Here is a 1153433-nt window from a genome sequence, read left to right as displayed (position 1 = left end):
TATTCTTTAATTCTTTATATGTTCTAAAACAGCTTGACATATCTTCTTTAGCCCTCTTTGTCAATCTTCAAAGTTTATGTCCTCTTTCAGTTTCAATTTCAATGATCCTCACCACATTCTACACAGGTTGTATTGAGAGCATCCTGTGCAGCTGCATCACTGCCTGGTTCGGAAATTGCACCATCTCAGATCGTAAGACCCTGCAGCAGATAGTGAGGTCAGCTGAGAAGATCATTGGGGTCTCTCTTCCCACCATTACAGACATTTACACCACACGCTGCTTCCGTAAAGCAAACAGCATTATGAAGGATCCCACGCACCCCTCATACAAACTCTTCTCCCTCCTGCCATCTGGCAAAAGGCACCGAAGTATTCGGGCTCTCACGACCAGACTATGTAACAGTTTCTTCCCCCAAGTCATCAGACTCCTCAATAGCCAGAGCCTGGACTGACACCAACCTACTGCCCTCTACTGTGCCTATTGTCTTGTTTATTATTTATTGTAATGCCTGCACTGTTTTGTGCACTGTATGCAGTCCTGGGTAGGTCTGTCGTCTAGTGTAGTTTTGTGTTGTTTTACATAGTTCAGTGTAATTTTTGTATTGTTCATGTAGCACCATGGTCTGGAAAAACATTGTCTTGTTTTTACTGTGTACTGTACCAGCAGTTATGGTCGAAATGACAATAAAAAGTGACTTGACTTGCTACTTCCCATATTCAGCACCCAGCTTATCATGTGTCTGTTTTATTTCCCTCTCTCAATTTTTCCATTGAATTTGTCCCTCTCTCTTGTGTGTCCAGTATTTTCTTAGTGATCCCTACCATCCCATATTTGAATTTGCTCCAATGTAGTTGCTTGGCCTCTTTGATAACTTTGCTGTTTGATTTGTAGTATTCTTGGCCCCTTTAACATATCTGCTTTTATGCTGTATCTAATTACCTCTGTTCCCAAATTCACTTATTTATCCCAGTTCTGTTCCTTGAATTAATCAAATGTTTTCTTTTCCTTATTGGCCCAGAAATTACTCTGATCTGGGAAGTAATTAAAAAAAGACTTGGCAACATTCATAACAGTATTAACTATATTTTAATGCATTCTGCTGCAAACCATTTGTAGGGCTCCCCTCTATTTCATTTATATTTGGTGAAAGGAGAAGTAGGGCAAACATGTGCCTGTCTACATTGGTGGAGCAGAAATGGAGAAGGTCAACAGTTTTAAATCCCTGCACATTAACATTCTGGATGACCTGTCCTGAGCTAAGCACATAGGAAGCCACACCAGCATCTTTACTTTCTTAGAAGGTTAAGGAGGTTATGCGTGTTCTAACAGTCCAAAGAGAACACATTGGGTCTAGTGGCCACAATTCTATTAGTTTTAAAATCATTAAGGAAAAACGTAGAACATATCCACAGATCAAAGTCTAAACTGGAGCAAGGCCAACTTTGAGGACATTGGGCAGGGGAGTAGCTGGGGTTGACTGAGTGATTCTATTTAAAGATAATTAAAGAGTTGGCAAATGGGAGACTTTTAAAAGGGTCACATCTTGAGTCCAGGAGCACCATATTACTGTTATGATGAAGAGTAGATATAGCAAGTTTAGGCACCTCTGGCTGATGAGAAATTTTGAGGCTCTGGTAAGGAAAAAGAAGGAAGCATTTAAGCAGCTAGATATGAATTATTTCCTTGAAGAATATAAAAAGTTTAGACTTAAAAGAGATAATCAGGAGGGCAAAAAGAGGGTATAAAATAGATTTTGCAGGCAGGGTTAAGGATAAATCCCGATGTTATATTAACAGTAAAAGGGTGACTAGGGAGAGAGCAGGTCCTCTTAAAGACCATCAGAGCCACCTCTGTGCAGAGCTGAGATTATTAATGTCTATTTCTTCCTTATGTTTATTAAGGGGAATATAAAGAATGCCAAAGATAAAAAGTAGTGAGGTCTCAGATCATATGCACATTGCAAGGAAGGAGGTGTTTTTGCAATCTTGAAGAGCTTTTAAGGTGGGCAAATCCCAAGGGCCTGACCAACTACAGTAAAACCCTGAACCTTCTGGGAGACCAGGGAAGAAATCGCAGAGGCCCTTCTAGACATACTTGCTTTATTGTAAGCTGCAGGCAATGTTCCCAAGAACCGGAGGGGAGCTAATTTAGTTCCGTTGTTCAAGAAGGGTAGCAAGGACAGGACAGTGAGCTTGACTTCAGTTGTAGGGAAGTTACTGGAGACAATTCTGAGGGACAAGATATATCATTACTTGGATAGTCAAGGCCTCATCAGGAATAATCAGCATGGTTTTGTGTGTGGGAGGACATGTCTCACAAATCTTTTGGAGCTTTTTGAGGAAATAGCTAAGGAGATAGAGAAAGGTAGGGCAGTTGATATTGTGTGGACGAGGTTTAGTAAAGCCTTTGACAAGGTCCCGCATGGAAGGTTAGGTTGCTTGGACTTCAGGGGGAGTTAGTGAGATGGATTCAGAATTAACTATATGATAGAAAGCCGAGAGTGATGTTTGAAAATTGATTCTCTGATTGGAGGCTTTTGACTAGTGGAATTCCCAAGGGATCTGTGATGGGATCTCTGTTATTCATCGTTTATGTAAATAATTAGGACATGAATATACATGACATGGTTAGCAAGGTTTTTGCTGAAAGTAAGTTAGGGCGTCATGTTGATAGTGAAACAGGTTACAATGAATTTCAAGGAGATCTTTATCAGTTAGAGAGATGAACTGAAAATGGTAAATAGATTTCAAATCAGATAAGTGCAAGGTGATGCATTTTGGACAGGCAAACAAGTGTAGGATTTATATTGTGAATGGCAGGGCACTGACTGTGAAGAACCTGGGAATGCAAGTGCACAGATTGCTGAAAGCAGCCACACAGGTAGACAGGGTGGTGAAGCCAGCAGTTACCATGCTGGCCTTCAAGCTTCTATGAGGTCAATCTTCATTCTCCTGTGCTGCAGGAAGTAAAGATATAGAGTACTCGACCTCTCCCTGTAATTCAGGCATCATCATCATAAATCTCTTCTGCACCCTCTGCAGCTTGGCAATGCTTGTATATCCAAAACTATACACCATACTCCAAGTGCGGTCTCACCAATGATTTACATAACTGCAACATCATGTCCTTATTTCTAAACTCGACACCCTTTTTGACCACTTTGCATTACAATGGACCTTTGGTTCTAATTGCGCTTTTTCTTGTATCATTTTGTACAATATGTTTAATTCATGTTTTTCTTGTGCGTGCTGTGGCTCTGTAGTTGCCAAATGTGTTTGTGATGCTGCCCCAAGTATGTTTTCCATTGCATCTGTGCAGACGGTACTAGTGCAGATGACAATAAATACCACCTTGAATTTGAGATGTCATGCACATGTAAACTTGGACAATTCCATTTCCTTATGGAGAAAGGTTATCCTAGGCATTCCCTTGGGATTGAGGATGATTTGTGCCACTCCAGTTTTATGGGTTCTGACTTGACTGATGGAGCCGATGTGCAAACCAGATTTTTTCACTGTTGACATTTACTTTGGTCAAGCAACTTAGATTAAGTAAATCACCACAGAAATCCTAAATAGTTCAAACTCACAACTTTAATAGGACCAGTCAAGTGTGACAGTGGGAAAGTGTGTATGGAACTGGAGGAGACAGCAGAGGTACTCAATGAATACTTTCTTCAGTATTCACTACATAAAAGGATCTTGGTGATTATCGTGATGACTTGCAGCGGACTGAAAAGCTTGAGCATATAGATTTTAGTAGAGGCAGGTTCGATGTTGTCGTTTAAAGTTAAACTGGACAGATCTATGGACAGGAAAGGAATGGAGGGTTATGGGCTGAGTGCAGGTCGGTGGGACTAGGTGAGAGTAAGAGTTCGGCACGGACTAGAAGGGCCGAGATGGCCTGTTACCGTGCTGTAATTGTTATATGGTTATATGGTTATATAGGATGTGCTGGAGCTTTTGGAAGGCATCAAGTTGGATACGTCACCAGGACCAGACGAGATGTACCCCAGGCTACTGTGGGAGGCAAGGGAGGAGATTGCTGAGCCTCTGGCGATGATCTTTCCATCATCAATGGAGACGGGAGAGTTTCCAGAGGATTGGAGAGTTGCAGATGTTGTTCCCTTATTCAAGAAAGGGAGTAGAGATAGCCCAGGAAATTATAGACCAGTGAGTATTACTTCAGTGGTTGGTAAGCTGATGGAAAATATCCTGAGAGGCAGGACTTATGAACATTTGGAGAGGCATAATATGATTAAAAATAGTCTGCATGGCTTTGTCAAAGGCAGGTCGTGCCTTACGAACCTGATTGAATTTTTTGAGGATGTGACTAAACATATTGATGAAAGTAGAACTGTAGATGTAGTGTATATGGATTTCAGCAAGGCATTTGATAAGGTACCCCATGCATGACTTATTGAGAAAGTAAGGAGGCATGGGATCAAAGGGGAAATTACTTTGTGGATCCAGAATTGGCTTGCCCACAGAAGGCAAAGAGTGGTTGTAGACAGGTCATATTCTGCATGGAGGTTAGTGACCAGTGGTGTGCCTCAGGGATCTGTTCTGGGACCCCTACTCTTCATGATTTTTATAAATGACCTGGATGAGGAAGTGGAGGGATGGGTTTGTAAATTTGCTGATGACACGAAGCTTGGAGGTGTTGTGGATAGTGTGGAGGGCTGTCAGAGGTTACAGCGGGACATTGATAGGATGCAAAACTGGGCTGAAAAGTGGCAGGTGGAGTTCAATCCAGATAAGTGTGAGGTGGTTCATTTTGGTAGGTCAAATATGATGGCAGAATATAGTATTAATGGTAAGATTCTTGGCAGTGTGGAGGATCAGAGGGATCTTGGGGTCTGAGTCCATACGACACTCAAAGCTGCTGTGCAGGTTGACTCTGTGGTTAAGAAGGCATACGGTGCATTGGCCTTCATCAATCGTGGGTGTGAGGGGATCCAGGAGTACCCCTATTAACTGTTTGGAGAGAGACATTTATCATTGATGGTTTGTTTGGAAAGGAGGGAGAGACAGAGTTATTTAACACCGATATATTGCTTTTGAAAAGAGAGAGAGAGACGAAGTTCAACGGTTGGACTGTCACTTTAAGGCATTGGAAGTAACTTTGGATTTTTACTGAGTTTGGAGTTGGAGACAGCCCCGAGCAGCTCAAAAGTTGCTATGGTGACCGAAGGCAGTGTTAATTAATGGACACTCGATGTTATGATTTTCAACACATTGTTGATATTTTTTCAAGGACTTGTTGCCTGCTTGTGCACTCCTTTACAGACAAAGGAGGGAGGGACTCTGAATGACAGGTGATGCTCAGCCTGGTGAAATAAATGGGAGGTCAGATGATACAGACCTCAGGACACATGATCTGGACACTGAAGGAGCATTGTTGTGCCCACAGAGAAAGTGGGTTTTGGAGGATCGATCAGGCGGATCGATCCAAATTGCTACTCCATCAGTGAAGAAGGGGTTGACTGGTGGGGAGTTGTCTATGTGTCCACCCTCGCCTGGCTGATAGCTCCACCACAGAAGACTGGTCCCCCTGGTTAAAGTCACAGTCAGTGACTTGTAGAGGATTTCGGAGGACGACAAGAAGATCGACGGCATCAGCTCACCTGAAGACTCAACTCACACTCTCTCTCTCTATCTCCATCACTACTCAACTAAATACCATGAACTGAACTGAACTGAACTTTACTCAACATCGTAAGACTGTATCTTTTTACCCCTAGACTTAACGAAGCTTGGTTTTTTCATACATATATACTCCACACTTACTTTTATATATAATCATTGCTAACCTGTTTGATTTATTTACATTTATATTACTGTATTGCATAGTTACTAATAAATATTATTAGTTTATAGCAATACGAGACTCCAAAGTGTTTTCCATCTCTGCTGGTTCTTTATCCCCGTCACAGGGTCCGTGACATAAATTGGGGGCTCGTCCGGGAAATGAACAAACTGGTCGGGAGGCTGGTTTGAATTGATTGGGGGAAATCCTTTTTGATTTGGACTTTTGATTTGGTTGTGTGGAAAAACAGCAGAAATGGGTGTTAGAGACTTTCTGAAATCACCAGACCTGGTGACTTTGAAGTTTGCTAAAAAGTATGAGTTGCGGGACATTGCTAAAGAATTGAGAATTGAGGTAAGGAAGGGTGTGACTAAGGTAGAAATTCAAAGAAAAATAGTTGAATATTATAGAGATAAGGGAACATTTAATGAGGAGGCGTTCGAGGTGTTCGTGGAAGGTGAACCTACTGAGGATGAGCTTCAGCTTCTGTTGGAAATATTAAGGAGGAAGCATGAACTGAAATAAAAACAGCTCGAGAGAGAGGCTAAAGAAGCAGCAAGACAGAGAGAAGAGGCAGAAAGACAGAGACAGCTCGAAAGGGAGAAATGGCAATGTGAAGATCACGTGGCAGAAAGGCAGAGACAATTTAAAAGAGAGGTTGCAGCAAAGGGGTTTAGTGTCGGACCCTGATGATTTTTACAGCTTGGAAGGGCTAGTTTTGTACGATGAATTTAAAAGTTGTGTTCCTGATGAGGTAAGGGCATACCCAGTGGCAGAGGATGCCCCTACCCTGAAGGAGTTTGTTGAGAAAGCAGACGAAGTTTTAACCCTCGAGGTTGAAGTAATTCCAGATGAGAGTTTGCCAGAGAGTAGCTGGGAGGTTCAAGGTAACCTTGAATTTGAAACTGGGACAAGTGATGACAGCCCAGAAGAGGCAGTTGTTCCGATTGAATGTGTTCAGGTTCTTGAAGTACCTGTGGATTCACAGGGTACTGAACCTTGTGTTGAAACTCAGTTAAGGTCTGAGGGGTCTGACTTGGTTGAAAGGGATTGCAGTCCTTTTGAGTCAGATGGACTTGGTTCAGTGAGTAAGGAGTTAACCTTGGTACCAGTGGAACGTGAGGATTCTCAATCATTTGTATCAGATTGTGTTTTAAAAGTTAGTCATGTTGTGGAACCTGGTGAGGTCAGTGTCGTTGGAAATATTGGGAAAAGTGCTGTTCCTGGACTTTTGGATAAAGTGCTGGAAAAGGTTGGATTGGTTGCACGACCTTTGACCCTGCTTGCAGGACAAAGGCCTGCTGAGACAGGATGCGCTAGTTTGTTGGATTTTGTTTGGACATTTGGAAGTAAGAACCTGCAAGTTCATGCTGTTATTCAGAGTGATATCATGGAGAGGAGGAAAAATTGTTGTGGTTTTGGAGTGGAAGTTGCCATGGATACAAGTCGAAGTATAGGTCGTAATGAGATGGGTAGTTTATTTGGTCTCTTTCATATTCTCATCAGCCTGATGATGGTACTGAGTTTAATAAACAATGGAGGCATGTTGACAGCTCTCCAAGATAAGAGTGTTTCAGCAATTCAGCTAATGAGCAAAGCTGCTATTGAGACCTGTGATAGAAAAACCAAAGGTTTAAATTATTATGATGTGTCAGAGACTTTTCCACCTTCTAGATTTCAGCAGGATTCAGAGGGTAGTACAGCTGATGAGGGGAAGGTGTATAAGAAAAGTTTGTCTTTGTTGAGAAAGGAATGTATCGAGGAACAGAAGAAGATTCTGAAATGGTGACTTTAAGGGAGATGGCTCTCACAGGAGAAGAGGTTCAGAGAGAGACAGTGGGATATTACCTTAAAGATGGGGTGTTGATGAGGAAGTGGAGACCAGCCACAGTGCCTGCGAGTCACGTGGTGGTTCTGGAAGGTTACAAGGCTGAAATTTTAAACATGGCTTACAGTATGCCTTTAGGTGGACATCATGGAGTGAGAAATGAGGAAAATTGTGATGAGGGGGGTTCCCCTCCTTTTACTTATTGGTGGAGATTCGATTCAGAAGGCAATGAAGGGTAATTTGTTGGAACCTGTGTTCAGTTACAGGCCAAAAGGACCTTTGACCCTACTCCAAGAACTTTGGAATGGATTTGATAAGCTTCGTGACTTTGCCAAGGAAAATTTACAAAATGGTCAAGTCAAAATAAGACACTTGTTTGCTGAAATTGCAGCTGGGAGAATTGTCATAGAACAAAATGGAATCGTGAAATCTGATAATAGAATGGAAAAACATGTTTTCTCACTGAATCTAGACTCACCAAGATGTCAGAATTCCATTGTTTTGAAAAATGTTACTGATAAGGTCCACCAGTTGGACCCAAAGCCAAAAAAACAAGTAAAAGGACTAATTGGTGTTTTGAAATGGGGCACAGGTGCAATGAATGACATCATTATGAATTTAGTCCAGCCTATGAAATGGTATCTTCACAGAGTGAACTCTGAGAAAAGTAGAAGGGTTGAAGAAGAAATTAGAAACAGGAAAGAACAAGGAAAGAGAATGGATGACTGTATTGATAGAGTGGGGAAGGCTAAATACCTTATTAAGATTGACTTGTTAAAAGGATACTGGGGTGTTCCTTTAACAGAGAGGGTTAAAGAGATATCAACATTTGTGACACCGTCTAGACTGTATGAATACAATGTTCTACCCTTTGGGATGAAAAATGCACCAGGGACATTTCAGAGAATGATCAATTCCGTGATTGGAGGGTTGGAAAGCACAGGAGTTCATATCAATGACTTAGTGGTCTGGAATGACACGTGGGAAGAACATATCGCAGTTGTAGAGAAATGGTTTGATAGACTATCTAAGGCCAGTCTTACTGTAAACCTCGCTAAGAGTGAATTTGGCCATGCCACAGTCTCATATCTGGGTTATGTGGTGGGCCAAGGCCAGCTGGCTCCTGTACAGGCCAAGGTTCAAGCGATTGCTGAAGTTCCTGTTCTGACTGACAAGAAAGCTTTAAGAAGGGTTTTAGGGATGGTTGGGTATTATCATAAGTTCTGTAAGAACTTTGCTGACATTGCTCTCCCCCTAACAAAACTCTTGGGGAAGAGTGAAAGATTTGAGTGGAATGACTTTTGCCAGGAGGCATTTGAACGTCTGGAAACCATCCTGTGTTATCGTCCTGTGCACAAAGCACCTGACTTTCCAAAGCCATTTTCTATAACAACTGGTGTTAGTGACGAAGCTGCTGGGGCAGTACTGTTACAAAAGGGAGTGGATGACATTGAATATCCAGTTGCTTATTTCTCAAAGAAATTTAATGTATACCAGAAAAATTATTCAACTTTTGAAAAGGAGTTATTGGCACTTATTCTGGCTTTACAACATTTTGAGGCCTATGATCAGAGACCTGAAAACCTTTCTGTTGCTCAGAGACCACTTGTGGTTTGCATGGGTTATAATCCGTTGATGTTTCTAACTAAGATGAAGGATAAGAATAGAAGGTTGTCAAATTGGAGTCTAGTATTGCAGGAAGGTGACTTAAAAATCAAACATGTGAAAGGTACTGACAATGTTATAGCTGATTAGTTATCCAGATGTTAAGTTGAAAACTGTAACCATCTTTGCTTTGTAATCTGATGTTTTATTTTCCCTGTATTGTTTAAAACCCTGTGATGGACATTTTTAAAAAATCGTCTTCGACAATTTTTTTTTCCCTGAGGAAGGGGAGTGTGAGGGGATCCAGGAGTACCCCCTATTAACTGTTTGGAGAGAGACATTTATCATTGATGGTTTGAGCAACACACATCAAAGTTGCTGGTGAACGCAGCAGGCCAGGCAGCATCTCTAGGAAGAGGTACAGTCGACGTTTCAGGCTGAGACCCTTCGTCAGGACTAACTGAAGGAAGAGTTAGTAAGAGATTTGAAAGTGGGAGGAGGAGGGGGAGATCCAAAATGATAGGAGAAGGCAGGAGGGGGAGGGATGGAGCCAAGAGCTGGCCAGGTGATTGGCAAAGGGGATATGAAACGATCATGGGACAGGAGGTCCGGGGAGAAAGACAGGGGGGGGGGAACCAGAGGATGGGCAAGGGGTATAGTCAGAGGGACAGAGAGAGAAAAAGGAGAGTGAGAGAAAGAATGTCTGTTTAAAAATAAATAACGGATGGGGTATGAGGGGGAGGTGGGGCATTAGCGGAAGTTAGAGAAGTCGATGTTCATGCCATCAGGTTGGAGGCTACCCAGACGGAATATAAGGTGGTGTTCCTCCAACCTGAGTGTGGCTTCATCTTTGCATGAACATTGACTTCTCTAGCTTCCGCTAATGCCCCACTCCCCCTCGTACCTCAATCGTTATTTATTTTTATACACACATTCTTTCTCTCACTCTCCTTTTTCTCCCTCTGTCCCTCTGACTATACCCCTTGCCCATCCTCTGGTTTCCCCCTGCCCCTTGTCTTTCTCCATGGACCTCCGGTCCCATGATCCTCTCATATCCCCTTTGCCAATCACCTGTCCAGCTCTTGGCTCCATCCCTCCCCCTCCTGTCTTCTCCTATAGAACCATAGAACCATAGAAACTACAGCACAGAAACAGGCCTTTTGGCCCTTCTTGGCTGTGCCGAACCATTTTCTGCCTAGTCAACACTGACCTGCACACGGACCATATCCCTCCATACACCTCCCATCCATATATCTGTCCAATTTATTCTTAAATGTTAAAAAAGAACCCGCATTTACCACCTCGTCTGGCAGCTCATTCCATACTCCCACCACTCTCTGTGTGAAGAAGCCCCCCCTAATGTTCCCTTTGAACTTTTCCCCCCTCGCCCTTAACCCATGTCCTCTGGTTTTTTTCTCCCCTTGCCGCAGTAGAAAAAACCTGCTTGCATTCACTCTATCTATACCCATCATAATTTTATATACCTCTATCAAATCTTCCCTCATTCTTCTATGCTCCAGGGAATAAAGTCCCAACCTATTCAACCTTTCTCTGTAACTGAGTTTCTCAAGTCCCGGCAACCACCTTGTAAACCTTCTCTGCACTCTTTCAACCTTATTTATATCCTTCCTGTAATTTGGTGACCAAAACTGAACACAATACTCCAGATTCAGCCTCACCAATGCCTTATACAACCTCATCATAACATTCCAGCTCTTATACTCAATACTTTGATTAATAAAGGCTAATGTACCAAAAGCTCTCTTTACGACCCTATCTACCTGTGACGCCACTTTTAGGGAATTTTGTATCTGTATTCCCAGATCCCTCTGTTCCACTGCACTCCTCAGTGCCTTACCATTAACCCTGTATGTTCTACCTTGGTTTGTCCTTCCAACATGCAATACCTCACACTTGTCTGCATTAAACTCCATCTGCCATTTTTCAGCCCATTTTTCCAGCTGGTCCAAGTCCCTCTGCAGGCTCTGAAAACCTTCCTCACTGTCTACTACACCTCCAATCTTTGTATCATCAGCAAATTTGCTGATCCAATTTACCACATTATCATCCAGATCATTGATATAGATGACAAATAACAATGGACCCAGCACTGATCCCTGTGGCACACCACTAGTCACAGGCCTCCACTTGGAGAAGCAATTCTCTACTACCACTCTTTGGCTTCTTCCATTGAGCCAATATCTGATCCAATTTACCACCTCTCCATGTATACCTAGCGACTGAATTTTCCTAACTAACCTCCCATGCGGGACCTTGTCAAAGGCCTTACTGAAGTCCATGTAGACAATATCCACTGCCTTCCCTTCATCCACTTTCCTGGCAACCTCCTCGAAAAATTCCAATAGATTGGTCAAACATGACCTGCCACGCACAAAGCCATGTTGACTCTCCCTAATAAGTCCCTGTCTATCCAAATGCTTGTAGATTCTGTCTCTTAGTACTCCCTCCAATAACTTACCTACTACCGACGTTAAACTTACCGGCCTATAATTTTCCGGATTACTTTTCGATCCTTTTTTAAGCAACGAAACAACATGAGCCACTCTCCAATCGTCCGGCACCTCACCTGTAGACAGTGACATTTTAAATATTTCTGCCAGGGCCCCTGCAATTTCAACACCAGTCTCCTTCAAGGTCCGAGGGGACACCTGTCAGGTCCCGGGGATTTATCCACTTTAATTTTCCTCAGGACAGCAAGGACCTCCTCCTTTTCGATCTGTACAGTTTCCATGATCTCACTACTTGTTTCCCCTAATTCCATAGACTTCATGCCAGTTTCCTTAATATCATTTTGGATCTCCCCCTCCCCCTCCCACTTTCAAATCTCTTACTAACTCTTCCTTCAGTTAGTCCTGACGAAGGATCTCGGCCTGAAACGTCGACTGTACCTCTTCCTAGAGATGCTGCCTGGCCTGCTGCGTTCATCAGCAACTTTGATGTGTGTTGCTTGAATTTCCAGCATCTGCAGTATTCCTGTTGTTTTCATTGATGGTTTGTTTGGAAAGGGGAGAGAGACAGAGTTACTTACCACCGATATATTGCTTTTGAAAAGAGAGAGAGAGAGAGAGAGGAAGATCAACGGTTGGACTGTCACTTTAAGGCATTGGAAGTAACTTTGGATTTTTACTGAGTTTGGAGTTGGAGACAGCACCGAGCAGCTCATAAGTCGCTATGGTGACCGAAGGCTGTGTTAATTAATGGACACTCGATGTTAAGATTTTCAACACATTGTTGATATTTCTTCAAGGACTTGTTGCCTGCTTGTGCACTCCTTTACAGACAAAGGAAGGAGGGACTCTTTGAATGACAGGTGATGTTCAGCCTGGTGAAATAAGTGGGAGGTCAGATGATACAGACCTCAGGACACATGATCTGGACACTGAAGGAGCATTGTTGTGCCTGCAGAGAAAGTGGGTTTTGGGGGATCGATCCAAATTGCTATTCCATCGGTGAAGAAGGGGTTGACTGGTGGGGAGTTGTCTATGTGTCCACCCTCGCCTGGGTGATAGCTCCACCACAGAAGACCGGTTCCCCTGGTTAAAGTCACAGTCGGTGACTTGTAAAGGATTTCGGAGGACGACGAGAAGATCGACGGCATCAGCTCACCTGAAGACTCAACTCTCTCTCTCTCTCTCTCTCTCTCTCTCTCTCTCCATCACTACTCAACTAAATACCATGAACTGAACTGAACTGAACTTTACTCAACATCGTAAGACTCTATCTTTTTACCCCTATACTTAACGAGGCTTGGTTTTTTCATACATATATATTCCACACTTACTTTTATATATAATCATTGCTAACCTGTTTGATTTATTTACATTTATATTACTGTATTGCGTAGTTACTAATAAATATTATTAGTTTATAGCAATACGAGACTCCAAAGTGTTTTCCATCTCTGCTGGTTCTTTATCCCCGTCACAGGGTCCGTGACATGGGATTGAGTTCAGGAGTCGAGAGGTAATGTTGCAGCTATATAGGACCGTGGTCAGACTACACTTAGAGTACTGTTCCCCCCACCCCAATCCAGGCAATATCTTTGTAAATCTCCTCTGCACTCTTTCTATAGTTTCCTCATCCTTCCTGCAGTGAGGTGACCAGAACTGAGCACAGTACACCAAGTGGGGTCTGACCAAGGTCCTATATGGCTGTAACATTACCTCTCAGCTCTTAAACTCAATCCCACGATTGATGAAGGCCAATGCACCGTATGCCTTCTTAACCACAGAGTCAACCTGTGCAGCAGTTTTGAGTGTCCTATGGACTTGGACCCCAAGATCCCTCTGATCCTCCACACTGCCTAGAGGCTTACCATTAATACTATATTCTGCCATCATATTTGACCTACCGAAATGAACCACCTCACACTTATAGAAACATAGAAACATAGAAAATAGGTGCAGGAGTAGGCCATTCGCCCTTCGAGCCTGCACCGCCATTTATTATGATCATGGCTGATCATCCAACTCAGAACACCGCCCCAGCCTTCCCTCCATACCCCCTGACCCCCGTAGCCACAAGGGCCATATCTAACTCCTTCTTAAATATAGCCAATGAACTGGCCTCAACTGTTTCCTGTGGCAGAGAATTCCACAGATTCACCACTCTCTGTGTGAAGAAGTTTTTCCTAATCTCGGCCCTAAAAGGCTTCCCCTCTATCCTCAAACTGTGACCCCTCGTTCTGGACTTCCCCAACATCGGGAACAATCTTCCTGCATCTAGCTTGTCCAATCCCTTTAGGATCTTATACGTTTCAATCAGATCCCCCCTCAATCTTCTAAATTCCAACGAGTACAAGCCCAGTTCATCCATTCTTTCTTCATATGAAAGTCCTGCCATCCCAGGAATCAATCTGGTGAACCTTCTCTGTACTCCCTCTATGGCAAGGATGTCTTTCCTCAGATTAGGGGACCAAAACTGCACACAATACTCCAGGTGTGGTCTCACCAAGGCCTTGTACAACTGCAGTAGTACCTCCCTGCTCCTGTACTCAAATCCTCTCGCTATAAATGCCAGCATACCATTCGCCTTTTTCACCGCCTGCTGTACCTGCATGCCCACTTTCAATGACTGGTGAATAATGACACCCAGGTCACGTTGCACCTCCCCTTTTCCTAATCGGCCACCATTCAGATAATAATCTGTTTTCCTATTTTTGCCACCAAAGTGGATAACTTCACATTTATCCACATTAAATTGCATCTGCCATGAATTTGCCCACTCACCCAACCTATCCAAGTCACCCTGCATCCTCTTAGCATCCTCCTCACAGCTAACACTGCCACCCAGCTTCGTGTCATCCGCAAACTTGGAGATGCTGCATTTAATTCCCTCATCCAAGTCATTAATATATATTGTAAACAACTGGGGTCCCAGCACTGAGCCTTGCGGTACCCCACTAGTCACCGCCTGCCATTCTGAAAAGGTCCCGTTTATTCCCACTCTTTGCTTCCTGTCTGCTAACCAACTCTCCACCCACACCAATACCTTACCCCCAATACCGTGTGCTTTAAGTTTGCACACTAATCTGTGTGGGACCTTGTCAAAAGCCTTCTGAAAATCCAAATATACCACATCCATTGGTTCTCCCCTATCCACTCTACTAGTTACATCCTCAAAAAATTCTATGAGATTCGTCAGACATGATTTTCCTTTCACAAATCCATGCTGACTTTGTCCGATCATTTCACCGCTTTCCAAATGTGCTGTTATCACATCCTTGATAACTGACTCCAGCAGTTTCCCCACCACCGACGTTAGGCTAACCGGTCTATAATTCCCCGGTTTCTCTCTCCCTCCTTTTTTAAATAGTGGAGTTACATTAGCCACCCTCCAATCCTCAGGAACTAGTCCAGAATCTAACGAGTTTTGAAAAATTATCACTAATGCATCCACTATTTCTTGGGCTACTTCCTTAAGCACCCTGGGATGCAGACCATCTGGCCCTGGGGATTTATCTGCCTTCAATCCCTTCAATTTACCTAACACCACTTCCCTACTAACATGTATTTCGCTCAGTTCCTCCATCTCACTGGACCCTCTGTCCCCTACTATTTCTGGAAGATTATTTATGTCCTCCTTAGTGAAGACAGAACCAAAGTAATTATTCAATTGGTCTGCCATGTCCTTGCTCCCCATAATCAATTCACCTGTTTCTGTCTGTAGGGGACCTACATTTGTCTTTACCAGTCTTTTCCTTTTTACATATCTATAAAAGCTTTTCTGTTTTTATGTTGCCTGCCAGTTTTCTCTCATAATCTTTTTTCCCCTTCCTAGTTAAGCCCTTTGTCCTCCTCTGCTGAACTCTGAATTTCTCCCAGTCCTCAGGTGAGCCACTTTCTCTGGCTAATTTGTATGCTGCTTCTTTGGAATTGATACTATCCCTAATTTCTCTTGTCAGCCACGGGTGCACTACCTTCCTTGATTTATTCTTTTGCCAAACTGGGATGAACATTTGTTGCAGTTCATCCATGCAACCTTTAAATGCTTGCCATTGCATATCCACCGTCAATCCTTTAAGTGTCATTTGCCAGTCTATCTTAGCTAATTCATGTCTCATACCTTCAAAGTTACCCCTCTTTAAGTTCAGAACCTTTGTTTCTGAATTAACTATGTCATTCTCCATCTTAATGAAGAATTCCACCATATTATGGTCACTCTTACCCAAGGGGCCTCTCACTACAAGATTGCTAATCAACCCTTCCTCATTGCTCAAAACCCAGTCCAGAATAGCCTGCTCTCTAGTCGGTTCCTCGACATGTTGGTTCAAAAAACCATCCCGCATACATTCCAAGAAATCCTCTTCCTCAGCACCTTTACCAATTTGGTTCACCCAATCTACATGTAGATTGAAGTCGCCCATTATAACTGCTGTTCCTTTATTGCACACATTTCTAATTTCCTGTTTAATACCATCTCCAACCTCACTACTACTGTTAGGTGGCCTGTACACAACTCCCACCAGCGTCTTCTGCCCCTTAGTGTTACGCAGCTCTACCCATATCGATTCCACATCTTCCCGGCTTATGTCCTTCCTTTCTATTGCGTTAATCTCTTCTTTAACCAGCAACGCCACCCCACCTCCCCTTCCTTCATGTCTATCCCTCCTGAATATTGAATATCTCTGAACGTTGAGCTCCCATCCCTGGTCACCCTGGAGCCATGTCTCTGTGATCCCAACTATATCATAATCATTAATAACAATCTGCACTTTCAATTCATCCACCTTATTACGAATGCTCCTTTCATTGACACACAAAGCCTTCAGGCGCTCTTTTACAACTCTCTTAGCCCTTATACAATTATGCTGAAAAGTGGCCCTTTTTAATGCTTGCCCTGGATTTGTCCGCCTGCCACTTTTACTTTTCTCCATAGTACTTTTCATTTCTACCCTCACTTTACACCCCTCTGCCTCTCTGCACTGGTTCCCATCCCCCTGTAGTGAACTAACGTCCTCACGCCTAGCCTCTTTAATTTGATTCCCAACCCCCAACCATTCTAGTTTAAAGTCACCTCTGGGTTGAAATCCATTTGCCACTTCTCAGCTCAGTTTTGCATCCTATCGATGTCTCACTGTAAGCTCTGACAGCCCTCCACACTATCCACAACACCCCCAACCTTTGTGTTATCAGCAAATTTACTAACCCATCCCTCCACTTTCACATCCAGGTCATCTATAAAAATCACGAACACCTTCCTACAAACAGCAGAACTAGATTCCTCTCTTTCCTCTTTTAGCTATTGGTCTTTCTTATCAATCTTATGTGCTTTTGATGTCATTCATACAATATCGTGGAAGAATGATTACCATGTCAAGTGTTTTTTGTGTATTTTTCAACTTAATGACAAAATAAAGTTTGGATATCTGAATAAATGGAACCCATTCATTACCTGTGAACAGTCTGAATTTGCAAGGGAACCTCCAAAATTTGTTAGGTGCCCTCTACAAAGGAGATATATATTGGCTCATGCCTTTGACACCACTTGCCCTGTCCCCACCACTTGGCAGGCAGTGGACTTCCAAAACTACTGACAAACACGCATCTGGCTCAGAATGAGTAGATCCTTCAGTGTTACAGTTATAGAGTTTTAGTCACTGTTCAGAGGCAGTAATTATCATATGAAAGCCCTTAACACTGACTAAACATCAAACAATTAGATTCCAAAGAAATCCCCTTTTGTATCACTCTTCTTGTGGCACAGATGCAAAAAGCTTTTACAGGTGTTTGAAGTACTGCAACCTGTTACTTCTCTGTACTAATTTAGTGAATTGATTGCCCCTGACTCCCATGTTTCTTTACAGAAAGTTAGAATGTTAAATAATTAGTTAACTGAATTTTACAAATTTACTTACTACCTAAAATTAAAAAGGGAGTGCAAGACCAGTGTTAGTGTTCCACTGAAGATTCGTTGTTTTCTGTGCAAAATAGCTCATAGCACTAACCGTACCTCTAATCAGTAGTTAATTGATCTAAATGAACATTGCTCAGTAACTGAGTATTATGTGTAAGGACTTCTATTTGATAATTAACAGTAAAACACTTCAGTATCTTTGTGACTCAGAGAAGAGCTTTATTATACTCTATAAATTCAATTAATGACTCTCAGGTGGGAATTCTCTAGAGAATCAGAGCTCTGACAGAAGTGTTAAACACACAGCCTGGAGCATCAGTAAGTGCAGTGAGGAACAAAGTCTTCTACAGACCATGCAAATTCACCACTATTTTACTTTATTATGTGCAAATTCACAACAATTTTATTTTATAGCTGTTTTCCCCTTGCTATGTGGAGTTTTGAGACCACAGTAATCCTATTAAACACTTCTTGGGCTCCAAGATGGGTACAGGTATCGATTATAATCAACGTTTCGATGACAAACTCTGCCATCTTATCCCTGAAGGTGGTAGTGGAGTTTGTCATTGAAACATCAGTTATATTTGATACCTGTACCTGGTTTGAAGCCCAAGGAGAGTTTATTCATCATATACGCTGAGAAAGCACTAGATCCTTTTTCACAGTAATCCTCTTTGCCATTCAGTTTCATTAATTAATCAATGACTCAACCTGCCCATCAGAATAGATTGGCAGTTGTCTGTGTTAGTGTAATTTAACAGTATCTTTACTGACACAGAGAACTGACACTGGATGGTCAGTACAAGTTTCTTATCCTGTTGAAATAAGCACACTTATACTGCAGACACATCAGGGTCGTTTCTGATCTTTGATATTTTTTCTGTGATTAATATTTTGCTCTATGATGTAACAGATTTTCTAGAAGTCAAAATAATTGGAATTGCTTGTGTCTCACTTAATGAATAATTAGACCATAAGACATAGAACTATATCATCTGGCCCATCGAGTCTGCTCTGCCATTCAATCATGGCTGATTCTTTTTTTTTCCTCCTCAACCCCAGTTCCTGGCCTTCTCCCCGTAACCTTTGATGCCATGTCCAATCACGAATTTATCAATCTCTGCCTGAAATACACCCAATGATCTGGCCTCCACAGCTGCACATGACAACAAATTCCACAAATTCCACAAAAGGCGGCAGGAGAAGATGGTGGCGTGACGCAGCTTGCAGTGGTCACTCCAGTGGTGATGTCTGTTATCTGTCAAGTAGTGCCGTGCACAATCCTGATTTGATGGAGACAGACGTGAGAGCACGGAGGAACATCCGGTGAAACTTCTGAAATGCCTGCTTCGCTGCTGCTGCTACTGTGTGGTCCAGAATCTCTGGAGGGGAAGGCCCTGAGTCCTCGGCTTTGCTTGTTGCTCGGCGGCCGGGGTGGGGTTGAAGCGCTCAGCAGACGATGGTGCTCGGAGAGGCTGTGTCGGAGGGCTGGTCAGAGGCTCAAAGTTTTTGGATGCACTCAGAGTCCACTGCAGTTGGATGCTTCCAATGGTGCTGCATCAGCAAGTTTGCAGCGCTTGGAAGTTCATGGCGGGGAGAGTTCCTCCCTTCTACCGTCTGGGATGATGGGGCTATCGGGACTTTGAGACTTTTTTTTTACCATGCCCATGATCTGCTCTTTATCAAATTACGGTATTGCTTTGCACTGTTGTAACTATATGATATAATTATGTGGTTTTGTCAGTTTTAGTCTTGGTTTGTCCTGTGTTTCTTGTGATATCATTCTGGAGGAACATTGTATCACTTTTTAATGCATGCATTTCTAAATGACAATAAACAAGGATGAATGTCCTCATAATCTAAAAAAATCTAAAAAAGAAATTCATCACCTTTTGGCTAAAGTAATTCCTCTGCATCTCTGTTTTGAAAGGGTGCCCCTCTATCCTGAAGCAGTGCCCTCTTCTCCTAGACTCTCCCACCATGGGAAACATCCTTTCCACACCTACTCTGTCTAGACCTTTCAACATTTGAAAGGTTTCAATGAGATCCCCCCTCATCCTTCTGAATTACAGCAAGTACAGACCCAGAGCCATCAAACATACATCGTATGATAACCCTTTCATTCCTGGAATCATCCTTGTGAACCTCCTCTAGACCCTCTCCAATGCCAGCACATCTCTTCTAAGATGAGGGGCCCAAAACCGTTCACAATACTTAAGGTGAGACCTCACCAGTGCCTTATAAAGCCTCAGCATCACATCCTTGCTCTTGTATTCTAGACCTCTTGAAATGAATGTTAACATTGCATTTGCCTTCCTCACCACCGACTCAACCTGCAAGGTAACCTTTAGGATGTTCTGCACAAGGACTCCCAAGTCCCTCTGCATCTCAGATTCCTGGATTTTCTCCCTGTTTAGAAAATAGTCCACACATTTATTTCTACTACCAAAGTACGTGGCCATGCATTTTCCAATATTGTATTTCATTTGCCACTTTCTTGCCCATTCTCCTAATCTGTCTAAATCATTCTGCAGCCTACCCGTTTCCTCAACACTACCAGCCCCTCCACCAATCTTCCTGTCATCTGCAAACTTGGCAACAAGCCTTCTATTCCATCACCTAAATCATTTATATACAGCATAAAAAGAAGTGGTCCCAACACTGACCCCTGCAGAACACCACTAGTCACTGGCAGCCAAACAGAAAAGGATCCTTTATGCAGCTCTATAAAACTCTGGTTAGGCCACACTTGGAATACTGTGTCCAGTTCTGGTCACCTCATTATAGAAAGGATGTGAAAGGGTACAGAGGAGATTTACCAGGATGCTGCCTGCTTTAGAGAATATGGATTATGATCAGAGATTAAGGGAGCTAGGGCTTTACTCTTTGGAGAGAAGGAGGATAAGAGGAGATATGATAGATGTATACAAGATATTAAGAGGAATAGATAGAGTGGATAGCCAGCGCCTCTTCCCCAGGGCACCACTGCTCAATACAAGGGGCCATGGCTTTAAGGTAAGGGGTGGCAAGTTCCAAGGGGGATATTAGAGGAAGGTTTTTTACTCAGAGAGTGGTTGGTGCGTGGAATCCACTGCCTGAGTCAGTGGTGGAGGCAGATACACTAGTGAAATTTAAGAGACTACTAGACAGGTATACGGAGGAATTTAAGGTGGGGGGTTATATAGGAGGCAGGGTTTGATGGTCGGCACAACAATGTAGGCCAAAGGGCCTGTACTGTGCTGTACTATTCTATGTCCTATGTTCAATGTTCTCACTCGCTGTCTTCTACCAATCAGCGAATGCTCTGACCATGTTAGTAACTTTCCTGTAATATCATGGGCTCTTAACATGGTAAGCAGCCTCATGTGTGGGACCTTGTCAAAAGCCTTCTGGAAGTCCAAATATACAACATCCACTGCATCCCCTTTATCTATCCTACTTGTAATCTCCCTAAAGAATTCCAACAGTTTCGTCAGGCAGGATTTTCTCTGAAGGAAACCATGCTGACTTTGTACTATCTCGTCCTGTGTCACCAAGTACTCATCACCTCATCCTTAACAATTGACTCCAACATCTTCCCAGCCACTGAGGTCAGGCTAACTAGTCTATAGTTTCCTTTCTGCTGCCTTCCTCCTTTCTTAAAGACTGGAGTGACATTTTCAATTTTCCAGTTCTCTGGCACCATGCCAGAGTCCAAAGATTTTTCCAAAGATCATTTCTAATGCCATCACAGTCTCTAACACTACCTCTTTCAGAACCCTGGGGCTCAGTTCCTCTGGTTCAGGTGACTTGTGTACCTTTACGTCCTTTAGCTTTTTGAGCACCTTCTCTCGTATAATTGTAACTGCACCCACTCCTCTTCCTTCAGACACTACAACACCAGGCATACTGCTAGCGTCTCCCACAGTGAGGACTGATGCAAAATACTCATTTAGTTTATTAGCCATTGCCTTGTCCCCTATTATTATTCTCCTGCCTCATTTTCTAGCGGTCCTTTGTCCACTCTCATTTCTCTTCTATTTTTAACATACTTGAAAAAACTTACATTATTTGCCAGCTTGCTTTCATATTTCATCTTTTCCTCTAACAATTTTTATAGTTGCTCTCCATAGGTTTTTAAAAACTTCCCAATCCTCTACCTTCTTACTAATTTTTGCATTGTTGTATGCCTTTTCTTTTGCTTTTACATTAGCTTTGACTTCCCTTGTCAGCCATAATTGTATTATTTTACCATTTGAGTATTTCTTCATTTTTGGAATACACATGTCCTGTACCTTTCTCATTTTTCCCAGAAACACACGCCATTGCTGCTCTACTGACATCCTTGCCTGCAGCTGCTTCCAATTTACTTTGGCCAACTTCTCTCTCATACCACTGTAATTTCCCTTACTCAACTGAAATATTTTCTCCTTATCAAATTTCAAGTTGAACTCAATCATATTGTGATCACTGGTCCCTAAGGATTTGTTTACCTTATGCTCACTAATCGCCTCCAGTTCATTATACAGGTTGACCTTCACTAATCCGACTACCTGTAATCCGGTTGCTTCGATAATCCGGCACTGATTATGCTTAATGTGATCCTTCTGTAATTCGGCATTTTCACTAATCTGGCACTCCTCAGGTCCCAATGGAGCCGGATTAGTGAAGGTCGACCTGTATAACACCCAATCCAGTATAGCTGATCCCCTGGTAGGCACAATGACAAACTGCTCTAAAAAGCCATCTCGCAAGCATTCAACAAACTCACTCTCTTGACATCCATTACTAACCTGATTTTCCCAATCTACCTGCATGTTAAAATCTCCAATGACTACCATAACATTGCCCTTTTGACTCACCTTTTCTATTTCCTGTTGTAATCTGTGGTCCACTCCCAGCCATTGTTGGGAGGCCATCAGGGTCCTTTTAACTTTGCAGTTTCTTAACTCTCATCATCTTCCGATCCTATGTCATATCTTCCTACTGATTTGATGCCATTCTTTACCAGTAGAGCCACACCACCCCCTCTGCCTACCTTCCTATCCCTCCAATATAATGTGTAACCTTGGGCATTCAGCTCCCAGCTACAACCTTCCTTTAGCCACGATTCAGTGATGGCCACAACATCATACCTGGCAATCTGTAATAGTGCAACAAGATCATCCACCTTATTTCTTATACTACATGCATTTAGATACAACACCTTGAGGACCATATTTGCTATATTTTCTGATTCTACATCCCTAATGTTTTGATACTCAGCCTGTTGGCTGCAACTAAGTCCCATCAGTTACCTGCCCTTTATGAACAGACTGACTGCACGATATATTTACTTTTTCACCATCCGTCCTATCCTGCGTCCCTTCACTCCAGTTCCAGCCCCTCTGCCAAATTAATTTAAACTCTCCCCAACAGCTCGAACAAACCTGCCCGTGAGGATATTGGTCCCCCTTGGGTTCAGGTGCAACCCGTCACTTTTGAACAGGTCATACCTCCCCCAGAAGAGATCCCAATGATCCAAGAACCTGAAGCCCTGGCCCCTGCACCAGCTTCTCAGCCACACCTTTATCTGCCAGATCATCCTGTTTCTCACCTCACTGGTGCGTGGCACAGGCAGCAATCCAGAAATTACTACCTAGGAGGTCCTGCTTCTCAGCTTTCTACCTAGCTCTCTAAATTCTCTTTTCAGGACCTCTTTACTTTTCCTTCCTATGTCATTGGTACCAATATGTACCAAGACATCTGGCTGCTCTCCCTCCCTCTCCGAAATGCCATGGACACGTTCTGAGACATCCCTGACCCTGGCACCTGGGAGGCAACATACCATCCAGGTATCCTGTTCACTTCCACAGAATCTCCTGCCTGTTCTCCTCAGTATTGAGTCCCCTATCACTACCGCCCCCTTCTTCACTCTCTTTCCCACCTGCACCACGGACCCATGCTCAGTGCCTGTAACCCGGTCGCTGTGGCATTCTCCCAGGAGGTCATCCCCACAAAGATATCCAAAGTGGTATACTTGTTTTTGAGGGGAATGGCCACAGGGGTGCTGTGCTCTAACTACCTATTTCCATTTCTCATGATGGTCACCCCCAGCTACTTGCCTCCTGCAACTCTAGGGTGACTACTTCCCTGTAGCTTCGATCAATTATATCCTCGCTCTCCCGCACAAGCCCGAGGTCATCCAGTTGCTGCTCCAGATCCCCAACACGGTCTTCAAGGAACTGCAGCCGGATGCACTTCACGCAGATGTAGTTCCCCAAGAGACTCTGGGTCTCCCAGTTCTCCAACATCCGGTACAAAGAACACATCACAGCCATTTAAATGGTACAGAAAGAGAGGGGAAAAAATCAAAAAGGAAACCTTAACAGACACTTTACACAGAGCCGACACCTCTTCCAAGCTGAAGCCTTCTTTGAGCCAAAGCCTGTCGTTTCTACTCTCACCAATGGCCTAGTCCCGACAATGGCTGCTCTGCTTATCCCTTCTGTACTTTTATTTAGTTTGTAGAGCTCTGTTGATGCCGCTGATAGGCCCCGTACAATGGACGGACACTCTCGAAGTTCTCTTTTTAAATAATCGCCGCCAACCTGCAAGAAACACCTCTTCTTCATTGAGCTCTGTTGACACTGCAGATAGGCTCTGTACAATTCTGGCAGATCATCTTACAAGGCATCCTCTGCTTTTGCCAGAATCATTAAAAGCAAAATAAAGTATGGTGAATAAGATAAAAGATTTGTAAGAATCTGAATTATTCAATGTTTGTAAAGTTTTTGCCCACACTGGAGTGGAAGTGAAAAGCCTTGTGTCACTTGCAGTCTGTGCATCGTGCATTAGCTGGACTGGAGGATCAGATTCACAAAATACATGCTGGATCAGGAACAGGGTCCCTCCAACTGTAACTGTTAATTCAATCCACAACAGCGGCTCGCATCAAAAGGAACAATGACAATGTGACTCAAAGCACTTCAAGCAAAATGTAACAGCATGCCATGTTGAGAAGAAAAGGGGATGTTTTAAGAAGCATATTCAAGGATGCAGAATAAGAATTCCAGGGCTTAGGACAGTAGCAGTGGGTTTCATAGAATCTGCTGCTTTTATTAATTTATTTTAAAAGATTGAGGGGTAGATGTAGAGAGAACAATAAAGAGGTTTGCTGCTGATCCAAGAATTGGCTGTGTGGTCAACAGAAGAAAGCTCAGTGTACAAAAACATGCCAGTTGCATTTTGATCTGGAGAAGTGTGAGGAGGTAAAAGAATATGGAGTGAATGAATTGAATGATGTGGGGAAACAGATCCGTAAAGGTAACAGGACACTTCCATAAGGTGGCTAAAAGTTTTGAATATGAGGGAGGGAAGATTATGCCGGAACTACGTAAAACACCATGTGCACAGCTTAAATATTGCGAATCATTGACTCAAAATGTCTTACAGATCAGAACGTGATCCTTTAGCCTACTGACCATCACATACCCACTATCCTATCGTAACCCACTATACTCTCCCCACATTCCTCTCAGATTCTATCTCTCGCCTACACACTAGGGGCAGCCTACCAATCTTTGGTATTTTTGGAATGTGGTGGTGTTGGTGGGGGATGAGGATGGGGGGGGGGGGATCCATAGCATCCAGGGATAGCCCACATAGCCAGCACTGGAGATCAGAATTGAGCTCTGGTTGGTGGAGCTATGAAACACTACTGTGCTGCCCTATGAACAGTTCTGGTCCTCACATTGCAGGAAGAATGTGATTGAACTACCCATAAGATTTACATTGTCAGGGTTGGAAAATTGCACCAATGGGTAAAGATTGGATGATTCAAACTGTTTCTTTTGTAATTAAGGTGAACAAATATGTGAGAGAACAATTAGAGAGGAGATGTTTTTTATGATTTCAATGACAACACTGAGAACTTAGCGAAGGCACGGATGTGATCTGAAGATCATGTCAGGTCAGATCCATTTGTTTGTTGTCTTATACACCAAGGTACGATGAAATTGCTCACAGATTAAACTGTGCACATGGTAATACTAAATACAAAAATAAATACAACAAAAATGCAAACAGCAAAATGGTGCAACAATTGTAGTGGAAACATAAGTGATAAAGAGAGAATAACGGAATAACTGAGAGAGGTAGAAACAGATTCTCATTCTGGTGGGGTGAAAAAAGAAACCATAGCACAGGATTTGTTTCTCACAACTGGTTTGGGAGGATGTAACCCAGCCTGTGCAGTCCAATCAAGTAAGAGGCAGTGTCATGGTAGCCAGCAAGAATGGGATGGTCAACATTCTGAGGTATGGACCAATCAAGTTACGTTGAATTATGTGCTGGAGGTGGTAGGTGAGAATAAGAGGAACCCCATCCCTGTTGAGGTGGGGGTGGGGAGGATGGGGTGAGGGCAGACGTGCGTGAAATGGAAGAGATGGAGGTGAGGGCAGGTGAGGGCAGTGTTGATGGTGGAGAAAGGGAAGCCCTTTTCTTTAAAGAAGGAGGATGTCTCCTTAGTTCTGGAATGAAAACCCTCATCCTGAGAGCAGATGCAGCAGAGACAAGGAACTGAGAGAAGGCGATGGCATTTTCACAAGTGACTGGCAAAGTCCAGGTAGCTGTGAGGATCTGTGGGTTTTTAAAAGATATCACTAGATAAGCCGTCTCCAGAGATAGAGACAGAAAGATCGAGAAATGGGAGATAGATGTTAGAAATGTACCAAGTAAATTTGAGGGTAGGGTGGAAGTTGGAGACAAAGTTGACAAAGTCAACAGCTTCAGCATGGGTGCAGGAAGTGGCCCCAATGTATTGTTAATGTACTGTAGGAAAAGTTGGGGAGCGAAACCAGTGTAGGCTTGGAACATAGACTGTTCCACATCACCAACAAAATGCAGACATAGCTGGGAACCATGCGAGTGCCCATGGCTACGCCTTTGGTTTGGAGGAAGTGGGAGGAGCCGAAGGAGGAATTATTGAAGTGACACCAGGTCCGCCAGGTGGGGAAGAGTGGTGGTAGAGGGGAACAGGGTGGATCTGTTATTTAGAAAGAAGCGGAGAGCTTTAAGGACGGAGGACGGAGGCGTATAGGGTCTGAACGTCCATGGTGAAAATGGACGATCGGGGCCAAGGAACTTGAAGTAGTTTAAAAGATCCAGAGCCTGTGAGGTGTCACGAATGTAGGTAGGAAGGGACTGAACTGAGGTGGGGGGGGGGGAATAAAACTTGAGTAGAGGTATGCAGATATAAGTTCAGTTGGGCTGGAACAAGTAGAAACAATGGGTCAACCTGGACAGGCAGGTTATTGACTTTGGATCATCGTGTAAACTGTTAATTAACTCCTCCTAACCCTGTATACATTTAGGGTGAAACAGTCAGTATGGTACGCCACCCACCGATGGACACAAGCGCTTTACACCAATGCCCAGGGACAGACTTGTGACTGACAGTGGGATCGGTGCATTTCCATCAGAAGGTTTTGGAGACGTTCACTCTGTCCTCCGGACCATCGGACTAGATTGCGTCGCTTTGCACAGGTCAAGGCAGTCTCACCCAAGTCGATGGAAGGTGAGGCTGTTTCCTTTTAGGCTCTGAAGAGGTTATGGTTTCCCGCCCAGCATCAAGGTGGGGAGCAGGATGCAGGCGTGGAGGGGGGTTTATGATGTGACGACCTGGCCTGAGGGGGACAGGGGGGAGTTGATGTAATCTGACCTCTCACACACGCAATAGGAAACCTGCCGCCAGCCTCCCGCCCGCAAACCATGGCGAAGCGTCACACCAGGCTGACCCTGCCGCCCTTAACCCCACCTCCAAAAGCGAACAGCTCGCCGACAGACATCGGGGACATCTCCGCCACTTTCCAGCGGCTGCGCAGGCTCGGCGGCCGGCTGCGGGGGGAGGGCCGAGCCCGGCAGCACACGGACACAGGCAAGTGGCGCTGTCTGCACACAGGGACGCAGCCTGGCCGGGTCAGATACCGGGGAAACCAGCGGCCGGGCTGCGCACTAAGATGGGGAACAAAGGGAGATTGACCGCTACATCTGCTCCCTTACACTGTAAAATGTACTCCCTATTTCTACCAGCTCCTACTAAGATTGTACCTGTTATATCTATCTCCTCACACCGTGACGTGCCACTCCCTACACCCGGCCTCTTACACGGTAATATTTTACCCCCTCACGCTAACATTGTGACAACTACGCCGGGGGGGGGGGGTGCAGAAGTGAGTGTAGTCACTATTAAGGGAAGGTGCTTAGGAAGCTGAAAAGTGTGAGGTAGGTGAATCTCCTGGACTGGATGAACTACATCCCAGCGTTCTGAGACAGGTGTCAAAGAAAAGCATTCAAGCATTAGTAGTTATCTTTCAAGAATCACTAGAATTATAAACAGTTTCAGAGGACTGGGAAATCATTAGTGTAACTCCACTCTTTAAGAATGGAGGGAGGCAAAAGACAGGGAATTATGGGGTGGTTAGCCTGACTTCAGTTGTTGGTAAAATTTTATAGTCCATTAATAAGAATAAGTTTTTAGTGTACTTGATAGCACACCATCAATTAGGCCAAAGTCAACATAGAAAATTTAATAGATAATTTTCCTGGCAAATCTGTTGGAATTCTTTGAGGATAGACAAAGGAGAGTCAGTTAGTGTTGTTTATTTGTTTTTTTAGAAGGCCTTTGAGGACCATGGTATTACAGTAAAAGTATTATCATGGATAGAAGATTGGTTGACTGGCAGAAAGCAGAGTGGAAATAAAGGTGACCTTTTCTGATTAGCTGCTGGTGTTAACCTAGGGTCAGTGTTGGGTCAACTTTTTTCATGGTGTATTTTAATCATCTGGATGCTGGAATCGATGGCTTTGTGACTAAATTTGTGTAGGATACAAATATTGGTTGAGGGACAGGTAGTGTTGATGAAACTGGGAGTCTGCAGAAGTACTTGGGCAAAGCAACACTCACAACACGCTGGAGGAACTCAGCAGGTCGGGCAGCATCCGTGGAAATGATCAGTCAACATTTCGGGCCAGAACCCTTCATCAGGGCTGAAGAGGGAAGGGGCAGAGGCCCTATAAAGAAGGTGGGGGGAGGGTGGGAAGGAGAAGGCTGGTAGGTTCCAGGTGAAAAACTAGTAAGGGGAAAGATAAAGGGGTGGGGGAGGGGAAGCAGGGAGGGGATAGGCAGGAAAGGTGAAGAAGGAATAGGGGAAAACACAATGGGTAGTAGAAGGAGGCGGAACCATGAGGGAGGTGATAGGCAGCTGGGGGAGGGGGCAGAGTGAAATAGGGATAGAGGAAGGGAGGGGGAGGGAATTACCGGAAGTTGGAGAATTCTATGTTCATACCAAGGGGCTGGAGACTACCCAGATGGTAGATGAGGTGTTGCTCCTCCAACCTGAGTTTAGCCTCATCATGGCAGTAGAGGAGGCCGTGTATGGACATATCCGAATGGGAATGTGAAGCAGAGTTGAAGTGGGTAGCAACCGAGAGATCCTGTCTGTTGTGGCCGACAGTTGTGGAGGTGCTCAACAAGTACTTGGACGAGTTGGGAGAATGGGCAAAGTGTTACAGTATGTACCTGACCAGGCCAGCCTCCGGGGTTTAAACACTCCAGTTCTCTATGGATAGCTGGTGCAGTCCCTTTAAAGATTCTGCCCCCTCTGCTAATTGGCAACCACGATTTGGTGCCAAGATTGGGATATTTAAAGAGCACCTGAACTCAGGTTTGGTGCTCAATTGTCAGCCTAACTGTGGTTCAGTCTGCGATTTTGTTTAGGATTTCTGTCTTGTTTGGATTCTTGTCTAGTCTCATCAGATTCTCCTCCAGCATCTAGTCAAGAACCTTGTTCTTGTCTCAGTCTCAAAATTGTCTCTCGCTTCTAGTATCAGATACTCCAACACTTGGTTCCTTACCAACCTCACCTAGGCCTCTTGTCACACAAAGAAGTAGCAGATGGATACAGCATAGGAAAGTGCATGGTCATGCACTTTGGCAGAAGGACTAAAGGCATGAACTATTTTCTAAAAAGGGAGATACCTTTCAGATGCACAACACCATTGGAGATACCTGCTACAGCTGCCACTTTATACTATAACACTGTAGCCACTACATCTAACCCCTTGTAGTGTAATTTGTACTCCTTATAGTTGTTCCTTACATGTAACGTTGTACCTGTTCGTCAATTTCTTGGATTTGAAAGTTAACCAACTTGACAGTTAATTATACCAATCACATAAACAATGTGCCAACAGAACAGATCAGAGAATGGGCATCATATGGTGAGTGACTACAGGCATCACGAGGACCTTCCACCATCTGTAAGGTACCAGTCTGGAGTGTGATGGATGAGTGCAACTCCAGCACCTCTTAAGTTCAACACCATCCACAACACAGTAGACTGCATGGTTGGCAGACTATGCATTGTCCTACACCATCAGTACACCACTATCAACATGGTCCCATCATAAATTGGAGGGTGGAATTGCTTGCAATTGGTATTTCATCAGCGGCTCTCAAACCCATGATCTTCACCATCAGGAAGCTGAAAGGCACCACAGTGCATAGGAACACTGTCACCTGTGGTTACATACTATCCTGACTCACAAAGGGAGCACATGTAATGTACGCATTTTTGGCTTTGATCCAAGCTTGGTGGCAGTGTGGGTTGTGAGGAAGATGCAGAGAGGTACTGGGAGATCTAGACAGTCTATATGAATAGGAAAAGATATAGCAGATGAATTATATGTGAGGTGATCCATTTGGTAAAAGACTTTTTCAGATGGTGAGAGATTTAAAAATGTTGGTGTTCATAGGGACTTGAGTGTCCTTTATCATAAATTGCTGCTGCTAAAAACAATAGTTAATGTGCAAACAACAGGAATTCTGCAGATGCTGGAAATTCAAGCAACAAACATCAAAGTTGCTGGTGAACGCAGCAGGCCAGGCAGCATCTCTAGGAAGAGGTACAGTCGACGTTTCAGGCCGAGACCCTTCGTCAGGACTAACTGAAGGAAGAGTTAGTAAGAGATTTGAAAGTGGGAGGGGGAGATCCAAAATGATAGGAGAAGACAGGAGGGGGAGGGATGAAGCCAAGAGCTGGACAGGTGATTGGCAAAGGGGATATGAGAGGATCATGGGACAGGAGGTCCAGGGAGAAAGACGGCGGGGGGGAACCCAGTGAATGGGCAAGGGGTATAGTCAGAGGGACAGAGGGAAAAAAAGGAGAGTGAGAGAAAGAATGTGTGTATAAGAATAAATAACGGATGGGGTACGAGGGGGAGGTGGGGCATTAGCGGAAGTTAGAGAAGTCGATGTTCATGCCATCAGGTTGGAGGCTACCCAGACGGAATTTAAGGTGTTGTTCCTCCAACCTGAGTGTGGCTTCATCTTTACAGTAGAGGAGGCTGTGGATAGACATGTCAGAATGGGATGTGGAATTAAAATGTGTGGCCAATGGGAGATCCTGCTTTCTCTGGCGGACAGAGCGTAGGTGTTCAGCAAAGCAGTCTCCCAGTCTGCGTTGGGTCTCGCCAATATATAGAAGGCCACATCGGGAGCACCAGACGCAGTATATCACCCCAGCCGACTCACAGGTGAAGTGTCGCCTCACCTGGAAGGACTGTCTGGAGCCCTGAATGGTGGTAAGGGAGGAAGTGTAAGGGCATGTGTAGCACTTGTTCCGCTTACAAGGATAAGTGCCAGGAGGGAGATCAGTGGGGAGGGATGGGGGGGACGAATGGACAAGGGAGTCGCGTAGGGAGCGATCCCTGCAGAAAGAGGGGGTGGGAGGGAAAGATGTGCTTAGTGGTGGGATTCCATTGGAGGTGGTGGAAGTTACGGAGAATAATATGTTGGACCCGGAGGCTGGTGGGGTGGTAGGTGAGGACCAGGGGAACCCTATTCCTAGTGGGGTGGTGGGAGGATGGAGTGAGAGCAGATGTGCATGAAATGGGGGAGATGCGTTTGAGAGCAGAGTTGATAGTGGAGGAAGGGAAGCCCCTTTCTTTAAAAAAGGAGGACATCTCCCTCGTCCTGGAATGAAAAGCCTCATCCTGAGAGCAGATGCGGCAGAGACGGAGGAATTGCGAGAAGTGGATGGCACTTTTGCGAGAGACAGGGTGAGAAGAGGAATAGTCCAGATAGCTGTGAGAGTCAGTAGGCTTATAGTAGACATCAGTGGATAAGCTGTCTCCAGAGACAGAGACAGAAAGATCTAGAAAGGGGAGGGAGGTGTCGGAAATGGACCAGGTAAACTTGAGGGCAGGGTGAAAGTTGGAGGCAAACTTAATAAAGTCAACGAGCTCAGCATGTGTGTAGGAAGCAGCGCCAATGCAGTCGTCGATGTAGCGAAGGAAAAGTGGGGGACAGATACCAGAATAGGCACGGAACATGGATTGTTCCACAAAGCCAACAAAAAGGCAGGCATAGCTCGGACCCATACGGGTGCCCATAGCTACACCTTTAGTTTGGAGGAAGTGGCCACACATTTTAATTCCACATCCCATTCCCATTCTGACATGTCTATCCACGGCCTCCTCTACTGTAAAGATGAAGCCACGCTCAGGTTGGAGGAACAACACCTTATATTCCGTCTGGGTAGCCTCCAACCTGATGGCATGAACATCGACTTCTCTAACTTCCGCTAATGCCCCACCTCCCCCTCATACCCCATCCGTTATTTATTTTTAAACAGACATTCTTTCTCTCACTCTCCTTTTTCTCTCTCTGTCCCTCTGACTATACCCCTTGCCCATCCTCTGGGTTCCTGCCCCCCTTGTCTTTCTCCCTGGACCTCCTGTCCCATGATCCTCTCATTTCCCCTTTGCCAATCACCTGTCCAGCTCTTGGCTCCATCCCTCCTCCTCCTGTCTTCTCCTATCATTTTGGATCTCCCCCTCCCCCTCCCACTTTCAAATTCTTACTAACTCTTCCTTCAGTTAGTCCTGACGAAGGACCTCGGCCCGAAACGTCGACTGTACCTCTTCCTAGAGATGCTGCCTGGCCTGCTGCATTCACCAGTTTATGTGCAAATATGACAGACAGCTGTCAAGGCACCTAGCACATGACCTTTATTGCAAAAAGATTTGAGTACAAAAGAAAAGATGTTTGACTACAATTATGTCAGGCACTGGTGAGATGTTGTTTCCCTGTCAATGGAAGGAAACTCCTGTGAAGGAAGAATGCAATGAAAGTCCTCAGTTGATTCCTTGGAAGGACTATCTTGTCCCATGAGGAACGATTAAGCAAACTTCACCCTTACAGGGTGAGAAGTAGTGAGATATTTACTCTAGTTGAGTGCCTGGAATTGGGGATCTCCCAGATTCGGCAGGGCTGGAAGAAGTTCCTTTGCTGAAACTGGTGAATCCGATTCAGTCACTGAATATATTCGAAATATATACTGTAGGTGTTAAAGGAATGAAATATGTGGGGTCAACGTGGGTATGTAGGACTACAGTCAAAATCAGCCATGATCTTCTTGAATGGTGGAGCAGGCACATGAGGCTGAATGGTGGATTCCTGCTCCTGTTACAGTGAATTCTTTCACTGGGGCAAAGTGTGAGGTGGCAATATGAAAGGTCAGTGTTGGAGACACGAAAGATGGTAGAAGGGCCAGAGAGAGTCGTCAGATCTGCTGTGGGATCAGGACAATGTCAGAAAAGAATGGGTGAATCAGAACATGAGAGTTTCAAATTTTAGCTCTCAGTTAATTGGGAGCCAACAGACACTCTGCTACCTATAAAGATTGAGAGATTCTGAATCAAATAAACTATTAAAATAGTATTAAATCACTTGAACATACTGAAAAGATTTTAAATCATCAAAAGCACAATTAATTCATAATAATATAAATTACCTTATACTAACCTTAACTTAGACTTATTCTCTCCTCCTGCTATGTTCAGTTGGATGGGTTCACTGTTCCTGGACCTGGGGCTGAACCTGGGGTAGATCAGCAGTACTGGCTGGGGTCTTCCAGCACATTTATGATCCAACTCTGTGCTCTGTTAGAGGTCCAATATTGAGCATGTTTAGGACGCCAGCCACAAAGTTTAGGACTCACATGAGCAGGGCTTTCCAAATGTCCAGATACATCCAGCAGTAAGCGCATAGAATTTGGAGCAGAACTGCTTCCATCCCCCAGCTAGTTCCAATCCAATAACTCTTCGTCTTTCAACCAATGCTGGCTAGTGGTTTATATCTGAAGCGTAACCAGGGCAGATATAAAAATCTGCAAGTAGTGAATTCCCAACAGGAGACTTTTCACACTTTGTGCTATTGACATAGTGCTCTAAATGATGCATTTGGGTAAAGCATTCAATAGGTGCTGGAATGTGTCTGTTCCAGTGAGTATATTATGTCCAGTGGCTTTATAATAAGCCACACTGTGGATGGTGGATCTTATGGTGTTGTGCATCTGTGATAGTTGTAGATTGATCTTCATGTGATCTCACTGTGACAGTCTTAAATTCTAGAATGGTCTTGTGCTCTTAATTCATTCTATCAATAATCATTTTCAAATGGTTGCAACCCTGTATATGTGTTGGTTGCTGTTTTGTTAAGTTCTGATTGGAACTTATTACAGATTGCTTAACAAAGTAGAAAAGTGAATGCAAACATATTGAGAAATTTACCCGGCAAGGATTGTTTCTAGGTTGTCACCTCTGATGATTTTACAGTAGCAGGGACATGTGTTAAGTTGTTTCAGTAGTAACCAACTGAGCGCAGTTCAAGTTCTGTGGAAGTTAAATTCACTTAAAAGTCTGGAATCTTTATAAACCGGGCATTTGGTCAGGCAATCCACCTGATTATATATAACATTCAGCTGTTAAAACTTGGCTTATGGATGTAACTGCTGTAGATGTACATGTAGCTAAAATCCCCGAAGATGCAAAGTTTGAATAGTACGTATTGGTGAATTTGAAAATTAGAAAATTAGAATATGGTGTTGTCAGTGTGTACAAGTGAACAGTAAAATAAAGGCTATCATCTCTCATCTCTTATCCTGGTTCAGTTGATTAACATTAAATGTATATGAATGTTAGGCTCCTTATTTGCAGCTTTCACTGTGCCCTGTTTCAGCTTTTCCCAGCTCATATTGCTACACAGAGTACATGTGGGAGCTGCTCATTGTTTGTAGTGAATTTAGATTAAAATGGGGTTTTGGGAATATTTGTAGAATCACTGATGTTTCAGCACCAGTTAGAGCATTACCATTCTTCCCTCTTCTGCTCAGTGTTATTCTTACCTTAGAAGTTTGATATCCAACCTACCCATTGTGACCCAGTCTACCTCAGAATATATTTTGTATTTTTATGTCTCAGTTGGTCTCCCCCCTCATCCTTCTGAATTACAGCAAATACAGACCCAGAACCATCAAATGTACCTCGTATGATAACCCTTTCATTCCTGGAATCATCCTTGTGAACCTCCTCTGGACGCTCTCCAATGCCAGCACACCTTTTCTAAGATGAGGGGCCCAAAACTGTTCACAATACTTAAGGTGAGTCCTCACCAGTGCCTTATAAAGCCTCAGCGTCACATCCTTCTCTTGTATTCTAGACTTCTTGAAATGAATGCTAACATGGCATTTGCCTTCCTCATCACCAACTCAGCCTGCAAGTTACCCTTCAGGGTGTTCTGCACAAGGACTCCCAAGTCCCTCTGCATCTCAGATTCCTGGATTTTCTCCCCATTTAGAAAATAGTCTGCACATTTATTTCTACTACCAAAGTGCATGACCGTGCATTTTCCAACATTGTATTTTGTTTGCCACTTTCTTGCCCATTCTCCCAATCTGTCTCAGTCCTTCTGCATCCTACTTGTTTCCGCAACATTACCTGCCCCTCCACCAATCTCGTATCATAAGCTTAGCAACAAAGCCATCTATTCTATCACCTAAATCATTTATATACAGCACAAAAAGAAGTGGTCCCAATGCTGACCCCTGCGGAACACCACTAGTCACTGGCAGCCAACCAGGCAAGGATCCTTTTATTCCCACTCACTGCCTCCTACCAATCAGCCAATGCTCTAACCATGTTAGTAACCTTCCTGTAATATCATGGACCCTTAACTTGGTAAGCAGCCTCGTGTGGGACCTTGTCAAAAGCCTTCTGAAAGTCCAAGTATACAACATCCTCTGCATCCCCTTTATCTATCCTACTTGTAATCTCCTCAAAGAATTCCAACAGGTTCGTCAGGTAGGATTTTCCCTGAAGGAAACCATGCTGACATTGTACTCTCTTGTCCTGTGTCACTAAGTACTCCATCACCTCATCCTTAACAATTGACACTAACGTCTTCCCAACCACCGAGGTCAGGCTAATTGAGCTATAATTTCCTTTCTGCTGCCTTTCTCCTTTCTTAAAGAGTGGGGTGACATTTGAAATTTTCCAGTCCTTTGACACCATGCCAGAGTCCAATGATTTTTGAAAGATCATTTCCAATGCATCTGGTCTGCGTGACTTATGTACCTTTAGGTCTTTCAGCTTTTTGAGCACATTTTCTCTTGTAACAGTAACTGCACCAACTTCTCTTCCTTCGCACACGACTACATCAGGCATACTGCTAGTGTCTTCCACAGTAAAAACTGACACAAAATACTCATTTAGTTCATCATGTATCGCCTTGTCCCCCATTATTGTTTCTCCTGCCTCATTTTAATTGTACACACTTTTTTAGTCTTTTGGCTCTTGGTGTTTTAACTGGCACTTTGCCAATTTTCTGTCCGACCCTTCTACTAACCCCAATTGATTCATTCGTGTTTTCTTGCAGTGCAGTTTCCCTCCTCAACACCCACCTCACTGCTAGTTTTTGTGTAATCTGCAAAATGCAGAGTTTTTGCTCCTCCATTTATGCCTGAGTGATTTGATGTATGATATTAAAGCAAGGAACCCAGTACTAAACCTGTGAAGTCTCACCTCCCAGTTGCTGAAACAGAACTTCATTTTCCCATCATCTGCTCTTATCTGGTTCCAGTTACCACCTTCCAGCCTCTGTGTCCACCTTCCTCCTCCCCGATCCCCAACACCTGGCTCCACCTGCCCATCGTTGCCCACCTCACCTGGTTCTACCCATCACCTACCAGTCCTCAGAAACACAAGAGACTGCAGGTGCTGGTATCTGTAGCAACGAACCATCTGTTGGGAAACTCAGCAGGTCGAGCAGCAAGGACCGATGCAGGGTTTCCACTCAAAGCATTGATGGTTTCTTTTTTCTCACAGATGCTCAACCTGCTGAGTTCCTCCTGCAGATTGTTTGTTGTACATAGCAGCTCCTGTCCCTTCCATCCCTCTCACTCTTCCCTCTAACTAGTCCTGATGCAGGTCTTTGCCTCCACAAATGCTACTAGACACTCTGGGTTCCTCCAGTTATTTGTTTCTGCCACTGGCTCCATTTACATATTTCCTAATTTACTTATATCTTGATCCAATTAGTGTAAAGCAAATTTTCAGTTGGAACCCCACATGTTCCTGGCTCAGAGATCTGATTCCCAGTATCTGACTCTAGCCTTTTTCAGACTTTATGTGCATTTCCACAAAGGGGGGCTTGATCTGCTTCCCTTCCAAACCACTGTCAAAAGGAAAGTACAGTTGGTCCAACACGCTCCCTTCATCCAATGCGTGAAATGTTCTACCCCGGTAGCACTGTGGAAGTACGTAGCGCACCTAACTGCAGCAGGTTAGAAGGGAGTTCCGCACCAGTGGGAGATGAGAATTATAGGTTGGACATGTAAGTGATGCTCCCATTGCCATGTGTGAATAAAAAAAACATTCTACACCAACACTTCAGTCAGAAATGTTAACAATTCATTTCCTCCCACAGATGTTGCTCAATTTGCAACATTTGTTCCTCCAGCTGATAGTTTCTCTAAGTCAGCGTTCCCAACCTGGAGTCCATGGATTTCTCGGTTAATGGTAGGGATCCATGACATAAAAAAGGTTGGGAACCCCTGCTCTAAATCAACAGTTCCACTGTTGAATCATAATTAAGGAAAAGTACAAGAGTAGGTTATTTGATCTTTGAATGTGCCCCATCATTCAATATGATAATTGGCTAATCTTCTATTTCAATACCATATTCTTGCTCTCTCCTTGTTTCCCTTAATACCTTCTGCATTTAGTAATTTGTCTACCACCTCAACTATATTCAGCCTCTAGTGCCATGGTTTTGTAGGTTTCAGTGAGAATTGTTCTTATTCTTCTAATGCTATGATGGGGTCTGCTCACTCCTCTTGTACAGCAGTCTTATCATCCAGGGAATCTAACTGGTGAACCTTGCTACACTCCCCCTTTGACAGGTACATCTTCTCTTAGGGAAAGCTGTACACAGTATTCAGGTGTGATCTCACCAATAGCTTTTCTAGTAATATAATCACAGATTCTAGACGGAGAAATAGACCCATCTGCTCACCCTACGGTATCTATGCTGACCTGTACAAATCTGATTTACCAGCACTTGGTCTGTAATGCCTCAGTGAATCAGCTGTACATCCAGATTCTCTGCTTGTGAGAGTTTCCACCACCTTCGCAGGCCGATTACATCTTCTCTGAAGAAATTCCTCCTCAAATCTCCTCTAAATATCTTACTCATCTTAAACCTATTCCCTGGTTTTATATCCCTCTGCCATGAGAAGTTCCTTACTATCTACTCTGTCTGTGCCATTCACAATTTTGTACACCCGTATCAGGACATATTCCACGCCCATCCACCCCCAGACACCTCTGCCCCAGGAAAAACAAACCCAACACTGCTGTAGTGGTTAGCCTCACACTTTACAGTGCCATCGATCAGAAGGTCACGGTCTGATTCTCGCTGCTCTCTGTAAGGAGTTTGTACATTCTCCCCATGACCTCGTGGGATACCTGAGGGTGCTCTGGTTTCCTCCCACATTCCAAAAAGACGTAAGGTTTGGGGTTCATACATTGTGGGCATGCTACGTTGGCGCTGGAAACATGGTGACACTTGTGGGCACATCCTCAGACTGGATTGGTCTTTGATACTTCAAATAGGGTTAATCTTTAATCTTCCTCGTAACTGAAATGCAGCATCCTGATGAGTCTCCACTGCAAACACCTGCTTCCTTTAGTGTAGTGAACTGCACACAGAACTCCAGCTGTGCCCTATCCAATGTTTTATGAAGTTGTACCAATTCCTGCCTTCTATGTTCCATAATGTATGATGTGCCAACTTCATCAAAGTTCAAAGTAAAATTTATTATCAGAGAACATACATACAACCCTGAGGTTATTTTTCCTGTGGCCATACTCAGCAAATCTATAGAATAGTAACTGTAAACAGGATCAATGAAAGAGCAAGAGCATAGAAAACAAACTGTTGAAATATAACTATAAATAAATAGCAAAAGACAAGGAGAGCATGAAATAACAAGATAAAGAGTCCTTAAAGTGAGATCTTTGGTTGTGGGAACATCTCAATAGATGAGTGTAATTATCCTGTTTTGTTCAGAAGGTTAAGGCTTGAGGGGTAGTAACTGTTCTTGAACCTGGTTGTGTGAGTCCTGAGGCTCTTGTACCTTCTGCCTGATGGCAACAGCAAGAACAGTGCATGGCCTGGGTGGTGAGGATCTTTGATGATGGATGCTGCTTTCCTACGACATTTCATGTATAGTATATGTGCTTAATGGTTGGGAGGGCTTTACCTATTATGTATTGGGCCGAATCTACTACCTGTTGTAGGATTTTCCGTTCAAAGGCATTGGTGTTCCCATACCAGGCTGTCAATACACTTTCCACTGCACATCTATAGATGTTTGCCAAGGTTTTTGATGACGTGCCGAATCTCTGCAGCCTTCTAAGGAAGTAGAGGCACTGGCTTGCTTTCTTTGTAATTACATTAACATGATGGATCCAGGACAGGTCCTCTGAGAAAGTGGCACCCAGGAGTTTAAAGTTTACTGACCTTCTTCACCTCTGATCCTCCAATGTGGACTGGTTATGGACCTTTGGGTTTCCTCTCCTGAAGCCTGCAATGAGCTCCTTGGTCTTGCTGACATTGAGAGAGAGATTGTTGTTCTGACACCACTCTGTCAAATTTTCAATCTCCTTCCTGTATGCTGACTCATTGCCACCACAACAGTGGCATCATCAGCAAACTTGTATACAGTGTTGGAGTTGTACTTAGCCACACTGTCATAGGTGTAAAGCGAGTAGAGCAGGGGGCTAAGTACACATCCCTGCGGTGCTCCTGTGCTGATGGAGATTGTGGAGCTGTTTTTGGCAATCTGAACTGACTGGGGTCTGCAAGTAAGGAAATCCTGGATCCAATTGCACAAGGGGGTATTGAGGCCCAGGTCTGCAGTTTACTGATTAGTTTTGAGGAGATGATGGTATTAAATGCTGAGCAGTAATCAATAAAGAACATCCTGATGTATGCATCTTTACTGTGCAGATGTTGCAGGGTTGTGTGAAGAGCCAATGAGATGGCATCTGCTGTAGACCTGTTGCTTCAGTGGGTGAATTGGAGTGGATCCAAGTCACCACTCAGACAGGAGCTGATCTGCTTCAACACCAGCCTCTCAAAACACTTCATCGCTGTGGATGTAAGTGCCACAGGTTACTATGCTCTCCTTGGGCACTGGTACGATTGAAGCCTGCTTGGAACAGGTGGCTACCACATTCTGCCAGAGCGAGAGGTTAAAGATATCCATGAATACACCAGACAGTTGGTTAGCATAGGTTTTCACTACTCAGCCAGGTACTTTGTCCAAACTGGATGCTTTCCTTGGATTTGCCCTCTCTTTTTCTTCGGTTACTGAGGTCAAAGGATTATCAGGAGACATGGGGGTTCCTCCTTGTTCTGGTGGTCAAAACGAGCATAGGAGGCATTGAGCTTATCTGGAAGTGAAGCCCTGCTACCCCTTTGTTGCAAGATTTAACTTTGTAGGAGGTTATGGCATCCAAACCCTGCCACAGTTGTCAAGCATCCCTCATTGATTCCTGTCTAGTCCAGAATCTCCACTTCATGAGATGGCTTTCCAGAGATCACCCCTGCAACTGTTGTAGCATTCTTGATCTCCAGACTTGAATGTCTCTGATCTGGCTCTCAGCAAACTTCAGATTTCATTGTTCATCCAGGGCTTCTGATTGGGGAAGACCCTGAATGATTTTGTCGGGGGGGGGGTGGGGAACACTCATCCACAGCTGTTTTAATAAAGTCTGTAACGACCCTGGTGTAGTCATTCAGATCCTCAGGTGAGTTCTTAAACACAGCCCAGTCCACTTACTCAAAGCAATCTTGTAATTGTTCCTCTGCCTCCTGAACAACCTCTTAGTTGTCTAATCTCTGGAGCCTTGCTTTTAGGCTCTGTCTATACACAGTAATGTCAAATGATCCGACTTGCCAAAATGCAGTCTCGGGAAGGAACAATAGGCATTCCTTAACTTAGTGTAGCAGTGGTCTAGTGTGTTGGAACCTCTGGTGCACCAGGTTACATGCTGATGATAATTGGGGAGGGTTTTCTTCAAACAGGCCTGGTTAAAGTCACCGATTGTAATTTGAAATGTGTTGGGATGGCGGCTTCTTGCCTGCAGACTGCATTGTGCAGTGTCGCCAGTGCTCTCTTATAGACAGCCATTGGTGGTATATAAACTGCGGACAGGATCACAGATGAGAGCTCCTGAGGCAAACAGAATGGTCTACATTTAATCGTATCTACATGTGCCATGACTATCAGAAATGTGATAAGATCTCCTTGTTCCTGTAGCCACCTCTTAACTACCATTCCAATGGTCATTTCCCTTAGTGAATCACGTGCCCACGTGGAGAGATACCCACACAAAATAGAGATAGTGCAAAGACAGAATCCCTTGTTATCTGAGCTTGGAATGGGATCAATGTGGTAAAGGAGCTCACACTGTGGGCTTTGTACCACACAGGAAGTCTGGTTCTGCTGCTCATCTCAGATAACAGAATTTATTAATAAGAAAAGGCCATTCAACCCTTCCTAGTCTGTTCTGCTAGTTAATAAAGACCTCCACAACCTCATTCACTCCCAATAATCTTTCACCCCTTGCTTATCAGCAACTATGTGCTTCTGCTTATATTCCACCCTCTAATGAGGAAGAGAGTTCCAAAGACTCAATGCCTCATCTCCCTTAAATGGGTGACCCCTTATTTTTGAACTCCCATAAGAGAAAATACCCTCTCCATCTCCAACTAGTCAAGGTACCTCAGGATCTCAAATGTTTTTATCAAGTCCCCGCTCATTCTTGCCTACCTCAGAAGATACATGTTTAGCCTGTCTAACTTTTCCTTGTGAGGCAATTCACTGATTCCAGGTGTTCTGCCTCTCAATGCATAAGTATCCCTCCTGAAATGAGTCTTGATACTGTAGGCAGTAGGTGAGTGTCGCAACACCTGAGCGATAAAAGAGTATCAAATGTACAAAAGGCTCACGCTGATCAAGTAGTCTAGTCACCATCTGAGGGGATATATGTATCTGATCGAGAAAATTGATGGACATCGGGTTGAGTATGAAAGGAATTTCTCCAGCTCTCACCGAGCCCTCAAGAGGAACCGTGAATATGGCTGAGGCTCCACCACAAGCCCAAGTACACTCAAATAGTGTCAGACAAGAAGCCCCAAATCGTGCAGTTCAGAGAATGTAGTCAGTTCATTTATAGGAGCCCAGTCTGATTGAGCTAGGAGTAGTGGTAAGGAAGCAAGTGGATAGAACAATATGCCCCATAGTGGCTGGTGGTATGCCTTGATAAATGCCTGTAAGAACAACTGTGCACATGTAGTCATACTTGCACCATAATCAGAATGCTCATTAATTAAGCAAGGCTCTTCAAACAGTATGTCTGTACTTAAGGGACTCATGGGACCTTGTTAAATGCATTTGAGAAAACAGAGATTCTGCGATTTGACAAGCCACTGTCGAAAGATTCCTTGGAAGAGCTTGCGGGGTCAATAGGAGGAAACCAGGCTACAGACACTAGCAGTAAGAGCCAGGGTTAAGGAGCTCAGGGCAATTGACACTGTTTGATTACTTCATTCCTTCTCACCAGACTAGCTGCTCTTTCTGTCCTTTTCGGCTATGTGGTTTGTAGCTCAAGGGACTGGATATCCTGCAATGAGTGACACGTTTCCTGACAGTCATCAGCTTTTCCCCAATCTTGGCCATAAAAACTCACCAACAGCTTTACTTCTTCAGGGCGCGAAAGTAATTTGGCATATCCCTGTTTCTGTAACCCCTTATCTGCACAGCAATCTTTTACATGGCACTTCACATCTGCTTTTATCCATCCTGTTTACTACATCCTCAAAAAAGTCCAGCAAATTTGTCAGACATGATTTCCCTTTTGTAAACTATGTTGACTCTGTTTAATTTTATAAATGTTCTGCTACTTCCTCCTTAATGATGGATTCCATCTACCTCATCAATTATCCTAAATTTCCTGAAAACCAATTAAGTTCCATTCACACCAGATCAAGTTTACCCACTTCCTTTGTGTTCTCCCATAGCCTCAGGTTATTTCAGAACAGAGCTCAATCACTGACATTCTCTTGAAATTATTGTCACATGTACCAAGATGTAGTGAAAAGCCTGTCTTCCATACTGTTCAAATGTATCAAATCATTAAACAGCGCATAAAAATAGAACATGGTAAACCAATAACAATGCAGAATAAAGTGAAACAGTTTACAGAGAAAGTGCAGTGCAGGTAAACAAAAAAGTACAAAATTATTACAAGGTAGATCGTAACAACTTGCAGTTTAAGATAGTGCTACCAAAGGTGTGCGACAACTTAGTGGTAGTTTGAAAACAAAGGCATTTAATTAAAACCATTGCTAATAATAATTTTAAAAAGTAAATAGTGCTGAACTATCACCGCAAACAATGAAGAAGCGAGCAAATGCAAAGTGAATTTCTGGGATGTGTCCAGCTGGTGCACTGCAAAACCAATGCACTGGGAGTCGGAGCCATGCTGGTTGGAGGGAATGATTCGGAGGGGAGAAGATGGGACAGAGGAGTTCTGATGCCAGTCCAACTAACGCGGGTACGAGGATAGATCACTCTAAGCAGTGAGCCGATCTGGAGAGGTCGAGAACGGCTCCTTTGGCAGCAAAATCTAGTCCTGGAGCAATTTGCCAGAGGTGGGGCTTAGGTCCTAGTGCAAGGTTTGAACAATTTAAACACCAGCCCAGATAGTCTGGAGGCTTTTCTTTCTGCGACGCTAAGGCTGTGAGACTGCCCCTGGCTGCTGTGCTTTGTGTCTGTGAACTTTGTGGTGATTCTCCCTGCTAATATGATGAACTGAATGCCGAGGCTTTGGGCCTAGTCTGGGCTGTTCCAGGGATTTGGATCTAAGGATTCCATTTGGTTTGGAATGCTGCTGTTGTTACTCACTTCTGTTGTTTGCATGATTTGTTTTGGTGTTTTTTTCTCTCTTTATGGGCACTGGGGAGAGGGTGGTCTTATTTTTTGAATCTTTTGGGCTCCTTGTTTTGCGACTGCCTGTAAGCAAGCAAATCTCAAGGTTGTATAATTTATACATTCTTTGATAATAAATATATTTTGAAACTTGAAACTTTGATTGTGAGGTCAAGATTCCTTCTTAACAAACAGTATTTCCTTTCAAGAATCTGATAAAAGTGAGATAGAAGCTGTTCTAGATCTTGGTGGCCCGTGCTTTCAGCTTTTGTACCTTCTGCATGTTGGGAGAGGGACAAAGAAAGAATGCCTGAGGTGGGTAGGGTCTATGATTCTGTTGGCTGCTTTCCTGAAGCAGCAAGAAGAATACACAGAGTCTGTGATGGTGGTCTTCTTGTCTTTTGTCTCATCTCACAATTACTGAAGGTTTTCTTGGTCATGGGCCCTGCAGCCAGGAGAGCAAACTGGGTCAGACAAGAGCTACTTAGTACACCCGTCTCAGTCCTTAGCATGAACAGTTAGCTGACCCCATTGTTGTAATTTTGGAACAGGTTATGTGTCCTCGCCTTTCCTCTGTGTGTTGTGTCTTAGGTTAAATCTGCCTGATCTCTGATGAAACCGAACTCTAGGTGCTGAGCTGAGCTCAGCTGGACAATGAGGCTGAAAAGTGCAAGCAAACTGCGACTCCTTTCCTCTGTGTGTTGTTTCATCTGACTGTAACCTACACCGGCACTGAAATATACCTATTTCACAAGAAGGCCATTCTAGTGGGCAAGGTGCATTGTGAATGTTTTCAAATAGTAGGTAAACGTGATTGGACTTCGAGCAAAGATTACTGCACGCCTGGGCCAGCTTGAACATCTGTCTTCTCTGTTACCCGAGGAATGGAATGTATTTTCAATGAAGAATTCAGTGAACCTTTCACCAGGCCCCACATATCCTGTCTCTTTGTCAAAACTATACTGCACCTTATCTTTTTATCTTTTCATTCACTGTGTATAGTCATTATGGCACTTACTGTCCATCCCTAATTACCTGTGCAGTGTGGAGATAGTTAAGAGTCACCCTCATTGGTGGGCCTGGAATCCTCTTCTGAGGGGTGTAAGTAAACCAGATGTGTTTCTTGCCATGGTACTGTTAACGTGACTATGACCGAAACTAGCTCTTTGCTCTAGAAATGTAATGATATGAATTCAAATTCCTGATTGCCATGGTTGAATTTGAACTCATGTTTCTAGGTCAACGATCCAGACCATTGGTTGCTGCTGTGTTCAGCCCAACCTTCCTCCTACCAAAATCTCCTCCACCGACATCATTATAAAATAGGCCACATGGGGCTTATCGTATTAGTGTTTGTGGGAGCTTTCAATGTACAAATTATGTCCTGCAATTCCTCTGCCACACTGCAAGAAACTGCAAAATGCTTTGGATCGTTATTTTATTACCCTTGCATATCAATATAAAATCTAGTATGGCATGTAAAATGTAATGTAACAAGTCACTTCGTTAAAAGCCATCACCTAGACTACACCATTACATAATCTATTTTTGAGTAGAGGGAGATTAAAGAATATCTACAGATGTTAAACAATGAATTATTCTGAAAAGCAATAATGAACAATGGTGCCAAGTGCAGCAGGTGTTCTGTGTACAGCTGAAACCTACCAATATCAAGATGAAAAATCAGCTGTTTGGGAGTATTGGTGTAGAAAAGACTTCATACATTCCAGAGCAAGAACCCTTTGTGTACTTTCCAACAGCACTATGAGATTTTTAGCTTCAACTTGACACCAGTGGTAATGAATAATTCCCAGTGCTAGGCTGCAGTTTCAGGTGTTAGATTTCAACTAATTGAAATTTTAACTATAAAGGCAAAATTCTTTTTCACTGTTCCAATCAGGATATGATGGCATGGTACTATCAACGTTCAATATTAGTTTTGCAGAAAATTTAAACAAGATTTTACAAGAAATTCTCCTGAGTTTTCAATACATTCATTCACCACTGAGGTTTGATTGCATACTTGTGAATGTGTGGTCTTTCAGGATGGTTGATATTCATTATTATAAAGAACTTTAATTTTCAGGTATTATAAGAAATAAGGATAAGACAAATTGGCCCTTCCATCTCCTCTGACAGTCATGGCTCTTCTGAATCTGCATACTTTTTAACCAACTCAAAACTCTTAGAATCTATTGATGTTCACATGGAATATTCTCAGTAAATGTGGTAGAGAACTCCAAAGATTCAGAATCTTCTGAATGAAGAAATTTATTCAGAGGATTTTCTCATAGAGTTAGAGCCTCTACCCAGGTATATCAGTGCTTAAGCATCAATCCCCCTGAAAATGTCATGTTCTTCAAGGAGATTTCCCTAGCTACTCAGTGTAGGTCCATTCCCCTCAATGTCTCCTCATCACTAAACAAGCAATTAAACAAGTTCGCAAACACGGGGAAATCTGCAGATGCTGGAATTTCAAGCAACACACATAAAAGTTGCTGGTGAACGCAACAGGCCAGGCAGCATCTCTAGGAAGAGACACAGTCGACGTTTTGGGCCGAGACCCTTCGTCAGGACTAACTGAAAGAAGAGCTAGTAAGAGATTTGAAAGTGGGAGGGGAGGGGGAGGGGCAGATCCGAAATGATAGGAGAAGACGGGAGGGAGAGGGATGGAGCTAAGAGCTGGACAGTTGATTGGCAAAAGGGATATGAGAGGAATTAATTCCACGTCCCATTCCCATTCTGATATGTCTATCCACGGCCTCCTCTACTGTAAAGATGAAGCCACACTCAGGTTGGAGGAACAACACCTTATATTCCGTCTGGGTAACCTCCAACCTGATGGCATGAACATTGACTTCTCAAACTTCCGCTAATGCCACACCTCTCCCTCGTACCCCATCCGTTATTTATTTATATACACACATTCTTTTTCCTCTCTCTCCTTTTTCTCCCTCTGTCCCCTTCACTATATCTCTTGCCCATCCTCTGGTTTTTTTCCCGCCTTCCCCCTTTTCCTTCTCCCTGGGCCTCCTGTCCCATGATCCTCTCATATCTCCTTTGCCAATCAGCTGTCCAGCTCTTGGCTCCATCCCTCCCCCTCCTGTCTTCTCCTATCATTTTGGATCTCCCCCTCCCCCTCCCACTTTCAAATCTCTTACTAGCTCTTCTTTCAGTTAGTCCTGACGAAGGGTCTCGGCCCGAAACGTCGACTGTACCTCTTCCTAGAGATGCTGCCTGGCCTGCTGCGTTCACCAGCAACTTCTATGTGTGTTAATTAAGCAAGTTGGTAGCTTCTGGATTTCCCACTCATGAAATCTGTCAATAAACTATTAATGTTCAAAATCCAGGTTCAAAGCCAGTGCTACTGTACTTTGATCAGACTCAAGATGAAGTGCTTCAGGAAGCTCATTTGCCAGTTCTAAGAAGGAAGACTTGGGTAAATGAATGTCAAAATGAATTGCAGAGAGAACTGAAACGAAACAAAGAATGCACACCACTGTCGACCATCATTGTCAGGTAAACCGTGCTGCAGAATGCTGTTAATACTTGACAAAATCGAGATAAATCTTAGAGAAGCAAGAAACTGCTGATGCTGGAATCTGCAGCAACAAACAAAATGCTGGAGGAATTCAGCAATTGGAGCAGCATCCATGGAGGGAAATAGAATGTTGGCATTTTGGGTCAAGGCCCTTCATTTGGACTCCCTCCACAGATGCTGCCTAACCTGCAGAGTTCCTTTAGCAAAATTAGATAAGTTAGTTTTTATTTGTAAATTCGGATTTCTGCATAGGTAATTAAAAGATCATTTAAAGGCTATACTTACCTGTGCGGTGTGTTTACACAATAATTTCCTTTGACTCATTATCCCATGGGTAATGAGATTCCAACATTGGAATTGATGACCTTGAACTCTGAAAGCATATTTCCACTAGGTTTGCCATAATAAAGATTACTGGTATGATAAGGTGTTGCTTTATTAAAAATCCTTCAGATGATGGAAACCTAACATAAAAATTAATTGATGAAGAGTTTTCAATCTGAAGTATAACTTCGTTTCTGTGACTGTAGATTCAGCCTGATTTGCTGAGACTTTCCAGCATTTTCTGTTTTAATTCAAGGATTTGCTTTCTTGTTGCTTAAGTGAATGTACGAGAAACAGAGGCAGTTCATGGGCAGCTAATCTCCTGAACCTGAAAAATTACCTTACTTTTCTGACATCATGTCTTAACCTGAAATGTCAACTATTCTGCATTTTATAGTTGATGCTTGGCCTCCAGAGTTCCTTCAGATTCCAGTATCTACATCTCATGTCTCCCAAGAGTCAAGACTCTCTAAGTGAATAAATTCCTCATCTGTTTCCAAAATGGCTGATCCCTTGTTTGGAACTCTACCCCTAGCTCTAAATAGCCCTAATAGGGGGAATATCTTCCTGGTGAATATTCACCTTGTCAATCCTCCTCAGGACCTTATATGTTTCAATAGGACCTCATCTTATTCTTCCGAACTCTAACCTGCTCAACCGCTCTTCATAAACCCATCCCTTTATCCCAAGAGCTAAACCAGTGAACCTTCTCTTGTACTGTTTGGAGATCCTGGAAGAGAAATGGAAGAGACTGGAACCTTCAATCTTACATGAATGCCAACCTTGAAGAAGTCATCTGCTACGCCATGTTGGGACTTCTTTCCATCTCTTTCACCTTGTTCAACCTCTGATTTCTGCTTCCCTTCTCTCTACTCAGTCCCCAATGTGAATATTAAATATCATTCCTGTACACAGTGTATTCCAGCTGGATCTTACTAACATCTTGCCAAGTTGCATCAAAGTGTCCCTATTTTTGTACACCATAGCCCTTGCAATAAAGGGTAACATTCCATTCACCTTTCCAGTTACTTGCTAACGCTGCACTAGGACCCCCACATTTCATAATCCTATTCCATTTAAATGATAATTTGTTCTTTGTTATTACTTCCTAAATGGAAAGAAGAATGAAAGAAAAAAAGAGATTTTCCAAATGAAACTACACCTGGCAACGTCTAGCCCTTCTACATAACCTAGGCCCATCCCTTAACCTCGATACATTTTACTTATTTATTTACAGAGTGGAACTGGCCCGAACGACCCAATGAGCCGATTTAACCTTGGCCTCATTACAGGACAGTTTACAATGACCAATTAACCTTTGGACTGTGGGAGGAAACCAGAATACCTGGAGGAAACCCACAAGCACACAGGAAGAACATGCAAACTTTCTTACAGAGAACGCTGGAAATGAACTCTGAACTCCAACGCCCTGAGCTGTAATAGCATCTTGCTAACCGCTATGCCAGTGTGGCACCCCTTTAAGCACTCTATATCCTTTTCTGTTGACATATGTTGGCAGAGTTGACCACAATAACTCCGGTCTTCTACCCAAGTCATTAAGGTAAATTGTAAATACAAGACTTCAGCAATATCTCCTGTGGTACCCCACTAGTTACTGATTGCTAATCAGAAATTGAATCATTTTCTGTTGGCCTGTTCCTAACTCAAGTCAATATATTACCACAAACCTGCATTCTAGATGATGTTTTGCATTTATTTTGATACATTGTGGCATTGATTGTAATCCAGCCAATATAGTAAATTTTCAACCCTCTGCCAAAACAACTCACGAGCCTCGACTAAGAGTAATGGTGATTACTCCCCTGTCTCTCTTTCAATTTTCACCTCATTCTGTCCTTCACCTTTCCTCAATCTGCAGGTAACATGTTTTGTGCTTGGCATTTCACAGACCGAAAACGTGACTCTCCAAAATTGTTAGTATAGTTATAGTTAAGTACTTTGGGTGATGAAGTGTTTGCTGATCCAACACATTTAACCAACAGGCCAATACCCCTCATTAATAAGTAGAATGCAACAATAGAGGACCACCGATCAACTAAACTGTCAGTGTGCCCTTGCAGTTCTCCCTGTCACATAAACCTAGTGCAGTCCAGCTTTATCCAAATCCATTTTCTATGTAGAATATTGTTCAGCAAATCTCTTCCAGTCTCCACCATTCTACATTAGTCAGTTCCATCACGGGCACTGGCCTCCAGAGTATCCAGGGCATCTTCAAGGAGCAATGCCTGAAAAAGGTGGTATCCATCATTAAGGACCCCCACCACCCAGGACATGCCCCCTTCTCATTGCTGTCGTCAGGTAGGAGGTACAGAAGCCTGAAGGCACACACTCAATGATTCAGGAACAGCTTCTTCCCCTCTGCCATCCCATTCCTAAGTGGACATTGAACCCATGAACACTACCTCGCTACTGTTTTATTTCTATATTTTGCACTACTTATTTAATTTAACTATATATTATAGTATATATTATATTTATTGTTTTTTTTTCCTATTATCACGTATTGCATTGTACTACGGGCACAAAGTTATGTACTGGTGATATTAAAGCTGATTCTGACTTTCCAGGAAGTGAAGTTTCACCTCATTTTTCTTTAAAAAACAAAATAACTAGATCTGCTCCTGTGCCCACAGACCTTTTCACCCACATTTTAATACAGTTTGACACACAAAATGCTGGTGGAAAACAGTAGGCTAGGCAGCATCTCTCGGAAGAAGCACAGTCGACGTTTCAAGCCGGGACCCTTCGTCAGGACTAACTGAAAGAAGAGATAGTAAGAGATTTGAAAGAGGGAGAGGGAGGGGGGGAGATCTGAAATGATAGGAGAAGACAAGAGAGGGAGGGATGGAGCTAAGAGCTGGAAAGTTGATTGGCAAAAGGGATACAAGGCTGGAGAAGAGAGAGTATCATGGGACGGGAGGCCTAGGGAGAAAGAAAGGGGGAGGGGAGCGCCAGAGGAAGATGGAGAGCAGGCAAAGAGTTATTGTGAGAGGGACGGGGAGAGAAAAAAGAGGGAGAAAAAAGGGGGTAAATAAATAAAGGATGAGGTAAGAAGGGGAGGAGGGGCATTAACGGAAGTTTGAGAAGTCAATGTTCATGCCATCAGGTTGGAGGCTACCTAGACGGAATATAAGGTGTTGTTCCTTCAACCTGAGTGTGGCTCCATCTTGACAGTAGAGGAGGCCGTGGATAGACATGTCAGAATGAGAATGGGACGTGGAATTAAAATGTGTGGCCACTGGAAGATCCTGCTTTCTCTGGTGGACAGAGGGTAGGTGTTCAGCGAAACTGTCGCCCAGTCTGCGTCAGGTCTCACCAATACATAGAAGGCCACATTGGGAGCACCGGACGCAGTATATCACCCCAGCCGACTCACAGGTGAAGTGTCGCCTCACCTGGAAGGACTGTCTGGGGCCCTGACTGGTGGTGAGGGAGGAAGTGTAAGGGCATGTGTAGCACTTGTTCTGCTTACAAGGATAAGTGCCAGGAGGGAGATTGGTGGGGAGGGATGGGGTGGACGAATGGACAAGGGAGTCGCATAGGGAGCCATCCCTGTGGAAAGCAGAGAGAGGCGGGGAGGGAAAGATGTGCTTGGTGGTGGCGGAAGTTATGGAGAATTATATGTTGGACCCGGAGGCTGGTGGTATGGTAGGTGAGGACAAGAGGAACCCTATTCCCAGTGGGGTGGCATGAGGATGGGGTGAGAGCAGATGTACGTGAAATGGGAGAGATACATTTGAGAGCAGAGTTGATGGTGTGCGTGAAGTGGGAGAGTTAGGTTAACACAGTTTAGTTTCTTTTCTGACATTCTACATTATTCCATTGGTTTTTATCCAGTTGTTAGAAAATACATTAGCAGTTCAGTAGAGTGTAGAAACTCTACCTAGTCCATGCATCATAATCAATATAGAAAATTCTTCCCTGCTCTGATTAAACTGTTAATTATAACAACCCACAGGTCTATTACTTAAGGCGAGAGGCAAATTTTTAAAAGTGACTTGAGCATTTTTTCACAGTTTTACAGAGGATGGTGCAAGTATGGAACAAGCTGCCAGAGAAAATTGTTGAGGCAGGTACAAATAAAAAATTTAAATACGGCCAAGATGGTGTCGAGCTGCATGTTGCTATTGAGATTGTGACTCAGACTTGTTTTTTCTTTTGGTTCATAGGGATGATTTTGGAGTCAGAGAGAGGAGCTAGTAGTCAGGTTAGGGTTTAGGGACAAGGATATGGGGAGTTTGTGATCAGGCTAAAGTCTGGGCCTTTTCTTTGTGCCCAGCCTTTGAAGGCCAGCAATGACGGATGAAGACAACCAACAACAGGAATTCTGCAGATGCTGGAAATTCAAGCAACACACATAAAAGTTGCCGGTGATCGCAGCAGGCCAGGCAGCATCTCTAGGAAGAGGTGCAGTCGACGTTTCAGGCCCAGAACCTTCGTCCTGACTTCGTCCTTTCTTGCAGTAGTACCGACACTTCAAGAAGGTGAAGATGCTTCATCAGCTTTTAATGCACAGTGGGATGTCCTGCATTTGTGAAAGGTGCTACACAAATGTAAGTATTTTTTTGTTGCAGACCATGACCTTCCAACGTACCCCACAAATCACAACTGTAACCAAGACATACCAGACTGCAGATGCTGGAATCAAACCAGAAGCAAACAATGGAGAAATTCGGCAGATCAGGCAGCATCTGTGGAGGTCGATGTTTTCTGTCAAGACGATGGATCAGGACTGAGAGCACAGAAGGAAGGTGTAAAGAGATGAAGTGAATGAGTGAAATAGGCTGGTAGGCGATAGGAGGAAACCAGATTAGGTGGGGGATGATAGGCAGGTGGAGGGCGAGGGGAGAGGGGACCTTCACTGAGCTGCCTTCTTGAAACATCTCTTCACTCTGTGTGAGACCCATCACTCTGCGTGAGACCCTTCACTCTGCGTGAGACCCTTCACTCTGCGTGAGACCCTTCACTCTGTGTCAGACCCTTCACTCCACGTGACATCTTCACTCTGTGTGACACTCTTCACTCTGTGTGACACCCTTCACTCTGTGTGACACCCTTCACTCTGTGTGAGACCCTTCACTCTGTGTCAGACTCTTCACTCTGTGTGAGACCCTTTACTCTGTGTGACACCCTTCACTCTGTGTCAGACCCTTCACTCTGCGTGACACCCTTCACTCTGCGTGACACCCTTCACTCTGCGTGACACCCTTCACTGTGTGAGACGCTTCACTCTGTGACACCCTTCACTCTGTGTCAGACCCTTCACTCCACGTGACATCTTCACTCTGTGTGACCCTCTTCACTCTGTGTGACACCCTTCACTCTGTGTGACACCCTTCACTCCGCGTGAGACCCTTCACTCCGCGTGAGACCCTTCACTCCGCGTGAGACCCTTCACTCCGCGTCAGATCTTTCACTTCGCGTCAGACCCTTCACTCCGCGTGAGACCCTTCACTCCGCGTGAGACCCTTCACTCCGCGTGAGACCCTTCACTCTGCGTCAGACCCTTCACTCTGCATGACACCCTTCACTCAATTTGCATCTAGTGGAAGCTCTCCCTGTGATTTATCAGTACGAGCAGTTCCCATTACATCTTAAGCACCTTAATAAATTATTGTGCTTTAAAAAAATTTAATCACAATTCATGACCTTATAGTCAAAGGACACAAGAACAATAAATGTAATTTGACTTAGACATGCTATTTTATTTGAAATTAACCGCTATCAGATAAGGCAGTTCCAGTGTGCAGACACTCAGAAATGACCGAGTGGGAAATGTGTGCCAGGCAGTAGAGAAAGGGGCAGTTGGAAAAACCGTATGTGATCCAGCAACATTTCATTTTGTGGAGCAGTGCCTAATGTTCAGTACTGAGCAAAAGAGTTTACTTTGTCTTGGTAGGCAGCATGGTAGTGGAGCAGTTAGAACAAATGCTTTACAGTGCCAGCGATTACCGATGGGGGTTCGATTCCTGTTGTTGTCAGTAAGGAGTTTATATATTCTCCCCAAGACCACACACATTGCTTCCGGGTGCACAGTTTCCTCCCGTATTTCCAATACATATGGTTAGGGTTTGTGAGTTGTGGGGAGTATACAGTTGCATGCAAAAGTTTGGGCACCCCGGTCAAAATTTCTGTTACTGTGAATAGTTAAGCGAGTAAAAGATGAACTGATTTCCAAAAGGCATAAAGTTAAAGGTGACACATATCTTTAATATTTTAAGCAAGAAAACTTTTTTATTTCCATCTTTTACAGTTTCAAAATAACAAAAAAAGAAAAGGGCCCAAAGCAAAAGTTTGGGCACCCTGCATGGTCGGTACTTAGTAACACCCCCTTTGGCAAGTATCACAGCTTGTAAACACTTTCTGTAGACAGCTAAGAGTCTTTTAAATTCTTGTTTGGGGGATTTTCACCCATTCTTCCTTGCAAAAGGCTTCTAGTTCTGTGAGATTCTTGGGCCATCTTGCATGCACTGCTCTTTTGAGGTCTATCCACAGATTCTCAATGACGTTTAGGTCAGGGGACTGTGCGGACCATTGCAAAACCTTCAGCTTGCACCTCTTGAGGTAGTCCATTGTGGACTTTGAGGTGTGTTTAGGTTCATTATCCTGTTGTAGAAGCCTTCCTCTTCTCATCTTTGGCTTTTTTACAGACAGTGTGATGTTTACTTCCAGAATTTGCTGGTATTTAATTGAATTCATTCTTCCCTCTATCAGTAAATGTTCCCCGTGCCACTGGCTGCAACACGGGCCCAAAGCATGATTGATCCACCCCCATGCTTAACAGTTGGAGAGGGATTCCTTTCATGAAATTCTGCACCCTTTTTCTCCAAACATACCTTTGCTCATTGCGGCCAAAAAGTTCTATTCAAAAGGTTCAAAGGAACATCTAAACAAGCCTGATGCATTTTGGAAACAAGTCCTGTGGACTGATGAAGTTAAAATAGAACTTTTTGGCCGCAATGAGCAAAGGTATGTTTGGAGGAAAAAGGGTGCAGAATTTCATGAAAAGAACACCTCTCCAACTGTTTTGGACTTGTGTTACTTATGTCACTAGGTACAACCCTGAGATTCATTTTCTTGTGGGCATTCACAGTAAGTACAAAGAAACACAACAGAATCAATGAAAGAGCACACCCAATGAGACAGACAGACACCAGTGTGTAAAAGACATCAATCTGTGCAAATACAAAAAGAGAAGAAAATAATAAATACATAAGCGATAAATATTGAGAACATGAGATCAAGAGTCCTTGAGAGACCATAGGTGTGAGTGATGGAAACCATTCAGTGACGGGGTGAGAAAAGTTAAGTGACATCATCTCCTCTGGTTCAAGAGCCTGATGGTTGAGGGATAATAAGTCTTCCTGAAACTGGCGGTGTGAGTACAGTGTTACCTGGCCTCAACAGCCATGATTCTTGTCACCTGTTGCTGTTCCTGTGCATCCACGTCAAAGACTAGTTGATCTTGACATAGAAACATAGAAAATAGGTGCAGGAGTAGGCCATTCGGCCCTTCGAGCCTGCACCGCCATTTATTATGATCATGGCTGATCATCCAACTCAGAACCCCGCCCCAGCCTTCCCTCCATACCCCCTGACCCCCGTAGCCACAAGGGCCATATCTAACTCCCTCTTAAATATAGCCAATGAACTGGCCTCAACTGTTTCCTGTGGCAGAGAATTCCACAGATTCACCACTCTCTGTGTGAAGAAGTTTTTCCTAATCTCGGTCCTAAACGGCTTCCCCTTTATCCTCAAACTGTGACCCCTTGTTCTGGACTTCCCCAACATTGGGAGCAATCTTCCTGCATCTAGCCTATCCAATCCCTTTAGGATTTTATACGTTTCAATCTTCTAAATTCCAACGAGTACAAGCCCAGTTCATCCAGTCTTTCTTCATATGAAAGTCCTGCCATCCCAGGAATCAATCTGGTGAACCTTCTTTGTACTCCCTCTATGGCAAGGATGTCTTTCCTCAGATTAGGGGACCAAAACTGCACACAATACCCCAGGTGTGGTCTCACCAAGGCCTTGTACAACTGCAGTAGTACCTCCCTGCTCCTGTACTTGAATCCTTTCGCTATAAATGCCAGCATACCATTCGCCTTTTTCACCGCCTGCTGTACCTGAATGCAAACTTTCAATGACTGGTGTATAATGACACCCAGGTCTCGTTGCACCTCCCCTTTTCCTAATCGGCCACCATTCAGATAATAATCTGTTTTCCTATTTTTGCCACCAAAGTGGATAACTTCACATTTATCCACATTAAATTGCATCTGCCATGAATTTGCCCACTCACCCAACCTATCCAAGTCACTCTGCATCCTCCTAGCATCCTCCTCACAGCTAACACTGCCACCCAGCTTCGTGTCATCCGCAAACTTGGAGATGCTGCATTTAATTCCCTCATCCAAGTCATTAATATATATTGTAAACAGCTGGGGTCCCAGCACTGAGCCTTGCGGTACCCCACTAGTCACCGCCTGCCATTCTGAAAAGGTCCCGTTTATTCCCACTCTTTGCTTCCTGTTTGCTAACCAATTCTCCACCCACACCAATACCTTACCCCCAATACTGTGTGCTTTAAGTTTGCACACTAATCTCCTGTGTGGGACCTTGTCAAAAACCTTTTGAAAATCCAAATATACTACATCCACTGGTTCTCCCCTATCCACTCTACTAGTTACATCCTCAAAAAATTCTATGAGATTCGTCAGACATGATTTTCCTTTCACAAATCCATGCTGACTTTGTCCGATGATTTCACCGCTTTCCAAATGTGCTGTTATCACATCTTTGATAACTGACTCCAGCAGTTTCTCCACCACTGACGTTAGGCTAACCGGTCAATAATTCCCCGGTTTCTCTCTCCCTCCTTTTTTAAAAAGTGGGGTTACATTAGCCACCCTCCAATCCTCAGGAACTAGTCCAGAATCTAACGAGTTTTGAAAAATTATCACTAATGCATCCACTATTTCTTGGGCTACTTCCTTAAGCACTCTAGGATGCAGACCATCTGGCCCTGGGGATTTATCTGCCTTCAATCCCTTCAATTTACCTAACACCACTTCCCTACTAACATGTATTTCGCTCAGTTCCTCCATCTCACTGGACCCTCTGTCCCCTACTATTTCTGGAAGATTATTTATGTCCTCCTTAGTGAAGACAGAATCAAAGTAATTATTCAATTGGTCTGCCATGTCCTTGCTCCCCATAATCAATTCACCTGTTTCTGTCTGTAGGGGACCTACATTTGTCTTTACCAGTCTTTTCCTTTTTACATATCTATAAAAGCTTTTACAGTACAGTCAGTTTTTATGTTCCCTGCCAGTTTTCTCTCATAATCTTTTTTTCCCCTTCCTAATTAAGCCCTTTGTCCTCCTCTGCTGAACTCTGAATTTCTCCCGGTCCTCAGGTGAGCCACTTTCTCTGGCTAATTTGTATGCTTCTTCTTTGGAATTGATACTATCCCTAATTTCTCTTGTCAGCCACGGGTGCACTACCTTCCTTGATTTATTTGATTTGACGTCTACCTTCCTTGATTTGATCTGACGTTTAACTTGCTCTTTGGATTGCCTTCATGAGCTGTGAACTGAAACATAAGTGGGCTGTGATCAGAAGGGCAAAAGTTTGGAACTTTTTTACCAAGGCCCACAATTCAAGCTAGTGTGTACACTAGCTCTTAGAGATCGATTACTTTGATGAATCAGACTCTACCATTGTATCGTGAGCCTATCAGAAAGGTAGCAAAGTGGAAGACTTGGACATGATCTTCCCTTGTCAGGCTGTTCCTATGTTCATTGTAGATTCTTAAAAGCCCTGCACACTAAGGTTATTCAATTACATAGGATCAGATTTCTGTTTAGTTCCCCTGGAGAACAGGAGATACCCAGCAGTAATTCATTCCTGGCAAGTTGGTTGTGGTGAATTCAGGGAATCGATAATGTTGCCACACTGGCCGTTATGTACGTGGTGTTAACAATACTGTGTTCAGTGTACACTGCCTCCCAAACAAAGAGCTGTTTCCAACCACCTAACCAATGTCTCTTGTTTCTGGTATCTCAGTACCCAGATTGTGCCCAAACTCCAACCAAAGAATTCTCACAAGATATTTGGAAAGGGTTTTCATGACTTCACAGGTTTTGTACTAATTGTGTCCTCTTATAAAGCCATGTGTGAGATAAAATTATTTAATCACCTTCTCAACTGGCCCAGGTACTTGAAAGAATTGCGAATTTGTATGCCAAGTTTCTGTACGCTGTGGGTCTTTGTCAGAACTGAATCACCTGCAAAGTTTTGAATTGAATTCCCCATTCCCATTTATAGATAAAGATTGGAAAAGCCCTCATACTCATCCAGAGAAACCTTACTCACTGTTGACATCTGGTAAAGGTGGCACCTGCGTACAACGCTCCCATGGTCGACATCTTCTGGATAGACCATGGAACTATTTATTTCACTTCTTCTACGTTCTTTACATCAGTTTTTCATCACTGTGATTTGTAGTTTTGTGATCATTTGGGTGAAATAGCACTTTGCTATTTCCAAGAGGATTCCTGGAGGCAGAGGCAGTGAACACAAACTTGTGGTGAGGAGACTGCGGGCTGATATTCGACTCCATTTCACTGATTAAAGCTTTCATTGTTCACTGATTAAAGCGATGAGGGAGATTGAAAAATCAAGGCGTTTGCGGAGAGTGAACAACAGCTGCTTGCCTTTTGATAGCTGGTGGGATCGTTCTGCTGCCAGAGAGGGGAGAGCCTGGCTCTGTGCTGGAGAGTGTTACCCAGGTTTTCTGCATCTTGGATATGGATATGGACATGGACTATGGACTTTTTTCTCAGTCTTAGAGTTTTTTATATTCTGAGTCTTTCACCCGATCTTTCTCAGGTTTTTTCAGGAGAGGGGGATTTGAGGGTCAAAGTGCCTGTTTCATTTTTGTTTGTTTTGTTGTGTTGGGGGGATGGATTTGGGGGTTAATGATCATGCTGCCATTCTTTTGTTTCTTGGTTTTGTGGCTATCTGGAGAAGAAGAATTTCAGAGTTGTGTGCCCAGATAATAAATGAACCATTGACCTTTGATATCATGTGATCACTTTAATTTCCCAAGTTACCATGTTTTTAATTCTCATCAAGGTTGCTGGTGAACACAGCAGGCCAGGCAGCATCTCTAGGAAGAGGTACAGTCGACATTTCAGGCCGAGACCCTTCCTCAGGACGAAGCCTGAAACGTCGACTGTACCCTTCCTAGAGATGCTGCCTGGCCTGCTGCGTTCACCAGCAACTTTGATGTGTGTTGCATGAATTTCCAGCATCTGCAGATTTCCTGTTGTTTATGTTTTTAATTCTACATGCTTCTATTTAGCAGATAAATCTGTCATGTGGTGCTCTTTAAAATGTTTTTGGGAATTATACACATGTAAATCCTGTTGCTTTTCTAAACTGTTATCTATGTACAAACTGTGCATACTTGCTCATTCAAACATTATGAATTGTTTTCTGAATTTTCCACCTTGCTATTTGCTTGTTGAAATTGGGAAATCTTAGACTAAACCCTTCTGACGTGTGGAGTTCCTGAAGGACCATGTGGATTGCTAGGGTGACAGGATAGCTGCTGTAAAATGCCACTGGTGTTTTGGGTAAAGGGAGGAGAATAGGGACAAAAGTTATGGGAATTTGAGAGAATGGAAGTAAGTGGAGGAGCTTGACTGAGGAAACAGCTCTAATACCTGGCATAGAATTGGTGGGAGAAATGGCCTCCTACGTCTGAAGGAATTATTACAAGACCATAAAATATAGGAGCAGAGTTAGGCCATTTCATCATGGCTGATCCATTTTCCTCTCAACCCCAGTCTCCTGCTTTCTCCCCATATCCCTTCATGCCCTGACCAATCAAGAATCTATCAATCTCTGCCTTGAGTATACATAAAGACCTGGCCTCCACAGCTGCCTGTGGCAATGAATTCCACAGATTCAGCACTCTCCAGCTAAAGAAATTCTTCCTCATCTCCATTCTAAAAGGATACCCCTCTATTCTGAGGGTATGTACTCTGGTCTTGGACTCTGCCACCATAGGAAACATCTTCTCCACATCCACTCTATCAAGTCCTTTCACTGTTCAATGTTTCAATGAGGTCACCCCTCATTCTTCTGAATTCCAGTGAACACAAGCCCAGAGCCATCAAACACTCTTCATATGACAAGCCGTTCAATCCTGGAATAATTTTCGTGAACCTCCCTTGAACCCTTTCCAGTTTCAGCACATCCTTTCTAAGATAAGGGGCCCAAAACTGCTCACAGTACTCCAAATGCTTTATAAATTATCAACATTACATCCTTGCTTTTATATTCTAGTCCTCTTGAAATGAATGCTAATATTGCATTTGCCTTTGTCACCACAGACTCAACCTGGAAACCTTTAGGGAATCCTGCACTAGGACTCCAAAGTCTCTTTGTGCCTCAGATTTTTGTATTTTCTTTTCATTTAGAAAATTGTCATCCCTTTCATTTCTTCTCCCAATGTGCATGACCATACACTTCCTGACACTGTATTCCATCTACCACTTCTTTGCCCATTCTCCTAATCTGTCTAAATCCTTCTGTAGCCTCTCTACTTCCTCAAAACTACATGCCCTTCCATCCATCTTCGTATCATCTGCAAACCTTGCAACAAAATCATCCATTCCGTCATCCAAAGCATTGACATATAATGTAAAAAGAATCTGTCCCAATTCAGACCCCTGTGGAACACCACTGGTCACCGACAGCCAATCAGAAAAGGCTCCCTTTATTCCCACTCTTTGCCTCCTGCTAATCATCCAATCTTCTATCCATGCTAGAATCTTTCCTGTAACACCACGGGCTCATACCCTGTTAGGCAGCATTGTGTGTGGCACCTTGTCAGAAGCCTTCTGAAATTCAAGTGCACAACATCAACCGATTCTCCTTTGTCTATCCTGCTTGTTCTTTCTTGGTTAAACAAGATATTCCCTCGAGGAAACCATGCTGACTATGGCATATTTTATCACGGGCTTCCAAGTATCCCGAAACCACATCCTTAACAATTAACTCCAACATCTTTCCAATTACTGAGATCCAACTAACTGGCCTATAATTTCCTTTCTTCTGCCTCTCTCCCTTCTTAAAGAGTAGAGTGACATTAGTTATTTTCCAGTCTTCTGGAACTATTCCAGATATTTCCATGTATGAGAAACAGAAGAGGGATAAATTGAACAGGAGTCGTGGGTGAACTGAATGATCACCACTTGCCAAAGGCTGTGAACAACATGAAATCACTCCAAAAGAAGCAGCGAGAGTGAGGTTTCCATTTGAAGCTGCAGCTGCAAGGATGGAAGAAAGATTGCTTTCAGAAATGAACCCAATCTCAGAGAGAACTGAGATCTGTTATTCTGCAGACAACACAGAGGCTGAGCCTACAGGGCAGAATGCAAGTCTGGTTCAGAATCCCAAGTCAATCTCTGCGAGTGATGGCAAACAGCTGCAGGGGCATCTGAGGAAAGCCAGACCCAAGGGTATTGGAGCTGTGGGAAGAGCCAAAAGATCTGCACAGAAGAATAATACTCAGCTTTTAATATAATTTGTAAACAAGGGAGAGAAGAGCCATTGTTTTATGAAGAAATGCTACAGGAAAGGACACAGTTTTCAGGAGGGTGAGGTACCTGGAATGACAGACTTTATTTTCAGCAAAAAGCAAACAGCTGGCAGAGCTCAGTGGGTCAGACAACATCTGTAGAGGCACAGGGATGGTTGATGTTTCAGGTCTGGAGCCTGCATCAGTTTTTTTCTTCTCAGTCCAGCCTGTATTTGCAGTTATGATGAGGTGGAGAGTATTTCATTTAAATTCTAGTTGGTAAAAAAACCGTGATTTTAGATGGATAGTGCAAGGTAATGCAATTTTGCATCACCTATACAAGAAAGCAACTAAGGATTTGAAACTTACAAAGGTGGAACAACTTAAACGTGTGGATCACCTTCCTGGACGACTGCATGGTGTGTGAAATGGATTGTAAGGTTACAAAGAACTACCCAGTAAAACTTCTGCTGGGTACGGTCTGGTCATTATCAACTGCAATGATAAAGTCAGCCACCATGGCAGCGAAATGTACAGAAATAGCGATTTCTGGAAATGTTCAGCAGGTCAGGCAACATCTCTGAATAGAGAAACAGTGATCATTTTTCAGGTTCATAACTTTCTATCAGAAATAAAAATATTAGGAATCAAACATGTTTTAGCAGCAAAGAAGGTGTGGGGAAAGTAACAGAGTGAATGTGTGTGACAGGGTGCATGTCAGGAGAGACCAAATGACGTAAGTGGGGATGGTCAATCCCAGTTGAATTGCATGGAGGAGGTGTAAATAGAGATATTCTACGAAGCAGTTACCTGACGCAGAAGAGTTGTGAGCACCATATGTGGTACACCAATTTGGTAAGAATGTCAATGAACCCTGCTTCTCCAGGGTAAACTGTTTGGATCTTTGGAAGAAGGAAATGGATGCGGTAAAGAGGTAAAGGGCAGGGGTTACATCTCCCACAGAAGGAGCCAATGGGGTAGTGAACTAAGGAGCTGATGAGGGAGCAGTTTAAGAATGCTGATGGAGAGAGAAAGACGTGATTGATTATGTCAAGGGATTACAATGGATGGTCTGTTGAAGGTGAGGAAAAGAGACCTCTGCTCTTGCTCTGGTGGTATTGAGGGCAGAGTTGTGCAGGGAAAGAAGAGGATCAAAGTCAAATCTGAGTTTATTGTCATAAGTACACAAATATAATGAAAAACTTACTTGGAGCAGCATCACAGGCGTATAGCATCAGATAAGCAGCATTTATAAGAAAAACTAAACAAATTATACACAATTTTTACTTGAAAGGACAAAATTAGAACAAAAACAATAGACTCAATTGCAGTGCAAAATAGTGTTGCTATGCTGAGTAGTGATCGTCTCGTACAAGAGAGGAATAGTAACACAGTCCAAGTAAGGAGCACCCAACTGAAGCTGGTACTGTTCCAGTCAGTAACATGCCTCTTTAGCTAGACCTGACATTTGGCCAGACCAAGTGGAATCATATTTATGCAGATCTTATGACTCACAATTTGCAATGCTAAGCACATGAGGTAACCAATTTAGATAGGTTTAATTTCACTCCCTGCACATTCTGGTTAGGAAAGCACAATGCAAGGAGATCACCCTACTTTACACACTGTGAATTTATGGCCAAAACCAACATAATTCAGCAGAGGAGGTAGTAGGACATCTGTAGATGTGACAAAACTACATCCCCTTGGAGACACAACTCTTAATTTGTTCCAGTGTTGGAAAAAGTGTTTGCCATTGCCGAGATTAATTTGTGTGTGTTAAACTGATGGAGACACGAGGGACTGCAGATGCTAGAATCTGGAGCTCCAAAGCAATGCACTGGGAGAACTCAGTGGGTTGAGCAACATTAGTGGGTGGAAAGGAATTATCGATGTTTTGGACCAAAATCCTGCTTTAGGACCTGAAACAATGACTGTTCCTTTCCTCCTACTGAGCCACTGAGCTCCTCAAGCACATTGCTTTTTGTATTAAGATCATTGCTGGGGAGAAAAAAAGTTTGCTCTTCACACTCAGGAAGGAACCCAGGCTATCTTGGTTGGAATGAGGTAAAGAGGTTAAGACACCCCATGTAAATTGGGTTTGTTGACCCAGAACAAAGGGAAGTGAGCACAGAGCTTCTCTATTATTTTATATATATAAATAACCTCGTAATATATTAAAATATAAAAGCCTGGTACTCATGTTGGAATATCATGTTGGAGAAATAATGTAAAAACCTTTAAAAACTCTGTCTATATGAAGCAGGCAAATTTCCTTTCCAAATATTTTCAATGTTCACAGTATAATCCATGGTATAGATAGAAAATAGGTGCAGGAGTAGGCCATTCGGCCCTTCGAGCCTGCACCGCCATTTATTATGATCATGGCTGATCATCCAACTCAGAACACCGCTCCAGCCTTCCCTCCTTACCCCTTGATTCTTTTAGCCACAAGGGCCATATCTAACTCCCTCTTAAATATAGCCAATGAACTGGCCTCAACTGTTTCCTGTGGCAGAGAATTCCACAGATTCACCACTCTCTGTGTGAAGAAGTTTTTCCTAATCTCGGTCCTAAAAGGCTTCCCCTTTATCCTCAAACGGTGGCCCCTTGTTCTGGACTTCCCCAACATCGGGAACAATCTTCCTGCATCTAGCCTGTCCAATCCCTTTAGGATTTTATACGTTTCAATCAGATCCCCCCTCAATCTTCTAAATTCCAACGAGTACAAGCCCAGTTCATCCAGTCTTTCTTCATATGAAAGTCCTGCCATCCCAGGAATCAACCTGGTGAACTTTCTCTGTACTCCCTCTATGACGTGTAGTCTCTGCCCAATGCACTGCTAATATGTCTTTACTTCAAATGAAAATACATTCTGATAAACTGGAGTATGGCCTATCCTATCTCTAAAGGAGTTACCTACTCATTAATTGATGTCTTTCTGGGTGCTCTTAGTGTTAAACAACTAGCCATTCCTTTTCTTGAACTATTGACTTGAATGTCTCCTAGCATGAGGGATGATATTGCAGTGAAGAACTGAGATGGTTCTTCTTAAAGCTGAGAGGAGATGTGATGGAGATTTTCAAAACGAAAGAGTAAATGGATACAATTCCTAGTGGTGAAAGGCTCAAGCCAGATTTAAGGTGTTACAAGAAGGATGCAGAGGCTTTGCAGAAGAGGTTCATCTGGATCGGAGTATTGACGAAACGTTGGACAAGCTTGGATAGTTTTCTCTGGAACATCAGAGGCTGAGGGTGACCTGATAGAAATATATAAAATTATCAGAGGCATAGATATGGTAAACAGAATCGTTTTCCCAGAGTGTAAATGTCAAACACTAGAAGGCACAGGTTTAAGGTGAGTGAGGGTTATTTTAAATGGGACGTTCAAGGCAAGATTTTTTACACAGAGGTGTAGGAAGGAGATAGGATAGCAATGTTTGAGGCATTTAGATTGACACATGAAGAGGCAGGGAATGGAGGGATATTACCATGTGTAGGCAGCTGAAATTAATTAAAATTGGCACAGACATTGTTGGTCCTGTTCCTGTGCTGTACTGTTCTGTGTTCTTGACCAGAACAAAACTTGAAAGAAAACTTTTCTTTTGTGGTGAGTGGTTATATTAACTGTTGTGGCCAAAAGGGAGCTGGATGAGAGAGGGCTATAGTGGAAAGGAGGAGCCATGGGATTAGTTATGTTTTTCCTGCAGAAAGTTAACACAGAATCAGAGGCTTTGTCTGTGCTGGCCTCATTCTATGATTCTCTTTGCTTCAACTGAAAGCTATTTATATATGTGAGTGCCCCTCGATGATGCAGCCCACTACACACTCACCCCAAACTTTTTCCCCTTTGTAGCACCTACCCTTTGACCTTGAGAAGTGACCACCTTGGCTCCCAGACAGAGGCAGCCAGTCACATGTAGTGAGTAGCCCTCTAGTGGTGGACCAAAGGCCTGCAGTTGCAGACTACAGTGGGCCTCTTTGAGGTGTTGTTTGATGTTTCTGAAAATTCAAATAGATATAAATATGAAAAATTTACATAAATAATAAAATTACTAAAATAAACTAGTAAAAATTTGTAAACACACAAAGTGATAAATTAGAGGAAATAAATACACGTTCTCCCCAGGTTACAAACAAGACTGGTGGCTGGATGGATCTACTGGTTGCTACAGGGTTAAAAACATCTTGTAGTGAGTGGGAACAAGGCATTTCATGTGCCTTCTCTCCCCACCACCTCCTCCCCAAACCCCAACAATCGGGAGCTGTGCTGAGCTGAGCAGAGCAGAGGGTGCTGAGGAGGAGGTGCTGAGCAGGGGGTGCAGAGCAGGGGGTGCTGAGCAGATTCACTAAGTCAGTGAGGCTGGCCTGCGGTCACTCTTTCTGCTCTCCCATCATAAAAACAGTGGTTTCTATCATCAATTCCCATGTACTGTTGTTGTTCATTCCCAAATTATGAACAGTTTGGGTTACGGACCATTCTCAGGAATTTTGAGGACAGTCTGTAGAGCACTTAACTTTTTCATTAATTACTTCCTTAATCAAAGTTGGCATTGCTTTCTGTAGCTGTTGTAAACCTGAGGGAATAGTGCTTCCAGGCCCTTAGCTCAGGACATTGGTGGTCTGTCCCAGACTTCACAGTGAGTCTGACGTCCACACTCCAGCAGGTAGAGCAGCGGCCAAGAGGTGTTCCAGTATGGGACCAGAGACAAGAAAAATCACGGGTGAGCACAATGTAAACAGTGATGGTGGCCAAATGCTGCCCTGAATACAGCGATGTTGCTCATGATACAGTGTTGGTGGCCAGATGTTGTCCTTGATACAGTGCTGGTGCACAGATGTTGCCCCTGATACAGTGTTGGTGGCCAGATGTTGTCCCTGATACAGTGATGGTGCACAGATGTTGCTCCTGATACAGTGCTGGTGGGCAGATGTTGTCCCTGATACAGTGCTGGTGCCCAGATGTTGCCCCCGATACAGTGCTGGTGGGCAGATATTGCCCTGATACAGTGCTGGTGGGCAGATGTTGCCCCCGATACAGTGCTGGTGGGCAGATGTTGCCCTGATACAGTGCTGGTGCCCAGATGTTGCCCTGGTACAGTGGGCTGGACGTTGCCTGTGATACAACACAAGAGGCAGATCTGCACGGGCTGATTTCACCCAGCACAAACAGAGTAGGAACTTAGAGAACCCAGGAGCAGTTAAAGACTGTTGAGAGATAACACAGGTTGAACCCTGTCCTTAACAACATTAGGGCAGCTATTAAATCACACTTTCTACACAGCCCTTTCCTGTTCCTATAGGGCATCTTTGGTTAAAGTTATTGCCAAGAATTTTGCTTGCGAAGCCTTAGCATGACTGTGTTTGGTCCTTTTGTGTTTTCACCACAAGCCGGGTCCTTCAGCCATATGTACCACTGAGCTTTAATGAAGAGAGAATAGGACTTGCGGTTTCTTTTATATTTGTTCTTAAAAGTCCGGCAGTTAACACGCATTGCTAGCAGCCTGAGAGGTGGTGGGTGGAGCTGCCTTCTCGAAACAGTTTCCGGGCTTTCTGTGAGGAAGTTCCAGAATTTAGATCTTGCAGTGATGGAGGAATGGCAAAATTTCATTTTAAATTTACATTAGTATATTTGCCTTTTGACACAGAAGGAGGCATCCTGCCAATTGAGCTGATGCTGGCAATACCATCGTCCAATTCCCACGCTGTAGACCTAATGCAAGCACCCAGAGTTAGTGCAAATAACTGAAACACCTGTCGTGAACATGGTGGGATGAAGACTCTGTTTCCCTGCTACATATCTCTGTGGTTTTAGAAGACTTGCTATCCGTTATCCATTCTCTTTCAGAAGCCCATCAATTCCCCTGACTCACCTGCCGCCTATAAGAACATAAGACAAAGGGAGTAGAACCTGTATTCATCACCTGTTTCAGTTTTGCTCCCATGTTACACTTCAACTCAACCCACTGACTGCACATTTGCCCTCCTGACAGGCTCACTACACACTGCATCTGCAGTGGCTGGATACCAACGGACCCCTCTTCTGCCCTATTGCTCTGGTTCCCAAACCTCTACCAAATTAGTTTAAACATTCCCCAACTGCTCTAACAAACCTGCTTGCAAGGGTATTGGTCTCCCTTGGGTTCAGGTGTAACCTGTCCTTTTGTACAGGTCATACCTTCCCAGAAGAGATCTCAGTGATCCAGAAATGTGAAACCCTTCCCACTGCGCTAGTTCCTCAGCCATACGTTAATCTGCCAGATATCCTCTTCTTTCCCTCAGTGGCCTATGGTATGGTACAGACAGCGATCCCAAGGTTACTACCCTGGAGGTTCTGCTTTTCAGTTTGTTCTCTCTTCAGGACCTCCACCCTTTTGCTTCCTATCTTGTTGGAGCAGTATGTACCACAACTTCTGGCTTTTCACCCTTCCCCTTTAGAATGCTGTGGACCCAATGGGAGACATTCCTGACCCGAGGACCTGGGAGACAATGTAGTATCGGGGTGTCTCTTTCACATCCACAGGATCTCCTATCTGTTCCTCTAACCATGGAATCCCCTATCACAACTGCACTTCTCATCTTCCCCTTTCTTTTCTGAGTCACAGAACCAGACTCATTGCTGGAGTCCCAGTCACTGTCAGTAGGTCGTCTCCACCAACAGTTTTCAAAGTGGTATACCTACAACCGCAGGGTTACTCTGCATGAGCTGCCTGTTCCTTTCCCCTCCCCTGACAGTCACTCAGATACCTGCCTCCCGTAACTTAGGGGTGACTGCCTCGCTGTAGCTCCTATCACCTCCTCATTCTCCCGTTTGAGCTGAAGATCACTGACTGTAGCTGCAGTTCCTTAACATGGTCTCTACAGAGCTACATCTTGATGCACTTCATGCAGGTGTAGTTAACACACCAGAGGCAATCCACAGCATCCAATTAATCCACCAACCTGCACAGCTTAGGGATGTGGGAGGAATCTAGCTCACCAGAGGAAACCCAAAGGGTTACAGGAAGAACGTGCATATTCCACACATACAGTGCTGGAGGTCAGAATAGAACCTGGATCTCTGATGCTGTGAGGTAGCTGCCCTCCCTGTTGAGCCACACAAATATGTTTCACCTTGATTCATATGCTTCCCGCAGAGACCGTGGTTCTGAGAAGCCTGGCTCAATGAGAGGGTGATGGTTGAAGGTCAATTCTCCAATTGGAGGCCTGTGACTACCGGGATGCCCCAGGAGTCAGTGTTGAGACCAGTGTTATTCATTACACATGTAAATGATTTGGATGTAAATGTACTGTATATGGCTAGCTTAGCAAAGCTGCTAATGATTCTATATTAGGGATCTTACTGATAGGTTACAATAAAAAGGCATCCGTTAGTCTTGCGAGACCATGGATCTGCGCCTGGAAAGTCTTCACTCTCCAGGACGCAGGCCTGGGCAAGGTTGTATGGAAGACAAGGCTCCCCTCTCCACGACACCGATGTTGTCGAAGGGAAGGGCAAGGGCCAATACAGCTTGGCACCAGTGTTGTCGCAGAGCACCGTGTGGTTAAGTGCCTTGCTCAGGGACACAACACGTTGCCTCGGCTGGGACTCGAACTCACGACCTTCAGGTCACTAGTCAAATGCCTTAACCACTTGGCCACGTGCTCACACAAGTTACAATGAATTACCAAAAATACCTCGATCAGTTAGGGAGATGGGCTGAGGAATGGCAAATGGATTTCAATTTAGATAAGTAAGCTGATGCATTTTGGACATTCAAACCAAGGTAGGACCTATACAGTAAATGGCAGGACACTGACATACATTGTGGAACAGAGAGGCCTTGGAGTACAGATGTACGGTTCGCTGAAAGTGTCTGCACAAAAAGACAAGGTGGTGGAAAAGGCATTTTAGCACGCCGGTCTCATCAGTCAGAGCATTGGTTTTAGGAGTAGGGGCATTCTGTTGTAGTTATACAAGTCATTGATGCAGCTGCTGTTGGAGTATTGTGTACAGCTTTGGTCACCCTGTTATAGAAATGACATTGAGAAGCTGGAGAGAGTGCAGAAGAGATTTATGAGGATGTTGCCTGAGTTGCAGGGTGAGATGGATCATGCTGGATCTTTATTCCTGGAGCGTAGGAGAATGAGAGGTGAACTCAGAAATTCATAAAATCATACTTTATACTTTATTGTTGCCAAACAATTGATACTAGAATGTACAATCATCACAGCGATATTTGATTCTGCGCTTCACACTCCCTGGATTACAAATATTAAATATTAAAAATAGTAAAAATTAGTAAATATTAAAAACTTAAATTATAAATCATAAATAGAAAAATGGAAAGTAAGGTAGTGCAAAAAAACCGAGAGGCAGGTCGGGATATTTGGAGGGTACGGCCCAGATCCGGGTCAGGATCCGTTCAGCAGTCTTATCACAGTTAGAAAGAAGCTGTTCCCAAATCTGGCCGTACAAGTCTTCAAGCTCCTGAACCTTCTCCCGAAGGGAAGAGGGACGAAAAGTGTGTTGGTTGGCTGGGTCGTATCCTTGATTATCCTGGCAGCACTGCTCCGACAGCGTGCGGTGTAAAGTGAGTCCAAGGACGGAAGATTGGTTTGTGTGATGTGCTGCGCCGTGTTCACAATCTTCTACAGCCTCTTCCTGTCTTGGACAGGACAACTTCCATACCAGGTTGTGATGCACCCTAGAAGAATGCTTTCTACGGTGCACCTATAAAAATTAGTGAGGGTTTTAGGGGACAGGCCAAATATCTTTAGTTTTCTCAGGAAGTAAAGGTGCTGGTGGGCCTTCTTGGCAGTGAACTCTGCTTGGTTGGACCAAGTCAGGTCATTTATGATATTGACCCCGAGGAACTTAAAGCTTTTGACCTGTTCCACTTGCGCACCACCGATGTAAATTGTGTCGTGCGGTCTGCTACTCCTTCTGAAGTCAACAACCAATTCCTTTGTCTTGCTGACGTTGAGGGATAGGTTATTGTCTTCGCACCATGCCACCAGGTTCTTAATTTCCTCTCTGTATTCAAACTCATCATTACCCGAGATACGGCCTACAATTCAAAGTTGCTGGTGAACACAGCAGGCCAGGCAGCATCTCTAGGAAGAGGCGCAGTCAATGTTTCAGTGAAACGTCGACTGCACCTCTTCTTAGAGATGCTGCCTGGCCTGCTGCGTTCACCAGCAACTTTGATGTGTGTTGCTTGAATTTCCAGCATCTGCAGAATTCCTGTTGTTTACGGCCTACAATTGTTGTGTCATCTCACCTACTGCAGGGAGATGCAGAACTGCTGTGTATTCTGTTTCACTGAGACCTGGCTCTCCCCTGCCACCCCCGACTGTGCCATCCGACCGGAGGGATTTTCGATCCATCGGATGGACCGCATGGCGTCTTCGGGCAAGACGAGAGGAGGTGGTGTCTGCCTACTGATCAATACTGCGTGGTGCTTGGACACAGTGGCACTGACAAGCTCCTGCAGCCCGGACCTGGAACACCTGTCAGTGAAGTGTCGTCCCTACTATCTGCCACGGGAATTCACCTCGGTCATAATGACAGCGGTCTACATTCCCCCCCCAGGCGGACGTGGAGTGTGCTATCATGAGGGGTATGGATAACATGGATGATTATCATCTGTCTCTAGTCCAAAGCTAGAGGGTACAGATACAAGACAAGAGGGAACAGATTTAAAAGCCACTAGAGAGGTAACTTCTTTACAGAGAGGGCAGTGAGTACCTGGAATGAGTTGCCAGAGGAAGTGGTCGAGGTAGACACAATTGCAACATTTAAGAGATATGTGGGTAGCTACATGGAGGAGAAGGATTAAGGGCTAAACGTGGGCAACTGGGAGTAGTAGGGAGGATGCTGTGGTTGCCTTGCAACAGTTAGGCCAAAGGGCCTGTTTCTGTGCTGTGTCACTCTGAGTCTGCTTGCATTCAACCCACAAGGCATGGAGTCCAAGAGCTGGGACGTCATGTTGCAGTTGAATAAATCATTGGTTAGACCATACTTACTGAGAACTGTCCGGTCACCACATTACAGGAAGGATGTGGTAACAACATATAGAGTACAGAAGAACTATACTCTGAGAGAGAGTAGGTCTCCTTAAGGATCATTGTGGTAATCTGTTTGCAGTGCCCAGGGAAGGGGCTAGATCTTAAATGAATACTTCTGATAAGTTAGGTATTGGGGGTAAGGTATTGATGTGGATAGAGAATTGGTTGGCAGACAGGAAGCAAAGGGTGGGAATAAACGGGACCTTTTCAGAATGGCAGGCAGTGACTAGTGGGGTACCGCAAGGCTCAGTGCTGGGACCCCAGTTGTTTACAATATATATTAATGACTTGGATGAGGGAATTAAATGCAGCATCTCCAAGTTTGCGGATGACACGAAGATGGGCGTCAGTGTTAGCTGTGAGGAGGATGCTAAGAGGATGCAGGGTGACTTGGACAGGTTAGGTGAGTGGGCAAATTCATGGCAGATGCAATTTAATGTGGATAAATGTGAAGTTATCCACTTTGATGGGCAAAAACAGGAAAACAGATTATTATCTGAATGGTGGCCGATTAGGAAAAGGGGAGGTGCAACGAGACCTGGGTGTCATTATACACCACTCATTGAAAGTGGGCATGCAGGTACAGCAGGTGGTGAAAAAGGCGAATGGTATGCTGGCATTTATAGCGAGAGGATTCGAGTACAGGAGCAGGGAGGTACTACTGCAGTTGTACAAGGCCTTGGTGAGACCACACCTGGAGTATTGTGTGCAGTTTTGGTCCCCTAATCTGAGGAAAGACATCCTTGCCATAGAGGGAGTACAAAGAAGGTTCACCAGATTGATTCCTGGGATGGCAGGACTTTCATATGGTGAAAGATTGGATGAACTAGGCTTATACTCATTGGAATTTAGAAGATTGAGGGGGGATCTGATTGAAATGTATAAAATTCTAAAGGGATTGGACAGGCTAGATGCAGGAAGATTGTTCCCGATGTTGGGGAAGTCCAGAATGAGGGGTCACAGTTTGAGGATAAAGGAGAAACCTTTTAGGACTGAGATTAGGAAAAACTTCTTCACACAGAGAGTGGTGAATCTGTGGAATTCTCTGCCACAGGAAACAGTTGAGGCCAGTTCATTGGCTATATTTAAGAGGGAGTTAGATATGGCCCTTGTGGTTAAAGGGATCAGGGGGTATGGAGGGAAGGCTGGTACAGGGTTCTGAGTTGGATCAGCCATGATCGTACTGAATGGCGGTGCAGGCTCGAAGGGCCGAATGGCCTACTCCTGCACCTATTTTCTGTTTCTATGTTTCTATGTTAGTCATGTCTGTAATGTACTGTGTAGCTGCTGCAAAGAAAAGCTGATTTCCACAGCAATTGTCATCTGTGAATGTATGCCTATGACAATAAACTCAAACTTGATCAACATTATGGAGGAAGAGGTGTGGAGGTTCCACATGAAGGTGGATAAATTCTGTGGGGCCCGATGAAGTGTATCAAAGGATGTTACGGGAAGCAGGGCAGAAAGTACTGGGGCCTTGCCAGGGTGTTTTGTATTATTATTATTAGCCACAGGTGAAATACCAAAAATATGAAAGATGGCTTAAGTTGTGCCTTCATCTAGAAAGGCAGCACAGAAAAAGGAGCATATTGAAGGGCAGTCAGCCTTACATCTGTAGCGGGAAAGCTCTTGGAAGGGATTCTGACAGAGAGGGTTTATTTAAAGTCAAGAATTGGGTTCCGGTGACATCATCGTCCAGAATGGCAGCTTAAATCAACAGCTCCTCTGGAAAAACGCATATTTTGCCCCATTAGTCCATCAAGTATAAGATCTTTTGAAAATATCTGAATTAATAAGGGGGGCAAGAATGGGGAGAAAGAATGGAGATAAAAAAGCACCACTGCGGAGCCTATGGAAGAGAGAGGTACAGCGCGTGGCTCTCCTACACGTTCGTGTGGTGGTGAGGCTGATGCTGGGCCTCGTGCAGGCGAAGTGGCAAATATGATAAGGATTTTGGAAGAGATAAGGGATGTCCAAAAAGGTATAAAACAGCAACTCAATGATATAAAGTCAGAGCTCGCCAACGTCAATCAGAAAATAGCGGTGGCAGAGACTCGAACTGAGAAAGTGGAAGACCGCGTGCAAAACGTGGAACAGATACTAAGTAAGTATTATTAAATCAACAGGAAAGTAAATTGCTTGACCAGGAGGGAAGATCGCGACGGAAAAATATCAGGATTTACCCATTATGTTCCCGAAGGAGCAGAGGGATTGTCGATGACGGAGTTTGTAGAAAAGTTGCTGAGGGAAGCGCTGGAGATTCCCCCGACTATGGAGATTGAAATTGAGAGGATGCATCACACGCTCGTCCCGAGGCCTCCTGGAGACAGAGAAAGTAAGCAGCGCTCAATAGTACTTAGATTCCTTCAATTTAAGAGCAAGGCGGAAGATTCTACGAAGGGCTTGGGGTAAGAAGAGGGTGCTTCTTAACGGAAAGTTAATATACTTCGATCATGATTACCCCCCGGCGGTCCTACAGAAACGGAAGGAATATTCCGAAGTGAAACGAATATTAAAGCAAGAAAAGATTAAATTCCAAACCCCATACCCTGCTAAACTGAGGGTGTTTTACCAAGAAGGGATACGACTATATCAGACGGTGGAAGAGGTGACTACAGACATGAAGAACAGAGGACTGTCCATTAGCGTGGTCAAACCAAGGGAAAGTCTGGCTGAGCAGTTACCCCGAACTGCTTGGGAAATGGTAAGAGAACCTAGAAAGCAGGGGACGGGAGCAGGACGAGAGAAGGATTTTAGGAAGAGACTGTCAGTTCTCCAAGGACAGCCCTCACCTCCTCCAGAAGAGCCATAAGGTTTGGCTAACGTTAGAGGTGCTGATAAACTTAACGGAAGCAAAAATAGACGGTGATATACCTATCTCGAGAAATACGTGTTATAATGTGGATTTTATATTACTCAATTTTTTAAAAAAATCATTTATTCATTCCTTTTTCCCCACCTAAATGAGAATATATACATGGGAGGAATACACAGGGAAATCATTTCTGTGTAATGGACATAGTTTTTTTTAAACTTACTTTTATAGGTACTGCAGCGGGGGCCCTCAACCCACAGGTAGGAGGGGCTATCCCCCATGGCTGGACTTTTCTTCTAGCCCAACCCAGGGTCATCTAGTGACTCCAGTCTTGGAACCACATCTTCCTTACCTTTCCTTTTATTATTCACTTTTCTTGGTTCTTATTTGTTCAGGGAGTAGATCGATTTAAGTTATATTTTGCAAATTTCAATGATATACTAACAGATAAGCACTCTTAGAGAGTAAGACCATATATTTTGGGTACATACCTCAAGAATAGTTGAAAAGATAAATATAAATATTTAATGAATGTACTGCTGGTGGCTGTTAAAAAGACCCTTACCAGGAAATGGTTATCACGGGAGAGCCCAACTTTAAATGTATGGATGGAAATTACAATGGATATTTACAAAATGGAGAAGATAACAACATCTGTTAATCATAAGTTGGAACAATTTTATTCATACTGGCAAAAATGGTTTAACTACATAACATCTCATAGGCCTGATTTTATTCTCACAATCAATGAATAAGTTGTTAAAAAAATCACTCCCTACTCTGTACATAGTTTTCTTCTTTCGATTGTTCTTTCTTTCCTCTCCTTTCTATAAGAGTATACTTCAGATAAATATTATGTGGAGATTTGTGACAAATATGATTATATGATATATATATATATACATACACAGTATCTGAAATATATCCTATGGAAATGTTTGTGTGATGATGAAACTCAATAAAAAATAAATTACAAAAAAAAAGGAAAGTCAAGAGTTGATCAGGAATAGTCGATCTGACTTTGTCTGTGGGAAATTATATACCACAAACTAGAATTAATTGATTTGAAGAGGTGACCAAGATCATCAACAAGGGCAGGTTGGTAGATATCACCAGTAAGAACTTTGACAAGGTCCTGGTTAGTAGGCTAGTCTAGAAAGTGAAATCATATGCAGCTTGGGACTGCAACTGTAAGCAGATGGTTCTTCAAGTTGTAAATCACGCTGGCTTGCCAGTTCTTCATTGTTACTGGGTCAGAATCCTGGAACACCCTCCCTGCCAGCACTGAGGGAGCACTTTCACCAGAGGCACTTCAGTGATTAAAGAAGGTAGCTTAATGACATCTTCTGAAGGGCAACAAATATTAGTCTTGCCAGATCCTGAAAGTGAATTTTAAAAATAATTAGTTACATACAACACAAATCTTTAATGAGCATGTTAGGGTCTCATGGACACGCGCCGGTGATAATAAACCTGATTCAGAATCTGAAATGTAAATGCCATTTTAGCTGTGTACGGTCTCATTTAAAATCTTAACACTCTGAAGTTTTCTAGAAAGAAGGCTGCTCATTGTTTGGTTAAATGTAGTAGTTGGGCAGACCCCTGGAGCAGTAAGTGTTTGTTCCTGTCACTGTGTGTGAATGGATCACAAATGAGCCTAATTCATTGGGAAACACTGATGGCCCACTTCATTAACAAGGATTTACTTCTAGATAGGAATGTTCTGGAACCAAGCCCAGTCCTAGGACTTCAAGCATGTTTGTAACACATTGCGTCACTAAGGAATTGCTGTCTTGTTCCAGGCGTCAGATTTCAGGTGATGATTGATCTCTCCATGTTTCTGCATTCACCCAAAGGGATCAAAGACCTTTTTAGAATTCATTCTAGAACACACTTTGAGTATAGAATTTTTGAGTGAAATTCTGGGTTTGTATCAGTTGTGTAATATGAATGAAAGTTCAGAATTCATTTCTGCTGCAAGATGAACTCATGATCTTCCGATGCACCCATCATGACCCTACCTGCACTGCACAGTCTGTAACTGTAGCACTATGGTAGAGTCACAGAGCACCACAGGCACAGAAACAGGCCCTTTGGCCCATCTAGTCTGTGTGAACTAATACTCTGCCTGGTTCCATCGACTGCACCTGGACCGTAGCCCCTCCCCCACACCCCTTCCCTCCATGCACTTATTCAAATTCCTCTAAAATGCTGAAATTGAACCCTCAAACATCACTTCCACTGGCAGCTCGATCCACACTCTCATCACCCTTCGAGTGAAATAGTTTCCTCTCATATTCTCCTGAAGTTTTCACCTTTCAAACCTGTGTCTGACCTCTAGTTCTAGTCTCACCCAACCTCAGTGGAAAAACCCTGCTTATATGCACCCCTCAGCTACCTCATTCAGAATAAAAAGTGACTGAACCTTCTTGACTAACCTCCTACGTGGGACCTTGTCAAAGGCCTTGCTAAAGACCATGTCAACAACAGCCTTTCCTTCATCAGCTTTCCTGGTTACCTCCTCACAAAACTCTGGTTTAAGATGGCCCTGGTGAAGCTGAGTGACTACCTATTGCCAGCAAACAAAACAATGGAAACAACTAAGTACTTCATTAATAACATTTTTCAGGTAACGATTACTACAATCATAGCCTATAACTTCCCTTTCAGAGTTGAGCTTTTAAGCCACCTGTATGCCCTAGCATTTTTTGTGGTGTATGGTTGGCCAGACAGGGAAATGAGCCGGTTTATGACTATTGCTGGGGCGGAATTGGAGGCAATTCGGTGCAGCAGAACCAAGGCGAGTGAGTGGAGCTGAGGTGGAGCCTAGCCTATCCCCAAGAGTGAGGAAAGACCCAAGGTTTGATTGATTTAAGCCCCAGGCTGAATTGGAAAGGTTGCACCCAGTGGGGTCCATGCCCAGAGATTGTTGAAGTGACAGAGCCTGGGTCCAAGAGTGAGGAACGACCCGATGTTTGGACAATTTAAGCGCCGGGCCAGATTGAAAAGGTCAGGGTTTCGGGACGAAGGTGAGGACAGGACAGTTCACCCTGCTGTGCCACCATGTTTACTCGGCTCTGTGTTCAGCTGAGGCTGTGTCTTCATGTCTGTGTTGATAAACTTCAGCTCTGAATGCTACTTGCTTACTTTTATTGCTTGCATGATTTTTTCCCTTCTCTCCACATTTTTTTTAATGAGTTACTTTGGATTTCTTTGTTTTGTGCCTGCCTTTGAGTAGACAAATCTCAAGGTTGTTTACTGTACACATACCTTGATAATAAATGTACCTTGAACTTTAAAGATTGGTTTGACACAAACTACCACACACCATGCCATGTTGACTATCCCTAATCAGTCCCTGTCTATCCAAATACTCATATATCTGGTCCCTTACTGTGTACATACATCTGCTGATGCTTCTGGACACATCTTCAGTGATGTTCCTGGAATCATCGGGTGTTTTGGGTCTTTCAACATCATACAACCTCCTCCAGGTGACCCAGCCGGGGCTGATCAGACCCCAGCTTGTGTCCAGATGGCTAGCTACTTATGACTCCATGGCTCCCCTCTTTTGTGCCACAGCCATCTCGAGGCCCTCTCTGCCGCATCGGTGGTACTGCGGATGGCTCTCCTCTTCCTCTCTCCCTCGATGCCCAAAATGCTGAAGGCTCTAACTAAGGAACGGGCTGCAAATCCCCTACAACCAACCTCCACTAGAATACTTTCTGAAAATTTACCCACTATTGACATCAGGCTCATCAACCTATACTTTCCTGACTTATTTTTAGACCTTTCCTAAATAACAGAACAACATTAGATATCCTCCAATCCTCTGGGACCTCACCCGTGGTTACCACTGCCAGGGCCCCTGCAATTTTTGTACTACCCTCCCACAAGGTCCGACACATTTGCTGTTCTCTTTTCTTTTGTACTATCTCAATGTGCGGCATGATCTGTCTGGATGGCTCACAAAACAAAAGCTTTTCACTGTACTTTGATACCTGTGACAACAATAAATAAACTAATAAATCATGTTTATTCCACGCTGAAAACAACTTAAGGATGTTGTTGTCACACTTTTCCCTTCTTATTGGAAGGAGGAGATGCCCACAGTCCTTTCATAGAATCCCTTCACACATAAGTCTGCCTAGTGAACTCTTACATGCAATTTTCCTGCATTGTCTGAACTCATCTCTTCTTGATAACCTGAACTAAAGCTAACTTTCAAAGAACACTCTGACCAGTGCTCGCTGCCTGAGACGCTGGTGGAGTTTGGTACCTTTGTAACTTTTTTAAAGTATCTAGACAACTACATGCATTGCATAAAAGAACAGGTCACAGTACAAGTGCTGGATGGTACTTGGTCAATGTGGACATTATGGGCCTGTTTCTATGACCCCAGGGCTCAAGTACTAGAAAGTCTGGTGTATGAGAGTATTCCAGTTTCTCCAGATACCAGTATTTAATTTCTCACACAATTTAAGTAATCCACTTTTTTTCCTGTAAGGTGGATAACTTCTCATATACTCCTCATTATTTTCCATCAGTCACATTTTGGCCTAGTCAGTTAACCATTCTATACATTCTTCAGACACTGTGTCTCCTTGGACAGCTGGGATATGTTACAGGAGGTCCTTTCCAATGAGTTATCAATATAGATTGAAGTATTTGAGGTTACATTGCCAGTAAGAACTGCAGCAAGTATAACCTAAAGATGACCTGTCTATCCATTTTTACTTTTGACTTTCATCCAGTCCCCTCTCCAGAATAACATGTAGTCATCAATTCCATGAGGCCCTAATGTGCTCATTAAAGATTTGTGTTGTATGTAACTAATTCATTTTCAGGATCTGGCAAGACTAATATTTGTTGCCCTTCAGAAGGTGTCATTCAGCTACCTTCTTTAATCACTGAAGTGCCTCTGGTGAAAGTGCTCCCTCAGTGCTGGCAGGGAGGGTGTTCCAGGATTCTGACCCAGTGACAATGAAGAACTGGCAAGCCAGCGTGGTTTACAACTTGAAGAACCATCTGCTTACAGTTGCAATCCCGAGCTGTTGCCCTTGTCCTTTATGGTGATAGAGGTTGAATGTTTGAGAGGTGCTGTTAGAGTAGCCAGGGAAGGTAGATAAAATGGCAAACTGCTAGAAGAATGCAGTTGCTGAGCAGAGTCTGTGGGAGGAAAGGAATTCTGAAGTAATTCCACTGCATAATGGAAGGTGTCCTTGATGCGAAGACAAAAAACATGAATATTTGTCATTTGCTGCGGATAGGTTGGTGAAGATGAGGTCAAGCAGGTTTATCCCTCATTTTGTTTTACTCAGTACCTACCACCGACCTGGACTTCTACCGGTTGTTATATAATCAGTTCTTTTTTGTGCTCTTCATGATTTCTTTTTCCAAATTCAATTTTGTGGGAAAATTTCTTTCTCCATACTCCTATCTTTACAATTTTTCTTCCTGGTTTACCTTACTGAGATTTTCTCTTCAATCAATTATCTTTACTGTTTATGATTCTTCTGTGTTTTACTGCTTTTACTGAACCAATTATGAGAGGTTACCTTTGATTTCATTTTGAGTAACTGTGTTAGCAAGAGATTATTTACTTATTTATTTATTTAAATCTTACGTCTGTCCCACAACAGGAGGGAGTAAAAATCTTTGTGTTATGACTCTGTAGCAGTGTACAGACATGTGAATTTATAAGTCTAATGGTTTGTAGAAAGAAGTTGTCTCATAGCCTGTTGGTCCTGGCTTTTATGCTGTGGTACCGTTTGCCAGATGGAAGTAGCTGAAACAGTTTATGGTTGGGGTGACTGATATCCCCAATGATCTTTCAGGCCTTCTTTCTGTACCTGCTGCTATAAATGTCCTCAATGGAGGGAAGTTCACATCCACAGATGCGCTGGGCTGTCCATTGATTAAGGTTGGTGCAGTTCCCGTACCAGGCGATGATACAGCCAATCAGGATGCTCTCAAAGGTGCCCCTTGTAGACGGTCTTGAGGATTTGGGAGCTCATGCCAAATTTCTTCAGTTGCCTGTGGTGAAGAGGCACCGTTGTGCTTTTTTTGCCACATGGCCAGTATAGAAACATAGAAAATAGGTGCAGGAGTAGGCCATTTGGCTCTTTGAGCCTGCACCGCCATTCAGTATGATCATGGCTGATCATCCAACTCAGAACCCTGTACGTGCCTTCTCTCCATAGCCCCTGATCCCTTTAGTCACAAGGGCCATATCTAACTCCCAACTCCCTCTTAAATATAGCCAATGAACTGGCCTCAACTGTTTCCTGTGGCAGAGAATTCCACAGATTCACCACTCTCTGTGTGAAGAAGTTTTTCCTAATCTCAGTCCTAAAAGGCTTCCCCTTTATCCTTAAACTGTGACCCCTTGTTCTGGACTTCCCCAACATCGGGAACAATCTTCCTGCATCTAGCCTGTTCAATCCCTTTAGAATTTTATATGTTTCAATAAGATTCCCCCTCAATCTTCTAAATTTCAGCGAGTATAAGCCTAGTCGATCCAGTCTTTCTTCATATGAAAGTCCTGCCATCCCAGAAATCAATCTGGTGAACCTTCTTTGTACTCCCTCTATGGCAAGAATGTCTTTCCTCAGATTAGGGGACCAAAACTGCACACAATACTCCAGGTGTGGTCTCACCAAGGCCTTGTACAACTGCAGTAGTACCTCCCTGCTCCTGTACTCGAATCCTCTTGCTATGAATGCCAGCATACCATTCGCCTTTTTCACCGCCTGCTGTACCAGCATGCCCGCTTTCAATGACTGGTGTATAATGACACCCAGGTCTCGTTGCACCTCCCCTTTTCCTAATCGGCCACCATTCAGATAATAATCTGTTTTCCTATTTTTGCCACCAAAGTGGATAACCTTACATTTATCCACATTAAATTGCATCTGCCATGAATTTGCCCACTCACCTAACCTATCCAAGTCACCCTGCATCCTCCTCACAGCTAACAATGCCGCCCAGATTCGTGTCACCCGCAAACTTGGAGATGCTGCATTTAATTCCCTCATCTAAGTCTTTAATATATATTGTAAACAACTGGGGTCCCAGCACTGAGCCTTGCGGTACCCCACTAGTCACTGCCTGCCATTCTGAAAAGGTCCCGTTTATTCCCACTCTTTGCTTCTTGTCTGCCAACCAACTCTCTATCCACATCAATATCTTACCCCCAATACTGTGTGCTTTAAGTTTGCACACTAAACTCCTGTGTGGGAGCTTGTCAAAGGCCTTTTAAAAATCCAAATATACCACATCCACTGGTTCTCCCCTATCCACTCTACTAGTTACATCCTCAAAAAATTCTATGAGATTCGTCAGACATGATTTTCCTTTCACAAATCCATGCTGACTTTGTCCGATGATTTCACCGCTTTCCAAATGTGCTGTTATCACATCTTTGATAACTGACTCTAGCATTTTCCCCACCACCGATGTTAGGCTAACCAGTCTATAGCTTCCCGGTTTCTCTCTCCCTCCTTTTTTAAAGAGTGGGGTTACATTAGCCACACTCCAACCCTCAGGAACTAGTCCAGAATCTAACGAGTTTTGAAAAATTATCACTAATGCATCCACTATTTCTTGGGCTACTTCCTTAAGCACTCAGGGATGCAGACCATCTGGCCCTGGGGATTTATCTGCCTTTAATCCCTTCAATTTACCTAACACCACTTCCCTACTAACATGTATTTCCCTCAGTTCCTCCATCTCACTAGACCCTCGGTCCCCTACTATTTCTGGAAGATTATTTTTGTCCTCCTTAGTGAAGACAGAACCAAAGTAGTTATTCAATTGGTCTGCCGTGTCCTTGTTCCCCATAATCAATTCACCTGTTTCTGACTGCAAGGGACCTACATTTGTCTTAACCAATCTTTTTCTTTTCACATATCTATAAAAGCTTATACAGTACAGTCAGTTTTTATTTTCCCTGCCAGTTTTCTCTCATAATCTTTTCCCCTTTCCTAATTAAACCCTTTTGTCCTCCTCTGCTGGACTCTGAATTTCTCCCAGTCCTCAGGTGTTCCGCTTTTTCTGGCTAATTTGGAATTGATATTATCCCTAATTTCCCTTGTCAGCCATGGGCGCACTACCTTCCCTGGTTTATTCTTTTGCCAAACTGGGATGAACAATTGTTGTAGTTCATCCATGCGATCTTTAAATGCTTGCTATTGCATATCCACCATCAATCCTTTAAATATCATTTGCCAGTCTATCTTATCTAATTCACGTCTCATACCTTCAAAGTTACCCTTCTTTAAGTTCAGAACCTTTGTTTCCGAATTAACTATGTCACTCTCCATCCTAATGAAGAATTCCACCATATTATGGTCACTCTTACCCAAGGGGCCTCTCACGTAGGTACAGTCGAGGTGAGATCTTCGGTGATGTGTATACCAAGAAACTTTAAACTACTCACCCCCTCAACTGCAGTCTCACTGATGTTGATCGGGGCGAGCCTGTCTCCGTTCCTCCTGTAATCCACGATCAGCTCCTTTGTTTTTTGGACGTTGAGGGAGAGGTTGTTATCTTGGCACCACTGTGTCTGGGTGTTAACCTCTGCTCAGTAGGCTGTCCCGTTACTGCTAGAAATAAGGCTGATCAATGTTGTGTCATCTGTAAATTTGATCAGCAGATTGGATCTGTGTGTAGCAGCACAGTCATGGGTGTAGAGAGAATAGCGGAGGGGACCAGGACACAGCCCTAGGAGGCATCTGTGTTGAGGGTCAAAGGGATAGAGGTGATGGAGCCCATCCTTACCAGCTGTCGGCGATCTGACAGGAAGTCTAGGATCCAGCTGCACAAGGCGGGGTGCAGGCTGAGGTCTCTGAGCTTCTTGTCAAGCCTAGAGGGAATTATGGTGTGGAATGCTGAACTGTAGTCCAAGAACAGTATTCTAATGTATGCATCCCTCTTTTCCAGGGTGAGTGAGGACACTGTGTAGTGTGTGGCTATAGCGTCATCGGTAGACCGGTTGCATCAGTAGGCAAATTGCAGGGGTCCATTATGGGTGGTAGTATGCTGCAGATGTAGTCCTCGACCAGCTTCTCAAAGCATTTATTTGTCCCTCCCCTCTAATCTCCCTCCTGGCACTTATCCTTGCAAGTGGAACAAGTGCTACCTCTGCCCCTACACCTCTTCCCTCACTACCATTCACAGCCCCAACAGTCTTTCCAGGTGAGGTGACAGTTCACCTGTGAGTCTGTTGGGGTTATATACTGTGTCTGGTGCTCCTGGTGTGAGACCCAACGTAGATTGGGAAACTGCTCCGCTGGGCCAGAAGAAGCGGGACTCCCAGTGGCCACCCATTTTAATTCCACTTCCCACTCTCATTTCGATATGTCAACCCACGGCCTCCTCTACTGTCACGATGAGGCCACACTCAGGTTGGAGGAATAACACCTTATATTCTGTCTGGGTAGCCTCCAATCTGATGACTTGAACATTGATTTCTTGAACTTCCATTAATGGGCCCCCCATTCACCATTCCCCATCCCCTTTTCCCTCTCTCACCTTATCTCCTTGCCTGCCCATCATCTCCCGCCGGTACTCCTCCCCGCTTTTCTTTCTTCCATGGCCTTCTGTTCTCTCCCATCAGACTCCCTGTATCTCCTTCACCGATCAACTTCCCAGCTCTTTACTATATCCCCTCCCCCTTCAAGTTCCACCTATCACCTTACGTTTCTCTCACCCCTCCCCCCACCTTTTAAATCTATTCATCTTTTTTTCTCCAGACCTGCTGAAGTGTCTCTGCTTGAGGGACACTTTGATACTGTTTTACTAGATGCTGCCTGGGCTGCTGGGTCCCTCCAGCATTTTGTGTGTGTTGCTAAGCTTTTTTTTACAAAAAAGGTTGGCTAAAAAATCATTCTCCATTGCAGAAGAGCATTGACAATTATTTTTGTATTATTATATCTACAACTTACTAATCACACTAATGTACTGTGAGCTGTAGATATAACGTTTATGCAGGGGTTCCCTGAGACCTGAAAATTACTTCAAGGGTTCCTCTAGGGCAAAAAGGTTGAGAAAGGGTGCTCTATATCTGGAATCACTAAACAAGATCAACCAAATGAATAGTTTAGTTTATTCTCACAGCCAAAATCCAGTCTTTACACTTATGATTTTAAACTTGTGCTCAATTAAATACTAGTGGTTAAATAATTTATCCAACTATATGCAATTGATACAATCAACATTCTCTCTTTAAAAACATATTAAAGGGGAGTCATCTGGAAAAGAGCTATTTTCAAATTCAACTTTTGAAAGCAATTCTTATGACGTGATTTAAAAACATTTACATAAGAGCTGTTTTCAAAAAATATTTATTCTAGTCCGACCCGGCTGGTGGCGTAGTGGTCCTGGGTTCGAATCCAGCCGGCTCCCCTGCACACTTTCCATCCGTGCTGGGTTATGAGCTGGTGATCTCTTTGGAAACTCACCCGGCAGAAGGCAATGGCAAACCACTGCTGTAACTTGTCACGTACGCGGTTCCCCACTACGTCAGAGAGGCGTGGAGGGAAATCGTCCGCTAACTGGAGAAACTCCGGATGCGACGTACATTCTGTTTCACAATAGTTGAACTTCAGTTACAAAATTATATTCTAAATGATACATTGTGATTAAGAATAACATTGTATCAAATTATTATTTTAATATTTGCCTTTTTTTTCCTCTTTAAAGGTGGTCACCAATTAGACAGATGCCCGATACACTGTATAGATGGTTCATCCTACAAGAGCTTTGCAAGTATGGGCCCATTAACTCAGTGATCTTTTCTGGAGAGAAATGTAGTCAAGTTGTGTTTAGTAATATTCTGTCAGCATGCAAAGCAATTAATTCGCATTCAGTTAGACTTCCAAAAGTTCCTTTTTATTGCTTATGGTATTATTCATTTATGATGAAAGATTATAATTTTTAACATAAAAGAAAAACTTGAAATTGTACATTGTTTTAATTTCATTCATTCTGATTCTGTTTCCACTTTCAATCCCTTCTCTTCATCACTATTAATAATTTGCCAAAATACCATGTTAAACACATATTTTAAACTGTGTGTGGATGCACGATTATCAGAACAAAACCACAAGTTTTACTGTATCACAATATTTTACTCATGAAATTATAGAATGATTAAAATTAAAACATAATCCAAAGAATAAAGGCAAAGTAATGGACAATCAACCATTTCCTAATGTCAGAGTGTGGAAGAAGCTGAATCATAACTTTGCCTTTTTTTCAAAGAAGTTCATGATGGCCTTCATACATTCTTCAGATAACCATCTCTCACTCAGCCGCTCACACTCTTGGGCATTGATAGAATGCAATATCTCCTTTTCAACACCTCTTATTAGTTGCTTTGAAAATACCAGAGACTGAAATGAAATTCATAGAGATATCATTAAAATCCTTATAAAGAAACATGCTGTATAGCACACAAATTTATCCAAAAAACACATTTGATCCAGATAATTTATACCACACATAATAATGAAAATGCTACCCAAAATGGAAAAAATCTGACATGACAAATACATACATTGTTTAAACAATATAACACAACCCAATGATACAATTTATATTCAAAATATAAAATAACACCGACTTTTATCTAGAAGATATTAAATGATTATGTCATTCATCATAGATTGGAAAATTGGACTTAATTTGCTTTAATTATTGATAAGTGCATAAAATAAACATTAAGTTAATCAGTGTTTTGATTTCTTGGATGGCAATCTTGGAAATAAACAATAACTTGACAGCAAATAACAATTCCTATAAAAACTATAAAATTTAACATCATTTTTTTTACAGCAAAAACTTTATTTCTGGGTAAACTCCAATCTTCTCCCAATCTAAAAATTCAAGCAAGTAAGAAAGGAAGGATTATTACAAGTTCAAAAAGAAGTTGGATCAGAACTCAGGAGAACTACAACAAAATGATCTGTTTGAATTATTAAGCTCCAAGCACTAGATGTATTTATGCAGCAGGTCAATACTGGTGATACACACTCGATGGCCACTTTAATAGGCAGCTTGTGTACTTAATAAGTGATTATTGAGTGTATGTTTGTGGTCTTATGCTGCTGTGACCCATGCACTTCAAGGTTTGTATTGTGCATTCAGAGATGTTCTCTTACACACCCCTGTTGTAACACGTTTGAGTTACTGTTGCCTTCCTGTCAGCTTGAGCCAGTCTGGCCAATCTCCTCTAACCTCTCTCATTTTTGCCCCTAGAACTGCCACTCACTGATGTTTTTTTTTGTTTTTCACATCATTCTTTGTAAACCTCAGAGACTATTATGTGTGAAAATCCCAGAAGATCAGTGGTTTCTCTGATACTCAAACCACCCCGTCTGGCACCAACTATCATTCCAAGGTCAAAGTCACTTAGATCATAATTCTTACCCATTCTGATGTTTGGTCTGAACAACACTGAGTGGCGTAACGGTGTCTGCATGCTGCCACATGATTGGCTGATTAAATACTTGCATTAATGAGGTGTACCTAATAAAGTGGTCACTGAGTTTGCATAGTTACTAACAAGTTAAATAGCTCTCAAACCATGTCCCTTTGTTTGCAATTGTTCTCAATAAATTGCTGGGAAATAGAAGGACAGTAGCAAGAATGGATTGTTTGGCATCTTTGAAATTTATTTACTTTTATTTATTTATTGAGATACGGAGCAGAGTTGGCCTTTCGAGCCTCACCACCCAGCAATCCCCCAATTTAATCCTAGCCTAATCACAGGACAATTTACAATGACCTACCAACCAGTATGTCTTTGGACTGTGGGAGGAAACCCACATGGTCATGGGGAGAATGTAGGCAGCAATGGGAAATGAACCCAGGTCAATCATTAAGCTACCTTGCCACCCCAGTTTAATTCTGTTACTCCAAATCACTTTTTGGGTAGTGCTGCCATGATCGCAAATTCACTCTCAGAGAAAAAGGGACTTGGTCTGTCAACACACACAAAATGCTGGAGGATCTCAGCAGGCCAGGCAGGCAGCCTCTATGGAAAAGAGTACAGTTGACGTTTCAGGCTGAGACCCTTCATCAGGACTGTGTCAGTTCAAGTTCCTTACTTCTCCGAAATTCCATCATAATTCTTCCCACTAATTCCTGTCGTGATTCCAGATGAGATCTATATGTTAATAGCTCCAGTCACAACCACGCATTGTGCAGACTAGTTTACAAGACTCGTATACTGTTAATGCGCACATGGTACGGGTTCAAAGAGGCCTGCGCACAGGAGATACTGGAGCAACTTAGCAGGTCAGACAGCATCTATGGAAAAGAGTAAACAGTTGACATTTCAGGCCAAAACCCTTTATTAATCCTGATGCTGCTCCTGAGATTCTTCATTAGGAATGGCAGAAGCCAGAATGAAAGGTAGTAGAAGGAGCACAAGCTAGCAGGAGGTAGATAAGTCCAGCTGAGAGGGGGAAGGTAAATGGTTGGGGAGGGAAAAGGTGTGTAAAGCTAGGTGGTAGGTGAAAAGGGCAAAAGGGCGAAAGAAGGAAGCTGATAGGAAAGTACAGTGGACAAAGGAGTAAAGGGAAGGAGGTGGAGAAGGTGTACAGAAGGGGGTGAGGGGAAACAAAGGGAGGGGGTGGAAGAGAGGAAAACAGGTGAGAGGTTACTAGAAGTTAGAGAAATAGTTGTTGATGCCATTAGGTTGGAGACTACAAAGGTGGAATATAAGTTTTTGCATCAACATCTGGCCTCAACTTGGGAGTAGAGAATGCTGTGGACAGACACATTAGTGTGGGAATGGGAAGTGGAATTGAAATGGGTGGCAACCAGGAGATCTGGACTGTTGTGGTGGACGGAGTGAAAGTGCTTGAAGCAGGTGTCCAGTCTGTGTCGGGTCTCAATGATGGAGAGGAGGTAGCACAGTGAGCACCAGGTGCAATAAATAATACTGACAGACTTGCAGGTGAAGCACTACCTCACGGAGGGGGGAAGATATGCCTGGTGATCAGATCCTATTGAAGAAGGATGTGATCGTGGCTGGCAGATGTGCAGGAAATGGAGGAGATGCAGATGAAGGCTGCATTGATAGTAGTTAAAAGGAAACCATGCAAAGTACACCTGCCTCCCTGACCACAATTAAGGTCCCTAAACAGTCCTTCTAGGTGAAGCAATGCTTCATCTGCAAGTCTGTCAGAGTCATTTATTGCATCTAGTGCTCCAGTGTGGACTTCTCTACATCGGAGAGATCCAACACAGGTCAGGGGATCACTTCGCTGAGCAACTTTGCTTTGTACACCACAACAGTCAGCATGTCCTGGTGGCCACCAATTTTAATTCCGCTTCCCATTCCCACACTGACAAGTCTGTCCACTGTTCTCTACTGCCATGTTGAGGCCAGATTAGGTTGCAGAAGCAACCTATTATATTCCACCTTGGTAGTCTCCAACCTGACGGCATCAATATCGGTTTCTATTATTTCCGGTAACCTCTACCCTCTGTTTTTATATGAGCCTCCATTTGTTTCCCCTTATTCCTGTGGTCACCTCCCCCCTTCTTTTCTCCTTCCCTCTCACAACCTGCCCATCATCTCCTTTTGCATCCTCATCTTCTTTCCATTATTCCATGGTCTACTGTCCGCTCCTATTATCATTTCCCAGCTTCTCACATCATACCCTTTCATCAATCCCCCACCTAGCACCCCCTCTCACCTATCACTTTGTGCTCCTCCCCCTACCTTTTATTCTAGCTTCTGTCCTCTTCCTTTCCAATTCTGAAGAAGGGTCTTGACCCTAGACATCAACTGTTCATTTCCCTCCATTGATGCTATCTGCTGAAATCCTCCAGTATTTTGTGTGTTGTTCAAAGATTCAAAAACCCGCAGAATCTCTTGTGTTAGGACTGCCCTGTGCAAGAGCATGCTTGTGCTTATTATTATGCAAGGATGATCTTTACATCAGGCTTTAAGAAATGAGTTTGAGAATTTGACTAAAAGCTATACATTTAAATGACTATGAAAACTTTATTGAAATATTACAGTTACAGTGTTAACTTACTTTCTTGGGTAGTTTTGCATAAGTATGCAATCTTTTCCAAACTTCTTTCTGGAATGTACTGTCAGGGAAGACCTCGGTCACTAGTCCAAGCTCACAAGCTTGAGTGGCTGTTAATTTCTTGTTGAACAGAAGAATTTCATTGGCCTGAGTGGTTAACAGAAATAATATAATTTTGAGCTATAACTGTCCTATAGTAACAAATGGTTTTGAACTGACCCACTATATAAAAGCAGAAAATGCAAATAAACAATGACATTTCAATCTTATCCCCAAGTTCAAAGTATGTGCAAGTTACTATAATTAATTACCTAGATTCAAGTTTACTCCTTAACATTTATAACTTTATATTATCATAATTTAAAATTTAAAGTATAAAACATCAGACAGTGAAGCGCCTAAAATTATCAGTGTTCTGTAACACAAAGTAACATTTTGGCTTGGTAAAATAATTAGTTTATATCTGCTGTTATTGAAAACTTTCAAATGTTCACTGGGATAGAAATTATTTTGTTATACATAGAATTTATCTTTTAGGTGTTGGTGTTTATATTCCTTACAGCCTCCTTTCACCCTATTTCACATTGCTGACTATTTGTCACCCTCATGTACCTTTCTCCCACCCAAAGACTAGAACCACCACATTTCAAAGAGTTGAAACAAGACATAATCTACTACAAAGATGTGACTTGGGGCATCTTTATCTCACCACCTTATGGTACAATGGTGTGGGAAGCCCTGCCAAATATGCAGAACTTTGCCACTGGAGTTAGAACTGGCTCCAAACCAGAATTTTAGTCGAGTGTTGCTCCAGTTGCCATTGGATCGCCATATCACCCTTTACAAAGGTAGTGCGAAAATGCAAAATTTCAAGATTTTTAAACAGAGATCTGCTCCATATAATTAATAAGTGGACATTATTCCACATAAGGATAAATTTTCACACAATGATTATAACACCACTAGACTGAGCATCCTATGAGAGGAAATCTCCTTTAAGTTAGTGGGTGAGCATCTGGGGGACAGTGACCACCGTTCCCTGGCCTTTAGCATTATCATGGAAAAGGACAGAATCAGAAAGGACACGAAAATTTTTAATTGGGGAGGGCAAATTATGAAGCTATAAGGCTAGAACTTGTGGGTGTGAATTGCGATGATGTTTTTGCAGGGAAATGTACTATGGACATGTGGTTGATGTTTAGGGATCTCTTGCAGGATGTTAGGGATAAATTTGTCCCGGTGAGGAAGATAAAGAATGGTAGGGTGAGGAACCATGGGTGACAAGTGAGGTGGAGAATCTAGTCAGGTGGAAGAAGTCGGAAGCAAGCACTATTCTTTGCATTTCTGGTCAGATGCTAAATGCATTTCATTGGCTTTGTATCTGTACTCGGCACAATGACAATAAAGTTGAATCTAATCTAATCTAAGGATCAGATGGGTCTATTGAGGAATATAGGGTAGCAAGAAAGGAGCTTAAGAAGGGGCTGAGAAGAGCAAGAAGGGGGCATGAGAAGGCCTTGGCGAGTAGGGTAAAGGAAAACCCCAAGGCATTCTTGAATTATGTGAAGATCAAAAGAATAACAGGAGTGAAGGTAGGACCGATTAGAGATAAAGGTGGGAAGATGTGTCTGGAGGCTGTGGAAGTGAGCGAGGTCGTCAATGAATTTTTCTCTTCGGTATTCACCAATGAGAGGGAACTTGATGATGGTGAGGCCAATATGAGTGAAGTTGATGTTCTGGAGCACGTTGATATTAAGGGAGAAGAGGTATTGGAGTTGTTAAAATACATTAGGACGGATAAGTCCCCGGGGCCTGACGGAATATTTCCCAGGCTGCTCCACGAGGCGAGGGAAGAGATTGCTGAGCCTCTGGCTAGGATCTTTATGTCCTCGTTGTCCATGGGAATGGTACCGGAGGATTGGAGGGAGGCGAATGTTGTCCCCTTGTTCAAAAAAGGTAGTAGGGATAGTCTGGGTAATTATAGACCAGTGAGCCTTACATCTGTGGTGGGAAAGCTGTTGGTAAAGATTCTTAGAGATAGGATCTATGGGCATTGAAAGAATCATGGTCTGATCAGGGACAGTCAGCATGGCTTTGTGAAGGGCAGATCGTGTCTAACAAGCCTGATAGAGCTCTTTGAGGAGGTGACCAGGCATATAGATGAGGGTAGTGTAGTGGATGTGATCTATATGGATTTTAGTAATGCTTTTGACAAGGTTCCACACAGTAGGCTTATTCAGAAGGTCAGAAGGTCAGAAGGCATGGGATCCAGGGAAGTTTGGCTTGCCTGCAGAAGGCAGAGGGTGGTGGTGGAGGGAGTACATTGGGATTGGAGGGTTGTGACTAGTGGTGTCCCACAAGGATCGGTTCTGGGACCTCTACTTTTCATGATTTTTATTAACGACCTGGATGTGGGGTAGAAGGGTGAGTTGACAAGTTTGCAGACGACACAGAGGTTGATGGTGTTGTAGATAGTGTAGTGTAGAGGATTGTCGAAGATTGCAGAGGGACATTGATAGGATGCAGAAGTGGGCTGAGAAGTGGCAGATGGAGTTCAACCCGGTGAAGTGTGAGGTGGTACACTTTGGAAGGACAAACTCCAAGCAGAGTACAAAGTAAATGGCAGGATACTCGGTAGTGTGGAGGAGCAGAGGGATCTGGGGATACATGTCCACAGATCCCTGAAAGTTGTCTCACAGGCAGATAGGGTAGTTAAGAAAGCTTATGGGGTGTTAGCTTTCATAAGTCGAGGGATAGAGTTTAAGAGTCGCGATGTAATGATGCAGCTCTATAAAACTCTGGTTAGGCCACGCTTGGAATACTGTGTCCAGTTCTGGTCGCCTCACTATGGGAAGGATGTAGAAGCATTGGAAAGGGTACAGAGGAGATTTACCAGGATGCTGCCTGGTTTAGAGAGTAGGGATTATGATCAGAGATTAAGGGAACTAGGGCTTTACTCTTTGGAGAGAAGGAGGATGAGAGGAGACATGATAGAGGTATACAAGATATTAAGAGGAATAGATAGAGTGGACAGCCAGCACCTCTTCCCCAGGGCACCACTGCTCAATACAAGAGGACATGGCTTTAAGGTAAGGGGTGGGAAGTTCAAGGGGAATATTAGAGGAAGGATTTTCACTCAGAGAGTGGTTGGTGCGTGGAATGCACTGCCTGAGTCAGTGGTGGAGGCAAATACACTAGTGAAATTTAAGAGACTACTAGACAGGTCTATGGAGGAATTTAAGGTGTGAGGGTTATATGGGAGGCAGAGTTTGAGGGTCGACACAACATTGTGCGCCGAAGGGCCTGTACTGTGCTGTACTATTCTATGTTCTATAACTTCCACTGCTCAAGACTTTGCATCCACTTCCAACAACTCATTTCTTTACTGATTCTGCTCCTACCAACCCCTCATTCTCGGCTCCACTCCACTGCCATCATCTTCAAAACCTGACTTTTGTCAGGCCAAATACCACCACCATGAGCTTGCAATGCCAATTGGATCTGCACAAGCTCAGTTGCATTGGAAATGTTTATCAGGGCTTGGAGAGTGCAGGACAAATTCTGTCCCATTGACATTCACTGCAGAACACTACAGCTTTGTAGGGTGGGACTATCATGATCAAATTAGGGTGGGTTATCATATTAACAGGTAAAATGGAAGCAGGAATGAAATTCCAAAAGTGTCCTCCTTGTACTGTCTACCCAACAAGATCTACCAGAAGATAGGGATAGGATCAAGCTCCTTTGAGACATGTCAAACTTCATGCTATATACTCCAATTTGTACCTAAGTGTGTGTTAATAAATGGCTATAATTTAAATGAGTTTAAAATAATAGTTAAATGTTTTTTTTTCTGTGGAATACGCATCCTACTGGTAAAGCCAACATTAACTGCCAACTTTAAATTTCATATGCCCCTTGTAAAGCCTATCTGAAATCCAAATGTTCCCTCTACTTTTTTTTTCACACACAGCTGCGTGGACCAACCATTGGTCTGAGCAGAAAGTTTTTACGTGGCCTGAAAACTGCGCAGTACTTTTATATTATTATATAAAATTCCAGCCACACGGAAAGGTCATCTTCCTGGCAGCACTGGCAAGCACTTAGAGCGAACACTGGGGAGATGCCTTCTTGATGTACTGCAAAGTGTGAGTTGAAGGTTCCACACAGTGCTCAGAATATTCATAATGGCAAACTATTTCTAATTCAGCATTGGTCAAAGTGTGGGAAATCAATGTGAATAGAAATATTCACACATGTACTAAACCATTCACGGAACTGCCTGCAATCAGATTGTTGCCTCATGGGAGTAAATAGAAGAAAAATCCTGGCTAAGTGTTCCACTGACTTTATACATTTGAAAACACTTTGTATTTTCTACCCGAATTAATGTATCATCATAGAGTTAATATGGTAGAATTTCTGTGTAAACTTATATAGGCCATGCTCACTTAGTTCCTGCTGGCTTGGAGGCCACAATACAGAACTTGCTAGAATCAGGATAACTATCTCTGAATTGATTGTTCTACTGTATAATAATGATGATAATTCATTCAGGGAGACTTAAAGGACCTTAAGACATAGGAGAAGAATTCAGTCATTTGGATCATTTAATCTACATAGCTGGTTTCTTTTCCTCACCTTCATTCTCCTACCTTCTCCCCTTAACCCTTAAACCCATACTAATCAAGAACCTATTAATTTCTGCCTTAAATACACCCAATAGTTTTGCCTCCACAGCTATCTGTAGCAACAAATTCCAGATTCAGGACTCTGTGGCTGTAGAAATTTCACCTAATCTCAGTTTTAAAAGGATGTTTTTTTCTTATGAGGCTGTATCCTCCGATCCTAGACTCTCCTACTAATAGAAACATCCTCTCTATATCCACTGCCTTTTAATATCAGGTAAGTTTCAATGAGGTTCTCCCTCATCCTTCTGAACTTCATCAAGTTCATTAAGAGACATCAAACATTCCTCATAAACTAAGCCTTTAATTCCTGGGATCACACTTGTGAACCACATTCTTGAGAACAGATGGTGTGATTGCTTTGAAAAGTAATCTGTAAAGTAGTTAAACAGGAGTTTTTGTTTTAAGATAACTCCAATGAAGCAACAATCTTAGCTTTGGCAATCCTTTCAATCAAAAGGCTTTATGTGTTAATAAGAGACACCCAAACCCTGACTATGGCCTGAGGTTGCGTATGATCCAATTTTGGAGCTATTTATCTCTACCTTCAGCTTGTGGTAGGTCTAATCGGTGAGGAGTGTATGTTAGGTAGAAAATTACATTGACAGCACCAGCACTCTTCAACAGAAACAGCTTATTTTTATTTTTAAGCACAGGGTTTTGTTTTAGTCATACCTTGTCTGAATATGCATAGTGGTTTCCGTGGTTTCCTACAAAAAAAAGCAATATGGCTGTGTGTGTTCTCCGACATCCTACACAATGCACCATGTTTTAAGATAATGGAGGCCGAGTTTTAACATGTCATAACATAACACAAATCATGTTATTCTTATGGTGCTGGTTGTGAATAAAAAGGTTTTATATTGTAGGTCACATTTGCGTGACTTATAAGTCAAAAAACAAGATTTGGAGAGGCTATTCATCCTTTTGAGTTTAGTCCACCATTCAAAACTGATAGCCTGATCCTTGACTATAGCTTTCCATGGCAGAGAATTCCAAAGACTCACAACTTTTATGAGAGGAAGTTCTTGCTCACATCTGTCCTTGTAGCTGCTCCTTATTCAGGAAGTAGGAGTCCTAGTTATAGATTCTCTGGCCAGTGGAGGCATACTCCCAGACCTATCCTATCAAACCTCCAAGGATTTTAACGTTTCAGAATCTACCTTTAATTCTCCTAAATTCCAAGAATACAGGCCAAGTTTGCATATTCAAATCTCATCTCACAGAACTGGAGTGCAAGAGTTTAAGGTTTTTGGATTATACTGCATAATTGTTATGTTCTTTGCAATTTAACTTTCCCAAGCCTGCTTGTATTTTATATAATTATCCATGTATATGCAATTATTCATTTGTTCGGCATGCCCCCTATTGGTTACGGTTCTTTGTATTATTCTGGAAGCTTCTTGGGTATCCCATTATTTGAATGGGGTTATCTGATTGGTTAACTCTCATCTAAAACTTTGAATGGAATGCCTGTTATAAGACCGTAAGACACAGGAGCAGAATTAGGCCATCTGGCCCATTGAGTCTGCTCCGACATTCAATCATGGCTGATCCTTTCGTTTTCTCCACCTCAACCCCAGTTCCCAGCCTCCCTGTAACCTCTGATGTCATGTCCAATCAAGAACCTATCAATCTCTGCCTTAAATACACCCAATGACCTGGCCTCCACAGCTGCCTGTGGTAACAAATTCCACAAATTCACCACCCTTATCAATGGTATAAGAAGAGCAGAGCACACTGGCATTCTTTTTCTCTCCTTTGTTCTTAGACTCCTGCTACTCTTGTTTCCAATTCCTTTGTTCCATTAGCACTAACAAAATGATCGTGAAGCTACAAGTTTTATGTTTCATTCTTGGCTTAAGAAAGAACCCTGTATTAAAAACTTCAGAACCCAACAAGGCAGAAGATGTGGTCAATTGTACCACAACCTGCAGACAACTCACCATCAGCCCAAGTGCACCATAGGACTATGTACATAGCTCCTTCTCTACTCACGTACACTTCAGTAGGGCTTCAATACCGTGTTTAGCTTTGTGGATTACACCACTGTTATTGGCTGAATCAAAGGTGGTGACAAATCAGAATATAGGAGGAAGATTGGAAAGCTGGTGCCACAAGAACCTCTCACTCAACATCAGCAAACCAAAGACCTGATTATCAACTACATAAGGAAGAAGTTGGAGGTCCCTGAGCCAGTCCTCATTAGAGAATGGAGATAGAGAGGGTCAGTAGCTTTAAATTCCTTGGCATTAACATATCAGAGGATCTGTCCCAGGACCTGTACATAAGTGTCATCGTAAAGAAGGCACAACACCACCTCTGCTTTCTTAGAGTCATGTCACCAAATCTTTGATAAACTTCTATACAGTGCCTTGAAAAAGTGTTCAGCCCCCAGAACTATTTTCACATTTTACTGTCTCACTTTTTAAAAATTTAAATATACTTGAGTAGGTCTTTTTGAACTAATCTACAAAATATTGTGCATCCTGTCAAATCAAAAGAAAAATTCCAAAACCTATCAATAATTTACTAAAAATTAAATGAAACTGTGAAGCTGAAAAATTATTCACCCCTGTAATTGCTATGCTATCTTTTCTCAGGTGCAATACTTTATATTACCTTACCAACTCATACAATTTGTTGATGTAGAAAATTGGACAATCACCTGTTTTCAACGAATATATCAGAATAAATACCCTGTAAGGTCCAACAATATGGTAGATATTCAACATACCAAACCAAAATAAAGACAAAAGAACATTCAAGACATGTCAGGGAAATAATAGAGAAACACAAATCTAGGGAAAGGCGTAAGACAATCTTAAAGGCACTGAACATAACTCGGATCTTAGTGCAGTCCATTGTGAAAATGTGGGGGAAAATATCACAGCCACACTGCCTAGGTCAGGTCGCCATTCTAAACTTAGTCACCAGAGAAGGATGGCACTTATGAGGGAGGCTACTGTGACGGCAACTGTCACTTTCATCAAGCTGCAGAAGTCAGTGGCTGCAAATGGAGATGAAGTTAATGGCTCCACACTCTGTAAGGCCTTGTACATAAAAAGCATTTATGGAAGAGTAGCAAACAAGAAGCCCTGATTAAAAAAGAATATATCTTTGCCTGTAAAAACTGCAAAGCATCACGTAGAAGATGCTGTAATGATGTAGAAGGTCTTGTGGTGAGATGTGACTAAAATGGAACTTTTTGGCCTCAACACGAGGCATGAATCTAATACTGCCCATCAGCCAGGTAACACCATTCCTACTGTAAAGTTTGGTGGAGGTAGCATCATGCTATGGGGATGCTTTTCAGCAGAAGGGACTGGAAATCTGGTCAAGACTGATAGGAAGATGAATGGCGCTAAATACGGAGAAATCCTGGATAAATATCTGTTCGCCTCTGCCAGAAAGCTTAAACTGGGGAAGAAGGTGGTCTTTCAACAGGACAATGACCCAAAGCCACTGCCAGAGCAACCATGGGAGGAAGAAGAAGAAAGCCTTTAACTCCGAGTGGAGTCATCGGGACGCCGTCATGACAGCATTTTTTTCCCTTATTTTTACGAGGCCGAGTTGCTAGCTCGACGCTCAACCCAGCACTGATGGAAAACGTGCAAGGGAGCCGGCTGGATTCGAACTCGGGAGCCTTCACTCCAAAGCCACTACGTCACCAGCTGGCCAAGAGCAACCATGGAGTGGCTTCAAATGAAGGAAATTAATGTCCTGGAGTGATCCAATAAGAGTCCTGACCTAAAACTGAACAAACATCTCTGGCAAGTCCTCAAGACAACTGTCCACTGCCACCCCTCAACTAACCTGGCACAGCTTGAGCAATTTTGCCAGCAGGAATGGGCAAATCTTGCTTCATCACATTGTGCAAAGTTAATAGAGTCTTATCCAAAAAGATTGCTGGCTGTGCTAGCTGTGAGAGGTGTTTCAACTAAGTACTGAGCTAATGGGGATGAAGACTTTTGAACTGCTGACATTTCTGTTTTTGAATTTTTAGTTTCTCGTGCTTTACAGTTTTCCTTGTTTTTTGGGCTCTGCTATGAAAAAGGAGCATGTGATTCACAAATAAAAACTCTCAGTTACATTGATCAAATATCTGGTTGTAATACTAATTTATGTGAATAAAGAGTTGGGGGTTGAATCCTTTTACAAGGCACTGTAGACGCACTGTGGAAAGTATACTGACTGGTTGCAGCATCAATGCCCAGGAGTAGTAAAGGCTGCAGAAGGTGGTGGATACAGCCCAGTACAACACAGGCAAAGTCCTCCCCACCAGTGAGTTCATTTACTGTATATGGTACACCTCCATCCAAGTCATGCCTTCTTCTCACTATTACCATCAGGCAGAAAGTACAGATTCCTTAGATCCCACACCATCAGGTTCAGGAACAGTTACTATCCTATAACCGTCAGGCTCCTGAACTGGAATAGACAACTTCATTCACCACTACTCCAAACTGATTCTATGACCTAAAGACTCACTTCCAAGGACTTTTTACAACTCTTCTTCTCAGTATTATTTTTATTTGCATTTATTTGTTTTTTGAACATAGGTTGTCAGTCTTTTTTTTGGTAAAATTCTATTGTATTTATTTTTTCCTGCAAATGCCTGCAAAAAAATGAACCTCCAGATTCTGTATGGTAACATATTTTGAGAATAAATTGGCTTTGATTATGAAGTATTCCAGAGGAATTATACTCAGTAGTCACTTTATTAGGTAACTCCTGTAGCTAATATAAAGTGGCCACTAAGTGTACGCTCGTGGTTTTCTGCTGCTGTAGCCCATCCATTTCAAGGTTCAATGTGTTGTGCGTTCAGGATGCTTTTCTGTATAACCCTGTTGTAATGTGCGATTATTTGAATTACTAGAGCCTTCCTGTCAGCTTGAACTAGTTTGGCCATTCTCCTCTGGCCCCTCTCATTAACAAGGCATTTTTGCCCACAGAGCTGGAATGTTATGGTTTTCACACCATTCTCTGTAGACCCTAGAGCATGGGTTCCCAACCTTTTTTTATGCCAGACCCTTACCACTAACTGAGGGATCTATGGACCCCACGTTGGGTCCCCCTGCTCTAGAGATTGTTGTATATGAAAATCCCAGGAGATCAGCAGTTTCTAAGATTAAACCACGCCTTCTGGCACTAACGATTACTCCACTGTCGAAGTTACTTAGATCACATTTCTTCCCCATTCTAATGTTTGGTCTGAATAATAACTGAACATCTTGATGTCTGCATGCTCTCATTCACTGAGTTGATGGAACATGATTAGCTGATTAGCTAGTTGCATTAACAAGGTGTATTTAATAAAGTGGACACTGAATATTCATCATTGGCCATTTTTATGCAGCATATTATCTGTGCTTTTAATAAGGCCCATTTCAAAACTGTGGCAGGAACAGATACTTGATTGATAGGATTCCAGCATGGGTTCTATGAAAGATAGAGATAAGATTGGAAAACAGTAACAAAGTTGGAGCAGAAAGGACAGCTGGATATAGGATGGTAGTTTCAAAGAATAGATAACAAAATCTTCATAATTATTTTTGTTCTGTAGAATTTACTCAGCCTTGGTCTTGCTGCTGTTACCTTAGCGGTACCCATCATCTTAGGGAAAGTGTAAGATGAGCAGCCTTCCGGACTTTGGGCAAGTTGACTGAATGGTGTGTGGAATGTGGCCTGTATTGGGGGAAAAACGTAAGAAAAAATTAGTACTTTGCATACTTCTCCTGGGTAAACCCACTTTTGATCAAGTAACTTTCTGCACAAAACTGCAGATCTTTTAGCAAACAATAATGATTAACTAGGTGGGCAGATATAAAATACTTACTTTATCAGTGGCATAGACTATATCAAATAATCCTAAAACGGTGACAGCAACTCCAATAGCAGGGCCATTAATGACAGCAATCAGTGGCTTTGGAAAATCAATGTAATGGCTTACATACATCCTGTTGATCACAAATTAAGCCACATATGTCAATTTTTAAAGTTGTGTATATTTTAACAAAGTTTAATAAATGCTACAATAAAGTAATTACAATATCTCAAACAATTAATGAAATACTCAAGCATTATAGATTTAATAGTTATGCAAGATGAAGTTGAGCATCATGCTCAGAATGTATTGCTGACTTTCCAATGTATACCTTGAGTTAAAAGCTGTAAAAACGTTTAATGCAACCATATTCTATTTTAAAATAATATACTCTCACATCACTTGTGTATCTATAGCAAATGTCTCCAGAATATTTTCATCGTCATCCCTTACCTAATTTGTGCTGCTGACTTCTTGGACTTCTGTTCCACACCTTCTGGTCCAATATTAGTGAAGTTAGCCAAGTCATTCCCACTACAGTAATAATCCCCACTGCCTGAAAATTAAGAAAATGTGTTCAATTACATGCAATGTTTTTCAAAATTTATTAGCTTAAAAAAACTGGCCCACAAAAATCACAACATTGTTGGTCAGTTCAATTTTGACCATTCCACAGTATCACTCCCTATCTCTGTAATCTCCTCCAACCCTAAAGAGTATTCTGGGATCTTTAGACTTCTCCAACTCTAGATTCCTGCTCATTTTTGATTTTTATAGTCTTGTCTCTGGCTGTTTAGGTGTTGGGTCTGGAATTCCATTTTTAATCAACATCCTTCCCTTTCTACTTCATCATACCCTCCTCTAAGATGTTCTTTAAAATATACAGTAGATCCTTAGCAAGACCAGTCTCATGTTACCTGATGTGGCTTAGTGAAAATTCATTTGATGCTATACATAAGAAGCATCTTAAGATATGTGAGAAGTTATATAATTCAGATTGTAATTCATACAAAACTATCTCATTTATGTTAAAAGATGCAAAAAGTAATGAGTGTTTTATAAATGCAAATTTATATTTGTAACTGATAAATATTTATACTGCATACTTAATCATCAAGTTCGGAGAGGGCCGTCAAGCTCACTTAATCTATGCAATCTCTCAATTCAATCCCATTGCTATTTTTAGCACTTCCAAATGTTTTTCAATATGGAAGGACACTAATTCAGCAACCTCCATCCCCCATCAGGAAGGTCGCAAAGCCCTCCATTTCTTTTTGGATTCCAGACCTAATCAGTTCCCCTCTACCACCACTCTGCTCTGTCTAGCAGAATTGGTCCTTACTCTTAATAATTTCCCCTTTGGCTCCTCCCACTTCCTTCAAACTAAAGGTGTAGCCATGGGCACCCGAATGGGTCCCAGCTATGCCTGCCTTTTTGTTGGCTATGTGGAACAGTCCATGTTCCAAGCCTATACTGGTATCTATCCCTCACTTTTCCTTCGCTACATCGATGACTGCATTGGCGCTGCTTCCTGCATGCATACTGAGCTCGTTGACTTCATCAACTTTGCCTCCAACTTCCACCCCGCCCTCAAATTTACCTGGTCCATTTCCGACACCCTCCCTCCCCTTTCTTGATCTCTCTGTCTTTATCTCTGGAGACAGCTTATCTACTGATGTCTACTATAAGCCCACAGACTCTCACAGCTACCTGGACTATTCCTCTTCCCCGAGGAAATCTGCAGATGCTGGAAATTCAAGCAACACACACAAAAAATGCTGGTGAACACAGCAGGCCGGGCAGCATCTATAGGAAGAGGTACAGTTGACGTTTCGGGCTAAGACCCTTCATCTGGACTAACTGAAAGAAGAGATAGTAAGAGATTTGAAAGTGGGGGGGGGAGGGGGAGATTCGAAATGATAGGAGAAGACAGGAGTGGGAGAGATGGAGCTAAGAGCTAGAAAGTTGATTGACAAAAGGGATATGAGGCTGGAGAAGGGAGAGGATCATGGGACAGGAGGCCTAGGGAGAAAGAAAGGGGGAGAGAAGCCCAGGGAATGGGCAAGGAGTATAGTGAGAGGGACAGAGGGAGAAAAAAAAGAGGAAAAAATTTATATAATAATAAATAAATAATGGATGGGGTACGAAGGGGAGGTGGGGCATTAACAGAAGTTAGAGAAGTTAATGTTCATGCCATCAGGTAGGAGGTGTTGTTCCTCCAACCTGAGTGTGTCTATATCTTGGCAGTAGAGGAGGCCGTGGATAGACATATTCAAGTGCGAATGGGATATGGAATTAAAATGTGTGGCCACAGGGAGATCCTTATTTATTATTATAATAAGTGAATAATTAATCTTTTCGCGGTCTAAACTGGCCATAATATCACTAAGCCGTTGAGTGTGAGTGGGTGGGGCAGCATCTTTCCAACTAAGAAGAACCGTCTAACCAAGAGAGAGAGGCAAAAGATAATGTTCGACAAGTACATATTTACTTCACCCAAGGTGCCAAAAAGAGGGTTAGGTTCTAAATGGCAATTAAGAATATGAGATTGGATTGAAAAAACTTCTCTCCAGAATTTCTCTAGACTAGGACAAGCCCAGTACATATGAATAAGGGAAGCCTCACCCCCTTTACACTTATCACAAACAAGACTAATGTCAGGACAAAACCACGATAACTTAGCTTTAGACATACGAGCCTTGTGTACAAACTTAAACTGCAAAAGGCAGTGGCAAGCACATAGAGAGGTTGAGCTGACTGACTTAAGAATTAAATCCCAAACCGCATCAGATAAGGAGATTTTAGATCTTGTTCCCAGGCAGTTCTAATTTTATCAGAAGGGGCACCTCTCAAAATCACTAACTTATCCCGAATAGCAGATATTAAATCTTTACCCAATGGATTGATACAAAGAAACAAGTCCAGAACATTTTTCTCAGGCACCTCAGGAAAGTTTGATATCAAAGGGTTAATGAAATGTCTAATTTGAAGGTATCTAAAGAAATGAGTATTAGGTAGATTAAACTTTACAGACAGTTGTTGAAAAGTTGCAAAACGATTATCTATGAAAAGATCTTCAAAGCGCCTAATACCCTTTCTATACCAGTTGTAAAATGTTGAATCCCGCATAGAAGGTAGGAAAAGATGATTGTGTAAAATAGGGCTAGAGAGACAAAAACCATGAAATTTTCTGAACTGAGCCCATATTCTTAAAGTATGTCTGATAAGAGGATTAACAATAAGTCTACACCAATAACAAGGAAGTGTGGAACCGAGAAGTGCAGAAATTGAAAGATCCTTAGTAGAGTTCAACTCTATTGCCATCCATTTTGGGCAGTCAGACTTATTATGGAAGAAAGACCAAAAAATAAGACAACAAATATTGGCTGCCCAATAATATAAATGAAAATTAGGCAAGGCACAAAAATTTAGGAAGGATGTAAATTTTAATAACATTAATACGACCTACAGGAGACATAGACAAGGGTGACCACTGTGTCAAACTCTGTTTTGCAGAATTCAGAAGATTGGTAAATTTTTTTCGAAAAAGACTCTTAACGTTCCTTGTTACTGTAATACCAAGATAAGTGAATTGATTGTTAATTACTTCAAAAAGGAGGTCACGGAATACTAAAGCTTGTGCTTCTCTATTAATTGGAAAGAGTTCACTCTTATGTAAATTAAGTTTATAACCAGAAAGTTGACTAAATTTATTAAGAAGTGAAAACATTGAGGGTAAGGAGGTAGTCGGGTTTGATATAAAAAGTAAAAGATCGTCAGTATAAAGGGAAACTTTATGCTCAACACCTCCCCTCCAAATCCCCATCAATTCAGCACAGCTACAAAACGCAATCGCCAGTGGCTCTATAGCCAAATTGAAGAGTGAGGAACTTAAAGGGCATCCTTGACGGGTGCCACGTTTAAGGCTGAAAGACTGGGATTGCTGAGAGTCGGTCAAAACAGAAGCAGTGGGACCTGAACACAGCAATTTAATCCATGTAGTAAAACTTTGTCCAAAATCAGATTTTTCTAAAATGGCAAAAAGGTAATTCCACTCGATGCAATCGATCGCTTTCTCCACATTAAGAGAAATAACACATTCAGGAGTCCCAGTTCAGGATGAATATAAAATATTAAATAAGTGCCGTATATTAAAAAAGGAAGACAATTTTAGATAAAACCAGTTTGATCTTCAGAAATAATAGAGGGTATAATGTTCTCTAATCTACAAGCTAAAACGTTACCCAAAATTTTAACATCGACATTTAACAAAGAAATCGGCCTATACGAAGAACACTGTCGCATCTTGACCTTTTTTGGCTAAAAGAATGATACATGCCTCGTTAAATGATGCAGGCAATTTACCATGTTTAAATGAATTGGATAGAACTAAAAATAATTGAGACGAAAGCAGTGAAGAAAGTGGTTTATAAAATTCTGCAGAAAAGCCATCAAGCCCAGGAGATTTACCCAACTGCAATGCAGAGATGGCAAATAATATTTCCTCTAATGATTGAGTTTTGCTTTAAAGTCAGGGGAGAGCGAATGAGAAAGGATCTAAAAAGCGTGGATTGGGACAGGTTGTTGAGAAAGGATCTAAAAAGCGTGGATTGGGACAGGTTGTTCTCTGGCAAAGATGTGATCGGTAGGTGGGAAGCCTTCAAAGGAGAAATTTTGAGAGTGCAGAGTTTGTATGTTCCTGTCAGGATTAAAGGCAAAGTGAATAGGAATAAGGAACCTTGGTTCTCAAGGGATATTGCAACTCTGATAAAGAAGAAGAGGGAGTTGTATGAAATGTATAGGGAACATTAATCAGGTGCTTGAGGGGTATAAGTAGTGCAAGAAAATACTTAAGAAAAAAATCAGGAGGGCTAAAAGAAAACATGAGGTTGCCTTGGCAGTCAAACTGAAGGATAATCCAAAGAGCTTTTACAGATATATTAAGAGCAAAAGGATTGTAAGGGATAAAATTGGTCCTCTTGAAGATCAGAGTGGTCAGCTATGTGCGGAACCAAAGAAAATGGGGGAGATCTTAAATAAGTTTTTTGCGTCTGTATTTACTAAGGAAGCTGGCATGAAGTCTATGGAATTGAGGGAATCAAGTAGTGAGATCATGGAAACCGTACAGATTGAAAAGGAGGAGGTGCTTGCTGTCTTGAGGAAAATTAAAGTGGATAAATCCCCGGGACCTGACAGGGTGTTCCCTCGGACCTTGAAGGAGACTAGTGTTGAAATTGCAGGGACCCTGGCAGAGATATTTAAAATGTCACTGTCTACAGGTGAGGTGCCGGAGGATTGGAGAGTGGCTCATGTTGTTCCGTTGTTTAAAAAAGGATCGAAAAGTAATCCGGGAAATTATAGGCCGGTAAGTTTAACGTCGGTAGTAGGTAAGTTATTGGAGGGAGTACTAAGAGACAGAATCTACAAGCATTTGGATAGACAGGGACTTATTAGGGAGAGCCAACATGGCTTTGTGCGTGGTAGGTCATGTTTGACCAATCTATTGGAGTTTTTCGAGGAGATTACCAGGAAAGTGGATGAAGGGAAGGCAGTGGATATTGTCTACATGGTCTTCAGTAAGGCCTTTGACAAGGTCCCGCACGGGAGGTTAGTTAGGAAAATTCAGTCGCTAGGTATACATGGAGAGGTGGTAAATTGGATTAGACTTTGGCTCAATGGAAGAAGCCAAAGAGTGGTAGTAGAGAATTGCTTCTCTGAGTGGAGGCCTGTGACTAGTGGTGTGCCACAAGGATCAGTGCTGGGTCCATTGTTATTTGTCATCTATATCAATGATCTGGATGATAATGTGGTAAATTGGATCAGCAAATTTGCTGATGATACAAAGATTGGAGGTGTAGTAGACAGTAAGGAAGGTTTTCAGAGCCTGAAGAGGGACTTGGACCAGCTGGAAAAATGGGCTGAAAAATGGCAGATGGAGTTTAATACAGACAAGTGTGAGGTATTGCACGTTGGAAGGACAAACCAACGTAGAACATACAGGGTTAATGGTAAGGCACTGAGGAATGCAGTAGAACAGAGGGATCTGGAAATACAGATACAAAATTCCCTAAAAGTGGCATCACAGGTAGACAGGGTCGTAAAGAGAGCTTTTGGTACATTGGCCTTTATAAATCAAAATATTGAGTATAAGAGCTGGAATGTTATGATGAGGTTGTATAAGGCATTGGTGAGGCCGAATCTGGAGTATTGTGTTCAGTTTTGGTTACCAAATTACAGGAAGGATATAAATAAGGTTGAAAGAGTGCAGAGAAGGTTTACAAGGATGTTGCCAGGACTTGAGAAACTCAGTTACAGAGAAAGGTTGAATAGGTTTGGACTTTATTCCCTGGAGTGTAGAAGAATGAGGGGAGATTTGATAGAGGTATATAAAATTATGATGGGTGTAGATAGAGTGAATGCAAGCAGGCTTTTTCCACTGAGGCAAGGGGAGAAAAAAACCAGAGGACATGGGTTAAGGGTGAGGGGAGAAAAGTTTAAAGGGAACATTAGGGGGGGCTTCTTCACACAGAGAGTGGTGGGAGTATGGAATGAGCTGCCAGACGAGGTGGTAAATGCGGGTTCTCTTTTAACATTTAAGAATAAATTGGACAGATACATGGATGGGAGGTGTATGGAGGGATATGGTCCATGTGCAGGTCAGTGGGACTAGACAGAAACTGGTTCGGCACAGCCAAGAAGGGCCAAAAGGCCTGTTTCTGTGCTGTAGTTTCTATGGTTTCTAATATTTAAACTATTTAAAAAATGCTCAACCGAGATATTCTCATTTAAAGATTCAGAAGTACAAAGTCGAGAATAATTGTTCTTAGTAGCCAGGGCATCAAAGGTTATGGTGAGAAGGCAGGGGAGCGGGACTAAGTAGGAGAAAATGGATCAGCTCATGATAAAATGGCGGAGCAGACTCGATGGGCCGAATGGCCTACTTCTGCTCCTTTGTCTTATGGTCTTATGGTGTCATTGATATCGGAATGAATCAAAGTAATGTTCCCATTTCCCATTCGAATTTTTGTAATTTGTTGTTTAGCTTTAGAGCATCTTAGTTGGTTAACTAAAAACTTACCAGTCTTATCCCCATGAATATAAAATCAGCTCTTACTTTCAAGAAGTTGGCGTTCAACTGGCCGAGTGGAGGTGAGGTCAAACTTAGTTTGAAGTTCTACTCTCTTCTCATACAATTCGGGGTTTTTGGTCTGGGCATATAATTGGTCTGTTGCTTTGATTTGACCAATCAAGTCTGAACGCTCTAAATAGGTCTTTCTTTTCAGATTCACAGTATATGAAATTATTTGACCCCTTAACTATGCTTTCATGGCATCCCTGACAACCTGGGATGAGATTTCAGATGACATGTTAGTACTTAAAAAAAAGTTATCTGGTCCTTTATAAATTTTACAAAATCATTATCCGACAACAAGGTCGGATTAAAATGCCAATGTTTGTTCATTTGAGGAAAACCAGGGAAATTTATGGACAGGGTAACTGGGGCATGATCCAAAATCAATATACTCTGATAATCACAAGAGCAAACAGGTGGAATCAGCTGATTATCCATTAGGAAATAATCAATTCTAGTAAAGGAATGATGGACGTGTGAAAAAATGAATAATCTCTCTCAGTAGGATGGAAAAAATGCCACACATCAGAGATACCATAACTAGAAAGGAAAGAGTGAATAGATAGAGCAGATTTACTCGGGAGTCTAGAAACAGAGGAGGATCGATCCGATACTAGATCTAACCAACAATTAAAATCACCACCCAACATGAAGAAATATAAACTCAAGTCAGGCAATAAAGAGAAAAAACGATCAAAAAAGTCCACATCATCTGAATTGGGAGCATTGAGGTTAGCCAAGACTACCCTATTATTATACAATTTCCCAGAGACAATAATAAAACGACCATTTGTATCCAAAATTTTGTTGTGAAGCTCAAAGGGAACATTCTGAATAATGATTGAAACCCCCACGGCTTTAGCCGGAAAAGCAGAATGGAAGTGCTGTCCCACCCACCTAGACATAAGGTGAGAGTTATCAAAACTATGAATATGTGTTTCTTGCAAAAAAGCAATGTCAGCTTTGAGCTGCTTGAGATGTGAAAACACCTTCCTTCTTTTAACAGGATGGTTCAATCCCTTAACATTCCAGCTTATAAAATTCAACGGGCTAACCATTGTCATATAAAAAACATATAGGGTAGTAGGTATAAATATGCACAAACATTCTAATAACAGCTCTGGGGCAGAAGTAAAAAACAAGAAATTCAGGACAAAAGAAGTCCTGAATAACGAAGGGTTGTTTAAATAGTGTTGGCACTAGGAAACCCCACCCCCTCAGATCCCAAAGCAAGAAAGCTACCGAAGAACAGAGCAAGCTCTTCAGAAAAAAACTACCCCTAACCCCAATTTCCAGTTTCTAAGTAGCTTCATGAGCTCCATTTAATTAACAGTTAAAAAAAAAGAGCGCTTTTACACTTGGAATTAAAATTGTACACAAAATTGACAATGATACCTGCAAGAAGTGCATCCAGCTGCAGCTCCTAACAAACTGCGTTAGGGAAATGGAGCAGGAGCTGGATGACCTGCGGATCATTCGGGAGAATGAGGAGATTATAGATAGTAGCTACAGGGAGGTAGTTATGCCAAAGGAGCAGAGGACAGGAAATTGGGTCACTGTCAGGCGAGGGAAGAGGAAAGGGCAGGCAGAGCAGGGTTCCCCTGTGGCCATTCCCCTCAACAACAAGTATACCGCATTGGATACTGTTGGGGGGATGACTTACCTGGGACAAGCTGCAGTAGCCGGATCTCTGGCACTGAGTCTGTGGTCATGACAGAGAATCCAGGATGGTTTGTTCCCTCCCAGGTGCCAGGGTCAAGGATGTCTCTGATCAATTGCATGACATTCTGAAGTGGAAGGATGATCAGCCAGATGTCGTGGTGCACATCGGTACCAATGACATAGCAAGGAAGAGTGAGGAGGTCCTGGACAGTGAGTATAGAGAGCTTGGTAGGAAGTTGAAAAGCAGGACCTCGAGGGTGGTAATCTCAGGATTGCTACCTGTGCAACATGCCAGTGAGGGTAGGAATAGGATGCTCTGGAGGATGAACAAGTGGCTGAGGAACTGGTGTAGGGAGCAGGGTTTAAGATTTCAGGATAATTGGGACCTCTTCTGGGGCAGGTGGGACCTGTACAAGAGAGATGGGTTACACTTGAACTACAGGGGGACCAATGTCCTTTCAGGGAGGTTTGTTACTGCTGTTGGGGAGGCTTTAAACTAGATTTGCAGGGGGATGGGAACTAGAGTGCCAGAGCTGACAGTGTGGCTGGGGTGAAAATAAGTGATGTTAAAAGTTCAAGCAAATCCACTAATAAAAAGGTTGTGAGTGGTGGTGAAAATCTTCTGAGGTGTATATATTTCAATGCTAGGAGTATTGTGGGGAAGGCGGATGAGTTGAGGGCGTGGATTGACACATGGAATTATGACGTTATAGCAATTAGTGAAACTTGGCTACAGGAGGGGCAGAACTGGCAGCTTAATATTCCAGGGTTCCGATGTTTCAGATGTGATCGAGGCAGAGGAATGGAAGGTGGGGGAGTAGCATTGCTTGTTAGGGAAAATATTCCAGCAGTGCTCAGGCCAGACAGATTAGAGGGCTTGTCTACTGAGTCCTTATGGGTGGAGCTGAGAAACAGGAAAGGTATGGCCACGTTAGTGGGATTGTATTACAGACCACACAATAGTCAACTAGAATTGGAAGAGCAAGTCTGCAGAAAGAAAGCAGGCAACTGCAGGAAACATAAAGTTGTGGTGGTAGGGAATTTTAATTTTCCATATATTGATTGGGTCTCCCATACTGTTAAGGGTCTAGATGGTTTAGAGTTTGTAAAATGTGTTCAGGAAAGTTTTCTAAATCAATATATAGAGGGACAAACTAGAGGGGATGCAATATTGGATCTCCTGTTAGGAAACGAGCTAGGACAAGTGACAGAAGTCTGTGTAGGGGAGCACTTTGGTTCCAGTGATCATAACACCATTAGTTTCAACTTGATCATGGACAAGGATAGATCTGGTCCTAGGGTTGAGGTTCTTAACTGGAAGAAGGCCAAATTTGAAGAAATGAGCAAGGATCTAAAAAGCGTGGATTGGGACAGGTTGTTCTCTGGCAAGGATGTGATCGGTAGGTGGGAAGCCTTCAAAGGAGAAATTTTGAGAGTGCAGAATTTGTACGTTCCTGTCAGGATTAAAGGCAAAGTGAATAGGAATAAGGAACCTTGGTTCTCAAGGGATATTGCAACTCTGATAAAGAAGAAGAGGAAATTGTATGACATGTATAAGAAGCAGGGAGTAAATAAGGTGCTTGAGGAGTATAAGAAGTGCAAGAAAATACTTAAGAAAAAAATCAGGAGGGCTAAAAGAAAACATGAGGTTGCCTTGGCAGTCAAAGTGAAGGATAATCCAAAGAGCTTTTACAGGTATATTAGGAGCAAAAGGATTGTAAGGGATAAAATTGGTCCTCTTGAAGATCAGAGTGGTCAGCTATGTGCGGAACCAAAGGAAATGGGGGAGATCTTAAATAGGTTTTTTGCGTCTGTATTTACTGAGGAAACTGGCATGAAGTCTATGGAATTAAGGGAAACAAGTAGTGAGATCATGGAAACTGTACAGATCAAAAAGGAGGAGGTCCTTGCTGTCTTGAGGAAAATTAAAGTGGATAAATCCCCGGGACCTGACAGGGTGTTCCCTTGGACCTTGAAGGAGACTAGTGTTGAAATTGCAGGGGCCCTGGCAGAAATATTTAAAATGTCGCTGTCTACAGGTGAGGTGCCGGAGGATTGGAGAGTGGCTCATGTTGTTCCGTTGTTTAAAAAAGAATCGAAAAGTAATCCGGGAAATTATAGGCCGGTAAGTTTAACGTCGGTAGTAGGTAAATTATTGGAGGGAGTACTAAGAGACAGAATCTACAAGCATTTGGATAGACAGGGACTTATTAGGGAGAGTCAACATGGCTTTGTGCGTGGTAGATCATGTTTGACCAATCTATTGGAGTTTTTCGAGGAGGTTACCAGGAAAGTGGATGAAGGGAAGGCAGTGGATATTGTCTACATGGACTTCAGTAAGCCCTTTGAAAAGGTCCCGCATGGGAGGTTAGTTAGGAAAATTCAGTCGCTAGGTATACATGGAGAGGTGATAAATTGGATTAAACATTGGCTCAATAGAAGAAGCAAGAGTGGTAGTAGAGAATTGCTTCTCTGAGTGGAGGCCTGTGACTAGTGGTGTGCCACAGGGATCAGTGCTGGGTCCATTGTTATTTGTCATCTATATCAATGATCTGGATGATAATGTGGTAAATTGGATCAGCAAATTTGCTGATGATACAAAGATTGGAGGTGTAGTAGACAGTAAGGAAGGTTTTCAGAGCCTGCAGAGGGACTTGGACCAGCTGGAAAAATGGGCTGAAAAATGGCAGATGGAGTTTAATACAGACAAGTGTGAAGTATTGCATATTGGAAGGACAAACCAAGGTAGAACATACAGGGTTAATGGTAAGGCACTGAGGAGTGCAGTGGAACAGAGGGATCTGGGAATACAGATACAAAATTCCCTAAAAGTGGTGTCACAGGTAGATAAGGTCGTAAAGAGAGCTTCTGGTACATTGGCCTTTATTAATCAAAGTATTGAGTATAAGAGCTGGAATGTTATGATGAGGTTGTATAAGGCATTGGTGAGGCCGAATCTGGAGTATTGTGTTCAGTTTTGGTCACCAAATTACAGGAAGGATATAAATAAGTTTGAAAGAGTGCAGAGAAGGTTTACAAGGATGATGCCAGGACTTGAGAAACTCAGTTACAGCGAAAGGTTGAATAGGTTAGGCCTTTATTCCCTGGAGCGTAGAAGAATGAGGGGAGATTTGATAGAGGTATATAAAATTATGATGGGTATAGATAGAGTAAATGCAAGCAGGCTTTTTCCATTGAGGCAAGGGGAGAAAAAAAACCAGAGGACATGGGTTAAGGGTGAGGGGGGGGGTAAAAGTTTAAAGGGAACATTAGGGGGGGCTTCTTCACACAGAGTGGTGGGAGCATGGAATGAGCTGCCAGACGAGGTGGTAAATGCGGGTTCTTTTTTAACATTTAAGAATAAATTGGACAGATACATGGATGGGAGGTGTATGGAGGGATATGGTCCGTGTGCAGGTCAGCGGGCCTAGGCAGAAAATGTTTCGGCACAGCCAAGAAGGGCCAAAAGGCCTGTTTCTGTGCTGTAGTTTCTATGGTTTCTATGGTTCTATAAAGAAAAAAAAGAAAACAGTACTATCAAAAAGTATTAGACTTAACTTGAAATAATAATCCAGATTACCATACCCGCAAAAACAGAATACAGTAATTAAAAAATTAAATTTAAAAAGAAAACAGGGAAAAGAAACAAAGAAAAAAGTACCAATCGGCCATTTTAAATAATCAAATCGAGTCTGATGGAGACACTATAGCAAGGGTACTTTCAATAAATTTCTGAACTTCTTATAGCAGAGTTAAACCATATTCAGTAATTTAAAAGGAAAACAAAAGATTAAAAAAAACCAAAGAGAGGAGAAAAAGTAATCGGCCATTTTAGATAAGCAAATCGAGTCTGAAGAATTCACAATAGCAAGGAGACTTTCGATAAATTTCTGAACTTCTTACACCAGAAATAAACCATTTTCAGTAATCTAAAATTTTAATTTATAAGGAAAACAAAAAAAAACAAAGAGGAAAAAAAAGTAATCAGCCATTTTAAATAATCAAATCGAGTCCGAAGAAGTCGTAATGGTAGGGAGACTTTCGATGAATTCCTGAGCTTCTGGAATAGAGTTGAACCATTTTTTGTCCCCAGTACTAACAGTTATTCGGAGATGGGCAGGGTAATGTAGCCAGGGCCTGAGTCCACGATTGTAAAACTCTTATACCTTTGTATTCAGCACACAGCCTCAAAACTTGAGGAGCATAATCTTCAACAATACGAATGGGATGGCCCTTATAATGCAATTTTCCAACGTGCTTCCATAATCAAAAGGTTTTTCACCCGATAGCGATGAAAACAAAGTATAACTGGGCGTGGCCGGGAGCCCAATTTGGGCTTAAACCGAAATACCTGTACACGGTGGGCTGTATCTAACTCAGATAAATCCGGAAGAGTATCCTTCCCAAAAATCTCACAAAGTAAAGAGGAAAAAAATTCAACAGGAGCTCCGCTTTCGATAGCCTCTGGCAGACTGAGGATTCGTAGATTATGCCTTCTGCTCCGACCTTCACGATCAGCTACTTTTGATGGTAATTTGGTGTTATACTCACTCAAATTAGAACAAATGGCTTCCAGCTGCTGAACGCGACATTTTAAATCTCCGGTTTCTAAGTCAAGAGAGAGACAAATGGCATGCTCCTCCATTTTGGAATTGATTTGATCCAGTTTGGACTCCAACAAACTGAAGGAAGACTTATATTAGGACTTAAATTCAGATATAGTCTCTTGACAGTGCTGGTCCAGAATGTCGATAATGTCGGCAGAGGAGCCAGAGGCAGTCGCAGAGACTTCTTTTTCCCAGCTTTAGAGGGCTTAAAGGCCATTATAGGACAGATGTATTCGCAGGCAGGGAGAACATACAAAAAATTAGCAGTCTGGAGTAAAAAAAGGAAGATAGGAAGTGCGGAGGCAAGAAATGAAACGCAGCGACAATTTTAAGCGATTAATTTATTGCCATCTTAACGGAAATATCCCCTTTCTTTCTTCCTAGGCCTTCGTCCTATGATACTCGCCCTTCTCCAGCCTTGTATCCCCCTTTTGCCTATCAACTTCCCAGCTCTTAGCTTCATCCCCTCCCCCTCTTGTCTTCTCCAATCATTTTGGGTGTCCCCCTCCCCCTCTCAAATCTCTTGCTATCTCTATTTTTCATTAGTCTTGACCCGAAACGTCGACTGTACTTCTTCCTATAGATGCTGCCTGGCCTGCTGCGTTCCACCAGCATTTTGTGTGTGTTGCTATCCTTTAAGTAACCTGTTTTACCCCTGAACAAGCAGTGTTTAATCCCTTTCATTTTATCAGGTAGCTTTGGTATACAGGCAATCTAGACTCATGTAAGGATTTGTTTGCATGCTTATATGGTTGACACAGAACATTGAATATGTGAGTATCTGGGCTGTGTATTTCATCTAATATTGTGTCTCTAGTGAAAAATCTCTTTTGTTACCATTGACGTATGTGTAGGATTTCTGCTACACACCCACATCAGCTCGTTGATGATTAATTTCTGGTATTCCAGAGGGTTGGACGTCACACTGAATTACTAAACTGGTTTGTTCACTTTCAGTTTTTTTACTAGCAAAAATTACAGCACTCTAAAGGTCATTAATTAAAACTATATTTCAAAACCAGTTTATGTAGAAAAAACTGTAAAACCAGACTTTCTAGCAGCCTGTCTGTCGAATTTTTAAATTATATACTCATTTTAGTAATTTAATTGTTGCTGTATTGGCTTACATAACTTTTTTTACTTGGTAGGTTTGAATCGCAGTCAAAATTAAAAATACTGTATATGGTCAAACGCCAGTTACAAACATTACAGCTAGGTTGCACATTCCCACTTAAACATAAAAAACTCTATTAAAGATCATGGACTTCTGGACATAGACAAGGGCAGCTGAACTAAGTGCTTTTCCCTTGACAGTCCATAGGAAGTGATTCTTGCAAGACCTTGATTGACAGCTGGCAGCAGCTTATCGGAAAGAAATTCTTCTGCCAGTAAATAAATGAAAAATGAATGCAAATATCCTTGCAAAATTGTACCCCTACATGCCTCAACATGAATTGTGGAGGCTGAGACAATTTAGCAAAAACATTTTAGCTTTTTCAGCAGGCTTGAGGTATCATGAGCAGTCACTTGTTTGTGGAGAGTGAGCTTGAGATTTAAAAAGCAAAGAGGGCTTTTTGGAAAATGCAGTTTATTAGGCACCTGGCAGAGGCCTATAAAAAGCGGAGCAGCCATCATTGGAAGGAGACATGATAAGAGTGGAGAGTTTGAGACTTTGACAAGAAGAGGGGGAGGCTAGGGGAAGATTCTTTCTTTCTTTGTCAATTAATGCCTAGCTAGAGTTGTGAGAATGGATCCAGAATCAGTGGTGTGTTCCTCATGCCAAATGTGAAAGATCTGGGAGACCTCAAGGCTCCCTGATAACTACATCTGCATAAAGTGCATCCAACTACAGCTCCTTACAGACCATTAGGAAACTGGAGCTAGAGCTGGATGACCTACAGCACATTTGGGAGAATGAGAAGGTGACAGATAGGAGCTATAGATAGTCACCCCTAAGTTGCAGGAGGCAGGTAGTTGGGTGACTGTCAAGGGAGGGAAAGGGAAGTGGTAGATCGTGCAGTGAACCCATGTGGCTGTTCCCTTTGATAACAAGTATATAGCTTTGGATAGTGTTTGGGGGGGGGGGGGGAGAAGATAACCTACCAGGGAAAAGCCTCTGTGACCAGGTTGCGCTGAGCCTGGTTCAATGGCTTAGGAGCAAAAGGGGGTGAATAGGAGAGAGGCGGTGATAAGGAATTCAATAGTTAGGGAAGCAGACAGGAGATTCTGTTGACATGAAAGACTCCTGGGTTGTCTGTTTGGTATGTCGCCTTGCATGTGACATGCTCAGGGATGTTTCAGATCTAAAGAGGGAGTAGGAGCAGCCAAAAGTCGTGGTACATATAGCTACAAACGGCATAGGTAGGAAAGAGGAAGAAGAAACAATACAGAAAACTAGTGTGGAAGCTGAAAAGCAGAACCTCAAGGGTAGTAACTTCTGGGTTTCTGCCAATACTACTCACCAGTGAGGGTAAGAATAGGTTGATTTGGCGGATGGATGTGTGGCTGAGAAATTAGTGCTGGGGTCCTGGTTTCAAATTTATGGATCATTGGAATCTCTATTAGGGAAGGTATAACTTGTGCTAAAAATACAAGTTATGTGTGAATTCAGGAAGACCAACATCCTTAGAAGCAGATTTGTTGGAACTGTTGGGAGAGGTTAAACTAGTTTGGCAGGGGGGTAGGATAGCTGGTGTACAAATAGTTGCAGTGTGTAGAGAGACTGTGGGGCAGTTGATAGGACAAAACTGCAGTCAATTGGATGGGTTAAGGTATGTCTATTTTATTATAAGTATCAGGTACAAGGGTGAGAAACTTAGAACATGGGTCAGTACATGGAACTGTGACATGGTGGGCATTACAGAGACTTGGTTGTCACAAGGGTAGAAATGGTTGCTGGATGTTCAGGGACTTCACTGTTTCACAAGGGACAGGGAGGGAGGTAAAAAAGATGGGAGGACTGCCACTGCAAATCAGGGATAGTATCATATCTGTAGAGAGGGAGGACATCGTGGAGGGATCATCCAATGAGTCAGTGACAGTGAAATTTAGAAACAAAAGAGAGCAATCACTCTACGATAGAGTGTGCTATAGACCCCCTCCAATAGCAACAGACACACCAAGGAACAAATTGGGAGGCAGATTTTGGAAAGGTACAAAAATAACAGGCTTGCTGTTCATAGGTAATTCCACCATTCCCTAATATTGATTGTTGCCTCCCCAGTGCAAAAAGTTTAGATGGAGCTAAATTTGTCAGGTGTTTCTAGGGAAGAATCCTGACACAATATGGTTCAGGCCATCTAGAGGAGAGGTCATACTGGATCATTCAGTGAGAGAACATTTTGAAGACAGTGATCTCAACTCCATGACCTTTACTACAGCCAAGGGATAGGACAAGACAGTATTTAATAGGGGAGGGGTAATTATGTCACTATTAGGCATAAACTTTGGGAGCACAAATTTGGAAAAGATTTGCTCAGGGAAATGCACAACAGAAATGTGGAGGTTGTCAGGGAGCACTTGCATGGTGTCCTAGATGCGTTTGTCCCATTGAGGCAGGGAAAGAACCATTACTGACAAGAGATGCAGAATATCTAGTCAAGAGGAGCAATGAAGCTTACTTAAAGTTTAGGAAGCAAGGATCAGACATATTATGTTTTGTAACTCCAAAACGTAAAACTAATTGGGAAAAAAAAAACACGGAGCCAGGAGATGTGTGTAAACTTTATTTCTACCTTTAGCAAGACAGCACATACAGTATGCCATTCACAAACTTTTACATACAATCTGTAATTATTTAAACAAAAAATGTTTAATCAAATGTATTTATGTTACTGAAATATTACTAAAATATTAAATACACAACGCTGCTCCATCTTACTATAAACTCCAGCTCTATATAGAATGTTTCTCAACTTATATGCACTTACAGTATATAAGTACACACAGTATATACATATACTACATAATACAACTACTATATAGACATCCACAGCACATTTTAAATGGTCCCATTCAGGCCTAAAGATTTAACTGCTGTGGAGAAATTCTTACTCTTGTGGGATGGCTTTCTTGACAAGCGGGTGGTGTGAAACAATCTTAGGCTCTAGGAACTCTTCTGTGGTGGTTGTAAAAATTGACTCTGGGTCTACAGGAAGTGGTTCTGACAGCTCTTGCCACCTTTCTTCTGGACATGTTGGCATCCCGAATAGTGCATGGCAAGCTGCTCTATCTGCTCATTTCTCCCAGGCCACCAGACAAAGCTTCACGCTACTGTGCTCGGTTCTGGTCACCTTACTGCAGGAAGGATGTGGAGACTATGGAAAGGGTGCAGAGGAGATTTACAAGGATGTTGCCTGGATTGGGGAGCATGCCTTATGAGAATAGGTTGAGTGAACTCGGCCTTTTCTCCTTGGAGCAGAGGAGGATGAGAGGTGACCTGATGGGGGTGTATGGGATGGTGAGGGGCATTGATCATGTGAATGGTCAGAGGCTTTTTCCCCAGACTCACGTGGCTGACACGAGGGGGCACGGTTTTGGGGTGCTTGGGGGTGGGTGCAGAGGGGATGTCGGGGGTAAGCTTTTTGCGCAGAGAGTGGGGAGCGCGTGGAATGAACTGCTGGCAGCGGTGGTGGAGGTGGGTGTGATGGGGTCTTTTGGGAGACTTCTGGATGGGTATGTGGAGCTTGGAAAAATAGAGGGCTATGGGTAATCCTGGGTAATTTCTGGGGTGGTACATGTCCAGCATGGTATTGTGGGCCAAAGGACCTATATTGTGCTGTAGTTTTTCTATGTTTCTAATGCTTTCATTTCAACCATGCCTAGCTCTCAGCTTGGATAGTACAACAACTCTCAATTCCCACACAAGGCAACCCCTGTCAAAAGCAAGTTCACCTGGCACTGGTAAAAATGGGGGAACTGGAGTTTCTGCTGCACATTCCAGTCATTTTGGGTGGCATGAGACAGAGTGAGTTCTTTTCTGCTTTCCCTTTGGATCATTTATGCTAATATGGGGCTTTTCGATTTGCATTAGGGGGAATATGTCAAGAGGAGTGTCCTCTTTTGTAACTTTCTCAGGTATTCCCTTTTCCAAGGGTAAATAGGACAATCCATCAGCATTTCCATGATTAATCATCCTCTTGAATTCAATCTTGCAATTGTGTCCTACAAAAAAGATAGCCCGTCTCTGCATTTGTGCTGCCACTGTTAGTGGAACACCTTCTGTTGATTGGAAATTGACACCAGTGGTTGATGAGCAAGGGTAAACTCTCTCCCACACAAGGAGTGGTTGAAACATTTTACACTCTCTGTCAATCTGTGCGTAGTTTTTCTCTGCAGCAGTAATGGAACATGATATGAAGGCTATGGGGTGTTCACTTCCATCATAGGTGACATAACTGCACCTATACCTTAAGCCAAGGTGCCACAGGCAAGCTTTAATGGAGGAAGTGGATCATAATGTGTGAGTACAGTGTCTGACATCACCATTTCCTTTGCGTTTTGGAAAGTCACCTCATACTGCTTTGTCTATTGCCATTTCTTCCAGATCTGTAGTAATGAATTCAAGGAGTAAAGCACAATGGCCAGTTTCGGCAGGAATCTGTTATAGTAATTGGAAATCCTAAAAAGGGCCACAACTGTGACAAGTCCTTGTAATGTGATGGGTTAGTTTACTTGCTGGTTGAAATCCTCTTCCACTGTGCCGTTCGAGGGATGCAGCAGCTCTTTCCCATTGGTTGCTTTGTATGCCACTGCACCAGTGTGCAGTTTCATGTGCCTCGGGGGTATAAGAATAGTATGTGCAAGAGACTCACTGGCTTTCCTTTGTCTCTAAGGGCTCATCTTCACACTGAGTTTGCGAAGTGCTGAAGACCATTGGGAAAGTATGTTGCAGATTTAGGAGAGTCTATGCACACACTTAGCTAAAGAAACATAGAAAACCTACAGCACAATACAGGCCCTTCAGCCCACAATGCTGTGCCAAATGTGTTCTTACTTTAGAAATTACCTCGGGTTACTCATAGCCCTCTATTTTTCTAAGCTCCATGTACCTATCCAGGAGTCTCTTAAGAGACCCTATCGTATCCGCCTCCACCAATGTTGTCAGCAGCCCATTCCACGCACTCACCACTCTCCTCTGTACCTGCTTCCAAGCACCTTAAAACTGTGGCCTCTCGTGTTAACCATTTCAGCCCTGGGAAAAAGCCTCTGACTATCCACACGATCAATGCATCTTATCATTTTATTTGCCTCTATCAGGTCACCTCTCATCCTCTGTTGCCTCAAGGAGAAAAGGCTGAGTTCACTCAACCTATTCTCAGAGGGAATGCTCCCCAATCCAGGCAACATCCTTGTAAATCTCCTCTGCACCCTTTCTATAGTTTCCACATTCTTCCAGTAGTGAGGTCACCAGAACTGAGCACAGTACTCCAAGTGGGGTAACATTAACTGTAACATTTGCTGGAGGGAGGGAGGAGAAGATGGCGGCCACTCCGGTGTTGATGTCTGTTATTTGTCAAGTAGGGTGCCGTGCACAATCCTGATTTGATGGAGACGGACGTGAGAGCACGGAGGAACATCTGTGAAACTTCTGAAATGCCTGCTTTGCTGCTGCTGCTACTGTGTGGTCTAGAATCTCCAGAGGAGAAGGCCCCGAGTCTTCGGCTTTGCTTGTTGCTCGGCGGCTGGGGCGGGGTCGAAGCACTCGGCAGAGGTTGGTGCTCGGAGAGGCTGTGTCAGAGGGGCTGGTCGGAGGCTTGGAGTTTTTGGATGGACTCAGAGTCCGCTGCGGTCGGGCGCTTCCAATGGTGCTGCATCGGTGAGTTTGTGGTGCTTGGAGGTTCATGGCAGGGGGAGTTTCTCCCTTCTACCGTCTGCGTGAGATGATGAGGCTATCGGGACTTTGAGACTTTTTTTTTAACCGAGCCCATGGTCTGCTCTTTATCAAATTATGGTATTGCTTTGCACTATTGTAACTATATTTTATAATTATGTGGTTTTGTCAGTTTTAGTCTTGGTTTGTCCTGTGTTTCTTGTGATATCTTTCTGGAGGAACGTTGTATCATTTTTGAATGCATGCATTTCGAAATGACAATAAACGAGGACTGAGTGTCCTCATAATCTAATAATCTAACCTCTCAGCTCTTGAACACAACCCCATGATTGATGAAGGCCAATACACTGTATGCCTTCTTAGCCACACAGTCCAACCTGCACAGGAGCTTTGAGTGTCCTATAGACTCAGACCCCAAGATCCCTCTGATCCTCCACACTGCCAAGAGTCTTACCATTAATACTATATTCTGCCATCATATTTGACCTACCAAAATGAACCACCTCACACTTATCTGGATTGAACTCCATCTGCCACTTTTCAGCCCAGTATTGCATCCCATCAATGTCCCACTGTAACCTCTGACAGCCCTCCACACTATCCACAACATCCCCAACCTTTGTGTCATCAGCAAATTTACTAACCCATCCCTGCAATTCCAAATCCAGGTCATTTATAAAAATCATGAAGAGAGGAGGTCCCAGAACAGATCCCTGAGGCACACCGCTGGTCACTGATCTCCATGCAGAATATGACCCGTCTACAACCACTCTTTGCCTTCTGTGTGCAAGCCAATTCTAGATCTGCAAAGCAAGGATCCCTTGGATCCCATGCCTCCTTTAACTTTCTCAATAAGCCTTGCATGGGGTACCTTATCAAATGCCTTCCTGAAATCCATATACACTACAGCTACTGCTCTACCTTCATCAATGTGTTTAGTCACATCCTCAAAAGTATCTGTTGAATGTTTAGTTTTGTAATTATGTAACTTGGGGAAACCTGTTGAGTTTGAAGTGTTACTGAATGTTTAGTGGTGTAGTTTGCGTAACTTAGGGTGACTTAGATGTTTGGTTGAATGTTTTAGTGTTTGTCTGTAAATAAAAGATTCATGTGCATATTCATAATCAGTGTCTTCTGACTCACTTAACAAACCAGTGAATCTGCTTCCTCGTAACAGTCCTTTGGCCCTGCAGTACCCACCCTGCTTGGATTTTCTCAGCACACTTGTGTAATGCTTGTACATCAATAGTGTGACCACAGTAAGTGATGGATGCTTGGTTTAATGAATTCATACTTGTCATATCTTGCTCTGAGCCCATAATCTTCTCACCTTTTTAAACACAGTCTTGCAATTCTGGAGAAACTCCTTGTCATCCTTACTAGGTAACACTAAGCGCCTGGGCAGCCTTGCAGCACCTGGTCCATAGCTTCTGCCAGCATGTAGATGCAGATGCAACTCCAAAACATAAGCCTATTATATCAATAAAGCACTTGTGAGTGTTTCTGCTGAAATACATTTTGGGCTCTTCTTCCATCTCCATCTGTAAGGAGGCCTCAGCTAAGTCCACTTTGCTGAAGTGCTTCCCTCCAAAAAGGTTTGCAAAGATATCCTCTATCCTGGGCAGAGGGTGTTGATCTACTTTCAGCACTGGGGTGACAGTGACCTTAAAAATCATCACAGACCCTAACAGACCCAATCTTTTAAGCTACTAGGACTACTAGAGTTGTCCATGGGTTCACTCAACCTTGGAAAGAATTCCTTCAGCCTACATGTGATCACAGATAGTATAAAAAACTGGGCAGGCTTGGTAAAACTTGGATGTGGCATTTTCATTTAACACTATTTTACCCTTGAGATGTTTGAGTTTTCCAATGCTATACTTGAACAGTGCTGTAGCACCATCCTGTGCCTTTCTTAATCTGCTTTCAGTTGATTCCATTGCAGGAGATGTGGCATGCAAACGGTAGATGGATCTCCAATGAAGTTGCAGTGGTTTTAGGTACTTACGACCCCACAATGCTAGCCCTTCTGTTTTTACCATATACAAACCCACTGTGGCTTGTAGGTTATTGTATTTCACTGTTATGATTGTCGTTCCACAGGAATTACCTTTTCTCCAGTATAAGTTCTTAGTTGGACATCTGCAAGCTTCAGTTCAATATCTTTGATATGCCTTTCAGAGATTTTTTGTGGAATAATTGAAACAGCCAAGCCAATGTCCATTTCCATTCTAATGAATTTGCCATTCACTTTTGGTGTAAACCAGATTGGTTGTTATTTTTCATGTCATACATCTCAAGGCTACCCTGTCCTGTGTCACTCTCATCATTATCAGATTTTTCATCAACATGCAGTTCAGTACTCTCTTTGAAACTGCAACTTGACTTCTTATCTTGTCCCTGTGCAATCCATTTATTTTTGTCTGCCTGACATGCTCTTTGTATGTGTCCTACTTTGTTGTACTTCCTGCAAGTTTTACCTTTAAACTTGCACTGGTCTGTTATATGTGAGCCACTGCCACAACAGAAACACATTTTTTTCAACCAGGCAGGTTTCAATTTAAGAGATTGCAATTTTGTTCATGGTCACTTTCATTCCTGACTGCAACTCAATTAAGTCTCCAGCTGTGGTTTCCATTGACAAAGCAATTTCAACTGCTCTTTGCACTCGGCAAAATTGGCACTTGCTTTTCATTGGGTATTTCTCAGTGAAATACCCAATGAATTAATGGGCAATTCACTTAGTATACAATATCCAGTTATCTTTCTGATGTAGCCAGCCATGTTTGGTCTTTTTTTGAAAATTTATGATTATCACTGAGTACTCACTGTTTATGAACCCATGAATTCTTCCGTTTTCTGCCTTTTAAAAAAAAATCTCTAACATTTCTCTCCTCTTGCAAACAAAAAAATCGTGCTGTAATTTAAAAAACAAAATCGAACGTCTCGCTATGCTTTTAAAAAACTTCAATGTGTTGCTGCACTTAAACAGCTAGGTAGTCCTCTCCGGTTCATTTAAAACTTCCTCGTCGCCACTGGTATGTTTTGTAACTCCAAAACATAAAGCTAATTGAAAGAAAAACATGGAGCTGGTAGATGCATGTAAACTTTATGTTTACTTTTAGTGAGGCGCCATATATGATTTGGTGGGAATTTGCCATTCACGTACTTTTACATATAACCCATAATGAATTATTTAAACAAAGAATGCTTAAACAATACATTTACAACATTACTCGAATATTATTGAAATATTAAATAAACAACAAGACAGGGCTCTAGAGAGTTACCAGGCAGCTAAGAAGGAGCTTAAGAATGGACTTAGCAGAGTGAGAAGTGGGGCATGAGAAGGTCTTGGTGAGTTGGATTAAGAAAAACGCTAAGGTGTTCTACACATATGTGTACAGCAAGAGGATGACTAGAGTGAGGGTAGGACCGATCAGGACAAAGAGGAAGGATATGCCTGGAGTGGGAGGAGGTAGGAAAGACCTTACCGAATATTTTGCTTCAGCTTACAGCACTGAGTGGGATATTGACATTTGTGAGGACAGTGTGAAACAGGCTGAAACTTTTGAAAAGCATTAGGATAGATGTCCTCAGGACCAGACAGGCTATATCCCAAATTACTAGAGACTTCTGGTTTACGATGGCGCTACTGAATTTGGGTGACAGCTTATTGGTAATTCATAAAGCAAGAAATATGACTAAATACCTTATTAATAATAGTTTAACTGTGGTAAATTATGGTAAACTATCACTGCAAAAAATGAAGAGGTGAGTGAAGGCAAGGCTAACTTGAGAGTCGAGGCATGCAGGTGCAATACAAAGTTGGTGCGTGGCACATTCAAGAAGTGGTCAGAGTAAGGTTGAGGCATGTTCCAGATAGAGTGAGTCGGAGTGAACAAATCGGAGAAGAGTTGGAATGGAGGAGTTTCAGAGCCCATCCACCTAAACCGGGAGTGAGGTTGGATCAACCAAGTTCCGGGCCAATTTGGAAAAGTTGAGTACAGGCTGAGCAGCAGGGTCCAGGCCCAGAGTATATTACTCTGGTGAGGCTGGATCCTGGTGTGGGGACGACTCAGTGTTTAGACAATTTAAACACTGACCCAGATAGACTGAAAAGGCAGTGTTGGGACCGGAGGTGAGAGTCCGGCCAGCTCTGCTTGTTCTTCCGCGACATTTCCTCCACTCTCCACGGCACTGAGACATGACACTGCTCTGGTTCCTCCAGGCTTCATATCTGCTGATCACAATTTGCCCCGCTGTGCGATGAACTAAGGCTGAGGCTACGGGTCTACTCTGGCTGCTCTAGGATCGGGGCTTTGGTCTCATTTTCGTATTGTTTGCTATTTTGTGGCTGCCTGTTAGCGGGCAAATCTCATGGTTGTATAATTTATACATGCTTTGATAATAAATGTACTTTGAAGTTTGGGAATGAGGGAAGAGATTGCTGCCCCTTTGGTGATGATCTTCCTTCCTCACTGGTCACAGTAGTACAAGATGATCAGACAGTGGCAGATGTTATTCCTTTGTTCAAGAAAGGGAACAGGGATAACCCTGGGAATTATAAACCAGTGAATCTTATTTCAGTGGTGGGCAAATTATTAGAGAAGATTCTTAGAGACGGGATTTAAGAGCATTTGAAGAGACATAGTCTGATTAGGGATAGTCAGCATGGCTTCATGAGGGTCAGGTCATCCCTCACGAGCCTGATTGAATTCTTTAACAATACACATTATTGAAAGTAGGGCAGTGAATGCGATGTATATGGATTTTAGTGAGGCAATTGATAAGGTTCCCCATAGTAGGCTCATTCAGAAAGTGCGGAGGCACAGGATCCAGGGAAAAACTTAGGCTGTGTGGAATCAGAATTGGTTTGTCCATAAAAGGTGGAGGGTGGCTGAAGAGGGAGTGTGTTCTCCATGAATGCTGGTGACCAGTGATGTTCTGCAGGGATCTGTTTGGGACCCCCTGCTCTTTGTGAATTTTATAAATGACTTGGACAAGGAAATCATGGGTGGGTTAGTAAGTCAGCAGATAACATGAAAGCTGGTGGTGTTGTGGATAATGTAGAAGGTTATTGAGGGTTACAACAGGACATTGAAAAAATTCAGAGCTGTGCTGAGAAGTGGCTAATGGAGCTCCACCTGAAAAAATGTAAAGTGATTCACTCTGGAAGGTAGAATTTGAAGTCAGAATACAGAGTTAATAGCAAGGTTCTTACCAACGTGCCTCATTATGGGAAAGGTGTGGAAAGATTTAGGGGGTGCAGAGGATATTTATAAGAGTCTGCCTGAACTGGAGAGAATAGGTTGAGCAAAGGAGTATGAGGAGTGATGATAGAGGTGCACGAGATGATAAGAGGCATAGAATGAGTGGACAGCCTGAGACTTTTCCCAAGGCAGAAATAGCTATTATAAGGGGGCATAATTTTCAGGTGATTGGAGGAAAGTATGGGGGATGTCAGAGATAAGTTATTTTTATACAGAGTGGTGAGCGTGTGGAACGCATTACTCAGTGACTGTAGAGTGAGATACATTAAGGACATTTTAGAAACTCTTAGATAGACACATGGATGCTAGAAAAATGGAGGGCTATGTGAGAGAGAGAGGGGTGGATTGATCTTATGGTAGGTAAACAGGTTGGCACAATATCATGGGCCAAAAAACCTGTAATGTTTATGTTCAAAGTTGGGACTTCATTTAACCATGTTTATCCATACTAATCACAGTTTACATCAAGCCTGAAGAATTTCCATTTAGGGTTGCCAAGGTCTAGTTCTGAGAGAGTGATTTAATGTGTTGAGTGAAGTCAGTTAAAGTCATAGAGCACCACAGCAAAGAAAAAGGACCTTCAGCCCATTCCACCTAGTCCCATTGACCCATACCTACATCATGGCCCTCCAAACCCCTTCCATCCATGTATTTATCCAAATTTAACTTAAATGTTGAAATCAAACCCCCATCCACCATTTCTGCTAGCTGATCGTTCCACACTCTCATCAGCTGTGTGAAGAAGTTTCCCCTCAGGTTTCCATTAAATATTTTACTTTTCACACTTAACCTATGACCCTGAGTAACTACAAATATTTTTGTTTAACCAGTTTCATTCAAGGCATCTTGTTCTAATTATTCCATAATGTTGTCTCCTACTTTGTCTCCAATGGAATGCCCATATATCAGACATCCCACCCTGCAAAAACTCATTTCAGGGAGGTAGCACCATCAATTTGCAGGAGACTCCCGGGAGAGGTGGGATGTCTGCAATAGAGTAGCTCCTTAGCAGCTAGCCAGCTAGTTTAAATAACGTTACCTATGCTAATGAATGAATGACACCTGTTAAACTCACCTCAACATGTCCTTTACAGTCTTAACCCACCATGGGCAATAGAAAAGTCACTGTTGCAAACAGTGCAGTGAGCAACACTGTCATTATTTTGACCCCTATTAGGCAGGGGTACACTTTAGTGTAGTCTGGGGTGACATACATTTTATATTTTTTTTGGAACACTCTGCCATGGCGTGCTCTCGCTCGCTTTCGCTCTCTCTTGCTTTCTCTCTCACTCGCTCCCTCTCGCTCTCTCTCACTTGCTTTCGCTCACGCGCTCTTGCCCGCTTTCTCTCTCGCCCTCTCGCTCACTTGCTTGCTCTCGCTCTCTCTCGTGGTCGCTCTCACGCTCTCTCTTGCTTTCTCTCGCTCGCTCTCAAAAAAATTGATTTCCGTGATATTGTATATAATTTGCAGGCATTAGGGAGCCACTATTAATATGTGGGAGACTCCCGGAACTTCTGGGAGAGGTGGGATGTCTGATATATGATAAGCTTAGAAAAAAAAACACAACTTACAAAGGAAAGTAGGTCACAGTCACAGATACAGCTATCCATTCACTCACACTTGCGGGCACAGATAAAGGTAACTTACTTAAGTGGACAATTAGTTAATGCTCACATTCTTCTTTTCAAACTGAATATCATAGCAACACAGTAAGAGCACCATTAAGACAATTTTTCTATCTTTGGTAGAAAAAACAGGTCTTGCAATTTTATAGTGCCTTTCATAACATTCCAAAACATCTTGCAACTGATCCTCTGAATTGTAGTCAAATTCTGCACAGCAAGCTTTGAAATGTATGAAACTTATAATGATTAAGTGATGTTTAGTGATGTTCTCTGAGGGAAGCACACTCAATAGCTATTTTATTAAGTACACCTGCTCGTTAATGTAAGTATCTAATCAGCTGATCATGCGGCTGCAACTCAATGCATAAAAGCATGCAGACATGGTCAAGAGGTTCAGCTAAATTGTGGATGGCATTGCAAAGTCTTCTCTACAGAGCAGGCAAGTAGAAATTAGAGTTCCCCTAGGCAGAGCAGAATTGAGAAGCAGGATTAAAAAAGGTATAGAGAAGAAGTGGCAGGGGGATTGGAAAAATGAATTAAGGGGCAGGCATTATTTTTCTAGTCACCCACTAGTTAAAAAGGTCTCAAACTGTTACCTTTTAAGTCGTAGAGATATGGTGAAATTTACAAGACTTAGGTTGGGGCATTGTGGGCTAAACTATTATTTAAAGATAATAGGAAAACATCCTACTGGATTATGTGACTGTGGTAGTCCAGAGACAGTCCAGCATGTTTTGCTGAGCTGTAATCAACACAAAATTGAAAGAAGCATGCTGTTCAAGAGGCTATCTGGCTTAAATTTATTTTGGTTTTCTATTAAATCTTTGTTTGGCCATCGAGAGAATCAACATCTGATTGAAGAGTCGATCATTCAGTGAGACTGGGTTGTATTCAAGAACTTGAGTTCCTTGAAGTTCTGTAATTAATTATACATCCTGCGGAGGGCTGTGATATGCCTAGATGCGTGTAAACAGCCGGAAATAGAAGAAGAAGAAGAGGTTCAGCTGTTGTTCAGACCAAACATCAGAATGGGGAAGAAATATGATCTAAGTGACTTTGACTGTGGAATGATTGTTGGTGCCATACAGGGTCGTTTAAATATCTCAGAAACTGTTCACCTCCTGGGATTTTCACACGCAACAGTCTCTGGAGTTTGCAGAGAATGGTGCAAAAGACAAAGAAAAACATCCAGTGAGTATCAGTTCTATGGGTGAAAATGCTTATTAATGAGAGATTAGAAGAGAATGGCTAGACTGGTTCAAGCTGACAGGAAGCCAACAGTAACTCAAATAACCACATATTACAACAATGATGTGCATAAGAGCATCCCTACATGGACATGTCCAACCTTGAAATAGCTAGTCAGCAGAAGACGACGGCTAACATACACTGAGTGGCCACTTCTTCAAACCAGTGTCATTGGATCTTGTGCATCAATCTAAAGAAATGCAATTTCAACAGTGCAGAACTTGCTTAGCAATATACTGGGGTTCAAGTCTTCGATGTCAGATGAATCCACAACCTACCAACTTGAAGATAAGGGTATTACTAATTGACCCACAATAGCACTTGTTGCCTACTGTGACAGCACTATTACTGGCCAGAATGGAGCAAAATTGTATAATTGTAATGACAATTATGGCTGGAGACATCACTTCTGTAATTAGATTAATTCAACAAACAAAATATGTCCATTAGCCTTCTCCACTAATTTAGCTTGAAGAAATAATTAATTAGGCCATTAGGAGTATTCCCAGCTCCTCTTCAAATACTACTACAGTTTCTTTTGCTTTCACCTGAACAAACAGATTTTAATTAATCATATGGAGGAAGGGACACATACTGAGATGTAGGCCTAGATATTGTGTTCATATCCTGGAACAAAACTCAAAAGTATTACAAGTCCTGTTCTCTAAGGAGAGAGACATATAATCCAACATTTTAAGTTATTTCTAATGCAAAATTCACAACTTATCCCTCAAACAACCGTTACTTGCAACAACTACCAGTGCATAAATTGACCACCATCCACAGGACATTGAACATGCAATGAAAGTCGCGGATTAAATAGAAGACCTTTCTTCCTGCTTCTATTAATGATTGATATTTGTGGTCTAAATATGCTATGTAGTCTTTGTTGGTGCCAAATCACCAAAAATAAATGGAACAGTGGCATGGAAATACATGGTAGAAAGTACTGAATGAGAACTTAACCTGTCATTACAGTCAGTGAAGAATCATCATTCGCAGCTTGCTTCAGTGCCTTCATTATTTCCTCATACATCTGAAAGAAAGATATTATCAAGAACTTATTGAACAATGGAAAGAAATAGGTTGATGTACGTAATTTGATCTTAAGATCTACATGGCAAAAGTGAAATACATTTTCTTTTTGTCATTCATCAACATCCTGTTTAGAAACTTTAAAAACAGGTAGGTAATTGCAAGTTTTACAACTTTCAAACAAAACTTTAATCATCTAGGAAAAGGCTTAAGGGATGAGATGGTCTGGTTCTGTTCCTATTTACGTAGATACAACTAAGTCACGAAGGGGATATTTGATGCTGTAAGTTTGTATACACCCTCTTCTCCTCTAAAGCCCAGACTGGAATCCAATCTAGGCTAACGTCAAAGCTATATTTTGTAAGACTAGCAGAATCTTGCAACAACTCACATCAAAACTCTCACTCTTCCATTGGCTGAATTGAATTAAAAACACCATGGCCACGTAAGTGATAAATGTAGCCTACTTTAAACATTAGAAATCTTTTAATGATAAGTCACAATTACCCTGCCAGTTACACTGCATTATAACACCATGTTTAACATAAATAAGGATAAGGACAGAAAAAATTGTAACAAACTGAGATATGGAAAGCGGAGTCTGATATTGGTTTCTAAAGAGCAGAAGCTCTTGAAAATAGTTTAGATTTTATACAATTCAAAAGAAGTTCAATTGTTGAATTGAACAGCACAGAATAAAGGCACTGTGCCGTGTCAACCCTTTAAAAGAGCTCAAGACTTAGTTTCACACCGCAAGTCTTTCCTTATTACATAATTTGTTTTCCTTTGCAGATTTCCTTTTGAAAGCTGTTAGTAAACTTGCAAACTGTAGTCCTTTGGGCAGCATGCTCCAGATCACAATGAATCCCAGGATTTAAAAATAGAATCTTTTCTCTAGTTTTTTTCCCAAAAAATATTTAAAATTGTCATCCAGTTAGTAACTCAACTACCCGTGAAAAGTTTTTCTCAAAGATTCTTGGAAACATGCCCATTTGTCTGGCCAGCAAATGTGTTAGACCAGAAGCTCATGCCCTGTAATGCCCTGGTTCATATTTTTACTGTTATACTGAATGTATTTCATTTTGTGTTCTGTATTTCATTTTTGCAGTTCTGTGAGAGCTGATTGTTTCAAACTTATGTTTGGGTTATCGCTGAAGATGAGAGATGAGGAGAAATGTGTGCTATCCAATTAGGATGGTCGAATTGAAGGGGAGATTTCCTCTGGTGAGGGACACTAAGGTTGGGCTTGAGGTTTTTCTTTTGGTTCGAGAGAGGATGAAGAGGGAAGACACCGGCAAGGAGAGGTCGTAGGGTTCAACATGGAGTGGGACCGTGATTCAACAAAGCCGGGGTGAGATCGTTTGAGGATCGGTGAGCTCCAACTTGTGCACATTAGACTGTTTCAATAAAATGGGCCCTTTTCTTTACTAGCCATTTAGTCAAATTAAGAATTATAAAGATAAATCTTTTCATGGTATGTGGTGTACTGTCTTATTTCGTGGCACTAATTTGTAACAGGGTAATGAATTACACAGCATCCACACAAACAGGGGGTTTGGGGTGGGATCGCACCTCCATCTCATAAGCTTGCTGGGGCCAGAGATGGTCTTCCCTAGAATCATGCAGCAAAAGAAACCAGGGTGTTTCATACAGATTAGCCATTACATCAGTACCTTAAAGTAGGATAGTAGAACTCAGCAGAGGACACTGGCAGTAGCTCAGCATTATTCGTGGCAGCAAAACACAGAAGCAGGAATGCAGCAACGCAGCAACATAAAATAAATGAATTTATACATCAAAAACAGCAGTCTCCATTACATTAAAAGATAGGTGTTCAGGTACACTGATATAAAACAAATGGGTCAGCACCTAAATTACAAGGAGGTCAAAATGTGGCTTTCAAGGGATTCACACAAGTTAAACAAACAGGTGGAAAGATGACAGTTAAAATATAACAAGGGGAAGTGTAGCATCATTCACTTTACATAGAAGAATATATCCTAGGATGGGGTGTTTTCTTATAGAGAAAGATTGAGAAGAATAGGGTTTAGTCCAGTCTGGAATTCAGACAAATGAGAGGGCTTGCTGGGATAGATGCTATGGATCTGTAACATCATTTTTCAATCTTATACCATTTTAAATACTCTTGCTTTTTCTTATTAAAGTGAACAAGCTCTTTTTTCCATATTCTATTTTTCTGCCAAGTCCTTACCTATTCTGTTAGTTTGTCTATGATCCCTTTAAGCTTCTGCATCTTCCTCATTCCTTAAACTGCTATCCACCATTGCATGATGAGCAAACAGTAGATGCCCTGATCCACATCATTGATATGGATTGGGAATGGCGAGGACCTTTTCTCTACCCAAACTGATTTCCAAACTTCTTCATTTTCCAAACGATTCTTATTCTTTGGGGTTGGAGAATAACTTGGTGGGAACGGAAAAATCTGTCTCTACATGGAGGCAGAATCTTATATTTGTATAATCTGTCCGTTCCCTTGTTAAACTCTGATCATCAGTACTCATTTTGCTGCTCTGCACTTTGCCTTATCCTTTTAACTCTCTAGATTTCACCTCACCTGAACTCTTCTCACTTACTCTTTAGTTCAAAGCCTGTTGTATAGCCTTAGTTATTAAATTCACTAATATTGTCCCAACTTGGTTTATTTGAAGCCTATAGTCCAGCATTGGTTCCAGTGCTCAAGGGATTGAAACCTTTCTCTGACACTAGCCTTTGAGATCCTTTCAATTCTTTGATCTATTAACATGTAAGATTGCATGTGGTTCAGACAGTAATTTTTAACATCACCTCTGTCACATGTACATCTGAACAACAAAACATACAGTGAAATGTGCGTTCGCAACAATAATCAACAGAGTCCAAGGATTAGCTGGGAGCAGTCTGCAACTGTCGCTGTGGTTTTGATGCCACCATATCATGCCCACAACTTACTAACCCATACATCTTTGGACATGTGGGAGGAAACCCATGCAGTCATGGAGAGAACGTACATACACCTTACATTACATCATGTGCTGTGGAAGACGTCCTGCCTTGTCCCTGTGCCGAAGATGCCGCACCCCAGCGGCCTCAATGACTATAGACCGGTGGCATTGACCTCCCACATCATGAAGACCCTGGACAGACTTGTTCTGGAGCTGCTCCGGCCTATGGTCAGGCCACAATTAGATCCCCTCCAGTTCGCCTACCAGCCCCAACTAGGAGTTGAGGATGCCATCGTCTACCTGCTGAACCGTGTCTACGCCCATCTGGACAAGCCAGCGAGCACTGTGAGCATCATGTTTTTTGACTTCTCCAGTGCGTTCAACACCATCCGCCCTGCTCTGTTGGGGGAGAAGCTGACAGCGATGCAGGTGGATGCTCCCCTGGTGTCATGGATTCTTGATTACCTGACTGGCAGACCACAGTACGTGTGCTTGCAACACTGTGTCCGACAGAGTGATCAGCAGCACTGGGGCTCCACAGGGGACTGTCTTGTCTCCCTTTCTCTTCACCATTTACACCTCGGACTTCAACTACTGCAGAGAGTCTTGTCATCTTCAGAAGTTTTCTGATGACTCTGCCATAGTTGGATACATCGGCAAGGGAGACGAGGCTGAGTACAGGGCTATGGTAGGAAACTTTGTCACATGGTGTGAGCAGAATTATCTGCAGCTTAATGTGAAAAAGACTAAGGAGCTGGTGGTAGACCTGAGGAGAGCTAAGGTACCGGTGACCCCTGTTTCCATCCAGGGGGTCAGTGTGGACATGGTGGAGGATTACAAATACCTGGGGATACGAACTGACAATAAACTGGACTGTTCAAAGAACACTGAGGCTGTCTACAAGAAGGATCAGAGTCATCTCTATTTTCTGAGGAGACTGAGGTCCTTTAAATTCTGCCAGACAATGCTGAGGATGTTCTACGAGTCTGTGGTGGCCAGTGCTATCATGTTTGCTGTTGTGTGCTGGGGCAGCAGGCTGAGGGTAGCAGACACCAACAGAATCAACAAATTCATTCGTAAGGCCAGTGATGTTGTGGGGATGGAACTGGACTCGCTGACGGTGGTGTCTGAAAAGAGGATGCTGTCCAAGCTGCATGCCATTTTGGACAATGTCTCCTATCCACTACATAATGTACTGGTTGGTCACAGGAGTACATTCAGCCAGAGACTCATTCCACCGAGATGCAACACAGAGCGTCATAGGAGGTCATTCCTGCCTGTGGCCATCAAACTTTACAACTCCTCCCTTGGAGGGTCAGACACCCTGAGCCAATAGGCTGGTCCTGGACTTATTTCCTGGCATAATTTACATATTACTATTTAACTATTTATGGTTTTATTACTATTTAATTATTCATGGTGCAACTGTAACAAAAACCAATTTCCTCCAGGATCAATAAAGTATGACTATGACGATCAGCGTGGGAATTGAACCCTTATTGCTGGCACTATAATGCCCTATACTAGCTGCTACATTACTGTGCCACCATTTAGCAGAATCATCCCTTTGACTTCTATATGGAACATGATAACTGAATCTTTCCACTCCCACTTCAAATTATTCTCCAGCCCCAAAGAGTTGTTAATTCTAGTACCAGATGAAAAATAGAGCTTTCATGAGTCAAGTCACCTCCAAGACCATGCTGTTCCCTGTCAATAACTCATTCTGTTTCACTGCTCCAGCTTGAGTGATTTCCTGTACCGCTGTTCTGTGGTTAATTTATGCACCCTCCCTGCAGTCTCTCCTCTTATCTATACAGGCTGAAAGAATATTGTATCCTCAGCAAGTGCTTCTCCTGGATCCCCATAACTGCCATAGTTTTACCAACCCCACCTCTCCTGTTTCTCCTGAGTGACAAACCTGCAGTACCTAATCTAAAGGGTATAAGAACAAAATATCCCTCTCTTATGCATCACAGTAACTGAATCTCAGACACTGGCTCAACAATCTAAGGACCGGAAAGAGAAAAGGCAGAAGCCAGAATAAAAGGGTGGGGGTCAGGGGGAGGGGGAGGGGGAGGAATGTGAGCTGGTGTGCGATAGGTGAATCCAGGTAAATGGGGGAAAGTAGACAGGTTTGGGTGGGGTGAGGAATGGGAATGAAATGAGAAGCTGAGAGGTGATAGGTATAACAGGCAAAGGGTTGACGATGAAGGAATCTGATAGGAAAGGACAGCAGACCATGGAATAAAGGAAGGAGGTGGGGACACAGTGGGAGGTGGGAGGAGTGTGTAGCTGATGGGCAAATCATGAGGTTGGGGAAAGAAAACAGTAGGGGTAAAGGGGGGGCAAAGGGATAAGGGAAAATAAAGGGGGGGGGCAGAGAGAGGAGTGGTTACCCGAAGTTAGAGAAACTGCTGTGGATGTCGTCAAGTTGGAGACTACCAAAATGGAATATAATGTGCTGTGCCCCCAATCTGAATTTAGCCTCAACTTGGCAGTAGAATCGTCTATGTTCAGACATGTCAGCATGGGCATTGGAAGTGGAATTAAAATGGCTGGCCACCAGGCTTTTACGGATGGATGGTGTGAAGGTGCTTGACGCATCTATCTTCCAAATTGCATTATGTGATGTAGAGGAGGCTGCACTGAAAACACAAATACAATAAACAACCACGGTGGTTCACATGAGAAGTGTTTCTTCACTTGGAAGGAAAGTTTTGGTCTATGATCGCTCTCTTTCGTCTACCACCTCTGAGCTTGTCAAACCATTTCCATTTTCCCTAGCTACCTAACTTCACCCCTCTCAACTGGATTCCCCTATCATTCACTAGCTTGTGCTCCTTCTTCTACTATTTTATTCCGGCTTCTGCCTATTTTCTTTCCAGTCCTGATTGAGGGTCTTGGCTTGAAATGTAAACTATTTATTTCTCTCCATGACTACTGCCTGACCTGCTGAGTTCCTCCAGCTTTTGTGTGTGTTGCTCCTTACATGTACAATCTTATTCATGAAACTAAAGATCCCCAGTGTTTAGAAAAGTTTTATTAAAGTGTTCTGTTACATTCAAATGTTTGTGCTTTAAATTTCAAAATTAATTTAATGTGTCAGCTCTTCATACCAAAATTTGTTTAATTTGAACTTGCATATCTAGCTCATCAATCCAGGCTTCTACACTGTTAGTACTGCAACAACAAATTATGCTACCAAACCTTGAGATCAAATATCTTTTTGAAAATCACAGAAGTTTGTTATTTTGCTGAAGACTCATAGCAAAATGTTGGATAAGATTTGATTCTAGCAAGTTTGTGTTAGCTCTCATTAATTATAACTCTTGTTCTAACAAATGAAAATAAACTTAGTTTTAGACAACAAACATATGAGACACATTGCAAATTAGAAACCCTATTTTGGTTTGCATCTTAGAAGAATGCCTAAGAGGGGTAAAATAAATTTTACAAAGATTGTACATTATTGGGATTTATCAATCGTGCTGGTATTGGAAGGCATTTTAAATTGCATTCGTCCCCCTTGTCCCTCCCCACCAATCTCCCTCCCGGCACTTATTCTTGTAAGCGGAACAGGTGCTACACATGCCCTTACACTTCCTCCCTTACCACCATTCAGGGCCCCAGACAGTCCTTCCAGGTGAGGCGACACTTCACCTGTGAGTCCGCTGGTGTGATATACTGCATCCGGTACTCCCAGTGCGGCCTTCTATATATTGGTGAGACCCGACGCAGACTGGGAGATCGTTTTGCTGAACACCTAAGCTCTGTCTGCCAGAGAAAGCAGTATCTCCCAGTGACCACACATTTTAATTCCACGTCCCAGTCCCATTCTGATACATCTATCCATGGCCTCCTCTACTGTCAAGATGAAGCCACACTCAGATTGGAGGAACAACACCTTATATTCCGTCTAGGTAGCCTCCAACCTGATGGCATGAACACTGACTTCTCTAACTTCCATTAATGCCCCACCTCCCCTTCTTACCCCATCCCTTATTTATTTATTAATTTATTATTTATTATTTTTTTCTTTTTTTTGTCTCTCCCTTTTTTCTCTCTGTGTCGCTCTCACATTAATTCCTTGCCTGCTCTCCATCTTCCTCTGGTGCTCCCCTCCCCCTTTCTTTCTCCCTCGGCCTCCCGTCCCATGATCCTCTCCCTTCTTCAGCCTCGTATCCCTTTTGCCAATCAACTTTCCAGCTCTTAGCTCCATCCTTCCCCCTCCTGTCTGTCTTCTATCATTTCAGATCTCCCCCTCCCCCTCCCACTTTCAAATCTCTTATTATCTCTTCTTTCAGTTAGTCCTGACGAAGAGTCTCAGCCTGAAACGTCAACTGTGCCTCTTCCTAGAGATGCTGCCTGGCCTGCTGTGTTCACCAGCATTTTGTGTGTGTTGCTTAAACTGCACTCATCTTTTTAAGCACAGGCATTTGTGTTGGGGTGTTTTGAAAGCTTTTTCCACATCAGAAAGTGTTTAATTTACTAGGATTAAGGTACAGCAGTTGAAGGAACCCCATAAACTCATTTGACGGCTTCATAATTTATTCTAATTCTAAGTGACTTTACACAGGTGGGATTTAGGCCATTGAACTGAGGGCAGAGCTTCGGATGATGGCACCTAACAGCGGATTCCTTTGTTTGCATCTTCAGAAATACCTCTATTTCTATCTTTAATATCTCTTTTTTCCCTCTTCAGGGTCTTTTGAAGACCCTGACCAGGAGTTACGTGATGACTTTGGTTCTTTGCCAGAATGGGACCCGCTCTCAGGGCCTCACGACCGGCTGTTGTTCAAAATGCCAAGGACGCAACCTGGAAGACGAGCGCGCCTGCAGGATACCGGATTTTTGTGGCTCTGGAGGCGGGCAGATTCGAGGTCGGTGCCGCCACAGAAAACCGATGTGTCATGGGAGATGGAAGATTGGAAGCCCAGAGACCCGAGATCTTTGGGCATACAGCTCAGAAAAAGCAACGCAACAGACTTTAACACCATAAATTTAGCGAGTTATTGTGAAATGGGGACACCTTTTTTACCCTTATGGGGGGGGGGGGAGAGAGAGAGAGAGAGAGAGAGATCGCCTGTATATGTCAAATTACTGGGTGAATGAGTAGTCTTTGGGGTACTGCAAGTCTGTATCTTTGTTGATGCTTTGCTGCACACTTGAGTGCTCGGTGGAGGATGCAGATACTTTTTTGCTGGTGGGGGAATGGAGGGTCATCATTTTGCTGCTGCTTATGTGTGGGGGGGGCTGGGGGGGTCTTTGGCATTCTAACATTTAACTGTCATTTATTCCTGGGGCACTCCTTTGTTTTCATGGATGTTTGTGAAGAAAAAGAATTTCAAGATGTATACTGTATACATTTCTCTGACATTAAATTGAACTTATTGAATAAAATTAAGAAAGAACAGTATTTGTGATAGTAAAACACATATTCAATAGTAACATTATATCAAATTAACAATCTTCAATACATTAAAAATGTTTTGGGCATTGTTTTAATATTTTTAATAAAACAACTGCATAGGTTCATGGAAAATTTAACGTTGGAATATCACTTGAAATTTTGTTCAATGTGTGCGTGGATGAATTCCTCTATCAATGATTATTAGGAACACTGTTTTATAGTATTGTAGTACTATTTACAGTGTTCTAATTTGTTCTATATTTCATTTAAATAGATAATTTGTTACTCAATTTGACTTTTTTTTAAACACCTTTTTTATTATTTCCATGAAACTTCAGCTAACTGAGGCAGTCACTTAATTTGGCCAAAATGTACTGGTCCTGATATGTTCCAATTATCTGGAATCCATTGCATATATAAAAAAACACTAATATTTTAAACAATGGAGCCGGCATTATAAAGAAATGATAGCACTAGATATTTGCTGTACAACCACTATTTCCACTTGTAACAACATTGACTTGTAATGACAAGTTTTACAAGTTTTAATGAGAACGCTTACCATGCAAATATGGAATTCAAGGGCAAAGAAAACAGTACAAAGAAAGCTAACTCTGCCATCAATCTTTGAGTTTTGGCACTTGTGTATGCTCCCTCCTAAAGTTGTATGCCAGATAAACTTTAAATGCCATTTATCAGTTATCTTAACAACAAATCTGAGCCTGAATCGCTTTGTTGAGTGCCAGTTCTGTATTAGCTATTTGAGAAAAGTTACTAATGTAATAGAAACTGATCAGACAGTTCACTAGACCTATGAAGAAATGTTTAGCAGAGGAGGAAGATGAATGAGGTGGGGAGAAGGAACAGAAGATGGGGGGTGGTGGTGGGGGTGTGAGGAATTGGGGTGGAGTCTCGGAAGCAACAGGAGGAAGCTGGAAGAGGCTGGAATGAGGTTGAAACTGAGGGGACAGGAGGAGGAAAGACAGGAAAAAAAGAGGCGAGATGGACTTCGGACCACAGGTAAATGACGCTGGGGGGGGGGCAAAGAAATGGCAGATGAACTGAATAAGTATTTTGCATCAGTCTTCATTGTGGAAGACATCATTGGCATGCTAAACATTCAAGAGTGCTAGCGTACGCAAGTGTAGTCGTACTACTAAGGTGAGCTACTTGGGAACAGACAGGTCTCTAGGTAGAGTCACCTGAACAAATGGACTATACACCAGTACTCTGAAAGAGGTAGCTGAAGAGATTTGGAAGCATTACTTGTCATCTTTCAAGAATCACTAGATTCTGGAATGGTTCCAGGGAACTGGAAAATTGCAAATGTCAGACCAGTCTTTCAGAAGCGAGAGAGGCAAAAGGAAGAAAATTATAAACCAGTTAGCTTGACTTTAGTGTTTGGCAAGATGTTATAGTCCGTTATTAAGGATGAGGTTTTAGGGTACTTGGAGGCACACGATAAAATTGTAAGAAGTCATCATGGTTTCTTTAAGGGGAAAACATTGCCTGACAAACCTCTTGGAATTCTGTGAGGAAATAATAGACAGGAAAGTCAGAAGGTGTTGTTTACATGGATTTTCAGAAGGCCTCTGAAAATGATCCACACAACAGGCTGCTAAACAAGCCTGATATTAACATGGACAGAAGATTAGCTGACTGGCAGGAAGTAAAGATTGGGAATAAAGAATAAAAAGGCCTTTTTCACTTTGGCACAAGTGATTAATGATGGGTCCACTATTTTCTTATATGTTAATGATATGGATGACAGAATTGATGGCATTGTGGTCAAGTTTGGAGATGATGCAAGGATAGGTGGAGAGGCAGGTAGTGCTGAGGAAGCAGGGAGTCTCATAAGAACTTGGTCAGATGAGGAGAATGGGCAAAGTAGCACATGTACAGTGTAGGGAAATGAATGGCCAGGCACTTTCATAGAAGGAATAGAGACATAGACTTTTTTTTCTAAATGGGGAGCAAATTCAGGAATCAAAACTGCAAAAGGACTTGGGAGTCCAAGTGCAGGACTCTCTGAAGGTTAATTTGCATCAGGTCGAGTTGGTGGTAAGGAGGTCAAGTGCAATCTTAGCATTCATTTCAGGAGGGTAAGAATATAAAAGCAAGGATGTAATGCTGGGACATTATAAAGTATTAGTCAGACTACATTTGGAATATTGTGAGCAGTTTTGGGCCCCATACCTAAGAAATGATGTGCTGGCATTGGAGAGGGGCCAGAGGTGGTTTATAAGAATGATTCTGGAAATGAAAGGGTTAACACGCCAGGAGTATTTGATCACTTTAGATCTGAACTTGTTGGAGTTTAGAAGAATGAGGGGGAAATGGATCTCATCAAAACCTATTGAAAGGCCTACATAAGGTGGATGTAGAGAGGATGCTTAAAATTATGGGGGAGTCTAGGACCAGAAGGCACAGCCTCAGAATAGGATGCCCCTTTAGAACAGAGATGAGGAGGAACTTCGTTAGCCAGAGTGCAGTGAATCTGTAGAATTCATTGCCGCAGATGGCAGTGGAAGCCAAATCATTGGGTACATTTAAAGTGAAAGCTGATTGGTTCTTGATTAGTAAGGTCATCAAAGTTTAAGGGGAAAAGGCAGGAGAATGGGCTTGAAAGGGAAAAGAAATCAACCATGATCAATTGGTTGTGCAGACTCAATGAGCCAAATGACCTAATTCTTCTATGTCTTATGATTTCAATTCAGAAATCTTAAGACATTATGACTTCAATAAGACTTGGAAGAGAGAGAGGGTTTGTGGCTATAACTGGATGTCAACGTGTTGCATGACATACAAAAACAATCTTCGTCTTCGGTTGTCCATTAAAATCCGATGATGACGTCCACTCCTTTAACGGTGAGATCTTTGATGACTTTGTTTTCCTTCGGCAGTTGAACGGGGCACGATTGCGCAAGCACGTGTAAGTCGGACCGTGAGGCAGCGGATGTGTTTAAAAGAGAGAAGATAAACGGAGCAGGTGACAGAGTAGAGGGAGATAGAGTAGGAAAGCTTTGGCTTGAGAGGCTGAGGACGAGCTTCAATCCCAGTGAGGTAAGGCGGGTAAGTTCCTTTAATAAATCTAATTACCTTAAGAGTAGTTAACGGAGGCAGCAGTTAGGGCAGTTGAGTGCTCCGTTTGCAGGCTGTGGGAAGTCAAGGTGAGAACAATTGTCCCTAATGACTACACCTGTAAAAGGTACATCCAGCTGCAGCTCCTGACAAACCGAGTTAGGGAACTGGAGCTGGATGAACTTTGGATCATTCGTGAGGCAGAGGCAGAAATAGACAGGAGTTACAGGGAGATAGTCACCCTTAAGAGTCAGGAGATAGGTAGCTGGGTGACTGTCAGGAGAGGGAAGGGGAAGAGACAGAATGAGCAGAGCACCCCTGTGGCCATTCCCACCAATAATAAGTACATCATTTTGGATACTGTTGATGGGGACGACCTACCAGGGACAAGTTGCAGTGGTTGCGTCTCTGGCACCGAGATGGGATCCTCAGCTCAGAAGGGAAGGAGGGAAAAGAGCAGAGCAGTAGTGACAGGGGATTCGATAGTTAGGGCGACAGATAAGAGGTTCTGTGGAAGAGATTGAGAATCCCAGATGGTCTGTTGCCTCTCTGGTGCCAAGGTCTGCGATATCTCGGATCGAGTTCTCAGTATTCTCAAGAGGGAGGGTGAGCAGCCGGATGTCGTGGTCCATGTAGGGACCAACGACATGGGTAGGAAGAGTGAGGAGGTCCTGAAAGGTGAGTTCAGGGAGTTAGGCGCCAAGTTAAAGGACAGGACCTCCAGGATAGCAATCTCAGGATTGCTACCAGTACCCCTTGCAGGCGGGTTTAGAAATAGTAAGATAGTGCAGATCAACATGTGGCTGAAAACATGGTGCAGGAGAGAGGGCTTCAGATTTATAAATAATTGGGCAGTTTTCTAAGGAAGGTGGGACCTGTTCCGGCGGGACAGTTTACATCTGAACTGGAGGGGGACAGATATTCTTGCAGGTAGGTTTGCTAGAGGCGCTCCAGTGGACTTAAACTAGTTACAAGGGGGGAGGGGAACCAGAGTGTAGGAACAGATGTAGGGGAGAAGGAAGAAAAAGAAAATAGTAAAGTTGTTTGCACCGTTAGTGATAAACAGAGAGTAAGAGGAGGAAAATTTCTTAAATGCATTTATTTTAATGCTAGGAGCATTGTAAGAAAGGTAGATGAGCTTAGAGCATGGATTGATACCTGGAAGTATGATGTTGTAGCTATTAGTGAAACATGGTTGCAGGGGGGTGTGATCGGCAACTAAATATGCCTGGATTTCATTGCTTCCGGTGTGATAGAATCCGAGGGACAAGAGGGGGAGGTGTTGCATTGCTTGTCAGAGAAAATATTATAGCGGTGCTCTGGCAGGATAGATTAGAGGGCTCCTCTAGGGAGGCTATTTGGGTGGAATTGAGGAATGGGAAAGGTGTAGTGACGCTTATAGGGGTGTATTATAGACCACCTAATGGGGAGCGAGAAGTGGAGGAGCAAATTTGTAAGGAGATAGTAGATATTTGTAGTAAGCACAAGGTTGTGATTGTGGGAGATTTTAATTTTCCACACATTGACTGGGAAGCCCATACTGTAAAAGGACTGGATGGTTTGGAGTTTGTAAAATGTGTGCAGGATAGTTTTTTGCAGCAATACATAGAGGTACCAACTAGAGAAGGGGCAGTGTTGGATCTCTGTTAGGGATAAGATAGGTCAGGTGATGGAGGTTTGTGTTGGGGAGCACTTCAGTTCCAGTGATCACAATATCATTAGTTTCAATATAATTATGGAGAAGGATAGGACTGGACCCGGGGTTGAGATTTTTGATTGGAGAAAGGCTAACTTTGAGGAGATGCGACAGGATTTAGAAGGAGTGGATTGGGATAAATTGTTTTCTGGGAAGGATGTAATAGAGAAATGGAGGTCATTTAAAGGTGAAATTTTGAGGGTACAGAATCTCTATGTTCCTGTTAGGTTGAAAGGAAAGATTAAAATGACAACGATGTTTGCATTTCTCCATTGCTGTGGGATGTTCTCATCAGTCCAGGCCTTGGTGACGTACTGATAGAGGGTGCGCATACACATGTACTCTTCGTTCTTCAGTAACTGAGCAGAGATACTCAGTGCCAGGGGACCTGTTGTTCTTAAGGGAATGGACAGCTGATAGAACCTCCTGGAAGGCTGGTGGTAGACTGAGGTCGTGGATGGGAGGAAGTTCAGGCAGTTAGTCCAGGATGGTGGGGTCTGCATCAAAGTCCTGATTAAGCAGGGTGTTAAAATGCTCAGCCCACCTCAGCAGAATGGTATTCTGATTCTTCAGAAGTGTTAGACCATCTGCTGTTTTCAGGGGAGTAACGCATTGATTTATTGGGCCGTAGATGGTTTTGACAGCATTGTAAAATTTATGCATGTCATTATTATCAGCAAAGGACTGGATTTCATGTGCCTTTTCAGACCACCACTCATTTTGTATGGCCCGTATTGCCTTTTGCACTTTCCTCCGAGCTGCCTGCCAATGCTGCCTGATGCTGGTGGATGACAGGTTGTCTAAAGTTGCTCGGTGTGCTTTGTGCAAGTCCTTAAGCAAGTTGTGGATGGTGTCTGAGTTATCGTCAAACCAGTCTCAGTGGTTCCTGCTCTCATGGCCGATGGATTGGGCTGCTGCCTCATAGAGCACAGAGCTGATATAGGTCCATTGTTGTTCCATGGAATTTTCTGAGCTCAGATAAGGCTCCAGCTCTCTTAGTTTCTCAGCTAGGATGCATCAAAACTCACTTCTTGCTTCTGGATTTCTCAGGTGGTTGCAATTTAGCTGCTTTTTATTGGGTTTTTGCAGCCGCAAGGGGGGACGCACTTTCATATGGAGCTTGGCCACAATCATACGGTGGTCAGTCCAGCACTCTGCACCTCTCATGGCACGGGTGATAAGAACATCCTTGATGTGACTACGTCTCACAATGATGACGTTGATCGTGTGCCAATGTTAGAGCGAGGGTGCATCCACGAGGTCTTATATTTTGCCTTCTGCTGAAAGACTGTTTTGGTTATGGTAAGGTTATACTCAGAGCAAAGAGTAAGTAGCCTCATGCCATTTGCACTCACCTTGCCAATACCATGCCTACCTAGCACTCCACTCCATATCCTGTTGTTCTGTCCCACCCTGGCGTTGAAGTCCCCGAGCAAAAGGACCTTATCATTCTTAGGGATCCGGCAAAGAGCTTCATCCAATGTCTGATAAAAGTCAGCCTTGGCCTCATTCTCAGATGGCAAAATTGGTGCATAGGCACTGTGAAGCATGGCATAATGTTTCTTTGCCAGGGAGATATGGAGGGTCATTAGATTTTCACTAATGCCAACAGGTGTTTCTGTGAGACTTGGTAGAAAGGTGTTCTTGATGGCCAAGCCTGCTCCGTGGGGATGTTGTCCACCTGGGGGGATCTTTCCAGAAGAAGGTGTAATCCATCCCTTCCTCTGTTAAAGAGCCTTCATCCAGGAGCCTGGTCTCACTCAGGGCAGCAATGTCGATGTTGTAGCGCCTCAGCTCAGCAGCCATCAAGGCTGTTCTCCGGTGAGGTCTGTCAGAGATGCCATACGAGTCCAGGAGAGTCCTTACATTCCAGGTTGCCAGTTTTAGGTTGTATTGTTTCTTATTTCAATCACAGTAGTGGAATAACCTGATAGGTGCGGTAACCTATCCAGGTGAGTGATTGAATGGGCAATTTTTTAGGCCACCTTTTCTAGGCCCTTCCCCAATTGGGGTGAGCAGTGCGGTACCTAATTAGGGCTGCTCAGTCGCACAGGGGTCTGCCGAAAACAGCTGCCACTCAGTCCCAGCTGCTAGCGACCAAATACCCTGTGCCGCTGCCATGCAGGGTTCTGACTAGGAGCTCCCAGTCCATTCATACCTGCTCCCATTGCCAGACGCCCCATCGCCGTCAGACTTCAACCATATGTAAGGTCCAGGTATTGTTCACTGTGGTCAGAGGTGGAGACATGCGCAAGGAAGATTTTAAAGTGCCACAGGGAGTGCGCCATCCCCAGTAGCACTATCTTCACCATGATGAGGTAAATCCCAGTGGCAAGGATGATCCCATGATAACTGGTCCCACGTCTTGGATGCAGGAGGCTGCCGGGTCCTCTGTCTGTTAAGGCCCGCCTATTGCGCGCCACCAGCGCATTGCTTTTCTGTCAGGGTGTGCTCCCTTAGCCTTGTCTCAACAGACTTACCACAAGGCAGTGGGGCTATTTGCCCATAGCTGGGACAGTGGTGGACAGGTGCCAGGGCATGTCCACACAGTGGTGGGCCTGCATGCCACGTGTCTGGGGCCCACTGCTGCTCTGAGATCCCCTGTAGTTTAGCCTGGAACCATAAGATACCCAGTTTTCGTGTGTGGCCCCAAGGAGGCACTGCAGGAGTCTTGGTGGTGGAGAGGCTCTGTACTGGCAGGAGGAGGCTTACACACTGGGCTCCTCTTTTCACCCTTACTACAAAGGAAATAGAGGTGGTTAAAAGAGATGGTGGTGAGGTGTGCACACACATACACACATGTGGATTAAAAAATAGCAACTCCACTGTTAATGAGGTGAAGATGGCCAACAACACAATTGCTGATAATTCTCTGGCTAAAGCTGGATATAAAAGAATGGAAACAGATTAGGGAGCTCCACCTTGCTGTACAACACAAGCTGTATTAGAGCAGAATAGTATTATTTCAAAGGCTGCAGACGAAGGATAAGAAATATAGCTTACCATGATCAAAGACAAATATAGTTTAACGTACAACTTTGTTAAGGATTTCTTCAGTACTATAAGAATGTCTGTAGCTTGAATGGATAGATACATTTATAAAGTGAAATACAGAATAGTGGGAAGGATTGAACATCTGAATTAATTCAAAAATGCATCCCATTAACATCAATGGTTTTTCAGCAAAACACCAAATAACAGAAGATTGATAGAATTGTTTGCTACTATCGAAATTCAATAAAACAAAGTAACCTTACCGTGATTGAAATTGCATTTTTTCTCTCTGGCCTGTTTAGCATAATAGTGGTGATGTTGTTTTCAGTTGTGACCTTAAGTGTCTGGAATGATGCTGTCAGGTCTTCTGTGGCAGTGGTTTTATTCTGTGTGAGTACCTCCGCAGAAACCAGTGATTCTATGAGATCCACATACTTCTGTCTAGCTTCCTCCTACAAAGATGGAATTATTTAGCAATTGATCAAAATATTCTTCCATATCAATCAGCTACTGGAACTTTATATTTCTTTATAAAACTGGTGGTAATTTCAGTGAACATGTAATTTTATTTTAGAATTTGATTTAATTGTACTCATCCAAATAAGTTAGTTTCAGCTACATTCAGTAAAATCAATTACATACAATATACCAGTGTCAGACAGGAATGAACCAATATGTCCAACCAGCCTGCTCTGTAGCCTTGAATCTCAAATTCTTTGGCATCTTAAATCTGTACCTGCCTTAGTGGATGGCTCCTAACCCTGCAATTATTGGATGACATTACAATAATATCTTCATATCTAAATTTGATAACATTTCCTGAGTATATTTTGTTATAATGTCAGCAATTATTTTCATAATAGAATTAATCTTAAACCAACATATCAAAATAATTCATTTGAGCAAATGGTGAATGAGGACTTAATATTTTCTGTAGGATATCACTGAGATGCTCCCACGTAGAAAGATATTCCAATCTCAGATACTGGTGGAACTATATTTAATCACTACAAGCCTAACACGTGCTCAATAAAGCAGCTGGTACACAGTTTATATGAAAATACTAGGATATAAACAAATCAATGGGAAACTTTTGTCATATTTTATTACTTACTAAATGAGACACAGCACACAGAGAATGCACAAAATTCACTTAAAAGAAAAACAGCAACAGTTTAGTTTTATACATCAGAAGACTGATACATAATCAGAATCTTTGTACTTAACAATGAATGAAATAGATTCACAACACGCTGGAGGAACTCAGCAGGTCAGGCAGCATCCATGGAAAAGATCGGTCGACATTTCGGGCCGGAACCTTTCGTCAGGACTGTAGAGGGAAGGGGCAGAGGCCCTATAAAGAAGGTTGGGGGAAGGGTGGGAAGGAGAAGGCTGGTAGGTTCCAGGTGAAAAACCAGTAAAGGGAAAGATAAAGGGGTGGGGGGGGGGGGGAGGGGAGGGGAAGCAGGGAGGTGATAGGCAGGAAAGGTGAAGAAGGAAAAGGGGAAAGCACAATGGGTCGTAGAAGGAGGCGGAACCATAAGGGAGGTGACAGGCAGCTGGGGGAGGGAGCAGACTGAAATAGGGATAGGGGAAGGGAGGGGGAGGGAATTACCGGAAGTTGGAGAATTCTATGTTCATACCAAGGGGCCGGAGGCTACCTAGACGGTACATGAGGTGTTGCTCCTCCAACCTGAGTTTAGCCTCATCATGGCAGTAGAGGAGGCCATGTATGGACATATCTGAATGGGAATGGGAAGCAGAGTTGAAGTGGGTGGCTACCGGGAGATCCTGTCTGTTGTGGCGGATGGAGCGGAGGTGCTCGATGAAGCGGTCCCCCAATCTGCGTCGGGTTTCACCGATGTAGAGGAGGCCGCATCGGGAGAACCGGATGCAATAGATGACCCCAACAGACTCACAAGTGAAGTGTTGCCTCACTTGGAAGTACTGTTTGGGGCCCTGAATAGTGGCAAGAGAGGAGGTATAGGGACAGGTGTAGCACTTGCGCTTACAGGGATAAGTGCCAGTGGGAGATCTGTGGGGAATGAAATAGATTGTACATGTGCAATGAGATGCTTCAAATATAAACAGAAAAATATTATTTAAGTATATCATTAATGCCATACATGGGAACACTACCACTAGCAAGTTTCATTCTTAGTTTATCATGCTAGTCTTAAAACACTTTGTCAATCCTTCCTCATTGTTAGTCACAACCTAGTATGGAGCCTCCAATGCACAGGATCACAAGAGGCTGCAGAGAGTTGCAGACTCAACCAGTTATATCACTGGCACAACCATTACTGCCTTTGAGGACATCTTAAAGAGGTGATGCCTCACGAAGGTAGCATCCATCACTAAAGATCCTCACCATCTGAGACATACCCTCTTTGTGTTACTTCCATTGGGGAGGAAATACAGGAGCCTGAAGACCCACACTGTTCTAGGAACAGCTTCGTCCCCTCTGCCATCAGTTTTCTGAATGGTCTGTGAATCCATGAACACAACTTACCATTCATCAACAATAGTGTTGTTTAAGAAACACTAGGATAAGTACATGGAGGGGAGGCAGCAAGAGGAATATGGCACAATTGCAGGAAATTGGGACTAGCTAGGTGGATAACGTGGTCAGCATGGTCTTGTTGGGTCAAAAGGCCTGTATCCATGCTGTATTGTTCTATGACGAAAAGATGCAGTTCCTCAAGTTTACTTTGGGCTTTGTTCGAATGTGTCGCAACTGGAAAATTGCAACTCCTGGAATTCCACATTAAGTTCAATAATTTAAAAAAATAGTCTTGCCTATTTGTATCAGGACTGGTCAATTCAAGATGCATGGGCATCCATTAGTAACATTATCTCACTTTCTCAGTTTTTCCCTCTCCGCAGAAGGCACAAGGAATTTGTAGCCAAGCATTCTCTTCTATTTCAGATAAATTACCAGTAGCTTCTATACTCTCTACCTCAGAGTTACAACATATTGTATTTTTTCTTCCTCTCATGTTCTCACTCTCTCTATCCACAGCTGAGTGTTTCCAGCATCTTCTATTTTTATTTCAGATTCTTGTATTTCCTTATACCACAGGAACTACAAGCACATTGTATCTACACTGGCTCTTACAGCAATCCCAACATTCCCCACCCCCAATGATTCTCCTACTGCCCAGCTATGCTAGGGAGAGTTTGCAGTAGCCAATTAACTTACCGACCTGCACACCTTTGGGATGTAGAAGAAAACACGGCAAAGTCTGTAAATGCTAAGGCATTTGATGCTTTAAAGAATGATATGGACAGATTCCGTCTGGCAAGGCAAGGACATAAGAGATACTGAAGAAATGTGTAAATGGAGATGTGTTGAAAAGCCAGCATCTGACAATTGCAGAGATTTGTTTTTACAAATAATAATGCAAGCAATAAAAATGGAGCGACTGCAGCATTACTTTGAAATTAAAGAGTTGTTTTGACCAAGTTATATCCAACAATTTCAAGATGTTTATTTAACTGCACACAAATATTGCATTCCAATAAGTACTGCAGTGCAATGCACAAAACCGTTGGACAAAGGGAGAAATAAGTCTTATCATTGTAAACTGAATCAAATCATTTACACAAATACAAAACTGTCAGATCATCAACAATAAATTAGCTTCTCCCTCCACAGATGCCACCTGGTTTGTTCAATGTTTCTTGCATTGTAATCACTTCTCTCAGTTATCATTTCTTGCCATTAAATCTTTAGTCAAAATAATTTTCTTTCTGGAAGAATAGTGTAGTATTTTGCCTTTTCCAGTTTTATTCCCAATCTTCCTTTGAAGAACATTCCAATGAGTGGTGGAAGACATTAGCACATAAATCAAACTGCTTTTCTGCATATGTGGTCCCAGTACATATTGAGAGGCAATTCATCATAGTGGTCATAAATGCTGAGCTCATTCCAATTTTTGCACTCCTGATAAAAGTTATTGCCTCTGGGATCACAAACACAGATAACTTCCTTTTTTCCCTTTCTTAACCTAGACCCAAAATGTAGTTCCAAAATGGGATTAGCTAAACCAGCAGAGATTTAGATTCAAATATATGTCAATCTAATTTAGCGGTACATCTTGTAACATATGTAGCATATACAATATTTGGGGTTGCACAATTTTAACGATTGTACCATTGCATCATCAACTGTTCTGTTTTTGTTTCAAAAATATTTAGCATGGAAAGTGTCCAAAAGTGACTATGGAAAAAGCACGACAAGAAATATTTCCCTGACAGTGTCATGTTACCTGCCTGTTATGCAGCTGGTGTTTAGGACAGCAATGAAGGTCTTCCATCTCCAATGGTGTTCAGGGCTTCCTTCATCATGTCAGTAGCTTCCTCTTGGTTTTCACTACTATCAGTCATGCAAGTCCTGGGTGGAAACTCAGGAATAGCGTCACACTCATCTGTAGAGGATTCTTCATCGGTGTTTCCATAACAATTTTATTTTACCAGTCAGGGTTGTTAGTCCTAAGCTGAACCCTTGAACCTGGAGGACCAGTGGACCACTCTTAGTCTGTCTTTCAGCTTTTGACTTGTTTGGCATGGGTGACCCTACCAAGAGCCAAAGTACAAAGCCCTGACTCTAGCCAACATAGCTCTCTGGGTTATTGAGGCACACAGCCTTCAAACCCAACAATAAGGTTGTCATCCTCTTGGAGATCCCTGACATTATAGGGTCCTTTATCTGATAAAGTACCCTTTGAAGTACCAAGCATTCCCCAACATCTTTGAGACAGATACTGAGCAAAGTTGCCAGAGGTGTTCATTTATGAAACTTACACTGTGTGCCTGCACTGAAATACTGACCTGCTGGCATTTGAAATAATATATAAATGTGCCCTTAGAAACAAATTGTGTGATTCAATTGAGGGAGCACATAAATGAACAGAAAACTCTGCCCAAATTTCTGGATTTTCAGGTTAACAATTTGTTCAAAAAATGGAGTAAATGTAAAGAAGAGTTTATACTATATTTAACTGGCTAAGTTAGATTAACCATTGCAGGTGAAAACAGGACAATCATAACAGGAGAGAACTGCATCACATTATATGGCCCTCAAATGAGACACTGCATTACACTGCCTAGAAATGAAGTAGTTAATTAATACAAGTTTTTCCATATATAACCAGGAGGAAGGAAGAATCCTTTGATACTCTCTCAACAGATCTAAGAAAGTTAGTATATAATTGTGGTTTAGAAACATAGAAACATAGAAAATAGGTGCAGGAGTAGGCCATTTGGCCCTTTGAGCCTGCACTGCCATTTATTATGATTATGGCTGATCATCCAACTCAGAACACCGCCCCAGCCTTCCCTCCATACCCCCTGACCCCCGTAGCCACAAGGGCCATATCTAACTCCCTCTTAAATATAGCCAATGAACTGGCCTCAACTGTTTCCTGTGGCAGAGAATTCCACAGATTCACCACTCTCTGTGTGAAGAAGTTTTTCCTAATCTCGGTCCTAAAAGGCTTCCCCTCTATCCTCAAACTGTGGCCCCTCGTTCTGGACTTCCCCAACATCGGGAACAATCTTCCTGCATCTAGCCTGTCCAATCCCTTTAGGATCTTATACGTTTCAATCAGATCCCCCCTCAATCTTCTAAATTCCAACGAGTACAAGCCCAGTTCATCCAGTCTTTCTTCATATGAAAGTCCTGCCATCCCAGGAATCAATCTGGTGAACCTTCTTTGTACTCCCTCTATGGCAAGGATGTCTTTCCTCAGATTAGTTTAACATCATTTGGTAAATTTGGGAGTCTAACCTGAAGGAACAGTTACGTTGTGCAATTCAGTTAAAGGTCCATATTGACTGCAAAGATGTTGTGCGAAATAAGGACAATCTAGAAATGTTGAATGGCCAACGGAAGTATGAGAGAAAAGGGAGCTATATGTTCTGTGCTGTGCATTTATTATGGTAATTAGTCACACTAGTGGGGGCATGGTACAAGAAAAGGGAATGAGTTACACATACAAGTTTCCCCCGCCATCCGAAGGTAGAGCGTTCCTATGAAACGGTTCGTAAGCCAGAATGTCGTAAAGCGAAGAAGCAATTACCATTAATTTATATGGGAAAAATTTGTGAGCGTTTGCAGACCCAAAAATAACCTACCACATCATGCCAAATAACACATAACACCTAAAATAACAGTAACATATAGTAAAAGCAGGAATGCTATGATGAATACACAGCCTACATAAAGTAGAAATACCTTTCCCCAATCATTGCCGCACTGTTCTCCGTAGCGAAAGTCTCACGCAAGCGCTCTTGGCAGAAACACAGCGCAAGTGCCGTCGGCAAAAACACGACGCAAGCGCTCTCCAGTAACCTTTAAGCTATGAAGCTGCCAAATCATACCAAATAACACCTAAAAATACACAGCCTATATCAAGTAGAAATAATGTATGTACAGTGTAGTATCACTTATGGGAATCGGGAAGACATCGCGCACACTGATGATGGTGTGTTAGGCTGAGTCAGAGGTGGTTGGGGTGGTGCAGTGGCCCCCACCCTCTGGGCTGCCGACCGATCCGCAAAGCATGCAGGGGTACAGCAATAGCTGGAATGCACTCAGCACATCTTTAAGAAAAAAGCTGAAATAAACAAGCTAATTAATTACGTGCCAGGCAGCACCTAATTAATTAGCTTGTTTATTTCGGCTTTTTTTCTTAAAGATATGCTGGGTGCCTCCTGGCTACCGCTGCATTCTCCGCGAATCGGTATCTGTCTGCGGCCCGGGGGCTGGGGTGGTGGGATATGGGGGTGTTGTCTGTTTCCATCAGGGCAGTCAGGTCATCTTCTTTTATGTCTGCCTGCCTTGATGTCGAAGGTCGAGGTTCGTCGTCTGCTGTGGCTGATGTGGAAGGCTTGTTTGACTGCTGAGCCTTGCACATTTTTAGATCATACAGTTCTTTGTAAGGACACAAACCATCCTGCAAATATGCCCTAAACTGACATACCCTTTCAAAATTAAAGTCGTACTTTATCATTGCAGTGAAAATCTCACGCAGTCGCTTCACGTTCAGTTCCTGGACGACTTCACTTTCGGTCTGTTTGCTACTGCATTCGGTTTTGATTGTTATCCTTTCTTCTTCCAATTGCATCACCTCTTCATCTATCAGTTCTTGGTCATGGGATGCCAAAACCTCTTCAACATCATCTTTGTCAATTTCCACAAGCCAAACTCACTTTATCCTTACTTCGTTCACCACGAGTGAAATGCTTAATTATGTCTAGTTTTACGCTAAGTATAACACCCTTACCAGCTCTTTCAGGCTTTTCCAATACCTTAGAACTCATCTTGCTAATGGCTGCTCACAGGCACGTGTTTAAGCAATGCCAGCTGGAATGCGGATCAAAATCTGGGGGGGGGGGGGGGGGAGAGGAGCGGCTGCTCGAGGCGCGCGCTGCTTTTTTTGCACGCTGCCTTTTTTTGTAACAGTGAAAACACCTTCTGTTAGCGAAAACAGGTTAACTAATATAGGTCTTTCGTAACAGTGAGGTTTCATAAAGCAAACGTTTGAAAAGCGGGGGACACCTGTACTCAGTTACTTTGTGGCAGTCTGAAGCTTGGGTCTTGCAGAGGTCATGTCTTTGCTGACCACTCAATATCGCTTCAAGATTATATGATTGCTAATAAAGAATTGGAATAAGGAATTTGACTCATTGGAACAATCATTTAATTAGAGCTGAGGGTGCATCATGAAAGTATAACAAATCCGACTGGGGTCGCAGACCACTGGCAATTGTTTTGTTTAGATTTTGGAGCACTTTTTTACTGCTTCATTTTGTCAACAAAGATTTCAACAGTTATTCCAAACGAACATCAGCATTCACATCAGCCTGGAGCAGCTTGTGGCAAGTACGACCTTTTTTTTGTTGTTCACATTGCATGTTTGGATTTGAAACAGTTAGTTAGATATTGCTGTATGATGACACTCGTGTTTCAAATGATAAAGGGTCTAAATGCTGCACTGGAGGCCCTAGGATACAAAAGGAAATAACAAGCATAGTAATGCAACAATGGCACATTGCATCTCTGCCTAGAAGAGAGATTCAAATCTTCAGTGGCAATCCATTGCAGTATCATTCAATTTATGACGGCTTTCAAGAATAGCATTGAAGACAAGACCGATAATTATGATGACCATCTTCATTTTCTCGAACAGTACACAGATGATTACCCAAGAGAACTTGTCAAAAGTTGCCAGTGGGCTGGACTGGAGCAAAAATATCTCAAGGCTCAAGCTTTCTTACAGGAATATTTTGGTGCTGAGCACAACATTGCTGCAGCCTACATGGGAAAAGTTTGCCTTTGGCCACATATCAAATGATAAGATACAAAAGCTCTTCAAGACCACAGTCTTTTTCCTAGAAGTTGTTGCAATACCATGGAAGAGGTGCAGGCGATGCACAAGTTGAACATGCCTGCTAATATGAAATAAGTTGCTCAATGAACTAAGGAAAGAATGGAGATCGGTGGTGTATGAGCTGCAAGAAAGGCACAACTGTAGGTTACTTTCACTCACATTGTTGATTTTATTGACAGGCACGTGAAGATTATTGCAGACCCAGTGTTTGGGAAAGTATACAAAGCCACATCGCCAGCAAAATAAGTAAAGGAATGGACCAAACTAGATCACAAATTCATTCTCAAGCTAAAGGAAGCAGCTTTGCCACTACCTTTGAAAGTGGAGCTGAAACTGAGCCCAGAGGTGCAAATTCGAAACAAGCCATGAATGAAGCAACCACAGCAGTGAATACCGCCCTGATATCTCACACTGCCTTGGTATCCAGTGGCCTTATGAGAGCTGATGATCATGATTGTAAACTTCCTATAATTCCAACTTAGGTAAAGTCTAAGAAGGGTAACACGACAGTGGGTACTTACGTTTTACTAAATCAAGGAAGTTCTGTACAGAGAGCCTCATGAACAAGCTCAACCTGACAGGAAAAGGAACACACATTCCCTTACGCACATTGGGTCAAGAGAACATTTCAGGATTGGAAGTGGCTAGCTTGGACAGTGAAAACTTTTGTGAACTGCCTGACATCTGTACAGAGGAGTGTATGCCTGTCCACAAAAGAAACATTCCTTGTCAGAAAGAACTTCTGGAATGCTCTCACCTGAAGTATGCTTATTTGTCAGAAACTGAGTCAGAAATTTAGCTGTTGATAGCGATGAGTGTGCCCAAGGCACTTGAGCTGTTGCGAGTGATTCACAGTATTAATGCTGGACCCTATGCAATCAAACCAGTTCAGAGTTGGACTGTCAATGGACTATTGAAAGAAGACCACAATGATGGAAGAGACTATGCTTGGCCAGAACTAACAGTTAATGGGACCTCAGTTTTCCGCTTGGATGAGCTTCAGCAGCAGGAATTTTCCTGACTGCAATCAAAAAGCACAATCTGGTTTGGCAGGAGAAGACACAATCCAGGATAAACTGCTTAGCAAACAAGGACATTTCTGTAAATGTTGAGATTTCACTTCTCCTGTTTCTTAGTAGCATACAGTTGTAATTATTATAGTATAATAACCAGGGAGCTGGAATGTAGGGGCCATGAATTCTGTGCTGTGCATTTATTATGATAACTGGTCACATTAGTGGGGGCATGGTAAAAGTGAAGGGAACAAGTTACGTATCCATAAGACCATAAGATATAGGAGCAGAAGTAGGCCATTCAGCCCATCGAGTCTGCTCTGCCATTCACTCATGAGCTGATCCAATTCTTCCAGTCATCCCCAATCCACTGCCTTCTCCCATACCCTTTGATGCCCTGGCTAATCAAGAACCCATCTCTCTCTCTCTGCCTTAAATACACCCAATGACTTGGCCTCCACAGCTGCTCGTAGCAACAAATTCCACAGATTTACCACCCTCTGACTAAAGCAATTTCTCACATCTTTGTTCTAAATGGACGTCCTTCAATCCTGAAGTAATGCCTTCCTATCCTCAATCTCATCAGGTACTTTCCTCAGTACCTGATGGTGCATTCAATCAGGTCCAGGAGATTTATCCACCCTCAGACCATTAAACTTCTTGAGCACCTTCTCAGTCATAATTTTTGCTGCGCATATTTCACTTCCCTGACACTCTTGAATGTCCGGTATACTTCCACTGTGAAGACTGATGCAAAATACGCATTCAGTTCCTCTGCCATCCCTCCGTCTCTCATTACAATATCTCCAGCGTCATTTTTTATTGTCCTATGTCTACCCTCGACTCTCTTTTACCCTTTATATACTTAAAGCTTGTAGTGTCTTCTTTGATATTAGTCACCAGCTTCCTTTCATAATTCATCTTTTCTTTCCTAATGACCTAATGAGGGGTTGGGAGAGACCCACAGTGACTACATCTCTGGCACTCTGGCTGTGGCTCAAAAGAGCAGAGAGGTGAAGAGGTCTGCAGTGGTGATAGGAGATTCCATACTCAGAGGAACAGGGATGAAATTCTGTGGGTGCCATACAGACACCAGGATGCTGTGTTGCTTTCTAAGTGCCAGGGTCAGAGATGACTTGGATGGGGTTCATGGCATCTTAAAGGGGGAGGGAGAGCAGCTGGAAGTCTCGGTACATACTGGCACCAATGACATAGGTAGAACAGGTGAGGAGGTCCTGTAAGAGATTTTAAGGAGCTCGGCAGAAAGCTGAAAAACAGGACCTTCAGGGTAGCATTACTGCCTGTGCTACACACCAGTGAAGGCAAGAATAGGATGATTTGGTAGGTGAATGTGCGGCTGAAGAACTGGGTGCAGGGGGTAGGAGTTCAGGTTTATGGACCATTGCAATCTCTTCTGAGGAAGGTACGAATTGTACTAAAGGCACATGTTACACCTGAACCCAAGGGGAACCAAAAACCTTGCAGGCAGGTTTGCTAGAGTTGTTCAGGGTGGTGAAGGGGGTTTTAAACTGATGTGGCAGGAGGATGGGAACCAGAGTGATAATGCTGAGGATGCTGATTTACAAAGAGAGGCAGCGTGTACTGTGTGGTGAGACTGCTAGCAAAGGACAGGCTAGTAAGGCAAAATTGCAGTTACCAGGATGAGTTGCAATGTGAAAGGTGGGCAAAATCGAAAAGGGTGAATACAGATTGTGAATACAGGACTGGAGGTATTATATTTGAAAAGGCACGGAATAAGGTAAATGAACCTGTTGCACAGTTGCAGATTGGCATGCATGATGTTGTGGGTATCACTGAATTGTGGCTGAAAGAAGATTATGGCTGGGAGCTTAACACCCAAGGATACAGATGTATCAAAAGGACAGGCAGGTAGGCAGAGGGGGTGACGTGGCTCTGTTGGTAAAAAATCGAATCATTAGAAACAGGTGACATTGGGTTGGAAGGTGTTGAATGTTTGTGGGCAGAGTTAAAGAACTGCAAGGGGAAAAAGCCCTGATGAGAGTTAATAACAGACCCCCAAAAAGTAGTAAGGATGTGGTCTACAACTTACAATGGGAGATAGAAAACGCATTTCAAAAGGACAATGTTACAATAGTCGCGGGGGATTTCAATATGCAGTAGATTGGGAAAACGAGATTGGTGCTGGATCCCAAGTGGGTGAACTGTTGAATGCCTATGAGATGGCTTCTTAGAGCAATTCACAGTTGAGCCCACTAGGGAATCAGTTATTCCGGATTGGGTGTTGCGCAATGAACCAGAATTGATTAGAGAGCTTAGGTAAAGAAACCCTTGGGGAAAGTAATGACAATATGATAGAATGCACCCTGCAAATTGAGAAGGAAAAGCTAAAGTCAGATATATCAGTATTACAGTGGAGTAAAGGGAAGTATGGAGGCATGAGAGGGGAGCTAGCTAGAATTGATTGGAAAGGAACACTGGCAGGGATGATGACAGAGCAGCAATAGCTGAAATTTCCAGAAGCAATTCGGAAGGCACAGGGTATATACATCCCAAAGAGGAAGAAGTATTCTAAAGGCAAGATCACACAACCGTGGCTAACAAATCAAAGCCAACATAAAAGCCAAAGAGAGGGCATGTAATAAAGCAAAAAGTAATAGGAAATTAGAGGATTGGGAAGCTTTTAAAAATCATCAGAAGGCAACTAGAAAAAGCCTTCTCTGGCGGACAGAGCGTAGGTGTTCAGCAAAACGATCTCCCAGACTGCGTCGGGTCTCGCCAATATATAGAAGGCCACACCGGGAGCACTGGACACAGTATATCACCCCAGTCGACTCACAGGTGAAGTGTCGCCTCACCTGGAAGGACTGTCTGGGGCCCTGACTGGTGGTGAGGGAGGAAGTGTAAGGGCATGTGTAGCACTTGTTCCGCTTACAAGGATAAGTGCCAGGAGGGAGATTGGTGGGGAGGGATGGGGGGGATGAATGGACAAGGGAGTCGCGTAGGGAGCGATCCCTGCGGAAAGCGGGGGGGCGGGGGAGGGAAAGATGTGCTTAGTGGTGGGATCCCGTTGGAGGTGGTGGAAGTTACGGAGAATTATATTGGAACCGGAGGCTGGTGGGGTGGTAGGTGAGAACAAGGGGAACCCTATTCCTAGTGGGGTGGCGGGAGGATGGAGTGAGAGCAGATGTGCGTGAAATGGGGGAGATGCATTTGAGAGCAGAGTTGATGATAGAGGAAGGGAAGCCCCTTTCTTTAAAAGAGGAGGACATCTCCCTCGTCCTGGAATGAAAAGCCTCATCCTGAGAGCAGATGCGGCGGAGACGGAGGAATTGCGAGAAGGGGATGGCATTTTTGCAAGAGACAGGGTGAGAAGAGGAATAGTCCAGACAGCTGTGAGAGTCAGTAGGCTTATAGTAGACATTAGTAGATAAGCTGTCTCCAGAGATAGAGACAGAAAGATCTAGAAAGGCTCTGAGGGCGCAGGAGCTGACGGTGGGATCTGAGGGAGACTGGGTTGCAGCGTTGTGGTGTGGGAAGGGGAGACAGAAGTCACAATAGCAGCATGTGAAGACCCGGCCTGGAGTTCAAGGCTGGAGTCGCAGTTGGTGGTTGTGCAATTGCTTTGAAGGTGTCCATGGTCGTTGCTGGAGTCTGGGTTTTGAATATGCCCTGGGGTGTTGGAGCCGGCGAGATCAATGGCAGGAGCCGTAATCTGAAGTTCATGCCTGCTCGCGTCGTTTCGCTGAACACCTACGCCCTGTCCACCAGAGAAAGCAGGATCTCCCAGCGGCCACACATTTTAATTCCACGTCCCATTCCCATTCTGATATGTCCATCCACGGCTTCCTCTACTGTAAAGATGAAGCCACACTCAGGTTGGAGGAACAACACCTTATATTCTGTCTGGGTAGCCTCCAATCTGACGGCATGAACATTGACTTCTCAAACTTCTGCTAATGCTCCACCTCCCCCTCGTACCTCATCCATTATTTATTTATATACACACTTTCTTTTTCTCTCTCCTTTTTCTCCCTCTGTCCCTCTCACTATACCCCTTGCCCATCCTCTGGGCTTCCCCCCTCCCCCTTTTCTTTCTCCCTAGGCCTCCTGTCCCATGATCTTCTCATATCCCTTTTGCCAATCACCTGTCCAGCTCTTGGCTCCATTCCTCCCCCTCCTGTCTTCTATCATTTCAGATCACCCCTCTCCCTCCCACTTTCAAATCTCTTACTAACTCTTCTTTCAGTTAGTCCTGACGAAGGGTCTCGGCCCGAAACGTCAACTGTACCTCTTCCTGAAGAGGTAGTAATGGGGGCAAGGAAATGGTGGATAAACTGAATAAGTATTTTGCATCAGTTTTCACTGTGGAAGACAACAGCAGAATGGTAGAAGTTTGAAAGTTGGCATTACTAGGGAGAAGGTTCTTGGGTATCTGAAAGATCTGATGGTAGATAAGTCACCTGCACAAGATGGACTACACCCCAGTGTTCTCAAAGAGGTGGCTGAAGAGATTGTGGAGGCATTATTAATGATCTTTCAAGAATCACTAGATTCTGGCATGGCTTCAGAGGACTGGAAAATTGCAAATGTCATTCCCTCTTCAAGAAGGGAGAGAGGCAGAAGAAAGGAAATTATAGACCGGTTAGTCTGACCTCAGTGGTTGGGAAGATGTTAAGAGTCGATTGCTAAGGATGTGGTTTCAGGGTACTTGAGGCACACAATAAAATAGGCTGTAGTCAGCATGGTTTCCTCAAGGGAAAATTGTTCCTGACAAATCTGTTGGAATTCTTTAAAGAAATAACAAGCAGGACAGACAAAGGAGAATCAGTTGATGATGTGTATTTGGATTTTCAGAAGGCCTCTGACAAGGTGCCACACATGAGGCTGCTTAACAAGAAAAGAGCCCATGATATTACAGGAGAAATACTAGCATGCATAAAGCAATGGCTAATTGGAGAGTGGGTTAAAGGGAGCCTTTTCTGTTTGACTGCTGGTGACTAGTGGTGTTCCACAGGGGTCTGTGCTGGGATCGATTCTTTTTACATTATATGTCAATGACTTGGATGATGGAAATGATGACTTTGTTGAAAAGTTTGCAGACGATGCTAAGATAGGTAGAGAAGCAGGTAGTTTTGAGGAAGTAGAGAGGCTACACAAAGATACAAGATAGATTCGGAGAATGAGGCGAGAAGTGGCAGATGGAATACAGCGCCAGGAAGTGTACGGTCATGCACTTTGGTAGAAGAAATGAAAGGGTAGTCTATTTTCTAAATTGAGAGAAAATACAAAAATCTGAGGCACAAAGGAATTTGGGAGCCCTTATGCAGGATTACCTAAAGGTTTGTTTGCATGTTGAGTTGGTGAGGAAGGCAAATGCAATGTTATCATTCATTTGAAGAGGACTGGAATATAAAAGCAACAATGTAATGTTGAGGCTTTATAAAGCACTGGTGAGGCCCTACTTGATGTTTTGTGAGCAGCTTTGGGCCCTCTATCTAAAAAAAGATGTGCTGACATCTGAGAGGGTTCAAAGGAGGTTCACAAAAATGATTCCAGTATTTAAAGGCTTGTCATACGAAGAGTGTTTGATGGCTCAGGGCTTCTACCCCTGGAATTCAGAACGATGAAGGATGACCTCATTGAAACCTATTGAATTTTGAAGGGCTTTGATAGAGTGGATACGGAGAAGATTTTTCCTGTGGTGGAATAGTCCAGGACCAGAGGACACAGCCTCAGAATAGAGGAGTGTCCTTTTAGAACAGAGATGAGGAGGAATTTCTTTAGCCAGAGAGTGGTGAATCTGTGGAATTCATTGCCACGGCAGCTGTGAGGTCAAGTCATTGGGTATATTTAAGGCAGAGAGTGATAAATTCTTGATTAGTTTGGACAGGAAGGGTTACAGGGAGAAGGCAGAAGAGTGAGGCTGAGAGGGGAAATGAATCAGTCATGATGAAATGGTGGAAAAGACTCAACGGGCCAAATGACCTAATTCTGCTCCTGTATATTATGATCAGAATAAGGAATTTTATTCTTTGCAACAATTATTTCAATGGAACTGAGGGTGTGTCATGCAAGTATAATAACTCCACCTGGGGTTGTAGGCTGGCAGCAATTCTGTTTTGATTTTGGGTCTTTTTTTGCTGCTATAACTGATAAAGCTGCTTTGGAGTTGCAAAAAAATTGTGTATCTATCTATCTACAAGAGCAATCATTTGATATTGTTGCAAAGGCACAGACACATTGAAGGGTACTGGCAAGAATGTATTACCATGGATTAGAACCGGTTAACTGACAAAAAACAAAGAAATAAATGGGCAGGTTTCAGACTGGGAGGCTATTTCCAGTGGGTTCTACAGTGACTGATGCTAGCTGTTCACTTCTATATCAAGAGGCATCAGGTGTTATATATCCAAATCTGCAGGTGATACAAAGCCAAGTGGCAGTGTAGGCTGTAAGGAGAACACAGAGAAACACAGGTAAGGAAAAGTGGATGAGCAGGAATGTGGGAGATGGATTGCAGAAATGTGTTGAGATCATCAATTTAGTTTTTAAAAAAGTGGAGTTTTTTTAATATATAATGAGAGAGTGAAATGATCTTGTGCTAAGAGGAACTTGAATGCCATCGTTCACAAAATAATTAAAGTTAACACATAGTTAGGAAAGCATAAGAAATGCAGGAATTAATTGCAAGAGGATTTGAGAGTGAAGACATCTTGCTCCAATTATAAAAGACCATTGGTGAGATGACATCTGGAATAGAGTGTGTAAATTTGGTCTCCCTCTCTCAAGTAGTATAGCAAACATTGATACCCAAGATGATGGGTTTATTATATGAGGTGTGATTAAGTAGTCTGAGCCTATACTCTCTGGCTACAGTTTCTAGAATCAAGAGATACAATCTCAAAATACGGAGATAGAATTCCTTCATCCAGAGGGTAATAAATCTTTGGAATACTTTATCCAAGAGGGCTGTGAAGACAAGGTTATTGAGTAAATTTAAAAATTAACTATTAATTGAGGAGATACAGGGGAGTGAAGTGATATTCAGGAATCTGGTATTGAGACGAAAGATCCAACAGTGATCTAACTGATGATAAAACAAGTATGAGGAGACAAATGGCTTACTATTGCTTTTATTTCCAATATTCTTATCTTGGTGAATCTATTTTCTTACTCTTCAGAGAAACAATTTAACACCACTTTGTCTGTTTTCAATTAGATTATAAAAGTTGATTTGGTTGTCTTCTTAATTAGAACTACGTAGTTTACTTGGTCAGTTAGGGATTAGTCAACTATGATTTTTTTTAATCACATCTACAGAGTGATCAAAAACTGCAGAGTAGCAAGCTGAATATTATTGTAGTAAATGCAGAAGCTAAAAATTAACTATTAAAAATTACTAACTGAGCCTACTGTATTTTTTAATATTTAGTGAACTAGAAAAGGTATACACAGATAATAATTTATGCAGAAATTACTGTAAAGACTTTCAATTTAAACTTTCTTTTTTTGTAAAAAAAAAAGCTTCCAATTTAAATACATGAAGTTACCTTGGATGTTTTCCCAAGTGAATTCCAAGCCTCCCATTTTGCCTTGTTGACGAAGTCCAACATACTTGGCTTTGGTGAATTGCAGGGACCTTGTGTTGCCTAGTCAAACAATTAATTTTTATTTAGATTTTTATTTATTTTTATTTTTATTTAGATTCAACAATTTTTTTAAAAAAATTACAAATATTGTTTAAGTCAAGTTTCTTCACTCGGTAATCACAGTTTAAAGATATTTGGCAATAGGTCTGGGATCAAGATTACAGTCTGGAATAAAATGTCTGAAAAGATAGTAGTGAAAGAAAACAAGGCATACATGAAAACTTGCAGGATTTTATAGAATACTTCTTACGGTATCAAATCATCTCCTTGAGCTTTATTGCCAATGAGGTTCTTTTGAAATTGCAATCACTAATGTAATATTGGAAGCTCAACAGCCTGTTTGTCTACAATGATACTGATCAGATTTTAGCAATGACGGTGATTGAGCAATAAAAAATATACTAGAATGTTGGGGAGAACTTCACTGTTCTTCTTTGAAATAGTACCAAGAAATCTTTCACATTCACCTGAAAAGGAGGGGAGGCCCTATAACTTCTTGGCAAAGTCAGTTCTTAAGATAATGCAGATGATTCTTGGCACCATCACATATGTGAGTTTAGAGTTTTGGCTCTGGCCCCAGAGATAACAGTGAGTCTAAACGGAATCACTGTTGATTTAAGTAACTTTCTAAAAATGAAACTCAATATGAACTTGAAAACTCTAAAATGGGTGAAAAGAGAGGAACTCTATTTTGGCTGTCCCTTCCCCCCCACCCCCATCAAACAGCCAGCTGTGTCATGGTGGGCTGAATAAACCCCTCCTGACTTCACAATTCTTTGAACTGAATATACCACATTTTAACAGTGAGGTAGCAAGGGAGAGAAATGCTTGAGCAAAAGAAAATAGTGATATGTTTACTCTATGACATTTTCTTATGACGTCACTTAATCTTTTCTTAAAATGAAATAAAATTAGGTCAGTCTAAAGGATGGCAGCTCTTGCTGAGTCAGAGGATTCTGAATATAAAAACAAAGATGTAATGCTGGGGCTACATAAGGCACTGATGAGGCCTCATTTCAAACACTGTGAGTAGTTTTCGGGGCTTATCTAAGTGTAACCCTCTTACCATTGACCCTATACAAACTTGGCTCATGAGCAAACTCTGTTAACAGCCACGATTAAGTGGTGAGAAGACCATCTTTCATAAAAAATATACATCAAGGATCGGTATGATTTGGGGTTCAACCAACCAGAAACATTGGGACGTTCCGATTAAAAGAACCTTGATTTGAGCAAATGTTGTGTAAATACTGCCCATACACAGTTATCAGTAACCCAGAAATGACAGATTGTACATCAGCATAAAATTATAAAGAAAGTATATTTACCTGTTTTCAACTTTTTCAAATAGTTAACAGAGAAAGAAAAAAATAGTTAAAAGGGCCCATTACAGTTAAACCAGTCTCAATGTGCACATAAACGTTGGAGGTCATTTCTGAAGTAGTCAGGGGGTGTATCATTTTATTCATGCTTTGGACCAAGCACCCACCACAGTCCGAATTGCCCTTGAAGACCTACTTCAATGAACTAGCTCTCTCAGTAGAACGGCCCTTCCTTGCTCCTTGGAGCAATTCATCTGCACAAAGCACTTCTTGCAACAGGGACTCTCCTTCCAACAGCATTCTGAGGCATCTTCCTTGTGTCCCGCTCCACAGCTCCTGCCTGAAGACCCCAAACCTGACTACCCTCCTTCAGAAATCTGATCCTGCCCAGCTCTCCTGAATCTTCCACTGGACAGAAAGTAACAACTGATTGACACAACATTCCCAAGTTGGACAACATGGTTCTCTATCTTCAGCTGAAGCCAAAACACTCTTACCAACAGGACCCCTTAAGACATAGGAGCAGAATTAGGCCATCTGGCACACTGAGTCTGCTCCACCATTTAATCATGGCTGATCCTTTTTGTCCCCCTCTTCAGCCTCATTCCCTGGTCCTTCCCCTGTAACATTTGATGTCCCAGCCAACCAAGAATCTATCAATCTCCACTTTAAATATGCCCAGTGACCTGGCCTCCACAGCTGCCTGTGGTAACAAATTCCACAATAGAGTGCGTTCATTTAAAACAGAGATGCAGTGAAATTTATTTAGCCAAAGGTGTGCCCTCTTGTTCTAGACTTCCCCCACCATGGGAAACTTCCTCTCCACATCTACCCTGTCTAGGCCTTTCAACATTCGGAAGATTTCAATGAGATCACCCCCATCCTTCTAATTTCCAAGGAATACAGGCCCAAAGCCATCAAACATTTCTCATATGACAACCCTTTCATTCCCAGAATCATCCTTATGAACCTCCTTTAAGCCCACTCCAATGCCCACTCCCACTCTATGCTTCTGTTTCCATGCCAGCACATATTTTCTTAGATAATGAGGCCCAAACTGTTCACAATACTCAAGACGAAGCCTCACCAGTGCCTTATAAAGCATCAGCAACACATTCTTTCTCTTATAATTTGAGATGTCTTGAAATGAATGCTAACATTACACTTGCCTTCCTCGCCGACTCAACCTGCAAGTTGACCTTTACAGTGTTCTGCGCAAGGACTCCCAAGTCCCTTTGCACCTCAGATATTCTCCCCAATTAGAAAACAGTCTGCACATATATTTCTTCGACTGAAGTGCATGACCATGCATTTTCCAACATTGTATTGCCACTCTCTTGCCCATTCTCCTAATCTGTCTAAGTCATTCTGCAGCCTTTGTTTCCTCAACACTACCTGCCCCTCCACCAATCTTTGTATCATCTGCAAACCTGGCAACAAAGTCATCTATCTATTCCATCATGTAAATCATTCACATACAGTATAAAAAGAAGTGGTCCCAACACAAGCCCCTGCAGAACACCACTCGACACTGGCAACCAACCAGAAAAGAATCCCTTTATTCTCACTCACTTCCTCCTACCAATCAGCCAATGCTGTAACCATGCCAGTAACTTTCCTGTAATATCATGGGCTCTTAACTTGGTAAGCAGCCTCATATGTGGCACCTTGTCAAAGGCCTTCTGAAAATCCAAATATACAACATCCACTGCATCCTCTTTATCGATCGTACTTGTAATCTCTTCAAAGAATTCCAACAGGTTCATCAGGCAGGATTTTCCCTGAAGGAAACCATGCTGACTTTGTCCTATCTTGTCCTGTGTCACCAAGTACTCCATCACCTCATCCTTAACAATTGACTCCAACATCTTCCCAACCACTGAGGTCAGGCTAACTGGCCTATAATTTCCTTGCTGCTACCTCCCTCCTTTCTTAAACAGTAGTGACATTTGCAATTTTCCAGTCCTCTGGAACCATGCAAGAGTCCAATGATTCTTGAAAAGATCATCACTAATACCTCCACAATCTTCAGCTGGTCCAGGCAACTTATGTATTTTCAGGTCTTTCAGTTTTTTTAGCACCTTCTCCCTTGTAATAGTTGTAATGCTTAGGCTCAATTAACTCGCGTTCGTCTAGGGGAAGCTGGCATTGGCCCCGCCAAACGGTGTAATATGTTTGTGTGGACACTGTGTAATGCGCCCTGGTACAAACCCACAACGTAAAATATCAGCCAGTACACAAGATGCGATTAAATGATTACACTTTATAACTCTTACTTTGGCGATGTGGTTAGTAGAGAAACAAAATATAAAATGAAATAAAAAAAAGAAAGGCACCACTTTTAATAGAATAGTTTGTGCACAATAAATCATTGGCACTCACGCAGCAGGTATTCCTCCACCGAACAACCTCTACCGAACCGCTGACACTTGGACCTTCGGATTCCTGACTCCGCCGCCTGGTAGTCTCTGCGCTCTCCACACATGTCCTTCCTCTCGTTCCCCCTCGACCGAAAGCCCAAAAAAACCCAGTTCCCAGACATACAAGAAAGAATAACATGCCTCCCATTGGTTAACTACCCGTTATCTATAGTTATAACCCAAACATCGCAGCTACAGAGAATCCATTTCATTAGTCTTAGCAGTTAATATTACTGAGAACCCTACATTTTCCCTCCACCGAATTTAGTTATGCCCTCATGACGTTCAAATAATTTGCCAACCCTTCCTGCAAAACACAGAGCCCAATCCAAGTGCAGAAAGCAGTGACATAGCTCCCAAAACAGTAGAAATCCCGCCCTGTTCCCCAGGTGCTACATAGGTCAACCTATCCAGGGGGTTCCTAATTCTCTAACACCTCTGCACCCCCTCTTCTAGCCCTTCCGCCTCAGACACTATAGGAGACACTTTGGGGCTACGTGGCAAACCCTCCTGCGAGTGGTCACTCAAGCCCCTCTGCATCCCAGAACCCCCTGTCTCTTGCTCAGGCCTCACCTCCTCTCATTCAGCATCCTGCGGTACCCCCAGCTGCCCACCAATAGCCCCCCTTACCAGGAGTCTCTTCCTCCATCACGGGGGAATCAGTGAACGGCAGCACGTACCACTCATCCGAATCATCATCCTCCGAATCAATAGGGGCTGGGCCCGGCCCAGTCTCTTCCCAGGTGGGCTCTTCCATCACTTTGCATGTTCGTAGAATCCTTGTACTAGCCGTAGCCTCCAAGTCGGGCTCCCGATCTACCTGCACCTCTTGTCCCAGGGGCAACAGGTGGTTCTGATGGAGAATCCTGACAGGCCCTTTTCTGTCCTCGGGCCTCATCTGGAAAACCGGTAGGTTTGGCATCTGACTCTCCACCACATAGGGTGTGGCTGCCCGGTGGTCAGCCAACTTGTGCTTTCCAGGTACTCCACCACATAGGGTGTGGCTGCCCGGTGGTCAGCCAATTTGTGCTTTCCAGGTAATCCCAATTATGAGGACTCGGTCTCCTGGCAGGAGCTGGGAGAACTTCACTTTCTGGTCATACCTCCTCTTATTTCCCTGATTCTGCTTGGCAGCCGCCACCTCAGCCAATTCGTAAGCCCTTTTTAGCTCTCTCCCCATATCAGACACATACTTCAGATAATACTTCAGCAGCACTCCACCCTCATCAGTCCCAAAACAAAAGTCAACGGGTAATCGCGCCTTGCACCCAAACATCAGGTAATATGGCGAGTACCCTGTAGCAGTTGTAACAGTGAACCAGGTGCCCAATATGTTGACTCCACCGGCTCTTCTTGCTAATCTCCAGGGTCCCACGCATATCTAGCAAGGTCCAATTAAACCTCTCAGGCTGGGGATCGCTCTGCGGATGATAGGGCATGGTCCTCGATTTCTCAACTCCCAGCATGCCCAATAACTCTTGTATGAGCCTACTCTCAAAGTCCCGTCACTGGTAGTCGCCCTCTGGTCCTTGGTAGGAAAAGCCTGAGCATATCTAGTGTAGTGGTCCGTGTTGCTGGTATCTGGTTCGATGGCCAGGAAATCCAAACACACCAGGTCCAGTGGCCCTGCAATCTGCAAGTGTGACAAAGTGTCTTCTAGCATATGCAACGAATGCACGACTTGCAGTACTCTTCGACCTCCGACTTCATTCCGGGACAGTAAAACCGGTCTTTGAGCAATCCCCTTTTCCACCCCCAAATATCCAGAGTCATCATGCAGTGACTTCAACACAACCTACCGAGACTTCTCAGGCAGGACCAGCTGCCAGCACCGAGGTCAGTCCGGAGGTGACGTTACCCGGTATAAATTTTGGCTCTTCATCTTCAACCGAGGCCATTCCCTCAGTAACGGAGGCACCGAAGCATGTTTCGTCTTCTCCATCCACGCCATATTTCCCTTTTCAACCATGTACCAAATAGTGCCAATGCCCGAGTCATCTCGCTGAGCAGCTGCCACTTCCTCAGGACTTAATTCTGGCAGCTGCCTGGTCTTCAGAGCAGTCACGTCACAGTAAGCTGAGGGTTGGGCGTCATCAGAAGCCCCCAGTGGGTCCACTGTGCGATCCAGCCTCTCCTTTTCCTCAGCCTGCACGGTGATAATGAACTGACACATGGCCTTCAACCCAGAGGCAGGAACGCCCTCCCACTCCTCGCCCCTCTCCAGTTCCTCATGCCTCCATCGGGACACAGCATACAATTAGTTGCCCCGGCAACAGGGAGCTGGGACCCACCCTGAAGGCCACAAACGGCAGCATGATACGGACCTACGGCACCCGCACAGTGCAGCTACAGTTCAGCGCCAGCCTGTTCACGTGTGACTTCACACTGGCCGCCGTGGCCCAACCACTCCTTGGGGCGGACTTTTGCGAGCTCAAGGCCTGCTGGTTGACTTGCAAGGGAAAAGACTGGTCCATGCCAAGACTTTCCAGATGTTCTTCCTGGGTGAAGCCAAGTTGCTGGCCCCACACCTGGACTCCATCACGCTGTCTGACAACGAATTCACCAGAATCCTGGCGGCATTTCCATCGGTTCTGGAACCGCAGTTCACGGCAGCCACGCGCAGACACGGAGTACAGCACTACATTCCGACCCAGGGACCACCCCTCCACGCCCGCGCATGAAGGCTCCCCCGGCGAAGCAGGAATTCAAGAGGATGGAGGAATTGAGGATCATACGGCGGTCCGACAGCCCATGGGCCTTTCCCCTGCACATGGTGCTCAAAGCAGCCGGGGGCTGGAGACCATGTGGCGACTACTGCAGACTGAACAAGGCTACAACGCCAGACCGCTACCCCGTGCCGCACATCCAGGACTTTGCAGCAAACCTGCTCGGGGCAATCATCTTTTCCAAAATAGACCTCATCCGGGGATACCATCAAATCCTGGTACACCCTGAGGACATCACCAAAACAGCACTCATCACCCCGTTCGGCCTGTTCAAATTCTTCCGAATGCCGGTCGGCCTGAAGAATGTCGCACAGACGTTCCAGCGGCTAATAGATGCGGTGGGACGCGACCTGGACTTTGCATTCATTTATTTGAACGACATCTTCATAGACAGCAGTAGTCGTCAGGAGCATCTGTCCCACCTCCACCAGCTCTACTCCCGCCCGAGTGATTTCAGCCTCACGATCAACCCGGCCAAATGTCAGTTCGGACTCAACACCATCGACTTCCTGGGCCACAGGATTACCAAAGACAGGGCAACACCTCTGCCCGCCAAGGTAGGCGCAATCCACCATTTCGCCCAGCCCAACACAGTCAAAGGCCTGCAGGAATTCGTTGGTATGGTGAACTTCTACCACCGCTTCCTCCCCTCAGCAGCCCGTATCATGCGCCCTTTGTTCACCCTGATGTCGGGTAAAGGCAAGGATGTTACTTGGGACAAAGAGGACTCAGATGCTTTCGTTAAAGCCTTGGCAGACGCCGCGATGCTGGTGCACCCCAGAATGGACGATCCAACTGCCCCCATACCCACTTCACAGCATGGACAGACCCCGACCTGTGTACCCAAAGACCTACAGAACTGTAAGTTTACATTTGTACGAAGGGGCGCACACTGGGCACCGCTACAGCGGCCGTACGAGGGGCCGTTCAAAGTGATCAGGAATAACGGGTCCACGTACGTTCTGGACATTGGGGGGAAAGAGGAGGTTTTCACGGTGGACCAACGCAAACCAGCCCATGTGGACTTGGCAAAGCCGGTTGAGTTTCAGGGACCACGGCACAGAGGCAGACCGCCCAGACAGAGACTGATCCAGACTGTGGACATTGGGGGGTGTATCGCCGGTTTCTGGGTGGGGGGTGGGGGTTATGTGGCAACCCACTTTCTACACAGGCGATCCGGCTCACAAAACGCGCATTGGCAGAGAGGCCAGCCCCAAAATGGAGCTGAGCTTTCTTCTTCACCAGCAAGGGGAGAAAGCCCACGCGAGGGAAGAGACTTTTGTAATGCATCTCTGATGTCATTTCCGCCCAGAGAGGGCAGAAACGGAACTGCATAAAAGCCAGTGCCGCAAAGTTTGAATAAACTAGTCTCGAGTGCAACTTACAGACTGCGTGTCGTTATTTCTAGCTGTGTGTGTAGCACATCGCTACAACACAAACTTAATGTGGCTTGTTGAATGTTCACTGTTACAAATGTCAATCACACATGAATTATCTTTTCTCCAATGTAAGTTCTTAATTGGATATCTGCAGGCTTCAGTTCTGTATATTTGAAATGTTGGTCAAACTCATTTTGTGTAATGATCGAAACAGCTGAACTAGTATCCAATTCCAAAAGCAGCTGCTTTTGAATGTTTTTCTGTATGATTCAAAAACTAAACGATCTTTCAGTGCATGATTAAGCCCATCATTGAACTGACAATGCTCAATTTCTCCAGTTCAGCTACATGTTGAAATGGACTCTCATTCCTTTTGATTCTGCTTATGAAATCTAAAGCTTTCTGCAATCAACAATGGTTTTGATTCTAAATGTTCCTGCATTACTTTCACAATATCAGCAAAGCTCATTTCAGCTAGTTTCAAGTTAAACTTTAAGCAAATTGTATGCTCTTCCACCCAATGCACTCATCAACACTGGCACTCGGTTTTCTTTAGCTATTTCACTTGCTTCAAGATACTGCTCAGTTTGTTCAGTATACATCACCCAGTTTCCTGTTGTGCAATTGAACATGTCTATTTTTCGGATATATTTTTCTGCTTTTGAAAACTTATTATTTATAATGAACACTGTTTATGAACCTGTGAACTTTGTCTTTTTTCTGTCATCTTTTTAGACTCGACTGCCCCTTTCCTCGCGAAAAAAAACCCAAGCTGCACTTCTTTTGTAACTTAAATGTCTCCCTCTGTCTGCCTCCTGCCCCACTTGCAAAGAAAAAGAAATGGGCTGTACTTCAACAGGTGGGTAGTTGTCTCGGGTTCATTTTAAAACTTCCTCATCACCACTGTTATGTTGTGTAACTACAGAAACTAATCAAATGTAAAACACGGGCGTCCAGGAGAATGTGTACGCTTCGTTTTACTTTCAGTGAGGTGTGCACACAAGATGTGGTGGCGTAATGACATATGCCATTAATACTTCTTACATATAATTCATAATGAATTATGTAATCAAAGAATGCTTAATTAAGCATTATAATTTCTATATTAATCAAAATATTACTTAAGTATTAAATACACATTCAGTAAGGAAGTGAGAATGGGAATCATTAGAGTAGAAGGGAGAGTTGATTAACTATTGGAGGTATTATGGGGAAAAAACAGTAAAATGGGTGGATGAAGTCGGTGGGGCGGGGAGAAGGGTCCAAACAGAAACAGAGGTCTGGAGGACCAGAAAGAGGAAAGGGGGAAGGGATGGAAAGAGGAAAAGCATGTGCGGGGTGGGGCAGTTACCTAAAATTGGAATTCATGCCATTGGGTGTTGCTCCTCCAGTCTGTGTTGGGCTTCAGCCTAGCATTAGATGGATGGACAGGTCAGTGTGAGAATGGGAAAGGGAGATGAAACAGTCTGCATCTGATACCTCAGGTTGATCACAGTGTACTGAGTGTAGGTGTTCTATGAAACAGTCATTAAGCCTGCATTTGATCTAGTCGATGTAGATCAGTAGCACCATATGCAGTAGACAAGGTTGAAGGAGATCCATGTAAACCTTTGCCTCACCTGGAAGGACTGTTTAGGTCCCTGGATGGTGATAAGAAAAGAGATTCAAGGACAAGTGTTACAACTACAATGCAGCAGGGATCAAGGGCAAAGGAGGGATGGATGTGGAGAGATGAACGGATCAAGGAGTCATGGAGTGAATGCTCCCTGCAGATGGCAGAAAAGGGTGGGGAGGAGAAGCAGCAGCTGGTGATGGAATTATGTTGCAGCTGACAGAAATGTTGAAGAGTAGTAGCTGAGGCTAAATGCTGAGGCTCAAAGGGTGAAAGGTAAGGACTAAGAGAACCTTATATCTCCGTTCCATCTGAGGGGAAATGGTGTGACAGCATAAGTCTGAGAAACAAAAGAGATGTGATTTTGGGCACTGTCAACCACAGCAGAAGGCTTCCTGAAGAAGGAGGACATGTCAGATGTCCTGGAACAGAAAACTTCACCTTAACAGCAGATGCAGTGGTGACGAAGAAACTGGGAAGAAAGGTATGGCATCCTTACAAGAAACAGGATGGGAAGAGGTGTAGTGTAAGCAGCAGTGAGTCAGTGGATTTATAGTAAATATCAGTGGATAGTTTGTCTCCTGAGATGGAGACAGCGAGATCTAGAAAAAGAAAAGAAGTGTCAGAAATAGTCCAAGTGAATTTGATAGCAGGGTAGAAGATGGTAGTGAAGTTAATTAAATTAATGAATGCTACAGAGGTGCAGAAGCAGCACTGATACAGTCATTAATGTAATGGTGAAAGAGTTAGGGAATGAGAATGAAAGAAATGAGAACCAATGTTCACAAAAATAAAACACTACTATGTTAAGGCTATTGAAACCAATGACTGGGGGCGAGACATTAAGATTGAAACTACATTAGGTAGAACAATAGAAGCTATTTCTGGTAATTGGTGGTTATTGAAACCTCAAGATGAATCAGGGAAAGCATTAAGCGGCCATCTCCTGTATTAATACACCATTAAAGTCATACCCTCGCCACTTAATGCATAGTTCAGGACAGGTAGCTATCCCTCAACACTGAAACAAAAAAGGTATATTTTGGGTGTCTGCTGTTTGTGATCAGAAACTATCAGACCAGCCACCAGTATCCAAATAATCAAAGACTTTCTGCTAGTAGGGATGTGCTACCATTGTGGAAAGTTAACTACATTCAAAACGTAAACGTAGATGATTGTAGCCGTTGCAGCTGCAGTTAATCATTTGTTGTCTTAGTGTACAAAAAGTATGAAACATTGTGTCATGAGGGGAGAAACGGGTTCTCTCCCGAAGACCTTCGGTTTTGAATAAATCCTTTTATATCTCCCAATGGAAAGCTGAACTGGTAGATATAAAAGTTTGGTGTATATTTGTGTGTGGTGTGAGGGTTTTTGTAAGGAGCCAGCTGTCAGACAGCATTGGGTAGTTTGGTAAAACAGGGCCACCGGTTGTGAATGGTGGTTACTGACCATTTGGAATGCCAGAGACTTGTGTGGATACTTGTTCAGAGGAGTATATAAGAGGGCACTCGTTCGTGTGTGATAACCTTGTGGTAACACAGTTTTATATGAAAGGGAATACAAATGTTGTAATGAGTATAGTCTTCTTCTTCATGTGCCTTGCACATTACACGCTTGGGCGATCATGGCTCTCCACATCGAACGATCCCTCACAGCGTCAATGATATCTTGCACACTTAGATCTGTTAGTTCTTTCACAGTATCCATATATTTTCTTCTTTGCCTTCCTCTTCCGCGTTTCCCAGGCATACAGCCTTGTAATGTAAGGCATTCTATTTCTCCCTTTCTGATGACATGGCCCAGGAATTTAAGTTTCCTCTCATTTAGTGTTCTCATTAAAGATCTTTTTGTATGGGCACGTTGGAGTACTGTCTCATTAGTTACCCTATCTCTATATGATATTTTCAACATTCTTCTAAGAAACCATATTTCTGTTGCTTCTAAGTTTCTTTTGGATTTCTAGTGTCATAGTCCATGTTTCGGAAGCATACAGCAAGGTTGACCAGATATAACATTTTAGAAGCCGAAGCCTTGTTGTCATAGAAATGTGTCTGTTGATAAAAATGGGTTTCATTTTTTGGAAGTTGGTTTTAGCAATGGCAATTCTTCTTTTTATTTCTACTTTACTTCTAGCATCTTGTGATTATAAAGCTACCAAGGTAATTAAAGCTGGTTTTTTGTTCAATCTCTTGGTTACTGATGTACAATTGGCTGTTGGGAGTATCCTGCTGTTTTGATATTACCATATATTTGTTGTTTTATTTTACAGTTGATGGTTAGACCAAAATCTTCACTTGTTTGTACTACTTTGTCTAGGAGGTTTTGTAGGTCTTCTGCAGCACATACTGTTAGGGTGGTAGCGTCTGCTTATCTTATATTGTTGATGTTAATACCTCCAATTTTTTATCCCATCTAAGTCTTCTATTTCTCTGAGAATCATTTCACTATAGGTATTAAATAATTCTGGTGAGGCAATGTATCCCTGTCTAACTCCTCTTTGAATTTTAGTCCAACTGCTTACTTACAATATCATCAATTTTTACTGCTGCTGTTTGATTCCAATATAAATTTTGAAGCAGTTGTTGGTCCCTTCTGTCAATGTTTAGTTTAGTGAAAATTTAAAATAATTTTTCATGTTGCACTTTGTCGAATGCTTTAGTGAAATCAATAAAACATAAAAAGACATCATTTTGATATTTAATTGCCCTTTCTGAAAGCATTCGTAGTATGAGCATAGTGGTACTGTTTAACATGGTAATTAGGAGGTAAATATTTAAGAGAAAGATGATACCCAGACATTCCTGTCAGGATGATGCCTATTGAGATCAGGCTAGGGCAGGCCTAGAATCCTGATGATCCCAGCCCAATGAGAAGCAGAACATTCTGAATGACCAGCCCTCACTGACAGCTGCTTGTGGGAAAGCAGAACTCCAGCACAAGCTGGAAGATTAAAGTTCACCAGAGGCACCAGAAAAAACTTGCATGTATTGTTTAAAGCCAAACACCCAAGAAGTATGTGGAACAGTATGGCTCAGAGGGTGCTGGATGACTCGGAGTGCGAGTAATGAGGAAAGAAAGATCTACTTTAAGGGGGGAGTGAGGAGTGATGGTGGAGAAGGGGAAGGTGAAAGTAATTGGGAAATAATTATATTATTGGTTCAGAGAGAATGGATTCTGCGGATTGTAAATATTGGGCCTATGAGGAATACTCAGGACAGGACAATCCAAGGAGGGTTGACACAATCTTTCTGAAAATGTTCAAGGAAGGTTAAGTTCTTGATTTGGTGATAGCTGTGGAATGAGCTGTCAATTAGTTTCATTGGCCAGGGATAAAGACTGGAGGAGAGGAAAGTAGTTGTAAGGTGGCTGTAGTGAATGTAACTGCTACAAGGACAGAGGACTAATATTGTGTGCAGGTGTCCAAGGAACTTAGCAAGGAACTGAACGTTAAGCATAGAAATTGTAAAGGAGATGAAATACATTACTGCTGTTGCTTCTCAGGCCATGGTTTGAGGGAGTGTACTAAAGAGTAAGGAAGATGGTAGAATTACCCGCTAAAACAGGCAGAATTAATAGCAGCACCCTCTGTCTAAATCAACAGATTAAACAGCTGGCGGCAGCTCCCATTGCCAGTTCTGGTTACCCTGTATACATATAAGAGACTTATTAGAGGCCCAGAAATGTGATATATTAGTGGACACAGGGTTACAGGTATCAAAAAATCGACTATCCTTGCCCACAAATGGAGAGATTACTGATAGTACTGGTGCAGGAGGTGAAACACATCACAGGTTGCAGGGGTAAGGGGATAAACACAGATGAGTGTTAGAAGCGATTCAGCTGCTTGGAGAGGTAGCAGCAATCCAGCTAAAGACATACCAGAAAGGGAATGAGTGGGAAGACCACAGGGCAAAAAGAGCAGAAGAACAGTGTAGACAACAGAAATTTTAAGTGTTGAGAAAGAAACTACCGAAGCCAATTTAGTGAGAAGATATGGAGACGTGAAGGACCTTTGTAAATAACAAAATATGAGGGACAGAGCGACACAGCAGCAACATATTCCTCAACAGAGAGGATGAGAGGGAGGCAAGGCAATCCTCACAACCAGGTGACCAAAAAAGGATTGGGGGAAGTGAAGAAGAGGACAGGTTTCGAGGGGTGGGGGTAGGAGAGGACGAGCATGAGGAGTGAGGGGGTTTTCAAAATGAGTTCAAATATTTCACTGAAATTTTCAAATTTAAATATATTACCATTACCTGTTTAAACAATGCATATATCTGCAATTTTACTTCATTTTCAGGATCTCTCTGTAAAGTTTTCAATTTATCCTTTGCACGATCAAATTCAGCTTCTGTTGCAATCATGGCCACTCTAGTTGTATGCAAATTAATTGTTGGCAAACCCCGGATCAATCTGTGAAATTAAATCAAATAAAATTAAGATTGGAAAAAACAAATGGACAAAGGGTTTTTATATAGTTACTCGTTGCCATGGGTGCTCATGTGTCATTAGAGAAACACCTCAATTCAATTACCCATTTACAGCTAGATGACCACATTTCAAAATATTGAATTTTGGATTATTGGTAATATTGAACAATTAAACATGCTTGTAAAGCAGTTAAAACATTGTCTTGTCTAAAAACCCGACAGATTCACCAGTATTGATGCAAGGACAGGCAAGTTCTACATAATGTTAGATCGGCACTGAATGGGTAAACTTTTCAAATTTTTCTAGCAAAATATTCATTAATACAAATGCAGTAATAGGAATGTGGGTGGCCCAGCCTTTATCTCATACCTGGAATATTAAAATAATGCCAATTAAAATTATAGTAAAAGCATTTGAATCTTCTGCTGTCTCTTACTGCAGTGAGTAGTTTCAATAAAGTTAGTTTTATGATCAAAATACAATACTGTGCTGAAGTCCGAAGGAAAATTTTTATTTATATTTATTATATGTATTTCCCAATGGAAACTACACACACTGACAAAAGAAAAACAGAGGGCTAGACAACCATTCAGGTTTAAAGAACTGGTTGAACTTATTTCAATTACTTTTAATTACCGGTTGGGAAAAATATCCAACAATAAGTAAATGAACAAACATTTGAAATGACTGTAAATATAAAAGTTGTTAAGGTTTATTTCCTTTTAGAATCTTAATTGCACAGAAACACCTTATGGACAGAATTCTGCCTAGTACTTTGCATTTCACCACTGATGTATAAACAGAGATTTGGAGCAAGAAAAAAAAGATTATTGAAAAAGTTTTTGATACCATCAGTTCAGAATAGCCTTTTAAGAGTCCTCAAAGAGTAGGAAAATTCAGCTTGTCCCTGAATACCTCCACCAATTTTTACAGGTGCACCAAAGGCGGCATCCTGTCTGGATGCATTAATCTGTGCTATGAAACTGCTCCGCTCAAGACTACAAGAAATTGCACAAAGTGCAAATGAAGCCCAGTTCATAATGGAAATCAGCCTCATCTTATTTCCTTAGAAAAGCAGCCAAGGACTCCTCCAACCCAGCCATTCAATTGTCTTCTTTTCTGCAGGAAAGAGGAAAACCTTGGTAACAAGGATAGAAGCTCAAGGACAGCTTCTACCCTGCTGTTAAAAGTCTCCTGAAAATACATCTTCCAAGATAAAGATCTTGTCATGTCCCTTGCACTTTCTCTGTAACTATAGCACAAAATTCTAGTGTTTTGTTTTCTTTTTGTACCACTTTGATGTATGGAATGATCTGTCTGGATAGCATACAAACTAAAACCTTTCACTGCAATTTGGTAGGTGTGAGAATACTAAACCACATCATTTTAATGTTGTGTAATACCCTGGGAAAGGTGTCACTGCTAACGCAATGCTCTTTCTGGAGAAGCCGTGTTTGGATTATGGTTAGAGACAACAGGTGCATTGGAATGTGAGCCATCCAATGAGCGGAGTGTGTTTTTGTTTTGTGTGAGCTGGGGTCCTTTGTTTGACAGGAGATGAAGAGAGAAGAAGCTGGAGAGAACCAGTTGGAGGATTCGACCCAGTGGGGGACCATGATTTGATGGATTAAAGTGCCGGGGTCTACTGAGGATTGGTGAACATGTATGACTTTTGGAAGAGTTGAGCTTCAACTTGTGCATATTTGACTTAAATATAATGGGCTTCTTTTGTTTTTCTTTTCTTTACTAACCCTTTAGTTAAGATTCATAAATATAATTCCTTCAATTGTAAGCAATGTACTGTCTGTTATTTCTTGGCACTGAGTTGTACCAGGGTAACAGATTCCTCAGCATCCACACAAACCGGGGTTTGGGGTGGGAGATCAATCTCAATCTCACAAGTTCGGCGGGACCTGAGTGTGTATTCTCTAGATTTACGCAGCCAAGGAAATCAGGAGGCTTCAGTTGTACTGTTTGTATAATTCAATCCATGCACGGGATTGACAATAAAGGGGAAACAAAAAGGAATTTTAGAAAAACTCAGCCAGTCCAGCAGCAATTATGAAAAGAGAAATAAGTTTAGCATTTTGGGTCAGGGACTCTTCCTCACAGGTAAAGAGCGAAAACAGTGCAAAAAAAACAATGAAGATTGCTAAAGGCAGATCAGATGATAAGGAGCACGAGTACTGACAGCAAGATATTTAAAAGGGGTGAGAAAACAATACAAGAATGAGAAACAATGATAGAGGAGTTTACCTAAATTGGAAGATTCAATACCTAATCTGAAGGCATCAAATTACCAAGATGCAAGATGTTCTTTTGACTTAAACTGGGCCTCATTACGGCTCTGGTGCAGGCCACAGACAAACTATTTGGAAAATAAATACAATTGGGAATTAAACTGGCATGGAATGGAAAGCTCAGCGTCAACCTGCTGACCAAGCACAGGTGCTCCACAAAGCAATTACTCAATTTGGGTTTTCCATTGTAGAGGAGGCCATATCGTGAACACTAACTTGAATGGGGAAAAAAAAACTGCAAATTAATTGCTTCTCCTGAAATGATTGTTTGGGTCCTGGATTGTGGGAAACTAAGGGGTAAAGGACAGGTATTGTATCTCATCCATTTGCCTTGGAACCAGAGGAGATGCAACAATTAAATTAATAAAAAGAACGTTGCATGATGTACAGAAACAAGTTTATGTCCACAACCCCTTAATTACTAACAATTTTGACAATGCCAACAAATAAATTATTGTGGACCAAGCTATCAATTGGAAAATCAATCCAGGTCTCAACACTTCCTTTTGGGATTTATGGAAAAAGAAGCATAATCAACTTGTAGGAAGATTCCCCGAAATAATGTCCCAGATTATGTAACCAGCAAATAATTTCCTATTTATATACATCTTCCTGTATTTGTTCCATTTTCCAGAATAAAAAGTGTCCTGAATTCATTTTGTATCAGAGGATTTTAAACAAAAATCAGTTGAATCCACATTCTGGTTAAATCAGAATAAGTTCTGCAAGACTAAAAATCTAGTTTTCTCATTGAAAGGCCAGCAGCTAAAGATAAACCATTGAAACCAACACGTTCTCCATTCTATATCTGCTGACCAGCTTATTGTGAATTAAACTGAAGTTTAAAAAAGAAACAACAAAAAAGCACAACAAAAACTTTCAAAAAATTCTTAATAACCTGAAACAACTCAATAGAGCTGAGTTTAGCTAATTAGTTTCAAGTGATTGGAACTTCAGAATCTATAAACTTCATATGTAATGATTACACTGGAGAACAATTTTTTTGAAAGTGTTGCTTCCTCAGAATTTTTTTTTGTTTATGATCGATTACTTGAACTGAACACAAATATTAGATTAGATTAGATTCAACTTTATTGTCATTGTGCCGAGTACAGATACAAAGCCAATGAAATGTATTTGGCATCTGACCAGAAATGCAAACAGTAGTGTTATTTACAAAATAACTGCGAATAAAAGAAGTGCTACAGCACACAAATATAAAAGTACTGAGACAGTACAATATGGATGCAATACTGCTTAGTGCTGTAATGAGAGGTTCAGCAGTGTCACAGCCTCAGGGAAGAAGCTCTTCCTGGGCCTGCTGGTGTGGGAGCGGAGGCTCCTGTAGCACCTACCGGATGGAAGGAGAGTAAAAAGTCCATGGTTAGGGTGAGATGCATCCCTGATAATGCTTTTCGCCCTGCCCAGGCAGCGTTTATGGTAGATGTTCTCAATGGTGGGCAATTGAGTGCCGATAATCCACTGGGCAGTTTTCACCACACGCTGGAGAGTTTTGAAGTCCAATACGGGACAACTGCCATACCACACTGAGATGCAGTTGGTGAGTATGCTCTCAATGGTACAGCAGTAAAAGTCCATCAGTATCCTGGAACAGAGGTGAGGCGCTATTGAACCTTTTTGATCAGGATGGAGGAGCTCAGGGACCAGGTGAGATCCTTGGAAATGTGGACACCAAGGAATTTGAAGCTTGATACACGCTCCACTACAGTTCCGTTGATGTAGATGGGGACGTGAGTGTGACTCCTGGCATGCCTGAAGTCCACAATGATCTCCTTGGTCTTCTGGGTGTTAAGGGCCAGAAATATAATTTCAAACTACTTTTATTACATAGGAATCTGGAGAAACAAGAAATTAACTTTTATTGAATACAAAGCATTTAATTGCGTAATGGTGATGATGCTTTGCAATAGTTCAACTAAGCTAAAATTGTTTTGTGGATGATTTTCATTTGTACTCAAGTGTCTGAGGCTTCTTGCTTAAATGTCCAACAATAATCAGCCAGCATTAATGGATTCCAGTTGCCCTGATACCATTTCTCCAAGACTGCAATGTCACCATGTGCGTCACTGACAGCGCCAAGATTTGCAGGGTAGTAGTCTGAATGTAAATGCAGAAAATAAATCTTTAGTGACATGTTGCACTTCATGGTTTTGTATGCTTGAAGCATGTTGTCATCCAGCTACACATAGTTTGGTGCTCTACAGTTGTCAGAATTGCCAACATCATCTTTGGATGCCTTCCATGTGATTTCCTCAGGTCCCAATAGAAGCTTTTCAAATTACCCATCATTGCTGACCTGTATGTGTTGTAGACCAACAAAAACGTTTTCCTTAATCTTGGCAGTTATTCTGGGAAACATCTGCCTCGAATATCGAAATCCTTCATGGAAATGTTTATGCCTGGTGACATGACAGCAGATTCCATCCTTGCAGTCTTGAACCCAGTAATTCTGCTTTTGCCTTTGAATAATCAAAGTCTCTGACCAAGTCATTTAACTCACATTGAGTTCTCAGATGAGGCTTACTTGACATAAAGGGTTCAAGATACTTATCAGTATTATTGCTGTGTTCCACTCTTGGCTCGTGCATCATGACATCTTCGTCTGATTCCTCTAGACTCCAAGTCCTGTTTTTCTAAACCCTGTCCTGCCATGCAGCATCCGCCCTGCCTAAGCCTGTCCAGGCATGCCTGGACAAGATAGAAAACTTTTCAACTTACACTGTGGGCAACATTTTAATTGACTTGAATTATTAATTGAAATTTTAAAAAAATACACTATTTCAAAAAATGGTGTATGATAGGGAAATTTCATGGTGATTTTCATGATTAGCAGCTCAAAGATACACTCTATAAAGTATTATAGAAGCAAAATCTTTGTTGTCCAGGGTGATATCCGAAGAACATGTCCAAATTGACACTGTACTCTTTAACATCTGTGCATTAAAAAAAGGTGCAAATTCCATTGTAAATTTCATCTTTTGTTCAATATTCATTTAATAATTAAAACAAAAGTGTCTTTGATATTGGCTTTTGAATGTCTGATGTGATTCATAATAGCCTTGAAAAGACAAAATAAAATTCCTGTGCAACCACAAATATCAGAAACTTTTTCAGCTATCAGACCTACTGAATATCTTAACTGAACTTTATGAAGCCAGAAGCTGTCTTTTAGAGAAATAAATTACTAATGCCATTTGATCTAAAGATGACCAAAGACCTGAAAATGAAAACAAAATTTCCACACATTGAAAAATTCAAATTACAAATTATAAAATAAATTATATTCAGCATTCTGCAAAACAAAACAAAAAGTGCTATTACTGTTATCTCCAAATCTCCAATCTTCTTTTCCAAGGAAGACTCTTTGGCTTGAAGAGTTAACTCCATTTCACTTTCCATAGAGGCTGGCAACCTGATTTTATTGGCACCATGTTGGTGCCTTTTCTCCAATTCTTTTCTTTTAAAAGATCTTTTCCTTTTGACCTTACCAAAAATGTTATAGTTAATGATATACACTCAGTGGCCACTTTATTTAGGTATCTCCTATACCTAATAAAGTAGCCACTAAGTGTATATTTGTGGTCTTCTGCAGCTGTAGCTCACCCACTTGTGTTTGTCATGTTGTGCATTCAGAAATGCTCTTCTCCACACCAGCGCCAAATGGTTATTTGAGTTAGTATGGCCTTCCTGTCAGCTTGAACCAGTCTAGCCATTCTTTTCTGACCCTACTCATTAACAAGTGTTTTTGCCTATAGGATTGTCATTCACTGGATTTTTTTCCTTTCTTTTTCCACATGATACTCTGTAAACTCAAGAAACTGTTGTGCATGAAAATCCCAGGAGATCAGCATCTTCCAAGATACTCAGACCACTCTGTCTGACAACAACAATTATTCCACAGTCTGACACTAACAATTATTCCACAGTCAAAGTCACTTAGATCACATTTCTTCCCCATTCTGATGCTGATCGATCAACAACTGAACCTCTTGACTATGTTTGCATGCTTTCATGCATTGAGTTGCTGCCTTATCACTGGCTGATTAGATATCTGCATTAACAAGCAAGTGTACCTAATTAAGTGGCCACCAAGTGTATATACCCACAGACTGGAAAGTAGCAAACATAACCCTACTGATTAAACAGAGAAAATAGGGGCTACACACAGACCAGTTAGCCTGACATCAATGGGAGGAAAATGTTTGAATTTATTATTAGATAAGTGGTAATCGTCAGACCAAGTGCGTTACAAGTCAAAGTCCTGTGGATGGTAGCTTTGTATCATTGGCTCCTCAGCCAAGCACATACACCAAGTGTCCGAGCCCGTGGTTCCTCTTGAATTAAGCAGGATTACTATTGCAACACAGTATTAGCAGGGCAACTCTAACCTATCTTATGACAGTCTAAACCCAGTTCCTGTTCCCTCTAAGCGAGTGTACAATCTAATACTTGGTAAATTTTGCTTCACAATGAAAGGAAGAGCTGACACTTAAGGAACAGTAAGTGATGTCGCTATGAATACTTGGCAGCCACAAGCCAGTTTCCCTGTGGTAGCTTTTTTGACACATCCTGCTTTAAACCAAAACATCAGGAAGATTGTGTTTGCTTGCTTGGGCACTTAGCACCTGAAAGATTGTGAGGCCCCACTTTTGCGATCCATATTTATATTTCAAATCAATATCAAGCAAGCTTTTGCCCCTCTACTCTAAAGGAGGTTTCTGTCCTCCCAGAGTTCGCCTTAAGAGTATGGCAGGTAAGCTCCCACTTGCCACTATTGCTGGAGCAGGCTGTGCCTGGCCACCCGGATGCTTCTAACCAGAAGCGAGAGCCCCTTGGGGCCCACCTCCCCACCTTATCAGGCAAGTGAAAAATAATGATCACAATAGTGGTATTTCACGGGCAGTCCCGCATTTATTCTATACTTCTTAAGTCTCTTCACAGTGCCAACTAGAGTTTAGCTCAATGGGGCCTTCTTTCCCTGCTGAATCTGCATTGGACAAATCAGTTTGAGTTTTTTGAGGTTGTTGTTAGAACAGGTATGGAAACATTTAGAACAGTGTATTTAGAATTCCAAAAGGCCCTCAAAGTGCAACATGAGAATATATTAAACAAAAATACAGCACACCAAAATTGGGGCAGCAAAAAACAGAAAAATAAATGGATTATTTTCAGGTTGGGAGTATATGACTATTCAGATGCTACTTAAATTAGTGCTACTGACAATCAGTTGAAAGTTATCTGCATGAATGAATCAAGTAATATATTCAAGCTTGCTGATGACAAAAGGCTAGAGGGCAATATGGACAATCAGGAGGCAGAGATCTAGGGAGGCTCAAAGAACGGATAAAGTCCATGAAGATGCAATATGGAGCAACATTCACTGTGGGGAGAAAACAAAGTCAATTGGGCATAACGAGAGCCTGCTTGTTGGGATGTCATCTTGGCAGAGATTGCAGAGGCTTGTTTGCTTATCATGCTGGTGCACTGAAGAGTTAGTGGTTTGAGAGACACCAGTCATTCCGTTTCCTACACAGTCTAAAAACACAGTAGGACAGATAACAATGTTGCCTGGTAGACCATGAGCTTCACATCAGGTTTGAAGACTTGATCTATGAACACATTTTTCCCTCACTGAAAACTGTGGTGTCACACTTCAAGTTAACTAAAAAAAACTTCAAGGCAACTAAAAAAGCCACAGAAAGGGAAAAAATGAAATAGGGCAAACTAGCCAATAATATAAAGCAGGGCACTAAAAGTTTCTTTTGTTATATGAAGAGTAAAAGGGAGGTGAGAGTTGATATTGGACCATTGGAAAATGATGCTGGTGAGGTAGTAATGGGGGGACAAAGAAATGGTGGATGAACTTAAGTATTTTGCATCAGTCTCCACCATGGAAGACACTAGCAGTCCGCCAGAGGTCTGTGAGTGCCAAGGAGCAGGAGTGAGTTCCATTACTATTAAAAAGGAAAAAGTGCTAAGCAAACTGAAAGGTCTTAAGGTGGATAAGTCAGCTGGACCAGATGGACTACAACCCAGAGTCCCAAGACAGGTTGTTAAAGAGATAGATGCATTGGTTTCAAGAATCACTTGGTTCTGGCATGCTTCTGGAGGCCTAGAAAATTGCAAATGTCACTCCGCCCTTTAAAAAGGGAGGAAGGCAAAAAAAAAAATTATAAGCCAGTTAGCCAAACCTTAGTAGTTAGAAAAGTGTTGAGAGTTCATTATGAAGGATGAGATTTCAGGACACTTGGAGACTAATGATAAAATAATTAAGGAATGGGGTTTGAAAAGGAGGTGGGGCATTAACGAAAGTTAAAGAAATCAATGTTCATGCCATCAGGTTGGAGGCTACCCAGACGGAATATAAGGTGCTGTTCCTCCAACCTGAGTGTGGTTTCATCTTGACAGTAGAGAAGGCTGTGGATAGACATATCAGAATGGGAATGGGACGTGGAATTAAAATGTGTGGCCACTGGGAGATCCTGCTTTCTCTAGCGGATAGAGTGTAGGTGTTCAGCGAAACAGTCTCCCAGCCTACGTCGGGTCTCACCAATATATAGAAGGCCGCATCGGGAGCACCGGACGCAGTATATCACCCCAGCTGACTCACAGGTGAAGTGTCGCCTCACCTGGAAGGACTGTCTGGGACCCTGAATGGTAGTAAGGGAGGAAGTGTAAGGGCCCATGTGTAGCACTTGTTCTGCTTACAAAGATAAGTGTCGGGAGGGAGATCAGTGGAAAGGGTTGAGGGGTGTGGTCGAATGGACAAGGGAGTCGCATAGGGAGTGATCCTTGTGGATCCCGTTGGAGGTGGTGGAAGATAGAGAATTATATGCTGGACCAGGAGGCTGGTAGGGTGGTAGGTGAGGACGAGGGGAACCCTATTCCTAGTGGAGTGGCGGGAAGATGGGGTGAGGACAGATGTGACTGACATTTCCTCACCCCATCCTCAGGTATAGTCAAAAATCTTTTGGGAAGAGTCCATCTTGGAAGTCAAATGCCTAAATAAATCAGGCTTGATCACCATGAATCTGTAGTAAACAGGGATGTAGGAATCTTTTTCTGTTGTAACCATAATAGTTTCTGTGTTACTGGTATCAAATTAGTAACTGTGCATACAACATAAAATAGTAATTCTAATTTCTTTCCAGAGATTTCTTTCCATCCATGGACTCACTTTACACTGCACGCTGTCGGAGCAGTGCTGCCAGGATAATCAAGGACACGACCCACCCAGCCAACATACTTTTCGTCCCTCTTCCCTCCGGGAGAAGGCTCAGGAGTTTGAAGACTCGTACGGCCAGATTTGGGAACAGCTTCTTTCCAACTGTGATAAGACTGCTGAACGGATCCTGACCCAGATCTGGGCTGTACCCTCCAGGTATCAGGACCTGCCTCTCAGGTTTTTTTGCACTACCTTACTTTCCATTTTTCTATTTTCTATTTATGATTTATAATTTAAATTTTTAATATTTACTAATTTTAACAATTTTTAATATTTAATATTTGTAATCCAGGGATTGGGAAGCGCAGAATCAAATATCGCTGTGATGATTGTACGTTCTAGTACCAATTGTTTGGCGACAATAAAGTATAAAGTATAAAGATGCTGCCTCACCAGCTGAGTGTTTCCAACATTACCTATTTTTATTTCAGATTTCCAGCAAGTAGCATTCTCTTTTTATATTCACACCCAACAGAACACTTCTTCATAATAAAAATTATTTAGGAGAACTGGAACCGCCTTAATTTCAACATAGATGAAACTGATAACTCCTTGCATCATTGGAAGTCAACTGGACATTGGAATGCTTATTCTGACTGAGATTACTGGACTGTGTGGGATACTAATGCAAGGTCCCTCATGTCTCCTCCAGAACCCTTGAAGAAAAAGAAACAAAATTATAGACACTGCTGCTAATTTGGCAACTACAAGTAAATATGGTCATTAGGCTCACTTGGCTATAGATCCCATAAGGTGAGTTACAATGCCTTTAACCAGCTCCCAATGCTGCACAAGTTCTCCAGATGCAATCATGTTTAGATTACTGATAAACTTTATTCTCTACCATACATATGATATGTTATGTATAGTTTCCTTGGTATTGCACCTTCTCTCTTGTGATACCATAGATAAAGGGTGGCAGTGGCCATCATTGCATCAATAATACCAGAGATTACAGATTAAACCTGACTTCAGTGATGTCTGTGCAGAGTTTACACACTCTCCCTGGATTTCCTCTGGGTGCTCCAGTTTCCTCCCACTGGTCAAAGATTTTTTTAGTTGTTAAATTGATTTTATTATAAAGTAGATGGCCAGCACAAGAATCAGAGTGTGGCTGCAATACAAGCTGAAGGCAACAAATGAGACAAAAATGGAATATAGATGGCTGCTTCAAGGGCACTTGATGCCCCAGTGGACCCAAGGGTCTATTTCCATTTTCATGATTAGTGCTGCAGATGGCACTGGTTATCTTGGGATTAATCTGAAGATGAGGTCCCAAGTACCATAGAATCAGTGGCAGTCAAACATATTTTATTGATGAAAATAAAACTGTAGATAATGAACATACGAGAGCAACACACAATATGGTGGAAATACTCAGTAGGTCAGGTAGCATCTGTGGAAAAACGAACAGTTGTGTTTTAAGCTCTGGATCTTTCTTTGGAACTGAGAATAAAAAGGAGGAATAGGCCACCTGGTTTCTCCTATCTGCCCTACCACTCAAGATGATCATGGCTGATATTTTCTGGAATCATCTTTTTTCTCCAGTTCCTCATATTCCTTAATTCCCTGGTCCTTCAAAGCTCTACCCACAGTTATCTTAAATAGTTCTAATGACTGTAGCCTTCAAAACTTTCAGAAGTACAAAATTCCAGGCATTCGCCACATTCTGTGATAAATTTTTAAAAAGCCCTTTATTTTGTAGTTATGTCAGTTCATTCAAGACACTCCGTTAGTGAAAACAGCTCAATATCCACTATCATGCCTCCTCAGGATCTCATATATCCCTTAATATACACAGATGCAGCCTGTTTAGCTTCTCTTCATAGTACATTGCTCATTAGCCTGGTGAATCCTTTCTTGGATTGTCTCCAAATATTACTATATTACTATATAAGTTAAGGAAAGAGATCAAAACTGCACAGAACTCCAGATGTAACTCACAAAAACTTTGTACAAATGTAACATAGCACCCCTTTACTAAAATCCAACACAAGAAATTCTGCAGATACTAGAAATCTTGAGCAACACACACAAAATGCTGGACGACCACAGCAAATCAAGCAGTGTCTATGGAGGGGAATAAACAGTCCTTTTGAAGTGTCTCAATCCAAAACATCAACTGCCTATTGTTGTTTGTTGCAGCAGTACAATGGAAAGACAAGTTTTGCCAGTTTTGTAGTCTTGAACCTGAAGTGTTCACACTGTATCTGGAATTTTACCATGTTCTAGTCACTACTTCCTAAGAGAATCTTAACCACAAAATCTCACCATTCCTCATTATACATCAGACAGAAATCAGAGTGAAATTTACCACACGAAAGAATTTACTTGACTACTATGTAATGTTCTTCTTTGGCTGGATCATAATGTACCCGACACAGCTATTGAGCTAGCGTGCTGCACGGTCTACCAGGCCGACAGAATGCAAGATTCCAGTAGGAAATCAGGTAGTGATTTCTGCATCCATGTTAACAAAGTCTGATGAATGAACTCTCATCATTGATAGTCACTGCTATCTCAGCCTGGAATATCTCATGCTAAAGTACAGACCTGAGAGAATTCACAGTTGTTTACATTGCAGCAGTCTACATTCCACCACAAGCCAACACTCAGTTAGCATTAGAACAACTGTATAATGTTGTTAATAAGCAACTGTCTGCCCACCTAGACTACAGACCAGTGATAAGGAAAGCAAAACTAATTACCATCTCAGTGACAGTATGGCCTGAGGGAGCTGTCTCACAGCTTCAGGACTGCTTTGAGTGCACAGAATGGAACCTGTTTGCATGCCAGGCAATGCATGATTCGGGAACAGACCTAGAGGAATACACCACCACTGTCATGGTCTATATCAAATACTCTGAAGACAATGTCAACAGCAATAAAAACATCTGTGTGTACATGGACGATGTCACCATTTTCTGCTCTGATCTGAGGTCAGTTCGCAGGCTGATTAGCATCTGCGAACAGTTTGAGCTGGCATCGGGGGCCAGGATCAACCGCATGAAGAGCGGAGCCATGCTCTTCGGCAACCGACCTGACTGATCCAGTGTCCCCTTCACCATCAGGACTGATCAGGTGAAGGTGTTGGGGATCTGGTTCGGAGGGGCCGAGGCATGCAGTAAGAACTGGCAGGAGTGGACTGCCAAGGTGGAACAGAAACTGAAACTGTGGGGAAGGTGCTCCCTGTCAATAACCGGCAAGAACCTGGTCATCAGGGCTGCTGTACTTAGCACAAGTGTGGCCCGTCCCCCACTCCTACAGCTCGGAAATCACCTGAGCCATCTTCAGATTCGTCTGGGGATCCAAGATGGAGCGGGTGAGACAGGCCACCATGCACAAGTCCCTGAACAATGGGGGCAAGAACATCCCCAAAGTCACCCTCACCCTGATGGCCAGCTTTGTGTGTGGCTGCATCAGACTGTGTGTGGAACCCAGATAGGTGGGCACCAAGTATCACTATGTGCCCAGGTTCTACCTGTCGCCCTGGCTACGAACGATGGGTCTGGCCCCACTCCTGCGCAATGCCCCAGTCAGCTGGTTGTTGCCGCCATACGTGTCCTTCATAGAAAAGTTCTTCCAGGTCAATGCCTTTGACCACAGGGCCATCAGGCAGTGGTCGGCACGTAACGTCCTGCAGGCACTGCAGGAGAAGGACATGATGGACACAGTGGGGTGGTTCCCTGAGCAGACCGTCCAGTTCACCTGGCAAAATGCCTCATCGCCAGATCTCACCAACAGGCACCAGGACCTCGCCTGGCTGGCGGTGAGAGGGGCCCTCCCAGTCAGATCCCTCCTGTATGCCCGGGACGGCGTCTCCACACCCCACTGTCCACGGGAGGACTGTAGTGAGGAGGAGTCTGTGACCCACCTCTTTGCACACTGAGTTCGCAGAGAAGGTGTACAGAAGGATGGACGGGCTAATGTCACGTTTCATCCCCAGCAGCTGCATAACAGAGGACTCCCTGATCTATGGGCAGTTCCCAGGGACGCACATGGAGACCAACATCCGGTGCTGCTGGCAGATCAACAACTCGGCGAAAGACGCTCTTTGGTCAGCCCGAAACCTGATGATCTATCAGCACACAGAGATATCCATGGGAGAATGCTGCCAACTGGCATTCTCGGCTGCAGGAATACGTGCTGAGGGACGCACTGAAACTTGGTGCAGCCACCGCAAGGGCCCGGTGGGGAAGGACCATGGTTTAGGGTTCTTCTCCCGCGGGAGTGGGAGGGGTCGGGGTGGGGAGTATACCCCTCAACAATGGTGCGGAAAGGTGAAACAACAGAGTGCCATGTGGGTGGCTAAAAGTGTGGAAATGTATAGACCGTAACGGAAACATCTGTAATGGATTGAGAGTCATTGAATGTTTATTATACATAATTTTATCTTTGAATAAAGTATATTTTGTTTAAAAAAAAACATCTGTGCTCCTGACTCAGAAGCCATGAATGAACAACAAAGTCCAGAACCTGCTCAGGGCTCACAATGCTGCTTACAGATCCAGTGACAAGGCAGCACACAGTGAAGCCAAGTCAAACCTTAAAGAAGACATTAAAACCTCCAAGTATCAATACAAACAACAGACAATGCCATCATCCCTAACATGTGGGAAGGCATCAGGTCTATCACTGACTATAAAGGAAAGATCTCCTGCTCTGCAAACAGCAATGCCACACTAGCTGTGGAGCTAAACAACTTTTTTTGTTCGGTGTGACAGGGACAACAATGAACTGGTGATGAAGGCCTTGACACCTGAGCAGGACACAGCACTGCCACTCAGTACGAGGTGAGATGTACTCTCTGCAGTATCAACACACGCAGAGCTTCATACCTGGGCCGGTCCAGAGGAACTGTGCGGACAAGCTGAAATCTATAAACTCTCTCTGTTCCTTACTGTGGTCCCTGCATTCTTCAAAACATCAACCTTCAACCATCATACCAATCCCAAAACAGTCAGTGGTGACATGCCTCAATGACTACAGACTGGTTGCACCTACCCCATTGCTGCCAAGTGCCTGGAGAGACAGGTTATGCCCCACATTAAGAATGCCATCTCTGCTACTCTGGACCAGCACCAGTTTATCTATTAAGGCAAACAGATCAACCAAGGACACCACTTCCATTGCTCTCCACATAGCTCTGGAACACCTGGAGCATAAGGACAGCTTCACCACAGTGTTTTTTTTATTGATCATATTTCTACTTTTAACACCATGCCCACAAACAAGTTGACCATTAAACTACACAATCTGGGACTCAGTACTTCAATTTACAATGGCGTTCTGGATTTTGTTACCATTCACACCCAGTCAGAAAAGGCACGTACAAATCAACCTCTCTGACCCCGAATACCGGAACTCCGCAGGGATGTGTATTGAGTCCACTCCTTCATACACTTTTCACCCATGACTGTGCCCCTGCCTATTTACCACCAACCCCATTAATAGATTTGCAGATGCCACCACAGTGATTGGATTACTTACAAATAACAATGGATCAGCAGAAACTGCTTGAATGGTGAAATAACTATAATCTTTCACTCAACGTAAAAAAGCCAAAAAAGGAAATCAAGTTCCACTACTCATAAATGGTGAAGCAGCGAAAAAGGTCTCCAGCTTTAAGTTTTTAGGAATGAAAATCACAGAGGAGCTCTTTTGGACTACCAACAATACTTCTTTGATTGTAGAGAAGACTCGGCACTGCCTATACTAACTTGGAGTTTAATGAAAGCAAATTTGCCCGAAAAGCTGCTATTAACTTCTGCCAATGTGCCATTGAGAGCACAGTGACATACTACACAATAGTATGGTACACTAGCTGCAACAAGATCGACCAAAAAACATTTTGATAAGTGATCAGAACTGCACAGAATATCACTGGGGAATAACTACCAGATATGGAAACCATCTCCAAGTCACCCTGTCTATGTGATGGACTTTGTGATGGACTTATCCGACCCCAGTACTAACCTGTTCAATTTCCTACCATCCAGCAGGAAATATAGAAACATCTCTACAGAGACATCCAGACTGAAAAACAGCTTTTTCCCCCGGGGGTGTTATGCAACTGAACAATGCCCCACCCACCCACAGTCCATAGGAATTATGGGCTGTTTCTAATCCTAAACATGGGCATGTGTGATGTTTAGGATTTAAAATGGGGCAGCTAGCTACCTTCCTTTGATTTCAGAGTTCTTGTTTTTTTTTAAATTTCAGCTTTAATTCTTGAAGCCATTTTATATTTAATCATTCTATTTTATAACATGTGCAATACTTGAATGGGGCAGTCACTGTTTCTTTCAATTTTAGAGTTGTTTGTTTTTAATTCAGTTGTAACTTAGGTGTCCTTCAAAGTAACTCGAGATAATTTTAGATTTACTCATTAATTTTTTTAGTAATTGAATTGCCAGTATGCTGTCCTGCACTGAATGGAGTAGCACTGCAATCTCGTTGTCCACAATGACAATAACACCATGAACAAATCTCAAATAGCCTGTTCCTGGGTGTATTCTACAATAAACTGCTCTATCAGGAAATGCCTGACACACCCCACAAATTCTTCTTCTTATGATACCCTTACTAATTTTGTTTTGTCCAATGAATTTGCCCTCTCAAATCTCCCACAACATTTGTACTTCCCTAAAGATATGCCTTGATATTTCTCCATTTATGCTTTGCTTTAGAGAGGGAACACCTTTATAAGACCACAAGACCATAAGAGATAGGAGCAGAATTAGACCAGTTAGCTCATGACATCTATTCTGCCATTCCATTATGGCTGATTTATTTTTCCTTTCAACCCCATTCTCCCACCTTCTCTCTGTAACCTCTGATGCTCTGAATAATCAAGAACTTATCAACCTCCATTTTAGATACAATGGATTGCAGTTAATTGAGCCATCAATTGGGGCAGATGCTTATTTAGGAAAACTCTTAAAGAACATAAACTAATCAAGAAAATTGATGAGATCTGAGACAGTATACTGCTTAATTGGGGCAGCAGATTTGCTGAACAGGTTCTAACTGGCACCAGTTGCATGCACATGTATGGCTGTTAGATGCCACCATGTTTAGAGTGAACAGATTTCAAATAGTCAGTTGCATGGGTTTGTGTTCAAAAAGCAGTGATTTTTGTCACTGACAGCTAAAAATAAGCAGTTCCAAACTGTTTTGCTCACTGTAGTTTCAAACATTCAGGCTTGGAGATGCCAGAAATGAAAATGAAACAATTTCATTTTATATCATTTGAACACTTCATTTAATTGCTATTAATTAGAAGTACTTTGTTGGAAGTCAAGAGAGTTTGATTAGTGTTTGAATCTACCTTTCATGAGAACACTGCGAAGTACTGTCTTTTTACTCAGCTCATGGGTAATGTAACACTTTCAAACTAGAACTACGCAGGGACTAGAGTTTACCTATCTATCCAGCTGAAGAAAACGAGGAAACTCTCAAGCAAGGGTAGAATAGTTGTCTAATTTGTACTGTATTTCACTTAAATATAGAATTTGTTACGCACTTTTTCTTTTTTTGGATCAAGATACTCATTCAGTGGGCACGTGGCCAAGTGGTTAAGGCACTGGACTAGCTACCTGAAGGTCGTGAGTTCGAGCCCCAGCCAAGGGAACGTGTTGTGTCCTTCAGCAAGGCACTTAATCACACATTGCTCTGCGATGACACTGGTGCCAAGCTGTATGGGTCCTAATGCCCTTCCCTTGGACAACATTGGTGCCGTGGAGAGGAGAGACTTGCAGCATGGGCAACTGCTGGTTTTCCATACAACTTTGCCCAGGCCTGCACCCTGGAGAGTGAAGACTTTCCAGGTACAGGTCCATGGTCTCGCAAGACTAACGGATGCCTTTAATTTAACTCATTCAGTAGAGAGAGTAATGCTGAGTGTGCAATGCTGCATTCATTCTAATACAGGTACTTTCAAGTTTAAGATCACGATCCAAGATAATCCCTCACCAGAAGAGGAATTCTCTCCATGGTTAGTTCCATCCATATGATCCTTTAGGAATCTTGAGTCTGGTGGTGCTAACTGCTACAAGATCAATGCAAGAAAGAATTTGGAAGGGATGACACAATACCAACATCAATTGTTTCAAGGAGCGGTGTCTCAGAAAAGCAGCTTCCATCAAGGACCCACACCACCCAGGACAATGTCCTCTTCTCATTGTTATCATCAGGAAGGAGGTACAAAAGTCTGAAAGTGCAAACTCAGCGATTCAGTAACAGCTTCTTCCCTTCTGCCATCCAATTTCTGAATGCACATTTAACCCATGAACACTACCTCACTACCTTTTTAAATTTGTTTTTGCACTACTTAATTTAACTATTTAATATACTTTAATCCATTTGTTTCTATATTTATCATATATTGCATTATACTGCTGCTGCAAAGTTAACACATTTCATGACATATGCTGGTGATATTAAACCTGATTCTGATATCACTAGCTTGGTTTTGTTAATTTTTCATAACTACAAGATCATTTGTTTTTGATTTCATAATAAAAGATTGAACATACATTTTTCGATATGGAAATTCATTATTTGGAAATGAGTCATACAGTGTCAATTACCCTGGCTTAGTCTCTCAGCAGTTTTGGTTTGTTTTCAAGTAACTGCTACACAACTTGTGGGCATTTATGAAGGAAGATAAGCTACAGAAAAAGCATTAACAAGCCAATAGAGTTTATGGATGGAATAAAGTAAAAGGATTTAAGAGTTGCAGGAGTGGTATATTGACCATAGCAGCTACCAAATGGTGCAATAATTTCAACAATTGAATAATCTTGTTTTTTTTTGCCAGTGGGGGTAGTAGGGATTGCTGCCACTTGCGTGCGGGAGGGAAGGGAAATGGGGAGGGGGGGACTTTGAGGTTCTAACATTTAACTGTCATTCATTCTTTGGGGGCACCCCTCTGTTTTTGTGAACGGTTAGGAAGAAAAAGCATTTCAGGATGTATATTGGATACTTTCTCTAACATTAAATGTACCTTTGAAACTATGTTTAATTTCCATTTGGATTGGAATTAAAAAGCTAAATTAAGCTGCTGCTTCTGCCTGGGCACATTGCAGCCTTCTGTTCTACCGTGTTCTGCAAATTTAGATACCTCTCTTTGTCAATGTCAAAAATGGCAATTTCTGCCTGCCATTTTGGTTCAGTTTTCTCTTTAGCATTAGTCAGACCTTCTAGGCATGTCCCAAAGCCTTACTTTTAGCAATAGATAACACTAACAAAGAAGAATTTAGTCTCCCCTGTTGTTCAGCTTTTCTGCTACTGAAAACTTGCACAAGGGGGTATTCAAGTGAGCAGAGAGAAAGGGTAGGAATGGTAGGAAATAGAATAGTAAGAAAATAGTCTGGACACTATTCTCTCCAGCAGAGATAGAGTTCAACTCTGCTGCTTGCCTGCTGCTGCAGTTCAGGACATCACTTCTGAGCTAGAAAAGAACTCTTTTAGGAAAAAATGAGATGCATTGTTGCTGTGCCAAAAAGGGTGTTGATATTTCATTTTGCTTCCTCCTAATATCAATAATACTATTCTGACATCTATTGCCTGAAACAAGACTGTTTTCATGCTGTAAGTGAATGTCCCCAAGGCTTTTGAACTGTTGTATATGACATAGGCTCAGAGTGCATCCTGACTGCAGGCTTGGAGTAAACATACTGAACTACCTCTTGGGGGTCTAATCATGTTTCACAGATACTTGAGGAACAAATGAATCAACATTGACATTAAAAGTTTTTGTTTTTTTCTGTGCCCTAACAATATAGGAACTCACACCATAGAACTGTCCTGCTGGAGCACTTTCAGCACTCAGCACATTTGAAGCCCTTAGCATATTAACTTAAGCCACCTATGTGGTAATTTCTTACTCTAACTTAAGCTGTTTTTTTCCCCCTTTTTCATAGCTGCTGCTCTTGCTCTTCCAGCTCATGTGTGTCCACTGATGTGTGATTAGTACAGCTATGTTTCAATGTTGACACAAAAGATTTTCACCTTGCAACAGAAGTTTGAGCACTGACATTTGATACATGGCCATTTGGTTTGGTTTCACAATATCTTGTGTGTCCTCTGCTATATGCCTAGTAAAAACATGCCTTGGAAATTGAAAAACATTGTCTGATGGAAAGTGAGACACATTCACTTGTTGCAGCAACATGACCTTCAATGGAACATGTTTGGGTCAACCATTGTTCCATATCCTCTATGAATGCACTATAAGTGATCGATGTTTGAAAAACATTTGTTTTGCTTTTCTTGTTTTGCATTGGGATGTAATGAGCAACAGCTTCACAGAATAATCAGGTCTTCAAAATGAGATTGCATTTATAAAGCATTTTCTGTAATTTTCATAAGATCATTAATTGATGGCATTAAACCTTTAGTTTTGTTTACATTTGCTTCATACTCCCTTTGAAGAAGATTTTTGATTAGAGTAACCTCAACTTTAGCTTCTCTTTTGCAAGCCCTGTCTCGGGGTGATTGACACTTCGATGCACTCATGTTACTTTCTCTAGTTGCAATTAACTTTCTTTGCCTGCAGCACCAGTGATATTCTATTTAATAAATGCAGGCAAAAAACAAACTGTGTGTGCATCTACAGCACTTAAACCAGACCGAACAAGCAGCCTTCAATTCAAACATCGGCATCTGGAATATTTCAGCACCTCAATAAAACGAAGCGCTGAACCTTCAGGCAAAAAGCCTACAATCAGGCAGTGCTAACCATTCAAAACTGTGTTCAGACCACAAATACACAGCATGAATCAACAAAAGTTTGCTTACTTGCCGCAAGTTGCTCCAGTTTCGCCAAGGGGTCCATGGTAATCCTTTGCCATAGACTGGTATAACAATTTTTTTATGTTGGCAAAATGTAGCAGTTAATTGAAAACAAACCAAAACTACTAAGAGACTAAACCAGGGCAATCAGCACTGTATGACACCCTCCAAATTACTGAGCTTGATCAAAAAAGGTACATTTGATCCCTTATTACAAAATCAAAGATGAATGATCTTGTAGTGGTGACAAACTAACAAAACTAAATTAGCGATATAACAGTCTAAAAATACCAAGTAGTATGCAGATGTCCCCCGCTTTTCGAAGGTTCGCTTTACGAAACCTCACTGTTACGAAAGACCTACATTAGTACCCTGCTTTCGCTTTCAGAAGGTGTTTTCACTGTAACGAAAAAAAGCAGCATGCGCCCCGAGCAGCCACCTTCCCCCGGATTCAGAACGGCATTCTCGCCGGCATTGCTTAAACACGTGTCTTTGAGCAGCCATTTGCAAGATGAGCTCTGAGGTATTGGAAATGCCTGAAAGAGCTCGTAAGGGTGTTACACTTAGCCTAAAACCAGACATAATTAAGCGTTTCGATCGTGGTGAACGAAGTAAGGACTAAGTGAGTTTGGCTTGTTGGAAGCTGACGAAGATGATGTTGAAGAGGTTTTGGCATCCCATGACCAAGAACTGATAGATGAAGAGCTGATGCAATTGGAAGAGGAAACCGAATGCAGTAGCAAACTGAACGTGAAGCAACTGTGTGAGATTTTCGCTGCAATGATAAAGAACGACTTTAATTTTGAAAGGGTACGTCGGTTTAGGGGATATTTGCAAGATGGCTTGAGTCCTTACAAAGAACTGTATGATAGAAAAATGCGCGAGGCTCGGCAGTCAAGCAAGCCTTCCACATCAGCCACAGCAGACGACGAACCTCGACCTTTGACATTGAGGCGGGCAGTCATAGGAGAAGATGAGCTGCCTGCCCTAATGGAAACAGATGACGAGATGACACCCTAGTGTCCCACCACCCCAACACCCAGGCCGTGGACAGATACTGTACCGATTCCCAGAGAACGCAGCAGTAGCCGGGAGGCACACAGCACATCTTTAAGAAAAAAGCCGAAATAAACATGCTAATTAATTAGGTGCCGCCCAACACATAATTGTCGGCCCAGATCATAGACGATGCAGTCGGAAATCGGCACTGATTTGGGCCGACAATTACATGCTGGGCGGCACCTAATTAATTAGCATGATTATTTCGGCTTTTTTCTTAAAGATGTGCTGTGTGCCTCCTGGCTACCGCTGGACCCCTGCATGCTTCGCAGCAATGTATCGGTCAGCGGCCGGGAGGGTGGGGGCCACTGCACCAGCCAACCTGAGATGACTCAGTCTAACACATCATCATCAGTGTGCTCTGCGCTGTCTTCCCAATTCCAGTAAGTGATACTACACTGTACATACATTATTTCTACTTTATATAGGCTGTGTATTTTTAGGTGTTATTTGGTATGATTTGGCAGCTTCATAGCTTAAAGGTTACTGGAGAGCTCTTGCGCCGTGTTTTTGCCAACAGCGCTTGCGTGAGATTTTCTGCCGACGGCGCTTGCGTGAGATTTTCGCTACGGAGAACAGTGCAGTAATGATTGTGGAAAACTATTTCTACTTTATATAGGGTGTGTAGTTATCACATCATTCCTGCTTTTACTATATGTTACTGTTATTTTAGGTTTTGTGTGTTATTTGGCATGATTTGGTAGGTTATTTTTGGGTCTGTAAACGCTCACAAAATTTTGCCATATAAATAAATGGTAATTGCTTCTTCGCTGTATGACATCTCCGCTTACGAACCATTTAATAGGAACGCTCTACCTTCGGATGGCGGGGGAAACCTGTAATAGCGTAATTAGCGATACTAAGTGATCCAATTAGTGAAGTAACAAGGTTAGCGACTTTATGTGTAACTAGCATTCCAATTAGCAATACTAAGCAATACTAGCTTTCCAATGAGCATATTGGCAAAGTTAGCATTCCAATTAGCATAATCAGCGAGGTTAGTATCCAACTAGCAATTGAGTTATCAAGATAAAAATATCATTCTCTATGGCTCACTCCCCCTCAACTACAAAGCACGAATACAAACTATACTCACTTGCTTCTATCACGTCCCAAATTACCAAATTACCATAATAAACACGACACAAAATACAATACAGACAGAAAATAAATACATGGCTCTGACATGTTGTTGCAATAAAATGCTGACTACCCTATTAATCTTCCAATCCCAACATCAACTCAATCACTACTGAGTTTATCCGATGCCAATTCCAAATTGCAGACTCATACCCAATCCCTTTCTTCTTTAAAGTGTTGTCAAACTCTACTTCCCAACTTTTGTAGTTCTCAAGTGTATGAGCTTTCCCCAATCATCCTCTGTCACAATAGCCAAGTGGTGTTCAAATATACCACAGACATCCTATGAGACCATTACAAAGAAACTTATCCTCATTTTCTCACGTAATTTTCCAACATGATACAGCAATATGGAACTGCATCCACCAGATTCTATTCTTATTCATCCACTCACATTAAAGAGTCACCTGTAATGAATTATTTTTCCAATCTTGTTTTAGGCAGAGCCATGCTTTGTTTCTATTCATTTGTCATCTATTAAATGCAACTCAGGAGTATCATCTGCAAACAATTTAATTTCCCACATTTATGCCAAAGGCAAATATTATGCCTCATTGTCAATCCTCTTAATTACTGTCCATTTAAATATTAGCAAGACTCAAGCTATTGACACTGAAAAAGGGATCAAACTCTGTTCCTTGGCTCAACTTTATCCTTCTCCTTGCTGGAGGCTGAACAAGTGTGCACAATAAGTTTGCAACAAATGGCAAAACAAGCCACATTCTGGCTTCAACAAATCTGCCTATTCCTTCCTCCACAACAGTTTGACTCAAACCCCCCACACCACAGTTCATCAATCCCCAGAACTTAATTTCTGTTTTGCTGGAAACAGATCAATTACTTCTATGCATGTCTGTTCAGTCTATCTGGTTTAAACCTCAACAGATTTAATTGAAGATTTTAAAATACAGCAAGTCTTCTCGCAGCCTCATTCACCAGAGGAGCTATTCAACAACTTTTAAATACATACTTGTACATCTGCACATGAATTACCCTGCACTCAATGAAAAGAGGTGCAAAGTAATATTCTTCTTTTTGGCAAGTCACCTGATGAGCAATTTCTCTGCTTCTTGCAGCAAATGTGAAATGTCTTTGGCGTAAAGACATTTCCTTTCACAAGGAATATAATAATGCATGTTAATATTAAAATACAAGATAATGTTGAATTCATTTATTTCCAACTCAATAAAACTTGACAGAAAACTTAATATGCACCCTTTGAAAGTTTACTGACCCAACACTGTATAAAGCTACTGAGAGGACCCAAGGTATCAGACAACAAGCTTTTATTCTTTAGTACTTTTAAGGTTATGAAATTGTGGAAGCTGAACAGGTTGACTTTGCTGCCATACATAAATCCATGAAGAAAGTTTGTGTGTTAACAACAGCCAAACTCTTGAAACCACTAACCAACACTCCATGCAGATTATCTTGAATGCTTTAAGACTTTGCTGACTCAGGTGTGTCAAGTGAATGCTTCAAGACTATTTCTCAGGGTCAGGGTATGCTCATCTGGCAACTAACAGAATACTGTTCCTCAAAGCTGACGTGTAAAGGTTCACTTTAACTAAACCAAAGATTGCAGAAGTATAACATTCCTCTTGATAGTTGCAATAAACATATCCATCAGCAATAAGCCTGAATGATCAGAATCAATCACTTCTGAGAACAGCAAAAAGGCACAAAGATTGAGCTTGAAAGGCGGCTGCTCTTTGTTTTCTCAAAAATGAAGATATCTTTGGTGTGGGCAGACTTGCACCTCAGTTTGGCCCCTCTTTTCTCATTAGTCTCTCATCCACTTTTGTCACATTCAATAAGACAGCTACAATACAGTGGGGGGGGGAGGGGAGAGGAGGGATGAGAATTCTAATACCTATCCAGATGATAAAAACAACCATTCCTCAATTCCTTGTGACATGAACATTAACAACAGTATCAGCTCAAGCTACTTTTTATTGTCATTTCAACCATAACTGCTGGTTCAGAACAGTAAAAATGAGACAACTCTGCTTGGTCACTGCCAAGAAGGCCCACCAGCGCCTTTACTTCCTGGGACAACTAAAGAAATTTGGCCTGTCCCCTAAAACCCTCACTAATTTTTATAGATGCACCGTAGAAAGCATTCTTCTAGGGTGCATCACAACCTGGTATGGAAGTTGTCCTGTCCAAGGCCGAAAGAAGCTGCAGAAGATCGTGAACACAGCGCAGCACATCACACAAACCAATCTTCCGTCCTTGGACTCACTTTACACCGCACGCTGTCGGAGCAGTGCTGCCAGGATAATCAAGGATACGGCCCAGCCAGCCAACACACATTTCATCCCTCTTCCCTCCGGGCGAAGGCCCAGGAGCTTGAAGACTCGTACGGCCAGATTTGGTAACAGCTTCTTTCCAACTGTGATAAGACTGCTGAACGGATCCTGATCCGGATCTGGGCCGTACCCTCCACTCAGTTTTTTGCACTACCTTACTTTCCATCTTTCTATTTTCTATTTATGATTTATAATTTAAATTTTTAATATTTACTATCTATTTGTAATCCAGGGAGCGGGAAGCGCAGAATCAAATATCGCTGTGATGATTGTATATTCCAGTATCAATTGTTTGGTGACAATAAAGTATAAAGTACGTTTTTCAGAACCATGGTGCTACATGAAACAATACAAAAACTACACTGAACTACGTAAGAAAAAACACAAAAACTACACTGGACTACAGACCTATCCAGGACTGCCTAAAGTGCACAAAATAGTGCAGGCACTACAATAAATAATAATAAATAATAAACAAGACAGTAGGCACAGTAGAGGGTATAGTAGGTTGGTGTCAACTCAGGCTCTGGGTATTGAGGAGTCTGATGGCTTAGGGGAAGAAACTGTTAACATAGTCTGGTCGTGAGAACCCAAATGCTTCGGTGCTTTTTTCCAGATGGCAGGAGGGAGCAGAGTTGTATGGAGTGATCTTGGGGTACAAGTTCAGAGGAGGGGTGCATGGGGTCCTTCATAACGCTGTTTGCTTTGCGGATGCAGCGTGTGATGTAAATGTCTGTGATGGCGGGAAGAGAGACCCCGATGATCTTCTCAGCTGACCTCACTATCCGCTGCAGGGTCTTGCGATCCCAGGTGGTGTAATTTCCGAACCAGGCAGTGATGCAGCTGCTCAGGATGCTCTCAATACAACCTTTTCTCAGCCTTCGCAGAAAGTAGAGACACTGTTGGGTGTTCTTTGCTGATAACTACAGGTAGGATTAAGATTACATATATTTTACTTATAAAGATCTTTACAAGACAAATATATAATTTAAAACACCTACCTACATGTCTTTCAGAATTCTATATACCTCTTGGGTCATCATTCAGCCTCCAATGCTCCAGTGAAAACAATCCAAGTTTGTCTAATCTCTTTTTACAGCTAATATTCTCCAATCCAATGCAACATCCCGGGGCACCTCTTCTGCATCTATTCCAAAGCCTTTACATCCTTCCTGTAATGCAGCAACCATGATTACACACAGAATTCTAAATGTGGCCTAACAAAGTCTAATTCAACTACAACATGACTTTGCAATTTTTATACTCAATACTCCGAATGATGAAGGCAAACATACACAACTTCTTTACCATCCTATCCACCTATACTTCCACTTTCAGGGAGCTACAAACTTGTACCCCAAGAGCACTCCATACATCAATGCTCCTCAGGGCCCTGTCATTTATAAACACTCTTGCATTTGACCTTCTAAAGTGCAATATCTCACATTTGACCAGAATAAGCTCCATAAACCATTTCTCCACACAACTTCTAACTGACCTGCATCTTCCTCTATCCTTTGACAACTTTCCTCACTACTGGCAATTCATAATGGATTACATCATTTTTCTAACCACAGATTTTAAACTACTCAAGCTATGGTTCTGTACTTTGGCAGCTTTCCAATCTGCTACGTTTTCCAGAACCAAGAGAATTTTCAAAGACCATTCATTATATAAGCTGTTCGGGACTGTTAAACACAGGAGACGTTTCAGGACTTATGGGATGGGAGAGCAACCAGTTAATAAAAACAAAAAAGTCTTAATACTAAGACAATACCTGCATGAATACACACCATTGGCTGCAGAGATCCTTCTTTCAGTAAGGTGGAAAACAAGGTTGTTTTCAGTCTCTAGATTGTCAAAGGCATTTGAATGTGTAGAAATGTTATTCACAAGATGCTCTCTAATGTGGATGTGTGATTCTGTGGAACCATTTGCCACCATCCAGAATGTTGAAGTATGGAAAGTATTAGATCAACTGTTATCTTTGCGTTTGAAGATTGTGAAATCTCACTGTCTTTTGATTTCAGCGAGTTTCTCCAAGAGTGAGTTTCTTAGTTTCTTTTAGAATGCCTGTGTATTGTGCTGAATAAATAAAGACATTCTGCATCTGCGGATCAAGTCTTTTTGTGGCTCATTTAGTCACATCAACTACTTCTGCAACCTTTTCCTTTAGATTCCTAGATGTATGTCATTTCATCCAGAGAATCTGTCAGTCTTTGGTCCTGCAAGTTTTGTTCTAATAATTAGTCTATGTTTCCTTTTGCATTGTTTTCCTAAAATGACAACTTCCAATATCCATTACTAAAAAATACAAACTATTTGTTTAACATTTTATCATTCTTATTTCCCCATTATTAATTTCCCCACCTCAGCTTCTAAGTAAAATGTTTACTTTTCCTACTCCAGTTTAATAATTGAAGCTTTCATGTTTTATATTGTCTCATTTAACCTCATTTTATCTTCTTCCTCTTCATTAATTTTTGTCTCTCTAGTTTCTAAAATCTCCCCTCCCCCCAATCCTCAGGTCTACTGATATTGTTTGCAATGTAATAAGCTTGCTTTTATTATCCCCAATCTGATGCCATCCTTAAGAAATCTTTACTAACATAGAAACATAGAAATTTATAGCACATTACAGGCCCATCGGTCCACAATATTATGCCGACCATGTAACCTACTCTAGAGACTGCCTAGAGTTTCCCTAGCGCATAGCCCTCTATTTTTCTAAGCTCCACGTACTTATCCAAGAGGCTCTTAAAGATCCTATTTCATCTGCTTCCACCACTGCAGCTGACAGTGCATTTCACGCACCCACCACTCTGTGTGGAAAAACTTACCCCTGACATCCCCTCGGTACCCACTTCCAAGCACCTTAAAACTATGCCCCCTCGTGTCAGCCATTTCAGACCTGGGGAAAAACCTCCACTATCCACATGATCAATACTCCTCATCATCTTTTCCACCTCTGTCAGGTCACCTCTCATTCTCCATCACTCTAAGGAGAAGGACAAGTACAATCAACCTATTCTCATAAGGTACACCCTCCAATCCAGGCAACATCCTTGTAAATCTCCTCTGCACTCTGACTATAGTATCCACATCCTTCCTGTAGTGAGGTGACCAGAACTGAACACAGTACTCCAAATGGGGTCTGACCAAGGTCTTACACAACTGTAACATTACCTCACGGCTCTTGAACTCACTCCCATGGTTGATGAATACCAAGACACAATACGCCTTCTTAACAACACTGTCAAGTTGCACAGCAGCTTTCAGAGTGTCCTATTGACACAGATCCCAAGATCTCTCAGATACTCCACACTACCAAGAGTCTTACCATTTATATTATATCCTGTCTTCAAACTGGACCTACCAAAATGAACAACTTCACACTTATCTGGGTTGAAGTCCATTTGCCACTTCTCAGCCCAGTTCTGTATCCTATCACTGTCCCACTATAACCTCTGACAACCCTCCAGATTATCCACAATACCCCCAATCTTTGTGTCATCAGCAAACTTACTAACCCACACTTACACTTCTTCATCCAGGTCATATTCCGCTTAACCTATTATTCTAAAGAGAATAATATAGAGAATAATAATAGAGCCTAACATAATTTTTCATTCTTAGAAGCATCTGAGTGAATCTTTCTGCATTCACTCGAAGATTCCATCAAATTTTCCCAAAATGTGACCAGAATGGACATAATACACAGCCACAGCCACATAAAAGGCGTAACATACCTGCCATGCTTTTCGACTTGATGCATTTATGAAACCCTGGATCCCATGTTTCACTACCCACTTCCTTAACACATCCCACCACTTTCAAAAATTTATGAGCATCTAAATCTAACTTCCTACACCCCAATCAGAATTATTCTATATCGTCAGCTATATGACAAAATGTATTCTTTCACGAGACTTCAATGAAAATGTATTATGTGCACTGAAAAAAAGCATTCACAACAAGACTTTTTAAAAAATCCTTTACTTTGACTTGGAGTGCATGCTGTTCCAGCTCTTTTAAACTGCTGGGAGCACAAACACCTTGCATGTCCTTTTATTGTCCATGCTGTTAAGCCATTGAAACAGTCACTTTTAAGAAAAACACAAGTTGCCTTCAACAAGCACTTGCTGACACTTTTGTACTGGTCCATGTTTGAAAAAGTCACTGTAAGTTTCACCTAGATTACCCGTATGAGCTTCATCAACTTTAAACTGATTCACCAGTAACCTCTTTCCCCATTTATGAACAAGAACTTTACACTGCATTCATGTTGTCATGGATATTTCGATATGATATTGTCTGCTACATTTCAGATGAGGTATGGTAGCATTGTGACTATAATTACTAGACCAGTAATCTGCAACCCTAGATCAAAGATCCAAAAGATACAATGGAGGTGAGGGAGGAGGGGAATGGGCAATTGTAGTACTTTTGCTGCTTGCCAAAGTACCAGCAGAGTGATTAATGGGGAAGGACCAATATGTAGGGATAAATGCTGGAAAAAATGCTACACCTGCTCATTCATTTCCTCCCTCACCTCCATTCAGAGCCCCAAACAGTCCTTCCAGATGAGGCAAAACTTCACCTGTAAATCTGCTGTATTGTCTGCTGTTTCCCGCCTCCTACGCTCATCAAAGGTTGGGGGACTGCTTCATTGAGCACCTCCATTCCAACCACTAAAAGTGAAACTTCCTGATGGCAGAACATAATTTCAATTCTGATTCTCGTTCCGACATGTCAGCTTGGTCTCCTCTTGTGCCATGATGAAGCCAACCTCAGGGTGGAAGAGCAATACCTTGCATTCCATTTTGGTAGCCCTCAAACTGATGCATGAATGTCGATTTCTCCTTCTGGTAAAAAAAATTCCTTGCCCCCTCCTCTCTTCTTCTATTCCCCACTCTAGCCTCATTCCTCTTCTCACCTGCCTATCACCTCCCCTGGATCCTCTCCTCCTTCCCTTTCTCCTAAAATCCATTCTTCTCTCCTATGAGATTACTTTATCTCCAGCCTTTTCCACTCATCTGGCTTCAACTATCAAATTCAAGCTATCCCTTTCCCCCTCCCCCACTTTTTTTATTCTGGCATTTTCCTCCTTCCTTTCCTGTCATGAAGAATGGTATCAGCTCAATACATTGATTGCTCAATCATTCCCATAGATGCTGCCTGGCCTGCTGACCTCCTCCAGCGTTTTGTGCATGTTGCTTTGGATTTCTAAAATATGCAGAATTTCTTGTGTGTCACTCTGGGAAAGGTTTCACCGCTAATGCTAATAGTTTTTCTGCAAAAGCCATGTTTGGGTTATGGTGAGAGATAATGGGTGCTTTGGAATGTCAGTCAACCAATCAGGGGAGCGAGTTTTTGTGTTGTGTACCTGACACCTGTGTGAGCTGGGGTCCTTTGTTTAATGGGAGATGAAGACGCTGGAGAGAACCAGTCATAGGATTCGACCTGGTGGGGCATTGTGATTCGATGGAGCAAGTTGTCACAGTTGACTGAAGATCGGTGAATATGTATGACTTTTGGAAGATTTGAGCTCCAACTTGTACACAGCATCCACACAAACCGGGGTTTGGGGGTGGGAGAACAGTCTCAATCTCATGGGTTTGGTGAGACTGGAGTGTGTATTCCCTAGACATACACAGCCAAGGCACCCAGGTGGGGTTTCACTTGTGTTTATGTTTTTTTCCCTCCCTCTTTTCAATTTCAAGGACAGAGCACTTCTCTTTGAAGTAGCTGATGGATCCACTTCAAACCTTGAGTCTCAGCTGGTGTCTGTTTTCATGAAATATTGCCAGCATGCCTTTTTGTATCGCTTCTGACTACCAGAGAATCTCTCACCTTGAGTGAGATGAGTTGAGAGCCGAGATGAGAACTCAGGGTCAATATTTAGTCAAACAGAGCAGGACACCAAGGACGTTTGCTTCAACAAGTACTCTGCATTAATATGGCAATTTTCACCATGTTATGATTTTCCAGGTAACTTGAAGTGCAAGACCATAAGAAAAAGCAGCAGAACTAGGTCATTTGGCCCATCAAATCTGCTCCACCATTCAACCATGGCTGCTCCTTTTCTTCCCTCCTCCTCAACCCCATTTCCTGGCATTCTCCCCGTAACCTTTGATGCTATGTCCAATCAAGAACCTAACAATCTCTGCCTTAAATACACCCAATGACCTGGCATCCGCAGCTGCACATGGCAACAAGTCTCACAAATTCACCTAAAGAAATTTCCCCACATCTCTGTTTTGAATGGATGCTGTTCTATCCTGAAGCTGTGCCCACTTGTCCTTGACTCTCCCACCATGGGAAACATCCTTTCCACATCTACTCTGTCTCGGCCTTTCAACATTCGAAAGGTTTTAATGAGGTTCCCTCCTCCCCCCCCCCACCACCCATCCTTCTAAATTCCAGCGAGTACAGATCCAGAGCCATCAAACGTTCCTTGTATGATAACCCTTTCATTCCTGGAATCAACCTTGTGAACCTCTTCTGGACCCTCTCCAATGCTAGCACATCCCTTCTGAGATGAGGGGCCCAAAACTGTTCACAATGAGGGTTCACCAGTGCCTTTAGTTCATCTACCATCTCCTTGTCCCCCAATATTATTTCTTCTGCTTCATTTTCTAGTGGTCCTATATCTATCTCATCTCTAATTTTTTTTAACATACTTGAAAAAGCTTTTACTACCCACTTTGAAATTATTTGCTAGCTTGCTTTCATATTTCATCTTTTCCTTTCCAATGATTCTTTTAGTTGCTTTCTGTAGGTTTCTATAAACTTCCCAATCCTCTATCTTCCCACTAATTTTTGCTTTGTTGTATGTCCTCTCTTTTGTTTTTACATTAGCTCTGACTTCCCTTGTCAGCCACGGTTCTACTATTTTGCCATTTGAGTATTTCTTCATTTTTGGAATACACGTCTTGCACCTTCCTCATTTTTCTCCAAAATGCACGCCATTGCTGACATCCCTGCCAGCAGCTCCTTCCAATTTACTTTGGCCAATTCCTCACTCATACCACTGTAACTTCCCTTATTCCACTGAAATACTGCTATGTCAGACTTTACTTTCTCTCTATCAAATTTCAAGTTGAACACAATCAAATTGTGATCACTGGCTCCTAAGGGTTCTTTTACCTGAAGCTCCCTCATCACCTCCGTTTCGTTACACAACACCCATTCCAGTATATCCCCTAGTAGGCTCAACGACAAACTGCTCTAAAGAGCCATCTTTAGGGCATTCAATAAACTCACTCTCTTGAGATTCATTACCAACCTGATTTTCCCAATCAACCTGCATGTTAAAATCTCCCATGACTACCATAACATTGCTCTCTTGACATGCCTTTTCTATTTCCTTTTGAAACCTGTGGTCCACCTCCCTGCCAATGTTGGGAGGCCTGTATATAACTGCCATCAGGGTCGTTTTAACCTTGCAGTTTCTTAACTCAACCCACAAGGATTCAACATCTTCCGATGCTATGTCACATCTTTCTACTGATTTGATGCCATTCTTTACCAGCAGAGCAATGCCTCCCCCACTGCCACCTTCCTATCCCCCTGATACAACGTGTAATCTTGGACATTCAGCTCCCAACTACAACCATCCTTCAGTCACGATTCAGTGATGGCCACAACATCATACCTGACAATCTATAACAGTGCAACAAGATCTTCCACCTTATTTGTTATACTCCGCACCTTGAGATACAACACCTTGAGAACCATTGTTAGCATGTTACTTAGATTTCATATCAATAGAATGAAAGAATGATGACTGCATTAAAGACATGAAACTTGATGCCTTTCCATTGGTGACGTTCATGAAAATCCATAATTTTGCCAAAGATGGCCAATATAACCCAAATCCTATGCTATTACGGTGACAACTGAGGCAGCCTCTCCAGTGTTTCTTTGATGGGTTATGTACCACGTCCAACACTGGAATGAGAGAAAACTGTGGCACTCTCAGTGATAAGTGAGATCCCTTGGCCATGGCAAGTCAACTCTGGAAAGATTGTAACCACAACTCTGCATATCCACTTATGCCTTGTAAACTTCTTACATTGTCAGAAGGCCTTGTAATCTCTGGGATGTTTTCATTGTACCAGATTTGGAAAAAAAAAGTTTGTAAAGTTTGTAATCTCAGGATTACTGCCTGTGCCACTTGACAATGAGTATAGGAATAGAATGAGGTGGAGGATAAATGCGCGGCTGAGGGATTGGAACGGGGGGGGGGCAGGGATTCAGATTTCTGGATCATTGGGACCACTTTTGGGGCAGGTGTGACCTGTACAAAAAGGACAGGTTGCACTTGAATCTCAGGGGGACAAATATGCTGGTGGGGAGGTTTGCTAAGGCTACTGTGGAGAGTTTAAACTAGAATTGTTGGGGGTGAGAACCGAACTGAAGAGGCTGGGGAAGAGGCAGTTGGCTCACAAATAGAGAAAGCTTGGAGACAGTGTGTGAGGGAGGATAGGCAGGTGATAGAGAAGGGACGCGCTCAGACCAACGGTTTGAGATGTGTCTATTTTGACACAAGGAGTATTGTGAACAAAACGGATAAGCTTAGAGCGTGGATCAGTACTTGGTTCAGGGACAGGAGTGGTTACTTCAAGTGCCAGGTTTTAGATGTTTCATAAATACAAAATACTCTGCAGATGCTGGGGTCAAAGGGAGGCAAGATAGGTGGGGGTGTGGCACTGTTGATCAGAGATAGTGTCACGGCTGCAGAAAAGGTGGAAGTCACGGAGGGATTGTCTACGGAGTCTCTGTGAGTGTTGGTTAGGAACAGGAAGGGGTCAATAACTCTACTGGGTGTTTTTTATAGGCCGCCCAATAGTAACAGTGGTGAAAAGATGGCACCAGTAACGGGCGACTTTGCGCGTGCTCTCCCGAGCAAACTGCCCTCTCCACTATACTATACCCGAGAAACCCTCCTAAACCTTCAATCTGCTACATCTCGCAAGATCAACAACACCCTGGCGAAGCTACTGACCCAGCTGGAGACCACTGCGCCAGAACTGCTTCTTAAAACTCCGGACCGCATCTGGACCCGACCAGCGAGGCCTGGTCCGAGGCCCACCCCGTTCCTGGAGACCTGTGGCTTGCTACCGTGCCGGAGAGCTTGGAGATGCGGCCCATTCCGACCAGCACCTCTCCAAAGCAGACAACCACACAGAAGTTACGTCGGAGACCTCAAGACGCTTCCCCGGAGTGACCACTGTAAAGCCCCGTTGGTGGCCATCCGCAGCTGCCGGAAGTGAGGCCTCCACCGCCGACCTCAGAAATCGAGCCCGAGGTTCGGCTGGAGCGGAGGCTTCCGCAACCATGACTCGGCTTACGGACTTGTTTCAGCCAGGAGCCAGGCCATCCGGGCTTAAGTGTCAATTTCGGGGCTCGACCTAATCGACAGCCCGGGCCCCAGGCAGCTGGAAGTGGCAGCGGAGCCTCCCCCGTCACTCGGCCCAACCCAGAGCACATGACGACACGACCCGCTGATCGATCCCCGCGGGACGCATCCACCAACCTCAAAGAGCTGACAACAGCACACTGCATCGATGGAGACCTGGAAAGATGCACTACTTACCGAGGAAGCGTGGGAAAAGAGCTGGGCTGCTGGTCAGATTGAAGCTGAGGGGCTTCAGGGTCCTTATGCCCACCATCCTACTAGCTAATGTGCAAGCCATAGAGAACAAGGTGGATGATCTTAGAGGGAGACTCACCTACTGCAGGGAGATGCAGAACTGCTGTGTATTCTGTTTCACCGAGACCTGGCTCTCCCCTGCCACCCCCGACTGTGCCATCTGACCGGAGGGATTTCCGATCCATCGGATGGACCGCATGGCGTCTTCGGGCAAGACAAGGGGAGGTGGTGACAGCCTACTGATCAACACTACGTGGTGCTCGGACACAGCGGCACTTACAAGCCCCTGCAGCCCGGACTTGGAATACCTGTCGGTGAAGTGTCGTCCCTACTGTTGTTGTTGTTGTTCGTCCATCGTTGACGTCGATGAGGACCTCGACACCATTATGATGGTGTCAAGACTAGCGCGTGATTTGGATTTAAGTGAGGAAGAGTTGCACAATGTCAGCCTCACTCTGTCTTCCCAATTCCCATCTGGATCCAGTGGCAAGACAGAGTCTAGACGGCTGGAGATGGGACTAGGCGCAGTGGATGACCAGGACGTCTTCTGTGTCTTGTCCTGCTCTACACGTTCCACGAAGCTTGCAGAGACCGCCTTCTTGACTGTTGGACCTTCCATTGGTCTCGTCCGCTCAATCCGCCGGAGTCTGTCTTCACATGCTGGGATAGACAACTCCCTATCTCACTGAGGGTTTGAGACCCGTCGGCTACCCTCACCTGGTTTAGCCGGCTTGTCGAAGCCATTGCCCAGGGTGTGGCCGCTGTCGCATGCAAACAGCTACGGGGAGCCACAGGTGAGAGCTGAGTGCCAGGTGGGGACCAAAGGTGGACTAACCGCCCTAAAAAGGACGCGACAGGTTCTCCCACCAGAGGTGCTACCCCTTCCTGACACCCCATACATCCCTACTATTTGCCACGGGAATTCACCTCAGTCATAATGACAGCAGTCTACATTCCCCCCCAGGCAGATGTGGAGTGTGCTCTGAACATACCGTATGCTAACATCAGTGAACTTGAGACCAGGTATCCGGAGGCTTTGCTCATTACAGTCAGGGACTTTAACCAGGCCAACCTCAGAAAGACGCTGCCAAAGTTATACCAACATGTCTCCTGCCCCACTAGAGGCCCGAATATACTTGACCACTGCTATACAGCAGTCAAGGATGCCTACCGTTCCGTCCCACGACCTCATTTCGGAAAATCGGACCATCAGGCCGTACTCCTCTTCCCAGCTTACAAACAGAAACTGAAGCGGGAGGTCACGGTGTCAAAAGTAGTGTCGCGTTGGACGGAGGAAACGTATGAGGTCCTCTGTGATTGCTTTGAATTGGTGGACTGGTTAGTATTCAAGGACTCGGCAGATAACCTCAATGAGGATGCCTCAGCTGTCATGGACTTTATTTGGAAATGCACGGAGGACTGTGTGCCTCGCAAGACGATCCAGGTATTCCCAAACTGGAAACCTTGGATGAATTATGAGGTCAAGTCCCTTTTGAAGGCTAGAGCTACGGCTTTTAGGTCCGGGGATACCAGTCGCTACACGGAACCCAGGCGTGAACTCTGGAAAGCCATTAAGGGCGCCAAGAGGCAATATCGAGCCAAGATGGAAGCCCAGGCTAACCAGAGGGATGCCAGTACACTATGGTAGGGTCTAAATGAGATCACCGGGCGCAAAGAAAAGGCTGGGAATATCAATAACTGTGGCGCTTCGCTTCCTGACGAACTTAACGTATTCTACTCAAGATTCGAACAGAAGAGGAGCATCCTGCTCCCTCCGGATCAACCAGACCTGGTGGCATCCAAATTCATCACCACCGAGGAGGACGTTAGAAGGGCCTTCCTGAAGATAAATCCAAAGGCGGCGACAGGCCCAGATGGCGTCCCGAGACGGGTACTCTGGACCTGCGCAAGCAAGCTAGCTGGAGTGTTTGCTGACATCTTCAACTGCTCCTTGCTTCAGTCTAAGATCCTCTCGTGTTTTAAGAAGGCAACGATAATCCCAGTGCCGAAGAAGAGCAAGGTGGCATGCCTGAATGACTATCAACTTGTGGCTCTGACATAAATTGCTATGAAGTGCTTCGAGAGCACACATGGCACACATCAACCACAGTCTACGGGTCAACCTCGAGGCTTTGCAATTCGCCTACCGGAGCAACAGGTCAATGGCAGATGCCATCTCTCTGGCCCTACGTTCCTCCTTAGAACATCTGGAGAATAAAGACGCATACGTAAGGCTCCTTTTCATTGACTACAGTTCTGCCTTTAATACCATCATTCCAAATAAACTGATTCCTATGCTCCGGAACCTGAGCCTTAGCACTCAGATCTGCAGCTGGATCTTCAACTTCCTCACAGACAGGACCCAGGCTGTAAAAATAGGGGACAAGCTCTCCTCTACAATTACTCTGAGCACCGGTGCCCCACATGGCTGTGTACTCAAACCCCCTGCTGTACTCACTGTACACCCATGATTGTGTAGCTAAGTTTCCATCGAACTCAACATATAAGTTTGCTGATGACACCACAATCGTAGGCCGTATCTCGGGTAATGATGAGTTTGAGTACAGAGAGGAAATTAAGAACCTGGAGGCATGGTGTGAAGACAATAACCTATCCCTCAATGTCAGCAAGACGAAGGAATTGGTTGTTGACTTCAGAAGGAGTGGGGGACCGCACGACCCCATTTACATCAGTGGTACGCAAGTGGAACAGGTCAAAAGCTTTAAGTTCCTCGGGGTCAATATCACAAATGACCTGACTTGGTCCAACCAAGCAGAGTTCACTGCCAAGAAGGCCCACCAGTGCCTTTACTTCCTGAGAAAACTAAAGATATTTGGCCTGTCCCCTAAAACCCTCACTAATTTTTATAGATGCACCGTAGAAAGCATTCTTCTAGGTTGCATCACAACCTGGCATGGAAGTTGTCTGGTCCAAGACCGAAAGAAGCTGCAGAAGATCGTGAACACGGTGCAGCACATCACACAAACCAATCTTCCATCTTTACTTTACACCGCACGCTGTCGGAGCAGTGCTGCCAGGATAATCAAGGACACGACCTACCCAGCCAACACACTTTTTGTCCCTCTTCCCTCAGGGAGAAGGCTCAGGAGCTTGAAGACTTGTACGGCCAGATTTGGGAACAGCTTCTTTCCAACTGTGAGAAGACTGTTGAATGGATCCTGACCCGGATCTGGGCCGTACCCTCCAAATATCCAGACCTGCCTTTCGGTTTTTTTGCACTACTTTACATTCCATTTTTCTATTTTCTATTTATGATTTATAATTTTTACTATTTTTAGTATTTAATATTTGTAATCAAGGGAGAGGAAAGCGCAGAATCAAATATCGCTGCAATGTTTGTACGTCTTCAGATAGGACCATTCAAATTTGTAAACAGAAACAGTGTCACTGTGTTTTAACAGGATTCCATTCTAAATATCCAGATATTAATATGTGCTATGATACTTGTTGAATAACTCGTGTTTCGAAATAAAATCGAAGAAAAAAAATCCCAATGAACGCAAAACACAGGAAGGTAGACACTGAGTGCCGAAATTTCCAAGACACTTGGACACTAGATTACTTCTTCATCGAGCAAGCTGGGAAACCAGTTTGTCTCATTTGCCTAGAAAATGTTGCTGTGAAGAAGGTGGCAAATATCAGGCGACATTACGAGACCCTCCATAGTGGAATTATGGTCCAAGAATTGAGAAAAGAGTTTTCATCTCGTTTTGCTGATTTTCGCTTGCATGCAAATGAGTTCAAGTTGATTGCTACTCCATTTGATGTGGAAGTAGATACTGCATCAGAAATTTTTCAAATGGAATTGATTGACATACTGTTACATGCTCAAGGAGATGCGTTTTTTTTTGTGAGAATGATGTAATGGTCTTTTGGAGCTTACCTGATGTGATTTTCCCGCCGATGTGTGGTCATGTGATGACATGTGACCCATGACTATATAAGGGTCGACCCAGGTGATGCACTGGGTTTTTTAGTTTATAGATTTCCAGGTAGAACGTGCTGTATCTCCGTTTCTGTTGCGTGTTTGTTTTTGTGATGCAGTTTCATTTTTAAAACGGCATGCACATTCTGTTGCAAGATATCATATTATTTGGACTGGAAATTTTTGCTAGATGTGTTGATTTACTGAATTCCAACATTAGAAGGGAGAGTGAAGAATTTATCGAAGTACAGGATCGAAGGATCGAGAGAAGTCGGTATCGTTTGGCAGTTTAATAAAGGATCAACCTATTGAGTCTTTGTTGGAGGAGTAGTTACCTGCATCAAGGATAACTCTTGCCAAAAAGAGCAAGGAGTTCATGCAAAAAGGTGCTCTCTCTCTCTCTCTCTCTCTAAAGGAATTTAAGGTCAGTTGATTTAAACTGTTTATTTTCGGCATCGTGAATCCTGTGGACAGAACCAGCAGGAAAGTTGCGTCTGTGAAGAAATCCTTCTCCAGAGAAGTCTCTCTCAATTGAATGTGTAAATCTGTTGGACTTTCGAAGTTATCGCTCTAAGATCTATATCTGACTGTATCGCTTTAAGAACTGTTTTCACATTTAACTCTTTAAGAACCAGGGCCGAGTGGCGAGTTGGTGAACGGCTGCATATCTGTTAACTTCCGGTTAAAGTTTTCGTTTGTTTTTTTTCCCTTATCATTTATCCGTGTTTAATAAATGTTTGGTTGTTTTTATATAACCTGTCTCAACTGATAGTCATTGTTGCCGTTTATGTAACACATACAGTGTGATGACACATTGAGATCGAAATTTCATTCTGAAGATGTGTCAGTGCTTGACTTCTATAGAAAATACATTCATCCAAGTAGGAAGTATCCTAATTTAGTGGATCATGCAAAAAAGAGATGGCATCATTGTTTGGCAGCGCTTATCTGTGTAAGCAATTATTTTCAAAAATGAAGCACACCAAGAACCATTTGAGAACAAGATTGACTGATACCCATCTGGATAATGTCTTGCTCTTGGCGTCAACAAGTCTGACACCCAATATTGAGAAACTCTCAAGCAACAAACAGCATAAAGTTTCACATTGCTATATCCACAGTTTGCATTACAATTTTTTTTCTTATATTTAACTTCTTTCTTTTCTTTTAAATCTTTTTATTGTTATATTATACAAAAGAAATAACGAGTATATTGAAGTAACAACACTTACAATGTCTCAAAAAAGACATTATTTTAAAGATTGAAAAAAAATTTGTGATAACAAAAAAAACCTACTAAGAAGAAAAAGTGAGGGAAAAAAAAGAATCCATTTGGTGTACAACCCCGGAGCCATGCGTAATACAAAAAGCTTCTAAAAATAAACGTCAAACTGCCAACAAGAAAAGAAAATATACCAAAAAAATTGCAGTTAGATTGTGGAAAAAATATCAATTAGCTCAAATGATAATAACAAGCAAATGAGCCCCATCTTTTCTCAATTACAAATAAAGGTTCAAAGGTTGGACTTCTAATTTTCTCCAAACTAAGGCATAGCATCACTTGAGAGAACCATTGTGACAAAGTGGGAGCTAATGTATCCTTCCATTTCAACAAAATGGCCCTCCTAGCTATCAATGTAACAAATGCAATAACATGTTGGTCAGACATAGAAATACAATGAATATTTTGAGGAATTATTCTAAAGAGCACAGTTAATTTATTGGGTTGTAGGTTAATTTTAAGTGCTTTAGAAATGGTTGAAAAAACCAACTTCCAGAACTGTTCCAATATAGAACAAGACCAAAACATATGTGTCAGTGTAGCTATCTCAGTTTTACATCTATCACAATGACTGTCAACATCAGAAAAGATTTTAGAAAGTCTCTCCTTTGTCAAATGATAACGATGTACAATTTTAAATTGAATCAATGAATGGCTAGCACAAATTGAAGAAAAGTTAACCAACTTCAAAATCCGCATCCAATCCTCCATCATAAAAGTCAAATTGAGTTCCTTTTCCCAATCCTGTTTAATCTTAGATAAAGGATGCTTATCCCATTATAATAATAAATTATAAATTCTTCCAATAGAACCCTTGATCGAAGGATTCGTATTCATAATAGTATCTAACAGGTCAGCCTCCAATATGTAAGGAAAATTACTTAAATATTTTTGCAGAAAATGTGTAACTTGAAGGTATTGCAGAAAGTGTGAGTATGAAAGAGAGTATTTATCAATTAATTGTTCAAAAGACATCAATCTATCTTCTTTAAATAATTCCAAAAAAGAATTAATAGCTTTATTTTTCCTACTTAATTTATCACTATTCAATGCATCACGTTCATACATTTTATGTTTAAAGATTCTCTGTGTCCTTTTAATAGATTCAAAAGATGCCTTGATTGAAATAAATTGCAACTAAATTGAGTTCTTTGATTACTAATTGGCATCCTTGGTTAAGCACAAATGATTTTCTAGCATGCGTTATTCATTAATTCGAGGCAAACATAACTAGATGTATCTAAGTGGATAATTCCCATATTTCAAGTTTATTATGGCATTTATCTGGCCCACCGTCCGCTCATTAATACGCAATCTGGCCCACAGAGGCAAAAAGGTTGCCGAACCCTGCCCTGTCGTATCCGCCTCCACCATCGTTGCAGGCAACCCATTCCACACACTCACCACTCCGCGATTGGGAAAAAAAACTTACCCGTCATCTCCTCTGTACCTGCTCCCAAGCACCTGAAACCTGTGCTCTCTTGTGTTAGCCATTTCAGCCCTGGGAAAAAGCCTCTTGACTATCCACACAATCAATGCCTCTCATCATCTTATACACCTCTATCAGGTCGCCTTGCATCCTCTGTCGCTCCAAGGAGAAAAGGCCAAGTTCACTCAACCTGTTTTCATAAGGCATGCTCCCCAATCCAGGCAACATTCTTGTAAATCTCCTCTGAACCCTTTCTATGGTTTCCACATCCTTCCTGTAGTGAGGTGACCAGAATTGAGCACTGTACTCCAAGTGGGGTCTGACCAGGGTCCTATATAGCTGCAACGTTACCTCTCGGCTCCTAAATTCAATCCCATGATTGATGAGGGCCAATACACTGTATTCCTTCTTAACCACAGAGTCAACCTGCGCAGCTGCTTTGAACGTCCTATGGACTCAGACCCCAAGATCTCTCTGATCCTCCACACTGCCAAGAATCTTACCATGAATACTATATTCTGCCATCATGTTTGACCTATCAAAATAAATCACTTCACACTTATCTGGGTTGAACACCATCTGCCACGAGTTATTCATCAAGTATCGTAGCACATATAAATATCTGGATATTTAGAATGGAATCCTGTTAAAACACAGTGACACTGTTTCTGTTTACAAATTTGAATGATCCTATCTGAAAACCTGCACATGCACGTCGAGTATCTAATACATATTAACATGGTAGTCTACCTTCCAGTCATTTGTATATACCAGTGTTTGGTTTGGAACAAAACGGAACCTGGGGCCAGTGTAACAAGACGCCATGCATGTCCATCAGTGGTGGTCGCATGAAATGCTCAGAATAAGGAAAAATCGTTCGCGGTTCGGATAAGCATAGTAACCCAATATTTGCTCGCGGGCTGTGAGTTGCCTACCCCTGAGACAGGGTCTTTTAAGAGACTTTTGGATTGGTACATGAAGCTTAGAAAAGTAGAGGGCTATGAGTAACCCTAGTAATTTCTATGGTAAGGACAATGTTCAGCACAACTTTGTGGGCCGAAGGGCCTGCATTGTGCTGCAGGTTTTCTATGTTTCTGTACAGGATATACCTTGCAGAACTCAACTGATATACAGACCATCTTGCAAATGCCTTGTCTTTTATTTATAAATGATACCTCACTTCTTTTGATGATAAGAGTGTGATCTGTGGGAATCTGGATGGAACTAAGAGCGGCATAGGTTACAGCTGGCTGGTGGTGTAGTAGCATCAGCGCTGGACTTCGGAGCGAAGGCTCCCAAGTTCGAATCCAGCCAGCTCCCTTGCACACTTTCCATTTGTGTTGGGTTGAGTGTCGAGCTAGCAACTTGGCCTCGTAAAAATAAGAAACGACTCCACTCAGAGTTAAGGGCTTTCTTCTTCGATAGGTTACAGCTGATTCACAGTTCGGAAGCATCAAAGAGTAGTCCCTCTGTCTGGCTTTGTTTTCCTCAGGTGGTTTCAACCCATCTTTTGCTTACAATATTGTGGGATCAAAACAGCCTAGATCATAAATAGATCTTCTAATCTGGAAAAAAATCTCCACACTTCAAGGTTATCAACATAAAGTTCAATCTCTGAGTTTTTCTTACCACCACTCAGTTAATGATCAAGATCTTTCTTTAGATTTCAATCTTGTGTTGTTGGTTTGACTCTTACTTCTGCTGATAGGATTTGTTATTTTGCTATATGCAGTGGGTTTGACCTTTCTGGTCAAGCTAGCTGTGAACATCAGCATCATTCACATTAATAAATTGTACAGGAAGTAGAAACTTAGCCTATGAACTCTTACAGGAATAATATCTTCCAAACTCATTAGTTCTGCCCCATAGTAACATACTTATCATAACAGGGGTAAGACAAAGCAACACACAAAGTGCTGGAGGAACTCAGGATGTTAGGAGGCATCTATGGAAATGAAAAAAAACAGTTAATGTTCTGGGCAAGATACTGCATCAGGGTGAAAAAGAAGAGAGAAGATGTTAGGATAAGGTGATGGGGGATGAAGTAAGAAGCTGGGAGGTGATAGGTGGGAAAGGCAAAGGGCTGAAGAAAGAATCTGATATAAGAGGAGAGTGGACCATGGGAGAAAGGGAAAGAGGATGGGCACCAGGGAGATGTGATAGGCAAGTGAGAGGAGGCAAGAGACCAGAATGGGGAATTGAAGAAGAAGGGGGAGGAGAAAAATTACCAGAAGATGGTGAAATTGATGGCCATGCTATCAGGTTGAAGGCTACCTGGACGGAATACACCACCCTGAGAGTAACATCATCATGGCACAAGAGGAGGGCATGGACTGACACGTCAGAACAGGAACAAGGATAGGAATTAAAATGGTTGGCCACTGGGCAGTTTGGCTTTTTGCAGATGGAGCAAAAGTGCTCAACAATGTGGTTCCCCTCATTTACACTGGGTCTCAGCACTGGACAGGAGGCCACATCGAGAACACCAGATACAGTAGACAACCCCAACAGATTCATAGGTGAAGAGTTATCTCACCTGGAAGGACTGCTTGGGGCCCTGATTGGAGGTAAGGGAGACGGTGTATGGGCAGGTGTAGAACTTCTGACACTTGCATGAATAAATGCCAGGTGGTAGATGAATGGGGAGCAATTTAATAATCACTTGCAATAAATCTGCAATTTAAGCAATTGCTATTGAACTAAGCAGTCATGTACAAGATCCCCTTCGCTCATCCCAGACACGTTATTGTAATGGACAAAAACACAGTGACTTGGTGACACAAATCATTTAAACCCTGATCCATAGCAGAGTTAATGTACAATTGGAAGCAGCACTGCTATTATCACCAGGGAACTTGCAAGATATAACATCAGTGTCATCAATGTTGCTGCTGTGACTGAGAGGAAGTACCTAGGTGAAGATAAGCTGAGCAAAGATGGCTACACCTTCCTCTGAAAGAGAATCTGCAAGAAACAGACACATACATAGTATTGGCTTGGCAATAAAGAACAAGTTTGTCAGTCTGCTTACAAAGCATCTTGCAAGACCTAATAGATAATATCTCCCTGTCCCTACCCCCAACCAAAGGCTTGATGCTAATTGGAAAATCAGAACTATTTTATTTAGATTTAAGCAACAGGGTTACTGTCCCTGGAAATTTTAAGTGTTGCAGCCAGTCATAACTCATCTTTGGAATGGCATTAATAAGAAAAAGAGGAATGGTTAAACCATTTTTGAACAAATAATGGTCATCATGCACACCATCTTTATATGCAATGAAGCTGATTCAGTGTTGAGTCTACAAAGTTATAATGTGTGCCAAAATGTTATTATAATGGAACATAAGACTAGAAAAGAGACCATCATACCAAGTAACATCCAGTTTTAGAAAGGACATCCATTACAGTTTTATAATTGGTATTTGACTTCCTTAATGCTGCACAATTCCCTATTAGATTTTTCTAATAATTTGTCTGACATAAAATCTTTATTAAAGATCAAACTATAGATCAGTTCTTCTTTTTCAGTTGTACATTAACTCAAATTAATAAATTACAAAATAGCATCAAAACATTTTAGAGGTATTCAATACGCAACATGGATGGAAAGAGAGTCATGGGTAACAATAGAGAGAAGTATCAAACTATTATTTATTTCTTATTTCCTAAGGAAATAGAGCAGGAGGACATGACATTGAGTGATGAGGCAAGTGTTAAATACACAAAAGAGAAAATTAGATAAACCAATCACATTCATAATGGATAAAATCTCTGATCTGGATTTTAAATGAATTCTAAAATAATTAGCTGGGATCACTTTAATAATTTGTTTAATAAAAGGTGTTAAACCTAGGTGAACCACAGCTGGCACACCCATTGATCATTTCCAAAATCAGATGAAAATAGGAAGACATAAACTTAAAATAATTACAACAGGAAATTTTAAAAGAAAAAATGCTTGTTGAAGCAGAACATTTTCTTGCAAGGTACTATAAAGGACAAAGACTACTAGTAAGAATATTTATTTAGCTTGTGTGTGCATATAAATCAGTAAAACAACTTTGAAGGCATAAATCAGCCATATCTGTGGTATAGAATAGAAAACTGTCAGTAGTTGTTGAATTTGGAAATGGTTAAAGAAAATAAATTGTGACATTAACTACGTAGTACACAAACTTTGCTCTTGAGCTCAGAAAAAGAAAAATATGATGCACCTTTCTAAAACAGCAGAGCGCCATTAAATTAACTAAACAGTTAAAAGCTCAAGAGAAACAAAACTTTAGTATGAAGGCTGGTTAAGAGGGCTTATGGAATGCTTGTTTTTATTTAATTTAGACAATGAATTCAAAAGTCAACAGGTTATGTGGCAACTTTAAAAAAACTCTAGTTAGGCCACACTAACAGTATTGCGTACAGTTCTGGTCAACTCATTATAGGAAGATTGTTGAGGCTTTGGAGAGGGTGCAGAAGAGATTACTAGGATGTTTAGAGAGCATGTGCTATCACTTGGACTGTTACCTCTGGAGCATCGGAGGCTGAGGGGAGATCTGATAGAGGTTTATAAGATTATGAGAGGCATAGATAGAGTAGGCTGGGAGTATTTGTTTCCCAGGGTTGAAATGTCTAATTGAATTGAATTGACTTTATTACTTACATCCTTCATTTACATAATTAAAAATCTTTACATTACATCCCTAAATTTGCAATTTATAGTAACTTATAATATATAGTACAACAGGACAGTCAATATAACATAGAAATACAGTTGTGTCAGCATGAATTAATCAATCTGATGGCCTGGTGGAGGAAGCTATCCCGAAGCCTGTTGGTCCTGCTGTTAATAGCAGCTGGAACAGTTTGTGGTTGGTCAACTCAGGTCCCCGATGATCCTTTGGGGCCTTTTTACACACTAGTCTTTGTAAGTATCCTGAATAGTGGGCAGTTCATATCTACAGATGCGCTGGGCTGTCCGCAACACTCTCTACAGAGTTGTGCGATTGAGGGAAGTATAGTTTCCATACCACAGGGCATGCACTGAAGGTGAGAGGGAGTAGGTTCAAAGGGATGTGAGGGGCAAGTTTTTTTTTACTCAGAGAGTGGTGTGGTGGTAGAGGCAAATATATTGGAAGCTTTTAGGAGATGCTTAGATAGGCACATGAATATGAGGAAGATGGAGGGATATGGACATTGGATAGGTAGGAGGGATTCATTTTGGGTGGTTTTGGTTTACTGTTTAGCTGATTCTGCACAACATTGTAGGCCAAATGGCCTGTTGCTGTGCTGAAGAGGGGGAGGAGAAGATGGCGACGCAACATAGTGCACGCGGCCACTCCGAAATGATATTGTATGTGTTAACTAGGGGCTGTGCACAACCCTGATTTGATGGAGACAGACGCGAAAAGCACGGAGGAACATCTGGAGAAACTTCTGAAATGCCGCTGCTACTGTGCGATCGAGAATCTCCGGAGGGGAAGGCCCCAAATCCTCAGCTTTGCCTATTGCTGGGGTCGAAGCACTCGGCAGAGATGGTGCTTGGTGTCGGAGGGTCGAAGTTTTTGGATGGACTCAAGAGTCAGCTGTGGTCGGGTGCTTCCAGGATGCTGCACCGGCAAGTTTGTGGCACTGGAAGCTCATGGCAAGAAGAGTTTTTTTTCTTCCTTCTACCGTCTGCGTGAGATGATGGGACTTCCAAGAGACTTTGAGACTTTTTTTTACCGTGCCCATGGTCTGTTCTTCATCAAATTACGATATTGCTTTGCACTGTTGTAACTAAATGTTATAATTATGTGGTTTTTGTCAGTTTTTTGGTCGGTTTGTCTTGTGTTTCTGTGATATCATCCTGGAGGAACATTGTATCATTTCTTAATGCATGCATTACTAAATGACAATAAAAGAGGGCTGCATGTCCTCATAATCTAATCTACTGTTCCATGTTCTACGTTCTATGAACAGAGAATCCAAAAGCACAGCAACAATTGAAAGACTATTCTGAAAAAAATCATAGCAAGACCCACAGTACTTAGCATTTGCAAAAATGAAATAGCAAGGAAAAGGAAATCAACATTTAAATTTGATTACAATAAAGTTAAATCTGTATCATCAAGGATACCAGTAGTTCAGTGAAAACACCCACAATCATCGCCGAGCAACTGAGCATGTGAAAATCAATCAGATTTTATCAGTGTTATTATTAAAAGGTACATTGGTAAACAAGAGATGGTGGTAAGAGGTGATTGTCTTTGATGTACCATGCAAAAGTCACTTTTAACTGAAGAGTTCGTCTTCGTGATTGACGATAGTGGAAGATAAAATATTATTAGTTACAATAGACGTTTCGCACTTTTTCCTTCGAGGAATAAAACACTAGTAATTAACTCTCCAAAATACATCCAAACCATACATCCTATCACCTAAGATTTTGGGCCAAAGGAGTAAGCGTCTTTTACATTTTTTTATAACCATTTCAAAAAGTTTGAAATTCAGGCCCGACTATACATCAAACAACAGGGGTTGGCTCTGCTTCTCAACCCGATTGGACTTTAGCACTCAACCAAAGAGCCACTCTGAATGACGTTCTTGAACAAGGCGACATTGCTTACCGGAGTGTGTTCAGTAACCGCCACCGGCCCAGTGAAGCAAACACGCCAGTAGTCATTAACTCAGCCTGGCTCCTGAGCCACCGACAACAACCTTCCGACAACGTCACCGGCCGCCCCGCCCACTAACACCAGACTGTTCACGTCACCGATCCTCGCGAGCCTTGACGTAACCAAGCTTGGTCGATCTCTTCCAGCCGTTTTTTTTTGTGCACGCACGGGCGCCTTCATACGGCAGGAGTGTCTGTGCGTGTATGTGTAAGTGCGTGCGTGCAACTTCCGGTCCGCTCTCCCTCATGGAGCGGCGCGAGCCGAGCTCCCTGCTGCGCAGTACGGTGTGCGCATTGGCATGTGCCCCCCCCTCCCTCCCTCCCTCCCTCAGCGAAAGGAGGCCAGACAGGCAGAGCGCAGGGCTTGCAAAGTGCTTCCCTCGCACTTCATCACAACCATTGAGCTTTAGGATTATGGCTTCCGAGGAGCTGTATGAGGTACGGAAAAAGATAATTAGGTACCTGGATTTCCGAATCCTCCTATTCTGGCTCCCTGCTTTAAAACCGTAGAAGGATGGCGATTCCACTTCGATTTTTTTTTGCCGGAGTGAACCCGGTGTTAGTCTCTGGTGGAATGGAGTGGGGAGTGGGAAGTGGTAAGTGGGGTTCCGTAGGTCGGAAGAGAGTTGTTTGAGATCATCTTTAAAGGAGACTTGACTTTTGGTATGTAATGGTACGATTGGCCTTCCTGCCGGGTGGTGTGGAGTGTCAGGGAGTGTGTGGAGAAGCGCTAACTATTTACTGATGTCTCTGTCCGCAACTTGCCCGGCGTCCAGAGCGCTCCGAAAACCAGGCGCACAGCTTTGCGGTGGCACCCTAACAAGACAAACAGGTTCTGAAAGACACGATCTCACACCTTGGCTTAGGTGAGGGGTATTAACGCTATCTGCCACCGAACCAATTCATGTTAATGTTGAATTAAGTCGAATTTTCTATTCGATATTGGTTGTAATTTGTAGTTTAAGAGAGTATATCCTTGTTTCTGTGAAGTTCTTAGACTGATTGTGGTAAAACGATTCATTTTTGGGGAGCAGGTATAAGCAACGACATTGAACTCATTATTGATCGGTCGTCAGTTTGGTGTAGAGTCTTGGTCCTGAAATTCTCAAGTCTTGTGTTGCTGGCATTTATTCTTAAAGCTTCTGTGTTTTCTCTTCCCTTTTCTTCTGCCTTTTTGATGTTTGCAAAATACCTTGGAAATATAATTGTGTGATGTGTGTTTTTTTTAGCCAATGGAAGTAATAAAAAATGGTCACAAGCAGCTCGAGAAGTTTATGTAGACTGTGTAGTTCATGTGTGGACAAATATGTTCAATCAATAGTTCATAACCTTTTTGGTTTCTTTAATACTTGATGCAATAACTGTTGAAATTGAAAATGCTATTTTTTTTGCAGATAAATGTAAAATTAAGCACACATTGCACCAGCCTGACTTGATGAGATCAATGAAATGCTTTATGGTGTTTGGGGGGAGGGGAATGGTGAAATTGAATTTTTGTGCATATAGGATTTGTAAGCAAGGCAATGGTTTGATGACTAAAGTTGTGTTGAAAACCATTTTTACTTTTGTTCTTTGTACTTAGTGATAATTGATGGAAAATAATTTATCATTTATGTAGGTACTACTTCAATTCCTAATCATGGTTGAGAACACTTGGAAATACAAGTGAAGATAGAAGTATCATTAATGATTCTGCTTTATTTCTGAAGGAAATGTGAAGCTGGGTGGACAAAAATTAGGTGTATGGCATGATGTTTACTGTTAGATGGTTGACTTGTGCCCTATAATTGTATGGTCACCTTTAATTTAGTAGCTTTGATTGTCATATTCAAGAATATTTATAGATGTTAAAGTTTAACAAGGAAGTTCTTTAGTGGGTATTTTAAGCTATGATCATAAATGTATCTAACTGATCATCCATAGAAGTCTAGTGAAGTTTCTTGATTTCAATAGAGAATGATAGTTACACTGTGAATAGGATTTAAGAATAGAAGGAATACTGGGCATCTTCTGTGCATCCTTTTGTCAAACCTGAATACAAAGTTTATAAGCATGGTCAGAATAAAATGATCAGTACTCTTGAATTTCATTATTTCAAAATCGTAGTAATGGTATTGTGTGATCTTTCTCATCTTTAGTCATTCTTCCTTGCTGTAATGAAGCATAGAGCATCAGGGTATTTTGGTTTTTTAGAGTGATTAATGATAAGTCTTTATAAAAAGGGTCTTAATGGTAGCCTTTATTTCCTGCAGCATGTATTAATACAGATTAAAACTTTTTATACTGCCACATAGGCCAAAAGAGTTATTTTACGTTGTATTTGTTTATAAGTATCTTTATTCAATCTACATATTTTGTACCAAAAGTTAATGAGTATAAGATAATTGAGCAAAATTGCAAGGGTTCAAGCCTTGCAACAATGCATTAGGTAAGTTAGATTTTCTGGACTCCACAGAAAGATTTGACTATTGGTGTGATATTTTAACTTTAATCAGTGCTGCCTTGTATCTATCATCTCTATAGTGTTACATTAAGTTTCTAATCTTTTTTCACCTGCGTGCATTAAATTATGATTGGCATGGTTTTTGAATTATTACCAACAGTAATACTGCAAAAAAAAAAATTGATAGATGGTCAGAATGTTTGGAAACTAATTGAAAACTCTAGTCCTGAGTTGCAATGCAGCTGGTAAGGATGCACAGTGATACTTAGTGATGGTGTTTAGCTTCTATTGCGATACATGATTCCAGGTCCCTTTTGCTTTGAATGTAAACAAAATATAACATCATTGATTTAATCCCAATGTTCTTTTCTGGACAAGGGTGTAACATTTGCAGTTTTGTATCACCGAGGCACCACTTCCTCAAAATAGATGTTTGGAGGTTGATGTCCATGGCCACAACAGTTTCTTCCCTAACTGCCCTCTGCTGTCTTGCCTTAATTCTGCTCAACTAATGTACAATCCTTTGTTTCAGAAATGCTTCTATAATCTGAATGGTTGATACCTTATTCTGAAACAATGCCGTCTAGCTCTAGACTCATGAGAACTAGGGGGCATTACATTACATTTCTTCATCCAGGTTCCCATAAGTGCAGGTCAGTTTTACTGAGACTTTTTCCACAAGACAATCACTCATCCAAAGACTTAAACTGATTCCACACTAATTGAACCCTCTCTCAGGTCTGGAAACCAAAGCTGTTTACACTGTTCCAAACAAGTTTTCACCACCCTGTATAATCTGAGAAAGACTGCCTTGCTTTTGTATGTTCAAATATCAAGCAAAAGGCAAGCGTGTTATTCGCCTACCCAGTTGTTTGCTGTACCCGAATGTCTACTTTTGGCATCTTATGCACATTAAGAAAACTTGACCTCAGTGTTTTTTAGGAAGTATTATTTTCCTATTTGTACAATACAAATTTATCACTTCACATATTCCCAAGTTATATTTCAAATGCAAACTTCTTGACAGTTAAAGTGCATGGCAATATCCCGTTAGAAATGCTTGGGTCATTGCAGTACATAAACTATCCTGATTTTGTATTACAATCAACTGTGTATATATTAACAAGGTCTCTTCATTTACACTATCAATATAAATCCTGAGCAGCTGCGGAGGTGAATGTTGATCCCTGTGGCACACCAGAGTAAAACTGAAAACAACCTTTTTATTTGTACTCTCCCTCTATCCAGTTCAATTATTGATGTTAGTATGTTACTCCCAAGCTATTATTTTATACAACAGCTTTTTGTGTGATTTCTTATAACTGTTTTTCGAAACCTATCATATATTAATTTAGTTGGTTCCCCTACATTTATCCTGCCAACCACATCTCAAAGAATTCTTCCAAATAGAATCTTGCCATTGTAATATTATGTTAATGTTACCTATTCTCATTATTTTAAGTTACCATGTTCTTACATTTTTAATGATGTATTCCAGCATTCTGCTAATAAAAGGTAATAAATATAACTAGACTTTAGTTCCTTATTTTATGCCTTTCTTTCTTTCCTCAGTTGTGGTGCTACATTTGCTACTTTTAGTCTGCTCAGAATCCAGGAAATTTTGAAAAATCACCAATGTATATACTGTCTCTATACCCACTTTTCTTAAAACCTTTGTCTTCGTGCTATTTCATCCAGGAAATTTTACCTTAATTTTACCTTAATTTTGCCTTGATTTCTCTAATATAATTTTAAATTCTCTATGTCAATTGCTGAGTTCCCTCAATTCCTCCAGTATTAATTATGTTTGAAGTGAATATTTGTTGAATCCATGTATTCCCCATGAATCTTGAGTCCAACATTTATTTGATTTACTCTTTTACCATAATTATAAAGCAGTGTTAGTGGTCTCTTTAAATACAAATCCAGGATGGATTATTTTCTTGTGGAAATTTTTTAAATGTCAATGCAATATGCTTTACTTGAGAATTTGGCAATAATTTGTCAACTGCTTGTTGCTGTATAACTATTTCTTAATCATATGTCCTGCATGGCATGGTGGGGGCAAATCAAGCATTATGTAGACATGAATTTCTGTGAGTGGCCAAATTTGAGGAGGGTATACCACAGTCCTTTTAATAGAGTCAAAAGTTTTGGTGAGGTCAAGGAAATTAGTACATAATGAGGGAGAGATTCAAGGAGCAGCTCTGCAGCCATGGAGTGGAGTTTTATTGAGAATTCTGGTGATTTCCATTCTTGAAGATGGCTATGATTATAGTCTGTACTGAGGTCTCCTGGAATATATTCCTTTTCCCAGATATGATAAAGCACTGGATTTGTGACAGAAGCACTTTATTATAAAGGTATTGGGCTAATAATCAGCTGTTCCTGGAGCCACCTTGTCTTTGGGGTTGGATACGACCAAGGAAAGTCTGGATAGTAGACTGTAAGTTGGAGTGTAGTGTATTTGTGTCAACAATGGAGTAAATGTTAGGATGCTTTCAGAGTGTTCTTTCTCTGCTGTAATTGTTGCTGTTACTGGCCAACAGGAGGTATGGTATTGGGTAATGGAGCTGTAAATGACTTTTGCAGCATTAAAGAACCACCAAATGTCATGGTTGTTGGTGTGTAGCTGGGCTCCTTGCTCACTCTATTCTCCATCTGTTTTTTTCCATCAGCAGATCTACAAAAGACTGGTGTCAGACAAAGCTGTGTCATGGCCATACTTTCATCAGTCTCTTTTGCTGCACTGTTCCACCTCACTTCTAACAAACTTTGAATTGATTAGAGCTAATTTTGATGAAAAATATGTTGTTTCACCTGTGGCAACTGCAGACTAGAATCAAGGTTCCTAAACCTTGGTGGTGGAACTGTCTAATGTAAAGTATATTTACAAATGCTCTGGGGTGGAACTGCAAGTCATCAGTAAATTTGATGAAGCAAATGAGAATGGGCCTTGCACTCGCCAACCATAAAATATCCTCTATTGATCTGACCTGTGCACTGCACTCTGACAATAGAACTTCATAGATAGATTATGGAAAACATGGAACACTGTGTATCCTGGGAAAAATTTCTGAGCAAAAGTAGATATTAATGATGAAATTCACCACCACCTTCAATGCACGACCAGTCTTTCTGAATACAAGATCAAAATCTCAAAACTAGCACAACATTCATAGCCTATCAGGCAGAAGTGATCCCTCCCCTCCTGTATGTTTCTGAGACTTAGGCCATCTATAGTAACCATTGGAAAAAGTACTTCTCATGTGTCTGTAAAACTCCTCAGATTTGTTGGAAAACAAGCAAGCCATTTGGTGTCCTTTCCTCAGCTAACAACTCCGGCACTGAGGTTCTGGCTACACTCGGTCAAGCCATGCTGGGCAAGGAATATTATCTGCATGCAAAACACCAAACTCCTGAAGCTTATACTCCATGCCCTGTAATGAAAATAGATCATCAAGTGGATTAGAGGAAAAGATTCAAGTATGTGCTAAAAACTTCCTTGGGGTCGGGAGGAAGTGGAATATTCTCCCTGACGCCTGGAAATCTCTAGCATATGTCTGGAGGAGAAAGGGAGAACAATCCTTTCAGGATGGGATTGTGAACCTTGAGGCCAAAGAACATGATCACACAAACAACCTGCTTGCTTTATGTGAATGAGCCTTGGGGAGAGAATCAGGAATTGGATTCAACTGCTCTACATAGACGTCTATAGTGCAGTCCGAATCAATGTATGGGAAACAGATAGTTTCCTTGTTAAGTCTGGAGTCAGGCAGGGTTGCCCACTTTGAGTTGGCAACAGAGTTGACCGCCATGTTCTTCAGCAACTTTCTCAACGGATCCAGTGTCCCCTTCACCATCAGGTCTGATTACACAAACCTGCTGGGGATTTGGTTTGGAGGAGCCAAGGCATGCAATAAGAAGTGGATTGGAAAGATAAAACAGAAATTGGGACGATGGGGAGGGCACTCTCATCTAGATGGCTATGGGTAACCCTAGGTAATTTCTAAAGTAAGTACATGTTCGGCACAGCATTGTGGGCTGAGGGGTCTTAGAAAGGCAGCGTCCATTATTAAGGAATCCAGCACCCAGGACATGCCCTCTTCTCACTGATACCATCAGGTAGGAGGTACAGAAGCCTGAAGGCACACACTCAGTGATTCAGGAACAGCTTCTTCCCCTCTGCCATCCAATTCTGAAATGGACTTTTAAGCTTTGGACACTACCTCACTTTTTTTTAATATACATTATTTCTGTTTTTGCACATTTTTAATAATCTATTCAATATATGTAATTGATTTACTTTATTATATTTTATTTATTATTTTTTCTCTCTGCTAGATTATATATTGCATCAAACTGCTGCTGCTAAATTAACAAATTTCAGTCACATGCTGGTGATAATAAATTTGATTCTGGTTCTGTATTGTGCTGTAGGTTTTCCATGTTTCTATTACTGGAAAGAGCCTGGGATTTGGTGTGAGGTGCTCTCAAAGCTGTTGTACTTCAACTCAAAGTACATTTATTATCAAAGTATGTATACATTATACAATCTTGAGATTTGACTCCTAACAGGTAGCCATGAAACAAAGATACCAAATGTGCAGAGAATAAAAAAAAAACACATTGTCCATAAAAAAGAACCCATAAAAAATAAAAGAATAAAATAACCCATAAAAAAGACCATCAAACACCCAAAGTGCAATGAAAAAACGCATCATGCAAACAGTAACTGCAAGCAAATAACGTTCTGCGCAGGGCCAAGTAAGCACCATGGAGCAGCAAAATGAACTGGCCCCCACCTCGCTTCAGGCCCCTGCACACTGACCTTTTCAATCTGACCGCGCGCTCGACTCTCCATCCGAACCTGTTGTATTTGGCACAAGTGGGGCCTGTATCCTGTTCCTCCAGCTTGGGAATCACCCAATCCGCCTTCTGGTTCATTTGGGAATCCAATTTGGAGCAGGTCAGACGGATCACAATGCAGAAGTCCCTGGACAGCAGGGGCACAAACATATCCAATGTCACCCTCTCCCTGATGCCCACCTTTGTGTGTGGCTGCACCAGGCTGTGCATGGAATCTAAATATGTGAGCACCTAGTACCACAAGGTGGCAAGGTCCTATGTGTCCCCGGTGTTGCGAAGGATGGCCCAATTAGCTGGACATTGCTGCACTACCTATCCTCTGTGGAAAGATTCTTTAACCACAAGCCATTTAAGATGAATGAAATTTATTTTTATTTTTTAAAAAAATGAACAGATCAGCTCAATTACCACATCACGTGGCACATTTGTGAGTTTGCTTTTCTCAATTTGCCACATTAACCATTGCAGAACCCATAAATTTGAAGCAAGTCATCAATGATTATGCATGACTAATGATTATTGAAGTAATTTTCTTACAGAATTTTGTTAAATATAAAGGCTCTGACTTTTCAAGTATAGCTTTAGGATGGAGATTTGAAATGACCACTTTCAAGGCAGTGTTTATTTGTAAACGCAAAATAATCTGCAGATGCTGGGATCAAAGTAACACTCACAACACGCTGGAGGAACTCAGCAGGTCAGGCAGCATCCGTGGAAAAGATCAGTCGACATTTCGGGCCAGAACCCTTCATCAGGACTGTGGGGGGAAGGGGCAGAGGCCCTATAAAGAAGGTGGGGGGAGGGTAGGAAGGAGAAGGCTGGAAGGTTCCAGGTGAAAAACCAGTGAGGGGAAAGATAAAGGGGTGGGGGAGGGAAGCAGGGAGGGGATAGGCAGGAAAGGTGAAGAAGGAATAGGGGAAAACACAATGGGTAGTAGAAGGAGGCGGAACCATGAGGGAGGTAGTAGGCAGCAGGGGGAGGGGGCAGAGTGAAGTAGGGATAGAGGAAGGGAGGGGGAGGGGGAGGGAATTACCGGAAGTTGGAGAATTCAATGTTCATACCAAGGGGCTGGAGACTACCTAGACGGTATATGAGGTGTTGCTCCTCCAACCTGAGCTTAGCCTCATCATGGCAGTAGAGGAGGCCATGTATGGACATATCTGAATGGGAATGGGAAGCAGAGTTGAAGTGGGTGGCTACCAGGAGATCCTGTCTGTTGTGGTGGACGGAGTGGAGGTGCTCGATGAAGCGGTCCCCCAATCTGCGTTGGGTTTCACCGACGTGGGTTCCTCCAGCGTGTTGTCAGTGTTTATTTGTCTTGTGTGTTAAGTGTGAGGTTTTTGTCAGTCTGCAGTGCTGAAAGAGTATCTAGTATGGTTAAACTTTTTATCAAGTAATACATATTTTTGACAAATATTGGCAGTTTTTCTCCCAAATAACAATAGAACCATTAGGCTATCATTGTATGAAGTTCCTGATATAAAGTCAGCATGCAGAATCAATACATTGGATTAGGATTAATTGGGACCAGTAAATTTTGCCCATTAAGCGGCTGCCCCAATTAGCTGAAGTTTCATGGAAATAGTTGAAGGGTGTGTGTGTGTGTATATTTAGAAACAGAAAAACTGAGTAACAAATAATGGATTTAAATGAAATATGGAACAAATAGGACACCAACATGCAACTACATTACTATAAAACTGTAGTTCCAGATAATTAATGACAGAGGATTTTATCCAGTTTACACTGGCAAGTTCTTTTGGTTGACTAAAAATGAACAAAAGCCTAATGAACAAAATGAAGTCACCCAGTACAATTAATGGACTGCTTTCATACAATATTTTTGTCAATTGCATCCTTCAAATCTTCATTTTCGTCATAAAATTCGAGATGATTGTTGATACCTTCAAATTCTTCAAATTTCTAACGAAGTAGTGAAATTGTTTCATTTTAATTCTCGGCATTTTCTTGCATCTCCAAGCCTGAATGCTTGAAATTGCAGTGAGCAGAACAGTTCTGAATTAGCTGCCGCTTATCTTTTGCCAACTATCAGTGGCAAAAATCACTGTTTTTTGAACAGAACGTAACTGATGCTATTTAAAAACTGTTTGCTCTAAGCAGGACGTTGTGTTTAACAGCCACACAAGTGCACACGACTGACACTAGTTAGAAACTTCGGTAATAGTCTCATGGCCTAATTAAGCTGCAGTGTCCCAAATAAATGAAGGAAATCCCAACAATGTTTTCTTTTGATTAATTTGTCCCATATATGCAGCTGCCTTGATTAACTGATGGCCCAGTTAACCGGAATCCATTGTATTCTATTGTGTCAAGTTTGGAAACAGACTAATTGTGGGCTAGTCTTTAAAAAAAAGAAACGAGATTATTGATTCTTATAAATCTAATTGATGCCCTTTGGAGATCAAACCTACCGTCATGCCTTTATGTGGATGAACTGAAATGTTTTGTGAAGAGACCCATTGAACAACTTCGTTGCTGCTTCAGGAAGGAAGCCCACTACCACCTTTTCAGACCTGTTAAGAATGAGGCTGTTGCTGACATTGTGAAAGTAAACTAATGAATGAAAATGGTAAATACATCCATGAGTAAAAATATTCCTTTGAAGGTGTTTTACTAAATTACTCAATCATCAAGCATATTTTGAATGTTTTGGTCTGGCAAATAATTTATTGCCAACTGAAAAATTTGTACACTTTGTGGAATTATAAAAATCAAACTGCTGTGCTGAAACCTTGTGTAATTTGTCAGGAATCAGTTTTAAGATTGATTTTTCAGATGTAGCACCATTGGCGCTCATAACCAATGTACAGCCTTTCTTAAAAATTGTGACTTAAAGCATTTAACATTTTGGAAAAGGAAAAAGTAAAAAGAAAGAATAAGCATACGTTAAAAAATTCCTTAATTCTTTTGCAACAAGTAGTTTCTTAAACTTAAATTTATAAAACTTAAAAACAATTCTTGCTGATGTTTATGCTTCAGGCTACACTCCAACCATTGTAGGTAAAGAAGTCTCCAAAATTTCTTATTAGATTAGTGACTCTATTGTAAGTATGGCTGTATTGAATTCTCTATACACGTTTCCCCCGCTATCCAAAAGTAGGGCGTTCCTATGAAGCCTTTCATAAGCTGAAATGGTGTAAAGCGAAGAAGCAATTACCGCTAATTTATATGGGAAAAATTTTTGAGCGTTCTCAGACCCAAAAAATAACCTGCCAAATCATACCAAATAACACATAAAACCTAAAATAACACTAACATACAGTAAAAGCAGGAATGATATGATAAATACACAGCCTATATAAAGTAGAAATAACATATGTACAGTGTAGTTTCATTTACCAGAATTGGCAAGTTCAGGGCATGTACAGTGTCTTTATTTCTTTCACCAGGATTGAAACACTTAATTACGTCCAGTTTTAAGTTAAACGTAACACCCTTACGAGTTCCCTTAGGCTTTTCTGATACCTTGGGATACATCTTGCTAACAGATGCACAAAATAAATCGAGATACAGCCAGATGCTCACAGACACAGTTCAAAGCTATGACAGCTTGATGCTGAGTGTAGTTCCCGGGGAAGGAGTTTGGCAGCACCACTCTCGCTGGTTAGGGTGCGCGCTGCCTCTATACAGTAACGGCTCGCTGCAAAACAAACACTGAACGCTATTTTTGCTTTTCGCCTTTTCTCGTAAAAGCGAAAATCCTCCGGATTTCTTTCGGTTAGCAAAAACAGGTACTAATGTAGGTCTTTCGTAAAAGTGAAGAGGCGTAAAACGAAATTTTGAAAAGCGGAGGAAACCTGTATCTTTTCAAATATTTACACAATTTTAATTATCTTTTTCAGGTTACTTTTTGGCCTTTGTTTCCTCATGAGTGTGAAATCTATTTATTTTTTTTTGAAGCCAGAACCCTGACATTCCCACAAGCCCAATCTTCTGTGTATGCCCCCTCCTTTTCCCTTAATATGGAAGTTCATGTATGAACTTTTTGTAACATTTTTATGACCACATTATCTTTAGTTGGAGGGTTCAGGGGTGTGATAGGGTGGTTGAATGTTTAGAGACTCAGTTCAACTAATTTTCATTTTTTAAGATCGTTTGATTTTCCTCTTATCAGTTGCTTCAAAGTGCATATAGAAGTGTTTGATCTTTGTGTTTACTGCTCAAATTGAAGTCCAGAACTATCAATCACTGGATACTCCACTCAGCCTAAAGTGAAACCTAAGGATTCCTAAATGTCGATAGTTTAGATTTACTGTATCTGTTTCAACCTGGAGAGGGGGTTTGGAGTGTAATTTTAACTGTCTCAGTAGAATTAAGTTGTGAAGAATGTTGGGAAGGACATAATGTTTGGAAATGAATGTAACTTTGTTAATACCTAAATTCAGGCTTGGAATGTTTGGAGCTGTCCAATTACATGAATGATCTCAGACTTTTTGCTTTCTGCTTCAGCTGGAGCCTATAATTTTCTTAAGGATAATTTGCAGCTTTCAAATTTGTTGCACATCTTAGCCAAAGCAGTGCTGACCCTGCTCAGACTGGAAATGTTTTCATGGGCAGATGGGCCTGAGAGAAGTGGCATATTTTTCTTAGGGAATTATCTGTGTATCTTTCAGGGGAAGTCTATTCTTAGTGGTACGGTAGAAGAATGATGACCATTGCTTCCAAAGAGTATACTGCAGAATAGTGCCAAATAAATTCTGTTTGTGACAGGGCTTTTATGCTTCCAATGCTAAATGAAAAAGAAAAGTTTGTATTTCATTACTGTTGTCACATTTTTAGGATTTACTCAGTTATTTTGTCTTTTTACCTAACCATTGGCATTGCTTTTTCTGTCACTTTTCTCAGTTTTTATTCAGGTGAACATTTTAATTGCTCTATTTTTGTTTCTCCTGTGTTAATCATTCTGAAAGTAATTCTTGTTTTAAAAGCTGTAAAATTATTGGGAACTTAAGATCAAACTTTTGCATCATTCATTGGGGAAATATTATAGCCAGCTTTGAACTGTTCTTTAGTAACTTAAAACCTCACATACAACATGGATGTTACCTCCCTACAAGGTTATTAAACTATACCAGAGAGCTTTTGCATGGATTAAGAGTCTATATACCAAAAGTGCTAAGTCTATTAATAGGTAATCAGTGTTGTTTTGATTCTCACACTCGTATTTCTTCTATAATGTATCAGTTGTCTCTTATTAGTATATGTCATATCCCATACGATTGGGTGGAGAGAGAATTTTAAACACTTGAATGCTGGAACTTTGAAATATAAGGCTACAATGGGTCATTATTTCAAATTATTGAGCTTGGTAGTTGAGTCCATGGGGCTCTTGGTCCAAATAGCAACATCAGTCCAGAAGGCTGACCCTTGTGGTTTGTTTTCCCATTTGCAATGCCAACTAGTTGCCCATCTTGAATGCCTACTTTCACATTGACCTTTGTCTCTTTACACTGTTCCAGTAAAATTCAATTTTGAAATGGCACCTCATCTTTTGACTTGGCACCATTGAATAATCTCAAATAATTAGCTATTCTATTTGTGTTTCTCACATTTCCAGTTTTTCTCCAATCTTGTACTATTTGAATTTAGTTTCCCAGATTTGGATCTGTTATTCCCCACATTTTATCAGGCAGTACTGCCTCACATTGTCACTCCATCTCACCATGTCTCCAAATCACGAGTGTCCCCTCTGTATTATCTTTCCTCTGTCTCCTTTGCTTTTTGGGTTGGTCAGGATTTTATTATTACCATAGGGATACAGGTGAATCAGAATCTTGGCTGGAGTTCACACATGACTTGCTTTCTAAGTCCAACTCTATGGCAAAGAATGCAGGGGAAAATTTTCATTTTGTTTTAAATATCCTTGCTTAAGTTATAGTGGACTAAACAATGTTAATAATTCCTGGAGATACTTGAATAGCAATGTATACAGGGGAACTCAGTAGGTCAGGCAGCATTAGTCAGCATCTTCGGCCAATACATCCCTGATGAAAAGTTTTAACCTAAAATGTCAACTATTTATTATTCTCCATTGATGCTGCCTGACCTGCTTGTATCCCCCAGTATTTTGCTTGTGTTGCTGTGGATTTCCAGCATCTGCAGAATGTCTTATGCACGGTAGCATAGTGGTTAGCAAGTTTTACAGTACAGATGACCTGGTTTCAATTCCTGCTGCTGCCTGTAAGGAGTTTATATAGTCTCCCTGTGATAGTGTGGGTTTCCTCTGGGTGCCCCAGTTTCCTCCCACAGTCCGAAAGATGTATTTAATTGATCATTGTAAATTGTTCCATGATTAGGCTCAGCAGTGTGGCGCAAAGCGCCGGAAGGGCCTATCCCATGATGTATCTCAATTTTAAAAAAATGTATCAAGGGGAGTACTAAAGAGAAGTATGACCCAAAATGAATTAATCAAATTTCGTGAATTTTGATATTGCTACAGGCAAAATGTAGATATAGCAAGACTAAAATAAAAACTTGATATTGAATAGATCAATTCTTAATAAATATTTGGATGAAACTCAAAACTGTCACAATAGTGAAATTTCAGTAATTGTTGCAGCTGATTAAATTCTACTGAGCGTTATGGATGCTGCAGGACTCATGATCACACACAGAATTTTTGTCAAAATCATTTGAGGAAATGATAGAATGCAGGAGGATATAGATTAGTTTAAAGGTTAGGGTGAACATTGGAAGATGGAATTTGATCCCAGAAGGTGCATAATAATACATTTGAGGAAGTCGGAGTGGGCCCACAGAGTAAAGTCAAAGTAAAATTTATTATCAAAGTATAGATATGTTACCTTGTACTACCTTTGGTTTAATTTTTTGCGGGCATTTACAGTTGCAAATGCAACAATTTTTGGGAAAAACTACATAAAAGCTGAAAACCAATGTGCAAGAAGAGGCAAATTATGCAAACAAAGAAATAATAATACAGAGAATGAGGTGTAGAGTCCTTCAAAGTGAGTCTATAGGTCGTGGAATCAGTTCAGAGTTGTAGTGAGTGATGTAGTCCACACTGGTTCAGCAACTTGATGGTTGTAGGGTAATAATTGTTCTTGAACCTGGTAGTATGGGACCCAAGGCTTCTGTACCTCCTGCCTGATGGTAGTAGTGAGAAGTGTGCATGGTCTGAATGGTGGGGTGGGGGGGAAGAGGGTGGTCCTTAATGAATGCAGCTTTCTTGTAGATGTCCTCAATGGTTGGGAGGCCTTTGCCTATGATAGACTGGGCTGTATCCACCACTTTCTGCAGCCTTTTCTGTTCCTAGGTATTGGTGTTTCTATACCAGGCTATGATGCAACCTTTCAGGATACTCTCCACTGTGCGTCTCTTACAAGTTTTTGGTGACATGCCAAATCAGCGCCAATTTCCAAGTGGAGGCAGTGTTTTCCCACCTTTGTGATGGCATTTGCTTGTTCCACCCCTGGACTGATCCTCTGATATGACAATGCCAAAGAATTTAAAGTTACTGACCCTCTCCACCTCCAATCCCTCTAATGAGGACAAGCTCATGGATCTCCAGTTTCTTCCTCCTGTAGTCTATAATCAGCTCTTTGGTTTTGCTGACATTAAGTGAGAGTTTGTTGTGATACCATTCAAGCAGATTTTCATTCTTCCCCCGTATGCCAATTTGTCACCTCCGCTGATTTGGCCAACAACAGGAAATGATAAGGCATTAATGAATGTCGATAAGCAGAGAGACCCAGGTATCCTGAAAGTTGCAAAACAGATTGATATGGTGGTGACGAAGCATGTGGCATTCTTGCCTTTGTAGGTCAGGACAGGGAATATAAGTTTGGGTCATTATGTTGCAACTTCACAAATGATTAGTTGGGGCACAGGTTTAGCTGTGTGTGCAGTTCTGATTGCACTGGAGAGAAAATGTAGAAGAAATTTACCATAATGTTGCTTCGATTGGATGACTTTGGGTAAAGAAGAGAGATCAGATAGGTTGGGCTTGTTTTCCCTAGAAGTAGGTTGAACGTGACCTGATGGAATACATAAGATTATGAGAGGCATGGATAGTAGATATCCTTTTCCCCATGGTAGGCATATCAAAAGCATAGGGCATAGGTTTAAGATGAGAGGGCAGAATTTTAAAGGAGATCTGGGGGTAAGATTGTTTTTAGAGTGGTTAGTATCTGGAATGTGCTGCTAGAGGTGGAGGAGGAATCAAATACAGCTGCTATGTTTGAGATGTATTTAGATGGACACTTGCATCATAAGATATTGAAGGGTGTGATCCTATTGTAGGAAAATGGGTTAATGTAGATGGGCGAATAAGTTGGCATGGGTGTGTTGGGCAAAAGGGCTTGTTTCTGTGCTGTACAACTGCAGCTCTAATTTACAATCAAACAGAATTGAAAACAGGATCTGAATGGTATATTGGAATCTTGGTGGATTGGAAAGTATTTTCAAGTGTTGGTGAATTCTATTCGATAATGTTATTGGTGCTTTTAGGGGAGAGCTTTTGAATTCACAGCTGTATTATGTAGATCACTGAGCAATTCAAGACAATAATGGAATATTGTGCAGTTCATTCAGAATCAGATTTAATATCACTTGCATTTGTCATGAAATCTGTGCTGCAGCAGCGCAGTGAAATACATAATTTTTAAAAATCATAAATTACATTAAGAAATGTATATTTTTAAAAATTAAATAGTGCAAAAAGAGGGGGAAATATCGTGAGTGTGCTTGGGTTCATTGTCCGTTCAGAAATCTGATGGTGAAGGGGAAGAAGCTGTACCCAAAACATTGAATGTTTGTCTTCAGACTTTTGTACATCCTCATTGATGGAAGCAAAGAGGACAGGTCCAGGGTGATGGGATACTTAATGATGGATATCTCCTTTTTGAGGCATTGCCTCTTGAAGATGTCCTTGAGAAAAGAGAGGCTAGTGTCCATGCTGGAGCTGTCTTGAGTTTACAAATTTCTGCAGCTTTTTCCAATCCTGTGCAGTGGTCCGTCCAGACCAGATGGTGATGCAACCAGTTAGATACATCTGTAGAAACTTGCAAGAGGGTTTGGTTGCATACCAAATCTCCTCAATCTCCTAATGTAGTATTGCCGCTGTCACGGCTTCTTTATAATTGCATCGATATGTTGGGTCCAGGATAGATCTTCAGAGATACTGACACCTAGGAACTTGAAACTGGTCAGCCTTTCCACTGCCAATCCCTTGATGAAGATTAGTGTGTATTTCCTGAATACTTCTTCCTGAGATCCACAATCAATTCCTTGGTCTTACTGATACTCAGTGCAAAGTTGTTACAACACCTCTCAACCAGCTGATCTGTCACAGTCCTGTATGCCTCCTTGTCACCATCTGAAATCTGTCAACAATAGTTGAGTGATTGGCAAATTTATAGATGGCATATCTAACATCAGCCTCTAAGATAAAGATTACGGGTTCGCCAGATCCTGCAGGGATTCACACGGGTATAATTTATTCTTCCTTTCAAAGTATGCAAAAAATGAGTTTGAGCTCATCTGGGGGTGAAACATCACAGTCATTCATGACCTTGGGCTTTGCCTTGTAGAAAGTAATGGCCTACAAACCCTGCCAGACCTGACGTGCATCTGAATCCATCTCTAACTTCAATCTGAATTTCATTAGGACCGTGTGTGTCCTTTGTTTCATGGAATTCTGGTTAACCCTTTCTGTACCGGATGCAGCGATCCAGATCGATGGGTTTACTATACACCATCAGGATAGATCAGATTCAACTTTATTGTCTTTGTGCCGAGTACAGATACAAAGCCAATGAAGAGGTTCAGCAGGGTCACAGCCTCAGGGAAGAAGCTCTTCCTGTGTCTGCTGGTGCGGGAGCGGAGGCTTCTGTAGCGCCTGCCGGATGGGAGGAGACTAAAAAGTCCATGGTTAGAGTGAGATGCATCCTTGATAATGCTTTTCGCCCTGCCCAGGCAGCGTTTATGGTAGATTTTCTCAATGGTGGGCAATTGGGTGCTGATAATCTGCTGGGCAGTTTTCACCACACGCTGGAGTGCTTTGCGGTCTGATATGGGACAATTGCGACAATCTATAGAGTCTCTCAAAAGCAGAGGTGGAGGAGTATACCTCATGATCAACTCTTTTTGGTACACAAGTATATCAGTGCTGTCCCAACTCTGCTCACTAGACCTGGAATATCTAGCAGTAAAGTGCCGTCCTTTTTACCTACCACGGGAGTTCTCTGGGGTCATTTTGGGAGCAGTTTACATTCCATCTGAGGCCAATGTCAAGCAGGCTTTAGATCTGAGTAATGGGATCAACATGCACAAAACAGCTGACCCTAACGCCTTCATCATTGTTTTGGGAGATTTTAACCAGGCTGGTCTGGAAAAAGAGCACGAAGCAACTACCATCAACAGATCATTTGCAATACCAGAGGAAACAACACACTGGACTATTGCTACACCACCATCAAGAATGCCTACAGTGCTATTCCACGCCCTCACTTCGGGAAGTCTGATCACCTAACTGTACTTCTAGCATAGGCAGAGACTGAAGACTGCAGCACCAGCAGTCAGGACCAAGAATGTATGGACAAGAGAGGCACAATAGTGCCTACAGGACAGCTTTGAATTGCTGGACTGGACTGTATTCAGGGATTCATCTTCGAATCTGGATGAGTCTGCTGCAGTTGTTACCAACTTCATTAAAACCTCTATGGATGAGCGTGTGCCCAAAAAACGTGCTGTACGTTCCCAAACCAAAAGCTGTGGATGAACCAGGAGGTACATCACCTGCTGAAGGCTAGATCTTTGGCAGTCAAGTCTGGCAACCCAGGCCTGTGCCAGAAAACCAGGTATGATTTGCGGAGGGCTATTTCAAGGGCAAAGAGACGATTTTGAACGCGGTTCAAGGCAACATCAGATGCACGGCAACTCTGGCAGGGTCTGCAAGACATTACTTCCTACAAAGCGAAACCTATTAGCATGAATGGCAGCGATGCTTCACTACCAGATGAACTCAATGCCTTCTATACACGCTTTGAAAGGGAGAACACAGCTACAGCTGTGAAGATCCCTGCTGCACCTGATGACCCTGTGATCTCCGTCTCAGAGGCCAATGTTAGGCTGTCTTTAAAGAAAGTGAACCCTTGCAAGGCAGAAGGTCCCAATGGAGTACCTGGTAAGGCTCTGAAAACCTGTGCCAACCAACTAGCAGGAATATTTAAGGACATTTTCAATCTCTCACTGCTACGGACTGAAGTTCCCACTTCAAAAAGGCAACAATTATACCAGTGCATAAGAAGAATAATGTGGGCTGCCTTAAAGACTATCATCTGGTAGCGCTCGCATTGACAGTGATGAGATGCTTTGAGAAGTTGGTCATGACTAGACTGAACTCCTGCCTCAGCAAGGACCTGGGCCCATTGCAATTTGCCTATCTCCACAATAGGTCAATGGCAGATGCAATCTCAATGGCTCTCCACACGGCTTCACGGCTTTAGACCACCTGGACAACACAAACACCTACGTCAGGATGTTGTCATCGACTATAACTCAGCATTTAATACCATCATTCCCACAATCCTGATTGGGAAGTTGCAGAACCTGGGCCTCTGTACCTCCCTCTGCAATTGGATCCTCAACTTCCTAACAATCTGTGCAGATTGGTGATAACATCCACCTTGCTGACAATCAACACCGGTGCACCTCAGAGGTGTGCGCTTAGCCCACTGCTCTACTCGCTATATACACATGACTGTGTGACTTGTCATAGCTCAAATACCATCTATAAACTTGCTGACAATATAACCATTGTTGGTAAAATTTCAGGTGGTGATGAGAGGGCGTACAGGAGTGAGATATGCCAACTAGTGGAATGGTGCCGCAGCAACAATCTGGCACTCAACATCAGTAAGACGAAAGAGCTGATTGTGGACTTCAGGAAGGGTAAGACGAAGGAACACATACCAATCCTCAGAGGGATCAGAACTGGAGAGAGTGAGCAGCTTCAAGTTCCTGGGTATCAAGATCTCTGAGGATCTAACGTGGTCCCAGCATATTGATGTAGTTATAAAGAAGGCAAGACAGCGGCTGTACTTTATTAGGAATTTGAATAGATTTGGCATGTCAACAAATACACTCAAAAACTTCTATAGTTGTACTGGGGAAAGTATTCTGACAGGCTGCATCACTGTCTGCTATGGAGGGGCTACTGCACAGGACCGAAAGAAGCTGTAGAAGGTTGTAAATCTAGTCAGCTCCATCTTGGGTACAAGCCTGAAAAGTACCCAGGACATCTTTAGGGAGCGGTATCTCAGAAAGGCAACGTCCATTATTAAAGACCTCTAGCACCCAGGGCATGTCCTCTTCTCACTGTTACCATCAGGTAGGAGGTACATAACCTGAAGGCACACACTCAGCAATTCAGGAACAGCTTCTTCCCCTCTGCCATCTGATTCCTAAATGGACATTGAATCTTTGGACACTACCTCACTTTTTAATATACAGTATTTCTGTTTTTGCACGTTTTTAAAAAATCTATTCAATATACATATACTGTAATTGATTTACTTGTTTATTTATTATTTTTTTCCTCTGCTAGATTATGTATTGCATTGAACTGCTGCTGCTAAGCTAACAAATTTCATGTCACATGCCAGTGATAATAAATCTGATTCTGACTCCTAAAATACCCTTCTTCGGTCATGTCTGGACTCCCTGTATAGTTCTGGATCACTGTTTTTGAATGTCAGAGATCCAGCCCTCAGCAGATTGTGAATCTCCTGGCTCATTTATGGCTTGTGATTTGGTTATGTCTGGTATGTTCTCAAAAGGCACACACCCACATCTATACAGCTGTTGATGAAGTTGGTGATACCTGTGTCATATGCATTCGGATTCTAAGATGAATCCCTGAATATCCTTCATTCCACAGATTCAAAGCAATCTTGTAAGTATGCCTCTGCCTCCGTTGACCATACCTTTGTTGTTCTCATCACTGTGGTTTCACAGGTGATACGTTGGTGGTAGTTCGTCAGAGACTTTTTCAAATCGACCTGATTGAAATCCCCTGCAATGATCAGGATGGTATTAGGGTGCGCTGTTTCGTACCTGCTGATCAAGGTGCTCAGCTTCTCCAGCGCCTGCCTGATGTTGGCGAGGACTGGAATGTACTCTGCTACCAGGATGATGGCAGTAAACTACTTTTGCAGATAAAATGGATGACACTTGATTGTTAGATGTTCCAGATCCAATGAGCAGAATTGCCTTATCTGTGTACTATGATGAGTTAATCATGAAGCACACTCTGCCTCCTCTATCTTTAAGAGACACTGCTGTCCTGTCCACTTGGTAGGTGGTGAAACCCTGGGGCTGCAGTGCTGCACATGAAATAGTGGAGATGAGCCATGTTTCTGTGAAGCAAACTGCACAACAGACCCTGATGTCCCTCTAGAACTGCAATCTTGCTCTTCAATTTTGCTTTGGAGAGACAACATTCGCCAATGGGATAATAGGGATTGGGGGTCTAGGGGACCCACGTTTCATTCTTACTTGCAGCCCAACACATTTCCTGTGTATCTTTTTTTCTTTTTCAATCTTTTTATTAATTTCAAAATATAGAAACAAAACATAGCAATAATACAGATAATATGAGATGTATTGTTACATTTAAAAAAAGAGTAATTGCAAAACCAAATAGTGGAAATTACCAAAACTCCCATACATGTAGAACTGATCACGGATAATATAAAGCAAAAAAAAAGAAAAAAGAAAGAAAAAGAGAAAAAAAAAACCCATCCCAAAAGAAAGAAAAACAACTAAACTAAAAGACTTGGGCAAAACTAACAACTTAAAAATGGAAAAGAAGAAAACCTCAGCGTCGACGATTCCATTCCCCTCCAACAACAGTACAGAGAAATAAAACAAGTTTGGAAATGATTAAATTACATCAAATGAAAATGCTGAATAAATGGCCTCCAAATTTTTTCAAACTTGATAGAAGGGTCATAAACTGCACTTCTAATTTTCTCCAGATTCAGACACGCCATAGTTTGTGAAAATCAATGAAATACTGTAGGAGGGTTGATCTCTTTCCAATTCAACAAAATGGACCTTCTAGCTATTAAAGTAAGAAATGCAATCATCCTTCGTGATGAAGAGGTTAAATTATTTGAGTCTATCATTGGTAGTCCAAAGATAGCAGTAATTGGATGAGGTTGTAAGTCTATATTTAGGACCGTTGAAATAATATCAAAAATATCTTTCCAATATTTCTCCAACAAGGGACATGACCAAAACATATGAGTTAGAGAAGCAATCTCAGACTGGCATCTGTCACATATTGGATTAATATAAGAGTAATAACGAGATAGTTTATCTTTGGACATATGAGCCCTGTGAACTACTTTAAACTGTATCAACCTATGCTTAGCACATACAGAGGATGAATTCACCAACTGAAGAATTTTTTCCCATTTTTCAGTCGGTATATTAATCTCAAGTTCTCTTTCCCAGTCAGCTTTAATTTTATTAGAGGCATCAGGACATAAATTCATAATTATATTATATACAATTGCTATTACACCTTTCTGAGAAAGATTTAAGTCTAAGATTTTTTCCAAAGTGTCCATTGGATATGGGTGTGGAAAATTAGGAGAGACAGTAATTAAAAAGTTTCTAATCTGTAAATATCTAAAAAAGTGAGATCTGGGTAAGTTATATTTATTAGAGAGTTGATCAAAAGACATAAAGCAGTTATCCAAGAATAAATCGCGAAAAGATATTATACCTTTGGTTTTCCAATCAAAGTAAGCTTGATCCATCATGGAAGGTTGAAAAAGAAAATTTGATATAATGGGACTTGCTAGAATGAATTGATTAAACCCAAAAAATCTTCGGAATTGAAACCATATACGTAAAGTATGTTTAACTATTGGGTTATTCATTTGTTTATATGATTTAAAAGAAGTAAAAGGCGGTAAAGTTCCTAAAATCGAACCCAAGGAAAACCCTTGTAATGAATTAGATTCAAGATTTACCTAATGAGGGTTTAAAGATGCGTCCAAATCTTGTAGCCAAAATTTTAAATATCGAATATTAATTGCCCAATAATAGAATCTAAAATTTGGGAGGGCAAGTCCCCCCTCCTTCTTGGATTTCTGTAAATATCTTTTACCTAACCTAGGATTTTTATTCTGCCAAATATATGAGGAAATTTTTGAATCTACGTTATCAAAAAACATTATCTTTTTTTTAAAAAGAGAAACTGCCCTTGCGGCCTGAGTCTGGTGTCTGACGATTCTGACGACCGATAGATTTTTAAAAAATGTTTAAAGTTATGTTGCTTACCAAAGTACCCATGGCAATGAATGGATTTCAGCTATAATAGTCCAAGACTGGAATATCTGATGATTTGCTTTGGAGCTACACATAAAGAGTCACCATTTTCTGGCACCATCTTGTAAGACATTCGAGGAACTGAAAATGAGCTCAATAAACTTTAACAGAAGGTCATGTGATTATAGTCAAACATTGCCAATGACTTCAGAATCTTTATTCCTGTCTCTAAAAGCACTAGATCTCTTTACCTTGGGCTTGAATTATGTTTTTTAAATGATCCACTCAAAAACCTGTAGTAACTAGCATTCTGAAGAAGGCCATGCAATGTGCAGCACAGTTCCATAATGTTGATTAGGTTTTCATCCAAACGCCTAACACAAAATAATCTGCAGATGCTGTTGTCAAAGGAACACTCACAATGCGCTGGAGGAGCTCAGCAGGTCAGTCAGCATCAGTTGAAAAGTTTAGTCGACGTTTCGGGCCGAAACCCTTCGTCAGGACTGAAGTAAGAACTTTGGGGAGGGTTTGAAGAATGCTGGTAGTTGAAAAAAACAGTAATTTTAAAGACAAAGGGGTGGGGGAGAGGAAGCAGGGAGGTGATTGGCAGGAGAACAATGCGAAGTAGTAGAAGGAGGCGGAACTATGAGGGAGGTGATGTGAAATAGAGTTAGAGGAAGGGAGGGGGACGGAATTACCGGAAGATGGAGAATTCTATGTTCATACCAAGGGGCTGGAGACCACCTAGATAGTATATGAAGTGTTGCTCCTCCAACCTGAGTTTAGGCTTATCATGGTTATGTGGAATAGTCTGTGCTCCAAACCTATTCTGGTACTGCTCCCCAACTTTTCCTTCGATACATTGACGACTACATTGGTGCTGCTTCCTGCACCCATGCTGAGCTCGTCAATTTCATTGACTTTACTTCTAACTTCCACCCGGCCCTCAAATTCACTTGGTCTATCTCTGACACTTCTCTCCCCTTTCTCGATGTCTCGGTCTCCATCTCCCACCCTGCCACATGCAAAAATGCCATTCCCTATTCCCAGTTCCTCCGTCTCCGCTGCATCTGCTCCCAGGATGAGGCTTTCCGTTCCAGGACATCTCAAATGTCCTCTTTCCTTAAGGATCGTGGTTTCCCTTCTACGGTGATCAATGATGCCCTCACCCGCATCTTCTCCATTTCCCGCACTTCGGCCCTCATCCCATCTTCCCGCCACCACAACAGGGACAGAGTTCCCCTTGTCCTCACCTACCACCCCACCAGCCTCCGGATCCAGCACATTATCCTCCGCAACTTCCGCCACCTTCAACAGGACCCCACCACTAAGCACATCTTTCCCTCTCCATCCCTCTCCATTTTCCGCAGGGATCGATCCCTCTGCGACTCCCTTATCCGCACGTCCATCCCCACGGATCTCCCACCCGGCACTTATCCCTGTAAGCGTAAGTGCTACACCTGTCCCTACACCTCCTCTCTTGCCACCATTCAGCGCCCCAAACAGTCCTTCCAGGTGAGGCAACACTTCACTTGTGAATCTGTTGAGGTCATCTATTGCATCCGGTGCTTCTGGTGTGGCCTCCTCTACATCGGTGAAACCCAACGCAGATTGGGGGACGGCTTCGTCGAGCACTTCCACTCCGTCAGCCACAACAGACAGAATCTCCCGGTAGCCACCCACTTCAACTCTGCTTCCCATTCCCATTCAGATATGTCCATACATGGCCTCCTCTACTGCCATGATGAGGCTAAACTCAGGTTGGAGGAGCAAAACCTCATATACCGTCTAGGTAGTCTCCAGCCCCTTGGTATAAACATAGAATTCTCCAACTTCCGGTAATTCCCTCCCCCTCCCTTCCTCTATCCCTATTTCACATCACCTCCCTCATAGTTTCACCTCCTTCTACTACTGCGCATTGTCCTCCTGCCAATCACCTCCCTGCTTCCCCTCCCCCACCCGTTTGTCTTTCAAATTACTGTTTTTTTCGATTACCAGCATTCTTCAAACCCTCCCCAAAGTTCTTCCTTCAGTCCTGACGAAGGGTTTCGGACCGAAACGTCGACTAATCTTTTCAACTGATGCTGACTGACCTGCTGAGTTCCTCCAGCACATTGTGAGTCATCCAAACGCCTTATTTTTTTAAACTAATGAAGGTAGGAAAATTAACTCTCAAACATTGAAACTTGCAGAGTACAGGCCAGCAGCAAATCACTTAAAGCAGATGCAAACCTTACAGAATGGCTAGGATAGCCAGGGAGGTGAATTTAGTCAGGTGGCCCAGTGGAATGAAAGCAAATCCTGTGAGTCAGTGAATGAAGGCAGGCTGTCTAGCTTGTCTGACAGACTCAGCTTCTGCATTATGTGCATCAAAGACTTGCATTTGAATACATGAGGTAGCAGAGCTGATGTTGATGTTGCGTATCCTGCAATTTGCTGCATAAATAATGGGTGAAATTAAAATTTTTGATTATTATTGCATTAGTGATAGTAGAGTTATTCTGAGTCTCTGCTCTTTCTCTATAAGAGGCTGAATGCCTAAGAATTCCAAGGCAGTCTTCTGAAATTTGCAGTACACCAAGAACATTACTGCACTATACTGAGATTTTTTCAGTAGAAAATACTTGCACTGTTGGCCATTTTACACTTGTTAACATCTACAGAGCTGTGTTCTAATATTTATTTTCAGAATGGCGTGTCAAAACTGTGAATGAAGGTGCATTGAGATACATCTGAAATAGAAATGTTTTACTCTCTTTGAAGGAACTGTTGAAGCACGGATTTGAAGCTGTATTACTATATTTATAAACAGCTGGACAGAGTGGAGAACAGGGTTATGTTTAGAATTCTTTTTCATTGGAGCTAAGAAGAATGTGTAATGGATTTTTAAGAAAACTGAACTGATGTGGGGTATAGCAGTAAGACCAAGGCATTTAAAAAAATATTAATTTTTATAAGATCTAATATTAACTCTTGGGGCTGGAGAATAACAAGAATATGCCTAAAGTACTCACAAGAATGGCTGGACAGGGCTTAGAAGCTAATGGGGCTTGGTCACAAATGACCGTAAAGGATAAGGAAATTAACATTAAACTTGCCCATAAAGCAGACATGATCATATGTGTACTTCAGATGTGTTTTTAAGAACTCTAAATTGAGCTTAAAGTACTCTTTTAAATCCTCAGATCTCCAGAATACTCACTATAAGTAGCTTAACAGGTGACTTTTTGACCAGAAAAATGCAGTTTCAAAAGATTACATGTTGACCAGTGAAAGCAGTCTACTTTCAGTACCTGCAATGAATAGTTCTGAATAAAACTTATGAGTAGTGGTGGGCAATTAAAGAACTGATGGGAGGAGGATGTTTTAAATGCATCTTTATTCACAGTGATAGCGGAATGCTGATGTATTATTCAACATGACACTCTGAGGTCCCCTGTATCACAAAAGCTAGTCTTTGGCCAAGTCAAGATATCGCATGTAATATCAAGAAGTGGCTGAGAGCCAAGGATACAAAACTGGCTATAATGCTGAAGATGTATTCTAGAATTAACTGTTCTTAGCTAAGCTTTTCTTGTCTAGCTCCAACAGTAGTATCTGTTTGGCAATGTGAAAAGTTTAATTTGATTTTTTTATTATTATTATTGTTACATGTGCCAAGATACAGTGAAAAGTTTGTCTTTCAAACTGTTAATACAGATAAAATCATTACACAGTGTAATAAGATAGAACAAGGTAAAGCAAAAACAATAAAAATAGAGTGTAAAAGCTACAGAGAAAATGTAGTGCAGCTAAGCAGTAAAGTGCAAGATTCTAATGGGGTAGATTGTGAGGTGAAGAATCCATCGTATTGTCCAAGAGATCTGTTCAAGAGTTTGATATCCATAAGACATAGAAGCAGAATTATGCCATTCAGCTCATCAATACTGCTCCATTCCATCATGGCTGATGTAATACCCCTGTCAACCCCATTCTGCTGCTTTCTCCCATAACCTCTTACACCCTTACTAATCAAAAACCTATCAACCTCTGCTTTAGATATACCCAATGATTTGGCCTTCACAGCCATCTGTGACAATAAATTCCACAGAATCACCACCACTCTCTGGCTAAAGAAATTTCTCCTATTCTATTGAGGCTGTGCCCTGTGGTCCTAGATTCTCCCATTTTCGGAAACATTCTGTCCACGTCCATCCTATCCAGGCCTTTCAATATTTGATAAGTTTCAATGATATCCTGCCCCTTCCTCCATTCTCCTAAACACAAAGTACAGGCCCAAACCCATAAACTAAGCCTCATACATTCACCACTTCAGTCCTGGAGTCATTCTCGTTAACCTCCTCTGGACGCTCTCCAATGCCAGCACATCTTTTCTAAGATAAGGGGTGCAAAATCTGCTCTCAGTACTCAAAAGTGCGGTCTGACTAATGCCTTTTCAAGCTTCAAATCCCCTCCAATCTTCATTGTTACTGAGACTAACAGCAAAATAGAAGCTCTCCGTGAGCCTGATGGTGCGTGCTTTTAGGCTTTTGTATCTTCTTCCCAATGGGAGGGGGAGAAAAGGGAATCTCTGAGGTGGGTGGGGTCTTTGATTATGCTGGCTGTTTTACAGAGGCAGTGAAGAAGTATAAATTAGTGTCCATAAAGGGAAGGCTGATTCCTGTGATGTACTGAACTGCGTCCGCAACATTTCTGCATTTTCTTGTGGTCACGTGCAGATCAGTTGCCATACCAATTTTATCTAATTCACAGATCAGCAGAAAAACAACATTCAATATTTTGTGTTTTTAACCCTTTTCAGAACTGAGTAAGAAAGAGAGGGATCAAAGGATGGTCAAGGGATGTATAGACCAATAGAAATATCTGTGATCGGACAAGTTGAAATAGCTTAATTGTGGCAGTTAAATTCATCCCTCTCCCACCTTCATTGCTACCTAGACTAACTTACTGCTCTTGTTGTTAAGTGTGATGAAACGTGAACTTCGCTCTTTCCACTTCGCTGCTTGACCTGTTGAGCTTTTCCAGCATTTTCTGTTGTATGTCACATTGGCTCAGTTCTTGTCCTACTTGTAGGTCTTAGCCAGCAGGCCAGACTTGCATCTCTGTACCATGATCAATGCATTATATAGTTCAGGCAGTGAATATAATGTGCTGGTAATCACTCCCATATAATGCATTTTAACTTTCACAATCCACTCTTTCTCTTCTACTGAAAACTAACTTGCATCCCCTTGTTTCCTGATTTTCTTTTTTTTGTAATTTATTTTTTTATTGAATGTCATCATCAAACAAACATTTCCATAAGATGTATTTCAGATACTATACATATATATCATAAAATCATATTTGTCACAAATCTCCACATTTATCTGAGTTATACACTTATAGAAAGGAGAGGAAAGAAAGAAAACTTGGAAAAAAAACTATGTACAGAGTAGGGAGTGTTTTTTTTACAACATATTCATTGATCTGTGAGAATAAAATCAGGCCTATGAGGTGTTATGTAGTTAAACCATTTTTTCCAGTATGAATAAAATTGTTCCAACTTATGATTAACAGATGCTTTCATTTTGTCCATTGTAATTTCCATTCATACATTTAAAGTTGGGCTCTCCTGTGATAACCATTTTCTCGTAAGGGTCTTTTTACCAGCCACCAGCAGTACATTCATTAAATATTTATCTCTTTTCAACCATTCTTGAGGTATATACCCAAAATATATGGTCTTACTTTCTAAGGGTATTTCACATTTAAAGATGTCTTGTAGGGCATTATGTATCCCACTCCAATAGTCTTTGATAACAGGGCATTCCCAGAAAATATGATAATGCTTTGCATTTTGATCTCCACAATTTCTCCAGCAAACATGGAGGTTACTATTATAATGGGATTTCTGAGAGGGTGTAATGAAATATCTTGTCAAGTTTTTCCATCTGAACTCCCTCCATTTCTGTGAACTGGTATACTTCCATTGATACCTCCATATTATTGTCCACTCTTCCTCAGATATTATTATCCCTCCTTCCTGCTTAACTGAATCAAATGCCTTTTCAGCGTCCACGCTTATCACTATTGCTTCAATTTCATTTTTTTTATATGATCCATAATGTGAAGTGTCCTTCATATATTGTCTTGTGTTTGGCATTGTTGTATAAAACCGTGATCATTATGTATCAGTGTGGGTAGAAACTCTTCTAATTGTTTGGCCATGATGGAGGTAAATATTCTGTAATCCACATTAAGAACAGATATTGGTCTAAATGACCCACATTCTATTTTATCCTTGCCTTCTTTCGGTATAGCTGAGATTATCGCCTCCTTCCAGCTGGATGGCATTTGCGCCTGTCTTAGGGCCCAGTTTAGTGTGGGAAGTAAAACAGGAATTAACTCACTTCTAAACTCTTTATACCACTCTGCCGTATATCCATCTGATCCTGGTGACTTGCTTAATTTAAGCCTACTAATTGCAGTTTTTAGTTCAGCTTTAGTTATGTCAGTAGTCATCGTTCTATTTTGTTCTTTGCTTAAAGTGGGTAACTCTATAGCATTCAGGAAGGTGTCAATTTGGGTTATGCTGCCCCTGGAATTTTGGAATATAGAACATTTCAAAAGCTTCTTAAATTTCACTTAACACACACAAAAGTTGCTGGTGAACGCAGCAGGCCAGGCAGCATCTATAGGAAGAGGTACAGTCGACGCTTCGGGTCGAGACCCTTCGTCAGGACTAACTGAAAGAAGAGCTAGTAAGAGATTTGAAAGTGGGAGGGATGGAGCCAAGAGCTGGACAGTTGATTGGCAAAAGGGATATGAGAGGATCATGGGATGGGAGGCCTAGGGAGAAAGAAAAGGGGGAGGGGTGAAGCCCAGAGGATGGGCAAGGAGTATAGTAAGAGGGACAGAGGGAAAAAAAGGAGAGAGAAAAAAAGAATGAGAATATATATAGTATAATAAATAATGGATGGGGTACGAGGGGGAGGAGGGGCATTAACGGAAGTTAGAGAAGTCAGTGTTCATGCCATTAGGTTGGAGACTATCCAGATGGAATATAAGGTGTTGTTCCTCCAACCTGAGTGTGGCTTCATCTTGACAGTAGAGGAGGCCATGGATGGACGTAGCAGAATAGGAATGGGACATGGAATTAAAATGTGTGGCCACTGGGAGATTCTGCTTTCTCTGGCGGACAGAGCGTAGGTGTTCAGCGAAACGGTCTCCCAGTCTGTGCCAGGTCTTGCCAATATATAGAAGCCCGCATCGGGAGCACCGGACACAGTATATCACCACAGCCGACTCACAGGTGAAGCAACTTTTGTGTGTGTGTTGCTTGAAATTCCAGCATCTGCAGATTTCCTTGTGTTTGAATTTCACTTAGCTTATTTTTTTTTATATCACTTTTGTTCTTGGATTCCTAATTCTATGAATTGTATTTTCTGCTATCTTTTTTTTCAGTTTCCACACCAGTATCTTCATAGATTTAAATCTACTTTCATAGTGTCTCTGTTTCAGGAACATTAAATTTTTTCTAGTTTCTTGTGTAGCCAAACTATTAATTTCATTCCTAATTTTTAAAAAATTTCCTCTAGTGTATCCTGTGCCAAACTCAATTTGTGTTTTTTTTCCTAGTTCCTTCAGCTTATTTTGTAATTCCTCTAATGTTTTATTCCTTATTTTTTTTCTTATATGAAGATATCGCTATAATTTTGCCTCAAGACAGGCTTCAGAGTATCCCATAGAATGGGACGTGAAACCTCTCCATTATCATTGAATTCTAAGTAAAGACCAATTTCTTTTTTAATTTGTTCCTTAAAATAGGGATCATTGAGTAGACTTGAATTTAGTTTCCAAATAGTATTCTTTGGTTGTAGGTCAAAATCAACAGATAAATATATAGGTGCATGGTCACTTACATCTATTGTCCCAATTCCACAGGTGATTATTTTGTCTTTGTCTTTTCCAAATGTTATGAAATAGTCTATTCTTGTATATATGGAATGGTGGGGGGGGGGGGCAGAATAATGTGTGTAATCCTTTCTGTCGGGGGAAAAAGTCCCCCCATATGTGGATTAGACCAACATCCTCAAAAAGAGTGTTAACTTTCTTATGTAAGGACTTTGTTTCATAAATTTTTCTATTGGAAGAGTCTAACTTTGGTTGTAATTGTAAATTTAAGTCTTCCCCCACATATCAAGAGACCTTCTGTTTCCTTTACCATAATATTAGTAATTTTCTGGAAGAAATTAATATCACTTCCTGGGGGTGCATATATATTCAATAAATTAACTGGATTTCCATCTATATTCCCCCTTACCAGAATATATCTGCCCTCCTTATCTCCCATTTCGAATACTTTTTCAAAAAAGTATTCCGGTTGAGTTTTAAGTTTAGTTCGTTATTTAATTTGTCAGATACTCCATTATGCTGCATATTCATCTTATGATGCAGTTTGGTTTTAAAGTGGAGTTCTACTTTCTATTTAAGTGCAGTCGGCCCTCCTTATCCGTGAGTTCCGCATGCGCGAATTCAACCAACCGCAAATCGAGAAAACCCGGAATTGCTCTTCCAGCATTTGTTGTTCGAGCATGTACAGACTTTTTTTTCTTGTCATTATTCCCTAAACAATGCAGTATAACAACTATTTTACATAGCGTTTACATTGTATTAGGTATTATAAGTAATCTAGAGATGATTTAAAGAATACAGGAGGATATGCGTAGGTTATCGTGGATCGGGATCGGAAAAAAAAGGAAAGGTCTCAGTAAATCGGAACAGGTACATGCGATATTACTTAATGTCAGTTAGTCAAATGTTTGTCTTAGTATATAGTATATATTTTACCTTTCTATGCACATAAAACACTTAAGAGACGTATGTTTCAGCACCGGGTTGGGAACGGAAGTTCCCAAGTTTGATCCAGTGACACACCGCTCTCCATCTGTGCCGGGTTGATGTGGAGGACCAAAAACCCAAAACCCAATAATTAAACCACTGTGTTGCTTAGTAATAATTGTAGCTTTAATCGGGGCAGGGCTTTTCTCACTTTATCCTTTAAAATTGTTCCAATCGTTGACCAACTGTAGCCTAACGCTGTTCCAATGACCGATGGCGTTTCACCTCTTTCTGACCGCTTTATTATTTCCACTTTATTTTAAATCGTGATTGTGATTGTTTTCATGAACAGAAACAATGCAGATTCAGAGCTCCGCCGCCAGGTCCTAATGTCCACCACAGTGAAACAGGTTAAATGAGGTCCGGGGTTCCACTGGGTCCTAAGGTCCACCGTATTAAGCCAGATTGAATAAGGGACTTGAGCATCTGCATTTTTTGGTATCTGCGAGGGGTCCCGGAACCAATCCCTCACGGATAAGGAGGGCCAACTGTAGTGTTGGAGAGTGAAGACCTTACTAAAGTACAGGAACTCGTAGAGTCGAGTAAAGCTGATATCGTTCGGCGGTTTTAGAGAGGATTGACCTTCATTGAATCTTCATTCAAGAAATAGTGACCTGCATTTGAGATATCCTCTGCTAAAGCAGGAAGGATTGCGCAGTATCCATTCTCCAGAAGAAAAGGTCAGTTCCTTTAAACCGTTTTATTTCCGTTGTCGTGAATTCTGCGGACAAGGCAGGTTCCAGCTGGGATCAGCAGTAACATCACATCTTCGAGGAATTTTTTTACTTCAGGAAAGTCTTCACTAATTGACTGTATAAATCTCTTGGACTTTTGAATTTACCATTCTAAGAACTGTGTTCGAATTTACCATTCTAAAAACTGTTTTCACATTTACCCTTTTAAGGACTGTTCCAGAGTTGCCATATAGCAGTTAACTTCCAGTTAAGTTAGTCATTTAAATACATTTCATTATTTTTGAGCAGAGTTTAATGAATTTTTGTTTGTTTGTGTTATATACAACCTGACTCAATTCTATATTAATTGTTGCCGGTCACGTGACATATAAAATCCACATTATAATACGTATTTCTGGAGACAGGTATATCACCATCTATTTTTGCTTACATTTAGTTTATCAGCACTTTTAAAGTTAGCCAAACGTCATGGCTGTTCTGGAGGAGGTGAGGGCTGCCCTCGGAGAACTCACAGTCTCTTCCTAATATCCTTCTCTCGTCCTGCTCCCATCCCTTGTTTTCTCAGTTCTCTTACTATTTCCCAAGCAGATTGGGATAATTGCTCAGCCAGAGTTTCCCTTGGTTTGACCACGCTAATGGGCAGTCCTCTGTTGTTCATGTCTGTAGTCGCCTCTTCCATCGTCTGATAAAGTCGTATCCCTTCTCGGTAAAATACCCTCAGTTTAGCAGGGTGCAGGGTTTGGAATTTAATTTTTTCTTGCTCTAATATTTGTTTTGCTTCGGAATATTCCTTCTGTTTCTGTGGGACTGCTGGGGGGTAATCATGATCGAAATATATTAACTTCCTGTTCCAAAAAACCCTCTTCTTACCCCAGGCCCTTCATAGAATCTCCGCCTTGCTCTTGAATCGAAGGAATCTTAAGTACTATTGAGCGCAGCTTGCTTTCTCTGTCTCCAGGAGACTGCGGGACAAGTGATCGATGCGCCATCTCAATTTCAATCTCCATAGTCGGGTGAACCTCCAGCGCTTCCCGCAGCAGCTTTTCTACAAATTCTATCATCAACAATCCCTCCGCTCCTTCGGGAACATTTTAAATCCTGATATTTTTCTGTCATGATCTTCCCTCCTGGTCAAGCAATTTACTTTCCTGGTGAATTAATATTTTTATTGTCTTACTTAGTATCTGTTCCACGTTTTGCATGCGATCTTCCACTTTCTCAGTTCGAGTCTCTGCCACTGCTATTTTCTGATTGACATTGGCAAGCTCTGACTTTATATCATTGAGTTGCTGTTTTATATCTTTTTGGACTTCCCTTATCTCTTCCAGAATCTTTATCATATTTGCTACTTCGCCTGCAGGAGACCCAGCGTCAGCTTCGCCACCACGCAGACGTGTAGGAGAGCCGCGAGTGGTACCCCTCTGTTCCGTAGGCTCTGCAGTGGTGCTTTTTTTTATCTCCATTCTTTTTCTCCATTCTTGCCCCCTCCACCCTTATCAATTCAGATATTTTCGAAAGATCTTACATTTGGTGGATTAACAGGGCAAAATATGCGTTTTTCCAGAGGAGCTATTGATTTAAGCTGCCATTCTGAACGATGACGTCACCAGAACCCCATTTCATGATTTTCACAATGCTAATTTTCTTTCACAGATGCTGAATGATTTCAGCATTTTCTGATTTTTTTAATTTTTAGATTTCCAGTACCTACAGGATTGATTAACAACTGATCCATCATTTTACTCTTCATAATCAGCAAAGTGATAAAAGTCATTAACAGTGCTATCAGCAACGCTTAGTTCCCAGAATGTTCAGTTTGCATTTTATCAAGGCCACTTGGTTGCAAACCTCACTGCAAAACCTTGGGCTCAATACCTTGTGCAATTGGATCCTCACATGTATACTGCTGTCAGTTCAGATTGGCAAAATAGATCTCCTCCACAATCTTGATCAGCAGAGGTGCTTCACATGGCTGTGTGCTGAGCCCCCTCTTGACTCGCTTTACACTTGTAACTGTGTGGTTGAATCATATTCAAATTTGCTGATTCATTGTTTTAGGTTGAATCAAAGGTGGTGATAAATCAGCATACAGGAGGGAGATTGAAAATTTGGCTGAGTGGTGCCATAACCTCTCACTCAGTGTTAGCAGGACCAAGGAACTGATTGTAGACTTCAGGGGAGGGAAACCAAAGGTCTGTGAGCCAGTTTTCAGTGGAGAATCAGAGGTGGGGAGGGTTAGCAACTTTAAATTCCTGGATATTACTCTTCCAGAAGGTCTGCCCTGCGAAGTGCAATTGAGAAGAAAGTAGCAGCGCCTCTACTTAGGAGTCTGTGGAGATTCGACATGACGCCTAAAACTTTGACAAACCTCTACAGATGTATTGACTGGAGAGTGTATTGATTAACTGCATCATGGCCTGGTATGGAAATACAATAGATAATAGGTGCAGGAGTAGGCCATTCGGCCCTTCGAGCCAGCACCGCCATTCACTGTGATCATAGCTGATCATCCACAATCAGTATCAAGTTCCTGCCTTATCCCCATAACCTTTGATTCCGCTATCTTTGAGAGCTCTATCCATCTCTTTCTTGAAAGCATCCAGAGACTTGGCCTCCACGGCCTTCTGAGGCAGAGCATTCCATATGTCCACCACTCTCTGGGTGAAAAAGTTTTTCCTCAACTCCATTCTAAATGGCCTACCCCTTATTCTTAAACTGTGGCCTCTGGTTCTGGATGCATTGGTAATCATTTTCCAATGTTCTATAGCATGGATGCATTGGTAATCATTTTCCAATGTTCTATAGCATGAATGCATTGGTAATCATTTTCCAATGTTCTATAGATTCAGGATCAGTTCCTGTGGATTGGAGGGTGGCTAATGTTGTCCCTCTCTTCAAGAAGGGAGGAAGAGAGAAAACAGGAAATTATAGACCGGTTAGCTTGACGTCAGTGGTGGGAAAAATGCTGGAGTCAACTATAAAAGATGAAATTACGACACATCTGGATAGTAGTAACAGGATTGGTTAATTCCCGGGATGGTGGGACTGTCATATGTCGAAAGATTGGAGCGACTGGGCTTGTATACTCTGGAATTTAGAAGGCTGAGAGGGAATCTTATTGAAACGTATAAGATTATTAAGGGATTGGACACGCTGGAGGCAGGAAGCATGTTCCCGCTGATGGGTGAGTCCAAAACCAGAGGCCACAGTTTAAGAATTAGGGGTAGGCCATTTAGAACGGAGTTGAGGAAAAACTTTTTCACCCAGAGAGTGGTGGATATATGGAATACTCTGCCCCAGAAGGCTGTGGAGGCGAAGTCTCTGGATGCTTTCAAGAAAGAGATGGATAGAGCTCTCAAAGATAGCGGAATCAAAGGTTATGGGGATAAGGCAGGAACTGGATACTGATAGTGGATGATCAGCCATGATCACAGTGAATGGAGGTGCTGGCTCGAAGGGCCGAATGGCCGACTGCACCTATTGTCTATTGTCACCCATCAGCGGGAACATGCTTCCTGCCTGCAGCGTGTCCAATCCCTTAATAATATATGTTTCAATAAGATCCCCTCTCAGCCTTCTAAATTCCAGAGTATACAAGCCCAGTCGCTCCAATCTTTCGACATATGACAGTCCCGCCATCCCGGGAATTAACCTTGTGAACCTACGCTGCACTCCCTCAGTAGCAAGAATGTCCTTTCTCAAATTTGGAGACCAAAACTGCACACAGTACTCCAGGTGTGGTCTCACCAGGGCCTTGTACAGCTGCAGAAGGACCTCTTTGCTCTTATACTCAATTCCCCTTGTTATGAAGGTCAGCATGCCATTAGCTTTCTTCACTGCCTGCTGTACTTGCATGCTTGCTTTCAGTGACTGATGTACAAGAACACCTATATCTCGTTGTACTTCCCCTTTTCCTAACTTGACTCTATTTAGATAATAATCTGCCTTCCCGTTCTTACCACCAAAGTGAATAACCTCACATTTATCCACATTAAACTGCATCTGCCCACTCACCCGGCCTGTCCAAGTCACCCTGCATTCTCATAACATCCTCCTCACATTTCACACTGCCTCCCAGCTTTGTGTCATCGGCAAATTTGCTAATGTTACTTTTAATTCCCTCATCTAAATCATTAATATATATTGCAAACAGCTGTCCCAGCACTGAACCCTGTGGTACCCCACTGGTCACCGCCTGCCATTCGGAAAGGGACCCGTTAATCGCTACTCTTTGTTTTCTGTCAGCCAGCCAATTTTCAATCCATGTCAGTACTCTGCCCGCAATACCATGTGCCCTAATTTTGCCCACTAATCTCCTATGTGGGACTTTATCAAAGGCTTTCTGAAAGTCCAGGTACACTACATCCGCCGGCTCTCCCTTGTCCATTTTCATAGCTACATCCTCAAAAAGTTCCAGAAGATTAGTCAAGCATGATTTCCCCTTCGTAAATCCATGCTGACTTGGACCAATCCTGTTACTACTATCCAGGTGTGTCGTAATTTTATCTTTTATAATTAACTCCAGCATCTTTCCCACCACCGACGTCAGGCTAACCGGTCTATAATTCCCTGTTTTCTCTTTTCCTCCCTTCTTGAAGAGAGGGACGACATTAGCCACCCTCCAATCCACAGGATCTGATCCTGAATCTATAGAACATTGGAAAATGATTACCAATGTGTCCATGATTTCTAAAGCCACCTCCTTAAGTACCCGGGGATGCAGACCATCAGGTCCCGGGGACTTATCAGCCTTCAGACCCAACAGTCTATCCAACACTATTTCCTGCCTGATATAAATTTCCTTCAATTCATCCATTACCCTAGATCCTTTGGCCACTATTACATCTAGGAGATTGTTTGTGTCTTCCCTAGTGAAGACAGATCCAAAGTACCTGTTCAACTCGTCTGCCATTTCCTTGTTCCCCATAATAAATTCACCCTCTTCTGTCTTCAAGGGCCCAATTTTGGTCTTAACTATTTTTTTCCTTTTCACATACCTAAAGAAGCGATTACTATCCTCCTTTATATTCTTGGCTAGTTTACCTTCGTACCTCATTTTTCCTCCGCGTATTGCCTTTTTAGTTACCTTCTGTTGCTCCTTAAAAGTTTCCCAATCCTCCGGCTTCCCACTGGTCTTTGTTATGTTATACTTCTCTTTTGTTTTTATACTGTCCATTACTTCCCTTATCAGCCACGGCCTCCCCTTACTCCCCTTAGGATCTTTAAATGTCTTTAAGCGGAAAATCCTACAAAAGGTGGTGGATTTTCCCCAGTACATCATGGGTAAAGCCCTCCCAACCATTGAGTATATCTACATGAAATGCTGTTGTAGGAAAGTAGCATCCATCATCAGAGATTGCCACAACCCAGGGCATGCTCTTCTCTCACTGCTGCCATCAAGTAGAAAGTATGAGTGCCTCAGGACTCACACCACCAGGTTCAGGAGCAGTTGCTACCCCTCAACCATCAGGCTCTTGAACAAAAGGGGATAACTGCACTCACTTGCCCATCCATTCAGATGTTCCCACAACCAATGATCTCACTTTAAAGACTCTTTATCTCATTATTTCATGTTCCAGTTAGTTATTGCCATTTATTTGTATTGCATTTGCACAGTTTGCACTCTGGTTGAATTTTCATTGATCTGTTATAGTTATTGTTCTATAAATTTGTTGAGTATGTCCATAAGAATATGAATCTTAGGGTTGCAAATGGTGACATATATGTATTTTGATAATAATATTTGCTTTGAACTTTGAAGATTCATTATGGTTGAGTAAGCTAGTATGGAGTAAATAGCTGAATTCCAGGAATGAGGTGGGATTGACTGACCTTGAAAAACAATCTCAACTAAGTATAGCATTATAAATTGGACCCAAGGAGATATTTTGTCATGGGATTAAGTTATAAAACCACTTCCAGCAGCATTTTCTCCATGATGACAGAACTGAACTGAAACAGAGTATTTTATTGCAAATAATTCATGGTTGCCACGCTAACATAGAGATTAAAATTAAAGGCATCTGTTAGTCTTGTGAGACCATGGATCTGCACCTGGAAAGTCTTCTCTCTCCAGGGCACAGGCCTGGGCAAGGTTGTATGGAAGACCAGCAGTTGCCCATGCTGCAAGTCTCCCCTCTCCACGACACCAATGTTGTCCAAGGGAAGGGCATTAGGACCCATACAGCTTGGCACCAGTGTCATCGCAGAGCAATGTGTGATTAAGTGCCTTGCTGAAGGACACAACACGTTCCCTTGGCTGGGGCTCGAACTCACGACCTTCAGGTAGCTAGTCCAATGCCTTAACCACTTGGCCACGTGCCCACACATAGAGATTAGCAAGATGTTATTACAGCTTGGTGTTCCAGAGTTCGGAGTTCAATTCCAGAGCTGTTCTGTAAGAAGTCTCCGTACATCCTCCCCGTGGAATATGTGGGTTTTCTCTGGGTCCTCCAGTGTCCTCCCACAGTCCAAAGGTACTGAGTAGTTTAATTGATCATAGTAAATTTCCAGTGATTAGGTTATGGTTAATTGAAATTGTCTGGGGTTGCTGGGGTGGAGTGGCTCAAAAAGTAGGCCAGAAGGGGAGCCAAAAACGTGTTTCGTAACTGCAAGATAGCTCGATGTGATCTTTAAGTATGCACCTGACCGTCTAGCTGCCTGTCACTGTAATTCTTCATCCCAAGCCCACTCTGACCTCTGACTTCAGTTGATTTAAAAAATAAAATTAAGTTACATCTTCATTTTTAATTTAACTGTGTCAAATAATGAAAGTAGTAATAATTAAGTAGTATCTTATCTTCCTTATCCATACCCCCAGTGTACCTCTTGACAAAAATAGGGTCTTGTGCCAGACCTAACCTAGCGCAAGATCCAAGAAATCCAATTATGAAGTAAACATTTTCTGTATTTGACAGCATATGCACTTATGTTCTGTTTTAACAGGTAAACACACCTGTTTGTGAATCATTGGTGCTAACCAGCTGTATAATAGCTCAAATACAACTTTTTCAATTATTGTTTCTCCAGTAATAGGTTACAGCATTTTCCCAGCAACTGGTGTATGGTCTGTTTCCTCTGTCTTACACCACCCCGCCCCCCCCCCTCCCCCCGGCTGCTCTGGATATGTTTTGTAGATGGCAAGGCTGTTCAACATTTTGGCTTACGAACCGTTTCATAGGAACGCTCTACCTTCGGATGGCAGGAGAAACCTGTACATGTTACTATATACCACCCTGGGATTCATTTTCTTGTGAGCATTTGCAGCAGGTATAAAGAAGCATAATAAAATCATTGGAAAAATACACACAGATGGATAAATCAACCAATATGTAACAAACGACAAATTGTGCAAACAAAAAAATCAAAATAATAAATAATGTTGAGAACATTAGTTGTAGAGTCCTTGAAAGTGAGTTCATAGATTGTGGAATTGGTTCAGAGTTGATGTGAGTAAAGTTATCCAGTCTGGTTCAGGAGCCTAATGGTTGTAGGGTAATAACTGTTTCTGAACTTGATGGTGTGGGACCAAAGGCTTCTGTACCTTCTGCTAGATGGTAATAGTGAGAAGAGGGCATGTCCCTGATGATGGATGCTACTTACTTGTGGCAACACTCCATGTAAATGTACTCAACGGTGGGTAAGGCTTTGCCTGTGATGGACTGGGCTAAATCCACACTTTCTGTCGCCTTTTCTGTTCCTGTGTATTGGTATTTTCATATCAGGCCATGGTGCAACCTGTTCTGATGCTCATCAGGGCCAACTGGTGATACATCCATGGGAAATCCAGCTTCTGACCCACACTGAGGCTAGTTCACTCATTTCTGGTTGGTAGTAACCTCCAGGATTTTTATAGCCATTTGGCGTGATGTAGTAATAGATATAAAGAGAAGTTGATTCGTCTCTCTCAGAGCCTCCTTCCTGAAGCTGATTACAGTAGTACAGAGTTACTTCAGCTTTGTACTTCATCATTTCAGCTAGAGGTACATAATTCTTAAAAATAAGATGCACTGCATCATTATGACTTGCTGATCTTTGTATTATTAGATATCGTGGTGTTTTTACTACTAGATGAAGCAACTTTTTTCAGGAAGGTATTCAAATTTTAAGAATGAATTTATAATCTATGTTCTCCTTATAACCACCACAGGAGGCCAAGCAAAAACAGACTGAAAGAATTCAACCAATCAGGCAGCACCTTTGGAGGGAGAAACCAATTAATTTTTTGGGCCAGGTACTCTTTCTAAGAAAGGAATGGTTACAGTTTTCAAGCAGAGCTGAGGGAAATGTGAGGACATAAGACTATATGGAGATAAGTTAAGACTGATCGAGTGATATGGAGTTTGAATGTTGGCTGTTAGACATTTTAAAGAAAGCAATGTAGCATGATAGTAGGACAATGATGGCGCCAGCAACTGAAGGCCAACTCCTTCAGACAGTTCACAAATCTACCCCTTTTACTATTACTTTCAAATACGATTCTGCTACTAAGGTTTTACATGCAATTGGTACCTGTGATTTATATTTTCTTGGTGTTTTTTGGACCGATTGAGCAATCCGGTGCTTTGCTGTCTCCGAGGGAGCTCAGTGAGGTTTGGAATGAAGTGTGTGGCCTGGAAGACAAGAAACGTGGAGGTGGGGCATGAGCCCGTGATTGACTCCATTTCTTGCCAATCTCACCGGTTAATACATCAAGCAAGATTCAAATAAGTGAGTGCGAGAGCGGAAGGTGAGTGGGTTTCAGTACTGTCTTCCTGCATTTGACCAGTTTCTTTCCCTCTTGCTCATTGCTGCTGGAGAAAGATGCCTGCAAGTGATGGGTTAATCACTCCCTCTCACTTGATGCTGCTGGAGGATAGTGCCAGAGTCTTGGGTCTTGGGCAAGCTTTAACCAATGCAGTTTTGGACTGGACTCTGTGGTTGATGTTGTGTGTTTCTGGTTCTGGTTGCTCATTTTTTCTTGATATTGCTATTCTGTGCAAATTTGATCAGAGCTGACAGGCTCTGCAGCCTGTAGCTAACGAATGACACTACACTAGATTGAACTGAACTAAACCGAACATTCCTAGCCTCTTTCAATATATCTGTGGTTTGATGTTTTATATTCTGTTTTTTGCTCGTTTTTGGCAGTTTGCATGATCTGTTTTTTTTGTGTGTGTACATTGCGTGTTTTGATTTTTTTTTTGAACAAGTTCCATTGTTTTCTTTATTTCATGGCTGTCTGTGGGTAGAAGAATCTCAGGGTTGTGTGCTACATACATTGATAATAAATGTATTTTGACTCTTTGAAACATTTCAATCTCTGAAAAAGGAAAGTTGGAAAGTTCGTTCCAGAAAGTTGCAAAGTGCCTTGGTGAAAAATAAGATGGTGGTGTTCTTCCACTTTGTGTTTGGGTCTCATTATGGGAGGAAGACCCAGACAGACAGGTCAGAATAAGTTTAGGAATTTAGATGGATACTTTATCAATCCCAAAGGAAATTAGTGTCACAGTAGCATTACAAGTGCACAGATGTAAATATTAGAAGAGAAGTGGAAAGAATAAAAAATAAGGTACCACAAATAGTCTAACAGGAGGTGTTTGACTCATTATAGAGCCTAATGGCTGAGGGTAAGAATGGCCTGATATAGCGCTCTTTAGAGCAGCACGGTTGTCTTAGTCTATTAAAGCAACACACATCAAAGTTGCTGGTGAACGCAGCAGACCAGGCAGCATCTCTAGGAAGAGATACAGTCGACGTTTCAGGCCGAGACCCTTCGTCAGGACTAACTGAAGGAAGAGTTAGTAAGAGATTTTTGCGTCTTAGTTTATTACTGTTCAGGACAAGATGGCATGCAGAGGGTGAGAAACATTGCCCAGAATTGCCAGGATTCTCTGTAGGGTCATTTGTTCTACCACAGCCTCCGTTGTGTCCAATTTGACTCCTATAACCAAGCCAGACTTTCTAATCAGTTTATTGAGCCTGTGGGCATCACCTGTGTTGACGCCATTACCTAGCTCACCAGTGCATAGAAGGTTGTACTGGTGACAACAGACTGGAGTATGCAGGCCCCTCCTTCACATGTTCTACCAAAGGACCTCGGTCTCCTCAGAAGTAGACGTGACTCTGGCCTTCCTTGCATACAGCTTCTGTGTTGGTGCTTCACTCAAGTCTGTCATCCAGGTGGCAGTGGTGAAGTGTCAGTCAGAGGTCAAAATGGGAGTGGGGTTGGAGATTGGTGTCAGGTAATAGTAACCTCTGATCAGTCCTGCAAACTGAATGCAGACGCTCCGTAAAATAATTCCCAATCTGCATTTGGTTTCTTCGGTGAAGAGGGACCACATTGTGAACACTTAATGCAGTACACTAGAATAAACAAGACAAATTGGAAGTGAAGTGCAGCTCTGCCTCCAACAATTGTTTAGATCCATAGATGGTTATGAGGTGAATAGCATCCTCTCCAGTTGTATGGAATGAGGAGAGATAAGCAGACTGAGTCATGAAGTCGACGGTCTCTGCAAACTGCAAAAAAAGTGAAGAAAGGGTAATTGTGAAGGATAATGCATGGAATGTGAAAGCTGATGGGTGGAATGTGAGGACCACGGGGGCGCTCTCTTTTCTTGTCCTGTAGAAGGGGATGAGAGCAGGTGTGTGCAGAAAGAGGAAATACAGTTGAGAGCTCCATTCAGCATGATGGAGAAGCCACATTTCAGGGAGGAGGAAGAAGACATTTCAGAGGCATCGGAGATGAAGGTCATTTAGCTCATTGGATCTCTTCAGGCTTCCAGGGAAGAATGCCAAAAGTCCTATTCTTCCCCTCATTTTCTCTCACACAAACCCGTCAACTTTTTGATTCTTTTTGCCATTAGTTTGCAGTAGGGTGTAATTTACAATGGCAGTTTTACCTACCAATACATCTTTGGAATGTGGGAGGAAACTGGAGCACACAAGCAAAAATCATGCAATCTGTGTGAGATTATGTTTGCTAACATGAGCAACACTTGAAGGATTAATGCAAACAACTGGAATTCTGCAGATGCTGGAAATTCAAGCAACACACATAAAAGTTGCTGGTGAACGCAGCAGGCCAGGCAGCATCTCTAGGAAGAGGTGCAGTCGATGTTTCAGGCCGAGACGAATATGGCCCAGTGAATCACAAGTAACTGCCCCTTCCCCTCACCCCCCCCCCCCCCCCACCACTGAGCACATCTACATGAAGCACTGTCGCAGGAAAGCAGCATCCATCATCAGGGGTCCCCACCACCCAGGTCATGCTCTCTTCTCAAAGTTGCTGGTGAACGAAGGGTCTCGGCCTGAAACATCGACTGTACCTCTTCCTAGAGATGCTGCCTGGCCTGCTGCGTTCACCAGCAACTTTTGATGTGTGTTGCTTGAATTTCCAGCATCTGCAGAATTCCTGTTGTTTTTGTTCATGCTCTCTTCTCACTTGTTTTTCTGGAAGAAAGTACGGGAGCCTCAGGACTCGTGCCACCAGGCTCAGGAGCAGTTGTTATCCCTTAACCATCAGACTCTTGAACCAAAGGAGCTAACTTCATTCAGCTTCACTTGTTTCATCATAGTCTACTTCATCTTGGGCACGAGCCTGCAAAGTACCCAGGAGATCTTTAGCGAGCGGTGTCTCAGAAAGGCAGCGTCCATTATTAAGCACCTCCAATTTTGTAATTCTGTCACAATTGACATTTTTCTCTCCAATTTCTTTAGTATTTCAGAAAAACAATTGAATAAGCAAAGATGTTGATCTTATGATTACTTAAAGGAAACAATTCTAGTATGTCAATGTTGTGGTCTACTTTAATCCTAATAGGTTACATTCAGATTAGGATGTCTCTTGCCCTCTGCAGAAACTTTGGCAGTCTACAAAACATCTTTTTCAGGAGGGTCCCCCACTGCTATGTGAGCAACTCTGCTATGTGTGTTAATTAATTCTGCTAAGCTGGGTTCACACGCCCCAAGAGGAAGAAGTACAAAATGAAATAAATTGTCCAGATCCCAGTGATGTTTTTGCACTTGGATGTTGACCTAACAGATTTTGCTTGTAGTGCTGAGAGAGTGCTTCCAAAAAGCTGTTTCCTTTGTATTTGCAAAATATTGTATGTAGCAAATACAGTAAGATGGCAGCACGTTTGATCGTAGCAGCTTCTACAGGATCCACCAAATGTGTTACTGTCCTTTCAAGTTTTTTTTTAAAATTGCAAGACCTTGCTGGACATTAAAAACCTCAAGAACTGCAGGTCTATCCCATCAGGGAGTTGCTTGTTGGTGGAGAAATTGCTGGACTTGGTGAGTATTGTGCTGCTGCCTGTACCAAAGAAGTATTGGAGGAGTCAGTGCATGAAGGCAGCATCATTCTAGCAACGAATGCTCATCTTATTTGTTTGTCTTGTGATCAGAAGGCCCTGTTGGACATTGTTAATGTGGAATGTTGCAAGTCTGATTCACTGATTTATTGGCAGACGGCGGAGGAGCAGCGTGGGCTTCAAGCCACACTGTCGCCCGTTTACAGCTGCCCAGGAGAGAGGTGTGAGAGTCTGTGTGCCCCACCAGAGGCAGCGTAGTGCACCATCCAAGCTGGAGTCGGTGCTGCCCTCTGTGTTCACTCGGCTGAAGACAAACTGTATTGTGGTTGACTTCAGATCCTTGCAACATGGGCTCAGGGTCTTGGACTATATTTCTTTTTTATGTGACTGTATTTTACTGATATTTTACAGGTGCTTTCTATCTTACATGTGCTATATGTGCCTTGTGCTGGTACTGTGCTTTGCACCTTGGCCCTGGAGAGACACTCTTGTTTGGATGTATTCATGGATGGTTGAATGACAGTTAAACTTGAAAGAGAAGTGGTAGCAGGGAAACAATAAAAAGCTACTGGAATGTCAAGTTTTATGATGAGAAATAGGGAGATATACTGGTGGATCTGTATAACGTTAAATTGTGTACAAAATTCTTGATTTCACTAATTTGCATATCCTTGCATCATTACCTTAACTCCAATTTCTTATCTTTGTTTTTCATCATCATTTAGTGTTAAGTTTTCTTTAGAAATCTGTAAAATTATTCCTTTAGGGAATGTTGTTAGTTGGCAGTATAGTGCTTCACTGGCTGCTTGATTCTGTCTAGGTTGCATTATGCCACCTTTTGGTCCTATCCACTAGCCAAAATTTTGTTGCCAAATTTTGAGCAAATTATAAATAAATCTGAATGGCACTATGTACTCTACCAGTACGTGTATCTCTAACTTCCTCTCTTAGAAGTAATTTTTTTTATACTTCACTGAGCACTGCTGTTGAAGTGGATTTCCTAGGCAGTTCATGACTCATGGAAAGAGTACTGATCCTGGAAACTTACATGTTGATTTTATAAGTTCCTGCTGGTGCTGCCGCCCACATGTACTGGAAGTCAATTGTTTCGTCTGCATGTTTTTATAAGGATGCTATCATAGCTTTCATCTGTAGTTCTGTGCCGGGACGGTGGCAAAGAATAATTCACCTCGGAGGATCTGATCAATAAGTTTCATTTAAAGCTGAGCCTGAGGCTTCTTGCAGTACATAAATAGCTGTCAATCATGAGACTATGGTCCAGGCCCTGATTATCCTTTATCTACTTTGCTCCAAATACTGGTCAGTTATAACATGTCCACCAACTGAAGCCTATTTCACATTGCTTCTCACTTCTTGAGTGTCTAACTCTTGGTGCTTCTGAACTGACTAGTCGCAGAATTGTCACTGTCACTCCTCATTTACTCAGGGATACGGAGACAAATATAGGCCATAAAACAACCAACTAGAAAGAAGTTGTTTGAGTGTGGAGTGGCAGCATTGAATACCAGGAGGCAGAAGTGAAGAATTAAATTAAAATTACATTAAAAGCTTTCTGGACCATTATTAAGTGTGACTGCAGTGTTGGCATCACAAGGACTTGATCTGCAGTTCCAAAAGGTTAGGCACTACTTGTGAATATCACTGCTTCACACCCAAAGCATCAATGCTATCATCATCATGTGCTTTGTTTTTTTTTCAGTTGAGACTTGTGATTGTGTTCCTTTTCTGTATTATTAAGGGCAAATGGGTAACTCAGGAGAGAATAGGTCCCCTTAAGGATTAATGTCATGTATGTGTGGAGCCATAGGACAAGGGTGCATTCGTAAACTAATAATTATCTTCTGTGTTTACTGTGAAAGCTAGAGGATTCAGGGAAGAGAATAGTGATTGCTTGAAGCATCCACATTCTGAGAGACAGGATCTACCTACATTTGAAAAAGCGAGGGCTGATGTAGGGTTATGAAATGGGATTTGGACGGAGGCCTCTGACCAGTATGTATTCATCTTGGGTCCTCTGTTGTTTAATATTAATGTTGTTACTTAGTAAGTCTGAAGATGACACCAAGATGCTGGTACATTGAAGAAGGTTTTCTAGATCAACTGAGAAAGTGTGCCAAGGATTGGCAGATGGAACTTTGTCAAGTAAAGGTGTTATGTTTTGGTAATTTGAACGTGGGCGAGACGTGTACGATAAATGGTAAAGTTCTGGAGAGTGTTGTACAATAGAGAGATGCAGGAGTACAAATCTATAATTCCCTGGATGTGATAATACGGTTTGACAAGAATGCGTTAAAGCTGTTTGCCTTCATCATTAGGGCATTGAGACATGTTACAACTGTATCCGATGTTGGACCACACCTGGAGAATTACTTGTAGTTTGTATCCGATGTTAGACCACACCTGGAGAACTACTTGTAGTTTGTATCTGATGTTAGACCACACCTGGAGAACTACTTGTAGTTTGTATCTGATGTTAGACCACACCTGGAGAACTACTTGTAGTTTGGGTTACCATGCTATAGGAAGGATGTTGTTAAGCTGGAAAGAGTGCTGAAGAGATTTGCTAAGATATTAATTGGATCTGGAGGGCATGTGTTATAAGGAGAAGCCAGACAGGCTAGTCTTTTTACCCTGGAGCATGAGAGACTAAGGTGCAACTTAAAAGAGGCATATAAAATCTTGGGGGGCATAGATAAAATGAATGGTTAATGTCTTCTTTCTCCATGGTAGAGGAATCTATAACTAGAGGGCATAGATAAAAGGTGAGAGGAGAGAAATTTAGAAGACCCAAGGGACAACTCTTTCACGGAGTTTGGTGGGTAAGTGGAATGAGTTGCCAGAGGAAATGGTAGAGGAGGGTGTAATAATAATATTTAAAATACATTTTATGTAGGTAGGAAAAAGGCATACTGATGTGGACCAAACACAGGCAAATGGCTGAATTGTGTGAAGTGACCTGTTTCTTTTCTGTATAACTTTGATTTTGTAACCTGATGTATTGATTTCTACATTTGCTGTAGACTTTTAAATATACAACTTAGCCATTTTTACTTTTAGCAAATAATAAAGATGTCCTTAATACATCTTCCATGTCTTGTTGGGTTGTAATGCTATATTGTTCTTTGAATGACCGTTTGTAATTAATATATGAGTTAAAGCATGAATGTTGTTAGACTCTGAAAAGTTAAGATTTGATAGTATTACATTTTCTAATTAAGGCAATGCATTGTATTTGAAATACATCATTGGATCATTGAAGAATATATGCAGGAACTGTTTGCTCTATAAACTATCTCATATTTGAACAAATATTTAGAAATAGTTTTTGCCTAATATATACTATTTATCTGAGCATTTTTCTCAAGCCTACCACATTGCATGTTATTATAAACCATTGTTTCAGAAAAGACTGAGTAGAAACCTCAACAGATGATTACTTGGATTCAAACAGTTATTGTTTTATTTCATCCAATTGAAAATTGTAAGTAGAGTTATGTTTTTTATTTCAGAATGAATGACAGCAATCAAAATGCTGTTTATGGATATTTGGCCCATTCATTCCACATATGATTTTTATGCATTATCAATGTATTATTTAACTCTGTTGCATCAGTGGACTTGAACTATTCAATGAACAGAATGAAACACTAAATCGTCAGTATACATTTGCAATATTCCATGCATAAGAAAATATCTCTTTTGTAGCAATATCTCAACTTTTTCCAATGAGCTGTGTTTTGTGCTGCTGTTTTTATTTATTTCATTTTTAATTTGAAATGAGTTACTATGTCATTGTGTCAAAGCATTGTGTCATAAACTGTTCTCATTCAAAAAATTTGCTGATATGTTGGCAAAATCATAGCTAATGTGCAGGTTTTACACCTGAAATAACTTTTAAATTGTTACTTGGTCCTGTAAAACTACTGATCATTAAAGTGACATACACAAAATGCTGGAGGAACTCAGCAGGCCAGCAACACATATTTTCTTCTATGGAAAAAAGTACAGTCGACGTTTCAGGACTTGAAGAAGGGTCTTGGTGCATTAGGGTTAGGGAACCCTAACAGGGTTCTCTTTATCCTGATTTAGGACTTTTGTGAAGGTCTGATCACATTTTAAGTCATACTTATGCAGAAATAGAGAAAATTCTACAGTGTTCACTAACTTTCTAGCAACCCTGAACAGTTGCAAGAAAGTTTGTGAGCCCTTTGCAATTACCTGGTTTTCGCAATTACTCAAAATGTGGTCTCATCTTCATCTAAGTCACAATAATTGATAAGTACAATCTCCCTAACTAATAACACAAGCATTTGTATTTTAATGTCTTTATTATATCTGTTGGTTAATCATTCCAGCTAGAACCACCTTTAGCAGTAATAACCTTCACCAAATGTTTCCTGTAGCTGCTGATCAGACTTGTGCAACGGCAAGGAGGAATTTTAGACCATTCCTTCACACAAAACTGTTTCAGTTCATCAGTATTTGTGGGATACCTTGCATGAACAACCCTCTTCAGGTCATGCCATAGCATCTCGATTGGGTCAAGGTCTGGACTCTGACTTGGCCATTCCAAAACACATATTTTCTTCTTTTTAAACCATTTTGTAGAATGCAAAAAGGGAGAGCAAATATATGAAAAATCTGATGATGGAGGGGAAGAAGCTGTTCCTAAAGTATTGAGTGTCTGTTTCAGGCTCTTGTACCATCACTTGAAAATGAGAAGGGGAATTTGCTGGGAGATGGGGGTCCTTAATGATATCACCTTTTTGAGGCATCACCTTTTGAAGATGTCGATGCTGGGGAGGCTAGTGCCCATGTTAAAACTGGCAGAGTTTGAAACTTTCTGCAGTTATCTTCCAATCCTGTGCAATGGCACCACCAAACTAGACTGTTGCAACCAGTTAGAATGCTCTCCCCAGTGCATCTGTAGAAATTTGTGAGAGTTTGGTGACATACCAAATCTCCTCAAAGTCTGAATGAAATATAGCCACTGTCATGTATTTTAATTGCATCAGTATGTTGGGCCCAGGATAGATCTTCAGCGATGTTGGCAGGAGCTTGAAACTGCTCAATCCACTGTTGCTCCCTCAATGAGGAATAGTGTTTAGGAAAGTTTCCTTAATCAGCACATGGAGTCACAATAAGTGTATGATACTTGATCTGCTATTAGGGAATGAGACAGGGCAGGTGACAGAAGATTGTGTAGGGGAACACTTTACATCTAGTGATCATAATGCCATAAGTTCCAAAGTAAATGTGGAAAAATAGGTCTGGCTTGCAGGTTGAGATTCTATATTGGAGAAAGGTCTACTTTGATGGAATCAGAAAAGATCTAGTATGTGTGGGTTGGGACAGACTGTTTTCTTGCAAAGTTGTACTTGATAAGTGGGAAGCCTTCAAAAGTGAAATTTTGAGACTGCTAAGTTTGTACGTTCCTGTCAGAATAAAATGTAAAGATAAAAGATTTAGGGAATATTGAGGCCTTAAGGAAAATAAGAAGTGCATAGCAGATATAGACAAGTAGGAACAAATGAGAAATGCAGGAGAATACTTAAGAAAGAACTCAGGAGGGCTTAAAGAAGGCATGAGGTTGCCCTAGCATACAAGGTGAAAGAGAATCCTAAGGGATTCTACAGATATGTTAAGGACAAAAGGATTGTAAGGGACAAAACTGGTCTTCTGGAAGATCAGAATGGTAATCTATGCGTGGAGCCAAAAAAAAAAATCTTAAATTGAATTTTTGCATTTGTATTTACTCAGGAGATGGATACAGAGTCGATAGAACTGAGGCAAAGCAGCAGCGAGGTCATGGGCCCTATACAGATTAGAGGAGGTGGTGTTTGCTGTCTTGAGGCAAATCAGTGTGGATAAATCCCCAGTCCCTGACAAGGTGTACTCTTGGACCCTGTGGGAGGCAAGTGCGGAAATTGCAAAGGCCTTAGCAGAGATATTTAAATCACCCTTAGCAACAAGTGAGGTACTAGAGGATTGGAGGACAGCTAATATTGTTCTGCTGTTTAAGAAAGGTTATAAAAATAAACCAGAAAATTATAGACCAGTGAGCCTGACATCAGGAATGAGGAAGTTATTTGAAGGGACAGGGCTATAGATAAGGATAGATATGGTCCTTGTGGGAGAGTGTTAAATTGAAGTACGCAAATTACAAGGGCATTAGGCAGGAACTAAGAAATGTTAATTGGGAACACCTTTTCTCTGGCAAGTCCACATCAGACAAGTGGAGGCTACAGACTTGATTGAGTTTAAAGATCAACTGCACAGAGTACAGGAAAGGTAGATTCTTGTTAGAAGGAAGGACAGGGATGGAAATATAAGAACCTTGGATGTCCAGAGAGGTAATGAATTCAGTTAAGAAGATAAAGGAAAAATATGTGAAGCTTTGGAAATTAGAATCAAACAAAGCACATGAGGAGTATAAAGGAGCCAGAAAAGAACTAAAGAAGGGAATTAGGAAAGCTAGGAGGGTTGTGAAAAGTCTTTGGCAAATAGGGTTAAGGTGAATCCCAAGGCATTCTATCCAAACAACAAGAGCAAGAAGATAACAAGACAGTGGGTGGGACCACTCAAGGATGAAGGGATAAGTATGGGCTTGGATGCAGAAAATGTGAGTAAGGTGCTTAATGAGTACTTTGCTTCAGTATTTCCCAAGGAAAAGTATATATGGAGGACCAGGAGATCAGTGTTGAGTCTATAAATATGTTAGAGCATTTAGAGGTCAAGGAGAAAGAAGCTGGGCCTTCTAATGGGTATTAAGGTGGATAAGTCCCCAGGGCTTGATGAGATTTACCCCAGGTTATTGAAGGAGGCAAGAAATGAGATTGCTGGGCCCTTGACCAGTATCTTTGAGTCCTCTCCAGCCACAGGCAAGGTCCTGGATGACTGGCGAGCAGCTAATGTTGTACCTCTATTTAAGAAAGGTCTAGGGATAACCCTTGGAGGTATAGACCAGTGAGTCTCAAATCAGTTTAAAAACGCAAACACGAGGAAATCTGCAGATGCTGGAAATTCCAGCAACACACACAAAAAGTGTTGTGAACGCAGCAGGCCAGGCAGCATCTATAGGAAGAAGTACAGTCGACGTTTCAGATGGGGTACGAGGGGGAGGAGGGGCATTAACGGAAGTTAGAGAAGTCAATGTTCATGCCATCAGGTAGGAGGCCACCCAGACAGAATATAAGGTGTTGTTCCTCCAACCTGAGTGTGGTTTCATCTTGACAGTAGAGGAGGCAGTGGATAAACATATCAGAATTGGAATGGGACATGGAATTAAAATGTGTGACGACTGGGAGATCCTGCTTTCTCTGGCGGACAGAGTGTAGGTGTACAGCGAAACGGTCTCCCAGCCTGCGTTGGGTCTCGCCAATATATAGAAGGCCGCATCAGGAGCACCGGACGCAGTATATCACCGCAGCCAACTCACAGGTCGCCTCACCTGGAAGGACTGTCTGGAACCCTGAAAGGTGGTGAGGGAGGAAGTATAAGGGCATGTGTAGCATTTGTTCCACTTACAAGGATGAGTGCCGGGAGGGAGATCGGTGGGGAGGGATGGGGGGGACGAGTGGACAAGGGAGTCATATAGGGAGCGATCCCTGTGGAAAGCAGAAAGAGGGTGGGAGGGGAAAATGTGCTTAGTGGTGGGATCCCGTTGGAGGTGGCAGAAGTTACGGAGAATTATATGTTGGACCCGGAGGCTGGTGGGGTGGTAGGTGAGGACAAGGGGAACCCTATTCCTAGTGGGGTGGTGGGAGGATGGAGTGAGAGCAGATGTGAGTGAAATGGGGGAGAAGCGTTTGAGAGCAGAGTTGATGGTGGAGGAAGGGAAATCCCTTTCTTTAAAAAAGGAGGATATCTCCTTCGTCCTGGAATGAAAAGCCTCATCCTGAGAGCAGATGCGGAGGAGACGGAAGCATTGCAAGAAGGGAATGGCATTTTTGCAAGAGACAGTAAGAAGTGGTAGCTGTGAGAATCCATAGGCTTATAGTAGACTTCAGTAGATAAGCTGTCTCCAGAGATGGAGACGGAGAGATCAAGAAAGGGGAGGGAGGTGTCAGAAATGGACCAGGTAAGATTGAGGGCAGGGTGAAAGTTGGAGGCGAAGTTAATGAAGTCAACAAGCTCAGCATGCATGCAGGAAGCAGTGCCAAAGCAGTCGTCAATGTAGCGAAGGAAAAGTAGTGGACAGATACCAGTATACAGTATAGGCTTGGAACGTGGATTGTTCCACAAAGCCAACAAAAAGCACAGCTGGGACCTCTCACTATACTCCTTGCCCATCCTCTGGGCTTCCCTCCCCCTTTCTTTCTTCCTAGGCCTCCCATCCCATGATCCTCTCCCTTCTCCAGCCTCATATCCATTTTGTCAATCAACTTTCCAGCTCCTAGCTCCATCGCTCCCCCTCCTGTCTTCTCCTATCATTTCAGATCTCCCACTTTCAGATCTCTTACTATCTCGTCTTTCAGTTAGTCCTGACGAAGGGTCTTAGCCCGAAACGTTGACTGTACCTCTAGCTATAGATGCTGCCTGGCCGGCTGCATTCACCAGCATTTTTTGTATGTGTTGCTCACATCAGTTATGGTGAAATTGCTGGAGAAGATTTTTGGGATAGGATATACAAGCATTTGGAAACCTATGGCCTAATTAGGGAGAGGCAACATGACATTTTGTGTGGCTGACTTGATTGAGTTTTTTGACAAGATGACAAGAGAGACTGATAAGGGAAGAGCAGTAGATGTCTGCATGGATTTTAGTAAGGAGTTGGATATAGACCCTCATGGGAAGCTAATCCAGAAGATTAAGATGCATTGAGTCTGCAGCGAATTGACTGTTTGGATTCAGAACTGGCTTGCGCATAGAAGACAGTGTGGTGGTTGAAGGAACTTGTTCAAGCTGGAGGTCTGTAATTAGTGGAGTTCCACAGTGATCTGTGCTGGAACCTCTGCTGTTTGTGACGTATATAAATGACCTGGATGAAAATGTAGATGGGTGGGTTAGTAAGTTTGCAGATGATACCAAGATTGGTGGAGTTCTGGATTGTGTAGAAGAGTGGCAAAGAATACAGCGCACTACAGATCAGTTACAGATATGGGCAAAGAAATGGCAGATGAATTTTAACGGAGATAAATGTGAGGTGTTTCACCTTGGTAGGGCAAATGCAAGGAGACAGTACACTGTTAAGGGTAAGATCCTTAATAGTGTTGCTGAGCAGAGAGATTTTGGGATCCCAAGTTCATAGCTCCTTGAAAGTGGCTACACAGGCTAATAAGGTGGCAAAAAGGCTGATGGAATGCTTGTTTTTATTAGTTGGGGCATTGAGTTCAAAAGTCAGCAGGATATATTGCAACTTTATAAAACTCTGGTTAGGCCACATCTGGAGTATACTTTATACATTATTGTTGCCAAATAATACTTTATACTGTATTGCATGCAGTTCTGGTTGCCCCACTGTAGAAAGGATGTTGAGGCTTTGGAGAGGGTACAGAAAAGGTTTACCAAAATGCTGCTTGGTTTAGAAAGCACGTGCAATCACGAGAGGCTGGATAAATGGGTTGTTTTCTCTGGAGCATTGGAGGCTGAGGGGAGATCTGATAGAGGTTTACAAACTTATGAAAGGCATAGATAAAGCGGACAGAGAGCGTCTCTTTCCTTGGGTTGAAATGTCTAGTACCAGAGGCCATGCTTTGAAAGTGAGAGGGGATAAGTTCAAGTCGTTGTAAGGTGCGAGAATTTTATTCAGTCACGGATGTCTGGAATGCATTGCCTGGTATGGTTGTAGAGGCAAATACATTAGAGGCTTTTAAGAGACATTTGGATAGGTGCATGAATGTAAGGAAGATGGAAGGATTATTGACATGGTGTAGGTAGGAGAGATTAGTGTGTGGGTGTTTTTGATTTGCTTTTTAGCAGATTTGGCACAGCGTTGTGGGACAAATGGCAAGTTCGTGTGCTGCACAGTTCTATATGCGAGTATTTGATTAGACGGGCTAATTAGGGATAGCCAGTATGTGGTAAGTCGTATCTAACTAATCTCAGACTTTTTGAGGAAGTTGCCAGGAATGTAGATGAAGGCAAGGCAGTGGATGTTGTCTGTTTGGAATTCAAGGCATTTAACAAGGCCCTCGACGAGAGATTGGTCAGGAAGGTTCAGTTGATTGGTATTCAGGATGAGGAAATGTATTGGAATAGACATTGGCTTTGTGGGAGAAGCCAAAGAGTGGTTGCCTCTCTGACTGGAGGCCTGTGACTAGTGAAGTGCTGCAGTGATTGGCATTGGGTCAGTTGTTGTCATCTATGTCAATGATCTGGATGATAATGGGGTTAACCGGTCAGCAAATTTGTAGATGACACCAACATTTAGGGTGTAGTAGATAGCGAGAAAAGCTATCAAATCTTGCAGTGGGACTTGGACCAGCTGGAAATATGGACTGGAAAAATGGCACATGGAAGTTAATGCAGACCAGTATGACGTGTTGCACTTTGGGAGGACAAACCAGGTAAATATCACACAGTGAACGGTAGCACTGTTTGAGGAGCGCAGTAGAGCAAAGGGGTCTGGGAATACAGGTTCATAATTCATTGAGAATGGCGGCACAGGTTGCTAGGGTCACAAAGAAAGCTTTTGCAGTATTGGCCTACGTAAATCAAAGTATTGAGTACAGGAGATGGGATTTTATGTTGATGTTGTATGAGACATTAGTGAGGCTTAATTTGGAATATTGTATACTGTTTTGGTCACCTACTTATAGAAACAATGTTATCAAGGTTGAAAGAGTACAAAGAAAATTTTCAAGGATGTTGCCAGTACTGGAGGACCTAAATTATAAGGAAATATTGAATAGGTTAGGACTTTATTCCTTGGAGCATCAAAGATTGAGGGGAGATTTGATAGACTTATAGAAAATTATGTGGGCTATAGATTTGGTAAATAAATGCAGGCTTTTTCCACTGAGGTTGGGTGGGACCACAACTAGTGATCGTGGGTTAAGGGTGCATGGTGTAGTGTTTATGGGGAACATGAGGGAAAACTTCACTCAAAGGGTCGTGAGTGTGGAATAAGCTGTCAGTGGAAGTGGCGGATGGGATTTCAATTTTAATGTTTAAGAGAAGTTTGAATCGGTACATGGATGGGAGGGGTATGGAGTGTTATGATCCTGGTGCAAGTCGATGGGACTATGCAGTTTAAGTGGTTCGGCTTGGGTTGGATGGGCCGAAGGGCCTATTTCTGTGCTGTATTTCCTGTGACTCTGACTCTAGTTCTTCTATGGTGGACCTCATTGGAAATACCTCTGTTCAGCGAGACAGGGTTGTTTTTTGGGCATCCGTTAGTCTCGTGAGACCATGGATTTGCGCCTTGGAAGGTTTCCAGGGTGCAGCCTGGGCAAGGTTGTATGGAAGACCGGCAGTTGCCCATGCTGCAAGTCTCCCCGCTCCATGCCACTGATGTTGTCCAAGGGAAGGGCACTAGGGCTGATACAGCTTGGCACCAGTGTCATCACAGAGTAATGTGTGGTTAAGTGCCTTGCTCAAGGACACAACACGCTGCCTCAGCTGAGGCTCGAACTAGCGACCTTCAGGTCATTAGACCGACGCCTTAACCACTTGGCCACGCGCCAACATGAGACAGGATTTTATTAACTCAAGATCACTAATGGACTAATTTCAAACTTGTTGATTTTCATCTAAGGGCAGTAGCATTTAAACATGAAAATGCAAAATACTTCTCTACAAAAAATTCACTGATTTATGGCAAGTGTCTACAAAGTTATTTTTAATCAATCAAGGTTACTTTCGTGTATTAATCCTCCAGACTGTGTATTTAAATTATCTCATTGTTGAACACTGAATTGTATTTACTTAAGGTGTTCTGTTATGGTGTCTGTGCTGTCTTCACTTCACCTTTGGGAGACTGAAGTTCCAAATGGCGCAGTATTTTAGTTATTGAAAATAAGAGCACTATCTTGCTGTTGCACAATTTAGTTGTGTTCTTACTAATATCCATATATATCAAACTTCTGTTTTCCTCAATAATTGCTGTATTTAGTAAAAAGGCTATTCATCACTCTTTTAACAGTAGTGGCCTTCTTTTGAATATGTTGATGTATTTCTTGGCAAAATTTTCTAATAATCTCATATATGCTGTTGTGTGTCTGTAGTGTTTGTTTGGACAAATAGGGACTGTCCAGAGATTCTAAAATGTTCAATTGCACTTTAAATTACACTGCTGAATCTGGATTTTTATTCCTAACAGTATTGTTGACCAGTTGACCCCTCATCAAATGGTTTGGTTACACGTTGCTGAACTAACCCATGGAGAATAATTCTGGTTTTGGATGATGATAATCTGGAACCATGTTCAGTTAAAACAAGGGAAAAGTTGCAGGGCATTACAAAATGCCATGCTTTGGTGAGTGAGCCAGAAAAGCTTTTTTTCTGGTGTCTTTGCTATGGTTTAATAATTGAACTATGAAAGTGTCAGCAATTTATCATTTAATATTGTAAATTTTGGGCAATAATAGCTTTAAAAGTCATTAGAGGTAAGAAATAGAGGAGGAGGGAGATGGCTACCAGAAGAATGAAGGGGTACTATAAAATGAGTTAGTAAAATAGCTGCTTGTACAAATGGTGGTGGCAGTAAGGAAAGATTTGCCATTTAGATTAGATTAGATTCAACTTTATTGTCATTGTGCTGAGTACAGATACAAAGCCAATGAAATGCAGTTAGCATCTAACCAGAAATGCAAGGAATAGTGTTACTTACAAAATAACTGCGAATAAAAAGTAAGTGCTACACCACATAAATATAAAAGTAATGAGACAGTACAATATGGGTGCAATACTGCTTAGTGCTGTGATGTGAGGTTCAGCAGGCTCACAGCCTCAAGGAAGAAGCTCTTCCTGTGCCTACTGGTGCGGGAGCGGAGGCTCCTGTAGCGCCCACCGGATGGGAGGGGAGTAAAAGGTCCATGGTTCGGGTGAGATGCATCCCTGATAATGCTTTTCGCCCTGCTCAGGCAGATTTATGGTAGATGTTCTCAATAGTGGGCATTTGGGTGCGGATAATCTGCTAGGCAGTTTTCACCACATGCTGGAGTGCTTTGTGGTCCAATACGGGACAATTGCCATACAACACCGGGATGCAGTTGGTGAGTATGCTCTCAATGGTACAGCGGTAAAAGTCCGTCAGTATCCTGAGACAGAGGTGAGCTGTCTTGATGCTCCGCAGGAAATAAAGGTGCTGTTGCGCCTTTTTGATCAGGATGGAGGAGTTCAGGGACCAGGTGAGATCCTCGGAAATGTGGACACCAAGGAATTTGAAGCGGGATACACACTCCACTACAGCTCCATTGATGTAGATGGGGACGTGAGTGTGGCTCCTAGCCTGTCTGAAGTCCACAATGATCTATCTCCTTGGTCTTCTGGGTGTTAAGGGCCAGGTTGTTGTCGGCACACTGCGCGGCCAGGTGCTGGACCTCGTCCCTGTAGGCTGTCTCGTTATCCCCTCTGATCAGGCCAACCACCGTAGTGTCATCTGCGAACTTGATTATGGAGTTTGAACCACGTACAGGACCGCAGTCATTGGTGAAAAGGGAGTACAGAAGAGGGCTCAGCACACAGCCTTGAGGTACGCCGGTGTTCAGGGTGAGAGTGGAGGAGGAGAGGTTGTCTTAACTTAACTCATTAGGGTCTGTTAGTCAAGGTCTGTTAGTCAAAGTCCAAAGTCCAATTGCAGAGGGATGAGCTGATACCAAGCTGGCAAAGTTTGGCAATCAGCTTGGAGGGGATCACAGTATTGAATACTGAACTAAAGTCAATGAACAGCATTCTGACGCAAGAGTTGGGGCTGTCCAGGTGGGTCAGAGCAGAGTGAAGTGCCATGGAGATGGCGCCCTCTGTTGACCTGTTGGTGCAATAGGCAAATTGATGGAGGTCCAGGATAGTGGGCAGACAGTGCCAAATAAATAAAGACCTGAAATGCAGCCTTTACTTGGATTAAATCCACCACATTCTTGAGAGGAAGATGAGCAGCCAGAAGTTGTGGTGCACATTAGTACCAACGACATTGATAGGAAATGGAATGAGGTCCTGAAGAGTGTATATAAAGAATTTGGAAGCTGCTTGGAGGGAAAGGTTAAATTCATTGTTGAGTAAGTTTATATTTGTCAGCACAACCAAGGGCCTGTATTGTGCTGTATTGTTCTATGTTTCAAATAAAATACTGCTCCTTAACTCTAGTTTTCAATTTATTGTTACCACAGAAGCATAGCAATAAGCTAGATACAACTTTTATGCCCTGCTGAATTTAGCCTTTAACATTATGCTGTTGCCACAGTCCCCTGGGTTCAACACATTCTCCACTTATGTATGTAAATTTCTTTGATTTTTCACTCTAGTTTTTATAAACTTTCTGCAGAATTAATGAGACAATAATTAATAAAACTGTACATTAATTGTACGATTATTCAGTGGCATGCCATTATTTGTTGTGCCTTACCTTGCTGTCTTCTGTTGCTTATTTTACATTCTAATTCAAAACTGGTATCGTGTGTTTCCCATTATTTTTCCTTGTTCCTCATTCCTCCAAACTGTTGGTAAAAGTCCATTCGAGTGCAATCTGCTAAGTCCTTAGGTTAATGGACAGCTTGTAGTTCAAAGTACATTTATTACCAAAGTATGTATACATTATACAACCATATCCTTAACAGGCAGCCACAAAACAAAGTAAACCCAGAGAACTCACTTCTTTAAAAAAAACTGTCAAAACATCCAATGCACAGAGAGAAAATTGTACAAGCAATAAAAGTAAGCAAATATCATTCAAATCTGAAGTTTTACAAAAGACTCAAAGCCAGGTATGACTGTAGCCGGAGCCTCAGTTCATCCCAGAGCTGAGCAAATGTCATGGGGCCACAGATGCAAAGATGTCACGGAGCAGGGAACAGAGCCGACCCTGGTCTTGCCTCTGGTCCCAAAACCCTGACCTTTTCAATCTGGCTGGTACTTAAATCATCCAAACATTGAGTCATTCCTCACTCTCATACCATTCTGGGGCCTGGATCCCACTGCCATGATTCAGCCTGGTGCTTAAATCAATCAGAGTTCAGGACTTTCCTCACTTCTACATCTGCCTCCACTCTCCTCATTTTTCCTCTGGTCGCCTCTCCATTGTTAGCAGTGATTATTATTAATGAAGTGTTCCACTCTGCCCTCAAATTTTCCTGCTCTGTTTCTGATACCTCTCATGTTTTTCTCTGCCTTCCGCTGTCTTTCTGTATATTTCTCTCTTGTGTCTCTATCTTTGGAAACAGCTTATCTACTGATGTCTATTATAAACTGATTGATTCTCACAACGACCTGGACTATGTGTCTTCCCACCCTGTTACTCGTAAGAATGCCATCCACTTCTCTCAATTCTTCATCTCCGCCACATCTGCTCTCAGGATGGGATTTTTCATTCCAAAACAAAGAGGATGTCCTCCTTGTCCAAAGAAAGGGGCTTCCCTTCCTCCATCATCAATGCTGCCCTCAACTACACCTCTTCCATTTTGTGCACATCTGCCCTCGCCCCATCCTCCCACCAGTGTTGTCCTCGCCTACCACCCCATCAGGCTCTGCATCCAGCGCATAATTCTCCGTAACTTCTGCCATCTCCAACAGGATCCCACCACCAAGCATGTGTCTCCCCCCACCCCCTACCCACCCCACTTTCTGCTTTCAGCAGGGATCGCTCCCTAGTGATTCCCTTGTCCATTCGTCCCTTCCCACTGATCTCTCTCCTGGCACTTATCCTTGCAAGCAGAATAAGTACTACACCTGCTCCTGCACTTTTTCCCTCATTACAAGCCCCTAACAGTCCTTCCAGGTGAGGTGACACTTCACCTGTGAGTCTGTTGGGGTCGTCTACTGTATCCGGTGTTCTTGGTGTGCTCTCTTGTATTTTGGTAGGCCGGATGCAGATTGGGAGACCACTTTGTCAAGCACCTTTGCTCGGTTCGGCCAGAAAAAGCGGTACCTCCCAGTGGCCACCCACTTTAATTCCACTTCCCATTCCCATTCCAATATGTCAGTCCCTGGCCTCCTCTACTTTCGCGATGAGGCAATACTCAAGTTGGAGGAACAACACCTTGTATTCCATCTGGGGAGCCTCCAACGTGATGGCGTAACATCAATCTCTTGAACTTCCAATAATGCCACCACCACCCCCCCACCCTTCACTATTCCCCATTCCCATTTTCCCCCGCTCACCTTATCTCCTTACCTGCCCATCATCTCCCTCTGGTGCTCCTCCCCTTTTTCTTTCTTCCATGGCCTTCTGTCCTCTCCTGTCAGACTCCCTCTTCTCCAGCCCTCTTTCTCTTTTACCAATCAACTTCCCAGCTCTTTACTTCATCCCTACCCCCCTCCTGGTTTCACCTATCACGTTGTGGTACTTCCTTCCCTCTCTCCACTTTCTTACTCTGACTCCTCATCATTTTTTTCCATTCCTGACGAAGGGTCTCAGCCCAAAATATTGACTGTACTCTTCCACGGATACTGCCTGACTTGCTGAGTTCCTCCAGCATTTTGTGTGTGTTGCTTGATTTCCAGCATCTGCAAGTTTTATCTTGTTTCTTAGAAAGATGTTTGGTAGTTTTGTTCTGTATTGTGCTACCAACAGGTAGCCCTTTTTACTCTGATATCTAGTTCTTTACACCCTAGCAAAAGGAAACATCTTCCCTACATCTACTTCACTGAGCCCTTTAAGAATTTTATAATTTTCAATGAAGTCTTGCCCATTCTTCCAGCCTTTAATCATTCTCACTTCCTATGACAGATGAGAACCTGTATGGTGAATATTTGCTGCATCCCCTTTATAGTAAGTATATCAATTTTGAGTAAAGAAATCAAAATCATGCACAATGTTCTATTATGATTTCACCAAGGCCTATGTAATTGAGATAAAGCATTTTTAGTCTTGTATTCAGTCTTACAGCAAAAAAGGCCAGTTATATCACTTGCAACACACAAAATGCTAGAGGAACTCGGCAGATCAGGCGGCATCCATGGAAGTGGACAAACAGTGTTTCGGGCTGAGATCCTTCTTTGGGACTGGCAAGGGACGGGGAGGATGCCAGAATAAAGTAGAAGGGGGAGGGGAAGGAGGATGGCTAGAAGGTGATAGGTGAAGCCAGGTGGGTAGGAAAGCTGAAGGGCTAAAGAGGAAGGAATCTTACAGGAGAGCAGAGTACACCATAGGCAAAAGGGAAGGAAGAGGGGCACTAGGGGATAGGCAGGTGAGAATAGGCCAGTGTGGGGAATAGAAGACGAGGGGAGGGCAGTAAATTTATTTATTTTTTTTTGCAGAGGGAGAAAACAATATCCATGCCGTCAGGTTGGAGGCTACCTGACGGAATAAAGTGTTGCTGCTCCACCATGTGGGTGGCCTCATCGTGGCATAAGAGGAGGCCAAGGACGAACATGTCAGAATAGGAGTTAAATGTTTGGCCATTGGGAGCGGAGGTTCTCAACAAAGCAGCTCCCCAGTTTATGAAGGGTCTCACCACTGTAGGGAAGGCCACATCAGGAGCACCGGACACATATAGACAACCCCAGCAGATTTGCAGGTGAAGTGTTGCCCCACCTAGCAGGACTGTTTGGGCCCCTGAATAGAGGTGAGGGAGGAGGTGAGTGGACGGGTGTTACACTTAGGCCACTTGCAGGGATAAGTGCCGGGAGGAAGATTATTGGGGAGGGATGAATGGACAAGAGAATTACAAAGGGAGCAATTCTTGTGGGAGGTGGAGGAGGTAAAGATGTGTTTGGTGGTAGGATCCTTTCAGAGGTGGCAGAAGTTGCAGCGAATGACGTGTTGTATGCAGAGGCTGATGAGGTAGTTGGTAAGGACAAGAGGAACTCCATCACCATTAAGGCAGAGGGAAGATGGGGTGAACGCCAATGTCCGGGAAATGGAGGAGATACGGGTAAGGGCAGCGTCAATGGTGGAGGAAGGGAAACACCATTCTTTGAAGGAGGAGGAGATCTCAATGTTAAGTACCAGGATGGAGATTGGTGGGGAGGAAAGAATGGACATATCAATCATTTGTCTTCCTAACTACTTGCAACACCTGCATACCAGCTTTCATCCACTTGTTTACAAGGGCATCAAAGTTCCTTTAGATAGAATATCAATATTTCTCAAGCTCTGGAAGATCAGTGGGAGAGAGAATGTGGTTAAGAAACTGGGCAACTGGAGACTCCAGCTGAAGAGATGTTTTGCAAGGTTTTGCATCCCATCTGTGTTTAGTTCATTCATGGTGGAAACTGCAGCATGAGCACTGAATGCAGTACACAAAACTGGAAGAAGTTCTGTCACTAGAAGAAGAGTTTGGTCCCTGGGTGGTTGGAACAGAAGATGTACATGGACCAGTGTTGCATGGGAAGGTTCTGTGGATAGGTTAGTGACTCTTAGTGAAGGTAGAAAGTGAGCCAGGATATGATGAGAGAATGGACACTTTATGAAGCTGAAAGGTGAAGATGCATCTGGCGGTTGCATTTTGTTGAAGGTCGCGGATGTTACAGAGGGTAATCCCTTAAACATGGAGGCTATGGGATGGAACTATGACAGGCCAAACCCTATCTTTGCTCTTGCTGGAAATAGGCCGAACTGCTTGATGTGTAGCAAGTGTTCTTGAGAGTCCTACCAACTAACGTGTCTGAAATGTACTTCTGTGCAGTTGCTTCTGGGTCTAAGCACAGTCACCACTACTCGATTAGTATGAGGCAATTATTTTTTTAAAAGTTTCATGCCTCGTGATTTTAACGGGACCAGGAAAAGCAAACAATTAATGTGCCAATAGTATGTGTCACAAGGTGCTAGGTGCATTAGGATTTACTAATTTTTCTCAATTACATTACGGGTACTACTGAGTGTTAGCTGGCGTGGTGTACTATTGGTGGAGGTGGAAGACAAACTAGTGGATTTCAGGAGAAAAACTATTTAAGAATGTTGAAAAGGGAGCCATCACATGGAATGTGATGTGAATTACAGAGGGTGAACTGTTGAATATGGAATCAGATGAGACTAGCCTAGGGGAGCCCTATGCTCGTTCTTGGGCAGAATGGGAGGAGGAAAATTGATGAGAATGAAAGTGCAAGGAATCAAATAGAGCACTAGCCAAAGCACTGATGTAGAAGGTGTTAATCAGTAAGATGGGCTGCTTTGTACACTCATCTGAAGTAATTTTTAAGTATAAATTACTATATATCCTTTAGTATCTTTGTGACTGAGGGTAGATGGTGGTTTTGGATGGATTGAGTAGTTCATCACAGAATTTAGCTTGAATTTTATGCAACTCCTTTCCTCTGGCAAAATTAGCCAAGGAACATGACAGTTGCTTTGTCACATAAAATTCAGCATCAAATAACAGTATGAAAGCAGGGAATATGATGAACTGTTACAGATGAAAATCAGTGGTAGATTTTAAATTGCACCATAAAAGAGGAGGGAACAATAGTGAGTTTCAGCAGGGAATTTTGAGATTGAAGGATCTTGACAATTACAGAGTGCTTAAATTTGAAATGGTTAGAAAACCAAGAGAGAAACAAGAGATTTTTAAAATGTTATCTAATGTGGAGTTGCTATAATTGGAAAACATGGGAGAAATGAACAAACAGGATTTAGTACTATTTGAGACGTGGGCTGCAGAGTTTTGGATGACCTGAAGTTAATGAAGAGGAAGACGGAAAGGGTGACTAGTAGGAGTGCTTTGAATTAGTCAAGGAGATTTAAAAGCTATGGATGACAATTTTGGTGGTCAGATGATGTGATACAGAAGAGGATGTGTCCCATTTATATAGTGATAAAATTAAGTAGTTTGAAGCTTCTATTGGGATAATATTTTAGTTTTTAGACAGTTGCCATGACAAAAGTTAATGTCCAAAGCAAGGGAACAGAAATGCTGCTCAGGGATCTTGTTGATTGTTAGCTGGATAAAGTTTTCACATAATGGAAACCCCAAAATAAATGCAATTTGTTTACTTCAACAACAACCCAAGAAGACTGCTCTTTATTAATAATTAGGATAAGAATGGTTTGCAAAGATTACATAGTTACTTTTGAATTGCAATCCACAAAGAAAAATTAACCATTGAGATTGATAGTGCTCAGAGTACTGTATTGTAACTTCATTTATATATGACTGAAAAAGATATTTGAACAGCTGATTGACAGGAAAAGATAAAGGGATTTGGGCCAAAACTGAGCAAATGGGACAAGAGTAGGTAAGCATCAGTTGGGCCAAAGGGCCTGTTTCCTTCTGTGTGTTTGTGAAAGGGCATCAAGCCTGCAATAGAAGAGTACTGAAGGTTGGAGTAACAAAAGAGGGCTGGTTTGGGTATGGATGGATCAATATTGAGAAGCACAATAGCAGGGATGCATTTCAGAGGAGTGAAAAATAAGATAAACAGGGCAGCGAACAATTTGAAAGAAAAGTCACAGGTTCACTTCCAGAATAGCATGTTAAATTGTGCCAAGTGAATGAGCTCAAAGAAAAGTGTGTGTTTCATACTTCTACCCTGAAAGTTAATGGAAAGTTGTTCAGATAAATTTGATGTGAGAATCAATGTTAGAATAAATCCCTGGGGAATGATGGCAATTTTGTCAAGATTCAGAGGTCCACATAGAGCATCCAGAAACATAGAGCAGAAATATCAGAAGGCTCAAGTTTGAAGTACATTTATTATCGAAGTATGTATACAACTTGAGATTTGTCTTATTGCAGGCAGCCACAAAACAAAGAAACACAATAGCTAAAAGTAAATTTATTATCAAAGTACATCTCATTTTCTTGCGGGCATACAAAATAAACCCTGAATAGAATCAGTGAAAGACTGCACCAACGTGGATATACAACCAGTGTGCAAAAGACAACAAACTGTGCAAAACAAAAAGAAGGAAATAATTAATAAGTACTGAGAACACGAGATGAAGTATTCTTGAAAGTGAGTCCATAGGTTGAGGCAACACGCATCAAAGTTGCTGGTGAATGCAGCAGGCCAGGCAGCATCTCTAGGAAGAGGTACAGTCGACGTTTCAGGCCGAGACCCTTCGTCAGGACTAACTGAAGGAAGAGTTAGTAAGAGATTTGAAAGTGGGAGGGGGAGGGGGAGATCCAAAATGATAGGAGAGGACAGAAGGGGGAGGGATGGAGCTAAGAGCTGGACAGTTGATTGGCAAAAGGGATATGGGAGGATCATGGGACAGGAGGCCCAGGGAGAAGGGGGGGGGAACCCAGAGGATGAGCAAGGGGTATAGTGAGAGGGACAGAGGGAGAAAAAGGAGAGAGAGAAAAAGAATGTGTGTATGTAAATAAATAACGGATGGGGTACGAGGGGGAGGTGGGGCATTAGCGGAAGTTTGAGAAGTTAGTGTTCATGCCATCAGGCTGGAGGCTACCCAGATGGAATATAAGGTGTTGTTCCTCCAACCTGAGTGTTGCTTCATCTTGACAGTAGAGGAGGCCGTGGATAGACATATCAGAGTGGGAATGGGACGTGGAATTAAAATGTGTGGCCCCTGGGAGATACTGCTTTCTCTGGCAGACAGAGCATAGGTAATGAAACTGTCTCCCAGTCTGCGTCGGGTCTCGCCAATATATAAAAGGCCACATTGGGAGCACCAGATGCAGTATATCACCCCAGCCGACTCACAGGTGAAGTGTCACCTCACCTGGAAGGACTGTCTGGGGCCCTGAATGGTGGTAATGGAGGAAGTGTAAGGGCATGTGTAGCACTTGTTCTGCTTAAAGGATAAGTGCCAGGAGGGAGATCGGTGAGGAGTGATGGGGTGGGGGGGGGGGTATGAATGGACAAGGGAGTCACGTAGGGAGCGATCCCCTCCCCTCCCCCTCCCACTTTCAAATCTCTTACTAGCTCTTCTTTCAGTTAGTCCTGACGAAGGGTCTCGGCCCGAAACGTCGACTATACCTCTTAGAACCATAGAACCATTGAAACTACAGCACAGAAACAGGCCTTTTGGCCCTTCTTGGCTGTGCCGAACCATTTTCTGCCGAGTCCCACTGACCTGCACACGGACCATATCCCTCCATACGCCTCCCATCCATGTATCTGTCCAATTTATTCTTAAATGTTAAAAAAGAACCCGCACTTACCACCTCATCTGGCAGCTCATTCCATACTCCCACCACTCTCTGTGTGAAGAAGCCCCCCCCCTAATGTTCCCTTTAAACTTTTCTCCCCTCACCCTTAACCCATGTCCTCTGGTTTTTTTCTCCCCTTGCCTCAGTGGAAAAAGCCTGCTTGCATTCACTCTATCTATACCCATCATAATTTTATATACCTCTATCAAATCTCCCCTCATTCTTCTACGCTCCAGGGAATAAAGTCCTAACCTATTCAACCTTTCTCTGTAACTGAGTTTCTCAAGTCCCGGCAACATCCTTGTAAACCTTCTCTGCACTCTTTCAACCTTATTTATATCCTTCCTGTAATTTGGTGACCAAAACTGAACACAATATTCCAGATTCGGCCTCACCAATGCCTTATACAACCTCATCATAACATTCCAGCTCTTATACTCAATACTTTGATTAATAAAGGCCAATGTACCAAAAGCTCTCTTTACGACCCTATCTACCTGTGACGCCACTTTTAGGGAATTTTGTATCTGTATTCCCAGATCCCTCTGTTCTACTGCACTCCTCAGTTCCTTACCATTAACCCTGTATGTTCTACCTTGGTTTGTCCTTCCAACGTGCAATACCTCACACTTGTCTGTATTAAACTCCATTTGCCATTTTTCAGCCCATTTTTCCAGCTGGTCCAAGTCCCTCTGCAGGCTCTGAAAACCTTCCTCACTGTCTACTACACCTCCAATCTTTGTATCATCAGCAAATTTGCTGATCCAATTTACCACATTATCATCCAGATCATTGATATAGATGACAAATAACAATGGACCCAGCACTGATCCCTGTGGCACACCAATAGTCACAGGCCTAGAAATGCTGCCTGGCCTGCTGCATTCACCAGCAACTTTGATGTGGTTTGCTTGAATTTCCAGCATCTGCAGAATTCCTCGTGTTTGCGTCCATAGGTTGAGGGAACATTTCAATGATGGGGCAATTGAAGTTGGGTGAAGTTATCCCTTTTGGTTTAAGGGCCTGATCGTTAAAGGGTAATAACTGTTCCTGAACTTGGTGGTGAGTCCTGAGGCTCCTGTACCACCTTCCTGATGGCAGCAGCGAGAAGAGAACGCGTCATGGGTGATGGGGATCCCTGATGATGGATGCTGCTTTCCTGTGACAACGCATATGTACATGTGCTCAAAATTAGGTTTAATATAACTGGCATATGTTGTGAAGTGGTGGGAGGAGTTTTACCTGTGGTGGACTGGTCATATCCTCGAGTATTTTCGTAGGATTTTCTGTTCAAAGGCATTGGTGTTTCCGTACCAAACTGTGACGCAGCCAGTCAGTATACTCTCCGCAACAAACACCTATAAAAGTTTGTCAAAGTCTTAGATGTCATGCCACATCTTCGCAAACTTGTAAGGAGACAGCAGTACTTCTGTATTTTCTTCATAATCCTGGGACAGGTCCTCTGAAATAATAACACCAAGGAATTTGAAGTCTCTACCTTCTCCACCTCTAACCACCTGCCCTGTCTCATTCCCTAATAGGAGATCAAGTATTGAATACTCTTTAGATAGGACTTCTATGTACTGATTAAGGAAACGTTCTTGAACACATTTAGTATAGAAGTCTAGTCAATACAGGTTTCCCCCACGATCCGAAGGTAGAGCGTTCCTATGAAACAGTTCGTAAGCCGGAATGTCGTAAAGTGAATAAGCAATTACCATTTATTAATATGGGAAAAATTTTTGAGCGTTCCCAGACCCAAAAAATAACCTACAAAATTATGCCAAATAACACATAAAACCTAAAATAACGGTAACATATAGTAAAACCAAGAATGATATGATAAATACGCAGCCTATATAAAGTAGAAATACTTCCCTGCAGCGCTGTCTAGCACAGCAAAAATCTCGCGAAAGCGCTCTCGGCAGAAACACTCTGTCCAGTAACCTTTAAGCTATGAAGCTGCCAAATCATATCAAATAACACATAAAAATACACAGCCTATATAAAGTAGAAATAATGTATGTACAGTGTAGTTTCACTTACCAGAATCGGGAAGACTCCAATAAATTGCAGTTTTGTCACAGTTAGACACTTGTACGAATAACCACCTGACGCAATCAGCAATCACCCCGATCTGGACCTACATTTACGTGCGGGGTAGCACCTAATTAATTAGCTTGTTTATTTCGGCTTTTTTCTTAAAGATGTGCTGTGTGCGTCCCAACTACCGCTGCACCGCTGCATTCTTCACGGTCCAGAGGCTGGGGACCACTGCTTAAACTATGAAGCTGCCCTTGCCTCAGAAATCGATCAAACCACCCATGACTGCCTTTAAATTCCACTTTTGCAACACTTTCATCACCATCATCCAGTGCTTTCTGTTTCAGCTTATTAAAAAGACTGACTGATTTCTCAAGTATTAGAAAACTTAACAGAACACCATACTTTGTACACTCATCAATCCACTCGAGCAATAGACTTTCCATTTTATCCATCATTGGATGCCGACTAAGAGAGACCACTTTGCTACGAGCAGAACCAACAGTAACAGTGGCAGCTTTCAAAATTCTTTCTGCGTATAAATAGTGCGAATGGTGGACGCAGGCAAGTTCAACGCGCAGACAACGTCCTTACTTCGTTCACCAAGATTGAAACGCTTTATTATGTCTAGTTTTATGCTAAGTGTAACACCCTTACGAGAACTCATCTTGCTAACAGATGCACAAAATAAATCGAGATAAGGCACATGTTTAAGTAATGCCGGCTAGAATGCAGTTCCGGGGGAGGAGCTTGGCTGTTCGGGCACGCGCTGCCTTTTTTCGTAACAGTGAAAACACCTTCTGTTAGCGAAAACAGGTAACTAGTGTAGGTCTTTCATAACAGCGAGGTGTCGTAAAGCAAACGTTTGGAAAACAGGGGCCACCTTTATGTGGGAGGTTAAAATAGCCTACTATAATAACCTTTTGTTTCTTGAACAGTCTGAATTCTCTACAAATTTGTTTGTCTAAATCCCTGGATTGTTGGGTTTTGACTATGGTGTAACAACAACCTCTCAATGTCAATAAGACCAAGGAACTGATTGTAGACTTCAGAAGAGCTGGTACTCATTGGAGAATCCGAGGTGGAGAGGGTCAGTAACTTTACGTTCCTGGGTGTCACTGTCTCAGAGGACCTTTCTGGACCAATAGTATAAACATAATTGCAAAAAAATTTTGAGAGTCTGTAGAGATTCAGCTTGTCATCAAAAACATTGGCAAACTTCAATAGATGTGTGGTGGAAAGTGTGCTGATTGGCTGCAGTATGGCCTGGTATGGAAACAAAACGTAGTAGATTCAGCCCGGCACATCACGAGTAAAGCCCTTCCAACCGTTGAGCACATCTACATGAAACGTTGAGGTAGAAAAGCAGCGTCCATCATCAAAGATCCTCACCACTCAGGCCATGCACTTTTCTCACTGCTGCCATCAGATAGAAGGTACAGGTGCCTCAGGACATTTACTACCCCTCAACCATCAGGCTCTTGAACAAAAGGGGTAACTACACACATTCTATTTCTGGTGATCCCGCAACCAATGGTCTCACTTTACGGACTCTTTAACTTTTTATTTCATGCTCTCCTTGTTTATTCCTATTTATTTATATTCACATTTGCATAGTTTGTTGTTCATTGATCTTGCTTACTGTTACTGTTCTATAGATTTGCTAAGTATGCCCGCAGGAAAAAGAATTTCAAGGTTGTATATTTACTCTGATAAATTTTACTTTGGACTTTGGTCTATAACGTGGCCCCGATAACATGATCATTTCTTTCTTATTCCTCAGTTACACCCATAAATCCTCACTAGATAAATTCTCCAGTCTGTCCTGACTGAGCACTACCGTGACATTTTTCTCGACTAGTAGAAGAATGAGGGGAGATTTGATAGAAGTATATAAAATTATGACGGGTATAGATAGAGTGAATGCAAGCAGGCTTTTTCCACTGAGGCAAGGGGAGAAAAAAAACAGAGGACATGGGTTAAGGGTGAAGGGGGGAAAAGTTTAAAGGGAACGTTAGGTGGGGCTTCTTCACACAGAGAGTGGTGGGAGTGTAGAATGAGCTGCCTGATGAGGTGGTAAATGCGGGTTCTGTTTTAACATTTAAGAATAAATTGGACAGAGACATGGATGGGAAGTGTATGGAGGGATATGGTCCGTGTGCAGGTCAGTGGGACTAGGCAGAAAATGGTTCGGCACAGCCAAGAAGGGCCAAAAGGCCTGTTTCTGTGCTGTAGTTTTTCTATGGTTTCTAGTAGCGCCAACCCTCTCGCTTTAATCCCTCCTGCTCTATCGCACCTAAAACAATGAAACCCTGGAATACTGAGCTACCAGTTCTGCCCCTTCTGCAACCAAGTCTCACTAATGGCAACAATATCATAATTCCATGTGTTGATCCATGGCTTTCCTGCAATACTTCATGCATTGAAATATACGTAACTCAGAACATTAATCCCACCATTCTCAACCTTTTGATTCTTGACTTTGTCTGAGATCTTAATGACATCTGTCTCCCCAATCATTCTATCTGTTCTGTTCTGCCACTCTAGTTCCTATCCCTCTGCAACTTTAAGCTCCCCCTATGCAGTAACTGTACTAGCAAACCTTCGCACTAGGATATTAGTGCTCCTCCAGTTTAGGTACAAATCATCTCTTCTGTACGGGTCCCACCTTCCCCGAAAGAGAACCTAATGGCCCAAAAATTTGAATCCCTCCCTGCAACACAAACTCCTTAGCCATGTGTTAAACTGTATGATCTTCCTAGTTTTGGCTTTGCTAGCATGTGGCACAGAATTCTCCTGAACATGCTGTAGAAATGATTTGCCCCCACCCTCTTATTTTATGTTAATTGTTCTTCTATTATGTGTTTGAATCATTGTATTCAAATTCAAAGACCCATGATCAACCTTTGTTTCTCCTCAAGTTCTTCAGCTTGTTGCCTCCCAGATCTTAGTTTCTTTTTAGATCCTCAGCAGTGAAGTGCCTAAAATCTGAAATGACATTAGTTATGATGCCACGATCTCTTCTTGTCATCCTCAACATCTGTGACATCAGACATTTGACAACACTATTGTCCTGCTTTATTTGAGGAACTTGCTGCAGTTTGCCCTTGGTTGGTTCCACATTGTTATTCAAGCTCCAACTTTTATTCTCTTCTAGAGAGAATATTTGGTATTGCCTTACAATTTTCATCACAGTTGCTCCCCTAAGGGTTATGTTTCAATTTCTTCTTTTAATTGTTTGTGTTGCCTCTTGGCAACATATCAGTTCCCATGATTGACTTGCACATGTATTCTAAAGGCTCCCAGTGTTATTTTTCACATCTTAATCCTTTATTTTGCTTTTATGTGTCAGCTGCCTTGTCCATAGTTGAGTTATTTCCTGCTGCTGACTGCTCTGTGTCAAAGTTTTCCTGTTTGATTTTGCCACAAAAACAAATGGCAGAATTTAGTCAGTCAAACAGCATCAGTGGGAGGAGAATCAATCAATATTTTCATGCAAAAATTACAGGATTGCTGATCTCAAATGTTGACATGTTCCTCTTTCTACAGATATTGTTTGACTGGCTGATTTAAGATTAGCTTTATTTATCTTTTGTGTATCGAAATATGCAGTGGAATATGTTGTTTTACATCAATAACCAACACAGTCCAGGGGAGTGTGTTGGTAGCAGCCTGGAAGTGTCGCCACGATTCTGTTGCCAACATAGTATGCCCACAATTCAGTAACACTAAATGTACATCTTAGGAACATGGGAAGAAATTGGAGCACCCGGAGGAATCTCACTTGCTCACAGGGAGAACATACTGAACTCCTTACAGACAGTAGTGGGAATTAAACCGTGATCGGTGATAGCTGAAATTGTAATGTGATTACACTAACTGCTACATTATCATGTTGCTCACATTCTTCCCGTTCTTGGTGTTCGTCCACCATTTCTGTTTTCTTTTTAAATCCAGCATCTGCAATTTCATTGGTTTTTCATTATCTTCCACTGAATTTTTTGTAAACCTCTTCCAGTGCCACAAAACACACAAGTGCCATTGCAATGTGGGATATAAAGTGTAGAAAGCAAGTATACAGTATTAGGCAGCAACTTAAAGGAGTGTTGATGCAGCTCTGTACAAGTTCATAGCTCCCTGAAAGTGGTAACATAAGTAGTCAAGAAGGCACACAGCATATTTCATCAACTGGATGCTGAGTATGAAAGTCAGGAAATCAATTTGCTGCTGTGTAAAACTTTTGAGGACATGGAAGCTTTGGAGAGATTTAATAAAAGGTTCACCAAAAAGTTGTCTGGATTAGAGGGTATTAGCTATAAGGTGGTTGGACAAACTTAGATTATTTTCTGTGGAGCACTGGAAGCTGTGAGGCAATCTGTAAAAGTACAGCATATGAAGTTATGGCAGGTGTAGATAGTACAGAAAGATTTTTTTTTTACCCAGAATGTGAATATCAAATATTAGAGGACACAGCTTTAAGGCGAAAGGCAAATGTTTAAAGGAGATTTACAAAGGACCTTTTTTTTTTGCCCAGTGATAGGTGCCTGGAGTGTGTTGCTGAAGGAGTGGTGGAAGCAGATACAATAACAACATTAAAGAGGCATTTATACATGCACATGAACAGGCAGGGAATGGAATGATTGAGACCATATGTGAAATTAGTTTAGATTGATATGGTAGATATCAACATTGTGTGTTGAAGGAGTCTGTAACTGATGTATTGTTCTCCATATTGTGTAAAACTATCCATAACTATTGTCTGGAATTAAAGAAGGAACTTACAGCCTCATTTTTCTGCTGAGCAAGATTTCCTATTGCATCTTCTATCATTTTCAGCTGACTCATAAACTTCTGGTGCTCAATGTCATTGCAAGTTGTAGGCTGTCATCATTCCATTCTTTCCTAATCTTCATTGGATCATAGTTCCACAAAATCTAAATCTCAAACTAACCATCCCCAAGGCTTCACCCAGTCTGTACGTCTATTTCATTGATAGAATCTTTTCTTGGAGAAATGCCCACTAGCATTGTCCTAACTTGTCAGTTATTTTAGTCAGACAAATGAGAAAACAAAGTTGTAGTTCTCTTATTACGGGCTCTATCAGTTTGACAATAAATAAACAACAACATTGTCACTGGAATTGCAACCAAGTGTTTATAGAACACAAACACAAGGAAGCCTGCAGATGCTGGAACTGCAAAGCAACATGCACAGAACACTGGAGGAACTCAGCAGGTCAGACAGCATCAATGGAAAAGAATAAACTGATGTGTCGGGCCAAGAGTATTCTTCAGGACTGAGAAGGAAGGGGGAAGATGCCAGAACTAAAAGGTAAGAGAAGTGGAAGGAGGACTAGCTCGAAGATGTTAAATGAAGCCAGGTGGATGGGAAAGGTCAAGGGCTGGAGAAGATAAAAATCCGATAGGAGAGGGGAGTGAACCATAGGAGAAAGGGAAAGAGGAGGAGACCCAGGAAGTAGTAGTAGGCAGGTGAGAAGAAATGAAAGGTCAGAGTGAGGAATAGAGGAAGAGGATGCAGTAATTGTTCACTGGAAGGAGAAATTAATATTCATGCCATCAGGTTGATTTTGTTGAATCATTTTTGGAACATATTAAATTTTAGTGAAAAATATCTAATGAAATGGATATTTTTCAAAGCTTTCTTCCCATCTTGTTTTCTCCATGATTCCTACTGCTTTGCCATGGCAGGGGTCTTAAAAAGAAGCACATGGATAGAATATGAGCTGCCTTATCAGGACCACATACCTTCAGTTCTAAATCACTTACAGCATGTAGGTGTCCTTCCTCAGGACAACAATTATTACCCACCCGAATTGTCCCCAAAGATATTACCTACTGTCTTGAGCTTCAGCTACCATCGTATTGCTCCCATGGTGCCAATAGATAAGAATTGGAGCTGAAATGTGTGATACACTTGCAGCTGCCATCAGTATTTCAAATGGTAGTATCCTAACACTGATCTCTGGAACATCACAAGTATCCAACATGAAAGTCACCCCTTGTCAAGACCCTCTGTCTTCTATCATGTTTTGGATCCAATTTGCCAACTGCCGTGGACCCCATATGGAGCATGAACACCACATGTACTGTCCTGACAGTTTGTAACCTTCAAAAAGAAATCAGATTGGTCAGACTCCATCAAAGTCAAAGTAAGTTTATTATCAAAGTACATAATGTGTCACCATATACAGCACTGTCTTGAGATTCATTTTCTTGCAGGCAATGAAGGAAACATTGAATCTGGGTCTGGGAAATGAAGCAGAGCAGTTGGAATTATTTCAGAAACAAAGAATGGTTGTTTAATGCAAATATGGAAAAGAATAGAACATAACAAAGGTAAAAAATGTTCTTCGAAGAGCTAAATTCAGTGATTTGCGGAAGGACATACTTGTATTAGACAAGGCCACTAAAGGACAAGCAGTAAGAGTGCACTGAAGCATAATCAGGAAGGAGTGTTCAATTGCAAACTCAGCATAATCCTCCAAAGGGGGGGGAGAGCACACACAGACCTAAAATCACTGGCTGACAAAGGACATGATTTAAGATAGAAACAATTCAGTTGATAACAGGAAAAGTTGCAGAAATAATTGGAAAAACTTCTTTTCTCAGAAGGCCCTGAAAAGTGACACATAATGAAGATTACACATTAGAGATTTATGGAATGAAAGGGGTAATGGTATGCTGTGGCACAATTACAGGGAACAAAATGTACCCAGGTGTCATGGAGAGGGAGCATGTGGCCTCCACTGACCTAGTGAATATCTTCTGGGACTGGTGCGCACTGCAGTGGTTTGAAGGGATACTGCACAGCAAGAATCACATTTTTCTAAAACTCTCAATTTTAGATTGTCTTTTATTTTAAAAATGTAGGGACTCTAGACTTGCCCACAGCTAAGGAGCTTGCACATAAATGAGTTGAAATCTTACGAACTACAGTGGGTTGCAGTTAATTGTACAGTGGGACCAGTACATTTTGGTCCAATTAAGTGGCTGCTTCAATTAGCCAAAGTTTCATGGAAATAATTTAAAAGGTATAAAAAGAAAAACTACTGTTTATCTGAGCATTAAATTATGCACTTAAATGAAAAGCAGAGCAAATTGCAACACTATCAATACTTACAGTACTATAAAACCGTATTGGCTCCTAATAGTTATCGACGGAGGAAGTAATCCAGCGTGTGCTGCCATGTTCTTTTGATTGACTAAATGAACAAAATCGGCACAGGTACATAGAAACACACAAAATGCTGATGGAATGCAGCAGGCCAGGCAGCATCTATAGGAAGAAGTACAGTCGACGTTTCGGACCAAGACCCTTCGTTAGGACTATCTGAAAGAAGAGATAGTAAGAGATTTGAAAGTGGGAGGGGGAGATCCAAAATGATAAGAGAAGACAGGAGGGGGAGGGAAGAAGCTAAGAGTTGGAAAGTTGATTGGCAAAAGGGATACGAGGCTGGAAAAGGGAGAGGATCATGGGACGGGAGGCCTAGGGGGAGAGAAAGGGGGAGGGGAGCACCAGAGGAAGATATAGTGAGAGGGACAGAGGGAGAAGAAAGAGAAAGAAAGGGAGAAAAAATTAAAAATAAATAAATAAATAAGGGATAGGGTAAGAAGGGGAGGTGGGGCATTAACGGAAGTTAGAAAAGTCAGTGTTCATGCCATCAGGTTGGAGGCTACCCGGGCAGAACATAAGGTGTTGTTCCTCCAACCTGAGTGTGGCTTCATCTTCACAGTAGAGGAGGCCGTGTATAGACATATCAGAATGGTAATGGGATGTGGAATTAAAATGTGTGGCCACTGGGAGATCCTGCTTTCTCTGGCAGACAGAGCGTAGGTGTTCAGCAAAACGGTCTCCCAGTCTGCGTCAGGTCTCGCCAATATATAGAAGGCCACACTGGGAGCACCGGACGCAGTATATCACTGCAGCCGACTCACAGGTGAAGTGTCGCCTCACCTAGAAGGACTGTCTGGGGCCCTGAATGATGGTGAGGGAGAAAGCTTAAGGGCAGGTGTAGCACTTGTTCCACTTACAAGGATAAGTGCTGGGAGGGAGATCGGTGGGAAGGGATTGGGGGGGATGAATAGACAAGTGAGTCACTTTCGGGTCTTCCCCCCCCCCCCCCAGCTTTCCGCATGGATCGCTCCCTGCACTACACTTATTTCTTTAGCGTCAATTATATATTCTCCTTGGTAAACACCAATAAGAAATAGTAAAATTCTCTACCATCTTCTGCAACTTAACATATAGGCAACCCTGATGTTCTTGAAGAGGACCCAGTTTTCCTTGTATATCGTGTAACTTTAAGATAGTATTCATGGACTATTCAGAAATCTGATGGCAGAGGGGAAGAAGCTGTTCTTAAAACGCGTGTGTGTGTGTGTATGTGTCTTCAAGCTCCTGAACGTTCTCCCTGATGGTATTAATAAAAAGCTAGCATGTCTGGGTAGTGGGACCACTTAGTGATGAACGCTGCCCTTTAGAGGCATCACCTATTGGAAGGTGTCCTCAATGCTGCGGAGTCTAGTGCCTGTGTTGGAGCTGGCTGAGTTTACAAACCTCTGCCGCTTATTCTGATCTTGTTCTATAGCCCTTCCATTCCAGACCGTGTTGCAACCAGTTAGAATACTCTCCATGGATTCATCAGTAGAAATCTTGGCAATATAACAAATCTCCTCAGCTTCTAATGAAATATATAGCCACAGGTCTGTTTTCTTTGTAATCGCATCAATATGTTCAGAGATGCTGTCACCCAGGAATTTGAAGCTGCTCACTCTTTCAACTGATGACCCTTTGATGAGGACTGGTGTGGTCCTTCCTGAAGTTCACACCCAATTCCTTGACCTTACTGACGTTGAGTTGCAACATCACTCAATCTGTTGACCTGTCTCTCTTCTGCACCCCTCTTCATCACCATCTGAGATTGTGGCTTTAGCAAATTTATGGATGGCATTGCGCTGTGCCTGACCACAGTCATGGTGGAGGAGAGACTGGAGCAGTGAGCTAAGCAGACATCCTTGAGGTGGACTGGTGTTGATTTTTAAAGAGGAGGAGATATTATTTGCGCTTCACACTGACTGTGATCAAGGATCAACGTAGAAGCTAGATTTTGAAACTTATTGATTAGTACTGAGGGGATGATGGTATTGAATGCTGAGGTGGAATCAATAAACAATAACCTGCCATCAGTATTGCTGACGTCCACATGGCCCAAAGCCGAGTGGAGAACCAGTGACATTCACTGTAGACATATTGTGGAGGTCTGCAAATGGAATTGAGTCGAGGTCCTTGCTGAAGTAGGAGATAATTCTAGCCATGATCAACCTCTCAAAGCATTGGAAACCTCTCAACATTATTGTCCAGTAGCACTTGCATCCTCTGTGAATAAGTGCTTTGACAGGTTAGTACTGAAACATACCAACTCCTGCCTGAGAAATTACTTGGAACCGTTCCAATTTGCCTACTGTCACAACAGGTCCACATCATGCCATATCATTGGCTCTTCACTCAACCCTGAAATACTGGACAACGAAGATGCATACATCATTGGCATTTGGTTTGGCATTTAATTCTATAAAAACCCTCAAAAACTAATCAATAAGCTTCAAGACCTTGGCCTCAGTACCTCCTTGTACAAATGGATCCTCAGTTTCCTCACTTGTAGACCCAGTTAATTCAGATTGGTAACAACATCTCTGCAATCTCCATCAACACAAAATGTACCACAGGGCTATGTGCTTAACTCCTTGCTCTATTTGCTTTATACTTATGACTGTGAGGCTGAGCACAACTCTAATGCCATACTTAAGTTTGCTGACAACATCACTGTCATAGGCTGAATCAAAGCTGGTAACGAGTCACCATATAGGATGGAATTGAGCACGACTACATGGACTGTTGTCGCAGGAAAGCAGCATCCATCATCAAGGACTCCACCAGCATCCAGGCCATGCTTCTCCTTGCTGATGCTATCTGGAAGAAGGTACATGAACCTCAGGACCCACATTACCAACTTGAGGAGCAGTTATTACTGTTCAGCCATCAAGCTCTTGAACTAGAAGGGGTAACTTCACTCGCCCCTCACTAAACTGCTCCCACAATCTATGGACTCACTTTCAAGGACTCTTCGTATTATGGTCCCAATATTTATTGCTTACTTTATTTTTTATTATTTTCTTTTTGTATTTGCACAGTCTGTTGTCTTTTGCATATTGGTTTTTTGTCCTGTAGGGTGTGGTCTTTAACTTACTCTGTTGTGTTTTTTGTATTTACTGTGAATGCCTGCAAGAATGTTAAGGTTGTATATAGTGACAAATGTACTTTGATAATAAATTTAGTTTGAATGTTGAACTTTGAAGCACTTCATCACAGGTACGAATGGAATTGAGTAATGGTCATTGAGGCAGCTCACCCTGCTCTTGTTAGGGACTGGTATGATTGGTTTTTTGAACCATTTGGAAGCTTGTGACTGCGGGAGTGAGAGATGAGATGTCCTTGAACTCTCCAGCCAGTTGATTGGCACAGGTTTTCAGTGCCCTATTAGGGACACCATCAGAGCCTGATGTCTTGTGAGTGTTCACCCTCTTGCAAGATGTTCTGATGTCATCCTCTGAGACAGATATCACAGGGTCTCCAGATGCTGCACGTTTTCACAGCTATCATTTTATTCTCCCTTTCAAAGTGTGTATAAAGGGTGTTGATCTCCTCTGGGAGTGAAGCATCACAGCCATTTATGATACCAGGTTTCACCTTGAAGGAAGTAATGGCCTGAAAACCCTGCCAGATCTAACATGCATCAGATTTCCATCTCTAGCTATTTCAATGTTAAGTTGCGTGCACTGAAATAGATGTGACTTAAAGCAGTTATCCTATCTGTCCTTTTATTGCATCCTGATTGCTAGGCTTACATGCTTTGGTTGCTGCACATATTGTCTTCTCACTTTGTTCTGACCTTGCCAATCTAGTTTAAACCTCCCTGATGGCAAAGGCAAATTTTCCCACAATGATGCAAAATACTGAACTAGCTCACCAGGTCAGGCAGCATTTATGGAGGGGAATCAGCAGTCAGTGTTTCAAGTGCAAACCCTCAAAGGGCTGGTGCCCCTCCTCCTCCTCCTCCCCCTTTCTCCTACAGTCCACCTCCTGTCCTATTAGATTACAATCTTCTTCAGCCCTTTATCTCTTGCATCTATCACTCCCAGCTTCTTAATTTATCCACCCTTTCCCCACCCATCTATCTTCTCCCTCACCTGGGTTCACCTATCACTTGACACCTCTGTTCTTACTCTTTCTGGCTTCTTCCCCCTTGCTTTCCGGTCCTGTTGAAGGGTCTCGCCGAAAAGCATCAACTATTTATTCTTCTCCACAGATGCTGCCTCAACTGCTAAGTTCCTCCAGAATTTTGTTGTTGATTTTACAATAGATGTAGTACTACAGAGATCATACTAGAATATAATAAATTTCTGGTTAGGCCTTGGTGGTGGTACATAAAACTAAGTACTAAGAAAGGTGTTAAGGCATCAAAGCACAGGAAAGATTCAGTTAAACACTACCGAAGAACTTTGGTTACACTGGAAGGTTTTAAAAATTAGGACTATGCTCCTTGGAACAAAGAAGATCAAGAGTTGATCTGGTGATGATGATGAAAAATCTCATAAAGAAAAACTTACTTCAAGTAATTGAATCAGACATTAGAGGCCAAGGGGTTATAATATTTGGCCAAAACATGTGGAGAGAAAAGGAGAAATGTTTTCTTTAAAGTGTTTATAGGATTTACACCACATTATCTGATAAGCTGGGGTAAGCTAATTACATAAGTAATTTTAAAGCAGAATTGCAGAAGTACTTGTCGATGAGAAATTTATGGGACTTTGGATAAAATCTGGGAATTTGGGACTAATCACAACATTCTTTTAAGGAGTCAGACATCAAAGGTACAGTGAGCCAATAGCATGCTCCCTTGTGCACTAATTTTCTATGAAGTTGAGATATAGATTGGCCATAGTCTGAACAAATGATAAAACAGACTTGGTGGCTAAATAAACTCCTCCATTTCTTGTTCCCTTGGCATTTTTCACCCTAAGCGTTTATAACCACCTCAATAAAAGTTGAGGTATCTCAAAGTATGTTGTTACAAAGGGGAGAAAACAGCAACTTGATTGTCTGATCACAAACGAGAGAATCTGTGGTTGCTGGAAATCCAAGCAACTCCTCATCTTTTTTATTCTCTCTCTCTCCAGTCCTGCTGAAGGGTCTTGGCCCAAAATGTCAACTACTTTTATCCATAGATGTGTGGCCTGCTGATTTCCTCCAGCATTTTGTGTGTGTTTCTGGCCCTCTTTGGCTGGACAATGCTAAATTGCGGGCTTTAGGGCAGCATGATACTTGACAAGACCTCTGCAAATTTTTGCTGGAATTTTAGTTAAAGTTGTACTCTTAATCACATCACAGCTTCCTAGTTTTACAGCATTCATGTCAGCTCTGGGTGCATTTTAAAAGTGCTTGGTTAAAATGGCACTCACTGTTTAGACTGACTTTGACAACAGCTTTCAGCTTTCCTTATATGTGTGTTTGTAAGGAAAGCTCAGAAAGCTCATTACACAGAAATATGTTAGTCACTGTCAGTGATATATTCTTACTTCAAGAGAACTGTTTTTATTGAATAATCTATTTTGAATGTTTTGACATTCAATTTAAGATTGTACTCTTTTTTATAATCTATCGCTAGAAACTGTTTATTTCCTCAGAGGCATTGGGCACCTCTGACAAATTTATTTTTGTTCATTTCTGTCCTGAGGTGAATATTTCCTGTTTCTCTATGAAGAGAATAGGAAATTCAGCTGTAAAAACTTTATGACAAAACTTGAACCCATCAAATAGGCAAAATCAAGATTGAAGCTTTACTGTGGCAGAAAATGTGTTTTACCTGGGAATAAAAACTTGAGAGATGCTCCTACTAAGATGCATCTCTTGAAAGATCAAGTGTGATTTAGATTTTGTCCTTTGTGGTTATTTTATTGATTTATAGACAGACAATTATATCTGAAATTATAGCCTTAGGATTTCCTTTAGATTGTAGATAATCGTCGGATCTGTGATTGTTTGATTTCTAACTGGCCCATTTTTTAGGTCTCTATTAGAATAGTTTGCAGTCATTGGACCATGAAATAGACAGAAATTTGGGATTTCCTTGCATGCATAGTTTACGTCATAAATCCTTTTGTTGCATCTTAGCAAAAAAAAACAAAAGAATGTAGGCTTTCACTGAATGACCCAAATTAAACTATAGAGTATGGTAAAGTGAAGATTATTGAAATGCTTTTGTGCTCAAGGATTAAAATCATATCATAAGTTTTATGTGCATGATATGACTCTGATGTAACTATTTGTAGGATATGATCCTTGTACCGACTAGAATATTATAAACTTGTACTCAGTCAGGTTGTATGCATTTTAATATGGTGCCATAGGAAGTATGCAATCATTTCATAATGTTAGGTTGTTCATAAAGGGATCATATTTTTTGTGCTTAGTCATGTTGGAACTGAGCTGAGTTTTAGGAGCTCTTAACGGTTTTTTGAAATGAAGATAGTTATTATGTGAGAGTCTCCAGAAGTTTCCAGCTGAACTAAGTAACAAGCATGAATACAAACTATTGATCCAAAGTTCAAGTGCATGAAAATTGAAAGCCTGGACACAGGTTATCATTTGTTTCCAAAATTTATGGCACAAGGTAATGAATGAGAAAGGTAATCATGAATATTACAACATAGGAGACTTCTATTTGTCCCATTATGACTTCGCCTAATCTTTGAAATAATTATTACATCAGCCCTTTTCTCTTTTTCTCGCTATAGCCCACAGATTTGTTTTCATTGCTCATTTGATTTCCTCTCAGATTATCGAGTCTTGTTCTGTGTTCTCAAGCAGTACATTCCAGAGAATTTAATTGAGAAGAAAATTTTCAGCATATTGCCTTGATTCTTTTGCTATTCACTTTAAATTTCTTTACTCTTGATCCTTGTACATCCAGACCTGGAAACAGGTTCTCCGTAGTTACACTAATAATTTGAACACTTCTGTCAAATATCACAATAACATTGTTATGTTCCCATTGATTATTTCTAGTTTCTTTTCTCTTTCCAGGTAACTGAAATCAATCATAACTAGTTCAATCTAGCAAATCATTCGTGAGCCATGCCATTCTTCCTAACTGTCCTAGCCTGTACAGAGTACTGTTCTTGTCCGAAGCTTATCATGTAATTTAACATTTTTATTGCTTTTTTTAATATCTTGACTCTGCTCCCTCAATTGTTCTGCCATTTCCAATATGCACATGTGTTCTTCATTTCTCCATTCCTCCATCCTTTCATCATGGCTTTGCTGAAAGGATGGAGGAATGGAGAAATGAAGAACACATGTGCAGATTGTGCCTTACAAGCCTGATTGAATTTTTTGAGGATGTGACTAAACACATTGATGAAGGAAGAGCAGTAAATGTAGTGTATATGGATTTCAGCAAGGCATTTGATAAGATACCCCATGCAAGGCTTATTGAGAAAGTAAGGAGGCGGGCCAGCTGGTGGCACAATGACATCAGCGCCGGACCCTGGAACGGAGGTTCCCGGGTTCGAACCCTGTCGGGTCTGTATTGTGTTGTAGGTTTTTTGTTTTCTATGTTTTCAAACACCATTTCATTTAGTTCTTCCTCTCATTCTTCCTACCAAAGTCGTTGTTCTCTTCCCTGATAAATATGTGCTACATGTTTCCTGGTTTGTGTGTTTCATCTCTTGCATTCTATAAAATCAGCTACTGCATTCCTCAGTGTTAAACTTCATTTGTGAGTTTCATGCCAATGTAGAATGAAATTTTTCTATGAATATTGAAATCCAGGTCCATTGAATTACATAGTAAGATCCTGAATTCTCCTCATCATATCACAGCTATTTAGAAATACCTCCAAGGTTATTAGCCTCCCCTTCAATGACTGAAATTCTATTGCTTTTTCATTGTGTGAAGAATTGCTTTCTGTAATTATCTGAATGTACCCTTTTGTCTGTCAGTATTTAGTTTTTACTCTTGCCTGTATTGTTACAACTTAGATTTATCTTGCTATTCCCTTAATTCTTTTATGTGCTGCTGTGGAACCACATCTCACACTTGGATCCCAACTGAGAAACCTAGATTTCTCCAAATTTCAAGATTCAAAGTATATTTATTATCAATAGTGTTTAAATTATATGACCTTGACATTTGTTTGCTTACAGACAGCCCTAAAAGCAAGAAACCTAAAAGCCTAATTAAAAAAAATAAAAACCAACCCCCAATGTGCAGAGTGAAAGAGAGAAAAAGCACAAATGGTGCAAGCAATTGAAGCGAACAACAGCGTTCTGAACCATATTGAGTCTTGATATCCAAATCCCCAGAGCAGCCTGGAGTAGGCCCAAATCCTTTGGTGTTCAGTTCATCATATTAGCAGGACAAGTCGCTGCAAAGTTCAGAGACGTGAAGCGCAGCATTGCGGGGAGAAGTAGACCGTTTGTCTATTGTCTATTCGAGCCTGCACCGCCATTCTGAGATCATGGCTGATCATCTACTATCAATACCCAGCTCCTGCCTTGTCCCCATAACCCTTGATTCCCCTATCCATAAGATACCTATCTAGCTCCTTCTTGAAAGCATCCAGAGAATTGGCCTCCACTGCCTTCTGAGGCAGCGCGTTCCTCACCACCACAACTCTCTGGGAGAAGAAGTTCCTCCTCAACTCTGTCCTAAATGACCTACCCCTTATTCTTAAACCATGCCCTCTGGTACTGGACTCTCCCAGCATCTGGAACATATTTCCTGCCTCTGTCTTGTCCAATCCCTTAATAATCTTATATGTCTCAATCAGATCCCCCCTCAATCTCCTTAATTCCAGCGTGTACAAGCCCAGTCTCTCTAACCTCTCTGCATAAGACAGTCCGGACATCCCAGGAATTAACCTAGTGAACCTACGCTGCACCTCCTCCACAGCCAGGATGTCCTTCCTTAACCCTGGAGACCAAAACTGCCCACAATACTCCAGATATGGTCTCACCAAGGCCCTGTACAAATGCAAAAGGATTTCCTTGCTCTTGTACTCCATTCCCTTTGTAATAAAGGCCAACATTCCATTAACCTTCTTCACTGCCTGCTGCACTTGCTCATTCACCTTCAGAGACTGATGAACAAGTACTCCTAGATCTTTGTATTTCTCCCTTACCTAACTCCACACCATTCAGAATATAATCTGCCTTCCTGTTCTTGCTCCCAAAGTGAATAACCTCACACTTATTCACATTAAGCGCCATCTGCCAAGTTTCTGCCCACTCACCCAGCCTATCCAAGTCACCTTGAATTCTCCTAACATCCTCATCACATGTCACACTGCTACCCAGCTTAACAAACTTGCTGATGTTATTCACAATGCCTTCCTCTAAATCATTGACGTAAATCGTAAACAGCTGTGGTCCCAATACCGAGCCCTGTGGCACCCCACTAGTCACCACCTGCCATTCCGAGAAACACCCATTCACTGCTACCCTTTGCTTTCTATCTGCCAACCAGTTTTCTATTCATGTCAATATCCTCCTCCCAATGCCATGAGCTCTGATTTTACCCACCAATCTCCTATGTGGTACCTTATCAAATGCCTTCTGAAAGTCAAGATACACCACATCCACTGGATCTCTCGCGTCTATCTTCCTGGTTACATCCTCGAAAAACTGCAATAGATTAGTCAAGCATGATTTGCCCTTGGTAAATCCATGCTGGCTCGGCCCAATCCTATCACTGCTATCAAGATATGCCGCTATTTCATCTTTAATAATAGACTCTAGCAACGTCCCTACTACTGATGTTAGGCTAACAGGGCGATAGTTCTCTGTTTTCTCCCTCCCTCCTTTCTTAAAAAGTGGGATAACATTAGCCATTCGCCAATCCTCAGGAACTGATCCTGAATCTAAGGAACATTGGAAAATGATCACCAATGCATCCACAATTTCCAGGGCCACCTCCTTTAGTACCCTAGGATGCAGACCATCTGGACCTGGGGATTTGTAAGCCTTCAGTCCCATCAGTCTACTCATCACCGTTTCCTTCCTAATGTCAATCTGTTTCAGTTCTTCTGTTACCCTATGTCCTTGGCCCATCCATACATCTGGGAGATTGCTTGTGTCTTCCCTAGTGAAGACAGATCCAAAGTACTTATTAAATTTGTCTGCCATTTCTCTGTTTCCCATAACAATTTCTCCCAATTCATTCTTCAAGGGCCCAACATTGTTCTTAACAATCTTCCTTTTCTTCATATACCTAAAAAAAATTTTTGCTATCCTCCTTTATATTCCTAGCTAGCTTACATTCATACCTCATTTTTTCTCCCCGTATTGCCTTTTTAGTTAAGTTCTGTTGCTCCTTAAAAATTTCCCAATCATCCGTCTTCCCACTCACCTTAGCTCTGTTATACTTTTTTAATGCTATACTATCTCTGACTTCCTTTGTCAACCACTGTGGCCACTTTCCCCCCTTTGAATCCTTCCTTCTCCGGGGATGAACTGATTTTGCACCTTGTGCATTATTCCCAAGAATACCTGCGATTGTTGTTCCACTGTCTTTTCTGCTAGGATATCCGACCAGTCAACTTTGGCCAGCTCTTCCCTCATGGCTCCATAGTCTCCTTTGTTCAACTGCAATACTGACACTTCTGATCTGCCCTTATCCCTCTCAACTTGCAGATTAAAAACTTATCATATTATGGTCACTACCTCCTAATGGCTCCTTTACTTCAAGATCACTTATCAAATCCTGTTTATTGCACAACACTAAATCCAGAATAGCCTTATCCCTGGTCGGCTCTCGTACAAGCTGCTCCAAAAATGCATCCTGTAGGCACTCTACAAACTCCCTATCCTGGGGTCCAGTACCAAACTGATTTTCCCAGTTCACCTGCATGTTGAAATCCCCCATAACTACTGCGACATTTCCTTTGCTACATGCCATTGTTAACTCCCTATTCAACTTGCACCCAGTATCCATGCTACTGTTTGGGGGCCTGTAGATAACACCTATTAGGGTCTTTTTGTCCTTACTGTTCCTCAGTTCTATCCACACTGACTCTACTTCACCTGATTATATGTCCCCCCCCCTTGCAAGGGACTGAATCTCATTCCTCACCAACAGGGCCACCCCACCCCCTCTGCCCACCTTTCTGTCCCTTCGATAGCACATATACCCTTGTACATTCAATTCCCAGGTCTGATCCCCCTGCAGCCATGTCTCCGTTATCCCAACAACATCATAGTTACCCATTCGCACCTGAGCTTCAAGCTCATCCGCCTTATTTCTGACACTTCGTGCACTCAGATATAGAATTTTTAACCCATTTCTCCTCTCTGTGTTTAAATCGCTGCCTATTGTGCATAACCCAGGTCCCCGAACTCTCACCGGGCTATATGCCCCTTGAATTTTGTTGTCCTTCTTAAATTTACTTACTCTTTCTGCACATTTAACTCCATGCTCCGTCAGACCATCCCTCTTCACATGTATCCTCCTTATCACTCGTTCCGCCTCACCTTTCTCTACTTCACACTTAATATTCCGGAACCGTGTAGTCCCCACCTGTCCTTTATACTTCATCTCGCTATCCTCTCTCACATTCTGGATCCCTACCCCCTGCAAATTTAGTTTAAACCCCCCCCAAGCAGCACTAGCAAACTTTTCTGCAAGAATGTTAGTACCTCTCCAGTTCAGGTGTAAACCGTCCCGTTGGAACAGATCCCACCTTCCCTGGAACAAAGCCCAATTGTACCTTTGCATTAGGACTCAGGCGCTTCCACAGTGAATCACTTTAGGCCGAGAACACACTGCCCAGTGATTCACCTCGGACCTAGATTTCACTGCTAAAGAAGCCGTTCTTGACCTTTCCAATTCAGCTCAGTACTCAGAGTGATTCACCCTCACACCTGGGTTAGTTGGACAGGCACTGGAGCTCCTCTGCCTCCTCTTCTCTCTGAATCATTCCCTCCAGCCAGCATGGCTCCAACTCCAAGCACGTCGATTTTGTAGCGCAGCAGCAGAACACATCCCTCGAATTCGCTTTGCCTTCAGTCACCTCTTTGTTTGCAGTGATAGTTTGCCACAATTTACTTTTTTAAAGAAGGTGTTTTTAGTAATGTTTTAAATGAAGTTTCTTTGCTTTCAAACAACTAATAAGCTGTCGCACACTTTTGGTAGCACCATCTTAAACCAGAAGTTTTCTTCATATATCAGATACCTAGGAGAAGAAATCAATCTCCAGAACTTGGGCATATCTACCAATGTGCAGAACTGTACTTGTTATTTAACATGCTACCTAACCAAATGTTTTGATTTTTTTTTAAATGTGTTTGATATTTATCATCTTGATCGGTTGGGTAGATCAACACTCTGTTGGCTTTATTGCTTGGCATCAGTTAAGCATACCAGAATGTCTGATACTCTGCTTTTCTCTGCTTCACTCTTGGCTATTTCAGCTTTAAGAATTGAGTGAGCATATGAGTTTATTTTTGTGCTTTTCTGGTTTCAATTTCATCTATATTTTTGAATCCACAATTTGACTTACCATATCTGTATCGGCTGAACAGTCTTATTCTGAATCCACAGTCTCTCCCTAATTTGGTGTCAACTACAAACTTGATCATTTGGGATTGAGCTTAGAAATAATTTGTTAAAGTTTTTAAAAAAACACTGATTCCTATCACTATCCAGACATACATATGAGTGAACACTTGTTATCTGCCCAGGATATTTCTTTATTGTCAGAGTCTGCCAAGATCCTCATAACTTTGAGTTCAAATAATTACACAGTTAGAAACATTCTAGTCCTATACCCTTGACCTTGCTGGTGCCTGACCACAGAAATTAACCCCAATCAAATTCTGAGCAGGAGAATTGGCCTTTTAAAGTATAGACATTCCCTGCGTCGAACTACCCATAACCTTAATTCCAAATTATCTTGGCTAAGGAAATAGCTTGACCTCTACCCTGATTGTCCTTGAAATTAAGTTTCTGACAGAGCTGATCTGTCATAGAACATAGAATAGTACAGCACAGTACAGGCCCTTCAGCCCACAATGTTGTGCCGATCCTCAAACCCAGCCTCCCATATAAGCCCCCACCTTAAATTCCTCCATATACTTGTCTAGTAGTCTCTTAAACTTTACTAGTGTATCTGCCTCCACCACTGACTCAGGCAGTGCATTCCACGCACCAACCACTCTCTGAGTGAAAAAACCTTCCTCTAATATCCCCCTTGAACTTCCCATCCCTTACCTTAAAGCCATGTCCTTGTATTGAGCATTGGTGCCCTGGGGAAGAGGCGCTGGCTATCCACTTTATCTATTCCTCTTAGTATCTTGTATACCTCTATCATATTTCCTCTCATCCTCCTCCTCTCCAAAGAGTAAAGCCCTAGCTCCCTTAATCTCTGATCATAATCCATACTTTCTAAACCAGGCAGCATCCTGGTAGATCTCCTCTGTACCCTTTCCAGTGCTTCCACATCCTTCCTATAGTGAGGCGACCAGAACTGGACACAGTACTCCAAGTGTGGCCTAACCAGAGTTTTATAGAGCCGCATCATTACATCGCGACTCTTAAACTCTATCCCTCGACTTATGAAAGCCAACACCCCATAAGCTTTCGTAACTACCCTATTCACCTGTGAGGCAGCTTTCAGGGATCTGTGGACATGTACCCCCAGATCTCTCTGCTCCTCCACACTACCGAGTATCCTGCCATTTACTTTGTACTCTGCCTTGGAGTTTGTCCTTCCACAGTGTACCACCTCACACTTCTCCGGGTTGAACTCCATCTGCCACTTCTCAGCCCACTTCTGCATCCTATCAATGTCTCTCTGCAATCTTTGACAATCCTCTACACTATCTACAACACCACCAACCTTTGTGTCATCTGCAAACTTGCCAACCCACCCTTCTACCCCCACATCCAGGTCGTTAATAAAAATCATGAAAAATAGAGGTCCCAGAACAGATCCTTGTGGGACACCACTAATCACAATCCTCCAATCTGAATGTACTCCCTCCACCACGACCCTCTGCCTTCTGCAGGCAAGCGAATTCTGAATCTACCTGGCCAAACTTCCCTGGATCCCATGCCTTCTGACTTTCTGAAATAGCCTACCGTGTGGAACCTTGTCAGATGCCTTACTAAAATCCATGTAGATCACATCCACTGCACTACCCTCATCTATGTGCCTGGTCACCTCAAAGAACTCTATCAGGTTTGTTAGACACGATCTGCCCTTCACAAAGCCATGCTGACTGTCCCTGATCAGACCATGATTCTTTCAATGCCCATAGATCCTATCTCTAAGAATCTTTTCCAACAGCTTTCCCACCACAGACGTGAGGCTCACAGGTCTATAATTACCCGGACTATCCCTACTACCTTTTTTGAACAAGGGGACAACATTCGCCTCCCTCCAATCCTCCGGTACCATTCCCATGGACAACAAGGACATAAAGATTCTAACCAGAGGCTCAGCAATCTCTTCCCTCGCCCTGGGGACTTATCCGTCCTAATGTATTTTAACAACTCCAACACCTCCTCTCCCTTAATATCAACATGCTCCAGAACATCAACCTCACTCATATTGACCTCACCATTATCAAGTTCCCTCTCATTAGTGAATACCGAAGAGAAGTATTCATTGAGGACCTTGCTCACTTCCACAGCCTCCAGGAACATCTTCCCACCTTTATCTCTAATCAGTCCTACCTTCACTCCTGTCATCCTTTTTTTCTTCACATAACTGAAGAATGCCTTGGGGTTTTCCTTTACCCTACTTGTCAAGGCCTTCTCATGCTCCCTTCTTGCTCTTCTCAGCCCCTTCTTAAGTTCCTTTCTTGCTTCCCTATATTCCTCAATAGACCCATCTGATCCTTGCTTCCTAAACCTCATGTATGCTGCCTTCTTCCACCTGACTAGATTTTCCACCTCACTTGTCACCCATGGTTCCTTCGCCCTACCATTCTTTATCTTCCTCAACGGGACAAATTTATCCCTAACATCCTGCAAGAGATCCCTAAACATCAACCACATGTCCATAGTACATTTCCCTGCAAAAACATCATCCCAATTCACACCCGCAAGTTCTAGCCTTATAGCCTTATAATTTGCCTTTCCCCAATTAAAAATTTTCCTGTCCTCTCTGATTCTATTCTTTTCCATGATAATGCTAAAGGCCATTCTTCTGAAACCTCTGATAAATTTACCTGTATATATACCTGTCTTCTCTAGCCTGACTATCCAAGTTGAGACCCTGAGGAGCAATGTTTCACACGGGGGTGTAAATATATGAAATAAGCTTCCAAAGGAAGAGGTTGAGGTAGACACGATAGTATGATTTTAAAAATACTTGGATAGATGCATGGAGGGATGACACTTAGAGGGATACGTACTGGGATTGAGAAATCAGGACTGGCTGGCTGGGCACTATAGATGCCATGAACTATAACATGGATTTGTTGGACCAATGGGCCTGTATCCATTCTGTTTTGCTGCACAACGACAATTTGTCCCTGGAAGTTATGTAAAATCTCCGTAGCGCACTAAATGTAAATTATAATCCTTCCTTGGTTTATGCATGGCATCGTGTGGTAACACCAGAAACCCTGTAAAGTTTTAGCAAGTTCCCTTAATTTTGTACTTCATTGTCCTTGAAATAAATGTCAAAGTGTCATTGCTTTGTCAATTGCCCTGTGTTAATTTTCTGTATCTTTTACTCTTATCATCCATTAGCTGAACCAAACTTTTTATGATCTTGGATACTATAAGATCATAAAACCATAAGATGTAAGAGCGGAATTGAGCCATTTGGCCGTTCCAAGTCTGTTCCACCATTCCATCATGGCTAATTCATTATCCTTCTGATCCTTGTTCTTCTGCCTTCTCCCTATAACCTTTGGCGCCCTGACTGATCAAGTACCTATCAAACTCCTCCTTAAATATACCCAATGACTTGGCTTCCATAGCAGTTTGTGATACTGACTGGTTGGTAGGTTAATTGGTTATTGTAAATTGTCCCATGATTAGGCTAGGATTAAGCTGGGGATTGCTGGGCAGTGTGGCTCGAAGGGCCGGAAGTGCCTACTCCATGCTGTGTGTCGGTAAATAGAATTCCACAAATTCATCACCCTCTGGCTAAATAAATTCCTCATCATCTGTATTCTAAATAGAAATCCCTCTATTATGAGGCTGTGCCCTCTGGTCCAAGACTCGCCCACTATAGGAAACAACGTCTTCACATCCACTCTATCTAGGTTTACCCTTCTAAGATCAGATTCAATATGCCTACTTCAATCTGAGTTCAGTAAGTCTAGCCATCTTTTTTCCATTATCACAACTGCTTTCTTTTATCTTACTGATAATGCCCTATCTGCCTCTGCCTTGAGTGTCTTCTGCTGAAATCCTGCTTTTGGCTTTTGTTATCAGCATCCTTAATATTTTCCTCAATGCCAGCAAAGCAAAAGCACAAAGTCATTTGACTTCAGGAATGGGGGTGGTGCATATGCTCCTGTTTACATATGGTGCTGTCAAGAAGGTTGAGAGCTAAGAGTGAACATCACCAATAACCTTTGCCTGGTCTGACTAATTTGACGCCATGGTTGAAAAAGCTCACTACCACAGCTAAAGAACTTTGGCAGTCCCCTTTGACCCTCAAATTTTTATTAATGCACCATAAAATCTATCCTATTCGGATGCATCACAACTTGGCATGGCAGGTGCTCTGCCTATGACCATAAAAATTGTGGACATAGCTCAGCATATTATGGAAACTAGCCTACTCTCCATGGACTCTGTCTATACTTTTCTGTGTCTTGGTACAGCAGCAAGCATAATCAAAGAGTCTAGCCACCTCAGACGTTCTCTCTTCTTCCCCATCCCATCAGGCAGAAGATGCAAAAGCCTGAAAGAACAAGGTTCTGAGACTCTTCAACCATACCCTAATATGATAAGGTGGACTTTTGGCCTCACAACCTCCCTTTTATGACATTGCACCTCATTGTCTATCTGCACTGAAACTGTAACTGCAATGTGCTGTTCTGCATTCTATTACTATTTTATCTCTTACCATTTCAATGTTACAATAATTGATCAGCATGCATGGTCTTTGTAAGACATGCTTTTCACTGTACCTTGATTCATATGACAACAATTAAGAAACTTAGCAATTTTTTAAAATCTGGTCAGTCTCACACCTAACAGTATGATTGAACCTAAACTCTTTCAACTCTAATTTTATGCTCACCTACTACATATTCTCCTCACACATTTCTATTGAGTTCCAGAGATAGTACTTGATTTTTGTTCTCCTCTTCATCATTTGGTTGTTAGCTCCTGTATGTCTGCAGAATCTCAGAATAACTTCAACTCTAATCACTTACCACCTCTTCTTTGCAAAATATAAGTATACAAATTAGGAGCAGGAGTGGCTATTCACAGGACCAAAAGAAGCTGCAGAGGGTTGTAAATCTAGTCAGCTCCATCCTGGGTGCTAGGCTACAAAGTACCCAGGCCATCTTCAAGGAGTGGTGTCTCAGAAAGGCAGTGTCCATTATTAAGAACCTCCAGCACCCAGGGCATGCCCTTTTCTCACTGTTACCATCAGGTAGGAGGTACAGAAGCCTGAAGGCACACACTCAGCAATTCAAAAACAGCTTCTACCCCTCTGGCATCCAATTCCTAAATGGGCATTGAACCCTGGGACACTACCTCACTTTTTTAATGTATATTTTTTCTGTTTTTGCACTATTTTTAATCTATTAAATATGTGTATACTCTAATTGATTTTCTTATTTTTTATTATTAATTTTTTTCTTCTATATTATGTGTTGCATTGAACTGCTGCTGCTAAGTTAACAAGTTTCACAACACGTGCTGATGATAATAAACCTGATACCGATTCTGAAACCTCCACATCCTTCCAGTAAGTTGGCAGCAGAACCACACCTAATACTCCAGATACAGCCTAAGAAAAGCTGTAATATGACTTCCTCATTCTTATACTCAGTGCCCCAACTGATGAAGGTAAACCTATCAGTCACCTTAAGTACAGACACTCCTGTGCCTAGTGTCACTTTATGGACATGCAATACAATTATTCTACTGTATGTATATGTTATGTACAGGTTTCCCCCGCCATCCGAGGGTAGAGCGTTCCTATGAAACGGTTCGTAAGCTGAAATGTCGTAAAGCGAAGAAGCAATTACCGTTTATTTATATGGCAAAATTTTGTGGGCGTTCATTATGTCTAGTTTTACGCTAAGTGTAACACCCTTATAAGCTCTTTTAGGTTTTTCCGATACCGTAGAACTCATCTTGCGAACGACTCCTCACAGGCATGTGTTTAAGCAATGCCGGCGAAAATGCAGTTCCGAATCCCGGGGACAGCAGCTGCTCGGGGCGCGCGCTGCCTTTCTTCGTAACAGTGAAAACACCTTCTGAAAGCAAAAACAGGGTAATAATGTAGGTCTTTCATAACAGTGAGGTTTCGTAAAGCAAACATTCGAAAAGCGGGGTCACCTGTATATTTAGTGTTTTTCTTATTATTGTTTTTTATTGTGCTGCATCAGAATCAAAGTAACAATTATTTCATTCTCCTTTACATTTATGTACTGGAAATTACATTAAACATCTTGATTGATGTTTTTACTACCCAACTGTTTTGACTTGTGTTGGCACTTGCAGGAAGTGATAGAGTTGATCCTCAGACCCTCTGAACACCTGTCTTTCTAAGGGTTCTGATATTCACTATATACTTTTCCTTGCATTTGACCTCCTAAAGTACTTCTCCACAAACTTAACTTGTTAAAAAAACTTTTTGTTAATTTTTTTCTCGGTAAATCAGTTTGGGGGGAAAAAAAAGTCTCCTTTTTTCATTCTGGTCATTTTCACCCTCTCCCAGTAGAAGTGCATTTCAAGTGATGAATTGCTTTTTGTTTTAATATCTTTTGAGCTTGATAAATGATTTAAGTGTAAAGTATTTCTTTCTATTGGAATTGCAGTGCATTGCACCATTGATTTTTTTTGCCTATTTATCAAACACCTCATCCTCTCGAATTCCCCTAATAAAAATGACCATTTTAGAGCTGACCATATTAGCACTTCTCTTGGGTGTGTCCCTTCACATTGTGACCTGCCATTTGAACGCAGGGCACAAATCATTTCTCATCTGGCCAAACTGTCCCGGGCCACCAGAGAGTCAAAGTGTGCACACGCCCAGTGAATCCACAACTACTTCCAGGACAGCAGTGACATGGGGCGCATGTGGAAGGGCATTCAGGATATCACCAACTACCAAGACAACACCACCTGCCTGTGCTGGTGATGCCTCCCTCCCAGATGCGTTGAATAACTTCTACGCTCGTTTTGAGGTGGGAAATGATGTGGCGGCGGGGAAGACCACCGCTTCTCCAAATGCAGGTGCTGCGTCTTACCGTGGCCGATGTGAGGAGAACCCTGTGCAGGGTCAACCCATGGAAAGCTACTGGACCAGACGATATTCCTGGCAGAGTGCTTAGAGGATGTGCAGACCAGCTAGCTGAGATTCTCACTGACATCTTCAACATCTCCCTGAGCAGCGCCGTTGTTCCTATGTGCTTCAAGGCTGCCACCATCATCCCCGTTCCAAAGAAGTCTTCAGTGTCCTGCCTCAACGACTACCATCCCGTCGCACTCACACCCATCATCATGAAATGTTTCAAGAGGCTCGTCATGAGGCACATCAAGACCCTGCTGCCCCCCTCACTGGACCCCTTGCAGTTCATGTACAGTTCCAACCGTTCAACAGGCGACGCCATTGCCATCACCCTCCACCTGGCCCTAACCCACCTGGACAAAAAAGACATGTACGTTTGAATGCTGTTCATAGACTTCAGTTCAGCATTCAACACAATCATTCCTCAGAAACTGATTGGAAAGCTGAGCTTTCTGGGCCTGAACACCTCCCTCTGCAACTGGATCCTAGACTTCCTGACTGGGAGACCTCAAATCAGTCCAGATCAGAAGCAGCATCTCCAACACCATCACACTGAGCAGGGGGGCTCCCCGGGGCTGTGTGCTCAGTCTACTGCTGTTCACTCTGCTGACCCACGACTGTGCTGCAACACACAGCTCAAACCGCATCATCAAGTTCGCCGATGACACGACCATGGTGGGTCTCATCAGCAAGAACGATGAATCAGCATACAGAGAGGAGGTGCAGCGGCTAATGGACTGGTGCAGAGCCAACAACCTGTCTCTGAATGTGAACAGAACAAAAGAGATGGTTGTTGACTTCAGGAGGATACGGAACGACCACTCTCAGCTGAACATCGACGACTCCTCCGTAGAGATCGTTAAGAGCACCAAATTTCTTGGTGTTCACCTGGCAGAGAATCTCACCTGGTCCCTCAACACCAGCTCCATAGCAAAGAAAGCCCAGCAGTGTCTCTACTTTCTGCGAAGGCTGAGAAAAGTCCATCTCCCACCCCCATCCTCACCTCATTCTACAGAGGTTGTATTGAGAGCATCCTGAGCAGCTGCATCACTGCCTGGTTTGGAAATTGCACCATCTCGGATTGCAAGACCCTGCAGTGGATAGTGAGGTCAGCTGAGAAGATCATTGGGGTCTCTCTTCCCGCCATCACAGACTTTTGTACCACACGCTGCATCCGTAAAGCAAACAGCATTACGAAGGACCCCTCGCACCCCTCATACAAACTCTTCTCCCTCCTGCCATCTGGCAAAAGGCACTTAAGTATTCGGGCTCTTACAACCAGACTATGTAACAGTTTCTTCCCCTAAGTCATCAGACTCCTCAATACCCAGAGTCTGGACTGACACCAACCTACTGCCCTCTACTGTACCTGTTGTCTTGTTTATTATTTATTGTAATGCCTGCACTGTTTTGTGCACTTTATGCAGCCCTGGGTAGGTCTGTAGTCGAGTGTAGTTTTGTGTTGTTTTATGTAGTTGAGTGTAGTTTTTGTATTGTTCATGGTGCACCATGGTCCTGAAAAACATTGTCTTGTTTTTACTGTGTACTGTACCAGCAGTTATGGTCAAAATGACAATGAAAAGTGACTTGGCTGGACTTGACTTAATTTGACGACCTGAAGTATTGATTCTATTCTTGAAGTATTATGTCATAATAATGTTGTATTAAAATGGTTTATTTACACCATTTTTGTACTTTTATGACAGTTTCAATTCTACCTGTTCTTAAATTGTGGAGTGTTTCTTTTAACAAGGTGTACAACATCAAAATGAATCAGAATCAGGTTTAATATCAGTGGCATATGTCTTGAAATTTATGAACTTTGCAGCAGCAATACAATGCAATACATGGTAAATATTGGGTTAAGCTGAATTACAGTAAGTGTACATATGTATGTTAAAATAGTAGGAAGGGAACTTTGTATACATTATCATATTCAGATTAAATGTTTCGGCAAATGCAGGAAACTCCTTTATTTTTAGTTCTGTATTTGAATATTTTGACTAAAAACTGCATGAAACCAAAAGTAAGTTTACATAAATGTAAAAAAAAGCCTGAAATCAAGAAAGCTGTAAGATAAGACCTTCGAACTAAAACATGTGAAAAGAATGAAGAAACTTGATGTAAATATTTTTAAATTGTTATCAAGTAGTCGGCATGCAGTCAAGATTGGGGAAGGTGTTATAGTCCTGGTGAAGAAAAGCAGTGACACAGTTGGAAAGAAAAAGACGTCATATGCCTGTATCTTAAAATTATTCAAGACAAGGAACATAATATATTTGGTGTAAGAAAGAAGATGATACGAAAAAATGATGAAGGCAATATGAGTTCTTGTTGGAGGTTATTGGGGAAAGTAACATTGTAGATTGACAACTGATGTAAAGTCGTGATCAAGAAATACTGGTGGGATATGAATATGTTCCCCAGAAATATTAGCTTTTACTTTTTTCCATAAATATCAGTGACAAATGAAGGAATAGAAACTTGTTCATCTTAAGTTTGCAGATAACTTGGAGGCTTAAAATTGCTCAAGATCTTAAATAAGCTAATTGAGTGGCAAAATTTTTGACAAATGAAGGTTAGTGCGACAAATTATAAAGATTAGCTGAATCCCTAAGAATATTATGTACTAACATGAGGTCAACTTTGTTTTCTCAAAGAACAGTAATTGAGTATAGATTAAACAAATTGCTGGTTGAAACACAACTTCAAAATGGAAGGTGATGTAGGTTTGACACCTTGAACAGCTTACAAATTACCCTTCGTCTTTGGCCCAAAACGTCGACTGTACCTCTTCCTAGAGATGCTGCCTGGCCTGCTGCGTTCACCATGTGTGTTGCTTATTGAAGATCACGGCTTTTCTCCCGATGGCTGCTGTTGGTTTTTAGTAAAACTTGGCACCCATATCTAGGGTATATATGATAATTTTTCTTTTATTATATGTGAAGTCCTGTACTTTACTGGATTGGTCACAACCTTAGCTGAGAAGGAATTTTGAAGGTGCTCCCTGAAGTAGATGGAAATTAAATATTGTGGTAATTTCCATAATCCAGATGGATATCCCAATTGCAACATACAGTTCTTAAAGGTAAACTGCTTTTGAAAGATCTCTGAATTAATTTGCAATGCAAGGTGGCTAAGTCTAAATATTTTATTTGAAATGCCAACTGATGTATATTTTTGACACTCTTTATTTCTTAGGCTTTTATCCTCTTGAGAGGCTTGCAGTGTTTTTGTGGTTTACAATGGAGCTTTTGGCCTTGAAAGAGTTGCAGTATTGTGAAATTGTGGTCTACCTATACTTCAGAAGGGGAAAGCACTTAGTCAAGAAGCAGCCTTCAGTGATCATACTGTATGTAGTTTTTAAAAATGTGAAACTCTTTGTCGCTCTTTAATGTTATGTTAATTTCTCTGCATTTTGTATTCTATTTTTAAGTTTTATATGGTTCATCCATTTCAGTGGATTTAACTCAGATGGGCAATGGTACCAGTTCAGAGGGAGCTTGAATTTGGATCAGTCCTGCTTTTAGAACTTGTTTTCATTTGCCTACACTAAGATTACTAATGAAAGGAAAGAGTGAATAAGCTCAGAGCAGATTAGATAATGTGCTATTTGACTGTTGATAACAAATTGTGCCTTGACCAAGGATGACCCCCTAGATTGGTTTGACATTTAAAAATATGCTGGTGTCTTATTATTCAGCATATTTTGACAGTTGTAGGGGAGCCATTATTATTGTACTTCAAAGCTATGTTTATCCTAGCTTTATCGCTATATGTTTCTAAAGAGGGTAAAATTATCGTCTTTTGCAAGGAAAATGAGACCCTGAGGTCGGCCTTCATAGAATTTCTATTTAGTGTCGTGATTTCATATCTGTGTCGGTACCAATGTCAGAGAAGATTTAGAAAGATAGTACAGTTGTTTGCATGGGCACTTGAATACTAATAGACATTAACAAAGCTAAAGCTTATTGAATTAAGAGTGCGACTGTAATATTAGTTAAGGAATAGAAAGCAGAGAATGATGGTACATCATAATTCTTCAGATAGAGTGAAAAAGAATCCTATAGTTTTTATTAGGACTACAATTCTTCTAATTTAAGTTAAGTTGTAGACTTCTGCTCTTAGGGTAAAAAACATAGTTTGCAGATGACTAAACAGTGAAGCACATAGTAAAAATCTGAAGGAGGGCAAAGGCATTTGGGAGATACATAAACATTAAATTTATCATAGGAAAGTAATGATTTATTTTTAGTTTAAAAGGTGAGAAGATGCTATTAAAATTGCACAAGGCATTTTACTGAAAAGTGATGCAGAGTATTAGGCTTCATTATGCAAGTATAGAATTTTAAAAAATCAGAGGAGGGCATGATTGTCATAAGCAACACACAAAATGCTGGAGGAACTCAGCAGTCCAAGCAGGATCTACAGAGGAAAATCGGTAGTTGACACTGAGTTGTGACCTTTCTTCCGCACAGGAAAGAAAGGGAGGATACCTACTATAAAAAGGTGGGGGAGGGTGGAATGAGAGCTGACAGGTGATGGGTGAATTCAGGTTGAGGGAAGAAGATAGGTAGGTGGGGGAAGAGAGTGAATGGGAATGATGTGAGAAGCTGGGAGGTGACTGATAGAAGCGGCAAAGATCTGAAGAAGCTGGAATATGATTGAAGGGGGCAGTGGATCATGAAATAATGGGAGAGAGGTGAGGGGAGAGTTAAGGAAGGTGAAGGAAGATCAAGAGGGTAGGGGAAGATCAAAGAGAAGAGGAGGGAAGTGGTTACTTGAAGCTGGAAAAATTGATGTTCATACCATCAGCTTGGAGACTACCAAGGCAGAATATGAGGTGCTGTTCCTCTTAATATGCATCTAGCCTCAACCTTGTGGTAGAGAAAGCGTGGACAGATATATTGGTATGAGATTGTGAAGTGAAATTTAAATGACCGGCCACAGGAAATCCTAGAGGAACTGGAATTATCCTCATTGGAAAGGAGGGGTGAAGAGGAGATGTGTTTAAAAGTATTTATAGAATAAATTTTCCTATTTTTTGTAAGCTCATCAGAAAATGCTGATTTAGGAATATTGTCAAAACAAATAAAACAAAGCATAAGGAAAATACTGTGTAGTAATTTATAATTATAAGTCCTCTGCCTGAAAAGGTGATGGAAGCAGGTTTTCCATTTATGCGAATAGTAAAATGTGCAGCATGAAGAAGTAGTAAAGTGACAAGTTGGATAGCACTATTGAAGAATTGTCACAGGCTCAGTGGACTCTATGTCCTATCTGCTGTATCATCCTGTGCTTCAACAATTGTAGCTAGAATTTGTATTATTGGTTAGTCATTAGTATCCTATGTGATTTCCATCTGGTAAACTGTTGACATCATTGTCCGTATCCTTCAGGTTTTATTCTCTGCTTAATCAGATCAAATGCTACCTTACTTGCAGTTTAACTGCACTGCTTGTGAATAACCTCAGCAGTGACTACAAGTTAGCCAAACTAATTGGTGTGTAATTTTTTGATTGCCTTTTCCTTGGCCCATCTTATTGAGTGTGCAGTGTTGACCACATCATTGTGACAGTCTTGGTCACTTGAGACACCAATTCCAACAGAATAATGAGAGTTCTTAGTAATTTGGATATTCCCCTCTTATAACTACCTTGCAGATTGTTCAGATCTTAAGAGCAGTTAATTTGATCTTTGATTCAGTTAACATTAACAGTTTTTGGGTATGTAATCAATCCCATTGCAACTTATTACCAAAAAAAAGTTCCTTATGGTGTCTTCACCAGATTCATCTCAATATATTTAGTGTATAGGTTGGATACACTGCCTCAGGGTTTGCAGCTGTTGATATGGTGCAGCTTTAAAGAGTTAGTGCAGTGAAATTTAACAAGGTTATCAACAACTAGTTTTCCATTTGTACTTTTTTTATATTCAAAGGACAGCAAGATGTTTTTTGAGTTCATGTCATGTTCCATGATTATTTCATTTTCTTTAATAGCTATGTGCTCAGATAGAGAGCTGTAATTCTGATCATTGCATTCTTTCCTTGGATAACATTTTCTATCTATGATCTTCAACATTATTTATCTGCCTGCAACTTTCATACCACCTTTTTAAATCTCTCAAATCTTATCCAGCTGAATGCGCTGTCCTCATCTAAATTTGGTTGCAGATTCCATTACTGTGCCACCAATGTAAAGCAGTGTGTGAATTCTCCTGAATTCAATAACCCTCCTTTGTCTTGTTGACGTCATAGCACTAGGCCTTGAACTCTTCTACCTCTTCTCTATAGGCCACCTCATGAGCCCCACCACAGTATTGTACTTGGCAAACTTGACAATATGATTACTTGGGTGTTTGGCCTTGTAGTCGTATGTAAAAGTTATGTACAGCATTGGCCAGTATACATCCCTGGGATGTAACTGTGTTAAAGATGGGGGAGGGAGGAGCGGTTCTGCATCTTGACTATTTGAGGTCAGTTGGTTCCAAAGCCCAACATCCATTTGCACAGTGGTGTGTTTATACTGAGGAGTAGGAGATTGTTTACCAAGATCTGTGGGACAATAGTGTTGAATACATAAATGAAATCCAAAAATAGCACTCTGACATAACTATCCTTGTTTTCCAGGTGTGTCAGGGTCAGTTGCATGACAAATGCTATGGCATCTGTCATGGAGTGGTTCTTTTGGTAAACATATTGGTGTGTGTCCAATGTGGCAGGATTGGAGGTTTTGATATGTGCCATTATCAGCCATACAAAGCACTTCATGATTGGCATCAGTGCCAATGGGTGGTAGTCATTTTGGTGTTTTGTTTGATTTATTTTTGCACTATTTTACATATTTCTTAAAATATAGAATGCCTGTGTTAGTGTTATCAAAAAGAGAAGGGCAATGACATGTAGCGTGCAATTTATTTAAATGCTTATGAATATTGTGTAGTGTACATTTATGTTTGAGCAATTCTCATGTAACAAGCATATTCATGCAAACAGCAGACACACTTGCCCCATTCCCCTTGAGTGGCTGATAGTATGCTGTACTTTGTTTTTAAAAAAAAAATGGCAACCATTCCGAGTTTGGCTTTTACCTTAAGACTCTTGCACATGGCTTTCAAATCCTGGAAATAAGGTGAAAGCCAAAGATGGGGCAATTAAGTATACAAAAATGGAGAGTGTAAAGAAAAATTGAAGGGAAAGCCTGAATTAGTTAGTCTTTAAGTGATTATGGTTGTTTCTTCTATGAATATGGCCAATCCCATGTCAAACTTTGGTGCAGCTGTTTTACATTACACATCAGATTTTAAAAATCCTGTTTTGAATCAAGCATGTGGAGGTCCTTGGTGAGCTTTTGTGCAAAAGGAACCCTTCAACAAGAATTCTCCTATATGCTTGCCAACAAATGTTGCAGCATATGCCAGTAATATTAAACCTGATTCTGATTCTGAAGTGTTTGCCATAGGTTTTTGAAAATCATTTGTGACTGATTTCATAGATGCCGAGCAATTAAAATAAAAAGCCACTAACCTTGATGAAAGCCCTCAGATACATTGTCCAGCTGTAAAGATGAGCCCATGACAATGAGAATGAAAATTGGGGGAATATTGTAATGGTTTACTTGGAAATTGTACAGGGTGCTATTTCCTTTATCTATTTCCAAAGCATAACCCCAAGGGCTGATTTTACATGTCCAGACTAATCCTGATGACAACGTTTTGTAATTTTAAATCAATTTGCCTTAATTTTGAAATGCATCTGTTGGACCCCTGCACTCTTTATGCCACCTGTCAGGGCTGGCTGTGCTTTTAATAAGATACTGAATTTTGTCTATCATGCTAGTGTTTTATTCAGACATACATGGGTTAAAGCAAACCTAATTTGTAATCTGTCAGTAAAGGTCTTTAGCACAGAAATTGATCCTATCAGTCACAATGTTTCTTGGTTTTCTCTATCTAAAGGTGTTAGTTGTTTGATTGAATACTCAAGACTGCACAAAAAAAACTGCTAATTAAAGATTTAGAAAATTAAGCAATTCGTGTTCACCCAACTTTTTGCTTTATTTGTGATGAGAATTGAAAGTATGCTTCAACAAAAATCTGAAGAAGCTTTGATTATGAGCTTGTATCCAGTGCTCTATTGAACTTCCAAATACTTGATGTATATGAGAAGCTTCATCTATCATTTTCCTGAAAATACAGCAGATTTTGGAAATTTAACATTAGATCAGTAAAGGCTGGAAATTGGTCAGGCGTTATCTGTGGAAAGAGAAACGGTTAATGTGTCAGATTAAAGACTCTTCATCAGATAAGCACCATTAGCCACATTTCTGATACTGTGGGTAAATAAATTTGCATTGAAGTAGTCTATTAATTTGTTTTTGTTATCAGCAGGAATAATGAACAGTGCCAGTAGATAGTTGTTTCATTTTTGATGTGAAACTTGTTGACATATTAGATAATGGTTTCTCAGATATTGATCTGGAAAGTAATTCAGCAGTTTGATAGTTTACTGAACATATGATGAAATTGTTTGTAAAGGTTTAATTATCACAACAACCTCCAATTTTCCTACAGCAAAATATTTTTAAAAGGAGTGAACTTTCTGATTTTATTGTGGGAGATTCATTTAAAAGAATATAACATAACATTTAGATAAGCTTTTTAAATCCTTCATTTCCACAATAATGGGTTGGATGTTAACTTGTATAGGAAAAAAAAGTCCAATGAACAGAGTAAGTCCGCCAATAGTTGGTGTAATTTTTAACGGCCTAGATCAGCCTTTCTCAACCTATTTTGCCCAGGAGGAATCCTCAAAATAATTTTCAGATCTTGGGAAACTCCTACATAAAAATTATATCTACAACTCACAGTACATTAGCATGATCAGCAAGTTGTGGATATAATCAAAAATTATTGTCATTGCTCTTTTCAGTAGAGAATGAATTTTTAGCTTGCCTTTCTTGAAATTAATCTCTTTCTTTCCCTTTCATAGTGTTTGAAAACTTATAAGACAAACATTATAAATTTCTCAATTCTGGGTTGAACTTAAGATAGGTACACATGGATTTCACCCTCAACTGAAAGGAGACTATTTCTGCCCTGACTCATGATGCTTGTTAAACAAGAAAAAATTTGCTTACACATGTAAGAAGTTGAAAACTTCAGCAAAATTTTCATTGCTTTCCTATGAATGTTAGGATACTCTTCTTTCACAGAAATCCAGAATTTGTCTGGGGCAGGTCAATAAATCTCTTGAGTGCATGATCAGAGTGCAGCTTATGAGGTTCTTCCTCTCCTCTCAAAGTCAATTCTCAAGACGAGCAGAAGATTCAGAGAAAGGGTCCCCCACCCAGTCATACACTTTTGTTGAAAGGGAGGAAAAATACTGTTCAATTTTGATGTGCAGTTCTTCCAGGTGATTTTCAATAAAACTCGAGACTTTCTGATATCCTTCCTCACTCTTAAGCCCAAGAAGCAGTGGAAATATTTCAAGATTTCTTTTTGCAACATGATTTTTCCAAAGATTGTTTCCCTTTAAATCCAAGAATCTTGTCACTTGAAGACAAAACACTTTCTCCAGGGCCTTGTAGAGACTTGTTAAGTAGACTAGTTTCTGCAGCCATTCTTCATGTTCAAAGCACTCGGCAAAATCTGGCCTACTGTTTTCTTGAAAGTACTCCTGCAATTCACCTTTCAGCTCAAGCACCCTGTTAACAACTCTTTTCTCTGCAAAGCCACTGGATTTCTGTATGCAGCAGAAGATTGGTGTGCTCTCTGTCCTAGTTTTCAGTTTATTTTTAAACATTCTCAAGTGAACTGGTCTTAAAGCTATTAAATAACTTGCTTCCTGAATCTTTTTACTGACTGTGACTTTATTTTCAAAAGCTTTAATCTGTTTGTTTTGAGATTCCAACAGTCATTTAAAATAATCAACACTTTTAAGTGTCATGTGGCTGTGATTTGTAGTTAAGTGTCTTTTCAATTTTGCTGCAGCCATTGCTATATTCGTAAGTTGTTTGTCACAGATGAGGCACAATGGAATAGGACAACTTGGATCACCAGTCCATGTAAAACCCCTTGATAAGTAGCTTTCATTGTAAAGATGAACCTTTTGTGTTCATTGTTGCATTAGTGCAATTAAATGACTCAGAAGATAGGAATTCTTCATCATTAACCTTATTAGAATTGTCTAGGCCCACAATCCTTCCATATCTTCCATCTCACGTCTTCTTTAAAAATCACCACATTGGTCTAACTTTAGAATGGAAATTTCCCTCCAATTTTCTACTATACCTGTAGCGTTTGTTTGCTCCCATAAGTCGGTCAACAGCACAAAGAGGAAGTTTGGGGAGGTACTTCAGGAGGGAGAGGCTGATGTCATAGCCCAAATTGGGTGAGTCCATTCAATGCTAGAAAAATGCACTTCATGCTCCTCAACAGCCTACAGTCCTCTCCTCCTTGCAATACAGTACTCACCAATGATCAGCCTACTGTACACTGCAACTCACATGAGGTCTGTTTGTTCCCTAAATAAGTGATGCATTATCTCCCTAATTGGTAATTGGTTTATCATTGTCATATGTATGATATACAATGAAATATGTACATGCCATCCAAACAGACTATTTCATGCATAATTGCATTGAGGTAGTAGAAGGGAAAATGCAGAATAGTGTTGCAGTTACAAAGAAAATGCAATCCAAGTAGACAAAGTACAAGGGCTGTGAAGAGGTAGATTGAGAATTCAAATGTTCACCTTTACTGTATGAAAAGGCTGCTCAGAAGTTTGATAACAGCAGGCTGAATGTTACATGTTTTCAAGTTTTCATATCTTTTGTCTTATGGGAGGGGATGAAGATGCAAAGCACATCCATCCTTTGGTATGTTGACCAGAACTGCACACACAAATATTTCAAGTGTGGTCTAATCAATTTTTTTTGTAAAATTGCAACATTATTTCCAAACTTTAGAGCTACTAAACCTTACTACTTATATTAACATCCAAGTTATTAATATACATTACAAGCAGCAAGGGTCCCAGCACAGATTCCTGCAGTATATTGCTGATCACAGACAGCCAGTCAGAAAAGCATCTGACTCCTGTCACCAAGTTAGTTTTGGAACCGATTAGTCAGCTTTCCTTGAAGGCATACACTCAGTGATTCAGGAACAGCTCCTTCCCCTCTGCCATTTGATTTCTAAATGGACGTTGAGCCTGCTGTGAACACTACTTCATACTTCATTTCTCTTTTTTTGCACTACTTATTTTAACTATTTAATACATATGCTTACTGTAATTTGTTTTTTCCACTCAATATTTATTTACCCTGTATTTCATTTACTACTGCTATATTCACAAATTCACAATGTATGCCAGTGATCCTGATTCTGATTCCATCTGCCTTAATATCTTTTTTTTAAATGAAAGCATAATCCAGCATTATCTGGTTTTAATACAAGTTATTATACTACCTTTTTGCTAAGTGAAAAGTTTATGGTAAGTTTTACATTGCCTGTATAATTATCAGCTGTATTATGTTACAGTGCCAAAGTACTCTGGGATGTTTTTTATTTACAAATTGGGTTCCTTTTTCACACCACTGCCAATCAACCTGTTTCCATCTGATGGCCATTGTGTTATGGCTGTATAAATTCTACTAAATATTCTTTGCTTCAAGCAAGTCCTAATCTTTACCCTCACTGTCATTTTGCTCTCCCAGTCGCAGGTGGAGAAAATAGCAGAGGAAGCTAGCAATAGCTTCAGTTACTGTGTCTTCAAAAATTCGTTCAATTCATTACACATTCTTTTTTGCAGAGCATTCTATTTTGAACCTGTTATTCTGGGGACACTATGGATCCACACATATTTTGGTAAATGACTTTGTCCACTTTACAATGGAGCTGGTGGCCACAAGGTCTATATGGAACACTGTAGTAGTTTGGTATGTGTGCAAAGTACCAAAAGGAGTGACAATTATGAGAAACTAATGAAAGATGTGAAGAGATTATTTAAGGTAAATTTATAACTATGAAATTTTTAAAGTTTTTTTTTTCACAAGAACGTGGATGCTACAAATCATGTTTACATATATAGAGATTCAACACGGTAACAAGCCCTTCCGGCCCAACAAGCCCGCGCAGACTAATTACACCCATATGACCAATTAACCAATTAACCCATTAACCTATATGTCTGGAATGCGGGAGGAAACAGGAGTACCCAAAAGAAACCCATACAGTAACAGGAAGACCATACCAACATCTTACCAACAGCAGTGGAATTGAATCTGGTTTGTTGGTGCTCTAATAATGGTATGCTAACTGCTACAACAACGTTATTTAACCACTATGCTACTATGTTATTTCATGTAGCTTGTTATCATCATTTGCAGAGCAAGACTATCAATCAAAAAGGCCATATAACAATCAACAAATTTATTAATAAGAGCAATGATGTGTTTTAGACCCAAGGAAAGTCATAGAGCACAACTGCACAAGGCCATTCAGCACATCTATTCCATGCCAGTCAGTCTTCTGCCTAGTCTTGTCTACCTACACTCATATCATAGCACCCCATACCTCTCTCGTCCATGTATGTATCCAAACTGCTGTTAAATATTAGAATTGAACTCGTATCTCCAGCTTCCACAGGCAGCTCGTTTCACACTAGCCACCCTCTGAGTGAAGAAATTTCATTTTAGATTCCCTCTTAAATATTTCACCTTTCACCCTAAACCCATGATGTTAAATTATCTCACCCAACCTTAGTGGAAAACGCCTGCTTGTATTTACCCTATCTGTACCTCTCATAATTTTGTACACTTCTATCTAATCTCCCCTCATTCTCTTCTGCTGCAAGGAATAAAGTCTTAACCTATTCAACTTTTCCTTGTAACTTGGGTCCTCAAGTTCTAGCAACATTTTTATAAATTTTCTCTACGCTCTTTCAAGCTTGTTGATATCTTTTTTGTAGTTAAGTAACCAGTAACTGCACATAATACTCCAAATTCGAACTCACCAACATCTTAATACAACTTCAACACCTATACTCGATGCTATATGAAAGCCAATGTACCAAGAGCTCTCTTTATAGTGCTATCCACCTATGGTGCTACATTTAAGGAATTATGGATCTGTATTCCAAGGTCTGTTCGTTCTACCACACACCTCAGTCCCTATTATTCACTGTGTAAGTCTTGCCCTGGTTTGTCCTCTCAAAGTGCAACATCTCACACTAGACTGCATTAAATTCCAACTGCTATTTTTGTAGCCCATTTTCCTCAGCTGGTCCAGATCACTTTGCAAGCTTTGATTGCCTTCCTCACTGTTCACTGTACCCTGTGATCTTGTTGTCATCAGCAAATGTGCTGAACCAGTTTTCCACACTGCTGTTAAAATCATTAATTTGATGATAAACAATGGTAGATCCAGCACCAAATCCTGTGGCACACCACTAGTAACAGACTTTTAAATCAGCAAAACAACTTTTTGCTATCACTCTCTAGCTTCTCTCGCTAAGCCAATTTGAATTCAATTAACTTCTTCATCTTGAATGCCAAGTGACTTAAATCTTGGGGATCAGTGTCCCATGGGGCTTAAGGAAGTTTGATTGTAGCTTAAAGGAGAACTGGTTTGGCAGATGATTACTATAAATCACCACAGCCAAGGAATCAAGTACTGGTGTGAAGTTGTACCTTCTACTTTTCAATGTTATATCAGGTAAAGATTGCCTGATAAAAGGTATAGACAGGGCTAATGATACAATTATCATAAATGTTCAAAAAGCAACTTGCTGGAAACTGAATTTTTCCTACCACCATACATCACTGTGGCAGAGCCTACGTGGAATTATGTTCTAGATCTCCACAATATTTTGCTGTCTAAGATGGGTGAGTAAAGTTGCAATCTATCAGAAGGGCCTTTCTGGGTTTCAGTCTTTTACTGCTGCTAGAGTACATTTTTCATTGGACAATATAGTCACTAACATTCCTACAGCTCCTGTAAGCTGCTGTGGTTCCCATGCATGTTGTTACGTAAAGATGTGACATCAGCTTTAACAGTACATAGGTTATATTCCTTATATTCTTCGTGGAAGTATTAAGTAAGAGCAAACGTGATCCAAGACTGGTCATTTACTAGACTAGACCCAGTCCTGATGAAGGGTCTTGGCCTTCTGGGTTCCTCCAGCATTTTGTGTGTTGCTAAGTTTTTAGACTTACTCCTTTAAAATTAGTAGTGTAGATACAACATTCATAATTTAGAGCATAATTCACAGCAAGTTCTGTGTCACTGATTCCTGTGTTTCCTGATTTAATAGGTAGAGAGAATTGTGGCCAAGAGGAAAAATAAAAAGGGGCGAACAGAGTACTTGGTCCGATGGAAAGGTTATGACAGTGATGATGACACATGGGAACCAGAACATCATCTGGTGAATTGTGAGGAGTATATTCTGGAGTTTAACAGGCAGCACAGTGATAAGCAAAAAGATGGACCTTTTTCCAGAGCAAACAAACATTCTTTAAACAATGCTCGCAAACAAATTTCCAGGTCGACCAACAGTTCTCTGTCAAAGTCTTCTCCCAGATCACCAGGAATTGGTAAAGACACTGACTCAAAAAACTCCAGCCAGTTTTTGTCAAGTCACCAGAAATTCCGAAAAACCAGCTCTCAAACTCTATCCAGTAGGAAGACAATGGACCTTACTAAATCAGGCATCAAAATCCTGGTTCCCAGAAGCCCTCTAAAGAATAGGATAGTGGTTGATGGCTTTCAGGATAATTCATCAGATAGATTTGATCAAATGGCACAGAATCCAGACTCTGTAGCACCAGACCTGGCTATTGAAAAGCCATTTGGGACTTTGCTTGTCCCTGGAACAGAGAGAGCGAGAATGGGAACCAGGCCAAGAACGCAACCATCATCACCCCAGCTGCCACTTCCAGTCACAGGGGCCATGGCTTCTGCATTATCATTTAATGGAAAAGGTAAGTTTGAATGCGTTTCCATTACTACTTATTTTAAGAAAAGCAGAATAATTATCCATTAAATTATTATTACACAATTCCTTATGGTTTATTGGTCATCGTAAAGCCTGAATATTATGTTCCATAGAGCTACAATGCAATGAAATTAAGTTCATGAAATCTTGTAGTTTCACACCCTATCTCTTATTATCCAGAGTGATAGCGACATATTTTGAAGTTTTAAAAAAATGTTTCTCCATATGGAATACAGTTTTAAACAGAAAAAAGATCTAGCATTCATTAAGTTGTGCTTCTTTTGTTTTCCCTGTTTCTTTGTATAATCTTTATATACACTGGTCATTTTGATAGCCTGAAATTATGTATTTCCCTGTATTGAATGATAAACCTTTACTTGAATGGTGATGGGCTACACTCAGTATGTTTTTTTTAAGATAGTGCAGTGGCAATTCCAGCCCTTTAAGGTTTCAGTTAGAGTATGCCAAATTTTGCATCCAATTCCATTTATCAAATTACTAGTTGCCAAAAATTTGAGTGAAATGAGAATTAACCACTGCATTTTTTAATGATCTTGAAGGAAGCAGTATCTCCATATTTGATAAAATAATCTGGAATTTTTAGTTTTTGGGCAAGAAACCACTTTTATGTAGGCATCTACATAAATATGTTCATGAATTTTATCACCCTTTGTTTCTTATAAAGTAAGGCTATCTTGAACTTTCAATTATGACAGTTTGGGTACCAATTTAGCCTGGCCTACAGATCGAAACATACAAGTTAAAATTGTGTTCCCAGTGGTTTGAGTGTCTTCCATGATTGATTTTTGCCCAGGCTTTGGTCATCTTGTATAAAATCTCATAATATAATTGATGTCTCTTTGTTAATGTTACTGTGAAAATCCTTGGGTGCATTTATTACATTGAAGACATTGTATAAATGAACTTGTTTTTGTTGTAGTTTATATAAGTATTTGAATTTGAAGTTTCTTTCTGATTTCACCAGCTTGATTGTCACTTTTCTGAGTTCTTTGTATCACTAGTTCTTTTGTACATTTTGTGTTTTTATATTTTTTAGATATTTTGTTTTCATTTTTCTCTGCCCTTTTGTTATACAAAGCCTGACAGCCTTTTTGCTAATGTTCATTGTGATAGCCTGCAGATGTCTGAGTTCTTTAAAGTTGGAATTCCAATTTGCAGAATTTATTTTTCTCTGTTTACTAATAGTAACTAAAATGTAGGTGTAAGAATAAAGTGTGCATACTTGGCTTAACTAAAAATATTTTTCAATACTATGAATAATTTTCAGTTGACATTCTCTCCTTGTCAAACTGCAAACCCTTCCTCAAACTCTTGATTTAAATTCATGATGGAATAAAAATTTCCTGGGTCCAGGTTGGATGTGGTTTGTTATGCAAAACTGAATTTATATTAAATGTTGAAGTAATCCCATTTTGGGAAGCTTGAAGTTCATCGTTCATCATTCACATTCTTGCTTAATATTCCAATGATTTGATTTATAATGAAGAGTACACAAGACAAGATTTTCACTGTCTTGTTACATGTGACAACAATATTCCAATCCCAACAGAGTTCAAGTATTTGCAATACTATGCAAAAGTCTTAGGCAAATGTAAAAAAAATTATGTAAAGCAAAGATGCTTTCAAAAATAATGAAATAGAAAAGTTTCTAAATATCAAAAAATTATTATAAAGAGCAATAAGCGGGGCGGGGGGGGAAACTACATCATATCAATATTTGGTGTGACCTCCCTTTGCCTTTTCAACTGCATCAATTCTTTAGAGTACACTGCCATGTAGTTTTGCAAGACAATTGGCTGGTAGGTGGCTCCAAGCATAGTGGAGAGCCTGCCACAGTTCTTTTGCGGACTTTGGCTGTCTCACTTCTATCACAGAGAGCCTCAATGATGTTGAAATTAGGGCTCTGTGGAGGCCATATCTGTAATAACATTCTGTAATGACGTCCGGTCAAGGTAGCACCTGCGTACAATGCTCCTTGGTCAACATCTTCTGGATAGATCATGAAACCATGTACTTCACTTCTTCTATGTCTTTTACGTTTGTTTTTCAGCTTGGTTGTGGCTCTGAAACTATTGGATCTTGTGATTTGCTGTTTAGAGACTGTTTGGGTCTTTCAGCACTCTGCCGTCTCCGAGAGGATTACGGAAGACAGGCAGTGTGCACAAATCTCATGGTGGGCAGGGTGCATTTTGTTGATTAAAGATTCCATTGTGTGCCGATTAAAGCAATGAGGAAGAATGGAACATTGAGGCAAAAGTGGGTGATGAACATGGGCTGCCTGTCTTTTGATTGCTCTGCTACCAGAGAGTGGAGAGCCTGCTGCTAAGTCCAGAGAATGTTGGCCAGGTTTTCTGCATTTTGGATATAGACCTGGGCTGTAGACTTTTTTTTAGCCTTACAGTTTTTCATATTCTGTTTTTTGCCTGATCTTCCTCATTTTTGTTTAGTGCAAGGAGGGGGATATCTGGGTGAGGTGCCTGTTCTGTTTTGTTTTATTGTACAGTGAGGGGAGTCTCGTGGTTGATGATTGTGCTGCCTTTCTTTTCTTTGTTTCATGGTTAAGAATAATTTCAGGGTTGTATACTTTGATAATAAATGAACCTTTGATCTTTGTAGAAGTCCTTGTTCTTTGTTGAAGATAGTTCTGTATGAACTTGGCCCTGTGTGTGGGGTCATTGTCCTGCTGCAGAATGAAGTTAGGACTAATCAGATGCCTCCCTGATGGATGAGAATCTGCTTGTATTTCTCAGCACTGAGGATTCCATTAATTCTGACCAGATCATCAACTCTATTCAAAGTGCAACCCCAAACCAGCAAGGCACCTCCACCCTGCATCACTGTAGGCTGCAAACACTCATCCATGTAGTGCTCTCTAGCTATTCTATGGACAAACTGCCTCCAGTTTGAGACAAAAATTTCAAATATTGACTTATCAGTTCAGAGCTCTTGCTGCCATTGTTCAGCACCCTCATCCACATGCTTTTGTCGTAGCTGAGTGGGGTGTACTTGGGTTCCAGTGGTTTCCGTCAGTTCAGAGCTGGACCACTTCTGATTTAGAAGGGATATCATTTGATGTATCTCTCATCTGCTGCACCTCGATTCCGTGGCCAACCACTGTGTTTCTAATCCTCAACCTCGCCTGTTTCTTTGACCTTCTTCAGAAGAACTTGGACACCACATCTTGAAACTCCTGTCTGCTGCAATATTTGCTGCTTTAGTTAATCAGTTTAGTTCATTCACCTCATTATGTCATTGATCATTAGCAATTGTTGGTTTTCTTTGTTTAATCATGTGCAGGGGTATATACCTACAAAGTAATCAGGTTTTTATTTAAAATGTGGTTTATTACTTAATATGTTACTTTCTTTAACAAGATACAAACATTTCTCTGCAACATGTAATTTTGTGGAAAATAAATGCTTGGAAATCTAAAATTTGCTATTTTCTACTGACACACTAATGCAGAAGACAAAAACTAAACACCTAAAACAAAATTTATATAAAAAATCTAGGATGCTAAGACTTTTGCACAGTACTGTAGTTTACAGAAGTGACAACCATACTGTTCATTAAATGTGGTCACAAATATTTTTAATTTATGTTGATAAACTAAGGAGCCAATGACCAAAGCAAGGATGTATGTTGATAAATCCAATTGAATTGAATTTTATTTGACTTTTTAAATGTATAAAAACAGTACAAATTTTCCTTTTCTATTCTGGACTAGTCGGTCAGGTGAACATTACCTTAAGCTTGTTGTGACTTTCAGGTGAGAATTAAATACATAAATTTTGAATAAGAGTCTCATCCTTTACCCCTTGAGGTCACTAGTGACTACCATATGAGGTAACAAATGTGCAAAGAATGAGAAAAGATTAGTGGTAGATACAAAAGGAATGCAACAATCTTCTATAGATATGTAAACAGTAAGAAGATGTGGGAGTTCCATGACCAAAATGGAATTCTACTCATGGAGGCAGTGAGCATGCCTGCAGTGCTTCACATCAGTTTTTATCAAAGGGAACGAAGCTGCTGGAGTCCATGCAAAGGACAGTGTTGTTGATATACTGAATGAGGTAAAATTTGATAAGGTACTAGAAAGGTTAGGTGCACTTAAAATGGATAAATCGGCAACCCTTTATTGCTGAAAATTTTAAGGGTAGAAATTGTAAATGTTGCTCATAATCTTCCAAACATCTCTGGATAGAAGGATTACACCTGGAGAAAGATGCAAAGGTAAACCTGTAGTTCGACTTGTGTAGTGGGGAAACTTCCAGAAATGTTTACAGGGTGCAGAATTTGCAGACTCTTGGAGAAGTCTGGATTGATTAGAAAACCAGAATGGATTTGATAAAGGCAAGTTTAACTAATTTGATTGTTCGTTTTTGATGAATCAGCAAAGAAAGTTCGCTACAGAAATATGGTGTGATATGTATGAACTTAGAAAAGGCTTTCAAAGATTGTGTCAATTTATAGCTTATGGCGTACAAGAAATACAAGAATACAAGAAACTTAACTAAATGACAGAAGGAACAGAGTAATAAGGAATGTTTGTTTCTCACACTGAAGGAGAGTATGTGGTGGTGTTCTCCGCAAGACCTGGTGTTTTAATGCATAATAAAATGTTGAACTTGGTCCTTTTGTGCAAATTTCCAAATGTACAGAAAACAAGAATTTAGCATAGTCCTCATTGTTTCCAAAAGGATATGGACAAGGTCGTGGAAGGGGAGATATACACTCAGTGGCCATTTTAATAAGTATTCCTGTTGTAACTGTAATCAAAGTAACCAGAGAGATACTGAAGCTGGTGATATGAAAATCTTTATTCTTCACAACAAGCAGGCATGATTCTGGAGACAGTCAGTAAAGGCTCAAATCCAATGGTACATCACATGTTTATACCCTTAAGATCAAAGGTAACAGTAGATGATTCAATACAATTTCAATAGTTACAGTGATACTATTTGCTTCAATACTTTAGACTGGCAAATGATATGACACTCAAAACGCTGGAGCAACTCAGGGGGCCAGGCAGCATCTGTGGGAGATAAAAATATAGGTGATATTTCGGGCCAAAACGCTTCAGCAGGTGAGGGGGGGGGAAGAGAGAAGTGCCAAGCGATAGGTGAAACTTGGAGGGGGAGGGACGAAGCAAAGAGCTAGGAAGTTAATTGGTGAAAGAGACAGAAGGCCATGGAAGAAAGAAAAAAATGGGGAGGGGGAGCACCACAGAAAGACGATGGGCAGGCAAGAAGATAACATGAGAGAGGGACAAGGGGATGGGAAATGGTTAGAAGGGTGGCGGGGGCGGGGGGAGGCATGAATTGAAGCTTGAGAAATTGATGTTCACTCCATCAGGTTGGAGGCTACCCAAATGAAATATGAGGTGTTGTTCCTCTAACCAAAGTGTGGCCTTATGCAGACAATGGAGGAGGCCATGGATGGACATATTGGAATGGAAATGGGAAGTTGAATTAAAATGGATGGCCACTGGGAGATCGCGCTTGGCAGACAGAACGTAGATGCTCTGCAAAGCAGTCTCTCAATCTACGTCGGGTCTCACCGACATACAAGAGGCCACACCAAGAGCACTGAACACAGTAAAATGATCCCAACGGACTCACAGGTGAAGTGTCACCTCACCTGGAAAAACTGTTTGGGGCCCTGAATGGTAGGTGGTGTAGGGGCAGGTGTTGCACTTGTTCCGCTTACGAGGATAAATGCCAGGAGGGAGATCAGTGGGGAGGGATGAATGGACAAGGGAACCGTGTAAGGAGCAATCCCTGCAGAAAACAGAAAGTGGGGAGTGAGGCAAAGATGTGAATTAACTTCAATTGTGAGTCTGTTGGGGTCATATACTGTGTTTGGTGCTCCCAGTGTGGCCTCCTGTATATTGGTGAGAACCGACATAACTTCGTGGCCTAAAGTAGAAGGAGATGAGTTATTAACTTCAAACTTTCTGCATTATCACTCAAAGAGTTGAACTGCACGTCCATGTAACAAGAGCATCTTGGACCTCCAGGTGGTCCACAGAAGGGGTGATTGATAAGTTTGTGGCCAAATGTAGAAGAAGATCAGTTATACAACTCTCATTACATGCACGTGCAGTTCAACCCTGAGTGAAAATGCCAAAAGTTTCCTTAAGGAAAAGTCTTGCCTGACAAATATGTTGAAATTTCTTGAGGAAATAGCAGGCAGGGTGAACAGTGGAGAGTAAGTGGATATTGTCTGTTGGGATTTTCAGAAGGCCTTTGTCGAGTTGCCCCACATGAGGCTGCTTAACAAGCTAAAATTTTGATACTATAGAAAAGATACTAGCATGGACAGAAAATTAGCTGACTGGCAGGAGGCCAACAGTAGGAATAAAGGCAGCCTTTTCTTGTTGGCTGCAAGTGGCTAGTGGTGTTCCACTGGGGCTCAATGTTGGGACCACTTCTTTTCACGTTATAGTCAATGATTTGGATGAAGGAATTGATGGTTCTGTGACCAAGTTTGCAGATGATGCAAAGATAGGTGGAGGAGCAGGTAGTGTTAGGGAAGTAGGGTGTCTGGGAGAATGGATAAAGTGGTAGATGGAATATAGTGTAGAGCACTTTGATCGAAGGAATAAAGGCACAGACTATTTTCTAAATGGGGGAAAGATTCAAAAATCAGAGATTCTCATGCTGGATTCGCTGAAGGTTGACTTGCAGGTTGAGTTGGTGGTAAGGAAGACAAATGCAATGTTTGCTTTTATTTTGAAAGACGTAGAATACAAAAGCAAGAATGTTAATGCTGAGGGTTTATAAGGTATTGGTCAGATCACCCTTGAAGTATTATGAGCAGTTTTGGGCCACTTATTTAAGAAAAGATGTGCTGGCATTGGAGAGGGTCCAGAGGAGGTTTACGAGAATTATCTCAGGAATGAGGGTTAACGTACAGTATGAGGAGCCTGTACTCTGGGCCTGTACTCACTGGATTTCAGAAGAATGTTGGGGGGGGGGTGCGGGTGGGATCTCATTGAAACATAGCGAATATTGAAAGGCCTAGATAGAATTGATGTGGAGAGGATGTATCCTATAGTGTGGGAGGGGACAGCTTCAGAATACAGGGACATCCATTTGGAGCAGAGATGAGAAAGAATTTCTTTAGCCAGAGGCTAGTAAATCTGTGGAATTACCATAGACTTCTGTGGAGGCCAACTTCTTGGGTATACTTAAAATGGAGGTTGATAGGTTCAAAGCTCTCTGTTTTGTTCTGGACCCCAACAGGAAGGCCTCAAAGCTGCATTTCTTTCTGGACTCCAGACCCAAGCAGTTCCCCTCCACCACCACTGCCCTCCGCCTAGCAGAACTTGTCCTCACTCTAAATAATTTCTCCTTTGGCTCCTCCTACTTCCTTCAAACAAAAGGGATATCCAGAGGCACTCACATGGGTCCTAGCTATGCCTGCCTGTTGTTGGCTATACGGAACAGTCTATGTTCCAAGCCTACACTGGCGACTGTCCCACACTTTTCTTACGCTACATCAGCAACTGCATTTGTGCTGCTTTCTGCACCAGTAGTGAGCTCGTCAGTTTCATCCACTTTCCCTCCAACTTCCATCTGTCCTCAAATTCACCTGGTCCATTTCCGACACTTTCTCAATCTCACTGTCTCTACCTCTGGAGACAGCTTATCCGCCAATCTATTATAAACCAACGGACTCTCACAACTACCTGGACTATACCTCATCCCACCTTGCTACTTGTAAAATCGCCATCCCCTTCTCTCAATTCCTCCGTCTCCGCCACATCTACTCTTAGGATGAGACTTTTCATTCTAGAATGAAGGAGGTGTCCTCCTTTTTCAAAGAAACTATCTTCTCTTCCTCCACCATCAACACTGTCCTCAACCACATCTCTTCCATTTCACACACTTCTGCTGTTACCCCATCCTCCTGCCACTCTACCAGGAATAGAATTCCTCTTGTCCTCACCTACCACCCCACCAGCCTCCATGTCCAGCACATAATTCTCCAAAACTTCCACCACCTCCAACTGGATCCCACCTTCAAACACATCTTCCCTTCCCCTCCAAGTTTCACCTATCGCCTGGTGTTTCTTTCTCCCCTACCCACACCTTTCAAATCTATTCATCAGCTTTTTTTTTCCTCCAGTCCTGCCGAAGGGTTTTGGCCTGAAGTGTCAACTGTGCTTTTTTCCATAGATGCTGCATGGCCTGCTGAATTCTTCCAGCATTTTGTGTCTGCTGCACTGATAGGTTATTGATTAGTTAGGGGATGAAAGGTTATGGGAAGAAAACAGGAGAATAGGGTTAACAGAGATAATAAGTCAGCCGTGATGGGATGGAGCAGACTCAGTGGGCTGAATGACCTAATTGTGCTTCTATGTCTTGTGGTCAAGTGGAGTGTAGTGATTTAGATTAATGTTTCATCATCGCAATGTCCACAGCAATTGCAATTTATGTATAAAATAGTGACCTTGTCCAAAGAGTCACACATTATAAATGAGTAACTCTTCAGAAAGGTTTGCAAGCTTATCCCATTGTCCTAATTTTTCCACTAAACCCTGCCTCTCTTCCTTTAATCCACAACTATGCAACTATACAGCATATTTATTGAACATTTATCCTTTGCCCTTTTGTTTTGCCATTTACATCAAATATACATGCCTGGGTTCTGCCACTGAAAACAAAAATCCCTAATCAAAAATCTTTACATGAACTCTTCTGTTAAATTCTTCCTTATGCACTTAACAGCTTGCATACCAATCTTGTCCACAACATCTTAATTTGATTTTATCCAATTATTTTTCTGTCATGATACTTACAAATATCCTTAACAAAGACAAAAATGATATTCTTTTAACTGTGATCATGGCAAGAAATTATCCATAATTTGCTTTAATTCCTGCCACAATTCCCATTACTCAGCCACTGATCCTTCTATCTCCCTGAATGATAACTAAACTTCCATTTTTATCCTTGGTATTGTATTGGAGCAGTTAAGCTTCCCCTAGATATCTGTTCCCTCCATCACCAAGACTAATATTTCCACAGCTATTACATTATCTGAATCTTCTGCCATGTTGCAATGAAGTCACTGTTATCGCTAGAATTAATTATTTCAGGCCTTTTGTGGTTGCCCTCTTACCATGCCATTCTCCTTTATTTCTCCCATATTTCCTCCTTCTCTCCACCCCCCACCCCCCCTTCCTCTCTGTTGTGAATCTGTACCCTCCCCCTATGCTGTTCTGTGAATCTGGCACAAATCTCTCTAGTGCTCTCACAGTAATAAATCAGTTTCAGCTTGTGGTGAGGCTTCCTGTAAGAGCTGTGTATGGGCTGAAGAGAATGGCATTACCAGTCAGCAATGTGGGTCAGGGCTGCACACTGGATGGCGTGGTAAGTGTGGGCCATTGTTGGGGTGTGGTGGCAACTGTTTACATTTCAGATAGGTCTTTGCATCCTGCTCATCACCAGCTGCTGAATATGATAGGAACTGTTAGCCCCACCATTCAATTTATTGTACAAGTTCAAAATCAATTGATAATCATAGAAAGATTGCTGGTTTCAGGAGAGCTGGACAACTAAAGAGAGGAGGAGACAACAGCTTCCATCACTTCTACCAATGATGGAGTGGCTGTTGCATTTGGGCAGTTTGTCAGCACATGGAGAAGTGTGACCTGACTTAGTAAAGGCCTTGCGGTCAAGGTGCTGTCCCAAGCTGGTCATTTCATTGCTGATTCTACGGTGTTTGCCCACCTTCTCGGATAGCTTCTCCAAAGGAAACCATGGATAGTTATTTGCCAACATTCATCCCACATTTCTAGCACAATACACTGCACCAAAGGAAAGACTGGTTTGGATCCTGTACCATGCCATAATAACCCCTTAGCCCTGATTCTTTAGAATACATCCAGAAAGCTAAACGAGGTACCAGTGGGAATCCTTTCTATAATGTGCCAAAGGTATTGGTGCTGGGTCCAATGTTGTTTATCACCTATATGAACGATCTGAATGATGTAGTAAATTGTATCAGCAAACTTGTGGATGACACCAAGATTTGGGGGTGTGGTAGACAGTGAAGAAAGCTATCAGAGTTTGTAGCAGGATCTGGACTGGCTGAAAAAATGGCAGATAGAATTTAATGCAGACAAGTGTGAGGTGCTGCTCTTTGGGGGGACAAACCAGGGTAGAAATTACACAATGAACAGTAGTTAACCGAGGAGTGCAATAGAACAGAGAACACAAGTCCGCAATTTCTTGAAAGTTGTGTAACAAGTAGATTTGGTTGTAAAGAGAGCTTTTGCCACATTGACCATAAATCAAAGTACTGAGTTTAGGAGTTAGGATATTATGTTCAAGTTGTATAGGATGTTGGTGAGGCCTAATTTGAGAGCACTTCTGGTCACCTAGCAAACAGAAAGCTATCAATAAGATTGAAAGAGTACAGAGACAGTTTGCAAGCATGTTGCCAGGTCTTGATCACCTGAGTTTTTGGGAAAGCCTAGAATAGTTTAGGACTATTCAGTGGCGTGCAGAGGGGTAAGGGGAGATTTGAAGGAGGCATACAAAGTTGACGGGTATAGATAGAGTAAGTGCAAATTGCATCAGGAATCTCAGCAAGTTATTAATCCTGTATTATGAATTAGAGGTCATAAATTAAGGGTGAAAGATGGAATGTTTAAGAGGAACTTCATTCAGAGGATGGTGCAAGTATAGAACAAGTTGACAGTGGAAGCTATTTAGATTTCAACATTTAAGAGAAGTTTCGATGAGTACATGGATGGGAGGAATGTGGAGGGATTACAGTCCAGGTGCAGATCAATGAAACCAAGAAATAATAGTTCAGCATAGACTTGATAGGCTGAAGGCCTGTTTCTGTGCTGTAGTACTCAATGACTCTACAGTCACATGTTGTCCAATTAGTACAGTCTTCAATCCTTTAATACTTGATAGATATGTCTTATGATTTTGAATATATTTGATTGATAATCCATATTAATTAACAAGCTAACAACAAATATAAACTGAAAACATATATGTGAAAATATTCAGCAAGTTAGGAAGCAAGATGGTGACAAGGAGTGATGTGTTGAGAGAACATAATGAAAAATCACCAATGTGATAGAGGGCAAGTAAGATTTCTGTGACAAAAAGGATGAGGTAGACCAGAGTGGAAAGGTTGGTAAAGATATTTTTAATTAAGGTTGGATCTAGAGCAGGTATAGATGGGGGGGGGGGGGGGGGAATTATATCAGAAGAGAGAAAAAAATGCTCAAAACAGGAAATACAAAAGTTAGCAAATTACTGATTACCTGAAATCATTTAATTCAGGTTTGAGTCTGGAAATGCTGCTGTGTTCCTGATCAGACAATGGTTGATCAAAATTTGTTAATGGTGGTGTTCCTTGAGTTGAATATTGGAAGTCATTGGGAAAGTGTAAGGGGCTAAAGAATTGAAGACAACAAATCTTGAGATCTTCATATTGTTTCCTTTATCAGTGTATTTGGTTTACCTAATGTAGAGGAGATCCCATTGTAAGCAATGTGTACAGCACATAAGAAGTACCGGCATCATTGCTTCACTTAGAAGGAATATTTGTGGTTTTAGACAGTGAGAAGGAAAGAGGTAAAAGAAGCTGCCATGTTGGTGGAGATGGAAGAGTGCATCGACGTATCTTGGCAGGAACAACCCCTTTCACTATTTCAGAAGAAAAGAGAAGTTGTCTTGATCGTAACACTTCAGAAATTTCAGAAATTATGGAGGATTATTGAATGTGGAGCTAAATGGGACAGATAATGACAATGTTCAGAGTGGGAGGACAATCAGCAAAAGCAGAAGTATAAGAAGTGGAACAATATGTTTGAGGTCTCTGGTAGCTATGGTGGAAGTGAATGAATATTTGAGGAGGAAGAAGATGGTGGATTTTCTGATTATGGAACCTGGGATCATTAACCCAGATTAATTGGGAAAACAGGAGAATGGAATGGAAGAAAGTAAGTATAGTCATGGTTTATAGCTGATAGAAGTCACTAATTTATGGACAGTGTTGAAACTGGCAGCAAAGATGATGAAACTTTCTCGTAGAGTGTAAAAGCAAGGAGTGAAACTGATACAATTAACTGAGTCGAAGATGAACCTAAGTAGGACTGAATCAAGGAATGTTTTATGTATCCCATAAAAACACGGGCATTATTTGGATCCAGCAATGTAAAACATTATCTTATTCTTTCTGTACTACCAATCCTGCTGAGTATTGCTAGAATTTTCTGTTTTATTTTAGGTTTCATGTGTGTATAACATTTCGCTTTTGGATACGTTAAATAATCTGCATGTTAATAAAAACAGCAAGTGCTGAAAATGCTCAGCATGTCCAACAGAACCTGTAAGGAGAGTCATGGTTAGCATTTCGGCTTGAAGACCTTTCATCAGAAAGCAAAAAGTTAGCAAGCAAACATGTTTAAAGTTGCAGAGAAATATCCAACAAGTTGAGCAATACATGTGGAGACCAGAAAAATTGAAGTAATTTCACTTCTGCATTTTACTCAATCCATTGATATGAGTTCACAGTTTAGAAACATAGAAAATAGGTGCAGGAGTAGGCCATTCGGCCCTTCGAGCCTGCACCGCCATTTATTATGACCATGGCTGATGATCCAACTCAGAACCCCGCCCCAGCCTTCCCTCCATACCCCCTGATCCCCGTAGCCACAAGGGCCATATCTAACTCCCTCTTAAATATAGCCAATGAACTGGCCTCAACTGCTTCCTGTGGCAGAGAATTCCACAGATTCACCACTCTCTGTGTGAAGAAGTTTTTCCTAATCTCGGTCCTAAAAGGCTTCCCCTTTATCCTCCAGCTGTGACCCCTTGTTCTGGACTTCCCCAACATCGGGAACAATCTTCCTGCATCTAGCCTGTCCAATCCCTTTAGGATTTTATACGTTTCAATCAGATCCCCCCTCAATCTTCTAAATTCCAACGAGTACAAGCCCAGTTCATCCAGTCTTTCTTCATATGAAAGTCCTGCCATCCCAGGAATCAATCTGGTGAACCTTCTTTGTACTCCCTCTATGGCAAGGATGTCTTTCCTCAGATTAGGGGACCAAAACTGCACACAATACTCCAGGTGTGGTCTCACCAAGGCCTTGTACAACTGCAGTAGTACCTCCCTGCTCCTGTACTCAAATCCTCTTGCTATAAATGCCAGCATACCATTCGCCTTTTTCACAGCCTGCTGTACCTGCATGCCCACTTTCAATGACTGGCGTATAATGACACCCAGGTCTCGTTGCACCTCCCCTTTTCCTAATTGGCCACTATTCAGATAATAATCTGCTTTCCTATTTTTGCCACCAAAGTGGATAACTTCACATTTATCCACATTAAATTGCATCTGCCATGAATTTGCCCACTCACCCAACCTATCCAAGTCACTGTACATCCTCTTAGCATCCTCCTCACAGCTAACACTGCCACCCAGCCTCGTGTCATCCGCAAACTTGGAGATGCTGCATTTAATTCCCTCATCCAAGTCATTAATATATATTGTAAACAACTGGGGTCCCAGCACTGAGCCTTGCGGTACCCCACTAGTCACCGCCTGCCATTCTGAAAAGGTCCCGTTTATTCCCACTCTTTGCTTCCTGTCTGCTAACCAATTCTCCATCCACATCAATACCTTACCCCCAATACCGTGTGCTTTAAGTTTGCACACTAATTTCCTGTGTGGGACCTTGTCAAAAGCCTTTTGAAAATCCGAATATACCACATCCACTGGTTCTCCCCTATCCACTCTACTAGTTACATCCTCAAAAAATTCTGAGATTCGTCAGACATGATTTTCCTTTCACAAATGCATGCTGACTTTGTCCGATGATTTCACCGCTTTCCAAATGTGCTGTTATCACATCTTTGATAACTGACTCCAGCAGTTTCCCCACCACCGACGTTAGGCTAACCAGTCTATAATTCCCTGGTTTCTCTCTCCCTTTTTTTAAAAAGTGGGGTTACATTAGCCACCCTCCAATCCTCAGGAACTAGTCCAGAATCTAACGAGTTTTGAAAAATTGTCACTAATGCATCCACTATTTCTTGGGCTACTTCCTTAAGCACTCTAGTATGCAGACCATCTGGCCCTGGGGATTTATCTGCCTTCAATTCCTTCAATTTACCTAACACCTCCCTACTAACAAGTATTTCGCTCAGTTCCTCCATCTCACTGGACCCTCTGTCCCCTACTATTTCTGGAAGATTATTTATGTCCTCCTTAGACAGAACCTCCATGCGCATTTTTTTCAGTCAGAAACATTTTCCCCTTGTATAAAGGGTGTAGACTAGCATGTTTTAAATTAATTGATCTGGACACTTCTTTCAGAACTATCATTTAATGTCTTTCCATAATTTCTTTGGGAAGGTAATAATAAACTGCCTGCATTTGTTCCAAATGAGCATGTTGTAAGCATGTTTCCAAAATGTTTTTAGGTGAGATTTTGAGCCAGCATGAGACAGTTAGATATTTTTTGGAAAAAAAACTGATGACATTTGTGTTTGAATTAATCAGTTTTGCATGCTTTCACCATCTCCCCAGGGAACCTGTTCAGTAGATTGATTTGCTCACCATACTGTTGAATACTTTCCCTTTGACTGTATCCATTCTCGCCAATTGTTCTATGCTAGGTGAGACTGTATGTCATGGATTGTATTATCCAGTCTGTCTTGAACCCTGAAACAGCAATCTTTCCACCTTTATGAGGAAAAGTTTAGTGGGGGAGTTGAATTAATTATAGGTCAATTACTGCTGCTCCTATTTTGGAAGGAAATTCTTTTCGCTCTCCCTCTCTCGCGCTCCCTCTCACTCTCTCTCTCACTTATACAGGGGTTCATTAATACATTCTATAATTTTGCTTCTGTCTTCGTCATCTTGGTTGTTCTTTTTTGCCTCCTTTTATTGGCAGTAATATTATTGTATTGCAGCGACTGGAACTGTATTCACGATTTCTACTGGACTTGCAGCAATGACCTATAGTGGCAGGATTGTCTCACTTTATCCATACCTCACTGAGCACTGGTTTGCTCTTGTGTTCTTGGTCCTGAAGTATAAGTGCTTGTCAATACCTGAATCACTATTTCAAAGCTGATGTCTGTCTGGCTGTGCACTGCTGTTCTAGGAGCCTTGTGCTCATGCAGTAGTGAAACAAGAATTATGTTGTTTCATGACTCATTCAGGAATGAACCACTAAAAATAATGTGCAGGGGCTGTCTGAAAGCTGGTGTTGGGTCAGCTGGAGCAAGAAGTACAGATACTCACTGCCGTGGTGCAGGATGCTGACAGATGCTGTTCCATCTGTTGACAGACCACTCAAATCCAATGATGTCTTTATTCCTGTGGATGTGTTGAAAGCTGCTGCCTTCCCTTTTGTTTGGCTGTACAACTTATCAGTACCAATTCTCACTCTAGAAGTCTAGATGAAGTCACAATTGAAGGTGGGATTTGGGTGCTGACCCCTTGACCAGGTTTCAAGGACCAGAAGGCCATAATGTATACTGTACCTCAGGTTCCTGACAAAATCACGGCTGTCAGTGATGTATCTGTCTTTATATCTCCTCTTAGCACTGATTTCATTAGTACTATTGTTCCTAGGAGTACATACTTTTTCATCATTGGCTTTCTGAATTGCCATAATGGTTCCAAAGTTGCCAGTCAATACCCCAGACTGCACATTTCACTGCACGTTATTTTCTTTAAAAAAACATAAACCTCATCCAGATTTTGGCTCTGACTGTTACGGAAAGCAGAATAGCTAAAATTTAAAGTATACCTATTTCTAGTCACTTATTTATACTCTCCCCACAACCTCCCCATGACACAGAGCCTGTTTGAATTGCAGAAAATCATGTTAATTTGCAACAGTGCTAGAGAAAAAAGAGACAGTATTTCACCTTTTGATTTCCCTATGTCATGCTCCTCCTGTCCTTCGACAGTAGTAGAACATTACTATCAATAGACATTGGCCTAAGTTTTCAGTGGTCAAGTGGTTATAAAAAGTAATTAAAGGATTTCCTCTGGGTGTTCTGGTATCTTCCCACAATACAAAAATGTGTGGTTTTGTGAGTATAAGGAGAATTTACAGTGGGCAGTTATTTATAAATGAAACAGAAAATCTGACTGGAGGGTAGTTGCAAATTGAAAGGAATGTAAGGAGAATAAAATCAGTTAGAATACTGTTAGTGTAAATAGATGCTTAATAGATGGTGCAGATTTGGTGGGCTGAAGGGAGTTTTCTATGGAATATCGCTATGACTTTATGACTCTGCTTTAAAAGTTTTCTTGAAGTTTCAACACTTGAAACAGATTTGGCTGTTCATTTTTGAGAGCTTCAGTCCCGATTAATTCATTTCTTTTAGAGAAAACAGTGACCAGAATCTATGGTGAATTTCCATAACTATTTGTTAAACTTGGAAAGAACCAGCAATCAAAAATGTATTTGCACAAATCCTGTAAGATTTTGATATCTGACTCAACTCAAGGATATCTGCCAAACCACAAACACTGAGACAGCAGCAGTTGCAACAGCAATTTAGAACATAAGAGGCTGAATGTTACACACCATGATACCCTTCAGGAAATTTCATCAAACTAAAGCCTGGGGGGAAAGTGGCTTAATGTTTACCATTATGTGTTTATAAGAATGTTTTTGATGGAAAATGCATCAACCAAAACACAAATGAAGGACTAAATGAGATTAAAGATCAATGTTTGTGGCTGTTGAATGGTAGAATGAAAAACATGAATAAATTAATTAGAAGCACTAAAAGTAAACATTTTTGTTGAGCCCTGAAAACAATGAAGTGATAAAATATACTTACTGGGTCACTACACTGGCAAAGGGAATGCAAATATTGGGCAGGATGGGTGCAGATGATCTGCATTTAATCAGGCAGGATTATCAAAAGGGTAGAAGGCAGCACAATGTACTGAGCTCTGTTAAACTTCAGTTAAAGGATTGTTAGAGCTGTGGGGAGGGTTTAAGCTGACTTGGCAGGGGGTGGGAACCGGAAAGGATGGATAGTTTTAAAAAAAAGTAAAGATAGCCTGCAGTCAGATTGTCAAGAAGGGCAGGCAGGTAATGGGACTTTGTTGCAGCCAACAAGCTGAGAATCAGATCATTAGATTCAAAGATTCAAGATTCAAAAAACTTCATTGTCATTCTAACCATACATCAGCTCTGCAGGGCAGAATGAGGACAGCATTTCTCAGGGGCAGTGCAATCATAACATACAAATGCAACACTAAATAATAAACATAACAATAAATAGTAAAACACAACAGCCACATGTCAGTTAAAATCAGTTATAAGTGTCCAGTGCAAGTTAGAAGTGTCCAAAGCAGAGTCAGGTAGAGCAGCTATTTAGCAGTCTGACTGCCTGTGGGAGGAAGCTGTTTAGTAGCCTTGTGGTTTTAGTTTTGATGCTCCTATAACGTTTGCCTGATGGCAGAAGAACAAACAGTTCATGGAGAGGATGTGAGGGGTCTTTAATGATGTACTGTGTCTTCTGGAGGCATCGACTCTGAAAGAGGTCTCGGACAGAAGGTAGGGAGACCCCAATAACCTTCTCTGCTCCCCTAACCACCCTTTGCAAGGCTTTTTTGTGATGCAAAAGGTCAGCACACTCTCAACCACGCCTCTGCAGAATGTAGTTAAGATGTTAGTGGGGAGTGATGCTTGTTTAAACTTCCTCAAAGTGCAATCTCTGCTGGGCCCATTTCACAATCCCAGTGGTGCTCCTGGACCAGGTGAGATTGTCTGAGATATGCACCCCAAGGAACTTGATGTTTTCCACTCTCTCCACTGTGGAGCCGCTGATGCTGATCGTCTGAAATCGACGATCATCTCCTTGGTTTTGGTGACATTAAGCATCAAGTTGTTATCCCTGCACCAGCTCTCTAGGTGTTTGACCTCCTCCCTGTACATAGTTTCATCATTCTTGCTGATGAGCCCCACCACTGTGGTATCATCTGCAAATTTAATGATCAGGTTCTCCTTGAATCTGGCTGCACAGTCATGTGTCAGCAGTGTAAACAGCAATGGGCTAAGCACACAGCCTTGTGGGGATCCAGTGCTCAGTGTGATGGAGTCAGAGATATTCCTGCCAACACAGACTGACTGTGGTCTCTCTGTCAAGAAATCCAGAATCCAGCGACACATGGCAGTGCTAAGGCCAAGCAGCGATAGTTTCTCCACTAGTCTCTGCGGGATGATGGTATTGAACGCTGAACTGAAATCAATGTACAGGATTCTGGCGTAAGTGTCTTTGTTGTCCAAGTGAGAGAGAATTGTGTGCAGTGTGGTGGATACTGCGTCCTCCGTAGAGCGACTTGGACGATAAGCAAACTGTAGAGGATCCAGCGATGAGGGGAGGCTGGCTGTGATATGAGGCTTGACAAGCCATTCAAAACATTTCATCACTGTGGGGGTCAGGGCAACGGGACGGTAATCATTCAGACAGGCTACAACTGATTTCTTTGCTACAGGGAATATTTGTGGAGGTTTTGAAGCATCTGGGGACAATAGCTTGACTAAGAGAGATGTTGAAAATGTCTGTCAGGACATCTGCTAATACATCAGCACATTCCTTGAGCACACGTCCAGGGATGTTGTTGGGACCTCCCGTTTTTCGTGGGTTGACCCTGGCAAGGGTCCTCCGTGTTGCTCTGGATCAATGATTGGAGTCGGCTGGTCAGATGGTAAAAAGGGACTGGCTCTCCCCCTTGCTGTAGTGTTTGATGCTTCGAAGCGGGTAAAGAAATTGTTAAGCCTGCCTGGTAGAGAGGTGTCGCTGTCATCAGTTTTCTGCCTGATCTTGTAGTCTGTCAGAGCTTTAATTCCCTGCCACATCCGCCTGTGTCACAGAAGTGTCCATGTATTTTGCCCGCGTAGGCCCTTTTCGCTTTCCTGATCCCTAGTGAAAGCGCAGACCTGGCTGAGCGAAGCGCACTCCTGTCCCCCAATCTGTAGGCTGTGTCATGAGCCTTCAGTAGTGAACGCACCGCTGTTGTCATCCATAGCTTTTTATAACCACGTGCGGTGAAGGTTTTCATCACAGTGACATCCTCCGTGCATTTGGCTATGTAGCTGATTACTGCCTCCGCATACTCCTCAATGTCTGTATGGTCGTCATAGGAGGCTGCTGTTTTGAATATGTCCCAGTCTGTGATGCAGAGTCAGAAAGGGCATCAAATACGGTACTCAAGGTGTTGTATCTAAATGCACGTAGTATAAGAAATAAGGTGGATGATCTTGTTGCAATATTACAGATTGCCAGGAATGATGTTGTGGCCATGACTGAATCGTGGCTAAAGAATGGTTGTAGTTGGGAGTTGAATGCCCAAGGTTACATGTTATATCGGAGGGACAGGAAGGTAGGCAGAGAGGGTGGTGTGGCTCTATTGGTAAGGAATGGCATCAAATCAGTAGGAAGATGTGACATAGGATCGGAAGATGTTGAATTCTTGTGGGTTGAGTTTAAAAACAACTGCAAGGGTAAAAGGACATTGATGGCAGTTATATACAGGGCTCCCAATAGTGGCTGGGAGGTGGACCACAGGTTACAACAGGAAATAGAAAAGGCGAGTCAAAAGGGCAATGTTATGGTAGTCATGGGAGATTTTAACATGTTGATTGGGAAAATCAGGTTGGTAAGGATCTCAAGAGAGTGAGTTTATTGAATGCCAAAGAGATAGCTTATTAGAGCAGTTTGTCATTGAGCCTGCTAGGGGATCAGCTGTACTGGATTGGGTGTTATGTAATCAACTGGAGGGGACTGGGGAGTTTAAGGTAAAAAAAAAACCCTTAGAAACCAGTGGTCACAATATGATTGAGTTCAACTTGAAATTTGAGAGGAAGAAAGTAAAGTCTGATGTAGCAGTATTTCAGTGGAGTAAGGGAAATTACAGTGGTATGAGAGAGGAGTTGGCCAAAGTAAATTGGAAGGAGCTGCTGGCAGGGGTGTCAGCAGAGCAGCAATGGCGTGTGTTTCTGGGAAAAATGAGGAAGGTGAAGGACATGTGTATTCAAAAAATGAAGAAATACTCAAATGGTAAAATAGTACAATCGTGGCTGACAAGGGAAGTCAAACCGTCAAACCTATTGTAAAAGCAAAAGAAAGGGCATACAGCAAAGTAAAAATTACTGGGAAGACAGGATTGGGAAGTTTTTAAAAAACCTATAGAGAGCAACTAAAAAATCATTAGAAACATAGAAAACCTACAGCACAATACAGTCCCTTTGGCCCACAAAGCTGTGCCGAACATGTCCTTACCTTAGAACTACCTAGGCTTACTCATAGCCCTCTATTGTTCTAAGCTCCTTGTACCTATCCAGGAGCCTTTTAAAAGACGCTATAATTTCCGCATCCACTGCCGCCACTGGCAGCCCACTCCACGCACTCACTACACTCTGCATTTTTAAAAAAACTTACCCCTGATATCTCCTCTGTACCTCCTTCCGAGCGCCTTAAAACTATGTCCTCTCGTGCTAGCCATTTCAGCTCTGGGAAAAAGCCTCTGACTATCCACACGATCAATGCCTCTCATCATCTTATACACCTCTATCAGGTCACCTCTCATCCTCCGTCGCTCCAAGGAGAAAAGGCTGAGTTCACTCAACCTATTCTCATAAGGCATGCTCCCCAATCCAGACAACATCCTCGTAAATCTCCTCCGCACCATTTCTATGGTTCCCACGTCCTTCCTGTAGTGAGGCAACCAGAATTGAGCACAGTACTCCAAGTGGGATCTGACCAGGGTCCTGTGTAGCTGCAGCATTACCTTTCAGCTCTTAAACTCAATCCCACGGTTGATAAGGGCCAATGCACCATATGCCTTCTTAACCACAGAGTTAACCTACGTAGCAGCTTTGAGTGTCCTGTGGACTTGGACCCCAAGATCTCTGATCCTCCACACTGCCAAGAGTCTTACCATTAATGCTATATTCTGCCATTATATCTGATCTAACAAAATGAACCACTTCGCACTTAACTGGGTTGAACTCAATCTGCAGCCCAGTTTTGCATCCTATCAATGTCCCGTTGTAAGCTCTGACCGCCCTCCACACTATCCACAACACCCCCAACCTTTGTGTCATCAGCAAATTTACTAACCCATCCCTCTACTTCCTCATCCAGGTCATTTATGAAAATCACGAAGAGAAAGGGTCCCAGAACAGATCCCTGAGGCACACCACTGGTCACCGACCTCCATGCGGAATATGACTCATCTACAACCACTCTTTGCCTTCTGTCGGCAAGCCATTTCTGGATCCACAAAGCATGTCTCCTTGGATCCCATGCCTCCTTACTTTCTCAATAAGCCTTGCATGGGGTACCTTATCAAATGCCTTGCTGAAATCCATTTACAATACAGCTACGGCTCGATCTTCATCAATGTGTTTAGTCACATCCTCAAAAAATTCAATCAGGCTCATAAGGCAAGACCTGCCTTTGACAAAGCCATGTTGACTATTCCTAATCATATTATGCCCCTCCAAATGTTCATAAATTCATAAATCCTGCCTCTCAGGATCTTCTCCCTCAACTTACCAATCACTGGCCTATAATTTCCAAGGCTATCTCTACTCCCTTTCTTCAATAAGGAAACAACATCTACAACCCTCCAATCCTCCGGAACCTTTCCTGTCCTCATTGATGATGGAAAGATAATCACCAGAGGCTCAGCAATCTCCTCCCTCACTTCCCTCAGTAGCCTAGGGTACATCTCATCAGGTCCTGGTGACTTATCCAACTTGATGCTTTCCAAAAGCTCCAGCACATCCTCTTCCTTAATATCTACATGCTCAAGCTTTTCTGTCCGCTGCAAGTCATCCCTACAATCACCAAGATTCTTTTCCATGGTGAAGCAAAGTATTCATTAAGTACCTCTGCTATCTCCTGTGGTTCCATGCACACTTTTCCACTGTCATACTTGATTGGTCCTATTCTCTCACATCTTATCCTCTTGCTCTTCACATTAGAAGGGAAAAGATGAAAATGAAAGCAAGCTAGTAAATAATATCAAAGTGGATAGTAAAGATTTTTCAAGTATGTTATAAGCAAAAGAGAAATGAGAGTGGATATTGGACCACTAGAAAATGAGGCAGGAGAAATCATAACTGGGGATGAGGAGATGGCTGATGAACTAAATGAATATTTTGCATCAGTCTTCACTGTGGAAGACACGAGCAGTATGCCTGATGTTATAGTGTGTGAAAAAAGAGAAATGGGTGCAGTTACTGTTACAGGAGAGAAGGTGCTCAAAAATCTGAAAGACCTAAAGGTACATAAGTCACCTGGACCAAATGAACTGCACCTTGGGATTCTGAAAGAACTAGTGTTCGAGACTGTGATGGCATTAGAAATGATCTTCAAAAATCATTGGACTCTGGTATGGTGTCAGAGGACTGGAAAATTGCAAATGTTACTCCACTCTTTCAGAAAGGAGGAAAGCAGCAAAAAAGAAATTATAGACCAGTTAGCCTGACCTCAGTGGTTGGGAAGATGTTGGAGTCAATTGTTAAGGATGAGGTGCTGGAGTACTTGGTGACACAGGACAAGAGAGTACAATGTCAGCATGGTTTCCTTCAGGGAAAATCCTGCCTGATGAACCTGTTGGAATTCTTTGAGGAGATTACAAGTGGGATAAATAAAGGGATGTTGTATATTTGGACTTTCAGAAAGCCTTTGACAAGGTGCCACATATGAGGCTGTTTACCAAGTTAAGAGCCCATGATATTACAGGAAAGTTACTAACATAGTTAGAGCATTGGCTGATTGGTAGGAGGCAGCGAGTGGGAATAAAAAGATCTTTTTCTGGTTGGCTGCAAGTGACTAGTGATGTTCCGCAGGGGTCGGTGTTAGGACCGCTTCTTTTTATGCTGTGTATAAATGATTTAGATGATGAAATAGATGGCTTTGTTGCCAAATTTGTAGATGATACGAAGATTGGTGGAGGGGCAGGTAGTGTTGAGGAAACAGGAAGGATGCAGAAGGACTTAGATTAGGAGACTGGGCAAGAAAGTGGCAAATGAAATACAGTGTTGGAAAATGCAGGGTCATGTATGGACTATTTTCTAAACAGGGAGAAAATCCAAAACTCTGAGATGCAGAGGGACTTGGGGGTCCTTGTGCAGAAGACCCTGAAGGTTAACTTGCAGGTTAAGTTGGTGGTGAGGAAGGCAAATGCCATGTTAGCATTCATTTCAAGAAGTCTAGAAAATAAGAGCGAAGAGCTGAGGCTTTATAAGGCACTGGTGAGGCCTCACTGTGAGTATTATAACCATATAACCATATTACAATTACAGCACGGAAACAGGCCATCTCGGCCCTTCTAGTCCCTGCCGAACTCTTACTCTCACCTAGTCCCACCGACCTGCACTCAGCCCATAACCCTCCATTCCTTTCCTGTCCATATATCTATCCAATTTAACTTTAAATGACAATATCAAACCTGCCCCAACCACTTCTGTTGGAAGCTCGTTCCACACAGCCACCACTCTCTGAGTAAAGAAGTTCCCCCTCATGTTACCCCTAAACTTTTGCCCTTTAACTCTCAACTTATGTCCTCTTGTTTGAATCTCCCCCACCCTCAATGGAAAAAGCCTAACCATGTCAACTCTATCTATCCCCCTCATAATTTTAAATACCTCTATCAAGTCCCCCCTCAACCTTCCATGCTACAAAGAATAAAGACCCAACTTGTTCAACCTTTCTCTGTAACTGTGTATTGTGAACAGTTTTGGGCCCCTCATCTTAAAAAGATGTGCTGGTGTTGGAGAGGATCCAGAGAAGGTTCACAAAGATTATTCCAGGAATGAAAGGGAGTGTTTGATGGCTCAGGGTCTGTACTTGCTGCAATTCAGAAGGATGAAGGTGGGGGGGTGGGGGGGGGCAGGTGGTGATCTCATTGAAACCTTTTGAATGTTGAAAGGCCTAGACAGAGTAGATGTGGAAAGGATGTTTCCCATGGTGGGAGACTATAGGACAAGAGCCCATAGCCTCAGAGTGGAGAGGTGCCATTTCAGAATCAGAATCAGGTTTATTATCACCGGCATGTAACGTGAAATTTGTTAACTTAGCAGCAGCAGTTCAATGCATTACATAATCTAGCAAAGAGAGAAAAACTAATAATAAATAAAACAAAGCATAATAAATTACAAGTAAATCAATTACGTATATTGAATAGATTTAAAAGAATGTGCAAAAACAGAAATACTGTATATTAAAAAATTTGAGGTAGTCTCCAAAGCTTCAATGTCTATTTAGGAATTGGATGGCAGAGGAGAAGAAGCTGTCCCTGAATCACTAAGTGTGTGCCTTCAAGCTTCTGTACCTCCTACCTGATGGTATCAGTGAAAAAAGGGCATGCCCTGGGTGCTGGAGGTCCCTAATAATGGACGCTGCCTTTCTCAGACACCGCTCCCTAAAGATGTCCTGGGTACATTGGTAGGCTAGTGCCCGAGATGGAGCTGACTAGATTTTCAACCTTCTGCAGCTTCTTTCGGTTCTGTGCAGCACCCCTCTATACCAGAGAGTGATACAGCCTGTCAGAATGCTCTCCACGGTATAACTATTTAAGTTTTTGAGTGCATTTGTTGACATGCCAAATCTCTTCAAACTCCTTATAAAGTATAGCCACTTCTTGCCTTCTTCATAACAACATCGATAGGTTGGGACCAGGTTAGATCCCCAGAGATCTTGATACCGAGGAACTTGAAGCTGCTCATTCTCTCCACTTCTGATCCCTCTGAGGATTGGTATGTGCTCCTTCGTCTCACCCTTCCTGAAGTCCACAATTAGCTCTTTCATCTTACTGACGTTGAGTGCCAGGTTGTTGCTGCGGCATCATTCCACTAGTTGGCATATCTCACTCTTGCACGCCATCTCATCACCACCTGAGATTCTACTGTAACGGGGTCCTGAATTACCCTTATGAACTGTGCTTTTGAAAAGAGAGAGAGAGTGTTATTTAACACCAACGTGTTGTTTTGAAAGAGAGAGACGAAGACTAACTGTTGGACTATCACTTTAAGGCACTGGAAGTAACTTTTGGATTTCTGCTGAGTTGGAGTTGGAGGTGGCACCGAGCAGCTCATAAGTTGCTATGGTGACCGAAGGCGACGTTATTTAATGGACAATTGATGTTATGATTTTTCCGGCAGGTTGTTGATATTTCTCAAGGACTTTTCCCTGCTTGCATTTCTTTGACAGAGAGAGGAAGGAGGAGTTATTTGAATGACAGTTGATTTTCGGCACGGGAAGATAAAATAGGAGGTCAGATGATAGACCTCAGACACATGTTCTGGACACTGAGCATTGTTGTGCCCACAGAAAAAGTGGGTTTTGGAGGATTGATTAAGTGGATCGATCAGTCACTCTTGCAGTGGAAAGAGGAAAAGGGTTGACTGGTGGAGCATTGTCCATGTGTCCACCCTCGCTGTGGGATAGCTCCACCACAGAAAACTAGTCCCCTTTGCTAAAGGCACAGTCGGTGACTTCTAAAAGATTTCGAAGGACAACGAGAAGATGGACGGCATCAGCTCACCTGAAGACTCAAATCTATCTATCTATCTATCTATCTATCTATCTATATATATATATATATATATTTTTTTTTTTTTTTCTCCCCCTCTCCCCTCTCCCCTCTCCCCTCTCCCCTCTCCCCTCTCCCCTCTCCCCTCTCCCCTCTCCCCTCTCCCCTCTCCCCTCTCCCCTCTCCCCTCTCCCCTCTCCCCTCTCCCCTCTCCCCTCTCCCCTCTCCCCTCTCCCCTCTCCCCCTCCCCCCTCCCCCCTCCCCTCTCCCCTCAACTGAATACCACAACTGAACTTTACTCATCATTCATCATTGTAAGACTGTATCTTTTTACTCCTAGATTTAAAGAAGCTTGGTTTTTCATACATATATTTCCACACTTACTGATATACTGTACTTATAATCATTGCTAACCTGTTTGGTTTATCTACATTTATATTACAGTATTGCGTAGTTACTAATAAATATTATTAGTTTATAGCAATACTGGACTCCAAAGTGTTTTCTATTTCTGCTGGTTCTTTATTCCCATCACGGGATACATGACACTACCAACAATGGTTGTATCGTCAGCAAATTTATAAACAGAGATGCGGAGAAATTTCTTTAGCCAAAGGATGGTGAATTTGTGGAATTTGTTGCCACATGCAGCTGTGGAGGCCAGGTCGTTGGGTGTATTTAAAGCAGAGATTGATAGGTTCTTGATAGGACATGGCATCAGAGGTTGTGGGAAGAAGGCCAGGAACTGGGGTCAAGGAGGAGATAGAAAAAAAGGATCAGCCATGATTCAGTGGCAGTGCAGACTTGATGGGCCAGATGGCCTAATTCTGCTCCTATGTCTTATGGTCTTATGGAATGACCAAAAGGATTTGAACCAGAAGGAAGATGATGTTTTGACAGGAAATTGCCTTAGTCAAGATCAGTTTTTTCAGTAGTTGCTTTGAATAAATGATCCACCAAAATTCCAAAGCAAAATATAATTAGCATCTAACATTCATGTGAAATGAAATATTTAAATTCATGCTTAAAGTCATAGTTGATTCCAAATATTAATAAGTACAAACAAGTTCGGAGCTTTTACACTTGTATTTTAAAAGAATGGGGATTTTTCAATAGGAATTCAAACACAACAACCTTTTGTATCTGTACTGCTGTTTTTGCTTAGTTCAACTTCCCAAAGTGCTGCACGGATATGTTGTTAAACCAGGAAGAATTTTGAAGTAGCAAACAAAAATTTTGGTCAGAGGCAAGTCTATAGGAAGCAAAAAGATGTTGAGAGCCATGGAGGTGTGGTATTGTTTTTCAGATTTTGGGACTTTGGCTTACTGCTACCCAATGCTGGAGAAATTAAAGCTACAGGTGTTCAATGGGATGTAAATAGAGGAATGCTAATAGCAGCAGATTTAGAACTGGAGGCAATTGGATGAGTAAAGGGAGAGGCATGGGGAGACTTGAGATTAAAAATGAGGATTTTAGAATTGAATCATTGCAGGATTGGGAGTCACTCGTTTGACAAACACAGAGTTAGCCATCATTTCATGCTGTCAAAGATCTAGTCCAAACACTGCACAAAATCCTATGCCATTGTGATCTCCAGGTCTAAATCCCAAGTGCTCCTTGTTTATAGAAGTATCAAGCCTATGATAGCAGTTCTAGCTCAGTGATTGCATTTGCCCTTCTGAGACTTAAAAAAAATAACTGAACATTGGGAACACCCAGCAGGTCAGGCAGCATGTGTGAAAAGAAAAATAGAATTAACATTTAGATTGAAGACCCTTTGTCAGAACTCAAACAATAAGGCAGTTTTAAATTATGTAGATTAGATGGGGAGGAATTGAATGTATAAAGGGAATGCACTCAGATTTAAGGGTGCTGTTTCAAACCCTTCTCCGATAATTTGGTCATGAAAATGCAGGCCTAAAATTGTGGTTCTCCTGCTCTAAATTGAGACATTACACCAAGGCCCCTGTTGGTGATTCATATGAATATAAAAGTTTTCAGGCTCTATTTTGAAGAGATATAAAGAATAATTTTGAATATTGACTAAGAAGTACTATTTGATTTTAAAATTGGTATTTGTGGCAAACTGCTGCATGCAAATCTGAGAAGATGAAGTAAACATGACAATTTTACCCTTTCTTATTCAGCTGTCTGACTATGGTGGTAATGGTAGCTGTTCTAATAGCATTGTCTCATGGATCTTTGGACATGTCTGTATAATTATGGTTAGTCTCTGCCTCTGGATATCCACCACATGAGGGAAATGTGCCCTGGGTATCAAGCCATATGCTTGAGTGATGTGGCATGCATGGACATTGTGGTGTGATGGTGATTTGAGATATGGGTACAAAGTTTGCAGCAGTGCGGAGTGCTTGAGGGTTTTTAAAGCAAATGGAAGTGGTGTATAAGTATTGCATCATGAAGCATGTTAGAGAAATACTGGAATCGTGTTGAGTTGAGCAGTGTCTAAAGTTAGTGGTAATTAGTATGCAATTAGTATGAAATGGCACTTCAAGTTCTACTTACTAGTGCTTGACCATTCATAGGTTTCTTGAAGTCGGTAATGAGCCCTGCAGTGTGACCAGTGTGATGATGTGATGTTCTGCGAGCTTGTTTTGAGCCTTAGGTGTGAGAGGTCAGAGAGGTGTGGTGAATCTAAGATGGCAAGCGATGGAAATCTCAAGATCACCCTGTAAATTGAACATAGGTACTCTACATAGTGATCTCCAATCTGCACTTGGTTATAGAGGAGGCCATACTGTGAACACTGAATGCAGTGCACTGTACTGGTAAAAGTACAGTGAATTGCTGCTTTAACTAGGAAGTCTTTTGCATCCCTGGATGGTGGGAAGGGAAGAACAGTTGTTGCATCGCCTGCAGTTTCATGTGGAAGAGCAATATGATGGGGGGTGGTAGGTAGGAATGGCAGGCTGGGGAATTCGGCCCTTTGAAGTGCTGAAAAGGGAGAAGTGAGGAATATGTGTATCATGCAGCAGTGATATTGTGACCTGTTGAATGCGGAAGGGAAGGATGGAACTCCTAGAGGTGCTAGAAAGTTTCAATTTTCAACCCCCACTGATTATTATCAGCATCAACCATGTTCAAAGATAACTTAAGATGATTGGCAAAGGTACTAGAACCCAGGCTCAAGCAAAAGAAAGCTTGCAGATGCTGGAAATCCAAGCAACTCTCACAAAATGCTGGAGGAACTCAGCAAGCCAGGCAGCATCTATGGAAAAGAGTGTAGTTGACGTTTCGAGCCAAGATCCTTTATCGGTACCAGAGAAAAAAAGATGAGGAGTCAGAGGAAGAAGGTGGGAGGGGAGGAAGAAACACAAGGTGATGGGTGGAACGGGAGTGGGGAGGTATGAAGTAAAGAGCTCGGAAGTTGATTGGTGAAAAAGATACAGGACTGGCGAAGAGGAAATCTGATAGGAGAGGACAGAGGCCATGGAAAAGTACCAGAGGGAGGTGATGGGCAGATGAGGAGATAAGGTGAGAGAGGGAAAAGGTAATGGAGAATGGTAGAGGGGTGGGAGACCATTACTGGAAGTTCAAGAAATTGATGTTCAGGTGGAAAATAAGGTATTGCTCCTCCAACCTGAATGTGGCCTCATCACGATAGTAGACGAGGCTATGGACTGATATGTCAGAATCTGAATGGGAAGTGGAATTAAAATGGGTGGCCACTGGGAGATCCCTTTTTTTTTGCAGATGGAGCACAGGTGTTCAGCAAAGCGGTCTCCCAATCTATGTCAGTTCTTACCGCTATACAGGAGGCCACTTTGGGAGCATCGGATATGGTAGATAACCGCCAACAGACTCCCAGGTGAAGTGTGTTCATATGCCTCCATATTTACTTGGTCCTTTTCTAACACCTTCCACCCCTTTCTTGATCTTTCTGTCTCTGGAGACAGCTTATCTACTGATGTCTATTACAAACCCATTGACTCTCACAGCTACCTGTACTGTACCACTTTCCACCCTGTTATTTGTAAGAATATCATTCCCTTCTCTCAATTCCTCCATCTCTGTTATTTCTGCATTCAGGGTGACCCTTTTCATTCCAGAACAAAGGAGATGTCCTCCTTCAAAGAAAGGGCCTTACCTTCCTCCACCATCAACACTGCCCTCAGCAATATTGCTATCATTTTGCACATGTCTGCCCTCACTCCATCCTCCTGCTGCCCCACCAGGGACAGGATTCCTCTTGTCCACACCTACTATCTCAGCAGCTTACGCATCCAGCCCATAATTCTCCGTAACTTCTGCCAACTCCCATGGGATCCTACCACTGAGCACATCTTTCCCTCCTCCCATTTTTTGTTTTCGTCAGGGATCCCTCCCCACTGATCACCTGCTGACTTATCCTTATAAGCGGAACAAGTGCTAGACCTGCCCCTACATCTCCTCCCTCATTACCATTCAGGGCCCTAAACAGTCCTTCCAGGTGAGGCAACACTTCACCTGTGAGTCTGTTGAGGTCACCTACTATATGCAGTGCTCCCAGAGTGGCCTCTTGTATATCAGTGAGACCTGACATAGATTGGGAGACCATGTTGCTTGGCACCTATGCTCCATCTGCCAGAAAAAGCAAGATCTCCCAGTGGTCACCCATTTTAATTCCACTTCCCATTACCATTCTGATGTCAGTCCATAGCCTTCTCTACTGTCACAATGAGACCACATTTGGTGAGGAGGAGCAACACCTTATATTCTGTCTGGGTAGCTTCTAACCTGATGGCATGAACATCGATTTCTCGAACTTCAGGTAATGCCCCCCCCCCTTCACTATTCCATATTCCTTTTTCCCTCTCTTGCCTTATCTCCTTACCTACCCATTACCTCCCTCTGGTGCTCCCCCCCCCCCCCCTTTTCCTTTCTTCCATGGCCTTCTGCCCTCTCCTATCAGATTCCCCCTTCTCCAGCCCTGTACCTCTCTTACCATTCAACTTCCCAGCTATTTACCTCACTCTTTCCCCCTCCCGTCTCACCTATCACCTTGTATTTCTTCCTCCCCTGCCCCCATCTTCTTGCTCTGACTGCTCATCTTTTTCCCCTCCGGTACCGCTGAAGGATCCCAGCCTGAAACATCGACTATTTACTCTTTTCCATAGATGCTCCCTGGCCTGCTGAGTTCCTCCAGCTTTTTGTGTGTGTTACTCAGAACCCCAAGTTATAATTCTGTAATCACTGTGAATGTAGTGAATTGAGCAAAGTAACAGGTACATCTAGGTAAGGACCGTTACCAGCAGGGACTGCGTTCCAGATGAGCATGGTGTGGTCTTATTTCCATTGGACAAATTGATGGCCATCCAGGTGTAAGTTGAACAATTATTCAGTTGAACTTCAGAAGGAAGATGCAAAGAAAAGTAAATGTACAATTTTCCACATTTTCATTATGTCTCTAAACATTTCAATTGAAATGTACGACAAGTATTACTCAGGCTCATCCAGTAGCTATTTTAGGCCCAAAATGGCCTTGCAGAATTGAGTAAGATTGATTTCTGGTGTTTCGCCAGAGCATCAGTTGAGAGAAGAATGGTAGCTAGCGGCATTGTCAATTTCTCATCATCATTTAATGCCCTGAGAAATCCTTGGAATCTTTAGCTACTTTGAATGCACTATGTATAGCTGTTATTAACAGAGGATGCCTAAATATTGATTTTGACAGCAAACTAAGGGAATGGTAGCCTTTATCTCAGAGGGGTCTAGTACATGAAGAAGTTCAGTTCTAGAGAGGGTTTGTTCAGACCCTGTCTCAATGCATTCTTGTACATTGTTATACCCAATGTATTCCTAGAAATGGCTTATTGATAGCTATTATCATGTTACCACTGCAGTTTTAAAATTACTTTCTGTAAATAAGTTCTGAAAGTAATTTTGGGTGGTATTTTTGTGATTTGTTTACTTGGGTATCTAAATCCTGTAAGTTCTGTACAACTATTTATCCCTTGCCATTAAGTAAATATTCCATTTTACGTTTTAGATGCAAAGTTGATGCCCTCATAACCACATTGAACTCTAGATGTAATATTTTTATCCACTGAGTAGTCTACCTCTGTTCCAACCTACATAATTTACTGCTTCCTAACTTGATGTTAATCTGCAAACATTATACATGACAATTGCCTCCAAGGTATTGAAATATACGGTATAGTGAAAACTTGTCTGTCAAATTACCTTCTTTACCAACCTGACTGTTACTAACTTCCCAGCTGTCCTAACTATTGTTAATTGATGTCATAAGGTTGCTTCTACTGCTGAAGACTTATTTTTCTGATAATATCTTGTGAGAAGCTTGATCAGGTATTTTGTTAAAATTGTAAAATCATCAAATTTTTGACATGGAAGCAGTGAGGTCAGCCCACTGTGTATTTGCCAAAAATAGATTTTATTCTAATCCTGCTTCCCTGCTTTTAATACATTGCCTGGCTTTTCAGATCATTATCCAGGTTTCTGGTTCCTCTACCCTTTCAGAGAACATCCAAAATATTTATCTTTAACTCCTACCTAATCCTTCTGTGACAACATATCTATGCCATCCAGTTGTTTATCTTTCTTTGAGAAAGTAAATCATTTCTGTTTTTCCAGTGAAGGATCTCTCATAATTTTACACTTTTAATCAAATTTCCCATCAATCTCCTTTATTCCATAGAAACGAACCCCAGCCTAATCAGTCTTATAGTTACAATTGTAGGCTTTCGCAAATAAAACAACGTGAAGTATCTTATGTTTAAGAAAAAAACATAACTCATTTATTATACTCCCTACATTGAACGCAAAGTGTGGTAACAGAACTTCATGTAGTAGTAGAAGCAGTAGTATGCAGCCGTCAATCCCAGGGGATCATGGGTTTGCGTCTCTGGTGGACTGTGTACTCTCCAGGGCTCAAGCCTAAGCGGGAAGATGTGAAGAACCGGCTGTTGTCCATGCAGCAGGTTCCCCCTCTCCACGTCACTGGTGTAGTCCAAGGGAAGGGCAAGCTCCAATACAGCTTTGCACCAGTGTCGTCGCAGACGTTGCCAGAGTGAAGTTGTAAACAACATCAAACTGCCTTAGGGACCCTGGCTCCGGATTTCTTCCTCGGAGTTTACTCCTGAAGTCTTTCCCGTGGGTGGGTATGGCTGCAAGGCAGCTGAGGTTTAAAATCAGAATCTTCCTTCCCCTAGGCGGTCTGCCATCTAAGGCTGACGAGCCCCACCTGCCCAAAGCAACTGGTTTTCAGGTGCCAGTGGTCCGTCTTTGCCCCTTCTCTTGTCAGTAAAAACAATTCCGCCGGGCCTAGTAGCTAAGAGGCTAAGAGTTGGACTTGGTTGTCAGAGGCTGTGTCAGAGTTGCACACCATTTGGAGCACTTTATAGGTAGTGGGAGCTTATCACCACTACCACCCCTGGCTATGGCAACCTTAGGAACCAGAACTTCATGTTATTACGTCAAACCCACCTCTTAAAGTGAACCCCAACTCAATGTCGATGGTTGTGAATTATGTACATTTTCACCAATTTTATTACCCTGAACAATATTCTAGCCTTGGCAAAGTTTTTGTCAGTCTTTGCTGTAAACACTGGTGACCAGTCAGTGCTAATTCTACCTCTGGCCTAATTAGTTTTTTTTATATATTGTAGCCTGGTTTCCATGTTCTTGCCTTTTCAGGCTAAGGCATACAATGCAAGTATTCTATATCCCTTCTCAGCAGAACTGGTAAATCTTAAGAGAACTGTGAACTTGCATTTTAAGAGCCCTCTAAATATCTTGCTATTTATTCTGTATTTCCCTGTTTTTTTTTTACCCACAGAAAAAGCTTTGTCTCACTTGACAGTCTGAGTTTCATCTGCCACATCTGCTCAGATTGAACCAGTCTATTGAAATCTATCTGCAGTCAATAATTTTCCTGCTCACTTTCAACAATACTGTCAATTTCAGTAAGATTGCCAGGCTTTTTAATTGTGCCTCCCTCAGTTGACCAAATCATTAATTTTCTAAATTGAAAAACTTAGTTCTGATATCTGCAGAACCCAATGTATGCAATCGTTCGGTTATTAAAACTCCTGTTCACTACCATTCTTTGCTTTCTCCCACTGAGCCCATTTTGAATCTAACTTGTCATTTTCCCTTTACCACATGGGTATTTATTATAATCTGAATCATGTATTCTACATTAAATGAACTACTTTCATTGTATTTATTGTCTCCTCAAAAAAAACTAAATTTATCTGATGTCACCTGCCTTTAAACAAATGTATGCTACTGTCCTTGACTGAACGCGTGCCTTTCCCCATCTCTCTCGCTTCTCACATACAATACTTCATTCTTGCTCATTAACATCAATGCCTTTGTCATGCCTATTTTCTCACAGCCACAATGTAAACTATTCATTAAGAGCTTTGTAAACATCTTCCCCATCATGCTCAACCTACCATTTTGATCTGTCATGACTTGCTCTCATTTCAAACAATAATAGAACAACTTAGAACTTAATTTTACTTGCAAGAAATCTTTTATGCACTCTGTTCTTCCTACTTTCCTTTTGACTTTCTATTATCCTCCAAATTTTCTGCAGTACTGAACTGTCATTGTTTTGTCACTTTCATATAGCCACCGTGTTTGTGACCAGTCGACAAATCAGATGGATTATTCAGCCATAATTTACTTTTCACAAGTTGATGATAACTCACTTTGACCCTCATTTGCTCTGTACCTGATATGTTCCGTTTGCAACCACATAGCTGATATTCTATCTGGCTTTTAATAACCTAGTTTCTCCCTCCCTTCTTAAATAATGGATGGTCTTCTGTAATTTTCCAATCCAAAGGCACAGCACTTGAATCAGGAAAAAAATGTACATCCTCTGGATTAATGCATCTGCAGTTTCTTCATATCTTGTAAAATAACTATTTCTAAATAATCAAGTCATAGTGATTTATCTGCACAAACACGAGGAATTCTGCAGATGCTGGAAATTCAAGCAACACACATCAAAGTTGCTGGTGAACACAGCAGTCCAGGCAGCATCTCTAGAAAGAGGTACAGTCGACGTTTCAGGCCGAGACCCTTCGTCAGAACTAACTGAAGAAAGAGCTAGTAAGAGATTTAAAAGTGGGAGGGGGAGGGGGAGATCCAAAATGATAGGAGAAGACAGGAGGGGGAGGGATGGAGCCAAGAGCTGGACAGGTGATTGGCTAAAGGGGTATGAGAGGATCATGGGACAGGAGGCCTAGGGAGAAGGAAAGGTGGAGGGGGTGGAACCCAGAGGATGGGCAAGGGGTATAGTGAGAGGGACAGAGGGAGAAAAAGGAGAGTGAGAGAAAGAATGTGTATATATAAATAACAGATGGGGTACGAGGGGGAGGTATGCTCCACCTCCCCCTCGTACCCCATCTGTTATTTATATACACATTCTTTCTCTCACTCTCCTTTTTCTCCCTCTGTCCCTCTCACTATACCCCTTGCCCATCCTCTGGGTTTTCCCCCTCTCCCCCTTTTTCTTCTCCCTGGACCTGCTGTCCCATGATCCTAGAGATGCTGCGTTCACCAGCAAATTTGATGTGTGGTGATTTATCTGCATTAAGCCTTATTTGTACATCATTTTTAAATGCATTAAATGTAATCAGTTCTTGCCTTGACTTTTTTTTAGATCCTCTTACAATTCAAATTCAAAGTACAGTCCATTTATTAACAAACCATGTATGCAGCATACAACCTGAAATTTGTCTTCCCTACAGACAACTGCAACACAAAGTACTGTGGAAGTAACTCGAACAAAGAAATACATAGGTCATCCCCCTCCCCCATGCGAAAAATATGACGAATTTATTCTTTTCCTCAACTGTGAAAACATTCATTTTGTAAATACAATCTTTTCCTGTTGTCCATTTTTCTCTCATCTGTCATTCTTTAATTCTACACTTTGGTACTAACCAATTTTATTTATCATTGAATATTTATAAAACATTTTTGATATCCTTGTACTTGCTATTCATTTTCATTTCTTATTACTTTCTGTTCCTGTTTGAAAGAATTCTCCCCTTTATGTAAATCATTTAATTTAACTTGAAACTGTCTTTTACAATCTGTTCATCATTACTTATTTGCAAAAGTGGAACATTTCTAACCGCTGTGGATTTGTATTGTACTCCTGAATGTACTTCCAGGTGAGAGCCCAGACTATGATCAACTTATTTTTTTTAGCCTCTCAACTCTGCCTTTTCCAAACTTGAAATCCTAGGTTTTGAATCTCCATCAGCTAATATTAAATTCAATCATATTATGCTCACAATTAGAAAGGTATTTTCTTTCCAGTAGACTATTAAACAACGTGATGAGCATAATCAAATCTTCTGTTATTTCTTAAATAGATGATCACCCTGGTGAGCCATTTCAAATTCACTCTGGAAATGTGACATATTGGTGGATTTGTTTTCTCTTCTTTGTAGTCACTCTTTTTCTGCTTGTATTTTCATGAACTCTGTTCTATAAAAGCATGCATGCATTATCCCCACACCATTCATCTAACCCCAAATAAAAAACTACATAACTACCGTTAGGAAGGATGTGCCAATCAGATGTCAGAATTGCATTCTTTGCTGCTTCAGCAATCACATTTACTGAAATTTTATTCTTTCCACAGCTGTGGTTGTATATTATTAATATTATGATTTGGCAGAATATTTGCATATTTGGAGATCTGGAGAACTGTCTTTCAAGAGGTACTGGATGCTGAGACCATTGTATTATTCAGGACTGAGATCAGTATGTTTCTTTAAGACGGTATAGAGAAAAGCATCGGCAATAGAGATTCAAATTATCAATGAATTGAATGGATGGTGGACATGTGTGACTAAGATATAGGAACATAAAATTGTTATGGTTTTGCAAGAGTCTATTTGACCCTCTGAGTTTGTTGGTTCTTTGTTGTTCTGGCCTTAGAGGTGCAATTTGTTTTGTATGCAGTTCTTATGAACATCACTTCCTGTATGCAAGTTGTCTTTTTTTTACATCATTTCCTGCGTGGATTAATTTAGATTTCAACTTGAAGCACATTTGGTAGAAAGACATCCATCTCTAGTCACCCTTCATTTTTCCTTGAGACAAGAAAACCTGTGAGCTTTAAGTTTTGTTAATATTGGTGAACATTTAGTAGATGTATTTTGAAGGAATTATCATATCATTTCTCACTATTAAGTTATTGTTGCACCATGAGTTCACTCTGGACTATACAGAGGACTACACTACAATGAAGGAATGTTATGTGTGTGTATTACCTTGGTTAACACCAATTGTAAGAACAATTAATAATATATTCAGCAGCACGAAATTTATGTATTTTACTTAAATTTCTGCAGTTAAAACCCTGAAGGAAGCATAGGCTAGTACCCAAGATGGAGCTAACTAGATTTACAACCTTCTACAGCTTCTTTCGGTCCTGTGCAGTAGCCCCTCCATACCAGACAGTGATGCAGCCTGTCAGAATGCTCTCCATGGTACAACTATAGAAGTTTTTGAGTGTGCTGAGTGCTAATCTCTTCAAACTCCTAATAAAGAATAGCTGCTGTCTTGCCTTCATTATAACTACTTCAATACATTGGGACCAGGTTAGATCCTCAGAGATCTTGACACCCAGGAACCTGAAACTGTTCACTCTCTCCACTTCTGATCCCTCTCTGAGGATTGGTATGTGTTCCTTTGTCTTACCCTTCCTGAAGTCCACAATCAGCTCTTTCGTCTTACTGACATGGAGTGCCAGGTTGTTGCTGCGGCACCACTCCACTAGTTGGCATATCTCACTCCTGTACGCCCTCTCGTCACCACCTGAGATTCTACCAACAATGGTTGTATCATCAGCAAATTTATAGATGGTATTTGAGCTATGCCTAGCCACACAGTCATGTGTCTATAGAGAGTAGAGTAGTGGGCTAAGCACACACCTCTGAGGTGCATCAATGTTGATCATCAGCAAGAAGGATATGTTATCACCAATCCACACAGATTGTGGTCTTCCGATTAGGAAGTCGAGGATCCAATTCCAGAGGGAGGTACAGAGGCCCAGGTTCTGCAACTTCTCAATCAGGATTGTGGGAATGATGGTATTAAATGCTGAGCTATAGTCGATGAACAGCATCCTGACATTGGTGTTTGTGTTGTCCAGGTGGTCTAAAGCAGTGTGGAGAGCCATTGACCTATTGTGGCGATAGGCAAATTGCAATGGGTCCATATACACACTGGAAGGACAACAGATTTGTAAAACAATCAATTCTGTTATGTTCCCCAGCTTTCATTGTGATCCTGCAAATAAATAAGGGTGTCACTGTAGTGTACCTGTTAGCGCAATGCTATTGCAGCTCGGCACTGGAGTTCAATTCTGATACCGTCTGCATGGAGTTTGTATGTCCTCCCCATGAACGCGTGGGTTTCCTCTGGGTGCTTTGCTTTCTTCCCACATTCCAAATACTTTAATTTGTCATTGTAAATCATTCTGTGATTAGGCTTGAGTTAAATAGGTGGGTTGCTTGGTGGTACAACTTGTTTGACCAAAAGGGCCTGTTCCACATTGCATCTCTAAATAAATAAATCAATTCCCTTGGAAAACTCTGGTTCACATAGCTGCTGCAGACATCGCATCCTCAATCCTCTATTTACTCTATCTAAAGTGTGTATACCTCTTGAAAATTTCCTTTCAACCTTCATTGCTACAAGGTTACTGACAACAGTTGATAGCCTCTACTTGGTTTCTATTTTTACATATCTCCTACATATGAATCAAATACATCTCTTGATATTTTATTTACATTATTTTCAGAATACAAATAACGTATCCTAAATCGAAAAGAAAAATGATGCAGTCAGTGTTATTTTCTCCCAGTCATCTCAGAGGAAAGTACCAACAGGCAAGTTTGTTGTACTGTGACACACAGTAAGCTGGGGAAATGAAAACTAGAAGAGCTCACAGTGATAGGTAATTTGATTCTAAGAGATGACTGGCTTTTCTGTTATGATAAGTTAAATTCTTGCATGGTATGTTGCTTTCCTAGTGCTTTGGGTCTTTATGCAAATATATATAGGTCACTTTAGAAGGAGAAGGTAAAAAGGTTGTGATCCACACTGGTACTAACGATATATGTTTAAAAAAAAGAATGTGGTCCTGCAACACAAGGTTAGAGAAATTGCCCATAGATTGAAGAGCAGGGATCCCTAAGGTTGTAATCTTGGGTTTACTTCTGTTACTAAATGCTAAGGTGTAATTAAATAGAAGAATAGTCCAATAATTTAATAGCTAAAGGGAAGATAGGAATTATTCAAGCAGGATAGGTTGTGCATGGACCAGTGCTGGTCCAGCATTCTTGAAGGAAGGTTTGCTTGTGTTACTGTGGAGAGTTTAAACTAATTAGGCAAGAAGTTAGGGGACAGAGCAGCTGTACAATTTTTGCTGGAGTTGGGGAGCTCTGAAGGTACGGTTAAATACAGAAGAAAAGCTGCCTGTTCAGTGGACATAAGTGCATGGGAGGTTTGTAAGGCTAAATTGCATCTATCTTAATTCATGACTGGACTAGCAGATGAGCTTGAAACTTGGATCGGCACATGGGAATATGTTGGTGTTGCATTCATAGACATGGTTGACAGATGGACAAGACAGTCCACTTAAAATTTGATGTATACAGAAGCTTCAACCTTGATGGATAAGGAAGATGAAGAAGAAAGGACAACATAATATTAATTAAAGAGACTTGCTGTAATAATGGAGTTAGATTTCAATGTCATAAGACAGGATCTGGCAAAAATAGACTGGGAGCTGCTATTAGCAGGTAAGTTTACATTCATAGCTGGAAGTCTTTTAAAAGTGAAATAGCAAGCGTTCAGGGCCAACATGTTCCTTCAGGTGTGAAAAGTTAAAGTTGATTCTGGAGAACCTGAGATGTCAAGAGGCAGTGAGGTTTTGAATATATTTGGAAAATGGCAAGTAGTGGGTACTGAAAATAGATGAAGCCCTTTAATTTCAGTATGTGCTGGGAGTATACTTAAATTTAAAAGAAATTCGAGGGCAAAAAAGGGCCGTGAAATATCACTGTTTTATTGATTTTTTTTTCATTAATCTATAATATTGAGCAAAAGAGTAACTAGGAAAGAAGTAGGGTTCCTTGGGGACTGAAAGTACAATCGGCGTGTGGAGCCAAAGAATGTGAGTGAGTTCTTTTCATCTACAGTGCCTATAAAAAGTATTCACCCTCCTTGGAAGTTTTCATGTTTTAATGTTTAACAACATTGAATCACAATGGATTTAATTTGGCTTTTTTGACACTGATCAACAGAAAAGGACTCATTCATGTCAAAGTGAAAACAGATCTCTGCAAAGGGATCGAAATTATTTACAAATATAAAACACAAAATAATTGATTGCATAAGTATCTCCCCCCCCCCCTTAATACGACACAACAAATTATCACTCGTGCAGGTAATTGGTTTTAGAAGACTCATAATTAGTTAAATAGAGATCTGTTTTTGAAGACCTGTGTGCAGTCAAGTGTTTCAATTGATTGTAGTAACAATACACCTGTATCTGGAAGGTCCAACTGCTGGTGAGTTAGTATCCTGGCAAACACTACACCATGAAGACAAAAGAACACTCCAAGCAACTTGCGAAAAGGTCATTGAAAAGCACAAGTCAAGAGATAGATACAAGAGAATTTCCAAGACACCGAATATCACTTTATCATCAAGAAATGGAAAGAATATGGCACAGCTGTAAATCTGCCTAGAGCAGGCCATCCTCAAAAACTGAGTGACAGTGCAAGAAGGGGACTAGTGAGAGAATCCACCAAAAAGACCTACGACAACTCTGGAGGAGTTACAAGCTTCAGTGGCTGAGATGAGGGAGACTATGCATACAACAACTGTTGTCTGGGTGTTTCACCAGTCATAGCTTTATGGAAGTGGCAAAGAGAAAGCCACTGCTGGGAAAAAAAAACTCAACATGAAATCTTGGCTAGACTTTGCCAGAAGGCATGTGGGAGATTCTGAAGGTTCTGTAGTCTGTTGAAACCAAAATTGAGCTTTTTGGCCATTGACTAAACAATATGTTTGGCATAAGCCAAGCACTGTACATCATCAAAAACACACCATCCATTCTGTGAAGCATGGTGGTGGCTGCATTGTGTTATGGGGCAGCTTCACTGCAGCAGGCCCTGGAGGTGTGTGAAGGTAGAGGGTAAAATGAATGCAGCAAAATACTTTGAAATCCTGGAGGAAAACCTGAGCAGTCTGTAAGAGAATTGCGACTTGGGAGAAGATTTGTTTTCCAGCGAAACAATGACTCCAAGCATAAAGACAAAGTGACACAGGAATGCTTTAAAAACAACAAAGTTAATGTCCTGGAGTGGCTAAGTCAAACTCCAGACCTCAATCCAATTGAGAGTTTGTGGCTGAGCTTGAAAAGAGCTGTTCAGTCACAGTCCCCGTGCAATCTGACAAGAGTTTGAGCAGTTTAGTAAAGAAGAATGGGGAAAAATTGCAGTGTCCAGATGTGCAAAGCTGCGAGAGACCTGTTCACACACTCAAGACTGTAATTGTCAAAAGTGCATCTACAAATACTGACTTGATGGTGGTGAATACTTTGTGTTTTGTGTTTTATATTTGTAATTAATTTAGATCACTTTGTCGAGATCTGTTTTTACTTTGACGTGAAAGAGTCTTTTTCTGTTGATCTGTGTCAAAAAAGGTCATATTAAATCCACTGAGATTCGGTGTTGTAAAACAATAAAACATGAAAACTTCCAAGGAGGGTGAATACTTTTTATAGACACTGTATATTTATATAAAAAAAAGAAAGGCCTTGTAATTGCAGATATCAAGAATATTCCTGAGAATGTTAAAGTTTAAAAGTGGATGTGTTATATATCTTCATTATTACATGTCTTTAAGTTCTTCCAACTTTTTGTTGTTGCTCCAGATTTCCAGCATCAGCAGTTTCTTGTGCCTCCATATTACGTTTCTTAGCAGGTGTGTAGCAAAAAAGCACAAGCACCTAATAAGATGCATCTTAGACTGCTGTGGTGCAGGTGAGAAGATTGTCTGATGGAGCTTTGAATCTTCAGCTGTAAGGAAGGTACTAGGTCACTAGAGGCAGGAAATGTGGTACCTTTATTCATTAAGGGGTGTAGAGATAAGCCTGATAATTATTAAGTCTAATTTAAGTGGTGAGGAAATTATTGGAAAAAATGTTCTGAGGGACATGATTAATCTACACTTGGAAATATGAGATTTGATCAGGGGTGATCAGGATGCCTTTTTGGTGAGCGTTCATGTCTGATGTAATTTGGATGAGATTTTTGAAAGAGTAACAAAATATTAATGCTATTGATGTTGTCTTTATGGACTTCAGCAGATCTTTAACCAGGTCCCACCTTGAAGGTTGGTCCAGAAGGTTAGTTTCCATGGGATCCAAGCAAATTGTCTTGTTGACAGGAGTTGGGGTGATAGTAGATTGTTGCTTTTGTGATTGGAACCCTGTGATCAATGACATACCATAAGGATCAGTGCTGCAGTCCTTACTGTTAGTCATATCCGTTAATGTTTTGGATATGAATGTAAGAGGAATAATTAGTAATTTTTTTCAGATGACATGAAATTTATTGATGTTGTTTATAGACAGGAAGATAGCCTTGGGCTACAGTATGTTATTGATGGGCTGTTTAATGGAGCAATAGCTTATAGAATCTAAGCCCAACAGGTATGAGTTGACACACGCAAAATGCTGGTGGAACACAGCAGGCCAGACAGCATCCATAGGAAGAAGCACAGTCGACGTTTCAGGCGAGACTCTTCATCAGGACTAACTGAAAGAAAGATAGTAAGAGATTTGAAAGGGGGAAGGGGAGGGGGGGGGCGATCCGAAATGATAGGAGAAGACATGAGGGGGAGGGGTGGATCTAAGAGCTGGAAAGTTGATTGGCAAAAGGGATACAAGGCTAGAGAAGGGAGAGGATCATGGGACAGGAGGCCCAGGGGGAGAGAAAGGGGGAGGGGAGCGCCAGAGGAAGATGGAGAGCAGGCAAGGAGTTATTGTGAGAGAGAAAATAGAGAGAGGAAAACAAGGGGGAAATAAATAAATAAGAGATAGAGTAAGAATGGGAGGAGGGGCATTAATGGAAGTTAGAGAAGTCAATGTTCATGCCATCAGGTTGGAGGCTACCCAGACGGAATATAAGGTGTTGTTCCTCCAACATGAGTGTAACTTCATCTTGACAGTAGAGGAGGCCATGGATAGACATGTCAGAATGGGAATGGGACGTGGAATTAAAATGTGTGGCCACTGGGAGATCCTGATTTCTCTGGCGGACAGAGCGTAGGTGTTCAGCGAAACAGTCTCCCAGTCTGCATCGGGTCTCACCAATATACAGAAGAGCACACTGGGAGCACCGGACACAGTATATCACACCAGCCAACTCACAGGTGAGGTGTTGCCTCACCTGGAAGGACTGTCTGGGGCCCTGAATGGTGGTGAGGGAGGAAGTGTAAGAGCATGTGTAGTACTTATTGATATATTTCGTGAAGCTTAATAAGGGTAAGATGTATACCATGAGTTGTGAGCCCTGAGGAATAATGGAGAAGAGAGTCAACTTGGAGTAGAAGTCCATAGATCACTGAAATTGGCAACATTGGTAAATAAGATGGTGAAGAAGACATAGGACGCTGATCTTCATTAGCCAGGGCATTGAATACAAGAGCATGAAGATGAGTTACAAGTTCATAACACTTCAGTTAGGCTACAGATGGAAAATGGCCAGTTCAACATACCATACAATAGAAGAGACATGATTGTACCAAAAGGTGCTGAGACTTATCAGGATGTTGCCTGGGATGGAACATTTCAATTTTGAAGAAAGATTGGATAGACTAGATTTATTTTCTGTGGATCATAGAAGGATGGGAGGGGGGAAAACCAAACTGAAGTATACAAAATTATGATAGACATAGATGGCATGGATAATTAGAAACTTCTCATAAAACTGGAGGACATTGATTTAAGGTGAGGAGTAACAGAGAGGATTTGAGGGGAAAGAAATTAACACAAAGGATGATTGCATTCTTAAAAACATTACCTAAGAAGAGATGGAAGGAGGTGTTTACAATATTAAAGTACTTAATCTTGAATCACCAAGAAATTAAACGATATGGATCAAGTGCTAGTAAATTGGAATTGTATACATCGGCGCTTAATGGTCAGCATGGATATAATGGGCTAAAGGGCTTGCTTCTCTGCTGCATGGTTCCATAACCATATCTGAGAAAGAATAAATAATTTTAATGTTCATGTCAATGCCCTTTCAAGAAAATCATTTCTTCTGTTGTGATCTGGTCTTCTGGTTGGAGGCCAGCCCTAGGGCATTACTGCAGTAATTCTAGAAAATGGTGTTCGAGGTCAAAATATCTTCAACTGCTTTTTCAATGACTTTTCCATTAGGTCAAAAATTGGATGTTGATTAATGATTGTATAATATGGGATTATTTTCTTAGCAACTAAACAAATGAAGCACGGTGAGAACTGGCCCTAAAATAATTAAGCAAGGTAGCTACAACACACCTGACAACATCTCTAAGGCATAAGGCAACGGTATAATGTAACACACTGCTTGACTAGTATACATTCGTCACTTTCTACTACCAGTGCCAGATGGCTGAACCACCTATAAAACCTCCCAAAACCATAACTTGAGAAAGTGAAGGATTTCAGGGACAAGGGAAAATCAGCAACAGTAGTTTCTGTACAGAACATGTATCAACCTAACTGGAAAACATATTACCATTCTTCATTATTCATTGATCAAAATTCCAGACTCCTAATGTGACATGAAGTACTGCAATATTTCAAGAAGGCCATCAACACTGTGTTCTCAAGCTCATTATTTGTTTCAGTATCTGGTTGTTGCACACAAGCAAAATGAATATGGGAATGTTCATGAAGCTGCCTCGTCCCATTGGGAGGAGTTCATCATTACTCACAACTGGGTGTTGCAGGATTCAGGAGCTTTGGTCAGATCCATAGTCTGTCTTTGGTTTTGTAGTATACTGCTTCTGCTGTATACATGTAGCTTTGACAGATTGGTATTAATTTTTTTTTAGGCACTGCTTGGGTTTCACCTGGCATTCTCTTTTCACTCAAACAGCTTATTACATATGGCCTGTTTACCTTCATTAGTTGGTGCATTGAGTGTAAAAGTTGGTGAGTCATATTATAGCTGTATAAAATTGTAGATGGGCCAGTTTTGGAGTATTGTGCAAGTTCTGGTCACTGCATAAAAGGAAAGATGTGGAGGTTTTCGAGTGGATGTAGTGGAGCTTCATCAGGATGTTGCTTCGATTGGAGAGTGTTAACTATAAAGAGAGGTTGGGCAAACTTGGATTGTTTTCTCTGGAGCATCAGAGGTTGAGGGGTATCCTCCTATTGTCAGGTTTACCTCAACTGAGGGATTTCCAGTGCAAGTTGTTTCCATTCAAGTGGCAACTGGTAGAAATTGAAGAGATAAATTTTAAATAAGTACACCTTCAAAAATGATAGGAAGTCATGTCTGAAGTTCATTTTTCCAATAGTCATGTTACTTTTCATTGTAACCTTTAGGACCTTAAGTCACAAAGCAGAGGTAATCATGTTGCAAGTACTCATGCTACATTGATGATGAGGATCTTCGTCTAACAATATAAGTTTGGGAAGTTCTCTTTCAGGTTAAAGTTGCTAGTCTTCAATGGGAATTGCTATCCCAGCAACACTTCATTCATGATCTCATATGGTAAACAGCATGACGTTATAAACTTGATGTTTGTACTTGCAGCACATAATTTCTCCTTTCATTTGTATATTGAAAATAAAACTCTTCTTTTGTATTCCGTGTATATTGATGAAATAAAGTGTCCACTCTCTGAAAGATACTTGAGAGCTCAAGGCATCCTGGAAAATAAGTTATGTCCTTAGGAGATGAATGTTCAATATGTTTTCTTTCAGGAAAGCACCAAGCTCCAAATTGCTCAGCAGATTAAGCAAGAAACTTCCTTTCAGACAAGTTGTTTGGTAGGAGAGGGTCAGTTGTGTGTTCATTAAAATATTGGAAGACAATTTTATTATAAATAAATTAAGTTAATCTAGTAGAGGATAAGTACTTCCTGTGTATGCCTGGGGGTTGTGTTTCTTGAGCTTGAATACATCAAATAACTTGATATTGGGATTGTGCACATTAGAGTCATCATAATTTGTGCTTATATTGATTGGTTTGACCTTTTGAATTAGAATGCATTATTTCTACAAAACTTTGAAGTTTAAATGCTTCATTGGAAGAATGAAATAACTGGACATTATACCAAATAAACACAATTGAATATTGCAAGCAAAACTATAGCAGTGCTTGGTTAGGTTTGAACAAGCCCCAATGCTAAACCATTTAGGAGACCCACTATGATCTTCTGCCATTGTGGAGAATGTCAAGTTTGTGAAGGAAAGGTTGAGGGAGGGGCCAGGAGATCTGGGAACTGATACCTGGGAACACAAGTGAAGAGCTGATCTTTTGACTTGGAATGATAGAAGAGCATCAGAAGGTCTAGATAGAGATTGGGTGATCGAGACCTGAGTTATGTGAAAATTCTATTTTTCTAGGAAATGTGGCAAGGAAATCAGAGGTTTGACACAGTGGGTGTGACAGAAGCAATTGGGAATGGGATTAGTATCAGTTGGACAAGAATACAGTTATCTCCAAGACAGAAAAGTAAAGGACATGCTACCTGGAGGAAGGCAGCCATCTCAGGTTCAGCACCAGTTCAGTTAAAGCTAAATCCTATAATGCTGCAGCAGGCGCAACACTCTGGTTAAGGATCCCTTTTTTGTTATTAGTGATCTTATTACTAAAAGCAGAAATAATTTCTGATAATATTATACAGCATATGGCTTCACTGCACATGCTCTGTGCTCCTGGAACTGAGCCTCCTGTACATAGAGCATATGCTGGCAAGGATTCCATCCCATGGTTTCTGCACTCTGGTATAAATATTCCTTGAGGACTAAAATATATTATTTTGAATATTATTACTGGTTTTTACTAATCTTTTTAAGACTGCCAATCTGTGGTTTTAAGTTCACATTCTGATTGGACAATTAACTTATAGAGAATACTGCATGCTCCTCTCATGGATTTTAAAGCATAAAATCTCATTCTTCATCCTGCAGGTACTCCTACTTTCTTGGACACTTTGGGGGCTAATGGTACAACGACTATTCAAAGTTCAGTAACAGGAGTTACGGGAAACAAAAGGAAATTTATTGATGACAGACGGGACCAACCTTTTGATAAGAGATTAAGGTTCAGTGTGAGACAAACTGAAAGTGCCTACCGATATAGGGATATTGTTGTCAGGAAACAAGATGGGTTTACACACATTTTACTTTCTACTAAATCATCAGAAAATAATTCCCTAAATCCAGAGGTAAGTAGTTCTTTTGTTGCTTTTCTCTGAAGAATTGATTTTAATTTGTTAATTGTTATCTTGACAACTAGCATGAAATTTGCATGCTTAATTGTGAGCAGAATGCAAATTGAAAGATAGAAATTGAATCCACATTCATTTGTAATTTTTGTATTTCCGACTGAGTTCTTGTTAGCTAAGTTTGTTTCCATGAAACTATGTACCAAAAATGAGTCAGTTTGAAATAAGAGAAATGGAATGGCACTATAAACTGAAGGGCTTGTCTGTTTAGTTACTTGAGGTTGTGTGCCACCTGAAGGTCAAACTGTGCTATTGAAACATTAAAGTAATATTTATAACTCCAAAATATTTAGTAGCTAAGTTTCTTGTGGTTAATTCCTGACTTTAATCTTGCAGTAACAAAGTGAATCTAGAAATATCTTTAGAAATCTGATGAGGACTTGCACTAATTGCAAACTATTTTCCTAATTGTATGAGGTGATCGCTACCTGACTTATCAAGTTTGCTCAGCTGTTCACTATAGTCTTGGCTTTAAATCCACTGAAAATTTACAAATTCGGCATCATAAGGAGCTGTTTAGATTTGCCATAATGCCAAGACTCCTTGTCCTAGAATGTCGATGACTTTAATGTCTAAGAATCTGTCTGCTTCAGCTCTGAATCAATAGAGCCTGCAAACATGATAAAATACTCTTGTTCCCATTATCCAAGGCATCACAAACCCAGATAGCCAGATTATAAACCCAGCACTCGAGTGCCCTCATTACCATCTCGGGTGACTTCAACCAGGTTGCCATGGCTAGAACACTGCCCAACTTCACGCAGTATGTGAGCTGTACAACCAGAGGGGAGAGGACTCTGGATCTGATGTACGCTAACGTTAAGGATGCATTTCGCTCCTCTTCCCTCCCCCCACTGGGAAGGTCAGATCACAACCTGGTGCATCTAAAACCCTGCTACATGCCTCTGATGAAGAGTAAACCTGCAACCTCGAGGACAGTGAGGAAATGGTCGGAGGAGGCTTATGAGGCACTCCAGGGTTGTTTTGAGGTGACAGACTGGCAGGCACTCTGTGAGCCACATGGAGAGGATATTGATGGGCTCACAGAATGCATCACTGATTACATTAACTTCTGTGTGGACTGCAATGTTCCGACAAGAGCTGTCCTTTGTTATTTAAATAACAAGCCATGGGTGACAAAGGACATTAAGGACATCCTGAACGCTAAAAAGAGGGTGTTTAGAGATGGAAATAGGAAGGAGCTGAGGGCAATACAGAGGGACCTGAAAGCCAGGATCAGGGAGGCTAAAGACAGGTACAGGAGGAAGCTTGAGTGGAAACTCCAGCAGAACAACATGAGAGAGGTCTGGAGGGGTATGAGGACCATCACTGGGTTTCGGCAAACCAGCAACAGAGGAGCTGAAGGCAGCGTGGACAGGGCCAATGAACTTAACCTGTTCTTTAACAGATTTGACATTGTGACCCCTGCCCATACCCCACATGAGCCATCTATTGTCGGCCCCCAACCAACACATATTCCACTCTCCCCTCCTACCCCTCCTCACAGTCCCCCACCCTGCTCTCATGACTATACCCCTCCCCCACACAAAACCACCACGGTGGACTTCACGGCTGAACAGGTGAGAAGACAGCTGAAACGTCTCAACCCAAGCAAGGCTGCAGGACCGGATGGTGTCAGTACTAGGGTGCTCAAATCCTGTGTCCCTCAGCTATGTGGAGTACTTCGCCATGTATTCAACATGAACCTGAGGCTCCGGAGGGTTCCTGTACTGTGGAAGACGTCCTGCCTCGCCCCTGTGCCGAAGATGCCACGCCCCAGCGGCCTCAATGACTACAGACCGGTGCCATTGACCTCCCACAACATGAAGACCCTGGAGAGACTTGTTCTGGAGCTGCTCCAGCCTATGGTCAGGCCACACTTAGATCCCCTCCAGTTCGCCTACCAGCCCCGACTAGGAGTTGAGGATGCCATCATCTACTTGCTGAAACATAGAAACATAGAAAATAGGAGCAGGAGTAGGCCATTCGGCCCTTCGAGCCTGCACCGCCATTCAGTATGATCATGGCTGATCATCCAACTCGGAACCCTGTACCAGCCTTCCCTCCATACCCCCGATCCCTTTAGCCACAAGGGCCATATCTAACTCCCTCTTAAATATAGCCAATGAACTGGCCTCAACTGTTTCCTGTGGCAGAGAATTCCACAGATTCACTCTCTGTATGAAGAAGTTTTTCCTAATCTCAGTCCTAAAAGGCTTCCCCTTTATCCTCAAACTGTGACCCCTCGTTCTGGAACCATGTCTACGCCCACCTGGACAAGCCAGCGAGCACTGTGAGGGTCATGTTTTTTGACTTCTCCAGTGCGTTCAACACCATCTGCCCTGCTCTGCTGGGGGAGAAGCTGACAGCGATGCAGGTGGATGCTTCCCTGGTATCATGGATTCTTGATTGCCTGACTGGCAGACCACAGTATGTGTGCTTGCAACACTGTGTGTTCGACAGAGTGATCAGCAGCACTGGGGCTCCATAGGGGACTGTCTTGTCTCTCTTTCTCTTCACAATTTACACCTCGAACTTCAACTACTGCACAGAGTCTTGTCATCTTCAGAAGTTTTCGGATGACTCTGCCATAGTTGGATACATCAGCAAGGGAGATGAGGTTGAGTACAGGACTACGGTAGGAAACTTTGTCATATGGTGTGAGCAGAATTATCTGCAGCTTAATGTGAAAAAGACTAAGGAGCTGGTGGTAGACCTGAGGAGAGCTAAGGTACCGGTGACCCCTGTTTCCATCCAGGGGGTCAATGTGGACTTGGTGGAGGATTACAAATACCTGGGGATACGAATTGACAATAAACTGGACTGGTCTAAGAACACTGAGGCTGCCTACAAGAAGGGTCAGAGCCGTCTCTATTTCCTGAGGAGACTGAGGTCCTTTAACATCTGCCGGACGATGCTGAGGCTGTTCTGTGAGTCTGTGGTGGCCAGTGCGATCATGTTTGCTGTTGTGTGCTGGGGCAGCAGGCTGAGGGTAGCAGACACCAAAAGAATCAACAAGCTCATTCGTAAGGCCAGTGATGTGGGGATGGAACTGGACTCTCTCACTGTGGTGTTTGAAAAGAGGATGCTGTCTAAGTTGCATGCCATCTTGGTCAATGTCTCCCATCCACTACGTAATGTACTGGGTGGGCACAGGAGTACATTCAGCCAGAGACTCATTCCTCCGAGATGCAGCACAGAGCGTCATAGGAAGTCATTCCTGCCTGTGGCCATCAAACTTTACAACTCCTCCCTTGGAGGGTCAGACACCCTGAGCCGATAGGCTGGTCCTGGACTTATTTCATAATTTACATATTACTATTTAACTATTTATGGTTCTATTACTATTTATTATTTATGGTGCAACTGTAACGAAAACCAATTTCCCCTGGGATCAACAAAGTATGACTATGACTATTATTACAAATGGTAAACAGCTGGGGATCCAGCACAGATCCATTTGACATTCCACTTGAAAATAACACTTCCTAATCTCAGTTTTGTACAAACTAGCTACTTCTCTGTCCATGTTGATGTACAGTATTATTCTAAATACCATTAGCTCCTACCTTGCTTTATATGGCACTTCAGTGAATTCATTTTAGAATTCAGAACACTTCATGTGTAGTCATGTCCTCAATAATGGATTCTATCATTTTTCCCAATAATGGATTCTATCATTTTTCCCAATAATGGATGCAAGGCTGATTATGCTATACTGCTCTGCTTTCTGGCTCTCTCATTTGAAAATTGATGGAATGGTTGTAGTTTTCCAATTTACTGGAACATTTCTGAAATCCTGGAAGTATTGAAAGATCAGGGCCAAAACATCTCCTGTAATAGCTTCCTTAAAAATCATTGGAAATAGACCTTGAGGTTCAAGTTAACTTTTAGTTCTATTACTTTTCCTAATGCATGGTTTTCAGCTATTTGCTTTTAAGTTCCTCCCTCTCTTGTGCTTCCTGGTATCTTATTCTTAATTCATTTTTTTGTATCCTTTATGAAACTAGAACAGTACAGTGCAGGAAAAGGCATTCAAAGTTGGCCAAACTAATTAAGTTAATTATGTCTAATTACACTAATCCATTCTGCCTGCACATAATCCATGTCTGTCTATTCACCTATCAAGGGGCCTCTTAAATACCTCTATTGTATCTACCTTCTCCACCAGCCCTGGCAGTCCCCCACCCCTTACCACCATATACACTTACCCTCTAGTATTGGACATTTTGACCCTGGAAGGAAGATACTGACTTTGTAAATGCGTTTCATAACTTTATAAACTACTGTTGTGTCTCCCTTCAGCCTCTGCTGCTTCAGAGAAAGCAGCTAGAGTTTTTCAATCTCTCCTTAAGACGCATACACTCTAATCCAGGTAGCATCCTGCTGTGCACCCTCTCCAAAGTGTCCACAACCTCTCTAGAATAGGGCAATGGAATCTAAATGCAATACTCCAGATGCACCCTAACCAGAATTTTATGAAACTGCTGATAACTTTCTGATTCTTGAACTTAATGCCTTGATTAATGAGGGCTGGCATGCCATCCATGTACCTTCTTTACCACCCTATCCACTTATGTTGCCACTTTCAGGGAACTTTGGACTTGTGTCTCATGTTCCCTCTGCACAGTAGTGCTGTTAAATGTCTTGCCATTAACTGTTTACATTAGATCTCCTAAAATATAACCTCAAGCTTGCCTGGATTGAACTCCAGTTATTTCTCCGCCCATATGTGCAGCCAACCTATATTCCACAGTATAGTTTGGCATTCTAAATAATGCAGATTTCCACCAATCTTTGTGTCATCTGCAAATTTACTCTCTACCTATCCCTTTCATGTCCACATTTAAGGTGTGTAAACACACACATCTCAAAGGCAGAGGTCCTAGTAAGGATCTCTTTGGAGCAGATCACCAATCTGAGTAAAGTGCATCGACCACTACCCTCTATCTCAGCGGTCCCCAACCACCGGGCCGCAGAGCATGCGCTACCAGGCCGCGGGGAAACAATATGATTTGGCGATATGAGTCAGCTGCACCTTTCCTCATTCCCTGTCATGCACTGTTGAGCTTGAACACACGCGAGGTCATTACGCGCACATCATCCATGTCAGAGCGGGAAGAAGATCAACTCCTCGAGCTTGCAAATGATGGCGGGCTGAAAAGTATGTTTGACATAACATCTCTGCCGGCATTCTGGATCAAAGTCAAGGCTAAATATCCTGAGATAGCCACGAAAGCACTGAAAACGTTGCTTCCATTTCTAACATATCTCTGCAATGAATGCAACGAAAACTAAATTGCGGAATAGACTGGACATAAGGAACCCCCTTCGAGTATCGCTGTCTCCCATCACCCCTCGATAGGACCATCTTGTTGCAGGAAAACAAACCCAGAGCTCCCACTAATTCAGCGATATTGGTGTGTTGCAATGATTTTATATGTTCATACGGGGAAAATATGTGCTGTGTGTTTAATATCCAAATGTCACTTAAATTGTTATGATGCTATTGACTGATAGTGACTTGTATAACCATATAACAATTACAGCACGGATCTCGGCCCTTGTAGTCTGTGCCGAACGCTACTCTCATCTAGTCCCACCAACCTGCACTGAGCTCATACCCCTCCATTCCTTTCCTGTCCATATACCTATCCAATTTTTCTTTAAATGATAATATCGAACCTGCCTCTACCACTTCTACTGGAAGTTCGTTCAATACTTACTTCAAGCTCCCCTGTCCTCCCCTGATAATTGACTTATCACTATATTCATGCGAGGAAAATATGCGCTATGTGTTTAATATTAAATTCGTTAGATAAATCCTTTTAGAAGTGAAATTGAGTGTATTAGCCCCTTATCACCTATATTCCAGTCATGATTAACACCCCACCCCCCCCCGAACAGAATCACCAAAAACGATTTGCAGAGAAAAAAATCGGCAGGTACATGCATGTGCACTGGTGCCTGCGCAAGGCTTCATGGTTGTTGTAGTCTTTCTCGGGGTAAACACAACTTTTTTTTTGGCTGCTAGTCTTGTCCGTTGGCAACCCTACCCTACCTCCCCCACCCCACTCCCCGTGTCGGCCGGTCCGCAAGAATATTGTCAATATTAAACCGGTCCGCAGTGCAAAAAAGGTTGGGGGCCCCTGCTCTATTTCATATGGGCGAGTCAATTCTGAATCCAAATCTTAATTTGGATGAGCCTACCATAAGGGGCCTTGTTCACTGCCCTTCTATCAGACAACATTGTCTGCGTTACCTTTGTTGAGCACTTTTGTCCCTTCCTCAAAAAGCTCAAATCATATCATCTAGTCAAGAGAAAGAAAGTAGCTTACTTTAGGTTTAGGAAACAAGGATTGGGCAGAGCTCTAGAGAGTTACAAGATCACCAGGAAGAAGCTTAAAAATGGACACAAAGATTGGTCTTTAATGAATACTTTGCTTCAGTATTCACCAGTGAAAGAGACCTTGACAATTGTAAAGATAGTGTAAAACAAGCTGATATTCTGGAACTTAACAGTGTTAAGAAAGAGGATGTGCTGAAACTTTTGAAACCGATTAGGATAGACTGTGGTCAGGCACGATATACTTCAGGGAAACAAGGGAGAAGATTGCAGGGCCATTGACGACTATCTTTATATTCTCACGAGTCACAGAAATATTTACTCCTTCCTTCAAGAAAGGGAGTAGGAATAACCCTAGGAATTATAGAGTCTTAAACCAGTGGTGGACTAGTTACTGGAGAAGATTTTTAGAGACAGGATTTATGACCATTTGGAGAGCATAGACTGATTAAGGATAGTCAGCATAACTGTGAGGGGCAGGTCATGCCTCACAAATTTTAGATAAGATTTCCAACATAGGCTCCTTCAGAAAGTGAAGAGGCATGGATCCAGGGAAACCTGGCTGTGTGAATTCAGAATTGACTTGCCCATAGAAAGCAGAAGGTGGTTGTGGATGGACTGTATTCTGCTTGAAGGTCAGTGACCAGTGGTGTTCCACAGGGATCTGTTCTGAGATCTCTGCTCCTTGTGACTTTTGTAAATGATTTGGATGAGGAAGTAGAAGGGTGTGTTAGTACGTTTGCAGATAGTGTAGAAGGTTGCCATGGGTTACAACAAGATATTGATGGGATGCAGAGCTCGGCTAAAAAATGGTGGATGAAATTCAACCCGGAAAAATGTGAAGTGATTCAATTTGGAATGTTGAATTAGAAGGCATAATACAAAATTAATGGCAGGATTCTTAGCAGTATGGAGGAACAGTGGGATATTGGGATCCAGATTCTCAAAGACATCGTGTAAATTTATAGGTTGTTCAGAAGGCATATGGTGTATTTGCCTTATTGGTAGGGGTATTAGGTTCAAGAGCCATGAGGTAATGTTGCAGCTCTATAAAAACCCTTCTATAAAACAGTTCTGGTTGTTTCATTATAGGAAGCTTTAGAGGGGCTGCAGAATGCTGTCTGGATTGCAGCGTGTGTCCTACGAAGAAAAGGTCTGTGATCTAGAGCTTTTCTCTTTGGAGTGCAGAAGAATGAGTGGCCATTTGATAGAGGTGTGCAAGATGATAAGGCATACAGTGCCTAGGAAAAAATATTCATCCCCCAACCCTTTGTTCACATAAGTGAGTATTACAACCAGGGATTTTGATCAGTTTAACTAAGAATTTTTATTTGTGAATCACATGCTCCACAGTGGAGCCCAAACAATGGAAAATTGTAAAGCATGAAAAATTCAAAAACTAAAGTGTGAACAGTTCAAAACTATTCATTGTGCAATACTTTGTTGAACCACCTTAGCCTTTTTGGATAAGTCTCTGTTAGCTTTGCACAATGTAATGCCTATTCCTCCTTGGAAAGTTGCTCAAGCTGTGCCAGGTTAGTTGAGGAGCAGAGGGAAGCAGAGATGGAGAGCAATCTTGAGGACATACCAGAGATGTTTGATTGGATTAAGGTCAGGACTCTGACTGGGCCTCTCAAGGATATCAATTTCTTTCATTTAAAGCCACTACATGGTTGCTCTGGCAGTGTGCTTTGGATCATTGTCCCGCTGAAAGACAAACAGTTTAAGTTCTCTGCCAGAGGCTAACAGGTTTTATCCAGGGTTTCTCTGTATTTAGCATCATTCATCTTCCCATCAATCCTGATCAGACCCCAGTCCTTGCTGCTGAAAAGCACAGCATGATGCTACTTCCACCATACTTTACAGCTGGGAATGTGCCACCTTCTGATGCACAATATTAGATTTATGTCAAACATACTGCTTAAAATAAAAACTATATACTTGACCATAACAACTTTGTTAAATGTCACTTAGAAGATGCTGTAAAGATGTGGAAGAAGGTCTTGTGGTGGAACTTTTTGGGCTCAACACCAAATGGTATGTGTGGCATAAATCTAACACTAATTTTGAATCTTTAGCTTTTCATGCTTTACAATTTTCCCTGTTTTTTGGGCTCTACTGTGAAAAAAGAGCATGTAATGCACAAATAAAAATTGTCAGATCCCCGGTTGTAATATTCATTATGTGAACAAAGGATTGGGGGCTGAATACTTTTTCAAGGCACTATTGGTAGAGTGGGTAGCCAGAGAATTTTCCCAGGGTGGAAATGGCCAATACAAGGGAGCATAATTTTAGCAATCAGGACAAAAGGGCCTATACAGTAGTATTATATTCTACATTCTATGTATATTAGTAGCATATGACCCGTACAGCAATTACTTCCCCTAGTTCAGCTTCTTGGGGTACTTTTTTCTACAAGTATATTATGAGCATAGAAAATTTTAGCATCTATTTTCATTTATTGTAAGTTTACTTCTGTTATTTGCTTTCTCATTTTTTTTTAAGTTAATCTTTGTTGGCCCTTTAAAAATAAATACCCAACCCCAGGCTTGCAACTGTTCTTCACAATATTATACACCAGTTCTCTTATCCTTGGTGTTCCTTTCCCTTTGGTTAGCTACAGATGGATCTCTTTCTTTTGTTGAATCAAGTCTCAAAGTGCATACCTTTGTTGATAACTACAAAATATTTCTTGAAATGTCTGTTGCTGGTCAGCTATCATTATCCTTTGTAATCCGGATTTATAATGCACCTAACCCGTCTTTTCCTTTGTGCCTTTGTAATTGTCATTATTTAATCTTAAGACTTTGTCTGCTCTCTTGGCCTGATGTTACAGATGTGTTTTTTGAGAACAAGGAAGTTCTCTGGTTTATTCTTCACTGAACATCACAGAATTGTATTATCAAGTTACTACCAGAAAACACACCTTTTTCTCCCCTTCACTCTCCATTCCCCACAAGGATTGCTCCCTTCTTGATTCCCTTGTCCATACATCCCTCCTCACTGATCTCCCTCCGGTACGTATCCCTGCAAGCGACAGAAATCTACACCTGCCCATTCACCTCCATTCAGGGCCCCAAACAGACCTTCTAGATGAGATAACACTTCACCTGCGAATCTATTGGAGTCGTCTACTGTATCCAGTGCTCACGATATGGCCTCCTTTACATATGTGAGACAACATAAATTGGGGGATCACTTTGTTGAGCACCTCCAAAAGTGGCCAACCATTTTAATTCCTATCCTCATTCCCATTCCAACATGTCAGTCCATAGCTGCCTCTTCTGCCATAATGAAGCCATTCTGAGGGTGGAGGGGCAACACCTCATATTTTGTCTTGGTGGCTTCCAACCTGATGGCATGAACATTAATTTCTCCTTCCAGCAATCCGCCCCCCCCCCTTCTATTTCCCACTCTAGCCTCTTGGCTCTTCTCTTCACCTGCCTATCACCTCCCCTGGTGTCCCTCCTCCTTCCCTTTCTCCCATGATCCACTCTCCTCCCCTATCAGATTCCTTCTTCACCAGCCCTTTGCCTTTTCCACCTATCACCTCCCAGCTTCTTATTTCATCCTCCCTTCCCCACCCACCTGGCCTCACCTATCACCTTCTAGCTTGTCTTCCTTCTCCTTTTCTCCCCCCCACCCCTTTATTCTGGCACCTTACCCTATCTTTTCCAGTCCTGATAAAGGATCGCAGCCCGAAATGTCGATTGTTTATTCGCTTCTGGAGATGCTACCTGACCTGCTGAGTTCCTCCAGCAGTTAGTGTGTGTTGCTCTTGATTTTTAGCTTCTGCAGAGTCTCTTGTGTTTATCATTATCATTTTTTTTGACAATCTACTGTGTGCAAATTGACTGAATTTCAGAAGTACTTGCTGGCTGGAGTGCTTTGGAACATCCTGATAGGAAGCACACACAAAATGCTGAAGAAGGAACTCAGCAGGCCAGGCAGCATCAGTGGAGAAGAGTAAACAGTCAATGTTTGTGTGTGTTACTTGAATTTCCAGCATCTGCAGATTTTCTTGTGTTTGTGATTCTACGTAAATGCAAATTTGTCTTTCATTCTGTTAACCTCAATGATATATTGTGTGATTTACTAGTTTTTATGCTTTTAATTTTCCCTTCCAGTTAACTATATTTTGTAACATCCTCAAAGTTCAAGGAGTTCCACGTCCTATGCAGATTACTTTTAGATTTTTTTTTACTTTTACTATTATAAGAAAGCAGTATTAAAGATTTGTTAACAATCTCTATTTTTAAAATTTAGGATGTTTTCTATTAAGTTAATTTTTTATCCATCACATTTATATCTTCACACTTTAAAACATTTACAGAAGCTGAGTGAGCATTTGTGGTGACCTTAATCTTTCAATTGTTTCTTGTACATGAGTTTTCAAATCAGTTTACAGGAATATGTTAATATTCTTTTCATTAAATTGTTACCATATCAGCATCTGGTACTTGTGTGGAATCTCTAACATAAAAATCACACAAAGAAGTGTTATCAGATTATAGCTAACTCCATTCTACCAAGAAGGTATTTGGGCAGATTTCTTTTTTTTAAAAAAATACCTTGGTTGTATTAGGTTTTGGTCATATAACCATATAACAATTACAGCACGGAAACAGGCCATCTCGGCCCTTCTAGTCCGTGCCAGCTCACGCGGTTAACCTGTCCCCCAGCAAAATGACTCGGCTGACCTACCCCCTCACCCACATACTTACTGGGGGGAGGGGGCGGGAATAATAGCAGCTTACAACAACTACCCAGCCACTCTATACACCCAAGGACTCATGGTCAGCCTCCATTCACCTCCTCAGGCCTGGACTATGGCTCAGTATTCTCCCCCCCCCCCCCCACCATGGCTCTCCTTTGCACCCCTTCCCTCCTCTCCGCCCGAGGATGTAGCCTTTCCTTTACTATCCTCCACCACCACACTCATTCCCCGACCCCCCCCACCCAGTTCAACCTGTCCCATCCTATTCTCCGGACCTGCAGATCGCCCCCCAGCTCTGAATCCTACCCTCGCTCCCTCTACCCCCAGTTATGGACTCCCTCTTCCCTGCCTCCTCCTTCAACTCCCCAACCCTTTACTTTCTCTACCATATGTCCCATTCTCCTTTTCCTTCCGACTCCCTCCACCCTGCTCTAGCAGCACCCCCTCCCCCCCAACCTCCCAGCTCCAGCACGCCAGACAATGAGGTGTTAAAGAAGTTTAGGGAATTCCACAGCTTGGACACTGACAGCTAAAGGTGAGGTCGGTGACAATATGTGTGAGTCTCAACTTTAGGTAAAGTATGGCGTCAGGATGCTGATCACTCTTGTTTAGTATTTTGAAGTTGGTTTCTTTTGTGATGAGTAGATCTAGGTTTTATGTTTCATGTTCATAAACGTTGTTTTACTATCTTTATTCAAAGGAGCATTTTGCATTAACTTGGATCTTTAGTTTCTGTATATTCAGGGCTGGATTAAGCTAGTGTAGAGCCTGTAGCATATGTTATAAAGGGGCCCTAAATTTTTAAAAATGCACATAAATATTAAAACATAAATTATTTACTTGCATAGTAAAGTAATACAATTTTTTCATTTGCGACACAGCCAGATAATACGACAACTGTCTGACACTTCAGTAATAGTATTACTTACATGTAGGTATCAATTTCAAATGTCAAAAGTAACAAAACTACAATTTAAAAGTTAGATTTTGTAGATTTAGCATGAGCAAATTTGTTGATGATACTTGAAATGTCTATTTCATGCAGAAGTTCATGTTCAATGCTCATTAGAGTGAGATTGTTCAATCTGTTTTGACCCATGGTGCTCCTTAGTTCATTTTTAATCCTTTTCAGTTTTGAAAATGAACGTTCTGCACTGCAGTTGGTAACCATGAGTGACGAATAGATGCGCAAGGCTTTTTCTACATTTGGAAAACATGACTCCAAAGAATTGTCAGTTATCAAACGGAACAACTGTAACTCTACAAGGTCTTGTTTGGTGCCAATATGAGAAGCAAGATCAGTTTTCAACAGTTCAGTAAACTACACAAATTCTTCATTAAGACTTCCTTCCAGATCCTCCGGATATGATTTAATAAGATTTGATGACCTTTTTACGATCTCTTCAGGTGTAAACGACTGTAACTGATGAAGGAATCCAAAAACACCATTCACCTTTAGATAAGCTTTCTGCCTTTTTGACAGGGCAGAAAACAAGCTGTCGATAATGGCAAGAAACGTTGGGCTTTTAAACTTCTGAGAAGGTGTTTGAGATTCAACAAGTGGATCGGGAGTGCTGGAACCACTGAAATCGTCATACACGCGATTTTGCTTGTGTTTTCTTTAAGTTTGCTGTTGATCATCTTCATACTTAGTCAGATCCTTGGCTTTTTGCCTAATGTCTGGAAAAAGTAGACTGCATAGCTTAAATATATCCATGCAAGGATTCATAGAGTGCACAAGCTGTGTTCGAGTCTTGGCCAGAAGATTGCAAGGAAACACTGGTCATTTGAAAATGCTGTAATACTTGATCCCACTATATGACCATTATTCCTGTTTCCAACTTCTTCATGGTTGAAAGTAGTCCATGAGTCTGTTGTCGACACTCTGCCTTCTGATCATTGTTATTTGAAATGTCACCCAAGACTTGTTTTATTGCAGAAAAGCTGTGTAAAAGTGCTTTTGTTGCATCTGCACGAGCTGACCACCTGGTATCTGATATTCTTTTCACAAAGGGCAAATGAGCACTGCCATCAGATAATGCAGCAGAAAGGAGAGCGCACCGATAAGTAGAAGCAGAAAAAAATATGTACAGGCTTTCTACAAATTGAAAGAAAATTAATGTTTCTTAACAACATTCAGCAGCACATTTTCCAACCAAATTTAGTGAATGTGCAAAACGTGGAATGTAATCCGCAAACTCATTCAGCTCTTTAATTCGTGCTTGTAAACCACTATACTTGCCACTCATGTTGCTGGCATTGTCATAACTTTGACCACGGCAGTCTTTTATATTAATGTCATTTTCCTTTAAAAAGTCAAGTAAACTTTGAGCGAGCTGTTCAGCACTATGACTTTCCATATCCAAAAACTTCACAGATCTTTCATCTGGGCCAGACGGCAAAACATAACGCACAGTCAAAGTCAGCTGGTCCACATTAGATATATCTGAAGTAGAATCCAATGAAACAGAATAAAACTTGTATTTTGCTGGCCCTGACGCTAGCAGGCATGAACTTCAGATTGCAGCCCCTGCCATTGATCTTGCCGGCTCCAACACCTCAGGGCATATTCAAAACCCAGACTCCAGCAATGACCATGGACACCTTCAAAGCGATTGCACAACCACCAACTGCAACTCCAGCCTTGAGCTCCAGGCCGGGTCTTCGAGTGCTGCTGTTGTGACTCCCGTCTCCCCTTCCCCTACCACCACTCTGCAACCCTGTCTCCCTCAGATCCCACCGTCAGCTCCTGGGCCCTCAGAGGCTCCATCTTCCTCTCACCCCAACCCTCCCCTCTCCACTGACACCCCCAGCCTCCCCCCTCCCCCCTCTGATCCCAGCTCTCATCCGCGCCAGGTCTTTACCATCCCCTCCGACCTTCAACTGTCTGAGGCAGAACGCTCTGTCCTCAGTAAGGGCCTCACCTTTGTCCCTCTTCGCCCATACCTCAGCGAGTTCTGCGTTCGCCATGATGCAGAGCTCTTCTTTCTCCGTCTCCGAGCCTACTTCTTCGGCAAGGACTCTTCCACCCCCACCAATGACCCCTTCTCCCGTCTTCAACCCTCCTCCTCTTCATGGACATCCCACTCTGGTCTTCTGCCTGCTCTGGATTTATTTATTGCTAACTGCCGACGGGACATCAACCGTCTGGACTTCACCACACCTTGTTCCCATTCCAACCTTACTCCTTCGGAACGCTCTGCTCTCCACTCCCTCCGCACTAATCCTAACCTTACTATTAAACGCACTGATAAGGGGGGCGTATTGACCTCTACCTTGCCGAGGCACAGCGACAACTCGCGGATACCTCCTCTTATTTACTCCTCGATCGTGACCCCACTAAGGAGCACCAGGCCATTGTCTCCCACACCATCACCGACTTTATCCACTCAGGGGATCTCCCATCCACTGCTACCAACCTTATAGTTCCCACACCTCGCACTTCCCGTTTCTACCTCCTACCCAGGATCCACAAACCTGCCTGTCCTGGCAGACCTATTGTCTCAGCTTGCTCCTGCCCCACCGAACTCGTTTCTGCATACCTCGACACGGTTTTATCCCCCCCTTGTTCAATCCCTTCCTACCTATGTTCGTCACACTTCTCACGCTCTTAAACTTTTCGATGATTTTAAGTTCCCTGGCCCCCACCGCTTTATTTTCACCATGGGTGTCCAGTCCCTATATACTTCCATCCCCCATCAGGAAGGTCGCAAAGCTCTCCGCCACTTTTTGGATTCCAGACCTAATCAATTTCCCTCTACCACCATTCTGCTCTGTCTAGCAGAATTAGTCCTTACTCTTAATAATTTCTCCTTTGGCTCCTCCCACTTCCTCCAAACTAAAGGTGTAGCCATGGGCACCCGTATGGGTCACAGCTATGCCTGTCTTTTTGTTGGCTTGGTGGAACAATCTATGTTACAAACCTATTCTGGTATCTGTCCCCCACTTTTCCTTCGCTACATCGACGACTGCATTGGCGCTGCTTCCTGCACGCATGCTGAGCTCGTTAACTTCATTAACTTTGCCTCCAACTTTCACCCTGCCCTCAAGTTTACCTGGTCCATTTCCGACACCTCCCTCCCCTTTCTAGATCTTTCTGTCTCTATCTCTGGAGACAGCTTATCTACTGATGTCTACTATAAGCCTACTGACTCTCTCAGCTATCTGGACTATTCCTCTTCTCACCCTGTCTCTTGCAAAAATGCCATCCCCTTCTCGCAATTCCTCCGTCTCCGCCGCATCTGCTCTCAGGATGAGGCTTTTCATTCCAGGACGAGAGAGATGTCCTCCTTTTTTAAAGAAAGGGGCTTCCTTTGCTCCACCATCAACTCTGCTCTCAAACGCATCTCCCCCATTTCACACACATCTGCTGTCACTCCATCCTCCCATCACCCCACTAGGAATAGGGTTCCCCTGGTCCTCACCTACCACCCCACCAGCCTCCAGGTCCAACATATTATTCTCTGTAACTTCCGCCACCTCCAACGGGATCCCACCACTAAGCACATCGTTCCCTCCCCCTCCCCCGCATTCCGCAGGGATTGCTCCCTACGCGACTCCCTTGTCCATTCATGCCCCCCCCCATCCCTCCCCACTGATCTCCCTCCTGGCACTTATCCTTGTAAGCAGAACAAGTGCTATACATGCCCTTACACTTCCTCCCTTACCACCATTCAGGGCCCCAGACAGTCCTTCCAGGTGACGCGACACTTTACCTGTGAGTCGGCTGGGGTGATACACTGCGTTCGGTGCTCCTGATGTGGCCTTCTATATATTGGCAAGACCCGACGCAGACTGGGAGATCGTTTTGCTGAACACCTATGCTCTGTCCGCCAGAGAAAGCAGAGTCTCCCAGTGGCCACACATTTTAATTCCACATCCCATTCCCATTCTGATATGTCTATCCACGGCCTCCTCTACTGTAAAGATGAAGCCACACTCAGGCTAGAGGAACAACACCTTATATTCCGTCTGGGTAGCCTCCAACCTGATGGCATGAACATTGACTTCTCTAACTTCCGCTAATGCCCCACCTCCCCCTCGTACCCCATCCATTATTTATTTATATACACTCATTCTCCCCCTCCCCCTCCCCCTCCCCCCTTTTTCCCCCTCCCCCTCCCTCCTTTTTCTCCCTCCCCCTCCCTCCTTTTTCTCCTTCCCCCTCCCTCCTTTTTCTCCCTCCCCCTCCCCCTCCCTCCTTTTTCTCCCTCCCCCTCCCCCTCCCTCCTTTTTCTCCCTCCCCCTCCCCCTCCCTCCTTTTTCTCCCTCTCCCTCCCCCTCCCTCCTTTTTCTCCCTCTGACTATACTCCTTGCCTATCCTCTGGGTTTGTTGGTTCCCCCCTCCCCCTTTTCCTTCTCCCTGGGCCTCCTGTCCCATGATCCTCTCATATCCGTTTTGCCAATCACCTGTCCAGCTCTTGGCTCCATCCCTCCCCCTCCTGTCTTCTCCTATCATTTTGGTTCTCCCCCTCCCCCTTTCAAATCTCTCATTAGCTCTTTCTTCAGTTCGTCCTGATGAAGGGTCTCGGCCCGAAACGTCGACTGTACCTCTTCCTGGAGATGCTGCCTGGCCTGCTGCATTCGCCAGCAACTTTGATGTGTGTGGCTAATACTTGTATTTCTTCACTTCACCAATAATGTGATCCAGTATGCTGGATCCAATCAGATTGATGAATTCCTCATGTTGTTTTAGATAGGTATGATTTATGTCCCCTTCCTTGGTTTGCATGAGCATTTATACCACGACACAGCAAGGAGCCAACATCTCCTTGTGTGCAAATCTGCACACACATACTGTACCATGCAGCATGCAGCTTCCCTGACATGAAAACAACAGCGTTGCCAGATCATCGTTGTTGTGGCGTGGATGAAATCACAGAGCGTTGCGTTACCGGTAGGTACAAGGCAGTTTCTTTATTCGACAAAATAAAGTTACAGCAGGCAGAGATCCCTGGCAGAACAGGTCTAACTACCTTGTGATTGAGGCTCGATGTTTATTTGCTAAACACAAAGGACAGTTCATACTTACAAGTATAGACAATTCTTTGAAGTTTTCACATCTTTTAATTAACTTCATTCTGCTGGTGCCAGTATGCCTAAACTGGCATTCATGGCCTTTAGGAATGCAAGTTAAGATCCATAATACGTTATTTGGTATGTTACGTGCTAAGATAGAGGACAATTCATATTCAAAAAGCATAGATATGGTGTCTTCGCAACTACCTGTAAATTTAGCGTTCTTGTCTCAGAGGCACCAGAGATGCATTGTTACAAATGAAACTGCGTTCACAGCTTTTAGGAAATGCATTGTTATGAACTCAATCCATAGTACTTGGTCAAAGAACAGAAGACTGATGGCTGAAGTCATTTATTTAAGTGTAAATGAATTGTCTACCCAAAACTCACTCTTAACAGTCGTGAGAATACAGTGAGATGCCGATTTCACCAGACTGCAGCTTGCAAGCATTTAGTGCGGGCGGGGCCCTCAAAAATGCGGAGCCCGTAGCATATGCTACTTTTGCTACTAGGTTAATCCGACCCTGTGCACATTGTAAAACATCATGAATTCACAGAATCTGGCTTTGAAAGGTTTTTTCAATGTTCTCGCATTTGAAATTTTTTTTCCATTCTTCATTACACTGTTGAAATTAAATAACTGTAATCATGATATTGGGAGCATTTATTTCAGGAGTCATAGAACAAGTTAAAAGATGCTGTTCAGTTATCATCCGAATAGTAATGAGATGAAAAATGAGCTGATGAAAGATCAGGGGAAATCTTAGCTCTAAGGGATAATTAAGCAAAAGAATGTGGGGATTATACAGATAATTAAAAATTCAATGAACAAATTAGTGAATCTGTCTTTATATAAAAGGCTTAGAAGATCATGGATGTTTTGATCTGGCTCATAAGAAATATTGAAGTGCAACAGTAAAGTAATGGAAATCATGGACAGGTTTGAAGGCAGTTCCATTCTGAATATCTCATTGTAGATGTGCAAAGCCATCAGAAAGCACAGAAGTGATTAAACTGATAAAAACAGAATCAACTTTTGAGAGATTATAATGAATCTGCGGTACTCTTTGTAATAGAATGTTGTTAAATTGAGGAGTGCTGAAAATGAACAGATTTTACAGTTTCTTCATTGAGATCTATTTCCTGGTGCTTGTAAACATGAGTTTAATGTCTTAATTTCAAGGTCATTAAATGAACAGAAGAACAGATTAAAAGTTTTAATGAAAGGTATTAAGTAATGGATGTGTTACCAGAAATGGTGGTGAAATAAAACTTGTAATTGAGAAATTGTTAAATATTTGCATTAGGATAATAGCAAAGTAACCTTGGGACTAAGTGCATAGCTCTTTCAGAGAGTCAATAGAGTTGCACAGCACAAAAAAACAGGTCCTTCAACCCAGCACATATATCCATAGCGACCATTGTGCTCATCTTTACTAATCCCATTTAATCATGCGAATTTCACACGATAACTAATCTCACGTACCAATTCATGTGAGATGTGGGAATTCTGAGAGACCTTCAGTCCCTCTGATAACTACAGCTGCATGAAGTTCATACACTAACTCCTTACAAACCATGTTAGAGAACTGGACCCACAGCTGGAAGACCTTTGTCTCATTCGGGAGAATGAGGAGGTTCTAGGAGCTACAAGGAGGTGGTCACCCCTAACTTGCAGGAGGCAGGTAGCAATGTGACAATCAGGAGAGGGAAAGGGAATGGGCCGGCAATGCAGACTTCTCCTATGGCTGTTCCCTCCAATAATAAGTATACCACTATGGATGCTGGTTGGGAGGGATTGAGAACTAATGGGGAAAGCCACAGCAACCGTTGGAGGAGCAGACAGAAGATGTGAAAGAAACACCCAAATGTGGAAGGTGATGTTGCTCCCAGATGCCTGGTTAGGGATGTCTCAGATCGGGTCCCCAGCATTCCCAAGGAGGAGGGTGAACGTCAAAAGTTGTAGTACATCTTGGTACCAATGACATACTGTAGGTAGAAAAAGGGATGAGGTCTTAAAGAGAGAATATAGCGAATTCAGTAGAAATTTTAAAAAGTAGTACCTCAGAAAGGATAGTACTCTTTGGATTGCTGGCTGAGCCGCATGCTAGTGAGGTTAAGAATGGAATAATATGGAAGGTGAAGGTGTGGCTGAGGAACTGGTGTAGCGGGCAGGGTTTTAGATTTCTGGATCATTCGGATCTCTTCTCGGGAAGGTATGACCTGTACCATGAGGACAGGTTACACTTGGACTCATAGGGGTACCGATGCTCTTGTGGTTTGCTAGAGGGTTTAAACTAATTTGGCAAGGGGTTGGGAACTGGAATGATGGAACAAAGAATGGAGCAGTTGGTACACATAGATACAGCATGTAATGAGTCTGAGGAAGAATGGGTATATGATAGAGCAAAACTACGGTCAGTGGGATGGGTTGAATTGTGTCTTTAAACTAAATCAGGTCAACAGTTTTCAAAAGAGAGCATAAAGTTAAAGGGAAGGAGAGTGAAGTAAAGAAAATGGAAGGCTCCAGAATAAATAAGAAGTCAAAAAGTTTAGAAAGGGGTTAAGAATTTAACTTCCAGTAATCTACTAGCAAAATTGAAAAGGTTGATGAATACAGGAATGCATGCAATATGTGGAATATTGTAGATGATTTTGTAGTGCAGTTAGAAATTGATAGTTATGTTGTGGACATCACTGAGTTGTGGCTGAAAGAAGATCAGAGTTGGGGGCTTTAACATCTAAGGATACACATTGTATCAAGAGGACAGGTTGGTAGGCAAGGGGGTGAAGTGGGTCTGGTAAATAAGTGAAACCAAATCCTTAAAGGTGACTTATGAAACTGTTGAATCCTTGAGGGTAGTGTTATATGAAACTACAAGGGTAAAAAGATACTAATGGGAGTTACATACAGGCCTCCGAATTGTAGCCAAGATATACAACAGCAGATAGAAAAGGCACATAATAAGGGCAATGCTTATGGGATGTTCAATATGCAGGTAGATTGGGGAAAATCAGGTTGGTGCTGAATTCCAGGGGAAGGAATTTGCCAAATGCCTATAAGAAGGCTTTTCAAAATACCATGTGGTTGAGCCCAAGTCTGGATTGGGTGTAGTGTGATGAACCAGAATTGATTAAGGAATTTAAGGTTAATGAACCCTTAGGAGCCAGTGATCATAATATTATAAAATTCACCCTACCGTTTGAGATAAAGAAGCTAAAGTCAGATGTATCATGTATGTATCATATAGATGTATCAGTAATACAGTGGAATACAGGGAATTACAGAGGCATGAAGGAGGAGCGGGCCAAAGTTGACTGTAAGGGGACATTATCAGGGATGATGGCAAAACAACAAATGGCTAGAGATTCTGTGAGCAATTCAGAAGGTGCAGGATAAATATATCTGAAAGAAGTAGTAGTACCTGGGTGTCATTATACACCAGTCATTGAAAGTGGGCATGCAGGTACAGCGGGTGGTGAAAAAGGTGAATGGTATGCTGGCATTCATAGCAAGAGGATTCGAATACAGGAGCAGGGAGGTACTACTGCAAGGCCTTGGTGAGACCACACCTGGAGTGTTGTGTGCAGTTTTGGTCCCCTAATCTGAGGAAAGACATCCTTGCCATAGAGGGAGTACAAAGAAGGTTCACCAGATTGATTCCTGGGATGGCAGGACTTTCATATGATGAAAAACTGGATCGACTAGGCTTATACTCGTTGGAATTTAGAAGATTGAGAGGGGATCTGATTGAAATGTATAAAATTCTGAAGGGATTGGTCAGGCTAGATGCAGGAAGATTGTTCCCGATGTTGGGGAAGTCCAGAACGAGGAGTCACAGTTTGAGGATAAAGGGGAAGCCTTTTAGGACCGAGATTAGGAAAAACTTCTTCACACAGAGAGTGGTGAATCTGTGGAATTCTCTGCCACAGGAAACAGTTGAGGCCAGTTCATTGGCTATATTTAAGAGGGAGTTATATATGGCCCTTGTGGCTAAAGGGATCAGAGGGTATGGAGATAAGGCAGGTACAGGGTTCTGAGTTGGATGATCAGCCATGATCATACTGAATGGCGGTGCAGGCTCGAAGGGCCAAATGGCCTACTCCTGCACCTATTTTCTATGTTTCTATTAGTACTCTAAAGGAGGATGACGCAACCGTGTTTTGACAAGGTTCAAAGTAAATTTATTATCGAAGTACACACACTGTATGTTACCATATACAACCCTGAGATTCATTTCCTTGCGGGCATACTCAATAAATCCATAATAGAATCAATGAAAGACTGCACTAACTTGGGATTTCAACCGGTGTGCAAAAGACAGCAAACTGTGCAAATACAAAAAGTAATAAATAGTTAATAAGTAAGCAATAAATATCAAGAACATGAGATAACGGGACCTTGAAAATGAGTCCATTGGTTTGGGGAACACTTCAGTGATAGGGCAAGTGAAGTTGAGTAAAGCTGTCTCTGTCCCCTATTGGTTTAAGAGCCTGATGGTTGAGGGGTACTAACTATTTCTGAACCTGGTGATATGAGTCCGAAGGCTCTTATAACTTCTTCCTGATGGCAGCAGTGAGGAGAGAGCATGCCTTGGGTGTGGACAGGATCTCTGATGATGAATGCTGCTTTCTTGCAACAGTGTTTCATGTAGATGTGCTCAGTAATTGGGAGGGCTTTACCCATAATGGACTGGACCATATCTGCTATTTTTTTTGTAAGATTTCCTGTTCAAGGGCATTGGTGTTTCCATACCAATCAATATACTCTCCGCTACACATCTGTAAAAGTTTGTCAAAGTTTTAGATGTCATGCTGAATCTCTGCATACTCTTAAGAAAGTAGAGGCACCACTTTGCTTTCTTCGTAATTGCACTTGTGTGCTGGACCCAGGAATAATAACATGGAGGAATTTAAAGTTGCTGACTCTCTCCACTTCTGATCATCCGATGATAATTGGATCATGGACATCTGGCTTTCCTGCCTGAAGTCAATAATCAGCTCCTTGGTCTCGCTGACATTGAGTAAGAGGTTGTTGTCATGGCACCACTCAGCCAGATTTTCAAAGGGAAGTAAAAGAAAGCGTAAAGTAAAAGAAAGGGCATATAATATAGCAAAATTTTGTGGATGTGTGTGACTATGATCAAAGTCACTGGAGAGACACTGAAGCTGATGATGTAGAAGTCTTTATTTGTCATAACAAGCAAGCATCATTCTGGAGACACTCTTGGTAGAGGCTCAAACACAAAGATATATCACATTTTAATATCCTTAGGATCAAAGTTAACAGCAGATGATTATTCTCAAAACTTTTGACGACAGAGACCCAGACACCAAAATCAATGTTGTCACGGTTGCCTCTGAGTACACAAATATGGTAAATACATAAAAACACTATACCTGTGACCATGTTTGATATGCTAAGTGGCAACATCCATCTGGTCTACAAACTTGAACTTAAAACAGTGGTGTAAATAACTTAGCTGTGTTGCCTAATTTGATGCAAGCCAATTAACACAACACCATTGTCTTAACATTTGGCTCTTGCATATGCAATCTCTTGGTCTTTGGGCCATTTTAACTTCGATATACTACTTGCAAGTTATAATAACAATTGAAGGCTCGTTGTAAGCTTCCCGAATTTATTTACGTTTACAATAAGAACTTAAACCTGTTTCTTGTTTGAACTAATATCTGCTAAATTCATATAACTCCTGAATATACTCTAACCGGAAGCTTTTAAAGACCGACAGAAGGCAACTACAAAATCAGTAAGACTAAAAATGAAATATGAAGTTAATCTAACCAATAATATAAAAGTGGGTACCAAAGGGTACCCAGGAGGACCAATGTCCTGGCAAGGAGGTTTGCTAAGGCTACTGGGGAGAATTGAAACTAGAATTATTGGGGGGGGGGGTGGGAACCGAACTGAAGAGACTTGGGAAGAGGAGGCTGGCTCACAAATAGAAAAAGCTTGTAGTCAGTGTGAGAGGGAGGATAGGCAGGTGATAGAGAAGGGATGCGCTCAGACCGAAGGTTTGAGATGCGTCTATTTTAACGCAAGGAGTGTTGTGAACAAAATGGATGAGCTTAGAGCATGGATCAGTACTTGGAGAGAGGATGTGGTGGCCACTACAGAGTCTTGAATGGCTCAGGGACAAGAACGGTTACTTCAAGTGCCAGGTTTTAGATGTTTCAGAAAGGACAGGGAGGGAGGCAAAAGAGGTGGGGCGTGGCACTGTTGATCAGAGATAGTGTCATGGTTGCAGAAAAGGTGTCGCCATGGTGGGATTGTCTATGGAGTCTGTGTGGGTGGAGGTTAGGAACAGGAAGGGGTCAATAACTGGGTGTTTTTTATAGGCCGCCCAATAATAACAGGGATATCAAGGAGCAGATAGGGAAACAGATCCTGGAAAGGTGTAATAATAACAGAGTTGTCGTGATGGGAGATTTCAATTTCCCAAATATCGATTGGCATCTCCCTAGAGCAAGGGGTTTGGATGGGGTGGAGTTTGTTAGGTGTGTTCAGGAAGGTTTCTTGACCTAATATGTAGATAAGCCTACAAGAGGAGAGGCTGTACTTGATTTGATATTGGGAAATGAACCTGTTCAGGTGTCAGATCTCTCAGTGGGAGAGCATTTTGGAGATAGTGATCATAATTCCATCTCCTTTACAGTAGCATTGGAGGGAGATAGGAACAAACAAGTTACAAAAGCATTTAATTGGAGTAAGGGGAATTATGAGGCTATCAGGCAGGAAATTGGAAGCTTAAATAGGAAACAGATGTTCTCAGGGAAAAGTACGGAAGAAATGTGGCAAATGTTCAGGGGATATTTTTGTGGAGTTCTGCATAGGTACATTCCAGTGAGACAGGGAAGTTATGGTAGGGTACAGGAACTGTGGTGTACAAAGGCTGTAATAAATCTAGTAAAGAAGAAAAGAAAAGCTTACAAAAGGTTCAAGGAGCTAGGTAATGTTAGAGATCTAGAAGATTATAAGACTAATAGGAAGGAGCTTAAAGAGGAAGTTAGGAGAGCAAGAAGGGGCCATGAGAAGGCCTTGGCGGGCAGGATTAAGGAAAACCCCAAGGCATTCTATAAGTATGTGAAGAGCAAGAGGATAAGGCGTGAAAGAATAGGACCTATCAAGTGTGGCAGTGGGAAAGTATGTATGGAACCGGAGGAAATAGCAGAAGTACTTAATGAATACTTTACTTCAGTATTCACTATGGAAAAGGATCTTGGTGATTGTCGTGATGACTTGCAGCAGACTGAAAAGCTTGAGCACATAGATATTAAGAAAGAGGATGTGCTGGAGTTTTTGGAAAAGTTGGATAAGTCGCCGGGACCGGATGAGACGTACCCCAGGCTACTGCGGGAGGCGAGGGAGGAGATTGCTGAGCCTCTGGCGATGATCTTTGCATCATCAATGGGGACGGGCGAGGTTCCGGAGGATTGGAGGGTTGCGGATGTTGTTCCTTTATTCAAGAAAGGGTGTAGAGATAGCCCAGGAAATTATAGACCAGTGAGTCTTACCTCAGTGGTTGGTAAGTTGATGGAGAAGATCCTGAGAGGCAGGATTTATGAACATTTGGAGAGGTAGAATATGATTAGAAATAGTCAGCTTGGCTTTGTCAATGGCAGGTCATGCCTTACGAGCATGATTGAATTTTTTGAGGATGTGACTAAACACTTTAATGAAGGAAGAGCAGTAGATGTAGTGTATATGGATTTTAGCAAGGCATTTGATAGGTACCCTATGCAAAGCTTATTGAGAAAGTAAGGAGACATGAGATCCAAGGAGTCATTGCTTTGTGGATCCAGAACTGGCTTGCCCACAGAAGGCAAAGAGTGGTTGCAGATGGGTCATTTTCTGCATGGAGGTCGGTCAACAGTGGAGTGCCTCAGGGATCTGTTCTGAGACCCTTACTCTTCAAGATTTTTATAAATGCCCTGGATGAGGAAGTGGACGGATGGGTTAGTAAGTTTGCTGATGACACAAAGGTTGGAGGTGTTGTGGATAGTGTGGAGGGCTGTCAGAGGTTACAGCGGACATTGATAGGATGCAAAACTGGGCTGAAAAGTGGCAGATGGATTTCAACCCAGATAAGTGTGAAGTGGTTCATTTTGGTAGGTCAAATGTGATGGCAGAATATAGTATTAATGGTAAGACTCTTGGCAGTGTGGAGTATCAGAGGGATCTTGGGGTCTGAGCCCATAGGACACTCAAAGCAGCTGCGCAGGTTGACTCTGTGGTTAAGAAGGCGTACGATTCATCAATCGTTGAATTGAATTTAGGAGCCGAGAGGTAATGTTGCAGCTATATAGGACCCTAGTCAGACCTCACTTGGAGTACTGTGCTCAGTTTCAGTCGCCTCACTACAGGAAGGATGTGGAAGCCATAGAAAGGGTGCAGAGGAGATTTATAAGGATGTTGCCTGGATTGGGAAACATGCCTTATGAGAATAGGTTGAGTGAACTTGGCCTTTTCCTCCTTGGAGTGGTGGAAGATGAGAGGTGACCTGATAGAGGTGTATAAGATGATGAGAGGCATTGATCATGTGGATAGTCAGAGGTTTTTTCCCAGGGCTGAAATGGTTGCCACAAGAGGACACAGGTTTAAGGTGCTGGGGAGTAGGTACAGGGGTAAGTTTTTTACACAGTGAGTGGTGAGTGCGTGGAATGGACTGCCGGCAATGGTGGTGGAGGCAGATACGATAGGGTCTTTTAAGGGACTTTTGGATAGGAGCTTGGAGCTTAGAAAAATAGAGGGCTATAGGTAAGTCTAGTAATTTCTAAGGTATGGACATGTTCGGCACAACTTTGAGGGCCAAAGGGCCTGTATTGTGCTGTAGGTTTTCTATGTTTCTAAAAGTTTTTGTCAGATATACAAAGAGTAAAGGAGAAGCAAGAGTGGATATCAGGACACTGGAAAATTACGTTGAAGAGGTAGAAATGGGAGACAAAGAAAAGGTGGACAAACTAAATTGTTTTATGTCAGATTTCATTATGGAAGACACTAGCAGTATCTCAGAAATTCAAGAAGATTGGGGAAGGAAGTGAGTGTATGAGCCATGCTATTACTATGGCTAAGTCGTTTGGGAGGCTGAAAGATCTTCAAGTAAATCACTTGGACCAGGTAGACTATATGCCAGGGTTCTGAAAGGGATAGCTGAAGAGATTGTGGAGGCATTAGTAATGATCTTTCAAAAATCACTAGATTCTGGATGGTTCCAGAGGGCTGGAAAATTGCAAATGTCACTCCAGTACAGAAGAAGGGAGAGAGGCAAAAGACAGGAAATTATAAGCCAATTAGCCTGATGTGAGTGGTTGGTAAGATGGTGGAGTTTTTGGTATACTTGGAGGCACGTGATAAAATAGACTGAAGTCAGGATGGTTTCCTGAAGGGGGAAAATCTTGCCTGACTAATCTGTTGGAATTCTTTTAAGAAACAACAGACAGGACAGTCAAATGAGTCATTGGATGTTGTCTACTTGGATTTTCAGAAGGCTTTTGACAAGGTGCCACACATGAGGCAGCATTGGCTGACTGGCAGGACGTAAAGAGTGACATTAAGAGGGGCCTTTTGTGGTTCGCTGTTGATGATTGCAGGGGTCGATGTTGGGATAACTTTTTTTCATGTTTTATGTCAATGATTTTGGATGAGGGAATTGATAGCTTTGTATCCAAGTTTGCAGACGATACAAAGATGGGTGGAAGGGAGGTACACAGGAGGAATTCTGCAGATGCTGGAAATTCAAGCAACACACATCAAATTTGCTGGTGAGCGCAGCAGGCCAGGCAGCATCTCTCGGAAGAGGTACAGTTGACGTTTCGGGCCGAGACCTGACGAAGGGTCTCAGCCCAAAACATCGACTGCACCTCTTCCTAGAGATGCTGCCTGGCCTGGAGGGGAGGGTAGTGTTGAAGAAGTGTTGAGTCTGCAGAAGGACTTAGACAGATAAGAGAATGGGCAAAGAAGTGGCAGATGGAATACAGTTTAGGCAAGTGTACAGTCATGCACTTTGGTAGATAGAAGAAATAAAATGGTAAACTATTTTCCAAATGGGGAGTAAATTCAGAAATCGGAGATGCAAAGGGACTTGGGAGTCCTGGTGCAGGTTGAATCAGTGGTGAGAAAGGCAAATATAATGTTAGGGAACTGGACTATAAATACGGGGATGGAATGCAAAAACGTTATAAGGCAGTTGTCAGACTGCACTTGGAGTATTGTGAGCAGTTTTGAGCCCCTTATCTAAGAAAGGATGTAGGGGCATGCCCTCGGAGTAACGATGAGGATGTATTTAGAGTAGAGGTGAGGAGGGATTTCTTTAGCCAGTGGGTGGTGAATCTGTGGAAAACTATTTGCTGCAGGAAGTGCAGGAGGCCTTATCATTGAGCAGATTTAAATTGGAGATTGATAGGTTCTTGATTTGTAATGGCAACAAAGGTTACGGGGAGAAGACAGGTGTATAGGGTTGAGAGATATCATCAATCTGCCATGATGGAATAGCAGAGCTGACTCGATGGGTTGAATGGCCTAATTCTGCTTCTTTGTCTTATGGTCTATTGTCAATCTGCCCACATTAGGTCCATATCTTTCCATGTCTTGGCTTTTCAAGTGCCTGTCTAAATGTCTTTTGAATGTTGTAATTGTGTCTCCTACAACGGTTTTTGACAGTGCATTCCAGATACCAGCCTATTGCTGTATGGAAAATATTCCCCTCCGATCTCATTTAAATCGCCACCTCCTCACATTAAACCTATGTCTTCGTATTTTTGATAATTCTACAACAAAAAGGTTATTCTATCTACCAAAGCTATGCCTCTTAATTTTATATGCCTCTAAGGTCAGCTCTCACAGTTGACACTAGGGAAAACAATCCCAACCTATGCCATTTTGCTTTATAACAAGTATCCTCCAATCCAGGCAATACCTTGGTTAATTTCCTCTGTACATTCTCCAAGGCAACTGCATCTTCCTATAGTGTGGCAACTGGAGTACATATAATACTCCAAGTACAGCCTAATGTATGTCATGTGAAGTTGCAATATAACGTCCCAACTTTTATATTCTATATCCTAGGTACTACAAACAAGTATACCATATACCTTCTTCACAACCTTACCAATTATGTTGCTACTTTCATGCAATGTTGGACTTGTACCACAATGTCTCTCTTCATCAGCATTCCTTATGGCCATCTTATTTATTGTTTAAGTTCTACCCTTATTTGACTTCCCAGATTACATCACCTCACACTTATCCAGCATAGGCTGCATTCTGTCTTGCTGTCTGGTTCGCAGAATTAAGTCAAATTGTTATCAGCTCAATAAAGATAATGGCACAGAGTTTTATCCTGAAAATGGAGAAGTGAGGCATGGTCAAGGTGGTAAAGCTTTCTTTACCATGCGTTAGCTATGTTGTACATAGAACATATAAGAGTACAGTATGGAGCGGGCCCTTTGGTCCACACTGTTGTGCCCAGTCAATACAATTTGAATTTAAAAGGCTACTAAACCAGTCACTTTGGTTTGCACATGTCTTTATAGCTCCAATCTTGGTATATTCATGTGGCTATCATAGAACATAGAAATCTTCAGCACATTACAGGCCCTTCGGCTCACTATGTTGTGCTGGTCATGTAACCTGCTCTAGAAACTGCCTAGAATTTCCCTGGAGCATAGTCCTCTATTTTTCTAAGCTCCATGTACCTATCTCAGAGTTTCTTAAAAGATCCTATTGTACCCGCCTCCACCACTGTCACCAACAGTGCATTCCATGCACCCACCATGCTCTGTGTGAGAAACTTACTCCTGACGTACTTTATACTTTATTGTCACCAAACAATTGATACTAGAACGTACAATCATCACAGCGATATTTGATTCTGTGCTTCGCACTCCCTGGAGTTCAAATCGATAGTAAATATTAAAAATTTAAATTATAAATCATAAATAGAAAATAGAAAAGGGAAAGTAAGGTAGCGCAAAAACAAAATGAGAGCAGGTCGGGATATTTGGAGGGTACGGCCCAGATCCGGGTCAGGATCCGTTCAGCAGTCTTATCACAGTTGGAAAGAAGCTGTTCCCAAATCTGGCTGTATGATTCCTCAAGCTCCTGAGCCTTCTCCCGGAGGGAAGAGGGACGAAAAGTGTGTTGGCTGGGTGGGTCGTGTCCTTGATTATCCTGGCAGCACTGCTCCAACAGTGTGCAATGTAAAGTGAGTCCAAGGATGGAAGATTAGTTTGTGTGATGTTCAAGATCTTCTGCAGCTTCTTCCTGTCTTGGACAGGACAACTTCCATACCAGGTTGTGATGCACCTTAGAAGAATGCTTTCTACGGTGCATCTATAAAAATTAGTGAGGGTTTTAGGGGACAGGCCAAATTTCTTTAGTTTTCTCAGGAAGTAAAGGTGCTGTTGGGCCTTCTTGGCAGTGAACTCTGCTTGGTTGGACCAAGTCAGGTCATTTGTGATATTGACCTTGAGGAACTTAAAGCTTTTGACCTGTTCCACTTGTGGTACACTGATGTAAATGGGGTCATGTGGTCCACTACTCCTTCTGAAGTCAACAACCAATTCCTTCGTCTTGCTGACATTGCGGGATAGGTTATTGTCTTCGCACCATGCTACCAGGTTCTTAATTTCCTCTCTGTACTCAAACTCATCATTACCCGAGATACGGCCTACAATTGTGGTGTCATCAGCAAACTTATATATTGAGTTCGATGGAAACTTAGCTACACAATCATGGGTGTACAGTGAGTACAGCAGGGGGTTTGAGTACACAGCCATGTGGGGCACCGGTGCTCAGAGTGATTGTAGAGGAGAGCTTGTCCCCTATTTTTACAGCCTGGGTCCTGTCTGTGAGGAAGTTGAAGATCCAGCTGCAGATCTGAGTGCTAAGGCTCAGGTTCCGGAGCTTAGGAATCAGTTTATTTGGAATGATGGTATTTAAGGCAGAGCTGTAGTCAATGAAAAGGAGCCTTACATATTTGTCTTTATTCTCCAGGTGTTCTAAGGAGGAATGTAGGGCCAGAGAGATGGCATCTGCCATTGACCTGTTGCTCTGGTAGGTGAATTGCAAAGTGTCGAGGTTGACTGTTAGGCTGTGGTTGATGTGTGCCATAACCAATCGCTCGAAGCACTTCTCAGTAATTGATGTCAGAGCCACAGGTCAATAGTCATTCAGGCATGCCACCTTGCACTTCTTCGGCACCAGGATTATCGTTGCCTTCTTAAAACATAAGGGGATCTTAGACTGAAGCAAGGAGCAGTTGAAGATGTCAGCAAACACTCCAGCTAGCTCGCTTGCACAGGCCCGGAGAACCTGTCCTGGGACGCCATCTATGCCCGTTGCCTTCCCTGGATTTATCTTCAGGAAGGCCCTTCTAACATCCTCCTCAGTGACGATGAATCTCGATGCCACCAGGTCCGGTTCATCCGGAGGGAGCGGGACGCTCCTCTTCTGTTCGAATCTTGCGTTGAATACGTTAAGTTCATCAGGAAGAGAAGCGCCACAGTTATTGATATTCCCAGCCTTTTCTTTGCGCCTAGTGATTTCATTTAGACCCTGCCATAGTCTACCGGCATCCCTCTGGTTAGCTTGGGCTTCCAACTTAGCTTAATACTGCCTCTTGGCACCCTTAATGGCTTTCCGGAGTTCACGCCTGGATTCCGTGTAGCGACTGGTATCCCCGGACCTTAAAGCCGCAGCTCTTGCCTTCAAAAGGGACTTGACCTCATAATTCATCCAAGGTTTCCGGTTAGGGAATACCCGGATCGTCTTGCGAGACACACAGTTCTCTGTGCATTTCCTGATGAAGTCCATGACAGCTGAGGCCTACTCATCGAGGTTAGCTGCCGAGTCCTTGAATACTAACCAGTCCACCGTTTCAAAGTAGTCACGGAGGACCTCATCTGTTTCCTCCGTCCAACGTGACACCACTTTTGACACCGTGACCTCTCGCTTCAGTTTCTGTTTGTAAGCCGGGAGGAGAAGTATGGCCTGATGGTTTGATTTTCCGAAATGAGGTCATGGGATGGAACGGTAGGCATCCTTGACTGCTACGTAGCAGTGGTCAAGTATATTCGGGCCTCTAGTGGGGCAGGAGACATGTTGGTATAACTTTGGCAGTGCCTTTCTGAGGTTGGCCTGGTTAAATTCCCCGGCTGTAATGAGCAAAGCCTCCGGATACCTGGTCTCAAGTTCACTGATGTTGGCATACAGTATGTTCAGAGCACACTCCACGTCCGCCTGGAGGGGAAATGTAGACCGCTGTCAGTATGACTGAGGTGAATTCCCGTGGCAGATAGTAGGAACGACACTTCACCGACAGGTATTCCAGGTCCGGGCTGCAGGAGCTTGTCAGTGCCACTGTGTCCGAGCACCACGCAGTGTTGATCATTAGGCAGACACCACCTCCCCTCATCTTGCCCGAAGATGTCGTGCGCTCCATCCGATGGATCAAAAATCTCTCCGGTTGGATGGCACAGTCAGTAGTGGCAGGGGAGAGCCAGGTCTCGGTGAAACAAAATACACAGCAGTTCTGCATCTCCCTGCAGTAGGTGAGTCTCCCTTTAAGATCATCCACCTTGTTCTCTATGGCTTGCACATTAGCTAGTAGGATGGTGGTCATAGGGACCCTGAAGCCCCTCAGCTTCAATCTGACCAGCAGCCCAGTTCTTTTCTCATGCTTCCTTGGTAAATAGTGCATCTTTCCAGGTTTCCATCGATACAGTGTGGTGTTGGCAGCTCTTTGAGGTTGGTGGACGCGTCCTGCGGGGATTGATTGGCAGGTCGCATCATCGGGCACTCCAGGTCAGGCTGAGTGACGGGGTCCTGGGCAGTCGATTGGGTCGGGCCCCGAAGCCGACATTTAATCCCGGAGGGCCGGGCTCCTGGCTGAAACAAGTCCGTGAGCTGAGTCACAGTTGTGGAGGCCTCCGCTCCGGCCAAGCCTCAGGCTCAATTTCCAAGGTCGGCAGTGGAGGCCTCACTTCCGGCAGCTGTAGATGTCCACCAACGGTGGTCGCTCTGGGGAAGCATCTGGGGCACCTTGAGCTCTCCGACGTCACTTCTGTGTGGTCGTCTGCTCCGGAGACGTGCTGGTCGGAATGGCTGCGTCTCCAAGCTCTCTGGCACAGTAGCAGGCCGCAGATCTCCGGGAACATGGTGGGCCTCGGACCAGACCTCGCTGGTCGGGTCCAGGTGTGGTCCGGAGTTGAAGAAGCAATTCTGGCGCGGTGGTCTCCAGCTGGGTCAGTAGCTTTGCCAGGGTGTTGTTGATCTTGCTAGATGTAGCAGATTGGAGGTTAAGAAGGGTTTCTCAGGTATAGGATAGTGTAGAGGTCAGTTTGCTCGGGAGAGCATGCGCTGAGTTGCCAGATACCGGTGCCATCTTGTAAATCTCAGTATCTATGTATTGGCCCTGCTTCCATCTACGATGTGCATAAACATCCTTCTTTTGGAACTCTCCTACTAATGTTAAGGATGGTGAGGACTTCAGAACTAACAGATGGTTTGGTGTTAGTGCTTCCAAATCACTGGAATGGGAGGATGCTTTAGTAATTGGATGACAGCCTCTACTTCACAAAGGACTCTGTGAAAACTCTCTTCATCAGGATTCTATACCTTCATGGTGGAATTGAGGGCCTTTCACCCAGACCTGATCAATCTCTTCCATATTCCTCCATGACGTGAATCAGCTTCGGGGGTCAAAATTCTACTTAGTTCCTTTTTGAAGAAAGACATCCCCTCTGTACCTACTTCCAAGCACCTTAAAATTATGCCCCCTTGTGTTAGCCATTTCAGCCCGGGGAAAAAGCCTCTGGCTAGCCACATGATCAATGCCTGTCATCATCTTGTACACCTCTATCAGGCCCCCTCTCATCCTCCATCACTCCAAGGAGAAAAGGTCAAGTTCACGCAACCTGTTCTCATAAGGCAGGCTCTCCAATCCAGGCAACATCCTTGTAAATCTCCTCTGCACTCTTTCTATAGTATCCACATCCTTCCTGTAGTGAGGTGACCAGAACTGAACACAGTACTCCAAGTAGGGTCTAACTACGGTCTTGTATAGCTTTAACATTACCTCATGGCTCGTGAACTCAATCCCATATTTGGTGAATGCCAACACATCATACACCTTCTTAACAACACTGTCAACCTGCGGAGCAACTTTGATTGTCCTATGGACATGGACCCCAAGGTCTCTCTGATCTACCACGCTGCCAAGAGTTTTACCATTACTATTGTATTCTGTCTTCAAATTTGACCTTCCAAAATGAACCACTTCACACTTAACTAGGTTGAACTCCATCTGCCACTTCTCCAATTCTGCATCCTATCGATGTCCTGCTGTAATCTCTGACACCCCTCATGACTATCCACAACACCCTCAACCTTTGTGTCATCAGCAAACTTACTTACCCACCCTTCTACTTCTTCATCTAGGTCATTTATAAAAGTGTCTCTTAAGCACCTCTATAGTACCTGCCTGCACTACCAGCCCTCTCAGAGTGGCTCTATCATGCCCTGAATCTTAATTATAACATGATGTGGCCTGGTTTGCCAGTAGATCAATTTTATGCTTCAAGTTTACATCCCCTAGAGAATGAATTGATATCAGTTCGACTAATTTTGTATCGATTCTATGCACAGATGTGAAATTTACATCCCATTAGCCTGGATTGAAAGTGAAGATAAGTCCTAGAAATCCAAATAGTTTCTAAGATGCATGGTTATTTTATTTATTTAGAGATATAGTAACGTAACAGGCCCTTCCAGATCAATAAGCCCCAGGCTACATCTTTGGAATATGGGAGGAAATAGAGCAACTGGAGGAAACTCACGTAGTCACAGGGAGACCGTACGAACTCCTTGCATTCAGCAGTGGACTTGAATTCAGGTCACTGGCACTGTAATAGTGTTACACTGACTGCTAAGCTATTATGCTTGGACCATTGACCTTGCATGGAGCACAGGCTAATTGTTGCTTTGGTTTTCACTTTGCCAGGAAGCAGTAGGTTAAGAATTCTCTTCACTGGTTCTTCAGGTGGTAAGTTGCTTCTGAGGACTGTGTCCAGAAGAAAATGAAATCCTGGGAGAACTTTAGAGCAAAGGATGAAAGAATAAGAAGAAATTGAAGAATAATAAGCTCAGAACTTTGTAAGATAGAAAGAAATACCATTATCAATAAAGGAAGGTTGGTCTACAAAATCTGAACTTGGCTGGTGGGGCAAAAAAACAGATTTAAACTTTGAGCTTTACATATGAGGTGTAGATTATGAAATATAAAGAGTGCTTAAAGCAATAATCAAATGAAATATTGGAGTACACAGATCAAATTGAAATGTGCCTATTGGGGTTCCTGATTCAGATGTGAATCAATGTTTTGAGTTGAAGAAAGCTATTACTAACTAGAAGAGCAGAAAGTGGAATAATTACTGCTTATCCTTTTACTGTTCTGACTGGGGAAAAAATGAATGTTACCCAAGTGAGAGATTTGTTAATTTGAATTTCTAGATATGTGTATCTCTGGCAGGTCAGCGTATTTATTGTTGGTCCCTGGTTACTTTTACTGAGTGGTTTGCCAGGCTGACACAGATATGTTTTTAGGGGACAAATGTCATACAAGATAATGATGAAAGCTGTTAACAGGTTTAAGATATTCAAACCAGCAAGATGGAATTTTAGTTCTTTCCTTGGACTAATGGTGGATTGTTATCCAAGTAATGCAACCATTATGCTACAATAACTCCTGACAGGTAGCATAGTTCTGGTTGGTGGCAGGTGGTGAATCTTGTTTTGCTTCTGGCATCAGTTTACTGATTCATTAACTGTATGGGTAACATTGTGTTTTAAGTTCCTGTATCAAAGGTCTATTCTAATACTACCATTAAAGATGGGATGTTTTAATTTAAGAAACTAAATAAATCTGGAATAAAATGACAGTATCAGTAATAGTAATGATTAAAATACATAATTGTTGCAAAACACCCAGCTATACTTGAATGTAAGGGTTGGAAACAGAAGGAGGTCATCTACCCCTCAAGTCTGCTCTTGTCAGGATCATGGCTAATATAATCCTTCCCTTGGTACCCTTACTATCCAACAATTTATTCTATTTTAAATTAACTCAGTGTCTGAGCATCCACAGCCCTGTGTGGTAGAGAATTCCAAAGATTTGTCACCTCTGAGTGTAGAAACATTCAGCTCCTCTGAGTTCGGAATAGCCTTGCCTTTTATTTTGGGACTGTGATCCCTGATTCACAACCAACCTGTCACAGTTCAGGAGGATCATCTCTCATTCTTCTTACCTTGAGGCCAGAGTCTACTCAATCTCTTCTCGTATGGCAAAACCACAGAAACCAATATAGTAAATTTTTGATTCGCTGACTCTGACAAGTGTATCTTTCCTCTTTAAAGAAATCAAAACTGGACACAGTGCTCAAGAAGTGGTCTCACCAAAGCCCCATATGATTGTAATGAGATTATTTTACTCCTGTACTCAAATCCCATCATTGTAAAAAGCCAAAATACTTAATTGCTTGCTTCACCTTCATTTGGCCCTTCAGTGACATTGAATATTTTTAAAAGGTTCAAAGACTTCAGCTTTTCTGTTGTTTGCACCAAAGTTGACAACGTTGTCTTTTTTCACATTACAGTCATGTTCTTGCTGACTCAATTATTTCTATATCATCTGTCTGTATCCTCTTGAAGCCCCTTTACATTCTGCTCACTGCACAATTTCACTTGGTTTTGTGTCGTCAGATAACTTAGAACTCAGCCAAATTGTTGATGCAGATCGAATAGCATTTAGTCTGCTTACCCCTACAGGATTTCTGCCTTCCTTGCCTGGTTTGGTTAGTACGTAACTCCACACCCACAAATGTGGCTGACTCTTAACTGACATTTAAAATTGATTGATCAGCAACCTAATTTGTTGGTTAATTAGAGACAGACTAAAGATGAATAACAAGGAAAGTTCTGAAACCAAAGAATATATTGAAACAGATCTGGAATTGTTTTTTTTTTGTCTATGCAAAATTCAGTCTGAATCTGTAATCATTTTAATTGTTTTCTTTACAGGTTATGAAGGAAATGCAGAGTGCTCTGAATACTGCAGCAGCTGATGATAGTAAATTGGTTTTGCTAAGTGCCGTAGGAAGTGTCTTTTGTTGTGGTCTTGATTTTATTTATTTCATTCGACGACTAACAGATGATCGAAAAAGAGAAAGTATTAAAATGACAGAGTCTATCAGGTATGCATCTTCTAAAATTGAAACGTTGCTGGAAATAGTATGTTAGGTGGTACCAGTGGAGAAGGAAACAGCTATGGCTTCAGTTTCTTGGACCTTCCAGAGAATTGGGAAGATAAGTTTTTTTAAGCCAGTGTCAGGGAAAATGACAGTTCAGTGTTATGAAATGATAAGGATAATGGTGCAAAGCAAAATAGGGTGGTAATGAGATCAGGAAAAATCATAAAAGGTCTTTCTGTATTCCAACATGTTTGTGAGGTGTGGGGTAGAAATGGTTGGGAACAGGAATCTTGCTCAAAAATTAAATCTGAGACTTTCAGATGAGTCATTAAAAATGTGTAGTTCTGAAAGCAGTGTTTTTGGTCTGTTGTATTCATAACAACAAAAGTACATTTAGATTAATACTAATTGCCAGTTGTCCATAAGACCATAAGATATTAGAGCACAGCTAAGCCATTCGGCCCATCAAGTCTGCTCTGCCATTCCATCATGGCTGATTGATTTTCCACTCACCTCTATTCTCCTGCCTTCTTCCCATATCCTTTGACACCCTTACTAATCAAGAACCTGTCACCCTCTGCTTTAAATATACCCAATTACTTGGCCTCCACAGCCATTGGTAGCAATGAGTTCAACAGATTCACTATTCTCTAGCTAAAAAATGTGCTCATCTCTGTTCTAAAGGGATGTCCTTCTGTTCTTAGGCTGTGTCCTCTGGTCCTTGAATCCCCCACTAAAGGAAACATCCTCTCCACGTCCACTTTATCTAAGCCTTACAATATCTGATAGGTTTGAAGGCAATTTGCTCTCTCCCTCTCTCCCCACCCCTACCATCATACTTCTAAACTGAGTATAGGCCCAGAGCCATCAAATATCCTCATATGGTAACCCTTCCATTTCTGGAATCATCTTGTGAACTTCCTCTGGAACCTCTCCAATGTCAGCTCATCCTTTCTTAGATAAGGGGTCCAGAACTGCTCACAATACTACAATTGGGGTTTGACCAATGCTTTATAAAGCTCATCCTTACTTTTTTATTCTAGTCCTCTCAAAATGAATGCTAACATTGCACTTGTCCTTCCTTTTCACTATTTCAACCTGCAAATAACCTTTAGGGAATTCTGCACGTGGACTCCCAAGTCCCTTTGCACCTCTGATTTGGGGACTTGCACCCCTTTTTAGAAAATAATCTGCACTTCTATCAGAGTGCATGACCATACACTTCTCCACACTGTGTTTCATCTGCCATTTGTTTAGTCATTCTCCTAATCTGTCCAAGGCCTTCTGCAGACTCCCTGCCTCCTCCATGCTACCTGTCCCTCCATATACTTTTGTATCATTCACAAATATGTCCACAAAGCCATATTTCATTGTCCAGATTATTAACATATGACATGAAAAGTAGTGGACCCAACACCAACACCTGCGAAACGCCACTAGTCACCCGCAGCCTTTATTCCCACTCTTTGCCTTCTGAAATTCAACTAATCTGTCCATGATAGTACTTTTCCTGTAATATCACTGGCTCTTATCTTGGTTAGCAGCCTCTTATGCAGCACCTTGTCAAAGGCCTTATGAAAATCCGAGTAAACAATATCCTGTAACTCTCCTTTGTCTATGCTGCCTGTTATTTCCTCGAAGTTCCAACAGATATGTCAGGCAATATTTCCCCATTAAGGAAACCATGCTGACTTTGACCTATTTTATCCTGTGCCTCCAAGTACCCCAAAACCTTATCCTTAATAATGGGCTCTCAGCACCTTCCCAACCACTGAAGTCAGGCTAATTGGCCTATAATTTCTTGTCCTTTGCCTTCCTTCCTCCCTTTAAAAGTGGAGTGAAATTTTCCAGCCATGCAGAACCATTCCAGAGTCTAGTGATTCTCGAAAGATCACCACTAATGCCTCTGCTGTCTCTTCAGCTACCTCTTTCAGAACCCTGGGATGTAGTTCATCTCGTCCGGGTGTCTAATGTAACTTCAGATCTTTCAACTTCCCAACCACCTTTTCTTCAGTTGCAGCAACTACACTCACTTCTGCCCCCTGACACTCCTGAATTTCTGGGATGCGGTTGGTTTCTTCCACAGTGAAGACCAACACAAAATATTTATTCAGTTCACCCACAATTTCTTTGCCGATCTAGTGTGATTTTCTAATGGTCTGATATCCACCCATGCCCCTCTTTTGCTCATTATGTATCTGAAAAAAGTGTATCAATGAAACTGATCCACGAGAAAAACCATTAGCTTATTAATCACTGAGGAGATTCTATGGGCCAGGTAGCCTTTTTTTACCCCTATATATCATCAAAATTGATAGGAAACTAAAGTAATTAATAGTTTAGGAGATTCAAGAGATTGCAGGTGCTGGAACCTGAAGCAAAACACAAACTGCTGGAATAACTCAATGGAGCAAGCATTCTCGGTGGAACTAAAGAGATATTGATGTTTTTGATTGAGACCCTGCATCAGAACTCGTTCAATGTCTCAACCCAAAATGTTGACCACCCATTGCTTCAAATAATAGCTTTGTTTGAAATTATTTATATTTTGAAAGCAGATTGTGAGACTCACTAAATTATATAAAGATTAACTGTAAAATTGGTCTATTGTAATACGCAAGTTACCAACAATGGGTCACAGCTGTTTAGCTCTACATCTGAAATCTTTGTTAGTTATGTAGAGCCGAGAGATATTTTGAATAATATATAATGTTTTGTTAATCTTTACTTCTGTGCCACATATTTATGTTTAACATTGACTAACAAAGTGATGTTAAATGGAATTCAGTTTGATGCTTGTTTTTTTCCACTTTTAGGAGTTTTGTCAATACTTTCATTCAGTTTAAGAAACCAATCATAGTAGCTGTGAATGGTCCTGCAATTGGTCTTGGAGCTTCCATTTTACCCCTTTGTGATGTGGTATGGGCCAATGAGAAAGCATGGTTTCAGACTCCTTATACTACATTTGGACAGACTCCAGATGGGTGCTCATCTCTGACATTTCCCAAAATAATGGGTTTAGCATCAGTAAGTTTGCATGTATTTTCAAATCATCAAATGTATTTGTGTGTGTGTGTAAATTCTGAGAATTTCAGTTTGTAAAGTTCAAAGTCATTCTGTCCTTAAATGTATTTTCTGGAATGCTTTGTTTACGAAGGTTGATTGATAAGTTTGTGGCCTAAGGTAGAAGGAGTCAATTTTAGAAAACCTAGCACATTCATTTTTCAACATAGTCCCCTCCTACAGTTACACACTTAGTCCAGCGGTCATGGAGCATATGGATGTTGGACCTCCAGAAAGTGTCCACGGCAGGGGTGATTGATAAGTTCGTGGCCTAATGTAGAAGGAGATGAGTTATACAACTCGTTACATGCATATGCAGTTCAACTCTTTGAGTGATTATGCAGAAAGTTTGAAGTTAGTAACTCATCGTCTTCGCCTACCTTAGGCCACAAACTTATCAATCACCCCTGTTGTGGACACTTTCTAGAGGTCCGTATGCTCCACAACCGCTGGACTAAGTGTGTAAATGTAGGCGGAGACTATGTTGAAAAATAAATGTGCTAGGTATTCTAAAATTGACTCCTCCTACCTTAGGCCACGAATTTATCAATCACCCCTCGTATTCCTGGTGGCTTTTTTTCCCTAGTTTAACTGTTGCCTCTGGTTTTTACACACAACTCTTTAATACAACACGTTTTCTCGTCTTTAATTCATTATGAAAAAGACGCACTGTCACAGTTTGCTTATCGTTAACATCATTCAGTGAATAAATCACTTACAATTGTAACACTCTGGTTCAATGCTCAGGGCAATCACACAGCATCCAACGTAATCAATCCCAGATGAGCCCCCACAATTGTAACACTCTAGTTCTGTCAGCTGCGTAAATCAAAGGAAGACTGTCTCTGGCCCTGCCAAACGTATGAGATTCAGGTGCAAATCTCTGAAACCCCATTTGTGTGGATGCTGCGTGATTTGTTAATTTATTTCAAATCAGTACAACGAAACAACAGACGGTACACCATATGAATGAAGAATACACTGACCAACACTAAACTAGGCATGACAACCTGCCACAGAGCACTGAAATGTTACGTTTATCCAGTTATGTTATATGGTTCAGAATGTTGTATGATATCTAGTAACATGAGGAAACGAATTGAAGCAGCAGAGATGTGGTTTTTGAGGAGGATGCAAAGGATATCATGGACGAAACGAATATCTAACAAGGATGTTATGAACAGAGCAAACACAAAAAGAGAAATAATGTATGAGATCATGAAAAGGCAACGTGACTTCATTGGACATATGATTAGGAAAGAGGAGTTAGACTGCATGGTAATTATGGGAAAGATTGAAGGGAAGAAAGCAAAAGGAAGGCAAAGACAAATGATGATGGAGACAGCAGCCGGAGAACTGGAAATGAATACCAATGAATTGATCCACTTGACCTGAAACAGGAGTGTGTGGGCCATGGCAGTCAAAGCTCAAACTGGGCATGGCACCTGATGATGATGACACCATATACAATTAAATTATTTAGTTTTATAATTCTTAATTTGACTAAAGGGTTAGTAAAAAAAAAAAAAAAACAAAAAGAAAAGGGCCCATTTTAATGAAACAGGCTAATGTGCACAAGTTGGAGCTCACGGTTTCCCTTTTGCCGATCCTCCATCGATTTCTCCATGCTAGGTTGACTCCTGGCCCCACTCCAAGTCCACTCCTTTCTGGCATCTATGATCTCCCCTTTTTGGCTGCTTCTCTTTCCATTGCCCCCCCCCAAACAAAAGACCCAGATCACATCTGTGTCAGGCACACAGCATGAAATCACATTCCCTTCATTGGACAGCTTACTTTCCAAAGCACCCGTTATCACTAACCATAACCCAAACACTGCTTCTACAGAAAGACCATTACATTAGCAGTGAAACCTTTCCCAGGGTGTTATACTCTACCCACCCCCCCCACCAAAATTAGACATATCCTCATGACATTGAGATAATTTGCCAACCCTTCACACAAAGTCCAACCCAGGTGTAAAAGGCAGTGCCATAGCTCCCCAAGGCGACGGGTGCCAGACTCTGTTCCCCTGGTGCTACATAAGCCAGCCTATCCTGTGGTCTCCTGATTCCCCTTATCCCCTTGCCCCCTCATCTATTTCTTCAGGTTCCAATACTCCTTAGGATAATTCTGGTCTACGTAGCGAGGCCTCCCCCGGTCTATCACTCGTGCCCTCCTGCAACTTGAACCCCTCTGTCCCTAGGCTGGGCCCCACTTCATCCCTTTCAGGGTCCTGCTGAAACCCAGTCTGTCCACAGATAGCCCCCCCCCCCCCCCCCCGGAGCTAGGTGTAAGCTCCAGATCAGGCTCTGGGTCAACCTACACCCAGAAGGTGGTTCCGATGGATAATCTTGACAGACCCATTCCCATCCTCTGGTTTCATCTAGAAAACTGGTATGTTTGGCATCTGACTCTGCACCACTTAGGGCGTAGCCGCCCAGCAGTCAGCCAACTTATGCTTCTCAAGTAGCCCCAAATTCTTTGAGGACTCGGTCTCCCGGCATGAGTTTGGAGAACCTAACCTTTTGATCATACCTCCTCTTATTTCCTTGTTTCTGCTTTGCAGCCGCGACCTCAGCTAATTCATAAGCCTTTTTCAGCTCCCTTCTCATATTAGACACATACTTCAAATAAGTCTTCAGTGGTAGGTCTTCCTCACTAGTCCCAAAACAAAGGTCGAGGGCAACCTCGCCTTGCACCCAAACATCAGATATGACTTCATTTTGTGTACAGTTGTGGCAGTGGACCAGATGTCCAATATGTTGACTCCACTTGTTCTTCTTGCTGATTTCCAAGGTTCCGAGCATGTTTAGCAAGGTCCAATTCAACCTCCTGGGCTGGGAATCATCCTGTGGGTGATAAGATGTCGTCCTCCACTTCTCAACTCATGTATGAACCTACTCTTGAACTCCCATCCCTGATCACTATGTATCCACCTGGGAAGGCCATAATAAATGAAATCCTTCTCCCATAACACTTTGGCCACCGTGGACGCCCTCTGATCCTTGGTAGTGAAAGCCTGTGCATATCTGCTGTAGTGATCTGTGATGACCAAGACATTCGCCATGTTGCTGCCATCTGCCTCTATTGACAGGAAATCCATACACATCAGGTCAAGGGGCCCCGCACTCTGCAAGTGGGACAATGGAGCTGCCCTCATAGGCAGCATCTTCCTTTGAATGCATCGAATGCATGACGTGCAGTATTCTTTGACCTCCAGCTTCATTCACGGCCAGTAGAACTGATCTCTGAACAATCCATAGGTCCCAAATGTCCAGAATCATCATGAAGTGACTTCAGCACAATCCTCCGAAACTTCTCAGGGAGAACCAGCTGGGAGCACTGAGGCCAGTCCGGAGGCAATGTGACCCGGTATAGGATCTGGTTCTTCAACTCCAATCTGGGCCATTCTCTCAGTAATGGAGGCACCACAGCATGTTTTGTCTTCTCCGCTTGAGCCATGTCTCCCTTTTCGACCTCTGACCAAATGGTACAGATACCTGGGTCATCTCGCTGAGCAACTGCCACTTCCCTCGGACTCAATCCCAGTAACTGGTTTGTCTTTAGAGTAATCAGGTTACAGTAAGCTTATGGAACAGCGCCATCAGAAACTCTCAATTGATCTACCACTCGATCCCGCCCTTGCCTTCACTGTGATGGCAAACTGTCACAGGGCTTTCTCTCCCAGGGCAGGAACACTCTCCCACTCTTTGTCCCAGTCCAGCCCTTCCTGCACACATGGGGACAAGCCTCAGCATCAATGTTCCTACTTCCTGACTGGTACTTCAGGCTGAAATCATAGGCAGACAATGCTGCCAACAACCGATGACCTGTGGCATCCAATTTCGCCAGAGTCAGGATATAAGTTAGGGGATTGTTGTCTGTCCTGACCTCAAACTTGGCACCACACAGAGGTAGTCACTCAACTTATCCACCACAGCCCATTTCAATGCCAGAAACTCCAACTTGTGCATGGGATAGTTTTTCTTAGAGGGTGATAGACTCCAGCTGACAAATGCAACAGGTCTCAACAGGACGCCCCCATAAGCCCTCCCTGCTGGCATCTGTATGCAGTACATATGGCAATCGGGGGTCTGAAAAAGCCAGCACAGGTGCCTGTGTCAGCAGCTCCTTCAGCAACTGAAAGGCCTCTTCACATTTCACATCCCACCTCGCTCCAAACAGCTCTGAAGGGGTAAAACACTCTTCACCCTCCTCTCCTTTTGTCCCCCTCACTTCCGCGTAGCCCTTCACGAATCTTTGGTAGTGTTCACAGAACCCAAGGAACGAGCGCAAAGTGCTCACAGTCTGGGGGCCTTGGACATGTGGTCACTGCCTCTATCTTGGAGGGATCTGTGGCTAATCAACATAGCTGACAGACATCTTGCAGAACTGGCGCTTGTCCAGGGAAAGTTTCAACCCTTCAGGTTTCAGGTTGCCCAGCACCTTCAGTAGCCTCACTTCATGTTCTTCCAAGGTGGGCCTAAACACCGTGAGGTCATCCAGATACACCAATACCTCAAGCAGTTCATATCCCCCACCATTTTCTCCATGACGCGCTGGAAGATCGCAGGGGCTCCTAATATACCTTGGGGCATCGTCTCGAACTGAAAGAATCCCAGTGGACATATAAATGCAGTCTTCTCTTTGTCAGCCTCACTCATGGGGATCTGATAATACCCAATCCTTAAGTCCAGCACACTGAACCACTTCGCACCACTCAGAGAGGCCAGCGCGTCTTCAATCCTTGGGACTGTAGACTGGTTGGGGATGGTACGCTTGTTCAGAGTCCTATTGAAAACACACACATCTGTACCTTCCCATTCTTCTTCCTGGCCACGACTACTGGGGACACATAGGGGCTTCTGGACTCAGTGATGATCCCTGCTTCCTTCAATTTGCACAAATGCTGTTGATCGTCTTCCACCTCCGCAGGGGCCAGTCACTGTGACCTTTCTCTAAACAGGTGTCTTTGGGCACCCGGTTAGTGTGATAAGTGCTCTTGGAGTAACCCACTTCAAACTCGTCAGTGGAAAAGACACCTTCCAGTTTCAACATCTCTGTCAACTTCCTCTTCCAACCCGCAGGTACTGGGGAGTCCCCAAAGTTGAATGACTCAGTGATCAACTTTCCCCTTTTCACAGCTAGTTTCTCCCCAGCTTGTCTCACAGGGACGTTAGACATTACCATCACTGGGAAAAGATGCACCAGAGGCATCCTCTGCTTGAAGGTGACCTTCCTGTCTGTAGTGTTCATGACAATCACTGCCATCCTGTTCAACCAAGGTCTTCTGCAGTTCAGGCCTCACCAGTACCCCAGCAGGAAATCCCAACTCCTCTTTGTGGTCTTCTGGAGCACCCACCAAGAGGGCTTCACCCTCGGGCATTCCGAGAAATTTGGGATTTCCCATTATTCCTGCTACTTCCCCGGGGTGTAACACGATTGGCTTGGACCGAGTGAACCACAGTCCCTTGTCTAAACTCATTATCCGTCCCAATGCAGCCATGCACTTCCTCAAAAGCAGCTCGAAACACCGGGTGCATGGACAATGTTCCCAGAAAGTTCTCTCCAGCTTTCTCCTTGCAGGCTCCCATGAGCTTCCTCACAAAAGGAGTGTAGGTCCCCACAAGAATTGAAATGCCGCCTTTCTCAACGGGGTCCGGACAAACCAGTGCTGATGTATCAAGGACCTGAGCCACTCCCACGTCAGCCTCTGAAAACTCCAGTTTCAACAACAAATAACCATCATACGGATAATCACCCGCACTAAGACCTTAGATCTCTAGCACACTGAGTGACGTCAATAGTAAATGCGTTAGATAACAGTTGTAAAATGAATGGTACAGCAAAGTGGCCTGCAGCCCTGTGTCAAGTATGGTTCTGGCATAAATACCCTCTATCCATAGTGATACATTGGAGCTTGGCCCCACTAAATCTTCAGGAATAGGGGTTTTTGCTTTTGAGTGTTCCTTGATATGTTGCTGGGAACGTGTTCCCCCGAGATGCCATGCCATTCCCTCACTGGGTCTCCGAGGGGTTTCCCGTAGTTCACTCTCCCGCCTGAAGTGTCCCTCTTCACCACAGTTATAACAGACAATACCAGCCGCTCCCCTTCTGGCGGGACCCCGGCCACTAGCAGCCCTCTGCATAGTCCATTCCCTTAGAGTGTCCGTCTCCTTATCAGTTCCATCATACAGGGGTGTCCACACCTGCTGATAACAACCGGGACATCTCAATTCTCAACTCTGCCATGATGCTTCTTTACCACTCCCCAGGTTGGGCTATTTGTGGTCACTTCAACACAGGGGGCTGCTACCGAGGACTGTACCCTGCTGATAGAGCCCTCCTATGCCTTCGAAGCGTTCTTCTCCTCCCGTACTTCTCTGATCAGCTCAACAAACGAGGGAGGGGGGGCGCATCTCACAAGACAGTTGGAGACCCCAAGTGATCAGGCCCTGGCACTGGGTACCTTTCGCTATTTAGTCCATTCTTAACTGATCCAGCTCAGCTGCTTGAATGGCCTCTCGGCACTGGAAGCAATTTAGCTGCCTCTCTAGCCGAAAGATGTAGGCAGAAAGCTTCTCCCTCTTCTCCTGATGCATGTTCTGAAAGCTCATCATGAGCTCTATTGGACTAACTGTTGTGCCAAATGCCTTTTCCAGTGCCTGCATGTACGTCACAGCAGTGGCAAGCGGGTGCTGTGACTTCACAGCTCTCACAATGTCAGCAACCCACCCTCTCAAACTCTCAACCAATCGCTGTCTCTTTACATCATCAGACCACTGCCACTCATCTAACAACTGAGAGGTCTCATACTCCTCTTGCCCCTCGGGGGTGGGCTTTACTCCAGAGAACATTTGCAGCTTCTGACCCTCTGCCTGTGCACTGGGCCATTTATTCACTACAGCGGTAAGGACTGACACTAACTCAGACTTCTCACTCTTCACTGGGGGACGGGGATTCATTAGACATTCCAAATCAGACCATTCCTTCCCCTCGCTCCACAGAAATGAAAGAACCCTGTCTTTGAAGTTTCTGCCCCCAGAGACTGGAGACTCAACTTGCGATTTGGCCTACTCCCCTATAAACTGCTTTTCGCACAAAGTATGATCAGTCCACGGCCCCCCTCTCCTGGGATCCTAATAGTACCAGGCAGTTCCACTGCCATTACGCCAACACTAGTCTGAACTGAAACAAAGTCTTTGCTCACCAGTTGATTGAACCTCTGCCCCACAATTGTAACTTTTCCTACGGCTTTTAAACAGTACTTAAAAGTCAAATTAACAATTTATCAGGAGTACGAATATCTACTCCCCTGAACATGCATGCATCCGTTACCAGAAACCTCATGGATTCACACCACCACTCAACCCCAGCAGCATCCATACCCACGTATCGTAATCACTTTACTGGAAATTGTTTAACACAGACTTAAACACACAACCCACTGGTTCAATGCTCAGAGTAATCACACAGCATCCAACGAAATCGATCCCAGATGAGCCCCCACAATTGTAACACTTTGGTTCAATGCTCAGAGTAATCACACAGGATCCAACAAAATCGATCCCGGAAGAGCCCCCACAATTGTAACACTCTGGTTCTGTCGGCTGAGTAAGTGTAGGGAAGGCAATCTCTGGCCCTGCCAAACATGTGAGATTGAGGTGCAAAACCTCCTGTTTGTGTGGATGCTGCGTGACTTGTTACCCTGTTACAAATCAGTACCATGAAATAACAGACAGTACACCATATCAATTAGACAATTTAGCTTTATAACTCTTAATTTGACTAAAGGGTTAGTAAAGAAATAACAAAAAGAAAAGGGCCCATTTCAATGAAACAGCCTAATGTGCACAAGTTGGAGCTCATGGTTTCCCTTTCACTGATCCTCCAACAATTTCTCAACTCCCAACTCCACTCCAAGTCCACTCCTTTCTGGCATCTACGATCTCTCCTTTCTAGCCATTTCTTTTCCATCTCTCCGAACAAAAGACCCAGATCACCTCAGTGTCAGGCACGCTCCCTTCATTGGACAGCTCACATTCCAAAGCACCTGTTATCACTAACCATAACCCAAACACTGCTTCTACTGAAAGACCATTACATCAGTAGTGAAACCTTTCCCAGGGTGTTACACAATCAAAACAGAATGCAGCAGTATACAAAACAACTTTAACAATTCCTAGAGACATGAAGACTATTTATTCACTCATTCAATGGTATGGACATTGCTGGAAAAGTTAGCATTTTACATCTGCTATACCTATCCTGATTGCAGAGAACCGGATTTTTGAATTGCTGCAGTCCTGCTTCTGCAACTACTCTCACAAAGTTGTTGCTAGGCCTGTATCCTGGAACTGTCTTCCTGACTGTAGAAACTGTAAGGTCATAGCTTGGCTTTCTATTTCCCAGAATGATAATGATCAACTTGGAAGCAAGTTGTAGATAATGGAGTTTTCATGCACCTGTACATCTCAGTTACAGAAATTGCAGTTTTAAGCTATGTACTTGGAATGGCAGTGCGTTGTGTTTATGGTGCATTTGTGATGGAGAGAATAAATGTTTAAGATAGTAGGGTATGATTCTGAGAACTTATTGTCGGGCTATAGCTTGACTAGTCTGTACAACAGTTTTGACATCAGTCCCATGATGTTTGTGAAACTGAGTTACATAATTAAATTTTGTTGAGTACAGGGTTTATGCTAGCTGGTTCTTGCCATTTAGCATAATCTATTTTGCTTAACTGAGTGACTTGCTAACCTAATTTCAAAGGTAGTGAAGAATAAACTACATTGTCCTAGGTGTGACTAGGTCTAATGGGCATCGGTGAACCCAGTAGGTTTTTCTTACTGTAATCTGATAATTTAATGGCCTTCGTTACTTAGACTACCCTTCCAAATTCTAGATTATTTAATAATCTGAATTTAAATTAATTAAGTGTTGAGATGGAATTTGAAGTGTTGTCTTTGGATTGTCAATCCAAATCAGTTCAGTGGGTGACTGGCAACTTAATTTCTGTATCACCATTCCTTGGTCCAAATAAGGGGAGAGTGGGAGAGGTGCAATTGGGACAGTAGATTTTGAGGATGAAGCATTTTATTGTTTATGAAATGATAATGACAGCGATATTAAAAAGGAAAAAAGAATCATTGTATAATGTTTTATTGCCCTTGGATATCTGTTTTGCTTCTCAATCTTTCATCAGCTTGCTGTAGTTTTCCTCTTTCTAATTTGACTACATAATCACAATATCAAAAATAGATGCTGTGCAACATACGACAGTAACTACAATGTGGCGCAGTGAATGGCATTCTCTCTTTTGAATTAGAAGTTGTTATTTCATAGGTTATCTTGTTTATTAATGTTTATTGCAACTTCTGTAATAAGATTGTGATGTTTTATGGATTGTCATGTTTTGTTACTATTTATTATGATAAAATGTTATTTATTTTTGGTTGCTCAACAGAGGCTGTTTTAAACTTGGCCCAAGGTGTTAGGCCAATTTCTGTCCTTTGTTTTTGCCATTACCTTAGGTAGTAAGGGAGAACAGTTCTTTCTTTAGGTTTCTATTTATCATTTGCACTAAACTGAAGCTGAATAATGAATCAGAGGGAATTTATTGTGAGTAGAATATGTCTGAGTAATTGAATTGTTTCATAGCTGGCACTTTATAACTATTCACGTCCTTCATTAAGCACTCCAAGGGCACTAGGGCCGATACAGCTTGGCACCGGTGTCATCGCAGAGCAATGTGTGGTTAAGTGTCTTGCTCAAGGACACAACATGCTGCCTCAGCTGAGGTTCAAACTAGCGATCTTCAGATCACTAGACCAATGCCTTAACCATTTGGCTGTATGCCAACACAGTGGTTAAGGCATTCATCTAGTGATTTGAAGGTAGTTAGTTCGAGCCTTGGCTGAGGCAGCGTGTGTGTCCTTGAGCAAGGCACTTAACCACACATTGCTCTGCGACGACACCGGTGCCAAGCTGCATGGGTCCTAATGCCCTTCCCTTGGACAACATTGATGACGTGGAGAGGGGAGACTTGCAGCATGGGCAACTGCTGGTCTTCCATACAACCTTGCCCAGGCCTGCACCCTGAAAAAAAAACATTCCAAGGCACAAATCCATGGTCTCATGAGACTAACGGATGCCTATGTAAGAGGTTCTTGAAGCTTAATAAATTTGCCAATCAGAAATTCCCTTTTCCACATACAGAGCTTTCCTAGCTGACTGTTTTTTTCCACCAGCTGCTCTTTATTGGTTTCTTATCATGGAATCTTCTTCAAGCAGCTCACCTTATTCCTCAGTTTTCCAATAAAATCTTCTCCCTCAGTTGCAGAGGCTTTCATGGTCTCCGGCCATGATTTCTTGCTGAAGCAGTTTCATTTCCTCAGAAAGATTTTTTATCCTTTGATTTCAACTTCCCTTTCAATTATCCTTCCTTCTGCAACTGGATACCTGTCTTCCTCATCAGCAGACCTCAATCAATGAGGATTGGCAACAACGTCTCCTCCTCACTGACCATAAACACAGGCACATCTCAAGGCTGCTTGCTTAGCATCCTGCTCTATGCATATGGCTGTGTGACTAAGCACAGTTTCAATGCCATCTTCAAACTTGCAGGTGACACTACTGGTGTTGGACAAATCACAGGTGGCAATGAGTCAGATTACTGGAGCAAGATAGGATAGCTGGATGAATGATGCCACAAAAACAATGTCTTGCTCAATGTCAGCAAAAATAAAGAGCTGATTGTTGCCCAGGTAAGGGAAGGGTATACATGTGTCGGTCTACATTGGGGGAATTGGTGGAGGAGAGTGTCAGCAACTTTAAATTCCTGGGCAGTAAACATTGGATAGCCTGTCCTAGGCCCAGTATATACAGCAGGTATAATTGTAGGAAAGTGCTTCAGCATCTTAATTTTCTTAAGAAGTTTGGATATCAAAAGTTCTAACAAACTTTACAGGTGTACTAGAACATAAGAAGCTGCAGAGCGTAATGGCTAGTATATTTCTCTATTCCATTGATCTTATCCACAGGAGGTACTGCCTCAAGAAGGCAACATCTATCATCAAAGATCCCCACCATCTGGGCCATGCCACCTTTCCACAGCTGCTCACAGGCAAGATGTACAGAAGCCTGAAGTCCCACAACACCAGGTTCAAGAGCTTGCCTTCAGCCTTTGGGTTCTTGAACCAAACTGCAAAACCCTGATCACTACAGTTTCACAACACTATAAATAGTTTTGCTATCTTGCACTAAAATTGACTTTTTTGTTCTAATTCTGTTTCCATGTAAAAAGATGTATAATTTATGTTTGCATCATGATTTTCTTGTCGATGCTGCTTATATAATGCTGTGTGCCTTGTGATGCTGCTGCAGGTGATTTTTCTATTGCACCTGTGTAGACTTGTGCACAGGTCAGCCTACAATCTCCCTGCAAATGCCATTGTCTAGCCAAGTGAGTCCAGCTTTGCTTAACTCCACCTTTAGAGCATAACGAGTAGGAGCAAGGTTAAGTCTGCCCTGTCATTCCATAAGATCATGCCTGATCCACTGCTTCATCTATATACCTGCCAGATGTCAACCCTGGAGGCCTAAGTGCACAAAAATCTGTTATTTTGTCTCAAACATGTTCACATTTTCCAGAAGTCGATATTCTAGAGATTCATAAACCTTTGGATGTTCTTTTCATCTTAGTTATAAGTAATTTATCATTTCTATTGAAATTACCACTAGTCATGGAATCTCCAAAGTAAATAAATAAAATGTGGTTCCCTTCACAAAGCATGAGTTGCCTCATGGATTTCAACATCAGAGGCTCCATAAAAGTAAGTTACTGTTGTTGGCTTTTCATTGAGGTGAAATTTAGAAATTTCCTTTGCATGCTTGAACCTTCTAGTGTTTCAGTAACTTATTTTTTTTCCAGAATTCAGAATTGAGATTATTTTGGAATGAAGATTGAAATTACTTATAAAAACATAGAGTGATATGCAAAAATTCACTGCTTACGTATATGATAACCACAACTTTTTAAAGCAGAAATGAACTGATATGTGTCACTTATTACAGACAAGATGTACTTTATGCAGAAGCTACACTCATAGTATTTAACAGTGCAAAGCTATTTTGGGAGGAATGGCTGTGCGCCTTTCACCCAAACTCCTGTAGCTGTAGGTTGACAGAGACCTCCAGAAGTTTAAATAGATCTAATTCTAAATTTCATAATTTATTTCCCAAAATAATTATTGATGATCCCAATTGCAAAAAAAATTCTCATTGTTTCGTATGGTCATTCTATGATTGCATTATTGGTAAATTATGTAAGTCATAAAACTGTCTTTTCTAAAATGAAGTTCTGTCTCAATTGAAAACATGAGACAGTCAAAGCCTTGTACATGAATAGATCATTCACACGTTAGGATTTTTTTTCCCATTTATGCTCTAAGATTTTGTGTTTTTTTTTACAGGCGAATGAAATGCTATTCAGTGGACGAAAGTTGACTGCACAGGAAGCATGTGCTAAAGGATTGGTATCACAGGTTTTCTGGCCCGGAACATTCAGTCAGGAAGTTATGGTCCGCATTAAGGAACTAGTCACATGTAATTCCCTTGTAAGTCAGGAACTGTAACTTTCTAGAATCCTCACTATCAACATTCCTTATTGTCAATAAAATGTAAAATTGTTACTTTTTTAAAATCCCTTTTAAGAAGGGTTATGGTAAAGTGTAATTAAATCATTTGTGTTTTATGAAGTAGAATTTTGGAATGTGGAAAAAGAACTAAAATGCCAATTAAAATAATGTAGGTATTTATCATTAGAATCTTAAATTTTGTATACATTTAATATAGTTCCAACACACATGAACTCATGTTTTATGAAGTAGAACCTATTTTAAAAAAATAAACAATAATGGGGCAAATTTTTTAACTCTTAATTGCCAATTATTTGTATGTCCTTTTACCAAAACAAACTAGTTCTTTACTTTATTAGCCAACATTTATGTGTCCATTATTGTCTTCTCCACTTCATTGGATAGGGGACTAAGGTGTTACTTAAAGCTTCTTTATTGAATTCTATCTTGCAAATAGATAGATAGATAGACATACTTTACTGATCCCAAGGGAAATTGGGTTTTGTTACAGTTGCACCAACCAAGAATAGAGTAAAAATGTAGCAATATAAAACCATAAATAATTAAATAATAATATATAAATTATGCCAGATGGAAATAAGTCCAGGACCAGCCTATTGGCTCAGGGTGCCTAAAGTTTGATAGCCACAGGCAGGAATGACTTATGCTCAGTGTTGCATCTAAATAAACAGAATTTAATTATTTTATTTGTTATGCCATCCATAACTATGATGCTTTTTCCCCTATATTCTGTCTTTGGGGAATGGTCACCCAAGTTCCCATTTTGGCACAAGCTCTAACCTTGCCTTGAAAGTGTCATGCTGATCAGACGTTTGAGTTGACTGTCTAGAGTTGCAAAGTACGCTGCAACTTGCTGAACCACGGACTCCTGTAGCCTATCTGCAGTAAAGTGGTTTTATAATCCTAACAAGAATCTGTTTACTTTACTCAGGTACTTGAAGAATCCAAAGCTCTTGTTCGAAATGCCATGAAGGGTGATTTGGAACAGACCAATGAAAATGAATCTGATGTTCTAAGGAAAATTTGGAGCTCTTCTCAGGGGATGGACTCTATGCTGAAGTACCTACAGAAGAAAATTGATGAGTTCTGAAAATGCTTTTGTCATTGGAAAATTCTTTCCTGCTGGGTTGCCTGTTGGCTTCAGAATGCCCTCGCAAGGCACAAGAGAAACCATCAAAAGACACATTCTTGAGTGGCATCTGCTCAGAAGCAAGCATCGATGGTGGAAGCTGAAGATGTTCATTAGTCAAAATCTCAACAGGAGAGAAAGCTGTGAGAGGTTAATGATTGGTGTGCACTACCAAACTTTGCAATTGTCTTTGCTTATCCAGTAGCTTTTGTCCTTTACAGTTACTGCACTCTATTGCGCTTTCCAGATCCAAATGCATTGTATGGTGTGTTTGTGACAGGAAAGTTTGAAAAACACTCAGCTTCAAAAATGGGAGGAAAGAAAACGGGTACTAACTGGCCCCCTTCTCACTGCCAGAGAGTAATGAGGCTGGTTTAAATTAAAATATACATACTCTCAAAAATCCTAAAAAAGAAAGGTCATACGTATATTGCTTTGGGGAAGAGGATTACAATTACCTCAACAACAAAAAAGAAGAAAAAAAGAGAAGTGATTTCTGACAGTGGATCCAATCTCTAACATAAATCCTTAAGACTATACATATCCCTTCAAAGAGTCTGTGTGTACATGTTAAATGTGCTCAGGAGATGTGTATTAAACGTTTGACCCAGTTCCAGAATTTATTAGTATATTATCCAATAAGCATGAAGAAACCACTGGCTCCTTAAGAAAAGCTCGCCTTGCAGTATTAGTGATTCTTTGTGAATCTTATATAAGGAAACAACATAAGTTAAAGATTAGTTTTAGTGTTTTATAAAGTGTGGGTTTTTCCATTTTTTTTAATCAAATACCATATACTTCTGTTTCTGGGTGAATATAAATTATAGAAAGAGCTTGTGTTTCTTTGCCAGTTACAATGTATTACACCAAAAATGCTTTATGAATTCATAACTATGGTTTTAGTACCACTTTAGAAACATTTTCTTAATTTAATAAGATTTTTTAAGAAATTCCTTTTGGCACACTATTCAAAAAAAATTCAAAAAAATCCTAAAAGTAGGTAATTCTTGTATCTTTTTGTTTAAATGTTACACTATGACATGTTCTTAATGGTGCCCCAGATAAGTAGTATTGTGCATTCCTTTTAGGAGTGGTAATTAATTCCTGTTTGCAGATATCTCACTGGATATGGTTATCTGCACTTGCAATCTTCTCTGAATGTATTAATGGAAATTAAATCTTATTTTTGTACAGTTTATTTGTTTGTACTTAGAAATGATCACCTCCCTTCCTAGTGGAGAGCTGTACATTGTGTAAATCTGCCTTTACTTTGGATTGGTACAGTATTTTTGCATCTGTGGGACCTACTTTTTGTTCAGTAGTTTAAACTATATTATAAACTGTACAATCTGTAAAGTTTTATAGGTTATTAATTAAAATGAGCTGTGAAAAGATCTGGATAAAATAAACTAATATTTCATATTCAAAGCACACCAAATTGTAAAGCTTATTGAACCAGTTCTGGCCCTATATTCACAGCGTACATGTGCATTATAGTTGTGAGAACTGGCCTAGAAACAGTCATGAGTAAAGCCAGTAAATTGACAGAGAGCAGGAACAGAAAGGTTCATGTTTTACATATTCTGTAACAGCCGAGCTTTAAGGAAAATAATCTACACACTAATTTCAGCAAATATGTGCCAGTCAGGACACATGGACACAGTGAGGGGGATATTAGCTTTTTATCTTAATTATGCAACACCTTACTGAGATATAATGTCTTGATTTTATTAATGATTTCAATTTAAAATTGTTTGGTGAACAAAATGCATAGAAATAAATAATCCATAAGAATTAATTAAATTCTGAAATTTAAGCCTTTTGAATTTTGATTATAGTGGTTAACGTCACTGAGTGAGTGCTGTGCAGGAGCAATGGCATTTTTGTATGTCAGCTTATTATATTTCAGATGAGATGCTGTGAACTAAGTTGCATCTTAACATTACGAATCAAAGTCTGATATTTGACCAAATTATTTGTATAGATATGCTAAATGGACTCAAATTTCAAATGTATTTTGGTACTGGGGTTTTATTTTTTTATTTCTGTATGACAACTTATGACAAGCAAGCTATTCTCAATGAAAACAGAATTGCAATCTAGGCACTGTAACTTAAAGCTGGAGAAGTATTAATTAACTGAATACTCATCCTATTACCCAAACCCATACGAATTACGGCATCTAAAACCAACTGATACTTAAAAGTAGTGTTGTTTTTCAAATGAGGTGCTGCCTTAGGAATAAGATGTTACTGTCAACAAGCCAGCATGCTGTTCAAGTGAATGGCAAGATCCAGGTTATTTACTACCATCACCAAAACTGAATAACTGCTTAGTTATTTCTTGTTGGTGTGACTTTGAAACACAAATTGGCAATCAGATACACTCACTTAGCAACTTAGCAATGACAGTTGATTCCAGTTAATTGGGCCACCGGGTAATCTAGGCAGCTGCTTATTTGGAACAATTCTGTAAAAACAAAACTAATTGAGAAAGTAACCGTGATTCCCTTAATTTATTTCGGGCATTGTGCTACTTAATTTGGACAGGAGACTGTTGCTGAACAGTTCCTAACTAGAGTTCGTTGTGTGCACTTGTGTGGCTGTTAGACGCTACATCGCACTTTGAGCAGTTTTTAAATAGCATCAGTTGCATGTGCTTGTGTTATGTTATCCATTTGATACTTTTGTTTATTATTTTTCCTTTGAAAATGTTCAGACACTTATCAAGATGCCATGACATCTACTGTATCTACAATAGATATCTGTGCTGATCTTGTTCAATTACAGTCAATCAAAAGAACATGGCAGCATACATTGGGTGTAGGACAGATAGCCAAAACAGTCCAACACCACTGGCACCAGCCTACCCACCATCAAGGATGCGTATACACATCCATTAGTCTTGCAAGACCATAGATCTGCACCTGGAAAGTCTTCACTCTCCAGGGCGCAGGCCTGGGCAAGGTTGTATGGAAGACCAGCAGTTGCCCAAGCTGCAAGTGTCCCCTCTCCACGACACCAATGTTGTCCAAGGGAAGGGCATTAGGATCCATACAGCTTGGCACCAGTGTCGTCGCAGAGCAATGTGTGATTAAGTGCCTCGCTCAAGAACACAACACATGTTGCCTCAGCTGGGGCTCGAACTCACGACCTTCAGGTCGCTAGTCCACTGCCTTAACCACTTGGCCACGTGCCCACACAAAGGTGCAGGAAAAGAGCCAGTAACATCATGGATTGTCCCATCCTCATTAGGGAGGAGGAGGCTATGTAGCATCCACACCAGGAGTATTGGGCTCAAAAGCAGATATTTGCCCGAGACAGTAAGGCTGATCAAGACCTCCAACCATAAATCCATCCCCCCACCAACACCAATGGTTTATCATTTCCTTTCAGTCACCTTATGTACAGACATTCCTGTGCCTAACATCTCTGGGCATGCAAACAATCTATGTATTATATTTATTGTTTTTTTTTAAATTATTGCATTCTTTATCTTACTGGGTTTTTTTCTTGTGCTGCATCAGATCCAGAGTAACAATTGTTTCATTCTCCTTTACATTTTTTGTGTACTGGAAAAGTCATTAAACAATCTTGAATGACTTTCTCTGTAAATAACTATTAGGAAAATGCAGTTTTATAGTACTGTAGTAATATTAGTAATGTTCAAGTTAGTTCTTCATTCGAATACATCATTTGTTGCTCAGTTAAATTGTAGCTTGATCTTTTTAACTATTTCCATGAAACTTTGATTAATTGGGGCAGCTGTTTAATTGGGCCAAAATATACTGGTTCAAATGTGTCCAAATTAACCAGAATCCACTGTAATAGTGAAGCATAATAAATAAAGACTTTGTTTAAATGCAGTTTGTTCTTTAGAGGAGGAATGAGACAAAAAGTACATGAAATGTGAGCAAATCATGATGCTCTGATGATTGAGAATGGTGAGAACAAGTTCATGAATAGGCGGTCTTTTCCTGCATGTCAGCTTACTATGACCCATGTGAAATGTGATAAATTAAATGAGACAATCAATACTGTGTAAAAATAATCATAGCCTAATTTTAAAGAATTTTAAAATTAAGTTTAGGCAAAATCAAACACATTAGTTTTTCATGGGACAGTGATTGGAATTGGATGTCTGGATTCAGGGAAGGAAAGGCAGATGCCCTAGTTGTTTAGAATAAAATTAGAACAAAAAATAGGTCAGCAATAATTGTAACCATTTCAAACCTGTTGTTGGTCTAGTTTCTAGACCCCAAGTCCCAAATTGTGCCTGTAGATGAACTGCAGCTAAGTCTAGCAATGACTGAACCTCAGAAGTACTCAATTAGTTGCCAAGCACTGGAGATCCTAATAAGGACATGCAAGGGTGTTATACTAATAAGAGTCTTTTTCATTTGTCATTATGCAAGCCAAGGTATTGTAACAATCCACCAATTCTTGATAATTTGTATAATTTCCCGGTATAGCCAATTTGTGGTAGATCATTTGTTTAACAATGCAGTGTGGTAAGATAAAGAAAGACTGTCTGCCATTCATTTCAATTTTGTCTATTAGTTTCATGCATCTGTTATTCTATAGGTTGATTACACTCCTGCTTCAAAGGATACCGTATTGTATGGAATGACTTTTTTGTCTAAAGCTGAGTAGATCAAAATAAGTATAAAGCCTTGGCTACAGGTTGTTTACATTAAATGTGGAATCTGAATGTTGCTTTTGGTTCTGCCAATATCAGGATACAACACTTAGAGTTGGTGCCAGCCTGTCCTCTGATAACTTAAATAAATCATAGTTTTCAAAATCTGTTCCACTTTTTCTTCATTATCACAGTTTAAACAAATCCCAAAAATAACCTGTTGGTCCAACTGTGCATTCCATTTATTAGAAATTGTTTAAGAAGTTCTTACAGCATATTCCCATTTCACACCAAGAGAACTGAACTTTTTCACCAGTAATCTGCCAGCAGGTTTTCTCTCAATTATTTATTTAGACTTCAACGGAAACTATTTTGTTTAAAAAAAGATTATTAGAAGCCATTTCATGTCATTTGGAATAAATCAAATTTATTGATACTAAGCCAGCAGTTGTTAAATGCACATCGAAAAGCATCCATGTAAAATACCATTAATCTTTTCAGAATTAGTTAAATTGGATAAATATGATACAATTGTATACACTTTGATGGAATTGTACAGATAAGGATTTGGGAATTGAGATCAGTGATATGGAAATATGATGCTAACACAAAATTGGATATTAAGCAAATTGAGGGAACTGAATGTACTGGAAACACAAATGAGAAAATCTGCAGATGCTGGAAACCCAAGTAACTCTCAAAATGCTGGAGGAACTCAGCAGACCAGGCAGCATCTATGGAAAAGAGCAAACAGTTGACATTTCAGGCCGAGACCCTTCATCAGGGTTCATTACACCCATGTGACCCAAACATCTTGGGAATGTGGGAGGAAACCCATGTAGTCACAGGGAGAACATCCAAACTCCTTACAGACAACAGCAGGAATTGAACCCAGGTCACAAGTGCCATAATGCATTGCACTAACATTATCCTACCATGCTGCCATTTTGCTTAGTATGTTTTGCATTTTAGAAATAATCATAAGCATAGGAAGCTTGATTTAAAGAAAGTGGAAAAGAGGTGCAGGTAAGGACTTCTGGCAGCAACATAGGGTAACATGGTGATTAACATCAATCAGCGATATGTAAGAGAAGTGGATCTCCCTTAGAAGAACTATGAGCTCGGAGAAGTCCTACCAAGTTTGACAGGTTTACTGCTTCCACAACATATTACTTTGTTTCTATATTGCCAAATTATCTGTCCATTCTCATTGGCTATTAATAATCTCAAAGTCTGCATTAGTCTTCATTAGACACATAGATCATTAAAGGACAAGCTGTTTTATTTATGTATGAAGTCGGGTAAAATACAGAAAGTAGTAACCAATTTCCCCCCCGGATCAATAAAGTATGACTATGACTAGCTACTAGGACTCAGTTCCCTATGGTAAGTTGGCACTTTCGATGTTGGCAGTGGGTTTGGAGTGGTGACAAGGAGGGAGGGTAGGTACGTCATCAGGGTCATCAGGTGGGCACCCTCCTTCTTTGACGTTTCGTTGATAAGCCCACGACGTCTCCAGAGGGCTCAACGGTGCTACCTGGCATCCCAGATACACCCCCCTCAGTTCCATACCCTCCTGTCTTCATCTTGCAGCCCAGTTGTTGTCTTTTCTTTTAATCCAAATCCAATTGCTGCTTTCTTCTGCTGTGTTTGACAAGGGCTTGATTGCTTGTTGGAAGGAGTGACCCCTCACCCCCATCTTCTTCAATAGACTGGTCGTAGATGTAGCAACGAATCCCTGCATCCCACTTCTACAGGGAAAATCTTGGTCTTACAGCCATTCTGAGCAGCTACAGTTGCCAGTTCAGAGTACTTGTTTTTTTTTTCCTCTCATAAGCTTCTTTGACACCATCTTCCCATGGTACTGTCAATTCCACAACATGCGCCAGCTTGGCTGAATAGGAAGTAATGCTCAAATTATGTGAACTGTTCATTGTTATCCAGTAGAGAACCAATCTTGTTTGTAAATCCCCCATATAGAAAAACATTAAATGTAATATTTCTTAAAGCCAGTTCGAAGTATTTTTCTCTTTCCACAGAAGTTGCCTTTATCTCTAGCTACTACAGAATTTTTGTTCATTACAATGTTGTTTCCAAGACAGTATCACAGATTCTATCAGAAATGAAAGGCATTGAAGCAAATTTGTTCAAAACCTGAATGAAGCTTTATTGTTACCAAAGTTACACAATTTCTTCTCAGCTTCATCTTACAGTAGTTGATGTGGCTGATAGGAAAATTAATAGAAACTGTTTTCATAATGAATGGTCAATATGGAATTCAAAATAGAACAACTTGATTGAATTCTAGAAAGAGATAATAGAGTGAACAGTGGTAATGCCACATAATAAATTATTAAATAAGGCCACAGCACATTGAATCTAAACAAGCAGTAAAATGGGTTTTGTAATTTCTTTAGTAAAAAGAGCAAAGTAAAGTTAAAGGACTCACCGTGTTCAGTGCAGGGACAAATGTTTTCAATTTATGTTATTGGCCTAGATTTCAAACATTCAATCTCAACTTGTGGATGGCTAAATTTGGGGCAGGCTTGGGAGGAAGAACTTGAAAAGTAAGTAGTCTGCATGATCAAGGGCTTCCTGGCATTCGTACGGCCAGTGATGTTGTGGGGATGGGACTGGACTCTCTGACAGTGGTGTCTGAAAAGAGGATGCTGTCCAAGTTGCATGTAATCTTGGACAATGTCTCCCATCCACTACATGATGTACTGGTTGGGCACAGGAGTACATTCAGCCAGAGACTCATTCCACCGAGATGCAGCACTGAGCGTCATAGGAAGTCATTTCTGCCTGTGGCCATCAAACTTTACAACTCCTCCCTTGGAGGGTCAGACACCCTGAGCCAAGAGGCTGGTCCTGGACTTATTTCCTGGCATAATTTACATATTACTATTTAACTTTATGGTTTTATTACTATTTATTTATGGTGCAACTGTAAGGAAAACCAATTTCCCTGGGATCAATAAAGTATGACTATGACTGTGAGTAAAAATGGATAAACCATGAATGCAGATTAATAAGGCTTTAAAAAAGGATGAACTATGGTTTAGTTGAAGAGCAATACAAATTTCCTGCATTTTAGAATTGATATCAAACTTGAAATAAATATAGGTCAGACTAGATACCGACTACTGTGGTTTCTCTTTTCAAAAAAAAAATGAAGATGAGGTGAAGGCCGAGGCCTCTGAGCTTCTTGTCAAGCCTGGCGGGAATTATGGTGTTGAATGCTGAACCGTATTCTCACATACCCGTCCCTGTCCTCCAAATGTGTAAGGACGGAGAGTGGGGTTGTGGCTGTCAGTCAGTTGTGTCGGTAACACACATAAAAGTTGCTGGTGAACACAGCAGGCCAGGCAGCATCGCTAGGCAGAGGTACAGTCGATGTTTCGGGCCGAGACCCTTCGTGTCGGTAGGCGAATTGTAGGGGTCCAGAGTGTGTGGTAGCAAGCTGCAGATGTAGTCCTTGACCAGCCTCTCAAAGCATTTGTTTATTATTGAGGCGAATGCGACAGGACGCCAGTCGTTCATAAATGTTACCTTGGTCTTTATGTTTTGAAGCAGGAGGGCACTCTACACTGGGAGAGATAAAAAAAAATGTCTGTAAACACATCTGCTAGTTGTGCCGCGCACATCCTGAGTACCCGCCCTGGGACGCCGTTCATGCCCGCAGCCCTGTTACTGTCCACTCGTTGGAAACACCTGCGTACTTCTGCCTCAGAGATGACCAAGGTGAAGGTAGCATCGGCGGCACTCCTTAGCGGCTCAGTGTCGGCGACTTCGAACCGAGCATTTTAAAAAAAGATTTAGATCTTCTGGGAGAGAGGCAGCAATGTAGGAAACTCCGTTGCGTTTGTCTTTGAAGTCTGTGATGGTGTGCAGACCTTGCCATAAGCTGCGTGTGTTGGTGGAGAGTTGTGTCTGGATCTTGTCCCTGTTGTTATAGCTGCATTTCTTGAGTTCCTGGTGGTTACCGGCAGCGAAAGCTCTGTCTCTCGTGGTGAGTACTGTGCGGACGGAACTGTTGATCCAGGGTTTCTGGTTTGGATAGACCCTGACCGATTTCTGGGGATGTAACCATTCTGGAAGTTCTTTCTAAACGTGATGAGTATTCCCCTTTTCCTAGCTAATAACACCCTTGGCTGGGGAAAAAAATGTCTGCATCTTGTGCGCAGGCTCTGCAGGAGACTCCAAATCTGGCTGCCCTCCACTATGAAAGCCATGCAGCCACAGCCGCTTTAAGCAGTGGTCCCAGTGTCTATAAACAGACTTTCAATTTGCAATCACAGCCATTAGCCCATCGACAGATATTAGGGGCACACATTACTGTACATTAACAGAAGAGGTCAAAGCTAAGCAATCTTTCCACATCCATTTAAAAAGTGTGAATAAGTTTTCGTCCAGCACTGTCAGCGCTAGATCTACTATTGCCCAGGATGAGACTGGCAGTGTGACTTGGGTTGCTGCTCAAAGTGAGATACCAGTGTTCCTATACAGGCTGAAATGCTCCTTGGGAGGGTCAGTATGGATAGGTCGCTATGTCAATTTCATAATCTCCTATGTAAATAGGTGTTGTCTTTAGAATCATGGAGTTGTACAACATAGAAACAGGCCTTTCGGCCCGCCACATCTGTGTTAACCATTTTGCCTATTTACATTAATTCCATATACCTCTATGCCCTGCTCATTCAAATGCCTCTCGAATGCTGTTGCTGCCACCACTGTGTGAAACATTTACCCCGCAGATCCTTTTCACACCTCTGCTCTCTCACCCGATACCTATGCTGTCCGGTTTTAGACACCCCTATCATGGGAAATAGAAACTGGTAAATGACTGTGCCTATGCCTCAAACAGTCAAATGTGCACAAGTTGGAGCTCATCTTGAACCTCTGTCACTCACACGCTGGGCCCTCGGTCTGCACACACCACCTTCCGATCATCACTCACAATCCATCTCGGACAAACGGGTCTCCCACCAGGTCGTATCCTACGACCAGTTCTCCCCAGCATCTTCTCTCTTCATCTCCCTCTGAAAAAAAAGACCCAAAACCAACATTAATGTCCTTCACCAAAAAAAAAACTCTCCCTGGTTCCACCAACCTAATTGGATGGCACACATTCCTCATCATCCGTTATCTTCAACAATAACCCAAACAGGCTGGAAGCAGAACAGACAGCTCTTACAGAACTGCTAAATGAAATTCCTACAGCACAACAGTAAAGATGTGAACCAGGGCATTACACAGTCTAATAAGAGATGCACCTAGACACACCTGCAAATGTAGTCATCGAAGACCATCCGACCTTTCTTTCATCTCCCACATTTCATAAGAGGAGAATGTCACCCCACTGATTGCCATTCCTATCATTTGTTTCTACTAGCTGCAAAGAAAGAATAAGAAAGACTTCACCTTGGCTCATTGTACCTTGTCACTGCTCAGCCTCCTTGCCAAAGTCTCCCTTAGCAAAGACTCCACTCTTGAATCTCAGGCATAGCACCTCTACCTTGTACTGCCCTGTTCAATGTGGCCATTCCCTCTATATCTAACAGGCTTTATAAACTGTTTCTTCCTCTCCTCCTTTATGCTGCCAGACTTAAATGTACTCAGCTGGAGCTTCCAGGGTAAAATAAACTGACACTGGATGTATTTACAGAATCAATACAATGACTGCTGTAGAAGTTAGCCATTGAAAGTGTCAGTGAGCAGTGTTTTTAAAAAATAATCATTGTTATATGCTTTTATAATACTTTGAAGGCAGTAAAACTAGAAACCCTCAGAAACCAACTCCAATGAGCAATGAAAGCATATTAATTTTTCCATAAGGAAGCCATGAGACTGCAGGTGTGTGTGAATGTTTGTGTTCAACTGCCGCCGTCCTATTCTACAATTATAATTAAGGAAATAGAAAGCAGCAGCAGGATTCACTGGCCAAAACCACTTCAAGATCATTCAATTTCAGTGAATGCTGTAGTTTTCTTTACATTGTTGGTTATTCGTTGTCTCTAGTATGTCATTGGAACCTCATTTTGTTTTCAGCCCCCTGAAAAGAGGCTGCAGTGAAAAGGGAATTATTCTAACCACTAAATTTGAGTACATTATTGGCCAGTCTTGAGTTACAAACCCTTAACCTGTGGGAAAATTACATATAAACAAGTTCCCATAATATTATTAAATTCAGACGTTTGACATGCAAACATTCATTCTTATGAACAACAGATCTAATTTCCTTTATCTTTGTACTTTCCGTAGGAGCCTTGTATTTAATTTGTCTGTATTTTGTGCTGCGCATTTATTATGGGTAATTTGTCAAGTGGGTTGGTTGGTTCGTTGTAGAAGCTAATTAGTATAGTTACGTGTTCAGCTTGTCTAAGTTCAGTGTAGCCCAGGTAGAGGGTCATGGAATTATATTTTTTCGCTGACCGGCAATGCTGCCATTAGATCACCATAATATCGTTATTAGACCTCATATTTCGTTGTAACGTTAGTTTTAGTTTCGTCAGTTTTTTAAAATCATATAACCATATAACAATTACAGCACGGAAACAGGCCATCTCAGCCCTTCTAGTCTGTGCCGAACTCTTACTCTCACCTAGTCCCACCGACCCGCACTCAGCCCATAACCCTCCATTCCTTTCCTGTCCATATATCTATCCAATTTAACTTTAAATGACAACATCGAACCTGCCTCAACCACTTCTGCTGGAAGCTCGTTCCACACAGCTACCACTCTCTGAGTAAAGAAGTTCCCCCTCATGTTACCCCTAAACTTTTGCCTTTTAACTCTCAACTCATGTCCTCTTGTTTGAATCTCCCGCTCAATGGAAAAAGTCTATCCACGTCAACTCTATCTATCCTCCTCATAATTTTAAATACCTCTATTAAGTCCCCCCTCAACCTTCTATGCTCCAAAGAATAAAGACCTAACTTATTCAACCTTTCTCTGTAATTTAGGAGATGAAACCCAGGCAACATTTTAGTAAATCTCCTCTGTACTCTCTCAATTTTATTGACATCTTTCCTATAATTCAGTGACCAGAACTGTACACAATACTCCAAATTTGGCTTTACCAATGTCGTATACAATTTCAACATTACATCCCAACTCCTATACTCAATGCTCTGATTTATAAAGGCCGGCATACCAAAAGCTTCCACCTTCAGGGAACTATGCACCTTTATTCCTAGATCCCTCGGTTCTACTGCATTCTTCAATGCCCTACCATTTACCATGTATGTCCTATTTTGATTAGTCCTACCAAAATGTAGCACCTCACATTTATCAGCATTAAACTCCATCTGCCATCTTTCAGCCCACTCTTCTAAGTGGTCTAAATCTCTCTGCAAGCTTTGAAAACCTACTTCATTATCCACAGCGCCACCTATCTTAGTATCATCTGCATACTTACTAAACCAATTTACCACCCCATCATCCAGATCATTAATATATACGACAAACAACATTGGACCCAGTACAGATCCCTGAGGCACACCACTAGACACCAGCCTCCAATCTGGCACACAGTTATCCACCACTACTCTCTGGCATCTCCCATCCAGCCACTGCTGAATCCATTTTACTACTTCGATATTAATGCCTAACGATTGAACCTTCCTAACCTTCCATGTGGAACCTTGTCAAAGGCCTTACTGAAGTCCATATAGACAACATCCACTGCTTTACCCTCATCAACTTTCCTAGTAACCTCTTCAAAAAATTCATTAAGATTCGTCAAACATGACCTACCACACACAAATCCATGTTGACTGTTCCTAATCTTACCCTGTCTATCCAGATAATTATATATACCTTCTCTAAGAATACTTTCCATCAATTTACCCACCACCAATGTCAAACTCACAGGCTGATAATTGCTAGGTTTACTCTTAGAACCCTTTTTAAATAATGGAGCAACATGAGCAATACGCCAATCCTCTGGCACCATCCCCGTTTCTATTGACATTTGAAATATTTCTGTCAGAGCCCCTGCTATTTCCACGCTAACTTCCCTCAAGGTCCTAGGGAATATCCTGTCTGGACCCGGAGACTTATCCACTTTTATATTCCTTAAAAGCACCAGTACTTCCTCTTCTTTAATCATCATACTTTCCATAACTACCCTTCTTGTTTCTTTTACCTTACACAATTCAATATCCTTCTCCTTAGTGAATACTGAAGAAAAGAAATTGTTCAAAATCTCCCCCATCTCTTTTGGCTCCACACATAGCCATCCACTCTGATTCTCTAAGGGACCAATTTTATCCCTCACTCTCCTTTTGCTATTAATAAAATTGTAGTAGCCCTTTGGATTTATTTTCACCTTACTTGCCAAAGCAGCCTCATATCTTCTTTTAGCTTTTCTAATTTCTTTCTTAAGATTCTTTTTACATTCTTTATATTCCTCGAGCACCTCATTTACTCCAAGCTGCCTATATTTATTGTCGATCCCTCTCTTTTTCCAAACCAAGTTTCCAATATCCCCTGAAAACCACGGCTCTCTCAAACTTTTAACCTTTCCTTTCAACCTAACAGGAACATAAAGATCCTGTACCCTCAAAATTTTATCTTTAAATGACCTCCATTTCTCTATTACATCCTTCCTATAAAACAAATTGTCCAAATCCACTCTTTCTAAATCCTTTTGCATCTCCTCAAAGTTAGCCTTTCTCCAATCAAAAATCTCAATCCTAGGTCCAGTCCTATCCTTCTCCATAATTATATTGAAACTAATGGTATTGTGATCACTGGACTCGAAGTTCTCCCCAACACAAACCTCCATCACCTGCCCTATCTCATTCCCTAACAGGAGATCCAACACTGCCCCTTCTCTAGTTAGTACCTCTATGTATTGCTGCAAAAAACTATCTTGCACACATTTGACAAACTCCAAACCATCCAGCCCTTTTACAGAATGGGCTTCCCAGTCAATGTGTGGAAAATTAAAATCTCCCACAATCACAACCTTGTGCTTACTATAAATACCTGCTATCTCCTTACAAATTTGCTCCCCAAATTCTCGCTCCCCATTAGGTGGTCTATAATACACCCCTATAAGCGTCACTACACCTTTCCCATTCCTCAATTCCACCCAAATAGCCTCCCTAGAGGAGCCCTCTAATCTATCCTGCCAGAGCACCGCTGTTATATTTTCTCTTACAAGCAAAGCAACACCTCCCCCTCTTGTCCCTCCTGTTCTATCACACCTGAAGCAACGAAATCCTGGAATATTTAGTTGCCAATCACATTCCTCCTGCAAACACGTTTCACTGATAGCTACATCATCATATTTCCAGGTATCAATCCATGCTCTAAGCTCATCCACCTTTCTTACAATGCTCCTAGCATTAAAATAGATGCATTTGAGAAACTCTCCACCTCTTACTCTGTTTATCCTTAATGGAGCAAACAACTTTGTTATCTTTTTCTTCCTTCTCACCTACGTCTTTGGTCTGAGTTCCCCCGATCTCCGTCCCCTGCCTATCCTCCTTCACACTGTCTACTAGCTTTCTCTATTTGTGAACTAACCTCCTCTCTCCTAGTCTCTTCAATTTGATTCCCACCCCCCAACCATTCTAGTTTAAAGTCTCCCCAGTAGCCTTCGCAAATCTCCCCACCAGTATATTGGTCCCCCTAGGATTCAAGTGCGACCCATCCTTTTTGTACAGGTCACACCTGTGCCAAAAGAGATCCCAATGATCCAAAAACTTTAATCTCTGCCCCCTGCTCCAATCCCTCAACCATGCATTTATCCTCCATCTCATTGCATTCCTACTCTCACTGTCGCATGGCATAAGCAGTAAACCCGAGATTACTACCTTTGCAGTCCTCCTTTTCAACTCCCTATATTCTCCTTTCAGGACCTCCTCCCTTTTCCTACCTATGTCATTCTATGTATATGTACCACGACCTCTGGCTCTTCTCCCACCCACTTCAGGATATCTTGGACACAATCAGAAACATCCCGGACCCTGGCATCAGGGAGGCAAACTACCATCCAGGTCTCCTGACGGCGTACACAGAATCGCCTATCTGACCCCCTTACTATCGAGTTCCTGTTACAACTGCCCTCCTCTTCCTTCCCCTACCCTTCTGAGCTACAGGGCCGGACTCTGTGCCACAGGCACGGCCACTGTTGCTTCCCCCAGGTAAGCTGTCCCCCCAACAGTACTCAAACAGGAGTACTTATTGTCAAGAGGCACAGCAACTGGGATACTCTCTAGTACCCGACTCTTCCTCTTCCCCCTCCTAACCGTGACCACTTGTCTGCCTCCTGTGGCCCTGGTGTGACCACCTGCCTGTAACTCCTCTCTACCAACTCCTCACTCTCCCTGACCAGACGAAGGTCATCGAGCTGCAGCTCCGGTTCCCTAACACGGTCCCTTAGGAGCTGCATCTCGGCGCACCTGGTGCAAATGTGAATGTCCGGGAGGCTGGGAGACTCCAGGACCTCCCACATCCCACACAGAGAACAACAAGCTGCCCTCACACTCATACTTCCCCCTCTCCTCAAACAACAAAATATGAATACCAAACCTTCCTTGCCTTGCCCGTTTCCACCTAAGCCCGTTGAGCCAAAGCCCTTAAGCCTTCACTCTGCTCCCAGCTCTCTCCACCACCCGCTGTATAAAGCTGTATTCCTTTTAAATCTTCCGCGCTTCACTGCCCGACATCACACGCCTGCGCAGTCCCGCCTCTCTGAACTCCAAAGTAAAAAATGAAAAATTCAATATGGCTTCCACTGCACTCCCGCTCTGATTCTCAGACCTCTTTCTGCGAATCACTACAAGATTGTTCGTCTTTGCTGGTTTCTTCATAAAGATTGAATGGACTCTTTGAACCTTCAAAACTTGGTTATGGTGGAAAGCATATCATACAGTGTCAAACCCAGTGCTCAGTCTCTGAGCGATTTTGGTTTGTTTTCAAGTAACCACTATATTTTTGGCTCCTGTCGGTGAATTGAACCCCGGTTTCCTGTGTGACAGGCGGGGATACGAACCATTATACTAACGAAAGCCCTTGTGGATGCACAATACTGCGATAGATTGCCTTCAAAGATTTGAATCTTTCTTTTAGGAAAAGATAAGATGCGATGCTGTTATACAATTAAGGTTGTTATTTCATTTTGCTTCCTTATATTATCAGTAGTACTACTCAGATTTCTATAATCTAAAACAATTGTGTTTCCATGCTGGCAGTCACATGAACACTTTGAGCTGCTGGATATGACGTACCGTAGGTTCAGAGTATCCTTAGAGCCAGCTAAGCCCTGAACTACCTCTTGAGGGTCTAACTCATGTTTCACAGACACTTAAGGAACATATGAATCAACATTGACATTGAACGTGTGGGTTTTCTCTGTGACCCCTATCAATATACTGTAGGAACTCATACCATTGGACTGTCCTGCTAGAACACTTTCAGTACTTGCCTCTCTTGAAATCCTTTGCATATTAACTTTGGACATCTGTACGGCAATTTCTTCCTGCAACTTAACCTGTTCCTTCCTTTTCGTAGCTGCTCTTCCATCTGCTCCTCTTGATCTTCCAGCACATTTGTCCTTCAATAATCACTAACATGCGATTAATGCAGCTAAATCAGCCTGTTTTAATATGCACAGAGAACTTATTAGACACAAAAGATGCTGTGCCTGCAACAGAACATGGAGCAGGACATTGGAAACACTGTGGCTTGGATTTATGACATCCGGAGGGTCCTCTGGTATATGCTTAGTTAAATCATGTCTTGGAATTTGAGAAACATTTTCACTTGTTTCAATAACATAACCTTAAATATCAAATATTAAGTTCAACCATTGTTTACTATCCCCTGTAAACGCACTACTAAGGCATCCAATGTTTAAAAAACGTACATTTTGTTTCACTTGCTCCTCCTTGGGAAGTAGTGACAACATGTGATGTTTGCTTAGCAACAGCTTCACTTTCAATAATATCAGTCTTATCAACTTTTGATGCAATTTATCACAATACTGTGGGGATATGGTTACACATATCAACTGATTTTTGTGTTTTCCAACTTAAGTCAAAATTGTCTATAAAAACTGAACTTATTTCTTACCAAGAGGCAGTTTATATCTGTTAGTTTCCATTGTTGACACTTTGCATTATCAATGATTGCTGGGAATTTTAAATCTTTGCTGGACACAAATGAAGTGCCAGGCGACTGGACAACAAACAGGGTCCCCCTTTTTAAGAAAGGCAGCAGGTAACCATAGACTTGTGAGCCTAACATCAATGGTAAGGAAGATATTGGAAAGGATAGGATTAATAATAATTTGAAAAAGCAGGGACTAATTAAAGATGGCCACATGGTTTTCCTAATGGCAGTTCTAATCTGATCAATGTTTTGAAGATAAAGTATTGTTGAGGGCAAAGTAGTAGTGAAATCTTGTGAAATATTTGGACTTCAGTAAAGGGCTCGACAATTTCCTGCATGGTTCAAAATATTGGGCTTGAATGGTAAACTAGGTGCAAGGTAGATTGTAAATTGTGCCCATGGAGAGGGAAACTGCTGAGACCTTCTTCAAAGCTGATGAAAGGCTTCGGCACCAAAGAGCAACTGCTTACTCCTCTCCAGTGTTAAATTGCTTTGATTTCCAGCATCTGCAGAATCTCATTTCTAAATTTTGTCATTTCATGTCCTTCACCTCTCCTCATTGCCCCCTTGAATCTCCACTGAAGCTGTTTGCCACTGACTACAGCAAACAGGCTGTGCTTCAAAATGTGGAAAATACTGCTTTAATTTTCAGATATAGTTAAAAGTGATTGCTTGGTACAGTTTCATGAATGAAGATAAAAATTGGTTTATCATATAGTATGTATTTTATATCTATTTATCATCTACTAGTAGCCAGCTGGTGGCGTAGTGGCATCAGTGCTGGACTGTGGGACGGAGTTGAGTTCAAACCCAGTTGGCTCCCCCCGGCACACTTTCCATCTGTGCGGGGCTAACAGCTGGTGATCTCTTTGGAAAAAAACTCACCCGGTAGAAGGCAGTGGCAAACCACTGCTGTAAGTTGCCTCGTACACGAATTCTAACTACGTCAGAACGGCGTGGGAGGAAGTTGTTCGCTACCTGGAAAAATTTCTGATACGACCTACATTAGAATTATTATCTACTAGCGAATAACCCAGTTTTTAAAATCTATACTTGAATTCTTGATGATTACATTGAGTTCTCTCCAAAATCTCTGGATGGGCACAAAAGATGATTAATTGAAATGTTAAGCAGGAATTCTGTAGATTTTACTGTCTTTGGTTGAACTGTATGCATTTAAACAAAAAAAAGTTAAATTTCTATCCCCAGCTTTCTCCAAAAGCATTCTGTAGTTGAGCCGGTCAAAAAAGAATTGATTATCTTTTCCCAATCCCAGGTGTGTTGCTTGGAATTCCAGCATCTGCAAATTTTTCTACTGTTGATGTCCTGTTGATTTTTTAGTGACTGTACAACATTAGATTTTTGTAATAAACTGTTTCATTGGTGGACAGCATTGAAGGCCATTTGGTACACGGTGCCAACTAACTCAATTCCAGCTCTGTAATTTGCAAAACTTTAAAAAAAATTGATATTCTTCTATCGAATTGTCTTGCACTATACCTAGAATCGTAAATACTTACAGTACAGAAGGCTACTACTGAATTCACGCCTCTAATCCTGAAAATGCTCTTTTCTCATGGATCTGAAAATATTTTCTTTAAGTGCCTATTCTATTCCCTTTGAAGGAACTGATTTTTGTTTCACTAACATTGCACTAAGTTTTGAAATTAACTCCATCCTCACATCTCCAGGTACCCATTAGCCATACTTGCTCCTAATATGATCCTGCACACCTTCATCAAATCCCCTCTTAGCCTTTGTTATTCCAAGATGACTTCCAGTGTCCTCATTCTGACCAGGCACCTAGTAGTCTTGGGAAAACAAAAGAAACTTTGAAAGTTAATCGATCACTTGTGGTGCTAAATTGCACTGTAGGTTTCCTTCCACATTATGCACCTTCGTATAAAGCAACTTCATGAATAAGTAGATTTCAAGACACAGAACAGCTTCACCATGCAAGCTGCAGATTCAGTGTACAAACCAATACACACTTTATTAGTCATGCCTATTGAGGCTGATCTTACCTTATTAACTAAATTTTTCTTCATACCCATAATTTTGGCAAATCCCAATACAAACTGAAAATGCTTCCCTGAAATGAAAGGTTGAAAGCCTATTCATAAACAAGTTCTCTTATGAAACCTTATGATGAAGACCATTTAAAAAACAGAGAAAACATTAAATATTTTAGAATAGTAGTGTAAGCATTTTGTACACCTTAATTTTTGAGTTGAATATATGTTAGTTTCCTTTGTATAGAGCATTTATTAATAAGTCAAATCCTGAAACTCCTCTTCAAAGGTCAAGCTGTGGCTCGGGGGTAGATGCTATGGTGGACAGTTACTATGAGTCCCCACAGCCATGTGCAACCAGTAATCCTGGTTCCTGAACAGAACAAAACTGTAGAGGTTCTCTCCTCCTTTATGGTAGCCATGTTCACTCTGTGCCCAGGATACTGGGCTGTCTGCAAAGCCATGAACTGTCATACTGACCCACGGGGCCAGCTTCGGTTCCTCAAAGTACAACCTGAGGAAGAAGGGAAGACAGATTACGGCAATGATACAGCTGAGGCAAAAAGAACGACAATTTCAACATACACGGGCTCGAAAGAACACAGTTAACCTTAGATTCCATAAATTTAATGGTAGGGAATCTGAATAAAAGATGAGGCACAAAAGATAAGTGATTTAAATTAAGTTAATTAAATCTAGAATAAATCCCCAGTAATGGTGACTAAGAAACTGCTTCACTCTTGCAAAAATAAACATTTTTTTTGCAAGAGGTCCTGAAAAAGAGTACAGGGAGTTAGGAAGGAAGTTGAGAAGCAGGGACCGCAAAGGTAGTAATCTCGGGATTACTGCCTGTGCCACACGACAGTGAGGATAGGAATAGAATGAAGTGGAGGATAAATGTGTGGCTGAGGGATTGTTTTCAGATTTCTCGACCATTGGGACCTCTTTTGAGGCAGGTGTGACCTGTACAAAAAGGACAGGTTACACTTGAATCCCAGAGAAACCAATATCCTGGCGGGGAGATTTGCTAAGGCTACTGGGGAGAGTTTAAACTAGAATTGTTGGGGGGTGGGAACAGAACTGAAGAGACTGGGGAAGAGGAGGTTGGCTCACAGATAGAGAAAGCTTGTAGACAGTGTGAGAAGGAGGATAGGCAGGTGATAGAGAAGGGATGCGCTCAGACCGAAGGTTTGAGATGTGTCTATTTTAATGCAAGGAGTGTTGTGAACACAGCAGATAACTTAGAGCGTGGATCAGTACTTGGAGATATGATGTGGTGGCCATTACAGAGACTTGGATGGCTCAGGGACCATATAACCATATAACAATTACAGCACGGAAACAGGCCACCTTGGCCCTTCTGGTCCATACCGAACTCTTACTCTCACCTAGTCCCACCAACCTGCACTTGGCCCATAACCCTCCATTCCTTTCCTGTCCATATATCTATCCAATTTAACTTTAAACTACAACACCGAACCTGCCTCAACCACTTTTGCTGGAAGCTCGTTCCACACAGCTACCACTCTCCGAGTAAAGAAGTTCCCCCTCATGTTACCCCTAAACTTTTGCCCTTTAACTCTCAACTCATGTCCTCTTGTTTGAATCTCCCTCATTCTCAATGGAAAAAACCTATCCACATCAACTCTATCTATCCCTCTCATAATTTTAAACACCTCTATCAAGTCCCCCCTCAACCTTCTACGCTCCAAAGAATAAAGACCGGAATGGTTACTTCAATTGCTGGGTTTTAGATGTTTCAGAAATGCAAGGGAGGGAGGCAAAAGAAGTGGGGGCGTGGCACTGTTGATCAGAGATGGTGTCACGGCTGCAGAAAAGGTGGACGCCATGGAGGGATTGTTTACGGAGTCTCTGTGGGTGAAGGTTAGGAACAGGAAGGGGTCAATAACTTTACTGGGTGTTTTTTTATAGGCCGCCCAATAGTAACAAGGATATCGAGGAGCAGATAGGGAAACAGATCCTGGAAAGGTGTAATAATAACAGAGTTGTCGTGATGGGAGATTTTAATTTCCAAAATATCAATTGGCATCTCCCTGGAGCAGGGGGTTTAGGTGGGGTGGAATTTGTTAGGTGTGTTCAGGAAGGTTTCTTGACACAATATGTAGATAAACCTACAAGAGGAGAGGCTGTACTTGATCTGGTATTGGGAAATGAACCTGGTCAGGTGTCAGATCTCTCAGTGGGGGAGCATTTTGGAGATAGTGATCATAATTCTATTTCCTTTACAATAACAGAGCGAGATAGGAACAGACAAGTTAGAAAAGCACTTAGTTGGAGTAAGGGGAATTATGAGGCTATCAGGCAGGAAACTGGAAGCTTAAATTGGAAAGATGTTCTCAGGGTAAAGTACAGAAGAAATGTGGCAAAAGTTCAGGGAATATTTGTGTGGAGTTCTGCATATGTACGTTCCAATGAGACAGGGAAGTTATGGTTGGGTACAGGAACCGTTGTGTATAAAGACTGTAATAGATCTAGTCAAGAAGAAAAGAAAAGCTAACAAAAGATTCAGAGAGCTAGGTAATGTTAGAGATCTAGAAGATTATAAGGCTAATAGGAAGGAGTTTAAGGAGGAGATTAGGAGAGCCAGAAGGGGCCATGAGAAGGCCCTGGTGGGCAGGATTAAGGAAAACCCCAAGGCATTCTACAAGTATGTGAAGAGCAACAGGATAAGACTTAAGAGAATAGGACCTATCAAGTGTAGCAGTGGGAAAGTGTGTATGGAACCGGAGGAAATAGCAGAAGTACTTAATGAATAGTTTACTTCAGTATTCACTATGGAAAAGGATCTTAGTGATTGTCATGATGACTTACAGCCGACTGAAAAGCTTGAGCATGTAGATATTAAGAAAGAGGATATGCTGGAGCTTTTGGAAAGCATCAAGTTGGATAAGTCGCCGGGACCGGATGAGATGTACCCCAGGCTACTGTGGGAGTCGAGGGAGGAGATTGCTGAGCCTCTGGTGATGATCTTTGCATCATCAATGGGGACGGAAGAGGTTCTGGTGGATTGGAGGGTTGTGGATATTGTTCCTTTATTCAAGAAAGGGAGTAAAGATAGCCCAGGAAATTATAGACCAGTGAGTCTTACCTCAGTGATTGGTAATTAGAAATAGTCAGCATGGCTTTGTCAAGGGCAGGTCGCACCTTACGAGCATGATTGAATTTTTTGAGGATGTGACTAAACACATTGATGAAGGAAGAGCAGTAGATGTAGTGTATATGGATTTCAGCAAGGCATTTGATAAGGTAACCCATGCAAGGTTTATTGAGAAAGTAAGGAGACATGGGAACATTGCTTTGTGGATCCAGAACTGACTTCCCCTTAGAAAGCAAAGAGTGGTTGTAGATGGGTCATATTCTGCACAGAGGTTGGTCACCAGTGGAGTGCCTCGGGGATCTGTTCTGGGACCCTTACTCTTCGTGATTTGTATAAATGACCTGGAGGAAGTGGAGGGATAGGTTACTAAGTTTGCTGATGACACAAAGGTTGAGGTGTTGTGGATAGTGTGCAGGGCTGTCAGAGGCTACAGTGGGACATTGATAGGATACAAAATTGGGCTCAGAAGTAGCAGATGGAGTTCAACCCAGATAAGTGTGGAGTGGTTCATTTTGGTAGGTAAAGTATGCTGGCAGAATATAGTATTAATGGTAAGACTCTTGGCAGTGTGGAGGATCAGAGGGATCTTGGGGTCCCAGTCCATAGGACGCTCAAAGCTGCTGCGCAGGTTGACTCTGTGGTTAAGAAGGCATACGGTGCATTGGCCTTCATCAATCGTGGAATTGAATTTAGGAGCCGAGAGGTAATGTTGCAGCTATATAGGACCCTGGTCAGACCCCACTTGGAGTACAGTGCTCAATTCTGGTTGCCTCACTACAGGAAGGACGTGAAAACCACAGAAAGGTTGCAGAGGAGATTTACAAGGATGCTGCCTGGATTGGGGAGCATGCCTTATGAAAATAGGTTGAGTGAACTCAGCTTTTTCTCCTTGGAGCGACGGAGGATGAGGGGTGACCTGATGGAGGTGTACAAGATGATGAGAGGCATCGATTGTGAGGATAGTCAGAAGCTTTTTCCCAGGGCTGAAATAGTTGCAATAAAAAAAACACAGGTTTACGGTGCTGGGCAGTAGATACAGGGAGATGTCAGGGGTAAGTTTTTTTACTCAGAGAGTGGTGAGTGTGTGGAATGGGTTGCCAGCAACAGTGATGGAGGCGGATACAATAGGATCTTTTAAGAGATTTTTGGATAAGTACATGGAGCTTAGAAAAAAAGAGGGCTATAGGTAAGCCTAGTAATTTCTAAGGTAGGGACATACATGTTCGGCACAACTTAAAGAGGGGTAACTTTGAAGGTATGAGACGTGAATTAGCTAAGATAGACTGGCAAATGATACTTAAAGGATTGACGGTGGATATGCAATGGCAAGCATTTAAATATTGCATGGATGAACTACAACAATTGTTCATCCCAGTTTGTCAAAAGGATAAATCAAGGAAGGTAGTGCACCCGTGGCTGACAAGAGAAATTAGGGATAGTATCAATTCCAAAGAAGAAGCATACAAATTAGCCAGAAAAAGTGGCTCACCTGAGGACTGGGAGAAATTCAGAGTTCAGCAGAGGAGGAAAAAGGGCTTAATTAGGAAGGGGAAAAAAGATTATGAGAGAAAACTGGCAGGGAACATAAAAACTGACTGTAAAAGCTTTTATAGATATGTAAAAAGGAAAAGACTGGTAAAGACAAATGTAGTTCCCCTACAGACAGAAACAGGTGAATTGATTATGGGGAGCAAGGACATGGCAGACCAATTGAATAATTACTTTGGTTCTGTCTTCACTAAGGAGGACATAAATAATCTTCCAGAAATAGTAGGGGACAGAGGGTCCAGTGAGATGGAGGAACTGAGCGAAATACATGTTAGAAGGGAAGTGGTGTTAGGTAAATTGAAGGGATTAAAGGCAGATAAATCCCTAGGGCCAGATGGTCTGCATCCCAGAGTGCTTAAGGAAGTAGCCCAAGAAATAGTGGATGCATCAGTGATAATTTTTCAAAACCCGTTAGATTCTGGACTAGTTCCTGAGGATTGGAGGGTGACTAATGTAACTCCACTTTTTAAAAAAGGAGGGAGAGAGAAACCAGGGAACTATAGACCGGTTAGCCTGACGTCGGTGGTGGGGAAACTGCTGGAGTCAGTTATCAAAGATGTGATAACAGCACATTTGGAGAGCGGTGAAATCATCGGACAAAGTCAGCATGGATTTGTGAAAGGAAAATCATGTCTGGTGAATCTCACAGAATTTTCAAAAGGCTTTTGACAAGGTCCCACACAGGAGATTAGTGTGCAAACTTAAAGCACACGGTATTGGGGGTAAGGTATTGATGTGGATAGAGAATTGGTTAGCAGACAGGAAGCAAAGAGTGGGAATAAACCGGACCTTCTCAGAATGGCAGGCAGTGACTAGTGGAGTACCGCAAGGCTCAGTGCTGGGACCCCAGTTGTTCACAATATATATTAATGACTTGGATGAGGGAATTAAATGCAGCATCTCCAAGTCTGCAGATGACACGAAGCTGGGTGGCAGTGAGGAGGATGCTAAGAGGATGCAGGGTGACTTGGATAGATTGGGTGAGTGGGCAAATTCATGGCAGATGCAATTTAATGTGGATAAATGTGAAGTTATCCACCTTGGTGGCAAAAATAGGAAAACAGGTTATTATCTGAATGGTGGCCGATTAGGAAAAGGGGAGGTGCAACGAGACCTGGGTGTCATTATACACCAGTCATTGAAAGTGGGCATGTAGGTACAGCAGGCGGTGAAAAAGGCGAATGGTATGCTGGCATTTATAGCAAGAGGATTCGAGTACAGGAGCAGGGAGGTACTACTGCAGTTGTACAAGGCCTTGGTGAGACCACACCTGGAGTATTGTGTGCAGTTTTGGTCCCCTAATCTGAGGAAAGACATCCTTGCCATAGAGGGAGTACAAAGAAGGTTCACCAGATTGATTCCTGGGATGGCAGGACTTTCATATGAAGAAAGACTGGATGAACTAGGCTTGTACTCGTTGGAATTTAGAAGATTGAGGGGGGATCTGATTGAAACGTATAAAATCCTAAAGGGATTGGACGGGCTAGATGCAGGAAGATTGTTCCCGATGTTGGGGAAGTCCAGAACGAGGGGTCACGGTTTGAGGATAAAGGCGAAGCCTTTTAGGACTGAGATTAGGAAAAACTTCTTCACACAGAGAGTGGTGAATCTGTGGAATTCTCTGCCACAGGAAACAGTTGAGGCCAGTTCATTGGCTATATTTAAAAGGGAGTTAGATATGGCCCTTGTGGCTAGAGGGATCAGCGGGTATGGAGGGAAGGCTGGTGCAGGGTTCTGAGTTGGATGATCAGCCATGATAATAAATGGCGGTGCAGGCTCGAAGGGCCGAATGGCCTACTCCTGCACCTATTTTCTATGTTTCTATTGTGCTGTAGGTTTTCTATGTTTCTAAACATGTTTCTTCAGTGAAAATAATCTGGATTTTCACTAGGATTGGCCTTCAACTAGCTTCATACCCAGAACAATGTGGTTATCTATTAATTCATCTCCACAACAGACAAGAAAAAAATAAGCACTGATCTTGCCAGCAACAGCCCATTCCTACAAATTAATTTGTAAATTGATCTATCCTCAGTTTATTTCAATTCACTTCGGAGAACTATAGCTATATCATCTTGTTACATTATGCTATTAAAATAAAACTGACCAGCATGAATCTGAACTGTTAGAATAAATTACAGATTAATAAAGTACATTAACAGAAATATTGTACAATGTTTTTACATTGTAAATATTGTAATAAAATCTTGGGGAGATATGTATGTTATTTGAAATATTACAGAAAACTCTAGGTCTAGGTTCGAAAAACCTCCGCCTAACCAGAAATCTGTACTGGGAACAAACTGTCGCTTTAAGAATAGATGGAGAGGTGAGTCAGTTTACGAAAATCAAGAGAGGCGTTAGACAAGGGTGTGTTTTCTCCCCTGATTTGTTTAATGTGTAGAGTGAAACAACATTACAAAAATAAGACATCTTGGGAATCAAAGTTGGCGGTGAAAACATTAATAATTTCAGATATGCAGATGACACTAAGTATGGAAGAAGAACTACAAAACTTAATTAATATAGTTGTTGAAGAAAGTGAAAAAATGGGTCTATCAATTGCAAAAAGACAGAATGTATGGTGATATCCAAAAAGGAGAATTCTGTCTGCAAGCTGAGAATAAACAGGGAAGACATAAAACAAGTACAGAACTTTTGCTACTTAGGAATCTGGGTGACATCAGATGGCAGGTGCAACTTGGACATCAAAAGAAGAATAGGGATGGCAAAAGACACCTTTAAGAGAATGAAGAGTATACTGACCAATACTAAACTAGGCATGACAATCCACCTCAGAGTACTGAAATGTTACGTTTATCCAGTTATGTTATGTGGCTCAGAATGTTGGACAATATCTAGTAACATGAGGAAACGAATTGTAGCAGCAGAGATGTAGTTTTTGAGGAGGATGCAAAGAATATCATGGACGAAACGAATATCTAATGTCATGACCAGAGCAAACACAAAAAGAGAAATAATGTATGAGATCATTAAAAGGCAACGTGACTTCAGTGGACATGTAATTAGGAAAGAGGAGTTAGAATGCATGGTAATTGTGGGGAAGATTGAAGGGAAGAAAGCAAGAGGAAGACAAAGACAAATGATGACGGAGACAGCAGCCAAAGAACTGGAAATGAATACCAATGATTTGATCCACTTGGCCCGAAACAGGAGAGTGTGGGCCATGGCAGTCAAAGCTCAAACTGGCACCTGATGATGTTGATGTATGTATGTATGTATGATGAATAGAAAAAAAATGTAAATTTGTTGGATAGTGTCGTTAAAATAGCTCTCTACCATATACTGTGTTACAAATTTAAAATTTAACATTGATCCATAGAAACATCAGGACACATAACCAAAAAGATGATCAAAGAGACAGGTGAAGAAGTTTCATAAAAGGAAACAAAGAGAAAGGCAGGGATTTATGGAGGAAATTATCTAGATTGGGGCAATTGAATCAATTGTAATTAAAAAGTAAAATGTGTGGAAATTGACACCAATAGTGAATTGTTTAAAATGGGAATGAATTTTAGGTCAGAAGTATGTTGGTGACAAGGACTGATGGATTGGATGCTTCATCTTTGTTTTTTGCTTCCATAATCGCTATGCATTATAAGTTTTGTGTAATCTGGACATCTATTTCCTGTCTAAACACAGAAGTATCTCCTAACATTAGTAATTCTAACACTTGTCTTTGCCTTAGTTAAGAATATGCGTCACATCCAAAGCAGTCAGGGTGTTGGGTGTGCTCCAGAGTTTCCACACGTTCGAAAGGTGGCTCAATACAGCCGATACCACTGAACTGTAGTGAGTTTGATTCTGTTTTACTTTGATAACAAAACCGGTGCTCCCAATGCGGCCTTCTTTATATTGGGGAGACCCAAAACAGACTGGGAGACCGTCTTGCTGAACACCTATGCTCTGTCCGCCAGAGAAAGCAGGATCTCCCAGTGGCCACACATTTTAATTCCACATCCCATTCCCATTCTGATATGTCTATCCACGGCCTCCTCTACTGTAAAGATGAAGCCACACTCAGGTTGGAGGAACAACACCTTATATTCCGTCTGGGTAGCCTCCAACCTGATGGCATGAACACTGACTTCTCTAACTTCCGTTAATGCCCCACCTCCCCCTCGTACCCCATCCGTTATTTATTTATTATTATATATATTCTTTTTCTCTCTCTCCTTTTTCTTCCTCTGTCCCTCTCACTATACTCCTTGCCCATCCTCTGGGCTTCCCCCCTCCCCCTTTCTTTCTCCCTAGGCCTCCCGTCCCATGACCCTCTCATATGCCTTTTGCCTATCACCTGTCCAGCTCTTGGCTCCATCCCTCCCCCTCCTGTCTTCTCCTATCATTTTGAATCTCCCCCTCCCCCTCTCAAAATCTCTTACTAGCTCTTCTTTCAGTTAGTCCTGACGAAGGGTCTCGGCCCAAAACGTCGACTGTACCTCTTCCTATAGAAGCTGCCTGGCCTGCTGCATTCACCAGCAACTTTTGTGTGTTGCTAGAACGCGAGACTACATTGCCCAAAGGAATTACTCTTTTTGCAACTGTTTTATTTACAATGATTGCACAACACCCCCGACACCCCCCACTCCAAAGCAGCTTTATGGGGATAGGGGTAAAGGGGCAGGACTGGACTTGGCATGTGCAATGTCTACACTACTGGTGACCTTCTGAATCCCTTTAACAGTATTTACTGGGTATATGGCCAACAGGCCTATCCCAGACTGCTAGGGATGCCCCTTCTAAAGTGGGATCTTTGGCCTGAATCAAAGCCATGGAGGCATTGTTGTTATCTGGCCTATGTAGTACCACAGATGTACCACCTATGTTCTCTCGTTCTCTCTCCCTCTCCCTACCCCGCACCCCCCCACCCCCCATCTTACTATGTGGAGCTGTCATCGAAGAACTATGGAGACAGAGTGTTTGTGGATTGTAGTGTTCCTGTTCTGGGAACCTGTCAGACTGGCTCACGGAAGTATTAACATGGTGGCCTAGGTACTGCTGAAGAAGTTGGCTAATGATGTAACCTTGGCACTATCTTATACAAGCCAGGCCATCAATGCTGAAATGCTGGCAATCCACACTGTGGCCTTCAAAATTGACTAGTACTAGACATTTTGTTGTCCAAGAGAGGTGGTACACATGCCGTTATTAGACTGGAATGTTACACGTACGTCTCTGATATCAATGACCAACTATCACAGAGTTTCAGAGATTGCACTATTGAGACTCCATGGTCTTCTACAGGACAAAGAGAAGGGAGTGTGGAAGTTGTGGTAAGACAAGGGTTAAAGACTACAGCAGTGTGCAGTTAAACCAGACAAAGCAGTCATTTGAAGCCAGGCCACTGGAGCCAAATTTGCTCACTGCAGGCAGGCAGGCAGGTGAGAATGACTGTGGCAGCATGTAATCAACCTAGTTTCCCTTTTCCCTTTACACAATAGGGTGTGCCAGAGACAGCTGAGATAGGAATAACAGGAAAATGTGAAACAGACCCAACAACTAAGGGACAATTGCTTTACTAACCTCGAGGAGTTACTGGTTGTCAGCTTGTAGTTTCTACTAACACCTGCATTGTGAATGGTGATTCACAAAAAGTAAGGAATTCAAATACATACATTTACTAGGTCAATGTCTGTACTGATAAGCCAATTCTGTATATAAATAGGAGTTTTCTGTCCTGGCTTCAGAGTGTCAGGGGCCATGTTGCTCTCCTTGTGTAGAAGTCAAATAAAGATATGTTTGATTTGTAAGCGTCTGTGTGTTCTAGGCCCAGTTATTTTATTTTCATCGATGACAGATACATTAGGGACATATAAGAGACTTTAGAGGTATATGGGTGATAGGAAAATGGAGGGGTTAGATTGATCTTGGAGTTGGTTAAAAGGTCAGCACAATATCATGGTACTCTGCTGTGCTATGTCCCAAGTATTTGTCTAGCAATTTTGCTATTTCCTTATTCCTTGTTATTGCATTTCTCTTCTTCAGTTGTAAGAGAACAGTTGTATCAGACTACATTGTAAGAGAACAGTTGTATAAGACTACACATTGTAAGGCGACCAATACAGTTTTAAGGAACTCCTCGAAGGAGGAGAAATAGTAGTAGTTTTGGAATGGAATCCATAGCACTGGGCCTCAGAGCACTTCAGATAAGTTCAAACTTAGAATGCTCAAGACTCCAGTAGAGCTGGTGGTGACCGATATCCCAGCTAATTTAACAGAACTTGAAGGCTGGTTTTATGCTTCCATGACTGAGCAATCAAGAACAAAGAATAGCATTTACAATGGTGCTTACCTAAGCTGGTCCAATAACTGATTTATTCCTTCGGGAATTATAAAGCCGGAAATGGTACAAAGGCATGCCTTATCCAAGACAGTGTTGGGTTCAGGACAGCAGTAGGAAGACAGAAAGCTGTCTGCCTGATTATTGCTATGAGAGAAAGAGATTGATTAAAACACACATCCTTATAACTAGATTTTTAGCATAATTTTACAAAAGTACTCGTAAACTTTAGGATTCTGTCAATTTGCAAAATACAAGGGATTTTCTGCCTGTTATTTCATCCATTCCTCTAGTGACTATGCATCAAAGAACACTGATGGAAATAAAAAGAAAATGGAATTATTTGTATGTTTGTGATGACAAGATCACAGAAGAGCACTCAGAAATGCCAGCCTAAAATGTCCTCTAGATACCAGCTGGAAGATGAATCTGTGGAAAGGGATCTGAATACTTTGTGATCTTCTCATACCCAATGATAGTTAGGAATTACTAAAATGAACTATAAGTTCAAAATGTCAAAAATTGGACAGAATCAGATCACTGATCTAATATCCTCCATTTGCCTTAGTGCGCATGCGCCGGTCGTGCATGCAGCCTGGTACAGCCGTTCCGATCTATTCTTACTTTCTTCTTCTTACTTTTTAATTTACGGTTTTTTTTGTATTTTTTTTCTCATGGTAACACGTTGAAGCTGCACCCTCTCTAACATGCTGGTAGGGAGAGTTTTATTTGGGTTTTCTTTAGCGCTGGAAATGGTTACATCCCGACACGCGGGACAGAAGCAAGGTCGCATTGTGTATTCCACGGACCAGTAAATGCTGGCCGGTTTAGCGAGCAGAGCGGTGGACACCCCTGCTGAAATCCGGAGGAAACCACACAGAGGATGCAGAGGGGGATCACAAAGCCGAGGAAAGAGGACCGGGTCGAGACAACAGACTTTTGGAGAAGAGGAGTTCGGTGGGTAATACCGTTCCGGCTGACCAGAAGTGCACTGAGAGCAGTGAGCGGCGTAAAGGACTTGGGTGCTTACTGTTCTGGCTAACAACGGATGGTGCAATCTGGGGCATATTACGATCGAGGAACGTGTTTGCAGACTGGATATTGAACTTTTTACTGTTGGACTTCGGCCACATTCCACCATGATACAACACTTGGGAGGTCATTCCTGCCTGTGGCCATCGAACGTGCAGCTCCTCCCGTGGAGGGTCAGACACCCTGAGCCAATAGACTGGTCCTGGACTTATTTTCCATCTGGCATAGTTTGCATTTTATTGTTTGATTGTTGTGGTTTTTTGTATTGCTATATTTACACTCTATTCTTGGTTGGTGCGGCTGTAACGAAACCAAATTTCCCTGGGGTTTAATAAAGTACATCTATCCATCTATCTTAAAATATTTTTGCCATTTTGTAGTTGATCAGGGTACATTTTCTGTTTTATTGCTTACAGGAACAAAGCTTTTGTTAGTGTGGACCAGGGTTTCTCAACCGGGGCTTCATGGAACCCAAGGGTTGCAAGAGAGATTGTGATTTAGAAAATAAACATATAGGCATCCGTTAGTCTTGTCAGACCACGGATTTGCGCCTTGGAAGGTTTCCAGGGCGCAGGCCTGGGCAAGGTTGTATGGAAGACCGGCAGTTGCCCATGCTGCAAGTCTCCCCTCTCCATGCCACCGATGTTGTGCACCGGTGTCGTCACAGAGCAATGTGTGGTTAAGTTCCTTGCTCAAGGACACAACACGCTGCCTCAGCTGAAGCTCGAACTAGTGACCTTCAGATCACTGGACCAACGCCTTAACCACTTGGCCACGCGCCAACAAAAAAAAACATAGGTTTTGAACCTCATGCAACCCTATGCTTGCAGTGGTGTGCAGTGACCAAGCAGCCCTGTTAGCAATCTCATTAGCAGTCCCTCAGCCCAGTGTGGCAGGGCGCAGTAGGAACCTGTTTATTTGGTTGAGTCCATTCTCATATTTTGACGTGAGATAAGGGCGGCCGTTGATCATTGGTGATCACTGTATTGCACAGAGGGAAGGACGGTAGGCTGATAATTGGTGATCACTGTATTGCACAGAGGGAAGGACGGTAGGCTGATAATTGGTGAGCACTATATTACATGGAGGGGAGGACAGTAGGCTGATAATTGCTGAGCGCTGTATTGCACAGAGGGGAGGACAGTAGGCTGATAATTGGTGATCACTGTATTGCACAGAGGGAAGGACAGTAGGCTGATAATTGGTGAGCACTGTATTACACAGAGGGGAGGACGGTAGGCTGATAATTGGTGAGCACCATATTACATGGAGGGGAGGACAGTAGGCTGATAATTGCTGAGTGCTGTATTGCACAGAGGGAGGACGGTAGGTTGATAATTGGTGAGCACTGTATTACACAGGGGGAGGACGGTAGGCTGATAATTGCTGAGCGCTGTATTACACAGGGGGAGGACGGTAGGCTGATAATTGGTGAGAACTATATTACATGGAGGGGAGGACAGTAGGCTGATAACTGGTGAGCACTATATTACATGGAGGGGAGGACAGTAGGCTGATAACTGGTGAGTGCTGTATTGCACAGACGGGAGGACAGTAGGCTGATAATTGGTGAGGGCTGGTTTGCACAGAAGGAGGACGGTAGGCTGATAATTGGCGAGCAATGTATTACACAGAGGGGAGGACAGTAGGCTGATAATTGGTGAGCTCTGTATTACACAGAGGGAGGACAGTAGGCTGATAACTGGTGAGCGCTGTATTGCACAGAGGGAGGACAGTAGGCTGATAATTGGTGATCACTGTATTACACAGAGGGAGGACAGTAGGCTAATAATCGGTGAGTGCTGTATTACACAGGAGAACGGTAGGCTGATAATTGGTGAGCGCTGTATTACACAGAGGGAGGGTGGTAGGCTGATAATTGGTGATCACTGTATTACACAGAGGGGAGGACAGTAGGCTGATAATTGGTGATCACTGTATTACACAGAGGGAGGACGGTAGGCTGATAATTGGTGATCACTGTATTACACAGAGGGAGGACAGTAGGCTGATAATTGGTGAGCTCTGTATTACACAGAGGGGAGGACAGTAGGCTGATAATTGGTGAGCTCTGTATTACACAGAGGGGAGGACGGTAGGCTGATAATTGCTGAGCGCTGTATTACACAGAGGGAGGACAGTAGGTTGATAATTGGTGAGCGCTGTATTACACAGAGGGAGGACAGTAGGCTGATAATTGGTGAGTGCTGTATTACACAGAGGGGAGGACGGTAGGCTGATAATTGCTGAGCGCTGTATTGCACAGAGGGGAGGACAGTAGGCTGATAATTGGTGATCACTGTATTACACAGAGGGAGGACGGTAGGCTGATAATTGGTGATCACTGTATTACACAGAGGGAGGACAGTAGGCTGATAATTGGTGAGCTCTGTATTACACAGAGGGGAGGACAGTAGGCTGATAATTGGTGAGCTCTGTATTACACAGAGGGGAGGACAGTAGGCTGATAATTGCTGATCACTGTATTACACAGAGGGGAGGACGGTAGGCTGATAATTGCTGAGCGCTGTATTACACAGAGGGAGGACAGTAGGTTGATAATTGGTGAGCGCTGTATTACACAGAGGGAGGACAGTAGGCTGATAATTGGTGAGTGCTGTATTACACAGAGGGGAGGACGGTAGGCTGATAATTGCTGAGCGCTGTATTGCACAGAGGGGAGGACAGTAGGCTGATAATTGGTGATCACTGTATAACACAGAGGGAAGGACAGTAGGCTGATAACTGATGAGCGCTGTATTACACGGAGGGGAGGACAGTAGGCTGATAATTGGTGAGTACTGTATTGCGCAGGGGGAGGACAGTAGGCTGATAATTGCTGATCACTGTATTACACAGAGGGGAGGACGGTAGGCTGATAATTGGTGAGCACTGTATTACACAGAGGGGAGGACGGTAGGCTGATAATTGCTGAGCGCTGTATTGCACAGAGGGGAGGACAGTAGGCTGATAATTGGTGATCACTGTATAACACAGAGGGAAGGACAGTAGGCTGATAACTGGTGAGCACTGTATAACACAGAGGGAGGACAGTAGGCTGATAACTGGTGAGCGCTGTATTACACAGAGGGGAGGACAGTAGGCTGATAATTGGTGAGTACTGTATTGCACAGAGGGGAGGACGGTAGGTTGATAATTGGTGATCACTGTATTACACAGAGGGAGGACAGTAGGCTGATAATTGGTGAGTGCTGTATTGCACAGAGGGAGGACAGTAGGCTGACAATTGCTGATCACTGTATTACACAGAGGGGAGGACGGTAGGCTGATAATTGGTGAGCGCTGTATTACACAGAGGGGAGGACGGTAGGCTGATAATTGGTGAGCACTGTATTACACAGAGGGGAGGACGGTAGGCTGATAATTGCTGAGCGCTGTATTGCACAGAGGGGAGGACAGTAGGCTGATAATTGGTGATCACTGTATAACACAGAGGGAAGGACAGTAGGCTGATAACTGGTGAGCGCTGTATTACACAGAGGGGAGGACAGTAGGCTGATAATTGGTGATCACTGTATTACACAGAGGGAGGACAGTAGGCTGATAATTGGTGAGCTCTGTATTACACAGAGGGGAGGACAGTAGGCTGATAATTGGTGAGCTCTGTATTACACAGAGGGGAGGACGGTAGGCTGATAATTGCTGAGCGCTGTATTACACAGAGGGAGGACAGTAGGTTGATAATTGGTGAGCGCTGTATTACACAGAGGGAGGACAGTAGGCTGATAATTGGTGAGTGCTGTATTACACAGAGGGGAGGACGGTAGGCTGATAATTGCTGAGCGCTGTATTGCACAGAGGGGAGGACAGTAGGCTGATAATTGGTGATCACTGTATTACACAGAGGGAGGACGGTAGGCTGATAATTGGTGATCACTGTATTACACAGAGGGAGGACAGTAGGCTGATAATTGGTGAGCTCTGTATTACACAGAGGGGAGGACAGTAGGCTGATAATTGGTGAGCTCTGTATTACACAGAGGGGAGGACAGTAGGCTGATAATTGCTGATCACTGTATTACACAGAGGGGAGGACGGTAGGCTGATAATTGCTGAGCGCTGTATTACACAGAGGGAGGACAGTAGGTTGATAATTGGTGAGCGCTGTATTACACAGAGGGAGGACAGTAGGCTGATAATTGGTGAGTGCTGTATTACACAGAGGGGAGGACGGTAGGCTGATAATTGCTGAGCGCTGTATTGCACAGAGGGGAGGACAGTAGGCTGATAATTGGTGATCACTGTATAACACAGAGGGAAGGACAGTAGGCTGATAACTGATGAGCGCTGTATTACACGGAGGGGAGGACAGTAGGCTGATAATTGGTGAGTACTGTATTGCGCAGGGGGAGGACAGTAGGCTGATAATTGCTGATCACTGTATTACACAGAGGGGAGGACGGTAGGCTGATAATTGGTGAGCACTGTATTACACAGAGGGGAGGACGGTAGGCTGATAATTGCTGAGCGCTGTATTGCACAGAGGGGAGGACAGTAGGCTGATAATTGGTGATCACTGTATAACACAGAGGGAAGGACAGTAGGCTGATAACTGGTGAGCACTGTATAACACAGAGGGAGGACAGTAGGCTGATAACTGGTGAGCGCTGTATTACACAGAGGGGAGGACAGTAGGCTGATAATTGGTGAGTACTGTATTGCACAGAGGGGAGGACGGTAGGTTGATAATTGGTGATCACTGTATTACACAGAGGGAGGACAGTAGGCTGATAATTGGTGAGTGCTGTATTGCACAGAGGGAGGACAGTAGGCTGACAATTGCTGATCACTGTATTACACAGAGGGGAGGACGGTAGGCTGATAATTGGTGAGCGCTGTATTACACAGAGGGGAGGACGGTAGGCTGATAATTGGTGAGCACTGTATTACACAGAGGGGAGGACGGTAGGCTGATAATTGCTGAGCGCTGTATTGCACAGAGGGGAGGACAGTAGGCTGATAATTGGTGATCACTGTATAACACAGAGGGAAGGACAGTAGGCTGATAACTGGTGAGCGCTGTATTACACAGAGGGGAGGACAGTAGGCTGATAATTGGTGAGTACTGTATTGCACAGAGGGGAGGACGGTAGGTTGATAATTGGTGATCACTGTATTACACAGAAGGAAGGACAGTAGGCTGGTAACTGGTGAACGCTGTATTACACAGAGGGGAGGACAGTAGGCTGATAATTGGTGATCACTGTATTACACAGAGGGAGGACGGTAGGCTGATAATTGCTGAGCGCTGTATTGCACAGAGGGGAGGACAGTAGGCTGATAATTGGTGATCACTGTATAACACAGAGGGAAGGACAGTAGGCTGATAACTGATGAGCGCTGTATTACACGGAGGGGAGGACAGTAGGCTGATAATTGGTGAGTACTGTATTGCGCAGGGGGAGGACAGTAGGCTGATAATTGCTGATCACTGTATTACACAGAGGGGAGGACGGTAGGCTGATAATTGGTGAGCACTGTATTACACAGAGGGGAGGACGGTAGGCTGATAATTGCTGAGCGCTGTATTGCACAGAGGGGAGGACAGTAGGCTGATAATTGGTGATCACTGTATAACACAGAGGGAAGGACAGTAGGCTGATAACTGGTGAGCACTGTATAACACAGAGGGAGGACAGTAGGCTGATAACTGGTGAGCGCTGTATTACACAGAGGGGAGGACAGTAGGCTGATAATTGGTGAGTACTGTATTGCACAGAGGGGAGGACGGTAGGTTGATAATTGGTGATCACTGTATTACACAGAGGGAGGACAGTAGGCTGATAATTGGTGAGTGCTGTATTGCACAGAGGGAGGACAGTAGGCTGACAATTGCTGATCACTGTATTACACAGAGGGGAGGACGGTAGGCTGATAATTGGTGAGCGCTGTATTACACAGAGGGGAGGACGGTAGGCTGATAATTGGTGAGCACTGTATTACACAGAGGGGAGGACGGTAGGCTGATAATTGCTGAGCGCTGTATTGCACAGAGGGGAGGACAGTAGGCTGATAATTGGTGATCACTGTATAACACAGAGGGAAGGACAGTAGGCTGATAACTGGTGAGCGCTGTATTACACAGAGGGGAGGACAGTAGGCTGATAATTGGTGAGTACTGTATTGCACAGAGGGGAGGACGGTAGGTTGATAATTGGTGATCACTGTATTACACAGAAGGAAGGACAGTAGGCTGGTAACTGGTGAACGCTGTATTACACAGAGGGGAGGACAGTAGGCTGATAATTGGTGATCACTGTATTACACAGAGGGAGGACAGTAGGCTGATAATTGGTGAGTGCTGTATTGCACAGAGGGGAGGACGGTAGGTTGATAATTGGTGATCACTGTATTACACAGAGGGAGGACAGTAGGTTGATAATTGGTGATCACTGTATTACACAGAGGGAGGACAGTAGGCTGATAATTGGTGAGTGCTGTATTGCACAGAGGGGAGGACGGTAGGTTGATAATTGGTGATCACTGTATTACACAGAGGGAGGACAGTAGGCTGATAATTGGTGAGTGCTGTATTGCACAGAGGGGAGGACAGTAGGTTGATAACTGGTGAGCACTGTATTACACAGAGGGGAGGACAGTAGGCTGATAATTGGTGAGCGCTGTATTACACAGAGGGAGGACAGTAGGTTGATAACTGGTGATCACTGTATTACACAGAGGGAGGACAGTAGGTTGATAACTGGTGAGCGCTGTATTACACAGAGGGGAGGACAGTAGGCTGATAATTGGTGAGCGCTGTATTACACAGAGGAGAGGTCAGTAGGTTGATAACTGGTATTCACTGTATTACACAGAGGGAAGGACAGTAGGTTGATAACTGGTGAGCACTGTATTACACAGAGGGGAGGACAGTAGGTTGATAACTGGTGATCACTGTATTACACAGAGGGGAGGACAGTAGGTTGATAACTGGTGAGCGCTGTATTACACAGAGGGGAGGACAGTAGGCTGATAACTGGCGAGCGCTGTATTACACAGAGGGAGGACAGTAGGCTGATAACTGGTGAGCGCTGTATTACACAGAGGGGAGGACAGTAGGCTGATAACTGGCGAGCGCTGTATTACACAGAGGGAGGACAGTAGGTTGATAACTGGTGATCACTGTATTACACAGAGGGAGGACAGTAGGTTGATAATTGGTGAGCGCTGTATTACACGGAGGAGAGGTCAGTAGGCTGGTAACTGGTGAACGCTGTATTACACGGAGGAGAGGTCAGTAGGCTGGTAACTGGTGAACGCTGTATTACACAGAGGGAGGACAGTAGGTTGATAACTGGTGATCACTGTATTACACAGAGGGGAGGACGGTAGGCTGATAATTGGTGATCACTGTATTACACAGAGGGGAGGACAGTAGGCTGATAACTGGCGAGCGCTGTATTACACGGAGGAGAGGTCAGTAGGCTGATAACTGGCGAGCGCTGTATTACACGGAGGAGAGGTCAGTAGGCTGATAACTGGCGAGCGCTGTATTACCAGGAGGAGAGGTCAGTAGGCTGATAACTGGCGAGCGCTGTATTACACAGAGGGAGGACAGTAGGCTGATAACTGGCGAGCGCTGTATTACACAGAGGGGAGGACGGTAGGTTGATAACTGGCGAGCGCTGTATTACACGGAGGAGAGGTCAGTAGGCTGGTAACTGGTGAACGCTGTATTACACGGAGGAGAGGTCAGTAGGCTGGTAACTGGTGAACACTGTATTACACAGAGGGAGGACGGTAGGTTGATAACTGGTGATCACTGTATTACACAGAGGGAGGACAGTAGGCTGATAACTGGTGAGCGCTGTATTACACGGAGGAGAGGTCAGTAGGCTGATAACTGGCGAGCGCTGTATTACACGGAGGAGAGGTCAGTAGGCTGATAACTGGCGAGCGCTGTATTACACGGAGGAGAGGTCAGTAGGCTGATAACTGGCGAGCGCTGTATTACACAGGGGGAGGACAGTAGGCTGATAACTGGCGAGCGCTGTATTACACGGAGGAGAGGTCAGTAGGCTGATAACTGGCGAGCGCTGTATTACACGGAGGAGAGGTCAGTAGGCTGATAACTGGCGAGCGCTGTATTACACGGAGGAGAGGTCAGTAGGCTGATAACTGGCGAGCGCTGTATTACACGGAGGAGAGGTCAGTAGGCTGATAACTGGCGAGCGCTGTATTACACAGGGGGAGGACAGTAGGCTGATAACTGGCGAGCGCTGTATTACACGGAGGAGAGGTCAGTAGGCTGATAACTGGCGAGCGCTGTATTACACGGAGGAGAGGTCAGTAGGCTGATAACTGGCGAGCGCTGTATTACACAGAGGGAGGACAGTAGGCTGATAACTGGCGAGCGCTGTATTACACAGAGGGGAGGACAGTAGGCTGATAACTGGCGAGCACTGTATTACACGGAGGAGAGGTCAGTAGGCTGTTGAACATGAAGGGCGTTTTTTCAAGCATTGAATGGACTTGCCCAACTTGGGCTGTGACTTCAGCCTCTCCCTCCCGAATTACCTCCCCCAACTTCCCCTTATGTGCTGCTGACTGACTTATGGGAGCGAACAAACAAACTCTACTGGTGTAGTAGAAAATTGGAACGAAATTTTCATTCTAAAGAAGGAATTTTTATGCGCAACGACTCGGTTGCTAGCCTGCCATTTTGCTGCTTTTGTTAATATTGCAAAAAGAGAATTGCGTAGGTTAGAAGAGAATTGTATTGTTAGGTTTTAGTATTTTTTGTGGTTTTGTTTAGTTATTTATTTTGCATTCTTTTTTATATTTTATTAACCCCCATGATAGGACAAGATTCAGTATGAGAAATTGAAAAGGTTTCACTCTCGAACAGTACATATTGATGACTTGTCACATGATGCTGAAGAAGCTTTGTGCGATAAACTGAAAACCACAGTTTCTTTATCCAGGTTGATAAGTCAACAGATTTCATCAATAAATGTCTTGTTGTAGCATTTGAAGATTTGTAAATGATGGTGAAATTCAAGAAAACTTTTTCTGTTGCAGAGATGCCCGAAACAAAGGCGATGATACATTTAATGTTTTGTCTTCATATCTGGAAACAAAAGGTATGTTTTGGGGGAACTGTGTTAGCGTCTGTACTGATGGTGCCCCATCAATGGCTGGCTCCATGAAAGGTTTTGTTTCTCTTGCTAAAAAAAAAATCCTGACATTGTCACAATACACTGCTTTCTTCACAGAGAGGTGCTGATGTCAAAAACTTTTGGAGATGAAATGAAAAATGTTCTGGATGATGCTACAAAAATGGTTAACATTATTAAACCAAGACCAGTTCACTCAAGAATGCTTAAAAAAAACTTTGTGAAAACCTGGACAAAGAGCACACCAATGTCCTGCTACATACAGAAATCCGGTGGCTTAACAGAGGAAGAATTCTCAACAGGATGTTTGAGCTGAAAGGTGAATTGAAGGGGTACTTGCAAGAAAACAGTAGGCCAGATGTTGGTGAGTGCTTTGAAGATGAAGAATGGCTGCAGAAACTACTTAGCAGCTATTTTTCATCATATGAACCAGTTGAACAAGTCTCTGCAAGGCTCTGGAGAAAATGTTTTGACTTCAAGTGACAAGAGTCTTGGATTTAAAAAGAAACAATCTTTGGAAAGATCATGTTGCAAAAGGAAGTCTTGAAATGTTTCTACTGCTGCTTGGGATTGAGAGGGAGGAAAAAGTCTTATTGAAATCAGAAATTTATTATGTTTGCCTTATGAGCTTTTAAAATTTATGAAATGAAAAGGAAGATTATTTTCAAAAAAGGCAAGGTAAACATAGTACCTTTTTCCCTCCCCCCTCCCCAAGACAGGTTGGCTAAAAATCCATTCTCTACTCAAAAGAGTACTGATAATTATTTTTAGATTATCATATCTACAACTTAATACTCATGTTGTTGATTAGTAACTTCTTTCTTTCTTTCTTTTTTTTAAACGCAGGGGTTCCCTGAGACCTGAAAATTATTTCAAGGGTTCCTCCAAGGCTAAAAGGTTGGGAAAAACTGGTGTAGACCAAAGCTGATAACTGCTGGGTCCTACCATTACTGTACCAGGTAAAAAGCACAGAATACTGCAGGACCAAGCAGAGAAAAGGGTGCGCTGTTATTCTTTACATCAAACAATAAACTAAGTTAACATCTTTACCTTTTACTGCTAAATCAGACTAAAGGAAGCTATAAAAACCTGTGGCAGTACACTAGTTTACAGCTGCAAAACAAGTGACTATTTTAACTCACCAATTAATGTCACTGAATGCTGCTCCAAGCCAGTCCAGGAATTCCTGAGAGCTACACGATTCACTTTCCTTTCCATTCAGTTCATTACTCAGTACAACAGGACAAACAGTTTCATTTAATATCTTGACTGACAATGTGGGCTGGTATACCTGGCATTGGTACTTCACAAAGTAAGATGTCAAAGATGGTTCATTTCCACCTAGTTTCAATTTTCAAAAAAAAACCCACTAATCAAAACTTCAATTCAAATAATTTCAGGCAACATGTAGGTAATACAAATCCATGCTTTTACATCACATTTTTAACATGAGACACAAACCAAGGTGGTGCAGAATTAACTACAAGAGGCAGAATAAATTGAAGGATCAAAAGAAGCCTGAAGGGATAACTCTAGGAGATGACAGGATGAAGAAGCAGGTAACGGGTAGAGAACGTGGTCAAACCCTGGAGAGGCAAAGCACAGAAATCGGCCCTTCAGCCCACAGTAAATCACCCAATCACAATAATCCTATACTGACCCATTTTATTCTCTCCACAACTTGATAACTCTACCCACTCCCCACCCACCTAGATTCCACCATTCACCTACACACGTGGGACAATTTACAGTTAGCAATTAACATATCAACCCATATTATTACGATGTAGTAGAAACCAGAGAGCCCAGCAAAAGACCATCAGGTCGTAGGAAATAAATTCAAACTCCATTCAGCCAGCACCGGAGGTCAGGATCGAGTCTGGTTCAATGGGGCTGACAGGCAGCGGCTCTTCTAGCTGTGCCATTGTGCGTGGTAGAAAGGAACGGAAATCTGAAATTCAGTTCAGGATTAACGGCTGCAACTACTCTGATTCAACATTCAGAGGAGGAGATAGAACCAGTGATAAGGGAGTGGATTTCAGATGATGTACAAAAAATGTATTTGGCCGACCCGAGGAAAACAAAACGCATTAACGCTGAAGCAACACACATCAAAGTTGCTGGTGAACGCAGCAGGCCAGGCACCATCTATAGGAAGCGGTACAGTCGACGTTTCGGGCCGAGATCCTTCGTCAGGACTAACTGAAAGAAGAGCTAGTAAGAGATTTAAATGTGGGAGGGGGAGGGGGAGATCTGAAATGATAGAAGACAGGAGGGGGAGGGATAGAGCCAAGAGCTGGCCAAATGATTGGCAAAAGGGATATGAGAGGATCATGGGACAGGAGGCCCAGGGAGAAAGAAAGGGGGAGGGGGAAGCCCAGAGGATGGGCAAGGGGTATAGTGAGAGGGGCAGAGGGAGAAAGAGAGAGAGAGAAAAAGAAAACGTGTATATAAATAAATAAATAACAGAGGGGATACGAGGGGGAGGTGGGGCATTAGCTGAAGTTTGAGAAGTCAATGTTCATGCCGTCAGGTTGGAGGCTACCCAGACGGAATATAAGGTGCTGTTCCTCCAACCTGAGTGTGGCTTCATCTTTACAGTAGAAGCCGTGGATAGACATGTCAGAATGGGACTGTGATGTGGAATTAAAATGTGTGGCCACTGGGAGATCCTGCTTTCTCTGGCGGACAGAGCGTAGGTATTCAGCAAAACGGTCTCCCAGTCTGCGTCGGGTCTGGCCAATATATAGAAGGCCACATCGGGAGCACCAGACGCAGTATATCACCCCAGCTGACTCACAGGTGAAGTGTCGCCTCACCTGGAAGGACTGGCTGGGGACCTGAATGGTGGTAAGGGAGGAAGTGAAAGGGCATGTGTAGCGCTTGTTCCGCTTACAAGGATAAGTACCAGGAGGGAGATCGGTAGGGAGGGATGGGGGGACGAATGGACAAGGGAGTTGCGTAGGGAGCGATCCCTGCGGAAAGCGGGGGGTGGGATGGGAGGGAAAGATGTGCTTAGTGGTGGGATCCCGTTGGAGTTGGCAGAAGTTACGGAGAATTATATGTTGGACCCGGAGGCTGGTGGGGTGGTAGGTGAGAACAAGAGGAACCCTATTCCTAGTGGGGCAGCAGGAGGATGGAGTGAGAGCAGATGTGCGTGAAATGGGGGAGACGCGTTTGACAGCAGAGTTGATGGTGGAGGAAGGGAAGCCCCTTTCTTTAAAAAAAGGAGGACATCTCCTTTGTCCTGGAATGAAAAGCCTCATCCTGAGAGCAGATGCGGTGGAGACGGAGGAATTGCAAGAAGGAGATGGCATTTTTGCAAGAGACAGGGTGAGAAGAGGTCCAAAACGTCGACTGCACCTCTTCCTACAGATGCTGCCTGGCCTGCTGCATTTACCAGCAACTTTTATGTGTGTTGCTTGAAATTCCAGCATCTGCAGATTTCCTCGTGATTACATTAATGCTGAATCTTGGTCAATCTATCTGACCTTCTGCACATATGTGGAAACTACTCAGTTTCCCTGGTGTACTGTCTAGCTAAAGGATAATGGGAGAATGAGCACGGAATGCACTGCAAGAAGTGTGCTACTTAGGTTCAGAAACAGAAGTAGAAATCAGTTTTCAGTTACTAGCCCTATGTTCTACAAATAACCACAAAATATGCAATTTGAATTTCACATTTACAGTCAGAAAAAAATAAAACTTCTCACCTGAGGATCTACAGGACATCAAAAGGTCGAAGGACAAAGGTTTCTTCTCTTTCAATGCCCACACAACTCGGTTGTATCTCTTTCTACCAGGAGCAAACGTGGCTTCACTCAAATCAATTGTAACAACTGAAAACAAAATATGACATAATGAACCCAAACCTCACACCACACAAGATACAAACAGGTTAGAAAGAGTCACTTCTTGTAAAAAGTAGCAAGTGTAAAGAGGATTACAGTCAGACATGTAATAATAAAATGTTTAGTTTTTCCCTCAAGGTCCTCCATTTTAGATCCATCTAGATTTCTGAGTATAAGAGAGTTGAGGAATAGGAGAATTCGATCAGTAAAGGCCTTACTGAATGCAACTGGATAGAATTTCTGCAAAGCTGTCTCACTCAGAAAGACGACTCTTATTCATATTCCTTTCCACCGGCCTTACATCAACCAATGAATGATCCCTTATTTCAAGTTGAAGAGCTGAAATTTAGCATATTCTGACAAGCTGCATCACAAAGATCCAGTCTATCAGCAAATACATTTTTTTTTAAATGGGTCTGTTTTCATTAAAATGTTTTGGAAGACATGCCATAACTCCCAATGTGTTATTTTTGCAACAAATGGAATAATACATTTGAAGTGTAGCTAACGCAGGAAACTTTGCAATCAATTTCCACAAATAAACAGCAATGTATAATAGAAACATAGAAAATAGGTGCAGGAATAGGCCATTCGGCCCTTCGAGCCTGCACTGCCATTTATTATGATCATCGCTGAGCATCCAACTCAGAACCCCGCCCCAGCCTTCCCTCCATACCCCCTGACCCCCGTAGCCACAAGGGCCATATCTAACTCCCTCTTAAATATAGCCAATGAACTGGCCTCAACTGTTTCCTGTGGCAGAGAATTCCACAGATTCACCACTCTCTGTGTGAAGAAGATTTTCCTAATCTCGGTCCTAAAAGGCTTCCCCTCTATCCTCAAACTGTGGCCCCTCGTTCTGGACTTCCCCAACATCGGGAACAATCTTCCTGCATCTAGCCTGTCCAATCCCTTTAGGATCTTATACGTTTCAATCAGATCCCCCCTCAATCTTCTAAATTCCAACGAGTACAAGCCCAGTTCATCCAGTCTTTCTTCATATGAAAGTCCTGCCATCCCAGGAATCAATCTGGTGAACCTTCTTTGTACTCCCTCTATGGCAAGGATGTCTTTCCTCAGATTAGGGGACCAAAACTGCACACAATACTCCAGGTGTGGTCTCACCAAGGCCTTGTACAACTGCAGTAGTACCTCCCTGCTCCTGTACTCGAATCCTCTCGCTATAAATGCCAGCATACCATTCGCCTTTTTCACCGCCTGCTGTACCTGCATGCCCACTTTCAATGACTGGTGTATAATGACACCCAGGTCTCGTTGAACCTCCCCTTTTCCTAATCGGCCACCATTCAGATAATAATCTGTTTTCCTATTTTTGCCACCAAAGTGGATAACTTCACATTTATCCACATTAAATTGCATCTGCCATGAATTTGCCCACTCACCCAACCTATCCAAGTCACCCTGCATCCTCTTAACATCCTCCTCACAGCTAACACTGCCACCCAGCTTCGTGTCATCCGCAAACTTGGAGATGCTGCATTTAATTCCCTCATCCAAGTCATTAATATATATTGTAAACAACTGGGGTCCCAGCACTGAGCCTTGCGGTACCCCACTAGTCACCGCCTGCCATTCTGAAAAGGTCCCATTTATTCCCACTCTTTGCTTCCTGTCTGCTAACCAATTCTCCACCCACACCAATACCTTACCCCCAATACCGTGTGCTTTAAGTTTGCACACTAATCTCCTGTGTGGGGCTTGTCAAAAGCCTTTTGAAAATCCAAATATACCACATCCACTGGTTCTCCCCTATCCACTCTACTAATTACATCATCAAAAAATTCTATGAGATACGTCAGACATGATTTTCCTTTCACAAATCCATGCTGACTTTGTCCGATGATTTCACCGCTTTCCAAATGTGCTGTTATCACATCCTTGATAACTGACTCCAGCAGTTTCCCCACCACCGACGTTAGGCTAACCGGTCTATAATTCCCCGGTTTCTCTCTCCCTCCTTTTTTAAAAAGTGGAGTTACATTAGCCACCCTCCAATCCTCAGGAACTAGTCCAGAATCTAACGAGTTTTGAAAAATTATCCCTTCAATTTACCTAACACCACTTCCCTACTAACATGTATTTCACTCAGTTCCTCCATCTCACTGGACCCTCTGTCCCCTACTATTTCTGGAAGGTTATTTATGTCCTCCTTAGTGAAGACAGAACCAAAGTAATTATTCAATTGGTCTGCCATGTCCTTGCTCCCCATAATCAATTCACCTGTTTCTGTCTGCAGGGGACCTACATTTGTCTTTACCAGTCTTTTCCTTTTTACATATCTATAAAAGCTTTTACAGTCCGTTTTTATGTTCCCTGCCAGTTTTCTCTCATAATCTTTTTTCCCCTTCCTAATTAAGCCCTTTGTCCTCCTCTGCTGAACTCTGAATTTCTCCCAGTCCTCAGGTGAGCCACTTTCTCTGGCTAATTTGTATGCTTCTTCTTTGGAATTGATACTATCCCTAACTTCGCTTGTCAGCCACGGGTGCACTACCTTCCTTGATTTATTCTTTTGCCAAACTGGGATGAACAATTGTTGTAGTTCATCCATGCAACCTTTAAATGCTTGCCATTGCATATCCACCGTCAATCCTTTAAGTGTCATTTGCCAGTCTATCTTAGCTAATTCACGTCTCATACCTTCATAGTTACCCCTCTTTAAGTTCAGAACCTTTGTTTCTGAATTAACTATGTCACTCTCCATCTTACTGAAGAATTCCACCATATTATGGTCACTCTTACCCAAGGGGCCTCTCACGACAAGATTGCTAATTAACCCTTCCTCATTGCTCAAAACCCAGTCCAGAATAGCCTGCTCTCTAGTTGGTTCCTCGACATGTTGGTTCAAAAAACCATCCCGCATACATTCCAAGAAATCCTCTTCCTCAGCACCTTTACCAATTTGGTTCACCCAATCTACATGTAGATTGAAGTCACCCATTATAACTGCTGTTCCTTTATTGCACACATTTCTAATTTCCTGTTTAATACCATCTCCGACCTCACTACCACTGTTAGGTGGCCTGTACACAACTCCCACCAGCGTCTTCTGCCCCTTAGTGTTACGCAGCTCTACCCATCTCGATTCCACATCTTCCCAGCTTATGTCCTTCCTTTCTATTGCGTTAATCTCTTCTTTAACCAGCAACGCCACCCCACCTCCCCTTCCTTCATGTCTATCCCTCCTGAATATTGAATATCCCTGAACGTTGAGCTCCCATCCCTGGTCACCCTGGAGCCATGTCTCTGTGATCCCAACTATATCATAATCATTAATAACAATCTGCACTTTCAATTCATCCACCTTATTATGAATGCTCCTTGCATTGACACACAAAGCCTTCAGGCACTCTTTTACAACTCTCTTAGCCCTTATACAATTATGCTGAAAAGTGGCCCTTTTTAATGCTTGCCCTGGATTTGTCGGCCTGCCACTTTTACTTTTCTCCTTAGTACTTTTTGCTTCTACCCTCACTTCACACCCCTCTGTCTCTCTGCACTGGTTCCCATCCCCCTGTTGTGAACTAACCTCCTCACGCCTAGCCTCTTTAATTTGATTCCCACCCCCCAACCATTCTAGTTTAAAGTCACCTCAGTAGCCCCCGCTAATCTCCCTGCCAGGATATCGGTCCCCCTAGGATTCAAGTGTAACCCGTCCTTTTTGTACAGGTCACGCCTGCGCCAAAAGAGGTCCCAATGATCCAAAAACTTGAATCCCTGCCCCCTGCTCCAATCCCTCAGCCACGCATTTATCCTCCACCTCATCGCATTCCTACTCTCACTGTCGCATGGCACAGGCAGTAATCCCGAGATTACTACCTTTGCGGTCCTTTTTCTCAACTCCCTTCCCAGCTCCCTATATTCTCCTTTCAGGACCTCATCCCTTTTCCTACCTATGTCATTGGTACCTATATGTACCACGACCTCTGGCTCCTCACCCTCCCACTTCAGGATATCTTGGACACGATCAGAAATGTCCCGGACCCTGGCACCAGGGAGGCAAACTACCATCCGGGTCTCTGGACTGCGTCCACAGAATCGCCTCTCTGACCCCCTTACTATCGAGTCCCCTATCACAACTGCCCTCCTCTTCCTTGCCCTACCCTTCTGAGCTATAGGGCCAGACTCTGTGCCGGACGCACGGCCACTGTCGCTTCCCCCGGGTAAGCTGTCCCCCCCCAACAGTACTCAAACAGGAGTACCTGTTGTTAAGTGGCACAGCCACCAGGGTACTCCCTATTACCTGACTTTTCCCCTTCCCCCTCCTAACCATGACCCACTTCTCTGCCCCCCGTGGCCCCGGCGTGACCACCTGCCTGCAACTCCTCTCTATCACCTCCTCACTCTCCCTGACCAGACGAAGGTCATCGAGCTGCAGCTCCAGTTCCGTAACGCGGTCCCTTAGGAGCTGCATCTCGATGCACTTGGCGCAGATGTAGACGTCCGGGAGGCTTGGAGACTCCAGGGCCTCCCACATCCGACACCGAGAACAGCAAACTGCCCTCACACTCATACTGCCCCTCTCCTCAAATAACAACAGAAAATGAATGCCAAACCTTCCTCGCCCGTTTCCGCCTAAGCCCGTTGTGCCGAAGCCCTTAAGCCTTCACTCTGCTCCCGGCTCACTCCGCAGCCCGCAAACTACGCTGCCCGCTCTATGAGGCTCTGTTCCTTTTAAATCTGCCGCACTGCACAGCCCGACGTCACACGCCTGCGCAGTCCCGCCTCTCAGAACGCCGTTGGAGAAAAAAAATAACGAAAATTTCAAAAATGTCTTTCTCGGCACTCCCACTCAGACTCTCAGACTCCTTCTTCGAATCAAACCCGAAGCAGGATGTCTGCCCTAATGACTGGATAATTTTGTGATGAGTAGTACTGGAAAGAATTTTAGGAAACACTTGCACGGATTCATAATTGGCTTGTCTACAGAAGGCAAAGAATGGTAGTAGATGGATTGCATTCTTTGAAGTCCATAATCAGTGGTGTTCCATACAAATCTGTTCTCAGACCCCCGTTTTTTGTGATTGCTATAAATAAAGTGAAAGGTTGAGTTAGTAGATTTGCAGAAGACATGAAGTTTGGTGGTACTGTGGATAGCGTAGAAGGTTGTCGTAGGTTACAACAAAAAACTGATAGGATGCAGAGCTGGGCTGAGAAATAGCAGATGCAGATCAATCTGTAATAGTGTAAGTGATACACTTGGGAAGGATGTGGGAGGTTTAATGAGGGTGCAGAGGAGATCTACTAGGATGTTGCCCCAATTAGAGATCACATCTTATGAGAAAAGGTTGAGCAAGCTAGGTCTTTTCTCTTTGGAGTGAAGGAGGATGACAGGTGATTTAATAGACACGCACAAGAGGCACAGATAGAATGAACAGCCAGCATTATTCTCCCAGGATGACAATGACTAATGAAAAGGCATAATTTTTAAAGTGATTGTACAGAACTGTGATGCATTAGGGACACTTAAGAGACTCTTTGATAGACAAAGGAATGAAAGAAAAATGGAGGGCTATGGTTGAGGGAAGGGTTAGATTGATCTTGAAGTATGTTAAAATATTGGCACAAAATATTGGGCTGAAGGGCCTGTACTGTGCTGGACTATTCTATGTTCTAGTGAACAGATAGGGATTTGGTTTAGCCTTTCATTCCAAAGCACACACTTCTAACCATACAGTCCAGTCCCGATACTGCACTGAGGTGTCAGCCTAAATCACTGCTTCAACCCCACAATTCGACTGAGGTGAGATTGCCACACATGGACCGTAGCAGATATTCAATAATATATTCCTGTTTGATTGGGGCAGTAATATGTCTAATGCCATTAAACTACTTCCCAAATTGGCCCACAGAAATAGCCGGCAAAGATTTGTCTTATGATGAAAGATTGAACATGGACGGCTGTAATCATTGGAGTCTGGAACAGAGAGGTGATCTCACTGAAACATGCAAGATGTTAAGGCTGTGTCATACGATAAATGTTGGGGAGGGGCAAGGAGGGATCTAGAATTAAGGCAGTGGCAGAGTAACAGACCACCAAATTAAGACAAAGAGGATTTTTTTCTCTCAGGATTACAAACCACTGTCATTCTTTACCTATGAGAGCTATGGAAACTGAATATATTCAAGATTGAAACAGACACATTCTGACCAATGTAATGCCCTGGTTAAGATTTCCATTGTTATGCTATAGGTGTATCATTTCAGCAGTATTCTGCAAAAGCAGTACGTCCTGCTGGTAGAATGTTTTGGTTTCTGCTAGAGATAAGACACCATGTTGTTCAACTTAGGAATGTTGTATCAGCCAATCAGCATGGCGGGATTGGGAGAAAGTTCTAGAGAGAGGAGGGCAGAGGGAGGTTTGTGACGGACAGTAGTCCAATTTGGGGTCTTTTGGCGGGAGCTGCAGAGCAGGACAGCAGGGAAGATGCCACAGAATGCCGTTGAAAGGGGAGTCCCGAGGGAGATTTTAAATGCAAACAACAGGAATTCTGCAGATGCTGGAAATTCAAGCAACACACATCAAAGTTGCTGGTGAACGCAGCAGGCCAGGCAGCACCTCTTCCTAGAGATGCTGCCTGGCCTGCTGCGTTCACCAGCAACTTTGATGTGTGTTGCCTGTCTCCTGAGGGAGAGCCAGTATAGTCAAGATTGACTTTGGGGTATGTTCAGAATGTGATAGGTGCTTTCACACAGACCATGGGTCTAGCGCATGAGTAAAGACAACTCTGGTATGAGCTCCCAACAGTCACTGTGTACGTTGGCCAGGCTTAACTGTAATGGGTCCTTTTATTTTCATTTCTTTTCTCTTTCCTATTAACTGTTTGATAAAGCTGAAATTTGTAAATATACTTTCTTTATAATTTTATATGGTAAAAGATCTGTTATTCCTTGCTGACTGACAATTGTGTATGGGCAGCATTGAGGTTTACTTAATTGGAACATCACAATTTTCCTGTTTGGTGAACCCCAAATTATACTGACGCCAGACATATATTGTTTATGAAAGGTGGTCTTCTCACCAGAGTCCCGAGGCTGTTAGTGGAGCTAGCCGGCGAGCCCAATTTGTATATGAGCCCAGTGAGTGTGTTACATCAAAGATTAGGGAGACCAGGGAAGAAAATGGAGCCAAAGTCAAACTAAGATCAGTCACGGCCTTAGAGCAGGCTATTGAGACCACGTGGCTGACTCTTTCTCCAGTATCTTCGGCAGTTCATTCCACACATTGTTCTGTGTACTCGCAGGCAGAAGAAAATGTACACTTAAGTTTTCAACAATCAACTCACAATAATATTCATTTTTCCAGGTTCCAGGGTGTTTTATGCATTAGGCCACCAAATTAACACTCTGCATTCCCTATTTCATCAAAATATTGCAGATCCTGGAAACATTGACGCATGTCCATTGGGTGACAGAAGATAAAGAAGTTTTAATACCCTTGTAGCCCTTTAGGTCAAATCCAGTTCATTAGAAACTGAAACAACATTTCAACAATCATTTGGCAGGACCAATACACTCTTGTTGCAAGGAACATGTTAATAGTCTGTACCTACTGTATCTCATTACTGTCCTGTAGGAGTATTTGGATGGTTGTCCTTCTAAGCCAAGTTCCTCATAGGTGTCCTTATCAATAGATAAAATTAACTTCCCTGTGAAAATGCAACAAGAAAAACCATCAACACATGATCAGTGATCATATTCACAGACACTTGAATGTGAATGCATTATCACTTCATATGTTTAATCAAAAACTGTATCTTTAAAAAATATTCCTGGAAAAGACTGTATGCTGAAGATCACCTTATGCCTCTGATTTTTATTTGTAATGTGCAATTAGAATTTTAGTTCATGTAATAAATACTGCTGACCATCTTAAATTAGAATGCTAATGTGTGAAAATCTTCTGTGTGGGACCTTTAATGTCAAGAAGGATATTCTTACATTAGAACTAGCTTGTAGGAAGAGGCTGAAAGTCAGAACTATCTCATTAAATAACTCCCTGAACACAGCCATATAATTCATAAATGCAACACTTGTCTTTAATAAAGCCAATAGATAATGCAAGGGAAATTCCTTTGCACGGTAAGGTGAAGAACATGGAACTCACTTGTACAAGAAGCGATGAAGGCATAAATAAACACGAGGCAAAACACAAAGACGTGCTGATAAAGTGAGATAGCGGGAGGAGGCTCACGGGAAGCATGAGGAGTAGTGTACACCTTATAAATTCTACAGTTCTGGGTTGTGTAGGTTTGCCCCTATTACATTCATCTTCTAATGTCGAACAATATAGACTAGTTATAAGTCTATAAAACAGTACTGCTTAGGCCCACTGAGATGATGCCAATCTAGCGAATCCTATCTATCTACACGTGATCTGTAACCCTCCATTCCTTGCCTATTTACGTCTGTCTAAATGCCTCTTAAACATTGCTATAGTATCTGCTTCCACCACTTCCCTTGGCACCTACCATCCCCTGGAGGGAGGTGGAGTGAGTTCCTCCAAAACGAACCAAGATAAAGTTCCACTAATGATCACCTTTTGCCCTCAGCTTCTGTATCAAGACATCATTCACCCTCATTCCCACCAGACGTAACAAGATCCCACTACTAGCCTATTCTTCTATTCCCCCCACCACCCCTCTCTGTCTTCTACAAAGACCAATCCTTCCACGATGCCCTGGTCTGCTATCCCTTCCTGTCTGTTCGTACCTTCCCCTGCGACCATGAAGAAGAAAACCCTTAACTCCGAGTGGAGTCATCGGGATACCCTCATGACAGCATTTTTTTTTTAAGCAGGCTTTCTTATTTTTATGAGGCTGAGTTGCTAGCTCGACGGTCAACCCAGCACGGATGGAAAGTGTGCAAGGGAGCCGGCTGGATTCGAACTCGGGAACCTTTGCTCTGAAGTCCGGCGCTAATACCACTACGGCTCCCTGCAACATATAATATTTATCCTATGTTTCCTCAGTCACTATAATTCAAGGATATCAGCCATGATTGAAAGGTGGAGCAGACTCGATGGGCCTAATGGCTTAATTCTGCTAATGGTCTTAAGGATCTAAACAGTCCTTCCAGGTGAGGTATGTGCACCTCCTCCACTGCATTCAGTGCTCCTGATGTGGCATCCTCTATATCAATGAGGCCATGCTTAGACCAGGCATCTATTCATCCTTCCAGTCCCCCTTTCCCACAACTGACAGCCAGCCCTCCACCCCCCAACCAGTTCTGTACATCCACTACCCACATCCCCCAACTTCATCTGGTCCTGATTCCTTCTGCCTATTAGCCTATTACCTCTCCCCTATCACCTTCCCTTACTTATCAGATTCCAGCAATGGCAGACCTTTGTGCTCCAGTTGGTGTCCCAGCCGTCATTTCCCATCACCCTGCTGGCTGCATCTTCCTCCTTTTATTGGTTTTCCTCCATCCATCCATCATGTCTCCCAACTCCTCCCCTACCCAGCTCATCTGCCCATCATTCTTCAACTCCCTTTTCTCCCCTCAGCCCCCTATCACCACTGGCTTCAGTCTCGCCACTCCCATTCTCCTTTTTATACTAGCCATTTCCCCTCTCCAATCTGTTTCCTGATGTAGGATTTCTTCCCTCCCCCCTCCCCAGCAGATGCTCCTTAACCCACTGAGTTTCTCCAGCAGATTGTTTCCAGCTCTGGATTCCAGCCTCTGCAATTCCCTGTGACTCTAAAAGTAGTCTAACTGAAGCTCTGTACAGCAGCCAGATACTCAAAGCCCTGACCAATGAAGGAAAGTAGGCCATATTTTTACCACTTGTGTTGTCACCTTCATGGAGCTTTGGACTTGCATCCCAAGATCTCCCTGTTTATCAATGCTCCCAAGGGTCCCTGCCATTGCATACTTGGCTCTTCTTTTTGACCTTCCAAAATGCAAATCATCACCCTTTACTGGATTAAATTCCATCTACCATTTTTCCACCCAAATTTCAAACTGATTTATTATTTATTTATTAAGAGATCGTGCGCAGAACAGGCACCACCCAGTAACCCACTGATTTAACCCTAGCCTAATCACAAGACAATTTACAATGACCAATTAACCTATTAACTGGTATGTCATTGGACTGTGGGAGAACCTGGAGGAAACCTACAAGCTCACAGGAGGAACGTACAAATTTTCTTAGAGGACACGGGAATCGAACTGAGACACCGAGCTGTGCTAATGACTGCGCTGCCGTGGCATCCTAATTTATATCTGCTCTACCTTTTGATATCCTTTGTCTTTAATCCCAACCCCAATTTTCATGTACTCTGCAAAACTGGGAATCATTCTCAAACATTACATACAACAGAGATCGCAACACTCTTCCTTGCAAGACATCATATGCTACAGATCTTCTGTCAGAGAAACACCTCTCCATCATAACTTCTGTCTTTTATGACCAAGCCAATTGTGCATCCAACTTATCAGCTTAAGTTCCTATGTGACTTAATCTTTTGAATCAGCCCACAATGAGGGACTTAGTCAAATGCTTTACTAAAGTCCACATAAACTGCCCTAACTTCATTGATCATCTTATCACTTCCTCTAAATACTTCAACTTGTGAAGGAGGACTTCCCTAAGACGAAACCATGCAAACCTAATAAGTTCATGCTTTTCTAAATGCCAGTAAGTCCTGTCTCTAAGAATCCCCTCCAATAATTTTCCAGCCACTGCTGTAATACTCACTGTTGTCCTGATGCCCTTCTTAAACAAACGAACAACTTTGGGTATTTTCCAGCCTTCTGGCACCTGACCCACAGCTATAGAGGATACAGGGATCTCCCTGGCACCTGACCCACAGCTATAGAGGATACAAGGATCTTCCTGGCACCTGACCCACAGCTATAGCAGATACAACAAAGATCTCTGTCAATGCCTCATCAATCTCCTTCCTCTATGCCTTAGGTTCCTGGAGACTTTAATGCAGAATAAAATTGTTCCAAATTATGTTAAGATTAGAAACTAATTAGTCCGCATCTCCAGCTTTGCTCAAAAGGTCATAGACCTGAATATGCACTTTGATGAAAGAAAAAGGATTTACCTGTTGGAAGCAAAGCTACAGTGTTGTCTTGATCTATTCTGGTATTGTATGACAGTGCATAAAGGTTACCTGAAACAAACAAATTGGAAATTAACTTAAGATGGAAATTTAGCCAAATTGCCTTTCATAAATTATTGGTCTAAACATCACCTTTCTTAACATATGTGTTGATGAATTCAGGCTCAAGGATTTCAGAGAGTGGTAACTGCTTCACCAGGTAATAGCTTTCTAAAGTTCTGCTGATGGCACTGATTCCTGGTGGAATCATTCGACATTCTGGTATCAAAATAGAGACCTGCATGAAAATATTCACACAGAAAATTATTACAAAGAACTTGAGTAAGTTTCCAGCAAATCTGGTAGCAGCATACATTATTTTTTAACATATTAACAATTGCAGATCAGACATGGGTGCTGAAATTTATCAGTTTAAAGCAACTCAAACTTGAAAAACAATTCTAAATTTTTCACGTAAATACCCAGATTACTGGGTACAAGACTCGTAACACAAAAGCTGACAACAGTGTTTGAGGAAGTTGTGGAATCTAGACCAAACAATCAGATTGTCCCACTGGGAGTTTGGTCAAACAGAGAGCTAATTCTTGACTGCCAGGATCACTATTGCTGTCTGTCCAATATTAGTAGAGTTATGCAGAGTGGAAGCACCCAACAGCCCTTCTACTGACTTTCAAACATCCACCAGTACATAGAGCATTAAAGTACAGAGGTTGGGAGAGAGTTAAACAAAATTCAGTGGAAACACAAAAAAGGTATCCACATCGGAATGCGTGAAATTTGTTATGCGGCAGCCGTACAACGCAAGGCATAAAAATTACTGTAAGTTACGAAAAAATTAATAGTGCAAATGAGGCAAGGCGAGGTATGGCTCATGAACCGTTCAGAAATCTGCTGACAAAAGGGAGGGAAATTCTGTGGGTCACTGGTTGTTTTCGGTATGGTTATGGTTATAGTCCCACCCCACCGCGTGATACCGAGAGCTGTGAAATGAAGGGCCTCCGCCTGAAACATCGACTCTTTACTCTGCTTCATAGATGCTGCCTGACTTGCTGAGTTCCGGCAGAATCTCCCGTGTTTACAACAACCGACCTGCCGAACACTCACCCTGTAGTTATAGTAATGATTATCTATGTGCTTGCGATGCGCCGACTTGCTGTGGGAGAAGTTGGATTTTTCACAGACTAGTAAATGGCGGGAGCACTTCCCCATGTCGCGCAGCATCCTGCCCTCTCCAGCTCACCGATCAGCCCCACGCCGGCTCCATCACGCGTGACCGTGACTCGGCTGAACAACCCCTCCGCGGTCCGCACCTACCGGCGCCGGCGATTCGCTGCGCCCTCTGGTGCTCGGAGGTCGGTTCTGCTATTCAGTGATGAAGGGCGCTTAACGGAAGGCAGTACCGTTCTTTGCTCCGAACATCACGTTTGCACGAACAACAGGAATTCTGCAGATGCTGGAGATTCAAGCAACACACATCAAAGTTGCTGGTGAACGCAGCAGGCCAGGCAGCATCTCTAGGAAGAGGTGCAGTCGACGTTTCAGGCCGAGACCCTTCGTTTATGAAGATATAAGATTACTTGTCTGGTTTATTTTCATTTAACGTAATAATTGGAGACAATCTCCATCTCCTTTGCCAATTAAAAATAAAAACAACTTTCATTTTTGATGTTTATCGTCTTTCAAAGGGTTGGCATTTACTGGTATACTAGGTTTAATGGGCTATTGAAAATGACCCCTTCTGTCGGTAAAGATTAAGCAAATGGTGGGCGTTTGAGATTGATGGGCGTTGAGAAAGAAAATCTCAAATCCTCAGATCTTCAATCCTCCTTAGAAGGAAGGTGTCAGAAGGTAGGATTGACACGATCCTGTTCAAAAAAAGGAATACAACAAGCCACTACTACTCAGTCTAAAACACAATGTGAAACTTTCAGAAGCAATAATTTAGGACTCACCAATTTCTGTGATACTTTTTTTATTGTCCTAATTTCCAAATGATTTATTTTTTATCTTAGTTAGTGTGGAGCAGGCCCTTCTGGCCCTTCGAGCCATACCGCAAAGCAATAACAATACAGAAAAAAAACGTGCAATAGCTGCAGAGAAAACGCAGTACAGGTAGATAATAAAGGCCAAGATCATAATAAGGTAGATTATGAGATCAAAAGAGATCTGGCACCTTTGCTGTCTCCGAGAGAATTTAGCATGGTTGAGAGTGAGGTTGAAATGGAATATGTGGCCTAATGGCATAGCACAAACCAATGATTGGCTCCAATTCTTCACCAACTAAAGCATCAAGAAAGAATGAAATCAGTGAGGATGACAGCAGAAAGTAATCGGCTATTCAGTGCCATCTGCCTGCGTTTGATCCGGCTCCTTCGCCCTCTCATTCGCTGCTATCATAGGAAGGTGCAGGAGTCTTGGGCAGGGTTTGATTGGTGCAGACTGGATTTGACTCATTTTTAGAAGACGCTGCATTTCATGTTGTATGTGTTTCCGGTTTATCTTTATAGCTATTTTGCGCAACTTTGATCTGGCATATTGGCTCTGCGGCCTGCAGTCAATGAACAATACAGTACTACAGTGAACTGAACTAAACTGAATGTTCCTAGGGTGTTTCAAGGACCCTGCACGTTGGTGTTTTATATCCAGTATGCTTTTCATTCATTTTTTGCCATTTGCATGATTTGTTCTCTTTTTTGGTACATTGAGTGTGTGATGTTTCCTTTGAACAGATTCCATGTTTTTTTTGTTTCTTGGTTGTCTGCAAGATGACAGATCTCAGGGTTGAATACTGCATACATACTTTGATAATAAATGTACTTTGAATCTTTTATCATTATATTAGGGAACCACTTGTAACAGTGGGATAGAATCTGCCCTTGAGCCTGGTAGTACATGCATTCATCATGACCAACCACTTCTTTTGCTGAGGCAGTGTGAAATTTAAAAAGCGTTTGGGGCCTTTCAGGACTTTTCTGCGGGATTCAATCAAAACAATTTACTTCCTTAGAAGTTTGCAAAGATTTGGCATATCACCTAATTGACGAACTACTATAGATGCATGGTGGAGAGTATATTGATTGGTGTTTCCATACTAGCCTATGATGCAACCAATGCCCTTGAGCAAAAGATCTTCCCCTCTATTGAGTACATCTACACAGAGTGCTGTAGCAGGAAAGCAACCTTCAGTATCAGGGACCCCACCACCCAGGTCATACTCTCTTCTCATTGCTGCCATCAGGAAGAAGATACAAGAGCCTCAGGACTCACCGCACCAGGTTCAGGAACAGGTATTACCCCCCAACCTTGCACCAGGGGGATAACTTCACTTGCTCCTACACTGAACAGTTCCCTCAACCTACAGATTCACTTTCAATACATGTTAATCATATATTCTCAATATTTATTGCTTATTTAACTACAATTATTTTATCTTTTGTATTTGCACTGTTTGTTGCCTTTTGCACATTGGTTGTTTGTGTGCTACAAGGGAAGACCATCATTGCACAAGAGCCAGTGATAGCTACTAAAAAAAAACTACACAGCATAGTCACTGCTTTATACCCAACTGTTAACGATTGTGTGTCAGTTCAAGGTAAGGGTGCATCTTTTTTGCCTGCTTAATCAGTGCAATTGGGATTCTTCCAGTATCCAAACCTGCTGGGTCTGTAGTTTATCAAGGACTCAGGTTCCATCAGCATAATGTTGCACTCTGATACAACAGAGGTTCCATTTTGTTAGAGACAAAAATTCCATTTTGTTTCCAAAAATATATTTCCACAGTGCCTAATACTTTTTGCACAGTACTGCAAGTAATTTTATGAAATGCATTGTACTTCTGCCGTAAAAAAAATTCAAGACATATATGTGTGATGATAAACTTGATTCTGATATGGGTCTCTATTGTAGGCTGAGAGTGGGAAGGGGGCAGGGAGAGGGCAATCATGGTTTGAAAAAGAAGGAGGGAGCGGAAAGCACCAGTATAATGATTTGTGTTATTTATTTAATTGGGTTCTCTTTATCTAGTTTTGGGACTTGCGTGAAAATCTGATCACATTTTAGGTCATATTTGTGCAAAAATAGAGAAAATTCTAAAGGGTTCACGAACTTTCTAGCACCTTGTATGTATGTAAGGAATTTCTTCTTTTATGTTACTGCGTAGGCTAATTAAAATGGCTTCTTTGTTATGTTAACTGCTGAGAAAGTTCTCTTGCTAGCAGCTTGTTTGGGTTATATTATTGATAAGAGAGATAATGAACCAATTATGATAGATGTTATTCTTTCTTGTGTGTCTGTAAGCTATTGTGATGTGCGGGTTTTTGAGCAGAAGGCGCGATGGGGAGAGAGAGAGTGGATGCAATGCTGTGAGCTGGCTGATGGGATGGACCCCGAGCCGGAGTCCGAGATCCAGGGCGAGGAGAGGAGACAAAGACAGACTCGCGTGGAGCATCTGGTCGCCACCTTTGTTGGTCCCAGGCAGTGGGTCGAGGTGGTCGGAGAGGATCGAATAGTGAAAAGAGGACCGTTACTAGAGCTCCAACTGGTGCGCACAAGGAGGTTGAACTTTGATAAATTTGGCGCCTTTAACTTTCCTTTTATATTTTATCTCTGTTAATTATATAGTTCCAGTAATATCTATAAATTGTAATCATTTAATCGTATATGGTGTATTGTCTGTTATTTGGGCGGGGTGGGGTACATCACACAGCATCCACACAAAGTTGATTACCCAGTTTGGCAGGGCTGAAGGCTGCTTCCCCTAGACAACAACGAGTTGAGCGATCCTGAAGCTTACCAGGGGAGCTACATTTGGGGGCTTGTCCGGGATTGGATTCAGTGGTGTGCTGCGTGATTGCCCTGTTTAAATCAGTGCTGCTGTGTCTCTGTGGGATTGCGGTTAGTAATGTGTGTCTCTGTGGGATTGCTGGTTATTACTGCATGCGTGTTGGTGGTGGGACCAGGGGCTGTCCATATTGTTAGGAGAGAGAGCAAAGAGTGGTCTGATTCAGAGATAGCGTACAAGGTCCTGAATTACCCCTATGAACTGTGCTCATTTACACCTATTAACTGTGCTTTTGAAAAGAGAGAGAGAGTCATTTAACACCGACAGCTTGTTTTTAAAAGAGAGAGAGAGAAGAAGTCTGCTCACAGGGTGTTGGTACTTCTCAAGGATAGTCGCCTGCTTATGCATTTCTTACACAGAGAGAGGAAGGAGGAATTATTTGAATGACAGCTGGTATCCAGTACAGTGAGATAAATAGGAGGTCAGATGATATAGACCTCAGACACATGTTTTGGACACTGAATGAGCTTTGTTGTGCCTGCAGAAAAAGTGAGTTTTTGGAGGATCGATCAGTCACTCTTGCAGTGAAAAGGAAAGGGGTTGTCTGGTGGGGAGTTGTCCATGTGTCCACCCTCGTCTGGGTGATAGCTCCACCACAGAAAACCGGTCCCCTTTGTTGTGGTCACAGTCGGTGACTTTTTAAAGGATTTCGGAGGACAACAAGAAGATCGACGTTGTCAGCTCACCTGAAGACTCAAATCTCTCCATCTCTCTCTCCGTCACTACTCAGCTCAATACCATGAACTGAACTGAGCTTTACTCATCATCGTAAGACTGTATCTTTTTACCCCTAGACTTAAAGAAGCTTGGTTTTTCACATATATTTCCACACTTACTGATTTACTTACTTATATATAGCCATTGCTAACCTGTTTGATTTATTTTCATTTATATTACTGTATTGCATAGTTACTAATAAATATTATTTGGTTATAGCAATACTGGACTCCAAAGTGTTTTCCATCTCTGCTGGTTCTTTATTCCCTTCACGGGGTACGTGACAATAGTTCTGCGAATGAATGTTCCAGCTATGGTAGGCTCCACCTGGCTTTTGGAATATTGTCCACCCCTAAAGGGGCAGAAGCATACGAGATGTGGGTGGAATGGTTGTTAGATGAGTGGCAGAGCTTGGTTGAGGGAGAGTGACAGGGATTGGTTGAAGGTTTGTGTACGCGGGCTGTTGATGGTGTTAGAACTGTCAGGTTCAATTACCCCGTAGTGACAGCTGCCAGTTATCTGAAAGCGGGGGAAAATGCGCCTGGTTTGACTGGAAGTAGAATGCAGCACCTGGGAGGCTTTCCATACCTGTGTCAGGAGGGCAGCTAAATTGCTTGCAGTGCCAGGGGGATCCTTTCAGGGGATCAGCCCCTCCCTCAGTTGTTCAGCTGATCAGAGAGGTGTCGGGAAACTTAGTGGAGGCCCAGTGGGGGAACAGCTTTGGGTCTCTGGGGGAGCACGTTCCCAGCAATGTACCAAGGAACTTCCGAAAGGAAAAGACCCTATTCCTGAAGGCTTAGAGAGACCACGCCCCCGTGTGTCGTTACAGATAGATGGAAGCTATGCTAAAGCCATCCTTGACACCGGGGCGCAGGTCAAGTTGTTGTACAGTTCGTTTTACAACCGGTGTCTGAAGCATTTACCCTTGACAACATTAAGGGCACTGGAGATTTGGGGTACCAGTGCCAGTGATTATCCAGAAGACGATGATTGGTCAGTGAAACTGAAGTTCATGGGGGCATATCTGTGCACCCAGTGTTTCGAGCTGCTTGTGAGGACGTGTGTAGCTGCCTTGGGCCAGTACCGAATTTAAACGACAGCTGATGTGGTACAGCCTGGGGGAAGTATCTGAGGGTGAGACCCTCTTAGTAGACGCTCCGAAATACCATGAGGGAGGGGAGTTGACCGCTAAAGACACCTCGGTGAGAGAGAGGTCATGGCGACTGGACCCTGTGGCCGTGGAAGACGTAGGCAGCGTGTGTGTGGATTATAGGACTCTGAACAGGCGCACTGTCATTGACCAGAACATGGTCCTGAGGGCTGAAGACGTGATGGTCTGTCTGAATGGTGTGACGTGGTTTAATGTGCTGGATCTGAGGAGTGGATGTTGCCAGATCCCAATGATGAGTCTGACAAGGAGAAGATGGCTGTTATAGGTCCCCTAGGATTCTTCCGGTCCGAAAAGATGCCACAGGGCATATCTGGAGCCCCTGCAACCTTCCCGCGGGGCATAGGGAAGACCATGGGGGATGTGGAAGTGTTTGGAGTTTTGGCGTATGTGGATGATCGCCTAGGGTTTGGATTTGCCTTGGGGGACTATGATGTGAGGTGAGTGCCGGAGCCCGGGACAACCATTGAAGATTTGGAGTTCTTGCTCATCAAAGTGGAGACGGGGAAACGGAATTCCGAGCCGAAACTGCAGTCATGTACTGATGAATTAATCCAGAGAGACGAAACAATGACCAGCCTTCGAAAGGATCCCCAGCAACTCAAGACATCGATCCAGAACAGATTGGAAGAAGCTGGTGGTGTAATTGCGTCCCAGATGGAGATGGACACAAAGCGTGGGTCAGAACTGCTGAGACTGGGGCGAGAATTGGAGGAGTCAGAGAAGAAGCTGATGTCTCGACTGCAGGAGGCTGAAGAGGCTGCAGAGGCAGCCCAGGCTAAGTGCTTCAGTTTGGAGAAAATCAAACAGCAGCTGCTGATCGAGGAAATGAGGAAGAATACGGATTCGAAGGATGATGTGCTGGATGTGTGGTACATGGGGCCTTTTGCTAACTTCCCCTTGATTGAGGAAGAGACTTATGGCCCTTCCCCCACTGAGTCAGGAGTAGTGGAGAGGGCTAGCTGTGGGCAGACTGGGTTACAGCAGGACCCTGAAGGAAAAGAAGCGGGGCCCCGGACACGGGACAGGGGGCTCCGAAATGCAGTGGGGGCATAAGTGAGAGATTGAGAGAGGAGTTGGCAAGCAGACCCGAGGTATCTCCAGTAGTGTCTGAGCCTGAAGGGTTTAGGTGAGGGGGTACAGAGGTCTTGGAGGATTAGGAAACTCCCAGATAGGTTGGCCTATGTAGCACCTGTGGGACCAGACGTAAGGTCCACTGTTTGGGGAGCAATATCACTGTGTGTACCTGGATTGGGTTTTTGTGTCTGCAGGAATGGCTGGTGAGTTATTTAGAAGTCATGAGGACATAATTTTATTTGGTGAAGGGAGAGTGTAAGGGGTTTCTTCTTCTATGTTACTGCGTAGGCTAATTAAAGTGGCTTCTTTGTTATGTTAACTGCTGAGAAAGTTCTCTCGCTAGCATCTTGTTTGGGGTATATTATTGATAAGAGGAGGAATGAACCAATTGGGATAGATGTTATTCTTTCTTGTGTGTCTGTAAGCTATTGTGATGCGCGGGTTTTTGGGCAGAAGGCGTGATGGGGAGAGAGAGAGTGGACGCGATGTTGTGAGCTGGCCGATGGGATGGACCCTGAGCTGGAGTCTGAGGTCCAGGGTCTTCGGCAAGGAGAGGAGACGAAGACAGACCCGTGTGGAACCGTGGTTGGTCCCAGGCGGCAGGTCAAGGCGGTCGGAGAGGATCGAATGGTGAAAAGAGGACCGTTACTAGAACTCCAACTGGTGTGCAAGAAGTGGTTGAACTTTGATAAGTTTGGCGCCTTTAACTTTCCTTTTATATTTTATCTCTATTAATTATATAGTTCCAGTAATATCTATAAATTGTAATCATTTAATCGTATATGGTGCATTGTCTGTTATTTGGCGGAGTCGAGTACATCACACAGCATCCACACAAACTTGATTACCCAGTTTGGCGGGGCCGAAGGCTGCTACCCCTAGACGACAGCGAGCTGAGCGACCTGAGGCTTACTGGGGGGGGGGGGGGGGCTACATGTACTTCGGTAATAAATTTACTTTGTACTTTGAACTTTAGGCACTTGACAAAGGCCAATAAAAAGAAATTAAGTCTAAGTGCTCTAAACATTGTGTGTGCAGCCATTGTGTGAGCGGGCCAGCGTTAGAGTGGTTAGATTTTGTCTCGAGACTGGGGCGAGTAAGTTTCTATCTTCCTTTGTCCATATAGTGTGCAGAGAATGGGTCTAAGGTCAGTGGTGTGTTCTTTGTGTGAGATGTTGGAATTCTGGGAGACATCCAGTCTCCCTGATAACTAGATCTGCATGAGGTGCAACTCCTTACAAACCACATTAGGGAAATGGAGCTGCAACTGGATAACCTACAGCTCATTTGGGAAAACGAGGAGCTGATAGATAGGAGCTACAGGGAGGCAGGTTCCTCTGCGTTGCAGGAAGCAAGTAGCTAGGTGACTGTCAGGAGAATTGACTGAGAGTGCAGACTATTCCCGTGGGCATTTCCCTCAATAACAAGTATAGCTCTTTGGGGACTGTTGGAGGGGTAACTTACCAGGGGAAAGCTGCAGCAACCATGTCTCCGGCACTGAGTCTGGCTTTGTGTCTCAGAAGGGAAGGGGGGAGAAGAGGATTATAGGAGTGATAGGGGATCCATAGTTAGAGGAAGAAAGAGGAGATTCTGTGGACATAAAAGAGACATCCAGGTGGTATGTTGTCTCCCAGGTGCCAGATCAGGGATGCCTTGGATCGTTCACAGCATTCAAAAGGAGAGAGTGAACAGCCAGAAATTGTGGTACATACTGGTATCAACGACATAGGCAGGAAAAGGGATGAAGTCCTGAAGAGGAAATATAGGGAGTGAGGTAGAAAGCTGAAAAGCAGGACCTCAAGGGTAGTAACCTCCGGATTGCTGCCTGTGACACACGCCAGTGAGGGTAAGAATATGATGATCTGGTAGATGAAGTCATGGCTGAAGAACTGGCGCAGGGGCAAGGTTTCAGATTTCTTGATCATTTGGATCACATCCGGGGAAGGTATGACCTGTATAAAAAGGACAAGATACACCTGAACTCCAAATGACCCAATATCCTTGTGGGTAGGTTTGCAAGAGCTGTTGGGTAGAGTTTAAACTAATTTAGCAGGGGATAAGGTAGCTGATATACAAACAGATGCAGCGTGTGGTTAGACTGTGGGGAAGGATTGGGGAAAATGGCAGTCAGAGTTGAATGGGTTGTAGTGTGTCTTTAAACACTTTAAAATAGTAGGTTCAAAAGTTCAACAGTTTGGAAAAGTGAGAATAAAGTAAGAGGGCAGGAAATGTTACAGAAGTCTCTTGAATAAATAAAAAGACAAAAAGTTTAGGGAAGTATGAGAACTTAACTTACAGTAACATGGGACAAAATTGAAAAGGATGCTGAAAACAGGACTGAAGGTGTTATATTTGAATCCATGCTGCATATGGAATAAGTTAAATAATCTTGTAGCACAGTTAGAGATGGAAGGTATGATGTTGTGGGCATCACTGAGTCATGGCTGAAAAAAAGATCATAATTGGGAACTTAGCGTCCAAGGATCGAAAAGTAGGGAGAGGAGATGGGGTAACTCTATTGGTAAAATTGTTTAAATCAAACCCATATTCACTACTTCCGCTGGCAGCTCAATCCACAATCTTACCACCGTCTGAGTAAAGAAGTTTCCCCTTGAGTTCCACTTAAATATTTCACTGTTCACCCTTAATCCATGCCTTCCAGTTCTACTCTCACCCAATATGAATCTAATTCAGTTATGAGAAATTATAACAGGCTGAAAGAGGACTCTTTGACCTTCTTATTTGAGTTGACTTGTTCTTGTTACATTCAGCTCGGTTCTCTACTAGGTGGCTGAAAATTGTTTCATCTTATTCCTCATATTTCTGGTCATGCAGGGAACTCAAGTTTTTGATGCTCATAGGAGTATGTACCTCTTTGAAGGGAAAATGAAGAAAAAAGCTACAGACGCTCCCTGACCTGCTGGAGTTCTCAGTGTTTTATATTTTGTTCCTTTGAAGATCTCATTCCCTGTTTTACCCGCTAACCTTTAATTTCAAAACATAACTCCTTTCAGCTCACTGTAATTACCATCCTGCAGTTGAATATTTTCACATTTACTTTCTTTCTATCCTTTTTCATTCCACAAGCTGTTAGACTACAATTTTCCACTGCCCTCCACATTGCAACATTCTCCAATTCATTTGCTACTCTAGATACAGAACTGGTCCCTTCAGAATCAGCTTTTTATCAGCAATTTATATGTCATGGAATCTGTTCTTTTGCTGTGGCAGTAAAGTGCAGAAACATAAACATACTATAATTACAAAATAAAATTTTAAAAATGAATTCATGAAGATTTGGTATGTCAGCAAAGACTTGTAGATTCCTAAAGACCTGGTTGCATCAGCGTCTAGTATGGAAAGGCCACTGATGAGGGTCAGAAAATAAGCTGCAGAAAGTTGTAACCTCAGTCAGCACTAGCCTCCCCATCATCGAGGACATCTTTAAAGGCGATGCTTCAAAAAGGTGGCATCCATCATTAAGGACCCTTATCTCCCAGCACATGCCCTCTTCTCATTGCTACCATCAGGGAGGGGGTACAGGAGCCTGAAGACAAACACTCAGTACTTTAGCAGCAGCTTCTTCACCACCGCCATCAGAGTTCTGAATGGACATTGAAGCCATGTACACTAACTCACTATTTTTTTTACTTATTTGCTCTCCTTTTGCGCTACCTATGTAATTTATGTTTATACACACACACCATAATTAATAGTTTTAACTATATTTTTCAATGAACTGCTGCAACATATTTCACGACATGCACCAGTGACACGAAACATGATCCCGATTCTGTTCAAAACAAAAGCATGCTCCTCCATTCAAAAAAGATCATTAGTCACGCCTGAAACGTTGAATATTCATTCTTCTCCATAGATGCTACCTAACATGATGAGTTCCTCCAGCACTTTGTCTTTGCTGTTAAAGATTTCCAGCATCTGCTGAATTTCTTTATGTTTATGATCTGTGAAGGGAAATAGACAGTTGACATTTTGGGTCAAGATCCTTCACCTGGACTGTAAAGCTCTCAAATGCTCGAGGAACTCAGCAGGTGAGGCAAGATCTATGGAAAAGAGTGAACAGTCGGCTGAGACCTTTCATCAGGACTAGAAAGGAAGAGGAAGAAGAAGTACAAGGTGGTAGGTGACAGGTGAATCTGGGAGAGGGGGAAAGGGGTGAAGTAAAGAGCTGGGAACTTGACTGGTGAAGGAGATAAAGGGCTGGAGAAGGGGGAATCTGATAGGAGAGGGTAGAAGACCATGGAAGAAAGGGAAGAGGGAGGAGTATCAGAAGAAGGTGATGGGCAGGTAGAGAGGTTATGTAAGAGAGGGAAACAGGAATGGGGAATGGTGTGCCGGTAGGGGCTGGAATTAATGGAAGTTTGAGAAATTGATGTTCACGCCATCAGGTTGGAGGCTACCCAGATAGAATATAAAGTGTTACTCCTCCAACCTGAGCGTGACCTCATCATGACAGTAGAGGAGTCCATGGACTGACATATCGGAATGGGAATAGGAAGAACAAACAGAATTGAAATGGGTGACCATGGGGAAATCATATTTTTTGTTGTGGACAGTGCGTAGGTGCTTAATGAAGCGGTCTCCCAATCTACATCAGGTCTCACTGATATACAGGAGGACACCAGGAGCACTGGATACAGTAGATACCCCAACATGCTCACAGGTGACACGTCGCTTCGCCTGGCAGGACTGTTTGGGGCCCTGAATGGTGGTGAAGGGGGAGGTGTGGCATTTGTTCTGCCTGCAAGGATAAGTCCCAGGAGGGAGATCAGTGGGGAGGGATGAGTGGACAAGGGAGTGACATGGGGAGTGATCCATGCTGAAAGCAGAAAGTTGGAGATGGTGGAAGTTACAGAGAATTATGTGCTGGACACAGAGGACAAGAGGAACCACATCCCTGGTGTGGCATTGGGAGGATTGGGTGAGGGCAGATGTGAACGAAACAGAAGAGCTGCAGGTGCAAGGGCTGCTTTGATGGTGGAGGAAGGATAGCCCCTTTCTTTGAAGGAGGATATCTCAGTTATTCTGGAATGAAATATCTCATCCTGAGAGCAGGTGTGGTGGCAGTAGAGGAACTGAGAGAAGGGAATAGCATTTTTACAAGTGTTATGGAACCGGCCACAATGAATATCAATCGAGTCAGGTTATATAAAAACAACCAAACATTTATTAAACAGGGATAAACAATAATAAAAAAAAACGAAAACCTTAACCGGAAGTTAACCGTTATGCGGCCATTCAACAAATCACCACTCAGTACTGGTTCTTAAAGTGGTAAAGTCAAATACAGTTCTTAAAATGGTAAATTTAAAAGTCCAACAGATTTATACATTCAATTGGGAAAGACTTCTCTGGAGAAGGATTTCTTCATAGACGCAACTTTCCTTCAGGTTCTGTCCAAAGAATTCACGATGAAGGAAATAAACAGCTTAAAACAACTGACCTTTATTTCTAGAGAGCAAATCCTGCATGAACTTCCTTGCTCTTTTGGCAGGAGTTATCTTCGATGCAGGTCGCTACTTCTTCAATGAAGACTGAATAAGGTTGATCCTTCGTTAAACTGCCAAACGATACCAACTTCTCTTAATCCTTCAGGTCCTGTACTTCGATAAATTCTTCACTCTCCAATACTACTGAAAAGGTACATCAACAAATCTAGCAGAAATTGAGTAAACTGCCAGTCCAGCACTATTGTACCTTACAATAGAACGTAAAACTCCGTTTTAAAAATGAACTGCATCACAAAGCAAATACGCAACGGAACGGAGACTCTGACTAACGTTCTAGCTGGAAAAACTAACTGCGTCACCAGGGATCTTCCCTTTTATACCTGTGGTGAACACATCATCACGTGACCTCACATCGGTGGGAAAATTACATCAGGTGACCTCCAAAAGACCATTACGTCATTCTCACAAGAAAGTCACAAGATCTCCTTGAGGTATGTAACAGAAGTGACAGGGTGGGAAGAGGTATAGTCCAGACAGCTGTGAGAGGATTTTTTCCCTATCTTCCCCATTGATGGGAATGTGCCTAGGTTATACACAAAGCCGTCCTTCTTTATACTGCAGTTTTGTCTGCAGTCTTTGATCTCAATCAACGTGAGACAGACTCCTTCTTACCTCAGTAATTTGGTCCTTGCCTATTAAGAATCAATCGTTCAGTGTTATGGGATTAGTGTAGACAGGTACTGGTGAGCTGAAGGAGCTGTTTCTGTGCTCTATGGTTCTGGCATGTAAGTAGTACCTAAAAGGAGAGGTTAGCCCTCAGTGCAGTGTGATGGTGTATGGTGAGTGGCTTTTCCCAGCAGCAGTGGCCAGCTGTACTCACACAATAGTTTCAGGCTTGTCAAATTTGTGAATGAAATTATACTCATTGAAGGCATTGTGTTTGGCATTCAAAATACTTTAAAATGCTCAGTCTTTGTTAAAAAGTAACAAACTAATAAATTATGCAAACACGAGGAAATCTGCAGATGCTGGAATTTCAAGCAACACACATAAAAATTGCTGGTGAACGCAGCAGGCCAGACAGCATCTATAGGAAGAGATACAGTCGACGTTTCGGGCCGAGACCCCTCGTCAGGACTATCCGTTCCATCCACAGAGATGAGTTAAGACTTAAGCCCAAATTCCCAGTCTATAGTGAGGCTGCACAGGAGTTTCAGCAGAGCATAACACTGCCTGTTGAAGTCACATTATCTATGACTTCCCAAGAGAAATACAGCCAACAGTAGAAGTGCTGGTGTCCAGGAGGAAGACTTACTCCAGTATATACTAAAGCTTGCATTTCAAACGATGTTGCAGAAACAGGTAGAGCTGTGTATGGATGCAGTCTTTGTAGGTGATAGTACAAGTTCTGAAATCATTTTCTAAGGCTTATGGGGTCTGGACTCCATTTTTAACAGAGTACAGCAGGCAAGAGGCTATGTTGAACAAGAACTATAAAAATTATAACAACGATTATAACGAGAATTGTTTCTTGAGTCACAAGGGATGAATTTCTAGAAAAGAAGTTAGTTAAATTTGTAAGTGGAAGTGCCTCAAGGTTATTTTTGTACAGTGTGTTCTTATGCATGAAGAGTGCAGAACTATCTATTACAGCAAATAAATAGAAGGCATGACTCCATAGGGACAATGGTATTCTTGTGAAATTTCTCAAATTGAAGAATACCTGCACTGCTTGCAACTCTTGTTACCACACAAGGTAGGAAGCATATTAATGCAAATAATAGGATATAAAGAAGATTTTCTAGGATGGTTCCAGGTACACTGGAAATTGCTCTAGATGCAATGAAGTATGTGATAGTGATGGATAGACTCAGAATGGATTCATATTCCAATTAGCATATTATTGATGGATGAGGAGACAGTTTTAAAGTGATTTGTGGAAAATCTAGAACTGACATGAAGATAAACATTTTAAAACTCAGAAAATAGTTGTCTTCGGGAATGGATTGTGAGTGTGTAGTGGACATAACTTTGATTTCAGGCTTCAAAAGGAAATTAGATAAATCTTTGAAAGTAACCAAATTTCAGGGCTGTGGTAGAAAATGTGGTGGATGGAACTGACAGGGTTGCTCTGGAAACAACAGACACAAACTTGATGGTTTTTACACTGAACATTTTATGATTCTATGCTTTTGAACTAAAATGTAAACTGCGAATCTGGAAAAAGTAATTCTTTAAAACCAGGCCACACATTCCCAAACCACTACACCTGGAAAGAAAATATAAATTTTATATCATGATATATATGATATATTTCTGCTTCTAGTAGATGTTTTACCCCAGAATGAATTCTGAAAGTATTGGCATCAGCGTTAGAAGAGGGACAAGCTGGAGCTGGTATATGGAGTGTAGTGTACAGCAGTTCAATACTTTAGCTTTATGAGTCATTGCAAATATTGAATCAAAATTATTCTAATAGACCTGAATATGAATCATAATACTATTAGGCTGAGTACTAATACTGATAAGTAGTCTTTCTATTCTTCTATAAACATCTCAATTGTACAAGATTTCACTCTGGAAATTTACTGCATTCACGGTGATGTCAAAACGTTGAGCTTGAGTGTAAATATTATATAACAGCAAGATACTATACTGTATGTTATGGGCATAGAAGCAGATTGTGTAATGAAGTCTAAAGTACGTTTAAATTATGGGGAAATTATAGTGGCAAAGTTTATTGAAATTGGATGAAAACTAATCATCACAGGTTTTTGACATTTGTTACATTGATGTATGGATTGTACACATTAGGTATCTGAATCAGTGTGCATTCAAGCATTAGACACCTAACCTTTGAAATTTCCCTTTCCACTAAGCTCGTCGATGATGACCTACTTTTAAAGTCAATGCCAGTCAGCTGAAATGTCCAAGTTTTTCAGATACTCAAATGTAAGCTCCAGTAATTTCCCAGCCACTGATGTTGTGCTAACTAGTCTACAAGTACTTGGCTTCTCTCACCCAATATTTGTATGTGATACTCACTACAAAGGATAATTATAATTACTATTAACCACATAAACAAACATATACAGTAATAAGACTGAAAATAAAAATGAAGTATGGTATCTCTGGAGACAGAAAGAGTTAAAGATTCAGGTCAAAGATCCTTCATCAGAATTGAGGAAGAGAGAAACCTGCTGCATTTTTCTGACACATCCTGTTACTATTTTACAAAATAAAACTGTACAATTTTCAGATCTAAAGTGCAACTCCCATGGTGATGTGAAACTGATTCACAGGATTTTTCTACTGTTACATGCTCAAGGAGATCTGGTTTTTTTTGTGAAAATGATGTAATAGTCTTTTGGAGGTCACCTGATGTGATTTTCCCACCGTTGTAAGGTCACGTGATGACACGTGCCCCGTGACTATATAAGGGTCGACTCAGGTGATGCAGTAGGGATTTCCAGGTAGAATGTGTTGCGTGTTTGTTTTTGTGACGCAGTTTCATTTTTAAAACGGAAGGTGCATTCTCTTACAAGATTTGTATTATTGAACTGGAAATTTGTGGCTGGAGGTGCCAATTTACTCAATTCCGACAGTTTTGAAGGGAGAGTGAAGAATTCATCGAAGTGAAGGATCGAGAGAAGTCAGCATCGTTTGGCAGTTTAATAAAGGATCGACCTTATTGAGTCTTCGTTGGAGAGAACCTGCATCGAGATAACTCTTGTAAAAGCGCAATGAGTTCATGCACAAAGGCTCTCTCTCTCTCTAAAAGGAATTTAAGGTCAGTTGATTTATACTGTTTATTTTCAGCATCGGGAATCCTGTGGACAGAACCGGCAGTAAAGGTGCGTCGATGAAGAAATCTTCCTCCAAAGAAGTCTCTCCCAATTGAATGTGTAAAACTGTTGGACTTTCGAAGTTATCGCTTTAAGAACTATATCTGACTGTATCGCTTTAAGAACTGTTTCTGCATTTAACGCTTTAAGAACCACAGCTGAGTGGTGAGCTGGTGAACAACTGCGTACCTGTTAACCTCCGGTTAAAGTTTTCCTTTGTTTTTTTTTCCTTATCGTTTATACATGTTTAATAAATGTTCGGTTGTTTTCATAAAACCTGTCTCGATTAATATTCGTTGTTGCCGGTTACGTAACACTTCTTATCACAATAATGTTATACTTTTTAAAGTTCAAAGTCAATTTATCATCAAAGTACATGTATGTCACAATATATGTGTGTAAGGGGGTTTCGATTTTTATGTTACTGCGGAGGCTAATTAAAATGGCGTCTTTGTTATGTTAATCTGGGGAATGCGGCTTTGTTGTGTTAAACACTGGGAAAGTTTACGCTAGCAGCTTGTTTTTGCTTTAGAGTCTGATAAGGGAGTGTATTAACCAATTAGGATAGTTGTTATGGTTTTGGTTTATTTGACGATACTGTATGCGCGGGGTTTTGGGGCAGAAGGCGGGAGAGCGAGACAGAGGATGGATGAGGTGCTGTGAGTCCGCTAACGGGGTCGGACCCCGAGCGGGAGGTTCGGCGAGGAGACGGAGACGGACTCATGTGGAGCGTCTGGTCGACCACCGTTGTTGGTCCCAGGCGGCCGGTCGAGGTGGTCCGAGGGGTCACAGGGTGAAGAAGAAGGTCCTTGAGCTCCAACGGTTTTTGTGCACGAAGAGATTGAACTTTGATAAGTGTGGCGCCTTTCATTTTCCTTTTATATTTTATTCTCTATTAATTATATAGTTCCAGTAATATCTATAAACTGTAAATCGTATCTGGTGTATTGTCTGTTATTTGGGCGGGGTGGGGTACCTCACACAGCACCCACACAAACTATTACGCAGTTTGGCGGGGCCGAGGCTGTTTCCCTAGACGACAGCAAGCCGAGCGACCCTGAGGGTGGCCGGGGGGGGGGCTACATTGTGTGGGCTTTGTCCGGGATTGGATCTACTGGTATGCTGTGTGGGTGCCCTGTTTAAATCTGTAATGTGTGTCTCTGTGAGTTATTTGCTGTTGATTGCTGTATGTGTTGTGGGTGCGATCTTTGTTCGAGTTTGGGTTGGCATTGACGAGTTGGAGGTGGCACTCGGAGGTGTCCATGCGGTAGGGAGAGAGAGGAAAGAGCGGTCTGATTTGGAGGTAGTGTCTGCGAATAAATGTTCTAGCTCTGGCAGGCTCCGCCTGGCACTGCGGATAGTGTCCACCCCAAGAGGGGCAGAGGCGTGCGAGACGTAGGTGGAGCAGATCTCTCAGTTGTTAGATCAGTGGCAGTGCTCGGTTGAGGGAGAACGACAGGGATTGGTTGAAAGTTTGAGTAGGCGGGCTGTTGACAGTGTTAAAGCTGTCAGGTTCACTTACACCGTAGTGACAGCTGTCAGTTATTTGAAAGCGGGGGGAAGTTTTCAGTGTGTCTTCTCTGGCTAGGAGGATGGCTAAATTGCTTGCAGTGCCGGGGGATCATTTCAGGGGATCAGCCCCTCCCTCAGTTGTTCAGCTGATCAGAGAGGGATCGAGAAACTTAGTGGAGGCCCAGTGGGGGAAAGGCTTGGGGTCTCTGGGGAAGCACATTCCCAGCAATGTACCAATGAACTTCCGAAAGGAAAAGACCCTATTCCTGAAGGCTTAGAGGGGCCACGCCCCAGCGTGTCGCTATGGATAGAGGGAAGCGATGTTAAAGCTATCCTCGACCCCGGGGCACAGGTCAAGTTGTTGTACAGTTCGTTTTACAACCGGTGTCTGAAGCATTTACCCTTGACAACTGCAAGGGCACCGGAGACTTTGGGTACTAGTGACAGTAGTTATCCAGAAGACAATGATTAGTTAATGACCCTGGAGTTCATGAAGGCATCTTCTGGGCACCCAGCATGTCGAGTTGATTCTGAGGACGTGTGTAGCAGCCTTGAGCCAGTACCGAATTTAAACGAGACCCAGCGGTGGTACGACTTGGGGAAAGTAGCTGAGGGTGAGACCCTCTTAGTAGATGCTCCGAACCACCACCAGGGAGGGGAGCTGACCGCTGAAGACACCTCAGTGAGAGAGAGGTCGTGGCAACTGGACCCTAGCGGCGTGGAAGATGAAGGCAGCGTGTGTGGGGATGATGCGACGTGGTTTAATGTGCTGCATCTGAGGGGTGGATGTTGCCAGATCCTGAGGAGTGCGGCTGTTGAGCTGAAGGTGGCCTTTACTAGTTCCCTAGGATTCTTCCGATCCGAAAAGATGCCCAAGGGCATATCCGGAGCCCCTGCATCCTTCCCGCGGGGCATGAGGAAGACCACGGGGGAAGTGAAGGTGTGTGGAGTTTTGACGTATGTGGATGACCGCCTAGAGCTTGGATTTGCCTGGGGGGACTATGAGGCGAGGCGAGTGGCTGAGCCCGGGCGACCGAAGCAAAGTGTCAAATGTGGAGGAGTTTGGTGCAATGTGAGGAAAATGACCCGACATACCAGTTGAACTTCCTGGTGTTAGGACAGACGGTGGTGGACCGGGGGATGGAAACCCAGGTCGTTAATCTGAATGAGACACAGGGAAGAGAGGGGATTTGCACCGCACTGCGGTCATGTACTGATGAATTAATTCAGCGAGAAGAAACAATGACCCACCTTCGAAGGGATCAGCAGAAACTCAAGACGTCCATTCAGAACAGATTGGAAGATCTACAAGTTGGGGAAGATCAAGGAAGTGTTCTGACTAAGGTCAACAGAAAACCGAGAGCCCAGGGAGGGGAGTTTGACTACACTCCCGAGGAGGTGAAGAAGTGGAGGACAGGTCTCGGAAAAGGGAGGCGGGCGTTTGAAAGGAACCTGAAGGTGACTATCGCGAGTTTAAATGAAGTGGAAAAACTGAAAGTTGACCTGGAAGACGTCCTCAGGAAGAAACAACAGGAGGCTGAACATCCTTTAACTGCTGCTTTTCAGGTCAGGGTGGAAGAAGCTGGTGGGGTAACTGCGTCCCAGATTAAGATGGCCAGGAACCCTGAGTCAGAACTGCTGAGGCTGTGGCGAGAGTTGAAGGAGTCCCCGAAGAAGCTGACGTCTCGGCTGCAGGAGGCTGAAGGGGTAGCCCCGGCTAAATGTTTCAGTTTGGAGAAACTCAAACAGCAGCTACCGATCGAAGGAATGAGGAAGAATACGGATTTGAAGGATGATGTGCTGCACATGTGGTACCCGCTGCCTTTCGCTAACTTCCCCGTGATTGAGGAAGAGACCTTTGGCCCTTCTCCCACTGAGTCAGGTGTAGAGGGGAGGGCTAGCTGTGGGCAGTCTGAGTTACGGCAGGACCAGGAAGGAGGAGAGGTGGGGCCCCGGACACGGGATAGGAGGCTCCGAGCTGTAGTAGTGGCCTGAGTGAGAGAGGAGTTGGCAAGCAGGCCTGAGGTATCCCTAGTAGTGTCTGAGCCTTTTGGGTTTAGGTGAGGGGGTACGGAGGTCTCAGAGGGTTAAGAAGCTCCCAGATAGGTTGGCCTATGTAGCGCCCATGGGACGGGAGTAAGGTCCACTCTTTGGGGAGCACTGTTACTGTGTGTATCTGTGTATGTGTGTGTTGTGTGTCTGCAGGACTGGTTGGCGAGTTATTTAGAAGTCATGAGGACATGACTTTATTTGGTTGCGGGAGAGTGTAAGGGGGTTTCGATTTTTATGTTACTGCGGAGGCTAATTAAAATGGCGTCTTTGTTATGTTAATCTGGGGAATGCGGCTTTGTTGTGTTAAACACTGGGAAAGTTTGCGCTAGCAGCTTGTTTTGGTTTAGAGTGTGATAAGGAATATGTTATTAACCAATTGTTGTTATGTTTTTGGTGTATTTGAAGATACTGTATGCGCGGGGTTTTGGGGCAGAAGGTGGGAGAGCGAGACAGAGGATGGACGAGGTGCTGTGAGTCCACTAACGGGGTCGGACCCCGAGCGGGACGTTCGGCGAGGAGACGGAGACGGACTCGTGTGGAGCGTCTGGTCGACCACCGTTGTTGGTCCCAGGCGGCCGGTCGAGGTGGTCCAAGGGGTCACAGGGTGAAGAAGAAGGTCCTTGAGCTCCAACGGCTTTTGTGCACGAAGAGATTGAACTTTGATAAGTGTGGCGCCTTTCATTTTCCTTTTATATTTTATTCTCTTTTAATTATATAGTTCCAGTAATATCTATAAACTGTAAATCATTTAATCGTATCTGGTGTATTGTCTGTTATTTGGGCGGGGTGGGGTACCTCACACAGCATCCACACCAACGAATTACCCAGTTTGGTGGGGCCGAGGCTGTTTCCCTAGACGACAGCGAGCCGAGCGACCCTGAGGGTGGCCAGGGGGGCTACATGTGATTCATTTTCTTGTGTGGCATACGCAATCCAATAAAAGCAATGACAAAGTGCACCAACTGGGCGTGCAACCAGTCTGCAAAAGCCACAAACTGTGGAAATACAAAAGAAAGAAGAAATAATAATAAATAAATAAACAATAAATTTTGAGAACTTGGGATGAAGAGTCCTTTAAAGTGAGTTGATAGTTTGTGGGAACATTTCAGTGATGGGGTAAGTGCAGCTGAGTAAAGTTATCTCCTTTGGTTCAAGAGCCTGATGGTTGAGGAGTAATAACTGTTCGTGAACCTGGTGTTGTGAGTCCTGAGGCTCCCAGACCTTCTTCCTGATAGCATCAGTGACAAGAGAGCATGACTTTGGTGGTGGGAGTCCTTCATGATGGATGCTGTTTTCCTGTGACAGTGCTCCATGTAGAGGTGCTCAATGGTGGGGAGGCCGTTACCTGTGATGGACTGGGTCGTATCCATTACTTTTTGCAGGATTTTCCATTCAAGGGCAATGGTCTTTCCGTTCCAGGCTGTAATACTATCTTTAGAAGTAGTTTTAGATGACATGCTGAATTCTCACAAACTCCCAAGGAAGCAGAGCCACTGCCATGCTGTCTTTGTAATTGCACTTACAGGCCGAGCCTCGGACAGGTCCTCTGAAATGGTAACATTGAAGAATTTAAAGCTGCTGACCCTCTCCACATCTGATGTCCACTTTGAAGACACTCTTTTCTTAAACTCTACATCACAACCTCCAATTTCTGCTTTGGAAATTTTCCTCAGGCTCACTGACAGCTCAATATCAGTGCACTATTTGCGAGCTAAGTTTGAAACACATCTCACAATCACCAAGACTGTCTTTCTTTTTTCTTCTGTCCATTATGGTTAGCAAAACTCTAACTCCCTCCTCCCCTACATTAACTTGCATCAATAGGACATTCTCCTTGCTTGGGTCCCATTCTGCACAAATTATAACATCTTAATCTACAGTATGTTGCTTCTCAATTTATCCCTTTATTCACCAATCACCTTTGATTCCTGACTCCCTATTCATGTGCCACAAAATAATTGTTTTCTATTACTATCTGTGGATACTTCTTTCCTCACATTTTTTATTTGTTTCATTTTTTCCAGATATGGGTGTGGATGGTAAGACCAACTTTTATTACAGATTCCTATCTGCCCTTTGAGTCGCTGTCCTGAGCCACTGCAGTCTTCTGGGGTAGGGTGTTTCCATAGTGTTATAATCGATTTGGACCCATGGAGGACCAGTGATATATTGCTGGGTTAAGATGGTCTGCAACCTGCAATGGAACTTGCCTATAGTGGTGTTCCTTGGTGCTTGCTGCTCTTTTTTGATAGTGAAAGTCACAGGTTCTGAAGGTGCTGTCACAACAGACGAGGTGAGTAACTACATGTTGTATGCACTACAGCCACTGTGCTCTGGGGGAGGGAATAAACACTTAAGTCAGGGGTTCCCAATCTTTTCTATGCAATGGAGCCTTACCATTAACTGTGGAGTCCGTGGAGCACAGTTCAGGAACCCCTGATTTAAGGTGTTTATCTACTAAGCAAACTGCTTTATCCCAGCAGCTGTCAAAGTTGTTGGAGTTGCACTCATTCAGGCCATTGTAGAGTCTTCTATTATACTCCTGATTTGTCTCTTGTAGGTGGTGGTAAGTTTTTAGGGTCTCTCAAACTGAAACATTGACTATCCCTCTATCTCCACAGATGCTACCCGACCCAATGAGTTCCATTAACATTAGATTTTGCTCCAGAATAGAGTATCTCTTGTGACTCCATTAAACTGAGAAATATTTACCCTGCTGATAATGTCAAATACCTTTTGTAAGTTGATTAATATTATGTTTGGGGTCTATGGGGTGTCAGGGAGGGGTAGCACCTCTGGTGGGGAACATGTCGCGTCCTTTTCAAGGCGGTTAGTCCACCTTTGGTCCCCACCTGACACTCAGCTCTCAGCTGTGGCTCCCTGTAGCTGTTTGCTTGCGACAGCGGCCACACCCCGGACAACGGCTTCAACAAGCCGGCTAAACCAGGTGAGAGTAGCCAACGGGTCTCAAACCCTTGGTGAGATAGGGAGTTATTTATCCCAGCATGTGAAGACAGACTCCAGCGGATTGAGCAGACCAGACCAATGGACGGTCCAACGGTCAAGAAGGCGGTCTCTGCAAGCGTCATGGAATGTGTAGAGCAGGACAAGACAGAGAGGATGTCCTGGTCATCCACTGCACCTCGTCCCATCTCCAGCCGTCTAGACTCTGTTTTGCCACTGGATCCAGATGGGAATTGGGAAGAGAGAGTGAGGCTGATGCTGCACAACTCTCCCTCACTTAAATCCAAATCAAGCGCTAGTCTCGACACCATCATCATCAGCACCACCCTCAAACTTTGAAGTCCTGTGACGATGGGCGAGTGACAAAGCAGTAGGTGTGGATACACTGGGACCTGTAGTCACAGACCTGCACACAGGCGGCTCAGGTCTAATGGTTGCTTTTCGCTGACCAAAGCAGCAGTGAAACTCGGCCTCTACCTGGGCGACTGAGCAGCCCTCTTTAGGAACACACTGCTCACCTCCATAGTATGAGGAAGGGGCTAGAAAAGATGCCCTAAACATTGCCTGCTTCATTACACCCTGGCCATTTTACCGCAGCTGGCGGGGATTCCTATCTTGGTGGTTGAACAAACACAACTGAACACAAGGTGACACCGCTAACCATTGGCATTTCGAACGTGTGCACGCTATTGCACAACCCTACAGCAAACAGACCAGAGAGAAGAACAGCCTCAGTTGCCAGAGACCTTGCAAGATACAACATTGACACTACAGCCCTGAGTGAGACTCGTCTTACCAACGAAGGTCAGCTGACTGAAACTGGAGGTGGATACACTTTTCTCTGAAGTCGTCACGGCAGCGATGAGCGTTGTGATGCTGGAGTTGGATTCGCCGTCAGGAGTCACCTTGTTCGGAAACTTGCCAGTCTCCCCAGTGGTGTGAACGACCGGCTCATGACACTACAGCTTCCGCTACAGAACAGAAGTCAAGCCACCCTGATCAGTGCCTATGCCCCCACAATGACCAACCCGGACATGACAAAAGACAGGTTCTATGAAGAACTAGACACCTTACTATCAGCAGTGAGCAGCACCGACAAGCTGATCTTGCTGGGCGACTTCAGTGCAAGAGTAGGTTGCGACTCTGTAGCCTGTCAGGGAGTCATTTGGAGACGTGGAGTGGGCAAATGTAACAGTAACGGCCTACTCTTACTGAAGACCTGCTCGTCACCAACACAACTTTCTGCCTGCCTACTCGTAACAAGACTTCCTGGATGCACCCCCGCTCTAAGCATTGGCATCTTATCGACAATGTCATTGTCAGGAGAAAAGACAGGCAGGATGTCAGAGTGACCAAGGCCATGTGTGGTGCTGACTGCTGGACAGATCACAGGCTCATTGTCTCCAGAATGAAGCTCCGCATCAGACCCAAGAGGCGACCACAAGGAAACAAGGTTATGAAAAGAATCAACGTGGCCAGGCTGAAGAACCCCAGCATTGCTTCAGCACTGGCTGAAGATTTAGAAACCAAGCTTGCTGACCTACACCTTGCAGGCAGTGCTGTGGACGACTGGGAATGCTTCAGGGATGCTGTCCATTCATCTGCACTGAATATGCTAGGGCTCTCTACCCGCAAGCAGCATGACTGGTTCGATGAGAATGATGAGGAGGTACAGGCTCTACTTGTTGAAAAGCACTGCCTTCATCGTACCCACCAGAATGACCCATCATCAGCTGCCAAGAAAAATGCCTTTACCAGTGCTCGCAGGATAGTTCAGAATAAACTGCGTAAAATGCAAGATGCCTGGCTGAGTACCAAGGCAGATGAAATACAGGGATATGCTGACAGAAACGACTTGAAACGATTCTATGAAGCCCTCAACACTCTCATTACAGAGAAGGCTCAGATCTTGCAGAGATGGGCTGAACACTTTGAAGCCGTCCTCAACCGACCGTCATCTATTAACGATGAGGCAATAGACAGGACTCCCCAGGTCGACATCAACAGCGCCATGGATGACCCACCGGTAGTAGCCGAAGTCACGGAAGCTGTCAGCCAGCTATCCAGTGGCAAAGCCCCAGGGGCAGACGCCATACCTGCAGAGATCTACAAAGCCGGTGGTCCTGTACTTATAGAGAAGCTCACCGAGTTGTTCCAGTCTTCTTGGAAGCAAGGATCCATTCCTCAGGAACTTAAAGATGCACCCATCGTACATCTCTAAAAGAGGAAGGGCAATCGACAAGTATGCGACAACCACCGAGGAATCTTGCTGCTCTCCATCGCAGGAAAAACCCTTGCAAGAGTCCTACTAAATTGTCTGGTCACTCATCTGGAGCTGGGCCAGCTGCCAGAGTCACAGTGTAGCTTTCACAAAGGTCGTGGGACCATTGACATGATTTTGCCACGCGCCAACTTCAGGAGAAGTGTCAGGAGCAGAATCGCAAACTCTACACAGCTTTTGTTGACCTCACAAAAGCCTTCGACACTGTCTGCCAACAAGGCCTGTGGAGGATCATGTCAACGTTCGACTGCCCCGCCAAATTCATTCAGATGGTACGCCAGTTCCATGATGGCCAGAGTGCTGGACAGCAGAGAATCCTCTGAGGCATTCCCAGTCACCAATGGCATCAAACAGGGCAGTGTGCTCGCATCCACACTGTTCAGCATGATGTTTTCTGTCATGCTGAATGATGCCTTCCAGGACAGTGATGCTGGAATCAGCCTCAAGTACAGAGTGGATGGGAAGCTCTTCAACCTGAGGAGACTTTAAGCTATTACTAAAGTGAAGGAGACCGTTCTGAGAGACTTCCACTTTGCCGATGAGTGCGCCCTGTATGCTGGCTCGGAGCCAGAGATACAAGTCAATATGGACAAATTCTCCATGGCTTCTGACAACTTTGGACTCACCATCAACATCAAAAAGACCAAAGTCATGCAGCAGCCTACCCCTCATGCACCGTACACAGAACCCAAAATCACAGTCAAAGGACAGAAACTGCAGGCAGTGCACCAGTTTACTTACCTTGGCAGCACCCTCTCCCGAGCAGTGACTATTGATATGGAAGTTAACTGCAGAATAGTGAAGGCAAGTTCTGCTTTCGGTAGACTGTGTTCCACGGTGTGGGAACGTCGAGGAAGCAGTCCAGCTACAAAACTGAAGGTCTACAGAGCCATGGTACTCACTACCCTCCTGTGTGCCTGAGAAACATGGACTGTGCATCGAAGGCATGCAAGACAGCTCAACCATTTCTACATGACTTGTCTTCGCAGAATATTAGGCATCAGATGGCAAGACAAAGTACCAGACACTGAAGTTCTCTCTAGAGTAAGTCTGCCATCAGTCCACACACTGCTGATGAGAGCACAGACCCGGTGGGCAGGTCACGTCATCCACATGCCAGACCAGCACGTACCCAAGCAGCTCCTTTTTGGGGAACTCTCTGCTGGAAGATGCTCACATGGAGGGTGGAAGAAACATTACAAAGACCCACTAAAGGCCTCCCTGAAGTCATCTGACATAGACACGACCTCCTGGGAAACGCTGGCACAAAACCGCCCTACCTGGCGCGGCCTCATCCACAAGGGCTGTCAAGCTTACGAAGCAAGGCACATTGCTGAAGCACAACATAAGCACGAGCTGTGCAAGTCCAGAGCCACCAGCGCAACAACTGCAGTGCCTACACACGTCTGCCCAACGTGTGCCAGGACATTCCGTGCCCGAATTGGCCTGACCAGTCATCTTCAGACACACCGCATCCAGTCTCAAAGTGACTAAAGGTGTCGAGGTCTTCATCGACGACAATGGACGAACCACAATATTAAGTCTCGGGATATTGCTGTTCTCTGCGAATTTCTTTCTGTCATCACAGTACAAAGGATGAATAGAGTGGACATAAAGAGTGAATGTAAGTCTATAGTTCTAGTTGGAATATTGAGAAGTTATTTTGTAGGCCTACTTTCCAGGGACTATAGTTATGAAAGGAAATGCAGAATAATGTGTTACAGAGGAAGTCCACTGCAGGCAGACAATAAAGTGCAAAGTCAACACACTGATGAAGGTAGAGCAGTGGTCGTCATGTTTATGGATTTCAGTAAGGCATTTGATGAGGTTCCTTATGCGAGGCTCATTCAGAAAGTAAGGAGATATGGGATCCAAGAAAACCTTGCTTTGTGGATCCAGAACTGGCTTGCCCACAGAAGGCAAAGAGTGGTTGTAGGTGGTTCGTATTCTTCATGGAGGTCGGTGACCAGTGGTGTTCCGTAGGGATCTGTTCTGGGACCCCTCCTCTTTGTGATTTATACATTTGACCTGGATGAGGAAGTAGAAGAGTGGTTTGCTGATGACACAAAAGTTGGGGGTGTTGTGGACAGTCTGGAGTGTTGTCAGAAGTTACAGCAGCACATTGATTGGATGCAGACGTGGCAGATGGAGTTCAACCCAGGTAAGTGTGAAGTGGTTCCTTTCAGTAGGTCAAATTTGAAGACAGAATATACAAGGGTGATTGATAAGTTCATGGCCTAAGGTAGACAGAGTCAATTTTAGAAAACCTAGCACATTTATTTTTCAACATAGTCCCCTCCTACATTTACACACTTAGTCCAGCAGTCGTGGAACATACGGATCTTGGACCTCCAGAAAGTGTCCGCAGATGGGTGATTGATATGTTCGTGGCCTAAGATAGAAGGAGATGAGTTGTACAGCTCTAGTTACATGCACATGCAGGTCAACTCTTTGAGTGATTATGCAGAAAGTTTGAAGTTAATAACTCATCTCCTTCTACCTTAGGCCACGAATTTATAAATCACCCCTGCTGAGTTATTAACCGATGAGTTATTAATTTCAAACTTTCTGCATAATCACTCAAAGAGTTGAACCCTTGCCGGGGTTGATAATTCCACCACAGAAGAATGATCCCCTTTGTTGTGGACACAGTCGGTGACTTTTAAAGGATTTCGGAGGACAACGGGAAGATCGACGGCGTCAGCTCACCTGAAGACTCAAATCTCTCCCTCTCTCTCTTCATCACTACTCAACTCAATACCACAAACTGAACTGAACTGTACTCATCATCGTAAGACTATCTATTTACCCCTAGACTTGAAGAATCTTGGTTTTTGTATATATTCCACACTTACTTATATATAATCATTTGCTAACCTGTTTGATATATCTGCATTTATATTACTGTATTGTGTAGTTACTAATAAATATTATTAGTTAATAGCAATACCGGACTCCAAAGTGTTTTCCATTTCTGCTGGTTCGTTAACCCGTCATGGGATATGTGACACCTGATAGAGGTGTATAAAATCATAAGAGGCATTGATCATCTGCATAGCCAGAGGCTTTTTCCCAGGACTGAAATGGCGAACCTGAGGTGGCATAGTTTGAAGGTGCTTGGAAATAAGTACAAGGGGAATGTCAGAGGTAAGTTTTTCCACATAGAAAATGGTGGGTGTGAGGAATACACTGCTAGTGAAGGTGGTAGAGGCAGATACAACAGGGTCTTTTAAGAGACTCTTAGATAGGTACAAGGGGCTTAGGAAAATAGATGGCTCTGTGGCAGGGAAATTCTAGGCAGCTTCTACAAAACTGGGAAACGGTACTGCAGCATAAAAGCAAGAACCAACAGGCCATCAGACTGATTAACTCATACTGATACAATTGTATTTCTATGTTATATTGACTGTTCTGTTGTATATACTATTTATTATAAATTACTACAAATTGCACATTTAGGTGGAGATGTAATGTAAAGATTTTTATTCATGCTTATGAAGGATGTAAGTAATAAAGTCAATTCAATTCAATTCAAATGAAATCTTCTCCAAAATCGCACTTCTCTTGCAGACTGCATCAGGTTTTCCTTGTATTTTACTGCATTTAATTTCACCCTCTACCTTCACAAGCCTTCCAGGGCCTGCTGCAATGAAGCATCCCCACAGCAGGATGGAGCCACCGCCATGCTTCACGGTAGGGATGGAGTGTTTTTGATGATGTGCATTTAGTCTGATGGCCTAATAACTCAATTTTGGTTTCATCATTCCGTAGAACCTTCTTCCAGCTGACTTCATTCTCCCACATGCCTTCTAGCAAACTCAAGCTGAGATTTCATGTGAGTTTTTTCAACAGTGGCTTTCTCTTTGCCACTGTCCTATAAAGCTGTGACTAGCGAAGCACCTGGGCAGCAGTTGTATGCGTAGTCTCTCCCATCTGAGCCACGAACTTATCAATCACCCCTCGTAACATTAATGGTAAGACCCTTGACAGTGTGGGGGATCGGCGAGATCTTGGGGTCCGTGTCCTTAGGACACTCAAAGTTGCTGCGCAGCTTGACAGTGTTGTTAAGAAGGCGTACGGTGTGTTGGCCTTCATCAACAGTGGGATTGAGTTCAGGAGCCATGAGGTAATGTTACAGGAAACAGGGAGCAAATAAGGTGCTTGAGGAGTATAAAAAGTCCAAAAAAATACTTAAGAAAGAAATCAGAAGGACTAAAAGAAGACATGAGGTTGCTTTGACAGTCAAAGTGAAGGATAATCCAAAGAGCTCCTACAGGTATATTAAGAGCAAAAGGATAGTAAGGGATAAAATTGGTCCCCTTGAAGATCAGAGTGGTCAGCTATGTATGGAACCGAAAGAAATGGGGGAGATCTTAAATGGGTTCTTTTGTGTCTGTATTTACTAAGGAAACTGGCACGAAGTCTATGGAAATAAGGCAAACAAGTAGTGAGGTCATGGAACCAATACAGATTGAAGAGGAGGAGGTGCTTGCTATCTTGAGGCAAATCAGAGTAGATAAATCCCCAGGACCTGACAGGGTATTCCCTCAGACCTTGAAGGAGATTAGTGTTGAAATTGCAGGGGCCCTGGCAGATATATTTAAAATGTCGGTATCTACGGGTGAGGTGCCGGAGGTTGTTCCATTGTTTAAAAAAGGCTCTAAAAGTAATCCGGGAAATTATAGGCCGGTAAATTTGACGTCGGTAAGTAGGTAAATTATTGGAAAGGGTACTAAGAGATAGGATCTACAAGTATTTGTATAGACAGGGACTTATTAGGGAGAGTCAACTTGGCTTTGTGCGTGGTAGGTCATGTTTGACCAATCTATTGGAGTTTTTCGAGGAGGTTACCAGGAAAGTGGATGAAGGGAAGGCAGTGGATATTGTCTACATGGACTTCAGTAAGGCCTTTGACAACGTCCCGCATGGGAGGTTAGCTAGGAAGATTCAGTCGCTAGGTATACATGGAGAGGCGGTAAATTGGATTGGAGATTGGCTCAATGGGGTCGGCTGGTGGCGCAATGACATCGGCGCTGGACCCAGGAGCGGAGGCTCCCGGGTTCGAACCTAGCTGGGTCCGCTCCCGAGTACGTTTTCGATCCGTGCCGGGTTGAGTGTCAAGATCGCAACTTGACCTTGTAAAATAAAGGGAAAATGCTGCGAAAACATTAGTGTGGGGAGTGGCACACCACACAGCCTCTCTCTCTCTCTCGTTCCGCGCCTTGTAAAAAAGCCATGAAAAAGGCATCGTCACGGACGCACGCACACGCACAGACTTGCACGCACGCAGGCACACGCCAAAAAAAACAGACATTGGCTCGATGGAAGAAGCCAGAGAGTGGTAGTGGAGGATTGCTTCTCAGAGTGGAGGCCCGTGACTAGTGGTGTGCCACAGGGATCAGTGCTGGGTCCATTGTTATTTGTCATCTATATCAATGATCTGGATGATAATGTGGTAAATTGGATCAGCAAAGTTGCTGATGATACAAAGATTGGAGGTGTAGTGGACAGTGAGGAAGGTTTTCAAAGCTTGCAGAGGGATTTGGACCAGCTGGAAAAACGGGCTGAAAAATGGCAGATGGAGATTAATATAGACAAGTGTGAGGTATTGCACATTGGAAGGACAAACCAAGGTAGAACATACAGGGTTAATGGTAAGGCACTGAAGAGTGCAGTAGAACAGAGGGATCTGGGAATACAGATACAAAATTCCCTAAAAGTGGCATCACAGGTAGATAGGGTCGTAAAGAGAGCTTTTGGTACATTGGCCTTTATAAAGTATATAAGTATAAATTTATAAGTACAGGAGTTGGAATGCTATGGTGAAGTTGTATAAGGCATTGGTGAGGCCGAATTTGGAGTATTGTGTGCAGTTTTGGTCACCAAATTACAGGAAGAATATCAATAAGGTTGAAAGAGTGCAGAGAAGGTTTACAAGGATGTTGCTGGGACTTGAGAAACTCAATTACAGAGAAAGGTTGAATAGGTTAGGACTTTATTCCCTGGAGCGTAGAAGAATGAGGGGAGATTTGATAGAGGTATATAAAATTATGATGGGTATAGATAGAGTGAATGCAAGCAGGCTTTTTCCACTGAGGCTAGGGGAGAAAAAAACCAGAGGGTTAAAGGTGAAGGGGGAAAAGTTTAAAGGGAACATTAGGGGGGGGGGCGCTTCTTCACACAGAGAGTGGTGGGAGTGTGGAATGAGCTGCCAGATGAAGTGGTAAATGTGGGCTCACTTTTAACATTTAAGAAAAATTTGGACAGGTACATGGAGGAGAGGTGTATGGAGGGATATGGTCCAGGTGCAGGTCAGTGGGACTAGGCAGAAAAATGGTTTGGCACAGCCAAGAAGGGCCAAAAGGCCCGTTTCTGTGCTGTAATGTTCTATGGTTCTCTGAAGCTTGAAACTCCTCCTGAGTTGTCATAGGTCTCTTGGAGGCCCCCTGACTTCTTGCACAGTCACTCAGTTTTTGAGGTTGACCTGCTCCAGGCAGATTTACAGCTGTGCTATATTCTTTCCATTTCTTGATGATTGACTTAATTGTACTCTAAGGATATTCAGTGACTTGGAAATTTTCTTGTATACATCTCTTGACTTGTGCTTTCCAATAACCTTTACACAAAGTTGCTTGGAGTGTTCTTTTGTCTTCATGGTGTAGTTTTTGCCAGGATACTGACTCACCAGCAGTTGATTTTTAATGGTGGTTGGCAGTCCAACTTAAAGGTGCATTACAACCACCAACTGGACTGGAGTTTGATGTAGAGAGTTGGGAAATAAAACCCCTTCTAATTCTTTATCAAATGAAAACTAAATTACCCCAAAGTGCTCATAGATTGTAAATAATTTAAGACAATATTGAAATTAAGATCACTTCATTAACTTAAAATCTTTAAGTGAAAACTGTCAATCCCCAAATCTAGTAGTGTAGCCTGTATTTGCTTTCTTTCAACCTTATAGGCTTCACATTGTAAAAGAATATGTTCAACTGTTTCATAATGATGACAAAACTTACACACCCCAAAGTGATGTTTTCCAACAAGATACAGTGAATAATTAACCATAGTGCCCAGTTCGAAGTGTCCCGGGCCATCAGAGAGGCAAAGTGTGCACATGCCCAGCGAATCCACAGCCACTTCCAGGACAGCAGCGACACGCGGCGCATGTGGAAGGGCATTCAGGACATCACTAACTACAGGACAACATCACCTGAGTGTGCGGGTGATGCCTCCCTTCCAGATGCCCTGAACAACTTCTACGCTCGTTTTGAGGTGGAAAATGACCTGGCGGCAAGGAAGACCACCCCTCCTCCAAATGACCAGGTGCTGTGCCTTACCGTGGCCGATGTGAGGAGAACCCTGTGCAGGGTCAACCCACGGTAGGCTGCTGGACCAGACAATATTCCTGGCAGAGTGCTTAGAGGATGTGCAGACCAGCTAGCTGAGATTCTCACTGACATCTTCAACATCTCCCTGAGCAGCGCCGTCGTTCCTATGTGCTTCAAGGCCGCCACCATTGTCCCCATGCCGAAGAAGTCTTCAGTGTCCTGCCTCAACGACTACCATCCCGTCGCACTCACACCCATCATCATGAAATGTTTCAAGAGGCTCGTCATGAGGCACATCAAGACCCTGCTGCCCCCCTCACTGGACCCCTTGCAGTTCATGTACAGTTCCAACCGTTCAACAGGCGACGCCGTTGCCATCACCCTCCACCTGGCCCTAACCCACCTGGACAAAAAAGACACGTACTTTCCAATGCCGTTCATAGACTTCAGTTCAGCATTCAACACAATCATTCCTCAGAAACTGATCGGAAAGCTGAGCCTTCTGGGCCTGAACACCTCCCTCTGCAACTGGATCCTAGACTTCCTGACTGCGAGACCTCAGTCAGTCCGGATTGGAAGCAGCATCTCCAAACACCATCACACTGAGCACAGGGGCTCCCCGGGGCTGTGTGCTCAGTCCACTGCTGTTCACTCTGCTGACCCACGACTGTGCTGCAACACACAGCTCGAACCACATCATCAAGTTCGCCGATGACACGACCATGGTGGGTCTCATCAGCAAGAACGATGAGTCAGCATACAGAGAGGAGGTGCAGAGCCAATAACCTGTCTCTGAATGTGAACAAAACAAAAGAGATGGTTGTTGACTTCAGGAGGACACGGAGCGACCAGTCTCCGCTGATCATTGACGACCCCTCTGTAGAGATCGTTAAGAGCACCAAATTTCTTGGTTTTCACCTGGCAGAGAATCTCACCTGGTCCCCCAACACCAGCTCAATAGCAAAGAAAGCCCAGCAGTGTCTCTACTTTCTGTGAAGTCTGAGAAAAGTCCATCTCCCACCCCCAATCCTCACCACATTCTACAGAGGTTGTATTGAGAGCATCCTGAGCAGCTGCATCACTGCCTGGTTCGGAAATTGCACCATCTCGGATCGCAAGACCCTGCAGCAGAGAGTGAGGTCAGCTGAGAAGATCATTGGAGTCTCTCTTCCTGCCATTACATCCGCAAAGCAAACAGCATTATGAACGACCCCACTCACCCCTCATACAAACTCTTCTCCCTCCTGCCATCTGGCAAAAGGCACCGAAGCATTGGGGCTCTCACAACCAGACTATGTAAGTTTCTTCCCCCAAGCCATCAGACTCCTCAATACCCAGAGCCTGGACTGGCACCAGCCTACTGCCCTCTACTGTGCCTATTGTCTTGTTTATTATTTATTGTAATGCCTGCACTGTTTTGTGCACTTTATGCAGTCCTGGGTAGGTCTGTAGTCTAGTGTAGTTTTTGTGTTGTTTTACGTAGTTCAGCGTAGTTTTTGTATTGTTTCATGTAGCATCATGGTCCTGAAAAATGTTGTCTCGTTTTTACTGTGTACTGTACCAGCAGTTATGGTCGGAATGACAATAAAAAGTGACGACTTGACTTGACTATATCCACAGGTGAACCTTTAATAGCTTTTTTGGCAAAACAATCAACCTGCTCAATTCCCCTCAATACCTCTGTGTGCAGGTACCTGTAAAAAGAAGACCCATATATTGAATATGAAATAAAGTTTGAAGAGCTTCCACCAGTAAATTGGACCTACTGCTAGAATAACCTGTTGTAAGACTAGTCAAAACTGAAAACGAATCTGAACAAAATATAACTTTGTTATAAAATACAACTTTGCAAGGACAGATTTCCTCTACCCACTGTAAGCCCAAAATGATGGCAACCAGCTCTAGAGTATAAATGGTTAGTAAGAAGTTTCTTTATGTCGTTTAGGCACAAAGACAACCATACCAGCATTCCCTGTTAAATTCTTTTGATCCATCAGTAAAAATGGTTAAATATCACAATAATTTTCCTTAACATACTGATGAACCAACAGACTCCCAGGCATATCAGGATCCTTGGACTTGATTAAATCATGGAACCGAGAAAGCAGTTTGATCTTCCAGATACAGGTGTATTTTTACTACAAACAAATGAAACACCTTGACTGCACACAGTGATCCCATTTAACTAATTATGCGACTTATAAAACCAATTGGCTGCACCAGTGATGATTTGGTGTATTATATTTAAGGGGGGAGGGAATATTTATGATTATTTCGTGTTAACTCAGATCACTTTGTAGAGATCTGGTTTTACTTTGACATGAGTTTTTCTGTTGGTGTCAAAAAAAACAAATTAAATCCATGTTATTCAATGTTGCAAAACAACAAACATGAAAACGTCTGAGGGGAGGGTGAATACTTTTTATAGGCACTGAATGTTATGAAGTTTAAGGCATTGTCAAAAAGGTGCAACTTTTGGAGTTTCTTTGTTAAGACGGGGTATTGAGACATTTCTTGGTGTAAAGGCTGTCAGACTGAATAATTGAAGCAAAATTATTTGTTCAGCTGGATCTGATATTTAAGAGAGCCACAGTGTTGACAAATGTGATTGAGGTGTAGGCAGGGACCACACCCACAGAAATGGTAGTTACAGCATGGTCACCTTTAAAGCCGAGTCAGGTAGATACCATTGGAAAATGTAGGTCTTATGAATGGCAGAAATGGCTGGAAGCTACATTGTGGGGAAAAGCAGAAGGCCTTATAAAGCGTGTCCTGCCTCAGAATACCTGCTGAGGATGGCTTGATGTTTTAATTGCCACAGGATAGGCCATATTCTAACAAGGCAACTGCCTGGCTTGATTTGGATGCAAATGTCCAAAGTAATGCCAATGAATTACCCAAACATGAAGAAATCTGCAGATGCTGGAATTTCAAGCAATACACATAAAAGTTACTGGTGAATGCAGCAGGCCAGGCAGCATCTCTAGGAAGAGGTACAGTTGACGTTTCGGGCCGAGACCCTTCGTCAGGACTAACTGAAAGAAGAGCTAGTAAGAGATTTTAAAGTTGGAGGGGGAGGGGGAGATCTGAAATGATAGGAGAAGACAGGAGGGGGAGGGATGCAGCCAAGAACTGGACAGTTGATTGGCAAAAGGGATATGAGAGGATCATGGGACAGGAGGCCTAGGGAGAAAGAAAAGGGGGAGGGGGAAGCCCAGAGGATGGGAAAGGGGTATAGTGAGAGGGACAGAGGGAGAAAAAGGAGAGAGAGAAAAAGAAAGTGTATATATAAATAAATAACGGATGGGGTACGAGGGGGAGGTGGGGCATTATTGGAAGTTTGATAAGTCAATGTTTATGCCATCAGGTTGGAGGCTACTGTTATGTACCCCGTAACTAAGTTGTCAAACCAGCAGAAATAGACCACTCGTTGGAGTCTGTGATTACTAGGAATTAATAAAGTTTTATTAAAGAAATAAGTAATACAGTATACTAACCACAAGGATATAAATGTAACAGGTTCGCAATAATGATACACACGTATACACAGAAATAGGGTAATAGGAATCAACTAAGCTCTATCGCAGTCTAGGGGTAAAATGATCAGTCTTAAGGTGAAGCAGAGTTCAGTTCAGTCTAGTGTAGTTGGAAGTAATCGCTGTTGTTGTACCGTTGGAGAGAGAGAGCGAGAGAAAGATACAGTTGGTTTCAGGCAAACCTTTCGATGCCTTCTGATCCCACTGTGGTCACCGACTGTGACCCCTCCATTCCGGGTGCGATCATTCTTCCGTGGTGAACCTGGCACCCAGGCAAGGGTGGACACACACCAGGTTCCCACCAATCGTACCATTACACCCTGTGAGCCTCTGACCGATTCCAGCGAATCGGTCCTCCAAACTCCCACCAACTTGTGGGGCACAATGCTCTTTCCAGGGTCTCGTGGTGTGTGTCCTGTGCCTTAGCAAACCCGCCATTTTTATTCCCCTGATGGGGTATCACCTGTCCATCAAACTTCACACTTCCTATTGTCTCAGCAGGATTCGTTAGTGAACAGTTCAGGTTCAAAGCAAACTGTCTGTGGCAGACGCCAGATACTGAATTATGTGTCTCTCTCTCTCCCGTTAATCTCTCTCTTCTCTCTTTAATCTCTCTCTTCTCTTTTATTAGCATTTTGAATGGTTCTCCGTTGTCTCTCGTTTTCTCTCTCATTAGCATCATTGTTCTGCAGCTCTGCCTGGCTTCACACATGACACCCCCACCCTTAAAAGAATTTTTACCGGGGTAAAAATTACGAGCATGAATGCACATTATAAAATACACACTAATATACAGGTAGTCATCAGCTATTCGGCTAATACAGAGAACCTTAAATTTTAACACTTAGACAGATTATCAGCAATCACATTGTCGGTTCCTTTTACACATTTTATCTTTATATCAAATTCCTGTACCAGGCTCCAACTTAACAAGCGTTTGTTTTTATCCTTCATTGTGGTCAAAAACACTAATGGACTGTGATCAGTGTAAACTATCAGTGGTTTCTGTGCCGGACAAATATAAACCTCAAAATGTTGTAATGCCAGAATGATTGCCAGTAATTCCTTTTCCACAGTGGAATAATTTCTCTGATGGACATTAAACTTCTTAGAAAAATAAGCCACTGGGTGTTCAATTTCCTCTTTGTCTGTCTGTAACAGCACCGCCCCGGCCGCTTCGTCGTTAGCATCTGTTGCTAGGGGGAAGGGTTTTGAAAAGTCAGGCACATTCAATACAGGGTGGTGACACAGAATCACCTTCAGACTCTTGAAGGCTTGTTGACAAAGGTCGTTCCACACAAACTTCTCATTCTTCGGCAAGAGCTTAGTAAGAGGGAGGGTAATATCCGCAAAGTTTTTGCAAAACTTCCAATAGTACCCCACCATCCCCAAAAGCCTTCTCAGGGCTCTCTTGTCTGTCGGGATGGGAACTTCAGAGATAGCCCGCACCTTAGCCTGCATCGGTGTCAGCTGCCCTTGTCCTACCACATACCCCAGATATATGAGCTTAGCGTGGCCGAACTCACTTTTCGCAAGTTTCACTGTCAGGTTGGCTTCAGACAGCCGTTTAAACAGTTCCTCTACCGCCACAATGTGCTCCTCCCACGTGTCACTCCAGACCACGAAATCTGCGTTCTTTAACCCTTTAAATCACTGAATTAATCATCCTTTGGAAGGTCCCTGGGGCATTCTTCATTCCAAAAGGTAAAACATTATACACGTATAACCCGGATGGAGTGACAAATGCTGAGATTTCTTTAGCCCGGTCAGTTAAAGGAACACACTAGTAACCTTTCAGCAAATCGATCTTTGTGATGTACTTAGCCCTCCCCACTTTATTGATGCAATCGTCTACCCTTGGGATGGGGTAAGCATCAGTTTTTGTGATGGCGTTCACCTTTCTGTAATCTGTACAAAATCATATGCTTCCATCGGGTTTCGGGACAACCACACAGGGAGAGGCCCATTCCGATTTGGATGGCCTAATAATACCTGTGGCTAGCATGTGTTCAATTTCTTTCTCCACTAGCTTACCCTTCTCCAAGTTCACCCTATAGGGGTGTTGCTTAATAGGCTGATCTGAGGTGACAACAACATCATGTACCGTCCCCTTGCATCGCCTCGGGACATCCGGACATACATCTGCATGCTGGTTAATTAGCTTTATCAGCGGCTTGCTCTGTTCAGGGGATAAGTGAGAGACCTTATCAGCAAAATTGGCCAAAACAATAGAGTTCTCCAATCTGGTCGGCACCATATTTATCTTCTCAAGATGGGTTTTCCCCTTATCATTTGGCACCCCAGCCTCATATATTTTTGTGATAACACCGACTAGATCTGCTTTCTCATTGTGGTAAGTTTTTAACATATTAATATGCACTAATTGTGTCGGCTTATGTCTGTCCGGCGTTTCAATAACATAATTCAAAGAGTCTATCTTTTTAATGACTTTGTACGGACCGTGGAATCTCGCCTGGAGGGGGTTGGTTACCACTGGAAACAGAACTAAGACCCTATCGCCTTCTTGAAACACTTGTTCTCGGGCTTGTCTATTATACCACTGTTTCATTTTTGTTTGGGAGTTTTGTAGATTTTCTTTGACAAGGTCACAGATCCTTTTAAGCCTCTCACGAAATTTTAAAACATAATCAATCACATTGACTTGTACTGTCGGGCTGGACAATTGCTCTTTCTGTAAAGTCAGAGGTCCTCTGGGCCTATGACCGAAGACGAGCTCCAATGGGCTGAACCCCAATGAGTCCTGAACCGTGTCCCTTACGGCAAATAACAAGAGAGGTAAGGCATCACCCCAGTCTCTAGCGTTCTCTTGACAATAAGTTTTAATCATGGTCTTTAATGTTGCGTGGAACCTTTCCAACGCCCCTTGAGACTCTGGGTGGTACGCGGGGGCCAAAATCTGCTTTGTTCCCATCTCATTCAAATTCCGTTGGAATGCGTGAGATGTGAAGACACTCCCCTGATCTGACTGAATTTCCCTTGGCAACCCCACCGTAGTGAAAAATTTCACAAGCACCTTTACCACTGCGGGAGCCTTGATGCTTGCCAGGGGCACAGTCTCTGGAAACCTGGTGGCGGCACACATCATAGTCATCACATTGTCATAAGGCGGGTGGCTAGGAACTGACCCATTCTAGCTGCCTTTCTATCCCTTCCCTTTCTAGCTGCTTTACTCGGAACTCATGCTCGAGCCTTAATTTTTCCATCTGTAGCTGCACCGCCTCCCCACCAGGTTTACTCATAGACACCACCTCCAGCTCCCCATGGGGAAACACATCTTCAGATACATAATACTCAACGATGGCTCTGTGCATCTCCGCTCTCCACATTGTCTGCTTCCCCTTCAAAAGATTCAACCGTTTTGCAACAGTCGCCAATTCTGATTTCTTGGCATCCTCTAATTCTGATTTCTTGGCATCCTCTAATTCCTCAATCTCCATTTCTGCTGTTTGCCCTTTTTTTTTTATTCGGGAACTTAACCCAATCAATTTAACCAGTCGCAATTTTGGCATTCAAAATCCCAGGATGAGATCCCCACTTATGTTATGTACCCTGTAACTGGGTTGTCAAACCAGCAGAAATGGAACACTCGGAGTCTGTGATTACTAGGAACTAATAACGTTTTATTAAAGAAATAAGTAATACAGTACACTAACCGCAAGGATATAGATGTAACAGGTTAGCAATGATAGTATACACATGTACACAGAAATAGGGTAATAGGAATCAACTAAGCTCTATCGCAGCTTAGGGGTAAAATGATCAGTCTTAAAGTGAAGCAGAGTTCAGTTCAGTCTAGTGTAGCTCGAAGTAATCACTGTTGTTGTACCGTTGGGGAGAGAGAGAGAGAGAGAGAGAGAGAGAGAGAGAAAGAGAGAGAGTGAGAGATACAGTTGGTTTCAGGCAAACCTTTCGATGCCTTCTGATCCCGCTGTGGTCACCGACTGCAACCCCTCCGTTCCGGATGCGATCGTTCTTCCGTGGTGAACCTGGCACCCAGGCAAGGGCGGACACATACCAGGTTCCCACCGATGTACCTTTACACCCTGTGAGCCTCTGACCGATTCCTGCGAATCGGTCCTCCAAATTTCCACCAACTTGTGGGGCACAATGCTCTTTCCAGGGTCTCGTGGCGTGTGTCCCGTGCCTTAGCAAACCCGCAACTTTTATCCCCCTGATGGGGTATCACCTGTCTGTCAAACTTCACACTTCTATTGTCTCAGCAGGATTTGTTAGTGAACAGTTCAGGTTCAAAGCAAACTGTGGCAGATGCCAACATCTGAATTAAGTGTCTGTCTCTCGCTAATCTCTCTCTTCTCTCTTATTATCATTTTGAATGGTTCTCTGTTGTCTCTCGTTATCTCTCTCATTAGTATAATCCGTTCTGCAGCTCTGCGTGACTTCACACATGACACTACCCAGACAGAATATAAGGTGTTGTTCCTCCAACCTGAGTGTGGCTTCATCTTTACAGTAGAGGAGGCCGTGGATAGACATATCAGAATGGGAATGGGACGTGGAATTAAAATGTGTGGCCACTGGGAGATCCTGCTTTCTCTGGAGGACAGAGCATAGGTGTTCAGCAAAACGATCTCCCAGTCTGCGTCAGGTCTCGCCAATATGTAGAAAGCAGCATTGGGAGCACCGGGCGCAGTATATCACCCCAGACGACTATAGGTAAAGTGTCGTATCACCTGGAAGGACTGCCTGGGGCCCTTAATGGTGGTGAGGATGGAAGTTTAAGGGCGTGTGTAGCACTTGTTCCGCTTGCAAGGATAAATGCTAGGATGGACAAGAGAGTCGCATAGGGAGCGATCCCTGCGGAAAGCGGGGGGGTGGGGAGGGAAAGATGTGCTTAGTGGTGGGATCCCATTGGTGGCAGGACGAAGGAGATGTCCTCCTTTTTTAAAGAAAGGGGCTTCCCTTCCTCCACCATCAACTCTGCTCTCAAACGCATCTCCCCCATTTCACGCACATCTGTTCTCACTCCATCCTCCCGCCACCCCACTAGGAATAGGGTTCCCCTTGTCCTCACCTACCACCCCACCAGCCTCTGGGTCCAACATATAATTCTCCGTAACTTCTGCCACCTCCAACAGGATCCCACCACTAAGCACATCTTTCCCTCCCCCCCTCTGCTTTCAGCAGGGATTGCTCCCTACGCGATTCCCTTGTCCATTCATCACCCCCATCCCTCCCCACCGATCTCCCTCCTGGTATTTATCCTTGTAAGCGGAACAAGTGCTACACATGCCCTTATATTTCCTCCCTCACAACCATTTAGGGCCCCAGACAGTCCTTCCAGATGAGGCAACACTTCACCTGTGAGTCGGCTGGGGTGATATACTGCATCTGGTGCTCCCAATGCGGCCTTCTATATATTGGCGAGACCCAACACAGACTGGGAGACCGTTTCGCTGAACACCTACGCTCTGTCCGTCAGAGAAAGCAGGATCTCCCAGTGGCCACCCATTTTAATTCCACATCCCATTCCCATTCTGATATGTCTATCCACGGCCTCCTCGACTGTAAAGATGAAACCACACTCAGGTTGGAGGAACAACATCTTATATTCTGTCTGGGTAGCCTCCAACCTGATGGCATGAACATTGACTTCTCAAACTTCCGCTAATGCCCCACCTCCCCCTCGTACCCCATCCGTTATTTATTTATTTATATACACACATTCATTCTTTCTCTCTCTCTCCTTTTTCTCCCTCTGTCCCTCTGACTATACCCCTTACCCATCCTCTGGGCTTCCCCCACCCCCTTTTTCTTTCCCCCCTAGGCCTCCCGTCCCATGATCCTCTCCCTTCTCCAGCCTTGTATCCCTTTTGCCAATCAACTGTCCAGCTCTTGGCTCCATCCCTCCCCCTCCCCCTCCTGTCTTTTCCTATCATTTCGGACCTCCCCCTCCCCTTCCCACTTTCAAATCTCTTACTAGCTCTTCTTTCAGTTAGTCCTGATGAAGGGTCTCGGCCTGAAACATCGACTGTACCTCTTCCTAGAGATGCTGCCTGGCCTGCTGCGTTCACCAGCAACTTTTATGTGTGTTCCAATGAATTACTATTCATTTGTTGAGGTTGGAGATAAAGAGATGGGGCTAGGAATGATAAACAGAATTTACTGCATAGCTGCAGGGACAATTATGGGCAACACATCAATAGAAGGCACTATAATCAGCATGCACATTAACACTGATGCAAGCTGGAGAGTTGTAGGGCAAGATGTGGGCAGAAATACCTGAAACATTTTCCATTCAGGTAGAGCAAACTGTTATTAAGTGACTCTGCAGGAGGGATTCTTCAGGTTACGGGGGGGGGGCGGGTGGAGAAAAACTATTGGTTTAGCAGTAGATGTATGAGTCCAGTTGTTTATTATGGTTCGGGCGGTCGGAGATGAGCATCAATTGAATCAATTCATTTGAATTCCAAACATCATTAGCAGCAGTGGCGAGCACTGGTCCACTTGTTATGACTGGTCATTCAAACTCAGAGACTGTTCATATTCCAAAACTCACACATGGCTACAGAGCTAATAAGGCGACAATGGAGAATAAGAAATCAGTAGTTATTGATCCATTATCTTAGAAGGTAGACTGAAGGTATGTCAGAGAAGAGCACAAGGGTTCAGAAGACCCTGTCCTAGTAAGTAGGTGGGGTTATTGTAGTAAAATTGTTACTGTACTGGAGTTGAGAAAAAGGACCGCAAAGGTAGTAATCTCAGAATTACTGCCTGTGCCACGCGACAGTGAGAGTAGGAATGCAATGAGATGTAGGATAAATGTGTGGCTGAGGGTTTGAAGCAGGGGGCAGGGACTCAAGTTTTTGGATCATTGGGACCTCTATTGGTGCAGGCGTGACCTGTACAAAAAGGACGGGTTACACTTGAATCCTAGGGGAACCAATATCCTGGCGGGGAGATTTGCAAGGGCTACTGAGGTGACTTTAAACTAGAATTTTTGGGGGGGTGGGGATCAAATTAAGGCGACTAGGAGAGGGGAGGTTGGTTCACAAATGGAGAAGGCAGGTAGGCGGTGTGTGAGGGAGGATAGGCAGGGGACAGAGATCAGGAGCAATCAGACCAAAGATGTAAGGGAAAAGGAAGAAAAAGATAACAACATAAACATGAGGAATTCTGCAGATGCTGGAAATTCAAGCAACACACATCAAATTTGCTGGTGAACGCAGCAGGCCAGGCAGCATCTCTAGGAAGAGGTACAGTCGACGTTTCGGGCCGAGACCCTTTGTCAGGACTAACTGAAGGAAGAGCTAGTAAGAGATTTGAAAGTGGGAGGGGGAGGGGGAGATCCAAAATGTTAGGAGAAGACAGGAGGGGGAGGAATGGAGCCAAGTGCTGGAGAGGTGATTGGTAAAAGGGATATGAGAGGATCATAGGACAGGAGACCCAGGGAGAAGGAAAAGGGGGAGGAGGGGAAAAAAACAGAGGATGGGAAAGGGGTATAGTCAGAAGGACAGAGGGAGAAAAAGGAGAGAGAAAAGCCTGTGAGTTTGACCTCAGTGGAGGGTAAATTGATGGAAAGTATTCTTAGAGACGGTATATATAATTATCTGGATAGAAAGGGTCGGATTAGGGACAGTCAACATGGATTTGTGCGTGGAACGTCATGTTTGACAAATCTTAATTGAATTTTTTGACGAGGTTACTAAGAACGTTGACGAGGGTAAAGTGGTGGATGTTGTCTATATGGACTTCAGTAAGGCCTTTGACAAGGTTCCACACAGAAGGTTAGTTAGGAAGGTTCAATCGTTAGGCATTAATATCGAAGTAGTAAAACGGATCTAGCAGTGGCTAGATAGGAGACGCCAGAGAGTAGTGGTGGATAACTGTGTGTCAGATTGGAGAACGGTGTGTAGCGGTGCGCCTCAGGGATCTGTACTGGGTCCAATGTTGTTTGTCATATAAATGATCTGGATGATAGGGTGGTAAATTGGATTAGTAGGTATGCAGATGATACTAAGATAGGTGGCGTTGTGGATGATGAAGTAGGCTTTCAAAGCTTGTAGAGAGATTTAGGCCAATTAGAAGAATGGGCTGAAAGATGGCAGATGGAGTTTAATGCTGAAAAATATGAGGTGCTACATTTTGGTAGGACTAATCAAAATAGGACATACATGGTAAATGGTAGGGCATTGAAGAATGCTGTAGAACAGAGGGATCTAGGAATAATGGTGCATAGTTCCCTGAAGGTGGAATCTCATGTGGATAGGGTGGTGAAGAAAGCTTTCGGTATGCTGGCCTTTTATTAATCAGAGCATTGAGTATAGGAGTTGGGACGTAATGTTGAAATTGTATAAGGCATTGGTAAGGCCAAATCTGGAGTATTGTGTACAGTTCTGGTCACCGAATTATAGGAAAGATGTCAATAAAATTGAGAGCGTACAGAGGAGGTTTACTAAAATGTTGCCTGGGTTTCATCTCCTAAGTCACAGAGAAAGGTTGAACAAGTTAGGTCTTTATTCTTTGGAGCGTAGAAGGTTGAGGGGGGACTTGATAGAGGTGTTTAAAATTATGAGGGGGATTGATAGAGTTGACATGGATAGGCTTTCTCCATTGAGAGCGGGGGAGATTCAAACAAGAGGACATCAGTTGAGAGTTAAAGGGCAAAAGTTTAGGGGTAACATGAGGGGGAACTTCTTTACTCAGAGAGTGGTATCTGTGTGGAACCAGCTTCCAGCAGAAGTGGTTGAGGCAGGTTCGATGTTGTCGTTTAAAGTTAAATTGGATAGATATATGGATAGGAAAGGAATGGTGGGTTATGGGCTGAGTGCATGTCGGTGGGACTAGGTGAGAGTAGGAATTTGGCACGGACTAGAAGAGCCGAGATGGCCTGTTTCCGTGCTGTGAGTGTTATATGGTTATAAAGGCAGCAATGCAGTGGTACGTGGATCACCTAAAGAGGACCTTACAGCATCAGAGAGCCAGGATCAATCCTGACCATGGATGCTGTCTGTGTAGAGCTTAAACATTCTTCTGAGAATGTGTGGGTGCAGCATGACCATTGTAAATTGCCACAAATGTGTAGGCGAGTGATATCATATGGTGTAGTTGAGAATAACAAATGGATTCGTGTAGAATTAATGTAAATGAATGGGGTTGATGGTCAGCATGGACTTAGTGGTCTGAAGGGGCTGTTTCCACACCAAATTTCTCTATGTGGCTCGAGACATCAGCTGAAAGAAATATAATCTCTGTGCACTCAAGGGTTGCTAGATAATCTAACAGTGTGTATCCGAGGGCAGTTAGAGAATTGTATGGTGAAAAATTGAAAGTTAATACTCTCAAACATTAAATTGTGGCATGAATTAGTAACATTAATGAAGAATGCAATTTCTACAATAGTCTGCTGTGATGGTATTTGTTGAAACCATGGGATTTGTTATGTTTACTGTGCAAATGTTCAGCCAGGAAGAGATGTTAACATATATGTCATTATAGACAATAGACAATAGGTGCAGAAGTAGGCCATTTGGCCCTTCAAGCCAGCACCGACATTCACTGTGATCATGGCTGGTCATCCACAATCAGTATCCAGTTCCTGCCTTATCCCCATTACCTTTGATTCCGCTATCTTTAAGAGCTCTATCCATCTCTTTCTTGAAAGCATCCAGAGACTTGGCCTCCACAGCCTTCTGGGGCAGAGCATTCCATATATCCACCACTCTCTGGGTGAAAAAGTTTTTCCTCAACTCCGTTCTAAATGGCCTATCCCTTATTCCTAAACTGTGGCCTCTGGTTCTGGACTCACCCATCAGCAGGAACATGCTTCCTGCCTCCAGCGTGTCCAATCCCTTAATAATCTTATATGTTTCAATAAGATTCCCCCTCAGTCTTCTAAATTCCAGAGTATACAAGCCCAGTTGCTCCAATTTTTCGACATGACAGTCCCACCATCCCGGGAATTAACTTTGTGAACCTACGCTGCACTCCCTCAATAGCAAGAATATCCTTCCTCAAATTGGGAGACCAAAACTGCACACAGTACTCCAGATGTGGTCTCACCAGGGTCCTGTACAACTGCAGAAGGACCTCTTTGCTCTTATACTCAATTCCCCTTGTTATGAAGGCCAGCATGCCATTAGCTTTCTTCACAGCCTGCTGTACTTGCATGCTTACTTTCAGTGACTGATGTACAAGAACACCTAGATCTCGTTGTACTTCCCCTTTTCCTAACTTGACTCCATTTAGATAATAATCTGCCTTCCTGTTCTTACCACCAAAGTGGATAATCTCACATTTATCCACATTAAACTGCATCTGCCCACTCACCCAGCCTGTCCAAGTCACCCTGCATTCTCATAACATCCTCCTCACATTTCACACTGCCTCCCAGCTTTGTGTCATCAGCAAATTTACTAATGTTACTTTTAATCCTCTCATCTAAATCATTTATATTGTAAACAGCTGCGGTCCCAGCACTGAACCCTGCGGTACCCCACTGGTCACCGCCTGCCATTCCGAAAGGGACCCATTAATCGCTACTCTTTGTTTTCTGTCAGCCAGCCAATTTTCAATCCATGACAGTACTCTGCCCCCAATACCATGTGCCCTAATTTTGCCCACTAATCTCCTATGTGGGACTTTATCAAAGGCTTTTTGAAAGTCCAGGTACGCTACATCCGCTGGCTCTCCCTTGTCCATTTTCATAGTAACATCCTCAAAAAATTCCAGAAGATTAGTCAAGCATGATTTCCCCTTCGTAAATCCATGCTGACTCAGACCAATCCTGTTACTGCTATCCAGAACATTGTGGCTCTCCAAATAAATACTGCAGTATACAAAGGCCATAATGAAGTTGAAAGATGCTACTGATTATAACTGCATGGAGCTGGTAAATGGCCTGAGCCAGCCTGAATGAGTGGGATACTTTAAGGAAGTGATCTGTTACTGTGTGGAGGCAACCTAAGGAGCATGATAATTCCTTTTGGGTTGTTAATTCAGAACTGGTTGTACTGGGATCAAGATATAGTACGAAACTGAGAACTTTGATGGCTGAGATCTATGCAGTGGAACCATCCAGAAAGCACATTGTTGGGCATTAATAAATTATTTATAGTTAGAAGATGTAACAGGAAGCACTCTTTGGGAGGTCAAATGTAAAGGAAGAGTACACAGTTAATGATAGGACTCTTAACTGTTTTTCTGCACGGTGGGATCTTAGCATTCAAGAACTTAGTTCCTTGAAAGTGACTGCATAAGATGACAAGTTGGCAAAGAGGGCATATGACATGTTTACCTTTATTAATGAAAGCAAGCATGCCATAGGTCTTCTTTACCACCTGATCAACTTGTGCAGTTACTTGAGTTCAAGAAGTTAGATGGCCTAAATTCTGGTTAGGCCAATCTGGAGTATTGCATTCATTTCTGGTTGCCCCATCATAGGAAGGATGTGGAGTCTTTGGAGAGGGTGCAGAAGTTTTCCAGGATGCTACTTGGATTAGGGGGCATGCACTATCAGAGGTTGGATAAACTAGTGTTATTGTTTCTGGAGTTGTGTTAGCTGAGGGGAGACCTGATAGAGGTATATAAAATAAGAGGCATAGATAGACAGTCAACTTTTCTAATATTAAAGAGTTGCAATATAAGCTGAGAGGGCCAAAGTTCAAAGGAGATGTGCTGTGCAAGTTGTTTTTTGTACACAGAGCAGTGAATGCTTGGAATAGACTGTCAGGGGTTGTAGAAGTAGGTACAATAGAGGTGTTTAAGGGGCTCTTAAGTTAGGCACATGAATGTTCAGAGAATGAACAAAAAGGGACTATGTGCAGACAGAAGGAATGAGTGAAATTAGGAATTGTTTAGCAGAGCATCATGGGCTGAAGGGCCTACTCCTGTAATGTACTGTTCTGTTTTATTGTGTTCACTTGACCTATTAAACAGCAATATTGAAAAATCTTGGAATGCTAGAAAATCATACCCAATTTTTAATTCATTTACGTTAGTTAAATCATTAAAAATTTATTTTAACTTAATGTTTGAAAATGTGCCCATCAGGATAGTCCAGGATGAGGGTTCAAGTCCGATTAGACCTACAGGCCCATCAAAGGTTAGTGCAACTACAAGGCTTGTGTTGGAGTTAAGCACAGGGTACTGACTCAACATGTCAGCTGGATCAGCCTCATGTTTTTGTATCGCGCATCACCAAAGTATATAACTACAACAGAATTAGAGTAGACAGAGCATATTTGTCTGCCATAGAATCCAGAATATTATGCTCTAAACCTACCTCTGTTTAAGTTCATATCTCAAAAAATTGTTTATTGTATGTATGTTTCTCCAAAGTAAAGTGCATATATAAACAGGCCACTAGGATGTTGCTGTAAATATTTGTAGAGATTATTCCAGGACAAAATAGTAGCCTTGAGTACATACTTCATTAGGGAGTTTTTATTGTTCTTTTATTGGTCGAACAGAAAACTAATATTTAACCATAGACTGTCTCTGCTCATTAGTATGTGCAACATTGAATATTAAACATTACATTGGGATTACAAATTATGCATTTTTAATTACATAGCTGACCCTTACCATTACTACAGAATTGAAAAAAATTTGCAATATTGCAATTTAGGAGGAGAGTTAAATGTATTGATTACACCGCTGTGTAAGTCTTGCTTCCATAATCTTTTCCAGTGTTGCCAAACATAGTAGAGAGAGAAGATTGAGTTCCTGAAGGTTAGTATATCACCACTGGCACAAAGTAGATTGAAAGCTCCAAGTGATCACTTTCACTGATTTTCAATGACGAGCTTTTGTGTGGTATACAAGTGGCCGATGAGTACCTACAAATAAAAGAGAGAGCACATTGTGAGGCATTTCACACAAACAGCTTTCATTTATCAGCAGGTTTTGTTTTTCTAACCTGTATTATACATTTTCTGACCTGAGCAGCTCACCTATATGACCTTTCAACCCTTCATGACATTAAACCTGGAATGGGGAGAGAAAAAAATCAGGACTTCCAGATTCTCAAAATGTGATACAATTCTATTTTTCTCCTGGGCCTTTTAATTGAGCTAATCAGGGAATGCCTCTTCTTAGCATAAAAACACTCCTGTTTTTGCTGCCTTGGTAGAGAGAAACCACTTCAAGGTGTTGGTGTGCCTGGCTGACATTTATTTTTGACATTTGTTTGAAGTACACTCTTCTTCAGTTTATTGGGGCACCTAGAAGAGACCAGCAGGTCACAAAATAATACAAAGAATCTGCTACAGAGAGCTAAATGTTACATTCAGCATTCCATCACAATTTGAGGAATACATGGCATTACCGGACCCAGAAAACCAACATTAGAATGGCAGATTCCATCTGCCATTTTTCAGCCCATTTTTCCAGCTGGTCCAGATCCCACTGCAAGCTCTGATAGTCTCCCTTGCTGTCTACTACAGCCACAATCTTGGTGTCATCTGCAAATTTGCTGATCCAGTTACCCATATTATCATCCAGATCAATATGGATAACAAACACCAATGGAACCAGCACTGGTCCCTGCGGCACTCCACAGGCCTTCATTCAGAGAGGCAACTATCTGCTACTATTCTCTGGCTTCTCCCACACAGCCAATGTCTGATCTAATTGACTACCTCATCTGGAATACCAAGCAACTGAATCTTCCTGACCAACCTCTCATTCGGGACCTTGTCAAATGCCTTGTTTATGTGGACAACATCCATTGCCTTGCTTTCATCAACTTTCCTGGTAACTTCCTCAAAAAACTCTATAAGATTGGTTAGACATGACCTACTACACACACAGCGATGCAGACTATCCCTAATCTGTTCTCATCTATCCAAATACATATATATCCACTCCCTTAAAATACCTTCCAATAACTTTCCCACCTCTGATGTCAGGCTCACTGCCCTATAATTTCCTGGTTATTTTTAGAGCTTTTTTTAAACAGCGGAACAACATTAGCTATCCTCTGGCACCTTACCTGTCGCTAGGAAAGGTACGTCGCATCCGGAGTTCCTCCGGTTAGCTGACGATTTCCCTTCACACTTCCCTGACGTAGTGGGGAACTGCATACGAGGCAAGTTACAGCAGTGGTTTGCCATTGCCTTCTGCTGGGTGAGTTTCCAAAGAGATCACCAGCTCGTAAACCAGCACGGATGGAAAGCGTGCAGGGGAGCCGGCTGGCTGGATTTGAACCCAGGACCTTTCGTCCTGAAGTCTGATGCTGATGACACTACGCCACCAGACGGGTCATACCTGTCGCTAAGGATAATTAAATATCTCTGTTAGAGTCCCTGCAATTTCTGCACTTGCCTTCCACAGGACACAATAACTTAAAGTCAACAAATCCTTCTTATTCCCAAACCAATTTCTATCACCAGAAGAAGCAGATGTCACTTTATCTGATACTCTGTTGATGCCCTTTCCCAAATTAAACAAAGGAATATAATTTACATTCCATGTAATAGCAAATGAACACCTCACGGAATTGTAGTTCTCTTAGCTAATACAATAGCTAAGAGAAAATAAATTAAAATGGTAACAAACTATTCAGTCACTAAGACCCAAACCATTCTTCCCTCAATTCTGCACATAGGATCAGAGAAATTTACAGTTTACTACACTAGTGCCATATGGACCATAAAACTATGCACTTTAATCTAGTGTTCAGTTTTTAATCATTAACAAAAAAGTGGGTTAAACAACTTTTCAACATTTATTCTGTGGTAATAACTATTTTCAAGTTCCACTTGAACTTGAGAACCAAACATCAGCGGCTCATAGTATTTCCATTTCTTAGTTCATACTTTGTCAACTGATGAGGGTTTCTGCCTCATCAGGTCCTTAGGCAGTGAAGTTCAGTTGCTCACCAACCCTCACCTTAACTTCAGCCAAATTCTTTTACAAATTACTTCAAATTTATTCCTCTTGTTACTCACCATCCATTCAGGGAAGTGGGTTCTTCCCAAGCACACTAACCAGGCCTCCCACACAAACTTTTGCTTTTATTTTACTTTGATTTTCATATCATGCTTGCCTTTGCTCTCTTTATACAGTAAATATATCAAACCCACCCAATAAAGATAGCCAGAAGACTGCAGCAAGTTCCCAGTCCTTATCCTGCAACTCTTGGCAATGATTGCTCAGTTTTTTTTACTTTCATTATTTGTTGAGCATTTAAATTCTATAATTTTGTCAATAAGGCTAATGAATAAAATAATTATGAAACATCAAATTCATGATTGGTGAAGTGGCTACCATACACTGCTGAAGCAAGAGGTTAAAGATCTCAGTGAACACCCCAGCTGGTTGGTCAGGCAGATAAAGACTATAAGGCCATAAGACATGGGAGCAGAATTGGGCCATTTGATCCACCTACTTTGTCCAGATTTGATATTCTGTTACAATCAGGACAGAATTTTGTGTATGGAAGTTGGTGAGCCTTTAGGAACAAGTAACCATAACATTGTTAGTCTCAAAGTTTTTTGGGAGAGTGTATCAGTTAAAAGCTAAAGCCGTTAAATTGAATTTCAAAAAGGCAAAATTTGTGCAGATGTGGCAAAGACATCAGAAGGTAAACTGGAAGGAACTGCTTGATCGAGGAACAATGGGGTAGTTACTGCCAAGAAGGCCCACCAGCGCCTTTACTTCCTGAGAAAACTAAAGAAATTTGGCCTGTCCCCTAAAACCCTCACTAATTTTTATAGATGCACCGTAGAAAGCATTCTTCTGGGGTGCATCACAACCTGGTATGGAAGTTGTCCTGTCCAAGACCGAATGAGGCTGCAGAAGATCGTGAACACGGCATAGCACATCACACAAACCAATCTTCTGTCCTTGGACTCACTTCACACCGCACACAGTCAGAGCAGTGCTGCCAGGATAATCAAGGACACGACCCACCCAGCCTTCACACTTTTTGTCCCTCTTCCCTTGGGGAGAAGGCTCAGGAGCTTGAAGACTCGTACGGCCAGATTTGGGAACAGCTTCTTTCCAACTGTGATAAGACTGCTGAACGGATCCTGACCCAGATCTGGGCCGTACCCTCCAAATATCCGGACCTGCCTCTCGGTTTTTTTGCACTACCTTACTTTCCATTTTTCTATTTTCTATTTATGATTTAGAATTTAATTTTTTAATATTTACTATCGATTTGTAATCCAGAGAGCGGGAAGCACAGAATCAAATATCCCTATGATGATTGTAGGTTCTAGTATCAATTGTTTGGCGACAATAAAGTAAAGTAATAAACTAAAGTAAAGATAGAAGTATGAAAGTTGTTTCCATTGGTAGGTGAGACTAGAACTAGGGGACATTGTATCAAGGTTCTGGAGAGAAGATTTAGGACGGAGATGAGGAGAAACTGTTTTTCCCAGAGAGTGGTGAATCTGTGGAATCCTCTGCCCAGGGAAGCAGTTGAGGCTTCTTCACTAACTATATTTAAGATACAGTTAGATAGATTTTTACATAGTAGGGGAATTAAGGGTTATGGAGAAAAGGCAGGCAGATGGAGCTGAATTTACGGACAGATCAGCCATGATCTTATTAAATGGGGGGGCAGGTTCGATGGGCCACTCCTGCTCCTATTTCTTATGTTCTTATGAATGGATGGGCTTTCTCCGGGTTCTTCAGTTTCCTCCCACTGTCCAAAGATGTACTGGGTAGGTTAATTAGTCTTTGTAAATTGTCCTGTGATTAGATTAGGTTTGGTTGAGGTTGCTGGGGTGGTGTGGCTCGAAAAGTCGGAAGGACTTGCTCTGTGCTGTATTGCTAAATAAATAAACACATAACCATAAAGCTATTCAAGAATATGAAGTCAATAGCACATCTGGTATTGTTTAGTAAAGGTGTCAGAAGATAAAACAAATTGCACAGAAGCTTGATCATGATAAACTGCAGACTTTCCCATCCATAAACATCAGCATAAATATTAATCACCTTTTTACAATCTACTGGCTTTTTACTTTACTCCACAAGAGGGCAACATTTACTGTACCTTGTGGGTCAAATACCTTTCTGCAGAGGGATCCTTGTTCTTTAGCCTGTCTCTCAGGCCATGAGCACATGGTATATTTAAAGGAACCGAATGACCCCTGGGAGACCATTGCTTGTTTCAATGCAGGAACTACCGCAAGTATTACCCTTCTGATAATGAGTGCTCAAGAATAACAGAATTACTTTTCAAATATTTAAACTCCTGATTTATTTAAATATGAAAGTTTTACATACCCCACAAGGAAAGCATATTAAGGAGTTTATAAATTCTAAATACTCCAGAAAAAGAATTAACATCCTACCACTTAGCTTTCCTCCATGTTCATAATATTCCTTTTTAATTTGTGCACATTAGCTATGTAATCTATCCAGTTTTCAGGAGTGCTTTTAGCAGCCACCAGACTATTAAAGATCTCAAATGCATTAATTTTTGTTATGAGGGATTAAGCAGTCTATCTGTATTCAGATTCTAGCCAAGAAATGTAAGAAATATCCAAAGTGGGAAACTAACTGGTATAACTAGTTAAAATTATTAATTATGTAATGATATTGATGTTTTCCAATTCCCAAACTACTCATCTAGCAAGGTTTTGATAACGCTGAATAAACAGAACAACCCTACTAAGCTGGAGAAGCTGGGAACATATATTACTGAAAAATCTTTTAGCATACTGGAACGTTTTATTAAGTTCTTTCAAGTATAATTTTCTGGCAACTTTTCAAACTGAATGTTCAGACTACATTTCATATTCCTTGACCTAGTATATGCAGTTTTACTATGAAATTGATGAATAGTGGCTTTCTGAGCGGCGAAATTCATGCAGTCAATGCACATATGCTTCAATACTGTTTTGTTCATTTATTCCTTTTTTTAAGATGACTGATTAAGATGACCCACAGTTACTTTCACTATTCACTCAGATCTTCATTCCAAGCTCATACTTGCATGTAAAAAGAAGATATAAATCTATAAGTAAATGATCAAGTTTAACAAAGGAAAGATACTGATTGTTGCCCTATTAATCTGGCCTAAATGAGCAAACATACAAAATGTTGGAGGAACTCAGTAAGTCAAGCAGCATCTATGGAGAGGAATTTGTTGATGTTTTGGGTAGAGGCCCTTCATCAGCACTGGAAAGGAAGGGGGCAGAAGCCAGAATAGGAAATGGGAAGGTGGGGGGGGGGAGTGGAGGGACAATATAAGCTGGCAGGAGAAAGGTACGACCAGGTGACAGGGAATGCAGAAAGTACATATATGTCACCATATACAACCCTGAGATTCATTTCTTGCAGGCATTCATAGTAAATACAAGAAACACAGTAGAATGAATGAAAAACGTACTGAGTAGGATGGGCAAACACTATGCAAAAGACGACAACTGTGCAAATACAAAAAAAAGAAAAATAATAACAATAAAATAAGCAATAAATATCAAGAACATGAGATGAAGAGTCACTGAACAAGAGTCCACAATTCAGTGCTGGGGCAAGCAAAGCTATTCTCTCTGGTTCAAGAGCCTGATGGTTGAGGGATAATAACTATTCCTGAATTTGGTGGTGTGGATCCTGAGGCTCCTGTACCTCATTTCTGATAGCAGCAGCGAGAAGAGAGCATGGCCTGCATGGTGCGGGTCCTTGGTGATGGATTCTGCCTTCTTGTGACAGTGACGTGTTCAATGGTGGCGTTGGCTTTACCCGTGATGGTCTAAGCTGTTCCCACTACTTTTGTAGGCTTTTCTATTCAAGGAAATTGGTATTTTCATATCAGGCTGTGATGCAACTAGTCAATATACTCTCCACCACACATCTATTGAAGTAGAGGTGCTGCTAGGCTTTCTTCATAATGGCACTTATGAACTGGACCCAGAACAGATTCTCTGAAATGAAAACACTGAGGAATTTAAAATTGCTGACTCTCTCCACCTCTGATCTCCCAATGGGGACTGGCTCATGGACCTTCCATTTCCCCCTCCTGAAGTCAATAATCAGCTCCTTTGCCTTGCTGATATTGTGAGGTGTTGTTGTGGTGACACCAATCAGTCAGATTTCAACCACCCTCTTATATGCTGAGTTATCACCACCTTTGATTTGGCCAACTACAGCAGAGTCATCAGCAAACTTAAAAATGGCATTGGACCTGTGCTTGGCCTCACAGTCAAGTATAAAGCAAGTAGAGCAAGGGGCTAAGCACACAGCCTTCTGGTGGAGATGGTGGAGATTGTGGAGATGTTGTTGCCAATCCAAGCTGACTGGAGTCAGCAGATGAGGAAATGAAGGATCCAATTGCACAGTAAGGTACTGAGGCCTAGGTCTTGGAGCTTATTGATGAGGAAGGGGTGATGAAATAAGAAGTTGGGAAGGCATAAGTGAAAGAAGTAAAGGGTTAAAGAAGAAGGAATGTAATAGTAGAGAACAGTGGACAACCTGCATAATTTCTAGTGTCCAAATGTTTAGAAGGTTGTCAAGAAATTCTTATTTAGGCCACAAGGTGGAAGACTGCACTTGAGAAAAAAAGTTGGATTACTTTTTTCCAAGAAACTGCCTAAACAAGGTGCTGCAAGAGACTGGTGTGTTTTTAGTTGATTGTTGTTAAGACTTATATGAACAAACATAAAAATGAGAAGTTGCAATAAGAGGGGGAAAAAAAACAATTACACAGGATTTCTGACTTTCCCCCCAAAAACTCTTCTTTTGAGATGAAAAAAAATGGTTTATATACAGAAAGCAAAATATTTAGTTGGGTGCCATCTGTCACATTTGGAAATTCAAGAAAATTACTTTTTGCAAAAAAATAATAGCCATCTTTCCACTTTACAGAATGCTTTATAATTTCTTGCTAAGTTATTCCAATAATACCTCCCAAACCTTAGGCAATTAAAAAAAAATTGTCCTATAGAGTCATCGAACACTAAAGCACAGAAACAGGCCCAGCAGCCCATCAAGCCCATGCATCATTAACCATTAATCTGCGTAGTTACATTGAAATGCACCTGGACCATTGCCCTCCATACCCTTCCCATCCATGTACGTATCCAAATTTCACATTTCACCTTTAACTCATGACCTCCAGTTCTAGTCTCACCCAACTTCAGTGGAAAAGGCCTGCTTGCATTTACCAATCTACATCCTTCATAATTTTCTATACTTCTATTAAATCTCCCCTTAATCTTCTACAGTCTAGGGAATGAAGTCCTAACTTACTCAGGTCGTCAAGTCCCAGCAACATCCTTGTAAGTTTCATCTACAGTCTTGCAGTCTTACATCTTTTCTTTAGGTAGGTGATCAAACCTGGACACAGTACTCCAAATTAAGCCTCACCAACGTCTTATATGTTTATACAATTTTAACATAACATCCCAACTCCTGCACTGAATACATTGATTTATGATGGCCAATGTGCTAAAGGCTTTCTTTATGACTCTATCTACCTGTGACACCACTTTCAATTAAGTATGGATCTGTATTCTGTGGAAATATTCTTGCAGTAACAAAATGGTATTTTTGTCTGTAACAAAATGGAACCTGTATTGTACCAGAGTGCTTTGCTAATAATGTTTGTGCAACATTATGCTGATGGACTTTAAGTATATGAAAAACTGCAGAAAGATAAGCAGATGAGTAACTGGAAGAATGCCAAGTACACTGATTAAGTGGGCGAATGGTATGCATCCTTGAACTGACACACTGTAGCTAACACTTAGGTACAAAGGAGTGATTATGCTGTCTGTTTTTTTGCAGCTATCACCGGCTCGTGTGGTGATGGTCTTCCCTTGCAGCATGTAAAATAAAAATGTTTTCAACAATTCCCAAATTCCTCTGTACTTCTCAGTGCCACTCACTGTATAAGACCTGGCCTAATTGGTCCTCCTAAAATGCAATATGTCACACTAGTCTGCATTTAATTTCATCTGTCATTTTTCAGCCCATTTTACCAGCTGGTCTAAATCCCACTGCAAGCTTTGATAGCCTTCTTCGTTGTCCACTACACTTCCAATCTTGGTGTTATCTGCAAATTTGCCGATCTAGTTAACTATATTATCATCCAGATCATTGATACAGATGATAAAGAACAACCACAAGACCACAAGACAAAGAAGCAGAAGTTGGCCATTTGGCCCATCCAGTCTGCTCCGCCATTTTATCATGAGCTGATCCATTCTCCCATTTAGTCCCACTCCCCCACCTTCTCACCATAACCTTTGATGCCCTGGCTACTCAGATACCTATCAATCTCTGCCTTAAATACACCCAATGACTTGGCCTCCACAGCCGCCCGTGGCAACAAATTCCATAGATTCACCACCCTCTGGCTAAAAAATTTCTTCGCATTTCTGTTCTGAATGGGTGCCCTTCAATCCTTAAGTCATGCCCTCTCGTACTAGACTCCCCCATCATGGGAAACAACCTTGCCACATCCACTCTGTCCATGCCTTTCAACATTCGAAATGTTTCTATGAGGTCCCCCCTCATTCTTCTAAACTCCAAGGAATACAGTCCAAGAGCAGACAAACGTTCCTCATATGTTAACTCTCTCATTCCCAGAATCATTCTAGTGAATCTTCTCTGTACCCTCTCCAACGTCAGCACATCTTTTTTTAAATAAGGAGACCAAAACTGCCCACAGTACTCCAAGTGAGGTCTATCCAGCGCCTTATAGAGCCTCAACATCACATCCCTGCTCCTATACTCTAACAACGGACCAAGCTCTGATCTCTGTGGTGCACCACTAGTCACAAGCCTCCAGTCAGAGAGGCAACCATCTACTACCACTCTCTGGCTTCTTCCACGAAGCCAGTGTCTAATCCAATTTACTACCTCATCCAAGTGACTGAACCTTCTTGAACAAACCCCATGTGGGACGTTGTTGAACGTCATTGTTAAAGTTCATGCAGACAACATCCACTGCCTTACCTGCAACTTTCCTGGTAACTTCCTCAAAAAATCCTTATGAGATTCATTAGACACAACTTACCAGACACAAAGCCATGTTGACTATCCCTAATCAGTCTGTCTCAAGACAGCAAACATCTGTCCCTTTGTCATCTGTATAGGGTCCACGATCTCGCTGCTGCATCGCCTTACATCTATAGAGTCTGGGTCCATTGCCAAGTAAACACAGATGCCAAAAAATCCATTTAAAATCTCCCCCATCTCTTCCAGTTCCATGCATAGATTACCATTCTGATTTTCTAGAGGACCAATTTAATTCCTTGCTATCTTTTTGCTCTTACTATATCTGTAGAACACTTAGGATTCTACTTCACCTTGTCTTCTTTTAGCCCTCCCGATTTCCTTTGAAGTGTTCTCTTGCATTTTTATACTCACCTTCACTTGTTCCTGCCTGCTGTTTGCTTCTATGCACCTCCTTTTTTTAAACCAGAGACTCTTGAAAACTAAGGTTCTCTAAACCGGTTATCCTTGGCTTTTACTCTGACAGGAACATATAAACTCGGTACTCTCAAAATTTCACATTTGAAGGCCTCCCACTTACCAAGTACACATCTGCCAGAAAACAACATGTCTCAGTCCACACTTGACAGATCATTTCTGATACAATCAGAAATAGGCCTCTCTCCAATTTAGAATCTCAACCCGAGGACCAGACCTATCCTTTTTCCATAATTACCTTGAAACTAATGGCATTATGATCATGAGATGCAAAGTGTTTCCCTACACAATATTCTGTCACCTGCCCTGTCTCATTCCTTAATAGGAGATCAAGTATTGTACACTCCCTAGTTAGGACTTCTATGTACTGATTAAGGAAACTTTCCTGAACACATCTGACAAATTCTTTCCCATCCAGCCCTTTTACAGTATGGGAGTCCCAGTCAATATTTAGAAAGATCATTTTAAAAATTACCTACTATAACAACCTTATGTTTCTTGCAACAGTCTGTGATCTCACCACAAATTTGCTTCTCTGAATCCCATGGATGGTTGGGTTGCCTACAATATAATCCTATTAATGTAGTTATACCTTTCTTATTCCTCAGTTCTACCCATAAAGCCTCAGTAGATGAGCTCTCCAGTCCGTCCTGACAGAGCACTGCCATGCCATTTTCCCTGACTAGTAATGACATCCCACTCCCTTTAATCACCTCTCACTCTATCACATCTAAAACAATGGAACCCCAAAACAGAGCTGCCAGTCTTGCCCCTCCTGCTGCCAAGTCTAACCAGTGGCTAAAATGTCCTAATTCCATGTGCTGATCCATGCCCCGAGTTCATCCACTTTTCTTACAATAGTCTTCGTATTGAAATATATGCAGCTCAGAACATTAGTACCAGCATACTGACCTCTCGATTTCTGAGTTTGTATGTCAGCTTAATGATATACGTCTCCACAACCACTCTACTATCTGTTCTGGCACTCTGGTTCCCATCCTCCCTGCAACTCTAATTTAACCCCCCCACCCACCCCCCCACATCTGTGCAGCACTAGCAAACCTTCCCGCTAGGATATTAGTCCCTATCCAGTTCAGGTGTAAACCATCCCTTATGTACAAGTCACACCTTCGCTGGAAGAGACCCCAATGATCCAAAAATATGAAGCTCTCCCTTTTGCAAAAACTCCTTAGCTATGTGTGTGTTGAACTGTATGATCTTCCTATTTCTGATTTCACTAGCATGTGGCATGGGTAGCAGTCCTGAGATCACAACCATGGAGGCTCATCCCTTTAACGATCTGAACTCACTTTGCAGGATCTCGTCACTCCTCCTACCCATGTCATTGGTACCAATGTGGACCACAACCTCTGGTTGCTCACACTCATACTTATGAATGCTGTCAATTTGATCCGAGATGTCTCTGGCACCTGGGAGGTAACATACCATCCAATAATCTTGTTCTTGTTCTTGTCCACAGAACCTCCTCCTGTTCTCCTAACCAATGAATTGCCTATCATTACAGCTCACCTCTTCTTCCCCCTTCCCTTCTGAGCCACAGAGCCAGACTCAGGGCCAGATACCTGACTACTGTAGCTTTCCTTGACTAGGTCGTTCCCCACTAACAGTATTCTTGTTGTTGAGCAGAACAGCCATAGGGGTACTCTGCACTGTCTGCCTATCTACTTTCCTCCTCCTGACGGTCACCCTGTGACATGTGTCCTGCACCTTGGAAGTAACTGCCACCCTGTATGTTCTCTCTATCAACTCCTTAGCCTCCCAAATGATTCGGAGTTCATCCAGTTCCAGTTCCAACTCCATCCTAAAAGTATGTGGACTGTAAATCTGAAACTGTAACCCAACTGTAACATCTTTTAAATCAACAGTTGTACAGCTTAAATCACTAAAGCTTTTTAATTTACTTAGTGCCTGTCAAAATGGAGCACTTGGGCGACAATAAAATAATTAAGTGTGTACAGAGTGCCAGATGTTGAAGGGTGTGAAGAAAGAGAAGTGAGTGCAGTTACTATTACAAGGGAGAGGATGCTCAAAAAGCTGAAAGCCCTAAGTCACCCAGACCAGATGAACTGCACTCTAGGGTTCTGAAAGAGGTAGCAGTAGAGATTGTGGAGGCATTAGTAATGATCTTTCAAAAATCATTGGACTCTGGCATGGTGCCATAGGTCTGGAAAATTGCAAATGCCACTCCACTCTTTAAGAAAGGAGGAAGGCAGCAGAAAGAAAATTATAGACCAGTTAGCCTGACCTTAGTGGTTGGGAAGATATTGGGAGTCAATTGTTAAGGATGAGGTTATGGAGTATTTGGTGACACATGACAAGATAGGACAAAGTCAGAATGGTTTCCTTTAGGGAAAAATTGCCTGACGAACTTGTTGGAATTCTTTGTGGAAATTACGAGTAGGTTAGATAAAGGGGATACAGTGGATGTTGTATATTTGGACTTTCAGAAGGCCTTTGACAAGGTGCCACACATGGAGGTGCTTACCAAGCTAAGAGCCCATTGTATTACAGGAAAATTATTGACATGGTTAATAATTGACATTGGCTGATTGGTAGGAGGCAGTGAGTGGGAATAAAAGGATCCTATTCTGGTTGGCTGCCAGTGACTAGTGGTATTCCGCAGGGGTTGGTGTTGAGATTGCTTCTTTTTATGCTGTATATCAATGATTTAGATGATGGAATAGATGGCTTTGTTGCCAAATTTGCAGATGATAGGAAGATTGGTGGAGGGGCTGGTAGTGTTGAGGAAACAGGCAGGCTGCAGAATGACTTAGACAGATTAGGAGAATCTGCAAGAAAGTGGCAAATGAAATACAATGTTGGAAAATGCATGATCATGCACTTTGGTAGAAGAAATAAATGTGCAGATTATTTTCTAAATGGGGAGAAAATCGAAACTTGTGAGTCCTTGTGAAGAATACCCTAAAGGTTAACTTGCAGGTTGAGTCAGTGATGAGGAAGGCAAATGCAATGTTAGCATTTATTTCAAGAGGTCTAAAATACAAGAGCAGGGATGTGATGCTGAAGCTTTATAAGGAACTGGTGAGGCCTCACCTTGAGTATTGTGAACAGTTCTGGGCTCCTCATCTATAAGATATGCTGGCATTGGAGAGGGTCCAGAGGAGGTTCACAAAGATGATTCCAGGAATGAAAGGGTTCTCATAACAAGGAACATTTGATGGCTCTGGGTCTGTACCTGCTGGAATTTAGAAGGATGAGGGGGGAGATCTCATTGAAACCTTTTGAATGTTGAAAGACCTAGACAGAGTAGATGTGGAAAGGATGTTTCCCATGGTGGGGAGCCTTGGACAAGAGGACACAGTCTCAGGATAGAGAGGTGTCCGTTTAAAACAGAGATTCGGAGAAATTTCTATAGCCAGAGGGGGTGAATTTGTGGAATTTATTACCACAGGCAGCTGTGGAGACCAGGTCGTTGGGTGTATTTAAGACAGAGCTTGATAGGTTCTTGATTAGACATGGTATCAACGGTTACAGGGAGAAGGCTCAGAATAGAGGGACACTCATTTAGAATGGAGATGAGGTGGAATTCCTTTAGCCAGAGGTTGTGAATCTGTGGAATTTGTTGCTACAAGTGGCTGTGGAGGCCAGGTCATTGGGCATATGTAAGGCGGAGGCAGATAGGTTGTTGATTAGACAGGGTGTGAAAGTTTACGGGGAGATGGAAGAATAATGGAGTTGAGAGGGAGAATGGATCAGCTGGTATGAAATGGTGAAGCAGACTTGATGGGTATAATGGCCTTATTCTGATCCTATCTCTTGAGGTCTTTAGTTAGCCATTTGATTATTAATTTAATTGGTTTGGCACAACATTGTGAGTGAGGACCTATTCCTGTACTGTAATGCACTATGTTCTAACGTCTTCATTAATCAAGAGGTGTCTCCTGAAGTATGGGCAATGTCCATGTTTTCCAAGGACTCACCAGAATCCCTCATGGTCAGGGGATGTAGTGGAGGTTGGTTGGGAGAGGAACTTTGTGTTGTGATTCACTCATTTGTTTCATTAAATGAGTCGATATCGCTTGAAACTTGGCCTCAGTGTGCGCAAACAGGAACATCATCTACAAACTGCAACTTAACCACAGAGGTCTGAGATATTAGTTTCCAACAATTGCTGTCTTTACTGGAAATAGTTGATGGATTTAAGGGTTGAAATTTTTGACAATTAATGGAAATTACCAGTTTGTCATAAAGATCTTTAAAAGAACACTTTGCGATCACTGTCAAGAAAATGGTCAATGTTACAATGTATACTTATAATACATTCCCAGATTCCTAATGATCCTTGCTAGGATTGTGGCACAAAATAGAACTTCTGCTGTACTTTTGGAGTTTTTGATAGCTTTCTTCATGACACAGTACATGTTTAAATCTATTATTGTAACTAAAAAAAATACAACATATCACTTACTGTTTCATGTGCAGTACTTTTATATGACCATATATTGACATTCTCATCAAGATAAACATCTGGCTGCTTGAAGCATGAATATTTCAACCTTATAATCACATTAAAACAGTCTTAGATGAGCAGTTCAGTGTGCACAGTACCACAAAAATACCTGTACATGATGGTTCAACCATTAGGTCAACTAATAATTAGAAATACCTTTTACTGTAATTGGTGTAGTAATTGTAAAACGTTTTCTGTTATAGAGAGATAAAATGCATTTGCAATTCATAAACTGCAGATATCCATTTTTTTTTGTTTCTATGTAAGGAGTTACTAATGGCAAGGGTTATAAGAAAAAAAACAATAAAAATAGAAACTAAAAATAAAAATGCACATGTCCAGAACAGTCAGTCAGAGCCATCAATCATCATTAATGCTGTGCTCATCAATCATCAATATGTGCCAAGACATATATACAGCAGCACATGGAAATTTCTGCAATATTGCCGAGAGTTATTAGTTTAAGAGGAACCAGATAACAGCAGAGCAAGTAAATTGGTTTAGTTAAATCAACTGTTGTTTCAACAGTTTTCAACTACTGGGAGTTAAATGTGTGAATCAATTAAAAAAAACACTATTTTCTTTTCATACTGTGCATTAAAAGACATAAATTTTGCAATTAAACAAAATTGGTCTTTTAGGAAATTGTGAAATGGCTACTACTGTTCCAAATGTATTCAAAGTTTTAAAGCATTGATATTTTGCCACTATATTATTGATGGATCAATACACCACAAAGATTTGCCTTTTATATAATGATTGTTAAAAAATATTACAATCATATTTTAACATTTTAACAAACTGTTGCTCTTTGCGGGATCTTAAATATGCCAGCATATTGGAGAAAATGCCACTATTTTCCTCAAAATAAACTCAGATGGAGATGAAAGATCGAAGGACTAAAGTCAATTTAGTTTTCCAATTGTTATTGGTGACAGTGTAGCGTGTTCCTAAAGGACATACAATTTAATGTGTTTTCTGATCTAATCGTAAGACCATAAGATATAGGAGCACAAGTAGGCCATTTGACCCATTGAGTTCGCTTCGCCATTCAATCATGGGATGATCCAATTCTTCCAGCCATCCCCACTCCCCTACTTTCACCCCATACCCTTTTCTAAACAAGAACCCATCGATCTCTGCCTTAAATATACCCAATGACTTGGCCTCCACAGCCGCTTGTGGCAACAGATTTCACAGGTTTACCACCCTCTGACTAAAGTAATTTCTCCGTATCTCTGTTCTAATCCTGAAGTCGTGTTCTCTTGTCCTAGAATTCCCTACCATGGGAAATAACTTTGCAATATCTAATCTGTTCAGGCCTTTTAACTTTTGGAATATTTCTATGAAATCCCCCCTCATTCTCCTGAACTCCAGGGAATACAGCCCAAGAGCTGCCAGATGTTCCTTATACGGTAACCCTCTCATTCCTGGAATCATTCTTGTGAATCTTCTCTGAACCCTGTCTAATGTCAGTATATCCTTTCTAAAATAAGGAGCCCAAAACTGCACACAGTACTCCAAGTGTAGTCTCACGAGTGCCTTATAGAGCCTCAACATCACATCCTTGCTCTTGTATTCTATACCTCTAGAAATAAACGCTAACATTGCATTCGCCTTCTTTACAACTGACTCAACCTGGAGGTTAACCTTTAGGGTATCTTGCACAAGGACTCCCAAGTCCCTTTGCATCTCTGCATTTTGAATTCTCTCCCCAACTAAATAATAGTCTGCCCGTTTATTTCTTCCACCAAAGTGCATGACCATATACTTTCCAACATTGTATTTCATTTGCCACTTCTTTGCCCTTTCCCCGAAACTGTCTAAATCTTTCTGCAGGATCTCTGTTTCCTCAACACTACCCTCTCCTCCACCTATCTTTGTATCATTGGCAAATTTAGCCACAAATTCATTAATACCGTAGTCTAAATCATTGACATACATTATAAAAAGCAGCAGTCCCAACTCCAACCCCTGTGGAACTCCACTGGTAACTGGCAGCCAGCCAGAATAGGATCCCTTTATTCCCACTCTGTTTTCTGCCGACCAGCCAATGCTCTATCCATGCTAGTAACTTCCCTGTAATTCCATAGGCTCTTAGCTTGATAAGCAGCCTCATGTGTGGCACCTTGTCAAAGGCCTTCTGAAAATCCAAGCACACCACGTGTACTGCATCTCCTTTGTCTACCCTGCTTGTAATTTCCTCAAAGAATTGTAGTAGGTTTGTCAGGCAGGATTTTTCTTTCAGGAAACCATGCTGGCTTTGGCCCATCTTGTCATATGCCTCCAGGTACTCCGTAATCTCATCCTTAACAATCGATTCCAACAACTTCCCATCAAGGGATAACTACTGAATAGGATAATGGGAATGGTCATCCTCAAAATATAGTAGATCTTGAAATATTTGCTCAAGAAAACAGTTTTTGACCTTAATTCTGTACAAGAGCATCAGTCCAGATTTTTATGTTAAGGTTTGTAGACTCTTGAATAGTAAAATTTGTTGTTTGCAGTTGCAGAACAGTGCAAAGATTAAAAAAATGTCTACAAATTACAAAATTAATGAAAAGTACAAAATAAAAGGAATAATGAGAAGTATTTAGGTGTTCCATAATCCAAGAAGGTAGTGGCTATACAAAATGGTGTTGTGTGGGCAGCTCACAAAATGTCTGTGCTTCTTCTGAACTTTTAAAACTGCAATCCTACAGCCTGTAATTTCCCTTTAGGTAGGTAGGTAGGTAGATAGATACTTCACGATCCCAAAGGAAATTACAGTGTCACAGTAGCATTACAAGTGCACAGATATACAAATATTATAAGTAAGAAAGAATAAAAATAAGTTACCTCAAACAGTCTAACGGGGCGGGGGGGGGGGTCATCATTTCCCCAGCTATAGGTTGACTCATTATAGAGCGTTATGTCCAAGGGAAAGTAACATAATTAAAGCACATGCCTAAATGAACTAGCGATTTCACGATCTTCTTACAGATTTGGTGTACTTAACTCTCAGGAATGCAAGTACCATAACTTTAAACAGATGAAAGTCCATTGTCATAGCCGGAAGAGAGGTCACCAGGGAGGAATTCAAGCTAGACTAAAACAGCAAGGTGTAAAACCTCCTCTACCTAGTATCTTGTTAGCAAATGAACAGTCAGTGGAGATCGAGAACCTAAAGGCAAGATTGCTGCGACAGAGGGAAATGAGGGATCGCATCAATATGTTGGGGCTAGGCTAGATCCTCTGATATGTTGATACCCAGGAACTTGAAGTTGCTTGCCTTTTGCACTGCTGATCCCTCAATAAGGACCAGTGTGTGTCCTCCTGAATTCCCCTCCCTGAAGGGCACAATCAATTGTGCACTTGGATGATGTTGAGTGTGAGGTTGTTGTTATGACACCACTCAACAAACTGATCTATCTCGCTTCTGTATAGCTGCTCATTGCCATCTAAGTTTTTAGCCAATAACACAGGTATCATCTACAAATTTATAGATGGCATTCAAGCAGCGCTTAGCCACAGTCATAAGTATAGAGTGCAGCGGTGGGCTAAGCAAGCATCCTGGAGGCATGCCTGTCGTGATTGTCAGTGAGAAGGAGATTTATTATCCATCCACACTGACTGTGGTCTTCCGATGAGGAAGTCGAGGATCTGATAGCAGAGGAGGTACAAAGGCCCAGGTTTTGAAGCTAGATCATTAATACTGAAGGATGATGGTGTTGAACGCTAAGTTGTAATCGATAAATGGTAGCCTGACATATGTTTTGGAGTTGTCTAGGTGCTCCAAAGCTAAGTGGAGAGCCTGTGAGATTGCATCCTTGCAGACCAGTTATGCAGATAGGCAAATTGCGGAGGGTCCAGTTCCTTGCTCAGGCAGGATTTAATTCTAGTTAATTCTCAAAGCACTTAATCAAGGTAGATGTGAGTGCTACCAGGTAACAGTCATTATGGTAGCTCACCAGGTATATCGAGGCCTGATACTTGAACCAGGTGGACTACACCCTAGGGTTCTGAAAGAGGTAGCTGAAGAGACTGTGGAGGCATTAGTAATGGTCTTTTAAGAATCACCAGGTTCTGGAATGGTCCCAGAGGACTGGAAAATCACGAATGTCACTGACCTCAGTAATTGTTAGGGCCCATTATTAAGGACGAGGTTTTGGGGTATTTGGAGGCATACGATAAAACAGGCTGAAGTCAGCATGGCTTCCTTAATGGGAAACCTTGCAGGACAAATCTGTTGGAATTCTTTGAAGAAATGACAGACAGAATAAACAATCAGTGGATGCTGTTTCCTTGGATTTTCAGGCCTTTGACAGGATGCCACACATGAGGCTACTAAACAAGATCCTATGGTATTACAAGAAAGACAGGGGCATGGACTGAAAATTGGCTGACTAGCAGAAGGCAAAGAGTCGGAATAAAGGAGGCCTTGTCTGGTTGGCTGCCAGTGACTAAGGTGTTCCCCAGGAGTTGGTGTCGGGCCCATTACTTATCACATAATATGTTAGTGATCTGGATGACTGAATTGATGGCTTTGTGGCCAGGATTGCAAATAATACAAATATAGGTGGAGGAGCAGGTAGAAATTGGAGATGCAAAGGATTCATTAAAAGTTAATGTAGGTTGAGCCAGTAGTAAGGAAGGCAAATGCAATGTTAGTATTCATTTTGAAAGGACTAGATTATAGAAGCAAAGATGTAATGTTGTGGCTTTATAAGGAATTGGTCAGTCCACACTTGGATTATTGTGAGCAGTTTTGGGCCCCATATCTAAGAAAGGATGTGCTGGCATTGGAGAGGGTCCAAAGGACTTTTATAAGAATGATCCTGGGAATGAAAGACTTAATATATGAGGAGCATTTGATGGCTCTGGGCCTGTACTTGCCGGAGTTTAGAATGAAGGGGGATTTCAATGAAATCTACCAAATATTGAAAGACTTGGTGGAATGGAGAGGATGTTTTTTAATAGTGGAAGAGTGTAGGACCTGAGGGAATAGCCTCAGAATAGAAGGACGTCCCTTTGGAACAGAGATGAGGAGGAATTTCTTTAGTCAAAGAGTGGTGAATCTGTGGAATTCATAGTCACAGACAGCTGTGGAGACCAAATCATTGGGTTTGCTTAAAACTGAGATCGATAGGTTCTTGATAGTAAACATGTCAAAAGATGGGGAGAAGGCAGGAGAATGGGCTTGATAAGTCAGCCATGATCAAATGGCAGAGCAGACTCGACAGGCCAAATGCTTAATTCTGCTTCTACATCTTACAGTCTTATAGACATTTGCAAAGGTTCACTTTCTTTTAGACTGTTCAGATTTCAGCCTCTGAGACAGAGATTACAGAGATACTAGATGTTGTGGGGATTCTTACAGGTGTAGTTTTACTCAACCTTTTCAAAGCGTGCATAAATGGTGTAAGTTCTTTGGGGAGTGAAGCAAAACTGGCAGTTATGTTGTTAGCTTTTGTATTATAGTAACTAATGCAATGCCAACCATGTCACAGTTGTTGTGCGTAGTGTTCATTTAGTGAATCATTCCAAGAATGAAAAAGAACATTTGCGACCCACAGAATGGGTATAGTACTGAAAGTGGCAACTCAGCCTAACCTGACTATACTGTCTCTATGTTAAAACAATGCAGTTACTTCCATTCACTCACTCTCTTGCAATACCCTATTATAATTCATTACAAAAGCTTTTTCAGCTCCAGATTAAACTATCATGACCAACCAACATAAAGGATCCTATCTGCTGAGTTCAACCGCGATTTGAGATGCAGATGATGCTTACCACTGGATGCAAGTTCAATGCTTTGTTGACAGATACAAATTGTTTCACAAGGAAGGCTTGCTAATTGGGACAATTTATCTGCTTGTTCAAAGAGCCCCTTTGCTCCATTGTGAACCAACAAAAACCATCTACATTTAAGCATCCCTTGTTCCCCCTCCTGCAATCCAGTCATCTTCTCCCACATCTCTTCTCAATTCTGCCATTCAGTGGCTAATTAACCTACTAACCTGCAGATCTTTGAGTTGTGGGAGAAAACAGGAATACTGTAGAAACCAGATGGCCATCGACTGAACATTCAAACCCCATCAGACCCCATGTAGACAGCTGCCTGCTGCCTAGACTGGCTATTGCAGCCCTTGCTAGCTTTTTACCCTGGTGCAAAAGCTGAAGGAGCCAAACCTCTGCACCCAAGTAGGCCACTCCAGACCACCCTGACAGATTTAGATGCCCAATTGCTCTTAACTGTAACTACAGTAAGAAAGTATTTAACATCTTTAAAAAAATATATACTCTTTTCCCCCCAATATGAGCAATGCAAAACCAATATTTATTGTTCATACTAACTGCCTTTGAGAACGCGAGGGTGAGATGCACTTGTGAACAGATGCAATTCTTCTAGTGAAGACTCCTGCTTTAACACAGTGGTTAGAAATAATTAAATGGTTTAAGATAGTGCTGGTGAGATACAGTGACGCTTTTCTGGCAGCAAACAAATCTATTAACTACTCTATTTATCCCTGTTTTTCTGGACAATGATCACTGCAACCAATCACCTGTAGCTTCCCTTTTGGAGTCCTGGCTTTGAACCACCTGTACCACCTAGAATTCTTGTTGTATTCTGGGGGATTCTATGAACTGAAGTCTTGAAGTTGCAGTGCAGTGGCACAGCGGGTGTGGGTCAAACTGAGGTGGTGGGCCCTGGGCCTGAGAGAAATAAGCCAATGTCTGGCCAATTTAAGCGCAGGGCCCGACTGAAAAGGTCGGAGGGATGGGCTGGCGTTCAGCTCACTGCCCCACAAGGTTTACTCATGTCTATGCTGAACTGAGGCTGTGGCCTGCAATGAACAGGTTCTTGGACTGGTTGCAGCAATGAACTGGCTTCATGGCTATAGACTCACTTCCACAAACTTTAGTTATTTGTTTATTTTTTATTGTTTGCACATTTTGTTATCCTGCCCGCCCCACACACACACATTGGGTGTTTGACGATCTTTTTTTTAAAATGAGTTCTATTGGGTCTCTTTGTTTTTGTGGCTGCCTGTAAGAAGATGAATTTCAAGGTTGTACATAATATATATACTTTTGATCTTTGAACTTTGAAATGGTCTACTTCTGAGTTATAACAATTTTTCATTCTACAATTGCTAAATTTCTCAAGGAATCCTCCTTACTTTTATCAAGCTAACCCAAAAACGTAAAAATTGTATGTAAAACTCATATAGGGTATACAACTGATAGAAATAACACTATGATGAGATCTATCTGAATGCTCGCTTCAGTGCTCATTCGCAGCAATGACTTGTATAACCAACATGAATGACTTACATTTACATGCTGTCTTCAGATTATGAACAGCTGAATAATGGACACCCCTACATATGAATAGACTCTTGCAGTATTATTAAATTCAAAAGACAGACATGCATTGGTTCTTTTGATTGATAGAACTAGTTTCCTCTCTCTCCTTTAGTAATTGTTCTTTCCTATCCTCATATGCGAGTTTGATGTGATTCATTACAATACAGAGGAGGTGTGGTTACCATGAGTGATTTTTTTTGTACATTTTCTGACTTGTGGACAAAATTAACTTATGGATGATTGTAAAAACAGAACCCATTAATTACCCTGTATAAATAACTATATGGGACTCAGGATGTCACTAATACTTTGTAGCCAATCAAGTAATTTTATCAAGTAACACATCTTTTCAAAGTGATAATTGTGCCAGTCAATTTATGTATGACAAGTCCCCATTAGCAGCAATGACCAGATTATGTACTTTCAGTGTTGTTCACTGTGGCTACGTCCACACTAGACCGGATAAATCCGTAACTGAAGCCTTTTCTCTTCGTTTTGACCCTCCGTCCACACTGAAACGGTGTTTTCCTCCCCCGAAAACAGAGATTTTCTAAAACGCCCTCCAGAGTGTGTAAGTTTGAAAATGCCGATTGTGCAGAGCAGTGTGGACGGGGTAAACGGATATTTTTAAAACGCTGTCATGATGAGCCGGAACAGATGGCAGCAGCGCAGCATTTCATTGTTTTCTTGAACGCAACCCCCCACACAACCTAACAATTTCAGAACAGACGGCAACGAGACTAAAGCCAGAAGAGTTAGAAATGTACTCACCAAAGACTTTGACCCATAGCTTACTGAATAATTAAGTATACTCACTTTGCCCTGTTTTCTGTCCTTGCTTGTATGAAGGTGGTTTACCTATTTATGCAAGTACTTCTCTGACAATAGATGTGTAACAGCCTAATGTAACATTGCATGGAAATACAAGATAACACTGATGCAGACATGTTTTATACATTTAACAAGGTGCTTTATTAATGCAACAGAGTTAGTCAGTTTTTCAATGTTCGTCGTCAGCCGGGTCATACTGTCTGTGAACTCCCTGTCAGTTGCCTCCATACGCTCCAGTATTTGTTTTTTTTTAGTTTTAAGTCCTCCTGCGCAACAGCCAACAACAATCTCTTTAAAGTTTTTCCTAGTCTAACTGACACAGATGTGCACCAAGTATACTGTTTCCTCTTCGCTTGTTTTCTGTGTGTCCTGCGCATGCCCGGTAGAAGGAGATTCGCCCAAATATCTGTTCTAATGTCGACGGAGATATTTTGAAAAATGCCTGGTGTGGACGCCTATCGCTTTTATGCAAAACTAGCATTTTCAAAATTACCCGGTCTAGTGTGGACGTAGCCTGAGGTATAAACGTTGGCCCAGGTCACTAGGAATAACTTCTCTGCTCTCTTTGAAGTTTTATCATACTGCAATTTTACACACCAAACGGGTCTGAATAATCACACTTTTGACATTGCCACACTGCTATGCAGGATTATCTTGTTTTTTTTAATAATCTCTGTCTTCTGATTCAGAAGAGAGAAGACTACTAACTGGACCAAAAGTGACACATTTGTGAACCCTTAAATGAAAAGATTCTTTAAATGGATGTTTTGAACAAATCCATCCTTGTACTGATTATTAAAATTATTTCCCAATGCGGGACAACAGGATCAATCAGACCTGCCTATTCTTTATAGCTAAGGCCACTGTGATTTCCCTTAAAGTTGACCCAATGAAATCATATAGCAACACATACCAAGGCTTAGCTGGCTTATCAAGGAATCATAGTAACAGAATATTTTTCTCTTTGGTGATATGGGCTGAATATGCTCTGAAACTTCCTTTTTTTGTTGTAAAACCTTTGTTTATTGTCGGTATAATAAATGTATACTTTATTCCCCAGGACTCATTGTATTGAATAAAAATGATTTGGTACAAAGAACACATTCTTACAAATAACAAGTCTGCCAAAAGTGAATTTATAATTTTTAAAAACAAAACTCTCAAGATTTTAAAAGGAACATTAATTGTCTTTTGTGACCTGGGTACAGTCTGAACAGCTTCTCTAATAAGTTGATGATGTTGCAAATTTTTAATCAACCTATTCTCATATGTTGCATGTCTTTGCTGAGTGGCTGGCAATTTAAACTGTATGGTTTTGTGTATATAACACTACATTACAGTTTCTTTGTCTATTTTAACATGCTGCCACACAGCATCTGCAATTAATATATTTACTTTTATGTAAACACCCTGAGTCATAAACAGAAGTTATGTATGTTGTACCAAAATAAGGTTGAAATAACACCCCACATGATTAACTAAAATGACCATATTGTATGAAAGTATACTGTACCAAACACTTTTAGTAGTGTTTAGCATTAAAAGTTCAGTTTATTCCACTAGAGGCTATCTGCTTTTTCCATCTTCCAATATTCCATGGCATTTATCCAATAACTCAGCTGTTTCAGATATTGTTCTAATATTGATACAGCATGGGAATTAATAGAAGTGAGAGACAGCAAGTAATGAAGAAATAGATATTTTTGTGGTAGTGCCCTTCCTAAGTACAGCATTACAATGTGAATGCCATTAGTAGGCAGGTAGTTATGAGCAGTGGTTTAACAGAAAAATCCTTAGTATGTCATCAAGTCTCATAGAAGAATTAATGTAAACTACAGCAGAATAAAATCAATCACTAGTAGATGTCCCTGAAGGGTCTATACTGCACCAGAATAATGTAAATGCATTAAGCATTGATGTATTTCAGCCGCTTAACACAGCAGAACCCGACTGTAAGGAGAATAACTGCCAAATGATGCTTGGTAGTTTAGCTGTTCTTTTGGTACAGAGACTCTAAAGAACAACTATAAATAATTTTAAATATATATGTGCATGCAGTACTCACTTAGACCATTCAATGCAGCTGTGGTCTGGACTAAATTAAAGTCATGCAGCTGAAGAGAACTTGGGAGGAGAGGATTGAGTTGGCATGATAACTGTGGGGGAAACAATGGCATAGATACAGTAGCTTAAGTAGAAGGAGTGTTTTGTTTCCTCCTGCCTTTGCTGTGGAAACAGGAACATGCTCTACTTAAACCAGCTGAGATCTGGCAAACTAGATAATAAAGACATAAACAAAGCTTTAAAGCTGGAAGAAATCATAAACACAGGAGATTCTGTAGATGCTGAAAATATTGAGCAAAGAAACAATGCTGAAGGAACCCAGCAATTTAGGCAGTATCTAAGGAGGGCAATAAACAGTCAACATTTTAGACTGAAATCTTTCATCAGCACTGGAAAGGAAAGAGGCAGAAGCCAGAATAAGAAGGTTGGGGGGGGGGGCAGGGTTTGGGAGAGGAGTACAAGGTAGCTGACAGATGATAGGTGAGACCAGATGAGCGGGAAGGTGGGTGGTCAGGGGAAAGTGGAGGAAGTAAGAAGCTGAGAGGTGATAGATAAAGAAGGATTCAAATAGGAGAGGAGAATGGACCATGGAAGAAAGGGAGGGAGAAGGAAACAAGAGTGGGATGACGGGCAGGTGAGAAGGGGTGAGCGGGTAACCAGAATGGGAAAAGAAAAACAGAGAATGGGGAAAAGGAAGGTAACTGGAATTCAGAGAAATTGATGCTCATGCCATTAGGTTGGAAACTACCCAGACAGAATCTGAAGCGTTGTTCCTCCAGACTGAGTTTGGCTTCATTGCAGCAGCAGAAGAGGCCATGGACAGACAAGTCAGAATGGGAATGGGAAGTTGAATTGAAATGAGTAGCCATTGGGAGATCTTTCCTTTTGCAGTGGATAGACTGAAGGTTCTGGACAAAGAGACCCCTCAATCTGGATTGGGTCTTATTGATGTAGAGGAGGCTGCATCAGGAGCACCAGATTCAACAGGTAATCCCAACAGACTCACAGGTGAAGCATTGCCTCACCTGCAAGGACTGTTTGGGGCCCTGAATTGTGGTGAGAGAGAGGTACAGGGGCAGGTATAGCAATTGTCACACTAGCAGGGATAAGTGTTAGGAGGGAGATCAACGGGGAGGGATGAGTGGGTAAGAGAATCCCATGCTCCCCATGAAATGTGAGGGGTGGTAAGAGGGGAAGGGAAAGATGTGCTCAGTGGTAGAAGGTGTGGAGAATGATGAGCGAGGTATGGAAGCTCTTGGGGTGGTAGGTAAGGACAAGGGGAACCCTGCTCTTGTTATGATGGTGGCAGTATTTTTCCATTCCCCATTCTGCTTACCTTCTCAGCGTGCGCGGCCTCTCCAGCGATGAATATCCGTTATCTGTCAAGTAGGGGATTGTGCACAATTCTGATTTGATGGAGATGGATGTGAGAGTACGGAGGAAAATCTGGAAAACTTCTGAAATGCCCGCTTCGCTGCCGCTGCTACTGTGTGGTAATCGGAATCTCCGGAGCAGAAGGCCCCGAATCCTCGGCTTTGCTTGTTTCAGCGACCGGGGCTAGGTCGAAGGCGCTCGGCAGAGGATGGCGCTTGGGAGGCTGTATCGGAGGGGCTGGTCGGAGGCTCAAAGTTTTCGGACGGAGTTTTCAGTGTCGGCTGTAGTCGGCTGCTTCCAAGGCATCAGCAAGTTGACAGTGCCTGGAGGTTTATGGCAGGGAGTTTCTCCCTTTTGCCGCCTGCTATCGGGGACTCAGGAACTTTGAGACTATTTTTAGCGTGCCCATGGTTTGTTCTTCATCAAATTATGGTATTGCTTTGCACTGCTGTAACTATATGTTATAATTATGTGGTTCTGTCAGTGTTAGTCTTTGGTTTGTCCTGTTTTCTGTGATATCACTCCGGAGAAACATTGTATCATTTCTTAATGCATGTATGCATTTCTAAATGACAATAAAAGAGGACTGAGTGTTCTCATAATCTAATCTCCTCACCTGCCTATTACTATCTGATTCCACTCCCCCTTCCCTTTCTTCCATGGTCCACCGTCCTTTTCCCTTAGGTTCTTTCTTTCTCAGCCTTTTACCTCTCCCCCCTATCCTCTTCCATCTACTTACTTAATACCCCACCCACCTTTCCCCTCACTTGGCCTCACCTATCACCTCCCACCGTCTTATTCTGGTTTCTTCTCCTTTCCTCTCCGGTCACGATGAACAGCCTTGGCCTGGATATGCTGACTGTTTACTTACCCTTCCATAAATGTTGCCTGACCTGCTGAGTTCCTCCAACATATTGTGTATGCTGTTTAAAGATGGAGGAGAATTTAGATTAAGGCAAAGATATAAATGTAAAAAAGAAAAGTCAAGGCAACAGTTTGAATACTGAGGAGCAGAATATGGCAAGAAGGGAAATTAAGTTTAGTTCAGTGAACAAGGTCCAATCGAAGAAAAGTTGTACAGGCAATTTTATTTTTACTTGAATGTATGAGATATTTGTAACAAGATACACAAATTAATAGTATAAATAAAGATAAGCAAGTGTAGATGTTGTTGTATGGTGACCAATGCTGGGAACTAATCGCACTTGAACAGGACATTGAGAAAAAGAGAGACGAGATGGAAAAGGTGGAGGGAATTGATTTAGAGGAGGCAGCCCTGATAATAAAGAGAGGTGGAACATAAATCAAGAAGAACGCCATTAGCATGCACTATAATCGATCCTAATGAAGTTATGAGATAAAGAAGGGCAAACACATTGATGGGAGTCATTTATAGTCCCCTTGGTAGCAGCATACAGATGGAAAGTGCATACTTCGAGAAATCAAATGAGTTGCAGTGAAGATAAACAATTACAATGGATTTTAACCTTCATGTAGGCTGGACAGGGCAAATTAGCAAAAGCTGCTGAGAGAAGAAAACTTCTTAAAATGTACGCAGGACAGTTTCCTTGAACCATGTCAGAGAAGTTATTACAAAATGGGCTATTTTAGATCTTGCATAGCAGAGTTAATGAGCAAGTTTATAGCATGCATTTCTCTACAGATCACAATTCTACAATGAATTCCAAGGTGAGTCTTAAATGTAAATTAAGCTACTGGTATAGGTATGAAGCAACATGCCGCTAGGGAATGGGAAAATAAATCGGGTTTTCTGCAGTAACTCACTCAGCAGGTCAGGCAGCATCTATGGAGAGACTAAAGTCAACACATCAGGCCAAGATCCTTCACCAGGACTGGAAAGTAAGTGGGAAGAAACCAGAATAAGAAAGTAGGTGGGGGAGGGGAGAAGGCGAAGGAGTACAAACTGACAGATGATAGGTGAAGCCAAGTTAAGAAGAAGGTAGGTGTTTGGGGTACGGAGGGAAATGAAGTGAGAAGCTGGGAGGTGATAGGTGGAGAAGGTAAAAATCTGAAGAAGGAATCTGACATGAGAGGAGAGTGGACCATGGGAGAAAGGGAAGGAGCATGGTGAATTCTATCATATCATGATCACTGTTTTTTAAGGCTTCCTTTACCCCTCAGCTCCCTATTCAAACCTGGTTCATTATGCAAAACACAATCCAGAATTGCCTTTCCCCTAGTGGGCTCAACAATAAGTTGCTCAAAAAAAGCCATCTCGAAGGCATTCTACAAATTCCCTTTCTTGGGATCCAGCACCAATCTGATTTTCCAAATCTACCTGCATATTGAAATCCCACACGACTATCTTAACATTGTCTTTTCTATCTCCTGTTGTAATATATAACCCAACTCCTGACTTTTGTTCTGTATTTAACCCCCATCAGGGACTTTTTACCCTTGTAGTTTCTTAACTCTACCCACAAGGATTCTACACCTTCCGATCCTATGTCACTTCTTTCTAAGGATTTGATTTCATTTTTTACCAACAGAGCCACCTCAACCCCTGTGCCTATTCTTTCGATACAAGGTGTATCCTTGGATGTTACAATTAAAGAATTATGGGGAAAAGGCTGTTTCATATGAGCTGTAACCTCACTTAATGATGCATCTGCTTAAAAAGACTAGCCCACTCCTGTTTCTATGTTCCACATGTTGCAAGAGATTGCACCAACAGCAAAATCCAAGGCACTGGAGGCATCCGTAAGCAAGATAATTAACCTGAAATCAATATGCTAAGGAACATCTTTTAGGTACAAGGACCCTAAAGTACAATAATTAAAACAGGACAGAATGAATAAAATGAAAATTTCTTAAGTACTGCTGTAAGTGCTCTTATAGGCTTGGAACATTTTAAATATGTTGAATGCACAATATTGCTTTAGTTTCAAAGTTGAACCAATGGAGCTGTGGTTTATCTCAAAAGAGAAGCTTTCATATTATATCTAGATTTTAAGACCAGGTTGCAAGGTAAAACATCCCAATTGTGAATTAGCCACGCTTTCCTTTCATAGAAACATAGAAACATAGAAAATAGGTGCAGGAGTAGGCCATTCGGCCCTTTGAGCCTGCACCGTCATGGCTGATCATCCAACTCAGAACCCCACCCCAGCCTTCCCTCCATACCCCCTGACCCCCATAGCCACAAGGGCCATATCTAACTCCCTCTTAAATATAGCCAATGAACTGGCCTCAACTGTTTCCTGTGGCAGAGAATTCCACAGATTCACCACTCTCTGTGTGAAGTAGTTTTTCCTAATCTCGGTCCTAAAAGGCTTCCCCTCTATTCTCAAACTGTGGCCCCTCGTTCTGGACTTCCCCAACAACGGGAACAATCTTCCTGCATCTAGCCTGTCCAATCCCTTTAGGATCTTATACGCTTCAATCAGATCCCCCCTCAATCTTCTAAATTCCAATGAGTACAAGCCCAGTTCATCCAGTCTTTCATCATATGAAAGTCCTGCCATCCCAGGAATCAATCTGGTGAACCTTCTTTGTACTCCCTCTATGGCAAGGATGTCTTTCCTCAGATTAGGGGACCAAAACTGCACACAATACTCCAGGTGTGGTCCAGGAAAAACATTTTCAGAATAAAATGTTTATCTAAATTCAAAAGCAGTGCAAAAATCTCCTAAACTGTTGAACTTCAAATTGCCTAACCTCATCATGCTACAGAGATGTGTCATATCTCTATTGAGTAAAATCCTGCCGACAGCTGTGTTTTTTAAACCCAATTTTACTAGACTTTTTTGTTGCTAGTAATCAATACTGTAAGCATAAACAGCATTAAAATGATTTCAATAGCCCAACCAATTCCAAGAAATAATTAGAGCAAAAAAAGTAATTATAAATATCTGTATTAATTGTATTCATACCTATAAACAGATTATATTGCCAAGTCTCTGTAAATTGTTCATTTAAAAAGGTAAATCCCAAGGAATAGCATAGATGAATATGCCACCTGATCCAGCTGACAAACCAATCAAGCAGACCTTTGGTAGACTGGAAATTTACTCAGACATTTGCTTAGTTAGCTGTCAATTATGAGTTTCCTATTTTATTAGGAAGTTTTACTGTATCACTAGCCATCCATCAAATCTTGTCAAACACACAGTGAACCAATTAAAGGCCAATCAGATCTAGAAAAATACAAGTAGATGGCTCAATTTTTTTTGAATTTATGCTTATATTTCCTGCAGTTTATTTTAGAAATATGAAGGGAAAATATTCCGAACATTTCACTTAATTCAAAATACAATTACTGTATTATTAAATTGTGCATTGGAATCAGTTACAAATGAAATACTGAAGCAGGAATTCAAGGATTATATTGATGCCTGGAAATATTTCTCACTGGTTCTAGTAGAAAGAAAAAAGTTCTAGGAATATTCAAATGACCACATGATCTTAATGAACATTAGTATGCATGCAGATTTACCTACTGAATCCTGTGAATTGTATATTTCACTATGAAAACTTAGCAGCATCCTACTTCCAAATAAATGTGACTAGCATTTTAACTCTCATTAAGAGAAGCCAACTCCATCATCAAGACAGCACCTCATTGGACCCCTGAAGGGTGAAGGAAATGCAGGAGACCAAAGACAACTTGGTGCTGTACCGTAGAAGCGGTGGGGGGGGGGGGGGGGAGGCACAATACAGAGGATGGGCAAAGACAGACAGGGATGGAGACCTCCATTGCTGCCCTAAACACCAGTGGTGTAATGGGCAGTAAGTAAGAAAAGCCAATGTGTTAAAATAACCTTCCCATCATTATAGTTTCAACATATGTGAAACAACCATGTCCTAGTTATACATGAAGCACTTTCAAACCACTGTATCAAGAGATTTTATAGTGCAAACTGTGCCAAGTCAGAAATCATACAAATATGAATCCAAATAAAAACACTGAAAATATATGAAATTTATTAACTTGCAATGGCAGCCATCATCCCATTTATCCTATTTTGGCTGAAAATAGGAGTTGAAATGTTTCTCATTAGTGAATGTACCAAGTTCCTTCATTGCTCAGCCACTATATCCCATTCATTTCTGATGCTCTTATTCGCAGTAGTGCTTTCCTCTCACTCATTCTTGGTTCTCCCAAGTACCAGAAGGAGTGAGTCAGCCAGTCCCTTCTCACTAATCACGATATGCACAGATGCATTCGCATTGAAAGAGACAACTAGCTACTGATACAAGGGCCAGGTTATTTTGAGCATGAAACAAGATTCAGCTTTGTCCAACCAGCAGAATGTCAAGGAACTTCCCTGATACATCCATCTTCTGAGCTGAAATGCTGCCAGTCACTCTGATCACGGCTGGGTGGCTAGTTGGACAATCTGGTTCATGATCTTTATAGTGATAAGTTTTTCCAGTCTATTTCTGTTACAAGTGAGCCACACAATGTTAGTTGAATTAAAAACAGGAAATGTTAGAAATTCAGCAGGTTAGGAAGTAATTATGAAAAGAGAAACAAAGTTAAACATTACAGATCAATGACTTTTGATTGGAACACATTGTCACACCAATCTTAGATGATGTATTCGTGCAATTATATTTTAAAGTTCATGATATAAATAAAGAAAAGTGGCATTCTTGATTGTTATGAAGACACATCATAATAAAATTTTATTTTAAGGGAAAACAGACTAATGATACATTGAGCTAATACCACTCCTTAGGTTGAAGTTGTGTGCAGCAAAGAATGACCCAGTTTACACTTGTGATTACCTCAGTATTGCAGTTTAACACTTTACAGGGGTCTATAAATCACTTATTGGAAAGGTAGTTTAGTAATATGGATATAAAGTGTAGGAGGAATATGAATGTTACTTCCATTATTCAAACTAAGCGAATGCCAGTATAAAATGCTATTCCATTCTAACGAAATGAACTTAATAGCTAAATGGCAAGCATTCAATATCTGCATAACAGTTCAGTGATGCAGAATTCTATTGATCCATCTACTGCAAGAACATTTCATGGTGAACTGATATACATGATTTGAAATTCTGTCTTATTCCCATCTTCAGTGTCCTCTAAGTTGACAGTAATATTGGTCAGGAATAGAAACCTGTCTTCATTCTAACAACAGTACTGTGCAGAAGTCTTAGGCAGATATATATAGCAGGGGTGCCCAAGACTTTTGCACATTACCGTAGTAATTTTATGTATTGCACTGTAGTGCTGTTGTAAAAAAAAAGTTCATGACAAATGTGAATGATGATAAACCTGATTCTGACATGAGTTTTGTACAGTATTGTGGATTGAGAGTTGGAAGGGGGCAGGGAGTGGGAAGCACCAGAGAGACATATTGTAATGATCAAAAACCAATTGTTTGGTATCAAATGACCTTGCCTGGTGTCTCAGCGCTGGGTATGTCTGCACCCGTGTTACCCCCCCCCCCCCACCTTGGCACTCCTTCTCTGCCATTTGCCCCACACACCTCCTGTGGCACTCTGCCCTCACCATTCCCAACATCCTTTGCTGCTGTCAGTTTACAAACTCGCTTTCCATTCCACGTTGACAAATACCATGCAAAAGTCAGAGCAGGAATCAAATCTAAAATGAACTCTGAGGCATCGCAGGAAAGCACGGAAGGTTGGAAGCAGCGGGCAGTGTCTTTGGGCACAGATCTTGGAAAAAGTGACACAACAGACTTATAACACCATAAATCAGCAAGTTGTTTGTTATGTTTCTCCTCTCGCTGTGAAATGGGAACATTTCTTTTTCCCTAATTAGGGTGAGAGAGAGCTGTGGTATATTGAATTACTGGGTGAACAAGTAGTCTTTGGGGTACTGCAAGTCTGTGTCTTCATTAATGCTTTGCTGCATGTTTGAGTGCTCGGTGGAGGGTGCCGGTGCTTTTTTGCTGATGGGGGGGGGGATTGTTGCCTTGCTACTGCATGGGAGGGGCTTCGTGGTTCTAACATTTAATCGTCATTCATTTTTTGGGGCACTCCTCTGTTTACGTGGGTGCTTGTGAAGAAAAAGAATTTCAGAATGTATATTGTATAATTTCTCTGACATTAAACGTACTTATTGAACCTATTGATTAAGCTAGTGATATAAAGTTCAATAATCTCTGAAGTTAAAGCTACTTTGCTGGGAGCATATCGAGGTACTTGTTATTGCCTTTCTGGAGGAGAGTCTGAAAACATAATGATGGGCTGGATTCAAATCCATGAAAATCAGGACTTTAGGTTTTCTCCTCCTGAAGTCAAAAATTAGTTGCTTGGTCATTCTGAGGTTGTTGTGGCACCATTCAGCCAGATTTTCAATCTCCCTCCTACATGGTGATTTGTCATCACCTTTGATTCGGCAATGACCAGTTGGTCAGCAAACTTAAATATGGTACTGGAGCTCTGCTTAGCCTCACAGTCGAAGTATAAAGTGAGTATAAAGGGGCTAAAGCACACTGCTCCTCCTTCAACTTATACTCCAAGCAAACACCTCCAAACACCTAGATCTAGGACTCAACATACCCCTTCGCAATTAGATCCTTGACATCCTGACCAACAGACCAATCTGTAAGGGGTAGACATCAGTACCTCCGACACAATACAGTATCCTGAATACTAGTGCCTCACAAGACTGCATCATCTACTCCCTACTGGCCAGATTCTGCTCAAATTCTAACTACAAATTTACAGATGACATCACCATAGTGGAAGATTTTTCTCTCTCTCTCTTTTGATATATACTATAGTTATTACTTTAGTTAAAGGGCACAATGCTTTCAGGAGCAATTGTTATATTATTAACCAGCCAAATACTTTCAAACTCAAAAAAAAACTATGTTTCTGTGTATAACTATAGCCAAGGAAAAAAATATTTTGTATTTTTATCTAACAACTTGAGAATATTACAGTGCTTCTTCACAAATCCCTTTCTTGCTATGGAGCTTTATTTTAAACAAAAGATTGATAAATGCTAATTTTAAGTAATTACAAAGACATTCATTATATGGTTGACAGGCACAGCAGCTTATTCCTTCTTCAACAATACGATAGGGAAGATGTGCAGCAAAAAGATATTTTGTGCATTCGCTCTTTTTGGCATAGAGCTTTTAGAGATAATAGATTCTACATTTTAATCATTCCAAGGATTTGAGCATCATGCCATTTTCAACATTTAACTGTCATTTCTAATTATCCTCTAGAATCTATTGACATTTCTTTGTAGCATAATCTATCTCAAAAGCAGGGTCAGATATCGCTAAATTTATGCCACTGGCTAACTCGCACCAAATTCCATTCATCCATTAGCCCTGTTCTTGACAACCTGTTTGCTTCTCATCTGACATGAACCCGCTTCAGATCTCTCAATTTTCTTTTTACCTTCCCTTTTGCAGTCACAAACTCTGAAACTCTAGAATTATCTCCTCAAACTATTCTCTTCATAACCTTTTTACTACCTAGCTCTTCAATTAAGAGTTCAGTCACCTGCACTGCATCCCCTTGCAATACATCACATTTTGTCTGACAGAATTCTGTGAAGTACACTGGAATGTTTCAATGTTAAAGGTTCTAGGGAGCTTTTGTTTAAATGGAAGGATGCTGTTCCGCCTAACCACGCTCACTGGTTATGGGATGCAATGGCATGCTTAAATTTACAAAAGATTTGTTGTTCAATTTCTGAATCTAACCAAGATTTTCAAAATTTGTGGGGGCCGTTTTTAAATTATTTTCATAATTTTTGATTTCCCGTTAAAGTACCGAAGCTGGTTAATAGCATATTTTATTATCTGATAAGGTTCTTTTTCCTTTACCAAACAGCTTTGACTTTGGTAGTGGGTATAGATTTTTTTAAAATATAAAATTGTTCATATTCTAATATACAAATTAATCGAATCTATATGAATATAGGATAAGGAGTTCGTTAATGTGATTCAATATAATGTATCTGGTATTATTATATTTTTTCTTTTGTTTTATAATAGGTATTTTCATGGACTCCGTATTCTTCTATGTAGAAATTAATAAAATATTGAAAAAGAAAAGAAAGATTCTGTATTAATACAAATTGTAGCTCTAATAAGAGAATTCCAATTTAGGTCTACCTCAAGAAATTCTTCAACATTTGCAAAAGGCAGTTCATTTTAGATATTCAAGTGAAATTTCCAGTAGCAACAATATAGAAAGTGGTTGCAAATCATAAATGCAAAGAAATTCTGCAGTTGCTAGAAATCTTGAGCAACACACACAAAAGGAACTCATCAAGGCAGACAGGAGGGTCTTTATAGATGCTGTCTGATTTGAAGTGTTCCATTAGCATTTTGGGCGTGTAGAAAGTGGTAGTGTAGCTTAAAGACAAGAAAATCTGCAGGTGCTGGAAATCTAAGCAACGCACACAAAATGCTGGAGGAACTCAGCAGGTCAGGCAGCATCTGTGAAGGACCTTAAGTGTCTTGGCCTGAAACGTCGACTGTTTACTCTATTCCATAGATGCTGCCTGGCCTGCTGAGTTCCTCCGGCATTTTGTATGTTGGTAGTGTAGCTTTCCTAGTTTGGAAATTCTAATAGTATGAGTCGTCTCAAAGTACATTTCCCTTAAGAAAATAATTTTCATTTGCTCTTTAACTAATTTCTAAGAGATACTGGCTCTGCATCAAATAGATGAAACAGTTTTAAAGGATGAATACTTGATCATTGAGAGTATCAAGTACTTCCACAAAAAATTGTAAGTTATTTTAAAGTTTATATAGTTTGTAATTAAAGTACTTTTTTGGAACACTGACTATTTGTTAAATAAAGAAATGTGTTAAAAACTATTAAATGAAACAGCAAACTTGAGAAAAATCAGATGGTGTTGACTTGCATTAAGCTTAACTTTACTAGAAACAATCATCTTTATATACACTTACAAGTACATTGTGTATACTTAGAAAGTGATAATGAGGTAGCTCACACTATAAATGGTGTCATTTACAAACATTTTAAGTGTCATATTTTCAAATGGTGATCAGAACGAATCAGGATTCCTGAAGTGGTGGCACAATATTCCATACATGTATTTTTAAATTGGCAAAAGAAACATAGGGCTAAATATTTTTTCTTACAATATCTGTGGATAAGAGATATTGATGTATTAAAAACTGCTATGTATACACACATTGTAAACAAGAGAAAATATGCAGATGCTGGAGATCAAAGAAATGTCGATTGTTTACTCTCTTCTCAGCCTGGCCTGCTGAGTTCCTCCAGCATTTTGTGTGTTTTACTTTGTATACACACATCATGTTTGGTCAAATCCACACGTTACAACTGATGAAATATTAATTCTGTTTCTCATACCAGATGAGCATTTCCAGAATTTCCTCTTATTGTGTTATAATTGTATTAAATTATTTATCTTAATTATGATGTTCTTGTTCCACTGTTCCATTGACACTGTGATCTGTTAAAAATGTAATTCTACAAATGATTATAGCCCTCTGGTAAATTGCCTGGAGACAAGTTTTCACATCCGAGTCTAGATAGTGAGCATTTACTGGAATAAACAGTAGCAGAAATATGTATAATAATAATTTCTTTTTTCATGTATTTTTTCACCACAAATAACCAACTCTCAAGAATCCAAGGCTGAGGCCACTCAAATCTAATTTCTATACCCTTGATGCAGGATGTCACTGATCAGTAGTTCTTTCCTTATTCCTGAATGAAGTTAATCCTTCATGTATTTGTAATAATATTCTAGAGACAAAGACCTGTCTCACTTCCTACATACAGAGGTTTGCCTGATGCTGAAATATTGTTATACAAAGACAACATATTAAAATATCCAATCAGTTTCATATTATGAGCAAATATACATCAAGTATTCTATGTATGGAAATTGAACTTCTTTAACCTCCACAAATTGATTTATGAAGGTAGACAACATTAGCACTGTATTTTTCAAATCTTCATCTCCGATTCACAGAAGACCAATGCCAAAGCAATCAGCAGAGCTGTCAATTTAATTTAGGCACAAATATTCAAAGCTGCTTGCCTAGAATCCTCCGGATATTAGTCAACACGAAGAGACAAATAAACAATGCACTTCACAATCAAGACTGTTAGTATGGTCTTTGTACTGGATTTATCCAAAATATTGTTCCCATTGTTCACTTGGAGTTTGCTTTTAAGTCAAAGACAAAGTTGAGTTTATTGTCCTATGCACAAGTACACATCTACGTGCACTGAAAACCTTAGTTGCAGAATCACAGGTACATGGCATCATATAAGCAGCATTCACAATGAAAACATAAATTGTCATAAATTTTACAAGCAATGGACAATTAGAACAAAAAGGAACTAAGTCCATTTTGGTGCAAAGTGATTAGAGTGGTCATGGTGTTGCTAAACTGTGGTGGTGAGGGTTTTCCCAGTTAGTTAAGAACTCTTGAACCTGGTGGTGTTGGACTTCAGGCTCTGTGGTAGCTATGAAAAGTAAAGGTCCTGTCATATTATTTTATACACTGGCATGACATTTGGTGACATATTTCAGAGGTGTAGTTCCTTGGACAATTTCTTATGGATGCAGAAACTGGTCCAATTTAACAGGATAGCATGCTAGGAGAACCAATTAAGAGCATATCAAATTAGTTTCCAAGCCTTGAGGATAATTTTTAACATGGTTCCTTCTAGATGGCCCTGAAAGATAGTTAACAGCTTCATTTTTCTTTATAAGATCGAGATAAGAGAGATAGCAGGCAACCGCAGGAAACAAAGTTGTGGTGGTAGGGGATTTTAATTTTCCACATATTGATTGGGACTCCAATACTGTTAGGGGTCTAGATGGGTTAGAGTTTGTAAAAATGTGTTCAGGAAAGTTTTCTAAATCAATTTATAGAGGTACCAACTGGAAGGGATGCAATATTAGATCTCCTATTAGGAAACGAGTTAGGACAAGTGACGGAAGTGTGTGTAGGGGAGCACTTTGGTTCCAGTGATCATAACACCATTAGTTTCAACCTGATCATGGATAAAGATAGATCTGGTCCTAGGGTTGAGGTTCTAAACTGGAAGAAGGCCAAATTTGAAGAAATGAGAAAGGATCTACAAAGCGTAGATTGGGACAGGTTGTTCTCTGGCAAGGATGTGATCGCTAAGTGGGAAGCCTTCAAAGCAGAAATTTTGACAGTGCAGAGCTTGTATGTTCCTGTCATGATTAAAGGCAAAGTGAATAGGAATAAGGAACCTTGGTTCTCAAGGGATATTGCAACTTTGATAAAGAAGAAGAGAGAGTTGTATGACATGTATAGGAAACAGGGAGTAAATAAGGTGCTTGAGGAAAGTGCAAGAAAATACTTAAGAAGGAAATCAGGAGGGCTAAAAGAAGACATGAGGTTGCCTTGGCAGTCAAAGTGAAGGATAATCCAAAGAGCTTTTACAGGTATATTAAGAGTAAAAGGATTGTAAGGGATAAAATTGGTCCTCTTGAAAATCAGAGTGGTCGGCTATGTGCGGAACCAAAAGAAATGGGGGAGATCTTAAATGGTTTTTTTGCGTCTGTATTTACTAAGGAAACTGGCATGAAGTCTATGGAATTAAGGGAAACAAGTAGTGAAATCATGGAAACTGTACAGATTGAAAAAGAGGAGGTGCTTGCTACCTTGAGGCAAATTAAAGTGGATAAATCCCCAGGACCTGACAGGGTATTCCCTCGGACCTTGAAGGAGACTAGTGTTGAAATTGCAAGGGCCCTGGCAGATACATTTAAAATGTCAGTGTCTATGGGTGAGGTGCCGGAGGATTGAAGAATGGCTCATGTTCTTCCATTGTTTAGGGAGAGTCAACATGGCTTTGTGCGTGGTAGGGCATGTTGGAGTTTTTCGAGGAGGTGACCAGGAAAGTGGATGAAGGGAAGGCAGTGGATGTTGTCTACATGGACTTCAGTAAGGCCTTTGACAAGGTTCTGCATGGGAGGTTAGTTAGGAAAATTCAGTCGCTAGGTATACGTGGAGAGGTGGTAAGTTGGATTAGACATTGGCTCAATGGAAGAAGCCAAAGAGTAGTAGTAGAGGATTGTTTCTCAGAGTGGAGTCCTGTGACTAGTGGTGTGCCACAGGGATCAGTGTTGGGTCCACTGTTATTTGTCATCTATATCAATAATGTGGTAAATGGGATCAGCAAACTTGCTGATGATACAAAGACTGGAGGTGTAGTGGACAGTGAGGAAGGTTTTCAAAGCTCGCAGAGGGATTTGGACCAGCTGGAAAAACGGGCTGAAAAATGGCAGATGGAGTTTAATACAGACAAGTGTGAGGTATTGCATTTTGGAAGGACAAACCAAGGTAGAACATACAGGGTAAATGGTAAGGCACTGAGGAGTGCAGTAGAACAGAGGGATCTGGGAATACAGATACAAAATTCCCTAATAGTGGCATCACAGGTAGATAGGGTCGTAAAGCGAGCTTTTGGTACATTGGCCTTTATTAATCAAAGTACTGAGTATAAGAGCTGGAATGTTATGATGAGGTTGTATAAGGCATTGGTGAGGCCGAATCTGGAGTATTGTGTTCAGTTTTGGCCACCAAATTACAGGAAGGATATTAATAAGGTTGAAAGAATGCAGAGAAGGTTTACAAGATTTTGCCGGGACTTGAGAAACTCAGTTACAGAGAAAGGTTGAATAGGTTAGGACTTTATTCCCTGGAGTGTAGAAGAATGAGGGATGATTTGATAGAGGTATATAAAATTATGATGGGTATAGATAGAGTGAATGCTAGCAGGCTTTTTCCACTGAGGCAAGGGGAGAAAAAAACCAGAGGACACGGGTTAAGGGTGAAGGGGGAAAAGTTTAAAAGGAACATGGGGGGGAGGCTTCTTCACACAGAGAGTGGTGGGAGTGTGGAATGAGCTGCCAGATGAGGTGGTAAATGCGGGTTCTTTTTTAACATTTAAGAATAAATTGGACAGATACATGGGTGGGAGGTGTATGGAGGGATATGGTCCAGGTGCAGGTCAGTGGGACTAGGCAGAAAATGGTTCGGCACAGCCAAGAAGGGCCAAAAGGCCTGTTTCTGTGCTGTAGTTTTTCTATGGTTTCTATAACTTACTGTAATTCTCAGCAAACTTGGGTCAATATATCCTGGACAAACATTCAAGATTGTGTCCTGGAAATACCAACTTAGCAAGAGTTCAAATTAAAAAGAATACACACTAAACTTTGATGATAGGAACGAAACTACTGCTCAAGGCAAATTAATGAACATACAAGTTCAATTCTTCTGTAGAATTACTTCCATATTGCTATTCCACACTCTGGTGCCTAGAATTTGCTTGTGCCAATTCCTTCAAAATCATCTACAGATCCTGTAAGCTGGATCAGCAGATTTGTGGATAACACCAAGATTTAGGGTGTAGTGGCGAGTGAGGAAGGTTATCTGAACTAGATGGAAAAATGGCCGATAAAATTTAATGCAGACAAGTGTGAGGTGTTGCATTTTGGGAGGACAAATCAGAGTATGACTTACACAGTGAGTGGTAGGGCACTAAGGAGTGCGGTGGAACAAAGGGATCTGGGAATACAGGTCCATAATTCCTTACAAGTGGCATCACAGGTAGATAGAGTCATAAAGAGAGCTTTAGGCCCATTGGCTTTTATAAATCAGAGTACTGAGCACAGGAGCTGGAATGTTATGTTGGAGTAAGATACTGGTGAGTCCACATTTGGAGGATTGTGTGTAGGTCATCTACCTACAGCAAAGATATCAATGAGATTGAAAGAGTGCAGAGAAAATTTACAAGGATGTTACTGGATCTTGAGGACCTGAGTTATAGGGTAAGTTTGAATAGGTTAGGATTTTATTCCCTGCAACACAAGACAAATGAGAGGAGACTTAATACAGATATACATAATTATGAGGGGCATAAATAGGGTAAATGTAAGCAAGATGTTTTCACTGAATTTGAGTGAGTGCAGAAATACAGATCATAGGTTAAGGGTGAAAGGTGAAATACTTAAGGGAAACTCAAGGGAGAACTTCTTCATTCAAGAGTGTAGAACGAGCTGCCAGTGGAAGTTGTACATATGGTTTTGTCTGCAACATTTAAGAAAACTTTAGGTAAGTGCATGGATGGGAGGGGTATGGAGGGCGATGGTCCCAATGCTGGTCAATGGGACTAGGCATAATAGCAGTACAGAATGGATTAAGTGGGCCAAGGAGCCTGTGTCTGTGATGTAGTGCTCTATGACGCCTCTCCAACTTATGATTTCTTGTTTTACGTACAGCCTGTTTATAAGAATGAGTGCTTGGGAGACAGGCAAGTACAGATTTTGCCTGCTATATGACTGCAAGCATCTTTTGCTGTGCAGGCACTCTGTTCACAATCGTATTTCCAACTTGCGAATTGCTTGGGTTATAAACAGATCATAGGGAGAGAGCTTTGTCATAACCTGAGGAGGGCCTGCATTAAATTGTACAGTTCAGTAAAAATATTTGACTCAAGACATATGGCACAGAGGAGACCATATAACCCATCTGAGTCCACCTAATCTAAAGAGAACAAAGCTCTTGAAGCTAATTTCTACTTCTTGATACTTAGCGCTGTAGGTTTTTGGCATCAAATATATATCTGGATACTGCATATGGTGAGGAATTCCACCTCATCCACCATTTCAGACAGTCAGATCCCAATATATCTTTGGATGAAATCATATTTCCTCATTTTTTTCTCATTCTTCCACCTATGCCCACAAGTATTGACCTCTTTCGTACAGATCTGGGTACTTCCTGTTCACTTTGACCAAGCCCCTATATTTTACACATCAGACTAAATTTTCCCTTAGACTACTTGGTTCCAAACTGATTTGCAATGGGAAATGTTTCCTGGGCCTGGGACATGATGGGTTATGGAATCTTGTGCTTCTTTTACATTTATGAGACCCATGCATTTCAACTGACAAGTGGAGGGATGTTCCTTTGGACTGTCACATAATGAAGAGATAAATTGTGTTAGCAGGATGCAGCTATAGGGCATCTTGAGACTACTTCACCACTCAACAAAATCAAGTCCATTTGAGCTTGGCCAAGAATACCTTAGTGCCCATTTTCTATCGTCATGAATACAGAATACAAAATTTCAAGAAGATCTGAGGGCAACTCCTCTGTGTCTCTGTCCTGAATGACTGACCTTTCATTCTAAAAATTACACATCAGACAGGATTACTACAAAGAAATATCCTCCCAATACCTAGCTTGACAAGCCTCCTCAGGATCTTATTTATTTCAATCAGTTAATCTCATTCTGATAAACTCCAAAGGTATGGTTAATACACACAAATTGCTGGAGAAACTCAGCAGGCCAGACAGCATCTATGGAAAACAGTAAACTGTCAACGTTTCTGCCTGAGTTCCTCTAGCAATTTGTGTGTATTACTTTGATTTCCAGCATTTGTAGATTTCCTCTTGTTTCCAATGGTATGGGGTCACTTTTCCCACATAGGGCTTATGGTTCCCACATAAAAAACTTGGATCAAGCCTAATTATGACATGTATTGAATAATTGATTTGTTGACATGACATCAGTTGAATAACTAATGCGCTGAATATTCTCATGAAAGAAGAGAGAATGTTAATTTGGTTAAAAGAAAACACTTTGAAGTTCACTCCTAAGAAATTGTTCACTTTGAGAAATTGTAGAGGACAAGTCAGAATTCTCTTAAATCAGGACCAGAATACCTGGAGCCAAAATATATTATGGAACAGCTCTGCATTTAGGAAACTACATATATGTTTCTGGTAGCTTCAGAATTGATCTACAAACTCAAGCTTTAAGAATAACAAGCAGCACAAGTAGACATCAAAAGATTTGGGATATGTCAAAAAACACACGAAATATTGTCAAATCAGAGATAGCCCTAAACTGGCAAAAGGTGCATGCAATGTTAAGATAAATATGTAACAAAAATGATAAATTTACAGATTTCATATCATTGGATACTATAGAGAGAGTAGAGAGGAGATTTACAAGGATGTTGCCTGGATTGGAGGGCATACCTCATGAGAATAGGTTGAGTGAACTTGGCCTTTTCTCCTTGGAGCAACGAAGGATGAGAGGTGATCTGACAGAGGTGTACAAGATGATGAGGGGCACTGATCATGTGGATACCCAGAGGCTGAAATGGCTAACACAAGGGGGCGTAGTTTTAAGGTGCTTGGAAATAGGTACCGAGGTGATGTCAGGGGTAAGTTTTTCCACACAGAGAGTGGTGAGTGCGTGGAATGCATTGCCGGTACCAGTGGTGGAAGCAGATACAATAGGGTCTTTTAAGAGCCTCTTAGATAGGTCCATGGAGCTTACAAAAATAGAGGGCTATGTGCTAGGGAAATTCTAGGCAGTCTCTAGAATAGGTTACATGGTCAGCACAACATTGTGGGCTAAAGGGCCTGTAATGTGCTGTAAATTTCTATGTTCTATGTTCAAATATAATGCCTGCATTGAATCGATAACTATAATGTGATCCTAATGGATGGTAATATCATTGATGAGGCAAAACCACTTTTTTCCAAGGTAACACACACAAAATGCTGGAGGAAATCAGCAGGTCAGGCAGCATCTATGCAAAAGAATAAGAAGTTAATGCTTTTGGCTGAGACCCTTCCTCAGGATGAAGAATTCCAAGGATTTCCCTGGTGATAATTGTGCTTCTGTACAGCTTGAAAATGTTGGCCAATAATACCTCAAAGGCGTTCAGTTTTCGTTGACAGTGGCAGTACATTCATTTTAACACTATCTCAGAAAACAAAGATTGCCTAAAAAAATAACTGCATACCATACACGAGGAAATCTGCAGATGCTGGAAATTCAAGCAACACACATAAAAGTTGCTGGTGAATGCAGCAGGCCAGGCAGCATCTCTAGGAAGAGGTACAGTCGATGTTTCGGGCCGAGACCCTTCGTCAGGACTAACTGAAAGAAGAGCTAGTAAGAGATTTGAAAGTGGGAGGGGGGAGGGGGAGATCCAAAATGATAGGAGAAGACAGGAGGGGGAGGGATGGAGCCAAGAGTTGGACAGTTGATTGGCAAAAGGAATATAAGAGGATCATGGGACAGGAGGCCTAGGGAGAAAGAAAAGGGGGGGGGAAGCCCAGAGGATGGGCAAGGGGTATAGTGAGGGGAACAGAGGGAGAAAAAGGAGAGGGAGAAAAAGAATGTGTGTATATAAATAAATAACAGATGGAGTATGAGGGGGAGGTGGGTCATTAGCGGAAGTTTGATAAGTCAATGTTCATGCCATCAGGTTGGAGGCTACCCAGATGGAATATAAGGTGTTGTTCCTTCAACCTGAGTGTGGCTTCATCTTTACAGTAGAGGAGGCCGTGGATAGACATATCAGAATGGGAGTGAGACGTGGAATTAAAATGTGTGGCCACTGGGAGATCCTGCTTTCTCTGGAGGACAGAGCGTAGATGTTCAGCGAAACGATCTCCCAGTCTGCATCGGGTCTCGCCAATATATAGAAGGCCACATCGGGAGCACCGGACGCAGTATATCACACCAGCCGACTCACAGGTGAAGTGTCGCCTCACCTGGAAGGACTGTCTGGGGCCCTGAATGGTAGTGAGGGAGGAAGTGTAAGGACATGTGTAGCACCTGATCCGCTTACAAGGATAAATGCCAGGAGGGAGATCGGTGGGGAGGAATGGGGCAGGACGACGAATGGACAAGGGAGTCGTGTAAGGAGTGATCCCTGCGGAAAGTGGGGGGGTGGGAGAGGGAAAGACGTGCTTAGTGATGGGATCCTGTTGGAGGTGGCGGAGGTTACGGAGAATTATATGTTGGACCCAGAGGCTGATAGGGTGGTGGGTGAGTACAAGGGGAACCCTATTCCTAGTGGGGTGGCGGGAGGATGGAGTGAGAGCAGATGTGTGTGAAATGGGGGAGATGTGTTTGAGAGCAGAGTTGATGGTGAAGGAAGGGAAGGCCCTTTCTTTAAAAAAAAGAAGACATCTCCTTCATCCTGGAATGAAAAGCCTCATCCTGAGAGCAGATGCGGCGGAGACGGAGGAATTGTGAGAACGGGATGGCATTTTTGCAAGAGACAGGATGAGAAGAGGAATAGTCCAGATAGCTGTGAGAGTCAGTAGGCTTATCGTAGACATCAGTAGATAAGCTGTCTCCAGAGATAGAGACAGAAAGATCAAGAAAGGGGAGGGAGGTGTCAGAAATGGACCAGGTAAACTTGAGGGCAGGGTGAAAGTTGGAGGCAAAGTTAATGAAGTCAACCAGCTCAGCAAGCGTGCAGGAAGCAGCGCCAATGCAGTCGTCGATGTAGCGAAGGAAACGTGGGGGACAGATACCAGAATAGGTTTGGAACACAGATTGTTCCACAAAGCCAACAAAAAGTCAGGCATAGCTAGGACCCATATGGGTGCCCATGGCTACACCTTTAGTTTGGAGTAAGTGGGAGGAGCCAAAGGAGAAACTATTATGAGTAAGGACTAATTCTGCTAGACGGAGCAGAGTGGTAGTAGAAAGGAACTGGTTAGGTCTGGAATCCAAAAAGAAGCGGAGAGCTTTGAGACCTTCCTGATGGGGGATGCAAGTATATAGGGACTGGACATCCATGGTGAAAAAAAAGCAGTGGGGGCCAGGGAACTTAAAATCGTTGAAAAGTTTAAGAGCGTGAGAAGTGTCACGAACATAGGTAGGAAGGGATTGAACAAGGGGGGATAAAACAGTGTTGAGGTATGCAGAAATGAGTTTGGTGGGGCAGGAGCAAGCTGAGACAATAGGTCTACTAGGACAGGCAGGTTTGTGGATCTTGGGTAGGAGGTAGAAACGGGAAGTGCGGGTTGTGGGAACTATAAGGTTGGTAGCAGTGGATGGGAGATCCCCGAGCGGATAAAGTCAGTGATGGTGTCGGAGACAATGGCCTGGTGCTCCTTAGTGGGGTCACGATCGAGGGGTAAATAAGAGGAGGTATCCGCGAGTTGTTGCTGTGCCTTGGCAAGGTAGAGGTCAGTGCGCCAGACTACAACAGCACCCCCATTATCGGCGGGTTTTATAGTAAGGTTAGGATTAGTGCGGAAGGAGTGGAGAGCAGGAGTGAGGTTGGAATTGGAACAAGGTGTGTTGAAGTTGAGATGGTTGATGTCCCGTCAGCAGTTAGCAATAAAGAGATCCAGAGCAGGCAGAAGACCAGAGCGGGGTGTCCATGAAGAGAAGGAGGGTTGAAGATGGGAGAAGGGGTCATTGGTGGGGGTGGGAGAGTCCTTGCCGAAGAAGTAGGCTTGAAGATGGAGCCGGCGGAAGAAGAGTTCTGCGTCATGGAGAACGCGGAACTCACTGAGGTGTGGGTGAAGGGGGACAAAGAATGCTTCTGTTACTGGACAAGACAGTGATAGGCAAGCTATTGTACTTGATTGATAATTAACCTAAATCAAACAACCTTTACTTTGTTCAAGTTATATAACAAAATACAGAATTCTTCTTAGTTTGAAACTTATACCACTCTGCAGTAATTGGGAAAAGTCCCAAAGCTGCCCTTCACAGGGTTTTGTATACATGTGATCAGGGATGATCAGGTTCGTATCAGAATAAAAATGCAAAGTAAAAAAAAATGTTTATTCTTGTCCAGAGGCTCCATTGCAAGAGAGAGAATCCATGAATGAATTCATCCTGCTTGTAACATAATACTGATACCTTGGAGTTTTAAGGCAGAAATTATATTTTTTTTCAGATTTTTATCAGGATATTACATTTAAAACAGACCATCATTTACATAACTAGTATTGTAAACAGATACTTTATGAACAGTTTATAATTTTCTGAGATGCATTTAGAACATTTTTCCCTAATAACTGGCACTGTCCTTTGATTAATTTATGGAGTTGTGATACTGCAATTCCTTTATTGGAAATTTTTCCTCCTAGCTTTCTCTTTTAGGTCTTCCCAATTCCTAATTTTCTCCATTTCCTGATGGTGAGATTCTACATTGACAATTATGACTGGGTTATATTTCACTAAAAAAAAATGACATAATCATATAATTGACTAAACTAGGATTGAAGCATCTTGTTATATGGAATTAATCTTAAAATCAAAGCATGATTCAGATTATTGCATTTGTATCAGGGAGGATATATAATTGATTCATAAATACCATTTAAGTAACTAAACTAAAGGTAAACTATTTTTCCTCACTCTATATGATCCATGGGCAGAATTTTAGCATGATTGACCATCCATCTCCTTCCAAAATCTCTTCTTTGTAATCCAGCCACATATGCAACATTGACCTTGCTCAGTTCTTGTGCGTCTAGTAAAAGTTAGAGAAACATTTGCACCTGCCTCTCTTTTTCCTGGACCATGCACTACCTCTGGTAACCCTAAGGATCGATCCTGGTTTCCCTTTATTTTTCATCTATGAAACTTGACAATACCTTTGAAAAGCATATCAATCCTATCAAATTTGTATGCTTGCTGTTTATGAGTCTATTCAAAGAGAAAATGAAGACAGCGTTGATGCATCAGGTGACAAAATGCAAGATGCTGTGGATTTCTGCAGAAGCCATGTACATCGAAACTGCCTGTGGTGAGTTACTGAAATTCATTGCCACTGACATCATTACTGCAGTTGCCAATGGGACTCTTGCCCTATTTGAAAATAAAAAAACTATTGCAGGAGCAAACTTGAGTAAGGATAGGTTTATTAAGTTCTAACATCTTGGACAGTTTTTATATCAGAGATTCAGGGAGGTAAATGTATGCTGAACACAGGAGCTAAACCCAAAACGACGACAATTCTGTCTGCCTGCAGATGCTGTTCATCCTGCTGAGATCCTCCAAAAGATTGTTTGTTGCTCCAGATTCCAGTTGATGTAATCTCCTGTATGCAGGTTAAACACCTCGGGCCTCCTGATGAGAGTACTTCTGCCCATCTTCCCCCTTTTCCCTTTCTCTTATTCTCCCTAAAACCTTTCACGGCTCTGCATGCTTTCTGTTCATTCTTTCAGCTATGCTCCCTTCTGAGAAAAGTACCTAATAAAACATCTATTTCTGGGAGTATTTTGTTCATGGAGGCCAATAAAAAGTCCTCCAGTATGTGCCTCACTACTCCCTACAAATGTGCAATGTGTAACATAGTCTTTAAAATGGCATTCTTGAGGTTTATCTTGCTGCTGGTCACGTGCTCATCTGTCCAAGATTGATAGACTTGACTGTTCAGCACATTTCCAGGAGAAATTCACTGTATGCCATTTAATATCCTCACAACATCTTCATCATGATCTATGTAGAAGTCATGCAGAAGACGTGGTGGGGATATTAAGGAGCACACAGTGTACAGTCACATCTGCTCAAGCATAATTTAATGGGTGAATGTGTACATGTAGAAAGTGTCACTTAAGAGTACCAAAGGTACCAAGATCATGAAAGAAACAGACAGCAAGTTCAATTACTTGCTGTGTAAAGCTAAGACTACTTTCAAATCCAGACAAAATTACTAAAACAATTTAACAGATCAACGGGGGGGGGGGGGGGGGTGAGAGTTTAAGATTACATTATAATTCATTTGAACATTCTATTAACCCAAGTTATTCATTTAATACAGAAAACTAACATTTCAGAAGCCAGGAAAGGGATTATTGCTTGGAAGTTTAATTTGCAAACATTTTCATTATTTTTTCCCGGTATCTAAACAGATTTATCATAAGAAATTGATAGATGAAACATTGGATCCATTTTAGATAACTGAAGAATGAATAAATGCATCGTTCAATACTCTGTGATACATCTTAAATCATAAAATGTTAATCTATTCACAAGTTTCTTTTTTTTAAATTTATTTTTTTATTGAATTTCATCAAACATTTCCATAAGATGTATTTCAGATACTGTACATACATATCATATAATCATATTTGTCATAAATCTCCACATAATATTTATCTGAGGAATATTTATAATATTTATCCTTATAGAAAGGAGAGGAAAGAAAGAACAATTGAAAGAAGAAAACTATGTACAGAGTAGGGAGTGATTTTTTTTTACAACATATTCATTGACTTGTGAGAATAAAATCAGGCCTATGAGGTGCTATGTAGTTAGACCATTTTTTTCAGTATGAATAAAATTGTTCCAACTTATGATTAACGGATCCTGTTATCTTCTCCATTTTGTAAATGTCCATTAAATTTCCATCCATACATTTAAAGTTGGGCTCTCCTGAGATAACCATTTCCTGGTAAGGGTCTTTTTACCAGCCACCAGCAATACATTCATTAAATATTTATCTCTTTTCAACCATTCCTGAGGTATATACCCAAAATATATGGTCTTAATTCTAAGGGTATTTCACATTAAAAGATGTCTTGTAGGGTATTATTTATCCTACTCTGATAATCTTTGATAACGGGGCATTCCCAGAAAATATGATAATGCTTTGCATTTTGATTTCCACAATTTCTCCAGCAAACGGGGAGTTACTATCATATTGGGATTTCCGAGAGGGTGTAATAAAGTATCTTATCAAGTTTTCCCACCCAAACTCCCTCCATTTCTGTGAACTGGCACACTTCCATTGATACCTCCATATTATTGTCCAGTCTTCCTCAGATATTATTACCCCTGCTTCCTTCTCCCATTTTGTTTTAATGTATGAAGTCGAATGTGTTTTAAGATTTGACAAACCCTTATACACGCTTGAAATTATTCTACTACTGTTGGCTGAATTATATGCTTTTCTAAATAGCTCTATCAGACATGTACTTGCCTTGGTTACATTTTTTACTGTTCTATTACCATACTGTTGCATCTGTAAATACCGGTAAGAGTCTTGTTTTTCTAATAAGTGTTTCTCTTCGAGCATTTCAAAACTGAACAGTGTTCCTTCTTTCATTATATTGCAAATAGCTGTTATTCCTTTAGCTGCCCAGTCCTTAAATCTAGCATCGAGTTTATTCGGCGTAAAATCCGAGTCATATGCACACCATTTAAGAATTGCAATGTCTCTCTCTAGTTTATATTCTTTTATAATAGTTTTCCATATTTTAAAAGTCCATTTCACCCGCTGGTTGTCAATATTATTTATGGAACTTTGTAGGTTGTTATCAGCCAAAATTGCCTGTATGTGGATGGAAAGTATCCTCTCCTCAATGTTTTTCCATTGAGTGTCATATGTTGGGTTGCACCAGCATATCACAGCTCTCAACTGTGCTGCAAAATAATAATCTCTAAGAGAAGGTAGGCCCCATCTCCCCTTTTCCTTGGCTAATTGCAAAGTTTTGAGACGAACCTAGGCCTTTTACCTTGCCATTCATATCTCGATAGCATCTTGTTCCATTCGTTGAATTGACTTTGGTTAATCTCTACTGGTAGGGTCTGAAAGAGATATAGTAGTCTGGGCAGTATATTCATTTTAATAGATTCAATCCTTGAACTGAGACCAAGAAAAGGAATTAGGTTCCATCTTGTTATACCTTCCTTAATTTTTATATATATAGGCTGATAATTGCATTCTGATAATTTTGACAAATCTTTTGGCATAATGATGCCCAAATATTTGACGGACTCTGTTTGCCATGCCCAGGGATATCTACTTTCAATTTCTCTTGGTGGGCTACAGTTATATGAAAGTAGTTGGGTTTTATCTATGTTTTATCCTGATAATTGACCATATTGTTCAAAGGATTACATCAATTTAGGCAAAGAGTATGTTGGTTGCCCTAGATAGATCAAAATGTCGTTCGCGTAACAGGCCAATTTATGCTCTGTCCCTTTAATAGTAATTCCCCTGATATCTTCATTTCGTCTGATGTGTTGAGCTAATGATTCCAGATATAATGCGAAGAGTAGTGGAGACCATGCACAACCCTGTCTCGTGCCCCTTTCTAGGGTAAAACTATTAGATAAATATCCATTGATTTTAATCGTAGCAGTAGGATTGTCGTATAGTGCCTGTATAGTTTTAATAATTGTGTCATGTAGACCAAATCTATGTAAAACTCTGTGAAGAAAATTCCAATTAACCAAATCAAATGTCTTTTCAGCGTCCACACTTATTACTATTGCCTCAATTTCATTTTTTTTATATGCTCCATAATGTGGTGTCCTTCATATATTGTCTTGTGTTTGGCATTGTTGTATAAAAGCTGTCTGATCATTATGTATCAGTGTGGGTAGAAACTCTTCTAATCGTTTGGCCATGATAGAGGTAAATATTCTATAATCCACATTAAGAACAGATATTGGTCTAAATGACCCACATTCCATTTTACCCTTGCCTTCTTTCGGTATAGCTGAGATTATCGCCTCCTTCCAGCTGGATGGCATTTGCGCCTGTCTTAGGGTCCAGTTCAGTGTGGGGAGTAAAACAGGAATTAACTCACTTCTAAACTTTTTATACCTGCGGTCCCCAACTACCGGGCTGCAAAGCATGTATTACCGGGCCGTGAGGAAACGATAGGAGTCAGCTGCACTTTTCTTCATTCCCTGTCATGCACTGTTGAACTTGAACATAGGGTTGCCAACTGTCCCTTATTTGCCGGGACATCCTGTATATTGGGCTAAACCGGTTTGTCCCGTACTTCCCCCACTAAGGTAGAGTGTTCCTACAAAACCTTTCGTGCCGAAATGGCATGAAGCGAAGAAGCAATTACCATTAATTTACAAACCCCATTTCCAGAAAAGTTGGGATATTTTCCAAAATGCAATAAAAACAAAAATCTGTGATACGTTAATTCACATGAACCTTTATTTAACTGACAAAAGTACAAAGAAAAGATTTTCAATAGTTTTAGACCAACTTAATTGTATTTTGTAAACATACACAAATTTAGAATTTGATGGCTGCAACACACTCAACAAAAGTTGGGACAGAGTTAAAATAAGATTGAAAAGTGCACAGAATATTCAAGTAACAGCAGTTTGGAAGACACCACATTAAGCAGGCTAGTTGGTAGCAGGTGAGGTATCATGACTGGGTATAAAAGTAGCATCCATCAAAGGCTCAGTCTTTGCAAGCAAGGATGGGTCGTGGCTCACCCCTTTGTGCCAAAATTCATGAGAGAATTGTTAGTCAGTTCAAAAGGAAAATTTTTCAATGCAAGATTACGGAGAATTTAGGTCTTTCAACATCTACAGTACATAATATTGTGAAAAGATTCAGAGAATTCAGAGACATCTCAGTGCGTAAAGGGCCAGGTCAGAAACCACTGTTGAATGCGCGTGATTTCCGAGCCCTCAGGCGGTACTGCCGAAGAAACCATCATGCTACTGTGACAATTATAGCCACCTGGGCTCGGGAGTACTTCGGAAAACCATTGTCACTCAACACAGTCCATCGCTGCATCCAAAAATGCAACTTGAAACTGTATGACGCAAGGAGGAAGCCATACATCAACTCTATGCAGAAACGCCGGCGAGTTCTCTGGGCCCGAGCTCATCTCAGATGGACTGAAAGACTGTGGAACTGTGTGCTGTGGTCATATGAGTCCACATTTCAGCTAGTTTTCAGAAAAAATGGGCGTCGAGTTCTCCGTGCCAGAGATAAAAACGACCATCCAGATTGTTATCAGCGAAAGGTGCAAAAGCCAGCATCTGTGATGGTATGGGGGTGCATCAGTGCCACGGCCTGGTTGAGTTGCATGTATGTGAAGGTACCATTGACTTTGAGGCGTATATTAGGATCTTAGAGAGACATATGTTGCCATCAAGGCAACATCTCTTCCCGGGACGTCCATGCTTATTTCAGCAGGACAATGCCAGACCACATTCTGCACGGGCTACAACAGCGTGGCTTTGTAGGCGGAGTGCGTGTGCTTGACTGGCCTGCTGCCAGTCCAGATCTATCTCCTATTGAAAATGTATGGTGCATCAAGAAGAGGGGAATCAGACAACGGAGACCATGGACTGTTGAGCAGCTGAAGTCTTATATCAAGCAAGAATGGACAAAATTTCCAATTGCAAATCTACTACAATTAGTATCCTGTTACAAAATGATTAAAAAGTGTTATTAAAAGGAAAAGTGATGTAACACAATGGTAACCATTCCTCTGTCCCAACTTTTGTTGAGTGTGTTGCAGCCATCAAATTCTAAATTTGTGTATTGTGACCCTAAACCAAGCTATCAGACGATTGATGCTAATTGGACAGATAAGAGAGACAATGGAGAAACATTCAAAATGCTAATAAGAGAGGAGGGAGGGATTAACGGAAAAGAAACACAATTCAGAATATTGACAGACCGGGTACTTTGAACCTGAACTGTGAAGTTTGATGGACAGGTGATACCCCAGCAGGGGGATAAAAAGAGCAGGTTCGCTAAGGCACGCGACACACCATGAGATCACGAGATAACGAGACCCTGGAAAGAGCAGTGGGCCCCCACAAGTTGGTGGAAGTTTGGAGGTCCGGTTCGCAGGAACCGACCATAGGCTCACAGGGTGTAAAGGTACGATCGGTGGGAACCTGGTGTGTGTGTCCACCCTTGCCTGGGGGCTGGGTTCACCACGGAAGAACGATCGTATCCGGAATGGAGGGGTCACAGTCGGTGACCACAGCGGGATAGAAGACATAAAAGGGTCCGCTCGAAACCAACTGCGAAGATATCAAAGGTCTGCCTGAATCAAATTGCATCCCCCTCCCTCTCTCTCTCTCTCCAATGGCACAACGGCGATTAATGCGAACTGTACTAAGCTGAACTGAACTCTGCGTCACTTACGACTGATCATTTTACCCCTAGACTGCGATAGAGCTTGGTTGATTCCTATTACCCTAGTTCTGTGTACATGTGTGTATTATCATTGCTAACCTGTTGCATTTATATCCTTACGATTAGAGTACTATGTTACTTATTTCTTTAATAAAACTTTATTAGTTTCTAGTAATCCAGACTCCAACGGGTGGTCTATTTCTGCTGGTTTGGCAACCCAGTTACGGGGTATGTAACAGTATGTTTACAAAATACAATTAAGTTGGTCAGTAAAACTATTGAAAATCTTATCTTTGTACTTTTGTCAGTTAAATAAAGGTTCATGTGAATTAACATATCACAGATTTTTGTTTTTATTGCATTTTGGAAAATATCCTAACTTTTCTGGAAACAGGGTTTGTATATGGGAAAAATCTTTGAGCGTTCCCAGACCCAAAAAAATAACCTAACAAATCATACCAAATAACACATAAAACCAAAAATAAATAACACTAACATACAGTAAAAGCAGGAATGATATGATAAATACACAGCTTACATAAAGTAGAAATAACGTATGTACAGTATAGTCGGGAAGATGAAGGCAAAACCGATTTGTGGGGTAAAAAAATCAGTACGTACGCGCATGCGCACATTACATACATTACATGCACACACAGGTGCCCACCCAAGGCTTCATGGTCATGGTAGGCTTTCTTGGGGTAACGTGTCCCGGGATTTGACTGCTACTTTTGTCCCTTATTTGGGAGTGAAAGTTGGCAACCCTAACTGTAAAAGACATGTTGAGGTGAGTTTAACCCTACTTGATCCCCCCCCCCCCCCCCCCGGTCAGCCAGTCCGCAAGAATATTGTCAATATTAAACCGGTCCGTGGTGCAAAAAAGGTTGGGGACCCATGCTTTATACCGCTCTGCTGTATATCCATCTGATCCTGGTCTATTCATCAGTTGCAAAGTGTGAATGCCACTGACATGATTAGCAATTATTACCCCTCTTTAAATGCCTTAAAAACCGTAATGTGACCTACTGTATGTTCTAATATTTCTTTATACCATGCCAACCAAGTCAGCCTTTTCCTAAACAGGGTGCATTTTAATCAATGATAAACTTCACCATTTCTTGGAGTCTCTGTTAATTACACTTTGTGGTAGTGGTGCTGTATCATCGCATAGTCGGTAGGCCATTTCAGAAGTTCAGTTAGGAGCTTACCATGTTGCAGTGGACCCCGAGTCCAAGTCAGTCACACATGATCAGGAACATAAATGAAGCTGAGAAGGGTGTGCACCAGTTGGTGTATCAGGGTGGTGGTATGGAAAGAAGAGGTTGCCTGCTCCCTCAACATCAGCTTTACAATGATGTATATGGAGGTTGGAAGCATTCATGTGTCAATCTATCACTTTATGAACATGTACCTACTCCATCAACTACGTAAAAACTTACCAAGTTTAAATTCCTACACACACTCCTAACACCAAACAGGTTTCTCCTTCTGGAAGTTTGATAGTTTCACTTTCACATTTTTCAATCATAGCTTTTAAGTTAATTAAACAACCCAGAATTGTATAAAATTGAATTTGTCCCTAGATCACTTTTTCAAGCCTCTCAATTATAAATCCTCTAGCTTAATCACTATACTACTAACCAAAACTTGTTCATATTAATAAGGCTTTTCTCCAAAATCTGTTGAATATCTCATAGTAAGGATATAAAAATTCTGGATTCATATCCTCAAAGGAAGAACATTTTAAGCTACTGATCTCATTTTCTTTGGACTAGGTGATGCATTGTGATAGAAAATGTTCTTTTAAAATGCAAACTACCATCCTAAAAATCAACAAGATAAAGGGAAGAAAGCCAATTCTAGTGATAGCTTGAAATTATTATGGGAATTCAATTCCTTGGCTTCAATTTACTTGCTAATAATACTGTGACCAGAGCACAAAACTGTCCCCAAAGTGGTATTAGATTTGCATTTTACAAACAAAAATCTGGATGCTGGTGTTGCAAAAAGAAAAAAACCCACCATATTTGAATTTACAATCAGCTTTAAATGACATTTACACCATGTTTTTGAAGCTGGATGTCCAAATACAGAAATATTCATCTTTCCAAAATAATGGATGTAAAATATATGACATACTTTGCATTTTCGGGTACTTAAAAAGCAAAATAAAAGATTTGCCTCATGTTTTATTGTTGAACTTAATTTAACCTAATAAATGCCAGCAACAAACAATCTGCTGGAGGAATTGAGTGGGTTGAGCAGCATCTGTGGGAGGAATGGAACTGGCAAACCTTTAGGTTGAAAACCTGTATCTGGATGCAGAACACTCCAGCAGATTGGTTGTTATTCCTGAATGCAACATCTGCAGTCTCCTGAGCCCCTCTAATAAACTTTATCTTTATTTTCTGTATTCATTATAGACATTTTTATGTTCTGCTCCAGGTACTCAGCTAAACTATAATCCAATTTATTTCTTAAACACAATAGATTCTGCTGATCCTGGAAATCAGAACACACACAAGATGCTGTAGGAACTCAGCAGGCCAGGCAGCATCTATGGAAATAAATAAACAGTCAACATTTTGGACCAAGACCCTCCTTTAGGACTGGAAATAAAAGGGAAAGCTGCCACAATAAAAAGGAGACACGAGGGGAAGGAGGACTGGCAAGGAAATAAGTCAAGCTACGTAGTTGGGAAAAGTAAAGAGCTGGAGAAGAAGGAATTTGATAAGAGAGGAGAGTGCACCATGAGAGAAAAGGAAGGAAGGGAACCATGGGGTGGTACTTGGAGACACATGATAAGGGAAAATCATGCCTCACAAGCTTGTTGGAATTCTTTGAGGAAATAACAAGTAGGAAAAACAGAGGAGAATTGTTGGATGTTGTTTACTTGGATTTTAAGAAGGCCTTTGACAAGGTGCACACATGAGAGTGTTGGTCCTTTGTATTACTCTAAAAAATACTAGCATGGATAGAAAATTTTCTGACTGGCAGGAGGCAAAGAGTGGGAAAAAAGGGAGCTTTTTTTCTGACTGACTGCTGATGATTATTGGTGTTCCACAGGGATTACTTCTTTCTACCTTGTACATCAATGATTTTGATGATGGAATTGATGGCTTTATGGCCAGGTTTGCTGACGATACAAAGATAGGTGGAGGGGCAGGGAGGCTGCAGGACTTAGATTAGGAAAATGGGCAAAGAAGTGGCAGATGGAATACAATGTCGGGAAGTGTATGGTCATGCACTTTAGTAGAAGGATTAAAAGCAGACTATAAATAGAAAAAAACTCAAGAATTGAAGTTGCAAAGGGTCTTAGAAATACTTGTCCATGATTCTCTAAAGGTTAAGTCGGTGGTGAGGGAGGCAAATGCAATGTTAGCATTCATTCGAGAGGACTAGAATATAAAAGACAAGGACCTAATGCTGAGGATTTATAAGGCACTGATGAAGCCTCACTTGGAGTATTGTGAGCAGTTTTCGACCCCTTATCTAAGAAAGGATGTGCTGACATTGCAGAGGGTTTAAAGAGGTTCACGAAAATGATTTGGGGAATGAAAGTCTTGTATGAGGAGTGTTTGATGGCTCAGGGCCTGTACTCACTAGAATTTGTAAGAATTAGGATGGATCAAATTTTGAAAGGCCTATACAGTGTGGGTGAGGATGTTTCCTATATTTGTCGGAGTTTCGGACCAGAGAGCAGAACCCCAGAATACACGCTGCCCATTTAGAACCGAGATGAAGTGGAATTTCTTTAGTCAATCTGTGGAATTCTTTGCCACAGGCAGCTGTGGAGGCCAGATTATTGAATATATTTAAGGCAGAAGATGATAGGTTCTTGATTAGTCAGGGCATGAAAGGTTACAGGTAGCAGGCAGGAGAATGGTGTGGAGAGGGAAATGGATTAGCCACAATTAAATGGCAGAGCAGAGAAAAGAGGGAAGGGGGAGGAAAAATAAAATGACCAGAAGGAGAAATCAACATTCCCACCACCAGGACTCTAGCTTGACGGAACATGAGGTGTTGCTCCTCTACCCTGAGAGCGGCTCCATCGTGGCAAAAGAGGAGGCCATGGACCAACATATTGGAATGGGAACAGAATAGGAATTAAAATGATTGGTCACTGGAAAATTCTGCTTTTGGCAGATGGAGCGGAGGTACTCGACAAAGCAGTCCCCAACTTACGACGACTGTCGCCAATGTAGAGGAGGCCACATCGGGATCACCAAATACAGTAGATGACCTCTACAGAATCACAGTTGAGGCTCCAAATTGAAGTAAGGGAGGAGGTGAATGGACAGGTGTGGAACTTCTGTCACTTGCTGAGGAACTCTATCACTTTTAAGGCGATGGGAAGATGGGGTGAGTGCGGATGTCCGGGAAATGGAGGAGATGCAGGTGAGTACATCATCAATGGTGGAAGAAGGGAAACCCCATTCTTTGAAGAAGGTCATATCTATGTCCTGGAAATAAAGCCTCATTCTGGAAACAGATGTGGTGGAGACAAAGGAACTGAGAAAAGGGAATAGCAATTTCACAGGAGACAGGGTGGGAAGAGGTATGGTCAAGATAGTCAAGAAAATCGGTAGGCTTATAAAAGATAACGGTAGACAGTTTGTCTCCAGAGATGGAGACAGAGAGATCAAAAAAGGGGAGAGAGATATCAGAAATGGACCAAGTGAATTTAAGGGCAGAGTGGAAGCTGGTGGCAAAGTTGATTAGTTCAGCATGGGTGCATGAAGCAGCACCAATGCAATCGTCAATTAGTGCAGGAAGAGTTGAAGAGCATTACCGGGAAAGGCTTGGAACATAGACTGTTCCACATAGCCAACAAAAAGACAGGCATAGCTCAGGCCCATGCGGGTGCCCATGGCTACCGCTGAGTTCTGAGAAAGTGGGAGGAACTGAAGGAGAAGTTGTTGAAGGTGAGGACCAGTTTTAACAGATGGAAGAGGGTGGTGGTGGAGGGGAATTGGTTGGGTCTTTTGTTGAGAAAGAAGTAGACAGCTTTAAGGTCTTCTTTATGGAAGATAGAAGTCTATAGGGACTGGACATCCATGGTGAAAATGAGGATGGCAGGAGAGACAGACAGGGCCAGCAGCTTTCCTGATATTTTGCTTCTTGAACAGCTTCCTCACCTCCTCTTCACTGACAACAAAGGGTGGTCTTTGAAGTGTGATCTGTGAGCTAAATTTGCAAAACTCATTTAACCAGACTGGGAGTAGGGGGACATTGGGGCATGGGGGGTGGTGGGGGGGGGGGGGTGGCAGACTTCTTTTTGTAATTGGTAATGCACTGAAGGCTTTTCCAGAGTGAAAAACAGTCATTAGCAGAACATAAACATAAGAGATTCTTCAGGTGCTAGAAATCCAGAGTAACACATACAAAATGCTGGAGGAACTCAGTAGGCCAGGCAACATCAATGGAAATGAATAAACAGTTGATGTTTCAGGCTGTTACCCCTCATCAGGACTGGAAAGGAAGGGGGAAAAAGCCACAAGGTGGGAGGAGGGGAAGGAACACAAGCTAGAAGGTGATAGATGAACCCAAGTGGGCGGCAAAGTGGATAAAGTGAGAAGCTGTGAGGTGTTAGGTAGAAAAGACAAAGGGTTGAAGAAAAAGGAGTCTGATAGGAGAGGAGAGTGAACCATGCGAGAAAGGGAAGGAGGAGGATCACGGGGGAAGTTGATCAGCAGGGGAGAAGAAGAGAAGAGGTAAGAGGGGAGTCAGAGTCGGGAATAGAAAAACAGGGAAGGAGGAGTGGGAAAGTTATCAGAGGTTAGAGAAATCAATGTACATGCCATCATATTGGAAGCTACCCAGATGGAATACGAAGTGTTGCTCCTCCATTCTGAGGGTGATCTCATCTTGGCAGTAGAAAAGCCATGGATCGACATGTTGGAATGGGAACGGGATTGGAATTTAAAAGATTAGCCACCGGAACATCCTGCTTGTTGTAGATGGAGTGAATGTGCTTGACAGCAGTCCCCCAATCTATGTCGGGTTTCAGCAATGTAGAGGAGGCCGTATTAAAAGCAGCAGATACAGTTGATGCCTCCAAAAGATATGTAGCTCAAGTGTTGCCTCACCTGGAAGTACTATCTGGGGCTCTGAATGGAGGTGAGGGAAGGGGTGAATAAGCAGATGCAGCACTTCTGTCTGCAGAGTTAAGTGTTGAGAGACAGATTAGTGGGGAGGGACGAATGGACAAAGGAATCACAGAGAGAGTGATCCCTGAAGAAAGCAGAGAGTGGGGGAAGAGGGAGGTAAAGATGGGTTTGGTGGTAGGATCCCGCTAAAGGTGGCAGAAGTTGCTGAGAAAGCGCTGGATGTGGAGGCTCATGGGGTTTGCAGAATTTGCAGAAGACTGGTTTTCCATATTGACTTAATATTGATATATGACAGCTTTGATTGCCTTCTCCAGCTTGCACTGAGTCTTTATGAACTCACCTTTATCTCCACTCCTGTAGGCCTTCATCTTCTCCAGACACAACTGACTAAGTTTTGCAATGAACCAGGGTTTATTATTGCTGTAAATGGTGATTGTTTTAGTGGGTACACAGGCATCTTCACAAAAGCTCATATAGGAGTTAACTATGTCAGCTGGTGCTGTTGGAACTAGTATTACAACCTTATTAGTGGGCTTCACAGTTTTCAGTTTTTTGCCTGTATGCAGGGATGCTGAATTATAGTGTGCTCAGAATGTCCATGGGGGCATGGGATGTGGCATGATAGGCATCTTTAATCATGCAGAATATTACCTTCTCTAGTAGCATACTTTAAGTGCTGGTGAAAAGAGGGAAGTTCCTGTTTTAAAGAAGCATGATTTGAACCACCCATGATAATAACAACAGCATCCGGATAGGGTTTTTCAGCCTCTGTAACTAGATCAGCAAGCATTTGTTGTGCTTCGCCCGCTTTCACTTCACCAGCCAAAATGATGGAGGTAAATTCTCGAGGAGAATAAAAGGATTTGCAATTGAGCAATATGGCTTCAATGTTAGCTGTATAAATTTAGTAACATGGAATCACGACAACAACCTTTCCGTAAAAATCATTGAAACGAAAGTTGGTCATTAACTTCAGGAAGGACAATGGTGCACATGCTCTATCTACATCAAGGTACTGAAGTTGAGGATTTCATGATCTAACCAGCAGCCTGTTCTGATTCAACCATGTAGATGCCATTGCCAAGTAAGTTCACCAATGTCCGTACTTCCTCAAGAGGATAAAGGCATATCCCCGAGGATTTTCTATAGTTAAAAAAAATTGATCCCCCACAGAAATATACCCCAGCTGGATACATCATGGTTTGGTATGATAACTGTGACCACAAGAAACTACAGAAAGTTGTGGAAACAGCTCTGTACATCACGGAAACCAGTCCCTTTTCAACTTCTTGCTGCGTCAATAAAGCAACTGTGTAATCGAAGACCCCAGCCACCCTAGACATTCTTTCTTCCTTCTTCCATGAGGTAGAAGTACAAAATATTGAAAGCACATACCACCAGGCTCAAGGAAAGTTTCTACCCTGTTGTTATAAGACTGTTAAGTAGTTCCCAAGTATGATAAATTGGACCCTTGACCTCACAATCTAACTTGTAATGATCTTGCAACTTAACTGCACTGCACTCTCTTCTGTAGGGTTACGCATTATTCTGCGTTGTGTTTTCTTTTAACCTTGTTCTACTCAATACACCGTGTAATGATACGATCTGTATGAACAGTATACAAGACAAGCTTTTCACTGTATCTTGGTACATCTGACAATAATAAACCAATTTCAACATTACCTTGTGGGATCCTATGTGCACGTTGGCTGCTACTTCTATATTATAACAGTGATTATCATTAAAATGTGCTCCATTTGTTGTAAAAGGCTTTAGGTAATCTTGAAAGGAATATCAAAGGTGTCATAGGAACGCAACTTAATCTCTAGTATATCTCTTCACTTATTGAATTGCTTTTTGACTATTTCTAATGCATACTATGATTTTTTTTGGTACATCCTTATCCTTCAAATGGCTTTATCAAGCAAGGGTGTACTAGCATGACCAGTTTTTATTGTTATTTCCTAACAGCTCTTGAGCAGTTTGCCAGACCATTGCAGAAGGCAATTAAAATTCAACCACAATGTAGCACAATATTCCCTTTCTGAAGGTTCTAAGCAGTTTCAGGGCAAATAAGATACTCTGTCCCCCCATGTTCATACCTCTTGACATTTCGAATTCTTATTATTCCTACAATGATTAAAAGTGCAGATTTAGTATGCTGGCTGAATTATTGTTAATTCAAGGCTATTACTTTTTTAAAATATTTCTGCATTCAGTCCCAATCAATTAAATTACACAAATTGATTTTCCTTGACTTGCAGATTTTTGGGTAGGGTTTCTTGTTTTTACATCAAATGAAAACGGACTGTCGTTAGCTATTTCTGGTTTTGCTCATCTATGTTCTTCGTAGTGTCACTTCTGAACTCAGTCTTACAGATGTCATTAAAACATGGAACATTGAATTGTACAGCACAGAACAGGCCCTTTAGCCCAAAATATTGTGCCAAACCAAACTAAAAAGCAAACCAAAAACCCTCAAAAACGAATTCCTCCTACCTATACAATGTCCATGTCCCTCCAACTTCCTCATATTCATTTGCCTATCTAAATGTCACTTAAAAGCCTCTAATGTATTTGTCTGTACCACCATGCCAGGCAGTGCAATTCCAGGCATCTGCCACTCTCTGAGTAAAAAACTTAACTCTCACATCCCCTTTGAACCTATCCCCTCTCACCTTCATTGCATTCCTTTTGGTATTAGACACTTCAACCCAAAGAAACAGATACTCTCTGTCCACTCAATCTATGCTTCTCATAATCTCTTTCAGATCCCTCCTCAGTCTTCACAGCTCCAAAGGAAACAACCTAAGTTTGTCCAGCATCTCATGATAACATATGCACTCTATACCAGGCAGCACCTTCTCCAAAGCCTCAACATCCTTCCTATAGTGAGGTTACCAGAACTGTATGCAATACTCCAGATGTGGTCTAACCAGAGTTTTATGAAGTTCCAACACAACCTCTTGACTTTTGACTCAATGACCCAACTAATAAAAGCAAGCATTCCATAAGCCCGTAATAGTGTACTGCCTCATTGCATTTGCCCTACCATGGTGCAACACTTCACATCTATCTGGGTTAAACTCCATCTGCCATTTCTCTGCCCATATCTGCAACTAATATGTGTTGCATTCTTTGTCAGTCTTCCACATTATCCCCAACTCTACCACCCTTGGTAGCATCCGTAAACTTACTAACCCACCCATCTACATTTTCATCCAGGTCATTTATATACATCACAAACAGCAGAGGTCCCAGCACAGATCCCTGCAGGACACCACTAATTACAGACCACCAGTTCAATTAAGTCCCTCTGCCCACTACCCTCTGTCTTCTACATGCAAGCCAGATCTGAATCCAAACAGCCAATTTGCCACAGATCTCATGTATCCTAATTTTCTGGATTAGTTTCACGAGGGAACTTGTCAAACACCTTACTAAAATCCACGTAGACAACATCCTCTGCTCTTCCTTCATCAATCTCTTTCATCACCTTGTAAAAAAGCTTGCCTTCATTGAATAGCGTAATTTGTGTTATTCAAAGTAAAAGATTAATCCCAATCAAATAATTCTAAAACAGACAATCAAATTTTGATTTGATTTAATTATAATGGGTTAAGTGGCCTCCTTTTTGGCTATGTATTTTTAAGGCTCAACAGAAAGACAACTTGCTTTTAATATATACAAACCAAAGTTGTGTGATCAACTTCAGCGGTCCCCAACCACCGGGCTGTGGACCGGTACCGGGCCGCAAGGCATGCGCTACCAGGCCGCGAGGAAACAATATGAGTCAGCTGCACCTTTCCTCATTCCCTGTCACAGCCACTGCTGAGCTTGAACGCACGCGAGCTCATTACGCATGCATCATCCATGTCAGCGCGGGAAGGAGATCAACTCCTCGAGCTTGCAAATGACGGCGGGCTAAAAAGTATGTTTGACATAACATCTCTGCCGGCATTCTGGATCAAGGTCAAGGCTAAATATCCTGAGATAGACACGGAAGCACTGAAAATGTTGCTTCCATTTTCAACACATCTCTGCGGTGAATGCAACGAAAACTAAATTGCGGAATAGACTGGACATAAGGAACCCCCTTCGAGTATCGCTGTCTCCCATCACCCCTCGATAGGACCGTGTTGTTGCAGGGAACAAGCCCAGGGCTCCCACTGATTCAGTGATGTTGGTGCGTTGCAATGATTTTATATGTTCATACCAGGAAAATATGCGCTGTGTGTTTAATATCCAAACGTTACTTATGATGCTATTGACTTATAAGTGACTTGTATAACCATATAACAATTACAGCACGGAAACAGGCCATCTCTGCCCTTCTAGTCCGTGCCGAACGCTACTCTCACCTAGTCGCACCGACCTGCACTCAGCCCATAACCCTCCATTCCTTTCCCGTCCATATAGCTGTCCAGTTTAACTTTAAATGATAATATTGAATCTGCCTCTATCACTTCAACTGGAAGTTCATTTAACACTTACTTCAAGCTCCCCTGTCCTCCCCTGATAATTGACTTATCGCTATATTCATGCGAGGAAAATATGCGCTGTGTGTTTAATATTAAATTCGTTAGATAAACCCTTTTAGAAACTAAATTGAGTGTATTAGCCACTTATCACCTATATTGCTGTCGTGATTAACACCCCCCCGAACAGAATCGCCAAAAACGATTTGCAGAAAGGAAAATGGCACGTGCACGCATGCGCACTGGTGCCCGCGCAAGGATTCATGGTCATTGTAGTCTTTCTCGGGGTGAACACAATGTATTTGACTGCTACTCTTGTCTGTTGGCAACCATCCACCCACTCCCCCCCCCCCCCCCCCCCACCACCGGTCAGCCGGTCCACAAGAACACAAGAATATTGTCAACATGAAACCGGTCCGCAGTGCAAAAAAGGTTGGAGACCTCTGATCTACTTAGTTCCTCCAACATTTTGTGTGTGTCACACTGGACTTGCAGCATCTGCAGAATCTTTTGAGTTTATGAAGGAATCAAACAACTTGTTGGGACTATACAAATTCATTCTGTTTTTATTAAGGAGAGTGCAGCCAGGTTGTGCATGAATTTAGCTCTTAGGAACCATACATTCTGTGTTGTTCAGTTGTTAAGTCGAGTGTGACGCTTCGTGATCGTGGACCATAGGGTTTTCATAGCAAGATACGGAAGTGATTTTCATGCGCAGATACTGCTGCTGCCCAGGTTGGGACCCGGCTGGGTTTGAACTCAGGACCATCTGCTTTGAAGTCCAGTGCTGATGCCACTGCACCACATTCTGTACATTTCTTTAAAACACAACACCCAAATATTTTGCTGTTCATTGTGGAATAGTGTTGTGCTGTGGCATCCGTTAGTCTCGCGAGACCATAGATCTGCGCCTGCAAAGTCTTGCTTCAGTCTGTGTTGTTAGAGCAGCATCTGTTGTTGCTGTAGAGGCCCACACAGGAGTGACAGTCTCGGCTGCAGCGGCTGCACTTGAAGGCGCTGTCCTCCAGTGTTGTCTTGGTGCTGTTTTTCCGACGAGTGCGCTTTTCTTCAGCTGCAAGCCTCAGCTTCTCTTCTCTTCTTTTTAGACCTCTGCGTAGTTCCAGCCTCCAGCGAGAGTGATTGCTTGCGATGTCCTCCCATCTCTTGACGTTCATGTTCAGTGACTTCATGTCTCTCTTACAAACGTCTTTGAAACGAAGATGGGGCCGCCGTTGTGCTCTCTTGTCGGAGGCCAGTTCCCCGTACAACAGGGCTTTTGGGATCCTCCCGTCTGACATGTGGTGTACGTGGCCCAGCCAGCGGAGACGGCGATGTTGGAGCAGGATGAAGAGGCTGGGTATCTGGGCGCGGGCCAGAACCTCATTGTTGGTGACTCAGTCAGTCCACTTGATGTCCAGGATGCGTCTCAGGCTGTGTAGGTGGAAGGCATTGAGATGCTGCTCTTGTCTGGAGTAGAGGCTCCAGGTCTCGCTGCTGTAAAGTAGTGTGCTGAGGACGCAGGCCCTGTAGACTGCAACCTTGGTGTGCGTCATCAGCTTTCTGTTCTCCCAGAATCTCTTTGTCAGCCTGGTAAATGTTGAGGCTGCTCGTCTGATCTGTGATGGTGGAGCCAAGGTATGTAAACTCGTGAACTACCTCCAGCTCGTAGTTGTTGATGGTAATGGCAGTGGGGTGCTCAATGCCTTGGCCCAACACGTTGGTCTCATTCAGGTTGATGGTCAAGCTGAAGTCCTGGCAGGCTCTTGAGAAGCTGTCCATGAGGCGTTGCAGTTGCTCTTCAGAGTGTATCGCCAGTGCCGTGTCATCTGCAAACAACATGTCCCTGATCAGTACGTCATGAACCTTGGTTTTCGCCCTCAGTGTCAAGTGGAGAGTCAGCTGGTCTTGCCTTTCACCCATAGTGCCAACATCAAATCAAATTGTAACATTAAGATTTAAGACAGAAATATTCTGCATTCTACCGCGATTTAAGCTGCACATGAAGCTAGATAATTGTTAATGTTACTTCCATGTCATAAAAAGGAGAAACAAGAATAGGTTATTCAACATCATTGTGTAATCCATAATTCACTAAGGCTGCAGCTGATCTCACATTTCTTGGTTTCCTCAATATCTAAAAAAACTATCTGAATTGGAATTGGTTTATTATTGTCACAAGTACCGAGGTACAGTAAAAAGATTGTCTAACATACTATTTATACAGATCAATTCATTAGAGTCTCTTGAGGTAGTACAAAATAAAACAGTAACAGAATGCAGAACAAAGTGAAGCAGCTAGAGAAAGTGCAGTACAGGTAGACAATATGGTACAAGATCAAAATAAAGAACTAGGGAACCATTCAATAGTCTTACAATAGTGGGGTGCAAGCTGTCCTTCTGGTGTCACATGCTTTTAGGCTGCTGTACCTTTTGCCTGATGGGAGAGGGAAGAAGAAGGGTAGCTGGGGCATTTGATTATGGTGGCTGCTTTATTGAGGTAGCATGAAGTACAGACAGAGTTTGTGGAGGGAAGGCTGTTTTCTGTGATGTGTTGAACTGTGTCTACAACTCTTAGCAGTTTCTTGAGGTCACATGCAGAGCATTTGCCATACCAAACCATGATGCATCCAGACATGATATTTTGTACGGGGAATCAATAAAAATTGTTAAGGGTCAATGGAGGCATCCCAAATTTCTTTGGCCTCCTGAGGATGTAGAGGCGTTGATGAGCCTTCGTGGTTGGACCAGCAAACACTATCAATTCCTTTCTTGGATATTCTCCATTACACAATCTTGACTGGTTTTTCTTAGAAAATTTAAAAGATTCATTACCTTGGGGTGAATATGTTTTTTCTCTCATCACTCTTCTGAAGGCTAATACTTTAACTTGAGACTGTGAACCTTGATTCTAGGCGCTTTGGCCAGGGGAAACATCATCCTTATCTACTGTGTCAAGCCCCATAATGCTTGCTCTGCCAGGCTCCATAATCAACCTGACACAGGTCTTAATAAAAAAAAAATAACCTTGGCTGATAAATATGCTTATCTGTCCCTTGTCATTGTTAAACCAAAATTCATGAGAAGCATCTTTAAGTTGAGAAAGGTAAGACTGAGAAAATTGCTACAAGATGCACGGAAAGCAAGAGGAAGTCAGATCAATATATAAAGGCATAAGAAATATAAGTAACTCGCAATAGGGTGACTGAGGGTGCTGGGGTAGGGAGATGACTTGTGTGCTTTAGAGAGAAAACAGAAGATAATATCAAGGCTAAAGGGCTTTGATTACATAAAAAGGCAGTATAACCTGGTTTAAAAACCAAACTGCTTGAGGAACTCAGCAAGTCAAATAGCATCGATGGAGGCAAAGAGATGGTGGATGTTTTAGGATGGAGTGTATAGAGGGAAGACAGCAAGTATAAAGAGTTGAGGGAGAGGGAAGATCAGGGGATGGTAGGCAATAGGTGGAACCAGATGAGGAGAGAGATGATGGACAATTGAAACCAGGTGGGAAATGGGAGGGGTAAGATTACATAACTACAACAGTTATCCTCCCTACCAATCCAGAATAAAAGCAAATCCAAGAATGAAGCTAATTCTTCATATTCAGATGTTTTTATTCTTTTAATTTTGCCCCGATGGATTGTGCCTTAGGTTGAGCTACCTTCAGCAGCTTCATTGATGGCCTTCCTTCCATTATAAGGTCCGAGGTGGGGATGTTCTTGGATGGTTACATTAGGGTGAGTTCGATTTACATTTCCTCAGAAAACATAGAAGCCAAATCAGCAAGGCCAAACAATAGACAGACACATGCTGGTAAGTAGTAAGCAACATTCATGCCACAAAACTATTATTAGGCAACAAACACTCCCTACAAGATACAGCATGACTATCTCCCACTAACAGTGAATGCTGTTAAAAAAAAATTTGGTTCACTTATCCCCTTCTCGGGAGCTCTGGCCTGTATATGACACCAAGCATATACAGTCGGCCCTCCTTATCCATGAGGGATTGGTTCCGGGACTCCTCGCGGATACCAAAAAACACGGATGCTCAAGTCCTTTATTCAACCTGTCTCAATGTGGAGGACCTTAGGACCCAGCGGAACCCCAGACCTTATTTAACCTGTCTCAGTGCGGTGGACATTAGGACCTGGCGGTGGAGCTCTGAATACGCAGTGTTTCTGTTCATGAAAATAATCACGATTGAAAATAAAGTGGAAATAATAAAGCAATCGGAAAGAGGTGAAACGCCACCCATCATTGGAAAAGCGTTAGGCTACAGTCGGTCAACAATCGGAACAATTTAAAGGATAAAGTGAGAAAGGCCCTGCCCTGATGAAAGCTACAATTATTACTAAGCAACGCAGCGGTTTAATTATTGGGTTTTGGGGTTTTGATCCTCCACATCAACCCGGCAGAGATGGAGAGCACGCTCGGGAGCAATCTGTCACTGGATCGAACTCGGGAACTTCCGTTCCCAAGCCCGGCGCTGAAACATACGCTTCTTAAGTATTTTATATGCATAGAAAGGTAAAATATATACTATATACTAAGACAAATGTTTGACTAACTGACGCTGAATAATACCGGATGTACCTGTTCCGACTTACTTAGTAAGAGAACTTCTGTTTTTTTTTCGATCCTGATCCAGGATAACCTACGCACATCCTCCCGTATACTTTAAATCATCTCTAGATTACTTATAATACCTAATACAATGTAAATGCCATGTAAAATAGTTGTTATACTGCATTGTTTAGGGAATAATGACAAGAAAAAAAAGTCTGTACATGTTTGAACAACAACTGCTGGAAGAGCACTTCCAGGTTTTCTCGATTCACGGTTGGTTGAATTCGTGCATGCGGAACTTGCGGATAAGGAGGACCAACTGTACAAGGTAGTTGGCTTTTAATTAGCCTTAGATGAGAAACAGTATGAGTTGGCAATTAAAGCTGGCCCAACCAGCAACACACATGCCCTTGGAAAAAAAAATGCCATTACTGACAATCTTACAGTTGAAAACTTGAGGGGGTTCACTTATGATCAGAAACTTTATTGGAGAAACCAAACAAAAGCCATGGCTACAAGTCACAGATCAAGCATCCTCTAGGTAACTTAGCTCACAACTTCTTTATCTAGAAGAGTCAAGTCTTGGTTGACAAGATCCACCTGCTCTGACTGGTCTTAAGGCGCCGGTAACCTGCCTTTACCCATTCTCCTGAAAGTAGAAACAGTTCTGCCAGGCTAATTAGCTAAGCCACACGTGAAGGCCAGGAGCTGGACTTGGTTTTCAGGGGTTATTTGAGGCATTCGGAGCATTTAATAGGTAGTGGGAGCTTGTACTTACTACCACTCCCAGCTATAACAACCTTAAGGAACCAATGGATGATGGCCTGTAGTCTACTCCCCAAGGTGGATTTACTGAAGTTAATAAAAAGTCAGATACATACCATGCAGAAGCGGAAAGCGGGCAGAAACTGGCAGAAAAGATACTGAAATATTTGAAGTTCCACGAGGGTGAAAAACAGCACAAATATACTAATCGATGTAATAGGGAAAAAAAGGGACGTGGAAGGGCACTGATACAAGGACTGTTGCACATTCTGAAAAAGAGACAAGTATGGTTGAAGCTTCCATATCTGCACCTTTGATTTGAAGCGTGTAAAGTTAAAGTTTAACAGTAAAGTTTTTCAGTAAAAGAATGGGTTCAATGTTCAAAATAAATGTGTTATCAAAGTACACATACTATATGTCACTATATACAACCCTGAGATTCATTTACTTGTGGGCATACTCAATAAACCCATAATAGGATCAATGAAAGACCACACCAACTTGGACATTTAATCAGAGTGCAAAAGACATTAAACTGTGCAAATACAAAAAGAAAGAAATAATAATAATAAATAGAAATGCAATAAATAGAGAACATGGGATGAAGAGTCCTTGAAAGTGAGCCCATAGGTTGTGGGAATATTTTAATGATGATACAAGTGAAGTTGACTGAAGTTATCCCCTTTGGTTCAACAGCCTGATGGTTGAGGGGTTAAACCTGTTCCTGGACCTGATGGTATGAGTCCTGAGGCTCTCGTACCTTCTTCCTGATGGCAGCAGTGAGAAAAGAACGTGCCCTGGGTAGCGGGGTTCCCTGATGATGGATGCTGCTTTCCTGAGACAATGCTTCATGTAAACGTGATCAGTGTTGGCGAGGGCTTTACCCTTGATGGACTGGGCGGTATCCACTACTTTTTATAGGATTTCCTGTTCAAGGGCATTGGTGTTTCTGTACCAGGCTGTGATGCAGCCAGTCAATATACTCTCTACTATACATCCAGAGAAGTTTGTCAAAGCTTTAGATGTCATACTGAATCTTCACAAACTCCCAAGGAAGCAGAGGCACTGCTGTGCTTTCTTCACAATTGCATTTGAGTTCTGGGCCTAGGACAAGTCTTCTGAAATAATAATACCAAGGAATTTAAAGCTTCCTACTCTCTTCACTTCTGTTCCTCCAATGAGGACCGGCTCATGGCAAATGAAAGTAATGGTGGAACGGGGGCTGATTCAGCCTCTGTTCATGGAAGAAATACTGGGCCTCTCGCCATCCTGAAGTGGGATAGAGATAGAGAGGGAGAGAGAATGGATGATCATGTTGAAGATGAGTTAGTTGGGACCAGGAAAATGGCTAAAAGTCAAAGTGGAAAAAATCATCAGAGGTTTCCTCAGGAAATAAGTACGTGGGAAGGGAGTAGATACGCAGAAACAGCATAAAACCGAGGCAGGAAGAAATAGTTCTGTAGGGCAGACCAGGCTGAATTAGTGGGAATTGTTCCAGGACAGCCATGTTTGAGAATCTTGGGGATGAAATAAAAGTAGGCAATTTGGGGTTGTGGCTCCATGAAGATGGAAACTGTGATGGGAGAATCTTCCAGAGAAATAAGTCGGTGACAGCCTGAGAGACAATAGTCTGATGTTCAGAGATATGGGCATGGTCCAGTGGGAAGTACAAGGTGTCCAAAGGTTGACATTTGTCCACTGAGATAGAACACAATTTGCCAAATCACACCAGCATCATCCACGTCGGTATGCTTGAGGCAATGTTGGTGTTAAGTCTTTACCAAGCAAGTGCTTAAGTTCAGAGTTTGTTATGCAAGAGAGTAAGGGTGATGGAAAAATTGAGACAGTCACTGCCATATCAACTGCTAGGGATGAATAGATATAGAGGGCATAACAGGCTGGATAGGGTGGTCATGGAGAGGACATTTATATTTGTCAGAGAGTCTCAGATCTGAGGGTACAACCTCAGAAAAAAGGGACGTTGGCTTACAACTCGGATCATAAGGAATTCCTTCAGTCAGAGGTTAGTGAATCTAGAATTTTTTGCCATAAAGTGCTGTGAAGTTGGGCATATGTAAGGTGGAGATTAATAGGTTCTTAATTGGTAAGGGTTTAAGGGATATGGGGAGAAGACAGGAGAATTGAGTTGATTTAAGAAAACTGCCATGATTGAATGACTGAGCATACTCCTTGGGTTAAATGGGCTAATTTTGTTCCTGTATCTTATGGAAGGAATGATCCCGGTGGATCAGAAAACCTTGAGACGGGAGGAAGTGCCTGTAGGCTGAGGTGAAGACTTCTGGTCAATGAAATGAATACAGGTTCAGTAAAATCTGGCCCTATGTATTCAATGTAACACAGGTATTAAAAAAGGTCTGCTATTTTACATCTGACCTGTAGGGTACACAAATAGCTCATGCTCAGGCTAAAGGAAAAAAGTTAGTTTCAAATCACTTTGATTGGGTAATTAACATTTGATGTTTCAAAATATTCTTTACAAGTTAAAAGGATATCAGGTTCATTTTTGTTTCAGATGTTCTCCAGGAGTTGACAAAAACAAAATGGATAAGGACATAAGCTGGAGAGAAAGCAGTTTATTGTAGAAAATAACCAAACCCATGACGTGCAAATGCACAACATGATAATATTTTAAATACATCCTCCATCATGAACATCCTGGTGATTGCTGACATTTTTCCTCCACGGAACTGATGCCATGATCACTCGTCTTTGCAAATGAAGGTCATGTTGAGGTCAAAACTCTTTCTGTTAATGCAGAAGCTTTTAATGGCAGTTAACTTAGTTTCTTGCTATGGCAAACTTATATTTCCTTCGGTAAGTCAATTTTTAATTTTTTTTTGGCACATGGTAATAAATAAATGTTCCATTTTTACTGCTACACTGTCTTCCCTGGGATATCTGGTTTTGCCTACAGAGTTTCGCACTTGTGCTCTGTTTTTATTCTCTAAGTATATTTCTATTTGTCACAATATATTACTATCTCAATTGATTGCAATATAAAACAATCAATTTTCGTGCAAAAATATCAGCAAATCTTTAGTTATTTATAAGTTTTAGAATGTGCTTAATGAGTTCCATGTGCTCGTGGCATTAAATGGGCGATATCACTAGAGAAATCAAATGGAGTGAGGAAAAATATTACAGAAAATGTTCAATACGCAACAAGTCAGGCAGCATCTCTAGAAAGAAACAGTCCATGTTTTCAGCCTGTGACCTTCTACACACTCAAAACTTTGACTGTTCCTCTTTGGCAGAGGACTTCTGGCAAAGGTTCACTGACCCATAATGTTGATCATGTCTCTTTTTGTAGACACTGCCTGACCTACTGAGCCTTTCCAGCATTTTCTGTTTTTGTTTCATATTCTGATTATCTGTAATTTAAAAAAAAATAAAATGACAGATTGAGTTGTTCTTCCAAGATTGCATCCAGGACATAGGACTGCACCAATAAAAAGGAACACACACAAAATGCTGGAGGAGTTCAGCAGGCCAGGCGGTATCTATGGAAAAGAGTAAACAGTTGATGTTTTGGGCTGAGACCCTTCATCAGAACTGTCCTCAGGTAAATGAAAAAGTTGCTGACTTATATCCAGCAAATATAAATTGTGGAGTTTGTTTTGGGAACGCTTGTATGAGATTCTGGATACATTTGTTCCATTGAAGCAGGGAAAAGATGGTAGGGTGAAGGAACTATTGTTCACAAAAGTAGTGGAACATTTGTCAAGATGAAGAGGAAAGTCTCTTTAATGTTTAGGAAGCAAGGATCAGACAGGGATCTACAGAGTTACAAGGCAGCCAGGAAGTAGGTTAAGAAGGGTCTTAGGAGAGATGGAAGGAACAGGAGAAGGTCTTGGCAAGTCAGATAAAGGAGAACCCTCAAGGCACTCTACATGTAAATGATGGATGATGACTGGAGTGTGGGTAGGACCAATCAAGGAAAAAAACAGGAAACATGTGCCTGGAGTTGGAGGAGGTAGAGGAGGTCCTTAATGAATAGCAACACACACAAAATGCTGGTGGAATGCAGCAGGCCAGGCAGCATCTATAGGAAGAAGTACAGTCGATGTTTTGGGCCGAGACCTTTCGTCAGGACTTCTTTCTATAGATGCTGCCTAGCCTGCTGCGCTCCACCAGCATTTTGTGTGTGTTGCTTGAATTTCCAGCATCTGTAGATTTCCTCGTGTTTGCATCCTTAGTGAATATTTTGTTTAGGTACTCACCAGTGAGAGGGACCTTGACAAATGTGAGATCAATGTAAATCAGGCTGGAACATCTTGAGTTAATAATGAGAATATGTTGGAACTTTTGAAAAGCATTAGGTTAGATAAGTCCCCCAGACTGTAGGAGGCACATCCCAAGTTACTACAGGAAGTGGGAAAAGAGATTGCTGCGCTTTTGGCCATTTATCTTTTGAGTCCTTACTGGCCAGAGGAGTAGCACCAGAGGATTGAACGGTGGTAAATGTGGCCCTTTTTTCAAGGGAAAGTAAAAAGGATAATCCTGGGAACTATAGACCAGTGAGCCTCATATCAGTGGTGGCCAAACTATTGGAGAGGGTATATGAGCATTTGGAGAAGTGTAGTCCACATGGCAGTGCGATGAGTAGGTCAAATCTCAAGAGCGCGAATAACTTCTTCAAGGAAATGACAAAAAAATTGATTGAGGTAGATGTGGTTTATATGGATTTCAGTAAGACATTAGACAGAGTTCCCCATGGTCCGCTCATTCAGAAAGACAAAAGGCATGGGATCCAGGTAAACCGGGCTGCATGGATTCATTATTGCCTTACCCACAGAAGGTAAAGGGTGGTACAGACGGAGTGTATTCTGCCTGGAGGCTGGTGACCAGTGGTGCTCTGCAGGGATCTGTTCTGGGACCCCTGCTCTTTGTGATTTTTATAAATGACTTAAGTAAGGAAGTAGAAGGGTGAGTTAGTATATTTGCAGTCGACACAAAAGTTGGTGGTGTTGTGGATGATGTAGAAGATAGTTATAGGTTACAATGGGACATTGATAGGATGCAGAACTAGATTGATAAGTAGCAGATGAAGTACAATCTGGAGAAGTGTGAAGTTATACACTTTGGAAGGTCAAACATGAAGATTAATGTTAGGATTCTTAGTGCAGAGAAACAGAGGGATCTTGGCATCCATGTCATAGTTCATATATCGTATGTGTTAACTAGGGGCCGTGCACAATCCTGATTTGATGGAGACAGATGTGAGAAGCACGGAGGAACACCTGGAGAAACTTCTGAAATGCCTGCTTCTTTGCCGTTGCTACTGTGCGATCGAGAATCTCTGGAGGGGAAGGCCCCAAATCCTCAGCTTTGCCTATTGTCTGATGCCGGGGCCGGGGTCGAAGTGCTCGGCAGAGATGGTGCTCGGTGTCAGAAGCTCGGAGTTTTCAGACGGACTCAAGAGTCGGCTGTGGTCAGGTGCTTCCAGGATGCTGCATCGGCAAGTTTGCGGCGCTGGAAGCTCACAGCAGGAGGAGTTTTTTTTTCTTCCTTCTACCATCTGCGTGAGATGATGGGACTTTCGAGAGACCTTGAGACTTTTTTTTACCGTGCCCATGGTCTGTTCTTCATCAAATTATGGTATTGCTTTGCACTGTTGTAACTATATGTTATAATTATGTGGTTTTTGTCAGTTTTTCAGTCAGTTTGTCTTGTGTCTCTGTGATATCATTCTGGAGGAACATTGTATCATTTCTTAATGCATGCATTACTAAATGACAATAAAAGAGGACTGCGTGTCCTCATAATCATAGTTTCCTCAAAGTTACTGTGAAACCTTTGTTGATAGGCTTGTTAAGAAGGCCTTCATTAGTTGGGGGACTGAGTTCCAGAACCACAAGATAATGTCACAGCTCTATAAAACTCTGTTTGGGCCACACTTGGAATATTGTGTTCAGTTCTGGTCACCTCATAATAGGAAGTATGTGGAAGCTTTAGAGATAGTGCAGAGGAGATTAACTAGGATGCTGCCTGGATTAGACAGCATGCCTTTTGAAGAAAAGTTGAATAAGCTAGGGCTTTTCACTTTGGGGTGAAGGAGTATGAGATTTGACATGATAGAGATATACAAGATGATAGGAGGCCTAGATAGAGTGGACAGCCGGCATATTTTGCCCAAGGGCAAAAATATTACCTTCTGTCAAGTTCTGGTATGACTAATATGGAAAGGCACAGGTTTAAAATGATTGGAGGAAAGTATGGGGGGGGGGGGGGAGGTGGGATGTCACAGAAATTTTAAGTTAGGTAAGTCTCTGGGACCGGAGCAGATTCCACCAGGTTACTACGGGAAATGAGGGAAGAGACTGCAGTGCATTTTTACAAAGAAAGTGGTAACTGAATGGAATGCACTGCTGGGGTGGGGGTAGAGGCAGATACAATCCAGACATTCAGGAGATTCCTAGCTGGGCTAATGGATAAGAATGGATGGTCATGTTGGAGGAAAGGATTAGTTTGATCTTGGATTAGATTAAAAGGTCAGCACATTTTGGGCTGAAGGGCCTGTTATATGCTGTACTGTTCTAAAGGATATGTTTTTTTGACTGCTGTGTTATTGCAGGACAAATTACTTATTGATCAAGAACATTATAAATAAAATATATGAACTAAGAAAAGATTACCCTCCATTTTGCTTTAGATTGGAAGAGGTCAAGTTCTGGTCATTTTATCTGATTAACTCTTGTGCACCAGTGCTTTCAAACTGGCAATAAATCTAATTATATATTTCATTACTACTTACAACATTATGGCACAGCTTTCCCTTTATAAACTAAGCATAACTGGGTGTTGGTAGAATCTTGGTGCAGTTCAACACTGTTAACAACCAAGCTGAATTAGTTCTCTGGATATACACTCAAGTGATCAGCCCTATAAAGTGCTCTGACTGAAGTGGAGAGGATGAAGTCCTGTGCTCAGCGGTATCTCAACAAATGAAACACATTCAAAACCTAAAATTAGTAATGAAAACGTTAGGAGGTTTGAAAGTAGGTATGACTAAAAATAAAAAATATACTTTGTACCCAGTTGATATTTAAGGTGTCTCCTGCTAGGGCTAATGAACACAGAAATATGTCCAATATGAAGAAGAGTCATGCATGTAAGAAGCAATGTTGGCAAAATGGTTCATCCTCCAACAATATCTCTATTTCTTGTCCTCTGAATGCCCTCTAACATGTAAGAAAAGGCTATTATAAAGTCACAGACTCACATGGAAAAAGACCCTTTGGGTACATGCATCCTTGCTGACGAAGTTATATATTTAGGCTGATCCCACTTCCAAAGCATTTGGCTAATTTCCCTCTAAGCTCTTGTCATCCATATACTTCATAAGTATATCTAATGTACCAGCACTAACCATTTTAGCTGGCACTCTAACGCCACAGTGTCAGGTTAATTACAAAATGGCTGAACCCCCTGCTGGCTCTGGATACTCTAAAGTTTGCTGTATAATTCAATAGCAAATACTAGGATTCCCTCAAAGGTTTTAACACCTCAGAGGTCAATATCCCAATGATATTGCACATTATTTCTTAATCATTGTTGCTTTGTTAGAATATACTTTCATGCATACAAGACTGAGATTTATTGAGTTGGTTGCAGTGAATTGATTTCTGTAACTGCTGCAGTCTATTTATGATGGCACTGTTAGATGGTAACTTCCAGGATTTGGACCCAGCAATTATACAATTATGATAACATTCTTACAGGAGGCTATTCAGCCCACATAGGTCCATGCTGACTCCCAACACAGCAAAGCTCCTTTATATCCAAGAATTCCTGCAAATTATGCCCATTAGGTTCTCTTTGATACTTTTTGCCACTTATTTAGAGTAAATGGGGAGGGGGGTGGGATTGCTAAAAATACCGAAACATCGACTGTACCTCTTCCTATAGATGCTGCCTGGCTGGCTGTGTTCACCAGCAATTTTTATGTGTATTGCTTGAAATTCCAGCATCTGCAGATTTCCTCATGTTTGCATTGTTAAAAATATCAGTTATTTTCAAATTCCTCCCTGGCTCTCACACCTCCTCTGTGCTCCAATCCTCAATACTGGTATACCTTCAGTTCTGTTTGTTGGGCAATTTAATTGAACCAAGCAAAGGACACACAGTGCTGGAGGAACTCAGCAGGCTAGGCAGCATTTATGGAAAAGAGTATAGTCGACGTTTCAGGCCGAGACCCTTCATCAGGCTTGGCCCAAAACATCGACGATACTCTTCCATAGATGCTGCCTGGCCTGCTGAGTTCCTCCAGCATTTTGTGTGTGTTACTTGGATTTCCAGCATCTGCAGATTTTCTTTCACTCTTAATTGAAACAATACTGGTAACCAATCTACATGGGCTCTGAAGCTCTGGAATTTTCTTTTAAAACACTGCTTCATCATTCCTCCTTCGTAACATCCACCTCTTTCACCAAGCTTTATGTTATTTTCCACAAATGGTGCAGGAAAATATAGGGCAGCACAGGGCCACAACTAGTATTGCTGCTGCATCACAGGTTTAATCCAAACACTAGTTCTGTGTGGAATCTCCTTGTGACTGTGTACATTGTCTCTGAATCCTCTGATTTCTCTTACGTCCCAAAATCGTGTGAGTTGAGAGATTAATTGGCCACTGTATATTGCTCCTAACATGTAGAAGCTGGCAGGTGATGTTAGGTGCCACAAGAACAGGATTGTTGACAGTATCATTTGAGTGTAAAAATGGGTGCTTGATGGACTTGATCAATTTTATGCTGTACTCTTCTATGATTATGATCTCAACATAGCTTGTTGTCATGTTTTATTTGAAAATGCTGACGCAAAGTAGCTTGAAGCAATTTGCAGAATTAAACACACTACATAAATACAAGTGTTTGTGGATGCTGCCACTTTGAATCTACCTTTCATTTTTGATTTCATTACTACTCTTTTCACAAATCCATTCTTGATTCTCATATTTTCATAGTAGCGTATAAAAGAAAGGGAAGGAGAAATTCACGCAAAAAATGCTGGTGAATGCAGCAGGCCAGGCAGCATCTATATTCCTATAGTATCTACTACTCCTGATGAAGGGTCTTGGCCCGAAACGTCGACAGTACCTCTTCCTATAGATGCTGCCTGGCCTGCTGCATTCACCAGCATTTTTTGTGTGTGTTGCTTGAATTTCCAGCATCTGCAGATTTCCTCGTGTTAGCGAAAGAGAAATTCAGTCGACTTTATGCACTGCAAATTTAACTTACTTCAACAGATTCTTCCCCAATTCCCCAACACATATTATTGTAAAATCTTCTCCTCAATCAAATGAGATATTTCTGAAAACATGTGAGATATTAAATGGCACTCAGATAAATTAAATCTATGGCAATATTCTAAACAACATAGAAAATTATTAATTTAGGTAAAATCTGTTAGAGCTTGAGGAAGTGCATGTAAGGTAAACAGAATCATTTTGAATTGTTAGCTGCTGTTTTCGTTCATCAATCCCCGACAAGGATAAACAATTATATCAGAATAAGCTTCGATATTTGATTTTCTGATATCATTCAATTAATTGGTCACAAGACAGAATTGGAATAATTTCATATAAATCATGGTGGTTGTACTAAAATATGGTTTCCATTTCCACTACATATATTTATATCTAGTCACTGCATAATGCATTATTATTAAAATTATGTATTATTGAAGCATTATTTCTGCCTACTACGTACCCTATCCAAGTTGTTAAGTGAAATATTACAGTGTGCAGGTCATCCAGTGCACCACATTTGCACTGATCTATGAAGACAGTAGATTCCTTACATACTAATTCTAAGAGCTTGTGATTTGTAATTAATTCAATCACTGTAAAGCTTGCTTTACTGCCTAGCTTGTAACGCAGAATCTAGTGTTTCAGAGTAACACACGCAAAATACTGGAGGAACTCAGCAGGTCAGGCAGCATCTTATGGAAATGAATAAACAGCCTATGTTTCGGGCCAAGATCCTGCATCAGGACTTGAGGAGTATTGATGAAGGGCCTTTGCGTAAAATGTTGACTATTTATTTGTTCCCATAGATGCTGCTTAGCCTATTGACTTCCTCCTGCAGTCTGTGTGTGTTGTTCTGAATTTCCAGCATGTACAGAATCTCTTGTGTTTATGGTGTTACAGAAACTGAAAAGCCTGGGAAACATGCAGCAGATTAGGCAAATTTTGTGCAGTGATAAGGAGTAAATATTTCAGGGCAATATTACTTTTAAGATCATACAAAATTATGATACTGGAAATCTGGATGTATTTGTGTCCAATTTCCAAATCTGTATGCAATCTACCATTCTGAAATCATTCATTCAAAGCTGTGAATTACAAGCAGGAAGTATAACTCCTTGAAACTTCAGTGTTTCATCTCCTTGCTTATTAACTTAACAACTAGTATCCTGATGACGCATGGAAAGAGAGTAAAAATGAAGATTTTTCTTGAGAAATTAGCCTTTTCAAGCACAATTAAAAAGTTCTGCAGATGTTTGCTTCAAAATGGTTATTTGCACGGCAATGTTATGTAAGCTAATGATAAAATTAAATGAAGGTATTTATGAATGCAGTCCATTAACAATGACCCCTACCATCTAGGTCATGCTCTCTCCTCTCTGCAACCACTGAGGAGGTGGTTCGGGAGTCTTAGGTCCCACACCACCAGATTCTGAACAGCAATTACTCTTCAACGATCAGGCTTCTGAACCAGCATGGTTAACTTCAGTCACCTTAACACTGAAGTATTCCACAACCTATGGACTCACATTCAAGGACTTTGCAATATTATTTATTACTTGTTATTATCGTTGCTGTTTGTCTTTGTAATTGCAATTTGTCTTCTTATGCACATTGGTTGCTTATCCGTCTTTTTTTTTGTAGTTTTTCATTGATTCTATTGTGTTCCTTTATGGATGCCCGCAATGGTGACACTTGGATAATAAATTTACTTTTGAGCTTAGGAAGTTAAAGTAAATATGAAATGCACGTTATCTGAAAATATGAATAAATCATATGTAGGTAATATTTTCAATGTTCTATACCATTGAATTAAATATCCAACTGGGTTTGCTTTACAATCTTAGCAAGAAATATTGCCATGCTACAACTTTGGTACAATTCTCTCCAAATCCTCAAGTATTTTATAAAACGACACTTCAGGACTGATTAAGTAAGTTCAAACTTAAAAAGGATAAGTGGAAAAAAAAGGGATGAATTCATACTAGATCAAACAATCATTTAGCACAGGAGGAGGCCATTTTACTCACGTGTCAAGTAAATGCTCTTTGAAGGTCTTAAAGTTCTAACCATACAAAACCACACATTTACAATTTATCAATTTAAATAATGAGGCATTCTCTGATATGTAAAAATTTATTAAGAAATAGCAATAAGGTCAGTATTTTCATACTAGCACACATAATTGCATTGTTTTGTGACATGTTGGTTTGAAGATTTTTTTTGAGTGGAGTTGTAGGCAAAAAGAAAGGGCAAAGAACAGCAGCTTCCATAGCAGTTTCCATATGCTTACTCAAAGTAATCGTTTATAATGCTCTAACAAAGAAATTATAAATTACAATAATATTTCTTTTAAAAACTGAATCCATAGCACACAAGGATAGGAAATAAGTCAGTGAAACTTTCAGTGTATGCTGTACATTTATAATTGCATGCTCATTTACAAAGAACTACAAATTTTGTGATAAGGCTTTCTTCTTTTGCCAAAATCCCCATAACTTATATTTTGGACTTTATAACCATATAACTATATAACAATTACAGCACGGAAACAGGCCATCTTGGCCCTTCTAGTCCGTGCCAAACTCTTACCCTATCCTATTCCTACCGACCTGCACTCAGCCCATAACCCTCCATTCCTTTCCTGTCCATATATCTATCCAATTTAACTTTAAACGACAACATAGAACCTGCCTCAACCACTTCTGCTGAAAGCTGATTCCACACAGCTACCACTTTCTGAGTAAAGAAGTTCCCCCTCATGTTACCCCTAAGCTTTTGTCTAACTCTCAACTCATGTCCTCTTGTTTGAATCTTCCCCACTCTCAATGGAAAAAGTCTAACCACGTCAACTCTATCAATCCCCCTCATAATTTTAAACACCTATATCAAGTCCCCCCTCAACCTTCTACGCTCCAAAGAATAAAGACCTAACTTGTTCAACCTTTCTCTGTCACTTAAGAGATGAAACCCAGGCAACATTTTAGTACTCTCTCAATTTTATTGACATCTTTCCTATAATTCGGTGACCAGAACTGTACACAATACTCCAGATTTGGCCTTGCCAATGCCTTATACAAATCCAACATTACACCCCAACTCCTATACTCAATGCTCTCATTAATGAAGGCCAATAAACCAAAAGCTTTCTTCACCACCCTATCCACATGAGATTCCATCTTCAGGGAACTATGCACCATTATTCCTAGATCCCTTTGTTCTACAGCATTCTTTAATGCCCTACTATTTACCATGTATGTCCTATTTTGATTAGTTCCACCCAAATAGCCTCCCTAGATAAGTCCACTAATCTATCCTGCCAGAGCACCGCTGTTATATTTTCTCTGACAAGCAATGCAACACCTCCCCCTCTTGCCCCTCCTATTCTATCACACCTGAAGCAATGAAATCCTGGAATATTTAGTTGCCAGTCATACCCCTCCTGCAACCATGTTTCACTAATAGCTACAACATCATATTTCCAGGTATCAATCCATGCTCTAAGCTCATCCACCTTTCTTACAATGCTCCTAGCATTAAAATAGATGCATTTAAGAAACTCTCCACCTCCCACTCTCTGTTTATCCTTAATTGAGCAAACAACTTTGTTATCTTTTTCTTCCTTTTCCCCTACATCAACCTCCCCTCTCCTAGTCTCCTTAATTTGATTCCCTTCCCCCAACCATTCTAGTTTAAAGTCACCTCAGTAGCCCTCGCAAATCTCCCTGCCAGGATATTGGTCCCCCTAGGGTTCAAGTGCAACCCGTCCCCTTTGTACAGGTTATGCCTGCGCCAATTGTGGTCCCAATGATCCAAAAACCCGAATCCCTGCCCCTTGCTCCAATCCCTCAGCCACACATTTATCCTACATCTTATTGCATTCCTACTCTCACTGTCGCGTAGCACAGGCAGTAATCCTGAGATTACTACCTTTGACGTCCTTTTTCTCAACTCCCTATATTCTTCTTTCAGGACCTCTCCCCTTCTCCAACCTATGTCATTGGTACCTATACGTACCACGACCTCTGGCTCCTCTCCCTCCCACTTCAGGATCTCTTGGACGTGATCAGAAACATCCTGGACCCTGGCACCAGGGAGGCAAACTACCATCTGGGTCTCCTGACTTCGTCCACAGGATCGTCTATCTGACCCCCTAACTATCGAGTCCCCTATTACTACTGCCCTTCTCTTCCTTTCCCTACCCTTCTTAGCGACAGGGCCGGACTCTGTGCCGGAGGCACGGCCACTGTTGCTCCCCCCAGGTAAGCTGTCCCCCCCAACAGTACTCAAACAGGAGTACTTATTGTCAAGGGGCACAGCCACAGCCACAGGGGTACTCTCTATTACCTGATTCTTCCTATTCCCCTTCCTAACCGTGACCCACTTGTCTGCCTCCTGTGGCCCCGGTGTGACCACCTGCCTGTAACTTTTCTCTATCAACTCCTCACTTTCCCTGACCAGATAAAGGTCATCGAGCTGCAGCTCCAGTTTCCTAACGTGGTCCCTTAGGAGCTGCATCTCGACGCACCTGGCGCAGATGTGGATGTCTGGGAGGCTGGGAGACTCCACACCCTCCCACATCCGGCACTGAGAACAACAAGCTGCCCTCACACTCATACTTCCCCCTCTCTTCAAATAACAGTGAAAAAAAAGAATAACCAAACTCTCTTCGCCTCGCCCATTTCCGCCTAAGCCTGTTTAGCCAAAGCCCTTAAGCCTTCACTCTGCTACCGGCTCACTCCGCTGCCTGCTGTATAAGGCTATGTTCCTTTTAAATCTTCCTCATTTCATCCCCCCGATGTCACATGCCTGCGCAGTCCTGCCTCTCTCGACGCCGATGAAATAAAACCGAAAAATTGAAAAAAGGCTTCCTCCACACTCCAGCTCCAAATCTCAGTCTTCTTTCTCCCAATTAAACCCAAATCAGGATTTGTGTCCTTTTAAATCTTCCTCGTTTCACTCCCCGACGTCACAAGCCTGCACATTCCTGCCTCTCTCGACGCCGAGTCAGGGACTTTCTTTCCCTGACAACAGATTGACTGTTTTATCTAACATTTTAAATCTCACAGTAGAAACAGAAAAAGAAGATGCAGTCAGGGTCGCAGCAGCAGCTAATCAACACAGTTGAAAAGTCTGGATAATCAGACCAACTCACCTGACAATATCCTTGACTGACCATTGATTTATGATTGTTGGTACTAGGTTGGGTAGCTTGAGTATCTTAGAAACTGCTGATCTCCTGGGATTTCTGTGCGTAATAGTTTCTAGAGTTTATAGAGAAGTGTATGGAAAAAATGTATGCGATGGCTGTAGATGAAAATGCCTTGTTAATGAGAGAAGCTAGAGGAGAATGGCCAAACTAGTTCAAGCTGACAGGAAGGCAACAGTAACTTAAATAACCACACATTGCAACAGTGGTATGTCAAAGAGCATCCCCAAACGTACAACACTTTGAACCTTGAATTGGATGAGATACAGCAGCAGAAGACCACACCAGGTTCCACTCGAAGTGGCCGGAGTTTAAGTTTTAGCAAACTTTGTTAGTCCTCAAAGGAAGCGCTAACTCATTGGTTTCTAAAACTGAAGGTCTATTAAGTTCAAGAAAGCACAATTGCTTTGTGATAAAGTTGAAAAAAATCTTCAGCCTTTGATAAGAACTCTCAGAACATAACTGTAACTCACCAAGCAGCATCCAGTAAAGGAGCTGGTACTTCTTCAGTGCAGTCTTAACAATCAACCGTTTCATTGGTTGCACATGAAAATATCTAAAATTCATATTATGAAGTACTAATGTTTTTTATTATATATACACACCCTACTACTACCACCCAGTTACTAAATTTATGAAGAAGATTTCATTCCAAGCAACCTCAGAGGTGGCATTAGTCATGATATTTTCAAGTTAATGGGAGGAAGATAGTAGGAAAGATTTAAATTTGCATTCCATTGAGTTGATTTTCATATAAACTGAATTACATGAGGAGAAACAATTGCAATTAATTTGGCTAATTTCACCAGTGAGGGGATTCATACCTTAAATATTATTTCACATGCTCTCCATATCTTCATTTACTTTAAGTTCCCTGGTCCTGGTCACGTCATTTTCACTGAGGATGTCCAGTTTGTACATACTTCTATACCCTACTGGGAAGGCCTTAAAGCTCTCTTCTTTTTTTCTATACAACAAATCTAACCAGTTCCCCTCCACCATCACCCTCCTTCATCAGGCAGAACTGCTCCTCACCCTCAACACTTTCTCCAATGTGTAATCATGGAGTTTTGTGCCCGCCCCAGCTATGCTGGTCTTTTTGTTGGCTACATGGAACAGTCCACGTTCCAAGTCTACACTAGTAACATCACCCAATTCTTTCTTCAATACATTGATAACCATATTGGTGCTGCTTCATTCATGCATATTCAGCTTGTCAAGTTAATTAACTTTGCTTGCAACTTCCATCCTGCCCTCAAATTCACACCTCTCTCCCCTTTCTTCATCTTTCTGTCTCAATCTCCAGAGAGAGACTAGCTACTGATAATTGTGAGAATCAGTAGGTTTATAAAAGTTATTTTGACTATATCTCTTCACTTGTAAAATGCTATTCCCTTTTCCCAGTTCCTCTGTCTCTGCCATATCTATTCTCAGGATGAGGTTTTCCATTCCAGAACATCTGAGATGTCCTCCTCCTTCAAAGAACAGGGTTTCCCTTCCTCTACCATCACCGCTGCCCTCGGCCTTATCTCCTCCATTTTCCAGACATCTACCTTCATCACAACTCCCCACTGTGTTAACAAGGATAGAGTTTCTATTGTCCTTACCTACCATCACACAAGCCTCTGCATCCAGCACATTTTTCTCTGTAACTTATGTCATCTTCCACAGGATCCTACCACTAAACACAGCTTTCCCTCCCTCAACTCTCTGCATTCTGCAGGAATTGCTCTCTCAATGATTCCCTTCTCCATTCATCCCTCCCCTCTAATCTCCCTCACGGTACTGACTCTCTGTAAGCAGGACCAGTCCCACACCTGTCCTTACAGCTCCTCCCTCACCATTATTCAGGGTCCTCAATAGTCCTTCCAGGTGAAGCAACACAACCTGCAAAACTGTCGGGGTCATCTAATGTACTTGGTGCCTCTAGTGCAGCCTTCTCTATATTAATAAGGCCTGATGTAGGTTAGATAACCACCTTGTCGGGCACCTTCACTCTGTCACAAAAGATGGGTTTTCCCTGTGGCCACTTATTTTATTTTCACTTCCCTTTCCCATTCCGACATCCTAGCCCACGGCCTCCTCTACTGCCACAATGAGGCTGCACTCAGGTTGGAGGAGTAACACCTCATTGCGTCTGGGCTGCCTCCAATCTGATGGCATGAATGTTGACTTCTCTAAATTCCAGCAATTTCTCTACCCTTCCTCTTCTTTCTTCTTCCATTCCAGCTCCCTTCTTACCCCTTTCTCTTTTCCTCACCTGCCCATCACCTCTCTCTGGTGCCCCTCCACCTTCCCTTTCTCTCATGGTACCCTCTTCTCTCCTATCAGATTCCTTCTACTTCAGCCCATTCTCTTCTGCTCTCACCTTTGAGCTTCTCATTTCATCACCTCATCTGGTTCACTTGCCAGTTTGTACACCTTCTCCTCCTCCTCTCATCTTCTTATTCTGGCTTCTTCCCCGTTCCTTTCCAGTGCTAATGAAGGGTCTTGGTTCAAAATGTCAATTGTCCATTCTCCTCCATAGATGCTGCCTGACCTTCTGAGTTCTTCCAGCATTTTCCTCTGGATTTCCAGCATCTTGTGTATATCATGTTACAAGTTTTTTATTGTCTAAAGCATTTTATATTAAATTTTAGAATATGCTATGGATTTCTCTTTTGAAAATTAATCAAAAGAAAATCCACCTCAGCAAATGCAATTGAAACATGACACAGTTAAAAATTAGAGATAATGGAGAATCGGTTGATGTAGTGTACTTGGATTTTCAGAAGGCCTTTGACAAGGTGTTACACATGAGGCTGCTTAACAAGCTAAGAGCCCATGATATTACAAAAAAAGATTCTAGCATGGATAAAGCAGTGATGATGGGCAGGAGGCAAAAAGTGGGAATAAAGGGAGCTTTTTCTGGTTGGTTGCCAGTGACTAGTGGTGGTCTGTGTTGGGACCGATTCTTTTATGTTATAACATCAATGATTTGGATAATGGAATTCATGGCTTTGTTGCAAAATGTGCAGATGATATGAAGATAGGTGGATGGGCGGGTAGTTTTGTGGAACTAGGGAGGCTACAGAAGGATTTAGACAGATTAGGAGTATGGACAAAGAAGTGGCAGATGGAATACCATGTTAGGAAGCGCAAGCTCATGCACCTTGGTAGAAGAAATGAAAGGGTTGACTATTTTCTAAATGTAGAGAAAATACAAAAGTCTGAGGTGCAAAGGGATCTGGGGAGTCCTTGTGCCGCAAAGGTTAATTTGCAGGTTGAGTTGGTGGTGAGGAGGCAAATCTGATGTTAGCATTCATTTCAAGAGGTTTAGAATATAAAAGCAAGGATGTAATGTTGAGATTTTACAAAGCACTGGCGAGGCCTCACTTGGAGTATTATGTGTGTTTTGGGCCTCTTACCTTGGAAAGGATGTGCTGAAACTGAAGAGGATTCAACTTATTCCAGGATTAAATGGCTTGTCATATGAAGAGCATTTGATGGCTCTGGGTCTATATTCACTGGAACTTAAAAAGATGAGGGATGATCTAATTGAAACCTATCGAGTGGTGAAAGGGCTTGATAGAGTGGATGTAGAAAGGATGTTTTCTATGTTGGGAGTGTCTAATACCAGAGGACACAGCTCTAAAATAAAGGGGCTTCTTTTTAGAATGGAGATGAGGAGGTACTGTATTCCTTAAGCCAAAGAGTAGTGAGTCTGTGGAACCTGTTGTCCCAGGCAGCTGTGGAGGCCAAGTCTTTATGTATATTTAAGGCAGAGATTAACAGATTCTCGAATGGTCAGGACATGAAGGGATTGGGGCTGAGAGATAAAATGGAACAGCCTGTGAAGAAATGGCGCAGCAAACTCGATGGGCCCAATGGGCTAATTTTGCTCCTGCTCTTATATGTGTAGGGAGAGGTGAAAAGATCTAACTTAGAAAGAAAAACACATTCAACTGCCTAGCTACTGCTGAACACTACATGTGGTGCTTGAAAATATGACATTAACACCTTTACTGCTGCCAATAAAATGAATACCCATCCTTTTCAATATGTCCCTTCAGCTCACACTTCCTTAACAAATAATGTCATTAAAGTTTTCTTCCCCATATGTACATTTATCATTTACCTAAGTTCACTGTACTGAAAAAAGTCTGCTAAAATACTCAAATTACAACTAAGATGGTTTCTTCAATTGGACTGTTGATAAGTTTGTAGAAATCAATGGCTGGCTTCACATTCTGGCTAATGAATAGACTTACTATACATCTTATGCAAGGGAGGATGCTTGAAAAATATCCACAGTTACCTCCAACAGTTATAACGGAAATTGTACAATTTCACCCTGTAATTAAGCAGAGAGCATAAACAGATAGAGCAATCATGGTTCATTTAAAAGCCAAAGAAAACCTAGTTGCTGGTAACATGAATTTAAAGCAGAAAGTGCTAAGGTACTCAGAAATTCTCGTTGCTACTTAGCACTTCTTGCTCTTACTTCAGTCTATATTTTATTAATACATCAACATTTGTCACAAGTAGTAAGGGCAACTCATCTGCTTTGCTACAATCACACAAAAGATTCATTTGGGGGCAAAGAAAAAAACAAGGAACACCTGATCTTCGTTTGCTAGTCATGTAAACAAATGAATGTAATTTTGGATTTATAGACATGTATAATATTACAAATCATGCACAATGATATCAGATAACATTCAAAAGCATTGTTTTTGAAAACACACAACTGAATCTTATTACTTGATTTCCCTTAAGCAATCTGAAGTTTAAGGTCTTGACTTGCATTTTGATGTAACTCTATGCATATCTGTACACAGCACACTTAAAAATAAACTGATCTGCATTCATCTGGATCTTTGAAGTTTCAAAAGAATCTACCAAATACTAACAACAAAACGTCAGTTAAATATTTCAGATTCAAACAAACATTAATAAACAGACTTCACATGTGCTGCCTTGTCAAAATAATGACAGTCTGCAAGACTAACAGACTTAACCTTTGGTCTCATCCCTCAATTACCCAGTGCTGGTGTAATTTAGGCAACATAATGTGCACCTGCGCCTCATTCACTGAACATTCACACCCAACATTTGCTATTAAAATGTGGATCCCTTCCACAACAAAAAGCCGCCTAGGGATTTTGAACAAGAGAATAATTACTAGGTATAGGTTATCGACCTGTACGAGGATTTACAGCGAGGTTATGTTACACAAGAGACCCTGCCTTGAGCTCAATTCTTCAACGGCATGCTTCAGGTTTCAGAATAATGTACGGGTAACTTACGCAATGTTAAAAAACACAACGTTAAAAAACACATTTTATTTATTTTCCAATTATAATTGTAACAAAAATTTTCATCCTTAAATATAAAGAAAGGAAGTTAAATTACAAATATTGGAATTAAAGTCTATATTTATTGTTATTTTTATAAAAATTGAAAATGGCTCCTTTTAGACAAATAAATGAGGCTGAGATATGTCCAGGATCTAAGATTAAAAAAATAGGCCCAGAGGACTTTCCCCTTGTTAGTTTAGCACAACAAAAGAAAGCAATACTCTCATATATTGCTACCAAGCAAATGAATCTACTGCTGCAAAATGTTCCATCTTTTTGTGTAGGTTTGTTCAACTTTGATAAAAAGTGGTTTCTACAGGACAAGCTAGCTTTGATTTTTGCCCAAATTCACAACAACAGAATTCTCAGTGCAGTAAATACACGGTATCATAATGGAATATACAAGCTGATACAAACTTTCAATTAAAATGAAAACTGAATAAAATGTATTTTGCTATTTTATAAGAATAACACAAGCAATATTATTGCCATATTTGCTGATGAGTTAACTTTTTAACAAATAAGTATACCATTTAAAATTTATCAGCATCACCTTAATCTTTAGTGGCTCGAGTGGTATTGTAGGCTTATATCATTTTATATGTAACAATGGTAACTAAACATGACAATATTAGCAACAGCGACATTGGGACACAATGATTTTCAGTTTTTTTTTCAAGTCAGTCGAACATGCAGGTATTCCTTCATTGCTTTAGAATCCAGGAATTCCATATTTATTAACCAGTGGGATTATTTTTATCATAGAGATTCCAGCAGATCAAGAAGCATCCCTACTCTGCCTGCATGAGGGAAGATAATTGAAGGTACACTGAATATCCAGTTATTGCTCATGATGTATATTTGCTTATGCTAGTTATGCAATTAACAAGCATATCATAATAATTAATCAAGACTATAAAATAAATAACAAATCTGGTAAAGAAAGGCATGTCTACAGTAAATAATCACAGAAAATGTTATTCACTAACAGATCAATCATGATTCAAATAGGGTTGGTGATTATAAAACAGAGAAGACAACGGGTCGAACCATGATTGTCCCGGTCTGCTACCCATACTTTATTGTGCCATATGTGAAGGGGTCTATCTTGCTGATCTTACATAACCAGGCCTTCTACAGTGGGATACTAAGGTGGGAAGATATGGAGATTGTATCTCCAAAACAATTGTAGGCCGTATCTCAGGTAATGATGCGTTTGAGTACAGAGAGGAAATTAAGAACCTGGTGGCATGGTGCGAAGACAATAACCTATCCCTCAATGTCAGCAAGACAAAGGAATTGGTTGTTGACTTCAGAAGGCGTAGCGGACCGCACGACCCAATTTACATCGGCGGTGCGCAAGTGGAACAGGCCAAAAGCTTTAAGTTCCTCGGGGTCAATATCACAAATGACCTGACTTGGTCCAACCAAACAGAGTTCACTGCCAAGGTGGCCCAACAGCGCCTTTACTTCCTGAGAAAACTAAAGAAATTTGGCCAGTCCCCTAAAATCCTCACTAATTTTTATAGATGCACCGTAGAAAGCATTCTTCTAGTGTGCATCACAACCTGGCATGGAAGTTGTCCTGTCCAAGACCGAAAGAAGCTGCAGAAGATCGTGAACACAGTGCAGCACATCACATAAACCAATCTTCCGTCCGTGGACTCACTTTAAACCGCACGCTGTCGGAGCAGTGCTGCCAGGATAATCAAGGACACGACCCACCCAGCCAACACACTTTTCGTCCCTCTTCCCTTGGGGAGAAGGCTCAGGAGCTTGAAGACTCGTATGGCCAGATTTGGGAACAGCTTCTTTCCAACTGTGATAAGACTGCTGAATGGATCCTGATCCGGATCTGGGCCGTACCCTCCAAATATCCGGACCTGCATCTTGGTATTTTTGCACTACCTTACTTTTCATTTTTTAATTTTCTATTTATGATTTATAATTTAAATTTTTAATATTTACTAATTTTAACTATTTTTAATATTTAATATTTGTAATCCAGGGAGTGGGAAGCGCAGAATCAAATATTGCTATGATGATTGTACGTTCTAGTACCAATTGTTTGGCGACAATAAAATATAAAGTATAGTATAGTCTTAAAATGCATGACAGTCCCAAACAGATGGTAAATCCATGCCAAATATGGAAATTGTCACCGAATTTGGTAGTTACAGTAAGTGTCTGATAATTAGAGATTTAAAATTATTAAAATCGATGCAAACTATTTGAAAGTTATTAAAATGAAATATAAGAATGGAAATGCAAATAATATATAGCCACAAAAGTCTGCAGATGCAGATTAGACATAAATAGCATACATTAAACTGAGTCAAAACAATGAAAACTAACCTACCTTCCTTTTTGTGGCCTATAATCCCTATAGAAATCTCTCAAATCTTAGATTCTGCATCAGATCTGACATTGCACATAGGTCAGTAGTCCCAGAAAAACTGCTTTCTGAATCCATCCTTAGATCCTGTACTTCTATATGCATGTGAGAGTCTGGGAACTGTAACTGTTACAAACACTGATGGCTCAGCATATTCTGGCTCTTAATTAATTCCAATGCAACACTGAGATTGACAAAACCTTCTTGGGGAGAATACTGAATATTACTAATATTTGTCAAATCATGGCAAGTCTATTTCTTATACCATTATCTTGATAAACTTCCTTCATTGGTATCATCTTCAATAGGTGAGCTGTGCTTTAAAATAGGAGGTCCTAAAGGCTTATATTTCAACTGCAAAAATATCAGAAAATAATTATGCTATCTGGGAACACTTAAACATAAGTTCTTGCACTTAAGACCGAAGAGCTGATTGTGGACCAGGGAATACAAACCAATCCTCATAGAGGGAACAGAAGTGGAGAGAGTGAGCAGTTTCAAGTTCTTGGGTGTCAATATCTCTGAGGACCTAACCTGGACGCAACACATTGATGCAACTGTAAAAGTGGCAAGACAGCAGCTATATTTCACTAGGAGTTTGAGGAGATTTGGCTTGTCAACTAAACACTCAAAACTTCTACAAATGTACCATGGAGAGTATTCTGACTGGTTGCATCACCATATGGTATGGGGGGGGACGGGGTGGAGGCTACTGCACAAGATCGAAATAAGTTGCAGAAACTTGTAAAATTTGTCTGCTCTATCATGGGTATCAGCCTCCATAGCATGCACAACATCTTCAAGGAGAGGTGCCTTAGAAAGGCGGCGTCCAACATTAAGGATCCTCACATTGTTACCATCGGGAAGGAGGTACAGAAGCCTGAAGACACACGCTCAGTGATTCAGGAACAGCTTCTTCCCCTCTGTCATCCAATTTCTAAATGAACACTGAACTCATGAATATTACCTCACTACTTTTTATTTCTGTTTTTTTTGGACTACTTGTTTTAACTCAACTATTTAGTATATACTTAATGTAAGCAACACACACAAAATGTTGGAGGAACTCAGCAGACTAGGCAGCACCTATAGAAAAGAGTAAGCAGTTGACATTTCAGGCCAAGACCAGGTCTTGGGTTTCCAGAATCTGCAGATTCTCTTTTGATTTGCTTATGCTTAATGTAACTCATCTTTTTCTCTATATTTATCATGCTGTAAAGTTAACAAATTTCATGACATATGCCGGTGATATTTAATCTGACTCTGATCTTTAAAACCTCTGACTTTCTGAATTATTGTTCTCTTTCTTAACTGATAGAACAAAAAGATACCCTGAAGTCTACAAGATAAGCCAGAAACAACAGACATTTTTCTCTCCATGATAATAATGATTAACATATTTACTTGGATTGATGAGAAGAATGTTAGATTTCAGAAGATTAAATGATGAATGGAAAATACATCATAAAAGCTGGTAATCATCAGATTGCATGTGTTGAGCAGTAGTCTTTTTTCACGCGAGAGAAAAAAAGACAAAATTATATTTCTAACAGAGAACCTTAATCATTTAGATATCAACAAGATGCCAGAAATATTTAACAGGAAACATCTGTGGAGAAAATTGGAAGGTGATGTAATGAGCTTAACATACAATTGTAAGGTAATTAGGCAAAATAATTAAATACTTTGACATTTGGAATGCAGCAGGCCAGGCAACATCTATAGGAAGAAGTACAGTTGACGTTTCGGGCCGAGACCCTTCGTCAGGTCGACTGTAGATGCTGCCTGGCCTGCTGCGTTCCACCAGCATTTTGTGTGCGTTGCTTGAATTTCCAGCGTCTGCAGATTTTCTCATGTTTGATACTTTGACATTTGTTGTTTTGTGAGTGGATCTCTCCACATTAATTTTAGGAAAGAACTCTCAATTTTTTACTGATCTGGCTTTTAGACTGCTATTTATTTTTAGTATTTCCTCAGTGCACAGTGAAATCTGGTTTACTTCAATCAGCCTGGCTCTCAGTAATCCTGTTTGCTATTTTTTAGTGGATCACTGGATAATGCTGAAAAACAAGTTCTGAAAAAAATTGCTGCCAAAAATAACAGAAATCTCTCTTTCAAACACAATTCACCTTATAAGACTCTGTAAGAAATCCAGTTCTAATTGGAGTACAACACTGTAAATGGACACTTTTAACCAAAGTGCTGCTATGGGCCGTCATCATTTCATTGATATGAAAGTGAAGAATGGATTTTCAGAAGACAATTAATAACTTATTTGTTCAAAATGAAAATGAAGTACAACTTCATAAGGATCCCTACTGGGAAAAGAAAGCCGACTGGTGGTGTAGTGGAATCAGCACCGGACTTCAAGGTCAATGTTCCCAGGTTTGGATCCAGCTTGCTCCTTGCATGTTTTCCATCCATGCCGGCTTGTGTGTCGAGTTAGTAACTTGATCTCATAAAAAAAACAGACAAGGAAACAGCAAAAAATGCCACTCGATGCGCCACAAGATACTAAAAGGAGCAACAGCAACCTTGAAAAAGGACACTAATCATAACCTCTCTCAATCATCTGCATATCAACAAAATGCCAGAAATATTAAACAGATCAGGAAACATCTTTGGAGAAAATTTGTAGCCAATGGAATAAGCTTAACATATAATTGTAATGAAATTAGATTAGATGATTAAATTTAGGGGAGTGAGAAGAAGAGATAAGGGGAGTGGTATGTCAAGGGCAGTAAATGAAGAGGTCAGATGTCACCGAGTCCTAGGGCTGGTTGATTTAAAAAAGCAAGTATTTAAAAATCAAGACTTCAGACCCAATTCAAAACTCAAACTATCAAATGAGTGATTTTTGCTTTCCTGGACAGGACTCTGTACATCAGGCACTTTAAAGGACAAGAAAGTTACCACCACAATGGTTTCTCCAAAATCCTTCAAATCTATAGAAAGGATACGTAAACCAATGTCAGCATCCTCTCCTAACAGAACGTTCACAGCACTGAAGCCCTTTCAACATTACCAGCTCCATCATTATATACCATTGACCAGTACAGCACAGGAATCAGACCTTCTGCCCACCATGTCTGTGCTGACCATGGGGGGGATGCCAATCTAATTAATCCCATCCACCTGCACATGTAGTGCCTTCAGACAGTATTTATCTCCTCCAGCTTTTTTCATATTTTACTGTCTCATTTTCTAAATTTAAAATATACATTAAGTAGGACTTTTTGAGCTAATCTACAAAACATTGTGCATCATGTCAAATAAAAAGAAAAACTCCTATATCTGTAAATGATTTATTAAAAAATAAAAACCAAAATTGTAAGGCTGAAATAGTTTTCATCCCCTTTGTAATTACTATGCTAACTTTCCTCAGGAGCAATACACTATTACCTTTACCTACCCCCCACCCTCACCACTGCTTTCTACAGAGATCATTCCCTCAGTGATTCCGTTGCCCATTCGTCTCTCCCCACTAATGTCCCTCCCAACACATCCCTGCAAGCAACCTAAGTTTTAAACCTACCCAAACAACAGGAATTCTGCAGATGCTGGAAATTCAAGCAACACACATAAAAGTTGCTGATGAACGCAGCAGGCCAGGCAGCATCTCTAGGAAGAGGTGCAGTCTCGGCCTGAAACTTCGACTGCACCTCTTCCTAGAGATGCTGCCTGGCCTGCTGCATTCATCAGCAACTTTGATGTGGGTTGATAAACCTACCCATTCACCTCCATTCAGGAACCCAAACAGTCCTTCCAGGTGAGGCACCACTTCACCTGCAAATCTGCTGGGGTTGTGTATTGTGTCCAGTGCTCGTGATGCGGCCTCCTCTACACTGGTGGAAATTGAGGGATGACTTCATTGAGCACCCCTGCTCCATCCACCAAAAGTGGAACTTCCCAGTGGTCCAAAAATTTTAATTCTGATTTCCATTCTCGTTCTGACATGTCAGTCCACGGCCTCCTCCTCAGGGTGGAGGAGTAACACATTATATTCCATTGGGTAGCCTCCAACCTGATGGCACGAATATCAATTTCCTCTTCTGTTAATAAAAAAAAATTCCCTCCCCCTCCCCTCTTCTATTCCCCACTCTGGCCTCATTCCTCTTCTCTCCTGCCCATCACCTTCCTCCTTCCCTTTCTCCCATGGTCCACTCTTCTCTCCTATCAGATTCCTTCCTCTCCAACCCTTTATCTTTCCTACCCACCTGGCATAAGACCATAAGACATAGGAACAGAATTAGGCTATTCAGACCATTGAGGCCGCTTCGCCATTTCATGATGACTGATCCCAGATCCCATTCAACCCCATACACCTACCTTCTCAGCACAATCTTGATGCCCTGACCAATCAGGAATCTATCAACTTCCTCTCTGAATATACCCATGGACTTGGCCTCCACCGCAGACTATGGCATAGCAAGCCACAGATTCACCACTCCTTGGCTAAAAAAAAAAAAATTCCTCCTTACTTCTGTTCTAAAAGGTTACCCCTGAATTTTGAGGCTATGCCTCCTAGCTCCGGATACCCCCAGCAGAGGAAACACCTTCTTCACGTCCACCTTATCTAGTTCTTTCAACATTCAGTGGGTTTCAAAGAAATCCCCTTTTATTCTTCTAAATTCCAGTAAGTACAGGCCCAAAGCTGTCATGCATTAACCCCCTCATTCCCAGAATCATCCTCGCAAACCTCCTCTGGACTCTTTCCAATGACAATACATCCTTTGGGAGATAAGGGGCCCAAGATTGTTGACAATACTCCAAGTGTGGCCTGACTAGTGTCCTGTAAAGCCTCAGTATTATTTCCTTGCTTCTATATTCTTTTCCCCTTGAAATAAATGCCAATATTGCATTTGCCTTTTTTACCACAGTCTCAACCTATAAATTAACCGGCTGGCAGTCGTGCACAAGGACTCCTAAGTCCCTTTGCACCTCTGATGTTTGAATTTTCTCCTCACTTAGATTATAGTCTGCACTTTTGTTCCTTTTACCAAAATGCATTATCCTACATTTCCCAACACTGCAATCCATCTGCCACTTTTTTTTTGCCATTCTTCCAAGGTGACTAAATCTGCTGCAATTGCATTGCTTCCTCAGCATTATCTACTGTTCCACCTATCTTCATATCATCCAAAAGCTTTGCCACAAAGCCATCAATTCCACTATCTAAATCACTGACAAACAATGAAAAGTAGCGGTCCTAATACTGACCCCTGATGAACACTACTAATCACTGGCAGCCAACCAGAAAAGGCCCCCTTTATTCCCACTCGCTGCCTCCTGCCTGTCAGCCATTCCTCTATCCATGCCAGTATATTTCCTGTAAAACCATAGAATTTTATCATGTTAAGCAGTCTCATGCAAGGCACCTTATCAATACCTTCTGAAAATCTAAGTAAATGACATCCACTGCTTCTCCTTGTCCACCCTGTTTGTTACTTCCTGAAAGAATTCTAACAGATTTGTCAGACAAGATTTTCCTTTACAGAAACCATGCTGACTTTGACTTTGATTTGTTTCTGAAACCTCATCCTTAATAATGGACTCCAACGCTTTCCCAGCCAGTGAGGTTAGGCTTACTGGCCTATAATTTCCCTTCATCCCTTCTTACAGAATGGAGTGACATTTTCAAATTTTCTAGTCCTTTGGAACCATGCCAGAATTAAGAATTCTTGAAAGATCATGACCAATGCACCCATTATCTCTTCAAAAACCCTTTTATTTTTCATGTAACAGAAAACTTTTAGTATCCTGCTTTGTATTATGAGCTAGTTTTCCCCCATATTTCATCGTTTTCCTTCTTATAGCATTTTTTAGTTGCCTTTTGTTAGATTTTAAAAGCTTCCCAATCATCCAACTTCCCACTCACTTTTGCTGCCTTATATGCCCTTTCCTTGGCTTTTATGCAGTCTTTAACTTCCCTTGTTAGCCACGGTTGCCTACCCCTGCCACTTGAGAACAACTTCTTCTGCGGGACATTTCTATCCTGCACCTTGTGAACTATTCCCAGAAACATCAGCCATTTCTGTTCTGCCATCATCCCACCAGAATCCCCCTCCAATCCACCTGGGAAGCTCCTCTCTCACGCCTGTTTATTTCATTGCAATACTGATACATCTGTCTTATGCTTCTCTCTCTCAAACTGCAGTATGAATTCAATAATATTATGATCACTGCTTCTTAAAGGGTTCCTTTACGTTATGCTGACTAATAAAATCAGGGTTATTACACAATATTCAATCAGAGACAGACTTTCCCCCAGTAGAATCAAGCACAAGCTGCTCTAAAGAGCCATCTTGTAGACATTCAACAAATTCCCTCTCTTGCGATCCAACACCAACCTGGTTTTCCCAATCGCCTTGCATATTGAAGTTCCCCATTTCAACTCTGATGTTATCCTTATTAAATGCCCTTTCCAGCTCCTTTTGCAATTTCATGGACAAGTGGTCACAGACCAGAAATTTGTAAGTGTCAGGGAGCAGGAGTGAGTGCCATTGCTATTACAAAGGAAAAAGTGCTAGGCAAACTGAAAGGTCTTCAGGCAGGTGAGTCACCTGGACCAGACTGACTACATCCCAGAGTCGTGCTTCATCACATTATGCAAAGCTAATACAGACCTATCCAAAAAGACTACTGGCTGTAATAGCTGCGAGAGATGGTTCAAGTAGGTACTGAGCAAAGGGGGATGAAATGTTGACATTTCAGTCTGAATTTTTAGTCTTTCATGCTTTTTTGACTTGACTGGAGAAAAAAGGAACACGTGGTTCACAAATAAAAAATCTCAGTTAAATTGATCAAAATTCCTGATTTTAAACTCATTTATGTGAGCAAAGGGTCAGGGCTGAAAACCTTTACAAACCGCTGTATCCCTCTATTCCTTACTTCTTCATGTAGCCGTCTAAATGTTTTTTAAATAGTTACTATTATATTTCTTGTACCACTTTCCTGACAGAGCTACTTTGTAACAAGCAATTAAATTGTAAGAGAACAAGGAGTATCATTCTCTAATTTTGTGCAGAAATTATTTTCAAAGAACATGGCTGAAATGAGGAAGCCGTTCTATGAGTATAGTGGTTACTTGAAAACACACCAAAACCGCAGAGAGACCAGGTATGAGGGTTTACACAGTGTGACACGATTCCAAAAATAACTATATTCCAAGTTGGAAAAAAGTACGTTTGATCTTGTATTAGGAAACCAGCAAAGATGAATGATCTTATAGCAATAAAATGAAACTAAAATTAGTGATATAGTGAAATTAATGGAAAAAGTGAAATAAATATTCCAAGTAGCATAACTAAGTGGTCAACAAAAAAATAATTCCCCGGTTGCCTATAACTCTAAACGAGACTAACCAACTAACAAAGACAAAGTATGAATACATAAGGTTCTATCATGCCCCAACCCATGTGACAAATTATCAATAATAAATGTGTAACCTAAAATACAATACAGACAGACATGGCTCCTACAATATGTATGAAAATGTTATGCTTGAATGACAAAATAAAAGCAAAAAAATGAAATTACGGGATATCAATCTGACTTAGCTGTGAAATGTAATTGTTTGTTTTTGGCTAATTAAACACTTGCTTTTCACCACCAATGTTTTAATGTAATTTGTATCCAAGGTCTACAAAAAGAGAGCAGGATTGAAGTTCAAATGAATTTCAACATTGAAGCTTTCGACCCAACCACAGGAGCATTTTTATGGAAAATGCAGAGGCTCAGCATTACATCTCAAACACTTAGAATAGATGTTCAAGGTAAGTTATCCCTTATTCCACTAAAAAAGTAAAACGTAAAAATATTTCCAATATGGCTTTCAATTCCTATTCCTTTCAATCTCTGCTTAAATATATCTATGAAATTCATGTTATTCACCTCACCTAATTTGTGGAAGCAGATTCTACTTTCTAACTACTCTCTGGATAAAGAAGTTCTCCCACATTCCACACTGAATTTATTAGTGACTTTTTTATTTAAATGGCCCATAGTTTTAAACAATGGTGGACTCAAACTATCGTAATGGACTGAGTTATAATTCTCAAGACCTCAAGATAAAGACGAGAGTAAACACGAGGAAATCTGCAGATGCTGGAAATTCAAGCCACACACATCAAAGTTGCTGGTGAACACAGCAGGCCAGGCAGCATCTCTAGGAAGAGATACAGTCGACATTTCGGGCCGAGACCCTTCGTCAGGACTAACTGAAAGAAGATCTAGTAAGAGATTTGAAAGTGGGAGGGTAGCTTTATTTGTCACATGTACATTGAATTCACACCAAAACAAATCAGTGAGGACTTTGCTGGTAAGTCTACAAGTGTCACCATGCTTCCAGCACCAAAGTAGGATGCCCACAATTCATTAATCCTCATCTTACATCTTTGGAATGTGGGAGGAAACCCCCACAGTTATGGGGAGAATGTACAAACACCATACAATGTTGTTGGCACTGATTAACTGGATTCTGACAATTTGCACTCGTTCCTCAATCACACTTTATTTACTTGTGCACAAGGAGAACAGCAAGGCCCCTGTCACCAAACTGTTCTGAAGTATGAACAAAGAAATGCTATTTTTATACAGAAATTTATGAGTTAGATACAAATATTGATCCATAGAAGCATTGTGCACTTCCGAATCTCACAATTTACATATTTAAGGACCAAGCATAATACATATTTCAGATGTTAATAACCAGTTAAATCTACACATTAATGGCCAATAATACTTGAGAATTAGTAAAATAACTGTCCAACAGTAAGTGTTGTCCTAGGATCTTTCATTTGCATCTTTATCTTGTCTTGGTATGCTCGATGACCTTGTTTCCAGGCTTGGACAAAAAGGCTGTGCAAGAGTTAGACCTTCAAAGGCCATGCTCAGCCTGGGTGGCTGCACTATGTCTGCACACACTCTATGTCAACTTAACATATTGACTGCTGCTGTAGACGTTGACTTCCTCAGAGAAAGGATGAACAAAATGTCTGTGCTTTGTTCAGTTAGCACACGATTTTAACCTCTGCTTTGCTGCAATTTCCACAGAGATGGGAGTTAAACCCCGATGTTACAACTGGAGTGTGCTAAATACTGTGATACCAAACCACCCCTACTCTCAAAGTCTTTTCTTGAGAGTAGAGCCCAACCTGGCTCAATTTACTGTGACGGTTGAACACTCTTCTGCGACTATCCTTCCAAATATCCCTTTTTAAGCACCATAGTGCAGATTATAAATATTTTCTTTGCTGACTATCAACCCAGGCACACTCAAGAATGTGAGCTTAGCATACTGCTCTACTTTTGCTGCACACGACTGCAAGGTTAGGCACAGCTCAAATGCTATCTATAAATTCGCCAATGGAAACTCTGATGGCAATGAGGAGCAAGATAGATTGGCTTGCTGAGTGGTGTTAGCAAGACCAAGGAATTGATTATGGACTTCAGGAAGCAGAGGTCGGGAGAAGACACAACAGACCTCATTGAGGAGTCAGTGGTGGAAAGGGTGAGCAGCTTCATGTTCCTTGCCATCAATATCTCAGAGGGTCTATCCCGGGCCAGACACATTGATGCACTCATAAAGAAGGTATGTCAGTAGTTATAATTCATTAGGAGAATTTGTTACGTCAAAGACTCTTGCAAATTTCTACAGATATACAGTGGACAACATTCTGATTGGATGATTTATAGCCTGGAATGGAGGCTCCAATGTGCAGGATCGAAAGAGACTGCAGATTCAGCCAGTTCCGTCATTGACACAACCCTCCCCACCATAAAGGATATCTTCTAAAGGAGGTGCCTAAAGAAGGCAGCACCCATCATTAAGGACCCTGACCATCTGGCACATGCCCTCTTCTCAATACTACCATCAGGAGTCTAGAGACCCATAATCAACATTTTAAGTTTCTTCCCCTCAGCCATCAGCACAACAGTCCATGAACCCATAAATACTACCCCAGTATTCCTCTTTTACACTTTGTTTTTGTAACTGATAGTAGTTTTTGTCTTGCACTGTACTGCTGCCATAAAATAACACATTTCATGACTTATGTCAGTGATAATAAAACTGATTCTGATTCTAGTCCCTCCAAATCAGGAAAATTCTGGCAACATTGCTGATCACAAATCTACCCCAACTCTGACCAAAATACCCTTTGATAAGATCCTTCTGCTGCAATCACTTAATTTAGTAGTTGCACACTGTAAGTAGAAATTGAATAAGATTAGCAAATCAGTAGATATATGAAGACACAAAATTTAGCTCCAAAGGTGCCTTACCTGTCTCCTAATAACTTCTGTGTTGGTTTTAGCCTTTTCTATTAGCTCTTGAATAACTTCAGTATTTGTCTCATTTTTGTGTTCTCGAAAAGTATCCCTAATCCTCCGGAGTGCAAGTGTCCTTCAAGATGAAAAGGAACACATTAACATTTATTTTAAAACAATTCAATCCCACTTTATGGCATTTTGTTCACATAGACACATTTAACGTAAGAACATTTTTGTGGTTCCTTACTTTGGACTTCCTTACATGACAGAATTGTTAGGTAATATTTTAATCAATACCTTATTTAAAACAATAAAATTTAGATTGCTTCTTTATTTACAATGAATAAATATGATTGGCCCAAATTAGTTGCCCAGAAATCCTGCTCATAATTGCCACCAAGTAACTAGTGATTTAATATAAATACTCTCTCTTTTCTTCTCTGTTGCTGAGTGACAAGGAAACTTACTTCAACTCTGGTTTTATTGATCCTGAGATGACTAATGAGCTCAACATGGGACCGCAGACTCCTCCACAAATGGAGCAAATGGTGGCTAATGTATGAAGTGCTGTGCTACCTAATCCTGGGTTTTAATGTGCTCCTACTTCATGCTCATTTTCAGCTTTGAGTAGCCATGGGCTTGAGGTTCTCGGAATTCATTGGGGATGTTTCACTTCTTGAAGTTCTGAGTACATCCTTGAATCAAATCTTTTGCCTTGTGTCAGGCATGTAAACTATGTGGCCAAATAATATTGCCCATTGAGAGTAACCAGGCCTCAACAAAGGGTACGTTGGCCTGCAAGAGCATGCTGATGGCATTCTTCCAGTGAAGGTTTTTACGCAAAAACATTGGTAGTATTTTTCCAACACTTTGAGATGTCAAGCAGTGAATTCAGGTAGTACTTGAGGAAGAATCTCCCCATTTGTAAAGGTAATTGTATATGGAGCTAGTTGCCATATGTAGCTTAAAAAATAGCATTAAGGGGAAGTGGGAGAGGAAAGAATTGGATCTGCCAATGGAGCTTGGTGAAATGGCGTTGGAAGAGCCACTGGATAAAATCAAAGCAATTAATACTTTTCTCTGATCAAGCCTGTCAGTTTTCATCACCCACACTGCTATTATTCATGAATAAATATTGACAACAAATGCTTACTGTCCATTTGATCACAAATAACTGTACCAATTCTGATACTCTTAACACCACATTCCCAGTGGGAGTTGCTCACCTGAGGGAGGACTCGTGTTTAATCAGCTCCTCCTACACCAGGACATAGTCTAGTGGGAGAGCTTTTATTGCTAAAGATTAAAGCTAGGTCCTCCCTGAGCATTTTATACTGTTGTTTTAAAGTATATCTAACTTTTAAGGTTCAACCCTCTACTCTCAGGCTCTGCAAGTTTAAAAAATTTAATTCAATTTACAAATGGAAATTCAAAACACAGGATGGAGTGTAATCTTATTCTAATTTTAACAAATCATTATTTATACAACATTCACACCCTCATCCCTACAACACTAACTACTAAGTAATAGACATTATTTCATGAAAGATTTCCTTCAATCTACTATATATATCCATATGCAAATATTAATGGCCAGATGTCATACTATTACCTAACTCTCTTCCATACTGTCTTTAGTAATGTGGCTTAAGACTTAATCAACCGTAGTTTAGTCCATTAATAAAGCAAATTTTGTTAACCCTATCTGCCATATGATATACAGCAAGTGTAGGTAAATGAAGGTTGGCATTGGCATGACAGGGTGAAGGGCTTTACTGTACTGTGTGATACAGTGACCATGACTGGAAGTTGAATATCTATTATAGCTGCTCTGATCATGTGAATTTCCATAAAATGTGCTTCTGAGACGTCTTCCTTATTCCTTCTATGATAGATGACAGAACCTTTGGTTGCATCCCACCTCTCTCCCTGTATCACAGCTTGTACCCCAATTCCTCCTGGTAGGAGCCAAGACTGTGTTCTCCTGGAACTCACTGCCTACGAACCCCCGATGGATCAGCCTTCAAAACATCTGCTAACCTCCACAGTTTTCAACCACCAAATAGAGCCTCACCGCCCCACCCCCCCCGACCTTCCTATTTCAGAACAGCAGAGATAATTTTCTCTGCAAATCCTTGGACCACACTTCCACATCTCACTACTTTTCACAGCACTTTTCCATGTAATTTTAAAGATGCAACCCATGCTCCTTTACTTGATCTCTTTCCACTATCTAGGGATGAAAACACCCTTTCAGGTGATGTAATAATCCATTTGAACTTCTTCCAATTTAGGGTATTGCAGTTAGTGTTCACAATTTGGGTCCAACTACATTTAAAAATCTGTATAATGAACGAGTAACACTTTGCAGAACATGTCTATTTAATTTGCATCGAGCTTCCAGATGCCTGTCACTTTAATTCTTGGCTCCATTCCCACCCTGAACCAACTTTTTAGAAATTTTGAGATCGAAACATCTCTTTAATTTGGCAAGTTTATGTTACTTAACTTACACAATTGTAAACCTACTTTTCCAATTATCCTTGCATTGTTATCCTATGTTTGCATTGTTTTTATAAGCTTAAAGTGTCTTCCAACTTTAAACACCATGCAAAGTTAAAGGCCATACTTAACAAAAAAGACACCCTCATAAAAATGTGATCACTGTTAGCATGATGTCAAGCAACTTTAAAGGCTCAGAAATGAAACAATTTAAATTGTTTAGTCTTATCCTTGCATTCAGTCAATTCTTAGATATTCAGAATTAAATCACTTATCTTATTCTTTAATGGTCTCCTGTTCACCCTAGCTCTTAATCCAATCTTCCCTTCCCCATTTCATCGCTGCTGAATCTTACTCTTTTTCTTTCCAGTCCTGACAAAGGGCCATGGCCCCAAATGTCAACTGTTCATTTCCCTCCATAGATATTGGCTGACATGCTGAGCTCCTGCAGCAATTGTACGTTGTTCACTCTAATTCATTTTGCTTGAATATTGTTCTGACATCTTTCTTACTTTACAGTCCCAGCAACTTTCATTAGGCATTGTTTTCTTCTCTTTTGTCATCTTGCACACTTTGTATCCTTTTTAAAATGTTCTTCTCTCACTCCACAAAGCTCTATTGTCATTAAGTCTGTATGTTTTTTCCTACTTGTGGTGCCCTATTATGTGTCTTTTCAGAATGCTTATAAACTTTCAGGTGTCTTCTGCATTAGTTCAACAATTAGAACTGCTTCTGTGCTTTCTTTGTATCATTTTGCTCAATTCTTTGTGATGACCTACAGGTGTCTGCACAAAATATCCAGTTCACAAAAACTACTAAGTAATATTACTGCAAATACAGAAACAGAAGTAATTACTCCCACATTCTTATTCAGTGTACAATGCAAATTACTGACAAACAACATTCAGCTTTTCTCATGACTTAGCTAAAATAATTTTATATCACCTGCACACCATAATTGGGATGAACTGAGTCACACTTAGTTCCGTGTCTATAAGTTTATCCTCATTTTCTTTCCATTGCTAACACAACCTTGCAAGCTCATACATAATACATTTCAATCAATAAGGTTTCGTTGGGCTAGTGAATGCCAATCCACTGCTGCACACTGGCAGATGGCAGCACTTTTAATTAGGGCCTGTTCACCTATGAAGAGACATGGGGCGGTATTGTTAATAGGATTTGCTTAATATGAAATCTAATTCTCATTTGCAGCTGGTCCATATCAGACTGCTCATTCTCTGGTAGCTTTACAGTATTCAGAGACAGACATTTAAACAAATGACATGTCAAAATTTCTTAAGAGTCTTTGAGCCAAGCATCTCTGAATAATTTAATTGAAAGTACATTTCAATCACAACAGATTATGTGGTTTTCAGTGACCTACAAAGATGAGAGGGAAATAATCTTTAATCATGACTAAACAAATACAGAAAGCTTCAAGTTTTAATATTGTTACAAAGCAACAACAGAGAGGCAATACAGTCCCTGTCACTGATTGATCTACTCAGCTAGAAACTTAATAGTAATAGGGAAATAAATTACAAATAGGGTAATAAACACGAGATTCTGCAGATGCTGGCAATCCAGAGCTACACATACAAAATGCTGGAGGAACTCAGCATGGTCAAGCAGCATCTATGGCAATGAATAAACAGTCAACATTTTGGGCTGAGACCTTTCTTCATGACTGGAAAGGAAGGGGGAAAATGCCAGAATAAAAAGGTGGGTGGGGGAGTTAAAAGGATTAGCCAGAAGGTGATAGGTGAAGCCAGGTGGATAAGAAAGGTAAAGGGCTGGAGAAGAAGGAACCTGACAATAGGAGAGTGGGCCATGAGAAAAAAAGGTGGGGCATGGGGGGAGGTGATAGGCAGGTGAGAAGGGGTAAGAGGCGAGAGTGGCTAGTAGAAGAAAAGGAGGAGAAAAAAATTACCAGAAGGAGAAATCGATGCTTATGCCATCAAGTTGGAGGTTATCTAGACAGAACATAAGGTGTTGCCTCCACAGCGTGGCCTCATTATGACAAAAGAGGCCACGGAGATATGTCAGAGTGGAAATGGGAATAGGAAATAAAGTGGTTAACCACAGGGATATTCCTCTTTTGGCGGATGGAGTGGAGGTGCTTGACAAAGCGATCCCCCAATTTACGTCTGATTTAGCTAATGTAGGAGGCTGCATTGGAGCACTGAATAGGCGACCCCAAAAGACTCACAGATGAAGTATTGCCTCATCTGGAAGGATGGGGCCCTGAATGGAAATATGGGAGGAGGTGAATGGTCAGATGTAGCATTTCTGCCACTTACAGGGGCACAAACTAGGAGGGAGATTAGTGGGGAGGGGCAAGTGGACAAAGAAATTATGGAGGGAGCGATCCCTATGGAAAGCAGAGAATGGGGGTTGGTAAAGATGTAAGGATGTGTTTGGTGTTATGATCCAATTGAAGATGGCAGAAATTGCTGATAATGATGTGATGGATGTGGAAGCTCATGGGGAGGTACATGAGGATTAAGGGAAGTCTGTCCCCATCACAGCAGTGCGAAGATAAGACCACAATACCATAAGATATAGGAGCAGAATGAGGCCATTTGGCCCATTGAGTCTGCTTTGCCATTTCATCATGGCAGACCCAATTTCCCTCTCAACCCCAATCTCCTGCCTTCTCCTTTATCCCTTCATACCCTGGCCAATCAAGAATCTGTCAACCTCTGCCTTAGATACAGTGGGATGCAAAAGTTTGGGCACCCCGGTCAAAGTTTCTGTTACTGTGACTAGCTAAGCGAGTAAAAGATGAACTAATTTCCAAAAAGCATAAAGTTAAAGTTGATACATTTCTTTAATATCTTAAGCAAAAAAACATTTTCATTTCCATATTTTACCGTTTCAAAATAACAAAAAAGGAAAAGGGCCTGAAGCAAAAGTTTGGGCATCCTGCATGGCAGTACTTAGTAACACCCCGTTTGGCAAGTATCACAGCTTGTCAACGCTTTCTGTAGCCAGCTAAGAGTCTTTCAATTCTTGTTTGGGGGATTTTCGCCGATTCTTCCTTGCAAAAGGCTTCTAGTTCTGTGAGATTCTTGGGCCGTCTTGCATGCACTGCTCTTTTGAGGTTTATCCACAGATTCTTGATGATGTTTAGGTTAGGAGATTGTGAGGGCCATGGCAAAACCTTCAGCTTGTGCCTCTTGAGGTAGTCCATTGTGGATTTTGCAGTGTGTTTAGGATCATTATCCTGTTGAAGAAGCCATCCTCTTTTCACTTTTGGCTTTTTTACAGGCGGTGTGATGTTTGCTTCCAGAATTTGCTGGTATTTAATTGAATTCATTCTTCCCTCTACCAGTAAATGTTCCCTGTGTCACTGGCTGCAACACAAGCCCGAAGCATGATCGATCCACCCCCATGCTTTGTTGGAGAGAGGTTCTTTTTATGAAATTCTGCACCCTTTTTTCTCCAAACATACCTTTGCTCATTGTGGCCAAAAAGTTCTATTTTAACTTCATCAGTCCACAGGACTTGTTTCCAAAATGCATCAGGCTTGTTTAGATGTTCCTTTGAACCTTTTGAATGGAACATTTTGGCCGCATTCTAAAAGTACGGCCTTCCGTACTGAGGCTGTGTCCTCTGGTCTTAGATTCTCCCACCATAGGAAACATCCTCTCTGCATCCTCTGTATCATGGCCTTTCACCATTCAATACGTTTCAATAGGTTGAACCCTTCTAAATTCTTCATATGATAAGCCATTCAATCATGGAATAATTTTCATGAACCTCCTTTGAACCCTCTCCAATTTCAGCACATCCTTTCTAAGATAAGGAGCCCAAACCTGCTCACAATATTTCAAATGAGGCCTCACCTCTGCTTTATGAAGTCTCAACATTACATCCTTGCTTTTATATTCTAGTACTCTTGAAATGAATGCTAACATTGCATTTGCCTTCCTCACCACAGACTCAACCTGCAAATTAACCTTCAGGGAATCCTGCACAAGGACTTTTAAGTCCCTTTGCACCTCAAATTTTTTGTATTTTCTCTCAACTTAGAAAATAGTCAACTCTTTCATTTCTTCTACCAAAGTGCCTGACCATACACTTACTGACATTGTATTCCATCTGACATTTCTTTGCCCATTCTTCAAATCTGTCTATGTCCTTCTGTAGCCTCCTTCCTCAAAACTACCTGCCCCTCCACCTATCTTCATATCATCAGCAAACTTTGCAACAAAGCCATTAATTCTTTCATCCAAATCATTGACATACAACATAAAAAGAACTGGTCCCTACACAGACCCCTGTGGAACACCATGAGTCACCGGCAGCCAGTCAGAAAAGGCTCCTTTTATTCCCACTCTTTGCCTCCTGCCAATCAGCCACTGCTTTACCCATGCTAGAATCTTTTCTGTAATACCATAGGCTTGTAGCCTGTTAAGCAGCCTCATATATGGCACCTTGTCAAAGGCCTTCTGAAAATCAAAGTACACAACATCAACCGATTTTCCTTTGTCTGTTCAACTTGTTATTTCTTCAAAAGAATTCCAATAGATTTGTCAGGCAAGACTTTCCCTTGAGGAAACCATGCTGACTATGGCCTATTTTATCATGTGCTTCCAAGTACCCTGATACCTCATCCTTAATAATCAACTCCAACATCTTCCCAACCACTGAGGTTAGACTAGCAGGCCTATAGTTTCCTTTCCTCTGCCTCGCTCCCTTCTTGAAGAGTAGAGTGACATTTGCAGTCATCCAGTCTTCTGGAACCATTCTAGAATCTAGTGATTCATGAAAGATCATTAGTAATGCCTCCACAATTTCTTTAGCCACCTCTTTCAGAACTCTGGGGTGTACACCATCTGGTCCAGATAACTTATCCAACCTCAGATCTTTAAGTTACCCAAGAACCTTCTCTCTAGGTTATGGTAACTTTACACACTTCATGACCTCTGACACCTAGATCTTCCACCATACTGCTAGTGTCTTCCACATATGTGGTGAGTATTGGTGTCTGGGAAATGGAGCAGGTGCACGTGAGGACATCATCAATGGTGGAGGAAGAGAAACTCCATTCTTTGAAGGAGGAGGTGGATATCTCTGATGCCTGGAACAGAAAGCCTCACTGTAAGAACAGATCTGGTGGAAAAGAAGGAACTTTGAAAAGGAAATAGTATTTTTACAGGATACATGGTGGGAAGAGGTACAGTAAAGATGGCTGTGGGAATCAGTAGGTTTATAAAATATGTTGGTAGGCAGTTTGTCTCCAGAGATGGAGAAAGAGAGAGATCGTGAAAGGCGAGGAGGTGTCAGAAATGTGAATTTAAGGGCAGGGTGGAAGTTGGAAGTAAAGATGATGAAATTGATGAGGACATATGAAGTAGCACCAATGCAGTCGTCAATGTAGCGCAACAAAAGCTGGGAAGCAATACTAGAAAAGGCTAGGACCATGCACTGTTCTCCATAGCTAATGAAAAGGCAAGCATAGCTGGGTCCCATGCAGATGCCCATGGCTATCCCTTGAGTTCAGAGAAAGTGGGAGGAGCTGAAGGAGAAATTGTTGAGGGTGAGGACCAGTTTTGCCAGATGGAGAAAGGTGGTGATGGAGGGGAACTGGTTGGGTCTTCTGTTGAGAAAGAAGCAGAGAGCTTTAATGCATTCATGATGGCCGATAGAAGTATATAGGAACTGGACATCCATGGCGAAAATGAGGCAGTCAGGGCCAGGGAATTGAACGTTGTTGAGGAGATCGAGAGCATGTGAAGTGTTGTGGATGTCGGTGGGAAGGGACTGAACCAAGGGGGATAGAGTGGAGTCAAAATATGTGGACATGCATTCAGTGGGGCAGGAGTAGGCAGAGATAATGGGCCTACCCAGACAGTCATGTTTGTTGATCTTGGGCAGGATGCATGAGCTAGCAGTGCGGAGAAAGGGAACTACGTGTTTGGTGGCACTGGATGGGAGTAGTCTAGATTTGATGAGGTAGTGGTGGTGTCAGTGACGAGTTTCTGATGGTCTGGAGTGAGGCCCTTTTCAAGGGTTAAGTAAGAGGAGGTGTCTGAGAGTTGCCTCCTGGCCTAAGCAAGATAGAGGTCAGTCTGCCACACTACAGTAGCATCCCTTGTCTGCGGGTTTGATGGCAAGGTTGGGATTGCTGAAGAGAGAGTGGAGGACAGTGCATTCAGAAGGGCTACAGCTTGAGGAGGAGAGAGAAGTGATGAAATTAAGCTGGTTGATGTTTCATCAGCATTAGAGATGAAAAGATCCAGGCAATACAATAATTACTATGTCCCCAAAGAAAGTATCAGCAGGCCCTGGAAAAAGTGGCTCCCAAGCAGTGGGTGCCAGGGTGGCCCCTTCACGGAGCCAGAGGATGTCCCTTCATTTAAAAAAAAAGAAAAGATGGAAAGATCCAGAGCAGCTACAGAACTAGAGCAGGCTGTCCAAGAAAAGGAAGGCTGGAGATGGGAAAAGGGGTCATCAGTGCCACCTTACAAATAGGACTGTTGCAGAAATAACTTTGACCTTAAAAAGTGCAAATAATTTCTTAAGCCAGATATATTTTAACATAGCATATACTTATTTTCCCATGTAATATAATGCTGGATAAAACTTCAGAAATCGACATGCACTGATTCGTGGCTTCCAGATGAGAGGGACATTATCAAAAATAGCATGTCAAACACATCAAAAGGGCTTAAATTTATCAATATTCAAGTGAAGAAACCATTTCAATTTCTTTAATTCAGCTAGCATTGTTTCAATCTGCACACTGACTAAAAACATGTCAGAAACCATTAAGCCATCCGTACACTATTTATGATTATAGTTATGCATATATTAACCAAATATTCAAAAACAATATTAATAAAAGGAATTCTTATCCAGTATTAGGCTTCATTCTTATTTTCTCCCCTTCTCAAGCCACTGTCCATATTTGGTACAAAGTACACAATCCAAAGAAGAAATGACTTATGGACCAGATATCATGTTTCACAGATAAATATTGACCAGGACTAGAACAGCAGAGGTGTTCTCTCAAGTATCAACACATCATTAGATAGATTTAAGAGAATTGCTTTACACCTGCATCAGTTGGCATTCACAGTCTTGACATTGAAAACTGATAGTAATGTTGGTGGTATGCACATGTGCAATTAAACACAGAATTCAGAAAGTGTTGTCAACGATTCCTTGCTTCTCCATGGGGTGTGCTCTTTTGCTGCTTTCTCCCATGTACTCGCCAGAAATCAGTACATAGGCAATGGTTTTGTTATTTTAAAAGATTGTTGCTATAAACACAAAAAACTAAGCATAGTTGAATGAGCTTATGTAACTATTTTAATGGCATATTATTAATAATCAGCAAACTCTCCTGTTGTATTTGATTTGAATGAAAAGAAATGCTTTTTTAAGGGCAGAGGACAGGGCAATTGGTATACAAGTATTGCAGTGTATACTTTAGAAAGGAATAAGAATTTCAGTTCTGGTAAAAGGCAGGCAAATTTGAAAAGGGTGATGAATATAGGCTTGCAGGTGATATACTTGAATGTACAGAGTATACGAAATAAGACAGATGACCTTGTAACATGGATGAAGATTGGCAGGTTTGATGTCGTGAACATCAATGAGTCGTGGCTAAAAGAAGATCATTGTTGGGAGTTTAATATTTAAGGATACACATTGTACCAAAAGGACATGAAGAAGCTCGGGCTTTACTCTTTGGAGCGAAGGAGGATGAGAGGAGACATTATAGAGGTATACAAGATATTAAGAGGAATAGATAGAGAGGACAGGCAGCGCCTCTTCCCCAGGGCACCACGGCTCAGTACAAGAGGACATGGCTTGAAGGTAAGGGGTGGGAAGTTCAAGGGGGATATTAGAGGAAGGTTTTTTACTCAGAGAGTGGTTGGTGCGTGGAATGCACTGCCTGAGTCAGTGGTGGAGGCAGATACAGTAGTGAAATTTAAGAGACTGCTAGATATATGGAGGAATTTAAGGTGCGGGGGGGGGTTATATGGGAGGTAGGATTTAAGGGTCGGCACAACATCGTGGGCCGAAGGGCCTGTACTGTGCTGTACTATTCTATGTTCTATGACAGGCAAGTAGGCAGAGGGGGTGGGGTGGCCCTGTTGGTAAAAATGACATAACTATTAGAAAGAGGTGACAGAAGATTAGAAAGTTTATTTACCTTATGGTTTAAGAATCTGCAATGGTTAAAAAAAAACCCTGATGGGAGCAATATACAGGCCTTCAAACAGTGATCAGGATGTGAGCTACAACAGGAGATAGAAAAGGCATATAAAAAGGTAAATGTTACATTAGTCATAGGGAATTTCAATACGCAGATAAATTGGGAAAAATCACGTTGGTGCTGGATCAAAGGGGGAGAATTTGCAGAATACCTACGAGATTTTTTTTTCCAGAGCAGATTGTGGTTGAGCCCTCTAGGGAAAGGCAATTCTAGATTGGTTGTTGTGTAATGAACTAGATTTGATTAGGGAGATTAAGGTAAAAGAACCCTTGAAATGGTGATCATAATATGATAGAATTCACCCTGCAGTTTCAGAGTGAGCAGCTAAAATCAGATGGATCAGTATTATAGTGGAGTAAAGGGAACTAAAAGGGCATGAGAGAGGAGCTGGTCAAAGTTGATTGGAAGGGGTCACTAGCAGGGATGATGGCAGAATGGCAATGGCTGAAATTTCTGGGAGAAATTCAGAAGGCGTAGGATAGATACATCAAAGAAGAAAGGGAAGATGAGGCAACCATGGCTGACAAGGGAACTCAAAGACAACATAAAAGCAAAAGAGAGGGCATGCAATGTAGCAAAAATTAGTAGGAAGATAGGGGATTGGGAAGCTTTGAAAAACAACAGAAGGTGAATAAAAAAAGTAATAAGGAGAGAAAAGATGAAGTATGAAGGTAAGCAAGCTAATAATATCAAAGAGAATACCAAATTTTTTTGAGATATAACAAGAGCAAAAGAGAGGTGAGTATCGACACTGGACCTCTGGAAAATGGCACTGGAGAGACAGTTATGATGGACAAAGAAAGGGCAGATGAACACAATATGCATTTTATACCAGATTTTACTGTGGAAGACAGCAGTAGTATGCCAGAAATTTGAGAACGCCAGGAGGCAAAAGTGCATGTAGTTGCTTTTTCCTAAGGAGAAGGTGCTTGGGAAGCTATAGACAAGTCACCTAGACCAGATAGACTATTCCCCAGGATTCTGAAAGAAGAAGCTGAAGAGTTTGTGGCGGTATTAATAATGATCTTTCAAGAATCACTAGATTCTGGAATTGTTCCAGAGGACTGGAAAGTTGCAAAATGTCACTCCATTCTTTTAAGAAGTGGAGGGGGCGGAAAGAAAGGAAATTATAGGCCAATTATCCTGAACTAAGTGGTTGCTAAGATGTTAGAGTCCATTGTTATAGATGAGGTCCTGGGGTAGTTGGAGGCACAAGATAAAATACACTGAAGTCAGCATGGTTTCCTCAATGGGAAATCTTGCCTTTTAAATCTCTTGGAATTCTTTGAGGAAATAACAGGCAGAATAGACGAAGGAGAGTCAGTAGATGTTGTTTACTTGGATTCTTACAAGGCCATTGACAAGGTGCTGCACATGAGTTGCTAAACAAGATAAGAACCCATGATGTTAATGGAAAAATACTAACATGGATAGTAGACTGGTTGACTGGGTGGATGGAAAGAGTGGGAATTACAGGGATCTTTTCCGGTTGGTTGCTGGTGACTAGTGGTGTTCTGTAGGGGTTAGTATTGGGATCACTTCTTTTCACAATTGACATCAATGATATGGATTATGGAATTAATGGCTTTGTGACCAAATTTGCAGATGATACAAAGATAGGTGGAGGGGCAGGTAGTGCTGAGGGAGCATGGAATTATATAGAATGACTTGGACAGATCAGCAAAATGGTCAAAGAAGTGTCAAGTGGAAAATAGTAGGGAAGTGTGTGGTCATGCTCTTTGGTAGAATGAATAAAGGGATAGACAATTTTCTAAATGGGAAGCAAAGTCAGAAATCAGAGGTGCAAAGGGACTTGGGAGCTCTTGTGTGGGATTGCCTACACATTAATTTGTAGAATGAGTCTGTGGTAAGGAAGGCAAAGACAATGTTAACATTCATTTAAGAGGACTAGAAATAAAAGCAAGGATGCCATGCTAAGGCTAAGACCGTACTTGGAGTATTGTGAGCAAGTTTGGGGCCCTTATCTAAAGGATACGCTGGCATTGGGGAGGGTCCAGAGGAGGTTCATGAAAATGATCTTGGGAATGAAAGGGTTAATGTATAGGGAGAGTTTGATGACTCTGTACCTGTATTCACTGAAGTTTAGAAGAATGAGAGGGAATGTCATTAAAACCTATTAAATACTGAAAGGCATAGATAAGAGTGGACATGGAGATGTTTCCTATAGTGGATTAGTCTGGGACCAGATGGTAAAGACTCAAAGTACATTTATTATCAACGAATGTAGAAATTACACACCTTGAGATTTGTTTGCTTACAGGTGCTTACAAACCACGGTGCTACGAAAAAACACACACATCATGCAAACAATAGGAGCAAATGACAGCATTCTGATCCATTCTGAGACAACAGCTGCCAGAGCAGTTCACAGCTTTGGCACTGCAGAGAAAGGAATGAACATTGCGGGAGAGCAAGCAAAATCAGCCTGAATCTCACCTCCGGTCCCTCAGAATAGAGAGACGCCCATTTAGAACAGAGATGAGGAGGAATTTCTTTCACTAGAGGGTGGTGAATCTGTGGAATTCTTTGCCATAGAAGGCTATGGAGTTCAAATCATTGGATATATTTAAGGCAGAGGTTGATAGGTTGTTGATTAGTAAGGACATCAAATGTTATGGGGAGAAGGCAGGAGAATGGGGTAGAGAGGGATAAGTCTACTACCACTGAATGGTAGGGCATACTCAATGGGCCAAAAAGCCAGAGTCCGCTCCTATGTCTGATGGTCTTCTGGCCTAAGACACATTTGAAATATCAGTTACTGCTTTAATATTATGTGAGCATTCCAATTTACATTTAACACTCTGTAACACCACACAAAAAACTTTTCTTTTCCTGGTTTGTTATTTATGGGAATTCTTTAACACGATTGTTGTCTGACAGATGCATGAAAGACTAGTATCTTAGATCTTTATGGATAGTTTCCTTCAAAGTCAGTGTCAAGCACCATTACTGTGATTCAAAAGGCAAAATTCAAACCTACAAATCCGAAGTTCAATAACTTATCTCCAGACTGTGTTTGCCACCCATGATGTTCTCTTCTAAATAGTAAAAAAAACTCCATAGACAACTGCATTATCACTTACACAAGAGAAAATCTGCAGATGCAGGAGATCAGAGCAACACATACAAGATGCTAGAGGAACTCAGCAGGCCAGGCAGAATCATTGTGGGCTGAGACCCTTTGGCAGGACTCATCCTAAACAAGCAGTCCCACTGAAGGCTCTTGACCCGAAACTTGGACTGTACTTTCTTCCTTGGATGCTGCTTGGCCTTCTGAGTTCCTCCAGCATTCTCTATGTGTTGTTGTGTCATCACATACTTGTGCTTGGTTTGCAGGCATGAAATTGAGCCACTAGCTCAGTTTTCAATACTGGTTGCTTTTTTCAATTTGCCAACTTTCCACTAAATTTCTCTTCACAAAAAGTAAGTTTGTCAAGTAAAAATAGTATCTTTACCTCACCAGACTTGAGCACAAAATAACAACCTCAATAACTTGACTCATATTTCAAACCTTCATGTCAACTTCAATTCATTTTCTATTGTGTATTCTGCAATCTTCTGGTCTAAACATTTAGACTCTTACCTTCAATAGTAGTTTTAATACTGACTTTTAGTTTTCCCTTTGCAACACCCCAAGAATTCAATTCCATTACTTCTAAAAAAAAAGCAATCTGTTCATGGCCAAAGCAACATTTATTGTTCATCCCCAAACAGCAATGAGTTGCTTACTTGACATCATTTTTTTCTAAATACTCTTGTTCATTATATGACCAAACTGATAAATTACATCTCTGTTTCTTGATTCCACTGTGGATTGACCTCTGTTAAAATCACGAGTTCTCTCTATAGTTGTCGTACATTAACAATGACTTATATTGTGTAAAGGCTCAATCACACATTTCAACCACTATTGAAACCATTTTTTCCCTGAGTTAATGAAGATGAATGAAAAAAAATCACAATTTTCTTATTTTGCATCTCATGGATTAAGCTGAAAGATCTAGTTGCAATATTTGTCCAGTTTTTCAATTGCTAGGATGTTGATAGGATAGCTTTGTCTTTGCATTTCAAATACAAATTGCTCCATCATAAAGCTGCATTTTGATTGCTAAGACATTTAGCATTCAAACAGCATTTTTACCAATATTACATCTGTGGAGTGTAAGAACCAATTTTAAATGGCCAAAACAGGAATCAAATGGGATGAATATTCCACCATAATAGAACATTTTTTAAATAAATTCTTCTCACAGAGGGTGGCAAATCACTGGAATTTCCTAACTCGGAAGGTTATAAAGGCTAGACCATTGAGGATATTTAATAAAGAAGTAGATTTTATTTTTAATGTTAAGGAACCGACAACTATACAGAATTGGCACACAGATCAGCCATGATCCTAGCCTATAGACGACTCCTGTGCTTATTTTGTCACATTTTATTAAAACTAGTATTACTCTATATACCCCAGAGAGGGATTTGCAGCAATGTGAAATCCAGGTACTGGTTGGTTCTGATGATAGATAGTGTACATCACTGTGTGGAACTTGGTTTGATAGAATATTTCTTATCATAAATTTTGAATTTAAGAAGACACCAGAGATTCTAAAGTTTAGCATCCTAATTACAGATTTTTTTTCAGATGTAAAACTTCCTTATCCTCTGCAGACCTTCAAATTTAAAAATATCTAGTAGATGATATTAAGTAGTAAGTGAAGATTTTGAATCATGATCCCACAAATTAAAAATATTTGATACATTAAATTATACTTACACACACCTGGTAAAGAGAATATTCGCTCATCTTAATCATGTTGTATTAAACAAGATTTTTTAGGTAAGAATAATGATGTGGCACTGTGATGGTTTGACAACCTACGGAGATTTGGCAGTGAAAATTCTTGCTATGTCATACATGTTGTACCACAAATACAATGGTTATAAACAGGTTAATGTATTCACTCAAGTGATGTGATGTGTAAGCTGAAAATATCATAATTCTGGGTTTTACTTGTAGAATCCTACACAGATCACAAACATTGCAGAGATAAAAGCAAAGATATCTAACCTAGGTCAATGCCTTCATGTGAATACTCTTGGGCATCATGAGATACAGACTTCTGCCAATTAAGGATTATTTCCCCACAAACTTGATTTATCATATTCCAACTACATAAATATGCTTCATGTCATTTGAATGACTATCAATAACCAAGATTTGTTCTCTAGGCTATATGCTGCTTTGCAATTCATGAATTCTTGCTATCACTTATCTTAATATAACCATGCAAAAAGCAATTGTTTTAGCAATCCAGCTATCCCTCATATTCTTACCTCCAGACACCCTAAAATTATCAAAGTTCTATGTAAATTTTGTTATTGAAGTACACATATATCACTGTATACAACCCTGAGATACATTTTCTTCTGGGCATACTTAAAAAATTCTACAAAATAATATCTATAACTAAATCAATGAAAGAGCACCCAATTACGGCATTCAACCAGAGTGCAAAAGACTGAAGAAGAAATCATAATAGTAAATAAATAAGCATTAAACATCAAAAATCCTTGAAAGTAGGAACATTTCAATGATGGGGCAAGTGAAGTTGACTGAAGATATCCCTTTTGGTTCAAGAAACTGATGGTTGAGGGGCAATACTGTTCCTGAACAGACGCTGCTGTGCTTTCCTTGTAATTGCACTTACATGCCGGGCCCAAGGCAGGTCCTCCAAAATAATAACACCCAGAAATTTAAAGTTGCTAACCCACTTCACCTCTGATCTTCCAATGAGGACTAGCTCATGGACCTCTGTTTTTTTTTCTACTCATCTATAATCAGCTCCTTGGTCTTGCTAACAATGAGTGAGAGGCCATTGTTATGACACCACCACTCAGCCAGATTTTCAATTTTCCTCCTACCTGCTGATTCATCACCACCTTTGATTCAGCCTACGACAGTCGTGTTTCCAGTAAACTTGAATATGGCACTGGAGCTGTGCTTAGCCACACAGTCCTAAGTGTAAAGCCAGTAGAGCAGTAGACCAGGGGTCCCCAACCTTTTTTGCACTGCGGACCGGTTTAACATTGACAATATTCTTGCGGACCGGCTGCCTGGGGGGAGGGGGGGGAGGGGGGGGTGGGGGGTGGGGGGTGGGGTAGGGTTGCCGACAGACAAGAGTAGCAGTCAAATATGTGGAGCTTACCCCGATTAAGACCACAATGACCATGAGGTCATGCGTGGGCGCCAGTGCGCATGCGCGTACATGTAACATGCCGAATTTTCTCTACAAATCGTTTTTGGCGATTCTGTCGGGGGGGGGGTGTTAATCACGACTGGAATATAGGTGATGAATTGCTAATACATTCAATTTCATTTCTAAAAGGGTTTATCTAACGAATTTAATATTAAACACACAGCGCATATTTTCCTCGCATGAATATAGTGGTAAGTCAATTATCAGGCGAGGATAGGGGAGCTTGGAGTAAGTGTTGAATGAACTTCCATTAGAAGTGGTAGAGGCAGGTTCGATATTATCATTTAACGAAAAATTGGATAGGTATATCGACAGGAAAGGAATGGAGAGTTATGGGCTGAGTGCAGGTCGGTAGGACTAGGTGAGAGTAGCGTTCGGCACAGACTAGAAGGGCAGAGATGGCCTGTTTACGTGCAGTAATTGTTATATGGTTATATAAGTCACTTATAAGTCAATAGCATCGTTAAGTAACGTTTGGACATTAAACACACAGCACATATTTTCCCCGAATGAACATACAAAATCATTGCAACACACCAATATCGCTGAATCAGTGGGAGCCCTGGGCTTGTTTTCCTGCAACAACACGGTCTGATCGAGGGGTGATGGGAGACAGCGATACTCGAACAGGGTTCCTTATGTCTAGGCTATTCCACAATTTAGTTTTCGTTGCATTCATTGCAGAGATACGTTGGAAATGGAAGCAATGTTTTCAGTGCTTTCGTGGCTATCTCAGGATATTCAGCCTTGACTTTTATCCAGAATACTGGCAGAGATGTTATGTCAAACATACTTTTCAGCCCGCCGTCATTTGCAAGCTCGAGGAGTTGATCTCCTTCCTGCGCTAACATGGATGACGCGTGAATAATGACCTCGCGTACGTTCAAGCTCAACAGTGGTCGTGACAGGGAATGAGGAAGGGTGCAGCTCATAATGCCAACTCATATCATTTCCTCATGGCCCAGTAGCACATGCTTTACGGCCTGGTACTGGTCCGCAGCCCGGTGGTTGGGGACCGCTGCAGTAGACTAAGCACACAGCCTTGTGGTGCACCTGTGCTGATGGAGATTGTGGAGGAGACGCTGTTGTCAATCCGAATGGCTGGGGTCTGCAAGTGAGGAAATCCAGGATCCAACTGCACAAGGAGGTATTGAGGTCAAAGTCTTGGAGCTTATTCATTAGCTTTGAGGGATTGATAGTACGGAATGCTAAGCTGTAGTCAATAAAGAGCATATTTGCTAACGCGAGCAAATCTGCAGATGTTGGAAATCCAAAGCAATACACACAAAATGCTGGAGGAACTCAGCAGGACAGGCAGCATCTATGGAAATGAGTAAACAGTCGACATTTTGGGCCAAGAACCTTTATCAAGACTGGAAAGGAAGTGAAGGTCAGAGTAAGAAGATGGGGGAGGGGGTGAAGTTATGATAGGTGAATGAGATAAAGGGCTGGAGAAGGGGACAGGAGAGGATAGAAGACTATGGAAGAAAGGGAAGGGGAGGAGCACCAGAGGGAGGTGATGGACAGTTACGGATACAAGATGAGAGAGGGAAACAGGAATAGGAAATGGTGAAGGAGAAGAGGGTGGGGGCAATTACCGAAAGTTAGAGAAATCGATGTTCATGCTATCAGGTTGGAGGATACCCAGATGGAATAACCATATAACAATTACAGCATGGAAACAGGCCATCTCGGCCCTTCTAGTCCGTGCCGAACTCTTACTCTCACCTAGTCCCACCGACCTGCACTCAGCCCATAACCCTCCATTCCTTTCCTGTACATATATCTATCCAATTTAACTTTAAATGACAACATCGAACCTGCTTCAACCACTTCTGCTGGAAGCTCGTTCCACACAGCTACCACTCTCTGAGTAAAGAAGATCCCCCTCATGTTATCCCTAAACTTTTGCCCTTTAACTCTCAACTCACGTCCTCTTGTTTGAATCTCCCCCACTCTCAATGGAAAAAGCCTATCCACGTCAACTCTATCAATCCCCCTCATAATTTTAAACACCTCTATCAAGTCCCCCCTCAACCTTCTACGCTCCAAAGAATAAAGACCTAACTTGTTCAACCTTTCTCTGTAACTTAGGAGATGAAACCCAGGCAACATTTTCGTAAATCTCTTCTGTACTCTCTCAATTTTATTGATATCTTTCCTATAATTTGGTGACCAGAACTGTACACAATACTCCAAATTTGGCCTCACCAATGCCTTATACAATTTTAACATTGCATCCTAACTCCTATACTCAATGCTCTGATTTATAAAGGCCAGCGTACCACAAGCTTTTTTCACCACGCTATCCACATGAGATTCCATCTTCAGGGAACTAGGCACCATTATTCCTAGATACTGTGTTCTACTGTATTCTTTAATGCCCTACCATTTACCATGTATGTCCTATTTTGATTAGTCCTACCAAAATGTAGCACCTCACATTTTTCAGCATTAAACTCCATCTGTCATCTTTCAGCCCACTCTTCTAACTGGCCTAAATCTCTCTGCAATCTTTGAAAACCCACTTCATTATCCACAACGCCACCTATCTTAGTGTCATCTGCATACTTACTAATCCAATTTACCACCCCATCATCCAGATCATTAATATATATGACAAACAACATTGGACCCAGTACAGATCCCTGAGGCACGCCACGAGTCACCGGCCTCCAATCTGACAAACAGTTATCCACCACTACTCTCTGGCGTCTTCCATCCAGCCACTGCTGAATTCATTTTACTACTTCGATATTAATGCCTAACGACAGAACCTTCCTAACTAATCTTCTGTGTGGAACCTTGTCAAAGGCCTTAGTGAAGTCCAGATAGACAACATCCACCGCTTTACCCTCGTCAACTTTCTTAGCAATCTCATCAAAAAACTCAATAAGATTTGTCAAACATGACCTTCCACATACAAATCCATGTTGACTGTTCCTAATCAGACCCTGTCTATCCAGATAATTATATATACTATCTTTAAGAATATTTTCCATCAATTTACCCACCACTGATGTCAAACTCACAGGCCGCTAATTGCTAGGTTTACTCTTAAAACCCTTTTTAAACAATGGAACAACATGAGCAATACACCAATCCTCCGGCACCATCCCCGTTTCTAATGGCATTTGAAATATTTCTGTCAGAGCCTCTGCTATTTCCACATTAACGTCCCTCAAGGTCCTAGGGAATACCTTTTCCTGGACCCGGAGACTTATCCATTTTTATATTCCTTAAAAGCACCAGTACTTCCTCTTCTTTAATCATCATACTTTCCATAACTATCCTTCTTGTTTCCTTTACCTTACATAATTCAATATCCTTCTCCTTAGCGAATACCGAAGAAAAGAAATTGTCCAAAATCTCGCCCATCTCTTTTGGCTCCGCACATAGCTGTCCACTCTGATTCTCTAAGGGACTATCTTGTTGCTATTAATATAACTGTAGAAACCCTTTGTATTTATTTTCACCCTACTTGCCAAAGGAGCTTCGTATCTTCTTTTAGCTTTACTAATTTCTTTCTTAAGATTCTTTTTACATTCTTTATATTCTTCGAGCACCTCATTAACTCCAAGCTGCCTATATTTATTGTAGATCCCTCTCTTTTTCTGAACCAAGTTTCCAATGTCCCTTGAAAACCATGGCTCTCTCAAACTTTTAACCTAAGAGGAACATAAAGATCCTGTACCCTCAAAATTTCATCTTTAAATGACCTCCATTTCTCTATTACATCCTTCCCATAAAACAAATTGTCCCAATCCACTCCTTCTAAATCCGTTTGCATCTCCTCAAAGTTAGCCTTTCTCCAATCAAAAATCTCAGCCCTGGACCCAGTCTTATCCTACTCCATAATTATATTGAAACTAATGGTATTGTGATCACTGGACCCGAAGTGCTCTCCGACACATACCTCCGTCACCCGCCCTGTCTCATTCCCTAACAGGAGATTCAACACTGCCCCTTCTCTAGTTGGTACCTCTATGTATTGCTGCAAAAAACTATCTTGCACACATTTGACAAACTGCAAACCATCCAGCCCTTTTACAGAATGGGCTTCCCCGTCAATGTGTGGAAAGTTAAAATCTCCCACAATCACAACCTTGTGCTTACTACAAATATCTGCTATCTCCTTACAAATTTGCTCCTCCAATTCTCGGAATATAAGATGTTGCTCTTCCAATCCAAGTGTGGCCTCATCACGACAGTACAGGAGGCCATGGACTGACATGCTGGAATGGGAATGGGAAGTAGAATTGAAATAGGTGGCCAGTGGTAAATCCTGCTATTTGTGGCAGACAGAGCGAAGGTGTTCAACGAAGTGGCCTCCCTATCTATGGGTCTCACTAAGAAGCTTTGACTATTGTTTTCCTCCACATGTGCTGCTCAACCCGTTGAGTTCCTCCAACAGCTTGTTGTTGTTCTTCTTGCATGTTATTTCATTTAAAATATCCCAGTTATGATATACCTTATTTCTCGATTCACTTGCATAATTTATTATCTAATAATTTTAGCAAAAGGCTAGCGGGCAGTTACAGCAAGAAATGTGGAAAGCTGGCAATGTTATTGTTCATTGCTAGGGGAATTAAATGCAGAAGTAGAGATATTTTGTTTCAGTTATATCGGGCATTAGTGAGTCCATACCTCGAGTACTGTGTAAAATATTGGTCTGTTTATTTATTGAAGGATGTAAATACATTGGAAGCATTTAAGACAATGTTGACTAGGTTAATACCTTTGTTAGTTGACATTATGATGATAGGCTAGGCTTTCACCTGCTACTATTTAGAATGAGAGGGGACGATTAAAATGCAGATTCATAGGTAAGGAAAAGACATTCCTTCTTGTGGAAAGATCTAGAACTGGGGGTGGGGGTGGAGTCACTGTTTAAAAATCAGTTGTTTTAGAAACAAGGTACAATCATTCTCATTGAGGCTCAAGAGTCTTTGGAATTCTTTTCAAACAAATGATGAAAACAGAGTTTTTGAAAGGCAGTAGAAAAAGATCTTGATCAACAAGGTAACTACAGATCAGCCAGAGGTTCTCAATTCTATGAAAGCTAATGACAAAGTGATAGCTTATTTATGCATATTTATAGATCCTTGAGACATCACAAATTTTCATGCTGCATTAATACTATACAAATTTCATTGTGCTATCTCTCACTAGGCAACACTCACCTGGCTAATCAGAAGGCAGCTTTTGACAAGCTGCTGTGTTATCATACACATGACTGGATATCACTGCATCCATTCCGTTTAGTAATATGCCTCAGGCAATGAATAAATTAGCTAAATATATCTTCAATAATCAGACTACTTTTTAAAATATATTACGTTGTACGAAGATCCCAGGATCCTGTAGGGCCATCTATAAATATAATTTACCAGTCTTACTATCCAAAAGTTGGTGTGTTTTATCTCCAGAGATAAAAATATTATCATCTATAATATTGGAATACACAAACCGTTTGTTGTTCTGATTGTTTTGAGATTTGGGCTTTATCAAGTGATTATTCAGGTTTTGACTTTGAAATATAGCCCTGCTGACTTTAAGTCTGATTGCGCTGCTGACTTTAATTCTAATGGCACTGCCTCCTATATATTTGAAAGCCAGTTGGACCACGTGACAGAGCAGCCATTTTGTTTTGGTGGGGTTTTCAGTCATACTGAAGCACATTTACACAATCCTGCCGTCTTTCCTTTGTTTGCACCATCGTAAGTCATCATGTGTTGGTTCAGTTCAGAAAACAGAAAGCTATTTGTGCAATATTTTGTGTTAATATTACGTAAAAGTTTATTCCTGATTATTGATGGGAGCGTTCAACCAGCCTTAATAACTTAATGAATGCTTAAATAGTACTAATCTTCTTGCATACTTTACATAGAAACATAGAAAATAGGTGCAAGAGTAGGCCATTCGGCCCTTTGAGCCTGCACTGCCATTCAGTATGATCATGGCTGATCATCCAACTCAGAACCCTGTACCAGCCTTCCCTCCATACCCCCGATCCCTTTAGCCACAAGGGCCATATCTAACTCCCTCTTAAATATAGCCAATGAACTGGCCTCATCTGTTTCCTGTGGCAGAGAATTCTACAGATTCACCGCTCTCTGTGTGAAGAACTTTAAAACTTTGTTTACCCATTTTCTGTTTAATTTTTGGATATTTCACATGCAAGTCTAGGTTCACATATTCCTAATTTCTTATGAATGTGCAACTTAATCATCACAGGTTTACTGTATTAAGTACTTAAGGTTTTACTCCTTCTCAATTGTATGTGTGCATGCTACCAAGTAAAGCTTTATCCTGACTCCCATGTTCAGTTAAGTGGAGTTTGGCATGTTGCTGAATTGTGCACTGTCTGCTTTACACACAAGCAGAGCAGTATATTGACTAAAGATAACTCTTCTGAATTATTCTCATTGCAATCTGCAGCGATTTCCCTTTAAGCAAAGCACCTCTGAACCAACAATGAACTATGGATTTCATGATCTTCTGAAGGACTCAGCAGACTTAACTCTCAAACAAGCAGGAAAGCACCTTTAACCTGACAAAGGTTCATTGCCATGGCTGGAAGTGAGGCAGGGTGGGGAGGGGGATTCCAAACCACAGAGAACTGAGACAAATGTGCAGTCTCTGGAGAACAAGATTGAGGACCTGAGGGCAAGGTTGCTGTATCAGAGGAAAATGAAGAATTATTGTGTTCTGGGTTTTATCAAGACGTGGCTTACTCTGAGTATGCTAGATTCAGCAATCAAACCCAAAGGCTTCTTGATACTCAGGATGGACTGAACTGTTGATTAGGATTGTATGTTTCATGATAAGCTCTCTGTGGTGCTCCAAAGTGGTGGTTCTATCATACTTGTGGTCCCCCAACCTGGAACACCAAATGATCAAGTGAAACTCAACTTAACAAGAGAATTCTCCGACGCATTTCAAATCATGGTCAGGGACTTGCTTGAAGAAATGGGCAAAGAAGTGGCAAATGAAATACAGTGTTGGAAAGTGTATGGTCATGCACTTTGGTGAAAGAAATAAATGGGCAGATTATTATTTAGATGGGGAGAAATTTAAAATACAGGGATGCAAAGGAACTTGCGAGTCCTTGTGCAGGATACCCTAAAGGTTAACCTCCAGGTTGAGTCGGTGGTGCAGAAGGCAAATGCAATGTTGGCATTCATTTCTAGAAGTATAGAATACAACAGCAGGGATGTGATGTTGAGGTTCTATAAGGCACTCATGATACCACACTTGGAGTACAGGTGCCCCCCGCTTTTCGAACGTTCGCTTTACGAAACCTTGCTGTTACGAAAGACCTACATTAGTTACCTGTTTTCGCTATCATAAGGTGTTTTCACTGTTACGAAAAAAGGCAGCATGTGAAAAAAGGCAGCGCATGCCCTGAGCAGCCAAGCTCCCCCCCCCCACCCCCCCGGAACTGCATTCTAGCCGGTTTTGCTTAAACACGTGCCTGTGAGCAGCCATTAACAAGATGAGTTCTAAGGTATCGGAAAAGCCTAAAAGAGCTCGTAAGGGTGTTAAACTTAGCGTAAAACTAGACATAATTAACGTTTCGATTGTGGTGAACGAAGTAAGGACAAAGTGAGTTTGGCTTGTGGAAGCTGATGAAGATGATGTTGAAGAGGTTTTGGTATCCCATGACCAAGAACTGGTAGATGAACAGTTGATGCAATTGGAAAAGGAAAGGATAACAATCGAAACTGAATGCGGTAGCGAATGGACCTAAAGTGAAGTCATTCGGGAACTGAACGTGAAGCAACTGCATGAGATGATAGAAAAATGCGCGAGGATAAGCAGTCAAGCATACTGTTGTTTTTCAAGCCTTCCACATCAGCCACAGCAGACGACGAACCTCAACCTCCGACTTCGAGGCAGGCAGACATAGAAGAAGATGACCTGCCTGCCCTGATGGAACCCCAGTGATCCCAACCTCTGGGCCGCGGACTGATACACTGCGTCGCCTCTGATCTGGGCCGACATTTACGTGCCGGGTGGCACCTAATCAATTAGCTTGTTTATTTCGGCTTTTTTCTTAAATATGTGCTGGGTGCGTCCCAGCTACTGCTACATTCTTCGCAGATCGGTATCGTTCGGTGGCCTGGAGGTTGGGGACCACTGCACCACCCCAACTTCCAACGACTCAGCCTAACACACCATCATCTGTGTGCTCGGCTCTGTCTTCCCGATTTCGGTAAGTGATACTACACTGTACATAAATTATTTCTACTTTATATAGGCTGTGTATTTTTATATGTTATTTGGTATGATTTGGCAGCTTCATAGCTTAAAAGTTACAGGAGAGAGTGTTTCTGCTGAGAGCGCTTGCGTGAGATCTTTGCTATGGAGAACAGTGCGGCAATGACTGTAGAAAAGTATTTCTACTTTATATAGGCTGTGTATTTATCATATCATTCCTGCTTTTACGATATGTTACTGTTATTTTAGGTCTTATGTGTTATTTGGCATGATATGGTAGGTTTTTTTTGGGTCTGTGAATGCTCACAAATTTTTCCCATATAAATAAATGGTAATTGCTTCTTCACTTTACGATATTCCTGCTTACGAATCGTTTCATAGGAATGCTCTACCTTTGGATGGCGGGGGAAATCTGTACTGTATGCAGTTTTGGGCTCCTTATTTTAGAAAGGATGTACTGACATTGGAGAGGGTTCAGAGAAGATTCACAAGAATGATTCCAGGAATGAAAGGGTTACCGTATGAGGAACGTCTGGGAGCTCTTGGACTGTATTCCCTGGAGTTCAGGAGAATGAGGGGGGAACCTCATTGAAACATTCCAAATGTTAAAAGGCCTGAACAGATTAGATATAGCAAAATACTTTCCCATGACAGTGGAGTCCAGGACAAGAGGGCATGACTTCAGGACTGAAGGACGTCCATTTAGAACAGAGATGCGGAGAAATTACTTTAGTCAGAGGGTGGTAAATCTGTGGAATTTGTTGCCCTGAGCTGTGAAGGTCAAGTCGTTGGGTGCATTTAAGGCAGAGATAGATATGTTTTTGATTAGCTAGGGCATCAAAGGGTATGGGGAGAAGGCAGGGAAGTGGGGATAACCGGAAGAATTGGATCAGCCCATGACTGAATGGCGGAGCAGACTCGACAGGCCAAATGACCTGCTTCTGCTCCTATATCTTATGGTCTAAAATCTCTACCCAATTACCATCACCATATAACTTGTAGCACTAGAGGTCCCAGTACACTAGATCACCATTGTACTATGATAAGGAGTGCCTATCGTTCCATGCCCATACTGCATTTTTGGAAAATCTGATCAATTGGCTGTCCACCTACCTGTATACAGAGCAATGCTTCAGAGATACATACAACAAAAAGGTGATTGTGGGAGGCAGAGCAGCGGCTACAGAATTGCTTTAAGTTGGTGGACAGGGCCTGTTCAAGGACTCAAGTGGATCTGAATAAATACACCACAGTTGTCACATACTTTATTAAAAAAAAAGTTTTGCGTCTCCACAAAATTATTCAGTCTTCCCCAAACAGAAGCCCTGGATGAACAACAAGATCCACAATCTGCTGAGGGTCGGATCAGAGGCATTCCGGTCTGGTGACCAAGTACGATACAAGAGGTCCATGTACGATCTTCAGAAAGCCAACTCACAGGCGAAGTGGCAATTTTGGATTGAACTTGAGTCAATGAAAGATGCTTCACAGCTGTATCAGGGCTTGAATGCTGTTACTTCTTATAAAGTGAAATCAAGTGACGTAGGTGACAACAGCACTGCTCCCAGATGAGCTCAATGCCTTCTATGCTAGCTTTGATGGTCAAAACATGGAGGAACCTTCACCAACTCCCACAGTCCCCAATGACCCTGTAATATCAGTCTCTGAGGATGACTTGAGAGCATCGTTCAGGAGAATGAACCCAGAGAAAGCAATCAGCCCAGATGGGGTACCTGGCCAAGTGTTCAAGACCTGTGCTGATCAACTGGCTGAAGCATTCACTGATATCTTTATTCTCTCCCTTTGACAGTCTGTGGTACCCACCTGCTTCAAGCAGGCTTCAATTATACCAGTACCTATGAAGGACGAGGTAAGCTGCCTCAATGATTATCATCCAGCAGCACTTATATCCACTATGAAGTACCTTAAGAGGCTGGTGATGAAAAACATCAATTCCTGTCTGAGAATTGACTTCGATCCACTCCTGATAAAGTATGTAAAAGGGTTAACACGTTAGTTAATTCTTTCTGAAAGAAACCGCGGATGATCAGCACATGTGCTAAGCCATGCTGAGCCACATTTCTTCTTGGAGTTAGACAGTGTTTCAAGGTCTTTGTTTCTTTGTGCAGTCATATGCAGGGATAAGACCACTACAGCCTGTTTGTGTATATCAGGTCATTATACCTATTCTGTCATTTGTCTCTTGGTGCTGTCAAGCAATGGATAAGTCTGACTCCAACTTGGTATGCGTGGGGTTATCTGAACACTCTTCTGTACGGGGAATTGTTAGTTAGTTGGTGGACTGGGCAGGAACAGTCACAGACTTTTCCTGTTTGAGCGACTAACTGAGTAAACCCCAGGTGTTTTGAATAAAGAGTTTGCACTTTTATGGTCTCTGAGCGACTTTATCCGGATTCGACTTCACACTCTGATTTGCCTACCAGCACAACAGGTACACAGGTGTCATTTCATTGGCTCTTCACTCAATCCTGGAACATCTGGACAACAAAGATATATGCATCAGGATGCTCCTTAATGACTACAGCATGGCATTCAATATGATCATTCTGTCAAAACTAATCAATAACCTTCAAGACCATTGCCTCAATAACTCCTTGTGGAATTGGATGCTCAATTTCTCACTTGCAGACCACAGTTAGTTCAAATTGGCAACATTTCCTTAACCATCTCCATCAGTACAGGTGCAGAAGACTGTGTGCATAGACTCCTGCTCTATTCACTTTACACTTATGGCTGTGAGGCTAAGCAGAGCTCCAATGCTATATTTAAGTTTACTGAAGATACCACTGTCGGCGACCAAATCAAAGGTGGTGCCAAGTCTGCATATGGGAGGAAGTTTGAAAATCTGGCTGAGTGATACTACAACAACTCTCCTTCAATGTCAACAAAACCAAGGAGGTGGTTATTGACCTCAGATAGAGGAAACCTGAGGTGTATAAGTCCATCCTCATTGGGGGATCAGAGGTAGAGACAGTTAGCAACTTAAAATTCCTTGGTGCTTTTCTCTCAGAGGATCTGTCTTAGGCCCAGCATGTAAGTGCAATTACAAAGAAAGCATGCAGCACCACTACTTCCTTAGAAGTTTGCAAAGATTCAGCATGGCATCTAAAACTGTATCAAACTTCTACAGATGTGTGTTGGAGAGTATATTGACTAGTTGCATCACAGGTTGGTATGGAGACAACGTTTCCCTTGAACAGAAAATCCTGTAAAAAGTAGTGGACACGGCCCAGTTCATCACAAGTAAAGCCCTTCCTACCATTGAGCACATCTACATGGAGCGTAGTTGCAGGGAATCAGCATCTATCATCAAGGAGCCCCACCACCCAGATGATGCTCTCTTTTCGCTGCTGCCATCAAGTGGGTGGTATAGGAGCCTCAGGACTCTCATCACCAGGTTCTGGAAGTTACTACCCTCCAACCATCAGGCTCTTGAACCAGTGCGGATAACTTCACTTGCCCTATTACTGAACTGTTCCCACAACCAATGGACTCACTTTTAAAGACCCTTCATCTCATGTTCTCAATATTTATTGTTTATTTATTTTTTTTAATTTTGTATTTGCACAGTGTCGTCTTTTGCACATTGCTGCTTGTCAGCCCCATTGGTGCAGTCTTTCATTGACTCCATTATGGTTCTTGGATTTACTAAGTATGCCCACAAGAAAACAAATCTCAGGGCTGTTTATGGTGCCATATATGCAATTTGATAGTAAATTTAGCTAGAACTTTGAGAATGTGATGTACCCTCAAATATGAATTACCTATTCAATTAAAGCTGTGCGTGGAATTTAAGTGTTTGCAAATCGGCAATGTTTATGTTCATCACTACAATCATTTCATTGTTTACACCCGAGTCCAACTCAAACCAGTTGAATCTCTCCTTTCCATATCTTCTCTTCTGAGGAGTTCATAAAGATGTTGATAGCGTAACCAGTATTTATTGTCTGCCTCTAATTAGCCTTTGCACTGAGTGATTTGCTTAGCTATTTCAGTTAGAGACAAACACACTGTTGGGTCCAGAGTCACCTTTAGGCAAATCAGGGTAACTGATTGACTTCATTATCTGAAGGTCACAACTTTTTATTGCAAGCTGGTAGATTCATTATAAGTTAATAACCACGAATGTTACCAATGATGCAGCTTCTATTGCAAATGTAAATAGATAACCGCCATCCTTCCTTTACACATCCTCTCCCCCTCCCTTATGCATTTTGCTGGCGCATGGTCTCAGAATGGTTCTTCATTGTTCATCAGCTTCCACAGGTATGCTCTGACTTTCTATCCACACCTCTTAACTTCAAGACCAAGTGCTATAACATTGCTTGTCTGACAATACAGATAGATGAGTGAAAAGGTTACTTAGTTGATCATCTGCAATTTCCTTTCCCATATCCAAACAACTGTAGCACAGCCTTCAGCTATCCTGAACCCCAGTAACAGGAACTTTCTACTCAAGGATATCACCTACCTCACTTCATTGAAGCAAATTTATGTTTTTGTTTCTAGATTTGGAATCCAGGAGTATTTCCATGAGAAATGGTTGCGAATCAACCATAGTACATGGAAGTACTTCCAAAATGACTTTGGGGATTAGGAGGAGAAAAACTTTTAGAAGACATTAATATGGAACCAATCATAGTGGTAAAGCAGTACTGTGGAGATAGAACAGAGAGGAATAACAGCAGAGAAGAAGTAGTCAAATGTGTATAATAGTGTGGAGAAACTGAAGACACAATTGCACAAAACAATGGTGTTAATGACCTGAAACCAGAATAATCATTCAGCAATGATCATCTGCAGAACAAAATATAGATCTGTAAAGTAAAAATGGTGACAAAAGCACATGCTTTTTTTTAATTAAACATATATGAAAGTAATAATGGTCAGACAGTACATCAAGAGATATTCATTCATTTCTAAAACAAGATACCTTACTAGAGGACTTGGGGGTGACTTCTCATAAAAATAAAGGTAAGATTACCTATAATATAACGTTTGTGTTATTAAGCAAGTCCTTCTAATCATCTTCAAGTTAAAGGTTGTACCGATTACTCAATTTGCTGAAAAGGGCACTGTAGGTGCCAAGGGATGTACTTTTAAAAAACTGCACACACCTTACATAATAATGAGGGAAAGCAATAAATAACTACCTTTTGCTGTTGGATTTCACAGCTTACAACCCGGGGACTTGAAAATCTACAACTATTTTACTAGCAATTAAGATGTAATCTAGTACCATAAATTTTGCTTGTAAATAATGTTTCCTGTAACATCTGTTTTTGTATTTAGCTTTCATTTTTTTAAAAAAGACATCAACGAAAGACATCACCTTTTAAAAATACTATGTACTTCAGACAAAGTTTTTTTTTAAATCAGGAATATCAGAATTAATGTTAATTTAATTCAAGTTGATTGATTTTTCTGAAGATGATTCACACTGGAGGGCCATAAAAATAGGGAAATAACTAACCCATTATCCTTCAATTACATTAACGTCTATTAATATATGCTTGAATATATCCAGCAACTGAACTAGCAGAATCCACTTGGCAGAGGATCCCAAATATTCATTGGCTTTTAGGTAAAAGCCAAATCAAAGGTGGTGATGAATGAGAGTATAGGAGGGAGATTGAAAATCTGGCTGAATGGTGCTTTAACAATAACCTCTCACTCATTGTCAGCAAGACCAATGAGCTGATTATTGACTTCTGGAGGAGGAAGCTGAAAGCCCATGAGTTAATCCTCCTCAGGGTCAGGGGAGAGGTGGAGAGAGTCAGCAACTTTAAATTCCTCAGTGTTATCAGTTCTGAGGACCTAGCCTGGGTGCGCACCCAAGTGCAATTACTAAGAAAGCATGGCAATGCCTCTACTTCCTTAGACGCTTGCGAAGATTCAGCATATCTAAAACTTCACTAACTCCTATAGGTGTGTGGTGGAGTGTACATTGACTAGTTGCATCACAGTCTGGCACGGAAACACCAGGAGTTGGTGTTGGGACCACTTATTTTTATGCTGTATGTAAATGATTTAGATGGTGGAATAGATGGCTTTGTTGCCAAGCATGCAGATGATACGAAGATTGGTGGAGGGGCAGGTAGTGTTGAGGAAACAAGTAGGATGCAGAAGGACTTGGATGGATTAGGAGAATGTGCAAGAGGGTGGCAAATAAAATACAATATTGGAAAATGCATGGTCATGCACTTTGGTAGTAGAAATAAATGTGTGGACTATTTTGTAAATGGGGAGAAAATCCAGGAATCTGAGATGCAGAGGGACTTGGGAAGTCCTTGTGCAGAACACCCTGAAGGTTAATTTGCAGATTGAGTTAGTGGTGAGGAAGGCAAATGCCATGTTAGCATTCATTTCAAGAGGTCTAGAATACAAGACCAAGTATATGATGCTGAGACTTTATAAGGCACTGATGATGCCTTACCTTGAGTATTGTGAACAGTTTTGGGCCCCTCATCTTAGAAGAGATGTGCTGGCATTGGAGAGGGTCTAGAGAAGGTTCACAAGGATGATTCCAGGAATGAAAGGGTTATCATATGAGGAACATTTGACTGCTCTGGGTCTGTATTCGCTGGAATTCAGAAGGATGAGGGGGAAAATTGAAAGGTCTAGACAGAGTAGATGTGGAAAGGATGCTTTCCATGGTGGGAGAGTCTAGGACAAGAGGGCACAGCCTCAGGATAGAGGGGCGCCCTTTCAAATCAGAGATGTGGAGAAATTTCTTTAGCCAGAAGGTGGTGAATTTGTGGAATTTGTTGCCACATGCAGCCGTGGAGGCCAGGTCGTTGAATGTTTAAGGCAGAGATTGACAGACTTTTGATTGGACATGGCATCAAAAGTTACGGGGAGAAGGCCAGGAACTGAGGTTGAGGAGGGGAAAAAAAAGAACAGCCATGATTGAATGGTGGAGCAGACTCGATGGGCCAGATGGCCTAAATCTGCTCCTATGTCTTATGGCCTAGTATAGGATTTTTTTTCATCCAGAGGATGTTTGGAGTTTGAAATGCACTGCTTGAGAAGATGCTGGAGGCATAAAGTTAGACAACAGTTAAGTATTCAGACAAGTACTTGAATTGCCATGGTATAAAAAGCAATGGAGCAAGAACTAGGGAATGGGATTAGTATAGATAGGTGCCAAAGGGTCTGCTTCTGTGCTCTATGACTCTAAAGTTGGAGAATTTTATATAGAGTCCAGAAAGCCACAACATGCTCAGATAGATGAGGTGCTGTTCTCAGACTTGCACTGGCCTTCATTGTGACCATACACAAGATCATAGACAAAGTAGGAATGATCAGGAATTTAAAACAGTAAGCTTGAAGTCACTTCTATGAAGTGCTCCACAAAGTGATCACCCAGAATCTTTGGTTTCTCCAGTGTAGAGGATGTTACATTATGAATGCAAGACACTAGAATGGAAGAAATGCAAGTTGAACTGCTACTTCACCTGGATTGTTTGGGTCCTTAGATGGGAAAGGAAGAGTGAAAGGACAGTGCATAGGAATTTTAAATAACCTTCTTGTTTGACTTACATTCTCCTACATTGAAGGTTTTGTATATAGCTCTCACTGTTTAAGATCCTGTAATTGACTTCCCTTTTCTTTGTTAAGTCTTTGGCCTGCTTTACCAAAATCTGAAATTATCCCAATCATCAGGCTTGGTGGTGTCATTACAAGTCTCACCTCAAGTTAATATTAACTTTTATTAACTTACAGCTTTGCCACTTATTGTGTTGTGTTTTTATGTTACACATATACACCTATTGTAAACTATACATTAGTTACTTAAATGTTAGCAAATGGTTACTGTCAAATCTTTTCATGCTATTTTTCCATTTGTCCTAACCACCTTACACCTTCATTATTGCATGTTTAGATTTAAGACTCCAGTTTCAGGCTAAAGTAAATGCCTTCTCCTCTATAAGTAAAATTCTATTATCACTCAATCAGTTATTTTGCCAAAATCATTTTCCACTGACAGTGAGTATCTTAATCCCAAAAAAAACTCAACTACTGCATTAATTTGAAAATTTCCTGCATCACCAGCCCCAGTTTATTGATTTCAGACATAATGAGAGACTAGGATAAGATTTATGAACTATTTCAATACATACCAGTGTACACTTTTAGAATAATATACTGGGAATGGAACTAATGCTTTTAACATAATCCCTGAGTGATACTTATCTGATAGTCCACCTAGATTCCACGGTTCTGTTGGAATATTAAAACTCTCTCTAAAGACAATTATTACTTAAATAGAAAATGTTCCATATCAAACCAGATTATTCTGTATCTGAGTAAAAAGGAAATCTTTCTGGATGTATTGCTAACTTGCTCAATGGTATGTGAAGTTCTCCATGCCAGTTTGCTCCTAGATTTGCAGAATTATTTTGCTTTAATTTAAATGAACGTTATATTTTTCCAATACAAGGAATATACAAGTTCCCGTGCAAGACTGTATACCTTGATTACACACTTAATTCAGATAATACGAGTAGATTGGAAGATTGAAAATACAATCTTGCAAGATAAATTACAAACCATTTTACCTCTTCTCTCATGGTTTAAGAACCTAGTTTTGGTACAAGCTTCAACTTTAAATTGTTGCTTTGACATATAGCAAACTAAGTATTTTTACAATACATGGTAGTTTAATCAGTACAATGCAGACAGTGATGCTGAACCTGTGGTTTGAGTTTTGATTGTCCATCTAATTTTAATTAGAATGCAATTATCCTAATTATCCTAAAGCTCTTGTATATTATGACGTGAAATGTAGAGCACAAACTCTGTAAAGCTGTTAACAGAATCACCAAGAAGAGGCCACCAACTACTCAAAATGAAAAGGTGAATCACTTGTTCTGCATTTATATGATCATGCAAACAAGAGAACATAAAGGAAAAGAGAGAGCAAGGCAGTCTGTAATATAGTCAATTTCTAGCACGTGTTGAATTTGAACATTTTAGTCAGGGCAGGAATAGGATGATTGCAATATGTTTTCATTACTCTTGTGTAAGGGGAGAAAGAACATATTTCAAGAACAAATGATCAAAAACTTCAAAAGCAGAAGCAACCAATTCAGGTCCAATATTCAACCTGGTTCATTTATTCAGGCAATTCCTCCAGAATATTCTCAAGATATATGTTATTACTTAACACTGTTAGATGCTGTAAATAAAGCTTTTATAATTAGCTTAGGATTTTTTAAAATAAAGTTTAAGACATCTCTCAGGAGTTTTAAAAAAAGTTAACTTGGATGATATAATAAGGTGAATCTTCCTGTGACAAGCAGTTCTGAAAAAAGTTCAGAACTGCTAGCATTTCATCAGATTGAAGAAAGCCCTGAATTTTGGTGCAGCCACTGCAAATCCAAGATTTATAGATTCATAAATGTTAACAGACTCTGCTTGATATCAAGAGGCAGAACCATGGTCTCATATTATATGAACCATCTTTCTGATCCACCTGGAGACGCAATTCACGAGGTGCCCACTTGGGCATACAAAATAATGAGAGGCATTGACAGCATTGATAATAATAAAAACATTTCCTCATGACAGGCACATAGGTTTAAGTGATGAGAAGAGGCTTACTGGATATCAGAGGAAAAATACTTTCACTCAGAGCGTGGTTGTAATCTGTCTGAGGGGGTGGTGAAGTCAGGTAGTCTCAAAAGATTCATGAACAACCTGGACAAGCATCTGAATTGCCAAGGCCACTGAGCCATGTCTCAAGTGCTGGTAAATGAGATGAGTATAGAATAATTCTTGATGGTCAGCATCAACGTGGTATGCTGAAGGACCTGTTGCTGTGAGACTGGCCCTTTGACCTGCCAGATCACAGATCACAAAAACTAATCTCATTTGGCCACATTAGGTCCAGATCCCACTAAGCCTTGTCTATGTAAGTGACTATCTACCTGCCTCTGAAGCATAGCGGTTATATCTGATTCCATCTGTCCTTAAGTGAGTTTGAGATATTAAACACTCTGAATTAAAAACTTAGTTATCCACTATCCCCTTGAAATGTCTTCTCACCTTAAATGCATGCTGTCTTGTTTTTGATATGGCTTTAATGGGAGAAAGACTCTGATTATCTAGGACTCATTTCAAAAGTGATTCATGAAAATGAGAAATGCAAGTCAAAGAAATAGGTCTTCAATTCAATTCATACATGCCACCCAAACTGCCTACTCGAGCTAGTCCCATCTGACTGTTTAGCATACATCCTTCTAAACATTTCCTATCCATGTACACATCTAAATATCTTATAAATTTTGTAACTGTGCCCACCTACACCACTTTGTCTGGAAGCTCATTCCACATCCCCATTACACCCTGTAAAATGGCTATTGCTCCATTGGTCCCCTTTAAATCTTTCCTCTCCTGGTGTAAATCTATGTTCTATAGTTTTAGACTCCCCAACATTTGGAAAAAAACTGTGTCTAGCCATTTGATCTTCACCCCTATTAATTTTATATATCTCAATAAAGTCACCCTCAGTATCCTTTCATCCAAGGAAATAAAACCTACCCTATCCAGTCTTCTCTTACAACTCAAACTCTCCAGTCCTGTGAATGTTTTCTGCGGTCTTTCCAGCTTAATTCCATCCTTCCTGTGGCTGGGTGATCAGAACTACACACAATTTATTTTACAAAAATATCATAATGAAGTGAAATGGTTTAAATTCTTTAGTATGTTATTAATAAGTTTTATTAGTTTATAATTAAAACAATTTTAAACTTTCAATGTTCCAGAGTGTTGGAAAGACAAAATTATTTAAAAAGCCTTACAATTATGATAGAAGCCAAAATCCTTCTTCATTCCTCACAACTCCCCTACCCCCAAGGAAAAAAACATTCTGGGGTGAAGACACCACCCAAAGCATGCTTGGAATTTGTACCCTGGCACCTGCCGCTACATTGTAAAGGAATAGCAAGATCCATTCTCTATCGTAAACTTAAGTAGGCTTGAGTGAGCAGAGAGCAGTGACCAAAACCACACTCCAGTTACTTCCGACATATGGAAGTTGGCAGTTAATTGGCTGCTGTAAATATAAATAGTCATTTAATGTCTGCGGGCAGTAGAATCTGGGAGTTACTGGGGATATGGAAAGAACAATATGGGGAGAATATGGGATGTCCCGATAGTGTAGTAGCTAGCGCAATGCTTTTGTAGCTTGGAGCATCAGAGTTTGGAGTTCAATTCTGGTACCGTCTGTAAGGAGATTCCACGTTCTCCCCATGTCTGCGTGGATTTCTACAAGGTGCTCTAGTTAGTGAAATTCTGTGGCAAAATATCAGTGAGAATTGATGTAACTTTTCCAAAGATGTCCAACTAGTAGGTTGATTGATCATTGTAAATTGTCCTGTGATTAGGCTGGTGTTAAATAGCTGGTTTGCTGGTCTGGTCGGCACTGTATTTCTAAATAAATAAATGAAGTGTGATTAGGATGAAAGATTGGATCATTAGATCTCTTGACTATCAGCTACATGGTACTTTGCTATCTTACATGGAATAGTTTTATGCTGCAGTTTTGCCAGGTTGGCAGCTCATTGAAATACACTTGCTGCTCCATCAGGAATGTACTTCATTTCTCATGTTCAGCTTGGTCAGAGGTCATGTTACCAAACTACCCTTCTTAATGGACACTGAAGTTTATTATCTGTCACATAAACTGCATTCCCGCCACGCTCAGTAAGAAGTTTGTATGTTCTTCCCGTGACTGCATGGGTTTCCCCAGGTGCTCTGTTTTCCTCCCACACTCGAAAGACATATGGGTTAATAGGTTAATTGGTCACACAGGTGTAAATGTGAGGCGTGGGCTTGTTGGGTCAGATTAGCCTATTACCATGCTGTATCTCTAAGTAACTAAAAATCCAACCAAAATCTGGAACCTTATTGCTTTCAGTTTCTTTCAAGAGTTGTAAACATGAAGAAGCATTGATTAGTCAGTTACAAGTCAGTCTTCACCTGCAAAGAAACATTGTGTGAAATAATTTACATGGTGTTGCATCTTCTCTGAGGGAATACATAACATTCACACAGGCAGTTTTTAGGACAAATGCAAATGAAGGAATTTCAAAAATAATTCAGTTTTGTGGGAAGTACATGGAGCTGCAAATTTTAAAAATGTGTGCTTATTTAGGACCTTTAATGTAGAAAAGTATCCCAAAGTGCTCTGCAGAAGCATAAAGTCAACAATTATAAATCCAAGGGAAAGGTGGAAGGGGTGGGTTTTTTGAAAACTCTCTTTAAAGGAAGAGTTGGGAATCCAGGAAAATCTTGTAGTGCAATTCCAGGTGCCATTGGTATGACAAAGATTGAGGTACATCATAAGAGGCCAAAGTTGCTAGAATACAACTCTGGGTTTTCAGTTGCTTGTTAAAACTGTTCGAAGTGGATGGATGTAGAAGATCTTGTGGTGCTATTTGAAGTGAAATAACATTTATTTCTCTACTGTGGACAGTGAGGGGAGAAAAGGAGAAGCAGCACCATTGTTATAACATTATTGAACAGTCTTGCTCAGACAACTGGCCACAATGCTGTAACTGCAATGAAATTGCCTTAGTATTTCATAAATGACATCTTTTTGCAATGGAGGCCAACCTCCATAACTAAAATATGCAAGTTTAATAAACAGCCCTGTGGTGGTCCAAGGCCAAAATAAAGATGAGAGGAATGAGCATCTTGACGCATTAGAATGCAGAACACAATGGTGTAGAATTGTGCAAACACCACAGACAGTATTAGAAACTTCAGAGACAAGAATCAAGTTAGCAAAATGGGACAGCATGAACTGCATTGCAGATGCTCTGAGGGCACACGAGGAGGAATATTCAAGTATCCAGATGATCAGCTACATTCCAGGAAAGCAGCACTCATCACAAGCTGAAGTCATGTAAAACACTTAACAATTACAACCAAATGAACCATGCATTGAAAACACAAGAACAAAGCAAGAGTCTTCTCACCAAGCTAGGATATAGAGGAGAAACACTGGAGGACAATGTCCAGGTTAAGCATATCAAAAGCTGAAAAGCTTTTATAGAGGCCAATACATTTCATTATTTTTTATATTACTTGTATCTAGACGCTAGCTTTTAATTTTCTGTTTAAATTTTAATTACTTTACTCTCACACATGCACAGCAAGGAAGTATTCCATTCTTCTTCCCCAGATCTACAGTGTGTAACATTAGAGTTAGCAGTACTTAATTACATCCACTATAACTTGCCTGACAGATTTTGTCTCAAATCCTCAAACTTCCTATTCCCATTTGTATAACTTACTACACTTCTTTAACTTGAGTTGTCTTTAAGCCTGTATTCCTATAGTCAAACTGTGAAAGTACTTAGAAAGCAGTCTGTTCAGCTACCTTGAGATTAACATTTACCAAATTCCACCAATCCAAGCCGTCAATCTCTGTCGTGAATAACTCTTGTTTATTTAAACTGGCTGAATTCTACTTTTTCTCTATCCTACATTTTTACCATTCTTCTTTTAGTCAACTCTGTAATTCACATCACCTTCAACACTTAATTACCAGGCCTTCAACTCTACCCTTAAGTATACTCTAGTTCACAATTACAGATCGTATTAAAATAGCCAAAAGATAAATTGAAGGAAATGTAGAAATCATTATAGATTCAATTCTCAGCATGTCCAACAAATACAGAGGACGATTGATATACTCACTTGATCTCAAACCAGAAGAAAGCACAATTCAATGATAGATGTAAAACAATACCAACCACTGTGTCCAAGTGAGCCTGCTGAGAGGCAAGTCAGAAGTACCAGAGAATGAAGAAAGAGATACTATGGAACTGATTATTGGAGTCAAGAAATCTTAACTGAATATAAAAAAGAGAATAGGCCTTTCAGCCCTTCATACCTCTCAGTCATTCAATTAAAATTGTGACTGGTCTTTAACCTCAGTGCAATTTTCCTGCATTTGTCCCTTGCTTCCCCTAATGCACAAAAATTTCTCCCCTTCTTGAACATAATTAGCCATTAACCTATCATAGCCATTTAGGCTACAAAATTCCAAAGGTAGATATTTTGTGGGTAAAGAAATTTCTACTCATCTCTGTCCAGAATGGCTGACCCCTTACTTTGAGAGTTGACTCCCTTTGTTTTCAACAGCTTAACTGGAGGATGACCTTTCTACATCCTGTAGGATTTTATGCATTTAATGACATGATCCTTCATTCTTTGAAATTCAAAGGCCCAGTCTGTTTAATTTTTCCTCACTCTTCCTAGAAATCAGCCTGGTGAATCCTCACTGCACTTAATCAGAAGTATTTTTTTGCAAAATAAGTGATTGAGACGTGAGGTTTTATACAAGATAGCTAGAAGATACACAAATTTAGTTATAAAAGTACAAAATAAATCTTCTGTGATTAAGATCAATCACTTTTTGCTTCTGCAGCTGGATTTGTTTATTCTCTTCCAAACATAATAGACTCTCTACATAACACTTCTTTCACCTGATCCTCTATGCCACAGCTGCACCAACTGCTTTTGATTCTATCTTTGATATGGCCGTTGATGATAATAACCCTAGTTCAGTTTTGTTCTTCATACGTCTTAAGCTTCACAAAATAGTGCAGATGCTGGATATCTGAAATGAAACAAAATGCCTCAGAAATTCTTGGGAATAGGGAAAAAAAGTTAACTTTTTAGGGTGAAGAAAACGAAACAAGCCTGAATGTGAGTGAAAGGGAATGGATGAAGCAATTTCAAAGTCAGCAATTGCTTGGAAGCAGGGAGAATAAGTAACATATTATAGGAAATGATTCTGCTACTTTGTTCCATATTTTATTTATATTCCATCAGCACTTTCTGCACTATTATCTTTCCATCAGATAATCTGTCTGGCTTAATCTTTGCTTCCTTGTCTGCTTTTCCTTCCTATGTTTGAAAATCCTTTCTTTAAAAAAAATTGCTAATTTTTCTTAGTTCTGGAAAAGTCATTGATCTGATACACTGTTTATGGCTGCTCAAATCAAGTTCACTGAAGTCACAAAATCCATGCTGACCGTACTTAGTTGAGTCCTGACGAAGGGTCTCGGCCTGAAACGTCGACTGTACCTCTTCCTAGAGATGCTGCCTGGCCTGCTGCATTCACCAGCAACTTTGATGTGTGCTGCCTGACCATACTTAATCCATTTACTGGCATTTGGTTCACAGCCTTTGATTATTAGAGACATAGATCAGAAAAACAAACAAATCATGTAAACAATAAATATAAGAAAATAACATCAGAACTGAAGTTCACAAAGGCAAGTCCACAGCCTCGAAGCCAGATATCACTGCAGTCCATCTATGAACCTGTTAGTTGCAGGCCACAGCCTCAGCCTAGCATGGAGATGAGTAAACCTTGCAGGGCAGTGAGCTGAACAACGGCCTGCCCCTCTCCTCTGTCCCCAACACCCTGACCTTTCCAATCTGGCCCGGCGCTTAAATCAGCCAGACCCCAGGTTGTTCCTCACTTGGACCTGGGCCCTGCCACTTTATATGCTCTTGGGCCTGAGCCTCGCTGCCTCAATTCAGCCTATACCCAACCTTAACAAGACTTAAATCAGCCAAACAGCACATCATTCCTTGCTCTCTGATCCAGGCCCCGCTGCCTTGGCTCTGCCTCACATCCAATTGCCTCCAAGTCCACTCCAGCATCTGCCAAACATTGGCTCATTCCCCACTCACAGGCTCAGTTTCTGCCACCTCAATTCTGTCTTTACCCACCATGACACAACCACCCTACACCTTTGAGACTTCAGTTAACACTGCAAAAATGCCAGTCATACAAGCTGTTCAAAAGTTCATCTCTGAAAGGGAAGCTGCAGGCTATTGATTGTAGTGAAAAAATGAGCTTAATACATAATTTGTGTCATAGTTTAATACATAGCTTGTGTAACACAGTGTCATGTGCTTTACTGAGACGTGGCTGCACGAGGACATACCCGACCAAAGCATTTCCATAGAGGGCTTCCAGACCGTTCGAGCTGACTGGAATTGCACTGAGAGCAGCAAGCATAAAGGAGGGGGGCTTGCAGTTCTGGTAAACAACAGATGGTGCAATCCTGGGCATATTACAATCAAGGAACGTGTTTGTAGCTTGAATATTGAACTTTTTGCTGTTGGACTCCGGCCATATTATTTGCCAAGGGAAATCTCGCGTGCAATTGTGGTTGTTGTGTACATCCCTCCCTCTGCCAACCCGACGTCGGCGTGTAACATCATTTACACCGTCATAGACAGATTACAAACCCGGCACCCGAGTGCCCTCATTACCATCTCGGGTGACTTCTACCATGTTACCATGGCTAGAACACTGCCCAACTTCACGCAGTATGTGAGCTGTACAACCAGAGGGGAGAGGACTCTGGATTTGATGTACGCTAACGTTAAGGATGCATACAGCTCCTCTCTCCTCCCCCCACTGGGAAGGTCAGCTCACAACTTGGTGCATCTAAAACCCTGCTACGTGCCTCTGGTGAAGAGTAAACCAGCAACCTCGAGGACAGTGAGAAAATGGACGGAGGAGGCTTATGAGACGCTCCAGGGTTGTTTTGGGGTGACAGACTGGCAGGCACTCTGTGAGCCACATGGAGAGGATATTGATGGGCTCACAGAGTGCATCACTGATTACATCAACTTCTGTGTGGACTGCAATGTTCTGACAAGAACTGTCCTTTGCTATTCAAATAACAAGCCATGGGTGACAAAGGACATCCTGAACGCTAAAAAGAGGGTGTTTAGAGATGGAAATAGGGAGGAGCTGAGGGCAATACAGAGGGACCTGAAAGCCAGGATCAGGGAGGCTAAAGACAGGTACAGGAGGAAGCTTGAGTGGAAACTCCAGCAGAACAACATGAGAGAGGTCTGGAGGGGGATGAGGACCATCATTGGGTTCTGGCAAACCAGCAACAGAAGAGCTGAAGGCAGTGTGGACAGGGCCAATGAACTTAACCTGTTCTTTAACAGATTTGACATTGTGGCCCTTGCCCATTCCCCACATGAACCATCTGTTGTCGGCCCCCAACCATCACATATTCCACTCTCCTCTCCTACCCCTCCTCACAGTCCCCCACCTGCCATGTATTCAACCTGAGCCTGAGGATCCGCAGGGTTCCTGTACTGTGGAAGACGTCCTGCCTCGTCCCTGTGCCGAAGACGCCACGCCCCAGCGGCCTCAATGACTACAGACTGGTGGCATTGACCTCCCACATCATGAAGACCCTGGAGAGACTTGTTCTGGAGCTGCTCTGGCCTATGGTCAGGCCACACTTAGATCCCCTCCAGTTCGCCGACCAGCCCCGACTAGGAGTTGAGGATGCCATCGTCTACCTGCTGAACTGTGTCTACGCCCACCTGGACAAGCCAGCGAGCATTGTGAAGGTCATGTTTTTTGACTTCTCCAGTGCGTTCAACACCATCCGCCCTGCTCTGCTGGGGGAGAAGCTGACAACGATACAGGTGGATGCTTCCCTGGTATCATGGATTCTTGATTACCTGACTGGCAGACCACAGTACGTGTGCTTGCAACACTGTGTGTCCGACAGAGTGATCAGCAGCACTGGGGCTCCACAGGGGACTGTCTTGTCTCCCTTTCTCTTCACCATTTACACCTCAGACTTCAACTACTGCACAGAGTCTTGTCATCTTCAGAAGTTTTCTGATGACTCTGCCATAGTTGGATGCATCAGCAAGGGAGATGAGGCTGAGTCCAGGGCTACGGTAGGAAACTTTGTCACATGGTGTGAGCAGAATTATCTGCAACTTAATGTGAAAAAGACTAAGGAGCTGGTGGTAGACCTGAGGAGAGCTAAGGTACCGGTGACCCCTGTTTCCATCCAGGGGGTCAGTGTGGACATGGTGGAGGATTACAAATACCTGGGGATACAAATTGACAGTAAACTGGACTGGTCAAAGAACACCGAGGCTGTCTACAAGAAGGGACAGAGCCATCTCTATTTCCTGAGGAGAGTGAGGTCCTTTAACATCTGCCGGATGATGCTGAGGATGTTCTACGAGTCTGTGGTGGCCAGTGCTAACATGTTTGCTGTTGTGTGCTGGGGCAGCAGGCTGAGGGTAGCAGACACCAACAGAATCAACAAACTCAATCGTAAGGCCAGTGATGTTGTGGGGATGGAACTGGACTCTCTCACGGTGGTGTCTGAAAAGAGGATGCTGTCTAAGTTGCATGCCATCTTGGTCAATGTCTCTCATCCTCTACATAATGTACTGGGTGGGCACAGGAGTACATTCAGCCAGAGACTCATTCCACTGAGATGCAGCACAGAGCATCATAGGAAGTCATTCCTGCCTGTGGCCATCAACTTAACAACTCCTCCCTTGGAGGGTCAGACACCCTGAGCCAATAGGCTGGTCCTGGACTTATTTCATAATTTACTGGCATAATTTACGTATTACTATTTAAATATTTATGGTTCTATTACTATTTATTATTTATGGTGCAACTGTAACAAAAACCAATTTCCCCCGGGATCAATAAAGTATGACTATGACTAATTTATAGTTTTATTTGTTGTCCAGCAAGTTGTTGCTATGCTTCACCAGTGACATCTTAAATCAGAACCAGATCCTAGGGTTTTGTGAGAAGATAGATATTGAGATGTTTCAACTCATGAGAGAGTCTCAAACAAGAGAAGGTAGTTATTAAATAAGGGAGCTGTCACTTAAAGCAGATTAGAGTCATATTGCACAAAACAGTCGTTTCAGCCTACCAAGTCCACATCAACCATCAAATTCTATGTACTAGTTCCATTACCAGCACTTGGTCCATAGCAACCTGAACTAACCATACCCGGCTTGGTGATTCAAGTACTTGGTTAGATACATTACATGCATAGGAATTCCTCCTTGCAGAGAATGCCAAAACTCTCGTATGCATTGCAGTACAAACCTGGCACCACAGGCAAACAATGAGAGCTCTGGCTTCAACTTTCATTGCTATGCCCATGACTATATAGCTTTATCTTCAATATTATAATTCCAAGCAAACTCATTTCCAAATTCCTAGATTTAGGACTCAACATCTCCCTTTGCAAATGGATGGTTGATTTCCTGACCAACAAACTCAAATCAATAAGGATAAGCAACAGCACAACCACCATAATTTCCCTCAACCCCTACTCTACTCCCTATACACCCACGACAGTGTGGTCCAATTCTGCTCTAACTCCATGTACAAGTTTGCAGATGACACCACCATTGTATGCCAAATAATAATGATGAATCAAACTACAACGTGGTCTTGAAGAGCTTAGTGGCACAGTGTCATGACAGCATTCCCTCTTTCAAAGTCAGCAAAACAAAAGAGCTGGCCATTGACTTCAGAAAATGGGGAGATGTACATATTCTTGTTTACATCAGTGGTGGTGAGGTCAAGACAGGTGAAAGCTTTGTATTCTTTAATGATCATCAACAATAGCATTATCTTCAATGAATCACAAAGACACCATGGCCAACAAAGCTCACCAATGATTTTACCATGTTAGAGCCTAAGGAAATCTGGCCCCTCTGACCCTCACTAATTTTTAGTGGTAGACCAGATAAGGCATTCTATCTAGATACATCATGGCTTGGTGTGGCGACTGTTGTGCCCATTACCACAACATACTGCCGAGCTGTGAACAAACTTCAGCACATCATGGAAACAAGCCTCCCTTCCATGGAATCTATTTAAACTTCTCGTTGCCTCAGTAAAGCAGCCAATATGCAGATAAATGCACCCACCCTGGTGATCCTTTCTTCTCTACCCTCCACCAGTCACCGAGCAGGAGGTACAAAAGCCACCTGACTCAAGGACTCAAGCATGGTATAATCTTAATCCTAACACAGTCACATAACCAAACCCAATTAAACTTAAGGCAGCTTTTCTTCTCCAAAAATCTCCTTCTTAAGCCCACCCTCTGCCACCTCCAGTTTAAATTCCATGCGGAATATTTTGGAGGATCAAGAACCAAGGACAGCATGTATCTTGTCTTTTTTTTCATCACTACAGTCTTTTACATAACTCTTTACAGAAAATTTCGACACAAACGCCCCAACACCCAAGCCCAACACAACTTTGATGAACACAGAGGAGGAATTTAGAAATCAGGGCCTCGGACCAAAACGTCAACTGTTTATCGCCTCCACAGACGCTGCCTGATTCGCTGAGTTCATCCAGCACTTTGCGTGTTGCTCAAGATTTCCAATATCTGCAGAATCTCTAATTTTTAAGAATTTTTAATTCTTTGATTAATACTTCTTGGGATCAGAATATATTGCCATTTGAATTTTTAATATTAAACGGCAAGGCAACTTTCACGTGTCCAACCTGCGAAATAACTGTGTTTTCACACCCTGACAGAGACACTATTTCATGTTTTAAAACACAACCAGCGTGATAATTAGAATATTTCTTCACAAAATGAAAACAAACAAAAATCGTTTTGTTTACCTATAATTGTAACTGGGAAATTTCTTGCTTTCTCTCAACATCGTCCTGTAGAGAGACAGCACCTCCCTGCTGCTGGGCGCCGCCATTTTCCTGCTCGGGACCTTCGAGCCGAGGCGACAGGACCCCGCGCGAGGGGGCCGCGGCCGCTGCCGGTTGAAAGGCAGTCGCGCGCTCCGAGCGGCGTCCCTCCCGCCCCCACTCTGTGACCGGCAAAGGCGGCGTGCTCCTATTGGCAGCCCGGGCTCAGCGAAGGGGGGACGCTGTTAGTCTTGTGGAGGGAGGTGAGTGAGTTAGTGAGTGTTCGGGTGCCGGCGACGTTATGAATATCGCACACACACACTCCCCACACCAATGGGAAGTTTGGTTCCAACTAGATCATTCGGTGTAGCTGGGAAAGCAGGGAGGAACTGTGGCGTTTCATATTTGTTGGAGGAAGTGGGCTGCCTGGAGTTCAGACAAACTATTCATCTCCGGGCGACACTAAAAAAAAACTCCTTTCTCTGGGTTTCTGAGTATTAAAACAAGGAGAACACGCCATTTTGCATTTACCCCACCAACCAAAGATACTATTCCCTTCCCTGTCGGCTTATCATTGAATGTACTTAAATGCATTTTTGGCCAGAAGCCTTTCAGAAACTGGTCTTGCATTGTAGGTCAGACAGCATTTATGGAGAGGTTGACGATCCTACATCAGGACTGCTGAATATAGTTAGCAGTTCAGGTAGCATCAGTGGGGAGAGAAAAACAAAGTTAGTGTTTCAGGTTGGTGATGTTCATTCAAACTCCAGTGTTAAAAACGTGCAGATAAAGGAAAGGGTGGAGAAAACAAAAGGAGTATTTGCAAGAGGATGGACTCTTAAGAGAGTGAGTGGCACAAATTGTCCACTGGTAATTAATGAAGATTTGTTAACTGCAACAATCTCTCTGAGAGAGATGCAAATGTAAATGAATCTTTGGTGCAGAAGGGAAAGAGGGTAGAAATAGGGGACTCTGTGGACATGAATGGGACACATCCACAGCATCTTGGAGAGGGAGGGAGAGCAGCCAGATGTCTTGGTACATATTGATACCAGTGACTTAAAGAAGAAAAGCAAAGAGGTCCTGAAAAGAGAATTTAGAGAGCTTGTTAGAAAGCTGAGCAGCAGGACCTCCCAGATAGTAATTTCTGGATTGCTGCCTGTGCCACGTGCCAGTGAGGTGAGAAACAGGATGATTTGGCAGTTTAATGTGTGGCTTAAAAGCTAGTGCAGGGGGCAGGGCTTCAGGTTTGTGGATCATTGGGATCTCTTCTGGGGGAGGTATGACCAGTTCAAAAGTGACGGGTTGCACCTAAACCCAAGGGGGACAATATTCTTGCAGGCAGGTTGGTTAGAGCTGTTGGGGAGATTTTAAACTAACTTGGCAGGAGGGTGGGAATTGGAGTGAAGGGACTCAGGATAGGACAAATGGTGAAAAAGCATAGACAGTGAGCAGTCAGAGTGTCAGGAAGGGCAGGCAGATGATAGGACAAAATTGCAGCCAGCAGGGTATGTATCATTGCATTAGGGATGCAGAATCAAAAAGGGTAGCAAATACAGTACTCAAAGTGTTATATCTCAGTGCACGGAATATGAGAAATAAAGGTGGATGATCTTGTTGCACTATTGCAAGATTATCAGGAATGATGATGTGGCCATCACTGAATCGTAGCTGGATGGTTGTAGTTGGGAACTGAATGTCCAAGGTTACATGTTGAATCGGAGGGATAGGAAGATCGGCAGAGGGGCTGTTGGTAAAGAATGGCATCAAATCAGTATAAAGATGTAACAGAGAATCAGAAGATGTTGAATCCTTGTGTGCAAGAAAGTGCAAGGATAAAAGGAACTTATGGCAGGATTCCCAACAGTAGCTGGGATGTGGACCACAGATTACAATGGGAAATAGAAAATATGTGTCAAAAGGGCAATGTTATGATAGTCATGGGAGATTTCAACATGCAGGTCGATTGGGGAAAATCAGGTTGGTAATGGATCTCAAGAGAGTGAGTGTGTTGAATGCCTATGAGATGGCTTTTTGGAGCTGTTTGTTATTGAGCCTACTAGGGGATCAGCTATACTGGATTGGGTGTTATGAAATGACATCGCTGAAACTCTTTACACACCTGTCCTTGTAAATGCCCTGAATCGTGGGAAGTTCACAACTACAGATGTGCTGGGCTGTCCACACCACTCTCTGCAGAGTCCTGTGATTAAGGGAGGTACAGTTCCCAGACCAGGCAGTTATGCTCTTAATTGTGCCCCTGTAGAAAGTTCTTAGGATTTAGGGGCCCATACCAAACTTGCTCAACCGTCTGAGGTGAAAGAGGTGCTGTTGTGCCTTTTTCACCACACAGCTGGTGTGTACGGACCACATAAGGTCTTCGGTAATGTGGATGCTGAGGAACTTAAAGCTGTTTACCCTCTCAGCCCCAGATCCATTGATGTCAATAGGGGTTAGCCTGTCTCCATTTTTCCTGTAATCCACAACCAACTCCTTTGTTTTTGTGACATTCAGGGAGAGGTAGTTTTATTGACACCACTGTGTCAGAGAGATGACTTCTTCCCTGTAGGCCACCTCGTTATTATTTGAGATTAGGCCAATCAATGTAGTGGCGTTGGCAAATTTAATTAGCAGATTAGAGCTGTGGGTGGCGATACAGTCATGGGCATACAGGGAGTAATGGAGGGGATTCAGTACGCAGTCTTGGGGGGCTCCTGTATTGAGAGTCAGAGGGTTGGAGGTGAGGGAGCCCACTCTTACAACTGACTGGTGATCTGATAGGAAGTCCAGGATCCACCTGCACAAGATAGGGTCAAGGCCAAGGTCTCTGAACTTCTGTTGAGCCTGGATGGAACTATGATGTTGAATGCTGAACTGTAGTCCAAGAACAGCATTCTCACATAAACATCCTTCTTCTCCAGATGTGTAAGGGTATGTAGAGCTATGGCTATTGCGTCCTCTGTCGGTTGGTTGTGTCGGTAGGCAAATTGTAGGGGGTCCAGCTTAGGTGGTAGCAAGCTGCAGATGTAATCCTTGACCAGCCTCTCAAAGCAGTTGTTTATAAATGAGGTGAGTGTGACAGGACGCCAGTCGTTCAGGCGTGTTACCTTGGTCTTTTTTGGTACAGGGACAATGGTGGATAATTTGAAGTAGGAGGGCACTCTGTACTGGGAGAGGGGGAGATTAAAAATATCAGTGAACACACCTGCCAGTTGTGCTGCGCAGACCCTGAGTACATGCCCTGGGATGCCATCCGGTCCCGCTGCCTTGTGACTGTCTAGTCGTTGGAAGCATCTGCGTTCCTCAGCCTCAGAGATGACCAGGTTGCAGGTTGTAGCGGTGGCTTTCCTCTGAGGCTCAGAGTTAGTGACATCGAACTGAGCATAAAAGCGATTGAGTTCATTTGGGAGAGAGGCCGCAATGTTGGCGCCACAGTGTTTGGCTCTGAAGTCTGTGATGGTATGTAATTGTTGCCACAAGTCATGTGCGCTTTTCGTTGTTAATCTTAACTCCATCTTGTCCCTATGTTATTGTTTCGCAGCCTTGATACCTTTGCGCAGATCATAGCTGCTTTTCTTGAGCTCTAGTTGATTGCCAGCGATGTAAGCTCGATGTCGCGCTGTAAGTGCTGCTCGCATGGAACTATTGATCCAGGGTTTCTGGTTTGGGAGGACCCTGACTGACTTCTGTGGGACAACATCGTTGATGCACTTCCGGATGAAGCTCATGACTCCATCAGTCCGCTTGGAGACATCCTCATCATGGAAGACATTCCAGTAGACATCATCGAAGCAGTCCTGCAGTATGGAGGCCAATTGGTTGGACCAACAGTGGACGGCTTTAACCATGGCCACCTCTTGATTCAGCTTCTGCCTGTACGTTGGCAAAAGCAGGATCGAAGAGTGATCTGATTTTCCAAAAGCTGGGCGAAGGAGACCTTTGTAGGCATTGTGGAAGGGAGTGCAGGAGTGGTCAAGTGTGTTATCTCCACGAGTGCTCACCTGGATGTGCTGACAAAACTTTGGAGAGACTTTCGTCAGCGACATACAATTAAAGTCACCGGCGACAATGAAGGCAGCCTCTGGGTGTGTAGTCTCCAGTGTGTTAATGGTCTCGTACAATTCCTTGAGAGCCGCGTCAGTATCAGCCTGCGGTGGAATGTACACCGCTGTGATGATAACAGCCGTGAACTCCCGAGGCAGCCAGTAGGGTCTGCACAGCAGAACTAGGTATTCCAGGTCTGGGGAACAAAAGGATTTGAGTGCTTGCACATTCTAGGGGTTGCACCAAGTATTGTTGGCCTTGAAGCATACCCGTCCTCCTTTACTCTTCCCAGTGAGGTTTTTTGACCTGTCCACCTGGAACAGGGAGAACCCAGAAGGTTTGATAGCATCATCTGGTATCTCCTCTGTCAGCCAGGTCTCCACAAAGCACAAACAGTTGCATTCCTTTATTTCTGCTGATAGGAGATTCTGGCTCTCAGTTCACAAAGCTTGTAATCCAGGGACTGAATGTTAGCCAGGAGAACGCTAGGGAGCAGCGGCCGGTTTGCATACTATCTTAGCCTCACCAGGACGCCGGGCCTTCTCCCTTGTCTCCGGTGCTTCTTCCGAGGTACTGGCGGTGTAAGAGATGAGTCTCCCATGCATCATGCAAGCAGGGTATCCCAGTGTAGAAAAGGCAGCAGGTAGTGTTGAGGAAACAGGTAAGCTACAGAAGGACGTAGACAGATTAGGAGAATGGGCAAGAAAATGGCAAATGCAATACAATGTGGAAAATGCATGGTCATGCACTTTGGTAGTAGAAATAAATGTGCATACTAATTTGTAAACGGGGAGAAAATCTAAAAATCTGAGACGCAAAGGGACTTGGGAGTCCTTGTGCTGAACACCCTAAAGGTTAACTTGCAGGTTGAGTTGGTGAGGAAGGCAAATGCAATGTTAGCATTCATTTCAAGAGGTCTAGAATACAATAGCAGGGATGTGATGCTGAGGCTTTATAAGGCACTGGTGAGATCTCACCTTGAGTATTGTGAACAGTTTTGGGCCCCTCATCTTATAAGAGATGTGCTGGCGTTGGAGAGGGTCCAGAGCAGGTTCACAAGGATGATTCCAGGAATGAAAGGGTTATTATACAAGGAACGTTGATGGTTCTGGGGCTGTGCTCGCTGGCATTTAGAAGGATGAGGGGGGATCTCATTGAAACCTTTCAAATGTTGAAAGGCGTAAACAGAGTAGATGTGGAAAGGATGTTTCCCATGGTGGGGGAGTTGAGGAAAAGAGGGCACAGCCTCAGGATATAGAGCGTCAATTTAAAACAGAGATGCGGAGAAATTTCCTTAGCCAGAGGATGGTGAATTTGTGGAATTTGTTACCACAGGCATCTGTGGAGGCCAGGTTGTTAGTTGTATTTAAGGCAGAGCTTGATAGTTTCTAAATTGGACACAGCATCAAAAGTTATAGGGAGAAAGCTGGGGAGTGGGGCTGGGAGGGCAAAAAAGGTTCAGCCGTGCTTGAATGGTGGAGCAGACTTGATTGGCTAAATGGCCTAATTCTGCTCTTATGTCTTATGGTCTTAGAAGATAAATGAGGATAAAATAGAAAGGAAAATTTGAAATAAAAGAAAATGATAGGAATACTAGCAGATTGGGCAGCATATGTGGAAAGTGCAAAGTTGAATTATTGCTGCAGGTTAATTTTAAATCAGAACTGGATCTATCTCAGAATGAATAGGCCAGTTATGTGAAATTGTTGAGCAACGTGCACAGAAAATGCTGGAGGAATTCAGCAAGTCAGGGAACAGCTCTGAAGGGGAATAACCACTCCACATTTCAGGCTGAGACCCTTCATCGAGATGGGAAAGGGAGGCAGGAAGACATCAGAATAAGAAAGTGGGCGAGAGGAAAGGAATACAAGCGGGCAGGTGAGGGGGGAGGTGAGTGAGTGGGGGATAGGGATGAAGTAAGAAGCTGGGAGGGGATAGTTGGATGAGATAAAGGGCTGAAGGAGGAATCAACCCCTTCCTCCCTCAGCTTTTTCTTCAGCCCTTTACCAATCGCCTTCTCAGCTTCTTGAAGTGAACTCAGCTCCAAGTTTAGAAATTTAACTTTAGATTTCTCATTGCCTATTCATTATTCTAAATTTATGATCCAGTGATCTAACTAACCAACTGAATATTCCACATTGTCAGCCAAATGGTGTTGTTGTAGTTGGAGATGTGGCTAATTATGGAGTTGTCCATTTCCATGGCAATATTCAAATTCTTAAGCATTTCATTTTAGACTGTTAGTTACTGCCCAAGGTAATTTAAGGCATTCTCAACAGTGCTCTCCAACAGCACCAACAACCTACTCAGTTTGGGTTTTGCTCAGAACGCACAGATTCTTGGCTGTCAAACTAAACAGTGAGTCAGTGAATAAGAATAAATTGTTGATTTTATTTCTAAGGAACAAGATATGCCAAAAGGACTAGGTATCTGTGGGAGAAAATGAGGAGTGGGAGTGGATTTCTGGATGATAAATTTAGATTAGCAATGGATATATTGAGATAGTTCTTCCACTTGGTGTTTCAAATCTTATTATTGACATTCCGTTGTCTTTTAGACTGGCCATGTTCTTGACATCTCCTCCTTTAGTTTGCTGGTTAATTGTTCACTGAATGCAGCAGGCCTATATACCTTTGATCTAATTGTTTGTGGGATGACCTGGCTCTGTCTCTTGAATGCTGCTAGTTCTGTGTGGTGCACATGTACTACAGTGTTGCAGTGTCAAGAAATGAAAATAAAAAAAAACTGCAGATGTTGGAAATCTCATCAAAACTCGGAAAGCTCACCTGGTTAGGCAGCATCTATGGAAAGAGCAACAGAATTGGCATTTCAGGTTGAAGATCGTTCATTGGAACTGGTAAAGCAACCAAAACAAGTAGATTTAGGTTGCAGAGAAGTTTGGGGAAGGATGGCAAGGATAAAGAGGATATTGCTGGTAAGGTGAGGCTAAGAATATTGTTTTTGGTTTATTATTGTCACATGTACAGTGAAAAGCTTGTCTTGCATATTATTCAGACAGATCAAGTCATTACACAGTGCATTGAGAAAGAAAAAGGGAAAACATTGCATAGTAAAGTGTAAAAGCTACTGAAAAAGTCCTGTGCAGGTAAACAATAAAGTGCAAAATCATAATGAGGTACATGGTGAGGCCAATAATTCATCTTATTGTACACGAGGTCTGTTTGACAGTGCTAACAGTGGGGTAGAAGGTGTCCTTGAGCCTGGTAGAATGTACTTTTAGGCTTCTGTGTCTTCTGCCCAATAAGAGGGGGATTGAAGAGGGATGGGTGGGGGTCATTGATTATGCTGGCTACTTTACTCAGGTTGTGAGAAGTATAGGTAGAGTCCGTAGAGGGGAGGCTGATTTCTGTGATGTTCTGAGCAGTGTCCACAACTCTGCAGTTTCTTGTGGTCACTTGTAAAGCAGTTGCCATGCCAAGTTTTGGAGCAATACATAGAGGTACCAACTGGAGAAGGGGCAGTGTTGGATCTCTGTTAGGGAATGAGATAGGTCAGGTGACGGAGCTTTGTGTTGGGGAGCACTTCGGGTCCAGTGATCACGATATCATTAGTTTCAATATAATTATGGAGAAGGATAGGACTGGACCTAGGATTGAGATTTTTGATTGGAGAAAGGCTAACTTTGAGGAGGTGCGAAAGGATTTAGAAGTAGTGGATTGGGACAATTTGTTTAATGGGAGGATGTAATAGAGAAATGGAGGTCATTTAAAGGTGAAATTTTGAGGATGCAGGATCCTTTTGTTCCTGGCAGGTTGAAAGGAAAGGTTAAAAGTTTGAGAGAGCCGTGGTTTTCAAGGGGTAATGGAAACCTGGTTCGGAAAAAGAGAGGGATCTTCAATAAATATAGGCAGCTTGGAGTAAATGAGGTGCTTGAGGAATATAAAGAATGTAAAAAGAATCTTAAGAAAGAAATTAGAAAAGCTAAAAGAAGATATGAGGCTGCTTTGGCAAGTAAGGTGAAAATAAATCCAAAGGGTTTCTACAGTTATATTAATAGCAAAAGGATAGTGAGGGATAAAATTGGTCCCTTAGAGAATCAGAGTGGATGGCTATGTGTGGAGCCAAAAGAGATGGGGGGAGATTTTGAACAATTTCTTTTCTTCGGTATTCACTAAGGAGAAGGATATTAAATTGTGTAAGGTAAAGGAAACAAGAAGGGTAGTTATGGAAAGTATGACGATTAAAGAAGAGGAAGTACTGGTGCTTTTAAGGAATATAAAAGTGGATAAGTCTCCGGGTCTGGACAAGATATTCCCTCGGACCTTGAGGGAAGTTAGTGTGGAAATAGCAGGGGCTCTGACAGAAATATTTCAAATGGCATTAGAAACGGGGATGGTGCTGGAGGATTGGCGTATTGCTCATGTTGTTTCATTGTTTAAAAAGGATTCTAAGAGTAAACCTAGCAATTATCGGCCTGTGGGTTTGACGTCAGTGGTGGGTAAATTGATGGAAAGTATTCTTAGAGATGGTATATATAATTATCTGGATAGACAGGGTCTGATTAGGAACAGTCAACATGGATTTGTGCGTGGAAGGTCATGTTTGACAAATCTTATTGAGTTTTTTGATGAGGTTACTAAGAAAGTTGACGAGGGTAAAGCGGTGGATGTTGTCTATGTGGACTTCAATAAGGCCTTTGACAAGGTTCCACATGGAAGGTTAGTTAGGAAGGTTCAATCATTAGGCATTAATATCGAAGTAGTCAGAAGGATTCAGCAGTGGCTGGATGGGAGACACCAGATAGTCGTGGATAACTGTGTGTCAGATTGGAGGAGGGTGTCTAGTGGTGCGCTTCAGGGATCTGTACTGGGTCCAATGTTGTTTGTCATATATATTAATGATCTGGATGATGGGGTGGTAAATTGGATTAGTAAGTATGCAGATGATACTAAGATAGGTGGAGTTGTGGATGATGAAGTAGGTTTTCAAAGCTTTCAGAGAGATTGGCCACCACAGACTCGTAGAACATCCTCAGCATCGTCCAGCATGTGTTTAAGGACCTCAGTCTCCTCAGGAAATAGAGATGGCTCTGACCCTTCTTGTAGACAGCCTCAGTGTTCTTTGACCAGTCTAGTTTATTGTCAGTTCGTATCTCTAGGTATTTGTAATCCTCCACCATGTCCGCACTGACCCCCTGGATGGAAACAGGGGGTCACCGGTTAGCTCTCCTCAGGTCTACCACCAACTCCTTAGTCTTTTTCACATTAAGCTGCAGATAATTCTGCTCACACCATGTGACAAAGTTTCCTACCGTAGCCCTGTACTCAGCCTCATCTCCCTTGCTGATGCATCCAACTATGGCAGAGTCATCAGAAAACTTCTGAAGATGACAAGACTCTGTGCAGTAGTTGAAGTCCGAGGTGTAGATGGTGAAGAGAAAGGGAGACAAGACAGTCCCCTGTGGAGCCCCAGTGCTGCTGATCACTCTGTTGGACACACAGTGTTGCAAGCACACGTACTGTGGTCTGCCAGTCAGGTAATCAAGAATCCATGACACCAGGGAAGCATCCACCTGCATCGCTGTCAGCTTCTCCCCCAGCAGAGCAGGGCGGATGGTGTTGAACGCACTGGAGAAGTCAAAAAACATGACCCTCACAGTGCTCGCTGGCTTGTCCAGGTGGGTGTAGACAGGGTTCAGCAGGTAGACGATGACATCCTCAACTCCTAGTCGGGGCTGGTAGGCGAACTGGAGGGGATCTAAATGTGGCCTGACCATAGGCTGGAGCAGCTCCAGAACAAGTCTCTCATGGTAAATGGTAGGGCATTGAAGAATGCTATAGAACAGAGAGATTGAGGAATAATGGTGCATAGTTCCTTGAAGATGGAATCTCATGTGGATAGGGTGGTGAAGAAAGCTTTTGGTATGCTGGCCTTTATTAATCAGAGCATTGAGTATAGGAGTTGGGATGTAATGTTGAAATTGTATAAGGCATTGGTAAGGCCAAATTTGGAGTATTGTGTACAGTTCTGGTCACCAAATTATATGAACGATGTCAGTAAAATTGAGGGAGTACAGAGGAGGTTTACTAAAATGTTGACAACAGGAATTCTGCAGATGCTGGAAATTCAAGCAACACACATCAAAGTTGCTGGTGAACGCAGCAGGCCAGGCAGCATCTCTAGGAAGAGGTACAGACGAAGGTTCTCGGCCTGAAACGTCGTCTGTACCTCTTCCTAGAGATGCTGCCTGGCCTGCTGTGTTCACCAGCAACTTTGTTGTGTGTTACTAAAATGTTGCCTGGGTTTCAGCTCCTAAGTTACAGAGAAAGGTTGAACAAGTTAGGTCTTTATTCTTTGGAACGTAGAAGGTTGAAGGGGGACTTGATGGAGGTGTTTAAAATTATGAGGGGGATTGATAGAGTTGACGTGGATAGGCTTTTTCCATTGAGAATGGGGGAGATTCAAACAAGAGGACGTGAGTTGAGAGTTAAGGGGCAAAAGTTTAGGGGTAACATGAGGGGGAACTTCTTTACTCAGAGAGTGGTAGCTGTGTGGAACGAGCTTCCAGCAGAAGTGGTTGAGGCAGGTTCGATGTTGTCGTTTAAAGTTAAATTGGATAAATATATGGACAGGAAAGGAATGGAGGGTTATGGGCTGAGTGCAGGTCGGTGGGACTAGGTGAGAGTAAGAGTTCGGCACAGACTAGAAGGGCTGAGGTGGCCTGTTTCTGTGCTGTAATTGTTATATGGTTATATAAGTTGTACGCATTTAGACAGAATGTTTTCTGGTGATGCAACAATAAAAATTGGTAAGGGCTGATGAGGACATGCCAGAACTCTTTAGCTTTTGGAAGATGTCAAGGCGTGGTGAGCTTTACCTGACTCTGGTGACTCTGCTGTTAGGCCAGGCCAGGCCAGGCCACTACTGACATTCTCTCCTAGGAACTTGAAGCTCTCAGCCTCAACACTGTTGATGTAGATGGAGCATGTGCTTCACCTCCTTCCTAAAGTCAATCACCAACTCTTTCATTCCTCTGACATTCAGGGAAAGGTTGCCATGACATCAAGTTACTAAGCTCTATCTTCTTCTGTACTCCAACTTATTTTGTTATTTGAGATACAAACCGTTATGTAAACTTGTAGATAGTTAGGGTAGAATTTGGCCACACAGTCATGAGTGTACAAGGAGTAAAGTAGGGGCTTAAGACACAACCTTGTGGAACACCAGTGTTTAAAAAAATAATCATGCCAGAGATTTTGCTGCTGATCTTGAGTGATTTTGGTCTGTTGGTCAGGAAGTCAAGTTACAGCGAGAGGCTTTGACTCCTACAGCTCAGAGTCTGGTGATGAGTTTGCTTGGAATAATAGTAATGAAGGCAGAGGTCCTCCGTTGACCATGGATATTGCATCCCAGCTGTCTACATGATACACAAACCATTACGCAAGCTGGGGCAGTATGATATGTAGAGCAAGCTGTTGCCCATGCAGCAAATTCCTCCCTCTCTATGCAGCTGATGAATCCAAAGGAACAGTAGACACTGATTCAGTTTGGCACCAGTGGTGTCGCAGGAATTGCAAGTCAGGGTCGAACTCAACGTAGATTGCCATAGGGACTCCAGCTTTGGGTTTTTCTTTGGGGTTTACTCCCAGTGGCTTCCCCCTGAGTGGGTATAGCCGCAAGGTAGCAAAGGTTTGAGATCAGAGCTTTCCTTCTAGATGAGCTGGCAACTCCAGCTGATGATCCGCCTCTGCCCAAAGCAACTGATTTTAAGGTACCAGGAGCCCACCTTTGCCTCTTCTCTTGCAGTAGAAATGATTCCGCCGGGCCGGCTGGTGGCGCAATGACATCAGCGCTGGACCCAGGAGTGGAGGTTCCTGGGTTCGAAACCAGTCGGGTCCGCTCCCGAGTACGCTTTCCATCCGTGCCGGGTTGAGTGTGGAGATCACAACTCGACCTCATAAAATAAAGGAAAAAATACTGTGAAATGTCCATGTGAGGAGTGGCGCATCTCTCCCTCTCTCCCTCTCTCCCTCTCTCCCTCTCTCCCTCTCTCCCTCTCTCCCTCTCTCCCAGAAAGCCATGAAAAAGACATCAACAAGGATGCACACACGCACAGACTCGCACGCACGCAGGCACATGCCAAAAAAAAAGAATGATTCTGCCAGGCTTAGTAGTTAGGCCACACATGAAGGCCAGGAGCTGGACTTGGTTGTCAGAAGCTACTTGAGATGCGTGCCATTGGGAACATTTAATAGGTAGTTGGATCTTACCTCCACTACCTCCCCTGGCTATAAGGAACCTTGAAGACAGAATTGTAGTCAATAAACAGTAGTCTGATGTAGGTGTCTTTTGTCCAGAGAATTCAGGGATGCGTGTAGGACTACATAAATGGCATCTGCTGTAGACCTGTTTCGATGGTAGGCAAATTGCAGTGGGTTGAGGTTGTCTGGAAAGCTGGAGTTGATGCGTGCCATGGCTCGCCTTTCGAAGCACTTCATGATGGTCGATATCTGAGGCACTGGTTGGCAGTCGTTAAGACGCATTATCTTGTTTTCCTTGAGTACCAGGATGATAGTGGTCTTAAAGTAGGGGTGAACCACAGCCTGAAACAGGTAGAGGTTAAAATGTCTGAAAATACCTCTGCTAGCTGATCTGCACAGGCTGTAAGGATCTTAGGTCTTCTGGCTGATGGGTTAATGGAGCAGTTAGTGAAAATACAAGAAAAAGGGACATAAAGTGTGAAATGGAGGTCTGTAGCACTTGCCCAGGAGGTCGTGCCATGTATATGTGAAAGAAATTATCTGTTGTAAACTTTAATATTGAGTCTGAAAGGCTGCAAACTGCCCAGATGGAAGATGAGGATGTTCCCTAAGTTTATATTTTATCCCCTTGGCAATCCTGGCCTCGTCCATCTAGAGATATTTCCTTTCTCTTATCATCTTTCTCTCTTCCTCTGTGTCATAAACAAACTGATTTTATCACTTCCCGAGTTCTGATGAATAGTAGCGTCTTGGACCTAAACCATTGTCTCTCTTTCCACAGTTGCTGTCTGATCTACTGATTCTAAAATGTTGCCTAATTTTGCTAACCCATGGGAAATTTCAAATGTGATAATACGAGAAAGGATTTCACTATGATCTGTTAGAATAGTGGGATAACTTTGAGGGAATAAATGGCCTGCTTATTTTTCCATGTTTGGAAACACTAGAAAATTTTTTTGCATGTTTGAGGATTCTTGCTATTTGAGATTGGGATTCTTTTTAGAAACTCTTCTAGCTAAAAAATGTATACTTTAATACAATATAGTTGTAAACACAGCGTATAGCCCAGACTGACATTGACCTGATATGTGGCACAATAGTGGTTATTGCATGATGAAGGTGACTTATCTGAAAGTTATTGGTCCTCTTTCTTGGGAAGTTTTGGGGATATTCCCTTTGTAAATAATATTAGTCAGGTTTTTTTCTCTTTACTGTCTAAGATGGAATGCTGCAGAATATATTGCATATGTTTTCAAGTACAGTAATTAATGGAAACGGCTTCAAAAGTAGTCAATTCAATTTCTTGTTTTTTTGTCTCTACCTTGCTATTGCTAAGTGCCCCTCTCAGCTCTGACCATTTTAAGAGTTAACAATGTAGGAACAGCATAAGGCCATTCGGTCCATCAAATCTGTTCTGCCATTCAATTATGGCTCATTTATTTTCCCTCTCAACCCCTTTCTCCTGCTTTCTCTCCATAATCTCTGACATCCTTACTCATCAGGAACCTGTCAACCTCCGCTTTAAATATACCCAATGACTCAGCCTCCATAGCTGTCTGTGGTGAATTCTATAGATTTACCACCCTCTGGCTACAGAAATTCCTCCTCATCCCTGTTGTAAGGAGCATCCTTCTATTCTGACACTGTGGCCTCTGTTCTAACATTCTCTTACTATTGTAAACTTCCTCTCCACGTCCATGCCAACTAAACTTTTCAATATTCGGTAGGTTTCCATGAGATAAGCTCTCACTCTTTTAAACTCCAGTGAGTACAGGCTCAGAGTCATCAAATGCTCTTTGTGCATTAACTTTTATTCCCGGAATCATTCTCATGAACCTCCCCTAGATCCTCTATGACAGCACATCCTTCCTTAGATGGGGGGCCAGAACTACTCAGAATACTCCCAAATGTAGTCTGAGAAATGCCTAACAAGGATTCAGGATTTAAAAACCTTGTTTTTATGTTCTAGTGTTATCAATTTGAATGTCAACAATACATTTGCTTATTATCAACTGAATCTGCAAATTAACCCTGATCTATTTAGACTGCTATATTGGCAAAAAAAAACACCGTTTACCTAATGAGTCCTGGCAACATCACCAATGAGAAAGAAATTTATCAAAAGCTGTGGTGTGAAATCAGCATGGTCCTGGATGTTTGAATTTTGAACTATTTAGATAAGTTGGTGTTGTATAACACTGCGTGACAAAATGGGATCATAATTAAATAATCTGTTCACTTTCATTACCAGGCAAGGATTTTGGAATCAAAACAGTCGCACAAAGGTATGATTGCTTATGTTAATACATTATGTGTATAATTATAATTGATATGTTTCAAGTTGATAAATATCATATGACTTCTACCTATTTAACTTTGGACGAATTAGTTGTCAATTTTCATTGAAACTGGATTATTTTGCAGTATCATAAGCATCTTATGTTTGTCAATAGGTATTGTTTGTTAATTCACAAAGTAGGTCTGTGGAATCTAGATCCTTAAGCTAGTACAGAATAGAATTGCATTTATCTATTCATAGTACTTATAGCTTAGAGGTAGCAGTATGTCAGAACAGTATAGTATCCAGATATTTTGTCCAATTGTAATCTGTTAACGATTCACACTTCACACTAATATAGTTTGCCTTAATTGTTTTTAGAAATTACTTTCTGATACAATGGATTCCAGTTAACTGGGACACATCAGGACCAGTATATTTTGGCCCAATTAAGAGGCTGCTCCAATTAGCTGAAGTTTTACAGAAATGGTTAAAAAGGTATAAAAAAGACAATCTGCTATTTAATAAATAGGCATCTGTTAGTCTCGTGAGACCATGGATTTGCGCCTTGGAAGGTTTCCAGGGCGCAGGCCTGGGCAAGGTTGTAAGGAAGACTGGCAGTTGCCCATGCTGCAAGTCTCCCCTCTCCACGCGACTGATGTTGTCCAAGGGAAGGGCATTAGGACCTAAACAGCTTGGCACTGGTGTTGTCGCAGAGCAATGTGTGGTTAAGTGCCTTGCTGAAGGACACAACACGCTGCCTCAGCCGAGGCTCGAACTAGCGACCTTCAGATCACTAGACTGACGCCTTAACTACTTGCCAACAAATGATGTATTTAAATGAAATACCGAACAAATTAGAACATTACAAATACTACTTCAGTACTATAAATCTGTGTACTAGATCTTAATACAGGCTGAGTACCCCTTATTCGAAACGCTTGGGGCCAGGAATGTTTCGGGTTTTGGATTTTGGAATATATAATGAGATAGCTTGAGTTTGCTATAATTTCCAACTCAGAAATTATGTGCTATTGGTAAACAGTCTTTGTTTTATACTTGTTCATCACACATATGTACTGATGCAGCTGTTAAGTGTGTTGGATTTTCATCAGCGATGACATAGAAACATAGAAAATAGGTGCAGGAGTAGGCCATTCGGCCCTTCGAGCCTGCACCGCCATTTATTATGATCATGGCTGATCATCCAACTCAGAACCCCGCCCCAGCCTTCCCTCCATACCCCCTGATCCCCGTAGCCACAAGGGCCATATCTAACTCCCTCTTAAATATAGCCAATGTACTGGCCTCAACTGCTTCCTGTGGCCTTGGCAAACTTATCAATGAATTTCTCTGCTGCTTAATGATACTTTATCACCACAAATCTTTGAAAACTTAATGCCACGTCTTTTCTTAAGTTTCTTCAAACAGCCTGCTGAATATTCAGAATTACCTTCAATTTTCAGTTTGTCGCGATAGATATTTGTAAGTTTCATGATCAGCATACCTTAAAAGGCATATGTTCAGACATATTCATATTCATATTCAGTCATATTCAGACACATTCAATCATCCACTCTTTCAGTACATGATTGCAATCTTCATTTTTCATATTACGCAGTGTTTTTCAGTTTTTATTTAATTTTTGATCATCACATATGTGTGGTCATTTCTCACTACATATGTGGTGTGTAGACACCTGTGTGTTGCCTGGGAAACTTTACAGTGCCTTCTGGGATTTTCCATTTGTATTGTCAGGTCAGGGCTTAAAAAAGTTTTGGATTTTGGATAAGAAATACTCACCTTGTAGTTATCGACAGAGGAATTAATCCAGAGTACGTGCTGTGTTCTTTTGATTGACTGTAAATGACCAAAACCAGAGCAGAGACCTAGTCCAGGTAACACACACAAAATACTGGTGGAACTCAGCAAGCTGGGCAGCCTCTATAGAAAAGAGTGAACAGTTGACATTTTGGGCAGAGACCATTCTTCAGGACTTCAGGACCTAGTGCAGGTAATGGACTGTCTTCATACAATGTTTTCGATGATTGCATCCTCCAAATCTTCATTTTCATTGTAACATTGAAGACCTTCAAATTCTTTGTAGTTGAAGTAGTCAGATTGTTACATTTTCATTCATGGCTGTTTCTGGCATCTCCAAACCTGAATGCTTGAAACCACAGTGAACAAAATGGTTCAGAATTGTCTTACTACTTATTTCTCATCAATTGTAAGTGACAAAAATCCCTACTCTTTGAACATAAACAGGTGCAACTGATGCTGTTTAGAAACTGTTTGCTGTATGCACAGTGTCCTGTCCAGCGGCCATGCAAGTGCACACATCTGACACTAGTTAGAACCTGTTCAGCAACGGTCTCCTGTCCCAATCAAGTGCCATAGTGTCCCAAATAAATAAAGGGGATCCTGGCTATTTTCTTAATTAATTTGATGTTCTTTAAGATTTGTCCCAAAATAAGTGGCAGTCAGGATTAACCAGAATCCACTGTATTTCTTTCCAGTGTTGATGACCTGCTCCTCCCCGGTGGCTCAGTGGCTAATGTGAAGTAATCACATCTGAAGATGAGGTTTCAGGCTTGGTCCCTGATCTTTCTTTCTTTTAGTTAATTCTCAGGAATAAAGATGATACACAAATCCTGCAAATGGCTTTAGTAGTCTTTGGGTGGGAAATCAAGAAATGGGCATGATTTTCTCCATTTATTATCAACTGATAAATTGAAAACCACTCTGACATTAAAAACCCTGCTGACCCTCATAATTTAGGCTTGTGCACAACCTTTATTATTTAATTATTAAACTACATTGCACAATATTGTTTGTTTAATGCTCTTGTAATGTCCTTTGGCATTGTTGTGCATGTTAAAGGTGGAATATAAATGGAAGTTGCTGTTGAATGTTTAAATTTTTACATTAAATTTCACCAAGATCAGTGCTAAGATTTTAAATTAATTCAGAAAGGGACTCGAAGATTATGGAGTTGATTTTAAGAATTTAGCGCAAATTCTACTTTGACATTTGAGGAACCATTGCAGTGATGTCTGTTGGCTAAGATGTTGAACTGATCACTTCTACTCCTGTTTGGGTATTTGTAAAAGATCCCGTGGATTGATTTGAAGGCAATTCTAAGTACTAGCTGACATTAATCATCTACAAATTAGCTGGACATTCATCCCTTTGCTGAGAGTGAGGCTGCTGCAATTGCATGTTTAAAAATAAATGATTTTACAGTATGTATGGTAATTTTAATAATACTAAATGTGGGATTTAAACACATCTTATTTCATTAGCAGAAAATAATAGTTATACTTTTCACATTGGTTCAAATAAGCGAGTAACCTGTGCTAATTAGCTAAATGATTGATCTATAAATACTGTGGAAAAGCAAATGAAGGTTGTAAATTCAACTCATTTTCATTGCATTGAATTTAACTTAATTTTGATTTCTAATGTGGTAGAATGTGCTTTTTAATTTCTGATTTGTATCTTGAGTTTATATGGTGTCCATGTGTGATTAAAATAACCCATACTGCTTCAGAACTGTTGTGAAAAAAGCGTCCAATAAGTAGATACAAGGGGAGATGACCAAAGAAGGCGGCTTAAAGGGGAGTCTTTAAGGAAGTATTAAAAGAGAATGAATGGCAGAGAGGTTTAAGAAAAGGAAAGCAGTTTAGAGCTTTGACAGAAGAAGGGTCACTGTTAAGTTCATGAATCTGGAACTGAATCTCGTAATGCTGAAAGAGGCCATTTACAGAGTAGGGTGAGATCAGGGAGGGATCTGAAAACCAGGATGAACATTTTACAAAAAATATGATGCTTGACGATATTTACAAAGAACAAATTAATTGTAAGAATTTGAAGCAGAAACGAGCCCTTTGAGTGTGCTTTGCTATTCAATAAGACTGTGGCTAATTCTCCATCTCAAATTCATTTTCTGCCTGGAATGTGTCTTAAGTTGTCAACTTTCTTCGATCACTTCCATAAACTATGAACTGCTGAATAGGCATTACTTTTTCATCTGGCTCCCGACAAGTAACATTGTTCCGATTTGGGAAAAAGAGTCCTTTGACATCCTACGCTTTTTCTTTAATTATTCTGCAAATTGCTATTCCCTTCGGCCCTTATTTTAAATAGCAGTCTTTTATGTGCATTTAAAAGTCTACTGAATATGTACAACTTCCACTAGCTCCTCATTATTCTGCCCTCAAAAATAAACCCAACTTTTTCAAATATGATTTTCCCTTCATAAAACAATAGGTATTCGCATTTATTCAAATCATGATTTTCTATAAGTTCTGTTAACATGTCTGAAGCAATAGATTATATTAAATTAATTGTATGTTTACCTGTTTGTCTGTACTCCCTTTAGTTGAAAGTGTTGTGTCTATGTACTGCTTCTGCAATGGGAGAGTGCATGGATATAAATAGAAGTGAGGATCTGAAAATGATTTTAACCAAGAAAGCAACAATTTGTGTTTGTATAATGTTTTTAATGTGGAAAAATGTTTCAAAGTATTTCACAGGAACATTATCAAACAAAATTGATGTAAAATTATGTAAATAACATTTGTTTCATGGCATGTTAAACATTTATATTTTCATTGAACTGTGTAAAGTTACCCATGTTGTTAGAATTATACATATGCTCAGACTCTTAGTTTCAAAAGGTCACCTGTATCACAGTGATGTGAGATTTATTTTCCTCGGATCTCTGTAGCTTAATTTCTTCTCCTAGGCTCAATTCAAATGAAAGTACAGTTGGTCCTCCTTATCCGTGAGTTCTGCATGCGCGAATTCAACCAACTGCGAATCGAGAAAACCCGGAAGTGCTCTTCCACCACTTGCTGTTCGAGCATGTACAGACTTTTTTTCTTATCATTATTCCCTAAACAATGCAGTATAACAACTATTTTACATGGCATTTACATTGTACTAGGTATTATAAGTGATCTAGAGATGATTTAAAGAATACGGGAGGATGTGCGTAGGTTATTGTGGATTGGGATCGAAAAAAAAACAGAAGTTCTCTTACTAAGTAAGTCGGAACATGTACATCTGGTATTATTTAGCGTCAGTTAGTCAAACATTTGTCCTAGTATATAGTATATGTTTTACCTTTCTATGCATATAAAATACTTAAGAAACGTATGTTTCAGCGCCGGGCTTGGGAACGGAAGTTCCCGAGTTCGATCCAGTGACAGATCGCTCCAGAGCACGCTCTCCATCCCTGCCGGGTTGATGTGAAAGATCAAAAACCCAAAACCCAATAATTAAACCACTGCGTTGCTTAGTAATAATTGTAGCTTTAATCGGGCAGGGCTTTTCTCATTTTATCTTTTAAAATTGTTCTGATTGTTGACCAACTGTAGCCTAATGCTTTTCCAATGACTGATGGTGTTTCACCACTTTCTGATCACTTTATTATTTCCACTTTATTTTCAATCGTGATCGTGATTATTTTCGTAAACAGAAGCACTGCAGATTCAGAGCTCTGCCACTGGGTCCTAATGCCCACTGCACTGAGACAGGTTAAATAAGGTCCGGGGTTCCACTGGGTCCTACGATCCACCGCATTGAGAAAGGTTGAGTAAGGGACTTGAGCATCTACATTTTTTGGTATCTGCTAGAGGTCCCGGAACCAATCCCTCGTGGATAAGGAGGGCCGACTGTATACACATTTGTATTCAGCAAATTCTTGGAAAATTTCTGTGCATGTCTGTTCATGATATTTCTTTACACCATCCCAAATGGTCCTTCTTCACTTTGAGTTGTTAGGGTGTCCTGGATAACAGTGGAAATTTTGAGAATTTCTCTGAATCTTTTCCTCGCTTGTTTTTTTAGCCAAAGCTCAGAATAGAGTATTTGTTTTAAGGATGTGTTATTGAACATGCAAACAAAATTGCTTGGCCAGTGGAGCCAACTGGATGTCATTAGAACCCCAGTGCAGGGGATGTTAGTCTAGAAAAGGAAGTTGAAGTTGTTTCTAATAAACTGTTAGATTGCAAAGATTCTGCAGCAACAACTTTGGTATCTCTCTGGTGGTTTGAGGTGCATGCAGAATGGCAGGGATCATGGCAACCTTGTAGACAATGTGTTTTGTACAGTGTTTAATGTCTATGTTTGCACACCCTTTTCCTCAATTGACTAAAGTGGTACTGGCATATTGAACGTGATAATGAATTTCACTGAGAGGTTAGTCTGTCTTTTCTTGGGTCCCCCATAAATGGTCATTGTTGAAGGATGGTGTTATATAACTGCATAATACGAGTTGTGCTCTTTGGTACAGAACACAAGCAAGTCTTTAGATGCTAGAAAACTGGAGCTACACACAAAGAACTGGAGGAATTTAGCCAGTCAGACAGCATCTATGGAGGAAAATGCACAATCAATGTTTCAGGTCAGGACCCTTCCTCAGTACTGGAAAGGAAGAGAGATGAAGGGGGTATAAAAGGGTGGGGTGGGAGGGGTGAAATTTGGCAGGTGATAGGTGAATCTAAGTGAGAGGGGAAGGTTGGCGGGTGGGGGAGGTGGTAAATATGAATGATGTAAGAAGTTGGGAGGTGATAGGTAGAAATAACTAAGAACTGAGAAGATGGAATCTGATAGAGGAGGACAGTGGACCATGGTGTAAAGTGAAGGAGGTGAGGGGAACCAGATGGAGGAATATATGTATGATGGTGGATCAGGAGCCTGGCGGAGGAGAAAGAGAGGAGGTATGGGGCCCAATGAGAAAGGGAGAACAAAAGTGGGACTGGAAGGTGGTTACCAGAAGTTGAAGAAATCAATGTTCATGCCATCAGATTGAGACTTCCAAGGTGGAATATGAAGTGCTGTGCCATGAAAGCCAAAATGTCCCAGTAACCAGCTATTTCAATTCCACTTCCCATTCCCTTACCAGCATTCTCTATCTGTTGTTCGTCCTTCGTAGTCAGAGATGACCATGGCTTCAAAGTCAAATGGGAGATTGATGGCTGTGGGTCCGGAGGTAACTGATGAGGCCAATCCGGGCCCTGAAGGCTCGCCCACATGTGGGACACAAGTGGGTGGGTGCTGTCGTGGCAGTGGATGCTGCTCGGGCCTTGCGCACAGCATGCTTTCGTTGCGCCTCGATGATGCGCCTGACTTTAGCTGCATGGGCTCCTGTGGTGATCTTGCTGCGCCAAGCTGGATGGTCGAGGGCAAGCGTCTCCCACGTGTTGATGTCGACACCCAGGCCTTTGAGGGACGCTTTCAGGCAGTCTTTGTAATGTTTCTTCTGCCCCCCGACTGAGCGCTTGCCCTGACACAGTTCTCCGTACAGCAGCTGCTTAGGCAATTGGCTGTCTGGCATTCTGACCACATGTCCAGCCCACCTGGCTTGGGCTTTCAGCAGGAGGGTGTAGACACTGCAGACCATAGCTCGTTCCAGGATTTCCGTGTCGGGGACTTTGTCCTGCCACCTGATGTGGAGGAGTCTGCGGAGACAGCTCAGTTGAAAATGGTTGAGCTGTTTGGCGTGTCTGCTGTAGACAGTCCAGGTCTCGCTGGCGTAAAGGAGGGTAGTAAGGACTACTGCACAGTAGACCTTCAGCTTGGTGGTAAGGCTGAGTCCTCTCCGCTCCCAGACGTTCTCACGGAGTCTTCCAAAGACGGCGCTGGCTTTGGCAATCCTGTTGTTGACCTCAGCGTCTACGTTCACTGCGCGAGAGAGTATGCTGCCCAGGTAGGTGAAGTTGTCGGCTGCCTGGAGGTTCTGGCCCTTCACCGTGATGCGCGGCTCCTGGTATGGCTTTTCTGGGGCAGGCTGGTACATAACTTCGGTCTTTTTGGTGCTGCTAGTGAGACCGAAGTTGTCGCAGGCTTGTGAGAAGCAGTCCATTTCACGCTGCATCTCCTGCTCTGTGCTGGCATTGAGTGCGCAGTCGTCAGCAAACAAGAAGTCTCTGATGACAGTCTCTTGCACCTTCGTAATTGCCTGCAGGCGCCTAAGGTTGAACAACCTGCCGTCAGTCCTGTATCTTCTTTGTAGTTATGGAAGGCATCTGTCAGCATGGCAGAGAATACCATACTGAACAGAGTCGGGGCAAGAACGCAGCCTTGTTTGACGCCATTTGTCACTGGGAAGGCCTCCGACTCGTCGCCGTCATCCAAAACTTTCACCATCATACCGCCGTGGAACTGCCGGACGATTGTGATGAACTTGCTGGGGCAGCCAAACTTCTCCATGATCTTCCACAAGCCTTCTCTGCTGACCGTATCGAAAGCCTTGGTTAGATCGACAAAGGTCACGAAGAGGTCGCTGTCTTGCTCCTGGCATTTTTCCTGGAGTTGGCCCGCAGCAAAAATCATGTCCGCGGTCCCACGTTCAGCACGGAAGCTGCACTGGCTTTCTGGGAGCAGACCTTGCTCAAGATGTTGGAGAAGACGTTTGAGCAGGACGCGGGCCAGAATCTTCCCCGCAATGGACAAGAGGGAGATGCCTCGGTGGTTGTCGCAAGAATGGCGGTTGCCTTTCCTCTTGTAGATGTGGACTATGCTGGCATCTTTCAGCTGTTGCGGGACCTGTCCCTTTTTCCACATGGACTGGAAGAGAACAGTCAGCTTTTGCATCATGACAGGGCCTCCTGCTTTGTATACCTCAGCAGGGATTGCATCGGGTCCTGGCGCTTTGCCACAGGAGAGTTGCTTCACTGCCTTCCTGACCTCATCTACTGTGGAGAGGGTGTCGAGGTTCTTGTTGATCTCTACCTGGGGCAGGCGGGCAATGGCCTCGTCGTTGATGTCGGCAGGGCGGTTAAGGACGATGTTAAAGTGCTCAGCCCACCGATCCAGAATCTGCTTCTTCTCTGTCAGCAGCTGCGTTTCATCTGCGTTGGGGAGGGGTGAGGAGCCGGAGGACTGGGGTCCGTATACAGCCTTAAGTGCATCGTAGAAGCGCTTTATGTCGTGGCTGTCTGCATAGCCCTGGATTTCATCGGCCTTCTTTCTGAACCAGCTGTCCTGCATCTCGCAAAGTTTTTTCTGCACCTTTCTTCTTGTGTTGGTAAAGGCATCTTTCTTGGCTAGCGACGTGGGGTCGTTCTGATGTGCTCTGTAATGTTGATGTTTCTCCGTTAGTAGTGCCTGTATTTCTTCTTCATTCTAATCGAACCAGTCTTGGTTTCTTCGGGTTGCTGGTCCGAGGTGTTCGAGGGCGGTAGTGTAGACAGCGTCTCTGAAGGCCGTCCACTGTTCCTCAACACTGGTCCCGTCTTCCTGTGGTGTGTCTGGCAGTCTGCCTTCAAGGTCATCGACGAATTCTTCTGTAACCCTGCTGCTTTTCAGCTTGGAGACATTCAACCTCTTTGCAGTCTTCTGCCCTTGGGGTCTTCTCATGGGCAGAATGTGAAGCCTGAACTTGGACACAATGAGGCGGTGGTCGGTCCAGCAGTCGGCACCACACATGGCTCTCGTCACTCTGACATCCATCCTGTCCCTCCTCCTGGTGATGATGTAGTCAATCAGGTGCCAGTGCTTTGAGCGTGGGTGCATCCATGACATCTTCTTACAGGTGGGTAAGCGGAACAGGGTGTTGGTGATGACAAAGTCGAGTGTGGCACACGTCTTGAGGAGCAGAAGGCCGTTGTTGTTACACTTGCCAGTGCCGTGTCTTCCAATGATCCCTTCCCAGGTTTGGTAGTCTGTCCCTACTCTGGCATTGAAGTCCCCGAGAACGATGAGCTTCTCTGACTCTGGGTTTGCTGAGATGAGGGCGTCAAGTTCTTCATAGAACTTGTCTTTAATGTCATCTGGGTTGGTCATGGTGGGAGCATAGGCACTAATCAGCGTAGCACTCTTCTTGTTTGCAAGTGGGAGCTGAAGTGTCATCAGGCGGTCGTTGATGCTCTCTGGGTGCTTGGTGAGTTTACGGGCGAGGTTAGAATTGATGGCAAATCCCACGCCTGCTTCTCGTCATTCAGTGCTGCTGCGACCGCTCCAGAAGAACGTGTATCTACCACTACGTTCTGTCAGCTGGCCCTTGTCTGCTAGGCGCGTTTTGCTGAGAGCTGCTATGTCCACGTTGTAGCGAGCTAGCTCTTTTGCAACCAGTGCAGTTCTTCTCTATAATACAGCTTCCTCTATTGTCAAGTTGAGGCCAGACACTGATTAGAGAGACAGAATTTCATTCTACGTAGTAGTCTCTGACCTGACAGCATGAATATCAATTTCTCCAACAGCTTCCGTCCCCACTTTTGAGTTTCATTCTTACTAGCCCTCGTACCTCCTCTCCTTCCCATCCTTGCCCTCTTGATCCACCATCACCCATACATTTCTCCCTCTTGCTTCCGTCCTCAGCTCCCCTTTAATCCATGATATGCTGAACTCTCTGATCAGATACCATCTTCTTCCACCCATTGCCACTTCCATCTATCATCTCTCATCTTCTTAACAGCATTCCCACTTCTCCCTTCTCCAGGCACCTATCCTACTCCCTCACTTGGATTCACTTATCACTTAATCAGCTCTTGCCCACCCCTCCCCTCCCACCATTTCATATTGGATTCTTCCCTTTTTCTTTCCAGGAAGAATCACAATCTGAAAAGTCATCTACCTATTTTTCTCCATAGATGCTGCCTGACTTGCTGATTTCCTCCAGCACTATGTCTGTGTTGCTCTGGACTTCCAGCATCTGCAGAATCCCATACGTTTATTGTTCCCATTATCAACTTTATTCTCTTACCATCTACTCCTTCCCTGTCTTGCATCTGAGCCAGACACAAACTTAATGCCACATTTGATCCCAGAATGAACTTTGGACCACGTATCTGCATTATGGGCGAGTCTGCCTGTTTTTTTTTTGGCGTGTGCCTGCGTGCATGTGAGTCTGTGCGTGTGCATCTACGTGCGTGCGCGTCTGTGTCTGCGTGTCCGTGCGTGCGTCCGTGATGATGTCTTTTTTCTTCATGGCTTTTACAAGGTGCTGAGCGAGAGAGAGAGACTGTGTGGCGCGCCACTCCTCACACAGACATTTTCACAGTATTTCCCCTTTTATTTTACGAGGTTGAGTTGCGATCTCAACACTCAACCGGGCACAGATGGAGAACGTACTTGGGGGCAGACCCGACAGTTTCGAACCTGGGAACCTCTGCTCCCGGGTCCGGCGCCGATGTTGTTGGGCCACTAGCCGGTAACATACCTAATTTTGTCCCTGCCTTAGCTCAGCTGTTGCTAACATCTTTATTTTCACCCTTGTTAACTCTATACTAACAATACCTGTGCATTTCTGCATGGTGTCACTTGTATTCGCCATAAATTTAGACTTTCAAAACTCTGCTGCTTGTCACTTGTGTTAATTCTGTTCATGCTCCACTCCTGTGCTTGGTGATCTACATTAGCTTTCAGTTCAGAAATATCTCTTATTAGATTTTAAACTTTGTTTTCAAATTCCTTCTATCCTGGATCTACTTTGTAAGCTCTGAGATCTCTGTGCTCTTCCAATGCTTTACAAAATCATCCCCACATTAACTTTTAAGTGACATTACTTTCAGGTGGCAGATACCCAAATTCTGTAATCTCCTCTGTGAACTTCACTATGCTTCTGTTGTGTTTTTGAAGACTGAAACTTATTTTTGACCAGGCTTTTGCTTTGCATTTGTTTCCTTGGTGTCCTATTTTCTTGAGAAGGTTCCTGTGAAGTTTCTAGGCATATAAGTGCTGTATAAGTCGAAATATCAGCTTCATTTGCTAGTGTAAATATTTTTCCAGATTCAAGATTGTTTAATGCCATTTCCAGTATGCGAGTATAAAGGAGAACAAAACGATTGTTACTCTGGGTCTAATACAGCTCAATTCTGAGTCAACAGTCATTAAGTAAATTACTTGTGTTTATTTTTCACAGGAATATTGAAACATTTCTACATTATGGAAGTTGAACATAGAGTTGCATGCAAAAGTTTGGGCACCCCAATCAAAATTTCTGTTACTATGAATAGTTCAGTGAGTAGAAGATGAACTGATCTCCAAAAGTCGTAAAGTTAAAGATGGAACATTCTTTTCAACATTTTAAGCAAGATGAGTGTATTATTTTTGTTTTGTACAATTTTAGAGTGAAAAAAAGGAAAGGAACATCATGTAAAGTTTGGGCACCCCAAGAGATTTGAGCTCTCAGATAACTTTTACCAAGGTCTCAGACCTTAATTAACTTCTTAGGGCTATGGCTTGTTCACAGTCATCGCTAGGAAAGGCCAGGTGATGCAAATTTCAAAGCTTTATAAATACCCTGACTCCTCAAACCTTGTCCCAACAATCAGCAGCCATGGGCTCCTCTAAGCAGCTGCCTAGCACTCTGAAAATTAAAACAAATGATGCCCACAAAACAGGAGAAGGCTATAAGAAGATAGCAAAGTGTTTTCAGGTAGCTGTTTCTTCAGTTCGTAATGTAATTAAGAAATGGCAGTTAACTGGAACAGTGGAGGTCAAGTTGAGGTCTGGAAGACCAAGAAAACTTTCTGAGGGAACTGCTCGTAGGTTTGGTAGAAATGCAAATCAAAATCCCTGTTTGACTGTAAAAGACCTTCAGGAAGATGTAGCAGACTCTGGAGTGGTGGTGCACTGTTCTACTGTGCAGCGACACCTGCACAAATATGACATTCATGGAAGAGTCATCAGAAGAAAACCTTTCCTGCATCCTCACCACAAAATTCAGTGTCAGAAGTTTGCAAAGGAACATCTAAACAAGCCTGATGCATTTTGGAAACAAGTCCTCTGGACTGATGAAGTTAAAATAGAACTTTTTGGCCACAATAAGCAAAGGTATGTTTGCAGAAAAAAGAGTGCAGAATTTCATGAAAAAACACCTTTCCAACTGTTAAGCATGGGGGTGGATTGATCATGCTTTGGGCTTGTGTTGCTGCCAGTGGCACAGGGAACATTTCACTGGTAGAGGGAAGAATGAATTCAATTAAATACCAGCAAATTCTGGAAGCAAGCATCACACCATCTGTAAAAAAGCTGAAGATGAAAAGAGGATGGCTTCTACAACAGGATAATGATCCTAAACACACCTCAAAATCCACAATGGACTACCTCAAGAGGTGCAAGCTGAAGGTTTTGCCATGGTCCTCATAGTCCCCCGATCTAAACATCATGAGAATCTGTGGATAGAGCTCAAAAGAGCAGTGCATGCAAGATGGCCCAAGAATCTCACAGAACTAGAAGAATGGGCGAAAATCCCCCAAACAAGAATTGAAAGACTCTTAGCTGGCTACAGAAAGCGTTTACAAGCTGTGATACTTACCAAAGGGGGTGTTACTAAGTACTGACCATGCAGGGTGCCCAAACTTTTGCGTCGGGCCCTTTTCCTTTTTTGTTATTTTGAAACTGTGAAAAGTGGAAATAAAAAAGTAATCTTGCTTAAAATATTAAAGAAATGTGTCATCTTTAACTTTATGCCTTTTGGAAATCGGGTCATCTTTTACTCGCTTAACTATTCACAGTAACAGAAATTTTGACCGGGGTGCCCAAACTTTTGCATGCCACTGTAGAGCCTAGAATAGCACAGCACAGGAACAGGCCCATTTGCTGAACCAATTAAATTAGGAGTCAAATGGCAAACTAAACTAACCTCTTCTGCCTACACAATGTCCATATCCTTCCATTTTCCTCACGTTCATGTGCCTATCTAAATTTCTCTTCAAGGTCCCTAATGTTCTGCCTCTACCACCACCCCTGGCAGCACATTTCAGGCACCAATCACTATCTATTAAAAAAAAACTTGCCCTTCCCATCTCCTTTGAAATTACCCCCTTTCACTTTAAATGCATGCCCTGTGGTGTTAGACATTGCAACCCTGGGAAAAAGATACTATCTGTCTACCCTATCTATGCCTCTCATAATCTTATAAACTTCAATCGTTTTTCTCCTCAGCCTCTGCCGTTCTAGTGAAAACAATTCAAGTTTGTCCAACCTCTCATTATAGCGCATGGTTCCTAATCTAGGCAACATCTTGTTCAACCTCTTCTGCACCCTTTGCAGAGCCTTGACACCATATAGTGGGCCAACCAGATCTGTATGCAATACTCCAGACGAAACCTAACTAGAGTTTTATAAAGCTGTAACATAGCTTCCTGACTTTTGGACAATGCCTCAACTACTAGAAGCAAACTTGCCATATGCCTTATTAACCACCCCATCAACCTGTGTAGCCACTTTCAGGGAGCAAGGAACTTGGACCCCACGGTCTCTCTGTTCATCAACACTATTAAGGGTTTTGCCCTGAGCAGTGGACTGTCTCTTTGCATTTGTCCTACCGAGATACAACACTTACAATTGACCAGGTTAAGCTCCATCTTGAGTTTCTCCGCCCATATCTGCAACTGATCTATATCCCGTTGTTTTATTTGCTAGTCTTCTATGCTGTCCACAATACCACGAATCTTTGTACCATCTGCAAACTTACTAAGCCAGCCATCTACATTTTCATCCAGTTCATTTATCTACATCACAAACAGCAGAGGTCCCAGTTGAGATCCCTGCAGGACACTGCTAATGCAGACTCCAGCGAGAATAAGTCCCTTTGACCACTACCCTGTCTTCTACGGACAAGCCTTTTCTGAATCCAGATAGCCTATTCTCCATGGACCACATGCATCTTAATCTTCTGGATGAGCCTCCCATGAGGGACTTTGTCAAACACTTTCTAAAATCCATGTAGACAACATCCACAGCATCTCAGATCAACTCTTAATATCTATAATTGCATATTTGCCTTCAAAGGTTTATATATGTGATCAGCAATGATAACAATAATTTACATTATAGCTCCTCATTCTGCCCCATGAAGGATAAGCTCACTCAAGAGACCAAATGTTTCAGCTGTTACTTCAGTGGAAATAATAGTAGATGATGCAATAGCCATTAAGTTATGGTGAGAGTTCATTATTTCTTACAACACATCCTGTGACAGATGTCATTGAAAACATCAAACCTGCTATCTATTAGTCTTGTGATATTCAAAAATGTTTCATTGTAGAGTGCCATAGTCCTTGCAGAAACCACTTATCCATGAGTGATATCTTCAAGCTCGGTTTGAAGATTGATTTGACAGGCTAATCTTATGGATAAACCTGATAAATGAAGTGATTAAACTGTTGTTGTCATCAATCTTTTAACATGATGTGATTATGCATCAATGACAGTGTGTCCTGGTCTTCAGTGGCTGATAGAACAGGCTGTATGCAGGAAAAGCTGAAGTGCAATTTAACCTATGAACTTCTCAGTATGTATCGTGAAAGCAGTAGATATTGTGGATTATTTTTAAACTCAGAACTTGATTTTGAGATTAAAGTGTCAATTGTAAACCATAAGTGTAAATTAATCACCTTGATGGAATGCAGCAACCATTCTGTTACATATACTATGTGCACAAATATTACTTTAGGAGACCCTACTTATCCCATGGTCCTTCAGAAATATATATAGATCCTTGGGTCAACTTTTAACTGAAGTCTGAAGGCATCCATAATAACATGTAACTCTTGAACACTTGGAAAAGTAGGGATTCAGGGTAATAAATGCGTGGGGTTGTTTCTACGGCTGTTCTGTTCTCCATTTGCTCATCATCCCCAACATCACCTGGGTTCCATTTATCACCTGCTGGGCCCTATCTCACTCTTTCCTCTCATCTTTATTCTGGTTAGATTTCCTATGCACTCTCATTCCTGATGCAGGATCATGACCCAAAATGTTTGCCATTCTTTTGCCTCCACTGATGACCTTTGGCCCAACACGTCCATGCTAATCATGATGTCCCACTGTGCTAGTCCCATTTGCTTGCACTTGACCCATGTCCCTCTTGGACTTTTCTAACTATTTACTTGTCCAAGTGTCTTTTAAATATTTTAAATGTGCCCATCTCTGTGGCTATCTTTGGCAGCTCTTTCCATATACCCATCTACCTCTGTGTGGATAAAGTTGCCCCACAGGTCCCTTTTAAATCTTTCTTTCCTCACTTTAAATCTACGTGTCTAGTTTTAGACTCATCTGCACTGGAGAGAAAAGACTGTGACCATTCAGCCTATCTACCATCCTCGTGATTATAAATACCTCTAGAAGGTTATTTTCAGCCTCCTAAACACCAGGGAAGAAGTTCCAGTCAACCCAGTCTCTTCTTATTACTCAAGTCTTCCAGTTCCAGTAACATCCTCAAGAATCTTTTCAGCTTTCAGATTCATTTATTTATCACATGTATATTGAAACATACAGTGAAATGCATTGTCTGTGTTAACAACCAGCACAACCTCCAGCAGACTTGCAGGCAATGGGCCTTTGATTTCTCCAGTGGACTCTCAGACTTGTAAACCCAGGGCTTTAGCCATCAACCTTCAACTTACGGACTTAAAAATGATCTCTGGCTTTGCTCTTCAGTATCACTCAGGTCTAGCTGATGATGGGATTCCAAATTCCAGGCTTCTAACTTCTGATTCCCCAACCCACGTACCTAGGAGGTCACAGGCCTTCATACTTTTTGCTACACAGACATTCAATGTCGGTATTCACTGATTGGGGGGGGGGCGGGTAGTGACTATCTCTTGTTCCCTCTGATCCTCATCCCCAGCACTTGCCAGCACGACATCCACTGAAGCCCTTCATCATATAGCCAGGTCACATACCTTTAAGTGTGGAGCAGACGCCTAGACTCTGGAACTCCTCTACGCCCCTATCCCTAAACCCTAACCGGACCCCTATCTCCCCACTCTTTCCCCAAAACCATCCCTATGAACTTGAAAAACAACTAGGACCATGGTTCTCCAGCTTTGCACTCTTTCTAGTTTGATGGCATTCTTCCTATAGTTGGGAGATCAGAACTGCATATAATGCTCCAAGTACAATCTCACCAATAGTCTTTGCAGTTGTAACATGATATCTTAACTTAAGCATTCAATGTCCTAACCAAGCGTGTGTCAAATACCTTCTTCATGTCAAATACCTTCTTCCTGTCAAATGCCCTATGTTGCCACTTTCAGGGAACTTTGTACCTGTACTCCTAGTTTGCTTTATTACACTCCAGGTTCTTACTATTTACTAAGTCCTACCTAGTTTCACTGACCAAATTGTAACATCTTACACTCATCTATGTTAAATTCTCTGCCATTCCTTGGCCCACTTCCCAAGTTGATCCAGATTCCATTGTAATTTTAGGTAACCTTTTTCACTGTCCACTGCACTCCCCATTTTGATCTCATTCGCAAACTTGCCATTTTAACAGCAGTGTAATCCAAATTATTAATACAGATGACAAAGAACAGAGAATCCATTACCAATTCCTGCAGCACACCACTGCTACAGCCCTCCACTACCACTTTCCAGTGTCAATTTATTGAAGAACTTGTTTATATTCGTGAAAAGTGAAAAATGATTTATTAAGCAGCTTTCCCATAGATAATAAGGAAGTTTATACAATGTACTCTTTACCAACTTTTATATAGTTAGTTATATATTGCTTAAATAATTTATACACAGTAAATCTATGTTGACCAATAAATATCTGATGTATATAAGAATTGAACACCAATTGTCATGGGGGACTTTAATTTGAACATAGATTGGGCAAATAAAGTGGATCAAGGCAGTCTTCAGGAGGACTTCATAGAATGCGTCTGTGCTAACTTTTTTGAGCAGCGTGTTATTGAAACTACAAGTGAAAATGCTACCTTAGATATGGGCTTGTGCAATGAAGCAGGTAAAATTAACTGTCTTATGGTTAGAGATCCTCTTGGAAAGAGTGATCACAGTATGATTGAATTTCTCATACAATGGGGGAGTGCAATAGTTTGATCTAAAACCAGGGTATTATGCCTGAACAAGGGGGGCTACAAAGGGATGAGGAAGGATCTGGTTAGCATAGACTGGGAATACAGGCTATATGGTGGTATAGTTGAAGAATATTGGAAGACTTTCAAAGGCATGTTTTAAACAGTGCTCAAGAAAAGTATATTCAAGATAAAAGCAAGGACAGTAAGGATAGTGAGAGCCAGCCTTGGATAACTAAGGAAATAAAAAGGTGTCAAACTAAAAGCTCATGCATGCAAAGTTGCCAAGAGTAGTGGGAAACTGAAAGATTCCAAAAGCTTTAAGAAGCAACAAAGAATCGTTAAGCAACCAATAAGGAAATGGAAAATAGATTACAAAGTAAGCTAGCATAAAATATGAAAACATATAGTAAAAGATTTTATTATTTTATAAAGCAGAAAAGGGTTGCTGAAGTGAACATAGATCCCTTGGAACATGAGAAGCGGGGATTAATATTAAGTAAGATGGAATAGCTGAGGCCTTGAATGACTATTTTATGTCGGTCTTCATGGTGGAGGACATGTCTAACATGCCAAAGACAGTTGTAATGGATGAGATGGAAGGTGAGTACTATGATGCAATCGTTGTCACTAAAGAGGTAGTGAGCAAATTAATGGACTTATACCATAGATATAGAGCCATAGAACATTACAGCACAGAAACAGGCCTTCTGGCCCTTCTTGGCTGTGCCAAGCTATTTTTCTGCCTGGTCCCACTGACCTGCACCTGGACCATATACTTCCATACACCTCTCCTCCATGTACCTGTCCAAGTTTTTCTTAAATGTTAAAAGTGAGCCCACATTTACCACTTCATTTGGCAGCTTATTCCACACTCTCACCACTCCCTGTGTGAAGAAGCCCCCACTAATCTTCCCTTTAAACTTTTCCGTCTTCACCCTTAACCCATGTCCCCTGTTTTTTTTCTCCCCGAGCCTCAGTGGAAAAAGCCTGCTTGCATTCACTCTATCTATACCCATCGTAGTTTTATATACCTCTATCAAATCTCCCCTCATTCTTCTACATTCCAGGGAATAAAGTCCTAATGTATTCAACCTTTCTCTGTAACTCAGTTTCTCAAGTCCCGGCAACATCCTTGTAAACCTTCTCTGCACTCTTTCAACCTTATTAATATCCTACCTGTAATTTGGTGACCAAAACTGCACACAGTACTCCAAATTCTGCCTCACCAATGCCTTATACAACCTCACCATAACATTCCTACTCTTATACTCAATACTTTGATTTATAAAGGCCAATGTACCAAAATCTCTCTTTACGACCCTTTCTACCTATGTCGCCACTTTTAGGGAATTTTGTATCTGTATTCTCAGATCCCTCTGTTCTACTGCACTCATCAGTGCCCTACCATTTACCTTGTATGTTCTACCTTGGTTTGTCCTTCCAAAGAGCAATACCTCACACTCCAACTGCCATTTTTCAGCCCCTTTTTCCAGCTGGTCCAAATCTCTCTGCAAGCTTTGAAAACCTTCCTCACTGTTCACTACACCTCCAATCTTTGTATCATCAGTAAATTTGCTGATCCAATTTACCACATTATCATCCAGATCATTGATATAGATGACAAATAACAATGGACGCAGCACTGATCCCTGTGGCACACCACTAGTCACAGGCCTCCACTCTGAAGCAATCCTCCACTACCACTCTCTGGCTTCTTCCATTGAGCCAATGTCTAATCCAATTTACTACCTCTCCCTGTATACCTAGTGACTGAATCTTCCTAACTAACCTCCCATGTGGGACCTTGTCAAAGGCCCTCCTGAAGTCCATGTAGACAACATCCATTGCCTTTCCTTCATCCACTTTCCTGGTAACCTCCTTGAAAAACTCTAATAGATTTGATAAACATGACCTACCACGCACAAAGCCATGTTGACTCTCCCTAATAAGTCCCTGTCTATCCGAATACTTGTAGATCTTATCCCTTAGTACTCCTTCCAATAACTTACCTACTACCGACGTCAAATTTACCAGCCTATAATTTCCTGGATTAGATAAATTAAAGTTAGACAAATCCCCTGGTCCTGATGGGATGCATCCCAGGGTACTGAAAGAAATGACGGAAGTTATAGTATACGCATTTGTGATAATTTATCAAAATTCTCCTGACCCTGGGCAGATCCCAGCAGATTGGAAGACAGCAGATGCTTTGTCACTGTTTAACAATGATGTAGGCAAAAGGTGGGTAACTATAGGCCAGTTAGCTTAATGTCTGTAGGAAACTGCTGAAGCTATCATTAAAGAAAAAATAGCAGGACATCTGGATAGAAGTAGTTCTATCAGACAGATACAGCACAGAATCATGAAGAGCAGGTATTGTTTGACTACTCATTGGACTCCTTTGGGGAGAAAATGAGTGCCGTGGATAGAGGGAATAGATGAGTGTAATATGCTTGGATATCTGGAAGGTGTTTGATCAGAGGCTACATAATAGCCTTATCCACAAGATAGAGATGCATGGAGTTGCAGGGGGGTAATGAAATTAAATTGAATGGAATAGCAAAAGGTACAGAGAGGCTGTGAAGGAAAATACAGTGAATAGATTAAGTGACTAGGCAAAGGTCTTGCAGATGGAATACTACATTGGCAAATGTGAGGTCATCCACTTTGGAAGGAAAAATAGAAAATCAAATAATGATGTAAATGGTGAAAGATTGCAGCAGAGGGACTTGGTAGTGCTTGTCCATGAATCACAAAAGGTGCAAGGGTTATCAAGGCAAATGGAATGTTGGCCTTCATTGCTTGAATTTTTGAGTAGGGAGTTATGCTGTAACTACACAAGGTCTGATGTTAGGCTGCACCTAGGGTACTGTGTGCATTTCTTATCTCCTTTCATGAGGAAAGATATACTGCTTTAGAGATGGTGTAGAGCAGGTTCACCAGACTGATTCTGATATGAGGGTATTAACCTTTGAGGAGAAACTGGGTTGCCTGGGATAATGCTTCCCGAAATTCAGAGGAATAAGAAGGAATCTGAGAGCAATGCATTAAATTATGAAAGGCATAGATAAGAGGCAGAGAAGTTGTTTGCACTGATAAATGAGACTTTAACTAGGGGACATAGCTTCAAGGTTCGGGGGAATAGATTTAGGATGAAGATCAGCAGACTGTTTTTCCCAAAGGGTAGTGAATCTGTGGAATTCTCGACCCAGGGAAGCAGTAGAGGCTACCTCATTAAAAATATTTAAGCCAGTTAGATTTCTTTGCATAGCAGGGGAATTAGAGGTATGAAAAGGCAGGTAGATGGACCTGAGTCCATGGCCTGATCAGTCATAACCTTGTTGAATGTTGGTGCAGGCTCGACAGTCCAGATTGTCCCAAATTATTTTGCTTTTTGCTAATTGACTGTTTTACGTTGCAAATCACTTTGAATAATACTTATGTTTTTATGAGTAGACTGTGTCATTTGTTGATTAGTCTGATCAAAGAGTAGCCTGAACTTTGCAATTAACGTGAAACAATAGTTATGAGAGCTACTTCACCCCCCCGCCAGTACTTCTTGACTTTATAAGGAAAGAAGTTTATCATTTTAATTTCATTATAAAGATGGTGTGCTAATTGGTGATATTTTTAAATGTTTTTGCTTCTGAAGTATCTTTGGATCTTCTATGTTAAATGCTGTATGCAAATATATGTCTTCAAGTTCCTGGTTTCCTGCTTAGCTGGTCCATTGGCAACAAACTCTGTCAGTGACATAAACTGTAAAGTGAGGGAAGGTGTAAAGATATGGTTTGGATGCTAGCTCGTGCCTTAATGTCAGAAGTTTGTGTGTTCCATTCCCATCCTGAAATCTTGAGCAGGACTGCACATAATTGTTTTCTAGATCAGTATAGAAACATAAAAGCTATTACTATATGGGATGAAGGGGTTAGGGAACATAAAAATCAAATAGATTCAGTATATGTATATAAAAGGAAAAGTCAATTACAGTCAAAGAATCAGTGAAGGAACTCTTCACAAATTCAATAACAAGGAATTAGAACTTATATGTAGAGAAAATGTATTGAATGTTCTGTACATTGTAGTTGAGATGTGAAGGGAATATGACAATATGGGTAACATATACTGGTAGTGGTTCATGGTTCTCAAATTGGGAGAGCTATACAACTGTTGGTTCAATAGGTATGTTTAATGTCAGAGAAATGTATACAATATACATCCTGAAATTCTTTTTCTTCGTAAACATCCACTAAAACAGAGGAGTGCCCCAAAAAATGAATAACAGTTAAATGTTAGAACCCTAAAGCACCCCCCAGCTCCCCCGTCCCAAGCACAAGCAGCAGCAAGACAATGACCACCTCTCCCCCACCAGCAAAAAAGCATTGGCACCTCCCACTGAGCACTCAAGTGTGCAGCAAAGCATCAATAAAGACACAGACTTACCCAAAGACTACTCGTTTACCTGGTATTCGACATACCACATGCTCTCTCTCTCTCTCCCTATTAAGGGAAAAAGAGGTGTCCCTCTTTCACAGCGAGAGGGGAGACATAACAAAACTTGCTGATTTATGGTGTTGAAAGTCTGTTGCATCGCTTTTTCCGAGCTCTTTCCCTCTGGGCACACAGCCAACAGTAAGCCCACTGCTTCTGATCTTCCTTGTTCTCCCACGATGCATCAGTCAGCGGCAGCAGCCTTGAATTAGAGTGCAACTCCAGGTCAGGGTCTTCAAGAGGACCTTGAAAAGGATTAAAAAAAAAGCTACCAAACATAGACCTGGTAATAAAGCAGGGAAAGTTTTTTTTCATCATTAAATTTTGCTAATGTTTCATTTATTGTGCCCAGCAATATGGTTGTAATGTCAGAGCCTTGGGGAGCATAGTCAAAACCAAAGCAAGTACTTCCTGTCAATAAGTGATTGCTGTGAGAGTAGCATTGTACCTTGAAGTTTGTTATCTATTTAGTCTAACAGAAAACTGTGTTGCAGTTATTGATTTCCTTTATTGTATTCATTAAAGAGTGAAATTATTTATCTGCTAGTTAGTAACACATTAGGATATGCATCAGAATACCTATGAGGGCATTGGTCTGGAGACATGAATCAAAATCAGATGGGAATGAGATTGTGTGCTTCCCTAAGTATTCTGGTGCCTGTTGTCTTGATGATGGTACCATTTGTCATCATTCTGTCATTGATCAACTGATAACACAACATCATTTATCATGTCAAATGCAGTTTGTTTTAAGCACATCAGATACGAAGCAGCTAATTGTAAAGACAAATATACTTAAATTAAAAGATGTTCTTGAGATCCCAAGCCGAAGGCAGTCACTTCTTCACCTCCTGTTTATAGAATCATAACTCTAGAAGTTTTATGGATTTATAAGTTTTGTACTGCGATCCTATTTTCTTGAACCTAGTTTGCAGAAATGCATCCTGTTGTTTGACTTGCTTTACTATTTTGCAAGGTTTCTTTGTGTTGGACTTTGAACTGAAGTTCTGGAAGGCCATTATTTGTGAATCCATTTTGTATAAAACAGCAAAAGATTAGGAAAGTAGAGTTTTTTGTTTAAGATCAAATTTATGATCAATTCAGACACATTCTTCTCTCTCTGACTGTAAGAGTATTTATTTCAACTGTCTGAGTTCAGTTTATTATTGTGTGCACAGCTAAGCTAAGGTACAGGTACAATGAAAAGCTTGTAAGCAGAATATAAATGATTAAAAACATTATATATAAAATTATTTCATACAGTAAAAAATTGTAAAAGACCTTAGTGCAAAAAAAACCCAAGACACAATCAAAGATAAATTTAAGTCTAATATGTGAGTTTGAAATATACAGTCAGCTGTATTCTACAAGTATATTCTGTTCACAGATAGCCTACATTTTCCATGGATTGACATACTTAGTATTTTACAGTGGCATTTTAGTTCAAATATCCTTCATATAATGTAAATTAATTTATTATTGAATAAACTATTGAAATAGCTACACATATATGTAGTAACTCTGGTTGGTGGTCTTTCTGAGAGTTGACATACTTGATATGCACTTGTTTATGTTTCTAAATTAAGTTAATTTGAGAATGAGGTTGACACTATGTCTCAATATCTTCAGTGTAATAGATTTCCTGAAATATCATGTACTTTCATACATTATTTGCCAAAATGAATGCCATATTGCAGCACAAACACAAGGAAATCTGCAGATGCTGGAAATTCAGGACTAAGGGTCTCGGCCCGAAATGTCGGCTGTACCTCTTCCTATAGATGCTGCCTGGCCTGCTGCGTTCACCAGCATTTTTTGTGTGTGTTGCAATATTGCAGGTTTCATTCACAATCATTTTCAGTGTTCACTCAAGATTTATTTTGTTTTAAATAAATAGTTTACTTCTTAGTAATGGCTAGTTCAGCAAAATTAAGAAAGCAAAATCTACCCATTTTCCTCCCAGTAACGCACTGTCCTAGTTGGAAGTGTATTTTTGCTTGTTCGGCTGAGCAAGTTCTTACAGGCTCTGTGTAAGAGCAATTCAGATGCTTCCATTTCCCCACCCGCTTCCTAAAATCTTTCAAAAGTCCTTCTCTGATACTAGCCAGTTCCTGCTGAGTTATATCTGCCTCCACTACCAATTTGGCAGTGTAGCAATACTGAGGAGTAAAAAAACACATGATTAAAAAAATTGCTTCTCAGTGAATATAACTGATACCTTGTTTACTTTTTAGAGAGAGTCTGCATTGTTCAGCATGTGTACTAGAAAGTAACTTTAGAACAAAGGAAGTGTTTCATCTCAATGTGAGCTATCATTTGAAATCAGTTTGGAAGTTCATTGTGGAGTTTACGTGCTAATTATAATAACTGAGCAGGGCCTGTCGGGACTTGTCTGTGGAGTGGGAGATCACAGAACGGGTTGGAGACTGTTCATTGTGCAGTTTATGGGCCAGTTTTAAAAACTAAGCAGGTCTGTTGGGAGTTGTCTGTGGAGCTGGATATTGTTTGGGTTATTTGTAACTTAGTATGTGTCAATGAAAACAGCTGAAGTGTTACTGGAGCACCCATTGTGGGAGCAGTCAGTGTTGGAGCGGGCCAGCCTCCAGTTGGGAGGCTTTGGCTCAATAGTTTTCAGCAAGAACAGGTGAAAGTTTCTAGTGAGGTTTTCTTCCCTCTTGCTTTGTCTATTAATATATAGCTAGTGAGTGGAGAATGGCTCCAGGATTAGTGATGTAGTTTTTGTGTGAGATGTGCGAACTCTGGGAAATCTCCAATCTCCCTGATAACTACATCTGCATAAAACATGTTGAGCTACAGCTCCTTAGAGGCTGTGTAAAACAACTAGAGCTGCAGCTGGATGGCCTTCGGCTCATACGGGAAGATGAGGAGGCGATAGATAAGAGCTACAGGGAGGTAGTCACCCCTAAATTGCAGGAGGCAGGTAGCTGAATGACTGTCAGGGAATAGGCAGCCATTTCAGAGTACCCTTCATGGCCATTCCTCTCAATGACAAATATACTGTTTTTGATACTATTGGGATGGTCAACCTATCGGGGGAAGCCACAGTGACCGGCACTGAGTCTGTCCCTGTGGCTCAGAAGGGAAGAGGGGAGAAGAAGAGTGCAGGAATGATAGTGGATTTCATAGTTAGAGGATCAGACAGCTGATTCTGAGGATGTGAAAGAGACATCTGGATGGTATGCAGCCTTCCAGGTGCCAGGGTCAAGGATGTCTTGGATTGGGTCCACACCATTCTAAAGGAGGAGAGGGAGCAACCAGAAGTCGTGGTACATATTGGTACCAACAACATGGGTAGGTAAGTAGTTGAGGTCCTGAACAGAGGATGTAGGGAGCTAGGTGGCAAACAGAACTGCAGGATCTCCAGGGTAATAATCTTTGCTGCCTGTGCCACCTGCCAGTGAGCGTAAGAATAGAATGATTTGGCAGATAAATGCATGACTGAAGAAGTGGTGTGGGGGGTAGTTTTCAGATTTCTAGATCATTGGGACCTCTTCAGGATGGGGGTATAGTTGGTGGGGTGGGGTAGATGATCTGTCCAAGAAGGGCAGGTTGCACCTCAACTCAGGGCAACAATGTCCTTGCGGATAGATTTGTCAGAGCTGTTGGTGAGGTTTTAAACTAATTTGGCAGGGTGATGGGAACTAGAATGATAGAGCTGTGAGTGGTGCAATTGATACACAAGTAGATACAATGTATAGTATCTATAGCAGCTGTCCCCAACTACCGGGCCGCAGAGCATGTGCTACCGGGCTGCGAGGAAACGATATGAGTCAGCTGCACCTTTCCTCATTCCCCGTCACGCACTGTTGAACTTGAACATAGGGTTGTCAACTGTCTCCTATTTGCCAGGACATCCTGTATATTGGGCTAAATTGGTTTGTTCTGTACTTAACCCACTAAGGTAGAGTGTTCCTATGAAACCTTTCGTGCCGAAATGGCATGAAGCGAAGAAGCAATTACCATCAATTTACATGGGAAAAATTTTTGAGCGTTCCCAGACCCAAAAAATAACCTAACAAATCATACCAAATAACACATAAAACTGAAAATAAATAACACTAACATATAGTAAAAGCAGGAATGATATGATAAATACACAGCCTATATAAAGTAGAAATAATGGATGTACAGTATAATCGGGAAGATGAAGGCAAAACCGATTTGTGGGGGAAAAATCAGCAAGTACACGCATGCGTGCATCATATGCATACGTCACGCATGCGCACACAGCTTCCCACGCAAGGCTTCATGGTCGTGGTAGTCTTTCCTGGGGTAAAGTGTCCTGGGATTTGACTGCTACTTTTGTCCCTTATTTGGGAGTTGGCAACCCTAACTGTAAAAGACATGTTGAGGTGAGTTTAACCCTACTTGAACACCTCCCCGACCCCCGGTCGGCCGGTCAGCAAGAATATTGTCAATATTAAACCGGTCCGCAGTGCAAAAAAGGTTGGGGACCCCTGATCTATAGTATAGTATAGACAGGCAGATTAGAGGGCAAAATTACAGTAAGTGAGATGAGTTGAGTTTAATGCAGAGGCAAAATGGAAAAGGGTGATGAAAACAGGACTGAAGGCGTTATATTTGATTGTACACAGTATATGGAATCATCATTAGTTAAGAAATTGACACGAATGATGTGGGCATCACTGAGTCCTGGCTGATAGAAGATCTTAGTTGGGAGTTTTAACATCCAAGGTTACATATCATATTGGAAGGACAAGCAGGTAGTCAGAAAGGGTGGGCTGGCTTTGTTGGCAAAATATGAAATCAAACCTTTCGGAGTGCCACAGGATCAGAAGATCCTTATGAATATAGTTAAGAAACTGTAAGACTTAAAAAGACGCTGGTAAGAGTTATATACAGGCTTCCAAACAGCAGCCAGGATGTGGAATACAAATTACAATGGAAGATAGAAAAGACAAGTCGAAAGGGCAGTGTTAGAATAATCATGAAGAATTTCAGTTTGCAGGTACAGTGGGAAAATCATGTTGGTGCTGATCCCAAGAGAGGGAATTTGTAGAATCCCTATGAGATGGCTTTTTGGAGCAAGTTGTGGTTGAGCTCACTAGGGAAAGGCTATTCTTGAATGGGTAAACAAGGTGGGAGAGCGGAAACCTGATTTGATGAGGACTAACCAATCTGGAGGGATGAACGACGGGGATATAAATACAACTGGACTAGACATGCCCAGGCATCATCCCTGATGAAGATGGCAGAGGTTGTCATTGAAACATTGTTTAACATCAATACCTCTACCCAGCTGGAAGCCCAAGAAGAGTTTACTCATACTGTTTTCACCGTTAGATATCTGGCAGCAATCCACCGACAAAATTGATGAGTTAATGAGATTTATCTAAATGGTGCAGGTAAGCATAAGTGTTATTAAATCATATGATTATGAATAATGCATTCCTCACTTACTTCAAAGAATTCCACCAATTGTTCAACAATTGCACATTTTCTAATAATTTTACAAAAAAAGTCAGTTTGTCTCAGTTGTCACAAGATTATAACGACACATTTTGAGAAAATATAGAAAGCATAGAAATGATCTGCAGAAACATTTATTGTTTTAGATGATTGTTATGGCTGAAGGAAGGGTGCTGGTGTAGGGAGGTCACTCATGCCATTCACTGCTTAGTTTATCTCCACCATCCCCTCTAAAAGGTGCATACCGCTGCAGACTGCTATTAAGGTCACATATGAAAGTTTTGCCAGCTAAGATGTTAATGACATGTATTTATAAGGATTAAGGAAAGGAGAAATAAGAGTTGTTGTGGATAAGAAATGAACTTCAGTATTTCTAAGCCAGTGTAGTTTAAACAAACTTACTTTTTTTTAGACTATTATGTTATTTTATTATCTATTTTAATCATATTTCCATATTCTCATCTTTATTTAGAAGTCTACATAATGTTAGTCAAAATTGTGCCTTTTGCTCACTACTCGTGAGTATTCGTAATGCTCAATTAGCTTGATGATATCACACCTGGTGAACAAGACAAACTATGAACTGATGTCTGAAAACAACAAACATTGGAAGTGGGTAATTTTATCTGTAATGATTGCTAGGTCTTTTTGGGAAGCATTCAATTTTAGTGGTGCTATTGCTGCTGCTGACCACGAGATCTTGGCTAGTTTGTTGAATATTTACCTTAGATGATACACTTCTCAAATACACTGTCATGCATTTGACATCTTTGCTGCAAAGTACTTGAGGTTTAATCTGGCAAGATCCCTAATTTTATATATGTACTTAGTGGAATAAAGCAGAAATCATTTCTGGTAAGTTTTTAAAAATAATCTACTGCCGATTTTGTTTTGCTGCTCTATTTAATTATTGATTTAAACAAGGTCTGTGACCTTGCTCAATTCATTCTGTGATTAACTGATATGAAGTGTGTTGGTACATAAGGTAATTAGTGTGTCTCAGATATGTTGAGAACTGCTGTCAGATGAAACAGGCAGTTTCTGTCTAGTCAAGTGCGCTGCAATTTAATTATTGTGGGAAACAAGGTTCAATTGGAACATTTGAAATTAGAATTCAAACTTGGGTATAGTTATTACAACATAAGATGAAGATAAAAATTAGAAACAGGGAATGGCATTTTTCTCCTCATGCCTGTTGTAACATTGAATTACAGTTTTCGTGTATGCACCACTTTGCTGCATTAACTGTAAATCCCTAGATTCTCTGACTTCCAAAATGTATCACACTCTACCTTCAACATAATGTGGGACTGAGCCTCCACAGCCCAGCTGAATGGTGAATTCCAGACTTTCAGTACTGTGCAGGTGGTAACATTTGTTCTGATCTTTGTCTTCAATGCAAACCCTGTGTTTTGAGACAAAGTATCATCACTATGGGGAAAAGAGCAGCTGTGCTTCTTCCCTGTCAAGCCCCATAAAAATTCTCTATGCTTTTTTACTTTATTTATCACTGAATCTAAAGGCAACTATTCTTTTATAAATTAAGTTGCTGAATTGTTTGGAAAGCATCTTCATGGTTTGTTGCCTCCCGGGTGCCAGGGTCCGGGATGTCTCTGACCGGGTGCACGACATCCTGGTACGAGAGGGAAAGTAACCAGAAGTCGTGATACATGTTGGGACCAACGACATAGGCAGGAAGAGGGATGATGTCCTGAAGTGTGAGTTTCGGGAACTAGGCAGAAGGCTGAAGAACAGGACCTCAAGGGTGACGTTCTCAGGATTGCTGCCAGTGCTATGTGACAGTGATGATAAGAATTGGAGGAGATGGCAATTGAATGCGTGGCTGAGAAGTTGGTGCAGGGAGCAGGGTTTTAGATTTTTAGATCATTGGGATCTCTTCTGGGGAAGGTGGGACCTGTACAGACTGGATGGGTTGCACCTGAGCTCGAGGGGGAGCAATATCCTTGCAGATAGGTTTGCTAGCATGGTTCAGGAGGGTTTAAACTAATTTGTGATGGAGATGGGACCCAGAGCGATAGAGCAGTGAAAGAAGTGCATGGAGTGAAGCCAGATCTAACATACAGAGAAGCTTTGAGGAAAGAGAAGCAGAATAAACGGTGTAAAGACAGTAAGGTAGAAGGGCTGAAATGTGTGTACTGCAATGCAAGAAGCATCAGGAACAAAAGTGATGAACTGAGAGCTTGGATACATACATGGAATTATGATGTAGTGGCCATTACAGAGACTTGGCTGCACCAGGGCAGGAATGGATTCTCAATATTCCTGGATTTCAGTGCTTTAAAAGGGATAGAGAGGGTGGAAAAAGGGGAGGAGGGGTGGCATTACTGGTCAGGGATACTATTACAGCTACAGAAAGGGTGGGAAATGTAGCAGGATCCTCTTTTGAGTCAATATGGGTGGAAGTCAGGAACAGGAAGGGAGCAGTTACTCTACTAGGGGTATTCTATAGGCCCCTTGGTAGCAGCAGAGATACAGAGGAGCAGATTGGGAGGCAGATTTTGGAAAGGTGCAAAAATAACAGGGTTGTTATCATGGGTGACTTTAACTTCCCTAATATTGATTGGCACCTGGTTAGTTCCAAGGGTTTAGATGGGGTGGAATTTGTTAAGTGTGTCCAGGATGGATTCCTGTCACAGTATGTGGACAGGCCGACCAGGGGGAATGCCATACTAGATTTAGTACTCGGTAATGAACCGGGTCAGGTCACAGATCTCTCAGTGGGTGAGCATCTGGGGGACAGTGACCACCGCTCCCTGGCATTTATAATTATCAGGGAAAAGGATAGAATCAAAGAGGACAGGAAAATTTTTAATTGGGGAAAGGCAAATTATGAGGCTATAAGGCTAGAACTTGCGGGTGTGAATTGGGATGATGTTTTTGCAGGGACATGTGGTCGATGTTTAGAGATCTCTTGCGGGATGTAAGGGATAAATTTGTCCCGGTGAGGAAGATAAAGCATGGTAGGGTGAAGGAACCATGGGTGACAAGTGAGGTGGAAAATCTAGTCAGGTGGAAGAAGGCAGCATACATGAGGTTTAGGAAGCAAGGATCAGATGGGTCTATTGGGGAATATAGGGAAACAAGAAAGGAGCTTAAGAAGGGGCTGAGAAGAGCAAGAAGGGGGCATGAGAAGGCCTTGGCGAGTAGGGTAAAGGAAAACCCCAAGGCATTCTTCAATTATGTGAAGAAAAAAAGGACGACAGGAGTGAAGGTAGGACCGATTAGAGATAAAGGTGGGAAGATGTGCCTGGAGGCTGTGGAAGTGAGCGAGGTCCTCAATGAATACTTCTCTTCGGTATTCACCAATGAGAGGGAACTTGATGATGGTGAGGACAATATGAGGGAGGTTGATGTTCTGGAGCATGTTGATATTAAGGGAGAGGAGGTGTTGGAGTTGTTAAAATACATTAGGACAGGTAAGTCCCTGGGGCTTGATGGAATATTCCCCAGGCTGCTCCACGAGGCGAGAGAAGAGATTGCTGAGCCCCTGGCTAGGATCTTTATGTCCTCGTTGTCCACGGGAATGGTACCGGAGGATTGGAGGGAGGCGAATGTTGTTGCCTTGTTCAAAAAAGGTAGTAGGGATAGTCCGGGTAATTATAGACCAGTGAGCCTTACGTCTGTGGTGGGAAAGCTGTTGGAAAAGATTCTTAGAGATAGGATCTATAGGCATTTAGAGAATCATGGTCTGATCAGGGACAGTCAGCATGGCTTTGTGAAGGGCAGATCGTGTCTAACAAGCCTGATAGAGTTCTTTGAGGAGGTGACCAGACGAGATGAGGGTAGTGCAGTGGATGTGATCTATATGGATTTTAGTAAGGCATTTGACAAGGTTCCACATGGTAGGCTTATTCAGAAAGTTAGAAGGCATGGGATCCAGGGAAGTTTGGCCAGGTGGATTCAGAATTGGCTTGCCTGCAGAAGGCAGAGGGTGGTGGTGGAGGGAGTACATTCAGATTGGAGGATTGTGACTAGTGGTGTCCCACAAGGATCTGTTCTGGGACCTCTACTTTTTGTGATTTTTATTAATGCCCTGGATCTTGGGGTAGAAGGGTGGGTTGGCAAGTTTGCAGACGACACAAAGGTTGGTGGTGTTGTAGATAGTGTAGAGGATTGTCAAAGATTGCAGAGAGACATTGATAGGATGCAGAAGTGGGCTGAGAAGTGGCAGATGGAGTTCAACCCGGAGAAGTGTGAGGTGGTACACTTTGGAAGGACAAACTCCAAGTCAGAGTACAAAGTAAATGGCAGAATACTTGGTAGTGTGGAGGAGCAGAGGGATCTCGGGGTACATGTCCGCAGATCCCTGAAAGTTGCCTCACAGGTGGATAGGGTAGTTACGAAAGCTTATGGGGTGTTAGCTTTCATAAGTCGAGGGATAGAGTTTAAGAGTCGCGATGTAATGATGCAGCTCTATAAAACTCTGGTTAGGCCACACTTGGAGTACTGTGTCCAGTTCTGGTCACCTCACTATAGGAAGGATGTGGAAGCATTGGAAAGGGTACAGAGGGGATCTGCCAGGATGCTGCCTGGTTTAGAAAGTATGCATTATGATCAGAGATTAAGGGAGCTAGGGCTTTACTCTTTGGAGAGAAGGAGGATGAGAGGAGACATGATAGAAGTGTACAAGATAATAAGAGGAATAGATAGAGTGGATAGCCAGCGCCTCTTCCCCAGTGCACCACTGCTCAATACAAGAGGACATGGCTTTAAGGTAAGAGGTGGGAAGTTCAAGGGGGATATTAGAGGAAGGTTTTTTACTCAGGGAGTGGTTGGTGCGTGGAATGCACTGCCTGAGTCAGTGGTGGAGGCAGATACACTAGTGAAGTTTAGGAGACTACTAGACAGGTATATGGAGGAATCTAAGGTGGGGGCTTATATGGGAGGCAGGGTTTGAGGGTCGGCACAACATTGTATACTATTCTATGTTCTACGTTCATCATTTTCACCTTATTAAATGAAAAATAGTCTTGCTGTTTGAATTAAGTGAATCTCAATAATCTTTCTGGCATCCTTTACTTCCACTTTAATTAATGATATTCATTCATCTACCCTGTGACTTTATGTTCGAAATCATTTCATTTAATCCAACCTCTACCCTAAGTAGTTGAGAAAGATAATAATAGCCTTTATTTTTATATGATGTCTAAATGACTTCATAATAACCCAAGGTGTTCTTTAAGCAGTATTTTTGAAATGTAGTTACTATGTTAGACACAATAAGATTGTGTAAAAGAAATGGGCTTAATGGCCAGTGTTAATAGTTTGAGGAGTGTATGTTTGCTAGGCCATTGGAAAATTTACATGTTCCTATGTGATTTTTTCATATCCACCTGTAATGTTTTACAGATTCAGGGTCTCTTTTTTAAAATATGGTACCTGGGACATGGCAACATTCCATGACTATAACAACAAAATGGCAACATGTCTTGTGTTGTAGTTTTGGAACGTGGCCCGAAATTATAATTTCCCATTTGAAAGCTAAGATTGCCCTTATTTACTCTGTCATACAGATTTCATTAAATGAAATTCTGTTACATGTTTGAATAGAAGTTTTCACTTCATGAACCAGTTACGAAATTTTCCATCTCAGTAGGCACATACTTCCATCTTGTGTGATCTAACCATAATTATTAGAAGCCAGAAAGATAGTGGCTAGATAGGCACGGCAGACACAGCACACGTCTGACTCCAAAGCAAGTGGTTGTCTTAGTATATTAATTTGAATAGTCAAAATTATTTGAGAATGGTACCTTAATTGGATATATTATTATTCAGAGGTCATGTTGAAGCTGGTGAAATTATTTCCATGGATTGCAGTAGAGTGTGAAAGTTAATCTATTTACAGAAGCACTTGAGAGTAAAGCTAACTGACAGCAAAACATAATCAACCATAACTTTTTCTCATAGGCAAATTTCTCTCCTTCATAGCTTGTTGTTGTTCTATCAATTATAATCATTGTTTGCAAACATTGGTAGGCCAGTGGGGGGTGGGGAAGAGAAATTGTGCCTGATCTAGTCCTTGTGTTATGTCCTTTTTCATGCACTCCTTAATTATAGATAATAATCAGCAAATGAATATTAAATCACAATGGTACTTGGAGCTTTCTGTTCAACTTTTCTTTTGTTCCAGGTATGATGGCTAAGTGCACTGTGGTCAAGTCTATACTTTCTAGAAGGTTATTTCCCAATTTGAATTGGTCCTTTTAGTAAACTTAAGTGACTTTAAGGATGCCCTTAAGAGTACCTGATACTGCAACATGCTTTGAGACCATAGACTATAAGAGATAGGAGCAGAATTCGGCCATTCAGTCCATTGAGTCTGCTCCATCATTTTGTCATGGCTGATCCATTTTTCCTCTCAACCCCTTCTCCTGCTTTCTCCCTATTATGCCCTGTCAACTAAATGTTAATACAAAAATATAGTTAAAACAGTACTATACAGAATATATTTTATTCTTGATGTCATTGCTGCTAGTGTTTAATAGTGAATAGAGTATTGGAGATCAGTATTTTACATTTAAATTCAAAAATGCTCTCTTTGCTGTAAAGTGCTGGTATGCCTTTAGTTAATTTTGTTAATCAAGAATTGTTGCCATGAAAGTAAGTTGGTCTGAAAGTCAAGACAAAATAACATGGTTTTATGTTTTACAGAATATGCCCTTATTTTAAAGCTGTATACAGTCACAGATTTATAGTTGATTATGTATGATTAATTTAATGCTAGAGAGCTGGAATGATGCATCTGTTGTGTATTGGAACATTTGCTTCACACTTTTGGCACTATAGTTTCACTTTGTCTATGTTGTTTTTTTAATGTCCCATTTATTTCATTTAAATTGCCCTTTTGTATTTCTTTTAAGAAAGAACTAACATGCAGAACATGCAGTGAATCTCTTGGCTGATGGCAAATATTTGCATACAGCAGATGGGTTGTGAGCAAACTGGTTTCTGTCTGCAGCTGTGGAATGTGCCTTGACTACTCAAGAACTTTTTTCTTCTGTGGAGGGTTCAAATTATTCCTGCAACAAAAATACAGCTTTGTTTTATTTTTTATTTTTTGCATTAATTATTCATAATTTTCTCCAGTGTACCTAATAGTTTTTCCCTGTTTAGGATTTCCATAAAATCTGACTGTGTGTTCCTTGTGATGGTAACTTATCCACATGGGGATAAAAATGAAGGATAGTGTGTAAGAATCTTTTTAAAAAAAATAGTAAATATTTGTTCCAGATGTATTTCTTCAGTATGATTTACAACAACACACATGTTAACAGAGACTGGACAAAGTCAATACTGTCCAATCTCTGTACATTTACAGATTATTGTAAACTATTGTATGTTCATTCCAATTTATTATTTTTCAGTTGTAGGGGTGAGAGATTTAGCACTATGTATGGGAGTAAATGGAGAATATGAAGAAGTTAGAAGCTGGATGTTTTGGTGATGGAGAGGTGTGCTTGTAAACAGCCTATTTCAGAAGCCTGAAGTCCTACACCATGCATTTAAGAACAACTACATCCCTCAAATTATTTGGTTCTTGAACCAACTGGCATGACCTGAAACACTACAGTTTAGCAGCACTAAAATCAACACTACTTTGATTACTATGTACTAAAATGTACTTTTTTTGTTTTCTTTTGTAATTTATTTTTTATTGAGTCTCATCATCACACAAACATTTCCATAGGATGTATTTCAGATACTGTACATATATATCATATATCATATTGTCACAAATCTCCACATAATATTTATCTGAAGTATACTCTTATAGAAAGGAGAGGAAAGAAAGAACAATCGAAAGAAGAAAACTACGTACAGAGTAGGGATTGATTTTTTTAACAACTTATTCATTGATTGTGAGAATAAAATCAGGCCTATGAGATGTTATGTAGTTAAGCCATTTTTTTCCAGTATGAATAAAATTGTTCCAACTTATAATTAACAGATGTTGTTATCTTCTCCATTTTGTAAATGTCCATTGTAATTTCCATCCATACATTTAAAGTTGGGCTCTCCTGTGATAACCATTTCCTGGTAAGGGTCTTTTTAACAGCCACCAGCAGTACATTCATTAAATATTTATATTTATCGCTTTTCAACTATTCTTGAGGTATATACCCAAAATATATGGTCTTACTCTCTAAGTGTACTTATCTGTTAGTATATCATTGAAATTTGCAAAATATAACTTAAATCGATCTACTCCCTGAACAAATAAGAACCAAGAAAAGTGAATAATAAAAGGAAAGGTAAGGAAGATGTGGTTCCAAGACTGGAGTCACTAGATGACCCTGGGTTGGGCTAGAAGAAAAGTCCAGCCATGGGGGATAGCCCCTCCTACCTGTGGGTTGAGGGCCCCCGCTGCAGTACCTATAAAAGTAAGTTTAAGAAAAACTATGTCCATTACACAGAAATGATTTCCCTGTGTATTCCTCCCATGTATATATTCTCATTTAGGTGGGGAAAAAGGAATGAATAAATGATTTTTTAAAAAAATTGAGTAATATAAAATCCACATTATAACACGTATTTCTCGAGATAGGTATATCACCGTCTATTTTTGCTTCCGTTAAGTTTATCAGCACTTCTAACGTTAGCCAAACCTTATGGCTCTTCTGGAGGAGGTGAGGGCTGTCCTTGGAGAACTGACAGTCTCTTCCTAAAATCCTTCTCTCGTCCTGCTCTCGTCCCCTGCTTTCTACGTTCTCTTACTATTTCCCAAGTGTTCCCAAAATATGTTTTTCCGGAGGAGCTGTTGATTTAAGCTGCCATTCTGAACGAGGATATCACCGGAACCACTTTTTTTGTTTTAATTGTATTCTTTCCTGTATCTTGTACCTTTATCAATGTACTATAAAAACATTGTTTCGATGCATCATGGATTGGTACAGTGACTACTCTTTTCAAGACTGTGAGAAACTGCGGAGAGTTCTGATTACGGCCCAGCGCAATGTGTCCCCTCTGTGGACTCTGTTGATGCTTCTTACTGGCTTGGTGAAGGAACTAGCATGAGTGGGAACCACACCCAGACCAGACTTTCTCTCTTCTCTCCCTCCTGTTGGACAGAGGATGGATGCAAAGGCCTGGGAACACCTCACCAGGCTATTCTGGTTTTTGTGGAACTATTAAATGATTCCCTAGCATGGTAGGAAGAACTCTTGACTTCACGATCTGCCTCATTGTTACCTTGCACCTTATTGTTTGCCTGCACCACAATTTCTTGTGACTGTAACACTGTTCTGCACTCTGTTACTATGTTTCCCTCGTACTACTTCAATGCAATGATGTGATGGGCTGATCTGTGCGGATGCCATGCAAAAAATAGTTTTCACTCTACCTCAGTATATATGACAATAATAAACCAAATTACCAATTTACCTCCCCTATTAGATTCCACAATCTGCAGCCTTCTATTGTCACCTCCCAGCCTCTGTCACTTTCTCCAACCTTCCCTCCTTCATCTTCCTATTGTCCCACCAACTCTTGTCCCACCCCTTCCCCTCACCTCTTTATGCTGACATCTTGCCTCTTCTCTTTCAATCTAGATGAAGGGTATTGATCTGAAACATCAGCAGTTCATTTCCCTCTGCAGAAATTACCTGACCTGCTATGTTCATCCAGCAGTTTATCTTTTGCTAATTAATCCTTTCTCATCAAACTAGGATGGCTCTCTATTTGGTCTAGAGAAGCATCTTGTATATATAGTGTGTTACTAATTTGGTGTGTCCGATCTATGTAGATTAATGCCTTACGTGATTATAGTATAATGCTCTGCTATATCCGCTTGTATTTATCTAGGGAAACCTCGTCCACTGCCCAACCGTGTCTCTTGGTTGCTGTGCAATGCCACCTGGTTCGACCTCAAACATCAAACATCAGACAGCACACAATGTACACTTTACAGATTACACTTTATAAATCTTACTGGGACTATGAGATTAATAGAGATACAATATAAAAGAGAAAGAAAAAGGCGCCAGACTTAACAAAGTTCAGTTTCTTCATGCACACAGTTGGAGCTCAAATACCCAGGGTCTTCTCTCTTCACCCTGCGATCCACTCTGACCCCCTCGACTCGCCACGTGGGATCACTCAAGGTGATCAACCAGGGCGTTTCCAGCAAGTCTGTCTTCTCCCGGTCTCTCCTGGAAAGCCCGCCAAACACACCCGTTCCCAGCCATATGAGACAGAATATCACTCCATTGGTTCATTCTCTCCTTATCATTATTGATAACCCAAACAAGCTGCTAGCTGCTAGAAAAAGAATCACTGTCTCAGCAGTTAACATCACAGAGAAACCATTTTAATTATAATGTAACAAAGAAGCCATTTTGATTAGCATACACAGTAACATAAAAGAAGAAACCCCTTACAATAGTTTTAACCCTTATCGCTTACATAGAACATAGAGCAGTTCAAAACAGGAACAGGCCATTTGGCCCACAATGTTGTGCTGAACCAGCTAGAAAGTAAATTGAAAACACCCAAACACTGATCCCATCTACCTACACCAGGGGTTCCCAACCTCTTTTGCACTGCGCACCGGTTTAATATTGACAATATTCTTGTGGATCGGCTGACCTGGGGGGGGGGGGGGGGGGGGGGAGGGTTGCCAACCTTCTTGCTGTGTTTACCCCGAGAAAGACTACCATGACCATGAAGCCTTGCGCAGGCACTTGTGTGCACATGCGTGACGTGTGCATACATGCTGTACGCATGAGTCTATGTGCCAATTTTTTTCTACAAATCGGTTCTAAAAGTGTTTATCTAACGAATTTAATATTAAACACACAGTGCATATTTTCCTCGCATGAATATAGTGATAAGTCAATTATAAGTCACTTATAAGTCAATAGCATCATAACATTTTAAGTAACATTTGGATATTAAACACACAGCGCATATTTTCCTCGTATGAACATATAAAATCATTGCAACACACCAATATTGCTGTATCAGTGGGAGCCCTGGGCTTGTTTTCCTGCAACAAGACAGTCCTATTGAGGGGTGATGGGAGACAGCGATACTCGAAGGGGGTTCCATATGTCCAGTCTATTCCGCGATTTAGTTTTCGTTGCATTCATTGTAGAAAACTCCGCTTCGTAGAGATATGTTGGGAATGGAAGCAACATTTTCCGTGCTTTCGTGGCTATCTCAGGATATTTAGCCTTGACTTTGATCCAGAATGCCGGCAGAGATGTTATGTCAAACATACTTTTCAGCCCGTCATCATTTGCAAGCTCGAGGAGTTGATCTTCTTCCCGCGCTGACATGGATGACGCGCGGATAATGACCTCGCGTGCGTTCAAGTTCAAAAGTGGTCGTGACAGGGAATGAGGAATGGTGCAGGTAACTCATATAGTTTCCTCGCGGCCCGGTAGCACATGCTATGCAGCTCGGTACCGGTCCGTGGCACGGTGGTTGGGGACCACTGACCTACACCATGTCAAATATTCATCCATCTTCCTTACATCCACGTGCCTATCCAAATCTCTCTTAAAAGCCTCTATTGTATTTGACTGTACCACCATACCAGGCAGCACATTCCAGATATCCACCACTCTCTGAGTAAAAAACTTATCCCAACATTCCTGTTGAACCTACCTCCTCTCACCTTCAATGCGTGCCTTCTGGTATTATACATTTCAACCCGGGGGGGAGGGGAATACTCCCTGCCCACTCTATCTATGCGCCTCATAATATTGCAAACCTCTATTAGATCTCCCCTCAGTTTATGGTGCTCCAGAGAAAATAGCCCAAGTTTATCCAACCTGTCATGATAGCACATACTCTCTAAACCAGGCAAAATCCTGGTAAACCTCTTCGGCACCCTCTCCAATGCCTCAACATCCTTCCAATAGTAGGGCAACCAGAACTGTATGCAATACTCCAGATGTGGCTTACCAGAATTTTATAAAGAGTTTTACATTTCTAATTTCCTGTTGAGTGCTATTCCCAACATCACTATTACTGTTTGAAGTGAAGTATACAACTCATAGTAGTATTTTTTGCCCTTTGCTAAATTTTTAGCTCTACCTGTACAGAATCCACTTTACCTTAGCTCATGTCCTTTCTGTTAACGGAAGGATATGGCAGAGCAGACTTGATTGGTCGAACGACCTAATTCTACCCCTATATGATATGGTTTTAGGGGAAATTATATTTAATTTATATTGTGAATACCATTTATATGACGCTCTGTGTCTGTGATGATGCTGCAGCTAAGTTTTTCATTGCATCTGTGCATACATGTATTTGTGCGTGTAATAAATAGGTTTTGCTTTGACTTTCAATTTAGTTGTCAGGGAGGAGGATAAAATTGATGGCAAGAGGAAAGTTTTAGGGATTTTTGCCTGGGGATTTGAGCGATAGAGGGTGATGAATTCAGACTTTGGAGGAAAGTGAACAGTGAATAAGCAGAGTGATTTACTAATAGATGGTGCGATTGAAAGAGATGTTAATGTATAGCTCACTGTTTTCAGTGTACATATTAATTCTAAGATATTATTTGATGAAGCCAACGAGGAAGGGCATTATATAGATTCTCTGTGCATGTGAAAAATAATAATGTCAACTATATCCCTCCACATTCAGTATAGACCTATTTTCAGATCTTGCATTACATGTTTGCACAATATATTGCCTCTGCTTGAGCTTTTTTTTAAAGATTTTCATTTCTTCCTATGTCTGCAATACTGTTTGTAGTGGTTACTTGAAAACAAACCAAAACCACTGGGAGACGGAGTACGGGAATTGTGCCTTCCAAATAACTTTGCTCCAAGTCAATTAAAGTATGTTCAATCCTTTATTACAAAACCTGCAAAGACGAATGATCTTACAATGATTAAAAAAAAATAATGAAACTAAATTAGCAATACAGCAAAAATAACAGTAATTAGCATTCTAATTTACATAATTAAACGTAAATATGAGGTAAGTGATCGACATAAAAATATATAATTCTCCAGTTGCCTCAAACTAACCTAAAACCAGCTAACTAAGAAAAAGAGAGTATACGTGACTAGACTCAACTGCTTCTACCAGGCCTCAAACGTGATAAGTTACCCACAATAAACACACAACACAAAATACTGTACAGACAGACAGGAAATAGATATATGGCTCATACACTTTTACTTATGCTTTAAAGTAGTTACTTTTAAAGGAAGAAAAGAACTTAATTTCCCAAATTATTGAGCATACATTCCCAGTAATTAGAACACAAAGCAGTACGGCACAGGAACAGACCCTTTGGCCCAGAATATTGTACCAAACTGATTAAAGTAGTAAAGAAATACTGCATTCAGTGTCCACATCTTTCCTTTACCTGCACACTTACGTGCCCTCTTGAATGCCTCTATTGAATTTGCCTCCACTATCACCCTAGGCAGAACATTCCAGCCACCCACCACTCTCTTTGTAAAGGAACTTGCCCACACATCTCCTTTGAACTTGCCTTCTCTCATTGTTTGGTATTAGACATTTCAATCCTACAAAGAAAAATACTGCTGTCTATTTATGCCTCTCATGATCTTATAATTGAACAGCTAAACAGTTTTGGTAATAAACTGAAAATCAGAAAATGTGAATTTAAATTTTCATCTATAGTCTTTTCAACCACACATGTTTCCACAGTGCCTCTGCTCTTTGCTCTTCAACATTCATGTGGAGCTGCAAGAATCATAGAGCGACATTGCATGGATACGTGCCCTTTGGCCCAACAAATCCACGGTAACCACTGTGCCCATCCTGTTAGTCCCAGTTTCCTTTGGTTGGCTCATATCGCTCTCAACCCTGTTATGTGAACTTCTAAAGTGATACTCTCGTGTCTACCTCTGGCAACTCATTCTATATACTCAGCCTCTTTCTCCTGTGTTCCGAAGAATAAAGATCTAACAGGCCACCTCTCCTTGTAACTCAAGCCTCTACCTTAATTTCTTTAATTTTAATGACTGTATAATATCATATTTTTTAATTTGCATGTGATTAATGACTTGAATTGTTTTTTCTCGATTTCTTTCTGAAAGAGGCCTGATAACTATAGAGGTATCATCATATTGGTTAAGGTACACTGGACAATTTGTGTGTTTTATCAGAAATATTAGAAAGTTGAACTATAAACTGAAGAAACAATGAAAGTATATAGCATTATTATTCACAGTCTGAGTTTGGCCAATTTTATCATTAGTATTGAATGTGTACTAAGTATGGATACTCACGAGGATAGCTCCAGAGTGAATGACAACAGTCTTTACTTTCCAAAACAGGATCTTGCTTGTCACTGAAGTTTGCTTGGTAAATGAAAATGATCTCTATTGGGTAATGTGTATTTTTCAAGTAAGGCATGACCACACAAAAGTGACTGAAGGTCAGATTCAGGATTGATTGGATGATTACAAGTCCCCACAACTCAAATTGGAAATGGCAGAACTGCCAACAGCAGGATGAACAATGCTGGGATGAATCTCATCGGCCTATAGAAGTTGCTTGATTGTCTAAAAACAGAGTGGCAGATCTTTAATTAAACTAATGTGTTAGCAGCAACAGTAAGCAAGCATTGGTGTTATTTAACGTGTCCTCCAGCATTTTCTTGGAAAGGTCTCCTGGCTGAATGTGACAAGTGGATCTTTATAAACGTTTTGAATGACTTGATAAATGTGTTTTTCTTAAATTTCTGCACAGGGTTGGAGCACAGACTGATCATTGCCGAGTTGAATGATTGCTAGCTAAGTTATATAGTATGTGTTGTATTGTTCTCTTGCTATATAAATTCTGGTGCAGTGATTTAATGACAAGGTGAATCATAATATGTGAGCTCCATTTGAGTATAATGTTGACTGTTCAGCACAACACTTTTAACACTGCAGAGTTTTTCTTGGATCCACCAAGCTGCTTTCTGAACATCTACCGAAGGAAATGACAATGTAATTAACTCTCATGTAAATCTCTGTACTGGTTACTTGCATTGGCAAAAATAATTTGAAAATAAGAGAGGAAGCATTTCGCTGCACTGTTAAATGGGTAATGTCATCTTTTATTACATATAACACGGAATAGGTCCTTCTGACCCTTTGAGCCATGCTGCCCAGCGATCCCCTGATTTAACCACAGGACAATATACAATGACGAATTAACCTACCAACCGGTACATCTTTGGACTGTGGGAGGAAACCAGAGTGCCTGGGGAAAGCACATGAGGTCACGGGGAGAACATATAAACTCCTTACAGGCAGTGGCGGGAATTTAACCCTGTGCTGAAGCGTCATGCTAACCACTACGTTACCTTGTAGAAAAGTTTTTTATTTTGTTTATATTTTGCAGTCCTTACAGCAATGGCAGTGGTGAAAATAATCTCTGTTATTTTTGTATGCCTCTTCCATTCTCCAAGAAACACAGCAAGTGATTCTTTAAACGTCCTCTTTCAAGCCAGGTATTGCAATTGTTTACCAAATGCTTGTCATCAATATTGTTTAATAAAGCTTTCAACATGAAGTGTTTTTTTGTCGTAGCTTGAATGAATCGTCCTGGTTTTCCAACTTATCTGATGGATTGTTCTGCTCTATGAGCTACTGTTCAGTTACTAGATTAAGTTATGTATATACTAATTGTGTCAGCAAGTTTCATTATTTGGATGCTGAGGGACTGGAACTTGCATCTAGTTGCTCAAAATGCAATTGCTTTGTTGTTTACATGACCTGGTATCCCACTGATTAAAGTTGTAAAGTATTACTCTTTCTTTAAACGATTTGGTTGTTTTGGATGCCAGTTAATTCAGATAACAGCTGTCTATCTTTGATTTTTTTTTATATAGAACAACTTCAGTCCATTTGTGATAACAATACTAACTTCCACCACGTTGCAGAGGTGAAGAAATTTAAAACTACTTTTACTTTTTAATAGGATATTTGTCACCTCTAATAATTAGTGTTATTGTAATTCTTCTCACTAATTTCAGTATGAAGCGCCAATTCCCCAAACCAGTTTAAATACACCGTAAAAGATGTAATTCCACCTGTAACAAAATTAGCACTAATTTATCTTAAGTAAAAGATACTTCATTACTATTTAAGAATATAAAGAAACATGAACAGGAGTAAGCCAATTGGCCTCTCTGACGATCCAATTTTGACTTGGCAGCTCTTTACAATGCTCTCCTCATACCCTTTAAGTTATATTTTTCTAATCTTTTAAAATTTTAATAGATTCTAATGAGAAAATAGGCGTTCTGCTGAAGGGTCTTGGCCTGAAACATCAACTGTACTCTTTTCCATTGATGCTGCTTGGCCGGCTGAGTTCCTCCTGCATTTTGTGTGTGTTGCTAGGATTTCTAGCATTTGCAAATTTTCTCTTGTTTGTGATAGAAGGCAGTGAATCCCTGTTGTCGCCTGTCTAGCTTGATTTAACTTCATGAGAAGTGATAGTATTCAAGCCCTGCCACAACTGTCGAGCATCCTTTGTTGATTCAAGTTAGGTTCAGATATGTCACTTTGCCCATGAGATGGCTTTCCAGGGATCATACTGGACCTCTTGTAACTATCTTGATCTGGCCCTCAGCTGAAAGCAGTTCTCATGGTTTATCCAGGGCTTCTGGTTGAGGAAGACTGGGTGATTTTTGTGAGGACTCACTCATCTACAACTGTTTTAATAAAGTGACAAACATGGTATATTCATTCAGATCCACAGATGAGTCCTTGAACACGGCCCAGTCCACCGATTGAAGCAATCCCATAGCCACTCCTCTGCCTCCTGTGATCATCTCTTTGATGTCCTAATCTCTGGGGCCTTGCTCGTTTAGCTTTTGTCTGTATGCAAGTAGGAGAAGGAAACCAAATGATCTGATTTACCGAAATGTGGTCTGGGCATGGAACAGTAGGATTCCTTACCTTAGTATAACAGTGGTCTAGTCTGTTGGGACCTCTGGTGCTACAGGTTATATACTGTAAATGGGCAGGGTTTTCTTCAGGCCAACAACAGGAATTCTGCGGATGCTGGAAAACCCAGCAACACACATCAAAGTTACTGGTGAACGCAGCAGGCCAGGCAGCATCTCTAGGAAGAGGCACAGTCGACGTCTCAGGCCGAGACCTGACGAAGGGTCTCGGCCTGAAACGTCGACTGTGCCTCTTCCTAGAGATGCTGCCTGGCCTGCTGCGTTCACCAGCAACTTTGATGTGTGTTGCTGGGTTTTCTTCAGACAAGCTTGGTTGAAGTTCCCCACTATGATTTGAAATGCAACGGGATAGACTGTTTCTGCTGTAGCATCATGCAGTATCTCAAGTGCTTGATTATAGTCATCCACTGGTAGTATGTAAATTGAGGTCAGAATTATGGAGGAGGACTCCCTAGGAAAATGGAACGGACAGCATTTGATCATTAGGTGTTCAAGATTGGGGGAACACAAGTTTATTCAGAACTGCCACCTTGGAGCAGCTCCAATACAGCAATCTTGCCCTCAGGTCTTCAGTCTCCAGCAACTGCACATTTGCTAACAAAATGCTGGATAGTGGTGGTCTCATTCCTCTGTGTTTCATCCTGGCTTGGAGTACCCTCCTTCTGTCTCGCCTCTGGCCATGGCAATAAACCTTTGTAAGCTTAAAGGTGCTGCACCTGTTTGTTTTAGAGTTAAGTCTACTGAGACCTTAATAAGATCATGAAATCTGTGGTTCTTTAAGTCTGTTTAAATGTACATTGCTTAAAGGGAAATTACATGCTGAAGATTGCAGTGAGAGTAATTAAAAAAGGAGGTCCTAATGAAATTTAGCTGTTGGTGTGCCTTCGTACTTCGTTATTGCATTAATATGTTCGGATTATGATAGATCTTCAGAGATGTTGTCATCTGTATTGATGCAACGGAAATGTATACAAATATTTTCATGTTTCAAATGGATGAGCAGCAGGCAATGCTCATGAAGGATGCTTATTTGATATAACCTATCAATTACAGTTTTAAGGTATTAAATTTGGAGTACTTGGCCAAAATGTGCTGAAATTTTATTTGTTTATGTGGTGGACCACTTTCAGTATAACCTGTAAGTGAACTTGATCCATTAAGTACTGGAAGCTTGTTAACTTTGTATTCATCAAAGTAGCTATGGAACTTTTAAATTCTCAAATTAAAAATAAACAGCGTTAACGATGGTGACCACAGAACTATTTGATTGTTAAGAAAATAGTCATGTTGTTCACTAGTGTCCTCAAGGAGAGGAAATCTGCCTCTGCCTGATTCTAGACTAATGTGACTCCAATCACCCTTTGTATTTGTCAAACAAGCAACTTATTAGTTTCATAATATTGAAACAGAGAAGTGATAAATTAGAAGAACTACAAAGACACGGTGTTAGTCATATTGTAGTACTCCCAGATTAGTTAACATTGCAAAGTTCTCACTGCGGATCGAGTATTCCAACTTGTTGATTTGTCCCCCATATCAACCAAACAACAACATGATAGGATACCTTTCGGAAATTAAGCAGACAGGTTCTCTGTATATGAGTCCAAATTAAGTTCAGTCTCACTCAGGGGTGTTGGTACTGTGATATGCAGGAGCGAAGGATTAGCCATGAGATCCTTGACTCAAAACCCCTTGAAGTCATGTGGCATTATGTCAAACAGAGGCAAATATGCAAACAACTCTAGATTCCCCTCCAAGTGGTACACAAGCCTGTCTCGGAAATGTCAGTCCTTCAATGCTGGGTGTAGATCTTGGAACTCCCTCTCAGTAGCACTGTACAGGAAAGGTCTCAAGAAGTTTAAAAGTGCAGAGGAAATTTACAAGGATGTTGCCAGAACTTGTAGACCTGAGTTGTAGGGAAAAGTTGAATAGGTTAGGACTTTATTTCCTGGAGCATAGGAGAATGAAGGGAGATCTTATGGGGGTATATAAAATTATGAGGGATATAGATAGGGTGAATACATGCAGGCTTTTTTCTCCTCAGGCTGGGTGAGAATAGAACTAGAGGTCATAGGTTTAGGGTGAATGGTGAAATATTTACTTGGCCTTTTTTCCTTAGAGCGACGGAGGATGAGAGGTGACCTGATAGAGGTGTATAAGATGATGAGAGGCATTGATTGTGTGGATAGTCAGAGGCTTTTTCCCAGGGCTGAAATGGCTAGCATGAGAGGGCACAGTTTTAAGGTGCTCGGAAGTAGGTACAGAGGAAATATCGGGGATAGGTTTCTTTACGCAGAGAGTGGTGAGTGCATGGAATGGGCTGCTGGCGACGGTGCTGGAGACGGATACGATAGGGTCTTTTAAGAGACTCCTGGACAGGTACATGGAGCTCAGAAAAATAGGGGGCTATGGGTAATCCTAGGTAACTTCTCAGGTAAGGACATGTTTGGCACAGCTTTGTGGGTTGAAGGGCCTGTATTGTGCTGTAGGGTTTCTGGGTTTCTATTTAAGGTGAATCTTAGGAGGAGCTTCTTCACATAGAGGGTAGTGCAAGTGTGGAACGAGCTGTCTGTGGAAGTAGTAGATGTGGGTTCAATTGCAACATTTTGGGAAGTTTGGATAGCTGTGCAGGGCTATGTTCCAGGTAGATGGGACAAGGCAGAAGAGCAGGCGAGCACAGACTGATGGGGCTCTTTTTATTGTGATGCTCCAGGACTCTATAACCTTCTCTAGGATTGCAATAGCTCAAGAATTCTTTCACCAGGGCAGATAGGTTTTCTGAATGGACATCCATATCCCAATAAATGATGAAGAAATGCAGGAGAATTTGTAATTCATTCAACCAACTGATCAAAATAGTCCCAACTTGCAGGCTTCCTTCATTCTTGAGTCATCGTCTATTCTCTGAAAGGTCACTGCATTAAAACAAAAAGAAAATAGATTGTTGCCCCCATATAATTATCACAAGAACAATATTGTAACTGATTGATATATATAAACTTAAAAATGTGGGCTTCCTTGCCTTTTTTTGTATTGCATCTATTGATGAAGGCTTGTGGCCTTTGAGACAACCTAATTAACACAAAATAGAAAAAGGGCACTTTATTTTTAGGAACGTTTTCAGGAATTCATTCAGAATTCCATTTGTTCTAACTGCCTTAATAGGGAGTGTGCCACCTTATTTTCTCTGTCTAGCACAACATAACCATCTAGTCACAGAGGGATATCCTTGTGTCACTGCTATTATGAAAAGATATTTGCAAAAGACTGAAATGGCAATTTATAAAGATATTGGGAAAATAAAATGTGAGGTTTATTTATTTACAAGTTATGTACAGCCATAACAATTCTGGCACTTATTACTCATTCTGAATTAGATCTGAAAATGCAAATAGAGTTAATAATCAACCACATTAGAGTTCTATATAAATGAGATCGAGGAAGAATTACTGAATTCCTCCAAGATGGAGATTAGTACACCACATAATGTTTTACAGTCACCTTGAAGTTTTATGGCCATGATTATAGATAATGCTTTCTTTATTAACTGCTTCAATTTGTGTTCCCTGGTTGTCTTCATAGGGTTTGAACTTGTGCCTTTAGATTGTTAGGCCTGCCCTCTGATTGCTGGGATCAAGCAATATGTTATAATGTTGTACAACAGAGCAACATTTGAAATACATATTTATTAACAGTTACGTTATTGTAGCTCTTCTTGAAACTCAAGTGGTTTCGGGAACTCGTAGGTCATCACACAGAAAATGTGCATTTAGCCCATTGAATCTATGTTTAGCATGGCAATCCCATTGGTCCAATTCTCCACATTCCCCATTGCCCTGCAAGTTATTCAATTCATTTTTAAGGCATTAATTTCTTGTACTTCCTCAGTCCTAACAATCCAGGTCATAACTATTTGTACTTAAAAATATTTTTTTCCTTCAAGTACAGCTGTACGTTTGCCCAAAACGAAATCTGAGCCAGTAAGATTTCAACCATTTGTAGAGCTTCCCTCTATTCCCTCAATCCAAATTAATCACGATCTTGTACACAATAAAAAAAAACACTAATGCTCACATCTCCCAGTATATGAACTGAAATTTGACTACCAGTGGTTATTAAATGTGTTACTGTTATATTTGGACTAGAAAAGTGCAAGTAATTTTACAAAAAAATAATTAAATGTGAAAGTAATTCAAAAATGTATAATCTCTTCAAGCAAATGTTATTCAAATCAAAGTATTTTGATACAAAGAAATAGCCTGCATGGATTTAAAATATGCCAAAGCACAAAAATTACCACTTCTACTTGTAGAGAATGGAGTTTACTCTTAATATTTATGTCTTCATTCCAATAAATATCTTGCTGAACCAGCATATTACGAAGTGTAAACCATGACTTCAACAAATCTTATTTAAGACTCTGTACATGGTGTCTATTTCCTTTTTTCTTATTCTCTAATTTAGCCCTTATAGTTGATAATATTGCCTATTACATTCTCAGTATGCACAGTAGCTGTGCATTTTCAAGAGTCTAATTTATCTTCTCAGTTTAAATTAAAACTATACCTATTTTTGTACTTTTTGTTCAGAGATTAAAAAAAGTCTTCACTTGTATCCTAATTTGAATAAATTTTTTTTTGCTTCTGACTCAATTGGAAGCATGAAGCTACTGTTATATTTAAGAAAAAGATGCAACACATGCAGTTGAAAAGGAATTAGGAAGATGGGATTGGATAAGATTGACTCTTAAAGGTGTGCTCGTGAAAGCACAAGAGAATAAAAGATGGAATTATAGTAATGTATTATTTATAAGGAATAAAAAATAGGGTTAGAGTAAGTATAAACAATATAGTGGAATGATTTACAGTTGGTGCCTGAAGAAATGGGGGAGTGGAATGGTTATGGTAAACAATTATTACAGTTTCTTAATGTCATTGAATAGTATTCCTTTATTCAATGTTCATCTTAGCTGGAAGACTGTAAAGTGCCTACCTGGAAGATGAGGTTCTCTTTTATTTGTCTCTCTGCGGAGATTGCTGACCTGTAATGATTTTAATCTGTTTCTATGTTTGTTTAAGATCTCAATTATTAGTGTATTTTGCTTTTAGTTACCTGGTCTCCCTGACCTTGAGGCACTAATGTTGACCAGGATGGAGGGAAAATACCTATCCTTCATAAGGCCTCCCAAAGAGGAATTTGGGGGTTGTTTAACAGTTTTTTGGAAAAATGACATCTCTAAAACATGGATAAATGCTCCAGCAGGTTTGAATTGTTGATCTAGGTTCTATGCGTATATCTTGTGGAATGGGCCTTTTACTTTAAAGAAAGGTTTTTTTTTTGGGGACATGACTGCTGTCACTCTCAGGAGTTCCCAACCTTTTTTATGCCATGGACCCCAACCGTTAACCAAGCGGTCCATGGCATGGAGATGAAACTGACATTATTGGAGACTTACTCCTTCCTATCACTGCAAGGTATTCTTTGACAATTGCATAAAATCTTCCACTGCTTATCCTTCAAGTTCAGATTTTGAAAAAAAGTGAATTGTCCACAAAAAGTATTTTTATTAACAAATGTAATTAAACTAGTAATACTTATAAGTACAAACAGTTAGAATACCTTAATGATTCAAATTAACCTGTTTTAAATTACACTTTAAAAGTTGACAGGAGAATTTAAACTAAGCTCATTGACAACACCAATCTCCTAACTACAGTAAATTATAGGTTGAATATGATTTGCCATATCACTGTTAGAGAACTTTACAACAAAAACATAATTGGAAAAAATCATATACTGTATGTTTGCACAGTCTAGGTTATTGACTTCAGAGAATAATGAATTCTTTTGTATTCCAAAATTTGTGTGCACAGATATGGATGGTTCTAAAATTTGAAGCAATTGTCATTTTAGAGACTTAAGGTGCTACTTACAAAGATATTCAAAGGTCTATTTTATTATCAAAGTATGTACACAGAATATAATGCTGAGATTCGTCTTCTCCAGATAGCCACCAAAAAGAGGAAAATCTATGGAAGTTGTCGAGGCCTCCCCCCCCCCCCCAAAATGAAACAAAATTCTCAAACCCCAACCCCCTTCCCCAAACCCTCCCTTGCACAAAACTAACAGACACCCACTTGGAGAAGGCAGTTAATTTGTGCGTTTTCATAAGGAACTAAAAATGAATAGACAGAAGAGATTCTGCAAATACTGGAAATATTGAGCTATATGCACAAAATACTGGAGGAACTCGGCAAGTCAGGCAGCATCTATGGAGGGGAATAAACAGTTGACTTTTCGGGCTGAGAACAATTGCATTGTTATATATATCTATAAAGCTCCCTTGACTACATGATTGATGAATGAAAGTTCCATTCACTGATTTATGTGATGGTGGAGATTATTTCTTTAAGGAAATTTCAAAAAGAATCGAAAACTATTGAGTAACCAACAAAAGGGCACCTTGATATTGTAGCAGTTAGTGTGATGAATTATAGCTTGGGGTCTTGGGGCTCGGAGCTCAGTCCCGGCTTCCTCTGTAAAAAGGCTCTGTACGTCCTCCCTATGGAGAGCTTGGGTTTCCCCCACAGTCCAAAGACATACTGAGTAGGTTAATTGGTCATTGTAAATGGTCCTGTGATTGTGTTACGGTTAAATTGGTGCTGTTGAGGGTTATTGGGAGGTCTGGCTTGAAGGGCCAGAAGGGTCTATTCTGTTATGTATCTGTAAATAAAAATATTAAATTGAGTTTATGGAAATTGCACTTTGGTAAAAGGAATAACAACACAAAGAATTTTCTAAACAGGGAGAAAATTAAAAAAAAATCCTCGTGCAGAATTCCCTGCAGGTTAACTTGTAGGTTCAATCGGCAGTGAAGAAGGCAAATGCAATGTTAGCATTTGTTTCAAGAGGACTAGAATATAAAAGCAGGGATGTAATGCAGTGACTTTATAAGGCACTGGTGAAACCTCACTTGGAGTATTGTGAGCAGTTTTGGACCCCTAATCTAAGAATGTGATGGAGAGGGTTCAAAGGAGGTTTATGAAAATGATTCCAGGTATGAACGGCTTATCGTATGTGGAGCGTTTGAATGCTCTGGGCCTGTACACATTGGAATTTAGAAGAATGACCTATTGAATGTTGAAAGGCCTAGGTAAAGTGAATGTGGAGAGGATGTTTCCTAAAGTGGGGTATTCAAGGACCAGAGGGTACAGCCTCAGAATTGAGGATGTCCACTTAGAAAGGAGAAGATGAGGAATTTCTTTACTCAGAGATTGGTGAGTCTGTTAAATTTATTGCCACAGGCGTCTATAGAAACCAAGTCATTGGGTGAATTTAAGGTGGACGTTGATAGATCCTTGATAAGCCAAAGTGTGAAAAGTTATGGGGAGAAAGCAGGAAAATGGGTTTGAGATAAATGGAACAGCCATGATCAAATCGTGGAGCAGACTTGATGAGCTAAATGGCCAAATTCGGCTCCTATGTCTTAATGTTTATAATGTCTAATAATAGCCTTGAAAATTACGTGAAGTTCAAGATTAATTATCATTCAACCATACATTAATACCCATGAGTACAGCCAAACAAAACAGTGTTCTTCTGGGGCCAAGGTACAAAACACATTCATATATGTAACACGCTGTAAGGTTTCTCTGTAGCAGCAATGTTTGTGTTATGACGAGAGATAATAGGGCATGTTAGCCAATGAGCAGGATGTTGTTCTTTCTTGTGTGTCTGGGACAGGGATTTTGCAGTCTTTTGCTGAGAAGAGATGAGGAGAGAAGACACGAATGGAGAGAGTTGGTAGAGTCCCAGATGGAGTGGGCTTGGAGTGAGGGTCAGAAGGTCAGTGACGATCGGAAGTTGTCGATGGTGGACGATGGCCTTATGAGTGAGCTCCAACATTGCACATTAGACTGTTTCACGAGAATGGGCCCTTTTCTTTTTTTGTTTCTTTACTAACCACATAGTCAAATTAAGAATTATAAAACTCAATCGTTTAATTGCATATTGCGTACTGTTTGTTGTTTTGCGGTACTGATTTGTAGTGGGACACCGCGCAGCATCCACCCGAATGAGATTTCTTAAATTTGGCGGGACTGGGGGCTATCATCCCCTAGAGTAAGCTACTAGCTGAAGCGAACGTTACAATTGTGGGGGCTATGTTCGGGATTGATTCCGTTGGATGCTGTGTGATTACCCCGAGCATTGAACCAGTGTGGTAGATACTCGTACTCTGGATGAATTGTTAACTCGCCTGTTAAAGTTGCGATTGTGGGTGGAGGTTTGATAAAATGACTGGCGCAGCTCTCTTTTTAATGTAGACCAGCGCTGACATAGCAGTAGCTGGGGACGGAGATTTCAAAGACAGGGTTCTATCGTTTCTGAGGAGTGAGGGGAAGGAGTGGTCGGATTTGGAATGTCTAGTTAGTTCCCGTCCCCCAGGGGAGAGTGAGAGTTCTGATTTAGTATCCACCCTTACCTCTCTGGCGAATAAATGGAAAAATGCCCCGGTTATGACAGGCTCCGCCTATTCTCTGGAATAAAGCCCGCCCCTAAAGAGGGGGAGTGTGAGACTTGGGCAGAGCAGACTTCTCGGTTGTTAGATGAGTGGCAGTGCTCTGATGACGTAAAGTGACAGTTGAGAGTTTGAGTGGGCGGGTCGCTGACGTTGTGGGAGCCATCAGGTTGCAGTATCCCATAGTGACAGCTGTCAATTATCTACAAGCACTGGACAATGCTTTTGGCCTGACTAGAAGCCCAATGGAGCTCACGGTGGGGTTTCAGAACATGTCAGGAGAAGGGGGAGAAGCTTTCTGCTTTTATTTTTCGTCTAGAGAGGCAGCTAAATTGCTTCCAGTGCAGAGGGATCATTCAGGCGACTGAGATGGATCAGTTAAGGATGGACCAGATAGCCACGGTCGCCCAGTCCCACGACCTGATTACTTGGGGTCTCTGACAGTCTCGTAAGACGTGCCCCCCCCCCCCATCTTTTGTTGAACTCATCAGAGAGGTACGGGAAAGGAATGTGTCAGAGGCGTGGGAAGACTCCATCAGCAGGTTACAGTCCTCGGTAGTAGTCCCTGGCAGTGAATTGACCACAGATAGCCTACCCGGGGAGCAGTAGAGGTGATTGTGGCAGAGTTGAGAATGGAGCTGTTTCGGCTGTTATCAGCTGGTGTGACCCCCCCCCCCATATGATGGAGCTGAGGTGGGGGGGGAGCAGATCCCCTTAGGGGATGGACAATGCGGAGGGCTTCTGGCAGCGGGTGTCACGCCAGAAGGAGAGTGAGCCCCTGGGTACCTCAGCAGAGAGAGTCATTGGGAGAACTTCGAGGACCCAGTGAGGGAACGGTCTGGTGTCTCTGGAGGATCACTTTCCCAGCAATGTACCAAGGAACCCCCGAAAATGAAAGGCCCAATTCCTGAAGGCTTAGTGGGACCATGCTCCAGTATGTCGCTACAGATAGAGGGTATTTATACTAAAGCCATTCTGGACACCAGATCACAGGTCACATTGTTGTACCGTTCGTTTTACAACTGGTACCTGAAGCATTTACCCTTGATCCCATTTAGGGCATTGGAGATCTGGGGGCTTGGTGCCAGTGTTTATCCATATGACAGTTATTTGTCAGTGAAGTTGGAGTTCTCGGAGGCCGATGTGGGACTGTCTGAGGTCCTTGATACATTAGTGTAGTTTGTCCGGACCTCATTGAGAAGGGCGGCGTTTCAAATCTGGACCAACACCCCCCTTGTGAAGTGGCTCATGGGGGCCTGCAAGGAGAAGGCTAGCAAAAGCCTTCGGGGAACATTGTCCGTGCACCCGGCATTTCGAGCTGCTTTTGAGGAAGTGCATGGCTGCATTAGGCCCAGTACCGAATTTAGACGAGGGACTGTGTGGTTCACCCAGTCGAAGCCAATGGTAGTACAGCCCGGGGAATTAGCAAGAGTGATGGGGACACCCAAATTTCCCGGAGTGCCTGAGGGTGAGGCCCTCTGAGTGGACACTCCGGAAGACCACAAGGGGGAGTCGGGATTTCCTGCTGGGGTACTGATGAGACCCAAATTGCAGAAGCCCTTGGTTGTACAGGCAAGCAGGATGGCAGTGATTGTCAGGAACACTATGAAGAGAGAGGTTACCTTCATGCGGGGGATGCCCCTGGAGCATTTGTTCCCAGTGATGGTAATATCTAGTGTCCCTGTGAAACAAGCTGGGGAGAAATTATTGTAAAAAGGGGGAAAGTTGACCATTGAGTCATTAAACTTCGGGGACTGCCCAGTTCCTGCGGGTTGGTAGAGAAGATGTTGAAGCTGGAAGGTGTTTTTTCCACTGACGAGTTTGATGTGCGTTGTTCCAAAAGCGTGTGTCACACTATCTGGATGACAGAGGATACCCCGTTCAGAGAAAGGTCGTGGCGAATGGCCCCTGCAGAGGTGGAGGACGTTCGGCAGCATTTGTGTAAGTTGAAGGAAGCTGGGATCATCACCGAGCCCCGAAGCCCCTTTACGTCGCCAATAGTAGTGGCCTGAAAGAAGAATGGGAAGGTGCAGATGTGTGTGGACTATAGGACTCTGAACAGGCCCTGACCAGTATACTGTCCCGAGGATTGAGGACGCGCTGGCCTGCCTGAATGGTGTAAAGTGGTTCAGTGTGCTTGACTGAGGAGTGGATATCACCAGATCTTCATGAGTGAGGACTGAGAAAGGGAAGGCGGCATTTATATGTCCCCTGTTTTTTTTCCAGTTCGAAAGGATGCCCCAAGGCATCTCGGGGACTCCTGCAACCTTCCAGCGGGTCATGGAGAAGATGGTGGGGGATGTTAACTTGCTTGAGATATTGGTATATCTGGATGACCTCATAATATTTGGATCCACCTCGGAAGAACATGAAAAGAGGCTGCTGAAGGTGCTGGGCTGCCTGAAAACTGAAGGGTTAAAACTTCCCCTGGACCAGTGCCAGTTCTGCCAAATGTCTGTTAGCTATGTTGGGCACATAGTCTCACAGATGGAGTAGCTACAGATCCAGCTGAGATAGAGGCTGTTACCATTTGGCCAAGACCCCAGACCATGAGCTCTCTGTGCTCATTCCTTGGGTTTTGGGATTTCTATCAGAGGTTCGTGAAAGGCTATGTGAGTCACCCGTTGAATCAGCTTCTGTGTGGTTATCCTCCCTTGGGGAAGAAAGGGAGGGGAAAAAAAGGAGGGTGGAAAGTATTTTAGCCCATCGGAGTCCTTTGGACTGAGGTGGGATGCAAAATGTGAGGAGGCCTTTCAGTCGCTGAAGGAGCTGCTGACCCAGGCATCAGTGCTGGTTTTTGTGGACTCCCGATTGCCATATGTACTGCACGTCGATGCTAGCCGAGAGGGTTTAGGGGGCGTCTTGTATCAGGATCAGGGCACCAGGTTGAGTCTGTTGTGTTTGTCAGCTGGACTCTGTCACCCTCCGAGGAAAAACTATCCCACGCTCAAGTTGGAATTTCTGGCATTGAAATGGGTGGTGGTGGATAAGCTGAGTGACTGCCTCTACGGGGCCAAGTTTGAGGTGAGGACGGACAACAACTCCCTAACTTATGTCCTGACCTCAGCGAAACTGGATGCCACAGGCCACCAGTGTTCGGTGACGTTGTCTGCGTGTGATTTTTGCCTGAAGTACCGGCCAGAAAGCAGGAACATTGATGCGGATGCTTTGGCCTGACGGGCGCATGAGGGACTGGTCAAGGATGAGGAGTGGGAGAACGTTCCTGCCCCAGGGGTGAAGGCCATGTGTCAGTTTGGGATCACTGTGAATGCAGAGGGAAAGGAGGGGCAGAATTGAGCGGTATATCAATTGGGAGTTTCTGATGATGCCATTCCCCAAGATTACTGTACCCTGACTGCTCTGAAGACAAATCAGCTGCCGGAATTGAGTTCTGGGGAAGTGGCTGCTGCTCAGCAAGATGATCCGGGCATTGGTACCATTTGGGCGGTGGTTGAAAAGGGAGACGTGGCTCAGGCAGAGAAGATGAAACATGCCTTGGTGCCTCCATTACTATCGAGAATGGCCTCGGTTGGAGTTGAAGAACCAGATCTTATACCGAGTCACGTCACCTCCAGGCTGACCTCGGCGTTGCCAGCTGAGAAGCATCGGAGGATTGCGTTGAAGTCACTTCATGATGATTCTGGACATTTGTGGGTGGAAAAGACCGATGGATTGCTCAGAGACCAGTTTTACTGGCCCCGAACGAAGTCGGAGGTTGAAGAGTACTGCAAGTTGTGCATTTGATGCATACGACAGATGACACAGCCTACGTGGGCAGCAACCTTGTCCCATTGGCAGAGTGCATGGCCTCTGGACCTAGTGTATATGGATTTTCTGTCCATAGATGCCAGCAACACAGCAAACGTCTTAGTCATCACAGACCACGACACCAGATATACTCAGGCTTTTCCTACCAAGGACCAGAGGGTGTCTATGATGGCAAAAGTGTTATAGGAGAAGTATTTCATTTATTATGGCCTTCCCAAGCGGATACATAGTGATCAGGGATGGGATTTCGAGAGCAGACTCATCCATGAGTTACTGGGCATGCATGGGGGTCGAGAAGTCGAGGACCACACCCTATCACCCGCAGGGTGATCCCCAGCCAGAGAGGTTTAATTGGACCTTGCTAGACATGCTGGGGACCCTGGAGATCAGCAAAAAGAGCAAGTGGAGTCAACATATTGGGCATCTGGTTCATAGTTACAACTGTAGACGAAATGAAGCTACTGCGTACCCGCCATATTATTTGATGTTTGGGTGCGAGGTGAGGTTGCCTGTTGACCTTGTTTTGGGACTGATGATGGTGACTTACCCCCGAAGACTTATCTGAAGTATGTGATATGAGAAGAGAACTGAAAAGGGCTTATGAATTAGCTGGGGTCACGGCTGTCAAGCAGAATCAAGGAAATAAGAGGAGGTACGATCAAAAGGTGAGGTTCTCCCAACTCCTGCCAGGAGACCGAGTCCTCATAAGGAATTTGGGGTTACCTGGAAAGCATAAGTTGGCTGACTGCTGGGCGGCTCCACCCTATGTAGTAGAGAGTCAGATGCCAGAACTACCAGTTTTCCGGGTGAAACCAGAGGAGGGGAATGGGCCTGTCAAGAATCTCCATTGGAACCACCTGCTGCCCCTGGAACAAGAGGTGCAGGTAGAATCAGAGCCTACACCTAGTACGAAGACTCTGCGGAAACGCGGGGCGACTGCAGGGCCTACAGCAGGTGAGATTAGGCCGGCTCCCACCCCTGAGAGGGATACTGACTCAGAGGATGTGTGGTATATGCTACCTTTTGCTAATTGATTGAGGAAGAGACTCCCAGCCCTTCTCCCGCTAAGTCAGGTGAAAGGGTGGGGAGCTATCTGTGGGCAGCCTGAGTTGAAGCGGGACTCTGCAGGGGAGGAAGCCACAGGACAGAGGGCTCCAAGTTGCAGGTGGGTACGAGTGATAGATCGAGGGAGACCTTTGCCAGGAAGACTGGAAGTGCAGGTGGCCCCCATTTTCAGAACGTTTGCTTTACGACACCTCGCTGTTACGAAAGACCTACATTAGTTATCTGTTTTCGCTAACAGAAGGTGTTTTCATTGTTACAAAAAAAGGCAGTGCGCGAAAAAAGGCAGCGCATGCCCGAACAGCCAAGCTCTTTTCCCGGAACTGCATTCTAGCTGCCATTGCTTAAACACATGCTTTATCTTGATTTATTTTGTGCATCTGTTAGCAAGATGAGTTCTAAGGTATCGGAAAAGCCTAAAAAAGCTCGTAAGGGTGTTACACTTAGCGTAAAACTAGACATAATTAAGCACTTTGATCGTGGTGAACGAAGTAAGGACATTGTCCGCGCGTTGAACTTGCCTGTGTCCACCATTCAAACTATTTATACACAGAAAGAAAGAATTTTGAAAGCTGCCGATGTTACTGTTGGTTCTGCTTGTAGCAAAATGGTCGCTCTTAGTCGGCATCCAATAATGGATAAAACGGAAAGTCTGTTGCTTGAGTGGATTGATGGGTGTACAGAGCATGGTATTCCGTTGAGTTTTCATATACTTAAGGAGAAATCAGTCAGTCTTCTTAATAAGCTGAAACAGAAAGCACTGGACGATGGTGATGAAAGTGGAATTTAAAGGTAGTCATGGGTGGTTTGATCAGTTTCTGAGGCAAGGGCAGCTTCGTAGTTTAACATTTACCGGAGAGAGTGCTTTGGCTGATACTGAAGCTGCCGAAAAGTTCCCAGCAGAACTGAAGAAAATAATTACAGAAGGTGGTTATTCTTATAAGCAAGTGTTTAACTGCGATGAGACTGTACTTTATTGGAGTCTTCCCGATTCCGGTGAGTAAGACTACACTGTACATACATTATTTCTACTTTATATAGGCTGTGTATTTTTATGCAAACAACAGGAATTCTGCAGATGCTGGAAATTCAAGCAACACACATCAAAGTTGCTGGTGAACACAGCAGGCCAGGCAGCATCTCTAGGAAGAGGTACAGTCAACGTTTCAGGCCGAGACCCTTCGTCAGGACTAACTGGCGAAGGGTCTCGGCCTGAACTGTCGACTGTACCTCTTCCTCGAGATGCTGCCTGGCCTGCTGCGTTCACCAGCAACTTTGATGTGTGTTGCTGTGTATTTTTATGTGTTATTTGGTATGATTTGGCAGCTTCATAGCTTAAAGGTTACTGGAGAGAGTGTTACTACCAAGAGCACTTGCGCCATGTTTCTGCCGAGAGTGCTGCCGTGAGATTTTTGCTGCGCTAGACAGTGCTGCAGAAAAGTATTTCTACTTTAAATAGGCTGTGTATTTATCATATCATTCCTGCTTTTACTATATGTTACTGTTATTTTAGGTTTTATGTATTATTTGGCATGATTTTGTAGGTTATTATTTGGGTCTGGGAACACTCAAAAAATTTTTCCCATATTAATAAATGGTAATTTCTTATTCACTTTACGACATTCCGGTTTACGAACCGTTTCATAGCTCTACCTTTGGATAGCGGGGGAAACCTGTATCCCCAGTAGTGTCTGAACCTGAAGAGTCAGATGACAGGGTGCGGAGGTCTCAGAGAATTAGGAGACCATTAGAGACGCTGGCCTATGTAGTACCGGGGGAAACAGAGTGTAACCCCTACCATTTTGGGGAGCTATGTCACTGCCTTGTACACCTGGATTGGACTTTGTGTTTTGCAGGAAGGGTTGGTGAATTATCTCAACATCCTGAGGACATGACTAATTTGGTGGAGGGAGAGTGTCACACGCTGTAAGATTTTGCTGCTAAGGTAATAGTTTCTCTGTAGCAGCAATATTTGGGTTATGACTAGAGATAACAGGGCATGTTAACCAATGAGTGGGATGTTGTTCTTTCTTGTGTGTCTGGGACAGGGATTTTGTGGTCTTTTGCCAGGGAGAGATGAGGAGAGAAGACACGAATGGAGAGAGTTGGTACAGCGCCAAGTGGAGTGGGCTTGGAGTGAGGGTCCGAAGGCCAGCGACGATCGGGGGAGGTCTCTGGTGGCCTTATCAGTGAGCTCCAACGTTTGTGATTAGACTGTTTCATGAGAATAGGCCCTTTTATTTTTGTTTCTTTACTAACCATGTAGTCAAATTAAGAATTATAAAGCTCAGTCGTTTATCGCATATTGTGTACTCTTTGTTACTTCATGGAACTGATTTGTAACAGGGGACATATCGCGCAGCATCCACCCAAACGAGATTTCTTAAGTTTAGTCAGGCCGGGGGCTATCTTCCCTGAGATTAAGCCGCTAGCTGAAGCGAGAGTTGCATAAGACATATAGCACAATGTTAGACTGCACACCACCTTTGCACACTGACTCTGATGCCTTTCTGTAGCTGCCAGCAACAAAGTCTGCACCAAGAACAGCATCTCCACTAAAAGCAACTCAATGATGGAATAGAGCGGCAATACTTGAAGTTCTTAATGTTCAGCATTGCCTTGCCATTGCACAAAGGACATGTTTATAAAAAAGTCAAAGACACCTTTGGTTGGTCCCAGAGAGGCCATTGCATCTGAGTGTGCCACCATTTTATTAGAGCAGTTTTAAACCAGTAAATGGATTAGGTTCAGCAATAATATTATACAGTATGCTGGATTTTGTCAGATAGAATAAAATTAGTTTAAATTTTTTTCATAAGAAATGGGAAATGAAGTTTTGAGTGCTTCACGTTAATAAATGAAGGGAAGAGAAAACAAAACTTAAATATATTAACTGGTCATATATCAATTAATGGCAAACCAGACATTCTGTGCTTTGAAATAAACATAATTACTTATTTTGCAAAACAACAGAAATATCTATTCATGCAAACACGAGAAAATCTGCAGATGCTGGAAATTCAAGCAACACACATCAAAGTTGCTGGTGAACGCAGTAGGCCAGGCGGCATCTCTAGGAAGAGGTACAGTCGACGTTTTGGACTGAGACCCTTCGTCAGGACTAACTGAAAGAAGAACTAGTAAGAGATTTGAGAGGGGGAGGGGGAGGGGGAGATCCAAAATGATAGGAGAAGCCAGGAGGGGAAGGGATGGGGCCAAGAGCTGGACAGTTGATTGGCAAAAGGGATATGAGAAGATCATGGAACAGGAGGCCCAGGGAGAAAGAAAAGGGGGAGGGGGGGAACCCAGAGAATGGGCAAGGGGTATAGTGAGAGAGACAGAGGGAGAAAAAGGAGAGAGAGAGAAAAAGAATGTGTGTATATAAATAAATAACGAATGGGGTACGAGGGGGAGGTGGGGCATAGTGGAAGTTTGAGAAGTCAGTTTTCATGCCATCAGGTTGGAGGCTACCCAGACGGAATATAAGGTGTTGTTCCTCCAACCTGAGTGTGGCTTCATCTTGACAGTAGAGGAGGCCATGGATAGACATATCAGAATGGGAATGGGACGTGGAATTAAAATGTGTGCCACTGGGAGATCCTGCTTTCTCTGGCGGACAGAGCGTAGGTGTTCAGCGAAACGAACTCCCAGTCTGCGTCGGGTCTCGCCAATATATAGAAGGCCACATCAGGAGCACCGGACGCAGTATATCACCGCAGCCGACTCACAGGTGAAATGTCGCCTCACCTGGAAGGACTGTCTGGGGCCCTGAATAATGGTAAGGGAGGAAGTGTAAGGGCATGTGTAGCACTTGTTCCGCTTGCAAGGATAAGTGGCAGGAGGGAGATCAGTGGGGAGGGATGCGGGGGACGAATGGACAAGGGAGTCACGTAGAGAGCGATCCCTGCGGAAAGTAGAGAGAGGGGGGGAGGGAAAGATGTGCTTAGTGGTGGGATCCTGTTGGAGGTGGCGGAAGTTACGGAGAATAATATGTTGGACCCGGAGGCTGGTGGGATGGTAGGTGAGGACAAGGGGAACCCTATTCCTAGTGGGGTGGCGGGAGGATAGAGTGAAAGCAGATGTGCGTGAAATGGGGGAGATGCATTTGAGAGCAGAGTTGATGGTGGAGGAAGGGAAGGCCCTTTCTTTAAAACAGGAGGACATGTCCTTCGTCCTGGAATGAAAAGCCTCATCCTGAGAGCAGATGCGCCGGAGACGGAGGAATTGCGAGAAGGGGATGGCATTTTTGCAAGAGACAGGGTGAGAAGAGGAATAGTCCAGATAGTGGTGAGAGGCAGTAGGCCTATAGTAGACATCAGTAGATAAGCTGTCTCCAGAGATAGAGACAGAAAAATCTAGAAAGGGGAGGGAGGTGTCGGAAATGGACCAGGTAAACTTGAGGGCAGGGTGAAAGTTGGAGGCAAAGTTAATGAAGTTAACCAGCTCAGCATGCGTGCAGGAAGCAGTGCCAATGCAGTTGTTGATGTAGCAAAGGAAAAGTGGGGGACAGATACCAGTATAGGTTTGGCACATAGATTGTTCCACAAAGCCAACAAAAAGGCAGGCATAGCTAGGACCCATACGGGTGCCCATAGCTACACCTTTTAGTTTGGAGGAAGTGGGAGGAGCCAAAGGAGAAATTATTAAGAGTAAGGACTAATTCCGCTATACGGAGCAGAGTGGTGGTAGAGGGGAACCGATTAGGTCTGGAATCCAAAAAGAAGCGGAGAGCTTTGAGACCTCCCTGATGGGAGATGGAAGTATATATGGACTGGACATCCATGGTGAAAATAAAGCGGTGGGGGCCAGGGAACTTAAAATCATCCAAAAGTTTCAGAGCGTGAGAAGTGTCACGAACATAGGTAGGAAGGGATTGAACAAGGGGGGATAAAACCGTGTCGAGGTATGCAGAAACGAGTTCGGTGGGGCAGGAGCAAACTGAGACAAGTAGGTCTACCAGGACAGGCAGGTTTGTGGATCTTGGGTAGAAGGCAGAAACGAGAAGTGCGTGGTGTGAGAACTATAAGGTTGGTAGCAGTGGATGGGAGATCCCCTGAGCAGATAAAGTCGGTGATGGTGCGGGAGACAATGGCGTGGTGCTCCTTAGTGGGGTCACGATCGAGGGGTAAATAAGAGGAGATATCCGCAAGTTGTCGCTGTGCCTCGGCAAGGTAGAGGTCAGTATGCCAGACTACAACAGCACCCCACTTATCAGCGGGTTTTACAGTAAGGTTAGGATTAGTGCGGAGGGAGTGGAGAGCAGAGTGTTCGGAAGGAGTGAGGTTGGAATTGGAACAAGGTGCGGTGAAGTCGAGATGGTTGATGTCCCGTCGGCAGTTAGCAATAAAGAGATCCAGAGCAGGCAGAAGACCAGAGCGGGGTTCCATGAAGAGGAGGAGGGATGAAGACGGGAGAAGAGGTCCTCGATGGGGGTGGGAGAGTCCTTGCCGAAGAAGTAGGCTCGGAGATGGAGCTGGCGGAAGAAGAGTTCAGCATCATGGCGAATGCAGAACTCACTGAGGTGTGGGCGAAGGGGGACAAAGGTGAGGCCCTTACTGAGGACAGAGCATTCCTCAGGGGATGGTAAAGATCTGGCACGGATGAGCAGTGGGATCTGTGGGGGGGAGGCTGGGGGTGTCAGTGGAGAGGGGAGGGTTGGGGTGAGAGGAAGATGGAGCCTCTGAGGGCCCAGGAGCTGATGGTGGGATCTGAGGGAGATGAGGTTGCAGAGTGGTGATGGGGGAAAGGGAGACGGGAGTCACAATAGTGGCACATAAAGACCCGGCCTGGAATTCAAATATCTTTTGTAGAGCTTGTTTAAATGTAACTCTAGTCCAAGTTATTGACACTCAGTTGTTCCTTGAGGTGTCCAAGTAATGCATTGAGTACCATCTAACTGCTGCCTGCTGCTCCACAGAAACAAAGCAGCACATTTTCAAGTTCAGCTGGTATTAATGGTAGCTGTTACCATTTTACTTAAGAGATACCCAAAGCTATTTCTTTTCAGATACATTAAATTATATATTTGTGTCTGAAATTGCTTGAGAGACAGACACAGAGTCTAAAGAACTGAGGAAAAGCAGTTGTAAGGTCGTGGACCATATCGACGTTGTGAAAAAAGGTGTTTGCTTTCTTGAGGCAAACTTGAGTGGATAAATCCCCAGGGCCTGGCCAGGTGTCCCCTTGGGTCTTGTGGAAGCCTGTTGCAGAATTTGCATGGGCCCTGGCAGAGATATTTAAAGCATCCTTAGCCATGGGTGAGATGCCAGAGGACTAGTGAATAGTTAGTGTTGTTCTGTTGTTCAAGAAAGGCCCTCCTGAATAAAGCTGGAAAATTCAGAGCAATGCACATAAAATGTTGGAGGAACTCAGCAGGTCAGGCAGCATCACTGGTGATGAATGAACAGTTGACATTTCAGTTGAGATTTTATTGGCCAGTGAACCTGATGTCAGTTGGGAGTAAATAGGGAGTAGAAAGGGTCATGAAGAGAGCTTTTGGTACTGAGTATAGGAATTAGAATGCTATGTTGGGGTTGTATAAGATGTTGGTGAGTCCAAATATAGAATATTGTTTGCAGTTCTGGTCACCTACGTACTGGAAAGATAAATAAGCTTGAAAAGGTGCAGAGAAAATTACAAAGATTGTACTGGGACTTGAGGACGTGAGTTATAGGGAAATGCTTCAATGGGCCAGGACTTAATTCCCTGGAGCACAGGAGAATCAGGGGAGATCTTATAGAGGTGTATAAAATAATGAGGTGCATAGATAGGGTGAATGTAAGCAACACGCAAAAGTTGCTGATGAACGATGGTGAGTGATGCTGGTGTGTGTTGCTTGAAATTCCAGCATCTGCAGATTTCCTCGTGTTAGGTGAATGCAAGCTGGCTTTTTCAACTGAAGTTGGGTGAGACTAGGCATCATAGGTTTTGGGTGAAAGGTGAAATATTTAAAGAAAATCTGAGGGCGAGCTTTTTCACATAGCGGGTGGTGCAAATGTGGAATGAGGTCCTAGTGGAAGTGGTAGATGTGGGTTCAATTGTAACATTTAAAAGAAGTTTGGATTGATACATGGATGAGAGAGGTATGATGAATTATGGTCCAGGTGCGGGTAGATAGAGCGAATCAAAAGACCAGACCAGCACTGAGTAGATGGGCTAAAGGGTCTGTTTAGTGCTGTATGACTTTATGACTTTCCTTTTTACGGTTCTTGAGTTTATGGACAAATGGAACTTTCAGAGAAAGGATCTGTGTCCAATCAAGAAAATTGCCAAATTGTTGCATTTTGGAAGCCACGAAAGTCAATGAGAAATGGCAAAACTATGAAGGAAGATACAGCATCAAATCAAAACCGAACCATGCCAAGAGTTTTTTTTTCTAAATTCATATTTGGAATGCCAGTGTTGTTGGCACGCTCATTTCTAAGTGCCTTTGAGTGCGTGTTGATAAATCACTTCTTGTTGCACTGCAGCCCACAGAAAGGTGCTCACTGTGCTGTTTAAATCAGCAGGATTTTGACCCCAGTGATGATGAAGAAAAGAGGATAAGCTCTCCAAGTCAGAATGATACATTGTAGTGTGCGATGCATTTATTTTCCTGGTGTCTCTGTTGTGCTGGATATCTTGTGTTTGGGATATTGTGTTGAAGATGTCTTTTTGTGAGTTTTTCAACAAGAGTAAAACAACTGCACAAAAGGAGAAAAAGACATCTGGGACCACATATTTAATAATTGAATTGTTGCTGGAAATGTGTGTATGTTTCGGGTGAAGGATTGGGTGCACACATCAAATAGGTTGTTTTTTAGTAGGTGGTGTGAAGGATCTTGAGTTGTTCATGGAACTGCTTTGGACAGATAGGGGACTTGATTTTTGGCCACTGATCTTTTGTAAGAGATGCTGGCTGTCCTGCTGGACGTTTTCAGATGTCTGTTCTTTTTCTCTCTGCCATTTGCAGCATCTACAATTTTTTTTGTTTTTGCTTTTTGAATTCCACTGCACTGCTGACTTTGTCCCTTGTGGATGATGGAAAGACCTTTGTCATTCAGGAGGAGAATCCCTCCCACAGGCTGCTCAGCCTCTAACCTGCTTCACACCATGTCATTCATGCGGCTGGTGTAGTTTTAGACATTGTACCTAAAGGGGACAAGGAGATGGAACAAGGTTATTACAGTAGATGTAATTTATCCTAATTTCTAAAAGATTTACAATGACATACTAAATAGTAGATGAACAAATGAAGATCACAGTATTCAGAAAATTGAGCGGTAAATTTTTCTGGCTATTCAGAGTCTATTAGATGGAAAGTGGGGGTCTTATAGTTAGGTACTCACAACTTAATGTTAACAATTTACATTTTGGAATCAAACCCATGATCTGATATATTATATCAGGTTGAAGTAGTTTGCATTGAGGAGGATTACATCAAATTTGTTCAACTCGAAGAATGAGTATAGAGTTGACAAAATGAATTTCAATGCAGTTAATTGTCAGATGCCACATTTTGGTAAGAAAATAATAAAGCAGTGCTTTTCATGGTAAATAAGTATCTAGATGGTCTTGCAGGTCAAAGAAATCTTGGAATATAGACACACAAATTACTAGAAGTAGTGACAGAGGTTAGAGAAACCTTAAAAAAGATAAATCAAGCATTAGAATTTATTTCTAGAGGGATACAATTAAATACAGAAATAATGTTATTCTTGTGTCTGACTGCACCATACTATAGTGGTTGCAGTGTTATAAAGAACATCTTGATGCACTGAAGAGGGTGTTCCATTTAAGAAGAAATAGAAATGCAAAATGATACTGCTTAAAAAAAGATGAGCAGGTGCTCTCCTGTTGTGAAAGGAGAAAAGGATAATGTTACGAGAATTGGGAATTTGACTTAAGGTTTTCATGCTTGCAGCTATTTAGTTTTCACAGTGATTGAGTGCTGTGTGAACATCAAACTGTACAGTGAGGAGCCTGATTTAAACGTTAAGTGTCCATATAGTCTGTGAGCCAGGACCCCAAATTTGGGCCACGAGTACCATCTGGGGGGAATAATTCTTATAGTGATTTTTGGCAAAGTGCAGGTTTCCCCCGCCATCTGAAGGTAGAGCGTTCCTATGAAACGGTTCATAAGCTGGAATGTTGTTAAGTGAAGAAGCAATTACCATTTATTTATATGGGAAAAATTTGTGAGCGTTCGCAGACCCAAAAATAACCTACCACATCATGCCAAATAACACATAAAACCTAAAATAACAGTAACATAGTAAAAGCAGGAATGATATGATGAATACACAGCCTATATACAGTAAAGTAGAAATACTTTTCCACAATAATTGCCTGCACTGTTTTCCGTAGCGAAAATCTCATGCAAGCGCTCTCGGCAAAAACATGGCGCAAGCGCTCTCCAGTAACCTTTAAGCTATGAAGCTGCCAAATCATACCAAATGACACATAAAAATACACAGCCGATATAAAGTAGAAATAATGTATGTACAGTGTAGTATCACTTACCGGAATTGGGACAGCACCGAGCACACTGATGATCGTCTGTTAGGCTGAGTCGTCGGAGGTTGGGGTGGTGCAGTGGCCCCCACCCTCGGGGCAGCAACCCGATACCAATCCGCGAAGAATGCAGGGGTACAGCGGTAGACGGGATGCACCCAACACATCTTTAAGAAAAAAGTCAAAATAAACATGCTAATTAGTTAGGTGCTGCCCCACACGTAAATGTCGGCCCAGATCAGGGGCAACGCAATCAGCAATCGCCTCTGATCTGGGCCGACATTTCCGTGCTGGGGGGCGCCTGATTAATTAGCTTGTTTATTTCAGCTTTTTTTCTTAAAGATGCGTTGGGTGCCTCCCGGCTACCGCTGCGTTCTCCGCAGATCGGTATCTGTCCGTGGCCCCGGGGTTTGGGGTGGTGGGACACTGGGGTGTCATCTCCTCGTCTGTTTCCATGAGGGTAGGCAGGTCATCATCTTCTCTATCTGCCTGTCTCGATGTCAAAGGTCGAGGTTCGTCGTCTGCTGTGGCTGATGTGGAAGGCTTGCTTGACTGCTTAGCCTCGTGCATTTTTAGATCATACAGTTCTTTGTAAGCACTCAAACCATCCTGCAAATATGCCCTAAACCAAGGTACCCTTTCAAAATTAAAGTCGTACTTTATCATTGCAGTGAAAATCTCACGCAGTTGCTTCACGTTCAGTTTCTGGACGACTTCACTTTTGCTACTGCATTCAGTTTTGATTGTTATCCTTTCCTTTTCCAATTGCATCAGCTCTTCATCTATCAGTTCTAGGTCATAGGATGCGAAAACCTCTTCAACATCATCTTCGTCACCTTCCACAAGCCAAACTCACTTCGTCCTTACTTCGTTCACCACCATCGAAACACTTAATTATGTCTAGTTTTAAGCTAAGTTTAACACCCTTATGAGCTCTTTTACGCTTTTCCGATACCTTAGAACTCATCTTGCTAACGGCTGCTCACAGGCACGTGTTTAATCAATGCCGGTGAGAATGCTGTTCCGAATCCGAAGGAGAGCGGCTGCTTGGGGCGCGCGCTGCTTTTTGTCACACGCTGCCTTTTTTTTTGCCTGCTGCTTTTTTTCGTAACAGTGAAAACACCTTCTGTTAGCGAAAACAGATAACTAATGTAGGTCTTTTGTAACAGTGAGGCTTTGTAAAGCGAACGTTCGAAAAGCGGGGGACACCTGCATACACCCCTAGTGCTAGAAAATATGTGATAGCATTGCACCAGTGGTAGCTGTAGTGATCTGCTCAGAAGACACAGACACAGATGTCTTTATCAATGTCTTTAGCATTTTGTGACAAAATTGAGGCCCCACTGTTCTAGAAGTGTGGCAGTAGAACCCGTACAAGGCTTGTAGACATCAGGAAGGTTGCTGCCACTGTTGGCATAGAGGTTTGTAGGGCTCTCATCTGGTTGCACGCAAATACAGGATGTGACTCTGTAAGCGCTTTTTCAGGCAAAGGGAAGACAAGTGCCCTAGTACTTCTGACCAACAACAGGGAAACTCAGGACACATTCTTAGAGTTGGGTCAGGAATGGGACCTCTCCCCAGAACTGATGGACAAACTGGAGGCATTTACGTGTCTCCTGTATGCTCCAAAAGCATCGACCACCAAGGCCAATGATCTCAGGTATCTTTCTGTGCCAGAAAAGGTGTAGTCGAAAGTAATCAACTCCTACCATGCAAGGACTACTTAACAAAACATGCACAGCGAGCCAACTACCAGGCTGGTATATGGAGAAGATGTTTGGAGAAGGACCCACAAGTATCAAGCCCTGTTGGCAGAGGATGGAAGATGGAGAGAGAAGAGGAAGCTGAACAGCTGGTGGTGCACTAGATGGAAGGCCAGCTAGCACCCAATGCTGTCCTGGATCTACTGGCCTGTAACTGTCCAAAAAAATGTTCAGTCCCAAGATGTCTGTGTGTTGCAAATGGCCTCAGGTGTACTGACATGTGTAGACTGGCAGACTGTGAGAACCAGGCATCTACCTCAGAAGTGTGGAAAGTTCAGATGAAGATGTGGAAGACGTGGAAAATTATTATGATTATTAATAGGTTATGAAAGTATGGAAAACAAAGTATGGAAAGCAGTCTTTGATTAAATATATTCATTTTACAACCAAATGGGGCCTAGGTTATGGCCGTGTGGAACCCTACATTTGAATTATTGTACTGTAATTCTATATGCTATGACAAAAGCTTAAGATTGTTTTGATTTGATACAACAATATGGAAAATATCATGACATTGATAAAACTCCAGAATTCTCTCCAAATGAGGTTTTTTACCTTTTGAGGGGTGGGGTAACATTTTCTGCTGTACTGATGTTAATATGGAATATATACAAAAAGTGATTACTTACTTGAATTCCTGAATAAATTCTCTACAAATCCATGTGATTATATGTGTCCTAGAGTTTTTATTGACTTTGCCAAAATAAACCACAGACAACTATTTTTCTAAAACTGAAATCATTCACTCTACTGAAATTGAACATTGTACTGTGAGTGCCACATAGTTTTCAATGTAGGAATTTATAACAACATTTGATGAAAAATGCTTGAACTCAGCTATCATTGTGACATATTTCAATGTTGAGGGATCACTGATGACAAAATACCACTAGGTTGAATATATATGTTCTTTATATTGGCTACTTTTCAGAAATGCTTATTTTCGGGTAGTGTTATAAAATGCATGATAGCACACATAAAGCTACCACTGGTGCAGTGCTATCACATATTTTCTAACTCTAGAGATGTATAACTTGCCAAAAAATCACTATGAGCATTATTCCCCTCAGATGGTACCGACCAACCCTACTGGCTCACGGACTAACAGGTTTCTTAGGGTTGAAGAAACCTGACAACAGAGGGATGTGGAATCTGCTAACTCACAGAAATGTACTCTGAGTACTCCTTTTGTGAGTCAAGAAGATCAGAGTTGCTCATGCTGGCCCCTCAAAAAAAGCTGCAATCTCTTCCCACATCCACCCCATTTTGTCATGGCCAGTTCCCTCCATCCCATCACTTCATCTTCAGCATTCCCCCCCCCCCCCATCCTGAACCCTTGTAAATGCTAACTTTCCTCCTTTCTAGTTCCAATTAATGGCTCCTTTCCTGAATGCAGAAGTGCATTCCTTAATTGTAAATAGTTGTTACTTATTGGCCTTCTTCATACCAAACCTGTCAATATGGTTATCTACCAGCCTGGGAAGAAAGAAAATACTGGAAGGGTCTAATTTGGTAAGGCTTGTGTGCTTGGCTTGCTGTATTTTATCTATGAAACCATAGAAAAACTACAGCCCAGAAACAGGCCTTTTGGCCCTTCTTGGCTGTGCTGAACCATTTTCTGCCTAGTCCCACTGACCTGCACACGGACCATATCCCTCCATTCACCTCCCATCCATGTATATAGAAACCATAGAAAAACTGCAGCACAATACTTTAATACTTTTCTATGGTTTAATACTTCTCCCATCTTCTTGTAATTATTAGGACCGTACTTACAAAAACAAGCCCCATGGCCCAACACATCCACGCTTACCAATACTAATCTCATTTTCCAGCATTTGTCCCATATCTCTATTCCTTTCCTGTCCATATGGGCTGTCAGGTGTCAGGTATAGGAAATTGTTATTGAATAAGTGCTTTAATGTTTAAGAGGAAATAGGAGAGATCTTAAGAAAACAGTTAGGAGTCAAAGAGAGCACATGAAATGACTCTCTTCGGCAGAATCAAAAAACATTTTAAACCCTTTATAACTTACTAAAAGCAAGCGAGCACCTAGAGAAAGAGTAGATCTCCTCAGGAACCAAAAGAAAGTCTTTCTGTAGAGCCAGGGGATATGTGTTGCATACCAGGGAGAAGCATGGTAAGGATGGAGAGTTAGGGGAGGTGAATGTTGATAGTGTGCAACATGTGTGTATCAAGAAAGAGAAAGTGTTAGAGATATTAGCACACATTAAGGTAGATAAATCCTAAGAGACTGGTAAAATTGAGCCTGTGTTGTTATGTGAAATAAGGGAGAAGATTGCTGGAGATCTGATGGAAAATTTTTGCATCATCTTTAACCATCAGTGAGGTGCTGGAAAAGGGTAACAAACTACAGTATTGTTCTATAATCAAGATAGGCAGCAGTGATAAACCAAAGTACTACAAGACAGTGAGCCTTATGTTAGTAGTAGGGAAACTACTGGAAAATATTCCTAGGGATGGGATTCAATGTCACTTTGGAAAAGCATGTACAAATTAAGGGGAGTTCTGCCTCTGACTGAGTTGTTTGATGAGGCTACTAGGAAAATAGAATGAAGCAAGGCAGTCAACGTGATATACTAGTCCACAAAGCTTAGTGTACTTGGGGTCCCAGATGGAGACACACAAACTGGATCTGAAATTGACATAATGATAGGAGGTAGAGGGTAGTAGTGGAAAGTTGTTTCTCTGACTGTAAGTCTGTAACCAATTGTGTTTTGCTGATGTAAATTGTGGGCATGTGGAACTTCAGAGAAATGAGTCTTTTGCTATATTTGGAAATACTGCCTTTGTTTCCCTGAAGGAAGAAGGATATATAAAAGAGTGGTTGATTTCTGCCAGAACAATATCATTTTTTTTTAACCAACTATACTTGTATTTGTGTCTATTTGAATAAAAAAACAGATTTATATAGGCTGAATGTCAGAGTAATGACACAAGCAGACTGTATAAAATAAAGTTAAAAGTTGGTTATTTGTAATGTACTAAGAATTTCGCTATTGTAATGATTCAACCAACCAAAAGTCATGTTGATACGTTAAATTTGTTGATAGTTGTTCAACTTTCAAAATGTATTGATCTATAGAAACAATAAAATGCGCTGGAGGAACACACACAAAATGTTGGAGGAACTCAATAGGCCAGGCAGCATCTATATAACCATATAACAATTACAGCACGGAAACAGGACATCTCAGCCCTTCTAGTCAGTGCCGAGAAAAGTACAGTTGATGTTTCAGACCAACACCCTTCGGCTAGTGTACTTTTTTTCCATAGATGCTGCCTGGCTTGTTGAGTTCCTCTAGCATTTTGTGTGTTTTGCATGGATTTCAATCATCTGCAGATCTTCTCTTATTTGTGAAATGCACTGGAGGAACCGTGCAGTTACCTGAATTTCATAGCTTCTGTTGTCTTGTGTGTGCTTTGATTACATACCAATTTCCAGCTCAGTCAAGCAAATGTAGCTTCAATGTAGCTAAATGACTACTTTTAGTCTTTGGAGTAGTCTGAGCTTAGCAAACTGGAAATACTGAAAGTAGTTTGCTTTCAGAGAACGTCAACATACTGTATATGCTGGTTGACAAGGTGGTTGAAATCTTCCTTCATTGAAAATTTCCTGCCTGTAATTTTCTAACTACGTGAATTAAATGAACAGCAAATCACAGCTAGCAAGTAGTGAAACAAAAGGCCTTACTTCTGCTTTGTAAGTAATATTGAATATTTGGTTAGTGATGGGATTTGGTGTAAGAGTGCAGCAGAAGAAAATATATCATTTACATTTTTGAAAATAAATTTGTGTGGATTTTTGTGGGTCAGTGCAAATTTTGAGAACTACAAATGCAGATGTTGTGAAATTAAAAACAAACAAATACTTAAACTGGTTTGTTACCAATACAGTTGAGAAGATATTAAGAACTATTACATGGCAATATTTGATGTTGATAAGGCAAATGTCCCAGTGTCTGGACAGATCCCTCTCTAAATCTCATATAGTTACGGCTGTTTTAAAGCCTTCCTTCCATTGGCTATCAGCCATGTTGTTGCCTGAGGTTATGAAATGCACCATATAAAATCCATTCTTTTCAGATTAATTAGATAAAAAATATAGGCACGCGAAACATTTCTATATTCTTTAATTTTGAAGTACAAATGATCCTGTTTAAGTATGCTACATTAATGTTCAGATCATAATGATGTATGAGTTCAGACAAATCCATTACACATTTGCTATAGCTTTATGTGGCAGAATGGAAATTAAACATATTTTTAAGGCACTAATTAGTTCATCTCAGTGCAGAAATTAGAGCCTGGAGCAAGGGGAATTTAGCTTTTAATAAGATTATCAATCTATATTGATATCTGATGTTCTTGAGCAGGTGCAAAATGCACAAAAAGGCTGAAAAAGGATGCAGAGAGGTTAAATCGGTGGATAAAAAAATGATGTTACCCAATTTTGAAGGGAAATTGAAAAGCAGTATTCTTTCAACTAGTAACAAATAAAATGCTGGAAAAGAATCATCAGATAGATGAACCCCAATGAAAAATTTTTGATCTTGGAAGGTTAACTTTTTCCATAGATGCTGCCTGACTTGCTGACCTTTTATTCCCCACATTTTCTGTTTTTATTTTCAGATTTTCAGCATTGGCAGTTTTTATGATTTTCAAGCTATTAATAGATTTTGGTATTTCAAGAAAACTGGGTCTGTTCTTAAAAGTTAAAATGCAAGCACTGAGGAAAATAAATGGTAAATTAGCCTTTATATTAAAAGTCAAACACAGCCCAATGTTCCTGGTCTGTTGGTCTGTTGATACCTAGTTCTGTGAATGCTTTGAAGATGTTAACTACCTAAAACAGACTCTTCAACACACATGAAAGATACCTTTAATGCTGTCTTTGCAAAGTTCTCTGGTGGGAAGGATGAGGCAAGGGCAACTTTAATTTGCAAATCAGCTTTCAGTTATGTGCTTCTAATTATGCTCAGTCAACACTTGCAGGCAATATCATCTTCATGCCTGACAGAATTCCAAAAGAGTTAGTCTGTTTTCTGTCCTTTTGCTGAAGGGTTTTTCGGAGAACAGACACAGTTCAAGGATGTTCTTAGGTCCCCCCTTGAAAAAATGTAACCTCATTGTTGCCTCTTGGAAATCCCAGTCCAAAATTGCTCATCGTGGAGAAGGAGCATTCAGAGAGGCACTGTGCTCCCTGAACATGGAAACTAAGCAAGTACTGTGGAATGAGCACAGAACCACTCAGACAACCATCCACCAGCATTCCTCTGCCCACCTGTGACAAAGTGTGGCGATCTTACCCCAGAGCCTACCATAATATAGGGGGAGTCAAGTCATTCTCAACTCCAAGGTACTGTCTGTGCAGAGAAGGGGCTATCATGCAAGGACGGAAGTACTGAAGAAAGCAAGTGGTGACATTTTTATAGCAACAGCATTGGAGTATACACTCAGTGGCCACTTTATTAGGTACACCTGAACAACTGCTTGTTAATGCAAGTATCTAATCAGCTAATCATATGGTATCAACTCCATGCTTAACAGCCAGCATGGTCAAGATGTTCAGTTATTCAAATCAGAATGGGAAAGAAACGTGATCTAAGTGACTTAGACCATGAAATTAATGATTGTTGGTGCTAAATGGGGTTGTTTGAGTATGTCAGAAACTGCTGATCTGTTGGGATTTTCATGCACAACAATCTCAAGAGTTTACAGAGAATGGTGTGGAAAGCAACAAAGAAAAACACCCAGTTACTGGCAGATCTGTGGGTGAAAGTGCCACAGACAGTGAGAGAGGTCAGAGGAGAATGGCAGGATTGGCTCAAGTTGACAGGAATGCAACAGTAACTCAAATAGCCATGCATTACAGCAGTGGTGTGCTTAAGAGCATCTCTAAATGTACGACACGTTGAACCTTGAAGTGGATGGGTTACAGCAGCAGAAAGCATGAACATCCAAACAGTGGCTAAGTTATTAGGTACAGGAGGTACCTAATAAAGTGGCCACTGGGTTTAAGTCCAAAGGTGATAACTTGGAATTATTTGTGGTCTTCGAAACCTGCAGTACTCTATGTTACTTTAGATTCTTACTTCAGAAGAATATCATTACTTTTCAGGAATTGCAAGGCAATCTTATCCTTGTGAAGTAAGAAGAAGCTTAGTGACATGATGTAATGACAACAGCCTTTCCCTCAATGTCAGCAAAACAAAAGAGCAGGTAATTGACTTCAGGAAGAGGGCCAGTGCACATACTCCATCTACATCAATGGTGCTGAGGTTCAGAACTTCAGGTTCTTTAGGTGTGAACATCACCAATTGCCTTTTGTGGTTTGACCACGCAGAAACCCACAGCTAAGAAAGCTTACCAACATCACTATTTCCACAGGACGCTACAGAAATTTGACATGTCCCTTAGTATTTTTTTATCCATTCTATCTGGACACATCATAGCTTGGTATGGGAACTACACTATTCATGACAGCTAGAAACTGCAGAGTTATGGAGATAGCTCAGCACTTTATGGAAATCAGTCTCCCCTCCATGGAGTCCGATTGCACTTCTTGCTACCTTTGTAAAGCAGCCAGCAAAATCAAATACCCTACCCACCTTGGACATTCCTCCTTCTCCCCCCTCCCATCAGGATGAAGGTACAAAAATCTGAAAACACATAGCACCAGGTTCAGGACAGCTTCTATCCTGTTGTTATAAGACTTTTCTGTAGTTCTTCAGTAAAATAAGATAGACTCTTGACTTCACAATATACCTCATTATGATCTTGAACCTTAACGTTTACCTGTTCTGTACTTTCTCTGTAGCTTTTGCACTTTATTCTGCATTCTGTTTTTGTTTTACCTTGTTCTACCTCAATACATTCAAATATGAACTCACAGAAGGCAGCCAGCCCAGACAGGGTACCAACAGGTACCAAAATGGATGAAAGCTACAAAAGGCCTGTGCTGATCAACTGTCAGGAGTCTTTGCTGCGATCTCTAATCTCTTACTCGGGCAGTCTGAGGTACCCATCTGCCTCAAGCAGCATTCACTTATACCAGTGCGTAAGAAGAAAATGATAATCTGCCTCAATGGCTATAATCCACCATGATGAATTACTTTGAGAGGTTGTTTATAAAACATATCAATTCGTGCATGAGAAGTGACTTGGATCTGCTCCATTTTGCCTACTATCATAACAAGTCCACAGCAGATGCCATTTAATTGGCTCTTCACTCAACCCTGGAACATTTGGACAAAAACGATGCATTCATCAGGTTGTTCTTTATTGACTACAGCTCCACGTTCAATATCATCAGCCCTTCAAAACTAATCAGTAAACTTCAAGATCTTGGCCTCGCTATCTCCTTGTACAATTGGATCCTCGATTTCCACGCTTCCAGATGTCAGTAACATCTCCTTCAAAATATCCATCAGCACAGGTGCACCACAAAGCTGTGTGCCTAGCCGCCTGCTTTACACTTATGACTGTGAGGCTAAGCAGAGCTCCAATGCCATATTTAAGTTTGCTGATGACACCACTGTCAATGGCTAAATCAAAGGTGGTGATGAATCAGCGTAGAGGAGAGAGATTGAAAATCTGGCTAAGTGGTGCCACAACAACAACCTCTCACTCAATGTCAGAAAAACAAAGGAGCTGATTATCAACTTCAGGAGGAGGAAACTGCAGGTCCATGAGCTGGTCCTCATTGACAGATCAGAGGTGGAGAGTGTCAGCAACTTTAACTTCCTTGGTGTTATCATATAAGAGATTCTGTCCTGGGCCCAGCATAGAAGTACAATTATGAAGAAAACACAGCAGTGCCTCTACTTTCTTAGAAGTTTGTAAAGGTTTTGCGTGACATCTAAAACTTTGACAAACTTCTATAGATTTGTGGTAGAGGGTGTATTTGACTAGCAGTCTACATTCTCCCCCAGGCGGATGTGGAGTGTGCTTTGAACATACTGTATGCCAACATCAGTGAATTTGAGACCAGGTATCTGGAGGCTTTGCTCATTACAGCCGGGGTCTTTAACCAGGCCAACCTCAGAAAGGCACTCCCAAAGTTATACCAACATGTCTCCTGCCCCATTAGAGGCCCGAATATACTTGACCACTGCTACACAGCAGTCAAGGATGCTTACCGTTCCGTCCCATGACCTCACTTTGGAAAATCGGACCATCAGGCCGGACTCCTCCTCCCGGCTTACAAACAGAAACTGAAGCGGGAGGTCACGGTGTCAAAAGTAGTGTCGCGTTGGATGGAGGAAACGGTTGAGGTCCTCCGTGACTGCTTTGAATCGGTGGACTGGTTAGTATTCAAGGACTCGGCAGCTAACCTCGATGAGTATGCCTCAGCTGTCACGGACTTTATTTTGAAATGCACAGAGGACTGTGTGTCTCGCAAGATGAACCGGGTATTCCCTAACCGGAAACCTTGGATGAATTATGAGGTCAAGTGTCTTTTGAAAGCTAGAGCTGCGGTTTTTAGGTCTGGGGATACCAGGCGCTACACGGAATCAAGGCGTGAATTCCGGAAAGCCATTAAGGGTGCCAAGAGGCAATATCGAGCCAAGTTGGAAGCCCAGGCTAACCAGAGGGATGCCAGTAGACTATGGCAGGGTTGAAATGAGATCACTGGGCGCAAAGAAAAGGCTGGGAATATCAATAACTGTGGCGCTTCTCTTCCTGATGAACTTAACGCATTCAACACAAGATTCGAACGGAAGGGGAGCGTCCCGCTCCCTCCAGATGAACCGGACCTGGTGGCATCGAGATTCATCGTCACCGAGGAGGATGTTAGAAGGGTCTTCCTGAAGATAAATCCAAGGAAGGCGACGGGCCCAGATGGCGTCCCAGGACAGGTTCTCCGGACCTGTGCAAGCGAGCTAGCTGGAGTGTTTGCTGACATCTTCAACTGCTCCTTGCTTCAGTCTAAGATCCCCTCGTGCTTTAAGAAGGCAACAATAATCCCGGTGCCGAAGAAGTGCAAGGTGGCATGCCTGAATGACTGTCGACCTGTGGCTCTGACATCAATTGCTATGAAGTGCTTTGAGCGATTGGTTATGGCACACATCAACCACAGCCTAACAGTCAACCTCAACGCTTTGCAGTTTGCCTACCGGAGCAACAGGTCAACAGCAGATGCCATCTCTCTGGCCCTACATTCCTCCTTAGAACACTTGGAGAATAAAGACGCATATGTAAGGCTCCTTTTCATTGACTACAGCTCTGCCTTTAATACCATCATTCCAAATAAGCTGATTCCTAAGCTCTGGAACCTGGGCCTTAGCACTCAGATCTGCTGCCGGGTCTTCAGCTTCCTCACAGACAGTACCCAGACTGTAAAAATAGGGGACAAGCTCTCCTCTACAATCACTCTGAGCTCCCATGCCCCACAAGGCTGTGTACTCAGCCCCCCTGCTGGTACTCACTGTACACCCATGATTGTGTAGCCAAGTTTACATCGAGCTCAATATGTTATTTGCTAATGACACAACAATTGTAGGCCATACCTCGGGTAATGATGAGTTTGAGTACAGAGAGGAAATTAAGAACCTGGTGGCATGGTGCAAAGACAATAACCTATCCCTCAACGTCAGCAAGACGAAAGAATTGGTTGTTGACTTCAGAAGGAGTAGCGGACCGCACGCCCCAATTTACATCGGTGGTGCGCAAGTGGAACAGGTCAAAAGCTTTAAGTTCCTTGGGGTCAATATCACAAATGACCTGACTTGGTCCAACCAAGCAGAGTTCACTGCCAAGAAGGCCCACCAGTGCCTTTACTTCCTGAGAAAGCTAAAGAAGTTTGGCCTGTCCCCTAAAACCCTCACTAATTTTTATAGGCGCACCGTAGAAAGCACCTATAAAAATTAGTCCCTTTTCATCCCTCTTCCCTCTGGGAGAAGGCTCAGGGGCTTGAAGACTCGTACGGCCAGATTTGGGAACAGCTTCTTTCCAACTGTGATAAGACTGCTGAACGGATCTGGGCCGTACCTTCCAAATATCCGGACCTGCCTCTTGTTTTTTTTTGCACTACCTTACTTTCCCTTTTCTATTTTCTGTTTATGATTTATAATTTAAATTTTTAATATTTAATATTGATTTGTAATCCAAGGAGCATGAAGCGCAGAATCAAATATTGCTGTGATGATTGTACGCTCTAGTATCCCTTGTTTGGCGACAATAAAGTAAAGTAAAGATATATCATGGCCTGGTTTGGGAATACCAATATCTTTGAATGAAAAGTTCTACTAAAAGTAGTGAACATAGCCCAGTCCATCGTGGGTAAAGCTCTCCCCACCATTGAGGTAATCTACATGGAGTGCTGTCACAGGAAAGCAGTATCCATCATCAAGGACCCCCACCACCTAGCCCATTCTCTCTTCTTGCCGCTGCAATAGGAAAAACGTAACAACAAATTTCACAACATATGCCAGTGATATTAAATCTGATTCTTTCAGTCTTGCTTTAATGAATTCCTCTTCATACTTTGAAAATACAATCAAACTGCTCTTGAGCCTTCTCAATTCTACTTTGTAGAAACAAATTTCTTTAATCTGAATTTATTGTTTAGAGTCCATGTGTATCCCTAGCAATTCTATCCTGCATTGCTTCCAGGAACAATATAGCCCAGAGCTCATCACCTTCTTTCAGGTTTGATTTAAACGGGAACTTTATATAGCTGTGTTTAAGTACTTCCCTCCTGGTATATTAGACCTCTAAATATAGCATTAATAGTACAGAATATGATATTAATGGTAAGACTGTTGGCAGCGTGGAGGATCAGAGAGATCTTGGGTTTCATGTCCATAGGACACTCAAAGCTGCTGTGCAAGTTGCCAGGTTCTTCAGAAGGCTTACGGTGTGTTGGCATTCATCACCCGTGGGACTGAGTTCAAGAGCCATGAGGTAATGTTACAGCTATATAAGATCTTAGTTAGACCCCCACTTGGAGTGCTGTGTTCAGTTCTGGTCACCTCACTACCGGAAGGATGTGGATACTGTAGAGAGAGTGCAGAGGAGATTTAAAGATGTTGCCTGGATTAGAGAGCATGCCCTATGAGAATAGGTTGAGTGAACTTGGCCTTTTCTCCTTGGAGCAATGGAGGATGAGAGGTGACCTGATAGAGGTGTATCAGATGAAGAGAAGCATTGATCGTGTGGATAGCCAGAGGCTTTTTCCCAGGGCAGAAATGCCTAACACAAGGGGGCATAGTTTTAAGGTGATTGGAAGTAGGTACAGAGGGGATGTCAGGGGTAAATTTTTCACACAGAAAGTGGTGTGTGCATAGAATGCACTGCCAGCGATAGTGGTAGAGCCGGATACAATGGTGTCTTTTAAGAGACTCTTAGATAGATACATGAAGCTTAGAAAAATAGAGGACTATGTGGTAGGGAAACTCTAGGCAGTTTCTAGTGTAAGTTACATGGTCGGCACAACATTATGGTCTGAAGGGCCTGTTCTAAGTTTTCTAAGATTTCTAAGTTTTATGTTCTGTGTTCTAAATGTATGAGTCAGCAGTGCATTGGTTTTATTGATTATTTCATCATATTTCAATGACCAGTGTGCTGAAGCTCTCACACACCTCAGCGAGTTCCATGTTTGCCATGACGCGGAACCGTTCTTCCGCCGCCTCCATCTCCGAGCCTACTTCTTCGGCAAGGACTCTTCCACCCCCACCGATGACCCCTTCTCCCGTCTTCAACCCTCCTCCTCTTCATGGACACCCCGCTCTGGTCTTCTGCCTGCCCTGGATCTCTTTATTGCTAACTGCCGACGGGACATCAACCGTCTCGACTTCATCGCACCTTGTTCCGATTCCAACCTCACTCCTTCGGAACGCTCTGCTCTCCACTCCCTCTGCACTAATCCCAACCTTATTATTAAACCCGCCGATAAGGGGGGTGCTGTTGTAGTTTGGCGTACTGACCTCTACCTTGGCGAGGCACAGCGACAACTTGCGGATGCCTCCTCTTATTTACCCCTCGATCGTGACCCCACTATAAGGAGCACCAGGCCATTGTCTCCCACACCATCACCGACTTTATCCACTCAGGGGATCTCCCATCCACTGCTACCAACCTTATAGTTCCCACACCACGCACTTCCCATTTCTACCTCCTACCCAAGATCCACAAACCTGCCTGTCCTGGTAGACCTACTTGTCTCAGTTTTCTCCTGCCCCACCGAACTCATCTCTGCATACCTCGACACGGTTTTATCCCCCCTTGTTCAATCCCTTCCTACCTATGTTCGTGACACTTCTCACGCTCTGAAACTTTTGGATGATTTTAAGTTCCCTGGCCCCCACCGCTTTATTTTCACCATGGATGTCCAGTCCATATATACTTCCATCCCCCATCAGGAAGGTCTCAAAGCTCTCCACTTCTTTTTGGATGCCAGACCTAATCAGTTCCCCCCTACCACCACTCTGCTCCGTCTAGCGGAATTAGTCCTTACTCTTAATAATTTCTCCTTTGGCTTCTCCCACTTCCTCCAAACTAAAGGTGTAGCTATGGGCACCCGCATGGTTCCGAGCTATGCCTGCCTTTTTGTTGGCTTTGTGGAACAATCTATGTTCCGTACCTATTCTGGTATCTGTCCCTCACTTTTCCTTCGCTACATCGACGTCTGCATTGGCGCTGCTTCCTGCATGCATGCTGAGCTCGTTGACTTTATTAACTTTGCCTCCAACTTTCACCCTGCCCTCAAGTTTACCTGGTCCATTTCCGACACCCCCCTCCCCTTTCTAGATCTTTCTGTCTCTATCTCTGGAGACAGCTTATCCACTGATGTCTACTATAGGCCTACTGACTCTCACAGCTATCTGGACTATTCCTCTTTTCACCCTGTCTCTTGAAAAACTGCCATCCCCTTCTCGCAATTCCTCCGTCTCCGCCGCATCTGCTCTCAGGATGAGGCTTTTCATTCCAGGACGAGGGAGATGTCCTCCTTTTTTAAACAAAGGGGCTTCCCTTCCTCCACCATCAACTCTGCTCTCAAATGCATCTCCCCCATTTCACGCACATCTGCTCTCACTCCATCCTCCCACCATCCACTAGGAATAGGGTTCCCCTGGTCCTCACCTACCACCCCACCAGCCTCCAGGTCCAACATATTATTCTCCGTAACTTCCGCCACCTCCAATGGGATCCCACCACTAAGCACATCTATCCCTCCCCCCCCCCCACTTTCCGCAAGGATTGCTCCCTACGTGACTCCCTTGTCCATTCGTCCCCCGCATCCCTCCCCACTGATCTCCCTCCTGGCACTTATCCTTGTAAGCGGAACAAGTGCTACATATGCCCTTACACTTCCTCCCTTACCACCATTCAGGGCCCCAGACAGTCCTTCCAAGTGAGGTGACACTTCACCTGTGTGTCGGCTGGTGTGATATACTGCGTTCTGTGCTCCCGATATGGCCTTGTATATATTGGCGAGACCCAATGCAGACTGGGAGATCGTTTTGCTGAACACCTACGCTCTGTCCGCCAGAGAAAGCAGGATCTCCCAGTGGCCACACATTTTAATTCCACATCCCATTCCCATTCTGACATGTCTATCCACGGCCTCCTCTACTGTAAAGATGAAACCACACTCAGGTAGGAGGAACAACACCTTATATTCCGTCTGGGTAGCCTCCAACCTGATGGCATGAACATTGACTTCTCTAACTTCCGCTAATGCCCCACCTCCCCCTCGTACCCCATCCGTTATTTATAGACACACTTCTTTCTCTCTCTCTCCTTTTTCTCCCTCTGTCCCTCTGACTATACCCCTTGCCCATCCTCTGGGTTTTCCCCCCTCCCCCTTTTCCTTCTCCCTAGGCCTCCTGTCCCATGATCCTCTCACATCCCTTTTGCCAATCACCTGTCCAGCTCTTGTTTCCATCTCTCCCCATCCTGTCTTCTCCTATCATTTTGGATCTCCCCCTCCCCCTCCCACTTTCAAATCTCTTTCGAGCTCTTTCTTCAGTTAGTCCTGACGAAGGGTCTCGGCCTGAAACGTCGACTGTACCTCTTCCTAGAGATGCTGCCTGACCTGCTGCGTTCACCAGCGACTTTGATGTGTGTTGCTGAATCCCAACATTATTTAGTCTGCCACTGTTTCAAAATTTTCAGCATTTAGAATTTAGCTGGTTAAGTAGTAATGTCACATTCAGCTAATTTGAGATTAATCATTTTCCGTGTGCGTGTGAGTTTTAATAAAGTACACAAGTGAGAGGATGAATTTCAGCCAGATGGACTTAGTGGACCAAAGGATCTGCTTCTGTGCTTTATCTTTCTTATGTCTTTGTATGTCCTAACTGTCTCGTTCCAAAGAAGTATTTTGGTGTCACTGACATAATTCACTAGCACCTGTCCAGAGGAGAAGCTAAACTGCTGGAGGATCTTAGTGGGTCGAAACCTTCTGCTCAGTCCAGACGATGGGGGAGGGGAGTGGGCCTAATAGACCAGGGACATAGCTCAAGAATATGGAAAAGGCCACATGAAACTTTGGTAAGTGTTTGCAATTATGTGTCTCGAATTACCCTGAATTCTCATTCCAAATATAGATTCTTGGGCTTTAAGTGTAATGGTGAAATTGCTGGAAAATGGCACTGAGGTGGAAGGTGAACTGTGATATTGCTGAATGGTGGAATGGAGTTGAAGGATAGTGTGACCTACTCCTTCTGTTTACCGTGTTCTCATGTAAACAGTTGCTGAAATTTTTGTGGATTCTGAGAAAATTTATTGTTTCACTACTGACTGCAAATATAGCTCAATGTGTGGTTTTCCTACCTGATAACAAAGATAAATGAAATTATTATTGAAATGAAAATGTATTTCCTTGAACTGCACAACAATTCTATATTTTTGGAATATCTTAATTTGCTATTGCTCAGTTGCTAATGAATTTTTGATTGTTTCTGAGTAGCATTGTATTCATTGCATGGTTCACGGTCGATGTCATGCTCTTAGATATTAGAACATAATAGGTAAAACTTACTACTGGTATACATACAGCGGCATGCAAAAATTTGGTCACTCCTGGTCAAATTTCTGTTATTGTGAATAGTTAAGTGAGTAGAAGATGAACTGATCTCCAAAAGTCATAAAATTAAAGATGAAACATTCTTTTCAACATTTTAAGTGAGATGAGTGTATTATTTTTGTTTTGTACAATTTTAGAGCAGAAAAAAAAGGAAAGGAGCACCATACAAAAGTTTGGGCACCCCAAGAGATTTGAGCTCTCAGATGACTTTTACCAAGGTCTCAGATCTTAAATAACTTGTTAGGGTTATGGCTATGGCCATCGTTAGGAAAGGCCAGGTGATGCAATTTTCAAAGCTTTATAAATACCTTGACTCCTCAAACCTTGTCCCAACAATCAGCAGCCATGGGCTCCTCTAAGCAGCTGCCTAGCACTCTGAAAATTAAAGTAAATGAAACCCACAAAGCAGGAGAAGGCTATAAGAAGATAGGAAAGTGTTTTCAGGTAGCCGTTTCCTCAGTTTGTAATGTAATTAAGAAATGGCAGTTAACAGGAACGGTGGAGGTCAAGTTGAGGTCTGGAAGACCAAGAAAACTTTCCGAGAGAACTGCTTTTAGGATTGCTAGAAAGGCAAATCAAAACCCCCGTTTGACTACAAAAGATCTCCAGGAAGATTTAGTAGACTCTGGAATGGTGGTGCACTGTTCTACTGTGCAGCGACACCTGCACAAATATGACATTCATGGAAGAGTCATCAGAAGAAAACCTTTCCTGCGTCCTTACCACAGAATTCAGCGTCAGAAGTTTGCAAAGGAACATCTGAACAAGCCTGATGCATTTTGGAAACAAGTCCTGTGGACTGATGAAGTTAAAATAGAACTTTTTGGCCGCAATGAGCAAAGGTATGTTTTGAGAAAAAAGGATGCAGAATTTCATGAAAAGAACACCTCTCCAACTGTTAAGCATGGGGGTGGATCGATCATGCTTTGTGCTTGTGTTGCAGCCAATGGCATGGGGAACATTTCACTGGTAGAGGGAGAAATGAATTCAATTAAAGTACCAGCAAATTCTGGAAGCAAACATCACACCATCTGTAAAAAAGCTGAAGATGAAAAGAGGTTGGCTAATACAACAGGATAATGATCTTAAACACCTCAAAATCCACAATGAACTACCTCAAGAGGTGCAAGCTGAAGGTTTTGCCATGGTCATCACAGTCTCCTGACCTAAACATCATTGAAAATCTGTGGATAAACCTCAAAAGAGCAGTGCATGCAATTCGGCCCAAGAATCTCACAGAACTAGAAGCCTTTTGCCCTTTTGCAAGGAAGAATGGGTGAAAATCCCCCAAACAAGAATCGAAGGACTCAGCTGGCTGCAGAAAGCATTCACAAGCTATGATATTTGCCAAAGGGGGTGTTACTAAGTACTAACCATGCATGGTGCTCAAACTTTTGCTTCGGGCCCTTTTCCTTTTTTGTTATTTTGAAACTGTAAAAGATGGAAATAAAAGTAATCTTGCTTAAAATATTAAAGAAATGTGGCATCTTTAACTTTATGCCTTTTGGAAATCAGGTCATCTTTTATTCGCTTAGCTACTCACAGTAACAGAAATTTTGACCAGGGGTGCCCAAACTTTTGCATGCCACTGCACATGTCACCACATACAATCCTGAGATTTTCTTTCCTGTGGGCATACTTAGCATATCTATAGAATGGTAACTGTAAACAGGATCGGTGAAACAGCAGGAGCATAGAAGAGAGCTTTCAACTATAAATAAATAGCAGTAACTAATGAGAGCATGAAATGACAAGATAAAGAGCTCTGCCATTCAATAAGATTGTGGCTGAGCTGATTGTTGGCCTTAACTTTATTTTCCTATCTGATAACATAACTCTCATTTGCAGTTCAAAACCATTAACCTAGGGGGCAGTGGGTTTATGATTTAGTGATGTTTTCCAATCCAGTTATTACAAATGGGAAATTAAATTTGGGAAGTAAAGTTGATTATCTATAAAGATCACCATGAGACCACTTGATTATTGTAACAACTTATCTGGTGTACTGATGTTTAGGAAAGAACATGCATTTTCCTTACTAAGTCTAGTCTACATGAAAATAGTGACACTGTGGTGCTGCCAGTAGAGCTGCCTCAGAGGACTGGACGCCAAAGTTAAATCTGGACTTCAGCTGCTGTCTGTGTGGAGTTTGCATATTTTCTCCATGACCACATGGACTTCCTGTAGACATAGGTAATACGGAAGGATAGGCAGGAAGGTAAGGGAGGTGGGGTAAGACTCTTAATTAAAGATGAGATCATGGCGATAATGACAGTCCATACAAGATCTAAGGAGCAGAATGTTGAATCCATCCGAGTGGAGATTAGAAATAGTAAAGGGAAAAAGATCACTGGTGGGAGTTGTCTATTGGCCCCCATAATAACATTACAGTGGCGCAGGCAATAAACAGAGAAATATCTGAGGCATGTAAGAATGGAACAGCAGTTGTTATGGGGGACTTTAACTTGTACATAGGGTGGGTGAATCACGTTGGTCGAGGCAGGCTTGGTTGAGGAGGACTTCACAGAATGCATCCGTGATGGCTTTCTTAAATAGCATGTTGCTGAACCTACAGGGGAACGTGCTGTCTTAGGTTTGGTCCTGTGCAATGAGACAGGTAAAATTAGTGATCTTGTAACTACAAGATCCTCTTGGCAAGGGTGATTTGAATTCCTCATACAAATTGAAAGTGCAATAGTTTGATCTAAAACCAGCATATTCTGCCTAAACAATGAAGACTACAGTGCAATGAGGGAGGACTTGGCTAGTGCAGACTGGGAACACAAGCTATATGGTGGGACAGTTGAAGAACAGTGGAAGACTTTCAAAGAGATTTTTAACAGTACTCCACAAAAGTATATTCCAGTTAAAAGCAAGGACAGTAAGGGTAGGAGAGCCAGTCTTGGATTACTAAAGAAATAATAGAAGGCATCAAACTAAAAGCTGGTGTATACAAAGTCGCCAAGAGTAGTGGGAAACTGGAAGATTGGGAAAACTTTAAAAAGCAACAAAGAACCACTAAGAGAGCGATAAAGAAATGGAAGCTAGATTATGAAAATAAACTAACAAAAATATATAAATGGATAGTAAAAGTTTTTATAATTATATAAAGTGGAAAATCAGTGTAGGTCCCTTGGAGGACAAGAAGGGGTAATTGATATTGGATAGTGAGAAAATGGCAGAGGCTTTGAATGACTATTTCGTGTTGGTCTTCATGGTGGAGGACATGTCGAAGGATGCCAAGAAGAGATGTTATGGATGTGCTGGGAGGTGATGACCTTGATCAATATCTATCACTAAAGAGGTAGTGCTGAGCAAATTTATAGGCCTGAAGATCGGTAAGTCCCCTGGTCCTGATGGAATACATCCCAGGGTACAGAAAGAAATGGCAGAAGTTATAGTAGAGGCTTTGGTGATAATTTACCCAAAATTCTCTGGACTTTGGCCGGGTTCTGGCGGATTAGAAAAGGCGAATGTCACGCCACTGTTCAAAAAAGGATGTCGGCAAAAGGCAGGTAATTATAGGCCAGTTATTTTAACATCTGTAATTGGGAAAATGCTTGAAGCTATCATTAAAGAAGAAATAATGAAGCATCTGGAAAGAAATGGATCCATCAGGCAGATGCAGCATGGATTCAGCAAAGGCAAGTCCTGTTTGACAAGCTTACTAGAGTTATTTGAGGATATAATGAGCGCAGTGGCTATTGGGGAACAGGTGGACGTTATTTAGTTGGATTTCCAGAAGGCATTCGATAAGGTGTTGCATAAAAGACTTATCCATTAGATAAGGATGATTAGAGTTGGGGATGATGTATTAGCATGGATAGAGGATTTGTTAGCTAATAGAAAGCAGAGTGTTGGGATACATGGGTGTTACTGTGGTTGGCAATCAGTGATGAAGGGTGTGCCATGGAGGTCGGTGGAAAAGTACATTGCACAGAAGACACAGGGAGTCTGCAGAGAGATATAGATAGGTTAAGTGAGTGGGCAAGGGTCTGGCAGATGAGGTAGAATGTTGGTAAATGCAGGGTCACCCACTTTGGAAGGAAAAATAAAGCAGCAAATTATTATTTAAATGGTAAAAAAATTGCAGCATGCTGCTGTGCAGAGGGATGGAAATGCTTGTGTATGAATCACAAAAGGTTGGTTTGTGGGTGCAGCAGGCTATCAAGATAGCAAATTGAATGTTGGACTTCATTGCTAGAGGGATTGAATTCAAGAGCAGGGAGGTTATGCTGCAACTGTACAGGGTACTGGTGAGGCCAGAGTACTGCGTGCAATTCTGGTCTCCTTATTTGAGGAAGGGCATACTGGCTTTGGAGGTAGTGCAGAGGAGGTTCAAAAGGTTGTTTCCAGAGATGAGGGGGTTAAGCTATGAGGAGAGATTGAGTCGCCTGAGACTGTACTCGCTGGAATGCAGAAGAATGAGAGGAGATCTTATAGAAACATAAAATTATGAAAGTTAAAGATAAGATAGAGGCAGGAAAGTTGTAGGTGAGAAAGTAGTGTGAAACTGGTAGGTGAGACTAGCATGAGGGTACTTGGCCTCAAGACTCGGGGGAGTAGATTTAGGATGGAGATGACGAGGAAGTGCTTTTCCCAGAGAGTGGTGAATCTGTGGAATTCTCTGCCCAATGAAGCAGTGGAGGCTACCTCAGTAAATATATTTATGACGAGGTTGGATAGATTTTTGCATAGTGGGGGAATTAAAGGTTATGGGGAAAAGGCAGGTAGGTGGAGCTGAGTCCATGGCCAGATCAGCCATGATCTTATTGAATGGTGGGCCAGATGGCCTACTGCTGTTCCTATTTCTTATGTTACCTCCCACATCCCAAACGTATATGGGTTGGTAATTGCCCTTAAGTGTGTAGGAGAGTGGTAGAATTTGGAGGGAGTTGATGTGAATGTTACAAAAATTAAAATAACATACGATTAGTGCAATTAGATGGCTGATGGTTAGCCTGATAGCCCAAAGGGATTGCTTTCATGCTGTATCTCTCTTATCCCTATATATCCTTATCTTCATGACACTCAACAATTTTAACTCTGAAATGACCTTGTAATCCATTTGGTAATATCAAAACTAATATGTACTCTATTTTGCACAGGAGAAGCTTACAGGCCAAATTTGATCAAATGCTACAAGCTTATATTGGTCATGTTAACATGGCTGAATTAAACCGAAGGGCCTGTTCCATGCTATATTCCTTTTTTAATCTGTGACTCTGAGTGCCTTTAATGCATGACTTGCAGTAGTTCAAGATGGTAGTTCAATTTTCTCTATATAGGAGAAGGCAGTAAATGTGGAAAAATACCTTTTCCAAAAAATGCTCCTTTTTTTTGTTAATCTTGCAGGGTATACTGTCAAGGATTTCTGCTGTACTGTTCTTGCTGGTAAACTAAGTAGAATTGATTCTGAGTAAATTCATTTCTTAAATTTTATTGTAGCTACTTCCTGGATTTTGTAATTGCATTGATCGTTCTTAGCCACTAAACTGTGTAAGTTTGAGTGTAATCTGGGAAACTAGTAATTGCTTTTAGAGGAAACCTTTGCTGTTTTGTGCTATTTAACATCCTGACTAATGAAATCTTCATAATCAGTTGAATGACTATTCTTCTTTCTTTATTGAAATAAATCCCTAAAAATGCTGTACTTTGTTGGATGGCATAATTGGGTTTTTGGTGATGCATTTATCCATTATGACATACCGTCAAACCTCAAGTCCTGAAACATTAATGTTACACACGTGGATGATCAAATCTGATTACAATCAGCGTTTGCAAAAGTGAAAACCACACATGGTTTTCACTCATGAAGGGTCCTGATTAAGGGTCTTGGCCTGAAACGTCAACTGTGTACTCTCTTCTGTAGGTGCTGCCTGGCTGCTGAGTTCCTCCAGCATTTTGTGTGTGTTTCTGAGTGTTAATATCATTTGGGGCTTCTGAGCTTTATTTGGGTTACCTTGATGAAATTACTGATTTATAATCTTTCTCTCTTTGTAATCCATGCACCTCATGAATTATATTGTTCATAATGATGTAAGTTAATTCTGAGTGTTAGCAAAATGTTTAAAATGTACTGACATGCCAGTCAAAGTAAAAGGGCTTATACCACGCAGGTTGGTTGCAGAGTTCTCATTTGATGGAAAACCTTTTTTCTCCTGACACAACTACCATCAAAATTTCCTGATAAATGGCATGCTTATTAATACTTCATGATTGCTTTTACCAACAGCACAAGTGTGTCCAAGGCAAGGGTAGAGATAGATGTAGTTCTTTATGCAGAAACCAAAGCTTTACTTTAAATATTTTGTCTAATCTAATGACAGATAACATGGCTTAAATGTCCAAAATTAAAGGAGCAGCATAGTGTTCTAACAAATTAAAATGTTAGAAGAAATTGACAAAATTCAACAGTCCTCACTACAGATATTCAATCATTTATGTGAAATACTTGCTTCTTTTATTGTCAGTGCTCGCTAATTATATTATTGATTTTTTTCTCCCTAGAAGCATGAACCTGAACCCACTAGAAATATTGAAGTTGATCCTTTGAGTATACCCTGCATGTTTCCCCTAATCAGTTGAAATAAAAGGCCACTGGCTACATTTTTAAATGCATCATTCCCAGAAATACACACTTTGTTTCCTACAACACATATATAACCTTGTCTTCCAAAATTGTAATAGCAAATGTAAAATATTTTAATTTTTATAGTTCTGTATAATTTTAGTAGTATTTATAGCAGTGTTTAAATATGTTTATAGAACACATTTCCATGTTATCTCGGGTGATGAATGGATTTGAGGTCTCCATCACAGGTGCCAAGGAAAACCTTAAGAGTATCTGTAGTAAAGGACATTGACCACTCCAAGGTAAAAATAATTATTTGTAGAAGGACTGCTTTCAAGAGACGAGAATGGTTTTACTTTGGCTCGTGTAACTTGATATCAAAGTTTGGGAAAATTGTAATTGAACACTGGGTTCCTTTAAGTGGCAATATTTCAGCTACTCTCTGGGTACATTGGGGAAACTAGAGGTATAGCTTCCCAGGTAACCAAGAAAATAAACAGAATTACAAAAAAAACCCACAAATTAACAGACTTCTGAGAGACTGTAAAATTGTAAATGACCAGATGTGTGATGGTAACTGAGAACCAAACCTGTAGCTTCTCTCACCAACAAAAGCTAGGCTTTTAGGTACATTGGAACACCAAAACCTACTTGTATCCCTCCAAGTTACAAAACATCCTAACCTGGAAATAGATCAGTGTTCCTTCATCGTCACTGAGCCTGAATCCTGGCACACCCTCATCTGCTGCAGTGTGGGAGTGCTTTCCACCAGAAAATTCCAGTAGGTCAAGAAGGGGCTTCATTATCATGCTCGGGGATAATTAAGGAAGGGCAGATCCTGAAAATGAATAAATAAAAAATGATTGCAAAAGTTCAGAGGGGAAACAAAAAACAAAATAAGAAAGACAAAGCAAGCATGAGAAAAGACTGACAGAAAACATATCCAAAAATATTCTGTAGGCGTATGAATGGAAACTAGGAAAGTGATAATGTGTGTTGATCAGAGACCAAAATGGAAATTCATCCTTGGAAGCAGAGGGCATAGCTAAGATGATAATGAGTTCCTTACATCAGTCTTCATTAGCGAAGAGGATGTTGCTGGAAAATTGGCAAAAGAAAATGTAGCGGAAGTAGATAAAGAATACTAAAAAGTCTACCTGCACATAAAAACCCTAGTAACAAGGGATGGGTCCTAGATTGCTGAAGGGAGCAAGGGAGGAAATTATCGAGCCCCCAATTATAATTTTTCAAACATCAAAAGATTTTAGGGTGGGCTGTGGCCCAGGATATTGCAAGCCCTATATCCTCCAAAAAACAGACCATGCAGTTTAATCTTGGATTGATGAGAAAAAAAACAGCAAGGATCTTTAAAGGCAAATAGCATCTGACTGGGTTGATAGGGTTTTTCATAAAGTAACAGAGAGGGTTGATGAGAGAAACGTGGTTATTGTGGTATATCTGTATATTGATTTCCAAAAGACCCTACATAAATAGGGTTGTCAGGATTGACCTCCATGGAATGAAAGGATCTGTATGGACAGGAAAATAAATTCAACCAAAACATTGACTGTCTTCTCTTTTCTCAGATGATACTTGTTAGTTCTTCAAGCATTTTCTGTTTCATTTGTTTTCCATTAAATTGACAAGTTGTCTTTCTGAGAGAAGGGAAGTATACAGTGATGTTACTGAGACAATATAACCAGAGTCTTAAAAAGGATACAGAAATGGTGGAGGGGATCTGAAACAGGTACACAAAGTGATGAAGGGGCATAAATATGACAGTCATTTGGAAACGTTTCTCCACAGCAGTGGTGTCAAAACTAAAGGTTATAGGTTTAAGGTATAACCTTAAGGTAAGCAGTAACATGTTTATATATTTTAGAGGATATATTTTATTTCACTCAGAGGGTGGTTGGAGGGTCATTGTGGGCCAAAGAGCTTGTTCCAGTGCTGTTCTATATTGGGGTGGCACAGTAGCATAGTGGTTAGCACAATGCTCTACAGTACAGGAAAACTGGGTTCAATTCCCGCTGCTGACTGTAAGGAGGTTTATGTTCTCCCTGTAACTCTGGTTCAATTCCTGCTGCTGACTGTAAGGAGGTTTATGTTCTCCCTGTAACTCTGGTTCAATTTCCGCTGCTGACTGTAAGGAGGTTTATGTTCTCCCTGTGACTGCTTGGGTTTGCTCCGGGAGCTCTGGTTTCCTCCCACAGTCAAAGGATGTACCGGTTGATAAACTAATAGGTCATTATAAATTGTTCTGGGTGTAATTAGTCTCAGATTAAATCAGGGGATTGCTGCCCAGTGTGGCTCAAAGGGCCGGAGGCTGGTTACTGTGAACAGCTAAGCGAGTAAAAGATGACCTGATTTCCAAAAGGCGTAAAGTTAAAGATGACACATTTCTTTAATATTTTAGGCAAGATTACTTTTTTATTTCCATCTTTTAGTTTCAAAATGACGAAAAAGGAAAAGGGCCCGAAGCAAAAGTTTGGGCACCCTGCATGGTCAGTACTTAGTAACAACCCCCTTTAGCAAGTATCACAGCTTGTAAACGCTTTCTGTAGCCAGCTAAGAGTCTTTTCAATTCCTGCTTGGGGGATTCTCGCCCATTCTTCTAGTTCTGTGAGATTCTTGGGCCGTCTTGCATGCACTGCTCTTTTGAGGTTTATCCACAGATTTTCGATGATGCTTAGGTCGGGAGACTGTGAGGACCATGGCAAAACCTTCAGCTTGCACCTCTTGAGTAGTTCATTGTGGATTTTGAGGTGTGTTTGGGATCATTATCCTGTTTTAGAAGCCATCCTCTTTTCACCTTCAGCTTTTTTACAGACTGTGTGATGTTTGCTTCCAGAATTTGCTGGTATTTAATTTAATTCTTTCTTCCCTCTGCCAATGAAATATTCCCCGTGCCACTGGCTGCAACACAAGCCCAAAGCATGATCGATCCACCCCCATGCTTAACAGTTGGAGAGGTGTTCTTTTCATGAAATTCTGCATCCTTTTTTCTCCAAACATACCTCTGCTCATTGCGGCCAGAAAGTTCTATTTTAACTTCATCAGTCCACAGGACTTGTTTCCATAATGCATCAGGCTTTTTTAGATGTTTCTTTGCAAACTTCTGACACTGAATTTTGTGGTGAGGACGCAGGAAAGGTTTTCTTCTGATGATTCTTCCATGAATGTCATATTTGTGCAGGTGTTGCTACACAGTAGAATAGTGCACCACCACTCCAGAGTCTGCTAAATCTTCCTGAAGGCGTTTTGCAGTCAAACAGGGATTTTGATTTGCCTTTCTACCAGTCCTACGAGCAGGTCCCTGGGAAAGTTTTCTTGGTCTTTCAGACCTCAACTTGATCTCCACCGTTCCTGTTAACTGCCATTTCTTGATTACATTACGAACTGAGGAAACAGCTACCTGAGAACGCTTTGCTATCTTCTTATAGCCTTCTCCTGCTTTGTGGGCATCATTTATTTTAATTTTCAGAGTGCTAGGCAGCTGCTTAGAGGAGTCCATGGCTGCTGATTGTTGGGACAAGGTTTGAGGAGTCAGGGTATTTATAAAGCTTTGAAATTTGAATCACCTGGCCTTTCCTAACAATGACCGTGAACAAGCCATAACCCTAACAAGCTATTTAAGGTCTGAGACCTTGGTAAAAGTTATCGGAGAGCTCAAATCTCTTGGGGTGCCCAAACCTTTGCGTGGTGCTCCTTTCCTTTTTTTCACTCTTAAAATTGTACAAAACAAAAATAATACACTCATCTTGCTTAAAATGTTGAAAAGGATGTTTCATCTTTAACTTTATGACTTTTGGAGATCAGCTTATTTTCTACTCGCTTAACTATTCACAGTAACAGAAATTTTGACCAGGGGTGCCCAAACTTTTGCATGCCACTGTATATAAATATTGGAGCATGGAATGAACTGCTGAGAGGATGGTTAAAGCAGAGTTTTATGGTCTTTACAAAATTTCCAAACAAACACTTGAATCAGCAAGGCACTTAGCAGGGTAAGGGCCATGTTTTATTCAATAAGATTTTAATGTAGATGGGTACTTGATAGCCAATGTGGATGCGATGGAGTTGAGTATTCCGTCATGTAACTGACCTCATAAATGATGGAAAGGCATTGGGTTATCAGGAGGCGTCCCTTGCTAAAGGATAGCAGGTCTCTGACCTTTTCCTTTAGCTATGGTATTTATGTCTGATCCAGATCAGTTTCTGGTCAGTGGTGAACCTACAGGAATATGATGATGGGGGCTCAGTGATTGTAATGCCGTTGAATGTCAAGGATAAGTGCCATTGAATGTCAAGGCTGCCTTGTGTTTACAGATTGCCATTGTCCAACAAATCTACACTTATTGGGCCATTTCCAAGTTGTCTGTGTTTACTTAGGTTTGAATTAAGAAAAAAAACATTTTTAGTTGCAGTTTTAAACATATTGGTACAGAATTTGCTGTACTTGCTGCATTGATCTCTCATTCCCCTCACTTATCCTAATTCAAATCTGGAAGGTGGAACTTGCTGGCAGAGGGAATCTTAATCCCAACCAACAATGCTTTAAGCAGTATCATTTAACAAATGGGCCTTGACATAGAGTTGGTGAGATACCTGTGACGTATCCTCAGACAATCAGATTCGTTTGAAAATTATTAGAAATTAAAGATAAAGTTCTAGTTACTAATTATCCAAGTTAAAGATCACCTAATAATTTAAAATACTTTTCATTACTTAAAAACATTGCTGCAAATACAATAATTTAATAAAATGTGACTCAACTTGCTTTTAGTGCTATTCCTTACAACAGTATAACAGGGTTCATGTAAATAGATCTCTTCCCCCCACCCCATATAAGTGCTTCAGAACTTCAAAAATGAGGGCTCCACACCACATGAAGTGCACTAGCAGTGGTATCTAGAATATATCGGCAAGTGCTGGTCCTCTGCATTTAGATAACTGTTGAAATTCTGAACGTCCTTGTGTTCAAAGGGATAAATGTTTGCATTTAAGATCAAGATTCTGCTATAGCTTTATGTCACTTGGTCAATTCAGAATCCTTTCCGAGAAACCCAGGGCTGTGAGAGGGTATGATCAACTAAAATTACTACATCACGAAACAGCTTGATCATTTGAATAATTGCAGTGACAGGTATATCTGTTTTACTAATAGTGGCCATATTTCATTTGACATTTGTTGATAAACATTAAATTTATGTTACCTGTATAAGATAGTATATCAGACTGCTATAAAATATGGTTTGAAGAATTCATTTATATTTCAGATGCATTAGATTTACAAGTTGCATGTAAATCTCAAGGTGTATTCAACCAGGTCATGGTGTTCTGGTGTATCACCATTTCTCATCATGACAGCTCTGTTGCATGCCTTTATATCTTTATTCGATGCAAGTGAATTCATGTTTGCTAATCCTTGTGGTGAAATTGAAGCTGATTTAAAATGGAATTTAGAAAACATCAGTAGCACAATGATGTTTGAAAACAATAATTCCCTTAACAAGAAATTCTCTACTTTTTGCTACAGGCATGCTATTAACCCCTGCCTTCATTGATTAATCAGAAGTTGTAGTTGGTTTCTAAAACCTAAGGAGACATACTGTAACCAGCATGATGACATTTTGTACTGCAGCACTACCAGCTGGCAAAGGCAGGTTACTGTCTCCTTAAAACCAGTCGCTTCGGGCAGATGGGGCACATCAGCCATGATTGGCAGCTCATCTAACAGAAGGAAAACTCTTATCTCAAACCTCCATTGCCTTGTGGCGACACCCACTCATGAGGAAGGTTTCGGGAGTAACCGATAGAAAAATCCGGAGCTGGAGTCCCCAAGGCAGTCCTACACTGAGTTTAATGCTGACTGGCAATTCCTGCAATGCTGCTGGTTGCAAACTGTATTGGTTTTTGCCATTCCTTTGGGTTCATCAGTTGTGTGGAGAGGAGGGAGCTTACTACGTGGGCAACAGCTTGCTTTCCATATCATACTGCCCAGGCCTGCATAGCTAGAAGCTAGGGTGCAATATTCCTGGTCAACTCTGACCGATGGAGGCCCCAGCCTTACTGTGGTTTTCTCTTCTTTCTCATCTTTTGAAGACCTTTCTTTGTTTTTCTTGAATTGGATTCCATTTGTTAATTCACAATAGTTAATTGCTTGCCAAACTCTGGGAATATGTGTGTTGTGTGCTTGGAATGGGGCAGAAAGTCTAGTTCACCTAGTAGCATCAGCATCTTGGAAGTGAATTTTAAAAAATTGAAATTTAGATTATTCAGCAGTAGAGGATGTTTAGTACTTTCAATGCATGGTTTTGTATCTGAGTGTTTTTTAGTCAAAGCCTGCTCTTTAGTCTCCTCTGACCACTTAATTTCTCAAAATTTACCCATGCATCCACAAGATATGTTACAGTTACCTTTTTACCACCTACAATTTCTATGATTTAAGAGGTATTTTGAAAGGCATATAAATAGGCAAAGCAGAGAAGGAAACAATCATAATGCAGGCAAATGGGTAAATGTGTTGGCATGTATATGGTGGGCTGAAGGACCTGTTTCTGTGTTGTATAACTCTCACTAAACTGGGACCCCATCAAGTCATTCCAGTTGAAACAGCAATTCACGTGCACATCTTCGATATTATGATACGTTTAATGCTTTCGATGTAATTGCCTATATGTTGGAGATACAAATTGTAGAATGTATGACACTATAGAATACTGTATCTCCATTCAGACTGCAAGGACAGTCTGACCTTGCATTGATTTGGCACTTTGATAGTGTGCCCCACTTCCATTATGATTTGTCTGTAGTTGTCCTACAGTGCTCCAGAATTACCCAGCATAAATTTGAGGAACAGCACCTCACCTTTAGTTTCGTTTCATTTCACAAAATTAACATACATTACATTACATCACTGGATAGGCCATTTGCCTCACAATGTTGTATCGATCTTGATGCCATTTTATACTGAATGTCCTCTTCCTTTGTATCATCCATATGATTCCTCCATTCCCTTCATATTGATGTATCTACCTAAAATTGTTAAACTCCACTAGCCTACCTATTTCTGCTCCTACCCCGGTAACTCATTCTGGGCACTCATCACTCTCTGCAATTTTCCTTACCTGGCTTTTATACTTCTCCGAAGCATGTTGTCTGGTGTTTGATATTTCTACTGTGGGGAAAAGATTCTGACGATCTACACTATCTATGCATTCCCATAATTTTAAAAACTTCTATCAGATTGCCCCGCAGCCTCCACTGCTCTAGGGAGAATAACCCAAGCTTGTCCAACCTTCCTTTATAGCTCATACCCATAGATCCAAGCAGCAGCATCCCGGTAAACCTCCTCTGCACTCTTTCCACAGTCTACACATCCTTCCAGACGTGAATATAATACTCGATATTGCGTCTCATTAAAGCTTTGTACATCTGCAGCATGACCTCCTTACTCTTATACTCCGTACCTCTTCCAAAGAAGGCAAGTTCTGATGCTCAGTCCACTGGCCTGGGTGCGGGGTTGCATTGCTCTGGGTGCTGAGTTGATCTGAAGAGCTTGAGAGCGGCTTTGGGCTGGGCAATGAAATCTGCACCCGGAATGAGTCACTGGATGGCATGGTGTAGGCCCAGAGCCTTTCGCAGCAGCGGTGCCTGGGTCCTAATCCAATGTATGATACGCTGTTTAGGCAGTTTAAACGCCAGCCCAGATTGGAGTGAGAGCCAATTTTGCTTGCTGTCTGCGGTCTTCACTCCTCTCTCCAGGGTGTGAAGCCTTTCGCTGTTTCATTTAAGGGCTGGCCTAGATCAACTGAAAAGACAGGGTGTCAGTTAGGAAGAGAGCCGATTTTGCTTGTTCTCTGTGATGGTCATCTCCATGGCGCAGAGGCTATGAAGTCTGCTAATATGATGACCTAATAAGCGAGGCTTTGGGCCTACTCTGTGCTGCTCCAGAGTTCAGATCTGAGGACTCATTTTTTGGTTCGGAAAGTTGTTTGGTGTCAGTACCAGGGTGCTCAAAGCCTGTACCCCTCAGCTATGTGGAGTACTTTGCCATGTCTTCAACCTGAGCCTGAGGCTCCGGAGGGTTCCTGTGCTGTGGAAGACGTCCTGCCTCGTCCCTGTGCCGAAGACGCTGCGCCCCAGCGGCCTCAATGACTACAGACCGGTGGCATTGACCTCCCACATCATGAAGACCCTAGAGAGACTTGTTCTGGAGCTGCTCCGGCCTATGGTCAGGCCACACTTAGATCCCCTCCAGTTCGCCTACCAGCCCCGACTAGGAGTTGAGGATGCTATCGCCTACCTGCTGAACCGTGTCTACACCCACCTGGACAAGCCAGCGAGCACTGTGAGTGTCATGTTTTTTGACTTCTCCGGTGCGTTCAACACCATCCGCCCTGCTCTGCTGGGGGAGAAGCTGACAGTGATGCAGGTGGATGCTCCCCTGGTGTCATGGATTCTTGATCACCTGACTGGCAGACCACAGTACGTGTGCTTGCAACACTGTGTCCAACAGAGTGACCAGCAGCACTGGGGCTCCACAGGGGACTGTCTTGTCTCCCTTCTCTTCACCATTTGCACCTCGGACTTCAACTACTGCACAGAGTCTTGTCATCTTCAGAAGTTTTCTGATGACTGCCGTAGTTGGATGCATCAGCAAGGGAGATGAGGCTAAGTACAGGGCTACGGTAGGAAACTTTGTCACATGGTGTGAGCAGAATTATCTGCAGCTTAATGTGAAAAAGACTAAGGAGCTGGTGGTAGACCTGAGGAGAGCTAAGGTACCGGTGACCCCTGTTTCCATCCAGGGGGTCAGTGTGGACATAGTGGAGGATTACAAATACCTGGGGATACGAATTGACAATAAACTGGACTGGTCAAAGAGCACTGAGGCTGTCTACAAGAAGGGTCAGAGCCGTCTCTATTTCCTGAGGAGACTGAGGTCCTTTAACATCTGCCGGACGATGCTGAGGATGTTCTACAAGTCTGTGGTGGCCAATGCTAACATGTTTGCTGTTGTGTGCTGGGGCAGCAGGCTGGGGGTAGCAGACACCAACAGAATCAACAAACTCATTCGTAAGGCCAGTGATGTTGTGGGGATGGAACTGGACTCTCTCACAGTGGTGTCTGAAAAGAGGATGCTGTCCAAGTTGCATGCCATCTTGGACAATGTCTCCCATCCAGTACATAATGTACTGGGTGGGCACAGGAGTACGTTCAGCCAGAGACTCATTCCACCGAGATGCAGCACTGAGCGTCATAGGAAGTCATTGCTGCCTGTGGCCATCAAACTTTACAACTCCTCCCTTGGAGGGTCAGACACCCTGAGCCAATAGGCTGGTCCTGGACTTATTTCCTGGCATAATTTAAATATTACTATTTAATTATTTATGATGCAACTGTAACGAAAACCAATTTCCCCCGGGATCAATAAAGTATAACTATGACTATTTGTTGCTCGCTTCAGTTATTTGCATGACTTGTATATTTTTAATTTTTCTCTTACACATCAAATGTTGGTCTTTTATTTTTATTTTCATTCCTTTCTTTTCTTTAGTTGGGTTCTTCTGGGGTTTCTTGCTTTGTGGCTACCTGTGAGCAAGCAAATCTCAAGGTTGTTTAGTTTATTTATTTTTTGATAATACATGGACCTTGAATCTTGAAGTATGCGATACACCACCTTTACCACCTTACCCACCTTACCCTCTTAATTAACAATTGAACTATGGACTTAGACCCCAAGACCCTTCTGTAAATCAATACTATTAAGACACCTTTCATTAACTGTTTGCTTTCTCCTTTCAATGTACTTCCCAAAGCGAAGCACCTCACCCTCACTTGCCTAGATTAAACTTTATCTGCCACCTCTCTGTCCCTATCTGTAACTAATCTATATCCAATTATATTCTTTGATAAGCCTTTTCACTGTTCACAAGTAAACCAATCTTGGTGTCATCTGCAAACTTGCTAACTCACCCAATTACATTCTCTTCCAAATTATTGTAAATATTACAAATGAACAATTTCACCTGACCCACTGTTATTCCGCATGGTTCTGGCAATACAATTGTTTCTACTTGCTTTGTTTTATTTAGTCAATGTATCACTTTGTTCCAAATGTCAATTTTTTAAAGTAACTTACCTGGACAACTTTGGTTGCATCCTACTACAAGACATTCCATCTTCTCACCACCTTTTTGCAACTTAATACAGATTTGCCTTCTCACTTTACAGTTTTGATAAAAGATCCTTGACCAGAAGCATTGACTCAGTTTCTCTCCTAACTGATGCTGCCTGACTTGCTGAGAGCTTCCAGCATTCTCTGCTTTTGTCAGAATCAGAATCAGGTTTATTAGAAAGAACATTGAAACATAGAAAGCCTATAGCACAATACAGGCCCTTCGGCCCACTAAGTTGTGCCGAACATGTCCTTAACATAGAAATTACCTAGGGTTACCCATAGCTCTCTATTTTTCTGAGCTCCATATACCTATCCAGGAGTCTCTTAAAAGACCCTATCATATCGGCCTCCACCACCATTGCCGGCTGCCCATTCCACGCACTCACTATTCTCTGTGTAAAAAACTTATCGCTGACATCTCCTCTGTACCTACTTCCAAGTACCTTAAAACTATGCTCTCCTGTATTAGCCATTTCAGGCCTGGGAAAATGTCCCTGACTATCCACACGATCAGTGCCTCTCATCAACTTATACACCTCTATCAGGTCACTTCTTATCCTCCATCACTCCAAGGAGAAAGGCCGAGTTCACGCAACCTATTCTCACAAGGCATGCTCCCCAATCCAGGCAAGATCCTTGTAAATCTCCTTTGCACCCTTTCTATAGTTTCCACATCCTTCCTGTAGTGAGGTGACCAGAACTGAGCACTGTACTCCAAGTGGGGTCTGACCCAGGTCCTATACAGCTGTAACATTACCTCTCAGCTCTTAAACTCAATCCCACAGAGTCAACCTGCGCAGCAGCTTTGAGTGTCCTATGGACTCGGACCCCAAGATCCCTCTGATCCTCCACACTGCCAAGAGTCCTACCATTTATACTGTATTCTGCCATCTTATTTGACCTACCAAAATGAACCACGTCACACTTACCTAGGTTGAACTCCATCTGCCACTTCTCAGCCCAGTTTTGCATTCTATTGATGTCCCGCTGTAACCTCTGACAGCCCTCCACACTATCCACAACACCCCCAACCTTCGTGTCATCAGCAAATTTACTAACCCATCCCTCCACTTCGTCATCCAGTCATTTATAAAAATCAGGAAGAGTAAGGGTCCCAGAATGGATTCCTGAGGTACACCACTGGGCATCAACCTCCTACAACCACTTTTTGCCTTCTGTGGCCAAGCAAGTTCTGGATCCACAAAGCAAATCCCCTTGGATCCCATGCCTCCTTACTCATGGGGTTCCTTGTCAAATGCCTTGCTGAAATCCATATACACTACATCTACTGCTCTACCTTCATCAATGTGTTTAGTTACATCCTCAAAAAATTAAATCAGGCTCGTAAGGCACAACCTGCCTTTCACAAAGCCATGCTGACTATTCTTAATCATATTATGCCTCTCCAAATGTTCACAAATCCTGCTTCTCAGAATCTTCTCCATCAGCTTACCAACCACTGAAGTAAGACTCACTGGTCTATAATTTCCTGGGCTATTTCTACTCCCTTTCTTCAATAAGGGAACAACATCCGCAATCCTTCAGAACCTCTCCCGTCCCCATTGATGATCCAAAGACCATCGCTTGAGGCTCAGCAATCTCCTCCCTCGCCTCCCACAGTAACCTGAAGTACGTCTCATGTGGTCCCAGTGACTTATCTAACTTGATGCTTTCCAAAAGCTCCAGCACACATTCTCTTTCTTAATATCTATATGCTCAGGCTTTTCAGTCTGCTGTAAGTCTTCCTACAATCACCAAGATCCTTTTCCATAGTGAATACTGTAGCAAAATATTCATTAAATACCTCTGCTCGCTCCTCCGGTTCCATACACACTTTTCCACTGTCACACTTGATTGGTCCTATTCTCTCAAGTCTTATCCTCTTGCTGTTTGCATACTCGTAGAATGCCTTGACGTTTTACTTAATCCTGCCCGCCAAGGCCTTCTCATGGCCCCTTCTGATTCTCCTAATTTCATTCTTAAGCTCCTTCCTGCTAACCTTATAATCTTCAAGATCTCTATCATTACCTAGTTTTTTGATCCTTTTGTAAGCTTTTCTTTTCTTTTCTTGATGAGATTTACAACAGCCTTTGTACACCACAGTTCCTGTACCCTACCATCCTTTCTCTGTCTCATTGGAATGTACCTATGCAGAACTCCACGCAAATATCCCCTGAACATTTGGCACATTTGTGCCATACATTTCCCTGTGAACATCTGTTCCCAATTTATGCTTCCAAGTTCCCGCCTGATAGCCTCATATTTTCCCTTATTCCAATTAAACGCTTTCCTAACTTGTCTGTTCCTATTCCTCTCCAAGGCTATAGTAAAGGAGATAGAATTGTGATCACTATCTCCAAAATGCTTTCCTACTGAGAGACCTGACACCTGACCAGGTTCATTTCCCAATACCAGATCAGGTACAGCTTCTCCTCTTGTCAACTTCTCTACATATTGTGTCAGGAAACCTTTCTGAGCACACCTAACAAACTCAGTGCCATCTAAACCCCTTGCACTAGGGAAATGCCAATCGATATTTGGGAAATTAAAATCTCCCACCATGACGACCCCATTATTATTTCACCTTTCCAGAATCTGTCTCCCTATCTGCTCCTCGATGTCCCTGTTACTTTTGGATGGTTTATAAAAAACACCCAGTAGAATTATTGACTCCTTCCTTTTCCTAGCTTCCACCCACAGAGACTCCGTAGACAATCCCTCCATGACTTCCTCCTTTTCTGCAGCTGTGACACTATCTCTGATCAACAGTGCCATGCCCCCACCTCTTTGCCTCCCTCTCTGTCCTTTTGGAAGCATCTAAAGCCTGGCCCTCTTAAGTAACCATTCCTGCCCCTGAACCATCCAAGTCTCTGTAATGGCCACAACATCATAGCTCCAAGTACTGATCCACACCATAAGCTCATCCACGTTGTTCATAATACTCCTTGCATTAAAATAGACACATCTGAAACCATCGTTCTGAGCGTATCCCTTCTATATCACCTACCTGTCCTCCCTCTCGCACTGTCTACAAGCTTTCTCTGTTTGTGAGCCAACCGCCTCTTCCTCCATCTCTTCAGTTGGGTGTCCACCCCTCAGAAATTGTAGTTTAGACTCTCCCCAATAGCCTTAGCAAACCTCCCTGTCAGGATATTGGTCCCCCTCAGTTTCAAGTACAATATGTCTTTTTTTGTACAAGTCACTCCTGCCCCAAAAGAGGTCCCAATGATCCAGAAATCTGAATCCCTGCCCCCTGCTCCAATCCCTCAGCCACGCATTTATCCTCCACCTCATTCTATTCCTATACTCACTGTCACGTGGCATGGGCAGTAATGCCGAGATATAATGTAAAATGTTGTTTTGTGCCAACAGTGCAGTGCAAGACATAAAAAAAATTATTATGAGCCACAATAAAAATAATCAAGTCTTGTAAAAAAAGAATAGGGAGATATATGATGTAGGATCCTTTAAGGTAATTCGAGAAGTTTTGTGCTTGTTGAAAATCTGCCATGTAGGATTGTATATCAATAAATCTGCTTGCTGCTGGAATCAGAAATCAAATCTCAATTACCTGAAAACATGATGTGGTGTGATAAAGTCACTGAGTAACTTTCACGCCATCTGTCTGAGCTGACCAATGTGCCCAACTACAAATACCTAGATTTAGTTCTGAATGATTTCTGATCAGTTCATTCTCCACTGGGAATTGATAAATTTTCAAAACTCCATTAAGTTTAAAAGAAATGCATGTAACCTTGGTGGAAATTTACGTATGGAGGGAAATGTGATCTGTTAGATGCAGTACCAGGTTTCTGCTAAATGACAAGAATATTGAAGAGAATTGGGGTAAAGAATGGTATTGTATAATTTCCTGTTTCAAGAAAGCAGAACATATTAAGACATGAACGGTTAAAGCAAGAAGGTAGTGTCTCATTTGTTTATTTACACAGGTTTTTAATGAGATTTTTGTGAGTTATGTACGTGAGGAACTATTGCATTTGAATTTTGATTGTGTTTCACATTCAGCATTGTATATTAATAGGACAAGTCTACAGTTGTTTATTCCATAAATGTGATATAAAAATTTTCATTTGTATTTCTCAGAAATCCATTAAGAGAAAATTACTTAGTAGCAGAATACCTAATGATTTCTATCTATGGGATTGTTATGGTTCCCTGAAAATGTAGCTGGCTATTATTCTGGAAAACAAACTTGGTACTTTCAATTTCTTTCTTTTTGATTGGGCAACTGATTATCACCCAAAGACTGACTTTACAGTTTGATATAAAGAGAAAATAGGAGCAGGAAATGACCACTTGGCCCCTTGAGCCTTCCCACCACTCATTGTGATGGTGACTGATCTGTCCCTGGCCTCATCACTGCTTCCGTTGCAGTTCCCAATAGTCCTCTATCCCTTCAGCTTTCATAATTCATCCACCTCCTTATTAAATGCCTTAGTAATCCAGTGGCCTCAACTCAATGAGTTTCAGAATACCAGAAGTTCTTATGTATCTTAGTCTTAAATGACTGCCCACTTTAAACTGTTTCCAGTAGAGTAGTAGAAAGATTTTGACATCATTCAACCCCCCCCCCACCCTCCTTCATTCCTTTTTGGATTCTGTACGATTTAATAACATCACACATAATTTTTTTTATACCTCTCAAGGAATACTTAACAAATTTTCTCAATAACATGGCATATTTTCCATATAATTTAACTACCTTTTTGCATTGTTTTATAGATAAATCTCAAATACTGTGTTTGAGTGCGTAATCTGACCAATGATTGTTCTCCATTTAATTACTGATAATTTGCACTGCTGAAGTAAAAGCGGAGAAAAAGTGTATTTCATATTCATCTGAAATTCTATCAGTGATTTTTCTGTTTATCTTCCCCATATTATCTATTAATCTATTATTGCTTAATTTGACCTTAAGGTGCTTTTTGGAAAAACTCTAAGCTTTATACACAAAATTCTTAGATGTCATTTTGTTTCTGTTGTTTATTAATTGATAATATTGAGCTGAGTTATTCACTGTGTTCTGAGTAATATACAAACTCAATACAAAGATAATTCTGTTTTCAGGTGGATTGGTAATAATGAAGATACCTTGTAAATTCTTCCCATTTCCACGATTTCAGAAGATTTTACTATCTCTTCATTTACAATCAAGATATGCAGACAGAAATGTAAAGCAAGCCAGAAGTAAAACATCAGGTCCAGCATCCAGTGGAACACAGAATGGTGCAATTGAACTCTTTGGAAAATTCTATCCTCGTGATAACTATACAAATGTTACACCAAAGATTTTGTCTAAAGTGGGGAAATGTTTACAGAACCAAAGAAGCCACCCATTATGGCTGATTAAAGAGCGCATTAAGGACCATTTCTATACACATTATTTGAGTCACCATACGAGTCCACTCTATTCTGTGTATGATGATCTGTCCCCTGTGGTTACCACAGAGCAGAACTTTGACAGTTTACTTATACCGCCAGATCATGCAAGCAGAAAGAAAGGTGATAACTTTTACCTCAATAAAACAAACATGCTGAGGGCTCATACTTCTGCTCACCAACGAGATCTTATTCGTGCAGGCCTCAATGCCTTTCTGGTATTTGGAGATGTTTATCGACGAGATGAAATTGACAAAAGTCACTATCCAGTCTTCCACCAAGTGGAAGGAGTCAGACTATTTACAAACCATGAGGTGAGAGTTGACATTATTCTTTAATTGTCTACCAAAGTTTCTGTTTGTTGCACACTTTCATTTTTGCCTTTTGTTGATGATCTGCTGGGATACAATTTCATAGGTTGTCAGTGACCAAAGAGTCATAGATACTATGTATTCTCTGAGTTATATCATAATTTTCCCTTTTGACACATATTATCAATGAAGACCATTACATAATGATCAGGAAGGAATGGGAATTTTCAGTGATTGACATGAAGATTGGCTATTGGTACAAACTAAGGAATGAATCTGGAGGTGTAGATTTTATTAACATTCTCATCACAGATATAGATCTGCAATTCAACCCTCCATTCAGGAGCTCAAAATTCTAGTTGAGGAGGCAGATTAGTAAAGGAGGTGTTGCGTTGCTGGAGGAGCCTTCTTCAGATCAGATGGTAAACTCAAGTCCTATCTGTGTCCTCTTCATTCTAGTGGATATTAATAGATATGAAAACTAGCACATGGCACTATTTTGAAAAAGAACAAGCCAAAATCCTATTTCCTTACACTGAGCAACAAAGTATAGAGATTTTACAGCTATGGTGAAGAACAGTAAGAAAGGTTAATTTACCCAGTTGCTGATATTTGGATTTTGCTGTGCCTGCATGATTGTTGAGGTGATTATGCATAATGTAAAAGTGATTGTAGCTCAGAGTAATTTCTTGGTTTAAGTGGCTTTAGAGTTATTGATAAGGATACAATAATAACAGTTGGTTGCATTTTTTTGTAGTTTGGAGAATTAAGAAGGAGTTAATTGGAGGAAATGCAAACTGCTAAATTTGTTAACTATTCTACCAGGACAAAGAAATTAATAGAACACTTTCAGAATGTTGTTGCATGGGAAGTAAGAAGACAAAACAATTTTTGCTGCATTCATGTTAATTACATTAGAAGTAACTAAGTATTAATTCATCAGAGCATGGTATTTGCATGATCTAGTCACTTAATTGCAGATCATTCAAACTATGTAGAATTGTTCTATTAAGGAGCAAGTGTTAGGAGATACAATTTTATTTGCAGAGAATTTAAAACATTATCATTGCAAAATTAAGTCTTATTTTATCAGGAAAGAAAGCTTTGACAGTTCAATGGTCTGGGGTTTGCTGGTTTTACTGCTAGCTTTGTGGGAGTTACCAATATTTGCTAGATAAGTGGTTTGGAATTCACTACTGCGAAGCCTCTTCCGGTGATGCCTACACTGAAGAAGTTTAAATCTTCTCTTCAACAGGAGTTCAGTGAAACCATCTCTCACTGCTCTGCATCTGTAATTTCTTCGGCTTTTCAACTTTTCGACCACATTTTGACTCAGACTCGCTATCACAGCCATATACCTTTTCTTGGAACGTGTCTCCACCGCCAACTTACTCCAGTTGGCTTTAGGCCTCCTGTCCCATGATCCTGTCATATCCTTTCTGCCAATCAACTGTCCAGCTCTTGGCTCCATCTCTCCCCCTCCTGTTTTCTCCTATCATTTCGGATCTCCCCCTCCCCCTCCCACTTTCGAATCTCTTACTATCTCTTCCTTCAGTTAGTCCTGACGAAGGGTCTCGGCCCGAAAAGTCGACTGTACCTCTTCCTAGAGATGCTGCCTGGCCTGCTGCGTTCACCAGCAACTTTTATGTGTGTTGCTTGGAATGTGAAGTACTAGTTTCTGGATGTGGTGTTTCTACATTTGATGTTAGATTTGGTAAGAGTCCAGCAGTGAAGCACAAACTGCCTTCATGTGCTCATTCATTTGAATAGAGATTTTACAGCTAGATGAAGAAAAGTGAGAAAGGTTGATTATTAATTAATTTGCCTGTAGTAATGTTTTAATTATTTAAGTATTTTTAATAATTGTATGACATAGTTAATTGTCTATTTTTAATTGTTTTGCAAGCTTTTAAATGTCAGGGTCATTGGAGAGGCATGTTTAAAAAAAATACCAGTTTTGACAGACAACCACCAAGGGAGTGTCTTTGCCATCTGTCGAATACTTCTTGAGCAGTTTCATGGTCTAGGCTTGTTCTGGACTACCCACGTGATCCCATTATGTCACACAATGTACAAGCACCACATAGGCCCAAAAGATTATCTATTGTCCAGCAAGTTCTTATTCATGCGACAGTCCTGTATTTGAGTTTGGCATACCTATCTCAATGGCAACAAACACTCAGCGAACTATTGTTGCCTTTTATTTTAATGGGAAACTAAAACTTTAACATTTCTTGGTAATTTTTGGTCTAATTGTTTAGAAGTAATTTACTTTTTTTTTTCTATGGCTGCTACTCAAGCTGAACTGGGGTGAAACAGCCTTGGCATTCTGTTTCATCCAGGCAGGGCTTTACACCTGAACTACCATTGTTCACAGTCACTATGAGCATTGAATTTTAAAATCAATTCCTTTTCTCTGATTACTTCTACACAAATTTATGCTGCTTCTCTATGGCTAGTATATTTATAGAAAATGAACTCATAATTTTAATTTTATATTTAAAGCAGATAATTAGATGGGAGGCTACATGTCTATGATATGTTAATATGTTTGTGGTCAGCAATAAGTCAATGCTCGTACATTACCTGTTCCTGATGACCAGTCGCACTCTGGAGATATTTTTACTTTACATTTATTGATTGAACATCTAGGAAGTTTATATCTTAGTTAGAGCAAGCAAATCTTTGCAAATATAGAGCAGCTGTTTCTACCTCATATCTACTCACATTACCAGCAAGTTCCATAGAGACCCAATTAATTGAGTCCAAAATAGCCACTATCATATTTGTCTCCCTGGTTAATTGTACTAGTCCTATGAGAGAAGCATCTGCAATTTCAGTTTCCCTGCCCACTCTTGATCTGATTTTGAAATATTGATTATAATTGGGTGATCTATCAGTACTTAAATCCCTATTTTCTGAAATCCTTTGCTAAAAACCTTCAACCTCACCGACTTCACTGCTCACTTTTAAATGTAAATAAAAAAGCTAGCACTTTAACAGAGAGTTCTTATTAGCAGGGGAACTGAGGGTTATGAGGAAAAGGCAGGTAGGTGGAGCTGAGTCCACAGCCGCAATAGCCATGATCTTATTGAATGGCGGAGCAGGCTCAATGGGCCAGGTGGCCAACTCCTGCTCCTAGTTCTGATGTTCTTATGTTTTTTCTATCACTGTCCTAGAACCAGATTATTTTGCTTTTTGATAATTGACCATTCACATTGCAAATCACTTTGAATCATATTTACTGTATGTTTATTTTGTATACAATTTATGCACCGGAATTATAATGTGCTATAAAGTAATACTGCTCACTGACCCAAAGTGAACATTTCCTTTTGCAAATGATTGGCCTCAAATTATAAAGGTAATGAAACAGATAACTGAATAACTGGTTTATGAATATTTATAATAAATACAAAGGAATAATAAGGTTGTTTCTATGGTAGTCATTCTCCTAAAATAATGAAGTGACATCATCTTCATTCATCACATCATTTGAGCTTCGATTTAGCATTGAAATAATTCCCCTTTGTGTGAGTATGTGTATTATTCTTTAACTAACCAAAGAGACTTTGCCTGCTTTCAGCTGTTCGCTAATGTGCAAAATGGTGAAGAGCTGAATATTTTTGAGAAGGGATCCCGCACAGCCTATAAGCAAGAGAGCCACACATTGGAAGCTGTTAAGCTACTTGAGTTTGATTTGAAACAGACACTGAACAAAGTCATGACACATCTCTTTGGAAAAGGTATGTAGAGTGTGATAAAATCTATGTAACGTATGTAATTTAACATTTGCTGTTGTTTTTCATTTCTTGCACTGCCATGTCACTCACTTCATTGGAGCTCTTGGCTCCAGAGGTGACCTACTTGTTTTGATTCAAAAACCACATTGTTTTCTTCAGTGTAAAAGACTTAAAACATGAATGTATTTTGGCATATTATCCAAGCTGAAGATATCATATTATACTTTAGCCCCTTACATTATGCTCATTTGCTTTTGACAGTACTAAAAGCATAGGTCTTTCTGCATAACCGAAGGAGTATAGCTTTTCAAATATTTCTTTTGTAGGCATTCTCTTCCTTGTCAAGGATGTTGGCCTCATCAAACCTTGGTCTACATGAGCATGATAGGCAGTGTTCAGCCATGCTGCTTGATTCTGTCTCAAGTTTTTTTTAAGGCACTCTTATGTCTGCTACATTGGTGAGACTGGAAGGCCACTGAAGATCAGAATAGCAGGAAGAAAATGTCTACAAGACGAAGATTAGGGAATCACTGGAGGTGGAGCATGTGGGGGACCTAAATGTTGGTTCTAAGATTGTAGAGATAGCTCCAGTCTGGGGCCATAAATTTCTAAAGAGGGTTCAGCCTAAAAAATTGACCAGACAGAACAAAGCCAATTCAAGCTAACCAATCAGGAATAGCCAATTCAGATCCAGCCAATCAGGAGTGAGCATTAAGCCCTACCCCATGCCCTGCTCACTCAAGAGGGTATATATGAGGTATTTCTAAGGCAACTTGTTATTTGTGGAGGTAATGCACCATTAAGCTGGATGCCAACCGCTGTAAAACAAAACACAGACAGACAACTTGTTATTTGACTAACTTGTACCTGAGGAAGATGGTTGTTGAAATGTTGTAATCAGTATCTGTGAGTATGTGACTGTTAAGGCCAAATTATTCTAAGAATAAAACTACTTCTCCCCCCACCCATTTTGTGTAGGTAGCAACTATCATGGTGCTAGAAAGTATAAACATGAGAAATTCAGCAGATACTGGAAACCCAAAACTATAGATGCAAAATGCTGGTGGAACTCAGCAGGTTAGGCAGTATCTACAGAAATGAAAGCAATCAACATTTCAGGCCGAAGCCCTTCTTTAGGACTGGAAGGGAAGGGGAAGACGCCAAAATAAAAAGGTGAAGGGAAAGGGAAGGAGGATAGGTGAAGCCAGTTGGGTAGGAAAGGTAAAAAGGCCTGGAGAGGAAGGGATCTAATAGACAGGAGGGGAGTGCTAGAAAGCATTTTTGTTTCGCTATTATTAGTAGTGCACAATACAATTTTTAGCTAGAAAAATGAAATTATGTGAAGATATTTCACACTAAAGGTGGCTGTGGCCTATTGCTGTTATTGTAAATGTTATTTTATGGTACATAAAGCTAGAGCTGGAAGATTGCCTTCTAAGACATATTTCTGGTGTGTGGAGTATAATTGAGGAAAGAAGAATGCACTGAAAGGTGCATGATGCAGTTTTATTGAACTCCCAGTATATTTATCAGTTATGCAGCACTACCTGTACATTGTTATTAAGCTTTACTGCTTTGTATCACAGTGATTGCATTTATGACTCTCAACCATCTGGCATTTGTTGGGAATGGGGGTGGGGTGGGGCAGTTGCTTGAGAATAGTTTAAGAAGAACTTTATAGTACTGGTACATGCACTGATATAACCCACATAAACCTTTCAATAAACTGCTGAATTATATATCTTCTCCTTACCATTTTACAATGCATTCTTATGTTTTGTTAAATAATATTAATGCAAAATACAGCAAGAAGTAAATCAAATGAATGACATGAAGTTCTGATTCTTTAAAGATGTTGATGCTCATCAGCCTACAACTTCATTTGCTTCTGTATAAATGAAAATAAAAAATATCCCTGCACTTATTTTGCAGAAAACTTGAAATAAAATTCACTTTTAATATTTTCATAACACCAAATAACCTTATTTAGACTATTAAATTGCTTAATAGCATTAGAAATATTTGCAGGAGATTACAGATGCATAAATATGGGATAAATGAAAGTTCATTCTTTTATTATTCAGCAATTTATAATAGTTTCAGTGGTTAAGTAGTCATTGAGGTGGATACTGCTAAGTTAAAGAGATTCCTGCATTTACAAGTAAGAATTTCATAATTTGTGTCCTGGATCAAAACTATTCCTTTTATTCTTACATATGTATAAAACCTCTCTTTAGGCATTGGCTCACCTAGCAATTGTATACACAAAAACAGGGATTAATTTTTTAGCCTGGGGAAAAACAAACATGCAGGACAACAAATCATTTTTCAGGTCCTTAACTCCTTTATCTGTTCAATGCAGAAAGAGGGTATTACATTAAAAACAACAAAATGAATTTACAAAAACACAGTTCCTGCTGTTACAATATCAGCTTAATTTTGGTCTACACCCATGTTACATATGCAGTATGAAAATAAATAAATAAAACAATATATACGAAGCCAAGTGGCAACTGTTGGCATACATGTTCTTAACTTCCAAACACACGTAGGCTAGACCCTGAAACAGCTTCTCCTTGCTCACGCTACTAAGCCAATAAGGAACTTCTGTGTGAAAGCTCCAGCCACTATCCAAACTTTCCTTGAAGTCCATCTTGAGCAAATTGGCTCATACTCTCAGGAATACCGGTCTTTTCTCCTTGGAGCTATTCATCTGCACAAAGCATTTCTTGCAATGGGGACTCTCCTTCCAATGGCATTCTGTGACATCTTCCCTTCTGTTCTGCTCTGCAGCCCCCACCAAAAGACTCCAAACTGTCTGTCACAAAACTCTCTCTGCCCTGTTCTCTCCAGAACTTCCTCCAGATCCCACCATCTTTTGGCTGACAAAATGTTCCTAAGTTGAACAGCTGGGCTTCTCATCTTTAGCTGAAACTTAAACATTCTACCGGCAGGACACATTGCTTTTTGCAGAAAACTGCTGAAATGAAATACCTACAGCATAGCAGTAGAAATCTTAACCAGGACATTACATACAGAAGCAGGTGAATATAGTATAGTCTACGTTCTCCAGGATGATATTCTCTGCATTTTGTCATTTCTATCAAGCCAGGAAGATAATCTCTCAGCATTTAAAATTTCATGCCAAAAAAAATTACCAGCAACAGACTACCATCGAGCAAAACAGGAGTTATTATAATACCGAATACCAAACAAAAGCATCCAGTTGAATTCTATACCATTGCAAACCGGTACTCCAAAGAGAGCTGCAGCCCTAGTCATAATAGTGGTGGCATCTGCCTGACAATATGGAAAATTGTGCAGATGTTGTCCAGGTGCAAAGCAAAAGGACAAATCAGACTTTGCAAAGTACTGTAGAGGTGACTGACCCCACCCCTCACCCTAGTGACAGCTATTTGGGGTTGCAGAAATCTGCACTTAGAGAATTCACAGTTCACTACCCAAAAATTAGAAATACAGAATAAAATTCACTTGTGTAAAAAAACATTTATTTTTCAAATTTTTTTCTTGATGCGTGACTAGATGGTGTGTTTTCGTGTCATGAAAACTCATGATTCAGCTCTTTTTATACAAATTCAATCCTTTGTAACAAAGGGGTTACCTGTAGTATCATTTGGGATATTTAATCTCAAAAAGACAGATGAAAAGAATTTTCTTCATCAAGAGGGTGATGAAAGTTTGAAATTCTCTATACTCCTGTGGGCGTAGATGATATTCGTGACAGATTAAGAAATGTTTGAATATTAAAGGAATCAAAGATGATGGGGTTGAAGTTAGAGATCGACTATGATTTAGTAATTCATGGTGGAAGTGCAGGGCCTCCTCTCACGTATCCCTCTTATATTTGTATGTGCATTTTCTTAGTGATACTGATTTTCAACATCCATGAGGTCTGCATAAGCTTTGATTTGAATAAGGATATGAGATAAAAACTAACGGAGATGTGAAAAGATCTTTAGCGATACTGTGTTATTTTATTAGTTGTGACACCGGATGACTATGCAAATCAGATATCAATAGATGTATTATGAATGGATTGCACTACTTTTTGATAGAAAGTAAATTGAAAAGAAAGTGAACAATATTCTGAAAATCTGAAATAATACTATAATCTCTATTTATATTACATCTCTAAAAGCAAATGTATTCCTCAGAACTTAACAGGAACTCTATCAGACAAAAATTGGATAGCATCAAATATAAAAATCACTAGGGTAGATGAGCAAACTCTTATTTAATGAGATAAATTAAGGTAACTGTTAACAAGGAAGAACAAGGTGAAATTCCAGGGTATGGGTGTTTGAGAGCCGAAGATTGAAATGCCAGCAGTGAAGCAGAAAATGCACAGATCATTATGACACAGATTTAGAGCAGTGTAAAAGTATTGGAGTTACAAAAGTAAGAATGTGGATGGAATCTAATGTTCATAGCTTTTATGCCCTCTATATGTTTGCCTATGACAACACTTATCGTGAACTTTAACTTTCGAAGATGCAAATTTTGAAGGAAAGCAATTGTTTGATAGATGTCATCAAAGATCAGTAATCCTGATATCACCTTTGACTAGAAATTGGACCGAATATAAATGTGATTGTGGCTGCATGTTCAACTGGAATATTGCCTTTGCTTTATCTATAGCTCTCCTCATGTCATTAGGAACACCTACAGTATATTGCAATGTGCTGGAAGGTTGAATTAGTATCATTATTGTAGAACATAGAGGAGTAGAAAAGAGCCATGTCATTATAATAGGGCAAAAAAATCTTCTGCCTTTTAGGTGGAACATTTCTTTTGAAACTTGTAAGTACAAAATGTCATGGGTCTATTGTACACCGTCCGGATTGTGTGGTGTTTCTTAATTGATTTGACTAGGGAGCTATGCTGGCTGGAGAATGTATTTTAAATATTGTATTGGCATACTCATTGCTTACCAGATTGGAAAGTCAGGAACTCCCCATGATAGATCACAAGCACACTTGTCTGTTAGGCTGTTTTTTTCCTCTATTTTTTACTTAGCTCTCCTAGTATAGATGTTAACTCTGGATTGTTATCTTAAGCTTTGATGATTCATGGAGGAACAATGTAGAAGGAATTGTTATGAACGCCTGGCTGAAGATTTGCTGCAGGGGGCAGTGTTTTAGATTTGTGGATCACTGTGATATCTATTTGGGATGTTGTGACCTGTTCAAAAGAGACAGATTGTACCTGAACTCAAGGGGAACCAATGTCCTAGCGAGCAGATTTACTTGAGCTGTTGGAAAGGATTTCATCTAGGTTGGCAGGGGAATGGAAATCGGACTGATAGGTCAGAGGATGGAGCAGTTGGTGAAAAGGTAGATGTAATGTGTAAAGAGACTGTGAGGAAGGATGACCAGTGGATAGGGCATAAATGTAGTCAGTTGGCTGAATTGAAATGTGCCTAAAGAAAAAAAAAGGTGATGAACTTTGAGCATGGATTAGTGCATGGAACTATGATCTTGTGATCAATATTCAAGATTTGGTTCTCACAGGGGCAGGAATAGTTGCTGGATGTTCCAGGGTTTAGATGTTTCAAAAGGGACAGGGATGAGGTCAAAGGGAGAGGGGGTATCACATCTGCAGAAGGGGAGGATGTCATGGAAGAAATGTTTACTGACTCAGTGTGGGTGGAAGTCAGAAACAGGAATTGAGTAATCACTCTATTGGGAGTATCCTTTAGATCCCCTCAACCCATTACCCCAATGGGTTATTTCTTCAGCAGTTTGATCGGAGCATGACTGCGCAAGTGGGTGGACGTCAGCCAGTAAGAACAGTGAGATGAGTTTAAAAGGAGATATTTTATAGAGCGGGTGACGGAGTGGAGGGAGACAGAGTAGGAAGACTTTGGCTCAACGGGGCTTTAGCGATACTGGGTGGAGGCGAGGTAGGTTATCTGTATAGAATACAAACAGGAAGTATATGTGTGAGGCTGGTGTTCTGTACCAGGTGTCAGATGTGGGAAGTCTTGGAGACTCTCAGCCTCCGGTACGGCCACATCTGTGCCAGGTACGTTGAGGTACAGCTCCTTAGGGACTGCATTAGGGAACTGGAGATGCAGCTTGATGACTTTCATCTGGTCAGGGAAAGTGAAGAGATGATAGAGAGTGGCTATAGGCAGGTAGTCACACTGGGGCCTTGGGAGACAGATATTGTCAGGAGAGGGAAGGGCAGGAGTCAGAGGCTAGCGAGCACCCCTGTGGCTGTACCCCTTGACAATAAGTACTCTTGCTTGAGTATTGTTGGGGGGGGGATAGCATTCCTGGGGGAAGCAACAGTGGCCGTGCCTCTGACACAGAGTCAGGCCCTGTGGCTCAGAAGGGTAGGGAAAGGAAGAGGATGGCAGCAGTGATAGGGGACTCTATAGTTAGGGTGGTCAGACAGGCAATTCTGTGGATGCAGGAAAGAAACATGCATAGTAGTTTGCCTCTTTGCCTCCTAGGTGCCAGGGTCCGGGATGGTTCTGATCGTATCCACGATATCCTGAAGTAGGAAGGAGAACAGCCAGAGGCCGTGGTACATATTGGTACCAACGACATAGGCAGGAAAAGGGAGGAGGTCCTGAAAGCAGACTACAGAGAATTAGGAAGGAAGTTGAGAAGCAGGACCACAAAGGTAGTAATCTTGGAATTACTGCCTGTGCCATGTGACACTCGGTATAAGAACAAAGTGAGGTGGAGGATAAATGCGTGACTGAGGGATTGGAGCAGGGGGCAAGGATTCAGATTTCTGGATCATAGGGACCTCTTTTGGGGTAGGAGTGACCTGTACAAAAAGGACGGGTTACACTTGAATCCCAGGTGGACCAAAATCCTGGTGAGGAGGTTTTCTAAGGCTACTGGGGAGAGTTTAAGCGAGGATTTCTGGGGAGGGGGGGTGGGAACCAAACTGAAGAGACAGAGGTAGGGGCGGTTGGCTCACAAATAGAGAAAGCTTGGAAACAGTGTGAGAGGGAGGATAGGTAGATGATAGAGAAGGGACACGCTCAGACCGATGGTTTAAGATGTGTCTAATTTAATGCAAGGAGTATTATGAACAAAGTGGAAGAGCTTAGGGCGTGGATCAGTACTTGGATCTATGATGTTGTGGCCATTACAGAGACTTGGATGGCTCAGGGGCAGGAATGGTTACTTTGAGTGCCAGGCTTTAGGTGTTTCAGAAAGGACAGGGAGAGAGGCATAAGAGGTGGGGGGGGGCATTGCTGATCAGAGATACTGTCACGGCTGCAGAAAAGGTGTCGCCATGGAGGTATTGTCTACGGAGTCTCTGTGCATGGAGGTTAGGAACAGGAAGGGGTCAATAACACAACTGGAAGTTTTATATAGACCACCCAATAGTAACAGGGACATCGAGGAGCAGATATGGAGACAGATTCTGGAAAGGTGTAACAATAACAAGATTGTTGTGGTGAGAGATTTTAATTTCCCAATTATCGATTGGCATGTTCCTGGAGCGAGAGGTTTAGCTGGGGTGGAGCTTGTTAGGTGTGTTCAGGAAGGTTTCTTGACACAATATGTAGATAAACCTACAAGAGGAGATACTGTACTTGACCTGGTATTGGGAAATGAACCTGGTCAGTTGTCAGATTTCTCAGTGGGAGAGCATTTTGGAGATAGTGATCAGGGTACAGTGCGCATGCGCCGGTCATGCATGCAGCCTGTTACAGCCTTTCCGATCGGTATTCTTACTTTTTTTCTTCTTACTTTTTAACTTATATTATTTTTTTTTGTATATTTTTTTCATGGTAACACATTGAAGCTGCACCTTCTCTAACATGCTGGTAGAGCGAGTTTTATTTGGGTTTTTAGCGCTGGAAATAGTTACATTCCGACACGTCTGATTAGCTGGTCAGAAGCATGGTCGCATTGTTTATACCAGGGACCAGCTGCTTGTGCTTATGCCGGCCGGTTTAGCGAGCAGAGCGGTGGACACCCCTGCTGAAATCTGGAGGAAAACACACAGAGGATGCAGAGGGGGATCACAAAGTCGAGGAAAGAGGACCGGGTCGAGACAACAGAGATTATGGAGAAGAGGAGTTCGGTGGGTAATAAAATGGACGAGTTCACGGCGCTAGCCAGGCGTCAGAGAACATTTCAGGAGTGCAGTGTTATGTGTTTCACTGGAACGGGGCTGCAGGAGGACATACCCGATCAAAACTTTTCCATGGTCGGCTTCCAGACCTTTCAGGCTGACTGGAAATGCACTGAGAGCAGTAAGCGTAAAGGAGTTGGGTACTTACTGTTCTGGTTAACAACAGATGGTGCATTCCGGGTCATATTACGATCAAGGAGCGTGTTTGTAGACCGGATATTGAACTTTTTACTGTTGGACTTCAGCCATATTCCACCGAGATACAACACTGGGCGGCACGGGAGGTCGTTCCTGCCTGTGGCCATCGAACTTGCAGTTCCTCCCATGGAAGGTCAGACACCCTGAGCCAATATATCGGTCCTGGACTTATTTTCCATCTGGCATAGTTTGCATTTTGTTGTTTGATTGTTTGTGGTTTTTGTATTGCTATATTTATGCTCGATTCTTGGTTGGTGCGGCTGTAACGAAACCCATTTTCCCTCGGGATCAATAAAGTATATCTATCTATCTATCCATCTGTCTATAGAATGCTATCTCCTTTACCATAGCAGTGGACAGGGATAGGAACAGACAAGTTAGCAAAGCGTTTAATTGGAGTAAAGGGAAATATGAAGCTATCAGGCAGGAACTTGGAAGCATAAATTAGGAGCAGATGTTCTCAGGGAAGTGTGGCAAATGTTCAGGGAATATTTGTGTGGAGTTCTGCATAGGTACATTCCAATGAGACAGGGAAAGGATGGTAAGGTACAAGAACTGTGGTGTACAAAGGCTGTTGTAAATCTAGTCAAGGAGAAAAGAAGAGCTTATGAAAGGTTCAAAAAACTAGGTAATGATAGAGATTTAGAAAATTAGAAGGCCAGCAGGAAGGAGCTTAAGATAGAAATTAGGAGAGCCAGAGAGGGGCCATGAGAGCCCAGCAGCGTCTGTACTTTCTGCGAAGGCTGAGAAAAGTCCATCTCCCACTCCCCCATCCTCACCACATTCTACAGAGGTTGTATTGAGAGCATCCTGAGCAGCTGCATCACTGCCTGGTTCGGAAATTGTGCCATCTCGGATCGCAAGTCCCTGCAGCGGATAGTGAGGTCAGCTGAGAAGATCATCGGGGTCTCTCTCCCCACCGTTACAGCCATTTACACCACACACTGCATCCGTAAAGCAAACAGCATAATGAAGGACCCCACGCACCCCTCATATAAACTCTTCTCCCTCCTGCCATCTGGCAAAATACATCGAAGCATTGGGGCTCTCACGACCAGACTATGTAACAGTTTCTTCCCCCGAGCCATCAGAGTCCTCAATACCCAGAGCCTGGACTGACACCAGCCTTCTGCCCTCTACTGTGCCTACTGTCTTGTTTATTATGTATTGTAATGCCTGCACTGTTTTGTGCACTTTTGCAGTCTTGGGTAGTTCTGTAGTCTAGTGTAGTTTTTGTGTTGTTTTACGTAGTTCAGTGTAGTTTTTGTGTTGTTTCATGTAGCACCATGGTCCTGAAAAAGTCTCGTTTTTACTGTGTACTGTACCAGCAGTTATGGTCGAAATGACAATAAAAAGTGACTTGACTTGACTTGACTTGAGAAGGCCTTGGCAGACAGGATTAAGGAAAACCCCAAGGCATTCTCCAAATATGTGAAGAGCAAGAGAATAAGACGTGAGAGAATAGGATCAATCAAGTGTGACAGTGGAAAAGTGTGTATGGAACCAGAGGAGATAGCAGAGGTACTTAATGAGTACTTTGCTTCAGTATTCACTACAGAAAAGAATCTTGGCAATTGTAAGGATGACTTACAGCGGACTGAAAAGCTTGAGCATGTAGCTACTAAGATAGGGGATTGCTGGAGCTTTTGGAAAGCATCAAGTTGGATAAGTCACCAGGACCAGACAAGATGTACCCCAGGCTACTGTGGGAGGTGAGGGAAGAGATTGCTGAGCCTCTGGCGATGGTCTTTGCATCATCAGTGGGGACGGAAGAGGCTCTGGAGGATTGGATGGTTGCGGATGTTGTTCCCTTATTGAAGAAAGGGAGCAGAGATAGCCCAGGAAATTATAGACCAGTGAGTCTTACTTCAGTGGTTGGTGAGTTGATGGAGAAGATCCTGAGAGGCAGGATTTGTGAACATTTGAAGAGGCATAATATGATAAGGAATAGTCAGCATGGCTTTGTGAAAGACAGGTTGTGCCTTACGATCCTGATTGAATTTTTTGAGGATGTAACTAAACACATGAAGGTAGAGCAGTAGATGTGGTGTACATGGATTTCAGCAAGGCATTTGACAAGGTACCCACACAAGGCTTATGGAGAAAGTAAGGAAGCATGGGATCCAAGGGGACTTTGCTTTGTGGATCCAGAACTGGCTTGCCCACAGAAGGCAAAAAGTGGTTGTAGACAGGTCATATTCTTCATGGAGGTCAATGACCAGTGGTGTGCCTCAGGAATATGTTCTGGGACTCCTGCTGTTCGTGATTTTTATAAATGACCTGGATGAGGAAGTGGAGGGAGGGGTTAGTAAATTTGCCGATGACACAAAGATCGGGGGTGTTGTGGATAGTGTGGAGGGCTGTTGGGTTACAGCGGGACATTGATAGGATGCAAAACTGGCTGAGAAGTGGCAGATGGAGTTCAACCCAGATATGTGTGAGGTGGTTCAGTTTGGTAGGTCAAATATAATGGCAGAATATAGCATTAATGGTAAGACTCTTGACAGCGTGGAGGATCAGAGGGATCTTGGGGTCCGAGTCCATAGGACACTCAAAGCTGTTGCGCAGGTTGACTCTGTGGTTAAGAAAACATGTGGCGCATTGGCCTTCATCAATTGTGGGACAGAGGTTAAGAACCGGGAGGTAGTGTTGCAGCTTTATAGGACCCTGGTCAGACCCCTCTTGGAGTACTGTGCTCAGCTCTGGTCACCTCACTACAGGAAGTATGTGGAAACCATAGAAAGGATGTTGCCTGGATTGTTGCCTGATAAGAAGAGGTTGAGTGAACTCAGCCTTTTCTCCTTGGAGCAATGGAGGATGAGAGGTGTCTTGATAAAGGTGTACAAGATGATGAGAGGCATTGATCATGTGGATAGTCAGAGGATTTTTCCCAGGGCTGAAATGGCTTGCACGAGAGGGCACAGTTTTAATGTGCTTGGAAATAGGTGCAGAGGAGATGTCAGGGGTAAGTTTTTTACACAGAGAGTGGCGAGTACGTGGAATGGGCTCCTGGCAACAGTGGTAGAGGTGGATACAATAGGGTCTTTTAAGAGCCTGCTGGACAGGTACATGGAGCTCAGAAAAATAGAGGGCTATGGGTAATCCTACGTAATTTCTAACGTAAGAACATTTTCCACACAGTTTTGTGGGCTGAAATGCCTGCATTGTGCTGTAGGTTTTCTTTATCAGCAGGGACACTGAGGAACAGATCAGGGAGCAAATTTTGGAAAGGTGGAAAAAGATGGGTGATTTCATCTTCCCTAATATTGATTGGCACCCCCTTAATGAAAAAGTTTTAACTGGTTGAATATGTTAGTTGTGTCCAAGAAGGATTCCTGACGCCACACGTAACAGGCCGACTAGAGGAGACGCTGTACTGGATCTAGTCCGAGGGAAGGAACCTTGTTAGGTGACATAGTTATCGGTGGATGAGCTTTTTGGATTAGGGACCACAACTCCCTGACTATCAGCATAGCCTTGGAGAAGAATTAGAGCAGAGGGTATGGAAAAAATTTTAATTGGGGTGAAAAAATTTTAAATTCTGATCACAGGAGGCAGAAGAATACCCGTAGGACTGCTTTGAGTCTGAACAAGTCCATGTTATCAGAGAACCTGAATGTCAGGGACTGTTGTCATGGACTTTACGATGACACATGTGGACGAAGTGTGTCCCCACAATATCATTCAGTTTCTTCTCCAATCAGAAGCTCTAGATGACCAAGGGATTCAGAATCTGCTGAGGGCTAGATTGTTTAGAACTGGTGATCCAGGAAAGTTCAAGAGGTTCAGGTATGACCACCGGAAAGTCTTCTCACATACAAAATGGCAATTCCGGATGAAACTTGAATCACAGAAGGATGCTCAACAACGGTAGCAAGGCTTGAATGTCATCATCTCCCATAATGTAAGAATGAACAACATAAATGGCAATGAGGTTTCTCTCCCAGATGAGATCAACATTTTTATGCTGACTTAGACCGACAGAACATTGAAGCACTTTCACAAACCTCCACAGCCCCTTATTGACCCTATGACCTCAGTCTCTGAGGGCAATATGAAAGAATCACAGAAGCCATCTGGCTGATGGTTGAAGGACTGTGCTGATCAACGGCTGGACTGTTGACTGACATTTTCAACCTCTCACCACAGCGGTCTGAGGTATCCACTTGCTTTAAGCAGGCCTCAATCATATTGGTACTCAAGATGAACATGGTAATCTGCCTTAATTACTATCGTCCAGTAGCACTGACATCTAACATGATGAAATACTTTGAAAGGTTGATCATGAAGAATGTTACCTCTTGTTTGAGGTGTGACCTGGAGCCACTACAATCTGCTTTTTGTCACAGCAGATGCAATTTCATTGGTTTTCACTCGGCTCTCGAATATCTGAACAATCAAGATGCTCATCATGCTCAACGTTTACATTATCATCCCCTCAAAAGTTATCACTAAGCTCCAGGACCTGCACTGTGGTATATCTCCCTGTGGAAATGGATCCACAATTTCTTGCAACACAGATAAAAGTTGCTGGTGAACGCAGCAGGCCAGGCAGCATCTCTAGGAAGAGGTGCAGGATTTAATCCCTTACTCACTCTTCCTTCAGTTAGTCCTGTCGAAGGGTCTCGGCCTGAAACGTCGACTGCACCTCTTCCTAGAGATGCTGCCTGGCCTGCTGCGTTCACCAGCAACTTTTATGTGTGTTGCTTGAATTTCCAGCATCTGCAGAATTCCTGTTGTCCACAATTTCTTCATTGGCAGACCTCAGTCAGCACGGGTTTGCAACATCTCTTCCATGCTCACCATCAGTACTGCTGCACCACAGGGCTGTGTACTTACTTCCTATTCTACTCACTTTATACCTGTGATTGTGTGGCTGAGAACAGTTACAATGCCGTATTTAAGTTTGCTGCCAACACTACTCATTGACTGATTCAAAGGTGGTGATGAATCGGCATATACAGTGGGAGGAAAATTGAAAAGCTGATTGAATGGTGCCACAACAACAACCTCTCACTCAACATCAGCAAAACCAAAGAGCTGATTATTGACTACAGATAAAAGAAGCTGGACGTCCATGAGCCAATCCTCATTAGGGGACTGGAGGGTCAATAGCTTTAAATTCCTTGTCATTAACATATCAGAGGATCTGTCCTGGGATAAACACTTAAGTGTCATCACAAATAAGGAACCACCACTTTCTCAGAGGTTTCCAGGGATTCAGCATGTCACCAAAATCTTTTGACAAACACCCGTTGGTGGGTGGTGGAGAGCACTCCTAATTGGATGCATCACGGCCTGGTACAGAAACACTAATGTCCAAGAATGAAAAAGGCTCAAAAATGGTGGATACAGCCCAGTCCTACATTCCGCAGAGCGCTGCTACAGGTAAGCAGCATCTATCATCAAAGACCCCTATCTTGCATCATCCAAGCCATGCCCTCTTCTTGCTACTACCATCAGGCAAGGAAAATGGAAGCCTTGGTTCCCTCACCACCAGTTTTGGCCATAGTTATTATCCTACAACTGTCAGGCTCCTGAACTGACATACGTAACTTCCTCAATCTCCACTACTCTGAACTGATTCTACAACCTACAGATGCACTTTCAAGGACTGTTTACAATTCATGTCTCAGTGTTATATTTTTATTTGCCCAGTTTGTTGTCTTTTGTATATTGGTTGTTTGATTGGAGGATTATGGGTGGTGAGGGTCCTTAAAAATTTAAATAAAGTTATTACTTCAGAGGATCTATCCTGGGCCCACGTGCAATTACAAAGAAAGCATGCAGTGCCTCTACTCCCTTAGGAGTTTGTGAAGATTTGGCATGACATCCAAAACTGACAAACTTTTTTGATGTGTAGTGGAGAGTATATTAACTGATTGCATCACAGCCTGGTATGGCAACATTAATGCCCTTGAATGAAAAGTCCTATAGAAAGTAGTGGATAGGGCCCGGTCTATCACGGATAAAGCTGTCTCCACTCTTGAGCACAACTATACGAAACACCATCGCAGGGAAGCAGCATCCATCATCAGGGATCCGCACCACCCAGGACATGCTCGCTTCTTGCTGCTGCAATCAGGAAGAAGGTAGAGGAGCCTTAAAACTCTCATCACCAGGTTCAAGAACAGTTATTAACCCTCAACTATCAGGCTTTTGAACCAATGGGGTTAACTTCTCTCAACTTCACTTGCCACATCACTTTCAAGGACTCTTCATCTCATGATCTCAGCATTTATTGCAAATTTATTTATTATTATTATTATTTCTTTTTGGTTTGTACGGTATGTTGTCTTTCATTAAATCTGATATGGTTATTATTCTTTGGATTTATTGATCATGCCTGCAAGACAGTGAATCTCAGGGTTGTATATGGTGTCATAAATGTACTTTGATAAGTACATAAATGTACCGTGGAGAGCATTCTGACAGGCTGTATCACTGTATGGTATATGGGGGAGGGGGCTATTGCACAGGACCAAAGGAAACTGCAGAGGGTTGTAAATCTAGTCAGCTCCAGCTTGGGTACTAACCTACAAAGTACCCAGGACATCTTCAGGAAGCAGTGTCTCAGAAAGGCAGCGTCCATTATTAAGGACCTCCAGCACCCAGGGCATGCCCTTTTCTCACTGTTACCATCAGGTAGGAGATACAGATACCTGAAGGCACAATCTCAGTGATTCAGGAGCAGCTTCTTCTCCTCTGCCACCCGATTCCAAAATGGATACTACCCTTGGATAGTACCTCACTTTTTAAAATATACAGTATTTCTGCTTTTTGCACATTTAAAATCTATTCAGTATACGTATACTGTAATTGATATATTATTTTTATTTTATTTATTATTATTTTTTCTCTTCTGTATTACATATTGTATTGAACTGCTGCTGCTAAATTAACAAATTCCATGTTATATGCTGGTGATAATAAACCTGATTCTGATTCTGATAATAAGCTTACTTTGAACTTTGTCAGTCTTTTGTCTGTTTCTGAATAGTTTTTCATAATTTTTGTTGCATTTCTTTTTTTTGCCTGTGACTGCATGGAAGAAAGTGAATCTCATGGTAATATTTGGTAACTTGTATGTACATTGATAATAAATTTACTTTGAACTGATGCTATTCGGCAGGAATTGGGGAGCATAAATTTGGAACAGATGTTATTCTGGGAAATGCACAATGGAAACGTGGAGCTTGTTTAGGGAGTATTTGCTTGGGGTCTGGTTAGGTTTGTTCCATTGAAGCAGGGAAGGGATGGTAAGATGAAGAAACCATTGTTGACAAGAGATATGCGGTGTCTAGTCTAGTCAAAACTCACGTGCCTGGAGTCAGAGGAGGTAGGGGAATGAAATCTTTGCTTCAGTATTCAGCAGTGAGAAGGACCTTGACGTATATGAGGACAGTGTTGAACAGGCTCATGAGTTTGAACATTTTGACATTAAGAAAAGGGATCTGCTGGAACTTTTGGGAAAAAATATGATGGATAAGTCCCTGGAGCCAGGTGTGATTATCCTAGGTTTCTACGGGAAGTGAGGGAAAAAAATTATACATTTGGCAATGATCTTTGCATCCCACAGGAGTGGTCCCATAAAATAAGAGTTCAAGAAATGAATAAGGGATAACCCTGGGAATTAATCAGTGGTGGGCAAATTATCGGCAAAGATTTTTAGAGACAGGATTTACAAGCACTTGGAGAAACATTGGCTGATGAGGGATATTCAACATAGCTTTGTAAAAAGTAGATCATGCTTCATGAGCCTGAATGAATTCTTTGAGGAAGGAACAAAACAAATTGATAAAGACAGAGCAGTGGATGTGGTGTATATAGATTTTAGTAATGCATTTGATAAGTGGTTCATGGTAGGCTTATTCAGAAAGTGAGGAGGCATGGGATCCTGGGAAACTTGGCTGTGTTGATTCAGAATTGACTTGCCCACAGAGGCAGGGGGTGGTAAGAAATGGTACATTCTGCCTGGAAGTAGGTGCCCAGTGGTGTCCTGTAGCTATCTGTTCTGGGATCCCTGCTCTTTGTGATTTTTGGAAATAACTTGTTTGAAGAAGTGGAAGGGTGGGTTTGTAAGTTTGCAGATGACACAAATGTTGGTGGTATTGTGAATAGTGTGGAAGGGTGTCATAGATTACAATAGGACAATGATAGGATGACGAGCTGGTCTGAGATGTAGCAGATGGAGTTCGATCCTGAACAGTGTGCGAAGTGTTACACTTTGGAAGGTTGAACTTAAGGTAGAATACAGTATGAATAGCAACATTTTTAGCACTGTAGAGGAACAGGGGGACATTGAAGGTCCATGTCCATAAATCCCTCAGTGCCATGTAAATTGATAGGGTGGTTAATAAAAGCATTGGTATAGTGGCCTTCATTAGTTGGGGGTTGTGTTCAAGATCTGCAAAGTAATGTTGTAGCTTTATAGAACTCTAGTTAGACCACACTTGGAATGTTGTGTTCAGTTCTGTTTGCCCCATTATGGGAAGAATATAGAAGTTCTTGAGACAGTGTAGAGAAGATTTACCAGGTTGTTGCTTGGATTAGAGAACATGTTTAATGAGGAAAGATTGAGGCCAGGGCTTTTCTCTTTGCATCAGAGGAGGATGATAAGAGGCATCTCTATCTCATACCTGTGAGATGGAGTTGCCAGTCAGCATCTTTATTGTAGGGCAGAAATGGCTAATATAGGAAGTGATTTGAGGAAATATAAGGGGGATGTCAGAGTTATTTTTTTATGGAGAGTGGTGAATGCTTAGAACACCGAGGGTGGTGGTAGAGGTAGAAACAATAGGGACATGAAAGAGACTTTTAGGCACATTGATGAAAGAAGAGCGGAGGGCTAGGTGGGAGGGAAAAGGTAGATTGATTTTAGAATAGGTTAAAAGGTTGGCACAACATCGTGGGCCAAAGGTCCTCTACTATGCTGTACTCTTTTATGTTCTATGTCGTTGAGATTAGGAATTGCATGCTTGGGCTGCTGACCAGATCGTGGTACCATTGGACATCTTTTATTATTTTCCTAATTAATTTTAACCAAGCAGAATTGTATTGAAAATGTAACCTGCCAGGACTATGAAGTATTTACATTATCCCAGTAAAATTATTTGATCTTTTGGCATAAACCGTTAGAGATAAGTTGTGCCATCTTACATCTGCAATAGAGGGAGATTAGCAGTTACTTGAAAACAAACCAAAACCACTGAGACTGAATATGGGGGTTGACACTGTATGATACGCTTCTAAAAATAACTAAATTCCAAGTCAAAAAGTAGGTTTAACCCTTTATTAAACAAGCAAAGGCAGATGATGTTATAGCAATAGAGCTAACAAAACTAAAATTAGCGATATAACGAAATAAAAATAATTAGCATTCCAGTTAGTGAAGTTAGTAGTACTAAGCAGTATAAGTAGAGTAGAGCTACTAGGACTTGATGTTTCAATCCCTATGGTAAGTTGGCACCCTCGATGTTGGGAGTGGGCTTGGAGTGGTGACAAGGAGGGAGGGTAGGTACGTCATTGAGGTCATCAGGTGGGCACCCTCCTTCTTTGATGTTTTGTTGATAAGACCACAACGTCTCCAGAGGTCTCAACGGTGCTACCTGGCCCCCTCAGACACACCCCCCTCAGTTCCATACCCTCCTGTTTTCATTTTGCAGCCTAGTTGTTGTCTTTCCTTTTGATCCAAATCTAATTGCTGCTTTCTTCTGCTGTGTTTGACAAGGACTTGATTGCTTTGTGGAGGGAGTGGCCCCTCACCCCCATCTTCTTCAATAGACTGGTCGTAGATGTAGCAACGAATCCCTTGCATCCCACTGCTACAGGGAAAAACTTTGTCTTCCAACCATTCTGGGCAGCTTCAGTTGCCAGTTCAGAGTACTTGGTCTTTTTCCTCTCATAGGCTTCTTCGACACCATCTTCCCATGGTACTGTCAATTCTGCAACATATGCCAGCTTGGCTATTGCGGACCACAGGACCATGTCTGGCCGGAGTGTTGTAGCTGCAATGTCTGGGGGAAACACAAGCTTTTTTTTCCAAGTCCACGTCCATTTTCCAGTCCCGAGCAATCTGCAGAATGCTTACATCTTTTGATGTTATATGGTGCTCTGGAGGTTGGCCTGCTGGTACAAATCGTGTGATGTGGACATTTCCTGCCGATGTTTGTGGGAGAGCGTTTGTGGTGATTCACCTCTGTTCCAAGATTGATGCCAGCTATCTGAGAACTTGGTTATGCCGCCAAGTGTACCACCCCTGGCTGAGGCTCGTGATGCATCCTATTAAAATGTGCCTTAGTGATCCAGGTGCTTGACAAAGAGAGTAAGCGGGGTCCTCTCCCCACCACTAGTTCAGGTTCTGGGGTGTGGGTAGGAGGTCATAAGTGGCTCTGATGACAAAACTTAGCCGAGATCCCTTCATCTCCCAGATGTCACGCCAGCTAAGTTTCCTCTTTTCCAGGCTCTCTCAATTAGTCCAGTGACCCGGCTTGGCCATTGAGACGGCCCTGGCGTGCCGCTCTGCCTCCTCCTGTCTTCTCAACTCCTCCACCACGAGTCGTCTCTTCTGCACTGATGTTGCCTTGTGTCATTGAGGAGCCTTTGGGACAAGCCCGAGCCCGGCTCTCCCATGTTGGACTTATAATGTCCAACAACATTCCAATTAAGAATCATCAAAAAACTATCAACCTCTAGCTCTAACCAGACTAAACTGATCTAAGACAAAGTGTGAATACATAATTATTATCATTAGCCTCTGGCACACCCCAACACACGTGATAAATTATCCATATAAATACGCAACACAAAATACAATACAGACAAAAATAGATACATGACCCCTACATCCCAGCCATTAATTATTACACTATAATATTACTAATACATACTACTAAAAATAGGAGACATAAAATCTTCAAGATTAAACATTTAACACTCATGCAAATGTCCTCTTTCTTTCTCCTTCCAGTCAAGTCATGTAACAGTCATCTTGGCCAAAGGTCATCTTGACACTTAGCCCAGTATGGAATGATCTTTCCCATCACTCTGTCAAGTCAGTGATTCTTAAAACCATAAGATATGAGAGTAGAATGAGGCCATTTTGTCCATTGAGTCTGCTCTGCCATTTCATCATGGCTGATCCAATTTTTCTCTCAGCCCCAATCCCCTGCCTTCTCCCTATATCCCTTCATGCCCTGACCAATCAAGAATCTAGTTCCACATATTCACCACTCTGGCTAAAGAAATTCCTCTTCATCCCTGTTCTAAAAGGATACCTCTCTATTCTGATGCAGTGCCTTCAGGTCTTAGACTCTCCCACCACAGGAAATGTCCTCTCCACATCCATTCTATCAAGGCTTTTCAACATTCAATAGGTTTCAATGAGGTCACTCCTCATTATTCTGAATTGTAGTGAATACAGGCCCAGAACCATCAAATGCTCTTTATATGCCAAGCCATTCTATCCTGAAGTAATTTTTGTAAACTTCCTTTGAACACTCACCAGTTTTGGTACATTCTTTCTAAGGTAAGGAGCCCAAAACTGCTCGCAATACTTCCAAGTGAGGCCTCGCAAGTGCTTTATAACGTTTCAGCATTAAATCCTTGCTTTTATATGAATGCTGACATTGCATTTGCCTTCCTCACCACAGACTCAGCCTGAAAATAAACCTTTTGGGAATCCTGCACAAGGACTCTGAAGTCCCTACATACCTCAGTTTTTCTGTATTTTCTCTCCATTTAGAAAATAGACTACCCTTTTATTTCTCCTACCAAAGTGCATGACCAAACACGTAGTAGTAGTAGTAGTAGTAGTAGTCGTAGTAGTACTTTATTGATCCTGGGGGAAATTGGTTTTCGTTGCAGTTGCACATTAATAATTAAATTGTAATAAAACCATAAATAATCAAATAGTAATATGTAAATTATGCCAGTAAATTATGAAATAAGTCCAGGACCAGCCTATTGGCTCAGGGTGTCTGACCCTCGAAGGGAGGAGTTGTAAAGTTTCATGGCCACAGGCAGGAATGACTTCTTATGACGCTCTGTGTTGCGTCTCGGTGGAATGAGTCTCTGGCTGAATGTACTCCTCTGCCCAACCAGTACATTACGTAGTGGATGGGAGACATTGACCAAGATGGCATGCAACTTGGACAGCATCCTCTTTTCAGACACCACCGTGAGAGAGTCCCGTTCCATTCCTACAACATCACTGGCCTTACGAATGACTTTGTTAATCCTGTTGGTGTCTGTTACCCTCAGCCTGCTGCCCCAGCACACAACAGCAAACATGATCACATTGGCCACCACAGACTCGTAGTACATTCTCAGCGTCGTCCAGCAGATGTTAAAGGACCTCAGTCTCCTCAGGAAATAGAGACGGCTCTGACCCTTCTTGTAGACAGCCTCAGTGTTCTTTGACTGTCTGGACACTATATTCCATTTGCCACTTTGCTTCTTCTAATCTGTGTAAGTTCTTCTGTAGACTCTGTACTTCCGCAAAACTACCTGTCCTTCACCTATCTTCATAAAGCTTCTGGAGCTGTACCTCCTCAAATCTCTGCTTCCTGTAGAAGACAAATCTTGATTATAGGCCTATCCAGATAGTTGGTCTTGGCCTTGGTCTTGGTTCACACCTGCCGCACAAATCTTCTCTGTATGGAAAGACTTGAATGACTCTTCCCATGATCCATGAATTTTGAGGTGCTGTGTTGTCAACTATAAGCACTATGTCTCCAGGGAAGTAATTGTGCTTTGTACCTGACCATTTAGATTAGATTATGAGAACACTCAGTCCTCTTTTATTGTCATTTAGAAATGCATACATGCATTAAGAAATGACATAATGTTTCTCCAGAGTGATATCACTGAAAACAGGACAAACCAAAGACTAACACTGACAGAACCACATAATTATAACATATAGTTACAACAGTGCAAAGCAATACCATAATTTGATGAAGAACAAACCATGGGCACGGTAAATAAAGTCTCAAAAGTCCCCGAGTCGATTGACTCCTGAGTCCCCGGTAGCAGGCGGCAAAAGGGAGAAACTCCCTGCCATAAACCTCCAGGCACTGTCAACTTGCCGATGCCTTGGAAGCAGCCGACTACAGCCGACACTGAGTCCATCCGTCTGAAAACTTCGAGCTTCCGACCGGCCTCTCTGATGCAGCCTCCTGAGCACCATCCTCTGCTGAGCGCCTTCGACCTCGCCCCGGCCGCTGAAAGACGCAAAGCCGAGAATTTCGGGGCCTTCTGCTCCGGAGATTCCAGTTACCACACAGTAGCAGCAGCAGCGAAGCGGGTATTTCAAAAGTTTTCCAGATGTTCCTCCGTACTCTCACGTCCGTCTCCATCAAATCAGAATTGTGCATGGTCCCCCACTTGACAGAAAACAGACATCACCACCGAAGTGGCCGCGCGCGCTGCTGTCGCGTCGCCATCTTCTCCTCCTCCTCATTTCTGTCATTTCTGCAGCCATGGTAAATACTCATTGCTTCCAAAACAAGTTTGGCATGTATTAGACTTGCTTCTATCTACAAGAAGCATAAATGACTTCCTTTTGGAACTCCTGGTGGTGAGGTTTCCAGAAGGTTTCCTTCCCTTTCTTCCATGGTCTTCTACACTCTCTTGTCAGATTTCCCCTCTTCTAGCCCTTTATCTCTTTAACCAATCAACTTCTCAGCTCTTTACTTCACCCTCGCTTACTCTCCCAGTTTCACCTATCACATACCACTTTGAACTTCTTTCTCCCTTCCCCCCACATTCTTACACTTGACTTCTCCATCTTTTTTTTTGCAGTCCTGATGAAGCGTCTTAGCTTGAAACGTTGACTGTTTACTCTTTTCTACATATGCTGCCTGAGTTCCTCCAGCATTTTGTATGTGTTGCTTTGAATTTCCAGCACCTGCAGATTTTCTTGAGTTTGAGATGGTTGAGTGTTAGTGCTTCCCAAATCATTGGTATCGGAGGATGCAGTAATAATTGGATGACCATTGATAATGGCCTTTACTTCATAAAGCACTGTGTGGAAACTTTTTTTTCAAGATTTTGTACCTTCGTGGTGAAATTCAGGACTTTTCGCACTGATCTGATCAATCCCTCCCATGTTCCTCCATGATGCAAACCAGCCACGGGGTTAAAAATCCACTTAATTCCTTTTTGAAGAAGGACAGCACTGATTACTGATTCATGGATAATTCCACTTCTCAATGGCTTCTTACAGCTCACGCTAAGCTCCATTAGTGTTTGTCGCATTATCAGAGTGCAGTTCACGAACCTCTATCAAAGTACGTTAACAAAGGAATTTGTGTCTGAAGAAGCTGCCAATTCAATGTGAACAGCTCGTATAGCTAGACAGGTAATGACCCACACCTCTTCACTGTACTCCTCCTGCTCTTCACCTCAAAAGATCCAAATTAATCCACTCCAACACTGTAAACTGAGATTCATATGGAGGAACCCTGTCCAGAGGTAGATCTGCTATGTGTTGGCATCCTGGAGCTGTGTGCACCTGTCAACAAAAAACACACTTAGACAGGGTTCTTGTTATAGCTGTACTAATGCCAGGAATCCAGTACTTTTGACGTAACCTGGATAACGTGGTTATGGCCACTATAGAAACCATAGAAACTACAGCACAGAAACAGGCCTTTTGGCCCTTCTTGGCTGTGCCGAACCATTTTCTGCCTATTCCCACTGACCTGCACCTGGGCCATATCCCTCCATACACCTCCCATCCATGTATCTGTCCAATTTATTCTTAAATGTTAAAAAAGAACCCGCATTTACCACCTCGTCTGGCAGCTTATTCCATACTCCCACCGCTCTCTGTGTGAAGAAGCCCCCCCTAATGTTCCCTTTAAACTTTCCCCCCCTCACCCTAAACCCATGTCCTCTGGTTTTTTTCTCCCCTTGCCTCAGTGGAAAAAGCCTGCTTGCATTCACTCTATCTACACCCATCATAATTTTATATACCTCTATCAAATCTCCCCTCATTCTTCTACGCTCCAGGGAATAAAGTCCCAACCTATTCAACCTTTCTCTGTAACTGAGTTTCTCAAGTCCCGGCAACAACTTTGTAAACCTTCTCTGCACTCTTTCAACCTTATTTATATCCTTCCTGTAATTTGGTGACCAAAACTGAACACAATACTCCAGATTCGGCCTCACCAATGCCTTATACAACCTCATCATAACATTCCAGCTCTTATACTCAATACTTTGATTAATAAAGGCCAATGTACCAAAAGCTCTCTTTACGACCCTATCTACCTGTGATGCCACTTTTAGGGAATTTTGTATCTGTATTCCCAGATCCCTCTGTTCCACTGCACTTCTCAGTGCCTTACCATTAACCCTGTATGTTCTACGTTGGTTTGTCCTTCCAACGTGCAATACCTCACACTTGTCAGTATTAAACTCCATCTGCCATTTTTTAGCCCATTTCCAGCTGGTCCAAGTCCCTCTGCAGGCTCTGAAAACCTTCCTCACTGTCTACTACACCTCCAATCTTTGTATCATCAGTAAACTTGCTGATCCAATTTACCACATTATCATCCAGATCATTGATATAGATGACAAATAACAATGGACCCAGCACTGATCCCTGTGGCACACCACTAGTCACAGGCCTCCACTCAGAGAAGCAATTCTCTACCATCACTCTCTGGCTTCTTCCATCGAGCCAATGTCTAATCCAATTTACCACCTCTCCATGTATACCTAGCGACTGAATTTTCCAAACTAACCTCCCATGTGGGACCTTGTCAAAGGCCTTACTGAAGTCCATGTAGACAATATCCACTGCCTTCCCTTCATCCACTTTCCTGGTAACCTCCTCGAAAAACTCCAGTAGATTGGTCAAACATGACCTACCACGCACAAAGCCATGTTGACTCTCCCTAATAAGTCCCAGTTTATCCAAATGCTTGTAGATTCTATCTCTTAGTACTCCCTCCAATAACTTACCTACTACCGACGTTAAACTTACTGGCCTATAATTTCCCGGATTACTTTTCGATCCTTTTTTAAACAACGGAACAACATGAGCCACTCTCCAATCCTCCGGCACCTTACCTGTAGACAGCGACATTTTAAATATTTCAGCCAGGGCTCCTGCAATTTCAACACTAGTCTCCTTCAAGGTCCGAGGGAACACCCTGTCAGGTCCCGGGGATTTATCCACTTTAATTTTCCTCAAGACAGCAAGGACATCCTCCTTTTCAATCTGTACAGTTTCCTTCATCTCACTACTTGTTTCCCTTAATTCCATAGACTTCATGCCAGTTTCCTTAGTAAACACAGACGCAAAAAACCTATTTAAGATCTCCCCCATTTCCTTTGGTTCCGCACATAGCCGACCACTCTGATCTTCAAGAGGACCAATTTTATCCCTTACAATCCTTTTGCTCTTAATATACCTGTGAAAACTCTTTGGATTATCCTTCAGTTTGACTGCCAAGGCAACCTTATGTCTTCTTTTAGCCCTCCTGATTTCTTTCTTAAGTACTTACTTGCACTTCTTATACTCCTCAAGCACCTTATTTACTCCCTGCTTCCTATACACGTCATACAACTCCCTCTTCTTCTTTATCAGAGTTGCAATATCCCTTGAGAACCAAGGTTCCTTATTCCTATTCACCTTGCCTTTAATCCTGACAGGAACATACAAATTCTGCACTCTCAAAATTTCTGCTTTGAAGGCTTCCCACCTACCGATCACATCCTTGCCAGAGAGCAACCTGTCCCAATTCACGCTTTTTAGATCCTTTCTCATTTCTTCAAATTTGGCCTTCTTCGAGTTAAGAACCTCAACCCTAGGACCAGATCTAGCCTTGTCCATGATCAAGCTGAAACTAATGGTGTTATGATCACTGGAACCAAAGTGCTCCCCTACACAGACTTCTGTCACTTGTCCTCCCCTTGGAAATAGCGTACCCGAGGTACTGTATGGTTTGCCTTCCCATTTGAGCCTTGTGTGGACTGATTTTAAACCCTTTGTCTCACAGTATCTCTAAAACACTAGCCATCACCCCTAAATTATCTGCTTCATATTCAGAAGCAATTAGCAGATCTACATGTTGTGACTTTCTGAAAAATGGCTGGTCCATGCATACTGCTGTCCACATATACTGTGCAGGGCAAATCAGAATTGTGACTCAGGTGCTTAAAGTCCCTAAAATTCATTAGCGATATCCAGGACTGGAAAACTTTCTTCTGGAAACAGGCCATTCCAGATTGTTGCAGGGCTTGCCTCAATGGGATGCAATCTTGGTGTAGTCTTATTAAGGGCTGTATAGTCTATTGCTAACTGTTATGATTCATCGGGCTTCCTCACTAGCCATATAAGTGAATTAGTAATTGACAGTCTCTCTTAGTATCCCTTGGGTGTTTTAATTCCTTCGCTATACTCTGAACAGCTGTCAATATATCAGTTTGTATAGAATATTGCTTATAGGGTTTATGCAGGACCCCTTTATTTTAACTGGGTTTATATATACTTGACCAGCTGGGAACTGCTGACAAGGTAACCCATAGACACCATCCTGGCTCCAGTCCCTGATGATTGGGGCAGCTGTAGCTATGCTAGCCAGGTTGTGTATTCTATTGATTGTACGTGTTCTCTGCCCCTGGCTTGTGCATATTATTTCTCCCTTTCCTGAATCTTTAATAACTCCTGCTTTCCTTAGTATGTCTATGCCAATGATAGTACCCTCATTATTTGGTCAAACCCAGAATACATTAAAACTGCACCCCTCCAATTTTGAGTATCTGCCACTCACTTCTTTCTGTATTCACTGGTTTCTCTCCTACACCTGTAATATAAATAGCCTGTTGGTTGTTGGCAAGAGTATGCTTGTTATCAATACTGATGCCCCTGTGTCCACTAACATTGTATTGCCAATCCCCTGGCAATGCTGTTGTCTACATCTGTGGGTCAACAGCACTGGCAATGAGGGTCACCTCCAGCTCTTTTCCTGGAAGCAGTCTTCACCAGCGCTGTGATCTCATCGGCAGTCAGTTTGGACAGACTTGACACTGATGGGGTGAGAGTTTGTGTGTCTACTGTGACTTTCACCTGTTCCCCGCCCCCCCCTTTTTTTTTGAATACTCCCTCCAACCATATCCTGATAGGCCGCAGCTGTAGCATATCAACTCCTTTACCGTTTTATGGCTGGTCCGGCAGTCTTTTGCTAGGTGCCATGGTCGCTGGCACACAAAGCATACCCACTATGACGTCACAGCAGCTGCATTCACTTGGCTACTTTACAGTTTTTCTTGCACTTTCTTTGGTCTATCTCAGTGGCCCACAAAAGTATTGTGGAGTAAAACGCAAACACAGACCCTTTTATCTGCCAGTTTAGCGCTCTGTTATGTTCAATATCTAGCGATCCTATAGCCACCAACCCCAACAGCTCCAAATGTGAGTGTTAATTTTAAAAATACTCACCCACTTAGACTGCTGACATCGCTGTCCACATGATGGGTCGCAAGAAGGTATCCCACTTCTGACACCAAATGTCCTTGGGTGAATGAAGTCACCGGAGAGATCTACTGGTAGACATGAAGCAGCTTCTTTATTTGACAAAATGAGATACAGCAGGCATCATATTTAGACCCCTGTCATAGAAACATAGAAATCTACAGCACATTACAGGCCCTTCGGCCTACAATGTTGTGCCGACCATGTTACCTACTCCAGAAGCTGTCTAGAATTTCCTTCGGTGGAAGAAGCTCTGCTTGACCCAACATTGCATGACATTTTATATGCTAAAGAGCAAAAGAAAATTCAGGATAATTCAAACAAATCCATATTCATAATGCTTCCTTTGAACTACGTGTAACAGTTTGAAATGCCTGGATCTTCTCACCATCTCATCCAAAATAAGTGTTAATTACTGTCGTACCATGCAATGGGATGTTGATTGGATTCATGCATATGTAGACAGTTAATTAAATGCCTGTCTCCTGGTTTGACTGGTCTGCATATTACTGTTCTGAGCTGCATTTTACATTTAATCTTTAATGCATATTCAGATCTGGAGATTGGTTGCTGATGTCAATATTCACTGTATGTCCTAACCCCAGACGCGCCCTAACAAGAGGGGAGGTGCTTGGCCAAACAGGTTGATGGTTAATTTGCAAAGTGCACTATTGAATTGTTGCAATGAATAACTGATGTAATCTCCATTGCTGCATTTCAGCTTGGAAAGAATATATCAACTTGCATATCTGTATTACTGAAATATTTTTTTAATTTGCTTCACTTTCTGGGTAACATTGGTGCTTATTATAACTATAAGCAATTGAGCAACACTGCTCAAAATGCTAGAGGAACTCAGCAATTCAGGCTGCATCGGAGGAACTCAGCAAATAACCCCCTCTCACCTGGTCTCACCTATCATCTGTCAGCTAGTACTCCTTCCCCTGCCCCACCACCTCATTTAGGCTTCTGCCCCCTATCCGGCCTTGATGAAGGGTCTCAGCCAAAAACGTCAACTATTTATTCGCTTCCTTAGGTGCTACCTGACTTGCTGAGCTCCTCCAGCATTTTATGTGAATGGCAGTTATTCCCCATTTTTTGGTCCTTCACAGGGTCTCCCTGTGGCTACCCTTTCAATTCAACTTTCCATTTCTATTTGGATATATCTTTCCATGGCCTCCTTTACCCACGGCGAGGCCAAAGTCAGTTTGAAGGAAAAGCACTTCTTATTCCGCCTGGGTAGTTTTCAACCTGATGACATGAATAACACACGCAGAATGCTGGAAGAACTCAGCAGGCCAGGTTTAGGGTTGAAACCTTGACTCTATTTTTTTCCATAGATGCATCCTGGCTTACTCAGTTCCTCCAGAATTCTGTGTGTGTTGCTTGGATTTCTAGCATCTATAGATTTTATCTTGTTTGTGATGACATGAATATCAATGTTTCCAATTTCTGGTTATTTCTCTCCATTCTCTTTTTTCCATTGCCCTTCTCTTTTTTCAATTCTCCATTTTAGTTACCTTCTCACTACTACTCTCACTTCACTCTAGTTTCCCACCTCCTTCCCTTTCCTCCATGGTCCACTGTCGTCTCGTATTGGATTCCTTCTTCTGCCGTCCTTTACCTCTTCCTCCTATCACCTTCCAGCTTCTTACTTCATCTTCCAACCCTCACCCACCTTCCTCCTCACCTGGTCTCACCCTTCACCTGCCAACTTGGACTCCCACCCACCTTCCTATTTGTTCTTCTGCCGCTTCCTTTCCAGTCCTGATTGAAGGGTCTTGGCCCAAAACATCAACTGAATATCTCCTGCATAGATGCTGCCTGACTTGCTCAGTTCCTCCAGTATTTTGTGTGTTGCTCCGGATTTCCAGCATTTGCAGAATCTCTTCTGTTTATTGAGCAATTTAAACGTTGGCACAGATAGTTTGGAACCCTGTGTTGGGAAGGGAGAGGAGAGCTGATTTCACTCGCTCGCCCACAAATGTTCATTCCTTTCTCCATGGCAACAAGACAGTGAACTGATCCAGCTGCTCTGCACTTTTGCCCTGCTGATGTGATGAGCTGGAACTAAGGCTTGAGCCTAATCTGACTGCTGTGGGAGTGGACCTGGAGACTCTGTCCGTTACAGAATGCTGTTGGCTTGCTTCTGTTGTTTGCATGATTAGTGTTTTTTTTTCTCTGTGCAGTGGGTATTGGTCCTTTTTTAAAAATTGGGTTATTCAGGTTTCTTGTTTTGTGGCTGCCTGTAAGCAGACAAATCTCAAAGTGTATAATTTATACATACTTTGATCATAAAGATTCTTTGAATCTTTTGAATCTTTGAAACTCTAATTGCTCTTGAATTGAGTGGCTTGCTCGGTTCAAAGGGTGCTCAAGAGACAGCCATATTGATGTCTCTGTTGACTTATAAGGCTTGGCAAGGTAAACAGTGTAGATTTCCTTCACTTTTGTGAGTCTGCAAGGCTCTTATAACAATCAGTAGCTTTATGATTGTAATTACTAATTCCAGATTATTAAGTGAATTTAAATTCTACATCTGCCATGATGGGATCTGTAATTATAATTATCTGGATAGACAGGGTCTGATTAGGAACAGTCAACATGGATTTGTGCATGGAAGGTCATGTTTGACAAATCTTATTGAATTTTTTGATGAGGTTACTAGGAAAGTTGACGAGGGTAAGGCGGTGGATGTTGTCTATATGGACTTCAGTAAGGCCTTTGACAAGGTTCCACACGGAAGGTTAGTTAGGAAGGTTCAATCGTTAGGCATTAATATCGAAGTAGTAAAATGGATTCAGCAGTGGCTGGATGGGAGACGCCAGAGAGCAGTGGTGGATAACTGTGTGTCAGATTGGAGGACGGTGTGCTAGTGGTGTGCCTCAGGGATCTGTACTGGGTCCAGTGTTGTTTGTCATATATATTAATGATCTGGATGATGGGGTGGTAAATTGGATTAATAAGTATGCAGATGATACTAAGATAGGTGGAGTTGTGGATAATGAAGTAGGTTTTCAAAGCTTGCAGAGAGATTTAGACCACTCAGAAGAGTGGGCTGAAAGGTGGTAGATGGAGTTTTATGCTGATAAATGTGAGGTGCTACATTTTGGTAGGACTAATCAAAATAAGACATACATGGTAAATGGTAGGGCATTGAAGAATGCTGTAGGACAGAGAGATCTAGGAATAATGGTGCATAGTTCCCTGAAGGTGGAATCTCATGTGGATAGGGTGGTGAAGAAAGCTTTTGGTATACTGGCCTTTATAAATCAGAGCATTGAGTATAGGAGTTGGGATGTAATGTTGAAATAGTGTAAGGCATTGGTGAGGCCAAATTTGGAGTATTGTGTACAGTTCTGGTCAACAAATTATAGGAAAGGTGTCAGTAAAATTGAGAGAGTACAGAGGAGATTTACTAAAATGTTACCTGGGTTTCATTTCCCAAGTTACAGAGAAAGGTTGAACAAGTTAGGTCTTTATTCTTTGGAGCGTAGAAGGTTGAGGGGGGACTTGATAGAGGTGTTTAAAATTATGAGGGGGATAGATAGAGTTGACGTGGATAGTCTTTTTCAATTGAGAGTGGGCGAGATTCAAACAAGAGGACATGAGTTGAGAGTTAAAGGGCAAAAGTTTAGGGGTAACATGAGGGGGAACTTCTTTACTCAGAGAGTGGTATCTGTGTGGAACGAGCTTCCAGTAGAAGTGGTTGAGGCAGGTTCAATGTTGTCATTTAAAGTTAAATTGGATGGATATATGGACAGGAAAGGAATGGAGGATTATGGGCTGAGTGCAGGTCGGTGGGACTAGGTGAGAGTAAGAGTTCGGCACAGACTAGAAGGGCTGAGATGCCTGTTTCCATGCTGTAATGGTTATATGGTTAATCCAGGCCTCAAAATTAGTCACCTAGAAATTTAATTGCTGTACAAAGTCAAAACCCTTTTGGACATTTGCTTTACTACCAAAACCCAGCATCGTTATTCATTGTTCTGTTTCTTTGATGAACTTGCTATATTTTAATACTGGGTGATCTGCCATATTAGAATTACTGAGGTAACATCTGAAATTTGAGGCTATATTTTATGTGTGAGTAAATTCATGGAAATCTACAGATTTATATTTTCATGAAGTAATGGTAGTTAGGATTTGTCTTTAAAATATCCCTGCAAATTGATTTAATTGTCATTCCGGTCTTGTACTGAGAAGCTTCGTTATTAGAAGTAGTTTGTTACTTAGGGATGGAAAATATATTTTGTTCTTACAATGCCTATCAAAAATATTCACTCTCCTCCCCCCCCCCACTTTAATATGACACACCAAATCATCACTCTGCAGCCAATCGGTTTTAGAAGTCACATAATTAGTTAAATGGAGACCTGTTTTTGGAGACCTGTGTATGATCAAGGTGTTTCAATTGATTGTGGTAAAAATACACCTGTATCTGGAATGTCCAGATGCTGGTGCTTCAGTATCCTGGCAAAAACTACACCATGAGGACCAGTGTTCCCTCTAATTTTTAGTAGTCAGTGTGCGCAAAAATCTTATGTTGTGCAAATTTTTTTCCTATGACAAAAGTACGTGTGCTCTGAATGCACACATCGCACAGTTTATATAGGTTTACAAAATATTTGACATAAAACTGCACAGAATAACAACAAAATAACATACATATTTAAGTCACTCAGTTATTTTTTTCTCTCTCCTGTCTTTGGCATTTACCCGTTCTTTGTAAACTCTATCTAGACTAATAGAACTTCCATCCAATTGATAGCTTTTGATTCTCATTAACATATTGCTTCAAACATGTCTTTCTGAACAATATAGTTGATAGTCTCCAGAAATGCGAATGCATAATCTTTGAATCGCCAGCTGTCTGGGTATTGAACATACTTTTCCATATGTTCATTAATGTGTTGAACTGAATGTAAAGAGTTATTCATTTTAACAGCTAACAACAGATTGTCGATAAGAACTTTGATCTCCTCTGGGTTTGATCGTTTTCGGTCTTGCTCATCTGCACTCAACTGTAACGTGTAGCACTCCTGTAATGGGGAATGATGGGTTCTATTGCCTGAACTTTTGTATACCGTCCAAATGCGATTTACTTGCCAAGTGACGCTTCAAAAAGTCAAGTTTCCAAATATCATCCCACTTCTTTCCACGAGCAAATTCTCCAGCAACTTTCGCATCACGACAATACAAATAGATAACTCCAATTTCCGAATTATACATAAATATTTCTCGAAGCTGAACGTTCATGACCTCATGAGCTTTCGGTGCAGCAGTTTCTACTATTTTGTCAAGCCATTCAACTTTAAACAAATTTGCAGTTCTTTTGCGCTTCACACCCTTTGCTTCTTTTGAATTCGACATAGTGAATCAATATTTTTTTCAATAAAAACTTAGTAAGCTTTCTACAGGATTTGAAACAGATCTTTGTAAGCTTTACGATATGAACACTGTCCGCCAAAGATGGCTGCCACTGTGATGCAGCTGTACAAACCGGAACAGGAAAGGTGAGGTGACGTAAATTAGTGACGTGCACTGTGGTATTTGAAAAACTGACTAACTAGTTAACAGAAACATTTAGCTAAAAGATTATTTTCAGTAAGTATAATTATTAATTACTACATTATTTTAGGTCACTAACCTTTTGTGCGCACATTAATTTCCTTTGTGTGCTGGTTGAAAAACGTGTGTGCACACACACAGCTTAGCGGGAGCATAGATGAGGACAAAAGAAAGTTGCAAACAACTCTGCGAAAAGCTAATTGAAAAGCACAAGTCAGGAGATGATACAAGAAAATTTCTAAGTCACCGAATATTCCTTGGAGTACAGTTAAATCAATCATTAAGAAATGGAAAAAATGTGGCCCAGTTGTAAATCTGCCTAGAGCAAGCAGTCCTCAAAAACTGAGTGACCGTGCAAGAAGGGGGCTAGTGAGGGAGGCCACCAGGAGACCTATGATCACTCTGGAGGGGTTACAAGCTTCAGTGGCTGAGATGGGAGAGACTGCGCATACAATAACTGTTGCCTGCATGCTTCACCAGTCGCAGCTTTATGGAAGAGTGGCAAAGAGAAAGCCATTGTTGGAAAAAAAAACTCACATGAAATCTTGGCTAGAGTTTGCTAGAAGGCATGTGGGAGACTCAGAAGTCAGCTAGAAGAAGGATCTATGATCTAATGAAGCCAAAATTGAGCTTTTTGTCCATCAGACTTAATGCTATGTTTGGTGTAAGACAAACACTGCACACCATCAAAAATACACCATACCTACTGTGAAGCATGGTGGTGGCTGCATCATACTGTGGGGATACTTCACTGCAGCAGGCCCTGGAAGGCTTGTGAAGGTAGAGGGTAAAATGAATGTAGCAAAATACAGGGAAATCTTGGAGGAAAACCTGATGCAATCTGCAAGAGATCTACGACTTGGGAGAAGATTGTCTTGCTGGAAAATAAATTACCCCAAGCATAAAGCCAGAGCTATACAGAAATGGTTTAGAAAAAACGAAGTTAATGTGCTGAAGTGGCCAAGTCACTGTCCAGACCTCAATCCAATTGAGAATTTGTGGCAGGACTTGAAAAGGGCTGTTCACTCAAGATCCCCATGCAATCTGACAGAGCTTGAGCAGTTTTATAAAGAAGAATGGGGAGAAATGGCAATGTCCTGATGTGTAAAGCTGATCAATCAACACAGACGCAAGGCTGTAATTGCCGCCAAAGGTACATTTACTGAATACTGACTTGAAGGGGGTGAATATTTATGCAATCAATTATTTTGTGTTTAGTATTTGTAATTAATTTATATCACTTTGTAGAGATCCGTTTTCACTTTGATATGAAATTCTTTTTCTGTTGATCAGTGTCAAAAAAACAAAATTATATCCACTGTGATTCAAAGTTGTAAAACAATAAAACATGGCAATTTCCAAGGGGGTGAATAGGTTTTATAGGCACTGTATATACTTAATGAGAAAATGAATGAGGGTTTTAAACTGTATGGATTGTAGACATTGATAAATATGTATTCTTTTACTGTGTTTTGCTTTCTGTGCCTCAGTATTCATGGTGCTGAAGTCTTCTGAGTGTGAACACAGTGATAAAATTAAACTCAGAATTTTTTGCTGTGATGTACAAATGAATGAAGTACCTTTTTAAGAAATACAGACAGTAGTTGTGTACCTAAGTGCACAGAGCTGTGATTCCACGATGTCTACAGCATGAGTACTGATTAAAAAAAAAATGACTTTTATTACCACAGCTTTTTTATCAAGTTTTAAAAAGGAACTGGCAAGTAAATCTAGCAGATTAAGTTTATATTATGATTTACAGCTGTAATTCAAATCAAGACAAAAGCAGCTATAACATACAATTCTACACTCTATTAATATTTTCAGGCTGAAATTACAAATGATTTTTTCCCTGGAATGAAGATTGATTAATAACTTGCGATTGAGGTTGAATTGAAAATTTTTGAAGTCAATCTGGAATGCCATTTACTTTATCATTTTTGAGAAGTTGCTAAGTATTCTCACTTAAGGTTTAGAATAGTATTACCTGCTTCTTAATGAAATTGCATTGTTTTCTTTGCATGAGAGGTGGTTGTGAGAATTTGACAAGTGATTGATTTCATTTTGGAATGGGCTTGAACTATGCAAACCACTTTTCATATTGAAGAAAGACATGGCTATTTTATTTTCCATGTTTAAAGATTTATTGCTGCACACAAGACTGCTGTAAGTGGGTTTGTTTGCTATCTATTTCTCTGCAATTCAATAATTGGTGTCATTAGCTGAAGACTATATTTTTTCTGGAATCCCTAATGTCGTTAAATTTGCCTTGGCAACAGGACTGGAAATTAGATGGGTGGATTGCTATTTCCCATTTACACATCCTTCATTTGAAATGGAGATCAAGTTCCAGGAAGAATGGCTGGAAGTCTTGGGTTGTGGAATCATGGAGCAACAACTGGTTAACTCAGGTAAATCAATTGTCTAGAAGAATTGCTATTATATTTTAGAATTTTCTGAAATTTTCTTTGATTCACTTTGTTATTTTAAGTTTGTATTTTCCTTTTACATTTTAAAATTGTTTGAATGTTTTTATCAATACATCATTTTACCTTGCCGACACATATGTACTGAAAGGCCTTTATTCGTGCTATACAGCTCTGTGCCCCTATGATACTGGGAGGGCATCTTTGTCTGCCCTCTCAGCAGGACATGGAAGATCTTCTGACCATTCTTTCAAACAAAAAAACAGGCAATTTCTCCCCTGTGTCCTCTGGTCAATATTTATACCCCTTCTAAAATCTCTGTAACAAATTGAGATGCCGTTCAAAGTTTCAAAGGTTTCAAAGGTACATTTAATGTCAGAGAAATGTATACAATATACATCCTGAAATTCTTTTTCTTCACAACCATTCACAAAAACAGAGGAGTGCCCCAAAGAATGAATGACAGTTAAATGTTAGAACCCTAAAGCTCCCCCCTAGCTCCCCCTCCAGCTCCCCCTCCCATGCATAAGCAGCAACAAAGCAACGACCCCCCCCACCAGCAAAAAAAAGCATCAGCACCCACCTCCGAACACTCAAGTGTGCAGTAAAGCATCAATAAAGACATAAACCTGTAGTACCCCAGAGACTACTTGTTCACCCAATAATTCGACATATCACACAGACTCTCTCTCCCTAATAAGGGAAAAAGAGGTAACCCCGTTTCACAGCGAGAGGGGAGACATAACAAACAACTCGCTGATTTACGATGTTAAAAGTCTGTTCTGTTGCTTTTTCTGACTCTGTGCCCAAAGGACTCTGATCTCTAGGCACTCAGCTAGCAGCCAGCTTGCTGCTTTCGATTTTCTGTGTACTCCCATGACAGACCAGTTTCCTGTGGAGGCACCAACCTTGAGTCCGTCTGCCTTCAGAGCTATAAAATTTTGGAACCCTGAAGGCGTGCTAGTCTTCTAGACCGCATCCTTGGTATATTAAATAGCGGCCAGTCGTGAGACTCCAAGAGTGAGTCCCATTCCCACAAAGAACCGAAGTCAACGTGCAACTCCAGGTCAGGTCTTCAAAAGAACCCTGAAAGGGAAAAAAAGAGATATTAAAGATAGAAATAGAGCTGTTTGCGAAGAGGCAAACAAAGGAGTTGCCATTAGGCACCGTCGTCCTCCTAAGCTCCTGAGCTCAAAGTAAATTTGTTATCAAAGTATGTATATGTCATAATATACAACCGTGAGGGTCATTTTCTTGTGGGTATTCACAGTAAGTACAAGAAACACAATAGAATCAATGGAAGACCACCCTCTTATCACATTATCACAAAGGCAGAGGTTCCAGTATGCTAAGACCCATTAACCACTACCTCTTTCTTCTGTGGGCAAGCCAATTCTGATTCTAAATGGCCAATTCATTCCATAGATCCCATGCATCTTAGTCTTCTGCATGAACTGTCCACGAGGCCTTTGGCATATCCCCAAATGATGTAGACAATATTCATTGCTCTACCTTCATCAATCACCTTTGACACTTTCTCAAAATTCAATCAAGTTAGTAATAAGTGACCTGCCCCACACAAAACCATGCTGATTGTCTTATTTGGACCATGATTTGCCAAATAGTCATAAACCCTATCCTTAAGAATCCTCTCCAGTATCTTCCATACATCTGACATGAGACTCTCTGTTCTGTAATTTCCAGTATTATCCCCATATCCCTTCTTGAACAAAGGAACAACATTAGCTATTAACCAGTCCTCTGAGAGCTCACAATTGGAAACTATGAATACCTGCGCTTTGGTAAAGTGTATAATGGTGTCAGGTCCCCCTATCAGGTCTGCTTGCTTCTATGAGTTAATGGAAAAGCAGATGAAACCCTCCTTTCCTAATTCAACAATGAGTGACAATCTGCAGGATGTAGCAGAGATTAGCTAGCCTAGGATGTTCATGAGGAGAGGAAGCTGATAGCCACTGTGACCCTGACATCTATAGACAAAGGAGTCCAGGCTAATGACAAGTAGCATTTAGAAGTACAGATGCACATCCCTTTATCCGAAATTCTGAAATCCAAAAAGTTTTTTTCACCAACAGTTGATGTCACTCAGGTGTTACGTGGCAGCACTAGGAGAGGCAGCCAGACGTCAGTTTGTGGCTCTGCGCTCGTACTGGATACACGTGCATTTGCTGTTTGCTAATATTTTGTGTTCACTGTTGACTTTATGTTTAATTTCACTGTGAAAATGTCAAAAAGAGCTGCAGATACCCCTATGGGTAACAGTGAGAAAAAGAGAAGGAATCTTCTCTATCAATAATGCAGAAAGTGGAGTTATTGCAGAAGCTCGATCGTGGTGTGTCTGTGCGGCGTCTTACCAAAGAAATTGTGTCGGAGCTACCACTGTATATGATTTAAATAAACAGAAAGACAAATTGCTGAAGTTTTATAGTGACAGTGGCATTCTATATTTAGTCCAATAAGTCACTTACCATGTGTTTGATTGGGTTCGTTTGAAGCTGTATTTTTTTTTTACGTTTTATTGAATGTTTTTGTTGGAAATAAAATTTCTTCTTGTCATTATTCCCTAAACAATATAGTATAACAATTATTTACATAGCATTTACATTGTATTAGGTATTATAAGTAATCTAGAAATGATTTAAAGTATAGGGGAGGATGTGCGTAGGTTTGGTGTGCCGCTGGGTCCTAAAGACCACTGTACTAAGAGAGGTTAAATAAGGGACTTGAGCATATGTGCTTTTTGGTATCGGTGGGGGTGGGGAGGGTCTGAAATCTGAAAAATTCTGAATTCCGAAATGCAACTGGCCCCAGGGATTTCGGATAAGGGATTGTGGCCCTGTACATGAGTGTTACAGATTTTAATGAGGACAGGCCATGTGGTTCACATGTATGACACTACATTCCTGACACAAGCACACTACTCCAAGCTCTGCCATGGCAAGAGATTACCAGATGGGGCAAGGGAATAATGCAAGGATGTTCTTAAAGCCTGCTTGGAATAGGTTCACGTCTCCACCAATGGAGGTGGATTCCCTAACCTTAAGGAGCATTTGGAATAGAATTGACATACCCATGTCCCTTCATTAAAAGCCTGCATAAGGATAATGTAACTGGCAAAAAGAGCGAGTGAACTCTCAGGCCACTCATCCTCCAGTGGTGTCAAATGACTTCTGCTCACCTGCTTCGGTGTCTGTTAGTCCTGGATCTACTTGCCTGCCATCCTGGAGCTCAGACTGATATGAGAACAAGCCCTAGGACTGCCTGAAAAAAGGGAGAGGAGGAGAAATAGAATGACAAAGTTGTTAGTGGGATTGGTGGACAGAGTAGTGATTAAGAAAGAACAAGTCTGGAAGAGGTACATATGAGGAGATGAATGAAATCTGAAATTATTAGAGGGAAGGGAGAGTATTAAGATTACAAACACAGTGAAGATCTCTTAATAGCAATTCTATAGAAGGTGATTCACATAGACATCGAGAAATGTAATGAACCAATAACTTGCTATTCCCTCATTTCATACAACCACAGTAAAGTTTGAGTCTTTGCAACATCATGTATTTTCACAATGGATATCAGCTAGATAATAAATTTGAAAAAGAACAGTATTTTGATTGGTAATAATCCCATAGTTACATCCTGCCTGAGGAAGAAATATTTTGTACACTCTCTGGCTATCCATCCCATAGGACAGTTCCTTTCAGTCAGTTAGTGGGGTTTAATATGTGCATCCTGGAGTGGCTGTACAGGCCGATCCTTGACAGGCACTGCTTGCCACATACTTGGCAGGTGAGGCCTGGAGGGGCAACAGGGGCAGAAGCTCTGTTATGGTGCTTCCTGTGCCTTTCCTCTGTTTCCTCATTGAGCTTGTTCTCAGCAGCGTCCACACCTTTTCTGATAGCGTCCCTCCACTGTGAGCGATCTTGAGCCAGATCCTCCCATGTTGATGGGGCAATGTGGGCTTTCTTGAGGCCGCTGTGCAGAACATCCTTGTAGTCGCTGGCCTCCTCGTTTTTGGGTACCACTGGACAGTTGGCCGTACAAGATGTCCTTGGGCGGTCTTCCGTCAGGCATTCTGACAACATGTCCTGCCCAGCGCAGTTGGGCTGACATCACCAAGGTTGAAACTGTTGGCATTCTGGCTCGAGAGAGGACCTCGGTATTGGAGACCCTTTCTTGCCAGGTGATCTTCATCAGAGAATGTAGGTGACGCTGCTGCAGTTGGTCAAGCTGGCGTAAGTGTCTCTGACATGGGCACCATGTCTCACATCTGTATAACAAGGTTCATATGACAATGGCCCTGTATATCTTGCACTTGGTGGCCAACCTGATGTTCTGTGATCAAACTCGATCTTTCAGCTGACCAAAGGCAAAGCAGGCTTTTCTGGTTCTTGACTCAATCTCTACATCCAGGGAAGCTGAGGATGTAGCCAGGTAGCAAAACTTGTTGACAGCATTGAGACGAATGTCATCAATGAGGACAGTTGGTTCTTCGTAGCTTGAGCCAGGAGCTATGGTGCTTTCAAAAGGCAGTATGGAGAAAACATTTGATGGTAGATTCATAATTAATTATTGGAGGTGAATAACCAAAGGAAAATGATGATTTGCTTTACTTCAATGACTATAATTGCAGCAGATTAAAACAATGCATCATTTGGTTTAAAAATATCAATTTTATGCCATTAAATATGAAATTTTATCATCGAGGATTAACTCTAATTTGTAATTATGCCAATTTAGCTGATAACAATTTGATTATCAAAAGCTGTCTAGAAAAGCTGTTACAATAAGGAACAAGCTTTCAAAAAGTTAGAGGAACAATAACATAAGTGTGATATTGTCCAAGACAAAGAAACTGCCTGGTTTGTTCTCCATCCACTATCCTAAGTTTAAAGTACATTTATAATGGTAACTTTGGAGCCATTTCAATTGTAAAACACTGGCATTTGCAGTGTCTTTATTTTATTTGTTGGACATTTTGACTACTGTTACATTACAACTGATGATTATTTACAAGTGGCAGATTATATCATAAGATTTTAGTAATTGTCTATAACACAAACCAACTATATACATGAAATTCTGCGGATGTTGGAAATCTAGAGTAACACATACAAAATGCTGGAGGAACTCAGTAGGTCAGGCAGCATCTATGGAAAGAAGTAGAGTCAAAGTTTCGGGCTGAGACTCTTGTTAATACATCACAGATGTAGTCCTGATGAAGGGTCTTGGTCAAAACATTGACTTTTTATTCCTTTCCATAGATACTGCCTGATCTGCTGAATTCTTCCAGCATTTTGTACACATAACCATTTTTCTTTTGTACTTAATTTGTAATTTTGATCAGGCATTTTACATCAAACATTTGTCCACAAACTACTGAAAAATAATTCTGCCAGCCTTAGCAAAATTGACTGTAATGAAAATTGCCAGTAGAGGACATATGTCAGAAGGCATTAATGACCTCCATTATATTAAACATAATCTTGGAAAGAATATGTAAAGCAAAAACAAAATGGGCAGCAGTACAGCTTTAAGCATGTTCAGTGACAACTACTGTTTGGTGGTGGGGTCATAGCAAAAGCGAAGTACTAAATTTGGAAGGGTATGGGGAGATATGTTCAGATGACGGCGACTGATCCATCAGAAGAATGCTTTGTGTTGCACTTACTCAAGCTACTGCTGACTGTGAAATGAAATTTTCATAATCTACAGCCCCTATATAGTAACATGCTAAAATATTTATTGGTTTTACAGGCGATAAACAGAATTTCTAAAGATAAGTGACAGTGTAGATTCTTAACACTTCAGTAAGCCTAGGTTGTAAACAAAATACTTAAATCTCTTTATTAAGATGTGATATATTAACTAATGGAAGAGTCTTTATAAAACATCACAGTTGTAGGTTTAATAGTTACATTTACAAATGTTCATTAAATCGAAATAATGTAGAATCTCCAAATGTTTGTGTTTAGAGATGGAATATTTAATTTTATTATTGAAGAACTTTACAACTGTGAAATTTAGTTGGAGTGTATTATGCAATTTTTGAATGTTGGTGAAATGATATATAATAAATTGTACAACCCAATAGTTTTTTGCATATGTTATGAGAAAATTAAAAAAAAACTAATTTTTGAAATACTGATGGTTTTGGTGTTGAAACAAATTTGCATCTTTTTATTATGTTTACTTACACTTAATAGACATGGATTGCCTGAAAGAAGGTTTAAAATATCATAACAGATTATTTGATTACTCCACAAAGCAAATCAGAGGTATTGTGCATTATGGCGCATTGATGCCAGAAGCATATTGATTGAGTTTCTGAGGAGATGATGAATATAGTGCAATAGATGTTGTCTATATGGACTTCAAGTAAGTCATTTGACAAGGTCTGTTATAGTAGACTAATCCAGAAGATCAAGATGAATAGGATCCATGGTAATTTCGTAGATTGGATTCAAAACTGACTTGGTCATAGACAGACAGTAGTGGTGGAAGAGTGTTATTTCCAATGATTTTCCACAAGGATCAGTGCTGGCACCTCTGTTTTGTGATATGTATGAATGACTTGCACAGAAATGCGGATGATGTAAAAGTTGGCTGTGAAGGTAATTGTAAAAGGATATAGATTAGTTGGAAATATGGGCAGAGAAATGGCAGGTGGAAATTAATCCAGTCAAGTGTGAGATTTGCACTTTGGGAGGTCAACTATAAGGAAAAAGTTATACAGTAAATGACAAGACTGTTAAGAGCATTGATGCACAGAAGGTTCTTTGTCCAAGTCCATAGCTCCCTGAAAATGGTTGCACAAGAAATGAGGATGGTGAAAAAGGCATATGGCATGCTTGCTGTCATTGTTTGAAGGATTGACCATGAGAGTCAGGAAGTCGCATAGCAGTTGTAATGGTAAATGATTGCCTCATTATAGGAAGATTGTAGAAGCTATGAAAAGGATGCAGAAGAGGTTTACTAGCATGCTGAATAGGGTGGAGAAAATTAGCTATAAGGACAAACTTGGATCGTTTTCTTTGGAGTGATAGAGACTTATAAAATTGAGAAGTATAGACAGGATACATAGTCAGAGTTTTTGAAATGTCAAATATTTGAGGACATCAGAATCAGGTTTATTATCACCAGCATGTGACGTGAAATTTGTTAACTTAGCAGCAGCAGTTCAATGCAATACATAGTCCAGCAGAGGGAAAAAATAATAAATAAAATAAAACAATAATAATAATAAACATATATTGAATAGATTTTAAAAATGTGCAAAAACAGAAATGCTATATATTTTTTAAGGAAGTGAGGTAGTATCCAAAGCTTCAATGTCCATTTAGGAATCAGATGGCAGAGGGGCATAACGCTAAAGTGAGAAGGAGAAGGTATAAAAGTGATGAACAAGGCAAGTTTTTATTTTACACAGAATTGTAAGTGGCTGGTATATGCCGCCAAGGATGTTAGTGGAATTGGATATAATAGTGGAGTTTAAGATGCATTTGGACAGATCCATGAGCATTTGAGATATAGATCATGTGTAGGTAGGTGGGTTTAGTGAAATTTGGCATAATGTTTAGCACAGACATTGCATTGATGGTATTGTTCCTATATAGTTCTATGTCCTATATTTGGTGCTCAAAGGAAGTTGAATTTGATAATAAAGTATAATTATGGTTTAGTTTAGATATGTCCATTAAACTTGAATAAAATCCCATTTTAAGACTGCATGTCTTAACAAGTCACTTGTGCACATTAAGCATTTTTTTTAACTATTGCTCACTTACCTTGGTGGTAAGTAAGAATATATTTAAAATAACCATTGTATAGCTTAGCTGAAATACTGTTATGCAGAATATATACAATGTAAATACACAAAGTAAGGCACACATTAAAAATAGTTAACTTTGTGATGACAATGTTGACACAGTTCCCCAAAATAAGATACTGTGAATGCATTGGCTGATAAGATAACTGAGGCTCATTGATCTTGAAAATGTGCTGAATAGAGAATTGTGAGATCTTAAACAGAAAGTGTCTGACATAAGTGGAAGCCCCATGAAATGTTAGTCATTAATGAGACAAAGACTATGCAGTGTTTAGATGAACTTTTCCTGATTCAGTGTCTCAGTGGTGAAATTGGGTGTCTGAATTGACATGGTGTTACATTTAATGTGCTCACAACCCTTATTTTCACAAAAAAAAACAAACATTGGAAATGAAATGAAGCCATTGATATTGATTTGTGTAAGTTTCGATAAAGTCGTAAGACATCACAACTTGAGGTTATATAGCATCATTTAATGTGGTAAAAATATTGCCTGGTGCTTCAGAAAAGTATTATTAGGCTAAAATTGATACTGATATGTAAAGAACAAATTCCAGAGTAGGGGTTCAGACAACCTAACTATGCCTGTAGCAGACACCAACAGAATCAACAAACTCATTCGTAAGGCCAGTGATGTTGTGGGCATGGAACTGGACTCTCTGACGGTGGTGTCTGAAAAGAGGATGCTGTCCAAGTTGCATGCTATCTTGGTCAATGTCTCCCATCCATTACATAATGTACTGGTTGGGCACAGGAGTACATTCAGCCAGAGACTCATTCCACCGAGATGCAACACAGAGCGTCATAGGAAATCATTCCTGCCCGTGGCCATCAAACTTTACAAATCCTCCCTTGGAGGGTCAGACACCCTGAGCCGATAGGCTGGTCCTGGACTTAGCTCCTGGCATAATTTACATATTGCTATTTAATTATTTATGATGCAACTGTAGTGAAAACCAATTTCCCCCGGGATCAATAAAGTATGACTATGACTGATATTCACAAAAAGCTAGGGGTTGAGTTAGTAGAGGTTGTGTTAAGGAGTTCTGTTAGATGTTCAGGTGGGTGTGAGGTTATAGATTTGAAGGAGGGTTTAGGGATAGGGAAACTGAGGTCAAGGAGTGATATTTGAAATAACGAATGACTGGTATGATTATTGTGGAAAAATGGGTGGTTATGGGCTGCAAAGTTTTGATCAGCAAATCTTTATGGAAGCTCTCCCTTTGTGGTGTTGCCAATTAACTGCAGCATATGATAAAACATAGTCCACAATAACTATACTTTATTACATGAATTTACTTCAAACAACTCATAGATTCACTATATAGCTTTGAACAAGTCTCATTATTCCTTTAATTTTTGAACTCTTTTAGTTTAGTTTCATAGCTTCAAAACCCACTAATTGTATTCTAGATGTTACCCACTCTTGATGAGCCTGGCTGGGGTTTGACTTGGCAAGTCCTTCTTTGAGTCCCTGACTCAGCGTCTTTTTCTTCAGCATTCACTACTATAGGTTACCTCATATAATATAATTTTACACATTTCTTTGCATATTATAGTGATATTGATTAGATCTGCATTATCAGCTAAACACCTATAAGTCCTGTTCTTATCCATAGAAATATGTATCTTTAACACCTTTAAATTCCTGTTGGGACCATTCCACAATTATCTTAGAATAGCTTGTCTCTTTCACAAGATGTCAGTTACAAAAACATTCCAATTTGTTTGTTTTGTCCTCTAAGTGGTTCACAATTGGATAGTTCACAGTGGGATGTAAAACTATTTCAGCTGTGTTCTCACATTAGCTCTGACCAGGCGTTGATTATGTGACTTTCCTACATTGTGCTTCTTAATTCTTTAGTTCCCAGCATCTCTTATAACTTAACACAGGACCAGAGACCTAACGGGATACTTGACATTTCTCTGGCTTCTATAGTAAGCTTCATGGGTAAGCTTATCAATCACCAACAACCCTTACAATGTGGTAGCAATCCACCTCAGTAAATACTGGCTGACCCACTGAGTTTCTCCAGCACCTCTTAAGTTGCTCCACATCTCAGCACCGTAGTCTCGTGTCTCAATAAATCAAATAGTGGTTTAGCTCAGAAATCAGTCTGCAAATCGCTGTTTTATTTTCAAAATTTTGGTTTTAGTTAGAATAAATCACTTTAGTGATGTTAGTATGAAATTGCACAAATGCTAAAATTGAACTGAACACTTCTGTTCCCTATCTATACAAGTGTATCGGAGATTTTCCCAGCATTAGGCACACACCTAGTGATGTCACTTCATCTTTCCCTGAATTGTTATTGGTGTTTACTGTGATGAGTATACAGAAGGAGATGAGTATCCCAATACTACTGGATTAGCTTGATTATAACCTATGTTCTTTTCTGTCAAAGAATATAGAATGTGCAACGGAAAAATGGTAGATGTTATTGGCACTGATTCTGTGAAGCCTTAAGTTTTGAAAATATGAGCAGAAAATGTAGTTTATTGTTTCCAACGTAGTGACCCTATACAACACTTTTCTTGTCAAAAGTCAAAGACTTCATTGTAAATGTGTTTGTGTCTCCAAAACTACACAGAAGTGCTAGTTAACTTAAAATATTTAAAGTGTCTGTCAAAAAAACGTCTTTCATATAAAACCTGGGAATTAATTTTTAAATTTAGTAGTAAATTGTGGAAACTACTTGAAAGAATAGTCATAGTCATACTTTATTGATTCCGGGGGAAATTGGTTTTCGTTATAGTTGCACCAGAAATAATAAATAGTAATAGAACCATAAACAGTTAAATAGTAATATGTAAATGATGCCAGTAAATTATGAAATAAGTCCAGGACCAGCCTATCGGCTCAGGGTGTCTGACCCTCCAAGGGAGGAGTTGTAAAGTTTGATGGCCACGGGCAGGAATGACTTCCTATGACGCTCTGTGCTGCATCTCGGTGGAATGAGTCTCTGGCTGAATGTACTCCTGTGCCCACCCAGTACATTATGTAGTGGATGGGAGACATTGTCCAAGATGGCATGCAACTTGGACAGCATCCTCTTTTCAGACACCACCATGAGGGAGTCCAGTTCCATGCCCACAACATCACTGGCCTTACGAATGAGTTTGTTGATTCTTTTGGTGTTTGCTACCCTCAGCCTGCTGCCCTAGCACACAACAGCAAACATGATAGCACTGGCCACCACAGACTCGTAGAACATCCTCAGCATTGTCCGGCAGATGTTAAAGGGCCTCATTCTCCTCAGGAAATAGAGACAGCTCTGACCCTTCTTGTAGACAGCCTCAGTGTTCTTAGACCAGTCCAGTTTATTGTCAATTCGTATCCCCAGGTATTTGTAATCCTCCACAATGTCCACACTGACCCCCTGGATAGAAACAGGGGTCACCAGTACCTTAGCTCTCCTCAGGTCTACCACCAGCTCCTTAGTCTTTTTCACATTAAGCTGCAGCCCACACCATGTGACAAAGTTTCCTACAGTAGCCCTGTACTCAACCTCATCTCCCTTGCTGATGCATCCAACTATGGCAGAGTCATCCGAAAACTTCTGAAGATGACAAGACTCTGTGCAGTAGTTGAAGTTCAAGGTGTAAATGGTGAAGAGAAGGGAGACAAGACAGTCCCCTGTGGAGCCCCAGTGCTGCTGATCACTCTGTTGGACACAGTGTTGCAAGCACACGTACTGTGGTCTGCCAGTCAGGTAATCAAGAATACATGATACCAGGGAAGCATCCACCTGCATCGCTGTCAGCTTCTCCCCCAGCAGAGCAGGGCGGATGGTGTTGAACGCACTGGAGAAGTCAACAAACGTGACCCTCACAGTGCTCGCTGGCTTGTCCAGGTGGGCGTAGACACGGTTCAGCAGGTAGACGATGGCATCCTCAACTCCTAGTCGGGGCTGGTAGGCGAACTGGAGGGGATCTAAGTGTGGCCTGACCATAGGCCGGAGCAACTCCAGAACAAGATGGAGACTTGGTGCTATAAGAAATGTAAGCCTTATCTAAGAAAGGACATGCTGACATTGGAGAGGGTTCAAAGGAGGGTTACGAAAATAATTCCAAGATTGAAAGGCTTTATGAGAAGCATTTGATGGCTCTGGGCCTCTACTCATTGGAATTCAGAAGAATGATGGGTGACCTCATTGAACACTATCGGATGTTGAAAGCCAATCCAAGCAACACACAAAACGCAGAAGAAACTCAGCAGGCCAGGCATCTTATATGGAAAAGAGTACAGTGGAAGTTTCAGGCCGAAACCCTGCATCAGGACTGTTTTCCATAGATACTGCCTGGGCTGCTGAGTTCCTCCTGTATTTTGTGTGTGTTGCTAAAAAGTTGAAAGGCCTTGATAGAGTGGATGTGGAGAGGATGTTTCTAATGTTGGGGGAGTCCAAGACAGGAGGATACAGCCTCAGAATAGAGGAGTGTCCTTTTAGAAAGGAGATGATAAGGAATTTCTACAGCCAGAGAATGGTGAATCTGCGGAATTCATTGCCATAGGCAACTGTGGAGGCCATGTCATTGGGTATATTTAAGGCAGATGTTGATAAGATTCTTGCTTAGGGCATGTTGGAATACAGCGAGAAAGCAGGAGATTAGGGCTGAGAGGGAAAATGATTTAGGCATGATAAAATGGTGGAGCAGACTGGATGGGCCAAATGGCCTAATTCTGTACCTATATCTTTTGGTCTTATAGTCTTATTGTGTTGGCGCGTGGCCAAGTGGTTAAGGCATTCGTCTGGTGATTTGAAGGACGCTAGTTCGAGCCTTGACTAAGGCAGCGTGTGTGTCCTTGAGCAAGGCACTTAACCACACATTGCTCTGCGACGACACCGGTGCCAAGCTGTATGGGTCCTAATGTCCTTCCCTTGAACAACATCGGTGGCGTGGAGAGGGGAGACTTGCAGCGTGGGCAACTGCTGGTCTTCCATACAACCTTGCCCAGGCCTGCGTCCTGGAAACTTTCCAAGGCACAATTCCATGGTCTCATGGTCTCATAAGTTTAAGTACTTTATAGTTCGTGATTACTCTTGCATTCTAACAGGCAAATAAAAGGCAGTGATTATACATTACTAATTCTGAGTATCTCCAAATACTACTTGAGGGATATTTTGTTATTTCACTATTTAGTACATTCTTAGTCACTAGAACAGGAAATGTCTAAATTGTAAATATTTTCAATTCATATTGTTCAAAAAGAACAAAATGCTTTGGTAGTTTTTATTTTCTGCAGAAATACCTTGGTGGGTTAAAGAGTATGATAGAAGTTTATGTTTTGGCACATCATATTTCACAATTTGAAAACTTCAGAAACTAGAAATACTCACTTGGTCAGACAGCATCGGTAAAAGGAGAAGCAGAATTAACATTTCAGATCATGAAAGGTTATCAGTTGACGCTGTTTCATTAAATGAGTATTTGTAGCATTAGCAGTTGTCATACTCATTTTGAGTTACTGAGCAGATGATCAAAGGATGTATTTTCAGAAAACATTGTGATTTCTTAATATCCACCTCTGGCGTTGCAATGTTTAATCACTAATGAACTGTTGAAGTAAGCCTGAACCTACTACAAAAACATACTACACTACTGACAGGCTAAACATTACTCATGTAGCAGGGGGCCTTCTCCCTTGTAGCTGCCACAGATGCTCAAGGCTGACCATAGTGAGGCACTTCAAAGCAACTAAATGAGACAAGATTTGGGAAAGGGAGACTCAGTTCTCAGATATCATCACTGGTGAACCTGTGACTGACACTTGTTACCATCGCTGCAGCAAGCAGTAGGCAGGCTCCCTTGGGTACTGACTTGACAGATTGCAGGCTACTGACAGTAAAGCGTTGGGATGGACACTAGTTTTGTTGGACTTTAGATCATGGTCTCTTTGGGGTGTATGCTGTGCTTGCATGGTGGGTGGTGTGGCTCATGCTCTTTGCTGGAATAAATGGGGAGGGGGAGGAGGGAAGGTTGATGCTTTGCTGGAATAAATAGGGATGGGGAGGAGGGAAGGTTGATGCTCTTTGCTGGAATAAATGGGGAGGGGGAGGAGGGAAGGTTGATGCTCTTTGCTGGAATAAATGGGGAGGGGGAGGAGGGAAGGTTGATGCTTTGCTGGAATAAATGGGGAGGGGGAGGAGGGAAGGTTGATGCTTCGCTGGAATAAATGAGGAGGGTTTGGAGGGAAGGTTGATGCTTTGCTGGAATAAATGGGGAGGGTTTGGAGGGAAGGTTGATGCTCTTGCTGGAATAAATGGGGAGGGGTAGGAGGGAAGGTTGATGCTTTGCTGGAATAAATGGGGAGGGTTTGGAGGGAAGGTTGATGCTCTTGCTGGAATAAATGGGGAGGGGGGAGGAGGGAAGGTTGATGCTTTGCTGGAATAAATGGGGATGGGGAGGAGGGAAGGTTGATGCTTTGCTGGAATAAATGGGGAGGGGGAGGAGGGAGGGTTGATGCTTTGCTGGAATAAATGGGGAGGGGGAGGAGGGAAGGTTGATGCTTTGCTGGAATAAATGGGGAGGGGGAGGAGAGAAGGTTGATGCTTTTGCTGCTGCTTGGGGGGGGCTTTGAGGTTCTTATGTTTTTTCTATCATTTGTTCTTTGGGGTTTTTCTGTTTCTTGGATGTCTGCAAGGAGTAAGAATTTCAGGTTGTATACATTCTCTGATATTAAATGGAACTATTGAACCATTGAACTTTTGTGGGTGGTTAGTTGAATACATTAATCTGGCCAATCCTCGCCTCACTGCTTGCTGACAGTAATGGCATCTCAGCCTGAGGAGAACTAAGTTTCTTTATACTCGCTAACAGAAGTGAGTGCCTCCCATGGGGCCAATGCAGGCTTGATGCTGTAGTTACTGTGTGCTATTTATGGATATAGCTTCTGTTCATAAGGAGCTGAAACTGCAGTTCTGTTTTCCTTGAGAAAACGTGTTGTAGAAGTGCAAATTGTGTCACTTTTTCCTAACACAAGAGATTCTGCAAATGCTGGAAATCATGAGCAACACACACAAGATGTTGGAGGAATTCAGCAATTCAGGCAGTATCTATAGAGGGAAATAAACAGTCAACTATACGGGCCAAGATCCTCCATCAAGACTGGTAAGAAAGGAGGCGTGGCCTATTCTGCATGGAGGTCAGTCACCAGTGGTGTGCCTCAGGGATCTGTTCTGGGACCCTACTCTTCATGATTTTTATAAATGACCTGGATGAGGAAGCAGAGGGATGGGATAGTAAATTTGCTGATGACACAAAGGTGGGAGGTGTTGTGGGTAGTGTGGAGGGTTATCAGAGGTTACAGCAGGACATTGATAGGATGCAAAACTGGGCTGAGAAATGGCAGATGAGGTTCAACCCAGATAAGTGTGAGGTGGTTCATTTTGGTAGGTCAAATATGATGACAGAATATAGTATTAATGGTAAGACTCTTGCCATTTTGGTGGATTAGAGAGATTCATAGGACACTCAAAGTTGCTGCGCAGGTTAACTTTGTGGTTAAGAAAGCATACAGTGCATTGGCCTTCATCAGTCATGGGATTGAGTTGAGGAGCCAAGAGGTACCGTTGCAGCTATATAGGACCTTGGTCAGAACCCACTTGGAGTACTGTGCTCAGTTCTGGTCACCTCACTACAGGAAGGATGTGCAAACCATAGAAAGGGTGCAGAGGAGATTTACAAGGATGTTGTCTGGATTGGGGAACATGCCGTATGAGAATCGGTTGAATGAACTCGGCCTTTTCTCCTTGGAGCGATGGTGGATGAGAGGTTACTTGACGGAGGTGTAAAAGATGATGAGAAGCATTGATCGTGTGGATAGTCAGAGGCTTTTTTCCTAGGGCTGAAATGTCTAGCATGAGAGGACACAGTTTTAAGGTGCTTGGAAAGAGTTAAAGAGATGATGTCAGGGGTAAATTTTTTACGGAGAGAGTGGTGAGTGCGTGGAATGGGTTGCCGGCAATGGTGGTGGAGGCGGATACGATAGGGTCTTTTAAGAGACTCCTGGACAGGTACATGGAGCTTAGAAAAATAGAGGGCTATGGGTAACCCGAAGTAATTTCTAAGGTAAGGACATGTTTGGCACAGATTTGTGGGCCGAAGGGCCTGTATTGTGCTGTAGGTTTTCTATGTTTTTCTATGTTTACTCTTGTCACAGTTTATATACAACACAAAAAAATGTCAGTATTGATAACTTTATATTGTATTTAAATTATAGAATTGGTTCTAGAACAATTGGTTCTGTCCACTTGAACCAAATTAGAATTTATGTAATTCCCAATGTGGCCATGATATTTTCTGCTATTTAAGTCTGGACTTACTACAAAAATGTAGTACAGTACTTCAAGGCTAAACTTTACCAGGTAGCAGGGAGTCTTCTCCCATGTAGCTGTCATGGTTACTCAAGGGCTGACTTCAAAGCAACTTAATGAGACGAGGATAGATTTTAGCTTGAGAGAGATAAGTGTGTGTGTGTCCACGAAACAAAACTAGAGATTTCTGCTTTGATTGTGTGGAAGTATGGTTCAAGAAACTTGGAGGTTGGGGGATTAATGTCAGGTTGTTGCTTGCCATCAGATTTGAGTTAAAGAGGAGTTGATCCCTGTACATACTGTTTGTAAACTCTACTCATTGATATCTCACAGTCACATCAGGGTTCTATGCCAGCTACAAACTTCAAGTTCATTTTGAAAATTGGCTCTTGCCTGAATTAGGTGGGTGGCGGGACTGTTTAATCTAAGTCTGCAAGGAAACTGGCAACAGCCATAAATGAAGAGAGAGCAATAAGCTGTACATTTTTAGCACTATTTTCACTTAGTGGCTCTGAGATATTAAAAGTCAGTCTTCAAGATGTCAAGTTTGCCTCAGTAATGACTCTTGCATTAGATCTGAGCTCTTACAGTTCAAATCCTAAATTGATGCATGACTTAATTAGGTGCAGTACTTAAGTGTTCATTTGGTGACCTTCAGCCCTAAAACCCATGTGGGAATTGCGAGAGCCTGATTGGATGTTGACGGCTTGATTTGGAAAGAAGCACTTCACCTCGGTGTCATATCCTTGCAGAAATGTAGCTGAGATGAAGAATGAATTTGGAATTCAAATGCAGCAAGGTTCTATAATATGTCAGGGTATGTGGAAAGCTTTACCTTGCTTGGGAATGCGTGATCAGTTGTTTCACCTTCAAACAACAAATTAAAATTTTAACTTAATCTTTTCTAGTTATCCTCATTTTCTTCTGATTAATTAAGTAGTTTTATAAAGAGAAATTCACCTTCTAAGTCAGACAATTCAGCAGTTAGTGTTTTAGTTTACTGGAAGTCTAAGAAATGCCCCACTGTGGTTATTAGATGGAATATTGTGATTTTTATGTAACCATAAATATATTTAAAATTTTGGTTGAACATTTGCTACTGTTCAGCAGTACATCTTGAGTCCTTTAGCAAATGGAAAATAAATATTGCAAGAAAGTACAACATTGTTAATATCTTGAAGATTTTTTTTGAAATACATGCATGGTTTTATTGAAATTATTTATTTGTGGAGTATGTTGCTGGCAAAACCTTAATTATAAATAAATATTTATTATCACATGTTCCAAGGTACAGTGAAAAATTTGCCTTGCCTATCATTCGTACAGATAAATTCTTTATAACAGTGCATTGAGGTAGAATAAGATAAAACAGTCCAGAGTACAGAATAAAGTGTTACAGTTACAGAAAAAGTGTAGTGTAGGTAGACAATAAGGTACAAGTTGGCATAATGAAGTAGATTGCGAGGTCAAGAGTCTATTCTTTTGAAGTTTCAACAGTCTTTGAGCCTGGTGGTACATGCTTTCAGACTTTTGAACCTTCTGCCAATGGGAGGGGGGAGAAGAGAGAATGTTTGGGGTGGATGGGATTTTTGAATATGCTACATTCTCTACCAAGGCAGCAAGAAGTACAGACAGAGTTTATAGAGGTGAGGCTGGTTTCCATAATATGCTGAGTGTGCAGTTTCTTGCAGTCATAAGTAGAACAGTTGCCAAGCTGTGATACATCCAGATAGGATGTTTTATATGGTTAGCAAATCTATAAAAAATAGTGAGTTTCAGAGGGGAATTTACAAATTTTTTCAGCCTCCTGTGGAAGTAGAGGTGCTAGTGAGCATTCTTGATGGGAGCGTTAATGTTGTTGGACCAGGGCAGACTGTTATTGATGTTCATGGGGAGAAGGTGGGAGATTGGGGCTGAGAGGAAAAATGGATCAGCCATGATGAAATGGTGGGGCAGATGTGATGGGCCAAGTGGCCTAATTCTGCTCCTATATTTTATGGTCATATGGTTTAAAGGAATTACTAGGTATTAGATTCCACACCTCCTTCGTGCACCCGCTCCGACATCTGTGACATGGGCAGAATCATGGTCCACACCAAGTTCAGCTCCTTCAGTTGCTCCGCCAATGTGCAACTTGCTGATGGGGTGGACCTGCAGTAATTTAAGTTAATGTTTAGTAGTATATTGTAATTGTGAAAAATATGGTGAAAAAAAAGACAATGATACCTTTGTTTGGCCCTTAGAAGCTGCTGTGTCTGAGCATGCCACCATCTTAATTGAAGACCCCTCTGTCTCCTCTGACAAATCAGCTCCCTCCCTGCAACTGTCATTAAACCCGACTGTGCACAACATTGGTGCACTATGTGATTCCGAGAGGAATTTACATCTATGCTTTATTAAGACTCTCTATGTGACAATACCCATCACCATCCAGCTAATGTAATGTTGGGTATATTTCTTTACTTCTAGGCTGTTACTCCATTGCACCCTGGTTATTTCCCTTTGTTCTAACTTTTCACAGTTTATCCTGGTTTTTGGTTAAGCTCTCCCAATGTTGGAATACTGCTCCTGGTTTTCAAACTCCTCCATGATCCTGCTCATTACAACTCATCTCTGCAATTCAACAATCCTACAAGACACATACATTCAACATACTTTATCTTCCCCTTACCTAATCACTGCTGAGATAACAAACTCCGGAATTCCCACCTGACCATCTATAAGCCTCTCCTTAAATCCCACCTCTTTAACCAACTCTCCCTGTATTATATGACAGCATGAGACTCAGTACAAATTTTGTTTGATAATATTATAGTAAAGGACCTTTGGAATTGTTACTATATGAGAAATGCTAATCAAGTTGTAGTTTCAAACTAAAAGCTATTGAAAAAGTTGACCAACTCCAGACAGGATGAAGTGAGACTTAAAGCAATATCATGATAATGACTGCAAAATAACTTCCTTGGCTCTGAAAATTAATTATGGCATTTTGTTCCCTCAGAAGTAAATTACTGTTGTCTCTTTACCTTTTCCTCTTCTTGCAGTGCTATTTCAGAATGTTGTTTATAGATAGCAAAATAAAGACTCTTTCAATAACTGGTTTAGATTCTGTAAGGTCTGAATATAATTACCTTCAAAAATAGGTGCAGTGATTTATCTCTGCAACTCTGAAAGGAAATTGTTCCAGCATCATTTGCTGAAGCTAGGGAGACATTCAGCAATAGCAAAATATGGTTGAAGGGTGGGCTGGACCTCTTTGAGATTGAAACAGAGACCTTTCCCAGGAAGTGGAGAGGAGTTTTGTTTCTACGTGGGCTACATGACCAACTTCATATACACTAAAAAGGAGCCAGCCATGGCAATCAATGTGGAGGTCATGTTCTAATAACCTAAATACAATGCCACAAGAGTTAAAATACTCAAGTTGTCAAACTCGATGAATGTATCATTAAATGCAATGTTACAATCAAGTGTACTACTAAATGAATTCACTTCCATCACTCATTCATTGAGCTAGAGAGAATTAGTTTTGAAACTGGCCCTTTGACCCACCAAATACACAACAAGCTAAACACTCAGTTATACTAATTCCACACTAATATAGCTTTTAAAAATTCTCCCCACATTTCCATCAATTCTTCTTCCCCTCACCCACATACCAGTGGTCAATTAACTGACCAAAACACACATCCTTGGGACATGGGGGGAAACCCATTTATTCAAAGGGAGAACATGCAAATTCCACACAGAGCACTGAAATTAAGATTGTACCTGGGACTCTGGTGCTGTGAGGTTGTGGCTATGCCACAGGATAAATAAAGGATGCATCGCGATCAATTAGTACCTAACATTTGTGACTCACCAAGTGTTGCACAAATGGGAGGCAGTGAGAGTTGTCTATGCCAAATCATTTAAACTGCCTAGATGGGCTGAAGGGCCTGTTTCTGTGCTGTGCTGTTCTATGACTAAATCATTCTCACACTTCACAGATTACCCGCACTACCTAAACATGACAGCAATATCACAGAGACATTTTCTAGATTCACATTCCATAAAATTGCAATTAACTGAAGTACAGCAAGATTGGAGATCTCTATAGCCTCACAGTAGAAGACAGGAAAGGATGCAGTATCTTTCCTCCATGGAAAGAAATGGTGTTGGTTATCATTGGAACAACTGTGATTTGAGTCCACAACCAGCTGCAATCCAAAACCATAGGTATCCTCCTTGCATTGCATTTGTCCTCATCTCAATTTCTACAAGCTGATCCAAGTATCAGCCTATTACTTTCTCTCCCACAGACTGAGGCTTATGCTGGTTCATTTTTGATAGTCAAGAGAAACAGCTTGGTCACATGCTGTCAGAAAAGTGAGAAGAGCATGGAGACATTTAATTATCTTGCAATCCAAGACCCTAAGCAAAAACTCTGATACTGACACCACTTAGAATTCAAAGATTAGCTGAAAGGGTGATCTGAGAATAGGTAGACTTTGCAGGAAAATTGTACAGAGAAGATTTTTAGAGCTGTACACAACATTCCAGGTGTGATGACACCAGGGTCTGAGATAACTGTAGCAGGACAGCTCCACTCTTTTACTCAAATCCTCTTTTAATAGAGGCCAACACTTGCTTTCCTAACTTCTTGCTAAATCTGCTCATTAACTCTCAGTCTGTGTACTAATACCCTCGGTCCCTCTGAATACCAATACTTTTCATCTTCTCACCATCTGAGCGAGGGGACAAACATACAGTTAAGTGTGGGTGTCTCTGGCTAGTAACAGGATGCAGTTTTTGAAAGGACAGAAGTGTTTTGTCAATGTGTTGATAAAACAGGCTGAAAACTGGAAATGCTTGGTCACGAAAATTTATGTGTGAAGGATGTATCAAGAATTCAGATAGCAAGATGTGAGTTTTACCATGATACACAATTAAGGAATCCAATGGCAATTTAAATCTAGAATTGACTACATCATGAGTAGAGGTTTTGAGTGCAGCAGGTCATAAAGTAGGAAAGTGGCAGATATTTCACTGAAATGAGAGCAAGTTTTCTTGGGTCATGAACAGAAATTGGAGTTTGTGCTATTTATGATTTATAATTTAAATTTTTAATATTCACTAATTTTAATATTTTTAATATTTAATATTTGTAATCCAGGGAACGGGAAGCGCAGAATCAAATATCGCTGTGATGATTGTACGTTCTAGTATCAATTGTTTGGCGACATTAAAGTATAAAGTAAAGTAAAGTTTGAAACTTGGCACTGGGTCATGGAACAATAAGAATGAAGACAAACTAGCTTAGCCCAAACAACATCTGGGAAAGAGAGAGAATCAGCAGCAAGCTTAGTTTTTGGTAAAAGTTAAGTATTTAGCAAGAGCATCAGGATCTCAGAATTTGTTACTACCTTTCTGCATTGTTTACATCAGTGATTTTTCGTGGATCATGAATATTTCTGCAAATAACCAGCTGAATTACTCAGTCTCGTATTGCTAAGGCAATTATTTACTGATAGCCAGGAGGTAGTAGCACAACCTAAAATGGATTCCCTGATCCATTCCAAAGACAAACTTGGTAACTTTGTGTTCGATACCGATTTTTGTCTTGAAAGGTGTATTAACCTTTATTTGAACTGATTCCATTTCTGTTCATACCGATTATGTAAAATTCTTTATCCAAACAATATATTCTGTAACTATCAAGGGCTGAAAAAAAAAACAGGGCTGCATCTGTTATTGCTCAGCATATTAAACGTGGATAATTGACTTCCAGGATTCCTCTAGAGACATCAGTACACTTTACAAGTCTAATCATTTCTGTGCCTTTTAGGTTGCCCTGCTGATATCTATTGTTATTCAGAGTTATACCAGGACTGCTTACGTGGACTAAGAAATTAAGTTGTTATTTTGAATCTCTAATTTACTGTAAATGTATCCAAATGTAGAAGTTTATGATGCTACTAGAAGTGCATTATTCAATACTTCTAAATCCTATGGTATTTAGACTGTGGTATATGGTTCAATTTTATGCCCAAAGATAGAAAGGACAGCTAGTCAAATTAATGATTTGTCAGTTTTATCCTCAATGTATTAGTTTATTACTAAGATGTAGTGAAGAGCTAAGGACTAACATCATCGTTAGCAGAGAATATATTATTGCATGGATTATTCAGTTTGTACCAATCAATTTTTAATTATGATTTCATTTTTTTAATACTAGAGATGTATTGCTGAAATGGCATATTGCATCTATTTTTGGGTTGTACTCAAGAGTCAAATGCAAAGTATATTTTATTGCTAATATAATTACGATTAAGGTTTGCATTTTGTTTTACACACCATGCCTGCAGGATGGGCTTAACATGTGTTCTATACAATACCATGTATAATAAGAAAATGATGGATGCTGAATTGTTGAAAATCATTTATCAAAAACAAATGCCCAAGGGGAGTTTCAAGTGCTGAGACATGAATCAAAGAATCTTAATTACTGTGCATGAACATTTCATGAACAGATAAGTGGAATATGGGTGAAGGGTTAACACCAGGTCTGTACACTGGATGGATTAACAGAGGAGTCTCAGGTTTGTTATATATATATTGGATTTACACATCAATAGTCTTGACTAGTTGAAAGCTATAACATCAAACTTAAATGCAGGGCATGTTGCATCAACAGTACCATTTCAGAGTGCCCAGGATGCTATAATAGATAAAGCAGCTTGTGTGCTGCTTGATGAATATTGAAGAATTATTTTTACTATACATTTATAATTAACATGTCTTGTTCCCACTGATCAAACTGAATTATCCATAAATATACACATTTTAAAACACGTATTCTTATGATTTTGTTGGTTATGGATTATGAAGAAAGCCATCTCATAACATTTTAAATGCACTTTAAACATCCTGAAATTGTAAAGTTACTTTCTTTTTGTCCATCACACCGCTGGCATTTAGGGCAGCAATGAAGGTCCTCCATCTTTGGTGTTGTCCACGGCTTCCTCAGTCGTATCATTGGCTTATGGGTTTTCACTACTGTCAGTCATGCAAGTCCTGGGTGGCCTCACACTCAGATGTCGAAGGATCCTTCTTTGCTGTTTCTGTAACAATTTTGTTTTACCACTCAAGGTTGTTAGTCCTGAGCTGAAGCCCTGAATATGGACTGGGCCACTCTTAGTTTGGCCTCTACCTGTTTGACATGGGTGACCCTACCAAGAGCCAAAGCATAAAGCTCTGACCTCAGCCAACATACAGTGCCTATAAAAAGTATTCACCCCCCCCCCCCTCCCCCCCCCCCGGAAGTTTTCATGTTTTATTGTTTTACAACTTTGAATCACAGTGGATTTAATTTGGCTTTTTTGACACTGCCTTGCCTTGTGCCCTTAACTCCTGGTGGAGTCGTCAGGGCGCTTCCATCTGTTGCGGTTGTGTGCCAGAACCTGGGTCATCGCAAATGTTTTCCCTGTCCATTCTTTAATGTTGTCCCCCCATCTTTTCCTCTGTCTACCTCTCTTTTCCCCTCCACTGTTCCTTGTAGAACAGCCTTTGCAAGGCCACTGGATCTTGTTACGTGGCCATATCATCTCAGCTTTCTTTTCTTCACCGTTGTGAGAAGGTCTTCATGGGGGCCAGTGTGGTGCTGGATGGTCTTGCGGACCTGCTCATTTGTGATGTGGTCCAAGTATGAGATGCCCAAGATGTTGCGATGGCATCTCATTTCCAATGCCTGTATCTTCTTCTGTAGCTCTGCTGTGAGGGTCCATGTCTCATGCGTGCAGGAAGATGGAGAATATCAATGCACGCAGGAGTCTGATCTTGTACTTCATGGTGATGTTGCTGTCCCTCAATATTGTCTTCAGTTTGGATAGTGCAGTCATTGTCTGTGTGGTTCTTGCCAGGACTTCTGGTCTTGATCCTTCTTCACTGATGATTGCCCCCAGGTATTTGAACAGCTGCACTTTCAAGTTTCTGACCATGGACTGAGATGTCTGTTGTGATGGCACCTTTGGCATTTGACATGAGCTTGGTTTTCTCAGCACTTATTTCCATTCCAAACTTTGTGGAGGCTCTGTCAAGATGGCTGACCATGTTGGCCAGTTCGTCCTCTTTTCCTGCAAGTCCATCAATGTCGTCAACAGATCTTAGGTTTGTGATGTTCCTCCCTCCAATGCTGACTGTGCCCACATGATTTCAAGGGCAACAACCATGATTCGTTCCAGGAAGACGTTGAAGAGAGTGGGGGAGAGGAGGCAGCCCTGACGGACTCCTACGGAGATATGGAACCACTCCCCGATGGTGCCCTGAGCAAGTATTGCACTGGTTGCCTTGGTGTAAAGCTGATGGATTGTATGAATCAGGTTCTGCCCCATGTTGAATTTCTTCATGGTGGCCCTTAAGGCACTATGCCAGACTCTGTCAAACGCCTTCTTGAAGTCTATGAAGACGTGGTAGATCTCTCTCTGGTGCTGAAGGTGTTTCTCACAGAGGGTGCGGAGGTTGAAAATCTGCTCAGTGGTGCTTCTGGCCTTACGGAAGCCTGCTTGTTCCTTGGCAATGATGTCTTCTGCCTGAGGTCTCAGTCTGTTCAAGATGATTCCGAGCATTATCTTGCTTACATGGCTGATCAAACTGATGGTACGGTAATTCTGGCAAAGTTGGAGATTGCCTTTCTTGGGAAGCATAATGATCAGCGACTGAGTCTAAGGTGTTGGCCATTCACCTGTCTGCCAGATCTTTTTGCAGATGGTGGTAAGCATGTTTACCGTGGCCTCACCTCTATGCTTCAGCAGTTCAGCAGGGATGTTGTCAACTCCTGCTGACTTCCCGCACTTCAATGATCATATTGCGGCTTCAACTTCTTCATGCATGATTGGATAGTTATCCTCATTGGAAGATTCCTGCATATTCAGCATGCTTGGATCCCCTTTGCTCTGGTAGTTGTACAGTTCCGAACAGTACTCTGTCCACCTTTCCATTATTTCCTTCTGTGAGACTTTTGCCGTTTTTGTCTTGGATGGTGTTCACTTTGGCTTATTTTTCTTTGGTAATATCGTTCGCAGTTGGAATGTCTTCTTTGTGTTGTTGTTGGAGAGGCTGTCTTCAATGTCTGCACATTGTTCAGCTATCCATCTTTGCTTTGCTTCCTTCATTTCCCCCCTGATTTCTTTGTTGATTTTCCTGTATTCTGTTCTTCCCTCTGCTGTGTTTTTATCTTTCTTTAATTTCCTTCTTGTGTCACACATATCCAGTATCTTGTTAGTGACCCACGGTTTAGAGTTACGGCAGCTTTTCCCCCAGAACCTTGCTTGTTGTTTCTGTCATCACTGTGTTAAAGTTATTTTTGGTGGTCTCCAGGTCTTCATCAAGGAGGAGTAGTGGTGCAAACCCCCCCCCCCCCCAATTGCTGCCTGAAATTCTTCAGAGATGGCGGGGTCTTTCAGTTTTTCAAGGTGGAATCTCAGCCGGCTGTTTTTTTTTTTGGCTTGTTGATTCTCCTCAAGTGCACTCTGATGTTCATCATGACAAGGTCATGGTCACTGCCCACGTCTGCTCCTTGGAATGTTCTGGTCTTCGGTCTGTTCACACCAGATCTGTGCCGTCTTTGCACCAGGATGTAGTCAATCTGGTGATGTTGACCACTGGGGGCATGCCAGGTCCATCTTCGGGATGCTTTGTGCTCTCCAAGTGTGTTCGACAGTACCATGTTGTTATAACTGGCAAATTCCAGCAGGCGTAGTCCCCTCTCATTGGAGGTGTCATTGCATGAGGGGCCAATGAGATCCCTCCACTCATCTTGTGCGTCTCTGCCCACCTTGGCGTTCCAGTCACCCTGAATGATCAAAATATCTTTTTTGTCCACCTTGTCTATGACATCTTGTAGTTTCTTATAGAATGCTTCATGTGTTCATCGTTGTAATCTGTCGTTGTGGCGTAGACTTGTGCCACTGTGATGCTGAATGGTTTTACTTGCAGGGGGATGGTCATGAGCCTGCTTGACACTGGTTGGCATCCTAGGATTGCATTCTTGATGGATTTGTTGACTAGGAACCCTATGCCATTTTCATGTCTGTTCTCTTCTCTGCTACAATAGAGTACATGTCCTTCCTCAGTATGCACTTCTCCAGCGTTCTTCCATCTGGCTTCACAGAGCCCGAGGAGGTGCCAATTGTACCTTTCCATCTCATGCGTGAGTTCCTTGAGTTTCCCTGCTTGGTTCAGCGTTCTTACATTCCATGTGGCGATTGTGATGCTCTTTCTGCCACGGATCTTCTGTGTCGAATCACCAGTAGCACATTTATCACGTTCGCCCTGGTATGAGATGGATAGCACAGTCATTTGTAACCCGGGCTGCGACTGATCTGGTATGAAGTTGCTTTTTGGTGTGTTCATCATGCGGCGTGTCTTGGGCATCTGAAACCTGGCGGAGCCCATCCCTCTCCAGGTTTGACCACAGCTGATTTCCTCCAACTAGGTGGCTCGCCTTGGTCGTGAACTCATGGCCGTTATAGTTCATCTGAGAACCTTTCTTCCCCAGCTGGTGACTTCATCATGGAAGTCATTAGCCCAGTGGTGCCATGTTAACACCACCCCCTCACGGGGTTTAGCCCGCCAGCTGAAGCGGTTTACCGGGGAATGGCGCTTGGAGCCAACACGTGAGAGATTTAGGAGATGGATGAGGACCGGTGATGCCTGTCCACCCTGTCTGGTAGGGAGCAGCATACCAGACATCAAAGGTACTATCTCTATTCTGAGCCCCCTATACCCCAACAGAAAAAAAAACTCTTGGGTGTCAAAGTGAAAACAAATTTCTACAAATTGGTCTAAATTTATTTGCAGTTATTAAACTTAAAATAATTGATCGCATAATTGCTCACCTCCTTCAAGTCAGTGTTTAGTAGAAGCACCTCTAGCAGCAATGATAGCCTTGAATGATCTTTTTACTTTTTTTTGAATATGGGTGGTATTTCTTTTGATAAACATATTTCTTTTGGGTTGCCGTCTAGAAAGATGGGGTTAGGATTAGCTTTAGATGTAGCATTGGCCACTTTCTGGCTTTTTTCTGGGTTTTTGTGGGAGGAGGGTGGTATTCTTGTTCTTATTTTTAATTCATTTTTGCTTTTTAAACGGGCTGATCTGAAACTACCAAAATGTCTGAAATGTCGTAACTTCCGGTTCCTCTTTGGACCTTTTTTCCTCTTCCGAGGTCGTGAGTCTGTACTCTGGTTAACCCTCTACATATCTTATGGTCGAGCTCATTACGATGGATAAGATTATTAACCTGGTTTCTTGGAATACAAATGGCTTAAACCACCCGATTAAACGGAAGAAAATTTTAAAAGTATTCCATAGGATGAATGCTCATATTATTTTTGTACAAGAAACTCATATCCAGAAAGAGGATAATCAGCATTTCTTTAGATTCTGGAAGGGCTAACAGTACCACTTGAATTCATAGGCTAAAGTAAAAGGCGTTTCTATTTTTATAGATCCATCAATTTCATTTTTGCATTATGAGACAATTTCAGACCCGAATGGCAGATTTTTGGTAATTTCTGGTTTGTTATTTAACAGAAAAGTTGTTATGCTTAATGTTTATGCCCCAAATGTTGACTGTCCTGATTTTTTTTAAGAATCTCTTCACATCTCTTCTAAACTTAAATGACTGTCTGTTAGTTATGGGTGGAGATTTCAGTTGTTGTCTAAACCCTTTGATGGATAGATCCAAGTCCAATCAAGTACTTCCGAACAAATCGGTTACCCTTATTAACTCTTTTATGACCGACTCTGGAATCTCAGAAATTTGGAGATTCTTATATCCGAATGAGAAAGAGTTCTCTTTTTTTCTCACATGTATATCAGCACTGTTCAAGTATTGACTTTTTTTTTAATTGACTCTCGATTAATTCCTCTTGTTACTGCTTGCGAATATGATTCTATTGCTGTTTCTGACCATGCACCGTTGAAATTATTTATTAACTTAAGGGATACAGTTACTAATTCTAGACAATGGCAATTTAATACCACTTTGCTTCAAGACTCAGATTTTGTTAGGTTTATTGAGAAACAGATTAATTTTTTCTTTACAATGAATTCTATAGAGGATATTTCCAGTGGGACATTACGGGATACTTTTAAAGCATATATTCGTGGACAAATACTGGATTAAAACTGCTGGATTAAAAAAGCGAACTGCTGGATTAAAAAAGCGAACTAGTAATGAAATACTTAAACTGGTTGACAAAATTAAAGAAGTTGACAAGAAATATTCTATAGCCCCTAATCAGGAACTTTATAAACAGAGAGTTGAACTTCAAATGGAACATAATCTCTTATTATCATCATCGATTGAAAGTCAATTAATCAAAACTAAGAGTCAATTCTATATACATGGTGATAAAACTGGGAAACTATTGGCTAATCAATTGAAATCGGCCTTGGTTAAACGACAGATCCTTAAGATTCGTAAACAAGATGGCACTTTGACAGTTGACCATGACGAGATTAATAAATCCTTTCAATAATTTTATACCTCCTTATATCAATCAGAATTTCCTGATGATGCTACTATAATGCATGAATTTTTAAAGAAATTGAATATTCCAAAATTATCATCTAATGAATGTTCAAAACTAGATGTACCTATTACAGTAAAGGAAATAAAGAACGCTATGTTTTCGATGAACTCAGGTAAAGCAACTGGCCCAGATGGATATACAGTAGAATTTTAAAAATTTTTCTCTACTACACTACTCCTTGGCTATGTAGTGTTTTTAGGGATGCATTATGTATAGGTAAAGTACCACAATCTTTTTATCGAGCTTCTATTTCCCTAATTCTTAAAAAAGATAAGGATCCTACTGAATGTGCATCTTATAGGCCTATATCTTTGCTGAATGTGGATTCTAAGATTTTTTCTAAAATATTGGCAATGAAATTGGAGAATGTGTTACCTCAAATTATTTCTGTTGATCAGACTGGATTTATTAAAAATCATTACTCTTCTTTTAATATTAAGAGATTAATGAATATTGTTTATACGCCTTCACCCAAAATTCCAGAATGTGTTATTTCATTGGATACTGAGAAAGCTTTTGACAGAGTTGAATGGACATATTTATTTAACACCCTTGAGAAATTTAGTTTTAGTTTGATATTTATATCTTGGATTAAACTGATATATCTTATCCCTTTGGCTTTGGTATTTACTAATAATCAAAGATCCCCTCTTTTTCATCTATTCTGTGGTACTAGGCAGGGTTGTCTTCTTAGTCCATTACTATTTGATATTGCTTTGGAACCACTAGCTATTGCTATTCATGATTCCCCTAATATATTTGGCATTACCCGTGGAAATGGGACTCATAAATTATCACTATATGCAGATGATCTACTATTATATATTTCTAACCCAGGAAAATCTATTCCGAAGTATTAACTTTGCTTGCTCAGTTTAGTAGTTTTTCTGGTTATAATCTGAACCTAGGTAAGAGTGAACTTTTTCCATTAAATATGCAGGTTCCCATTTATAGAAATTCTCCATTTATAGTGACTACTGACCATTTTACTTATCTAGGAGTTAAAATTACTAAGAGGCATAAGGATCTATTCAATTTCAACCTTTTACCGTTAATTAATCAGGTTAAACAACTGATTACTAAGTGGTCCCCATTGTCTCTATCATTGATTGGCCGAATCAATGCTATTAAAATGATTATTTTACCTAAATTTTTATATTTATTTCAAATGATACCAATTTTTATTCCTAAATCCTTTTTTGATACTATTGATTCTAAAATTTTTTCTTGTATATGGCAAAATAAAAATCCCAGATTAAGTAAAAAATACTTACAGAAATCCAAGAAAGAGGGTGGTTTGGCATTGCCTAACCTAAAATTTTATTATTGGGCAATTAATATTCGATATTTAATATTTTGGACGCAAGATTGGAATATAACTCCAAGCCCACATTGGGTAAACCGTGAAGGCCACTCTGTACAAGGGTTTTCTTTAGATTCTATTTTAGGAACTTTACTTCCTTTTGTACTATCTAAATTGAATAAACAAAAATGGTTAATCCAATAGTTAAACATACATTGCGAATATGGTTCCAATTTCGTAAATTTTTTGGCCTGAAGGTATTTATGTTATCAAGTCCTATTACATCTAATTTCTTTTTTCAACTCTTGGTTATGGACCAAGCCTTTTTGATATGGAAAACAAAAGGTATAATATGTTTTCGTGACTTATTTCTGGATAACTGTTTTATGTCTTTTGAGCAGTTATCTAAGAAATTTGATTTGCCTAGATCTCATTTTTTTTAGATGCTTACAAATAAGAAATATTTTGAATACTATGTTGCCTACCTTTCCGATTTCAAATCCTACTGATATTATTGATAAAATTTTAGGTTTAAATCCTTTTCAGAAGGGATTAATAGCAATTATTTATGATATTATGAAATTACAGCCAGGTATATCTGATAAAATTAAAAATGAATGGGAAAGGGAACTTCAACTTTGTCTACCTGTAGAGAAATGGGAAAAAAATTTTCAATTAATTAGAACTTCTTCTATATGTGCTAAACATATATTAATACAATTTAAAGTAGTACATAGAGCCCATATGTCCAAAGATAAATTAGCCCGCTTTTATTCCCATATAAACCCTTCTTGTGATAGATGTCACTCTGAGGTGGCTTCTTTAACTCATATGTTTTGGTTCTGTCCTCTTTTGGAAAAATATTGGAAAGATATTTTTGATATTATTTCAACAGTTCTATGTTTTGATTTAAAATCCCATCCTATTACGGCAATTTTTGGATTGCCAATGGTAGAAGATAGATCTTTGTCGTCTTCAGCCTGTCGGATGATAGCATTTGTTACTTTAATGGCTAGAAGACCTATTTTGTTGAACTGGAAGGAAACCAATCCTCCTACTACATTTCAATGGTTTTCTCAAACTATATTAAGTTTAAATTTAGAAAAAAATAGAAGTAAAATTTTTGATCCTTCGGTTAAATTTGAAAAAACTTGGAAACCTTTTATGCAACATTTTCATATGATGTAATTTGACCTTTGCAAACTTTTTTTAAAACTTAATTTATATGAATAAAGGAGCGGAGTCGACGACATTACTGAATGTGTCTGTTTCAAGATATTGGTCTAGCCCTGTTTTGTTCTGTTTCTTTTTTGTTTTTTTTCTTTTTCTTTTGGGGGTTTTTCTTTGTTTTTATATATATACACACATATATTTTTTTTTCTTTTTATTTCTTTTTTTTCCTTTATGACTAATCTCATTATGAGTTTGGAAGTCTATTATACCTATTACTTAAAATCCTTTTTGTATATGCTTATTAAGATTATTCCAATCTCTTTGTATCAACTTTGTTATTGTGTTTATAATTTTGAAAATTAATAAAAAGATTTAAAAAGAAAAGAAAGACTGCCTTGAGTGTGTGGATAGGTCTGTATCAGCTTTGCACATCTGGACGCTGCATTTTTACCGAATTGTTCAGATTGCCTGGGGATTGTGAGTGAACAGCTCTTTTCAAATCCAGCCACAAATTCTCAATTGGATTGAGGTCTGGACTGTGACTTGGCCACTCCAGCACATCAACTTTGTTGTTTTAAAGCCATTCCTGTGTAGCTTTGGCTTTATGCTTGGGGTCATTGTCTTGCTGGAAAACAAATCTTCTCCCAAGTCACAGTTCTCTTGCAGACTGCATCAGGTTTTCCTCCAGCATTTCCCCTGCATTTATTTTACCCCCTACCTTCACAAGCCTTCCAGGACTTGCTGCAGTGAAGTATCACTATAGCATGATGCAGCTACCACCATGCTTCATGGTAGGGGTGGTGTATTTTTGATTACGTGCACTGTTCGGCTTACACCAAACATAGCATTTAGTCTGATGGCTAAAAAGCTCAATTTTGGTTTCATCAGACCATTGAACCTTCTTCCAGCTGACTTCAGAGTCTCCCTCATGCCTTCTGGCAAGCTGGCCAAGATTTCATGTGAGACGTTTTAAACAGCGGCTTTCTCTTAGCCAATCTCCATAAAGCTGCAACTGGTGAAGCACCCAGGCATCAGTTGTTGTATACACAGTGTCTCCTATCTCAGCTACTGAAGCTTGTAACTCATCCAGAGTTGTCAAAGGTCTCTTGGTGGCCTCACTCACTAGCCCCCTTCTTGCATGGTCACTCATTTTTTGAGGACTACCTGCTGTAGGCAGATTTACAGCTGTGCCATATTCTTACCATTTCTTGATGATTGACTTAACGGCATTCAAAGGGATATTCAGTGACTTGGAAATTTTCTTGTATCCATCTCCTGACTTGTGCTTTACAATAGTCTTTTTGCAGAGTTGCTTGGAGTGTTCTTTGGACTTCATGGTGTAGTTTTTGCCAGATACTGAATGAGCAACAGTTGGACCTTCTTCTGACTTTTAATGGCGGTTAACAGTCCAACTTAAAGGTGCATTACCACCACCAGCTGGACTGGAGTCTGGTGTAGAGAATTGGGAAATAAAACCCGTACTGGTTCTTTATCAAATGAAAACTAAATTACACCAAAGAGCCCTATAGATTGTAAATAATGAAAGACAATATTGTGAATTAAATTAAAATCACTTCCGTAACTTTGTATTGTTTTTAAATGAAAATTGTCAGCTCCCCAAAGCTAGTAGTGCAGCCTGGATTTGTTTTCTTTCAATTTTATATGCTTCACATTGTAAAAGAATGTGTTCAACTGTTTAATAATGATGACAAAACTTACACACCCCAGGCTGATGTTTTCCAACAAGATACAGGGAATAATTAACCATAGTATGCCCAGTTTGAAGTTGAGTCATTACAATTCCTTTCCTTCTTGCTTACCCCCTTCTCTCATCAATCCAGCAGTTTTATTTATTTTGTAAAGATTCTACCCCATTTGTCCATTATCCTCCAAGTCTTGTCATAATCCCCCAATTCTTAGCCTCACCAACTCCTTAGCTTCTGATTTGCTAAGTGGATGTTTTATATCCACAGATGAACTTTTAACAGCATTTTTGGCCAAACAATCAACTCGCTCATTCCCCACATCTCTATGTGCAGGAATCCAGAAGAAGCAGACATAAAGACCAGTACATTGAATATGAAATAAAGTTTGAAGGGCTTTCAGCAATAAATCTGACCTACTGCTAGAATGACCTTTTTTAAGACTAGTCAAAACAGATAAAGAATCTGAATAAATTATAACTTTGCAAGAACAGATTTCCTCCACCCACTTTAAGCCCAAAATGATGGCAACCAGCTCTGTAGTATATACTTATAAATGGTTAGTCAGACATTTCTTTACTGTTACCTGTAATTCAGATACAAAAACAGCCACACTGACATTCCCTGTTAAATTATCTTTTGATCCATCAGTAAAAAAAAAGTCAACATATCTGAATAATTTTCTTTAACATATTAATGAACCAACAAATGCTCAGGCATATCAGGATCTGTGGACTTTATTAAATCATGCAACATAAAATCAACTAAAGCCATTGGAAAAAAGCACAGTGGGGTTACTAAAAGAGCTACAGTGGGATATATTGTATAATTCAGCAAACCCATATTCCCAGCATGTTAAGAAAACAGCCACCCAAAACTAAAAACACTCTTCTTCTGATGTTTCCAACAGTCTCCCAACTCACTTTTAATAGGGTGATCATTCCTTTGCCACCTCAAATTAACCAGTATGTTAACAATAACTTCACTCTCTGCAACTGTAAGGGTAATTGTCCCATTTCAACCAGTAAAGCTAAATCAGGGGACTACCTTATTGTACCATAACACAATCTTAAAGCCTGTACTTGTATCACATCCAAACATTTTAAATTTGAAGATGATGCTGATCCATTAGCCACACAGCAATAATCAAGTATGGATCTAATTAAACAAATATAAATGGTCAACAGAGATTTTTGTGTAGCTCGCCAAGAATACCCATGTAGACACCCAAGAATATTTAATGCTCCATCACATTTGTCAGTTATCTTACTGACATGGTGCTTCCATGTCAACTTATTATCCAGACACATGTCAAGAAATCTTACCACTGGCACTTCCAGAGTTTGAGTATACAATTTCAAATTAAGTTCAGATCTATTGGATCCTCTTCGTAAAACATAGAACTTGTGTTTTAGCTACTGAAAGCTTAAAACCCTATCTGTATAGCCACTGTTCAACCTTAATCACTAATTGCATCCTATATAGAGGAAAATTTCAATTTCTACCTTTGATCCATAAAGCTCCATCATTTGCAAAAAGTGATTTACCCACTCCCGTACCTATCTCAGGGAAAATATCATTAATGATAATATTAAATAATAAATGCTGCCTTGTGGGGTCCAATTCTGTATCTCACAGAAGCGTGTATATACCTTACCCACCCTTACCTGCAATTGTCCAAATAAAAAAACTCAAAAAAAATTATATGGCCTTCCTCACTCCTAATTTCCATAATTTAATCAAAGGTATCTCCCTCCATAACATATCAAATGCTTTTTCTATATCAGAAATACTGCTATTTCAACTTTATTTACCTGTGCTTTCCTAATATCTTCCAAACATAAAACTGAATCCAATGTCATTCTATCCTTCCAAAATCCACTTTGATCAAACACTATATCACCTCTTTTTTCCAAAATATAATTCAACCTGTCTATTACCATACGTTCCGCAAGTTTACACAAAAGGGACGTTAGTAATCAAATCACAAACAAGAGAAAATCTGCAGATGCTGGAAATCCGAGCAACACACACAAAATGCCAGAGGAAGGGTTTCAGCCCAAAAGGTCGCCTGTAGCTGCTGCCTGGCCTGCTGAGTTCCTTTAGCATTTTGTGTGTTGAGACGTCAGTGATACTGATCCACAAGTAGAAGGATCCGATGGAGGTTTTGCAGGTTTTAGAATAGGCACTGCTACTGCCATTTTCCGTGAGGAGGGAAGATGGCCTAAACTCCAAATATGATTCAAAACTTTTAATATTATGTCGAGAGTTGTCAGCCATATCATATTGCATGTTTAAACATACATCATCCTGTCTTGGAGCCATCTGACCTGTACTATTAATAGCTTTCTTAAATTCACAAAAGGAAAAACTCTACATCACTAATGCTATCATTGCTACAGCTGGCTTTCAACACATCCAACACTTAGAACCTTACCCCTACATTGTTTCACCTCTTCACTTACATTATCTTGATTATGAATTGCAGCAAATGACTGAGCCTGTAACTCAACTTTATCTATTTCAGTGTCTTCCTCACAGACAGGACCCAGGGGACAAGCTCTCCTCTACAATCATTCTGAGCACCGGTGCCCCGCAAGGCTGTGTACTCAGCCCCCCTGCTGTACTCACTGTACACCCATGATCGTGTAGCCAAGTTTCCATCAAACTCAATATATAAGTTTACTGATGACGCAACCATTGTAGGTCGTATCTCGGGTAATGATGAGTTTGAGTACAGAGAGGAACTTAAGAACCTGGTGACATGGTGCGAAGACAATAACCTATCCCTCAATGTCAGCAAGACGAAGGAATTGGTTGTTGACTTCAGAAGGAGTAGCGGACCACACGACCCAATTTACATCGGTGGTGCGCAAGTGGAACAGGTCAAAAGCTTTAAGTTCTTCGGGGTCAATATCACAAATGACCTGACTTAGTCCAACCAAGCAGAGTTCACTGCCAAGAAGGCCCACCAGCGCCTTTTACTTCCTGAGAAAACTAAAGAAATTTGGCCTTTCCCCTAAAACCCTCACTAATTTTTATAGATGCACCGTAGAAAGCATTCTTCTAGGGTGCATCACAACCTGGTATGGAAGTTGTCCTGTCCAAGACAGGAAGGAGCTGCAGATGATCATGAACACGTCGCAGCACATCACACAAACCAATCTTCCGTCTGTGGACTCACTTCACACCACACGATGTCGAAGCAGTGCTGCCAGGATAATCAAGGACACGACCCACCCAGCCAACACACTTTTTGTCCCTCTTCCCTTGCGGGGAAGGTTCAGGAGCCTGAAGACTCGTACGGCCAGATTTAGGAACAGCTTCTTTCCAACTGTGATAAGACTGCTGAACGGATCCTGACCTGGAACTGGGCCGTACCCTCCAAATATCCGGATCTGCCTCTCAGTTTTTTTGCACTACCTTACTTTCCATTTTCTATTTTGTATTTATGATTTATAATTTTCAAATTATTAATATTTACTAATTTAAAACTATTTTTAATATTTAATATTTGTAATCCAGGGAGTGTGTAGCGCAGAATCAGATATCGCTGTGATGATTGTACGTTCTAGTACTAATTGTTTGGCGACAATAAGGTATAAAGTAAAGTAAAGTAACATTTGTATTACCTTCTTTAATCAATACTGGAATGTTATTAGCCCTACAAATTCCCCCACCCCCATTTTTTATTCATTCCCAATCATCTCCAAGTTTACTTTCCCTTCCAGTTCTATCACAATATCAGAATCAGGTTTTATCACTGGCATGTGACGTGAAATATGTTAACTGAGCAGCAGTAGTTCAATGTAATACATAATCTAGCACAGGGGTCCCCAACCTTTTTTGCACTGCGGACCGGTTTAATATTGACAATAATCTTGCGGACTGGCCGATCCGGGGGAGGGGCGGAGTAGGGTTGTCAACGGACAATAGTAGCAGTCAAATACGTTGAGCTTACCCTGAGAAAGACTACAATAATCATGAAGCCTTGCGTGGGCACCAGTGCGCATGCGTGACTAGCGAATGTGTGTATGTGCCTATTTTTCTCTACAAATCGTTTTTGGCGATTCTGTTCGGGAGGGGGATTAATCATGACTGGAATATAGGTGATAAGGTGCTAATACACTCAATTTCGTTTCTAAAAGGGTTTATCTAACGAATTTAGCATTAAACACAGTGCATATTTTCCTCGCATGAATATAGTGATGTCAATTATCAGGGGAGGACAGGGGAACTTTAAGTAAGTGTTGAACAAACTTCCAGTAGAGGCAGGTTCCATATTATCATTTAAAGAAAAATTGGATAGGTATATGGACAGGAAAGGAATGCAGAATTATGGGCTGAGTGCAGGTCGGCGGGACTAGGTGAGTGTAGCGTTTCGCATGGATTAGAAGGGCAGAGATGGCCAGTTTCCGTGCTGTGAATGTTATATGGTTATATAAGTCACTTATAATTCAATAGCATCATTTTAAGTAACGATTGGATATTAAACACACAGCACATATTTTCCCCGTATGAACATATAAAATCATTGCAATGCACCAATATCGCTGAATCAGGGGGAGCCCTGGGCTTGTTTCCCTGCAACAAGACGGTCCTGTCGAGGGGTGATGGGAGACAGCGATACTCGAAGGGGGTTCTGTATGTCCAGTCTATTCCGCAATTTAGTTTTCGTTGCATTCATTGCAGAGATATGTTGGAAATGGAAGCAACGTTTTCAGTGCTTTCGTGGCTATCTCAGGATATTTAGCCTTGATTTTGATCGAGAATGCCGGCAGAGATGTTATGTCAAACATACTTTTCAGCCTGCTGTCATTTGCAAGCTCCAGGAGTTGCTCTCCTTCCCACGCTGACATGGATGACGCGTGGGTAATGACCTCGCATGCGTAATGACCTTGCGTGCGTTCAAGTTCAACGGTGGGTGTGATAGGGAACGAGGAAAGGTGCAGCTGACTCATATCTCCAAATCACATCATTTCCTCGCGGCCTGGTAGCTCCTGCTTTGTGGCCCGGTGGTTGGGGACCACTGATCTAGCAGACAAAAAAATATTAATAAGCAAGTAAATCAATTGCAGTATACATATACTGAATAGATTTTTTAAAAAGTGCAAAGAACAGAATTACTGTATATTTAAAAAAAAAGTGAGGTAGTGTCCAAAGATTCAATGTCCATTTAGGAATCGGATGGCAGAGGGGAAAAACTGTTCCTGAATCACTGAATGTGTGCCTTCAGGCTTCTGTACCTCCTTCCTGATGGTAACAGTGAGAAGAGGACATGCCCTGGGTGCTGGGGTCCTTAATAACGGACGCTGCCTTTCTGAGACACTGCTCCCTGAAGATGTCCTGGGTACTTTGTAGGGTAGTATCCAAGATGGAGCTGACTAGATTTACAACCTTCTGCAGCTTCTTTCAGTCCTGTGCAGTGGCCCTTCCATACCAGACAGTGATGCAGCCTGTCAGAATGCTCTCCCTGGTAATACTATAGAAGTTTGACCTCCAGTCAACTATAAAACTATGACCTCCAGTAAACCTTTCTTGAAACCTTCACAACTTTCATCACCACAGCCTTTGCCCTTTTATACTTAATAAGGTCACTCAGTAATACTTAACTTTCCTAAATACCCTATTCCTCTCCCTAATTGCCTCTGCGCACTCCTTCATCCTCCATGGTACAGCCTTTCTCCTATTAATACCCTTTCTAATAGGAGTCACGTCCATTGCAGTTTGATGAATAATGTGACAATTTTTCATTGTATAAATCCATATCATCCTCAACATTCAATCCAGATAGATGTTCATCATATAAAACTTTAAACCTCTCCCAAGTTGCTATACCAAAATTCCACCTCCTAAAAGTGACCTCCTGTCTTCTATATAAATCCAAACCCAAGCTTCTAAATATAGGAAAATGTTCACTCCCCAATGTTTCATCTTCCATGACATCCCATTCACTCACTCTAGCCAGAATGTTCAAAACTGAAGTTAAATCTATGGAACTATTATGAACATTAAATTTCATACCCCTCCCATCAAGACACAGAAGATGTGAAATATCTAAAAATTCTACAATCAAACCATTACCATCATTCTGCAAACAATCCCACAGTGAACCATGTGCATTAAAATCCCCACACCATACAACCCTTAGTGAGCTAGAGCTACATATACTTTCCAACAAATCAATGGAGAGCTTTCCACAAGGGTTGTACAAATTTACCACTTTATGCCCCTACCTGTTGAATCAAATACTTCTACTACAAGTGCCTCATATACTCCACTTACATCCACTACTCTTTGTCCTATCCTTTCCCTGTAAAACTTGCAAAACCACTCCCTTTACCAAAAAATCTATCATGCCTAATTACAATATAATCCTGCAAGGTAACATCCAGGTTTCCTGAATACATATAACATCAGGTGAGTTTGATAAATCAGAAATAAACTTCTTAAAGTCTTGACCATTGGAAATAAGGCTTCTTGCATTCCACTGCAATATTTTTAATCCCATTATGTACTTTCACAAGGAGACTGAAATACAGATACCCCACCCATCGGAGCTTCATTTACAGCTTCCCACATAACACCAGCTATACCCAGATAACTTTTCAGCAGCTTTCACAATTATTTTAATTTTCTCAGTACAACTAGATATCTGAGCAGTACAATTCACCACATCCGTTATAAACATCACAAACTTCATTTTATCAGCTAATAAAGTGTTTTCAGTAATAGAAGTATGATGCTGACATAGCCTCTGGCTTCACATGTTGTTATGTGAAAATGAGGGACACCTCCCTCTCCCTTATTAGGGAGAGAGAGAACCTGTGGTTTGTCGAACACCAGATGAAATGCAAAGTCTTTGGGGTAACTGCAAGTCTGTGTCTTTACTGTCGCCGAGCTCACACTTGTGCTCGGTAGTGGATGTGCTTTTTTTTGCTGGGAGTGGGGAGGGGGGATCATTGCTCGCTGCTGCTTACGCGCGGCAGTGGGAAGCTGGGGGGGGACTTTGGGGGTTCCCATGTTTAACTGTTATTCATTCTTTGGGGCACTTCTCTGTTTTTGTGGATGTTTGTGAAGAAAAAGCATTTCAGGATGTATATTGTATACATCTCATTAGATTGGACCTTTGAACCTGTAAACATTCTGTTCTCTAAACGGTAATACTTTATCAACATTCATTTTAACTTTTTGCAAGGCTGCTGCCTAGGACTCACCTAACTGTTGAACTTCAGCTGCCTTCTTAAGCACTTCACATCCTCTAAGCTGTACTATGTTCTCCACTGCAATTACAACATTTAAACTTTATGCCTTCACAATCTTCATACTTACGTTCCCCCGCCACACTTACTACATCTTAGTTTCCCATGACATACTGCCACAACATGCACAAACTTCTGACATTTGTAACATCTAAGTGGGGGTGGAATTCAAGCTCATATATTATAACTAACATACCCAATACTAACTATCAGGGAGCTTCACTTCATCAAAACATATCAATATAGGTAAACTTTCCATCCTCTCTCCATTTCTGACTACTTATGAACTTGTAACCTCTTTAACCTTGCCTCCCAATAAATGAGATTTAACCTCTATCACTATCTCCACCAGAACACCCATTGTAACACTCCAAATAGCTCCATTTTCATTGGGCAACATAGACACTATCATTTTGCCTATCACTATCTCCACCAGAGCACCCATTATAATGCCTTCTCACACTGTTTCTTATCCTTACAAATGATTAACACATCACCTCCTCTTAAAGTACAAGCACAATTTATATTCCCTGTGGCTATTTTTAAGTCTGAATTTAATTCAGTGGGATTAGTAGAAGAAGGCTGATCCGGGTCAAATTTAAACAATGCTTTGTGACTTTTTTGCTTTTTTTTCAAAATATCCCACCTTTCCTCTCCATCACTTGAATTCATTCCAATATTATGTTTTTTTTTCTGTTTTCCAGATTTAGATTCAACTTCATTCCAACCTCTTTCCACCAACCCACACACACCCAAGCCCTCCATTTGCAGTTTTTTCCCCCCAGATCCTCTCCCCTAGCTAAACCTACATTATTTCCCAACACCCCCACACCATTCATAGTCAGCAGCACAAATCGCCACTTCTCAAGTCAAGCCAAATTGAGTTATAACCTTATTGGACCTTCCAGATACAGGTATATTTTTACTGCAGTGAATTGAAATACCTTGACTGCACACAGGTGAACTCCATTTAACTAATATGTGACTTTTAAAACCAATTGGCTGATTTGGCATGTCATATTAAAGGGGTGAATTAATACGTCCTGACGAAGGGTCTCGGCCTGAAACGTCGACTGTACCTCCTTCTAGAGATGCTGCCTGGCCTGCTGCATTCACCAGCAATTTTGATGTGTGCTGTTTTGTAAATGCGAGACTTTTTTCAAAGTTTACATAAGAACATACAAAATAAGAATAGAAATAGGCCATTTAATCCTCTGAGCCTGCTCCACAATTCAGTAGGTTTATGCCTTTACTCTTTGGCTTCAACTACACATTCCTTTGTGAATTTCATAGGACTTACTTCACTATAACCTGCAGATCTGTCTATTCCAGCTTGAAATGTACAATAAATTAACATCCACAGCCTTCACAGGGTTAGTGTATTTTAAAAGTTCACAATAATCTCACAGGTTGGATTTCTCTTAATTGACTCCTATTCCTGAGACAATGACCCTCCCACAAATGGAAATATCCTCAAAAAAAAACTTTGAACATAGAGGCCCCTCAGAATCTTACATATTTCGTTGAGTTCACATTTCATTTTAGGAGTTCAGAAGAAAGTTTAAAAAAACATTGTGCTCAGTCTCTCATCAATAACATGGAAGAGTTGGGCTAGTAGGTCTGTTTCCATGCTGTATTCCTCTATGATTCAATGCAGCCCAGAATCTATGAATCAATCTAGTATACCATTTCTGTACAAGGTAAGTAAGTTATTTGTTAAATAAGGATGTCAAAGCAGGATGTGGTACTCCACATGTGAGCTGACCCACATGCTCATCTCATGTTCCCAATATTTATTGCTTATTTATTCATTATTTAGTGTTTGCACAGTTTGTTGTCTTTCGCACACTGGTTGAATGTGCAGGTTGCTGTAGTCTTTCATTGATTTTATTATGGTTGTTATTCTATTATGGATATATTGAGTTTGCCTGCAAGAAATTGGATCTCAGGGTTATATATGGTGACATACATCTACTTTGATAATAAATCTACTTTGAATTTTGAACTTTTTGATTTGGACTGATTTGATTTGTGGCCAAGTTTGTGGATGATACAAAGAAAGTGAAGGGGTATGTAGTGTTGAGGAATCAGGGGGTCTGCAGAAGACCTGGATAGTTTAGAAGAATGGGCAAAAATGTGGTAGATGGAATACAGTGGAAGATGCGTATTGTCATGCACTTTGGTAGAAAGAATGAAGGGAGAGGCTATTGCTAGGTACGATGTTGTGGCCATCACTGAATCGTGGCTGAATGATGGTTGTATTTGGGAGCTGAATGTTCAAGGTTACATGTTATATTGAGGGATAGGAAGGTAGGCAGAGGGGGTGGTGTGGCTCTACTGGTCAAGAATGGCATCAACTCAGTAGAAGGATGTGACATAGGATGGGAAGATGTTGAATCCTTGTGGGTTGAGTTAAGAAACTGTAAGGGTAAAAGTACTTCGATGGCAGCTATGTACAGGTCTCCCAGCAGTGGCTGGGAGGTGGACCACAGATTACAACAGGAAATAGATAAGGCGAGTCAAAAGGGCAATGTTATGGTAGTCATGGGAGATTTTAACATGCAGGTCAATTGGGAAAATCAGGTTGGTAATGGATCTCAAGAGTGTTTGTTGAATGCCTAAGAGATATCTTTCAGAGCAGTTTGTCATTGAGCCAACTAGGGAATCAGCTATACTGGATTGGGTGTTATGTAATGAACTGGAGGCGATTAGGGAGCTTAAGGTAAAAGAACCCTTAGGAACCAGTGATCACAATATAATTGAGTTCAACTTGAAATTTGAGAAGGAGAAAGTAAAGTCTGATGTTGCAGTATTTCAGTGGAATAAGGGAAATTACAGTGGTATAAGAGAGGAGTTGGCCAAAGTAAATTGGAAGGAACTGCTGGCAGGGATGTCAGCAAAGCAGCAATGGCATATGTTTCTTGGAAAAATGAGGAAGGTGCAGGACATGTGTATTCCAAAAATGAAGAAATACTCAAATGATAAAATAGTACAGCCATGACTGACAAGGGAAGTTAAAGCTATTGTAAAAGCAAAAGAAAGGGCATACAACAAAGCAAAAATTAGTGGGAAGATGGAGGATTTTAAAAACCTACAGAGGGCAACTAAAAAAGTCATTAGAAGGGAAAAGATGAAATATGAAAGCAAGCTAGCAAATAATATGAAAGTGGATCATAAAAGTTTTTTCAAGTATGTTAAAAATAGAAGAGAAATGAGAGTGGGTATAGGACCGCTAAAAAATGAGGCAGGAGAAATAATAACGGGAGCAAGGAGATGGCTGATTAACTAAATGAGTATTTTGCATCAGTCTTCACTGGAAGACACTAGCAGTATGCCTGATGTTGTAGGCCAGACTGCCTATGGGCTGGCTTTTTAGAGCAGTTTGAGGTTGAGCCCATTATGGGATCAGCTATTCTGCATTGGGTGTTGTGCAATGAACTGGAATTTTTTTTGAGGGCTCCAGGTAAAAGAACGCTCAGAGGAAAGTGATCATAATATGATTGAATTCACCCTGAAACTTAAGAAGGAGAAACAAAAGTCAAATGTATCAATACTACAGTGGAGTAAGGGGAATTACAGAGGTATGAGAGGGGAGCTGGCCAGGATTGATTGGAAAAGAACACTGGCAGCGGCGATAGCAGAGCAGCAACAGCTGGAGTTTCTGGAAGCAAGAAGAAGTATTCTAAAGGCAAGATGAACCAAGGCTAACAAGAGAGGTCAAAGGCAACATGAAAGCTAAAGAGAGAGGATATAATAAAGCGAAAATTGTGGGAAGTTGGAAGATTGGGAAGCTTTTAAGAACCAACAGAAGGCAAATAAAAAGTCATTAAGAAGGAAAAGATGGAATACGAAAGTAAGGTAGCCAATGATATTAAAGAAGATACCAAAAGTTTCTTCAGATACATAAAGTGTGTAAAAGAGAAGCAAGGGTGGATATTGGACTGCTGGAAAATTATGCTGAAGAAATAGCAATGGGGGACGAGGAAATGTTGGATGAACTGAATAAGTAATTTGCATCAGTCTTCACAGTAGAAGACACTAATAGTATTGTGGAAGTCCCAGAGTGTCAGGGGTCAGTAATGTGTGAAGTTGCTGTTACTAGGGAGAAGGTTCTTGGGAATCTGAAGGGTTTGAAGGTAGGTGAGTCACCTAGACAAGATGGAGTACACCCCAGGGTTCTGAAAAAAAGGTGGCTGAAGAGATTATGGAGGCATTAGTAATGATAATTCAAGAATCACTAGATTCTGAAATGGTTCCAGAAGATTGAAGGATTGCTAATGTCACTTTTCAAGAAGGACGAGAGGCAAGAAGAAAGGAAACTATAAACCAGTTAGTCTGACCTCATGGCTGGGAAGATGTTGGAGTCAACTATTAAAGATGAAGTTTCGGGGTACTTGGAGGCACATGATAAAATAGGCTGTAGTCAGCATGGTTCCCTTGAGGGAAAATCCCACCTGACCTATTGGGATTCTTTGAAGAAATAACAAGCAAGATAGACAAGGGAGAATCAGTTAATGTTGTGTACTTGGATTTTCAGAAGGCCTTTGATAAGGTGCCACAAATGAGGCTGCTTCACAAGCTACAAGCCCATGATATTACAGGGAAGATTCTAGACAGATAAAGTAGTGGCTGATTGGCAGGAGGCAAAGAATGGATATAAAGGGAGCCTTTTCTGGTTTGCTGCAGGTGAGTAGTGGTTTCTACGTGAGTCTGTGTTGGGACCGCTTCTTTTTACTTTATATGTCGATAATTTAGATGATGGAATTGATGGCTTTGTTGCAAAGTTTGCAGATGATGTGATGATAGGTGGAGGGGCAGGTAGTATTGAGGATGTAGAGAGGCTACCAATTAGGGGAATGGATAAAGAAGTGGCAGATGGAATACAGTATTGAGAAGTGTATATTCATACACTTTGGTAGAGGAAATAAAAGGGTAGATTATTTTCTAAATGGAGTGAAAATACAAAAATCTGAGGTGCAAAGGGACTTGGGAGTCCTTGTGCAGGATTCCCTAAAGGCTAATTTGTATGTTAAGTCTGTGGTGAGGAAGGCAAATGTGATGTTGGCATTCATTTCAAGAGGACTAGCATAAAAAAGCAAGACTGTAATGTTGAGGCCTTAAAAAACACTGGTGAGGCCTCACTTAGATTATTGTGAGCAGTTTTGGAATCCTTATTGTAGAAAAGGTGCGCTGACATTGGAGAGGGTTTAAAGGAAGTTCATGAAAATAATTCCAGGATTACACAGCTTGATGTATGATGAGTGTTTGATGGCTCTGGGCCTATATTCACTAGAATTCAGAAAAATGAGGAGTGACCTGATTGAAACCTAACCAATCGAATGGTGAGAGTCCTTGATAGAGTGGATGTGGAGAGAATGTTTCCTATGGTGGGAGGGTCTAAGACCAGAGGACATAGCCTCAGAATAGAGGTTGTCCTTTTAGAATGGAGTTTAGGATGAATTTCTTTAGACAGAGAGTGGTGAATTTGTGGAATTCATTGCCCCAGGCAGCTGTGGAGGCCAAGTTTTTGGGTATATTTAAGGGAGATGTTGATAGATATTTTATTGGTCAGGATATGAAGGGATATGTGGAGAAAGCAGGAGATTGGGGCTGAGGGGGAAAATAGATCAGCCATGATGAAATGGCGAAGCTGACTCAATGGGCAAAATGGTTTAATTCTGCTCCTATGTCTTATGGTCTTGTATTGAAAGCCCTAGATAGGGTGGATGTGGAGAGGTGACTTCCAGTAGTGAGAGAGTATCGGACTAGTGACATCCCTTGTACAACACAGGTAAAGAAGAGTTTGTTTCGTTAAAGGGTGGTGAATCTGGAATTAATTGCGGAGGTCAAGTCATTGGGTATGTTTGAAGTGCAGGTTGATGGGTTCTTCATTAGTGAGCGTGTGAAAGATTACAGGAAGAATGCAGGAGAATGGGTTTGAGTGGGGATGATAAATGAGCTATGTTCAAATGGAGAGCAGACTTAATGGGCCTAATGTCTTAAGCTGCCTCTTTTTCTTGTGGTCTTAACTTTGAGTCCTTTGGGCCTTCTTAAGAATGACAACTTTAAACTCTGATGATATTTTTTGCCAACTTTGTTGAAAAGGAAGTGAACTAATCATGTTTTGTAAAATTAGGACTTGTATTCTCAATTTTAAAGCACCTTTTTAAAGTTTAGTTATTGTAATAATGTGGGAAATGTCTGCAAAACAATCAACATGCCACAAAATGTGATGAGATTAATGGCTGCGTTATTATCCATATCATATTTTATATGACAAGGGATGAATGTTGTCAAAGATAAAAAGAGAACTCCGCTGTTCTACTTCAAACAGAATATTTGATAGAGACCAGGCTGAGCCTTGATTCAATGTGTCATCTTGAAAGGAGTATCTCACAATACTCCCTGAGTATTTCACTGTATGACAACCTATATTAAATGGCCAAGAAGGACTCAGATATATGAACATACAAATTAGGAGCGGGGGAGAGCACTTGCCCCTCAACCCTGCTCTGACATTTAATGATCTTGGTGCTAAACTAATTTTAATCTCAATCTACATTCCTCTCTACCTGCAGCAGTATTTCATCTTCTTGCTTATCAAGCATCTATCTATCTGACTTAAAAGTACTCAGAGGTTTTTCTTCCATTGTTCTGTAGGAAAGCATTCCAAAGACTCTTGACTGGGAGAGGAAAAAGAAGATCCCATCTCTTCTGTCTTAAATGGGTGTCTGCTTATTTATAAAGAGTGATTTCTATTTCTAGATTCTCCCATGCAACCACCCTATCAAGTCCCCTTGAGTCTCTTGTGTTTCACCTTCCTTTTAGAATCCAGTAGATACAAGGCTGTCCATGATCTCCATGAGCACAGGTGCACCACATAGCTGTTTGCTTAGTCCCCTGCTCTACTCGCTTTACACTTATGATCGCATGGCTAAGTACAGCTGCAGTGTCATATTCAAGTTTGCTGATGACGCCACTGTCGTAAGCTATGTCAAACGTGATGATGAATCAACATATAGGAGGGAGATTGAAAATCTGGCTGAGTGGTGCCATAACAATAACTCCTTACTCAATGTCAGCAAGACCAAGGAGCTGTTTATTGCCTTCAGGAGGAAACCAGAGGTCCATGAGCTCGTCCTGTTTGGAGGACCAGAGGGGAAGAGAGTCAGCAACTTTAAGTTCCTTGGTGTTATTGTTTCAGAGGACCTGTTCTGGGCCCAGCATGTAAGTGCAATTACTAAGAAAGTGCATCAGTACCTCTACTTCTTTAGGAGTTTGCAAAGATTCAGCATGACATCTGAAACTCTGACAAACTTCTATAGATGTGTAGTGGGGAGTATATTGTCTGGCTGCATCACTGCCTGGTATGGAAACACCAATGCCCTTCTATGAAACATCCTACTAAAAGTAGTGGATGCAGCACAGTCCATCACAGGTAAAGCCCTCCCCACCATTGGGCACATTTACATGAAATGCTGTCACAGGAGCATCCATCATCAGGGGCCTTCACTACCCAGGACGTGCTCTGTTCTTGCTGCTGCCATCAGAAAGGCAGTACAGGAGTCTCAGAACTCTCACTACCAAGTTCAGGAACAGTTATCACTCCTCAAGTATCAAGCTCTTGAACAAAAGGGGATAATTTCACTTAACTTCACTTGCCCTATCACTGAACTATTCCCACAACCCATGGACTCACTTTCAAGAATTCTTTATCTCATGTTCTAGATATTTATGGCTTATTTATCTACTATTATTATCTCTTTTTTTTGTATTTGCACAGTTTGTTGTGTTTTGAATACTGGTTGTTCTCTCTCTACTAGCATGTTGGAGAGGGTACAGCTTCGACGTGTTACCGTAAGAAAAAAAAAATACAAAAAATAACGTAAATTAAAAAGTAAGAAGAAGAAAGTAAGAATAGATCGGAACGGCCATACCAGGCTGCATGCATGACCAGCGCATGCACACTAGATCTGGTTAACAGCAGATGGTGCAATCCGGGGCATATTACGATCGAGGAACGTGTTTGCAGACTAGATATTGAACTTTTTACTGTTGGACTTCGGCCACATTCCAGCGTGATACAACACTTGGCGCACAGGAGTTCATTCCTGCCTGTGGCCATCGAACATGCAGCTCCTCCTGTGGAGGGTCAGACACCCTGAACCAATAGACTGGTCCTGGACTTATTTTCCATCTGGCATAGTTTGCATTTTGTTGTTTGATTGTTGGTGGTTTTTGTATTGCTGTATTTACGCTCTATTCTTGGTTGGTGCGGCTGTAACGAAACCAAATTTCCCTCGGGATTAATAAAGTATATCTTTCTATCTATCTATCTATCTATGAACACGCAAGTTGGCATGGTCTTTCCTTGATCCTGTTAAGGCTATTATTCTATGGATTCATTGAGTATACCCACAAGACAATGAATCTCAGGGCTGTATATGGTGACATGTATGTACTTTGTTAATAATTTTACTTTGAAGATTAGCGTAACCAATAATGTGCCCATTCTAGGTAATTGTCCCAAACCCCCAAAGTATGAATATTCTTCCTTGGGTAAGAAGATTAGAATTGCATGCAGTTTTCCAGTTGTAGTCTCAGCAATGCCCTATATAATTTCTAACTTTTCATAGAGAGTTATAGCACAGAACGGGCCCTTCTGCTCATCACCCATACTGACCATCATGCTTCCATTTTTATACTATTCTTGCCCTAACCCACTTTATTCTCCACCCACTCCCATCACCTCCTCCCACTCCAGATGCTATCACTTACCTACACACTAGGGACAATTTATAAAAACCAAGGTCAGGATTGAATTTGAAGTGCTGGAGCTCTGGGACAGCAACTCTGTGAGCTGAACCATTCTATTTAATTCCCTTAGCAATAAGCAGTGACATTCTCTTAGTGTTCCAGATTACTTGCTGTTTTTTATGCAAATACTTGGCCTCCAGTAAGCAAAATCTGGCAATCATGCCCAAATATGAATAAAAAGTTTAATCATTGAATACTTTAGTCTTGTTTCATACAACACAATGGTGGTTCAATGCTGAAGTTTGTGTTGAGTTAGGTAAGAGAGTGGGAAGAAGAAGCACTTTCACTCACACGGCTCTCGGAATTAAATCATTATGTTGGGATCTATGTAAAAGCACAGATGTTAGCTATGGTCAAATTTTATGCATGGATTGTTTAATCAGTTTTCAATTTTCAGTGAATATGTAAAAGCTTTTGGTAGCACTATGCATATCTATTCCACTGGAGAGAACAAATGATTTCCATCAAAATGATGGGCAGGATTGGAGAATGAAACACATTTGAAGAGTTTTAGATGTCATTCACTTTTAAGGTACTTGTGGAAATTGTCTTTAAGACTGATGATTGTGATAATAGAACTTTGATAATTAATAGAGCAGGCTTCTTATTATTGGCAGTGCTCTTACTGTAAGAATACAACATGGAAGTGTGCAGCATAATGTTTCCTGTATTTACACAGGATATAACTTATAAGTTCTGTACTTGTTCTCATGTTAAAGTTGTAGTGTCTTTAAACTAGTATCTTTAATTAAATTGAAGTGTTGTGAAGTAGTTTACAATTTTAAAGGTGCTATGTCAATGTATATTATTTTGTATAGTTCATTTGGAGGTTAAAAACTTATGTACCTGCATGGAACTTGGCAGAGGATGAGCAACCAAGCAAAAAAATGAAAACGTTTCCTTGATATATTGCCATTCATGACCATGACCTTGGGATATCCTGAAACACCCAAGTTACTTAAAATGTAGTTAATGATATATGGATAGATAATTCCTATACCCCTAGTCTTACTATGGCCTTTTGCAAAATCTCATGCTTGGATTTACCATCTGTGATGGTAGTGATTGTCATAGGTCAAATGCCTGTGAGTTTCTTATGCGTGAAGCTCAGACATGTTAGAACTGTGAGCATCTACAGCACCAGTCACCTTGCAATCCATCTTTGTTTCAGGAAGTCATGAAGGAATCATCTTTGTAGGTCAGTTAATTCATTGTTTCTACCTCTGACCAAGAGATTTGTGGCCCTTCAGTGCAAATTACATTTTATGGTATATATACGGTATACAATTGCATGGTGTATGAATATTATTACACTGATTTACTATCTTCTTCTTCTCCTTTAGTCCTTTTATTTTATAAAGCACTGTTTGATATTTCTAGCCATGCTTTCTGTTGTGGACTGTAAGGATTGAAGAAGGTGACTCCCTATCACAAACTCAAAGGCGGCTGTGGATGGGGGAGTTAATGTCGTTGAACATTCAATTCCTTTAAACGGATTAAGATAAAAGAGGAAAATGAATTAACTGCCTTGTATAACCATTTGCCTCTCAAATCTGAAGTTCAGGATTACTTTCCACTGGTCTTGTACAAATCAGCTAAAATGAAATGTAATGACTCACTTGTTCTGCTCTGCTTGCCACACCAGACACTTCTGGATAGACACAAGGCTAAGGGAAGATGATGGAGAGGTAGGGAATGAATACTGATGGAGGTAGCTACCCATCAACTTAATAAACTGTGACCAGCACTCACTTATTCCTTGTTGCTGAAGTTCCAGCAAGTTAACAATAAACCCATCTCCCTGTTCTCACATTTAATGGATTATTCTTCAGCTTATCTAACATTTCCTGCTGCTTTTCTCTTGCTCAGTAGTTATTTGGGCCGCATCTAGTAATGTACTTTGGCAGGCCTTTTATGTGGGATAAAGCTTCTTGTAACTCTTCAATCTTTAGAAGTAAACATACTGTACTTAGCCCTATATTAAACCCCAAAACAGCACTAAATTAGATGCTTAAAACTATTCATCAGATTGTAAAAACGCAAACAACAGGAATTCTGCAGATGCTGGAAATTCAAGCAACACACATAAAAGTTGCTGGTGAACGCAGCAGGCCAGGCAGGACGAAGGGTCTCGGCCTGAAACGTCGACTACACCTCTTCCTAGAGATGCTGCCTGGCCTGCTGCGTTCACCAGCAACTTTTATGTGTGTTGCTTGTCATCAGATTGTAGTTGGATTAAAAACACAAAAATGTTGTTTGAATGAGATATGTTTGCAAATATCAGTAGTTTGCAGAAAGCAAAAACTTCTACAAGTTTCAATTACAAGTTCAGTTTATGATTCTTATGAAGCAAGCCTTCATAGAATATGTTCTCTATATATTTCTGTACATCTAAATCCAATCTAATGCATAGCTTTAGCAAATTAAAGAAGGAAAATAATTAAGATATCATACATTATTAAGCACTTTCTTTCACTGAAGGAAGCCTAAAATTTAATAAGTCTTGATTTTTATTTCTTTTCAGCAGAATCAGTGAGTGATCAGACAACCTTTTAAATCTGGCAATCTTAATGACAAATGGAAAACTTTTGTCCTATTACTCGAGAGCTCTGCTTGATTCTGCTTTGGAAAAATATAATTTATATGTGATCTTGTTCATGCATTTTTCTCAATGATTAAATTAGGTCTTCCATCAACCAAAGAATTTTCCCAAAGGGAAGATCCTGTCCCACCAGTCCATGTACGAGGCTTTGTCTGACACTTGGGGTGACAATAGAATTCAGCTGACAGTGGCTGCAGTATGGTGTGGCAGATTGAGTACCAAGGTTGCCATGGAGATAACAAATACAGCTGTAACTCAAAAGGGCAATTGTTAAACTGGAAGAGTTTGAACACCAGAGATGCTGAGGAATAATACTAGCAGCAGAACTCCCAGATGGAGTGCTAACCTGTTTATAGGATCATTGGAAGGAGTTACACGTTTTACATGCTAAAGTAATGCTTTCCTGATGCCTGTTTTTACGGCCAAGCTCAGTAAAGCCTGCTGTGCAACACATTATTTATTCAAGAGTCAGTCACAGACCAGTGGGAATAATAGTGCTAAGGGATTTGTCTGTAACATATGTGCTGGTGTTAATGATGAAAAAATTACCACATCAATTAGACATGGATTGCTAAAGGGAGGGCCGGAACACTCTGTCAATGTGATTAAATCCATGTATATGACAATTAACTCTCTTCTGGCTTTATTTTGTTGAAAATCAAATGAAAGGGGACGGGGGAGAGTAACACGTGAAAGGCTGGGTGCAGCTGGCACCACTACTTCTAATTTGACATGAAATTAATCACACTGAAATCAATCTATTCCTTATTATCTGATATTTGTTCAGCTTTATTTACATTTTTTATACTTTGTGAGCAGTGGCTGCCACCATAACTAATAAGACGCCTTTTATGTGTTGTGCTGAATATTAAGGGAAAGTCCCCAGATATATTTTTTTTTATTTCTGATGGTCTGAGACATTGTTAATCTAGAATAAATCAAGTACCTGTGGAGAAAATTACTGACAGTTTTCTGATGCTTTGTTGGAAGCCCAGCCAAAATAAACATTTGCTTGTGAAATATGCAACATTATTTTTCAATAAGCTCTGTTCAGTGAATTTTAAATTTTGTTTGTAATCTAAAGATTTTTCATTTCAGCAAAAGGAAATGCCCTGGATTTGTTCAAAGGTGCATTGTATCACTTGGGTACCAAGAATATTAGAAAAATGGTGGAATCCCTTTTAACCAGCATAATGTCCTTTGTAAATATGGCTGGGAACTTCTCCAATACAGTCAATATAGATGTATTTTGAACATAAATTGGAAACTAAAGAAGAACCAAAGGAGCAAGTTGGCTGGATTTAAAATGTGTCGAGCTTTAATTATTTTTCAGAGGTGTTATGACCAAAAAACTCTTTATGTTCTAGTTAATAAGCCAAACAAAGGTAGTTAAAGAGTACCCACCTTTAGATTTAGTAGTAATAATAATAATCTTGTTTATATAGCACCTTTAATACATTAAGATACATGCTCAAAGTGCTTTATATAGATTGTAAAGATAAATCTATATAGTCATAAGAATACAAGACTAAATTACAAATCATAAGACAAACATATATCGAATAAAATGTAATTGAATATACCAAATTGAATAAATGTAATCAACATCAACAGGCATTAAGTAGGCCAAATTAAAGAAGTAGGTTTATAGAAGTGTTTTGAAATGCTCCACAGTACTGTCCTGGAGGATCCCAGTCGGTAGAGTATGCCAGATTTTTGGTGCATAGGAGCAAAAGGGCTGCATTACCAGTTGTTACGTGATTGGCTGTAGGAACACCAAGTAAACTAGTATTTGTGAATATAAGATTATGACTAGGGATACAAAGGGATAGACATTCTAAAACATATGGAGGAGCTAGATTATTCAGAGCATTATATACAATTAAGAATATTTTAGAATCGATCCTAAAGGACACAGGCAGTCAGTGTTTTGATGCCAAAACTGGTGAAATGTGTTCAGATTTTCTCTTGCTTTGGTTAAGATTCTTGCTGCTGTATTTTGAAGAAGCTGCAGCTGATTTATATCTTTCTAAGGAAGTCATGAAAAGAGTGCAGTACAGTAATCTAATTGGCTAAAAACAGAAGTGTGTATCAATTTTTCTGCATCTTGAGATGTTGTAAGAAATCGAACTCTTGCAGAGTTCCTTAAATGAAGGAACAGACTAAGCAAGGTTAATATGTGATTTGAAATTTAGCTCAGAGTCAATAATAACCCCTAAATTATTTACTTCTGGCTTGACTTGTAAGGCCGGATGATCAAGTTTATTTATAATATTCACGCTTATTTTTATTGTTACCAATAACCAAAATTTCTGGGTTTTTTTCCTTATTTAATTTAAGGAAATTGGAACTCATCCAGTCTGTAATGCTAGTAAGATACTGGACCAGAGGGCTTAGAGCCTCAGGGTCATCTGGCATAATAGACAAATACAGTTGTGTGTCGTCTGCATAGCTGTGGTGATTTACCTTGTGTTTTGAAATAATCTGACCTAATAATGGGAGTGTATAGAGTGAACAATGATAGGCCAAGGATTGTGAGAACAACAATGGGTTAATAATTGGTCATCATTTGCCTTGTTTAATTAGTAATGACACTATTCAGTACTGCAATTTACTAGATTTGGGAGACAGAAATCTCTCAGATCTCCAGGATGTCTGGGATCTACATGAACATAAAAGCAACAGTTTATCTTTTTACTTTGAAGGATTGTAGAAGTTATCAGTGAGTGAGAACAATTTCTGAATGGTGAATTCACTCTCAAATCAGCTGCAGAAAGCAAAATAAAGAGAGGAAAAGTATGCTGCGATTTAAAGAGAATGAGAGAGATTAAAGGAAAAAAGAAATTATAAAATCTGATGTTAATTCTAATAACATCTCCAATGCAATTAAAATATGAAAGAATGGAAGTTCACATTTGTAGTAGCTAATTTTAAGTGCCAGTGAAATTTTTTGTGTAATTGATACATCATTAGTTAAAGAGTACTTAAACTTGAAATGATTCACCTTAACTTTTGTGCTGATTTGAATGTGTACCTGCCTTACAAGTACAGCCACTGCACATAATTTAATGAATTTGAATAAGGAGTCAGGCAATGAAATGCTGTTTTTTCAAATCTAATAACAGGGTCGTACATCTTGAACAGCAGCCTTTAGATTGCCGTTGCCTGAAGTTGCAGTGTCATTTGCATATAAATAATGCTGAGCACTATTATTCTATGCTGTTTAAACAACAATTTTTAGGCTATTAAAAGTAGCCAGGAAGCCCAAATAACAAAACAAAAGTGTTACAATGAAGACCTGAAGGGAAGTGTTGTACAAGTTATCATCTTTCCCATTCTATTATTTTAAATGTTACCTATTATCAAGCTTTAACATTTAAAGGCACAGCACAGAAACAGGCATCCATGCCAACTTTTTTGCCCATCCATTCTAATCTCAGTTGACAGCATCAGGTTTGAATCCTATACCTTTCCTATTTTAATGCCTCTTTTAAATGTTTTTTAAATGTAGTAATTAAATCTGATTCCACCACTTCCTCCTGCAGCAAGTTCCCGTTATCAGCCACTTTGTGTAAAAATAAGTACTTTCCTATCAAACCCTTCTGAACCTTCTTCCTCACTCTAAGTGTATGTGCTTTTGTTCTTTTTTATACCCTTGAGTGCTTCCTGTATCCTTTTATTATTTTGTTTTAACATTGTGGACCATATTTCAGATCTTCAGTTACGGTTCTTGCTGATTTGCACACAATATTTATGGTCACCATGCTACTGCATTTAAACTAATATGAAAAAAAATGCCTGTTTCTGCAAAAATCATGGGTATGGCCATAATAGATTGTGGTTAAATTTGTAACTGGAAACAATCTATGTAAGCCGAGGGCATCATGAAGCTCCACCTTTTGATACCCCACGTCCTTCATCGGTAACATAACATACTATATTTGTGATCAAGTTTGAAATTGCAAGGAGTTTTAAGTTTCCTTTGTATTTGGTAGCAGGTGCCTTTTCTGTTCATCAATATCATGCAGACACAATGCAAGTGAACTTAACATAATGCAGTATTTCTTCTGGAATGAAATGAATGAGCAGGGGATTGCGAGAGAGAAGACTCCAAATTTGTGATATGCATCTCCCAACACACATGGTGCTCAGTGCCAGAGGTACCAAAACTGACAGTTTTATTCATTGCATGGTTTCAAAATTTATGCGGATTAAATATACTTGTCAGCAGTTTTAGGAAGAACAATAGCTTAATTATAAAGTATTTTTATTTTGACTTGGGCCTATGCCTTATGTGGAGTAATTAATTATTAAGATGTTTCACCAATGAATAAAACCTGGCCGAAAACCTCAATTAGAATTTCTCTCTGCATTCCCCTATATCATCATCTTATTGAATTATACTTAGGGGTAAATAGAGGGAATACGCTAATTTTAGTTTGCAGTACTGGAAGAGAGGAAACTACATATGTTTTTGTCAATATATAGGAAGAAGTTATATGACAGAGAGAAGACAGTTCTATTATAACAGAAAAATTTTCAGGGGAACTTTCATCTGGTTAAGCAATCTAATATTTTCACATAGGCACATCCAAGGGTATTAATGTGTTAACACAACCAAAATAACATCTGTTAAATTTATTGCAAAAAAAATTTTTTATTCGAGAATCTTGTGCTTCCAAATGAATTTTAGCAAGTTTCATGTTATTTCATGCACATTTAAAAAGTAGTACACAACAGGAGATAAAAGTGTTGAAAAGATACTTTTCCCTTTCTGTAACTTTGTTTTTATACTGATTCCTCACTGATCTTTATTGTCTCCTAACATACAGTGGGTGCCAGGGTAGCACAGTGATTGGTGTGACATAATTACAGCTAGGGTATCATAGTTTGGAGTTCAATCCTGGTGTCCTCGGTTACGTCCTCCCCGTGGAATGCTTAAGTTTCCTCTGGGTGCTCCAGTTTCCTCCCACTCTCCAAGGACATAGCAGTTAGTAGGTTAATTGGTCATTATAAATGTTCCCGTGATTAGACTGTTAAATTGATGGAGTGCTGGTGGCGCAGCTCAAAGCGCCGGAAGGGCCTATATCTCCAAATAAGATAAAAATAATTCCTCTGTCATTGATATTGTAATCTGTGGACTAGAGTATTTACATGTATAAAGAATCAGCCAGGATTATATTAGATACATAAACTAATTGCCATAAAACATTTTCTTGGTGATGTTAAATAAGCATTCATACAGTCCAGAAGAATACCTGTACCTGTAATTTGTAATGGTCATTGAGCATGAGGGGATTTGCTGATAGAACTGGAGGAGCAATCAAATCCTGTTGTTCCATTGACAGATGCTATTTAGCACAAAGAATGATGGCCTAGTCCTTTATCTTTTTGTGCTACAAATCACTTTCTGGAGATGACTGCAGAGGGTCCTATCCTTCCAGTACAAATCAGAGGAAATCATTTCACTATTCTTTGTATTCAAATTACTGTTTTTCCTCTCTGCCATCAAGAATTAACTCCTAGTTTTCCTAGTTGTTTAGAACCATGAACATTCCATTAATGATAGAGTAAAATGTAAGCATTAGGATGTTAAAAAGGGCTATGATAAACATTCTTTCCTCTAGAAAATATGTTTGATCCTGAAGCTGTTGTTCATAGTGTCAACCATTTGATTGTTTTGCAACCGTAATTTTACTGTATCAAGTAAGTGTTGTCAAGTAGCTTGCAATCTACTATTTGAATTTGCATCTATAGGCTTGACTAGAGTTGAATTTGATGAATATGTAAGATAGTTTATATATGTAACAAGAGGGTTATTGTCAGGTTTGGCATTGAGGTGGTGGAAGATGATTAGAGATTGAGGAAGAATGTGAAATTTTGATTGCATGGGCTTGCCATCAATGAGTGTGACAAAGCACTATTTCAACAGCTCTGCAAAACCCAATACCTGGAGCTCTACACCTGAGGGACCTGGAAGGTTAGATGCAGCATGACAAGTTTGTATGTTTATGGGTTATCTCTGTAAAATATGAAATACAGCATAATCACGGTAATTCCTGGATGTTCTTCTTTTTCCTGACTCCACTGCTATTGATCATAAATGCTTACATTTTCTCAGTTTTAACAAAAGGTGGTTTATGTGGATTAATATACAATGTTCCTGGATTACTAAGAGGCTTATTTTTCCTTAAGAAGAACATAATTTATGACAAAAGCGCTATAATTTCTATTTCTGAACGTATTGGTTAGCAATTTTAGCATGCTCATTATAATAATCGGTAATGTCATGCACTGAGGAATAGAGTACAAGATCAGACTAGTGACTATAAATATTTATAAAACATTGGCTAGCCACATTTGGAATATTGTTTGCACAAGAGACTAGATGTTGGGAATCTAGAACAACACATAAAAGGCAGAATCTCTGTGAAGAAGTGGACCGTGACTTTTTGAGTTGAGACCCTTTATCGTATCTAGAATATTGTTGGAATATTGCCACAATTTTTGGGTGTTATATGTCAGGAAAGATGTAAGTGCTTAACTGATGTACAGAAGAGATTTACCAAAAATTATTTCAGGGATAAGGATCCAAGATTGGGCTTCTCCTTTAAACAGAGAATGTTATGAGGAGATCTGTTATAGGTATTTAAATCTTGAAGGATTCCAACAGAAGATAGAAGGAAAATATTCTTTAGTGGATCAGCAAAAAAACTAAAAAATAGCATGAAGACATCTTTCTTTGTTCAGTAACGGATTAGTATCTGGAATGTACTTTCGTGGGAACAGTGAAGAGATTTAATCAAAGCATTCAGAGGAGATGCTGCATAAATATCTGAAAAGAGAAAATGTGCAGGGTTATTAGGGAAAAAGGAACATTGCCAGTATATGAAGCTACCTGGGAGCCTGTCAAAAATTCTATTACAAAGTCTTGAAGATTGAATCTCATGATGTTACGCACTTGCCTTAACATGCAGTATAGTTAACAATTTTACTGTACCATGTGAGTGTATTTGCAAAGTGTTATTGTCAAGTTAGCCAACGTGGAAATTCCTATAATCCTTCTATTCCTTTATGTCCAAAAGTCCATTGATTACCCTCCTCTGTATGTGCAATAACTTAGCAATAACAGTCTTATACAGTTCACAAACCAGAAACCTTTAGTTTAGAAATAAGGTTCCTGCTTTAAGAACCACTTACATTCCAACCATCAGCTCTTTCAATATATCTTCTGTGCTGTTTTGGAATTTGTGAAATATCATAAAACTCTTGTGATTTTGTTAACAATTCATGACTGAATTATTGTATATTAATTTATATTTTCTGAAGATTCTGGTTCCAAAATTAAGGGTCAGTGCTTTGATTTTCCTCCTTTTAATGTGTTCTGAGCGTATTACAAAATGACCAGAGTAGAACTTGTACAACGAATGGTAGGGGCTTGCAAAGTGTTGTTGAACAGAAGGACTAAGGAGTACAAGTTTGAAGTTCCGTGAAAAACACTACACTGGTAGACAGGATGTTAGAAAAGGGGTTCAGCATTCTAGCCTTCAACAGTCATGATGTTGGTTATCAGCGTTGGGACATTACATTGCAGTTGATCAAGCTGTCGTTGAGGCCGACCCTTGGAGTGTGCTAATAAAGATGTATAAAATCATGAAGGGCATAGTCATGGTGAATGCACACATTCTTTTTCCCACAGAAAATGAATTAAAAACTAGAGGGCATAGGTTTAGAGCGAGGTGTGGAAGAGATTGAAAGAGTCTTGAGGAGCAGTTTCTTCACACAAAGCGGGGTATGTGTATGGAATGAGCTGCCAGAGAAAGTGACTGAGGCAGGGACAAAAATAACATTTTAAATCCACTTGGACAGAAAGATGGATAGGAAAGATTAAGAGGGATATGGATCAAGCTTGGTCATAGATAGGGAATTATCTGCATGGATGTTGGGCCAAAGGGCCAGTTTCTGTACTGTGTTACTCTATGACATTATGATTCTGTAACTGAAGAATCTTATTAAATTGGAACAGAACTTACTTTTGTATCAACGTTTTCAATTCAAGATCAAATTGGGAGAGGTTTCTTGAATGTACTATGTAGGGTGAAGTAATGAAAGATCCGTGCGATTCTCTTAGTATTGGACAAGATGTTTAACTTCAAACCTGCAATATCATTGAGATCTGAGACTGTAATATCATTAATTGTGTAAAAGCTTTTGATAATTTAGATTCTAAACATGATTCCAATGCTTGCTGCATTTTAAACAGCAGAAAGCAATTGATTCAAGTTAGTAGAATGTTCAGGGAAATAACTTCCTAAATAAATTATGCTGTGGTTAGGGTTAGGAAATTATAGATGACTATAGGTGGTTGTCAGTTTGAATCGATAATGTAGAAACTGAGTAGCTTTGCACTGTCCTCTAGCTGCAAACTTTTGAAGAAGACTTCCTACTTCAAGACAGCTTCCAGGATTTGGAAAACAGCTTGCAAGGAACAAATGAGGGAGGATTGAATGGGGTGTGCTACATTGATCCTTGGACAAAACAGTGTACTTCATTATGCAAGACATTGCAGATACTGTATAAGCTCACTAGCTTTTGAAACATTCATACCACTGTACGAAGGGTCTCGGTCTGAAACGTCGATGGTACCTCTTTCTAGAGATGCTGCCTGGCCTGTTGCGTTCACCAGCAACTTTAATGTGTGTTGCTTGAATTTCCAGCATCTGCAGAATTCCTCGTGTTTACCATTATATTCGGTTGGGTTATTTTAAATTGCATTACCTCAATTAATAATAATTCTAACTTGTGAGATATATCAACTAGTGGAATGGTGCCGCAGCAACAACCTGGCACTCAACGTCAATAAGACGAAAGAGCGGATTGTGGACTTCAGGAAGGGTAAGACGAAGGAGCACATACCAATCCTCATAGAGGGATCAGAAGTGGAAAGAGTGAGCTGCTTCAAGTTCTCCGGTTTCAAGATCTCTGAGGATTTAACTTGGTCCCAACATATTGATGTAGTCATAAAGAAGGCAAGACAGCGGCTATACTTCAATAGGGGTTTGAAAAGATTTGGCATGTCAACAAATACACTCAAAAACTTCTATAGTTGTACCATGGAGAGCATTCTGATAGGCTGCATCACTGTCTGGTATGGACAGACTATTGCACAGAACTGAAAGAAGCTGCACAAGGTTGTAAATCTAGTCAGCTCCATCTTGGGTACGAAGTACCCAGGACATCATTAGGAAGCGGTGTCTCAGAAAGGCAGTGTCCATTATTAAGGACGTCCAGCACCCAGGGCATGCTCTTTTCTTACTGTTACCATCAGGTAGGAGATACAGAAGCCTGAAGACACACATTCAGCGATTCAGGAACAGCTTCTTCCCCTCTGCCATCCGATTCCTGAATGGACATTGAAGCTTTGGACAATACCTCACTTTTTTTTTAATATACAGTATTTCCGTTTTTGCACATTTAAAAAAATCTATTTAATACACATAATTGATTTACTTGTTTATTATTATGTTTTATTTTATAGTTTTTTTTTCTCTTTCTGTTAGATTATGTATTGCATTGAACTGCTGCTGCTAAGTTAACAAATTTCACGTCACATGCCGGTGATAATAAGGCTGATTCTGATTTACTATGATCTAAGTCCCTAATTTAATTTATTGTGTATGCAGAGGATCATCTGTGGGAGGGGAGTGGAATTATTCAGCTTTATCATGTCTGGATCCCAAGAAACGGCTAGTCATGTGTCTGCTTTACAGATGCTTGATGCTTCTTTTCATTCATTGGATGCTCTTGGTCTGTGCTGTTAGAGAATATAAGGCAAAATGTTTAAATAGAATAGCCCTTGATCTGAAAATTTCATCTGGAAAGCACAAGGCTGTGTGCTTAGTCCCCTGCTCTACTAGCTTTATACTTATGACTGTGAAGCCAAGTGCTGCTCCAGTGCCATATTTTAAGTTTTCTGATGGCATCACTTTTGTTAGTGGTGATGAATCAGCATATAGGAGGGAGATTAAAAATCTTGTTGAATTGTGCCACAACCTCTCAGTCAATGTCACTGTAGCCCCCTGGCCAGCCTCAGGGTCACTCAGCTCGCTGTTGTCTAGGGAAATAGCCCTCGGCCCCACCAAACTGGGTAGTTAGTTTGTTTAGATACTGTGTGATGTACCCCACCCTGCCCAAATAACAGACAATACACCAGATACAATTAACTGATTACAGTTTATAGATATTACTGGAACTATATAATTAATAGAGAATAAAGTATAAAAGGAAAATAAAAGGCGCCACACTTATCAAAGTTCAATCTGTTCGTGCACAAACAGTTGGAGCTCAAGACTCTCCTTCTTCACCCTGCGTGTCCCCTCGGACCACCTCGACCTGCCGACTGGGACCAACAACGGTGGTCGACCAGATGCTCCACACAAGTCCGTCTCTGTGTCCTCTCCTCGCCGAACACCCTGGACCTCGGACTCCTGCTCGGGGTCCGACCCCGTTAGCGGACTCACAGTACCTGGTCCATCCTCTGTCTCTCTCTCCCACCTTCTCCCCAAAAACCGGCGCATCACAATATCTTACAGACACACAGGAAGCATAACAACTATCCCAATTGGTTCTTAATGCCCTCTTATCAGTAACATGATCCAAACAAACTGCTAGCGGGAGGACTTTCTCAGCAGTTAACATAACAAAGAAGCCATTTCAATTATAACATTACAAAGAAGCCATTTTAATTAGACTACACAGTAACATAAAAGAAGAAACCCCTTACACTAGCAAAACCAAAGAGCTGGTAATTGAGGAGGAAACTGGAAGTTCATGAGCCAGTCCTCATGAGGGGATCAGAAATTCATGGGTGTTATCATTTCTAGGTCCAGCATGTAAAGGCTCAAGTTGTTATAATCTGAAAAGTTATCATTTGGGTTTTAATTGCAAAATAAAAGCTTACATTCAAAATAGATTCCCAAAATCCATTTTTGTCTCAAATATGCATTGGTTTAATTATTCCTTTTAAAAATTGCAGATAATATTCAAGTCCTTTTACATGACCCAGTTTGTCAGTTTTTGTCTGTTAACTATGTACTTAGCATTTCACTATTTGGTTTGTGTGCATGCTTCTTTTATTTTGATTTATAGGATCTTTATTGACAACTGCATCAGCTCAACAGGAACTTAAGCTCCTACCATCAAGAATAGGGTATGTTCCCCACAAAATCACAATAAGTTATATGTAAATTATCTACATAAAATCATCGGTTCCTTGTACCAAGGTGCTCGTCAGTCTCGACTGAAAGGGAAGTTAATCATTCATTCGGGTTGGTTAGTGCAAGTCTCTATAGTTTAACTCCATAGTTCTAAGAGCACCTGGTGTTTCAGAGATACAGAGTTGTGCTAGCTATGATAACATATTCCTTGGTAGATGAGGGAGAGGGAGAAGTGGAGAGTCCGTCACCGTACCCGACGCTGGCCCCCTAGGCCTGAGTCGACGTAGTAGTAGTAGTAGTGGTAGTGGTAGTTTAAGGATCTTTATAAATTGTCCCTAGTTTGTAGGTGATTGGTAAATCTGGGGGGAGTTGATGAAAATGTGGGGAGAATTTAACAGAAGGGATTGGTGCAGAATTGTTGTAAATAAATGTTTCTCCCTCAATGTTGCAAAAACAGAGGAGCTGGTTGTGGACTACAGGAGCAATGCAGTCCTACTGATATCAATGGATCTGGGGTTGAGAGAGTAAACAACTTTAAGTTCCTTGGCATACACATCACCGAGGATCTCACGTGGTCTGTACATACGGGCTGTGTGATGAAAAAGGCGCAACAGCGCCTCTTTCACCTCAGACGGTTGAAGAAATTTGGTATGGGCCCCCAGATCTTAAGAATTTTCTGCAGGGGCACAATTAAGAGCATTCTGACGCGCTGCATCACTGCCTGGTAGGGAACTGTACTTCCCTCAATCGCAGGACTCTGCAGAGAGATGTGCGGACAGCCCTGTGCATCTGTAGATGTGACCTTCTCACTAATCAGGACATTTACAAAGACAGGTGTGTAAAAAGGGCCCGAAGGATCATTGGAGACCCAAGTCACCCCAACAACAAACTGTTCCAGCTGCTACCATCCGGAAAATGGTACCACTGCATTAAAGCCAGGACCAACAGGCTCTGGGACAGCCTCTTCCACCAGGCCATGAGACTGATTAATTCATGCTGATACAATTGTAATTTTGTGTTATATTCACTGTCCTGTTGTACATACTATTTATTACAAATTACTATAAATTGCACATTGTACATTTAGACGGAGACGTAACGTAAAGATTTTTACTCCTGATGTATATGAAGGACGTAAGTAATAAAATCAATTCAATTCAATTCAGTTGATCGTCAGTGTGGAGTTGGGGGGGTGTCAAAGGTCGTGTTTCCATGCTGCATCTTTCTATAGCTCTACTACTTTATGTTGGCTTCTTAATTGATGTGACCTTGATGCGGACAGTTTATAAATGTTAGACCGGGTTAAAGCAAACTAAGATTATTTGACAAGTCAAGACAAAAGCATGTTCTTGTGTATCACTTTGGAACCATTTTGCACAAGGCCATTGTCTGCTCTCACTGAAAGCACAATTGGTACTAGTCTTGAGCATCAAACAGTGCACTCAAGGAACTCAGCAGGTCATGCAACATCTGTAGGAGAAAATAAATTATTTACCTTTTGGGTCGAGCAGCTGGACAAGAATCAGTCCTGAAGCAGGATTTCAGCTTGAAACACTGATTATTTCTTTCTTCCAACAGATGCTGCATGGCTTGCTGAGTTCGTCCAGCACATTGCTGTTCCAGTTTCAGCATTTATAGTCTCTCGTTTCTCCATGGTATTAGTATTGGTTTATTATTATCACCTATACTGAGATACAGTGAAAAGCCAGACCATGTTCTACATAATTAAATTGAAGTGGTGAAAAGAAAACAGAATATAGAGCATAATGTTGCAGTTATAGAGTAAGTGCAATGTAGGTAGACAAATACAGTACTAGGGCCATAATGAGGTAGATTGGGAGATCAAGAGTTCAGGGCATCACCTGTTAGTTTATGGGAGGTCTGTTCAAAGCCTGATGACAGCTGTCTTCGAGTCTGGTGATTCACGTACTCAAGCTTTTGTGTCTTCTGCTAGATGGGAGAGGCAGGAGAGAAGGTGACCACTGTGGGAGTGGTCCTTGATTATGTTAGCAGCTTTTCCCAGGCAACAGAAAGTGTAAATGGAATCAGTAGAGAAGGCCAAGTGTTGAGTGATGGGTTGAATACGCAGTGTTGAACGCTAAGTAAGAAACTATATTAATGCTTTGATTATTCCTTTAACACTAATGGGTCAGTGTAAGTTCTTTAACATATAAGACCAGTTCTTTTTCATTATGTATCTCAGGTGACTTCCTATTAATTCAGTAGATGAGTAATACATTGCTTATTCTTCTCTCACAAAGTATATACTGTATTAAACTGTGATTGTTTTATGAGAAGCAGAGGAGAGAATATTGGATTGAATAGATTTGATTCAGCTCCAATTGTAATGAACCATGCAAGCCTTGGTATTCACATCATTCTCTCACAACAAAATTTTTACTTGATCAACGTATCACCTGATTAAATTTCTGCAACCCAATAAATTAATGATATACATTTAATTGCTTGTAAATCTTCATTTGCTAGCTCTTCCCACAACAATGAGCTTTCTCACACATTTGATTGTATTTTCTACCTGCCTTTTGCTCATTCTTCTGTGACCCCCCCCTCAGGTGAAATGAAATATAGTGATTGCACAATGTAATTTCAACAAGTCTTCTTAGCTTTGGGGAAAAGCAATCTGTTCAATAGATCTATCCTGCTGTGGTTTAATTCTGGATGTAGGTGACACATGGCATCTCAACTTCAAATGAAGGAACTTTTCAAGAAATAATGGCAAATATGGCATATATAGGAAATAGATACTGAGGTTATGCACAAAGAAAGTTGCTGACCATGGCAGGTTTTGAGAATATGATGCATATTCACCCTTTGAGGAAAAAAGTTTCAATTACGTGTAACAAACTCCCACCCAATTGGAAGGAGTTAACTTCATTCCTTTCTTAAATGGATAACCTCTTATTTTTAAGCAGTGATTCCCTCAGAGAAGGAATAATTCCCTTTACATCCACGCTGTCAAGATCTCTTAGGATCTTGTATACAGTAGATTCTTTTTAATTGGGACACTTTGGTATCAGTACCTTTTGGGCCAATTAGTGGCTGTCTCAATTAGCCGAAGTTTCGTGGAAATAGTTAAAAAGGTATAAAAATGGCAAGCTGCTGTTTAACTGAGTAACAAGTTATGTATTAAAATGAAATACAGAACAAATCAGAACATTATCAATACTTCTACAGTACTATAAAACCAGTGGGCACGTGGCCAAGTGGTTAAAGCATTGGACTAGCTACCTGAAGGTCGTGAGTTCGAGCCGCAGCCGAGGGAACGTGTTGTGTCCTTGAGCAAGGCACTTAATCACATATTGCTCTGCGACGACACTGGTGCCAAGCTGTATGGGTCCTAATGCCCTTCCCTTGGACAACATTGGTGTCGTGGAGAGGGGAGACTTGCAGCATGGGCAACTGTTGGTCTTCCATCCAACCTTGCCCAGGACTGCGCCCTGGAGAGTGAAGACTTTCCAGGCGCAGATCCATGGTCTCGCAAGACCAACGGATGCCTTTACTTTACTTTTGCTATAAAACTGTTTGTTGGTTGTAATAGATATTGATGCAGGAATTAATCTAGTGTTATTTTGATTGACTGTAAATTAATGAAGTCAGCATTGTGTGGATAATGGACTGCTTTCAACAATTACATCTTCCAAATCTTCATTTTCATTGTAGCATTTAAGCTAGTAGAAGTTCCAGGTGTCATGGGTAATGAAGTGTGGAAAGTTACCATAACTATAGAGAGAAGGTTCTTGGGAAACTGAAAAATGGAGGTATATAAAACACCTGGATCAGATAGTGTACACCACAGAATTCTGAAAGAGTGGTTAAAGAGGTCGTGGAGGCATTAATAATGATCTTTCAACAATCACTAGGTTCTGGTATGGTTTCAGAAGACAGGAAAATTGCAAATATCACTCCAGTGTTTAAGAAGGGAGAGAGGCAGAAGAAAGGAAACTATAGGCCAGTTAGTCTGACCTCACTGGTTGAGAAAATGTTGGAGTTGATTATTAAGCACGAGATCTCGGGGTGTTTGGAGGCATATGATAAAATAGGCTGTAGTCAGTATGGTTTCCTCGAGGGAGAATCTTGTCTGATAAGGAGAATCAGTTGATGTTGTGTACTTGGATTTTCAGAAGGTCTTTGACAAGGTGCCACACACGAGGCTGCTTTAACAAGCTACAACCCATGGTATTACAGGAAAGATTCTAGCACAGATAAAGCAGTGGCTGATTGGCAGGAGGCAAAGAGTGGGAATAAAGGGAGCCTTTTCTGGCTGACTGCCAATGACTAGTGGTCCACAGGGGTCTGTGTTGGGACCAATCCTTTTTACGTTATATGTCAATGATTTGGATGATGGAATTGGTGGCTTTGTTGTGATCATACAAAGATAGGTGTAGGGGCAGGAAAGTTTGAGGAAGTAGAGAGGCTACAGAACTTAGACAGATTAGGAGAATGGGCAGAGAAATGACAGATAGAATACGGTGTCGGGAAGTGTGTGGCCATGCAGTTTGGTAGAAGAAATGAAAGGGTTGAGTATTTTCTAAATGGAGAGAAAATACAAAAAAAAAGAGACACAAAGGGACTTGGGAGTCCTTGTGCAGGGTTCCCTAAAGGTCAATTTGCAGGTTGAGTCTGTGGTGAGGCAGGCAAATGTTAGCATTCATTTCAAAAGGACCAGAATATAAAAGCAAGAATGTAATGTTGAAACCTTATAAAACACTGGTGAGGCCTCACTTGGAGTATTGTGAACAGTTTTGTCCCCTTATCTTCAAAAAGATGTGCTGAAACTAGAGAGAGTTTAAAGGAGGTTCACAAAAATGATTCCAGGATTCAATGGCTTGTCATATGAAGAGCGTTTGAGGGGTGACTTCATTGAAACCTAACTTAGTGAATGGTGAAAGGCTAAGGGATAAGGGATTCTTTTTAAACCATTCTGTTGATTTACTTTTGTCTTTCAGATCATTGTCTTGTTGCATTATCCAACTTCTATTAAGCTTCAAGTGACGGATTGCTACCCTGAAATTCTCCTGTAAAATGTCTTAATACAATTTTGAATTCATTGTTCTCTCAATGATTGCAAGTTGTTCAGGCCTTGAGGCAGCAAAGCAGCCCCAAACCATGATGCTCCTTCCACTATGCTTCACAGGTGGGATGAGGTTTTGGTGTTGGTGTGCAGTGCCCTTTTTCCTCCAAACATAGCATGTGCATTTCTGCCAAAAAGTTCAACTTCTGTCTCATCTGTCCACGCAGCATTGTTCCAGAATCCCAGTGGTCTTTTGCAAACTTGAGACATGCAGCAATGTTTTTTTTTGGAGAGCAATTGTTTCCTCCATGGTGTGCTTCCATGGTCACTATTCTCGTTCAGTGTTTTTCTCTTAGTGGACACATGAACAGAGACTTTAGCAAGTTCTAGAGATTTCTGCAGGCCTTTTGCTGTTACCCTTGGGTTCTTTCTCACATCCATCAGCATTACATGTTGTGCTGTTGGTGTGATCTTTGCAGGATGCCCACTCCTTAGGAGAGTAGCAACCGTACTGAATTTCCTCTATTTGTAGACAATTTCTCTTACTGCGGACTTATGAACACTTGGGTCTTTAGAAATGCATTTGTAGCCTTTGCCAACTTCATGCATTTCTATAATTCTGCTTCTAAGGTCCTCTGAAAGTAGTTTTGATCAAGGCATAGTGCATGTAAGCAGATCTTTCTTGAGAAGAGTGGGCTCTGTTGGTAACCTGACTTTGTGTGTCTTTTTTATAGTGCAGGACACCTCTACAAGCCACATCTCCAATCTCATCTCATTGATTGGAATACCTGACTCCAAGTAGCTTCTGTAGAAGGCATTACCCCAGAGGTTCACATTCCTTTTCCAACAAATACATGTAATATTGGATCATTTTGCTCAATAAATAAATGAACAAGTGTGATGTTTTTTTTTTGTATTTAATTGGGTTCTCTTTATCTAGTTTTAGGACTTTTGTAAAGATCTGATACAGGGTTCACAAACTTTCTAGCACCGCTGTAAATGAGAATGTAGAAAATGAATCTTTAGTGACATGCTGCACTTCGTGGTCTTGTATGCTTGAAGCATGTTGCCAATCAGCTGCACGTAGTTTGGTGCTCCGTAGTTGCCAAAAACATTTTCAACAACGTCCAAGAGTGCCTTACATGCGATTTTCTCTGGTCCCACTAGAAGATCTTTGAATTTCTATACGTTGATGACTTGTTTGATTAGTGGACCAACAGAAATGCTTCCCTTAATCTTCGCATCAGTTATTCTGTGAAATATCTGTCTCAAATACGTATTGAAATCCTTCACTTTCCTTGTTCATCACTTTTGCAAATATTTTCATAAGCCCTAGTTTTATATGAAGAGAAGCCAAAAATATCTTTGTTGGGTCTACAAGTGGTTTATGTGCTGCACTTTTCTGTCCTGGAGCCAATTGCTTATGGAGTGGCTGATCCTTTTTAATGTAATTGGATTATTTAGCATGGCTGTCCCATTCACAAATGAATGGATTCCATCCTTGCAGTCTTGAACCAAGTAATTTTGCTTCTGCTTTTCACAAACCCAAGGTCATTTAACTCAGATAGAACTATAAGGGGTTCAAAATCTGTATCAGTATCTGTTGACTTCCATTCCTGGCTGGTGCAGCATGGCACCTTCATCTGTTTTAGACTAAATTAGATTGCATGTTTCATGTGGTGTTAGTACTAAAAGACTATTATCATGTGGACAGGTCTGATGGCTGAGGGGAGATTGTGGTATTCAATGGACTTCTTGTTTTTAAGCAGAGAAACTAGATACACTGGTCAGACAGAAGTAGCAGTCTGTCACATAATTCTTCTGCTCTCACCATATCATCAGGAAAGTGAATGGCATTGAGTTCTGAGTACTTTTGAGCCAAACTCTAAGATCAACAGTGCATGTTGCACAACAAATGTGAGGAGCCCAGGCTTTGTCTTGGTTGCCATCCTTACGCGCAAAGCAGAGTTCATGGGCTTTCTTAATAGGAGAAGTCATGCTCCATCTTTGAGATTTAAGCATGTGCTCGCCACAAATATAACAGAAAGTATCGTGACTGTTGCAACATTGGCAAGATATTTTGCTACTACAAATACTCTTGAAAAAATAATTACTGTATTATGAGTATGCACTATGCAATGCACGTAGAGCATGTGCATCACTGTTATCGCAAACCGATGGACATGTAAACTCAATGCATAGAATAGTGCATGTGTGATTCTTTTATAACCTTTCTAAGTCCTGTCCTGCCATGCAACATCCGCTAAGCCTAAACATGACCAGACAATGTACCTAGACAAGACTGAAAACTTTTCAGTTTACATTGTGGGCAACATTTCAATTGACTTGAAGTATGAATTGAAATAAGAAATAAAGGTGATTTAGAAAAAATAGTGTGTGATAGGGAAATTTGATGGTGATGTTCATGATCAGCAGCCCAAAATCCAGAAGGTATACCCATCCAGGAAGCAAATCTTTGTTGTCCAGTCTAATGGCACATATCACAAACTTGCCACATTGGGCACTCACTAATATGCTTACTGAAAAACCACTTTATAACACATGCCTTGGCACCTGTCATGTACCTGGCACTGACACACCTCAAAAACAAGGACACTTACGTAAGAATGCAGTTTCTGGATTTCAGTTCAGCATTCAACACTATTGACCCACAGACAATGGTGAACAAACTCCTGCTCCTTGATTTAAATACACCACGTGCAACTATGTGTTGGACTTCCTAATGAAGAAATCTCAGACAGTCAGGTAACGCAACTGCTCCCTCCTCCCCATCATCTTGAACATGGGTGCTCCCAGGGTGGTGTGCTGAGTCCATTGCTATACACTATATGCAAGCGTGACTGCAGAGCCCAACACCTAACCAATCACATTGTCAAGTTCGCCATTGGAGCTCATCATCAACAACAATGGGACGGCTTACAGAGCTTGAGGCATGGTGCCAGGCAAAAATAACCTCTTCCTTAATATCAGCAAGACAAAGGAGATGGTTATCGACCTCAGGAGGACGTGCACCACTCACATCCCCGTACATTGGTGGCACAACAGCGGAAACTGCAAGCAGTTTCAAGTTCTTGGGAGTGGACATCACACACAATCTCTCATGGTCCAAGGACATACACAGTGAAAAAAGCTCTCCAATTCCTCTATTTTTGAGGAGGTTAAAGAGAGCTGGACTTTGCACATCCATACTGATGTCATTCTACAAATGTGAATTAGAGAGCATCCTAACAAGCTGTATCACATCTTGGTATGGAAACTGAACTGTGATGGACAAGAAAGCTCTACAAAGAGTTGTTAAAGCTGCCCAATGTATCACTTACACCAGCCTCCCTGCTGTCAAGGACGTATATACAGAAAGGTACTGGAAAAGGGCCAGTAACATCATGAAGGATCCTTTTTTCTCCCATTCTCATCAGGGAGGAGGCTACGTTGCCTCTGTGCCAGGATGACCAGACTCCAAAACAGTTACTTTCCCCAAGCAGAAAGGCTGATCAACTCTTCCACCCACTAAATGCTTTATTATTTTCTGTCAGTCACCTTGTGCATAGCCTAGTGTCACTTTATGGACATACAATCCTTCTGTGTATGTAAGCTATCTTATGTATTTATATTGTGTCTTTTTAATTATTATGTTCTTTATATTTTGTGTTTTTTTTGATGTATCAAATCCGGAGTAACAATTATTTCATTCTCCTTATGACATTAAGCAATCTTGAATTTTGAAACTTTACGAAGAGATAAATTTAAGGAAAGGAGCCACAGTGAAGCCTTACTCAGCCTGGAAGAGCAACATCTCATATTCTTTGTGACTAGTCTCCAACTTGATGTTATGAACATCGATTTCTCTAACTTTGGTAAATTTCTCCCCCTCTCCCCGCTCTGTTTTTCCATTCCCCATTCCTTCCCCTGTCATTCCTTCTCCTCTCCTCACCTGTCCATCACCTCCCTTCCCTATCAGATTCTTTCTTCTTTAGTCCTCTACCTCTTCAATCTTTCACCTCCCAGCTTCTTACTTCATTCCCCCTCTCCAGCCCAACCACCTTCCCCATCACATGGTTTCACCTTATTACCTGCCACTTTATTCTGCCTTCTGTCCTTTTCTTTTCCAGGCATGATGAAGGGTCTCAGTCCAAAAAGTTGACTGCTTTATTCCTCTCCAAAGATGCTGCCTGCTTTGCTGAATTCCTCCAGCATTGTGTGTGTGTTGCTTATGATTTCCAACATTTACAGACTCTCTTGTGTCTAAGTTCATTTGTTTATATTTGTCCAATGCTATTTTCATGGTTTCCTATCATTGTTCTTCACTTAAGTGCCTTTGATAAACATGAAGAGCACACTTTGCAAGACTATAGACCAGAACTACTAAGTTCCATTCTTAACTACCCTGTCTAAAAGTGATTTTGAATGTGATCCACTTGGAAAACAGAAATTAGTTAATTGTGGAAGTGAAAGAAGTCTTGTCGTGGTTGTCAGCAGAAGTTAATGTTTAACAATTTCTGCAAAACTTCTGATACAAATATACTTCTGATCCAGTGAAACAGGCTGAGCCATAATATTGCTGAGATTTTGCATATTGTTATTTTTAGTTTTACTTTAGTTGACTGCCTCATACTTTCAGAATCCTAAATGACAATGTAAGTATGTATTACTAATTCTATGTGAATGAACTGGTCACAATTTGTATAACAGATTGAATACACTGTGCAAAATTCTATCATAATAGATTAATTTTCTCTGAATTGTGCTTTATATTTCTTGACTTAATGTTGTAATTGTATTCAGGAATAATGTTTTATCATTTTGTGATTCCAAACAACCAGAGCTGTTTTTCTCCCATAAATGTATGCAGTAAAATGTCCAATAATCTAATCAGTAAATTGTGAGAAATACAAAATACAAAAACAACTACATTGAGTAGTTCACCTTTAAGAAAAATTAAATTGCAGGCTAGATGTAGCAGTTTTGGTAAAAATTATGTCGGTAAATGATTACTTAATGGGACCTAACCCCCGCCAAAAAGAAATATCTTTCCTCTTATTGAATTAAAATATACACACTAAGTAAATAGGTTATAGCTGTATTTGAATTATTCTGCAACCAATTCTTGCGTAGTGTACAAGGATAGACTGTAAGAGGTAATGTTCAGCAGAACGAAGCTATCATTTTTTACCTATGTTTATTATACTTTTCACAGTCAACTGTGTTTTTAACCTACATTGTTGCTAACTTAGAAAAGACAGATGTATGTTAGGGATCCGTCTATTATTAAAACGAGAAACTGCTAGAAATTTTAGGTCTAGATATTTTTACAGGAAAACATCTGTGTATTTCCTTTTAGGCAGATCTTGCTTGGATACTTCCCATTTAGTATTCGGATTCTAATCATGTGGAAATGCCTCTGCTAAACCTCTTGCTGCATGACATTATAATATTGCATTTAACTTAATTATGTATTTGTTAAACTTTGCAGTAGTCATATATTAATTCTTACATGAGATTAATGCAAAGGTGGATAAATAAACTTTATTCTGGAAATAATGAAGTGAATGACCAAGATAATATTTGTGGTCACTCTTACTGTAACAGACTTAATTCTGATTTTCTCTTTTTCAGTAAGGCAGTAATGGAATTTTCTTTGGAGTCTAATTTAATGGGTAGAATAGCAGTTTTGTTTTGGTCAGTTTTGTGTTGGGCACGTGGCCAAGTGGTTAAGGCGTTCCTCTACTGATCTGAAGGTCACTAGTTCGAGCCTCAGCTGTGGCAGTGTGTTTGTGTCCTTGAGCAAGACACTTAACCACACATTGCTCTAGTGTCTGTGCGAGGAGTGGCGCCCCACACAGACTTCCAATCTGCGCCTTGTAAGGCATGAAAATGCCTGACGCAGGCCTCTCATGGTCTGAGTCGACGTTCCCCCTCCCTTTGGCCAGTGGTTCTGCTGAACCAGCTGAACGCTATTTCAATAGGCAATAGTAGCTCTTTTCAAAGCTGGTGAACAGCTACTTATTCCACCTGTTCTAAAGAGACATTGATGTGGCATCCTCTTTTTTGCTCAGCTTCTCTCTGAATTCTTCACCTGTGCTATTGAGAAGAGAGGCAGTTCACTGCTATTGTATCTAAACTCCCTCTCCATCAGTGAACTCTGCACAGGGAGCAGGGGTAGCACAGAATCATCTGAGGAATTGAGTGCTTTGAGCTTCCGAGGGTGAGCTGGCAGAGTTTCAGGCAGCAGTTTGCCCAAACCATTTCAAGAGGCTTATTTACCTTGCAACTGCTGAGCAGAAACTCCCTAAATTGGTCTGTGGCTGCATAACAGCAAGTCAGAAGGCAGGTAATGGATGTGAGGTGGGAAAATCTTGGGTGGAAAAGTAGCAAAGATAAAGCAAATGGTAAAGTTCTTTGTTACAGGGATGAACTACAAATGAGTCATTTGTACTACCATCATCCCTGAACAGAGAGGGTGGAGCCCTCATTTGAACTTATCATTTGATATAACTTGGCAGGGCAAACACAACTCGCAGTTTATTTATCTCTTAAAGTTTCATTAGATATGCAAAAGTGTAGGATTGCAATTGACGGGGAGCCAGTGCAGGTTTTCTGCTGTTTTCTTTCAACCTGGCAGAGACAGTTAAATTCTGTGCTGTTAAAATGGCATACAGAAAAATTAAACAGTTACAAGAGAGACTGCAGTTGCTGGTGGTCTGGAGAAACTCAGCAGGTCAGGCAGCATCTATGGTGGGGAGAAAGCAGTCAATACTTTTGGCCAAGACCCTTCATCAGACTGGAACAGGAGAGGGCAGAAGCTGGAATAAAAGAGTGAGGGGAGGCAGAGAAACATGGAATGGTATGTGATAGATGAATCCAGGTGACAGAGGGAAGGCAGGAGGGTAAGGGAGGAGGAAAGCTACTTTGCTGGTTCTCCACCACCCTTGTTTTCCCTCCCCTCCCCCACCCTCAAATCACCTTCACCTTCCTCCCTCTAGTTCCTTATTTCCATACTTTTATTCCATAATCTACAGCCCTCTCTTATCAGATTCCTCTGTCTTCAGCCTCGTACGCTTATCATATCCCAGCTTCACCCATCATTCCCTTTATTCTATCTCTCTCCCTCCCTCCTAGATTCACCAATCATCTGCCAACTTGCGCCCCTCCTCCTCCCTTTACACTTTTAATCTGGTTTTGCACTCTTTCTTCCCAGTCTCATTCTGAAACATTGATTGTTTCCCTCCGTGGTGCTTGATCTGCTGAATTGCTCCAACATTTTGTGTGCATTGTTCCAGAAAGCTTAAAATGAGCTTAGTTCTTGATATGGTGGAATGTATTTTAGTCAGCTTTTAGAAACTAGGCTTCACACACATCTCTCAGCACTTCAGTGATCTAAGGTTGTTGGAAGCCAATCTTTGGTTTGGAACTTCTTAAAAATTATTTGTACTGACACTTTTAACAGTGGAATAGGATCAGAAGTAGGCCATTTGGCTCATCAAGTCTGATCCACCATTTCATCATAGCTGATCCAATTTTCCTCTCCACCCCAATCTCCAACCTTCTCTTCCCCAATCTCCAACCTTCTCTCCCCCAATCTCCAACCTTCTCTTCCCCAATCTCCAACCTTCTCTCCCCCAATCTCCAACCTTCTCTCCCCCAATCTCCAACCTTCTCCCCCCCAATCTCCAACCTTCTCCCCCCCCAATCTCCAACCTTCTCTCCCCCAATCTCCAACCTTCTCCCCCCCCCAATCTCCAACCTTCTCCCCCCCCCAATCTCCAACCTTCTCCCTGTATCCCTTCATGCCCTGACCAATCAAGAATCTATCAACCCCTACCTTAAATATATTAAGACTTGGCCTCCACAGTTGCCCGTGGCAAAGAATTCCACAGATTCACCACTCTCCGGCTAAAGGAACTCCTCTTCATCCCCATTCTAAAAGGACACCCCTCTATTCTGAGGCTGTGTCCTCTGGTCTTAGACTCTCCCACCATAGGGAACATCCTCACCACATCCACTCTATCAAGGCCTTTCACCATTTAATAGGTTTCAGAGGTCACACCTCATGCTTTTGAATTCTAGTAATAGGTGAATATAGTGAATATTTGTGTATTTGAATAGAAATTCTCAAAGTGAGATTGTACTATTAACAAATTCTAGATTTTTTAGACTGCCCTTGTACTTCCGTTGTGGACACCTGCAGCTCTACACCTACTCTTAATTTCAAATTTTGAAAACCGATGAATCCAATTTAAATTCGAATGACTGTTTGCCATTGAGGTGTGTAAACCAATTCTATTGAGCTCTAATAATCTTCTGCTGAATTAGTATAATTCAAGTCCAGTAAAAGCATTACACAAGGATCCTGGAGTTGAAGAAGGTTTCTATGAATTGGACAATCTCTTTTAGATTGGTAACCAGAATGTAGTAATTGGTTTTGTTTCAACAAATGAGACAGAAATCAACCTATACACGTGCTTTTGATCATTATGACACCCTCTGGAGCAATGTATGTTCAATTATAAACATGAATTAGTTTTTCTTGCAAATCTTGACTCACTAGACTGGAAAATGAGATACCGGTACTCGTGAGTTAGTAGAATGCTAGTTTTATAATGTTTTTTTTACCATTTGCTGAAGTTTGGAGAGTGATATCTTGAATTGGAAGGCATTTTCAAGCTCAGAGATAATCTGTTTGAGTAAATAATTTGGCATGCAACCAATAGAGATCACTAGTCAATGCTATAATGATAATATTATTTCAGTCAGCAAAGTTGTGAATAGAAATCAGAGAAAGAAGTTACAGTGTTTGAGCACCAAAAATATTGTCACTTAGAACTGAGTGAAGAAACATGTGTCCCTGAGAAAAATTGGGTTCCAGAACATCATCAATGTAGCATATGAAAAGTGGGGGACGGCCACCAGTGTAGGCTTGGAACATAGACTATTCCACATAGCCGACAAAAAGGCAGGCATAGCTGGGACCCATGCGAGTGCCCATAGCTGCACCGTTTGTTTGAAGGAAGTGGGAAGAGCCAGAGGAGAAATTATTGAGAGTGAAGACCAGTTCCGCCAGATAGGGGAGAGTGATGGTGGAGGGGACCTGGTTATGTCTGTTGCCCAGAAAGAACTGTCTTGAGCATACTGTCCCAGATCTCATTTGAGCATCCTCTTGTGATTTTTATCTTCCCCTTTTCCTTTCCCCTGCTGCTTCTGATAACCCTGTTGCCCATGGTCTGAATGTTGCTGCCATCCTCACATTCTTCAGCAATGTGACAGGCCTTCTCGGTTTTCCACTACCTACCACTAATATAGGTGTCCTCCTTAATGCCAGATGATGAAAACCATGCTGGGTCCCACAGAACTATGCACTTCATGGGTACTGTTTGGAAGACAGATATTGATCCTTGGTTGCAGTCCCTTGTTATTGCTTCCAGACAATGGTCAAAAGAGTTGTTCTACAACTACAGTGTCATTTCAGGGCACCCATTATAAATCACTATTAAAATCTGATCTAAGTTTCCCTTATTTACTTTGGGACTTGGATCTGCAGGATCTTATACCACAGGGAAAGTCAACCTTGCTTCAGGGAAATATGCTACACATATTTAGGATGATAGCCCTCCTACTGAAGTTAGAAATTTATGCTGTTACAACTTTAGAATATTCAATGGAACCTGAAGCAGTGAGAGAAAGGAATTACAAATAAAACTATCAAATAATGTGAAAAGAATTGTTAATCTATTCCTTAGTCATGTGCATCAAGAAAAGAACATTTAGACAGGCATCGAGCTTCTTAGGAATGCAAAGTTCATAAACTGTAACCATGAAATTGCAGAAACATTGCATATCTACTTAAGACTGAAAAGAGGGAGATGTTTGATGAGCTAGTCAAATTTACAGAACATAAGGCAGAGAATTCAGCAGGATATCATCCATCCCAAGAGGCTAAGGAAAGGTAATATTCAATAGATATGGGAATAGTGTCAGAAAGCAGGTTGACTACTTTTGTCCAAAAGCAAAATGCTCCAGAAATATTCAAGATATCTGAAATAAAACAGGAACTGCTCAGCATGCCAAGCACCTGTCATCAGAGATCCAGTCCTAATCCATATGGCCCTCCTTCTATCTCCATCCCACTTCCCCCAGTCCACCCTAAACGTGGGTGTTAAGTTTTTGTAGGAAGGATTTACGTGTGAGTTTCACTTTGGAGTAGTGAGAACAAGATCTGTGCAAAGGTGAGAACTGTTGAAAAGAGCAGTGTCACTGTGTTTGAGTTTCACTTGCACCAATAAAAAGAAGTGAGGTTTAAGTGGAGTGGCCATTGTTGAAATGGAATTAGAGTGAGGAACTGATGCTTTGGTTCAAGAGACTGGCAAGAAGAGGCTGACCATGGATCAGTATTTGGAACCATGACTTTGAAGCCATTATGGAGTTTTAGCTATCACAAAGGCAGGAATGGCTGCTGGATTTTCTGGGGTTTAGATGTTTCAAAAGGGATAGGGAGGGAGGTGAAGTGTGACATTGCTCATTGGGGATATTATCACAGCTACAGAAAGGGAGGACATGAGAAAGGGAAGAATTGAGCATGAGTGGAAGTTAGAAATAGGAAGGGCATAATCACTCTATTGGGAGTGTTCTATAGACACTCCATCAGCAACAGAGAGACGGAGGGGCAGATCGGGAGGCAGATTTTGGAAAGGTGCAAAAAATAACCAGGTTGTAATCATGGGTGACTTCAATGTCCCTAATATTGATTCACGCCTCCTTAGTGAAAAAGGTTTAGATGGGGCAGAATTTGTTAGGTATGTCCGGGATAGGTTAATGACATAGTAAGTGGCCAGACTGATTAGAGGAGAGTCCATACTGGATCTAGGACTAGGGGTAATAAACCTGCTTCGCAAACAGGTCTCTTGGTGGGTGATCATTTCAGAGACAATGACCATCACTCCCTGACCTTTACCACAGCCTTGGACAGGGATAGGAGCAGATGGTGTGGAAAAATATTGAAGTGGGAGAGGGCAAATTATGATATGATTAAGCTGGAACTTGGAAGTGTAATTTGGGAACAATGTACTCAGGGAAATGCATAGTGGAAATGTACAAGTTGTTCAGGAGCATTTGCACAGGGTCTGGATAGGTTTGTTCTATTGAAGCAGGGAAAAGAACCAAAGTTAACAAGAGATGTGGAAGAGGAAGAAGGAAGCATACTTAAGGTTTATGAAGCAAGGATCAGTCAGGGATATTGAGGGGTATATGTTAACCAAGAAGGAGTTTAAGGAGGGACTTAGTAAAACTAGGAGACATGAAAAGGCCTTGATGTTTAAGGATAACCTCACGGTGATCTACATATACATGAAAAATGGAGGATGATGAGAGTGAGGATAGGACTAAGGAAACATATAAAAGAGGAAACATATGCCTGAAGTCAGAGGAAGTAGGAGAGGTAATTAATGAATACTTACCTAACCCTAACCCTTGATGAATGTGAGGACAGTGTAGAAGAGGATAATATGTTGGAATATGTCAAGATTAAGAAACAGGATGTGTTGGAACGTTTGTAAAACATTAGTATAAATGTTCCCAGGGCCGGCAAGATACACCCCTTGCTAATGGAAGCAAGGAAGGAGATTGTTGCACCTTTGGCATTGATCTGTGCATCCCACTGGCTACAGCAATAGTACCAAAAAATTGTAGGTTGGCAAATGTTATTTCTTTGTTCAAGAAGGATAACAGGGAAAATCTTGGGAATTAAAGACTAGTGAGTCTTACATCAGTGGTGGACAAACTATTGGAGAAGATTCTTAGAGACAAGATTCACGAGCACTTGAAGAAGCATAGTCTGATTAAGGATAGTCAGTATGGCTTTGTGAAGGGTAGGTCATGCCTCACAAGCCTGGTTGAATGTTTGAAAAAGTGATAAAACAAATTGATGAAGATAGAATAGAGAATAAAACAGATGTGAAGTTTTATGAAAGTTTAACATAGCTGCTTTACATGTGAATTCTGTTACACAAGAAATGAACCTCGTAAGTAGAGCAGCTATGTTAAACTTTCTTAAAACTTCACATCTAGAACAGTACACACTGTTTTGTTCTTCACATGACCATAAGGGAATAAAAAAATAATGCAAGAATTAGGAGAATATCCTATCTAGAAATATCAATAGATCAGAAATTCATTCTTTGGTTAAGGAACACTGAGGGATAGTCTGATAATGTTTCAAATTGTGCTGTGATAGGTGAACATAAAAAAATTGGCCAAAATGCTAATGCATCCAAGTATAACCATTGCTGCTTCTTGGCCAGTACTTAATATGGAGGTTGACTTGCTTCCACTCCAAGTTTTGTGGTTTCTGAAATGACTGATGAGACCAGTAGCGGAAATGCAGATGGGACAGGAGGTACAGTATCTGAGAAGGTAGGCAGTTTTAATTTGTGAGATGGTGCTCTCCTGCCGTTAACAGGAGGCTTTTTATGCTCTTGATGTATGTTCGTCATTACCATCACAAATGTTCCTCCTCCACTTTGAGTCATCAGAGCAGTAAAACAACAATACAGATACTAGATTCAGACTCAACATGCAGGTCTGCACACCATCGCACACTTCAAAGCTAAACGCAGTGGAGTTTCCAACATTGCAGCCTGTCTCCCAGATTAGCTAAGTAATTTTTACGCTGGATTTGATGTTGCCAATGCTGAGCCCCTGGAGAGACCTGCAGACGATGTGACCGGTAGCTTGGTCATCTCTGAGGCTGAAGTACGCAGGTGTTTCCAATCAGTGGACAGTCGTAAGGCTGCAGGACCGGACGGCATCCCAGGACGGGTACTCAGGATGCAGCATAACTGGCAGGTGTGTTTACAGACATTTTGAATCTCTCCCTCTCCCATTGTAAAGTGCCTTCCTGCTTCAAAACATCCACCATTGTCCCTGTACCTAAAAAGACTAAAGTTACATGTCCGAACAACGATGTCCTGTCACACTCACCTCAATAATAAGCAAATGCTTTGAGAGACTGGTCAAAGACTACATCTGCAGCATACTTCCACCCACACTGGACCCCCTACAGTTCGCCTACTGACACAACCGATTGACAGATGATGCAATAGCCACAGCTCTACACACTGTCCTTACACATCTGGAGAAGAGGGATGCTTATGTGAGAATGCTGTTCTTGGACTACAGTTCAGCATTCAACACCATAATTCCCTCCAGGGTCGACAAGAAGCTCAGAGACCTCGGCCTTCACTCTGCCTTCTAGAGGTGGATCCTGGACTTCCTGTCAGATCACTGGTGATGGTAAGAGTGGGCTCCCCCACCTCTGCCCCTCAACATAGGTGCCCCTTAAGGCTGTGTCCTAAGCCCCCTCCTTTACTCTGTGTATACCCATGACTGTGTCGTCACCCACAGTTCCAATGTGCTAATTAAAATTGCTAATGACACTACATTGATTGGGCTAATCTCAAATAATAATGAGGCAACCTACAGAGAAGAAGTCATTACCCTGACGCAGTAGTGTCAAGGAAACAACCTCTTCCTCAATGTCACAAAAACAGAGGAGCTGGTTGTGGACTACAGGAAGAATGGAGGCATGCTAACCCCTATTGACATCAATGGGTCTGGGGTTGAGAGGGTGAACAGTTTTAACTTCCTTGGCATACACATCACTGGGGATCTCATGTGGTCTGTACATACTGGCTGTGTGGTGAAAAAGGCACAATAGTGCCTCTTTCACCTCAGGTGGTTGAAGAAGTTTGGTATGGGCCCCCAAACCCCAAGAACTTTCTACAGGGGCACAAATGAGACCATCCTGACTGGCTGCATCACTGCCTGGTATGAAAACTGTACTTCCCTCTACCACAGGACTCTGCAGAGGGTGGTGCAGACAGCGCATCTATAGGTATGGACTTCCCACTATTCAGGACATTTACAAAGACAGGTGTGTAAAAAGGGCCTAAAGGATCATTGGAGACCTGAATCACCCCAACCACAAACTGTTCCAGCTGCTACCATCCGGGAAATGTTACTGCAGCATAAAAGCCAGGACCATCAGGCTTTGGAACAGCTTCTTCCACCAGACCATCAGACTGACTAATTCATGCTGATGCAACTGTATTTCTGTGTTATATTGACTATCCTGTTATACATAATATTTATTGTAAATTACTATAATTGCACATTGCACATTTAGACGGAGACGTAGCGTAAAGATTTTTACTCATGTATATGAAGGATGTAGGTAATAAAATCAGTTCAATTCAGACAATAGCCAGCGACTCCTAGGAACTGGTGGAAATGTTGTACTTATTTGAATCCACTTCTTGACCTACCCAGTAACCCTGTCCCTTAAAGCTCAGAATAAAGTATCTGCTTGAAGAGTCTAGCACTGGGTATGTGAACGATGTAAGCAACCCAATGGCGCTGATTCAGAGTAATTAGGGCCTCAATGCTTTGCATGCCTACCTGAGGGAGGATACCAACATTGGCTCACTATTCCTTCCATAAACTTAGAAGAGTTTGCAGGGACAACATTGGTGCTGTCTTTCAAGGATCTTGAAGTACATGTCTCAGAAGAATTTAGGAGCGTAGGAATCAGTGTTGTACATGTTGTGCATTTAATATTTGAGTAATATTGTAAATATATTGTTTGATTAAACATTCTTTGTTGTTTACATTATGCATTGTGGGTTATATGTAAAAGTAAGTAAATGGCATACATCATTACATTGCCATGTCATCTGTATGCACCCCACTTAAAGTAAAAACAAAAGTAGACTCACATTCTGGACTTGCCATGTTTTCCATCCAATTGGTTTTATGTTTTGGAGTTATCAAATAACAGTACAGTAGACCATGAGTTTTTTTTTGCCAGGTCTGATTTCTAGATTTTCAAATACCCTTTTCCTCAAACTACCAACGACTGCGCTAATGCATGGAGGGATGACGGTGAATCTCAACATTGTCAATCAAACTTCACAGAGAGGTAGCTTTGAGAAATGGGTATTAGTCCACATTGGCAGGAGTTTTGTCATGAGTCCTTAGTGCCGGGAGTCAGTGACCTTTGTCTTGTAGATATTGAGCATAAAGCCCTTCTGTTTTATGCATCAAGTTAATGAGTCAGCGCTATTCCAGAGTGTGCATAAGTGCAAGCATTGACCATAATATTATACTTATAGGAGTAGAATTAGGCCATTTGGCCTATTGCGTCTTCTCTGCCATTCAATCATGGCTAATTTATTTCCCCTCTCAAACCCATTCTCCTGCCTTCTCCCTGTAACTTTTAATGCCCTTACTAAACAAAGATCTATTAACCTCTGCTTTAAGTATACCCATGAATTGTGGCTTAACTACTGATATTTGTGTTCTAGACTGTGGTCATCACAGGTCGAACAGTTTCCTGCCGATTATTTCCACTCTTAGAGGAAGTTTGTTGAAGTTGCGCTAGAGCATTATGGCAAGAAAAAGGGTGAAATTGCCAATGCAATGATACGATCTTGTTTGACATTGGTCTTTGAGGTTGGGTATGTTGAAGACCCAGTGGTTAGGATCATGACTTGCCTGCTGTTGCAATGCAGATACAAAATATAGGCAAATTTTCTGCGGGAAGCCAAAATTGATAGGTGGTGTGTTTGTCCTCCTTGGTTGTTGGGGTCAAAGACTTTAGTGGGGTTGCAAATGCCATATATAGTTAGTTGTTGGTGTTGTTTCTTGGATTTCTCAGTGTTATCACACAGTGAAAATTCTGTTCACTGGGCCTCTCAATGGATGGAAAGTGCACTGTTATTCAGAGAGCAGTCCTTCAGCCACTGGAAAGAGATGGTTGAATTGAATCCTGGTGATGACTTCCCTTGTGAAGGACTGCAGAGAGAACCATCTGCAGTTACAAAAGCCTTTTGTTGAAGCTGGTCACAATTACAGGATCCCTGAAGTATACCCTCCTTTCCCTTCCATTTATAATCAAAGCTCAGCAGAGAATAGCATTAGTCACAGATCTAAAGGAAACAGTGGTGCAACGGCATGGAGTGTTTTATTAGTCCTTTGCTGAAGCCTTTATTTATGCTATGCTTAGGAATGGATCATTTCAAGAAATTCAGGATGGATGAGCAGTGGCACTTCATAGTGAAGATTCATTGCCAATGGCATATCAGTGCTATGTTTGAGATAGGCAATTCTAAAGCAGTGTGGAAATCGATTAAGGCTATATTTTAGGTGATGGATCAGAATTGACGTTCCAAGGGAAGGGAATAGTTTTAGCAGGACTAGTATTTTGTGCAAGAGAGAATGGATTAAACTGACATTGCCAGTGGGATTCATGAGAGCCAGCATTTCAGAGGCATAGAGGATGGATCTTGACTATCATTTTGGAGGAAGGGGAATGGATCAGGACCAAGGTTTTATTGGGTAGATACAGGCATTTCAGAAGAAGCGAGTGGGAGATGGTGTCGGATATTTTATAATTAGCATCTCAGCTCAAGGAGGGTGCACTGGGACTGATATTCAAGTTTAAAGGATTAGCAATTCAAAGAAGAATGACCAAGTTTGCCATTTTATCAGAAGGGAGATTAGATCAGAAAGACTGGGATTTCAAAGAAGTACAAATGAATTGGTCTTGCATCTCCCTTACCCTCTCCCTGTCTCTGCGTCCTTACCCTCTGCTTCTGCCTCTCTCCTTCTCTGCTGCCTCTCGCTCTCCCTGTTACTCTGCCTCTCCCTTTGCCTCTCCCTCCACTTCTCCCTCTCCCTGCTTCTTCCCCTTTCTTCCTTCCTTTGCAATGTAAAGGCACTATATAACTTATGTAAGAAGTTATATAACAGTGACACTATATAAGTTGTCACTGTTGTTTGCCTAAGAGATATTGGCAAGATACCTTTGTAGGTAATGTGAAATTTGACTGGGTGATCCACTGTTCACAAGGCCTTTCTTTCTTTTGGATTTCAGCTGGTGCTCAAGACAGGATTGGATATGCTTTTGGCCTGGGTCTTGAACGACTGGCCATGATTTTGTATGGAATACCAGACATACGGTTGTTTTGGAGTGAGGATGAAAGATTTCTGAAACAATTTCAGGTTACTCATATTGACAAGAAAGTCACATTTCAGGTAAAATATACGCTATTTTTCTTCTTTCTACTGCATTAGGTTAATTTGCGTGCATTGACAACTTAATCAGAGGTTTGCTGTGTGATTTATATTTATTTTCAATTTCAATTGTAACTTTTGAACTTTATGCTCTGGGTAATTCCTCTTTGTTTTTTGACATTTGACATTTTTTTTCTGATCTGTCTTTCTCAGCTCTAGTGATTGAGTTTCTGAAGCACCTAATATCCTTATGTTTATGAAGCTCTCACAATGATGGGAGTTCCAGGATATTGACCCAACAACAACGAAACTAAAACAAGTCACTGCAAAACTGCATGTAACTGGCCCCTAGGACTTGAAAGGATATGGTATCATGTTGGAAGTAACCTTGATCTTGTGCAGTGGTGTGCTTTGTGAGCCAGTTGTAACTTACATTTGGGGAGAAGTAGAACAAGCTGATTTACAAGCACCAACATTGGTTTATGCCATAAATGACCACAACTGATTCAAAGGAGGATGAAAAGGATTTATGTTGATCCCTTACCACATGGCTCTTCCAGCCAAGAAGGAAAGGCAATTAATCGTTCCAATTCTAAGCTACATCCGTTGCATATATTCATTGGCTGGAACATATGCAATGGACGTAGCCTAGAGTCATAGGAGAGACTCATGCTTGTGGTTTTCTCTTCCTAATACGGTTAGAACTTAAACCCGTTGAGATACTAATCATGAATTGAGTAAATTCTGTCAGTCCGTTACGAAGAAAATCAGTGCTGCAACGTGCCGGCCACACTACCATGTGATCATATGTTTCCTACTGGACTATCAATAACCATTTTGGAAGTTTTAGAGGAAGAATATTACATTTCCCCAGGTTGGGGTTATTTTGTTTTCATATCATTGCTAGCTGCCATTGAATTCAATGTAGTAGCAGAGTTTTGTAAAAATTGCTAGTCATCAACCAGTAGCAAAGTCGTATTCCATAAGCTTATGGCCCTACATCTCCTTTATACTGCCAAAACCAGCAAAGCAGAAACAAATTCGCTTTCACAGAAAGACATGGTGGGAGCTGCTTTAAATTTAGGTTGTTAAACGCAACAAAATGGTAAGATAGAAATCTTAGTGTGCTAAAGAGCAGAAGTGGCATTTAAAGCCAGAATCAAGTGACATCCAGCCAACAAAACACTACAGTGCTGTCAGATCCCATTGTGTATGATGAATGGACCACTGACAGGAGGTGGAAGGTCCAAGAACAACCTCATCCTTAGTAACTCAGAGCGCAATCTAGGAATGTATTGAAACCATCTTCAACCCTCTTTGGCTTCCCTCAAGACCTTCATCATCATAAAAGCCAAGCTTAAACAAGTTGTTCTATTTCACTAAATCAAGGAGTAGCCAAGCATTGGATACAACAAAGTCTGTAGGACTAAGTAACATCTCATCCGTGGTGCTTCAGATTTGTACTCTGGATGAGCTCGACTTATAGTCAAGTTGTTCTAGTACAGTGATAGCTCTGCCATCTACCTAACAATGTGCAAAATTGCAATTAATATTCTGTGTAGAAAATTAAGAAAAAATCTAGTCCAGCATATCACCACCCAATAAGTCTACACTTACTCATCAGCAAGCTAAAGAATGAATTTCAGAGCTTAGGCAAGTATGACCACACTTATTTTTGTTTGACTTGATGTGGCATCAATGAGCTCAGGTAACAGTGATGTCAGTGGGAATCAAAAGAAAAATACTTCAAAGGTTGAAGGATGTTCATGCTGGAATGTTGGATGAGAAATAGCTCAGCAGATTAAATTAAATTTTGAAGATGAAAGCTATCTGTTGATGTATCATGTCAGAACTGTGCAATATCTCGACTTTTTGCCTCCATAGATGCTGTTTGTCCCATTGAGGTCCTCTAGTGTTCTGTGTTTTGTACAGAGGAAGATGGTCGTGGTTATTTCAATTCTATTATCCCAACTCCAGGAATCACTACCAGGGGTTTCTAGGATAGAGTTCAAGGACAAACCATCTTCAGTTACTTCAGTGATGACCTTCCTTCCACTAGAAGTTCTGAAGTGATGGTCGTACGAAGTTCCATTGTGCTTGGAACTTATCAGAAAATGAGCTATTACAGCTTGGAATAATATCCAGACAATATCTAGGCTTAGACTGATGCAACAAGTAACATACAAGTCTTACAAATGTCAGGCAATAGCTGTCTCCAATGATAAGAAAGTTTAACTGCCTAGACATTCTGTGGCATTCTCATCAAACTCCCACTCCTACCACTGATGGCCTGGGGATCACTTTTGACCAAAAGCTTTACTGGATCAGTCACATAAAAAGTACAAGAAAAAGTCAAGGGTGAGAATCCTATAACAGGCAACCCGTAGCTTTCTGAAAAAGCCTTTCCAACATCTAGAGCAAGAGTTCCCAACCCTTTTTTTAATGCCTTGGATCGATACCGTTAAGCAGGGGTCTATGGACCCCAGGTTAGGAAGTCTTGATCTAGCGCATGATGGAGTACTTCTCCCATGCCTGGATGAATGCAGTCTCAGTCCCACTCAAGAAGTTTGACTCTATCCAGCACAAAGCCTTTCACTTCATTGGCACTTCATTCATTGTCCTAAGAATTCATTTTCTGCAAGGCCAATACACGATACAAAGAAGAATGGTTAAATCAGGAATGTGAGTAACTAGAAAGAATCCCTATTACTGATCTAAAAAGGTTACATCAACAAATCAAGAATATTACTGGTAAAAAGCTCCTTTGTTCTTCAGTTGGACGTTTGAAAGCAAAGGATGGTACCATTATCATGGAAAAAGATGAGATTATGAACAGATGGACTGAGTATATTCAGGAATTGTTTGAAGATGATCGAGGCAAAAAACCAGAAATTAAGAAGAACATTGAAGGTCCAAGTATTTTAAAATCTGAAATTCGTAATGCTATAAATAAGATGAAGAAAGGAAAGGCAGCAGGTCCTGATGAATTAGTAATAGAACAAATTATCGCCCTTGAAGATTATGAAATTGAAAAACTTACTGGTTTAATCAATGGCATTTATGAGATTGGAATAATACCAGAATATCACTCTTCCTAAGAAACCTGGAGCAACAGAATGTGAATTACATAGGACCATAAGTTTAATGAGTCATATCACTGAGATACTTCTAAGAATTTTGATGACAAGACCTAAAAGTAAGATACAAGCTGAAAAAGGTAAAGAACAAAATGGTTTTGTGAAAGACAAAGGTACAAGAAACAGGATATTGATGTTAAGGATACTATCAGAATGAGCTATTCAAGTGCAAAGAGATTTGTTTGTTTGTTTCATCGACTACACAGAAGCATTTGATAAAGTGAGGCACAATAAGTTAATTGAAATATTACAGGAAACTCTAGATCTAGATTCGAAAGACCTCTGCCTAATCAGAAATCTGTACTTGGAACAAACTGTCGCTTTAAGAATAGATGGAGAAGTGAGTCAATTTATGAAAATCAAGAGAGGCGTTAGACAAGGGTGTGTTTTCTCCCCTGATTTATTTAATGTGTACAGTGAAACAATATTACAAAAAATAAGAGACATCTGGGGAATCAAAATTGGGGGTGAAAACGTCAATAATTTTAGATATACGGATGACACTGTGCTAATTGCAAGGACGGAGGAAGAACTACAAAACTTAATTGATATAATTGTTGAAGAAAGTGCAAAAACGGGTCTGTCTATCAATTGCAAAAAGACAGAATGTATGGTGATATCCAAAAAGAAGGAGAATCCTATCTGCAGGCTGAAAATAAACAGGGAAGACATAAAACAAGTACAGAACTTTTGCTACTTAGGATGCCGGGTGACATCAGATGGCAGATGCGACATGGATATCAAAAGAAGAATAGGGATGGCAAAAGACACCTTTATGAAAATGAAGAATATACTGACCAACACTAAACTAGGCATGACAACCCGCCTCAGAGTACTTAAATGTTACGTTTATCCAGTTATGTTATATGGCTCAAAATGTTGGACAATATCACGTAACATGAGAAAACGAATTGTAGCAGCAGAGATGTGGTTTTTGAGGAGGATGCAAAGAATATCATGGATGAAACAAATATCTAACAAGGATGTCATGAACAGAGCAAGCACAAAAAGAGAAATAATGTATGAGATCATGAAAAGGCAATGTAACTTCATTGGACATGTGATTAGTAAAGAGGAGTTAGAATGCACAGTAATTATGGGAAAGATTGAAGGGAAGAAAGCAAGAGGAAGGCACAGACAAATGATGATGGAGAGAGCAGCTAGAGAACTGGAAATGAATACCAATGAATTGATCCACTTGACCCAAAAGAGGAGTGTGTGGGCCTTGGCAGTCAAAGCTCAAACTGGGCATGGCACCTGATGATGATGATGAATACATGATAGCTCCATTGTGTAACATCTACAAAATACACTACAATTGCCAAGTCTACTTACTTCAGACTCTCAATCTCAGTTACCAAGGGCAGCAAGAGCTAGGAAACCTAGCCTGCTATGGGTTCTCCTCTATGTCACACACCATTCTGTTTTGGAAATACATTTCTGTTCTTGTCGCTTAGTTTAAAAGTTGGAGCTTTCTATCCATTGATAACATGGCAGTGCCTCAATAAAAGGACTGAAAACCTGAAATTAAAAACAAAATTCTGGAAGTACTCAGGCCAGGCACCATCTGTGGAGAGAGAAACAGACACCCATCATCTTTTCTGAAATATACTCATTAGCCACTGAGTGTATTCTCATGGTCTTCTGCTGCAGTAGCCCAACTACTTCAAGGTTTGACATGTCTTACATTCAGAAATTCACTTCTGCACGAACTGTTGTAACGTGTTATTTGTGTTATTATCACCTTCCTGTCAAATTGAACCAGTCCGGCCATTCTCTTCTACATCTTTCATTAACAAGGCATTTACTGAGCTGCTGCTCACTAGATGTGTTTTGTTTATCACACTATTCTTTTTAAACTTTAGAGATAGTTGCGCATGAAAATCCCAGGAGATCAGCAGTTTTTGAGATACTCAAACCACCCCAACTGGCACCAACAATCATTCCACAATCAAAGCCACTTAGATCACATTTTGTCCCCATTTTGATGTTTGGTCTGGACAACACCTGAACTTTTTGAATGCCTTTTGCTGCCAAATGAGTGGCTGATTAGATATTTCCATTAATGAGCAGGTGTATAGGTGTACCTAATAAAGTGGCCACTCTGTGTATATTTTAAAGATATTGTCCAATAAGCTGATTTTAAATTCACCAGACTATATAATATACAGATGTAATAAATTTGAATCTGTGCAAAACTGGCATTAGTAAATAGAAGGTTAAAGTAGAACAATCCTTGGAGGCAAACAAACAATTAAGTAGGTATTTCTGGAAAACTTATGATTTGAACTATAGCTGTCTCTTTTGTGCAGTTTGAGCAGGAAATTGGATTTGCATTACTCATAAAAAGTCCAATAGATGTTTATTTTTAAATCTATTAGTAATGTAGCCAGAGGATTAATTGAATACATTTTCTAATGTGGGCATTTCTTGTCTTTGGTTGTTTGCCACTGACCTTTGATCATAAAAGGAAATGAGTTTGTTTTTACTTAATTTGAGATTGACAACTGTTGATAACAATCTAATGTTATTGTTGAAAACTGATATAAAAAATGATTAACTTTGAGGTTTCAATTGCATTGGATTGCATATTTATTAAATGTAAATGAAGCTTCATCCTGACATATTAGCTGAAGTGTGGAGGGTTGGGCCACTGAATAAGTGATGGTTTGAAAGGCTTGACAAATGTTTTCTGTGTGACCGAGAGGTACTGCGTGCATTTTAGGTACTCAGTATTGTAAGTTCAAGTTATTGAAAATAACTAAAACCAAGGTTAGATGTTTCAATGTTCCCTCCCTAGTAATACCTTCTTTTTCTCTGTGTATTGTGGGTAGCTGGCATAGCAGTCCAAATCTTTCTGTAGACCAACTCTTTAGTGTCTTGGGGATATTTCTGTGGCATTTTCAAAAAATAACTTTCTTTAGATTTTTATGGATGAGTGACGTATGCAATAAATACTACACTGAGAATGTTTATTGTCCAACACTTAAGTTGTCTATTTAATCATTCTGTTTTTGATACTTTTGACTTTTGTATTGAGATCAATACGTAAACATTGTATTAATAATGAAAGTGACAAAATGTTTTGTTTCAAGTGCTTTGGAATTCAAATGCTGTTAATGTAAATTGCGTCCCAGTGGAGTCACTTTAAATAATATACCATTTCCCACTTATTTTCTTTACTGTCATACAAAAGTTTTGACTTTTGAATCAATTTCTATCTTTAAATCGTGATGTACACAAAATATGGCACCTATCTCACAGTTGACTTACAGTGAGTCAAGAGGATGCAATCCAATTTCCTCGTGCAAGTTGGTGCTGGTAATGGGAGGAAATAGTTCAAAACAATCACATTTTTACCTAATCCAATTTCCAAGCTCTGTTGCTTTAAAGTTCAGCCTAGAGTTGTGGAAACGCTGAGACAAATTTCTGCAGTCACACTGTACTGGGTGCACTCAGCCTCTAATTTTTCTGTAGTAAAAATGCAACTTTTCCCCAGATTTTTGACTTTAGAGTGTTTGTGGTTAATTTATAAAAATAACAATGGGAGAGCACCAGATAGGGATAGAAGGTGTAACTTATTGCATGTTCTTTCAGAGTGGGAGAATCAGCGTCGACTTTAGTAATAAGCTATGGTTGAAGGTGACCAGATCAAAGTTAGACTCCATTGTACATCGCACCCTAAACAGATCTAATATTTCTGATTGAACTGGTTTACTTCATTGTGTGTGACCTGATTTTGGAGTCAAGTTGGCAGTTGACTTAAAACTCCTGAGTGATGTAGAACAAGAAATCTGTGTGGACAGGGCTAGGGGAAGAACTTGAATGGAGTGGAAATAGTCATAGAGTCAGAGAGTCATTGAGCACTACAGCACAGAAACAGGCCCTTTAGCCCATCTAGTTCTTGTCGATCTACTATTCTGTCTAGTCCCATTGACCAGCACCTGGAAATAGTATTCCATACCGCTCCCATACTTATCCAAACTTCTCCAAATTGTTCTAGGAAAGAAAACAAACAGTCATTTCAGAAATGGGCAGAGTTTCCTTTTTCTGTCACATTTAGTTCGACTTCAGATATTGAAGGTCTGCAGAAGTTTCCTCCCTGCTCAGCAGAAATCTGTGTTCTGTTCATCTGTGAGGCTGTGTGACAGACTCCGGCCAACTGAGTGGATGAGTCCAATGGTCACGAAGGCGGTCTCTGCAAGTGTTGTGGAACGTGTAGAGCACGACAAGACACAGAAGTTGTCCTGGTCATCCACTGCGCCTAGTCCCATCTCCAGCCGTCTCAACTTTTGTATATCAATCATTTGGCATCCATTAGTCTCGTGAGACCATGGATTTGTGCCTTGAAAGGATTCCAGGGCACAGGCCTGGGCAGGGTTGTATGGAAGACTGGCAGTTGCCCATGCTACAAGTCTCCCCTCTCTACGCCACGGATGTTGTCCAAGGGAAGGGCATTAGGACCCATACAGCTTGGCACCAGTGTCATCGCAGAGCAATGTGTGGGTAAGTGCCTTGCTCAAAGACACAACACACTGCCTCAGCTAAGACTCGAACTAGCGACCTTCAGGTCTCTAGATGAACACCTTAACCACTTGGCCACTGGATCCGGATGGGAATTGGGAAGAGAGAGTGAGGCTGATGCTGCGCAACTCTCCCTCTCATTAATCCAAATCAAGCGCCAGTCTCGACACCATCACCATGGTGTCGAGGTCTTCATCGACGTCAACGATGGACAAACAACACCTGTGAGGCTGTTGCATTACCTTCCATAGCTTCTATGTTCCTCAAGCACAGCTTACCAGCCAATCTCACCTCAAAACAAAAGCATACCAGCTAAATAAGGCAAAGTATGTAATAATATTGATGTGCTTTTTTTCCTTATTCTCATCTGTCCATTTTTAATCTGGATTTTATTTCTTATCTATTTTTTCCTTTAATTCAAAATTTTCTTCTAAGCAAGTAACATTTTATTCAGTATGTCAGTCGATTGTTTGTGTATTTAGTTTGTTTTTGACCGATTTTGTGGATATCAGAGTCAAATGTTGAGCTTATAGCAGCATCATAGTCACATTGCGTCATATAAATAGCATTTATAAAAAAATCAGTTAAGCATAAATTATATATAATGTTTGCAAGAAAATAATCACTGTAGTGATTAGGATTTTGTGGGTTGATGTTGAGAAGAGATGTTTCAGGCAGAGCATATTAAGTGATTTTTTTTTTGTTTTTCCTCTGCATCATAAATGCAGAGTCTGTCTACATTCTTTCTCCAGTCAAATAGTCTAATTCTTAATAATCTGAAAACATTCAGTTTGCCTCAGAATTAGTCTGAAATAGTGATTGTATAACACACTGTGATATATTTTTGCATTGGCAACAAAGATGGAATTTCTATTAGCAGTTGCCAACAGTAGGGCCACACAATTTTAGTGATCAATTTTAATGTAAATCTCAATGCAAGAAATAACCAAAAACAGAAAGATTTTGCAGTAGTTCAGTGACAGGTTCACAAGGCATTCCTCAACTTCCACTTCTGCTCTGTTCTCTTCTGCTTTGTCAGCTATATAATGTGCTCAAGGCTATTCATGCATTGAGAAATGGTATGACAAATTAAAAGAAAATGTTAGACACATTGAGTTCATTTCTGCTTGAAAAAAATGCAATTTAAAATGATCTGCTAAAGTCTTTAAGATAGTGAACGGAAAGAGCAAAGTTAAATGGGTAGCACTGTTCCCTCTTACCTTCCCTCCCCAATTTGTCTGCAATTCTTTACCTGTATTTTTTTTTCAATTCTGACAAGTAGTTGTTCATCTGAAATGTCAGTTCTTTCCATCTTCACAGATGCTGCTTGACTTGTTAAATATTTCTAGCAGTTTGTTTTTAAAATGGACCTTAAGCAAGTCAGAGGTCGTTTGCATTAGTGATGAATTCATTCCCAAATTTTATAGGCACAAAATTAGTAGCAAATGTCAGTTAGAACTTTACATTTGGAAGACTATACATTGGAGATACAAGTTATTGAGGAATGATATTAAAACAGAGCATAAATATATGTAAAAACAGACGTTGGATATGCGTATGGAAGAAAAGGGAAATCAAAGATTATGCTTAGAGGAGAAGAACTTATAGCTAAGTGCTGGTTTATACTTTTTCTTGAAAAGTTTTGTTCTGGAAGTTGGGTACAGCTACATTGGAGCACAATCCCAATTCTGCAGAAATCAATCAAACGTAAGCCAGTTTACAAGAGAACTGCAGAAAAATGGGACTACCCTTGTTGATCTGTTTAGCATTGATCACTTCCCTGCAGTTGGCTTACTCTTCCCAGTCAGCACAAGGATTTAGTTACCGATTGTTGTAAGAGTCTATGAGGTTAAAATAATGGATAAAGTAAAACTGAATAGTATGTACCTCCGCAGTTCTTTGTGCTCTGAAGAGAGACTTATGTCATGGTGTTTGCAACAAACCCTCATCATCTTAGAAATACAAACTATAGCCTTGATAACAAAGGGCATTTAATACACCAAGCACAATGCTGCCTTAGTAAAAGGTTCCTTTCAAGGACTAACATGTGACAAAGAGAATTCTGGTAAAATTGAATTGTTGATGAGTATAGGGGTGGTAGTTAAATGATTAATTTATTGACACAAGAAATTCTGCAGATGCTGGAAATCCACAGTGGCACACACAGAATTTTGAAGGAGCAGCAGTTCAGGCAGCATATATGAAGATTAATAAATAGTCAACGTTTCGGGCTGAGACTCTTCACCAGAACAAAATTATTGGACTTCCAATAATTATTGGATTTCCAGCATCTGCAGAATTCCTGTTGTTTGCGTTTTAAAATTATTAGACTGGTTGTTTGATTAATTTCTTTGAAATTTGTGTCCTGTCCCCTCAGTCACATCTTCTGTTACACACACGCTCTCACTGACGTAACTCACCCCTCCCGGTCTCCACTCTATAACCTTCCCCTTTGTTTGCCTGGTCCTTTTTCCTTTGTAAGTTAAAATTTATTTTCTTTCTACGTTTGTTCAGTTCTGATAAAACACTATCAACTTAAAATATTGTCTTTTCCTTTCTCCACAAAGAAATGTATTTCCAGCATTTTCTATTTTTATTTCAGAATTGTCGCATCTGTAGTATTTTGCTTTTGTGTTGCATTTCTACTTGGGAAATCTAAATTCAATAAATCAATCAGTAACGAAAAGCAACTGTCGTTAATAGTGACCATTAAGCCACTAGAACATTGCTAGAACAGTCCGTGCTCCAAGCCTTGGTAACATTCCCCAACTCTTTCTACACTACATTGGTGCAACTTGCTGCACCCATGTTGAACTTTGCATCCAACTTCCACCCTACCTTTACATTTACTTCATCCATCTCTACCAACTTACTTCCCTTTCTTGACCTTGCTGTCTTTATCTCTGAAAACAATCTACTGATATCTTTTATAAACCTCCTAACTCTCACAGTTATCTTGACTATACCTCTTCCCACCCTATCACTTGTAAAAATGCTATTCCCTTCTCTCAGTTCCTCCGTCTCCGCCACATTTGTTGTCAAGTTGAGGCTATCCATTCTAGAACATCTGAGATGTCCTCATTCTTCAAAGAATGGGGTTTCACTTCCACCACCGTTGCCGAAGCCCTTATCCACATCTCCTCCATTTCTCACTAATCTGCCTTTATCCCATCCTCCCACTGCCAACACACAGATAACATTCCCCTTGTCCTTACCTACTACCCCACAAGCCTCCATATCCAGCACATAATTCTCTAACTTCTGCCATCCACTACAATATCCTGCCACCAAGCACCATTTTGCCTTTCCCCACTCTCCACTTTCCGTAGGGATCGGTCTCTACGTGATCCCCTTGTCCATTCATCCTTCCGCATTGATCTCCCCATTACACTTCACTTTTGAGTCTGTCAGGATCATTTACTGTATCTGCTACTCATGGTGCAGCCATCTCCACATTGGTGAGACCCAACATAGATTGAGGGACTGCTCCAATGAGTACCTTTGCTCCATCCACCACAAAAGGCACGATTTCCAGGTGACCACGCACTTCAACTTCCCTTTCCATTCTGACATGTCAATCCATGACCTGCTGTACTGCCACGATGAGGTCAAACTCAGTTTGGATAAGCAACACCTCATATTCTGTCTGGGTAGCCTCCAACCTGATGGGGTGAACATCAATCTTTCTAGTGTCTAGTAATTTCGCTCCACCCAATCTCTCTTTTTCCATTCTTCATTCTGGCTCCATCCCTTGTCTTCTCCTCACCTGCCCATCTCCTCCCTCTGATGTCCCTCCCCCTTCCTTTTCTCCCACAGTCTACTCTTCTCTACTATCAGATTCCTCCTTCTTCAGATTTTTTTTTTACCTTTTCCACCTTCCACCTTCCAGTTTCTAAATTCGTCCCCCCTCCCCTGTCCACCACCTTTCCCCTTACCTGGTTTTACCTATCACTTGTCAGCTTGTATACGTTCCCTCCCCTTTCTTATTCTGGTTTCTTCCCCTCTCTTTCCAGTCCCGATGAAAAGTGTCATGCTGAAAAGTTGACTATTTAATGCCCTATGTAACTGCTGCCTGACTTGTTGAATTCCTCCAGCACTCTGTGTGTATGTTGCTCAAGATTTCCAGCATCTGCAGAATTCCCTGTTTCTTGTTCGAATATCATCTACTTACAATTGTCGGGAAGAGATCCCACTATCCTCGCCCTTTCTGGTGTGTTTCTGACGCAAGTCACAGAAGACTGCAGATGTTGAAATCTAGAACAAGAAAAGAGATGCTAGGGGAACTGGGGTTAAATAGCATTTATAGAGGGATGTCGACTGCCAGTATTTTGGGAAGATCTTCAGAACTTTTTTCTGAAAACTGAGAAATTAGTGATCAAAATGTATTGTAATTCACACACTAGCAAAATAGTAAAAACACCATGTTGTTAATAATGAGGCGCAGCAAGTTGGTTCACTCTTAATTAAAGTGTTCTAGCAAGCCATATGGTTTAATGGGAATACTGATGTTGCCACTGATGTCAACATAATGTGAATTAATTTAAAAAGATATTAGAACAGGAAAAAGGTATGAATGTTGTCATTCGTTACTTGATGGTAGGTGGTTACAGATTAATTGATAACAAAAATGAATGCTTAGTGCCTTGCTGTTCTTAAAGCTAACATGGCATGGTGGATGTATAAAGCTCTGATATTTGTGAAATGTTATAATTTAAATTCTATTTAAGAATTTGAATTCTGAAGAAATCAGTGCACCACCAGATCCCAGGCCCACTAGAATGGCAATGAGTGAAGTGAGTGTGATGGTGTGCTGCTAAGACATTGTTTTTTTTTTACTTAATCTCAGGTTCAAAGTATATTGCATATTGCAGTCATGTAAAAAAAATACTGGAGGCTGCCATTCTTCATGAGACATAGGAGCAGCGTTAAGCCATTCAGACCATCAAGATGGCTCCACTACTCCATCATGGATGGTTTATTATCTATCTCAACCCCACCCTCCTGCATTATCCCCATAGTAGTGGCAACTTCACTGTCTCTGCCCTGACACTCTTGAACCTCCACTGTACTGCTAGTGTCTTTCACAGTGAAGACCGATGCAAAATCTTCAGATGTATATCTGAAGAAACTTTCAGTATCCTCTATAATATTATTGGCTAGCTTACGTTTGTATTCAGTCTTTTCCTTCCTTATGACTCTTTTAGTTGCCTTCTGTTGGTTTTTAATTGCTTCCCAAGCCTCTAACTTCCCGCTAATTCTAGTTCTATTATAAGCCCTCTCTTTGGTTTTTATGTTCATTTTGACTTGTCTTGTCAGCCACAGTTGCGTCATCTTGCCTTTAGAATACATCTTCATCTTTGGGATGTATCTATTCCGGTCTTCCAAATTGCGTCCAGAAATTCCAGCCATTCCTGCTTTGCTCTCTTCCCTGCTGGTGTCCCCTTCCAATCAACTTTGACCAGCTTCTTTCTTAAGCCTAGTAATTCCCTTTACTCCACTATAATACTGATACATCTGACTGTAGCTTCTCCTCCTCAAATTGTAGGGTGGATTCTCCTATATTATGATCACTGACTCCTAAGTGGTCCTTAAGCTCTCTAATCAATTCTAGTTCATTGTGCAACACCCAGTCCAGAATAGCTAACCCCTAGTGGGCTCTGCCAGGAGCTGCTCATGAAAGCTATCTTGTAAGCATTGTAGAAATTCCCCACTCTTGGGACCCAGCGCCATCCTGATTTTCCCAATCTACCTGTATATTGAAATTCCCCTATGGCTATTATAACTTTGCCTTTTTGGCATGCATTTTCTGGCTCCTGTTGTATTTTATAAAGCAGATCTTTGATAGTGTTTGGAGGTCTGTATATAACTTCCATCAGGTATTTATACCATTATAATTCCTTAGCTAGACCCACAATAATTCTACACTTTTTGATCCTATTTCACTTTCTAATGATGAGATTTCATTTTTTACCAACAGAACCACCTCATCCCCTCTGCTTACCTGCCTGTCCTTTTGACACAATGTGTATCATTCGATGTTAAGCTCTCAGTTATAACCACAACTCATTGTTGCCTGCAGCATCATATGTATCAATCTGTAACTGTGCTACAATTCATCTACCTTATTTTCACATACTGTGCATTTAAATATTACACCTTCAGTCCTGCATTCATCACCCTTTTCAATTTTGACCCCTTTTACATTGCATCTCATCCTGTTGACTGCTATTTTGCCTTATCATCAGCCTGTCTTTGCTGGCAGTCTCACTACACACTGCCTCTGTTTGCAAATCAATTGCCTCATTCTCAGATCTATCACTCTGGCCCATTCCCCTGCCAAGTTAGTTTAAACCCTCCTGAACAGCTCTAGCAAACCTACCTGCAAGGATATTTGTCCCTGCTGAGTTTTGGTACATTCGTTTCCTTTTGTACATGTTGTACCTTCCTCAGAAGAGATCTCAATGATCCAGAAATCTGAACCCCCCCCTTGTTGCCTGCACCAGTTCCTCAGCCACCCATTCATTTGCCATATCATTCTATTCTTACCCTCAGTGGTTCATGGCATGGGCAGCAATCCAGAGATTACTACCCTGGAGGTCCTGCTTTTCAGCTTTCTATATGTAAATTCATGGCCTCCTATTCTGCCATCATTAGACCAATCTCACACTGGAGAAATAATACCTCGTATTCCATCTGGAATAGCCTTCAAGCTAATGGGATAAATATTGATTTCACAAACTTCCAGTAATTACTCTCTTATTCCACACAAGAGAAAGTCTGCAGCTGTGGGAAATCTGAGCAACACACACAAAATGCTGGAGGAACTCAGCAGGCCAGGCAGCAACTATGGAAGAAAGTGCAGTCGATGTTTCGGGCCGAAACGCTTCAGCAGGACTGGGGAAGAAAGCTTAGGACTAGATTTGAAAGGTGGGTGGGGGGAGAGAACCACCAGGTGATAGGTGAAACCTGGAGAAGGAGGGATGAAGTAAAGACCTGGGAAGTTGATTGGAGAAAAAGACAGAAGGCCAAGGAAGAAAGATAAAAGGGAAAGGAGCACCAGAGGGAGGTGATGTGCAGGCGAGGAGATGAGGTGAGAGAGAGAAAAGGGGATGGAGAATGGAGAGGGGGGTTTGGGGGGGGCATTACCTGAAGTTTGAGAAATCGATGTTCATGCCATCAAGTTGGAGGCCACCCAAACAGAATATAAGCTGTTGTTCCTCCAACCTAAGTGTAGCTTCATCACAACAGTGGAGGAGGCCATGGATGGACATATTGGAATGGGAAGGGGAAGTGGAATTAAAATGGGTGGCCACTGGGACATCCCGCTTGTTCTGGCGGACGGAGCATAGATGCTCGGCGAAGCGGTCTCCCAATCTATGTCGGGTCTCACCGATGTATAGGAGGCCACACTGGGAGCACTGAACTCAGTATGTGACCCTAGCAGACTCACAGTGAAGTGTTGCCTCACCTGGAGGGATTGTTTAGGGCCCCGGACGGTAGTGAGGGAGGAGTTGGAGGGGCAGGTGTAGCACTTGTTCCGCTTGCAAGGATAAGTGCCAGGAGGGAGATCAGTGGGGAGAGACGAATGGACAAGGGAGTTGTGTATGGAGCTATCCCTGCTGAAAGCAGAAAGTGGTGTGGAGGGAAAGATGTGCTTAGTGATGGGATCCTGTTGGAGGTGGCGGAAGTTTCGGAGAATTATATGCTGGACATGGAGGCTGTGGGGTGGTAGGTGAGGACAAGAGGAACCCTATCCCTGGTAGGGTTGCGGGAGGATGAGCTGAGGGCAGACGTGCATGAAATGGAAGAAATGTAATTGAGAGCAGCATTGATGGTGGAGGAAGGGAAGCCCCTTTCTTTGAAAAAGGACATCTCTTTCGTTCTAGAATGAAAGGCCTCATCCTAAGAGCGGATGCGGTGGAGTTGGAGGAATTGAGAAAAGGGGATGGCATTTTCACAAGTAGTAGGTTGGGACAAGATGTAGTCTAGATAGCTGGGAGAAATCAGCACCGATGCAGTCATCGCTGTAGCATAGGAAAAGAGCAGGATTGTCACCAGTGTAGGCTGACAGTGCAGTGCATGTAGCTGACAAACAGGCAGGCATAGCTGGGACCACCTCCCTTCCCTTTCTTGATCTCATTGTCTTTATCTCTGGAGACAGCTTATCTACCGATGTCTGTTACAAATCCACAGACTCTCACAGCTACCTAGACTACACCCCGTCCAACCCCGCTTCTTGTAAAATCTCTGTCCCCTTTTCTCAATTCCTCCATCTCCGCTGCATCTACTCTCAGAATGAGACTTTTCATTCTATAACAAAGGAGATGTCTTTTTACAAAGAAACGGGCTTCCCTTCCTCCACCATTAACACTGCCCTCAACTGCATCTCTTCCATTTCATACACATCTGCTCTTACCCCATACTCAAGCCACCTTACCAGAGATAGGATTCCTCTTGTCCTCACCTACTTCCCCAACACCTTATAATTCCTTGAAGTTTCCGCCACCTCCAACAGGATCTCACCACCAAGCACATCTTTCCCTCCCCCACACTTCCTGCTTTCTGCAGGGATTGCTCCCTTCGTGACTCCCTTGTCTATTTGTCCCTCCCCACTGATCTCCCTCCTGGGCCTTATCCTTGCAAGCGAAACAAGTCCTACACCTTTTCCGTCACTACCGTTCAGGGCCCTAAACAGTCCTTCCAGGTGAGGCGACACTTTACCTGTGAGTCTGTTGGGGTCATTTACTGTGTTCGGTGCTCCTGGTATGGCCTCCTGTACATTGGTGAGACCCGACGCAGATTGGGAGACCGTTTCACTGAGCATCTATACTCCGGCCGCCAGAACAAGCAGGATCTCCCAGTGGCCACCCATTTTAATTCCAGTTCCCCTTCCCATTCCCATTCCAATATATCCATCCAAGGCCTCCTTCACTGTTGTGATGAGGGCACGCTCAGTTTGGAGGAACAACACCTTATACTCAGTTTGGGTGGCCTCCAACCTGATGGCATGAACATTGACTTCTCAAACATTAGGTAATAGTAGTAGTCATACTTTATTGATCCCGGGGGAAATTGGTTTTTGTTACAGTTGCACCATAAATAATAAATAGTAATAAAACCATAAATAGTTAAATAGTAATATGTAAATTATGCCAGGAAATAAGTCCAGGACCAGCCTATTGGCTCAGGGTGTCTGACCCTCCAAGGAAGGAGTTGTAAAGTTTGATGGCCACAGGCAGGAATGACTTCCTATGACGCTCTGTGTTGCGTCTCGGTGGAATGAGTCTCTGGCTGAATGTACTCCTGTGCCCACCCAGTACATTATGTAGTGGATGGGAGACATTGTCCAAGATGGCATGCAACTTGGACAGCATCCTCTTTTCAGACACCACCGTCAGAGAGTCCAGTTCCATCCCCACAACGTCACTGGCCTTACGAATGAATTTGTTGATTCTGTTGGTGTCTGCTACCCTCAGCCTGCTGCCCCAGCACACAACAGCAAACATGATAGCACTGGCCACCACAGACTCATAGAACATCCTCAGCATCGTCCGGCAGATGTTAAAAGACCTCGGTCTCCTCAGGAAATAGAGGCCCCGCCAACTCCCCCTTCTCCATTTCCCATCCCCTTTTCCCTCTCTCACCTCATCTCTTTGCTTGCCTATCACCTCCCTCTGGTGCTGCTTCCCCATTTTTCTTTCTTCCATGCCCTCGTGTCTTTTTCACCAATCAACATCCCAGCTCTTTACTTCACCCCTTCCCCTCCAAGTTTCACCTAACACCTGGTTGTTCTCTCTTCCTTCCCCCCATCTTTTAAATCTACTCCTAAGCCTTTTCCCCAGTCCTGCCGAAAGGTTTCGGCCCAAAACATCAACTGTACTTTTTTCCAATACACATTCCCAATTCCCCCTTCTTTCTCATTCCATTCCTCATTCTAGTTGCCCTCTCTCCCCTGTTGTTCTCTTTACCTGTCCATCACCTCCCAAGTGTTCCCCTCACCCTTCCCTTTCTTCCATGGTTCACTATCTTTCCTTATTAGGTTCTTTCTTCTTGTGACCTTCCACCTATCACCTCCCAATTTCTTACTTCATTTCCCCCTCCCCCTCACCCATCTTACCTATCACATCTGGCACTCCTTCTCCTTCTCCCACCTTCTTTTGCTGGCTTCCTCCCCTTACTTTCCTGTCCTAATGAAGGGTCTCAGCCTGAAATGTCAACTGTTTATTCTCCTCCATAGATTCTGCCTGACCCGCTCAGTTCCTCCTGCGTTTTTCGTGTGATGATTTTGTTTGTTATCTGTAGATAATGCATGATTTATGATGTCTGAAAATCATCAATGACTAGTAAGATTGTGGGTGTATTTTAATGACGTAGGGCTAGCTCTTTGAAACTGGAGAAGTGATGGCCAGTTTCTCCCCATTTCTTTTTATTGACCTCTTAGAGATTTTACTGAAAAAAATGCTGCAATTTACACAATAATAAAGCATGAAAGTGTAAATTGCATGTGTTGCTGATAACATAGAATATGATTTGCTCAGTCAGCTCTTAATTGATCTCATATCATGAGGCATAACATACAGAGTTTCCAGGCTGAATGATATTCTAATACAGTACTGTGGAATTTCAGAGGAATGAATAATATTTTCTTATTCATAGTCTTTTATTCACATAATTTATTCCGTTCTGGGAATTGGGATGCCCTTCCCCAGAACTGCCTTAGTTGATGTTCTGAATATAAGATATTTTAAATAATTTGTGATATTGCTGGGTCTACATTTCTATCACTCCAAATTACTGCCCGTAAATATAAATGTGTTTGAGAATTGGTAAGTTGGGAAATATTAGAAATGATGAGTGTAACCTTATAACCAGCAGTTAATTTTACATGGTGGAAACTGCTAAAATTTCTTGATGTTCATATTCTGATTAATCAGAAATTAGAATTTGAAATGGGCTTCAAATTGGCTCTAGAGCTTATTGCAACAGTAACCCGTCAATCATGTTGAACTGTGAGCATTGAAGGCAAAGTATACTAGGTACTGGGCCAAAGCTAATGAAGTTACTTCATATAAAAACCTACGAAGAATGAAAGGCTGTCTTCCTTGACAGTAGAAGGGATTGAAGTCCTCTCTTCACTGACAGTACCGTGGATTATTGTACAATTAATAGAACAATAAAATTCAATTTTTTTATATACCACACTTATGATGTTATCTGAGTCCCCAGTTGTGTAACGCAAGGTGAAATATTTGTTACATTCATGAACATGGTCTTCATAAGGCTTTCCAACTTTGGTACCATTGAGCTGTCTGGGTTAGCTCACATGGCGATTGTATCATCCAAACGCACAGCAATCAAACAACATTCTCCTTGCAGCCCTTTATAAACCTCATTGTCAGTTTTCTTGCAGATCAGTTCTGCATCACTACAGAGGATGGTTGGTGCACATTAGGTTGACTGTGTGTTGAGGCTGGTAATAGATGCAACAGTTGTATTTAGCAGCTGCCCCATCAAGTACAATTAATATTCTGCTTGACTATGCTAAATGACACTACATCCATATTGGCTTTGTCATGGTATCTTCTTATCCTTCGAGCCGAGGAACCATTTATGTCTCTTTAATTGGTTTGATAATATTTGTTGCCCCTTCATTAGCTTGAATTAATACTGATTTTAAACAGTTTGATAACTATTGTCCATACTTAAAGAATTTAATCAAAAGCATTAATATTTATTCAGAAGCATTTTTGGGGTTCTCTTTGTCTTGTGTTAAAGCAGATGTTTGACCTTTCATCACTAGAAACATTCTCCTAATTAATGATTTAACACTACAGAAAGATTTTACACTTTATGATTATTATCCTGTATACTACAGGCTCCTTGATGGATCATTGGGTAGAATAAACCAATGGGGAGAAAAAAGCAGAATTCCTGGGCTGTTCACAGTAAGGTAGTTTCACGAGGAATTGATAATCCTACCTGTTTCCTATTGTTTGAATATTCTTAAGACAAAGCTCGATGGATATTTGATGAACAAGTGGCTGAAAGGTCACTGTAGAACAGGAGTGCAGAGTTGAGGTTACGATCAGGTTATGATCTTACTAAATGGCAAAGCAGGTTTAAGCAGCCAAGTGGCCTTTCCTGTTCCTAACTGAATGGTCTTGTGTTTGCAATGTTTTTCACCAGATCACTGCTTTCTGCTTCCAATGAATCGTTGTTTGAAAGGGGAGGTTCGGAGAGTGATTTAAAATTATACTCTGTAGTGTGGCAAACTGTGGTAATGCCAATTAAAAGGCATCGCTTGTTTTGTGCAGCAAAAGGAAGTATTTAGGATCAGAAACCCTCACAAAGAGTAATTAAAACTATATGGCAATGAGTGCAGTCCTTCCATGTTAATCTCATGGGTATTGCCAGTATAGATCTGTTCTAGCTGGTGTTATGTACCAGCAGCAATAGATTACACATGGAGTTAGGTTTTAACGTTAAAACCACTATCTTTATTAGTATCTACTCAAAATATAGAAAATTAAACGAAATAAACAGAAGTTAACAGTGTTATGCGTGTATATATGTGTGTGGCTCCCAAACAATCAAGCTTAGGAACAGTTCTTAAAGTCTTAAGATGGCAAAGTAGAAAAGGTTCAGTAATCCACGGAACAAATGCCTGAAGGGAGAGATTTGTAAATCCACGTTAAAATCTAGAGAGAAGCGATTACGAGAAATTCCACAGGTTCTATGCTGGGTAAATGAAGTAACAGTCGCCGAAGATCTTATCCATCGAGTCGTTCCAAAATCCACGTAAAACATCACAGGGTGACAGTCACAGAAGTGGCTGAATCCAGGTAAGGGTTAACAAAAGTTGTTCCACAGGATACTCCAACAAAATCCACATATGGATCATACGAAGTGACAGTCACACATCCAATCCATTAAACAACCCAATCTTTTGGGCTTGGGAAAGTATCAGACTTTACTCATTTTACAGCAAACACCTACTGGCAGTTTTCAATCCAAAGTGTGTGTGTGTGTCTGACTCTGTCTGTCTGTCTGTCTGTCTCTCTCTCTCCCTCCCACCCTCCTGAAAATCTCAGAAGTCTGTCGCAGCTTGTTATACTGATATTATAGTCCCGCCTCATTCAGGCGTCCCTTAAAGTGACACTCACAGTAAACGAAACCCGTGGGCACGTAACACTGGGTAATCCACATCTGCCACACCAAAGATAGATTTGTAAGCAGTTTTGGGCCTCTTATGAAAGGGTGTGCTGGAGAAGGTCCAGAGCAGCTTCATGAGAGCAATCCTGCAATTAGAAGGAACACACATCAAAGTTGCTGGTGAACGCAGCAGGCCAGGCAGCATCTCTAGGAAGAGGTACAGTCGACGTTTCAGGCCGAGACCCTTCGTCAGGACTAACTGAAGGAAGAGTGAGTAAGTGAGGAAGATTAGAAGGGTTGATGTTTGAGGACCTGGGGCTGTAGTCGCTGGATTTTAGAAGAATGAGGGGGAGATTTCATTGACACCTTTCGAATATTGAAAAGCCTAGATGGAGTGGATATGGAGAGGATATTTCCTATAGTGGGGGAGTCCAGAACCAGAGGGTACTTCTTCAGAATACAAGGATGTCCCACGACCTCACTTCGGAAAATCGGACCATCAGGCCGTACTCCTCTACCCGGTTTACAAACAGAAACTGAAGCGGGAGGTCACAACGTCAAAAGTAGTGTCGCGTTGGACGGAAGAAACGGATGAGGTCCTCCGTGACTGCTTTGAATCGGTGGACTGGTTAGTTTTCAAGGACTCGGCAGCTAACCTCGATAAGTATGCCTCAGCTGTCACGGACTTTATTTTGAAATGCACAGAGGACTGTGTGTCTCGCAAGACAATCTGGGTATTCCCTAACCGGAAACCTTGGATGAATTATGAGGTCAAGTCCCTTTTGAAGGCTAGAGCTGTGGCTTTTAGGTCTGGGGATACCAGTCACTACACGGAATCCAGGCGTGAACTCCGGAAAGCCATTAAGGAGGCCAAGAGGCAATATTGAGCCAAGTAGGAGCCCAGGCTAACCAGAGGGATGCAGGTAGACTATGACAGGGTCTAAATGAGATCACCGGGTACAAAAGAAAGGCTGGGAATATCAATAACTGTGGCGCTTCTCTTCCTGACGAACTTAACGTATTCTACGCAAAATTTGAACAGAAGAGGAGCGTCCCGCTCCCTCCGGATGAACGGGATCTGGTGGCATTGAGATTCATCGTCACCGAGGAGGACGTTAGAAAGGCCTCATGAAGATAAATTCAAGGAAGGTGAAGGGCCCAGATGGCGTCCTGTGACGGGTTCTCTGGGCCTGTGCAAGCGAGGTAGCTGGACCATTTGCTGACATCTTCAACTGCTCCTTGCTTCAGTCTAAGATTCCCTCGTGTTTTAAGAAGGCAACAATAATCCCGGTGCTGAAGAAGAGCAAGGTGGCATGCCTGAATGACTGTCGACCTGTGGCTCTGACATCAATTGCTATGAAGTGCTTCGAGCGATTGGTTATGGCACACATCAACCACAGCTTAACAGTCAACCTTGACGCTTTGCAATTCGCCTGCTGGAGCAGCAGGTCAACAGCAGATGCCACCTCTCTGGCCCTACATTCCTCCTTAGAACACCTGGAAAATAAAGACGCTTATGTAAGGCTCCTTTTCGTTGACTACAACTCTGTCTTTAATACCATCAGTCCAAATAAACTGATTCCTAAGCTCCGGAACCTGGGCCTTAGCACTCAGATCTGCAGCTGGGTCTTCAACTTCCTCACAGACAGGACCCAGGATGTAAAAATAGGGGACAAACTCTCCTCTACAATCATTCTGAGCACTGGTGCCCCACAAGGCTGTGTACTCAGCCCCCTGCTGTACTCACTGTACACCCATGATTGTGTAGCCAAGTTTCCATCAAACTCAATATATAAGTTTGCTGATGACACAACAATTGTAGGCCGTATCTCGGTTAATGATGAGTTTGAGTACAGAGAGGAAATTAAGAACCTGGTGGCATGGTGCGAAGACAATAACTTATCCCTCGACATCAGCAAGACGAAGGAATTGGTTGTTGACTTCAGAAGGAGTGGCGGACCGCACAACCGAACTTACATCGGTGGCGCACAAGTGGAACAGGTCAAAAGCTTTAAGTTCCTCGGAGTCAATATCACAAATGACCTGCAGAGTCCACTGCCAAGAAGGCACACCAGTGCCTTTACTTCCTTTGAAAACTAAACAAATTTGGCCTTTCCCGTAAAACCCTCACTAATTTTTATAGATGCACCGTAGAAAGCATTCTTCTAGGGTGCGTCACAACCTGGTATGGAAGTTGTCCTGTCCAAGACCGGGAGAAGCTGCAGAAGATCGTGAACACGGCGCAGCACATCACACAAACTAATCTTCTGTCCTTGGACTCACTTTATACCGCACGCTGTCGGAGCAGTGCTGCCAGGATAATCAAGGACATGACCCACCCAGCCAACACACTTTTCGTCCTTCTTCCCTCTGGGAGAAGGCTCAGGAGCTTGAAGTCTCGTACGGTCAGATTTGGGAACAGCTTCTTTCCAACTGTGATAAGACTGCTGAACAGATCCTGACCCGGATCTGGGCCGTACCCTCCAAATATCTGGACCTGCCTCTCAGTTTTTTTGCACTACCTTACTTTCCATTTTCTATTTTGTATTTATGATTTATAATTTAATTTTTTAAAATATTTACTATAGATTTGTACTCCAGGGAGCAGGAAACGCAGAATCAAATATCGCTGTGATGATTGTACGTTCTAGTATCAATTGTTTGGCGACAATAAAGTATAAGTATAGTAAGTTTAGAATAGAAATGAGGAGGAATTTCTTTTGTCAGAGAGTGGTGAATGTGTGGAATTCTTACTTTTGATAGCTGTGGAGGCCAAGTAATTAGGTATATTTGAAGAGGACATTGATATGCTTTTGATTAGTAAAGTCATCAAAGGTTACAAGGAGAAGGCGGGGTTTGAGAGGTATAATAAATTAGCCTGGATGGAACGGTGGAACAGACTCAAATGGCTTTAGTGATTAATTCTGCTCCTCTGTCTAATGGTTTTATGGTATTTTTGATAAGCTTTGCGGGATGATAAGGATGCTGACAGTTAAGTATCTTACAACTCAAGATCTTGAGAGCTAAAATCCACACACTCAACATGTTAGGAATAGCTCATTCCTAAATATGGCCTTATTATTTTGCTCTGTTTTTGCACTATTTAATTATTATTTTATATTTCTTATTGTAACCTATAGTATTTTTTAATGTATTACACTGTATTGCTGCTGTAAAATGACGAAGTTCACGACATATGTCAGTAATGATAAACCTGATTCTGAGTCTGAAGTTATGGGACTTATGAATCTAGTCTGTCTATCTATGCAGTAAAATGATAAGTGAAGTAAATATTTTGCCACTGTATTCCATCACAGGACTGAACAAAAGATCTGTTTCAGTTTTGGTGTGATCCACGTAAGTGAACAGTGAAAACAGATTACATACAAAAAGACCATGAGGTGAGCCAGGAAGGACCCCCACTCATCGCAGCAACGTTTTTATCACTCATTTTGAGGATTTCTGTTTCTGCAAGTATTTTCTCGTGTCTCACCATAATGTTGTGTGGCACAGCTTGGCAATAGCCAAGTGGCAATACAAGTATAATGCTCTTCTACATCTCAGCTGTTGTGCATCTCTGATTTTTTTTTTTCACTCTACAGTGACTAGATATTTTCAGTGATCTCAGCAGTGATCTGGAATTTCCACCGTTGACTCCTCTGCACGTAAATTTCTGTATTTCTTTAAGTCACTGATTAATATCTATTTCTTTGATTGAGGTTTTGATCTCCTGATCTTTTCATAGAACAGTAACTTTATATGATTTAAACATTCATCCCTCTGCAAAAGCCTGTGTCAGCCTCACTCTCTCTTCCCAATTCCCATCTGGATCCAGTGGCAAGACAGAGTCTAGACGGCTGGAGATGGGACTAGGCGCAGTGGATGACCAGGACGTCTTCTGTGTCTTGTCCTGCTCTACACGTTCCACGACACCTGCAAAGACCGCCTTCCTGACCGTTGGACCTTCCATTGGTCTCGTCCGTTCAATCCGCCGGAGTCTGTCTTCACATGTTGGGGCAACTTCCTATCTCACCAAGGGTTTGATACCCGTTGGCTACCCTCACCCGGTTTAGCCGGCTTGTCGTGGCCGTTGCCCGGGGTGTGGCCGCTGTCGCATGCAAACAGCTACAGGGAGCCACAGGTGAGAGCTGAGTGCCAGGTGGGGACCAAAGGTAGATTAACCGTCTTGAAAAGGATGCGACATGTTCCCCCACCAGAGGTGCTACCCCTCCCTGACACCCCAAACATACATACACACACACACACACACACACACACACACACACACACACTCTCTCTCACTCTCTCTCTCTCTCTCTCTCTCTCTCATTCACTCACTGGGGTAGGATATCAGGTGGAAGGTGAGTGAAATATTGTGAAGATAGACTTCTTTTGATGGATTCAGTATGGGTACAGAGTCAGCGTGACTGTATTGTAATGAGTGCAGTACTGAAGAATCATTTAATTTTTTATCACTGAAGTGAAATTTGTTGTTTTGTAGCACCAGTACAGCGCAGATACAAAATTACTATCAATTACTAAAATAAAAGTAAAGAAATAATGAGGCAGTGTTAATGAATTCATGGACTATTCAGAAATCTGATGGCAACAGAGATGAAGCTGTTTCTAAATCATTAAGTGTGGATCTTTAGGGTCCTGTACCTCCTCTCTGATGGTAGTAATACGAAGAGGGCATGTACTGGATGGTAAGGGCCCTTAATGATGGTTCCACTTGATACATTGCCTCTTGAAGATGTCAAATTTAATCATTGAATACTAAATGCAACTCAGAAGAAGTTCTGTGCCCAGATGATGAGGGACTAAGGTTAAGGCTGAGAAAGATGATTCATTATGCACTGGAGAAGGTCCAGAGTAGGTTCATGAGAATTATCCTGGAAATGAAAAGGTTAACGTATGAAGACCGTTTGATGGCTCTGTGCCTGTACTCACTGATGTTTAGAAGAATGAGGGGGAAAATCTCATTGAAACCTGTTGAATATTGAAAGACCTAGATAGACTGGATGTGGAGAGGAGTTTTTCTACAGTAGGGGAGTCCAGGACCAGAGAACATAGCTTTAGGATACAAGTATGTTCTTTTAGAACATAGGTGATGAATATCTTTAGGCAGAGGGTGGTGAATCTGTGGAACTTATTGCCACAGACAGCTGTGGAGGCCAAGCCATATTTAAAGCGGTGATTGATAAGCTTGTGATTAGTAAGAGTGACAAAGCTTATGAGGAGAAGGCAGGAAAATGAGGGATAATAAATCAGCCCTGATGGAATGGGGTCCAGGCTCAGAATCGCTTCATTCTGTTGCTATGTCTTACTGTCTTACAGGTGGCTGAAGACAGTTGCAAACACTTCAATTCTTTTCTAGTACTACCTGAAAGATATTCTTGGAGTACTCTCGTTGTTCTCCTTTTAGCTTTTTCATTTTCCAGCACCTGATAATATGTTGTGGTTTTGTGAGGGAATCATTAGGAAAATGGGAAAATGGGATCTTGTGTTTTTGTTCTGCTTTACATCATAGAAAACTCCTGGCACTTCAGATAAAAGTTATCCTACTAACCTCCATACCCTGTTCTTTCCCCATAGCCTTGAAAAGTTTGACATTTTCAGGAGTAGATCTGATTCTTGTTCATTTTTTAATGAAAAGATGAATAGTGACATCTAAAACACTAGCCATTATTTAAAATCACAATCTTTGAGTCCCACTCTTGAAGCGATCCTAAAATCCCTTTTATGCTGCTGAAGGAATCAGTTTAGTTTATTGGCGTATACACCAGGGTGCAATGAAATTCTTTGTTCATGTGAAACTTAGTGTAAACAATGTACATGGTAATAATAAATACAAAAATAAATACAGTGACAAGTGGAAAACAGCAGAATGGTGTGGTGTAATGTAGAAATAAATGCTGAAGTGCCAACAAAATTGCCAACATTTCTCAGCAGCTTTGGATCATTTGTCAGAATTCAACAATTTCTTATTCATTGTGTAACTCTAAAATCTCAGAAATACATCTGGAAATAGACTCTGTCAGTGGCAGCTTCTAAGTACTAAGATGTCTTGGGGACAATGGCATTCAGAAAGTACTTGGCATTTAGATACGTGGAAACACTGCTGGACCGCCTTGTTCTTCTGTTACTTATTCTATTTCCATTCTGGCTTTTCTCCATTTTCTAAATATCATTGGTAATGTCAGTTTTGATCCCTGGAAGAGGCTTTTCGTTTAAAGCCAGACCTGATCAAAAATGAGAAAAATCAGTTTAGTGTTCAGTTTGGAATTTTATATCCAAATGTAGGAAAAGACAAAATCAGATGAAATTTCATTCCCATGTTCTTGTATGAGTGAAAATCTGGATTGTCATGCAGTTTCTCAGTTACTCCATTTACATGTGATAACTTAGATTTCACCAGTACTGTGCAAAACTCTTGGATTTTAAAATTATTTTTGTTTTTATTCATTACAAACGAACAAACAAAAAACACAGCATATCCACAAAAACCACAACCATAACAAAATCAAATTAAATATTGAGCAGCAAAAGCGAGAAAAATATAAAGGCAAAAGTAAACATACACAGCAGAGGTGCACCGCATCAAAAAGCCTCAGTCCTCACCCCAATACAGGGCCCCATATCCTTTCAAAGATGTCCCCTCTGTCCTCATTACATAGTCTCAGTCTCTCCAGAGGTAAAGTATTTTCCAGTTCTCTCAGCCACAGATCGTACATAGGCACAGAGTCCATTTACCACATTTGCAGGATTAACTTCTTAGCAATCACCATTCCAAGTAATACAGCCATTTTTTCATACTTGTTGGCTGAAGATAGGGAGCTGTTGCTCCAAGGATGGCTATGAGCAGGTTTGGTTCCCACCGCTTCCCAAAAGCCTCAGAGAAACAGTGAAAAATACTTTTCCAGTGTGCTTAAAGCTTACAACATGACCAGAATGAATGCGACAAGCTACTGTTCACAGATTTACATCTATTACAAACTGGTGAAACATCAGGGTAGAAATTGTGCAACTTTTCTTTGGAATAATGGAGTTTATGTATTGTTTTAAACTGTATAAGTCTGTGTCTGACATTGACCGAACAATCATGTATACCCTTTAAACACTCATCTCTGACCTCCTCTGTCAGTTCTATACCCAATTCATCCATCCATGCCTGTTTAAAACCTGCAGTATTCACCCAAGCTCCATTATGTAGGATCTAATAAAAATAAGATATGATTATGAAGACACGTAGTCCTCTTTTATTGTCATTTAGTAATGCATACATTAAGAAATGATACATTATTTCCTCCGGTGTGATATCACAAAACACAGGAAGACCAATACTGAGAAAACTGACAAAACCACATAATTATAACATATAGTTACAACAGTGCACAATACCATAACTTGATGAAGAAGTCCGTGAGCACAGTAAAATTCAAAGCTTCTCAAATGTCGGACATCTCAAGCAGATGGGAGAAGGAAGAAAAACTCTCCCTGCCATACCGACCATAATCCGACTCTGAGTCATCCGAAAACTTCGAGCCCTGATCAGCTCTCCGACACCAAGTACAGAGCGCTATCTCTGTCCGAACGATTCGACCTCCTTCTCGGTCGCCAAAAGCAGGCAAGGCCGGGGATTTTGAGGCCTACCCTCCGAAAGATTCCCGACCACACAGTAATGACAGCAGCGAACTGGCATTTCAGAAATTTCTTCAGATGTTCCTCTGTGCTTTCACGTCCATTCTCCATCAAATCAGAATTGTCCATGGCCCCTATTTAACAGATACGATATCATTTTCACCGGAGGACTGCGCACACGCAGGTGCGCTGCCATCTTCTCCTCCGCTAAGAGTAACAGGATCAAATTTATTTATTGCCTCCAGGGGCTCATGTTTGTCTAAAACTTCGAAGTTAGGTATATATTTCCTAACATAATCTCGAACTTGTAAATATCTAAAAAAAAATACTAGGTGCAGGGATATTGTAAACTGCTTGTATCTGCACAAATGAGGCAAAGTTTCCATTAATATGTAGGTCACCTACACTACAGATGCCTCTCTGTTTCCACGTGGAAAAAACAGTATCATTCAGGCCAGACAAAAAGGAATGATTGTCACAAATTGGAGTGTTAATATAAGTTTTTGGGGCCTTAATATATAGTTGAATCTGCTTCCAAATTCTTATAGTGCTGCCAACCACAAAGCTATTACTAAAATGTGACTTATTAACTGCAGTGGGGCTATTAAGGACAGCTGGTAAGGAAATCTTCTTACAAAGCATTTGGTTTATGAGTAACCATGCTGGGCACGAGTCTGAGGTAGAGGGTAGGCCTTTTTTCCACAATGCAAGAATGGATAGGTGGGCAGCCAAGTAATACGTTTTAACATTCGGTAGGGCAAAACCACCTGCTTCCTTAGGCTTTGACAAGTGTTTTTTAGTAATTCTAATGGCTTTATAATTCCAAATGAAGGGTATAATAATTGAATCCAATTGCTTAAAATATGACGGAAGAATAAAACATGGAATTGACTGGAAAAGATGAAGAAATTGTGGCAGTACAATCATTTTGATTGCGTTAACCCTCCCCACCAACGAAATTGGAAGCGTTTTCCAAAAGTCAATATTGCGTTTAACCTGCTCAACTTTGTTTTGCCAATTCACTTGCAAAAGGTCATCTGGGTTTTTTGTAATAGTCACACCAAGACAGGAAAAAAATAACATAAGTTATTTTAAATAGAATGGAATGTAAATACGCTGTATTAACCACTGCAGTGACTGGCATTAGTTCACTTTTATCCCAATTAATAGAGAAACCTGAGAAACTACCAAAATTATTAATTAGAGTCAGAAGGGTGGGTATTGATGTTTGTGGGCTGGAGATATATAAAAGGACATCGTCAGCGTATAACGAAAGGTCATGTTTATGTCCATGCATATCAGTGGGAGATATCAAAGGGTCCTGTCTGATGCTAACAGCCAATGGCTCAGTGATAACTGCAAACAAAAACAGAGAAAGGGGGCAGCCTTTACGAGTCCCACGATGAATTGCAAAAGGGGAGGAAATATACTTTATAGTCGCCAAACAATTGATACCAGAACGAGAGGCAGGTCCGGATATTTGGAGGGTACGGCCCAGATCCCGGTCAGGATCTGTTCAGCAGTCTTATCACAGTTGGAAAGAAGCTGTTCCTAAATCTGGCGGTACGAGTCTTCAAGCTCTTGAGCCTTCTCCCGGAGGGAAGAGGGACGGGGGACGAAAAGTGTGTTGGCTGGGTGGGTCATGTCCTTGATTATCCTGGCGGCACTGCTCCGACAGCGTGCAGTGTAAAGTGAGTCCACAGACAGAAGATTGGTTTGTGTGATGTATTGCGCCGTGTTCACGATCTTCTGCAGCTTCTTCCGGTCTTGGAGGACAGCTTCCATACCAGGTTGTGATGCACCCTAGAAGAATGCTTTCTACGGTGCATCTATAAAAATTAGTGAGGGTTTTAGGGGACAGGCCAAATTTCCTTAGTTTTCTCAGGAAGTAAAGGTGCTGGTGGGCCTTCTTGGCAGTGAACTCTGCTTGGTTGGACCAAGTTAGGTCATTTGTGATATTGATCACGAGGAACTTAAAGCTTTTGACCTGTTCCACTTGCGCGCCACCGATGTAAATTGCGGCGTGCGGTCCACCACTCCTTCTGAAGTCAACAACCAATTCCTTCGTCTTGCTGACATTGAAGGATAAGTTATTGTCTTCACACCATGCCACCAGGTTCTTAATTTCCTCTCTGTACTCAAACTCATCATTACCCGAGATACGGCCTACAATTGTTGTGTCGTCAGCAAACTTATATATTGAGTTTGATGGAAACTTGGCTACACAATCATGGGTGTACAGTGAGTACAGCAGGGGCTGAGTACACAGCCTTGTGGGGCACCAACGCTCAGAGTGATTGTAGAGGAGAGCTTGTCCCCTATTGTTACAGCCTGGGTCCTGTCTGTGAGGAAGTTGAAGATCCAGCTGCAGATCTGAGTGCTAAGGCCCAGGTTCCAGAGCTTAGGAATCAGTTTATTTGGAATGATGGTATTAAAGGCAGAGCTGTAGTCAATGAAAAGGAGCCTTAAGTATGCGTATTTATTCTCCAGGTGTTCTAAGGAGGAATGTAGGGCCAGAGAGATGGCATCTGCCGTTGACCTGTTGCTCCGGTAGGCGAATTGCAAAGCGTCGAGGTTGACCAGTAGGCTGTGGTTGATGTGTGCCATAACCAATCTCTCGAAGCACTTCATAGCAATTTATGTCAGAACCACAGGTCAATAGTCATTCAGGCATGCCACCTTGCTCTTCTTCGGCACCGGGATTATCATTGCCTTCTTAAAACACAAGGGGATCTTAGACTGAAGCAAGGAGCCGTTGAAGATGTCAGCAAACACTCCAGCTAGCTCGCTTGCACAGGCCCGGAGAACCCGTCCTGGGAAGCCATCTGGGCCCGTCGCCTTCCTTAGATTTAGCTTCAGGAAGGCCCTTCTAACGACCTTGGTGCCGATGAATCTCGATGCCACCAGGTCCAGTTCATCTGGAGGGAGCGGGACGGTCCTCTTCTGTTCGAATCTTGCGTAGAATACGCTAAGTTCGTCAGGAAGGGAAGCGCCACAGTTATTGATATTCCCAGCCTTTTCTTTGCGCCCAGTGATCTCATTTAGACCCTGCCATAGTCTACTGGCATCCCTTTGGCTAGCCTGGGCTTCCAACTTGTGGGCACTCCACATCTTAGTGTGAGCTTATTTTTCAGTTCCTCATGTGCTGAACATAACAAGCAGTCTCCAGATGAAGCTGCTCTCGATCAACGATGAATCCAGTAACCTAGCGTTAACCTGCTTTTCGGTTGATATGGTGTCTGAATGCCAATCTTTAACTTCCCGGCTCAGGATCTCCTCCGCTATGGCTGCAGTGCTGAATGTACTGGTGGTATTGTTCATTGTAACCACAAACCTCACCGGATACCGGAACCTACACCTAATTTTCTTGGTGTTGCATTTCTCCTTAATGTGCTGAAAATCCTGACGTTTCCTCATAGTAGCCAATGCTAAATCCGGGTAAATGAACACCGGATGCCCATCATATAACAGCGGAGCTCTCTCCCTGGACACCTGTAGCACCAGCTCTTTAACCTGGTAGTGGTGTAGCCTCGCAATAATAGGTCTTGGCCTACCATTTTTAGCAGGTGCTAGGCTCCGGTTGTCACGGTCCACTTCAATTGGCTGGTGGAGATGTTCTTCCCCCAGCAACTTCGGAAGCAACGTGGCTACAAATTCCATTGGCTTATTGTTTTCGGCTTTCTCCTGAACCCTGATAATGCGAGTATTTTGACGGTGAGGCCGAGCTTCAAGGTCTTCCACCTTAGACTGTAGCTGCGTGTTTTGGGATATTAGGCCATCAAGCTGCCTCTCCAACTCTTCAATTCGCCCCTCATATGATTCGGCGATATCCTCCATTAAAGAAACACGCTTACTGACTTCAGTTAGGGCCGCTGTTCGGTTCATGATTGACTTATTATGCTCAGCATGTCTCCCGTCTATCAAACTGTACAGCTTGTTGACCACCACAAGGACTTCTTCAATGGTAGTTGGGACCAGGGCGCTAGCAGCATTAGCTTTAGCTTCTCCTGGGCCCGCTAGCTTCACGGAACCCTCGCCAGAATCATCTTCTCCTGCGGCCTTTTCTTGTTTCTTCCCTTTACCTGGCTTTGTTATTATGTTCAGCCCATTACAGCTCACTTAAGTCACTTAAAAAAATAAGAATTAACTGCTATTTGGGTGAGGCAAAAGGTGAAGGTAGGAGCAGCTCCAGGGACACACGTCTACTCCATACCAAGACCCCACATGGCTCTCCGCAAAACTCTTGGATTTTTGTATAATTTTTGTTTTAGATGTTTTATTTTGTCTTCTACAATAGTGTGTCAGTAGAAAAGAGCAAATTTTAGATTTCCAAACATTCATTTTCCAAAAAATTTAATGTTAGAGAAATTATTTCATTTTGTTAAAGGAAATAACATATTTAGTAATAAACCACTTTTTCAAATAAAAATTTGATTATTTGGTAGGTATATAGCCCAGTGCATGATTAAACAAAGATAACAAGCAGGATGCTAATTATCAATGGCATAATGAGTTAAATGAACTAAACTGATTAACTGAAACAGAAACAGAAACGGGTGTAGAAGGAATCTAACTGGGCAAAGGAAAAACCAAATTAAAAGGTGAGGGTGTGGCAGATGTGAGAGTTTAACCTTCAAATCATTGATTCTTACACCAAGATTGAGCATAGCAATAGACAAAAAGGTTCACAGGTTCAAAGGTACAGTTTAATGAGATGTATACAATATACATCCTGAAATGCTCTTTCTTCACAAACATCCACGGAAACAGAGAAGTGCCCCAAAGACTGAACGACAATTAAACATGAGAACACCAAAGTCACCCCCAGCTTCCCCCTCCCGCATGTAAGCACAACGAGCAACAATCCCCCCTCCCCCCACTGGCAAAAAAAAAAGCAAGTATCACACTCAAGCATGAGCAAAGCAATAGCAAAGACACAGACTTGCACTTACCCCAAGGACTTTGCGTTTCACACCGGCATTTGACATGCCACAGGTTCTCTCTCTCCTTAATAAGGGAGAGGGAGTTGTCTCCATTTTCACAGCAAGTGGGGAGACAAAACAAACAACTTGCTGGTTTTTATAATGTTAAAAGTTCGTTAAGTCGCTTCTTTCGAGCTCTGCGCCTGAAGATTGCAACTATCTTGAGTCTTCGGGCACACAGCAGAAGATTTTCAGACTCCGCCAATGACACACGAGTCTCCGGCTGTGACACCGACCCTCGATCCGCCCGTCTCCAGAGCCCCGAGATGTTAGGCTTCCAAATACAGCTGGAATCTCAGGCTGAGCCCTTGACGTGCTGAACAACGGCCAGTCCTGAAACCCCAAGAACGGGTCCCATTCCCGCAAAGAACCGAAGTCAGTGTGTAACTTCAGGCCAGGACTGGAAAAGAACCCTGAAAGGGAAAAATAAAGATATTAAAGATGGAAATAGAGCTGTTTCCGAAGATGCAAGCAAAGGAGTTGTTGTTTAGTGCCATCTTAACTCCGCCTCCGTCTGCATATCAGCAAGGTCTCTCCCAAGCAGAAGTTTTGCAGCAGACAGGATTTTCAAGATAGGCTGTCCAGGCTCTTCTGAAGAAGCACAAAGAAGCAGGCAAGGTTGAGTGCAGCAGATGTGATGTGCATCAAACTGATGTCCCATCAAAATCAGAAGTTCAGCATTGCTATCAGCTCTGAACTGATAGAAGCCACTGGGATCCAAGTACACCCCTCTCCAGTCTGGAGAGGTCTTATCAGAAGTGGTCTTCATGGAAAAGTTGCTACCAAAAAGCAAATCCTCCAAAGTGAAAACAAAGCCAAAAGATTCACCTCTGCAAAATAACACAAGGTCTCGGGTGCTGAACAATGGCAGCAAATGCTCTTGGCTGATGAGTCAAAATTTGACGTTTTTAACTCAAACAGAATGCAGTTTGTTTGTAGAAGGGTTGGAAGGTGCTTCATGGATAACTGTCTGCAGCCAACAGTGAGGTTCCCTGCAGGTACATGGCTGCATTCCTGCAAATTGAGTTGGTGATCTAGTCAGAACTAATGGAATTCTCAAAAGGATGAGAAGTATAAGCAGATTCCCATCCACCATGCAATACCATCAGGGATGCATCTAATCGGTCCCAATCTCATTGTGCAGCAGGACAATGATCCCAGACATATAGCTAAGGTAATAAAGAACTGTCTTCAGTGAAAAGAAGAACAAGAAGTTCTGCAGCAGTTGTTATGGCCTCCACAGAGCCCGTTGCAATGTGCCTATCACCACAATAGGTCAATGGCAGACGCAATCTCAATGGCTGTCCTATGTCCGGATGCTGTTCATCGACTATAGTTTAGCATTTAATACCATCATTCCCAAAATCCTGATGGAGAAGCTACAGAACCAGGGCCTCTATACCTCCCTCTGCAATTGGATCCTCGACTTCCTAACTGGAAGACCACAATCTGTGCGGATTGGTGATAACATATCCTCCTTGCTGACAATTAACACTGGCGCACCTCAGGGGCGTGTGCTTAGCCCATTGCTCTACTCTCTACATACACATGACTATGTGGCTAGACATAGCTCAAATACCAACTATAAATTTGCTGGTGATACAGCCATTGTTGGTAGAATCTCAGGTGGTGACGAGAGGGCGTACAGGAGTGAGATATGCCAACTAGTGGAGTGGGCTGAAGCAAAACCCTGGCACTCCACGTCAGTAAGACGAAAGAGCTGATTGTGAACTTCAGGAAAGGTAAAACGAAGGAACACATACCAATCCTAATAGAGGGATCAGAAGTGGAGAGAGTGAGCAGCTACAAGTTCCTGGGTGTCAAGATCTCTGAGGATCTAACCTGGTCCCAACATATTGATGTAGTTATAAAGAAGACAAGACAGCGGCTATACTTTATTAGGAGTTTGAAGAGATTTGGCACGTCAACAAATACACTCAAAAACTTCTATAGTTGTACTACGGAGAGCATTCTGAAAGGCTGCATCGCTGTCTGGTATGGAGGGGCTACTGCACAGGACCGAAAGAAGCTGCAGAAGGTTGTAAATCTAGTCATTCCATCTTGGGTACTAACTTACAAAGTACCCAGGACATCTTCAGGGAGCGGTGTCTCAGAAAGGCAGCGTCCATTATTCAGGACCTCCAGCACCCAGGGCATGCCCTTTTCTCACTGTTACCATCAGGTAGGAGGTACGGAAGCCTGAAGGCACACACTCAGCGATTCAGAAACAGCTTCTTCCCCTCTGCCATCCGATTCCTAAATAGACATTGAATCTTTGGACACTTCCCCACTTTTTTTTAATATACAGTATTTCTGTATTTGCACATTTTTAAAAATCTATTCGATATATGTAATTGATTTACTTGTTTATTATTGTTTTATTATTATTTCTCTCTGCTAGATTATGTATTGCATTGAACTGCTGCTGCTAAGTTAACAAATTTCACGTCACATCACCTGAGTCTGATTCTGATCTCTACGTCATTGAGGTTGTCTGTGATTAACTGGACAGACAGAAGCAAGCGAGACAGCGCAAGTTCTCCAGGATGCTTGGAAGAACCTACCAGCTGATTTTGTTATAAAACTGCACAACAGTATACTGAGATTTGGTACAGTTTTAAAAGCAAAGCGTGGTTACACCAAATATTGATTTGATTTATTTTTTTTACTGTTTACTGCTCTTTATAGTAATCTTATGATATTTAGAAACCTTTCATTTTATTATTTTTGAAAATATCTAAGTTTAAAGAATTTTTTTTATATGTGCCTAAGACTTCTGCATAATACTGTCTGAGCTTATCCTTAGGATTCCCATTTTCCCCAGATTGGTTATTGCATTCCGGGTAAACTTTGATCTTTTACCCTGCTGTTGTTTAAGAAAATATAGCCCTGACAGGCTTCTGGAATGAACCCAAGTCATCATTTACATTTCTGTAAAAGAAGAATAAACAAAACATAAGAGATGAGCAAATGAGGCAGTACAGCTGTGTTTCCTTGGCAACAAGATGCCAGATAGACCCTTATTCTCCTACTGCCGTCAGGGTCAGGTGGCATTGGTTGGCAGTCTAATGCTGATGGGAAGTTAGCGACAATGTTACATAGAGAGGTGCCAAAAACAATGCACTGGCAATTGAGGACTTGACTGTTGAGAAAGAGGAGTGAATCAGAAACGGAGAAGGCAATAGCATGGCCGTCGAATTGTCAGGCTGTGAAATTCTTCAACAGAGTGCAATTTTTAAAACAATCCTTGATGGACCTTTAAAAATTCCAATTGCTAAATGCAGTCAATATTTTGTGCATCACTTGCGAATTACCAAAGATTTAATCAAGGTCCTCTGTGAGTGTAACACACATACACACTGAAGTAGCTGGGTATATTTAATGAACAAAATTGAGATACAACAATTAATTGATATCATGTGCAAAATTGCAGCGCAGTGAACACCTTGAATTTGAAATACTTCGGTAAATCTCAATCTGAGTGTTGAAGGTGGTTTTGACATTGCTGAAAAAGTTTGGGTTCTATTTGGGCTGCAGCAGAGAATCAATCATCTAACTACCTATTTAGTTCCTTCCTTAATTTATCATCAGGAATCGACCCACCTTTCCTATTTTCTTTTCCAAACTCCTCCAACCCCTGTTGGGATACTGCCCCCAACATGCTTCTAGCCTTTCTCACAGAATTTCACTCCTTGGTTCGCAACATAATTTCACAATCTGCCCTTTATACAATGGCAAGAGATTACAGAGGAAATGCACCATAGACCATAGGGAAATATATTTGAGTTTAAAAGCTGCATCCAGAACTAATGTGGGTCTCCCTGTACAGCACTACTTCTACATAGAAATTTGAAAGCACATGCTAGAGGAGTGGATGTATAACCTTGAATTGGTTTACACTGAACTCTCTAAAGCATAGGTAAATCAATATCCAATATGCTTTAGTAGTTGTGAGGTTTCGTTGAGAAGATTGTATTGAGCCTTTTCCTACAATCATTACAGATCTTCAGATGATAATGTACCCATATAAATTTAGTGAGACTTCTGGATACTTCTCAGTTATTGCTGTTGTTACCTTGTTAGTAAGATTTATGTTTCACACCTAAGATTTCCAGGTTAAACACAGCCTGGGATCAGAGATTTGATGCAGGACTTAACTGAAGTACCACCATGAGGTTCTGCACCAGTAACATTGTAAATAAAGAAAGATGAGCACCTTTCACTTTAGAGCTAATACTGCACTAACTTTCCACCAAACACAGGAAAAAAGTTAACATTATGTGCATAATTGTTAATTTAACATCTCCAATATAATCTGCTGTATTCTAAAACTGTTAATATACAGTAGATTGCTGTTGGAAATATATTTAAAAACAGCAATCATCAAAAGCCAAGATGGTCTCCTATTCATTTTCAAGTTGAACACAGGGTGTTACTCTTTTTTTTGAAAATCGTGCTGTTAGTTTGCAAGAAAACTTAAGTTGTCGTGTATGCTTACTTTCCAGATCTTATTGATAAATTTAGTTTTTTTGTTTAGAATTTAATTCCACATAAGAGTTTTGCCTAAATGCTGGGTGCAGCTGCCCCATGAAGAGAATGGATGTTGATCTTTTGTTCTGCACTTGGACTACATTCTCCCTAAATTCTTGACACTGCTTTTCAGCTCACTGGAGCAGAAGAAGTGTTAGATGCTTCTTTCTACATATTGTTGGAAGATGCTCAGACTGTTCCCAATAAAAATCTGGCACTAATGTGGGCAGAACTGGCATGTAGACACACTTACCACAAAGAGAAAGACGACTTTGCTGAGAAACATTTTTAATACAAAAAGCTGAACTTGTAAATGTTTAGTTGCTTGGGATCTTTTTGCTGAAAGTACTTTGCACACTGCAACCCGATCTTCCAGAATAGATAGTATCATAAGCTCCCCTCTCCCCCTCGCCCTTATTAACTGTTTGGAAAGTTCAGCTGATCCTGCTTTGAGCCAAAAGCAACTACTTCAATGCCACAAACCAAGGATTGTCCAAATGACATCACTGCTGAACCTCCACAATTCCACAGTTAGGTCTGTATTCTCCCTTACCATATCACAATTCAGCTGGGTCAGGTCACATTTGTTTCTTTTGTTTAGATGAATCTTTGGCACCATGTTGCTTCCCATTTATCCATCTTTCAAGATCTAAGAGAGAGGTTCAGCTTTGTTTACACTATATTTTACGGATTACTGCATCTCTGAAGAGAAGGCAGTAAGTCTCCGTGGGTAGTACTGTAGCTAAGCTGCTGCTGAAATCTTGGCTCTGGGCCATTCATAAAGGGCAAGCAAATAAGTAATGTAGCACTGCAGCCGAGACAGCACCTGCTGTTGCTATGCCTGGTTCTGTTTGGAAACTTAATGCTTACGAAGCATTGATTTGGTGGCACTGCACGTGTTTCAAAGCCCTTTCAGTCATAAACTACTTTCAAGAACTACATAACTACAAAGATTGTGCGAGATACTCTACAGATTGAGCAGCTCTTGTGGAGGACAGAATGAATGTTTTGGGTCAATAATCTTTTGTCAGAACTGGGATAACTTAGAAATCATCAGCACGGGCCGGCTGGTGGCGCAATGACATTGGCGCCGGACCCTGGAACAGAGGTTCCCGGGTTCGAAACGAGTCGGGTCCGCTCCCGAGTACGCTTTCCATCGGTGCTGGGTTGAGTGTCGAGACCACAACTCGAGCTCGCAAAATAAAGGGAAAATACTGCGAAAATGTCTGTGTGAGGAGTGGCGCACCACCCAGTCTCTCTCTCGCTCCACACCTTGTAAAAAGCCATGAAAAAGGCATCATCACGGATGCACGCACGCACGCGCAGATGCACATGCACAAACTCACATGCACACGCCAAAAAAAAAATCATCAGCACAGGAGGATCACAAGGAAGTGTGCTTAGCCCCCTGCTCTACTTGCTTTACACCGTGACTGTGTGGCTAAGCACAGCTCCAACACTATAAACAAGTTTGCTGATGAGACAAAGGTGGTGATGAATCAGCATACAGGAGGAAGCTGGAAAATTTGGCTGAGTAGTGTAATAACAACAACCTCTCATTCAATATCAATAAAACCAAGGAACTGATTGTAGACTTCAGGAGAAAAGCAGCATCCATCTTCAAAGAACCTCACCTTCCAGGCCATGCTCTTTTCCCACTGCAGCCATCAGGTAGAAGTTGCAAGTGCCTCAGGATTCGCACCACCAGGTTCAAGAAGAGTTACTACCCCTTAACTATCAGGCTCTTGAGCAAAACACATTCTATTTCTGGTGTTCCCTCAGCTAATGGCCTCACTTTGAGGACTCTTTATCTTGTAATTTCATGCTCATTATTTATTGTAATTTATTTATATTTGCATTTGCGCAGTTTGTTGTTCGTTGATCCTGTTTACAGTTGCTGTTGCTATGTAAGCCTGCAGGAAAAAGAATCTCAGCATTGTATGTGGTGACATGTATGCACTCTGATAATAAATTTTACTTTCACTCAGTTGTCACAAAGAAATGGGTGGGGTAGAGATATGACAAGTTGACATATGATAGTGCTGGTGCAGCTGAGGGATTGATGAATGCCTTGTATCATGACACAGACAATAAGATGGTCTCTTGACCTGATAATCTACCTCCTCTAGTGCCTTATTGTCTACCTGTACAGCATTTTCTCTATATCTGCAACATTTTATTCTGGATGACATACAAATCAAAGTTTTTCACTATATCTCAGAACATGTGACAATTATAAACTAATTTATTTAATTTCCCATTCACAAACTACATCTGTGTTGACCATCATGTCCATCTATAGTATCTCACTTGCCTGCATTAATGTCATATCTCTCTATGTTCTGCTCATTCAAGTACCTGTCAAGCGGCCTCCTACCTGGTAGCAGGCTGTAGGCTGGTGTTAATTTCTAGTTAATTAGGAGAGTGAAGTAATCAGAGCCCAGGCAGGAGGATTTTCTGCTACTTGGATCAAGATGCCTTGTGTGTGGAAAAAGCCCAGACCTGCTGTCAGCTGGAATTCTGAAGGGGTACAGCATCCCACTCAATTGTCCTTTTAGTGAAAGTGAAATGAAAGGACAATTAGGAGGTACGAATGGCAGGCATTTCACCCAATATCTGCCACCTGTATCCTTACTGAAAGCCCTGACCATCATGTCTCATAGATGCAACCTCATTCCAGCAGAAGTGGCCAGATCCATTCCCAAAGAGTTCATCAGCACTCTTGCACAAATAAGCATTACAGAAAGTAGTACTTAATATTTGGTGTTTGTATTGGTTTATTGTCATATGTATTGAGATACAGTGAAAAACATTGTCTGCAATCCAGCCAGTTCATTCCATAGACAACTACATTGAGGTAATATCAAAGGAAAGATAAATGTACAATAATAGAATGTAGGTGTGTTGAGATTGGTTCGTTAAGGTTGTCATCCTCACAGGTGACAGCGGGGATAAGCTCCCATTACCTATTAAATGCTCCCAATGGTGGGTGTCTCAAATAGCCTCTGACAACCAAGTCCAGCTTCAGGTCTTCATATGTGGCTTAGCTACCAAGCCTGGCCGAACTATTTGTACTGACAGGAGGAGAGACAAAGACAGGTTACTGGCACCTTAAAACCAGTTGTTTCAGGCAGATGTAGCTCATCAGCAGTGGTTGGCAACTCATCTAGGAGAAGGAAAATTTGATCTCAAACCGCTGCCTTGCATCTTTACTCACTAATGGGCAAGGCTTTGGAATAAACAGGAAAAGTGCCAAGCTGAAGTCCCTAAGACAGTCCTATGTTGAGCTCAACACCGACTGGCAACTCCTGTGACACCACTGGTGCCATACAGTGTCAGTCTCTCCATGACTTCCTTCTTTTCTGCAGCCATGACACTATCTCTGATCAACAGTGCCACACCCCCACCTCTTTTGCCTCCCTCCCTGTCCTTTCTGAAACATCTAAAGCCTGGCGTTTGAAGTAGCCTTATAATATTTAACGTTTTAAATATGTCTTATTATATTTAATGTATTAACTATGACACAGTGATGCAGCAGTTAATGTTGCTACCTCTCGGCTCTTCTGATTTGAATGCTGTCTGTGGAGGTTGCAGGTTCTCTCAGTATCTGCGTAGATTTCCCTTGGGTGCTCTGGATTCCTCCCACATCCAGACACCTGGTTTGCTGGGTTAATTGGCCACTGTAATTACTGCCTTTATGCAGGTGAGTGATAAAGAATAATTTGTCGGGACTCAATGAAGGTAAGGAAAACAATAGTAATATGTAAACACTGTTAAAGGTTGCTTAAAGATTTGCTGTAAAACTGAGTTCCACCCCCAGCTTTACCTGCTGATGTGAACAGCTCCAGATCACTGCCCAGATGCCACCTGGACCTTGGAGTGCAAAGGACTGCAAGCGAAGTCCAGCGTGCAGCCCAGGAAACCACAGATTTGCAGGGAGCATGGTGGTGATTCCAAGAAGTGGAAACATACGCTCAGTCTGCACAGCTATCTTCTATGACAAATGAAATTATTTCTCATCTCAGGTGGTTTGTCCATCGTCATCGATGAAGACCTCGACACCTTTAGTCACTTTGAGACTGGATGCGGTGTGTCTGAAGATGACTGGTCAGGCCAATTCAGGCACGGAATGTCCTGGCACACGTTGGGCAGACATGTGTAGGCACTGCAGTTGTTGCGCAGGTGGCTCTGGACTTGCACAGCTCGTGCTTATGTTGTGCTTCAGCAATGTGCCTTGCTTCATAAGCTTGACAGCCCTTGTGGATGAGGCCGCGCCAGGTAGGACGGTTTTGTGCCAGCATTTCCCAGGAGGTTGTGTCTATGTCAAATGACTTCAGGGAGGCCTTTAGTGGGTCTTTGTAATGTTTCTTCTGCCCTCCATGTGAGCATCTTCCAGCAGAGAGTTCCCCAAAAAGGAGCTGCTTGGGTACGTGCTGGTCTGGCATGTGGATGACGTGACCTGCCCACCGGGTCTGTGCTCTCATCAGCAGTGTGTGGACTGATGGCAGACTTACTCTAGAGAGAACTTCAGTGTCTGGTACTTTGTCTTGCCATCTGATGCCTAATATTCTGCGAAGACAAGTCATGTGGAAATGGTTGAGCTGTCTTGCATGCCTTCGATGCACAGTCCATGTTTCACAGGCACACAGGAGGGTAGTGAGTACCATGGCTCTGTAGACCTTCAGTTTTGTGGCTGGACTGATTCTTCGACGTTCCCACACCGTGGAACACAGTCTACCGAAAGCAGAACTTGCCTTCACTATTCTGCAGTTAACTTCTGTATCAATAGTCACTGCTCGGGAGAGGGTGCTGCCAAGGTAAGTAAACTGGTCCACTGCCTGCAGTTTCTGTCCTTTGACTGTGATTTTGGGTTCTGTGTACGGTGCATGAGGGGCAGGCTGCTGCATGACTTTGGTCTTTTTGATGTTGATGGTGAGTCCAAGGTTGTCAGAAGCCATGGAGAATTTGTCCATATTGACTTGCATCTCTGGCTCCAAGCCAGCATACAGGGCGCAGTCATCGGCAAAGTGGAAGTCTCTCAGAACGGTCTCCTTCACTTTAGTAATAGCTTAAAGTCTCCTCAGGTTGAAGAGCTTCCCATCCACTCTGTACTTGAGGCTGATTCCAGCATCACTGTCCTGGAAGGCATCATTCAGCATGACAGAAAACATCATGCTGAACAGTGTAGATGTGAGCACACAGCCCTGTTCGATGCCATTGGTGACTGAGAATGCCTCAGAGGATTCTCTGCTGTCCAGCACTCTGGCCATCATGGAACTGGCGTACCATCTGAATGAATTTGGCGGGGCAGTCGAAAGTTGACATGATCCTCCACAGGCCTTGTCGGCAGACAGTGTCGAAGGCTTTTGTGAGGTCAACAAAAGTTGTGTAGAGTTTGCGATTCTGCTCCTGACACTTCTCCTGAAGTTGGCGCGTGGCAAAATCATGTCAATGGTCCCACGACCTTTGTGAAAGCTACACTGTGACTCTGGCAGCTGGCCCAGCTCCAGATGAGTGACCAGACAATTTAGTAGGACTCTTGCAAGGGTTTTTCCTGCGATGGAGAGCAGCGAGATTCCTCGGTGGTTGTCGCATACTTGTCGCTTGCCCTTCCTCTTTTAGAGATGTACGATGGGTGCATCTTTAAGTTCCTGAGGAATGGATCCTTGCTTCCAAGAAGACTGGAACAACTCGGTGAGCTTCTCTATAAGTACAGGACCACCGGCTTTGTAGATCTCTGCAGGTATGGCGTCTGCCCCTGGGGCTTTGCCACTGGATAGCTGGCTGACAGCTTCCGTGACTTTGGCTACTACCGGTGGGTCATCCATGGCGCTGTTGATGTCGACCTGGGGAGTCCTGTCTATTGCCTCATCGTTAATAGATGACGGTTGGTTGAGGACGGCTTCAAAGTGTTCAGCCCATCTCTGCAAGATCTGAGCCTTCTCTGTAATGAGAGTGTTGAGGGCTTCATAGAATCGTTTCAAGTCGTTTCTGTCAGCATATCCCTGTATTTCATCTGCCTTGGTACTCAGCCAGGCATCTTGCATTTTACGCAGTTTATTCTGAACTATCCTGCGAGCACTGGTAAAGGCATTTTTCTTGGCAGCTGATGATGGGTCATTCTGGTGGGTACGATGAAGGCAGTGCTTTTCAACAAGTAGAGCCTGTACCTCCTCATCATTCTCATCGAACCAGTCATGCTGCTTGCGGGTAGAGAGCCCTAGCATATTCAGTGCAGATGAATGGACAGCATCCCTGAAGCATTCCCAGTCGTCCACAGCACTGCCTGCAAGGTGTAGGTCAGCAAGCTTGGTTTCTAAATCTTCAGCCAGTGCTGAAGCAATGCTGGGGTTCTTCAGCCTGGCCACGTTGATTCTTTTCATAACCTTGTTTCCTTGTGGTCGCCTCTTGGGTCTGATGCGGAGCTTCATTCTGGAGACAATGAGCCTGTGATCTGTCCAGCAGTCAGCACCACACATGGCCTTGGTCACTCTGACATCCTGCCTGTCTTTTCTTCTGACAATGACATTGTCGATAAGATGCCAATGCTTAAAGCGGGGGTGCATCCAGGAAGTCTTGTTACGGGTAGGCAGGCAGAAAGTTGTGTTGGTGACGAGCAGGTCTTCAGTAAGAGTAGGCCGTTACTGTTACATTTGCCCACTCCACGTCTCCCAACGACTCCCTGACAGGCTACAGAGTCGCACCCTCCTCTTGCATTGAAGTCGCCCAGCAAGATCAGCTTGTCGGTGCTGCTCACTGCTGATAGTAGGGTGTCTAGTTCTTCATAGAACCTGTCTTTTGTCACGTCCGGGTTGGTCGTTGTGGGGGCATAGGCACTGATCAGGGTGGCTTGACTTCTGTTCTGTAGCGGAAGCTGTAGTGTCATGAGCCGGTCGTTCACACCCTTGGGGAGGCTGGCAAGTTTATGAACAAGGTGACTCCTGACGGCGAATCCAACTCCAGCATCACGACGCTCATCGCTGCCGCGACCACTTCAGAGAAAAGTGTATCCACCTCCAGTTTCAGCCAGCTGACCCACGTTGGCAAGACGAGTCTCACTCAGGGCTGCAGTGTCAATTTTGTATCTTGCAAGGTCTCTGGCAACTGAGGCTGTTCTTCTCTCTGGTCTGTTTGCTGTAGGGTTGTGCAATAGCGTGCGCACGTTCGAAATGCCAATGGTTAGCAGTGTCACCTTGTGTTCAGTTGTGTTTGTTCAACCACCAAGATAGGAATCCCCGCCAGCTGCGGTAAAATGGCCAGGGTGTAATGAAGCAGGCAATGTTTAGGGTACCTTTTCTAGCCCCTTCCTCATACTATGGAGGTGAGCAGTGTGTTCCTAAAGAGGGCTGCTCAGTCGCCCAGATAGACGCTGAGTTTCACTGCTGCTTTGGTCAGCGAAAAGCAACCATTAGACCTGAGCCGCCTGTGTGCAGGTCTGTGACTACAGGTCCCAGTGTATCCACACCTGCTGCTTTGTCACTCGCCCATCGTCACAGGACTTCAAAGGTTGAGGGTGGTGCTGATGATGATGATGTTGAGACTAGCGCTTGATTTGGATTTAAGTGAGGGAGAGTTGCGCAGCATCAGCCTCACTCTCTCTTCCCAATTCCCATCTGGATCCAGTGGCAAAACAGAGTCGAGACGGCTGGAGATGGGACGAGGCGCAGTGGATGACCAGGATGTCTTCTGTGTCTTGTCGTGCTCTACACGTTCCACGACGCTTGCAGAGACCGCCTTCTTGACCGTTGGACCTTCCATTGGTTTCGTCCGTTCAATCCGCCGGAGTCTGTCTTCACCTGCGGGGATAGATCTCACCGAGGGTTTGAGACCCATTAGCTACCCTCACCTGGTTTAGCCGGCTTGTCGCATGCAAACAGCTACGGGGAGCCACAGATGAGAGCTGAGTGTCAGGTGGGGACCAGAAGTGGACAAACCGCCTTGAAAAGGATGCGACATGTTCCCCCATGAGAGGTTCTACCCCTCCCTGACGCCCTATACACCCCTGTTATCTCAGTATAAAATAGGTGAATAGGCTGCCTGTGGCCATCAAACTTTACAACTCCTCCCTTGGAGGGTCAGACACCCTGAGCCAATAGGCTGGTCCTGGACTTACTTCCTGGCATAATTTACATATTACTATTTAATTATGTATGGTTTTATTACTATTTAATTATTTATGGTGCAACTGTAATGAAAACCAATTTCCCTCTGGAGCAATAAAGTATGACTATGACTATGACTATGAACCTTTTTCAGAATATTGGGTCCCTTAGTTTTAGATTCTCAAGGCTCCTCAGAATCTCATATACTTCAATATGGCATGGACATTGATTTCTTGAACTTCCAGTAATCTCCCCCACTTCACCATTCCCCATCCCCTTTGCCCTGTCTCACCCTATCTCCTTGCCTGCCCATTACCTCTCCCCTCCCCTTTCCTCCGTAGCCTTCCATTCTCTCCTATCAGACTCCCACTTCTCCAGCCCTGTATCTCTTTCACCAATCAACTTCTCAGCTCTTTACTTCACCCCTCCCCCTCCCAGTTTCACCTGTCACCTTGTGTTCTCCCTCCCACCCTCACCCTTTAAACCTACTGATCATCTTTTTATCTCCAGGTCTTCTGAACAGTCTCGGCCTGAAATATCGACTATTTTTTTCCATAAATGCTGCCTAACCTATTGAGTTCCTCCAGCATTTTGTAATGCGTTGCTTCAATATAATCCTTTATTATTCTAAACTGTGGAGTGTAGCCAAATTTCCTTGACCGTCTATGTCAGACTGTCCCGCTTATCTTTGGATTCAATCTAGTGTATCATCACTGAACTGGCACCAAAGCAACTATATAGCTTTTCTAAGACCAAGGGGGTACACAGTACATTAAGTATGACGTTGTACAATTGCAGTAACATTTTACTACTTTTAGACTCTTACCTCTATTTCTATAAAGGTCAATATTCGATTTGCATTCTCAGGTTCTCCCTGAACATGAGCATTCATTAGTCTAGCCTCACTTAAGTAATATTCTGTTTTTTGTTCTCCCTTTCAAGGTGTATGAGTTCCCATTTCCCTACTCATAAACCACTGTGCATCTTTTTGCTCTTTTACTTAACCTTACATTATACTTTCCCACAGATAAGGGAGATGCTGTAGTAGTCTGGCAAAGTACCTTGCTGATGCCCATCGCCAACTCTCAGACACCTCCTCTTACTTGCGCATTAAACAGGACCCTACTAAGAGACACCAGGCTATTGTCTCCAATACCATCACTAATCTTATTGACTCTGGACCCCCCATCCACTGCCACCATCCTCATAGTTCCTGCACCCCACACCTCCCGTTTCTACCTCCTACTCAAAATCCGCAAACTGCTTGTCCAGGTAGACCCGTTGTTTCAGCTTGTTCCTGCCCCACTGAATTCATCTGCATACCTCAGCTCTGTTTTATTCCCCCCGGTTCAGTCCCTTCCCACCTACGTCTGTGACACCTCACACGCTCTTGGGTTTTTCAAGGAATTCAGATTCCCTGGCCCCCATTTTCTTATTTTTACTTTGGATGTCCAGTTCCTATACACCTTCATCCTCCACCAGGAAGGCCACAAAGCTCTCCGTTTCTTTCTGGACACCAGACCCAACCAGTTCCCCTCCACCATCACTCTCCTCCACCTAGCGGAACTTGTCCTCACTCTAAATAACTTCTCTTTTGGCTCTTCCCACTTCCTTCAAGCTGAAGGGATAGCCATGGGCACTTGCATGAATCTCAGCTATGCCAGCCTGTTTTGTTGGCTATGTGGAACAGTCTATGTTCCAAGCCTACACTGATGACCTTCCTGCACTTTTCCTACGCTGCATTGATGACTGCATTGGTGCTGCTTCCTGAACCCATGCTGAACTCATCGATTTCATCCACTTTGCTTCTTGCTTCCACCCGGCCCTCAAATTCACCTGGTTCATTTCCGACACTTCCCTTTCTCGATCTCACTGTCTCTATCTCTGGAGACAGCTTATCCACTTTTTGTTTTAGCATGTTGCACCAGACAGTCAGCCATTCTTGTCTGGTGTGTGGTGTCATGATTGGTCTCCTTTTGGATTAACTGGGTCACGATATGAACGTTCCTGACTCGACCCTTTTTTTTATGAGGCCGAGTGGCTAGCTCGACGCTCAACCCGGCATGGATGGAAAGTGTGCTTGGGGGGTGGCCCGACATGGATTCGAACTTGGGAGCCTTCGCTCCGGAGTCTGGCGCTGATGCCATTGGCCCACCAGCCGGCCAGCATATCCACTGATGTCTGTTTTAAACCAATGGACTCTTACGGCTACCTGGACCATACCTTGTCCCAAGCTGCTACTTGTAAAAACGCCATCCCTTTCTCTCAATTCCTCTGTCTCCGCCGCATCTGCTGTCAGGATGAGGCTTTTCATTCTAGAATGAAGGAGATGTCCTCCTGTTTCAAAGAAAGGGGCTTCCCTTCCTCCACCATCAATGGCGCCCTCAACTGCATCTCTTCCATTTCTCACACGTCTGCTCTTACCCCATACTCCTGCCACTCTACCAGGGATAGAGTTCCTCTTGTCCTCACCTACCACCTGACCAGTCTCCTCGTCCAGCTCGTAATTCTCCGAAACTTCCACCACCTCCAACTGGATCCCGCCACCAAACAAACCTTTCTCTCCCACCCCCCCCCACTTTCCACTTCCTGCAGGGATCACTCCTTAAGCAACTCCCTTGTCCGTTCGTCCCTCCCCACTGATCTCCTGGCACTTATCCTTGTAAGTGGAATATCGCTTCACCTGTTCCTATACCTCCTCTCTGACTACCATTCAGGGCCCCAAACCATCCTTTCAGGTGAGGCGACACTTCACCTGTGTGTCTGCTGGGGTCATATACTGTGTTCAGTGCTCCCAATAAGGCCAGTGAGACCCGACGTAGATTGGGAGACTGCTTCACCAAGCATCTACGTTCCATCCACCAGAACAAGTGGGATCTCCCAGTGACCATCCATTTTAATTCCACTTCCTATTCCCATTCCCATTCCAATATGTCCATCCATGGCCTCCTCCACTGTTGGGACAAGGCCACACCTTGGTTGGAGGAACAATACCTTATATTTCGCTTGGGTAGCCTCCAACCTGATGGCATGAACATCGATTTCTCAAACTTCCAGTCATGCCTTCATGCCCCCCCCCCATCCCCCTTCACCATTTTCCATCCCCTTGTCTCTCTCTCATGTTATCTCTTTGCCCACCCATCGCCTCCCTCTGGTGTTCCTCCTCCCCCCCCCCCCCCACCTTTCTTCTTTCTTCCATGGCCTCTGTCTCTTTCACAAATCAACTTCTTAGCTCTTTGCTTTATCCCTCTCCCTCCAAGTTTCATCTACTGTCTGGCATTACTCTGTCCCCTCCCCCACCTTTCAAATTTACTCCTCAGCTTTTTCCCTTCAGTCCTGCTGAAGGGTTTCGGCCCAAAATGTCGACTGTACTTTTTTCCATAGATCTCTCTGGCCTGCTGAGTTCCTCAAGCATTTTGTGTGTGTTGCTCAGATTTCCAGCATCTGCAGATTTTCTCCTGTTTGTGATTATACCTTTCTTTCTTACTTTTCCACCAATCTTTGCATTATTAGCAATCGTGGCTGCTACCCCTTTGGGAATTGTAATATGCAATTAACTGTGTTCTGAATTGCAGCTGTATTTTGTGGAAGTTGAGTAAAGAGCTCTTGAATAAATTTCACACTTTGAGCTTCTGTGCCTTGTACAGTTACAAGAAAAAATTTGTTAATCCTTTGCAGTTACCTGGTTTTCTGCATTAATTACTCAAAATGTCATCTGATCTTCATCTAAGTCACAATAGACGGACACAATCTGCCTAAACTAATAACACACAAACAATTGTACTTCTACTCGTCAATACTGAGTACACCGTTTAAACAATCATAGTCTGGGTTCAAAAAAGTATGTGAACCTCTGAAGTAATGCCTTCTACAAAAGCTATTAAGAGTCAGGTGTTCCAATCAATGAGATGAGATTTGAGGTGTGCATTGTAGAGGTGCCCTGCCCTATAAAAAAGGCACACACAGTCAGGTTACTGACAGAGCTAGCTCCTCTCAAGGAAGATCTGTTTATGTGCACCAAGCCTCAATCAAAACAACTTTCAGAGAACTTTTGAAAAAGAATTATAGAGATGCATAAAGCTGGAAAAGGCGACAAAAGCATTTCTGAAGACGTGAGCGTCCATAAGTCCACAGTAAGAGAAATTGTCTACAAATAGAGGAAATTCAGTATGGTTGCTACTCTCCCTAGGAGTAGGCATCCTGCAAAGATCACACCAAGCGCACTACATGCAAGCTGAAGGAGGTGAGAAAGAACACAAGGGTAACAGCAAAAGACCTGCAGAAATCTCTAGAACTTGCTAAAGTCTCTGTTCATGTGCCCACTACAAGAAAAACAGTGAACAGGATTGGTGTTAATGGAAGGACACCACAGAGGAAACCACTGCTTCCCTAAAAAAAATTCTGCACTTATTGAGTTTGTAAAAGACCACGTGGATGTTCCACAGTATTCCTGGGACAATGTTCTGAGGACAGATGAGACAAAGGTTGAACTTTTTGGCAGAAATGCACTCAGTGATGTTTGGAGTAAAAAGGGCACTGCACACCAACATCAAAACCTCATCTCAACTGCGAAGCAAGGTGGAAGGATCATCATGTTTTGGGGCTGCTTTGCTGTCTCAGGGCTGGAGAGCTTGCATTCGTTGAAGGAATAGTTAATTCAAGACACTTTACAGGAGAAAGTCAGGGTAACAATCCATCACCTGAAGCTTAATAGAAGTTGGATGATGCAACAAGGCAATGATCCAAAACACAAGAGTAAGTCAACAACAGGTTGGTTTAAAAAAAAGAAAAGTTGTGTTTTGGAATGGCCAAGTCAGAGTCTAGACCTTAACCCAATTGAGATGTTGTGGGATGACCTGAAGAGCAAGGTATCCCAGAAATATAAATGTACTGAAATAGTTTTGTATGGAGGAATAGTCTAAAATTCCTCCTCGCCATTGTTCAGTAGCTACAGGAAATGTTTGGTGGAGATTATTGCTGCTAAAGGAGGTTCTGCCAGTTATTAAATACAAGGGTTCACATATTTTTCTAGCCTGGACTGTGAATGATTAAACAACGTATTCAATAAAGACATGAAAAGTAGAAATGTTTGTGTGTTGTTAGTTTAGGCAAATTGTGTTTGTCTATTATTGTGACTTAGATGAAGATCAGACCACAATTTATGTGTAATTAGTGCAGAAAACCAAGTAATTGCAAAGGGTTCACAAACTTTTTCTTGTAACTGTATGTGTAACCTTGCTTAACAATGGACTTAGTTACTCACTGAACACATATAATTTACAGATGCGCTGCACTCATCTTCCATCTAGTCATTAATATGAATGGTACCTGACTGAAGCCACAATACGGATCCATGTTGCATCCCATTACTTGCCTTGTGGCAATCTAAAAATGACTCCTGATGAAGAGTCACCATATATAACCCTGAGATTCATTTTCTTGTGGGCATACTTAGTACATCCAAGAACCATAATAGAATCAATGAAAGACTGCATCCAACAAGGGAGACAAGCAACCAATGTGCAAAAAAAGACAATAAACTGTCAAATACAAAAGAGGGAAAAAAATAAACAATAAATATCGAGAATATGAGATGAAGAGTTCTTAAAAGTGAGAACTTCGGTTCAGTGATGGGGCAGGAGCCTGATGGTTGAGGAGTAATAACTGTTCCTGAATCTGGTAGTGTGAGTCCTGAGGCTCTGGTATTTTCTTTCTGATGGCAGCAGTGAGAAGAAAGCATTGCCTGGGTGGTGGGGGTCCTTGATGATCGATGCTGTTTTCCCGCGACAGTGCTCCATGTGGATGTGCTCAAAGAAGGTGAGGGCTTTTCCTGTGATGGACTGAGCCATATCCACTACATTTTGCAGAATTTTCCACTCAAGGGCATTCATGTTTCTTACCAGGCTGTGATGTATCCAGTTAATATACTCTCCACCACACATTTATTGAAGTTTGTTAAAGTATTAGATGTCATGTGAATTTTGCAAACTTCTAAGGAAGTAGAGGTGCAGCAATGCTTTTTTCATAGTTGTACTTGCTTTCTGAGCCAGAACAGAAATGATAACACGGGAGAATTTGAAGTTGCTGACCCTCTCCACCTTTGACCCCCCCCCCCCATGAGGAATGGCTCATAGACCTCCAGCTTCCTCCTCGTCGTCAATAATCAGCCTCTTGGTCTTGCTGACATTGAGTGAGAGGTTGTTGTTGTGGCACCACTCAGCCGTATTTTCAGTCTCCCTCCTATATCCTGATTTATGAAGTATGTGCACGTGGTTAAGCAATGTCTCAATTTTAAAATTTTCATTTTGTTTTCAAATCCTTCCATACACTTCCTTTTTTTCACTCTGCCCTACGGATGGTTTAAGGGTACGACTCTCTCAATCTATCTTTTTAATTTCCCGCACAGATAACGGCTACACTATTATCAGCTTTGCCTTCAGTTCCCAGTGCCCTAAGCTCTGGAATACTCCCCTCCCCACTTGCCTTCCTACCCTCCTTTCCTCCTTTAAATAATTCTTAAAACTTAACTCTTTGACTAAGCTTTTGTTGATCTGCCTTAGTATTATGATTGCTTTGATATTTTCTTGCTAATGCTCCTTTGAAACAAAACAGAGAGATCAAAGATTTCTCTCTTTCTGCACCATCAGCAGTATGTTTTGGTGGTATATAACTGTGCATGGCTGCTTCTGCAGCATTGGTAGTTATAATTTCCCCATGTCCCTTAGATTTTTCTGTAGGCACTTGTCTTCTTGCATTTTGTTAGCTTTTCCACTGACCCTTGTCTAACCAGTTTATTCATCAGTTGATGTCCACCATAAACTGTATTCTCTCCTCCCCTGAGAAACAATATTCCCAATTCACGAGGGTATTTTGCTTCACAGACATTGCAAGCAGTGAAATTAAAGCGCTTTTCATGACTGCAGTCGGTGGATCAAAATGCTCACTGCATTTTAATTGCCAACTAAAAGTGATGGTCCAAGTGTTTAACAGTTACTTTGCAAAAGAAATTTCATTGCTTTGCAGCATTTTCTAGATGTTCAATAACTTAAAATGTAATTTACTGGTCACATTTTTCATTTATAGTTTACCATATTAAACTACAGTCCACATTTTATTCTGTGGTGCAATGAAATATTATGTTTGAAAATGAGTCTACAGTTTTACAGCCATGCTTTTGCTGCTGGGCCATTTTGAGTATTTGCTCTGATATTTATAATCCATAAATGGCAGTCGTGTACATCGCTCACTTAAATTTCCTCACAGGCTTATATCACTGCCCCAGTAGTGAATTTCTGACTTGTAAAATAAGAAGCAAAATGAAACAACTTTCCTTTCCACGTATGAAAAGAGAAGCAGCGTTCCCCCCCACCGCACCAACCCCATGAATAGATGTGTTTTTGCTTGTTACACATCTTTATTGTTTCATGTCATATTGATGGTGCTGTCCTTCCTGCTCTATCTGTTGGACGTATACATATCCAATGAACCATAACCAGATAGGTGTTCAGGGAGGAATATGTTTACACCATTACAGTTTCTAATTGCCAAGAAACTGTAATTGTGTAAGCACCAGTTTTTGATTCCAGCAAGGTAGTCGTGTACTCGTAAGGAGCGGGCACTCTGGATCCAATCAAATGTGTATTTGTTTGTCCTGTACGACTCTTTTACAATCGCAAGTCACTGTTAGATACTAGGCATCAAGTACCGCAGGAGTACTGAGCAAGTTGCTCAATAGCAATGGAGCTGGACATATTGCATACTGTTGTTTTGTTGTCATTTGCAGTTGTTATATAGTGTTGTGCCAAGACGGTGCACAGTCCAAAAAAGGTACAAGTGATCATTTTGGTTCTTTTTATTGTGATCGCAAGGCCTTATCCAACATTGGTAATATTAGAATACTGCAAGCCTAGTTCACTGGTTCATTGGCGAGGGAGCTGCGTTGCTTTGGCTTTGCACAGACAAGGCCCACATACCCCCAACTCGCCTATTGTTGTCTACAAAGGAGGTGCTAGAGCGGGCTGTCTACCGCTGGATTTCACACTGGGTCGTCTGCAAAGGAGGTGCTGGAGCTGGCTGTCTACTGCTGGATTTCACACTGGGTCGTCTGCAAAGGAGGTGCTGGAGCTGGCTGTCTACCGCTGGATTTCACACTGGGTCGTCTGCAAAGGAGGTGCTGGAGCTGGCTGTCTACCACTGGATTTCACACTGGGTCGTCTGCAAAGGAGGTGCTGGAGCTGGCTATCTACCGCTGGATTTCACACTGGGTCGTCTGCAAAGGAGGTGCTGGAGCTGGCTGTCTACCGCTGGATTTCACACTGGGTCGTCTGCAAAGGAGGTGCTGGAGCTGGCTGTCTACCGCTGGATTTCACACTGGGTCGTCTGCAAAGGAGGTGCTGGAGCTGGCTGTCTACCGCTGGATTTCACACTGAGTCGTCTGCAAAGGAGGTGCTGGAGCTGGCTGTCTACTGCTGGATTTCACACTGGGCCGGGGGCTAGCCCCTTCTGTCAGTGCTGCCTTCCTGTGTTTACTCGATGGAAGTACAAGCAGGACCGGGACATCTCAGAGACTTAGGCTATCATTTTTTTCTCTTTGTGACTGTATGTTTTTTTTTGAAATCATAACCATATGTGCTATGTGCAGTGTGTTGTGTGATGCTGGTAATGTGGCCCCAGAGGAATGCTGTTTCCTGTTTTGTTTGGCTATAGTCCTGTATGGTTGAATGATAATTAAACTTGAAAGCTGCAACTTGAACTTGCAGTAGACATAGATGTCATGGTCACTGCAACATATTTCTCTCTCTCTGGCAAATAGGAACGAAAACAAGCTCCAAATTATTCAAAAACATTCCTCTTTTGGTGGTGTGACAAATTGTGAAGGTGTCAGCTGTTATCCCCAGATCCTGCAGTCTGCCATTCTTTCTGCGAGGAGTTGCCTCAGGCCCAGCCACTGATCTGGATTAAAGAACCAAAGCACTGCATTGCAGTGCTGTTCTCCACACTGCTAGGATACATGGCATTTAGCACTAGGACAACTCAGTAGAGAACAGTCTCACAACAGGCTAAGATTTCTGTCGATTATTGTTCTCCAGTATTGCCATAATCACATATTTAGTAGCAGATTTTGTTTTTGCATCTGTACATTTTATTTTAAAATTAGTCCAATATGAGCTTCAAAATGTTTAACTGAATACAATTAGAACATAAGGAAAAACAAGTGGTATAATGAAAAAAATCATTGGTATTGATTCTGTGGTAATTTTGTACCTTCACAAAATAAGCTTATCTTATCAGTGACTTCTGTTGCCTAGGAACTCCTCACAGTCTGTTGTGTGTTAAGTGTATCCTCACATCAGTAGGCTTCCTCATATGATGCATTTTATTAGATATCAATATGAAATCATAAGGAACATTTTTGGATTCAGGACGTGTTTGGTCACTTTCCCAAAAGTTAAGCCATGATTATCAGCAAATAATTTCATTTATATAATGCCTTTATGTAACAAAAGACCTTCCTGGTGATTTATTTGACTATTGTTAAATTAAATTTGACTCTAAGAGTCAAATATCTGGAGAGATAACTAGAACTTTGGCTGGACATGGGTATAAGGCATCCTATATTAAATTGGAATTAATTTGGAATTAGTTCATTATTTCACATGTAGTGAAGTACACTGAAAAACTTGTCTTACATACTATTCATACAGATCAAATCATTACACAGTGCATTGAGATAGAACAAGGTAAACAGAATGCATAGTAAAGTGTTACTGTTACAGAAAGCATGCAGTGTATGTAGACAATAAGATGCAAAATTATAAGGAAGTAATTTGTGAGGTTGAGTCTAATTTCGTATACCAGAGAACCATTCTCTTGTTATATTTGTGGGATAGAAGCTTCCCTTGAGCTTGGTGTATGTGTTTTCAGGCTTTTGTACCTTTTGCCTGCTAGTAGGGGGGAGAAGAGAGAATGTCTGCAGTGGGTAGGGTCCTTGATTATGCTGGCTTCTTTACTGAGGCAGCAAGAAGTATAGACAGAGGTCATGGAGGGGAAGCTGGTTTCTGTATGTCCACAACTTTGCAGTTTCTTGCGATCATAGGCAGAAAAGTTGTCATACGAAACCATGTGCATCCAAGATAGGATGCTTTCTATGGTGCATAGATAAAAATTGGTAAAGATTAGCATGGATATGCCGAATTTCTTTAGCCTCCTCAGGAAATAGAGGCATTGATAAGATTTCTTGGCCATAGTGCCTACCAGTTCAAATGATGTTCACCCCGAGGAACTTGAAGCTCTCAGCCTTCTTAACCTCAGTACCAATGATATAGGCAGGAGCATGTGCGCTGTCACCTTCCTGTAGTCAATGACCAGTTCCTTTGCTTTGCTGACATTGAAGGGAAGGTTGTTGGTATGAGACCATGTTGGCATGCTTTCTTTCTCCTTCTTGTACTCCATGTAATCATTATTCGAGATATGGCCCACTATGATGGCATCATTTGCAAACTTATAGATGGAGTTAGAGGAGGATTTGTCCACACAATCAGTACGGTACAGGAAGTAGAGTAGGGTGCTAAGAGCACAGCCTTGAGGAGCACGAATCGTTAGAATAATTGTGATGAAGGTGTTGTTGCTTATCCATGCTGATTGCAGTATATTGGTCCAGAAGTTGAGGATCCAGTCGCAGGGGAAGGTGTTGACTTCCAGAATAAGAAAGGTGAAGTAGAGAGATTCAAGGATTAGAGGTGGAGTGCTTAAAGTCAGGAATGTTTAAGTAGTCTAAAATGGAGGAGAGTAGAGTTAATGGGGAGGGATAAAAAGAGAAGATCATGAGAAAGGTTTGCAAACAGGGTGTTCATTGTAAGGCCAAGCCATTGCTGTCTTGGGAGATAGTATAGGTTAGTAGGTGCAGGGTGATGAGTAAACGGTACTCAATACAGGACAGCAGAATTTTAGATGACCTTATATTTAGAATGAAAGAGTTTTTTAAAACAAAGCATGGATAAAAATATTTTCACCAAATGAATTGAGAAAGAGGCAGACATACAAAATATAACCAGGCCAAAAATAATCTGTTCCTAATGACGACTCCAATAAATAGTCTGAAACTTACTTGGAGTCAAATGAGATATTGCAAATTTAGCCTACTTAGACAACAGAATGAGGTTAGTAGCTGGAGAATATGAGCTTGTTACATGGGCTAATGTCTATACTTGAAGTCTTAGTACTTTGATGGGAGAAGTGTCATCTTCATGAGTACTGGATGGCAAATAAATAGATTGAGAAGCTAGAGGTAGTGGAAGCATTAAGGGCAAGGTGCTGCTGGTTATCATCAGCGTAGATGTGGAAACTGATGCTGTGTTTTCTAATGATAATGTGAGGGACAAAGTGTGGCAGTGAAACTGGAGGAGAGCTATACATTTATCTTGAACAACAATAGAGGTAGTGATGCTGGTAGATAAACCATTGCAGGTGATATTTCTGTCCATATCTTGTCACGTAATTCCAACACGATTCCGAGGACGTGAGCCACAAGTATATTCTTCTAATTGAAGTGAGAAATCTGACATCATGTTAAATATGCCCATATGGAGCCAAATTTACCAGCGTCTCATACAAATAAGCATTCAATGGGTGTCCTAAGTGTAAGGCTGGGAGCTCCCAGTTAAATGTATGTATCTGCACTTAACAGTGCTGGAAAATGCCCAACTGCTGGGGCTGTTTGCTGTTTTTTTGTTGAACTTGGGAAAAGCGCATCTTACATTAAAATCCGTCCCCCAACAACAGCTTAGAACCTAGTTTAATTTGATTGAATTGAAATATTTATTCAATTCTTTCTCAACAGAAGCTTCCTGACCTCAGTTTTTTGCATTTTAATTCCTCTTTCAAGCATCCGCAGTATTTTATTTTCAGTCACTGCCAGCACAGTTGTGCTGGAACCTTGAGTTCACAAATCCCTGCTGCATCCTTAAGTGGGGCCGTTTGGAGGGCAGCTTAGTCTCAGGCATGGGTCCAATTGGAATCAAAATGTTACACAGTAGGTATCTGCAGCCAAAGTGAGAGAATTTGCTCTAAGATTAAGCTTTCTATCCCTGTCCCCAAATGACATTCCTAAACCACAATTTCCCCTCACTGAAGTGTTGCTCTCCTGATCAATCTTAGAAATTTCCATCCATAGTGTCTCCCTCCTTGGATGAGGATCCCCACTTCACTCTGCTGAGTTGCTCGGTTCCGATTGTACTCAGTGAATGTAATGCTCTCGCTGGATCTTTAAAATGGCTTCAGTATAGACGATCAAGACTAACAAGTTATTGTGACCTTTTAAATTTTTTTCCAGGGCTCTGTCACCAAAGTAGGATTCCATTAAATACAGCAATAGGTTTTCAGCACTGTGCATTTGTCATTCTCAAATGTTAATTGACCCTCAAAGCCCAATTTCGGGTCTCAAGATGTAATTTCCATTCCCATCATATTTGTTCCAAGGCGACTCTTTAGTTTGTTACCTAAAATGATTCTAGGAAGCCTGCATAAGTATTGTTTTGTGAAACCTTTCATCATAAGTTACATCTGTTAAGTTTTGCTCACAAATAAGAATTCTGCAAGGATTGACATCATATATCTGTAACTTCTGTGAGGCTTTCTCAGAAAATTCTGAGGTCTTGTATCACAAATAAAGAATCAATTGTCACAAAACTTTTATCAGCAGAAGCTGCAGAAAGTTGTAAATCTAGTCAGCTCCATCTTGGGCACTAGCCTACAAAGTACCTCGGACATCTTTAGGGAGCTGTGTCTCAGAAAGGCAGCGTCCATTATTAAAGACCTCCAGCACCCAGGGCATGTCCTTTTCTCACTGTTACCATCAGGTAGGAGATACAGAAGCCTGAAGGCACACACTCAGCGATTCAGGAACAGCTTCTTCCCCTCTGCCATCCAATTCCTGAATGGACTTTGAAGCTTTGGACACTACCTCACTTTTTTTAATATACAGTATTTCTGTTTTTGTACATTTTAATAATCTATTCAATATATGTAATTGATTTACTTGTTTATTTATTAATATGTTTTATTTATTATTATTTTATTACTTTTTTCTCTCTCTCTGCTAGATTATGTATTGCATTGAACTGCTGGTACTAAGTTAACAAATTTCACGTCACATGCCGGTGATAATAAATCTGATTCTGATTCTGATTATACTACAAATCAATAACCTATAAAGATTTACTTTGCAAATCAATATTGCATACTTTGTATCAAATTTTAGTAGTCTTCAAGGTTTTGGATCGTGTAACAATAATTAGTGATCTTATACATGACAAATTAGTGATCTGTCAGACTGTAATAAACATTAATGAAAATATTGGGCATATTAAAGCATTAACACCAGAATTCTATTGGTGAAATAATTAACCAAAGTAATCAACCAGAGGTGTTGAACTAAAGTGTGGACGGTATTGATTGCACAATTTAGAATGTAATCTGACAATATGAGCTAATGATATACAACTGCAAGGTTTGACTTGGTGCCTGAATGCCACCTCTCATTACATTCAGTTGTAAATGTTGAATTGTTGTCATTTTGTTGAATTTATCTCAGTGCTATGCACAAAGCAAATATTTTGCCTCTCGTATCAGAAATCTGTCTATCTAATGTTATGGCATCTTACATCATCATCATCATGGCATGGCTTCGCAAATGAAGATTTAGGAAGGGAGCTGCCCACGTCTGCTGCAGGCTCGCTGGTGGCTGACGAGGCCAATACGGGACAGGCAGGTCTGGCCACAGCGGCTAGGGGATGGTTGTGGACGTGGTCGCAATGGTATTTTAGTGTGTGCGGTACTGGCCCCACCCTTTACATCCGGGGTTCATCTGCCATAGCCTAGCAAGCTGGGATGGTGACAACAAGGTCTTCGGGTCATAGGAGTTATGTCAGAGTGTCCGTCTCCTAGGTGGATGGCCTGACAAGGCTAACGAGCCCCCACCTGCCCGGGTTTGGATTCAGAGTTGTCCTTTTCTTAGGCTGCCTGCCAACCAAGGCTAACGAGCCCAGTCTACCCATCCAGTTATACCGCCGGACACTCGGTTGCGCCATGACGTAGCAAGCTCGGTGGGAACGGGGGGCACCAATGAGAAAGTGTTGTTACGGATGCAGTAATGTAAGAGAGGCCATTTGCAGTGGCCTCCTGCCTAGCAGGCCAGACAGTGACCACGCAGCGATCTCTACACTGGGAAAGGAGAGGCGATGTATTGCGCGTTCACTTTCCCTGGGTGAGCGGGACGTCAGACCAGACCTCATCTTACATACAGACTAATATTCACCATATATTTAAAATTAGAAGCATTAATTAACCAGACATTAATTAGAGTCATAGAATCATAGTGTCATAGAAAAGTACAGCACAGAAACAGGCTCTTCGGACCCTCTAGTCTATGCCAAATCATGCAGACTGCCTACTCCCATCGACCTGCACCAGAACCACAGCCCTCCCTACCCCTCCCATCCAAGTACCGATCCAAACTTCTCTTAAGCGTTGAAATTGGGCTCACGTGTGCCACTTCTGCTGACAGCCCCTTCCACACTATCACGAGCCTCTGAGTGAAGAAGTTTTCCCTCGTGTTCCCCTAAAATTTTCACCTTTCATCCTTAACCCATGATCTCTGGTTTTAGTCCCACCCATCACAAGATTATCCACAATGTTGGAAGAATTGTTAATCAAAGCTTTCTTCTTACTTTGTCCATTTCAGATTAAGTGTGCCAAAAATAAACTAAGATGATTTAATAGATTGGCCCTTGGTTCTCGCATGTAATTGTGATGGCTATTTATTAACTCAGAAGTTCCTGAACCTATCTAAGGTTTAGTCTGTTAGAAGGACCGGCTAACATTCAGTCCTTTTCCCAAGTATTTTGCTAACTGGTGGCTTCTGCTCTGTGTCTGTTGACTGAATCCATCCAAGGTGTACTAATCAGAAAACTGTGAGCTGGAAGAGTTAGGCGATAGACAATATTTAATGAACGACACATCGAAAAAACAACTATTTGCAGAACGTGTGCCTGTGCAAGTTTGAAAGCTGACTGACCACCTCACGTCACTGAGGCTGCAGCTAAAGAGGGTTGTTTAATAATTGGCTGTGTACTGTACATCTAAGGTTGGATCTAACCTCATTAATAAAACAGAGTTAGAGAAAAAGAAATCAGAATAGCCACACGCAAAACTGACATAAGCTTAACATAAAGATGTTTTATTTGAGATTGTTGCTGAAGTACTTTTTTAAACTTTACTCATTTTCTATTTGAGAAAAATAGGCTGAACGACTGAATGGCAATTAGTAAACACATAATTGAAAATTAAGTTTGATTGTCTCCACCTTCCTCATATTACTTTAACTTATAAACACTTTACAGAGAATTTAGTAAAATAAATCTCATACCTTCAATCCAACTTCTTCCAAAGCACATAACTAACAACAAAGTGCTTTTGAACTATAGTCATTCACATGCAGTAATGTGTGTATTGAAAGTCATTCTTAGCACCCTCAGGAATCGTCAGAGATGTTTTACATCTGAGTGAGCAGATGGGACCATAGTTTAACATCATATCCAAAAAAATAAAATGGCACTCGGAGCACCACAGCATTACTACACTGAATGTCAGCCTGCATCCTTCTGGGCTCTCTCCTTAGTTGCTTAACTTTCTGATTCTGAAGAACATGCTGCCATTTGAGCTGTGTTTGACATTGAATAGTGAGCAATGGGAGTCCGGAGTCCACCCTGAGACTGTGGAGCAAGATCAGAAGTTAAGTTTGAAGTCCATTGTCACTTCTAGTCTGGATTGGTTCACAACTCAGACAAAAGATACAATCAATTTAGTATTTGATAGTGTGTATAAGATAGATACCTGTCTTGGAAGGAAGCATGTGAGCTATGTCAACCTCTAGTGCTGTGAGTGAATGAATGTGATGAATGTAAGTGCATAACCTCCATAGAAGTACAATGACATAGACTGAAAACAACAAATTATGTTCACTTAGCTGCTTTAAGGTACTGAAATATTCAATTATGCTTTGTTGGAACATTATCATACACTGCTGACACTAAGATACACAAGGAGCTAGTTAGCTGGAAATCTGGGCAAAGAGTTTGTCTTTAAGGACTGTATTAAAGGGAGGGCTATGCAAAACCATGGAATTTATAGTCTTTGTAGCAAAGGTGCCCAGGTGTTAGTGATGTTGGAATTAAATTTGAAGATATGCAAGAGCCCATGAAAAAGATCACAAAAGTCTTGTACAGAACTGGATTGTAACATATTAGGAGTGAAAATGACCATTTTGCTGTTAAAAATGTGATCTCCTGTCACTGGTGAAGAGCAGATTCTGGAATTATGATCAAGCCACAAAAGCCAAGACTGCTCAGTATTCAAACTGCATTAGCAGAAATAGTTAACATTTTTTTTTACAGTAAATTTCGAGGTGAGATACACTATGATATATTTAATCACTTTTTTATTTGCTTCTGTCTGAACAGGAAGAATACAGAGATTGGGGCTAAAAGTAGGGCATGTGGTATATGCTTTGCTACCCAGTATCATAGTGGTTCTATTAGGTATGCTTGTGTAAAGTTTTCAGTGCCTTGTCTATAGAGTGGATAACTCTATACCATTGCAACACACATCAAAGTTGCTGGTGAACGCAGCAGGCCAGGCAGCATCTGTATGAAGAGGTGCAGTCGACGTTTCAGGCCGAGACCCTTCGTCAGGACTAACTGACTCTTCCTTCAGTTAGTCCTGACGAAGAGTCTCGGCCTGAAACGTCGACTGCACCTCTTCCTACAGATGCTTCCTGGCCTGCTGCGTTCACCAGCAACTTTGATGTGTGTTGCTTGAATTTCCAGCATCTGCAGAATTCCTGTTGTTGCGTTTAAACTCTATACCATTGTTCTGCACCACAGCCCCTGCCAATTTCCACTTCTAAAATGGCGAGAGAGTTATATAGCATGCAAGCAGGCCTTCAGCTTAAGGAAGATGCCAACCAAGATGACCTATGCAAGCTAGTACCATTTGCCAGTGTTTGGCCAATAACCTTCTAAACCTTCCTATCCATCCAAAGCTGTTATTTTACCTCACTCAACCACTTCCTCTGTCAGCTGATTCCACATAGGTACCACTCTTTGTGTAAAAAAAAAAAAAACTTCCCTCTCAAATTCCACTATATCTTTCCTTCTCGCCTTAACATACTAGTTTTTGATTCTCCATTTCTGGGGTCAGTGCGGGGACTGCTTCTTTTCACATAATATGTCAATGATTTGGATGGCTTTGTGGCAGACAATCTGAAGATAGGGGCAGGTAGTGTTGAAAGCAGGGAGTCTGCAGAAGGATTTAGACAGATTAGGAGAATGAGCAAAGAGGTGTATGTTCATGTACTTTTGTTAGAAGGAATGCAGGTGTAGACTATTTTCTAGATAGGAAGAAAATTCAAAAATCAGAGGTGCAAGGGGACTTGGGAGCCCTTGTGGAGGATTCCCCAAGGGTTAACTTGCAAGTTGAGTTGGTGATAAAGAAGGCAAATGCAATGTTAGCATTCTTTTGAGAAGACTAGAATATAAGAGCAAGGATATAACGTTGAGTATTTATAAGGCATTAGTCAGATGCACTTGGGAGTATTTTCAACAGTTTCGAGCACCTTATCTACGAAAAGATCAAAGGTTCATTTTATTGTCAATGTACGTATGTACAATATGTCTCTGATATTCATCTTCTCCGGGTAGCCGTAAAATACAGGAAAAAACACAGGAGTCGTTAAAAGAAAAGACAACAACCCCCTCCCTGCACAAAAAAGAAAAAGAAACAAAATTCGCAAATCCCAAACCCCCCTACCCCTTCCCTTGCACAAAAGCTAACAGATCACCCCCTCAGAAAATGGTGGCTAGAACGTCAAACCACAAGCCCCCAACCCACTCTCTCACAATAAAAATGAACGACAATATCATCAAACCCCTGCTTCGCAAAAAAAAATCAGCAATAACGTCAAACCCATCAAACCAAACAATATGCTCTCATTGGAGAGGGTCCAAAGGAGGTTTACAAGAATGATTCCAGAAATGAAAGGGTTAAAATATGAAGGGTGTCTGAGATTCTGGGCCTGTACTTGCATTTAAAAGAGTAAGGGGGATGTCATTGAAACCTATCGAATATTGAGAGATCTGGATAGAGTCTCAGAAAGGCAGCGTCCATTATTAAGGTCCTCCAGCACCTACGGCATGCCCTTTTCTCACTGTTATCATCTGGTAGGAGGTACAGAAGCCTGAAGGCACACACTCAGTGATTCAGGAACAGCTTCTTCCCCTCTGCCATCCAATTGCTAGATGGACATTGAAGCTTTGGACAATACCTCACTTTTTTTTTTAATACATAGTATTTCTGTTTTCGCACTTTTTAAAAATCTAATCGATAAATGTAATTGATTTACTTGTTTATTTGTTATTTTTATTTTTTTCTCTCTGCTAGATTATGTATTGCATTGAACTGCTGCTGCTAAATTAACAAATTTCACGTCACATTTCACGTCAGATAATAAACCTGATTCTGATTCTGATTTTGATTCTGGATGTGGGGAGGATGTTTCCTATAGTGGGTGAGTATAGGACCAGAGGGCACAGCCTCAGAATACACAGACATCCATTTAGAACAAAGATGAGGAGAAACTTCATTAACCAGGGGGTGGTGAATCTTTGGAATTCATTGCCACAGATGGCTGTGGAGGTCAAATTATTGAGTATATTTAAAGGAGAATTTAATAGGTTCTTGATTAGTTAGGGTATCAAAAGTCATGGGAAGAAGACAGGAGAGTGGGATTAAATGAGCCATGATGGAATGGCAGAAAAGTCTTGTTGGGCCAAATGGCCTAATTCTGCTCCTGTTTTATGCTCTTATGGCCTCTGGGGAGAAGAATACGGTGCATCCAAAGTCAAAGTAAATTTAGTATGTATATGTTACTATATTCTACGCTGAGATTCATTTTCTTGTAGGAAAATAAAGAAAATCAATAGAATTTATTAAAAACCATGCATAAATAAAGTCTGACAAACAACCTGTGTGCAACAGATGTCAAATTATGCAAATAATAAAAAAAGTAAATAAATATTACTGAGAACATGAGTGGTAGAGTCCTTGAAAGCGAATCTATCAGTTGTGGAGTCAATTCGGTGTGAGGTGAGTGAAGTTATCCACACTGGTTCAGGAACCGGATGATTGTAGGGTAATAATTGTTCCCGAACCTGGTGGTGTGGAACCTAAGACCTCTGGTACCATGCCCGATGGTAATAGTGAGAAGACACCATAGCCTAGTTGATGGGGGTCCTTGATGGAAGTTGCTTTTAATTACAAGTTTATTGCCATTCAACTGTACTCCTGTACCACCAAACGAAATAACATTCCTCTGGACCAAGGTGCACAGTGCAGTACATATAACTTACACATAACACATAGAGTAATACTACCACAAACAAATTAACAAATAATAAGGAGCATTTATGACACACGTTAAAAAGTAAACAGTATAACATTACTGGCATGTCATATGTGATGAAGTCTGGGTGTGGCAGGGAGTTCAGTAGACTCACAGTCTGGGAGAAAAAACTGTTTTCCATCCTAAAAGTTCTTATCCTAATGCTACACTATCTCCTGCCTGATGATAGGGGTAAAAGCGATTGTTGGGCAGATGACAGAGATCATTGACAATGCTAAGGGCCCTGTGTACTCAGCGCTCCAGATAATATCTCTGATGAATACTTCTTGTGGCAGTGCTCCTTGTAAATGTGTACAATGATGGGGAGGCCTCTTCCTGTGAGCAATAGCTCATGGACCTCTGGCTTCTTCCTCCTTTATTCAGCTCTTTGGTTTAATTGACGTTGAGGGGGAGGTTGTTGTTTTTGTGGCACCATGTAACCAGATTTTGAATCTCCTTCCTGTATGCTGATTAATCAGCACCTTTGATTTGGCCAACAAGAGTGGTGTTGTCAGCAAACTTAAATATGGTATTGGATCTGTACTTGGCCACACAGTCATAGAAAACACAGAGGACTAAACACACATCCTTGTGATGCATCTAGGCTAATGGTGACTGTCGAGGAGATGTTGTTGCCAATGCATACTGACTGAGGTCTGCAAATGAGGGCATTGAGGATCCAATTGCACAGGGAGTTATTGATACCTAAGTGTTAGAAATTAGTAATTAGTTTCAAGGGAATGATGGTGTTGAATGCTGAGCTGTAGTCAATGGAGAGCATCCTATGTATGCATCTTCACTGTTCAGATGTTCCAGAGCTGAGGAAGGCAGAGCATTTGTGACCTATGGTGCCTATATTTTTTTTATTATGTATTGTAATGTACTGCTGCCGCAAAACAACAAATTTAATGACATATGCCATATTAAACTGGATTCTATCTATGTTCCTCGTGATTTTATATGTCTCTATACAGTCACTTCTTGCGTCCAAAATCTGAGCCTGTTCAATCTCTCCCTTTGACTCAGTCCCTTAAGTACCAGCAACATCTTGAGGAATTCTCTGCCTAAGGAAGTAGTAGAGGATACCTTATTACATATGTTTAAGAGCCAGTTAGATAGACTTCAAAGTAGGAGAATTCAGGTTTATGGGAAAAAGCAGGCAGGTAAACTGCGTCTATGGCCAAATCAGCCATGATCTTATTGAATGGTGGAGGAGGCTCAATATGACCAGATGCTCTACTCCTGCTCCTCTTTCTTATGTTGTTACATTCAAATCATTGATATAAATGACAAACAACAATGGGCTCAGTACTGACCCTTAAGGCACAACACTAGTCACGGCCCTCCAGTCTGAAAATCAATCTTCCACCATCAGCCTCTACTTTCTACCATCAAATTAATTGTGTGTCCAGCTCTCCCAGATTGTGTGATTTAAGCTTCTAGAGCAGCTGACCACGTTGAAACTTTATCAAAGGCCTTACTGAAGTTCATATAAACCATGTCTATCACACTGCCCTCATCAACTTTTCTTGGTCACTTCAAATAACAAATTTTAAGTGTGGAGTTTGAGAGAAGTATGAAGAGGTGGGAGACATTTAAAGGAGAAAGGTTCTGCTATATTAAGGGCCTACTTATCCAAGCCAAACAAGACACCCATTTGCCTTCTTTTGTCCTATATCTCTATAAACCATTCCTATCCATGTACCTGTCTAATTGTCTTTTAGATCTTAGAAACATAGAAACACAGAAAACCTACAGCACAATACAGGCCCTTCGGCCTACAATGCTGTGCCGAACATGTACTTATTTAGAAAGTACCTAGGGTTACCCATAGCGCTCTATTTTTCTAAGCTCCGTGTACCTATCCAGGAGTTTCTTAAAAGACTCTGTCGTATCCATCTCCACCACTGTTGCCAGCAGCCTATTCCATGCACTCATCACTCTCTGCATAAAAAACTTACCTCTAATATCTCCTCTGTACCTACTTCCCAGCATCTTAAAACTGTGCCCTCTCATATTAGCCATTTCAGCCCTGGGAAAAAGCGTCTGACTATCCACACGATCAATGCCTCTCAACATCTTATACACCTCTAACAGGTCACCTCTCATCCTCCGCCTCTCCAAGGAGAAAAGTCTGAGTTCACTCAACCTATTCTCATAAGGCATGCTTCCCAATCCAGGCAACATCCTTGTAAATCTCCTTTGCACCCTTTCTATAGTTTCCCCATCCTTCCTGTAGTGAGGTGACCAGAACTGAGCACAGTACTCCAAGTGGGATCTGACCAGGGTCCTATATAGCTGTAACATTACCTCTCGGCTCTTTAACTCAATCCCTCAGTTGATGAAGGCCAATGCACCATATGCCTTCTTAACCACAGAGTCAAGCGGTGCAGTAGCTTTGAGCGTCCTATGGACTTGGACCCTGACTCTGATCCTCCACACTGCCAAGTCTTACCATTAATACTATATTCTGCCATCATATTTGACCTACCAAAATGAACCACCTCACACTTATCTGGGTTGAACTCCATCTGCCACTTCTCAGCCCAGTTTTGTATCCTATTGATATCCCGCTGTAACCTCTGACAGCCCTCCACACTATCCACAGCACCCCCAACCTTTGTGTCATCTGCAAATTTACTAACCCATCCCGCCACTTCCTCATCCAGGTGATTTATAAAAATCACGAAGAGTAGGGGTCCCAGAACAGATCCCTGAAGCACACGACTGGACACCAAACTCTTTGCAGAATATGACCTGTCTACAACCACTCCATGCCTCCTGTGGGCAAGCCAATTCTGGATCCACAAAGCAAGGTCCCCATGGATCCCATGCCCTCCTTACTTTCTCAATAAGCCTTGCATGGGGTACCTTATGAAATGCCTTGCTGAAATCCATATACACTACATCTACTGCTCTACCTTCATTAATGTGTTTAGTCACATCTTCAAAAAATTCAATCAGGCTCGTATGGTATGACCTGTCTTTGACAAAGCCATGCTGACTATTCCTAATCATATTATTCCTCTCCAAATGTTGATGAATCCTGCCTCTCAAGATCTTTTGCATCAACTTATTAACCGCTGAAGTAAGACTCACTAGTCTATAATTTCCTGGGCTATCCCTACACCCTTTCTTGAATAAGGAAACAATATCTGCAACCCTCTAATCCTCCAGATCCTCTCCTGTCCCCATTGATGATGCAAAGATCATTGCCACAGGCTCAGCAATCTCCTCCCTTGCCTCCCACAGTAGCCTGGGGTACATCTTGTCCATTCTCGGAGACTTATCCAACTTGATGCTTTCCAAAAGCTCCAGCATATCCCCTTTCTTAATGTTTATATGCTCAAGCTTTTCAGTCCGCTGCAAGTCATCCCTACGATTGCCAAGATCTTTTTCCGTAGTAAATACTGAAGCAAAGTATTCATTAAGTACCTCTGCTATCTCCTCCGTTTCCATACACACTTTTCCACTTTCACATTTAATTGGTCCTATTCTCTGATGTCTTACCCTCTTGCTCTTCGCATACTTGTAGAATGCCTTTGGGGTTTTCTTTAATCCTGTCCGCCAAGGCCTTCTCATGGCCCCTTCTGGCTCTCCTAATTTCTTTCTTAAGCTCCTTCCTGCTAGCCTTATAATCTTCTAGATCTCTATCATTACCTAGTTTTTTGAATCTTTCGTAACCGTTTCTTTACTTCTTGACTTCTTGACTAAATTTTCAACAGCCTTTGTACACCATGGTTCCTGTACCCTACCATCCTTCCCCTGTCTCATTGGAACGCACCTCTGCAGAACGCCACTCAAATATCCCCTGATCATTTGCCACATTTCTGCCGTACATTTCCCTGAGACTAATCTGTTCCCAATTTATGCTTCCAAGTTCCTGCCTGATAGCTTCATATTTCCCCTTATTCCAATTAAGTGTTTTCCGAACTTGGCTGTTCCTATCCCTCTCCAATGCTATGGTAAAGGAGATAGAATTGTGATTACTAACTCCAAAATGCTCTCCCACTGAGAGATCTGACACCTGACCAGGTTCATTTCCCAATACCAGATCAAGTACAGCCTCTCCACTTGTAGGTTTATCTACATAATGTGTCAAGAAACCTTCCTGAACACACCTAACAAACTCCACCCCATCTAAATCTCTTACTCTAGGGAGATGCCAATCAATATTTGGGAAATTAAAATCTCCTACCACGCCAACCCTTTTATTATTACACCTTTCCAGAATCTGTCTTCTCGTCTGCTCCTCAATGTCCCTTTTACTATTGGGTGGTATATAAAAAATGACCAGCAGCATTATTGACCCCTTCCTGTTTCTAACTTCCACCCACAGAGACTCAGTAGACAATTCGTCCATGACTTCCTCCTTTCCTGGAGCTGTGACAGTATCTCTGATCAGCAGTGCCATGCCCGCACCTCTTTTGCCACCCTCCCTGTCCTTTCTGAAACATCTAAAGCCTGGCGCTCTAAGTAACCATTCCTGCCCCTGAGCCATCCAAGTCTCTGTAATGGCCACAACATCATAGCTCCAAGTACTGATCCACACTCTAAGCTCATCCACTTTGTTCATGATGCTCCTTGTATTAAAATAGACACATCTCAAACCATCGGTCTGAGTGTATCCCTTCTCTATCACCTGCCTATCCTCCCTCTCACACTGTCTACAAGCTTTCTCTACTTGTGAGCCAACCGCCCTTTACTCTGTCTCTTCAGTTTGGTTCCCACCCACCAGCAATCCTAATTTAAACTCTCCCCAGTAGCCTTAGCAAACCTCCCCACAGGGATTTTGGTCCCCCTCAGATCCAAGTGCAACCCGTCCTTTTTGTACAGGTTGTGCCTGCCCCGAAAGAGATCCCAGTGATCCAGAAATCTGAATCCCTGCCCTCTTCTCCAAACCCTCAGCCATGCATTTATCCTCCACCTTACTCTATTCCTATACTCATTGTCACATGGCTATCCCGAGATTACTACCTTTGAGGTCCTGCTTCTCAACTTCCTTCCTAACTCCCTGTAGTCTGTTTTCAGGACCTCCTCCCTTTTCCTACCTGTGTCGTTGGTGCCAATATGTACTACGACGTCTGGCTGTTTACCTTCCCACTTCAGGATATCATGGATGCGATCAGAAACATCCTGGACCCTGGCACTTGGGAGGCAAACTACCATCCTTGTTTTTCTAGTCATAGTCATAGTCATACTTTATTAATCCCGGGGGAAATTGGTTTTCTTTCCAATTGCTCCATAAATAATAAATAGTAATAGAACCATAAATAGTTAAATAGTAATATGTAAATTATGCCAGTAAATTATGAAATGTCCAGGACCAGCCTATTGGCTCAGGATATCTGACCCTCCAAGGGAGGAGTTGTAAAGTTTGATGGCCACAGGCAGGAATGACTTCCTATGACGCTCAGTGCTGCATCTCGGTGGAATGAGCATCTGGCTGAATGTACTCCTGTGCCCACCCAGTACATTATGTAGTGGATGGGAGACATTGACCAAGATGGCATGCAACTTAGACAGCATCCTCTTTTCAGACACCACTGTGAGAGAGTCCAGTTCCATACTCACAACATCACTGGCCTTACGAATGAGTTTGTTGATTCTGTTGGTGTCTGCCACCGTCAGCCTGCTGCCCCAGCACACAACAGCAAACATGATCGCACTGGCCACCACAGGCTCGTAGAACATCCTCAGCATTATCCGGCAGATGTTAAAGGACCTCAGTCTCCTCAGGAAATAGAGACGGCTCTGACCCTTCTTGTAGACAGCCTCAGTGTTCTTTGACCAGTCCAGTTTATTGTCAATTCGTATCCCCAGGTATTTGTAATCCTCCACCATGTCCACACTGACTCCCTGGAAGGAAACAGGGGTCACCGGTACCATAGCTCTCCTCAGTTCTACCACCAGCTCCTTCGTCTTTTTCACATTAAGCTGCAGATAATTCTGCTCACACCATGTGACAAAGTTTCCTACAGTAGCCCTGTACTCAGCCTCATCTCCCTTGCTGATGCATCCAACTATGGCAGAGTCATCCGAAAACTTCTGAAGATAACAAGACTCTGTGCAGTAGTTGAAGTCCGAGGTGTAAATGGTGAAGAGAAAGGGAGACAAGACAGTCCCCTGCTGCTTTCTTCCTTTCCCTACCTTTCTGAGCCACAGGACCAGACTCTGTGCCAGAGGCACGGCCACTGTTGCTTCCCCCAGGTAGGCCATCTCCTCCAACAGTACTCAAACAGGAGTACTTATTATTAAGGGGGATAGCCACAGGGGTACTCTCTTGTATCTAACTCTTGCCTTTCCCTCTCCTGACTTGTTACCCACTTATCTGTCTCCCGAGGCCCCAGTGTGACTACATGCCTATAGCTGCTCACTTTCCCTAACCAGACGAAGGTAATCGAGTTGCAGCCCCAGTTCCCCAATGTGGTCCCTAAGGAGCTGCTGCAGCTTGATACACCTGGTGCAGTCTTCTGGACTTCCCACATTCTACAACCAGTATAGAACACCGGCCTCACAGACATACTTCCTGTTTCTGTTCCTCACATGTAACTTACCTCGCCTTGACCCGTTATCGCCAAAGCCCAAATGAGCCAAAGCCCAATCACTCTGTCTCAGGTCACTCTGTCGATGACCGCTCCTTTGAGGACCACCCCGCTAGGCAGTGTCTCCCTTTTATGCCTGAATCTTCCCTGCTATCTAGCTCACGATTGGTGCTCCGGTTGTAGCCGCTGATAGGCCACGTACAATGGACAAAACGCTTTCGAATCTCCCTTTTTAAATAACTGCCGCCAACCTGCAAGAAATCCCACTTGGTAAAGCTCTGGTGACGCCACTAATAGGCCACGTACAAATAATTTTGTTATTTACATTTCTGTTTGCCTAAACTGTCAGTAGCATGAAATTCTCTCCACAGATGCTGCCTGAGACATCAAAGTTTTTCAACATTCTGTTTTAGATAAATAAAATGGATACTTTAATTATTTCTCTTTTTCTCTTTGCAGCCATTTAGCAAATACCCGCCTTTAGTAAATGACATCTCTTTTTGGATTCCACGAGATGGATATGAAGAAAATGATTTCTATGATTTGGTGCGTAATATTGGCGGAGATCTGGTGGAGAAGGTCAGCCTCATCGATCAGTTTAGACATCCCAAGTAAGTGCCACTGGGACAATATATGACCATATGTGACCTTGGTCTAGATTAATCCATGTATTCTGATGCTGGAGTAGAATTTTTTGTGTATGTGCCTCCAGGCATGCAGATAACTGAAGAGTAAGGCAAGTATCCAATTAAAACATTGAAGTAACTTTGGACAGATGTCTGACATGTGATTATGCTACAACAAAACCTCCTCAGTTCTTTGTACCCATTTAACAATCTACTCTGAATGCATCTTGATATGTTTAATGGCTTTGTTTTAATGATGAAATGTTGCAGTAATCTATTTCCTGAAATTATGTGGACTCAAAGCAAGTGTGAGACTACATGGAGCTTTTAGGTAAAGTTGAAGGCATAATTACCCTAGTTTTATTGCAATTTCTTTGAACAATTTTAAAAATTCATCCTCACAGAACTTGTGCTATATTTTATTTTTTTCAGTGCATTTGTAGCCTTTTGAACATTGAAAAGCTTCTGTAACTGCCTGTTTCTTCAATATGTTGACCCTAATATTTATCAATGTGCTCATGAGCAGATTTATCCTTGGATGAAGCTTCCAATTGCATTGTTACAGAGTGTTCCATTCCACTGTCACATGACTGCATAAGATGGGAAATAGAACATAGAATTAGTCATAAACTATTCTGTTGAGCTTTAGGCTGAAGCATTGAAACAAATTAGAGGAAAATATCTAGTAAGGCAGTTTTTATCATGGCCAATATCCCATTCATGTTTTATGTTTGGTGCTAACTCTAACCACCAACGGCAATTTATTGGCTTACTAAATGGACAAAATTGCATTAAGACGCTGAGCCTTATTCAGTCATAGTCCAAATTATGAAGCAGAAATTCAACTTTGATTGCTAGCATTAAATGGTAGTGGATAGTTTTACTGCTATTTGATGTCAAGGAGCACCGGTAACTGAAGATGTATTTCAATACTCTTGGGACCTGTTAGCGTAGGGTGTTTACTTTTCCCTTTGGCTATCCATGACCAGACATTGCAATCCAGGATACAGTAAGCTACACACCATAGCCACATCTGTACTTGAGATCATAATTCTCTCTGGCAGCCAGCAGTTAAAAAAGAATGGACCGTTGTGCCTTGTAACTTGGGCAATCCACCACTGTTTATGGCCCTAAGTCACGTGAGACTGGGAATGTATCTGTTTCAAGGTCTTGTCACTACAGAATTGGCTAATCTCAAAATAGGAGAGATTGCTGCACAGACTAGAAGAACCGAATGGCCTGTTTTCTGTTGTGACAGGGTCCTGAGTTACCCCTATGAACTGTGCTTTTGAAAATAGAGAGAGAGAGTTGTTCAACACCAGACACCTTGTTATTAAGAAAGAGAGAGTGGCAAAAACTGCTTTGAGATGGTATTGTGGTTTCTCTGCAGCATGTTTACACTTTGCAAGGACACTGGCAGCTTCCAAGTTCTTACAGAGAGAGAAGGGAGGAACTGCTTGATGGCAGCTGGTGTTCAGCATGATGAGATAAATAGAAGGTCAGTTGTTAGACCTACAGACACATGGTTTTGGACACTGAATGAGCTTTGTTGTGCCCACAGAAAAGGTGTTTTTTTTTTCTTGTTTTTTAGATTATGAGGACGCTTAGTCCTCATTTATTGTCATTTAGTAATGCATGCATTAAGAAAAGATACAATGTTCCTCCAGTATGATATCACAGAAACACAAGACAGACCAAGACTAAAACTGACAAAAACCACAAATTATAACAGATAGTTACAACAGTGCAAAGCAATACCATAATTTGATAAAGAGCAGACAATGGGCACGGTAAAAAAAAAGTCTCAAAGTCCTGATAGCCTCATCATCTCATGCCATGAACCTCCAGCGCCGCAAACTTGCCGATGCAGCACCCTGGAAGCACTCGACCACAGCTGACTCTTGAGTCCATCGGAAAACTGGAGGATTGATCAGTGGCTCTCGCAGTGTGGAAAAGGGTGTGACCAGTGGGGAGTTATTCGTGTGTCTGACCCTCGCCTGGATTGATAATTCCACCATGGAAGAACGGTCCCCTTTGTTGTGGTCACAGTCGGTGACTTCTAAAGGATTTCGGAGGACAACGGGAAGATCGACGGCGTCAGCTCACCTGAAGACTCAAATCTCTCCCTCTCTCTCTTCATCACTACTCAACTCAATACCACAAACTGAACTGAACTTTACTCATCATCGTAAGACTATCTATTTTCCCCTAGACTTGAAGAAGCTTGGTTTTCATATATTTCCACACTTTCTTATATATAATCATTGCTAACCTGTTTGATATATCTGCATTTATATTACTGTATTGTGTAGTTACTAATAAATACCATTAGTTAATAGCAATACTGGACTCCAAAGTGTTTTCCATTTCTGCTGGATCTTTAACCTGTCATGGGGTACGTGACACTGTGCTGTAGTGTTCTATGGTTCTAATAGCTAAATATTTACTTTTATCATCAAATATTTCTGAAAACCAATTTTGTCTGTGTATGAAATTAGACAGGTTCAATAATCTACCAACACCAACCTAGTCTCATCTGAACATCCATCTGATACTAAGGGTTTGGTCACTCTTCTAAAGTAGCTATGCAGTAACTATGTTCTCCAGTGAAATCAACTAACCTTGTGCAGACTCTGCACTTAGGAGGAATCAAAGGCAAAATATTGATGTTTCAAATGAACGAAGTACAGAGGGATCTGGATGTTCTGCGCAAGAATAGTTTACAAACAGGTTACCAAGCAGGAATGGTAACTAGTTTCCACATTTCAAGAAAGATGTAAAGACTTATGTGAAAGTATGGAGGAGATTTATTAAAATGATTTGAGGGAAGAAGGACTTTAAGCAAGTAGATTATAAAAACTGGAGTTGTTCTCTTGGAAAAGAATAAGTTACTACGATATCTTACAGAAATAAGTGTTTAAAATCATGATGCGTGTAGGCAGAATGGATAGGAATGGTTTCCATTGGGGGAGAGGACAAGATCCGTGAAGGTTAATGGAAAAAGAACCAAAAGCGTCTTGAAGGAAAACTCTTCGTGTAGTTAGTGGTTAAAGGCAGGACTGTATGAATGGAGGAGACAGATTTAATTGTAGTGTTCAATATGGAGCTGCAGAAATATCTGAAATTAAAGCAATTGCAGGGTAATGGGGGAAGTGTGACCAACTGGATTGTATTTGCATAGAACTGGTATGATTTTGATGGGCTGAATGGCCTCCATTGAGTGGTGTTCCAAGAACCTCATAATCAACATCAGCAAGACTTAGGAATTGATTAAAAGTATTGCTGGAAAGGTGGATAATAGTGCTGAAGATGAGGTAGCTGGTTTACAAACAGAGGCAATGTGTAGTTAGGGGAGACTGTTGATGGGGCAAAATTGTAGTCAACAGGATGAGCTGCAACATAAAAGGCGGACAAAATCGAAAAGGGTGAATTCAGGGCAGAAGGTGTTATATTTAAATGCGCCCAGTATATGGAATAAGGTAGATGAACTTGCAGCGCAGATGCAGTTTGACAGGTATAATGTTGTAAGTATCACTGAATCATGGCTGAAAGAAGATTATAGCTGGGAGCTTAATGTCCAAGAAACACATTGTATCAAAACGACAGGTGGGTAGGCAAAGGGGACAGCGTTGCTCTGTGGGTAGATAAATGAAATCAAGTCATTAGAAGGAGGTGATATACGGTCAGAAGGTATTAAAACACTGTAGATAGAGCTGAGGAACTGCAAGGGTAAAAAGACTGTGATGGGAATTGTATACAGACCCAAAACAGTAGTAATATGTAGCCTACAGATTACAATGGGAAATAGAAAATCCATGCCAAAAGGGAAATGTTACAGTAGTTATGAGGGACTTCAATATGGAAGTAGATTGGGAAAATCAGGTAGGTGCTGGATTCTAGGAGGTGGAGTTTCTAGAGTGTCTGCAAGATCGCTTTTTAGTGCAGCACGTGGTTGAGCCCACTAGGGAATCAGCTATTCTGCATTGGGTGTTGTGCAATCAACTAGAATTGATTAGAGACCTTAAGGTAAAAGAACCCCTAGGGGAAAGTGATCATATAACCATATGACAATTACAGCACGGAAACAGGCCATCTCGGCCCTTCTAGTCTGTGCCAAACTCTTACTCTCACCTAGTCTCACCGACCTGCACTCAGCCCATAACCCTCCATTCCTTTCCTGTCCATATATCCATCCAATTTAACTTTAAATGACAACATCGAACCTGCCTCAACCACTTTTGCTGGAAGCTCATTCCACACAGCTACTACTGTCTGAGTAAAGAAGATCCCCCTCATGTTACCCCTAAACTTTTGTCCGTTAACTCTCAATTCATGTCCTCTTGTTTGAATCTTCCCAACTCTCAATGGAAAAAGCCTATCCATGTCAACTCTGTTAATCCCCTTCATAATTTTAAACACCTCTATCAAGTCGCCCCTCAAGCTTCTATGCTCCAAAGAATAAAGACCTAACTTATTCAGCCTTTCTCTGTAACTTAGGAGATGAAACCCAGGCAACATTTTAGTAAACCTCCTCTGTACTCTCTCAATTTTATTGATATCTTTCCTATAATTTGGTGACCAGAACTGTACACAATACTCCAAATTTGGCCTTACCAATGCCCTATACAATTTCAACATTACATCCCAACTCCTATACTCAATGCTCTGGTTAATAAAGGCCAGCATACCAAAAGCTTTCTTCACTACCCTATCCACATGAGATTCCACCTTCAGGGAACTATTCACCGTTATTCCTAGATCCCTCTGTTCTACAGCATTCTTCACTGCCCTACCATTTACCATGTATGTCCTATTTTGATTAGTCCTACCAAAATGTAGCACCTCACATTTTTCAGCATTAAACTCCATCTGCCATCTTTCAGCCCACTCTTCTAACTATCCTAAATCTCTCTGCAAGCTTGAAAAATCTTCCTCATCATTCACAACACCACCTATCTTAGTATCATCTGCATACTTACTAATCCAATTTACCACCCCATCATCCAGATCATTAATATATATGACAAACAACATTGAACCCCAGTACAGATCCCTGAGGCACACCGCTACACTCTGTCCTCCAATCTGACACACAGTTATCCACCACTACTCTCTGGCATCTCCCATCTAGCCACTGCTGAATCCATTTTACTACTTCCATATTAATGCCTAACGATTGAACCTTCCTAACTAACCTTCCGTGTGGAACCTAGTCAGAGGCCTTACTGAAGTCCATATAGACAACATCCACCGCTTTACCCTCATCAACTTTCTTGGTAACCTCATCAAAAAATTCAATAAGATTTGTCAAACATGACCTTCCACGCACAAATCCATGTTGACTGTTCCTAATCACACTCTGTCTATCCAGATAATTATATATACCATCTCTAAGAATACTTTCCATCAATTTACCCACCACTGACATCAAACTCACAGGCCGATAATTGGCAGGTTTACTCTTAGAACCCTTTTTAAACAATGGAACAACATGAGCAATACACCAATCTTCTGGCACCATCCCTGTTTCTAATGACATTTGAAATATTTTTGTCAGAGCCCCTGCTATTTCTACACTAACTTCCCTCAAGTTCCTAGGGAATATCTTGTCCTGACCCAGAGACTTATCCACTTTTATATTCCTTAAAAGCACCAGTACTTCCTCTTCTTTAATTGTCATACTTTCCATAACTACCCTTCTTGTTTCCTTTACCTTATACAATTCAATATCCTTCTCCTTAGTGAATACCGAAGAAAAGAAATTGTTCAAAATCTCCCCCATCTCTTTTGGCTCTGTACATAGCCGTCCACTCTGATTCTCCAAGGGACCAATTTTATCACTCACTATCCTTTTGCCACTAACATAACTGTAGAAACCCTTTGAATTTATTTTCACCTTACTTGCCAAAGCAGCCTCGTATCTTCTTTTAGCTTTTCTAATTTCTTTCTTAAGATTCTTTTTACATTCTTTATATTCCTCGAGTACCTCATTAACTCCAAGCTGCCTACATGATAAAATTTACCCTGAAATTTGAGAAGGAGAAACTATAGCCAGATGTATCAGTATTACAGTGGAGTAAAGGGAACTACAAAGGCATGAGAGTGCAGTTGGCCAGAATTGATTGGAAAAGGACACTAGCAGGGATGATGGCAGGGTGGCAGTGGTTGGAATTTCTGGAACTAACTCAGAAGGCACAGGATACATACACCCCTAAGAGGAAGAAGTATTCTAAAGGAAAGATGACACAACCGTAGCTAACAAGAGAAGTCAAAGCCAGCATAAAAGCCAAAGAAAGAGCCTATAATAGAGCAAAAATGATTGGGAAGCTTTTAAACACCAACAGGAGGCAACTAAGAAAGTCATTAAGAAGGTAAAACTGGAATATGCAAGTAAGCGACAGGATACTAAAAGTTTCTTCAGATACATAAAATGTATAAGAGAGGTGAGGGTGGATATTGGAGCTCTGGAATACAATACTGGAGAGGTAGTAATGGGGGTAACAAAATGGCAGGGGTGAACTGAATAAATATTTTGCATCAGTCTTCATTGTGGAAGACACCATTAGTGTGGTGGAAGTTCCAGGTGTCAGGGCTCATGAAAAGTGTGAAGTTACTATAACTATAAAGAGGGTTCTTGGGAAACTGAAAGGTCTGAAAGTCTGGACCAGATGGTGTACACCCCAGTGTTCTGAAAGTGGTTTCTGAAGAGATCGTGGAGGCATTAGTAATGATTTTTCAAGAATCACTAGATTCTGGAATGTCCCAGAAGACTGGAAAATAGCAAATGTCACGCCCCTCTTCAAGAAGGAAGAGAGGCAGAGAAAGGAAGCTATAGGCCAACTGATCTGACTTCAGTGGTTGGTAGGATATTGGAGTCGATTATTAAGGTTGAGGTGTCGGGTACGTGGAGGCACATGATAAAATAGTAAACACGAGGAATGATAAGATAGGCTGTAGTCAGCATGGATTCTTCAAAGGAAAATCTTGCTTGACAAATCTGTTGACATTCTTTGAAGAAATAACAAGCAGGATAGACAAAGGAAAATCAGTTGATGTTGTGTACTTGGATTTTCAGAAGGCCCTTGACAAGGTGCCACACATGCAGCTTCTTAACAAGCTATGAGCCCATGGTATTACAGGAAAGATTCTAGGTTGGATAAAGCAGTGGCTGATAGGCAGGAGGCAATGAGTGGGGATAAAGGGAGCCTTTTTTGGCTGGTTTCCCATGACTAGTAGTTTTCCACTGGCATCTGTGTTGGAACTGATTCTTTTTATGTTGTATGTCAGTGGTTTGGATAATGGAATTGATGGCTTTGTTGCAGTGTTTTCAGACAATGTGAATATAGGTGGAGGACAGGTAGTTTTGAGGAAGCAGAGAGACTACAGAAGGACATAGAGAGATTAGGAGAATGGGCAAAGAAATGGCAGATGGAACACAGTGTTGGGAAGTGTATGGTCATGCACTTCAGTAGAAGAAATGAAAGGGTTGACTATTTTCTAAATGGAGAGACAATACAAAACTTTGAGGTGCAAAGAGACTTGGCAGTCCTTGTGCAGGATTCCCTGAAGGTTAATTTGCAGGTTGAGACTGTGGTGAGGAAGGCAGATGCAATGTTAGCATTCATTTCAAGAAGACTAGAATATAAAAACAAGGATGTAATATTGAGACTTTATAAAGACACTGGTGAGGCCTCAGTTAGAATATTGTGAGTAGATTTGGGTCCTTATCTTAGAAAGGATGTGCTGAAACTGGAGAGGGTTCAAAGGAGGTTCTCGCAAATGATTCCAGGATTGAATGACTTGTCATATGAAGAGCATATGATGTATCTGAGCTTGTATTCACTGGAATTCAGGAGAATAAAGGGCAACCTCATTGAAACATATTGAATGGTGAAAGTCCTTGATAGAGTGCATGTGGAGAGGATGTTTCCTGTGGTGGGAGAGTCTAAGACCAGAGGACACAGCCTCAGAATAGAGGGGCGTAATTTTTAGAACTGAGAAGAGGAGGAATTTTATTAGCCAGAAAGTGGTGACCCTGTGGTATTCTTTTTCACAGGCAGCCATGGAGACCAAGGCTTTATGTATAGTTAAGGCAAAAGTTGATTGATTCTTGATTGGTCAGTGCATGAAGGGATTATGGGGGGAAGGCAGGAGATTGGGGCTGAGAGGAAAATTGGATCAGCCATGTTGAAATGGTGAGGCAGACTTGATGGGTCAGGTGGCCTAATTCTGCTCCTATATTGTTTTATGATTGTGGATTTCAGGAAGGGGAAGTTAGGAGAACACATGTCAGTGCTCATTAATGAGTCAGCAGTTGAAAGGGTGATCAGCCTCTTTCATTGATCTTGTTATAGTTACTATTCTATAGAGTTGTGGAGGAAACTCACAGGAAAATGAATCTCAGGGTTGTATATGGTTACATATACTGTATGTACTTTGATAAAATTTACTTTGAAATTTGGAATAAATTTATCATCACAAGTTCCTGGGTGTAGAAATCTCAAGTGATCTATCCTGGGCCCGGCACACCGGTGCAATCACAAAGAAGTCACACTAGGGCCTGTACTTTGTTAAGAGCTTGAGATTTGTTACGTCACCAATGGCTTGAAATTTCTATAGATGTGCTGTGGGGAACTCTCTGCCTGGTTGTCTCCCAGCCTGGTCGAGGATTACAAGAGTTTGTGGAGGGTTGTAGAGTCAGCCAACTCCATCCTGGCACAACACTCCTCACTACTGAGGACATCATCAAGAGGTGGTCCCTCCAGAAGGTAGCATCCATTACTAAGGACCCTCACCTTCCAGGAGATGCTCCTTCTTGTTACTATCATCAGGGAGAAGGTACAAGAGCCTGAAGACCCACACTTCCCCTCTGTCTTCAACGGATTCCTAAATTGTCCATACACTAATTATTATTCCATTTTTTTTGCAATCTTTGTAATTTACAGTAATTTTATGCCTGTGCACTGTGCTGTGGCTGCAAAGCAGCAAATTTCACATCATATAAGACTGATAATAAATCTGATTATGATTCTTGGTGACATAGTAATCAGAGTGATTACCATAGTATGAAGCTTATTACATTTTTTGCAGTCAGATCAATTGCCTTCATTTGTGTCCTGCTAAACACTTAGCCAACTTGATACACCAATGTACTTTGAGCTATGTAGCATCAAAACTAAAGGGCACTGGCTCAGCATTGTAATTACCAAATGGAATCTTTTTAAAAAGATCTATGACAAAATAAATACATAATTCAGTTGTTTTGCAAATCAAATAATTTTGGTAACGTCTAATGAAGCTGCAATTTGGCACATTTCAAGATTGTCTCAATATTATAATGAACCTGCACTAAACCTTCAGGCTTGAGACCTGATTATAGAAGGCCAATGGAGGTGAGTATTTTGGCATTGCTCTTTCAGTAATGGTCTCAATGGTGAGGAACGTGAAGTACTTCCATCCAGCATGCAGTCTCCTCCATACCTCCTCACTCTTTGTAGTCATTAGCTTAACACTAATTCAGTAAGAAGACTAAACATCAGTTTCCAAACATATTTCATCTTTGCATTTCAGCAATAAGAATGAAATGTGCTTGAAGTTGGCTTCCAATAATTAAAATAGCAATGTTTGCTCTCCTGGAGGCATTTCAGCTAACTATAGAAACAGTGATAAATTTAAAGTACAGATTTTTTATAACTTCACAGTCCAGAGCGCATATTAAATATATCATTTGTGAGGAGCTATAACCATGCTTCTAAACACAGGACTAATCATGACTTTGCTGAGGTATGCAGTCATTAAATTCATCTTTCAATATACCATTTTATATCTTTGGCAGGTTGCCAATTTTAGGCACCAAGAACATACCATCTTTCTGGATTTATCTACTGACTTGATGCCGTTTTGACAGAGAACAAAGTCTAAACAATGGTCATCACAGTAGAACTGCTTCCATTATTTCTGTACACTGCTTCACTGATTTATTTTGTCCAGTATGAAACTAGCCAGTTGCTCTGTGTTCCATTCTTTATTTACTCGAGCTCTGATTGAACACTGATTCTTTGCTTAAGTGATGGCCTTTCTAAATTTTGTCATTTGACTTGACACTTGTGAAGAAGAGATATAAAAATTCATTGTCTTATTATCATCTGCTTTTGGCGTCCCTTCACATGTCCACGTTCATTTTTAATCAATACACAGTGAATCAGAAGAGGAAAGCAATGAAGGGTAATTTACATGTAGCTTCAGGCCAGTTTTAAGTTGACTGATATATGGGTTTGTATTATTAAAAGGGAATTAAAATAGATAAACTGTTCAAGTGTCTCCATGCAAATGACTGAAATGAATGAAATACTTTAATAAGCGGACCAAAATCTACTTATTTTATAACTGTTGATTATTGATGAATATCAGACAGCTCAGCTGGAAACAAATTTTCACGGTGAAGAGTTATCCTGAGTTACTTACATCCATGAAGTCTAATTATTTGAATAAAAATAAATCAAGCAAGTAATTTCTCTTGACTAAATTGTATATTGGATTTAGTACTATTTGATTAGCAGTTAAAGACTAACATTGATTTTGACCTTTAGTGGGAATTGGGCATGTGGGGTGGATCATAAATATACCCACACCTGCTGTCACTCTCTTTACTCCCCGTCCTCCCACCACCACCCCCTCAAACCTTTTCTGGAGACTTGAGACTCAGAGGCTTTTGCATTCCAGTCTCTCTCAGAGTTCTTTCTCAGCTTTTCAACAGATAATGATGTTGCAGATGAAAATCAAAATATTGGGGTCACTCAAAACGTTTATGTGGAAAGAGAAACAAACTTAATGTTTCAGGTCAATGTCCATCAGGATTGGGAAAGACAGAAAGAACTGGACAGGCCACAAAGCCACATTGAAACAGTGATGCCAGTGCTGCTGTAGCAATAAGCTGCTAATGAAACTATTTGATAGGAACTTTGTAGACACCAGTGGGAAGAATTGGGAATCATCTTATCAGAAAATTACACTGGTAGCCAAGTCTGGAAATTCACAGAAACCATACCCACCCACTTAAATTATGAGTGGATTGTTGGAGGGTGTATGGTGTTAGGTGAGCTAATTGAAGGTGTATGGGGAGGAAAAACATGGTTGAGGAGGCAACTGGGTTTCTTGAATCCTAAAAGGATTCCACTAGAATGTGCAAAAATAGTTTTTACCCCTGACTGTACCCGTGTCTATTTCTCCACCGTTATTGCCTCACCTGATGAATATTTTGATAGTTTTCTGTTTCTATTACTTATGCCATTGCTGCCTGTGTTTGCTGAAAGCACCAGACTGTCTTCAATTTGTATGCCTTGCAATTACAATTTTGTACAGAAATTTTGCTTTACCCATTCTTTTTTGATATTTACTGTTGTTAAATGAGTAAAATTTCTACTGAAGTAGCCAGAATATTTTTCAAACAAGAGCTGGAAAACATTGGGACCTAGTTCGATGATCATTAAATATCTATTTAATGATCAGAAGGGGCCACTAGCACAGGGGTCCCCAACGTTTTTTGCACCGCAGACCGGTTTAATATTGACAATATTCTTGCGAACCGTCCGACCCGGGGGGGGGGGGAGTGGGGGGGGGGGGTGTTCAAGTAGGGTTGCCAACTTTCTCACTCCTAAATAAGGGACAAAAGTAGCAGTCAATACAGGACACTTGTATTTACCCCAAGAAAGACTACCATGACCATGAAGCCTTGCGCGGGCACCTGTGTGCGCATGCGTGCATGTGCTGATTTGTTTTCTACTAATTGGTTTTGGCTTAATCTTCCCAATCCTATTAAGTGAAACTACACTCTACATACATTATTTCTACTTTATATAAGCTGTGTATTTATCATATCATTCCTGTTTTTACTATATGTTAGTGTTATTTTAGGTTTTATGTGTTATTTGGTATGATTTAGACTATAAGACCATAAGACAAAGGAGCGGAAGCCGGCCATTTGGCCCATTGAGTCTGCTCCGCCCTTTTATCATGAGCTGATCCATTCTCCCATTTAGTCCCACTCTCCCGCCTTCTCACCATAACCTTTGATGCCCTGGCTACTCAGATACCTATCAATCTCTGCCTTAAATACACCCAATGACTTGGCCTCCACTGCTGCCCATGGCAACAAATTCCATAGATTCACCACCCTCTGACTAAAAAAATTTCTTCGCATTTCTTTTTTGAACGGGTACACTTCAATCCTTAAGTCATGCCCTCTCGTACTAGACTCCCCCATCATGGGAAACAACTTTGCCACATCCACTCTGTCCATGCCTTTCAACGTTCGAAATGTTTCTATGAGGTCTCCCCTCATTCTTCTGAACTCCAAGGAATACAGTCCAAGAGCGGACAAACGTTCCTCATATGTTAACCCTCTCATTCCCGGAATCATTCTAGTGAATCTCCTCTGTACGCTGTCCAACGTCAGCACAACCTTTCTTAAATAAGGAGACCAAAACTGTCCACAGTACCCCAAGTGAGGTCTCACCAGCGCCTTATAGGGCCTCAACATCACTTCCCTGCTCCTATACTCTATTCCTGTAGAAATGAATGCCAACATTGCATTCGCCTTCTTCACTACTGACTCAACCTGGAGGTTAACCTTAAGGGTATCCTGTACGAGGACCCCCAAGTCCCGTTGCATCTCAGAACGTTGAATTCTCTCCCCATTTAAATAATAGTCTGCCCGTTTATTTCTCCTGCCAAAGTGCATAGCCATATACTTTCCAACATTGTATTTCATTTGCCACTTCTTTGCCCATTCTTCCAATCTATCCAAGTCTCTCTGCAGACTCTCCGTTTCCTCAGCACTACTGGTCCCTCCACCTATCTTCATATCGTCAGCAAACTTAGCCACAAAGCCATCTATTCCATAATCCAAATCGTTGATGTACAATGTAAAAAGAAGCGGCCCCAACACGGACCCCTGTGGAACACCACTGCTAACCGGCAGCCAACCAGAATAGGATCCTTTTATTCCCACTCTCTGTTTCCTGCCAATCAGCCAACGCTCTATCCAGGTATGTAACTTTCCCATAATTCCATGGGCTCTTATCTTGTTAAGTAGCCTCATGTGTGGCACCTTGTCAAAGGCCTTCTGAAAATCCAAATATACAACATCCACTGCATCTCCCTTGTCTATCCTACTGGTAATTTCCTCAAAAAATTGTAATAGGTTTGTCAGGCAGGATTTTCCTTTCAGGAATCCATGCTGAGTTCTGCCTATCTTGTCATATGCCTCCTGGTACTCTGTAACCTCATCCTTGACAATCGACTCCAACAACTTCCCAACCACCGATGTCAAGCTAACAGGTCTATAATTTCCTTTTTGCTTCGTTGTCCCCTTCTTAAATAGTGGAGTGACATTTGCAATCTTCCAGTCCTCCGGAACCAAGCCAGAATCTATCGACTTTTGAAAGATCATCGCTAATGCCTCCGCAATCTCCACAGCTACTTCCTTCAGAACACGCGGGTGCATTCCATCTGGTCTGGGAGATTTATCTACCTTTAAACTATTCAGCTTCCTGAGTACTTTCTCTGTTGTAATTGTGACTGTGCACACTTCTCTTCCCTGCCACCCTTGAGTGTTCGGTATATTGCTGATGTCTTCCTCAGTGAAGACTGATGCAAAATACTCGTTCAGTTCCTCTGCCATCTCCTTATCTCCCATTACAATTTCTCCAGCATCATTTTCTATCAGTCCTATATCTACTCTCACCTGTCTTTTACTCTTTATATACTTGAAAAAGCTTTTAGTATCCTCTTTGATATTATTTGCTAGCTTCCTATCATAGTTAATCTTTTCCCTCTTAATGACCTTCTTAGTTTCCTTCTGTAAGGTTTTAAAATCTTCCCAATCCTTTGTCTTCCCACTAATTTTTGCTTCCTTGTATGCCCTCTCCTTTGCTTTAACTTTGGCTTTGACTTCTCTTGTCAACCACGGTTGCATTTGGTAGGTTATTTTTTGGGTCTGGGAATGCTCAAAATTTTTTTCTGTATAAATTAATGATAATTGCTTCTTCGTTTTACGCCATTTCGGCTTACAAACGGTTTCATAGGAATGCTCTACCTTAGCAGGGGAAATACGGGACAAAGGCAGTCCCATATGGGACAAACCAATTTAGCCCAATATACAGGATGTCCCGGCTAATACGGGACAGTTGGCAACCCTATGTTCAAGTTCAACAGTGTGTGACAGGGAATGAGGAAAGGTGCAGCTGACTCATATCGTTTCATATCGCCAAATCATATCGTTTCCTTGCGGCCCAGTAGAACATGCTTTGTGGCCCGGTATCGGTCTGCGGCCCGGTGGTTGGGGACCACTGCACTAGTAGGAGGACAGCAGAACAGCAGTGGCTGGAGTTTCTGGGGGCAATTCGGAAAGCAAAGAATAGATGCGTCACAGAGATGAAGTGGTATTCTAAAGGGAGGCAACTGTGGCTGACAAGGGAAGGCAAAGACAGCATAAAAGCAAAAGTGAGGGCATATAATAGAGGAAAAGTTAGTGGGAGATTAGGGTATTGTGAAGCTTTTAAAAACCTACAGAAGGCAACTTAAAAAGCCATAAGGAAAGAAAAGATGAAATAAGAAAATAAGTTAGACAATAATATAAGAGGAGATAGCAAAAGTTTCTTTCAGGGATATAAAGAGCAAAAGAAAGGCAGTTCCTTAAGGTTCTAATAGTAGGGGCGGTAGTGGGGATAAGCTCCCACTATCAGTTAAATGTTCCCAATGGTGTGCATCTCAAATAGCTTCTAACAATCAAGTCCAGCTCCTGGCCCTCACATGTGGCTTAGCTACTAAGCCTAGCAACTAAAAAAGTCATAAAAGAGAGAAAAGATGAAATATGAAGGGAAGCTAACCAATCCAAAAAAGAAGATACCATAAGTTTTCTTTCCCCCCCAGATATGCAAACAGTAAAAGAAAGATGAGAGTGGATATCAGACCCCACTGGAAAATGGCGCTGGAGAGGTAGTAAGAGGGGAGAAAGAAATAACTTCCAAATTTTAAAAGTATATTGCATCAGTCTTCACTGTGGAAGATTCTAGCAGTGTGTCAGAAATTCAAGGCTGTCAGGGGCAGAAGTTAGTGCAGTTGATATTCCTACATAGGAGGTGCTTGGGAAGGTAAAAGGTCTAAAGGTAGATGAGTCACCTGGACCAGATGGACAGCACCTCAGGGTTCTTAAAACATTGTGGAGGCATTAGTAGTGATCTTTCAAGAATCATTAGATTCTTGAATGGTTCTAGAGGTGTGAAAATTGCAAATGTCACGCCACACCTTAAGAAGAGAGGGAAGAAGGAAAAAGGAAATTATAAGCCAGTTAACTTGACTTCAGTGGTTGGGAAGATATTGGAGTTCGTTATTAAGGCTGAGGTTTCAGGGTACTTGAAGGCACATGATAAAATAAGCCAGTCAGTATGGTTTCCTTAAGGGGAAATCTTGCTTGACAAATCTGTTGGAATTCTTTGAGGAAATAACAGGCAGAGTAGACAAAGCAGAGTCACTGGATGTAGTTTCCTTGGATTTTCCGAAGGCATTTTGACAAGATATAGCACATGAGGTGGCTTAATAAGATTAGAACTCATGGTATTACAGGAAAATTACTAGCATGGATAGAAGATTGGCTGTTTAGCAGGGAGCAGGGAGTGGGAATAAAGGGGGCCTATTCGAATTGGCTCTGGTGACTAGTAGTGTTCCTCAATGGTTGGTATAGGGCAATAATTGGGATGATGTAATTGATGGCTGTGTGGCCAAGACTGCAGATGATATGAAGATAGTGATGAGGAGGCAAAGAGTCTGCAATGGAACTTAGTCAGATTGGGAGGATGGACTAAGAAGTTTCAGATGGAACATAATATAGGAAAGTGTGTGGTCATGCACTTTGGTCAAAGGGGTAAAGGCGTAGACTATTTTTTTAATGGGGAGAAAACTCTAAAATCAGAGGGACAGAGGGACTTGGGAGACCTTGTGCATGATCCCCTAAAGGTTAACTTACAGGTTGAGTTGATGTTAAAGAAGGCAGATACAATGTTAGTGTTCATTTTGACAGGACTAGAATATAAGAGCAAGGATGTAAGGCTGAGGCTTTATAAGGCATTGGTCGGGACTGCACTTTGTGAACAGTTTTGGGTCCCTTATCTAAGAAAAGGTAGGCTGTCATTGGAGAGGGTCCAGAGGTGGTTCACGATTGCAGGAATGAAAGGGTTAACATTTGAAGAATGTTTGATGACCCCAGGCATGTACCCACTGGAGTTTAGAAGAATGAGGTTGGATCTCATTGAAATCTACCAAATATTGAAAGGCCTGGATACGTTGGATGTGAAGAGGATGGTTCCTATAGTGGGTGAGTTTAGGACCAGAGTCCACAACCTCAGAATAGAGGGATGTCCATTTAGAACAGAGATGAGAAGGATTTACTTTAGCCAGAAGGTAGTAAATCTGAGGAATTCATTGCCACAGGCAGCTGTGGAGGGCAAGTCATTGAGTATACTTAAAGCAGAGGTTGATACTTTTCTTGATTAGTCAGAGAATCAAAGCTTACAGAGAGAAGGCAGGAGAATGGGGTTTGAGGGAGATAGTAACTCAGCCATCATGGAATGGTGGAACAGACTTGATGGACTGTATAGCCTAATTGTGCTTCTTTGTCTTATGGTGTATGTCAGGTTTAATTAATGCGGAGTACCCCTGAAGCTGCTTTGTTCACCTCAGGAGAGAATGGAGGAAATTGAAGAAACTTCTTTTGGGTGGTTTAAATCCCAGTGTTGCTAAGCCATTATTGATGGGATCTAATCATTATCCTTTTGTGTAAACACATATTCAAATGGAGGACTGGCGGAATCCTCCCACCACTTTCACTAACCTTAATACATAAAGGTTCAAAGATTCATTTATTATCAAAGTACACAACTCTGTAAGTCTTCTCCCGAACAAGATAATAGAATCAAGAAACACACATGAAATGCTGGAGGAACTCAGCAGGCCAGGCAGCGTCTACGGAAGAGAGTAAACAGTCGGCATTTCGTGCGAAGGGTCTCAACCTGAAACATCGACTATACTCTTTCCATAGATCCTACTGGCCTACTGAGTTCCTCCAGCATTTTGTGTGTATTGCTTAGACTTGCAGGTCTGCAGATTTTTTCTTGTTTGTGAATAGAATCAAGAGAAGGCTATTCGGCTCTTGAGGCTGGTCCACCACTCATGATGACTGTGGATGATGATCTATTTCAATACTGTATCACAACCTCTCCCTTTGCCCTTTGTCTTTCACATCTAAAAACCTATTAAACTCCTCTTCAAATATACTCCGTGATTTGGCTTCTACAGACATCTGTGGTAGTGAATTCTACGGGTTCAGCACCCTCTGAATGAAGATATGTCTCCTTATCTCAGTTGTAAATCTCTTGCTCTGTTACTCCAACTGTCACTACTTGTTCTAGGCACTCCAACCAGGAGAAACATAACTTGCTTAACTTTGTGTGTATGGGCCGGTCGTGCATGCAGCCTGTTACAGCCGTTCTGACCAGTATTCTTACTTTTTTCTTCTTACTGTTTTAACTTACGTTATTTTTTGTTTTTTTTTCATGGTAACACGTTGAAGCTGCACCCCCTCTAACATGTTGGTAGAGAGAGTTTTATTTGGGTTTTTAGCGCTGGAAGTAGTTACATTCCGACAAGTCTGATTAGCGGGTCAGAAGCATGGTTGCATTGTTTATTCCAGGGACCAGCTGATTGAGCTTATGCCGGCCGGTTTAGCGAGCAGAGCAGCGGACACTCCGGCTGAAATCTGGAGGAAAACACACAGAGGATGCTGAGGGGGATCACAAAGGCGAGGAAAGAGGACCGGGTCGAGACAACAGAGACTTATAGAGAAGAGGAGTTCGGTGGGTAATAAAATGGACGAGTTCACGGCGCTAGCCAGGCCTCAGAGAACATTTCGAGAGTGCAGTGTTATGTGTTTCACTGGAACGGGGCTGCACGAGGATATACCCGATCAAAACTTTTCCATGGACGGCTTCCAGACCGTTCAGGCTGACCGGAAGTGCACTGAGAGCGGTAGGCGTAAAGGCTTGGGTGCTTACTGTTCTGGTTAACAATGGATGGTGTAATCCTGGTCATATTACGATCGAGGAACGTGCTTGTAGACCGGATATTGAACTTTTTGCTGTTGGACTCCGGCCATATTCCACCGAGATACAACACTGGGCGTCACGGGAGGTTGTTCCTGCCTGTGGCCGTCGAACGTTGCAGCTCCTCCCATGGAGGGTCAGACACCCTAAAGCCAATAGGCTGGTCCTGGACTTATTTCTATCTGGCATAGTTTGCATTTTGTTGTTTGTTTGAGATTTTTGTATTGCTATATTTATGCTCTATTCTTGGTTGATGCGGCTGTAACAAAACCCAATTTCCTTCGGAATCAATAAAGTATCTATCTATCTATCTAATTCTGTCAGAACTTTGTAAGTTTCGTTTAGGTCCCACAATGCATGTAAAGCTGCATTGATTTAATCTGTCTTCATACATCAATTCCCCCATCCTAGTATTCAAGTTGGTGAACCTTCACTGCAGTCCTCCACTACTATGATATCCTTTCTGGTGTAAAGTGATCAAAACTCTGCACAGTACTCCAGAGAAGCACAAGACACTGTAGATGCTGGCACCTGGAGCAACAACCTACTGAAGGAACACAGTAGGTTGTGATGCTGGATTTCAACTCGAAACATTGACAATTCCTTTCCTTCCACAGATACTACTACACCTGCTGAGTTTCCATAGAAGATTGTTCGTTGCTCCACAATACTCCCAAGCATGGCCTCAGCATAGCCCTATATGATTGGACTAAGCCCTCTACTTAAGTCCTCTTGCTCTGAAGGCCAATATCTTAACTGTGTGTTGGACTTCAATGACTTTTGTAGATCATCCTTTCCCAGTCCAGCATCATCAATACTTTATTGCAGTTTGCTCTACTAATGGCTAACTTCACATTAATTCCTATTATTCTGCATCTGCAATGTTTTTGTACAATTTCCCATTCTGTTTTAGTGCAGATGAAACAGTTTTCTCACAAATAAAATCTCACCCAGTTTAATGTTGGCAAACTTTAAAATATTATGTTCCCTCATCCACATCTTTGTTATATGTTCTAAGTACATCACCAAATGCACAGAAGTTATATGAAAAACTTGTCTGGGATTTATAGCTCCATCAGAGCTATATTGGTGAGAAGTGCATGGCTTGAATCCATGGGTATCAGATGAATCTATTCATCCACGTGGAAGCATTCTACTTTGGAACCATATGACATGATGAGCAAATCGATGGTGATGCTGTCTCAGCAGTTCTACTGTAGGGGAATCATCCTGCGATCTGTTCTTGACTGAAACTCTATATTTTGTCTCCTCTCTTGAGTCAACCATACAGCATTCAAGGAAATAAACCTTTTGCTAAATTCTTTCTTTATTGCCCTAGTGTCCGAAAACCAGAATGAGTGTCGCACGTGTCAGCTAGACAGTCAATCAGACAAATCCATTTGGCTTCCAATGCCACTGCATGGTAGTTACCCACTAGGGAAATGTTGAGAGGAACACAATTCTATCTGGAACACTGAATAATTATTGCTCTGGGGAGGCAAACTTTTCTTATGCACTTTTCTAGATATGTGAGAAAATCTCTTTAATATTCTATATCCATGTATCAGTTGGTTAATATTTCAACACACTTTATATTGCAAATTTAAAAATAAATCTTTTCACTTCTATTCATTTGGAGAAATAGGGGAACAAACCTAATTAAATTTGTTATTACTTTAAATCACGATTTCATTCTATTTGAAAAATGAAGCTCCATCAAGTTTTACCATCTTTTATAAGATGAGAGCTGATCTTTGCAGTTTAGCTGCAAAAGCAGGATATGGGAATTTGTGAAAATATACTTTCTTTGCAGCTGTAGGGAGGTTGGACAGGCTTCCAGTGAAGCTGAAGCCTTTAAATATTATTATGTCAGATTTACTTCACTTTTGTAACATCTTGCTTCACTTTTCTACCACTGTCCCTGTCAAACAAATTTGCATGAGTGGAATATTTAAAACACTATCTCAGTTGCTGAGCTGTAGTCAGAAACTAAATCTTTCAAGCAACAGATTTTTATGGAAGATACAAGATGTGAATACCATAAGACATTGGAGCAGAATTAGGTCACTCTGCTCCACGAGGCAGAGAATAGAGAAAGAGGTTTCACCCCTGCTTCAAAATGATTGTAAGTTGAAAATATAAGCTCTGATGAATTCTGGATGGTCACAATCCCTTTCAACTCTCATTAACTTTAAAAGTGGTTAATTCATACAACATGAGCTGTCCAAACCAGGCTATTCCACATAGCCACTGTTCTGTAGGGATAAATAATTACTATTCCAACTGAGGCTCGTTTATTTCTTTTTGTCATTAGCTATACTAATGGGCCAAATCAAATAGCCTGCATGTATTTGCACAGTGCATTCTCCTGGTATTTAAAAAATGCACATTTTTTTTTACTGATTAGTGAAACAACATCTCAGACTTTTCTCATAATCCAGTTCCAGATTCATCATTTTGTACCTCTTTGAATCCTCTCCAAAGCTTCAGTGCTATTTTGAAATTTGTATGCCCAAATGTTTCCATGTATGGTGTTCTCAATGGCCAAAATAAGATTAGTTTTTTTTTACTTCAAGTGTCTTTGAGATCCACTTCAATGCAAAGTTATTTGTATAACTGACACTGGCTCAATGGGCATGTCATCTGAAACTTTATCACCTTCTTTAGATGTGTAGTGAAGAGTATACTGACTGGTTGCATCACAGCCTGGTATGGAATCATCAAGGCCGTTGAACGGAAAAGCCTACATGAAGTAGTGGATCCATCACGGCTAAGACCATCCCCACCACTGAGTGTATCTACACAGAGTATTGTTGTTGCAGGAAAGCAACATCCATTATCAGTGACCTTCACCATCCAAGTGACGCTCTCTTCTTACTGCTGCCATCAGAAAAAAGGTACAGGAGTCTCAGGACCCACACCAGGTTCAGGAACAGTTATTACATCTCAATTATCAGGCTCCTGAACCAGAGTGTATATCTTCACTCACCCCATCATTGAACTGTTCCTACAACCTAATGGACTCACTTTCGAAGACTCTTCATCTTATGTTCCTGATATTTATTTATTGGTTATTTATTATTATTATTAATACTTTTCTTTTTTGTATTTGCACAGTTTGTCTTTTGCACATTAATTGAGTGTTGTCTTTCATTGATTCTACTGTGCTTCTTGTATTTACTGTGAATGCCCACAGGAAAATGAATCTCATGGTTGTTTATGGTGAAATATATGTACTTTGATATTAAATTTACTTTGAAATTTGATTTTTTTGTACTTTGTTTCATTCATGAATGGATAGCAATTCCATCCATATTCTTGTTCGTTATTGGCACTCATTTGTGTATGTGTACTATTTGTTTATTTGTTTGTTTGATACAGCGGCAAACAGGCCCCTCTGGCCACACCGCACAGCAACCCCTAGTCTAATGTGTGCTGGGGTTCTATACTATGCTCCAGTATGTTATATTAAGTAAAACATAATGTTTGAAATGCTGTAAATACAGTAAATATCAGATAACAGAGTTATAGAGTTAGTGGCGCACCTTAGATCGCGAAAGAATCTTATATTGCTTAATTCGGTTGAACAGAATGCTCTTGAACAAATGAATCTTTGACAGATGACAATGGATTTCAGATTTGTTCTCACAAATAAGGAGATGGGTCTTGAGTTTGTGTTATGTTTTAAAGGAGATAGTTTGAAACATACCGCCGCCTTGTTTTGATTTATATTTATGTTGGACTCACTGTTTACAATACTGTATGGTCAAGATCTAACCATGTGAGTTTTACAGTTTGGCATTATCCTTGAATATGGCCTTTTAGGACAAAAAGGAAATGGTAGTGAAATGTGCATTATTTGTGACTTTTGCACCAACACCCAGAAATTGGTGTCATTTCTCTGAATTTTGTATTTTATACATTCTATGATAATCAATGTTTTTACCTAGATCATATGTTTTACTTGAGTGTTTCTGTATGCCAAAGCAGTAGAAAGGTCCTCACAGTACAGTAAAACTCCAGAATCTGCTGCTGGATTGTTTGGAAATCCTGTTATGTTTCTTGGATTTCCAGCATCTGCAGATTTTCTCGTTTTTCTGGCCCTTGTGATATTCACATCACGCTGGTCCCTAGCTCAGACAACGACACAGTCAATGCGATGCCATTGTTTAGTTCAGGGCTGCTGCCTAGATGCCTTGAATTTATTTTTCTGGTGAGAGTGAGTGTTGTGATGGTAAGATTGTGTTCAGCACAGGTGAGAAGTAGTACTCCTTTTGAGTTGATGTTGCTAATGCCTTCCTTTCCTATGGCACCCTTCCAAAGGTTGAAGTCCCGACCAATCCTGGCATTGAAGTTCTCTAAGAGAAATACCTTATCCTTCTTGGGGATGTTTAGTGGTGTCATGTATAGGCAATGATAGAGGCCGCTTTTTCATGCTTGTGGCTCCAGAGTGGTGCATTAGCGCTCATGACAGTTGCCATCTTTGTTGGCAAGCACCAAAGGGATTGTTATGGGATATTCACTATTCCCCATGGGAAGTTCAGAGAATTAACTGACAAGCTGGTTCTTTATAGCAAACCCAACACCATGGATCCTGGGCTCGTCAGCAGCCTTCCCTTTCCAGAAGAAGGTATAACCACCCTTCTCCTCCTTCAGTTGCCATTTGTTTGCCAGGTAGGTTTCAGAAAGAACAGCTAATCAATCTAGCATCTCTTCAGTTCTTTGGTGATAATCAGTTCTCCTCTCCAGTTGATCACTGGTTGTACTGTCTATCAGAGTGCACACATTCCAGGTTTCAAAGTCATGTTTCTTTGTTCCTAACCCTATATAGTGATCCCTCTGGATGTGGTAATTCAGTCAGGAGCTTTCGAGGATGGATATTTTTAGGATACCTTTTCCTAGGATACCTTTTCCAGCCCCTTCCCAAGTGGGACGAGCAGAGTGGATCCTAAATAGGGCTGCTCAGATGTGGGTGCAACTGCCAAAAGGCTCTTTCTGCCTCAGCCCATGAGCTCAGCGAATGAATCAAATACCCACTGCCCAATTTGCCAGCCCATGACTAGGGGCTTTTAGACCTCATAACCCTACCTGTTTTGCCACCTACTGATCACTACGGGATTTAATCCAGGATGTTAGGAGACTGATGCAGGGGCAGCTACCACACTCCAGATGACAACACACTTGGGATCTCAGGAACTCTCAAGCCTCTTCACCATGACAAGGTGACGATCCTCGGAGACTACCATCAATCCATCCAGAGTCTCTGCTCCCCCTTCTGGTTCCAACTCTCCACCATTCCTCCCTTATCTGGTTCAGCTTATCTAGTCATCTTCCTTCCCTAGTTCCATCAGCCTCTGTCTCTACCCTTCCCCCTCCCCTCTTCCACCTGGCTTCATCTGCCTGATTTTCCTTTCTTATGTTTCCAGCTCTCCCCTATCAGCCTCTGTGTCAATATCCTCCCTCTTCCCCTACTGACTCTATCTACCAGTTATTCTCCCCAACCCAAAGTCTGGTTCCACCTGTCACTTACTAACCTCTGTCTCACACCTTCCTTCATCTTCTACATACTGGAAATCTTCCCTCAGTCCTGATGCAGGAGACTCAACCCAAAACTTTGGCCATCTCGTTGCCTCCCCAGATGCTGCCTGACTCATTTGAGTTCTTCCAGTAGTTCATGTTTTGGCTTCAGATTCCAGCATCCGCAGTCTCTTGTGTCTCCTTTGAAAAATCCCTCCCTCTCCACATAAGAAATTACTTATCTGATTGTGGCAAAATTACCTAAGGACATCAGTGAGAATGAGTTAATATGAAAAGAATCACAATCAATCTATAATTAAATAACAGTGATTAATTTCAGAGGGACAGATGGGGAACTGGAATTAATCTTTCAAGGGAATGCTATAATCATTCTTTCTTTTCTGAAAAGGGAATCATTTGGTAACAAATAGTGTGCATTTATTCAGTTAATGGAAATAGTACAATTTATTTAATAAATATCTGATACTTCGGTTAACAATGTATCCTAGAGTGCTGCTCATGCTCTTAAAAAGATAAATGCTTTATTGGATGGTCATCCAGCAATTATTTCAAGTAAAATTAATAAGATCATATTTCTCTGTTATCCTTCAGACATTATATTGTCATCTTTGTGAAGGACGTTTGTAGACATGGAATTTTTAGTTGAAAGCAATTACTCCTGAATGGCAAAAAAAAACAGAAATGGAGAAATATATAAATAAACTTGAAGCTGTCAGGGAATAATACAAATAGTTGTTTTAACTAAAATGACTCATAGGTATACCTCTATTATAGGCTCTGCAAACAGTGGAGCAATATACTGTTTCGGGTTGATTCTAATTAACTATAATCACAATGTATCAAAAGTGGTGTCCAATTCTGATTAATTTAGTGTGGCCATGCTTTTGAAAGGGTTTATTTTAGACTGGCACAAAAGTGCTGGTTTGATTTAGAAGGACTTATTCAAATATACCAATGCAGGATAAAAATTGATTTTATTTTAGTTTGCACAGGGATAACACAGTCACATTGGTGCGGAGTGGAGACTAGCAGAAAGAAATTAGAATTGTTCAGTAAACAAGCTATGTTATAATACCAACTATGCCCAGTGGCAATGACTACACTGATAATCCCAAATAAGTGAGCCTTGTAGTTATATTCTGTGAACATTACAATCACCTATCTTTCCTTGATGTGTTGATGTGCAATAAAATTAAATACAGCAGCATTTTAACTTGTATGTGCATTTTCAGAAATTCAGTTTAACTATATGTGTTTCTTTTAAGTTCAGTTGAACTCAGTCAATTTAAATTTACTGATAGAACCATAAATACCTTTTATTCTTTTGCTAGTCACTGAGGTTGTCAAGGTATCCATAACTATCCAAACGCCCACATGTGCCTGATTAAAATTTTTGTAAAGCAGACATGTGTAGGAGTTATAACCACATTACTATGAGAATATTGAGCTGTAACTTAATGTTAATAGAAATTATTTTTTAAAAACGTGTTGGGAACTATTTCAATAATTTTAACTCTACACTTCATATCTTTTTAGGTAAGAAATATTCAGATCATTCATGTTAAGATGAGTTATTTGCATACCATGTCCACCAGGTCAAACTGATCCAACTGAAAGATACAAATTTAGCTTATTTCAAATGGTAGAGTATAGTTCAAACTGCCAAGAAGTAATTTTGTGATCCAATGTACTAGGTGTACCTTTGCAAGACCTGCTAATAGTAGTGTGATCACTTGAGTGGAGTTTGATGCTCTCTAAGGGTCTTCATGTGGCTGTAGACCGATCTGGATTCATAATACTGCTGCCTTCACTGCTTGCTGATTGTCACGGGACTTAATCTGGGATGTTAGGGTGGGTTCCCTTAATGGATAATGTCTGTACGAGCTTTCTTTAACATAGGCAGCCACCACAAGGTTCTTGACCGATCGGGGTCAGGATACAGTGGCGTGGAATGCAGGATGACTGGGGACACTTCACTGCTGCAGCCTTTTTCCGCCTTCACTGCTGTTGCGTTGTGTGATCAACTTTCACCAGCTCTGCTGTTGAGGTCTTGGTTAGATTGCCCCTTGTCTTTTCTGCCCTGGATGACCCTAGCAAAAGATCAGTGCCAGGTGCTTAAACTCCAGACAGCATTGCTCTTGTGATCTCAGGAACTCACAAGCTTCTCCACCATGAATAGGTGATGATCCTTGAAGAAGACCTTCAATAACTCCACACATAAATGATACTGCCTGCATTGTTATACAATTTCACTGAACAATTTACACAAGCTCTGAAGAAAAACATTTTGCTTGCTGGGCATACTGTTTTGAAAGGTTTGTCAAACTATGTAGACATAACACTGTAGATAACATTGTTGGAATCCAAAGTTGTCCTAGAACAATGAGTTCCTTAAAAATTGATTTCTGATCATTCCAAATTACTGTGTGTATATTGCATTCTTCTTTATAACTTTTAAATATGTTGGCATCTTTTTGTCCTCTGGTTTTGATATAATTTTTGCTTTTGTTTTCACTCAGAACTGTCTCTTATCTCTTGTTTATTTGTCCCTTTCCCCTCAATAATCGTGCATCTTGTTTATTTTATCTCTTCTATCTGTATCAATGCTCTTTCCTTTTGGTTTGTTACCTCTTTACAAATTATATTATTCTCAGTTCCTTCATACCTCCTTTCTGTTTCCACTCCCATATATCCTGAATCTGTTTTTTTAACTCCCTCTACCACTAACTCTCTCCCTTTCTCCCCTCCATGGTTTGGTCCATCTACTTCTGTCACGCACAATTCCTTACTCATTCTACTTTGCTGTCTCTTTTTATATTTTTCTATCTCCAATTTTTTTTGCTTCTTTTTATTTCCTTTGCTGTCTTTGTGTAGTCAATATACAAAAGTGATACTTATGAGATACCTTCATTGAAGCAAGCAGCTGAGAAGAAGGGAGTGAAGAAATCAGGTGCAAAGAGTTTTTTTTTTGAAGCACTGCTCGGGGAGAAGGGTCTGCACTGCACAGGTGCGTGATGTAGCGCGCCAAGGTTTAAAAACAGACCACCGTATACAGCGGGCAGCGGAGTGAGAGGGAGCAGAGTGGGACAGCTTTGGCTCAACAGGCTTCGGCGAGAACAGGCAGAGGCCAGGGTAGGTTCCGGTAAGTTCTTCGTCCAGTTTGTTTAGAGTAGAGAGAATGCCAGGCAGGATGTTGGAACGCTCCTCTTGCAGGATGTGGGAGGTCAGGGAGCCCTCCGGTGTCCCTGACAACGACACCTGCAAGAAGTGCATCCAGCTGCAGCTCCTAACAAACCGCATTAGGGAACTGGAGCAGGAGCTGGATGACCTCCGGATCATTCAGGAGAATGAGGAGATTATAGATAGTAGCTACAGGGAGGTAGTTATGCCAAAGGAGCAAAGCACAGGAAATTGGGTCACTTTCAGGCGAGGGAAGAGGAAAGGGCAGGCAGAGCAGGGTTCCCCTGTGGCCATTCCCTTCAGCAACAAGTATACCACATTGGATACTGTTAGGGGGGATGACTTACCTGGGACAAACTGCAGCAGCCAGATCTCTGGCACTGAGTATGGTTCTGCAGTGTAGAAGGGAGGGTGGAAAAAGAGGAGAGCGGTAGTGATAGGGGACTCGATAGTTAGAGGTACAGATAGGAGGTTCTGTGGTCATGACAGAGAATCTAGAATGATTTGTTGCCTTCCGGGTGCCAGGGTCAATGTCTCTGATCGCTTGCATGACATTCTGACGTGCGAGGGTGATCAGCCAGATGTCGTGGTGCACATCGGTACCAATGACATAGCAAGGAAGAGTGAGGAGGTCCTGGAGAGTGAGTATGGAGAGTGAGTATAGAGAGCTTGGTGGGAAGTTGAAAAACAGGACCTCGAGGGTGGTTATCTCAGGATTGCTACTTGTGCTACGTGCCAGTGAGGGTAAGCATAGGATGCTCTGGAGGATGAACAAGTGGCTGAGGAACTAGTGTAGGGGGCAGGGTTTCAGATTTCAGGATCATTGGGACCTCTTCTGGGGCAGGTGGGACCTGTACAAGAGAGACGGGTTACACTTGATCTACAAGGGGACCAATATCCTTTCAGAGAGGTTTGTAAGTGCTGTTGGGGAGGCTTTAGACTAGATTTGCAGGGGGATGGGAACCAGAGTGCCAGAGCTGACAGTGAGGCTGGGGTGAAAATAAATGATGTTAAAAGTTCAAGCAAAGCCGCAAATAGAAAAGTTGTGAGTGGTGGTAAAAATCTTCTGCGGTGTATATATTTCAATGCTAGGAGTATTGCAGGGAAGGCGGATGAGTGGATTGACACATGGAATTATGACGTTATAGCAATTAGTGAAACTTGGCTACAGGAAGGGCAGGACTTGCAGCTTAATATTCCAGGGTTCCGATGTTTCAGATGTGATAGAGGCAGAGGAGTGAAAGGTGGAGGGGTAGCATTGCTTGTCAGGGAAAACGTTACAGCAGTGCTCAGGCAGGACAGATTAGAGGGCTAGTCTGCTGAGTCCTTATGGGTGGAGCTGAGAAACAGGAAAGGTTATGGCCACATTAGTGGGGTTGTATTATAGACTACCCAATAGTCAGTGAGAATTGCAGGAGCAAATCTGCAGAGAAATAGCAGACAACTGCAGGAAACATAAAGTTCTGGTGGTAGGGGATTTTAATTTTCCACATATTGATTGGGACTCCCATACTGTTAGATGTCTAGACGGGTTAGAGTTTGTAAAATGTGTTCAGGAAAGTTTTCTAAATCAATATATAGAGGTACCAACTAGAGGGGATGCAACGTTAGATCTCCTATTAGGAAATGAGTTAGGACAAGTGACGGAAATGTGTGTAGGGGAGCACTTTGGTTCCGGTGATCATAACACCATTAGTTTCAACGTGATCATGGATAAAGATTGATCTGGTCCTAGGGTTGAGGTTCTAAACTGGAAGAAGGCCAAATTTGAAGAAATGAGAAAGGATCTAAAAAGCGTGGATTGAGACAGGTTGTTCTCTGGCAAGGAAGTGGGAAGCCTTCAAAGGAGAAATTTTGAGAGTGTAGAGCTTGTATGTTCCTGTCATGATTAAAGGCAAAGTGAATAGGAATAAGGAACCTTGGTTCTCAAGGGATATTGCAACTCTGATAAAGAAGAAGAGAGGGTTGTATGACGTGTATAGGAAACAGAGAGTAAATAAGGTGTTTGAGGAGTATAAAAAGTGCAAGAAAATATTTAAGAAGGAAATCAGGAGGGCTAAAAGAAGACATGAGTTTGCCTTGGCAGTCAAAGTGAAGGATAATCCAAAGAGCTTTTACAGGTATATTAAGAGTAAAAGGATTGTAAGGGATAAAATTGGTCCTCTTGAAGATCAGAGTGGTCGGCTATGTGCGGAACCAAAAGAAATGGGGGAGATCTTAAATGGTGTTTTTGCGTCTGTATTTACTAAGGAAACTGGCATGAAGTCTATGGAGTTAAGGGAAACAAGTAGTGAGATCGTGGAAACTGTACAGATTGAAAAGAAGGAGGTGCTTGCTATCTTGAGGCAAATTAAAGTGGATAAATCCCCAGGACCTGACAGGGTATTCCCTCGGACCCTGAAGGAGACTAGTGTTGAAATTGCAGGGGCCCTGGCAGATATATTTAAATTGTCAGTGTCTACGGGTGAGGTGCCGGAGGATTGGAGAATGGCTGATGTTGTTCCGTTGTTTAAAAAAGGATCGAAAAGTAATCCGGGAAATTATAGGCCGGTAAGTTTGACGTCGGTAGTGGGTAAGTTATTGGAGGGAATACTAAGAAACAGAATCTACAAGCATTTGGATAGACAGGGACTTATTGGGGAGAGTCGACATGGCTTTGTGCGTGGTAGGTCATGTTTGACCAATCTATTGGAGTTTTTTGAGGAGGTTACCAGGAAAGTGGATGAAGGGAAGGCAGTGGATGTTGCCTACATGGACTTCAGTAAGGCCTTTGACAAGGTCCGGCATGGGAGGTTAGTTAGGAAAATTCAGTCGCTAGGTATACATGAGAGGTGGTAAATTGGATTAGACATTGGCTCAATGGAAGAAGCCAAAGAGTGGTAGTAGAGGATTGCTTCTCAGAGTGGAGGCCTGTGACTAGTGGTGTGCCACAGGGATCAGTGCTGGGTCCATTGTTATTTGTCATCTATATCAATGATCTGGATGATAATGTGGTAAATTGGATCAGCAAAGTTGCTGATGATACAAAGATTGGAGTTGTAGTGGACAGTGAGGAAGGTTTTCAAAGCTTGCAGAGGGATTTGGACCAGCTGGAAAAATGGGCTGAAAAATGGCAGATGGAGTTTAATACAGACAAGTGTGAGGTATTGCACTTTGGAAGGACAAACCAAGGTTGGACATACAGGGTAAATGGTAAGGCACTGAACGGTGCAGTAGAACAGAGTGATCTGGGAATACAGATACAAAATTCCCTAAAAGTGGCGTCACAGGTAGATAGGGTCGTAAAGAGAGCTCTTGGTACATTGGCCTTTATTAATCAAAGTATTGAGTATAAGAGCTGAGATGTTATGATGAGGTTGTATAAGGCAGTGGTGAGGCCAAATCTGGAGTATTGTGTTCACTTTTGCTCACCAAATTACAGGGAGGATATTAATAAGGTTGAAAGAGTGCAGAGAAGGTTTACAAGGATGTTGCCAGGACTTGAGAAACTGAGTTACAGAGAAAGGTTGAATAGGTTAGGACTTTATTCCCTGGAGTGTAGAGAATGAGGGGAGATTTGATAGAGGTATATAAAATTATGATGCGTATAGATAGAGTGAATGCAAGCAGGCTTTTTCCACTGAGGCAAGGGGAGAAAAAAACCAGAGGACATGGGTTAAGGGTGAGGGGGGAAAAGTTTAAAGGGAACATTAGTGGGGGCTTCTTCACACAGAGAGTGGTGGGAGTGTGGAATGAGCTGCCAGACGAGGTGGTAAATGCGGGTTCTTTTTTAACGTTTAAGAATAAATTGGACAGATACATGGATAGGAGGTGTATGGAGGGATATGGTCCATGTGCAGATCAGTGGGACTAGGCAGAAAATGGTTCAGCACAGCCAAGAAGGGCCAAAAGGCCTGTTTCTGTGCTGTAGTTTTTCTATGGTTTCTATGGATCCTTGTGATGAAAGGTTCCTGACCTGAAAAGTTATGTTTGTTTCTCTTTCCACAAATGCTGCTTGAGCTGATGAGTGTTTCTAACATTTCCGATTTTTATTTCAGGTTTAGAACATCTACATAGTTTAAAATTTCTATTGCTTATTATCTGACATTGTATGTGTCTAAATGCTCTGACTGAAGCACTGAAAGATGGCTGTTTCCCCTGGAATAAATTAATTATAACTGCAATAAGAACAAGAAAGTGATGCAGAACAAATCAGGAGTTCTAAGATCAAACTCTTCAAAAACACTGCTCTGAAGCATCAGTGTCCTGCATGTTCTACAAGCTTGCTGGAGAATTGTTTCTTCCATTTGAAAGTCTCAGGGAGAATTAAATCAATTCAGAGTAAAGTCTCTAAAGTGCTCTTAAAATAGTTTCCCTGAGTTTGAGTTGTCTGGTGTAATTTTGCTCAGTGGATTAGATTGCTTTCTAAAACATTAATGCACAGAGGGAATTATGGCTTCTTTTTCAACTCTCTCAGCTAGAATCACAGAAGCAACTGCCTGAGCTGGTTCTGAATCAGAATGAACATTAATGAATCTAGGGCAGGGAGAGGGTAGCAGGGAAGTGAATTTTAAATTTCTTATTTCTTTAAATGAATGAAATTTGGGATTATTTTCAAAGTGGAGAGTCCTAGTCAGAGAGTTAAGAAATTGTACAGCATATAAATATGTCCTCAGCCCACCATATCGATGCCAACCTTTAGGCCATGCCCAGCACGTTCTTGAACCGCTGCAATATCCCTGGTGCAAATGCTCCCAGAGTACTGTGGGAAAGGAATTCTAGGTTGGAGCATGACCTAGAGGGGAATTTGCAAATGGTGCTGTTCTCGGACACAAGTTCCCTTTGTCTTTCCTGGTTGTAGAGCTAGTGAATTTGGTGGGGGCGGGGGGGGGGTTTCCGTTCACGTAGACTGGACGGGTATTTATGATGTATTGCATATGTGTATATATATAGTACATGCTTAGACAATTATGTTCCAGTGGTGGAGAGAAAAATGATTTGGGGTAGTGGATGGGGCACCAAAATAGTGCATTGTTTTGTCTTGGATTGTCTTGAGCTTCCTAGGAGTTGTAACCTCTCAGAAACCTTTAATCTGTTTCCTAAAGTACATTAGTCCTGAGTCCACAATTGTTGTCTTAATGTAAGTTCAGGCCTCAGCTTTTGACTTATATTTGTCCCTTCCTCTTTAAGAGATTCACCAAGGAAAACAGTTTGGTGCTTCCATTGAACTGTTTTCCCTGGCGAATCCCTTACGATTATTAATTAAGCTTGTCTCGTTACATAAAACATCTAATATTCCAGTTCCCTGGTTGATGATGTGAGTTATTGTTTCAGAAAACTGTCCCTAATGCACTCTGTGCATTCACCCTCCAAATTACTTATGCCATTTGATTTTCCCAGCCCACGTATGAAATTAAAATCTCCTATAATTAGTGTATTATCTTTGCTGCAAGCTTTTTTTATTTCTTAATTCTGTCAGTTTCTACAGTTGGGCTACCTGTAAAATAAGACCGTAAGACCATAAGATATAGGAGCAGAAGTAGGCCATTCAGCCCATCAAGTTTGCTCTACCATCCAATTCTTCCAGTCATCCCCACTCCTCTGCCTTCTCCCCATACCCTTTGATGCCCTGGCTAATCAAGAATCTATCTATCTATTCTGCCTTAAATACACCCAATGACTTGGCCTCCACAGCGGCTCGAGGCAATAAATTTCACATATTTACCATCCTCTGACTAAAGTAATTTCTTGCATCTCTGTTCTAAATGGACGTCTTTCAATCCTGAAATTGTGCCCTCTTGTCCTGGACTCCCCTACCACAGGAAATAATTTTGCCATACACTTCACTTGTCAGCCACGGTAGTGTCCTTCTTCCATTCAAAAATTTCTTCTTATTTGGAATATATCTGTCTTGCACTTACCTCATTTTTCGCAGAAACTCCAGCTATTGCTACTCTGCTGTCCTTCCTGCTAGTGTCTCTTTCCAGTCAACCTTGGGCAGTTCTCCTCTCATGCCATTGTAATTTCCTTTATTCCACTGAAATACTGACACATTGGAATTCAGTTTCTCCCTCTCAAGTTTCAAAGTGAACTTGATCATATTGTGATCACTGTTCCCTAAGGGTTCCTTAACCTTAAGCTCTCTTATCACCTCCGGATCTTTGCAGAACACCAAATCCAGCACAGCTAATCCCCTAGTGGGTTCAACAACAAGCTGTTCTAAAAGGCCATCCCTTAGACATTCTACAAATTCTCTCTCTTGAAGTACAGTACTGGCCTGGTTTTCCCAATCCACTTTTAAAATCCCCAATGATTATCATGAGATTGCTCTTCTGGCATGCTTTTTCTATCTCCTGCTGTAACTTGTAATCCACAATCCCGGCTGTTGTATGGAGGCCTGTATACAACTGCCATTAGGGTCCTTTTACCCTTGTCATTTCTTAACTCAACCCATAGGGACTCTCCACCTTCCGATCTTATGTCATCCCTTCCTAATGATTTAATATTATTTCTTATACACAGGGCCACACCTCTCCCTCTGCCTTCTGACCTATCTTTCTGATACACCATATATCCTTGGATGTTCAGCTCCCAATGGCAGCCATCCTTTAGCCAAGTTTCAGAGATGGCCACAACGTCATGCTTGCCAATCTGTAGTTGAATTTCAAGATTGTCCATTTTATTTCTAATGCTGCATGCATTCAAATGTAACATTTTCAGTCCAGTATTTGTTGCTTTCTGTCTTAACTGTACCACGCCTCTATTGCCCTGTAATTCATCCCACTGGCTGTGATTATGCCTCATATCTTGCCTGTCCTTTCTATCATCTCTGCTGCATGCTATCTTTGATTTATTTATGTTTTCCCCTTCCTCAGCCCTGTCACTCTGGTTCCCATCCCCCTGCCAAATTAGTTTAAACCCTCCCGAACAGCTCTATTAAATCTGCCTGCTAGGATATTGGACCCTTTTGGCTTCAGGTGTAACCCGTCCTTTTTGTACAGGTCATACCTCCCGCAGAAGAGGCCCCAATGATTCAGGAACCCAAAGCTCTGCCCCCTACACCAGTCTCTCAGCCATGCATTAATATGCCTGATCATGCTATTCTTGTGCTCATTAGCATGTGGCACAGGCAGCAAACCTGAGATTACTATCCTGGAGGTCCTGCTTTTCAGCTTCCTACCCAACTCCCTGAATTCTCTCTTCAGGACCTCATCGCTTTTTTCTACCTATGTCATTGGTACCAACGAGTACCAGGACTTCTAGCTGTTCACCCTCTCCTTCCTACTCTGCACCTGATCCAAGACATCCCGTACCCTGGCACCTGGGAGGCAACACACCATGCGGGTATCTCTATCAGGCTGAAAGAACCTCCTGTCTGTTCCTCTCACTATGGAATCCCCTATGACTACCGCATTCCTCATCTTCTTTTCTCCCTTCTGCACCATGCTCAGTGCCAGAGACCCGATCACTGTGGTCGTCCTCTTGTCAGGTCATCCTCCCTCAACAGCCTCCCAAATGAGATAACGATTACTGAGGGTGATGGTCACAGGGGTGCTCTGTACTACCTGAGCTCTTCCCATCCCTTCCCTGACAGTCACCCACCTATCTAACTCCTGCAGCCTTGGGGTGACCAACTCCTTATAACCCCTATCTATCTCCTGCTCACTTTCCCTAATAAGCTGTAGGTCATCAAGCCGCAACTCTATATCCCTAACACGGTCTCTTAGAAGCTGTATCTCGGTGCACCTGGTGCAGATGTGGCCATCTGGGAGACTGGAAGATTCCCAGGATTCCCACACCTGACACTCAGAGCAAATTACTAACCCTACAGACATGCTTTCTGTTCCTCCAGAAAAAAATGCAAGCAAAAATAAAAACGGAGTCCACTTACCCACTTAACTCGCCAAAGCCCTCCTACTCTGCCTCAGACCACTCTGTCGATGACCACTCCGCTAGGCAATGTTTATGCCTGAACCTTCCCTGCTCTCCAACTCACAATTGGTGCTCCGGTTATAGCCAAGTTACTGCAAAGCTTTCCCCTTTTAAACTTCACTCCCGGACCTGTGTGCCACCCGCTCTCTTGGAGCTCTCCAACTCATAACTGGCGCACTGGTTATAGCTGAGTTCCAGCGAAGCTTTTCCCTTTTAAACTTCGCTCCCTCCTAGTCTAGAGAAACTCTGGAGAGAGTTTTTTCAACCCTATCCCATATTCTTAATTGCCACTTAGAACCTAACCCTCTGATTGCTCTTTTTGGCACCTTGGGTGAAGTGGACATGCACTTGAGTCTGACTAAACGTCGAACATTATCTTTTGCCTCTCTCTTGACTAGACAATTAGTTCTTCTTAGGTGGAAAGATGCTGCCCCACCCACTCATGCTCAATGGCTTAGTGATATTATGTCCTGTTTAGATCTTGAAAAGATTCATTATTCACTTCTTAATTTGGACATAAAGCTTCATAAGGTGTGGGGACCTTTTCTTGAATACTTTCATAACTCCTCTTTAGATTGAGTTTATCCTTTTTTTTGTACTACAATCCCTTACTTTCAGCTTTTTTTCCCTATAAGTTTTATGTTTTTTTGTTGTGAATTATGTTATAGTTTTGGTGGTCGGCATTATATTTTCTTTTTTTTTAATATATATTATTTTCAGCTCTGTAATTAAAAAAAAAACAAACTTCGCTCCCAGACCTGGGTGCTGCCTCCTCTCTTGGAGCTCTCCAACTCACAATTGGTGCGACGGTTAACCGATCCCACCAGGATCCATTAGTCTTTGTTGTCTCCTATGTCCACCCTTATTGCATCTATATCTCATTTTTCAATTCTAGGATCCTACTTCACTATTTCTATTAATGTCAGCCTTTATTATTCTGACTCCCCTTCACCAGGTTAGTATTGTGAAGTTCACAGCACCAAAACAGGCCTTTTGGCCCTCTACATCCGTGCTGACCCTTTACCCATCTTCACTGATCCTATTTACTTATTTGTATATTTCCATGCCATGCCTGGTTAAGTATCTGTCTAAATGCCTTTTCAATGTAGTGATTTCACCTGAGTCCTCCACTTCTTCTGGCAGCATATTCCAGATATCAGTCATTCTTGATGTTTAAAATAAAGCTTTTCCCTCTTCTTTCAACGGCCCTACATTGAGAAAAAGATTCCAATTGTCTTATAATTTGATACACCTATCATTTCTTGGCACCTTTACTCTGGGGAAAACATGCCCAGTATTTCCAATCTTGCCTCCTAGCTAAAGCCTTCCAATCCAGACCTCATCCTGATGGATTTCCACTGCATTCTCCCCAGCCCTATCACATTTTTTCTATAGCATGGCAGTCAAAACTGTACACAGTCATCTATTAATTGCATTTTTATAAAATTGTGACATCACAACTCTTATATTCTTTGCTGTCACCGATGAAGACAAACGTGCCAGAAGCCTTCTATAGCTCTGATCAACCTATGTTGTGACTTCCTGTGAACTATGAACTTGAACCCTTTAGTATTCTGAAGAAAGGTAACGTTGCTTGTTGGGCAGTAGTGATATTCAAATGGAAGAAAAAATGTTAATTCGATCAATCTTTTAAAAGTTACTGTATGTTCCTGAAATTTCATGACAGTATTAATCTTGCGCGTGATAGATAAACAGAATCCCAAGACAAAAGATGAGAGGGAGAGATTTGATAGAGCACTGAGGGACAACTTATCACCCTGAGGATGGTCAGTATGTGGAATGAGCTACCAGAGGAGGTAGTTGAGGCAGGCACATGAACAACGTTTAAAAGGTAATCGGACAATACGTGGATAAGAAAGTTTTAAGGGGTTATGAGCCAAACATGGCAAATGGGACTAGCATGGATGGAAATCTTGGTCAGTATGGACTAGTTGGACCAAAGGGCCTATTTATGTATTTATGACTCTGCCACTTTCTGTGACTAAAAGGCTATTTGTTCACCTCATGGACTATGGCACAGATTAAGAAAATATGTAGAATTTTTAATTCAATACATTTTTGGTATGGATTATAAAAGCATGTATCCAAAGCAGAAGAACAGCAAGTTTTTTTTTACTGTTGGCTGAAAGGAAAAATGGCTTCAATCCTCTGTTGCATATTATAAATCACAATAACTAATGTAGAGGCAAGAAATCGATCCTGGAATTGATATGTTGGCTTTTCTTGTTATTCCCAGACAGACAAAAAATGTTGGCATTAGTCTGGGCAGGACCCTGAGGCTTGCAGCTTTTGAGTAATATAGCATCTGTTAATGGCTAGAAAACCCGAAAAAAATCCATTACTGGAAACACTTATTTGAGCAAACCCTCAGGATCAAGGATGTTTTACTTTCATACATACAGTCTTCTAGATTCGGAGGTGGCTAACAAAGACAGTGTGGGAGTCACAGACTCTTCTACAGAAGGTTCAGGGTGGGTGGGTAGTATCTACAGAGGACCACTCCTTCTGCCAGCTGTGTGCTCTTAATATTCTCAATTTCATCCTGGCTTCTCTGCTTTGAATAGTGATGAGCTGGAGGTTCTCAGAAGCAACTAGAGTTGTTTTACTTCTTCAAGGAGACATTAAGCACATTATTGAAAATACCACCCTGGTACTTTCTTCTGCTGACAGAGCTCGGAATAGGATGTCTCTTTCAAGAATCTGGTATTGACATGCATGCAATGTGGCGTGACCAATATAATTGTAATTAGTACCTTAATGATTCGGTGTTGTCTTGGGAGAGGACAATCAATTTAGGAGATCTTGCAGAGCAGCACAAGTTAAAATTTCCAGTGCCTTGTGATGCCTGTTGTAGGTAGTGTAAGTCATAGAAGTTTATAGGAGTGCAGGGGTTGGTCTGATAGGTTTTGTACCAGCTTGGAGATCTTGATTTTCAAATGGCCTTCCCTCAAATGACCAAGAACTGTGCTAGCCCATTGAAAGAGAGAGTGAATTTAATCATCAATGTGATTTTTTGCCTTGTGGTTGCTTCTGTGATTGGGAAAATGGTCTATATTTTCCAGCATCTCTCCATGAATCTTTATCGTTGAAGGGCACTGCAGGTGCCGTAGGGACAGACTGGTAGAGTTTTGTGGATTTTGAGTATAAGCACCATCCTCTCACATGTTTCAGCAGAAGCGTCAACAATGGCGTGGAGCTTAGCCTCTGAACATGAGCAAACACAAGAGTATTTCTGCCCTTTGCATTTTGTAAGAGTGTATCAGAAATTATGGAAATACCATGTCTATGAATGAGTTGCAAATGGTGATATTTTAAAAGTTACTTCTCTTTAATGTAGCTCATTGGAGTTATAGAGACATGCAGCATGGAATCAAGCCCTTCGCCAATCAGGTCCATGCCACGTCAGTCATCCATTTAAATTAATTTTACATGAATCTTATTTTATTCTTTCCCCGGATTCTACCACTCACCCACGTGCTAGGTTAATTTACTCAAGCTAATTAACCTAACAAGCCTCATGTCTTTAAGATATTGTGTGAACTTTTATTTTAATAGGATGAAGAAATAATCTTAGTCTTTTTTAATTTAAGAAATTGCATTAACTTTTGACTTACTGTAGCTTTTGTACAGCTTTTGCTAGATTGAAAATGTGGCATCACTGAAATGTATTGCACAGAAAGTAATCACTCAATCTTTTGTGATTGTGATGGGACTTTGAAAGAACTGTTGTGCATTCACACTTCTTTGTAAGCCAATATGTTTCTCATCCTCAAGAACTTGTCCAGCTCCTGTGAAATGTTGTGGATGCCTTTCACTTGGATTTTCAGAAGGCCTTTGACAAGATGCTACACATGAGACTGCGAATTATGGTAAGAGCTCATGGTGTTCCAGGAAAGATATCAGCATGAATAGAAAATTGGCTGACTGGCAGAAGGCAAAGAGGGGGAATAAAGGGGTCCTGTTCTGGTTGCCTGCCAGTGTCTAATGGTGTGCTACAGGGGTCAATATTGGGTCTGCTGCTTTTCACATTATATGTTCAATGTCTGGATGATAGATTTGATGGTTTTGTGGTGTTTAGTTTTCAGACAATACGAAGGTAGGTGGAGGGGCAGTTGTGTTGAGCAAGGAGAGGGCCTGCAGAAGGACTTGGCCAGATTAGAAGTGGCAGATGGAATACAGTGTAGGGAAGTGCATGGTCATGCATTTTAGTAGAAGGAATAAAGATGTAAACTTTTTTTTAAATGGGGAGCAAATTCAGAAATTGGAGGTGCAAAGAGTTTGAGGGTATTTGTGCAAGATTCCCTGAAGGTTAACTTGTAGGTTAAGTCATTATTTAGGAATGCAAATGGAATGTTAGCACTCATTTCGAAAGGACCATGAAAACAAGGATATAGTGCTTTATAAGGCATTGTTCAGACCACATTTGGTGTACCGGGAGCAAATTTGGGCCCTTATCTAAGAAAAAGTGTGTTGGCATGAGAGAAATTAGGGAGGTTCAGAAGAATGATTGCGGGAATGAAAGTAGTAGATCTACTAGGACTTGATGTTTCAATCCCTATGGTAAGTCAGCACTCTCGATGTTGGCAGTGGGCTTGGAGTGGTGATAAGGAGGGAGGGTAGGTACATCATCCGGGTCATCAGGTGGGCACCCTCCTTCTTTGACATATCGTTGATAAGCCCACGACATCTCTAGAGGGCTCAACGGTGCTACCTGGCGTTCCTGATATACCCCCCTCAATTCCATACCCTCCTGTCATCATCTTGCAGCCCAGTTGTTGTCTTTCCTTTTAATCCAAATCCAGTTGCTGCTTTCTTCTGCTGCATTTGATAAGGACTTGATTGGAGGGAATGACCCCTCACCCCCATCTTCCTCAATAGACTGGTTGTAGATGTAGCAACGAATCCCCTGCATCCCACTTCTACAGGGAAAGTCTTGGTCTTCCAGCCATTCTGGGCAGCTTCAGTTGCTAGTTCAGAGTACTTGTCTTTTTCCTCTCATAAGCTTCTTCAACACCATCTTCCCATGGTACTACAAAGTTAAAGTATGAGTAGAGTTTGATGGTCTGGGTCTATACTCATTGGAGTTCAGAAGAACGAGAGGGATTTCATTGAAGCTTATTGAATATTGGCTTAGATATGGTGGACATAGAGAGGATGTTTCCTATAGTGTGGGACTCTGGGACCGGAGGGCACAGCCTCAGAATAGAAGGACATCCCTTGAGAACAGAGATGAAGAGGAATTTATTTAGCCTAAGGGTGGTGAGCCAGTGGAATCATTGCCATAGACAGCAGTGAAGGCCATGAATTTGGTTATATTTAAAGTGAAGGTTATATATTCGTCATTAGTAGGGGTGTCAAATGTTGCGGAGAAAAGGCAGGAGAATGGTGTTGAGAGGGAAAGTAAATCAGCCATGATCGAATGGCAGTGCAGACCTGATGGACAAAATGGCTTAATTCTGCTCTTATGTCTTGTGGTCTCAAATTGTTTAGGGAAACTGTTTCCATCTCTGTTTTGTGGAATCATTGCAGATCCTGATAATATATTGATAAGTTAATTAAAGATTTCTTCATTCTTTGTTTGCAACACCTGCCAAGCAAGGATGTGTATCCACTGTAATCTGCCAATTGCCACATTGGATCAACAGCAGATGCAATCTCTCTGGCTCTGCACTCAGCCTTGAATCACCTGGGCAATAGCAATACCTACATCAGGCTGCTGTTTATGGGTTACAGCTCAGTGTTCAACACAATCATACCCTCAGTACTAATCGACAAGCTCCAAAACAAGGGGTCTCTGCACCTCCCGCTACACCTGGATCCTTGACTTCCTCATTGTGAGACCACAATTAGTGCAGGTCGGAAATAACATCTCCTCCTCGCTGACAATCAATACTGGTGCACCTTAGGAATGTGTGCTTAACCCACTGATCTACTGTCGCTTCACCCATGACTGTGTGGCTAGGCCCAGCTCAAATGCCATCTATAAATTTACAAATGACACCACTATTGTTGGCAGAACCTAAGATGGTGACTATGAAGTGTACAGGAGTGAGATAAATCAGCTGGTTGAGTGGTATCACAACAACAATCTTGCACTCAACATCAGTAAGACCAAGGAATTGACTGTGGACTTCAGAAAAGGAAAGTTGAGAGAACTCACACCAGTCCTCATCAAGGGATCAGAGGTGGAGAGGATGAGCAGTTTAAAGTTCCTGGGAGTCAATATCTCTGAAGATCTATACTGGGTACAGCACATTAATCCAACTACAAAGAAGGCACGATCATGGCTATATTTCATTAGTGGTTTGAGGATGTTACTAAAGACTTGCAAATTTCTGCAGATGTACTGTGGACAGCATTCTAACCAGTCGCATCACCATCTGGTATGGAGGCGCCACTACACAGGATTGGAAAAAGCTGCAGAAGGTTGCAAACACAGCCGGCTCTGCCACGTACAGTAGCCTCTCTAGCGTTGAGCCTCTCTAATCTGAGGAAAGACATCCTTGCCTTAGAGGGAGTACAAAGAAGGTTCACCAGATTGATTCCTGGGATGGCAGGACTTTCATATGAAGAAAGACTGGATTAACTGGGCTTGTACTCGTTGGAATTTAGAAGATTGAGGGGGGATCTGATTGAAACGTATAAGATCCTAAAGGGATTGGACAGGCTAGATGCAGGAAGATTGTTCCCGATGTTGAGGAAGTCCAGAACGAGGGGCCACAGTTTGAGGATAGAGGGGAAGACTTTTAGGACCGAGATTAGGAAAAACTTCTTCACACAGAGAGTGGTGAATCTGTGGAATTCTCTGCCAGAGGAAACAGTTGAGGCCAGTTCATTGGCTATATTTAAGAGGGAGTTAGATATGGTCCTTGTGGCTACGGGGGTCAGGGGGTATGGAGGGAAGGCTGGGGCGGGGTTCTGAGTTGGATGATCAGCCATGATCATAATAAATGGCGGTGCAGGCTCGGAGGGCCGAATGGCCTACTCCTGCACCTATTTTCTATGTTTCTATGTCTTCAAAAGATGATACCTTAAAAAGGCGGCATACATCATTAAGGACCCCCATCACCCCGGATGTGCCCTCTTCTCATTTCTACCATTAAGGAGAAAGTACAGTAGCCTGAAGACATACACTCAATGTTTCAGGAACGGCTTCTTCCCCTCTACCATCAGATTTCTGAATGGACATTGAATTATAAGACAATAAGATATAGGAGCAGAATTAGGCCATTTGGCCCATTGAGTCTGCACCACCATTCAATCATGGCTGATCCTATTTTTTCCCCCTCTTCAGCCCCACTCCTTTTCCCCAGAACCTTTGAGGCTTTGACCAATCAAGAACATCAGTCTCTGCCTTAAATACACCCAAAGACCTGACCTCCACAGCATCCTGTTGTAACAAATTCACCACTCTCTGGCTAAAGAAATTTCTCCACTATCTATTTAAATGGACGCTCCTCTATCCTGAGGCTGTGCCCTCTTGTCTGAGACTCCCTCATCATGGGAAACATCCTTTCCACATCTACTTTGTCTAGGTCTTTCAACATTCGATTCCCCCCCCCCCCACCTTACCATCCATCTAAGTTCTAGAAGGAACAGGCCCAGAGCCCTTTCATTCCGATAATCATCCTTCAGAACCTCCTTTGAGCCCTTTCCAATGCCAGCACATCTTTTCTTTGATAAGAAGCTCAAAACTGTTCGCAATACTCAAGGTGACACTTCACCAGTGCCTTATAAAGCCTCAGCATCACATCCCTGCTCTTATATTCTAGATCTCTTGCTAACATTGCAGCTGCCTTCCTCACCACTGACTCAACCTACAAGTTAACCTTTAGGGTGTTCTGCACAAAGACTCCCAAGTCCTTTTGCATCACAAAGTTTTGGACTTTCTCCCTGTTTATACAATAGTGTGCACATTTGTTTCTTCTATCAAAGTGCATGGTCATGCATTTTCTCACATTGTATTTTATTTGCCACTTTCTTGCCCATTCTCCTAATCTGTCTAATTCCTTCCGCAGCCTTCCTGTTTCCCCAACATTACCTGCCCCTCCACCAACCTTTGTATCATCTGCAAACTTGGCAACAAAGCCATCTATTCCATCATCTAAATGATTGATATGTTGTTGTTCGTCCATCGTTGACGTTGATGAAGACCTTGACTCCATGGTGATGGTGTCAAGACTAGCGCTTGATTTGAATTTAAGTGAGGGAGAGTTGAGCAGCGTCAGCCTCACTCTCTCTTCCCAATTCCCATCTGGATCCAGTGGCCAAGTGGTTAAGGCATTCATCTAGTGACCTGAAGGTCGCTAGTTCGAGTCTTAGCTGAGGCAGTGTGTTGTGTCCTTGAGCAAGGCACTTACCCACACATTGCTCTGCGACAACACTGGTGCCAAACTGTATGGGTCCTAATGCCCTTCCCTTGGACAACATCGGTGGTGTAGAGAGGGGAGACTTGTAGCATGGACAACTGCCAGTCTTCCATACAACCTTGCCCAGGCCGGCGCCTTGGAATCCTTCCAAGGCACAAATCCATGGTCTCATGAGACTAATGGATGCCAAATGATTGATATACAGTATAAAAAGAAGCAATTTCAACACCGAACCCTGCGGAACACCACTAGTCACTGGCAGCCAACCAGAAAAGAATGCCTCCTACCAATTGGCCAGTGCTCTAACCATGCCAGTAACCTTCCTGTAATACTGCGGGCTCTTAAATTGGTAAGCAGCCTCGTGTGGCACCTTGTCGAAGGCTTTCTAAAAATTGAAACATATCTCCTTTATCTATCCTACTTGTTATCTCCTCAAATAATTCCAAAGGTTTGTCAGGCACAATTTTCCCTTAAGGAAACCATGCTGACTTTGTCCTATCTTGTCCTGTGTCACCAAGTACCCCATAACCTCATCCTTAACAATTGACTCCCAACATCTTCCCATCCACTGAGGTCAGGCTAATTGGTCTATAATTTCCTTTATGCTGTCGCCCTCCTTTATTAAAGGAATCCTTGTACACTACCTCACGATTTTGCTCTTTTTGTGCTACTCATTTAATTTAATTTACAAAAATATATTTCATATTAAGTTATAGTCTTTATTGCGATGCACTGCTGCCACAAAACAACAGGTTTCACATGTATGCCAGTTTTATGATGTCACAGAGAGTAGATCAATCCCAGTCCAATTGATGTGATATAATTCAGTATGAAGTCCCCTTGTCTAGCTTTGGAGGCACAGCTTTGAGCCAGCTACCCAAGAACATAGAAATACAGTCTGTGAGTTATACTTCTCAGCCGACAGAGTAGATTGTTGTGATCCGGTAGCTCCAGAATAGCTCTAGAATAAGGGTAACCTTGTCTGTGTTAGCAGCCTTTGTTTTGAATGGAATTGGCCCTAGGGGTTTGCTGTTCTTAATATCAATAGGGTTTCCTAGCTGGAAGGCGCTTCTATGTCAATTTTAAAATTGCAAATTGTTTTGACTAAGGATTTCCTGATATATCTACTATATTATTCCCTTTAAACCTTCCTTCAGCGTTAGATCCACTTAGTTGCTGACTATGGTGCTAAAATAAGGTTATAAATTATGTAACTTGAAAACACTGATTGAATGCCCAAGCACTGTTATGAAAACATTTAAGGGAATAAATTATCTGTGTATCACAAAACAGTAGTCCATGGGTCTAGTAATGTCATAGATTTCAAAACCAAGGGTTGAGTATTTCCCAAGCTCATCTAAACATCAGGCTTTGACAACTTTCGGCATGCCCAGTCTGACTGGCTTAATTTACTTTATAGAATACCCGCACTCTTATATTTGCATTTAACTGTAGGATTTCATAACTGCTTAATAACGCTTCATCTTTTGAGAGGAAAATCTATAATATACTTTGACAATATTAAAGTGTCGAGTCACATAAGTAGTGGAATCAGCTGACAGAAAGGGCATGCATTGGGAAGTAAAAGCTTTATCATACAACATATTACAGTACAACAACTGCTCCTATATCTTATGGTCTTTTTGTCACTCTTTCTTCATGTTGCCTATTTCACTTAGAACCTTGAATTACATGGAACAAGTTTGGAGCATCCGCCTCTAAAGGTTGTGGGAAGCCAGATCATTAAATATATTTTAGGTGGATAAATATTTGAAGGATCAAGAAATTGAGCATCGTGGTGAACTGGTACAGAAGAGGAATTGAGGCCGGTATGCCTAGATCAGCCATGATCATATTAAATAGCAAATCAAGTCTGATGACCTGCTCCTCCCATTTTTGTGTGTTGTGATGAGCTAAACCTTGGTGGAGCTACTTCCCGAAGAGTCCAATAAAGTTGTCAATCCCCACATTCTGGAAACAGAAATGGTCTGCAAACACCCTATGAAGAGTGAATACAGATATTCCTGATGCAGTCATCTACTGGGGCTTTTTTCCTGTACAGTAGTATTAAGGCTGTCATTTGATCGCATCATGATCTCTGCAATCTTTGCCTTCATATGAGTTTAATGGTCATGCAATCTTTTTTAAAACCATAACTGAGATTTTTTTAACAGGTTGAAAAACCAAGGGTCAACCTACAACAACAACAATCTTCCCCCTCCCCCATTAGATTTCAATTTTATCTCTGATATCTCTGGCACTATGATTGCTTTGAGTGAAAAATATCTACATTTGAGGAGCTTGTAAAGAAGTTACATTAAGAATTTGTTGAACGGTATCACAGAGATTGTATTGCTGAACTAGCAATCTAAAAGTCTGGGTTCATGACTGGGTGACAAGTTTACATCCAACAGTAATGGCTAGGATACTTCAATTCATGAAACTACCAGACATGTTCTGAGGACCTATTATAGACCAATAAAACCAATGGGTCTTTAGAATACATCTGGTAAGAATTTACAGAATGTGGGGCAGCACAGTAGCCTAGTGGTTAGCACAACGCTTTACCGTACCAGTGACCCAGATTCAGTTTCCGCTACTGCCTGCAAGGCAGTGTACATTCTCCTCATGTCTGCGTGGATTTCCTCCAGTTACTCCAGTTTCCTCCCACACTCCAAAGACGTTCCGGTTGTTAGGTTCCTCGGTTGAAAATAAATAAATAAAATGTGATAGGTGGTGAACTTACATTTGACTGGAAGTAGCAAACAGCTAATTCAAAACAATTAGGGATCAATGTTTTTCTTCTTTGCACTAGCTGTCATCCTTATGAAACCCCCTGGTTTCTGGTCCTGCCAAACCCCTGGGACCAAGACGGCTCTCCCACCCCAAACCCCGGTTTGTGTGGATGCTGTGTAATCTGCTACCCTGTTACAAATTAGTGCCATGGAATGACCGCTAATACACTGCATAGGATTGAAGAAATTATATTTATGAATCTTAGCTTAACTAAAGGGTTAGTAAAGAAAAACAAAAAGAAAAGGGTCCAGTTTAATTAAACAGTCAAATGTGCACAAGTTGGAGCTCAATGTTTCACCATATTCACCGATCCTCCATCAATCTCAGCCTCTGGCTTCATCGAATCACTGTCCCACTTTGGGTCAAATCCTACAACCTCTTCTCTCCAGCGTCTTCTCTGTTCATCTCCCTCCGAACAAAAGCCCCAAGCCCAACCTTAGTGTCCCTCACCAGAGAAACCTCCCCTCAGTTCCGCCATCCTAATTGGATGACACACATTCCTCATCTTACCTCACTTTCGACAATAACCCAAACAGGCTGACAGCACAGCAGACTGCTCTTACAGAACTGCTAAATTACAGTAAAAATATGAACCAGGACATTACACTTGTCATTTACTTTTATATCCTACACTAGGTATCTGACTATCTTCTAGACTCTTCTAGGTTTCTATTGCCTTTATTCCAGACTTCATCAATGTTTTCCAGGGATCTTGCCAATCTTTATATCTATTCATGACAGATTGTAGGGAAATTACAGTGAGAGAGAGGAGCTGGCCAAAGTAAATTGGAAGGAGCAGCTGACAGGGATGTCAGCAGAGCAGCAATGGCATGTGTTTCTGGGAAAAATGAGGAAGGTGCAGGACATGTGTATTCCAAAAATGAAGAAATACTCAAATAGTAAAATAGTACAACCATGGCTGACTAAGGGTCAAAGCTATTGTAAAAGCAAAAGAAAGGGCATACAACAAAGCAAAAATTAGTGGAAAGATAGAGGATTGGGAAGTTTTTAAAAACCTACAGAGAGCAACTAAAAAAGTCATTAGAAGGGAAAAGATGAAATATGAAAGCAAGCTAGCAGATAATATCAAAGTGGGTAGTAAAGGTTTTTTCAAGTATCTTGAAAATAAAAGAGAAACGAGAGTGGATATAGGACCAATAGAAAATGAGGCAGGAGAAATAACAATGGAGGCAAGGAGATGGCTGATGAACTAAATGAGTATTTTGCATCAATCTTCACTGTGGAAGACACTAGCAGTATGCCTGATGTTGTAGTGTGTGAAGGAAGAGAAGTGGATGCAGTTACTATTACAAAAGAGAAGGTGCTCAAAAAGCTGAAAGACCTAGAGGTACATAAGTCACCCGGACCAGATGAACTGCACCCTAGGGTTCTGAAAGAGGTAGCGTTAGAGATTGTGGTGGCATTAGAAATGATCTTTCAAAAATCATTGGACACTGGCATGGTGCCAGAGGACTGGAAAATTGCAAATGTCACTCCACTCTTTAAGAAAGGAGGAAGGCAGCAGGAAGGAACTTATAGACCATTTAGCCTGACCTCAGTAGTTGGGAAGATGTTGGAGTCAATTGTTAAGGATGAGGTGATGGGTTTCCGTCAGGGAAAATCCTGCCTGATAAACCTGTTGGAATTCTTTGAGGAGATTACAAGTAGGATAGATAAAGGGGATGCAGTGGATGGTGTATATTTGGACTTTCAGAAGGCTTCTGACAAAGTGCCACACATGAGGCTGCTTGCCAAGTTAAGTATTACAGGAAAGTTACTGACATGGTTAGAGCATTGGCTGATTGGTAAGAGGCTGTGAGTGGGAATAAAAGGATTCTTTTCTGGTTGGTTGCCAGTGTCGAGTGGTGTTCTGCAGGGATCGGTGTTGGGACCACTTCTTTTTATGCTGTATATAAATGATTTAGATGATGGAATAGATGGCCTTGTTGCCAGGTTTGCAGATGATACGAAGATTGGTGGAGGAGCAGGTAGTTTTGAGGAAACAGGTAGGATGCAGAAGAACTGAGACAGATTAGGAGAATAGGCAAGAAAATGGCAAATGAAATACAGTGTTGGAAAATACATGGTCGCGCACTTTGGTAGTAGAAATAAATGTGTAGACTATTTTCTAAATGGGGAGAAAATCCAAGAATCTGAGATGCAGAGGGACTTGGAAGTCCTTATGCAGAATACCCTGAAGGTTAACTTGCAGGTGGAATCGGTGGTGAAGAAGGCAAATGCCATGTTAGCATTCATTTCAAGAAGTCTAAAATACAAGAGCAAGGATGTAATGCTGAGGCTTTGTAAGGCACTGGTGAGGCCTCACCTTGAGTATTGTGAACAGTTTTGGGCCCCTTAGTAAAGATGTGCTGGCATTGGACAGCATCCAGGGGAGGTTCATAAGGATCATTCCAGGAATGAAAGGGTTATCATACAAGGAACATTTGATGGCTGTGGGTCTGTACTCACTGGAATTCAGAAGACTGGGGGGGGAGGGGAATCTCATTGAAACCTTTCGAATGTTGAAAGGCCCAGACAGAGTAGATGTAGAAAGGATGTTTCCCATGGTGGGAGAGTCTAGGACAAGAAGGTACATCCTCAGGATAGAGGGGCGCCCTTTCAAAACAGATGCGGAGAAATCTCTTTAGCCAAAGGGTGGTGAATTTGTAGAATTTGTTGCCATGTGCAGCTGTGGAGGCCAGGTCATTGGGTGTATTTAAGGCAGAGATCGATAGGTTCTTGATTGGACATGGCATCAAAGGTTACGGGGAGAAGGCCAGGAACTGGGTGTTGAGAAGGAGAAAAAGATAGGATCAGCCATGAGTGAATGGCGGAGCAGATACAATGGGCCAAATGGCCTAATTCTGCTCCTATGTCCTATGGTCTTATGGTCCATTTAGGACATAATTGTTAATTTTTATCACTTTGTTCCCTCCTTATTGAATATGAGAAATTTGCAAATCCCAGTAGGCATTTCATTCCACTTAAAGTGGTTAGCCCTGAAAATTAATGCCCCAGTGTCACAAATGGTGAGTATTCATTGAGTGATCCAGTATTGAAAGAAGCCCTTTAGCTCACTGTATCGGTGCTAGTCATCAAGTACCTACCTACAGGAATCTTGTTTTCTAACGCTTATTCTGTAGCCACCTACATAGTGCATTCCAGAGTTCCTCAGCTCTCCTCAGATCCCCTCTAAACTGTGTCCTTTGGTTATAGGCACCTTTGCTGAGGAGAAAGTTTATCATTAACTACCCCATCAATGCTTCATATGGTTTTATATTCCTCTTCATCCTTCCCTGCTCCAAGGAAAACAAACCCAGCTTCTCTGGAATATCATAACTGAAATGGTCCCTCATGGGCAAAATCATGCACCCCCTCCTGTTCAAACATGCCCTTCCTATAGTGTAGTTATCAGAACTGCGCATGGTACTCTACATAGGGCCTAACTAATATTGTATGCATAACCTCCTACAAGTTTATACAACTCCCTGGTCAATGAAGTCAGGTATGCTGTATGCCATCTAGCCAATTTATCTACTTTGTAGTCATCTTGGGGACAGCACAGTAGTGGAACAGTACTGTAATGCTATTACAGCACCAGATACTGTACCTGGGTTAAATTCCACTGCCGTCTGTGAGGAGTTTGTATGTTCTTCCTGCATAAGTTTTCTCTGGGAGCTCTAGTTTCCTCTCACATTCCAAAGACGTATAGGTGGGTAGGGTAGGGTAGTTGGGTAGCACGAGCTTGTTGGGCTGGAAGGGGCTGTTACCTTGCGGTATTTCTAAAAAATCTTCAGAGATCATTTCCAAGGTTCCTCTGTTCCCCAGTACTTCCTAAAATCCTTCCATACATTGTGAATTTACAATGCCCTTATTGGACCAAATGCATCATTCTACATTTTTCAAGATTAATCTTCATCTATCAGTTTTCTCCCCATTGTACCAACTCACTGATATTAGTAGCTGAAGACTACCATCATTACGATCAACAACACCAACAATTTTCATGTTATCTATAGACTTACTAATCTTACCTCCTAAAAGCCTCTTATACTTGTAGTTCAAGTTGCATTGTTTGAAATTTCATAGATTCTGCAAACCCTTGTATCATTTGGAATGAAGTGCAGGTGAAGACATTGAGGGCCAAAGTTGGTATGGGCAGCCAAGTGGAACAACATTACAGTGACATGTTTAATTAAGGTAGAAATCAAAATTGAATATTATTTCGAATTAAGGACAGAAGTCTGATCTGAACATCAGTATGTCAAGGTGTTTGATATATTGAATTCAGCTTATGATTCATATAATATTAGGAAGCCTTTAAATCTGAGGCTGTGGGAGTACGAAATAAAATTAGTTACAGAACTTCTGCCTGAAAATTCAATTGTTAAAAATGTCAGTGTTATGCAATTGAAAATGGATATATTTCCTGGAGCAAAATAGCTCTTCTAGGTGCTTTTACACCATGCTGGAAATTTGACTGGATCTTTCCTAGAGTGATTCACCCTTGTGACCTTATGTAATGTCTATATAATGCACACAGTAGATGTTGCTGTTCTGCCAGGAATGTTGCAGGGAATACGGACTAACTTTTGTGTGTGACCTTCACATAGTAGTGCTGGACTGTGACTGCAATACAGCAAGGCCCTATCTTTCATGCTTTTGTTCTATGGCTGTCATCCCTCCCCAGACACCTACACACCTCCAATCCACTCAAATGCTCGATAAAAGTTTTGATTTCCAAGGTCACTTCTTATGACTGTCCATTATCCTAATCAATCCAATACTCTGATCATTACAGCAAAGGCCTCCATCACTCTTCTGGCTCGCTTCTTACCCAAAGCATAAGGCCAACCTCAGCACCAGTTAGCTCCTCTTCAATTAGCAATATAGTTGGGACCCTGGAGTACTTTGTGAAACTGTTTGGAGTTATTAAGGATTGAAATCTATACATGGCTTTATTGGGGATTTAGATCAGTTTCTCAAGTTATGATTCTGCAACACAGATTGCTATACATTGTTTGCTGAATCAAATAGCAAGTTTCACTTAACATGCATGCTAATGAAGGAATAGATCACTGGATCAGCCAACCAATCCCTGACAGGAAGGAGAAGAATGAAGAGCAAATAGCAATAAGCTACATTTTATGTAGCAGCCTTTTAAAAAAAAACTGAAATATACTTCATATATACAGCCAGAACTTTTGGGCAGCTCACCTAACTACAAATTCTCATTGAATAAAGCAGGCTGCCTATCACCAGCTAACTAATTTCAGACATTGCATTACAAGTGAAAGACCCACATCTATGCTATCATGCTCGTGGCAGTTTAAGTTGAAAATAAAGGTCTAAAGGACCAAAATGAGCTAATTTTGTTTTCTTTGAGATACAAAAAGCGCAATCTGACAAAGCTTCTCCTTCACAATGTTTCTTTGATTCAGCAGGGTGTGTTAACACTCACTCACTTCTCCCACATAAAAATTGTTCATTACCAGAATTTAACTACTTTGGCTTTTTGTTCCTTCTGCCTCTCTGTCATGTCTATTAGAGGTGCTGATTAAACTGTCAGTGGATCTGAGCAGAAAGTGTGCTGCCCCTCAGGGGAAACCAAGTTCTTGAATAAATCTCAAACCAGGCACACTGGTTGACATATTAGTATTTTCAAGGCTAGTGCATGTTTTAGACTGATGACTGCAGCACACCCGCACAGGTGACATTCAATTCTGATGGAATGCCACCAATCTGAAATGTTACCTTGATGTCTTTCTCCACTGAAATTTTCTTACCTGCTGAATATTTTCAACATTTTCTGTTTCTTACTATCTAGTGTTAGATATTTTTCAAGTACTATACTGGCATCCCTTTGTCTTTGCTTGTCAAATAAGATGTCCATTGGTCAGTTGATTACAGACTCACCTGAGGGACAAGGCAGTGGTTTCAAGTCTAACTCCAAGCATTTGCTTCCCACTTAAGTCAACTCTCAACAGCAAAGTACTGTTTTTATGTTGCTGGAAGGAATTTCAAGCCTCCTGTCTCCCCCCCCCCCCCCGATGTGAAAAGTCTGGTGGCATGATTTTGAGAAACTAGGTGGATTCTCCATAGTGTCCCTTCCAGCATTTAACCTTCAAATAACATCACCAAAACACCTGTTTATACTTACTATTTGCTTTATGGGAATTTGTTTTTCACTTACTGCTTTCTGCTTTTCTAACATTTCAGCAATTTCAGCAAAGGCACCTTATTGGCTGTAGATTGCTTTGGGTGAGAGGTGGGGGGTCCAAAGATTGGGAAGCATGTTTTAGAAATACAAATCCTCTCCATTTTCTAAATCAACATTAAAGCAGAAATTAGATTCAAAATGAGTAAAGCAAATACATTGGTCCTTGTTACAAGAATCTACAAAGTAACAAATTCAGCGACTTTTCATGTATTGTCCTTATTAGCAGGTCCACAGTCTATATCTAAAAGTCAAAAAGCAGTTATGTGTTTGCCTGTAACATGCAGGTGTTGTTCTCTTTGTATCATGCTTCATTCCAGTTTAAGATGAGGTGACTGAAAATAAGTGTTAACTTACTGGTGGTTCATAAAGCAAGAAATACAACTAAATACTTCATTAATAATGGTTTTTCATAAAAAATTATGGTAACTGATAACCGCAAACAATGAAGAGGCAAGTGAAGGCGAGGCTGACACAAGGGTTGAGGCTTGATGTGGGTGCGATGCAAAGCTGGAGTGAGGTTGAGGCATATTCGATGAAATGGTTGAGGTGGAGTCAGGCTATGCGAAGCGGAGAAAAGCTGGAGCAAAGTAGCTCCAGAGCCTGTCTGCCTAAACTGAGAGCAAGGTCTGATTGAGCTAAACACCAGGCCGATGTGGAAAGGGTGGGTATGGGCAGCAGGGACCGGCTCCAGGGCATATTGATACAAGAGCAAAAGACGACCTGGTGATTGGGCAATTGAAAAGGCAGGGTGTCAGGGCCTGAAATGAGGGTCAGGCCGGTTCTGCTCCTGCTCCGTGCGGTTTGCTTTGATCTTCACTGCACTAAGTCTGAGGATGTTGGCCTGCTTTGGTTGCTCTGGGCTTCATCTCTGCAAGCTCGGTGACATTTTGCTCCTCTGTGTGATGTGCTGAGGCTGGGGCTGTGGGCCTGCTCTGGGCTTCGTGTCTATGGACTCACTTTTGTTCTGAATGCTGTTTGCTTGCTTTATTGTTTGCATGATTTGTTTTTTCTCTCTCTGCATATTGGATATTTGTTGTATTTATTTTTGGGTTCTTTTGGGTTTCTTGTTCTGTGGCTGCCTGTAAGGAGATAAATCTTGAGGTTGTATAAAATCTATACATAATTTGATAATTAATGTACTCTGAACATATTATATTTATATGGGATTAGTTCAGATGTAGCATTAGTGCCACAATAAAATCAGAGATAAATTGTATTTCAAAAAGTGGTAACGATGCATAAGCCTGGTTTATAAAAGATGGGGCATCATGAAATGAATATCATTCAAAATTTAACCTGCTGAATTAGTGTTGACATTACGTAGGCACAAAATAATTGTAGAGCAGCAGTGTCTGAGTTTAAAATTCCTCCAAAAATATCTGCCGTTAATGCCTGGTAGCCCTCTGAGAAACATATAAATACTTCCCTAAGTTACCTTTGTCCACTAAATGGTCTTAACAAAATAAATAGCAGTAATATTATGCATGTTACAAATGCATGCCTAAAATTAGCAAGCAGCAAGGCTGAGACCTCCTGTAATCCGTAGTGATATTATAGTGATATCCATCAAAATGTAGTATTTCTGAACCTGTCAAAAAACAATTGTTTAGAAAAGGAGAAATACCTCTTCAAGAAGGAGTTGCAAATGCAGCATGTGTCATCTGATGGCAAAATTCATTTCAATCCCTTTAATGGAATGAGTTTTGGAGGTGGACCAATATCTGTTGCATTTAGTGCCACTGATGAGAGAGAGAGAGATTTTTCAGCAAAATTGATTGTACTATATTCAAGGAGTACTTCACTTAGCAAATACTGTGTGTAACATATGTAACCCAACTCCAATATTACACTTAGAAATCTGCTATTTATTTAAATTTATTTACTTAGTGCTGTGCTATGAATTGTAAATTACCCACGTTTCTTTTATTCATGTGCTTGTTTTGGAATTCAAAGCAATTGTTAAAAATTAATGAAGCTTAATTATTAAAGTTTTGGTCCTAAAATGAAAGTTTATTTAAACAGAAACAAATGCTAAAAAATAAATGGTAAATAGTGTTGCAGAAACGCTGATAAAGGGAGAAAAGTACAAATCACTTACTCATTAAAGTAACTTCAATAGGAGTGACAGAATGCTAGTTTGTCTTCTCCCCTGCCCTCCATCCCACTTCCAACTAAACCATACATGAGCTTGCTTTTAATGCATAGATGCTAGAAGAGACAAAAATGTGGCAAAGTGTGCTGGACCCAGCCTGCTGCCCACCTGCACTTACCTGGAACGGATGTGGAGTTCCAGAACAGCGAACCCTTTGCAACCGGAAGGCATCTGGTGAATTGTATTGAAATCCTGTTGATGAGAGGACTCAGACAATGTGCCCCTGAGGTCTTTGTCTTGGAATGTACTAACAGCTTATAACCTAAAGCAAAGCAAGGGCTTTTTTCTGCCAAGTTTTTAAGTTCTGTGATATAAATTATTATAATTTAAAAATATATATTCAAATATTATGCAATGAATATAAAATAAGCTTAAAGTACATTAAGAAAGAATTGAAAATATAATTTACCACTTACCTTCTGATCACCAGGCTGGAACTAATGGGGGCTCAGATTCCGTACCAATGCTGACAGATGTAGGATTGGGGTGAAATCCAACAGTGGAAATAGTGTGATGTGGCATCAGCTTCCCACCCTATTATGTGAAAAGTCAATATTAATTTCGTCTTCCATGACAATACAATTTATTTTTATTTGATTCATATTACATATCAGGAAGGGGAACAATTGGGGGGAACATAGTATTTCATAAGCAATACACACAATGTGCTCTAAGAGCTCAGTAGGTCAGGATGCATCTATGGATGAGAATAAATAGTCGATGCTTTGGGCTGAGATCCTTTGGGCCTTGTACTCAAGTAAAATTTGCTTAATGAGAATCCACAAACACACCCATGGAAAGGAAGGAGAGTATCAAAATCTCAAAATCTATAGAAACACAAAAATCAGTGTGTGTGTTCACCAGCAACTTTGCTGTGTGTTTTAATAACTGTTTACTATGAGATCTTATGATATTTGATGTGAACCAAAATCCTTTCTAATGTACAAATATGTGGCTGAGATAAGCTGCTCTCTGGCTGCTTTCACAATATTAAAAGCCTTTGTGTATTTCACAAAGTAGGACAGACCCTCATTAAAGTTGACAAACTCTAGTCCTGATGATCATGATATATGGAAAGCAAATCTAACTGGCTACTTCACATTTCACTTAATGTCACTGCTTGCTATAATGAAGCTCTTGTAGCTGGCTTTGTAAAGTGCATCCAGAAGCCAAAGATAAATCTATGTCCTTGGAGATGAAAGATTAATGGTTTCTCTTTTCTCAGCATGTATCATAGCAGCTGCGGATACCTATTTCTAATGTCATGCTTTTCTTCATTCTTTTTGTGAATTGTCCATATAATTAAGAGATTTCTTTTTTGGGGAAGAATGAAAGCTGTGCCATTGTTCATAAAAATAATTTCACAATATGCTTAGCAAACAAGAACACCAATGTCAATTTGCTCTAAGTAAGGTTCTTAGTCCATAAAATTGTAAATTTGACATATTTAAGCTTTCTGAAATTGAGACTGATACCTGAGGGGGAGAGGGTGTGAATAAGTATTGCCATATAGTTCATCGTTTTTTCTGAATAAGCTTTTGGGAAACGGTGTTACTGATAATGAGAATACTAGTATTTCAGTCGCAACTAAACTGACATTATGAATGATTCTCTCTTTCCCCTTCTGATAAAGGGGATATCTGTGCTCCCTTTATGCTAGAATTCTGCATGGTTACTGATCAATCATTTCCTAGAATTAATTGCAAAGGAGCTAGTATTTTCAATCAATGAATCAAATATATAGAAATCCCGTTTGAAGACGTGATCATTCTAGCATTATCATATCACGAGTGGAGTGGTAATGTGCAAATATATAGTGTGTATAGACTCTTGTTACTAGGTAACCACTGAAGCAAAACTCATACCAGAATGTGAAAGATCGAGCATAGGGCCTTCTTCTAAAACCAGTTGAGACACAATTAAGTTTGCTGTCGACAGTGTTGTCAAGAAGAGCATTACTAGTAAAGGTGAGAATGTGTTGATGTACACCTCCTTTGCTTGGAACATAATTGCTTAACTAGATGTGCTGTGTACTGTTGGCATATCATTGCTATATATACTGTGATGCTTCATCTTTCAGCAGCCTTGCTGTTTTAAATCCTTACACCACAGGATTTCCAGCCAGCTGTATTCTTCTGTGTGTTTCCCTCCATTTTCTCATTCCATTGTACAAGTCAACCAATGTAGAACAAACCCACTGCATCCTAACTTTTATTGTCAAGTATGATTAAAGAAAATGATGCAACTCAAGTCAGACAGAAGCTGTAGAGAAAGAAACAGAGTTCATGTTTTAGGTTAATGGCCATTAATCAGAACTGGAGAAAGTTTGGCATTATGTGCTACAGCCAAAGGAGGGGTTGAAGAAAAGAATTAGTAATAAGGTGAAAGGGAATTTTTTAAAAAGGGGGATGTCCTATCATTTGACCAAAGCAAAATAGTTGTTCCAGTTTTATTAGAGTTCTATCATCTGCAGAATTTTGGACTAGTATTTTTCAATAGGGAATTTAATCCAGATGAACTCAGAAAACCAGTTCAACTTGTTTGATTTCTGTGCCTCTACTACCAAGGGCCCAGCAAAGCACAGGAACAAGAGTTGTAAACATTTCCAGTTTTTCTGTTTTTGTTACAGGATGCTAGTTTATATTTTACTCATCGAATAGAATATGAGCATTTTTGGCAAGAACAGTATTTATTACCCATTCCTGATTACCTTTGAACTATATATCATGAGTCATCAAAAGAAATGAAAATATAAAAAGACATGAAAAACCTGGTGGGTTAAATTGTCTTGAGTGCCCCAAATCTCTCGCTGAATATCTTCACTTACAGTTCATGCTTGCAAAAAAAAACAAGTGAACTGTACTATTAGGTTCCTTTAGGTAGAGCAATATTTGTACTGTGAGTACACCTTTGGGTAGTATGCCCATAAAGCTGTCCCAGAACACCCTACCAGCTTACTGGTTGCCAAAGGCTGTAAGAAGATTTTCAATCAACAGGTCAGAGACAATTTAGAAAAAAAATCTAGTTGTTATTGTTACATAATTAACTTGTTAAAAAAATTATTAAAACAAAATTAGGCCAGATCACATTTGATCTGACTCACTTCTCATGTTGGTGGCTGCAATATTCTCTTGTAACTTTGTCAGTCAAATTGAGCTCCAGATTACAGCCTGTTCGTCGCACACTACATGTGACAGGTGCCAGACATATCATGTATCCCATACTAGACCATCTTCTTGGTCTTTTTTCAGCTGATTCCATTTAAAGTTCTTAAATTGGTTTTAAACATTCCTGATCTTCAAAAACATTTAAATCAATTCAAGAGGATATGATAAGCAGAATATTGCAAATAGTTTCTTTAAAACACATTTTTTATATAAAACCTGAATTTTAAAAAACTGTTTTTCTTCCCTTCCCTGAAGAGACTGTGATCAGACTTGATTAGGTTTTGTAGCAGTGTCATCAGACATGCAAACCTGCCAACATGGTGCCCACGTTAACATCTGGTCCAGTGTGCTCTTTAGGTCACATTGTGAAGTCAATGGCATGTTTTAAAAAATGAAATGCATTAAACATAGATTACTCATGTCCTCATAGGGTATCAACACCTCTCTATAACTAGATCTTGAACTTATTGGCAGATAAGCTGCAGTCAGTCTGTGTTGGCAGAAGTGACTCTAGCTCTATCACACTAAACACCGGCAACTGTCAGGGCTGCATGCTCAGCCAGCTGCTGCTGAAGCATGGTTGCACTGCTCAATCCAGTTCAAACTGAATCAAGTTCACTGATGGCTTAACAGTGGTTAGTCTCATCAACAACGAAAGAAGGTAGAGCAACTGGTGTGAGCAGAATGACAAGAGTTTCAATGTGGACAAGACCAGAGAGATGATTATGGACTTTAGGAAGGTGCAGGCTGACCGCTCCTCATTGCACGTACACGGCTCATCTGTTGAGAGAGTTAGGAGCACTAAGTTTCTGAGAGTGCACATAGTGGACATTGTCACCGGCCCCTCTACACCACCTCTTTGTTTATGAAAGCACAGCAGTGTCTCCACTCCCTGAGGAGGTGATTAAGGCTCTTCCCACCCACCCCCATTCTAGCCAGTTTTTACAGGAGCACCATCGAGAGCGTCCTGACCAGCTGTGTTGCCATCTGGTATGGGAATTGCAAGGCATCTGACTGCAAGTCCCTACAAAGGACTGCAGGGACTGCTGTGATAATCATCGGGCTCTCTCTTCCGTCCATCGGAGATATTTATCAGGAGCGCTGCATATGTAGGGCCCTTAGCATTCTGACCGATCACTCCCATCCATCCAACAATCTCTTTGATCCCCTACCACCAGATGTGCCGTAACATTAGGACTAGAATTGTTAGAACGGGAAACAGCTTCTTCCACCAGGCTGTAAGACTACTGAAGTCCCTACCACTATCCAGGTCTCATCACGTATGAAGCATCAGTAACATTATACTATATGCTCTTTATCTTGTGCACCTTATTATTTGTTAATTTACTGGTAGTAGTATTACTTTATGTGTTATAGGTACTGTTGCGCACCTCGATCTGGAGGAATGCTGTTTCAATTGGCGGTACACTTGTCTATGGTTGAGTGACAATAAACTGAACTTGAACTTGAATTTTTTAAAACGTGAATGAAGTGGCTGAGTGTTGTGGCTGTTCCACTCCCGTGTTTCGGGGAGAGGTTGGAAGGAAGATGCCTTGTTATGTTAAGTGTTATGTTGGAAGCTGCCTAGAAAATGTGCAAAAAGTGTTGCGGGAATGACATATTGCAAGAGAAGCATTAACCATGGTCCCAAAATAACACTTGTTAGTACTGAGATATAACCAGCTGGCCCATTTAACTTGCATCTCCAGGGTTGGCAGTCACCTTTTAATGCTCATAATGAAATGTTAGAAAGTTTAAAAAGTTCATTGTATTGTGGATCAGTTAAAATCAGAATTATAGTTAATGTATTCTCCAGTAACTGTGCCAACATGTTCCAGAATCTGATTTCTGCTTTCTGTTTATAGAACTATAGACAGCTCAGAATAGTTTAGTAAGGGGCTTAAGATGACATCATAAGCTGCTGTACCACATGATTCTCCTTGGAGACTCCTGTATCCTCTGTGTTGGCTGCAGTCCCTGACCGTACTAAGGAAAGCTGCTGACACTGCCAGCCAATGCAGCAGTACAGGCAGGAAGCCAGCCTGCAACATTGGGGGCTGGACTAACATAAATGACCCAGAACAGGATACTTGCAGCATATAAATCACAGGACTGAAGTTATAGCTGTTCATATATTTATCTGACCTACTTAGTTAATTTTGGAACAATTTCATGAAGAGTTAGGCCATAAGACATAGGAGCACAGTTAGGCCTCTCGGCCCATCGAGACTACTCCGCTTTTCCATCATGGCAGATTTATTATATCTCTCAACCCTATTCTACGACCATCTCCCTGTAAACTTTGATGCCCTGACTAACTAATAACCTATCAACTTCACTTTAACTATGCAATGACTTGGCCTTCACAGCTGTCTGTGGCAATGAATTCCACAGATTCGCTATCCCCTGGCTAAATAAATTGCTTCTCATCTTATTCCAAATGGCCCTCTGCTCCTAGACTCCCCACTACAGGAAACATCCTCTCCACATCCACCCTGTCTAAGCCTTTCAATATTTGATCCCCTCTCCTCATTCTTCTAAATTCCAGTGAGTACAGGCCCAGAGCCATCAGTCATACCTTAACACTTTCATTCCTGGAATCATTCTGATGAACCTCCTTTGAAACATCTACAATGTCAACACATCCATTTGTAGATAAGGGCACAAGATTGTGTACAATACTCCAAGAGTAGTCTAACCAATGCCTTATAAATCCTCAGTATTACATACTTGTTCTTTCATTCCAATCCTCTCAAAATGAATGCTAACATTGCACTTGCCTTCCTTGCCATCCACTCAACCTGTAAATTAACCTTTACGGAATCTGCACAAGGACCCCCAAATACCTTTACACCTCAGATTTTTGAATTTTCTCTCACTGCGTCATCAACACTACCTTCCCCTCCACCAGATGATACACTCCAGATTTGTATCATCTGCAAACCTGGCCACAGAGCCATCAATAATCCTGTAATCCAAATCATTAACATACTACATGAAAAGAAGTGGTCCCAATACCGACCCCTGCAAGACACCACTTTCACCAGCAGCCAACGGAAATAGGCCCCCTTTATTTGCACTCTTTGTCTCCTGCAAAGCAGCCAATTTTCTATCCATGCTAGTATCTTTCCTGTGATACCATGGGCTCTTAGCTTGTTGCACAGCCTCGTGTGCAGCACCTTGTTAAAGGCCTTCTGAAAATCCAAGTAAACAACTTTCACCGACTCTCATTTGTCTATCCTGCCTGTTATTTCCTTAAAGAATTTCAACAGATTTGTCAGGGAAGATTTCCCCTTTAAAGAAGTTATGCTGACTTTGACCTACTCAACTTCCCAAGCATATTCTTAGTAAAAGCCAACTACAACAACCCCTAACCCCTGACACTCAAATTTTTGGCATACTGCTAGTGTCCTCTCAGAGAAGACAGACACAAAATACTTAAGGTCCTCCGCCATTTCTTTTTCCCCATTACTACCTCTCCAGTGTAATTTTCCAGCAGTCCAATATCCATTCTCGTCTCTCTTTTACTCTTTATATATCTGAAAAAAACACTTTGATATTCTCTTTGATATTTTTGGCTAGCTTATCTTCACATTTCATCTTTTCTTAACTTCCCACTAAGTTTTGCTATATTATATACCCTCTCTTTTGTTTTTATGCTGTCTTTGACTTCACTTATTAGCCACGTTTGCCTAATCCTCCCTTTAGAATACTTCAACTTTGAGATGCATCTATCCTACACCTTCTGAATTGCAGATAGAAACTGTGCCATTGGCTTCTGCCATCATCCCTACTAGTGTCTCCTTCCGATCAACTTTAGACAGCTCCTCTATCATGCCTCAGTAATTCTGACTGTATCTTCTTCCTTTCAAACTGCAGGGTGAATTCTATCATATAATAATCACTCCTCCTAAGAGTTCCTTTACAAGAGACCCGTAAATCAAATCTGGTTCATTACACAACATCTAATCCAAAGTAGCTGATTCCCTAGTGGGGTCAACCACAACCTGGTCTAAAAAGCCATCTGGTAGGCATTCTACAAATTTCATTTCTTGAGATCCAGCACCTACTTGATTTTCCCAATCTACCTGCATATTGAAATCCCCCATGACTATCATAACGTTGCCTTATTACATGCCTTTTCAATTTCCCATTGCAATTTATATCCCACATCCAGGCTACTGTATGTAACTCCCATGAGAGTCTTTATACCTTTGCAGTTTCTTAACTCTACCCACAAGCTTTCTACATCTTCCAGTCCTATGTCACCTCTTTCTAAGGATTTGATTTCATCTTTTACCAGCAGATCGACCTCATCTCCTCTGCCTACCTGCCTGTCTTTTTGATACAGTGTGTATCCTTGGATGTTAAGCTCCCAACTGTGATTTTCTTTCAGCCATGTCTCAGTGATGCCCACAACTTCATACTTGCCAATCTCTAACCGTTCTACAAGATTATCTACCTTATTCCATACACTGCAAGCATTCAAATATTACACCTTCTGTTATGTATTCATCACCTTTTTCCACTTTTCCCCCATGTTACACTTCACCTCATCTCACTGACCGCAATTTTGCCCTATCATTTGCCTGTCCTTCCTCACAGTCTCACTACACACTGTATCTAATTGTATACCAACTGCACCATCCTCACCCCTATCATTCCAGTTCCCATCCCCTTGCCAACTTAGTTTAAACCCTCCCCAACAGCTCTAGCAAACCTGCCTGCAAGGATATTGGTCCCCCTTGGGTTCGGGTGTAAACCGTTCTTTTTGTACAGGACATACCATCTCCAGACGAAATCACAATGATCCAGAAACCCTGTTCCCTGCACCAGTTCCTCAGCCGTGCATTCATTTGTACCATCATCTTATTCCTGCCCTGCCTTGCATGTGGCACTGGGACTTAATTAGAGATTACTACCTTAGAAGTCCAATTCTGTGGCCTTTTTCCTAACTCTCTGTAGTCACTCTGCAGGACCTCTTCCCCCTTTTTACCTATGTCATTGTGAACCACAACCTCTGGCTGCTCATCCTCTCTACTGAAAATCTCCTGCAGCCTCTTTGAGACTTCCTAGACCGTAGTACCTCAGAGGCACAGCATCCTGGCTTCTCTTTCGTGGTCACAGAATCTCCTATCCATCCCCCTATCCAGTCTGCTATCACTACTGCTTTGCTTGACTTTACCCTTCCCTGCTGAGCTTCAGAGCTGGCTACGGTGCCTCTGGCCTGGCTGCTGCTGCTATGCCCTGTTAGGTCATCCCCCAGCAGTATCCAAATAGATCTACATGTTATTGAGGGGAATGGGCACAGAAGAACCCTTCACTGACTGTTAATTCCCCTTACTTCTCCCATCTATTATCAGTAGCCTGCACTCTAGGTGTGACCACCTCAGGAAAAGACTTATCGATGAAGTTTTTCACCTCCAGGATGGCCCTGAGTGCATCCAGCTTCATCTCCAGTTCCTTGACCTTGTCAGTCAAGAGCTGAAGTTCGCTGCATTTTCTGTAGATGTAGTTATCTGGAAGACCAGTAGGTACCCTTAGATCTGTCATCTCACAGGAAGAGCATTCCATTGCCTGAACTACCATCCTGCCTGCAGCTGTTGTGTGTCTATCTTCTCAAAATTAATTTCTAGCCTGTTGCTGTTCTCACTCAAGCCTGACCACTCTAACACTGGCCCACTCTAATAACGGCTGCACCGCTTACGTCTTGCTTCTTGTTATTAACCCATGATAATTAACCTTAGCTACTCTTAACCGAAGCAATCCCCCACTCCGCAGGCAGGTCCTTACTAGCCCTGCTCACTTTTTAAAACTGGTGCATAAAGTCCACAAGGGACTGCCTCCAACTCACTCCGCGATATCCAGCTGCGCAGCATTTATACGTTATAATGGCATCAATAATGTCTGTGATGACTTGATAGAAATTGGTGCAACAAATTGTGGTATCATCAATTGATTGTCATAATTAACAGATTGCTCTTGCACAGAGATTCATGCAAGGTGGGTTATTGTTTTCAATGGTCTTGCACAAGCTAAGTTTATTTTAGGCAAATATTCTGGGCATTCAAGTTCCAGTTTTCATTTGTTATTACTCCTCAAGGTGAAAGTGTCAGTGCTACAGAAATAGGACACTCTTTCTACTTTTAGCGTGAAAAGTAGGCATCAAGAACTCCTGCATCAGATGTATAGCTTACTCAAGTACAAAGTCAAGTTACTCCAAGTAAATGCAAATTTTAATGTTTGAAACACTCAGAGGCGAAAATGTTTACAATTCATACAACAGTGATCTACATGCTACTCTGAATTTGCTTTATCTTTCAGGAGTGGCAACAGTGAGGTCTTGAATCCTATATTATTTTCTCCAGTAAAGAATTGTAACAGTTCAAATCTATAAAATTTCTCTCCTGATATTTTTTTTTTGTTTTCATCTACTACTAGTACTTTACCTTCCTAAACTCAGTAAAAAATGTATAGAAAGGTTTTATTGAACGAGTCTACTTTTTCTTGTTGTCTAATTGTTTCCCACCTCCTAGCCTTCAGTAGGTACATCCAGCTCTCAGAAACACGATAGTTGCAATAGAGGAAAAAGCTGTAGTGGAAAGGGAGAATCAAGGAAGAAGCCATACTGGATCTTGTTTTTGGCAAAGAACTTGGCCGGGTTATTAGAGTTTCAGTGGGAGAGCATTTTGGGAACTGTGATCATAACTCTGTAAATTTTCAGATAGTCATCTGATAAAATTAGATCAGATCTCAGGGGAAAGTGCTAAGTTGAGAGAAAACTATAAAAGTGTTGAGCAGGAACTGGAGGAGAGAGATTAAGAGCACTGTTATTGGGCAAATCCACATTTGACACATGGGAGACATTTAAAGATCAATGTTCTCAATTCATGACTGACATAATCATGTGAGGAAGAAAGACAAGGATGACAAAGTTCAGGAATCTTGGATGATGAAAGATGTTGTAAATTTGTCGAAAAGAAAAAAAAGTAAACAAATGTAAAATGTAGGAAGCTGAAGTCAGACAGAGCCCTTAAGAAATATAAGGAAACAGGGAAGAACAGCGTATCAGCAGGGCTAAAAGGGGCTGGTGCCCTTGGTAAATAGGATTAAGACAAATCCCCAAGCACTTTGTACATATGCTAAGAACTAAAAGAAGAGAGAAAGGGTAGGACAAGGATAAAGGAAGCAGAGGAAGTAGCTGAAATACTAACTGAGTACTTTGCATCAGCATTCACTGTGGGGAAGTTCATGAGGGATTGAGAAATAAGGAGGGGATGTTGATATTCAAGGAAATGTTGGGTTTCAAGAAGTAGGATTGTGTTTATTCTTTTGTGGAACATTATGACTGATAATTTCTTTGGGTCTGATGAAATGAGTTTGCTGGACTTTGACAGAAATCTTTGAATTTTTTTTAGCCACAGGGATAATCCCAAAAAATATGGGTAGTGCGCCTCACATGAGCGGTAGAGAAATTATTTTAAAAGATTCTTAAAAGTAGGATTTACTCACATTTGTAAGATAATGGCCTGATTGGGGATCGTCCCTATGTGTGGTGCAGGCCATATCTTATAAACTTGATTGAGGTGACAGAGATAATTGATGAGGCTAGTGGATGCTGGTCTGCGTAGACTTTAATAAAGCATTCAACAAGGTCCCTCATGGTAGGCTGACCCTGAAGATTAAGGCACATGGGATCTACAGAGATTTGATAAACTAAATCCATAATTAACTTGACCATAGAAGACAAAAGATCATGATGGAAAGGTGTTATTTTAATTATAGGTCTGTAATCAGTGGAGTTCAACAGTGACACTACTGAAGCAGTCATCTAATGAGATCTCGGGAGCTAAATACAAGAGAGAGCACTTTGTGTCAACTGTAGCAAACTTTCTGGATTTTTGAAGGTGTTAGAGAAACCCGCACTCACTTCTAAAGTTAACTGTCTGATGGATTCTCTACTGCCTGTTATGCTGTTGAAGTTTAGGGCAGCAATGAAGGTCCTCCATCTCTGGTGGTGTTCAGGGCTCCCTTCATCGTGTCAGTAGCTGGGTTTTCACATCTGTCAGTCATGCAAGTTCCAGGTAGAGACTCAGGAATACCATTGCACTCAGATGGAGAAGGATTCTTCATTGCTATTTCCTTAACAGTTTTGTTTTACCAGTCAGGGTTGTTAGCCCTGAGCTGAACCTCAAATCTGCAGGACCAGTGGACCACTCTTAATCTGGCCTCTACCCTTTGACCCTTTTTTGGCATGGGTGGACCTATTAAGAGCCAAAGCATATATATACCTTTGACTCCAGTCAACATAGCTCTCCAGGTCATTGAAGCACACAAGTTCCAAACCCTATGACAAGTTGTGGTCCTCTTGGAAGTAAGTGTCTGATGGAAGCATCCCTCAAAATGATGAGAAAAGCAATGATCTATCACAATTTGCAACACTCACAACACGCTGGAGGATTTGCACAATTTGCATTGACTTCCACTGAGAATGCTCAATCACTTACATTGTATATCGGTTTGGCAATACAGGTGGAATTGATGTTAAGCGGAACCTAATGCCACGAGAAGGTCTGAAGTGCATGTGGTGGGTCACAAGAAAGTCAGATTTTGAGTGGTTGGTATCTAAATATCAGCTGTTACCCTATCCAAATTCTAGAGTTAACTTTGGAGAAAGAGGAGAGAGAGTTGGGGGAAATGTTTCCTGGTGTATTTATATGTCAACATTGAAGAACAAGACAATTTTACAAGACTTTTTTTCAAAATGTTGTGAGCTTGGTAGTACTATGATCACCTGATCTGGATTAATGATCACCTGATCTGGATTAAAGATCACTAATTGCCCTTCATTTGGTCCACTTGGATCATTCATTGCCATTAAATGTACCATTAATAATGAATGAGATCTCCTGCCAATATTATTAAACTGAGTGGAAATCAAACAGTGTATTTCAATTTTAATATTTGCAGTTGTATGAATAAAACATTCAAACGTTTTGTAAAGAAATTGATAATAATATGTAGACTAAATGCTATTAAAGCACTATATCAATATTATTTACTGATGTACGCATATAAAAAATTTATTACTTTATTTAATTCATTTTTTTCTTTATATCTAGACATGTGGTCTAATGACCATAGAAAATTATGCATATTATAAATCAATTATAAAATAGAATTTTTTATTAGTGTTAAAACAAATCATGATAAATCTGGGAGTCATTCAGACAATACCTGTGATGGTAAAGTAGCATTTCTTAAGTAAAGAAAACAGAAAATGCTGAACATTCTCAGGTCAAAAAAGAATGGTTAACTTTTCAACTCAATGATGTTTCATCAGTTCTGGAATACTCTCCCTCCGCCTCCATCCCTCTCTCTCCCCCTCCCTCCCTCTCTCTCCCCCTCCCTCCCTCCTTCCCTCCTCCATCCCTCTCTCTCCCCCTCCCTCCCTGTTGTACTGGATTTCCAGCATTTGCAGCATTTTTATTTTTGTTTTGAGATGATACTTATATTTAGCTGGTGCTTAATGTATATGCTGTTTTATTTCTTCTTTACTACTATTGGAAAATAACAGCTAAATCTTCTAAGAGGCAAATTTGACTTCAATTACAAAATTTGTTACTTGAATATGACTGTTTCACCTTTTCTTCTGTCCTGATTGACCTAAGTATTGCACAGTGCTGGTAATTTGTCAAGTTTATTGCTAACTTCATGATCTCCTTTAATTTTGCCAACTTTTTTATATATCAGTTGTTAATCAGTCAAAGTCAGCAGGCAGACCTATCAGATTTGTGGCAGTTGTTACCTGGCAAAAAATTCCTCTTGAAATGACTGTCATCACTTTCCATTTCAGATGAGATTTTAACACTAGAGTAATAGATTACAAATTCCTGTTAAAGTCAGTTATAGGAGGGTAGATTGAATTACTATAGATGACTTCATTGTTTTCTTGGCATTTAACTACTTAATGGGCAAACAAAATTCCATAAAACATATAAGGTAATCTTACAAGGCCAGACTGCTAATAGGAAATTCCAGTCACTGGTGTATGAAAAATCAGGACAGCTACTAAGTTGTAAATGGGGCTAACCAATACATTACAATACACTAAATATATTTTTCAATAGATTTTCAATGCATGAGTGACTTGGGACACTAACACTGAACTAGTTTGATTACACCTCTGCATGTGTGTGGATATTAAACAGAACATACATTTTATAAGTGTATTTTTTCACTGATAATAAATGAAGCTCTACTTTCAAATGGTATAATTTAATGTGCCTTGTGGATGAATAAATTAATAGAAACATGGTGCAGACTATGTAATAATGCCATGAAACAGAAAACTCTGAGGAATGTTGAGTAGCGGAATGAAGGGTGACCTGAAACAATCTGCAAAGTCCTAACACTTCTCCACAGGCTGTACTGCTGAGGTAATGACACATCAGCAGCACTGGGACTGGATGCTGGCCAACAATCCCTGCAGCATGACCTTCACTGAAGTCAAGGGAGCTTTGAATAGCTGTACAGTATTCTAAAACTTTTAGGTGCTGGTTGCTGAACAAGCTGATGAGCGAATTAACTCGAGTCGGGCTGCTCCAGCCAAATTCTGAATCTTGATCCCATTTACTTCTAAGATGTAATGAGAGTTGAAGTAACAAAATTTCTGGTGTGAAGATGTGATTGGACAATGAAGGGCCATTTACTATCCACTTCATTTGATGTTTTTATTAGACTTGTCACCCTAAATTATACAATTATGAGAATCCCAATGAAGAAGCTTCAGTAGCAAGCCCACTGGATTTCCACTGCAGAGATGGGCTATGAATTTGTTTCATTTATATAAAGTGACATTAGAATTTGATGAGATCGGTTCCCATGCAGCAAAAAGGAAGTTAGGTAGAACAGGTCCATGTTCTCTGGAGTTGAGAGTAATGAGTGATAATCTCACTGAGAAATATAAGGTCATGAGAAAAATTAATAAAAGCCTTTCTTTTAGTTTGATATACTCTAATACAGTGTCAGTGCAAGCAAACATCCACGCAGCACTCACTCGGAGGAAAACACATCTTCACAATTCTCTTCCTTGTGGGGGGGGTGGGTACTGTGTATGCACAAACAATGAACATATTCAAGGCAGTAATCAAAGTTCAAAGGACACTTATTATCAAGTTATGTATACAACATGCAACCTTAAGATTCACCTTCTTGCAGGCAGCCACAAAACAAAGAAACACAATAGAATCCACAAGAAGCCCCACACAACCACGACTGGCAAACATCTAATGTGTTAAAAAGAACAAATTGTGTAAACAATCAAAAAGTAAGCAAATAATACACAGAACATGAATAGCAGAGTCCCCAAACGTGTGTTAACTGTTTAGCTCAGTTGACTTTTGGGCATTGAGTGAGTTATTCAGTGTGGGAATGGCACAGAAATGTAGAATTGAAAATGTAGATTGATTATGTCATTTGAATGACAGACAGACCTAGGGATAGTATGGCCTACTACTGCTTCTGATCCTTATTTCAACTGTAGTAGTCATCGTGCTGATTATTTTCCTCCTCCACTTTAAAATAACAAAGGATCTCTTCAACACATCAAGGCAAGAAAGTGTGATTAAGAAGGCAAGATTCTATCAGTTGTTTTTATGTAGTCCAAACAAAAAGATGTCTGTCCATTTGTTCTGTAACATCACGATGCTGATGCAGTGGAGTGACTAAATTAGTGCTTGGTAAACTAGAGACTTGGGTAAACAACCTAGGGTTGTCAGTCAAATCATACAATAGCAGCTGTGGAACTTAAATTCAGCTTTACAAACTGAAATTTAAAACCACTATAGTCATATTAATAACCCAGAAACTACCAGATTGTCATTAAAAGCTATTTGGTTTACATTCTTACCCTGATGTGATGAAGAAATCCTTTGTTATTTTAGAGGGGAGAAGGAAGTCTATCATCCTTACCTGTTCTGGCCCACCTTTATCTCTCTCCACAGACGTTGCCTGGCTTGTCAAGTGTTTCCAGCCATTTCCATTTTGTATTTCCAGTATCTGCATTTTTTAAAACTTTCATTGATAGAGATTGCCCTGGTCCGTCCTGCTCACAAAGAGAAGGGGAAATGCAATCCAGCTACTTTTCACCCAACGCGTCCACTCTTAATCATCGCAGATTGATAGGAAGTTCTGTTTTAATGGTGCAATCTAGCAGCATTTTCTCTCCAGTTGTGCACTGATTCCCAATCCTGGCCTGGGCTCAAACAATTACTAAAAATGTGAATTTCAGAGTTGAAATTAGAGAGTCTGCCCTTGAAATCAAAGCAGCACTTCACTGAATGTGTCACACAGATGCCCTGGTAAATCTGAAGTCACTGGGCAAGAAATGGAAAATCCTCAGTGTGTGGAGCTGTACTTTACACACAATAAGGTAGTTCTGGTTGTCAGAATTCAACATCCCATCACTAGTACATCATGGCTGGAGTACCTTGGTGCATGTGTCTCTTAAGCTCAACCGCTTTCAATAGCTTCTTCAATGACCTCATTCACATTTTATAGCCTTAGTTGGGGACGTTCACTGATAATTGCAAAATGTTCCATTCCATGTACAACTCCTCAGCAAATGAAGTAGCTCATTCCTGCATGCAGCAAGACCTGGACAACATTCAGACTTGTCTGATTAGTGGTTAGTAAAATTGTGAGATGGTGACCATTTCCAACAGAAGGAGTCTAGCTGCCACACTTTACATTCAGTGGCAAAATCATCACCAAGTCCTCACTAAACAGAAATTCAACTGGATAGTCAAGCGCTGTTCAGAGACTGGCTATCCTGCAAGAAGTAACTCATTAGTGACAGTCCAGTCAAAAGTATGCTGGAATACTCTCCACTTACTTAGATGAGGGTTCTTTTAGTAACATTCAAAGGGCTTGAAACTATTCAGGAAAAGTAGCTTGCTTGATTGGCACCCCATCCACCATTTGCTTCAAGGTGCAGAATATTTACTCACCCACATGAATCCAAACCATGATCTCTATTACCAAGAAGGAAAAGGGCAGAAGTGTAAGAAATGCCTTCACCTATAGGTTCCTCTCCAAATCAGACACATCCTAACTTGGAAATTTATTGCTTCTCTTTTGTTATTGTTGGGTTCAAATCCTGGAGCTCCCTCCCCAATGCCACTGTAAGAGTACCTTCATCAGAAGACAGGTTCAAACCATCTTTTTAAGAGTAATTAGAATGAGAAATAAATACTGACTTTGCCAGTGATGCCCTTATTCCAATGCTGTAAGGCTAGCGTGGGAGCAATCATTTTCTGAAGAGTTCCAAATGTAATTGAATTTTGTGTAAGCATTATTGATTGCATAGTCCTTCTATTGACCTTATAATTGTATCAAGGTCATTGGTGAGCTGTAAATTTGGTTCTCCGTAATTGGGTCTATTTTTATTCTGCAGCTGCTGTTTCATGCACAGAGGCAGAAACCATGGCCAGGTAATTGTAGTCCATCTGTATAGGCTTGTTGTGGGGTCATTGTGCAGTTTGTTAGTAAATTTCGAACCACTGAAAAGTGGCAAACATGAGAAGTGTGACTTGAGCACTGTGTTTTATATCACAGGTGGTAAGTGCATACAAAATTTTACCATCTGGATCTAGGGATGTTGTAGTAAAGAGAAGTTTAGCACTTGTTTAGTGGTTTTGCTGAAAAGTAAAGCGGGCAAAGGTCTGGCTTGGCTCTCAGGGATTTGTGTGTGGAGCTGCTATGGATTAGGTCAGGCCAAGGACATTTGGGAGCTCCGTGCCTGGGCTAATCATGAATGATAGGGCCTGGGTTAGTGGATAAAGTGGGTGTTTGTGAGAAGGTGAAGCTTTGAGGAGAGTGACCTAAGGATGGAAGGTAAATAACTTACCTTAATGGCATCCTCCACTGATATATCTTGAGGGTGTAACAGTCAGTGAGAAGGAGAGAAGACTAATGGAAGTATCATGCATAGAATTTCCAAAATCAAGTACTAAAGGCCTACATAAGTGGCAGTTCTGTAGAAAGAGGTGTCACTAGGATTGGTTTAACATATTGGAATGGGCAAAAAATCGGTTAAAGACAAAAAAATAAGTAAGAATTAACATCATTTCCAAGTTTGCAGGCTGTTGTCAAGTGGGGAGCCCCAGGGACTGTATTTTGCCCTCAGCTATTAACAATTTTACATAATTGACAAATCAAAAGAACAGTTTGCATATTTCCATGTATACTTCACAGTAAGGCTGGTTGAGAAAGTGATTTATCAGAGGGTGCAAAGAGTCTGCAAGAGTCAGGTTAACCAAGTGGGTCACTTGAAGGGCTTTTTGGGAAAATGTGAAATTCTCTTCTCTTACTGGAAGAATAATAAAGCAGATTTTTTCTGTGTTGAAAAGTTAGTTTATGGTAGTATGCAAAGGGATTAGGGTGTGCTTGTACGGAAGATTCAGAAAGAAAATAGGCAAAACAAAGAATGTTAGAAATACTCAAATAAAAGAAACAAATGATACTGGGTACTCAGCAGCTTAGACAGCATCTGTGGAAAGGGAAATAGGGTTAACATTTCAGGTTTTTGCTGCCTGACCTGTAGAGTATCCCCAGGATTTTCCATTTTAATTTCAGGTTTCCAGCATCTGTGGTTTTCATTTTGATTTTTCACGCTGAAGATACTCACTCAGAATTTCAGGTAGTATCGGTAAAGAGAGAAAAACAGAGACAATGTTTGCTCTTGATAAATCTCTCAGAGTTCTGATGAAAGGTCACTGATCTGAACCATTAAATTCCGTTTCTTTCACCATAGATACTATTTGGCCGGATGATTACTTACAGCATTTTTTAAAAATTTCTGTGCATTTTAATTCTGAACTAATATACGGATGCAAGAAGCAATGAGTAATGCAGATTGATATCTTCAAGAGATTAAATAGTATGTTGGTGAGGCCTAATTTGGAATATCATGTGCAATATTGATCTCTGTACTTGAAGAATCACTGCATACTGAAGAGGTGTGCTTTAAAGAGCAAATGAGCAATCTTTGTCTGTGTTCGACCTAAAGTTTAGAAGAATTATCTCATTGAAACATACAAGGTTCTGAGAGGGATTAATTGGGTAGATACCGAATAATTAGTGAGGAACAGGGTCATCATCATAGCTTGTCAGACCAGACAGCCAGCCACTCTAGTGTTGTTTGGTTGATGTTGAGCAGGTCGGTGTCAGCTAAATCAGGTGAGAGTGGGCAGTTGCGCAGAACGTGTTCAATGTTCTGCACCCTTTCGCCACACTCACAGGATTTGCTGCTCTTTAAACCCCACATCACCATATTGTCTCCCGTCCTACAAACTCCCGCTCTCGCTCTGTTGAGAGTGCACCACTTCCGTCTGTCAAGCAGTGCCTCGTCTGGTAACATTTCTGTGGGGTCTTGAGCTGTATTTTTTGGTGGGGTTCTGGTTTCTGTTTGTTGCCAGAGGTCAATCCTGTATGTTTGGGGGGATGTTCCGTGCGGTAGTTCCTCCACTGTAGCAAAGCTTTTCCTCGATTTTAGGTGGTTGGAGACTGGCACATGATGATGTAGTGGGTGCCGTGAATCCAAGTTCTGTTTACCTTTTTCAATTTTTGTTGTAGTGTATCTTCGGCTCTCTGGGGGAGCAATGCCTGCAAGTCTGTAAATGATGTTAGTGAGTGTGGGGCGCAGTGTGCCCGTGATTATTCGGCTGGCAACGGGTCTATCTTCTTTGCATGGGCTGAATTGCCCCACGCAGGTGCACAGTATTCTGCAGGTGCATAGCAGAGTGCTAGGACAGTTGATCTAAGTTTGTGAGCATTAACTCCCCATTTCGTGCCTGCTAATTTTTTCGAGACAGAATTGCGAGAGCCAACTTTCCCTCTGAGTTTTTGGATGTGGTGGCAAGTGACAGTGTCCTGTCCAGTGTCACACCCAGGTAAATTGGAGTCGGATGGTGTTCGAGCTCCTTCCTACGCCAGCAGATCTTGAGTTTCTGAGCAGCTTCTCGATTCCTCAGGTGGAATGCACACACTTGAGTTTTTGATGGATTTGGGTTCAGAGACCATTTTTTATAATACTGTTTCATTGCTTCGAGGACTGCTGTAAGTCGTACTTCAACTCCTTGGAAGGAGTTAGCTTGTGTTGCTATGCATAGGTCGTCTGCATAGATAAACCTGCGTGTGTTAGGAAAGGTTGGTTGGTCGTTTGTGTAGACATTAAGTAGTAGAGGTGCCAGGACTGATCCCTGTGGTAATCCATTCTTTTTTGGATGCCATCTACTCTTAATTCCATTCACTTCTACATAAAATCTACGATTTTCTAGTAGGCTTCTTATTACTTTGACTGTGGTTTCATTCTCTAACATTTTAGATAATTTCAGTAGAAGGCCTCTGTGATTCACAGTGTCGTACGCTGCTGTTAAGTCAACGAATACTGCCCTGTAATTTGTCACATTTCAAAGCCATCCTCAATATACTGGTTAAGTTCAGGACTTGACCGCAGCAAGAACGGCCTGGCCTGAACCCGGCTTGGTCTGGTGTTAGGAGATCTTCAACTAAGGGGGATATTCTTTTCAGTATGAGTTTCTCGTAGAGTTTATAGAGGGTGCAGAGCAATGAAATCAGTCTGTAATTTTTAGGAATGTTGGGGTCTTTATTGAGTTTTAGGAGAGCAACAACTTTGGCTCTTCTCCACTTTTTAGGTATCTTTAATGATCTTAGGCAACAGTTAAAAAGGGACAGAAGCTAGTGGAGTGCTTTAGGTCCAAGATGTTTAAAGAATTTATTAAGAATCCCATTTATGCCAGCAGCTTTGTTGGATTTTAGCTGTGATACTTCATCTTTTAATTCTTCTAGGGTGAGAGGTGGGAAATTGTTATTCCCGTTTGAGAGAGCTGACTCCATCTCCTGATGTTGCTTTTTCTTTTGCCTCCATTCCTTGTTATTTGGTCGACCATTTAATATCAGTTGGTGGGCAACCTGATTGGGTGTTACGGCAGCAGTTCTCTGTGGTGGTCTATTGTCTGAGTTTAATTTCCAAACAGTTGCCCATGCCTTCTTACTGTTCATGGTCATGTCTGTGTTTTCTATCAGTTCCTGCCAACGCTGTTGTTTCTCTTGGCTCAGTAGGGACAGAACTGACTCTCCCATTTCAATTGTGTCTTGACCAAATGGGTCTTGGTCGTCTAAGTTGACATACTCATCATAACTTTGCTTGATATCACTAGTCAATCCCGGAATATATTTGGTTCTGCAGCCTCTAGGTATGTTCTGTTGTGCTACTTTCCAGATTAGTCGGACAAATTCATCATAATGATCAGGTTCTGGTGGTATGGTACTGATAAGTTGATCAAGGGATTCTGCGAAAGATGTCCAATTTGCTTTTCTCAGGTTAAATCTTAGTAGGTACTTTGATGGTACAGGTCTCAGAACTGGAAGGGGTTCTACCTGGAATGGACAATGTTGGGATTTGGGTGTATGTTGGAGGACTATTCGTGTGAAGAGGTTGGAGCTTGCCGAGGTAGCAAAGGCAAGGTCTAGGTTGTATCCTTTTCTCCATCTGGCAGTAGTGAAGGTAGGGGTGTCCTTTGACTCATATAGCAGCTCAAGGCTGTTGTTTAGAGCCCATGATACAACTTCTTTTCCATTTGCGTATTTGCATCATCTTCGTATCCCCAGTTGGTACTACGGCTATTAAAGTCTCCAATAATGAGGTACATATTGTCCTGGAGATCTAGATTAGGTGGCCACATGAATGGTTCATTAGGGGGTTTGTAGATGTCCCTAATCTTTATGTTTATTAACCCTGATATTTATGTGTTTTGTTTCAACTTTACGAAGTTCCATTAAGCCAGCTTAGATGTTTGCTGTGCTCATCACTATAGATTTCTCTTTAACAAAGATTGCACTTCCATAAGTTTGGCTAGGGGTGTCAATAGCCAAGTGCATTCCTGGCACATAGAATTGGTTGTTCAGCCTATGAATTTCTTGTATGCACAAGATGTCCGGTTTTAAGTTTGCCAGGATTTCTGCTTTACTGTGGCTGAAGCCCTCGATGTTGTGGGTAACGATTTTCATGATTTCCAGTTGGCCGAGGGTTTATCCTTTTACCACCCACTGGATGACTTGGTCTGGCGCGTAATGTTAGAATTGGTCTCCTTTTGGATTAACCGGGTCACGGCGTGAACGTTCCTGACTCGACAGGGTAAAATAGATTGAGAGCGGGCAATCGGGGCAAACCAAACCAGGAAATTATATGCCAGTAAGCCTTGCATCAGTGAAAGGGAAATTATTGGAAAAGATTCTTAGGGATATGATTTACATACATCTGGAAAAGCAATGACTTCTTAGGGAAAGTCAGCATGGCTTTCTACAGGGGAGGTCATGTCTTACAAATTTGATTAAGTATTTTTATAAGATGACAGATGATTGATGGGAGTAGAGAAGCAGATGTAGACTTTAATAAAGACTTTATGTAGACTTCAATAAAGATTTGACATGTTCCCTCATGATAGGCGTTGGAGGGACAACTAGATTACATAATGGGTAAAATATTGGAAGGTAATTTTATGGGATAGGATATATAAGTATTTGGATAGACAAGACCTGATTAGGGACAGTCAACATGGCTTTGTGCATGGTAGGTTGTGGCTAACCAATCATAAAGAGTTCTTTGAGAAGGTTACAAAGAAAATTGATTTAAGGAAAGGCTGAATGTTGTCTACATTAACTTTAGTAAGGCCTTTGACAAAGATCTGCATGGCAGATTGGCTCAGAAGGTTAAATTGCTTGGCATCTAGAATAAAATAGTAAATTGGATTCAGGATTGGATTAGCAGGAGAACACAGAGAGCGGTAGTAGATGATTGTCTCTCTCTCACTAGGTGTGTTGCAGGGATAAATAGTGGGTCTGTTGTTAATTAATGATTTAGATGATAATGTGGTAAACTGGATCAGCAAATTTGCAGATGATGCTATGATTGAGGGCATAGTGGACAGTGAGGAAGGCTATCAAGGTTTGTAGCATGTTCTGGGCCAAGTGGAAAAATGACAGATTGAGTTTAATGCAGACAAGTTAGTTGCACTGTGGTTTTAAAAACCAGTGTAGGACTTACACAGTGAATGTTAGTGCACTGAGGTGTGTGGTAGGACAAAGGGATCCCGGAATACAGATCCATAATTCCTTGAAAGTGGTGTCATAGGTAGATAGGGTCATAAATTGAGATTTTCGCATATTGACCTTCATAAATCAGAGCAATGAGTACAGGAGTTGAGATGTTATGTTGAAAAAGTTGGTGAGGCCAAATTTGGAGTATTGTGTGCAGTTCTGGCCACCTCACTACAGGAAAGATGTCAATAAGCTTGAGTAAGCACGGTGAAAATTTGCATGGATGTTCCCAGGACTGGAGGATCTGAATTATGGGGAAAGGTTGAATAGGTTAGGACTTTATTTCCTGAAGTGTGGGAGAATGAGAGGAGATCTTAGGAATACAAAATTAAGAAGGATATAGATAGGGTAAATGCAAGCAGACTTTTTCCCCTGAGGTTGGATGAGATTAGAACTAGTGGTTAAGGGTAAAATGTAAAAGTTTTCATGGGATGCTGAAGAAGAACGTTTTCCCTCGGGCGGTGTGAGTGTGGAATGAGATGCTAGCAGAAGTGATGAATGTGAGGAAGAGAAATTTTCATAGCTACATCAATGAGATGTTGTTTATAGTCTGGTTGCAGATAGATGGGACTAGGCAGAAAAACAGGTCGGCACAGACCAGAGGGCTGAAGGGCCTGTTTCTGTGATATCGTGCTCTGTGTCTTTATGACTCTCAAGGAGGCAACAGTTTGAGGGAGATTTGCAAGGCAAGTATTTTTTATGGAGGGTGGTACATAGCTGCCTGGAACATGAGGCTCAGAAGGTGGTGAAAGTAAATAAAATAAAAATCTTTAGACAGGCGCATGTATCAAGATCATGTGTAGACAGATGGATGTGTTTAAATTGTATCATGTTTGGCACAGAAGTGATGGGCTGAATGGTCTGTTTCTATTCTGTACTGCTCTATGTTCTATCTGTTTCCGTGGTGGAAATTCCTCTTCTTGTTATTTTTCTTTAAATGATATCCAATTTTTCTTTAAATGATAATATCAAACCTGCCTCTACCACTTCTACCGGAAGTTCGTTCAACACTTACTTCAAGCTCTCCTGTCCTCCCCGATAATTGATTTATCACTATATTCATGCGAGGAAAATATGCGCTGTGTTTTTAATATTAAATTCGTTAGATAAACCCTTTTAGAAATGAAATTGAGTGTATTAGCCACTTTTCACCTATATTCCAGTCTTGATTAACACCCCCCACCCCACCCCCCAAACAGAATTGGCAAAAACGACTTGTAGAAAAATATTGGCACCTACACGCATGTGCACTGGTGCCTGTGCAAGGCTTCATGGTCATTGTAGTCTTTCTCGGGGTAAACACAACATATTTGACTGTTACTCTTGTCCGTTGGCAACCCTTCAACCCCCCCGGTCGGCCGGTCCGCAAGAATATTGTCAATATTAAACCGGTCCGCAGTGCAATAAAGGTTGGGGACTCCTGTCCTTTATTAGAATGGTTAATGGCCAGAAGTTCTCACTAGTTAGTAGAGGTGTTACACTTCTCAAGGAAGCCTTTGAGGATATCTTTAAAATGTTTCCCCTGTCCACCAGGTAATCTATTGTCCAGACAGCGTTCAGTGTGAATGTTTCAGGTGTATGGTGCCCAGCATGTGAATAGCAGAAAGCCTCGGTTCCTGGAGCACTAGCTTGCAGAGAATGTTGACAGTAATACGTTTCTCCTGACAATGAATTTGGATGATTTGGATGGGAGCTGGGAGTAGTGTAAGCCAGTGATGCAAGTGAAATTCTCATTAACTTACAAAAACAAGATGTGTGCTCATGAGACATGTAAGTGGGCCCGTGGTCACATAGCGGTGAGAGTTGTGGTTAGCAATATGCTATCACAGCTCCACATCTTGCAGTTTGGGGTTCAATTCCTCTGTAAGCAAGTTTGTACCTTCCTTCCCATGTGCACATGGGTTTCCTCCAGGTGCTCTGGTTTCCTCCCACAGTCCAAAAATGGGTCAGTTAGTAGGTTAATTTTAAAGTTAAAATCTATCCCGAGCCTTGTGGCCCATCAGGCCGGTGCTTATGTCAGTTTCTGTGACGTGAAGCGACTGATAGTACGAGACTCCCCCCTGGATAGGACGCCAGTCTATCGCGAGGTTAACCCCCAGCATTTGCCGGTACCCATTTTCAGCTGGGTGGACTGGAGCAGTGTGTGGTTAAGTGCCTTGCTCAAAGACACAACACGCTGCCTTGGCCGAGACTCGAACCCACGACTTTCAGATCGTGAGCCCAACGCCCTGACCACTTGGCCATGCGCCACACAGTAGGTTAATTAGTCATTGTAAATTGTCCGGTGATGAGGTTAGGATTAAATTGGTGGGTTACTGATGGGTGCAGCTTGAACAGCCGGTGAGGCCTGTTCTGTACTGTCTCTAAATAAATAAATAAAACAATCTTCTTTCATTCTGTTCTGTTGATGTAATGCTGGTTAATAAGCACATGATCGTAAGGTATTGGAGCAGAACCAGGCCACTAATTTATTATCCCCTCAACCCCATTCTCCTGTCATCTCCCTGTGACCTTTGATGCCTTTACTAATCTAGAATTCATAGCAAGAGGATTCGAGAGTAGGAGCAGAGAGGTACTACTGCAGTTGTACAAGGCCTTGGTGAGACCATACCTGGAGTGTGCAGTTTTGGTCCCCTAATCTGAGGAAAGACATTCTTGCCATAGAGGGAGTACAAAGAAGGTTCACCAGATTGATTCCTGGGATGGCAGGGCTTTCATATGATGAAAGACTGGATCGACTAGGCTGATACTCTCTGGAATTTAGAAGATTGAGGAGGGATCTGATTGAAACATATAAAATTCTAAAGGGATTGGACAGGCTAGATGCAGGAAGATTGTTCCTGATGTTGGGGAAATCCAGAACAAGGGGTCACAGTTTGAGGATAAAGGGGAAGCCTTTTGGGACTGAGATGAGGAAAAACTTCTTCACACAGAGAGTGGTGAATCTGTGGAGTTCTCTGCCACAGGAAACAGTTGAGGCCAGTTCATTGGCTATATTTAAGAAGGAGTTAGATATGGCTCTTGTGTCTAAAGAGATCAGGGGGCAGGGACAGGGTTCTGAGTTGGATGATCAGCCATGATCATACTGAATGGCAGTGCAGGCTCGAAGGGCTGAATGGCCTACTCCTGCACCTATTTTCTAAGTTTTCTATTTTGTGGAAAGAGTATTTTAACGTGCATGTTATCAGTGGTCCAAGTCTCAAAGATATACAGGTGTACAGGGATCAATGCTGCCTGTTCAACTGTAAGCTCTTGTTGTGCTTCAGATTTTAATTTATTGTCTTGGGCTGGTCACTGTTGTCTGCCTTTGCTGAGAAGTGGTTCCTGTACATATGGGAAATGGTCCATATTTCTGAGTCTTTTTTCAGACATTCCTTGTTGGAGCAAGAGTGCTGTGCCCTGGGGTAAGTTGGTAAAGTACTTATGTCTTGCAAAGGTTTTACGCATTTCAGTGAATGGATTAACAATGATTTGGAGCTTGGCCTTTAAGTATCTACACAAGCACTTGCCAATTTGATATATGAGATTGAAATCACATTGATTCTGGCTTAGAGGTGGTGTGGATTGCACAACTTCCCATATGTTCTGTCCATTAACTTCACTCTAGTGAAAATCCTGCTAGATGTGACATGTAACATTGTGTGAGAAAAGATTTAGAAAAGTATTACCAATAATAAATCCTTTTATGATACTAGCCGTGAGACTGAGGACCAGGTCTGGTTAAGGTCACAACTTCTATGCCATCATGTAACAGACAAAGGCTTGAGATGAATTTCTGAGTGTGGCCAAATCTGAGGATGACTTTCCCACAATCCCTTTTGATTGATGGAGCCAAAGGCTTTTATGCAGCTGAAAGAATACGTGTAGTGGTTAATGCTTCATGCTTCATTCTTTTGAAGTTGCTGCATAGTGAAAGTTGCTTCCAATATGGTCTTCCTCCCTTCGCACAGAAATGGATAGATGGAATCTATCCTTTGATGCAAAGAGCTGGAAAGAGTTGAGGAGGTCCTTACAATGACTTTCCCTTTGGATGACAGCAGGGAGCCTTTTCCCTAGTCATTGATGTTGATTTCTTTCCTTTATTGAAGACACCTGACCTTACAGAATCTCTGAAGTTCTTCGTATTGTTAGTTTTTGCAAATAAAATGAAGTGAGGCATTTTATATTTAATGAAACCCGTAACATATTTTATTAAACTCCAAAACCTAAACTCAGAAGTGTGCTAAAACTCCTTTCATAACAATGCTATCAGGTCAGACCAGCCTCTTAAAGCGAAATGCCAATTCAATGACGGTGGTTGTGGATTATGTGCATTTCTCCCAGTTATGTTACTCTGCATAGCCCCACTAGAATTCACTAGAAACGGCATTGTGAGCCTGTCTGGAGCTCAGGTGAGCCACCTGGCTTGGGTCCCATGTTCCATGGCTAGAGGAACCGCGGGTGCCTCTGGTTCATCCAGAGGTGTGTTACACGCTCATGGTCACATTGTGATGCCATGAGCTTGGCAGGGAAATACTCCAAATCTTGGTGGGACAGTTTAAGGCAGTGTACCAAAATATGTTCAGGTTAACCCCTCTTAACTATTTAAAAGTGTTTTCTCCCTGTTCCAAAATCCAGTACGGACCTTCGTAAGGGGCCCTTAGGGGATGTTTGTGTGCGTCATGGCAGACGAAAACAAACGAGGTGGGATGTAGGTCAACAGGAACCCAAGAGTGCTGTATGCCATGATGGGAAGTAGAAATAGGTGAAAAGGAATTGAATTTATTGAGGACGGTGGAACGCTGTTGCGAGGACGACTAGACAGTCATGGCACAGGAATGAAATCACCTGGCGCTCATAATGGCTGCCTATATACCAACTCTGCCACGGCCAACTGCAGGGCCTCTTCTCAAGCACTTTGAGCCCCAGAAGGACCCACAGGAGGCAATCATGCCAACACTCATCGGTCAGGGAAGCCCTCAGAGCAGCCTTTAAGGAGTGGTGAAACTGCTCACATAGGCCATTGGACTGCGGGTGATACACCGTAGTGTGATGTAGCCTAACACTGAAGTTCTGGGCCATCACAGCCCAGAGGTCTGAAATGCATTGGGGGACCGTGGTCAAGCCAAGCAACCCTAATTAATGCTCGAGCCACATCTGCAGCCGTCATCAATGCTAGAGGGACAACCTCTGGCCACCATTATGAGGGAGGTGCATGAAACTGTAGGAGGGAGAAGAGGACCAACAAGGTCCACACTGACATGGTCAAACCCTCACTCAGGGACCACTAAAGGTGCCAATGGCACCTGAACATGATGGTTAAATTTTGTCCACTGGCACTCCACACAGGCTGCAGTCCAACCATGCTCGTCCTTTTTGAAGCCGTGCCAAGCAAACTTCAGTGCAACCAGATTCTGTGAGGCCTTCCTGCCTGGATGCATAAAAACAGTCCCTCTCCAGTTTGCAGGCACGATGGGACGAGGGTGTCTGGTTGAGACATCGCAGAGAAGAGAAACCCCAGCTTCCTTGAACTTCATGTCAGCCAAATACAGGCCCTTGACAACTGATCTGTAAACCTGGACCTCTAGATCAGTAACTTGGTCTGCTACCATGCCAACATAGTCAACCCATGGCCTCAACGGCTGTCCGTGAAAGGCAATCAGCCATGGCATTATTTTCCCCCTTGATATGTTGGATACCTGTTGTGAATTCAGATATATAGGCCAGGTGGCGTTGCTGCCATGCAGGCCAAGAATCTGATATTTTGGCATGAGGGGTGTGTGGTCAACAAACACTGTGAAATGACGGCCTCCTAGAAGAAAACGAACATGCGGACAGCCAGATAGAGACTGAGAAGCACACGGTCATGTGTGCTGTACTTCCTTTCGGGTGGACAGAGCTCACGACTGAAGATGTCACACGCCTCCAACCAGCTGTCACGCACAGTAGCCAAAGCATAGTCTGAAGCATCAGTAGTAATGGCGATGGGTGCGTTGGGAATAGGATCACATTAGAAAGAAGCTTGTATGGTATCATCAAATGCCCTGGTCATGTCCACTGACCAGTCAAGCACTTAATTAGCGGTATTGCCTTTAAGCGCACTGTATAGGGGGAGCATAAGTTCAGCAGCTCGCAGAATGAAATGTTGATAGAAGTCCACCATGCATACAAATTCCTGTAGATTTTTAGTAGTGCAGGGTGGTGAGAAATCCATGATAGCGGCTACTTTTGATGAGAGGTGTTTCACACCTTCTGTGGAGATGCGATGGCCGATAAAGTCAATGGTTGACAACCCAGACTGGCATTTAGCAGGGTTAGTAATCAACCTGTATTCCTTAAGCACGCGAAAAGTGTGCAGAGATGAGATGGGTATTCAGATTTGGATGCACTGGTGATAAGTGTATCATTCAGATAAACACAAAGAAAATCTAAGTCTTTTAATACAGAGTCCATCAGCCGTTGGAAAGTGTATGCTACATTTTCCAGTCCAAGTGGCATGCAGCAACTCAAAATTGCCAAACAGGGTTATCACAGCTGTTTTGGGAATGTCATCCAAGCACACAGGCCGCTGATGGTAGCCCCTAACTATATCAACTTTGGAAAAAATTAACTTCCCAGCTATACGTACCAGAAAGTCTTGGATGTGTGGGACCAGGTAATGATCGAGAGTGGTGAATTCATTAAGGTGTCAGTAATCATCACATGGGCCGCAACTACCATCGGACTTGGGGACCATATAGAGGGGTGAAGCCCAGGGGCAATTTGACTGGCTTACAATGCCGAGTCTTTCCATGTTGGTAAACTCAACTTGGTTCCCAACTTTTCTGGGTCCAGTCTACGCTCATGGGCTGGTCAGTTGTGAGAATGTGGTGCTCTACCTCATGTTTTGCGACTGTAGTAGAGAATGTGGGCTTGGTGAGATCTGGAAATTTGCCCGGTATTTGAGTAAACTCACATACAGTGATGCATGCTCTTGACAGATTCTTTGTGGGAAACTTACTGGGGGAGCAGGATAACAATGCCAAGTCCTTGATATCCGAAAGACAGCAGTTCTTAATTTCGACCAACAGTCCTTTGGCAGACAGGAAATCTGATTCGAGCAGAGGTCTAGCCACTTTAACCAGGATGAAGTCCCATGTACAATGTTGCCCACTGAATCAGCATCATCCATTGTGCCCCATAAGTCTGAATCTTGCTGCTATTGGCGGCCTCCAGCAACGCTTCGCCACTCTTTGCCTTTTTATTTCTGGTTAAGGCACTACTGAATGTGTGCAACAGCTTCTGATAGTCAAAAAGATAAATCCAACTAAAAACAGCACTAAAAATACCTTTTCTGTCGTAAATTGTATTAAATTATTGCCACAGACACCGAAGGGTGAGTGATGGCGAGGTGAGTTTGATGGGTGAGCCAAGATAGTATGTTTCTGATGCCCGTACAACTGGCCCAGGAGTGAAGTTGGGTCACTCTGGGCACCATAAGGAGAAGTTGGGGCCTGGGCAGAGAAGTTCTGATGTTCATTCAACTGGCCCGGGTGCGAGGTTGGATTGCTGTGGGAGCTAGGGAGAAGTTGGAGCCCAGGCAGAGAAGTTCCCAATGTCCGAACAGCTGATCCAGTAGTTTCAAAGTGATTGCATTTGCACAGTTGGGATACACTCTGCTCCTGAAACCGTGCTGTTCCTGAGACACTATTGATGCATGGTCTTTGTGACTTCAACTGAGGCTGGATTGGCTAGCTAGCCATAGGGTAGAGTCAAGAACAGTGGTGTCAAGGACAGCACAAGGGTGGAGGAGTTTTTTTTCCAGTGTTCCTTCCAATTCTTGGCTTTCAGAAACGTACGGCCTTGGGTTGAAGGTGATTTTTGATTTTGGCAAAATGACTCAGGTCACACATGCACTAATCACAGATTGGACTGCCAGGACCTCCAAATTACATCCTAAGGCGAAATGATTTCTGAAAAAATGTAATTTAAGCTGCAGCAGTCTATTCTTTATAATAATTTTAGGATTAACACACTCAACCCTGATATTTTTGAAAATACTGGTGCATAATATGTACTATATATTATTTCAAATAATAAAGTGACCCATAATGAAATCAGTGTTGATCAATGGCTGTCCTTGATTTTATTGAATGGTGGAGTAAAGGGCTGTCTGGCACACTCCTACTTCTTCTGTTTATGTCTTCACCCATTTCTTATTAAGCAATAATGCTTTATGGCTCCCAGTGCTTCAGACTTAAAATTCTTTCTGTTATGTTTAAATTCCTTCATGCCTTGCCTGGTCCTACCTCTATAAATTTCTCTAGTTGTATAATCTTGATTGTGATTTGGCAAATCTGTGATGCAAACTCTCAATTCATTCAATACATTTTTGGTGACTACCCCCATGAATCGCTTTCCCAATCTGATCCATCTGCTACTCTTCCTTTGAAACCTCTGATGTCTGGGCTTTGCCTTCCTTGAGATCCTGGTAGTTGAATTTTCCCCTGCTCCACAGGGGCTATAGAGTGCAATTCAAATGGACTCTTCCTTTATAAAACGACTGTGTTAAAGTACAGGCAGGGCATTAATTAAAAGCACAAACAATGGAAACACTCTATAGGTTAGGAATCTGTGGAAAGACAAACAGGGTTAATATTTAATTTTATGTGTTGGTCTCAGATTTCCAGCATCTGCAGGTTTTTTTTTGATTTTCATGGGCTAAGTGTTAGTGACTCTATAACAACTTTCAGCTGCAGCTCTCCACAAAGTCTGACCTAATCTGATGGCCTTGTTTTGCAATGACCATAAGGAAGTGAAAATGCTGTAGTCTGGTGCTTCACTAGCTTCATATATCATATATCAGATAAATAATGGAAAGTAAATAATGCTTGGTAGTTACAGGAATATTATACAGGAATATCATGAAAGAATATTTCTGACATGCACATCCATTCTCTTTAAAGTTCTTAGAATAATTTTTGAATGCTGAGCCCTATCTTTGTCAATAGGGATTTTTTGTCAATGTTGTGAACATCTGGGATAATGGGACTCTGGTGACCAGCAGTGTTGTTTTAGCTGATACCTCTGTGTAATCATGGGGCAGAATATGATCAAATCTCCAAATGATGCACGACTCCTTGCAGCTTGTTGGTAACTGCTATGGAGAATTGCTGTCTACTCAGAGATTCCCTTAATTTTCCATGTACTCTGAATGTGAATGTTGTCATGATTGTATTATAACTACACTTCAGTACTTCTCTACTGAAAATGCAGGTAGACAAATGAAATGCAAGGGCGTAATGAGGTAGATTGGGAGATCAGGAATTCCCTTTTAGTGAATAAGAGGTCCATTCAAGATAACAGTGTGATAGAGGCCATCCTTGACCTTGGTGGCACATGCTTTCAAGCTTATTATCTTTTGGAGGGGGGAGAGAAAAGAACAACTGGGGTTTGGGAAGGTGTTCATTGTGATGGCTGCTTTCCCTAGATAGCAACATGTATTGATGGAGCCAATGGAGAGGGGGGCTGTTTTGTCTGATGTCTGAGCTGAGTTCACATCTCTCTGCAATCTCTTGTGGTCTTTTGGGCAGAATGTTTGCTGTACCAAGTTATGATGCATCTGGATAAGAACGTTTCTGTCCTGGATTACTAGTCAAGTGACTTAATCTTTGTATCACTGCCATAGTTTCTTATGGCTGATTGGGAAAAACAGTGTAGTTACTCTGGTAGGAGTGGACCCTAGATCTGGGTAAGCATGAAGCATGAACATTACCCTTACATCGCCTCTTGGCTAAACATAACCTTGGCTAGGAGTCACATTGTTGCCTTTTAATATTGTTCATACGACATTACGAATCATCTGGTCACATAAAGATCAGGTTACTCACAGGACATCATTTTAGTGAAACCCAACATCTGCAGGAAACAAGTGGGTACTGCATTAATGGATGAGGTTGGGAGGTCAGGGAGACCGGACCAGGCTATGAAGAATGGTTGTCAGACAGTCTCTGTAAGAGCATAAGCAACCTGGAAATATCCCTGAAGCTGAAAAACAGAGAGTGAACATTGACAACCAGAGGTAAAGTCGATGAGCTACATGAACGATGTTTGTAAACACAGGGACCTCAGGTCTCAATGAAGAGAACTAATATAGTTTGAATGTTGGTCTTTTAAATAGCTCGGTTTCGGAGGAAATAGGATCAGTGAGACCCAGCTGTTTGAGGGAATAAGAGTTCTCATTTATAGGACTGGTGATGTTGGAAATCTTGCACAAGATGGATTTTGTGTGTCACGTTATTTTTGACATTATTTAGGGGAGATTTGCAAAAAGATACTAAGGGAAGCAAAAATATGCTGTAAAGTCGAGACAAAATTTCCACTGCTGCTCGGATGTTCTGAAAAGTGTACAAATCTACTCTAAATTATCCAACATTCAGTTGCATAGCACCAATTTTGAGCTGTCAGAGAGGTCTTTGTCTTTAGCTGGTTGGTGTGGTTGAGGTATAATGGTCTTGATCTTTAAATATGATGCCCGAAGAATTTTAAAGGGGTTAGTCTGTCTCACCTTTAATATTGCAGAGATAAAGGAAGAACTGTTTCCCCCTGCAAAGAATACATCAGTAAACAAGTAGATAGTTCCTTGAAAGTGGTGACATGGGTAGACAAAGTTGTGAAGGTATATGGCATCTTTGCCTTCATTGGAATGGTCACTGAATACAAGAGTTGTGACATCTTGTTTAAAGTGCGCAGGACATTGATGAGATACGTGGTTAATCGTGTGTAGCTACACTATGGGAAGGATGTGATTAACCTAGATTCACAAGGATATTGCCAGGACTGGAAGGCTTTTGTTATGAGGAGAAACTAGATAGGCTGGGAATGTTTTATATAGAGTGAAGGAAGCTGCTGATCTTATAGAAGTTAATAAAATAATGAGAAGAATAGAAAAATTGGATGGTCACAGATTTTTAAAAAACTGATCCTGATGCATTCTTCAAAATCAGCATACACCATCGCTACATGATCAAGTTTTAGAATTTTTATTGACGTACAGATCGAAAGGTGGTAAAGAAGGTGTTTTGCTGGTTGGTACATAGTGGCATCCACACCGGACTTCAGGGGGAGTGGTCCTGGGTTCGAACCCTTGCATGGTTTTCATGCATGCTGGGTTGAGCATTGAGCTAGCCACTCGGTCGTATAAAAAAACAGACAAAAGTGCTAAAGAAGTGGCAAGATTGCTGCCCAATACACCAGAAGACGCAGAAAAGAACAACAGCAAAGAAGGCATATGACATGCTTGCTTTTATTAGTCAAGGGACTGAAAGTTAGAAAATTATGTTGCAGCTTTATAAAACTCTGGTTAGGCCACATCATTCAGTTCTGATTGCCCCAATATTTAGAAAGGATGTGTAGGCCTTAGAGAGGGACAGAAGAGATTTAGCAGGATGCTGCCTTTTTTAGAATAGGATAAGACAAGACATAGGAGCAGAATCATGCCACTTGGCCTATTGAGTCTACACTATTCTACTGTGGCTGATTTATTATGCCCCTCAACCTCCATTCTCCTGCCTTCTCCCTGTAATCTTTAACACCCTAACTAATTGAGAACTTATCAACCTATATACTGAATACCTTGGCCTCCAGTGCCATCTGTGGCATTGAATTCCCAGATTCACCACCCTCTGGTTGAAGAAAATCTTCCTTATCCCTGTTCTAAAGTGACATTCTTGTATTCTAAGGCTATGCCCTCTGGTCCTAAACTCACCCACTATAGGCAACATCCTTTCTACATCCACTCTATTTAGGCTTTTCAATATTCAATAGGTTTCAATGAGATCTCCAACATTCTTTTAAACTTCAGAGAGTACAGGCCTGGAGCCATCAAATGCTCCTCCATCCCTTCTATTGTGGGATGATTCTTGTGAATCTCCTTTGGACCCTTTTGAATTTCAGCACATCCTTTCTCAGATAAAGTGCCCAAAGCTGCTCACCAGATACCAAGTGTGGTCTGACAAATACCATATAAAGACTTAGCATTACATCCTTGCTTTTATATTCTAGTCCTCTCAAAATGAATGCTAATATCGCATTTCCCTTCCTTACTACTGACTTAACCTGTAAGTTAACCTTCGGGGAATCCTGCACTAGGACTCCCAAGTCTATTTGAACCTCTGATTTCTGAATTTGCTCTCCATTTAGAAAATAATCTACATCTTTATTCCTTCTACCAAAGTGCTGTTCATACTTTTCCCTCCACTGTATTCCATCTACCCCTTCTTTGCCCATTTGCCTAATCTGTCCAAGTTCTTCTGCAGACTTCCTGCTTCCTCAACATTACCTGCCTCTCCAAGAATCTTTATATCATCCACAGACTTGGCCACAAGGCCATCAATTTTGTCATCCAAAATTGACATATAACATGAAAAGAAGCAGTCCCTGCAAAATACCAGTAGTCACTGGCAACCATCAGAAAAGACCTCCTTTTGTTCCCATTCTTTACCGCCTGCCAGTTAGCCAATCTTCTAACCATGTTGGTATCTTTCCTGTAATACCATGGGTCTTATCTTGTTTAACAGCCTCATGTGTGGCACCTTGTCAAAGGCCTTCTGAAAATCCAAGTAAACAACATCCGCTGCCTTTCCTTTGTCTACCTAGCATGTTATTTGCTCAAAGAATTCCAACAGATTTGTTAGGCAAGATTTTTCCATCAGGAAACCTTGTTGACTTCTGTCTATTTATCATACGAAATTCAATATTATTTAATGTCATTTCCAGTGGACAAGTGTAAAGGAGAATGGTATAATTGTTACTCTGGATTCAATGTGGCACAAAAAACAATAAAATAAAGAAGACAATAATTTTTTAAAAGGCACAATAAATATAAATACATAAGATCATCATCATGTGCCATGTCACATGATATGAACACTCATGGTCTTATGACCAAGATTGTACTTGGCAAATTTTTCCACACAAGTGTTTTGCCATTGCCTTCTCATGAGCAGTGTCGCTGGGCAGTTACCCCAATCTATTCTTTAGAGATTGCCTGCCTGGTATCGGGACTTGTGGTATGCACCAGCTGCTCACTTGACCATCCCTCACCTGCTCCCATGGCTTCACGGGACCCTGATCGGGGGGTGGGAGTAAGCAGGTGCTGCACCTTGCTCAAGGATGACCTGCTGGCTAGGAGAGTAGTGGAACACCTTTTACCTCCATTGGCAGAGACATACAGTATCTCCACCCTGCCAATGGGAAATAAATAAGATAGTTTATATGAATAGATTGAGTATATGTCCATTAGGTGACTAGGCACAGGAGTGTCTGTACATTAGGTGGCTTACAGGAAATGATAAAGAAATAGCTTCAACCTTTTCCTGTGAAGCGTGTTGAGCCAAAGCATCAGTTCCCCACTCTCACCCTGCTCACTCCAGCAATGGCCAATCCGCTTAAACCTTGTACTTTTTTACTAGCTGAAGTGAAACTCACATGTAACTCTCCCTCTCCCTGATGCATCGCAGTGTTCGAAGCTCAGATTCCAGATCATCAGCTTCGAGTCTGAGTTCCTTGAGCAGCCAACACTTGCTGCGGATGTCATCAGCAGGAAACACAACGGGGTCTATCAGCTCCCATATCATGTAGTGACAACACACCAGCTAATCCTGCATCCCTATTTATAACATTAATACTATACATAATGAAAAATCCTTACCTGTTCTTACCTGTTACTCACCTGTGCCTCTGCCTCTTCTCGCCAAAGCCTCAATTCCCCACTCTAACACTACCCACTCCAACAATGGCAGCTCCCAGTATGTCCCCTCCAGTTAAACCTTACTTCTTTTTATTGGCTTAGTTAAAACTTACTCCCAATGAGACTTGTCATTTTCAAATGGCTCCTGGCCTGCTCAGATCCTGCTCTCTCACTTGTTACTTCAAAATTTGATGTAAACATGTGCTAACAGGAAAAGCTTGGCGGACAGGATTAAGGAAAACCCGATCCCATAAGTATCTTTAGCTTCACGAAGAGCAATAGCAAGGGGTTCTAATATTAAATTAAATAACAAAGGACTTAATGGACAACCTTGTCTTGTCCCCCGTGAAAGCTGAAAAAAAGGAGAGTTACAGTTATTAGTAATAACAGTAGCAATAGGAGTTTTATATATCATTCTAATCGAATTATTAAAATTAACACCAAAGCCAAATTCCTCTAAAACATTAAATAAATATTTCAATTCGACTCGATCGAGCGCTTTTTCAGCATCCAAAGAGACGACGCATTGTGGAGTTTTAAAAGAGGACTAATATATAGTATTAAATAATCTCCGAACATTTGAAAATGAATAACGACCCTTTATAAAGCCTGTTTGATCTTTAAAAATAATCTTACCCAAAATATTCTCCAACTGATTGGCCATTATCTTTGACATGAATCTTAGCATCAACATTCAACAATGAAATAGGGCTATATGAGGCACAATCAGTAGGATCTTTATCCTTTTTAAGAATTAAAGAAATAGAAGCCTCATAGAAAGTAGAGGGTAAATCACCGTTCACAAAAGAATTCTTAAACATTTCCAACATATACAGAGAAAGCAATTTTCCAATTTTTTTATAAAATTCTACAGGATAGCCATCAAGTTCAGGGGCCTTACCAGATTTCATTGAAAAAATAGCTTTATGAATTTCAACTTCAGTAATTTGGGCATCAAAAGTTTTTTGATCCTCAACAGAAATTTTAGGAAAAGCAATCTTTTGTAAGAAAGCATTAATTTTAGAAGAATTTACTGGACATTGAGATTTATAAAGTTCAGTATAAAAATCTTGAAAAATTAATTTCTTCATATTCCCAAGCCAGAGTACCATCTTTCCTACAGATTTTCAAAATTTGCCTTTTGGCTCTAGCTGTTTTTGATTGAGATGCAAGCAATTTATTATTTTTACCTCCAAACATATAAAATTGGCTCTTTAACTTAAGCAAATAGCTTTCAATAGGATGAGATAATAAGGTTATATTGTGATTGAAGTTCCATCCTTTGTTTGAATAAATCAATATTAGGGGAAATTGCATAAATATTATCTAATTCTACTTTAGTGTGTTTTCTAAGCTTAGCTGAATAAGAAATGATCTGACCATGTAAAAATGCTTTAAATGTATCCCATATGATTAATTTAGATGTACCCCCTATATCATTAAAAAGAAAAAATTCTTTTATCTGAGTTTCAATGAAACTGACAAAGTCAGAGTTTTACAATAATGTCTGAGACATGCGCCATGGTGGACGGGCAAGAATGACATCATCAAATTCAAAAGACAAACTCAGAGGCGCATGATCAGATATAGCATTAGTGTCATATTCACAATTTTTAACACTAGGCAAGAAGATCGATCCTTGAATTTTTTTATGAACATGTAAAAAGAACATGTTATCAGGGTGTAGATATCTCCATAATTCAATCAATCCAAAATCAGTCAAAAAGGAGTTAATAAATGACGCAGAGCGATTTGGAAGTTGCTAATTGGTTGAGCTCTTGTCAGTCAAAGGATTTAAACAACAGTTAAAATCCCCACCCATTATCAACATATATTCATTTAAATCAGGCAGTAAAGCAAGTACCTTTTTAAAAAAAGAAGGATCATCTAAGTTAGGACCATACAAATTGACCAAAACAACTTTTCTGTTACAGATTACTCCTTTAACAATTAAAAATCTGCCATTAAAATCTGACTCAATATCAATTGGATTTAATAAAGGTGGACGCGCCCTTAGTTTTACTCTGAGAAGCGGAGTGAAACTGCAAACTTCTCCACCATCCAAGAAATCTATTTTGATCTCCTGCCCTGATATGTGTCTCTTGGGCAAAAATTATATCAGGTTGGAATCGGTTAATGATTTTAAAAGTCTTTTTTCATTTGATAGGATGATTCCAACCACTTACATTCCAATTTATTACATTAATCTGTTTAAATATCATATTATATTTTTATTCTACTCTACACATGCGCAGAGCACATACCAATACTGGATGATCAGAAATGGCGGCGATGAAGAATACAACCACATAGAAAACAGGCATGCTGTGGAACCACCCAATGGGGAAAAACTCCTAACTCTAACCCTACCCTCCTCCCCCCATAGCCCGAAAAAAAGCAGGCACCCTATGATAGAATACGAAGCCAGGAACTGCTCTGTCTGTACAAAAACATTTTATAAAGATTCTCTCTCCCTCCCCTTAGTTAAAAAAAGCCAACTGACCTTGTAAGAGGAACGATAAAGCCACAACAAGGGAAAGTGTTTACATTCCAGCACCTACAAACTATCCCATATTTATATTTAATCTTTTTTTTTAAAACAAGAAGAACCAAAATAATGTTAACTCTCAAAAAGAAAAACCAGCGCCATTTTTAAACTTAACATTAAATCCCTAAAAAAAAGCTTTAAATTCAGTTATAAGACGCTATAATAAAGCAGAAAAAAGTTAACGGCATATTTAACCCAACTAAATTTTCAAAAATACCAATTAATAATATTATAAGTAATTGAACCCTCCCCTAGATATATATATATAAAAGAAGCCCCGTTAGTAGGAAAAGCTACCAATTAATTAATTAAGAAAGAAACAAAAAAAAATCAAACCTGATATTAGGTTAAAGGAACAAGTCCCTTTATCTTCTTTTTTTCAGTCGAATGTCCGAGTAACCATTTAAACAGTCATACTTGAATGATAGATCTTCTTTCCAAAAAAAACAATAATATGCAATAATGAACAAATCTCCTTATCTTCTTTTAATAGTCACTCAGTGAAATATCCAAGTAACCTTCATAAATCTTCTTTCCAAAATGCCAATAAAATACAGATAACCAAACAACCTTCCAGACAGTTCATTCGGTAGCGGCAGCAGGTATAGTCTGAACAAACTCCAGTGCAGCTTTTGGATCAAAAGCTGTACGAGGAGAAGAGTTAGGAGGAAAAACTTTAATTCTTGTTGGGGTAGCGCAAGGAAGGGAGCAGTTTCTTATCATATGCCTGTTTGATTACCAGAGCAAATCTTGATCTTTGTTCCATTACCTCCTTCCGGTCATCCTCATAAAAATAGAGCTCAGATTCCTTAAATCTAAACACTTTCTGTTTCCTTGCCTGTCACGTTATTTGATCTTTAATTTTAAAGTGATGAAAATAAACCAAAACAGACCTTGGTTTATTTGGATCTTTAGATTTTGAAGTAAAAGCTCTGTGTGCTCTTTCTATAGTAGGCGGCTGTGATAATAAGGTATGAAAAAGCTTACCAAAGTAAGCAGTTAAATCTCCATTTTCAGATCCTTCTTGCAGCCCAACAATTCGTATATTCCTTCGGCGAGACCTAGTTTCCAGGTCTATGATCTTATTTTGATATCTTTCCAAACGAGTTGTAGCTTCAAACAATTTTTGCTTAGTTATCTTCAATTCCTCTTCATGTGTAATAACTTGAGTTTCCAGGTCTTTAAGTTTTCCCAGAAATGACTTCATTTCATTACTATTCGTTTCCAGTTGGTCTTTAATTGACCCATTCTGATCTTTAATTGAATTCTGTGCCCGAACCATATCTTCAGCCCATGGTGGCATTTCATCAGATCTTTCCTTTTGCATCTTTCCTTTCCCATTACCTTTGTCACTAGGTTCAGACAAGTTTTTCCCATTCCTCGTAGACATAGACATATTGTTCCCCCTCAAGAATCAGCAAATAAAAATTTTAAATTCGAAGTTTAAACTAGGGGGAAAGGAACAAAACTGAGAGCAGCACAAAACCGCTGCTACTCCATTTACAGACAGGTGCAGTGTCCTGAGAGGCAGGATTTATGAACATTTGGAGAGGCATAATATGATTACGAATAGTCATCATGGCTTTGTGAAAGGCAGGTCATGCCTTAGGAGACTGATTTAATTTTTTGAAGATGTGACTAAACACGTTGATGAAGGCAGAGCCGTACATGTAGTGTATATGGATTTCAGCAAAGCATTTGGCAAGGTACCCCATGCAAGGCTTATTGAGAAAGTAAGGAGGCATGGGATCCAAGGGAACAATGCTTTGTGGATCCAGAACTGGCTTGCCCACAGAGGGCAAAGAGTGGTTGTAGACAGGTGATATTCTGCATGGAGGTTGGTGACCAGTGGTGTGCCTCAGGGATCTGTTCTGGGACCCCTGCTCTTCGTGATTTTTTTATAAATGACCTGGATGAGGAAGTGGAGGGATGGGTTAATAAATTTGCTGATGACACCAAAAGGTTGAGGGTGTTGTGGATAATGTCGAGGGCTGTCAGAGGTTACAGTGGGACATTGATAGGATTCAAAACTGGGCTGAGAAGTGGCAGATGGAGTTCAACCCAGATAAGTGTGAGGTGGTTCATTTTGGTAGGTCAAATATGATGGCAGTATATAGTATTAATGGTAAGACTCTTGGTAAGTGTGGAGGATAAGAGGGATCTTGGGGTCTGTGCCCATAGGACACTCAAAGCTGCTGCGAAGGTTGACTCTATGTTTAAGAAAGCATATGGTGCATTGGCCTTCGGCAATCAAGGGATTGAGTTTAAGAGCCAAGAGCTAATGTTGCAGCTATATAGGACCCTGGTCAGATGCCATTTAGAGTACTATGCTCAGTCCTGGTCACCTCACTATAGGAAGGATTTGGAAACCATAGAAAGGGTGCAGAGGAGATTTACAAGGATGTTGCCTGGATTGGGAAGCATGCCTTATGAGAATAGGCTGAGTGCACTCAGCCTTTTTTACTTGGAGCGATGGAGGATGAGAGGTGATCTGATAGAGGTGTATAAGATGATGAGAGGCATTGATCATGTGGATAGTCAGAGGCTTTTTCCCAGAGCTGGAATGGCTAGCACGAGAGGGCACAGTTTTAAGGTGCTTGGAAGTAGGTGCAGAGGAGATGTCAGGGGTAAGTTTTTTACGCAGAGAGTGGCAAATACATGAAATGGGCTGCTGGCGGTGGTGGTGGAGGCGGATACAATAGGGTCTTTTAAGAGACTCCTGGACAGGTACATGGAGCTCAGAAAAATAGAGGGCTATGGGTAACCTCAGGTAATTTCTCAGGTAAGGACATGCTCGGCACAGTTTTGTGGGCCGAGGGGCCTGTATTGTGCTGTAGGTTTTCTATGTTTTCTAAAAGGTTGTTTTATCTGGGGCAGAAGAGACTGAGGATAGACCTTATTAAATTTCATAAGATCAGATAGAGTAGACAGCTGGTATCTCCCTCCCAGGGTCAAAATATCTAAAACTAGAGAGCATGCATTTAAACTGAGAAGGGTTATGTTCATTGGAGATGAGTGGGACAGGTTTTTATTTTCACACAAAGCAGTGGACGGCTGGAATGTGCTTCCAGAGTTGGAAATGGAGGGAAATAAGATAGAGGCATTTAAGATGCTCTTGGTTAAGCACATGGATCTGCACAGAATGGAGAGATGTGGACATTGTGTAGACAGAAGAGTTTAAGTATTAAATTACTAATTTAATTAGATTAGCATAAATTGTGGGCCAAGGGACCTGTTGCTGAGTTTTACTGTTCTATGTTCATGTAGTCAGTTGAGGCAATCACACTCCTTAGATTATCTATCTTGCGATTTTCTAGGATCAAAATACTGGCCTTTATGCAACAGGTGTGATGTTCTTACTCCCTGTGTGTGTGAGGGTGGTCAGTACCGGAGGATCTGTAAACAAGTGGTTTTATGTGGTGGCGGGGGGAAGGAGGTCACATTGTTAGGGGAACAGACACTGTTCTCTGCTGCAAAGAGAGAGTCTTGAAGGCTGTGCTACCAGCCTGTGCCAGGGTTAAGGCTCTTTATTGACTATAGCTCGGTATTCAATATTATTATCCCCCTCAAACCTAATCAATAAGCTTCAAATCATTGGTCTCAATACCTCCTTGTGCAATTAGATCTTTGATTTCCTCACTTGCAACCCCAGTTAGTTCAGATTGGTAACAACATCTCCTCCACAATCTCCATCAGCACAGCTGCACCACAAGTCAGCCCCAATGCTCTACTCACTTTATATTTATGACTGTGAGGCTAATTACAGCTCTAATGCCATATATAAGTTTGCTGACGATGCCATTGTCATTGGCCGAATCAAAGGTAGTGATGAGTCAGCATATAGGAGGGAATTTGAAAATCTGGCTTAATGGTGAGAGAACAGCAATCTGGCTGAGTGGCACCTCAATAAATGTCAGCAAGACCAAGGAGCTGATTATTGACTTAGGATGAGGAAACTGGAGGCCCATGAGCTTCTTCTTGGGGCCTTGGAGGTGGAGAGCATCAGCAACTTTAAATTCCTCGCTGTTATTATTTGAGAAGATCTGTAAGCATGTGGCAAAATCTGCAAGAACGATCGCGGCTTGAAGATCCACCAAGTGAGGATGAAGTGTTTGGCGGGAGCAGGAGCAGCACAACGCGCAGGTGTCCAACCTGGTGAGATGAGGGAGGGGCCAGGCCTGGAGTCACCCCATGGCGCCTGGAACCTCCAAGTGTTGCAAACTAATCCCTCGAACATGAAGTCTAACAGGAGGTGGATCAAATGGCCTGCAGCTAACATGACTTCACTGTGAAAGCAGTTTGATGAAGATGTTAACCAAATTCTGGAGGCAACGGCGAAGGGAGGGGTTGATAGGAAACTGCAAGCCATGACAGCAATTATTCGTAGCCCGTTCTTTAGTTAGAGCCTTCAGCATTTTGGGCATCGAGGGAGAGAGGAAGAGGAGAGCCATCCACAGTACCACCGATGCGGCAGAGAGGGCCTCAAGATGGCTGTGGCTCCAAAGAGGGGAGCCACCGAGTCATAAGTAGCTAGCCATCTGGACACAGGCTGGGGTCTGATCAGCCCCGGCTGGGTCACCTGGAGAAGGTTGTATGATGTTGAAAGACCCGAAACACCCGATGATTCCAGGAACAGCACTGAAGATGTGTCCAGAAGCATCAATAGATGTATGTACACAACAGTGCAATTATGAAGAAAGCATAACTCTGCCTCTACTTACTTACAAGTTTGTGGAAAATTGGCATGACACCTAAAACTAAGACAAACTTCTATGGATATGTGATGGAACATGTATTGACTGGTTGCACTATGGCCTGGTGTGGAAACACCAGTGCCTGGAAAGAAAAATCCTACACAATGTAGTGGATATGGCCCAGTCTATCACAGATAAAGCTTTCCCCACCAATGAGCACATCTACATGGAGTGCTGCCACAGGAAAGCAACATCCATTAGCAAGGACCCCTACCACCCAGGCTATGCTCTCTCCTTGCTAATGTCAGCAGGAAGAAGGTACAGGAGCCTCAGGATCCACACTACTAAGTACAGAAACAGTCATTAGCCCTCAACCATCAGGCTTTTGAACCAGAGGGGATAACTTCACTCAGCTTCACTTGCCTCATCATTGACATCTTCCCACAACCTATGGACTCACCTTTATGGACTCTTCATCTCATGTTCTCAATATTTATTGCTTGCTTGCTTATTTATTTATTTATTTGTTTCCTATTTGCACGGTTTGTTGTCTTCTACATATTGGCTGTTGGTCTGCCCTTTTGGGTGTGGTCTTTCATTGATTCTATTGTATTTCTTGGACTTACGATGTTTGCCTGCAAGGAAAGGAGTCTCAAAATTTCATATGGTGACATGTATGTACTTTTATAATAATTATACTTTGAACTTCCATCTCTGATCTCTTCTGGCCTGGAGAACATAGAATGGGAGAGAGAGAATCCAGTTGTTGTCCACCTAGGTAAGACTAGGAAGAATGTTCTGCTGGAAGATGATGATGCAATCAGGACAAAATCAAAAAGCAGAACCACAAAAGTAATAATTTTTGGATTATTATCTGCGACAAGTGTAAAATGGCAAATAGTGAATAGGAATAGGGAAGTAAGTGTATGGCATAAGGCTTGGTAGGATTGGGTTGCAATTGATAGGGAAGAAGAAAGCTGTTCCTTTAGGATGGGCTTCATCTGATCCATGCTCAGGCCAGTATTCTGGCGAATCACATAAATAGAATTGTGGGCAAGGCTTTGAACTAAATAGGAATGAGTGGGGTCCAAGAACAAGATGTTTAATAAATAAAAAGGAAATGACAGAGCAGGGGCAAAGGATAGTGAATGGGAAAATGACAAAGTGTGACAGGAAGGGGCAGAAAATTTAAACAAGAACATGTAGCACAGAGCAAATCCAGAGTTAGTATAAGCTGTTAAAAAAAAACAAAGCCTAAAGGACTTTATTTGAATGCAACAAGGGTATAATCTGATATGAGAGGACAGTAGACCATGGAATAAAGGGAAGGAATAAAGGGAAGGAAACCAGAGGGAGGAAGATTTAGGTGATGGCAGGCCTTGAGGGTGGGGAATTCCTCAGCTCTTTACATCTTCCACCTCTCACTTCATTCCCATCCTACCCTCCTAACTTCCTGTTTGTCTCCCTCAGCCCTTCCCCACCCCTTTAGTGTGGCTTCTGTCTGTCTTCTTCCTTTCAAGTCCTGACGAAAGATCTTAGGCTGAAAAGTCAACTGTTTATTTTCCTCTTTTTATGCTGCCTGACCTGCTGTGTTCCTCCAGCATTTTGTGTATGTTACTCCAGACTTCCAGCATCTGCAGTCTCCCTTGTGCCTTAATGTGAGGTCATTTGGTAAGAGAAATGTAAACGCAGGGTATCTAAATGACAAGCAAATGAGTGTAGGTCAGGGAGATCTGAGAGTTTTAGTGTATGAATCACAAAAAGTTAGAAGGTCCACCACGTAGTGAAGAAAACAGATGTCATATCGGTCTTTATTGTAAGGGGGTTGGAGTTTAAAATAACAAAATTTGAATTTAGTTGTACAGGTCACACCTGGAATACTGTTAGCAGCTTTAGTTCCCTCACCAGAAACAGAATACCATTGTAGATATCTTCAAAATAAGCTTCATATTTGCTTCAGCATCTTACTCAACCATAGAACAAGATATAATTCCTATGTGAAAACTCATCATTCCAGACCCAATAACGCTGGGCTGTGAATCATGAAATTCATTTATTTTTGATCAATTAAATTGAGCCATGAATTACTGATTCAGTTTGAAATTAAATCAAAAATTGCTTAGCTGCTCTGACTGAAAATTTGAACAAGCTTCTTAGTCATTGAGGTTTCTTAGAGCCCACTTTAATCTAATTCCACTCTATTTTACTTTGCTAATATCTGTAGTTGGAATGCAACTACACCTAAGTAAAATGTTACACTGATGGTTTCTCTTCTTACTGCACAGGCAAGGAACAGCAGTCAGTGTCAGCAGAAATATGCACATTGTTCAACCTTATAAAACTCAAGAAAAATTCAAATGCCAATGCAAGTACCCCAAACCACTAAGCATCCTTTATAAGCCAGTGTGTTTCATTTCCCAATCCAATCTGTTTTTGCACTAATGTGTAGTTATTTCTTTTAATTTTTAATATTAGCTTTAATATTCCCAACGGGAATTGATGGTGATAATTCTTTATGTCCTGCATGTCCTGCTGACCATGTAGGGCTGACCTGTATAGTTAGTTTGATTTGTGAATCTATGATGTTATTAATCTTTCAAAATCAGCTATTTGGAGACCACTTTATCAATCAATAGCTTGAGGTTGTGTTTACCCACTGAGAGCCACATATCCTTTTCGTATCTGTTGTACCCTGTCCTCAAAATTCAACTCATATTTGTGCTGCTCCTTCAACAAATGCTGTCTATTTTTGCCAATTAGGTAATCAATAAGCTCTTATTAAAGTATTATTAAGTGGTTGACTTGCTCATCTATTGAAAAAGCATTCAATAGGGTAAGGGTATATCGTTCATTAATGTAAATAAATGAAGATAAGAATCCTCAGGAGTTCCATTAATTCTGACTGTGCCATCCCATCTCAACTCACCTTTCTAAAAGTTTCTGTTGTTTTCTGCAAAGAAACTAGAAAGAACGGAGTAGGTTCAAATTGGAAACAGCACTCAGTGGAGCGTTAAGTGACCTAAAACCATTTCATTACGTTAGATTCAAATTATGGTTGATTTTCTTTCTGGAAATCTGTTCATTTTAAATGTTGTTTACACTGTACTGTGTCCATAAGTTGCAGAAAACCAAGTACGGTGATCAAACAATGTTCATCATGGGGTGGAAAGCCATTTGCCACTTAACTGGATATCCAGAAGGTATTTTCAACACCGGGTGCTTCCAGCCTTCCTTTAGCATTACAAGCTTGTCTGAATGGGAAGGAAAGCAATAAGAAACTTGTATTCTGCTCATGGAGAGCAATAAGGGATGGGTAAGTCCAGACCCTATCAGGACCTGGGCCTCAGAAATGAAAGTTTTTCTCTAATTGGGAGTGCTTCTAAGAGATTACTTTGGATGTATTTCTGATAGATCCCCATTCCACCTCTGGCCCTTTTAAACTTTAGATAGATTATGAGGACACCCAGTCCTCGTTTATTGTCATTTAGTAATGCATACATTAAGAAATGATACAATGTTCCTCCAGTATGATATCACAGAAACACAAGACAGACCAAGACTAAAACTGACAAAAAACTACATAATTATAACATATAGTTACAACAGTGCCAAGCAATACCGTAATTTGATAAAGAGCAGACCATGAGCATGGTAAAAAAAAGTCTCAAAGTCCTGATAGCCCCATCATCTCACGCAGACGGTAGAAGGAAGAAAACCCTCCCTGCCATGAACCTCCAACACCACAAACTTGCTGATGCAGCACCCTGGAAGCACCTGACCACAGCCGACTCTGAGTCCATCCGAAAACTTCGAGCCTCCGACCAGCCCTCCAACACTGAGCACTGAGCACCATCTCTGCCAAGTGCTTTGACCCCAGCCCCGGCCGCCAAGCAACAGGCAAAGCCAAGGATTCAGGGCCTTCCCCAGTGGAGATTCTGGATCGCACAATTCGTATCCCCAGGTATAATAATGTGCTTCTCACATCCGCCTCCATCAAATCAGGATTGTGCACGGTATCCTACTTAACAAATAACAGATATTCATTACCGGAGTGGCCGCTGCACGCTGCTTCGCGCCACGATCTTGTCTTCATGTGGCCTCTTCTGGAAAACTGATGGCTACAAGGAGCAGAATACAAATAGTTCAAATGAGGCAGTGTTTCCAATGTTTCATCAGAAGCAACATCAACTGCGAGTCAAGTGCAGAATGATCAAGGAATCTCAGGGCCAGAGGGTGCCCTGAGCATAAGTATCCCTTGTTGTTTCTGGATATTTTTAGGGTGCCTGTTTAACTTACTTGCCATAAGATAAACCACACTACAAAGCTTACATTCAAGGAAAATAAATCTTCTTGAACCAGATGATTTGCTCGAGCAATTGAGAGTGTACTGACGGTATGACAGCTTACTTACTAATAGGAGGCATTGCTGTTCTGAACATCTTCATGTGTAATACACGTGTAAAGGCTACCAGCTATCTGTATCAAATGGAGGTGACCATAAGAATAGTTTGAGAAGGAAGATTCAGAATTTAAGAAACTGTAAATGTGCCTGAGATCTTTCTGCTATTTGAGATGAATGTTATATAGATACCTGGTTGACAGTCTTTAGTTGGAACCAATAATGTCGAAAGAATAACAGCAAGAAATTATGACTCTTTTCTCTTTCTTACAACCAGCTGCTTAACTGCAGTTTATACAGACCTTTCTTGGGAATCTCATATGTGGATGACAGGTGAAGAAATGTCTGATTAAGCTGCAATGCTGGTGTTGTTTAATATCAGATAGATAGATGGATAGATAGACATACTTTATTGATCCCGAGGGAAATTGGGTTTCGTTACAGTTGCACTAACCAAGAATAGAGTATAAATATAGCAATATAAAACCACAAATAATAATATGTAAATTATGCCCGATGGAAATAAGTCCAGGACCAGCCTATTGGCTCAGAGTGCCTGACCCTCCAAGGGAGGAGTTGTAAAGTTTGATGGCCACAGGGAGGAATGACTTCCTATGACGCTCGGTGTTGCATCTCAGTGGAATGAGTCTCTGGCTGAATGTACTCCTGTGCCCACCCAGTACATTATGTAATGGATGGGAGACATTGTCCAAGATGGCATGCAACTTGGACAGCATCCTCTTTTCAGACACCACCGTCAGAGAGTCCAGTTCCATCCCCACAACATCACTGGCCTTATGAATGAGTTTGCTGATTCTGTTGGTGTCTGCTACCCTCAGCCTACTGCCCCAGCACACAACAGCAAACATGTTAGCGCTGGCCATCACAGACTCGTAGAACATCCTCAGCATCATCCGACAGATGTTAAAGGACCTTAGTCTCCTCAGGAAATAGAGACGGCTCTGACCCTTCTTGTAGACAGCCTCATTGTTCTTTGACCAGTCCAGTTTATTGTCAATTCGTATCCCCAAGTATTTGTAATCCTCCACCATGTCCACACGGACCCCCTGGATGGAAACAGGGGTCACCAGTGCAGCCAAAAAGTTCTATTCAAAATGTTCAAAGGAACATCTAAACAAGCCTGATGCATTTTGGAAACAAGTCCTGTGGACTGATGAAGCAAAGGTATGTTTGGAGAAAAAAGGGTGCAGAATTTCATGAAAGGAACCCCTCTCCAACTGTTAAGCCCGGGGGTGGATCGATCATGCTTTGGGCTTGTGTTGCAGCCAGTGGCACGGGGAACATTTACTGGTAGAGGGAAGTATGAATTCAGTTAAATACCAGCAAATTCTGGAAGCAAACATCACACCGTATGTAAAAAAAACCAAAGCTTCTACAACAGGATAATGAACACACCTCAAAAACCACAATGGACTACCTCAAGAGGTGCAAGCTGAAGGTTTTGCAGTGGTCTGCACAGTCCCCAGACCTAAACATCATCAAGGATCTGTGGATAGACCTCAAAAGAGCAGTGCATGCAAGACGGCCCAAGAATCTTACAGAACTAGAAGCCTTTTGCAAGGAAGAATGGGCGAAAATCCCCCAAACGAGAATTGAAAGACTCTTAGCTGGTTACAAAAAGCGTTTACAAGCTGTGATATTTGCCAAAGGGGGTGTTACTACATACTGACCATGCAGGGTGCCCAAACTTTTGCTTCAGGTCCTTTTCCTTTTTTGTTATTTTGAAAATGTAAAAGATGGAAATAAAAAAAGTAATCTTGCTTAAAATATTAAAGAAATGTGTCATCTTGAACTTTATGCCTTTTGGAAATCAGGTCATCTTTTACTCGCTTAATTATTCACAGTAACAGAAATTTTGACCAGGGTGCCCAAACTTTTGCATACTACTCTGAGTTAATGTTTTTATTAAAAAGAACTGTTGCTGAGTCAATCGACATCAATGATCGATATTTCTCTCTGGCAAAATAAGTGAACTAATTGTCCAAATATCACACAGAAGCATTTGGAATTGTGCTGAAATAGGACACCAATTCACAAAGCTGCTGAGTTTACACAGTGAATCTGGTCTTTCAAATCTGAAAATGTGCCTACATGGTATCTACATACTGTCAGTTAAAAAAGGGAAAACTGTAAATCTTGGAATAAGTAATCAGTTCATCACAGAACTGTGCAGAGTTCATCTGACTAGACTAGAAACAAAATAGATAAAATAAGTAGTCTGTACCTTCTGAATGTATTTGCACCCAGTAGATTGGTTAAGTGCAGCTCATGTCTGCGGATGAACTCATGATTATTTCTCTATCTAGGACAGAAAAGATCAGCCACTGCTATAGGATTACCTATCGCCACATGGAACGAACGCTGACCCAAGAGGAGGTGTGCACCATTCATCAAGCCATTGAGAAAGAAACCGTGGAGAAACTGGGAGTAGAAGGCAGATTTTAAATCAGGAGAACAATGGAATGTTTCTAAATTTACCTGTCAATCTTTTTGTGCAGAAGAAAAGTATGAATTATGAAAACATTGTAATTAAGACAAAACTGGATTTCAGTAAAGTGGAATACTTTGGATGAATATGGCATATCTTCATGTATTTGAAAGAATAACTTGCACTGTAAAACAGGAAAGTTTTCTCTGAGAGTTTATGCTGTACTCCATGTTAATTGGCTCCAAAGAGCTGAACTGCATCAACAAAGTACAGGGGGCGTCATACATTTAGTATGATGGAGTATACCTTTGAACTCCTCACCTTGGGTTGATTCTTAACAATACATGTTTGATTCTGTCCTGGACAGAACTGATAGTTTCCTGAATGAAATGAAAATAAATGCAGACATCTGTGTGGTGACCATATATTGAAGCATATGATGGAACTAAGATATAGTCCTTCATGAATCTCCATAACTAAATCATTTCATTGGGTAGTAGGCATTAATTTCATTAGTGACTCACCTAATCCCTTGCCATCACTGATGAAGGGTCAGCATAAAAACTGAACAGCACAAACAACTGAAATTGGGGTTACTACTGATGTTCTCATAGGTGACAGTGCACTTAAAATTGAAGTGCCAATGGCTTACACAGGCAGAATTTGCTAGTGCACCCAGGAAGGTTTCTGGAGATAATATGTAGATAGTCCAACTAGGGATTGGTCTGTTCTGGACCTTAGATTAGGGAATGATCCTGGCCAGGTGATTGAAGGTTCATTTGGGGTGTATATGGGAATGGTGACCATAATTCTATAAGTTTTAATATACTGTAGATTTGGATAAAGATGAGATTGGCCCTTGGGTAAAAGCGCTAAATTAGGGGAAGGCTAATTGCAGCAGTATTAGGCAGGATCTAAAGAAAGTAGACCAACTTTTGGAGGGTAAATCTACATCTAATATATAAGAGTCATTAAAGGCTAATTGATTAAAGTTCATGGCGAGAATGTTCTTGTGAGAATGAAAATAAGGATGGCAAGCTTCAGGAACATTGGATGACGCAAACATTTCCAAGTTTTGTCAAAAAGTTAAAGGAAATGTAAGGTTTACAAAGCTGAAATCTGACAAGGTCCTTGAGAAATATAGAGGAAGCAGGAAAGAACTTAATGAAGAAATTAGGAAAGCTAAAATGGGCTATGAAATGCTCTTGTCAAATTGAATTATGAGGAATCTCTAAGTATTTTATACATTAATACATTACAGATGGGTGGAATTTGTTGGGTGCACCCAGGAGGGTTCCTGGAGATGATATGTAGATAGTCCAACTAGGGACTGGTCTGTACTAGAGCTAAGATTAGAGAATGATCCTGGCCAGGTGACTGAGGATTCATTAAGGCATTTGACAAGGTTCCTGATGGTAGGATGCTCCAGAAGGTTAAGTCATATGTGATCCGCCTTGGGTTGGTAGATAGGATTCAAAATTGGCTTGGTCATGGAAGATACAGAAGATAGGGTATCGTGGTAGAGGGCTGTTTTTCTGATTGGGGGTCTGTAAAGATCAGAGCTAGATATGTGATGTTTTTTAAAGCTTAATAATTTGGATAAAAGTGTAGGTGGCCTGATTGGTAAGTTTGTGGATGACATGAAAATCGGTGGAGTCATGAATAGCAAGGAAATTCGTTAAGTGATTTTGACCAGTTGGAAGTTAGGGCAGCGTAGATGATAACTTAAAAACTGCATCCTTTGTTGACAGAAATACAACCTGCTGATAAAATATCCTTAATTAGATAAAATTCAGGACCCACACATTCAGTGAAGTAGAAACGTATCAAGGAAAAACACCTAGACATTATTGAGATATGTTGTACTGATGGTGGGTGAGGACCCCAAAACTTTGTGTGCAATAGAAAAGACCTTGCACTGTAAGCACACAAATCCTTCTTATAATGGAGCTACCAGAGGAAATTCAGTAGGTCATAGAGACAGAGTGCGCTGATAGGGAATGCAGAGGAGGGAGACTTGTAAGAGATAGGCAGAATCTGGTGTTGTCCTAGGTAGGAAGAGCAAATGGTGGAACAGGGCCTCAGAGGTTGGAATGGGCCATTAGGTAGACACACCATTGACCGGTGACTTGAATTAAAGATTGACTACTAATACATCTGGGGGTGAGGTGAGGTGACCAAAGGGCATTCTCAGTGAAACGGGGTATCTGAGTGTGAAAGGTGAAAGTAAACCTTAAAAGGAACTACCATTAGGATTCATAGACCTTAAAAGAGCCATGGATTTGATAAGGCTTTTGAGTCTAACTTCTTTAAATTCAGGTAGCAACAGAACTCCCCTGTATCGAAAAAGTCTGGGTTGCCTTTGTGGTTTGTATGTGGAAGTACTTTATGCTTGAGTCATGTCAAAATATACTTTGCATGCATGGATGCCTTCCAGCCATAAGCACAGCATGCGCCATGGATTTAGAACAAAATTGTGCTCAGTGAGAATTATATGTGGGGTGTGTGTTGGGATTTTAATTGTTTCCTTGCATAGCTTCTCCGTGGATTGTCACCTTATCGTGGTGGAGAAGCTTGTGTGGTCCTGAGATCCCAAGAGCGATGCCGTCTGGAGCTATGCTTCTGGTAGGGTCACCCATGGCGGTAAGGTCGAGGGTGAGGTCCCTGACAAAGAACAATCCAACCAAGACCTCAGTGGTGGAACAGGCAGATGGAGTTACTTCAAAGTCAACACCTGTGAAGGAGGATGAAGGCTGCAACAAATCCATCAGCTCCAATCGTCATGGTTTCCATGCCATTGGAATCAGTTGGTTGATTTGTGAAGTATCGTGTGCTTCTTGGAGTGCAACATCAAGTACACATTAAACAAATACATGCACAGGCATCTTCGCTCTGTGGACCACTTCTTCAGAACGAAGACAATCATCTTCGACCTCGAGGGATAGCCATGATGATGCATAGCACAGAAAAGGCTGTACCAATGTGAAGCTTTCTGTCCAGAAAAACTTTGTGTATCTTTCTGCTTATTTCAATCTCTCCATTTTTTTCTCATGAATGTGTGATGATTACGAGTTTGATTTGGTGCTCAAATCTACCATCTCCTCTTGACTCATTGAGAAAGTGACTGTTACAGGGCCATCAGATCACTTTGGTGTCAAATGCTGCTGTGCCTCTTAAAAGGTATTCCATCCAAAGGGAGAAGACAGTATAATATGCAATTTTACTTCCATGTATCACAGATATGCATATTCATTGAAGGTCTTTAATCTAATACCATCAGGAGTATAGATCTCATTCATATTATAATGAAATAACTACTACATGACTATCCCAGAAATAAGAAATTATTTAAATTTAAATCTAAAATTCATTATAGAAGCTAAATTCAAGACAAAATGGGACATCTGTTTCATAATTCCCCTTAGAATTCCTGAAAGCCAACAAACTGCTGGGTTGTGTGAACGTTGTCCTGTTGGCCATTGACTGGAAGAGGATAGAAAATTCTAAATGAACCAATTTTGTATTATACTTTTGAAAATGTGTCTTCAGAGTCATTGAATCACAGAAAGAAGACATGCAAGCTATCAAATCCCTAACTTTACTGACAACAGGAATTCTGCAGATGCTGGAAATTCAAGCAACACACATCAAAGTTGCTGGTGAACGCAGCAGGCTGCCTGGCCTGCTGCGTTCACCAGCAACTTTGATGTGTGTTGCCTAACTTTACTGATCCCATTTACCAACTTCTCTCAAATGTTGTGAGAATACCTGCCTCCACCACCCCTTCAGTCCTTGTGCTCTAAGTTCCAACCACCCTCTGGGTGAAAGAGTCTTTAGATCCCCTCTAAACCACCTATCTTTTTCCCTTTCTTGACTTAGCTGCCTGAGGGGGAATGTTTCCTACTACCTATTTATTGAAGCACCTCATAAGTTTGAATATCTCTTAGAAGTACTCCTTCAGCCTCTGTAGTTCCAAGGAAAAAAGTCCAGCCTATCTAATATCTGTATCTAAAATATTCCATCCCTCAGGCATTATCTTGTCAAATCTCCTATACACTTTCTACATACAAGCCTATCCTTCAATTGGTGGCAATCAGAACTGTACTCCACGGTCTTGCTATGGATTAACCAAACCATTACAAAGATTACTGTAACCTCCCTGCTCTTAGATTCTGTTACTTGGTAAATGAAGCCAGGTATCCCAGTATTCTTTCAACTATCCTTTCCAGGACATCAGAGATGTCCTCCTTCTTCAAAGAACAGGATTGCTTTCCTCTACCATTGATGATGCCCTCCATTTCTCCATCCACACTCACCCTATTGCCCTGCCACCTTAATAGGGATAGTTTCTCTTGTCCTTACCAACCACCCCGTGAGCCTCCACATCTAACACATCATTCTCCACAATGTTTGCCACCTGCAAATGAATCCTACCACCAAAAATATCGTTACTTCCCTCTCTCCGCTTTCTGCAGGCTTGCTGCCTCCATAATTCCCTTATCCAGTCATCCTTCCCCACTAATCTCCCTCCTGGCACTTATCCCTACCATCAGCCCAAGTGCTACACCTGCCCATTCACCTCCTCCCTCACCTACATCCAGGGCGCCAAACGGTCTTTCCAAGTGAGCGAACACTTCAGCTGAGAATCTGCTGATGTCTATTGCGTCAGTGCTCCCAATGAAGCCTCCTGTACATCAGTGAGACCCGTCATAAATTGGTGAACTGCTTCATCAAGCACCTCTGCTCCTTCCGCCAAAAGTGGAACCTCCTTGTGGCCGGACACTTTAATTCTGATTCCCATTCCCATTCCGACATGCCAGTCCTTAACCTCCTCTTGTGCCACAATGAGACGATCCTCAGGATGGAGGAACAACACTTTATATTCCATCTGGGTAGCCTCCAACCTGATGGCATCAATATCGATTTCTCTTTCTGGTTAAAAAAAAATATCTCTCCCTCTCATCATCTCCTATTCCCCACTCTGGCCTCTTTTCATCTGCTTCCCTTTCTCCTATGGTCTGTTCTCCTCTCCTATCAGATTCCTTCCTCTCCAGCCCTTTACCTTTCCCACCTACCTGGCTTCACTTATTACCTTCTAGATATCCTCCTTCCCCTCCCCCCCCCCGCCTCTTTATTCTGGCGTCTTCCGTTTCCTTTCCAGTCCTGAAAGTGGGTCTCAGCCTGAAACATCGACTGTTTATTCATTTCCCTTGATGTTCCCAGGCCTGCCGAGTTCCAGCATTTTGTGTGTGTTGCTTTGGATTTCCAGTATCTACAGACTTTCTTGTGTTTACAGGTATCCCAATCGTCGTCTTCACCATTTTGTCTACCTGTGATGCCACATACAGAGATCCTTGGACTAAAGCTTCTGTGCTCCTCAATACTTGCTGATATTCTACTATAGATTCAGTATGAATAAGACTAGCCTGAATCTCACTGAAGCAACTTTATTGCATCAATATCAGGCTTGTCAGTAAAAGAGGCCTGATATCAAGATTGCCCTTTAAGATCTAGATCTAATTTCTGTACACCATTTCCCACATATCTATCAACTCTCCTGTAACTAAAGTTGTTGTCTGACCTCTGTCTGACAACTTGCGGCTTTGTGCCAATTTGAGCCATTTGATTGAATAAGATGGATCAGCCAACTTACCTGGACATTTTTACTAGTCAAATCCTCCAGGGAAATTGCTCAAAATGATTACAGATTCTATGTGTGAAATTAAAAAATAAGATGAATAGAACTCATGACCAAGGTTAATCTGCAGCAGAGTGAAAGAGTGAGTCAAATAAGGTGTTATGAAACATTACAAAGAAAATTCTTGCAGATGCTTTTCCTTCAGTGAGAGTTGTCAATGTAAATTAAAGGAAGAGGTATATTGTATTTTACCATCTTTTCCAGGATGTAACATTTTTAATTCTATTTTTCCTTTCAGCTGAATTCCATCCGTTTCTCAACATTTTTTAAGGAAGAATCAGTATTCCAGGGATATTCTGAACTTACTGTTGTTGTGGTGGATATATGATCTGATTTTAAATAACAGGCATAAAAGTATCTTCAGGATATTGATGTGATGTTTTTATCTTTGTCTTTAATAAAGGCTTTTAGAAGTTGTGCCTAGAGGATATTTTATTCAGTTATTATTTAAATGCAATAAGCAGTTGTTAAATAGTTAGAGTCATAGCAAAATACAGCACAGAAACAGGCCATTCAGCCCATCTCATCTGTGCCAAGCCATTTAACCTGCCTACTCCCATCAACCTGCACCAGGACCATAGCCCTCCATACCCCTACTATCCACATACGTATCCAAACTTCTCTTAAACATTGAATCACGCACCACTTGCACAGTCAGTTCGCTCTCTACTTTCATGATCCACTGTGTGAATAAGTTTCCCCTCGTGTTCTCCTTAAAATTTTCAACTTTTATCCGTAACACATGACTTCCAGTTGTAGTCCTACCCAACTTCAGTGGAAAAAGCATGCTTGCATTTACCCTATCTATACCCCTCATAGTTTTGTATACCTGTATCAAATCTCCTCTCAATCTTCTACATTCTAAAGAATACAGTCCTTACCTAATCTAACTTTCTGCTTAACTCAGGCAACATCCTTGTAAAATTTCTCTGTAGTCTTTCGACCTTGTTTACATCTTTTCTGTAGGTAGGTGTCAAAAACTGCACCCAATACTCCAAATTAGGCCTCACCAACGACTTATACAACTTAAACATTACATCCCATCTCCCCTGTACTCAGTTCTTTGATTTATGAAAGCCAGTATGCCAAAAGCTTCTTTACGATCCTCTCTACCTATGATACCACTTTCAATAAATTCAGGACCTGTATACCCAGATCCCTTTGTTCCTCCACACTCCTCAGTGCCCTTGTAAAAACGCCATCCCCTTTTCTCAATTCCTCCGTCTCCACTGCATCTGCTGTCGGTATGAGGTTTTTCATTCTAGAATAAAGGAGATGTCCTCCTTTCTAAAAGAAAGGAGCTTCCCATCCCCCATCATCAATGCTACCCTCAACTTTATCTCTTCCATTTCACACATGTCCGCTCTTACCTCATCCTTCTGCCACCCTACCAGGGATAGGGTTCCTCTTGTCCTCACCTACCACCCCACCAGCCTCCATGTCCAGCGTATAATCCTCCGAAACTTCTGCCACCTCCAATGGGATCCCACCGTCAAGCACATCTTTCCTTCTCCCCACTTTCTGCTTTCCCCAGAGATCACTCCCTACGTGACTCCCTTGTCCATTTGTTCTTCCCCACTGATCTCCCTCCTGCACTTATCCCTGCAAGCGGAACAATGCTACACCTGTGTACTCCTTGAAGACTGAGCAAAGAAACACTTCATGACAATTTTTATTGTAACAGGTATCAGTATTTTTTAAATATTCTGACATCACAGCAATGCTGGGAGCACTCAGCAGCTCAAGTAGCAACATTTAGGAAAGAAGGGGTAAGTCATATAAGGAACTTTGCAATATTACAAAAGAAATTTCTTATCTTTTTCCTTCCATGAGAACTGTCAATGTAAATAAAAGAATAAGGGATGATAGTTGTGGGAGCCTTGCATATGTTTTCTATCTGCGTTGTATTCTGAGTTGTATGATTATTATGGTAGCTAATCATGTGAGTGGAGATGTACTAATAACCATGGGAATAAGTCACATATTCATGCTTTATTCTGGTTAATTTTAAAGCTGGGGGCCGCCAGGTGTGATATCGTTTGTTGACCACTTAATTACATGTGAAATTATTTACCTCTGTTTAACTTCGCTTGTCTAATATCATTAATTTTAGTTCCATTAGTTTCATCACTTTAACATTGCATATTTTGCCAGTTACTTATAAAGGATCAAATGAATTTGAACATAATGATTGGATTGGATCAGAAGGTGCATCATACAGACTAACTCCCTGTGCTTGGTGTTCTAACTATACCATTGGTTTGTTCGCTTAACCACTATACAGTATTGGTTTTTAGCAAGTCTTTTTCTCCAGGAAGAATATTACTTTTAATTCTTTTACCTCTTCCTTGAATTCTCAGCATCTTTTTTAAGGACCCTTCAGCAGAACAGAAAAGCTGAAGAAACAGGCATGCCAACTTTCAGAAGTGGGTGGACAGAAAAGGTGGGCAGAAAGTATTTGATCTCCAACCAATAGTGGACTTCAAAGTAAATGCAAGAAATGCTTCTTTAGGCAGGCCAGGCAGCAACTTTGGAAAGGAAAGCACATAGCATTTCGGGTCTGATACCCTTCTTCATGGTCATTCTTTCCATCCCTCAAGCAACATCTTTTCAAAAGTTATTTTGTAGGATGTGGATGTCAATAGCAGGGCTCACATTTCTTGCCCATCCCTAGCTCTTCTTGAGAAGGTGGTGTTGAGTCACCTTGTTTGCACAATGCTGTTGGGAAGGGAGTTCCAGGATTGCACTATACCGTTCATAAAGAAATGGTGATGTAGGTCAGTCAGGACAGTGGAGGGGAACCTACAGGTGACAGAGTTCCTCAGTGTTCACTGCCTTTGGATTCCTGATGGCAGTGACTGTGGGTTTTGGAGATGTTATTGGAATATCCTGGACAAGTGACTGCAGAGTATTTTGTCAACAGTACAACTTGCAGTCGAGGTTAATTAATGTGAGTTCAACTGCTGAGTGTGCTGGCAGAGGGGAACAGGTTTATCCTCTGATTGAAGAGGAAATAGAGGACACTTGGCCCCTAATTTTAAATCATGGTGTAGAAGAATGGGAATGCCCATATTGATGATGAGCCGATGAAGAGGGGATAGAGTTGGAAGTGGGAAGTGACCAGACCAGGAAGAAAGGATGGAGTCAAGGTAGGAGGCAGGAGGTTTGGTAAGCAAGAGTAGGCTGAAACAGTGAGCCTTCCTGGATAGTTTGACATGCAAATTTAAGTAGGAGGTTGAAGCAGGCATGGGGAATAAAGAAAAAATCTCCTGGAGAATTGAGGTCATTGACATTTTGAGAGACAACAGCCTGATGCATAGTGGGGTTATCATATCCAAGGGATTTTCATTTAGATCTATCCAATATAGAACAATAGTGGATGCACTTTACACAATGTATGATGTAAGTGTTAAAATAGTGAACTAATACAAGGGCTATGTAATGATTACTTCTGACAATGCTGTCATGGACAAACATATTACCATCAGGTAGATTGGTGAAGATAGGTTTGTCTTTTGTGTTGTTTCACCTGCTATCTGCTGAAGATCTGACTGGAAATTGTGTCCTTTGGGACTCAGCTACCTTAGTCAATGATGAAGCTACTGAATCACTCTTACACAAGAAAGCAGGTAGTAGTAAACCACTCAGCCTGTCAAGCCTTTCCCACCATTCAATATAATATCTGATCTCTGCTGGCTTCAACTCCTGTGCCAGTTCCCCTATAATCCCTCAATCTTTCAAAAAAATATCATGCATCTTAAGTAGTTCCAATCATCTAACCTCCAGAACTCCCAGGAGAAGAGAATTCCAGAGATCATCACTCTGAGAGAAGACATTTCTATGTACCCTAGTTTTAAAATATCAAAACTTTATCTCGTAATTGCAACCCCTGTTTCAGTTCTATCTGCTGCTGATAACATCTGCACATCTACCCTATTATGCCTTATCAGGATCTGACATAGGACTCTGCAGTCAATATACCATTGCATTGTCCACTCTGGATGGCTTGCACCTTTGGTGGGACCAGATGTACTCGGTATTTATGATGGAGAAACACACACAAAATGCTGGAGGTCCAACATTTTGTGTGTGTTGTTCGGATTCCTCCAGCATTTTGTGTGTGTTCTTCGGATTTCTCCAACAATTTTTTTAAATTACATTATGAAGACACGCAGTCCTCTTTTATTGTCAATTAGTAATGCATGCGTTAAGAAATGATACAATATTTCCTCCAGTGTGATATCACAAAGCACAGGACAGATCAAGACTGAAAAAAGCTAACAAAACCACATAATTAGAACATATAGTTACAACAGTGCAACAATACGATAACTTGATGAAGTCCATGAGCACAGCAAAAGTTCAAAGTCACTCAAATGTCCCACATCTTACGCAGACAGGAGAAGGAAGAAAAACTCTCCCTGCCATACCCGACCACGGTCCGACACTGAGTCATCCGAAAACTTCGAGCTCTATTCAGCTCTCTGACACCAACTACTGAGCGCCATCTCTATCTGAACAAATTGACCACCATCTCGGTCGCCAACAGCAGGCAAAGCCGGGGATTTTGAGGCCTTCCCTCCAAAAGATGCCCAACCGCGCAGTAATGGCAGCAGCGAACGAGTGTTTCAGAAATTTTTTCAGATGTTCCTTTGTGCTTTCACGTCCAGCTCCATGAAATCAGAATTGTCCGGGGCCCCTATTTAATGGATACGATATCATGTTTCACTGGAGGGCTGCGCACGCGTGTGTTTTGTGTGTGTTGTTCGGATTTCCAACATTTTGTGCATGTTGTTTGGATTGCTCCAGCATTTTGTGTGTGTTGTTCGGATTCCTCCAGCATTTTCTGTGTGTTAGACCATAAGACCATAAGATAAAGGAGCAGAAGTAGGCCATTCGGCCCATCGAGTCTGCTCCGCCATTTTATCATGAGCTGATCCATTTTATCCTATTTAGTCCCACTGCCCCGCCTTCTCACCATAACCTTTGATGCCATGGCTACTCAGATACCTATCAATCTCTGCCTTAAATACACCCAATGACTTGGCCTCCACTGCTGCCCGTGGCAACGAATTCCATAGATTCACCATCCTCTGACTAAAAAAATTTTTTCGCATTTCTGTTCTGAAAGGGCGCCCTTCAATCCTGAAGTCATGCCCTCTCGTACTAGACTCCCCCATCATGGGAAACAACTTTGCCACATCCACTCTGTCCATGCCTTTTAACATTCGAAATGTTTCTATGAGGTCTCCCCTCATTCTTCTAAACTCCAAGGAATACAGTCCAAGAGCGGACAAACGTTCCTCATATGTTAACCCTCTCATTCCCGGAATCATTCTAGTGAATCTTCTCTGTACCCTCTCCAATGTCAGCACATCCTTTCTTAAATAAGGAGACCAAAACTGCCCACAGTACTCCAAGTGAGGTCTCACCAGCGCTTTATAGAGCCTCAACATCACATCTCTGCTCCTATACTCTATTCCTCTAGAAATGAATGCAAACATTGCATTCGCCTTCTTCACTACCGACTCAACCTGGAGGTTAACTTTAAGGGAATCCTGTACAAGGACTCCCAAGTCCCGTTGCATCTCAGAACTTTGAATTCTTTCCCCATTTAAATAATAGTCTGCCCATTTATTTTTTCTGCCAAAGTGCATAACCATACACTTTCCAACATTGTACTTCATTTGCCACTTCTCTGCCCATTCTTCCAATCTATCCAAGTCTCTCTGCAGACTCTCTGTTTCCTCAGCACTACCAGCCCCTCCAGCTATCTTCGTATCGTCAGCAAACTTAGCCACAAAGCCATCTATTCCATAATCCAAATCGTTGATGTACAATGTAAAAAGAAGCGGCCCCAACACTGATCCCTGTGGAACACCACTAGTAACCGGCAGTCAACCAGAATAGGATCCCTTTATTCCCACTCTGTTTCCTGCCAATCAGCCAACGCTCAATCCACGTATGTAACTTTCCTGTAATTCCATGGGCTCTTATCATGTTAAGTAGCCTCATGTGTGGCCTCTATTTAACGGATATGATATCAAGTTTCACCCAAGGGCTGCGCACGCATGTGTTTTGCGTGTGATGTTCGGATTTCCAGCATTTTGTGTGTGTTGTTCGGATTTCCAGCATTTTGTGCATGTTGTTCGGATTTCCATCATTTTTTTTCTGTTGTTCGGATTCCTCCAGCATTTTGTGTGTGTTATTCGGATTTCCAGCATTTTGTGTGTGTCATGTTTGGATTCCTCCAGCACTTTGTGTGTGTTATTCGGATTTCCAGCATTTTGTGTGTGTCATGTTTGGATTCCTCCAGCATTTTGTGTGTATTCTTCGGATTCTCCAGCACTTTGTGTGTGTTGTTCCAATTTGCAGCATTTTGTGTGTGTTGTTCGTATTCCTCCAGCATATTTTGTGTGTTGTTCGGAATCCCAGCATTCTGTGTATGTTGTTCATAATCCTCCATAATTTTGTGTGTGTTTTTCATATTCCTCCAGCATTTTCTGTGTGTTGTTCGGTTTCCTCCAGCATTTTGTATGTGTTCGGACTTCCTGCATTTGGTGTGTGTTGTTCTGATTCCTAGCATTTTGTGTGTGTTGTTCGGATTCCTCCAGCATTTTGTGTGTGTTGTTCAGATTCCTCCAGCATTTTGTGTGTGTTGTTCGGATTTCCATCATTTTTTTTCTGTTATTCGGATTCCTCCAGCATTTTGTGTGCGTTATTCGGATTTCCAGCATTTTGTTTGTGTCATATTTGGATTCCTCCGGTATTTTGTGTGTATTATTTGGATTCTCTCACATTTTGTGTGTGTTGTTCGTATTCCCAGCATTCTGTGTATGTTGTTCGTAATCCTCCATCATTTTGTGTGTGTTTTTCATATTCCTCCAGCATTGTGTGTGTGTTGTTCGGTTTCCCAGTATTTTGTGTGTGCTGTTCGGATACCTCCAGTATTTTGTGTTTGTTGTTCTGATTGCCAGCAGTTTGTGTGTGTTGTTCGGATTCCTCCAGCATTTTGTGTTTGGTGTTCGGATTTCTCCAGCATTTTGTGTGTGTTTTTCGGATTCCCACCATTTTGTGTGTGTCGTTTGGATTCCTCAAGCATTTTGTGTGTGTTGTTTGGATTTCTCCAGCAAGTTTTTAAAATTATATTTTGAAGACATGCAGTCCTCTTTTATTGTCATTTAGTAATGCATGCATTAAGAAATGATACAATATTTCCTCCGGTGTGATATCACAAAACACAGCACAGATCAAGACTGAAAAAAGCTAACAAAACCACATAATTATAACATATAGTTACAGCAGTGCAACAATACGATAACTTGATGAAGTCCATGAGCACAGTAAAAGTTCAAAGTCACTGAAATGTCCCACATCTCACGCAGACGGGACAAGGTAGAAAAACTCTCCCTGCCATATCCGACCATGGTCCGACACTGAGTCATTCGAAAACTTCGAGCTCTGATCAGCTCTCCGACACCAACTACTGAGCACTATCACTATCTGAACGATTCGACCTCCATCTCGGTCACCAACAGCAGGCAAAGCCAGGGATTTGGAGGCCTTCCCTCCAAAAGGTTTTTGTCCACACAGTAACGACAGCAGGGAACGAGCATCTCAGAAATTTTTTCAGTTGTTTCTTTGTGCTTTCATGTCCCACTCCATGAAATCAGAATTGTCCAGGGCCCATATGTAACGGATACGATATCATGTTTCACTGGAGGGCTGCGCACGCGTGTGTTTTGTGTGTGTTGTTCGGATTCCTCCAGCATTTCCTGTGTGTTGTCGGATTCCTCCAGCATTTTGTGTGTGTTGTTTGTATTCTCCAGCATTTTGTGTGTGTTGTTCGGATTTCCAGCATTTTGTGTGTGTTGTTCAGATTCCTCCAGCATTTTGTGTGTGTTGTTCGGATTTCCATCATTTTTTTTCTGTTGTTCGGAATCCTCCAGCATTTTGTGTGTGTTATTCAGATTTCCAGCATTTTGTTTGTGTCATGTTTGGATTCCTCCAGCATTTTGTGTGTATTGTTTGGATTCTCTGGCATTTTGTGTGTGTTGTTCGTATTCCCAGAATTCTGTGTATGTTGTTCGTAATCCTCCATCATTTTGTATGTGTTTTTCATATTTCTCCAGCATTGTGGGTGTGTTGTTCGGTTTCCCAGTATTTTGTGTGTGTTGTTCGGATACCTCCAGTATTTTGTGTTTGTTGTTCTGATTGCCAGCAGTTTGTGTGTGTTGTTCGTATTCCTCCAGCATTTTGTGTTTGGTATTCGGATTTCTCCAGCATTGTGTGTGTGTTGTTCGGTTTTCCAGTATTTTGTGTGTGTTGTTCGGATACCTCCAGTATTCAGTGTTTGTTGTTCTGATTCCCAGCATTTTGTGTGTGTTGTTCGGATTCCTCTAGCATTTTTTGTGTGGTGTTCGGATTTCTCCAGCATTTTGTGAGTGTTGTTCGGATTTCCATAATTTTTTTTCTCATGTACGGATACTTCCAGCATTTTGTGTGTGTTGTTCGGATTTCCCCAGCATTTTCTGTGTGTTGTCGGATTCCTCCAGCATTTTGTGTGTGTTGTTCGTATTTTCCAGCATTTTGTGTGTGTTGTTCGGATTTCCAGCATTTTGTGTGTGTTGTTCAGATTCCTCCAGCATTTTGTGTGTGTTGTTCGGATTTCCAGCATTTTGTTTGTGTCATGTCTGGATTCCTCCAGCATTTTGTGTGTATTGTTTGGATTCTCTCGCATTTTGTGTGTGTTGTTCGTATTCCCAGCATTCTGTTTATGTTGTTCATAATCCTCCATCATTTTGTGTGTGTTTTTCATATTCCTCCAGCATTGTGTGTGTGTTGTTCGGTTTCCCAGTATTTTGTGTGTGTTGTTCGGATACCTCCGGTATTTTGTGTTTGTTGTTCTGATTGCCAGCAGTTTGTGTGTGTTGTTCGGATTCCTCCAGCATTTTGTGTTTGGTGTTCGGATTTCTCCAGCATTTTGTGTGTGTTTTTCGGATTCCCACCATTTTGCGTGTGTCGTTTGGATTCCTCAAGCATTTTGTGTGTGTTGTTCGGATTCCTCAAGCATTTTGTTTGTGTTGTTCGGATTTCTCCAGCAAGTTTTTAAAATTATATTTTGAAGACATGCAGTCCTCTTTTATTGTCATTTAGTAATGCATGCATTAAGAAATGATACAATATTTCCTCCGGTGTGATATCACAAAACACAGCACAGATCAAGACTGAAAAAAGATAACAAAACCACATAATTATAACATATAGTTACAGCAGTGCAACAATATGATAACTTGATGAAGTCCATGAGCACAGTAAAAGTTCAAAGTCACTCAAATATCCCACATCTCACGCAGACGGGAGAAGGTAGAAAAGCTCTCCCTGCCATACCCGACCACGGTCCGACACTGAGTCATCCGAAAACTTCGAGCTCTGATCAGCTCTCCGACACCAACTACTGAGCACTATCACTATCTGAACGATTCGACCTCCATCTCGGTCACCAACAGCAGGCAAAGCCAGGGATTTGGAGGCCTTCCCGCCAAAAGATTTTTGTCCACACAGTAACGACAGCAGGGAACGAGCATCTCAGAAATTTTTTCAGTTGTTTCTTTGTTCTTTCATGTCCAACTCCATGAAATCAGAATTGTCCAGGGCCCATATGTAACGGATACGATATCATGTTTCACCGGAGGACTGCGCACGCGTCTGTTTTGTGTGTGTTGTTCAGATTCTTTCAGCATTTTCTGTGTGTTGTTCGGAATCCTCCAGCATTTTCTGTGTGTTGTTCGGATTCCTCCAGCATTTTGTGTGTGTTGTTCGGATTCTCCAGCATTTTGTGTGTCTTGTTCAGATTTTTCCAGCATTTTGTGTGTGTTGTTCGTATTTCCATCATTTTTTTTCTGTTGTTCGGATTCCTCCAGCATTTTGTGTGTGTTATTCAGATTTCCATCATTTTGTGTGTGTTGTTCAGATTTCCATCATTTTTTTTCTGTTGTTCATAATCCTCCAGCATTTTGTGTGTGTTTTTCGTATTCCTCCAGCACTCTGTGTGTGTTGTTCGGTTTCACAGTATTTTGTGTGTGTTGTTCTGATACCTCCAGTATTTTGTGTGTGTTTTTCGGATTCCAAGCATTTTCTGTGTGTTGTTCGTATTCCTCCACCATTATGTTTATGTTGTTCGGATTTCCATCATTTTTTTTCTCTTGTACGGATTCCTGCAGCATTTTGTGTGTGTTGTTCGTATTCCCAGCATGCTGTGTATGTTGTTCGTAATCCTCCATCATTTTGTGTGTGTTTTTCATATTCCTCCAGTATTGTGTGTGTGTTGTTCGGTTTCCCAGTACTTTGTGTGTGTTGTTCGGATACCTCCAGTATTTTGTGTTTGGTGTTCGGATTTCTCCAGCATTTTGCGTGTGTTTTTCGGATTCCAAGCATTTTCTGTGTGTTGTTCGTATTCCTCCAGCATTTTCTGTGTGTTGTTCGGTTTCCTCCAGCATTTTGTATGTGTTCGGACTTCCTGCATTTGGTGTGTGTTGTTCTGATACCTAGCATTTTGTGTGTGTTGTTCGGATTCCTCCAGCATTTTGTGTGCGGTGTCCGGATTCCTCCAGCATTTTGTGTCTCTTTTTTGGATTTCCTACATTTTGTGTGTGCTGTTCGTATTCCTCCAGCATTTTGTGTGTGTTGTTTGTATTCCTCCAGCATATTCTGTGTGTTGTTCAGAATCCCAGCATTCTGTGTTTGTTGTTCATAATCCTCCAGCATTTTGTGTGTGTTTTTCGTATTCCTCCAGCATTCTGTGTGTGTTGTTCGGTTTCCCAGCATTTTCTGTGTGTTGTTCGGATTCCTCCAGCATTTGGTGTGTGTTGTTTGTACTCCTCCAGCATATTCTGTGTGTTGTTCGGAATCCCAGCATTCTGTGTAGGTTGTTCATAAGCCTCCAGCATTTTGTGTGCGTTTTGCGTATTCCTCCAGCAATTTTTTAAAATTACATTCTGAAGACACGCAGTCCTCTTTTATTGTCATTTAGTAATGCATGCATTAAGAAATGATACAATATTTCCTCCGGTGTGATATCACAAAACACAGGACGGATCAAGACTGAAAAAAGATAACAAAAGCACATAATTATAACATATAGTTACAACAGTGCAACAATACCATAACTTGATGAAGTCCATGAGCACAGCAAAAGTTCAAAGTCACTCAAATTTCCCACATCTCACGCAGACGGGAGAAGGAAGAACAACTCCCCCTGCCATACCCGACCACGGTCCGACACTGAGTCATCCGAAAACTTCGAGCTCTGATCAGCTCTCCGACACCAACTACTGAGCGCCATCTCTATCTGAACGAATCGACCACCATCTCGGTCGCAGGAAAAGCCGGGGATTTGGAGGCCGTCCCTCCAAAAGATGCCCGACCGCGCAGTAACGGCAGCAGCGAACGAGTATTTCAGAAATTTTTTCAGATGTTCCTTCGTGCTTTCACGACCAACTCCACGAAATCAGAATTGTCCAGGGCCCATATGTAACGGATACGATATCATGTTTCACCGGAGGGCTGCGCACGCGTGTGTTTTGTGTGTGTTGTTCGGATTTCCAACATTTTGTGTGTGTTGTTCGGATTCTTCCAGCATTTTCTGTGTGTTGTTCGGATTCCTCCAGCATTTTGTGTGTGTTGTTCGGATTCCTCCAGCATTTTCTGTGTGTTGTTCGGATTCCTCCAGCATTTTGTGTGTGTTGTTCAGATTTCCAGCATTTTGTGTGTGCTGTTCAGATTTCCATCATTTTTTTTCTGTTGTTCGGATTCCTCCAGCATTTTGTGTGTGTTATTCAGATTTCCAGGATTTTGTGTGTGTCATGTTTGGATTCCTCCAGCATTTTGTGTGTATTGTTCGGATTCTCCAGCATTTTGTGTGTGTTGTTCGGATTCCTGCAGTATTTTGTGTGTGTTGTTCGTATTCCTGCAGCATATTCTGTGTGTTGTTCGGAATCCCAGCATTCTGTGTATGTTGTTCATAATCGTCCAGCATTTTGTGTGTGTTTATCGTATTCCTCCAGCACTCTGTGTGTGTTGTTCGGTTTCCCAGTATTTTGTGTGTGTTGTTTGGATACCTCCAGTATTTTGAGTTTGTTGTTCTGATTCCCAGCATTTTGTGTGTGTTGTTCGGATACCTGCAGCATTTTTTGTGTGGTGTTCGGATTTCTCCAGCATTTTGTGAGTGTTGTTCAGATTTCCATCATTTTTTTTCTCATGTATGGATGCCTCCAACATTTTGTGTGTGTTATTCAGATTCCCAGCATTTTGTGTGTGTTGTTCGGATTCCTCAAGCATTTTGTGTGTTGTTCGGATTTCTCCAGCATTTTGTGTGTGTTGTTAGGATTTCTCCAGCATTTTGTGTGTGTTGTTCGTATTCCCAGCATTCTGTGTATGTTGTTCATAATCCTTCATCATTTTGTGTGTGTTTTTCATATTCCTCCAGCATTGTGTGTCTGTTGTCAGTTTCCCAGTATTTTGTGTGTGTTGTTCGGATACCTCCAGTATTTTGTGTTTATTGTTCTGATTCCCAGCAGTTTGTGTGTGTTGTTCGGATTCCTCCAGCATTTTCTGTTTGGTGTTCGGATTTCTCCGCAATTTTGTGTGTGTTTTTCGGAATCCAAGCATTTTGTGTGTGTTGTTCGTATTCCTCCAACAATTTCTGTGTCTGTTCTTCGGATTTCCTACATTTTGTGTGTGTTGTTCGTATTCCTCCAGCATTTTCTGTGTGTTGTTCGTATTCCTCCAGCATATTCTGTGTGTTGTTCGGAATCCCAGCATTCTGTGTGTTGTTCAGAATCCCAGCATTCTGTGTATGTTGTTCATAATCCTCCAGCATTTTGTGTGTGTTTTTCGTATTCCTCCAGCACTCTGTGTTTGTTGTTTTCATTCCCAGCATTTTGTGTGTGTTGTTCGGATTCCTGCAGCATTTTTTGTGTGGTGTTCGGATTTCTTCAGCATTTTGTGAGTGTTGTTCAGATTTCCATCATCTTTTTCCTCATGTACGGATACCTCCAGCATTTTGTGTGTGTTATTCGGATTCCCAGCATTTTGTGTGTGTTGTTCGGATTCCTCCAGGATTTTCTGTGTGTTGTTGGATTCCTCCAGCATTTTGTGTGTGCTGTTCGTATTCTCCAGCATTTTGTGTGTGTTGTTCGGATTTCCAGCATTTTGTGTGTGTTGTTCAGATTCCTCCAGCATTTTGTGTGTGTTGTTCGGATTTCCATCATTTTTTTTCTGTTATTTGGATTCCTCCAGCATTTTGTGTGTATTGTTTGGATGCTCTCGCAATTTGTGTGTGTTGTTCGTATTCCCAGCATTCTGTGTATGTTCGTAATCCTCCATCATTTTGTGTGTTTTTCATATTCCTCCAGCATTGTGTGTGTGTTGTTCGGATTCCTCCAGCATTTTGTGTTTGGTATTCGGATTTCTCCAGCATTTTGTGTGTGTTTTTCGGATTCCAAGCATTTTCTGTGAGTTGATCGTATTCCTCCAGCATTTTCTGTGTGTTGTTTGGTTTCCTCCAGCATCTTGTATGTGTTCGGACTTCCTGCATTTGGTGTGTGTTGTTCTGATTCCTAGCATTTTGTGTGTGTTGTTCGGATTCCTCCAGCATTTTGTGTGCGGTGCTCGGATTCCTCCAGCATTTTGTGTTTGTGGCTCAGATTTCCAGCATTTTGTGTCTGTTCTTCAGATTTCCTACATTTTGTGTGTGTTGTTCGTATTCCTCCAGCATATTCTGTGTGTTGTTCGGAATCCCAGCATTCTGTGTATGTTGTTCATATTTCTCCAGCATTGTCTGTGTGTTGTTCGGTTTTCCCGTATTTTGTGTGTGTTGTTCGGATACCTCCAGTATTTTGTGTTTGTTGTTCTGATTGCCAGCAGTTTGTGTGTGTTGTTCGGATTCCTCCAGCATTTTGTGTTTGGTGTTCGAATTTCTCCAGCATTTTGTGTGTGTTTTTCGGATTCCAAGCATTTTCTGTGTGTTGATCGTATTCCTCCAGCATTTTCTGTGTGTTGTTCGGTTTCCTCTAGCATTTTGTATGTGTTCGGACTTCCTGCATCTGGTGTGTGTTGTTCTGATTCCTAGCATTTTGTGTGTGTTTTTCTGTATCCTAGCATTTTGTGTGTGTTGTTCGGATTCCTCCAGCATTTTGTGTGCAGTGCTCGGATTCCTCCAGCATTTTGTGTGTGTGGCTCAGATTTCCAGCATTTTGCGTCTGTTCTTTGGATTTCCTATATTTTGTGTGTGTTGTTCGTATTCCTCCAGCATTTTGTGTGTGTTGTTCGTATTCCTCCAGCATATTCTGTGTGTTGTTCAGAATCCCAGCATTCTGTGTCTGTTGTTCATAATCCTCCAGCATTTTGTGTGTGTTTTTCGTATTCCTCCAGCACTCCCTGTGTGTTGTTCGGCTTCCCAGTATTTTCTGTGTGTTGTTCGGATACTTCCAGTATTTTGTGTTTGTTGTTTTCATTCCCAGCATTTTGTGTGTGTTGTTCGGATTCCTGCAGCATTTTTTGTGTGGTGTTCGGATTTCTCCAGCATTTTGTGAGCGTTGTTCAGATTTCCATCATTTTTTTTCTCATATACGGATACCTCCAGCATTTTGTGTGTGTTATTCGGATTCCCAGCATTTTGTGTGTGTTGTTCGGATTCCTCCAGCAGTTTCTGTGTGTTGTTGGATTCCTCCAGCATTTTGTGTGTGTTGTTCGGATTTACAGCATTTTGTGTGTTTTGTTCAGATTCCTCCAGCATTTTTGTGTGTTGTTCGGATTTCCATCATTTTTTTTTCTGTTATTCGGATTCCTCCAGCATCTTGTGTGTGTTATTCGGATTTCCAGCATTCTGTGTGTGTCATGTTTGGATTCCTCCGGCATTTTGTGTGTATTGTTTGGATTCTCTCGCATTTTGTGTGTGTGGTTCATATTCCCAGCATTCTGTGTATGTTGTTCGTAATCCTCCATCATTTTGTGTGTGTTTTTCATATTCCTCCAGCATTGTGTGTGTGTTGTTTGGTTTCCCAGTATTTTGTGTGTGTTGTTCGGATACCTCCAGTATTTTGTGTTTGGTGTTCGGATTTCTCCAGCATTTTGTGTGTGTTTTTCGGATTCCAAGCATTTTCTGTGTGTTGTTCGGATTCCTCCAGCATTTTGTGTTTGGTGTTCGGATTTCTCCAGCATTTTGTGTGTGTTTTTCGGATTCCAAGCATTTTCCGTGAGTTGATCGTATTCCTCCAACATTTTCTGTGTGTTGTTCGGTTTCCTCCAGCATTTTGTATGTGTTCGGACTTCCTGCATTTGGTGTGTGTTGTTCTGATTCCTAACATTTTGTGTGTGTTTTTCTGATTCCTAGCATTTTGTGTGTGTTGTTCGGATTCCTCAAGCATTTTCTGTGTGTTGTTCGGATTCCTCCAGCATTTTGTTTGTGTTGTTCGGATTTCTCCAGCAAGTTTTTAAAATTATATTTTGAAGACATGCAGTCCTCTTTTATTGTCATTTAGTAATGCATGCATTAAGAAATGATACAATATTTCCTCCGGTGTGATATCACAAAACACAGGACGGATCAAGACTGAAAAAAGATAACAAAAGCACATAATTATAACATATAGTTACAACAGTGCAACAATACCATAACTTGATGAAGTCCATGAGCACAGCAAAAGTTCAAAGTCACTCAAATTTCCCACGTCTCACGCAGACGGGAGAAGGAAGAACAACTCTCCCTGCCATACCCGACCACGGTCCGACACTGAGTCATCCGAAAACTTCGAGCTCTGATCAGCTCTCCGACACCAACTACTGAGCGCCATCTCTATCTGAACGAATCGACCACCATCTCGGTCGCAGGAAAAGCCGGGGATTTGGAGGCCGTCCCTCCAAAAGATGCCCGACCGCGCAGTAACGGCAGCAGCGAACGAGTATTTCAGAAATTTTTTCAGATGTTCCTTCGTGCTTACACGACCAACTCCACGAAATCAGAATTGTCCAGGGCCCATATGTAACGGATACGATATCATGTTTCACCGGAGGGCTGCGCACGCGTGTGTTTTGTGTGTGTTGTTCGGATTTCCAACATTTTGTGTGTGTTGCTCGGATTCTTCCAGCATTTTCTGTGTGTTGTTCGGATTCCTCCAGCATTTTGTGTATGTTGTTCGGATTCCTCCAGCATTTTCTGTGTGTTGTTCGGATTCCTCCAGCATTTTGTGCGTGTTGTTTGGATTCTCCAGCAGTTTGTGTGTGTTGTTCGGATTTCCAGCATTTTGTGTGTGTTGTTCAGATTCCTCCAGCATTTTGTGCGTGTTGTTTGGATTCTCCAGCAGTTTGTGTGTGTTGTTCGGATTTCCAGCATTTTGTGTGTTTTGTTCAGATTCCTCCAGCATTTTGTGTGTGTTGTTCGGATTTCCATCATTTTTTTTCTGTTGTTCGGATTCCTCCAGCAAGTTTTTAAAATTATATTTTGAAGACATGCAGTCCTCTTTTATTGTCATTTAGTAATGCATGCATTAAGAAATGATACAATATTTCCTCCGGTGTGATATCACAAAACACAGGACGGATCAAGACTGAAAAAAGATAACAAAAGCACATAATTATAACATATAGTTACAACAGTGCAACAATACCATAACTTGATGAAGTCCATGAGCACAGCAAAAGTTCAAAGTCACTCAAATTTCCCACATCTCACGCAGACGGGAGAAGGAAGAACAACTCTCCCTGCCATACCCGACCACGGTCCGACACTGAGTCATCCGAAAACTTCGAGCTCTGATCAGCTCTCCGACACCAACTACTGAGCGCCATCTCTATCTGAACGAATCGACCACCATCTCGGTCGCAGGAAAAGCCGGGGATTTGGAGGCCGTCCCTCCAAAAGATGCCCGACCGCGCAGTAACGGCAGCAGCGAACGAGTATTTCAGAAATTTTTTCAGATGTTCCTTCGTGCTTTCACGACCAACTCCACGAAATCAGAATTGTCCAGGGCCCATATGTAACGGATACGATATCATGTTTCACCGGAGGGCTGCGCACGCGTGTGTTTTGTGTGTGTTGTTCGGATTTCCAACATTTTGTGTGTGTTGTTCGGATTCTTCCAGCATTTTCTGTGTGTTGTTCGGATTCCTCCAGCATTTTGTGTGTGTTGTTCGGATTCCTCCAGCATTTTCTGTGTGTTGTTCGGATTCCTCCAGCATTTTGTGCGTGTTGTTTGGATTCTCCAGCAGTTTGTGTGTGTTGTTCGGATTTCCAGCATTTTGTGTGTGTTGTTCGGATTCCTCCAGCATTTTGTGCGTGTTGTTTGGATTCTCCAGCAGTTTGTGTGTGTTGTTCGGATTTCCAGCATTTTGTGTGTTTTGTTCAGATTCCTCCAGCATTTTGTGTGTGTTGTTCGGATTTCCATCATTTTTTTTCTGTTGTTCGGATTCCTCCAGCAAGTTTTTAAAATTATATTTTGAAGACATGCAGTCCTCTTTTATTGTCATTTAGTAATGCATGCATTAAGAAATGATACAATATTTCCTCCGGTGTGATATCACAAAACACAGGACGGATCAAGACTGAAAAAAGATAACAAAAGCACATAATTATAACATATAGTTACAACAGTGCAACAATACCATAACTTGATGAAGTCCATGAGCACAGCAAAAGTTCAAAGTCACTCAAATTTCCCACGTCTCACGCAGACGGGAGAAGGAAGAACAACTCCCCCTGCCATACCCGACCACGGTCCGACACTGAGTCATCCGAAAACTTCGAGCTCTGATCAGCTCTCCGACACCAACTACTGAGCGCCATCTCTATCTGAACGAATCGACCACCATCTCGGTCGCAGGAAAAGCCGGGGATTTGGAGGCCGTCCCTCCAAAAGATGCCCGACCGCGCAGTAACGGCAGCAGCAAACGAGTATTTCAGAAATTTTTTCAGATGTTCCTTCGTGCTTACACGACCAACTCCACGAAATCAGAATTGTCCAGGGCCCATATGTAACGGATACGATATCATGTTTCACCGGAGGGCTGCGCACGCGTGTGTTTTGTGTGTGTTGTTCGGATTTCCAACATTTTGTGTGTGTTGCTCGGATTCTTCCAGCATTTTCTGTGTGTTGTTCGGATTCCTCCAGCATTTTGTGTGTGTTGTTCGGATTCCTCCAGCATTTTCTGTGTGTTGTTTGGATTCCTCCAGCATTTTGTGCGTGTTGTTTGGATTCTCCAGCAGTTTGTGTGTGTTGTTCGGATTTCCAGCATTTTGTGTGTTGTTCGGATTCCTCCAGCATTTTGTGTGTGTTGTTTGGATTCTCCAGCAGTTTGTGTGTGTTGTTCGGATTTCCAGCATTTTGTGTGTTTTGTTCAGATTCCTCCAGCATTTTGTGTGTGTTGTTCGGATTTCCATCATTTTTTTTCTGTTGTTCGGATTCCTCCAGCATTTTGTGTTTGGTGTTCGGATTTCTCCAGCATTTTGTGTGTGTTTTTCGGATTCCAAGCATTTTCTGTGTGTTGTTCGGATTCCTCCAGCATTTTGTGTTTGGTGTTTGGATTTCTCCAGCATTTTGTGTGTGTTTTTCGGAATCCAAGCATTTTCCGTGAGTTGATCGTATTCCTCCAGCATTTTCTGTGTGTTGTTCGGTTTCCTCCAGCATTTTGTATGTGTTCGGACTTCCTGCATTTGGTGTGTGTTATTCTGATTCCTAGCATTTTGTGTGTGTTTTTCTGATTCCTAGCATTTTGTGTGTGTTGTTCGGATTCCTCAATCATTTTCTGTGTGTTGTTCGGATTCCTCCAGCATTTTGTTTGTGTTGTTCGGATTTCTCCAGCAAGTTTTTAAAATTATATTTTGAAGACATGCAGTCCTCTTTTATTGTCATTTAGTAATGCATGCATTAAGAAATGATACAATATTTCCTCCGGTGTGATATCACAAAACACAGGACGGATCAAGACTGAAAAAAGATAACAAAAGCACATAATTATAACATATAGTTACAACAGTGCAACAATACCATAACTTGATGAAGTCCATGAGCACAGCAAAAGTTCAAAGTCACTCAAATTTCCCACGTCTAACGCAGACGGGAGAAGGAAGAACAACTCTCCCTGCCATACCCGACCACGGTCCGACACTGAGTCATCTGAAAACTTCGAGCTCTGATCAGCTCTCCGACACCAACTACTGAGCGCCATGTCTATCTGAACAAATCGACCACCATCTCGGTCGCAGGAAAAGCCGGGGATTTGGAGGCCGTCCCTCCAAAAGATGCCCGACCGCGCAGTAACGGCAGCAGCGAACGAGTATTTCAGAAATTTTTTCAGATGTTCCTTCGTGCTTACACGACCAACTCCACGAAATCAGAATTGTCCACGGCCCATATGTAACGGATACGATATCATGTTTCACCGGAGGGCTGCGCACGCGTGTGTTGTTCGGATTTCCAACATTTTGTGTGTGTTGTTCGGATTCTTCCAGCATTTTCTGTGTGTTGTTCGGATTCCTCCAGCATTTTTTGTGTGTTGTTCGGATTCCTCCAGCATTTTCTGTGTGTTGTTCGGATTCCTCCAGCATTTTGTGCGTGTTGTTTGGATTCTCCAGCAGTTTGTGTGTGTTGTTCTGATTCCTAGCATTTTGTGTGTGTTGTTCGGATTCCTCAATCATTTTCTATGTGTTGTTCGGATTCCTCCAGCATTTTGTGTGTGTTGTTCGGATTCCTCCAGCATTTTCTGTGTGTTGTTCGGATTCCTCCAGCATTTTGTGCGTGTTGTTTGGATTCTCCAGCAGTTTGTGTGTGTTGTTCGGATTTCCAGCATTTTGTGTGTGTTGTTCGGATTCCTCCAGCATTTTGTGCGTATTGTTTGGATTCTCCAGCAGTTTGTGTGTGTTGTTCGGATTTCCAGCATTTTGTGTGTTTTGTTCAGATTCCTCCAGCATTTTGTGTGTGTTGTTCGGATTTCCATCATTTTTTTTCTGTTGTTCGGATTCCTCCAGCATTTTGTGTTTGGTGTTCGGATTTCTCCAGCATTTTGTGTGTGTTTTTCGGATTCCAAGCATTTTCTGTGTGTTGTTCGGTTTCCTCCAGCATTTTGTATGTGTTCAGACTTCCTGCATTTGGTGTGTATTGTTCTGATTCCTAGCATTTTGTGTGTTTTTTTCAGATTCCTAGCATTTTGTGTGTGTTGTTCGGATTCCTCCAGCATTTTGTGTGCGGTGCTCGGATTCCTCCAGCATTTTGTGTGTGTGGCTCAGATTTCCAGCATTTTGTGTCTGTTCTTCGGATTTTCTACATTTTGTGTGTGTTGTTCGGATTCCTCCAGCATTTTGTGTGTGTTGTTCGGATTCCTCCAGCATTTTGTGTGTGGTGTTCGGATTCCTCCAGCATTTTGTGTGTGGTGTTCGGATTCCTCCAGCATTTTGTGTGTGTTGGTTGGATTTCGAGCATTTTGTGTGTGTTGCTCCGATTACCAGCATTCTGTGTGGGTTATTCGAATTTCCAGCATTTTGTGTGTGTTTTTCGGATTCCTCCAGCATTTTGTGTGTGTTGTTCGGATTCCTCCAGCATTTTGTGTGTGTTCTTCGGATTCCTCCAGCATTTTGTGTGTGTTGTTCGGATTCCTCCAGCATTTTGTGTGTGGTGTTCGGATTCCTCCAGCATTTTGTGTGTGTTGGTTGGATTTCGAGAATTTTGTGTGTGTTGCTCCGATTACTAGCATTCTGTGTGGGTTATTCGAATTTCCAGCATTTTGTGTGTGTCCTTCGGATTCCTCCAGCATTTTGTGTGTGTTGTTCGGATTCCTCCAGCATTTTGTGTGTGTTCTTCGGATTCCTCCAGCATTTTGTGTGTGTTGTTCGGATTCCTCCAGCATTTTGTGTGTGGTGTTCGGATTCCTCCAGCATTTTGTGTGTGTTGTTTGGATTTCCAGCATTTTGTATTTGTTGTTCGGATTCCTCTAGCATTTTGTGTGTGTTGTTCGGATTCTTCTAGAATTTTTTGTGTGTTGTTTGGATTCCTCTTGCATTTTGTGTGTGCTGTTCGGATTTCCAGCATTTTGTGTGTGTTTTTCGGATTTTCTGCATTTTGTGTGCATTGTTCGGATTCCTCCATCATTTTGTGTGTTTTGTTCGGATTTCCAGCATTTTGTGAGTGTTGTTCGTATTCCTCCAGCATTTTGTGTGTGTTGTTCGTATTCCTCCAGCATTTTCTGAGTGTTGTTCGCAATCCCAGCATTCTGTGTATGTTGTTCTTAATCCTCCAGCATTTTGTGTGTGTTTTTCGTATACCTGCAGCATTCTGTGTGTGTTGTTCGGTTTCCCAGTATTTTGTGTGTGTTGTTCGGATACCTCCAGTATTTCGTGTTTGTTGTTCTGATTCCCAGCATTTTGTGTGTGTTGTTCGAATTTCTCCAGCATTTTGTGTGTGCTTTTCGGATTCCAATCATTTTCTGTGTGTTGTTCGGATTCCCAGCATTTTGTGTGACTGGATCAGATTCCTCAAGCATTTTGTTTGAGTTTTTCGGATTGCTCCAGAATTTTCTGTGTGTTGTTCGTATTCCTCCAGCATTTTGTGTGTGTTGTTCGGATTTCCATCATTTTGTGTGTGTAGTTTGGATTCCTCCAGCATTTTGTCTGTATTGTTCGGAATCTCCAGCATCTTGTGTGTGTTGTTTGGATTTCCAGCATTTTGTGTGTGTTGCTCGGATTCTCAGCATTCTGTGTGTGTTGTTTGGATATCCAGCATTTTCTGTGTATTTTTCTGATTCCCAGCATTTTGTGTGTGTTCTTCGGACTTCCATCATTTTTTTTCTGTTGCTCGGATTCCTCCAGCATTTTGCATGTGTTGTTCGGATTCATCCAGCACTTTGTGTGTAGTGTTCGGACTTCCAGCATTTTGTGTGTGTTTTTTGTATTCACCCGCATTTTATGTGTGTTCTTGGGATTCTTCCAGCATTTTGTGTGTGCTGTTCGTATTTCTCCAGCATTGAATGTGTGTTGTTCGGATTTCCAGCATTTTGTGTGTGTTGTTCGGTTTCCACAAGCATTCTGTGTGTGTTGTTTGGATTCCTCCAGTATTTTGTGTGTGTTGTTCGGATTCCTCCAGCATTTTGTGTGTGTTGTTCGGATTCCTCCAGCATTTTGTGTGTGTTGATTGTATTTCTCCAGCACTTTTTAAAAGTTAGATTATGAAGACATGCAGTCCTCTTTTATTGTCATTTGGTAATGCATGCATTAAGAAATGATACAATATTTCCACCAGTGTGATATCACAAAAGACAGAACGGATCAAGACTGATAAAAACTTGCAAATCCACATAATTATAACATATAGTTACAACAGTGCAACAATACCATAACTTGATGAAGTCCATGAGCACAGTAAAAGTTCAAAGTCACTCAAATGTCCCACATCTCACGCAGATGGGAGAAGGAGGCAAAACTCTTCATGTCACACCCGACCACGGTCTGACACTGAGTCATCCGAAAAGTTCGATCTCTGATCAGCTCTCCGACACCAACTACTGAGCACAATCTGTATCTGAACAATTCGACCTCCATCTTGCTCGCCAACAGCCGGCAAAGGCGGGGATTTGGAGTCCATCCCTCTGAAAGATTCCCGACTGCGTAGTAACGACAGCAGAGAACGAGCGTCTGAGAAATTTTTTCATATGTTCCTTTGTGCTTTCAAGTCCAACTCCATCAAATCAGAATTGTCCAGGGCCCCCATTTAATGGATATGATATAATTTTTCACTGCAGGGCTGCACACGTGTGTGTTGTTCGGATTCCCAGCATTTTGTGTGCGTTGTTCAGATTCCTCCTGCATTTTGTGTGTTGTCTGGATTTCCAGCCTTTTGTGTGTGTTGTTCGGATTCCTCCAGCAGTTTGTGTGTATTGTACAGATTTCCAGCATTTTGATGTGTGTTGTTCGGATTCCTCCTGCATTTTGTGTGTGTCATTCAGATTTCCAGTATTTTGTGTGTGTTGTTCGGATTGCTCATGCATTTTGTGTGTGTTGTTCCGGTTTCCATTATTTTATGTGTGTTGTTTGGATTCCTCCTGCATTTTGTGTGTGTTGTCCGGATTTCCAACCTTTTGTGTGTGTTGTTCAGATTCCTCCAGCATTTTGTGTATGTTGTTCGGATTCCTCCAGCATTATGTGTGTATTGTTCGGATTCCTCTGGCATTCTGTGTGGTTTGGTCGGATTCCTCCAGCATTTTGTGTGTGTTGTTTGGATTCCTCCAGCAGTTTGTGTGTGTTCTTGGGATTCCTCCTGCATTTTGTGTGTGTTGCTCCGATTACCAGCATTCTGTGTGGGTTATTCGAACTTCCAGCATTTTCTGTGTGTTCTTTGGATTCCTCCAGCATTTTGAGTGTGTTGTTCGGATTTCCAGCATTTTGTGTGTGTTTTTCGGATTCCCAGCATTTTCTGTGTGTTGTTCGGATTGCCATCATTTTGTGTGTGTTGCTCGGATTCTCAGCATTCTGTGTGTGTTGTTTGGATTTCCAGCATTTTGTGTGTGTTTTTCAGATTCCCAGCATTTTCTGTGTGTTGTTCGGATTGCCATCATTTTGTGTGTGTTGTTCAGATTCCTGCAGCATTTTGTGTGTGTTACTCGGATTCTCAGCATTCTGTGTGTGTTGTTTGGATTTCCAGCATTTTCTGTGTGTTTTTCGGATTCCCAGCATTTTGTGTGTGTTCTTCGGATTTCCATCATTTTTTTTCTCATGTACGGATACCTCCAGCATTTTGTGTGTGTTGTCGGATTCCTCAAGCATTTTGTGTGTGTTGTTTGGATTCCTCAAGCATTTTGTGTGTGTTGTTCGGATTCCTCCAGCATTTTGTGTGTGTTGTTCGGATTTCTCCAGCAAGTTTTTAAAGTTATATTTTGGAGACACGCAGTCCTCTTTTATTGTCATTTAGTAATGCATGCATTAAGAAATGATACAATATTTCCTCTGGTATGATATCACAAAACACAGGACAGATCAAGACTGAAAAAAGATAACAAAACCACATAATTATAACATGATTATAGACACTGAGTCATCCGAAAACTTCGAGCTCTGATCAGCTCTCCGACACCAACTACTGAGCGCTATGTCTATCTGAACGATTCGACTTCCATCTTGGTCACCAACAGCAGGCAAAGCCAGGGATTTGGAGGCCTTCCCTCCAAAAGATTCCCGACCACACAGTATGCCTGCGGTGAACGTGCACCTCAGAAAATTTTTCAGTTGTTCCTTTGTGCTTTCACGTCCAACTCCACGAAATCAGAATTGTCCAGGGACCATATGTAACGAGTACGATATCATGTTTCACTGGAGGGCAGCACACGCGTGTGTTTTGTGTGTGGTGTTCGGATTCCTCCTGCAGTTTGTGTGTGTTGTTTGGATTTCGAGCATTTTGTGTGTGTTGCTCCGATTACCAGCATTCTGTGTGGGTTATTTGAATTTCCAGCATTTTGTGTGTGTTCTTCGGATTCCTCCAGCATTTTGTATTTGTTGATCGGATTCCTCCAGCATTTTGTGTGTGTTGTTCGGATTCCTCTAGAATTTTTTGTGTGTTGTTCGGATTCCTCTAGCATTTTGTGTGTGCTGTTCGGATTTCCAGCATTTTGTGTGTGTTTTTCGGCTTTCCTGCATTTTGTGTGCATTGTTCGGATTCCTCCATCATTTTGTGTGTTTTGTTCGGATTTCCAGCATTTTGTGAGTGTTGTTCGTATTCCTCCAGCATTGTATGTGTGTTGATCGGATTTCCAGCATTTTGTGTGTGTTGTTCAGATTCCTCCTGCATTTTGTGTGTGTTGTTTGGATTCCACCAGCATTTTCTGTGTGTTGTTCGGATTGCTCCAGCATCTTGTGTGTGTTGTTTGGATTTCGAGCATTTTGTGTGTTTTGCTCCGATTACCAGCATTTTGTGTGTGTTCTTCGGATTCCTCCATCATTTTGTGTGTGTGTTGTTCGGATTTCCAGCATTTTGTGTGTGTTTTTCAGATTCTCAGTCTTTTCTGTGTTTTATTCGGATTCCTCCTGCATTTTGTGTGTGTTGTTCGGATCTCCATCATTTTCTGTGTGTTGTTCGGATTCCTCCAGCATTTTGTGTGTGTTGTTCGGATTCCTGCAGCATTTTGTGTGTGTTGTTCGGATTTCCGTTAATTTGTTGGTGTTGTTCGGATTCCTCCTGCATTTTGTGTGTGTTGTTCGGATTGCTCTAGCAGTTTGTGTGTGCTGTTCGGATTTCCAGTATTTTGTGGGTATTGTTCGGATTCCTCCAGCATTTTATGTATGTTGTTCGGATTTCCAGTATTTTGTGTGTGTTGTTCGGATTCATCCGGCATTTTGTCTGTATTGTTCGCATTCTCCATCATTTTGTGTATGTTGTTCGGATTTCCAGTATTTTGTGGGTGTTGTTCAGATTCCTCTTGCATTTTGTGTGTGTTGTTTGGATTCCTCTAGCAGTTTGTGTGTGCTGTTCGGATTTCCAGTATTTTGTGGGTATTGTTCGGATTCCTTCAGCATTTTGTGTATGTTGTTCGGATTTCCAGTATTTTGTGGGTGTTGTTTGGATTCCTCCTGCATTTTGCCTGTGTTGTTTGGATTCTCCAGCATTTTGTGTGTGTTGTTCGGATGTCCAGCATTTTTCATGTGTTCTTCGGATTCCACCAGCATTTTATGTGTGTTCTTTGGATTCTTCCAGCATTTTTCTGTGTGCTGTTCGGATTCCTCCAGCATTGTATGTGTGTTGATCGGATTTCCAGCATTTTGTGTGTGTTGTTCAGATTCCTCCTGCATTTTGTGTGTGTTGTTTGGATTCCTCCAGCATTTTCTGTGTGTTGTTCGGATTGCTCCAGCACCTTGTGTGTGTTGTTTGGATTTCGAGCATTTTGTGTGTTTTGCTCCGATTACCAGCATTTTGTGTGTGTTCTTCGGATTCCTCCATCATTTTGTGTGTGTGTTGTTCGGATTTCCAGCATTTTGTGTGTGTTTTTCAGATTCCCAGCCTTTTCTGTGTTTTATTCGGATTCCTCCTGCATTTTGTGTGTGTTGTTTGGATCTCCATCATTTTCTGTGTGTTGCTCGGATTCCTCCAGCATTTTGTGTGTGTTGTTCGGATTTCCGTTAATTTGTTGGTGTTGTTCGGATTCCTCCTGCATTTTGTGTGTGTTGTTCGGATTGCTCTAGCAGTTTGTGTGTGCTGTTTGGATTTCCAGTATTTTGTGGGTATTGTTCGGATTCCTCCAGCATTTTGTGTATGTTGTTCGGATTTCCAATATTTTATGGGTGTTGTTCGGATTCCTCCTGCATTTTGTGTGTGATGTTCGGATTCATCCAGCATTTTGTCTGTATTGTTCGCATTCTCCATCATTTTGTGTATGTTGTTCGGATTTCCAGTATTTTGTGGGTGTTGTTCAGATTCCTCTTGCATTTTGTGTGTGTTGTTCGGATTCCTCCAGCAGTTTGTGTGTGTTGTTCAGATTTCCGTTAATTTGTTGGTGTTGTTCGGATTCCTCCTGCATTTTGTGTGTGTTGTTCGGATTGCTCTAGCAGTTTGTGTGTGCTGTTTGGATTTCCAGTATTTTGTGGGTATTGTTCGGATTCCTCCAGCATTTTGTGTATGTTGTTCGGATTTCCAGTATTTTGTGGGTGTTGTTCGGATTCCTCCTGCATTTTGTGTGTGTTGTTCGGATTCATCCAGCATTTTGTCTGTATTGTTCGCATTCTCCATCATTTTGTGTATGTTGTTCGGATTTCCAGTATTTTGTGGGTGTTCAGATTCCTCTTGCATTTTGTGTGTGTTGTTTGGATTCCTCTAGCAGTTTGTGTGTGCTGTTCGGATTTCCAGCATTTTGTCTGTATTGTTCGCATTCTCCAGCATTTTGTGTATGTTGTTCGGATTTCCAGTATTTTGTGGGTGTTGTTCGGATTCCTCCTGCATTTTGTGTGTGTTGTTCTGATTTCCATTATTTTGTGTGTGTTGTTTGGATTCTCCAGCATCTTGTGTGTGTTTGGATTTCGAGCATTTTGTGTTTGTTGCTCCGATTACCAGCATTCTGTGTGGGTTATTCGAATTTCCAGCATTTTGTGTGTGTTCTTCAGATTCCTCCATCACTTTGTGTGTGTGTTGTTCGGATTTCCAGCATTTTGTGTGTGTTTTTCAGATTCACAGCCTTTTCTGCTTGTTATTCGGATTCCTGCAGCATTTTGTGTGTGTTGCTCGGATTCTCAGCATTCTGTGTGTTGTTTGGATTTCCAGCATTTTCTGTGTATTTTTCGGATTCCCAGCATTTTGTGTGTGTTCTTCGGATTTCTGTCATTTTTTTTCTGTTGCTCGGATTCCTCCAGCATTTTGTGTGTGTTGTTCGGATTCCTCCAGCATTTTGAGTGTGTTGATCGGATTTCTGCAGCATTTTTTAAAAATTAGATTATGAAGACATGCAGTCCTCTTTTATTGTCATTTGGCAATGCATGCATTAAGAAATGATACAATATTTCCTCCAGTGTGATATCACAACAGACAGAGCAGATGAAGACTGAAAAAAACTAACAAAACCACATAATTATAACATATAGTTACAACAGTGCAACAATACCATAACTTGATGAAGTCCATGAGCACAGTAAAAGTTCAAAGTCACTCAAATGTCCCACATCTCACGCAGACGGGAGAAGGAGGCAAAACTCTCCATGCCACACCCGACCACGGTCCGACACTGAGTCATCCGAAAACTTCGAGCTCTGATCAGCTCTCCGACACCAACTACTGAGCGCAATCTCTATCTGAACGATTCGACCTCCATCTTGTTCGCCAACAGCAGGCAATGCCGGAGAATTGGAGTCCTTCCCTCCGAAAGATTCCCGACTGCGTAGTAACAACAGCAGAGAACGAGCGTCTGAGAAATTTTTTCATATGTTCCTTTGTGCTTTCAAGTCCAACTCCATCAAATCAGAATTGTCCAGGGCCCCCATTTAATGGATATGATATAATTTTTCACTGCAGGGCTGCGCACGTGTGTGTTGTTCGGATTCCCAGAATTTTGTGTGACTGGATCGGATTCCTCAAGCATTTTGTATGAGTTGTTCGGATTGCTCCAGGATTTTGTGTGTGTTTGTTCTGATTCCTCCAGCATTTTGTGTGTGTTGTTCAGATTCCTCCAGCATTTTTCAAAAAGTAGATTATGAAGACATGCAGTCCTCTTTCATTGTCATTTGGTAATGCATGCATTAAGAAATGATACAATATTTCCTCCAGTGTGATATCACAAAAGACAGAACAGATCAAGATTGAAAAAAACTAACAAAACCACATAATTATAACATATAGTTACAACAGTGCAACAATACCATAACTTGATGAAGTGCATGAGCACACTAAAAGTTCAAAGTGACTCAAATGTCCCACATCTCACGCAGACGGGAGAAGGAGGCAAAACTCTCCATGCCACACCCGACCACGGTCCGACACTGAGTCATCCGAAAAGTTCGAGCTCTGATCAGCTGTCCGACAGCAACTACTGAGCGCAATCTCTATCTGAACGATTCGACCTACATCTTGGTCGCCAACAGCAGGCAATGCCGGGGAATTGGAGTCCTTCCCTCCGAAAGATTTCCGACCGCGCAGTAAAGACAGCAGAGAACGAGCGTCTGAGAAATTTTGTCATATGTTCCTTTGTGCTTTCAAGTCCAACTCCATCAAATCAGAATTGTCCAGGGCTCCCATTTAATGGATATGATATAATTTTTCACTGCAGGGCTGCGCACGAGTCTGTTTTTCGGTTTCGCAGCATTTTGTGTGCGTTGTTCGGATTCCTCCAGCATTTTTTGTGTGTTGTTCAGATTCCTCCAGCATTTTGTGTATGTTGTTCGGATTTCTATCATTTTGTGTGTGTTGTTCGGATCCTTCCAGCAGTTTGCGTGTGTTGTTTGGATCTCAAGCATTTTGTGTGTGTTGCTCCGATTCCCAGCATTCTGTGTGGGTTATTCGAATTTGCTGCATTTTGTGTGTGTTCTTCGGATTCCTCCAGCATTTTGTGTGTGTTGTTCGGATTGCCAGCATTTTGTGTGTGTTGTTCCGATTCCTGCAGCATTTTGTGTGTGTTGCTCGGATGCTCAGCATTCTCTATGTGTTGTTTGGATTTCCAGCATTTTCGGTGTGTTTTTCGGATTCCCAGAATTTTGTGTGTGTTCTTCGGATTTCCATTATTTTTTTTCTGTTGCTCGGATTCCTCCAGCATTTCGTGTGTGTTGTTCGGATTCCTCCAGCATTTTGTGTGTGTTTTTTGGATTTCCAGCATTTTGTGTGTGTTGTTCGGATTCCTCAAGCATTTTGTGTGTGTTGTTCGGATTGCTCCACCATTTTGTGTGTGTTGTTTGGATTCCTCCAGCATTTTGTGTGTGTTGTTCGGATTTCTCCAGCATTTTTAAAAAATTTGGTTATGAAGACATGCCGTCCTCTTTTATTGACATTTTGTAATGCGTGCCTTAGGAAATGATACAACATTTCCTCCGGTCTGATATCACAAAACACAGGATAGATCAAGACTGAAAAAAGCTAACAAAACCACATAATTATAACATATAGTTACAACAGTGCAACAATACGATAACTTGATGAAGTCCATGAGCACAGTAAAAGTTCAAGGTTTCTCAAATGTCCCACATCTCACGCAGATGGGAGAAGGAAGAAAAACTCTCCATGCCACACCCGACCACGGTCTGACAATGAGTCATCCGAAAACTTTGAGCTCTGATCAGCTCTCTGACACCAACTACTGAGCGCCATCTCTATCTGAACAATTCGACCTCCATCTCGGTCACCAACAGCAGGCAAAGCCGGGGATTTGGAGTCCTTCCCTCCGAAAGATTCCCGACCGCGCAGTAAAGACAGCAGAGAACGAGCGTCTGAGAAATTTTTTCATATGTTCCTTTGTGCTTTCAAGTCCAACTCCATCAAATCAGAATTGTCCAGGGCCCCCATTTAATGGATATGATACAATTTATCACTGCAGGGCTGCGCAGGAGTCTGTTGTTCGGATTCCCTACATTTTGTGTGCGTTGTTCGGATTCCTCCAGCATTTTTTGTGTGTTGTTTGGATTTCTCCTGCATTTTGGGTGTGTTGCTCGGATTTCTCTAGCATTTTGTGTGTGTTGTTCGGTTTCCATCATTTTGTGTGTGTTGTTCGGATTTCCATTATTTTGTGGGTGTTGTTCGGATTCCTCCAGCATTTAGTGTGTGTTGTTCAGATTCCTCCAGCATTTTGTGTATGTTGTTCAGATTTCCAGTATTTTGTGGGTGTTGTTCGGATTCCTCCTACATTTTGTCTGTATTGTTCGGATTCTCCAGCATCTTGTGTGCGTTGTTTGGACTTCGAGCATTTTGTGTCTGTTGCTCCGCTTACCAGCATTCTGTGTGGGTTATTCGAACTTCCAGCATTTTGTGTGTGTTCTTCGGATTCCTCCAGCATTTTGTGAGTGTTGTTCAGATTTCCAGCATTTTGTGTGTGTTTTTCGGATTCCCAGCATTTCCTGTGTGTTGTTCGGATTGCCATCATTTTGTGTGTGTTGTTCGGATTCCTGCAGCATTTTTTGTGTGTTGCTCGGACTCTCAGCACTCTGTGTCTGTTGTTTAGATTTCCAGCATTTTCTGTGTGTTTTTCAGATTCCCAGCATATTCTGTGTGTTCTTCAGATTTCCATCATTTTTTTTCTGTTGCTTGGATTCCTCCAGCATTTTGTGTGTGTTGTTTGGATCCCTCCAGCATTTTGTGTGTGTTTTTCGGATTTCCAATATTTTGTGTGTGTTGTTCAGATTCCTCCAGCATTTTGTGTGTGTTGTTTGGATTGCTCCAGAATTTTGTGTCTGTTGTTCGGATTCCTCCAGCATTGTGTGTGCGTTGTTCGGATTCCTCCAGCATTTTGCCTGTGTTGTTCGGATTCTCCAGCATTTTGTGTGTGTTGTTCGGATGTCCAGCATTTTGCCTGTGTTGTTCGGATGTCCAGCATTTTGTCTGTGTTGTTCGGATTTGCAGCATTTTGTGTGTGTTGCTCGGATCCCTCCAGCATTTAGTGTGTGTTGTTCGTATTCCTGCAGCATTTTGTGTGTGATGTTCGGGTACCTCCATCATTTTGTGTGTGTACTTCGGATTCCTCCAGCATTTTGCATGTGTTGTTTGGATTCATCCAGCATTTTGTGTGTGTTGTTCGGATTTCCTGCATTTTGTGTGTGTTTTTCGGATTCCACCATCATTTTATGTGTGTTCTTGGGATTCTTCCAGCATTTTGTGTATGCTGTTCGGATTCCTCCTGCTTTGTATGTGTTGTTCGGATTTGCAGCATTTTGTGTGTGTTGTTCAGATTCCACAAGCATTTTGTGTGTGTTGTTTGGATTCCTCCAGCATTTTGCGTGTGTTGTTCGGATTGCTCCAGCATTTTGTGTGTGTTGTTCGGATTGCTCCAGCATTTTGTGTGTGTTGTTCGGATTCCTTCAGCATTTTCTGTGTGTTGATCGGATTTCTGCAGCATTTTTTAAAAATTAGATTATGAAGACATGCAGTCCTCTTTTATTGTCATTTGGTAATGCATACATTAAGAAATGATACAATATTTCCTCCAGTGTGACATCACAAAACACAGAACAGATCAAGACTGAAAAAAACTAACAAAACCACATAATTATAACATATAGTTACAACAGTGCAACAATACCATAACTTGATAAAGTCCATGAGCACAGTAAAAGTTCAAAGTCACTCAAATGTCCCACATCTCACGCAGACGGGAGAAGTAGGCAAAACTCTCCATGCCACACCCGACCACGGTCCGACACTGAGTCATCCGAAAAGTTCGAACTTTGATCAGCTCTCCGACAGCAACTACTGAGCGCAATCTCTATCTGAACGATTCGACCTCCATCTCGGTGGCCAACAGCAGGCAAAGCCGGGGATTTGGAGTCCTTCCCTCCGAAAAATTCCCGACCGCGCAGTAACGACTTGCGTGTGTGTTGTACAGATTCCCCCAGCATTTTGTGTATGTTGTTCGGATTTCCTGTATTTTGTGTGTGTTGTTCGGATTCCTCCTGCATTTTGTGTGTGTTGTTCGGATTTCCATTATTTTGTGTGTGGTGTTCGGATTCCTCATGCATTTTGTGTCTGTTGTTTGGATTTCCATTATTTTGTGTGTGTTGTTCGGATTCCTCCTGCATTTTGTGTGTGTTGTCCGGATTTCCAGCCTTTTGTGTGTGTTGTTCGGATTCCTCCAGCATTTTGTGTATGTTGTTCGGATTCCTCCAGCATTTTGTGTGTATTGTTTGGATTGCTCTGGCATTTTGTGTGTGTTGTTCAGATTCCTCCAGCACTTTGTGTGTGTTGTTCAGATTCCTCCAGCAGTTTGTGTGTGTTCTTTGGATGTCCGGCATTTTGTCTGTGTTGTTTGGATTTCCAGCATTTTGTGTGTGTTGTTCTGATCCCTGCAGCATTTAGTGTGTGTTGTTCAGATTCCTGCAGCATTTTCTGTGTGTTGTTTGGATTTCCAGCATTTTCTGTGTGTTGTTCCGATTTCCAGCATTTTGTGTGTGTTTTTCGGATTCCACCAGCATTTTATGTGTGTTCTTAGGATTCCTCCAGCATTTTGTGTGTGCTGTTCGGATTCCTCCAGCATTGTATATGTGTTGTTCGGATTTCCAGCATTTTGTGTGTGTTGTTCGGATTCCACAAGCATTCTGTGTGTGTTGTTTGGATTCCTCCAGCATTTTGTGTGTGTTGTTCGGATTCCTGCAGCATTTTATGTGTGTTGTTCGGATTCTCAGAATTCTGTGTGTGTTGTTTAGATTTCCAGCATTTTCTGTGTGTTTTTTGGATTCCTCCAGCATTTTGTGTGTGTTGTTCGATTCCTCCTTTATTTTGTGTGTGTTGCTCGAATTCCTCCAGCATTTTGTGTGTGTTGTTCGGATTTCCAGTATTTTGTGTGTGTTGTTCAGATTCCTCCAGCATTTTGTGTGTGTTGTTTGGATTGCTCCAGAATTTTGTGTGTGTTGTACAGTTTCCTCCAGCAGTTTGTGTGTGTTCTTTGGATGTCCGGCATTTTGTCTGTGTTGTTTGGATTTCCAGCATTTTGTGTGTGTTGTTCTGATCCCTGCAGCATTTAGTGTGTGTTGTTCAGATTCCTGCAGCATTTTCTGTGTGTTGTTCGGATTTCCAGCATTTTCTGTGTGTTGTTCCGATTTCCAGCATTTTGTGTGTGTTTTTCGGATTCCACCAGCATTTTATGTGTGTTCTTAGGATTCCTCCAGCATTTTGTGTGTGCTGTTCGGATTCCTCCAGCATTGTATATGTGTTGTTCAGATTTCCAGCATTTTGTGTGTGTTGTTCGGATTCCACAAGCATTCTGTGTGTGTCGTTTGGATTCCTCCAGCATTTTGTGTGTGTTGTTTGGATTCCTCCAGCATTTTGTGTGTGTTGTTCAGATTCCTGCAGCATTTTATGTGTGTTGTTCGGATTCTCAGAATTCTGTGTGTGTTGTTTAGATTTCCAGCATTTTCTGTGTGTTTTTCGGATCCTCCAGCATTTTGTGTGTGTTGTTCGGATTTCCAGTATTTTGTGTGTGTTGTTCAGATTCCTCCAGCATTTTGTGTGTGTTGTTTGGATTGCTCCAGAATTTTGTGTGTGTTGTACAGATTCCTCCAGCATTTTGTGTATGTTGTTCGGATTTCCTGTATTTTGTGTGTGTTGTTCGGATTCCTCCTGCATTTTGTGTGTGTTGTTCGGATTCTCCAGAATTTTGTGTGTGTTGTTCGATTCCTCCTGCATTTTGTGTGTGTTGTTCGGATTCCTCCAGCATTTTGCATGTGTTGTTTGGATTCATCCATTATTTTGTGTGTGTTGTTCGGCTTCCTCCAGCAGTTTGTGTGTGTTCTTGGAATTCTTCCAGCATTTTGTGTGTGTTGTTCAGATTTCCAGTATATAGTGTGTGTTATTCAGATTCCTATTGCATTTTGTGTGTGTTGTTTGGATTCCTCCAGCAGTTTGTGTGTGTTCTTGGGAGTCCTCCAGCATTTTATGTGTGTTGTTCGTATTCCTCCATCATTTTGTGTATGTTGTTCGGATTTCCTGTATTTTGTGTGTGTTGTTCGGATTCCTCCTGCATTTTGTGTGTGTTGTTCGGATTCTCCAGAATTTTGTGTGTGTTGTTCGATTCCTCCTGCATTTTGTGTGTGTTGTTCGGATTCCTCCAGCATTTTGTGAGTATTGTTTGGATTGCTCTGGCATTTTGTGTGCGTTGTTCAGATTTCCATCATTTTGTGTGTGTTGTTCAGATTCCTCCAGCACTTTGTGTGTGTTGTTCAGATTCCTCCAGCAGTTTGTGTGTGTTCTTTGGATGTCCGGCATTTTGTCTGTGTTGTTTGGATTTCCAGCATTTTGTGTGTGTTGTTCTGATCCCTGCAGCATTTAGTGTGTGTTGTTCAGATTCCTGCAGCATTTTCTGTGTGTTGTTTGGATTTCCAGCATTTTCTGTGTGTTGTTCCGATTTCCAGCATTTTGTGTGTGTTTTTCGGATTCCACCAGCATTTTATGTGTGTTCTGAGGATTCCTCCAGCATTTTGTGTGTGCTGTTCGGATTCCTCCAGCATTGTTTATGTGTTGTTCGGATTTCCAGCATTTTGTGTGTGTTGTTCGGATTCCACAAGCATTCTGTGTGTGTTGTTTGGATTCCTCCAGCATTTTGTGTGTGTTGTTCGGATTCCTGCAGCATTTTATGTGTGTTGTTCGGATTCTCAGAATTCTGTGTGTGTTGTTTAGATTTCCAGCATTTTCTGTGTGTTTTTCGGATTCCTCCAGCATTTTGTGTGTGTTGTTCGATTCCTCCTGCATTTTGTGTGTATTGCTCGAATTCCTCCAGCATTTTGTGTGTGTTGTTCGGATTTCCAGTATTTTGTGTGTGTTGTTTGGATTGCTCCAGAATTTTGTGTGTGTTGTACAGTTTCCTCCAGCAGTTTGTGTGTGTTCTTTGGATGTCCGGCATTTTGTCTGTGTTGTTTGGATTTCCAGCATTTTGTTTGTGTTGTTCTGATCCCTGCAGCATTTAGTGTGTGTTGTTCAGATTCCTGCAGCATTTTCTGTGTGTTGTTCGGATTTCCAGCATTTTCTGTGTGTTGTTCCGATTTCCAGCATTTTGTGTGTGTTTTTCGGATTCCACCAGCATTTTATGTGTGTTCTTAGGATTCCTCCAGCATTTTGTGTGTGCTGTTCGGATTCCTCCAGCATTGTATATGTGTTGTTCAGATTTCCAGCATTTTGTGTGTGTTGTTCGGATTCCACAAGCATTCTGTGTGTGTCGTTTGGATTCCTCCAGCATTTTGTGTGTGTTGTTTGGATTCCTCCAGCATTTTGTGTGTGTTGTTCAGATTCCTGCAGCATTTTATGTGTGTTGTTCGGATTCTCAGAATTCTGTGTGTGTTGTTTAGATTTCCAGCATTTTCTGTGTGTTTTTCGGATCCTCCAGCATTTTGTGTGTGTTGTTCGGATTTCCAGTATTTTGTGTGTGTTGTTCAGATTCCTCCAGCATTTTGTGTGTGTTGTTTGGATTGCTCCAGAATTTTGTGTGTGTTGTACAGATTCCTCCAGCATTTTGTGTATGTTGTTCGGATTTCCTGTATTTTGTGTGTGTTGTTCGGATTCCTCCTGCATTTTGTGTGTGTTGTTCGGATTCTCCAGAATTTTGTGTGTGTTGTTCGATTCCTCCTGCATTTTGTGTGTGTTGTTCGGATTCCTCCAGCATTTTGCATGTGTTGTTTGGATTCATCCATTATTTTGTGTGTGTTGTTCGGCTTCCTCCAGCAGTTTGTGTGTGTTCTTGGAATTCTTCCAGCATTTTGTGTGTGTTGTTCAGATTTCCAGTATATAGTGTGTGTTATTCAGATTCCTATTGCATTTTGTGTGTGTTGTTTGGATTCCTCCAGCAGTTTGTGTGTGTTCTTGGGAGTCCTCCAGCATTTTATGTGTGTTGTTCGTATTCCTCCATCATTTTGTGTATGTTGTTCGGATTTCCTGTATTTTGTGTGTGTTGTTCGGATTCCTCCTGCATTTTGTGTGTGTTGTTCGGATTCTCCAGAATTTTGTGTGTGTTGTTCGATTCCTCCTGCATTTTGTGTGTGTTGTTCGGATTCCTCCAGCATTTTGTGAGTATTGTTTGGATTGCTCTGGCATTTTGTGTGCGTTGTTCAGATTTCCATCATTTTGTGTGTGTTGTTCAGATTCCTCCAGCACTTTGTGTGTGTTGTTCAGATTCCTCCAGCAGTTTGTGTGTGTTCTTTGGATGTCCGGCATTTTGTCTGTGTTGTTTGGATTTCCAGCATTTTGTGTGTGTTGTTCTGATCCCTGCAGCATTTAGTGTGTGTTGTTCAGATTCCTGCAGCATTTTCTGTGTGTTGTTTGGATTTCCAGCATTTTCTGTGTGTTGTTCCGATTTCCAGCATTTTGTGTGTGTTTTTCGGATTCCACCAGCATTTTATGTGTGTTCTGAGGATTCCTCCAGCATTTTGTGTGTGCTGTTCGGATTCCTCCAGCATTGTTTATGTGTTGTTCGGATTTCCAGCATTTTGTGTGTGTTGTTCGGATTCCACAAGCATTCTGTGTGTGTTGTTTGGATTCCTCCAGCATTTTGTGTGTGTTGTTCGGATTCCTGCAGCATTTTATGTGTGTTGTTCGGATTCTCAGAATTCTGTGTGTGTTGTTTAGATTTCCAGCATTTTCTGTGTGTTTTTCGGATTCCTCCAGCATTTTGTGTGTGTTGTTCGATTCCTCCTGCATTTTGTGTGTATTGCTCGAATTCCTCCAGCATTTTGTGTGTGTTGTTCGGATTTCCAGTATTTTGTGTGTGTTGTTCAGATTCCTCCAGCATTTTGTGTGTGTTGTTTGGATTGCTCCAGAATTTTGTGTGTGTTGTACAGATTCCTCCAGCAGTTTGTGTGTGTTCTTTGGATGTCCGGCATTTTGTTTGTGTTGTTTGGATTTCCAGCATTTTGTGTGTGCTGTTCTGATCCCTGCAGCATTTAGTGTGTGTTGTTCAGATTCCTACAGCTTTTATGTGTGTTGTTCGGATTCTCAGAATTCTGTGTGTGTTGTTTAGATTTCCAGCATTTTCTGTGTGTTTTTCGGATTCCTCCAGCATTTTGTGTGTGTTGTTCGGATTTCCAGTATTTTGTGTGTGTTGTTCAGATTCCTTCAGCATTTTGTGTGTGTTGTTTGGATTGCTCCAGAATTTTGTGTGTGTTGTACAGATTCCTCCAGCATTTTGTGTATGTTGTTCGGATTTCCTGTATTTTGTGTGTGTTGTTCGGATTCCACAAGCATTCTGTATGTGTCGTTTGGATTCCTCCAGCATTTTGTGTGTGTTGTTTGGATTCCTCCAGCATTTTGTGTGTGTTGTTCAGATTCCTGCAGCATTTTATGTGTGTTGTTCGGATTCTCAGAATTCTGTGTGTGTTGTTTAGATTTCCAGCATTTTCTGTGTGTTTTTCGGATTCCTCCAGCATTTTGTGTGTGTTGTCCGGATTTCCTGTATTTTGTGTGTGTTGTTCAGATTCCTCCAGCATTTTGTGTGTGTTGTTTGGATTGTTCCAGAATTTTGTGTGTGTTGTACAGATTCCTGCAGCATTTTGTGTATGTTGTTCGGATTTCCTGTATTTTGTGTGTGTTGTTCGGATTCCTCCTGCATTTTGTGTGTGTTGTTCGGATTCTCCAGAATTTTGTGTGTGTTGTTCGATTCCTCCTGCATTTTGTGTGTGTTGTTCGGATTCCTCCAGCATTTTGCATGTGTTGTTTGGATTCATCCATTATTTTGTGTGTGTTGTTCGGCTTCCTCCAGCAGTTTGTGTGTGTTCTTGGAATTCTTCCAGCATTTTGTGTGTGTTGTTCACATTTCCAGTATTTTGTGTGTGTTGTTCAGATTCCTATTGCATTTTGTGTGTGTTGTTCGGATTCCTCCAGCAGTTTGTGTGTGTTCTTGGGAGTCCTCCAGCATTTTATGTGTGTTGTTCGTATTCCTCCATCATTTTGTGTATGTTGTTCGGATTTCCTGTATTTTGTGTGTGTTGTTCGGATTCCTCCTGCATTTTGTGTGTGTTGTTCGGATTCTCCAGAATTTTGTGTGTGTTGTTCGATTCCTCTTGCATTTTGTGTGTGTTGTTCGGATTCCTCCAGCATTTTGCATGTGTTGTTTGGATTCATCCATTATTTTGTGTGTGTTGTTCGGCTTCCTCCAGCAGTTTGTGTGTGTTCTTGGAATTCTTCCAGCATTTTGTGTGTGTTGTTCACATTTCCAGTATTTTGTGTGTGTTGTTCAGATTCCTATTGCATTTTGTGTGTGTTGTTCAGATTCCTCCAGCATTTTGTGTGTGTTGTTTGGATTGCTCCAGAATTTTGTGTGTGTTGTACAGATTCCTCCAGCATTTTGTGTATGTTGTTCGGATTTCCTGTATTTTGTGTGTGTTGTTCGGATTCCACAAGCATTCTGTGTGTGTCGTTTGGATTCCTCCAGCATTTTGTGTGTGTCGTTTGGATTCCTCCAGCATTTTGTCTGTGTTGTTCAGATTCCTGCAGCATTTTATGTGTGTTGTTCGGATTCTCAGAATTCTGTGTGTGCTGTTTAGATTTCCAGCATTTTCTGTGTGTTTTTCGGATTCCTCCAGCATTTTGTGTGTGTTGTTCGGATTTCCAGTATTTTGTGTGTGTTGTTCAGATTCCTCCAGCATTTTGTGTGTGTTGTTTGGATTGCTCCAGAATTTTGTGTGTGTTGTACAGATTCCTCCAGCATTTTGTGTATGTTGTTCGGATTTCCTGTATTTTGTGTGTGTTGTTCGGATTCCTCCTGCATTTTGTGTGTGTTGTTCGGATTCTCCAGAATTTTGTGTGTGTTGTTCGATTCCTCCTGCATTTTGTGTGTG

The 1153433-nt window shown here is 41.7% G+C and overlaps 5 protein-coding genes across 12 annotated transcripts; 2 read left to right on the top strand and 3 right to left on the bottom strand.

Moving 5' to 3' along the window:
- Nucleotides 1-85551: 85551 nt before the first annotated feature.
- On the bottom strand, nt 85552-224270 carry eci2 (enoyl-CoA delta isomerase 2). Of its 2 annotated transcripts, XM_072283680.1 has the most exons (10): nt 224133-224269; nt 176190-176346; nt 162376-162474; nt 145698-145886; nt 129237-129306; nt 100344-100446; nt 99903-100023; nt 99662-99751; nt 89379-89522; nt 85552-85718 (listed from the first exon to the last, which is right to left on the bottom strand). In XM_072283680.1, the coding sequence occupies exons 1-10, from the start codon at nt 224186-224188 to the stop codon at nt 85563-85565; spliced, it is 1185 nt and encodes a 394-aa protein (XP_072139781.1). In that variant the 5' UTR covers nt 224189-224269; the 3' UTR covers nt 85552-85562. The 2 variants fall into 2 exon arrangements, with proteins under 2 accessions (XP_072139781.1, XP_072139782.1); XM_072283681.1 differs by lacking the exon at nt 162376-162474 and having other exon boundaries at nt 224133-224270.
- A 113-nt stretch (nt 224271-224383) lies between these two features.
- Nucleotides 224384-439551, top strand: cdyl (chromodomain protein, Y-like). 2 transcript variants are annotated; one of them, XM_072283678.1, is made up of 8 exons: nt 224533-224617; nt 331289-331487; nt 333791-334457; nt 381267-381523; nt 417761-417933; nt 420747-420957; nt 433467-433610; nt 434584-439551. In XM_072283678.1, the coding sequence occupies exons 2-8, from the start codon at nt 331395-331397 to the stop codon at nt 434740-434742; spliced, it is 1704 nt and encodes a 567-aa protein (XP_072139779.1). In that variant the 5' UTR covers nt 224533-224617; nt 331289-331394; the 3' UTR covers nt 434743-439551. The 2 variants fall into 2 exon arrangements, with proteins under 2 accessions (XP_072139778.1, XP_072139779.1); XM_072283677.1 differs by lacking the exon at nt 331289-331487 and having other exon boundaries at nt 224384-224617.
- A 13962-nt stretch (nt 439552-453513) lies between these two features.
- On the bottom strand, nt 453514-490949 carry rpp40 (ribonuclease P/MRP 40 subunit). The gene is made up of 8 exons (XM_072283676.1): nt 490746-490949; nt 489774-489918; nt 489624-489692; nt 486117-486212; nt 478408-478533; nt 475837-476035; nt 464538-464672; nt 453514-454072 (listed from the first exon to the last, which is right to left on the bottom strand). The coding sequence occupies exons 1-8, from the start codon at nt 490860-490862 to the stop codon at nt 453874-453876; spliced, it is 1086 nt and encodes a 361-aa protein (XP_072139777.1). The 5' UTR covers nt 490863-490949; the 3' UTR covers nt 453514-453873.
- Nucleotides 490950-538833: 47884 nt separating this feature from the next.
- lyrm4 (LYR motif containing 4) lies at nt 538834-686989 on the bottom strand. Its single transcript, XM_072283675.1, has 3 exons — nt 686733-686989; nt 641003-641123; nt 538834-539250 (listed from the first exon to the last, which is right to left on the bottom strand). The coding sequence occupies exons 1-3, from the start codon at nt 686816-686818 to the stop codon at nt 539197-539199; spliced, it is 261 nt and encodes an 86-aa protein (XP_072139776.1). The 5' UTR covers nt 686819-686989; the 3' UTR covers nt 538834-539196.
- fars2 (phenylalanyl-tRNA synthetase 2, mitochondrial) lies at nt 686802-1112405 on the top strand. 6 transcript variants are annotated; one of them, XM_072283673.1, is made up of 9 exons: nt 686803-687013; nt 701268-701301; nt 807447-808072; nt 811656-811815; nt 846475-846606; nt 931408-931568; nt 1004115-1004266; nt 1042861-1042955; nt 1108649-1108719. In XM_072283673.1, the coding sequence occupies exons 3-8, from the start codon at nt 807461-807463 to the stop codon at nt 1042922-1042924; spliced, it is 1281 nt and encodes a 426-aa protein (XP_072139774.1). In that variant the 5' UTR covers nt 686803-687013; nt 701268-701301; nt 807447-807460; the 3' UTR covers nt 1042925-1042955; nt 1108649-1108719. The 6 variants fall into 6 exon arrangements, with proteins under 6 accessions (XP_072139769.1, XP_072139773.1, XP_072139774.1 ...); XM_072283674.1 differs by lacking the exon at nt 1108649-1108719 and adding an exon at nt 1049135-1049172; XM_072283668.1 differs by lacking the exons at nt 1042861-1042955; nt 1108649-1108719 and adding an exon at nt 1025104-1025465 and having other exon boundaries at nt 686802-687013.
- Nucleotides 1112406-1153433: the final 41028 nt, after the last annotated feature.

The sequence above is a fragment of the Mobula birostris genome, chromosome 19 (assembly GCF_030028105.1).
Source record: "Mobula birostris isolate sMobBir1 chromosome 19, sMobBir1.hap1, whole genome shotgun sequence".
Classification (NCBI taxonomy): Eukaryota; Metazoa; Chordata; class Chondrichthyes; order Myliobatiformes; family Myliobatidae; genus Mobula; species Mobula birostris.
This window is presented reverse-complemented; position numbering and strand designations above follow the sequence as displayed.

Excerpts from the sequence above, each read along its gene's own strand:
- eci2 (XM_072283680.1), bottom strand. The coding sequence starts at position 224,188 with ATGACTACTGGCGTGTTTGCTTCACTGGGCCGGTGGCGGTTACTGAAC. Across the intron at positions 129,307-145,697 it reads AAAATGCAATTTCAATCACG|ATGTATGAGGAAATAATGAA; the intron begins GTAAGGTTACTT and ends TCTTTCTTTCAG. Across the intron at positions 85,719-89,378 it reads ATGCAAAACTACCCAAGAAA|TCTCTGGTATTTTCAAAGCA; the intron begins GTAAGTTAACAC and ends ATTTCATTTCAG.
- cdyl (XM_072283677.1), top strand. The coding sequence starts at position 224,384 with ATGTGTAAGTGCGTGCGTGCAACTTCCGGTCCGCTCTCCCTCATGGAG. Across the intron at positions 224,618-333,790 it reads CTTCCGAGGAGCTGTATGAG|GTAGAGAGAATTGTGGCCAA; the intron begins GTACGGAAAAAG and ends CTGATTTAATAG. Across the intron at positions 334,458-381,266 it reads ATTATCATTTAATGGAAAAG|GTACTCCTACTTTCTTGGAC; the intron begins GTAAGTTTGAAT and ends TTCATCCTGCAG.
- rpp40 (XM_072283676.1), bottom strand. The coding sequence starts at position 490,862 with ATGCTGCGCGACATGGGGAAGTGCTCCCGCCATTTACTAGTCTGTGAA. Across the intron at positions 486,213-489,623 it reads TGTAGCTTTGCTTCCAACAG|GGAAGTTAATTTTATCTATT; the intron begins GTAAATCCTTTT and ends GCATTTTCACAG. Across the intron at positions 476,036-478,407 it reads GATGTCCTGTAGATCCTCAG|GTGGAAATGAACCATCTTTG; the intron begins GTGAGAAGTTTT and ends AATTGAAACTAG.
- lyrm4 (XM_072283675.1), bottom strand. The coding sequence starts at position 686,818 with ATGGCGGCGCCCAGCAGCAGGGAGGTGCTGTCTCTCTACAGGACGATG. Across the intron at positions 641,124-686,732 it reads TTTCCCAGTTACAATTATAG|GACACTTGCACTCCGGAGGA; the intron begins GTAAACAAAACG and ends TTCATCTTGAAG. Across the intron at positions 539,251-641,002 it reads CAGAAGTTATTAGGAGACAG|GTACTCATCGGCCACTTGTA; the intron begins GTAAGGCACCTT and ends TTTTATTTGTAG.
- fars2 (XM_072283668.1), top strand. The coding sequence starts at position 807,461 with ATGAAGATACCTTGTAAATTCTTCCCATTTCCACGATTTCAGAAGATT. Across the intron at positions 808,073-811,655 it reads GACTATTTACAAACCATGAG|CTGTTCGCTAATGTGCAAAA; the intron begins GTGAGAGTTGAC and ends GCCTGCTTTCAG. Across the intron at positions 811,816-846,474 it reads GACACATCTCTTTGGAAAAG|GACTGGAAATTAGATGGGTG; the intron begins GTATGTAGAGTG and ends CCTTGGCAACAG.